The sequence below is a fragment of the Pongo pygmaeus genome, chromosome 2 (genome assembly GCF_028885625.2).
Source record: "Pongo pygmaeus isolate AG05252 chromosome 2, NHGRI_mPonPyg2-v2.0_pri, whole genome shotgun sequence".
Classification (NCBI taxonomy): Eukaryota; Metazoa; Chordata; class Mammalia; order Primates; family Hominidae; genus Pongo; species Pongo pygmaeus.
Genome location: NC_085930.1, coordinates 56,788,526 through 57,885,101, shown reverse-complemented (window position 1 = coordinate 57,885,101; position 1,096,576 = coordinate 56,788,526). Strand labels below are relative to the sequence as shown.

The window sequence follows — 1,096,576 nt, the reverse complement described above, 5'->3', positions numbered from 1 at the left end:
CAGTACCTTCTGTGTTTGTGTGAGTATACTCTATGATGTTCAAACAACACAATTGCCTAAGGATACATTTCTCAGAACGTATCCTTGTCATTAAATGACACATGACTGTATATACATTTTGATAAATTGAGTGTGTGCATGTGTGTGTGTGTGTGTGTGTGTAGTGGATGACTTTGTAGTTTAGGTTCATACACTGTCATTTATTCATGATCTATGTTGGTCTTTTTGCCCAATCAACTGAATCTACAGGAGTAGAGGTGTATCTTCTGTAAGCAATCATCTCAATTTATGGTTTTAAGTATTCTTGACATGCCATCAGCCTGTATAACCCATCATGGATTTGTTCCGTCACTCACTAAGTATGTATTGAATGTCTATGTGTGCAAAGCTATTTTGCTTGATTCAGACAAACTGTGATACTAGATGACAGCAACCGCTTCCCTAGCAGCCTGAAGCTCAGTTTGTAGGTGCTAGCAACAGAGTGTTCTAGGATGAAGAAGCAAGAATCGGGCACAGACCTCTTGGATGACCAGTATGAGAGGAAACTGGTCTTGGAATAGGCTGCACTTGATGGGTCAACTGAAGTGTTCTGAGAAGAGTGATTACCCATAAAATTTTCTTATTGGCTGAAGAACACTGGATCAGCTCTTCCCTGGACTGGTGTTTTGCTTTTCTGGATAAACCCAGTGTCTTGGAACATCCTCACATGTATTTCAGAATTACTTATGTTACCCCAAGAAATACAACCTCAGATTATCTTTTTCTCATGAGCAACGAGGAGGAAGCATAAGAGATAAGGGTGGACCCTGCCATGTAGCCACAGTCCAGGAAGGAAGTGGGGGACCTCCTTGTACCATCATACGACTGCATTCAAAGATGAGGAAGTAAAGCCTTATGTCTGAAAGTGTAGTCCTCAGCTCACTGATAAAATAAAAAATCATCTGGGGTGCTTGCTAATATGCAGATTTGGAGCCCTTCCACTTAAGCAATCCCTCCCCAGGTGATTTGTTAAAGCTTGAGAAGCACAGGTGGAAGGATTTTGGGCTGCCCTGAGTCTGTGACTAGCTGTCTCCATCAGCTCCAGGCTCTGCAGTGAGCAGCAGGAGTCCCAGACCAGAGCTTCATGTGCTAGTGCCAGTGAGACACACTGGTCCACACTGGGGTCCAATAAACCACACTGCAGCGAGGCCTGTCCCTGTGGGTCACGTTGATGAGCTGGAGACAAAGCACTTCAGAACCTTGTTTTACCAAGCATGGTGGAGATGGGCTGTATCATCTTGCTGTGCGTGTGCGCATGAAGTTTGTGTTTGCACCTGTGGGGTCTATTTCTCTGTAGATCTGGGGATACACATTTTGTTCTCTCTACCACTGACTGGTAGGACCTCTTCCTTTACCTCCCACCCCAGCGCCCAACTCTTCCCTTCTTTCCAGTCTCACCTCTCTGGCTGCTAGGGCTCCAAGCCCTGCCTAGACACCAGTCCAGAGAAGAGCTGATCCATGATCAGGGAGCCCAGGCAGGGCTTGGAGCCCTAGGAACAGCTAGGGTCTTGCAATTCATAGTCAATCCTTAAAATTAAATAAGAAAATCTTTATTGACCTTATGCTAGCCACCCACATTCATGATCTCATTTGATTCTCAGAACAATGCAATGAGGGAGGTACTCTTTTTCCCCATTTTATAGAAGAGGAAACTGAGGCTCAGGATAAGTAAATAAGTAATTTACTGAAAGTCCCATAGCTAGGAAGTGAGAGAGTCACATTTGAACTCAGATCATTCACTGGTCACTGTTCATGGGACCCATGGAAGCCAGCCCAGCCCTTGTCTTCTCTAATTCCCCAAGTGCTCCTCCCCCTCCTGCCCTTCACCCCTCTTGCCCCACTGTCTAGAACAGGTGTTTGCAAACTACAGCCCCATGGGCCAAATCAAACCCATGGCCTGCTTTTGTTTTAATTGAGGTGAAACTCACATAACATAAAATTAACGATTGTAATCACTGCCTGTTTTTGAAACGAAAGCTTTATTGGAACACAGCACACCCACTCACGCATTGTCAGTGGCTGCTTTTACACTGCAGCAGCAGAGTTCTGCAGCTGTTGTGACAGGCACCATAGGGCCCACAAAGCCTAAAATATTTACTATCTGGCCCTTTACAGAAAATGTTTCCTGAGCCCTGCTTTAGATGATTTTGATCTATTCTCTTTAGACAGGAACTGGGCCCTGGGGAACATTTTCTCAGACATCTCTACCTCTATTAAGAAGTGCCTGCCCTAGTCAGGCATGGTGGCTCACACCTGTAATCACAGCACTTTGGGAGGCCGAAGCAGGCAGAACACTTGAGGCCAGGAGTTCGAGACCAGCCTGGCCAACATGTCAAAACCCCATCTCTATTAAAAATCCAAAAATTAGACAGATGTGGTGGTGCGTTTGTAATCCCAGCTGCTTGGGAGGCTGAGGCACGAGAATTGCTGGAGCCCAGAAGGCAGAGGTTGCAGTGAGCCAGATCATGCCGCTGCACTCTAGCCTGGGCAACAGAGTGAGGCCCTGTCTCCAAAAACAAAAACAAAAACAAACAAACAAAAAAAAAGACATGCCTGTCCTCTCTAAAGGCAAACTCTTCCCCTCTGTTGGACACCATGCTCCTGTGCCTTACAGACCATCTCCTCAGCGACTCCTGTTTCCCCCTCCTTTCTCCGGTCTCTACCCACACATGGGCCAGTCCTGGCAAATACGCTGGTACCTGATCTGCCAGGGGCCACCCCTGTTCTTTCCTTCCTTCTCCCGCCGAGTGCCTGGTGTATATAGTTTGTATCTGGATATTCCACTTTCTCTCCTTATATTTTCCCCCTTCACCTTCTACAATCCAACTTCTGTCCTTCTGCTAGCCTTTTGGACACATCTCCGTGTGGATGTCTTGGAGTTAAACAAAATTTAAGTCATCTACCCAGCGTCCTCAGTCTTTGCTATTCCTGTGTTATCCATCCCGTTGCCTCAAATTAGTCACTGTGGAGCCATCTTCACCTCTCCCTCTTTCTTTATCTCTGTTCTGTTACCAAATTCCATTGCCTTTTAAGGAGATCTCTCTTGGGTTTCTCCCTTCCTCTTTCCCACTGTCAATTCTTTGGTCCAGCCCTTCATCACCTCACATCTGAATCACCACCGTGGCTTCTAACTGGTCTACCTTCCTCTCTCTTTTCTGATCTGTCCCCTCTGTCTCATTGTTCAAATACCGAGAGCTCAGATAGAATCCAGGCCCTTGGCATTTACCTCCCCCATTCTTTCCAGCCTCCCGTCCCCCTCTCCCAATATTCCCTGAGCACACCTGGTCCCCGTAGGACTCAGCACCTGTGTAGTACTCTGTCTTTCATGTATAATGTTCTCCTCTGTTTTCTTTGCTTGGGAAACTCCTAAACATCTCTCAGGAAAGAGTTCTAATATCTCTAAGAATGCTTTCTCTAGCAATTCTCAATGTCCTTAGAGCACTTGGTTCATACTTATGTGAAATAACTTCCCTTACATCACACATATTTATGGATCCATTTTTTCTCCTCATCTGTTGGCTGGACAAGGGCAGGCACTACATACATCTTCTTCATCTTTGGATAGCCAGAGTAGGTGCTCACTAAATGTTTCTTCTAAATATTCTATTTTAGATTCAGGAAGCACATGTGCAGGTTTGTTACATAGGTATATTATGTGATGCTGAGGTTTGGGCTTCTTAGGATCTCATTGCCCAACTAGTGAGCATAGTACCCGACAGGTAGTTTTTCAACCCTGGCCCTCTCCCTTCAATAAATATTTCTTGAGTGACCCTTTGATTATGTCCCTTTACTGCTGAAAGCCTACACTGAGTCTCTATTTCCTAGTGCAGTAAGTTTCAGTTTCAGGTGTGGTCGCACATTAGACCCACTTGGGAAGCCTTGGAAGAATACTGATGTCCGGGCCCCACAGCCATCGATTTTGATGGAGTAGGGGGGTTCCAGGCACTGGCATTTTGTGAAAGCTCCCCTGGCATGGGTGATGTCCAGCCAGGGCTGAGAATCACCAGTTTCATGTAGTTTTCAAGGCTCTCATTCATTTCCCCGTCTCCCCAAGAGGCTCTCAGGAGCTCTTGCCTCAGAACCCCTCTCACATGTTGATCATCCTCAGAGCCCCCTTGCACTGTAGACCCTTCCTCACCCATATCTCTGTCATTCAGGCTATACTTCTCCCCTCACCCAGGTGGGAGTGCTCCAAGGGCAAGGAGCCTGTAGCTTTGTATCCCCAGAGCACTGAGGACAGGGCTGCCAGTGTGGTGGCCACTCACAAAGGATCTGTGGGCTGGCTGCTCGAGGTCTCCCCTTGTAGAAACCATCCGGGCGAGGCCTGAGGAAACAACACATTTCACAGCATGAGCCTCAGGACACAAGGTTTGTTTTGGGTGGATGGGGAGGAAGAACTTGGGTGGGAGGGTGCCCTGCCTATCTTCACCAGTGCGTGGACTCCAACAGCCTCCATAAACTAACAGATGATCCATGCTGGCGGAGAGTGAGGAGTCTTAGATTGGCTCTGATGTTCAGCAGACATGGAGTCCTGTCTCCTGCCCACACTCTCGTCAGATCCTTGCTATATGAGGTTGGGCAGTGTAAGGTACAGGATGGGGCGCTGGCTGGTGTCTGAAGACAGGTCCAGACCTGGCCTTCTGTGCATCCTCTGTGGGTACATGGCTTCTCTTGAGGGGCCGGAGTCTACCCCTAAGGTCCCTTACAGCTCATTCAGTGGGTTTTTCTGTTGCTCATCTAGACCAGGAGCCCCCAACTAATGCAAGCCACCTGGAAGGGGAAAAACACGGCACAGGCCACATGTTCCCACTTGCTCATGCAAAACATAGACCTTTGGAGATTGGACATTTTGAGACATTTCTCTTTTGTGGCCCACAGTGGATCAGGGATTCGGGAGCTCTTATGTCTAATGAAAGTCACAAGTTCAAAATTTTAAAACAGATAAGAGCATCACATTGTTGCTGTCAATTTTTTCTTTAATAAGAGAAATAAATATATTATTATTATTATTTAACAGGGTCTTGCTGTGTTGCCCAGGCTGGAGTGCAGTTGCGTGATCATGGCTCACTGTAACCTTGAACTCCTGGACTCAAGCGATCCTCCTGCCTCAGCCTCCAAAGTAGCTGAGACTACAGGTGCATGCCACCACACCTGACTAATTTTTATTTCATTTTAGTTTTGTAGAGACAGGGTCTCACTATGTTACCCAGGTTAGTCTTGAACTCCTGGGCTCAACCAATCCTCTTGCTTCAGCCTCCCAAAACATTTGGATTATAGGCATGAGTCACCACACCTGGTCATTATTTTTTGCATGACACCTTAAAAATTTTTTTCCTCATATCCATCATCTCATTTGATTGTTACAGTTACCCTGTGAGGTAGTAATGCCTACCAATGACAGGCATTACCATTCATATTTTACAGATAAGAAAACAGACTCACTGAGGTTAACTGATTGGCCTAAAGTTGTAGAACCAGAGAATAGAGGAGCCAGAAGGAAGACTCGTGTTCTGTCTCGTACACCAGAGCCCTTTTATGAAAACATCCCACTTGGCCATCCCCATCTTTCCAAATGGAAATAGTTTTCTTTTTTTCTTTCCTGCTTATAACAGTAATACATGCCATCAAAAGACATGTACATGAATTGTAACAGCAGCGTATTTGTAACAGCTGCAAATGGGAACTACCCTAATACCTATTAACAACTGAAGAGAAAGTAAATTGTGGGATAGCCCCACAATGGCCACCACCTCACAAAGACAATGAAGAGTCCATGCCTAAATGCAACAAAGTGAGTGAAGTCCTGAACAGCAGAAGCTAGACACAAACTAATCCATATGACTGCATTTCACTTCCATAAAATACAAAACCAGGGATTTGGTCTTTTATCAGACAGGAGCCCATGCTGAAAGAAGTCAGGGCAGTGGTGACGCATGTGGGGGAGAATATTGAAAGGCAACATAAGCATATTTTAGTCCAAGATGTGGCTACACAAGTGTGTTCAGTGAGTGAGGTTCTCGGAGCTCTGCATAGCATGTTTATGGCATTTCATGGGCACTTTTTTCCACGGGCATTGATATGGTTTGGCTTTGTCCCCACCCAAATCTCTTCTTGAATTGTAGCTCCCATAATCCCCGTGTGTCATGGGAGGGACCCAGTGGGAGGTTATTGAATCATGGGGGTGGGTTTTTCCATGCTGTTCTCATGATAGTGAGTAAGTCTCACGAGAGCTGATGGTTTTATAAAGGGCAGTTCCCCTGCACACGCTCTCTTGCCTGCGGCCAGGTAAGATGTGACTTTGCTCCTCCTTTGCCTTCTGCCATGATTGTGAGGCCTTCCTAGCCATGTGGAACTGTGAGTTCATTAACTCTTTTTCTTTATAAATTACGCAGTCTCATGTACATCTTCACAGCAGGATGAAAATGGACTAATACCGGCATCGTATTTTAATAAACAGTTTTAAAGAATTACACATACTCTTATAAGAAATTCAGACAACGCTTCAGAATACAAACATTTTTCAATCAATTTTAGAACTAAACACCAGAGAATGTGAAAGTCTATTCCACAAACCTAAGAAAAATGTATTTAGTTCTGTATCAACAGTCATTTAAGAAGAAACAGAAGAGGGAAGGAGAAAAAAATGGGGATGAATTGATTGGAAGAAAGGCAGACTGATGGAGAGGTAGAGGAGTGGCTGGGCCGGGAGGCACTTGGTGACACAAAGGGAGACTTGAAGAATAGAGACTGAGAGACCCAGAAACAGGCTCAAGAAGAGATACCTGCAAACAGAGAGTGACAACAGAAAAGCCAACAGAATGAGGGCCCAGGAGGCTGGAGAGGAAGAAGAACACATCCAGACTCACAGAGCGAGTGAGGTAGAGAGGCATGTGGACACTGCACCCGACTGTCAACCTGGACTGTGTGAGGAGAGGAAATCATTGCTGCTTTTTGAAAGTCAGGGGAGCTTTGCAGTCATGTGGAAACACTGCGTTTCCAGTGACTCCCTCAGAGCCTGGCGCTTGGGACGTGTTCAGCAAATATTTGTTGAGTGGTGACTGATGAACAGATGATTGAAAACTCAGGTCCCTCTGCCCACAATGGGAGCTCCACCTCTAGACTTTCTGCTCCTTCCCTGGGGCCCTGGACACTCTGCCCAATGTTGTGGCATCCCAGGAATTTCCCTGCTTGCTGTGGGGAGGATGTTTCACAGTGGAAGGTTTTGCAAAATAGGACTACTTTATCAGAATCCTGTTGCACCGGAGAATGTTCCTGGCTCATTGATGTTTACAGTGTGTAACCACTTTTATCAAAGGAATGTTGTTTGGAACAGAATGGTCCTCTCAGATGGGCAGACAAGAAACGGAAGGTCATTTGAGGACCTGCCCCAAGCTGTGTTAAGTTGGAGCTCCGGGTTGCTGTGTATGATGTTTGGGAGCCTGGCCAGCCCATGAGCAACCCTTCCTCCCTGGAGGAGGTTCCAGCCAGTTTTCAGAGGAATTGCAATGTTTATATTCTCACCTTGGACCTGCAAGGCAAACACCCCCAGAGCTCAGCACTGGTGGGTGGAGAAGCAGCAAGGGCTCCCTATGCCCGGGGTCCAGCAAAGAGGTCAATGCAGCCTGGACAAAATGACACTGGTCCTGACATTCCAGAAAGGAGAGAATAAGGCTTCTTCTGGGGGGTTAAAAAATGGGGAGATGGGTTTATTCCTTTCGTTGTTTGGTGAAAATCCCAATGCACCTGCTTCTTGGAGCTCTGAACAAAATAGTGCAGATGTAGCCCATGTTCCATGGAGGGCTGGAATTCTGCCCTTCTGTGACATCTCTGGTGCTGTAGGGCCAGCTCTGCAGCTCCTGTCTGCAAGAGTTCTTCATGTACCTTGGGGCAGAGAAAGGGACTGAATGGGAGGCAGAGATGGAGGCTGAGGCAGGAAGGGAGGAGGAGTCAAGAGAGGTCACAAGGTTCTGTTCTTGTGGGAGGGAAACCTGCCCTGCAGCAGGAGAGGGCTGGGGAGCCCCAGGTCTGACCAAGGATGCCGGTCAGCAGAGAGGAGCAAGTGGGAGAGCAGCTGATGCTGCAGCGTACTCTCACTATTGGTTTATCTTCACCAGTCCCCATGGGCCCGTGACAGGGCTGGGCATGCTGGGACATTTCTCTCCCTCTCTACAACTGTTTCTAAATAGAATTATGTCTCCCCAAAAGATATGTTCAAGCCCTAACTTCTGGTATCTGTGAATGTGACCTTATTTGAAAATAGCATCTTTGCAGATGTGAATAAAATGAGATCAGACTGCATTATAAGGGGTCCTAAATCCAGTAACAGCATCTTTCTAAGAAGACCATGTGAAGACAGACACACACAGTGGGAAGAAGACCACATGATGATTGAGGCAGGGGCTACAAGCCAAGGAACAGCAAGCATTGCCAAACACCGCCAAAGCTAGGAAGAGGCAAGAAAGAGGTCTCTCCTGGAGCCTTCAGATGGAGCATGTTTCCACTGACATCTTGATTTCAGAATTCCAGCTTCCACAACAGTGACAGGATACATTTCTGTTGTTTTAGGCCACCCGGTTTGTGGGACTTTGTTACAGCAGCTCTAGGAAAAGAATACATTGGTGTTTCTCAAAATTTCAAATCCCTCAGGCCCGCCCCTTCATTCCTTCCACTCACAGCAAGTAACCTCTCTTACAAGTCAAGTCCCCTACTTTACCAAGAAAACTGAAGTCCTCAGAGGGAAGTCCAGGCCCTGCAGTGCCCCACGCTCTCCTCTTTTCCTCCTCCCAGGCCAGTCTGTCCACCTGGGCTACGGAGTCCATCCCCTCCTGCTTCTCAGAAACCTTATCCCATCACCTTTGACTTTCTCCCTCCCACACAGACCATTTCCATGTCCAAATGTTCCCCCTAAAAACAAGAACTCCCTTTACTCATTCCCCTTTAGTTACTGTCCCAGCCCACTCTCCCCCTTCAGAGCCAAACTCTCTTGAAAAGTTATCTCTACCAGCTTGGCTTCCTCAGCTCTCGCTCCTCCCACTGTTCTCCATGTGGATTCTGCTCTGAACACTCCTCTGAAGTCACTTTTGTTATGATCACCGGTGACTTCCATGTTGCTAAAACGAATGGCTATTTTCAGTCTTCACCTCACTTGACCTTTCGGCAGCATTGCACACTGTGAGCCAGGATCTCCTTCCCTTTGCCGGGGTGATGTAACCTTCTCCTGGGTTTTCTCCTATCTCAGTGGCTCCTTTCCAGTCTTTTTTATGGCTCAGCCTCCTCTCCCAGCCATTTCATGTTGTGTTCCCCAGGACTCATTTTCAGCCTGTCTTCTCTAACTATGATACTCTCTTCCCTACTTAATTCCATCCCCTTGTACTCCAAACCTTAAACTTGGACCTCTCCCCTCAGCTCCAAGTCTGCAGATTCAAACAGTTCTTGTCCACCGTTCCCTCTCCTTGTGAATGGTACCACTATCTATCCAACCATGCAAACCAGAAACCTGAGAAACCTTGCCACTCTCTCTCTCTCCCTCATCTTCCATGTCCATCAACATGTCTGGTGGATTTTACCTACTGCAATCTCTCATATCCATATTCTCCTCTGAATTCACTTCTATTACTCTTATCCAAGAATTATCACTTCCCACCTGGACTCCAAGAGTCCGGGCATGAGTTCTTGTTTCTTTCTAAGTTATTCCTCTTATCATAGTTAGAATGATGATTTTCAATCCCAAATCATGTCACCCCTCGCCCCTTAACTCCTCCTCCTCCTCCTCCACCTTCACTGTACTCTACCTTCTCTACTTAACACTTTATAATGACTTCCTTAAACTCTTAAAATAAATAAAAAATCCTTAAAATGAGCTGTTAGGTCTCCCTGATTTAGTTCCTATCAAAGTCTCCAGGCTTACCTCCTTCCATGCTCTTCCTCACTCTCTACCTCAGCCACAGTGGCTCTCTTCCAGTCCTTTCCATGCATCCCACTTCCTCCTGCCTCAGGTGCTTTGCATATACTCTCCCCACTCTGCTTTGCCTGGTTAACAGCCTACACAGCTTTCAGATCAGGGCTCAATTTCATGTCCACAGGGAAACCCAACACACCCTCCTGAGTGCTCTCCTTCGAGCACTTACACATGACAAGTTTACATTTATACTCTTAATTACTGTCTCTCTCCTCCAAACCGTTAAGCTCTACGAGGTCACAGACTTGCCCAGTGCTCAGCACAGTGCTGGGCACAGTGTAGTCACTCCGTAAATATTTGTTGAATGACTAAATAAAAGAAAGTCTTATGTTGGATTTTGAGGATATAAAGACGAATAAAGCACAGAGCATCCCAGAAAGTACCTTGTAGATTGAGAGTGGGAGGGGACAAGCAGATGAGAGGACGAGTAAACAGACTCAGGGTTTAATAGGGTGATGAGCAGATAACAGAGAAGCTGGCCAGATGCCCCAGTGGAGACAGTGATCTGTGGGCCCAGCCTACCTGTCCCTAGGTGAAGCTCAATCCAGGTGTCTATTAACTGATCTGTCAGCCCTCAGGGACCCGTAGTCACCAGAGTCGTGAGTGTCCCTAGGATATTACTGCTGTGCATCTGCCACTGCATCCCAGCCATGGCAATGCCAACTCACGTGAAATCCTGCACAGGCACCATCCTCGGGAACTGGGCACACTGTGGGGCTAGGTTAGAATGCAGTGTTAGAAAAGGCTCTGGCTACAATAAGGGCATCATGCGGAGCACTTTAGTCAGAAGAGTTCCTGGTGCCTTCTGGCCAGTGATCTCATCATATCCTCAGGCCAACCCCAAGAGGCAGCAGAGGGAAATGATTTTTCTCCCCGCTGGGCAGCTAAGGAGACAGATCAATAGAGATCACCTGACTTGGGCAAAGAATGAGAATAGCTTTGGAACAGAACTTAGAGAGAACCCAAGGTCCTCTCTGTTAAGTCTACCAGTCAGACCAATCAGCAGAGGAGGCCTCCTAAAGCTGCAGGTGTGCTGTGGCAGGAATCTGCACAGTTTGTTCACTTTGGTGTGGAAGGACATTTCATGGCCCCTTCACACCACTGAATGTTAGATTACGTGGGCCTTGAGAGATCATTTGATTCAACACCCTCATAAAGAAGGAAACTGAGACCAAAAGATGAATCTTTTTACTCTCCCTTTCTTTCCCTGCCCTACTGATATCTAGAGGTAGGGCAGAGATTGTTAGCAGTCTACCCAAATCCCTTCTCCCCTTCTTTGCCTCTGTGGTTAGACTACATTTCCCAGCCTCCTGTGCAGTTGGGTGAGCCATGTGACCATGCTCTCTCCAGTGGAATGTAAGAGGAGATGAGGCACTTCCAGACCGGGCCCACCAAAACTTCCTCTGCTCACACCACCATGTTCTTTTCACCTCTGGCTGACTGGGATGCCAATTCCCAGAGCAACTTTGGAAGCCATACTAGAGTATGGCAGAACCACCATAAAGTGGATTCATAATGTGGATTCTTGTTCCTTTAACAGCCTTAGACACTGATGTTCAGCTCAATGGGACAGCTTCTTCACACAGCCTATTGAGCTGAACATCTGTGTCTAAGGCTGTTAAGGTAACAAGAATGAAACACATATGGTGTTAAGCTGCTGCATCTGGGTGGCCTATTTGTTACTATAGCCTAGCCTAGTCTGATTAACACAAGTAGAGGCAGGAAAGCCCTGACAACAGCTCTGACTACATCAAGTTTCAGGTGGCAAAGACACTGGGCTCCCTGCTGATTTCACTGTTAATTACATTGGGGTGCCCCCACTCCTACCTGTGGAGAGGTTAAGAATGCCTGTTAACTCACTCAGTCCTGGAATTTGTTCTGAGCTGTCTTCCCACCTGTTTTATCCTAGATCAACAGATTCCTAGGGCTGGAATGGATCTGAGAAGTCATCTGATTTATGACCCTGGCTCCAGATAGGACCTCTCAAGCTATCTGAGATGATCAAGAATCTTGTCTGGATTTTCATATCCCTGGGAAGAAAACACTACAAACGTTCTTAGATAACAGTTTTAGTCTATGGCCGTACCACCCTAAAAGTGCCTGATCTTTTCTGATCTCAGAAACTAAGCAGGCTTGAGTCTGGTTAGTACTTGGATGGGAGATACCTATTTCATACCTCCTTGCTACTGTGCCAGAAGTTCTTTCCTGAACTCTAAAACGTCAGAGCTAGAACACTCCTTAGCAGTCATCCAGGACCATCTTTGTTTTAGAGATTGGAAACTGCGGCCCAGATCACACAATTAAACAGTGGTAAAGGCCGGAAAAGAAGCAAGGGCTCTAGGACCAAGTCAACTGTTCTTTCCAAGGTTCTATACTGCCTCCAATTCTCTCTTGCTGTTTTGCTGTTTTCTCTTGCTCTGCCTTAGGAGGAGAAGAAAAAGAGCTGAAATCCATCTACACCTTGATCAATCTTTCCAAGTTCTCCCTGTGTGTCCCTCTCCTCATCTGCTGGTTAAGCCCTTTCTAGCTGGCAGTCACCCTGAACTCGGTCATTTCTCTTAGAAGGCAGAGAAGATTAGAGAGAGATAAACCTGTAGTACTTAAAGTGGGGTGGGATTGGGGGGTGGGGAGGATTTGGGGGAGGTGGCAGGTACATGTTTACTCCTTGGGTCTTAGTAGAGAAGGCAGATTATCTCATAGGATCCCTGAATCCACACGAGAAGCCTGTAAGGGCCATTCTACCGTTAAGCCTTTCTGCTTGCCTGGGAGTGCAGCCAGTACTATGTGACATGGTCTCCTTGGAGGGGAGGGAGTGGCAGTAACCAGAACCTCTGGGCACAGTCCTAGTCTGTTGGGGCTTGTCTGGCTGGGTCTGGGCAGCTGTGCAGTCCTGCCTGTTAATGTGAGAGCAGCATCCAGAGAAGTTGAGCTCAGGCCATGAGAGCAAACCAAGTCAGTTTCAGGGGGATTACTGTTTGGTACTTTCTTGGAGGGACCTGGAAGTTCTGTGTTAGAGCCCTGGAAAGCTGGTTTGTTTAAAAACAAAACAAAATAAAACCAAATCTTTACTCCTTATTCTCTCATTTAAGGTGAGTTTGTTTATACACAGCCTCCTTTATGTTTTTTTGCCAAATGACTCACTTGTACTGAGTCACCAAAAAGTGGGCCTAGGCCCATCTGCAGCTGCCCTGGACACTACGATCTCATTCTCCTGGAGGTGGGTCATGGAGATCTGGAGACAGAGAAACAGAGAAGAGCAAAGAAATGGGATGGAGAGCCAGGCCTGAAAGTGAGGTGCATACTCATCTTTTCACGAGCATTTGGTTGTCAGACAGGGGCCCCCAACAGAACTGGCAAGATCCCCAAGGAGCTGCAACATTTGTTTCTGTTGCAATACTATTTGTTTCTGTTTGCGAATTATTGCAAACTCTGAATTAGGAGACCAGAATTAATAATATCACATGGTCATTCACAGATGAATCATTTCGTCTTCGGGTCTACCTTCAGAATCTTGAGCAAGTTATTTTCCCATTTGAGCCCCTCTTTCTTCACTTAATGAGGTGGCTTACAGTCCTAAACTTTAGACATTTTATTATTCATTTACTGGGGAGGGAGAGGTTATGGAAACAAATGGAACTTTATTTACGAAGACAATTTGTTTACGTGAAATCTTGGAATCTTTCCCCATAGGTTTCCATTTAAAATTCTGTGATATCTGGGCATCATTCGGTTTCCTTTGCGACCTGCAGTTCTTTTCCTGATGATGAGTTTGCCCTAGCCTGCTTGAATTCACAGTTTTCTTTTCCCTGCAGCCTGTTTGGGTGTCCTCGCGGTGACATCTCTGCAGAACTCTGGTGTGAGCCAAAGGCAGTGGTGGGATGGGAACGGCATCCAAGCTTGAGAGGGCGTGGGGGATACTCGGATTCTCGCGTTGGCCGGAGGGTGAGGTGTTAGGTTTGGCAAACACGAGCTCATCAGCAGCCCTGGGGCCTGGAGAAGGGGAGGTGGGGGTGGGAGTGGGGACACTTCAAATCAGTAAGGGGGTTGACAGCGCGGGCTGGGTACCAGGGGACCGTTCCCTTTCTCTCTCCTATCAAAGCATTTGGGATAATCTAGTCTGGTGCTAATCACATTACCCAGGACCTGCTTTTCACCAACTTCTTGTGCGTTTAAGGAGTTGGGAAAGTGGTGCCCGATTCAGAAGACTATGCGGAGCATGTGTGCGACAAAAGTTGCAGCACCGTGGCTCCGCTGACCTCATCCCGCTGTCCCGGGCCGGGCCGCTCTCCAGGCGCCGGGCCCCAGCCCCCTTCCTGCCCTCTCCCCGCCCCCGGGCCCGCCGCGCGGGGCCGGTGATGTCAACCGAGGAGGAGCCGCCCGCCAGCCAGCGACCCGCCCGGGCTAATTAGCATGTAGCGGCGCCGCGGGCCGCCTCCGCCCAGCCAGCCCGGCCCCCGGCCGCCCTCCCGCGGCTCCCGACAACTTTTGAGGCGCGGAGCGCGCTCGCAGCCTCACTCCGCTCACTTCCCCCGCCCCGCGCGGCCCCCGCTGCCCGCTGCCCTCGCCCCGCGCGCCGGGCATGTGAGCGCGGGCGGGCGCCGTCACCATGGCCTCGCCGCGCGCCTCGCGGTGGCCGCCGCCGCTCCTGCTGCTGTTGCTGCCGCTGCTGCTGCTGCCGCCGGCGGCCCCCGGGACGCGGGACCCGCCGCCTTCCCCGGCTCGCCGCGCGCTGAGCCTGGCGCCCCTCGCGGGAGCGGGGCTGGAGCTGCAGCTGGAGCGCCGCCCGGAGCGCGAGCCGCCGCCCACGCCACCCCGGGAGCGCCGCGGGCCCGCGACCCCCGGCCCTAGCTACAGGGCCCCTGAGCCGGGCGCCGCGACACAGTGGGGACCCTCCGGCCGGGCCCCCAGAGGCGGGAGCGCGGGTGAGTGAGAGCCGGGAACCTGGCTCCTGGCCAGCCTGGGCTGGGGGCGTGGGCGCGCCCCGGGCTGCATCCCCAGCCGTAGGCCCCTCCGCCCCGCGCGACCTAGGGTGGGGGCTCCTCGCCCGGCGTGTGCGGGACCCTGAGGGTCGGCGGGTAGGGAGGGACGCTTTCGCAGTTGGCTGGACTGAGGGGTGTGACCATCCCGTTCTCCCCCAACCCTTTGGAAGAAAACTTATTTTCTATGGGGTACCCTGTATCTCTTCCAGCCCACTTTAAAAAAAATGGAAAGGAAAGGGAAAAAGACTCCAAAGCATGTCTCCCACCCCCGATATCTGGCCAGCCGGTCCCCAGTTTCATTTTTTCTGCTATACAGAACTGGCTTCTCCAGGTACAGGGCTCGACTTTCTCATCTAAATAACTGATTTTTAAGGGGTTCTAGGACGGGATATTGTAAAGGACAAAGGATGTACGTAGTTTGAAACAAAACGCTGTACTGGTTCGACTTAAAAGCAAAGGAACGCGGTTGGGGTTGCATGGTTGAAGCCCTGCAAGGCACAGGCTGATGATACAGGACCATCCCTGAGCCTCCTCCCTCCCCTTTCCTTTCCCAATGAACTGTTGCTCCGTGGTAGCCACCGCCTGTCCCATGCAGAGAGAAGGAACTGACCTCTTCTCCCTGCTACCTTTGTGTCCAGTTCTTTCTTATGATCTGGAAAAATATGCCACATACTGAGTGAATTCTAACCATAATACCATTATGACCTTGGGAATGCTGTCTCTTTGAGCTCGCTTTCTCCATCTGTGAAATGGAAGTGATGATCCCTGTTCCTTCTAGCCTCCTAGTGATGATGTGACAAAATGAAAGTAAAAATAAATGGAAAGTGCTTTGAACAAAGTCAGCAACGTGGTGGTGTTAGCCTTTGCCTTCCTGTGAGTGACACAGGGCATATGCTCTGTCCGGGCTATTCAAATAAGCTGGGTTGCTTGCAACACTGGACATTGATTTGGAGTTTCCCTGAAAGTTGAGTTGTCTGCGTAATTGACAATTCATTTAAGTTTCTCATATCATGCAGACTTTCTGGCACGTGAATTAGCTTGCTTCCTCCAACCTAGAGGTGCTTCTTAGAGTTAAATAAGAAAAAGTTTGGATTTTTAAAAATCAAATTCTCCTGTAAAAACTCAATTTCATATTCAACAGTATTCCCATTATCGCAAAATGCCTTATTTTGTGAATTTTTAAATCACTGGCATAAGATTGAGAAACCGAGGAACAGTAAGAAAAGGGAGAGGAGAGAGAAGCTTCTGAAGACTTGTAGGAGACACATCCCGAAGTGACTCTGACTTTAGATTACTTACAGCATACGCTGTTTTGCTAACTTCCATGGGAAGGAATCAAGAACATAAAACAACATATTTCTCCAACTAGAAAAGTAACTGAGGAACACTGTGTAGTATTTTGTGAGTTTTTCTAAACAGAAGATAAACTGCAGAGAATTGAGAACATTTCGGAGGAGACACCCAAGAGCCGAAGGCAGATTTCTCTCGGTAGTAGTCAGGCTGTCTTAGCTGAATGGCCCCCATCTTGTTGTTAGGGGATAGGTGGGAGAGACACTGACTTGCAGGGGCCCTGGCTGGATGGCGCAGGCACATGAGTCTCTTTCCTTCTCTTAGGGGTGGGATCTCCAGAGAGAGGTAGGTATTACAGAGAGGTAGGGACAATGGAGGCAGCTAGCTTAGAGGACTCAGCTGGTAAGAATTGGGGCCTTGTGGGACCCAAACATCCCTCACAGGTGTGGCAGGTAACACTGCTGGTCTTGGTTTTGTGGCTTTCCGAGTTTGATTCCTTTGCAGAAGTGAGTGATGGAGGCTTCATGTATATGAGGTACTGGAAGGAATACATGTGAGAATCCCAGAAAGCAGCGAGAGAGTAATTGGAATAGTGCACACCTTCTCTTACCTAAGTAGGTTCTCCTGGTCTCCTGGTGCCCCACAGACACCACCCACAGACACTGAAGAGGAGTGCCTCCTCTCCAGTGGCTCAAAGGCCCAATCTCTGAAGGGATGTTAGGAAGATGCAATTAGAAGAGATGAACTGAACACCTGTTGAAGCTGCTAGAAGCTACTCATATGGCCAAGGATCTAGGCATGACCTGTGCTTGTTTTTCTGATAGTGGCTCAAACAGTATCATTTAGGGGTAAAAAAGAAACAACACATAAGAAAACCAGTGTTCAGTGATTTCAGTGAGTCTGAGTTTTCTGATAACCAGGATTGGGGGCCTTTTGGATTGGTCCTCATGTATCACTAGATGCTATCACTCATTTCACAAGGCAGCAAGGTCTCAATGCTGAGAGGGCCTCCACAGGTCCTCCAGTCCACACTGTGTCCCATGCAAATGTCTGCCCCTCCAGCACCCCTGACAGATGGTCATCCCAGCTCTCCCTCAGCATTTTTGTGTTTGGGGAGGCACCATGCTACTGCCACTAACAAGCCCTGAGTCTCACAAGTAACGTGCTCCATTTGGTTGTTGGGGAAGCTGCCTCCAGGCCTTTCGTGCCATGGGGATGCTGGTAGTCAGGGCCTGGCCCCTGGGACTTCCAAATACACTGATGTCAGCAGCAAGGGCCACAGATGTCCTTTTCTTCCCTGTGGGCCATTTCCAGCTCTTCTCTTCCTGGCAGAGTTCAACTTCTCACTGCTGAGTAACCGCGTTAGCATTCCATTATGTGGATTGTTTGCCTGTATTAGACTGTAAGTCCCTGGAGAGCAGCTCCCTGCTTATATAGCCATTGTTAAGCTTTTGCGCCCACCCGTCACCCTGCTGGCTGTTCAGCTGATGTTTATTGCTGGTGTTTCAGCTAGTGGTGACAAGATGCTGAGACCTAGAGGTTTTCTTTTTCTGCATGTGTTTTTCTACCACTCAGGACTCCGAGCCACAGTTCTAAGCTGAATGCAAAGTTTATATGCCTTAATTTTGTGATCCATATGCTATGCTTTAATTGTGAGATCTGCAGATAAGAGGGAGAGAAGGCTTAAATCATAATGAAAATCAATGCAGAAGGAAAGAACTTTCCCACCCAAAGGGGAAATGACGCTGAGTAGCTGAGCAGCCAGCCCGAGAAATAATAATCTTAGAAAAATGCAGCTCCCTAGAGGGAAGGAAGCGCTTTGAGCTGAGCCCCTTCTGAGCTGTTAAATAGCTGTCGCCTGAATTGCTCTAACTTTGTGGGCCAACTTCGTCATTTAGCTTGGCTGCTGGGAGAACCATTACAAGGTGCAGCGGGCAAGAGGCAGCCCCTCAGGGAAGGGAGAGTGGCTTTCCTCCAGAAGGCGGCTACCTCACTCCTGGCGGAGGCTTGGGGGTGGTGGTAGTGGGGATTCCTGAGAAGCCTGTTTGCTTTGATGGAGGGTGTCCCAAATAGAAGGGGGGAGGCGGGAGGGGGCAAGGGACTCTCCGTGGTGCATGAGTGTTTAAAAGCCACATCCTTTTTACCTTACAAGAACCCTTTTATTGCTTTCCTCAGTCTGTGTGCACATGCTGAACCATGTTTTGCCAGAGACCCGAATGGTGTGGACTGAGGGAGACTGAAAGGTATTTGCTGCCCAGCTGGGCAGTTTCTGCATCCTTGTCCTGGAGGCTGGGGAAGGAGCCTCTGCCCTCCTGGTGATCCCTCCTGCCTTCCAGCAGCCCTGCCCAGCTGGCTGAAAACAGTGTTACTGAAGTTAACTTGTCCTTGTCCAGAGACACTCAGAAAGAAAGCAAAGAACAGATGGCAGTTGTGGTTTTGTTAGCCACTTACTGCCTTCTTCGGTGGCTTCCCTCTGTCTCCAGCATCCTTTTTGTATGAATGGGAGGTTTCAGCTGCAATAAATGTTCTCTTCCAAGAATCCTGGGGAGGCAACAAGGAAGGAAACTAGTTTTGGGGTCTGACTTTTGACTCCCTGGCCTTTGAGCACCTATGTGTGTTCGGCGCCTTCACACTCCTTCTCCGTTTAACCCTCAAAACAAGCCCGTGAGGGATGTTATTTGCCTTTTACAGTTCTGGAAACAGTAGCCTGGAGAGGTTAGATCACACAGTAAATGGAGGCAGCAGGATTTAAATAGATTTTGACCAAATCCAGGTGCTTGTCCCACAATATCAGGAGGTCTCAGTTTTCTCATCTGTAAAATGGGGTACCAGTTGTCCTAGATCTCTAAGATCCTCTCCTGCTCATCATTCTTCCTCCCTCCCTCCATTCCTTGCTCTTGCTTTTTTGTAGAGATTAGGGGCCAGCATGGGCATGGGGAAAATATGAGGAGACGGCAGTGGCAATGAGGACACCTATTGAGTAAAAATTTTTTAAAAATTTTGTTTGAAATTACCTGAGACAAGACCACAAGTCTTTAAAATGACATTTTATATAGAGATTGTAAATTATGCCCTACTCATATGCCAATCCATAGGTTATTGATGCCAGAGGTTGCTGCATTAATTATAAGCCAAGCTGAAATGAATTGGTGACTTTCTTAATGGGCCCTCTCCTGGGAACGTGGAGCAGTGGCTGACATTGTGAGGCAGTTGTTATGAATACCTGCCCAGTAGGAGGTGAGGTTAAATGGTACTCCATGCAGACGCTGTCAAATTGCTTTCATTTGAACATCTATGCTCTCTTCTACCCACTCACCATTCATCGGGCATAGACAGAAACAAAGACGTTTCTATTCTGTTTTTTCACTCTTCTTTTGTTGGAGTGTGGCAGATGTCTCTATTTGTGTCACATTGGACTGATTTGTAAATCAAGATATATTTACAGAAGACTTGCTATGTGGAAGAGCCGTGCCAGGTGATGAAGTTGTAGTGCATGTCTGTGATGCCCCCAGGGAACATTCAGTCTTGTTGGAGCACAGACATCAAGATTGTAAAAAGCGAAATAACGATGCATGAGTGACTCACAACTGAAGAAATGCCACGGGAGATCGTACTGACCAAAGGAATGGTGAGGGTGGAGATGGGCTGCTGCATGCAGACGTGGAGACCACTGGGGACTGGATAGTCCAGGGAGACTTCAGTGGGAAAGGGGGGAGTTGATTTAACTTTGAAAGTTGACTGGGATGTGGATAGACAGAGAGGTGGAGGATGGGCTGGGCATGGTGGCTCACGCCTGTAATCCCAGCACTTTGGGAGGCCAAGGCGGGTGGATCACTTGAGGTCAGGAGTTTGGGACCAGCCTGGCCAACATGGTAAAACCCTGTCTCTACTCAAAATACAAAAATTAGCTGGGCATGGTGGCACGTGCCTGTAATCCCAGCTACTCAGGAGGCTGAGGCATGAGAATCGCTTGAACCTGGGAGCCGGAGGTTGCAGTTAGCCGAGAATGCACCACTGCACTCTAGCCTGGGCAACAAAGTGAGACTTCATCTCAAAAAAAAAAAAAAAAAAAAAAAAGAGGTGGAGGATGAATGGCATCCACGCAAAATCCCAAATGTTGAAAAGCCCAAGACTTTTCAAAATGGAGGTGATCAACAGCCAGTAAGGCTGGAGAAAAGGACTTGAAGAGGCCAGATAGGCTCCCAAATCAACTAGTCGTTGAAGACAAGACTGGAAAGGAGGATTAGACCTGATTGTGGAGGGCTTTAGAGGCCCGTTAAGGTGTTTGTTTTCATCCCATCCACACCAAGGAGCCCCTGATGGCTTCTGAACAGGGAAAGCATAATTAGCTTGTTCATTTCTGCTTGGAGCTGGGGCCTCATAGATGAACCATATACATATCTGCCCTCACTACAGCCCCATTGTTGTTTAAGAGACACTGGAATGCTGGTGGGCATTGTATTGATGTGTTGGGAGGAAAGACTGAGGACAGAGCATGGGTTAGAGTGGAGGTAGTGGAAATTGAAAGGGAGAGATGCAAGGGCCACTTAAAAGAGTAAGGCTGGAGTGCTAGACTGCCTGGCCACGGAGATGACAGGACAGAATGGAGAGGAGCTCTTTGCTGTTAAAGGGGCTCCTTCAGTTTCAGCCTTTCAGTGTAAAGACTGCATGTCCGCTTGGAAGTATTCTGTGGATGGTTGAGAATGTGGAACTGAACTAGAGGGAGGCCAGGGCCAGATTCAGCCCTGAGGGGCAGTAGTTAAAGCCACAGAGGAAGAGGAAATCAGCTCCAGTCAGGTGGAGAACATCCAGTGTGGATGGCGGGGAGGAAGGGATGCCAGCCTGGCATGAGGGTGCAATGAGAGGTGGGGGTGGCTTGCAGGTTGGCTGTGGATTGGCAGATAATCTGAATGTAGCATGGTTTATGCATCATATGTGGAGGTCTGTGAAGGTCCACGTAAGTTAACATATTTCTGCTTTCTGTCTTGACTTGTCCTCTCATCTGGAAACTATCCAAGTTAAAAGGCAGAGGGAGACTGGGGAGAATGAGGTCAGGGGAAAGGCCTCTGGCCTCCATTCTGAGCTGTTTAGTGGGACTCCTAAAAGTGCAGGAAGCAGCCTGCCTACTGTATGATAGGCATGGAAGGCCTGTCTGTGGCAAAGTGTGATGGTGAAATAAAAGAGGACAATCAGAGAGAATCAGAATCCTTGATTCTCATCCCCTAACCCTGTGTCAACTCCTGCCTCTTCCCATGTCAGGAGTTAGCAACACCATGCACCTAGTTCCTTAAGCTAGAAGCCTAGAAGTCACCCTCCATTCCTCTCCTTCCCTCACCCACTACCTTGATTCTTTTTTGGCAACTCCAGGTGATCTGTTTCCAGGATACATGGTGAATCTGCTCTCTTCCTCCCCACTGCTCTTTTCTGTTGTCTGCATCCACTTGTGCTCTCTCTCTAATCTGTACTCACAGAAGCCAGAGTGATCTTCTTAAAATGTAACTCAGGTCACCTTACTTGGAGGCTTAACACCCTCAAAGAGCTTTGCATTGTACTTAGAATAAAATCCAGACCCCCTAAATTGGAATATGAGGCCTGCAGGATCTGTCTGGCCACCTCTCTCACCCTCTCTTGCTCTGCTCCCCACTTACACCAGACAGTTGCTAATATATGCCAAACTCATTCCTGTCTTGGAGACTTGGCACATGGCATCCCCCTGCCTATAGCAGCAAGAGCCTTCCAGGCAGGGGGAGCAGCCAGGGCAGATGATCTAAGGCAGGACCCAGCTTGCCTTGTCTCAGGATTGGCAAGAAGGAAGGCCAGGGTGTCTGGATCACCCAGGGCCGTGAGAACCATGGTAAGGAGGTCGATTTTCCTCTAGGTGCCGTGGAGGGTCCTGCAGCAGGGTCTTTACCACCACATGGTATGGGGCTCTGGTTGCAAGGTCTCTTAAGGAGCTGGAAAGACCATCTGCAAAGTCTACAGAGGCTATTAAAAATGGACAGTTTCCTTTTGCTTAATATTTTAGCTTTGAGGTACTTGAACTTCATGCTAGCTTTCGTGTCATGTAAACATTTTTGAGGAAAGCTTACAGGTCAGATGGCATGGCAGGCAGACAAGACCGCATTCCCAATTCCTGGGATGTCTCGGGGGACTTGAGGGAGAATCTGACCTCACTGAAGACCCTGAATAACAGGAGCCCCCATCTATCTGTGCAGAGAAGGTGCTGAAGGCAAAGAAATGGATTTGATAAGTTGACAAGTTTCTTCTTAATGTCTCTGATAGGCTGGGAAATGAAGATGGGGGAGGAAGAAAAGTGACAAGAAGAGGGCAGAGGCCAAGGTCAAGCTCTTCAGGTGGCCCTGCAGTTCCACCTTGGAACTGAAGAATCAAATTGGAGGAAGGAGTAGCAAGAGTCAGGAGAGAGATGCGTGCTTGTCATCTGGAGGGATGTTCCTAGTGCAGGGCTGTGACTAGTAATTATCATATATTGGGCTAGAATTAAAAACCACTCCATTTTTCTTTTCTGGGTGATAGGAGATGGAAACAGCTTCAACTTGGGGACGAGTTTCACTCCTGCAGCCTCCCTGGCCCCCAGGACCTTTATTACGGCCATGTGGTGAGACTTTTTCAGGGATCATCTTTTGCCAGGGTGTGGACGAGAGCCCTGCTGGTGTTGCAGTCACAGGCCACAGAGGTCCCGGCTTGGAAGGGTCAGACAGTCTCAATTTAAACCCCAGCAGTGCCACTTGCCAGCTGTGGGACTGTGGTAGGTTATTAGCCTCTCTGTGTGGTCAGTTTGTCATCTGTCAAATGGGCTATTAATAGAAAGAGCCCTGCTCAGAATGGAGAAGTGCAATATAACACCTGTAAAGCAGACGGCTTGATGCCTGGGCAAGAGAGCTCTAGAAATGCTGGCAACAGTGATGCTACTGAAACCAGTGCCCATTTACACTGGTCATTGTGTTGGCAGCAACCCCCCCACCGCACCTTGCCTTCCAGGCGTTTTACTGGACAGCGGACAAGCTCCTGCCTAGGGTTCAAGTCCATGTTCCAAAGACCTCTGTTACCTGGTCTTCCCCTCGTTGGACCCCTGCCAACCTCACCCCTTGGTATCCCTAGAGCTCTCTTTTGCTTCTTGGCCTTAAACATGGAGAGGAAAGAGCCAACTTTCATGATTTGAAGTCAGAAAAACCAAGTGCAACAGCCCTCACCTATGGTCATCTGAGGAGACCAGATGAACACATAGAAAGCTATTAGGATTGAATAATAGCAGTATGCCAGGTGTGACCACAAAATAAGAAGCCTTTGAAAATCAGTCACACTTGGACCTCTGTGGTCAATGAGTATTCTTCAGATCAGAACCTTTGGGGGTTATCAATACATGCTTCACAAGTGTTTGAAGGAGTTAAGAGCCACCTTCAGAGTGTGTGTGAGCCACACAAGCAACTCCCTGGTGTTTCTTGCAGCAAACCTCCTGGATTGAAAATGGGGTCGCGGATCTCCATCTACTGCATCTTTCATCAGATCATCTTTGAAGTTTTGTGTTTCCAAAATAATCCAACATCATTATCAAGGGATGGAAATGTATCATTATTCAGGAAACTCAAGAGAATAATATTCTGCAGGCTCTATTGAAAACTAGCCAGTTGGGTCGGGCACAGTGGCTCACACTTGTAAACCCAGCACTTTGGGAGCTGAGGCAGGAGAATTGCTTGAGGCCAGGCATTCGAGACCAGTCTAGGCAACATAGTGAGACCTCATCTCTATAATTAAAAAAATATATATATGTGTGTATGTGTGTGTGTGTGTGTGTGTGTGTATGTATATATATATATGCATATACATATATATGAAAAAAGAAAAGTAGCAAATTTTAGAAAATGGTTTGAGCAGTAACAGTATTGATGGAATAAGTATTGTCTTATTGGGACCTCTTTGAAGAAGACCATACTCACTTGGGTAGGGGAATTCTTGTGGTTTGTTAGGAATTATTTCTAGTACAGTCATGCCTTATGGTAATGGAGTGCTACTGGCTGTAGCTGCTGGCAAAGTTGGGGAGAGATGCCGTGGAGCTCTGGTGGGGGTTGGAGGACCTGTGCTTAACCCCTTCAGCTTTCTGCCTCTGTGGCATTGGATAGCTGCCTAATGTCCCTAGGCCTTAATTTCCTCATATTAAAAATTAGGATAATAAAGACTTTCCTGCTCCTAACAAGGTTTTTGAGGAGGAGCAAATATAATTTTGACAGTGAAAGCACTTTTAACTGGACAGAGCAATGTTTTAGTTGTGATATAGTGAACTGGCTATGACCTTGGGCAAGTCATTTAACTTCTGTACCTGCTTCCATATCTGTAAAATGGAGACGATAACTGTTTTGTTGACTTCAGTGTTGTTGGAAGGATGAATGGAACTGATCCACATGGACACGCTTTGTAAACATGCATGTGCTGTGTACATGTTAGTCATGAATGCTTCCTGGGAACACATCAGGCGTTATGTCTCTAAGAGAGTCAGGCATCAGGAAGAGGTAGACGTGGAGTGATGAGTGGAAAACTGGAGAGGAGTTGGAGAAAGGGAGAACATTTCTGGGAAATCTCAATAGCCTTTTCAGTTGTTCGTCTTTGTCCTGTCATCTGTCTGTGATTGCCATGGCTAACGCTTTCCCATCTCTTCTGACTCCCACCAGGTGGGATGTCCTTCACAGCTCTACCCTTGACCTTCTGCCTCCCCCTAGGTTCAGTGAACATTTATGGAGCACCTGCTATGAGCCACAGTCTCTCATAAGAGACCTAGGATTACGAGAGAATAAGCTAGAATTGTGTAACAAGATAAAATAGTCCAGAGGAAGAGCGTTGTCTCTGGGGAATACTTCTTGGAAGGGGTGATCTCTGAGCTGATTTTGCCAGGAGGCCAAGGGGAAGGAAGTAGGACAGTCTAGGTAGAGAGAACTGCGGGACAAAGGCTTGGAAAGAAAACACAGTGTGGCTTCCCCTGTTTTCTCTGAGTGTGTGCTTCCAACTACAGTCCAGTTCTGTGCCTTCAGCCATCTGCCAGCATTCACACAGGTTTGGTGAGCTTCACTTTAAACCAACAGGTAACAGTTATAAATGCAAACACGTCATCTCTTCCTCCTCCAAAACCTGACCTCCCTTTGCTTGCTAATTGTCCCACTAATCTCCCAATAATGCACTCAAACCATCATCTTCATCTCTTGCCACCTTTTCTTACTTGCATGAAATCAGCATGGACTCCTCTCTCTCCCTTCCTCCCATCCTTGCTTCCTCCCTTTCTTCTAAATCGTATCAGAGCGCTGAATTCCATTTGGACAGTGAGTTACATAGGCCATCAAGATGTCATATCCCTGTTTGTTTCAGGAAATTGCAGTTTGAATCCCAGTGTCCTTAGTGAGACATCCCCGAAGCCCACAAGGAGGAAGCCTAGCTCTGTCCTTTCTGGCTTTTGCTTTCAGTACATGTTACCCTTTCTCTGGAGCTCTCAGTCTTAGTTTTGCTCTTTCTTATTTCATTCTTTCTCTATTTCTGTATTTTTTTTAAACTGGGTTTTCATTGCAGTCAGACAGACCTGGGTTTGGATCCAGTTTTACTATTTGCTGTGTAACCTCGGACAAATTCCTTAATCTCACTACACCTCAGTTTCCTTATCAGAAAAGCAGGGATAATAATGGGAGGACCTCATAAGGCTGTCGTGAGGATGGATTGAGACAGTCTATGTGAAATGCTTAGCACAGTGGCTGGCATGGAGTGGATGCTACCTACGTTTTGGCTGCAATATAACAATAATAATCATTATTATTGTCCTGCTCTGGTATGTCTTTTGAAAAAATTCCTTAACTTTATTTCTTTTTGTCTTATTTCTCTTTTCAGCCCCCTTCCTTTCTTCCTCTTTATCTGTTTTATCTCTCTTAACTGGCTATGGTATACAACTGGTTTTTTAAAATACTGGTTATATTTGAATAGAATGTCAGGTTTCCCAATCTTGATTTACAAAACACATTAGCAGACTTTACATCTCTCCCTAAACTAGATTTTAGCTTCTCCCCTCAGAGGCCCTGGAGCTCCCTCCCATCAGCCAGCGCAGGCCTCAGAGCCTTCGTGCTGAAACATCACTCCACGGCTCCATTTTCTAGCAGTCGTCAACGCTCCAGACAAATTATGTTTCTATGATTTCCTCAGAGTCCTGGGCCACTTCACAGAGGTCTGTCGAGTAAATTAACTGCAGAGCTTCTGAAAGTCAGCCGCCAGCTGTGTGGACACCAGGGCCCGGGCCCAGGCCGGGCTGCCCAGTGCGCACACCCCCAGGAGCAGGCCCGTTTCCTCCCGCCCCTCCTGCGCCTGCCTCTCCCCCCTCTTCCTCCTCAGAACCAGGATGTTTTTCCTTTGCCTTTTTATTGTTTCGCTAACCTGGCAGGTCTCCTTTGGTGGAGCCCTGCCACGCAGCTTCCTCTCTGGGTGTGATCGAATGTGACGGTGACAACACAGGAGACCCGGAGGCTCGCACCACCCCGCTGGCACCCTTGGGCTTCGCGTCCAGAGGGGACTGGGAGCTACCGGCTTCAATTTCTTTCCAAAGAGCCTCCTCTTCAGCCACTGTGTTGGATGTTTATCTGTCAAAGGATGAGAGGGGCAAAGAAAATGGAGGCAGCAAGGAAGGTGCCCCTAGAAACAAGGTAGACCCCCTTTCCTCCCTGCAGAAAGCCTTTTTGTTCACTTATTTAACCAACTGGGAATCTTCTGACCTTTGACCCTAGGACTTTTCCTCAAGGCCTTGAAAAAAAAAAAAAAAAAACCTATAGAATTCTTTTTAAAGCAAAGAGCTTCAGGTCACTCCAAGGTCCTTCATCTTTCACTCCTGCTGGGATAGGCTGCATCCCTCCTTCATGCCCGAGGCCACCTCAGAGCCAGTTCTATTTCTGGAAGGCTGACCCTGACTTGGGAGCTCCAGGCCAGGCCTCCCCTGGGTCTGGGTTCAGTCCAGCAGACGTCTGTCACCCGGAGAGAATGCTCAGCTGAACAAGAGCCGACCCCTCACAGGGAGGGGAGGTAGATTTTACTTTCTTCATCGCTAGAGCACTTGCAGGGGAAGCGTTTTAAAAATCTGATCGTCAAATCTCAAATCCAGCACTTTCCAACATGCTTGATTTTTCTTAGGGCTGCTTCTTTCAGGGCAAGAACAAGGAAGGAAACGAAACTCCCTGAGAGCCCTGGACAGTCCAGATCGAGGGCTGAGTCTTTTGTTCACACAAACTCATTTGGCTTCTAAACGTCCTCCACCCAAAATCATTACATCCGCAGCAGCATTTCAAAACACAGCCCAGAGTGGCCTCGCTGAGTGGGCGGCTGCTTTTCTGGGGAGGCTGCAGCCACCTTCCCACAGGCCCCCAAGGTTCTTGCATGTCCCAGAATATCCCGCTGCTGGCCACCGGCCTGAAATCCCCCTCATCCGGAGGACCCTTGGGGGAAGGTATGAGGCAAAGAGGGCCTGCAGGGGAAGGGCCCCTGCTATCTGAAGGGGACTGGGACTGGCAGCCGTGGAAGGGAGGATGAGTTTCTAGTCCTAGCCTTGCCCCTTCCAAACTCCTAGGCACAGTCTCAGTCTCTACCCCTGGGGGGCCCCTTCTCACACCCCAGAAGCATCATAGGGACTTATTAACATGGTCCAGTTCTCCTGGAACTCCTTGAGGTAGATTCTATACCTGATTCATCCATGTAACCCTCAGAGCATCTTGCTTATGGTTGGCGCTACATACTTTTTTTTTGAGACAGAGTCTTGCTCTGTCACCCAGGCTGGAGTGCAGTGGCATGATCTCGGCTCACTGAAACCTCCGCCTCCCAGGTTCAAGCGATTCTTGTACCTCAGCCTCCTGAGTAGCTGAGATTACAGATGTGTGCCACCACACCTGGCTAATTTTTGTATTTTTAGTACAGACAGGGTTTTGCCATGTTGGCCAGGCTGGTCTCGAACTCCTAACCTCAGGTGATCCACCTGCCTCAGCCTCCCAAATTTCTGGGATTACAGGCATGAGCCACTGCGCTTGGCCTAGTAAATACATACATTTCTTATTGTAGTAAAATATGTGCAACATAAAATTTACCATTTTAACCATTTTTAAGTATACAATTCAGTGGCATGGAGTACAATCACAATGTTGTTGCAATCATCGTCACCATCTGTTTACTGAAATTTTTCATCATCCCAAATAGAAACTCATTAAATAATAACTTCCTGTTCCTCCCTGCTTCCAGCCCCTGATAACCTTTATTCCGCTTTCTGTCTCTGTGATTTTGCCTATCCTTGATACCTCATGAAAGTGGAATCATGTAACATTTGTCCTTTTGTGGCTGGCTTATTTCACTTACCATCATGTTTTTAGGGTTTACCCATGTTGTAGCATGTGTTAGAATTTCCCTCATTTTGAAGGCTGAATAATATCCCATTGTACATATATACCACATTTTGTTTATCCTTTCATCTACTGATAGACAGCTGGGTTGCTTTCATCTTTTAGCTGTTGTGAATAATGCTGCTATGAAAATGGGTGCATAAGTGTCTGTTTGAGTTCCTGCTTTCAATTCTTTTGGATATAGTCCCAGAAGTGGGATTGCTGGATCAACTCATAACTCTTAAGGTTTTGAGGAACCGCCACACTGTTTTCCACAGTGGCTGTACCATCTTACATTCCCACCAGCACTGCGGGAGTGTTCTGAGTTCTCCATATCCTCGCCAGCATTTCTTTTCCATTCTTCTTTTTTGATAATAGCCTTCCTAATGGGTATGAAAGTAAATATTTTTTGAATTTATAAATGCTACTCATTGGTTGTATTGCAGATTTGAAACTGTTACTGTCCCTCTTGGACCACAGTCCTGTGAAGGTCAGGCTACTTGGTTGCTATGGTCCCTAAGGGTAGTGGTCACCTTTGGAGAGGGATGGGGGCACCAGAGACAATCCAGGTAACCTTGGCCAGCATGAAGGATGTAAAGCAGTATGGATGCTAGTCAGTAGAGCTTGCCACACGCCGGAAATCAGTTTAGCAAGAGCTTCTCTCTGCTCAATCTTCACTGGTTTTCATTTGAAAGTGGTCAGTTAGGAAAGACACTGGAATGAAGGAGCTGGGCTCTAGTCTCTGCTCTGCCACCTATTTTCTGGGTTAACCTGGGCAGGTGACTTCTGTACTGAGTCTCAGTCTCCACTTCTGTAAAATAGGGCAAGAATTACCCTCCTGCCTGCCACTCAGAGGGTCAGAATCTAAAGGGATAATTTAGGCCATGAAATTATCCTGTGAAAAGTGCTTTGTCAATTGTAAAATGCATGGGAATTTTTTTCTTAATTTGATCTGTGGGAAGAGAAGCACAGATTCATTCTCCTGGAAAGGACCTGTGAACAGTGCTCTGCCCCTCTTCAGTCTGTTGCTGTCCATCATACTCAAATGGGAATTTTAAAGGACGGTGCTGAAAGTCCTTTAAAAAAAAAAAGAAGTCTGTTTTCTCCTCTCCCTGTATGAACAATTAAATTTTAGGAAAATGTTTTAAAATGACAAAGAAACAAAGGTGTAAGGATCCATTGCTGGTATCTAAGACAATGTTATATTTTCATTTGAATGTGGTCCACCAGTCCCCAAATTGAGGATCCCAGGAATGCTCTACCGGGGAGGCAGGAACGGGCAATTCCACCTCTGGGCATCAGTGTCTTACTGTTCTGGAACCGCTCCCTTTTGAGCAGTATGACCTTCATCTTTCTTTTACCAGGCGACACCCTAGAAAGGCCTAGGGACTTTGTGTAGGGCTGGTCTCACTGCCTTCCTCTTCACTGGCTGCTACCTTTAATTTCATCCTGTCCTTCCCTTGTCATCTGTGTCTCTGTCACTGGCTCTTCTCCTGTCTCTACATTCAAGTTTTCCCAGGAATCAGTCCTTGATCCTTGATTTTTCCCTTCATATGTCATATCCTGTCCTTTCTCCTAATCAACAGTCCCGAATCTTTAACTGTCTGCCAGACATTTTCCCTTGAAAGTTGTCACATCACCCCAAACATCACATATCAAAAACAGACTTTTCTTGTTCCTCAAGCTCATTCTCCATTATGGCTCCACTCTTTCTCTCTTATTCTTTTCGTTATGCATAAAAATCCTCTCTGAGTTAGAAGCTGATCGAGAAGTCCTCTTGCTCAGTCTTCCAGCTAATAATGTGCAGCTGTTGTCAAATCAAGTCTGTCTGATTCCAAAGCCCATGTGATAGGCACCATTTCATTCCTGTTAGAGAGAAACAAGGTCAGCACAGTTGTGTTTCAAGCTGCAGTTTGGCTTTTTGTGGGGGACTTTTTTTTTTTTTTTTGGCTCTGTTCTTCTGGCCAGTGCCTTAAAGCCTCATGGAATAAGCTGGAGTGTGATGGAATGAGCCCTAGGTTCAGACTGTGTCTGTACTGCTATTGAGTGCGTGACCTGGAACAATCACTTAATCTTTCTGACCCTCAGTTTCCCCATGTGCCGTATGAGGATAATAATACCCGCTTGACAGGGTATTAATGAGATAATGCATGTGAAAATGTTTAGCACGTGGTAAGCCCTAAATAGATGTTAGTGAAATCTGAATCCAAATGAAGGGAAAAGAAAATAAAGGGCTTGTTCTTCAACTGTGTGCCGCAGAAGCTTGTAGCTGGCAGCGCTTGTCATTTGGCCCGCTGCGGGGGTTGATGCTGAGGTGTGGGGGTGGGGTGGACCCTCCAGGAGGAAATTACCTCTTTGGATAACACAGCACACTCCCTGTATGCTCCTACTCACTCCACTGCTCAGAAACAATGCAAATTGAAAAGCCCCAAATCACTGGCAGGGAGTGGGGGGTGGCAAGGAGTTGACTCTGTAGCAGCTGCTAATTAGGAAATCCTATTCTTGGGCTGTGCTAGCATCCCTGATGATGCTGGTTCACAAACAGATGTTTTGGAACATTAAGACGCTACAGAAGTGGAAGTTGTCAATTAGGAGGAAAAAAAAAAAAAAACAGGCAAAGCAAGCAATAAAATGCTCTTGTTAATTTAATCTCCATTCATGGGACAAGGGAAAGTTACGGCCCAGCACAGGGGGCTAAGTACAGAGGAAAGGATGGTATTTTCAGCTCAAAAGATACCTGAGAAATGGGATGTCTAATCTCCAGTATGAGGAGGGTTGGTGTGAATGGGGTTTGAATGATCATCTCTGACCGTCTGTGAAGCTGGCCTGGGTGAGGTGCACTGCACCAGCCTACTGAGCCTCCAGGGTGCCCCCTCCCACCCCATGAATGTCAGAGGAGGCACAGCCTCTTCTCCTTACTCCTGACTTCATTGGGCCCAGGCTCTGAAGCTTGAGGAATCCCGTCTCCTTTCCATTTCTCCAGGGCCATTTCTCTTCTCCATCAAGAATAAGAGCAGGTTCTTTGACACCTCGCCCCCCATATGGCAGGTCTATTCCAAATTACTCTCCTACTCAGGGTGTACACAGGTGCTGAATAGGGAGCCATGCCCTAAACGGAATTCATCCACGGTGGCCCTGATGAACTCAGGGCTTCAGAAAGGATCAGTCATTGGACTTCAGTACATATTTTAGCATTTGACACATTGTCCCCGCTGAGATGCCACCTAGAATGGTGTAAAGCGCTTGGATGTTCACAGTCAAACAAGACCTCCAGTGGCAGTAGGGGTGGGCTGGGGGTGTTGCCTGCTCCAGCTGTGTGGTTTATTAATCCCTTTCCAAGGAAGAGTTAGTAGGCAATAAGAGAGATAGAAGGGTACCCGGAGTTCATTAGGGGACAGTGGGATATTGTTCTTTTGGGGTACCAGGCCAGTGACTTCAAGAGCTTGCTGTGCTGGAGGTGGTCCCAGGTCTCACCCTGTGTGCCCTAAGCTCTCCCTATACCTCCTAGGAGAGGTGTCGTGGAGTGGAATTCAGCGAGGCCCAAACTGTTCCTGCAGCCATTTGTCTAGCCTCAGTGCTTTTGTCAGAGTGGATTCCTAGCTTCCAAGAGGGCTTGGGAGCCTGGGGCCGCTCTGGTATGGGCTGTGGTCCACTACCTGAAGAAGGGTTAGGACACTGAACTTTGATTGATTAGCAGTGCCTGCCAACGTCATCCACCCAAATCTATTTCTTAAAAGTTGACAACCCTAAATCCATTTAACAGCTATGACATATGTAGCATTCACTGTGTACCAGGTACTCTTTCTGAGCTCTTACATGTCTACATTCCATTGGTTTTCACAACAACCCAGTGAGGGAGATACTGTTAATATCCTCATTTTACAGAAGGCAAGCTGGGGCATGAAGAAATTAAGGATCTCACTGAAGATCATAGGGTATGAAAGATGTGGAGCCAGAAGTCTAACCTACATGGTCTGACTTGAACCACAGTCTGTGCATTCGCCCACTGCCTGTCTTATTAAGAATTGAATTTCTAGAGACATGGAAAGCAGTAGTTTCTCAACAGTGCAGGCGACTCTGGTGCCCGCTGACTAAGGAGAAGAAGTGGAGGTGTAACCACAGAAGGCAGGTAGGTCTCTGGGGCCAGCAGGACCCAGCAGTGGCTGCACTAACCAAGGGTGTATTTGGTGTCTAGCTGCTCTGCAGAGGTGGTCATGGGCCACCAGTTAGGGCCATGACTGTTATTGAGAGTAGTTAGGCATCCAGGGGCAGAGCAGCTGAGGCACAAGGAAACTCATCAGTCTTTCAGCTATGCCATCAAAAGCCACTCACATGCTTACGTTATGTTTCAGAAATGTCACTGGAACTCCTACCTACACACTTTGTTAGTAGCAAATTGCATGAGCCAACTTTCTATTAAAGGTCTACAGACTTCACCTACCTTAGGAGGCCATCTGGGGATCCCAGAAAGCCTATTCCTAAGTGGCTTCTCCAGGTCTGTAGACCTGGGATCCTTTTATCAAGATACCAACGATTTTTGTTCTTTTTCTTAGGAGACAATTTGTCATAGATATATTTTTAATAACATGGAATCATATGATACATACTATTTTATAATTTATGTTTGCATTTGACAGTATAGTGTGAGCATAATACATAAGAAAAACTGTATCAACAATGTATTTTGGTCAGTCCTTTAAAATGTTATCTCATAATTAAGTTAACCAACTCCCTATTGTAGAAATTTAGGTTGTTTCCACTTTTCATTATTATAAACAATTCTGTGATAAACTTCCTTATACCCGAAACTTTGCACACTTCCTAATAATTTCCTTAGAACTAATTTCCAGAAATGGAATTCTTGGGCCAAAATATATGCCTATTTTTAATGCTTTTGCAATGGATTGCTAAACTCCTCACCAAAAGGACTGTGTTAATTGTATTTTTACCAATATCGTATGAAAGTACCTGTGATGACATTAGATATTATTCTTAAATCTTTGCCAATTTGATACACAAAAATAAACAAGTAATGTAAAAGGTCTTTTCTAGTTTGGGTTTGCATTTCCTTGCTTTTCAACAATGCTTTCATGTATTTATTCTCCACTTATATGTTTCCTTTTGTGAATTGCACATTCATGTTCTTTGTCTACGAGGGGTACATCTTAGGGATTTGAAAAAGTTCTTTGTGTGTTAAGGATGCTAAACATTTTTATCAGGCACTGCAGATGTTTACCCTTGTTTGTCATTCAACTTTTTACAAATATAGCTTTTATTTTTATCAGACTTATACATAGTTCGAAAATCAAATAGATTGTATAAGACTGTAATAAAAACTCTGACCACTCCTATCATCATCATTTTCTGTTTCCCAGAATTAACCATTCTCAACCCTTTTAACTGATTATCTTAGTAATTTTTTCCATATCTCTAACCTGCTTATGTTGCTATTTATTGATTTTTTTTTTAATTTTGGTTTTAGACAGTATTCACTGATTTCTCTCTGTCTGTGACAATTTTATATCATTCCAAGCTCTGCCAGTTTGGAAGTGACACACTCTATTTCTATTCTTTTTTTTTTTTTTTTTTTGAGACAGGGTCTTGCTTTGTCATCCAGGCTGGGTGCAGTGGCACCATCATAGCTCACTGCAGCCTTGACCTCCTAGGCTCAAGCAATCCTCCCACCCTAGCCTCCCAAGTAGCTGCAACTACAGGCATGTGCCACCATGCCTGGTTAATTTGTTTTTATTTTGTAGAGAAAGAATCTCTACTTGAGGCCCAGGCTGGCCTCAAGTAATCCTCCCACCTCAGCGTCCCAAAGTGCTGAGATTACAGACATGAGCCACCATGCCAGGCCTCTATTTCTATCTTTAGAGAGGTATTTTAAATGCATTTTTCACAGAACTCAAAGTTACCCTTCTATGCAACATGATTCTAATTATCCCATGCCAGACTTATGAACTATTGTTATCCAGGATTTGTTCTGACTTGTTTTATTAATTTCACAAATGAGAAATTATTGTTATTATTTCATAAATTCAGTGTTCCTTTAGATTTATTCACACATGTATTTTTTTTTTTTTTGCTCATTATATTGCCTTGCATCTGATATCTTTCATTAGGGATTGTTCTTCTTCTGCTTGAAAGAAATTTGTTATAATTTACTTTAGTAGAAATGGTTGAAAAACTCAATTTTGACTGAACGTGTTTTTATTTGATAGTCTGAAGATGTTTCTCAAAGATAGCTTTGCTGAATATACAATTATAGTTTTCTCTGTCAGCACGTTGAAAATATTTACCCACTGTCTTTTGGCTTCCATTGTCACTGTTGAGAAATCAGCTGTAATTGTCACCTTGTATAGATGATTTGCCATTTTTTTTCCCTCTGGTTGTTTTTAAGACCTAGTCTTAGTCTGTGGTTTTTGTGCAGTTTCACTATGATAGAGGTATATGTTTCGTTTTTAATTTAGTCTCCTAAGGAGCCTCCTTAGAATGAAGATTTATAGTTCTCATTAGTTTGGGAAATTTTCCAGCCATTACCTTTTAAAATATTACCACTTCTGTAAGCCCCACACTTTGTGAGGCTGAGGTGGGCAGATCACCTGAGGTCAGGAGTTTGAGATCAGCCTGGCCAACAAGGTGAAACCCCATCTCTACTAAAAATACAAAAAAATTAACCAGGTGTGGTGGCACACCTGTAATCCCAGCTACTCAGGAGGCTGAGGCATGAGAATTGCTTGAACCCAGGAGGTGGAGGCTGCAGTGAGCTGAGATGTACTCCAGCCTGGGTGACAGAGTGAGACTCTGTCTCAAATAAAAAATAAATAAATAAAAATTAAATAAATATTTTCACTTCTACTTTCTCTGTTTTCTCCTCCTAAACTCCAATCAGTTGTGTGTTGGACTTTCTCATTCTTTTTGTCTCTTAACCTCTTTTTCATATTTCCTGTTTTTTAATCTCATTTTGGGCATTCTGTTATCATTTATTTTCTAATTCTTTTTTTTTTCTTTTGAGATGGTCTTACTCTGTTGTCCAAGCTGGAGTGCAGTGGCACAATCACACCTCACTGCAACCTCCATTTCTCAGGCTCAAGCAATCCTTCCACCTCAGCCTTCCAAATAGCTGGGACCACGGGTATGCACCACCACACCCAGCTAATTTTGTTTATTTTTTTGTAGAGACAAGGTCTCACTATGTTGCCCAGGCTGGTCTTGAACTCATGGGCTCAAGTGATCCTCCTGCCTTGGTCTCCCAAAGTGCTAGAATTACAGGCGTGAGCCACCATGCCTAGTGAATTATAATTATTTTCTAATTCTCACTTTGGCCATATCTAATCTGCTGTTGAGTTTTTAAAATTTCAATTATTTAAACTTTTTTTAGTTCTAGAATTTCCATCTAGCTTTCTTTCAAATATTTTGGGTTATTATTTATAGTCTCTTTTTAAACAAATTTTTTCTAATGTAGTTTTGTGTACTTCTTTGTCTGGTAATTATAGCATTTGAAGTCTTTGCTTGTCTAATTTGTTGGCGATTGTTTAACAAGCAAAGACTTCAACTACTAGAATTACCGGACAAAGAGGTGTGGATGTCTTGTTTCCTCATGGATGCCTCGTTTCCTCATGTATTTTGTGATTTTTGATTGTGGTCTCTTATTTCTTAGAATGTTATCAATAAATGATAAAAACTGGTTTGAAGATAGGTTTATCTAGAGAGCATTTGTATTTGTGTCTACACAATACAGATACCTGGAGGCACTATCCATCGGGACCACCCCTGCCCCATTATTAACAGGATGTGTGTGTATTGGAGATATAATTTACAGCAGTGGTCCCCAACCTTTTTGGCACCAGGGACTGGTTTCATGGAAGACAATTTTTCCACGGATAGGGTGGGGTGGGGTGGGCTGGGGATGAAACTCTTCCACCTCAGATCATATCAGGCATTAGATTCTCATACGGAGCATGCGACCTAGATCTTTCACACATGCGCAGTTCACAGTAAGGTTCTTGCTCCTTTGAGAATCTGATGCCACTGCTGATCTGGCAGGAGGCGGAGCTGAGGCTGAGCTAAGGCGGTAATGCTCACTCACCCACTGCTCACCTCCTCCTGTGCAGCCTGGTTCCTAATAGCCCATGGACCACTACCAGTCCATGGCCTGGGTTTGGAGGTCCCTGATTTACATGCCATAAAGTTTACCCTTTGAAAGTATACAATTCGGTGGTTTTTAGTACATTCACAGGATTCAGGACCACTTGTAAATACATCCTCAGTTTAGACCACAGAGGTAATGTGACATACAGCACACCCATACGAGGGCTAGCTTTATGGTTATATATACTCAGGTGAGATTTATTTTTTCTTTCACTTGAAACCAAGATTGAAGGGCAAGGTTTCCTTGCTGTGCCCTTCTGCGGGGCAGGTTTGTTTCTATTTGCCTTACACCCAAGGCATAGCTGTGTAAAGTCCCAGCTTTACACAGTGGTTTCCTGTTGGATTCCCTCCTTGAGAATCGTGTCTCCCATCTCCTGATTCTTGGCAGCCATCAGAACAGAAATTCAAGGTCACAAATGTTGAACAGGTGCCTCTAGGGTAGCTGCCAGCCTCAACATTAGCTCACTTCTCTGGATTCCTAGTCATGGTTCATTTTTGGCCTCAGATTTGATTCTTTACTTACTTGCCAGCTCAGCAATGCTTTTAGAAATTTTTTTTAAAAAATATTTTATTCAGCATTTTGAGTTGTTTATAGTGGCAGGGTTATGGAGGATAATGCAGGACTATTGTCTACCTTTTAGTTTTGTTTATAGTGTGCATTTTTTCTTTCTTACATCTTTAGTCACCCCTCTAGGAAGAGAGCGCAGGTCAGTGTGGGTCCTGCCCTGTCTGCATGTGGCCATTCTTTTCCCCTCGGAGACTGCACTGGAGTTCCCTGAGCTGAATGAGCTCTGGGACCTCCAATCCTGGTCCCTGGAGAGGAAGGGAACAAAGCTGCTTCCTCAAAGGCCCCGCCACACTCACCAATGGCTGAGTCTCACCTTGTCTGAAGGTTGTAATGGAGCCAAGTTCATTGCCTTCCCTTTGCTCACAGCTGGCCAGCTTTGGGTCATGGGTTTTGAGTCCCTTCTGCTTCCCCACAATCACTTCTCTCTGGCTTCCTTGGAGAATAATTTCTCATTGTGCACAGTTAACCAAGAGGAGACAGAAAGCATCCTCAGACCTTTCACCTCCTCCCAGGAGACCAGCTTGCCTTCACAGCTCCCAGAGGTAGAACAAAGGGACATGCCCTGTGGGCCACTGTTGTCTGTAACCCCAGTCTCTCAAGTTGAACTTACGGTCCTTGTGGCTGCCCCTGGAAACGCCCTTCCACATCCCATTTCTAGCTGCATGTGGGTCTTGCCTGTCTGGAACTGGGCCCCAGAGGAGCCCAGATGCATGGCAACTTCCCTCCCCCTCCAGGAAGCCTCTGTTAATTATCACCCACAGGAAACAGAACAGGAGGCATAAAAACAGTAACTCTCAAGGGATTTGGGGAGGAAGTGATTCCCTCAGGAAAGTTTGTCAGAATGTCTTCTGGAAGTTTTTTATAATCATCACCCCTAACCCCAAATAAGTGAGCCACTGCTTCTAGAAGGAGTGAATCGGAGTGGAGAAATGTTCAGAACCATTGATCTGGAACTGCACTGGCAAGTGATGCAGCCACCAGCTACGTGTGGCTATGAAGCTCTTGAGATGTGGCTCCTAAAACATTCGCTGGATTTTAAACGTTTAATCCAAAAAAAGAATATAAAATATCTCAATATTTTTATATCAGTTACACATTGAAGTGATAATCTTTTGGATATGTTGAGTGAAATAAAATTTTAATATTGAAATTAATTTCATATTTTTTAATTTTAAAAATGCAGCTACTAGAAAATTTAAAGTGTACACATGTGGATTGTGTTTGTGACTCTATCTCTGAGGCAGCACTGATCTGAAAGATAACTTGTTCCGTGTGTATGTGTGTGTGCGTGTGTGTGTGTGTGCGTGTGTGTGTGTTTATGCGTGCATGTGTATGTGTGCGTGTGTTTATGCGTGCATGTGTATGTGTGCGTGTGTGTATGTGTTTAAGTGCATGTGTGTGTGTATATGTGTATGTGTGCATGTGTATGTATGTGTGTGTGTGTGTATGTGTGTGTGTGTGGGGGGTATATGTGGGTGTATGTGTATGTGTTTGTGTGTGTGTGTGTATGTATGTATGTGTATGTGTGTGGTATTTAGATACAAACTGTAGGTTCTACCTGCAGCCTCTACTTGTCCGATGGTTTGCCATTTTTGTTTGATTCATATAAATAGAAGTGATTCCATTCATCCCCACAGAGGTTTCTCACCAATGCCCACAGTCCCCATTCCCAAACAGAAAGAGAAATAACATTTCCAAGTAGGGAAAATTAAATGGTTTTTTCAGGGAGTCACGTAATCAGTGACAACTTCACGTGGCCCTGTCCTCACCCTTGCTCAGTGTCCCTCAATTGGCACCCATATTTGATATTGGATTCCATGTTAGTTTGGATGTATGGGGAAAGGACAGTGTTCTCAGAATGCTGTTTGGTTTTGGTGCTATTTTTAGGGGCCTGGCACCCAGCAGTGACCCAGCACGCAGCAGTGGCCCAGCTTTGGCTTCTAAGCAGTGGCCAGGTTGGGTGCAGACTTTTCCAGAGTAACAGGGCAGCTTTCTTGGACCTGACTTGGGCATCCCACGCACCTGCTCTGACCCTGAACCTCCTGCCTTGACAAATGACATTTGATGCTACACATGACTTCCTCTTGCCCAATTTAACCCCCAACTTTAACTTCATCCTCAGAACATTTTTAACTAATACCCTCTTTGCCACCATCTTGGGTGTTATGGAAGTTAACTATCATTTAAATATATTTTCTGACTAATATACAGGCTTCAAGTAACAGTCCATACTCAACAGCATTATTTCCTCAGCACTCCCAACTGGAAACCATTCTCCTCTCTACCATTTTCCCTTCCAGCTGAGCACAGCTGGCGAGTGAGGGGCCTGGGTTTGGAGCAGGCTGCCTGGCCCTCCTGCTTTTTGACTGTGCGATTTGGGCAAGATGCATGACCTCCCCCACCCTCCATGCCTCCTTTGCTTCCTATGTAAAATGGGAAGAATAAGAGCACCTGTCTTCATCTTTGTGCAATGCTTGAATGAATACACATCAGGCACCTACGTCTGCTACCTGCCTCAGTGCATATTTACTGTTATTATTATTTTTCACAAAATGAGATCATTACATATAAAGTCTATTTGAAGCATGCTGTTTTAATTCAACAATCCCTGAAGATATCTTTATTTTATAGCACCAATTCAGTGACCACATAGTTTTCTTTCTTGTGGATACTGTCTACTGTAACTGATTTAATTGACAACCTGCTGAAGGAGTTTTAGGTTTGTTCTTTCTTTTCCTTTTTCTACTATAAACAATGCTGTAATGAACATCTATGCAGCTAAATCTTTGTCCACATTCTTGAGTATCTCCTTCACATAAATTCAATTTGGAATTGCTGCCTCAAACCCATTCACATCACACAAGTTTTAGTAATATTGCCAGCGTCTTCATGTTTTATCAGAATTGTGCATTACACCTCCCACCCGCAAGAGTGGGTGTCAGGGTCAAGGGCCGCCAGCTTTTATAATAGCTTCCTACCACCCCAGGAGGCACAGTTAGCAACTTTGGCGAATATGAGATGCTTCTTGCCTTTTGCTTACACGCAGTCTTCCTCCTCCAATCCCCCTCTCTGACCCTGCACAGGTGCCAGAGGTTCAGTTGCTCTTCCATGAGCCCCATGTTGATCTCTTTCTATCAATAAATTTTCGTCATTTATGCTATGCACAATGAAATTTAATCCTGCATTATATTGTTGCTTCATAATTCCTCCCTCTGGATTATAAGAATAATGAATATGGGAAAAAAAGAAAGGTGAAATTATTATTATTATTTTTTGAGATGGAGTCTCACTCTTGTTGCCCAGGCTGGAGTGCAATGGCACATTCTTGGCTCACTGCAACCTCCGCCTCTCGGGTTCAAGTGATTCTCCTGCCTCAGCCTCCCTAGTAGCTGGGATTACAGGTGCCTGCCATCACGATCAGCTAATTTTTTTGTATTTTTAGTAGAGACAGGGTTTCACCAGGCCAGGCTGGTCTTGAACTCCTGACCTCAGGTGATCTGCCCGCCTCAACCTCCCAAAGTGCTGGGATTACAGGCTTGAGCCATCGCACCTGGCCAAAATTCTTTTACTTGAATTCACTCTCTACTGATGTATTTCACGGTGTCTTTTCTGAAGGTTTACTTTTCTTTTCAGAAGCCAGCAAACTCTCCCTGATGCATCCTCTTCTTCTTTCAGATGCTGCCTGGAAACATTGGCCAGAAAGTAACACTGAACCCCATGTAGAAAACATCACCTTCTATCAGAATCAAGAGGACTTTTCAACAGTGTCCTCCAAAGAGGGCGTGGTGGTGCAGACCTCCGGGAAGAGCCATGCTGCTTCGGATGCTCCAGAAAACCTCACTCTACTCGCTGAAACAGCAGATTCTAGAGGAAGGAACGGCTCTTCAAGTAGAACAAACTTCACCATTTCGCCTGTTGGGTACTCGCTGGAGATAGCAACAGCTCTGACTTCCCAGAGTGGCAACTTAGGTGAGCTTGTGCTGATGATGTGCATTTCATGCATGTGTGTCCAGTCCTGGAAAACAAAGTTTCTGCCATTCCCCACAACCCCCATTCTGAGCCATTGTGCCCTTCCAAGGTTCCTAGGCTGGGGTGGGTCAGACCTGTGACTTACGCCTCATTTGTATTATGCTTGTCAATACAGACCAGACAAGGGTGCAGATTTGCTGGTCCTGTGGTATCTGTGATCCACGGCCAGTGGAATCCAAACTTCATTCCTTTTCCAGGGAGCCTGCCACACCCGAGGGTCTCAGAGGCAGTAGGTTTTGTGGGATGCATAGCTGGGACAGGCTTGGGTTTGGTTTGTGTTGATTTGGCCCAAACGGTTGTTCTTGCTCTGGTGTGCACAGCTTGGTGGTTTGCTATTTTTAGCAAAGAATGTCAAGAAGGTGCTGGGGCTCAATGGGTAAAATTTCATTGAAGAAGAGAAGACTAAGAAAACTAGCATTAATTAGGGACCTCCTACATACCACCATGTCTGTTCTCTCAATCCTTCTAGGAAGCCCATGAGATCATGTTATTCTCCTTTTAGGCATTTGGAAACTGAAGCTCAGAGAAGTTAGTTGCCCCAATATGTGTAGGTCAAACAGTTAACAGGTTTCAGAACTGGGATTAGAGCTTATGTGTGTGTATCTGAGCAAGGTGGTGGGGGTGCTGAGGTGTGGGATGCCTGGACAACGAGAATGAGGTGCAGAGGAGAGAAAGACAGGTGTGGCCTGTCTGTAGGGTGGTAAGGCCAGCAGCCTCCCTTGGGGAGGGCATCAGTTGCCCACAAAGGAGAGGAGGAACAGGTAGGACCATTGTGTGAATGGGGTTAGGGACAATCACGGAGGACTTTTGAAACCTGGCAGTTTAGATTTGGTGTGGTAAGAAGAGTCAGTGAAGGTTTCTGAGCAAGTAAGTGACATAACTAAAGTGAATTTGAGGAGGATTCACCCGGCAGGCAGGTACAGGCTGTCTAGCATGGGGATGGGAGGATACAGGGAACCTGGAGTCAAAGGGACCACCCAGGCAAACAGAGAAATTCAGACACCAGGTGCTGCGATGTGGCCTAGTGGCCACAGGGATGAAGAGGAGGGGATTGGTAGAGACTTCACCAAGGAAAAGTGATAGGACCTGTTGATGGCCTGAAAGTAAAGGATGAAGCCATCAGAGATGACTCCATGGTTTCAGGTCCTAGTGGCAGGAGATCTGGTTGGGAGGGACTTGATTCTGTAAAGATGCATATGAAAGTCTTTTGTATTCATAAATGATTCCTACAGAGCTTAGCAACTCTGCAGATGACATTCGCTGGTCTTCTTGGTCACCCAGATATTGGGAATTTTGTTTATATTGCATTCAGGTACATTCTGGAACCAATTTGGTGGAATGTGGATGCTGGGTCCTGATGATCAGACCCTGATCTCTGATTCCATATTGTCTGATACTTACCTCCAGTGAGCCCTTTTTCTGAGAATTTTACCACAATACACAGAATTTTTGTGAGATCTAATAACAGTCTCTGCCTTGGTTTGTGGTCTCTTTCAGGAGTTTATTTTTCGTAGAATGAATTATTCTCCTAATTTCTTCTTATGTCTGTATATTTTGTAGATGTCAGAACTGAGCCCCCTAAAAGCATATTAAGACATTTTGAAGTCTGCTGGTGGAATTCTAATTGTTGCTGTCTGTTTTCAGCCTCGGAAAGTCTTCACCTGCCATCCAGCAGTTCAGAGTTCGATGCAAGAATTTCCCCTTTTCAAACAAAGAGTGGAACAACCTCGGAGATGGGAACAGAGCGGGCGATGGGGCTGTCAGAAGAAGTGACTGTGCACAGCCAAGAGGCCACCACTTCGGCTTGGAGCCCGTCTTCTCTTCCTGCTTTGGAGATGGGAGAGCTGACCACGCCCTCTAGGAAGAGAAATTCCTCAGGACCAGATCTCTCCTGGCTGCATTTCTACAGGACAGCAGCTTCCTCTCCTCTCTTAGACCTTTCCTCATGTGAGTGTCACATACCCAGCTTAACACTCGGAAGTCACTCAAAGTAGACCTAAATCAATGTGCATAGCCAGCTAGTTACATACTCATAATAGTGGGTAAGGGGAAAAGACATCAAGCCAAAATGCCATTCCTCTAATGCCAGGTACTTGAAGTGGAAGTAGGTACAACCTACCCAGTTTATCTCAGTATTGAGGCTCATGTTTAACATAGTTTTTCTTTTTTTTATCGCCCAGGCTGGAGTACAGTGACGCGATCTCAGCTCACTGCAACCTCTGCCTCCCAGGTTCAAGTGATTCTCCTGCCCCAGTCTCCTGAGTAGCTGGGGTTACAGGCGCCCATCACCATGCCCGGCTAATTTTTGTATTTTTAGTAGAGACGGGGTTTCAGCATGTTGGCCAGGCTGGTCTTGAACTCCTGACCTCAGGCGATGCACTCACCTTGGTCTCCCAAAGTGCTGGGATTACAGGCATGAGCCACCACACCCAGCTATTGGTGTCTATTCTCAAACAAGAGACCTTACCTTGGGGTGCATGAAACGGTGAGCATTGTACCATTTGATTAGGAGTGAGATTTTTATTTCTTCATTATTGCAAAAATTTTTCCTTTGATGGTAAAGAAAACATGAGTGTACATTTTTCTAGGCACGATTTTGAAAAAAAAACAGATATAATGCAGGAGTTTGCAAGGCGTGATATTAGTAACTACAGCTGTGGAGTGTTCTCCTCTCTCTCTGCTGTTCCAATTACTATTCATCACTTAAGTCTCAGCTCAGGGATTCCCGAGCCTTTCTTCAACCATCTGGTCCTCTGTGCTGTACACCTCGTCATAGCAGGTCATCTAATGCCTCTCTGCCCAGAGAGACTGTAATCCTCTTGAGGACACGGGCTGTGTCTGTTACTTCATTTAGGTTTCCCCTTGCCCCAGAACAAGGTGCAGCCCATAAGACATAGGGATTAGCATGTGCCCAGATACCCTCACAAGGCACATCATGCCATGGGCCAAAGAGAATATTGGAAACTCTGACCATCTTTTTTCTTCTCCAAGGTTTTATTCAGTGTTTGTGCTGCTTGTGTTTTCATCCTCGTACCATAGGGAGCAGACAGAGAGGGTTGGAAATGTTCTTGGAAAATAGAGGTTAGGTTGCCTCTGAAATTGCCATTGCAAAATTTTTACAGGTCAGAGGTTTTTAGAAGTACCTTGCGAGACTAGGAGTTTGGGTTTGTGTCATCAAAGCAAAAACTAAACCCAGAAGTCCCTTCTGGAGTGCCTGTTTAAAGCAGCCAATTCCTCTTCCACGTACCCTGTATACAGTTTCCTGCTGACTGGATTTGGATATAATTTATGATTCATGTTTTTAGAAGATTGCTTTTTAAGATTATTCATAAACATTGCTTGGATTGGATAAAAGCTGCAATTCTTCCAGCCTCAAAGTTCTGTGGTTCAGTGATTTACAACTTTACTAAACGGTAGAAAGGAAGCATTTTTTAGGAAGCTATGCTTTGATTCTGATCAGGATCATTTAGTATTTATAATTTAAATTCAACCTACTTTGGTGGTATATTTGAAAAATCAGCCTATGTTTCCAACTTTACTGGACTTCACTCTATGACTCTATATTCACCTGTATATTTTTTTCACCTATATGTTTCAACACTAAAAAATATAATTGTCCCTGAAATTCTTTTACCATCCATCCTTTTAAAAGCTTATACTTTTAACTGCTGGTGAGTTTCATCGTTATCTTTCATATCTCTTGAGTCTTTTACTGAGCATTTCTCTTCCTTTTTAGTGAACTGTGTGTTCAGTTCGAGGTAGAGTCCCACCACCCTTTTAGATACTAGAAATGGCTCTGGGTGCTGTTAAATGGGGTTCTCACCAGGCATCCAAGTATGTCTGAATCCATCCTGCCAACCTCCCCTCCTCCCTGTGGGGATGCAGAGGGTACATGCACAAGGACCTGAAGTTACATGGGAAACAAAATTCTGCTTTGTTTTTAAAGCTGGGCTGGCATCTGCTAACCCACTAACCAGAGTCTTCCCCTTGAATCTAAATGTTGAGACGTTACTGTCCCTTTCTGACTACACGATACAGGAGCTCTAGGCACTCAGGCAAGAGTGCTGAGAGAGAGCCAGCAGGACCTGCCAGGCAGACCTGGAGTCGACTCAGCCTGGCTGGCCAGCTCTGGAAAAACAAAAGCAAAGGAGGTGAACCCTTAGCCACTCCACCCACTAGGAAATATGACCCTGTGAAAAGCCTGGCACTTACACCAGTCCGATGAGTGATGCGCCTCACTAGGTGAACACAAGGAAGATAGCTAGGAGCCTGGCACGGAGAGGAGGGGGCTCCTTATTTGGAACATGAAGGAATTTGAGCAGATGATCTGAAAGATTCTTTCTAGTTTCAGCATCTGTGATTCCACATGTATTCAGCCTTTGTATTCTGTGCCTCGTTTCACTCTTCACTCAGCTACACAGAAACATGCATGCAACATAACCTCTTCCGAGGCTGGGATAGCCAGGAGTTACCTGCTTCCAAAACCAAATTATATGCCTTACAGTGTTAAAGCAAGTATAGGCCTAGGCAATGGAATCAGATTTTTAAAAAGAGATCAGAAACCATTGGAAATTGTTTTTCTTGCTGCTTTACATCTTTTGCTACTTTATATCTTTCTTTGTGTTCCATATTTTTTAATAATGACCATTGTACTATTTGATCATCGGAGGGAAAAGCAAACAAAGCAACAAACAGGGAAAAAAGCTCCCTTTTGAAGGTGGAAAGAGATATGTGTATGTTGAATTGTGTGAGAGTGGCTACAATTGAGCACTAAATTTAGTACTGAGCTTCCTGGAAACCAGGGCACAAAGGGAAACCGGGTGGGGCATGCAATTGTTTTCAGATAAAGTAAGCATACAATTTCATCCATGGGCATAAGTGTTTGGGGGCAGTACATTTTAAGAGGACTGTTTATATAAGAAATGTTGAGAATCATAATGGAAAATGCCTTCAATTGCTGTTCTGTGGAAATTGTGCTAATGTTCTTTAAAAGGTGATATTTTATATAGATTCTCAATAGGAGCTGAGGGTATAATAATGTATCTCAACTTAGGAAAGTATTTATGTGGGTAGCTAAGCTACTGTGGCCCAGGTAAATTGCTTTGTGGTGATTTCACTGTGTAGAGAAAGAGAGCATAAATAACTCAGAAGATTGTAGATGTGACGTATCTTTCTCAAATATCAGCTGCTTCAGCTGTACTTTTGGCAAGTTCTGGATAGCAGTCAGGTCAAGATTGAGCGTTGCATGTGTTCCTAAGGTTCCAGTGTTTTGTGCTGTGATTGAAGAGAGACCCATGTACTTTTAGCAGACGAGTAGGCACTCTTGCAACCTCCCATTATAAAGATCAGGAATTTGGCTTGTTTCTGTTCCCAGATGGATGGTCTTTCCGTCTTTGAATGGCTGCTTTCAGGGTAGAAATGAGCAAGAAGGGCAATTATTAAATAACTAAGAATCCAGCCTGTTGATTAGAAATGTGGTACATTTCCCCCTAGATTTATTTAACAGGTGCTCATTTAGTAATGTAAGTGGTATTTGTAGATTAGTTTGACCAAACATTTTCTCTTTTTACGAAGAGTCACCAACTCTGCCAAAGTATTCACACGCATTTCATAGCTTTCCCGTGAGGATTAAATGAGATTTGTATATAATGTACTTAGCCCAATGCCTTGCAAGTCCGAATTGGTCAGTAAATGGTAGTTTTTGATAATGATGATAATGATGAGATAATGAGATAAAGAAGCAATGTTCTGCAGAGCTCTCAGAGTCAGGGAAAAACAGAGCCGTTTTCCTTTCATGACTTTCAGCATTTGTGACTTTTGTAATTATATTTCTGTGGCCATTGATTTGCTAAATCCACTAGAGGTGGACAGGCCTGGGTTTTTCAGGCTGAATTCAGTATCACAACTGGAGTTTTTTTTGGTTTGTTTGTTTGTTTGTTTTGTTTTGTTTTGTTTGAGACCAAGTCTCTCTCTCTTGCTCAGGCTGGAGTGCAGTGGCACAATCTCAGCTCACTGCAACCTCCACCTCCCAGGTTCAAGCAATTCTCCTGCCTCAACCTCCCGAGTAGCTGAGATTACAGGCACCCACCACCACAGCCGGCTAATTTTTGTATTTTTAGTAGAGACGGTGTTTCACCATGTTGGCCAGGCTGGTGTCAAACTCCTGACCTCAGGTGACCCACCCGCCTCAGCCTTCCAAAGTGCTGGGATTACAGGCATGAGCCACTGCACCCGGCCGACCACTGGATTTTGATGGGAATGTTGAATGGATGAAATTAATGCGGTATCCTGGGAATAAAAGTGTTTTGAAAGAACCTCTAGCAAGCTAATGAGGCTGTAATTTGGTGGATATAAATGATGACTCTAATGAAGTTAGGGCTGAGAAGTCACATGGTTGACTGAGGATTTGGGGCATATCTATAATGCTTTCTTTTCTTTTTTTTTTTTTTTAATACTGAAGTGTGTTTTGTTTGTTTGGTTGGTGTGGTTTACGTTTTTAAGTAGAGGTGGGTTTTGGTGGTCTGGGACTCTATTTTTGTGTCCAGGTCTTTCTGTTTCTTGTTTCCATTACTAGTTTTATAGATTGCCTGCATCTTCATTTTGTCTCCATTAAGGTGGGGTGACCAGAGCTGCCGGCTGTGTTCTAGATATAGCTGGTTTTATGGTTTTGCACAAGAATGAGAGGAACCTTATTGTTTCCCATGCTTGCTCTCTCTCTCTCTCTCTCTCGCTGGAGTGATACTTAAAATTTATTTGTGGTTTTGGTCACAACAGCACATAGGACTGGTCTTCAAGGAATTGTTTGTAATGACAACTTCCTTTTTCCCTTTTCTAGGCTGTAATTAACAGCTCAAAGCCTTTTATAAGGGTAGAGTACTTTTTATTATTTTTAGCCTAAAAAGAAGAAAAACACTCTCTTTTTGTGACTTTAGTCTTACCCACCATGTTTCTTTCCATTCCCTAAGCTTTCCTGCAGTTTGTTCCCGGTTGAAATGAAGATTTTAATAGACCTTTCTGGAGGTCAGTTCTCAGGGCATCCTTTGGAAAGTTATTTGTGGAAAGGAGACACGCGTACTTATGTGGAACAGACTACACCTTTTGACCAATAGTGTCTGATTCACTCCTTGAGGCTCTTGACAGTTTCCCCATGGCTGCCATCCATCGATTAGAGAAAATGCTCCTGGAGTCCTTGATCTCCGAGGGGCCCATTGGAGTAGTATGCAGATTTGAGAGCTGGTCTCTAAAGCTTAATGGGGCAAAGTATGATAATGAAGCCTGTTTGCTTTTGGGTGGAATTAAATTTATGGGGTAATAATAAGTATTTCCTGCTGGTTAGAAATTCTGTTACTTAATAAATGCAGTTTGGTTAATAGTCTTTCAAAACATAGGGCTTATGGTGGCCATGAAGTGGGGAATAATAAAGAACCCTTGATGGTGACAAGCCTGGGAATTACTGCTCTAGGCCATGAGTGTCCCAGCTGTGTTCTGCAAAACCCTAGGCTTCCTTAAGAGTGACCTGGGGTAGGGCACCTTGCAGCAGCTTCAGTTTTATTCATTTTATATATGAGATTTTAATCAATAATAGCATTTGAACAAAAAGGTTACATTACTAAAACAAAGCAGAACAAAATAACAAAAACCTTATCACAGTGGCCAGTCCTGTTTAAGCTGTAATGTAGAATTCAGCAGACATTTTCATCTTTCTCTTTAAAAAACAAATAATGCAAACAACATATAAGCTTCTCATTGTGCCTGGTGAGGGATCTCGGTGTTCTCCACCTTCCTCTGTGAGAATTAGACCTAGTAAGGGGAGAGTGCAGGCATGTGTCCTGGTAGCATGTGTGTGTATAGATATGTTTGTATCTACATTAGGTCCACGGTATTTAGATGTATCCACCAAAATGTAAGAAACATCATTTGTATCTCGAATATAGTCCGGATTTTCTTAAACTCCTGAGTAATTTTGAAGCATATCTTTTCCCATTGTAGCTTCTGAAAGTACAGAGAAGCTTAACAACTCCACTGGCCTCCAGAGCTCCTCAGTCAGTCAAACAAAGACAATGCACGTTGCCACCGTGTTCACTGATGGTGGCCCAAGAACGCTCCGATCTTTGACGGTCAGTCTGGGACCTGTGAGCAAGACAGAAGGCTTCCCCAAGGACTCCAGAATTGCCACGACTTCAGCCTCAGTCCTTCTTTCATCCTCTGCAGTGGAATCAAGAAGAAACAGTAGAGTAACTGGGAATCCAGGGGATGAGGAATTCATTGAACCATCCACAGAAAATGAATTTGAACTTACCTCTTTGCATTGGCAAAATGATTCCCCAAGTAAGTATTCCATCTTTACTCGATCTATTAGGGACATTTGTAAATCGTTGAATTTTCTTAGGGGATCTCTTCGAGACCATTTGTAATTTCCAGAGAAAAGTGTGCTCTTTAATGGCACTATTGCATTTTGATGGTCACTCTTATGAGAACATTGTGAAGTTAGTCAGACAGGTGTCATTCCTCCTGCTTTTCTTATAGATGAGAAAACTATGGCTCTGAGGGTTTAAGTAATGGGTGCCTGGCCATTTAGCTCACTCAGTAGAGTTGAGACCTTAGCCTCAGCGTTCTTGGTTCCATCTTCTTTTCACTCTACAGGATGGTCTTCAGGCTGAGAGCTGGCCTACTCTTTATGTTTTATTTTGTTTTGAAGACAGTGTCTGGCTCTGTCACCCAGGCTAGAGTGCAGTGGCATGATTACGGCTCCCTGCAGCCTCAACCTCCCCAGGCTCAGGTAATCTCTCACCTCAGCCTCCGGAGTAGCTGGGACTACAGGTGCATGCCACTCCACCCAGCTAATTTTTCTATTTTTTGTAGAGATGGGGTCTTGCAATGTTGCCCAGTCTGGTGTTGAGCTCCCGCCCTAAGCAGTCCTCCTGCCTTGCCCTCCCAAAGTGCTGGGATTACAGAGATGAGCCACTGCACCCAGCCTGGCCCACTCTTTAAACTAGCTTCAGTTATTTTGTGTACAGATCATCTTTCCACGTAAATGTGCAGATATAAATATTATTCCCAAATTCATGGTTTGGCTTAATCCTTATAATTGATTTTTGTTTTTGCTATACTTTGGTATTTAGAATAACCTTTATTCATATGAGAACTGTTTTGGGAAAGTGCTCTGACTGTGCTATATTTATGTGCATTGTATTTGTTGTACATAACCACACACTCACTCTCTTGAACACTTTTTATGGGAAAGAGAATGAAACACTCAAGCCTATAGGTTACTCTGCTACTTGGACATGCTATTTCAAAGGTCCCCTGTTCAACGAGTTATATTTTTTTGTATTACCCTCTTGCTGCCACCCAAGAGTTTTGAAATAATTATTTAGAATATGATAGTGCATAATACATTTAATAAACACTATACCAGATTCCTTGGCAAAGAATCTTTCCCTAGAGAGGTCTCACTTCTTAGTTGCCAAGGGATCTCTTTCATACCTATGTAATGGCCTTTTTTCCTATATTACCTTACAGCCTTTGGAGAACATCAGCTTGCCAGCAGCTCTGAGGTGCAAAATGGAAGTCCCGTGTCTCAGACTGAGACTGTGTCTAGGTCAGTTGCACCCATGAGAGGTGGAGAGAGCACTGCACACTGGCTCTTGACCAACAGCACAACATCTGCAGATGTGACAGGAAGCTCTGCTTCATATCCTGAAGGTGTGAATGCTTCAGTGTTGACCCAGTTCTCAGACTCTACTGTACAGTCTGGAGGAAGTCACACAGCATTGGGAGATAGGAGTTATTCAGAGTCTTCATCTACATCTTTCTCGGAAAGCTTGAATTCATCAGCACCACGTGGAGAACGTTCGAGTGAGTTTTTCCATTTCATGCAACTGTGCCCCATAGAGGAGAGAGGGACTCATGATGCTTATGAAATCTGTGGCATATTAAAACCACGCATGAGGGCCGAGCGTGATGGCTCAGGCCTGTAATACCAGCACTTTGGGAGGCCGAGGTGGGTGGATCATCTGAGGTGAGGGGTTCAAGACCAGACTGACCAACATGGTGAAACCCCATCTCTACTAACAATACAAAAAATTAGCCGGGTGTGGTGGCAGGCACCTGTAATCCCAGCTACTTGGGAGGCTGAGGCAGGAGAATCGTTTGAACCCAGGAGGTGGAGGTTGCAGTGAGCTGAGATCGCACCATTGCACTCCAGCCTGGGCGACAAAAGCGAAATTGTCTCAAAAAAAAAAAAAAAAAAAAAAGCATGCATGAATGAAATAACTCCTCAGGCCGCTCCACCTTCCTTCCTTATTTCCCAGGCCCTTCTTCTAGCTGGTTGATACAGATACACCTATATATCCCCCAGTTTTTTCTGGTACATCTCTAAGAAGCTGTTCTTGCCACTTCCTCTTCCCACACACAGCTCAGGGACTTCTCTGTCCACATCCTCTCATTCCCTGTAGCCCACCCATAACTCCATACCTGCCTCAGTCACAGAACTTCTGGAAGGTGAAAATATCACCTTCTCGTTAGTAGTTGTCGGGGCATTCATCCAAATAAATTCTCTGTTTTTTAAAAACCAGCTTTATTGAGGTATATTTCACATTCCGTAGTATTTGCCCATTTAAAGCACACAATTCAGTGATTTTTAGTATAGTCACAAAGCTGTGCAGCATCACCACTGTCTAATTCCAGAGCATTTCCATCACCCCACAAAGAAACTCCAAACTCATCAGCAGTCACCTCCCATTCTCCCCTCCTCCCAGTCCCTGGCAATCACTCCTGTGCTTTCTGTCTCTGTAGATTTGTCCATTTTAGACATGTCCTATAAATGAAATCATACAATATGTGGTCCTTTGTGTCTTTCCCTTAGTGTCGTGTGTTCAAGGTTCATCCGTGTTGTATCACAACTTCGTTCCTTTTCGTGGCTTAATAATATGCCATAGCAGGGATATACCATACTTTGTTTATCAATTGTCATCATCATCAATTGATGGATGTTTGGGTTGTTCCCACCTTTTGGCTATTATGAATGATGCTGTGGTGAACATTCAGGTACAAATGTACATGTGGTCGTAAATTTTCAATTTTTTTTTTTTTTTTTTTTTTTTTTTGAGACAGAGTCTTGCTCTGTCGCCCAGGCTAGAGTGCAGTGGCACCATCTCGGCTCACTGCAACCTCCAACTTCCGGGTTCACGCCATTTTCCTGCCTCAGCCTCCCGAGTAGCTGGGACTACAGGTGCCCACCACCACGCCCGGCTATTTTTTTTTTTAATATTTTTAGTAGAGATGGGGTTTCACCATGTTGGTCAGTCTGGTCTTGAACCCCTCACCTCAGATGATCCACCCACCTTGGCCTCCCAAAGTGCTGGAATTACAGGCGTGAGCCACCGCGCCCGGCCATAAATTTTCAATTATTTTAAAATGGCCAGGTTATGTGATTGTGGCTGCTCTATTTTTAACCTTCTGAGGAACTGCCGGACTCTTTTCCAAAGTGGCTGCATCATTTTGTATTCCCACCAGCAGTGTACAAGTGTTCTGATGTTGCTACATCTTCACCAACACTTGTAATCATCCATTTTTTCTGATTATAGCCATCTGAGTGGGGGTGAAGGCATCTCATTGTGGTTTTGACTTGTATTTTCCAGTTGACTAATAATGCTGAGCATCTTTTCATGTGCTTCTTGGCCACTTGTATATCTTCTTTGAATATGTCCAATCCAATCTTTTGACTATTAAAATTGGGTTATTTGACTTTTTATTATTAAATTGTAAGAGTTCTTTGTGGCTGGCTGTGGTGGCTCACGCCTGTAATCCCAGCACTTTGGGAGGTCGAGGCAGGTGAATCACTTGAGGTCAGGAGCTCGAGACCAGCCTGGCCAACATGGCAAAACCCTGTCTCTACTAAAAATAGAAAAATTAGCCAGACGCAGTGGCACGTGCCTGTAATCTCAGCTACTTGGGAGGCTGAGGCAGGAGAATCACTTGAACCTGTGAGGCGGAGGTTGCAGTGAACTGAGATCATGCCACTGCACTCTAGCCTGGGTGACAGACAGACCCTGTCTCAAAAAAAAAAAAAAAAAAGTTCTTTGCATATTCTGGATACAGTCCTTTATCAAATATATAATTTGCAGACATTTCTCCTATTCTGTGGGTTGTCTTTTCTCTTTCTTGATGGAATCATGTGTAGCACAAAAGTTTTTAAATTTGAAGAAGTCCAATTTGTCAATTTGAGAAAATTTTTCTTTTGATGTTTCTTTTTAATAATGCTTAGGGATAATTTTTTAAAACAATTCTCAGCAGTCTCTTATCAATGTAAAGTATATTCTGACTAAAGCAAAAATGTATTAGCTTATCATTTAAGCTTTGAATAGGTTTAAATTCTTACTTCTCTGTCACTAGTAATAGCTTCATTTCCCCCATATGAGAATCCTAATTGATGAGGAAGATTAGCATTTATTAATACTCATGTGATGTGGAAAATCATATGCTTATCATGAAACAATACCACACATATGAGCAGGGGATATTTATGCTCTTTTATGTCTGTGCCTGAAAACATATTATCTATCTCCTAAGCAAAAGGAATCATTTTTCATCCTCACTACTGTGGGGATCAGGACTTCTACCTTCTCAAACCAGGATCTTGAGTTTCATAGCCTTTCCCTTTTACATCTCTTCAGTACCCTCTTCTCTGTAATTAATGTTCAGTTGGTTCACGAGGAACATATGATTTCAGTGTGATCAGATCTTGGAGTTCAGTTATAAAGAGCTAGATAGAAAGTAGCCACATTCCTGAAACCGTATCACTGTGGGTTAACACAGTGCTTTATCTCGTTCCCTCAGAGTCACCCAGAGCTAATGGGTTCTGCACTCCAGCCTTTTAGAGTTCTTGGCCTTCTCCCTTTTCTGCATTCAGAGTCTGCATTTCATGTCTGACTCTCTCTCTACTTTGTTAAGCCTGTAACCCTGATGTGGTCATTGGCCTAAATTTCATTTAACAGAGAGTTTAGGATCTCCCTATCCAAGGCCTTTTTCTCTTTGCCCAGAGAAATCGTACTCAGATAGATCCTGCTCTTGAGACTCTCCTGGTTGGCTCTCCACAGGTCTTGAGCCCTTCAGACTGGCTTGAGTCGCATCTCTCTCTGGCTTCTGGCTTTCTCAGTGATGCTCGTGGCCCATGCTCATTCCTGTCTCTGTCAATTCAAACCTATCCCAAAATGAATTTAGCCAACACTCAGCTTTACACTGTTTTCCATCAAAGCATGGCCATGGGGTACTGACAGCCAGTCTGGGCTGGGAATGTGAATAAGAGCCAGAAAAGAGCCTGTTTTTTGTTTTTTGTTTTTTTATTTGTACAGCCAGGTTAGGAAGGATTTAGGCCAAGGAGAATTGGACCTCATTTTCATCATTTCTGAAAAGAAGGGTTTATCTGATAATCTAACAATCTAAGATTAGTTCTAAGACCCTTTAGGTTTGTAGCATAAACACATACGCAGAAGAGAATGAAAAGGACATTTATTCACGTGTTGTCTTCCCTATTCCATCCCCATCAATAGAATAAAACACATGCATTTTAAAAAATAAAAGAAGACAAAAAACAAGCCCACCTTTCACCCCCCACCTCAGGCTGTTTCTTTGCCATTGTACTAATGCCGTGGGATGACTGGCCCTGTGGCCATTCATGTATTCCTGGTCCTTCTGGGAGGAAGAGCCTTCCAAGAAGGAGTATGGCCTCCCTCCTGGGCCTTGTGCAAATGTATAAAGCCCCAGTAGGGTTATTAGTCTTTCACCCACTGTTTACCTCCTCACCACCACTACCAATTTCTCTGACATAAACTCTATTTACTGTGTATCACTGAGCAGAAATCCACTATCGATCCTATTTGCTAAAGTAATATACCCTCCTATAAATCCAGGGTGCCTGAACAGATGTGCTGATCCACAGTTCCTCTTGAGGTTTCAATCACTGAGCCATGTTTGCAAGAGCAACAGACATCTCAGATAAAGACCCTAAGAGTACAGGGAAGCATCTTGGCTCCTACAGCCCAGGAAGTGAGGCTTGGTGTGCAATCCTGTCACTCTAGCCCTGCATTTTTCAGCCATCCTCTTTCACTCTACTTTTAGCCTTGGAAGACAGCCGAGAGCCGGGCCAAGTGCTAGGTGACAGTTCCGCCAATGCAGAGGACAGGACTTCTAGGGTGCCCTCTCTTGGCACCCACACCTTGGCTACTGTCACTGGAAACGGGGAACGCACACTGCGGTCTGTCACCCTCACCAACACCAGCATGAGCACGACTTCTGGGGAAGCAGGCAGCCCTGCAGCGGCCATGCCCCAAGAAACAGAGAGTGCCTCTCTGCAAGTGAACGTGACGGATGACATGGGCCTGGTCTCACGGTCACTGGCTGCCTCCAGTGCCCTCGGAGGTGGGGTGTCTTCCACAGTCTCTTTTAACACATCCCTTCAGCTTGTCTATTCATTTACTCACAGTCCTGGGATGGTTCAGTTAGCTGTCAAGCCAGCTTACAACCTCTTTATGGAGAGGACTTTCTAGATTATCCCACCTCAGGAAGGTGAATACCCCTCCCCAGTTCCCACCCCCAGCCCTCCACACACACTCACCTAAGGAATTTGGGATAGTGTCTGCTGGGAGACTTAAAACAAGAGACCAACCACTTGTGGCTAAGGTCAATCTCCTGGGAAGGAAATATCTCATTCTACAGAATGGAAAGTTGGGAAGGTTTTCCTTTTTTCATTTAGGCATAACGGTTATTCTATTTGGGGTCTTAAGAGCTTTTCAGATACCAGTTTGCTTTTATCGAAAAAGGCATGTGGAGGGAATTTGCAACTCCTCTCCATTTTTAGACCCTTAGTCCCCACTTCTCTTTCGTTACCATTTCCACTGCCGCTACCACTGCTTCTCTCAGGAGGTCAGTCTGCTCAGAGGAGACACTGACCACTCCTGCCTGCCCACAGTGTCTTTATTCAGAGTGCTCACCATTGAAAACCACCTCTCCAAAGCAAGTGTTTCACCCACTTGAATTCATTGAGTTTCGTGACACTGAAAGTCTGTTTGATAGTGCATATTTCAGAGATTTGTTGTTCTTTTATTTGACCTAACTTTGGCTTTTCCGTTTACAGTCACTGGGATTAGCTACGGTCAAGTGAGTGGCACAGCTCTTGAACAAAGGACTTCCAGTGACCACACAGACCACACCTACCTGTCATCTACTTTCACCAAAGGAGAACGGGCATTACTGTCCATTACAGATAACAGTTCATCCTCAGACATCGTGGAGAGCTCAACTTCTTATATTAAGATCTCAAACTCTTCACATTCAGAGTATTCCTCCTTTTTTCATGCTCAGACTGAGAGAAGTAACATCTCATCCTATGTCGGGGAATATGCTCAGCCTTCTACTGAGTCGCCAGTTCTGCGTACATCCAACCTTCCATCCTACACACCCACCATTAATATGCCAAACACTTCGGTTGTTCTGGACACTGATGCTGAGTTTGTTAGTGACTCCTCCTCCTCCTCCTCCTCCTCCTCTTCCTCCTCCTTCTCTTCTTCTTCCTCCTCCTCCTCTTCTTCTTCTTCTTCTTCTTCTTCTTCAGGGCCTCCTTTGCCTCTGCCCTCTGTGTCACAATCCCATCATTTATTTTCATCAATTTTACCATCAACCAGGGCCTCTGTGCATCTACTAAAGTCTACCTCTGATGCATCCACACCATTGTCTTCCTCACCATCACCTTTACCAGTATCCTTAACAACATCTACATCTGCCCCACTTTCTGTCTCACAAACAACCTTACCACAGTCATCTTCTACCCCAGTCCTGCCCAGGGCAAGGGAGACTCCTGTGACTTCAGTTCAGACATCAACAATGACGTCATTCATGACAATGCTCCATAGTAGTCAAACTGCAGACCTTAAGAACCAGAGCACCCCACACCAAGAGAAAGTCATTACAGAATCAAAGTCACCAAGCCTGGTGTCTCTGCCTACAGAGTCCACCAAAGCTGTAACAACAAACTCTCCTTTGCCTCCATCCTTAACAGAGTCCTCCACAGAGCAAACCCTTCCAGCCACAAGCACCAACTTAGCACAAATGTCTCCAACTTTCACAACCATCATTCTGAAGACCTCTCAGCCTCTTATGACCACTCCTGGCACCCTGTCAAGCACAGCATCTCTGGTCACTGGCCCTATAGCCGTACAGACTACAGCTGGAAAACAGCTCTCACTCACCCATCCTGAAATTCTAGTTCCTCAAATCTCAACAGAAGGTGGTATCAGCACAGAAAGGAACCAAGTGAATGTAGATGCTACCACTGGATTGATCCCTTTGACCAGTGTATCCACATCAGCAAAAGAATTGACCACAAAGCTTGGCATTACAGCAGAGTACAGCCCAGCTTCACGTTCCCTCGGAACATCTCCTTCTCCCCAAACCACAGTTGTTTCCACGGCTGAAGCCTTGGCTCCCAAATCTGCCACCTTTGCTCTTCAGAGCAGCACACGATCACCAACAACACTGTCCTCTTCAGCCTCAGGTAAAATGCAGTCACACAAGCACATGTTAACTGCAAGGCCCAGTCCAGCACTGAGAGCTACACGGGGCTTGGGGTTCATGTGAATTTGTAGAAATGGCTGGTATTTGAAATAGCTTCTGTTTTGCGACCTAAAATGCTTCCTGTTGAAACACTTAAAGTGTAAAAGAAGGTCATGGGTGGGCCTAATTTTCTCACCGCTGTGTTGCATAATGCTTCCTGAATAAAGAGGAAAGGATGCATTGGCCATGTGTCACATCAGTAGATGGTACAATTGCAGCTTTTAGTGCCCTGTAGTTGTAAGAGCTTTTCAAGCATGCCTTTAACTCCTCAGAGGTCAGAGGAGGGCAGTGATGCAGGATTGCAGGGTGGAGAAACTCAAGTAAAGAAGCTTAGGTGGCCTGGCTGAGACAGGGATCAACTGGGTATCTGCGTCTGGATCAGATCCCAGAGTCTCTGAGTCAGGGGCTCCCCAGTCACCAGGGGGCTTCTTGGTGTCACTGGGCTTCTCTTGATCCAGGGAAGCCCAAGCTCTTTTGTCTCCCAAAGAGTGTGTGGCTAGTTGATAAATGGGAGTGGGGAGACATGTAAATGAAAAGATGGTGAACTAACCTTTTCCCACAGTGACTACACGGCCAGGGCTCCTTTACATCACACTTAGGGTTGTTTTTATAGCCACGTTGAAGTTGCTGGCACCATGAAAGTAAAGCCAGCCAAATGATCCTTTGTCATTTAAGGAACGGTAGAAGGAAGTAGGATGATGCAGCTTTTCATGTCATATTCAAAGTTACACTTCTGGCTTGTCCAGACATGGGAAAGGAAAACTGCTGTTGGAGAAGGAGTGAAATGGAAACTGGCGTCTTAGGGAAGAAGGAAAGAAGAGATGATGCTTTGTAGTGGCTAGAGCAGAAAGCTCAGGGAGCAGCACAGTTCCAACCTGTCAGCCACAATCAACCTGGGCTGGAGGCTCATAAGCAAACCACCCCCATGCCAGCCCCACAGTGCCCCTTTGTGTCAGTGATCTGAGCACCTCTGGGAAATGAAAGGTGGCTTTTTCTCCAGGGAAGTTTGGGAGCCTTGCTTCAAGGCCTATAGCCTTCAGTTTCAGAGGCCACATATATTCCAGTGCCAGATGAAATCTAATTCACAAGTCTCCCTTAAAGCCATTAGCCATTCTGATGATAACTGTAGGCAAGTATTAGGGGCAGATTCACTGGCTGTTAGTATATTTTTTGTGCCAGTGTTCATGGGTTAGTGTTTGGTTATATAAGTGCTGTGCTTCTATGGGTGATTTTAGATAACACTTGACATGGCAATACAGGATAGGAACACCATCTTTGGGTTTAGCTCATTTGTTTTCAGGGTTACTATTTTTTTTTTTTTTTTGAGTGAAGATTTGACTTTTACCTTCTTTTTTTCATTCCACCACTGATTTCCTTTTTGCAGACAGTGCAGTTATGTTGTAGGCTTCAGCTTCTCTAAGTATGTCAGAAACCTGTATGAAGCATATTACATAGCTGCTCAACTCTGATCATTTTCTAAATATGGCACAATATGTGGAGGCTCAGTTACATTTGGAGATTTTGGGGTAAAGGATACTATGATTTTGATAAAGAAAGCCCAAGAGAAAGGGCAGGGCACATGTGCACACACACAGACACACGCACACAGAGTAAATCTTCTGTCGGGGGGATGAGTTGATCAGAGATCCTTTTTCCCCCCTAAAGTGTGCTTTCAATTGGCATTGATTCAAGTAGAATTTTGTAAGTGTCACAAAGGCAAAATAATCATCAATCCTGAATGGAGTGACCTGTAAGCAGCATTTGATTACAATCAGTTCTTGCATTCAGGGATCCCATTGTCTAACACTTATATGTGGACACAAACTAGTACAAGGACCCAGTCCCACTGCACCTCTGGGAAACCCATTTTACTTTTGTAATGTGGCCTTTCAGGGCAAGTAAACAGAAATAAGCAAGAATCAGATATTAGCTGGGAGAATTAAATATTTACCTAAAGCTGTCTTTACATTTCCTGTGTGGTTAACTGCTTTACTCCTGGAATGTGTTTGTAGTCAATAGCTGTGCCATGAACCCTTGTCTTCACGATGGCGAATGCATCGCAGACAACACCAGCCATGGCTACTACTGCAGGTGCCCGCCTTCCTGGCAAGGGGATGATTGCAGTGTGGGTAAGAGAAAAAGTAATGCCCAGAGGTCTGCACTACAGTACCACATTGGGCTACCCAATAAACTCCTTTTTCCGCCAAAATGTGGACAAATACACTGTTTTAGTTAATACCCTGCTTACTTGAGAGTTAGCATGTTTGTAGGTTATGATCTGCAGGAGAATGTCAGGAACTGTAGTGTGGCATGGACTGTAGTGTGGCACTGACAGACTTCCTGATCTGTGTCTGTTCCCAACACTCCTGCCACACTGGACCCTATTCCTGCCCCTGGACTTTACTGTGCTGATGCCTCAGCCTGGAATCCCCCCACTGCCACCCTAATCTATTGATTAAAGTCCTTCCAGCTGTAGTCCAGATGTTATGTGAAACAGTCTTTAATTCTCCCCTCCATTAAAATTTGCTGTTTCCCCCGTATATGCAAATCTTGTCTTGTATTTACAGTTAGTTGTTTATATGGCCACCTCCACCCTCAATAGATGGCAAGCCCCTTGAGGGCAAGGGTGTTCTCATACTCATCCTTTGGGGTCTCACCACACCTAGCACCATTTGGCCCTTAGTAAGTACTTACTATACTGGGTTATGGTTTTGCTGTTTGCTACAGATTCAAGATGTTCTTTTTTTTTCTCCTCTACAGATGTGAATGAATGCCTGTCGAACCCCTGCCCATCCATTGCCACATGCAACAATACTCAGGGATCCTTTATCTGCAAATGCCCGGTTGGGTACCAGTTGGAAAAAGGGATATGCAACTTGGGTAAGAGACTTAGTCTGTTTCTGACTTTATTCCGTACCACAATATATTTTACAAGGTAACCTTTGTTATTTTTCTTCCCAATCAAAATCAGTATTTGTCCAAGGTATAAACTTAAGGAATATAGAAAAAAGTGGAAGCTATTGTCCATTATTCTAATACTTGGAGATAGCACACCCTACTTTGCATTATGTTTTTGATGTGCAGTATATTTTTACATAGTTGAAATCATAGGATACTTGTATAAACTTTATATCTTAAACATTTTCCTGTGTTGTTAAAAACATTGTACAAACATCTTAATGATGGCATATTATGCCATCATTTGTGTATAATATTATTTGCTTAACCACTCCACCCTGGAGCTAGGAAAAAAAAAGTCAAAAGGATTATTCTGACCACATAGTAAAAAAAAAAAAACAATTTAGATGGAGAAAAGAGAGAATAAAACTCTGATTGTCCTACCACATTCACACATTCTTTCAGTTTTTAAAAATGACCTTCATGCTCTTGCTCACAGGCAGATACATTTTGAGAAAGCTGCTGTCCTAACTGTATCACACAATTTGTCATATTTTGTTCGCTAATTTGATAGATTCATGATGAAGCTGTTTGATTTTGAAAATAATCTCCATTTTACAAGTTAAAAGGCAAACAAACAAACCAAACTAAAACCAAGGCCTTCACAAGGTGCTAAGTGGCCAAGCTTATGTAACGGGTTGGTGGGAAGCCTGGTTTCCAGCCCACAGCTCTTTCTATTACACGATAATGTGTTAATTTTAGTAGCTTTCTTGCTTGAAGGGTGTGACCCTTGTTAGAATGCCAAGTTTAATACATAACTTGTTGAAGAAGTTAGAAATGAAAGATACAGAGTTTTTTGGTTTTTTTTTTTGAGACGGAGTCTCACTCTGTTGCCCAGGCTGTGGTGCAGTGGCACCATCTCGGCTCTCTGCGACCTCCACCCACCAGGTTCAAGCGATTTTCATGCCTCAGCCTCCAAGTAGCTGGGATTACAGGCATGCACCACCATGCCCGGCTGATTTTTGTATTTTTAGTATAGAAGGGGCTTCGCTATGTTGGCCATGCTCTCGAACTCCTGACCTCAAGTGATCTGCCTGCCTTGGCCTCCCAACGTGCTGGGATTACAGGTGTGAGCCACTGTGCCTGGCCAGATACAGAGTTTCTAAGCTAAGTAAGGAAGCTGGCAGATAAAATAACTCACCTTTCAATCGTCTTAAATTGCCCAGTGTGACACTTAACACACAAAAAGTGCTCAGTGTTTTTGAGAGAGCAAATGTCTGTATCCTTTGAAAGTGCTATTACCTGTGACCTGAAGGGAATTTTTAAGAAGTACCCTACCAAAATAATGGTAGAATTTTGAAAATTGTTTAAAATACAAAGATCAAGTCAAAACATTGTTTCAAAAAGAAGGATCTAGAAATAGAGACATCAGTCAAAATCAAGAATTTCTCTCATTCTGGCCTGGTGTGGTGGCTCATGCCTGTAATCCCAACACTTTGGGAGGCCGAGGCGGGCTGATCACTTGAGATCAGGAATTCAAGACCAGCCTGGTCCACATGGTCAAACCCTGACTCTACTAAAATTACCAAAGTTAGCCAGGCATGGTGGCACACACCGGTAGTCCCAGCTATTTGGGAGGCCAAGGCATGAGAATTGCTTGAACCCGGGAGGTGGAGGTTGTGGTGAGTTGAGATTTTACCGCTACACTCCAGCCCGGGCTGCACAGCGAGACTCTGTCTGAAGAAAAAAAAAGAATTTCTTTTATTCTAATAATTTACTTGCATTTTAGTAAACTATTTAGCCACACACTAAGATATAGCCAGAAGTTTTCAGTTTAAGAATAGAGAAGCTGGAAATAATTTTATTTTTAAGGATTGTGGGGAAAGTGTATTTGCCCAGGACTCAAATGATTTGCTTCCAGCTCCAGGGCCACCACCTATATAGCACATGGCTCCTGAGCCCTAATTTCTTCATCTGTAAAATCAGATTACCATCTGTCCTGCTTCGCACTCAAGATTATTGTGAAGATCAAATAAAGTAATATATTTGAGCAAGCTTTGAAAATGGTAAAGAGCTGTCCAGATGGGAGGTATCATTTAACTTTAGTCTTCAAACTCTTGGACCAGAATTGAAAGCATTGAAAACAATAAACTGCGCTGAATACAAAGTAATAATTATGGCTCTTTCCCAAAAAAATCATTTAGATAACATAGGGAAATCAACATTTAAATTGGAAGTAAAAATTCTACTTAAAGCCAGGTGCTGTAACTGCAGGCGTAAAGGTGTAAGCGTCTTTAAAAAAAACAATAAAAAACCCTGCCTGGAGTGAGTGCAGGGTTTGGAATGAAACTGATATATCTTTATATTCACACCAAAAGCAGATGCCACATTTACTGTCCTGACTCAGAATAAATCTATGTACCTGACATTTGCGATGTGAATTTCTATACAGAGAGTCTGGGTATCAGCCTAGACACGTGAGATGAGAAAGTGAAGAAGCAGGACCATTGTTCTGGAAGCCTGTGTGCAGAGGGTTCCATAGGTAGCATGGCTCAGGAGGAGAGCAGCACTATCGCCTTCACAATCATCTTTCCCTTTTCAAGTCATTTAGCTTCATTGTTCATAAACATCAGAGGAACATGCAAATTAGAGCATGCTGAAATGCTTTCATTTGGCCAAGAATGTTTTCAGAGAGCTCCCTGCTGCTCAGAAAGAGTCCTAAGCAGCTGGCTTCACTGAACTGTAGAACAAGCAAAAAGATGTTAAGTAAGGATTAAGCGCTTAAGACAGTAAGTGTAAGATGTTAAATGTTTTCCCTGGCTCATTTGTGGGTCTTTTTCTCAATTCAGCATGCAAGCTTTCGGAGAAAGAGCAACTTCATGGACTTCTGTGTCTTGAGTTATTTGTTTTCCATCCGGAGGGAAAGATAAGCATTTAATATAAAGGAAGATAAGAGCCAGCAATAAAACACACCATACTAAATTTTGGTTGCCTGCCCATTTGTAAGTCCCATTCCCCTCAGGCCCAATCAGCACAAATTGATGTTAACTGGAATTTTATTTTATGAGTGAAATGGGCCTTGAAAATGAGGCTGCTTTTTTTCATTTCCGAACCCAACAGTGTCTTGAATATGGGCTGTTTTCATTATGTGGCTTATAATCATGGAGTCGGCAGCCCCATGGAGTATAGCCCCACGACACATACTTGGCACCTTTCTTTGTCTCAGGCCCCTTGGGTGTCCTTAGGATATCAGATTCCTCAGGGCACAGAGGTTATAGGGGAAAGAAGAGCTTTGAAGATGGACATGCATACGCTCCAATGCCAATGGTGCCCTTGGGAGCCTGGGTGAGCTTTCTTAGGAAGTTGCCTGACCTTTGGAAGCCCCCTTTATCAATGATAAAATGGGAATTTCCTCTGACCAAGAGGAATGGGGTTTGGATGGGGGTGGCTCTAAGGACAAGAGGAAATTGAAGCACCCCCTTGAAGTGGAGGGCATGACTCAGTTGGAGACCTCGGAGGACAAGAGCTTTCCTCTGTCGAAAGCCCGATGAGGCCTGAGGAGCATTTTTAGTGTCTAACACATCTCCCTCCCTCCTCCTAGGATGACATTGTTTAGACCTGTTCATCTTCTTTGTAGCAGCTTTCTTGGGCATCTATTGTGCGGGAGGCCATCCTAGGGACATTGCTAGGGCTCCTTCTCTTAGCAGCCTTGCACATACAAAAAAGCCTCTTTGGAGTTTCTCTCTCTCAAAAGTTTGCTCAATCTAAGCCTTCAGCACAGTCAGGTAGATGCTCACTTTGCTAGAGAAAAATCTAGAAGAAGGAGAGGGAGTCTCCGCCCATAAGGAGAAAGAAATGCACAGAGATTGTCCTGTGAGGTGGAGTAAAGCTGGACACCCCAGAGATTTGCAAACACACAGCCTTGCATAGGTTCTTCTGTTGTATAATCTAACAAGTTACATTTTCATTTTCAGTTAGAACCTTCGTGACAGAGTTTAAATTAAAGAGAACTTTTCTTAATACAACTGTGGAAAAACATTCAGACCTACAAGAAGTTGAAAATGAGATCACCAAAACGGTAAGTGTCCTGAATGGCATCTTTCTACTTGTCTTTTGTTTCCTGGAACAGATTTTATTCCAGGAGGGGACTGCCTAGGGGTCAGCTGTGTCTCCTGGGCTCTTCACTTTTGTTATATTTGGAAGGGAAACTTCATGGTAAAATAAAAAGCCTTTCAGAAATGGAAGTGAGGTATTTGTGCCCAGTAGAAGAGTTTCTTCAAATGTGTCCTCATGCACAGTCTTTATCTGCACCTTTGTGTTTCTTTTCCATGTGCAAACTCATACTCACAGACATGCCGATGACAGGCATCAGCAGGAGCTGTTGGTGAAGAGGAAAGACCCAGAAAAATCTTATGGTCCCATCTGCTGTTGACAGGCTGTGTGACTTTCTCCTTGTATTTTGGAGCTTAGGGAAATGATACTCTTTTTCCTCAAAGGAATGCCGAAGGTGCAGCAGTTAATCCTGATGTCCTAGGGTTTGAGAACTCACTGTATAGATGACCGAGGGGTCTTTGATTTTGCTTCTTTCCCTCTTTGCCTGCTTTTTATCAGAATTTTTTTTTTTTTTAAAGAAAAATGCCATCCTGGGCAGCATGGCAAGACCCTGTCTCTACAAAAAAGACAAAAATTAGCTAGGGTTGGTGGCGTGCACGTGTGGTCCCAGCTACTCAGGAGGCTGAGGTGGGAAGATCACATGAGCCCCGGAGGTTGAGGCTGTGGTGAGCCGTGATTGAACTACTGCACTCCAGCCTGGGTGGCAGAGTGAGACCCTGTCTCAAAAACAAAAGAAACCCCCCAAAACAGCAACAACTAAAAAGGAAAATGGAGAGGAAGAAAGAAGAGAGGAAAACGAAGCTCATATAATAAACTTTGCTTCTTTTCTGCTATCTGAGTCAGAGTTCTTAAACTCTAGGTTCAGAAAATTGAAATTTGCCATTAAAAAACTTTAGAGATGAATTGATTTCCAATCTCAATGTTACTTGTTCTTTGTGGATAAGAGTATATTAGCTAGGAATTATACATTTCTATAGGACTTTGGACTTTATTTGTGTAAAATACGGATCTAGTTCTATTTCTCTATCTCCTAAGCATTCACTTCATGATAGGGACGATGTCAGATGGCGCACTCCTGTAACAGGCGTTGCCAGCACGTCTGCAGATAGAACCCCGGGAAGTCTGGAAGTGCATGACATTGCCTGAGTCCATGCAGAGCAGGTGCAAAGTTGGGGAACAGTCCACTAAACCACCGTCACTACTGATACCAATTTCAAGTTCAGGCATCTCCAAGGCCACCGTCAGTTTCAATAATTCACTAGAGGAGTCAAAGAGCTTACTAAAAGTGATTATATGAACAGCTACAGTTTATTACAGTGAAAGTCAACAGGTTAAAATCAGCCAAGGAAAGAGATGCGCGGGGCAGACAGTCCGGGAGAGTTCCAAACGCAGAGCCTCCAGCTGTCGCTCCCGCTGAGGAGTCATGTACAGTGTTAACTCCTCCTGGCAACAGTGTGTCCAGTATGCAGGGAGTACTGCCAACCACGGAAGCTCTCCAGAGCCTTGACTGGGGCTTTGTCATGTGGCTGACCTCAATCTCTAGCCCCTCTAGAGGTTGAGCTGATACCATGTTACCCAGCCCCACCATAAATCACATTGTTGGACTCTCTGGCATGGCCCAGCACCCCCAGGTAAACAAAGAAGTTTTTATTAGACAGCACATTCCAAGGGCTTAGAGATGGCCTCCCAGGATCCGAGAGCAAAGGCCTGACTTCCCTGGGGCCAAGGTTAAATTCTTTACTACACAGCAGAATTTTATGTCTACTAATCCTATACCTTGTCCCTTCGCCACAGCTGCCCCTTGGTCGTGCTGCAGGTGTGTATCTCCTGCTAAGATAGTACAGGGATTTAGAGCCCTATGCAGAAGTGCAGTCCTTTGCATTACATGGTGCTCAGTGACTTATTTGACTTGCTATTTTTTGCCCAGATTCAATGTATAATTTACTGGTGATGTAACATACCTGCCCCCAAGAAAGAGTGAAGATTAATCCATCATTGGCTGAGGAAGCCACTCAAATGTTCTTTCCCGAGATGTTACTCTGTTTACCAAACCTGGAAAAACAGGTTAATAATAAAACAACAATAATAAATCATTGCTATTAGGCTATAAACTGATGTCATAAAAAGGGTTTGATAATGCCCATGTTTGCCTCCATCTTCTGCAGAGTAGCATGTATCTGATACACAGGCCTTGAGGATGGGTGGGTCTGCACTGGGCCCAGTACTGAGACCCTCCACTCCGGGTAGGGAGTCTCGATAGCTCCTATTGTGCAGGGTAGCAGGGAAGCAGGCCTGATATTTCATGCTGTAGAGGGATTTTCTGCCGTCTCCAAGGGCACAAGGCAAACATAGGGAGAGTAGCTCTTAATTTGCTCTCAACAAAAGGGCTCTTGACCCAGGTAATGTAATTTCTCACGGAGAGCCTTTTTGAAGAAGACCTGTCTTTGAGTTAGGTCAACTCATTGTAGATTATGAGGCGTCTATGTAGGGCCTGTCAGACCTAGGGTAGCTGAAAGGTGCCTTTCCAGCGCAGCTCGTTCAGTATGCAAAGTCCAAATAAACAGTTGCCTCTGAGTTGTTTGAAACCCTGGGCCTTAGAAGAGAGCTGCTTCTTTGAAGATGTTTTGCATCCAAGGGTGCTATTCTGAACATCATTTCCTGCCAAGATTTTCCCCACTGATTTACTCTCTGCCTCTTTCTCTTTGTACTCGTGGAACAACAGAAAGGCATTTAAGAGGGGAACAAAAAAAGGACACCACTTCTGTGCAAAGCCACCTGCTGATAACTTGATGGCTGGAAAATGCCTGTTTTATCCTGAAAATAGGAAACTGGTTCTAGGTCCAGGCTTTTGTCTAACTCACTGTTAACGACAGGCTTGTTCTTCCTTTCAGTTAAATATGTGTTTTTCAGCGTTACCTAGTTACATCCGATCTACAGTTCACGCCTCTAGGTAAGTAACAGAATTACATTTGCTTGTGAACTAGTCTGTAGAAAGGGGAGGCTGTTCTAACATGGGTGATAGCAACAAAACCGGGCTGTTTTCACCCAGCCATGGGGCAATCCAGGGCCAAAGTCACTGACCTTCATGCTGTCCCATTCCGTCACTGGAGAATGGCGATGACATTCATTTCCAAAAGCCTTGGGACCCACGTGTCATTTCAGGGCTGTTAAAAACCCACAAACTTTGCCTATAGGGAGTCCAACATGGTGGTGATCTCACTGCAAACAGCCTTTTCCCTGGCCTCCAATGTGACGCTATTTGACCTGGCTGATAGGATGCAGAAATGTGTCAACTCCTGCAAGTCCTCTGCCGAGGTCTGCCAGCTCTTGGGATCTCAGAGGCGGATCTTTAGAGGTAAGAGGGCGGCTCTCTGGGAGGACCCTACCCATATAGTTAGGCACAGACCTAAGATGGAAATACAAGGCATCCAGGGCTCAGGCCCGGGAAAGGCCCTCACAGAGCCTATTTTTGGCATGGGTGTTAAGTCAAAGACCTTTGTGCACATGCATCTTCTTTATGTGTGCATGCATGTACAAACATGCATACACACACCAGAGTCCTGTACACAAGCCTTGAAGACACCTGGTCCTTGCCATGCAGCTCCTTCTGTTTACTTTATCCAGTGTTGATGTGGGAGGGGGAGGGGCATAGGAGCTGATGTGACAAAGCAGAAATCACTGTTTCTCCATTGAAAAGTTCCTGCTGTCTTTGGGGAAACAATGTACATGCTTGTCAATGACCCAAAAAAACCTTCAGCTGGCCAGAGGCAGTGGCTCACACCTGTAATCCCAGTACTATGGGAGGCTGAGGTGCCCTTAAGCCCAGGAGTTCGAGGCTGCAGTGAGCTATGATTGCACCACTGCACCCCAGCCTGGGCCACAGAGTGAGACCCTGCCTCAAAAAACAGAATAAACAACCACCACCAAAACCTTCATCATGATACATTATTAGGTTAAAAAAAACAAAAAAAAAAGCGTGCGGTATTACCCACATGTGTTTGTTTGTTTGTTTGTTTGCACATTATAAATGCACAGAAACAAAACCAGAAGAATGGAGGCCAGAATGCCCACAGTGGCGCCATAAAGAATTATTTTCTTTTTCTCATTCTTGCTTTGTCTGTTTTGTCAAAAGCTTCTATAGTGCCTCTGGTGTGAGGCAAATGAAGAAAGGCATTGGAGACAAGTTCAAAAGGGAAGTTTGGGTCTTGGAGGAGAAGTTTCACCTCCAGGACAGGAAAACTCAACTGGAATCTAAAGTACTTCTTTGCAAAGGGGGCTTGTCCCTGTTGCCACTTGCTACATGATCAAAGTTAGCTCATTTTACTATACAAGTAGGGCTGGCAAAGGATGGAGAATCTAGTCTAAACCGCCCATCTGGCATCCAGATGCTGGACATGAGTAGAAGATATCAGGTTGTAACAGTCTGCTGGTAGATCCATGACATTGACATTCCCAGTGGGCCTGGGTTCTGTAACTGCCGGTCAAGAGAGCTTTCTGGAGTGGGCCTGTATATTACAGAGCTTGGGAGCCAGATTGTTAGCCCTTCATTCTGGGATAAGAGCTGGAGCTTGGCCCATTTAAGGCTAGTTATTAATTTGAGAAAAAAAAAAGCTAAACTTTCTGAAGTTGAAGTTACTATTGATGGGGGAGTGAGGTAGAAAGGTCATGCCCCATTATATCATGCTCGAAACTTTGAGACTCTGTGGTTTTACTTTTTTGTTTCTCTTGACAAGGATTCAAGGGTACCAAGTCGTCCTCCCCAGTGAGGTAGGAAAGTCAGCTTTCAGTTCACTAAATATTTGTGGAGTACATTCTATGTGATCAACATCGTACCAGGTTACTTTTTGTGCCCCATAAATGCATTCAAATCAAGTGCCTTGCAAATCAAGTGCCAGCCATTTGGATTTGAAGGAGCCTGCTCGTGGCAGCCCTACCCACCCTCTGACTCCCATTCTTCCGACTGCTTGTATATGGTTTATGGGAAAGTACCTCTCACCCTTGCTGCCTTGCTGAAGTTCCTATTTACTTCTCCTCTCAGAGCCCGTGAGAACAAAGACAGCTATGCATATCGGCTGAAAAAAAACAGGCTTGTTTCCCTGTTCTTCCTCCCAGATCTTCTCCAGGTTTTGCCAAGACCAGCCTGGTCTCATGCTAACCTTTCTGAGTGCTAGAGAGGTGGCCTTGACAGCTTCTGACATCTGGGTGTTTACAGTATAAGGGCAGTGCTGGGCTACTCTGGACACTGCCATTGGAAAGGAGGGTTTTCTGTCTTCACTTCATAAAACATCCACTTCCTTGCCTTTCAAAGAACTGCAGCTCTTGTCGTCTCCAGAGGTTTAGTCTTTGGAAATCCCCCATGGAATGTCTCAGCTTTAGATTTACTTAGAGTCTCATTGTCTGTTTTGGCGGATGTTTTGCCCAGGAAAGACCATGGGAATTGTGAATGTAGCAAAATCACATTGCCAGGCTTTATATGAAAATGGGATTCTACGTGGTCCTATTGGATGGATTTATGGTAGAATATTCTTTGAGAATTTGTAGGGTAGCAACTCCTCCACTGCAGAGGCGGGGCCTGTGTCCCATGCTTTTGCATGGATCTGCTTCTGTGCAGGGCACAGTTGCTCCAGCAGAGTGATTTGCCAGCAGGCTGGATTAATGCGCAGGGTGGAAGGAAAACGTGACATTGGCTTCCAGAAAATATCTAATCAGGCCAGGCGACTCTGGCTGGCTGCTGGACAAGGCAAGTGTCAGCCTGGACAGGTTTCTGCCCTGGAGGAATTTCTTTATATTAAGGCTTGAGGACTGGCAAAGCCTTCAAAGAGTTGAGATGAGGGATTGTGGAAGTTCATTACCTCCCTGGTGCCAGCTTTGCAGTATTTGCCTGGTGAGATTTTCCATTTTTAATTTTTCTCCCTTAAATACAAACTTTTTACAATAAACAAAGGAAATTCTATCACACACACAAATGTGGTTCTGATTGAGCACGCCAGCTTCCACTGATAAAGGCAGGAAATTCAGCTTTGAGAACTAGAGTTGTGTCCTAAGCTTACCTCATGTGACCAGGCTGTCTACCGGCCCTGAGCTCTCAGGACTCACAAAAGGGGGCAGATATCAGGAACCCCATGTGTGGTGGCAGCTTATGTCACCAAAACCTGCCTGGGTAGGGGCAGTTTTGCAGCATTAAAAGGGGTACCTGGCTTCTGAATAGGTTGGCTTCCTCCTTTGGGTGGGAAATGGGAGACCATGCGTGGAAAATTGGCAGCCACTCCTCCCTGCACAACAGATGCATGGCCCTTCCCCTTGCATCTTTCTTCCCATTCTGAACTTGAGCTTGCCTCCCAATAACAATAGCAAATATCTGGCTTGCCTTGCCCTGCACATGGGTGTAAATAAGGTATTATCCACTGTCCAGTTAGTTTCCTATTTTTGTTCTATTCTCTGTGTACCCCATATACACAGGAGGCCTATGCACCCTCATCGTGTCTGCTGTACACAACTTCACAGAGGGCCATATGCCCCACAGGAAATGCTTTCTGATAATAATGAAATGATCCTTTGTCATCCATGAGATGAATAAGGCCCTAAAGTGAACGAGGTAGCAAGCCTGAAAGATGGGCTCCTTCTCTGCCTGCCTCTGTTTCTCTCTGCCTGGTCAGTGACAGGCTGCCATGTGTACCAACCAGTCCCTGTGTGAGGCACTGAAGACCCAGAGATGAAGAAGCCTCAAGAACCCATCAGTGGAGTGGGGGAGGCTGCCTGATAAACAGAATTACACTACAGCCCGGGGCAAGTAGATTGTCTTTCAGATCTCTCCTCATCACCAGTCTCTTGTAGGCAGCATGCTGTCAGGACAGCAAGCCACCCTGCCACAGGGAGTGGTGCTAGGTCCCTTTTTAGGCCATGCAGACACACAGAGCTGAGATGTACTTCCACTTGAGACAGGTCTGGCCTGCACTCCTGTTCTCAGTCCAAGTCTCGGCTTCCTAAGAACTCGGCCGTGTTTTCTGGTTGTGCTGATCCTTCCCCCGCAGTCCTTTGGAAGACACAGGGCCATTAAGGGCTGTATTTGCAGTGAGCACCAGAGGAGGGAACAGGGCCCTGTTTATTCCAATTTGGTTTCTCAGTCGGTCCGTGGCACGCTGTGAGGGTGTTTTCAACGGGGAATGCTGGTGCACAGCCTGCGGCTGATCAGAGAAGGAGTGGCAGAAGGCAGTGCAGATGGACTCCTGAGAGGAGTGTTGCTCTGTGGAGACTTTTCGGAAAACTGTTCTCAGTCTCTTGAAATAGAAAGTTCATGCAGATGCATGAGCTTTGAAGTGGAGGAGGTTTTAAGGTTTGAAGTGGAGGAGGTTTTGTTTTGTTTCACTGTCTTGTTTTTCCGTTCCAGCGGGCAGCCTGTGCAAGCGGAAGAGTCCCGAATGTGACAAAGACACCTCCATCTGCACGGACCTGGACGGCGTTGCCCTGTGCCAGTGCAAGTCGGGATACTTTCAGTTCAACAAGATGGACCACTCCTGCCGAGGTAGCCACAGCTTCGCCTGGGGTTCTGTGTCCAGTCCTGGGACTCTGCCTGGTGCTCTGTTTCTCTCTCTTGCTCTCTCTCTCTCTCTCTGCTTAGGCGTGACCATTCTAAACTGAGGGTAACTGGTTCTTGTTATTTTGCTCGTGGCAGCATTGAATACATTATCTCCTTGGAATAATAGCATTATCTTTGACTGGCGCATGCTGGTCTGGCCAGTTAAATTCAAAGGAAGAGAGAATGGAATGCCTGTGGTAGCAGTGCCTTTTCTTTTTTTTCCATTTAAAGGAAGTTAGAAAAATTATTGTTTTAATTCCCAAAGCTTTATCTATTGTCTGCTAATCTTTTGAAGTGGAAGCACAAGCATGGAGTCAGGCTTATATCTTTCAGAGGCAGCAGACGCCAGAGTCAGAGCCCGACTCTGCCTCACTGATCATGTATCACCTTGGGCAAGTCACTTTGTTTCTCTGAGCCTTGGTTTCCTCTTCTGAGAAATGGGTATGGTGATCCTCTATTGGATATTTATTCTAAGAGTTAAGGAAGGCAGTGGATATAGAGGCCCTTTGTAAGCCATCAGCATCTGCTCTTGTATTTGGTCCAGGTTGTTGTTGAATTAATGAGTTCTGGTTTTAAAGGTCTCATGAAGTGTTTGAGAGCAGAAATCTAATTCTACTAACCTTTAAGGTGAGGCTTAAATTCATTTAGTTTGAGGGAAAAACTGCTCAAAGAATGTAGTCCAAGAATACTGCTTTAAAATAAAATTAATTCAGGTCCAAGAGCACCACGCACCCTGACTTATAAAAGGCTGCTGCAACTTGCAATCACTAGAAAAACTAACGATATAAAGGCCATCATGGATGGCCAGTTTTCGTACTCAGTCAACACCTTGCTGGTGACAGATGTCAATGGATGTTACTGGAATCTGAATAAAAATCACATACTGGGGTGAGGTGACATGCCACTTTTCTGTATCAGGACTTCCCATGAGAGGACTTGTTCATCACAAATAAAAATATATTTCAGGGCAGCACTCTTATCCTGAGCTTCAGACCCTCTGACTTTGTTAGGTTTGGATACAAAGTTCTTCTCAAGTGTGCATCCTCAGCTCTCCAGGTGGGACCTGTGATGGGTTTTGAAGGGGAGGGCCAACTCTCTGTGTTGGGCCTAGGTCCTGATGTGTGACTAGCACACAGCATGTCTCAGTGCCATGCCAGACTGCCACATTGCTACAAAGAGATGATGCTTCCTCATGCCATCTTATCTGCTTTAATGCAAAGTGTTCCTTGCACCTCTTAGAAATGGGGAGTTGAGCCGGGCGCGGTGACTCACGCCTATAATCTCAGCACTTTGGGAGGCCGAGGTGGGCGGATCACCTGAGGTCGGGAGTTGGAGACCAGCCTGACCAACACGGAGAAACCCCGTCTCTACTAAAAATACAAAATTAGCTGGGTGTGATGACGCATGCCTGTAATCCCAGCTACTCGGGAAGCTGAGGCAGGAGAATCGCTTGAACCCGGGGAGTGGAGGTTGCAGTGAGCCGAAATCACGCCATTGCACCACTGCAGCCTGGGCAACATCCGTCTCAAAAAAAAAAAAAAAAACAAATGAGGAGTTGAGCCCATCTTCACATGGGAAGGGGACTGGGCTAACATCCGTGTGTGCTGGGGTGCTGTGCTGCTGACAGGGGATGACACAAGGTGGGCAGAGGTATGGGCATGGTGCTGTGGTGTTCCCTGTGAACAGTGTCTCAACAATGGCCCTATCACCTTTGCTTCTGGCTGGCCTGCGCCACTTCCTCTGTTTCCAAGTCAGCAATTTTGTAATTGTTTCAGTTACAGGCTAGCATTAACAATAGCTGTGAAAGATTTACTGAGTGTGCTGACACAGGCACCAGCCACCTTATGTTGACCAAGTGAGGACCCAAGAAGCAGCATAAGGAAACCTTGATTTGCTTTTGGGCTTGTTGCTGAGACCCCGTGAAGCCCTTTCTCAGCAGGGCTCTTTGCACCATCAGGCCTCTGAGGAGTAGATTCCGGAGCTTCTTGGGCCACAGCCCTTTAGGCTGGGTTCTGATGGGTTAGCAGTGACATCTTCTGGCCATCAGTGCTGGAGCACTGACACCTCAAATCAAGGCTCAATATAAATAGAGGATAGAGGAGTGTGTGTTTTCTAAATCACTGCAGTTCAAGCTACACATTAGCAATTCTCTGTGTTCTCTGCAGCGTGCGTGTGCACACACACACATACACACACAATGTGCTTGGTGTCTCACGGAAAATGTCTTTACCAGACTTTCAAAGCTACACATAAAATCAAAGTAGATATCCGTCTCATAGGTTTCTTAGCTTCCTTCCATCATGCATGCATCATGATTAATTCTTTTTTTTTTTTTTTCTTTTGAGAGACAAAGCCTTGCTCTGTCACTCAGGCTGGAGTACAGTGGTGCAATCAAGTCTCACTGCAGCCTTGACCTCCTGGGCTCAAGTGATCCTCCCACCTCAGCCTCCCAAGTAGCTGGGACTACAGGTCCTTGCCACTATGTCCAGCTAATTTTCGTATTCTTTGTAGAGATGGGCTTTTGCCATGTTGCCGAGGCTGGTCTCAAACTCCTAGGCTCAAACAATCCACCCACTTTGGCCTCCCAAAGTGCTGGGATTACAGGCGTGAGCCACCACACCTGGCAATGAATTCTCACAACCTGTTTGCATGTCTCTTTCTTTAATCCGACTGCCATTGCCTTGAGTGCCAGAACCATGTCCTGAGCAGTGCAGGGTTCAGCAAATGTCTGTTGAATGAACGAGTGGATGATAAGGCAGCAAATAAGATGGGAAAAGATTGACATGGCTGGATATAATTTCCCGCAAGGGAACAAAAGAGTTTTTAAGATGCCACTGTCAGCTGGGCACAGTGGCTCATGCCTATAATCCCAGCACTTTGGGAGGCTGAGGTGGGAGGATCACGAGGTCAGGAGTTCGAGGCCAGCCTGGCCAATATGGTGAAACCCTGTCTGTACTAAAAATACAAAAATTAGCTGGGCGTGGTGGTGCACGCCTGTAGTCCCAGCTACTCGGGAGGCTGAGGCAGAAGAATCGCTTGAACCCGGGAGGCAGAGGTTGCAGTGAGCTGAGATCCCGCCACTGCACTCCAGCCTGGGTGACAGAGCAAGACTCCGTCTCCAAAAAAAAAAAAGATGCCACCATCTACTTATTTCTATTTTTAAGTCCAGAAGACTTGAATTCACTTGTGTCTTATGGCAATAGGGGAAGCCCAGTTTGGGAATGTATACTAGCTGTCGCCAAATTCATTTCATCTTCAGTGCTCTGTGGTCAGGATACCTCTGGGGCAGGGGTCCCCAACCCTACTGGTTTGTGATCTGTTAGGAACTGGGCTGCACAGCTGAGTTCCGCCTCCTGTCACATCAGCGGCAGCATTAGATTCTCATAGGAGTGTGGACCCTATTGTGAACTGCACATGTGAGGGATCTAGGTTACATGGTCCTTATGAGAATCTAATGCCTGATGATCTGAGGTGGAACAGCTTCATTCCGAGACCATCTTCCCAAGACCACCCCCTTGCTGGTCCATGGAAAAAATGTCTTCCATGAAACCAGTCACTGGTGCCAAAAACATGGGGACTGCTGCTCTAGGGTGAGTGAGATGAGAAGCTGGATCCTAAGGAGCACAGGAGCACCTCACTGACAAGGTTTCCCCAGAACAGCGCCACGGCACAGTAGCACTCAACCACTGATGCATGACGGAATGAACCCATTTGAAATAGAGAAATATCATGACATCAGGGAGCCAGGTCACTTCTGATACAAAATGAAAACAGCCCAACCCATCAGCTCGCGGGCAGGACAACAGATGGACCTTACATCTGCCTGGATGACAGCCATGGAGTGGAACACTTCCACCCAGCAGATGAAGTCTAATGTTGGGTGGGGAGATTGGATGTAAAAACATTTCCAGGAAGAAGTGTTCAAAATAGAAAAGGCTGATGTGACATCAGCCTGCCTCAGTGCCGAGATGGGTGGGGAGGAGTCACTGAAGAATCAAGCAATTTCCGGTGGCTGCCCCGCAGCGTTAGCCATCCACGGATCATCCAGGGCAGCTTCCCCCACTCCCACGACCTGCTGCAGTAAGAGGCAGAGGCATACACAGGAGGACGGCCACCGGACATGGGAGAGGCAGGACCACTCAGCTGCCTCCTTAGAGAAGGCCCCACCTGAGTGAGGCCAGCAGAGAACTCAGGTATCAAAGATTGGGAGATGGGGCCTTGTTACTCCTTCCCTAAACAGGATGCAATTATGCTCTACCTGTGGCATAAAGTGAAAGCACCTAGTGAAAACTGATTTGATAAAATAAGATTTAAAAATATGTAAAAGGTAAATCAGGTCGAAGGGGAAATTAACGGACTGTTTTGTTGAGGCCAGAAGGAAAGTGAATATGCAGAACGAGACACAGCAGGGTCCTGCATGCTTGCTAAAAGAAGGCCCCTCCCTTAAGTGCTGAGGTTCCCGGACACTGAGGCAAAAAGGGAAACATGACTTTGAAAAGAGTCAGGGTCCCTAAAATAAAGAGCAGCTGTTCAGGAGCATCCCTGTCTTTTAAAACAATGGGGCCAAGAGTAATTTCTCTGGGGCATCCTCATCAAGAAGTTACTGAGTGGTATTGTAGCAAAGCAGTCCATGACGTCCCCAAATAAATACCACAGGGACTTTCCCATGGCTGCCGCTTATAACAAAAAGCCCTTAATACAAGAGAATGTAGCTCAGGAAAAGAGATACTGTGGGGCCAAAACAGTGCTGTCCAGGTGCACAGCTCTCTGATATCTGCTGTGAGACACATTACAGATGATTTAGAACAGTGTTTTTGAAACTGTATTCCACAACACTCTAGTGATATGTTAATAGAAAGTCTGTAACAATAAAGCAGATGCCAGAGACATTCAGCTGCTAACATTAAGAAAGTAGGAGGAACAACATTCAGCATGTCGTCATGAGGAAAGTTATCACGCACAAGGACGCTGGACCCAGCCTGCAGGGCATCACTCGCCAGCCCCGTGCCCCTCCTCACCCCCAGCTATGCATGCTACTGGCTCCCATAACCCACCATTAGTATGTCTGCCATCCCATCAAGTATTACAGCTCTACACTCTGTACCTTTTCTTATTCGGGATCTTTTATGCAATGTATCTCGTACATTAACCCTGAATCACATTTTTATCATTCCTTGCAGCAGAAAATTTGTCTGTGAGGCCATTTTTCATTGTCTGCTTTCATTCAAGCATGGATTATAGCTCATGGTGTTCTGTCATCTTATTGTTGTGTTGAAAATGTTCTGTGACCACATAAATTCAGGAACTGCTGATCCAGGGAAATGGCCGGGCTGCAGCTGCTTCAGTGAAGTAGCGTTCCATGAGCCGCACCACCCGAGGATTCAAAGTTCTGTTCTTGGTCAAGGTGCCGATTAGCACACACCTAGATATGTCCAAAATCCCCTACACAGACTCTAGGGTGAGCATTCTGTTACGAAAACCTGGGTACACACTAGGACTGTGCCCCAGAAGATGTCACCCACAGCTCCCTGCTTCTCATGGAAGGGTGTCAGCAGGGCCGTTATCAGGTTAAAGGTTTGATTTACATTAAAGAAGGGGAGCCATATGTCTTTGTGATGGAAGGAGTTTCCCCAGGGGACATTCTTCACCTATAGAGAACTTCTAAATGAATTACATTGGTCATATAATAATTACAACTACATGCCTGACTTGGTGGCTCACGCCTTTAATCCTAGTACTTTGGGAGGCCGAGGTGGGTGGATCATCTGAGATCAGGAGTTTGAGCAGCCTGGCCAACATGGTGAAACCTCATCTCTACTAAAAATACAAAAATTAGCCAGGCTTCGTGGTGGGCCCCTGTAATCCCAGCTACTTGGGAGGCTGAGGCAGGAGAATCGCTTGAACCCGGGAGGTCGAGGTTGCAGTGAGCCGAGATAGTGCCACTGCACTCCAGCCTGGGCAATAAAGCTAGACTCATCTCAAAAAGTAATAATAATTACAACTACAAAACATTGATTTAGTGGTTACTATGTACCAGACCTGTACTAAGCCATTGGATTGCCCTATTTCACTTAATCACCTCCAGTAAAATCCTTTTTATAGCTGGGAGATTGAGATCCACAAAGAGGTTAAGACAAGTTTCTTGATAAGGTTAAGATTTGAGACTAGGCACGGTGACTCATGCCTGTAATCCCAGCACTTTGGGAGGCAGAGGCGGGCAGATCACTTTGAACTCAGGAGTTCGAGACAAGCCTGAGCAACAGAGTGAAACCCCATCTCTACTAAAAATACAAAAATTAGCTGGGCATGGTGGCACATGCCTGTAATCCCAGCTACTTGGGAGGCTGAGGCTGGAGAATCGCTTGAACCCAGGAGGTGGAGGTTGCAGTGAGCCAAGATGGCACCACTGCACTCCAGCCTGGGCGACAGAGCGAGACTCTGTCTCAGAAAACAAACAAAAAAAAGAGTTGTGCTGGCAACAGTATTTAAGTGAGGATCATTCCAAAGCAGTTTGCAGCCTTCTGGTACTAGAATAATCTTGTGGACTTTAGGGTGGCTGGCTTTTAATTAACTGGGAGTTTGGAAGAGGTAAATAGACACACTCATGCGTTTTCCTTTTCTCTTTCAGCATGTGAAGATGGATATAGGCTTGAAAATGAAACCTGCATGAGGTAGGCTCCATGTTGATTTAGTCTAATTTTATTACAAATCTTATTTAGAAGTTATTTAGATAAATTGCCTCACTTATTTCTTTTGAGATTGGAAACTAATTCTTGCCCTTTTTTCTTTCTTGGCTTGCAGTTGCCCATTTGGCCTTGGTGGTCTCAACTGTGGAAACCGTAAGTGTACAAAAGTGGACCATTATGTGTGGGCAGGGGCCTGGCCCTGTTGTTAGTGCACAGGTGTCAGTCTCTTCCCACTTCCCTCAGTTCACACCCGCTGTCTTCTTAGGTTCTGTGCCAATGGCATGGGGGAAACAAACAAAGGCCTGGCGTGGTGGCTCATGCCTGTAATCCCAGCACTTTGGAAGACAGAGGCAGGAGGATCACTTGAGGCCAGGAGTTAGAGACCATTCTGGCCAACATGGTGAAAGCCTGTCTCTAGTAAAAATACAAAAATTAGCTGGGTGTGATGGCACATGCCTGTAATCCTAGCTACTTGGGAAGCTGAGGTGAGAGAATCGCTTGAACCTGGGAGGCGGAGGTTGCAGTGAGCCGAGATCACGCCACTGCACTTCAGCCTGGGCAACAGAGCAACACTTCGTTTTAAAAAAAAACAAAAAAACAAAAAACAACAACAACAAAAAACAAAGAGAAAGAAGACTTGACTGATGCTGTTCAGGGGCTCAAGGTCTGGGCAGAGAGAGAAACACTCAGTCCTAAATAGCCCTGCTGTGTGCTGAGTGTTACTGTGATAACCAGACATGGGGTGTGGGACGGGGAGGCAGGGACTGTGCCCACAGAAGAATGAGAGGACACTCGACAGTACTTCTTGGAGGGAGTGGAATTAGAGGAACAGTTGGAAAGATTTAGATTGGCAGGTATGGGGGGAGGACATCCCAGGCAGAGGGAATAACTTAGACAAAGGTCTTGAGGCAGCCATGGGCCCTTGGTGTTCTGGGGACAGGGTGTAAGTGGATGTGGCTGGAAGATAGGAAGATAGGAAGGCAGAAGGTAGAGGATTTGGGTTGGCAAAGTATATGGGGTCTGAACTGTTGGGGTTGGGATCACCAGGCTGAGGAGTGTAGACTCTAATCAATAACTGTCAGGCAGCTGGCAAAAGTCTTAGAGCAGGAAAGCAGTTTGATCAAGGAAAGCAATTTGGGCTGCATTGAGAACAGACTGGACAGAGGAGAATGTGGGTGCAGCTTAGAGATTTCCAGCATAGTCCCACCAGGCATGCTAGAGACACACTTAGGAGTCCTCTCTGCTCCAAGTGGAAGTAGAGGGTGGAACACCAAGCAGCCAAGAGTGTTGGTGGGGACTGTGAGCGGGGCGTGTTTTGCACCTAACCCAGTTCTTGGAGAAAAGCAGTTGTGATTCATTTAAGATTGCTTGCACTGACATTTTCTGATATTCGTACATTAGAAATTGAAATTATCTGCAAAATTAAATTTGGGGATATAGCATATCATAGGATATAATAGAAATACTAACAATGAAGATTTTAGTTTAGGACAGCTTCGTCTCTCATCCTACAGACAAATGTGCCAGTGGACTATATTCTAAGTTTACTAGAAGGAAAGTAGACATGATTTTATTTAATGTGTGTAAAAAAGCCCCCAGTTTCTGTTCCCCAATAGTATACCTTACATCTGATTTCTTCAGTGGTGTTTTCTTTGTTCGTAAAGGTTTTCTATTAGCAAGTCAATTAAAGTCAATTTAAATTGACTTTCTTTGAGCATAACTAAAAAATAAAAATAATGAAATAAAAATCAAGCACATTCAATGCTGAATATAAAACTGACATAAAACTCTCTTGGTGCACCCAGCATGGCGCTACTCTCAGGCCAGAGTCTGGAGACTTGGAATTACATATCCATTTAGGATTACTGATGACTTTGATTATCTGATTTATCTTGACTGCAGACTAGCAAGAGGTTACAGAAGATAGCCTCAGAGAAAGACTAGGGAGGCAATTCTAGAAGCAATTATATTTATAGTCATATGAGTAGAGAGGGAGGAGCTCACGGAATTGATATTTGGTTTTTTTTGTGTTTTTGAGATGGAGTCTTGTTCTGTCACCAGGCTGGAGTGCAGTGGCAAGATCTCGGCTCACTGCAACCTCCGCCTCCTAGGTTCAAACAATTTTCTTGCCTCAGTCTCCCAAGTAGCTGGGACAACAGGCGTGCACCACCACACCCAGCTGATTTTTTGTATTTTTAGTAGAGACGGGGTTTTACCATGTTGGCCAGGATGGTCCCGATCTCTTGACCTTGTAATCCGCCCGCCTCGGCCTCCCAAAGTGCTGGGATTACAGGCGTGAGCCACCGTGCCCGGCCGATGTTTGTTTTTTAAGTAGCAACCTGCAGCCTTGAGTGGTGTAGTAAACAACCCTGTACTCTTTAGAAGTCCCAGAGGACACTGTGGGGCCATAGAACCATGTGAGCACGGCCCTTCACTCCGATGGACCCCAGTCATCACGCTCTAAATGGTGTTTGGTGCACTCAGCTTAATAAGTCAAGGAAGTTATCATATTTTAGGCTTTTTTATTTAATAAATTAAAGAATAGTCAAAATTCTTTCTAGGTGTCAGTGCTGAACAGGGTGGGCTTGAGTGTTTTGGAGATCTGGCTTATGTAAAATAGTCTGGATGGCAGTACATGTCCTTTTCTGAAGATCAGTATTTAGGCAAGCCAGTTTCTCAGCTGGGCTCAGGGTCTTTATGCTTTTGTGTTTAGGAGGATATCTGTGCCTTAAAGGGGGTTCCTGGTCTACACAGTGGTGTGTGTTCACTTTTTCGTGTGAATCTCATTTCTCACTTGAAACCAGAACAGAGTTACAGAGAGCTCGTAAACTGATCAGAGAATGGAGTAGCCTGTGCACAAAATAGATAAGAAAATCTATAACGTTTCAATGTGGAAAAAGGAGGTTGAATAATCAGACAGAAATTTAAGATATTTGAGACTTGTTTCCCAAATGCTGGAATACTAGAACTACATGGTATATATATATATATGTGTGTGTGTGTGTGTGTGTGTGTGTGTGTGTACACATATATAGTCTTTCAGAAGAGATGCTTCAAGGCTAAGAGTAGAGGTTACATCACAAGCCTGTGTACCTGATCCTAAGATATTGTAAGTATTAGAAACAGAGAGGCTTAGACAATTTCATGCAGCAGGAGGTTCAAGTGCAGCAGACCTGTATCATGTGTGCAGGAAACTCATCTGAATGCAATCCCACCTGATGGCAGAGAAAGAGAGAGCCAGTGAGACAGGTGAGAGGTGTGGAGGTGTGGCCACCCTGTTCTCCACGTGTGCCCACCCTGTTCTCCACGTGTGCCCCTCAGGTGAGCCAGGGAGCAGGAGGTAAGAGATATGACCTGCTCAGTCCTCTTGGGGCCTCTCATCTCTGACAGGCCTCTCATAGAATGAGCTAGTACTTTAAACCTGCTTTGGTCAGACAGCTCCCTAGTTTTTATTTTTTATTTTTAGAGATGAGGTCTCTCTCTGTTGCCCAGGCTGGAGTGCAGTGGCCTGCTCATGGCTCACTGTAGCCTCAACCTCTCAGGCTCAAGCAATCCTCCCACGTTGGTCTCCCAAAGTGTTAGGATTACACTACCACACCTGACCCCTAAATAAGTTTTATTAGAAAATGCTTCGTGTTTCTCAGCGAATGGAAGAGTGATCCATCGAGGGAACATGAGTCTATAAAGGGTTGCAGGAAAGGGGTGTGAGCTGCAGGGCATTATTCTAAGTGGCACTGGTAATTTTTTTCTCGGAGATTATTAAGTACTATACATGTTTGGGGATGCTGTTGCCCTATGTCATTGACTATTCTGTAAGTTCTTATGTTAGGAAAAAGTCAAGCCCTCTCCATTATTTTTGTGGGGTTCTGGAAGTAGCTAAGATTTCTCTCTGATTCCTCAGACTTCCTTTTCCTTCCCATTTGTCCAAGTCACTGTCACTGTGTCCAGCAGAGGGCAGAGGCCTGTCTGGATGGTTTGCTCCTGGCCACCTTTTAGAACCGGCAGCCTATCATTAGTGTGATAACTTTTGTTATTCTGTGATGGCATGTAAATATCACTTTATCATTTTGATATCTCTATTAGTTTCAGTGTTGCAAGGCAGTTAATATTATAGTGGCTGATAATAAGCAGCACTTGCCACCTGCCTCTTTCTCTGAAGTCTGGGCCCAGACCTGGGTGTTGGTTAAGGAGTTGGGAATTCGTCCCTCTCTATGGTGATAGCATATTGGGAGTCTGTGACTCATCACTTAACGTTTTGTGCCAAATAGCAGGGCTCTGACCGCCCACCGCTATTACTCCCATTATTGCCGCCCAAGACAGCAGGGGCCTTCCTGGGGCTGTGACTCAGGCTGGATTTTTCGTAGGCAAGAAATGCTTCTTCTCTATGCAGGCTTCTTAGGGTACCTGCTCTACCCAAGCCCAGTGAGGCTGGGGAGGCTGGGTTTTTCCAGCCAAGCACACATCATCCAACTCCAGTAGATTTTGGCATTAGGCATAACCTATGTCCTACCCCTCAGAAGTTTCTGTTCACTTTCTACTTGTGCCCAGATTTCAGTCCTTGCTCCTTACAGAAAAACTGGAAAGGGCAAGGCACAGTGGCTCACGCCTGTAATCCCAGCACTTTGGGAGGCCGAGGCAGGAGAGTCACTTAAGATCAGGAGTTCAAGACCAGACTGGTCAACGTGGTGAAACCTCGTCTCTACTAAAAATACAAAAATTAGCTGGGCGTGGTGGCGCATGCCTGTAATCCCAGCTACTCGGGAGGCTGAGGCAGGAGAATCACTTGAACCTGGGAGGCAGAGGCTGCAGCGAGCCGAGATCGCACCATTGCACTCCAGCCTGGGCGATAGAGCGAGACTCTGTCTCAAAAAATAAATAAATGAATAAATATCTGGAAAGGGCAGACAAGCCTTTCTCTCAGGTCTTCACCCCCTGTTGGAGCAGGGGCCCCCACTCCTGAGCAGCGCAGGCCTGCACCTTTCTTATCACTGCTCTCCTTTTAATTTTCTAAACACGTAAAATATCTCTCTGTTTATATCCAGATTCCACCATTTCCAACAGCAAATATGCCATTTGCCAGATGGCCCCAGAATTCTTTTAGGAATGTGTCATCAGACGTGTCTCTCTCTCCTCTTGCCTCCACCCTTTTCTTAGGGCGTGCACATTTCCTCTGTTGCTGGAAGTTTACGTTGGTTCCTCCTCACAGTTTCATAATTGCTCTCATGACACTTTGGGTTGTTTGGCCTTTTTTCTATTTTTAAAATGAATTCCTTTTTTAAAAAATAACAATATAGCACATGCCCATTAATTTCCCCTCTTTTAACCCAAATTAATTAGAAAATAAATAGAAGTTAAGGGAAGAAAATAAATAGAAGTTAAGGGAAGAGGAGAGTAAACAGTCTCACCACCCATTAAACACTATGTTCACCATGTTTCCTTACTACTAAGTGTGGGGCATAGGCCAGCAGGACCCATGTCACCTTGGAGCTTGTTGGAAATGAGCAACTTCGGGCTCCCCACTCCAGACCCACTGAATCCAAATCTGAATTTTCACCAGGCCCATAAATTTAGTTAATATGCAGATTCATGTGCATATTAGAGTTTGAGAAACACTGGTATTATATGTTTTTCCAGAGATATATATGTGTATGTCTTTTTAACAGAAATTGGATCTCACTGAACATACTGTTCTGTAACCTGCTTTTAAACCTAGTAAACTGTGGAATGGTTTCACTTACGTAATTTTATAACGTTACTTTTGATAGTCCTGTGGAATTCTGCTCTATGGACATACTGTAATTTGCTTAACCATTCCCCTCTTACTGCCTTTCAAAAGTCTCTTTTTAAAATATTCCTGTCATCTAAGCCATTCTTCTGTTTTTTGTTTGTTTTTGTTTTGTTTTGTTTTGTTTTGTTTTGTTTTGAGACGGAGTTTCACTCTTGTTGCCCAGGCTGGAGTGCAATGGTGCGATCTTGGCTCACTGCAACCTCTGCCTCTGGGGTTCAAAGGATTCTCCTACCTCAGCCTCCTGAATAGCTGGAATTACAGGCCCCCACTACCATACCTGGATAACTTTTTGTGTTTTTAGTAGAGGCAGGGTTTCGTCATGTTGGCCAGGCTGGTATCGAACTCCTGAACTCAGGTGATCCACCTGCCTCAGCCTCCCAAAGCGCTGGGATTACAGGTGTGAGCCACTGTGCCTGGCCCCATTTTTCTGTTTTATGGTTATTGTCATTTTGTGATCATAGAGCTCACATAATTCTCCTAGATTACTTTTTTCTGGCCACAGACATTTTTTTCCATCCCTCTTTCATATTTGCCACGTGTCTCTTTTGTAGGTCATCCTTTCATTCAAAGGGTCTGCACCTCTTCAGAGGAGACCCCTGCCTCACAGCCTTCCAGCATAGCCAGCAGGGAGTGACAGTCTGCCTTCCCCACTGACAGCCCTCTTCCCGTGAAGCCAGACATTCCGCTTAAATATCATTCTGCACTGTCTTCCCAGCCCAACCCACGGTCTGATGGCAGGTGTAGAAGGTATCTTTCAGTTGTGTTCACCCAGTTGTTGCCTTGAGTTATAAAAGACTTAGACCAATGGAAATGCTGTGTGTTGGTGGGAGTCACTCAGAACAAACATCTGGGAAGACAGCACTAAACTGCTTAGGAGGAAGGAGGGAGAATCTATTAATATTACCCAGAAGGCAGTTAGAAGTCTCATTCAGCTAAAAGCAGTCATTTTACTCAGTCTTGACTGGCCTCCCTTCACTCAAACGGGGTAAGGCAGGGATTGGGGAGTGGGAACTGCTGTTCTGTACCCAACCCTTCTGCTAGCGAGGACTGTTTGATGAGGTGGAAGGGATAGAGTTGTGTAAAACATCAGGAGAAAGTGACAGAATCATGTGGGGCACTGTCACAGCGGAGAGTGGTGGGCACTGGGTATGTTCACACCCTGGCTGTAGACTTGGAAAAGGTGAATTTCAGAAGGTGCAGGGGAAAATAAGAATGCTGTGAACACAGATGGAAGAGGAATGGAAAGATTTTAAAGGCAAAATTCATCTGAGTGCGGTGGCTCACACCTGTAATCCCAGCACTTTAGGAGGCCGAGGAGGAAAGATTGCTTGAGCCCAGAAATTTGAGACCAACCTGGGCAACACAGCGAGACCTCATCTCTAAAAAAAAAAAAAAAAAAAAAAAAATCAGCCAGGCATGGTGGCATGCACTTAGTGTCCCAGCTACTTGGGAAACTGAGGTGAGAGGATCACTTGAGCTGGGGGGTTGAAGTTGCAGTGAGCTGTGATCATGCCACTACACTGCAGCCTGGGTGACAGAGCAAGACCCTGTCTCAAAAAAAAGATTAAAAAATAAAAGGCAAAATTCTAACCATAAATCACAAGTGAGCTCAGTGAGGAAAAATATGGAGAGAACTGAATGCATTGTAAGATAAAAACTAATGTGCCTACCTAGAAAATTCTGTAATGTGTTCAAGAATCTTAAAGGAAGGTTGGCTAAGGTTCTCCTAGAGTAAGTGAGCCCAGCTAGCCTAAGCGACCAAGAGAGTTTATTGGAAGAATCCTGGCATCGGGAGTGGAAGGAACCAAGGAAGTGGAGGAAGGAAGCTCAGCAGCTGGGGGTAGCGAGCGGCCTCCTGTGAGACCACATGTTGCCATGACTGCATCCTCATGTCTCGTCTCTGCTCTTTGCCGTCTATCTGTATGCAGGCTCTCCTTCCCAGACAACATGATGGAAAATAGGGTCACCAAACAGCTCTTAGTCGGGGGTGGGAGGTCTCTAGCTCAGCAATTGTGAAAGTGATGGCCCTCTTTTCCCAAATTCCTGGGAAGTAACTAATTGATCCACTTTGGATGGTGGGTTTATTCCAGGACCAGCCAGCTGTATCCAGGGTATGGTGTTACATGTCCGAGTGTGCCCACCCCCAGCTGCAGATGGAAGGGGATGCATAGTTCTCAGAAGTGGGGTGGCTAAGCAGATAGTCCAGTAGATCCCATCCAAATAATCATATAAACATAGACAAATATGGCTCTGGGGAAAGGCTAAGGCCCAGAATGTGCTGTTGGTTTGATGAAAGATGCTAACAGTGATGACAACAATGTCAAGCTGTGAAGAATAAGGGAAACATGGAGCCATTGCTTGAGAAAGACTGAAATGTCAACAAATGCCAAGAAGAAAGTAGGACAAAGAATTCCAAGCTCTTCATTCAAGAAAATCTTTTCGCACTAAAAAGGATAGGACAGACAAGCCTAAGATGACATTCACTGCCTCTGTCTCACCTAAATATTCAGAGCACCTCTGAAGCTAGGAAACACTTCAGTTGGAACTTACTCAAATCCATGCACTTGTACATCATCATAAATCTAAAATCAGTACTTAACCCCAAAAGATCAGTTGTAGAATGATTTTAAGAAGATCTGTGGGCAATATTACAAGGTTACAGTGACATGGCTGCCAAAGAACTTCAAATGTACTCTTTAAAAAATATGTATGTGACTGGGCCTGGTGGCTCACGCCTGTAATCCCAGCACTTTGGGAGGCCGGGGCGGGCGGATCATGAGGTCGGGAGTTCAAGACCAGCCTGGCCAATATGCTGAAACTCCATCTCTACTAAAAATACAAAAATTAGTCAGGTATGATGGCGCGCACTTGTAGTCCCAGCTACTCAGGAGGCTGAGGCAGGAGAATCGCTTGAACCCAGGAGGCAGAGGTTGCAGTGAGCCGAGATCGTGCCACTGCACTCCAGCCTGGGCGACTCCGTCTCAAAAAAAAAAAAAAAAAAGTATGTGTATATATACACAATGTCAAGATTTCAGGGAGGGGTGTGTGTGTGTGTGTGTGCGTATGTAAATATGTAAATAAAATTTGGGAAATACAGAAAGGCACAAAGAAGAAAGCAAATTATCCACCATTACTTGAGGCAGTGCTAACTTGTGCAAACATTTTGGTGAGTTCCTCCCAGGCTCTTTCTCTCTGCTTGTGTGCTGGGTGGTCTCCTGGCTTTCAGCCCAGTGCTCTTTCCTCTCCTGTGTAATCTAAACCAGTGCTACCCACGGTCTGGTCCATTGGCTGGCAGCAGCAACATCCCATAGAAGCCTCTAGAAGTGAGATTCTGAGCCCCTGCCAGTACGACTGAACCAAATCTCTTGGAGCAGGGACCAGGAATCTGGGTTTTAACAAGGCTTGTGGGTGACTGAGATGCAGATGGGAGCTTCAGAAGCCCTCGTCTATGTCAGTGCTACACAACTTGTGGTCTGCCGTGTGAACCGTTACTGGACCATGGCAAGATAAAACAGAAGTTGAGGGTGAGCACTTAGAAATGTTTCTATTAACTTGACATAACTGTGACATCCAAGCATGGGAGCCTTGGAAAAGAGTTTTATTATATTTCACAAATATATCAGTCCACAGTCAACTCCTTTAAAAAAAAAAAAAGGAGAAAGTGAAATTTATGATAGTTGGTGCCTGTGGGGACAGATGAGGGGAGGAGCACATGGGACTTTATTTTCTTTATTTAAAAAGAATATCCAGGTTGGGCACAGTGGCTCACACCTGTAATCCCAGCACTTTGGGAGGCCAAGGTGAGAGGACCACTTGAGGCCAGGAGTTCAAGACCAACCTGGACAACATAGTGATACCCTGTTCCTACAAAAACCAAAAATTAGCTGCGCCCGTGGTTCCAGCTGCTTGGCAGGCTGAGGCAGAAGGATTGCTTGAGCCCAGGAGGTGAAGCCTGCAGTGAACTGTGATTGTGCCACTGCACTCCAGTGTGGGCAACATAGTGAGACCTGTCTCAAAAAAAAAAGGATATCCAGAAGCACAAACAAGCAAGCAAAAACTGGTCCTCAGGCCAGGTGCGGTGGCTCACACCTGTAGTCCCAGCACCATGGGAGGCCGAGGTGAGCAGATCACTGGAGGCCAAGAGTTTGAGACCAGCCTGGCCAACATAGCAAAACCCCGTCTCTACTAAAAATACCAAAAAATTAGCTGGGCATGGTGGCGTGTGCCTGTAATCCCAGCTATTCAGGAGGTTGAGGCATGAGAATCGCTTGAACCTGGGAGGAAGAGGTTGCAGTGAGCCAAGATCGCACCATTGCACTCCAGCCTGGGCAATGGAGCCAGACTCTGTAAAAATGAAAAAAACCAAAAACTGGTCCTTGACCACAGATAGTTTGAGAAGCACTGGTCTATACCATCTGTGTCTCTTTTTAGACAAAACTGCTTGTTTCCAACAGGAACCTGCTGCAGCTGCAGCCACTTGCAAGGGTCACTTCTAAAATGGATGCTTACTTGTTTTGTTGGAAGTGAGAAAATTTAACTCGGTGTGGAAGGATAAGCAAGAGCCAGACTCTAGTCTTTAGGAAAAAAGGGAGCCACAGAGGGTTTTTTAAAGCAGGGAAATGGCAAGATCAGATTTGCTTTCTATAATAGTGAGTGGACAAGACTGGGCACAGGTGGATGTGCTGGGAAGCAGCTGCAGTTGTCCAGACAAGGGATGATGGTAGCTCAGAGCCATGTTGGGGCAGATGAAGAAAAGTGGATAAATTCAAGAGGTTTGTTTTCTGTCTTCACTTTTATTAAAAAAGAAACTTTCAAATACATGTGTTGGGAGGTAAGGAAGAGAATGTGTTTATTCTGTGGCTTGGCTTTGTTTCCTGTGTATCTTAATACTGATGGCTTTTGTATCCTAATACTGATGGTTTTACGTAATAGGTTTCTGTGCTATTGATTTAAATAAAAGGATAGGAAAATTGTTGCATGGCTTGTATTTGCTCATAGTCTACCTGTTGCCTGTCTTCATTCTCAACCAGCACCTAGTGCTCTAGAAGCTTGGTGAGGAGGGGAGGAGGGTGTCAGCCCTGTACCTCATCCTTGTTTACATCCTTGTTTAGTAGAGACGGGGTTTCACCGTGTTAGCCAGGATGGTCTCAATCTCCTGACCTCGTGATCTGCCTGCCTCGGCCTCCCAAAGTGCTGGGATTACGGGCTCCAATCTGAATTTACTATCGAGAATCCGGCTACTGGTGTTTCATCCTGGATCCTACAACTAGAGAACACAATTTTCTTATATTTCCACAACCAAAAAATCAATAGGAATATTTAATAAAATTTATTGAAGATATGATTTTACCAGAAATACATAGATATAAAAGCAATTAATTAAAGCTTTTAATATTGCTTTCTACATATGATATGTACTTGCTTAAATCACTGCTAATTTCTGGTAATTAAATTTGATGTGTATTTATTGAGGAGCTATTCAGTCCCTAGCATGTTGATGCAGTGATTCCCAGACTCTGGACTTAACTGATCAGTAATGTTCCTTATAAAATTGGGGAGTCTAACCTAGGGTTGCCTCCTTTTTATTTTATCAAGTAAAAATCTAGAACTGAATCAAGAATTTTTAGGCCAGGCATGGTGGCTCAAGCCTGTAATCCCAGCACTTTGGGAGGCCGAGGCTGGTGGATCACCTGAGGTTAGGAGTTCAAAATCAGCCTGGTCAACATTGCGAAACCTCATCTCTACTAAAAACACAAAAAAATTAGCAGGGCATGGTGGCACATGTCTGTAATCCCAGCTACTCAGGAGGCTGAGGCAGAAGAATTGCTTGAACCCAGGAGGCAGAGGTTCAGTGAGCTGGGATCGCACCATTGCACTCCAGACTGGGCAACAAGAGCAAGACTCCGTCTCAGAAAAAAAAAAGAAAAAAAAAATTTTATATATACTATCACCATTAACTCAAAAAATTAAACAACACCAAAGGGTGGGAAGTGACCAAGAAAAGATTCTGCGTTATCTCCATTACTTATTTATTTATTTATTCATTTTTGAGACAGAGTCTCACTGTGTCACCCAGGCTGGAGTGCAGTGGTTTGATCTCGGCTCACTGCAACCTCGGTCTCCTGGGCTCATCCATTACTTTAATAAAAATCAGATTTACTGAGGCATAATTTACACATGATAAAAGGCATCCATCTTAAGTGAGAGAGAAAAGTAGAAAGGACAAAAATCTTAGATTATGGAACAGTTATCAAAGAGGAACAAATTAAGTTTTTAAAAAACTCATAACTCACATTTATTTTTCTCTTTCTACCGTGGGTTGGTGAAAATGTCATCAGGAGCTGGTGCACAGGTAAAAGTTAGGAGCCACCATCCTAGGAGTGGCTTAAAAAAGGGAGCTTTTTGGCCGGGCGTGGTGGCTCATGCCTGTAATCCCAGAACTTTGGGAGGCCGAGGCGGGTGGATCACGAGATCAGGAGATTGAGACCATCCTGGCTAACACGGTGAAACCCTGTCTCTACTAAAAATACAAAAAATTAGCTGGGCCTGGTGGCACGCGCCTGTAGTCCCAGCTACTTGGGAGGCTGAGGCAGGAGAATCGCTTGAACCCGGGAGGCGGAGGTTGCAGTGAGCTGAGATCGCACCACTGCACTCCAGCCTGGGCAACAGGGCGAGACTCTGTCTCAGAAAAAAAAGAATAAAAAAACTTTTCTCAATATGGAGAGCCTTGGAGATAGCCACTAAGGATCCCTTGCCGGAGAGTAGATAGTTGTAGGTGAGGGCACCCCTCAAGGCAGGGTGGTGACTATAGAGTCAGGGGAGACCATTCTTGAGAACTCACTCATTCCTTCATTACCTCCAGCCAATACGCTTTTTTGTTTGTTTTACATTTAGCCTATCAGCTTATCACTGTGGTGATAGCAGCCGCGGGAGGTGGGCTCCTGCTCATCCTAGGCATTGCACTGATTGTTACCTGTTGCAGGTAAGTGATGAGAGTTCAGATTCCAATCCTGTTCCTTTGCCTGTACTATACAAGGGTCAGTTTGTATTCTTTTACAGGATACTTGAGATGGTTCACAATATTAAACCATAATGTGTGACTAACCCATTTTTAAAAAAGGAGAAAGGGAATTCATGATAGTTGGTGCCTGTGAGGAAAAAGAAGGGGAGTAAATGGAACTTCATTTTCTTTATTAGAAAAGAATAGCTGAAAGCACAAGCAGGAAATGAAAAAAGAAATAAATTGGGCTTCGTCAGAATTAAAAACTTTTGTACTCCAAAGGACACTATCAAGAAAGTGAAAAGACAACCCATACTTGCAAATATGGGTTGCATGAGAAAATACTTGCAAATTATGTGTCTAATAAGGGACTTGTATCTAGAATATAGAAGGAACTCTTACAACTCAACAACCTAATTTTAAAACTGGACAAAAACTTGAATAGACATTTCTTCAAAGAAGAGATACAGATGGCCAGTAAGCACATTGTCTTAGTCCATTTTGTGTTGCTGTAAAGGAATACCTGAGGCTGGGTATATTAGTCCATTTTCACACTGCTGATAAAGACATACCCAAGACTGAGCAATCTGCAAAATAAAGAGGTTTAATGGACTTCCAGTTCCACGTGGCTGGAGAAGCCTCACAATCATGGTGGAAGGCAAAGAGGAGCAAGACACGTCTTACGTGAATGGCAGCAGGCAAAGAGAGAGCTTGTGCAGGGAAACTTCCCCTTACAGAACCATCAGATCTCATGAGACTCATTTACTATCATGAGAACAGCATGGGAAAGACCCACCCCCATGATTCAACCATCTCCCACCAGGTCCCTCCCACAACACGTGGGAATTCAAGATGAGATTTGGATGGGGACATAGCCAAACCATATCAATGGGTAATTTCTAAAGAAAAAGGTTTATTTGGCTCACAATTCTGATGGCTGCAAAGTTTGAGATTGGGTGTCTGTATCTGGTGAGAGCCTCAGGCTGCTTCCACTCCTGGAGGAAGATGAAGGGAGCCACCTGATGAGAAAGAAAGGAAGAGGTGGAGGGCTAGGGGAGAGGTATCAGGCTCTTTTGAACAACCAGCTCTCCCAGGAAAGGTATTAGTCCTTTCATGAGAGATCTGCCCTCATGGCCCAAACACCTCCCTGTAGGCCCCATCCCCCAGCACCTCCACACTGGGGATTAAATTTCAGCATGAGACTGGGTGGGGACAAACTATATCCTGATCACAGCACACACGAAAAGATGGTCAACATCATTAGTCACCTAGGAAATGCAAATCGAAACCACCATGAGACACCACTTCACACCCACTAAGATGGCTATTAAAAAAAAAAAATAGAAAATAGCCACTGGGCACAGTGGCTCAGCCTGTAATTCCAGCACTTTGGGAGTTCGAGGCGAGTGGATCACTTCAGATCAGTAGTTCAAGACCAGCCTGGCCAACATGGTGAAACCTTGTCTCCACCAAAAATATAAAAAATTAGCCGGGTGTGGTGGTGCATGCCTGTAATCCCAGCTACTCGGGAGGCTGAGGCAGGAGAATTGCTTGAACCCGGGAGGTAGAGGTACAGTGAGCTGAGATCATGCCACTGCACTCCAGCCTGGGTGACAGAGCCAGACTCCGTCTCAAACAAAACAAAACAAAAAAACACCTAGAAAATAACAAGCATTGGTGAGGATGTGGAAAAATTAGAACCCCCCATACACTGCTGGTGGGAATGTAAAATGGTGCAGCCACTTTGAAAAAGTCTGAAAGTTAAAGACAGAGTTACCATTGGACCCAGCACTTCCACTCTTAGGTATATCAAGAGAAGTGAAAAGGTATACTCACACAAAAACTTCACATGAATGTTCACAGCAACATTATTTACAATAGCCAAAAGGTGAAAACTCTGCCAATGTTTGTCAATGGATAAACAAAATATAATATATTTCTACAATGGAATATGATTCCGGCATAAAATGAATGAAGTACTGATACATACTATAACATGGGTGAACCCTGAAAATACGCTAAGTGAAACAAGCCAGTCCCAAAAGACCACCTACGGTATGATTCTGTTTATATGACTTATCTGAAATAGGCAAATCTAATAGAGTTGGAAAGTAGATTAATGGTTGTCTAGGGCCAGGGTGGTGGGGAAAAGGGGAGAATTGGAAGATGGTGGCTAAGGGGTATGGGATTTCTTCTTGGGGTGATGAAACTGTTCTAAAATTGTGATGATGGTTGCACAAGTCTGAATATGCCAGAAACCATTAAATGAGTGAATTGTATGATATGTGAACTGTTTCTCAGTAAAGCTATGTACAGAAAGAGAAGCAGACAAAGAAAGAAAGATGAAATATGTTTGCAGTAGAGAAGTTGTAGCGAATAGGAACAGCTCCGGTCTACAGCTCCCAGCGTGAGCGACGCAGAAGACGGGTGATTTCTGCATTTCCATCTGAGGTACCAGGTTGATCTCACTAGGGAGTGCCAGACAGTGGGTGCAGGTCAGTGGGTGCGCACACCGTGTGCGAGCCAAAGAAGGGCGAGGCGTTGCCTCACTCGGGAAGCACAAGGGGTCAGGGAGTTCCCTTTCCTAGTCAAAAAAAGGGGTGACAGACGGCACCTGGAAAATCGGGTCACTCCCACCCGAATACTGCGCTTTTCCGACGGGCTTAAAAAACGGCGCACCAGGAGATTATATTCCACACCTGGCTCAGAGGGTCCTACGCCCACAGAGTCTCGCTAATTGCTAGCACAGCAGTCTGAGATCAAACTGCAAGGCGGCAGCGAGGCTGGGGGAGGGGCGCCCGCCATTGCCCAGGCTTGCTTAGGTAAACAAAGCAGTCGGGAAGCTCGAACTGGGTGGAGCCCACCACAGCTCAAGGAGGCCTGCCTGCCTCTGCAGGCTCCACCTCTGGGGGCAGGGCACAGACAAACAAAAACACAGCAGTAACCTCTGCAGACTTAAATGTCCCTGTCTGACAGCTTTGAAGAGAGCAGTGGTTCTCCCAGCACGCAGCTGGAGATCTGAGAACGGGCAGACTGCCTCCTCAAGTGGGTCCCTGACCCCTGACCCCCAAGCAGCCTAACTGGGAGGCACCCCCCAGCAGGGGCAGACTGACACCTCACACGGCTAGGTACTCCAACAGACCTGCAGCTGAGGGTCCTGTCTGTTAGAAGGAAAACTAACAAACAGAAAGGACATCCACACCAAAAACCCATCTGTACATCACCATCATCAAAGACCAAAAGTAGATAAAACCACAAAGATGGGGAAAAAACAGAGGAGAAAAACTGGAAACTCTAAAAAGCAGAGTACCTCTCCTCCTCCAAAGGAACGCAGTTCCTCACCAGCAACTGAACAAAGCTGGACGGAGAATGACTTTGACGAGCTGAGAGAAGAAGGCTTCAGACGATCAAATTACTCCGAGCTACAGGAGGATATTCAAACCAAAGGCAAAGAAGTTGAAAACTTTGAAAAAAATTTAGAAGAATGTATAACTAGAATAACCAATACAGAGAAGTGCTTAAAGGAGTTGATGGAGCTGAAAACCAAGGCTCGAGAACTACATAAAGAATGCAGAAGCCTCAGGAGCCGATGCGATCAACTGGAAGAAAGGGTATCAGCGATGGAAGATGAAATGAATGAAATGAAGCCAGAAGGGAAGTTTAGAGAAAAAAGAATAAAAAGAAACGAGCAAAGCCTCCAAGAAATATAGGACTATGTGAAAAGACCAAATCTACGTCTGATTGGTGTACCTGAAATTGACGGGGAGAATGGAACCAAGTTGGAAAACACTCTGCAGGATATTATCCAGGAGAACTTCCCCAATCTAGCAAGGCAGGCCAACATTCAGATTCAGGAAATACAGAGAACGCCACAAAGATACTCCTCGAGAAGAGCAACTCCAAGACACATAATTGTCAGATTCACCAAAGTTGAAATGAAGGAAAAAATGTTAAGGGCAGCCAGAGAGAAAGGTCAGGTTACCCTCAAAGGGAAGCGCATCAGACTAACAGCGGATCTCTCGGCAGAAACTCTACAAGCCAGAAGAGAGTGGGGGCCAATATTCAACATTCTTAAAGAAAAGAATTTTCAACCCAGAATTTCATATCCAGCCAAACTAAGCTTCATAAGTGAAGGAGAAATAAAATACTTTACAGACAAGCAAATGCTGAGAGATTTTGTCACCACCAAGCCTGCCCTAAAAGAGCTCCTGAAGGAAGCACTAAACATGGAAAGGAACAACCGGTACCAGCCGCTGCAAAATCATGCCAAAATGTAAAGACCATCGAGACTAGGAAGAGACTGCATCAACTAATGAGCAAAATAACCAGCTAACATCATAATGACAAGATCAAATTCACACATAACAATATTAACTTTAAATGTAAATGGACTAAATGCTCCAATTAAAAGACACAGACTAGCAAATTGGATAAAGAGTCAAGACCCATCAGTGTGCTGTATTCAGGAAACCCATCTCACGTGCAGAGACACACATAGGCTCAAAATAAAAGGATGGAGGAAGATCTACCAAGCAAATGGAAAGCAAAAAAATGAAGGGGTTGCAATCCTAGTCTCTGATAAAACAGACGTTACACCAACAAAGATCAAAAGAGACAAAGAAGGCCATTGCATAATGGTAAAGGGATCAATTCAACAAGAAAAGCTAACTATCCTAAATATATACGCACCCAATACAGGAGCACCCAGATTCATAAAGCAAGTCCTGAGTGACCTACAAAGAGACTTAGACTCCCACACATTAATAATGGGAGACTTTAACACCCCACTGTCAACATTAGACAGATCAACGAGACAGAAAGTCAACAAGGATACCCAGGAATTGAACTCAGCTCTTCACCAAGTGGACCTAATAGACATCTACAGAACTCTCCACCCCAAATCAACAGAATATACATTTTTTTCAGCACCACACCACACCTATTCCAAAATTGACCACATACTTGGAAGTAAAGCTCTCCTCAGCAAATGTAAAAGAACAGAAATTATAACAAACTGTCTCTCAGATCACAGTGCAATCAAGCTAGAACTCAGGATTAAGAATCTCACTCAAAACCGCTCAACTACATGGAAACTGAACAACCTGCTCCTGAATGACTACTGGGTACATAACAAAATAAAGGCAGAAATAAAGATGTTCTTTGAAACCAATGAGAACCAAGACACAACATACCAGAATCTCTGGGATGCATTCAAAGCAGTGTGTAGAGGGAAATTTATAGCACTAAATGCCCATAAGAGAAAGCAGGAAAGATCCAAAATTTACACCCTAACATCACAATTAAAAGAACTAGAAAAGCAAGAGCAAACACATTCAAAAGCTAGCAGAAGGCAAGAAATAACTAAAATCAGAGCAGAACTGAAGGAAATAGAGACACAAAAAACCCTTCAAAAAATTAATGAATCCAGGAGCTGGTTTTTTGAAAGGATCAACAAAATTGGTAGACTGCTAGCAAGACTAATAAAGAAAAAAAGAGAGAAGAATCAAATAGTTGCAATAAAAAATGATAAAGGGGATATCAACACCGATCCCACAGAAATACAGACTACCATCAGAGAATACTACAAACACCTCTATGCAAATAAACTAGAAAATCTAGAAGAAATGGATAAATTCCTTGACACATACACTCTCCCAAGACTAAACCAGGAAGAAGTTGAATCTCTGAATAGACCAATAACAGGATCTGAAATTGTGGCAATAATCAATAGTTTACCAACCAAAGAGTCCAGGACCAGATGGATTCACAGCCGAATTCTACCAGAGGTACAAGGAGGAACTGGTACCATTCCTTCTGAAACTATTCCAATCAATAGAAAAAGACGGAATCCTCCCTAACTCATTTTATGAGGCCAGCATCATCCTGATACCAAAGCCAGGCAGAGACACAACCAAAAAAGAGAATTTTAGACCAATATCCTTGATGAACATTGATGCAAAAATCCTCAATAAAATACTGGCAAACCGAATCCAGCAGCACATCAAAAAGCTTATCCACCATGATCAAGTTGGCTTCATCCCTGGGATGCAAGGCTGGTTCAATATACGCAAATCAATAAATGTAATCCAGCATATAAACCAGAACCAAAGACAAAAACCACATGATTATCTCAATAGATGCAGAAAAGGCCTTTGACAAAATTCAACAACCCTTCATGCTAAAAACTCTCAATAAATTAGGTATTGATGGGACGTATCTCAAAATAATAAGAGCTATCTATGACAAACCCACAGCCGATATCATACTGAATGGGCAAAAACTGGAAGCATTCCCTTTGAAAACTGGCATAAGACAGGGATGCCCTCTCTCACCACTCCTATTCAACATAGTGTTGAAAGTTCTGGCCAGGGCAATTAGGCAGGAGAAGGAAATAATGGGTATTCAATTAGGAAAAGAGGAAGTCAAATTGTCCCTGTTTGCAGACGACATGATTGTATATCTAGAAAACCCCATTGTCTCAGCCCAAAATCTCCTTAAGCTGATAAGCAATTTCAGCAAAGTCTCAGAATACAAAATCAATGTACAAAAATCACAAGCATTCTCATACACCAACAACAGACAAACAGAGAGCCAAATCATGAGTGAGCTCCCATTCACAATTGCTTCAAAGAGAATAAAATACCTAGGAATCCAACTTACAAGGGACGTGAAGGACCTCTTCAAGGAGAACTACAAACCACTGCTCAAGGAAATAAAAGAGGATACAAACAAATGGAAGAACATTCCGTGCTCATGGGTAGGAAGAATCAATATCATGAAAATGGCCATACTGCCCAAGGTAATTTAGAGATTCAATGCCATCCCCATCAAGCTACCAATGACTTTCTTCACAGAATTGGAAAAAACTACTTTAAAGTTCATATGGAACCAAAAGAGAGCCCACATCACCAAGTCAATCCTAAGCCAAAAGAACAAAGCTTGAGGCATCACGCTACCTGACTTCAAACTATACTACAAGGCTACAGTAACCAAAACAGCATGGTACTGGTACCAAAACAGAGATATAGATCAATGGAACAGAACAGAGCCCTCAGAAATAACGCCGCATATCTACAACTATCTGATCTTTGACAAACCTGAGAAAAACAAGCAATGGGGAAAGGATTCCCTATTTAATAAATGGTGCTGGGAAAACTGGCTGGCCATATGTAGAAAGCTGAAACTGGATCCCTTCCTTACACCTTATACAAAAATAATTCAAGATGGATTAAAGACTTAAACGTTAGACCTAAAACCATAAAAACCCTAGACGAAAACCTAGGCATTACCATTCAGGACATAGGCATGGGCAAGGACTTCATGTCTAAAACACCAAAAGCAATGGCAACAAAAGCCAAAATTGACAAATGGGATCTAATTAAACTAAAGAGCTTCTGCACAGCAAAAGAAACTACCATCAGAGTGAACAGGCAGCCTACAAAATGGGAGAAAATTTTCGCAACCTGCTCATCTGACAAAGGGCTAATATCCAGAATCTACAATGAACTCCAACAAATTTACAAGAAAAAAACAAACAACCCCATCAAAAAGTGGGCGAAGGACATGAACAGACACTTCTCAAAAGAAGACATTTATGCAGCCAAAAAACACATGAAAAAATGCTCGTCATCGCTGGCCATCAGAGAAATGCAAATCAAAACCACAATGAGATACCATCTCACACCAGTTAGAATGGCAATCATTCAAAAGTCAGGAAACAACAGGTGCTGGAGAGGATGTGGAGAAACAGGAACACTTTTACACTGTTGGTGGGACTGTAAACTAGTTCAACCATTGTGGAAGTCAGTGTGGCGATTCCTCAGGGATCTAGAACTAGAAATACCATTTGACCCAGCCATCCCACTACTGGGTATATACCCAAAGGACTATAAATCATGCTGCTATAAAGACACATGTACTCGTATGTTTATTGTGGCATTATTCACAATAGCAAAGACTTGGAACCAACCCAAATGTCCAACAATGATAGACTGGATTAAGAAATTGTGGCACATATACACCATGGAATACTATGCAGCCATAAAACATGATGAGTTCATGTCCTTTGTAGGGACATGGATGAAATTGGAAATCATCATTCTCAGTAAACTATCGCAAGAACAAAAAACCAAACACCACATATTCTCACTCAGAGGTGGGAATTGAACAATAAGAACACATGGACAGAGGAAGGGGAACATCACACTCTGGGGACTGTTGTGGGGTGGGGGGAGGGGGGAGGGATAGCACTGGGAGATATACCTAATGCTAGATGACGAGTTAGTGGGTGCAGCGCACCAGCATTGCACATATATACATATGTAACTAACCTGCACATTGCACACATGTACCCTAAAACCTAAAGTATAATAATAATAATAAATAAATAAATAAATAAATAAAAGAAAAAAAAAGAAGTTGTAGCAGCAATGTGGGATGCTTTGGGCTTCCTAGAAGCCACTGAGATTGGGTTTCTATTGGAAAAGGAAGGGAAAGGAGGAAATTGATTCTCCTTCTCTGTGATGATCTATTCAGGTAAGGGAAAATTGTGACCTCTGACTTAGATGATAATAATGGCAGGAATTATCTAGATGTAACAGATGGGGGGAACCTCCCAAAATAGCTAGTTATCTTTTCTAACATTGACATAAAGGACATTTTAAGATATCCTCTGTCTCCAAAAAGGCAGCAGAGAGCAATGTGTCCTAACTGCCCAACTAGGAATGCAGGCCTTATGGTATAGCCTTTGCCTGTCATTTTCCAAATTGCCATCAATTCATCAAAGATAAACCATATGGGTGGAAATAAACTTCAGGGGATGAGACTAGGAATGGTTACCTAGAGGGATATAACCTAAGCGCTCAAGGGACAGACGCCTCATATTTGCTACGTGTTCTGTAATGTGTGGTGTACCCATTTGGGGAACGAGCCTGTGCCTGCTGGCTGCTGAGAAGAGAAGGTAGTTGTGCATGAGTATGTCATTGTCTGAGCCCAGGTACCCCACCTACCAGGAAGCAACACAGTGGCAGGTCTGTTCCCAACTTCCACAAAGAGCCAGCGCCTAAGCCACATGCTAGACACTTGGTTTTATGACCCTGAGTCACTTTTTGCCTTCCCTAGAAAACTTATTTGTAGTTTAAGTGAGGTAGAAAGAAAAAGACTTCAGATTATCCTATCTGTGACAAATATAATTTAAAATTTCTGATCCTGGGCTGGTTAGATAGGTGAAGAACACAGATTCCAACAATTCGCAGTCAGTGAGATCTCACGAGTAGCATTTCTGTAACCTGCTGAAATGAGAATTTGTACAGGTGTATAAATAGGTGGGCTTTTTCATAAACAAACCATTCTGTTTTTATGACTTGTGAAATATTTGCTTCTTGTAGTAGAAAGAGCACTGCCCAAAGAGTTGGAGGCCTGAATTCTAGTTCCAAACCTTCTAGTAGCAAAAAGTGACCCAGAGGACAAGTCAGGTCTCTTTACTGAGCTGGAGCTGCCCCATCCTATCCCCAGAGCTCCTGATTCAGTCAATCTGGGGGAGCATCAGACTCTTCTGATGCTTGGGCAGCTTGGGATCCACTGGACTAGAATAAGTCTAAGGGCCCCTCTGGCTCCAGCATTGTGTGAATTTATGACCCTTGTTTTCCTGGCCACCCCCAAGACACAGTGATCTCTGTCCTGTAGAAGAGTCTAAATCTGCCCTATTGCCACTGTTTCTGTCCCCCTACCCCCTGATAATCTGGCCCCTTTGGGTTGGAAGAATTTTTGTATCTTTTTTTGCACCTAACTGCATATTTACTTGTTGTAGGCAAATACCAAATAACAACAATAATAATACTACTCAGTGGGCAGCTACAAATAAATATAATGGTAGCTTTCAGTTGAATTTACATTATAAAATCATAGTTGGTGCTTTCACAGATATCACTTCTTTACAGAATTGAGCTTTACAAATATTTTTGTATCCCACAGAAAGAATAAAAATGACATAAGCAAACTCATCTTCAAAAGTGGAGATTTCCAAATGTCCCCATATGCTGAATACCCCAAAAATCCTCGCTCACAAGAATGGGGCCGAGAAGCTATTGAAATGCATGAGAATGGAAGTACCAAAAACCTCCTCCAGATGACGGATGTGTACTACTCGGTGTGTATTCCTGGGTCAGGGTAACCCCAGGGCCCCCAGTTCCTCTGAGAAGTAAAGGAATTCTGTTTTGTTGTAGTAAAAGCATTACAGTTAGTTAAGGGTTAAAGAGTAGTGGCATGAACCTGTGATTTACTATTCAGTTTACCTACAGTCTATTTGCATGGTACTTATCAGTGTTGCTATTGAAGTATGAAGGATATTTCCATAAATCACATTATATTTATGTGGTTTTAGCAGTAACCCTCTTGTTACTAAACTTGGCTTTTAAGTTATAGGAATGGAAACTGAAAGGTAGAGCAAGAATTTAGTGATATTTAGCCTTTGGCCCTTTCATTTTTATCTCCTGTCTGCCATGCTTACCTTGTGTGATTAGGTACTTAAAACTAGAGGACTGGTGGCTGGGCACAGTGGCTCACACCTGTAATCCCAGCACTTTGGGAGGCCGAGGTGGGCAGATCTTATGAGTCCAGGAGTTTGAGACCAGCCTGGGCAACATGGTGAAACCATATCTCTACAGAAACCACGCTCATCTCTACAAAAAATTAGCCTGGCATGGTGGTGCTTGCCTGTGGTTCTAGCTACTTGAGAGGCTAAGATGGGAGGATTGCTTGAGTTGGGGAGGCAGAGGTTGCAGTGAGCCAAGATTGCACCACTGTACTCCAGCCTGGGCAACAGAGTGAGAGCCTATCTCAAAATAATAATAATAATAATAACAACAATAAACAACAACAACAAAAAACCAACTAGAGGATGGGGAAAAGGTATAAAGAGAACAACAATTCAATGTTGTCCTCAACAAGCACTTCTCAGGTTTCGAATATTGTATACTCAGAAGGCCTTTAATAATTTGCTATGTCCAGCCTGGACTGCATCATTTGGAAAGGTAGGAGACAACCTTGAACCCTTGCTGCCTCTCTCCCATATTGAATTTAACCTGTGTCATATTCCTGTAAACTGCCCAGCTCATTTCATATCACTGTATCAACCATAAAGCAAACACGAACAGGCGTATCTGAGCTGAAAAGTAAACGGTTATCAGGTGACTTCTCGTGCCATGTGGAGCTGTTTGAGGAATAGCAATAAATGTGAAACCTTGCCCCGTGGGGACTTAATGGGGTTAGACAATCTTGTGACAGAAACCATAATTCCTCTGGGTTGCTGTGGGAATTAACCATGGGGATTCAGACTTTGGATGGGAGGGACAAGTTTGTTCATGCTAAGGAGCTGTTTATTTCCATGGACTCTTTTTGAAAAATTTGAACCTAAAGGAAGAACAAAAAGTTATAAATAAGGAAAAAAACATAAAGAGATACAAACCTAGCTCTAGCGAAAATATTCCCATTGATATTTCTGCATTGGGCTTTGTTTCTCTGTTTATCAGGAAAGTCCTTTTCCTTTACTAACTGAAGCCATAACTGAGGTGGTATTTTACCCCAGTGTGTCCCCACACTCTCATCCTTTACTCAGGACTCCTCAGCCCCAGCACGGTTCAATAACTAGCAACAAACAGGCCTGTGGCATCATAGGAACCAACTTCAGTGCATGTTTCCATGGTATTAAAGAGTCACCTTAAATAAATGTAGTCAAGAATGTAAATGAACCCCATTTTTATTCCAAAAATAGCAAGCTGGCCAGGCACGGTGGCTCATGCCTGTAATCCCTGTAATCACTTTGGGAGGCCAAGGTTGGGGGATTGCTTGACCCTAGTAGCTGAAGACCAGCCTGGGCAACATGGTGAGACCCTGTCTCTACAAATTTTTTTTTTTAATTAGCCAGGCATGGTGGTGGACCCCTGTAGATCCAGCTACTCAGGAGGCTGAGGCAGGAGGATCACTTAAGCTCAGGAAGTCAAGGCTACAGTGAACAGTGTTTGTGCCATTGCACTGCAGGCTGGGCAATAGAGCAAGACCCTGTCTCAAAAAAAAAAAAAAAAAAAAAGGCCGGGCACGGTGGCTCACGCCTATAATCCCAGCACTTTGGGAGGCCAAGGCAGGTGGATCACGAGGTCAAGAGATTGAGACCATTCTGGCTAACATGGTGAAACCCCATCTGTACTAAAAATACAAAAATTAGCTGGGCTTGGTAGCGTGCACCTGTAGTCCCAGCTACTCGGGAGGTTGAGGCAGGAGAATACCTCAAACCCAGGAGGCAGAGGTTGCAATGAGCCAAGATTGCACCACTGCACTCCGGCCTGGTGATAGAGTGAGATCCATCTAAAAAAAGAAAGAGAAAGAAAAAGAAAAGAAAAGAAAGAAAGAGAGGGAAAGGTAAAAAAAGAAAAAGAAAGAAAGAAATGGTAAGGAGAAAGGAAAGGAAGGAGAAAAAGAAAGAAAGAAAAGAGAAAGAAGGAAAAAAAATAGCTGGCTGAGCAGTCTGTAGAGGCAGAGCCTAAGCTTAGGGCATGAAGCTGTCACCTGGGTAGACAAGCTGTTCCACACAGTGACCTCAGGTGTCGTCCAGGTGATTCCCACATTGGGCTCTCCTGCGACTCATTTATGATACACAGTAGCTAGTATTTTATTTCTGCCAAGAAATAATTTACCTTTGGTGCTACTATGAAGGCCTCCTCAAAGTAGCCCCTCTTATTCCCAGGGAGCCTTTTTTTGAAATCAAACTGGTCACTTGAGGATTGCTATTGGCCTCCTGGTTTGGGGTCCTAACACCACCTGCAACTAGGTGGTCGTAGGACCTTATAACGGTCAGTTCCTCCATTTGCATCAGTTGCCTTCTGCATGGTGGCAGGGACAGGAAAGATTAAAGTGGGTTGTGCTCCAGAGAGAAAGATACTTTAAAAAAATTAGAAATAATCAGTAGAACCACATCATACAGGATAAACCCAGATCTTTTCTTACATTGGTCTAAAATCATTGGGATTTAACACTGTAATTTAAACCCAAGAATGATAAATTGACTTTTCTTCTTTTCTCTTTGGCAACCAGCCCACAAGTGTAAGGAATCCAGAACTTGAACGAAACGGACTCTACCCAGCCTACACTGGACTGCCAGGATCACGGCATTCTTGCATTTTCCCCGGACAGTATAACCCGTCTTTCATCAGTGATGAAAGCAGAAGAAGAGACTACTTTTAAGTCCAGGAGAGAGAGGGACTCATTATTCTGAGCCAGTCACCTGGGACCTCTGCTCAGAGGACCGAACCAGGAGGCTGCGCCCAGGATTTGTCGGGAGCCACGCTGAGTGGCAAGCAGGAAGAGGGATAGGCATGCGGGGCGTGACCACAGTGGAGGAGACAGGTGGATGTGGAACCACAGGCTGCTCATTTGGCACCTTTGTTGTTACTGTGAACGTGAATGTGGGCCAGTATCAAGAGAGTCTCTCTGAGTGACTGCACCATGGCACTGGCACCAGGGCAACTATTAGCCAGGGCAGACCACTAGACATCAGTGCAGGGACCTGGTTTTCCCTTCGTTTGCACTTTAGTAAATTGGGTGGGAGGTTTCCTTTTGGATCTGTTTCAAGACTGTTCCAGAAAGAAGGCTTCCTTTCCCGAGACACTTCCATAGGCAGCAATTTGGTGATTCATTTGCAGCAAAATACTGGCTTGTTAATTATTTTCCTGCCCAGCGCCTGTGTGCTCAACAACAGATGAGGATGAGCGTACCACTAAAGTCTGAAGATGTCGCCGTTGAACGGACAGTGTTTTCATATGTTTCTAGGTTGTCTTATAGCTACAGTTTTCAAGCCAACCCCCACAATGAGGAAATGTGTGAGGCATAGCACACAACTGCAATGTGTTTTTTTAAGTCAAGGTGACACATTTATTTAAGATTTTTTTTTTTAAATCTCTTTGCAGTTAAATCTCACTTTTTCAAACAAGCCTGGATCAGGGCAAAACAACTTATATTTGATTTTAGCTGGAGGCTCAGCAGGCAGATTGCAGGCAGGGGGGCACTTTTCATCCATGAGGGCCCAGCCTGGGGCCTGCGACTCTGATCACCATTGTGGAGGCCAGAGGCAGCTGCATATGGAGGAGAAATGTCAAACTGAATGCAGGTTTCACCACTCTAGGAAAGCAGCTTGTTGAGGCCCTGCAGCTGGATGTGGTTAGAGGGATGGGCTGAATAGGCAGGTTAGATTTCCTGCATCAACAATGCTTTGGGAAGCTGCGTGGATTCCTGAGGAAGAACAGGGAGCTGAGATGGAACCACACATGAGTTTGCTCACCTGCTACTGCAGCACTTTGTACCCAGAATCTCATGTCCACAAACCCCATGTAAACTTTCAACCACTCAAAGCTGTTTATTCGGCTGAAGAAATAACTTTTTTTTTCTCACCCAGTCATTTGTACCTCTTCGTATGGCTGTGTCGCACCCTCCAGAAACGTGGTTATACTTCCAGTCAGTGTGGGAGAACTGAAGACTCCCGGTTGGTCGAGGAACTGAGGGTTGACCTTCGGGAAGGAAGTTCCACTCGTCTTATTTATTATGCCTGTGATGTGGGTCCTGCCAGGGAGACATCCAGTACTCAGTGTCTTTAATTGCCACCTGGGGAACTGTGTTTATTGGCCTGCTTTGGGGCATCCTGGTTTTGGATGAAGTGAGGGGAATACAGAGGTAAAAGAATTGTCTCCACCCTGAAGCGGGGAGCCCCGCTTCACATTTCTGGAAATGGTGCAGCCACTGGGGACAGTTCTGCCCCGGGCATGGTTGTTTCTTCAAGGTCCCCTAAATATAATCCCTATTCTTACATAATCCTTGGCCCTGATGGTTTTAAGCATGAACTCCTGTGTCCCATGGTCTCCACCACTCACCATCACCCTGCTCTAGCAAGAGTCCTAGTCAGGGGAGGTGCATTTTAGTAGTTAAATTGCACTCATCCATGAGATAAATAAAAGGAGAACTGTTTTTATCAGTGGAGGCTAACCTAAAATTTCAAAGCGTCACCTTTTTGAAATCTTGGGCCTTGCCTCTCTCTCTGTAGAACCAATGGCCCTTTGTGGCTCACGGCCTCACACCTAACTGGAGAGTTCTGAGCTCCTGCAGCTCACCTGAGCCCACAGACTAGGTTTCTTGGCTCCTTCCACAGCATGCCTGCTCATCCCCAGGACCCGCAGCTGTGGGAAGAGCCATGTAGGGAGGCTATTCCCAGGCATACACTTCCGCTGCCTTCAGCTGACATCACAGCTGACAAATCATCTCCTCTATCGGAGCCAGAAGCCTTCATTCAGCTCCACAAAATGAAGTGTTCTGTCCTGAAAACGTTCTTGGGAAGAATCCCAACATCCAGAAAATGGTGTCCTGTGAGTTCCAACAATGCTTTTTGTTCATGGGTTTCTTCCGTATGGAGTGGATTAAGAGTGTTTTATTTTGTTGTTTTAACTGAGAAAAAAAGGAGGCACCCACAAGGTTGAGTTCACAGTCTCCACAGTTTCCAGGAGGCGTGTGGGTGTGGGGAAGGCACCTCCAGAGCATGAGGCTCTAAGGGGACATGAGTAAAGCATGTCTGTGACCCAGTGAGGAAGGGAGAGGCCAGCTGCACTCCTGCACGGGGTTCCTAGCTGCAGAAGGGTCCTGCCTAGGCCAAGGGGAAACACCTGGTAGCAGAAGAGGCCTGGATGCACACCTGGCACGCCGAGGCTCTCCGCCCAGACACAGTGCTCCATGTCAGCCCCTGCACCTGGGGTGTGTGATTCACGTGCACAGATGCACAATCCTGCACCAATATCCCACAGATGGGGGAAGGTGAGAGGAAGGGGCAAGTGATGTGTAACTGCTCAAGAGATGCTTAAACCTCCATAGGGAGGAACCGGGCGCAGGGGCATCTGTGTGTACCGTCACACACTGCAGCAGGGAAGGGTGGCTGGCTGGCTCCCTGGCATCAGTGGTTTGGTTTAAGCTCCAGAGGGTCTTATTGCCATTGCCTTTTCCTCTGCCCCTTGAGCCAGCCCAAGGCCCTGGAGTCTGTTTCTTTAGGCGGATGAACTGACATGATCCTACCATGAGCAGGCTCTGGGCAAGGCTCCTCACACTATCCTCGAGAGGTGGGCATGGAGGTGCCCATTTCTCAGGTACAGAAACCTTCAGAGAGGATAAATAGCTTGCCTTGTAGAAGCAGGACTGAAACCCTCGTCTGCCTGACTCCCCCGGCTGCTCTGCCCACTGTAGCCCCCTGCCTTACTGTCCTGGCACACCCCTCACCATCCTGTATACCTTAAATATCAAAGAGGGCAAGAGAGAAAGGGCTTTAAAGATAAGTTATTTTTTTAAGGAACCTTAATATTATTTTTAAGAAGTAACCAAATTAATGACGTGAAATGCAAAAAAAAAATGCTGACTACCCTTTTGAAAATGTGCTTTCAGATTGATTTTTATATATATTTCTTAGACACTTGTCATTAAGAAAATAGTGGCTGGCTTGTGCTCAGCAAGAAGCACACTGGCACGTGGCTTTGGTATAGGAAGTGGAAGGCAAGGACCTGGGTTTCTGACAAGCGCAGTCAGACATACACATCCATCTGAGAGCTGCTTGCCTTGTTCCCATGGTAAGGCCATGGCTCCCACATACTGGAAGCATATTTTTGTGAACTGTTTTCAGAATTGGGAACATATTCAGTGGAATGTCTTAAACGCTGACACATCTTCCTCCTTTGAGGGGAAGTATATTTTCAGAAGCAGCTAAGACATTTAGAGCCAAAATTGCTGATAGGTGGTTCAGTCAAGTTGGCTGATGGTATCTGAGGTCAACAACTAAGATGTGATGATTGAGTTCTTAAAGAGATAACTCTTAAAGTGGGCCCAAGGGAGAAGGCAGCATCTTTGGACTCCTAGGCTGGATGGCTACCCAAGAATATGCCGTTGAAGGATGACAACTATTCAGATGTGAAGGTTCCCAGAGCAGGCACCTTTGGGTCACCCACCTCGCGTGGCTTTTTGGTGCCTGCGTGAAACTGTGTTGCCCCCTGGTGAGATGCCCGGGTGTCCTGTAGGCCGATTTAACTCTGCCTGAGGAAGAGGAGCTGTCCAGTCCAGTTGCCCTTGGCTAAGTTTAGCCTAACACACCCAAAGTTAGGGTTTTGACCCATAGTTCTAAAATACACCAATTTTGAGACTACAGCTCTTCTTTGGAAAGAGGAAGAATGCAAAGTTCAGTATTTCAATACTTTGTATTTTACTTGAAATTACCCTTAGTATCATCTTTTTTCCTATCTGAAAGCTTTTGTGTGGATGAGAAGGGACATTTCATTTCCTCCCTTAACAAAGCGTCATTCTGAGGTTCTCGTGTGTTTTTGGAAATAGAGATATTGGTTTTGTAGAGTTTGCCTTTGGGTATGTTTTCTTTTTTTCTTTTTCTTAAATCTCCAAGGAAGAGAACTGACTAAAATAGTAGGAACATGAAAGTATTAAATGCCAATTAATTTGTTGTGGTAAAGTATCTTCATTAGCGTTACACTCCATCATATCTGGTGTAAACTGCTCGCAGAAAACCCTATGAAACCAAAGGGGGACCATTTAGGTCTAAAAAGAGGCAGGTCCGAGACTGGGTCTGTCACCTGGGCATTTTCAAAGAGGACATTTTGAAGAATTTGCATATTCGGATTTTTAAAATGCACTTAACATACTTCATTACAGATTTCTTGGGTAGGGAGGATGGGATAGGCCAGGGATGGGATGGAATCAGTTCTGCCTGGGAAACTAATTTGACTCATTTACCTTTCTGTATTAACCTTGGCCTGTCCTAAAAAGAGAACGACTGTTTCATCATGAGTTGCTCTGAGTTTTGTTAATGTTTGTGTTGGTGGATTGACGGTTAAATGAAGCATGTAGCTGGAATATGAACTTTGGGAGTTTTCATGTTGTCCTGGATTTCTCTTTGTAAACCTTTAAACCTTAGCCCCTGGTTGATTGTGTTAAACCCATTATGAGAATGTTATTTAAAGTTGTATTATAATTGCAACCTCCACTAATTATTCAGTACTGTAGCAGCAAAGTATTATTTGTAAGAATTTGGTTATTTTTATACTTATATCCACTATAAGTCTGGCGTTCTAGTCAGTAAAATGATGCAATAAAATTAATATCATTTTCATTGTGTGTTTTCCTCTTAATAACAAGAAAACCAGACCAGAATGCAACAAGTTACCAGTTGTACAGTGAACTTCCACATGGCAAATGTGGAGGCTGAGTCATTTCTGTATTCTCAGTGCCCAGCACTGGGGAAGTACACTTTTGATGATGGATGGATGGATGGATGGATGGATGGATGGATGGATGGATGGATGGATGGATGGACAAACAGACCTAAATGGCAGGAAGCCAAACTTAAATACAGCACCTGCTTTTGTTTACGTGAATTAGAGACCATAAGTGACCAATTCAGATACTTAAATTCCCTCCTCAATGTCTCCCACTAGCCCTTCCATGCCAACTCTTCATGTGTTGGAGGAGAGGGGAAAGTAAGCCTATGTGTGCTCTGGTGGGGAGAATCTGCAGAATTTTAAGACGGTGGGCCATGGATCTTACACTCATGGTGGCCGAGGGATGTGGCTGCCTGTTTAGATATACATTTGTGAATGAATTGGTTACTTGGATGCCTTGCAGGTCAGGGATGATAAGCCTCTCATATGCTTTATGGCAAAGACCTTGGCACTGGGGGAGGCCAATAATTGCAGTTTGGGGCATGAAGGTGACCTTTTGGCAGGTTGGATCAGGGCTACGGCCTTCCAAATGAATGGAGGTGGCCAGTAGCACTCTCCTCTCCTGAGCCAGCCCCACCCACTCAGCTCTCCCTTCCCCACAGCTCACAATCCCAACTGAGGTCTGAGCAGGAACGCAGGACTGACCCCTTTCTTGTTCCCACTCAGCTTAGGCAGACTTATAAACATCACATCATTTCCAGACCTCCTCTTCCCTCATACTAATTTTTGTTTGTATTTTATTTTTTAAATTGTATATATTTAAGGTATACAGCATGATGTTTTGATATACACAGTGAAATGGCTATTATAGTCAAGCAAATTATTGTATCTATCATCTCATTGTTACGTGTGTCTGGGTGTGTGGTAAGAGCACCTAAAATCTATTCTTTTAGCAAATTTTTAGTATACAACACAGTATTACTAACTATGGTACTCAGACCATACATTAGATCTCCAGGCTGATTCATCTTACATAACTGCAAGTATGTACCCTTTGATCTATTTCTCCCCATTTCTGTGCCCTCCCACCATTCTACTCTCTGTTTCTATGAGTTCAACTTTTTTTAGATTCCACATGTAAGTGAGATCATTCAGTGTTTGTCTTTTTGTGCCTAGCTGATTTCACTTAGCATAATGTCCTCCAGGTTCCTTGTTGCCCACGTTGTTGCAAATGGCAGGATCTCTGTTTTTAATACTGAATAATATTCCACATGTGGTAATATACAACACAGTTTCTTTATCCATTCATCTGTTGATGGGTACTTAGGTTGTTTCTATATTTTGGCTATTGTGAATAATGCTGCACCCTGGTAATTGAACCTAAAATGGAAGGAACTTCTGCTGTGCACGATAAGCTGGCCTGAGTGCTTTATCCTACTTGTGCCCCTGACCTGGCAACACAGAATCTCCACCTCAGGCTTTGATTACCAGCAAATAAAGAGCTAAAAAGTGGTTTTAAACTGTTGGGCTAAACCTTAGCAATGCGCAGTGAGCCATTTCCCAGTTGCTTGGGAAGTGAAAGGTAAGGGGCACAATGCATAGATCATACAGGTCAGAGTCCTCTCCCTTACTGGATATTGAACGGCTGTGGCAGCTTTCAGTTCCTAGGGCTGGATTGTGGTAGCCACTGGGCACAGTGAGCAGGAACTTAAGGTCAGAAAGATAAAAAGATGCCAGGAGTAAAGGTATTATGTCGATGTGTATTGACCCCATAAATACTTGCAGCACCATCAGCTGGTACAAGACACTCTCCAGCCATTTTGTGGCTGTTTTCCCAGATCGTGATGTCAGGCCTAAGAGGCTGTCCAGTTCTCTGAGCCTCAGTGTCCTGATCAGTAAAGTGGGGATAATAATCATTGCCTCACAGAGTTATCGTGAGGGTTAAAGGGGAGAACTCACAGGAAAACACTATGAGTGTTTCCTATGATTTTAATACAAATCAACATAAATATCTTTACCCCTGGGATCTTTTTATCTTTCTGACCTGAAGTTCCTGCTCTCTGCGCCAAGTGGCTACCACAATCCAGCCCTAGGAATTGAAAACTATGAAGAAATAGCACATTGGTTCTCTTCGATAGGGCCCTCCTGTTACTAAAAGAAGGAAAGATGCCACTTTGGGAAGCCGAGGTGGGAGAATCGCTTGAAGCCAGGAGTTCAAGACCAGCCTGGACAACAAAGCAAGACTCTGTCTCTACAAAGTTTTTTTTTTTTAAATTAGCCAGGCATGGTGGCTCATGCCTGTAGTCTCAGCTACTCAGGAGTCTGAGGCTGGAGGATCGCTTGAGTCCAGGGGTTCAAGGCTGCAGTGAGTTAGGATCAAGCCACTGTACTCCAGCTTGGGTGACAGAGTAAGACACCACTACCGCCAACAAAACAATAACAACCACAAAACAGAGGAAAGACAGTTGCAGAATTGAATGTCATCTCCATACTGATATGCTAGTAACTCCCCCTGAAGACCTTGGACTTGTGGTCAAAATGTTCTCATCATTTCCCCTTTACTCCTTCTCCAACCTGTTTCCTATATCATGAAGGGATTAATGGGCTCAAAAATCGTAAATCCTGTGGGGATAGGAACCAATCCTATCCTTGTTAAATATTATCTGCTCAGGGCCTGGCACCTAGCAGGCATTCACTAAAACAAAGAATGAGTAAGTGGGCAGACCGATCAGCCAACAAAATAAATAAATCATGACAATTAAAGATTCTGGAGCTCTAGCTCCTCTAGTAGCTGCAGGCTGATGACTGGCTGATGGTGGAAAAATATATAGCTATGACATATCACTGAACAGGAGCACTTAGCAAAGATCTCTTGTAGCAAAGCTCAGGCAAACATTTGTGGAGGAAACACTTTCAAAACACACTAGAAAGTCCTTTCCCTGGGGAATTGTGGAACTGTGCAACAGAATCTCACTCAGCAATTTAAAGGAACAAAGTACTACAACAGGCAACAACATAGATGAGTCTCAAAGTGTTGTGCTAAGTGAAAAAAGCTGGACACAAAAAGTCTCAAAGCATTGTGCTAAGTGAAAAAAGCTGGACACAAAAAGGACACAAAAGGCTTTTCCATTTACATTACATTTGAGAAAAGATAAAACTATAGGAACAGGACACAGATGAGTGGTTGCCTGGAGGTGGAGGAGATTTCTGCTATTTACCAAATGTGTCTAGCTTTCTTCCTTCCAGGTGCATGGTAGGATGTACTTTTCTACCCTTTTGAAATGTGGCCATGTGAGTTGCTTTGACCAAAGAAATGTAGGTGGGAGTGAAATGTGTCACTTCTGGGAAGAAGCTTTTTTTTTTTTTGAGACGGAGTCTCACTCTGTCACCCAGGCTGGAGTGCAATGGCATGATCTTGGCTCACTGCAACCTCTGTCTTTTAGGTTCAAGCAATTCTCATGCCTCAGCCTCCTGAGTAGCTGGGATTACAGGCGTGCGCCACCATGCCAGGCTAATTTTTTTGTATTTTTTAAATAGAGACGGAGTTTCACCATATTGGCCAGGCTGGTCTCGAACTCCTGACCTTGTGATCCACATGCCTCGGCCTCCCAAAGTGCTGGGATTACAGGCATGAGCCACCACGCCTGGCCCCAGGAAGATGCTCTAAGAGCCCGTATATGATGTTCACTTCTCTAGTCTCAGCAATCATGGAAATACGTGCTGGGATGGAACTGTTAGTGGCCTGGGACACTGACTGCCTCAGATGAACATAGTGCCTTGCTGACCAGAGTTGGACTGGTATGAGAAATAAATGTTGTTATGTTAAGGTACTGAGACTTAGGCATCACTTGACTTGTTACTGCAGCATTACTTAGCTGGAGTGCTGATGAGTACAGCTCTCCAAAAGTAACCCTAGTTACTACAGTTCATGCAAATTGAATTGTTTGATTCCTAGTTCAATGCCATGGGACATTTATGTTATCTTTTTTTTTTTTTTTAGACAGATGATTTTTTTTTTGAGACAAGGTCTTATTATATTGCTTAGGATGAAGTGCAGTGGTACAATCACAGCTTGCTGTAGCCTCGAACTCCTGGGCTCAAGCAATTCTCCCATCCCACCACAGCCTCCTGAGTAGCTTAGACTACAGGCGTGCGCCACCATACCCAGCTAATTTAAAAAAAAAATTATAGAGATAAGGTCTTGCCATGTTGCCCAGGCTGGTCTTGAACTCCTGGCCTCAAGCGATCCTCCTGCCTTGGCCTCCCGAAGTGTTGAGATTACAGGCATGAACCACCATGCCCAGCCCCATTTATGATTATCATTAACAGAACCAAGTTGTTTTAATTTGTTTTTAAAAATTTAAATCAGAAGCACTTATTGTGTGTCTAATATTTGCCAAAGCTGCTGTGTGAAGCTTTGTGATATGAGTGGGCTGTTGAACCAGAAGGACCTAGATTTGAAACTCACCTCTACTGCAGTGAGACCTTGATGAATATCTTAGCCACTCCAGTCATTTGTTTCCTCCTCTATAACACAGAAGCAGTGAACTAGAGAATTTAGACGTATGCTGAGGGATTGAATGATAGGATGTCTCTAAATTGTGTCTAAATAATAGGGTACATCTAAGGCTCTGGGCCTGAAAGGAAGCAGGCATGAGAAACTGTGTATTAGGCTCTGTGGCAGGCACACTTGAAGCAGCTGTCTTGTTATAGAACAGAAAAAACTAAAATATTAATTCCTCTGCCCTTCCCTCCTGCTTACTTCACAGTTGTGCAAGTAAGGCATTATCACTGTGATACTATTATCATCAATAAGATAAGAGCATCTGGGCATGGTGGCTCACACCTGTAATCCCAGCAGTTTGGGAGGCCCAGATGGGAAGTTCGCTTGAGCCCAGGAATTCGAGACCACCCTGGCCAACATGGCAAAACCTTGTCTCTACAAAAAAATACAAAAGTTAGTCAGGCATGGTGGTGTGTGCCTGTAGTTCCAGCTACTCAGGAGGCTGAGGTGGGAGAATCGCTTGAGCCCAGGAGGCGGAGGTTGCAGTGAGCCAAGATCATGCCACTACACTCCAGCCTGGGCAACAGAGTCAGTCCCTGTCTTTAAAAAAAAAAAAAAAAAAAAAAAAAAAAAAAAGACAAAAGCTGTATTGGACAATACGTCGCAATTTGATAATCCATGTAGAACTCGATCTATATTTAGCCTGGTGATAATTAAGTTAATCAGGAGCAAGGTCCAAGTTTCCTGCCTGTCCATACCCACCACTCCCAATGTGGAGTCCCTTGTCCCTCATTTCCTTTCTGGTTGCTTCACATGTTGCACTGAGGCTAATTCCTTTATAAAGATCAAGGGACAGATTATAGCCATCTTAGCCTGTAAAATAGGAGCAACTTCCCCTTTAATCAAAGTATCAGAATGTGAGACCTGGACAACTTTTTAGTGAGGTCATGTGGGCCAGGGCTTTAAAAATCCTGCTTATATATATAGAGAGAGATGCTGATTCAGGAAGACATTATCACTGGGCAGAGGCCAAATGCATAAAATAAGTACGGAGATTTTCTAAAAGCAATGTTTACTCAATTTAAATGCTACCTCATTGATATGCGATAATGTCCTTTCTACATTTTTGGTAATAAAAATGTCCCTTTTAATGGTGATAGAAGATGGTAGTTTTCTGTACCTACACTTAGTCAGCAGCTCCATGTCAGTCCCCTCCACAATCAATTTTTTTTGACATGTCACTAATTTTTCTAAGCCTTTAAATCTATGAGCCACTAATGTAGTCCAGTCCTGCCATGTTACAAAAGATGATTTTCAGGCCCAGTGAGGCTGAATGACTTTACCCAAAGTTTCCTAATGTCCCTGGTTGTATTTTCCCCAGCTAGACAGAAACATCCTCATATGGTGGGATAGAAGAATGCAGTCTTCACAGACAGATCTAGATGCAAATCCTGGGCTCAAATGAGCTACTTACTAGGATAGGACCTTGGCAAGACCATGGAACTCTCAGATCTTAGTTGTTGCTTTTGTTTGTTACTTTTAAAACCAGGACAGTTCTGGCATTAAAAGGAAGTCCTGGCCAGGCGCGGTAGCTCACGCCTGTAATCCCAGCACTTTGGGAGACTGAGGCAGGTGGGTCACCTGAGTTCAGGAGTTCGATACCAGCCTGGCCAACATGATGAAACCCTGTCTCTGCTAAAAATACAAAAAGTTAGCCAGATGTGGTGGCGGGTGCCTGTAATTCCAGCTACTCAGGAGGCTGAGGCAGGAGAATCACTTGAACCCAGGAGGCAGAGGTTGCAGTGAGCCGAGATCGCACTGCTGTACTCCAGCCTGGGCAACAAGAACAAAACTCTGTTTCAAAAAAAAAAAAAAAAAAAAATTAAGGGAAGTCCCTTTCAAAGGGCAGAAACAGACTTCTTCACAGAAACATGCAAAGCCAGAAGGCAATGAGTCAACATCTATGAGGTTATTAATTTAATCATGAAAGCAATGGGCAGATTTTATCCAACAGAAATGATTTTAGGGAACCTGGCATGCAAGGAAAACCACTCCATGGGGACATCTGCCGACTAAGAGAGGAATCAAAACGCAGAATTTGGGAATGAAAAAGCTGTGAGGGATAAGTATTGGATGTGTTTAGATATAGAATTAACGCTAAAAACTGAATGAATTAAGATTTGGAAATAGAATATGTTATAAAACCCTGATAGACTAAAAATAATAAAGGCAACAAAACAGGAGGTAAGGAAAGAAGAATGAGATGTTCTGCTTATTTTTGGTGTATATCTATATATATCCTAGCACAGTTCCTAGCATATTGTAGGCACTCAATAGATGCTGAGGGCTATTAATATGGCTTTCTTGAGGAGGCAAATAAGAGCTTTAAATTCTAACTATCATACCCCCCTGTATTAGTTGGGGTTCTTAGTTGCAGACGTAAGCATCCAATCTGTTTGATTTAAAGGATATCAAGTGACTCACAGAATTTCCAGAGGGTCTTGGAAGATCTGCAGACAGGAACAGGGGTCAAATCACTCTGCAGGAGGGCTCTAGTGAAGACAGTCACACTGCCACCACCACAGGGCATGGACCACACAGCACCCACCACTGATCCTGGCAAAAAAAGGACTCTGTTTGTGCCTGCTTCCTTTCTCTCTTCTTTTTTTTTTTTTTTTTTTTTTTTTTTGAGATAGAGGCTCACTCTGTCACCCAGGCTGGAGTGCAGTGGCATGATCTTGGCTCACTGCAACCTCTGCCTCCCGGGTTCAAGCGATTCTCCTTCCTCAGCCAGCTGAGTAGCTGGGATTATAGGAATGAACCACCATGCTCAGCTAATTTTTGTATTTTTAGTAGAGATGGAGTTTCACCATGTTGGCCAGGCTGGTCTCAAACTCCTGACCTCAGGTGATCTGCCTGCCTCATCCTCCCAAAGTGCTAGGATTACAGGCATGAGCCACCGCATCCGGCCCATTTATCTCTTCTAAATACAAGTCCTAGGCAGGTGCCTCTGACTTATGGTGCCAAGTAACAGGCCAGTATCCCAGCAACAAGAAAGGCTATGGTACCAAGGTCCTGGCTTCTACCTTGCAGAGGCTGGCCTTGTGATGCGGGAGATCCCCGGCTGCAGGGAGGGCTGCAAAGATGCCATGCAACCTCAGAAAGGGCAATTGCTGTCCACTCCACCTCCTAAATACCCCTTCCGATGCTTGGTGATCCAAAGACCAAAAGAATCCTGAGAGCACCTGAAACCTATGGTAAATTGGTTTCTTACTTATTCAAAGGTTCTGCTAATTCACAGAAATATATTTACATAAAATTCTAAAATCTCAGAGAAGGGACCCCTCATCCAATGTAAAAACACTGTTATCAGAGACCTCTCAGTTCTTAGCTGAAAGAAGGAGAGAGTTGATGTTATTAAAAAATATAGGCTCGGCAAGGTGGCTCACACCTGTAATCCCAGCACTTTGGGAGGCCGAGGTGGGTGGATCACTTGAGGTTAGGAGTTCGAGACCAGCCTGGCCAAGATGGCGAAGCCCTGTCTCTACTAAAAATACAAAAAATTAGCCGGGTGTGGTGGGGGGCACCTGTAATCCCAGCTACTCAGGAGGCTGAGGCAGGAGAATCACTTGAACCTGGGACGCAGAGGTTGCAGTGAGCCAAGATCATGCCATTGCACTCTAGCCTGGGTGACAGAGAAAGACTCCATCTCAAAAAAATTTAAAAAAAAATTAAAATATATATGTGTATATATATGTGTGTGTATATATATATGTATATATATACTGAGTGTAAAGAAAAACATAGTTTTACTGTACATATAGAGTTCAGTACTATCCATGGTTGCAGACATCCACCTGGAGGTCTTGGAACAAATGCTTCATGGAGAAGGAAGAACTACTGTTCCTGATCCTTAGCCTGCAAGGACACAGGCATTCGTGAAGAGGATGGCCGTAGAGAAGGAAGAAGTAGAGAAACCTCTCCAGATGAAGCAGATGTGTCCCAACAGCATCCTTTGTGATAAACAACAGTATTAAAGGTAAAACTAGCACAGGTGGAAGAGAAATGTTTTAAGACATCGGACGGAGATCCTTTGCTTTAAAAAATATTAAATACACCTCAACAAACTAGGCATAGAAAGAACATGCCTCAAAATAATAAAAGCCATCTATGACAAACCCACAGCTAACATCATACTGAATGGGGAGAAGTTGAAACCATCCCGCCTAAGAACTGGAATAAGACAAGGATGCCCACTGTCACCATTTCTATTAAATATAGTACTGGAGGCCAGGCATGGTGGCTCACGCCTGTAATCCCAGCACTTTGGGAGGCTGCGGTGGGTGGATCACGAGGTCAGGCATTCAAGACCAGCCTGGCCAATATAGTGAAACCCCGTCTCTACTAAAAATACAAAAAATTAGCTGGGCATGGTGGTGGGCACCTGTAATCCCAGCTAATTGGGAGGCTGAGGCAGGAGAATCACTGGAACCTGGGAGGTGGAGGTTGCAGTGAGCCAAGATGGTGCCACTGCACTCCAGCCTGGGTGACAGTGCGAGTCTCCACCTCAAAAAAAATATATATATATATATATTTATTATATGTATCTGGAAATCCTAGCCAGAGCAGTCAGGAAAGAGAAAGAAAGAAAGAGCATCCACATTGGAAAAGAGAAAGTCAAATGATCTCTGTTTGCCAATGATATGATTGTATGATTGTATACTTAGAAAACCCTAAAGACTCCTCCAAAAGACTCCTAGATTGATAACTAAATTCAGTAAATTCTCAGGTTACAAAAATCAATGTACACAAATTAGTAGCGCTGCTATACACCAACAATGACAAAGCTGAGAATCAAATCAAGAACTCAATGCCTTTTACAATAACTGTAAAAAAATAAAAATAAATAAAATACCTACACATATACTCAACCAAGGAGGTAAAAGATCTCTACAAGGAGAATTACAAAACACTGCTGAAAGAAATCATAGATTATGCAACCATATGGAAATTTGTTACATTCCATGCTCATGGATTGGAATTATCGGTATCAAGAAGAAATATACTGCCCAAAGCAGATTGAATGCAGTTCCTATTAAAATACCAACATCATTTTTCACAGAATTAGAAAAAAAATCCCAAAATTCATATGGAACCAAAAAAGAGCCCATAGCCAAAGCAATCCTAAGCAAAATAATAATAATAATAATAAATAAATTCTGGAGGCATCACATTACTCAACTTCAAATTATACTGCAAGGCTATAATAATCAAAACAGCATGGTTCTGGTATAAAAGTAGATACATAGACCAATAGAACAGAATAGAGAACCCAGAAATAGTCAAATACTTACAACCAACTGATTTTTGACAAAGCATACAAAAATACAAACTGGGGAAAGGACACCCTATTCAATAAATGGTGCTAGGAAAACTGGATAACCATATGTAAGAGAATGAAATTTGATCCCTATCTCTCACCTATACAAAAAATCAACTCAAGATGCATCAAAGACTTAAAATAAGACCTGCAATCATAAAAATTATAGAAGAAAACCTAGCAAAAACAATCTTGGACATTGGTCTAGGCAAAGAATTTATGACTAAGACCCCAAAAGCAAATGCAATAAAAAGCAAAAATAAATAAATGGGACCTAATTAAACTAAAAAGCTTCTGTACAGCAAAAGAAATAACCATCAGAGTAAACAGACAACCCACAGAGTGGGGGAAAATATTTGCAAACTATGCATCTGACACAACTAATATCCAAAATCTACAAGAAACTCAAACCAGCAAGAAAAAAACAAATAATCCCATCAAAAAGTGGGCAAAAGCCTGGGTGCAGTGGCTCACACCTATAATCCCAGTACTTTGGGAGGCCCAGGCAGTAGGATCACTTAAGCCCAGGAATTTGAGACCAGCCTAGACAACATGGCAAAACTCTATCTCTACAAAAAATACAAAAATTATCTGGGCTTGGTGGTGTGACCCTGTAGTCCTAGTTACCCAAGAGACTGAAGTAGGAGGATAGCTTGAGCCTGGGAGGTCAAGGCTGCAGTGAGCCTTGATCACACCACTGCGTGACAGAGTGAAACCCTGTCTCAAAAAAAAAAAAAAAAAAAGAAAGAAACAAACAAACAAAAAGTAGGCAAATGACATGAATAGACATCTCTCAAAAGAAGAAAAAGAAGATATACAGGTGGTCAATAAACATGAAAAAACGCTCAACATCACTAATCATCAGAGAAATGCAAATTAAAACCACAATGAGATATTACTTTGCCCCTACCAGAATGGCTATTATTAAAAAGCCAAAAAACAATAGATGCTGGTATGGATGTAGTAAAAAGGGAATGCTTATATACTGCTGGTAGTAATGTAAATTAGTACAACCCTTATGGAAAACAGCATGGAGATTTGTCAAAGAACTAAGGGTAGATCTACCATTCAATTCAGCAATCTCACTATAGGGTATCTACCCAAAGGGAAAGAAGTCATTATATCAAAAAGATGACTGCATGCATATGTTTATCACAGCTCAATTCACAATTGCAAAAATATGGAACCAACCTAAGTGCCTATCAACTGATGATGGATAAAGAAAGTGAGATATATATACACCATGGAATACTCCTCAGCCATAAAAATGAATGAAATAATGTCTTTTGCAGCAACTTCGATGGAGCTGGAGGCCATTATTCTAAGTGAAGTAATTCAGGAGTGGAAAACCAATTGCTGTATGTTCTCAGTTATAAATGGAAGCTAAGCTATGAGTATGCAAAGACATAAAGAATGGTAAAATGGACATTAGATATTTGGAAAGGAGGAGGGTTGGGGGTGAGGGATAAAAAAAAAACTACATATTGGATACAATGTACACTACTCAGGAGACAGGTGCAGTAAAATCTCAGAATTCACCACTATACAAGTCATCCATGTAACCAAAAACCACTTGTACCTCAAAAGCTATTGAAATAAAAAATATATATATTGATAACACCAGAAATATAGAATACTGAAATCTCAAGATGAGAAGAGATCTTAGCCATCGACTACTCTAAAATGCCTAAAAACCCTTTAAAAATGCCTACATCCTCTCTCATCTGAGTAGATGTCCCAGGGACAGGGAGCTCATTTGCTCTGATGAAGCCCCCTGTAGAGCTCCGTAGCTTCAACTGGAGGAACGTCATTTCCTAATTTCAACCCAGTGATTTTCTCTGCTTGGAAGACAGTCCTCTCAGAAGGGGTAAGGAGCTTGGAGAGAGGAGTGGAGAAAGTGGATTTAGGTTAGGGCTGCATGGGGACAGATATGAGAAAACTAATCAGGAGAGAGTAGAGTTGACAGGGCAGAGGAGGGTCTGTTGTCCTCCTACATGAAGGTAGGGTGGGCTCCACATGCTGAGAAGCACTGGCCAAAGGGGACAGATTCTTTTGCTCTGGGTCCCCCAGGGTGAGGCCTCAGCAGACACAGCCAACTTTCCAGGGACTCTGGAAAAATGTGTGAAGAGCAAGAACTCTCTGCTCATCTCCGTGACTTCTCCCCAGCCATCCTCACAGGCGTGGTGGGGAGGGCAGAGGCTGAAGAGTTAGTGGGTGAGGGTGGATGACATTGGCCATTCATGCAGGCTTCCTGGGTGCACATCCCCACTTACTAGCTCCATGACCCTGGGCACATTATTTTTAATCACTTTGTGCCTTAGTTTCTTCAAATGTTAACAATAATAGAATCTACCTGTTGGAGTTATCATGAGAATTGAATGAGTCAATATTCATTAAATACAGCATTTATTAATACAATCATATGTATTAAATTACATGTATAAATGGACCTATTTGTTAAATGTCATACATTTTGTAGTTCACACTGTGAATCAATCAATTGAACTGTGACCTGGGTTTTACCATTTATGTAGCTGATTTTACATAATGCCATGTTTCTTTTTTTTAGCATATTCCCAACAGCCTCCTATGAAACAAGTTGAGAAGCACACTGTAATGAGGGGAGCACATCCTACTTACTCTCTTGCCCCCCAACACGGTGCTTGTGTCCAAAGAATTAAGTCAGAGTAAACTTTAATGGTAATGGAACTTTGAGGCCATGAATATTCACTGAGCCTCTCTCTGTCCCCTTATTGATAGGCATAACAATAAAGCAAATTTTCTCCTCCTACTTCTCCACAGTGGCAGATAGGTCGAAAGACTCACTGACATCAATGCTATTGATTCATAAATGTGTATTATTCTTAAATTTCTATTATTAGCTTCTTGGTCATCACCCACTAGACTGTGGACTCCTCAAGAACAAAGACCTCAGTCTTACTTATCTATTTGTTTTGGTATCAACCCCTACTCCCCGTGTTAACACATGGTAGGTGCTTAATAAGTACTTGTAAAATTGGCTTTCATTTCAGTCCCTCCCCATTGCATAATGCCCCATTCTCTACCCTCTTTAGTTCGTGCATTTGGCTAAAGATCAAAATCAAGTTGGCCTCTTTGGCTAATTTATTCTTTTTATTTTTTATTTTATTTTTTTTGACTCCCAGCAGGAAACACAGTTAATTTTTTCTTAAATACCCTTGTGAATGTGCCAACCAGTTGACATTTCAGGGGTAGTATGCTTATTAATAGACAATTGTGTCATATACTAAAACAAGGTTCAGGATCCATGATTCTCTGGTCTATCAGCAGTAACAACTTTCTGTAAGTTACTAATAATGTGATGTTGCAACATGTGGGTAATAAAACAAGGAATCAATTGACTTATGGAAGGCTAAAATTAGAAATGAGCTCAGGAAATGTTGTTATCACTCAACTTTCCAGTCCTATTTTACAGATAAGAAAACTAAAGATCAGAGAGGGCAAAGTATTTTGCAGGTTACATAGCTGGTTTATAGAAGGTTGGAATAAGAGTCCAGTTTATTATCCTTTCTGCAGCACACGTAGTCATTGAAAGTGTGTGTCATAAAATCACATAAGCTACAGAAGCATACGGGAAAGGGCAGGCCCGCAAGCACAGCTGTGTTGACTGACTAGGCAGGATACAGGCAGACGTCATCGGTGATTCTGGAAGAAGGCCTGGTTGGAGAATATGGGCAGGGATGTGGGGCAGGCATAGGTAAGTGTCTAGATTAAATAGTGACAGTGTGGCCTGGTGAGTACAGCATGGCCTTGAAACCTGGGATTTAATCCCAGATCTGACACATATCCCTTTGTTACTTAACTTCTGTATTGCTGAATTTTTTAGTCAGTAAAAATGTGCCCATAAAACTGACTTCTCAGAGTTGAGTTAAAGGAGACAATGGATATCTTATAATATTCAACCTAGCCTCAGGAAAGAGTTCTGAAAGATGGTGGTTTCTGACATCCTAATGGAGGTCAAGCCTTGTGGTCATTCTAGGAGGTTAAAATTGAGAGCCCATTTCCCCTGTCAATCTTTGGGACACTGCTGGACTGTGATGAGCTCTTATGTTGGTGAGGAAGTACCTATCCTCATTGAGCTGATAGCTCTCTAGATCAGGGGTTGGCAAGCTATACGCCATGAGTTAGAATCAGCCAGTTGCCTATTTTTGTAGGATCCACAGGCTAAGAATCATTTTTGCATTTTAAATCACTAAAATAAAATTTTAAAGTAATAATTTGTAAAATGTGAAAATTATATAGAATCCATATTTTAGTGTCCACAAAGTTTTGTTGGAACACAGCCACACTCATTTGAGTGTATATAATCTGTAGCTGCATTTGTGCTGTAATAGCAGAGTATAGTAATCATGACAAAGATTGTATGTGATGCTGTCACCTCTGCACGTTGAAACAGAACACTACACATCCCAGTGATGCAGCTATGTCTCAACAATATTTCAAATGCCATGCATATGGTCATACTGTGACATTATCTTTCTTTCTTTCTTTCTTTCTCTTTCTTTCTTTCTTTCTTTCTTTCTTTCTTCTTTCTTTCTTCTTCTTTTCTTTTCTTTTTTTTTTTGAGATAGTCTTACTCTGTCACTGAGGCTGGAGTGTAGTGGTACAGTCTCGGCTCACTGCAACCTCTGCCTCCCAGGTTCAAGTGATTCTCCTGCCTCAGCCTCCCAAGTAGCTGGGATTACAGGTGCCTGCCACCACACCCGGCTAATTTTTGTATTTTTTGTAGAGACAGGGTTTCACCATGTTGGCCAGGCTGGTCTCGAACTCCTGGCCTCAAGCAATCTGCCTGGCTTGGCCTCCGAAAGTGCTGGAATTACAGGCATGAGCCACAGCACCTAGCCCATTTTCTTTTCTTTTTGTTAAATTACCAACGCATACCCATCGTGTCAAAACAAGAAAAGAAGAGAAAAGGAGACTTTAAATGCCATGCATTTAAGTCACAGTATGAATTATTTTGGGGTGTGGAATAGGGATTATTTTGTTATCAAAATAGATGGCAAAGCATTGTGGGTACTATGCAATGATAGTATAGGTAGGCTAAAATAATAGTTCATGTTAATATTACTACACTAAGCACACATCACAATATTCCCAAGTCGCAGGAAAGCAGCCATAGAAAAAAACAGAAAATTTAAAATGGAACGTCTCATCATAGCAGAATTTCTTCTCAAAATTAAATGATGAAAAAGAGGCTGCAACTAAAGCAAGTTTCTGAGTGCTTCATTTGTAAGCCAAGCAAGGAAAGCCATTTAGGGATGAGTTGATTACATTGTGTTTGATTGCAGCAGCCAAAGAAATGTATCCAGAGGAAAGAAACTTGTTCAGGACCATGCAAAACTTGCTTAAGACTGCTTTGGAAAGAATAGTTGCTAGGAGAGTTGAAATCATTGGGAACAGTATCAACAGTTAATTTAAAAACAAGGCAAATGACTTTGAGTGGTTTTCTTTGAATCTTGATGAGCTGACAGTTGCTACCAATACTGCTTTGCTGTTTATTTAAGGAGTCAATGACAAGTTTGAAGTGACTAAAGAATTAGCCTATATAGCCTCTGTGGAACAACTATAGGCAAGAATAATTTTAATGGAATTATACACTTTAAATGGGTGCATTTTATAATATGTGGATTAAATCTCAATAAAGCTGGGTTTTTTTTGTTGTTTAATGAATATTTTCAAAGAACTTAGAAATGCAATATTTTGGTATAGACTGAAGTAGACTCCTCTAAGATGTATTACAATTGATGGTGGTAGAAATATGCTGGAACAGAACCATCTTCAGTTGGGCACATTTGCAAAGCTTGTAAAATTGTGAGGCATTTGAAATATATGGTTATTCACTGCATGCAGGAGCAAGTATTTTACAGAAAATATTTGAATATATCATGTGTTATTGAACAAGCAGTGTCAAGTGAGCCTTATACCCTCTAAATAGACTTAACCATCATTGGTTCCATGAATTTTTGTCAGATAGAGAAGCCGAATACTCTCACTCACCCTACTGTACAGCAGTTTCATGGCTTAGCAGTGGCAATATTTTATTGCAAGTTTTTGAGTACAGGGCTAAGATTAAAATTTTGAGTCAGAAGAACCACTTTCAACCACTATTATCTAACACTGGATGGCTTTTGAAATAATCTTTTGTTGAAGGTTAAATAATGCTTCTTTTTTTTTTTTTTTTTTGCTTGAGATAGAGTCTCGCTGTCGCCCAGGCTGGAGTGCAGTGGCCCAATCTCGGCTCACTGCAACCTCTGCCTCATGGATTCAAGCGATTCTCCTGACTCATCCTTCTAAGTAGCTGGGACTATGTGTGTGCCACCACACCTGGCTATTTTTGTATTTGTAGTAGCAACAGGGTTTCACCATGTTGGCCAGGCTGGTCTCAAACTCCTGACCTCAAGTGATCTGCCCGCCTCAGCCTCCCAAAGTGTTGGGATTACAGGCATGAGCCACTGCACCTCGTCAGATAATGCTTCTTAATGAATTCAACTTAAAATTACAAGGCAAAACAGCACTTACATGCAAATTTTATCCTTCTGTAAAGTCATTTTAACAAGTGATGTTGTATGACTCATGAGTAATGTAAAACAGTTTTCCTTACTTACCAGGTGGTCAAAAGTTACAATGAGAAGCAAAATCTCCCTTCCCACACAAATTTGCAGCAGACATATTTTATGAAGTTAAACTATCGTCTCAACAGCTGCTTTCTGGCCCCCAATGCAAGTGCAAAGAAAATTTTTTGAAATTTCCGTATCTCAAAATCTATTTTCTGTGGTCATTGCAAAAGATTATGTGTAGCAGAGGGAGGACTTTTCTGAGTAAAAATTTCCTTTAAGACAGTCCTCTCTCAAATTGCCCTGGAGGGGTTTCCATCTAATCAGTCCTAACTCATTAAAAGAAAAAAAATCTTTTTTTTTTTTTTTTTTTTTTTTTTTGGTAACAGCTTATTGAGATATAATTCACACAGCAAACAATTTAATTCACTCATTTAAATTCAGTGCATCAGCCAGGTACAGTGGTTCACACTGCACTTTGGGATGCCAAGGCGGGAGGATCACTTGAGGTCAGGAGTTTGAGACCAGCCTGGCCAACATGGTGAAACCCCATCTCTACTAAAAATACAAAAATTAGCTGGAAATGGTGGCAAGCACCTGTAATCCCAGCTACTCGGGAGACTGAGGCAGGAGGATCACCTGAGCCCAGGAGGCAGAGGTTGCAGTGAACCAACATCATGCCACTGCACTCCAGTCTGAGAAACAAAGTGAGACTCTGTCTCAAAAATAAAAAATAAAAATAAAAGGTAAATTCAGTGCATCACCACAATCATTAACAATCAATTTTAAAACATTTCCATCATTCCACCAAGAAACCTGAACTTCTCAGCCACCATACTCCAAACCTCCCATTCCCCTCAATCCCTTGACAACTGCTAGACTGTGTTTGGCCTCTGTGGATTTGCTTATTCTGAACATTTATTATAAATGGAATCATACAATATGTGGTCTTTTTTGTCTGGCTCCTTTCACTTAGCATAATATTTTCAAGGTTTATCTACGTTGTAGCACGTAGTTAGTACTTCATCCCTTTTTATGGTCAAATAATATAGACGGTCCTTGACTTATAACCATTTGACTTGTGAACTTTTGACTTTACAGTGGTACCCATACTGTTTTCACTTTCAATACAGCATTCAAGGAATTACATGAGATATTCAAAACTTATTATAAAGTAGACTTTGTGTTAGATGGTTTTACCCAACCGTAGACGATGTAACTGTTCCGAGCATGTTTAAGGTAGGCCAGATTAAGTAATAATGTGTGGTAGCTTAGATGTATTAAATGCATTTTCAACTTATGATGTTTTCAACTTATAATGGGTTTATTGGAACATAACTCTATTGTAAGCTGAAGAGCATCTGTATTCCATTATATAGATATACCACGTTTTGTTTATCTGTTCATCAGTTGATGGACATTGGGTTGTTTCTACCTTTTGGCTCTTATGAATGATGCTGCTATGTACATTCATGTATGAGTTTTTTGTGTGGACATATTTTCACTTCTCTTGAGTATATACTTAGGAATGGAATTACTCATCAAAATGATAACTCTATGTCTAACTTTTTGAGGAATTGTCCTATTATTTTGCAGATTGGCTGCACCATTTTACATTCTCACCAGCAGTGTATCACAGTTCCAATTTCTCCACGTACCCACCAACACTTGCAATTACCTTTTTTGTTGATAGTTATTCTAGCGACTATGAAATGGTATCCAGCTCACTCTTAATTCTCCAAGTTGGGGCAATGGGGAAAGCGATCATTCATACTACTCCATACTTCGTCCGTGTGAGGACACCACCCTGAGAGCTCAGCTCTGTAAGAACATCAGGTCATTTCCATTGAAAATGTAAGTTTTTTTCAAGGTAGGAAAGAATCCCAGAGATTATGTCCTATTGGTAACTAGTTTTTCTTTTCTTTTCTTTTTCTGTTTTTTTATTTTGTTTTGTTTTGTTTTGTTTTGTTTTTTGCTTGTTTGCTTTTTGAGACAGAGTCTCACTTTGTCCTTCAGGCTGAAATGCTGTGGCATGATCTCAACTCACTGCAACCTCCACCTCCTGAGTTCAAGTGATTCTCATGCCTCAACCTCCCAAGAAACTGGGATTATAGCCATGTGCCACCACATCTGCCTAATCTATGTATCTATGTATCTATCTATGTTTCTTTCTTTCTTTCTTTCTTTCTTTCTTTCTCTCTCTCTCTCTCTCTCTCTTTCTTTCTTTCTTTCTTTTTTGTAGAGTTTTGCCATGTTGGCCAGGCTGGTCTCGAACTCCTGGCCTCAAGTGATCCACCTGCCTCGGCCTCCCAAAGTATTGGGATTACAGGCGTGAGTTACCATGCCCAGTCAATAATTACTTTTTCAATTCACAAACCCACATATTATGTCACCCTCTAAGAAGCCATTATTGACAATACGGAGATATTTTTCAAGGCACTGTAAATATTTGCAGCGAAGGTTATTTATGCAGCAGGCATTAGGATGTGATACCTTCTGGAGAGTTCTGTAGACAGTATTGCCCCAGCCCCACCTCTTACCTCTCACCCTCCTTCTAGTGATGTATAGGGACACTAAAGGATCTTTCTGAGGAAGGGAGGTGACTTGAATTCTGCAAACAGTATTAAGACAAATGCAAACACTGACCAAGGCTAAATTGCAAAGGAGAAACCAGGACCTCTGGCGAGGAGTTGCCATAAAGAAAGGAGGAGCCTCGTGAGGGAGTCAGGCCCAGCACTGGGGCAGGAGCTCAGAGGGAAGGGTAGTTTCTGGTCCTGACCTGCATGGCAGCTGCTAACCAGGGTAGTGCTGAGATTGGGATATTTGCCCCTAAAGAAACTCAATCAAGGGCTATTTATTGAGTTCCTACTGTATACCTACCTCTGCTGGGTATTGTTCTTACTGGCTGAACATCACAGTGTTTCAAGATGAGGTTTTCCTGTTAAACGTGCTCCCACCATATCCAGAATGTGTCCTTTATAAAAGTACTCTGCACAGTTCTTGCTGCAGGAATGATGGCTCTAGTTCATTGCTATATCCCCAGAGCCTAGAACAGTGTCTGTCCCTGATAGTGCTCATGGTACTCTCAAGTATTTGGTGAATGAAGGAAAACCCTAAATTCAACATATTGTTGCAAGATTCCTTTGTTATCAACTATAAGCTGAGTTTTAATGGCTACACAAGACTCTTCTCATGAACTCACCAAATTTGTCTTGACCAAGCCACAACTTTTAGACATTTATATAGTTTTACAACTTTTTAGCTGGGCTGGTGGCTCACAATTGTAATCCCAGCACTTTGGGAGGCTGAGGCAAGAGGGTCACCTGAGCCCAGGAGTTTGAGACCTCCCTGGGCAACACGGTGAGAGCTTATCTCTGTAAAAAAAAAAAAAAAAAAAAAAAAAAAACACTAAATTTTTTCTTTGAAAAACAATAATGAGACCGGGTGCGGTGGCTCACACCTGTAATCCCAACACTTTGGGAGGCCGAGGTGGGTGGATCACCTGAGGTTGGGAGTTCGAGACCAGCCTGACCAACATGGAGAAACCCCATCTCTACTAAAAATACAAAATTAGCTGGGTGTGGTGGCATATGCCTGTAATCCCAGCTACTCGGGAGGCTGAGGCAGGAGAATTTCTTGAACCCGGGAGGCGGAGGTTGCGGTGAGCCGAGATCTTGCCACTGCACTCCAGCCTAGGCAACATGAGCGAAACTCCATCTCAAAACAAAACAAAACAAAACAAAAATAATGATTTATGTATACAAATGGATTTGAGCATATGTCTGGCTATTTCCTTGGGATAAATTCCTAGAATGGAATTGCTTGATCAAGAGATACATCCATTTTAAAGGTCTGTGATACATATTGCTGTATTTCCCTCCTCCGAAGGCTGTTTAAATACCTTCCCTTCTGCTGTGTTTGAGGCCTGTTTCCCACACATCATTGCCAACAGCAACCATTGCCATTCTCTTCATCTTTGCTGGTTAAATAGCCTCAACATCATGGTGTCTAATTGGTTCCCAGTGCTAAAGCAATCCCTAGGAAACTGCTTGTGAGTATGTGTCACTCTAGGAAACTGCTTGTGAGCATGTGTCACTCTAGGAAACTGCTTGTGAGCATGTGTCACTCTGGGAAACTGCTTGTGAGCATGTGTCACTCTGGGAGGCTGCTTGTGAGCATGTGTCACTCTGGGAAACTGCTTGTGAGCATGTGTCACTCTGGGAGGCTGCTTGTGAGCATGTGTCACTCTGGGAGGCTGCTTGTGAGCATGTGTCACTCTGGGAGGCTGCTTGTGAGCATGTGTCACTCTGGGAGGCTGCTTGTGAGCATGTGTCACTCTGGGAGGCTGCTTGTGAGCATGTGTCACTCTGGGAGGCTGCTTGTGAGCATGTGTCACTCTGGGAAGCTGCTTGTGAGCATGTGTCACTCTGGGAGGCTGCTTGTGAGCATGTGTCACTCTGGGAGGCTGCTTGTGAGCATGTGTCACTCTGGGAAGCTGCTTGTGAGCATGTGTCACTCTGGGAGACTGCTTGTGAGTCTGCGTCACTCTGGGAGACTGCTTGTGAGTCTGCGTCACTCTGGGAGACTGCTTGTGAGTATGCGTCACCCTGGGAGACTGCTTGTGAGTATGCGTCACCCTGGGAGACTGCTTGTGAGTATGCGTCACCCTGGGAGACTGCTTGTGAGTATGCGTCACCCTGGGAGACTGCTTGTGAGTATGTGTCACCCTGGGAGACTGCTTGTGAGTATGTGTCACCCTGGGAGACTGCTTGTGAGTATGTGTCACCCTGGGAGACTGCTTGTGAGTATGTGTCACCCTGGGAGACTGCTTGTGAGTATGTGTCACCCTGGGAGACTGCTTGTGAGTATGTGTCACCCTGGGAGACTGCTTGTGAGTATGTGTCACCCTGGGAGACTGCTTGTGAGTATGTGTCACCCTGGGAGACTGCTTGTGAGTATGTGTCACTCTAGGAGACTGCTTGTGAGTATGTGTCACCCTAGGAGACTGCTTGTGAGTATGTGTCACTCTAGGAAACTGCATGTGTCAAAGGCAAATTTGCCATCAAGTAAAAGGTTTCTGAGAAAGTCAAATCGAAGATTTCCCTGGGAAAGGTGACTTGGAGCAAAAACAATAAAAAAGAACACGTAGTTAAAGATTATGGGGATAGTTGTGAGTTGAGTTCAAGCTTTGCATGTCTGTCTAAATGTCATTATGTTCTCCCAGAACTGTCAGCTGCAGGGAGAGACTTTCCAGGAATGGGTTCCTATTGCATTAAAGTTGGTAAGTTTAGCTCTAGCTCTGGCATTGTTCAATTTTCTCTTTTATTAGTATGTTATGACATTTTTCATGTGGTGGAAAATGTGTATTTCTTTTTTAGTTAACTACCTGTTTGCTTCTCTGCTCTCACACTTTCGAAGGCCCTTTTCCTTACCATTCATCCTACGGTGTGCCCTAGCACAGTGTTTTCCAAACTTCCGTCAGTTTTGTACCTCCCTCGTGATTTTTGACAAATCATGTATTATCACTAGTCTTTCTTACACATTTTTGTTGAAACTGACTTTTTAAAAAAAAAAAATTAACTGAATTTTCTTTCTTTTTTTTCTTTTGAGACATTGTCTGGCTCTGTCACCTAGGCTGCAGTGCAGTGGCACGATATAGCTCACTGCAGCCTCAGCCTTGAACTCCTGGGTTCAAGCGACCCTCCTGCTTCAGACTCCTGAGTAACCGGAACTACAGGAATGTGCCACCATGCTTGGCTAATTTTTATTTTAAAAAAAAAAAACTTTTTTGTAGAGATGGGGGTCTCAACTTCTTTCCCAGGCTGGTCTCAAACTCCTGGCCTCAAGTGATCCTCCTGCACTGGTCTTCCAAAGCTCTGGGATTATAGTCATGAGCCACTGTGCCAGGCCAAATTTAATTTTAAAATAAACTTTACAGCTTGGTGTGGTGGTTCACACCTGTAATCTCAGCGCTTTGGGAGGCCAAGATGGAGGATCACTTGAGCCTAGGAGTTTGAGACGAGCTTGGGCAAGATGCTGAGACCTCATCTCTATGAAAAAAAAAATGTTTCTGGTTTAGCCAAGGCATGGTGGTGCATGCCTGTAGTTCCACCTACTCAAGAGGCTGAGGTGGGAGGCTCACTTGAGCCCAGCAGTTTGAGGCTGTAGTGAGCTGTGACTGTGCCACTGTGCTCCAGCTTGGGTGATACAGCAAGACCCTGTCTCCAGAAAATAGATAAATAAATAAAAGCAAATTAACTTTACATCACCACCCCAAATTTAGAAGAAAAAAAAACTAGTTTCCTTTGCCATGGATAGAAAATAGCCTTAAGAAACATAAACAAAAATAAAGTGTTATTAGATTACCAGGAGTTTGGTTGCCAAAGGCTCTGTGTCTGGGGCCTGATCTCTCTTCCTCACAAAGAGAAATACGTAATTATTAGAGTTAAAGATATCTTAGCGATACATGAGATTTTCTCATTGTGTAATCAGAATGACCGAAATTTGAAAAGGCATAACTTTCCCCTCCAAGTGAATCACTGTTATCTAACGCTGTGTCCATGGACACTTAAAATCATCTTGTGTGCCATGAAGGCAGTCGTCCTCAGAGCTGAGCACCAGCAAAGTCACACTACAAATACAAAAATTATCCACGTGTGGTGGCACATGCCTGTAATCCCAGCTACTCAGGAGGCTGAGGCAGGAGAATCGCTTGAACCCGGGAGGCCGAGGTTGCGGTGAGCTGAGATTGTGCCATTGCACTCCATCCTGGGCAACAAGAGTGAAACTCCATCTCAAAACCAAACAAACAAAAAACACACAGATTGTTGATTCAGTAGGCCTAGGTGGGGCCTGAGAATATGCATTTCTAAAAAGTTTCCAGGTCATGCTGGTGCTGCTGGTCTGGGGAACACATTTTTGAGGACTGATGCCCTAGTTGTATCATCTCTCATTTTAGGAATAACTGGACTGGGTAAGGTTGAGAGGTACAAACCCCAAAGAGGGGCAAACCTACTCCCACCCATTGTTTTCCATTTTCCTCAGAGCAACAAGTCCAGGCCTGGTGCTAGCATCTCAGGGGACAATGTTCTAATCTCTGGAACCACTCGCTTCCTCTCTGAAGAGATCTGAATTACGATTTGTGGCCACCGCAAGAGCTTTCTGATCTCAGACAAACCTCCCATAGTCTTGATGGGTGAGTAGAGGAGGAAGTGAGTGAGAAATCAAACTCCTTCCTGGGGAAAATCTCTTTATAGAACTTCTCCAAGAGTTTCATTCCAAAGATAGTAAAATGAAATAAAATAATAAAATAAGAAGCCCACAAAATCTCTCATGATGTGAAATATATTTTTAGAGCTGACTAAACTCAGTGAGGTGAGTAGATAAGCAATTGTGAAATTTTATAAGCCAAGACTCAAAAAGCCAGTGCCTGCTCCTTCGGAAGGTCAAGGTGTTTTGGAACACATCTCCAGTGGTTAAACACATGGCTGGGCGCAGTGGCTCTTGTCTGTAATCCCAACACTTTGGGAGGCCAAGGCGGGCAGACTCCTTGAACTAAGGAGTTCGAGACAAGCCTGGGCAATATAGTGAGTCCCCATCTCTATTAAAAATACGAAATTTAGGCAGGTGTGATGGTGCAACGCCTGTAGTCCCAGTTACTTGGAAGGCTGAGGTGGGAGGATTAGGCGGAGGTTGCAGTGAGCAGAGATTGCACCACTGCACTCCAGCCTGGATGACAGAGTGAGACCCTGTCTCTCAAAGAAAAAGAAAAATCTATACACTGGAACTTGACCCTTTCTCTGAGCCCATTACATCGTGTGTGTAAGAAGACGAAGTCGCCAAGAGAGTGCTCAATCGCCGTCCTGCCACCCGACAAAGCAAGTCATTTTCATGTGTTCGTGTTTCCTGCCAGCACTTATCTTTATGGAGAAATGGTTTTTACATAATTAGAGATATAACGAGAATCCTGCATCTTCAACTTCTATCGTAGTAGAATAAGCACTTCCCCATAAGCTCTTCCCCTCACGGCTGCGGTCTTCTGCATCGTACTGTGTGTGGATAGAGTCCTACCTCTCATCAAGCGTGGTCACCACATTTAAACCTCTGTTGTTGGGTAAGGTTGTTTTCAATTATTTATACTGTATATATGTAATACTGCAGCAAACATATCTGTACAGATAATTTTCCCTTCATTTGAAATTATTCCTTGACCAGGCACTGTGGCTCACGCCTGTAATCCCAGCACTTCGGGAAGCCGAGGCAGGAAGATTGCTTGAGGCCAGAGTTCAAGACCTCCGTCTCTACAAAACTTAAAAAAAAGTTTTTTTTGAAGAAATTATTTAAGATAAAGTTCCAGAAGTAAATTTCTCAGTCACAGGGTAAAAACTTTTTTGTTTGTTTGTTTGTTTTTTAAGACAGCATCTGGCTCTGTTACCCAGGCTGGAGTGCAATGGCACAATCACAGCTCACTGCAGCCTCAACCTCCTGGGCTCAAGCGATCCTCCCACCACAGCCTCCTGAGTAGCTGGGACCACAGGCATGCAATACCATGCTCAACTAATTTTTTAATTTTTTGTAGAGATGGTGTCTCACTGTATTGCCCAGGCTGGTCTCAAACTCATGGACTCAAGCGATCCTCCGTATTGGCCTCTCAAAATCATGCCCAGCCAAGAACATTTTTAAATTGCTCTTAATACCTGTTGCCAAATTGTAGCATATTACGACATAGCAATTGTAAAGCATATCGAATTATTTGCACCCCCCCAGAGTTGGATATATCATTGTACACATTTTTAAAAGATGTAAAATATTACACCAGTGTGGTGGTTCACGCCTGTAATCTCAGCACTTTGGGAGGCCGAGGCGGGTGGATCACTAGAGGTCAGGAGTTCAAGACCAGCCTGGCCAATTTGGTGAAACCCATCTCTACTAAAAATACAAAAATTAGCCAGGTGGGGTGGTGTGCACTCTAATCCCAGCTACTCAGTAGGCTGAGGCAGGAGAATCGCTTGAACCTGGTAGGTGGAGGTTGCAGTGAGCAGAGATCGTGCCACTGCACACTAGCCTGGGTGGCATAGCGAGACTCCATCTCAAAAAAAAAAAAAATTAAAATTAAAAAAAAGGTAAAATATAATCTCACTTTTGTTTTAGTTGTAACATCTTTAAGATGAGTAAAGGCCAGGCACGGTGGCTAACACCTATAATCCCAGCACTTTGGGAGGCCGAGGCGGGTGGATCACGAGGTCAGGAGATTGAGACCATCCTGGCTAACACGGTGAAACCCCGTCTCTACTAAAAATATAAAAATAAAAAAATTAGCCGGGTGTGGTGGTAGGCGCCTGTAATCTCAGCTACTCGGGAGGCTGAGGCAGGAGAATGGCGTGAACCCGGGAGGCAGAGCTTGCAGTGAGCCAAGATTGCGCCACTGCACTCCAGCCTGGGTGACAAAGCGAGACTCCCTCTTAACAACAACAACAACAACAAACAAAAAAAAAGAGTAAAAAGCTAAATATTTTTCCCCCACATATTTACTTACTAATAATATTTTCTCTTTTGAATAATTTGATCATGACAACCAACTTTTGGAAGATAAATTGTCTGAATGCACTGTGGGTCTGAAGACCCCAAACTGTGTCTTATTTACTTTGCATTCCCTGTTCCCTGCACCTAGAACAAATCGGACAGCCTTCATTCATTCCTTCCTTTCTTCCATAAATCTTTACTGAGCACCTGCCACGTGCCAGCTGTTCTGGATGCTGGAGACAGAGGAGTGGACAGGAAAGAGAAACTCTCATGGAAGTTAGGCAGCGGGTAGCTAAACCAGCAAAGAGACAAAGTAATTACATATTGTGATGAGGGCTATGGAGGAAACGAACTGAGGTGGGATGGTCAGGCGAGTAGACCAGCTCCTTTAGATAAGGCCCCCAAGGAAGTTCTGGACTGTCATTCTCCTGCTTAAATGTTCCTGTGGCTTCTTCCATTGTGCTTAGAATAAAATCCACATTCCTTTCCGCAGCCTATAAGATCCTGTAGGATCAGGCCCCAGCCTGCCTCTCTGACAACATCTCCCCCCAATCTCCTCCTAAATCATGGTGCTCTTCAAACACACCAGACTTGTTCTGGCCTCAGGGCCTTTGCGCTTACTACTTTTCTAGCTGGAATGCCCTTTTTCTGATGTTTATATGGCAGGCTTCCCTTCAATAGCAGCTCTCAGTTCCGATATCAGCTCCTGCAAGAAGTCTTTGCTGACCATCCTATTTAAAGTAGCACCTCATACCCCACAAGTCACTATCCCATTGTTGTGTTTTATTTTCTTCAGAGCATTGACCAGTCTCTAAAATCATTGTGTTTAATTATTTTTTTTCCGACCTCCACTACCCATCAGATCACAGAAGCTTCAGGAGAGCAGAGATCTTCATCATCTTGTTCACTGCTTCATCTTTGATATCTGATGGATGTGCAGAGATGCCTCGAGTAACTGGGAGTGATTGAACAGCCCCCTCCTGAACGTTACTTATGTAAAGCAACCATTCACTGAAAAGTTAATTTCAGAGGGTATAAAAAGCAAGAGTGGAAATAGTTCTGTCAATGTGTCATCAATTAGACATTTGAGTTGGGAATATTACATTCCACAAGTCATTTCTCTGGGAATGGTCTTCTGAATTAGAGAGGAAAATGCTGATCAGCTTCACGTGGTATCTAAATGTGATATCCGTAAATGGTAGTAGTGACTCTGGGAAGGCTATACTCACACCTCTATTGAGGGGCTGGAATTAGTGAGAAGGAGATAGGAGCTTAACATGTATTTACATTTGGTTCTGTAGACAGAAAAAAAATCTTTGGGTCTAACTATTTAATCTTGATAGAAATTTTATGTTTTAATGATCCTCCAGAGCCTTATCATGGTACTGCAGTGTTGCAGAATCAAAGTAGCCAAAGAGGGGCTCTTTTGTTTGAGACAGGGTCTCGCTCTGTCGCCCATGCTGTGGTGCAGCAGTGCAATCTCGGATCACTGCAGCCTCTGCCTCCAGGGCTAAAAGGATCCTCCTGCCTCAGCCTCCCAAATATCTGGTACTACAGGCATACATCACCATGCTCAGATAATTATTTTAAAATTGTTTTGTAGAGACAAGGTCTCACTATATTGCTTAGGCTGGTCTCGAACTCCTGGGCTCAAGCAACCCTCCCACTTTGGCCTCCCAAAGTGCTGGGATTACAGATATCAGCCACCTCACCTGGCTAGAGGGGCTCTTGATTGATCAAATTCTAACTCTAAATGGCTCTGATATAGCTCTCTTGAGTTTACTTTATGCCTAAATAACTGGATATTGCTTTAGATTAATGGGCATGTCCCATTCCTCTGCATAGTCAATAGAATTATTGAAAAGCTCACCCTGAACAATAGTTCTTTGCAACCAGGTAATTACGGGTAAACAGCTTGTTTTTAGCTGACTTGTTGACAACATTACCAACATACAACATTGTTTCTATGGGAAAATGGAGTCTGTGTTCTTGACTTATAGATAAATACTTAGAATTTAGCCATTTCATACTAATAAATATCACCCCTTTTTCCTATCCAGGTTTTGAGTTCTGTGAGAAGTAAAACAAAGAGTACAACAGATGGAGAAAAAATATTACTTTTATAGAAGCTTATTTTTGAGAATGTGGCTTAGGGCTCCCTCCTACCTTCTTGGGCACAACAATCCTGAATCCAGGTTATCTCCCCAAAGGGAAACTGCAGGATCTGAGGTGAGTATTCCCAGTTTATTCTGAAATAAGTCACTACTCTTCATTTAGGGCAAAATGAATAAAGACATGCCAAGAGGCCAGGAGTGTTTCAGGAATTAAACTCCCTCCATATGTGAAGAAACATCAGCCCTGAGGAAGAAGTAGTTCCCCTCATGAAAGCTCTGTGCATTGTCTCTGTCATCCTGCAGTACTGAAGTCCAGTGTGGATGAGTTAGGAGGGGGCATACCAGTGATTGCTGATTTATACTTTGAGGACTGCTTGACTTTCTGGCTGCCCATATTTTTCCAGATGATAAGGCCAGGGAAGAGTCAGGGAGCCAGATGCTTGGCAGTCCTCCATACCTTCCTGGTTATACTTTTCATTCTATGCTCAGCAGATAAGTAATATAGAAAACCATGGAAATATTGACACTGTTGTAATATGGTGGCATCGGTAGACATTGGTGATAGAGCACTGTGGGCACTACTCACTTGATATCTTGAACCTAAGACATGATGGGGTGTGATAGGCTCCTCCCAGTTTAGGGGACAGGATTTGAGACCCTGCATTTGAGATCCTGCAGCTACTTATGTGACCCCAGGCCACTTTTTCAATTTTTCTAGATTCCTGGTTAGGCTTTTATAAAGTGAATATAGTAAGTTTAAAATGCCATATAAAAATGGCAGAAAAGGAGAAAAGATTTGCAATACATATATAAAGAACTTTTACCATTAAAAACCAAGAAGAAAACCAATTCAACTTTACAATGTGCAAATTATTTGAAGAGGTACTTTACAAAAGAAGAGACACGACTGACTAATATGCACATAAAAAGAGGTTCAACATCATTTGTCATCAGGAGATGCAAATTAAAACAAAAGTGAGATGCCACTACATACCCTTTAGGGTAGCTAATATAAAGACTGACAATACCAAGTGTTGACAAGGATAGGGAACAACTGGAATTCTCATATACTGCTGATGTAAAATGTCATAACAACTTAGGAAAACCATTTGACCATTTATTAAAAAGTTATATACCTACCATGTGATGCAGCCATTCCATTCTAAATATTTACCCTAAAGAAATGAAAGGGTATGTTCATACAAAAACTTGTACATGAATACTTGTAACTTTTTTTTTTTTTTTTTTTTTTTTTTTTTTTTTTGAGATGGAGTCCCGCTCTGTTGCCCAGGCTGGAGTGCAGTGACGTGACCTTGGCTCACTGCAAATACTACTTCCGGGGTTCAAGGGATTCTCCTGCCTCACCCTCCTGAGTAGCTGGGGTTACAGGTGCCTGCCACCACGCCTGGCTAATTTTTGTATTTTTAGTACAGATGAGGTTTCGCCACGTTGGCCAGGCTGATCTCTAACTCCTGATCTCAGGTGATCCACCTGCCTCAGCTTCCCAAAGTTCTGGGATTACAGGTATGAACCACCACACCTGGCCTTATTTATAATCTTTTTATTTGTAATAGTCAAAACTAGAAACAACTCAAATGTCCATCAACAGATGAATTGATAAACAAGCCATGGTACATTGATACAGTGGAATAGTGTTCAGATATAAGAAGAAACAAACTATGAATTCACACAGCAAGGATGAGTCTCAAAATGGTTATAAGTGAAAGAAACTCGCCCAAAAAACAAAACAAAACAAAAAACTACATCTGTATGATTCCATTTACATAAAATGCTAGAAAATGAAGACTAATTTATAGAGACGGAAAGCAGATCAATGGTTACCTGGGGTTGGGGTGGAGTGTAGGGGATGTAGCACTAAAAAGGGACAAGAGGAAAGTCCCAAAGGGTGTGTTGGAAATGCTCGGTATCTTGGTTGCAACAGTAGCTACACATGTATATACATCAATCAAAATTCATTGAACTGTACACTGTAAATAGACACAGTTTATTGGCATAAATTATAGCTCAATAAAGCTAGTTTAGAAAGAAAAGAAAAACAAGACTTTGTTTAAATCCTGATGCCAGGAGTTATTCAAGCTGAGAATAATAGCATAACATAATGGGCCTTAGAAGTGTCTTTGCTTTGGAAAAAGTGTTTAAATGGACCTCTCAGCCATGTAAGAACAAACCCCTGTCTTATTCTTGAATGGAGACTCTAGGACAATAAGCAACTTATCTGCTGGGTTATCATACAAAAATGTTTTGTTTTCATCAAGGTCAGAGTTAAAATTTAAACCCAAAGGCCAGGTGTGGTGGCACACGCTTGTAATCACAGCACTTTGGGAGGCTGAGGTGGGGGATTGCTTGAGTCTGAGAGTTTGAGACCAGCCTGGACAACATGACAAAACCTCATCTCTTCTGAAAATACAAAAATCAGCCAAGCATGGTGGTGTATGCCTGTAATCCCAGCTACTTGGGTGACTGAGGCAGGAGGATCACTTGAGCCCTGGAGGCAGAAGTTGCGGGGAGCTGAGATCGTGCCACTGCACTTCAGCCTGGGCGACAGAGTGAGACTCTGTCTCAAAAAAAAAAAAAAAAAAAAAAAAAAATTAAACTCAAAACTCTAGCCACAACTCACAAGGTATCATTTGTTTATATTCCTCTGGCTGTGGCTGGACACAGTAGAGTTGGAGCCCTGGACTTTAAGGAGGGAGAACTAGATTAAGAAGACCCAAATCCAAGCAGTAAAGCTGGTTCCTAACACATGGTGAAAGGTGAGGGGCTGAGGAACTAGAGAAAGGGTGAGAAAGGGAACTGAGAAGTGGGGCCTGCCCAATGAGCAGCCAGGAGCAGAGAGATCAAATCAGCTGTTCTAAGTTTTCTCTTTTCTGTGCTTTATTGCCCACTCCCCAACACACCAGTCACCCACAAGACTTCAGTAAAGTTAGGTTAAATGCCATGATGTGATGTCCATTGTGCTTGGGAACTTTATTGGGGGCTGTATCCAAGTAGAGTCACAGAAGCTTGGAAATGTGATTACAAAGTTGCTAGACGTGACCATCAGAGAGGCCCAGAATGGTGGTCCCCAGCATACGGTGATGAAAGTTAAGCAACTAATAATTTTGGGAAACATGTAAGTCCTCTTCAGGGATTCTCAGAACTACAGCTGGAGGAAAGTGGTTTCCTGCACTCGTATGCGGATGAGTAGAGCACAGTTCGTTATTGAATGTTTAATGGAATGGTGACCTCCTAAAAGATGGCAGCTTGGAGACATTTGAGATATCAAGAGATTAACCAGACTCATGTGCCACCAATCTCACAAGCATATTTGGAATGTCCTGACTTATTTTGGGCTTTGAGTCAGAAAAATGATTCGTAAGGCCAGCTCCACCTCTTCTATCTCAAAAGCTCGGAAGAGACCTATGGTATATGGCCAAATGCTAGCTATAATTGCCTTTCTCTAGTTTGACGTCAATTAATGACTGGACTTTGTACCTGAAAGACAGTTAAAATGAAAGGTAGCCGGGGAGGGAAATCATTTCCTTCTCGGATTACCTAGCAAGAACAGCTAAAATGAAAGCCGTTACTCATCTTACTCTTCTTGCTCTCCTTTTTGTAAACACAGGTAAGGAATATTTTTACATTTTAATTCTTCCTATCATGTATGTTGTCTTTGAGGTAGAATCAGCAGGCCTACAGCTACCAATTCTCCCAGCCCAGCACACGGTCTATTTTATAAATGAAGTTTCCTCTCCAGCTCAGCTCAAAGACACAGGCATTTTATCCTGTGATGGGGAAGACAGAGCAATAGCAAAAGTGGTCTATGGGCTGGGCGCGGTGGCTCACGTCTGTAATCTGAGCGATTTGGGAGGCCGAGGCAGATGGATCACTTGAGGTCAGGAGTTTGAAACCACCCTGGCCAACATGGTGAAACTTCATCTCTACTAAAAATACAAAAAAATTAGCCAGGCGTGGTAGTGGACACCTGTAGTCTCAGCTACTCAGGAGGCTGAGGCAGGAAGAATCGATTGAACTCAGGAGGTGGAGGTTGCAGTGAGCTGAGATGACACGGAGTGACAGAGCGAGACTCCATCTTGTGGGGGTTGGGGGAAGAAGTGGTCTATGGAGTGAGATTTGGGGGCTCAGCAAACCAGAGGTTTCTCTTTGAGAGTTTCTGAGGTCAGATAAGAAGGACTAAGTGGGTTGCAAGGACCCAGTTCTCTACTGTAGCGTTCTGGATCCCCTCTCATGATAATCAGAGAGCTGACCACAGCAAAAAGCCTCCTTTCACAAATGTACTTGAATTTGAGAATGCTAAACCATAGGGAGTAATTGTCACGTTGATTAGACTTCAGACATGTACTCTCTGTTCTGAGTTAGGAAGGGTTCTATGGGCCACATGTAGGTGAGGTCAGCAGTATGTTGAGAGGTGAGGGTTGTGGGGGCCAATTGGCTTTCTAAAATTTTGCTGAAAAATCACTGGCATGAAGTAGATGGACCAAAAGGAAAAAAGGCATACAAATGTATTTAATATGTGTACCCAGGAGCCTTCAGCATGAACACCCAACTTCCTGATGAGGTATAGAAGCTTATACGCCATCTTGAGGTTACAGAAAGAAAGGGGACTTGGATCTTGGTAAAACAAGTTGTGAAAGAAGGGAGAAGAGGAATTCTGTTGAGGGGCAATAAATGATTATTAGGGAGAATAATTGGTTCTGAGAACAAAAATGAACTTGTAGATAATTCTCCTTGGAATTTAAGGATCCTTGGAGACAGTTCTTATCTTGACGAAGGATCTGCTCAGGGGTGGTTTCCTTCTCGGTCTTCTTTCCTGTAGTGGATAATGACATAACAGGGAGGGGAACAGGAGCAATAGTTCTTCTTTGGTGGATCAGTCCTTACAGTGCTTGTCGACCTCAAAGAGTTTTTAATTTAAAATACTCATTATATCATGGAGCTATATTTGAGGGTGAAATATTTTTATTTCCTTCAGGTTCAATGAGTTGAAATCTAGAAGCTGCTTGCAGAAAGGAAGAAAGTATTTGATAAGGCAGATGTATGAAGAGAAATTAAGCCCTTTCAGAGAACTGGAATGAATGGCATCAGGATTAGAGTTTTTTGAGAGCTGGTTTCAAGCTCTTAATGCGGGAAGGTTGGAGAAGGCTAGCTGCACAGGAGGGGAGGGCTCACCAGATCTCTCCTGCCAACCCTGGGGGCAGATGCCAGGTCCAAGCCTTCAGGACAAAGGAAGAATTGGTGAGGCTTGTATGACTTTCAGGAGCCACTATTAAAAAAGGCTTGACTTTTTAAAAATAGAATAGAAGGGCAGTAGAAAGGGGAAAGTTGGCTGGGAGGGGACAAGGAGATGAATAGAGAGGTAAGGGAATCAGGAATCATTGAGGCTCAAGGTACCTTAGGGGAGTGGAGATGTTTCTTAACCCAGAGAACCCAGGGGGAAGGGCAAATAGTGGGGCAAGCAGGGATTCAGATGGCATACCACCACTTATTAGCTGTGGGGTGTCTCTGACCCTCAGTGTCTTCCTGTGTAGCAATAGAGGGGAAATCCCTATACTGAAGAGTTACTGAGAGGATTAAATGAGACACAGAGCCTGATGTGCCGGGATACTGCCTGGCACATAGGGGCTTAATAAATGATTTCCCTTTTTGTCCTGTCTGCACTTGGATCTGATTTTCTTTTCTTTCTTTTTTTTGAGACCGAGTTTCACTCTTGTTGCCCAGGCTGGAGTGCAATGGCACAATCTCTGCTCACTGCAACCTCTGCCTCCCAGGTTCAAGCGATTCTCCTGCCTCAGCCTCCCGAGTAGCTGGGATTACAGGCACCTGCCACCACACCTGGCTAATTTTTGTATTTTTAGTTGAGATGGGGTTTCACCATGTTGGCTAGGCTGGTCTCAGACTGTTGACCTCAGGAGATCCACCTGCCTTGGCCTCCCAAAGTGCTGGGATTACAGGCGTGATCCACCACACCCAGCCTGGATCTGATTTTCAAACTTTAGTTTTGATTTCCTCTTCTTTGTTTAAAAAAGTTATACAAGTAATGCAGACCCACTGTAACAAATCCAAACAATACAGATGTATATGAAATAAAAATTGAGCATCCAATCTGCCTTCCCACCCATCTACCTCCAGATATATTAATATTGACAGTTTTTGTGGTTATTAAGGTTTGCTTTTGAAAAAAAAATTATTTTATTATTTATTTATTTATTTTGAGACAGAGTTTTGCTCTTGTTGCCCAGGCTGGAGTGCAATGGCGCCATCTCGGCTCACTGCAACCTCCGCCTGCCAGGTTCAAGCAATTCTCCTGTCTCAGCCTCCCAAGTAGCTGGGATTACAGGTGCTCACTACCACGCCTGGCTAATTTTTTTGTATTTTTAGTAGAGACGGGGTTTCACTATGTTGGCCAGGCTGTTCTCTAACTCCTGACCTTGTATTGTCATCCACCCACCTTGGCCTTCCAAAGTTCTGGGATTACAGGCGTGAGCCACCACGCCTGGCCTTATTTTACTTTTTGAGATGGAGTTTTGCTCTTGTCGCCCAGGCTGGAGTGCAATGGCACTATCTCAGCTCACTGCAACCTCTGCCTCCCAGGTTCAAGTGATTCTCCTGCCTCAGCTTCCCGAGTGGCTGGGATTACAGGTGCCCACCACCACGCCCAGCTGATTTTTGCATTTTTGGTACATATGGCATTTCACCATGTTGGCCAGGCTGATCCCAAACTCCTGACCTCAGGTGATCTGCCCGCCTCGGCCTCCCAAACTGCTGGGATTACAGGCATGAGCCACCGCACCTGGCCTGAAAATTTTTAAAAAGTTGCTTTTTTTTTTTGAGACAGAGTCTTGCTCTGTTGCCAGGCTGGAGTGCAGTGTCACGATCTTGGCTCGCTGCTACCTCTGCCTCCTGGGTTCAACCAATTCTCCTGTCTCAGCCTCCCAAGTAGCTGGAAGTAGAGGCGTGTGCCACCATGCCCAGCTAATTTTTGTATTTTTAGTAGAGACGGGGTTTCACCACGTTGGCCAGGATGGTCTCAATCTCTTGATCTCATGATCCACCCACCTCAGCCTCCCAAACTGCTGGGATTACAGACATGAGCCACCGCTCCTGGCCTGAAAATTTTTTTAAAGTTGCTTTTTTATGTAACGTTAAGGATTTTGGAGGTGTGTGTAAGGAATCACTACTTCAAACATGAGTTCCATCTCAGATTCTGAGCAACCAAGGGCACAAAGTGTGTCTTGTACACCTTTACATTCCTCCTCACCCCCATGCCTTGTATAGCACCTTGACTGCAAGAACCCCTGCACAAGCATTTACTGAAACCAGTGAAAAATGTGCCAGTGACATTTGAAGTGCCTTTAACAGGCAAAACTTCCCAAATTGTTTTTGCTTTCTCTGAGAGATTAGGACTGCATTATTCCACAGAATCTGATGAGTGCCTTTGGGAACCGACATCTCATCATAATGAAGAATTTAGATCTGGGAGAAAGGCGTTTGATTGTGACTTTCAGCTAGCTTTGAATAAAGCAGTTATAGATCTGCCCTGGACAGGGGTGGTGATTATGGAGTGTTCCCCAGAAAGAAACCAGGTCAGGGCATATATTTTCCCATTGAAACCTGTGATTTGTACCTCTGTGGACATTGTGCTATCCTTGTGTTATTTAGAAGCTTTAGGACCTAAGGAAATAAAAAGACTAAAGCTATTTTTACTGCACAGATGTCTTCATATATTTCTGTTATTTACAGATTGAACAAAATAGGTTATTTTACGATTCCTCTTGGGTATTTTTACTAGATAATTTAAGCCTGGGATATCAGCTCTAAGCTGTCTTCCCTGAAATCTATACAACCCTCAGATAAAACACACATACACACATAGACACACACAAGTGTATTTTAGTTTTTAAAAAAATTGTAGCTATTCACAGCAATGAATTGCTGTCAGCTTGGAATGTGTCTCATTTATTAAAACTAATTGAGCATTCTGAGATGTGTTCTCCCTAGTGAACAGAAATTTAAAATCAAAATAAACAAGCCACCAAGTCCAAAACTCCTTGTCATAATTCCAAAGACCTGCAAAAACCTCTTAAGAAGTCCCAATTTGTTTTATGCATATCTACAGAAACATGTTGGTTCTTTGGTATCGGCCGAGAATGAACATTCCCAAAGCATGAAATTCAGGGTCTGGTAGGGTTGGGTTGTTTGCACCCACAGTCTGCCAAGCCCTTTTCTTCTGTCCAGAGTTTTCCACGGCGAGAGCCAGCCCCTGGCCACTCTCACTGCTACCCCAATGATAGAGGGCACCGTGGATGTCACTTCTACTTCCACCGCCTTCATTCTGATCCCCAATTTTCTCTATTTGCTCTTCTTGTGTTTGTTCCTCGGGGATGTCTTGGCTTTTTCATTAAATGGATGGCCTTCCCCATAACTTTAATCAAGTGATAGTTAGGACATTGTCATCTCACAGACCTGGCTTTGCCTCTGGGCAAACTCCTTAACCCCTCTGAGTACTGGTGGGCTCTTCTGTCAAATGTGGGCAGTTACGTCTACTTCACAGGTACTGTCGGGCGCAGGGCCAGTGCTTGATAGATGAGAACTATCCTGAGTGGCAGGAATAGGAAGAGTGGCAGTCAACATTGCCAGCTGCTGATGTATTTCTTACCTAGGAAGAGCAATTGCTGATCTCTTCAACATGTCTGAATGGCTATGTTAGCCAAGCCCTCTTCAAGGTGAAGAGCCAGGCTCTGCCCTCAAGGGGCTCATAGACCCATCGGGGAATCAGGAAGCATATTCCGCAGTTCTCTGCACCCTAAGGTTTAGAAATTGCTTCCTCACTAAAACTTTTTCTTTCAATAATTTTTTTAACCTATTGTCAAGGTCAGAGTTCTTAGAGACAAGGAAAAGTTCTAGAAAACTTATCACTGGGCCAGGCAAGGTGGCTCACACCTGTTATCCCAACACTTTGGAGGCCAAGGTGGGAGGATCACTTGAGCCCAGGAGTTTCAGGGCTGCAGTGAGCTATTATGGCACCACTGCACTCCAGCATGTGTGACAGAACAAGACCGTGTCTCTAAAAAAAAACAAGGGGAAAAAGAAAATGGATCACTGGAATGGATCACTGGATCACTAGAGTTTACTACTCCATGTGTCCAGGGGTTCCTAAAAGTTGTGAAAATGCAACTTTGATACCCATCATAGCTCAGAGGGCAAAGATCTTACTCTTAGTCAATGTATTTAGAATTGTGAATGGGAAAACATTACTAGAATAAAATTTTGGAAGAAGTATAATAAGCACTTAATGAGGTATTTTTATTTTATTATTCTTTAAATTACCCAACCCTAACCTTTCCCTCTTTCGATCTATCAAGGTAATGAAAAATTGGGACAGTTGCCTTAAAGTGCAGAAAGACAAAAGGAGTCCATTTCTGGGTAGCCACTGCGCCACCTTGTGGCATTCTCAATTGTCCTCACTGAGAATGGTCTGAAGTATATTAAACCCTGATCTACAGTTATATGACTACAGGCATAAATAATATTACTTCTTAGTACTCTACTTAAAAAACATTAACTCCTCTGCGGGACTGGTGGGTCACGTCTGCAATCCCAGCACTCTGGGAGGCTGAGGCAGGAGGATCATTTGAGGCCAGGAGTTAAGAGACCAGCCTAGCCAGCATAGTGAGACCCTCATCTCTAAAAAACAAAAAAATTAGCCAGCCATGGAGGTGTTACAACTGTAGTCCTAGCTATTTGGAAGGCTGAGGTGGGAGGATTGCTTGAGCCTAGGAGCTCAAGGCTGCAGTGAACTATGATCACACCACTGCACTCCAGCCTTGGTGGCAGAGCAAGACCTTATTTCTAAAATAAATAAACATTAACTCTTTATTTGTCATATTTTTTGATAACATTTTTTCCAGTTTTGTCTGTTTAATTTTTAATTTTATTTATTGTGGGTTTTTTGTGTTTAGAAATAACCATGTATTTTAATTTTTGATGTAGTCATATAGATTCATTTTTCCAGGAAAGAATGAGTTGAGGCTGGGCATGGCAGTTCATACCTATAATCTCAGCACTTTGGGAGGCCAAGGAGGGTGGATCGCTTGAGGCCAGGGGTTTATGACCAATCTAGGCAACTTGGGGAAACCCTACCTCTAAAAAAAAAAAAAAAAAAAAAGAATGAGTTGGATACAATTTAGTATTAAGTAACTGCCATTAGTTATTCAATGTACTGTCTCCTCAAACTTGGTATCTTTGTTCCTCCAGCCGCCAGCCTAGGCAACTCAGCTGATGCTGTAACAGCCACAGAAACTGCAACTAGTGGTCCTATAGTAGCTGCAACTGATACCACTGCAACTAATTTCCCTGAAACTGCTAGCATCACAACAAATACACCTTCTTTCCCAACAGCTACTTCACCTGCTTCCCCCATAAGTAGCACACATAGTTCCTCCACAATTCTTACACCTACTGCTATAGACAGTGAGTCAACCACAAATGCAAATTCATTAGCTACATCTGACATAATCACCACTTCATCTACAAATGATGGATTAATCACAACGGTTTCTTCTGAAACACAAAGTAAAAATGAGATGTTCCCCACCACAAAAGACAATCAATCATCAGGGCCTCCCACTGGCACCCCTTTATTGAAGACCAGCACCCTAAGCAGCACAGGTAAGGGCAATTCCCTCGAAGACTCCCCAAGGATGGAGCGTACCATTGTGGAGGGAGGGAGGTGGGTATGTTCTGGTGGGGTAGGAAAATGGGTCTAAAGAGGCCCAAGGTTTCCTTGGAAATGAACTGTGGGCTTGAAATCTGGGTCACAATGTAGTGACAGCAGAGGCCTTAAAACCCTCAGTTTCCTTCTGTTCTCCTTTCCTTCCCTCCCATCCTACCTCAAGTTATTTGCTAGCTGTGCAGTATTTTTTTTTTAATGAACTCAGGCTTTGCGAAAGGTATCTCTATAGCTTTCCTCTCCCTAGGGGATTTTTAGAAATAGTTTCAGCTGCTCTGAGAAGACCAGGTCCAAATAAGCACAGACTGTCCAGCCCCACTGGTCTAGCTCTCTGGTCTACCTAAGAAGAAGTCAGTTCTACACTTAAGGTAAGATGGTGGCTGATCACAACGTGGAACTTGAGCCAAGTCATAGAATTTGAGACTGAGGGGTGGAAAGCAAAACAACAGCAGTGTTCAAACAATCCTAGGCATACCCAGGGCCATTGTCCAAAGGACAGATGCTTTGGGAACGCTAAGAGATGACAAGTGACCTCAAGCAGAAGTTAATGAAACAGGAACCATTTGCTTCACTTCCCCAAGCTCAGTCTATAACAGAAATCAACCATGTTTATCAGTAAAGGCTAAATGGCCTTGTGGGCCATGTGGGGTCTCCGTTGTAACTCCTGCACTCTACTATTTTAACATGAAAGCAGCCGCAGTTAACAAACAAAAGGTTGGTCAGATATGACTTGTGAACCATAGTTTGCCAGCCCTTGATCTAGAAGAATTGTCACACTTCAGAGCCTAAAGAATCTAGTCATTCTCAGATGGGAAAGCTGGGACCCAGTGCGGGCCATGACTCACCCAAGGTCAAAGACCAAGTGGATGTCTCCCTACCCTTAACTTCTGGTAGCTTCCTCAATGTTCTTTGATAGATTTAAGAAATAGATGGTTAAGCAAGTAGACCCCAGAGGCTGTATCTAAGACCTCTTTCCCTAATCTTCTTTCATGTTTGGAGGGCCCACTCTGAAGGCGGGATCCAATGGGACACAGCTCTCCTGGAATCAGGAAAGAGAGGTTTTCTAAGCCATTTCTGCTTTGCCAGGTGTTCCCTCAGAGTCAGGCCTTCTTCCTGTGTTCTGGCCCTACCATGAACAAACTGTGGGGCATGGGGCAAGTCATTTCTCTCTTGGCTTCAACTTAATGATCTGCAATAAGGCAAGACTGAACTAAAAAGCCCCCAAAATCTCTTCTGGCTGTAACGTCCTGTGACTTAATCAATTCCTGGCCATGAAACAAGCTAACGAGTCTGTCCTTCGTTGCTGAAGAGAAAGCACCCGAGAGTTATTTGTCTGGTGTCTCCAGAAGGAGACACATTCTTCCTTAAGATTTCCCAAGTCATCTTTGCAACGTGGCTGAGGCTTTTCTTAAAGAAGCCATTAATTTTATTTAGAAGACTGGTTCATACCTTGTCGGAGGGGTGACCCTTATTTTTGTTTATAAGATACTGAACTATGTCTCCTTTTATCCTATATAGTCTATTTTTTTCTCTTTAAAAAATTGTTAATGGAAGCCGGGCATGGTGGCTCACGCCTGTAATCCCAGCACTTTGGGAGGCTGAGGTGGGTGAATTGCTTGAGCTGAGGAGTTCAAGACCAGCCTGGGAAACACGGCAAAACCCCATCTCTACAGAAAAATACAAAAATTAGCCAGGTGTGGTAGCATGCACCTGTAGTCTCAGCTACTCAGGAGGCTGAAGTGGGAGTATCACTCAAGCCTGAGAGGCAGAGGTTGCAGCCAGCCAGGATTGTGTCACTGCACTCCAGGCTGGGTAACAGAGCAAGGCCCTGTCTCAAAAAAAATAATGTTAATGAACTTTATTTTTAGAGCAGTTTTAGACTCACAGCAAGATTTAGAGAGAGGTACAGAGGTTTCCCATATACTCCCTGGCCTGACACATACATTATCAACATCCCCCACCAGAGCGGTGTGTTTATTACAATTGATAAACCTCCAGTGACACATCATTATCACCTACAGACCATAGTTTACATTAGAGATCACTCTTGGTGTTGTGCATTTTATGAATTTGGACAAATAAAGGTATAATGGCATGCATCCACTATTATAGGATCACAACCCTAAGTATGCTTTGCACTTTTCATCCTCCCCTCTAACTCCTGGCAGCCACAGATATTTTTACAGTCTCCATAGTTTTGCCTTTTCCAGAATGTCATATAGTTGGAATCACACATTATGTAGCCTTTCGAGACTGGCTTTTTTTACATAGTGGTATGCATTTCCTCCATGTCTTTTCATGGCTTGATAGCTCATTTTTTGGTGCTGAATAATATTCCATTGTCTAGATGTACCAGTTTGTTTATCCATTCACCTACTGAATAGTATCTTGGTTGCTTCCAAGTTGCGGCACTCATGAACAAAGCTGATATTAACATGGTTGTGCAGGTTTTTGTGTGGACATAAATTTTCCATACCTTTGGTTAAATACCAAGGAGGGTGACTCTCAGATCTTCTTGTAAGAGTATGTTTATTTTTGTAAGAAACCACCAAACTTTCCTCTCAAAGTGGCTGTGTCATTTTGCATTCCCACCAAACAATGAATGAGAGTTCCCATTGCCCCATATTCTTACCAGCATTATTTTACTTTTTATTTTTTAATAAAAGTAAATTAGGCCTATGATTATGGAAAAAACAGCTCAAACAGGGCAAAATCATGTGCAATAAAAAATAAATCTCCCTCTCATCCTAAACCCCTAGGACCCGGACCCCCAGTTTCCTTCCCCAGAGGCAACTTCTGTGCCCACTTCTTGTATCTCCTTCCTGAAATTACCTATGCAAATATAAGCAAATATTTGCCTGTGTATAATCCTCCCCTTCTTTTATTCACAAAAGAGAGCATGTTTTACACATCGTACCTTACATACAGCTTTTAAAGAAATGAGTGGTTTCTACATATAGGTTTGTAAGACTCTCAAGACAGCTCTGAAGGTTATCAAACACATAAGCTATTCTGACATCACAGCTCAGAATCATTCCACTTGACAGAGGTGAAGAAAACTGGTAGCCCAGATCACCACTGGACCACTGAGCTAACTCTCCTCCTCAGATCTCAACAGTTCCCCAGAGAAAGAAAGATGCTGCACCCTGCCTGGCCTGGGAGTCTCGACCCACAGTGTAGAACCCATTGCAGTGTTATTTTCACCATTTATTCAAGTGATCCACTTAGAAAGCCAGAGGCTGGAGTGTCTTCTCATGACCTCTTAGAATTTTCACTGAGTTAATCCACATTCCTCTCCTTTACTATCCCATTCCTGTTTTTATGGCTATGTCTCCTAGGTATGCCTACCAGAATATGACATCTAGTTTCTTTTTGAAGCTTCTTGGCTGTTCCTTCCTATACGACAATTATTCATACCTTTCTAAAAATAAGACTTTTTATCTAGAATGTTTTGGGGAGCCCCACCTAGTGTTAGAGGACCGTGCTTCAAGGTTCTGGAGGGACTTTGAGATCTGAAGATTCCTGACTCCTTGGAGTCAGAAGACTGCAATCCCTCTTTCTTTGGGCAACCCCTTGTCCACTAATCTCTGATCTTTACTATTGACAAGTATTATACTTGGCTCTAGAATTTCAGAAAAAAACTCTCTAGAGACCTAAGCAAGCAAATATTTGTTTTTAACTCTTCCAAAAGTGTGCTGTGGGGTAACACAAGCAAGGAATGGAAAGGGCCCAGGAGGGAGGCATGAAGATGGAAAAATACGTTTCCAGTTGTTATTTATTGTCATTTCTCTGTATTTCTAATCTCTTTCTACTCCATCTAAGGTCCCAGCACTCCTTGCCAAGATGATCCCTGTGCAGATAATTCGTTATGTGTTGAGCTGCATAATACAAGTTTTTGCCTGTGTTTAGAAGGGTATTACTACAACTCTTCTACATGTAAGAAAGGTGAGTTACAAGGGATGAGCCATGGCTGAGCTCTGTATCTTACACCAAAAGTGGAATCGAAAACTCAAAATGATGGCAAAAGGAGATTCCAAAATATGGAGATAAAGAAAATGCAGAGGCAACAAAGGCCAGCAAAATAGAGAAAAGTGCTGTTACCTAGGGACACTGAGACAGAACAAGGTGATCTATCAAAGACCACACAGTCCAGCAACCTTGGGAGGCTGATCTTCAGTTCTGTGTCACAAGATTTGTTTGCTCCATAACATCAGATCCCCCTCTTAGAGACATAAGAGCCCTTCAGCTCTAAAAATGGATTTCAGGAGTACATTTATACACCTGTGGCATAATGATGTTTTGATTAGATCACCAGGGTGCAATGAAGGTCTGAGGGCTGACTGTCTGAGTTCTATTTTTTTTCTGTTTTATGAATGAGAAATATCTTCATTTTCCAGAGCAGCCAATTCTATAAGAAATGAATGCATTACATTGCCCACTGGGGTTAGGGATATACCAAAAGCCCCCCAAATGCTCATATTTTTAGCACTAATAATCTCACTCCTGGAGATTTACTCTAAGTAAGTAACCCCAAATACAGAAGAACAGTTTGTGTGTGAAGATATTCATTGCAACCTTTTTTTTTCCTTTTAAATAATTAAAAGCACTAAGTCCAATAACAAAAAATGATTACATCAAGGAAGGGGACAGGTACTTCACAGAATATTATGCAACCTTTAAAAATGATGGTTATGAGACCAGGCATAGGAGCTCACACCTGTAATCCCAGCACTTTGGGAGGCCAAGGCAGGAGGATCACTTGAGGCCAGGAATTTGAGACTAGCCTAGCCAACATACTGAGACCCTCATTTCTACAAAAGTTAAAAAATTGCCTGGCTGTGGTGGCATATACCTGTAGTCTCAGTTAGTCAGGAGGCTGAGGCAGGAGGATCCCTTGAGCCCAGGAGTTCAAGCCTGCAGTGAGCCAGTTGTGCCACTGCACTCCAGCCTGGGTGATAGAGCAAGACCCTGTCTGTCTCTCTCTCTCTCAAAAAAAAAAAAAAAAAAAAAAAAAAAAAAAAAAAAGACTAGGCAACGATTTGGAAAATACCTATTATATAATAAGAAAAAAAGAAATATAGCATGAACTTGGAATTACAACAATGTAAACTGTAAATGGAAAGAAATATACCAAAATGAAAATGGTTGTGCTAGGTTGGGTGGGATTATGGGTAACTTTTAAAATATTTCCAGATTTCCTGTAGTGTCATTATACAATGTTGGGAATTCTAAAAAATAATCTATTTTTAAAACAAAATGGAAATGACCCTCTTTTCATCAAATAGTACAGAAAGATTCTGCTTAACTTTCAGGAAAGGTATTCCCTGGGACGATTTCAGTGAAAGTATCGGAAGCATTTGACCCAGAGGAGAAACATTCCATGGCCTATCAAGACCTGCATAGTGAAATTACTAGCTTGGTAAGTATTTTCCAACTTACCTTTCTGTAAAGCATTCTTTGTTGTAACACTGAGTTGCAGAGTGTAGAGCTGGTCTTCAGGTGGTTCACGCTGGTACCATCGTACCAGTTGTTCAAACAGTGAAATGTACCTTTACTGGTCAGTAAACAGCAGCTGCCCTGAGTGCCTCCACCGGTGCCACCACTTCTTCATTGCCCAGGCTTCTCCCCTGGGACCCTTGGACCGCCCCATGGTCTTGCACCTGGAGGCATGGCACCTGGCCTGGCATGGCAGAGGGCCTGCAGAAGCTGGCTCCAGCCATACCATACCCATTGTTTTATAAGCTATTAACACAGTTTTAAATGGACAGATAAATATCATGAAGTTTTAAAATAAATTATTTCCACAGAATGAAAAAGAAAAAATTTAAAAGTGTTGTTTTTCTTTCTTATATTCAAATTTCCATAAATTTTCATACTAGTCTGGCTTTTAAAAAAATGTCCAGAAGAAGAATTACATCTGAATATCTGTTACTTATTTTTCCCATCTTCAAAAATGTTGGCATGAACAATAGTTTCCCATCGTTTAGATTATTGTGAGCAAGTGCACACATGTGAGCAAGCATGAAAGGAAAGGGTCTTTCCATTCTGCAGCCACAGTTGTTAGCCCTGGAAGGACGCTTAGAGCGTGTCCAGCCAATATAGCTCAAAGTTCAGTTTTAAAGGAAAAAATATTAGCCTTAAATATGTATTAGAAGTTGAGGTGGAGGCTGGGCATGGTGGCTCATGTCCATAATCCTAGCACTTTGGGAGGATGAGGTGGGCAGATTACTTGAGGTCAGGAGTTTGAAACCAGCCTAGCCAACATGGTGACACCCCATCTCTACTAAAAATACAAAAATTTAGCCAGGTGTGGTGGCAGGCGCCTGTAATCCCAGCTACTCAGGAGGCTGAGGCAGGAGAATCTCTTGAACCCAGGAGGTGGAGGTTGCAGTGACCCAAGATCATGCCACTGCACTCCAGCCTGGGCAACAGAGTGAGACTCTGCCTGGAGAGAAAAAAAAAAAAAAAGAAGTAGAGATGGAGAGACATTTTTTTAAAGCTGAAATCTTATTCCAGGACAATGTCTCTCAATCTGAAATTATATCACTATTAGAACTGGTAACATGTAAAAAATGTATCATGGAAATGATTTTACAGATGGTGCAAAGAGAGCTAGTGCTTCCGACTGCACAGCCAGCCAGTACATGACAATGCTAGGATAGAATCTGTGGCTGCTGTCTCACAGAGTTTGCTCTGCCCCTTTGCCATGTCACCTCTGCCCTGTGGGCCAGCTGGCAGTGACTTGCCCTCTCATCTCGGATCTGCTTTCAAATGTGCCAGCATGGATGTTTTCAGTACATTGAAGACAGCAACATCAATGTGGTCCTACTTCCAGGGAACCCCTGAAGAACTTCATGTGGCTTTACTGAGCAATGGTCACTTAGCACTACTTTCCCCAGACTTGACTTTGAGTGTGGGTGTCACAAAAGCCCCCTCCAGTTACAGGCCTTATGCACCAGTCTTCAGAGATCAGATTAGAGACTTGATCTCAGTCAGAGTTTGATGTTCCTGGGGGAACCAGTGAGAGGATGAAGCATTCTTATAGTTTCTGGGAGATTTGTAATCCAGAAGGGATGCACCAGAACTCCCTTGCAACCATTAGAATAGAGTTAGGAAAACAGAGACAACTTACTTTCTTCAAGGTCCTCTTAGCAGGCTTTGTGGGGGCAATCCCAGCTCAGGCCCTAAGAAGTCCCCCAGTTGATCCATTTTCTACCCAGTTGGATCCTGTTAAAAGCTAGATAGAGCATTATTTTTTTCTGCCCCATTTGATTTGTAGAAAATGTGAAAAAAATTGTTTTTTACTTGTTATTAAGTCTGTTCTCCTCCACAGATTAAAGGTGCATTTGGCACATCTGTTTATGGACAGACTGTAATTCTTAATGTAAGGTAAGTTTGTTATGGACTACTTTGGAGGCAGATGTGTGTCTGTCTAACTTCCGAGCTTCTCTTGAGGTCTGCATGTAGCATTAAGGCCCTCTGTGGCAAGTCACAAGTTAAGAGGAGAGGGTCAGTCTCAGTCTGAGCACTGCAAAGGGGACTGTGTGCCTTGGCCCTGCCTCTGATGTCACCCCAACTCTGGGCAGGGCGCGGCCTGGGGAAGGCAAAATTCTGTCTGTGATTGGCTATGCAACAACTTGTGCACATGGTCCAGGACATCATCTGGATCTCTTTGTTTGTCTTGATCCCATGGCTGCAAACCATACCTAGTCAATCTCTGGAATGTACATTCCAGCGGGCCGGGGGAGACTGAATGGCCCGTGATCATCTCTTCCCTCATATGGCAAGTGTGAGGAGGACAAGAACACCCAAATCACACACCTGGCTACAGAAGGGTCAGTGGTGAGCTTTCTGCAGTGAGAACAAGCACTTATTGAGCACTTCAATATGTAATGGCAAGTGCTGGGTGCTATTTAGGGAAACAAAGAGGCAGAAGATTCTCAAGAAATTAGCAATTGCATCTCAGCCTCCTCTGGAGCACATTAATACACACGTACTTAGGCTGAGGAAAGAATGCTGTAAGACAGAAGAAGTTAGGTAGGAAAAGCAGCCCTCGTGTAGCAATGCACCATTTACATCTTAAGTCTTACTATTATATTTATCCTTATAAGCCATATCAAATCCTTTGTGGAGGCCAGGCATGGTGGCTCACATCTGTAATCCTAGCACTTTGGGAGACTGAAATGGGAGGATCACTTGAGGCCAGGAGTTCAAGACCAGCCTGAGCAACACAGTGACACTACATCTCTACAAAAAAAAAAAAACAACCCTTTTTTTTTTTTTTTTTGAGATGGAATCTCACTCCCGTCATGCAGGCTGGAGTGCATTGGTGTGATCTCGGCTCACTGCAACCTCCACCTCCCGGGTTCAAGCGATTCTCCTTCCTCAGCCTCCCAAGTAGCTTGGAATTACAGGTGTGCACCACCACGCCCGGCCTAATTTTTGTATTTTTAGTAGAGACAGGGTTTCACCATGTTGGCCAGGCTGGTCTCGAACTCCTGACCTCGTGATCCACCCACCTCAGCCTCCCAAAGTGCTGGGATTACAGGCGTGAGCCACCACTCCCAGCCTAAAAAAAAATCTTTTAAAAATCTTTTGTGGAATGAGAGAGAGAGAGAGTATGTGTATAAAATTTCAGAGAGGTCTTTTAAAAGTGATGGATTTCCAGCTTGGTCTTGAATGAGGGCAAGTCTGGTTGGCAGTGAAGAGGCACAGTTTGCATTGTGGGAGGCTGGCAGCAAGCAGACAGGCTGGGCCCAAACGCAGTGGCTCTGAAGCTGGAGGTGTACGGCAGACAGCTGCTGGAGGGCTGTGAATTGTTTCTGGGGATTAGGTTTGGTTTAGTGGACAACAGCCAGTTCATGTGTAGGAAATGACTGGATACAAACAGGAATGGTGAAATTGGAATGGAGTTAGCCCAACCTGTACTTGAATCCTGGCCTTGGCACTTCCTCCCTGAGTGACCAGGCAGGTGTTCTAACCTCTCCGAACCTTTGTCACTGCCTCTGTATAATTGGGATAATCTGATCCAGTTCCCTGGAGCCTTGTGAGGAGTAACTGAGATAAAATTTGGAAGATTCCCCGTATGCAGTGCCTGGCACGTAGTTGATTTCGACATCATCTGTTTCCTTTCTGGAATATGGGACCCTGCAGGGTGATGGAGAGCTGGTCCCACAAGGTCATTTGGGAGATCCCCGAAACTGTGGCACTCCTTTGATTCTTAAGGAGTTACTAAAAGGGAGCCAAGGGTGTTTGGAGGCAAACCTTCACCTGTGAGCTCAGAGGCATGGAGGGAACTACTTCCCCCACCTCAGGGGCCATTGCAGGGCAAATGCACCTGGGGCTCACCTAGAAAGGCATTTCTTAGGCTCCAGCCCAAAATTCTCTCTCCACTCTGACTCCCCAAGCTCTTTCCTACTATAGCAATGTTGGAATTGGAAGGATCCTCAGAATTTCTCTTTAAAACCTCTCTTTGGACAGAGGAAGAAACTCGGGCCTGGAGAAGCTGACTGGTCTTGGGCCACAAGGGTCCGGACCTCCTGTCTTAACTCCAAGCCTAGCGCCCTCGTCATTTATACTCAAGTGTACAGTGGCTCCAATGTTCCCTTTAACCATTTCACAGGTGTAACGTCTTGCCTCTCCTGAATTAGCGTATAAACCGTAGGTTCTTTTAATGAATAAATTATGGATGGCATTTGCTTTCCTAGCCCCAGTGCAAAGCTATGCCATATATTTCAACCAATATAGAATAATTTTTATCAAGTACACCTTTCTCACTGCCCTATTACATTCCACTGCCACTCCCTGCCGCCCCCCGCCCCCCACCAAATCCCATCATAAATGAATTATGGTAGAAAATATTAAATTACAATGCTAAAGCCCATTACATTTTTTGGACTACCTTTTGAGATGATTGTGCCTAAAAATGGAATTTGGTTCATGTTTTGGATTTTTCTTGATTGTTCTGAGGACCCAAGGTGGCTGCAAACATTGCCTAAATAGGTTGGCTATATTTTCAGGCTTCTGCATTTATTCAAAAGTCAAAAGGAAATTTTAGCTGGGCATGGTGGCGCGTGCCTGTGGTCCCAGCTACTTGGGAGACTGAGGCGGCAGGATAAGCTGAGCCCAGGAGGTCGAGGCTGCAGTAAGATGTGATCTCACCACCGCACTCCAGCCTGGTGACAGAGCAAGACCCTGTCGCAAAAAAAAAAAAAAGTCAAAAAGGTGTATAGGAAAAAACATTTACACAACAAAAATATATCCTGAGGCTTAAAAGCACAGAGCGACAAATCACATAGTGAATAAGTTTTTAAAAGTCATTTTTCCCCCGTCTCAGTGATTGTATCACTTGATTCATTTTGGACAATGAAATAATTAAACTTGGCACAGCTGTGCTTAAGGCTCTGAACTGCAGTGCTGATTAGAGAGAGAGAGAGAGACAGTGACAATGTTTTGCTCATGGCAGGCACTTCATATTGCTGGTAGGATTTGCTCATGTTTCCCGCAGCCCCGGCCCTCTTTGTTTCAGTTCTCCTCTGGGTTGTGTGTGTCCAGGCCCAATCATGTTCCCACTTTGAAACTGCCTGCTGACTTCCTGGTCCTTTCTGGGAGTGATCCAGGCTCTCTATGGCTGGTTACTGCTTTCTCCATGCAGAGGGAGGGACACGCGCCCCTGTGTCTCTCTCAAAGAACCAGTCTGAGATTTAACAGCTCAGCAAGACCTACTCCTGCTGTCCTACAGAAAGTGACAATTTCCCACTTCAGGTGTTACTTGTTCTAATTCTGGTTAGCTCTAGGCTCCTAGATCTTTAAAATGATGATTCACAACTTTTCCAAAAATGATTATCCACAATTTTCCTAAGTTTTCTCCAACAGAACATTGTTTTCACCGTAGGTTTCCTCTGAATACACATCAAATAGAGACCTCCAAGCTTGTACATTGCCATCTTTTTGCAGCCGCCGGCCTCCATATGTGGGTCCGAATCATAGGGACAGGACAGTGGGTCAGGACTAGGGCCGGGAGATTCGGGAGTCTGGGAGATTAGAAGACTTATTTGTTGATTCTTCAGTTCAATTCATTAAGTGACAGATTCATCTCATTTTTAGCACACCTCTGTCATCAAGATCTGAAATGCGTGCTGATGACAAGTTTGTTAAGGTAAAAATAGTAACAATTTTGACAGAAACCACAAGTGACAATGAGAAGACTGTGACTGATAAAATTAATAAAGCAATTGGAATAGCAATTGGAAATAGCTCAAGCAACATTCTAAACTATAATTGTAAGTATTGTATATTTTATTCAAAGTTTACCTGAAGACCTACCTACCTTTTTTGTAAACCTTTTCATTATATGTGAAAAGGAGACAAGAACTGTATCATTGAACTGACAACTGTCTCTAAATTTCTTTTTAACCAATTCTTCTTCCCTTTCCTTGTTCGCTTGTCCTCTGCTTCTTTCCAACCATCTCCCAGGTCATCAAACTGACGAGTGTGTTCCTCTCTAGGAAGGTATAAATGAGCAGACAAACCACTGCTGGGCAGGGAAACAAAAAGAAACAACAGGGCTTTATATCAAGTTAAAGATTTCCAAATGATTACAGAAAATTTTACCTATGGCTGGGCGTGGTGGCTCATGCCTGTAATCCCAACACTTTGGAAGGCCGAGATGGGTGGATTCCTTGAGCCCAGGAGTTTGAGACCAGCCTAGGCAACATGGCAAAATCCCATCTCTACAAAAAATTAGCCAGGTGTGGTGGTGCAGGTCTGTGGTCTCAGCTACTCGGGAGGCTGAGGTGGGAGGATTGCATAAGCCCAGGAGGTTGAGGCTGCAGTGAGCTGAGATCATGAAACCACACTCCAGCCTGAGCAATAGAGCAAGACCAAGCATTACCCGTACTATTTTCCCCTTTAGACTGACACACGAACCCACCATGTAGCTGTAGCAATTTGCGTTTGCTGTGTTACGACGGTAGTGGCCAAAAACAACCATCATTTATTTATTGCAACCCTAGAATTCTATGGGTCTGAATTTGGGCTGGGCTCAAGTGGATATTGTGCTGATCTGGGCCAGGCTTAATTGATCTCTGCTGGGCTCACTTAAGCATCTGCCATTAGCTGCTGGGTCAGCTAAATGGTTTGTCTCTGCTCCACGTGGTCTCTTATCCTCAGCAGACCCATCCAAAGGATTTCAAGAGCAGCAAGAAGGTAAGATTCAATGCACAAATATTTCTCAAGTCTCTGCTTACATCACAGTTACAACTGTCCAGTTGGCTAAAGCAATTCACATGACCAAGCACAGGGTGGAAGGGCCCTGCCAAAGGGGTACAGAAAGGTGTGAGTAAATTGATGTCATGACTGCAGTCAACCCACCACAACAGTCATCAGAAGTTCCTCACCCCAGAGGTGACCCGTTGGGGCCAGTCCCGGGAAGAGGTGTTTGCAGCTGGTTCTCAGTCCTCGTTGCCAAATCCAGAATCCTTTGTTGAGCCACAACTTATTTGACTTTTCTATAGCATTTGACACTAGTATCCTTCCCTTCTAGATGTTCCCTTCTTCCTGGGCCCGCATCCACCATTCTCCTAATCGCCTTCGTGCCTCCCTCATCCTTCTTTTTGCCCTTCTAAGACTCCTTTCTTCATCTCTTAAGTGTTTGCTTTTTTGTTTGTTCATTTGTTTGACAGGGTCTCATACTGTTGCCCAGGCTGGAGTGCAATGGTATGATCTTGGCTCACCACAACCTCCAACTCCCGGGTTCAAGCAAATCTCCTGCCTCAGCCTCTCAAGTAGCTGGGATTATAGGCGTGTGCCACCACGCCCAGCTAAGTTTTGTATTTTTAGTAGAGACGGTTTTCGCCATTTTGGCTGGGCTGGTCTTGAACTCCTGACCTCAGGTGATCTGCCCGCCTTGGCCTCCCAAGGTGCTGGGATTACAGGTGTGAGCCACCATACCTGGCTGGAAAACACTTTTTCCTGTTCTCCGGCTTCAGTGGCAAAGATAAATTGTTTTCTTTGCCCAAAATTGTAGAATCTCTTGCTCTAGGCTTTTAATCAGAGGCATTTTCATGTGGCAGGTGATGAAGAAGGCTCAGTTACAGTTTGGGATGTTTAGTAGAGAGGAGCTATATGACTCTACCTACTCCTATTCTCTCCCCCAATCTATTCTCAGACTCATCTTTGTTTTTTTTTTCTTCCCGAGACGGAGTCTTGCTCTGTCACCCAGAGCCAGAGTGCAATGGCACGATCTCGGCTCACTGCAACCTCCGCCTCCTAGGTTCAAGCAATTCCCCTGCCTCAGCCTCCTGAGTAGCTGGGATTACAGGCACATGCCACCACACCCAGCTAATTTTTGTATTTTTAGCAGAGACGGGGTTTCACCATGTTGGTCAGGCTGGTCTCAAACTCCTGACCTCATGATCCACCAGCCTCGGCCTCCCAAAGTGCTGAGATTACAGACATAAGCCACCATGCCAAGCCCAGACTCATCGTTTAACCCTAATGCCTTCCAACCCATTTTTATTTCTTTATTTATTTTTATTTATATTTTGAGACAAGGTCTCACTCTCGCTCAAGTTGGAGTGCAGTGGCATGATCATGGCTCACTGTAACCTTGAACTTCTGGGCTCAAGTGATCCTCCCACTCCAGCCTCCTGAGTAGCTGGGACTACAGGAGCTTGCCACCATGCCCAGCTAACTTTTAAATTTTTTCACTGTGTTGCCCAGGCTGGTCTTGAACTCCTAGGCTCAAACGATACTCCTGCCTTGGCCTTCTAAAGTGCTGGGATTACAGTTGTGAGCCACTGCACCTGGCCCCAAAACTTATTAAAAGGCAAAGTATAACAGCAATGGGGTGGGGTAATTTTCACAAATTACCTTATCCATATTGTAATGCTGATATATTTTTTAATTATTTGTGCTTCTCAGTGACCTCTCGGTGTGATTATTATGGCTGTAACCAGACTATGGATGACTGCCCCAATGGTTTAGCATGCAGTTGCAAACCTGACCTGCAAAGGCCTAACCCACAGAGTCCTTTCTGTGTTGGTAAGTGTTTCACCTGCTTCTAAATGTTCTTCATAACATCACTTTCTCTTCTTTTGCAGCATACAAAATTCACTGCTTAAATTTCCACATGCATTTCAGAGTCTGAGTGATGTGACTTCTGACTTTAGACATATGGACCATGGCTGGGACCTTTGCTAGCCCATGTCCAGCTTCACAGGGGGCACATCATGTGTGGAGTCAATAAGCATCTCATTTTACCTAGAAAAAGCAATGTGAACAACACTGTCATGTTGTCACATGTGACTTTGGGGTTAAAGAGATTGTTTCTGAAAATTACCCAGAAATCATTCTGTTTTGAAGCTTCCAGTCTCAAGTGTCCTGATGCCTGCAACGCAGAGCACAAGCAATGCTTAATAAAGAAGAACGATGGGGCCCCTAAGTGTGCGTGCGTGCCCGGCTACCAGGAAGATGCTAATGGGAACTGCCAAAAGTAAGAAAAACCACTTTGTTTTTGTCTTGCCACAGCTGGAGCTAGGCAAAGAAGAGAGACCTTACAACATGTATATAGGTGTTGAGTCAGGAAGCTGGTAAGCTGGCATAGGTTGGTAGAGACAGAGCATCTTCATCATCGTCATCATCAATAGTGTTTTTTTTTTTTTTTTTTGAGATGGAGTCTCACTCTGTCCCCCAGGCTACAGTGCAATGGTGCAATCTCGGCTCACTGCAACCTCCACCCCCCAGGTTCAAGCGATTCTCCTGCCTCAGCATCCTGAGTAGCTGGGATTACAGGTGCCTGCCACCGTGTCCAGCTAATTTTTGTATTTTTAGTGGAGACAGAGTTTCACCATCTTGGCCAGGCTGATCTTGAACTCCTGACCTCGTGATCCACCTGCTTCGGCCTCCCAAAGTGCTGGGATTACAGGCGTAAGCCACCATGCCCAGCATCATCAATAGTTTTTGAGCATTCTCTATGCTCCAGCAAACACACTAGATAATACCTATCGCACAGCAACATTGTCAGGAATGCCTTAATTTCCCATTTTCAGGTGAGGAAACTGAAACTGAATGTAAATAACATCCTCCAGCTCACAGGGCAGCAAATAAGTGGCAGAGCCACGTGGCATCACAGCCTGAGATAGTCCCACTACCCTCCATGCCTCTTGGGTTCAGCTTTGCCTGAACTGCAGAATCTTCCTGAAGCCCGGAGGATGGAGTGTTCAGTCAGTAGCAAATGAGCCTGCATGGGATTGTGTACCCCCCTCACCCTTCCAGAATCCCATGGAAGGTGGTCTTCTGGAAGAATGAGAGTGTAAGGAAGGCAAAAGAAAGAGGAAAAAAAGCAAGGGAGGACAGAATAAAAGGAAGATGGAAAGGAAGAGGTGAAGATTGGGGTGGGAACTCTGACATGCTCCCCACAGGGGCTCTTTAACACTGTTTCCTATCGCTCACTGTATTTCAGGTGTGCATTTGGCTACAGCGGACTCGACTGTAAGGACAGTGAGTATGAAAGTCTTGCTATTATAAACAAGTTATTAAACATCTGAGAAATCAATAGTGACCCCATTCAACATCCTGCCCAGTCCTTCAAAGTCTCTGTCCTCTTTCATAAAGAGAGAGACATCTGCCTCCAGTTTGCCTTCTGGGTCCTGCCATGCCATGCCCACGTTTAGGTTATGAACAGCAGCCCCTCTGCCACAGAAAATAACAGAACTCAGCACCAGGAGTGGGCTGGCACCTCTGGACTTGCTTGAGACCAGAGAAGGGCATCTTAACATTATGTTGATTTCCTTCATTAGCTTCCATATGCATTATCTTCTGCTACTAGAGATAAAAGACCAGTAATTCCAAAAATTCTGGTGGTTATAGAAGAGCAGACCTAGAAACCAGACATTTCAATACTCAAATCCTTTTGTCTCAGAGCTATTTACTGGTTTGGGATATTTTGCTGCAAATTCAAATTCTGTACCCTCCCATGCCCCACCCCCACCAGATTAAGACAATACTAACTTTAAATTTTCAATTATTTTATATTCTAAAATTTACATAGTGAACTAAAGATCAGTCTTCCAAGATGAAGGAAATATTACTGGCAGCCTTCCTGCCAGCCACGAAGATAGTGATGAGTGACATTCTCCATTTTTACTGTATTTTATTGCAAGGAATAATTTGCTAAGTCTTTCTTCAGGGCTTTCAATTTCCACACCTATAAAATGAGAAGTTTGGACCAGACAAACTTTGAGGTCTTTCCCAGATTTGCTAGTCTATGGCTCCATGAATCCACATTAAAGGCGGCATTTGTGGAAGCCATATAGCAGAAAGAGACAAAGGTCTAGAGCAGTGTTGTGCAACAGAAATATTATGTGAGCTACACATTTCATTTGAAATTTTAGAAATTTCAAGTAAATTGTTAGAAGTAAAAAGAAACAGATGAGGTTGATTTTAAGAACATATTTTATTTAACCCATATATCCAAAATATCATTTCAACATGGAATCAATAAAAAAAGATAAACCAATTATCTCAGATTTTTTTCACATGAAGTGTTTGCAGTCTGGTGTGTCTGTTACGTTGTTTCTCATAGCCGCAGTCAAGTGCCAATAGTGCCAACCAGGGCAGAGTTAGGAGAGGAGAATGGGTGATAATGAATGTCTAGACTCTTCCCTCATCGATGTTATTATCAAGCCATTAGCTGGCTCCTCTAGCAGTGACTTTTAACCCCAACCTAGTTTCCTTAGCCTATCAGTAAGGTGAGGTATGGAGGGCAGGCAAAGGCAGAAGAGGTAAGGACGGAGGTGTGGCCCTCAGTTGATACTCCACTCCCCACAAAGTCCAGGAAGACCCTGCCACCATCCTTTGTATTTACAGTCTTTTGTCTGGCAAGGCTGCCCTTTCCAATTGAGTTCTGAAGACACAGATTAGGAGGTGTGAGGAGGGAATGCTAAAGGAAATAGGCCAACTACCCAACCTGGCCTGGAGGGTTGGAGACCAGAACCTGATCGTCTTCACAGCCAGGAGTCCCTGGGAATACACGAACCTGTACAGTAGACAGTTGGGGGCCAGCTTGTTGGAGACTGTTCTTATTTTCTTCTCCCTTTCAGAATTTCAGCTGATCCTCACTATTGTGGGCACCATTGCTGGCGTTGTCATTCTCAGCATGATAATTGCATTGATTGTCACAGCAAGGTATGGGATGAAAGTGTCCTTTTTAAATTTTTTTTTTTATAGAGAGATGGGGTCTCACTATGTTGCCAATGTTGGTCTCGAACTCCTGGACTCAAGCCATCCTCCCACCTCGGCCTCCCAAAGTGCTGGGATTACAGGCATGAGCCACCACACCTGCCAGAAGTGGCCTTTTCCTGTGGCACAGCACCACCAGCATGACACTCTCTAGTTTCCAAACACACTCAGCCTCTCCTGGGCAAGAGAAGGGAGATAAGGAGAGGCCTTTCTAATACCACTGACTTTTTTTCCTTACCTTAATTGTCTTATTATATAAGCAATAGCATGATCATGGAAGAAAATCAAGAAAATAGAGAAGTGGGTAAAGGGGCGGAATTTAAAAATCACTCACAAAACCCACCAGGCTGAGGCAACTAACCTTTTGAGGTATAACCTTCCAGATTTATTTCTATCTTTTAAAATAATAGATACATAATTTTGTATCTTTTGTGTTTTTAAAATTTTGGGTTGAGGTTTTTTTGGTTTAACACCATAAGATGACATAGCAACCATTTCCTTATGTCATTAAAAACTCTTTGTTAATGTAATAGTATTTAACTCCACTGAAGTTGTCAAATACAATTTTCATCAGGTCACTTCCCTGTCCAGGACTCTGCTACAAATGGTCTAAAATCAACCTCAACTGAACCCCCTGAGTTTTTTTTTTTTTTTTTTTTAACTTTTTTTAAGAAAGGTTATCTCGTTAGCTGGGCATGGTGGTGGCGCCCCTGTAATCCTGCTACTCAGGAGGCTGAGGCAGGAGAATCCCTTGAACTGGGAGGCAGAGGTTGCGGTGAGCCAAGATTACCCCACTGCATTCCAGCCTGGGTGACAGAGCAAGACCCTGTCTCACACACACACACACACACACACAAACACACACGTGTTATCTCTGCATGGCTATTAGCTTGGTGCCTTAAGGTCTCTTCTCTTAAGGAAAGGGCAGTAGAGTTCATTTATTCAACAAATATTTAGATAGACTAAAGGTTCCCCCATTAACAGGGAGGCAAATGCTCTGATCTCTTTCCCATTCTCAATGTGCCAAGTGGGGATCCACTTTGATTTTTTAAAGCTACTGTTTTCTAACATTTAGTTCATATCTTATATTTTGGCAAAATAGGTAGTTTTCCACTATAATGTGAGAGGATAAACAGATTTTAGGTCCCTAAAATATTTTGTTCTTGTTTTTTCTTTTTTTTTTCTTGAGACAGAGTCTTGGTCTCTCTCCCAGGCTGGAGTGCAGTGGCATGATCTTGGCTCACTGCAACCTCCACCTCCCAGGTTCAAGCGATTCTCCCGCCTTGGCCTCCCGAGTAGCTGGGACTAGAGGCACGTGCCACTATGCCTGGTTAATTTTTATATTTTTAATGGAGATGACATTTCACCATGTTAGCCAGGCTGGTCTCGAACTCCTGGCCTCAAGTGATCTGCCCACCACTGCCTCCCAAAGTGCTGGGATTACAGAGGTGAGCCACCGAGCCCGGCCTCATTTCAAGTCTTTGAACTTGTTTTACTCATTTTACCCACCAACGTGATTCTTTGATGTTGACTTTGCTGAATGAAATGCTGTATCTCAAATTGTTTTCTAATATTAGGAGCAAAATATGAATGAGGCCAGTGGAATTAGATCGTTATGTTGGATCAGCATTGAAGTCCAGGTTTTGTAGCTACACAGAGCTCATGACCTTAAACTTAGGGAACCTACACTGAATAAAATAATGAAGTGTTTTATTTCATTATTTGTGGGGCATCAAGTCTGCAACTTATTCTTTCATAAAAAAACTGTTAGTGTTTTTGGTTATGCAACTTATTCTTAATTGGTTCAGAAATGTTAATAATTGGGGAATCTGGGTGATAAGTGTGTGAGAACACTGTAATATATGTATTTTGTAACTTACAAATAAATGTGAAATTATTTCAGAATTTAAAAATATTTCTAAAAAGAACATTAACATTTACTTCAAGAAACTTTCTGCCATTGTCAAGTCCTAATTCCTCTTACTGATTACAGATCAAATAACAAAAAGAAGGATATTGAAGAAGAGAACTTGATTGATGAAGACTTTCAAAATCTAAAACTGCGGTCGACAGGCTTCACCAATCCTGGAGCAGAAGGGAGCATCTTTCCAAAGGTCAGGATAGCGGCCTCCAGAGACAGCCAGATGCAAAATCCCTATGCAAGCCAGAGCAACATGCCCCGCCCTGACTATTAGGTGAGTCAGTGGGCTTTTTCTCCTGCTTTTGAGAGTGAATGCACCAGGGCAGAGCAGAGACCTGGTTGCTGGATCTTCAATCCTTGGCTGCCCTGCAGGCTTTCTTTTTCTTTTTCTTAATTGAAAGAGAGAGAGAGATCAAAAAGGAAGTTCCCTGCTGTTGTAACTCTGAGCATCTATGTGACTTCAGACACATCACTTAATTTCCCTGGCCTTTGATTTTCTCATCTGTAAAAAGGGCAGCTTAATTTAGATACCCCTAAGGTCCCTTTAGGTTACCAACTTCCATGAATATGACTCCAGAGATTATGATGACACTTCTCAGGCTGCTTAAAGACCTAGGTCCTCAGCCAGGACCAGGGAAGGACACTGGATGTAAACATAGTTCTGTGGGATCCTTTTCACCAGGCTGTGTAAGGCAATGCTCTCTTTCCCTGCCGCTTGATCTCAAGGCAACTCAATATATATATATACTTTTTAGTTCTATTTGTTGTTGTTGTTGTTTTGAGACAGGGTCTCACTCTGTCACCCAGACTTGAGTCCAGTGGTACGATCTTGGCTCACTGCAGCCTCAACCTCCTGGGCTTAAGTGATCCTCCTACCTCAGCCTCCCAAGTAGCTGGGACTACAGGCACATGCCACTATGCCCAGCTAATTTTGGTATTTTTTGTAGAGGCAGGGGTTTCTGCCATGTTGCCCAGGCTGGTCTCAAATTCCTAAGCTCAAGTGATCCTCCCGCCTCGTCCTCCCAAAGCGCTGGGATTACAGGCATGAGCCACTGAACTGGGCATCAGTCCACTTCTAAAGAGATAAAATGGAGCTTAGTTTGTTGGTTCATCCCATACCCCTAGCACTTTGGGAGCCTGAAGCAGGAGAATTGATTGAGCCCAAGAGTTCAAGACCAGCCTGGGCAAATAATGAGACCCCATCTTTACAAATGATAATAATAATAAAAGATAGCTTTTTTTAAAAAAAGGAGATAAAGCTACTTAGGCTGGCAATACTGTATTTCCCTAGGGAGAACTTTCAAGGACAATAGCTTGTACCCACTGGGTTTGTATTGGATAATCATAGCTGGCACTGCTTAGTGTGATTGAATGAAATGTTGAAAGGAGGAAGCCTGTAAGAGACTTTTGGAGGAAGAGTGACAGGAGACTGAGATGGAAAGAAGGAAGATGGTAAAGGAAGAGGAGAAAGGGAGCTGAGGAAGAGATGGGGAATGGAAGAGACGTGAGAGAAATGATAGGGAGAATAGGGGATAAAGCTGAAGAAGACAAATAATGTTAATGAAAGTAATGTTAATAATTTACAGATCTAAATGATCTCATATGTTTCTGTTGGAGTATTTTCTAAGAATATTATCTCTCCCTCTCTCTTTCTGTCTAGAATCATAAGAATGTGGAACACGCCATGGCCCCCAACCAATGTACAAGCTATTATTTAGAGCGTTTAGAAAGACTGATGGAGAAGCGAGCACCAGTAAAGATCTGGCCTCCGGGGTTTTTCTTCCATCTGACGTCTGCCAGCCTCTCTGAATGGAAGTTGTGAATGTTTGCAATGAATCCAGCTCGCTTGCTAAATAAGAATCTATGACATTAAATGTAGTAGATGCTATTAGTGCTTGTCAGAGAGGTGGTTTTCTTCAATCAGTACAAAGTACTGAGACAATGGTTAAGGTTGTTTTCTTAATTTTTTTCCTGGTAGGGCAACAAGAACCATTTCCAATCTAGAAGAAAGCTCCCCAGCATTGCTTGCTCCTGGGCAAACGTTGCTCTTGAGTTAAGTGACCTAATTCCGCTGGGAGACATACGCATCAACTGTGGAGGTCCGAGGGGATGAGAAGAGATACCCGCTATCTTTCAAGGGTCACAAGTTCACTCTCTGACAAGTCAGAATAGGGATACTGCTTCTATCCCTCCAATGGAGGGATTCTGGCAACCTTTGAACAGCCCAGAGCTTGCAACCTAGCCTCACCCAAGAAGACTGGAAAGAAACATATCTCTCAGCTTTTTCAGGAGGCGTGCCTGGGAATCCAGGAACTTTTTGATGCTAATTAGAAGGCCTGGACTAAAAATGTCCACTATGGGGTGCACTCTACAGTTTTTGAAATGCTAGGAGGCAGAAGGGGCAGAGAGTCAAAAACATGACCTGGTAGAAGGAAGAGAGGCAAAGGAAACTGGTCGGGGAGGGTCAATTAGAGAGGAGGCACCTGGGATCCACCTTCTTCCTTAGGTCCCCTCCTCCATCAGCAAAGGAGCACTTCTCTAATCATGCCCTCCCGAAGACTGGCTGGGAGAAGGTTTAAAAACAAAAAACCCAGGAGTAAGAGCCTTAGGTCAGTTTGAAATTAGAGACATGCTGTCTGGTGAAGGGTGCAAGACGGAGCTTGTGCTCAGGAGTTCAGCTGTCCAGCCTCGGGGTGTAGGTTCCTGAGGTGTGCCATTGGGGCCTCAGCCTTCTCTGGTGACAGAGGCTCAGCTGTGGCCACCAACACACAACCACACACACACACACACAACCACACACACAAATGGGGGCAACCACATCCAGCACAAGCTTTTACAAATGTTATTAGTGTCCTTTTTTATTTCTAATGCCTTATCCTCTTAAAAGTTATTTTATTTGTTATTATTTGTTCTTGACTGTTAATTGTGAATGGTAATGCAATAAAGTGCCTTTGTTAGATGGTGTCCTTTCTTGTGTCTGGGGCTTTATTTTTTCTTTCTTTTTTCTTTTTTTTTTTTTTTTTGAGACACAGTCTTGCTCTGTCACCCAGGCTGGAGTGCAGTAGTGTGAACATGACTCACTGTAGCCTCAAACTCCTGGGTTCAAACAATCCTCCCATATCAGCCTCCTGAGTAGGTGGGGCTACAGGAGTGTGCTATCATGCCCAGCTAATTTTTTTTTTTTTTTCGGTAGAGACAGGGTCTCACTATGTTGCCCAGGCTGAGTTTGGGGGTTTTGATGATGCACACAGCAGTTAGTCTCATTTTAAATAGCAAACGTGACACATGGTAAATGGGAGTGATTGGTATCTGCTATCCTTATTAGGGGTTACTGGATTACCCAAGGTAACGTTCTACCGCATAGTAGACATTTGCTTCCTCCATGCACATCCCACTCCTACCCTATGATGACGAGCATTTTGGGTGGGGCTGATCCTGCTCCCACCTACAGAGGTTGGCCCTGGTTGGCTCAAGCCAATCAGTGAAATCCCATGCCTCCTTGCCACAGTAATTGTCCTAAAAGTGAACATGTGGCATAAGTGGATGCAATTAGAATAAAGCCTAAACTTTGGTAGGAAGTTTGGAGAAAGAGAAACTCTTTTTCTGGAAAGTGGGCTTGAGGATGTGAGGTCTTGAACTGCTTCTGTTTTGCTGGGGACAAAGCTGACACACACACAGGAGAAGAGCTGAGAGAACCAGAGAGAAATGGACCTGGCACCTTGATCAAACCATACCTGAAGCCTCGGGAATTTCCTCTGCTACAAGGCCAGTTTGAGTAGTTTTTTCCTGTTATTTGCAGTCAAAAAATCCTCACTGATACCACTTATGTTTATTCTTGTATTCTCATGGCTAAATGGTGAATCACATACAAGAAACATACTCTTATAAGCTATTAATGCCCACACTGAAGACATTAGCCATAAACCAATCAGTTAACAGCAGCAGAGTTATTGCAGGCAGAACTTAAAATTGACTGGCCACTGTAATTTGTCATCACAGACTCTATTTCTGACCTGCATATTACCCTCTTTATATTTAAATATGATTCTGGATTCAGTACTAGTACAAGGCTATTTCTAAAGAGGCCTTTCCCCCTTCCTCATCCCCCTTTGGACCAGAGCATGCCAACTCCTGTCACTTCTCAAAGTTCCTGAGCCATACTAATTCTGGGCTTCCTGGGCCATTCTTCAAAGACTTCCATTGCTATTGTTTGAATAAAAATAATCTCCTAAAGATATATATGTATAATGTTTATGAAAATGGCTTTTGCATTTGGATTCAAAAAGCTCTTTTTGATTATTGTGCAACATGACCTATATATAATTCATTTGTTTCTGCTTGCTGGTATCTTTGCAAAGGTTCTCTTACTAATTGTTCTGCCATCTTGGAGGGCCGTCAGAGTGAACTTTCTACGATGCATATCTGATTGTGATACTCCCTTGCTTAAGCTTTCAGGGGTCGTCCACTGAGAAATAGAGCTCATAGAATAAAGTCAGACTCCTGGTGGCATGGCACTCCTAGACATCCAGTTACTGCCGCTGATTGTGCTGGCTTTGCCTCATGATCCTCCCCACAATGCACTAACACTTTGGCCATACCTGCTGTTTGCTAAACATACCACCTCTTTAATTATTGTTATTATTATTATTTTTTTATTTTTATTTTTATTTTTATTTTTGAGACAAGATCTGGCTCTGTTGCCCAGCCTGGAGTGCAGTGGTGTGATCTTGGCTCATTGCAAACTGCCTCCCAGGCTTAAACCATCCTCCCACCTCGGCCTCCTGAGTAGCTGGGACTACAGGCATGTGCCACCACACCTGGCTAATTTCTGTGTGTTTGTAGAGACGAGGTTTTGCCATGTCACCAGGCTGGTCTCGAATTCGTGAGCTCAAGCAATCCACCTGCCTTGGCCTCCCAAAGTGCTGAGATTACAGACATGAGCCATCGTGCCCAGCCAACATACCATCTCTCCATGCCTCCATTCCTTTGCTCATGCTTTCCCTCTTGCTTTTCCTCATGCTCATGCTTTCCCATTTTGGAATGCCCATTTCCTTCAACTACCTAATGTCTTAATCTGTTTGAGCTGTATTACAAACTACCACAGACTGAGTGGCTTATAAACAACATAAGTTATTTCTCACATTTCTGGAGGCTGGGAAGTCCAAGATCAAGGTGTCAGCCAATTTGGTGTCTGGTGAGGACCCAGTTCCTCATAGATGGCCATTTTTTCACTGTAACCTCACATGTTGGAAGGGGCAAGAGATCTCTCTGGGTTTTTTGTTTTTTGTTTTTTTTTGATGGAGTCTTGCTCTGTCACCCAGGCTGGAATGCAGTGGTGTGATCTTGGCTTACTGCAGCCTCTGCCTCTTGGGTTCAAGCAATTCTCCTGCCTCAGCCTCCCGAGTAGTTGGGACTACTACTGCAGCCATCACGCCCAGCTAATTTTTTGTATTTTTAGTAGAGACGTGGTTTCACCATGTTAGCCAGGATGGTCTCTATTTCCTGAACTTGTGATCTGCCCACCTCGGCCTCCCAAAGTGCTGGGATTACAGGCATGAGCTACTGCGCCCGGCCTGGGGTCTCTTTTATAAGGACATTAATCCCATCCATGAGGGCTCCACCCTCATGACCTAATAACTTCCCAAAGGTCCCACCTCCTAATAGCATCATATCAGGCTTTAAGATTTAATACATGAATCTTGAGGGTACCTAAACATTTAGACCACAGCACCTGATAAATACCTCCATCTGTCCAGATCAACTAAACCATTATCTCCTCTGGCTACCCCAGCACTCTCAAGTAGAATTGCCCCCTTCATGTCCCAACTGGTCCTGTAACCAGTTCTCCCAGGGAAGTGGTTGTACATGGTTCCTTCTCACCCAGCACAATGCCTGGCATAGAACAAGTATTAAATAATTGTGAAATGGGAGTGTAAAACAGGACTCTTGCAGCTCAACCTTGAAGAATATGATCATTATCTTGATTGTGGCACTGGTTTCACAAGTATATACATATGTCAAACATTGTCCAATTGTACACTTTATAAATGTACACTTTGGTGTATGTCAATTATACCTTCACAAAGCTGGGTTTTTTAATTATTATTTTTTAAGCGGGGAGTGAACTATTAAGTAGAGCTGTCTCCAACCTTGAGAGCGGCACCTTCTAGGCACAGCCCTAAGACAGGACAAGAAAATGCACATGTCGCACTGCTGGCTCTCCGCATTAGACTGAAGGTCCTCTGAGGTCGGCTTTGGGTGAAACAGCACGGGATGGCCTGCTGCCCTGACAGCAGCAGGTCTTAGCTTCACATTGGGATCCCCTGAGGAGGTATAAAAATTACTGATGCCTGGGTCCCATTCCAGAGCACTTCATCAGTCTAAGGCAGACCTGAACCTCAGGAGTATTTAAACTCTCACCTGCATGTTTTTTTTTTAATTTTTGTTTATTATTATTATTATTTTTAGACAGAGTCTCCCTCTGTCACCCAGGCTGGAGTGCAGTGGCACGATCATGGCTCACGGCACCCTCTAACCCCTGGCCTCATTTCCCCCCTCAGCCTCCTGAGTAGCTGGGATCCCAGGAGCCACCCGCCACGCCCTGCGCTCCCAGGTGCTTCTAATGTGCAGTGGAGTTTGAGAACCACTGTTTCAGATCACTGAGTTGGTTAATGGTCCAGCTCGAGGTCACATCACATCATTTCCCATTCCTTCCTCCGAGAGTCTAGAAGCCAAGAGTCACATTGTGGACAAGAAGCCCCAGTAAGCTCGAAGTCTTTTTATGGAGAAGGTGACCAGGCATCCAGATTGCATCAACACCAAAACCGCTTGAGACTGAACTCTTTTGTGCCATTTTGCCCCCAAACCTACCCTGTCCTCCCGCCCCTTTCTACGGCTGGGCAAATCTCGGGGCCGGTAGGTGGCGCTGTCTCCTATGGCTTGCAGAAAACTCAACTTCGGCGGGGTGGCGCTTTTAAAAGGCTATTTTGAAATCATTAACTTTTATTTTATTATTTTTTTCTTATCGAGACAGAGTCTCACCCTGTCGCCCAGGCTGCAGTGCAGTGGCGGGATCTCGACTCACTGCAACCTCTGCCTCCCGGGCTCAAGCGATTCTCCTGCCTCAGCCTCCCAAATAGCTGGGATTACAGGTGCGCACCACCATGCCCGACTAATTTTGTATTTTTAGTAGAGACAGGGTTTCACCATGTTGGCCAAGCTGGTCTTGAACCCCTGACCTCAAGTGATCCTACCGCTTTGGCCTTGCAAAGTGCTGGGATTACAGGCGTGAGCCACTGCACTTGACCTTAAAATCATTAACTTTTAATGCACCATTTCTAAATTTCTCCTTGGACTTTTCCTTGGTTGGTCTCTTTATTCCTTGTTCTTGTGCTAGGGAAAAATGAATGTTATGCTGTTTGCTCTTGTTGAGATATTTGCATCATTTTTACTGAATCATTAGAGATCATATATTGTCCTCTTTCTTATAATACATAACCATAAGTAATGTTAATGTCATATTAATGGTGCATAAAATTTGGTACAATTGTTCAGAGAAATCAATGTTTTATTTAGTTGTGATTGTACAAAATTAAAAAGGAGGTAAATCCATTTTCATTGAAAAATTCTTCAGTTAAATAAACAAAATGCCACCTGTGGGAGGTGAGGTGCGCAAGATCTGTCTGGGTTTTCCCTGAGGGTTCTCTGAGAACTCCAGTTTGCCATTAATTGACAATCCACGGTGCAAAAAGCAAGGTTGGAGATTAGGTTGGGGAGAGCCCTGGAAGACATATGGGGGTGTTCTTCTCAGTCTCAGGGCTATGAAATGTGGTGCTCTTATTCACAGACAGAAGCCTGGGGCAAACCATCAAAGGCCTCATAATTTTTGCAGGCCTGGTAACATTTTTCCTGAGCCCACAATCACGACATGTGGGCCAATAAGGAAATTCTCTGCTACTTCCAGATGAGAGAACCAGTTTGAAAATCAACAACAACAATAATATTTCATATATCATGAAGCACTCCCTATACGCCAGGCACAATTCTTGTGCCTCACACATATTAACCCCTTTAATTCTCACGATAATTATGAAGTAGGTACTATTTTTATGCCTGTTCAATAGTAGGGGAAATAGAGGCAAGTAACTAGTCTGCAGTCACATAACTAGGAAGTGACATAGCCAGGATCTGAGCCAGGAAGTCCGACTCCATTGCTTACCTCTCTGTCATTTAATGTTGAAATATTAACAGAGGTAATATATTTCAATAGTCAGTAGGAACAATGTGACATATATTTGAAGCTGAGAGTGTCCTGTATTTACCAGGACCTGGTGCCAGATGCAAATAGAGTGATGGATGAAACACAGGCTTCATCGTCCTGGAGCTCACAGGTTAATGGCCTTTATTACCAAAAGTGCAAAACTCTTTATTTACTTATGTCATTGTTCAAATTTCATAAAGTATTCTCATATTCTCTCCAGTAAAGTAACTCATCTAAAACTACCTGCAACATGCCTGCTGCTGCTTTCTTTTTTTTTTTTTTTTTTGAGACAGGGTCTTGCTATGCTGGCCAGGCTGGAGTGCAGTGGCATGATCATGGCTCACTGCAGCCCTGACCTCCTGGGCTCAAGCAACCCTCCTACTTCAGCCTCCTGAGTGGTGGGACCATAGGTGAATGCCACCACACCCAGCTAATTTTTAAAATATTTTGGAGCGATGAAGTCTCACTATGCTGCCCAGGCTGGCTATGAGCCCTGGGCTCAAGTGATCCTCCCACCTTGGCCTCCCAAAGTGCTTGGATTCCAGGTGTGAGCCACCATGCCTGGCCTGCTTCTCATTTATTACCCCAGATATGACTTCCTCTTTGTTTGGGGACCCTCCAGCTTTTCTATCTTGTGTGAAGGCTCTCCATTCTCTAATTGGCTGTGGTGTCCTGCCCTTATGCAGTGATGGGAAGAATCTTGGAGGCTTCTTTCCTTTTGGTGGAAACAATAGCCTCCTGACTGGGTCCAAGTCAAAAATGAATCCCCACTGGACAGCCAGCCCCTTTGCTGCACCTGAACTTCCTGAGGGAAAATCCTCTGTTTTATTTCTTTGCTATGTAAAAAGCCCTCAACAAAATTTATTGAATGTAAAAATTAAGCCCCTATTTCAATGAAGTGGCATGGCATCCTAGAGCAAAGCATGTCCTGGAATATGAAAGCAAATAAATAGAATCAGGGCTAAGATTTGAAAGCATCTCTTAGCCAGCCCTGAGTAAGGGTCTTTACCATTTTCTTTCTTTCTTTCTTTTTTTTTTTTTTTGAGACAGAGTCTCACTCTGTCACCCAGGCTGGAATGCAATGGCACGATCTAGGCTCACTGCAACCTCTGCCTCTGCGGTTCAAGTGATTCTCCTGCCTCAGCCTCCCAAGTAGCTGGGATTACAGGCACTCGCTACTTCTCTGGCTAATTTTTGTATTTTTAGTAGGGACAGGGTTTCACCACGTTAGTCAGGCTGGTCTCGAACTCCTGACCTCAGGTGATCCACCTGCCTCGGCTTCCCAAAGTGCTGGGATTACAGGTGTGAGCCACTGCGCCTGGCTTTTTTTTTTTTTTTTTAAGACATGGGGTTTTGCTGTTTTGCTGTGTTGACACCAGGCTGGTCTCAAACTCCTGGCTTCAAGTGATCCTCCTGCTTCAACCTCCCAAAGTGTTGTCATTTTCTTTTTTTTTTTTTTTTTTTTGAGACGGAGTCTCGCTCTGTCGCCTAGGCAGGAGTGCAGTTGCATGATCTCGGCTCACTGCAAACTCTGCCTTCCAGGTTCACGCCACTTTCCTGCCTCAGCCTCCCGAGTAGCTGGGACTACAGGTGCCTGCCACAACGCCCGGCTATTTTTTTTGTATTTTTAGTAGAGACGGGGTTTCACCTTGTTAGCCAGGATGGTCTCGATCTCCTGACCTCGTGATCCGCCTGCCTCGGCCTCCCAAAGTGCTGGGATTACAGGCGTGAGCTACCGCGCCCGGCTGTCATTTTCTTAATGAAGAGAATTAACTTACATGATATCCTCTAAATGGTACATAAGTCTCATTTCATAATAGAGCATCTGTCATTTTTAACTAATCATTTTTTGTTGCTGTTATCCACAGTCTCAAGTTTAAAAAAAAAAAAAAAGACCTCAAAGCATCAATACAAATAGATATTTGGACAATGGACCTCACCTGAATATTCTAATCAAGCCACATCTATTATTGCCCATGTGTCTTCCTGATAAGCCCCCTACCCCTACCCCCATAAAGTGGTGATTCAGGTCCTTCCTGTTTTGTTTTCAAGGTCGTTACTGCTCTGCATCAATCCAGTAGAAAGCCAAAGAATATGGAGGATTTTGCAAGAGAGATTTTTTATGAATCAAGTCTGGTATTACTGCACCTCATTTCCCCCCACATCATATTGGCTTAGAACTTGTCACATAACCACACCCAACACCCCAAGGGAGGCAGGGGAATATAGAAGAGCTACTTGTCTAGGAAGATAGCACTTTGTGAACAGCTCTCTAGTCTCTGTTTCTCTCCCTTCCTTCATGTTATGAAATTTCCTCACCCTTTGAGACCCAGCATAAACACGATTATTTATCCCTAACCCTGGAACAGTATTTGTCACATGGTATACACTCAATAAATACTTGTTGGATAAATGCATCATTCCACAAACATTTAAAAAATTTTTTTCTTTATTTTGTAGAGATGGGGTCTTGCTATGTTGCCTAGGCTGGTCTTGAATCCCTGAGCTCAAGCCCTCCTGCCTTGGCCTCCCAAAGTGCTGGGATTACAGGCATGAGCCACTACGCCTAGCCAACAGACACTTTTTTCAGTGCCCACTCTCAGGGAGTTGAGTAATAAGTCAGAGATTAATTCCATAAGCAAATAATTTCAACCTCAACTCTTCCAATGGAGGCAAGGACCAAGTTCCCTAAGAACATGAAGGAAGCCAGCTGTGGTGGCTCACACCTGTCATCCCAGTACTTTGGGAGGGCAAGCGGAGAGGATTAATAGAGCCCAGAAGCTCGGGCAACATACTAGGTTGATCAGACTGGGTAACATAGTGAGATCCCACCTCTCCCTCCAAAACAACAATGACAACAAAAACAAACAAAAAAGAAGGACATGGAGGAAAACATTCTGTCAACAATCGTTCTGGAAGGCTTCACAAAGGAAGCAACATTTGAGCGGGGTATCAAAAGACGAATAGGAGTTTATCAGTCAGAAAAGATCACGGATAGGGCCTTCGAAGGAAGAAACACAATCTGCAAAGATAAGAATGTATCTGTCTGTGAGGGTGGGAGTAGGGGCCAGGCTCTGAAGGGCTTTGTGAGTTATGCAATCTCATTCCTGGTCTACTTCAGTGTACTTTGATCTTTCAGATATACCTGGTATATGTGCTCTACCTCCTTTCTCTTTTTAAATTTTTTTTTTTGGTTTTTCTTTTTTCTTTTGTAGAGACAAGGTCTCACCATGTTTCCCAGGCTAGTCTTGAACCCCTGGGCTCAAGTGATCCTCTCACCTCAGCTTCCCAAACTGCTGGGATAACAGGCATGAGCCACGTGCACGCCCAGCTTCTTCTTCTCCTCTTTTTTTTTTTTTTTTTTTTTTTAAGACAAGGTCTCACTCTGTGTCCCAGGATGGAGTACAGAGTGGTGCAATCATAGCTCACTATAACCTCAAACTCCTGGGCTTAAGCAATTCTTCCACCTCAGCCTCTCAAGTAGCTGGGACAACACGCATGTCATTACTGTGCCTGGCTAATTTTTTATGAGACGAGCTTTCACTATATTGCCCATGCTGGTCTGCTTCAAGCTCCTGGGCTCAAGCAATCCTCCTGCCTTGGCCTCCCAAAGTGCTGGGATTACAGGCATGGGGCACCACACTCAGCCCCCTACATCTTTTTGAGTTGACTAAAGCCAAGTGTGGTATCTGGAAGGTTCAAGAGTCTGAATGTGTAGTCTAACATAAGAAGAACCCCTAGTGAGCATTGCAGGCATCATGTTTTATATTACAGTCTCTGAAATATTGGAGGGGACAGTGATCAATCTCCACTGAAGCTGGGAGAAGAGGAAACTATCAAACGCTCTTGAGTTACAAGTAATGAAGTATTTCCCCAATTAAATAATTGGGGTGGATTAGCTAGGAAGCTGATGGAGGCCTCTTGGGACATCCTTTAAAGAGGAGAGGTGATCATTTTTAGAGTCCACCCGTAAGACAGGCCCTCATAGTCTTCCTACATAAAGAACACATTCAAACAGGCATTCCGTCTTCTATGTAAGCGCAGTGCATTTTGTAGAACAATTTTTAGTCAGTAGATCAGGTTATGTAAAGTAGAGCCTGCTGCCAAGTGCGGAACACACTTGGCTTTGCAAGTGGTAATTATAGAGCCAGCTCTGGCAGGGACCAGGCCCTTCACTTTCCAGATGAGCAAACTGAGGTCCAGAGGGTGGCAGGCAGTAGCACGGTTGCTCAGCTAGTTGATGGCAACGAGGACTGGAACTCAATTCTTCTGATCCTGGGCCCAGATTTCTCATTTTCCTCCACTAGCAATTGAATATGAGGGGCCATATTCTACAAAAGGGGCATCAGCTACTGCAAACAGGTGAAAGCTGGGTCCTGGGCTGGTGGCTGATGGCTGAGCCATGGCTTCTTGTGTACCAGGTCCTTGAGCAGCTGTTCAGCCTCCATTCCCCACCCCAGCCCCAAACATGACACCCCAAGAAGGGCAGGGGTCCAGAAACTTGTCCCATCTTTTGAAAGGCTACTGAACTGCTAGCTAAGCACTGTTTTAAAGGCCAGTGGTATACCTAAGACAAGGTAAAGGTGAGAGGCATGATGGTTCACACCTGTAATCCCAGCACTTTGGGAGGCCAGGGGCAGGAGGATTGCTTGAGCCCAGGAGTTCAAGACCAGCATGAGCAACATAGGGGACCCCATCTCTATAAAAAATAAAATAATTAGTCTGGTGTGGTGGTGCCTACATGGGCCCAGCTACTTCGGAGGCTGAGGCGGAAGGATTGCTGGAGCCCACGATGTCGAGGCTGTAGTGGGGTATGATGGTGCCACTGCACTCCAACCTGGGCAACAGAGTGAGACCCTGTCTCAAAAGAAAAGGAATTCCAAGAAAGTGGTGCCGAGGTGGCCGAGGAATAATGGGGCTCAGCTTCCAAGAGTGTTCCCATGTACTGGTTCTTCCATCTTCAGGTATCTCTGTCCTTGCCTGGAGCTGTGATATTCTGAGCCTTCTGTCTTATCACTCCACTCCTATGGCATTTCTCCCCAAGCCACATCTGTGTAGAACAAGCTTGTTCAACCTGTGGCCTGTGGGCCCAGGATGTGGGCTCAGGATGGCTTTGAATGTGGCCCAACATAAATTCGTAAACTTTCTTAAAACATTGTAAGATTTGGGGGGGGAGGATTTTTTTTAAGCTCATCAGCTATCGTTCCTATTACTGTATTTCATGTGTGGCCCAAGACTTCTTCTTCCAATGTGGCCCAGGGAAGCCAAAAGATTGGACACCCCTGGTGTAGACCATACCTGTTCTGTGTCTCTTCTCCATCTCCTGCCTACTCCTTTATTACTGGCATTTACTCAAGAAGTCTCTAAACATGATTGGTTTAAAATATAGTGTGTGTGTTTATGTGTATTTGTATTCATTCATTCTACTTTTTACTGAAATAACTGGAAAGGAATCTATGCCCTTTAGGTGATATGAGGAAACATCCAGGAAAAGAGAAACACATTGTGATTGCTTTGCTCCAGTGGAAAGAGGGCATTTAGAGAAAGAATCCAGGAGAGTTTCCTCCAGGTCTAAGCTCTACTGATAATCTTAAAGAAAATTTTACATAAGCAATATCCGATGTGAAAAAATAAATAAATAAAACAAGCATGGCCAACTTAATTGAAAAACATCGGGGCCGGGTGCAGTGGCTCACGCCTGTAATCCCAGCACTTTGGGAGGCCGAGGCGGATGGATCACAAGGTCAGGAGATTGAGACCATCCTGGCCAACATGGTGAAACCCTGTCTCTACTAAAAACACAAAAAATTAGCCGGGCATGGTGGTGGGCGCCTGTAGTCCCAGCTACTGGGGGAGGCTGAGGCAGGAGAATGGCATGAACTTGGGAGGCGGAGCTTGCAGTGAGCTGAGATTGCGCCACTGCACTCCAGCCTGGGCGACAGAGCGAGACTCCGTCTCAAAAAAAAAAAAAAAGAAAAGAAAAATATCACAACTTTTACTATAATTTCATTAATAGATTTGTTAACATCATTCATGAAAGATGGAAAATATATATTTCCTCTGGAATATATAATTAAAAAGTATTTTCAAAATTAACCTTTCAAAAGTTGCCCTCAGAAAGATGTAATAATTAATGAGTATTTTCGGAATTGGTAATTAAATGCTTGTGTGTGCTTCTTAACAGCGTCAGAGAAATATGACATTTCTATGACTTACAGCTACATTTGCACATTAAAAGCAACAACACCAAAGAGAAACACCTATCCCTATGTTGACAATTTCTGTCGAGACTTGTTTGGTACTCTGTCTCTCAAAGTGAAATTCCACCCCTCTCGCACTTGGCAATGACCACTATGCACATGCTGAACCTAAAAATAAGCCATCAAACAAAAATTACTGAGATCTACTATATGCCAGTTACCATAATAGGCTATTTTCACTAACAGAGAACCCAGTGTGCCCCTGGAGTTGTCACCTGCTTGTCTCCCATGTTCATCCATCATCCATTTTTGGGTCTGCCCTCAGTAGTCCAGTATTGGCTGTGAACTCTGAGAGTTGGCACAGGGATTACTTTTTCCTAACCAGGACCATGGTGGACAGGGAAAGAAAAACTTATGACAGAGCATTTTCCTATAAAAAGGAATATAATTTGGTATTTTTCAAATAAAAAGTTAATCATTTTAATTTTATTTTATTTTCAGACAAAGTGTCACTCTGTTGTCCAGGCTGGAGTGCAGGGGCGTAATCTTAGCTCACTGCAACCTTCACTTCCTAGATTCGAGCAACTATCGTACCTCAGCCTCCTGAGTAGCTAGGATTACAGGAGCACGCCACCACATCCAGCTAATTTTTGTATTTTTAGTAGAGATGGGTTTTCACCATGTTGGCCAGGCTGGTCTCGAACTCCCGACCTCTGGTGATCCTCCTGCCTTGGCCTCTCAAAGTGCTGGGATTACAGGCGTGAGCCACCACCGTGCCCAGCTTAAAAAATTAATCTTAACATTAAAGAAAATTGTATACATGCGTCATAGGCCTATCAATCTCTACAAAAGAATTTTGTAACACTCTGTCACCATAGTCACTCATTTCTTGCAGTGTGGCAAATCCTAGGCATGACTACTAAAAGCAGAGTAAATTAAGTACCTTATCTAAACTAAGGGGTATACTGTAGGATAGTTGCTTTTCTGCCCCTGAACTCTTTTTCTCCCTGCGTGTTAAATTACAGGTATGCCTCAGTAAAATATTTCTGACCTGGATTATAAATTGAATTGCCGCTCTCCCTCTCCCTCTCCCTCTCCCTCTCCCTCTCCCTCTCCCTCTCCCTCTCCCTCTCCCTCTCCCTCTCCCTCTCCCTCTCCCTCTCCCTCTCCCTCTCCCTCTCCCTCTCCCTCTCCCTCTCCCTCTCCCTCTCCCTCTCCCTCTCCCTCTCCCTCTCCCTCTCCCTCTCCCTCTCCCTCTCCCTCTCCTCTCCCTCTCCCTCTCCCTCTTTTTTCGGTCTCCCTCTCCTTCTTTTTTCGGTCTCCCTCTCCTTCTTTTTTCGGTCTCCCTCTGTTGCCGAAGCTGGACTGTACTGCCGGGATCTCGGCTTGCTGCAACCTCCCTGCCTCGGGCTCCTGTGACTCTCCTGTCTTGGCCTGCCGAGTGCCTGGGATTGCAGGCGCGCGCCGCCACGCCTGAATGGTTTTTGTATTTTTGGTGGAGACGGGGTTTCCCCGTGTTGACCGGGCTGGTCTCCAGCTCCTGGCCTCGAGTGATCTGCCTGCCGCGGCCTCCCGAGGTGCTGGGATTGCAGACGGAGTCTCGCTAACTCAATGCTCAATGGTGCTCAGGCTGGAGTGCAGTGGTGTGATCTCGGCTCTCTGCAACCTCCACCTACCAGCCTCCTGCCTTGGCCTCTTAAAGTGCTAAGATTACAGCCTCTGCCCCACCGCCACCCCGTCTAGGAAGTGAGGAGCGTCTCTGCCTGGCCGCCCATCGTCTGGGATGTGAGGAGCCCCTCTGCCCGGCCGCCCTATCTGGGAGGTGAGGAGCGCCTCTGCCCGGCCGCCCATCATCTGGGATGTGAGGAGCGCCTCTGCCCGGCTGCCACCCCGTCTGGGAGGAAGTGAGGAGCGCCTCTGCCCGGCTGCCCCGTCTGGGAGATGAGGAGCACCTCTGCCCGGCCGCCCCGTCTGGGAGGAAGTGAGGAGCGCCTCTGCCCTGTTGCCCTATCTGGGAAGTGAGGAGCGCCTCTGCCTGGCCGCCACCCCGTCTGGGAAGTGAGGAGCGCCTCTGCCCGGCTGCCACCCCATATGGGAAGTGAGGAGCGCCTCTGCCCAGCCGCCCCTTCTGGGAGGTGAGGAGCGCCTCTGCCTGGCCGCCACCCCGTCTGGGAGGAAGTGAGGAGCACCTCTGCCCAGCTGCCCCATCTGGGAAGTGAGGAGCGCCTCTGCCCGGCTGCCACCCCCTATGGGAAGTGAGGAGCGCCTCTGCCCGGCCGCCCACTCTGGGAAGTGAGGAGCGCCTCTGCCCGGCCGCCCACTCTGGGAAGTGAGGAGCGCCTCTGCCCGGCCGCCCACTCTGGGAGGTGAGGAGCGCCTCTGCCTGGCCGCCACCCCGTCTGGGAGGAAGTGAGGAGCGCCTCTGCCTGGCCGCCACCCCGTCTGGGAGGAAGTGAGGAGCACCTCTGCCCAGCTGCCCCATCTGGGAAGTGAGGAGCGCCTCTGCCCGGCTGCCACCCCCTATGGGAAGTGAGGAGCGCCTCTGCCCGGCCGCCCCGTCTGGGAGGTGAGGAGCGCCTCTGCCTGGCCGCCACCCCGTCTGGGAGGAAGTGAGGAGCGCCTCTGCCTGGCCGCCACCCCGTCTGGGAGGAAGTGAGGAGCACCTCTGCCCAGCTGCCCCATCTGGGAAGTGAGGAGCGCCTCTGCCCGGCTGCCACCCCCTATGGGAAGTGAGGAGCGCCTCTGCCCGGCCGCCCACTCTGGGAAGTGAGGAGCGCCTCTGCCCGGCGGCCCACTCTGGGAAGTGAGGAGCGCCTCTGCCCGGCCGCCCACTCTGGGAGGTGAGGAGCGCCTCTGCCCGGCCGCCCCGTCTGGGAGGTGAGGAGCGCCTCTGCCTGGCCACTCCGTCTGGGAAGGGAGGAGCGCCTCTGCCCGGCCACCCCGTCTGGGAGGTGAGGAGCACCTCTGCCCGGCTGCCACCCCGTCTGGGAGGAAGTGAGGAGCGCCTCTGCCCGGCTGCCCCATCTGGGAAGTGAGGAGCGCCTCTGCCCGGCCGCCACCCCATATGGGAAGTGAGGAGCGCCTCTGCCTGACCACTCCGTCTGGGAGGTGAGGAGCGCCTCTGCCCGGCCGCCCCGTCTGGGAGGTGAGGAGTGCCTCTGCCCGGCCGTCACCCCGTCTGGGAGGAAGTGAGGAGCACCTCTGCCCGGCTGCCCCGTCTGGGAGATGAGGAGCACCTCTGCCCGGCCGCCCCGTCTGGGAGATGAGGAGCACCTCTGCCCGGCCGCCCCGTCTGGGAGGTGAGGAGTGCCTCTGCCCGGCTGCCACCCCGTCTGGGAGGAAGTGAGGAGCACCTCTGCCCGGCCGCGCCCTCTGGGAAGTGAGGAGCGCCTCTGCCTGGCCGCCACCCCGTCTGGGAGGAAGTGAGGAGCGCCTCTGCCTGGCTGCCCCATCTGGGAAGGGAGGAGCACCTCTGCCCGGCCGCCACACCGTCTGGGAAGTGAGGTGCGCCTCTGCCTGGCTGCCCCATCTGGGAAGGGAGGAGCACCTCTGCCCGGCCGCCACACCGTCTGGGAAGTGAGGAGCGCCTCTGCCTGGCTGCCCCATCTGGGAAGGGAGGAGCACCTCTGCCCGGCCGCCACACCGTCTGGGAAGTGAGGAGCGCCTCTGCCTGGTCGCCCCGTCTAGGAGGTGAGGAGCGCCTCTGCCCGGCCGCCCTGTCTGGGAGGTGAGGAGCGCCTCTGCCTGGCCGCCACCCCATCTGGGAGGAAGTGAGGAGCGTCTCTGCCCGGCCGCCCCGTCTGGGAAGTGAGGAGCGCCTCTGCCCGGCCGCCCCCTCTGGGAAGTGAGGAGCGCCTCTGCTCGGCCGCCCCCTCTGGGAAGTGAGGAGCGCCTCTGCTCGGCCGCCCCGTCGGGGAAGGGAGGAGCGCCTCTGCCCGGCCGCCCCGTCTGGGAGGTGAGGAGCGCCTCTGCCCGGCTGCCACCCAGTCTGAGAGGAACTGAGGAGCGCCTCTGCCCGGGCGGCCCCGTCTGGGAAGCGAGGAGCGCCTCTGCCCGGGCGGCCCCGTCGGGGAAGTGAGGAGCGCCTCTGCCCGGCCGCCCCGTCTGGGAGGAGAGGAGCGCCTCTGCCCGGGCGGCCCCGTCTGGGAAGCGAGGGGCGCCTCTGCCCAGCCGCCCTGTCTGGGAGGTGAGGAGCGCCTCTGCCCGGCTGCCCTGTCTGGGAGGTGTACCCAACAGCTCCGAAGAGACAGCGACCATCGGGAGCCGGCCATGAGGACGATGGCGGTTTTGTTGAAGAGAAGGGGAGGAAGTGTGGGGAAAGGAAGGAGAGATCAGATTGTTGCTGTGTCTGTGTAGAAAGGGGTGGGCATAGGAGACTCCATTTTGTTCTGACTAGGAGAAATTCTTCTGCCTTGGGATGCTGTTGATCTATGGCCTTTCCCCCAGCCCCCTGCTCTCTGAAACATGTGCTGTGTCAACTCAGGGTTAAATGGATTAAGGGTGGTGCAAGATGTGCTTTGTTAAACAGATGCTTGAAGGCAGCATGCTCTTTAAGAGTCATCACCACTCCCTAATCTCAAGTACTCAGGGGCACAAACACTGCAGAAGGCCGCAGGGTCCTCTGCCTAGGAAAACCAGAGACCTTTGTTCATGTGTTTATCTCCTGACCTTCTCTCCACTATTATCCTATGACCCTGCCATATCCCCCTCTCCGAGAAACACCCAAGAATGATCAATAAATACTTCAGAAATTAAAAAAAAAAAAAAAAAAAAAAAAAAAAAGCACATTAAACTGAGACTTACTCCCAGTACAGTGCTTGGAGTTTTCAGCTATACCACCCACTTCAATTCTGGAGTCTGGATGTTATACTGCTTAATTAGGCTAAACAGCCAGTACTGATTAAACACAAGGAAAAATCTGCCGTAGAAGTAATGGTGATAACTCTTGTGTTTCTCTTTTCTCACACATAAACAGTTTGGGAACAGTGGTCTCAAAATATGGTCCAGAAACTACTGGAGGTATCCCTGGAGGGGGTGCTTGAGGTTAAAAGTATTTGCATAATAACACTAAGATTGTATTTGTTCTTTTTACTCTTATTATTTTATAAATGTACAGTGGAGTTTTCCAGAGAATACAAGATGTGTGGCAACACATCAGATAAGGCAAAAGCAGATACGAGAATCCAACAGTTTTTTATGAATTTGGCCATCAAAGAGATTTGCAGGAATATAAAACAATGTTTTTCTTCCCATTAAATGTCTTTGTTTTAGAAAATGTAGTTATTTTTCATGAAAATATTACTTATGTTAACATATAGTGGGATTATTTTCAATTTATTAATATTTAAATATTATTAAATGTCTCCATTTTAAATAATAAAAAAAAAAAAAAAAAAAAAAATAAATTGAATTGCCCAACATAACAAGTCACTTTGGGAGTGGGTAAATCTGAATTGTGAAACAGGAAACTTAACGAATCTGATTTTTAAGTTTTTTTGTTTATTTATTTTTACGGGTAAAATAGACATAACATAAAATTTATCATTTTAACTTTTTTATTTATTTTATTTTATTTTTTATATAGAGGCTCCCTCTGTCACCCAGGCTGGAGTGCAGTGGCACAATCATGGCTCACCACAGCCTCGACCTCCTGGGCTCAAGTGATCCTCCCACCTCAGTCTCCTGAGTAGCTGGGACTACAGGCACTTGCCACAATGCTAATTTTTTTTTTTTTTTTTTTTTAAATAGAGATGGGATTTCACTATGTTGCCCAGGCTGGTCTCGAACTCCTGGGCTCAAGCAGTCCACCCCCTTCTACCTCCCAAAGTGCTGGGATTATAGGTGTGAGCGACCACACCTGGCCCATTTTAACCATTTTTAAGTTTACCATTCGGTGGCATTAAGTACATTCACCATGTTTTGCAATTATTACTACCATCTCTTTCCTGAACTTTTCCATTATCCCAAACTGAGGCCAGGCGTGGTGGCTCACTCCTGTAATCCCAGCACTTTGGGAGGCCGAGGCAGGCAGATCACTTGACGTCAGGAGTTCGAGACCAAACTGAAAATATTTACACATTAATTTAATTAATACTCTCAATTCTCCTCTCCCTCTAGGGTCTGGTAACCTCTACTTTCTGTCTCTGAATTTTTCATTCTATGTACTTTATACATAGTATGTGGAATCATACAATATTTTGTCTTTTTCTATATGGCCTATTTCACTTGGCATGTTTTCAAGATTCACCCATGCTGTAATACAACAGAATTTCTTTCCCTCCCTTCCTCACTCCCTCCCTCTTTTCCTTCTTTTTTTTTTTTTTTTCTTTGAGACAGGGCCTCACTATCTCCCAAGCTGGAGTGCAGTGGTGCAATCATGGCTCATGGCAGCCTCAACTTCCCCAGGCTCAGGTGATCCACCTCAGCCTCCCAAGTAGCTAGGACTACAGGCATGCCACCACACCCAGCTAATTTTTGTATTTTTTTGTAGAGATGGGGTTTCACCATGTTGCCCAGGCTGGTCTCAAACCCTGAGCTCAAGCAATCCTCCTGCCTCGGTCGTCCCAAAGTGTTGGGATTACAGGCATGAGCCACTGCTCCCAGCCGCATGTCAGAATGTCAGAATTTCATTTCTTTTTTTTTTTTTTTTTTTTTGAGGCAGCTATGCACTCTGTCGCATAGCTCACTTTAACCTCCAGCTACAGGGCTCCAACTTGAGGGCTCAAATGATTCTCTCTCCTCAGTCTCCCTATGTTGCTCAGGCCGGTCTTGAACTCCTGGCCTCCAGCAATCGTCCCATCCCGGCCTCCCAAACTTCTGGGATTACAGGCATGAGCCATTGCAAAGGCCCTCATTTCTTTTAAAGGCTGATAATAGTCCACCATATGTACCTACTACATCCTGTCTTCTGTTCATCTGTTGATGGACATTTGGGTAGTTTCCACCTTTTAGCTATTGTGAATAATGCTGCTATGAACCTTGGTGTACAGGTATCTGTTTGAGTCCCTGCTTTCAAATTTTTGGAGGATATACCCAGAACTGGAGTTGTTGGGTCATATGGTAAGTCTATATTTAATTCCTGAACTCATCATAGCTTAAAACTAACAATAAGAAACATAAAATTTCTCTGGGTTATCCATGCTCAAACCCCATAGTCAAACTGATCCAAAACCAGCAGCCTCCTTTGGGTCTGGAAGCTTAGCAGTGACCAGACATGGAATGTTCCAGAAGTAGCCACAAAGGAAACTGTTCCAGTGGCTGTGGGGAAGTTTTGCCTTGAGGTGAGCAATCAGTGCATACTGAATTTAATGAGTAGATGAAAGTCAAAGCATTTGAAGGGCATCTCCACTCTCCAGCTTAATTTAAAAAGAAGAAGAAGAAGAAGAAGAAGAAGGGACAAGAAAAAAGGCATGAACCAGAAAGCAAAAGCTCAGAGAAAAGGCATCTCTAAACCAGTTTTAAGATACTGGAGCCTGGATCACTCAGGATTTAGAGCTTATGGCAGGTCTGGGCAAGTTAGGGGCTCAGGAAACCACCAGGTGATAATAGGAGGGGGGCTGGTAAGAAGGGAACCAGGGGCAGGTTTGATCGCAGAACTTTCCAAGTGCAGTTTAGGTTAAGCGGCGGATTGTGTTGGATCTGAGTCTGAGACAGATCAAACTGATATTTCAACAGTTTGTAAAGCACTGGAGTTGGAAGAAGGAAGGTGACACGCAGAAGATCTGCTCCACAAGGCCTAGGCTTAAAGAATGCTAGATAAGACCGGGCGCGGTGGCTCATGCCTGTACTTTGGGAGGCCCAAAGTACTCATCCCAGCACTTTGGGAGGCCGAGGCGGGTGGATCACGAGGTCAGGAGATCCAGACCATCCTGGCTAACATGGTGAAACCCCACCTCTACTAAAAATAAAAAAAATCAGCCGGGCGTGGTGGCACACGCCTGTAGTCCCAGCTACTCGGGAGCGCGAGACAGGAGAATCGCTTGAACCCGGGAGTCAGAGGTTGCAGTGAGCCGAGATTGCGCCACTGCACTCCAGCTTGGGCGACAGAGCGAGACTCGGTCTCAAAAAAAAAAAAAAAAAAAAAAAAAAAAAAAAAAAAAAAAGCTAGATAAATACTAATTTTGATTGTAGTTATTAAGGCAATATTTACCCAGTTTCCAGGACTCCACTCCTCTTCCATCTAATCTATCCTACACTCCCCTGACAGACAAATCTTTTAAAATCACCACTTGGCACACAACATCTCATAGCTCAAGCTCTTTCAGGGCATTGATTGAGTGATTGATTGAGACAGAGTCTTGCTTTGTTGCCCAGGCTGGAGTGGAGTGCAGTGGCACTATCTTGGCTCACCGCAACCTCTACGTCCTGGGTTCAAGCGATTCTCAGGCCTCAGCCTCCAGAGTAGCTGGGATTACAGGGACCCACCACCATGCCCAGCTAATTTTTGTATTTTTAAAAGAGACAGGGTTTCACCATGTTTAGCCAGGCTCGTCTCGAACTTTGGCCTCAAGCTATCCACCCGCCTGGGTCTCCCAAAGTGCTGGAATTACAGACATGAGCCAATGCGCTGGCCCCATTATTTATAATCACTGCCTCTCAAACTGGGATAAGAGTAGCTCCAAGGCCACTGACCTGAGAGACAGGTAGCTCCAAGATAAACCCAGGACAGCTCCTGTAAAATGTTTAGGGACAAGCATTTTACATCAAAACAAACATGAGGACATTATAGAATATGTTAACCCAAAATATCTGAGACCAGTCTCAGTCAATTTAGAAAGTTTATTTTGCCAAGGTTAAGGATGTGCCAGTGACGGGAAGTCCTGACAATATGTACCCAAGGTGGTTGGGGTTACAGTGTGCTTTTATACATTTTAGGGAGACATGAGACATCAATCAATATGTGTAAGACATACATTGGTTTGGTTTGGTTTTGTAAGGCGGGACAACTTCAAGTGGGGGCTTCCAGGTTAGAAGCAGGTAAGAGACAAAAGGTTGCATTCTTTTGGGTCCTTGATCAGCCTTCCACTGAATACACAATTTAGTCTGGCTCAGTGAATCTGCATTTTTACATAAACGATAGGCCAGAGGGAGCAATAAGGTATTCATTTGTCTCAGGTGAGCCTCAGAGGGATGACTTTGAGTTCTGTCTGTCCTTTGTCCAAAAGGAATTTCCTGTGGGTAAATTGTGAGGGAGGTATGTAGCTTCTTAGCTATCTTATTTAGGAATAAAATTGGAGGCAGGTTTGCCTGACAGGGTTCCCAGCTTGATTTTTCTCCTGGCTTAGTGATTTGGGGGCCCTGAGATTTATTTTCCTTTCACAAATACTATAAAGGAGCTTGCAATGGACTGCTACATCTTTGTCCCCAGGCACACTATATTGTACTTCAAGAAGTTTACTTCCTCAGGCATTGAGGCACCACCTTGTTAAAGTTTGGGAGGAGGCCAAGAAATAAAGGTTAACATCCAAACTCCTTGAGCTGGGCAGTTAGGACAGTTTTCCACTGGGCCCTCCAAGCCATTCTTCCACCAGGTCCCTGACCTGCAAACGTGAGACCCCTTTGTTCTTTCCCCCTTACTGCTTCAGTTTTAGCCAAGCCATGCTGCACTTTTGAACGAGGCATCCCAGCTGTCACTTCCTCCAGCAGTTAACCCCTCTGTCCCTCGGTTTCCTCAACTGGATAACAGTAGGGTTGTCGGGAGGATGAAATGAGTTAATATGGGTAAAGGACTTAGAACAGTGCCTGGCTGGCAGTGTGCTCTCTGTACTTGATAGGTATTCTATCGTTATTTTCCCCTACCTGAATGTCGCCTCTTCTCTTGCCTATAAACCACTCCACTCTAAACGCACTTGTAGCGAATCCAAGCCCAAGGCATCCTTTGCTGCACCATCTGAGGAAGACCCCACCCCACTCCTTATTGGCTAGTTCAGATCCAACTCATATGTAAATGATAACATGAAAGCCTGAACATATGTTTTTGAGTCTATCAGTTTGACCATGGAAACTGACAGATTATCAGTAAGGACAACGAATTATAGCGGCATATTGGCCAGTCGCAAATCCTTGAAAGGTGCAAATGTTAAAAAGTGAAAAGTGGGCCGGGCGCGGTGGCTCGCACCTGTAATCTCAGCACTTTAGGAGGCAGACACAGGAGGATTGCTTGAGCCCAGGAGTTCAAGACTAACCTGAGCAACACAGCGAGACCCCCATCTCTACAAAACATGTAAAAATTGTCCGGGTGTGGTGGCGCGCGCCTGTAGTCCCAGTTACTCAGGAGGCTAAGGTGGAGGAACCTTTGAGCCCAGGAGGTCCAGGCTGCAGTGAGCCGAGACTAGGCCACTGCACTCCAGCCTGAGTGAGAGCGAGACGCTGTCTCAAAAAAAAAAAAAAAAAAGAAAAAGAAATGTAGGTTTTACCTGTGCCTCCACGCCCCACCATGCCCTCCCTTGCCCATCCAGAAGTCGCTTTGCGGTTCCACGCGCGGGCGTCTACGTCCCACCTCAGGCCGCCGGCAGTGCGGCTTTGGGAGGATGAGGTGGTCCCGGCACGACCCCCGTACCTGCTCTCCCTCTCGCAGTCTAGCAACCGCCTTTGGCCCAAGTAATCTCGGCCCGCCTAATGCAGCGTGCCCCGCCCCTTTCTCGTGGCGACGGGCGGCTAAGCAACGGCAGCGGGCTCTACTCAGTGGTTTCGAGCCCCCCACGCCCCAAGTGAGTCGCAAGCGACTTCCACCTGGGCCCGTAGGGCCTCCGCGTCCCGGGCCGGTCCCCGCACAGGGCGGAGCTGGCCCGGCCCGGAGCTCGCCCCGCCCCGCCTCGCCGTAAGCTGACCGTGTGGCGGCCGGGCGGGGGCCTGGCACGGGAGAGAAGGGGAGGAGAAAGGAGAGGAGGAAAGTGGAGCCTGGCGGGCCGGAGGGAGGAAGGGAAGGGGCGGAGGCGAGGGGCAGAGCGTGCCGGCGCGCGGGGGAGCCTCGGCGCTGGGCGCGTCTCGGAGCCCAAGTCGCGGCCGCCGAGCGGAGCCAGGCCCTCCCCTACCCGGAGCAGCCCGCTGGGGCCGTCCCGAGCGGCGACACTCCAGGCGTCCCGGCCGGCCAGCCAGGGCAGCCGCGGTCCCGGGACTCGGCCGCGAGCGCTGCGGGACGGATGGTGGTGGCGGGGCGCGGGCCAGCGCGGGCGCCGTGAGCCGAAGCTGCGCGCGGGGCATGTGGCTGCGGCCCCCGGCCCTCGGCCCCCGCGCTCCGGCCCCCACCCCGGCCCCGGCCCCGGGCCCCGCGAAGTGCAGCGACCGCGCCGCCGCTGAGGGAGGCGCCCCACCATGCCGCGGGCCCCGGCGCCGCTGTACGCCTGCCTCCTGGGGCTCTGCGCGCTCCTGCCCCGGCTGGCAGGTAAGCCGCGCCGCCCACGGCGCCCAAACTTTGTCGCGCACTCAGCCGCGGGCGGGCGTCTCGGAGGGGCGGGGAGCGCAGGCGGTGCCTGAGGGCGGAGGGCGCCTTCGGGGCACTCCCTGGTGGGCCAGTCGCTGGGGGACAGCCCCGCGGGGCGCTCCCCGCGCGCAGCCCCGCCGGGCTGTCGTGAGTCTCCTGTTCCCTCCCGGGCTGAGGAGGAGCTTCCCTTCCTGTGTAAACAGCCTGGCCGGCCTGCTGACCTAGCCCGCCAGCGCCCGCGCCTAGGGCACGGGGAGGACCGCCGCCAGCCCTGCCTTGGGGCCCCGGCTCTCCGTTGGCGGGCACAAAGCGGTCCTTGTGGCCGGCCGGGAGCGGGCGGGCTGCTAGGGGGGATGCCGTCGGTGCCCTGTTCCCGGAGAAGCAAGGGAGTCTCGAAACCCCAGCCAAAGCCCGGGGCCACCTCCACTCCGGAAGGCTTGCCTCCTGGAACGGCGGGTGCACAGGCCCACAGCGAATCCTGGAGTTCGCTGCGCCTAGACTAGCCGCTTGCCTTTGAAGATGCAGCCCCCACCCTCCCCGCCCCCCGCCTGCTTCCTCCTCGCCTAGGCCACCGCAAACCCGAGGGGGCACCCACGTCCCAAACCACAGCCCCACCTGGGACTTCCCTATTAGATTCCATCTGCCCGACTTTATCCCGCGATTTGCACACGCTCGGAGCCTCACACTCCCCTAACTGTGGAGGATTCTGGAGCAGAGGACAGGGGCTGTGGAGATTGCCTTAGCCCTACGCTGCGGTGGGCTGGCGGCGTTGCAAGGATCCCTCGGTTACCTGCTCTAAGTTTTCAGAGTTGGGAGATGATTGGACGTGGTAGTTCGGAGGCCCTCGAGGAAGGATGCACTTGTTTGGGATGCGGACTTTCTCCTTTCCTTTAGGAAATAATAGTGCTCTATTAACTTTCAAGTCGGAGATACTTGATTGCTCTTGTGAGCCAAGTGGTTGCCTGGCTGCCCGAAGGGAGGACTGTTCCCCCACGGTGTCTCATTTACATGAAGGCAGTGGAGGTTTAGGTTTAAGAGCGGAGAAGGGGTCTGAGCAAACAATAACTTCGTTCAGACCCTAATTCAAACTTAATACTGTAGCAAGGTTTTTGGTTTTTGTTTTAAGTGGGAAAATAATCACTCCAGAGCTTGGAGAGTAGATGAGTGGATTCCAAACACCCATCCGGCAGCCAGTGCCCATCAGGGATATTTTCATGGGTCCCTAGGGAAAGCGAGGAGCAGGAAGATGTAGCCTGCATCACACAGGAATGTATTGTTGTCAACGCTCCTCTGCTCCACAAGGACTTTCCTTTAGTTTGAAATTAGGCACTTTTTCTTTTTTTGGTGGGAACATTTTCTTTTAATACTCCTTAATAATATTAGTAGTTTTAAATTTTGGCAAAATAAGAAAATCTGACAACCCTATGTTAAGCTCCCCTTCTCTTTTTCTGTTTCTTTTGTTTTGTTTTTAAATCTTAGTTTTCTTTGAAATCCAAAAGTTTGGAAACCGCCAAAGGAGATGGCTTTTAAGTTCCTTTCCAGCTTGACATTCTGTAATTCTGACAAACAGAATTATAATAATAATTTCCAGTTGCAAATAATTTTTTTTTTTTTTTTTTGAGTCAGAGTTTCAGTCTTGTAGCCCAGGCTGGAGTGCAGTGGTGCCATCTCGGCTCACTGCAACCTCTACCTCCCAGGTTCAAGCAATTCTCCTGGCTTAGCCTCCCAAGTAGCAACGATTACAGGCGTTGCCACAATGCCCGGCTAATTTTTGTATTTTTAGTAGAGGCGGGGTTTCACCATGTTGGCTGGGCTGGTCTTGAACTCCTCACTTAAGGTGATCTAACCGCCTTGGCCTCCCAAAGTGCTTCAATTACAGGCATGAGCCACCACGCCTGGCTGCAAATAATTTCTAAAAATACATTATTTTCCACTTGCATCGTGCTTTCTCTTCTTCAAATTTCACGTACATCTTCATGGTGATGTCCATTTTCTCATATGGGCTCAGGAAGGAAGTGACTTGCCCTTCCCCTCTACTTGGGTCAGGAGTGGTGGACCAGGGACCATGGCTTTTGGTCCAGTGCCCTTTGTCCTACCGACTCAGCTTAAGGAAGAGAAAAGCACTGAGCATGGTGGTTCATTTTGCAACTCTTTTGGGGTCCCGTTTTCCCATTGTCCATCTTTTCTTTTCTTTTTGAGACAGAGTCTCGCTCTTGTTGCCCAGGATGGTGTACAGTGGCATGATCTCAGCTCACCACAACCTCTGCCTCCCAGGTTCAAGTGATTGTCCTGCTGAGTAACTGGGATTACAGGCATGTACCACCACGCCTGGCTAATTTTGTATTTTTAGTAGAGACAGGGTTTCACCATGTTGGTCAGGCTGGTCTCTAACTCCCAACCTCAGGTGATCCGCCCGCCTCGGCCTCCCGAAATGCTAGGATTACAGGCGTAAGCCACCATGCCTGGCCTCCGTCCATCTCTTTGACTAGAGGTTTTGGTGGTGGTGGTGGTGGAGCAAGCCATGGCACTGGCCTCCAGAACTTGCTGCCTACCTCTTAGGGCCCTGAAGCTTCTCAGGATTAGCAGAGGTTGACTCACATCTGTGTGATTTCTCCTAGTTTCTCAGTGTTGCTGAATTAACTTCAACATTCTTTTTTTTTTTTTTTGCTTCCCTTCCCTTTGTTTTCTTGAAGCACTACAGGTACTTTATTCATGGCGTGTTTCTGTCTTGCCACTAGGAACATTATTTGAAAGGAAAAAAACCTAGTTACTCAGAGAAAAGAAAGAGATGACCCTCAGGGCCATGCCTGCCTGGGTGTTCCTGGACCAGTGGTTGAGTGGCTCTCTCTGTTGCTCTAACCCCACTTTCATCTCAGTACAGATTTCCAGCAGGAAACTGACCTTAGATTTCAGGGGCTCATTTCAAACAAGACCCTAGCCAGCTGACAACCCCCTCCTGTCCCCACCAAGGGCTATCTCCTGCTCTTTTTATTATCTTACGGCCAAGAGCCTTCAGACAGAATCCTAGGACATGGTCTTCCCACAAAACCAGGGGTCTCACTGAGGTGAGGCTTTTCCATACTGCCTTTGCTAAGACAGAGAAGCACCGTCTTATAAAGAGGATCCTGCAACACCACTGGAATTATGTGTGCTATCACATTCATTTCTTTTTAAAAAAGCAATCAAATGTTCTAGTGAATGCTCTGCACATCCTAAGAAAGCCCTTTGTTTTATTTAGTGGACTCATGTTGGCAGCACCCTTCCTCTACTCCCCACCCCCTACCACATTTCCTGTGGTCTGTGATGGGGTTGTTGGAATTTGGCTGGGTCTGCAGCTCTCTGTAGGTAACTAGGCACAGGTTTAGAGCTGACAGGACGGTGAAATACAAACAGTGGGTTTAGTCTGTAGACTGCTGTTTATCCTATGGATTTACATTTTAACTCCATCATCCGTGAGTTGGGGGAGCTTTTTATAAAGGGGATTGAGGCAGAAGAGGGCAGGGTCTAATTAGCTCTAATTAGTATTCCCCGCCTGCTTGTTCTCCATGCTTATTTAGCTACTGAGGCAACGGGGAATTAAAATATCTAAGTAGTTTGGCAAAAGGCCTTTTGTGCCTGCGTGGCCTGGTAACTACTTTTTCTTCTTCAGCCTGGCCATGGAAATATTCTGAGATGCTCTAACGATATCAGTAATGTGGGACAATTACACACTACTTAAATAATAGGGCCCCTTTCACATGGCAGTATACAGCTGGGTTAATGGGATAGGGTCTCTTTTCACAGGTATTTCCAGTTGGCTGGAGCCGAGGGCCTTGGAGAACTGACTGCCGTGGTTTGTTTTCCTTCTTTCCGGTTCGAATGGGATTAATGGCCTCTATAAATGTAAAGGAATGCTTTATTTAGAGGCACCCGTTTGTTTCTGAGGCTTCTTGCTTCCGTTGAATGCAGGGTTTACCTCCCGGGCCTCATGGTGAAAAGTCTGCTCCAAGACAGGCTTGACTCATCCCCTAAGGCTGATGCTTTGAAGGCACTGCAGGGTACCCTGCCCTCTCTTTATAGGATTCCCTCCCCAACTCCAGCCAGACATTTTGAGAGCTGGTTGTCTCTTATAGAGCTGAGACCTACTTCTGCAACTTGTTCCCTTTAGTTATTCTCAACCCTCCCTCAGAGTGATCCTGAGATCCGACTCAAGTCAGATCATGTCTCTCTGCTTAAAATCTTCGAATGGTTTCCCAGAGTCCTGCCAGGCTCCACAAACTCTCCACCTACTTCTCTGACTTTCCTTCACCACTTTCCCTTCGAGTCCTTTGCTCCAGCAGCATGGGCCTCCCACTGTCCCCCCCAGCCTGCCAGCCATGCTCCCATGGTAGCCCTTCTCCCTGCCTGGAATACTCTCCTCCAAGATATCTGCATGACCGGCTTCCTCCACCCTGCAACCCTTTTTCTAGCATCTCCTGCTCAGCCAAGTTTTCCCTGGCCGCTCCCAGCTAAAGCTGCAACCTCCTCCCTATATCCCGCGTTCTTTTTATCTGCTTTCCTTCTTTAATTTTTGTCCTTAGCACTCATCACCGTCTAATGTAACTACATATCTTGTTCACTATTTCCCCTAAGTAGAATTCTCCCCCAGCCAGGATGTGAGCTCCATGAATAAGGGAGTCTTGTTGGTTTTATTCATCTCTGTATCCTCCATGCCTAGAACAGCACCAGACACATATTTGTTGAATGAATAATGGATGAACCTGAATCTTGGTAATTGGGAGGTGAAGAGGGCAATGCATCCCATCCTCAACTCCCTGTTGCCTTCTACAGCTAGCTTTGAAGTCAGGGACTATGCACGTGGCTTGTTAGGAAGAAACATCCTGGGAGAAAGAGATTCTGTTGGAATGTGTCAGGAATTTTTTTTTTTTTTTTTTTTTTTTTTTTAATTGGAGTCTCACTCTATCGCCCAGGCTGGAGTGCAGTGGTGCAATCTCTGGTCACCGCAACCTCTGCCTCCCAGGTTCAAGCGATTCTTCTGCCTCAGCCTCCCGAGTAGCTGGGATTACAGGCGTACACCACCGCACCCAGCTTATTTTTTAATTTTTAGTAGAGATGGGGTTTCACCATGTTGGCCAGGCTGGTCTTGAACTCCTGACCTCAGGTGATCTGCCCACCTTGGCCTCCCAAAGTGCTGGGATTACAGGCATGAGCCACCACTCCTGGCTTTGTGTTAGGATTTTTTTAGCTGGTATGGAGGCCATTTGGTCTACTCCCTGAGTTGTTTGCTTGAGGAAGCTGAGGCCTGGAAAGGTTAAGTGACTTGCCCTAGGTCATATAACCAATAAGTGACAGAACAAGTCCTCGGATCTTTTATACCCAGTATATCCTGTTCTCCTTCCCTACATCCCTGGGTGGAGCAGAACTCCTTCTCCTGCTTTCATGGCCCATTCCATTAGAGAGACTGGGGGCTGCAGCTGGTCTGTCTCACCTGCTAGCTGGTTAATAGCCCTGGTCTTATTTACCTGTGTCCCTGACACAGCCACAATGCTTGGTACTCAAATGATCCCTCCTCTCACCCCAGGATTTTAATGGGCTTAGAAAAACTTTATTTAAAAGATTTGGCCAGGCAGGGTGGCTGACACCTATAATCCCAGCACTTTGGGAGGCCGAGGCAGGCACATTACCTGAGGTCAGGAGTTCGAGACCACCCTGGCCAACATGGCAAAATCCAGTCTCTACAAAAAATACAAAAATTAGCCAGGCATAGTGGTGTGCACCTGTAATCCCAGCTACTCAGGAGGCTGAGGCAGGAGGATTGCTTGAACTTTGGAGGCTGAGGTTGCAGTGAGCTGAGATCACACCACCATACTCTAGCCTGGGAGACAGAGAGAGACTCTGTCTCAAAAAAAAAAAAAAAACAAAAAAACAACAAAAAACTTTTACATATGTACTTTTTCTTTTCTTTTTCCCTTTCTTTTTTATTTTATTTTGAGATGGAGTCTCACTCTGTTGCCCAGGCTGGAGTACAGTGGTGTGATCTTGACTCACTGCAACCTCTGCCTCCTAGGTTCAAGCCATTCTCATGCCTCAGCCTTCCAAGTAGCTGGGATCACAGGCACGTGCCACCATGCCTGGCTAATTTTTTGTATTTTTATTAAAGATAGGGTTTCACCATGTAGGCCAGGTTGGTCTTGAACTCCTGACCTCAGGTGATCTGCCTGCCTCAGCCTCCCAGAGTGTTGGGATTACAGGCATGAGCCACTGTGCCTGGTGTCTCTTTTATTTATTTATTTAAAAAAAAAAAAAAAAGACAGAATCTCGCTCTGTCACCCAAGTTGGAGTGCATTGGCGTGATCATGGCCCACTGCAGCTTGAACTCCTGGGCTCAATTGCTCCTCCCACCTGGGCCTTGCAAAGTGTTGGGATTACAGAAGTGAGCAAGTGTGCCTGGCCCTTAAAAAAGCCTTCAAAGAATTTAGAACAGTTTTAGATTTCCAGAAAAATTGAGAAGATAGTGCAAAGAGTTCCCATCTACCTCACACCCAGTTTTGCCTATTATTAACATCTTATATTAGTATGGTACCTTTATTATAATTAATGAACCATATTGATATGTTATTATTAACTAAAGTCCATCAGTTTAGATTTCTTTAGTGTTTACCTAAGTCCTTTTTCTGTTCTAGGATCCCATCCAAGATACCACAATACACTGAGTTGTCATGTCACCTTGGGTTCCTATGGCTGTGACAGTTTCTCAGTCTTTTCCTTGTTTTTTATGACCTTGACAGTTTTAAGAAGTACTGGTCAGATATTTTGTAGATCATCCCCCTCTTGGGATTTTCTGATTTTTTCCCATGATTAGACAGAGTTAGGTGATTTTGGAAGAAGAACATAGAGGTAATCAATTGCCTTTTATAAAAAAAAATACCTTTTGATAGGTAATATAGTCCCATAATTTTTAAAAGTATAACTCATATCAAGTGAGAAGCCTCTCTTTCTTGTTGCCCATCAGTGTGGGATATTTCTGTGACTCCGTTTCCTAAACAAATTATGCCTATATAATTCCTGTTATAAAGCTAATAAGCTTTCTTATGTATCCTGAGGGTTTCTATGCATATGTTACAAATATCACTCTTTCATTTTTATTCAGAGGCAGCACAAAACACAGTATGTATCTTGCTTTTTATTTTTAACTTAGCGATGTATTGGGGTAAGCTTCCTGTCAATACAGAGAGCATGCTCATTCTTTCTTTATAGCTGTCTAGCACTCCATTATATGAATTGGTGTTTTAAAAATAGAAGTCAGATCTGTAAGGCTGGTATTGTTGAGTGTTGTGCAGATGTCTGATGTTCATAAAGGCAGTCTAGAATGAGAACTGCTGGGATAGAACCTTCCTAGGGCATATTTGCATTTCATGGTAACATTTAGACATATGGCTATTTAGTTGCTGGAGTCTATACTGGGACTCTTTTGTCCATTGTGTGACAAATGTGAGGGCCTGGTTCAGGGTGTGGGGAGAAGCATTCCAGGGCATTGCCATCTTCAAGGCAGAAAGGCCATTTCAGCTTCTGTATTCACTTCTGTTATCCCACTGAATATTTTGGATCAGGAAATTCCAACTGCAGATGTATGTTTTGGTAGTAGTTGTCTGACCTTGGACCCATGGGGTGTACAGAAGTGGAGAGAGGCTGAATGGAAGGAGGCCAGCCAGGAGGCTATGGCAGGAATTTAGACCAGAGGGCCTGGCTTGGGCTGTTGGGGCTAGAGGTTGCAGACAGGAAGGATTGGCTTAGGATAAACATTTCTTGCATCTTGAAACGAATGATCAACCGGATGCGGTGGCTCCTTGGATGATTGATGAAACACAGGGGTGAGTCAGTGAATTTTGGAAGAACATATTTTTAGATTACAGTTTGCAATAAACACTGGGCTTCAGAGACGTGAGGCAAAAGAGATACAGGGAGTTGCCACTGAGCTGGGAATAGTCACTATGCAAACAGCAAAGAAGATGAGATGTGGCTGTCGTCTGGGCTGCTAGTTCCTGTTTCCATGACCTAGACCTAACACTGACATTTTGAACTCCGTGTGTTTAGCTTTTTATTCATTGCTTCCTTCCTTTTCAAAATGCTTATTGGTACCAAGTGACTCATCCAGCAAAGTCCAAACTCTCTGAAATATTAATAGGTGGAGAGAGGAGAGATGCCAAAGGGAGTGAGTCTGACACTACACATATCAGCACACAGCCTGTGGTTTTGGATCCTGGAGTACCTGTCTGGTACCTGGTACCCGGCACACTGTGAGTTCCTGGACATCAAGGGCTGGTAGGTCATTCACCTGTGCATCTCTAGCGTCCGCCCAGTCCAGTGCTCAGCATTTAGGGTGTGTTGAGTGCAGAGTTTCTTGAATTTGAATTTGTCCCAACAGCAACCGAATTTTAGGGCAATCATTTTGAGTACAAACGACTTTCCTTTTCCATGTGAATATTTAATAATAACAGAAACAGTTAGTAATGCTATATGACAAATTGTTTTACAGTTGCTCATGATGTTTGCATACCAGGTGACTATCACATCCTTTGAATTTCTTTGGTATTGTGTCCAATATTCAGTAAGGGCTTTTAGGCTGGTGGACCAGAAGACCAGAGCTCAGTCTGATCTGCGTCAGAATTGAGGAGCTCTTATTGTCCTGAGCCCTGGACCTCCAGCCCAGGTTCCCAGAGCTCAGTGATGAGGCTCTGGTAATTATAAAGTGTTGTTTGTAAATGTATGTGGCTTTGAAGCTTGGTGCGGTGGCTCACGTCTGTAATCCCAGCACTTTGGGAGGCTGAAGTGGGCAGATCACTTGAAGTCAGGAGTCGAAGTCAGAAGACCAGCCTGGCCAACATGCTGAAACCCTATCTCTACTAAAAATACAAAAATTAGCCAGGTGTGATGGCATATGCCTGTAACCTCAGCTACTCAGGAGGCTGAGGCAGGAGAGTCACTTGAACTTGGGAAGCAAGGTTGCAGTGAGCCAAGATCATGCCCCTGCAGTCCAGCTTGGGCAACAAAGCGAGACTCTGTCTAAAAAAAAAATTATGTGGCTTTGATCAGAGTCCTAAGTGAGGCCTTTGACCTCAAATTCCTTTCTGATGAAGGGGCTGTTACAGATCTCCAGAGGACCCTAGAGCTCAGCAGGTCACACCAGCCCTACGTCCAAGATGGCAGAGGGACCACCAGGCAGGTATCCCATGTGGGCACTTGCTGGCCAGGACCCCGTCTGACCTCTTTTTAGTAGATAGGGCTCCTTGTTTCAAGTCACATACTCTCATTATCTTACATTTTCATCTATAAAAAGAGGCAACTTGACTAGCTCATCTTAAAACAATCCTAGCCCCAAGGTGCTATAATTTCATGATTTTATGGAAATGATTTTATATATCAAAGAAAAGGATATGCTCCAACGAGCCTGAGTTTGTATTTGATAAGGTTGAGGAGAGGAGGAGCAAAGTTACTTTCATTCTAGGTTTGTTTTTTTTCCCCCTGTGGATAGTGATTGCTGACAGGTACGGGGATTTGACCAAAAAACGGGACTGGCATTTTGCAACTCTTTTCCTGCACACACTTTTGTTTTTAAAGGCTTGAGTGCCTATTTGAAAATCACTGCGTGAGCCAGGTGTGGTAGCTCACGCCTGTAATCCTAGCATTTTGGGAGGCCCAGGCAGGAGGATCACTTGAGCCCAGGAGTTTGAGACCAGCCTGGGCAACATGGCAAGACCCTGTCTCCACCAAAAAAAAAAAAAAAAGATTAGCCAGGTGTGGTGGTGTGTACCTGTAGTCCCAGCTACTTGGGAGGCTGAGGTGGGAGGATCACTTGAGGCCAGGAGTTTGAGGCTACAGTGAGTTATGATCACACCACTGCACTCTAGCCTGGGCAACAGAGCCAGACCCTGTTTCAAACAAACAAAAAAACAGACAAGAAATCAAAAAAAAAGAAAAGAAAACTGACTGAGTGAGTGAATTCATTTAAAATTACAAGGAGGTTGTCAGCACATACGCAGGCAGGTCCAGCTTGCCAATAGGTTGTGTTCTCAGACCTTCTTGGTCCACATTTGGGCCTGGGATGGCTTTTCCTGCTGAAGTGAGGTCAGGCACGGTGGGTGGGTCCCAGCAGCACCAGAGCCTCCTGCTGCAGGCCTCCCTGGGTGAGGTAGATAAGGATGAGGAGGCCTAGGGTTCAGGGTTAGGGCTGGTGGAAACCTTTGTTCTCACTCCCTGTGGGTTCTCAAAGTCTCTCTTCCTTTCTTCGTAGCCTCTCAGCTTCTGCCTGTTTCTCCCTTCCCTCTCGTCCTAGCTACCATCCTTATGCCAATTGGTATTTCTTCCTTCTAAAATCCCTGGGGTGACATGATAAAGCTTCCTTACCCTACCACCACCTCCTGCACCCACCCCTCTCCCAGTCAGCAGTTTTGCCGTTTGCGATTTCTGTGTTTTTACTGCTAGTGACAAAGGAGAAGCAGGGAGTTAAAATTAGCAAGTTAGGGAAATGTTCCAGTTGCAAGATATTGGTTTTTTTTTTTTTTTAACCCCGATTTTGGCATTTCTTCTCTTCTACTTTTTAAATTTTTCTTTTCTTTTTCCAGCTTTATGGAGGTATAGTTGACAAATAAAAATTGTATATATTTACAGCATATGATATGATGTTTTATTATATGTATATATTTGTAGTGATTACTACCATCCAGCTAATTCACGTATTCATCACCTCCCATAGTTATCTTTTTGTGTGTGTGGTGAGAGTATTTAAGATCTACTCTCTTAGCAATTCTCAAGTATACAATACATTATTATGAACTATAGTCACCATTCTGCACAATAGTTCTCCAGAGCTTATTCATTCTCTGTAACTGAAACTTTGTACCCTTTAACCATCTCCCCTTTCTCCATCCCACCTCAACCCCACCAGCCATGGCAACAACCATTTTACTCTCTGTATTTCTGAGTTCAATTTTTTTCCTCTCCATGTATAAGTGACATAATGCAGTATGTCTTTCTGTGCCTCACTTAATAGTGTCCTCCAGGTTCATCCATGTTGTCACAAATGACAGGATTTTCTCCATTTTTTAAGGCTGAATAGATTACATTGTATGTATATACCACTTTTAAAAATACCACATTTTCTTTATTCATCTGTCTATTGATTCCATATCTTGGCTGTTATGAATAGTGCTGCAAGGAACATGAGAGTGCAGGTATGTCTTTGACATACTGATTTCATTTTCTTTGACTATATACCCCGAAGTGGAATTGCTGGAACACATAGTGCTTCTGGTTTAAGGAACCTTCATATCATTTTCCATAATAGCTATACTAATTTACATTCCCACCAACAGTGTACAGAGTCTCCCTGGTTCCCTTTTATCCACATTCTTGCTAGCACTGGCTATCTTTTGTTTTTTTTTTTTTTTTTTTTTTTGAGACAGAGTCTTGCTCTGTCACCCAGGGTGGAGTGCAGTGGCACTGTCTCGGCTCATTGCGGCCTCCGTCTCCTGGGTTCAAGTGATTCTCGTGCCTCAGCCTCTCGAGTAGCTGGGATTAGGAGGTGCACCACCACACCCAGCTGATTTTTGTATTTTTTGTAGAGACAGGGTTTCACCATATTGCCCAGGCTGGTCTCTAATCCCTGATCTTAGGTGATCCGCCCACTCGGCCTCATAAAGTGCTAGTATTACAGGCGTGAGCCACGGTGCCTGGCCCATTGCTCATTTTTCTAACTGGGTTATTTTGTTTTCTTAATATTGAGTTGTTTGAATTCTTTATGTATTTGGATGTTAACCACTTATCAGATGTGTGGTTTGCAAATATTCTCTCGCATATATAGAGAATATATATATATAGTGATATATATATATAGAGAATATATATATAATATAGAGAATATTGCAAATATTCTCTCGCATATATAGGTTTCTCTGCTCTGTTGATTGTTTCCTTTGCTGTGCAGAAGCTTTTTAGTTTGATAGAATTCCATTTGCCTATTTTCATTTTTGTTGCCTGTGCTTCTGGGATAATATTAAAAAAGTCATTGCCTAGTCTGATGCTGGAGAGCTTTTTTCATATGTTTTCTTTTGGTAGTTTTACATTTCAGGTGTTATATTTAAGGTTTTAAACCATATTGAGTTGATTTTTTAAATATAGTGTGAGATAAGGGTTCAGTTTCATCCTTCTGTATATGGATATCTGGTTGTCCTAAAACCATTTATTGAACAGACTGGCCTTTCCCCATTGTGTGTTCTTGACAACTTTGTTGAAGATCAGTTCACTGTAAATGCCTGGATTTATTTCTGGGCACTTTATTCCATTCCATTGGTCTACATGTCTGTTTTTATGTCAGTACTATGCTGTTTTAATTACAGTTGCTTTGTAGTATATTTTGAAATCAGGTAATACAATGCTTCCACCTTTGTTCTTCTTGCTTAAGATTGTTTTGGCTATTTGGGTTTCATACAAACTTTTGCGGTTTTATAAAAATTTTAGGGTTGTTTTTTCTATTTCTGTGAAAAATAACATTGGGATTTTGATAAAGAGTGAATTAAATTTTTAGACTGGATAGCATGGACATTTTGACAATATTAATTCTTCCAAACCATAAGCACAGGATATCTTTCCATTTTGGGGATATTCTTCAGTTTCTTTTTCTTTCTTTCTTTTTTTTTTTTGGCTTTTGAGACTGGGTCTCCCTCTGTTGCCAAGGCTAGAGTGCAGTGGTATGATCATGGCTCAAAGTGTATACTACCACACCTGGTGAAATTTTGTTTTTCTTAGAGACAGGGACCCTATGTTGCCTAGGCTGGTTTCAGACTCCTAGGCTCAAGCAGTTCTCTTGCTTTCGCCTCCAGAATGTTGGGATTATTATAGGCATGAGCCACCATGCCCAGCCTTGGGTTTTTTTTTTTATTTGACCTATTAATAGATACATTGAATCAATGGATTTCCTCTATCTTAATTCAACATTGTATTCCTGGGATACATGGCTTCTTTCAGTACACTGTACATTTTGATGTGAGAGTATTTGATTTAGAATTTTATTTTTTAAAGAAAATTCCTGAATAAAACCAATGTATTCTTTTTTCTTTTCTTTTTTTTTTTTGGTACTATTTTTGTCATTTTGGATAGACTAAGTGTAAAGGGGCCTTGTTCTCTCTCAGCAAGAGAGGATTTGCTGAGTTATGGGGAAAATGGGAATCCAAGTGGGTCTAGCAGAAGATAGGGAAATCGCTAACACAAGCGTGCATGCTTGGTGAATGCTTCAAAAACTCAATGTTCAGCTTTAGCAAATGAGCCTTAACCTGCAATTAGCAGTGGGACCTGCACCCTTTAGACTCAGAGAGGCCTCCTGTTAAAGAAGGATGTAATTCCCCCAACTATTCAAAGTCTTGATCCATGAAATTTATAGCCAGGAACTAATTAGTGCATCTTTATCTTGCTTTAAAGGTCTCAACATATGCACTAGTGGAAGTGCCAGCTCATGTGAAGAATGTCTGCTAATCCACCCAAAATGTTCCTGGTGCTCCAAAGAGGTATGTAGGTGGGAGAGGGGAGGAAGAAGGGAAGGAATGTTGTGAGGATGAGGGTGAGGAGGAGGCAACACCACAACACACCAATTCACTATACATAAAAATCCTGTGCAGATTCTGTAAGCTGCCTCTTCCCCATCAGGCCAGAGCGATGACAAATCCAAGTTTATGAGACAATAAGATAAACTGGGTTTCTTGATACTGTGGAATGCTAATCCTGTTTTGGGGAAACAAGACTTTCCTTCCCTTTTGTTTGGAAACCAATTAGGATTCATCTATAGTTTTCTGATCCTTTGGTATAAGAACTCCAAAAGACCTGAGCTTGTGAATTGAGTTTGTTGCATAATGATTCAAAACATATCTAGATGGCTGGCATGTTGGTGGAGGCCAGTCATCTTAGTGTGCTTACTTGAGAATAAATATGAGGAATTAGCCTTTATGGAATGATTTTATTTAAAAATAATGGCTGCCATTTCTTTAAGCCTTTTAGGAAGAGATATAGGTTTGGGACAATGTTAGGCTATTGGTGTCATAAAGCAATGTGGGCTGGGTACTGTGGCTCATGCCAGCATTGTGGGAGGCCAAGGCAGGAGGATCGCTTGAGGCTTGAGCTCAGGAGTTTGAGTCCAGCCTAGACAACATAGCGAGACTCTATCTCTACTAAATAAATCAGGAAAGAAAGAAAGAGAGAGGGAGGGAGGAAGGAAGGAGGGAAGGAAATGTAACTTGGTGGACTAATCAGAAAATGATCGATTTCTAAATTTCCTTTCTTGAAGGAAATTTCTGGGTCACAAACCCTCCCTGTAAAAGTGCCCCATTAAGGTTATTTGTAAAAGAATCCAGGACTTTTGGACTGGCTCAGTCTGCAGTGCAGTGTGTGGTCCCTGTCAGGAGGACCGAGAGATGGCTCTCGGGAGGCTGGGGTTAGTCTCCATCATGGCAGCCTCAGAGGTCTAGGGATTCCTTTAACCTATGATGGCTAAAAATGATCATGTGGGGACCCTACTAGATGTCATACACTTTGTACATCATACAATATCTCTGATCCTCACAACAGCTCTGTCAGGTGGGTGTAATACACTTGTTTTATTGATGAAAATCTCAGACTCAGAGCAGTAAAGTGACTCACTCAAGGTCACACAAGTGTGCCAAAGCTGGGGTTTTAATCTGACCTCTGAGCCCAAGCTTTTCCCTCCAGACTATATGGCCTCTTGCTTGTTATATGAACTCTCTAAAATGTCAATTTTAAAACTTTGGGAGTTCTCAATTTACTTTGAGAGCAGAATCTTTCCAACATATAAACCTTTAATCGTATTTGTGATTAATTGTACCATCTTTGTTATCACCCTTCTTTAAAATCTTCCTTTTGTTCTCTATGACCTGCAGGGCAGATCCAAGCTCTGTGGCTCTTGCCTTCCTCCTACCATCATCTCTTGTCTGACCCGACATTTAGCCAGAGGGAACCACCTGCAGATACCCAGAGAGCCCAGCTTGAGAAACCCTGCCTGACTTCCCGGTGTTGCTCCTCTCCCTGGACAGCCTTCCTGGCTTTTTCTTCCTCCTTTCCTTCTTTTATTTATTTATCTATTTATTTATTTATTTATTTATTTATTTATTTATATTTTTAGAGACAGGATCTTGCTCTGTCACCCAGGCTGGAATACAGTGATGCGATCATAGCTCACTACAGCTTCCATCTCCTGGGCTCAAGTAATCCTCCCACCTCAGCCACCAGGTAGCTGGGACTACAGGTGTGTGCCACTGTGCTCGGCTAATTAAAAAAAAATCTTTTAGAGATGGGATCTCTCTCTGTTTCCCAGTCTTGTCTGAAACACCAGGCCTCAAATGATTCTCTTGCCTTGGCCTTCCAAAGTGCTGGGATTACAGATGTGAGTCACCATGCCCGGCCCCTCCTTTCCTTGACTGATACTTTGTTTTATTGATTTTAAGAATCAATTCCGCCAGGCACGGTGGCTCACTTCTGTAATCCTAGTACTTTGGGAGGCTGAGACAGGCAGACCACAAGGTCAGGAGTTCGAGACCAGCCTGGCCAATATGGTGAAACCCCATCTCTATTAAAGTTATAAAAAAATTAGCCAGGCATGGTGGCATGTGCCTGTAATCCCAGCTACTTGGGAGGCTGAGGCAGGAGAATCGCTTGAACCTGGGAGGTGAAGGTTGCAGTGACCTGAGATCAGGCCATTGCACTCCAGCCTGGGCAACAGGGCGAGACTCTGTCTCAAAAAAAAAAAATCAATTCAGGCCCAGTGTGCAGTGGCTCACACCTGTAATCCCAGCACTTTGGGAAGCCAAGGTGAGTGGATTGCTTGAGCTCAGAAGTTCAAGACCAGCCTGGGCAACATGACGAAACCCCATCTCTACAAAAAATACACAAAATTAGCTGGGTGTGCTAGTGCATGTCTGTAGTCCCAGCTACTTGGGGGGCTCAGGTGGGAGGATTACTTGAGCCCAGGAGGAGGAGCTGTAGTGAGCCGAGATTGTGCCACTGCACTCCAGCCTGGGCGACAAAGCAAGACCCTGTCTCAAAAAAGAAAAAAAATTGAATCAGTTCAACCTCATCTACTCCATAATGACCTGCGTACCTGACTGTCTCCATCTGTCTATCCATTCATTTATCCATCCATCCATCTGTCTATTTATCTGTGTATCCATTTGATATGAGAATATATGAGAATGTAAGCTCCCTCCACTGGAGTGTAAGGGGCAGGGGTTCTTTTTTTTTTCTTTTGAGATGGGGTCTCACTCTGTAGCCCAGGCTGGATGGAGTGCAGTGGCATGATCTCGGCTCACTGCCACCTCCACCTCCTGGGTTTAAGCAATTCTCTGCCTCAGCCTCCTGAGTAGCTGAGATTACAGGCACGTGCCACCACGCCCGGCTAGTTTTTGTATTTTTAGTAGAGACGGGGTTTCACCATCTTGACCGGGCTGGTCTTGAACTCCTGACCTCGTGATCCACCCACCTCGGCCTCCCAAAGTGCTGGGATTATAGGTGTGATCCACCATGCCCGGCTGGGGCAGGGGTTCTGTCTGTTTTCTTCATTGCTGTATTCCTGAATGGTGCTTACCATGTAGTAGTTGCACAAAGGATTTCACTGGATGGGTATTTATTATGTGTCTGGTAGGCCTGCACCTACCAGACACACGATAAATACTACCTCTTTGTCTCTGTGTACTCTGTGCTTCTTTAGCACTTATAACCTCTTTTTGTTTTAATTTGTTTTCATGCCTGTTACCAACTAAATCATCATCTCCTTGAGAAACTAAACTGTCTTGTTCATCTTGGATACCCAGTATCCAGCCAAGAATCTGGCAGGAATTTGTATTTGATATAAGAGTACTGTTAAAAAGACGTGGAGTTAGAAAAACCAAAGTTTCAATCAGCTTTGCCATGATTTACTCTTAATTTCTTGATATGTAGAATGAAGGTGACTGTTCCCACCCTCCAGCATGACTGGGAGTGTAAAATGAGATAGGTGCATGAGAGGACTTGTGAACAAGGCTGAGTAGCTGAGCCTCCTGAATGGCTGCCACTGCAATCCATGAGTATTTTCTAGTGACGTGTGGCTAGAAAATCCAGAAGTCAGGTCCATTTTTACTTTAAGCAGCTTCCTTCCTTGTGCTAGTACTTCCACAAGTCAGACTTCCTGATACTGATAGTAAATGAAGATGTCCCTAGGAGCTTGTTATCACCCCAGCCCACACTTAGGTTCCCTGTCTAGCCCACTGGGCTCCCTCTCTGCTCGTTGGGAGCCTCATTCTTAGCTGAGGAAATTCCTGTGATCCCTGCCCTGGAATGCAGCTTCCCGTCTTCTTTGGGGGTGACCTTTCCGCAGGGCATGGGTGTGTTTTAGACAGCCAGGTTAGGAGAATTCAGGAATGGTTATTTATTTATTTATTTATTTATTTGAGGCAGGGTCTCACTCTCATCATCCAGGCTGGAGAGCAGTGATGCAATCATGGCTCACTCCAGCCTCAACCTCCCAGTCCCAGGTGACTCTCCCACCCAACTTCCTGAGTAGCTGGGATTACAGGTGCGTGCCACCATACCTGGCTAATTTTTGTATTTTTAGTGGAGATGGGGTTTCACCATGTTGCCCAGGCTGGTCTCAAACTCCTGGGCTCAAGTGATCTGCCTGCCTCTGCCTCCCAAAGTGCTGGGATTATAGGCGTAAGCCACCATGCCTGGCCACGGGTGGTTTTGATGAACCCCTACCCCTTAGCAAGACAGAGTAAGTGTGGCTGGGTGCCTTCTTAACCATGTATCCCAGGACATCATCAAAGATGTAATGAGCATATGATATGTGTGTACACTGAGGGTTGCTGCCCAGTAGACAGCTGGTGAGGGCCAGGTTCCCAACCTATGAGGATGAATCCCATGGCACATTCCATGGGGATTCTCCTGCTCTAGATCCCATGAAGACTTACCCTTATTTTACTTGAAGTGGGCATGGGGACTCCTTATCCCTGCATTTCACGTTCCTTGTAACCTAATTCCATGCCTGCTGGCTCCGTCTCCTCCCACAGGCATCATGTGTGAGTCCACCAGTGTCCTTCCCCACCACCCCCTGCACGGTGCTCTTGCTGGTTCTTTCTTAGTTGGCTCTGTGTCACATCAGCCCTGGCTGTCTTGCCTTTGTTTACTTTTTTTTTTTTCATTTTTAATCATTTAGTTTATTTGTTTTCTGAGATAGAGTCTTACTCTGTTGCCTAGGCTGCAGTGCAGTGGTGTGATCATAGCTCACTGCAGCCTCAATCTCTCAGACTCAAGTGATCCTCCCACCTTAGCCTCCCAAGTAGCTGGGACTATAGGCCTATTCCACAACATCCAGGCAAGTTTTTGATTTTTTTTTTTTTTTTTTTTGATAGAGAACAGGTCTCACTATGTTGCCCAGGCTGGTCTTGAACTCCTGGTCTCAAGTGATCCTCTTGCCTTGGCTTCCCAATGTGCTGGGATTACAGACAGTGAGCCACTGTGCCTGGCCTCTTGCCTTTGTTTTCTCACCATGGTTTACCTGAGGGTTTCAGACTTACTCTCTGCCCTCATATCCAGAGTCACCAGACTCTCCCCTACTCTGAGACCAGGATGTGTGGGTCACTGCCTGTCTTGGCCTGTCAGTGCTGCCCCTGCCTCTCTGCAACACACTCTCTACCTTGTTCTAGACAGCCTTGGCTGCTTGCTTCTCAGCCAGCTGAGTCTCAGCCCTTACGGTGCTGTTTGTACAGCACAGCTTAAGACACACGTATTAGTCCGTTCTCACATTGCTGTAAGGAAATACCCAAGACTGGGTAATTTATAAAGGAAAGGGGTTCAATTGACTCACAGTTCAGCGTGGCTGGGGAGGCCTTAGGAAACTTACAATGGTGGTGGAAGGTGAAGGGGAAGCAATGCACCTTCTTCACAAGGTGTCAGGAAGGAGACGTGCCGAGCAAAGGGGGAAGAGCCCCTTATAAAACCATCAGATCGCAGGAGAACTCACTCACCATCAAGAGAACAGCATGGGGGAAACCGCCCCCATGATTCAGTTACCTCCACTTGGTCTCTCCCTTGATATGTGAGGATTATGGGGATTATAGGGATTACAATTCAACGTGAGATTTGGGTGGGAACACAAAGCCTAAACATATCAACACACAACAAACCCTAGCAGTTTATGATCTATTTTGTCCATCATTTTTAAAAATGGACATTTTGTTTCCCCTCTGAGATTGTAAATTTTACAGCCCAGCCAGTTGTCATGAGGAATGTGCCTGGAGGAGAGTGTGCGGATGCTTTCAAGCAGGGCCTAGGGGTAGCCCACATTCTTCCTACTCACACTGTTGTCTAAAACCCAGCCACCATGGCAATGCCTAAGTGCAGTGAGAACTGGGAGACTTGCTCTAGCTTTGTGCTCCAGAAGAAAGGGAGAATGGGCTCAGTGTACTGGCAGCTTATGCTCATGTCACTTGCAAGAGGACAGTGGTTTGGGAGAAGTGGGCAAGGTTTAGGGATCCGTGCTCCCTGTGAGAAAGCAGGGTTGGGGAAAGCAACAGAGGAGGCAAAGGCAGACAGAAATTGCACTTAGGGCTTGCAGAAGTTGGGAGGTTGTCAGGGTGTGAATATGAGGCTCCATGAAATGGTATGGGTGTGGGCAGTACCAGGCTACTGTGAAATCCAGAAGGACCAGGTTAGGCAAGGCCACCACTGTGGAGCTGAATTCCCACAGGGAGAAGAACAATGAGGCCTGGAGTATTTGGATGCATGGAAATGGGGTCGGGCATGGGAGAAGACTAGTGAAGCCTGGGCTGGGGTGAGCGGTCTTTGCCTGGGGAAGTGGATGTGGAGAAGAAGCAATGAAGCATCAGTAGGATTGGAGGTAGGAGCATGAGGAGGGAGACAGGTGAGAGGCTGGGAAGCAAGATGGGCCAACTGAAATGAAAAGAATCAATATTCAATCCAGCTCACATAAACTATAGATTCTTTAAAGAACATCTCCCTGTGGTCAGATTAAATGAAAAAATAATATTGGCCTATTGTAGACACTTCATAAGTATTTGTTCAATGAATTAATAAGTCCATTGAAAGCTGGCAGAGGGATTTCTGCATCCCCCAGGCAGGGAGTATACGTGGCAGTGTGTTGCTGGCACACAACACACATTTTGGTTGTCATCAGCTACCTTCCCCTCAAATCCCTGAGGGTTCTGCCAAGTTGGAGCTGCAGGCGTGGCTGGTCAGGGGGCCAGGCCCTGCCGTATCCCAGCCGGAAAGGTCGGCCTCAGCAAGAAGCCAGCTCCCCGCCTGCGTCCACTTCTCCCCTGAGCTCTCTGCCTGTTTCCCAGTTTGTTTCTTCCCTCTTCATCCCAGGGATTGGGCATGCTGGCCTCCTTTCTTTCTTGGGTTCCTTTGTTCAAGGGCCTACAGTTTCTCAACTCTTCTACTCTGTTTCAGAAACAAACAAGAATTTGTCTATTCCCCCAAAACAATCACCCTCACCTTTTTAGAGTTTTAGCCTTCAGCAATAGTAGGCAGGATGGCACTCAAATAATGTTATGTCTGGTCTGGCACAGAGGAACCTTAATGCACTGGCTGTGATGCTGGACAGCCCAAGCACCCATTGAGCACTAGCCTTGACGGCTGGGTAAGAGACCTTGATTAGCAAAAAATATATAGGGGAGCTGGGCATGGTGGCTCATGCCTGTAATCCCAGCACTTTAGGAGGCTGAAGCGGGTGGATCACTTGAACTCAGGAGTTCAAGACCAGCCTGGCCAACATGGCTAAACCCCATCTCTACTAAAAATACAAAAATTAGCCAGGCATAGCAGTGGGTGCCTGTAGTCCCAGCTATTCGGGAGGCTGAGGCATGAGAATCACTTGACCCCAGGAGGCAGAAGTTGCAGTGAGCCGAGATCACACCACTGCACTCCAGCCTAGGTGACAGAGCGAGATTCCATCTCAAAAACAAACAAACAAAATATATATGGAGTCAGGTGTTAACATATTATAATAAGTAGCAGACCTCATCTTATCCTCCATGTAACAGTGATGATGGGGTGAGTGAGCATGGTGGCTTACAATAAGTAGCAAACACCAGTGTTGTAACAAACTAAAAACAATCTAAATTTTAAACACCTCTCTTTTCTCTTTTATGTTATTACCACTTAGTAACTGAAAGCAGCAAAAGGCCAGGCATGGTGGCTCACGCCTATAATCCCAGCACTTCAGGAGGCTGAGGTGAGAGGATTGCTTGAGCCCGGGAGTTGTAGACCAGCCTGGGCAACATAGTGAGACCTGGTCTCTACAAAAAAAAGTAAAAAATCAGTGGGATATGGTGGCACCTGCCTATAGTCCCAGCTACTTGGGAGGCTGAGGTGGGGAGACAGCTTGAGCCTGGGAAGTTGAAGCTGCAGTGAGTGGCAATCACGTCACTGCACTCCAGCCTGGGCGACAGAGCGAGACCCAGTCTCTCAGAAAAATAAATAAATAAATAAATAAAAATAAAAAAGGCTGCAAAGGACACTTCAACTTTCTGTTTCCATTCTGCTGCTTTTCCCCTTTGGAGAGTTTGATAAGGGCATTTCTGGAGACCAGGGATCAATGCTTTGTTTGTGTGCAGGAACCTCTTCCAGCATAGAGCATGGGGAGCATCTGCAAGCAGTTGTGTTGTGGCCCATCAGAAGCCCATCCTTCTTGCTTCGGTTCCTTTTGTTCAAGGAACAAAAGGTTTCCATTTTTCACTGATGAGATGAAGTCTCCCCTCCTCTTCTATAAGTTGAGGCCCCTCTGTACCTGTTTCTCTGCAAGAGGATATTTATCCCTCATGTTTGGTAGGTAACAGATCTCTGTATTTGGGGCAGCAAAGAAATGCTGCCTTCAGAAGGATGGAATCTGTGGGACCAAAGTTAGTTTCCTGCTGCAGAACTTGGCAGTGGCCTTGGCTAAAATGGGAGGCACATGCTGCAAAGAGCACTGGATTTGGGCCCAAGAAGCTAGGGCCAGATGAACTTCAACTACTTAGGTGAACTTAGGCTGATGGACCTCTGATTCCCCACCTGTGGAAGCCAGGGGATGGCACCAGGTGATGCAGTCAAGGGCCCTTCCCCTTGGAACTTGCTATGTCTGACACCTGGCAGAGGGTCTGAGTGTCAGGTCTCTGGGATCTGAAGCTGTTACACCATCAGACATCAGGATGTCATTCATGTGAGGAGGACTTTCTTTTTCTTTTTTTTTTTTCAACTTTCATGTTAGATACAGAGGGTACTTGTGCAGGTTTGTTATATGGGTGTATTGCACTCTAAGCAGTGAGCGTAGTACCCAATAAGTAGTTTTTCGACCCATAAACCCTCCTGTCCCAGTAGTTCACAGTATCTGTTGTTCCCATGTTTATGTCTGTGGGTGCTCAATGTTTAGGTCCCACTGATAAGTGAAAACGTGGTATTTGGTTTTCTGTTCCTGCATTAATTTGCTTAGGAAGGAGGGTTTTCTTAAACATGAGTCTGCCTTTTCTCTAAGGCTTTATGATGTGAGGCATCCATATTCATGAATTTGGAGCTTAGAAATATAGGTATTGAGGGGCCGGATGTGGTGGCTCACACCTGTAATCCCAGCACTTTGGGAGGTTGAGGCAGGTGGATCACGAGGTCAGAAGATCAAGACTATCCTGGCTAACACGGTGAAACCCCGTCTCTACTAAAAATACAAAAAATTAGCTGGGCGTGGTGGCGGGCGCCTGTAGTCCCAGCTAGTCGAGAGGATGAGGCAGGAGAATGGCGTGAACCTGGGAGGTGGAGCTTGCAGTGAGCCGAGATTGCGCCACTCCAGCCCGGACGACAGAGCGAGACTCTGTCTCAAAAAATATATATATATATAGGTCTTGAGACACTTTCTCTTCCTTCCTTCCTTCCTTCCTTCCTTCGTTTCTTTTTTTTTTTTTTTTTTTCACCTTAAAGTATGAAGGGTTAAGAGACATTTTCCTGATTTATAATGTTTGTGTACCTGGAAGGTCATAGCCATTACTAGATATGCCTCTGGTCTCTGTCATTTTGGTTTTCTCTCTTTAAATATGCATCTATCCTTGTTCAAAATTAAAATATCTAGGCCAAGTGTTGTGGCTCATGCCTGTAATCCCAGCATTTTGGGCGGCCATGGCGATCATCTGAGGTCAGGAGTTCGAGACCAGCCTGGTCAATATGGCAAAACGCTGTCTCTACTAAAAATACAAAAATTAGCCAGGCATAGTAGCACATGCTTGTAATCCCAGCTACTCAGGAGGCTAAGGCGGCAGGATCACTTGAACCCAGGAGGCAGAGGTTGCAGTGAGCTGAGATTGCACTCCAGCCTGGGTGACAGAGTGAGACTCTGTATCAAAAATAAAAATAAAACCAAAAATACCTAGAAAGGAACACATGGAATAGAGGCGAAGCTCTTGGCTTGTGGCCTAACACCCTCTGTTGAGGTCTGCAGCACTCTCAGTTCCTTTTCTTGGGCAACAAGAACCTATAGCTACAAATCAGTTATGGCTTACTCCTTCCTTATAGGGTCAAAAATAAATCAAAAGAAATTAGTCACAGCAATTTTTTGGACTCCATGCCAAAAGAGATCTTTAACTCTTAGGGGAATTTCCCTGTTAAGGTAGCTGCCTTACCCTAAAAAGCTTTATCAGACCTGCCTTGCCCCATGGTGGCTCTGAGTCCCTAGAGCTCTGAGACAATAATGACAGGACTCGATATATAGGTAAAGATGCCTCAAAGTTGTTGAGCACATCAACAAAACCATATGGCCTGACCTAGGTAGCAAGACGGCGAACTTTGACACTGATGATAGAGATGCATGGCACTGAGAAGAAATCTAACTTTGGTCTGCATGGCATATGGGGCGTCCTGTGCTGTCTATAAAGCTGGAGTTGCTGAGAATAGGCGCTCTCTTTGTACCATCATGTTGCTGACTTGGTCTGCACTTCTCAAGTCAGTGCAACCCTGCAAGTTGCAGCTTTCATGTGACTAATGGTGGTTTCCACACTGGCAACCAGGTGACAGTGCAGGAACCCATGATTCTTGTTGGTGCAGCTAACTTCAGGGAAGCCTCGTATGCACTGGAGCTGAGGTTTATCACAGCCTCAGCTGAAGAATGTTTTTAAGGAGAAACATGGGAAAACTGCTACCAGTGAAGGGCATGAAGAAGGGCTTTGCTCCTAACATCCTAGAGAATAAAGAAGCCCCAGAGCTGCTACAGAGTGCACTTGGGAAAGCCAGCGACACTACTAGTGTTGTAATCGGCACTGACCTGGCCACCTCACAGTTCTTCAGGTCTGGGAAATATGATTTGGACTTTAAGTCTCCTGATGGTCCCAGCAGATACATTTGGCCCTGTACAAGTTCTTCTTCAATGACGGGTAGTGTCCATCAAAAATCCCTTTGAGGAGGATGTTGGGAAGCTCAGATGAAGTTCACTGCCAGTGCAAGTATCCCAGCAGTGGGGGAGATCATCTCATTGACCAACCTGAAGGAATTGTGCACCTGCCTCCTGCTTAGGTGAAGCAGGTTGGCTCTGTGCCCTGGTCTATTCCAGAGTGTAAGCTGGTCCAGACCAGTTGGAGAGGTGTCAGGGGTTCCCATTACTCTGAAGAAACTGACCATGCTTCCATTGCCACCCTGGTGGTGGGGCTGTGCACTGGACTGATCAAAACAGGTGCACATTGACAAACAGAACTGGGCCAAGTATAGTCAGTTCCTCAGAAGCAGAGGGGCTGGATAGCAAGGCTCAGTTCGCCAGTGAGAAATTCAGAAATTCTCTAGCAGAGTAAGCACTGGGCAGGCAAGCCCCTGAGCTCTTCAAGCTCTGGAAAGCTAATTAGACATCTACTTCAGACAGCTCAAGACAGCAGACCCAAACTGGCAGGGCCCTCAGGTCGTTACCCCTCCTTTTCCAGAACCCTGTGTTTTTCTTCTCACTGCTTCACTAGAACTGCTGTATCAGAGCCAAGCTTGACCACCTGGAACCCCATTTAGAAAGCTCTGCTTTTAAATCTAAGGCCAGAGGCCGGGCACAGTGGCTCACGCCTGTAATTCCAGCACTTTGGGAGGCCGAAGCGGGCAGATCATAAGGTCAGGAGATCAAGGTCATCCTGGCCAACATGGTGAAAACCCGTCTCTACTAAAAATACAAAAATTAGCAGGGCATGGTGGTGCGTGGCTGTAATTCCAGCTACTCGAGAGGCTGAGGCAGGAGAATTGCTTGAACCAGGGAGTCGGAGGTTGCAGTGAGCTGAGATTGCGCCACTGTACTCCAGTCTGGTGACAGAGCAAGACTCTGTCTAAAAAAAAAAAAAAAAAAAAAAATTCTAAGGCCAGAATAATATATATATGTGTATCTGTGTGTGTGTGTATATATATATATTTTTTTAACAAAGTCTCACTGTCGCTCAGGCTGGAGTGCAGTGACATGGATCATAGCCCACTGCAGCCTGGAGCTCCTGGGCTGAAGCAATCCTCCTGCCTCAGCCTCCTAAAATGCTGACATGAGCCATCATGTCTGGCTAGAAAACTCATTTTTCTAACCTTGTTGCACAACAAGTGTTTATGGAGCCACTTATACCTTTGATGTAGTCATGGAGGTTGTTGACAGGCAAGATCCTTGGGGATTTAATGCACAAATAAAAAATCGTTATTAAAAAAAAAAAACCCCAGAAAACAAACAAACATGCCATAGGCTTAGGACAGTACATCTGGCTTTACTTATTTAAAAACACTGCAGTGTCTTCTTGACTTATTGTTCTTTTTTGTGTTTGTTTTTTGTTTTTCTGAGACAGGCTCTTGCTCTTTCGCCTGGGCAGGAGTGCACTGGCACAATCACAGTTCACTGCAGCGTTGAACTCCTGGCCCAAATGATCCTCCTGCCTCAGTCTCTCAAAGTGCTGGGATTACAGGTGTGAGCCACCACACCAGGCTGACTTCTTGGTCTTGAATTTTATAAGGATTCTAAAGGGCATTGGGTAGTTCCAGGACATCTGAGACCTTGAGGGAGGGTGCATTCCTCTGATTTTTGTGCCTCTGCCAGCAGTCTGGCTTCTAACAAAGTGGTCAAGGGATGCTGACTCACGTGAGGCTTCTGGCAAAGTGTTCCAGAGGGAGGAGGAAGGGACAAGTGTCCTAACTCCTCCAGAAAGACCCATAGGACAGCATTGGCCTCCAGCCTGCCAGAGCGGGGGGAATCTTCTTTTTCACATTCACCAGGGAAAAGGTGAAACCCCTTTGCCGGAAATGACCAGGGAGGCTTCATGTTTTATAATAAAGTGTATTGTTTCATTTTAAAGTTAATACCTTAACCTCCTGGTGTCCCAAATGAGGTTGAGTTGTTCTGATGTCCAGCTTTCTCCCAAACCCAAAGAAAGATTTTTCTTATCAATGTGTCGTTATCATACAAACAACAAAGATAAAAACAAAAATGTTTTTGTCACTTTACTATAACACCTCATTTAAAATTGTTCTTTCAAATCCTAATAAATACAATTCTATATTCTGGGGTTTTTTTCCTCCTTAGTGTAAATATTTTAAATTTCTTCTTAATTCCCATAATTATTTGTAATGGCTGTCATCTATTGAAGTGATATGCTATGTTATTCTTATGGTTTAAGGATTTAGATTTGCAAGTTCTAAAGATTATATTATAAGTAATACTGCCATATACATCACATAGAGTTTCTCCTTTCTCTTTAGATGATTTTCTTGTAATAAGTTTCTTGGAGTAGAGCACTGGGTCAGTGGATATGACCTGTCCTGCCACCTTGTTCTCCTGAATGATTATCCAGCATCCAGTGCCTGTGAAAGATGATAAGTGAACAGCTTAAAGGTTAACTCTTGAATGCCCAAGGGAAGACTTTTCAGCTACTTATATGTCATCTTATTTATTTAACTATATATTATTTCATCTATTTATTTATTTATTTTTAGGGAGTAGGTCTCATTATGTTGCCCAGGCTGGTCTCAAACTCTTGATCTCAAGCGATCCTCCCACCTCAGCCTCCCAAATAGCTGGGATTACAGGCATGAACCACCATGCCCAGCAATATATAACAACTTTTAAAAAATTTTAGCTATACAACTTCTGATCATTTCTGTTTCTTTCTCTTGCTAATCATGTAGGCAGTTAGGAGCATTTTAACCATCAAAATAACAACAAAACCAAACATTTTTATTATGTGTTTATAGTTTACAAAATGCTGTCATGTCCAGCAGCTCAGTTAATCCTTACAATACTTGGTGAAGCATCTGGGATAGGGATTACCATTTCCTCCATTTTCAGACAATGAAAATGGAAAGTAGAGAATTTAAGGTCAACCGGATGGAGATGCAGCCACGACATGCGATGTTTTCGGGAGACACCCTGACCACCTCCTGCTCTCTTCCTCTTTTTCCCTGCCTAGGACTTCGGAAGCCCACGGTCCATCACCTCTCGGTGTGACTTGAGGGCAAACCTTGTCAGAAATGGCTGTGGAGGTGAGATAGAGAGCCCAGCCAGCAGCTTCCATGTCCTGAGGAGCCTGCCCCTCAGCAGCAAGGGTTCGGGCTCTGCAGGCTGGGACGTCATTCAGATGACACCACAGGAGATTGCCGTGAACCTCCGGCCCGGTGAGTTGCCCACAGAAAGGGCTGGATGCTCTGGGATCAGGAAGGCCCATGGGTGTGGTGGGACTTGTTAATAATGGGACAACAAGTCAGGCCAGGCTGAGATCAGAGTCACGAGATGGTGATGGGGAGGCGAGGCTCAGACCTCAGGAAGCAGAGTATGTTCTTATTGATGTGTCTGTGGACAGGCTCCTGTGGACAGAGGAAGATCTTTGCTATTTTTAAACAATTGTAGTGAAATATACATAACATTTACCATTTAAGCATTTTCAAGTGTACAGTTCAGCAGCATTAAATTCACAGTATTGTATAAACATCAGCAGTATCTATTTCCGGAACGTTTTTGTCATCCTAAACAGAAAATCTGTACCCATTAAACATTAACTTCTCATTCTCTCTTTCCCTTGGTTCCTGGTAACCGGCATTCTACTTTATTTTTTATTTTTCATTTATTTTTATTTATTTTGTTTAAATCAGGGAGCAACTGATGGCAGAAATTACCGTCATTCAGGTTGTAGTGGCTGCCCACTCTACTTTCCGACTCTGAACTTGACTAGTCCAGGTACCTACCATAAGTGGAATCATCCAATATTTGTCCTTTGAAGTTTGACTTATTTCACTAATGTAATGTTTTCAACTTTCACACATATTTTGGCATGTGTCAGCACTTCATTCCTTTTTTGGATGAGTAATATTTCATTGTGTATCACATTTTGTTTATTCATTTGTCTGTCAATGAACATTTAGGTTGTCTTCAACTTTTGGCTCTTGTGAATAATGCTGTGGTTTATTCTAGGAGGATGCTGGTAGATTTACTCCTTAGTGAATGCAAGTTGCTCAGGAAACACGCCACTTTTAGGAAAAAGTGTTTTTTCCTGTCAGCAAATTCCATTTGAGTCTGTAGCATTCTGCAAGGACAAACTTTTAGAGTGGAGATATTTTGTTTTGTGACCATGGGGCCCTGCAAGCCTTAGAGTTGCTTAATGTAAGGAAACGGTAATATAATTACTTATAATGTAATATAAAGAAACGGTTTTGCATACCTACTACGTGCTAAACAGTTGACCTAACTTTAAGGTAGCTATCTTTTTTTTTGAGATGGAGTATCACTCTGTCACCCAGGCTGGAGTGCAATGGCACAATCTGGGCTCATTGCAACCTCCACCTCCCGGGTTCAAGAGATTCTCCTGCCTCAGCCTCCCTAGTAGCTGGGTGTGTACCACCATGCCCAGCCAATTTTTTTTTTTTTGTATTTTTAGTAGAGACTGTGTTTCACCATGTTGGCCAGGCTGGCCTTGAACTCCTGACCTCAGGTGATCTACCCTCCTCGGCCTCCCAAAGTGTTGGGGTTATAGGTGTGAACCACCATGCCCAGCCAGGTAGCTCTCATTTTACACACAAGGAAACAACCTGCTCAAGGTCTCTCAGTTAGTGAGTGGTGAATCGATTCAGCCCCAGGTCTTGGTAACCACAAACCCATGGTTGTTTCTAGTTCACCCTTTTTATCATTGAATATTCTGCATATTAGAAGCCTTGCAATGTCAAAGGGTTGGATGTGCATGTGGCTAAATTGGAAGGTATTACGCTATTGGGAAGGGGCAGATTTTTTCACATTTTACTGATTTTTTGCCATTTTCTTCTATCCCATGGTCTAGGAAACCATTGGCAGTAGCTATTTGTAGATGGTTTATGTAGACTCCAGGGAGGCTTGTAGCAGTGGAAAGATCATGGATCTGGCTGGCTCTCTTGGGTTCTAGCTCTGGCTCTGTCCCTAGCTCGGAGGCCCTGGGCAAGTTACTCCATCTCTCAGCATCTTAGGGTCTTTGTCACCTTTGTTCCTCATGGGCATGTTCAGAGGCTTAAATGGAATTTTTGTATCAGTGAACTTTTCAAAGTTAAAATTTTTATTATTTTCAAAGAGCAGTGGCCAAGGGTGCCAGATGGAGGTTTGACCAGGGATGCTCAGTGCCTCGGAAATGGATTAACACAGTGCTGCATGTGATAAGCACCCAGTAAAGCTCGTTGTTGTTGCTGTGGTTATCATCGTATGGTCTGCACCATGAGTTTTTAAAGAAAGAGCTCCAAGTCATCATACAGTTGAGAAATGTTTTATTTTGTCTATTTTAATTGTCTTGAAAATAAGAAACAAAAGAAGAGTGTAAGTTGGCCTTGCTGGATAGAGAAGCCTAAACTATTGGGTTGCCTGCCCAGGAATCAGTGTTGAGATTAATTGAAGTTAGGATTTTTGCAAACCTTCTCGCTGTAAGCGACACTCAGCCTTTTTGTTTAGTGAGATACTGAATTGAGAGAGAAAAGGAAGGGAACTCTTACAGAGCTGTGTGAGTGGGTAGAAAAAAGTCAGCTGAGCACTTATGTGGGCAGATGGTTGGTAATGTCCTCTGGGGAAAGAGAAATCTCTTATGTGAAGACAGGCTCAGGGTCCGGGGTTTGGACCGAAAGGGATATAGGAATTGTTATAGACTCTTAATATATTGGAACATTGTGTTGTATAAGAATAGTGTATTTTCTTTTTTATCATAGTAATAGTATAGCAATAACACATGAAATTCTAGAAAAATAATCCACTTTAACATATTATTTTTCATTTTTACTATGTCCTCTGTCTTTATTCACCTCTTTGTATTTTTCATATACTTATCATAATGTATGTATAATCATGCTATTTTCATTCAATAATCTTTGAAAATTAGGACAAAAATTCACACCTCCAAAAGAGTTTGTAGTTTCAGAGCCATTGTGGAGGAAGGTTTTAATTTACATTTTCGGAACTCCTCATCTAGAATAGCTCTCAAAGCCTGTGGTGTTCTCTCCAAGAAGTATCCTTTATGGTGGCAAATCTTTCTTCTTCAGGGTAGACTTAACTTAGGCAAATCCAAATCCACACAAATCCAAAGATGTCCACACTTTAATAAATCCAGTTTTTAAAATCAGAATTAAGGTGTGAGTGTGAGCAGAGATGGTTGTTTGGTTTGACTATCAACTGGCCTTTACAGCAGTCCCTGTAGAAGAGTTAGAGAGTTAGAGAAGGCTGGATGTGGCGGCTTATGCCTGTAATCTCAGTGGTTTGGGAGGCCAAGGAGAGAGGACTGATTGAGGTCAGAAATCTGAGACCAGCCTGGGCAACATAGTGAGCCCCCGTTGCTATGGGGGAGACTGAGGTGGAAGGATCCCTTGAACCCAGGAGTTTGAGGCTCCAGCCTGGATGAAGATGAGACTCTAAAAAACAACAACAACAACAACAACAACAACAACCCAAAATAAAAAACAAGTGATTTGAGTAACGGCAGTTTTGTATACAATCCGTATTTATGCATAAAACTCAATATATGCTCAATTAAAGAAAAAAATCATTCTTATTTGGTATAGTTACATCTCCTGCTAAGCATTATGATATGATTTCTGGTATTAGAAATAAAATGGAAACCGTGACCCTGTGTTGATACAAAACCACAGTGTGGGTGCTCTGTGCAGCTCTGTCTTGTGGAAGGTGTCGTGGTGGAGAGCCCAGTGCTGGGGGTGTCAAGCAGATGGAGGAGCTGACTGCCTCCTGAAAACACACCCAGACTATGAAGAGGGTTCAGTATGAAGAGATGAAGACTAGGAAGAGATCTGATGAAAATACGAGTTCCTAAGACCTACAAGCATTGTGAATATGTTTCCCAAATGTAGAAACACTTGAAACCAATGATGCCTCTTAAAATTTTGAAAATATAATCTTAACATTTACAAAGAGAAGTACAGGCAAACCTGAAGAATTTGTGGGGAGAGAAAAATGATATGTCGCAGTTAGCAAAATTTTCAGTCATGCAAAATACACATTTGCCTCAGGGTATCTCCCTCCTGACTCTAGGGAGGGCTTTCAGGTATATAGCGATTGGTTTTTCATATATCTATCTATATATATATATAGAGAGAGAGACAGAGTCTCGCTCTATCGCTCAGGCTGGAGTGCAGTGACGTGATTTCAGCTCACTGCAGCCTCCAGGTTCAAGCGATTCTTATGCCTCAGCCTCCTGAGTAGCTAGGACTGCAGGCACACACCACCACACCTGGCTAATTTTTGTATTTTTAGTAGAGACGGGGTTTCACCATGTTGGCCAAGCTGGTCTCGAACTCCTGGGTTCAAGTCATCTGCCCACCTCTGCCTCCCAAAGTACTGGGATTATAGGCATGAGCCATTGCGCTGGGCCTCCATTGTATATTTTTAGAAATGCTTTTGTGTGTTCTTCCTTGCCCTACCCCCCATGCCTCATAATAGTTATTTGTTGAGTGAAATATAAGACTTTGAGTGAAATATAAGACTTCGCCAGACTTATCGCAGACTAATCAAGGACAAGCCTCAGCAAAATCATGAAGGCGAAGTAATTGTTCCAAGGTAAGTCTCAGGAAGGAAATAAAAATTAAAAAGAATTTCTGTCTACTTTAAGCAGGACATTTTTTATTTTTTTAAATTGAGATATAATTCACAGACCATAAAATTCACCATCTTAAGGTGTACAATTCAGTGGTTCTTAGTATATTTGCAAGGTTGTACAGTCAACACCACTGTCTAATTCCAGAACATTTTCCAAAAAGAAGTCCCATACCCATGAACAGTTACTGCCTATCCTATCGTCTCCCACCCTCCCCTTTCAGCCCCTGTTATCCACCCGTCTACTTTCTGTCTATATAGTTTTGCATATTCTGGACATTTCCTATACGTCATAAAATGTGTGGCTCTTTTAGCTGGTTTCTTTCACTTAGCAACATGTTTCAAGGTTCATCCATCTTGTAGCATGTACTTCATTCCTTTTTATGGCCAAATAATATTCCATTGTGGATGTATAGATATACTATATTTTAGTTTATGGACATTTGGGCTGTTTCTACATTGGGACAATTCTTTTTTCTTTTAATAACCCCACAGTTAACATCCTATACTTTGGGGCATTTATGACTAATGCTGCTATGAACATTCATGTACTCACTATTGTGGGGACATATGTTTTCAATAATCTTGGGTCTATAGCTAGGAGTGGAATTGCTGGGTCATATGGTAATTCTATGTTTAACTTTTTGAAGGACTGCCAAGCTTTAAGCAGGATTTTGTGTAAATATAGAATCATGTTTTCCATTTTATTTCAATACTGGAAACTACATGTCAGGATAAGAACCTTAGAAAAAATCATTAACAAAGAGCATAAAATCCTTAAGAAAGGACATAAACTTTAAAGTAAAGCTTATCGAGAATGGTCAAGCTAAAGGTGGTTTTGAAACACTGAGCAATTAAGAAGAGTTTATTAAAGTCATTATTGGCCTCAGTCCTTTAACCTCTTAAAAAATGACCCTTGATTGGTAGCTTTCTTACATTTTGAAATAATTTTAGACTCACAAGAAGTTGCAAAAATAACACAGAGATGTTCTATGTACCCTTCTCTGCTGCCCTCAATGATAGCATCTTAATATAACAAAAGTATGTTCTCAAAACCAGGAAACCAACATGGTTACAATACTATTAACTAAACTACAGGTAATTGGTTGTTTTTGGGTTTCCTCCCAGCCCCTATTTTTTTCCTCCCTTCTCCTTCCAGGTTCTACTTGGAAGAGCCAGTTTTTAGGTATTGCTTCTGCAATAAAGTTGCCACCCTGGGTGAGAGTGTATATAGCTTAAATAGATGAAGAAAGTCTTTTGATGATGGCTGGATAAGGGGTTATTTTAAAGGAAACCAGAAGTATAGAGCCCTGGGCTTGGAGGCAGACACTGTGGAGGACAACCATGTCTTCAGGTGACTTGTTCCTTGGTTCCATCGGTCAACAGTCACAATTCTGAGGTGGAGAGGGGGTGCAGTACAGCCTGGCATCCTTGTTCTAAACCAGTGAGGCAATAATTTGGTTCTAGATCTGGGTTTAATCCTGGGATACTAAGTGCCTTCTGCTGTAGTGACTGGAAGAGCTGTCTGCTCATTTATAATGTGTGCACCAGGGCCCTAATTTTCTGTTCAGTTGTAGTCCTGTTATAATAGAGTTGATTTTTATGTTTCCCTTCTTTCTTTCAATTTCCAGCACAGAATAGTACTTCTAGGGAATCAAAAACCATTTGCATTTATTTTGGGATGGCAAAGGTCTTTATTTGCTGAGGTACTACTTTGTCTTAACACTTTGAACAAAATCAGTCTTAAGAGTTTTTGACTCAAAGGCAGGAAACCTGAGGGAAAAGAAGAAAGAAGAAAAAATAAATAAATATTAAAAAAAGTTTTTGAGGTTGGGCATGTGGCTCGCACCTATAATCCCAGTGCTTTGGGAGGCTGAAGGGGAGGATCACTTGAGCTCAGGAGTTTGAGGCCAGCCTGGGCAACATGGCAGGACTTTGTCTCTACTAATAATTTTAAAATTAGCCAGGCGTGATGGCACATGCTTATAGTCCCAGCTACTTGAGAGGCTGAGGTGGGAGGATTGCTTGAGCCTGGGAGGTTGAGGCTGCAGTGAGCTGTGGTTGTGCCACCGTACTCTAGCCTGGGTGACAGAACAAGACCCTGTCTCAAAAAAAAAAAATTTTTTTTTGCTAGAATTCTCAACTCACTCTCTAGAAATGTTTGTCATTTGATATATATCCCTAAGGAAAATGCCAACTTTTCACTTTTTATTAAAGGGAAGGCAGAGAGAAGAAAGCTTTAAAAATACATTTCAGATAGAATGCTAGTTGATACCCGATTACAGTGGAAGAACCTGTACTTACAAACTGAGCAGTGTAGAAATTCTGTGCAAAATGCAGTTGGAGCTGGGTACTCTGGAACCAGGAACAAGCAGAAGGACATGAGAGGGGCTGCCTGGGGTAGCATTTCACAGGTGCCAGGTGATCAGCTTCTGTTTTGAGTTTGCCATTTCTCTGGTCCTGCCCCTGGTCCTGAGGCTGGCAGGAATTACATGGAACAGCCCCAGAGAGAAGGGATATAGCCACAGGGATACATGAACCTGTAGAGACCCTAAGTGGAGAGGGAAGGAGCCGAGAAGGATGAATCCTGACACATGGGCTGGGATGGTGTCACCAGAGACGGGCACAGACCAAGACAGGCAAATTAAAGGCGAGAAGCGCTTCCCATTCTGCTGGGCAGCGGGAGGTGGCGATTGGCTTAAAGTCTCGGGTGTTTTTAAAGAAAAGCAGCGTGGCTGGGAAGGAGTTGGAAGGGAGGAGAGTGCTTAAGCGTGCATGGTTCTGGAAGTGTACCCAAAGGTGGAAAACATACCCAAGACCTTTTCTCAGCAGAAAGTGCACTTCACATGCATTAATGGCTTCACCTTCAGGCTGCTAACGTTAGAGGCCTCCCTTTTTGGGGAGTTGTTGGTACACTGGAAGCTTAACACCCACACCACAGATCTGACCAGGAATGTCTGTCCCTCCAGGATCTGTTGACAGAACATTCTGTCATTGCCATGGCCTATTCAGGAGTCTGTGGCATTTAAAATCAAGTATATTAGAGGCAGCAATAAACCCTCACTCTGAACATCAGTGGTGTTACCATCTTTCTTACATCCCTCTCTTTCTGGAAAAATGGCATAGTATTTCTTTTTTAACAACTGCAGCCTTCCTTTGGGAAGGGATGTGTTTGTGTGTGTGTGTGTGTTTGTGTGTGTGTGTGTTTTCTTACTAATCAATTTCTCTTAGAATGTAATGCCAAGAAGTTTCTTGCTTCAGAATAGATAGCCTCTTAGTATACAAAGGGACCTATATATCATGCCTTCTTTCCCTCAGCCTTCATGTCTGGAAAATTTAGGGTTAAATTTGTATGCCCAAGGCTGTAGCTGTTGAAATTCAAGTTGCTGGCAGGATTTTCTGTCTCTCTTTTTATCCTCACAGGAAATTGCTTCAGTAATTGACTTTTGGGAAAACCGAGGCCAAAGTTTTCTTTGTGTAGGAACATTTGTGTGGTGTTTATCTCTTTTAATCCCTACGATAGTTAATATCCTCCCCACTTGACTGATGCAGAAACTGAGCAGTGAGTTGAAGAGAGCCTGAGTTCTCCCTAGTCCTTGGTGACCAGGTCTGGATTCAAACCCAGCTTTCCTGCTTCCAAGCCTCTATCCCATAGATGCCTCTCCGCCTCCCAGAATCCAAGCCAATTATTTGTTTCCTGGTTTTAAAGTGCCCATCTGTTAATTTCTTATAATTCGTCAAAAAGTAAAAGTAGATTTTGGATAAAATAAGTTGTAGGTGGGAACTTGGGGGGACAGGTGGCAGAAAATGCAGAAGACCTGTGAAAAGATCATGGCATCAGGCAGAGGAAATAGGATTGCAGGCTCTGTCCATTTGGGAGACCCCAAATGTTGTCTGCCCATGCAAGGACCAAGGAGGGAGCTCCCTTCCCCCAACTCCCCCCTCTTCCCTGCCCCTCCCTCACTATGATGTGGCACCCAAGGAGCCCTCTGGCGGGACCAGCTGTGTCTGTCTGACCAAAGGCAGACACTGCAGCAGCCTGGAATTCATTCTGGAAGAAAACCTTGAACATTCTTCTGTTTGAGTCAGACTCTGATGGTTTTAAAAAATAGGCTTATACCAATAGGCAGCTCAAACTCCATCAATCCTCAGGCGCCTAGAACAGTACACGCAAAGACAAGTCAGGGGAAGCAGGCTCAGAGCTGCCACTCTGACTACAAGCAGTAATGATCATAATCATACTTCATCCGTGCAAGCCTGTACTGCTCATAAAACACTGCTCTCCCTCATTAGCACATCATAGGCTTAATTGATGCTGTGAGCATTGTTACTTCCATTTTATATTTCAAGAAACTGTGGCCCAGGTTGCACTCCTATTCAAGGATCAGAGCTGGAACTTGAATTAAAATCTTTTGATCATTGGATTCTTCGTGGTCTAGTTAGTGAAATATGCCTTGTTGTCATGGTGGGAAGAGGAGAGGGAGCATAGAGGATTGAGTTCCCTGCAAGTTAAAGAAGGCTTCCGTTTGCTAATTGTCAGCTTGAGATGAAAGACTGGTTGCTCTGAGATGTGGCTGCCGGCAAGTCAGGTGTAGACCCGCTGGGCAGGAGGGAGGCCACCTTTGCTGTTGTGCCTCTAAATGCACAAAGAATCTATCCAAATTTCAAGTATGTATAGACAGTTCTACTGCAGGATAAATAGGACATCTCTTGACACTCCTGAAAGGTTAATAAGCCCAAGGCAGATAGAATGATCTGGTATGAGTTGAGCCTTAAAGTTGGTTCTAAGTGATTTGTTTTTAGAAATTATGAAATGATTTCAAGATCATTATCGTGGCCTGGGTCTTCCAGTTATTGCCCTGACTTGAGCCTCTCTTTGAACTCTATAGGGTGAGACAGCAAAGGCCACACCTGCCAGACACTAGCTTTTCTCTTTGTTCTTTTCCTCTGAATTAATTCTCCTTTTCTCTGCCTGTTGGCTATCTTATTGTAGCTGGTAGACAAATCTAGTACTGTCTTCTCTCTTTCTTCTCGTTTTCTTTTTTCGATAGAGCTAAAATTTGGAATCTGTCTTCCTGTATTTATATATGTAGTTTCCGATGATAATGAGTTGTGCCTGTGATGTCCCAAAACATCAAATACGCCCCCCAAAGTAAATACTAGTCTGGTAAATGGCGAGAGAAATAGAAACAAAAACAGGTGATGTGGCATAAGCATGCATATTTTTGCCCATTGGGGTATTTTAAACAACTGTCTTTGTTTCTCTGCCCTCCTTTGCCTTGCACATCTCTCTCCCCAACTTGGTTCTTCCCTACTCAGGCCCACACCCCTCTTTTGTTCATTTCTTCCCTGCTTTTTGTTTCAAACGCACATTCCCATCGTGGCTGGGTCTTTCTCTGGAGTTGGTATGTGGTTGGTGGGCTACTCTCCACCCAGTTTGTGTTCATGAAATTGTCTGGTTCACTGTCCACTGATTACCCAAGGGTCCTTGTTGCTGAGAAGACAGAACACTACCAAGGAGCCTGGTTGTTAAGGAGTTTCCTTAGAAATGCTAAGCCCAGGCCAGGCGTGGTGGCTCACGCCTGTAATCCCAGCACTTTGGGAGGCCTGAGGTAGGTGGATCACTTGAGGCCAGGAGTTTGATACCAGCCTGGTCAACATAGTGAAACCCCGTCTCTACTAAAAATGCAAAAATTAGCCAAGCATGGTGGTGGGCACCTGTAATCCCAGCTACTCAGGAGTCCGAGGCATGAGAATCGCTTGAACCTGGTAGGCAGAGGTTGCAGTGAGCCAAGATTGCACCCTGCACTTCAGCCTGGGCAACAGAGCAACACTCTGTCTCAAAAAAATAAAATAAAATAAAAAAGAAATGCTAAGCTGAGTGTTTGGGAAGGAGAACCCAGGCCTCCATTCTCAGCACCGTATTCCCTTCAGGCACTTTACTTCAAGAAAAATCTTCTGGGAGGCACACAATCACTAAAGAACAGTAAGAGGTGAACTAGCTTTGAAAGCAAATCCCATCCCTCAGCCCTCAGCAGGTTGCACAACCTCTAACACACGTGGCCTCTCTGTTGGTGCAGGTGACAAGACCACCTTCCAGCTACAGGTTCGCCAGGTGGAGGACTATCCTGTGGACCTGTACTACCTGATGGACCTCTCCCTGTCCATGAAGGATGACTTGGACAATATCCGGAGCCTGGGCACCAAACTCGCGGAGGAGATGAGGAAGCTCACCAGCAACTTCCGTTTGGGATTTGGGTCTTTTGTTGATAAGGACATCTCTCCTTTCTCCTACACAGCACCGAGGTACCAGACCAATCCATGCATTGGGTAAGTGACCATTTGCCCTTCTGTTGGGTACTTAAGGGTGGGAGAATGGAGTAGCAGGAAAATTTAGCTCAAAGAAAGAATTAAGGAAGGCATTGGTTAGGAGGGGTGGCCAGGCTTAGGCGTTTAATTTGATTAATGATAAGCATACATTCTCTCCTTTCCTGATGTGTGACGAAGTGAGTGAACTGTCACAAGGTTGTAAAGATAAAATGATCACAACCCTTTGATTTTCCTGCCTGCCATGCACAGCACCATTTGCTCACATTAATAGAATTCAGAAAATGTCCTCAGGGAGTGATGGATCAGATTATCAGGGATGCAGCAGGCAGGGCAACTTAAACTTTCCCCTTGCTTGTAGTAACTGAGGTGCTTTGGGAGAAATGAATTCAGAATTTGTCCCTGTTTTTCTATAAATAACTATAATTTATTTTCACATAATTAGATTAAAATCCTATTTTAAATGTAAGAATTTTTTTTCAACATAAACACCTGAACTAGAAAAGATTTGACATATTATTAGAAAACAGGTGTCTCTAACTGCTGCAACAGAGTCTATAATAACAAAGTGTATAATGGCTCAAACTTGCTGGAAGTTTATTTCCTGCTCCTCAAATCCAACTGGGTCTCTTTGTCCGTGGAACTTCTCCTGCAAGCAGTGACTCAGGGACTCAGGTGCCTTCCATCTTCCAGGCTTTACCATCTTCCACACATGGCTCCTAAGGTCATGCTGCCTAGAGGATCATGCATAGGAGGATAGGCCTTTGCCATGGCCGCTCCCACATGCTATTAGACAGAACAGGACTGAGCCAGGAGGCTGGGAACTAGTGTAGCTGTAGGCCCAGGAATCAGAAGAAATAGGATTAGTGAGCAGGTCTCTGCCATGGGATGTTTGTGTGCATGCTGGGGGTGGTGGTTGTATGAGGGGATTGCATTCTTCAGCCCATGCAACACAACCTCTACTAGGTTGGTTTCTTTTCTTTTTAGTCTTTCAGGAGTTTCTTTAAATGTCAAGATTATGCAAGTGACTGCAGTGAGTGGTAACTTCCAACTCTTGCTTTCCTTATCTCCACATTTAACTTTAGTGAGGGTTTGTGTTGTAAGGTCCAAAACTAGTCATGAGATAGGGAACAACTAAGACTTAAGTTTTTACTAGGTGTCAAGCCCCATACTAAATATTTTCTGTGGATTATCTTATTTAAATCTCATAACAATCTGTTGAGGTCTCTAAGGTAGGTATAAGCCAGATTTTAAAGATGCAGAAACTGAGGCCTAGAGAGAATAACTTACCCAATATTATACAAACAGCAAGGGGTAGAGCTGGAATATGAATACCGACAAACTACTTTTAGAGTCTGCATTTGCATTTTTTTTTGAGACGGAGTCTTACTCTGTTGCCCAGGCTGGAGTGCAGTTGTGCGATCTCGGCTCCCTGCAACCTCCGCCTCCTGGGTTCAAGCCGATTCTCCTGCCCCAGTCTCCTGAGTAGCTGGGATTATAGGTGCCTGCCACCACACCTGGCTGATTTTTGTATTTTTAGTAGAGATGGGGTTTCACCATGTTGGCCAGGCTGGTCTTGAACTCCTGACCTCAAGTGACCCACCCACCTTGGCCTCCCAAAGTGCTGGGATTACAGGCATGAGCCACAGCATCTGGCCTGCATTTGCATTTAATATAATGGCTTCTTCCCCATTCAAATCACACTACAACACAGATACTTTACTTTAGGCTGAGTAATAATACCTGCTCCAAAACCACTCTACCCCCATTTCCTAGGGGCTTACCTGAGGATCATGGTAGGCTATGCTGCAGTAATGTACAGTCTCCAAATCTCAGTGGCTCGACACAATGAACGTTTTTTTGTTTTTTTTTTTTTTTTGCTTGTGCAAAATCTGATGAGAGCTGAGCTGCTTTCCTTGGCAGCTCTCCATGCAGTAACTCAGGGATCCAGCTCCTTCCATCTTGTGATGCCATTCTCAATTCTTGGTCTTCCAGCTGCCACCAAGGGGAGAGAGCTGTTCTTAAATCCCTGAGCCCTTCCCTCTCCACAAGTCCTCTTTGGTAGCCTTCAGAGCTCCCAGCTCCAAGTTGGGCTGGTTGGTGGGAGCAGGTTAGTGTGCTGGTGGCATGGGCTCTTCTGAATCCCTCCGGATCCTTCTGTATACTCTCCTAGAAGCTGACTTAGATCTTTTCAGGTGTTGGGAATTGACACTGGTGGAAAAACAGACAAGAAAAATGAACTCTAAATTCTTTAACCACGAAGAGGCACTAGGCATCATCATTTGCTGGGTTTAGCTTCCTCCTGGCGACAGGTGGCCACAGAGACTATTACTACTTTGATTCTGTCTCCAAGGCCCTTTTCAGCTAAGTCCGGGTGCCAAATGTTTTTTGTTGAAATTTTGCTGCTTACCAGGAGCAACAGCATCTTAACCGCAAGCCTTAAGCCTTTTTTCAATTCATCTGGAATAGTGATTTTATTTGCTTCTTTTCACCTCTGTCCTAATTGGGCCCTGTCTCCAGACAGATAGGGTGTGTCCCCACTTTCATTCTTCCAAGGCCCTTCCACTGACCGAGACACTAGATTGGAAGCTGGCAGAGAATCAAGGGCTGGCTCTAGGCGCTCAGCATTTAAATATTCAAAGTTATGAGACATTACTTATTCAGAGCTCACTCTCTAAGTCCTCTAAGGCAGAGCCTGTTGCAGACAGTAAAACTCCTGACAGTGAGTACAAGGCACACTGACAAGCTACTTGTAAGGCAGGAAGTCCAGTGAAGAATGAGAATGTGGAAGGAAACCTCAGGCCTGAGTTATGTGAAGCTCTCTTCTCTAAGCTGGGGAGGTACACGCAGCGTGGGGGCACACTGTGGCTTGGTGAGCAGGCCGAGCTTTGTCTCCCCACGTCCAGGCAGCATGGCATCCTGTGTCTCCTGGGTTCAAGTGATTCTCCTGCCTCAGCCTCCTGAGTAGCTGGTATTATAGGCAACATGTGCCACCACACCCAGCTAATTTTTGTATTTTTTAGTAGAGATGGGGTTTCACCATGTTGGCCAGGCTGGTCTTGAACTCCTGACCTCAGGTGATCCAACCACCTCAGCTTCACAAAGTGCTGAGATTACAGGGGTGGGCCACCACGCCCGGCCTAAAGTGTTTTAAATTATTCTGTTTCTGTTTCTTGAATTGTGGATCCTTCAGGTGGATCCACAGCCAGTCAGTGTATTGGACCTGCTGACATGCCTTCATGAATTGTTTTTTATGCGATTTATAAGCTTTTCATTAGCTCTTCCTTGGAGGTTGTGGGGGCATCTCTGCAGAGCAGTTTTATGTTTGCTGTTGTTGAGAATCTCCAGGTTCACTGTGGGACTAGTTTTTCTGTTAATTTTTCAATTGGAGATGTCGTCACCATAAAAGCAGTGTATTCCAATTGCTCAGGCCTGGAGTTACAGTTTTTATGGGTAGTTCATCTCATTCATGGTAGATGGTCAGCTTCCGTGCTGCTTTCCTAGACCAGTAGCCAGAGTTTTCTGTTTCTGGTTTTAGTGGCACAGCAGCTCATTGTACTGTTTGGCTTTATGCAGACAGCCCTATTCCAGTGTTCAGCCCTGTGCAGGACTGAGGCTCAGCATCTATTCCTGGTAGACCCTGCTCCAAGCCTGTAGGGCCTCAGTCAAGGCCTGACCCATTGCAGGGGTCCTTGGCATGAGTGCCTGCCCATTTCCTACCTTTTTTTTTTTTTTTTTTTTTTTTTTTGAGGCTGAGTCTCGCTCTGTTACTCAGGCTGGAGTGCAGTGGTGGGATCTCAACTCACTGCAACCTCCACCTCCTGGGTTCAAGTGATTATCCTGACTCAGCCTCCTGAGTAGCTGGGATTACAGGTACCCACCACCATGCCCAGCTAATTTTTGTATTTTTAGTAGAGATGGCGTTTCACCACATTGGCCAGGCTGGTCTTGAACTCCTGACCTCAGGTGATCTGCCTGCCTCAGCCTCCTAAAGTGCTGAGATTACAGGCGTGAGCCACTGCACCCAGCCCCCACCTATTCTTTTAAGTCCATTCATTTGTTTTTTGGTGTTTTCTTTTTTTTTTGCCAAAACCAAATACTTCTGAAAGGTCCATTCATTTATTGAATGGTTTCCTCTTCATTTCTGGGATTTACTTTCTAAGCTTCCAGCCTAGGCTATATATTAAAAAATTTTAAATTACATTTTATCCAGCAGTTGTATATGTTTAGAGTTAGAAGCAGATAAGATGTTTTCATTCCTGTTCCATGACATGGAGAGCCTTTCCATGTCAGCTTGATCCATGATATTCTCCTGAGGCATTAGATTGTTTTCTGGATTTGCCTAGGTCTGGTGTCTTCAAATTGGATTCACTTTTTATACACACAGACACTCCCTTGGCTCTTTAACCATATATGTTTTATCTTTTATCTCCCTTGTTAATAATCCTTAATTTAGTAACTCTGTGTGCATGGCGCTTATTTGGGGTCTCACAGCACAGACTCACGAGAGGGGTGGGTAGGATAGTCTCCTGGCATGACGCCAGAACATCCAGATCTTCAGGCCACTCAGACAGCTGTTCTGGGGTTAAGTCAGATAACTCGTCACAGGTGACATCCTATTCCGGTGTCAATGGAGACACTTCTAGCGTCTGTGTGACAAAGCTCTTTTCCTAAGTGACTCTGACTTGGTTATAGTAAATTCTCTGCAATGAAGACTTCTCTCTGGCAAACACATTTTCTATTTCCTAACTACTTAACAGTCATTCTTTGCAGTAAAAATGTATCTGCTCGTTGCTGTTTGCTGTTTGCGGGAGTGAAAGGGAGGAGGTAAAACATGCTGAGCTGTAGCTGAGTTTCTCACAGCTTTCCTGGTTAAATAGCAATCATTATTCAGTTTCTTTCCTCCCCGTCCACAACCAGCCGGACCAAGTGTAAAAAAACACACACCTGAAGTCCTAAATCATGGGCCAGAGCCACATAGGCGAGGGCAGGATCTTGGAGGAAGAGAGATGGGGAGAGTTTGGATAGACTTACTTCCTTCTGGGCCTATGATCCACTTGCTAAATAGCTACAGATGGGACCTCAGTTCCTTCTTCCAGCTGGGAATGTAATTTCCATGATTGTTCTTTTCATGACAAAATGAGGAGGTAATGGAAAGTTTGGGTGGCCCGAGGCTGAGGTTAAAAGAGAGTTCCACCTGTCCAAGTACAAGGTGTTCATGAAGATTTCAGGAAAGGAGAAGGGAGAAACACAAAGGAAAGCCAGGCAGGGAGATCCCATCGCTGCCGCTGGCGCTGAGAGGGAGAGCACGACTATCACAGGAGTGGGGCTGATTGGTTCTGTGCAGGGTGGGCCTGTTGCTGGGGACTCTGTGCTGTGTTGTTGTGACTGTGTGGATGGAGAAGGGACTGTAGCCCTGAGAGGGAATGGAATGGCCCCTTAGAGAACCAAAGATTGCCCCTTTACAGAAGGGAGCCTGCCTAGACCTGCCCTGGTGAGGCTGCTTTTTGACAGCATTTAAGGCAGGGTCCTCCTAGCTGTTGCTAAGGCTGTTTTCTTTCCCATGTATGCAGCTTGAATTAGATTATAAGGCCTTTCCCTCAGGCCTGTTAGTGCTCGTTTTCCATCATGTATCCTGAAAGAGCGACTTCCTTAACATGGCTGGAGACCCTGCACATTCTGGCCCAGCCTGCCTCTCAGGCTCCTCCTTGCCCGTCCTCACCCATTACTCTGCACCACAGCCCCCCGACCTCCCTCTGTCCTGTGCTCTGTGCTCCCTCCTGCCACAGGACTCTTGCACATGCTCTTCTCTGGCTGGGACACTCTCCCCTCTTCCCTTTACTTTGTGAACCCATTGGTAAAACAATATAAGCTCTCTCTTCCAACTTTCTTAGCTCTAGATCAAGCTGAAACTCTTAGAGCTGTAATGGAAAGTAACTTCCTTCAGAAATGGGGCCACCTGGAGTCTCCACAGGAGACTGAAAAGGAGATCACCCCGTATTTCTGGAGAAAGGCTTGGTATTAACCTACTATTGATGTGTAATACTTCCTTCTTTCCTAATTTCCAGACATAACTTTCCATTTGAAGATGCTTAGTTTCTAAATAATTTTTATTGCATTTAGCAGAATTGATAGTTTGTTGGTACAATATTTAGAAACGAATGAAGAAGCAGATAAGATGTTTTCATTCCTCTTCCATTCAGCGTTTGTCCATATGCCTGCACATCCTGGTCACTGAGTGGGTTGACATGACGAGATTATGTGATCCTGTGATCCTTTGTTGCGTGGCAGCAGCATTGATGTAGAAGCTGGTTGCATGGAGTAACTGCACTTACATTGCCCTCACTGGGCATCATCCACGTTCCTTAGCCCAGAGGACACTTCCTCTCCACTCTGCCTAGGCTGGCCCACACCTCGGGTCCCAAATATCTTGCAATGCCTATGTCAAGTCTTCCTCCAACCACAATAGCCTACTATTATCTCTGTTTCCTTTGAACCATTTGTCCATACCATTCATTTATAACTTGGCATATACTGCCTTGCCTGCAGTTTAGGGCTGATGTTTGGAGAATAGGGACTATGTTATTTATCTTTGCTCTCTCCGCTGTGCCTGTCCTAGGAGCATGTAGTAGGTGCTGAGTAAATAGTTATTGGTGCCTCTCAAGGCACTCAGTGAATGCTCAGAACACTTGGTTAAGATTTACAGACAATGATGGAAAAGTGACTCTTCTCTTCTTTCCCTCTAGTTACAAGTTGTTTCCAAATTGCGTCCCCTCCTTTGGGTTCCGCCATCTGCTGCCTCTCACAGACAGAGTGGACAGCTTCAATGAGGAAGTTCGGAAACAGAGGGTGTCCCGGAACCGAGATGCCCCTGAGGGGGGCTTTGATGCAGTACTCCAGGCAGCCGTCTGCAAGGTAACTTTCCTTTCTGGTCCTGTCCCTGCACGGGGACATCAAGGTAGAGAGCATCAGTGGGTGTTGGTACTTCCTGCAGGAGTCTTTGAGTGCCCCAGCATGTGGCTCCTGACCACTCTGAAGTCAGAGGGTGAGCTCAGTGGAACCTCTGGGAAATCTACAGCAGTCAAATCAGCCGGAGCTTGGGAATGGATTGGGCTGGTCTGGGTCTCTGTGTCAGGGTGTGGTTGTATGCAATGGAGTACTGTCTGCCAGAAGACAGCTGTCTGCATTTATACATTGGCTTTTTGGTTTATTTTCAGGGGAAAAAAGTAAAGGTCAAGTCATAGGCATAGAAGCTTGTAGAGCTTTCTGGACCAATTTTGGCAAACCTTAGAGATTGCTCTCTTGGGAAACCCATTTGAAAAAGAATTGTGTGAGGCCAGGCGTGGTGGCTCATGCCTGTAATCCTAGCACTTTGGGAGGCCGAGGCAGGCAGATCACGAGGTCAGGAGTTCAAGGCCAGCCTGGCCAACATAGTGAAACCGTGTCTCTACTGAAAATACAAAAAAATTAGCCGGGCATGGTGGCGGGTACCTGTAATCCCAGCTACTCGGGAGGCTGAGGCAGGAGAATCGCTTGAACCAGGAGGCGGAGGTTGTGGTGAGTGGAGATCGCGCCACTGCACTCCAGCCTGGGTGACAGTGTGAGACTCTGTCTCAAATTAAAAAAAAAAAAAAAAAAAGAAAAAGAATTGTGTGGCATCTTTGGTTGCAATTCTAGTTGTTTTCCTCCTGCTTCTCTGTGATATATGAATCCAGAGGGAGGGCCTAGACTTAGATCAGAAATGAACTCATGCTTCAAGAGGTTCCAATCTTAGCAAAATATATAAATGGAATGTTGGTGATAACATAGTCTTAAAATAATTTTCTACTGTTGAAACAACCCAATAACAATAACAAAAAAAAAACCACTCTTAAATTCACTATCATAACACATACTTTAAAAATGTGTGTGTCTCTTCTTAGTCTTTGTGCATACATTTAGTATTTTTTCATAGTGGTCATCAATAGAGTGTGAATAATTGGTAATGCTTTCTTGAAAATTCAGGCAGATTCCTCAATAGGTGGGGACTCTTCCATTTGGGGAGGGGAGGGTCAGAGGCTAGAACTCAGTCTAGAGAGCCTGCATATGGCAGCTGCTATTCACTTACTAAGTGATAAGCACTTAATTGCTCACTTACACAGTTTCTGACCTCAGAGCTTGAGTCTGCTGTGTCACACAGACTCCTGTTTCCTCTCCGCTCAATCCTTGACAAGATGGGAAGAAAACCCCAGTTGTCCTTTCTGAAATAAAAAACCAAAATGGCAGAAGGAAATGGATAAGGAGAAGGTAAAATGTAAAGAAAGCAGCAACAGCCATCTGCCATTCTCTTGATCCCACTGTGGTTCTGCCCATCACAGAGTCCGTGGGCCCCTCCTGGAGAAGAAGGTAGCAGTGGCTTCCTATCCAGGAAGGCTGCAGTGTGGCCTCTTCCCAGCTACTTGGCCAGAGCCAAATGGTTTGATTCAGAAGTCCCTGGTGTCTTTTAGCAGTCTGAGAGAGACACATGGAAACACGGTTAGGATGTATTCAGTTCTGAACCTTTCAAATGTTTCACAAAATAGTTTATGAATTTGATTCAGAAAGAAAAATTATATTTTTGCCTGACTTTCAGCTATTGACTATAGGAGGCGTTCTCCACAGACATTCAGCCAAATTCTGCTTCTTGGTAGGGGAAAAAAATAGTGCAGAGAAGACATAGGATCCCCCTCATCTCCCCACCTTGAGGATTTTATGGATTTTCTTTTTTTGGGAGAGAAACTCATCTTTCTCTGGAGAAAGAACCCAATTACAGGCCTAAGCAGTGTCTGAGTACATTTTGTTCAATTAGATGAATTGAAAGGGCATGATTGATCACTTGGACCACAGTGATCTTCGAGAAGCCATTTGATCCAGTCTTATGTCTATGGAACCTTCCTGTGCCATCCCCAATGGATGAAATCTTCATCCCTTTGAAAACACAGTATTTCAAGACTCAAGCATTTCAGAGGCGATGCTGGCAGATTTTCTCAATTCATTGCCTGGACCTGGTGAATTATTGTTGATGGAGAGGCACTTTGTGAGCAAGTTTCAGGCTTATACCTGTTGAAATTTGCTCTTATTCCTCACCACGACCTTTGCAAAAGGGAATACCTGGAAAGTTAATAAGTGCTCAGAATTATGCAGCCGATGAGCCTCCAGCATCTCTCTTTGCCTTTTCTTTTCCATTGTGCTGTCAGTTTATGTTCAGGTGCATACTAAGCAATTTATTTCTCACTTGACATCACGTACTTATAAAACATGTCATCCTTCCTGGCTCACCACAGCCTTATGGTAACAAAAAATTGGAAGGAGTTGATGGACTACTTTTGGATGAAAGACTACGCAACAGTCATACTATTTAAAATATTTAATGACTTGAGGCTGGACACAGTGGCTCACGCCTGTAATCCTAGCACTTTGAGAGGCTGAGGCGGGAAGATCATGAGGTCAGGAGATTGAGACCATCCTGGCTAACACGGTGAAACCCCGTCTCTACTAAAAATACAAAAAATTAGCCGGGCGTGGTGGCGGGTGCCTGCAGTCCCAGCTACTAAGGAGGCCGAGGCAGGAGAATGGCGTGAACCCCAGAGGCGGAGCTTTCAGTGAACTAAGATTGTGCCACTGCACTCTAACCTGGGCGACAGAGCAAGACTCTGTCTCAAAAAAAGAAAAAAAAAAATTTAATGACTTGAATAATATGTAAGGTATTAGTATCAGATGGCTCTAATAGTAACTTTGCTCTCTCTTGGCTCCCTATTCTAGGAAAAATTGTCCTTAGGGAAGATACAACCCAATGTTTTATGTTTTAAGAATTTCCAGAATAATATGTAAGATAAATTAAGATTGGCATGGGAAGCAGGTTATAAAACAATATGGACAGTATACTTCTGTTTTGCAAACAAAAGAAAGAAAAAATGTGGAAAAGATTGGAAATAGAACAAAATGGTAACAGTGGTTGTCTCAAGTGACAGGATTATATTTTTCTGATAGGTGATAGGCTTATTTTCTTCTTTGGCTTTTTGTTTAATATTTACCTAAATTTCCACAGTGAATATGTATGATTTCTTTTTTTTTTTTTATTCTGGAACAGTTTCAGAATAAATAATGGTGAAATGAAACCCCACGTACTCATTGTTCATCTTTAATGATTACTAACTCATGATCAGTCTGGTTTCATTTGTATTCCGAACCACACCCATATTTGAAGCAGATCTTGGCTATCATTTGTAAGTCCTAAGTATCCTTTACTTTGTTTACTGAATGCTGTGTCTCCTCCTGATCTGGCCAGATTAAAGGCCCTTCCACTGAATCCTGCAAACAGTGGAACAGAGGGAGAAGGCCTGGAATCTTGTGCAGTTGGCTCTGTGCGTCACAGGGGCTGGAGTTGGCCAGGCAATTCCCCGGCAGCGCTGCACGCTCTACTTCCCCTGACCCTGTGCCCTGGAGATGGAGCTGATAACAGGCCTATCTCCCAGCGCCACAGGGAGCTCTTTGTCCCGGTTTTATTCTCACTCTGGTTTTATTCTCATTCTTGTTTCCCTGAATGGACTGTTAGTTACCAACTTGTGGGATTTAGGGGTATGGAATATTCACATGTCTGACTTTAAATCCACCTCTGTGGCCTGCTCTTGGAAAGTTGTTCTTTGCAAAAAGAAGGAAACTACCTGTTTCTATTTAGGATTCATTCCATTTATGATAAGGACTCTGTTTCTATGAATGGAGGTTTTGAGTTGCTTTATTTATCCCCTGCAGGTCACATTGCTGTGAGAAGCCATCTAACAGCATCCACAGCTAAGGGATGCTTCTGTCGTCAAGGCGGGCATTTTTTCTAATGCACTGTTCCTGGCTGGGTTGGAGTTAGAGAATGCCACTGCCTGTAATTTCTTATCTTTACCCAGAACCTATGATTGAACCTGTTCATACTTTTTAATGGTCAGAATAATGGTTTCTCTTTCAGGACCTTCTAGAAGTTGACTCTAAGTTGTTTGTTCTGAAATTGTACAGGCGGAAGTGTGATGTGTGGTTCAGACTGGAAATATGGCTGCTTTCCTCTTCTCTCAAAACAGGGCACACCCTTGGCCTAGGGAGGACAGAGGGTGAGCAGTTGCCTGGAAGTTCTGGGTCCCAAGTTGTCAATTATCACTTTACTCTTCTTTATGGCTCTCAGGTTAAAGAAGTTACTTGTACATTTGAGCTTGGCTGGGTACACGCTGGCTGCACGGTATTGTATGTGCTGCTTTTTTTCGTCAGCCAGAAAATAAATCAGTGCAACCCAGTGTGTTTCCCTGTTTGTCTCCACTGCTAGAGCCCTGGCACTTATCCTTTGTATTCTTTAGACAGAGTTTCTGTTTTAATTCTGATTCTCTTAATTTTGCCTGTGTTCAATTTTTAAAGCATTTATTTCCTCTGAAAAATAGTTGGATGAATAAGTCTTAAAGCAAACAAGGTAAATTTATGTATTGAATAAAATCTTTTTGGCAGGAATTGAGACCTTTATTCTTCCCTGGCCAGAATATCTTATCTAAAATGGAGGGAGGTGCTCCAGGTTGCCTTCCATCTGTGCCAGCCAGTGCCACTTCTCACAGAGGACTTGGTCACAGTCCTGTCTCCTTTGCTCAGGGCCTTTGATTTTGCTTTTTTGTCTCTTCTGGCTCAGGCTTAAGCCTCAGACCCAGTAGGGGCTGCTGCAGACACCTGTAAAATGTGGAAAATTCCACAGTCCCAGAGTCAGGCACAACTTTGTCAGGGTTTCCTCTTGATCCCTCCCAGCTCCCAGTTCCTGCAGAATTGATTTGCTTTCTTTTGACTTATTGCCTGATTTCTTTTAGACCTCAGACTTGTGTCACTTTTCCAAGCATGAGTTGAGAAATACAGGAAATTGCCTTTCTTTCCTCACGGAAGGCATCCCCCCACTCCTCAAACCTCCGCACCACCAGAAGAGAGGGACCCGCCACATGTTCTGCTTCCCGGCTGTCTGCGTTGTCTGTCTCAGCATGTGTGAGCCGCTTCTGCTAGCAGATCACACCACAGGTTTCCGGGGCTTGATCCAGCACCAGGCTGCCTGCTCTTCCTGTGCTGCCGTGTCTTTGGGAAGCACCATTAAAGTATTGGATTTCCCTGGGCATTGCGCATGCAGGTGTGCAGACCCTCTGCCCTGTAGGGTTGTTGTCAGACAGGCGTGGCGCAGCTTCCCCTTGGCTTTCTATGTGGCAGGGGGCAGTGGTTTCATGTGCACTTCTGAATCCTTCTACTGTTTTGGTCTCTGAGGCGACATCCCAGGTGCAGGACTCCGTGGTTTCCTTGCTCTGCCTTCTGCTGTGAGCTGTGTTGTGGGCTCCGCAGCCCCACCGACAGCTGCTGTTCTGGTTTGAGCGGTGGGAACTGGCTGAGTCATAACTCAGTATTGTGAACAGGGCACATGGGAGAGTTTGCGTTTCTTTTTGCCCTCTAGTGTAAACCAGTCACGTGCCTGCCTTGCACCTGTGCTTAGGAGGTGTCTACATGTGCTGGTGGCTCCCTTCACTGACCAAGGCAGGGAATAATCATCCTGGGGAAAGGGTAGGAGGCCCCTTTGATGGCTGGGGCTCTATTTTCATACCAGGTGAGAATGTCAATTTTTTATTTTAAGTCAGAGGCTCCCTCTTGCTTGGAATGTCCATTGGGCAAAGATGAAAGGAGACAGGAATTTGCTCTTGGGCTGTTGTTGCAAGGCTCTCTGCCTGTGGCCTCTACCTGTGGCCTCTGCATTCCAGCCACAGTGACCTGGAGTCCGTTACTCTGACTCAGGCAAGGCCTTTGCATGTGTTGTTTCCTCTGTTTGGATACTCCATTCCTGTATTCCTGGTTTTCTTTGATACTCCTTCCCTGTATTCCTGGTTTGCTTGCTTGCTTGCTTCCTTCCTTCCTTCCTTCTTTCCTCCCTCCGCTCCCTCCCCTCCCTCCCCTTCCTCCCCTTCCTCCCCTTCCTCCTGTCCGTCCTTCCCTCCCTCCCTCCCCATCCTTCCCTTCTTTCTCTCTCTCTCTCTTTCCTTCCTTCTTTACTTCCTTCCTTCCTCCCTCCGCTCCCTCCCCTCCCTCCCCTTCCTCGCCTCCCTCCTTCCTTCCCTCCCCTCCCTCCCTTCCCATCCTTCCCTTCTTTCTCTCTCTTTCTTTCTTTCATTTCCTTCTTTCTTTCTTTCAGTAGATTTTATTTTTTATAGCAGTTTTAGGTTCACAGCAAAAATGAATAGAAAATAAAGAATTTCCACAACTTCCCTCTGACCACTGCACACACAACCTCCCCCACCATCAGCATTCCACATCAGTGTGGTATATTTGTTACAATCAGTGACCCAGTCAGTGTTGACACATCATTATCAACCAGAGTCCATAGTTCACATTAGGGTTCACTCTTGGTTTGTACAGTTCTGTGGGTTTTAACAAATGTACGACAACAGGTAGCCACCATTAAATATCACACAGAGTAGCTTCCCTGCCCCGGAAATCCCTGTGCTCCACTTGTCCATTCCTGCTTCCTCCCCCGGAATCTGTTTTCCTTTTAATGTCTAACCTGTGCCTGTTTGTGTTTCAGATCTCAGCTTCACTGTCAGTTTGTTAGAGAAGCCCTCCCTGGTGGACTTCCCTGAGTAGGTCAGGATGCCCTGGCTCCAGGCAAGCGCTTAATCACTTCTGTCCTAGTTATCATCTTATTTTTATTTATTTGAAGCATTCCTGGAATGCCTGCCTCCCTTTGAGATAGTAAACTCCCTGAAGGGAGGGACTATGTCTTTTTTCTTATGACTATATTCCCAGCACCACACACTGCTGGGCACATAACAGATCCTTGTTAAACGTCTGGTGAACAAAGGCTTCATTCTCACAGGTGCCTTTATGCTTCTGAAGTTCAGGAATACCAGGTTATTCTGGCCCAAAGCTTGTCCCATCCTGGATGGGACTTCCACCCTCCCATCCACCAGGCTGCCTCCATGGAATTTATAGTGCTTCATGCAAATTCATTAAAGCAGAACCAGAAGTACTATTACTTGGTAATACTTTTCCATTTAGAAAGCATTTATTGGCTGTCCAATAAATGCTCAGTGGCAGGTATGGTGGAGAAAACTAAAGATAGATGAGAAGTCTCTATCCTCTGGGATTTGATTTGAGCCTGCAGATCCATTAGAAGGGAACTAAAACAACCTGTTTGGAAACATTAGATTGAACCATCTAAAATTATTGATATTTATTGATGATATTTATTATTTGCCTGTTGATGTTTTTCCTGCAAAAATGGAAAATTCATATGGTTCAACCTTCTTCATTCCAAAACGTTCTATAATTCAGATTGGACTCTGTCACAGAGTACACATTAGAAATGTTATCCTGCACATTGCTGGGATTTGAGCTCAAGAGGAATGTCTGTATCCTGAGTCATAGGCCAGGATTTCTTTTTCCCAAGGAAAGAAATGCTACACTTTTGGCCTCATTAAGTTTAGCCACAGAACAGATTTTTTTAAAAAAGATACTTCATTGCAAACAGTGGATGGAAGTAGGAAAAACAAACTAAAAAGAATGTGTATATTGTTATAAAGGGATGGAAATATGCCTGAATGTCAACATGATTCGGGAAACCAATCACAGAGACCCTCTAACCTTGTTTTCCCTTATGTGCTGTGGAGACTCCTCTGTCCCCAAGCTCAGATCTACTGTGGGAGCTGCCCACTGGCTGCCCAGGTCAGTCCCCTTTCCTTCCTCATTCCTGCCTTGAAACCTGTCCCCTCTTCCTCAGTGCTTGCCTGAAAGGTTAATGGACAGTGTTTCGTTATTACATTTGAAAACGTCTTGAGTACTTACTGTGTAGAAGACGTCCTGTTAGGTGCTGTGGGGAATGCAGAGTTGAAGTAGCTGTGGTGCCTATCTCCATGAGCATCACTCTAGTTGTAGGACTGATATATGTGTAGGATCTAAGGCACAGCCAGAGCACAGACTCTGTGGAAGGACTGGCTTCTTCGGGCCCGTGGTTCAATTAAAGTATTCTTCTCTCTCAAGGGGTCATCCTGGTCTCTTGCTTCCCGGTGATGTGCTGGTGCTGATGATGCTGTTGATCACCACTGGCTGAGCGCTTTTGAGAGCCAGGCTCTGTACCAGGCATTTAACAGGGTTTCTTTCACATACTCCTTTAAAGGTGGCTTTACTATCTCCTTTGATGAGGAAACAAGCCTAGAAAGGTAGAGTAACTTCTCCAAAGTCTTACAGCCATAAAAGGCAGCACCAGAATTGGAAACTTTATCCACCTGCTGGTATGGCTTAACCTTGACATTAGAGTGTCTGCCATCTTTTGAAGTCACACAGGAACAGAGAAGTGGGAAGGGTGTGCTTCCAAAGAGAGCACAGTTCCTGTCTAAGGAACCCTCACAATTACCCACATGACCCAGTTTGCCAACTGTAGAATGGTACTGAAACAGTCCCAGGGGAAGAAAGTTGCATGTGCCACTCTTTTCTGGAGCTAAGAGTTTCCTCTCTATCAGAAACAGTTATCATGTGACTCTATCAGCCCTCAGGATTTTCCAGGGAGGCCACTGGTACTGTCGCAAGGTTAGCATGTTGATGGATATGTGAAATGCTTATCTTTGCCCCTGGCTTCCCTGTCTATAAATTGGAAACTCCGATATCTGCCATCTCATTCCTAATTTGGAGGGCATCTCAGACCCATCGGCTCTGCTCCCTTGGGCTTTCTCAGATAGCACTGAGGCAGCATGCTGCTTTTTACATGGTGGATCTTTTCCAGCAGAGAGAGTACATGTGCCTGGTGACTCTTCTGTGACAACTGGGGCCCATGGGCTGCATTAATAACAGTCTTGAGGGCCTCTTCATTTGGACAATTGTTAATTTTAATTAGGCAGATTGACCTTGGGATCAGAGAACCTAGAAATTTAAAGCTACAGTCTCTGGGATGGCATCTTTATTCTGGAACTCCCTTGTGATTGAACTAGCAAGCCAACGTCAGTGAGCCAGCCCATGTTCAGGCAGGACCCACTTGTGTTTTCTGACATCTGAATGGGACATTGGCTTTCCTCAGATTCCCAGGAACTGGTGGTCCGGGCCTTCCCCTGCACTTTCCCACGGGGCGTCCTTGAATCTGCCTGTCTCACTTGTCATGCTCTGCCATTGTCCCTTTGCATAAATAAGTTACTATGAAATGGACCTGGGGATCCCCAGGCTTAACATGAGCCAGTAGGAAGATACAGCTGCCAAACACAGGCCTCACACTCCAGGTCCAATTCAGAGCCCACAGGCCACTTTTTCAGCCTAGTTCCTCTGTGCAGGTCAGACCATATCCAGGGAACCATGCCTGGCCTGCCTCTGGGAGCTGTGTTTAAGACAGACATTGACAGTGAGAGAGCAGAGGGGATAAGTGGGTGGTGCCGGGCATGGGAACCACATCCTCAGAGGAGAGACACCACGGGAAGTAGCACGGTAACTGACCTCAGATATCATTATAAAAGAGGGAATAGACCCTTTTGGCTATTCCAGGGGATGTACTAGGGTAGCCACAAGGAAAGCAGGTTGGAATCCAATGTAAGGAAGAATTTTCCTGGTTTTTTTTTGTTTGTTTGAGATGGAGTTGCGCTCTGTCACCCAGGCTGGAGTTCAGTGGTGTGATCTCAGCTCACTGCCACCTCTGCCTCCTGGGTTCAAGCAATTCTCGTGCCTCAGCCTCCCGAGTAGCTAGGATTACAGGCACGTGCCACCACGCCTGGCTAACTTTTGTGTTTTTAGTAGAGACGGGATTTCACCATGTTGGCCAGGCTGGTCTGAAACTCCTGACCTCAGGTAATGCACCTGCCTCGGCCTCCCAAAGGGCTAGGATTACAGGCATGAGCCACTGTGCCCGGCCAAGGAAGAATTTTCTATCAAGGAGAGCTACTTAGCAGTGTGGTGGTGAGTATGTGTGTGAGCCCCATACCCAGGTGTCAGGTGCTGGAGGAAAGATCCCTGCACTGGATGGGAGGCTGTACAAGAACCTCTGAGGTTCCTTCCAGACTTCAGGTGCTACATGTTTTCTCTGTTTTTCTACCCAGTCATCCATTGGTGCTTTTGTCCTGTTGTAGCCCCTTGGAGCCTGTGTTCTCTGGTTCTCAGCAGTGCACCCTCTAAGCTGCCCCTGTATTTGGCCACAGTGACCACGAACTCTGCTATACATGCTCACTTTATTTGCCAAGTGCAACTGACTTTGAGCTGACTTCTTCCTGGCTCCTGTTGGCTTCCCATGGAGCCACCTTACCATGTGGGTGAAAGTCAGGTGGGACAGAGACCAGGGACAAACTGTGGAGGGTGGGGCAGAGATGGATGGAAGCTGTTCTTGGTTCTCTGCGTGAGCTTCCTTTTTTGTCAGACCTGTAGCCACAGAGTGTGACTCCTTTCAGCCTTAAGAAGCCAAATTGCCCCACAGGCTGGAAGCTTGTGTCCTCAAAACTAGTGAAACCAGGTCCTTTCCTCCCTAACCATTTGTTTCTCTCTCTGCCAGTCCCTATGTTCTCTGGGGCCAGATGTTGGAAGTGAACAAGCCAGTGAGTCTGTCTTCACTCCTGGGAGGAGTCCATTTTTGTTAATTTTCTCAGTGACTGGGAAGGGCTGGTCTTCCATTTCATTCCCGCTTCCCCTTTTCATGGATGACTGAGAGTGAGGTCAGATTTTAAGGAACTGAGAGGAGGAAATGGAATAGGTCTGCCTAGTCTTAAAAAAGAGAGAGAGGCAAGTGATGAGAGTTTGGTGGTGTAGCAGGGTGAAGAGAAAGCTTGTTATTAGTGGGCCATGAGCATATTTGTAGGCACATGGAAGGGACCAGAGGAGAGAGTGACGATGGAATAAATTCTCCAAAGAAGGTGGGGTTTGCAGGGCTGCGTTTCCTCAAGGAGGGAGGAGCACTTCTTCCCTTGGGATGGTGAGATCAGAGCGAGGCTGGGAGGACATGCCAGTTTGTTTAGGACGGAGAGGAGAGGGCCGGCTGAAAGGCATCCTAGGGCCTAGGACCAGAACTGTGAGTTCCTGGGAATAGGTGAAGGGAGAAGTCCTTTTACCTATCTCTGTGGGTGACGAAACAAGTGAGATCGTTCCCTCGCATAAGTTTGGAAGCAGGAGTTGGAAATAGACCTCGTGGTGAATTTGACAGTGAACAGAGAAAAGTGACAGGACTCGCAGCCCTGACCGGATGCCTGGCTTCATGCATCTGCGTCCAGTGCGTTTCCGCCCCACGCACTCCTGACGCTTTCATCTGAGGCTGACCTCTGTCATGTTTAGCGAAATTGGTTTTGTTTACATTTTGGCTTTACTTAAAGACGTAGAGAAAAGTTCAGCTAAATAAATAGGTTTTCTCCTTCTTTTAAAAACTATTTATAAAAAGAGAATATATTCAACATAAAAAATTAGAAAAGGTAGATATCAGAAAGGAAATAAGCATCACCCATAATTCTATTAATCTAAAGATAAGATGATGTGCTTCTGAATTATAGACACAAGTGACAGTTTTTCAACTCCATGGAAATACTATGATGATAACTATTAATTACTGTTTATCCCATACCAGCTACTGAGTGGGGTGCTCAATGTGTATCATCTTCTTTAATTCTCTCAACAACCCTATTTTATCAAAACTATTATTATCTCCCTCTTATAAACAAGGAAGCTGAGATAGGGAAAGATTAAGTAACTTGTCTAAGATCACAAAAACAAGGGAGACATGGGACCGAAGTCAGATTAGCCAGATACCTGAGCCCATGCACCTAAATTCTGTGTGGATACTGCTATTAAATAAAATAGTATTTGGGCCCAGCGTGGTGGCACATGCCTGTAATCCCAGCACTTTGAGAGGCCAGCACTGTGATGGCTTGAGCCTAGGAGTTCAAGACCAGCCTGAGCATCAAAGTATAATTGATGTACAATGAGCTACACATATTGAAAGTGTACAGTTTAACAAATTTTGACATTTATGTACACTCACGAAAGCAACTCTGTGATGAAGGTAACAAACATATCCTTCACCTCTAAAAGTGTATTTGTGCCCCTTTATCATCATTTCTTCCTTCTCTCCCTCCTGCCTCCCTTACCCCAGGCAATGAATTTGCTTTCTGTCACTACACACTAGACTGCATTTACTCAAATTTCGTATGCCTAGTATACACTCTTTTTTTGCCTGCCTTATTTCCCTTAGCAGTTATTTTGAGATTCATTCATGCTGTTAGTGTATCCATTCATTCCTTTTGTTGCTGAGTAGTATTCCATCGCATAGATATGCAACAGTTTATGTATCCATTCATCTGTTGATGGACATTAGTTTTTGCCTGTTATGAGAGAGCTGCTATAAATGTTCATGTTCATGTCTTTGTATGGACGTATGCTTTCATTTCACTTGAGTCAGTACCCAGGAGTGGGATGGTTGGGTCATATGGTAGCTCTTTAACTTTTTAAGAAACTGCCAAACTGTTTTCCAAAGTTTCACGCACGTCCCTGTGAAGAGACCACCAAACAGGCTTTGTGTGAGCAATAAAGCTTTTTAATCACCTGGGTGCAGGCAGGCTGAGTGAAAAGAGAGTCAGCGTAGGGAGATGGGGTGGGGCTGTTTTATAAGATTTGGGTAGGTAGTGGAAGATTACAGTCAAAGGGGGTTGTTCTCTGGCTGGCAGGGGTGGGGGGTCACAAGGTGCTCAGTGGGGGAGCTTTTGAGCCAGGATGAGCCAGGAGAAGGAATTTCACAAGGTAATATCATCAGTTAAGGCAGGGACCGGCCATTTTCACTTCTTTTGTGGTGGAATGTCATCAGTTAAGGCAGGAATCAGCCATTTTCACTTCTTTTGTGATTCTTCACTTGCTTCGGGCCGTCTGGATGTATACATGCAGGTCACAGGGGATACGATGGCTTAGCTTGGGCTCAGAGGCCTGACACAAAGAGCATTTATCATTTTACATTCCTACCAGCAGAGTGTGAGGGTTCCAGTCTCTACATATCTTTGTCAACATTTGATGTGGTCAGTCTTAAATTTTAGATACTTTAAAGGCGTGTGGTAGGATCTTATTGTAGTTTTGAATTAATACAAGGCTTTTAAATTGTTTAGCATGCAATAATTTATATTCCCTATAACAGTTATATAGCTTCACATATCAATTAGTAAAAGGAGAAGAGAAGAAATGTAAAAATTATTACTGGTCCTGGAATAATAATTACAAGTTCCCTTTATAGTCCCTTTTATGCGTTAACTATAATACTTTTTAATACATTCTGTCTAAACCTAGCAGCAGCTCTGCAAAGCAGGCTTCTTTCCATTTTACAGATGAAGAACTAAGGCTGAGAGAGGTGAAGTGACTGACTGAGGGGCCCACAGTTAGAATAGAGAAAAGATTTGACCTCAGAATCTGTTCCAAAGCTGATGTACTCTGGCCCTCATGCTATATTCCATTTGTAGTTCATTGTTTTCTTTTTTTTTTTTTTTTTCAATCCACTTTCCCACTTTTGCTTCCTTCCCCAAACGTGGAATACAGAACTCAAGCCTTCAAAACAGCTAGCTCTGCCAGCCAACCCAACAATAAGGGAAATTATTTTTAATGTAAATACTCTGTGGAGTCACCACTTGTAAAGCCTCCAAGCCTGAAAGCCTGGGTGTGATGAACAAGCATGTCCTGACTCATTCGCAGCAGCCCAACCTCTGGGCCAAGTTTGTTAACACCATTTACATAACAAGAGCCCACTTCACAGAAAACAGAATTATCATTCTTATGCTGAGCCATCCTTCACTTGTGGAGCTATTTCCATTTTAGATGCAACCTTCCATTCAACAAACATTTATTTTGGATCCAGCAGCCAAAAGTTGAGAGCCCATCATGAACCAGGCACGTTTATGAATTATCCCATTTATTACATGCACAGTTCCTCTCTGTATACGAATGTGGGCAAGAGTTTGGTCATCTGAATCTGGCTTCTCTGGCCCTTGCTAGTTGATGGGCTGGTCACTTCATCTCTCTGAACACCAGTTTCCAGTTTCCTTACCTATGAGATCGCAATATATTACCTATGTCACAAAGGTTGCAGTGAAGATTAAGTGGAATAATGGAAGTGCACAATACATGTTTTGTATTATTATTCCTGTTCTACTGATAAGAAAAAAGCTTTTGAGGTGTTGAATAGTTGGCTGAAACTGCACAGGTAAGTAGGGGCAGCAAGAAAATTCACATGCTCGTCAGAAGGCACCCAAATTCCACGTTGTTCTGTCTTCTTACTGCCACCCCACTTGTGTCCCCACAAGACCCTCAAGAAGCTGGTGTGGAGGAACTGGAGACTGAAGAAGTTAAATGACAGAGCCACATTCAGAGCCCAGTTTTGCAGAAGTTGTGCCTGCCTATTAAAGACAGCTTGGAAAATAATGGGAAAACAAAAAATTGTCTATAACCTTAACCCCAGTCCCAACCACAGCCACATTATGGGGTATTTTGTTCTCTTAATGGAGAGTTACGCTTGTTTCTTAAGTAGTTTGTAATCACACTACAACTATAGTGCTAAATTCTTTGTTTTCAGCTTATATTGTAGATATTTACTCATAATTTTATACTTTCTATGAATAATTTCTGATGGCTGTAGAGGAGATATCTGAATTTATTTACCTTTTCCAGCACAGTAGGATATTCATGCCTTTCCCTTTTTCTCACTATTAATTAATACTGTTGCATGTATTTCAGAATACTTCTTTCTTGTGGATAGATTCCCCTGAAGTAGAATCACTGAGTCAAGGATAATTTGCACAGAGTAAAATTGACCCTTTTTAGGTATAAAGTCTTATAGCCACCCCCACAATTGAGATATGGATTATTTCCATCACCCAGAAAGTTTCCCAGCATGCCTTTGTCATCCATCTCCTCCCATGACCCTAAGCCACTTTGGCAACTACTGATCTGTTTTCTGTCCCTGTATTTTTTTCTTCTTCTGGATACCATATGAATGGAATTAGCCTTTTGAGTTGGGCTTTGTGTCCTTAACGTAATGCTTTGAGATTCATCCATGTTGTGGTGTGTTATCAGTAGTTTGTTCCTTTTTTATTGCAGTGTAGTATTTGATTGTATGGATGTATTATGATGTGTCTGTTGACTACTGATGGACATTTGGATTGTTTCTAGTTTATGATGATTGTGAATAACATTTTTATAAATATTTGCATATAGGTTTTTATTTGAGCATAAAGTTTAATTTCTCTTGGGTAAATACCAAAGAGTGGAATTGCTGGATTGATAGTAAGTGTATATTTAACTTTGTAAGAATCTGTCAAACTGTTTTCCAAAGTTGGTGAAACATTTTGTATTCTCATAGGCAATTATGAGAGTTCTAATCATTCCACATTTTTTTTTTTGAGACAGAGTCTCGCTCTGTCGCCCAGGCTGGAGTGCAGTGGTGTGATCTCGGCTCACTGCAAGCTGCGCCTCCCAGGTTCATGCTGTTCTCCTGCCTCAGCCTCCTGAGTAGCTGGGACTACAGGCGCCCACCACCACGCCCGGCTAATTTTTTGTATTTTAATAGAGACAGGGTTTCACCGTGTTAGCCAGGATGGTCTCGATCTCCTGACCTCGTGATCCACCCACCTTGGCCTCCCAAAGTGCTGGGATTACGGGCATGAGCCACCGCACCTGGCCTGGTTCCACATTTTTATCAGCACTTGATACTGTCAGGGTTTGTTTGTTGGTCTGCTATTCAAATAGGGATCTAATGGCTATCTCGCTGTGGTTCAAATTTGCATTTCCTTAATGACTAGTGATGTTGAGAACCCTTTCGTGTGCTCGTTTCCACCCATATCTCTTCTTTGGTGAATTGTCTGTGCAAATCTTTTGACCACTTTTTAAATTCAGTTGTTTGGTTTTTTTCTTAGTGACTAATGAGAGTTCTTTATATATTCTGTAAACAAATCCTTTATCAGATTTTATTTTTTTCAAATATTTTCTCCCAGTCTGTGCCTTGTCATTTCATTTTCTTAACAGTATTTTTCAAAGAAGGTTTTGAACAAATTAGTTTTTGTTTTGATGAAGCCCAGTTAATCAACTTTTTATCCTATGAATCATCTTATCTAAGAAATCTTTGCCTACGTCACAGTCACAAAGATTTTCTCCTAGGTTTCCTTCAGAAGTTTTATAGCTTTAGGTCTATGTTTAGGTCAGTGATCCACTTTGAGTTAATTTTTGTGTATGATGAGACGTATGGGTTGAACTTCATTTTTTTTGCATATGAATGTCCAGTTCCAGTATTCTCTGCTGAATTGACTAGATATGTGTGGATCTATTTTTGCTCTATCTATCCCATTCCACTGATGTATGCATTCTGTCATTGCATATATTTTGTCATTACCATATCTTTGATTACTGTAGCTTTGTAATAAGTCTTGACCTAAGATAATAAGTCCTCCAACTTTGTTCTTCTTTTTCAAAATTGTTTGGCTAGTTTCCATTGCTTACAATTTCATATAAATATTATAATCAGCTTGTCATTTTCTCAAAAAGGCCTTCTAGGCTTTTGATTGTGATTGTGTCAAATCTATAAACCAATTTGCTGAGAGATGGCGTCTCAACACCATTGGCTCTTCCAATCCTGAAATGATATCTCTGTCCATTTATTTAGGTTTCTGATTTTCCTTAAGGTTTGTAATACAATTTGTCAAATTAAAAGTTGGTTTTCTGCTTCCTTGCTAGGGTGTTGAGCACATGGCTGTGCCCTTTTGGATAACAGATTCATATGTTTCCTGCAAAAAAATCTACTAGTTTACACTTTCTCTCTATTGTATTTTATTTCCCAAGCATCTGGCTCCCTCTTTTCCACACTCCAGGGCTTATAATGCATTGCCTTATTTATTTAATAGGTTTTAACTCTTTATCAAAATATACACACCGAAAACTATATATAGTTATATATATAGTTTATATATATACTATACATCTCGATAAATGCTCACAAGGTCAAGAAACACAACATCACCAGCACCCTGAAAGCCTCTTTGTGACCCTTTCCAATCCTGACAGCAAGGAGAACCACTATTCCAACTCCTACCCATAAGTAGTTTTGTTATGGCTTAGCATTTCATTGCAGCAAGGGACCTTCTAGGCTTCTCACTCCAGGTTCCTAAAATGTGTCTGGCCTCCTCACTGTGCTCCTTTCCCTTCTGAGCTTCTGTTAGCGCCTAGAATGCCCACTTCCTCTTCCGCCTTCTCCCTTCTTATTCCTTCTTTCAGCTTCCTTTAAATTTTTTAAAAATTATTTGTTTTTGTTTTTATTTATTTATTTTTTTACAGACAGGATCTTGCTCTGTTGCCCAGGCTGGAGTACAGTGGCATGATCATAGCTCACTGCAGTCTCAAACTCCTGGGCTCAAGTGATCCTCCTGCCTCAGCCACCTGAATAGTTGGGATGACAGGTGCACATCTCCATGGCTGGCTAATTTTTAAATATTTTTTGTAGATATGGGGTCTCCCTATGTTGCCTAGGCTGGTCTTGAACTCCTGGCCTCATGCCATCCTCTCACCTCAGCCTCCCAAAGTGTTGGGATTCCAGGTGTGAGCCATCCCACCCTCTTTCAGCTTCCTTGAAGTGTCCTCCTCTTTTTTTCCAGCTCAGTTTAAGTTTCGTCTGTGTTGGGAAGCCTCTCCCTCCTCCTCCTCTCCCTGGCTTCCATTAGCATTGGACTTTCCTTCATTAACACTCCTGTCATGGTGTTGCTGTTTCCATTTGATTATAAGCTCTTTGAGGTCTGGAACTAGCTTTTCTGTGGACCCAGTGCCTTCTGTGAGGCCTGGCATGCAGTAAGAGATCAGTGATTGAATGCTGGATGAATGTTGAGTGTCTAGGAAACTGATTCCCCAAAAGGCTAATCCCTTTGTTCACAATAGGTCTCCTGGCTGTCAGTCCTCACTGGCTTCTTTTCAAACTTCTTTTCCTCCTCATGTTGGCAGACTCTTTTGTGATTTATTTATTTTTTATTTCCATGCCGCCTCTGGAGCAAGTGAGAAAATATCATAGTTCTTTTGGCTGTTTTATCCACCATTATGATGATAAGTAAGAGAGGATGATACCCTCTACTCTTCATCTGTCGTAAGAGAGCAATAGCTTTTAACCTATAAGGTCCGTGAATCCAGTCTCCTATTTCAATAGCAAGTGTGCAGGTATAGAGGACTCTCAGCAGTGTTTAAATCCTTCATTTATTCATGCTGCTACCGACGCATTTTGGGATGCCTGTTCACCATTACTAAGAAGGCGACCATATCCCAGTGTTTGTTGCTCTGTATCAAGGTCTAGCTGCTCCTAAAAATGATGACTGGGAGTGTTTTTGTGTAGAGTTGGCACCACAGTGGCTGAGTATGAAAAATGCAGAGTCCTTCCTTTCCAATACAGACTGTATTCAGCAGTACCTCAGTCTGAAGACTGGATAAATTTCAGATAGTAGAGCAATAAAGGGAGAAAAGGGATCTGATTGACTTTAAACACCAATGTGGCTCAAATAACGATTGGAGTGGTTTATATCTACCAGAATAGATGGCAGGTTTTACAAACCCTCAAAAGACAAACCCACCTATTGGTCATTTGAGTGCTCTGTTCTGATTGACTCAGGGCTAATGGGGGTACTTAACCATCTTAACCATCATCTTAGACTAGCCCAGCCAACCAGGGGATGTTGATGGGGGAGCTGGTTGTGGGGAAGGTTAAAGATTGTTCTGGGGAAGGAAGAATAGCTGAGGCCAAAAGGGGAAGCGTCCAGGAGGAGCAGCCCTCAGGGGTCATCAGTGAAAGGAGCAGAGACGAGTATGATGGGCTGGAGGGAGGGGGTTTCAGGTGCATGGGCCAAAGTGGGCAAAGCCTTGGACATTTGTCTGTGTGCACCTGGGCTTCCCCAGTCCAGGCTGTGTCTCTTCAGAGCCTCTGTGGAATCTCTCCCCAGTGGTTTTGTGAGTGTGCCCCAGGTACACATGGCAAGGGGAATGCCTCTGATTCAGGCCGTGACTCCTAGAGAGGGGCCAGTGCCCTGCATGACCAGGGCAGGACTGGGCAGAAAGACTGGTGTACCCATCCACCTTCTGTCCTTCAGGAGAAGATTGGCTGGCGAAAGGATGCACTGCATTTGCTGGTGTTCACAACGGATGATGTGCCCCACATTGCATTGGATGGAAAATTGGGAGGTCTGGTGCAGCCACATGATGGCCAGTGCCACCTGAACGAGGCCAACGAGTACACTGCATCTAACCAGATGGTGAGTGCCGGGGACCAGATCCCCCCTCCCTGATGCCTCTCCTGTGACTCTGCCCGTGGTCTTAGTACTTGCCCAGCCTTGAAACCTTCCTCTGGCCCTCAGTATTCACTGGCTTTCTGATCCATTCTTGGCATTGGGTTTCATTATTCAGTCTTCTCCAACTGGGTTTCCGGAACTCCTAATTGACTTACAACATTTCTCAGGGATTTCTGTAGCTGGTTCATTTTTCTGTCAATGTGCATCTAAATGGGAATTGTTTGGTTGGGATACGGGTGGCCCAGGGGAAACAGGATAGATCTCATAGTGGGGAGGGTGTCTTAAAGGAGGGTGGGTGCTGTGCCCCTGCAGAAGCCACAACTGGTATAGAAGTTATGGGGCAGGACTTCCTGACTTCTAGACATGGGCTCCCAGAGGTGGTGAGTTGCCTGTCAGTGTCAGTGGTGGTGGGCAGAAGTGTTCTGCATGGAATGAGAGGTCCCAAGGACCATCTACTCCCAACAGTCTATAACCACAACTATGCAATTTAAAAGAATTTGTGCAAAATTTCAAACATATATAATAATAGACCAGTAAAATGAACCCTACATGCCCATCATCCAGATCCAACAATGATCAAGATCTTGCATACTCACTATGCAATTTTCCCGCCAAAATCTGCACCCTTTTCTTTCTCAAATCCATTCTGGTGGCCAAAGAGGAATTCTTCCCAATTTTCTTCCTTAGAGAAGCCCATTTTCTCCAATTTCAAGAGGTGGTCAGTGCCCAAGCCTTCCATCTTGTTTAGGAATAATGGAATCTGAAAAAAGGACTATAACTGTAGGACCTCACCAGATGCGGACCCCTGTACCCATCATTAGTCCTCAAAATTCCTCAGGACACTGTTAAACTGCCTCTCAGCTTCCTCTCTTCCTCCTCTTTCAGCACCCCTGCCCCATGGCCCAGCTTTTAGTCCAGAGCTTGGCACCCTCCTCTGCCCGTCCGAGCCACAAGCAGGATGAAGTAGGACCTGTGGGGGATGTTGGCAGACCTAAGCTTTAGGCATAGGAGAAGGAAAATAGGGCAAGGAGGCAGGGAGGAAAAGTCTTAGAGGAGAGAGGAAAGGTAAGAGGCACTGATGACAGAGGGTAGGATGTGGTGGCTGTTCTCTAGGGCGTCCCCACTCGTCCCCCTCCCTGCTGAAAGGATGGAGACACAGACAAGATATGGAAAACCTCCACTCATCACCTCTCCACTCTGGGGTGAGAGGAGTGAATCTAGTTTGGTGGATGCCAGAGGGTCCTTTCCTTGAGGGTCTCCTCTACTCAGTTCCTCATTTCAGGAGCTACCAAGAAGGCTTAGTTATTAAGGGACTCTAAGGGGCCACCTAAGGAAAAGGTGCTTCCCTGGCAAATGCTGGCTGCTGACTGCATTAGAGCCAGGTGCTGGTATCTACACCTGTTAGGAATGTCATAGCCTTGACTTTTGCCTTGGCCCTAGGACTATCCATCCCTTGCCTTGCTTGGAGAGAAACTGGCAGAGAACAACATCAACCTCATCTTTGCAGTGACGAAAAACCATTATATGCTGTACAAGGTATGCTGGGAGGGAGGGAGGCTAGTGATTGGTGGGGTGAAGGGGATGGTGAGGAGTGTTTACAACTCTGCTTATATGGGGGAAATTCAAAGGAGGGGTGGAATATAGCCCAGTCTTGATCTAATGGAAAATAATAGGAGGAAACAATTAAGCATTTGCATAGCAGTGAACACCTTACAAGAAATTTGAACATATAGTATCTAATTTGATTCTGAGATAAACCTTGAAAATAGCATGAATTCCCATTTTTTTGGGTGATGAATTGGAAACAGGCACACTCTACTAGAGAAGGAAAATATAAAATAAAATGAAGATATACACAAAATTAAGGCATCTCATCAAGCTACATCACTAATCTCTGTATTCCAGAGCTTTATGCCTGAGCCTGCAGACTATAATTGACCAGTGGGCTAGTCTGGCACAGGAATTCCCAAAGAAACCAATAAATGTCCTGAGTGAATACAGCAGTCTGCATGTGGATCTGTTCCATTTAAAGAAACTGTTCCTGGGTCACCCTGGACTGCCCCATTTAGTCTGGGGCAGGAATTCCCAAAGAAACCAATAAGTGTCCTGAGTGAATAGAGCAGTCTGGGTATGGATCTGTTCCGTCTAAAGAAAGTGTTCCTGGGTCACCCTGGACCATCTTCAGAAACTCCCCACATGAACGTGCTCCTTCTCACAGTCACAGATGAGCCAAGTTTGAATTACAGATGTCCTCGGTGTGTTCATGTAAGCTAAATGTAAACTGCCTCTGAGATTCCTTTACGTGATGAAGCAATGGGAACTTAATCTAGAATCCCTCTCCACCCTCCACCCCCAGAACAGCTGGCCACAGTTCCCTCTCCTTCTTGCTCTTAAATGTCCACAAAAGAACCTTTGTCCGATTGTGTTTTTCTATTGCTCCTGCCTGAGATTATCACTGATAAAATGCCACTTATATTTTCTTGAGTTCTTTATCCTCCTTTAGTCCAAATCAATGTTAGAAGATGAAACAAGGGAAAAGGATTGTTTTTCTTTTTTTGTTTAGTGGAAGATAGCAGGATAAAGCCTATTCAGGGCATGGTGGTGTGCGCCTACAATCCCAGCTACTGGGGAGGCTGAGGCAGGAGAATCTCTTGAACCCAGGAGGCAGAGGTTGCCGTGAGCCAAGATTGCGCAACTGCACTCCAGCCTGGGGGACAGGGCGAGATTCTGTCGCAAAAATAAGTAAATAAATAAATAAAAATAAAAAATAAAGGCCTATTCACTTACAAATAACGTTTTATGTTTTTAGAGGGCTCAATTGCACAGTCTGTATTGGGTTTCCAGATATTTCCAGAGGGAAGAAGTCCAAGTTGGCTTAAGCATCCTTCCTCAGAGCTAAATACACCTTGCTTGGGGGGAGGAAGCCCATCCAGTCCAAGGCAGGCAGAGGGTGGTGGATGTCTCTGTCACTGTTAGAAGTGGAAGACTCAGGAGTTAGTACAGATGAAAGAGGAAAGGTGGGTACTTCAAGGCTGCCCCTTTGCCACAGGACCTCAGAGGTCCATGGGAGGGTGCTATTCGTATCTCAGCTTCCTCTTAAAGAAAGGGTCTATACTTGAGACCCTTGGAAAAGTTGCCCTTTTCACTTCTTCTGAACAGATTGAGCAGATCCTGAAAGCTGAACCTGTGAATACCTCACAGACCGGGGGAGAAATGGCAAGAAACTGTCAGGAGCTGTCGACCTTAGAAGATGGGTTTTTAGAGAGCTGTCTGTTACCGTGGGAGGGGCGGGGTCTCAAGACTTTATCTTTTAGGGAAGGATCTTGTGAACCCCTTTCCTATGGATCTATAGGGCTGGATACTCCACGGCCTACTGCAACAACTCTTCCTTTGTGCCATTTCTTCTTGCTTTTCCCTGTGGGATCTTCTTCAGTTCATGGTGGGAGAAGGTGGCAGGATATGGTTCTAGGAGCCGTTACTGTTCTAGCCCAGTATAGCAATGCTCACTCTGATGGTTGGCAGGGCAAAATGAACTTATTTCTTTTCTTTACTTTTTTTCCCAAGAATTTTACAGCCCTGATACCTGGAACAACGGTGGAGATTTTAGACGGAGACTCCAAAAATATTATTCAACTGATTATTAATGCATACAATGTAAGTCACCAGTTTCTTGCCCCACTGCCACCTCCCTTCCACCCCCTCCCACTGAGGCCCTGCAGCTGCCGCAGGCTCAGGTGGGCAGTTCACCGTGCTGCTCTTCTTGGCTCTGCTCCCCCATCCCCTTGAGTTTGGTATCTTCTTCCTGCTTCACTCAGGTTCAGGGTGGAGAAACCCATCCTGCTTGATGAGTCTCCCTCTCACCTCTGCCATCTTGACTCATCTGCAGATCTCAGTGAGCCAAGGAGTGGCTCAGACTCAGGCTGGCGGCCTGGGAAGTGCTTAGGTTCTGACACCTCACGTAGGCAGGCAGTGGTATTCTCCACCTACCTGGTGCCCAGGCTAACGCTGCCACCGTATTCCCTGCCTGAGGGAGCAGAGCATCCACCAGCCACAGGACCACACTGCAAGAAGTGAAAAGCTTGCACACTGAGCTCACCTCACAGTGGCAGGATGGGAATCCCTCAGGCTCATGGAGCTCAGCGTAGAGCTGCAGACTAACATGGAAGAATCGACAATCCTTTTTTTTGTTTTTGTTTTTAATTTTAAAATATAGAGAGATGAGGTCTCACTATATTGCCCTGGTTGGTCTGATCTTGAACTCCTGGAAGCAGTCCTCCCACCTCAGCTTCCCAAAGTGCTGGCTTTACAGGCGTGAGCCATCATGCCTGGCCAAAGAATCAATGTTTTGCCTACCTACTTAGGATGTGATTGTAATGAAGTCCTTTCAGAGGGTTTGTAAATGGGGCTATTAAATTCTATGCTATTGTAACATATCATGTGAAATTGGCCCTAATATAATAAGTGTAAGTTCTTATAGATGTGGTTTAGGAATCACTTTCACATTCCAAGCCACGCATCCACAGACTCACCTCCTAAGCCTTTCTCTTTCCTACCCTCCTTTCCCTCAATTCATAACACCCCAGAAGTACTTGACTCAGACCTACCTTCTCTCAGGCAAACGGCAGGCAGGGCTCTTGTGCTGGGAAGTGTGGACCCTCTGCTATCCCTTCCCTTGTGGGTCCCAAGATGGTTATGGCATCCAGTGCCTACCCACCTGCTCAAGGGGCCAGGTAATTTCTAAATTGGCATTTAGAGTGCATCTTTCTGTTAAAACTAAGTTATACACAGACTAAGTGTGGCCTAAGTAACATTATTAATCCTAAACTTAGGTAAAATAGGCTTTTCTGGCTAACCTGGGAACCTAACGAAATCAGTATGGCATCACACATCTGTGAGAAGACATCTTGCCTTCCCAGCAGTGACTGATTACAAATGAGTATTTGGAGCTTGGCCTTTCCCAATGTTGGCCTTGTCCACCTTCCAATGTGGCCCTGTTTTGAGTTGCAAAGTACTGAAAACTTTGCAACTAGGGGGAACCCTGGGACTTGGGGTGTAGCCAGCCCTGCGCTTAGTTCCCCGGAGCCTCAGTGTCCTAAAGGCAACTGGGTGGGCAGCAGTGAGGATTTTTGGCTTGTTTTTCCTCCCTTTCTTCCCCCTTCCCACTGCCCCCATCTCCTGTTATAGCCAAGGGTCCTCTTGCTCTCACAGATTCAGATACTCCCAGAACTTCCTATTGTGAGAAACTGAAGACTTCCTTCTCTCCTACCCCATTGCCCACATACTAACATCCTCTTTTCTGTTCTCTGGCCCTTAGAGCCTCACCAGATCCCATAGGCACTTCAGAACCCAGAGTGCAGTGAGACAGGGTTTCCTAATTAACTTTACACTGTAGTGACTTTCAGATTCCACAGTGAGTGATTTGCTTTACACTTCAGGAAGAGGGGGCACACGTAAGCTGGTTATGTGGGCAAAATAGGTCTGCTGAAGTGCGACACCTTCCCTGCATGGGAAGGAGGGGCAGGCCTGTGAATGTCACCCTCTTTCCTGGGGTGAGCTGTTGTGAGCTGTGAGCCGCTTGGGTCTCAAGCTCTGGACACTGAACTAAGAGAACCAAATCAAGAGCCAGAACCCCTGCCTTGCCACTCTCACCTTCCCTCTGAGGATGCCAGAGCTGGGAGACCCCACGGGGCAGAAGGTGCACTGCTGCTGGACCCACTTTCACAGGCAGGGAGGCCACTGCTTGCCTCCTGCTGAGTCAGGGCCTTTGGGAAGAAATGGCTGAAGAGCAGCTCATCTGGGCTTTGTTGAGTGGGGTGAGGTCCCTCTTTAAGGCTTCTGCGGAGGGGTCACTTGTCAGCATTTCATCGTCAGCCACCTCCTGAATTCAGAGCTCTGGAGCTCCCCAAGAGCATTGGCTGGTGAAGGCCCAGGCCCCCTGCTCCTGGCGGCTGTGATATCAGAGGGCATCATGGCACACAGTTCCATAGACCTGGCTGGGCAGCCTTGCAGCAGCAGGGAAGGCGCACTGCTCAGCCAGCTTCTATGTGACTGGTGGGTTCTGCGTGTCTGTGCTCCTGGTGGGACCGCTGAAAACCAGGGAGCAGGAGGCTTTCTTATTGGTTCCCTGCATGGGATCTCATAAGTACTTAGTCCTGAGCAGGATTTCTCATATATCTACATTCATTTTCTTAGTGGAAATCCAGGGACCCAGGGTCAAGGCGTGAGAAGGGAAAGCATTCCCTGCGTGGGGTCCAGGAGAGGAGTATGGATCCCTCCCTGCTGATAGGGAGTGGGAAGCAGGGATGAGTACAGGGAACCATCGTTCTGGGCTGGAGCTGCTTTTGGAACCTGGAACGAATTCCCAGAGGAACTGTGGGAACCTAGCACTGTCTGCTTGATTCTGCGAGTTAAACTGGTTCCTGTAAGCAAACATATTGTGAAATGAAGCTGATGACTTATGAATGAACTTTGAAACTCAGCACTTTTAAAAATGAGTGATTATGACCAGGTGTGGTGGCTCACACCTGTAATTCCGGTGCTTTGGGAGGCCAAGCTGGGAGGATCACTTGAGGCCAGGAGTTTGAAACCAGCTTGGTCAACATAGTGAGACCTAGTTTCTACAGAAAATTTTGTAAAAATTAGCTGGGCATGCTACTTGGGAGGCTGGGGCAGGAGGATCGCTTGAGCCCAGGAGTTCAAGGCTGCAGTGAGCTATGATCGTATCACTGTGCTCCAGCCTGGGTGACAGAGTGAGTCTCTGTCTTTTTTTTTTTTTTTAAAAAAAGAAGTGATTATTAGAATACTCTCAACAATAACTATTCAAATCCAGTGGAAAAGAATTGTAAAGCCTTATTGACATATAATTAACATACAGCAAACTGTACTGATTTAAAGTGTATAATATGAGTGTTGGCACAGGTATACACCTGTGAAACCATCGCTACCATAAAGATACTGAACATGTCCATTACTCCAAAAAGTGACCCTTGATAATTCCCTTCTTCCACCCCTCCCTTCAGGTGAAATTTAAAATATATATATTAAATATAGAAATGTGAAACTGCAAGATCTTTGAAGCAAGTTCAGTTGGTTGAAGCCATGTTAGGGGTGTGTTGGTTTTCTGTGTTGATTGGAACCTGTGATACTGTGGTATAATAAGATATATATATATAGGTCCCTACCCCTAGTTCCTAATATAAAGCCCCTAAAACCTTTGTAGATAAGGACACTAGGAGAATCTTTTGTTATAATATTTGGTCTTTAACGCTGGTTCCTGACACAGAGTTTCCAAGATCATTGTAATTTCCTGGGTAATAGGAACATCTTTTGTTCTAATAAGGTGACTCTTGGGGGGCGCTCCTGGACAGCCTCAGGATGGGGGCTGGTTGCCAGGGGAACCAGCCATGTGATTAGAGGGTTGGAACTTTCAGCCCCACTCCATGACCTCTGGGGAGGTGGAGAGGAGCTGAAGGTTGAGTGGATCACCAGTAGCCAGAGATGTGACCCGTCATGCCCATGTAATGATGCCTCCATGAAAACCCAGAAGGCCTGAATTAAACCCAGAAGGCCTGAATTAAACCCAGAAGGCCTGAATTAAACCCAGAAGGCCTGGATTTGGAGGGCCTTGGGAAAGCTGTGGGACAGGTTCCTGGAGAGTGGCACCAGAGAGGACAGGGAAGTCCTGCACCCTCCTCACACACCTTGCCCTGTTTCTCTTCATCTAGCTGTTCATCTGCAGCCTTTATCTCTTATTCATACGTGGGTAAGTGTAAACAAACTGTGTCCCTGAGTTCTGTGAGCCATTCTAGCAAATTGATGAAAGAAGGAAAGGGGTCATGGGAATTTCAATTTATAGCTGATCAGTTGGAAGTATAGATGACAACCTAGTACTTGTGATTGGCATCTGCGGTGGGGGCAGTCTTGTGGGCTGAGCCCTTCACCTGTGGGACCTGACACTATGTCCAGGTAGATAGTGTCAGAATTGTGCTGAATTAGAAGATAACCAACCGATGTCCAGTAGAAAACTGCATCGTGTGTGGGGGAAAATCCTCACATCTGGTGTCAGAAGTGTTGTGTTGAGTGGTGTGTGAGAGTAGAGTAGGAAAAACAGTTTGGGTTTTTCCTTCCAAGTACTCATCTTACTTGCTGCTGCCCTGGCCAACGCGAAGGGCTGGGCTGAGCTTCAAGCTCCTTGCACTTGGACTTTTCCCAACTTTGAGCCCCAGCACGGGCCCCTGGTCCATGTGGGGTGTGCCAGGGCAGCAGGAGAGGCTTTCGTCAGCTCTGCTTTCCTTTCACCTGCTCTGCATCCGGCCAGAGTCCAGTCACAGCTCTCTCCAGACCGCTTGTGTTTCTGTCACCTCACCATCCGAGTGGTTTGTGTTGGATTTCATGAGTCATGCAACACATGACTAAGTGTGGGTGTTGGTTTTTACCTCCCCTAGCGTGCTGGCAGACCATCTGTGGGGACATTCTGAGCAGATTTGGGTTGGAACATATGTAACAGATGCAATGGCTGTGGTATTTGGCCAGGCTGAGGAGGGAGCAAAATGGAAAGGGTATGTTTAATTTCATGTCTTGTACAATCAAGTCTGGTGTACACATCTCTCAGAGTGTGAAATCTTCAAGTTGGATTTATGCATTTTTTCTTGCTGTGCCAAATTCTTCACTGTGAGAAATCACCAAGTCTTCCCAAGGGAGTTTGGCAATGTGGTGCTTTGCTCTGTAATAAGTGCTCGTGAGAGAATCCCTTCCCGAGCTCAGCCGTGGAGCCCTGGGTCCACACGTGCAGAGGGGGCTGGCCTCATGTTGCACCCAGAAAGCCTTCTTTTCAGTGTAGGAGCGAACAGAATGAGTTGGAAAGCACTGGAGCTGCATGTGGAGGGTGACTTCAGAAGCCGTGGTGTATTTTTCCCCAGCAGAGCACATGTTTCTCTTTTTGTTGTTGCCATAAAGTCTGCTCCCACCCACTCCACAGCTGGCCCGACTTAAAGCAATTGCAGATGTGACCTAACCTGACCGAGTATTTAATAGCCTTTAAACTGCTGACATTCCCAACATCGTCTTGTTTCCTACTGGAGAACTAAGGAGTGCACCTTGAGGGGCGAATCTGGTAGGAGTTAATGGAATTTTAGGAGTCACACATAAAAGTCTTCATGTGTAAGAACCGCACTTTGACTCCATCCATTCACTTATTCAACAGATATATACCAACAGCCTAATGTGTGACAGGGATCATGCTGCACCTTGGAAATAAAATAGTGAGCAAAACACAGTCCTGCCCTCCAGCACTCATAGTTTTGGGGGCAGAGACCCTTACAACCACGATACAACCTGACAATCTCTTTCCAAAGTCTCAGAGCCAAATTCCTTTTTATTTTTTTATTTTTGTTTTTTACCTTATCTGTGGACAGAGAGCCAATTTCCAAAGAAAGAAGTGCATATCGGGCGTGGGGATTAGAAAGAGCCCTGGGGTGGGTCGAGAAAGCCTGCACCCAGTCCTGTGCAGCAGAGTGGTCCCAGGCCACCTTTTCGTTACTCTGACTTCCAGCTTCCATACGTGAGAGGTTTGAGCTGCATCATCTCCACAGTTCCTGCTGCCTGAAATGTCTTAAGAGTTTCTGATTCCAGAGACTCTGTGGGTAGCAGGAATAATACAAACTTCACATCAGAACACGGGGCCTATGGCCTGAGTAGAACATAAGAGTCCATTTCCATCTAATTCTTAGTTGCTGACTCACAGAGTAGGAGTCCAAGTCCCTCTTGCTTTTTCCCAGATCCTCTCCCAGATCCTCCCTTGCGGCTTTTGAGTGGCGGCTTGGGCAGATCTTGCTGGGGAGCACTGGTGCTTCCTTCCAAAGTTTTATTTGTGAACCACAGGGCCCCCATATTTCAAGTGATCGTTTCCAAGTAATTTTTACATGCCTTCATTCTTCAGCTCTTTTACGATACTGTTTTATTTCATCCACTACTTATTCACAGTTATAAATTTATTTTTTAATATTTGTCTTAAAAAATATTTTCATCTACTTGGCCTGAGACCTTAGCATAGCTGTTAAATCATTCATCTGTCTACCCATCCATGCGTTTATTCATTCAACGACAGATTGTACTAAGTCCCAGAGAGATCTATGATACAGCCCTTGGACTTCACAACATGGTAGAGGAGACAGATCTGTAAATAGCTAATCACAGGCAGCAGGAGAGTGCTGTGTGTATTGAGTGGCGCTTTTGTGAGCCTTGGCCAGTTAAGGCTGGCAAGTTGCAAAGGGAAGTGGATTTAAGACGGATCATATTTTTAGGGTTGTAGAAGCACTTATATAATTTGTTGCAAAGGGAGAGACTATTTTTTACAGAAAGTATTTTCAACAAGCTGTTAATTTGCTGGAAAACTACATATTTCACTTATTCAACTTTAGCACTATATGCTCAGCAAAAAAGAGAAAGAAAGAAAGAAAACCCACAAGAGCAAGAGGCAAGTCTGTCTGCTGTTTTCTCCAACAGCCACACTCCCTAGAGTGTACCCGAGAAGGGAGAGGGAATCTGCAGGGCCGTCTGCGGATGTTGGGGTCCTTGTCTCTCATATGGGTACATCTTGCTATACTCTGTGTTGAGTGTATAAACAGACAGTTGTTTTTCTGGTAAAATATGACCTCTGAATAAAAGCTACTTACTTCATTTGGCCTCAGTCTCCAAAGTGGAATCTTCCTTAGAGATTTTCAAAGAAATTATTATTATTAATTTTTTTTTAAGAGACAGTCTCACTCTGTCACCCAGGCTGGAGTGCACTGGCATGATCATAGCTTGTTGCAGCCTTGAACTCCTGGGCTAAAGCGATCCTCCTGCCTCAGCCCCCTCAGTAGCTACAGGCATGTGTCACAAGGACAATTTTTTAAACTAATAGATGTATAGAAAATTTCACAAACTTTTCACAAATTAAATAAACCTGAGTATCCAGCACCGAGGTCAAACACACAGAACATTAGCAAGGCCTAGAAGTCCCTATTCTGCCCTCTTCCATCGCAATCCCTCAAGGGCAACCATTAATTTTGCCTGTTTTTGAATTTCATATAAATAGAGTTATACGATATATATGCCTTTGTCTCTGCCTTCTTTCTAGTAATGTTATATTTGTCAGATTTATCCATATTATTACATGTAGTTGTATTTTATTATTTCTCATTACTGTATATTATTCCACTATATGAACATACTACAATTTTAAAAAATCCATTCGACTCTTGCTAGGCACCTGAGGAATTTCCAGTTTCTAGCTATTACAAGCAGTATTGCTGTAAACATTCTTGTCCATGTCTTTTTGGTAACGCATACACTTCTGTTGGGTATAATTCTGGGTGAATGCTAGGTCTGAGGTTGGCCTAAGCTTTAGTAGATGTAGCCTAATGGCTTTCTATAGGATTGCACGAATTTTCACTCCCACCAGCAGGGTTGGGGAGCCCTAGTTGCTCTACGTCCTTTCCCGACACTTGATGTTTTTAGTCTTTTTTTTTTTTTCTATTCTGATAGGTAATTTTGACTTGAGTTTTGTTTGATTCACTGTCTTAAGAATATAATCCACACATAAGATTGGATTCTCTCATTATGTAGTTTCAAACTCAGGCATATGGACCTCATCTGATGGGGATAGGTATGGATGTGAATGACAGGGTGTATTCGTGGAGAAAGTGCCTGCTGAGCTGATTTTGAAGGACGATAAGGAGCCAGCCAGGAGGAGGAAGGAGAGGAGCCATTGTGCAAAGGATCGTTACCCTGGGCGCGTGGAAAGGCTCAAAGCCTGGAGTACATACTGCAAGATTGAGGAACTGCATGTCTGAAGCCGAGGATGGGGATGAGAGGTGGCTCTGGAGAAGCAAGCAGGGGATGGGGCATAACCCATTTGAAGCAGATAATATCATATGGCAGGTCAACTACTATCAACTTCTCCAAACTCACAGAGGGAGACCTTAGGCTGGGTCTAGCAAGATGTTGTGTGAGTGCAGAGAGAAGGGAAAGGATGAGGGAGGGCCAGGGAACCAAGCTCACTGGCTCTTCCTTTGGCTTGGGATTCCTGAGTTAGAGGAAGCCACATGGGCCTCAGAAAACCAGTGTGGGAGCACCTCAGCCACAGCCTTTATTAAATGGTTGGGCTTCATTTTCTCTCTCCATTCAGAGTATCCGGTCTAAAGTGGAGCTGTCGGTCTGGGATCAGCCTGAGGATCTTAATCTCTTCTTTACTGCTACCTGCCAAGATGGGGTATCCTATCCTGGTCAGAGGAAGTGTGAGGGCCTGAAGATTGGGGACACGGTAAGTCTCACCCCAAGTTTGTATGAACTCTTGTTAGCATTGGTCATCAGTCTTTGGGTTCTAATAACTTTTGTGATTTATTAGAGTCCTTTCGGAATTTATATTCTGTTTTCCAATTCAGCATCCCAGAGGAGTCTCCTAAGCCTGTTTTGCATGATGTGTTCAGAGTCTCAGGTGAACTTGTTAAAGAGCCCAGTCAATAGGCAGCCCTCAGCGCATTGCCACCTAAGGCTTTCTCAAGTTGGCATCGTGACTTTGGTGTTTTAAACCATTATCCTCTTAGCTTGACACAGTTGTAATCAGGAGAAAGAGTACAGGTGGGAATCCAGGAGACCTGGCTTTCATTCCTAGTCTTCTGCAAATAGCTCTGTTCCTTGGATAATCTGACCCTCACTTTTCCTTTCTGTGAAATGTAAAGAAAGCCACTCCCCTCATTCTGTTTTGGTGAAATAGAATGGATGACTCTACAGCAGTGGAGGACACAGATGCCTTGTCCAGATTAAGTTTATTCAAATGATGTGTGAAGATGTGTGCCTGTGCGCTAAACCAAGGACTTGCGTGAGGGAGCAGGGAGGAGGATATGTGGGCAACAAGAACACAGACACAGACACGGGCACAGAGGCCGTGAGTGGTGATGGAGAGCTAGCCACACATCTTCTGGAGGTCCTGCTGCTAGAAGCAGATCGTGAGCTCCATTCCTGACTTGCTTTGTTGACAGGTCCAGTGCTCAGAAAACAGAAAGCCAGTGAGGGATAATTCTCTTCTACACTTAAAAGAATCTAGTTAGAAACAAAAAAATTATAGAGACCTTACAAATAGATGGTTATATCCTCTTGGCATTCATAGCACGCATGACAGCCAAGGCGGATATAAGCTGACTAATCCCCTGGCTTCAGGGAAAGAGCTTGTGGAGACAGGGACAGTCTTGTGGCTGGTAGCAGTGGTCTCCTTGGGCTTCTCCACATTCCACTGTAGATCCTCTCCCATCCCCGCCTTCACACTTGTCCCTCACCCACTTCACAACACACAGACATACCTCTTTTTTTTTTTTTTTTTTTTTTGAGATGGAGTCTCGCTCTGTCGCCCAGGCTGGAGTGCACTGGCACGATCTCGGCTCACTGCAAGCTCCCCCTCCTGGGTCCACGCCATTCTCCTGCCTCAGCCTCCCGAGTAGCTGGGACTACAGGCGCCCGCCACCACGCCTGGCTAATTTTTTTTGTATTTTTAGTAGAGACGGGGTTTCACCATGTTAGCCAGGATGGTCTCGATCTCCTGACCTCATGATCCGCCCGCCTCGGCCTCCCAAAGTGCTGGGATTACAGGCGTGAGCCACTGCGCCCGGCCACAGACATACCTCTTACCCTTCCCAAATCTTTCTGCAGTGCCTCGCTCCCCCAAATAAAGGGACAGTTCAAAATATCATATGGAAGTTGAGAAAATGAAAGCCTCTCATGACTGGCTACCAAGGCCTTTTCTAAGACACGTTGTTTCCAAGTTTCTTTTGCTTTTAACAAGATTGAAGGAAGGCCTAATCAAGCTGTCGGATGATAAGTCATTATAAATGATTATTTATTTATTTATTTATTTATTTGGAGACAGAGTCTTGCTCTGTCACCCGGGCTGGAGTGCCGTGGCACGATCTCGGCTCACTGCAACCTCCGCTTCCCGGATTCGAACGATTCTCATGCCTCAGCCTCCCAAGTAGCTGGGATTATAGGCATGTACCACCACACCTGGCTAATTTATGTATTTTTAGTAGAGACGGAGTTTCACCATGTTGCTCAGGCTGGTCTCGAACTTCTGGGCTCAAGGGATCCTTGCACCACAGCCTCCCAAAGTGCTGGCATTGCAAGTGTGAGCCACCATGCCTGCCCACAAATGATTATTTATGGCTTTTAACTCAGAAGACATTCATAGAACAAGGTGACATTGCTGTTACAAAACTCTTGTTCCCATCTTTCTATTTATGTGAACTTTTTTTGTGCTTAAATCTCTACAAATAAAAAATAGAAATATAATTGATGTGGATCCCTGTCTTGTTTAGCAATAATTAATATTATTTTACATCTGGGGGAAAGCCTCATCTCATTAAAGAGGTACTTCCAATAACATTTTACTGTTTGTTTTTAATAATTGTAAGAAGTTGCAATGTATTTATGTTGTTTTCATCCATTATAATGATTACTCAATCCAGATGATTAAAAAAAAAAAACAAAACACTAATGCTTTACAGTGACAGGACAGGATTTAAAGAGATAGTTATAAAAAATGGAATGAGGCTGGGTGCAGTGGCTCACGCCTGTAATTCTAGCACTTTGGGAGGCCTAGGCGGGTGGATCATGAAGTTAGGAGATCCAGACCATCCTGGCTAACACGGTGAAACCCCATCTCTACTAAAAAATACAAAAAAAAAAAAAGTAGCCGGACATGATGGCGGGCACCTGTAGTCCCAGCTACTCAGGAGGCTGAGGCAGGAGAATGGCATGAACCCGGGAGGCGGAGCTTGCAGTGAGCCAAGTTCGCACCACTGCACTCCAGCCTGGGCGACAGAGTGAGACTCCGTCTCAAAAAAAAAAAAAAAAAAAAAAAAAAGGAATGAGGCAGAAATACCAAAAGACCCCGACAACATGTAAGTGAATTCTATAGATCTGTGGGTGGAATGTTTGGTGTAGCGTGTCAGGAAAGCTGAAGGATAATGTGGGAAATATACCCAAACAAGGAACCCTTTACTTGGAGAAATAGGTATGATGGAAAAGAGATGGGAGAGGGATGGACTGTCTAATCTAGCATACGCCAGGTTTCAGGAAGGCGCTCGACAATTTCTAATGACATCCTTATAAATAAGGCAAATATTTAGTAATATGGGTTGACAACAGCACAGTCATGTGGATTCGTAGCTGAGTGAACATGCTTTCTGAGAGTGTTGATAATGCAGCCAGAGGGAGGACTTGACTGAGGTTCCAATGTCTCTTGTCTGTTGTGTTTGTCATTGGCTTGGGTTGAACTCATAGGAGACCTTATCAAATGTGGGAAGGCCACAGAGCTGGAGAAAACAGCTTATGTTATAAAGCAGGAAAGCCAAGATTTAAAAATAATTTTCAAAATTGAGATGGATTGAAATCATGAAGATTAATGTCTTATGTTTTAGTTCAGAATATTACTAGGATATAGGAAACTTGGTTTGATAGTAAAAGAAAAACATCTGGCAGATTATAATGGCTCAAAGCCTCAATGCAAATAAACAGTGATTAAAAAAAAAAGTCTGCCAGGCGCAGTGGCTCATGCCTGTAACCTCAATACTTTGGGAGGTCAAGGCGGGAGGATCACTTGAAGCCAGGAGTTTAAAACCAGCCTGGACAATAAAATGAGACCCCCATCTCTACAGAAAATAAAAAATTAGCTGGGCATGGTAGCGCACACCTGTGGTCCCAGCTACTCAGGAGGCTGAGGCGGGAGGATGGCTTAGGCCTAGAAGTTCAAGGCAGCAGTGAGCTATGATCACACCACTGTATGCTAGCGTAGATAACAGAGTGAGACCTCGTCTCTTAAAAAAAAAAAAAGTAATGTCAGTAATGGCTGGGCACAGTGGCTCACATCTGTAATCCCAGCATTTTAGGAGGCTAAGGCTTGTTAATTGCTTGAGCTCAGGAGTTTGAGACCAGCCTGGGCAACATGGCAAAACCCAGTCTCCCCCAAAAATACAAAAATCAGCTGGGTGTGGTGGGGAGCACCTGTGGTCCCACCTAGTCAAGAAGCTGAGGTGGGAGGATCGCTGGAGTGCAGGAAGTTGAGGCTGCAGTGAGCCATGATTGGGACACTGCACTCCAGCCTGGGTGACAGAGTGAGACCCTGTCAGAAAGAAAGAAAGAAGGAAAGAGAGAGAGAGAGAGAAAGAGAGAGAGAGAAAAAGGGAGAAAGGAAGGGAAAGGAAGGAGAGAGAAAGAAAGAAAGAAAGAAAAGGAAGGGAAGGGCAGAGCAGGGCAGGGCAGGGAGGGCAGGGCAGGGAGGGCAGGGCAAAAGAAAGAAAGAAAGAAAGGCGGGCACGGTGGCTCACGCCTGTAATTCCAGCACTTTGGGAGACTGAGACGGGTGGATCACCTGAGGTCAGGAGTTCGAGACCAGCCTGGCCAACATGGTGAAACCCCGTCTCTACTAAAAATACAAAAATTAGCTGGGCGTGGTGATGTGCACCTGTACTCCCAGCTACTCAGGAGGCTGAGGCAGGAGAATCGCTCGAACCTGGAAGGCAGAGGTTGCAGTGAGCCAAGATTGCGCCACTGCACTCTAGCCTGGGTGACAGAGCGAGACTCCTTCTCAAAAACAAACAAACAAACAAACAAAAAAGATAAGTGAATAAAAAGTAATGCCAGTTGAAGCTGTGTTTAATAGAGATATTTTGAAACCTCACACCTGGAGTTCTATATTTAGTTCTTTTTATTTTATTTTATTTTATTTTATTTTTAGAGACAGAGTCTTGCTCTGGTTCCCAGGCTGCAGTACAGTGGCTTGATCATAGTGGACTGTAACCTCTAACTCCAAGGCTCAGGCAATCCTCCCGCCTCAGCCTCCCAAGTAGCTGGGACCACAGACCTGCACCACCATGCCCAGCTAATTTCTTTGTGTTTTTTTTTTTTTTTTTTTTTTTTTTAAAGAAACAGAGTCTTGCTATGTTGCCCAGAATGGTTTTGAACTCCTGGCCTCAAATGATCCTCCCTGCTCGACCTCCCAAAGTACTGGGACTACAGTCATGAGCCACTGTGCCCAGCCCGGTTCTTTTTTGAAAAAGAAAAGTGACAAGCAACTATCATGATGAATTGTTTAGAAACTAGAAAGGTCAGAGGAACTAATATTTGTCAACAGTAAGACTGTAAAGTCAGAACTCTTTTCAGATGCAGAAAAAACTGAAGCCACTTTATGCTGCCCAAAGTGAAAAGGAGAGTCATTCTAAATATATTGTGCTTCCTTATGGAAAGCAGGAATACAGTTAGTCTTGGGAAGGACCAGAAACAACCTAGACAATGAGTGGTCTGTGGTCACTAATTGCCTGTGAGGAAGACATTGCTTTTCATGCTGACAGATGGGGAAGACTGAGGCACAAAGCATACAGATACATAGCCTGAAGTGTCGACATGAAAATTCAAAGCCAGGGCTTTCTGTTCTGAAGCCAGCTCCCTCACCACCTTTATCCAGCTTCTTGGTGCCCACGATTCTAGTCTACCAAACCTATTTCAAAGGACTCTACCAGCACAAAGTACAATCCTGAGGAACAGGAGCCTCCACAGGAGAGTGCCACTGACTGAGCCCCCCGCGCCATGTGGGGAGCCCAGCGCTCGCACACTGCTGACAGGCAGCCTGGGATTTGAGGATGAGCGTGACTCGCCCCAGCTCACCCAGCTAAGAGGCAGTGAACTCACAAGCCAAACCAAGGCCATTCCCCCTCCACACCAGGTCATCTCGCTTATCACTGCCTCCCCATTACAGAGCAAATTGTATTTGTTTGCATGGAATGGGGACATCCAATGTGCCCTGTCCAACGTGCCCCTTACTGTGGTGGGGGCATTACTGCTGCTGTTTGCCTCTTACAGCAGCTTTATAAGGGAGTTGTTCCTTCCCCATTTTATGTATGAAAAACTAAGACTCAAAGTGGGGCCTGAGAAGCGTGCCAGAAGCCTCAAGCATCGGGAGCCAAGTTGGGGGCTGCTTCCGAGGCCACAGTGCATGCGTTTCCCACACACTTTGCGTTTCCCACACACTTTGGGGAGTAACAGCTTCTAGGAAGCATACGGTGGTGTCATGGCCACTTATGGATGGACACTCTAGTGTACAGATTTTGATTTTTGCTGGGATACCTCAGAAAAATGGGGAAATTGTCCAGAACTTGAAAAAGATTTTACACGATTTTTCAAATGCTCTGAAAATCTCAGATGTAATGAAGTGGTTTTTAGAGCATTCGAAGCGGCACTAAAGAAGAGGGGAACTTCTGCTCAGGCCGGCACCTTTGACAGCTCTTTCTGTGGGATTGGATGGGCCGCAGCCCTGTGGGAACAGCAGGAGCCCTAGGCGACCTACCTGAGCTGGCCCTTTGTTTCTACTCACTGTCCCAGTGTTGTTGTCTTGCTGTCCAAGGGCCACGGTCACATGGCCCCTGGCTCCACTGTGAGGGCTGTGGGGTTTTTGTTTTCTGTGGATGAAGACAGGCTGGCACAGGACAGTGGCCACTGCTCTTCAGAGCCAGACATGATTCTGTTCACAAGGGCCACACCAGGCCATGCAGGCCAGGAGAGGCAGCTCTCTTGAGGGCCTTGGAGGCCATCGGGGGCAGAACTGGCTCCATCATTTGTAGGTCCCAGTGCAAAATGAAAATATGGGGTCCATGTTCAGAAATCATTAAGAATTCCAACACAGCAACCACAGAGCATTAGAGTAAGCATGGGCCCTTCTGAGTGGGGGGCCCTTGTGACTGCACAGGCATACACCAGGGAGCCGGCCCTAGCACGGGGAGTTCAGGGGCTTTCCCTTTTCGATGAAGGAGAGGGGTCTGTCAATTCCTCTGATCCCAAAGACAGAAGGGGTGCACTTACAGCTGGAACCAGTCTGGTTTTCTTAACCCTGGCCCAAGAAGGCAAACTTTCCATCCCTTCTCTCAGGCTGAACTGTCTCCAAAACATTGACAGTTGGGCTTTGGCAAGCAGGGGTGCTACTGAGTGTGTGAGTATTTCCCTCTGGACGTGTGTCCCCAAGCCATACATTTCAGAACTTGCTAGTGACTGTGCTGACATCCACTCGTACTCAGTGTGTTTATGTACCAAATCCCGTGCTCACTCAGGATGGACAGATGAGGCCACAGATCAGGGGCTCAGAGTCTGGTGGAGGAAATAACATGCAGAGGAGTCAGCCCCGTAGAGGGTGACGAGTGCTGTGGGAAAGCCAGGTGTGGCACTGCAGGAGCCCAAGGAAGAAGGGCCCAGCACTGCAGAGGGAGCTGTTGGAGCTGAGGCTCAGAGCACCAGTCGGAGTTTCCCAGACAGAGAAAGCGGGGGTGGGCTGGTCCCATCAGTGGGCCTGCCATGTGCATATTGGCAAGATGTGTCTGCTAGGGTGTGACGAGCATCATCCTTTGGCCAGTGGAAAGCAGCTGATGGTGATGGCCATGGAGGCAAGAGGAGTGGGCTGGGGAGGGAGGGGAGAGTGGCTGGCTTGGGCCACAGTGGTGAAATATACCTGCCAACCTAAGGGGTCTGGCCATTCTGGCCATTGTTTGGCAAGCGGGTTCCATTCTTTGGTGGCAGGAGTTGGGAGGGCTATGGGCAAGTCAGGGAATGGTGGTGGGGGTAGACAAGAGTACCAAGCATAGCTGGAGGGTCTGGGGACTCCCCTGGAGAAGAGGGGTTAGGAAAAGCAGGCACAGTTCAGCTGTCATCAGGGATCTCGGGGTCTGGCCTGTGGACAAGGACACGGCCCGTGTGAGGGGCAGCCAGATGGACCTCGCCTCCTCATTATCACAGCTTCCTGCAGAGGTGGAAGAGGTGCAGGCTGTGGTTCTGTGACAACCCTGTGTGCCCTGGGTCAAGACAGATGTCTAGCAAGAAGCAGGAGAGGTGGCAGGGCAGGGGCTGAGGGGCAGGGATGTCCTCAAAGAGAAATACGGCTTAAATCAAACCTTGAAAGCCCCAAATCCAGTGAGATTCTCTTTCTCAGTGATTTCAATTGTTTCCCTAATTTTCCTCCCTTTATCCTACACCAACCATCAGGAGTCAGTTTACTCAGGAACTGGCTTCAACAAATCAGTATGCAAGTGGCTGGCTGTGAGGCTAGCACAGACGCCCAGCAAAGCAGCCAGTGAACCCCGTCATGGGCTTCCCACAGCACCCCCTCCCCGCTCCCATCCACTCCTCGGGGCCCTGTAGCCTGTGCCCATCCCAGCTCCTTTTTTGTTGAGATCTGAGTGGACTTGTTCTGCATAGGATAGCCCTGGATTTGGTGGGTTCAGGGTGGGGGCTGGGCAGCCCTTTTGAAAGGGTGCCTCAGGCCAGCCAGCCCCACAGGGTAACCAGGAGAATCCCAATGAAGTTCTAATAACAAGACCAAGCGGGAGGGCTGCTGTGTCTGTGACCTTCCTCTGGAATCTCAGAGCGAGTGAATGGAAAGTCTCCAGGAACTGGGGAGCCTTCAGTATCAGTTGAAGTTCTCAGGAATCAGGGGAGGGACTCGAAGAGGCCTCATTCCAGCTGCCTTCTAGCCTTTCTGGATTCTTTCCAAATCCAGTAGGGAAAATGGACCCTCTGAAAGGCAGGGTAAGCAAACAGATTTCCTTGCTGGTCCTGAAGTGCTTTTTATAGCACTTCCTGTGCCCAGCAGGAGCTGAGACTCAGTGGCTGAAATAGACAGAACATTCTCTGGTTATCAGGCATCTGGCTGCACTCCAGGCTGCACAGGGCCAGACAGATAGCACCTCACTTGGACCGAAGCCTTGACTGGGGAAGGCCTCAGGACCTGCTTGAAAGCTGGGCCCTCCTTGCTTGCCCAGCTGGGCAGACAGTGCCCGAGTGTTTCTACATGCTAGTGATTGAGCGCCAGAACTTTAGGGGTGCCCTAACCTCCCACTTTCTCCCAGACACATCAGCAAGATTCTGGAGACTTAACTCTCACTTTCATTGCTTTAACCCCAAGGCAGGCAAGTTTCCATGAGACAAGGTTATACTCACAGGTGTGCACTCCCCACAGTCTTTCAATAATTAAATGCCTTTGGCTCTTGGTCCAGGTCATTCCTCTGTAGTTTATTCATTTTCTGACCCTCAGATGCCTTTGTGGAGCACAGGCTTTTCATTTAACAAGTCCAGCAAGTTGTAGCCCTAGGAGTACAGGGTTTCAGCTGTAACTTGAAGCAAGCTACGGGTAGCTTCAAGCATGTCACTGTTCGGGGAGCTTCAAGCAAGTAGTAATAGGAGATGCAAGCAAGTTTCTCTCTGGGCCTCAGAAGGGAGGGATGGCATCTGCCCCTCAAAGCTCCATTCACCTCTGCATTCTTGATGGCCCCACAGGTGGCTTCGGGCAGGCATAGTCCCCACTCCCATCCCATCTGCAGGCTCAAATCGTTCCCAGCCCACGGCAGAAAGATGTGGAGATGCCTCTGGCCACCACTTTGGGGATCACCATCAAGGGGTCCCTTTAGTAAGCCAGGCTGGCTCTCCCTCTGTACCCTGATGAGGTAGACCTCATTCCCCCTTCTAGGAGGTGATATGCTAAGGAGAGCGCGGGCCCTGCTCTAGGCCTGGCCCCACTCCTCATCAGCTGTGTGACCATGATTAAATCCACCAACCCCACCAACGCTGTTTTCTCTCTGGTAAAATGAGGACACTTCCTTCTAGGGCATTTAAAAGAGATGCTTGTAGAAAAGTCCAGCACAGTGCCTGGTACATAGTAGGCACTTGGCAACTAATAATTATTAGTGTTTTGTTTTGTTTTTTTTTCTTTTTGAGACAAGATCTCACTCTGTCATCCAGGCTGGAGTGCAGTGACACGATCACGGCTCACTGCAACGTCCCGCTCCCGGGCTCAAGCAGTCTTCCCACCTCAGCCTTCTGAGTAGCTGGGACCACTGGCATGTGCCAAAACGCCCGGCTAATTTTTTGTACTTTTGGTAGAGATGGGGTTTTGCCATGTTGTCCAGGCTGGTCTCGAACTCCTGGCCTCAAGTGATCCTCCCAATCTGCCCACCTTGGCCTCCCAAAGGGTTGGAATTACAGGCGTGAGCCACCACGCCCATCCTATTTGTGTTATCCTTTAACTGATTTCAGTGTCCAAGTGGATTGAATCTTTACTCACCTTGAGAGACTCCCTGTACCTCGAGACCTTGGAACTTAGCCTTGGAGTTGTTTTTGTCAGTCTCTCCCCTTTGCCTCCTCCTACTCTTCCTACCCACAAAGATGGAAGGTAAGGTGGAGCTAGCCCAAGCTGTCTGCAGCTGGCCTGGTCCCCCGAGTGTCTTCTGATCCTGCTCCCCTAGCTATCCTCAGCTCACCTATCCAAAAGCCTCTCCTGTTGAGCCTCTTGGCTAATGCTGAGTCCTGGGTGTCTGTTGTTAAGTCCTTTGAAACAGCAGTTTGCTGCCACGCAGGACTTTCTGCAGGACTTAGCAGGATCTGTCCTCCTGCTCAGTCCCATGCCCTGTCCCCTCTCCCCGTGTCCCTAGATGTCACAGCATCTGAGGGGAGGCCTTTTAGAACTAGTAAAAATCTCAAAGTAATAGGGATCTGTATGTTTGGAAACAGATATTTATAATGTTCTCAAAAAATGAACATCATGGGCCGGGCGCAGTGGCTCACGCCTGTAATCCCAACACTTTGGGAAGCCGAGGCGGGTGGATCACTTCTGGTCAGCAGTTCGAGACCAGCCTGGCCAACACAGTGAAAACCCTGTCTCTACCAAAACTACAAAAATTAGCCAGGCATGGTTGCAGGCACCTGTAATCCCAGCTATTCGAGAGGCTGAGATGGGAAAATCGCACCTGGGAGGCAGAGGCTGCAGTGAGCCGAGATGGTGCCACTGCACTCCAGCGTGGGTGACAGAGAGAGACTCTGTCTCAAACAACAACAACAACAACAACAAAAACATTGTTACCTGAAGATTGTCCAGTAAATCAAGTGAATGATGACATTTTAAAAATTAGCTTTAATGACCGGGCGCAGTAGCTAACGCCTGTAATCCCAGCACTTTGGGAGGCCGAAGTGGGCAGATCATGAGGTCAGGAGATGGAGACCATCCTGGCCAACATGGTGAAACCCCATCTCTACTAAAAATACAAAAATTAGCTGGGTGTGGTGGCGCGCACCTGTAATCCCAGCTACTCTGGAGGCTGAGGCAGGAGAATCGCTTGAACCCAGGAGGTGGAGATTGCGGTGAGCTGAGAGCATGCCACTGCACTCTAGCCTGGCAACAAAGTGAGACTCCACTTCAAAAAAAAAAAAAAAAAGCTTTATTCCAACCGAAAGAATAGAATTAAGAACAGTAATAGCTGAAAGTGGTTTTTAACCCATTCTGAGCTTCAGAATGATCAGAGGAGCCTTTTGAAAAATAAAGACATTTGGACCAGATCCAGTGAGTCCGTTTGTGGGGTGGGCCAGGCCTCTGTCTCTTCAGGGAGTAAGGGAGAACCCACCCCTGAGTAAAACTTTACAACGGCATTTCATCAGGGCGCACTGGCCACCTGTCTGTGCGTTTTCATGGAATCCACAGTGACTTGCTCTCAGGACCCTGATAGGTGATTCAAACCCCACGTGGCTCTCCTCAGGGGGATGAGGAGGAGAGGGTGGGAGAGTCAGGCTCTAGTTCCTGAATCAGACCAAGCCTCATCCTTGCTTTCCCTCCATCCCAGCCCTGTGGGCAGCTGACAGGCATCCCTCCCGCACCATCTGCCACCCAGCCAGGCCCACCTTGAGCCTGTTTCCAAGGCAATCTGTGAGAAGCTCCTGAGTGAGAAACGCTTCCTTACATATTCTGTTTAAAAAGAAAAGGTCTGTCCATGTGCACAGTGCATTTCATCAGTCGGCGACTCTGCTTTAAGACCTCAGGGGCATGGGGGGATTGTGAAAGATGCAGCTATGACAAGCACTCCCAGAGGAGGAATTGGGGCACAGGGGGCTCGGGGGTGTCTGGAGAGCAAGCTCTGGAGTCAGCTGAGCCCTTTGCCAGCAGGCACGGAGCCCTCTCTATGGCGGGCCAGGCAGGTGCCCTTCACCCAGCACCCTGTGAGAGTGCCACCATGCCCCTGCATCTAGCATTGTGCCTGGCACAGAGGCAGTGCCCAGGAAATATTTGTCCACCAAATGACTTTTTAATTGAGCAGAGAAGAGGCATCTGCAGCGGGGCTGGGAAGAAGATAGGACAGAAGAGAAAAGAAAGGGAGAATTAAGAACTGTGAACTCGAGGAAGCCCTATACCTTTCCGCAGGGGCCCATTTCCTCAGGGTCATGAGGATGCAAAGAGATAATGAATGTTAAAGAATTCACCTGTCAAACGTGAGCTCACCTGCGCATTCTCTTCTCCATAAAGCATGGGAGCTTGCTGGTTCTGAGGTCTCTTCCTACTCAAGCCACCTTGGTGGTTCTACCTGTGTGCGTGGAGAGGGCTGGAGTTCACAGCTGCTCTTCATCAAGGGCCCTGCCCCGGGTGAATGGGAGACCTTGGCTTGCCACAGCGATGATATCCCTTCTCTTCCTTCTGCCCAGGCATCTTTTGAGGTATCAGTGGAGGCCCGAAGCTGTCCCAGCAGACACACGGAGCACGTGTTTGCCCTGCGGCCGGTGGGATTCCGGGACAGCCTGGAGGTGGGGGTCACCTACAACTGCACGTGCGGCTGCAGCGTGGGGCTGGAACCCAACAGCGCCAGGTGCAGCGGGAGCGGGACCTATGTCTGCGGCCTGTGTGAGTGCAACCCAGGCTACCTGGGCACCAGGTGCGAGTGCCAGGATGGGGAGAACCAGAGTGTGTACCAGAACCTGTGCCGGGAGGCAGAGGGCAAGCCACTGTGCAGCGGGCGCGGGGACTGCAGCTGCAACCAGTGCTCCTGCTTCGAGAGCGAGTTCGGCAAGATCTACGGGCCTTTCTGTGAGTGCGACAACTTCTCCTGTGCCAGGAACAAGGGAGTCCTCTGCTCAGGTAAGTGTCTCCAGCAAGCACTTTAGCTCTGAGCCAGGCCCAGATGCCGTTAGGACACCCTCCCAAAGCCTGCCTTTTGCTCAGTGGTGGTAGAAAGTCACTACCATGGCTCTCCTTGGAGAAGACAGTGGGCAAGCCTTGCTGCCCGTAGGCAGGAGGTGGGGATCAGTGTGTAGAATACAAAAGCAGAAGGCACTGCCATAAATTGTGGACTCTCAGAATTCGAGGGGCCTGTCCATGGGTCAGCCACCTTACTTCCCAATTCATGCAGGACTGGCCTGCACAGCATTCCTGACAGGTAGAGATGTTCAGCCTCTTGATTGCCTCCTGGGACGGGGAACTCACTGGGGCTGGTGGTGGCCATCTGCCCTTTAGCCAATGAACTCATATCTTATTGCTGCTCCCGTAACTCACCACAAACCTGTTGGCTTAAAATAATACACATTTAATCCATTACAGTTGTGGAGGATTACAGAAGTCTGAAATGGATCTTATTTGGCTAGAATCAAGGTGCCAGCAGGGCTGCATACCTCCTAGAAGCTCCAGGGGAGAATCTGTGTCCAGACCTTTTCCAGTTCCTAGAGGCCACCTGTATTCTTTGGCTTGCAGCTCCTTCTTCCATTTTCAAAATCAGCAGAGTAACATCCTCAGATCTCTCTGACTCTGACCTCTGCTTCTGTTGTCAAATCCTTCTCCCTCTCCTGCAGACCCTTGTGGTTACAAGGGACCCTCAGTCGAACCCTGGAAAGTCTCCCCATCCCCAGGTCCTCAGCTTACTCACACCTGCACAGTCCCTTTCACCACGTAAGGCCACACAGTCACGGGTTCCAGGGATTAGGATGTGGACATCTCTGGGGTCTGTTATTTTTCCTGCCAGAATTCCTCTTTTTTCTGAGATGGAGTCTCACTCTGTTGTCCAGGCTGGAGTGCAGTGGCAGGATCTCGACTCACTGCAACCTCTGCCTCCCAGGTTCAAGCAATTCTCCTGTCTCAGGCTCCCGAGTAGCTGGGATTATAGGCGCCCGCCACCACACCTGGCTAATTTTTGTATTTTTAGTAGAGACGGGGTTTCACCATGTTGGCCAGGCTGGTCTTGAACTCCTGATCTCAAGTGATCCATCCACCTCAGCCTCCCAAAGTGCTGGGATTACAGACGTGAGCCACTGTGCCCGGCCCAGAATTCCTCTTTATGTTGAAGAGAAACTTGTTTCTCAATAACTTCCACCCAATGGTTAACATTCTAGAGTCCCCCTTCCACGTGACAACCTGTCAAACATCTAAAAGCTTCTTTATGTTTCTCTGTTCTCTCTTCTGATCTAGGCTAGACACCCCAAGTCTCTTCCTTGTCTGAGACTGCTATCATTTGTGAAGCATGCTTCACAGAATCAAGCGTGTTACTTGTCATGCTGGATGATGAGGGCTTGGTCCAGGGTTCAGTGGAGCATGCGTTTCCTGTGATTTGGACATTCCGCTTACATGGATGCACCCTGACAATACGTTCACCTTTTTTAATTTTCCTCTTCTTCTTCTTTCTTCTTTCTCTTCCTCTTCCTCTCTCTCTCTCTCTTTCTTTCTTGTTTCTTTTTTTTTTTTTTTTTTTTTGAGATGAAGTCTCGCTCTGTTGCCTAGGCTGGAGTGCAGTGGCGCAATCTCAGCTCACTGCAACCTGTGCCTCCCAGGTTCAAGTGATTCTCCTGTCTCAGCCTCCTGACTGGCTGGGATTACAAGCGCCCACCACCACGCCTGGCAAATTTTGTTTTTTTTTTAAGTAGAGATGGGGTTTCGCCACATTGGCCAGGCTGGTCTCGAAGTCCTGACCTCAGGTGATCCACCCACCTCGGCCTCCCAATGTGCTGGGATTACAGGTGTGAGCCACTGCGCCCAGCCCACCTTTTCTTTCTGTTAAACAGTCACAGTACACTCTTGAGCTGGTTTTTAACTTCACTACCAAAAGTTTGAGGCTTTTAATTTATTTTATTTTTTAGAACTGTGGTTCAGAAGGAGAGGTACTTTTTTAGTGTGTTGTGTTGGAGCCCTTAATTTTCTGAATCTAAACACAGGAGTTTACATTGATTCCAATTAAATGACAAGTTGGCAGTTCCCACTCTGGTATTGCATTCCGATTAAATGCTTCAAAATTGTATCTCAAAGTTTATCTAACACCATGCCACCTCTAAAGGTAGTAAGTAAAACAGTTTTAGGCAGGGCTGTGGTTTCTTCTACACATCATGTATTCTGCGGTTTCCAGGGCTCCCTCCTTTAGAATGGTCTTCCAATTGGGATGGGTGGATTTGAAAGGAACTAAGGGTTCAGCTGGGAAAGAAAGCACAAGGTGCATCTGAAGCAAACCAGGAACATGCAGATACTCTGTCCTATGGGAGGAGGAATCGTACCTCCACGCAGGGTTGCACAGACGTGGGTTAACAAGGCAAGCTTCCTGGAGCGGACCTTGCTGTGAGACAAGCGTGAGTACACCCATGGGCGTCGTGGGACCAGCATGTCTAAAACTGGAGTTGCCCTGGAAAGTGCAGGACTCAGCAATGTCATTGCAGAGTAAAGTAGGTGGAAAAATCAGGATTCGACATGCCAAGCATGCAACAGGGATCAACGATTTCCTCAGCAGAGTGATGATAGGTTGATGTTAGCTAGATGGTTTTATCTGGTTAGTAGAAAAAGTTTGGGCTGAATAGCGGGAGGCCTGGGCCTAAGTCCCATATACCGTATCTGCTAGTGTGACTTGGGCATAGAGTTGTTATGAGGAATAAGAGATGTGTGTGAAGCACCCAGTGCATTGCCTGACACAAAAGGAAGACACACCTAATGCCGGCTCCTCTATGAGTCAGTGCCACACCCTTCTGGGGGGGCCACACCTGGTTCCCGGTGTGCAGGAGGGCCCCACCTTCCCCCAGACAGTCCCCAGGCTTTGTCTAAAAAATTCCAGGGTGGTGGAATGGAGTTTCCATTCCTCTTAGTAGCCATAATAAAAGCTCTAAGCAGCCTGGCAGGCTTTTTAGCAGTTTTTCTTTTAAAGAGATATTAGCAAACATGACAGAACCATCCCTCCTTCCCCTTCAGGATCCTGAAATAACCCTCTGGTATGTCTTCACCCTAGAAGCCTGCGTGTGTCCATGCAGCCTGGGAGCAAGGGCGTCTGAGTCAGATGCTGTGTGCACGTTTCATCTCCACAGTTCATCAGGCTGTGACCTTGGTTGTCTTGGACTTTGGCTTTTCCTGTCTCCTAAGATGGGCCAACACCACTTGTTTCTGCATTATTTTGAGAATTGAAGAAGACAGAGATGAAGGCCCTGGCCTGGTGCTCGGTAGGGAACAGGACTCAGTGGATGTTAGATGCCTCCTCTGTCTCACTGAGACTGGGTATTTCTCTGAGTACAGAGCCTGGGAGACAGGGCAAGTGGGAGATGGGGTATGAGAGGCCCTCAGTGGGGAAAATTGGTCATTTTGGAAACAGGAATATTCCATAGCTGAGTGAAAATGCAGCTTTTTTTTGCTCAATCATCAGAACCCACAGTCCTGAGTTAATCCTGCATTACAGAATTCTGCCAGACTTCATATCCAAAAACCCCTGGTGCTCTATCTCTTTCTCTTCCCTTCACCCCGTACAATCCTGCGGGATCGGGAAATGCTCACATCATGGGGTAGAGAAACCGGAGGTTTGCCAAGCCCTTGAGGCTCCTACATCAACGATGCCTAAAGTCACTAACTTCCCTGAGGTTGCAGAATGGAATGTCTTTTTTCTTCCCCACTGGAAAAGCCATAGACAATCATTAAAGAAAACTTGAAAAATACAGGGAAGTTGATGGATGTGTGGCCAGTTGGTGCTGTCTGTCTTCTTGGTGACCAGGAGTAATTTGGACCATCTGGGAAACCAGACCTCTTTTCACCCAGGCTGTTTCGTGTGCATCACTTCTGAGGCTGTGTGCTCAGTTAAGACTTTGCCAGAGATTTGGGGGATTAGCCTTAGGTCGAGAATATTCTGAGCAGTAGTAAGAAATTTAAAAATCATCCATAATTTCATCACTCTTATTTAAGAGATTAGTTTATTTCCTTCTAAACTTTCTTCTAAGTTATGTGTGTTTATGGCTGCATACAGTTTTGTATGATGCTCTTTTTCCTATAATATTATATCCTAAGGAGCACTTGAAGTCGAATTACTTTAGTAAATCATTGATGAGAACATTTTGAGTGTCTTTCCATTGCACTCCCAACTAGCCTTCTTCACCTCTTCACTTTAAAAGCAACAACTAGTTGAAACGTGACGCTATCCAAGTCTTTCCGGAGAAAATAGTTTCTGGAGTGAGATCATTGTTGTTTGACAATTTGGGAAGGACTTAAACTGAGTCCAGCTCCAGGCAGGACTTGATAACATGTTCATGCAGTGGCTTCTTTCACAGCGTTATAGCACCAGCCCTTCCTTGTCTCTCAAACCTTACAGCTCAGGAGGGGCTGTGAATGGATGGGTAAGGAATTCCAGTCCCTGGGTCCTTGGCACCTGTGGTCAGCATGGGGCTCCCACTCCAGAATTGCGTGCGTTGGTTTTGAGCTCTTGGGTCACGGCTACATCTGGAGTTGTTGTGGCAGAGAAGCCTGTTTCCCAGCCACCACTCTGCTCTTGAAGGTGCTGACTCAGAGACTCCCAAGCAGCTGACCTCAGCATTCTCTCACAATTTTACACCCCCTTTTCCCTGCAGCCTGTCTTGGAAGGAAATCGTGTGGTTGTGGTCTATCTTCAGAGTGGGGTTGAGGGGTGCACTTGAAGAAGTGGCTGAGGCAGAGCCAGGGCCAGAATAGGTAGGCTCACCCCAGAGAAACTCCTTCCACTTCACTGGACTCTCTATCAGTAGGAGGCTTACAGTCCTTGTGCCTACCAAGACAGGGCTGGGGGCAAAGTGCAAGAGATTACAGGTTTGCAATATGTTATCTGTCGTCAAAATCAGCAGTGAACAAATCCGACTAAGGTCTGGAAGCAATTGAACAACTCTGTTATTACTTTTGTGACACATTGTCATAGGAATGTGTGTGAGCATGGGGCTCTTGTGTCTCCCTGCGGTTTCTAGAGGCAGCTTGACTTAAAGAATGGTTCTGTCCACAGACTGTTTCTGTGTGTGAGGGGAGCTTCCTGGGGCCATCATGAGGATTTCTTTTCTTTTGGGTCTCGTAAAGTATTGACCCATAGAATATGAGAAGCAGGACATGTTCTGTTCCGTTGTTTTTCATGTAATAAAAGATTCTTGCTCAAACTTTGAGTTTCTTTGTTAGTTTCTGTGTCCAAACAGTGCATTTTCTGGGATTTGAGCTACTCCCTTGTGGTACATTGCCGAGGTCAGTTTCAACCCAGAAGCTTTCAACCTTCTCTACACTTAAAATGACTGCACTGGAGTACATTGAATCCTTTGCTAATGGTCAGCCTCATTCTTGGGTTCCACATAATGAGGAAATTTAAATCAAATAGGATATAGAAGTTTGAACAGAGCGCTTTTGGTCTCGGGGCTGTAAGATCTCAAAAGCACCTCTGAGTAAGGTCTCATGTATACATCTCACCTTTATTTTACCCAAAGTTTGAGCAAGAATCTCTTATTACTATGTGGCAGGCAATTAGAAGTCAAGGGGCATCCTCCGTTCTCTCCCAAACATTAAAAAAAGAAAAAGAAAAAAGAAGCATGGTGCTAGTAGCATCATTCCTAGCAGGCCAGGGCCAGCATCCAAGCATGGGTTCTGGGTCTGGGCTAACAGTTCCTGGCCGATTTAGCAAAGTTCTGTTAACCCTGTCTAGTTAAAGGCAGTTCTGTTAACCCTGTCTAGTTAAAGGCAGTTCTGTTAACCCTGTCTAGTTAAAGGCAGTTCTGTTAACCCTGTCTAGTTAAAGGCAGTTCTGTTAACCCTGTGTAGTTAAAGGCAGTTCTGTTAACCCTGTCTAGTTAAAGGCAGTTCTGTTAACCCTGTCTAGTTAAAGGCAGTTCTGTTAACCCTGTCTAGTTAAAGGCAGTTCTGTTAACCCTGTCTAGTTAAAGGCAGTTCTGTTAACCCTGTCTAGTTAAAGGCAGTTCTGTTAACCCTGTCTAGTTAAAGACACTCCTGAGATCAAGGCCACATCCTAGGCTTCTTGACTCTTGCCAAACAAAACACCTGCCATGGCAACAGTTATCCAGATACAGTTTTAAAAGTGTTTCTCACCATATTAATATTGTTTTCTTTAGTAATGTAATTTTCACACTCAGAATCAGTAGCCTGGCAGCCATCCTTGGGGCTCAGGTTGCTGCTGTATCTCTGTCATTGCAATTGGCATATTTCACAAATGGCTTGTTACAGTACTGTCTTGAAGGTGACTTCCATGACAGAGGTCTCCAAAAGTACCTTTTGTTTGTTTTACAATAGAGACAGGGTCTCCCTATGTTGCCCAGGCTGGTCTCGAACTCCTGGGCTCAAGGGACCCTCCCACCTCAGTGTCCCAAAGTGCTGGGATTACAGGCCTGAGCTAAAAGTACCTTTTGAATGAACCTAGATTGGACATATTTAATCTCCAGGAAAGGGACCTCTTGGCAGGATCACCACCACTGTGTGCTTCTGGTAGGAGTACCTAGAAATTCTTTGGGTTTTTCCACATACATTAATCTCTGCTCAGTTTGATGTTTACCCAGATGCTTCTAGCAAATACAAGGATGCAAAATGTATCTTCCAGAGAAAGGACCCCTCTCTCCCAAAGGAAGCCCCCAGGCAGAGCTTCAGAAACCAGTGTAGCAATTTCCCTTACCTGGTATCATAGAAATCCTAAATATGTACATGACAGTGAGGGCCAGGTGAGTCCGGTTCCATTTTGGAACAGGTGGCTCTGAGAACAGAATTTGTTACAGGATTCTTCAATAACTGTCATCATAAGGAATGAGATACCTATGAGTGGTAGTAATACTTCTGCAGGATACCACGTACAGGGTGGCTAAGGACAATGCATGTTCCTTAGGCAATGATAACACAGGCAGAGCTGCCAGAAACCATGGCAGTAACCAGCACAGAGATGTTTCTCCTTGTCCCCTCCACAGGAACACTGCAAAAGCCTTTAGAGGCCTCCTTATATAATGGAAAGGAAATGGCTCTGGAATGAGACAAACCTAGATTTTTTTTATTATCTATCAAGTAAGGAGGAAAAACCTACCCCAGAAGGGAGTTGTGAGGAACCAATAGGACAGTGTCTATAAAGCTCCTTGCAGGGGCCCTACCACCAAGGGCCACTGAGTATATTTTTCTCCCCTGGGGCTGGGTGCAGTGGCTCACACCTGTAACCCTAGCACTTTGGGAGGCCAAGGTCGTGGGTGGATTGCTTGAGCTCAGGAGTTCAAAACCAGCCTAGGTAACATAGCAAGACCCCATCTCTACAAAAAATTATCCAGGTGTGGTGGCGTGTGTCTGTGGTCCCAGCTACTTGGGAGGCCGAAGTAGGAGGACCGCTGGAGCCCAGAAGGTGGAGGTTGCAGTGAGCAGAGATCATGCCACTGCACTCCAGCCTGGGCAACAGAGCAAGACCCTATCTCAAAAAAAAAAAAAAGCCATCTGTTTCTAGCCACTATTCAAGTTCACTTGAAAAGCAAAAAGGTACCAAATTTTAGGGCTTGTGATCCTATAATGAAATAATGCATCTTTTAAACTAGTCACATGAGCCAGCTGGGCTGCTCATCTCTGGAGTCAGCCAGTCTCTTGCAGCTTGTGGTTGGAGAAACCAGAGCTTTGGAAAAACCAGAGCTTAATAAGTATCTGATCTGAGACAATGCAGCTACAAATATAGAAACAACAATCTCTCATTGAAGGTCATTTTGTGTTAGGCAGGTTGCTGCATTCATCTCATTCAACAAAAGTTCATTGAGCGTTCTTCATAAGCCAAGTGTTGTACTGGCTGCCAGGGATATACAGCTGGAGTTTCAGTCTTGAATTAATTTCTAAATTTTTATTGCCCCTGGAATTTTCCGCTTCTTCTCTTGAAACTTTCTGGAAATGAGGAATGGGAACATGAATCATCTTATGCTTCTACCTTTACTATTAAGACTTCTTTGAGATCTTGAAAGACAAAAAACGGTGTTGGGAAGCATTTTGAGAACCTGCCTTCTCGGTGCTCTGAGCTTAGCTCAATAAGTGGAGTTTTTTCACTGCTTTTGCTTACCGCTCAGATCCTGTTTCCAGAAACATCTTAAGCAACAATTCACCTGTGATTCTGAAAATCTAAGCGTCGGGCCTCCCCTCACCGTCCCCCTCCCTCTACTTAGGAAGAGAAGTTTGCAAACAGAACCCTGTGGCAAGGATTCTGTTGTGCCTTTGAACTTCAGGCCTGGTGCTTAAGGTCACGAGGTTTGGCTTGTGAAGGAAATAATGACATTTAAAAAGCAAAGGAAAATACTAGGAAGACCTAAGAATGCCAAAGATAAGATCTTAGTCATGTAGGCTTGAGGTGTGCGTGGTATTAGCCTTTTGATATTATAGGATAACATGCTGGAAACTTTTCCATGTTTAAATTTAAAACTGTGAGAGACCTCTGGTGGCTGAAATGGTTATTCTTAAGGATCCTTTTGTTCCATTTCTTAGGGGTTGGGCTGACACTGAGTTTGGTCTTGGTTTTAGATACTTCAACATAGTTGGTTATTTACAGGCTTCTGCTGCTTAGTGCCTCTGGTGAGGTGGGGCAGGTCTGGATGGAGCTATGTTGATCTTTGGGGTGAGTGTCTGTCACGCTCAGAACACTGACCTAAGAGCTCCACCCAGATCCAAATGCTCCCTTGAGTCTGGAAGTTGCTCCGAGTCTGATCTGCTCGAAGGTTTCCTTCCTCTTTCCAGGGCTCCTTCCTGGGCTCTGACTGTTGTTCTCTGACCCAGAGGAGGGAACCTGCTGTCACTCTGCCCCATAGCCACCACCCCCAAAGTCTATCAGGTGAGTCCAGATGTCCCTAAGCTAAAGAAATATGCAACCCAGGTTGGTATGTTATTTGACATCATGAAGTTGGCCTTTAGCAACAGGCAAAACCATAATAACACAAGGAGAATCTTTTTTTTTTTTTTTTTTTTTTCAAGAGACAGGGTCTTGCCCTGTTGACCAGGCTGGAGTGCAGTGGTACACTCAGTAGCCCACTGCAGCCTCAAACTCCTGGGCTCAAGCAATCCTCCCTTCTCAGCCTTCCAAAGTGTTGGGATTACAGATGTGAGCCACTGCACCCAGCTGAGAATCTGTTTTAATGGCCTTTTCACTATATTGAGATCATTTCCTTAGAAACAAACAGGCTCATTTGTTAGTATTTTGCACTCATCATGAGCAAGCCCTAACTAGGAGGATTTTTTTGCATCTCATGCCTTTCTAGCAGAGCCTGTCACACATGGTGTGTCTACACTGCATTGCTTGCTTCAACTGTTTACACTGGGGAAAATTGAAGCCCAGAACCTGAACTAGGGCTCCTTGTGATTTTTGATTATAGAGTCTGACAGGGAGAACCTTGCACTGCCTTTTGCAGGTAAACAATTGGCTCATTTCTACCTAAATTTACTTTTTTTGATTAGCTTAAGACCCTTTCCACCACCCTGGCACTTAGCCTACATTTTCCAAGTCCTACCTTATAAGCGTTCTTTATCTCTGTCAAAATTTTAGGAAATATTTAGCCCCTGTTTTCCTAAGTGAGTCTCTCTGGGTTACATAAGGATATGTCAGACACAGTGAACCATGCCTGAAGGATACACATGGACCAAGCAACTGCCTGAGGTACTCATCATTTCGTGACTATAATTTGATGAAAGACACAGAGCTCCTCTTAGTATTCAGTGGGTATCTGGCTGTTGTTATTGATGATGCTGAACCTACAAGTGCACCTTTGTTTTTTGGGATTTTTTTTTTTTTTTTTTTTTTTTTGAGATGTAGTCTCGTTCTGTTGCCCAGGCTGGAATGCAGTGGCACGATCTTGGCTCACTGCAACCTCCGCCTCCCGGGTTCACGCGATTCTCCTGCCTCAGCCACCTGAGTAGCTGGGATGACAGGCACCTGCCACCACACCTGGCTAATTTTTTGTGTATTTTTAGTAGAGACAGGGTTTCACTATGTTGGCCAGACTGGTCTCGAACTCCTGACCTCGTGATCTGCCCACCTTGGCCTCCCAAAGTGCTGGGATTATAGGCGTGAGCCATCGTGCCCGGCCACAAGTGCACCTTTGTTAGTCTCTTCTAATTTATAAAACGCCCTTGACATGAATTATCTCATTTACTTGTTGTTATTACTGTGCCAGGAGATTGGTGTGCTGTCACTCACCCTGCCCTTGTGGGAGGCTAAGGCTGAGAAGACTGGCATGTGGGCCACACTCCCCACTGAAATTTTGGGCCAAAAGTCTTGACCCAAACAAAGTCTACCTCCCCTAACCCTAGGGGCCTGCTCTTCTGCTGAGCAGCTGCTTCCCTGCTGTCTCATGGCTTGACTGGGGTCCCGGCAGCCAGGCTTCAGTGTGGCCTACACATGGGACATTCCAAACCACCTCCGTCCTTTGAGAAGGCAGCTAGTCTCTGAACAGTGGCCAGCCTGGGGTGGAATATGGGAACTGTTAACCAACCACAACACCATGACAGTTTCCAGTTTGAAAATAGTAACCCTCGCATCCTGTTGCAGTGACCAAGAGGGTGGCGAGTTGACACTTTCCAGATGTGGTTGGCATTTCCCCAGAAGTGCCTGCCAGGCGGATCGGGCAGGTTAAGCCAAACCTAAGGTGTTGACCTGAAGTACCTCTGTTTCTTTTGGCTACAGCCTTCTGTTTTTCTTTCTGAATCAGCATTCTCAGGGTCCCAGAAGAGGACTATGGTTGATTTCACTCAGCTGGTTTTAGACTTCTTTGAAACTGGAAAGGTGAGTTCATGAAAGAACACAGGATTTTGCCCTCTTCCCTCCACTGCCTTAATCTCCCTGTGACATGGCAGCTGGGCATCGGCATTGATTTTGTTTGTTGTTGTTGTTGTTGTTTGAGATAGGGTCTCACTCTCTCTCCTAGACTGGCATGCGAATCACAGCTCATTGCAGGCTTGAACTCCTGGGCTCAAGCAATCCTCCCACCTCAGCCTTCCAAGTAGCTGGGACTACAGGCATGTGCCACCATGCCTGGCTAATTTTTAATTTTTTCGTAGAGATGGGGTCTCACTATGTTGCCCAGGCTGGTCTCCAACTCCTGACTCAAGGGATCCTCCCACCTCAGCCTCCCAAACTGCTGGGATTACAGGCATAAGCCACTGCACCCAGCTGGCATCAGCACTGAGAAATCAGGTGGCTAAGACCAGAAAGGCAAAGATAGCCTTTGAGATGGTTCTGCTGCTTTTTACAATGGAGTCTTAGCTTTCTAGCCAGTACCATCATCTCAGAAAGTTAATGCTGAGGTTTGGAGAACCTTGGCTTAAAGCAACATCACCTTATTTTTTTTATAGCAGTGGTATTTTGCTACTCAGATACAGAATGGCCCATGTAGTCCAGCCGATGAAGGACAAAGGGTGAGGGGCTTGTCAGGGCATTGCCTGTTGGGAAACACCATCAGCTGACTGATGGGGCTGGTTTATTAACAATATGCCACGGACAGAGGAGCAGCTGTCCCTGAGACTAAAGATGTGTCATTGTTTGTATCTCTAAAGAGCTTTTTGCTGGAGAAACCCAAACAATGTGCAAGAACAGTGGGAGATGCAAGGCTGCGATTTCAGTGTGACCACAACCATGTTCTGCCAGAGGAAAGAGAATTCTTAATCGTCTTTTTCTCATGTTACTCTGAAGTCTCTGGGTTTCTTGGACATTCGTTAAGAACCTGAAATATCTCAAGAATCACATTTAAGTTCTTCAGGTATCAATAATACTTCTGTTCCTTTTCTTATGTCCAGCATTGGATGTCTTCCCCCAGGGTTTGAGGTTTGTCCTGGTGATATTGTCAACCACAACCAACCGACAGCATGTTCTGAGCATCTTCTACTCGCCTGACACCATGCTAGGTGTGGGGCACAGAAACATAAAACAGAGGCTTTGATTGTATGTGGGTTTGTAGGCTAATGAGATGAGGCAGACCAGCAAACAAACAAGTCCATCAGTGTGCTAAGTGATTCTACACCTATGTCTCTTAACTAAGTCTTCTGGTCAGCTTTTGAACATGCACAGGTCTGTTTAATCTCTCTCTCTTTTTTTTTTTTTTTTTTTTTGAGACAGAGTCCCACTCTGTTGCCCAGGGTGGAGTGCAGTGGTGCAATCTTGGCCCATTGCAACCTCCGCCTCCCCGGTTCAAGCAATTATCGTGTCTCAGCCTCTGGAGTAACTGGGATTACAGGCGCCCGCCACCACGCCTGGCTAATTTTTGTATTTTTAGTAGAGACAGGGTTTTATCATGTTGCCCAGGTTTGTCTCGAACTCCTGACCTCAAGTGATCCACCCACCTCAGCCTCCCAGAGTGTTGGGATTACAGGCATGAGCCACCATGCCCGGCCTGTTTAATCTTAAAATATTTAAAAAAAAAAGAAAAAAAAGAAAAGAAAAGGAAAATAATAGAAAATAAAAACCCTGTCATCAGTCTGCACCACACTCACTGCAAGCTCCCCTTTCCTCCATATTCACAACCACATTTTTTTTTCTTCTTTTTTTTGAGACAGAGTTTCACTCTTGTCACCCAAGCTAGAGTGCAATGGTGCAATCTCAGCTCACTGCAACCTCCTCCACCTCCTAGGTTCAAGCAATTTTTCTGCCTCAGCCTTCTGAGTAGCTGGGATTACAAGCGTGTGCCACCACACCCAGCTAATTTTTGTATTTTTAGTAGAGACAGGGTTTCATCAGGCTGGTCTCAAATTCCTGACCTCAGGTGATCCTCCCGCCTCGGCCTCCCAAAGTGCTGGGATTACAGCCGTGAGCCACCTTGCCCAGCCCACAATCACATCCTTAAAACAGTTGTCTACACTTGCTGCCTTCCTTCACTGACCCCCTCTCAGTCCTTAACTCAGTCTAATTTGGATTCAGTCCCATGACTCCACTAAAATAGGTCTTCCCACGTCCCCAGTGACCTTGTCTTGATAAATCTATGGGCTCTCAGCCCTCATCGTACTTGACTTCTCGGCTGTAGCGGACTCTGTTGACCATGCCCTCCTTGAAATGCTCTCTTCCCATAGTGGTAAGGAGTATGGGCTTCTGGTCAAACAGATATGGGTCAAATTCCAGCCCTGCCACCTGCCTGCTGTGTGGTTTTGGATCAGTTACTTGGCTTCTCTGTGCCTCATTTCCATATCTGTAAAAATTAGAGTAATAATTGTACCACAACATAGGGTTATTATTGAGAGGACTAATGAATGAGATAATCCATGTAAAATGCTTAGAACCATGCCTAGCCTATTGTAAGAATTCCATAAAGTTTTACTATTATTAAGAGATTTTAATGGCTTGTTATCTCAGTGGAATTACAACTTCCCGGAAGGCAGTAAACATTGAAGTAAAACATACATTTCTCTACTGCACATTGACTAAGAATATCTCTGATCCTATAAGATAGACAAGGCACTATTCCTCTCTTACTGGTGAGGAACCTGGACCGCTGCCCACAGCCAGCAGGTAGGTGGGTGAGGTTGCACGGTTGCACCGCTCAGAGAGGACTTCCCCAGCAGGTCTGAGGAGTTGCACAGTGGAGGGACAGGGATAGGACCGAGGAGAGCAGGGGAGACGTTCCACCAAAGCTGAGTTCTAGGGGTGGTTTTAAGCAAGGGAGAGCTGTGCTTTCTTTGTGAAAGAAACAGCCCTTAGTTGGCAAGTTCTCCAATCCATAACTCCCCCCAGGCATGGTAATGCTGTTTACAAGCGCAGGAAACCCATGGTGAGAACAAAACTTTTCAAGAGCAACTTCTCTCTTGCCCTTGGAGATTTATTTAGTTGCTACTGAGCTGCCTGGACCCAAGCTGAGATCCCTTGTGAGGAAGTTGGGAACACGTCCTGTGCGTTTCAGAAATCTCTGTTCTTTACTTTTTCTACAATCAACACCAGCACATGGAGGGGAGAGGGAAAATAGTGGGATGGGCACATTGCCGTGGGGACCGGGCTTGGAGACACCCCGAGAACACCAGGCAGCACAGGTCAGGTGGGGACACATGAGGGCATGGGAGGACAAGGGGTCTGTTACGTAATCCCAACCTGCTTGTCAGTAGAGCCAGGAATAGCGCTTCTTAGGAGGGATTTCCCCCCAGGAAATCTTCAAAGCCCCAGACAGAGGCCGCAGTCCTCGGAAGCTTATGTATGTGTTTGGCCACAGACAGCCCATCCCGGGTCTGGCTCTGGTGCTCCAGAGAGGACTGTGGTTGGCCCAGCATGTGAGCGCCAAGCAGGTCCGTCACCGAGCTCTCCCCAGCCACCGCGCATTCCGCGCTTTATAATCTCATCCCCGGTTGCCCTGGCTCAGCAGTGTCACACGGCCCTGAGCCACACAGACACTAGTGACCTGAAGCACACAGCTGCTGACTTGGCTTCCTGCTCTGCCTATGACAGTTGATGGAGAGTTCCAGAAGCTGGGCCCAGAGTCTCACACAGAGCTGTCTAGAATACACATGAAATCTGACTTTGGGTGATAGGGAAATTACCTCCCATGTGTAAAGGCTTCCAGCCACACTCCCTCTATGTCTTTGAGCCACTTCCTGTTTACATGGCCGCCTTTTCGGAGGAGAGGGGAAGAGGGAGGAGGAGGGGACGCTGCCGGGGAGGGGGAGGGTTCCCTGGGGGATGTGAGGAGAGTGGGGAAACATGGGGGGACACTAAGGCAGAAACGGAGATGAGACGATGAGAGGAAGTGAGTGTGTGTGCAGGAGACACTGACCGTGGGCATGGGGGTCGGGGACAGGGCTGTGAGAAGAGAGAAGGGGATGGCCCTCCTGTCTCAGGCGCTGAGCCCAGTCCTCCCTCTTCAGCCTTCTGTGAGCCAGAATGGACTCCCGTAGGGGATGGAGCTGCGCTGAGGGAAGCCAAGGAAGCCACAGTGCATTCCAGAGCTAGTGGAAACTATTTTTGAGCCAGCTATGGAGAGATGATTTGTACCCTGAGGGCCTGACGTCTGCCTGGTTATAACACTGAGCTGGGTGAGGATGGGAAGAAGAGAACCCCTCCTCATTTCTGCCCCATCCCAAGCTGGCTCCTTCCTTCCTGCAGCCCCACTGCGGTCCTGCTAGCCCTCTGCAGTCACCCATGGCTGCCTTGGGACTCTGCAGACCCAGAGTGGCGTTTGGGGGTGAATGGAGCAGTGGCTTTGTTCCTGGGCCAGAGTTGAGGGTGCCCATGCCCTGCCTCAGAGGCCTCACTGAGGGTCCCCCTGCCCTGCCTCAGAGGCCTCGCTGAGGGCCACTGTGCCCTGCTCTGGCATGCCTCAGGGAGCTCCCCACGCAGGGCCGAAGGGGGCCTCTGTGGTGTGAGCCTCCCCGCCAAGGCTCAGACTGGCCAAACAGCTCCCTCAGGCCCTGGGTGTTCTCAGTCCTGGCTGTTCTTGCTTCCGACTGGGTATGGCCTCGGTAACCTTATGAGGCCCTTTAGCTGTGGAAGTCTGTGATTCAAGCTGACAAAAAGGGTACCCCTGCACATCCTCCAAAAAGACCTGTGCCAAGCTCCCCCCACACCCCGCCATGATAAGGCAGTGATGTTTAATGAGCCAACGCTATTCTAAGTGGTTTATAGAGGTTAAGCGAGCTAATGCACACAACAACCCTACCCGCAAGGCATTTTTACTGGCCCCATTTAAAAGTGAAGAAACCAATATACAAAGGGGTGAAACGGCAGCCACTGCTGGTAAATAGCAGATTCAGGAGGCCAGCCCAGGCAGCCTGATTCCAGAATCCCTGTGTTAACCACGGCACTCCACTGCCCCCTTTTCCAGGTGGTTCTTCATAGCCCAGCTCTGTTCTCCACTGCCCATGTTTCATGGTGAACAGGCTCCTCTTCATCCTCAGCCTTATGCACAACTCCCCACCCGCTCCTTCTCCTGGGTCTGTTGGTGCCTGAGACCACAGGGTAGGGGGAGGTTGGGGAGGTTGGGGAGGCTGGTGGTGGGAGGCCTCCCACACCCAGGTCACACGTTTCTTGCCCCCCAGTAGTGCCTTTGGTTCATTGCATTCCATCCCCTTTGCTCCCTCTCCTCTTTTGAGATTGTCCCATCCCTCCACTTTTCCTGTCACATACCTCCTCGTCACCCCCTACATTCCCCAAAGACCTTGGTCCTGCCTCACACTCTCGCCCTCTGCCCCAAGTTCTCCTGTTCTGGGTGCCTTGCCTTTCCCTGTGGACAAGCTGTACTACACGTGCGTCTCCGAGTTCCTAGAGTGTCAGCTCCAGTGGCACCCACAGCAATGCCAGCTCCCGTGTCCTGATGCCCCATGTGTCAGAGATCACTTGGAAGAGCGCTGATATTTCTGACGTATTCCTGCAAGGGAGGCATTATCCCCATCGACACAGGAGGAAACAGATCATCAGAGAAGTTTAGGGACCTGCCCAAGGTGACCCAGGGATCTGAGCTGAGCTCCAGCCCACGCCCTCAGCTTGTCACACAGCTGGTCACCCTGTTTCCCTGAACTCCTCTGTTGTTGGAACTTAAGGCTTCAGCATCTCCCCATGGCCACACCCTCACACTCACCCTCACCCTCAGCCCAGCCTCTCCTTTCTCCCACTCCATCTCTACTGTAATCTCTTCAGAGTTTGCCATTCCCTTGATTCCTTCATTTCCCCATCCCGCCCGGCTTTCTTCTGAATGGTTCTCTTTAATCTGAAGAATGCTCAAATGTATCCATCTGCAAAACCCCCATCCTCCTTGTCCCCCATCTCCGCCTGTCCCCACACAACCAGGTTACCTGTGGGAGTTCTCTACGCTCACTGTCACCACTGCCTTACCCCCTGCAGGCTGGATTCTGTCCTCACTGGTTTGTGGTGCAGCCTGGTAGCTGCTTTAGGATTTGCCTGCCTTGACCTCCACAGAGCGTCGATGCTGGGGCTTCCTCTCATGTCTTCCTGGGCTGACAGGGCCACTGGCTCCCCTCCTGCCTCCCAGACTGCCCCTTCCTCTGAATAGCCAGCATTCAATTTTGTAAGAGGAGGCAAGAGGCTGTGTCTTGGCCCATAGCCCACGCTGCTGTTTTGCTGATAGAAAGCTGTTGAATTCTATAAAGCTGAAAATCTGTATAAATAGACACATTTGCAACTTCCCGTCCATTTGGCTATCAATCATTGTAACAAAGGTACTAATAACTTGCATGTGTAGCAGTTCACAGCTTGCACAGGGATTTCACATGTCCTTCAATATCTCTATCTATGTGTAACGAAAATATTTTTTCTGCAGGCACCATTAAATTCAACTCACTTTGCCAAGGTAGCATTAGACGTTAGCTTTGTTTTGATGAAGAGTCCTGACTTAGGTCCTCTGAGCACTGTCAGCCAGGATGTTGTTCCCAATCCCCATGATGGTGATTGATAGGTTATTGATCCTTGGGACGGGGCCAAATGACCCTGGTCCTTTTAATGACATGTGTTCCTCCTAGGGCAGTAGGAGGGTCCAGGGCTGACCAGAAGATGCTGGCAATCTCTGAGCATGCAGGCTGAGGGAAAGGCAGGTTGAAGCTCAACTGCAGGAGCTGAGACATTTGGATTGGGATAAAATGTGACCAGGCCTATGTAGCTTTTGACTGTCTGTGTGGGTCACGCTTTCTAAAGGAGTCTTGGAAGTCTTGGTTTCAACCAAGGTGGCTGGTAGTTGTGACTTGTGTGCCAGCTCCCACCACTTGGTAGAAGCTACTTGGAGGACTGCATTGAGGATTCTCAGGGCAAGCCCAGGCCCCTTGGAGAAGACTCCTATGAGGAGACAGCGATGCCTGCCACAAGTGTGGAGGAGATGTGCAGCGTCTGCCATCGCTGCTTTAGGCTGTCTGAAAGGCAGGGAACTACCCAAGGTAAACTCAACTGGGACTATTATCAGAGTCACAAAGGACGAGCATTCTGGTGGCTTCAGTGATTTCATCAAGTGTGAAGCCTGGGGTTTATTTTCTGGTTTGGCTGGCTAGGGCTTTGCTTTGGAGTCATCAAATATTGGAGGCCCAAAAGCCATGTAGATGAAGGTTTTCTGATGTCCCACAGCCCCTCAGCAGCTCCCACTGGCTCATCCCCAGAAATGGGCTGGGCTCCACACACCACTGCTTTCCTGGCAGCTTCTGGCTGGGCTCAAGGGTGGTAGGAAGCTTTTAGGAATGGCCAGCAGCTCTGGCCTTGGGTCTTGTCCCTCTCCAAGGAATGGTGGTGACCTCTGGTGAGCCACCAGCTCTCACCCTCTCCTACCCTTGACTCCTAACTCCTCTTCTTATACCTTAGGTCAGGGGCACACTCAACCGCCCTGACCTTGGGCTGGGCTGTGGAACTCTCGGGCCTGCAAGGTATCAGACATACCTAAAGCAGCTAGGCTTCCTCGCCCCCCAGCCATCCCTGGGAAAGTGAAGAGCAGCAGGCACCCTGCCTGGCTCCCCTCCGCAGCGAACAGGCCTTTCCACATGGAAGGCCCGTTCCCTCAACACACATGCCTCACCCCAAGCCCAGGCCCTTCAGCAAAAGAAGAGGCTACCTCCAAACCTTTGACACTTTGGCATATTGTGCCACATTGTATTTGGATAATTTTATGGTGCAGCCAACAACAATTAGAGTAAGAAAGAAAAAACACCCACCTGGCCTCTGTGCCATCTTTGTTGCTTAGTGCTGAGCCTTTTACTTTTTGTATGTTTGTGTTGTGGGGATGGTGTGATGGACAAGCCATCAGAGAGTGCCAGAGCCGTATTAAGTCTACCCTTGGAGTGCACCAGTGTCTGCAACTCACTTTGTAATGCATCTTTAAAAATACGGGTTGATGGAAGGGCCAACAGGTGGATAGATATGCAGTCAAGCAACATGTCACATGCGAAGGTAGGATCTGGGTGGGGAGGATATGTATGTGCACTGCACAATCCTTTCAACTTTGCTGTAGGTTTGGAAGTTTTCCTAATAAAATGTTGGGGGGCGGCGGGGAATAATCCCCTGACAGTGAGCCATTTTAATTGAAACCAGGCTCTTGACCAGTGTGGTCCCTGAGGCCAGAGGGTGAGGGAGTTGTGTGGATTGGATCCATTTCACCTGTGAAGGCTGCCCGTGGGGAGTTCCTGCTGTCAAGGCTCAAAAGTGGTGCTGGTCCCAGACTGGTGGAGAGGAGGGCCAGGGCCGCCCTCTCCCTTCCGGGGATGAGCTCATGCTGCCCATTCCCCCAGCCTCTGCTATGGAACCCTTGAGCGGCGAGACACTGCCCTTTCCAGTGGCTTACCCCTCACATGCCCGCATCTACACAGTTAAGACTGCATTCCACAGCAGACTCCGGGCCCGAGTCTGGCTTTCCTTCCCTCGCCTGGAGGGCTTGCCATCTGCTTCAGCGCTGCCTGTGACATGGGAGGGCACCCGCTCAGCACACATTTGCTGTGGCTCTGAGACCCCTGGGTAAGCAGAGAGGCTGTCTGAGCACAGGAGGGTTGGGAGGCTTGGCTGTCCAGATGGTCTCCCTGCCGCCTACAGGTTCTGGGCACCAGAGAGTGGACGGAGCCAGGAGAAGCAGGGGCAGGAAGTTAAGTGGCGGGTGAAGAGGCTTTCTGGAGTTGAGTTCTGACCTATATTATATTGTGGGTCACACACATTGGTGGTCCCAGGGAAGGTGCTGGGATCCAATTAACAAGCCAGGTAACTGACTCAGATGTGGAAGTAAAATGAAAGGACTCCCCACCCTGCCTCTCCAGTCACCCATTAGTTGATGGGTGGTGCTCAGCAGATAAAACTCTTGGTTGTATTAATATCAGCCTTCACATAATGGCATTAGGGAAAAAAATAATATAAAATTGATTTTTTAAAAAGTACCAATTGTAGCACTGCGTTCTGCCTCTGATTGTGTAGAAAATGGAGACTCCACTGTCAGGCCCTTGGTCCCCTTGGAAGATGGCGCTATCTAGTCTTTTCACAATCCAGGACGCTCACACTCCAAAACACTCACACTCCAACACACCCTCACACACACTCCAACACACACTCTCACACTCAAATAGACACACACATACATCCTCCCTACACACACCTGCACTCCAACACACATACACTCACACTTCTACACACACACACACACATGCACACTTGCACCCACACTCACACAAATACATCCTCACACACACTTGCACTCAAACACACACTCATACACACACACACACACATTCCTCTGAGCCACGTGATATTCCTGCCCCTCACACCTGCTGAGTGGGGGCAGCACCCGCCTCTCCACCCTTGCAGGCTATGGAGAGGACCCCCTGCAAGGAAGGGCGAGGGCATCCCCCTGCAGGTTCTCGTCCTGGCTGGGTGTGCTCATAGGAGGCAGTAGACTCTAGCGTTAAGATCATGGACTGTGGAGCCAGACTCTCTGGGTTTGAGTCCTGGCTCTGCTGCCACTAGCTGTGTGACCATCAACCATTGCTTCATCTTTCTGAGTCTTTGTTTCACCTCATATAACAAGGACAATAATGCCTGCCCCATAAGTCGCTGTGCGGACTCATCACATTTCTATGTGTAAGGTGCTCATATAGGAAGCACTGGTGAGTGTTAGCTGCTGCTGCTGCTGCCGTTCTCAGCATCTGCTCCTAAATCATCCATTTCTGGGTTTTGGGTCCCTGGGCAGGAATTCAGCTTCTAACCAGGACTCAGGGAGAACCACCGTGTTTTCTGCTATGGCTGTAACAGATGACCGCAGATTCAGTGACATAAAGCAACACGGATTTATTTTCTTACAGTTCTGGAGGTCAGAAGCCTGAAATCATTTTCACTGGGCTAACACGGAGGTGTCGGCAGGGCTGCACTCCCTCTGAGGCTCCCAGGGAGCATCGGCTTCCTGGCCTTTGCAGCCTCCAGAGCCGCATTCCTTGCATTCCTTGGCCCTTGGCATCCTCCCGTCTTCAGAGCAGCAGCCAGCATCCTGCTTCTGTTGTCCCACTGCCACCTTCCTCTGTAGTTCATCTCCCTCACTCCCTCTCAGAAGAACCTTGGTGATTACATTTAGGGCTCACAGAGACAATCCAGGAGAATCCCTCATCTCAAAATCCTTAACTTAATCTCATCTGTGAAAGCTCTTTTGCTGTAGAAGGTAACATTGATTGGAGTGGGAACATATTTGGGGGCCATTATTCACACAACTGAAGCAGGAGGAAGCTTCCCTGGGTCCTGGCCCTGTGGCCCAACTTGGCCAAGTTCTGGACCAACTTGGAGCACCAGTCTAGACCCAGCCCAGCCACACCCACTGCCAGGGTTCCCTTCTGTCCCTTCATGCTGGCTCTAGGCCCTCTATCTCCCCAAATAGGCTCTGAGGGCAGAGTTGGTGTTCCATTCTCTGCTGAATCCCAGTCCTGGCACGTGGGGCACCAGATGGTTATGTGCTCGTGTGTAAAGGTGAGCAGGTGCTGATGTGCCACATGTATCCTTTTAGGCCATGGCGAGTGTCACTGCGGGGAATGCAAGTGCCATGCAGGTTACATCGGGGACAACTGTAACTGCTCGACAGACATCAGCACGTGCCGGGGCAGAGATGGCCAGATCTGCAGCGAGCGTGGGCACTGTCTCTGTGGGCAGTGCCAATGCACGGAGCCGGGGGCCTTTGGGGAGATGTGTGAGAAGTGCCCCACCTGCCCGGATGCGTGCAGCACCAAGAGGTACTGGTTCCACCGACAGCCCCACCTTACTTCTCACCCAGGCCAGGCCTGTGGTCCAGCCAGGCAGCCCTTAGGGCTGGCTAGCTTCCACTCCTCACCTCCTGCATCTCCCACCCAGCAAGCCTTGCTGGGGAGCCGCATTCTTACCAACAGTAACTGAAACTGTGGCTTTCAAATGCTGGTTCCATAAGGGTTTTGTAAGAAAACAAAAACAGAACAAGAAATACAAAACTGCTACTCTGTTCCTAAACAGGTTTAGAAATTACGAAATCACAGAGTTAAATGAAATTAAATTGGTATTGGTAACAAAAATAGCACCTTCTCAGAGCCTTGAGTGTACTATTGTGTGCTTTCACAGGAGAATACAGTGTGCATCTTTTTTCAAATGAATTAAATCCCCCACACTGATATCTCCCAAACACTGTTTCACAGAACCCTTATGGGAAGTGTTGACAAACATCATCAGAAGGTAAATTGGAAAGAGGCCGGGCATGGTGGCTCACACGTGTAATCCCAGCTCTTTGGGAGGCCAAGGCAGGTGGATCACTTGAGGTCAGGAGTTTGAGACCAGCCTGGCCAACATGGTGAAACCCCATCTCTACTAAAAATACAAAAATTAGCGGGGCATGGTGGCGCGTGCCTGTAATCTCAGCTGCTCCGGAGGCTTAGGCAGGAGAATGGCTTGAACCTGGGAGGCGGAGATTGCAAGATCGTGCCACTGCACCCCAGCCTGGGCAACAAAGTGACACTCCATCTCAAAAAAAAAAAAAAAAGTAAATTGGAGAGAAAGGCACCCGACCCAGATAAGGCATGCCAGAAACCACTGCAATGGCTTTTGAATTTTTTGCTCCATTTATACAGATAATAGAACGCAGGCTCTGTGCTGCTGCTGAATGCAGAGATTGTCTAGACCTGGGCCCCAGCCTTCACTGACTCGGCCACGGCCTCCCATAGCCGTGCTGACCTCCTCCTGCTCAGCCCCGCATGCTCCACCAGAGTGCAAATGAGAGGGAATTACAGAATGATGCCCCTGGAAAGCAGGAGTGACATTTGCTCTTGGAGTTAGCTGGAGAAACAGCTGTGTCATCATTACCCATGCTAAGGAGGAAGGGACACAGAGGATCAGAAACAAATCATAATACAAACGTCGCTTCTCTTTGGCTGAGGAACGCATCTGTGATTTTCTCTTGGCAGATTTCCCTTCCAAATGTCTGGCTCGGGCTGATAATGAAATGAGTTCATGCTCTCTGCGCCTGCAGCGGCTGCTGGTCAGTCTGTGCTCGGAAACGTTCTGGGTGGCAGAACCCCTGGTTGGACATTTGCCATAAATAACCCAGGCGTGGGTAATTGAAAGCTGGCTGCAGATGGAGAGACAAGATAGACAGGGCTGGGTTTTAATGTGTTTAATTGGAGGAGATGGGGGAGAGTAAGGAAGAAGAAAAACAGATTTGCTTTAGACCTGCTAAGAGCAGAGAAAAAACAGATCCAAGTAGAAACAGCCCGGGGAAGGTTAGGATCCTGGATCTGGAGCCCAGATAGCTGTGGCCATCCCACCACGGAGTCAGCCATTATCCACGTTTTGTAGCCAAGGGAGGTGCCCCCACCTCCAGCTCCTAGCAGCAGAACCTTTTTGAGTCTATGCTTCTAGTCCTTGGGGCACACTAGGTTAATGGGGAGTGGGGGTCAAGCTAGGACAATACACATGGAGCTCATCAAATGAGTCTTGCCTTCCTATGGAGCAGCAGGCAATGGAGGATTGGCTTTAAGTCAAAGGCCCAGGGGAAAACAGCTCTAGCTTTAAATGTTTAAAGCATTTATTTCTTAGAAGACATAGACTTAATAATTTATTATTCATTACACAATATGAAGGGAGCAAGGAGAGCAAAGAGATGCCACAAGGGAATATCACGATTCCTTTTTTTTTTTCTTTTTTTTGAGACAGGGTCTCACTCCGTCACCCAGGCTGGAGTGCAATGGCACCATCAGCTCACTGCAGCCCTGAACTCCTGGGCTCAAGCGATCCTCCTGCCTCAGCCTCCTGGGTAGCTAGGACTGTTGGCTTGTACCACCACACCTGGCTAATTTTTATGTTTTTGTAGAGACAGGGTCTTGCTATGTTGACCAGGCTGGTCTCAAACGTCTGAACTCATGTGATTCTCCCACCTCAGCCTCCCAAAGTGTTGGGATTACAGGCGTGAGCCATTGCACCCAGCCCACTATTCCTTCTTATTTGTCTCTGGGCCACACTGACCCTTGTCTCTTTCACAGCCTAGGTGAAACTTTTTTTTTTTAAACGAAGTCCTTTTGATGGTGACTTACGTCAGAGTCTGTTTTTTCTACTTGCTGCTTGTTAAGAGGCACCAGGTTTTGAATGTCCTACGTCTTTTTTTTTCTGGGGGTTTCAGGGCAGCCAGTCTTCATTTTCTGGATCTAACCAACCACACTTTTCACTTTGGGTGAGTTCACACTCAACCCCAGCTGATTTCAATTAATAGGATCTCAGTGCAAAGTCTCTCTAAACAACTTAATTTTTTTAAAGGGCAGACTTATTTTAGTACATGACTACAATATATTACAAGTTTCAACCAGTACATGGGGCATATGAGTTAGACTGATATGTCCACATGGATACTTAGGGAGTGTTTCCTGGAAGCAGCCTGGAGCTATGGTTTAACAACAGAGAATCAGATGGCAGGGACAGAAAATCCTGGCCGGGAGAGAAAGCAGCCCTCTTCTCAGCCCTGTGCTAATCTGGGAGGCTGGTGTGGGGGGGAGGGTGGGGGATTGGGGGCAGCTGGGTCAGCATGAATGACTGAAGCTGGAACCACCCATTCCTGGCCCCCAGCCAGGTCTCAGCTGCCCGCCTTCTGGGGCTGTGACTGTGGGGAGAATTACCATCTTGTTTCTAACTTCAGAATATTTCCATAAAGTCAGTCCCAGGAGAGTGGGATTTTGTAGCCATTTCAGGGATGGCTGAGCTCCTAAGCATGTTAGAACCTCTTAGAAGGCCTAGTCTGAGAGCTGGGACACCTGGCTGCAGAACCTCAAGTCCTCCTCCGTAAAATAAAGGGGACTTAGTGAAATGGTCTCAGAGCTCCCGTCCAGTTCTGCTCCTCCACTTCACAGTTTCTGCACTGGAAATGTTTCAGTAGCTGGCCTCTTAATCCCAAGGAGTTAAGAAACAGATGATGATAAAGGCACTACATTGCAGTTGCACATCCCTCTGTATTTTTGCCAGAGAGCTTTCTGGACACACAGCCCCTTTGGTCCCCACAGGCCTGTGGGGGCACGGTGGCTGTTCCTCGTATAGCTGAGGTTCTGAGGTCATCCCCTGCACTCTGATGGCCTCCCCGGCACACCTGGCTCTTGAGTCCTGACCCGGTTTCCTAGGAGCCTCTCCTGGTGTCTCACTCTCCTCGAAGGCCACCAGGCAGCACTGTATCACAAAGTCCCTGAAAGCGACATGCCCCAGCCCACTCCTCCCTGGAGCTTCGAGCTCACCATCTTATAGCCCCATCCCCCAGCCACCAGAGGAGCCTGGGACCTCTCCCCTTGAACATCAGCTTTACAGCCCCGCAGCCAGAGCTTAGCTCTCCACCCTGTGACCTCAGGAATCCTGTTCTCCCAGATGTCTCCTAAGACAGAGAAAGAATGTCTGGAACTTAGTTTTGATGATATAAAGTATAATAATGACCATTTAATTGAACGTTGTAGTTAAGCATTTTCACCCACTATCTGAGCCACCACCCGCTGTTAGCCTGAGGTAGGAGGAGAGAGGCTCAAGGTGTCACTTTTTGGCTGCTCATCCATTTTCTAGAGGAGGCCCCTGTTAAAGAACAAGGGTTCCCTGGGAGGAGCCATCACCCTAGAGCCTGCGCCAGAGCCTAGTATAGACTGATTCGTGGGTAAGTGGGCAGCAGGCCCCGGGGGACCTGACAGATGGGCTCTGTCTGAGAGGGAGAAGGGGGCTGGAGCCCGAGATTCTCCGGGACAGTGGATCTCAGCCCTCGACATGCATCAGAATTGCCCAGGAAGCCCGGCCCCCGGAGGTGTGGTTGGGCCCAGGTACTGGGATTTTCTCTCGAAAGCTCCCTGGAGAGTTGAACATGCAGGAGGGTTGAGATCCCCGCCCTGGGTGATGACCAGGGCATGATGTGGGGAACTGGGACAATGTTGGGGCATTGAGCTCTGGCCATGGGAGTGTGAGGATCTCTGGGAGGCCAGGAATACTGTTTTATCACCCAGAAACCTCTGGCTTGGAGCAGACTCCTCACCAGGCATTAGATGGACCAGAGTGCAGATGGATTTGTCTCCTGGTGTCAGAATTTGAAAGGTCTGCAACTTGACATGTAGACAAGACATGCCACTAAACTCACACAGGCTACTCCAAGAACCCTTGGGCTTCCTCCCATAACAAGAAGAAAGGCAGAGCAGAAACATTTCCTGAAGCTGAACATCTGCAGCTGGAAAGAAGTGAAAGCCTTCCCAGGTCCTGCACTGTCAGGAGCTCATGGACAGGTGTGGGACTGTTCTACATTATCTGACACCCACCTTTATCTCCTCTTTTCCAAAGAGATTGTGTCGAGTGCCTGCTGCTCCACTCTGGGAAACCTGACAACCAGACCTGCCACAGCCTGTGCAGGGATGAGGTGATCACATGGGTGGACACCATCGGTGAGTGTGCTGCTGCTGCCCGGGCAGCCACGGTTTTTCTCCTTCCTGGGGAGGAGGGTAGTTTTAGCCTTGAGTCAGGAGGCACCGCCCAGCCTTCCTGGGCATAACTGTGGGCTCCCCATGAGGAGCCGGTGCTGGAACCCTCATCCACAGCTGATGGGAATGTAGAATGGTACAGACTTTGGAAAGCAGCTTGGCAGTTTCCTAAAAAGTCAAACACAGAATCACCATACAATGTGCCAATTCCACTCCCAGGTATACAGCCTAGAGGATTAGGTCCATATGTCCATATAAAAATATGTACAAAAATGTTCACAGCAGCATTATTCACTATAGCCAAAGGTGGAAACGAACTGCGTGTCCATCAACGGATGAATAGAAGAGAAAACAAAGTGTGGTCCATCTACACAGTGGACGCTATTGAGCCACTAAGAGGTGTGAAGCACTGATACACGCTGCGGCACGGTGAGGCCTGACCACAGTGCGGGGCGAAAGCAGCCGTGTATTATATGGTTCTGTTCATATGCAATGCCCGACATAGGGAGAGCTATGGAGACAGAAAGCAGATTAGTGGCCTGATGCTAGGAGAAGGGAAAACTGGCATTGACTACTAACAGGTATGGATTTCTTTCTAGGGTGATGGAAATATTCAGAATTAGTGGGAATGGTTACACAACATTGTGAGTTCAGTATAACGACTGATTGTACACTTTAAAATGGTTTAAATGGTGAGGGGGAAATTATGCACCTTGAAAGGGAATCTGCGTCTCAGGCTCCCCTCACTGGCAGGCTTCCCCTCTATCTTCACCTCTGGCTTCTGCAAACTCCTGGCCCCCAGCTGCCTGTCTGTCTTGGTCCTAACTTACATCTTTTGTAGACTTCGTTGTTCCCACCTCCCTATTTTGACAGACTAGTCATGGCTTCTGAGGGCTTTTTGTCTTCGAGACAGGGTCTCTGTCACCCAGGCTGGAGTGCAGTGGCACCATCATAGCTTACTGGAAGTCTCGACCTCCTGGGCTCAGGCAAACCTCTTGCCTCAGCCTCCCAAGTAGCTGGGACCACAGGCATGTGCCACCATGCCTGGCAAATTTTTGTATTTTTTGTAGAGATGGGGTTTCACCATGTTGCCCAGGCTGGTCTCAAACTCCTGGGGTCAAGCAGTCCACCTGCCTCAGCCTCCTAAAGTGCTGCCATTACAGGTGTGAGCCACCATGCCTGGCTACTTCTTAGTATTTGAGCTATATATGCATCCAGCGCATATTCATTGAGTGCCTACTGTGTGCCAGGTGCTGTCTGTCTCCTCAGGAGACTGTGCGGAGTGGACCAGTCTGGTTCCTCACATGCCTGCCTTCCTGCCCCTGCTTCTGTCTTGCGGCTCAGGGCCTGGCCGACCTCAGGTTCTGCCTGCAGACCTGGGCTGGTTGCCCCTAACCAGGCACACATGGTCAGAGAGGGAAACAATGCCTTCCTGTGGCCCAACGACTGGTTCGCTTGGTTCATTGCAGTGACAGCCGTTCATGCACAGCTGCTTCCCAACCCAGTCCTCTGAGATAGAGCAGCAGACAAAGCTTATGTTCCAATCCATCATTTACCCTTTTTCTTCTTTCTTCCAGGCTTTTTTCATACACACACACTCACATGCTCACTCATACTCACCCAGCCCAGAAGGGAGCTGAGACAGAAAGTCCAGGGTTTCATGTCTGATAACCACACTAATTCATCTACTTCCAGGTTACAGCTCCGTCTAGCAGCGAGGTTGAAAAGGTTAAAAAGGCAAGAGCTGGAAAGCATTTACCGCCCTAGTGTTCACCTTCTGTTCCTCCCCAGGACCGACTGCCATCGCCGCCGCATTTCCTCACCCCTTGCCTCACTTTGCACTTCCCCTAGTTCCTTTCCTTCCAAAAAACAGCCTGCTAACCCTCTCCCAGGGAAGCCTTGGAATGTAGATAATGCCTGGAAAGGGGACTGTGACACTCCCACCTTGGGGAATGGCAGCGAGGGGGCAGGGAGTTGCTGAGGCAGCTTGAGGAAGGGGCTTCTTAATATGGAGGAGGGAGGCTGGGCCGCGTTGAGGGCTGGGCTGGGGACAGCCTGAGCTGCACACTGTCTCACTTTATCTCCGGGCATGGCCACCACAGTGGGCACCCGCCTCTCACCCAGTGTCCTCATTGCCCTGTGGTTCTTTTTGATTTTGCATCCCAGGAAGGAGTTGCTGCCTCTTGGCCTCTGTGGCCAGCTCTCAGCCCCAAGTGGCCTGGGCTGTTTCTCAAATATGAAGCCCCACTCAAGCCTCAAAGGGGGCTGGGATGGTTTCTTTCTTTCTTTATCCCTTTAATTTCCGTGGCCAATTCATTCACCCATTCCCACCCCGAAACCATTAAAACCTTCTGTTATTTCACATCACCCCCGACTAACACTTCAGAGGCTTGGAGATCCTCTAATGTGTTCCACGTGTCCCCAAAGCCATCTAAACTCAGCCCTGGGCCTGCATTCTTGGTGTGAGAAACCTGAACTCATCTTCAAAGGCCCAGCCTCCCCTTAAGACTTTCTGCCTGCACCCCCCATGGCCTTTCCTTCTTCAAGGCGCTCGGCTCCCTGCCCCGACCATCAGCGGCTGTGGGCTGCTCAGAGAGACTCAGGCCATTCCCGCTTGGTTTTCTTCCAGTGAAAGATGACCAGGAGGCTGTGCTTTGTTTCTACAAAACCGCCAAGGACTGCGTCATGATGTTCACCTATGTGGAGCTCCCCAGTGGGAAGTCCAACCTGACGGTCCTCAGGGAGCCAGGTAGGTGAGGGCTGCGAGGGCTCGGCCCACTCAGCCAGCCCTCAGTTCTGATTTCTGATGCCATTCCCTGCTCTGGGACCACTGCCCTTTCTCTCCTCATCTGCCTTTTCAAACTCCAGGGAGAGGAGGGATACAATTTCTTATTTTTCTTTTCTTTTTTTTTTTTTGACACAGGCTGTCACTGTGTCATCCAGGCTAGAGTGCAGTGGTGCCATCACAGCTCGCTGCAGCCTTGACCTCCTCGGGTTCAGGTGATCCTCCCACCTTAGCCTCCCGAGCAGTTGGCACTACAGGCATGCACCACCACACCGGGCTAATTTTTGTATTTTTTTGGTAGAGACAGGTTTTCACCATGTTGCCCAGGCTGGTCTCGAACTCCTGCTCAAGCCATCCACCTGCCTTGGCCTCACAAAGTGCTAGGATTACAGGTTTGAGCACTGCACCTAACCAGTACAATTTCTCATGAAGATCAGATCTGAGGTCACTGCTGCTCCACTCCTAGAGTTTAGAAGAAAGATAAATGTGCAGCTGGGGGCCCATTCTTGGGGCAAGCGCTAGTGGGGGTGTGAGTCAGGGCAATGGGAGTTATAGAAGGATAGGGTCCTGTCCCTGGGGAGGGTCTCATCTTGGAGGAGCACAGAGGTGAAAGTAACCACAGAACATACCTACCCTGCACAGCCAAAGGCAGCAAGGAGCTGCTGTGTTCTGCAGGAAGGGTGCAGGGCATCTAGACCACCAGGGCTGGGCAGGGTATCACTCAAGTCAGGGAGCATCCAACTCCACACACAGCCTGGGCGGGGCCACTGCTGCTTCCCAGCATGGATTCCAAGGACAACGGAGCACTGGGTTCAACATTCCTGCTGCTCCCATGCTCAGCTCCCAGAACCACTGAAGACGTCAAGCTTTAATCCAAATACCAACATTCTGCCTCTGCTTGGACCCAGGGACCAATAGCCTTTGCCTTGGAGTAACTGGAATATCTGATACCACCCCTTACATTCTTCTTGGGGGTGGGGAGGCAGGGGTGGAGCAGAAAAAGATTTGCTGTCTTCAATTGACAGCACTGCAAACTATTTTTCCAAATTGAGCCCAACCACATAATGTGCCTTCCTGAGGCCAGAGGCAGAGAGAAGTGTGGTACCAGCCTAGGATGCATGCCTGTAAGAATGAGGCTTTGTTTCCAAAGCTGTCTCTGAGGTTCTTTGAAAACAAGCACTTTTACTCCAAGGGACTCCACACTAAAGGCTTACAAATGTTGGCCCCCAGCCCAGACCTTGTGGAAGTGGCTTCATGGTACCTCCTGCCTGCCCAGTCTGCTCCTGAAACCATGTACATGAAAGCTGAGCGGGTCCAGCATCCCGCAATGGAGACTGGGCCAGGCGGGGCGTGGGTGCTGCCCATGAGGGGAAAGGCAGCCCTGCCCCAGGGCTGTCATCTAGACTTTGCCACACTTGCTGTGTGACTTTGGAACAGTCACTGTCCCTTTTGAATCTTTCATTTTTCGTACATTGGGGAAACCTTCCTGAGGACCTAAGGGAGAGCTGAGGAGAAGGCCTTTGGAAGGGGTGCAACTTTCATCTTGGAAATGCCTGCAGTTGAGTGAGAGGGGCATGGTGATGCTAGTGGCTTTGCTTACCATGCTTCTGGTCCCCCCAGAGTGTGGAAACACCCCCAACGCCATGACCATCCTCCTGGCTGTGGTCGGTAGCATCCTCCTTGTTGGGCTCGCGCTCCTGGCTATCTGGAAGCTGCTTGTCACCATCCATGACCGGAGGGAGTTTGCAAAGTTCCAGAGCGAGCGATCCAGGGCCCGCTACGAAATGGTAAGCATGTGGGAAATGGGAAGCAGAGGAGACTTCAAGCTCAGAGGCGTGGTTGAGTTCAGTGGCATGTTAGCCACTGACATTAGAGGCTCACTAATGTCTTTGGCATTAAAAACAAAAGAATCAACACCAGAAAGGCTGTGCCCAGTTCTGGACAGAGAGAATTGCACAGCCCCGGTGCAGAGTGACCTGCACAGATCCCTGTTCCAGACCCAGGTCAGGAAGGTCATGGGGGCAGAGGTGCTGGGCATGCCTCAGGAAGAGTCTGACCAGTCTCAGAGAGAGCACAGACCGACAGGAAAGCTCAGATTCTTATGGTCCATTACAACACTCACACCTGCAGTCTGGTCACCCCAGGCAGACTGCAAACGCCCAAAGGACTGAGCACAGAGTCAGTTTCTGAACCCGGGCTTGGTTTCTGTTAAAGCTGGAAGGGACTTCAGAGACCTTTTGACCCAACTCCTCCTTCCAGAGGTGGATAGTGAAAGCTTAGAGAAGGCGAGGGCTTTCCCAGGGAACACAGAGCTGTCCTAGAGCCCACGGCCGTCTCCTCCTGAGTGCTCTGCCTGCTGCTGTCGCGGGGGGCTGACCTGGGAAGGGACCCTAGGGCCTGTGTCTGTCGGTTTGAGTGTGTGAGCTAACATGTGTCCTCATCCTCTTCCCCACCATACTCTGCAGGCTTCAAACCCATTGTACAGAAAGCCTATCTCCACACACACTGTGGACTTCACCTTCAACAAATTCAACAAATCCTACAATGGCACTGTGGACTGATGTTTCCTTCTCCGAGGGGCTGGAGGGGGGATCTAATGAAAAGGTCAGACTAAAACGCCCTGCATGGCTGCTCGGCTTGATCACAGCTCCCTAGGTAGGCACCACAGAGAAGACCTTCTAGTGAGCCTGGGCCAGGAGCCCACAATGCCTGCGCAGGAAGGTGCCTGGCCATGTCACCTGGCTGCTAGGCCAGAGCCATGCCAGGCTGCATCCCTCCGAGCTTGGGATAAAGCAAGAGGACCTTGGCGCTCTCAGCTTTCCCTGCCACATCCAGCTTGTTGTCCCAATGAAATACTGAGATGCTGGGCTGTCTCTCCCTTCCAGGAGTGCTGGGCCCCCAGCCTGGCCAGACAAGAAGACTGTCAGGAAGGGTCAGAGTGTGTAAAACCAGCATACAATTTGGCTTTTTTCACATTGATCATTTTTATATGAAATAAAAAGATCCTGCATTTATGGTGTAGTTCTGAGTCCTGAGACTTTTCTGCATGATGGCTATGCCTTGCACACAGGTGTTGGTGATGGGGCTGTTGAGATACCTGTTGAAGGTACATCGTTTGCAAATGTCAGTTTCCTCTCCTGTCTGTGTTTGTTTAGTACTTTTGTAATGAAAAGAAACAAGATTGTTTGGGATTGAAAGTAAAGATTAAAACCAAAAGAATTTGTGTTTGTCTGATACTCTCTCTGTGTTTGTTTCTTTCTGAGCAGACTTAAAATGGTGCCCCCAGTGGGGATTGAAGTGACCGTGTACTTCCTCAGGGATGGGACACAAGCTGGTCTGATACTCCAGACAGCAGCTTGTCAAGTAAGCATGAGGTGCTCGGGGCAGTCAGGGCTGTGCAAGGGGTAACACTGAGCAGATACCTTTGGCCCCTTCCAGCTTTTACTGACAGAGAGTTCCAGGCTAGACACCATAAAAACCACCCCTTGGTCTCTCCCTCCCTTGTTCTGAGGGGCTGAGGCTGGAAATAGATTGTGCAGACAAGCAAGGGTTGAGTGGTAGTTCCCACACAAAGTCATCTCTTAAACATCATTAGCAATAGCAGTTCCCTTCCAAGGCCTCCCTTCACTCCCGAAACACTTATGTCCCACACAGGCCCAATGCAAAAAAACACATTTGAGCTTTTTTCCTGCAGGGCCATGAAGTCCCCTTAAGTTCCCATATCTGAGATGGTTGTCTAAACCTCTCCCCTTATGTACAGAAGAGGAAACTGATTCTCAGAGAGGGGAAGTGGCTTGCCCGAGTGTTAGGAGGTTACTGAATGACAAACTGTTCCTAAGACCCCATCTCATGCTGGCCAGAGGGCCAGCCTCCTCATTCCTGCTTGCTCTTAGAAAATCTTTCACTGATCATTTTTTGTCACTGGAATAACTTCAAGGTTATTATGCTTTCATTCCAAATGGATCTGTCCTCAGCTCTGGACCCAATTCCCCTTACTTCATTTTGGCAAACAGTAAGTCAAATAGTCAAATGCCTGTCACTACATAGAACTTATTACCTGGGGTAAATATGAACAGATTGAGTTTCCTTCATCTTGTGTAAATAGGATGAAATAGAGACCTGGTAACTTGGTGACACTGTTAAACTCTTTTTGGGATAAAGCCAAATGTAAATGAAAACATTAAACAGATAAATTGTGGCGTTGAGACTTTCTGAATTGAGAAAAATAAATGTAATTTTGGAAGAAACTTTGGGTTTCTCTCCTGTTTAATTTTGGGTTTCCTGGAGACAAATCATTAACTGGCTCAGAATCTCATTTTCTGTAAGGGCACGCCATTCCATTTTTTTTTTTTTTTCTGTAAGAGAGGGTCTCACTGGGTCACTCAGGCTGGAGTGCAGAGGTGCGATCTCAGTTCTCTGCAGCCTCAACCTTCTGGTCTCCCGTGATCCTCCCAACAGCCTCCTAAGTAGCTGGGACTACAGGTGTGCACCATCATGCCCAGATAATACTTTGTTTATTTTTTGTAGAGACAAGGTCTCACTATGTTGCCCAGGCTGGTTGGTCTAGAACTCCCAAGCTCAAGCGATCCTCCCACCTTGGCCTCCCAAGTGTTGGGATTACAGACGTGAGCCACCGTGCCTGGCCTGGGCACAACATTCTTGAGCCACAGATAGCAAAGGAGGATTTGTTCTAGTTCCACTTGACGTGGAAAGTGGGGGTGTTTTCGTCTGACGCCGAGGGATAGTAGGGAACCAGTGCTCACGGTGCCTTGCTGCCCCCTGCTGGAAGCTCTTGGGATGAGCTGTTTGGAGATCTGACTCCCGCCGACCCAACGTATGATTTTAAAGGTTATCCAGCGAACTGCAAGTGACCACAAAGATAATCTATTCCAAACGCTTCATTTCACAGCCCACCCCCAGATAGGTCATTTTGTAATTTTAAGATATTTTTATCAAAATGGGCCTTTGGCCGGGCACGGTATCTCATGCCTGTAATCTTAACACTTTGGGAGACCAAGGTGGGAGGATTGCCAAAGCCCAGGAGTTCGAGACCAGCCTGGGCAACACAATGAGACCCTGGCTCTACAAAAAAGAAAAAAAAAAAGTTAGGGCGTTCTCATTCACCTTGATTGACTAGTACTTTATTAAACTACTAATCGCTACCTCTGCCAGGGAAGAAATGTGATTTTTAAATTTGTTTAATTAGGATCAAAGCTTCAGGTGGTTATCAAGAAACTCTTGGGATGAATTTCAGGTAAGAGCAAACAGATGGGGAAAAACTGGCAGGGAGGACAGAAGGTCCTTCTCTGCTGGAGTATGCCCTTTAGCTCCTCCCTCTCCCTGGAGGACATCCAATACCATGGTTCCTACTTGCTTCTGAGGACATCCTTGTATACTCAGCTGTTATGGAATGGATTGTGTCCCTGCAAAAATGCATTTGTTGTAAGCCCTAAAGCCCCAACGTGATAGCATTTGGAGATGATGGAGCCTTTAAAGAATGAATTGCGATTAAATGAGGTCATAGGGTGGCACCCTAACTCAATGCAGCTGGTGTCTTTATAAGACCAGGTAGAGACCCCAGGGCTGCAGAGAGGAAAGGCTGTGTGAAGACACAGTGAGAAGGTGGCTGCCTGCAAGCCAACAGGAGAGGCCTTAGGGGAAACCATTTCTGCTGACACTTGATCTTGAACTTCCACAGCCTCCAAAACTATGAGAAAGTACGTTACAGTTGTTGAAACCACCCAGTCTGTGGTATTTTGTTACGGCAGCCTGAGCAGACTAATACAGCTAGTAACAAGCTTTGAGACTGGCAGAGAGGAGGCGGGGAGAAGTAGTAAAAGACGCAAAGGCAGTGACAGTGAGTGTTGCGATGAGGCTCCGGAAGAGGTGTTGCACCTGTGGGGTGTGAGGTGCCTGAGGAAGCTGGGGGTTTGTCCAGTGGGCACTGGAAATGCAGATAGGGCATGGCATGTAAACATGCCTGGAGCTGGGTCACTGCCTGCATGGAGGCTGTGAGCACTCAGACAGCTGTGGCCTGGCTGCGACTCAGCTTTGGGGCTCCTCTGGAGGTCCCCCAGCTGAGAAGGCCTAGTTAGGTCTCTCCCACCTGGCATCCTGTTCTCCCCCAGCTCTGGGGCTCCAGACTTCATAGTCAGGACCCCGCTCCTACTCAGGCCTTCAGACCCTCCAGGGGTACAGACATAGAGCTGGAGGGAGAAGAATAGGAGAGACAGCTGAGCAGGCACTCGTGCTGGTGAGGGGGCTGTGCCTGAGGAACAGTTCTTCTCAGACCCCAGAGGCTCTGCCTGCTCAGTTGCTGCTTTGGGAGGGACCCATGGGAAGCAGGGAAAGACAGTCGCTGCCTGGCCAGCCCCATCTGAGAGAGCCACCTCCGAGACGGGTTGGGTGATGTGTCAGTGAGAAGGCCTTCATATCCAATTTCTTTCTCTTGGATGTGAATGTCAGGAAGTCCATCTCTCCCCATGACTGATGCTTCCTTCTGTCATACAATGGGGCCTGTATAATCGGTTTGGTATCTTGATGGTTAGGAAGCTGGGAACCGAATGCATTTAGTGGACCAGAGACTGTTCATAACATGAGGACAAGAGAAAAAGAGGCTCGGGTTCTTAGTGCCACCCTTTTTCCTCTCAACCCAACCCCCCTGCCCCCTCCATTAACAACCCCCATCCTCTTCCTACCTTCCCCCTCCACACATGTCCTGATCCTTCTGATAGATGCCCGGCTGCATAACGTCTTCACTTTAAGATGCCTTGAATTCTTGGTGCAAAAAGGCAAGCTCTAAACTGCAAGGGGCAACCCATCAGGGGCGGCCACCTCACTGACCTGCTAGGGTAAGAGTTCCTGACCCTTTTGGGTCATGGGCTGCTTTGGCATTCTGGTGAATGCTACAGACACCCTTGTTAGAACAATGCCTATAAATGTGTAACAAAGAAGATGCTAAAAAGTCCAATCCTATTTCTCAGGGTTATCATCTCAGTTTGATTTCAAAAACACCCTCCCTGGAAGACACATCATTGAAAGCTTCATTGGTCCCACCCACAAAGAATATCAGACCCCTGTGACTGAAAGCAAACTCCTCATTTGATCCTCACAACTACCCCACAAATACCACATTCAGGGAAGGTATTTCCCCATTTTACAAAAGGGGAGATTGAGAACAGTCACACCTTGAGTGACGGTGAGACCCAAGCTCAAGAATCCCTTCTCTAGAGTCCTCTGCCCTGCACCTGCTCCGGGAAGAAGTCTGACTGTCTCTTCTTATTCCAGAATTCTGCCGCATGATTGGGGAGTCATCTGAGTCTCTGTCTTGGGGGCATACATCTCTACTGAAATAAAATGAAGTGCTCTAAGAGCAGACCGATACATTATAAAATCTCTCTCCTTCCTCCTTGAATCTTTCTCTTTTGTCCTCATCACATGAGCAGTCTCTGGTACACACATGTGGAGGCCAAGGCAACTCCATCTTGGAAGTGAATCTGCCATGTTGACTTCTGATTAACTCCTGTTCTGGAAAGCTCTCTAAGATTTCCAGTTTATCTATTGTTCCTTGTGTAAGAGTAGGTACTAACTAAACAACCTTGATGTTATTGTATTTACCACAAGTTCTGCCCTTAAGCAATTGTCCTACACACCCCTTCTTTTCACATCCATCTTTTCCCTGCGGTCTGTAGTCCTAGGTTTAGGGGATAATGGTTCAGGGATCCAACAACTTGTCTCACCACTGCCCAAGACACAGACATAGCTTCTGTTCTTAAGTCTCTATTAAATATTTCTTTCTGAGAAACTGGGTTTGTCAGCCTCTTTCTCTGACCTCTCAGCTTTCTCAGACTTTGAGGGGTAGGTGTGCATAGGCCTGCCAATGCAGAACAACACACGTTAACAAAAACCCCAAGAACTGTTCTATTTTTTTAAATGAAGGAAGATGACAACTGACACAAATGTCATGTTTCCTCGCATAGAAGTTCAATCCTTCAAAGACTCCTTTCCATTAGGGAGACACAACAGGTTGGCCTGGCAGGATTTCATATCAGGGAGGCCCCAGGCATGAGCTGACATGCGCTGGTTGGCATTCATGTCCTGACACATGATCATAAAACAATTTTTTAGAAAACGTGGGTGATGAGCTGCACCTTAAGGACCCAGGAGGACGGGAAGCCAGGGATACTTGGGTTTTCCTCCCACTCAGTGTCAGGCCTCTAAGTCCAAGCCAAGCCATCCCATCCCCTGTGACTTGCACGTATACGCCCAGATGGCCTGAAGTAACTGAAGAATCACAAAAGAAGTGAATATGCCCTGCCCCACCTTAACTGATGACATTCCACCACAAAAGAAGTGTAAATGGCCGGTCCTTGCCTTAAGTGATGACATTACCTTGTGAAAGTCCTTTTCCTGGCTCATCCTGGCTCAAAGAGCACCCCCACTGAGCACCTTGCGGCCCCCACTCCTGCCCGCCAGAGAACAAACCCCCTTTGACTGTAATTTTCCTTTACCTACCCAAATCCTATAAAACGGCCCCACCCTTATCTCCCTTCGCTGACTCTCTTTTCGGACTCAGCCCACCTGCACCCAGGTGAAATAAATAGATTTATTGCTCACACAAAGCCTGTTTGGTGGTCTCTTCACACGGACGTGCATGAAATTTGGTGCCAGGACTCGGATCGGGGGACCTCCCTTGGGAGATCAATCCCCCGTCCTCCTGCTCTTTGCTCCGTGAGAAAGATCCACCTACGACCTCAGGTCCTCAGACCGACCTGCCCAAGAAACATCTCACCAATTTCAAATCCGGTAAGCGGCCTCTTTTTACTCTCTTCTCCAACCTCCCTCACTATCCGTCAACCTCTTTCTCCTTTCAATCTTGGCGCCACACTTCAATCTCTCCCTTCTCTTAATTTCAATTCCTTTCATTTTCTGGTACAGACAAAGGAGACACGTTTTATCCGTGGACCCAAAACTCCGGCGCCAGTCACGGACTGGGAAGGCAGCCTTCCCTTGGTGTTTCATCATTGCAGGGACGCCTCTCTGATTATACATCCACGTTTCAAGGGTGTCAGACCACGCAGGGATGCCTGCCTTGGTCCTTCACCCTTAGCGGCAAGTCCCACTTTTCTGGGGAAGGGGCAAATACCCCAACCCCTTCTCTCCTTGTCTCTACCCCTTCTCTGCCTTTCCTGGGGCAGGGGCAAGTACCCCTCAACCCCTTCTCCTTCACCCTTAGCAGCAAGTCCCACTTTCCTGGGGCCGGGGCAAGTACCCCTCAACCCCTTCTCCTTCACCCTTAGCGGCAAGTTCCGCTTTCCTGGGGCAGGGCTAAGTACCCCCAACCCCTTCTCCTTCACCCTTAGTGGCAAGTCCCGCTTTCCTAGGGGGCAAGAACCCCCCAATCGCTTATTTCCACATCCCAACCTCTTATCTCTGTGCCCCAATCCCTTATTTCCATGCTCCAACCCCTTCTCTGCTTTTCTGGAGGGCAAGAACCCCCCACCCCTTCTTCATGTCTCTACTCTTCTCTGGGCTTGCCTCCTTCACTATGGGCAAGCTTCCACCTTCCATTCCTCCTTCTTCTCCCTTAGCCTGTGTTCTCAAAAACTTAAAACCTCTTCAACTCACACCTGACCTAAAACCTAAATGCCTTATTTTCTTCTGCAATGCCGCTTTACCCCAATACAAACTCGACAGTAGTTCCAAATAGCCGGAAAACGGCACTTTGAATTTTTCCATCCTACAAGATCTAAATAATTCTTGTCGTAAAATGGGCAAATGGTCTGAGGTGCCTGACATCCAGGCATTCTTTTACACATCAGTCCCTTCCTAGTCTCTGTGCCCAGTGCAACTCGTCCCAAATCTTCTTTCCCTCCCGCCTTTCCCCTCAGTCCCAACCCCAAGCGTCGCTGAGTCTTTCTAATCTTCCTTTTCTACAGACCCATCTGACCTCTCCCCTCCTCACCAGCCCAAGCTAGGTCCCAATTCTTCCTCAGCCTCCGCTCCTCCACCCTGTAATCTTTTTATCGCCTCCCCTCCTCACACCTGGTCTGGCTTACAGTTTCGTTCCGTGACTAGCTCTCCCCCACCTGCCCAGCAATTTATTCTTAAAAAGGTGGCTGGAGCTAAAGGGATAGTCAAGGTTAATGCTCCTTTTTCTTTATCCCAAATCAGATAGCGTTTAGGCTCTTTTTCATCAAATATAAAAATCCAGCCCAGTTCATGGCTCGTTTGGCAGCAACCCTGAGACGCTTTACAGCCCTAGACCCTAAAAGGTCAAAAGGCCGTCTTATTCTCAAAATACATTTTATTACCCAATCTGCTCCCGACATTAAATAAAACTCCAAAAATTGGAATCTGGCCCTCAAACCCCACAACAGGACTTAATTAACCTCACCTTCAAGGTGTACAATAAAAAAAAAAAAAAAAAAAAAAAAGTTGCAATTCCTTGCCTCCACTGTGAGACAAACCCCAGCCACATCTCCAGCACACAAGAACTTCCAAACGCCTGAACCGCAGCGGCCAGGCGTTCCTCCAGAACCTCCTCCCACAGGAGCTTGCTACACGTGCCAGAAATCTGGCCACTGGGCCAAGGAATGCCCGCAGCCCGGGATTCCTCCTAAGCAGCGTCCCATCTGTGTGGGACCCCACTGAAAATCGGACTGTTCCACTCACCTGGCAGCCACTCCCAGAGCCCCTGGAACTCTGGCCCAAGGCTCTCTGACTGACTCCTTCCCAGATCTTCTCGGCTTAGCGGCTGAAGACTGACACTGCCCGATCGCCTCGGAAGCCCCCTAGACCATCACGGATGCCGAGCTTCGGGTAACTCTCACAGTGGAAGGTAAGCCCGTCCCCTTCTTAATACGGAGGCTACCCACTCCACATTACCTTCAAGGGCCTGTTTCCCTTGCCTCCATAACTGTTGTGGGTATTGACGGCCAGGCTTCTAAACCTCTTAAAATTCCCCAACTCTGGTGCCAACTTAGACAATACTCTTTTAAGCACTCCTTTTTAGTTATCCCCACCTGCCCAGTTCCCTTATTAGGCTGAGACACTTTAACTAAATTATCTGCTTCCCTGACTATTCCTGGACTACAGCTACATCTCATTGCCGCCCTTCTTCCCAATCCAAAGCCTCCTTTCCGTCCTCTTGTATCCCCCCCACCTTAACTCACAAGTATAAGATACCTCTACTCCCTCCTTGGCGACCGATCATGCACCCCTTACCATCTCATTAAAACCTAATCACCCTTACCCGGATCAATGTCAATATCCCATCCCACAGCATGCTTTAAAAGGATTAAAGCCTGTTATCACTTGCCTGCTACAGCATGGCCTTTTAAAGCCTATAAACTCTCCTTACCATTCCCCCATTTTACCTGTCCTAAAACCAGACAAGCCTTACAAGTTAGTTCAGGATCTGCGCCTTATCAACCAAATTGTTTTGCCTATCCACCCCGTGATGCCAAACCCATATACTCTCCTATCCTCAATACCTGCCTCTACAACCCATTATTCTGTTCTAGATTTCAAACACGCTTTCTTTACTATTCCTTTGCACCCTTAATCCCAGCCTCTCTTTGCCTTCACTTAGACTGACCCTGACACCCATTAGGCTCGGCAAATTACCTAGGCTGTACTGCCACAAGACTTCACAGACAGCCCCCATTACTTCAGTCAAGCCCAAATTTCATCCTCATCTGTTACCTATCTTGGCATAATTCTCGTAAAAACACATGTGCTCTCCCTGCTGATCGTGTCCGACTAATCTCCCAAACCTCAATCCCTTACAAAACAACAACTCCTTTCCTTCCTAGGCATGGTTAGTGCAGTCAGAATTCTTACACAAGAACCAGGACTGCACCCTGTAGCCTTTCTGTCCAAACAACTTGACCTTACTGTTTTAGCCTAGCCCTCATGTCTGCGTGCAGCGGCTGCTGCTGCTTTAATACTTTTAGAGGCCCTAAAAATCACAAACTATGCTCAACTCACTCTACATTTCTCATAACTTCCAAAATCTATTTTCTTCCTCATACCTGACGCATATACTCCGTGGCTCCTTCAGCTGTACTCACTTTGTTAAGTCCCACAAGTACCACTGTTCCTGGCCCAGACTTCAATCTGGCCTCCCACATTATTCCTGATACCACACCTGACCCCCATGACTGTATCTCTCTGATCCACCTGACATTCACCCCATTTCCCCATATTTCCTTCTTTCCTGTTCCTTACCCTGATCACGCTTGATTTATTGATGGCAGCTCCACCAGGCCTAATCGCCACACACCAGCAAAGGCAGGCTATGCTATAGCACAAGCCACTAGCCCGCCTCCTAGAACCTCTCATTTCCTTTCCATCGTGGAAATCTATCCTCAAGGAAATAACTTCTCAGTGTTCCATCTGCTATTCTACTACTCCTCAGGGATTATTCAGGCCCCCTCCCTTCCCTACACATCAAGCTCGAGGATTTGCCCCCACCCAGGACTGGCAAATTAGCTTTACTCAACATGTCCCGAGTCAGGAAGCTAAATACCTCTTAGTCTAAATAGACACTTTCACTGAATAAGTAAAGGCCTTTCCTACAGGGTCTGAGAAGGCCACCACAGTCATTTCTTCCCTTCTGTCAGACATAATTCCTCAGTTTAGCCTTCCCACCTCTATACAGTCTGATAACAGACCAGCCTTTATCAGTCAAATCAGCCAAGCAGTTTTTCAGGCTCTTAGTATTCAGTGAAACCTTTATATCCCTTATGGTCCTCCGTCTTCAAGAAAAGTAGAATAGACTAAAGGTCTTTTAAAAACACACCTCACCAAGCTCAGCCACCAACTTAAAAAGGACTGGACAATACTTTTACCACTTTCCCTTCTCAGAATTCAGGCCTGTCCTCGGAATGCTACAGGGTACAGCCCATTTAAGCTCCTGTATAGACGCTCCTTTTTATTAGGCCCCAGTCTCATTCCAGACACCAGACCAACTTAGACTGTGCCCCCAAAAAACTTGTCATCCCTACTATCTTCTGTCTAGTCATACTCCTATTTCACCGTTCTCAACTACTCATACATGCCCTGCTCTTGTTTACACTGCCGGTTTACACTGTTTCCCCAAGCCATCACAGCTGATATCTCCTTGTGCTATCCCCGAACTGCCACTCTTAACTCTTGAAGTAAATAAATAATCTTCGCTGGCAGGACTATGCTGAATCTCCTTAGGCACTCTCTAATCAGATGTCCTAGGTCCTCCGAATTCTTAGACCTTTTATACCTGTTTTTTTCCTTCTGTTATTCCATTTAGTTTCTCAATTCATCCAAAACCATATCCAGGCCATCACCAATCATTCTATACAAGTGTTTCTTCTAACATCCCCACAATATCACCCCTTACCACAAGACCTCCCTTCAGCTTACTCTCCCACTCTAGGTTCCCACGCCACCCCTAATCCCGCTTGAAGCAGCCCTGAGAAACATCGCCCATTCTCTCTCCATACCACCCCCCAAAAATTTTCGCCACTCCAATACTTCAACACTATTTTGTCTTATTTTTTCTTATTAATATAAGAAGGCAGGAATGTCAGGCCTCTGAGCCCAAGCCAAGCCATCCCATCCCCTGTGACTTGCACGTATACGCCCAGATGGCCTGAAGTAACTGAAGAATCACAAAAGAAGTGAATATGCCCTGCCCCACCTTAACTGATGACATTCCACCACAAAAGAAGTGTAAATGGCCGGTCCTTGCCTTAAGTGATGACATTACCTTGTGAAAGTCCTTTTCCTGGCTCATCCTGGCTCAAAGAGCACCCCCACTGAGCACCTTGCGACCCCCACTCCTGCCCGCCAGAGAACCCCCTTTGACTGTAATTTTCCTTTACCTACCCAAATCCTATAAAACGGCCCCACCCTTATCTCCCTTCGCTGACTCTCTTTTCGGACTCAGCCCACCTGCACCCAGGTGAAATAAACAGCTTTATTGCTCACACAAAGCCTGTTTGGTGGTCTCTTCACACGGACGCGCATGAAACTCAGCACGTTTTCTCAGGGTCTCTTTTCAGCTCAAGCCACAAGGACTGTAGGCTTGATTTCAGTTGGGAGACATCCCCCATTGGATGGCACTGGAGTTGAAGAGGGGAAGAAGGCAATAGAAGTGAGGAAGAGGTAATGCTATAGCCCAAGAAGAGAGCACAGGGGCTTGGGGAAGTCAGAGGGCAGCAAGATGGTGGGAGTGAGGGAAGTGTCAACAGAAATAGTGGAACTCTGTAAAATATTTGAAGAGATTCTGAGCCAAATATGAGTGACCATGGCCCATGACATAGCCCTCAGGAGGTCCCAAGAACATGTGCCCAAGGTGGTCAGGGTGCAGCTTGGTTTATATATTTTAGAGAGGCATGAGACATCAATCAAATGCATTTAAGAAATGCATTGGTTTGGTCCCGAAAGGCAGAACAACTCAAAGCCAGGGGCAGGGGGGAGGGGTGGGGGGGGTAGGGGGGGCTTCCACGCTATAGGTCAATTCAAACATTTTCTGGTTGACAATTGGTTGAGTTTGTCTAAAGACCTGGGATTGATAGAAAGGGAATGTTCAGGTTACGATCGTGGAGACAAAAGTACTTTGAAGTGTCTTGTAAGTGGCTGCCCTTAGAGACAATAGATGACAAATGTTTCCTATTCAGATCTTAATCTCTTTAGGATTGGGAGAGTCTGGAAGATAAAGATCTAGCTATGTTAATAGAGATTCCTTACAGATGCTAATTTCCTCCCACAAAGAACAGCTTTGCAGGGCCATTTCAAAATATGGCAAATAAACATGTTGGGGGTAAAATATTTTTATTTTCTTCCTTGTCTCATAAGGTTATACCAGAGTCAGGTTGGAAAATAAGTCATGATATATAGGGTTAAATAAAACCCATCTGATAAAAATTTATGACTTGTAGGGCATGACTCCCCAGACCCCTTAGATAGGAATGTGGGCAAGATAAAAAAAAAAAAAATCAGAGTTTAGTCCTCAGAAGGAAGAAGAAAGGATAAGGGAGGAAAGGAGGTCAAAGACTATCTATACCGGTTTTCCTTGAGCAAATGCAATGAGGCAAATTTGAATTTTTAGGCCATCTATTCAGGTTGAAAAGAACCCATATTTTTATGTATTTTTTTTTTCTACTTCAAGTATCTATTCAAGTTGTGGCAGAAAACATTGCTAAGTTCCAGGTAAACAAGGACAGCATGTCCTGTTAATAAACACAATCATTTCAGGATCCCCCCCCGTCTCACCCTGCAGGGCTGCTAAGTGCAGGGAGACAACGCAGTGTTGGGACGTTGGAGGCAGGACTGTGGAGCTGTCTGTGCACATGGGCACCCCCGAAGACATGGTTGTCCTCATGAGAACCTTGGTTGTGTGGCCCATCCACTTCCCACTGACTGTCCTTACCTGACGATTGAGACTCTCAGGCCCACCAGGTCTGCTTCTCAGCTAACTCCCATGCCCTTTTCAGAAAAACAGGAGAATTCAGCTTCTCTATAATGTTACTCTGGAGCCACAGGAAGCTCAGGCCACCTCAGGTTCTGTCCCAGACACACATGGCCTAAGTCCACTGCCCTGCGCCGAGCTGGGGCGAGGGATCTCTGGATCTTCACTGCTCTCCTGGGCTCCCCCCAACCCCAGCGCTGAAAAACATGACACAGACCTCCTCTGCTGACAGTTCCCCACCCTTATTTTGGGTGTGGACTGCCCTTCCTCCCTGGGATTAAGCAGCAGCACGCAAGAGCCCACACCAGGATCTGACTCTGAGGAGCCCTCTGCCTCTTGTCTAGAGGAAGACTTTCCCCTTGGTGGGAAGGAGAGGGCTAGACAAATGTGCTTCTAAACCAGACTTATGCCAAAACCTTGAACTTTAGAAGTTAAAAAATATTCTAATTATTTTGTTTCTCTTTGTATTTCTATTGTGGCCTTCCTTTGGAAGGGTTATGGGGAAAACAAAGGGATTGCAGGGTAACTCACACAAGGCCAAATTACAAATGTGAGAGGCCCTATGATCTAAGAAAAATATGGCATTCTACATCCTGTAACCCAAAATAAAATCTGCATTTAATAAACAGCATCAATTATAAAATAAATGTAAAGAACTCCAACAGGTCGGGCGCAGTGGCTCACACCTGTAATCCTAGCACTTTGGGAAGCCAAGGCAGGAGGATCACTTGAGCTAAGGAGTTTGAGACCAGCCTGGGCAACATAGTATTATTTATATATACTATTATATCTAATATATATAACTGTTAAAAAATATATTTTAAAAATATAACTCCAACGAGTCCTGATTTTTCTCATGCTTTGTGTTTAGTATCAGATTCCTTCAAAAAGGAATGCCCTTTCTCATTCAGCCCTGGCACTGAAGACACTATTCATACCCACCTGTTAAGGGGCAAAGGAACCAAGCTGCAGAGTGTCCATAGGGTTACTCATGGTCATTTTCAATGACTGACACTCGGTCCACTGTGTTAAAGTACAGGATTCACACAAGACCAAGCAGCTACTTCGCTGGGAGAGATCACTGATGCAGCCAGAGGTGATGGTTGGGAAGGCAGAAGACTGGTTCTTGGTGGAGCCCAGTTTTTGTCTTCCTGGTAACCAGAATGGATCCAGAGAGCTGCAGCAAGTTAAATATACTTAGCTAGATATTGCTGTGTAATAAACCACCCTGGAACTATACGGCATGCACTACTAAGCATTTATCATGCTCCCAGGCTTACAGATCAGCTGGGGCTTTCATACATTGGATGGGGGAGGCTGGAGTAGGCTCTGCTCTACTTTCTCTTGCTCTTCAGAAGCCATGGGCTAAGCAGGGCATATTCTTCCCATGTGGTGGCAGAAGCCAGAAAGGGGTGAGCAGAAACACAAGAGTTCGGGCTCAGGCTCCAAACTGGTACTGAGTGACTCCCACCCACCGGGCACTTTGGATGAGAACTGCACCCAGGCCAGCATTAGCAGCTAGCTCAGCCGCCAGCACCCTCTGCTGTTGGCTCTCCTGTGGCTGCACCCCTGGCAGCCAGGTCTGATGACCCAGATGGCAACCACTGTAACTGGAGTGGTTGTGGGCTCTGCTGTCGGGCACACACTGAGTCACAGTGAGAACCCCCTCCACCGTCTCTACAAAAAATTTTAAAAATTAACCAGCTGTGGTGGTGCACGCCTGTAGTTCCAGCCACTCGAGAGGCTCTCGAGAGCTACTTGAGCCCAGGTCAAGGCTGCAGTGAGCCGTGATGTACTCCAGCCTGGGCAACAGAGTGAAGACCCTGTATCAAACAAACAAACAAAACAAAACAAAACCAAACAAAACAAAAAACCGGCCCTAGACCTACTTTTGGCAGATTTTCTTAGAGCTGACTCAGTAGCACGAGGGTGAGTGTTGGGACTGAGATCCACAGGCTGGCTGTGAGACTGAGCAGATCCCTTTACGATTCTGGAGCTACACTTTGGGAGCTCTAAAATAAGAGGAAGTGCACCAAATAGTTTCTTAGGTTCCTCCAGTGCACACATACACACACACAATCTATGGGCTTATGTTTTGCAGAATGCCTCGAGTAGCTGGAGAGGCTGGGGGATGGCGTTCTCCACTCCATCAGTCTCACAGACATTCTGTGCACCCCATGGAGACATGGGGTCCCTATATTCCCCACTAAGACCAGGAGTTACAATGCCCAGAGATCATGTTCTGTAAATATTCCTTGACTGAGAAAGGGTTAAACTATCTAATGCCTCCAAAACACTTCAATGCTGAAGAACAGCGCTTGTATAGCCCAAGTTCTTCTCTGCCTGAATCAACTTGTCCTCTAAAGCTTTGATGCCAGACTGGGATTCTGCTTAGGTAAGAGGCCTGCAGTACTGGGCTGACTCTTCACAATAGAAATACAAATCAGAAACAGATCACTTGAGGCACCCATTAGAAATGCACACGCCCAGGCTGCTGGGCAAACCATAGATCTGCTAACGCAGAATCTCTGATGGTGTGGGGCACAAGGACCTACACTTTCAATAAGTGGCAGGGGCTGGGTGATTATTTGAGCCTCCTCTCATTTCCCCTCAAATCACCTTAGCAGGGGTCCTAAAAATAGGGTTCATCAACAGGAACAGTGCCTGTGTCCTGGAGATGGCAGGAGCCCACATTTCTAAAGGACAGGAGCATGTGACTCTCAGCAGGAGGAGGCAGACCTCAAGGCTGTCTCACTGCAGAGGCAGAAATGTGAATAGCCAGTGCAGAGGTTCTCAAAGTCCAGTCCCTGCACAGGCAACCGCAGCATCACCTGGGACCTTTTTGGAAATGCAAATTCTCAAGCCCCATCCCAGAGCTACCCAGAGTCAGAAACGCTGGGGTTGGTCTGGGTACCTGTTTTGACAAGACTCCAGGTGACTCTGATACCTGCTAAAGTGGGAGAACCACTGACACATGGAAGTGACAGCCAGGGAGGTGGGCGCCTGAGACCTCAGCACATCACTCCAAAGGCCTCTCAACACTGAAGACACCTAAGAGATTCCTGCAAGTTTTTGTCAGAAAATTCTGCTCCCCTTCATGACTTTTGGCTTCCCCAGAGTAGCCCTGAGGGCCAACTCCCTTCCTGCTCCTTCTGTGGCCACTTCTTCCTTGAGAGTTGATCTCTCTCCCACAGACAGCATTTCCCTGGAGATGCAGCACTGGGGACATGAAGCCCAAATTGGGCCTTAGAGCAGAAGCTCTTGAAGTAAAAACTTCAGGAGGGAATAAAATAAAAACCTGAGTTAAAAATCCTAGGCTTGTAGTCCCAGCTACTCGGGAGGCTGAGGCAGGAGAACTGCTTGAACCAGAGAGTCAGAAGTTGCAGTGAGCCGAGATCGTGCCACTGAACTCCAGCCTGGACGACAGAGTGAGACTCTGTCTCAAAAAAAAAAAAAAAAAAAATCATAGGCATTCCTCTGAGTCATTAGAGAAGAGTGGGCCACCAGCTGACAAGGGTGGGGAAATGGCTGATCCTGTGCCACTTCCTGCAGGTGGGCCCCAAATGAGAAGGAATGTGAGTGTGCTGGTGCAATGAGCACCAGGACGGCCCTCACCCTGCCCCTGCTCAAACACCATCTTGAATGTGCGCTTTCTCTTTATTATTAATGAAGGCTTACCTCCCCTCTACTAATGACAGTTGGGACAATTATGTGGGATCCTTAAGCAAATGCCCAAATGGAACCTTAGACCTCCTAATTGTGAAGTCAGTCACTGTCACTTGTGTTACCACTGGTCCATAATTGCTGGCTAGGGGAAAAAATGAGCCCAAATCCCAACTCCAGTTGTTGAAATACAGCCAGATACTAGCTCAGGAGCTGAGCTATAGTCACCTTCCCCTTCCCCACCTTCCCCACCTTCCCCACCTTCCCCACCTTCCCCACCTTCCCCTCTTTGGAGAGTGAGCAATGGCAGTTCTAGGAACCAGCCCATGTGGATACCTGGACTGTCACTTTTAGGCCAGAGATGGAGGAGAATGGCTAACAATTAGATATTATTTGGGCAACACATGAGACAGAGAATACAGGACACAAGAAAAGCTGTGCTGACTTTAGCCTCCTGGTGCCCTAGAATTTTTGTCTTACTGCAATTAGGCTGGGCACAGTGGCTCACACCTGTAATCCCAGCACTTTGAGAGACTGAGGCAGGAGGATCGCTTGAGCCCAGGAGTTGATACCAGCCTGGGTAACATGGCAAGATCTCATCTCTATAAATAATAAAGAAGTTTAGCTGGACGTGGTGGTGCATGCCTATAGCACCAGCTAATCTGGAAGCTGAGGTGGGAGGATCACCCTAGGAGGTCGAGGCTGCAATGAGCTGTGATCTCACCACTGCACTCCATCCTGGGTAACAGAGCGAGATCCTGTCTCAAAATAAATAAATAAATAAATAAAAGAATAACAAAGCAGTCTAGTCCCAAGGAGAGATAGGAAGGATCCTCAAATGTGGAAGACCCTAACCCAGACAGGACTGTGGCTGTCTAACAAACACCAGTCTCAAAAAAAGCAAGCTTAAGAATGAACTTATCATAGTATCAATGCAGTGATAACAAATTACTCAATATTTCCTAAAGACCATGAGAACTCCAGAACCCATTCTTACACAGGCCCTGTGGAAGAATCCAAGCAGGAATAATTGGATTATTTCCAACCAGTCACTTTCAGGGGGACCATGTATCTTCAACGTCTTCACAAAAATGTATCTGAAGCACTCAAACACCAAGTCTACTCAAATATGCTTCCCAAGCAGCTTTTCTGTACATCTCCGCTGCTTCCAGACAATCAGCTGCCGAGATTATGCCGCGACCTACAATGATGATATCGGAACCTCGTTTGCCAATAACTTCTTGTGGGCTATTGTACTGTTGGCCAAGATTATCTCCTGCAAGAAACACAAAAACTACTGTTTCACATAATACAAAAATCAGAAAACCTGTCACATGATTTCTCTGAAAAAGTATCTAACCAGCTTTAAATAAAAACATGCCCCTACTTTCGTTCCCCTTTTGTACAGCAACTGGGTAAAAACAGGAGCTGAAGAGACTCACTGGGTAGGCCAGAGACGTCAAATGGAGAAAGATGCTCACCAACTCCTTTTCAATGGTAAAGTTTATTTTATTTATTTATTTTTATTTTTATTTTTATTTTTTTTTTTGAGACGGAGTCTGGCTCTGTCCAGGCTGGAGTGCAGTGGTGCTATCTTGGCTCACTGCAAGCTCCACCTCCCGGGTTCACGCCATTCTCCTGCCTCAGCCTCCCAAGTAGCTGGGACTACAGGTGCCCGCCACCATGCCTGGCTAATTTTTTGTATTTTTTAGTAGAGATGGGGTTTCACCCTGTTAGCCAGGATGGTCTCGATCTCCTGACCTCATGATCCGCCCGCCTCGGCCTCCCAAAGTGCTGGGATTACAGGCATGAGCCACTGCGCCCGGCCCTATTTATTTATTTATTTATTTATTTATTATTTATTTTTGAGACAGAGTCTTGCTTTGTCACCCAGGCTGGAGTGCAATGGCACAATCTTGGCTCGCTGCAACCCTGCCTCCCAGATTCAAGCGATTCTCCTGCCTCAGCCTTCCAAGTAGCTGGGATTACAAGTGTGCACCACCACGCCCCGCTAATTTTTGTATTTTGAGTAGAGACAGGGTTTCACCATGTTGGCCAAGCTGGTCTTGAACTCCTGACCTCAGGTGATCTGCCCACCTCAGCCTCACAAAGTGCTGGGATTATGAGCGTGAGCCACCGCACCCAGCCTCATTTATTTTATCATTATTTTTTCATGTAATTTTTTTCCAGAAGCATAGATTCAAGTTGCCCTAAATATTCACTCCCTCAATGTCAAATTTTACATCAACTGTAGCTTAACAATATATTAAAAAAAGTAAAACTCATATATTGCTAAGAAAGGTTCAATATCAAAAAAATACAATAAAGATTGGCCTCACAATTGAAGAAAATTTTAGCACACATCTCAGAATCACCACAAGGCACCGTTGAGCAAGTCTAACCCGACCACTACCATATACAAGAATCCCATCAAGTGGTCACACAGACTATCCATAAACCCGAATCCTTAAATTTTGCTTTTTTGTTTTATTAAATTCTGCTGTTCCAGAAGCATTCTGTTAAATGGCATATTATCTTCCAAATCCAAGATACTTTAAGTATTCTTAAAAGCCTAGACCCTAACTATAGTATCTAGTCAAACAATTATTAGGGCTCATGAATAAGGGCTTATAAGTACAGAGTGTTTACTCTGTGCCAAGACATTGTGTTAAATATTCTACATGTTATCTCATTAAAGCCTCCTGATTACCTTATGAGGTCAATACTGTTATCATCCCCATTTTACAGACAATGAGACTAAAAGAAGTAAACTGACTTGTCCAAAGATACGTAGTTACCAAAGGGCTCATTCATTATTGTTCTAGACTAAGAAGGCTTTTCTTAAGCAAGTGTATAATAACATGCAAAGTTTTATTTTGCCTGCCGTGGGTAAAGAAGCATTTTTGGAAGAGCCACGACCAGTAACCAGATTTACCTCCTGCTTCCAACTGAACTCCTGGAGTCAAGTGAAGAAATTCTGGTTTCATGCTTACTCGGGAGCCAGAAATAAAACCAACAACAAATTCAGAGTGCTCCTCAGCCATTCTAACCTAAATGGAATGTAATAGGACATATTACAAGAAAACAGTTAATCACACAGAATAAAAGTAAAAATATGCTCTATTTTTTCAAAACTTAAAAAAAAAAAAAAAAAAAAAAAGACATGAGGTCCCCCTATATTGCCCTGGCTGGTCTTGAACTCCTGGGCTCAAGGGATCCTCCTACCTTGGCCTCCCAAAGTGCTGGGGTTACAGGTGTAAGTCACCATGCCCAGCTTATGCCCTATTATCTAGTTAGAAACTTCGCTGTATTATAGATGCCTTTTCTCATTCCATATATATAAAGTTACTGTATCTGAAACAGGTCATCTTAGATAGAAACCATAATAAAACACATCTGCTTCATTAAGACTCTGAGATGACCCTTTCCCTTCCCTTCCCGCAATAAACCATACGTAAAACAGAAATCCTATACTATGTGCATCTAAAATCAAGATGCTGCATAATTTCTTACTTCTAATAACGCTTGGTGACCCACCTACTTCCAAAAAGGATTTGAGGCGAGTACTCTAGAACATATTATAATGGTATGAAACCACATTCAAGGCTTACTGACTATCTACAGATGGGGTACTCCATATCCAAAGGCAGCTGTCACGTAAAGAACAGCTACGCTTTCAAGAGCTAAAGAAATCTCACCTCTACCACTTTCCCTCTTCTGTAACATGAACTGGTCTCCCCAATTTCTATACTATTATCTCACATTCATAAAAGTCTCTTTAGAAGGTCTGCCTGGCTTTCTGATTCGGTAGGTACTTTCCCCAAGATGTGACTCCCGTACTTCCCTTCTTATTTGATACTTCCCGGAGACCAGACTCAGTACCACCACTGCACTCCAGCCTCGGTACCAGACTCAGTACCACCACTGCACTCCAGCCTCGGTACTTCGAGACCTGAGACACACATTGATACATTCATTCTTGCCACCAAGTACTACTGCCAACAAACAAGTCATGTCTTGTCCTTGAGCCAGACCCAGACTCCCAGAATGCCGAATATTAAAACTGACTCATGGCCCCTGTGCTTTTGAGACTTGGGAAATCAAGACATTTATAGTCAATTCAGGGATAGGGTTAAAACCTGACTGTAGGGCCATATGAGTTAAGTCTCCAGATAGTCTGAAATAATATGAAAAAATGGAAATCCTTTACTTCTAGAATCTTCACATGGGTGAAAAAAATCATGGGGATTTTCTTGGGGCTTTTTATTTTTAATTTTTTTTGATAGGCTCTTCCTCTTGCCCAGGCTGAGGTAAAGTGGCATGATCATGGCTCCCTGCAGCCTTGAACTTCAAGCTCAAGCGATCCTCCCACCTCAGCCTGGGACTATAGGCACGTACCACCAAGCAGCTGGGACTACAGGCACGTACCACCATGCCTGGTTATTTTCTTTTTCATTTTTTTGTAGAGAGGAGATCTCACTATGACGTCCAACTCCTGGCCTCAAGCAATCCTCCCGCCTTGGCCTCCCAAAGTGCTAGGATTACAGGTGTGAGCAACTGCGCCCAGCCCCCCATGGCAATTTTTTAAAAGTAACATTATATTCTAAAATATCTGACAAGAATAAGAGAAAGCCACTGCACGTGGGCTGCTGTCACAGGAATGTGCATCTCTGTAGGACTCGGGAGATTCTGAGAAACTGCACGTCTGGGAAGCTCTTCTCATCCTCTCTCAATTCATGGTAAGATGAAAAAGACACTATCTTAAAGTCCTGGTAGATTTAGTAAGTGTTTGTTTGACTAACTATCCAAGAGATAGTTTCTCTTGGAGTATAATTCAAATTTCTGAAGTGTCCACTACATGATATAAAATGCTATTAACTATCAAGGAATTCTATCCAACTAGTATTAATATACTGTCACACTAACAAGAGCTGGATTTTTTTTTTGGCAGAGGTTCCAGAGACGCCAGATTAGGAGGCGTCTTCTTGCCCTATAACATGCAGCATAGCAGCCCCTGCCCCCTCACCCAGTCCCCCCACCACTTACCGCTGCTCTAGTGTAGTCCCCAGTGGCCAGGGAACCGGTGGAGCTCATTTCCGCAATAAGGAGGCACCCCCGATGCAAAGGCAGGCCCACTTCTTGCAGGCCTTTCACAACTCCTGAGCCTGGCACCACGTGAGCATTTACTAGATCTGCCCAGGAAGCTATTTTAAAGACACCTCCTAAGAAGAAGGGGGAAAAAAGATATTTGCTGATTTTCAAACAAAACCTCTAACCTCTTGTCCAATCAACCAACTACAATATGAAATAATCTCCCAGTAACATGTTAATGAGAGAATCAAACTCTTCAGGAACTTTAGTGACTGTCAGCAGACCCATGGTTCCATCTGTGAAAACTGTATCTGTTATTTAGGTAAGTAGCTGGGTGAGAGATCACAATGAGAAAAAAAATTTCAAGGTCTGCGCTTGGCTTATCTGGAACACTAACAGGACTGTTTTTCCTTGAAGGCTGAAGCTCATGACCACAAATAAAGCTCATGCTATGAGAAAGGGACTTCACTGAAGACAAACATTTATTGATATCAAGGATAACATTTAAAAATTCCTCTTGAAGCTGGACATGGTGGCTCATGCTTGTAATCCCAGTACTTTGGGAGGCTGAGGTGGGCAGATTGCTTGAGTTTAGGAGCTCGAGACCAGCCTGGGCAACATGGCAAAACTCCATCTCTACCAAAAATACAAAAAAATTAGCTAGGTGTGGTGGCGCATGCCTGTGGTCCCAGCTACTTGGGAGGCTGAGGTGGGAGGATCACTTAAGCCTAGGAAATGGAGGTTGCACTGCACTCCAGCCTGGGTGACAGAGCAAGACCCCGTCTCAAAAAAAATAATAATAAAAATAAAATTCTTGAAGATGACAAGTTTTCACTCTGCAGGGGTCTCTCAGCAGCTTTACTATCGCTCAATATTTCTACATGTTCCTTTGATCTCCTTAGCTATCTAATTTCAATAGGCAACTATATTCCTTTTAAAAGCGGACAGTAACAAGCCTGATTTTCAAAAAAAACTCTATGCAGAGCTGAAGAAAGTTTGTACAAAACTCTTATATCAGTCAATCAGCTAAAGTAAGCTAGGCAATGTGATGAGGGCAGGACATCTTAAGCACATGAAGAAGTCACTTAAAGACAAATCTGTTTTAAAGAAATAGCTTATGAACATGCATACATTAAAGAAAAGTTACCTCAAAGATGCCTACAAAAAATGTTATATAACACAACCAAATATCTGTTACAAGGTTAAGTGAAAAATGCATTAAATATAGTCTGATCACACAGTTGTAAAAACATAGACAGAAATTTGCATAGAATAGGCAGTAGAACTAAGCATTTTTCTCAACCAACACATGCACTACTTTGAGTCCCTATTTGATATAAGAAAAATCTTTAAATAATGTTTATTAATATAACTTTTTCTGCTACAAATAAATCTTACCATTTTAGACTTCTTTTTCATTGTTTCCTTTATGTGAAATTTTCATTCAAAACATCATATTCTGCCAAGGACATCTGTCAAATTTGCTTGCCCAGACACATACCCTTCTTCTGGTACTAGCGCATCCATTTTCTTTAAGGAAATTATCCCTGCCTGGTTCTTATTTCAAGAAGGTCAAACAGAGTTAACAACCTCACAGTTGCAGAGCAAACTGTCCAGGCTAGTTATTGAAGGTATTCTACAACCCAAGCTAGTGATTGGTTTGGGGTGAGCATGTAGAGTATGCCTACCTGAGAAAGAAGTCAACAGAGAAGAAAGCAGAGCTGAGAGATGGAGAGAAAGCAAGTCATGAAGATATCACTTGAGCTCCTGGATCCAACCACGCTTGACAGCCTGCTCTATGAATGGACTTTCAATGACATGAGCATTTCCTTTTTTTTCTTCAGTTTAAGCTGGATTTCTGATTCTTGCAGATTCCTGAATAATACACTTACCTTCATACTGCTTTTTCACTGTGTTTCCTATATCTGCAAACTTCCGGTCTTCAAATATCAAGAACTCATGGCGTTTTGCCAGAGTTATCAACTCCTTCATCACATCCAGAGTAAAATCATTCAAAATATCTACATGAGTCTTGAGCATGCAGATACTAGGTCCTAAAGCATCTGCTAGCTGCAAGAGCTCTCTGGCCTCTGAAACATCAGCAGATAGACACAGATTGGTCTCCTTCTTTTGCATAAGCCTGAGAAGCTTTGATGCAACTGGGTGGATCCTGGGCAGCTCTGCACGTGCACTGAAGCTGAGTTCTTTGGGTGCTTCCTTTATAGAAAGGGGAGAACCATTATGATTCGCTGCCACAAAGACATTCTCCTGAATAAACCTCTTCACTCTCCCAACTGTCTCAGCATCAATTTTTTTCTGCTGCTCGAGAATCTCCAGCATTTTGGACAATGTACACACTGAGTGGAGGCGGATCCCGTGCGCCTGCAACTTGTCCTTGCCTCCCTGCTCTCTGTCCAACAGCACTATGGCATCAGTGACCTTCAAGCCCTCCTTCTGAAGAACCTCAACAGTTTCCAAAACACTAGATCCACTGGTGACAACATCTTCAATGATTAAACAGGTTTCTCCTGGATTAATAGTTCCTTCTACAAGACGCTTAGTTCCTAGAAGAGAAAAAATTTTGCTGATTCCAAATTTAAATATGTATGTATATGTGTATATATACGTACACACACTCTGTATACAAAACTTGCCAGTTACACATACAGTATATGTGTATACCAATTCTGTATACCAAACTTGCTAGTTGCACATACAGTATATTTATGTATAAAGCCAACTCTGTATACCAAACTTGCCAGTTACACATACAGTATATTTATAGTAAATCAAGTAAATTATTTTACATTATAAACACTGCTTAATGTGTTTTATGATCAAATTTTCAAATACAGTTTTTTTTTTTTACTTTAAAAAAATTTGTTTTATCATAGAGATGAGGTCTCACTATGTTGCCTAGGCTGGTCTTGAACTCCTGAGCTCAAGTGATCCTCCCGCCTCAGCCTCCCAAAATGCTAGGATTATAGGTGTGAGCCACCACGTCCAGCCTAAATACAGAGTTTCTTACAGCAAGATCACCTAGATCAAGGAAAGTTATGAAATAGAATAATCCAATATCATGAATGAAATAATTCCTTTTTCCATCAAAGTATTTTAAGTTCACTATTCAAGATCAGCCAAATAATTGGCTTTTTGAAGATACAAATTCAGAAGGAAAAATATTCAGCAATCATTTAGACCCATTACTACAATCTAAAGAATTATATAATGCAATGTGATTAAATATATACTTCTCTACCCAAATCCCACTACAGACTATTTTCAGATAATCTACAAAATGTAAATAACTTGGGCTGTAGACTTTAGACTCATCAAATCCTTTCCGCTTCTTGAACAACTGGCAAGTTTAACTGAATCAGCTTAAGCTAGAACACAAGACTGCAAGTATTTATAGTATATTTAAAAATTCATAATTTCATAGAAACATTTTTTAAAACATAAAATAAGAAAATAGAAATAAGAGTTTTCTTATGGGTAGGGATTCATACAGTTTTTTTTTAGCTCAGAAAATCTCAGCTGGGTGCAGTGGCTCACACCTGTAATCTCAGCACTTTGGGAGGATGAGGCAGGAGGATGGCTTGAGACCAGAAGTTCAAGACCAGCCTGGGCAACAGAGTGAGACCTTGTCTCAAAAAAACAAAAAACAAAAACAGAAAAACTAACACTGCCCTTACGCCACAAAAACTCAACTAATATGTTTCTTTTTTTAATCATAAAAATTTTTAGAATGCATCTCTAGAAGAAGGATTTGTTTAAAAAAAAGTAACAAAACACTAATAAACCAACATAAACAAAAAAGCCCATTAATTCCTTCCTATCATTAAGATTGCTTTTCAGGTTTTATTTATTTATTTTTTGACGGTCTTGCTCTGTCATCCAGGGTGCAGTGCAGTGGCATAATCATAGCTCACTGCAACCTTCAGCTCCTGGGCTCAAGGCATCTTCCTGCCTCAGCCTCCCATGTAACTGTGACACTCAGCTAATTTTGTATTCTTTTTTTATTTTTGTAGAGACAAAGTCTCACCATGTTGCCAACGCTGGTCTCGAACTCCTGGGCTCAAGCTATCCTCCCACCTTGGCCTCCCAAAGTGCTGGGATTACAGGTGTGAGCCACCGTGCCTGGCCAATTTCCAGGGTTTTTTTTGTTTGAAATAGGGTCTCACTTTGTCGCCCAGGCTGGAGTGCAGTGGTGCAATCTCAGCTCATTGCAACCTCCACCTCCTGGGTTCAAGCACGTCTCCTGCCTCAGCCTCTCCAGTAGCTGGGACTACAGGTGCACATCACCACGCCCAGCTAATTTTTGTATTTTTAGTAGAGACGGAGTTTTACCATGTTGGTCAGGCTGGTCTCGAACTCCTGACCTCAAGTGATCCGCCTACCTCGGCCTCCAAAAGTGCTGGGATTACAGGCGTGAGCCATGGTGCCTGGACAAATTTTCAGGTTTTAAAGCAAGTCACCTGATAATCTATAGCCATGAACCCACAAAAATATCTCTCTAAGGCGTTTACACTGCTTTATGAGAGTAATTTTATCCATGGATTACTTTTCATGAAGTTTAAATACAAACATACTGGGAAAGCACGTGCTGTTACAACATTTTGCTGATGAGGGGAAGGGCAGGTAAAAAAAAAAAAATGTTGGAGTTTCATAGATACAGTACCAAAAAAAGCACTTTTCATTTCCTAATCAATACAAAGCATTTCACCCCTAGTCTAAAAAAAGGAAGGTGACTTATAGTAACAATTATAAATTCTACAAGCAGTAACAACTTAAAGAACTCAAGATGACTCTGGTAAAACATTAGTGCATAGAAGCAGAAAAATTCTAAGAGTATGATGTTACAGATTAATTAACTTAATGCTTTATGTTACTTTTATTTTACCATAATCCTTTGTTTCTTTCCTTCTAATAAGCATTGGAATTTGATTGGTTGAACAGATAACTGTAGCCAATGGCAAAGCTGTATAAGGCACTCCACACACAGTGTCAAAACTGATCCCTGCATTTTGGGCAGTTTGGAATAAAGTATCTGCAACCTGTAAGAAAATGAACACATAAACAATGTTTTATTGTAACTATTTTATTTTATTTTATATTTTTTATTTTTTGAGACAGAGTCTCGCCCTGTTGCCCAGGCTAGAATGCAGTGGTGCGATCTCGGCTCACTGCAACCTCCACCTCCCGGGTTCAAGTGATTCTCCTGCCCCAGCCTCCCAAGCAGCTGAGATTACAGGCGCACGCCACCACACCCAGCTGATTTTTTTTGTATTTTTAGTAGAGATGGGGTTTCACTATGTTGGTCAGGCTGGTCTCAAACTCTTGGCCTTGTGATCCACCCGCCTCGGCCTCCCAAAGTGGGATTACAGGTGTGAGCCACTGCGCCCAGCCTATTGTAACTATTTTAAATAGTGTATAAACATGTAACAATGTAACAGAAAAGACAGTAATAAACTAGTGGGGGTAAGTCTCAAACTTGATTGGAGAAAAAAAAATGCCTTTCTATTACCCTCTCCATAAACCCAGTACACAAATATAAATCTAAAAACACAAGAATGAATCTATTCAACCAGACTCAGAATCTGTTCTGAAGGCAACCCGAGATGTGTTGGGGAAGCTCATGATGTTGACCCCAAAGACTAAGGATGGTCCCGACTTCCTGGTTTCCTTCAGTAACCCATTAGGCTGAGTATCTAAACCTATCATCTTTTAGTTATATATCCTGAAAGAAGCCTTCAATTAGGAAGTTTCATAAATACAGACTATTGTGTGAATTGCTATTTTATAATCTCCTTTTCCACATAAATCATCACATTTTAATGTTAGGATACATATTCCCACCCAAGACCACCTCGTTTTTTTTTAAAAAAAGGAAACTCACTGAGTTGCTTTGTGAACTAGATCATAGGTTTACTCCAGTACTTCTAAAGAGTAAAAAAAAAAAAAAAAACATGACTATTTTAAGTTGCAGAGAATGTAATTTCTAGTACTAAAAATATTAACATATTATCTTAGAACTGTTTTATCACTCTTTTTAAGGAATAAACTTGGAATACAAATGCTAGTGACTGGATATCCACCATCTCCATTTAAAAAAAACAAAACATGAAACTGCTGGACTATGAAAAGTTTAAAATTTTTTACATCTTTTTCCAACTCATATTTTCACTCCACTGTGTCCATAGAATTTTATTCTAAAGTAATATATGATTATACTTGAAAAGCTTTTACTGATCCCTCTGTCATACTTGACTATATGTATGTAAACTGAAATTTAAAATGCTAATTAAAAAAAATTTCCCAAGACCATAAGTCTCTAGGTGTCAAGAATTCTTCTGTAGCTCTCTCAGGTCCTTACTTCCAAAATGACAAAGAAAAGAAAGGAACAATGATCGTGCCAAAAAGGGCTGTGGCCAGTAGTGGCACATACTATGTCCGATGCATGCCCAAGGAAAAGACTATTAAGAAGCTCGTCGTGCAAAACATAGTAGAGGCCACAGCAGTCACGGACATTACTACAGTGAACAACTTTGCCTCCTATGTTCTTCCCAAGCTGTATGCGAAGCTACATTAAGGTGTGAGTTGTGCCATTCACAGCAAGGTAGTCAGTAATCCATCTTGTGAATCCCACAAGGACCAAATACCCCACCCTGATTTAAACCTGTGGGTGCTGCCTCATGACCCCCACCAAAGCCCATGTTAAGGAGCTGAATCCTTAAGGACTGAAGAGAAACTATTCTCTTGAGGGAAGAAAATGGAAATTGTACTTTTTAAAGAAGAGATTCTTCTGTATATCATTAAATTATTACAAGCATATGATTAATTAAAACATGATTTGCAAATTTTGACAGAGGGATAAAAACAGATTTGGAAAATGCGTTTTTAGTGAGTTAATGCTACCTTTCTCTCCAATTACTTTATGTACACTAATGTGTCAAATATCACTTCTTATCACTTATTAAGGGAAGTTAGAGTTTAGCATAAATTATATTGCTTTTTGGGGTGTAAATACTGAGAAATTCTATTCGCATAAGATGTGAAAAGGAGTTTTGTTATACCCAAGTCTCTCCATGTTTTGAACTCCTCCCCAGTTAATCACCAAAATACACACACACACACACACACACACACACACACACACACTCCATGATCTAGTTATCAAAAAACTTTTTCTGTCATTTATCAGCTGGCTTATTAAAATAAATCAAATTTTCCCTAGAAAATCCTTAGTAATTCTCCACATTGCGAAGATACACCATAGCAAGATTCTGGATGGTGAGAAGTTAATAGTCCAAAGTACCGCAACCTTAATAGTCCAACCTATCTTCAATACTTTTTACAATAACCACACAAAGTGGTCCCTAGTGAACATAAACCCTTAAGTGGGCTGAGGAAACTTATATGTCTTCTAGATAGAACTTTCTGCAATGATGGAAATGTCCTCTATCTTTGCAGTCCAATATGATAGCCACTGGCCACATATGACTATTTAAACTTAAAAATTCATAATGCTCAATAGTAACACGTGGCTAGTAGCAAACTCTATTGGAAAGCATATTTACGGCCCTCTACTCAGTGTGGTCTGCAGTTTCAGCTGGCACTTAGTTAGAAATGCACAACCTCAGGTCCAGTCTCAGAGCTACAGAACTGGATTTTGCATTTTAACAAAATTCCCAGGTAATTCATATATACTCAAAGTTTAGAAGCACTGTATTAGAAACCTCTGTTTTGTACAAAAATTTTCCTTATATTGACTAAAAACCTGCTTTCCCAATACGTCCACCTTCTAGTCTTAATTATTGCTTCTGGCCGCACAGTGCAAAATTCAACTCCCCTTTCCAAACAGCCCTTCCAAGTGTGGACCTAAAAGGAAGAGGCTGAGGCAAAATTAATATGAGTAGAACACTAATTTGTGCCAAGTTCGAGAAGTGCAACCCAAAGCATAAATTTAAGTTGCCCTGACTATAGGCTTCGATTACAGTAGTTACAAGTGGATTTTTAAAGCAAAAGAAGGGGCAGTTCCTATATTCACCAAGAACTTGCATTGAAATAACAGGAGGTAGCCCGGGTGTGGCACTAGGCATTTATAGTCCCAGCTACTTGGGAGGCCGCCAAGGCAGGAGGATCTTTTGAGGCCAGGAGTTCGAGACAAGCCTGGGCAGTATGGTGAGACCTCCTCTCTACAAAAAAAAAAAAATTTAATTTGGTGGGCATGATGGCACATGCCTGTAGTTCCAGCTACTCAGAGGTTGAGGTAAGAGGATCTCTCTTTTTTTTTTTCTTTCTTTTTTTTTTTCTGAGACAGTCTCCCTCTGTTGCCCAGGCTGGAGTGCAGTGGCTCAATCTCGGCTAACTGCAACCTCCTCATTCACCTGCTTCAGCCTCCTGAGTAGCTGGGATTACAGGTGCACACCACCACACCCAGCTAATTTTTGCATTTTCAGCAGAGGCGGGGTTTCACCATGTTGGCCAGGCTGGTCTCGAACTCCAGACCTTAAGTGATCCACCCACCTCAGCCTCCCAAAGAAAGCCTCCCAAAGTTGGGACTACAGGCATGAGCCCCTGTGCTCACCCGAGGCAGGAGGATCTCTTAAGCCCAGGAGTTCCAGGCTGCAGTGAGCTATGATCACAGAGCTGCACTCCAGCCTGGGTGACGTAAGAGAGACCCCATCTAAAAAATAAATAAATAAAATAATAACACCAGCGATTGATTAGCTATACATTGTTCTTTGTATCACAAATTCCAGGTACATGAAGATAATGGGGGAGGCAGCTAGTCAGGGACAAAATTCCTTTAAATAATTGTCCCGGGGCTGCATAGGGAAGTATGGTTGAAGTCTCTCTGGGCTCTGATAAATTCTGTGTACATCACAGGGTTCAGGTTGTTCTATTTTCCTTTTCTCACCAGTATTTTCCCATCTACTGAATTCTCTGCCTACCCACATTTTCCCGGTCTATTTGTTTGTTTTTTGAGGGCAGGGTCTCACTTGTCGCCCAGGCTGGAGTGCAGTGGCGCAATGACAGCTCATTGCAGCCTTGACCTCCCAGGCTCTGGTGATCCTCCCACCTCAGCGTCCCAGGCGTGCGCCACCACACCCAACCAATTTTTTGTAGAGACGGGGTCTCGTCATGTTGCCCAGGCTGGTCTCGAACTCCTGGGGCTCAGGTGATCTGCCCACTTAGGCATCCCAAAGTGCTGGTATTATACTCATGAGGCACCACGCCCGGCCGCAAGTCTAATTTTCTTAGAGTTAAATATACAGAATTCATTCAAGTGTGCTTCAGTGCCAGAAAGGGTTCCAAACTGGGTTTCCCGACTTTTGCAAAACACGTGTCTAAGCCTGTGGGTGAAAGAACAGACGACTCTCAAAGAGCCCAACCCCTGGCCTCTGTGCTTCTCATGCTTACTCCCCAAACCAAGAGTAGGGTCGGTCTGCCTGCTTGGCTCTTTTGCTCTCACTCACGGCCCAACTCCTGTCACCCTCTTCCATTTCCTTGTCCTCTTTCCCGCCACAAAGACCTGTCCTTTCCCTTCCTAGGCCAGCACCTGACTCAGAAGACGCGGTCGAGACACGATGCCCCGCAGATCGATGTAGATGGGGGAGGAGAGCCCGCTCTTCAGCACGAAGTCCCCAAACTTGAAAGCCTGCACGTCGTACAGACCCGTCACCAATGGCCCCAAAGCTGCACCAACGGCCGCCATGGTCACGCGCTGCCCGTTCGCTTCAAACTCCCAGGCGCCCCGGGCCTCCGGCGCCCCGATGACGTTGCCCGCGAAGTCCCGCCTCTTCCGCCTGCCTCGTCCGCAGCTTCCCGGGCTTGCTGCACCCATGGGTTTCCCCGGGCTCAAGGGGTCAGGTGGGTGGTAGCGCCCGCGCCAGTTTGTGCTTCTCCTGGTTTCTTCTGGATGGGGTCGCTGGGGTTCAAAGCCCAGAACAGCTAGATTGACTGTAGGATCATGAAGTCCAATCTTTCATGAGAGTTTGCGTAAATCCTGTCCATTTTTTAATAGCCAATGCCTTCTTGACTAGGTTATCTTAATTATCTATACTCCTTGGCCTAGCATGTTATATTTGCTAGTTATTAGCCACGATTTACCCCCCATGTTTCCCCAAATAGAATATAAGTTATCAAAGACAGGGACCTTTACTCAATTCTTTTATTAACTTCATAGCATCTAGTACGTGACAGTTTCATAGAGTTTGCACATAGGAATACATAGCACTTAGATCATTACAGTATTCACTACCTCTTTTGTCTGTACTCTGCTTCCTGGAGGAGTACTTTTTTATTTCCTTTGGCGTATCTCAAATGCTTAGGTAATAGGTGTAGAAAAGGTAAGGGAGGGAAGGAGGAGAGTTAGAAGACGGTTAATTCATTGGTATCAGGGTTATCCAGGAGGATAATATTGCTAGACAATCTGAAAATCCAAACATATTTGGTCTTTACAAATAAATCCCTTAAAGAAATAATGAATAAATAATCTTTACAAATAAATCCCTTCTCCATTGTGTATATAAGGCAATACTTTATTCTAGCTTAAGGAAAATAACCCTTAAATTCACATAAAGAATGAAACCTTGTCATTGGCAGCAAGGTGGATGAACCTGAAGGACATTATGTCAGTGAAACAAGCCAGGAACAGAAAGATAAATACCAAATATTCTCGCTCATATGCAGAAGCTAAAAAAGTTGATCTCATGGAGCTAGAGAATAGAATAGTAATTACTAGAGGCTGGGTAGGGTAGGGGGTGGTTAAAGGACACAAATTACAGCTAGATAGGAGGAATAAGTCCTAGTGTTCTATAGCACTGTAGGGTGACTGTAGTCAATAATAATTTACTATGTATTTTCAAATAGCCAGAAGAGGGGAGTTTGAATGTTCCCAACACAAAGAAAAGATAAATATTTAAGGTAAGGAATATATGAATTACTCTGATTTGATCACTGTACATTGTGTGTATTGAAATAGCACTATGTACCCAATAAATGTGTACAATATCATGTGTCAACTATAACAAATACTTTTTTAAAAAAGAGGAACAGATAAGGCATAGCAGTATTGTGCACTACAAAGAACATGAAGTTTCAAACCAAAACATTTGGATTTTAGTCCCATTCTACTTACTGGCTGAGTGATCTTTGGCAATGCATTTTAAGCTATATGAGTCTCAATTTTCTCAAAAATAGAATGAAGAAGCTGGGCGCGGTGGCTCAAGCCTATAATCCCAGCACTTTGGGAGGCTGAGGTGGGCGGATCACGAGGTCAGGAGATCGAGACCATCTTGGCTAACATGGTGAAACCCCGTCTCTTCTAAAAATACAAAAAAATTAGCTGGGCATGGTGGTAGGCGCCTGTAGTCCTAGCTACTTGGGGGGCTGAGGCAGGAGAATGGCGTGAACCCAGGAGGCAAAGCTTGCAGTGAGCCGAGATCGCACCATGCACTCCAGACTGGGTGACAGAGCCAGACTCCATCTCAAAAAAAAAAAAAAAAAGTAGAATGAAGATAATAATATTAACTTTCTCCAAAAATCACTATGAAGATTCAATAAGATAGTTCACTCAAAAACACTTGATAAAAAGTTGGTAGAGCTGAGCGTGGTGGCTCATGCCTGTAATCCCAGTACTTTGGGAGGCCGAGGGAAGTGGTTCACCTGAGGTTGGGAGTTCGAGACCAGCCCAGTCAACATGGTGAAACCCCGTCTCTACCAAAAAATACAAAAATTAGCCGGACACAGTAGCACATGCCTATAGTCCTAGCTACTTGGGAGGCTGAGGCAGGAGAATTGCTTGAACCCGAGGGGGTGGAGGTTGCAGTGAGCCAAGATCATGCCACTGCACTCCAGCCTGGGCAACAGAGACTCCGTCTCAACAACAACAAACAAACAAACAACAACAACAAAAAGCAGAGGAACATAGATTGTACCAATTCATTTTGTGTTCTCCATTTCATTTACTTAGGCTGGGTAAAGGATCTTGACTTTAACCAATATTTAGTCTTACTATTTTAGGTATTTATCCTAAAGAGTTTCCATGAATGTAAAACTTCATGCAGTAGTTCAATCTAGAGCCTTTTCATGGACCTAGCTCTATATCGCTCACTGAATCCCTTCTATGTTCTACTCTGATATCTATTTTAGACTGAGCTTGTGGGGTTCTGATTATCATTTGTATTAGGGCTTTTGCTAATATTTCATAACTATATTGGTGATTCCTCTCAACCACTCCCCTTCAAAAAAATACAGGCTGAGGTACTGTATTTAATTATTTATTATTGTTTGACCTACACTATACACACACAGAGACACTGAAACACACACATACACATTTATTTTAAGTTATGTTCTAGGGCCAGGTTAGTGGCTCATGCCTGCAATCCCAGCACTTTGGGAGGCAGAGATGGGAAGCCCAGGAGTTTGAGACCAGCCTGGGTAACATGGCGAGACTCTGTCTCTTCAAAAAATAAAAAAAATTAGCCAGACAGCATGGTACACACTTGTGGTCCCAGCTACTGGGGAGGCTGAGGCAGGAAGATCACTTGAGCCTGGGAGGTCGAGGCTACAGTGAGCTGTGATCATGCCACTGCATTCCAGCCTGAGTGACAGAGTGAGACCCTGTGCCAAAAAAAAAAAAAAAGTTATCTTCCAGTGAATGTCTCAGTGACCTTGAACAGTCACCTAGATTCTGTGACTCATTTGTCTCTAATCCAAGTAAAATAACTTACTTCATAAGAATTTTTTGGGATTAAATGAAATATTAATTACAAATGGGCTTCATAAGCTATATAGGTGCTAAAATACATACAAATTCTAGATCTAAAAAAAAAAGCCCATAAGGGGCTTATGATTTTAACTGACAAACCTGATTCTGATTTCATTTCAAATATTCTTTATTATCTGTATTTTCTCAGGAGATTGTGCTGATGAGCCAATGTGAAGAGCCCATGCTTTTGACAAGTGTTTCTCATTACAAATAAATGCAATAAAATCTTAATGAAATAGAAGCCAAATGTTAAAACAAGTTTTTGTTTTTCTCGGCAAAGTAAGCTAATCAAAACACTTTAACACTCTGGCTAATTGACAATATACCATGAATCAGCCTCATTTGCACTTGGGTGGCACATTTAAACTTTCAAAGCCTGATCATATCTGCATAGGCTAACCCAGATTGCTGGAGTCCGCACCAGAATGTATAAACTTGTGAGATCCGGCCCAAAATACCCTCCAAACATTCTAACAACATTATCACCTGAAATACCAGTATGAAATTAACAACAACCCGAGGGTTTTCTTTTTTTGAGATAGGGTCTGGTCTCACTTTGTTGCCCAGGCTAGAGTGAGGTAGCATAATCACAGCTCATTGTAGCTTCTACCTCCCAGGTTCAGATGATCCTTCCACCTCAGCCTCCCAAGTAGATGGGGCCACAGGCATGCACCAACACGCTCAATTAATTTTTTTTAAAACAATTTTTTAATATGCGGGGGGTTGGGGGGAGGTGGGTGTCTCCTTATTTTGTCCAGGCTGGTGTCAAACTCCTGAGCTCAAGAGCTCCTTCCACTTCGGCCTTTCAGAATGTTGGGATTTACAGGTGCTAGCCACCACACCTGGCCCTGAGGTTTCCTTGGCATTTTTGGGTAAATGCCTTAGAATACTCTAGGGCACAAAGTTGTTGCTTTCTCTCTAAAATCCTGGGCCAAACGTGTTGTAATAATCCTGTGATATTTTTACCTTTTCAAAGTCTTTCGTAGATTTGGAGAAAGAAAAAAAAATTACTCTTTTCTTTGAACAAAGGTTTAGTTAGGAAAAAAGAGACGACCATATAGTATCTTTAGTATAGTATATTTATAGGAATGCATAACATGTGAGATGCACATTTTGAAGTTTCATCCATAACTTATAACATTTACTGTAGCAGTAACAAGACAGCAGGTCATCACTTTACAACATTACACATGAGTGATTTTGACTTACAAATAAAATATTTACAACCTACCTTTACAAAACGACATTGTGTGCATACAAAATGAACAACAGCAGAAAAATTTAAAAATAATAAAACAACCAAAAACCCAGAAGATACACTTAAGGCAGACCAGCAAGACACTGAAATAATTAAGGCTGTGGAATTCTTCTGCACCTTGAAAATATAGAGCTATTTATCAATACTGTGGAGTGATTTTAAATCAATTGTTACAAGCCTGATGGAAGTATGTACTTATATGTATATGTGTGATGGTCCCTATGGGGAAACCTGTCCACTTATGAATAAGGCCCTTTGTCTGAATGGCCAGTGAAGCCCACTCCAAATTCTCAAAAGACTTGGGGGGGGGGGGCAGGGGTCACTCAAAACCAAGAGATGCCAATACAGTTTGCAAATCGACTATTAATAGTTCAAATATAAAGATAGTTATAAGTCCAGATAAACAGAATAACCTAAATGATCGCCCCTTTATGTTTCACACTTGTTAGTTTGGCTTTGTGGATGTCAAAAGACAACAAATTAATTCCAGAATGAGTAGAATTTGTCTCCACAAATTAGCCCTAATGGTTTTGAATGGCCCTAAATGGTTTTCCATTAGAAAAATTGACCCACCTGGGCTGTCTGCAAATGGATGGATTTCTGCATATGAGCAATAACATATACATACATATTATACACTATATACATGTACAGATGTACATATATCCGTATTTTCCAACAGTTTGCACTTTGATCACTACTGTTCTCTGAACAGGATCTCATTCTGAAGAGTATGGTTAGTTTTTTTCACAGTCTTCATATTTGTTCTAACTACTAGTTTTACTCACCTTCCCCATAGAGTAGGCCGAAGTTTGGCAGAAACAGAAGTAAAAGCACCAGGGTCAGAAAAATCAAACATAGAGATGACAGATATGGCTTAAGTTAGTAAGAGAAGATGTATGTCTTGTTAACTTCAGATTCGTAGCCACAGTCTTTGAGGTCATAGTAACAGTCTCTGTAATACTCCAGAACATGGATTCAGTTCTTGATGGAAGTCAGGTATTGATGGAAACTCCTATGCTGGCCATCCCTGGGCCAACAAATTAGCTTGGTTAAACTAAGCCTCAGGAGTTGGCATTCCAAGAATTGTTATTTGCATTTCTTCTACCATGCTCCCTTTTCTCAGCTAACCTATCTGAAATAGCAGTTATCTAACTAATGCATTATCTTGATCATTTGAATAAAAACTAAATCTGAACACATTTTAGAATCTCACAGCAAAGGGGCACATTTCTCACAGAAAAATGCAATAGCCTGTGCATATTAATTTCAGGCTTATCATAATGTCCCTCAAAGATGAAAAGTTGTCTTAGAGTGATTGCTTTTTCCTCTCCTCTAACTTCTTCATATTTATTGAAAATGAAGAAGAAATGCCTTTCATAGAAAATATGTTCTTACGATAATCTGTGTTCTACTATTTCTGCATAAATTTTTTATTTGAGTAAATTTCCTATTAAAAACATTTAGTACTATAAACAAATTTCAGCCCTTTTTAACCCTTTAGAATTGATGAAACAACTGAGAGCCTTACTATTTTTAGAAAATAAATATTAACATAGTAGCTTTCCTTTTCTTGATGGAGCGTGTGTGAGCTCTATCATCTATAAGCCCATCCTGGGTTTAATCATTCATCATCAAATCATCCCTAGGCTTTAAATAGTGAAGAAAAATCAAGGTGCAGTTTTATAAATAAATTCACTGAAAGGTCACATATTGCGTTTGTCTAACCCAGACTCCACAGAGGTGCAACCCAGGAGAGAAAGGATGAAGGTCTACATTCCTCAAAACTCATCCAGCACAATTCATTGACCACACTGAATAAGGACATGGTGAGTCTGAACTTTGCCCTACTACAAAGACCTCTTACGTAAAAAATTATTTCCTCCTGTATTGAATGTATGGGACAAAGTTTTAGTTAATGCAGAATTTAGTTTATATCATATTTGCTCCCTCATATTCTCACAAATCTAAATTGCCATGCTCTTCCACAGAGGCAAGAAAAAAGTAATGCCTAACTCGTGGGCTTTAATCATGGAGGTTATGGGATAGCAAATATGCAACTCCTGAAAGACCTAACCACCTAAAAATAAAAAAAAAAGATTCAAGGTTTGTCCTCCAAAAATGAGCAGTCCAATTCATTTCTATGCATTTAATTTGCCTGTGCATTTAATTTGTCTCTTAGATTCCTGTGAGACTGTGAAAAATAAATTGTGATATGAGAAGATGTCTTCTTCTCACTTCTGCCCTCCCAAGTGAAGAAAGTGGTTGTTGGGTTCTTCTCTGTCCTTTTTACAGAGCATAAAGCTTGAGAAGGAAGGTAGCAGTTGCTTTCAAGGGCATTTTACTCTTCGCATCTGCCATAAGAAATACTGGAGAAAACGATTTATGGACATAAGACTTCATCAGCTCTCCTAACCCTTTTCGGTAGACAAGCTCTTAAATGATCAAAATTACAGGCTAAGATCAGATAACATTTAGACAAAGAGCACCTGATACTTCCAACTGAAAGCAATTTACAGAATTTAATTTCATGAGTTTATAAATGGCATCTAAACACGTGAATATTGAAAACCTGGAATGTTCAAAGTTACTATCAATAAAATTCTTAGCACTGGCAGTGTGTAGCACTTTAAAAAAAATCGAAGTATTTTATAGATGTCCCCACCAAGGTTATTTCTCAACATTCCTGTAAGATTAATGTCCTCCCTCCTTCCCCATCCCCCAACTCCCATTTTACCAATGGGGACATTTGGGGAAGGAAAAACAAAGACTTTCTGTAAGAAAAGATGAATCAGGAATAGCTGAGATTGAAACTCAAACATTCCTGGTCCCACCCCTATATTCAGATGTTTTCATTTACAAGATATTTTAAAGTAAAGAAAAAATGCTGCAATATCAGTACATCTAAATGCAATGAACTTCTTTATCTCCCATCCTCCCCTCTGAAAGGCACTACTATTTATAAAGGCTTTGTGGACCACAAAGCAGTGAAGCTAGCTTTCTCCTCTGCTTCCTCTACTCCCCCTTACATTGTTTATGGCTGAGAGAGACCTGAAGGATATCTCCAACATTACCATTTTTTTTTCTTAAAAATTTTACCACATTCAGCAATAAGTGGATATATATCTATTTAATTTGAAACAAATGTAAAAGATGTAGGAAATCATTATATTAATACTTCTTAAAAGTTATTATGGGTTGTCCCTGATCTTTTCATTCTTTCTGTATCCCACCCTTGCAAAACAAAATAAAACAAAAAGTTCAAAACCCTATGCAATGACTATAAGCTAAGCAAGAAACTTGTGACCTTGACCATTGTTTGTCTTTCCCATTTCAGCTGAAAGTTCACTCCCACTGTGAACTACCATCATAATGATAGAAGTGGACCATTTTCTCTTCTCTCCTCTCTTCTTTACTACCAAGTAATAAATCTCTCCACCAAAACAGGAACAAGAGTGGCCCCTGATCCTTCTTCCCTAATCACGGTTGCCCTCAGAGCAACCTAAAGTACATTCCCCAGGCTCATCATCTGGGATTCCTTGTTATTTCCAACTTGCGGTGGAGAACTCTTGAACCAAGACTACTTTCTTATCTCTGTTGGGAGGGACCAGGAGCTTTGCAGACAGGGAGCCTCCCTGTTAGTTTCCCTCCATTATCAAACTATATAAAATATACCCCCTTTCTCTTGGGGCCTCTATTAAGTTCATTCTAGTCTAATGATTGTACCTTGGCTCCAGTTAACAAAATCATCCTACTTTTCATTTCTAGGTCCCTCCTTTCCTGTCTTCTCACTTCCCAAATATGTGTGCTTGGGGGAATTCCATGCAACCCCACATCTGGATCCTCCCAACTCTGTTGTAAAAGCTGATATGAAAGCTTGGGGTCTGTCTAACATTCTGTCAACTGCCCCCATAACATAATTTCAACAATACCCTCCTTGCCCCCCACCTGCCGTGGTCTGCACACCACTGTTCTGGGCCCTGGCCTTCTCAAGCAGAAACTCAACTTGTTATAAAAACTCAGAATGGCTCAGCAGGGGGATCCTGACTCAGGTCATCCACAGTGGACAGAACAGAACTTGCCAAGCTGGACTTTATGGATATTGGGAATCCTCAGAGCCTACAGTTTGTCCCATGACAAACCCTATGGGCCAGGCTTTCCTTTTTTTTTCGAGACGGAATTTTGCTCTCATTGCCCAGGCTAGAGTGCAGTGGCGCAATCTTGACTCACAGCAACCTCCGCCTTCCGGTTTCAAGAGATTCTCCTGCCTCAGCCTCCCAAGTCACTGGGATTACAAGTGCCCACCACTACGCCCAGATAATTTTTTTGTATTTTTAGTAGAGACGGGGTTTCACCGTGTTGGTCAGGCTGGTCTCGAACTGTTGACCTCGTGATCCACCCGCCTTGGCCTCCCAAAGTGCTGAGATTACAGGTGTGAGCCACCGCGCCCGGCTCAGGCTTTCCTCTTTTATGCTGTATACCATAATGAAGACATGTTTACTGAAAGGGTTTTAGTAAACATGTTTACTAAAAGGATTTTTAGTAAATATGTTTTAAATTTTTTAAACACAATGAAAACATGTTTACTAAAATTTTTTTTTACTAAATATGTTTTACATTTTAAAAAATTTTAGTAAACATGTTTAATGTATGTTTTAACTTTTTATGTATTGTATCATAGAGTGTTTGTAAATACATAAAGGTCCAAATGAAGACTATAGGGTTAGTCAAGAGAGACCTCTGAGGGAGTGAGGCTTAATGACCCAGGGCCATTTGAAAACTAGGAAACAAATACAGTCAGAGTCGGTTTCCATATATTTGGTTAATCCCGAAAATACTAAGTGCTATCTAGTCTTATTGCTTATACTTTCCATTAATTTATCAATCTATAATCTTGGATGGGATGAGGTGGAGGGTGAATGAGGAAGTTGTCTTTGAAACCAATGGAAAAAAAAAAGATGATGATTTTTAATTTTACATTTTCACTGTGGGAATAAGTGTTTCTTATATGTTAAAGTTCAGGCTTAGCTTCCACCATTTCTCTTTCATTTAGATAGGTTTGTAGTTCTATTCATCCTTCATAAATTCTCTTCTTGCACTTCTGTACTGCGTGATTTTAATTTTCTCTATCCCATTATAGGAGAGAATCAACACCATTAAACCTGCTTTGAACAAACACTTGAGTTACATTTTTAAGATCTTACTTGTCTAATCGCAATTTTCAACACACATTCTAGAAAACTAAGGGTGGATCATGTACAAACACAAAAAACAAGCTCCCTCCCTCCAAAACAAATGAACAAAAATAAAGAAAGAAAACCCATGAAATGCCCAGGTTTAATTTTTTTTTCACCAGAGGGAAAAAGAGCAGTTAATAATAATCTTGTATGGAGAATATACACCAGAAAGCAGCACTGGCCTCAAAGTACAATTAGTCCTTTTAGTTCAGAGAACTATCAGCGGCTGAGTGGTGACAGGTATTGCAATCTCAGTTACAACTTAATGCTCTGTTAGGGTGATGTATCAGGTTTTGTTCCATGGCTTTAAAAAGGACTTAGAACCAGGCCTTTAAAAGGCCTATATGGCTGCCTCCTTTTAGTAAGCACCCCTTAGCTTCAATAAGGAGTTAGACATAATGCCAGCCAACTTTCTGAAAGATGGTATTCTACAGCCGTAGAAGAAATCAGAAAGCGTTGGTACGTTGTTCATAGGAACTGTAGGAAAGGTTTTCATTTGCCCTTTTGTATGAACCTCTTATATTTGTTTACTTATTTCAAACCTGGTGTAGACACAAAAATATCCCCGCAGCTCATACTGTATTTGAATTTATTTCCTGGCAGTCTTTCTTGCCAGATTAATTCCGAGCTGCCAGTGAATTTGCGGGTAGTGTTTCATATACAGAAAGAACCTATCTTAATCAAATAACCTGTGATTGACAGAAAAAATTTTCTCATTCAAAAGGGCAACATTGCTTTCTCTTAATGCACAGGTTCTGGTAAAAGATTTCTATACAAGATTTATAAAATGCTCTAAAAAACTTGTCATCTAATTGTGCTTAGTCAAAACAATGTAATGCTTCGGTAAATAAATTACTGTCTTAACTGGAGCACTCAAAGTTACTTGTGATTGATTTAATATATATATCTCTATATTAGAAAACTCTGAAACCTGAATGGGATATATTATACTGTATGTGTATATCTATCCTATTAAGAAACTATATCTAAGTTATCTAAACCAGAATAGTTGATATACATGACATCTCCATTAAATAGAACTTTTTGCTTAAAATTTCAGCAAAGCCAGAGACCTTTTATACTCTTGTGAGCTTAAGGTTTGCCCAGTTAACAACTCATTTTGGAAGATACAGTTAAAATTTCGTAACAGCTAATATTGTTCTTATCTTTGCCCTTCTTCTGAACACGTCTGTGACCCTTTGCCTCTTTATTTCTTCAGAATGACCTCCTGGAAAGCCCCTGGATTTAGGGTGACTTTTACTGCTGCTCAGACCCTGAATAACCACTGACGAGGTTTAAGAGGTACATCTCTCAATTCAGAGAACTGCACGGAGTGAAATGATGAACAGAATTATTTACAGTCACATTCAGTCTTGCTTTGGTTCACACTGTACTTCTATGTGAAACCACAGGGGCTGGGAGACGGCTACGTCCCTTGGTTCACCCGGTTGACAATGTAGCTCTTGACATTGGGAATAGGCCGCACATCATTCTGGTGCTTGCGACGTTCTATGAAGCATGCTAGGCGGGAGGTGTCCAGGGGGATCTTAGAGTAGCTGCCATTATGGGGCTGCAGCCATGGATGCTGTAAGCATGTGGCTGCCGTGGGGCGCCTCCGAAAGTCTTCCTGTAAGATCACATTGATGAAATCTCTGGCAGCATTGCTCACACCACAGAAGTATTCATGGGGGAAGCTGAAATCCACCCTGCATACATTGATACATGTCTCCTCTTTGCTCTCATCCAAGAAGGGGGAGACCCCACTCAGCATGACATATGTCAGAACCCCGATGCTCCAGATGTCTGTCCCTAGGGAGACGGGGATGCCTTGAATGACTTCTGGGGCAGCAAACTCAGGGTTCCCTAGCAGGTGGTGAATGTGGAAGTGACCCGAGATCTGGACAGCATCCTCCAAGTCAATGAGCTTCACTCGAGGCACTGGAATCCGTAAGTCAATGAGCAGGTTTTCAGGCTGCGGAGATCCAAGGAAGCAGGGAGAAAAGAAGGGAAGTTCAGGCCTCTATTTTGACTACTCAAAAGACCTCATTAATTCAAACACACTTATACTATTCTTTGATAAAGCCTATGGTGTATGGAAAACTCCCTATGCACTATGGAAACTGCATAGGAGACTTCAAACTATCATTTTGAGTTTACTACATTTTGAGTTTGGGTGGTAATTCAGAGAAGTTGTTTGACATTGAAAATCATGTTTTCTTAACTACATTGCTTCTGCATTGAATCAAGGAAATAACAAATCACTCATTTTGGTGAACAGGGGCTTCTTTTTGAGAAGGATGGAAGAGAAGGTGACATTTGTTGGCTTACTTCTATGAAGTTAGATTAGGTAGGTAGAACTTCCCTACCTTCTCTCACACCAGATGTCATTGTGGCTCTGGTATATTGTCATTAATTCATGGATGATACACTTAAATTGTGTAACAACCCATATTCTCTTCAATAGTCATAATGGAGAGGCCGGGTGCGGTGGCTCACGCCTATAATCCCAGCACTTTGGGAGGCCGAGGCAGGTGGACTACAAGGTCAGGAGTTTGAGACCATCCTAGTCAAGTTGTTGAAACCCCGTCTCTACTAAAAATACAAAAAAATTAGCCAGGCTTGGTGGTGGGCACCTGTAATCCCAGCTACTCAGGATGCTGAGGCAGAGAATTGCTTGAACCTGGGAGGCGGAGGTGGCAGTGAGCTGAGATCATGCCACTGCACTCCAGCCTGGGCGACAGAGCGAGACTCCGTCAAAAAAGAAAATAGTCATAATGGGATGGATGTGGTGGCTCACGCCTGTAATCTCAGCACTTTGGGAGGCCAAGGCAGGCAGATCACTTGAGGTCAGAGTTCAAGACCAGCCTGGCCAACATGATGAAACCCTGTCTCTACTAAAAATACAAAAATTAGCTGGGCGTGGTGGTGAGCGCCTGTAATCCCAGCTACTTGGGAGGCTAAGGCAGGAGAATCGCTTGTACCTGGGAGGTGGAGGTTGTAGTGAGCCGAGATCACACCACTGCACTCCAGCCTCAGCAACAGAGTCAGACTCTGTCTCAAAAAAAAAAAAGTCATAATATTCTACTCTAAGTAAATAAAATGAATTTGAATTTATATTCCTTATGAGTAATGACTGGTAAGTTGGATTTGGCCATTTAAGGTATTCCCTGCAAGGTTGCCACTTCTTTTTTTTTGAGATGGAGTCTCGCTCTGTCGCCCAGGCTAGAGTGCAGTGGCACTATCTCGGCTCACTGCAAGCTCCGCTTCCCAGGTTCACGCCATTCTCCTGCCTCAGCCTCCCAAGTAGCTGGGACTACAGGTGCCCACCACCACGCCCGGCTAATTTTTTTGTATTTTTAGTAGAGACGGGGTTTCACCGTGTTAGCCAGGATGGTCTCGATCTCCTGACCTCGTGATCTGCCCGCCTTGGACTCCCAAAGTGCTGGGATTTCAGGCGTGAGCCACCGTGCCCAGCAGGTTACCACTTCTTATTACCTTTATGTCCAAATGTGCAACCCTGCAGTTGTGAAGGTACTGCAGAGCCTCCATGATGTCTCGGATATAGAAAGCTACTTTTTCCTCCATCAGTTCATCATGATTCATAAGGTAGTCTAAGAGCCGGCCATCATCCATCCTGAAAGTAGGCAGGGAAAGGCAAAGGAAATATGTTTGAAATGAAGAAATAGAAAAATAACACATGTACAAATCAGTAAGATCTCTAAGCTCTCTCATACTTCTTGTTATACATGAAGACCAAATGTGCAACACATGCATATTTAGTCAGAGCCTAAAATTATTGTAATATTCAGAACTAAAATAAATATATTTACAAATATGGTGTACTGCAGGGAGTGCGTATAACCTTGTTTAAGAAACATTCTCCTTCATTAGCTCTAAAAATTGCTCACAACAAAAAAGTTGTGACACTCATTTAAGAGGTTCGATTGCTAAGTAAAGAAAGCCTTCCCCAAGAGAGACTTCAGCAATATCCTGATTAACCATAACCTAGTGGCTGCAAACAGCCCCACATGTGTTTTGCAAAGTACTTCTTAATTTTATTTTAAGATTAATTTTAGAGATGAAGTCTCACTGTGTCACCCAGGCTGGAATGCTGTGGCACAATCGTAGCTCACTGCAGCCTCGAACTCCTGGACTCAAGTGATCCTCTTGCTTTAGCCTCTCACATGGCTGGGATTTCCAGAGGAGGCCACTGCACCTAGCCAAACTACTTTCATTTGTCAGTTTTTAGTTGGGGAAAACAGAAAGTAGGCCAAGTTTGTTCTTTGCATTATGGATTCTCCGCCCCTCCCCCACCCCACCACCTTTTTTTTGTTGTTCTTGTTTGTTTGTTTTGTTTTTGAGACAAAGTCTCTCTTTCGCCCAGGCTGGAGTGTAGTGGCATTATCTCAGCTCACTGCAACCTCCGCCTCTCGGGTTCAAGCGATTCTGGTGTCTCAGCTTCCCAAGTAGCTGGGATTACAGGTGTGTGCCATCACACCCAGCTAATTTTTGTATTTAAGTAGAGACAGAGTTTTGCCATGTTGGCCAGGCTGGTCTCGAACTCCTGGTCTCAAGTGATCCACCCGCCTGGGCCTCCCAAAGTGCTGGGATTACAGGCATGAGCCAGTGTGCCCGGCTCTTGATCCCTTTTTGAATCCTTTGCCTTCTGGGCAACTTTTCCAACCTTGAGAACTGTGATTGAGAACATGGTATATGGAGCCATCCAGACCCAAATTCGAATCCTGGTTCTGTTACCTACCTGCTGAAGGCTGGGAGCAAGTCATTTGAACTCTGTGTTTTGGTTTCACCAAAGTGAACCATCTTTAAAGTGGGAATAAGAACAGCAACAAAATAATAACAATTATTATTCATTATATTAATATAATATAATGAATTAATATTATCATATAGTGGGTGAATATTACTATTCACCTATTTGATTATGAGGATTGCGCAAGGATGGAGTGAGACAATGAAGCATTTAAGCATAATTGGTAGCATAGGTAAGTGCTAAATAAATGGTAGCTATTCTCAGCCACCCTCTGTCCTCTTACAGCAAGGAGTTACCAAATGTCAGGTATTCTTTAGTGTACATTGAGTTGTTAAAGGCACATCCCCAGGAAATGCCCATGCAGAGGAGCCTGATGCAGGGTCAGAAATGACTTTCAGTTACAGCTGAAATCCCCCTGGCCAAGTTTCCCTCTTCCCCTCTAGCTTGCTCCTTCCCACTGGTGTCTTCTACTTTCCCTGACAGGAGCAAAGGCTAGAACCCATGCAAGCCTCTTTTGCTTTCCTCTGACCCTGCTAGGGGTGAGGTAAGAGTGATCAGAGTAGAGTGGAGTAGGATTGGGCTTGTTAAATGTATTCCCCTGAGCTTCTTGGAGTCATTAAAGGAGCAATTAACAGCAGCACTGCTCCAAGTGAGAGAGTCTTAGCCACCAAGTTCACCTTTAGAGCTTTTGGATAAGGCAGATGCCCACATCCTACCCTAGACTGGGGAATCCAAATCTCAGTTGCCTGGTAAAGAAAGGCTCTCCCAGCAATTCTGGTGACCACCTAAGGGGAGGCCACCGTCACATAATTGGCAGCATAAGTATTTGCCAAATAAGCATAACAGGATAATGAGATCCAGCACAGGGGTCAGCTCAGGCACTGCCTCTCCACAAACTTTCCCTGAACTTCAAGTCCAACCAAGCACCTATGTTCTCACAGCAATCTTCTCCAGTGCATGCATTTCTTTCTTAGTATTTATCATATTATATTAAAATCATCCATCTATCTATCTATTGCTCTTCCTCATTAGACTTGTAACTCCTCGAGGGCAAAAACTATATCTTTTCCCCCCATTTTTTTTTTTTTTTTTTTGAGATGTAGTCTTAACTCTGTCGCCTAGGCTGGAGTGCAGTGGTGTGATCTTGGCTCACTGCAACCTCCACCTCTTGGGTTCAAGCAATTCTCCTGCCTCAGCCTCCTGAGTAGCTGGGATTACAGGTGCCCGCCACCACACCCAGCTAATTTTTGTACTTTTAGTAGAGATGGGGTTTCACCATCTTGGTGAGGCTGGTCTCGAACTCCTGACCTCAAGTGATCCGCCCACCTCGGCCTCTCAAAGTGCTAGAATTACAGGCATGAGCCATCGTGCCCAGCCCTTTTCCCCCTATAAACTATACCTCTGCCTACTATAAACTACCCTTATAACTATAACTTTGTTCCCCCGGCCCTGGCCCTGGGCTGGATGGTGGTTGGTGCATAGCGAGTGCTCAGTAAATGTTTGCTAAACTAATTCAACCCACTATTCATCTAACTTAATCCCTGCAACACCTCTGGGAAGTTGGAGGAATTTCAGTCTTCACAGATGAGGACCCGGGGCCCCAGCAAACTAAGTATTCTGCTTCAAATCACAGAGCTGGAACGTGAGCCCAGATTCCTCATTCCAAGAGCAGCTTCTTTCCATTGCACTGCAGTAGCCCAATATCAACACCTTCCCTTGAAACAGCAGTTGGCAAGTCTGAAGGGGCAGAAGTTCTGAGTCAGCTGAACTCAATCTGGTACACAGTGACAATATCTTTCATTGGAACACAAGCACAGATGTTGTCATCTGTGGACAAGTATAGTTCCCTAGCAATAGAATATGCCTTTTGAGTTAGGAGGTTCCCTACAAACAGGTCAGGCTCTGAAAGAGACTGTTAAGTCTGTTAAGTCTAAAGTGACAAACTACCAACAACTTAACTACATAAAGTTTAAGTTTCACAAAAGGGTTACAGATGCTAGCAGCACGGGTTTTGTCCCTTTTTTTTTTTTTTTTTCCAGCTGATTTTAAAAATAGCCAAACTTGTTTGCATTTTTGCTTTCTTATTTTATCATAAATAAATTTGTGACAAGTTACTGACTCAAACATCCCGTACGCACACACCTAGACTAACAAGTACGCAAGAGCCGGACTAACATGGTAGTTGAAAAGCTGAAAATGCAGGCACTTCTCTACTGAAAACGGGTTCTTGTGGAGCCATACACAGCAATGGTCTTTGGCGGAAATGTCTGTCTCCTGTCTAGGCCAAGGGCCTCATTAGCACCAATCTGATCACATTTCTGTTACTTGTATCACTTCTGAAAAGACTCTGTTCTCTTTAATCTCTGTGATATTTATCTAAACCACAGAACATACTGTCTCTTCTTAGCCTGGGGTAGTGGTGGGGAGAATGGGACGTTATTGCTTTATTAAATCTAGGTGTCACGTATATGGTTGCCTAAGTCCCTAGAAAATCTGGAATGAGTGGAATGTTTTGAAGGTAAGGCTCTCCCCTAGAAGGAATTTCTTGGGTGGTAGACTGGAGTTGCTATGGTGGTGAATTGACACACAGAGCCCTCTCTTTCAACTCCACCCTGTCAATCAGCCAACTGTCAACAAGCTCTTTCCAAACTCCTGCCCAGCCCGAGTCCATAATAGAAAGAAAATAAACATGGAAATGAGAGAGATATGGGTTCAAGTCCCAGCTTCTCCATTCCTAGTCTTAAGGAGCTAGTTTTAAGGACTTCCCTTATCCCTATTATGATTTTTTAATCTTTGAAATGGAAATGACATTGATTATAAAATGGAGGAGAGAGTGTATGTTATATGTAGTACTTTGCCAACGATAGGACCTTGTATAAAACGTAACTGTCTTTTCCATTAATTGTGGGCAAGAGCTAACCCAAATGGATGGGGGCGACGTTAGAGAGACAGCGTCTGTACTTACAGTTCCAAGATCAGGATGTAGGATGTGGGGGACTCATAGGTGTCATGGAGAGTGATGTACTGGGGGTGCTGTAGGTGCTGAAGCAGGGCGGCCTCGTGGGCAGCCTGTTCTTTCTTCTTCATTTTTTTGCTAACAAATTTCACAGCCACATCTTTGCGGGTAGCTTTGTGAATGCATTTCTTTACTATAGAGAACCGGCCTCTGGAAAAACAAAAGGGAGTATTTGCCAACATTCATCAGTTAACTAGATATATTTTATTCATGGATAAGTAAAGTTTTGTGGGAAGTGGTCAGATAGATCTTATTAGGAATCCTACTCTCCTATATTTTTAATTATAATACTATTCAGAAAACCCATTTTTCCTTCTTTAGCATTTTAGGGTTTTTGAGATGTCAAAAACTTTTTATATTTTATATATAATATAATTATATTATAAATTATATTTTTATATGTAATATAAAGCTTTTTTTTTTTCTGAGACAGGGTCTTGCTCTGTTACCCAGGCTAGAGTGCAGTGATGTGATCATGGCTCACTGCAGCCTAAACTTTCCAGGCTCAAGCCTCTTGCCTCGGCCTCCCAAAGCACTGAGATTACAGGTGTGAGCCACTATGCCTGGCCTAACTAATGTAATTTTTTAAACCAATATTTTTGTCTGCCATTTTAACCATCAAAAGCAGTTCAGTTTTCTTTTCTAACCATCAACAGCAGTTCAGTTTTCTTTTCTAACCATCAACAGCAGTTCAGTTTTCTTTTCTAGGCAGAATATGTATTTCTGTGAAATACAACAATAGAAACAGCAATAATGTTAAAGAAGGAGGAATTCTACTCAATGATAATTTTAAAAACATTTTTATTATTTTTTTCTCCTTCTCATACATACCAGTTCTACTTCCTTCAAGGTCTGGCACAAATGCTAACTCTTTGTGGGGCCATGACACGATGAAAAAGCCAGACTGTAGAGCCATTGCAAATCGGATTTTTTTTTTTTTAATTTCAGTAGGTTTTTGGGGAACAGGTGGTGTTTGATTACATGAATATGTTCTTTGGAGGGTGATTTCTGAGATTTTGGTGCATCCATCACCCAAGCAGTGTACACAGTACCCATGTGTAGTCTTTTATCTCTCACTACCCTCTCACCCTTTCCCCCAAGTCCCCAAAGTCCATTGTATCATTCTTATGCCTTTGTGTCCTCATAGCTTAGCTCTCATTAAAAACATTTTTAAAGAGTGCATTGTTTCATTTTATTTTATGTGTGTTATCTTCTTATTATGGAAACTTTCTAATATACACAAAAGTAAAGAAAATAGCAAAATAGATCTCCTATGCAGCCAACTTCAATAATCATGAACGATTTAATCAATTTTGTTTCATCGATCTCTTTTCTATCCCCTGCTTTTTTCCCCCCTGGAATATTTTAAGCAAATCCAGATATAATGTCATGTCACTCATAAATACTTCAGTTTACATCCCTATCGACAAGAACACTTAGAAATATATAACCACTCTGCCATTATCGCATCTGACAAAATTACCCACTCCTGAAATAGAATGGTTCCCAGATACAGCTGTTGCCCCCTGGAAGGTGGCAAGAGAGCTCTGTAGGGCACAGGTCAGCAACGGGGCAGATGAAGGGAGGGTCAATAAGGTGACAAGGCAGCACTATCCAAGCCCTGCCCACGAGGTGTCCTAACCCATGAGCAGAGGAGAGAACAGTCTGAAGACCATCCATTCCTCCAACAGAAATGGGTGTGTCATGGCCACCATGAAGATGATCTAACTGCCTCCTTGACCTGGCTCTGTGCTCAAAAGGCAACTTTTTAATAATACTTTTTTTCTCATCATATATTTGCATAAAATAATGTGCTAATAAGGCCAGGTGCAATGGCTCATGCTTATCATCCAAGTGCTTTGGGAAGCTGAGACAGGAGGATCGCTTGAGCCCAGGAGTCTGAGACCAGCCTGGACAACATAGTGAGATCCTTTCTCTTTAAAAATTTTTTTTAAAAAAATAATGTACTAATCAGTAAAACAAGTCTTAGACAAGTATTTATTGAATATATTATTTACCAAATATCATTCTTGGCACAGTAAGCAAGTATTTGGTCAAAATGGCAGTTTTGTTTCACATCATAAATTAATAAATTGCCATTCTGGTTTTAACAGCGCTCTCTTTGTGAGTTTGATTATCATAAGTTACTTCTTGCAGAGGAGTGAAATGGAACAATGAAAACAATTAAATGCTGAGGATCGCTCTCCTGAATTTAATGGCCATGTCAAGGTACTGCTAGCTTAATTTTTAGAAAAAGGTTTGTAGTTGTCAAAGTTATGCAGACCCATGGTTTAAAAAGTCAATTATCTTTACAGGTTTATTATTTAAAAAAAATTCATCCCCATTTTTCCTTCCCTGGAGTCTTGCTCTGTCACCCAGGCTTGAGTGCAGTAGCATGAGCTTGGCTCACTGCAATCTCTGCCTCCCAAGCTCAAGTGATCCTCAAACGTCAGCCTCCCAAGTAGCTGGGACTATAAGTGTGCACCACCATACCTGTCTAATTTTTTGTATTTTTTTTGTAGAGACAGGATTTCGCCATGTTGCCCAGGCTGGTCTTGAATTCCTGAGCTCAAAGCGATCCGCCCACCTTGGCCTCCCAAAGTGCTGGGCTTATAGGCGTGAGACATCGTGCCTGGCCTGAGAGGCAGTTTAATACATCAATTTAATATAATTTAGCAGATTATTGAAATATTTACTTCTATGACTCTCAATAGTATGCTTTGAGTGGCCACTTCTTGATTTTTCAGTTTTAATGATTTCTGTTGACATCCCACTATGGAAGATGCGATTTTAGCCTCCTTCCTCCCTCTGTCCCTGCCACATAACTACTATCCCCATCCACTGTCTTCCCAATAGAATTATAATCAATATTCAGTATCTACATTACTACATTATGTCCATGCTATTCACAGTTGAGCCTCTAGTAAACTATGAATACTTTTCCTTTTTGTGATAGAATGCAATTTCTGACAAAGAGTGCATGGGAAATAAATTATTTCAGACTTGCATATCTGAAAATTTGTACTTATTCTACTTTTATACTTGATTGTGAGTTTAGCTGAGTATAATCCAGTTGGGAAAATTTTTCATTCACAATTTTGAAGGAATTATTCTGTTGCCTTCCAACTTCTATTGTTCCTGGTAATGTTAACTGCTAATGTGTAAAGCATTATGATTCCTGATCCTTCATGACCCCGTTTCCTCATGGAGAATTTGTAGGTTCTTCTCTTTTCCTGGGTGTTGATAAATTTCACAATTATGTGCTGCAGTATGATCTATTTTCCTCCATTAGGTTGGGCATTCGGGTGCTCTCTCAATTAGTAAACTCATGTCTTTTCATTCTGGGAATATTTTGTATTTAGAAATAATTCCTTCTTCTCTGTTTTATTTGTTCTCTTCTCTCTTTCTGGAATTTCTGTTTTTCAAATTGGAACTTCTAGTCTAGTCCTTCAATTCTTCTTTTCCTATTCTATTTCCCATTTATTTTCCGGTTGCTCAGATTTCTGGGTAATTTCCCCAACTCTGTCTTCCCACACTTCTATTAAGGTTTTCAGGCCAGGTGCAGTGGCTCACACCTGTAATCCCAGCACCTTGGGAGGCCAAGGTGGGTGGATCACTTGAGGACAGGAGTTCAAGACCAGCCTGGACAACATGGTGAAACCCCGTTTCTACTAAATATACAAAAATTAGCCAGGCATGGTGGTGCATGCCTGTAATCCCAGCTACTCAGGAGACTGAGGCACAAAAATTGCTTGAAGTTGGGAGGCAGAGGTTGCAGTAAGCCGAGATTGTGCCACTGCACTCCAGCCTGGGTGAAAGAGCAAGACTCTGTCTAAAAAAAAAATACATAAATAAAAATAAAATTTTAAAAAAGTTTTTTTTTTGTTTTTTGTTTCTTGTTTATTGTAGAATTATGCTCTTGTTTTACAATTTCAATATTATATTTTATCTAAGGATACTAATGAGAGTTTTTGGAAGTATTTTGCTATATAGTGTGTCTCCTTTCTTCTACTTTTGTTTTGATTTCTGTCTTTCATTTTAAAGATTTTCCTCAACTGTTCAGAAATTCTTAGTAGTTAATTCATTTCACCTGGAGGATATTTTTGCTAGATTTAGAATTCTTGGTGGCCAGCTCTTTTCTTTAAGCATTTTAAAGATGTTGGTTCTGCTGTCTTCTTGCCTCCATGAATTCTGATGAGAAATCTGCTGTCATTTGAGTCACTGTTCTACCTAAATGTAATAAAGTTGTTTTTTTCTCTTGTTGCTTTCAAGATTTTTTTTCATATTTTTTTTTCAGCAGTTTGATTACAATGTGTTCTGGGCATGGTTTTTGTTTGTTTTTTATTTAGGTCACCAAGCTTCTTTAAAAATTTTTGTCTTTTGCCAAATTTGGGACATTTCCAGTTGTTATTTCTTCAAAAATTTTTTCTGCACCAATCACTTTTTTCTTTCCCTTAGGAGTTCTAAAGACATGAATGTCAGACCTTTTGATATTTTTCCATAGGTCCCTGGGGTTATGTCTAATATTTGTAAAACATTTTTTTCTCTCTATTCTTCATGTTGGATAATTTATATTTCTTCCTCTTCAATTTCACCAACTCCTCCATCAGCTTTGTTCTGCTATTGAATCCATGCTGTAAACTTTAAAATTTTAGATACTGTATTTTTTGTTATGCAATTTTAATTTAAAAATAATTTCTATTTTTCTGTCAGTAACATATCTTTCCATTCATTTCAAGAGTATTCACCTTTACCTTACAGAGGATGGTTGTAATTGCTACTTTAAAGTCTTTGTGTGATAGTTCCAATATTTGGATCATGTCAGAGCTGGCATCTGTTGATTGTTTTCTTCCCGAGAATTTTTAAAGTATTTTTCTGCTTTTTGTAATGTTGAACAACTTTAGATTGTATCCCGAACATTTCGAATGTTATGTTGTGAGACTCTGATTCTGTTAAAATCCTCTGGAGAAGTTTGATTTTTGGTTTATTTGTATGTTTTGGTCAGCAATCAACTTGGTTAGGTTCAGACTGCAAGTTCTGTCTCACCTTCTGTGGGAGGTGGTTCTATTGTCAGTTCAGTTTTCAGTGTTTACTATGCTTTTAGGTCTGCCCCTTGTGAGCACCACACAAAGATTAGTCTGAGACTAAACAGTCACTGAGCAGTGGTTTATGTCATAGTCCAGTTCTCAGAGCTTTGCTATATTTCTTTGAATGTGCCTCATACATGCACAGCTGGAAGGTGGCCCAGGATTTGAGTCATTTCATATAGAATTAGGAGATCTTCTTTTGCTTTTTCCTGAGATTTCCCCTGCATTCTTTATCTCCCAAGTGCCCCGTTTCGAAGTTGTCTGGCCAGAAAGATGGGATTCCCTCAGAGGTTTAGCTTCCTGCATTGTCATGCAGTTTCACATGACTGCCCTGGGGTGAAGCAGTGACAGTAAGGAGACAGAAAAAAACAAATAAAGCATGAATTATTCTGTTCTCTCCAGCTGAAAGGGTTCTCCTTTCTTTGTCCTTTGGCCAGAAATGTGGGTTTTTCTTGGAGTTTTTGCTCTTTGTGCATGCTACATAGTTCTTTGATTTGGCCCACACTTGTATCAAAGCTGGGGAGATAAAGGAGAAATGAGGAAAGAAGAAAAAAGGAAGGAAGAAGGGAAGGAAGGAAGCAAGGAAGGAAGGAAGGAAGGAAACTGCTATTCTCCTTGTCATTAGCCATTCTTCAAGTTTTTACTTTTCTTTCTTTCCTTTTATTTTTTTGAGACAGGTTCTTGCTCTGTTGCCCAGGCTGGAATGCAGTGGTGCGATCTCGATCTCCCAAATTCAAGCAATCCTCCCACCTCAGCTTCCCAAGTAGCTGGGACTACAGGTGTGCACCACCATGCCTAGCTAGTTTTTTCTTTTATTTTTTGTAGAGATGAAGTCTCACCATATTGCCCAGGCTGGTCTTGGACTCCTGGGCTCAAGTGATCCTCCTGCCTCAGCCTCCCAAAGTGCTGGGATTACAGGCGTGAGCCACCACACCCAGCCCAAGTCTTTTGTCTTTCCACTCTCATCTCTATTATTTAATTTAATACCCAGGTATTGCTTTTTGTATCTTGTCCAGGGATTCTGGTTGTAATCAGTGGGAGATAAAGGCTACAGTGGGCTTACTCTATCTTGACCGGGATTGGGAGTTGGCTCATTTTGAAAGTTCAGGAATAAAAACGTGTTTGGTGGCAGGGCACGGTGGCTCACACCTATAATCCCAGCACTTTGGGAGGCTGAGGCAGGTGGATCACCTGAGGTCAGGAGTTTGAGATCACCCTGGCCAACATGGAGAAACCCCATCTCTACTAAAAATACAAAAATTAGCCGGGCATGGTGGCAGGCGCCTGTAATTCTAGCTACTCGGGAGGCTGAGGCAGGAGCATCGCTTGAACCTGGGAGGTAGAGGTTGCAGTAAGCCAAGATTGCATCACTGCACTCCAGCCTGGGAGACAGAGCAAGACTGTCTCAAAAAAAAAAAAAAAAAAAAAAAAGAGAGAAAGAAAAAAGATGTTTAGAAGCTCTGAGCTTGTGGGTGAAGCCTGTCACCTTTTACTTTACTACAGAGTGATTTGACCAGACTGCTCAGTTGGGAAACCTCCATAATCAGTATCTTTAAGTCTTTGCTTTTGGGCTGGTTAGACTTCCCAGTGAAAGAGCCCCCTGCCTTCTGCCTAGAGGGTGAAACACTGGCTGTCAACCTCTGGAGGTGCAGTGGATAAGAGAGCTGGGGTTCTGAGTACCCAGCATGCATATATTCTCATATTGTCCCTGTTTGCAGAATGGCTGCACTGCCTTCAACTGTGCCTGGTGTCCCCAAGGGCAGGGATGCTCCATTTTTCCCTTTGCAGAAAATAAAACTCCAGGGCGGGCATGGTGGCTTATGCCTGCAATCCCAGCACTTTGGGAGGCCAAGGCAGGAAGACTGCTTGAACCTGGGAATTCGAGACCAATCTGGGCAACATAGGGAGACCTTGTCTCTAAGAAAAATTAAAAAATTAGCTGGGCATAATGGTGTGTGTCTGTAGTCCCAGCTACTTGGGAGGCTAAGAGAATCACTTGAGCCCAGGAGGTCAAGGATGCAGTGAACTGTGACTGAGCCACTGCAGTCCAGCCTAGGTGACAGAGTGAGACCCTGTCCTAAAACAACAACAACAACAAAAGAAACAAAGAAATAAGAAAGAGAGAGAGAGAGAAAGAGGGAGGAAGGGAAGGAAGGAAGGAAGGAAGAAAGGAAGGAAGGAAGGAAGGGACCAGTCTTTCCTTGGATGAAGAAAGACAATCACACAGATACTTGAAGCTGGGGAGCAGATTTGGAGCCAGCTTATCCCTTGGGAATGCTGACTGGTTGCCTGCATAGAATCTAAAAAGGTAGCAGGACCAGGCCTCCAGGTAAGGATGGCAGGCTGAACACAGACATCAGTTTTCACTCCCTTCTGAGACACAACTTCTCAAAAAATTTCAGCCAATCCTTTCAATTTTAGCATCCTCCTTCTACCTACTTCCAGAGGTACTTGATGCTCAGTACCCAAAGGTACTGAGCCTTTGGGTAATTCTGCTGCAAAAATTATACTGGCCCTCATTTGACCCCATGACTGACTGACTCAGGTCTTCAAGGTCATTTATCATTCTTTCATCTGTTTTTCTGTAGAAGAAAAACAGACGAATTTCTGTGAAAAACATCTGTATTTCTGTGAAAATAATACTTTATTTTTGTCTCTTCTTCCAATGTCCTCATTCTTATATGCCTACTTAAAAAAAAAAAAAAACCTTCAGTGTAGTTTCAATGAAGTTTAGGAGGAAGTGAATATAGATGCCTGTGTTCAACCTGCCATCTCACCTGGAGGTCTGGTACTGCTAACTTTCTATATAGCAATGGGTATAGGCAATGGGTCAGCATTTCCAGTGACAATCCCCTGCCTTCTTTATACTGCATTGTTGCCTGTATAGTTCATTCCTGGTTAAACATGCCATACTCAAGTGCCCTTTCCTTCTATGGATGTGCTGTAGGAGAGAACATATTCCTTCCTGCACTGTGGCTTTTTATAGTATTTAATTACCAGAGCGCTCCTTTTAACAGAATAGTCACAAAGGCCCAGAATTCCAGGTTTAGGTGTGATGAAGCAAGTCGATTGACTTCTACAGCCCTGGCACAGATATCTTTCCTGTGTCTCACATTAACATCTCCATGTATTATTTGGGCCTGGTGGGGTGGCTCACGCCTGTAATCCCAGTACTTTGGGAGGCCAAGGCAGATGGATTGCTTGAGCTCAGGAGTTTGAGATTACCCTGGGCAACATGGTGAAACCCCATATCTACAAACAAATGCAAAAATTAGCTGGCTGTGATGGCTCACACCTGCAGTCCCAGCTACTTGGGAGGCCAAGGTGGGAGGATCACTTGAGCCCGGAAGGTCGAGACTGAAGTGAGCAGTGATCACGCCACTGCACTCAAGCCTGAGCAACAGATGAGCCCTGTCTCAAAGAAAAAAGAAAAAAGAAAAAGAATTTCCATGTATTATTTCCATTCTGTTAATGCACAACATTTTGAAAAGATCTTCTGAAAATATGAGGACTATTCTTAGGAGAGAGGAAAAGCTTCAGGCTGTTAGAGACTTTAAAACAAAAACATTGATTACTTTTGAACAGATAAGAAAATTGATCTTCCCTTTGAGAAATATCAAATCAGCCATCTGTTTTAGCTAAAACATGCCTTAACCTATGGCTAATAATAGCAAACACATGTCTCCAGGAGGCATTAACTAGGGCATCCAGGTGATGAAACCAATTTCATTTAGAGCTAGCTGGGGATTTAATTGGCCCATTACTGGGGGTCATGTTTAGCTTCACAAATTTCAGTATAATGGAGCAAAATAGATTTCAGTTACTAGAGCTTATTTTGGACAATAATCGATATGATGAGAAACAACATATGCTAGTAAAACGAGACCAGGCTTGGAGTTGGGTAGCCCAGAATTTGAATCCTGGCTCCACACCTCCTAGTTGTGGGGCCTTGAGAAAGTTCCTTAACCTCCCTGACCCTGAATTTCCTTTACTGAAAATATACTTCAGTCTGGGTGAGATGGGTGGCTCACGCCTGTAATCCCACACTTTGGGAGACTGAGGTGGGAGGATTGCTTGAGCCCAGGAGTTTGAGACCAGCCTGGGCAACATAGTGAGAACTCCATCTCTGCAAAACAACAACAAAAAATTCTTTTAAAAGTTTGCCAGGTATGGTGGTGTGCACCTATAGTCCCAGCTACTTGGAAGGCTGATCATCCTCTCTGCAAGCGTGGGAGGATCGCTTGAGCTCAGGAGATTGAGGGTGCAGTGAGCTATGATAGTGCCACTGCATCCCAGCCCTGGTGACAGAGACAGACCCTGTCTCAAAAAAAGAAAAAAGAAAAAAGGAAAAAGACGAAAAGACAATATACTCAGCCTGGTGCAATGGCTCAGGCCTGTAATCTCAGCACTTTGGGAGGCTGAGGTAGGAGGATTGCTTGAGCCCAGGAATTCAAGACCAGCCTGGGCAACATAACAATACCCGATCTCTATCTTTTTTTTTTAAATCTTCTCAAACAGTATCTCATAGTGTTGTATGGATTAAATTAAATAATGTTTGCGTATTAAGCAGTAGAGCTCAAACAAATAAACAAAAATAACATTTGTATATAGTATCTGCTTAGTATCTAGAATACTATAGATACTGAGATCATCATTATCATCATCATCATTACATAAATTTCCTTGGCTTTTTTTCTTCTATTTGGCTACACAAAGAAGACAGGAAAGGAGAGGTAGAGTTTGTTTTTGATGAAAGGTGCTGTAACGGAAGGCAGTGAATGACATTGTGACTCCTGCCTAAGACACAGAAATAAGGACCATTTTGGTTTCCTCTACAACTTCGGTCACAACCATGCCAGTTAAAAAATGTTATGCTTCACTGAGAAATGCCCTTCAGAGATAGAGATGATGCCAATGGCCTATCGTTAGTGGGTATTCTTTTATTTATACATCCAGGGGGGATGATCTTATGGGTGGGCAACCTGTAAGGTCTACCCACATTCCCTCACCCAGACCACCTGGAGACCAACGCATGCATAGGGATGAACCCCTTTTGTTTCTTTCCCATCAACTATTTTGTAGGCCAGGTGATAAATTTTTAAATTTCTGTTACAAGTCACATTTTTATCCGTTTTAGTTTTGAGGACACACTAAATGTTCTCTAACCAAAATACTGAAAGTGAGAAAGAGAGAGAAAGAGAAAGGTATGGAGTGTGTATGTGTGGCAGGGGGAGGATTGGGATTAGAAATACTCATAAAATATTAATGTGCTTGGTACACGGGCAATATAGAGATCTATATCCAACAATTAGTGATTATACAGTCTTCCCAGGAACACGTGGAAATTTTTACAAAAATTAACCATGTACTACTCATAAAGCAAGTCCAAGCAAAAACCAAGGAATCCGTACCATATAGATTTTCTGACCACAATGCAAATTAAGTTGGAAATCAGTAATAAAAAGATACTTTAAAAAACTCATACCTTTAAAAATCTCATATATATTAAAACATGTTTCCATTATAACCAGGTCAAAGAAAAATTCATAGTTGAAGAAAACTACATATAACTTATAAGGAAAATACTGCATATCAAACTCGGGACCTATAGCTAAAATTGTACTTCGAAGAAAATTTTGGGCCTTAAATTCTCATATTAGAAAAGAAGAAAGGCTGACAACTGATGAATGAAGCATCAAACTTAAGAAGTTAGAAAAAGAACAGTAGAAAATACAAATGAATATTTTAGTTTTTTTCTTGCTATGGAGAGAATTGCATTTGTAAAAGAAATAAACAATGACAACAACAAAAAGCTACTATTCTGATGTGATGTTGCTAGGTGTTCATGAACGAAGGAATATAAAACTGTGTCATTACCTTCCAATTTCATTCAGCTCAGTGTAAGCTGAGTCAAAATTTTCCTTCCAAGAAATGGTGGCACCATCAGCAGCAGCATCTTCGGAAGAAAGAGAATCCATTTACAATATCGAGGATGTCATATAAGAATAAAGAAAAAATTAACAGAAAAGCTCCAGAGTAACCCCAAAGCAATTCTCATGACCAAATATGGAGTCTGACTCAGTGGGAAAATGCCATGATTCTCTGGAATGTTATTTTAAAAAATCATCCAAGGGGAAACTGACATGACAGAGTCAGCTTCTCTCTCCCATCTACTTAAACAAGGGGAAAACTCAGAACAATCAGAAATATGACTTCTGGATATTTTATAAGATAAATTTAGGAGAAAAACTTAAAAGGGATAAAAGAACACTTTGAAGACCTAGAAAAGCTCGTGAAAATCAGGGGTGTAAGGAGGATGCAGAGAGAGAAGGGAAAAGTTACAAGGTCAAAACAGGAGAAAAGGAAAAGACATTTTAGAAATTTCTCTTTCTAACCTGAGCCACATAGCAAGACCCTGTCTCTACAAAAAATAAAAAATTAGCCAGGTATGGTGGTGTACACTTGTAGTACCAGCTACTCAGGAGGCTGAGGTTGGAGGATCACTTGAGCTCAGGAGGTTGAGGCTGCAGTAAGCTATGATCGTGCCACTGCACTCCAGCCTGGGAGACAGAGCGAGACCCTGTCTCCAAAAAAAAAAAAAAAAAAAAAAGAGGAAAATTATCTTCTTATCCCGCTCTTCTCAGGCATTAATGAGCTTATCTGGTATACTGAAGGATTTAGCTTAACCCACACAATATATGCCTGAGTAGATTCTTTGGCAGTATTACCTTGTGTGATGTGTCAGTTCCTTGGCAATGATTCACGCACACGTGCACACACACACACAGCAAGCACAGCAATACGCATTTGTGTCATCTGTTGGGGACCAAGGTTCACAAATAGCAAAACACACTGCGTCATCCGGGGCTGAAGCAAGTGAGCAGCCTGGGAGGAGAGGGGTCACATGAGCAGCTTGGCTCCGCTGACCCTGGAGCCAGTTCCCTCAGGTTTCCCAGAGCACAGCCTGGCTGAGACTGAAGGCGGCTTATCCATCTTGAATTCTGAGGAAACAGAGACCCAGGGCCTAGGTTTCTGCATGAGTCACAGGCTCGTGGGAACAAAGTCAAAGTCACTGGGAGAAAACTGGGCTGACAGTGGGACTGGAACTGGAGAGCATTTCTGGATTCAGGTGGGGGCAGACGTGATTTAGAGGGTTCCCCAAACCCCTCTGGAGACTCCAGAATTCCCTTAACCCTAAGGCACACAGGTCCATGGTCTTTCGAGTACAGTCAGCTGCCCCCCACCCACTGCTCTCCCCAGTACACACAGACCACTCCCTTGCACTGCCCAAAATCTCACCATTTGGAGATTTCTTTAGGATAGCCAAGTTTTCTCTTTCAAAATGTCCCTGGGACGAAGATGATTTGGGCAAAATAAGAACCTTATTTGTAAAATACTCATATTTAGCTAGCTATATGTGTATCTTAGTTAATTTTTCAACAAATCTACATAAAATTATATCCATGTTGAAAAAAGAAATTCTGGGATGATTGAGGGTGAGGGAACTATGAAATCCTCATGTTGTAATGAAGTCCTTCAGCCGGGTTGCTTTTCTCTCCCCCATTTGAAGTGGGTGAGTCCCTCATGCAGGGAGGTGCGTTTACGGCTGGCAGGGGTGCCTGGGTGGGAGGAAGCTTTGTATTACTGTCTCAGAAGAGGGGCAGAGAACATCCATAGGACTCGTGACTCCTGCCTGTAACTCTCCATTCCTGGGGACATACTCATTCCCCAGGGAACTTGGCAGGTGCAGAGGTAGGCATGAGTGCAGACCTAACATTTGCCCAAGATGCTTGGAGCTATACTTTACAGAAACATTATTCTCAGTCCTCTAAAAGGTGCCTCTTGCATGGTGGCCTGACATGTCAACGTGCCCAGGAGTCTGTGACAGGCAGCCAGGTGCCTTGCCCCCAATGCCTGGGGGGCCAGGGCTGGGCTGGGACTCACCATATTCTGGAAGTCGCACAAACTCCGAGGGCTCGCTGGGAAGGCTGATTCCCCAGGGGTTACTGGCACTGACTCTGAACTGATAAGGACACCCGGGACTAAGGTCTTCGATGACGAGGTAAGTGTCCAAGGTCGAAGCCACCGACTGCTGCCAGATCTGAGAACCTAGTGTACGGTTTCCCAGAAGAGGGAAAGAGAAAAGCCAAAGGGATATTGTTTGAAAGACCTTCAGCAAACAAAGAAAGGAAAATAGACACATTCAATTCAAGGGATGCTGTGGTTACTCTGTCAGGCTCTGAAAGCCTGTAGGCTAACTATGGTAGTTTGGGTTCAATTTCCTAAATGACGGAATAAATGGTGAGAGGCGTGGAAGAAGCTGGCCTATAGATTCTGTTCACTTTCAAATGTGCAAGTGCCAGAGTAAAAAGACATAGATAATACAGAATTTACAGGGGACACATGGCAAACTTTTAATAAGGCCAGAAGAGTATATTTTTAATTAATAACATGACAGAAAATATGCATTTGGAAATTGAAAACAAAATGGAAAGTAACATGTATTGAACACTACGTACATGTAAAATACTGTGGAAGGTGTCTTCAACATAATTCTCTCATAGTTAAATGAGATTTAAGACAGAAAGTTAATTCTGTCTTAAATCCACAGAAACCCAGTGAGGTAGAGACCGCTAATCTTACTTTACAGATGTAGAAACTGAGCCTCAGAAATATTAAACAATTTGCCCAAGAGAACTTAGTTAATGAGCTGAACTATGAACTGGATAATGCTAAGGTAAATACGAACTTTGTAAAATGTGTCTCCCAGCTCACTATTAATACTTTTGTGCTAACCTGGGAGACATAAGAGTGAACAGCTTAAGAAGGATGCAGAAATAAATGGGTTTATAACTGCATAGGGCCTGTTTAATAAGAAAGAAGGAGAAAGAAGAGTTAAAATAATAAGCATAATGGAAAGTAGAATAAAACAAATGGTTTTGGTTCGGGGGATAGGGTAGCAAGCACTTGCTTTCAGTTCAATTGTGTAATTCCTAATGTGATTCAGAGTAATTGTGTTATTACTCTGAATAACTGTAGTTGTGTTATTAACAATTAGAGCTATCTGGCAGCTTCTTATTTTAACTAATTCTTCTTGCTAACTAGATGGAAGTCTCAGCTGTTTCTAACTGCTGAAGAAATATATTCACTTTTAGTATGTAAATGTAACAAATTTTAACAGTTTAAATTGCACAATTTTAAACGGCACAATTAAAAAATATATATTCTCTTAATTTTATCTGGGGAAAGGGGGTGTAGAACTCCACCCGTATTACACTAGTTATTTCTCTGGGAGAAAGATCACAAATTAGCCAAGCAGACATCTGGGTTCTAGTGCTAGCTCTGCCTCTCATTAACTATAATCTTGTGTTTCTTAACTTTCTTTAGGCCTTAGCCTCCCTCTCTGTAAAATGGGCTTGATCATCCCTGTCTGGGTGATCGAGCGTGTTAAGTAGGGATATATGCATGAAGGCACCTTGAAACCTGCCCTGGGTCATAAATATGTCAGGGAGGTTTGGATCATCTTAGCCAAAACAGCTGCTCAACATCTGGGATCAGAAGCCAGCTGTAATCTGGCACTGAGGCCTCTGTGCTGAGTTGGAAGACACAACAAGGAACAACTTCTGAAAGATGAGGAGGCTAATATGTTTACAATTCTGAAGGACCTCCTAGAGACGAAGAGAAGACAGAAAAATAAGAGCAGGAGGCCGGGCGCTGTGGCTGACGCCTGTAATCCCAGCACTTCTGGAGGCTGAGGTGAGTGGACTGTTTGCGCTCAGGAGTTTCACAGCAGCCAGCAGCCTGGGCAGCATAGCGAGACCCTGTCTCTACTAAAAATACAAAAATTAGCCAGGTGCGGTGGTGTGCGCTTTAGTCCCAGCTACTCAGGAGGCTGAGGTGGGAGGTTGGCTTGAACCCAGGAGGTGGAGGCTGCAGTGAGCCCACATTGCACCACTGCACTCCAGCCTGGGTTGATGGAGCCAAACCCTGTCTCAAAAAAATAAACAACAAAAATAAAGGAAAAGAAAAGTGGCTCATGCCTGTAATCCCAGCACTTTGGGAGGCCAAGGTGGGAGGATCACGTTAGCCCTGGCATTTGAGACCAGCCTGGGCAACATAGCAATAGCCCGTCTCTATTCAAATTTTTAAAAAAATGTTTAAGATGGTAAAATTTATTATGTGCGTTTTACTGCAATTTTAAAAATAAATGTTTTAAAAGAATAGAAAAGAAAAAGAAGAGCAGAAGATAGTGCACCTTCCTCTCTGTACTCTACAGTGTAACCAGAAATAGTGCAGTTTCCTGTGCTGGAGGGGGGCAGCCAGCGGAGAATCACGGAGGTGCAGCTTCTCTCCTGGGCAATGGGGCGGTTAGGGGCTGCTGGAACACCTATGGAGACAGAAATCAGGATCAGGTGCTATTTCTGCAGAAGTTGGCATTTTACACCAAGGTATAAGGTCATCTGGGAAACATTACCTAACCCATGTCACAATTTTCTCCTGTGACCTTCTCCACCAAGTGGCATACCTTTCACCAGGCCCAAGGCAGATGTGGGAGATGCACCATGCTGTCTGAAGTTCTTCCTCGGGCTAAATACTGCACCCTGAAGATAAAGCTTGGCCAGGGAACTAACATGTTGATGGTAGGTTTATGGTAGGCCACAGACAGCTCTTAGCAAAGATTCGTTCTCGTCTCATTTGCCAGAACTTTATTTTTGAACTTTTACAATGGACATTTTATCCCCCAGATCGCAGGGAGCCCTTATAATGTTCACTTAAAACGTAGGGCCAGGTGTGCTGGCTGACACCTGTAATCCTAGCACTTTGGGATGCCAAGGCAGGAGGATAACTTGAGCCCAGGAGTTTGAGACTCCATCACTATAAAAAATTTAAAAAATGAGCTGGGCATGGTGGCACATGCCTGTAGTCCTAGCTACTTGGGAGGCTGAGGTGGGAGGATAGCTTGAGCCTGGGAGGTTGAGGCTGCAGTGAGTGGTGTCTTGCTACTGCACTCCAGCCTGGGCGACAGAGCAAGACCCTGTCTCAAGAAAAGATAAAGTTTGACTAACACAAATTGATACAGACAGAAAGTAGGGCAGTGGTGGCCAAGAAGCATTGGGGAGGAGGGAATGGGGAGTCATTGTTTAACAGGTACAGATGCAGTTTCAGAAAGATGGGAAGATGAAAAGTTCTGTGGATGGATGGTGGTGATGGTAACCCAAAAATGTGGATGTACTTAATGCCACTGAACTGTACACTTATTTATTTATTTTTAAACCGTACATTTAAGATGGTTAAGATGGGATGGGAACAGTGGCTCATGCCTGTAATCCCAGCACTTTGGGAGGCCAAGGCGGGAGGATTGCATTAGCCTTGGAGTTTGAGACCAGCCTGGGCAACATAGAGAGACCCTGTCTCTATTTGAATTTTTTAAAAAATGGTTAAGATGGTAAATTTTATTGTGTGTTTTACTGAAATTTAAAAAAATAAATGTTTTAAAAAGTATTGTAGAAAACACAGCAAAATCCCATCTCTATAAAAAATGCAAAAAAAATTAGCGAGGCGTGATGGTGCATGTCCAGCTAATCGGGAGGCTGAGGTGGTTGGATTGCTTGAGCCTGGGAGGTCAAGGCTGCCATGAACAGAGATCATGCCTGGGCAGCAGAGCAAGAACTGTCTAAAAAAAAAAATATTTCAAAAGGTTTGACTAACAAAGAGGCTGTACCTTGCACTTTGACTGTTGCAGACGTTGATGTGGTCCCGTGGTCATTTGTTGCTATGCAGGTATAAATCCCGCTGTCTTGGGGCATCAGATTACAGATCTTCAGGGTGATTTCTCCAGAATCACTAGGGACACCAAAAGGATGCTCTTCAGACTCCAGTAATGAGACACTTGAGTGCTGGGTAAAATCCCATAGGGTTGGCACATGGTGTGCTGAGCTGAGAGTCCTCAGGCCCAAGGTCAGTCCCTGATCTGTGAGCTACCTACCACCCTGTCTCTCTACATCCCCAGTTCCTTATATGGAAAAAAATTTTCTGGCCATGCCCATCTCTCAAGTTTGTTGTACATGAGGGATAAAATAAGGAATAAAATGACAAGAATTAGAGCATTGTTTCAAATATATAAAGTTGTATGCAAGTTCTGGCTCATAGTATTATTAGTATTATTACCACTAGCAACTTTGTCCTAGAATATTTTCAGTTTCACAGATCGATAATGAATGATGGAAAAAAAAAGGGAAAGACTCAAGAATAAAAATATTTTACGTATTTCAAATTCTAGATGTGGGATCCTCAAAATAATTAAGTGAATTTCTAAGAAAGGGTAAATTCCATCACCTAAATGATAACTTCCCCATTCATCCCAATATAAGGTCCAGGAATATCCCCAGGGGAGAAATGCTCTGAAATACAGAAGTCACAGTCAGCTCTGCCCCTTCCTTAGGGTGATGATATCCCCTGGCACTTTTCATGATCCTCACCAACCACCGCCTCTCACACTAGGCTTCTTGGACCCACTGATATTTTATGACCTGGCCAGGTAGTCTCTGCTGGGAATAGCAAGGAATGATGGTCTTCTTCTTTTTCACGTACACACAAATTAAGTCAATGAATGAAAGTTTCTTGATTCTAGGTGCTTCTTCCACTAATGTTTCTCAAGCATCTAGGGCTTGCTACCACTTGTCCACTGTAAGCAACGGTACACAGTCCAGTTCATAATTAGTAACAATAAATGCTGACACAATGATTGGGAGGCAGTCAGCTAAGTTTTGTTAAATGGACTCTGTGTGTAGAGCATGCTTGCGGCTTGATTTTCTATTGCACATTTTGGAATGAGTCGTTTCTTTTTCCAGTAACACTGTTCTTAGGTGAGGAATTAAACATCTCACTGTTTCACAGCATCCTGAAAGGCACAAAAAATGTCAGGATGTCCAGATGTGAGGATTACATTTTTACTACAGGTCTGGAGCCTTCACCACTTAAATCAGAAGTCTAAATCTTCTGACTTAGAGATTTACATGGGGATCTGTAGGGAAAGATCATCTACCAGGGTGAATGTAAGGCAGTGACTGTAAAAACTCTTCATAAGTATGGTGCATGCTTGACCTGAGATATAAAGGTTTATGTTTTTCCCTATTTGTTTAATGTGGGTCCGGAGCACAGTCTTTACAAACCATTCTGTTCGTCCCAGGTATGTCTACGTGGTGCTGAGCACCGTGGGAAATGTGTGTTGGTGCTGCTGCAGGTGTCCATCAGGCTGCAGCGTGAGTGGCAGAGGCTGTGACTAACACTTGAGTCTCCTCAGTCTCTCTCTAATCAAGTCCAAGTGTTTGCCCAAGAACAGGCTCCAGGGCAGCTATTCTCTTGCAGAGCCCAGTCACCAGAGCAGAAGTTGCACCCCAGATTCAGCCTCTCAGTGCTGTGCTAAGGGGCTGCTGTTGCTGATGTTAGGGCAATCAGCTTACCAAGAGGAGACGGTGTATGTGGCTGAGCTGTTATCAGTGTCAAGGATGTTCTGGTCTGGACCCTTCCAAGTGATGGTGGGCTTCGGCCGCCCACAGACTTTGCACTGCAATATCACTGTGTCCCCAAGCAAGCAGGTCACATCCACCAAGGGCACAAGGAATTCTGGGGCCACTATAATCAAATCAACATACATTCACATCGTTCAGAGCAAATTTAGAATAAAACAGCCATTTTTTTTGAACACACCACCTCATTTCCCACCCATGTCACATAATGATTCAAATAACCTTCAGTATAACACTGGTGAGTCATCTGGGTCTCTTTAAAAAGTGTTTAAAAGTAATAACTGTTTATTATAGAAAAAATAGGAAATATAAACAGAAAGAAAGAAAAGCTCCATAATGTCATAATCCAGAGATAATTACTGTAAGCATTCTGGTATATACCCTTTTGGGCTTTTTATAAACAGACTTCTTATAAAAATTGGATCCCATTATACATATTGCAAGCTTTAGTCTTTTTCATCTAATAGTTTATCATAAACCTCTTTCCTTGTCCTTTGATACAGAACTATATCACCATTGCTTACAGCCAGTGCTTTAGTGCTGGATTAACTATAATTTATTTAACCAATCCCCATGTTTCCAATTCTAATGCTTTTTAACTCACCTTCTTGGATGAAATTTGGATTTAAGATCTGAAAAACAAAAAGAAACAGAAATTGCTTGAATCCTAAACTACTAAAAGAGAACAAGGGACTTCACCATATTGAGTAAAAAGAAAGTACAATTTAGGGAGATGAGGCCTGGAGCCCAACTTCTCACTGTGTTGTGACTGTATTACTGTCACATTAGTAAAACCTCTCTTTAGCAACAATTGGCACTTGGTTTACTCTGTCTAATCCAGTTGTTCACATTCCTGCCTGGCAGCATGCAGCCCCAGGCAGGTTTATTGTAACTTGGAGCTCTGCTAGCAGGGGTCTTTCTGTCCTCCCTCTTCTCAGTTGCTTTTCTTCCCTTCACAGGCAGAAAACCCACTCTCTTGGTCATTATGCACTCAAGCAATGTGGTGGCACTGATTCTTCCTAGCATCATAAACTCAAAAATAGAGGACCTGAGACCTATCAAACTGGAAGGGTCATTGAAATTCACTAATACAGTGGATTCCTTCCAAATGTCCTCCCTTTACCCTTCGCTCATCCCCAGGAAGGGGAAACGACTCTTCAAGCAGCTAAACACAGAGCTTCTCTGGATGAAGGGGAATAAGAGAAGTCCTGTCTGTCTCTTCTTTCTCAAGCACGATCTCCTATAGCCCAGGCCTGCATGGGGCAACTTGAAGCCAGTGACCCAACCATTCTAACCCTTTCCGCTTCATAGGTGAGAAAATGAATACTAAGTGACTAAGCCGACTAACTCTGGTCACAAGGCTGGTTGAAGGGAGGAACTGCTAGGGCTCTTGGTATATACCATGCTGCCTGCCTAAGGACACCTTGGAGATTTCACAGTAGGGAAAACATTTTAGCCAACTAGCCATTCTGGAAAGCTACATCTTCTTGAGAAGATGGTCACTTTCCCCCCCATCTTTTATATTACCGCTAATCATGCATGTCCAGATTGTACAGCCTGGCATTGTTTAAAAAAAGCGTGGACTTTGGAGACAGCTGAGGTCATCTGTTTTGTTTAATGTGATTGTATGTTAATTACATAATAACTGATGCTCCACTATAATATGGGGATAAATAATACCTAGTGTAAAGTGTTACCACAAAGATTAAATAAAATCATGTACATCAAGTGCTTAGCACAATGCCCGGCAAATAACAGGTACTCAATACCTATTTAAATAAAGATGATCTCATTTTAATCATCTTCCTTCTGCTAAGCAGACTGTTATTAAAGTGGCCTATCTTTAATAGTTTATTTGGCAAAATTCTTTCTTTTATCATGAAGCCAGAAAACTCACTTGCCTTACAAAATAGCCCAGCTGGGGCCTTTGTACTTATTTCCCTGTATGCATGCATATCTTTGTGAACGTGCATGGTTTCTGTGTGTTCTTCCCTTACAGAGGAATCCATATAAACCCTTTGGAAGAAAGACATTATTTCCTTCTTTGCGTTCCCCTTTGCAAATCAAGTGCCCGCTTATACCACCCAGGTTTTGTATAAAGTGGGCTGCAGAAAACCCTTGTGATGCCAAGTTCTGGGCTGAATGCCCCAACTCTGGCCATTGCAATGCTCTCTGCTAGTCTCAAAAGACCACTTACACCTCTGCTTAGCCTGTCTTTAAATCAGTGGTTCTCAACGCCTGACCTGGGCAGCCTTAAAAACACGAGAGGCTAATGCCTGGGCCTCATGCCTAGAGATTCTTTTTTAATTGGTGTGAGGTGGGGCCTGGGCATTGGGATTTTTTTTAAACTCTCTAAAGTGAATCAACATGCAGCCTTGTTTAATGAACCTGATGAAAGTCCCCCTCTATCCCAGGGAACTGATCTTGGATAAACCAACTTCCTGCCCCGGAGGCTTTTCTGGGGTGGGATGGGGGAGTGGATGAGAACATCTGGTAGAACCTACTGCATTTCCCACACCTAAAAGAGTCCTCTGTGTGAAAGGTTTCGAGGCATGGCATGGGGAAGGATGTAAAGGGTTGCTCCACTCAAACTATTAAATCAACCACGAGCAGCACTGCATCACCTGTAGGGGGCGCTAAAGAGGCCAAACATTTCTCTCCCTCGTTTGGATAAGGCAGGGAGAATGGCATCCCAGTCAGTCATTTGACAGTCAAAGAAAAGAAGGCTAAGAATATTTTCTAAATGTTAACAGTGATTATCTCAGGGTGGTAGGTTTAAGGGTGGCTTTCTCCCCATTCAAAAAACATTAACTGAACTTGTCATCCTCTCTAAGTACAGTTTTGTGGGTAAAGAAATACTAAGACATAGGCTCTACCCTTGGGATTTATAAAGCATCTTAATTTGGGGTGACTGTTGTTTCCTTTCTTTTCTTATGTGGGCTTCCCAAATATTCTGCAGTCAGCATGTTTCGCTTTCTTTATTTTATTTTATTTATTTTTTTTTTTTGAGACGGAGTTTCACTCTTGTTGTCCAGGCTGGAGTACAATGGTGTGATCTCAGCTCACTGCAACTTCCGCCTCCCAGGTTCAAGTGATTCCCCTGCCTCAGCCTCCCGAGTAGCTGGGATTACAGGCATGTGCCACCATGCCCGGTTAATTCTGTATTTTTAGTAGAGACGGGGTTTCGCCACGTTGGTCAGGCTGGTCTTGAACTCCTGACATCAGGTGATCCGCCTGCCTTGGCCTCCCAAAGTGCTAAGATTACAGGCATGAGCCACCATGCCCGGACTCACTTTCTTAATAATTATTTTTGAAGGAAAAAAACGGCACGGTCAAACCTATTAGACTATAAGCTCTTTAAAGACAGGAAGTATTTGTCATTCACCTTTGCTCCTCAGGGCCCTAGCCCAGGGTCTGTCACATAAAGGGTATTTAATAAATGTTGGTGAACACATATTTGACCTTTGACTTCATTTCAGACCTTCCAAGAACTTAGGACTGGTTCGTAAATAGAATCTCAGAATAGGACCAAGAGGACCAATGTTATAAGTCATATACCCAAAATACTTAGTTCTGGGTATATGACTAATAATACTTGACTAGAGCCTGTTGGGAAACACAGATGGATGCAAACTTTTTAGAAAATGATTTTAATACAATGTAATCCATAGCTTCTGAGAGAGGACGTTCTTAGCAGCACGCTGCACAGAAGAGTGTAAGCTTGGGGAACAGACAGAGCATGTAGTATCCAGACTCAGGGCCAGACACTCTCCCTCGCCTTGGACAACATTTTTTTTTCTTTTTTTAATTATTATTATACTTTAAGTTTTAGAATACATGTGCACAATGTGCAGGTTAGTTATATATATATACATGTGCCATGCTGGTGTGCTGCACCTATTAACTCGTCATTTAGCATTAGGTATATCTCCTAAAGTTATCCGTCCCCCTTCCCCCCACCCCACAACAGTCCCCAGAGTGTGATGTTCCCCTTCCTGTGGACAACATTCTTAAGCAACTCCTGCCTCAGTTTTAGCTATACATTGGGGATAAAAATGCCCACCTGGAAGGGTTGTTGGATGTAAGGACTCAATTTATTTGATGAAGAGGTACTGAGCTGACCCTTGGTGAGGTGGTAGTGACCGGGCAGGGAGTAAGGCAGGCGTGCTCTCTACCCTCAATGGGAAAGATGGAATTCAACATCTGCATTTGATGCAGCACCTGACAGATGTTAATGACCAGCTTTCAACAAGCATGGAACGTTACACTGTCCCCCATGCTGCCCCCACGCCATCAGAATGACTCTAGAGTGGAAATGATTTAATAATACCACTAACTTTGTTCAGTGGCCTGTGCTTCCCATCATGATGGGAATCCACAAGGAAGCAGGGCATGGAGTCCATGCCAGGGGTCTCACAGAGAAGAAAGCTAACAAAATGGAAGAGACGAGCAGCAGACTTATATGCTACACAATTTTAAGTAGGGCTTCATAAGCCTACGCTGTGGTACTTATAAAACCTACACTTTTATAAGAAAATGCCCCAAAGTGCTGCTTAAAGAACTTCCTGCCTTGTTCCTCTTTTTCATCACATAACCCTAACTGTGCTAAGTATATTTATTACTAAACAGACACATTGTTTAAAAAAGCAAATATTGGCTGGGCGTGGTGGCTCACATCTGTAATCCCAGCACTTTGGGAGACTGAGGTGGGTGGATCACTTGAGGTCAAGAGTTCAAGACCATCCTGGCCAACATGGTGAAACCCTGTTTTGACTAAAAATACAAAAATTAGCCAGGCATGGTGGCAGGTGCCTGTAATCCCAGCTACTAGGGAGATTGAGGCACAAGAATCACTTGAACCTGGCAGGCGGAGGTTGCAGGGAGCTGAGATCATGCCACTGCACTCCAGCCTGGGTGACAGAGTGAGACCCTGTCTCAAAATAAAATAAAATAAATAAAATAAAATGCAAATATTGGCCAGGTGCAGTGGCTCACGCCTGTAATCCCAGCACTTTAAGAGGCCAAGGTGGGAGGATTGCTTGAGACCAGGAGTTTGAGACCAGCCTGAGCAACATGAGGTGTCACTACAAAAATTTTTAAAATTAGTTGGGCATAGTCTTAGCTACTTCAGAGACTGAGGTGGGATGATCACTTGAAACCAGGAGGTTAAGGCTGTAGTGAGCCATGATTGCACCACTGCACTCCAGTCTGGGCGACAGAGGGAGACCTTGTCTCAGGAAAAAAAAAAAAAAAAAAAAAAAATCCTTTTTCTTTTTTTGAGACAGAGTCTCGCTCTGTCACCCAGACTGGAGTGCAGTGGCGTGATCTCAGCTCACTGCAACCTCCGCCTCCTGGGTTCAAGTCATTCTCATGCCTCAGACTCCTGAGTAGCTGGGATTACAGGCACATGCCACCACACCCGGCCAATTTTTTGTATTTTTAGAAGAAAGAGAAAAAATGAGGGAGGAATCTTCTATGACCATAGTCCTGAGTCAAAGTTAGAAAAAAAACGTTAGTGTGGACCTTGCCCAAGCTCTTGGTCCTTGCTGGAGGATTTTAAATTAAAGGACTGAGTAGAGACAGGATAGAGAGAGAGGTGGAGAGCAAAGATAAGCAGGTAGGCCTTTGATGTCAATGACAAAGTTTCACAATGCTTTTCCTAAGACCCTCCCACTTTGCTGAATCGTATGATGGAAGGAGCACTGGAATAAAATTCAAGAGCTCTCGGAGCCAGTCCTCTGTCACTGTGATCCTAACACTTCACTTCCCTATCTCACCTAGGAAATGGGGATAAATAACATTTGCTCTGCACTTCCTCCAGGGTTTTGGAGGAGCACATGAAGGAGTTTGTGAGTAGCTTATGTGAACCTCAAGTGATCCACCCGCCTCGGCCTCCCAGAGTGCTGGGATTACAGGTGTGAGCCACCATGCCCAAACAAAAGCAAATATTCCTAATTTGAGTGTAGTCCTTAGCAGAGACACTGGAGAAAAAGATTGCCAATAAGTCTTAATTACAGGTTCTCCATCTGGAAGGGACTCATGAAAGTCTTTGGTCTTCATTCTTCTGCCTTTTGGCTGGCCCAGGTGAGAAGAGCCCACCTTGACACAAGGTGTGGCTGATAATGGTAATAGCATCACGGATTTGGGTAGCATTATGTGGTTCGCATAAGCTACTCATAAACTCCTTCATGTGCTCCTCCAAAACCCTGGAGGAAGTGCAGAGCAAATGTTATTTATCCCCATTTCCTAGGTGAGATAGGGAAGTGAAGTGTTAGGATCACAGTGACAGAGGACTGGCTCCGAGGGCTCTTGAATTTTATTCCAGTGCTCCTTCCATCATAGCATTCAGCAAAGTGGGAGGGTCTTAGGAAAAGCATTGTGAAACTTTGTCATTGACATCAAAGGCCTACCTGCTTATCTTTGCTCTCCACCTCTCTCTCTATCCTGTCTCTACTCAGTCCTTTAATTTAAAATCCTCCAGCAAGGACCAAGAGCTTGGGCAAGGTCCACACTAACGTTTTTTTTCTAACTTTGACTCAGGACTATGGTCATAGAAGATTCCTCCCTCATTTTTTCTCTTTCTTCTTTGAAGCAAATCAGAGTACGAACTGGAGGAGAACACCCTTCTCACACAGTAGACTAATTACCGATGTATTTGTCTGTGGCTCCCTATGGACTGCAGGGCCCATGAGGACAAGGACCATATTGTTTTATTTATTATTACTTATATATATTCTTAAATTTTTTATTTTCTCTTATTTTGAATTCTAATGGGCCATATTTTTCTGCTATTATTGCCTCCAACCTTAGCATGATACCTGGCACATATGTGTTCTGTTAATATTTGTCAAATCAATGAAAAGTTAAAGTGGTGAGATCCTAATTTTGGAGAGGAGAGCTGAGAAAATGTCCTGCCATGAACTTGCTCGGGAATCTAATCAGCCAGTCAATGTCTGAAATGTAGCCAATAGTGATCTTCCTCCTTTGCACTCTTCTAGGGGCTGTAGGTACCTCTACGTCTCTGACCACGAGCTGCCATGTACCATAACGTCTTACTGAACTGTATTTGCCCTACCAGACTTGTGAACCTTTTGAAGGTAGTAACCCTTTCTCATGTTTTATGCACCATCAGTCATAACTTTTTTTTTGCTATGAACCGTCAGTCATATTTTTTTTGCTATGAGTCTTGCACACAGCAGAAAAATCAAATATTTGTTGAATGAAATTAACTGAGGTCACTCAATTAGTAGACTAGAAATTAGGCTTCCTGACCACCTTGTCTAGTGGTCATTGCTGGTGTGTGCAGGATCCTGAGGGCTTTATTATAAGCTGCACATTTTTCTTGAAATATAAAGTTTTCCTTCCTTAGAAACAGGTTGAAATCAATGTAAAATGATAGATGGGAAGGAGGAGAGAGCTGGAATCCAAAATAGTGGTTGTGTGCTGGGTATGGTTGCTCATGCCTATAATCCGGGCACTTTGGGAGGCTGAGGCAGGAGGATCACTTGAGCTTAGTTCAAGACCAGCCTGGGCAACATAATGAGACCTCATCTTTACTAAAAAATAAAAAACAAATGAGCTAGGTGTGGTGGTGCACAGCTACTCCGGAAGCTGAGGTGGGAGGATTGCCTGAGCCCAGGAAGTTGAGGCTGTGGCAAGCCAAGAAAGTGCCACTGTACTGGGCAACTGTTGCCTGGGCAACAGAGTGAGACCCTGTTTCAAAAAAATAAAAAAAAGAAAACATAGATGAAATAGTGGTCATGGAGGAAAGATGACATTGTTCATATAAAATGCACATGTTCTCTCTCTGTGAGACAGCACAAGAGAATGCTGGGCCAAGTCCGGGAGGACAGGGCTGGTGTAGACACGGTGGGAAAGAACTATAGGTTCCTAAAGCTGGTTTTATTTGACCAGCAGAGGGCAGCAGGCGGCAGCGCTTCCTTCCAGGCGAGAACAAGAACCACCACAATGTGATCCATCAGCATCTTAGTTTCCTTCTGGAGAGAAATCCAATAATTTTATTGTTTTTTCTTCAAAATGGCAGGGCAGTCAGGTAAGAGGAAAGAGTTACAGGCAGTATCAACCAGCACTGAGTACCATAAGCTGAGCTTTGAGGAAATCTTGTGTCTATTTTCCTTGTCAGCCAATGTCTGACTGACTCTAAGACTTAAGAGGGTGAAATTCTGTCTAGAAAATGAGTTGTTAACCAACTCCAGAAGAAAAAGACCTCCACCCCCATTTTTTCCAAATTCCTCATCACAGTCACAAACCATAGCTCAAAACTATGTATTGAGAACACTGAAGGAATAAAAACGGTCAAATAAACATAAATCAAATACCCTAAACCCAACTGACAGCTGCCCAGAATATATTTCTATATTGTTTCCTTTTTATATTCCTTTTACACTTGTTTCATGTGAACCTGTATTCAGAGTAGGCAGGAAAGGAATTTTAGATGATGAGATCTAGCAATAAAATAAAGATATAAGGAAAACAATTTTTAAGAATTTAGGTATAATAGTATGGTTTGAAGGTTTAACCCTTCATGTTTTCAATCTGGCCAAACTGGACTCGAATTTCTAAAGTTTTAGAAAATATTCCTACCTCTGCTCTTTTTTTTTTTTTTTTTTTGACAGGGTCTCACACTGTTGCTCATGCTGGAGTGCAGTGGCATGATCACCACTCACTGCAGCTGCAAGTTCCTAGGCTCATGTGATCCTCCTGCCCCAGACTCCCTGAGGGGCTGGGACTACAGGTGCACACAGCCACATCCAACTAATTTTTTCTATTCTTTATAGATATGGGGTCTCGTCATGTTGCCCAGCTGTTTTTGAACTCCGGGCCTCAAGCAATCCTCCCACCTGTGCCCTCCCAATGTGCTGGGATTACAGGTATGAGCCACCACACAGCCTCCTCTGCTCATTTCTAAATGAACATAAGACAAGCTGTAATTTTAAAAAATGTAAATGCAACATAATCCCAAGCAGTGATAGACTTGTCTCTTTCAACTAGTTCCTTACTCCTCAAGTATTTCATTATCACTTAGTTCTTAGTGTTTTTCTTCAACTATGATTTTTTTCTTTTACCCAGTTGTAATGAGTATGTTTTTACATTTCCAAACATGTGAGTTTTTTAAAAGGATCTTTTTGTTGCTAATTTCTAACTTAATTGCATTGTGTTTGGAGAACTTGGTCTGTATGATATTGATTCCTTGGTTTTTGTTGAGGTTTGCTTTATAAGTAGCACACATGGTCAATTTTTGTAAAAAAGTTCCATGTTTTTCCAAAAAATGTATAATCATTAATTTGGGGGTACAGGTCTCTATATGTGTCCATGTGTCAAGTACATTGATTGTTTTATGGATATTTCTAGTCCAAATATCTCCCCTTTACCCCTCAATATTTAGGTTAGAGAACATTTAGTGTGCTCTCAAAAATAAAAAGGATGAAAATATGGCTTTTAACAGAATAATGAAAGCATCCATCACCCGTCTCACAAGATAGTTGGTTGCAAAGGACCAAAATGGTGGTGCATTGCTGTGTATGCACTGGTCTCCAGCTGCTCTTGGCAGCCTAGGAGTCAGTTAGGAAGGGACTGGAGGTGGGGGGCCGAGGAGGATGCAGCGGTGGAGTTACAGCTTCTTCTTTATAAATCACATTTCCAACCTATAGCCATGACCTTAACTTTGGATAATGTCTTTATGTATGAGTGTTTTGGAGTCTTATCCCTTAATGATTTGGCCCTGATTATGCCTCAATCCCCTAAATTTCCCAGTCTTTGGAGCTATGTAACAGATTAACATTTGTTCTGAGGACCCAGTGCCATGGCTCATGTCTATAATCCCAGCACTTTGGGAGGCTGAGGCAGGAGGATCACTGGAGGCCAGGAGTTTGAGACCAGCCTGAACAACATAGGGAGAACCCACTTCTAAAAAAATTTAAAAATTAGCTGGCCATGGTGGCACGTGCCTGTAGTCCCAGACACTCAGGAGGCTGAGGGTGGGAGGGTCACTTCAGCCTGGGAGGTTGAGGCTGCAGTGAGCCGAGATCTTGCCACTGCACTCCAGCCCAGGTGACAGAGCAAGACCCTGTCGCAAAAAAAAAAAAAAATCCCACCAGTGTTTGCATAGGTGCTGGTTACCTTCCTAAAGCACAGGACAAATCATATGGACTGCTTAAAACCTACTGCTGTTCCTTGCATGGATCAAGTCCTGGCTTCCTAGCAGGTCCTTCCACGCCTTTGTTGTCTGTCTGGTCTCAACCCATCTGCCAGGCTTTATCTCCTACAGCTCTTCCTACATAACTAACCCCAGGTATCCAGACCATATACCTGCTCAGCATGTGCTAGGCACCCCCCCTACCTCAGGGCTTTTGTTCATGCTCTCTTCTCACCCTCTGCCTTCTCTAAGACTGCCCACATCCTATTAGTTCATCCAACCCACACACTGCCGCCCAGTGAATCAACGACCACACTCATAGGCTCCCTGGGAGACAGGCTACCTAAGAATACACAGCCCTGGGAAAGTCACTTAACCTCACTGTGCTCCACTTTTCTCATCTATAAAGTGGGAATAATGTGAATAGTACCTATGTGATGATGTTGTTGGGAGCTCAGCACAGAGCCAGTTACACAGGAAAGACTGCTAAGTAGTAGCTACTATTATTGTGAGCCCAATGCCTGAGTGGGTGCATAAATATCCACAGAATGAATAAATGGCTCCAGGCAGGATTAATCAGTCCCTCACCATGACTGTTAGAGCAGGTTTTAAAGTTTGCTATGTAACATGGGCATTTAATTATACCTGCCTCCTTCTTATACTTCTTAAGCCTTAAGCATGGTGAACCAATCTTACATTGTTCATTAGCCCTCCATAATAATCACTGCAATGCCTTGTGTTAATCAAATTGTGTGAAATTGAACTGACTAGGAACTCACATTGAGTGAACTTTGACAGCATGGGGGTGGGGTTGGGGGGGTGATGGTCTTTGCTTCTTCAATAGCAGGCTCTTAGAGGAACTTCTGGGTCAATGGTACCTTGTAATCTCATTAGTGTACAACATAAATGAAACGGGTTACGCCCCCAGTCTAGGGTGAGGGTGCGATGGAACATGCATGACAGGGCATGCTGAGTGACTGTGTTGGCCTGAGAAACCAGTTCAGACATTTCCAACTCATGTAATTGGACTTCCTTTCTTGGTTGCTCTGGCTGGGCTCTTGAGTCACTGAGAAAGGGTGTGGGCGAGGCCAAGTAATTATCCCAATAGTCAAGAGATTTGAAAAGTTGTTGAAGAAATTCTCCTCCTAAAACAGATGTGCAGCAAAAGAGGGCCTGAGCCTGACCCTTGTTAAGAAAGTACTTGAGCCATACGAGTAGACTTCCTCTATAGCACATGCTAAGTTTGGTCTCTCAAAGCACCACCATCAAGACTTGCTCTTTTTATTAGCTGTATGACCTTGACCTCCCTGAACATGTTTCCCCCAGGAGGGTGAGAAACTCTACCCTACTTACTTCACAGGGCAATTGCAAGAACAAAAAGCATAATAGATGTGAATCTGCTGTGGACCATCTTCTTATAATTCTCCCAGGAGAGGGAAGCAGCCACTAAGCTCAGCTCCCTTCTCTTGGTGGCGGAATATAAATCAGTCTGCATGGAGAGTCAGAAGAAAGCCAGGCAGGAAGTCTTCAAGCCACACCCTTCAGATATATTACAAAGAAAATATTTTGCAAAAATAAAACGACAGGAATGCGATGCTTCACTTTCTTTTCATCCAAAGGGTTCTTTTCATCCAAAGGGTTCTTTTCATGAAAAAATTCTTTTTATAAAATGCGGAACCAGGTGTCAGTGGACACACACTGGGGATGCCAGGAGGTTGGTCACCTGGCTGGGGGTGTAAAAGTTTCCTTCAATCTGTCTGGCCCGGTTGTTTTAAAGCTCTAGGATAAGGAGGCCAGAGTAGCTGATGTGGTGGTGGGGGGGAGGGGGTGCAGGGAGTAGGCTGGCTCTTCAGATCTGAGGACATGAAAGGTGGGCCAGGGAACTGTAGGTCTGAGGAAGGAAAAAAGTACCAGCTCTGGCCGCTCAAACTTCCCAGAGGCAGGAGTGGACATTCCAGTTGAGTCTCAGGAGGAAATCTGCCCAGGCCATTCCGACCACACCCCCTGAAAAGTGAATTTCTGGCCAAGGCACAGAATCTTCCACGTCCTCTTCTGTCGGGATCTCACTGTTTTCAAAGTCAGAAGTGCTGGAGAGCAAAGTCTTTTGTTAGCACACCTTAGATGTGCATGGTGCTCAAAGGGTTACGCATCACTGTATAAACACCTGTACACTTGGAGCTGTGCAACTTTCCAGAGGAACTTGGGGCTCAGAAAGGCTAACTGGCCTGCAGTCACATAGCTGGCGGTATCCAAACTAGAATCCAAGTTTTTGACTCCTGTTCCAGTTTTCCATGTGATACCGCCTTTGTGGTTTTTGTTTAAATTACACTTCAGCCTTGGAAAGCCAAGATGGGCAGAAATGATATTCCTTATTATTGAGCTGGAAAATGGAATAACACACTTATACACAAAAATTGGCACTAGGAGTTAGGTCTTCTCGTCTGCCAGGATCTGTGTTTTAGATTAAAATCAACCTGGAGATGGGGCACCAAGTGGCCGCAGGATGGTGTAGGTGGGGGAATAGCAACCAGAAGAACCAGAAGCTGCCTCAGAAACTAGAGCACCTTCCAGTTTTCAAACATAAAAGGACAAGTTCCTGTGGCTCTGTTAAAGGTGAAGGGGCTGCAGGGATGGAGAGGAATAGGGAATTGTTTAGTGGGTCCGCTAAAGAATTTCTGTTTGCGATGATGAAAACGTTCTGGAAATGGATAGTGGTGATGGTGGTATAACATTGTGAAGGGACTTAATGCCATTGAATCGCACACTCAAAAATGGTTAAAATGGTAAATTTTTGTTATGTATATTTTACTACAAAAAATAAAAATAAATGAAGAGGTTAACTAAATGTTTCCCAGATTCTGTTTATTCTGAAAGTGTGATTCTTACTCCAATGGGGAATTTCCTCCAAAATCAGCTTCACCTTCCCAAGTGTTTTCTCTCTCTCATCTTTCAGAGCCCTCTCCCAGAAGACCTCAACACTGTTTTTAACTCCCTAAGCTAAATATCTGGTGGCTGGTATATGACTGAGGATAACATCTGCACTTAGTCTGTGTTGTGGATGAGGCCAGTGGTATGTTGAATGGCTGGGGCAGAGGCGGAGTCTTTTTGGAATGATGACAACCTCTTACTCGATGAACTGACTTTCTCTGCTACAAGAGGTATTGGGTTTTGTTTTAAGTTAAAATGCATGTAATTACTTGAGCTTGGTGTAAAAACTGGGCTGAGAATCCTTATCCTTGAAGGCCCAAGTCAGGGAGGCTAGTTCAGGACTTTCAACCCCATCCTGCGATGTAGGCAGGTGGCAATGCTGGGGCTAGGGGGCAGGTGCAGAAACACAAGTGAGCATTGACACAGTTCTCAGACAACTTTTCAGAGGTGGAAACCTGCCTCGCCTGGGTCCTAAGAAAAATCTAGTATAGGCCAGATGCTGACCCTGAACACGTGAGCCTGGGGTGTCAGTGCAGACACCGGGGTAGAGATAAGACTGAAAAAGGTGGTGGCTGGGCATGTGGTTCTCAGCCCTGCAAAAGGCACTCGGCAGTCTAACCTTACTGGAGAAAATGAATTACTATTAACCTGTTCCTAAGGCACCCTTGTGTTTGATTTTCAGCTTGGTTTGACTCTTCTTGCATGTAGAAATATCTCCTTCATGTATGATGCCCCCCTTTCACCCCCCACCCCAAAGTTTAATCAGTACAAGGTAAAGAAGTAAGCTGAACTACGGATGATACTCGTCATCTTTAGAACAGTTCTCCATGAGGTATGGCCACAGATCAGCAGGAGACTTGGCTGCAGGAGACTTGGCCACGAGGGGATGGGACAGACCTACAGCCAATCTTGCAGTGGCATTGGTGTGGCGTGTACTGCTGGGAGTGGGAGTTGTACTTGAAAACATTCACAAGCAGGGGAAGGAAAAGGATGTAAATATTAGAGCAGAATTGCCTCCCTTTACCTAATTGGGTATTCTTGGAAAGCTTTGTAAATCTGACTCCTAGGATTCAAGGTGCTTTATTTTCCTCTTAATTAGCTTTCAAGGATGTGCCTGCATATCTCCCCAAAACACCATGGTGGGACAAATGCCAGCCTGAAGGTAGCAAGCAGCCAGTGTTTAAGTAAAGACCCCAGGAAACTGCCCTTAAAGGAACCGTTCGGTCCACTCATTGAGAAAAAGTAAAGAATGTTTTGGTGACATCATTCCCATGCAAGCAGGAGATGAGAGCCTATGCACAGCTAGGGCTGGGATCAACAGGCTGGCCTCAGGTTAAAGGGAGTCAGTCAGGGCAAGATTCGATATCTGGAGATCTAGCACGGAGTGAACACACAGGGTGCATGGTCCCATTATGTCAGCTGGGGTTGCAGGAACAGAGGCACCCTCAGCACAGGGTTCAGCTCGCTAAGAGTAACAGACACACTCCCAGAGAGACAACGCCCATTGCAGCATCAAGTTCAGAAGACAAGGGTGAGGTTGGGGGCCAGGCTGGGTCTGGGAATGATGCCCCAAATGACCACTTGAATAGTGAGAAGCCTTCAAGAGGTGGCCTGCTCACCTATATTTCAATTTGGATCTTTAAGGTATAGCCTCTCTCTTCAGTATGCACTCCTCGTCATTTTTTTCTTCTGCAGTGTACATTGCAATAAGGTTCTACTTACACACGCCTTGAGAAAATTCTCAACTCATGTTGAGCAGGTTCACTTTCTATATCTTATTTATTTGTGTCTGAAAATACTAAACTAGCAGTGCCAAGATGCCTGCTTTCCCTCTGGACTTGCTCATGTGCTCAAAGTTAATTTGAAGCTGGCAACACATTCAGAAAATGACTGAAGTTTAGGCCAGGTGCATTGGCTCACACCTGTAATCTCAGCACTTTGGGAGGCCAAGGCAGGCAGATCACTTGAGGTCAGGAGTTCAGTACAAGCCTGGGCCATGTGGTGAAGCCCTGTCTCTATCAAAAATACAAAAATTAGCCAGGCATGGTGGTGTGCACCTGTGGTCCCAGCTACTCAGGAGGCTGAGGCGGGAGGATCCCTTGAGCTAGGGAAGCAGAGGTTGCAGTGAGCCGAGGTCGTACCACTGCACTCCAGCCTGTGTGACAGAGACTCCACGTCAAACAAACAAACAAAAAAAGAGAATCACTGAAATTTAGAAGGATGTATATGCAATATATAAGGGCTACATCCACACATACTGGGGATATTGCAGCTTCCAACAACATGCCTCCTTGAGGTTCCAGTTACTTGAAAGTTTGTGCCTAAAGGAAACTTTGTGTCTCAACTACTGTATTTGAAAACTTTTCGGACATGCATCAACACAATTTTTGGTTTTCCTCTGTTCAGCATGAATATTCTAATGTCTTTGCTCATGCCATCCATAGTACCTCCTGAGGACCCGTCTCACTCAGCCCATGCAAAGGACTAAAAGCCTTAGATGAATAAGAACCTTTAAAATGTGTTCAATTAGCAAAGCAGAGTTAAGATGTGTATATGCACACACATGCTTTTTATCTAAGTGCAGAATGGGGCATTTGATGACCCCAGTTAATTTTCTTAATGTGTGCTGTTCCCCTGGCCCCACATCCCTCTGTGCCCATTTCTTCCTATGGAGTGGGAACACCACTCTGCTCCCCTAGTCCATGAGAACTGGACAAGGTCCTAAATTGTTTCCTGGAACACAGGTACCTGGCTTTTCCCCTGCCTGTCTGGCTTCCTCCACTTGCAGCTGACGTTATAATACATGCTGGCAACACTTAGGTCTGGGGATACAGGTGCCACCCAGTATCTACAAGCTGACAGGTGTGAACTCCAGGAGAGCTGGTGCCTATCCTGTGAAATGCAAGGAAAACAGAGCCTGAAATTTCCCCTGGCTTCCTTGTTCTCTAAGATACATTTAGGCTACAAATGCCACCTCCACTTTCTCCCACAGCGGGGTATGTATTGAACCACACCTACCAGATTTAGCTCTGTGGTAATACCCACATCCACAGGGGACTACTCTATCCTGGCAGAACTCCCATTGTCAGCCGATTGCCTAGGGCTTGATTCAACTCAGTTGGCTCCTTCTGCAGCTGACTTACCGGCTCTTAGGCCTCATGGTCTCTCTTGGGTTTTTTGGTGGCTGAAACAACATGGTGCTGGACTTCTTTGGGATTAGGTCAAATTAGAATAAGAATAAAAGTCTATCTTAATTAAGTGAAATGTTTGGGACTATATAAATTTTTTTTAATGTTGTCTATTTTGTACTTAGAAGAAATCTCTAAACTTGTACCCATTACTGGAGATGGAGGCACACATCTGGAGAAAAACATTCTCTGAATGATAAAATGGCAAGGAAAGTCAGCTCCATGTTTGCCCTCATTGTCTAGGGTTTGTAAATTTATCATGGTTGTCACTCAGTGGCAAGCCACGTAAGAGCCACGTTTCTATAACCCAACAGACTGGGAGTTGGAAGTGGAATGGATGTTCTTGTTGATACAGGCGTTGGTTCCACTTCCACATCCCTGTAAGCCTGGAGTGCGAGAAACATCCCCTGGGCAGTGTTTCCATCTCACCATCTCTGGAGAGGCCTCTGCCGTGGCTCCAGGAGACAGGCCCTCCCTAGGGCTTCTTTTCCTTCACACGGTGGGCACAGCCACTGCTCACGGGCCCAGCACTGGGCTGAAGTGTGCTCTGGAGTTGCTACAATTACACCTTATTTGCTATCAGCTCTACATAGCAACCAGGTGCCATACTTCACCCGTTATTTTTCTGGAACACTGAGCAGGGAATAAAACCCAGTAGAAGAGCAAGATGAAGAGGATAAAGGGCTAAAGAAAAAGAAGAAGCGGAGGAGGGGAAAACAAAAGCGGGAGAAACTAAACACGAGATGAGTCCTTGTCATTTAGCTGGGACTCATCCACTCTTTATAGTGCTGTTTTCCATGAAAAAATGTGTTCTAACTTTCAAATAATGAAATTGGATATTTACTACATAAAGTCAAACCTGCCAAAGGAGAAAATATTTAGCAAGCATTCAAGAGAACAAGTTTTTGTTTTTAAAAAAATCTAGGTAGAGTTTTCTACCAACACTGAACTGAATTATGTTTCTGTTTGTTTCTTTTATAGCTGGGATGGGATACCCAGAGATGCCCCAACATCACAATTTATCTTTGAACGGCTGGTCATTTTAGCAAGGTCACTGTTACAGAACACATCAAAAAAGGCAATCATTGTAGGAAATAGGACAACAATAGCTGCTTCTACCTCCATGCTAGTATTAGGGTCAAGATCATCACACTCTGATTCCTCGGAACTGTTCGTCTCCTTGATTGGCAGCATGAGGAAGGGGGAAGAAAGAGAACACAGTTAGAACCAAGTAGCTTTTGCTAGAGCGAGAGGAGAACTTCAGAGAAGCATGGGCGATGGGATCTTGGGCAGAGAAAAAACCAGGTGTTTTTAAAGTGGGGGTGAGAATCACCAGGGGCAGCAGCATGCTCTTTTCAGGGAGAGGAGGCAGGGGTTGTGTACAACTGCTTATCTCATGGGAAACAGCAATGGAAGCAAAATGAAGCATGAGTGTTGTCGAATTTAAACTGTTGTCTTCTGTGAGGCTGGACTTCCCAGATGAGAGTGAAGGAGAGCATACAATTTCCTTTCCCCAAGAAAGCTCTTAGACTGGGTTTTAGTTGTTCTTACTTTGCTAAGGAAGGGAAACAAAGTTCCAGGTAGATGATCACACATTATAGCATAATTAGTGCTCGAATAATCAGTGTCTAGTTTCCATTGTCCATTGGCAGATCTTTCCAGAGGTTCCAATTTAAAGAAAGCAGATGACATTGTTTCAAGATGGGGGTAAATAAGAGTCTGCCAAGCTTAGAATTCATGAGTTCAAAGTAGTAGATGGATTATTTAAAGAAATAATTTGGGCTTCACCAATGTGCCCCCCTACTGTGTCCACGCAAGTAAAATGGCCTGAAGTTGATGTTGTCTGAACTCTGGGGAAAAGAAATGAAACTTTACTAAGGACACAGTGGCCCTTAAATTCCAAACCTCAGCCTTCACAGGGTTGGGGGTTTGGAAGGCATCCCTAATTGCTTTAACCTGTGTGTATTCTCAAACCTAGGGTACCGAATGGCAGCTTTGAGAAATTTAATATGAATCAAGCATCTCGCATTTTTAAGAGAATGCTGCAGATAATTTTGCTGCAAAACATCTGCACAGTATAAACAGAAAGGTATAAAAGAAAAAAAAAGGTACTTACTTGAATTGAAGTTGCCAGGAGAAATAAAAGATAAAAAATAAATTGATCGTGCATGCAAAATCCTGCTAAACTACTTCCCCTCTGGTCCCCATACCGGGAAAAAAAAAAATAACCCATCCACCCAAATTGGCTTGTGAGAATGCTGCAGGGTGGGAGTGGATGACAGGTGGGGACGCAGCTCCGGAATACCTTACTCACTTTAACAGAGACTTTGTTGCCCAGAATATCCTTGGGTTTACGAGGCCCTGTGGCTTCATTTTTACCCGTGTTCTCCACTTCCGCCCGCTTTCTCATGCGTAGAGTATGCCATGAACATGACTTCCTGTTGTACCAAAAAATGCACCAATCAAAATGGCAGGTCAGGGACAGTGAGGTGGAGGGCAGGCTCACCACCCTTGGGTGAGTCAGCAGGTGAGGTGCTCCATCAAGCCCGGGCTTCAGAGGCCCCAAACTTGCACACCAGCTCCAAGGGTGGCTGGCGGCTGACCTCACCTCCAACTGGAAGTGAACCAGGATGAACTCTGACCTCCCCTGGTAGATGTGCAAGGTTGACTGCGGCATTTGAAGAAAATATGAATGCTAGGTTACTAAACTCTAACAAGGGAGTTTGTATACCATACCCGTGATGCCTCACAGGACTGAGGAATTCCTCTTGAGAAGGGCACGGTGGATGGGTGATGAAAGGAGGTGAGGAGTAGAATAGGAAAGACAAGGGAAGTATATTCTAGAATGCATATGCTACTGACACTTTCCCAGGACCAGACAGAAAGACCCAAAAGGATGATGTTGAGAGTTCTACCTCATGATTTGTATTTGGGCAGGGCCACTCCCAAACAATGTTGATCAGACAGGATTTTCTGTGGCAGACATTTGCTTAATAAACAGTTGAGCACCACTCATTTACCTGGATATTTTAGGGCAAAGAGTTTCTCGGTCTATATTCTCCATATCACTCAGTGTTTGTGAATATATGGCTTTGTCAGCCTGTAGAGGTCCTAGAGCTTCCCTGTTGGGACAAGACCTAATGTGTGCTCCCAGGGAGGTGAGAGCAGCAATGGCTTTTCAATAGGCCTTTCATCCTAACTTCTTTCTTCCCACAACGGGTCCTGGGAGCAACTTCTTCACAGACCTATGAAGACAAGCTCAGAGCAGAGCCCTTACATTCCATAAATATCAGATCTCAAAGACAGAGATACCAAAAGCCAAGTCACAAACAGCATCAGTGACCCTGAGCAGGCATCATCAGTTTCAGGTGAGGTCACAGAGCTTGAATGAAGTTCTAATTGTTGTCTGGAAAAAGTGAGACGTGGCTTCCCCTCAGTATCTCCTTGTCAAAGGTGGGCCTATGCAGACAGGGCTCCATGAGATGAGCGTCCATTACGGGAGAGAGGCAGAGGAGATTTAGGAAAAGGAAGCTGCTGCAAAATACAGAGCATCCCTCCAAAACACTCCACATACATCAGGATTTTAAGGGTACTTTGAGGAAGGTGTTCCAAAAATATTTATCCCCTAACACACAGGTTCAACCTTCTGAGCAGGAAAAAGCAATCACAGTAATATTCTTGAATCTTGTGGGAAAGTGGGCTCCTTCAAAAACCCAGACCTTCTCTTGTATCTCCTAACTAGTCAGGCTCTCTACTATCCCCTGCATACCAGCACCTTGCTCCAACCGTTGTATAAGTGAGAACCAGCCATAGAAGCTAATCTTAGATGGCATCAGCCTGTTAACTTCAGACTTTGATAACTTTACTCCCAAACCCATGTCCCTGGTTCCTTCTGAGAACAACTTGAGTCAGGGAGATCCCTGCTGAAAGGATTCCCAGGGCAGGCAGCACACTGTGTATGTGTGTGTCCATGTGGGGGTGTGTTTCTACATTTATTAAACTCTCTGGGTTATTTAATATGCTTGGTGAAAAACTAGAAATATGAGCAATAACATTTCATGTTCAGAAGGAAGACTCAGAGTAGTATAAATGGCAGGACAGGCTTGGTTTCATACTCTTCTTCCCAGAAGAACTCGTCATCATGGTTTGGGGAGCTTCCATCTCTTGGTTGCAAGCCCGGGGACTGATGTGGACACAGGGTTTCAGTGACGTTTATCCTGTAGGCATCACAACCAACTCTGACCCCTGTGGTTATGGCAGGCCTTGGGGAGGGTGTGCTGAGTGTCCTCCACTGGTAAATACTGACAACCTCTTTCAGTCCACTGCTCCCCTCCACACACACCCCCAACCCTTGTGCAAGAGCGGCTGACAAGAAATCAAAATGACCCATTTGTATTTCAATCTGCTCTCTTTTGCTCGGTCTGACATCCTTTTACCTTCCCTCTCATGGAAGGTATGGATAAGTGGCCAACAGAACAAAAGGTAGGGAGGAAGAAGTGTTTAGTGCCTGGATATTTAGAGGATAAATCATTAAGAGTTAGCTCTGCAAGTCCCCTGATTAATAAAAACTTCAATGCTTTGAGGGCCTTTATCCCAAGGCTTACCTAAAAGGCACCCAAAACAAGTGTACTTAGGATAAAATGCATGGGGGCTATTGTGCCTTAGGGGCCACTGTGGATTTTTGGTTGGGCTTGTGGTTACCTAGTGAGGCCAGGGGGATGTCAGTAGCTGCTATCCCCTGACCTAGAGAGAGGGCCAAAGCAGTGTAGTTCTGCTGGTGCCACTGCTCAGATAGCTCATGGGAGCCCCCTGCACCATGTCTTCCATGGATTACCATGCAGCAGGGAAAGCAGCAGGGAATGCCAGCCAAACACTGCCTTCTACTCTGGTCATTAATTGACATCAGCACCTCAGGGCTGCCCAGCTGCAGGGAACCAGTTGGACAGCATCAAATCTGTACCTTCCCTCATCTCAGAGGTTAGGGAAAATCAACACGGGCTGTTTAGGAGGGAAGGCCAGGGTCAGAACTTTAGCAACAAAAGTACTTTTGGTGTAGGAGAAAAAAAATGCCAATGCATTCACCCAAACCCTAAAATATAGAAAAGGAAAAAAAAAAAAGAAGAGGAAAAGAGGAAGAATCGTTTGCACATTTGAAAGTCCAAGAATAGGGAAATGGGGGAAAAAGGGTCAACTAGTCTTCAACTTCATTAAAACATGCTCATGGTGAAAATTTATTTTACATATTTAAAATAGTACATTTAAACTGATTAGTTACATTACAGGTACAACGATGAGCACTGTGACGCCATCATATTGCACAACCTGACTTCATCCATATGGGTTTCTTTAAATAGTGCAAAATACTTTATACAGGAATGTGTTCGGAAGGGTCTTTGCAACCAAAATAAGGAAAAGAAGTATCTTACAAATTACTATGAACATATATTCAAGTGAGGGGGTGAAGGGGAATTTTTAAAAAGTTACAATCTGTACAGAGGAATTGCCACAGACAACCAAAAATTCCCTCCCTCCTGGGAGAAGCAGCGGGCCTCTGACCTTCACAGGTCTGGCATTTGTGCCAAGGTAATTTTTTGGTGTCAATCAAAAATATATATATATATCAGTTACTTAATACAATATAAATAGAAGTCCAGTCCAGTGAGTCCTGTGGTGGGTCAAATGTGGCAACAGAAAGCACACCTTTTGTCACCTAGGGTTTCAGCAGGGTTCTTAATGAATGGGGGGGAAAAGGGGGAAAAATGAACAGAAAATTATAAACCAAAAGGAAAGAAAAATCATCACCACCACCAACAAAAAAACTGGACCACTCCAGCCTGGATGCCCCATGCTGCATATGGTGCCAGCACTCAAACACTGGTTCCGTGGCACTGTTGAGAATAAGCAGCAGTAATTCCCTACTGTGTGTTTGCATTTTTGTGTTCCTTTGTTTGTTTCTGAATATTTTTAATCCTCATACTCCTCTCCCGGGGAAGCCAACGAGGCACTTACTTGATGCTCCCGTCACTACTTTCTGCTGCTGTGGCTTTGGTGAGGGGCGCCAGGATGCTGCCTGGGACCCAGCCCTCGGCGGCAGGGGAATGGTCGCTGGCAGGCTGGTACACCAGACACATGTTCTGCTGGTTGACGGCGAGGACCTGGACCACCTCACCTTGGCTCACACAGATTTCATTCTCCTTCAGTGCATAGTAATCTTTGATCACGGCCATGGACGAGGTCCCATTGCAGCCTCCCAGGTCGTTCTGCTGGGAGATAAGGGTGAGAAGGGCACAAACACAAGGACGCTAGTTCACATGGGCTTGCTCTGCACCCTACCCGGTGGTTCAAGGCCAAATCTCCCACCAGCAGGGTAGGCAGCGGGCAGCATTCTCTCTTGAGTAATGACATAATATTAATAAACGTGCTCTGAATATATATTTTTTAATAGCAATGTTTCAACAATATTATAATCCAGGGTGAATAGGCTCCACCCTACATAAAGGTATAAACACGCCTTCGACCTGGAAGCTCCTTCCCAGCATACAACCTTCCTGCCAGCATTCTCTTACAAGTGAAAGGAAGAACCTGGCACTAGCATAGGGAAATGTAAGCACCTGGGCAGAGTGAGGTCAGGGCAAGGGTCATGTCAGGGGTCACAATCCTTCAATGGAAAGAACATGGATTGTTTGATATTAAATTTTTCTTTTTTTGAAAGTGCGTTGGCTTTACTGTATATTCTGACCCTCTTTGAGACAGGACTAAGAATGACACCTCTGCCCAATTCAAAGGCAAGGCCATAACCTACCCTTACCCAACTTCCTGCAGGCACCAGGTACCCTCCCCTACTCATTAATACAAGAGATGCTGCCCATGACCTTTTCATGTGAGTCTATTTCAGGGCAGCTGCCTCTAGACAGACTTGTAACTTTCCAAGGAGGACTGGCTGCCTCATAGAGCATGGTAAGAGCCAGAAATTCTTCAGTATATACATATATATTCTATATGTATATACATACAGGATATACATACAAATTCTTCAGTATATACTTTCTTTTTGTTTGTTTGTTTTTGAGACAGGGTCTTGCTATGTCACCTAGGCTAGAGTGCAGTGGCAGAGTCATAGCTCACTGTAGCCTCTGCTTCCCAGGCTCAAGCGATTCTCCTGCCTCAGGGACAACAGGTGCATGCTACCGTGCCTGGCTAATTTTTTTTAAAAAAAGTTTTATTAGAGATGAGTTCTTGCTATGTTTCCCAGGCTGGGCTTGAGCTCTGAGCTCTCGAGCTCAAGCCATCCACCTGCCTTGGCCTCCCAAAGTGCTGGGATTACAGGTGTGAGCCAGCGCATCTGGCCCAATATATTTGACAAAATGCCAAAGTGACTTCAACTTACTCACAAAGGCAGGATTGTTTTTTAAGGTGGAAAATCATTTCCAGGTGATGTGATGGAACAAATCAGTATAGTTACTCTAATACAAGATTGAACTTGGACACTAATAATTTTGCAACATAACCAATATAAACTAATAATTTTGGGGAGAAATAAAACTATAAAATTGAAACATGCAGATAAAAAATGTAAGTGTTCCTATTCATAGAGCCACTGAGTTCTAGAGAAAATGGAGGCCTAATGAGGTTAACTAACTTGCTAAGGTTCTAAAGCAAGTGAGTTGCAGCATTGGGAATAGCAACCAGGTTTGCCTGATTCCTAATCTAGCACTTTTCCCATTTCTCTCCTGTTCCACCTACCTTGTAGGGGCAAAATAGCTGTGTAGACTAAGTCTATGGTTGAGTCTTTGACTCTCCTTATGGTAATGTTTGAATTGTGGATTATCGACGACAAACATTCAATCCAAGTCAGACTTCCCCCATTCACACACTGATGATCGACTTCCCTTCCACATCAGCCAATGGATGGTGAAGAACTGGGAACTTCTTTCAGTAGGTGCTCAAGGCAGATCATCATTAGAAAGGGTGATCTCTTTTTAAGATGTCAAACACTACAGCTGTGACTTTTAGATGACGATGATCCACACTACAACTATTCTACTTAGAAAAAATCATCCATTTTTATGATGATTTATGCCACAGGGAACTGGTATAACTCACCCAATTTATAGGGAAAGGAAAACATAATTGAGACTAGACTGTACTTAGTGTGCTGTTCCTGCTAAAATAATCAGCAAGCATTAAAAGATGCTACTTCCTGGCCAGGTGCAGTGGCTCACACCTGTAATCCCAGCACTGTGGGAGGCTGAAGTGGCCATATCGCCTGAGGCCAGGAATTTGAGACCAGCTTGGCCAACATGGTGAAACCCCATCTGTACTAAAAATACAAAAATTAGCTGGGTGTGGTAGGGCGCCTGTAGTCCCAGCTACTTGGGAGGCTGAGACAGGAGAATTCGCTTGAACCTGGGAGGCGGAGGTTGCAGTGAGCTGAGATGGTGCCATTGCACTCCAGCCTGGGCAACAGACCGAGACTCTTTCTCCTCCTAAAGTAACCCCTGAGGCTGTGCCCTTGCAGTGACAAGGGTGGGAGTAATGAGTTGTCACTTACCTTGCTGGCTTCAAACTTGTCCCCAGGCTGGTGGTATTCAAACCCTGGACTGCCATTGGAGGTAGATATCTTCAGGGGAGGCAGAGGTGGGTTATAGCTGGAGCCCTTTGGGGGCTTCTCTGAGCCCACAGGAACAGAGGAGTAGGGCCTGGGGCTGGCTTGGGGAAGCCTGGCAGGTTGAGACCTCATCACGGCTGTGCTCCTTTCTTTCCGTTGATACTCAATGGGCGATTGCAGTGCTGTGGGATAAGAGCAGGTGGTTACTCTAAGCTTTGGGAATCCCACAAGGATTTAGAGGCCTCTTAGGTCCAAGGCTTTGTGTTAGGCATCGTGTGGATAAGTGAGAAAAACATTACCCTTGTTTTTAAGGCAATGGGAGAACTAAGACATCTACCTAAATAATGAAAATACAAAAAACAAAATGGCGCCATATGTGAGGTGCCAAGGGTTGTGCAAAGAGAGAGAAGGCTCTGTGATATGTGTGTGGTGGTAATAACAAAGAGCTTCGGAAGAGAGCTGTGGCCAGACTCTGGCACTTAGGCTGTAGGAAGGAAGCAAGTGTGATGTGTTGGTGAGGGGAACAAGAAGTAGTCAAGAATGTCTAGGAGGAAGAGGAAATGAGAAGGGACTGTGAGGTGGGAAGTGCCATGGTATGAAAAGTCTAGAAAGTGAGGCCAATGAGTCTGGACTGAATTCTGAAGGTCATGAAAAGTAATTGGATGGAATGAACTTTAAAGCTTTAAATTGAGATTCTATCATCAGAGAGCGACATTTGAGGAACACTGACCTTGTAGTGGTTAGGAGGAGGGACTGGAGAGGATGAGACAGAAGGCTTCTTGTCTAATTCAGAAGCCATGGAATGGTAAAAGCGAGAGGCAGAAGGTCTAGGACAGCGGGACCAGTGGGATGTGGGATGGATGTGGGCGTGGTGAGGTCGGGAGAGATGAGACTGTGACAGCCTAGGTGGGAAAAGCAATGCAAGAATCGAGGATGGCTCAGGTTTGGAGACTCGCAGGATGGCAGTCAGTGGAACTCAGAAGACAGGAGAAAAAGCTGATGTGAAGGAGAAGACTGGAGCTTTGTTTTATTGAGTTTAAGGTAACGAGGTTGCAAGGTCTGAGAATTAAAGAGAGAGAGCCAGGCAAATGCCATACAGGTCCAATTCTTTAAGAATGACTTCAAGGGTTGGCCAATTATGTCATTTTTATCAGTTTGCACTGTAACAGCTATTTAAGTGGGTTAACAGCTGGGGCCAAGAGAACTTCTCAATTATAAGGATATTTCTACTGTGATAGGTACATACCTCAACAGGACTCAACACAGGGTCACACTTCCTTTCTACTTGAGGTCTCAGAAGGAAAGATTGGCTCTGAGATGCCTGCATACATCTCTGTAAGTAGAAGCCTGACCCTGCTCCATCATCACATCCTTGTCTCTTGTATGTGTCAAAGTAATAACAGGCCCACCACAGCACTGCCTCTCTCACTGAGGAGCGTTTTGTGGCATTAGGTATTTAGGAGATGATAACCTAGTTCAGTAATACAGTCAGCCCACTGTATCTGTGAGCTCCACAGCCATGGATTTAACCAAATGTGGATTGAAAATATATGGGAAGGGCCAGGCACAGTGGCGCATGCCTGTAATCCCAGCACTTTGGGAGGCCAAGGCGGGTGGATCACTTGAGGCCAGGAGTTCAGGACCAGCCATGGCCAACATGGCAAAACCTTGTCTCTACTAAAAATACAAAAATTAGCATTGCTGTATTTTTGTATTGGTGGCATACACATGTAATCCCAGCTTCTCAGGAGGCTGAGGCATGAGAATCACTTGAACTCAGGAGGTGGAGATTTGCAGTGAACTGAGATTGTGCCACTGCACTCCAGCCTGGGCGACAGAGCGAGACTCCGTCTCAAAAAAAGAAAAAAAAAAAAGAAAAAGAAAAAGAAAATATATGGGGGAAAAAAGGATGGTTGTGGTCTGTACTGAACATGTACAGAGTTTTTTTTTCTTGTCATTCCATAAACAATATAGTATAACAATCATTTACATAGCATGTACATTATATTGGGTATTATAAACAATCTAGAGATGATTTAAAGTACACAGGATGATGTACACAGGTCATATGCAAACACTATGCCATTTTATGTAAGGGACTTGATCATCCACAGACTCTGGTATCCTCGGGAGGTCTTGGAACCAATTCCCTGTGGATACCAAGGGCTGACTATATCTCCATGATTCATTAGGAGAAAGGTCTCTTGGAACCAAGTAAAGGTCTGAATCATTGGCTATGCCTAAATAAATACAGTTCCAAGTTCTAAGTACATAGCAGAGTTATAAAGTAGGCCTTATCAAACTGATTTTATGAATCAATTCCTATCATATGGAATTGTGATATTACCTGGTTATTTACAATAATTGTGCTAAAACATTTGAAAACAGAATGTCTTCTTAAATAAGCTAAATGGATAACCTGTATTCTTTCACCAGCCTCCATCTGCATAACTTAGTTCTCAGAATCAAGAAAACTGTGCATCCCCTACAGGGTTTGTTTTTGACTGATCAATACAGTGTCATATGTCTGATCCTGTTTCTTTGTTCAATTTGGTTGCTAGGGAGATCATAATTAAATAAATGAGTGCCCTAACACTAGCACCTATACTGCAGTTTTGTGGTTCACAACCTTAATTTGAAGTCCTATAGCTGTGGATTCAAGTCCTGTTTCTATCGCTTACTGTTTCTGCGACCTTGGACAAGTTCTGAGTCTCCTTTTCCTCACTTGAAAAAAGTAGGACAATAGTACTTACCTCTCCATGTTGACGTGAGGATTAAATGTGAAAAACCATGTAAAATGCTTAGCATAGTGCCTGGCACAGAGCAAGGATTCAATACACGGGAGCCATTATTGTTACGTCAATAACTTCTTGTTTCAACTTACTGTTGTACCTTATTTTTCTTTTGTCCCAAATTGATGAATTTTAAAATTCCTAATTTCAGCTTAGAATCAGAAACTCCTAATTAATAGAATGCAATTTAAACAGATATATTTTATATATGCACACATTTTTGCATAAAATTATTTTATCAACAAAAGTATTCATTCGAAGTCATATATTCAGAAATCATAAGCCATATAAAACTTTCATTACCATCCCTCAGGGCTGGGCTGGTGTTTAATTTTAGATGTTTTAGAGTGAAAAGAATCCTAGAGATCACTTAGTCTAGTTGTTTTTCACCAAAATTTTTTTACAGTTGAGGGCCAGGAGCTTGGCCCAAAAATACTTTTTGTAAGTGCAAAATTGCTTTGAAGTCTCATGTTCTATCTTAAAAAGTCATGGCATCCTGTTACACGATCTCCTTCTATTTGTCTTTAGAACACTGTGCTAAGTCCCTTATAATATAGGGAAGCTGATATTGTAGGGAGGATGCCAGGTTTCCTGCTTCCAGGAAGACTGGCCCATCACGGAGCATGCCAGCATGGGCAGAGTAGATCTACCTGAACTCTCTTTTTCACAAAACCAGCCACAAGGCCCAGAGAAATGTCATGACCTCCTCAAGGTCCTCAACTCATATGTCACCTTTTATCTTTCCCTTCAGCATTCAGTTCCATTCTAGACAACCAGAAAATGCTGTATTTGGATCATTTGAAAGAGTCCAGATCCTAGTACTGGCATGAAAAGGTGACACATCCGAGGGTGGGCCTGTATGTGTGTACATGTGTGTACCTGTGTGTGCACTCATGTGAGCACACATGGCCATGTAGTACAGATCTCAGGATAGGCAGGAAGAGGTGGTATACCCAAAGGTGGTTGTGTGTGTGTGTGTGTGTGTGTCTATACAGGCACATGTGTTTTCTGAGTCTTCAGGTTTACTTCATTACTAGTTACATTTTGCATTCAACTTCAAGCTCTATTTCTGCTTGGTTAGACTTCTGAGCTAACCAAGTCAGCAGAGATCAGCCACTAGCTTAAAATCGCATATGCCTTTCCCATGCCAAGCTCAGTGTGAAGAAAACCCCAGCAGGGGAAAAAATAAAGAAATATATACAAAGTGGCAACTCTGCTTCACTCCAGTTCACACCACCCGTGAGGGAGCTCCTGCAAAGGCCACAAAGAGCTACACCCTCTGTGTAACCACAAATTTTCTTCTAGGAAGTTTCAGGGTATTACAGAAATTGAAAGTTAGCAATCATCTCTCATTTAAAAGGGGTAAGGTTGGCTAGCAACGTGGCTTATGTAGGCTCTCACACTGTTGGGAGCAGAGGAGGGATTTGACCTGATTGGCCAAACTCTCATTTATCTCTAGTTAACACTAGAGAAGCTGTGAAAAGTGGAAAAACACATGTCATTTCTAGCCAGCCCTGGTCCCTTAGACAGAGGATGGGCCTATCTCAGACTTTTGCCCAAATTAGTACCAGGTGGTAGTGATTGTCACAAGACATATATCCTGTGTCCTATAAGCGAAATCTCTTCTATCAGAAAGATGGAGCTTCTTTTTCATACCCTATCTGTTGTGCTTGTGTATTCAGATTCAGAAAAATTCTAAAGTGTTTCTGAAAATGATGAAGTTGGAGTTCCTATGAAATGTGATCTGGGTTCATAACTCAACATGAACCCAGACCCAAGGAAGCTCAGAGGTTGTGAAGTCCCCTGACATAGCCCTGCAAGAAACCAAGCCCAGCACCCACCATTCAAAAAGTCTCGCTGTGTTTCTAAGACTTGATTGATGTCCTGCACCCAGGCCTGCTGGATGTCAGCGTTGGCGGCTTGCAGAATGACCCTCTCAGAAGTCTCCCTGTTCATGAGTGCAAACTTGCAGGGATCATTGTCCACATTCTCCTCCAGGACCAAGTAATTCATCTGGAAGAAAACAAGTTTATCCTTTTTACATTTAAGAGATTTTTTAAAAATCAGCAACGTATTACTGTTCCTCAAAGTTTCTATTTCAGGACAAGCTTCCAAATTTTGCCCTGGATCTAGCAGGACAGCACTTAGGTTTTTGTCTCTGGGTGAGTGACACGATCCCAGGGAACCTGCAGGATCATGCTGGAGACTGGCTCAGCCTGTCACTTCAGCTCACAGATAATCACTGTCGTTCAACCTCCATGACCGAATGTTATTAGGCTGAAAGATCTTCACGGTTCTGGATGTCGCAACTCCAGTGCCTCGTCTTAGGGAAGCAGCTCCCAAGAACTGGGCTCTTCCTTGCCTCTTCTCATCACCATTGGGATCCTCACCTTGATGCTCCTTTTGAACATGTAGCCAGGGGTGAGGGATCCCTTCCTGAGCAGTTCACTGAAGATGACAATCTGCTCGAAGAGGAACACGCGCCTCTCTTTGGTCCGGGACTGCATGCCCGCATCCAGCTCGATCACATAGAATGTGTCCTGCTGCAGCAGCTTCCCCTGAGCAGTCAGGGTGCCCTGAAGGAAAGACGGGCTGGGGTGAAGTGAATGAAAAATGGGGAGAGGGCCACTGCCCTCTGGGTCCACAGAACCTCCCCATCTGGGGATATGGGCAACAGATCTGACAACAAAAGCCTCAGGGCTCTAGGAAGAGACTGAATTAGGACCCACCCACTCATCCAGGGGCCGACCTTGGCCACTTTCCTGTTCACACCAGGGCCCTGGAGGGAAAGGGAAAGCAAGCGCGGAACCACTGAGAAACAGCTCCAGGAAAATGCCAGAAGGCAGGAAGGTAATATTATTAGCAGAAAAGTCATAATCCTGGCCCTTCTTGTTTTTTATTGAAAGGACAATAGAAAGTAGGTGACACTTGGAGCTAGAAGTGGCCTTTCCATCCTCAGAGCTCTGAGAACTGTGCCTGCCTGGTTCCTTTGCAGTATGGGCCAAGGACCAAGGGCATTCTCATGGCCACCAACCTTGAACTCACCTGTAGACAAGGGAAGTGATGAAGGCAGGACCACAGATACTCTGATAAGTCACTCCCCTCTCTTCTTCAATTATTTTAGGACGGGGAAATTCTGAAATCTTAGTTTCTAGTTATAGGCCAACAGGTAAAGTTGGGGGTACTATAGATAGGTCTTCATATTTTATAAGCTGGTAGATACTTTTCTGGGTTCTGTGATTCTTCTAAAAATGACTCCAGGGTGGATGCAGTGGCTCATGCCTGTAATCCCAGAACTTTGAGAGGCCAAGGCAGGTGGATTACCTGACGTCAGGAGTTCAAGACCAGCCTGCCCAACATGGCAAAACCTCATCTCTACTAAAAATATAAAAATCAGCTGGGTGTGGTGGCGTGTGCCTGTAGTCCCAGCTACTTAGGAGGCTGAGGCACGGGGATCACTTGAACCTGGGAGGCAGAGGTTGTGGTGAGCCAAAACTGCACCACTGCACTCCAATCTGGGCAACAGAGTGAGATTCTGTATATAAATAAATAAATAAATAAACTTTCAAAAATTAATAAAATAAAAAAAATAAAAATGATTCCAGCTACTAGGCCACCTGACATCTAGCTGAGGAGGTAGAACCTATTTGGTTTGCCAGTTTCTAATGAGATTTTTGGAGACATCTTCACAGTTTCAAAGGGAATACGGCCCAATCCAGAAAGTCTTCCCAGACTCTGTCAGAGCACCTTGCATTTCTATTGCTTCACAACAAGAAGACCCTGACATCAGAGAGAGCAATCAGAGGGCCTCCTCTGAAATGCAGGTGCTCTTTCTCAGGCGACAACTCTGCCCTTTGGCACAAATGTGGCAATTCCCTTCATGTGATGCCTTATTCCAAACACTACCCAGCAGAGGGGTCATTTTTCTTTTGTGTTCCTGAGAAGTGCCTGCCCTCTGCTTGGATCATGGCTCCTTACTGCCAATGTCAGCAGCCAAACAGGCTTATCTCTACTCTGGTCTAAAGTTAATATTAAGCCAATGACCAGCTAGCCAGGAAAGCTCTATTAATATTACACAAGAACCTCTCATGGGTTATAACTCGGCCAGCACCAAAGGGAAAGCCAGAGGATCTGAAAGTGGGGGGGAATTTAAAAGAGGAGGCTCTAACTTCTCTCAAGCCCAAAGCCATGGGCTGAGGGAATAGACACATGCTCACTGTTCTTCCCAGTTAGCTGAAGGAATGGAAAAAGGAGGTTCTGGTGGCTTGACAAAAACAAGAGACAGCAGTACTTAATTTAAAAGCTTGATTCTGGGCTGGGTGCAGTGGCTCATGCCTGTAATCCTAGCACTTTGGGAGGCCGAGGCCGGTGGATCACCAGGTCAGGAGATCGAGATCAGCCTGGCCAGCATGGTAAAACCCCGTCTCTACTAAAAATACAAAAATTAGCCGGGCGTGGCACCGCCTGCCTGTAATCCCAGCTACTTGGGAGGCTGAGGCAGGAGAATCGCCTGAACCCAGGAGGCAGAGGTTGCAGTGAGCTGAGATCATGTCACTGCACTCCAGCCTGGGTGACAGAGCAAGACTCTGTCTCAAAAAAAAAAACAAAAAGCTTGATTCTGTGCTTGTGGGTGCCCTTATATGGACACACACACACACACACACTCACATGTACAACACAGCTCCTGTGAAGTTTAACTTGGGATAGACAGCACAATCAGACGCCACTCCTCCTGCCAGTGGTCACTTCCTCCAGAGACCCAGAGAAGCACAGTTAGACTCCAGAGACCCAGAGAAGCACAGTTAGACTCCTGTTCAGAAAACATGGGGTCTTCAAGGTTGAAGAGCAAAAGGGATCTCTTGGTTTGTTCAGTATAGCCTCAGACCTGATGTAATGCCAAGTGAAAAAGTATAAAACTCCACCCAGTATGACTGAAGAAAAATGGTTAAGAACTCAGTGTGTGTCTGCCGAGTAACCCTGCTTACACTAATGTCTCCAGCCTGCTTTGGAAGACCAACAGCCTATGAAAAATGCACAGCAAAGAAAACCATCCACATAGTTCCTGTCACAGCAAAGCATGAAAACCAGACAGGGACACATGTGATGGGCTGAAAGGGCAAGGAGGAGAAGAGAATTTGGCTCAAGAATGTCATGAATCCAATGCATGAAAGCAAACTTAAATATACTATCCCCTAAATTACTCACACAGTGGTATGAGTATGAGTCAACTATATCTCTGTCTTGTATCTATTTCATTCTAGTTTAGCCAGAAAAAAAAAAAAAGCTATTTATTTCTGAATTATCTCAAATTCTAGGAATCCCTTTGGCCCAAAAAGGAATAATGAAAGCTTAGGTTTCAAACTGCTGGGAAATAAAAGATCCACATCTTTCTCTAAGGGGATCAACAACTACTAGGTACCAATCAATAATTGTGTCAGTTCCAATTTTATCATATTAATCTTAAAAACATATTGTGTGTGGTTAATTTATTAGGTTTGGATATACATTAATAACAGTCAGTTATTAAGTTTAAATTAGAAAGTCAATTTCCTCTTCAAAGGTTCACTGTTATGGGCTGAATTGTGTTTTCTCTCCCTCCATGCCCCCATCAATTCCTATGTTGAAGTCCTAGCCCCTAAAGTCCCAGAATGTCAGCATGTGACCTTATTGGGAAATGGGGTCTTTACAGAGGCAATCAAGTTAAAGTGAAGTGGTCATGCCAGTAAGCCCTAATAGAATATGACTGATGTCCTTATTAAAAAAAAGGAAACGGCCCGGCGTGGTGGCTCACGCCTATAATCCCAGCACTTTGAGAGGCCGAGGCGGGCAGATCACCTGAGGTCGGGAGTTTGAGACTAGCCTGACCAACATGGAGAAACCCCGTCTCTACTAAAAATACAAACAATTAGCCGGGTGTGGTGGCACATGCCTGTAATCCCAGCTACTCAGGAGGCTGAGGCAGGAGAATCGCTTGAACCCAGGAGGAGGAGGTTTTGTCGCCACTGCACTGCAGCCTGGGCAACAAGAGCAAAACTCTGTTTAAAAAAAAAAGGAAACTTGGCCACAGAGATAACACAGATGGAAGGGAATGTGAAGCTACAGGGAGAATGCCATGTGAACATAAAGACAGCCATCTACAAGCCAAAGAGAAAGGCCTGGGACAGACCCCTCCCTCACAGCTCTCAGGAGGAACCAACTTGACAGTACCTTGATTTCAGATCTCTAGCCTCTAGAAATGTGAGACAATAAATCTCTGTTGTTTAAGCTGCCCAATTTATGGTACTTTGTTTTGGCAGCCCTAGTAAACTTGTATATTCACTTAAACCAAAATCTTCGGGACACAGCCATTTCCCTGCAGACTTGATTCCCCTCTTCAAATAACAGAACTTTGTACTGTAATGTTTTAGAGTTTTAACTATTCATTTAACTAAAAAGCCACAACCACCTTCTCAAAAAACAGGTGTTCCATTCTCCTGCCTAATTCCACTTCTATCACATAGTCCTGCTATCACTCACAGTCCTTGCATTTATCAATCAATAAGGGAAAGGAAGAGGTCACTATCAGGTCTAAACACTCATAAAGAACTCTGGGTCTTTCCTAGCCTGGCAACATGGCAAAACCCCGTCTTTATAATATAAAAAATATTTAAAAATAAGCCAGGTATGGTGGTGTGTGCCTGGAGTCCAGCTTCTCAGGAGGCTGAGGTGGGATGGCTGCTTGAGCCCAGGAGGCTGAGGCTGCAGTAAGCCAGGATTGCACCACTCTGCACTCCAGCCTGGGTGACAGGGCAAGACTCTGTCTCAAAAAAAAAAAAAAAAAAAAAAAGAATTCTGGGTCTTTCCAATCTCCTTGGAATTCTGACTTTGGTTTGGCCAAATGCTCTGTAAGTTCTTATGACCTCCCTACTGCTGGACTTCCTAAAGAGATGCATCTTCCAGGACTGTGAACCAGAGGGGCCCGGGTATGAAGGCATAGTGATGAGTGAAGGAGGCAGAGGCAGGAAACAAGGCTTCAGGGGGAGGAAGCCGCAACAGTCTGGACTCCTACTGTCCTGGAGAGAGTGGGCTTAGATGCATTCTTAAAGACTCACCTCAAAGCCCTGCAGACGTCCTAGATTCATCATGTCATTGCAGCGTTTGGGAACAAGGCACATTAACTCCACTGCTTTCTGTGGGAAAGAACAACTGTTACTCAGGAGGGAGAACAGCACTCAGGCAGGAAGCTCTTGGTAATTCAGTGCTGGAAAACAGGGACTTCATCTCTGGTGGCTCCTTTATTCTAGGAAGGGATGCTGGTTCTGGCTGTCCACTCTCAGAGAGTGTGGGGCTTTCTGTTCTAGAGGGAGGGTGTTGGTCCTCAGCACAGGGGCTCCATGTCAGTCACTGACCATATGTTGGGGGAATATTACTCAGCTCCTCCTTTCCCTACCTTCCTGTTTTTGTTCATCAATTCCCTTGCGTTCTCAGATTTTCTTTCTTCTCTCTGTTGCTTCCTGGCTGCCCAGGCAACAGCTTAGCCTGGCTTGTGAAACACTAGAGGTTTTAAACTAAAATAATCTGTCAGAATGGTCTGTAACCTCTCTGGCTTAAAATAATCCCATGGTGACATTGTCTCAAAGGACTTCACTTGGAAGTAGTCTGCAGGGTTTGGACAGGGAGGTGAAAATGGAATACTTTATATGTTTGACTCAAATAATACTTGCCTTCAAGAATAAAATTGCATACTGAGGCTTTTGTGCAACTTACGTCTAATCTCTGAAGGATATTAAGGGGTTACCCTTTCCCACTATGTGTCACCAGGAGCCAAAAGAGCACCAGTGGGGCTAAGCTCTAGTCCACCCCAGGACAGATTTCTTGAGTTCTAGGAAACACTGGGTTAACACTTGCCATTCCTCAAGCAGGTACAAAGCTGTTTACAAGAGCCTCTTACTGTCTGAGAGGGGTCCACCTGGATCCATGGTCCTCCTGAGACAATCTTTTCCCCTCTAGAGAAAGATATCCAATATGGTCCCTAAGAACAGCAAGCATTACAAGCAGAAAACTCACCTCGATATCTGAACACTCCAAACCAGCCTTCTCACTGTATCTCAGGAAGTCCTAACAAGTAGGGGAAGCAGGGAAGAGTGTGGGAAGGGGTAAAATTAGTAAAATAGCTGGGAAAAAACTTATCATAAAAATACAATAACACCCTGGAGACTTTCCTTCCCAGCAGAAGTGGCAATGGTTTAGAGTAGCTGAGAAATGAAATTATGAGTCATGTAAGATGTAATAACATAGAGAGAACACCCAGAATATTCAAAATTTCTTTTTTTTCTTTTTTCTTTTTTTTTTGAGACAGAGTCTCTCTGTTGCCCAGGCTGGAGTGCAGTGGTGCAATTTCGGCTCACTATAACCTGTGCCTCCTAGGTTCAAGCGATTCTCCTGCCTCAGCCTCCTGAGTAGCTGGGATTACAGGCAAGTGCCACCACGCTCAGCTAATTTTTGTATTTTCGGTAGAGACGTGTTTCGCCATGTTGGCCAGGTTGGCCTCGAACTCCTGACCTCAGGTGATCCACCTGCCTTGGTCTCCCAAAGTGCTGGGATTACAGGCATGAGCGACTGCACCCAGCCTCAAAATTTCAAAGCTATGGGAGAAGGAAGAGTGAGAAGGAGGGAAGACAAAGGAAAGGGGGATTATGACAAGAAAGAAGAGAAAGGAAAGTTAAGTCTCTCTTTTCTATTTAGCCTCCTAGTTCCATAAGATGAATCAAGTTAAGCCATTGTTTAAAATATAATTAGGCCGGGCACAGTGGCTCATGCCTGTAATCTCAACACTTTGGGAGGCCGAGGTGGGAGGACTGCTTGAGGCCAGGAGTTTGAGACCAGCTTGAGCAACATAGTGAGACCCTGTCTCTACAAAAAAAATAAAAAATTAGCCAGGCATGATGGCATGCATCTGTTGTCCTAGCTATTTGGGAGGCTGAGAAGGGAGAATCGCTTGAGCTCAGGCATTTGTGGCTGCAGTGAGCTATGACTGTGCCACTGCACAGCAGCCTGGGTGACAGAGTGAGACCCTGCCTCAAATATATACATATATGTTATACTTTATAATATATATTGATTATATATAAAATATATTGATTTTATATATATATATAAAACATCAAATTTTAGGTATTACTAATCTAAGATTTCTAAAGCCTTGCCTTTCCCTTTCTTTCTCCCTTGTAGTTCACTCTGATTTCATATTCTTCTTATTTTTTAAAAGTATCAAGTCAATGACTGAGACAAAGTAAGAATGTGAATTGAAAAAATAAAATCAAGTAACAACCCACCTTAAGGGCAGGAAGAACAGCCATGCAGTTTATTTGCGGGCAAAGCTGACAGAGTAACCAGCAGTCGGATAAAAGTTCCCACGTCCCTACCACCCCTCCCACAGTTCACAGTCCTTTGGGACAGTGTGGTGGAGGCAGAACCCCTAGCTCTACTGCTAACCTGCTCTGAGCCTGAGGGACCCTTCTCCAGCCCTCACCCAGGCTCCCAGCTTCTTACCTTGAGGAGCAACTGGTATTTTGTTATTCTCTGAATGGGCTTTATGAGGAAGTCACTCAGTGTCAGCCTCTGATTTATCTCCTGTTTTACCTCCTGAAACACAGGCAGCAATATTAGAAGAAAAAGGAACTGAAGAACTGCGGTGCTCTGAATCAGGGTTCAAAGGCATGGAAGACAGGTCTGCATGTTTTCCAATGAAGTTGAAGAATCTTTAAGCAATGTGAGAGGTAAAATTGCCTAGAGGACTGTTCACTTGTTATGAACAACACGTAACACACGTCACCACTGGCTTCCTGCCTTCCTCCCATGCTTTTACAGTGAGCACTTCCACACCTGGGTCTTCACCCCGGTCCTGGGAGACAAGCTGGAGGGGCCTTATTCTCTCCACCGCTTCAGGGCAAAGGCAGGGAAACGGGGCTTCTCCTAGGAAGAAGCCTATGGAGCCGGGCCCTAAACTTAGATCTCCAAACACTCAGTTGAGCGCTCTTTCTAAGTGATGATTCTGCCTTTCTCCCAGCAAAATAAATCCTTCCGGGCTAGACCAAGCAGACTAGGAAGTGGCTGCAAACCCTTTAACCAACAGAAGGCTCCTCAGTAAGTGGTCCCTGGGGGACTGGTGGGTACAGTCTGCTCCAGGGTCACTTAAGAAGAACTGGAGCTTCTCAAACCATCTCTGTGTTCACACTTATTCTGCAAATGGGGGCTTCTCAAATCAGAACCCAGACTGGGCCACCTCAGCTCCTCTCAAGTGAAGGTGCTCATGAGAATTTAGCTAAGAAACTGCTTTCTTTGTTGAGGCAGCTATTCTTGCCATGAAGGGGTCAACGGTGCTGTGTGGGGGTCACATATGGATGGATGACGTCTGGTATTTCTGAAAGTGGCTGTCTTGGCCTGAGTTTTCCTCCCACCCCAGTTCAGCAAAGCCTGCACAGTTTACCTCAAAGTAGGCATCATACTCAGCAACGATGTACTCTGAGCGCGGCTTATTCTGACAATACCACACGTAGATGTGCAGCTTCCGCTCCTGAAAGAGCAGAGGGAGACATGTGGACAGTCAGGCATCTTGTGTCTTTTGTTCAATCTCAGAGTGCCGTGCTGGCCTCCACATGGACAAAGGACAAAGGCGCACTTGGGGATGCACCAAGGCAGCTGAATATCAGGGATATAAATGTGGTGGGCAAGAGCCACTTTCCAAATCGCCAAGGTGGTCAAAAAAACAAACAAAAAAACTTAGAGAGGGCTGAGAAGGAAGGTCAGTCAAGGAAGAGCAGAAGAGAAGAAATTTTATTTATTTTTTTTCTGAGACAGGGTCTCGCTCTGTCACCCAGGCTGGAGTGCAGGGTGGGGCCATCATGGCTCACTGCAGTCTTGACCTCTGAGGCTCAAGCGATCCTCCTGCCTCAGCCCCCCAGGTGGCTAGGGACTATAGGCATGTGCCACCAGCCCTGGTTAATTTTTAAATTCTTTGTAGAGACGGGGGCCTCACTATGTTGCCCAGGCTGGTCTCAATTCCTGGGCTCAAGCCACCCTCCCACCTTGGCCTCCTAAAGTGTTGGAATTACAGGTGTGAGCCACTGTGCCTGGCCAGGATTTTAAAATGAATATAAATGAGCCTAGTGAAGGAGTTGGGGAGGAGGTGATGGGAGACACTCACATGCTTAATAAAGAGCTGTGCCAATCTGTCTTGCTCCTGGATACACTTTTCCAGTTCCGCCAGGAAAAAACTAAAAGGAGAAAGGGGATAAGAGAAGGAAGCCACATTATTCAGAACTGTATTATTTCTCAATAATAAGATGAGTTACAGAAGACTCTCCCCTAAGCCCTACTCCTTGAGCCAGATGCAGGAAGAGGACTCAAGTCCTGGATTCCCAGGACACTGGATCCTCGGGGCAGCATTAACACTTACTCCTTATGCCAGTCATAAATCTGATGAATATTTCCAAACACGATTTTGTCCTTTCCTCGCATATCCTCAGGGACACCCTTTTCTTCTATTCTCTTCATGAAGCCCTGCAGCAGCAAAGGCAATGGTTAGTAGCATATTTTCACAGGAAAGCTTTCTGGGCCATGCCACACACCACAGCACCCCGCGAGCCCACACTCTCTGCGTGAGTTTGCGGACAAATGCTTCTGTGGTTTCTCACTATTCAACCAGGTCTTTTACCCCCGGTGCAGAGCAATAGAGAAAACTTTTATGAGTTTCAGGATCCCCTTCTTTGTCTCCAGTCCCCTTAAGCAGAGCACAGAAGAAAACAATAAGCTGTCCCTCTTCCTTCTCTCAATCCAAGTTAATCAGGTCTATAAAGGCTCAGAACTAGATACATCTGGCCTAGAAATAAGTCTTAATATGTCAATACTTTATAGTCTATAAAATGTGATCATAGAGAATTTCATTTCTGTTTTAAAATCAGTTTTGAGGTTGGACAGGTAGCATTAACCCCATCTGATGGACAAGAAAACCCAGGCACCTGGGTGCTGGATGATGACTTGTCCATAATCGCACCGCTGATGTCTGAGTTCCCTGCATTTCAGCCTCCCAGTCTTCAGATTCCCTCGTCCTCTACTCCTGGGCTGGACTGCATATGGAAGCTGTTGTACCTCTTCCACCCCCCAGCCCCACAAAAAGACAAGAATAACTTTCCATAAGTTAAAATTCAGGTCTTCTATATGCCTGGTTAATCTGTTTGTCCAAGGTTCAGGATAAGCAAATACAAAGCCCTAAGTCAGCAGATTTCACAGGATGGAAACTCAGGCCAAATGTAAGGAACCAGCAAGCAATAGGCTTTAGGCATAGAATTTTTATTTTTTTGTTTTATTTTTATTTTTATTTTTTTGAGATGGAGTCTCGCTCTGTCGCCTAGGCTGGAGTGCGGTGGCACGATCTCAGCTCACTGCAAGCTCCGCCTCCCAGGTTCACGTCATTCTCCTGCCTCAGCCTCCCGAGTAGCTGGGACTACAGGCGCCCACCACCACGCCCAGTTAATTTTTTTCTGTTTTTAGTAGAGACGGGGTTTCACCGTGTTAGCCAGGATGGTCTCGATCTCCTGACCTCGTGATCCACCCGTCTCGGCCTTCCAAAGTGCTGGGATTACAGGCATGAGCCACCACACCTGGCCGAGAACTTTTAGACTTCATGTTCTTTCAATATGATTAACAACAGGGCTCTAAGCCATTCAAATTACCCATTTACTTTCTCAGGCTTTTTTGTTCATCCAAGTGTCTAAGTCCCTCTTAAGTGAATCCCTACAGAGCTAGGTTTGTTTAACTTACTACCAAGTTGACTCTTAACTCTGGACCTGTCAACCTTGCTCATTAGTGGGTTTTTCTTTTATCTGTCTTTTTGCTAGCTATAACACTTATCCTTAAAATCTATGGAAATGTATAAGCCCTAAGATCCCACCAAGAATGAACTGTTTTATGCCTATGTGGCTCATAGCTCTGAAGAATATATGTCCACATAGTTAAACATCAAAGAAAAGCTCTTAAGACAATAGCTTGGTCACCTAAAACAAAGTGGAATGAATTCCACTCTAACCAAGAGGCTCCCCCAAATGCTATAACATTCGGGCCCCTACTTCCCTCTAAATATCTTATTTCAAGGGGAAAAGAAAAACATTGCCTACATATTCTACTTATTACCATTTTTATTTTCATTTCTGCAAGTGCTCAGACAGTAAAGTACATGTAACCATCAGATTAAAACACCTTGGCCTAGGTAGGGTCCAATGTGCTCCTGGTTGGGTGACCACAGACCCACCTGGAACCCTCTACTTACCTCCACCACAATGCCCAGATCCTTGACATAGTCTTTCTCTGTCTGTACCAGCTCATTCAGGACAAACCTGAGCAGGAGATTAAGAACAATGAGTGTTCCTCTTCATTGGTAAGTCAAAAATCTTCACTTAAGTTCACAGAAAAGTTACTTTGGCACCTTTATGACAAGACCCCTTAAAACACCCACACTTATCTCCTGGGAAAGATGCTTACGGATGCTTTCCCTTACAGGAGGCCCTACTGAAGGGCTGAGGACACCAAGGCCAGAAAGGACTTCCCCAGGTTACGTAAAATAGTCACACGAAAAATGACGCTCAGCACCTAGCATTCTTCTTTCTATTCTTCATGTGTTTCTCCCTCACCTACAACTGAACAATTGTATAGACAGAGGGCAGAAAGAATGACAACCATTTTGGCAAAACTGAGTTCTGAAAGCTTTGAGGCTAGGCAGGGGTTAAGATGAGACTTTTCTTCCTTCATTTCAGCTCCATTCTTCACTTAACAAGAGGAGAAAGACATTTATTTGATTACCAACCTGTAAGTCCTCCAAGACAAGGATAGATATCAAATGAAGCTTTTAAGATATGGAAGCTGCAATTATTCAGATAGGTATCCATGGTAACTGGCCTGGAAAATCCCCAGTCAAGGCCAGAAAGATGGACTGCAGACATTCCAAAATCACACCTTTAATGCAGCACTACCTTCTCCAGGATGCAGGATTTAACAATTACAAGGACATTTGCTCTCTTGGTTTCTTTCTTGTTAATTCTTTCTACCATTTACTATGTGCCACTCCCTTCATCTGGGTTTTCCCATGCTTATAATAAGGTAGGTATTGTAAAGCCTATTTTATATAAATGAAAATGTGGAGACAAAAAGATTAGGTAACCTGACCATGATTACAAAGTGAGTAACAGAGCCAGGATTTGAACCCAGTTGTGTAAGAGTCCAAAGACCATGCTCTTTCCCAGCAGCCCACTGCCTCGTAAACTACTCTGACTGGCTCTTGGGAGTCCCTGAAGCCTCAAACCCAAACACTCTTTCTGTCTTTTGTCCAGACACTAAAGAGCTTTACATAAAATGCTAATGTTGTGCACAGGGGCAGGGTGGTGCTGTGCAACCTACTGGAGTCAAACTCTTCCAATCTGATTGGAACGAGTTTTGCCTGGGACCACACAATTGCATTTTGGGCCCAAGTAGCAGAAAGGATAAAGTTCTCAGATGTCAAAGTGGGACCCCAGCACAAGGGTTGTAACCATTTTGAACCCAGGAAGCAATTCATCTGAAATTCTTGCTCCGTATAGCCCCAGAAGCCACCACATTCCTGGGGCCTGGGGCCTCTGGGCAATGGGGAGGAAGCAGATGAACACATGCTTCTTTATCAGTGCACCCAGCACTTCCAACAGCTCCCTCTCCAGCACAGACAATCATGTGTTTTAGGCCACAGGAAGGAACTGGCAAGGCCAAATAGAAGCATTTAAATATATCTTTACCATGGCCCAAGTTACTGCCTGGTAGAAAGTGGCAAAAGAAAACCCACAGGAAAGTTAGAGTGGGAATATGGGGCTGGGAGGGCCCTCTGGAGATGAAGTCCAGCTCTCTGTCTCCAGGTGATATTTTTACCCTAAGCTATTTGCTGACAGATGAGGGCTATCTTTGGCTTCTCAGCCTTTAGAGAAGGGAACTGTATTAGGTGCTGCTAGTGGACCTGTCATTTCTTCCCTTGAAGGGTTAATGAAGGGAGACCATGACGTATTAAAAGACATTTTGAAAAGTGACATCAAGGATTTAAATTGCAGGCATTGCAAGGCAGTGCACAATTAATTGCCAAATGAACTGACAACAAGGCATGTTTTTCATGATAAGTTCTTATTAGTAGAAGTTATTTACAAACAAATGTTATTCTTTGGTCCAACTAAAATTATTTCAGCTACTGGTTAGAACCACTTCTAACCTCCTTTCACAGGGATAGGGAATGGCTGGTCTTCCACAGAAAATCCCTTAGATTCATTGCACTGGCTGTTCTCTCTCTTGAGAACACTTTTTCTCCATGGCTAACATACCTCCCCTGGTCTTTGTGCAAATGCCAGGGCCATTTAAAATCGCAGCATGGCCTCATTTATTCTCTGGATCTCCCTTACACTGCTCTATTTTTTTTTCTTTTTCCTGTTTCCAACATAATACATAATTTATTTTGTTTATTGTCTGATTTCTCCAACTAGAATTTAAACTTGCCATGAGAGCAAAGACTTATGTTGTTATTATTTGTCTTATTCACTGATGTATCCCACTGATGGTACATACTGGTGTTAGGCTGGTATTCGTTGAATGAATGACTAAAACTTGAAGACAAGTAACTCCATTCTCAACTTTTTTCTTCTTCTAGACAAATGACTATTTGTGTTCATCTTTTCTTCACAGCTCTCATTTAACGCTTTGACGCCCTACTGCCATCTTCTGGATTGAGTCTTGGTTCGCTACACCCCTCAGCCTCTGGCCTCACATATGGTTTACAGTGAAACACCTATACACCACCCTTTCATCATGACCATAAAGTACAGCAGGAGAGAATAAGGATGAGATATAGTAAGAGGTATGAGATACTCTAACAGCTGCATTTTCAGGATAGCTCAGGATGTGAAGAGGTGTGGATTTTGGCAAGAATGAGAAGAGGGAGAAGAGATGCGCAAAGTGGGCAAAAGAGACAGCTAACTTTTGTGGCCTGTTGAATCTGGACAATGGCTTAAATGACTACTCAAAGGCCGGTTCAAGCTACATGCTAAGAGTAGTGACTGGCGGCCGGGCGCGGTTGCTCACGCCTGTAATCCCAGCACTTTGGGAGGCTGAGGCAGGCGGATCATGAGGTCAGGAGATCGAGACCATCCTGGCTAACACGGTGAAACCCCGTCTCTACTAAAAATACAAAAAATTAGCTGGGCACGGTGGCGGGCGCCTGTAGTCCCAGCTACTTGGGAGGCTGAGGCAGGAGAATGGTGTGAACCCGGGAGGCGGAGCTTGCAGTGAGCCGAGATAGCGCCGCTGCACTCCGGCCTGGGCAAAAGAGTGAGACTCCATCTCAAAAAAAAAAAAAAAGAGTAGTGACTGGCTTTTCCCAGGGTCACCTGCCACCTCAGAGGTCACCTTTCTGACTTAAGCTTTGCTTTGACTTGACAAAGGACTAAGACATCAGCTCCAACTCGGCCTCACCTGTGTAACAACAACCTGAGAAGCTAAGGAGACTCAGCTTTGTGCAAGTTCTAGGAAATTTCCCTTTGGGGATGGCATTTACAACCTCTTTTCCATTCACCAACTTCTTGGGGTTCCCCCTGAGTACTCATAAAGCTGACGGGGTAAATACAGAATTTCAGGATTTACATGCTACTTGTTCATCTCCACCATGAAATGATAGCCCTGCTTTCAAACCAGGCCTTCACTGTGATGTTCTCACTTTTGTTTCCTAGGAAACAGAAACTCATAAATAGACACTTTGTACATTTCTCGGTATCAGAAGGACCTGGCCTCACTTATTTTTGCTAGTTTTCATGTCTGTGGCTAGGCTAAAGGAGTGATGAATTTGAGAGAGAAAGGCAGGCTAATTAACAACAGGGAGGGAGCCTTCACACCTGCCTTCCCAATTCTCACTACTGCTTATAATCTCTCACATGCTGAGCTATGTCTAAGACTCATCAGTAGCTCTGCTTCCAACACAGAGTCCAACCCTAAACAAGAAAACAAAAGTTGGCCGAGTGCAGTGGATCCTGCCTATAATCCCAACACTTTGGGAGGCTGAGGCAGGAGGATTACTTGAGCCTAGGAGTCCCAGACCAGCCAGGGCAACCAAGCGAGACTCCTTCTCTACAAAAAATAAAATAATTAGCCAGGCATGGTGGCGCACACCTGTAGTCCCAGCTACTTGGGAGGCTGAGATGAGAGGTTCCCTTGAGCCCAGGAGGTCAAGGCTGCAGTGAGCTATGATCATACCACTGTACTTTAGTCTGGGTGACCAAGCAAGACCCTGTCTCAAAAAAAAAAAGAAAAGAAAAAGCAAATGAAAGTTTTGGAGGAGTTCTGCTTTTGCACTAGTGGTATCTGGTATATTCTTGATCAACTCAAATAATAGATTGTCTTCATATCAACATAGATAACTCTTGCATAACATGGGATTGTTCTGCATTATGAATTTTATTTTACCACTAACTATTCAAAGTGGAGAAGAAGTTCTCTTGGAACTAATCCCAGAAACAGATGCAAAATTAAAACCTTTGGAGAAGGAGTAGAGACAGGACCTGCTTGGTGGTACAACAGCTCCTTCCTCTATATATAACTTTCCTACATTTGGGGAAATGTTTTCTTAGGTGACCTCTATCAGACTTTCTGCTATGGTCAGAGACTCTCTGATTCTATAGGCCCTCAGTAACAGTCTCATAGTTTCCTCAACTTTGCCATTTTCCTTTTATCACTATGTTTTAAATTTCTAACAGATCTATAACCACACTTTGTCAGTAATAGCTGCTATCTCACAGAATATACTTTAGCCTAAACTTCAATCAAGTCAGTGCCAAAGTGGCTCAATGTTTATCAGTGCTATGCTGTACAGATCTGAGTCTTAGAATGAATGATGTCAGTGGAAACAGCGTGGGGAACCCCTCTTGAATTCTCCCCAACCTTTGTCCATTGTCCACCGCACTCACATGTACACCACAGGGAGGAACTGGGAAAGCCACTTACATCCTGCCTCTCAGGGCCTTGGCTTTCTGTTCTTCTTCCGGGTTTCTAGGAGGTGTGGGTGGGGCCATCCCCTCATTCAGGCAGCCTGCAGGGTCTTTCAAGCTCCCCCGGTATGAGCCTCCTTCTAGACTCTGAAAAGAGAGAATAAACAGGCTTAGAAAAGTGTACTTTGAAAAGTCATTTGGAATCCCTGTGTCCTCCCAGTCTAGCCACAGACAACATGGAAAATCAGTAGCCAAGGCTGTTCTCACCAAACCACAGTGAAGCACTAGCAGACCAGAGACTTTATCCTCCTGCAGCAGGGAGCCCAGAGCTGCCACCTTCTCAGGCAACCAGGATGTACTTGGCATCTATGTGCTGCCAATTTCCCAGACATAATGAAATTGTCAAAGTGACTATCTCTAGGTAAGAGCTCCAGAGGTAATGCTAACGATTGCAATTCTATACCAAATATGCAGTTACAAAAGAAAACAAGTGAAAAGGGTGAATATGGTACTCTAGAGGGAACTAAGGGTAAAAGAACCTAAATTTGAATCCCAGATCTGCTAGTCACTGAATGATTTATGTGAGATAGCTAAAATTGTTCCATGCTTCAGTTTTTCTCAGTTTTCAAATTAAATCTTCCCTCTCTACAGATTTCTAAGGAATAGGCAGAGATAATAGCTGTACAACCCCTTTGAAAAGTTAAAAATGTCCTATGATGATGAGGTTTTCCCCTGTCCCCATGGATGGAACTGCTAACGATAAAAATATTCAAAATGGAGTCAATCTTAACACTTTTATAAGTGTCCTGGAAGAAGGATTACACAGTGACATTTAGCATTTCATTATGCAAATTGGCAGAAGTAGTGTGGATACACAGTAAGGCTGGAGAGTAAGGTCAAGTTGCGCAACTGTAAAACAAATAATGAGAGACTAATCTAAGGCTATTCTTTTTTATTATTATTATTATTATTATTATTATTATTATTATTTTATTTTAGAGACAGGGTCTCACTATGTTGCCCAGGCTGGTCTTGAACTCCTGGGCTCAAGTGATCCTCCCGCTTCAGTCTCCCAAAGTGTTGGGATTATAAGCATGAGCCAATGCACCCAGCCATAATATCTATCTATCTATCTATCTATCTATCTATCTATCTATCTATCTATCTATCTCTTTTGAGACAGGGTCTCACTCTATTGCCCAGGCTGGAGTACAGTGGTGCAATCATGGCTCACTGCAGCCTTGGCCTCCCAGGCTCAAGCAATCCTCTCACCTCAGCCTCCCAAATAGCTGGGACAGTCATGCACCACCATATCCAGCTAATCGTTTTTTGTTGTTGTTTTTTTTTAAGAGACTGGGTCTCATTACGTTGCCCAGGCTGGTCTTGAACTCCTGGGCTCAAGTGATACTCCCACCTCGGCCTCTCAAAATGCTGGCATTACAGGTGTGAGACACCGTGCCTGGCCCTAAACTGCTCTTACAAGATGCCTGCCTAAACCAGCTACTGCAGCTAACAGAAACAGTTTCATTTAGTAGTTTTTGAAAACATTAGCCCTAAGGTTAAAGTCACAAAGATTCAAAAAATGCAGTCCAAAAAGGTAATAGGAAGTAAAGGCTTCAGCCTGGCCTTCAGTGAGCTGCACTTGGAGTATTGTCACAATGCTCTTAGTTGCTCTATTTTAACATAGGCTAAACAGGTAGAAAAGAAAGGTCCAGAGAAATAAATAAAAAAGTAATGAGGTTCCTGATGGCCCATTTTATAAGAAAAAATGGAGAATATGAAGATTTGAATCTGAAAAACATAACACTAAGCAGAGATATCAAACTTCTTCCATTCCCCCACCCCCAAATTGACAAAATGTGCCAAGGGCTAAACATGAATTTGTTACCAACACTAGAAACTGGAACTAAGAGGACAGGGTCTTCAAACTCGATAGAGAATTTCTTTTAACTTGAGATAAAAGTATTCACAGAAGAAGTAATCAGCCATGGAAGTTGTTATATCCAGAGCAGCAGTATAGGCTAAAAATATGGAAAGGTCAAGAAGGGTTTAGCTCAATTTATAGATACAGGATCTGTAACCTGTTATTAAGGAAATGAGAGTGTCTGGTGCTGAGGCTTGACAACCAAGCACACAGGCAGGCATTCCAATGACATGTCTCCTGGTGCCATCACCAGAGACAGGCTCCTGGGCAGATGGGCCCAGCTGGTGATTGATCTGATTACATGCCTTTTGCTTCCTCTTCTCTCCTTCTCCCCATTGTCCTGTTTCAGCCTTTGTTCTGCAGCCTGTTGAGTGGTAGCATGGTGACTGCAACGCCTGGGAAACAAGCCTTGGTTTATAGGCTCGCTTGACCATTAGATGCTGCTGAAGTTCATTCACAGTTCCATCCCTTTGCCCTTAGAAGAAGTGAATGTTTTCCTCTAGTGAGTTGCTGCTCAGTGGTATCCTCTGTGCTCCTACCTCTTCCCAGGGAGACACCTCTGCCCACAGGCACTCCCATGGAGCATCCAGCTTTGTGCGGTCCACTCTCAACCTTTCTACAGAACGAAGAACATCTGAGGAGTCCATTATGTCAAATGGGGAAATACTTCCATCTCCTCCTACCTGACCTGTTCTATGAGCAAAGTAGCCCAAGTTGTCTCTAGGGGAGGACTCTCTGGGATGGCAACAGTGAGAGAGAAGGACAAGAGGAAGAAATAATTTGGCTAAAGCTATATGCTAGGTAGTCTGCCTAAAACAATGGGTTTGATTTTAATGCTTGTAATAATTCAAGAGTGATTGCCTCTGAAGACCTAGCTACCTATGCTAGAGTTGGGATACTGAGCCCCAGCTAAGGGCAGCTAGGGTTGACCTAAAATTGTCTGTTCTGCTTCTGGGGGAAAACAGGCAGTGGTGGCCAGGTTTCTGCCATAGTGAGGACTTCTGCTCCACCTGGAGCTCAGGGCACAAATAGTCTCAGAGGACAAAGGAAAAGGTATATGGGGATAGAGCAACAAGTGTTCCCATAGTCCATCCAAGGATGGGGAATAGAAATGCAAATAGATTCAAATATGTGATGAAGTATGGAGGAAGGTCATCCCCATATTTAAAATGAGCACATTTCCTGGGCGCTGGATCTGGGATCATATACTCATAACTTGTCCCTTCTCTGGGCACCTATAAACACTCTTTACATACTCCCTGCATGGCATTCATCACATAGTATTGTAACCACTGATTTGAATTCAGGCAAATATTTATTGAACATCTACTACATGCTAAATATTTGCAAAGTGCTGAAGAAATGAGGATGAATAAGACAAAGCTCCCTGGCCTCCATAATCTAAGCCAAAACGGGCACTCTTGTAGAGACACAGGGTACAATGGAGGATGAACAAAAGGAGCAGGTGGCTCTATGGTGGGGTGGAGAAGGAAAGGAAAGACTTAATGGAAGAGGCAATGCTTGAACTGAGAATGGATAAATGAAGAGACTTTCACTGGATATGCCAATGGCAGGACATTCCAGGCAGGAGCAGCATTGTGAGTATAGGGTGAAGGAGCAAATGACATGGGGGCAGCCTGGGAAGCTGAAAGTAGCCTGGTGTGGGCAGAGTACAGAGTGTGAGGGAAGGAGGTTGGCAAGTAACTGTGTGTTTTGTGAGTCTGGTTGAGTAGGTATTAAAGGAAGAGGGGATGAGGAGTGAAAACAGAATCCTGGAGAAGTTTGCAGGGATCAGATCATAAGGAACCTTGGCTGCATGGCATTAAGAAGTAGAGACTTGGCCGGGAATGGTGGCTCACGTCTGTAATGCCAGCAGTTTGGGAGGCTGTGGTGACAGGATCATTTGAGCTCAGGAGTTTGAACCGAGCCTGGGCAACATGGCGAGACTCCCATCTCTATTAAATACAAAAATTAAAATTAAAATTAAAATTAAAATAAAGAAGTAGAAACTTTACCTTCTAAGACCAATGATGGGAGGGTTGTAAGCGGGGAAATAACATGTTTTGATTTAAGACTTAGAAATGTCAGTCTTAATGTTCCAAAGATATTTTCATAATTTGGGACAATGTCTCTGATGTGATAGTAAAGAGAAACAGAACTTAAACTTTAAGTACTCTATGATTAACTGTACTATTTTTGAAAGGGTCTAGAAGAAAACATATCAAAATTTCAACACTGAATATGTCTAGATGATGATTTATGTTTATACTCTTGTCATTTTTCCAAATTTTTTTGAATAAGCATATACTTCTTTTATTCATCAGAAAATAACTATTAATTTAAAAAAAATGGAAAAGAGGCTGGGCACAGTGGCTCATGTCCATAATCCCAACACTTTGGGAGGCCGAGGCGGGCAGATAACCTGAGGTCAGGAGTTCAAGACCAGCTTGGCCAACATGGTGAAACCCCATCTCTACTAAAAATACAAAAACTAGTCAGATGTGGTGGCACATGCCTGTAGTCCCAGCTACTCAGGAGGCTGAGGCAGGAGAATCACTTGAACCTGGGAGGTGGAGGTTGCAGTGATCCGAGGTCATGCAACTGCACTCCAGACTGGGTGACACAGCAAGGCTCTGTCTCAAAAAAAAAAAAAAAAGTAAATGAAAGATCCCTCTAGCAGTCACACAGAGAGACGTCGGACTAAAATCTGAGAGGAAATGATTTCCAACAGTCCAGAGAGGAGAGGATTTTGAGCATTAACCCTAGAGGCTGCGAGCTCCATATAAGGAAAATTCTGTGCTTGATTTCAAAGCCTGGTGTACACGAGGACTCCAAGAATTTATTAAATATGCTATGTAACTTGGGAAGAGATCAAAGCTCATGTGATGAGACAATGGGTAAGCTGGCTGGTCCAGTACCACCTACCACACCAAACAATCACCTCTTAGTTGCTCCTCTTTGATAAAAATTTGCATATCACAACTGTTAGGATGGCTATTATGAAAAAATAGGAGATCAGGGTCCGATTCCAAGACAGGGAGACAGCAAAAAATATAAAAATAAAAATAAAAAATAAGAGAGAACAAATGTTGGCAAGGGTGTGAAAAAAAGGGAACCCTAGTACATGTTGGTGGGAATGTAGATTTGTGTAGACATTTTGGAAAACAGTATGGAGGTTCCCAAATAAATTAAGAATAGAATTATCATATGACCCAATAATCCCTCTTCTGGGTATATACGCAAAGGTAATGAAGTCAGCTTTTCTTAAAATACCTGCACCCCCATGTTCATTGCAGTATTATTTACAATAGTATGATATGGAAACACCTAAGTGTTATTGATAGACAAATGGTTAAAGAAACTGTGATACACACACACACCCAGAGAGAGAGAGAGAGAGCGAGAGAAAGAGACAGAGAGACAGAGCGAGAGAGAAATATTATTCAGCCTTAAAACACAAGCAATGGGGAAAGGATTCTCTATTTAATAAATGGTGTTGGGAAAACTGGCTAGCCATATGCAGAAAACTGAAAGTGGACCCCTTCCTTACACCTTAAACAAAAATTAACTCAAGATGTATTAAAGACTTAAACACTTTTAAAACCTAAAACCTAAAAACCCTAGAAGAAAATCTAGGCAATAACATTCAGGACATAGGCATGGGCAAAGACTATGATTAAAATACCAAAAGCAATGGCAACAAAAGCCAAAATTGACAAGTGGGATCTAATTAAATTAAAGAGCTTCTGCACAGCAGAAGAAACTATCATCAGAGTAAACAGGCAACCTACAGAATGGGAGAAAATTTTTGCAATCTATCCATCTGACAAAGGGCTAATATCCAGAATCTACAAAGAACTTAAAAAAATTTACAAGAAACAAACAAACAACCCCATCAAAAAGTGCACAAAGGATATGAACAGACACTTCTCAAAAGAAGACATTTATGCAGCCAACAACCATGAAAAAAAGCTCATCACCACTGGTCACTAGAGAAATGCAAATCAAAACCACAATGAGATACCATCTCATGCCAGTTAGAATGGGGATCATCAAAAAGTTAGGAAACAACAGATGCTAGAGAGGATGTGGAGAAATAGGAACACTTTTACACTGCTGGTGGGAGTGCAAATTAGTTCAACCATTGTGGAAGACAGTGTGGTGATTCCTCAAGGATCTAGAACCAGGAATACCATTTGACCCAACAATCCCATTATTGGGTATATACCCAAAAAGATTATAAATCATTCTACTACAAAGACACATGAACATGTATGTTTATTGCAGCACTGTTCACAATAACAAAGACTTGGAACCAACCCAAATGCCCATCAATGACAGACTGTATAAAGAAAATGTGGCACATATACACCATGGAATACTATGCGGCCATAAAAAAGGATGAGTTCATGTCCTTTGCAGGGACATGGATGAAGCTGGAAACCATCATTCTCACCAAACTAACACAGGAACAGAAAACCAAACACTGCATGTTCTCACTCATAAGTGGGAGATGAACAATGAGAACACATAGACACAGGGAGGGGAACATCACACACTGGAGCCTCTCTGGGGGTGGGGGGCTAGGGGAAGGATAGCATTAGGAGAAATACCTAATGTAGATGATGGGTTGATGGGTGCAGCAAACCACCATAACACGTGTATACCTATGTAACAAACCTGCACATTCTGCACATGTATCCCAGAACTTAAAGTATAAAAAAAAATTAAAAAAAAGATCCTGCCATTTGCCACAACACAGATGGACCTGAAGGACGTGATGCTGAGTGAAATAAGCCAGATACAGAAAGAAAAATATTGCATGATCTCATTTATATGTGGAATATTTTTTTAAAAGGTCAAAATATATACAAAAATATACACTGATAGAAAATAAAACAGTAGTTACCAGCAAAGTGGAGAAGGCAGCTAGGAAACTGGGACATGTAGGTCAAAGGATACAAAGTAGCAAATTGTAGCATGAACAGGTCTAGAGACCTAATCTACATGAGGATTATCATTAATAAAATTGTATTTGGAATTTTTGTTAAATAAGTACATTTAGCTGCTCTTTAGGTACTAATTTAGATTTCCACCAAAATTTTATTTAACTAATTAAAATATAAATTTTAGCTACTTTTGTCACACATACACAAAAAAGTAACTGTGTGACATGATAGATATGTTAATTTGCTTCACTACAGTAACCATTCTACTATCTATGGGTATCCCATAACATCATATTGTAAACCTCAAATATACACAATAAAATATATGTAAAAAAATAACATATGGCTGTGGCTGTCACTTTGGGAGGCTGAAGTGGGAGGATTGCTTGAGCTCAGGTTCAACGCCAGTCTGGGCAACAAAGCGAGACCTCATCTCTGCTAAAAATAGAAAAATTTAAAAATCAGCCAGGCATGGCAACACATGCCCATAGTCCCACCTACTCAGGAGGTTGAAGTGAAAAGATTGCTTGAGCCCAGGAGATCAAAGCTGCAGTGAACCGAAATCAAACCACTGCACTCCAGTCTGGGTGACAGAGCGAGACCCTGTCTCAAAAAAACCGAACAACAACAAAAACCTTACATAATATTTTCTGGACAAAAAGCATGAGATCTAAGTAATTCCTAGGCAAACTGTTGGTGGGTGTAGGGACGATACACAGTTGAAAAGCTTAAGTCTGGATTTTCCAGGCCAGTGACATTTCAAGTTTGTAACTGGGCTAAAAAAAAATTTTGTGGAGGCTGGGCATGGTGGCTCACACCTGTAATCCCAGCACTTTGGGAGGCCATTGCAGGAGAATTGCTTGAGGCCAGGAATTTGAGACCAGCCTGGGCAACACAGTCAGACCCTGCCTCCACAAAACAAAAACAAAAACAAACAAACAAAAAATGGTGGAAATCTAAACTTTTACCTTCTTACAAGAACCTCAGTAATTGGCCTGGTGTGGTGGCTGATGCCTGTAATCCCAGCACTTTGGGAGGCCGAGGAGGGCGGATCACGTGAGGTTGGGAGTTCGAGACCAGCCTGACCAACATGGTGAAACCCTGTCTCTACTAAAAGTACAAAATTAGCCTGGCGTGGTGGCGCATGCCTGTAATCCCAGCTACTCAGGTGGCTGAGGCAGAAGAACAGCTTAAACCCAGGAGGCGGATGTTGCAGTGAGCCATGATCACGCCATTGCACTCCAGCCTCGGCAACAAGAAACAAGAGCGAAACTCCATCTCAAAAAAAAAAAAAAAAAAAAAAAAGAACCTTGGGAATCTCTTCCACAGAAGAATGCTAGAAGAACCCAGTCCCTGGAAACATACACCTCTGCAATGGATATGATGAGGCCATTATTTTTTCCCCATCTGGATTCCGAACTCTTCCTAACTCCACCTGACTATTGACAAAACAAGTTAATTCTTCTAAAGCGGGGCAAAGCACACACAAATACAGCCTGGCTGTGGCCACATGTTCTTCCATGACCCACAAGGCTGGCCCAAGGAGAAGATGAATGCTGTCAAAAAGGAGAACCAGAGGGTGGGAAGCCTTGCTGAAGCAGGTAGGGCACATTCTCAGGGTGCCCGGCTACCAAGTAGACTAAATAGGAGTTCAGTCCTGGCCAGTCTCTTCCCTAAAGGCAGAGGATTATTAGCCTGAGTCCACTGGGGCCATCCTGAGCCCAGTGAACTACGCCAGTGTGCCACCCAATGACGAGCTCAGAAAGAGGCTTTCTTTTCTTTTCTATCTCTCTCTCTTTTTTTTTTTTTGTAGAGACGGAGTCTTGCTTTGTCACCCCAGGCTGGAGTGTAATGGCGCGATCTCAGCTCACTGCAACCTCTGCCTCCCAGGTTCAAGCGATTCTCATGCCTCAGCCTCCCAAGTAGCTGGGATTACAGACGCATGCCACCACACCCATCTAATTTCTTTTGTATTTTACTAGATATAGGGTTTCACCGTGTTGCCTAGGCTGGTCTTGAACTCCTGAGCTCAAGCAATCTGCCTGCCCTGGCCTCCCAAAGTGCTAGGATTACAGGTGTGAGCATCCACACTCAGCCTAGGGGCTTTCTTTCCAGAGGCTTGGTCTTTCATGCCAGGAAGATGGTAGACTTCTGGGGCTCCAGGACTTCAGTTTAGAGATACACTAGATTCTCACATGGCCAGGAAGCTCTTGTTTCTCAAACTTGGGGAATAAAACCAAATTGTATAGACTGTTAAGCTATTACCCTGCAACATTCACCCAACCAATCTATTGCTGGCAAATACTAAGTTTCCATGTGCCCAGCTTCATACCAAGCTACAGGAGATAAGGATGACACAGTTCCCTTTCCCTGTCCTTCACAAGGCAGTTGAGGTGGCTAAGAACTAACATTTGTAGATGCTTGATTATCAGTTTACAAAGCCTGTTCATGCCTACTCAATTATCATCATAACTGTCTTGGGATTAGATTTGAATAGACAGAATCAGCATCACTAATAAGTGAGGTAAAAGAGAACCCCAAGTAGACTAAGTAATTTTCCCAGGACTATACAGTAGATAGCAGAAGCAGGACTAAATCCTAGGTCTTCTGATTCCTTACACACTCACTGCCAGCAGCAACAGTCCACAGGTCTAGAAAAGGCTTTATTAAAAATCACACAGTGAAAGCAGGGGGAGCCCTATTCCTGGCTTAAAGATAATCCCTTAATGCAAAACCCAGAAAAAGTGTGTTAGTTCTATCTGGGGAGATGGGTGAGCATCCTTTCTTGATAAACAAAAGCACGGATTAAAGACCAAGGCTGGTAGCAAGACCACAGAAGGGCCCATTAACGTCCAGAAGAACTCATGGTTGGGTGGTGACTCTTCAGGAGTTTTATCTGCACTGCAGATAAACCCTGTTTTTGTTCCTTAACAGTAGGTCTTGTGCAGCAGAGATCCTAACTCACCGAGGCAGAAGCTTTGGTATAACAATGACCAAGTGACCATAAAGCACCAGGGGCAGCTCTGGGAGATAGGAACATGGGGGAATCTCATGGCCTTTGGGTGGAGCCAGGGAGCCAAATGAACTCTAAAGCAGAATTCGGTGCCACGGCTTGAGCAACCAATAGAGCGGAAAGACTTTAAGGACTCAGTAAAGTCCAAGAATACCAGATGCTCCTGTAAGATGGAATTGAACTCTGTAAAGTGGAAAGAACTTTATTAGTTCTTCCTCATATGGAACGAAGAAAACTCCCACCCACAGGTCTAGGTTCTGCCCTCTGGGGTAACAAAGAGTTAGTTGCTCTTTGCAACCTCATTCCCATGGAAGTGCTTCAATTACTAGAAGATAGCTCTCATGTGTCTTCTCCTAACTTCTCCCCATAGTTAACCTTGGTTTCCTCAACTTTCCTTCAAATTACATGGACCGCATGGTTTGGTTACCTCCTCTGGGCCCTTCCAGTTTGTTCAAGAACATTGTAGAAGGTTGCATTTAGAATAGAATAATAGAATGCATTGGCTGGGCGTGGTGGCTCACGACTGTAATCCCAGCACCTTGGGAGGCCGAGGTGGGCGGATCACTGTGGTTAGGAGTTTGAGACCAGCCTGGCCAACATGGTGAAACTCTGTGTCTACTAAAAATACAAAAATTAGCCAGGCATGGTGGTGTGCCTGTGATCCCAGCTACTCAGGAGGCTGAGGCATGAGAATCACTTGAACCTGGGAGGTGGAGGTTGCAGAGAACCGAGATCATGCCGCTGCACTCCAGCCTGGGCGACAGAGTCAGACTCTGTCTCAAAAAAAAAAGAAAGAATAGAATGCATTAGTCACACACAGCTCATGACGTGTATGGTCTGAATACCTTTGAATACTATTGCTTCTTTTGATCTGTACATTGTACTTTCGTTAACCAAGCCTGTGATAATACTATCTTAGCAGCTATCACACAGTTGTACTTAGTCAAATAAATACTCCAGAGCTTTTATGAGCTCTGAATCTTTTCTTCTTCTAAGCAGAAGAACTGATAAGGAATAGGACTAAGAGTCTTGAAGGTGAAAATGCAACTTAGTGCTCCCAAGCATGGCTGAGATATTCTCAACCTAGTATTGTTACATTGCTACCCCATGTGGGAAGGGAAGAAAGAGAAAGTGGTGGAAAGGACCAAGTATCAAATTTTGGTAGGAAGATTCTAAGAAACCAAACCACTGCTTCCTCTTTCTTTTCTGTGACGTGAGCTTGGTTTTACATGTTAAGCCAAAGATAGCTCTAATTCTGGGCTTACTGTAGGTCCTCAAGAGTAGTTATTGCTGGAAGAAGTTAAATCCTTCATTATGGCAAACTCACCACAGAAAGGACATTCATTCAACAGACATTTATTGACAGCCTATAATAAAGCCAATCAACACCAATGCCATCCCACATCCCCTCTTCTCTAGAAAATTTGCTGTGATGGGACTTTTCTATGTCTTTGCTTACATGTTTAACACCATCGATCACACAAATTGGTGGTCCAGAGACTGTCAGCAGTGCAAAGCTTAGCAGTAGTAGTGGGAAAAAAGGTAACCCAAAATATAAAAATGGACTCTGGAAACAAGTGTTCATGAAAAACCCACTAAGTGTAAAAGACTTTTTATACTAATAGAGCAAAAAATAATAATATCCTAAATGACTTACCATCTAGCTAGGGAGGTAAAATGCAAATGAAATCATTACGATATTTTAACAAATTACACCACAGAGCTGCTTAAGAGCTGTCCCAGGCAGTATGTGGCTTTAGTAATTACCATGGGATTACAATGGAAATTTGGCCTGGGCTGGTCAGAAAAGCCCTGGTAGAGAGGAAATTTGAGTAGGACCCTGAATGACCATTATGCTCTAGATAAGCAAACATAAGAGGGAGAACATTCCAGAGAAGTGGGGCCATATGAACAAAAACTTGGAGGGAAGAAAGCCAAGTGTGAGTTCGAGGATAGCAAAGAAAACAATTTGTTTGGAGCAGAGTTCATCAACCAAATAAATAACTAGATGCTGGAAAGGTAGGTTGGAGGACAGGCTATAAAAATATCAGAATATTAGATAAGTGCAGACTTTATGTATAGGCCAGTGATTCCCAAACTTTGATTATATATCTCTGTCACTGAAAATAATTTTGTTCATGTACCCCTAAACATGTAACTAGTTTATAAATTCTATATCTATGCTACTATACTATCATTATATACATAAGAAAACACACACAAAACCATTTTAAAATGATATAAAGAGGCTCTAATATTTTCTTCCCATACCCCAGTAAGTTGTCTTATGTACCTGAGGGCACCCCCACATGGGAGACCACTGCTTACGTAGCCAAGAGTGAGGCAATACGCAGTGTTTACAGAAGACCAACTGGGGGTGAAGGCAGACTTAGTGGGGAAAAGGCAGGCAATGGCTACTGTAATACTCCAGGAATGAATTCAGGGCCCATGCTCAGATGGTAAAAGAAAAAATGCAAAAAAGAAAGAAAAAGGATGACTTTAAGAAAAAAATTAAATATAGCATTTGTAGAATGAAGAGGTATATAGGTTGGTGTGGAGAGGGAGAGCAAGTGAGAAGCAGTCAGACAGGGGTCTTTGAAAGTCAATGTAGTGCCCAGAAGAGAACTTAACTCCTGCTGGTAGGAAAAGGAAAGATGGCAGGAAAATGGACAATTTTCAAGAGTTTGACACTAGGTACTGAAAACAGCTGGGTTTTTTTTTTTTTTTTTTAATTAGAAAGGAAAATTTAGCAGGAAAAGAATAAAATCATATGTATTAAACCTCATTTATATAGTATATGCTGGGATATCTGAAAAGGAAGTTACTATAGTCAAAATTATTAGGTAGCTTTCCGTAGAGCATCCATCATTTTCCTCTAGCTCCTGGGCTAAGTGATTAGTAAGACTGCCCAGTAGAAGTCTGGCAGAAGCACAGACATTTATCCTAATGAGAATTGCGGGAAAAGCTAAATGGGTGATATGGATGAGAGTGAAAGAAAGGAAAATGCTTCCAATTGTCATCCTGTGGTGATACACTTAAATGTAAAAACAGGAGAGTGGAGGAATAGCTCCATCCTTATGAGCTATCCAAAAAGGGGCCCTTTCACCAGCATTATGCCAAAACCCCAAACCTGCTCAGACTCATCACCTATCCCTCCAACGGGCTGATGGGTCCATGAGACAGTCACAGGCTAGACAGGCTGCCAGTGGCTTATGTTCAGTTTTTCCCCCCATCGTAGGGCTAGGCACTGACTCTCTTAATTTATTGTGGTGAGGTATCCACACACTATTGCCCATTCCCCTTTATAATCAGCAGTCTAGTTTTGAAAGACTTTGCACATTGGAAGGCTACCCAAGTCCCCATAAAATTTCCTAGTGCTGTCAAATATCCAATCAGTATGTTCTGGGTCTCAGCATCACAGTGTACTTAGCTTCTGGGCTAACCAAATATATATCAATCACTGACTGAATGCCACTTGCCTGTGGGCCGCTGGATCAGGCTTGCAATGAGGTAAGTTTGTCTTGGATAGTTTTCAACTTTCATCAACACTGCAGCCCCTAAATGGTCTGTTAATTCCCTATACCCATTCCCAAAGTCAAAAAGGACTCTGGGGTACAGCTTTTTAGAAACCATCATTAGCTGCAATCACATAGGAGGAATGAGGACAGGTGCAAGGAGAAAACGGCAGACAGATGCAAGGCTGGAGCAGCGTGGAGGTGAGACACACACAGAACTGCCTCCAGGACGCCCACTTACCAGCTTGTTTTTGACCAACTTTTCTATTGCATTGACAAGGTCTGCAGCAGTAGGTACTTCAGTGGAAGCCTGCCGGGCTGCTAGCAAAGAGGAGGACTGCAAGACATCGGGCAGCAGAGGAAAAGCAGATTAGCAAGGAATAGGGAACAGTGATCAGGAAGTAAAACAGAAAGTCCAAAGCTCAAGCCAGGGAAGGGAAGCAAAGTTCTGTGTTTAGAGGGAAGAGGTGACAGAGGGAGAAGAGTGTAGGTGTAATACAGGCCTGCCCAACCCCTTATCAGGAATTCTAGCCAGCAGCAAATGGATGGGACTAGGCTATCCTTAGGCAAGCCTATGAAGGAGGGGAGAGGAGAAATCACTGACTTCCTGGGAGGCCTACAGACCAGGGCTGCACCTACTGACAGCAACAGCTTGGAGGGCGGGGGCTACTGCTCTGTGGGCAAACAAGACTTTGGCCACTACACAGCTGCCCGTTGCTGTTTCGGGGTGTGAAGGATTCAACAAACCCAGCCTTGAGTGTGTCCAAAAAAGGGAAACAGTCCTTGCTTTACTATAGCCTTAGATATAGATCTTTATTATGCGTCCAGCAAAAATGCTAGGGGCAAGACCCTTAGAGACCAGCAAGCTAGATACTCCCTTCCTATACTCTCCCCCTCTGCCCCTGACACACATACACCCTTACCCCTCCACAAAGCATAGCTGGCTCTGGTAAGGCCCCTGAACTGGAACACTAGGAAGTAATAAAAGGCTTTAGCAGGAGTCCTGAAGCAGCCAGGAACTACCCTGTTCATAGTAAAGAGAGATGACTCCAGGACCTCCCTGTGTCCCTTTTCCCCTGCACCAGCAATGAGGAGTTGTCCGTGTGGTTGTTTGTGTGGTCAATGGTTTGGGGCTTCCTGCTCACTGAAGGATGGTGGTTTTTTGTTTGGCTTTTTCTTCCTTCTTCTACCTGAGAAGAAACTGGGGGAGAAATGGTTAACCCTGCACAGTATGTGTGTGCTTTTACTTCCAGCTTATCAGAGCAGAGGGCAGTGGTGTTCCCAAGGCCAGGACATAGGCTCCTTCAACTTTGCCCCTTGGGTTAGAGGGCAAGTTTCAAAAATGAAGCTTCTCATCTAATCTAAGTTACTTTATTAAGTCTTTGCTTATGAGATGGGAGGAAAATAATTATAATTAAGGAAGATAATAACAATATTCTTTATCCTTTCTTGGGGAATGCAGGAAAAAGCTTACGTCTATGTGGAAAATCAAGTTATCCTCTTTTTAATATAGTAATCCTACTCCTGGGAATTTATTCCAAGGACAGAAGTCAAAAGAACAAATGTTGTATATACACAGTGATCTGTATGTAGTAGTATTAGCCATAGTAGCAAACAATGGAAACACCCTGTTAGGATGTCCCCAACAGGCTGATCAAACACATTATGGAACAGCAAATAAGCAAAGTTTTCTCCAGCTATTAAAATTACAGCTAGGAAGAAAAAAATTCATGCAATTTTAGGAAATGGTAGTAAATAAAACATTGGACACATCATATGCATATTATAATTGTAAAAGTAAAATGTACACACATGTGAAAAAGATTAGAAGGAAACATGGAGAAGACAATTGCACAATATTACAATGGTGAACTTTTAAAAATTCCTTTGACAGTGTTGTAAAAATTGTTTTAATAAATCCAACTCCATTTGCTAGACGCTCTGAAGTTCATCCCACTCCCAAACATTTATAAAAAACATACAGAAATCAAACAAGCAGGAATAAGGAGAGTTCACGTATCTGAAAGGAAACTGTTGCCATCTGCCCCATTTCTGGATAAGGAAAAGGCTACACAAATAAAGGTAAGTCAGAATTCTCAGTTAAAAATTATCCAGAAACAATGTAACATCCATTTCTGTAAACAAGCTGTGTTTGAGGGAATTAGAGAAAGAGGGTGGTGACCTTATGCAAGTGGGGCCCTTGCGCAGAGGGCTGTGTGAGACATGGGCACCCTACTCCCCAGGCCACGATCGCTGTTTATAAAATACATTACAAGTAGGCAGGTCTCATTCCCATCTCAAGGTGAAGCAGCAGCACTTCTGTCTCAGGAACCCAGGATGGTATAACACCAGCCTTCCTACTATGTTTCTTCCCAACAATCCAGGGTCAAAGAGCTGGCCCTGAAGACAGGGCCACCAACATCACCTAGGAGGGGCCACGACTAGGTGAGTCACATCATGGGGGCAGATGTGACTCTGCCACATCTCAGAGTCCCTAGATTCTGTCCTTCCGGCCTAGCACAGAGGAAGACTTCAGTTAATGTCTGTGGGTTAACAATTCAAATGCAAAGCAGAGAGCATTAAAATAAGAACTGAGATGTCACCAGAAAGGACACACCAGCAGACGGTGCTTTTTGAATTGTGTGCTCAGTGGTATTACAGACATTTGTTTCCTGCTTACACTTGCTGGGCCACCTCCTGGAAGGAGGCTGTCCCACTACAGGGCAGAGCACTAGAGAGCACAGGAGAACCTGGAGGGACAGGTAGACAAACTGCCACAACCACTACCACCACTGCAACAAAACGGCACTTGAAAAAGCAATGGAAAGTGCCATACAGTCAAAACCCAAACCCGCCACTTCCACATACAGAGTATCAGCAACACTTAAGGCAAAAAAAAAAAAAAATGTGAAAGCAGGGCTGCAAGGAGACTGAGTAACAAGTGAGGGAGAACATAAAGCTGCCCCAAGCCTTGGGTCAGTACCTGGAAGCACATCTAACCTACACTTCTGCTCCAGAACAACTGGGATGATCACCGGCTGACTGGAGACACAGGGGGCATCGATATTTCAAATACCAGTGAGCCTATGCATGCCAGCGGGCCGGGGAATCTTGCAAAGCAAAGTCAGGCAATTTCGCATATTAGGTTTGCCCACCTTTGACAATAACTTTCCCTTAGCAGCATCTCCATTCCTCATACTGTCATTGCAAAATTTGACCAACACTGGGCTTGACTGGTAGCTACCATTAGAGTTTAGAGTTGACTATAGGGAAAACAACTAACATGTTGGTTGTACAGTCAGGTACGACAAAATGGTTGTGGACTGGAACTACCTGGAATTGCTCCTTTTAGGATGTGCTACTTCCAAAGACAGAGCCATTACCCTTTATCAACAGGACAAGACACCAGGCAGATTCCCACTTTGAGAATTCTGCACACACCCCCTCCACTGCCTAGAATGAAGTTGGACCTCCAGGGTTGGGGAAGGGACACCTACCAAATAGAGACACAATTGATATCAGCATGGATTCATGTGGACAACGAGATAACATGGGAGAAAGAGTATGACTACCCCCATCACACAGAAAAAACAAAATCACGCACGGCACGTTGCTCTTTTAAGTGAGAAAGTAAAGAAGTTCTACCATTTCATCCTGTGTAGGGTCGTTGTCAAAAATCTTCATAGGTGGTGGGAGGGGTGTGTGTGACTCTTCATCCGGCTCATCTTCACCCCAACCTTTCTTGCTCTTCTAGAACAAAAGAGCAGCATTAGTTACTGTGTCACAAACATGCCAGTGGTTCTGGACTTGACATTAACAAAAATAATACATAGGAGGAGAGTTCCTCTCTCAACTCACTCTTAACTGTTCAGCCGCAATTTCCTCTTTTGATACATGGATACACCTGCTTATTTCAAATGTGAGTGAGCACCAGTGGGGAACACACACACACACACACCCAAAAAGAAGCAAAACCAGAAACTATCTATCTTATTGATTAGCAAGAAAAGAAAAAGCTGGAAGTAGTCAGAGAGAGCCTAACTTTTACATTTTTGTAGGGCTATGAAACCATAGCCCAAATGCTGCCAGGCTTAGCTGCCATTTCCAGAGGGAGAAATGGCAGGTAGCATAAAATCACAACAAGAGGGGGTCCGGTTACACATCACAAAGAATTTCTTAGCCACATCAGTGATCAGAGCAGGATTGTGTGCCAAATAAAACAGGTATCTCATTTCCCCAATCAAAACATATCCACTGTCTTTTGGTTACAGAATCTCAGCTTCATCCAGCCTAACTTTGGCTACAGTCTCTCAAACCTTCCAGTATGGGCGTTCATTAGTTTTCATGAAGGCCCATTTAATCACTGACTGACTCCTAGATTAAACTTTTTCTTTGAGCTGAAACCCTGCCTATTGTAATCTTCATCTGTTCATCATAGTTATCTGGAGTAACTCTGGATGGTCTATTCCTTTTGATGTGTGGCACTGCTCAAGAGAGTGCCACACATCAAACAGCTACAATCTCCCAGCACAGTCCTGTTTTCAAAATGAAACAATCTTCATTCTTTTATTCTAAATCTAAACAGGTATAGCTGGTTTTAATGTAGTCCTTAGTAGAGGTAGGGAACTAATGACCAAATGACTCCTCTCAGGCCCAGGTGAATGGTTTCTGTCTGCTGGATGTCTTAGGGGCTAGTCAGTTTCTGAATCAGCCACAATTCAAACTGGCCAATGTCTTAAGAATAAAAAGAATCCAAATCGCTTAGGCTCAAGATAACACACTAGTGGAGATTTGAGATGGCCTAGTTGACAAAACCTGAGGAAGGAGACGTATCAGAAGGCCCTCCTGATGGACAACTCCGGGGCCCCCTGTAAGTACCTCATCAGCGCTGTCTCCCTGAGGGGTTGTTTCATCCCCAGGCTTGGGAGATCCCAGGTCGAAGCTCTTCCGACCATCGCGAACTTTCTTCTGCTTTTTGATGTTTCCATCTGCCTTCCCGCTGTTGAGCCGACGCACAGGACTCGTCAGCCACTTCTTAAGAGTGTTGGTGGAGCGCTTGGGACCCGGGGAACTGTGGATGGAGTTCAGGGAGGGCTGGGCCTGCAGGTTGGCCACGGACTCGGACTTGCCTCCATTCTCACTTGAGGAATGAGAGTATGCATCTGAGGAAAACAGACAGACACAGCCATGTCAGAGGCGGTGAAGGCAGGCCGCAAACCTGGGAGTGAGACAGCTCCATCCTCAGGAAGCTAGGACACAAAGCAGAATGTCCAGGCCAGCTGTAGACCTCAGTCCAGAGAACCCTCTCAACAACAGTAAGAAAGGCAAATGCTCACTCAATTTTTAATGTATGAAGCACCATTCCCAGTACTATGGATACAGGAGTGGGCAGAAGACAGAGACTCCTGCCTTCGTGGAGTTTACATTCTGGTGGGAAACACATATAATAGGCTATAAAAAAATAAGCAAAATGAAAAAATGAAAAAATAAGCAAAATGAAAATTATGACAGTTGGTGAGAAGTGCTACATCAAAACACAAAGTATGGAAAGGGATTAGGGAGTGCTGGGGTTGGAAGAGGGGGTACAGATTGAACAGGTGGTCAGGGCCAGTCTCATGACATGACATGTGAGCCAAGGCCTAGTGGTGGTGATGCCATCTGGCAAAGGGCCTTCTGGGCAGAAGAGCAAACACAAAGGTCCCAAGGCAAGGCCTGGGGTGGCCTTGGTGGAGTAAGCCAGAGGGGATCAGTAAGAAAGGAAGTCAGAAAAGCTGCTGGGAGCTGGGTTAACAAGCACGTGGTAGGCCAGTGTTATGCCTCTGGCTTTTACCTGGAGTGAAAACCCACTGGAAGACTCTGAGCCAGAGTGATTCAATCTGGCTTATATTTTTAAAGGTCATTCTGGTTTCTACATTGAGGGCAAATGGAAATAGGGAAACTGGTTGGGAGGCCACTGCACTATTCCAGGTGAGGGATGTTGGTGGTTTAGAAGTAGGGTGGTCCTAGTGGTTGTTAGAAGTGATCAGATTCTGGAGATGTTTTGCTGGAAGGGTCAATGTGATTTGCTGACAGACTGTGCGTGCATGGGATATGAAAAAAGAGTCAAGGGTATCTCAGGTTTTGGGTCTGAGGTTAGGACGGGGTTCCTGAGATGTGGAAGAATATAGGAGGAACAGGACTCGGGGAGGGAATATAGGAGTTTAGGTTTAGACATCTTTGAGATGCCCATTAGATACCTGAGTGGAGAAATTGAATAGCAGCTTGCCTTCAAGTCTGGAGCTCAGGGGAGAAAGTGCTGGTGAGCTGGAGATAATTGCAGAGTTGTCAGAGGAGAGATGGGGTTGGAAGCCATGAAGCTGGGTGAGATCAGCGAGAGGCGTGGGTATGGATAAAGACAAAGTCCAAAGACTAAGCCAGAAGCAGGAAGACGAGCGGACAAGAAGGTAGCCAGTGAGGGAGGAGTAAAACCAGGAGGGTGGGGTGTTCTGGAGGCTGCATGTGGAAAATGTCTTACAAAGGGAGAAATCAGCTGTGTCAAATGCTGCTTGATAGGTCAGGAGAGTTGACCTAAGAATTAAGTCTTAAAACTGAGCAACATGGAGATCATTGGTGACTTTGAAAAAAGCAGCTGTAGTGCAATGGAGGGGGCCGTGGCCTAATTAGAGAGGATGCAAGAGCATGGGTGTGAGAAACAAGACAGAGTATAGAGACTTCTTGTACTGTTTTAAAGGCACAGTGATTGGAGAACAAGAGTTTGTTTTGTTTTGTTTTTTAAATCTCAGCATATTGTTTGTAAGCTGTATGCCATATATTGACTATTTTCAATCGTATAATATGCTTGCAATAGCCTAAACATTTAATGTGGACTATCATTTCATTCTCTGTATAACTCTATGAGGTAGGTTCTGTCATTATCCTCATTTTACAGAAGAAGAAACTGCAGACTTAAAGAGTTAACTTGCTTAAGGACATACAGCTCATAGGGGCAAGGTGAAATCTGAACTCCAGACAGCCAGACTTGAGCACTAAACTACACTACTGGAGCTGGGTGTGGTGGCTCATGCCTGTAATCCCAGCTACCCAGGAGGCTGAGGCAGGAGAATCACTTGAACCCAGGAGGCGGAGGTTGCAGTGAGCCAAGATCGCACCATTGCACTCCAGCCTGGGTGACAGAGGGAGACTCCATCTCAAAACAAACAAACAAACAAACACTACTGGGCCTTTCATGTCTACACCCGCCCAGTTCTCTAGGCTCCCTCTGAATATGGGGTTAGGGATGAGGTTGGAGGAAGAGCAAGTCCAGGGAAAGCCACGCTGCCATGGAAGAATAGAGAGGCTAGAACAGGCATGTGGCAGATGTGGGCATGCAGGAAAAGCACATTGAGCAAACTTTATTTAATTTTCCCTAAATCCTTGATTTCTGAATACTCATTAAACTCGGAGGAGATCAGCATTAGCATCTACCTACCTTGGCTTTAGAGAATAGTTTTGAGTTATTCAAAAGAAAGCCCTTTAAGTCCACTTCAGATGTCTTCCTAGCTCTCAGTGCTTGTTTCTACTAGTATTGAGAAAGCTAGGATCCCCGGACATTCGAAAGTTGCACGGGAGCATCAGCATGCAAATCAAGATCCTCAGTGAGAATTCCTAAGTAATAATTATGTCATGGAGCACTGATTAGGTCATCTATTATAAAGATATATAAGACAGATTTTTATTTTCATAGACCTCTTACCTAGCTATACATAGACATCCATACACAATAGAGAGAAGCAGAGAGAGAGAGACAGAGAGAGAGAGAAAATGAAAAAGCAAGATTAAGCACGCAAAATAAAGATAAGTTCACAAGCCTGTATGTGATTAATTGCCAGAGGGCTGGTATGGACTTTAGTTGACAAGTAAGTAGAGTTCAGAGGAGGGTCAGATCAGTGTAGGCGGGATTGATCTGAAAAGATTTAATGGAAGAGCTGTATCTGAATAGAAGGGTGAAGGAATTCCAAAAGGGAGAAACAGCAGGAACAAAAGCACAGAGGCAGGAAAAATGAAAAATAAGTTAACAGCCAGTAATAGATCCTTTGGATGAAATAAAGATTAGTGGAGAAAGAACCTGTATAGAAAAATTTGTGAGGACATTCAATAATAAACCATAGGAGTATAAATTTTATTATGAGACTACTGGGAAATTACATGATAAAAAGAGTTTTTTGTTGTTGTTGTTGTTATTGCTTTGTTTTTAATTAATCTTGGCAACTATATACAGCACAGCCCTGGGAAGGAGGAATTAGAGCCCAGAAAGCCACACTAGGGCTGTGTACAGGGAATACAAAGAAATGAACGTGAGACACTTCAAAGCAAGAAGTGATACCATTAGCATCTGAATAAATCAAAGGTGAGTTGTCTCTGTGTATGCTGATGCTTCTCATCATCACCATGATCTTGGGAGAATACCTGACCAGCTCTACCTCACCCGCACATAGGCCCCCTGACAGTGCCAGTTTGCATACTGATATTTAAATCAAACACAGGACTAGGTATTTAAACAAATTATTACAGTGGCTTTTCATATCTACTCGAAGACCGAGTCACCTTTTCCTATAATGACTTTGCCCTAGACCTAGACTAGAGGTCTAATCTACCTGGGAGGCCCTCTGGCCTACATGTAGCCAACAGAGAAGAAATAAAATCCTGAAATAGGGTGAAAGGATATGGCTGGGCATGGTGGCTCATGCATGTAATCCCAGCACTTCGGGAGGCAGAAGTGGGCAGATCACTTGAGGCCAGGAGTTTAGGACCAGCCTGGCCATCATGGCAAGACTCCATCTCTACAAAAAAAAAAAAAAAAAATTAGCCAGGTGTGGTGGCACATGACTAAAATCCCAGCTACTTGGGAGGCTGAGGCATGAGAACATTTTGAGCCTAGGAGGTGGAGGTTGCAGTAAGCTGAGATCACACCACTGCACTTTAGCCTGGGCAATACAGCAAGAGAAAGAAGAAAAGAAATGAAAAGAAAAGAAAAGAGAAAAGAAAAGAAAGGAAAGGAAGGAAGGAAGGAAGGAAGGAAGGAAGGGAGGGAAGGGAAGGGAAGGGAAGGGAAGGAAGGGAAGGAGGGGAAGGAGGGGAAGGAAGGGAAGGAGGGGAGGAGGGGAAGGAAGGAGGAAGGGAGGGAGGGAAGGAGGGAGGGAGGGAAGGAGGGAGGGAGGGAAGGAGGGAGGGAGTGAAGGAGGGAGGGAGGGAAGGAAGGAAGGAGGGAAGGAGAGAAGGAAGGAGGGAAGGAGGGAAGGAAAGAGGAAGGGAGGGAGGGAGGGAAGGAAGGAAGGAAGGAGGGAAGGAAGGAGGGAAGGAAGGAAGGAAGGAAGGAGGGAGGGAGGGAGGGAGGGAGGGAGGGAGGGAGGGAGGGAGGAAGGATGGAAGGAAAGGTGAATGGATGCTTTTGCCAATAGATAGCTGTCTTCAGTGTCTACAACTGGCTGGTCTCATGGGCACAAATCTCAGGCTTTCTGAGCCTTGACCCTGCTGGAACTTTCTTGGATATTGCTAGAGTTTTGTGCATAATTTGGAAAACAGCAGCAGAATATTTATATTTGGAAGCATAAAAATTGAGCTTCTAAAATTCTCTGGTATGAAGGATAACTCACAGGGTTGCTATACTCAGGGAATATTAGGAGCTCTACTAACTTGGTTGGCATCTCTTTAAGGAAAAAGTTGTAATCTTATCTCAGAAAATTCCTTGCTGGCTGTGGTCTTGGGTGTGTTGACATTGTTTCTGAAGTGTTTGGTATGGGTCAAACTACTGTTCTCAGAAGGCTGGGTGATAAACATCTTCAGAACACTGGTAATAGAAGCAGGGCCTCTCTGCTATCTTTCTGCTGATAAGTTTGCGGAAGCTTTTCATTCACTAGACCCCTGTGATTCCATGTGGCTCTACTGAATCCAAGTCTTCAAGACTTATTATCAGCACATGTTGTGTCAGCAGAACTAGAAGCCCGGCCACATTAACTGTGCCTTGTGTTACCAGGCGAGACAGATGACTGCCTAAGATTTCTGTTCCACGGCACATCATGGCCTGGTTTTGAGATTCACAAATGCACATTTTGAATGACCATTCCTCTTCCCCTGTTGTCATTTACTTCTGCTTCTTGCTTTCTGTGAAAATTAATGGCAAGAGTATAAAATACAAATTAAAAGCCAAGAGTAATCTCTATTTTGTTGTTTCAAGTTTGTTGCATGCAAGCAACTGGAGCCATGCAACCATGGCCCAAGTTATGGGAATCTCCGAGCTGGAAGCAATGTAATTCATCACCTAGTTGGTGTCCTGACTTGGGATAAGACCATTTCCAAGACACTTTAAATGCCTGGTTATAAAGGAATGTGGCATCATTTAGATTAGAAACATCTACTTAGTTAATCACTTCTTCAGAGGGATTGGCATGTTATGCTCATCCCATCTTTTTTGGAAAATGGCTGCCATTAGCTGTAGAGAACTTATTTTACTATCTTTCTAGATAAAACAGTTAAGTGACAGATTTGGAATAACTACAACAATAATATTGTTCTCTCATCAAATCATCCCAAGTCCAGGCAGGTATTATTTATTAGGATTCCCACCTTAGGAAACAGAAAAAGAGACTGTTTTAGGAAACTGAGGCTCATAGTGACTGGCAAAGGCAAGACTTAAACCCAGATCTGACTCCACCACATATATATTTAATCTTATCTCTACATCCAAGTTCATTCCATGTGTTCCTTTCATCTTTACCATTATTATAGAAAGGAGCATCAAGTTGCTTAAAGGTTTATATGTGGAAAAGCGCTTGTCACAAATCAGTAACAAAACTAGTACCAGCATCTAGGCGTCCCTAGGCCTATTCTAGGGCTCTGAACCAATGCTTCCTCTTTAGCAAAGAGGCTTTAGAAACTGCCCAAAGACCAATGACTGGCATTAAGTAAATGGGAAGACAAATGGATCCCTGGACACTGCAAATAATAAAGAGCCCCTAATGTTCTGGTATGTACAGTTGGCTTTCTAGAATTAAAAAAAATTTTCTGAAGCGAATTTTATCATGAAATAGTTTTAAAATACAGAAAAATATAGAAAAAAATTCACATCTATGTACCCATCACCTAGATATAGTGTAAACATTTTTCCATATTTACTTCAGGTTTTTTAAAAATAAAAGATTACAGATATAGTTGAAGCCTTTTATGTTGCCCAGTTGCAATCCCACTAATTGCCCTCATCAGAGTTAAATTCTCTTCTAAAGCTAGTGTGCATCTTTCTTATCCATGTTGTTAAACATTTACTTTTATGTGAATATAGTATTATTTTGTGTTTTATATTTTATATAATTATCATAATGTAGGTATTACTTTGCAACTTCATTTATTCAAAATTACTTGAGATTTATTCATGTTCATACATGTAGATCTAGTTCATTCACGTTAATTTTTTTTTTTTTTTTTTTTTTGAGACAGGGTCTTACTCTGTTGCCTAAGCTGGTGTGCAGTGGTGCGATTTCAGCTCACTGCAACCTCTGCCTCCCAAGTTCAAGCGATTCTCCTGCCTCAACCTCTGGTGTAGCTGGGATTATAGGCGTGCACCACCACACCCTGCTAATTTTTGTATTTTTAGTAGAGATGGGGTTTCACCATGTTGGCCAGGCTGGTCTCAAACTCCTGACCTCAGGTGATCTGGCCACCTCAGCCTCCCAAAGTGCTGGGATTATAGGTGTGAGCCACTGTGCCCAGCCTCATGTTAATTGTTGAATAATATTCTTTCATAGGCTACATCATAATTTTGTAATATATTTTCCTAATGATGAACATTTGGGCATATGGGGATATAGATAGAGATAAATAGATATATAATTGTACAAATCCGTTTGCATGAGTGTGAGAATTCTTCTAGGCCAGTGCTTCCCAAACCGTCTGTGGTAAAGAACCAGTTTTACTTGTTTCCAATCTATTTTGGACCAGTACTTTTTTTTTTTTTTTTTTGGAAGAAGGTAGAGATGGGGTCTCACGATGTTGTCTGGGCTGGTTTCGAACTCCTGAGCTCAAGGGATCCTCCTACCTCAGCCTTCAAAGCGCTAGGATTACAGGGATGAGACATCACACCTGGCCAGACCAATACTTTTATGAAATACATCACACTCTTGGATGTTGTGGAACTGTCAAAACACTCTTATTTTCTGTGCTCATCTCACTGTGGATTGGACTTAGTTCAAAGACTTTGGCTGTCTGTGGGTCACACACTGAACAGCACTGCTTTTACTCTAAAGCATAAATCTCCATGTGGAACTGCCTGGCTCCACCACTGGGCAGCTGTTATGACTCTGGGCAGGTTACCTTGGTTTCTGTATCTCTGTATCTTGGTTTCCTCATCAGTAGGGAATATTAGAACCTATCTCATAAGGTTGCTCCTAGGATTAAGAAGTTAATATTTGAAAAGTGTTTAGAATAATGTCTAGACCCAGAGAAGCACCATTTAAGCATTTGTTAAATAAAAATTAATAAAACCATAAAAACCTCCCCTAATTCCATGACTGACTTTTTTCTGTGTGTTCATTCATTCCATCTGTGTATTCTTCTACAGGCTAGTCTCGATATGTTAAGCGTCAAAAGTTTTAGCTTCAAAGTTCTGTGTCTCATGAAAGCAAAAGAAAAACCTAATACTACCAGTTGCCACCCGGTAATAGATTCTCCCTATCTCCAGTAAGTAATGATAGCTCTTTAACCACTCCTAAGACCAATGCCTGAAATCTCTTCCTAGAATAAGGTAGCCTCATCCTTTGGCTATCAGGCAATTTTCCCCCTCTCTCACCATTTGGAAGTTTAAGCAGCACAGGTTATTCCCTGAAGATGACACCTGCCTCCTTCTATCTACAGGGGTATCCCTCAGAATGGGAGCCTCTGAAGGACTCTATGAGGAGGTAATTGAACAACTGTTGAGATTATGGTCTCAGATACCATCTTGGGGGTTAGACCCAGTTGCCACCCGGTAATAGATTCTCCCTATCTCCAGTAAGTAATGATAGCTCTTTAACCACTCCTAAGACCAATGCCTGAAATCTCTTCCTAGAATAAGGTAGCCTCATCCTTTGGCTATCAGGCAATTTTCCCCCTCTCTTACCATTTGGAAGTTTAAGCAGCACAGGTTATTCCCTGAAGATGACACCTGCCTCCTTCTATCTACAGGGGTATCCCTCAGAATGGGAGCCTCTGAAGGACTCTATGAGGAGGTAATTGAACAACTGTTGAGATTATGGTCTCAGATACCATCTTGGGGGTTAGAATCTGCACGTCGATGTTATTAGCCTACGCCTTGGGGCAACAACTCCATGATTTCAGGTATTTTAATCACAGTACAGTAATCTCCCCCTTATCCATGAGGGAAGGGATGCAGTCCAAGATCCCCAGTGGATGCCTGAAACTACAGATGGTATCAAACCCTATATATGTTTTTTTGCTATACATATGTACCTATGATAAAGTTTAATTTATAAATTAGGCCTTAAGAGATTAACAACAACAACTAATAATGAAATTGGACAACTATAACAATATGCCAGCATCACTACTCTTGCGCTTTGGGAGCCATCATTTAGTAAAATATGGGTAACTTGAACGCAAGCACTGCAATACCATGACAATTGATCCGATAACTGAGGCAGTTACTAAGTGACTAATGGGCAGGTAGCATATACAGCATGGAGATGCTGGACAGAGGAATGATTCAGATCCATATCCTGGGCAGGACGGAGTAGGATGGTGTGAGACTTCATCACACTACTCAGAACCGTGTGCAATTTAAAACTTATGAACTGTTTATTTCTGAAATTTTTCATTTAATATTTTCAGACCTCAGTTGACTGTGGGTAACTGAAACCGTGGAAAGTGAAACCTCAGATAGATGGTGACTGTTTTAGCATGTTTCCATGCAACACATGTAAGCGCTACCTGCTTCAACTGAAGACAAAAATCAGAATAAAGCCTGGGAGAGCTTGTGCACTGAACATATCCTAACCAGTTCATTGTCTGTGTCAAACATTGTCCTTCTTCTATTTAGGTAGCCTTTCATTAGTGTGATGGTTAATACTGAGTGTCAACCTGATTGGATTGAAGGATGCAAAGTATTGATGCTGGGTGTGTCTGTGAGGGTGTTAACATTTGAGTCAGTGGGCTGGGGAAGGCAGACCCACCCTTACTCTGGGTGGGCACCATCTAATCAGCTGCCAGCGCAGTTAGAACATAAAGCAGGCAGATAAAACGTGAAAAGACTAGACAGGCCTAGCCTCCCAGCTTACATCTTTCTCCGGTGCTGGATGCTTCCTATCCTCAAATATTGGACTCCACGTTCTTCAGTTTTGGGACTTGGACTGGCTCTCCTTGCTTCTCAGCTTGTAGACAACCTATTGTGGGACCTTGCGATCATGTGAGTTAATGAACTCCCTTTTGTGTGTGTGTGTGTGTCTGTGCGTGTGTGTGTATAAATAAATAGATATATATCTCCTATTAGTTCTGTTGTCCCTCTAGAGAACCCTGACTAATACAATTAGTAACCAAATAGAAGATACCTGCATAGGCCAGGCGCACTGGCTCACACCTGTAATTCCAGCACTTTGGGAGGCCGAGGCAGGAGGATTGCTTGAGCCCAGGAGTTTGAGACCAGCCTGGGCAACATAGCAGAATGAAAGAAAAAAGCAAAGCAAAGCAAAGAAAAGGAAAGAAAGAAAGAGACAAAAAAGAAGGAAAGAAAGAAAGAGAATAAAAGAGAGAGAGAGAGAGAGACAAAGAAAGAAAAAAAGAAAAGAAAGAAACCTGTATAGACATCTGTAGGAACTGAATATACCAGAAATTTATTATATCTGATATAACTAATTTAGAAATTTAATTTCTTGTTTCTAAAGTTTCAACTCATACTTACTTCAATGTTACACCTAAAAAAAATGCTACTCCCCTTTCGGGTTTAGTGTAAAATTTGCCAAATGATTCTGAAATTAGAACACACTGTACACAAGTCATCAAAGAGTGCAAACATAGGCTCTGGCGAATGCTTTATGGTTGCATCCACAGGACTGTCACCCATTACTTTTCTAATCACAAAATACTGACTTAGCCTTATTTCTACTGACCCCAAGGTGATTTGGAAGTAGAGAAGGACTACACTTCCCAGACAGAAAAAGAAGATAGTTCTAATAGTGTTAGGAGCTTAGTGTCCCCAAAGACCAGTAGCAGTGTCTTTGCAAGGGGTAGGCTGGGACCCTAGAGAGCAAGCATATGTGCAGGTGGCATCCGAGGCTTCCGTGGATTGTGGGCATCCCAAATATATTATTTATGAGGCTGGCTCACTATTTTCTACATTGGCTTCAGTAGCACAACTCAGAAATGAAAAAACTCGGTTTCAATCCATTCTTCTGGAGTTCAGTGATGGTACTCAAGCACACCCCAAAGGCATGTCTTCTATATAATGTATCATGTGATTGTTAAAAGACAATGGGGTCCAGCTGCTCCATATAAACCATACCTGTTTTATCTAGATGGTCAATAGGTCTATAAATGTCCACCTGGTGTTCATCACAATACTGAATTGGAAACTTTGACTCCAATGGCTGAAATCAGAAGAAACCACGAAGATTTCTAATATCCACTAACAATTTACAGAGGGATCCTTTGACCTTCTGTTCTTTTTTCTTGCTTTAGCTCCAATGGCGTGGGAATAATTGCAGACTCATTCATATTGCTTTCACATGGCTTGAGTTGTATAAGGCCAATGTACTTCAATACATCTGTCTGAAGATATTATATACTCAAACATTCCTATTTTCTTTGCTTTCCAGAAATAATTTGCTAATATAAAAATTATAGAAATATCATATATACATTTTTGTTCACACTGGAAATTGAATATCTAGAGAAGGGCACATGATGGGAGGGCCAAAGGTGAAAATTTCCTGGGTAGCCAAGGGATAAATCCATATTTGTTCATAAGCATTAACAGCACAAGGCCTGCAGTAAGTATTATTACATAATATGTCCTGCATGGTGTACAATAATACTCTGGCAAAATTTAGCAGAATACAAGCTCCTGGTTGCATATTCAGCTGAGGTCCTGAGGCTATGTACAGCCAGGTTCTGGCATGGCTGGCTTCTCAGCAAACCATCTGGTTAGCCATCTTGGTGCCTGGGCCACTTAGTGCTGGAGAATGAAGATAGCTGCTATGGTGACAGCAACAGGAAATGGGGCCGGGGGGTGGGGGGAGCTGTTCCTTGACAATAGGAAACTTGTTGCCCTTGCAATTGCTCTTACCACAACTTTAGACTAAACTTGGCAGATGCATCTTGGCTCAGAATATTCCATCTTCCATCTCTTAGTCATCCCCAAGTCTCAAATGCATAGTGCAAACCCCTGCCTCCCACTTACTATGCCACCGCTTTTAGACCTAGTTTAGGAGTCTCTTTTCCAACACATCCTTTACCAACTCAACATCCTTTACCTCACCACTTCAGTCAGACTTAACTTTGTGTTTTTATAAATTTTGTACAACTGAATCCTTATGCATTTAGAACATCTATATCTATTTTTTTCCATTAAATTAAAAGTACAAAAGCAAGGGCCACATCTTAGTTCATTTCTAGTTATTGTCCCCCTTCTTTTCCCAATATGGCTGCTCCTGTCCTGTCAGAATGTGTACAGAAATCTGAGCCACAGAAATGATTCCAGATCCAGTGGCATCCACATAGGGCAGGGATCCTTCTCGTCTTCAGAGCCCATTGGGACATTGGCCCTCAATAGGAATATCTCCAACAGGCAATCTCCACAGACTGAAAAGTCAGCACCTCTTGCTTCAAATTAGAAGTCTCCTAAATTTTGTTCTAATTCAGTGCAGATCTCCCTCAACTACTGCAGGCTTCTTCAGTGCTGTCCTCCCCACGACCCTGGCCCCACGCTTTGGCTCCTGTTGGGATGGCATTGGAAGCAGAGGATAAAATGAAAGTTCCCAATTGACTGTCCTCAAGGTCTCCTCGACCTCGAGTTCTTCTATGTAATCTTCTGTCTGAGTCAGAGACAGAGGGAGGAAAGCCCTCAAAGGGCAATGAACTCCACCCTCTGCCTCCAGATAAGCACGTCCTGAAAACACAAGGCCGCTGCTCTGATATACTGCGGTGCTGACTCACTGGACTCACTGCCCCATCTAGCTGCCTCTGGAAGTTAAAGGTGAGAAAATTCTCTCTATATGCCACCAGTGGTGGATTCTGAAGCTTGATATGTGGGATCAAGCAGAAGTCAGTGAAAGCAGATCTGCTGCTCTTCTAAGAGTAAATATTCTAGATATTATTTCAACCTACACACCCATTTACTTCTGCTAGAGTTTGCTGCAGCTTCTGGAGAGGGAACACACATTTTTTCTAAACTGAGGAGTAGAAAACTTTCCCAAAAGACTTCTGAAGAGTTCAAAACATAACCACCAAGGCTGGGAGTGGTGGCTCATGCCTATAATCACAGCACTTTAGAAGGCTAAGGTGGGAAGATCAATTGAGATCAGGAGTTTGAGACCAGCTGAGCAACATAGCGAGACCTCATCTCTACTAAAAATAATAAAAAAAATTAGCCTGGTATGGTGGTGCGTTCCTGTTGTACCAGCTACTTAGGAGGTTGAGGCAGCAGAATCGCTTGAGCCCAGGAGGTCAAGGCTGTAATGAGCTGTGATTGCACCACTGCACTCCAGCCTGTGCAACACAGTGAGACCTCTGTCTCAAAACCAAAACCAAAACCAAAACAAAACAAAAACCATAGCCACTGAAAGAATACGGTGAAACTTCGCAAATTCAGATTGAAGAAAGGGCACATTATATTAGTATAAAATACAGGCCTTTCATTGTGAAAACAAAACAAAACAAAACTGTTTCACTATGAGATATCATCTCATACCTGTTAGAATGGCTATTATCAAAAATCAAGAGATAACAAATGCTGGTGAGAGTGTAGAGAAAAGTGAACCCTAGCACATTGATGCTGGAAGTGTAGATTGATACAGCTATTATGCAAACAGTATGTAGGCTCCTAAAGAAATTAAAAATAGAATAATCAGGCTGGGCGCAGTGGCTCATGCCTGTAATCCCAGCACTTTGGGAGCCCAAGGCGGGCGAATCATTAGAGCTCAGGAGTTCAAGACCAGCCTAGACGACATGGTGAGACCCTGTCTCTACAAAGAATACAAAAATTAGCTGGGTGTGGTGGCATGCACCTGTAGTCCCAGCTACTTGGGAGGCTGAGGCAGGAGAATTGCTTGAGCCTGGGAGGCGGGGTTGCAGTGAGCCAAGATCACGCCATTGCCCTCCAGCCTGGGCGACGAGAGTAAAACCCTATCTCAAAAAAAAAAAAAAAAAAGAAAGAAAAAGAAAAAGAAAAAAAAGGAATTATCATATGACCCAGTGATCCCTCTTCTGAGTACATATCCAAAGGAAATGAAGTTACTACCTCATAGAGATATCTGAACCCTTACATTCATTGCAACATTATTCACAGTAACCAAGATACAGCAACCATCTAAGTGTTTGCCAACAAACCAAGGAATAAAGAAACTGATGTATATATTTATATACACAGACAATGAAATATTACTCAGCCTTTAAAAAGAAGGCAATTCTGCCACTTGCACAACATGGATGAACCTGGAAGGCATTATGTTAAGTGAAATAAGCTAGACATAGAAAACTATTGCATGATCTCGCTTATATGTGGAATCTTAAAAAAAAAAAAGTCAAATATACAGTGATGGAAAATAAAACATTGGTTACCAGGCGCTGGAGTAGGGGGAAGAAACAGGGAGATGTGGGCCAGAGGATACAAAGTAGCAGATAACTATTTATATGTATCCTATAACATCATGTCATATACCTTAGATATATACCATAACATTTATTTTAAAATAGACAAACAAGAAATGCTTACTATTTTCAAGTGATGGCCAGCAAGAATTAGTGGATAAGTAGGAACTGAGATTGCCTGAAATCTGCACTCGCCTACGAAGACATCACAAGCACAACAAGGAGGGTCATCTAATTATGGCACAAGGCACCTACCAAGTTCCGAGGCTGGAGTGGGCACCTGCTCCTGGATTTATCTCTCCGCATGCAGCCCTTGCAAGCTCCATATCTGGCAGGTAAGCCCAATTTCCCCATAAATTAGGGCCACTCCTGAGTCCATGGTATGTCTTAGGCCTTCAAACAAGCCCTCAATGAGCTCCGTAAAGCACCGTTAACTCTATTAGCGTACCTAGTAATATTTTCTCCTTTTCTTTTCAGATGGTATGAACACAAACAAGTACAGCCCTAGTAATAATCACAAAGACTCAAAATAGCACTATACAAATGACTGTATATAACTGAAGACTCTCCCACAGAATGGGCAAGGCTAACTTCCAGTTTTGTTCTCCTACCAGCAGACTTTTCATTCACTAAGATTTCTGCATGGCTGGGTGTGGTGGCTCACGCCTGTAATCCCAGCACTTTGAGAGGCCGAGGTGGGCGGATCACAAGGTCAAGATATCGAGACCATCCTGGCTAACATGGTGAAACTCCGTCTCTACTAAAAATACAAAAAAAAAAAAAAAAAAAAAAAATCAGCTGGGCGTGGTGGCAGGCGCCTATAGTCCCAGCTACTCGGGAGGCTGAGGCAGGAGAATGGCGTGAACCTGGGAGGCGGAGCTTGCAGTGAGCTGAGATCCTGCCACTGCACTCCAGCCTGGGCGACAGAGCGAGACTCTGTCTCAAAAAAAAAAAAAGATTTCTGCGCTGGTATTTTCTTTCCATTCCCACTGTCACTCAGATAGTTTAAATCTACTTGCTTTAACTACATAACAGCTCCAGACTGGTCTCTCTGCCCCCAGTCATTTTCTCCTATTCATTTGATATATCTCTGCCACCAGAGCAATTGTATCGTTTTGTTCAAATCACATTCAAAACTTCATCAATAGTATCTAATTTGTCAGCCTACTTTTTTATGGTAGTTCCACGATCAGGCCTGATCTCACCTTGCCTGTTCTCTGAGTTCCATTTTTGGTAATCCAAAGTTTTCAAACTGTGGTCCCCAGACCAGCAAGATCAGTATCATCTAGGGACTTGTGCGAAATAAAAATTCTTGGGCCCTACTCCAGAGCTAGTGGATCAGGAACTATTGGGGTGGCTTAGTATCCTTTGTTTTAACAAGCTCCCCAAGTAATTCTGATGCGCACCAGAGTTTGAAGACCAGTGTCCTATAAGAACCCTTCACTTTAGTCTAATTTTTCAATTCACTGTACTATGTTGCATTCCACCCTGCTCATACACCCTTTAGCTTTTCTGCTTTTCTGAAGCTTACCAAGGACTTCTTTGTTGTAAACCCAGCATGTTCTCCTTTTGCTCTGAGTACCTTTTTGTGCCATTTGTTTGGCACTGATAAATGCTTGTTTATGTATTTTCCCTCCCTGAGCAAAGTTCTTGAGAAGAGGTCTCCTCCATCTTTGCATTGCCAGCACAAATTCTTTGTTTGTTTGTGTGAGACAGGGTCTCACTCTGTCACCCAGGCTGGAGTGCAGTGGCTCAATGACAGTTCAGTGGAGCCTCAACCTCCTGGGCTCAGGTGATCCTCCCACCTCAGCCTTCTGAGTAGCTGAGACTATGGCCTCATGCCACCATGCCCAGCTAATTTTTAAAAAATTTTTTGTAGACACAGGGTTTCACCATGCTGCCTAGACTGGCCTCAAACTCCTGAGCTCAAGTGAATCACTTGCCTTAGCCTCCCAAAGTGCTAGGATTACAGACATGAGCCACCACGCCCAGCCAACACAAATTCTTTGGTCATTAAATGGCTGGTAATGAAAAGCTAGGGACAAAACTTAGCAATATAACTTTTTTTTTTTTTTTTTTTTTTTTTTTGAGACAGAGTCTCACTCTGTCACCCAGGCTGGAGTGCAGTGGTGCAATCTCAGCTCACTGCAAGCTCCGCCTCCTGGGTTCACGCCATTCTCCTGCCTCAGCCTCTTGAGTAGCAGGAACTACAGGCACCCGCCACCATGTCCGGCTAATTTTTTGTATTTTTAGTAGAGATGGGGTTTCACCGTGTTAGCCAGGATGGTCTCAATCTCCTGACCTCGTGATCCACCCACCTCGGACTCCCAAAGTGCTGGGATTACAGGCATCAGCCACCGTGCCCGGCCAGTTCCTTAAGAAGTTCTAAGTGCTGCCCAGTCAATTAAAGATTAGTTAAGAAAGCCACCTGTTTCTTTACTGCAAGACTTCTGGGAACCTTTAATATGCTAATGTAGATGATGACCCCAGAGGGAACATAGAGCATTTACCAAATTTCATTGAGCTTGGCTATTATTCCCTAGATCTGGAAGAAAAAGGGTAAGTGAGACTCCTGGAAGTGGTATCCTGACAGCAGGGTAGTCAGTCAAACTCAAAACCTGTTATGAATGCCAAAGTAGGAGCTGAGTTGCAGTCTAGCCCAGTTATTTTAGGCTTATGTACTATCACATCAAGTATACCCAGAAGCCAGTGGGAAGCCTGGCCTGGATTCAACTCACAATGTGCCCTTCAGTAGTAACCTTAACCAAAGGTAACTACAGCAGGCTTAATTATAGAGGCTGTGGGGAAGAGTTAAGCAGGGTGACTCTGGAAAGTTTAAGACTGTAATTAAGTGCTACTTAACTGAAAATGTCGCAATGGAAATTCTCCTAGGAAACCTGAGAGAAGAAGCAAGAAGAGGAAACTGCATATATGGAGGAAGTAACAGGTGGCTAGAGGTCAAAGACTGCTTGTTTTCAGTGTCCTTTTTTGGTAAACTGTATTTTTGCATGGAACAGGAAAGAAAGTGTGAAGGCTTAGGCTCTCTTGGACTTAATGTAATAGAAGGCTCTACAGTCTTAATCTGATCCTCCTTCTCCCAACCACCTGTGCCAAGTGGGTTTTCTTCTAGGTCTTCACTACCTGGCTTAGGAAAAAGCAGTAGACAAGATTGAGTTCAGTCTAAGCCTCCTGACCAAGCTCAGTGTTTCATCCTACACTTCCCAAGTCTGTGCTCTTCCCGCAAAAGTCTCTCTGTGGTTCTCCTCTCTGGCCTCCTTGCTACCGGGAGCACAGATTCCACACTAAAGATACACATGGCTAGAAAAATGAACTGCCTGGCCCACCCTGCAACCGGATTCATCAGTATGATCCCACTGGCACCAGTTCTTTAAAACTTTTTATTTTGACATAATTTCAGATTTAGAGAAAGGTTACACGACTAGTACAAATAATTCCTATATACTCTTTACTCAGATTCCTCCAATGTTAACATTTTGCCATTAGCTTTTTCATCTTTCTCTTTCCAAACTGGCAATAAGTTACAGAGAAGATTCTCCTTTATTCCCAAATACTTTAGTATAGGTTTCCTTAAAACAAGGACATTCTCTTATATAACCATAGGACAATGAGCAAAATCAGAAATCTAACATTGATATCCTGTTTTTTCAAATATTGACAGCTATTCCAATAATGTCCTTCATAGAGAAAGATCATGTCTTTTATGATCTGCACATCTTTTATAAGTACAGGGTAGTTATTTTGTAGAATGTCCCTCATTTGGTTTGCCATGTTTCCTTATAATTACATTTAAGGTGTGTGTTTTTGGTAGGGATATCCCAAAAATGATGCATCAAATCAGGAGGCATATAATATTGATTTGATTAGACTATAGTGATGTTAACTTTGATCCCCTAGTGTCTGTCACTGGGACAGTGTTCTAATCCACCAGGTAAAACTGCATACTCACTTAGCCCAGCTGTTTTAAAACTCTGATATAATTTTGGCTTGCCTAACCCTGGTCATATATGTGACAAATCAACTATAAGTAATGTTTGAACATAATTCCCATGTAAAATACTCAATTCCATTCATGAAACAATTTCCTGATCACAAACATGAGAAGAGGCTAATTTTCTACTCCATTGAAGACAGACTGAACAGTGTATAATGAAGGTGGTTGGCTGGGTGTGGTGGCTCATGCCAGTAATCTCAACATTTTGGGAGGTTAAGGTGGGAGGATTGCTGGAGTCCAGGAGTTTAAGACCAGCCTGGGAAACATAGTGAGACCCTGTCCCTACCAAAATAAAAAATGAATTAGCTGGTTGTGGTGGTGCACACCCATAGTCCCAGCTACTTGGAAGGCTGAGTGGGAGGATTGCCTGAGCCCAGGAGGTTGAGGCTGCAGTGAGCCATGATTGTGCCACTACATTCCAGCCTGGGTGACATGGTGACACAGCAACACCCTGTCTCTGAAAAAAAGAAAAAGAAAGAAAAAAGCCAGGTGCAGTGGCTCATGCCTGTAATCCCAACACTTCAGGAGGTTGAGGTAGGCAGATCCCTTGAGTCTAGGAGTTTGAGACCAGTCTGGGCAACATGGCGAAACTCTGTCTCTGTAAAAATTAGCCGGGCATAGTGGTGCATGCCTGTAGTCCCAGCTACTTGAGAGGCTGAGGTGGGAGGATTGATTGAGCCTGGAAGGTCGAGGCTGCATTGAACCGTGATTGAGCCACTGCCCTCCAGCCTAGGAAACAGAGTGAGACCCTGTCTCAATAAATAAATAAATAAATAAGAATTTTAGAAAAAGAAAGTGGTAATTATACTAAAGACTAGAACTAGGTTTTGTTAAAATTTTATAAGCTATGCTTTAACATTCTATTTAAAGTTCATTTTAGACTTTATGGGCACAAAAAATCCATCCAGTTGAAGTTTTCACATGAAACAGAGATTCCCAAGTGAGGATTCTGAAAGCTAGTCTGGGGCCAGGTTTATACGCAACCCATGAGTCTCTTCTATAGATCTGAAATTGTCACTGAAAATGGTGTTGGACGTTTTTGGGGAGGCATAAATCCAGGCTGGTTCTGTAACTACTCACAATATGTTACTAATAAATACAGAAAGATCTTCAGGACATAGAACACTGGCTGCTCTTGAGTCTTGAGTATGGGAGCTGACCAGCTGGAAAGGCCACAGGCTGAAGAATGGAAACAGAATTCTAGGACTCTGGTAGACAGTGAGGCACTTCCAGTCTTATGAATCAAATTTAACAACGTTAAAGGCAGGAGAAACGGCAAGTAGGTGATGAGAGAATAGATCAGTGAGAACCTCAGAAGCTCAAATGTTGGCTTCTAGTTTAGAAAACACTGAATTAGGTTACCTAACTGTTGTAGCAAGTAATAAGCCTTCAACTCAAGAGCTGGGTAGAGAGGCTGGATTTGAAAGATGACACAAGACCCTGGACAGATCACTTCCCAATTATAACACATAGGTTATTTGCATAATTGGGACCAGAAACCCCTTTTGCAAGCATCCCCTGCCTTTGGGCAGATAAAACAAACTGATATCTTGCCCTGTTGCCATGAGCCTAATCCTGAGACTTACTAGCAGTATTTCAACTTTCCTTCAATCAGGAAAAACATCCAATGTACCCACTAAGCTGCTAGAGAAAGGGGCACTTATTCACCTAGGGCAAGAGTCAAAGCTCAGATGTGTTCAGAGACCAACGGATAAGGCAAACATGAAAAGATGGACACAGAACAATCAGTAGAGGTACGGGCTGTGTCAAACTGGGAAGTGTAAGTCTGCTGGGGAGTGTAAGACATATTTTTTTTTAAAGGAGGCAACCACTCTGCTGCCAAATACTATACATCTGGGACCAAAGGCCCAAGGATTGCTACTCTGCCCTGCTTGCCTAATGGTGGCAAGGCCACTTTTCCTTTACTATAGCTAAAACCCCTGGCTCCATGATCAGCAATGATTGGTATGGAATGTCACCAGTACTACAGGCATCCCTGCAGATATCCTTTGCAGAGAAAATACTCAATCAGACCATTTCCATAAGAATGCCCATTTCCCGAAGCTTGCCTAGACCTTGCATCATTATAATGTCTCTTGTATTATTTAAGTGGGGATCCCATAGGCTCGATTTATGTAACATTTTATATTTGAAGATACTACTTTATTATTCGTTCATTCAACACATGCTTGTTGAGTGCTTCCTATATGCCAGGAGCTGTTCTTGATGCTGAGCTATAGCAAGTGTAGGAGACAGACAAAGTCACTGAAATTAGAAACTTGTCATTCTAGTTGGGGTACAGAGGGAGTCAGATAAGAAACTAACAAATGAATGAGAAAAATTTCCAGTAGTATTGAACAGTTTTAAAGAATTAAACTGACAGCTGGGCTTGACGGCTCACATCTATAATCCCAGCACTTTAGGAGGATGAGGCGGGCAGATCACCTGAGGTGAGGAGTTCAAGACCAGCCTGGCCAACATGGTGAAACTCCATCTCTATTAAAAATATAAAAATTGCTGGGTGTGGTGGCTCATGCCTGTAATCCCAGCACTTTGGGAGGCTGAGGCAGGTGGCTCACTTGAGGTCAGGAGTTCGAGACCAGCCTGACCAACATGGAGAAACCCTGTGTCTACTAAAAATACAAAATTAGCTGGGCATGGTGGTGCATGCCTATAATCCCAGCTACTCGGGAGGCTGAGGCAGGAGAATTGCTTGAATCTGGGAGGCGGAGGTTGTGGTGAGCCGAGATCATGCCATTGCACTCCAGCCTGGGTAACAAGAGCAAAACTCCATCTCAAAAAATAAAAATTAAAAAAATTAAAAAATTAGCTGGATGTGGTGGTACATGCCTGTAATCCCAGCTACTTGGGAGGCTGAGGCAGGAGAATCGCTTGAACCTGTGAGGCAGAGGCTGCAGTAAGCCGAGATCGTGCCATTGCCCTCCAGCCTGAGCTACAAGAGCGAGACTCCATCACAAAAACAAAAAACAAAAAACAAAAAAACACAACACTGACTAATGGGCTACAGAGGGCCTGAGGATTTCTTCAGAATGAGTAGCTGGTGACAGTTCTCCGGGAAGTGACATTTAAGCTGAGACCTGAATGATGGGAGTGAACCAGCCACATGAAGATGGAAATAAGGTTTTCTGCCAAGGTCATAGACTATGCAGAGATCCTAAGGCAGAAATGAGTTTGGGATGTTCAAGCTTCCTGAAGGAAGTTCTTGTGGCTGGAGCACAGCTGGTTGGCGAAGGGACATGAAATGCAGTTGGAAAGTAGGCAGGGCCTAGAACCAGAGCCTTGCAGGGCACAGCAGGAAGCTGGACTTTATCCCCAATGCAATGGGAAGCCATTGGAGTGTTTTAAAAGGGGTTGGGGTGTGACATAGGTGATGCAATAGGATTCATTTTCATTGACAATCTTTCATTTTTACCATTCCATGTTATATAGCCAGATAAATCTCCCTCCAATTAGAATCACCTTTGCACCAAGAATCACCTTTTCTTCTGGTGATGAGTAACAGATATGGGGAGAAACAGCTTACTACATATGGATGAATAGGAACCATCAGGATATTCAAATCTGGTCTCTGGACAAAACACTCCATATCCAGCTCACACATACAAGACCATCCTATGCCTCCTTACTATCTGCTCATATTTCCCACACCAACAAGTCACCTGGTATCTCAACTTAATTCTTTCTGCTATGGTCTAGGGTGTGTTGACACAGCTTTAGGTAACATTATCAATGAGATATGCTCCCATCTCTGATCTTACTTCTCTCTCTACCTAGACAGTCCTTCCCCAGATCCCACAGAGCCCATTCTCTCTCTTGCTTCAGGTCATTACTAAAAGCCTGCCTTACCAGCACAGCCTTCCCTGATACCCTATTGAGAACTACAACACCCACCTTCACATGCTGCCACTCTGATTCCCTAGCCCTGTTACCTTCTCTATAGCACTTACCGCCATCTAGCCAACTGTATTTTTTGTTTCTTTATTTTTTGAGACAGGGTATCACTCTGTTGCCCAGGCTGGAGTGCAGTGGCCTGCCTGGCTCACTGCAGTCTCTATCTCCCAGGCTCAAGCAATCCACCCGCCACAGCCTCCCAGTAATTGGGACCACAGTGTGTGCCACCACACCTGGCTAATTTTCTTTTCTTCTTCTTTTTTTTTTTTTTGTAGGGATGGGGTCCTACTATGTTGCCTAGGCTAATCTCAAACTCTCAGGCTCCAGCCATCCTCCCGCCTCAGCCTCCCAAAAGTGCTGGGCTTACAGTTGTAAGCCACCCTGCCCAGTCAAGCCAATTGTATTCACCATGTCTTTTTATTTCCTGTATTATTTGCTTTGATATCTGGGGTATTGCCGATCCTGGAGGGATAGCTGCCCCCCCAGGGTTAGTTAATATCTAGAGAGAGATGACACCTTTCCTATGCAAACCCACCAATCCAGAGCCCACACCCCCAACCACCCTCTTTATGAAGCTTTCATTTTTGGGCCAATATCCACCTGCCCTAATCACCCCAGGACCAGGTACCAGACAACTAGGGACAACCCCTTGCCCCCCAGAGCCCTCTACAATTACTCAAACTAGCCAGTCCTAAACCTGCTTACCTTGCCTCACCTTTTTTTTTTTTAATGTTTATTTTTTATTATACTTTAAGGTTTAGGGTACATGTGCACAATGTGCAGGTTTGTTACATATGTATACATGTGCCATGCTGGTGTGCTGCACCCATTAACTCATCATTTAACATTAGGTATATCTCCTAATGCTATCCCTCCCCCAGCCCCCCACCCCACAACAGGCCCCGGTGTGTGATGTTCCCCTTCCTGTGTCCATGTGTTCTCATTGTTCAATTCACACCTATGAGTGAGAACATGTGGTGTTTGGTTTTTTGTCCTTGCGATAGTTTGCTGAGAATGATGGTTTCCAGCTTCATCCATGTCCCTACAAAGGACATGAACTCATCATTTTTTATGGCTGCATAGTATTCCATGGTGTATATGTGCCACATTTTCTTAATCCAGCCTATCATTGTTGGACATCTGGGTTGGTTCCAAGTCTTTGCTATTGTGAATAGTACTGCAATAAACATAGGTGTGCATGTGTCTTTATAGCAGCATGATTTATAATCCTTCGGGTATATACCCAGTAATGGGATGGCTGGGTCAAATGGTATTTCTAGTTCTAGATCCCTGAGGAATCTCCACACTGACTTCCACAATGATTGAACTAGTTTACAGTCCCACCAACGGTGTAAAGGTTTCTCCACATCCTCTCCAGCACCTGTTGTTTCCTGACTTTTTAATGATTGCCATTCTAACTGGTGTGAGATGGTATCTCATTGTTGCCTCACCTCTTAAAGACTCCAGCCCCCTAGTTCCTTTTCTCTCTTTGCCTGCATGCAACTTCAGTGTTTTCTTCTGTGGCCCGGTGTGGCATGCCCCATCCTCTTGGGGAACTGTGAGTAATAGACTATCTTTTCAGTCACCTCCTCATCTGTTGGCATGACTGAATTTCAAATTTCTATTAACGTTAATGTACTATATTTAAAAATACTTACTATGAAATTTATTTCTTATTTGTTGCTCCTGCTCTCCTCACTAAAAGCTCCATGAAGGCAGGTATTTTTTTTTTTCCTGTTTTTGTTCATTGTCGTGCTTCTAGCAGCTAAAAGAGTGCTTAGCACAGAACTAAAGCACTCAATAAACATTTGTTGGGGAAAAAAGATTTCATAGAAAGTGCTCAGTAAATATGTTCTAAATATTAAATGAATAAAAAGGAAGCCAAGATGCCTGTTTCTGTGTGCATGGATGAACACAGAAGCCAAGTGTAGAGTGAGGTGACCTTGGGATTCGAGTTCCAGTTCTACCTCTTTACCTTTCTGAACCTCAGTTTACTCATCTATAAAATGAGGATAACTACCACCCACCTCTGAGATAACAATACTTACTTAACCCAATAGTGAGAGCTTATTATATGACAATAAATGACAATGATAATAATGACTATTGAATGGCAATGAACAGTATTGTGTTGTAATACAGCAATGCCCATGAGGCCTCAAGCCTGCAAGACAGCCAGCCCTCATCCTCAGACTGCAATGCCCTGAGTCATCTGCTGGAATGGATTCACTCTCATTTTCCTTCCCAGGCAACAACAAAGGGAGAATGCACGTCTCTATTCTAAGCAGCTTTAGAGTAGCTCTATGCCCTTTACTCACTTTTATAACCTGCTGCTCCTCATCAGTCACAGATGCAGAAGCATCCTAGCTAGTGCAAATACATGTATACACTCATAGGTGTGTCTAGCAAGCATGAACACATGAGTTGCATGACATACTTAGGACTTCCACAAACTCAGCTCAGAGACCCCCCAAACTATCAGGCTCACATGGAAGAGGGGATTTATGTGGTTGATAACATCACCCACCCATTTCTTATGCCAAAGTTGGAAGTACTCCATGACCCCAACACATAAAAACACTTAGATCAACAGGAGGACTTTGTTTAAAAAGTCAGAATTTCAAAAGTAATATATAGTCATTACAGGGAAAAAAAAATTGAGGAAAAAGAAAAGTTTCTGTGATCCAACTATTTTGTGACCTTTAACACTTTAGAACATTTCCCAAACCTTCGTGTAGCTGTGTGCACATGTATACCTGTAAAGCAGTATATTTGTTGAATAAATGAACCAAACTCAAGCCCAGATGACCTTTCTTCAGTCCACTGACCCTTTGGCTAAGTCTCAGGGTTCCAGGCTGCCTGAATGCTGCTAAGGTACCTTTCATGATACCTTCAGTGCTAGGCTGCGCCTCAGGCTCCCAGTGCTCAAGAAAAGGAGTACAGTGAAAGGAGCACTGGGCCACACAAAGAACCCCACGTATGATTTCCAGCTTAACTCTTAACTTGCTGCAGGATCTTAGGTAAAACCCAATCTTGCTGGCTTTCAATGTACTAATCTGTGAAACGGAAGAACAACTCTAGATCATCCTTACCAGCACTTTCACATTTAAACCTTGGAAATACAGAAGATTCAGTTATGTGTTCTAAGCAGACTTTTGAATGCCATTACTGCAGTGGAGGGCCACCATTGCAAATCCTGGTCTTTGTTCCCAACTCCTGGGCAGGCCTACAGCAGAGAGGGCAGCTCCCAGAAGCCAGAGTTAGAACTTGAGCTAGGGAGAAGCAAAAACATATGGTCCACAGACTATCAGGAGGGAGGGGAAGAAGGGAGACAGGATGCTGTAAGGTCTCTGCTGACTTCCACCAACTAGTCTCTGGGTACTTGGGCCTTGGCTCAGCTGCCCTCTACTTATCAGTACTCTTCCTGGGGAGACAGAGCGAGGGCTCATCTGCTCTTCACAGCCCTTGAAAAATTTACTATCTATTCTAGAGACTTAAAGTGTGTGAATTTATAATAAACATTTAAAAGTTGCATGAGAGGTTATAAATTTGTGGCAGGGCATGGTAGCTCATGCCTGTAATCCTAGCACTTTGGAAAGACAAGGTGGGCAGATCACTTGGGCCCAGAAATTTGAGATCAGCCTGGGCAACATGGCGAAACCCTGTCTCTACAAAAAAATATTAGCCGGGCATGGTGACGCATGCCTGTGGTCCCAGCTACTCAGGAGGTTGAGGTGGGAGAATCACTTGAGCAGGCAGGCAGAGGCTGGAGTGAGCTGAGATCAGGACACTGCACTCCAGCCTGGGTGACAGAGTGAGACTCTGTCTTAAAAAAAAAAATTTAGAAAAGAGAGATTATAAATTTGTAAAACTGAAGGAAAATGCTTAGATAACATTAAGTGAAAAAAAAGCAGGATACAATGTTAATTATAAAAACTGAACTAGCTGTGGAGGCGCTGTGGCTCACACCTGTAATCCCAACACTTTGGGAGGCTGAGGCAGGCAGATCACTTGAGGCCAGGAGTTTGAGATCAGCCCGGCCAAAGTGTCTCTACTAAAAATACAAAATTAGCCAGGCATAGTGGTACATGTCTATAATCCCAACTACGTGAGAGGCTGAGGCATGAGAATCACTTGAACCTAGGAGGTGGAGGTTGCAGTGAGCCAAGATTGTGCCACTGCACTCCAGCCTGGGCGGCAGAGTGAGAATGAGAGTTGAGTAAAGTCAAGGTCTCTAGGATTATAGGGTGATATATTTTCCTTATTTTTTCCTATGTCTTCCAAATTATTGGCTACAGGTATATATTACTTTAAAAGGTATGTCATACATAAATACATGCTCATGAAATTTCATAAAATACTTTAGAAGATTATAGGTTAAAAAGTTCATCTCTCCCCAACTTATTCCCAGTTACTTCCCCACACTCAAATCAATTCTACTCTGCTACCTAGAAGTAACCACAGTGATTCAGTGTATATCTTGGCTCATTTTCAGTGCATTCACCCACATAGACACACAGTTTGTTCTTGCACAAGGATGTTCATACTATGTCGTTGAATGGTTCTGTATGGATTTTTTCCCATTTAACAAATGGGAGATCTTCCTATGTTTGGATCTCCTATTTTGCTGTTTGTTTCAGATGGCTGAATACCACACCACTGTAAAATTATAACACAATCATTCCCCTATTGGAAACAATGTCACTGTCCATATTCTTGTTCGCTATTACAAAAATTATCACTTGTAATCTTGTGACAAATGGAGACCTTCTTTAGGGTATAGTACAAGAAGTGGTATTGATGAGTCAAAAGACATACACATTTTCAATTTTTATAGATTTTGCCAAGTGGCCCTGAAGAAAGAGAATCAATTTATGTTCTAGTGGATGAATATCTATTTGGCCTTACCTATAATTTTGCCAATCTGAAGGGTGAAACATAATCTTATTGTTTTTATTTGTATTTTTGATTACTAGATGTTATCTTTTCAAAAGTTTATTGCCTTTTAAAAAGTCTTACATCTTCATTGCTTTTGCCCTTTTTAAAAATATTGGGTTAATTAGCTTTTTTCTTAATTATAAGAACTCTTTATACATTCTGGGTCTTTTCTTTTATCTATTATGCAGGTTACACGCATTTTCTCCTGGTCCATCATTTGTTTTAACTTCCTTTATAGTGTCTTTACTTTTGCCTGAAATTCTTCTGAAATTTATTTTTATGTATAATGAGATCTGTGGATATAATTTACCTGATTTTAATGTTAAGAAAAACATTTTAAAGTAGAAACTTCAAAGAATCTCTGCTTTATATTTTTGTCTTTTATGGTTCTCATACTTTATAAATCAAATTTATGGTATTTTTAAGGAGACAGGACTATGAGAAAGGATTAAGAAGAAGCCTTGCCACACATCACACAGCCTGGGCATTTTCATAGCTAAGTGAATGCTGCAAGCTATGCCAGCACTGAGCTTGTCAGACAAGTGAGATTTTGGGCTCTAGCTCTTGGGCAGTTTCCAAGGTCCTTTGGGTCACCAATGAGGACTCCCATCTAAGAGAGGAGACACTCCAGTCTAAGTATCATGTAAGGCCAAAGGAATGCCCCAAATGAGAACAATATAATTGCCCCAAAGTATAATTCCTCTTGCACACAAACTCCAATCAATGTGATTTTATTTCTCTCTATGTTTTCTGAAACTGTGAGCTTAAGTTTCAGTATGTTTAGGTTCAATAAAATTTGCTGAACAGATGCATGACTGTGTTAAGTCAAGTCTTTAAGCTATTCATGATGGGGATAATCAGAGAAAGTCAGCAGTGGACTGAAATGATAAAGGAGGGTAAAGTTGGTGGTTAATCAGAAGTAGGTTTTCCAATCAAGCCTCCCTCTTGGAAGAGATGCAAAAAGCTGCGGCAAGAATTACATTTTGATGTGTGTATTGGGATAGAGCAGATTTCACTCGTGTAATGGAAGGGGTGGTGATGGAGGCAGATCCAAGTGCTACTCTGCTCTTGTTTATTTTGACGAATCACACTGCCATGGGTGAAGCACAGCAGCTTAAAAACCTGGGTGCACATGCGTTTTTATTAGATACATGACACCAAAACCCCTACGGTACTAAAGCTCTATAATCAGGGGGACAGAACCAATATCCAAGGCAGGTCTATGGAGCTTCAAAGTCTATATTCTTACACAGTTTTGGGCCCCATTTGGAAACAGGACCACAGTGGAATGAAACTATCTTAATGCACCTTTTCTCTCTCTCTCTCTCTTTTTTTTTTTTTTTTTTAGATAGAGTCCCATTTCTTCGCCCAGGCTGGAGTGGAATAGCATGATCTTGGCTCACTGCAACCTCCGCCTGCTGGGTTCAAGCGATTCTCCTGCCTCAGCCTCCTGAGTACCTGGTATTACAGACATGTGCCATCATGCCTGGCTAATTTTTGTATTTTTAGTAGAGATGGGGTTTCACCATGTCGGCCAGGCTGGTCTTGAACTCCTGACCTCAAGTGATCCACCTGCCTCTCAGCCTCCCAAAGTGCTGGGATTACAGGCGTGAGCCACTTCATCCAGCCAATGCACCTATTATCTTTATAACCACACACAGAAAGGAATTTAGGCCAGGCGTGCTGGCTCATGCTTGTAATCTCAGAACTTTGGGAGGCCAAGGCAGGAGGATCCCTTGAGGCCAGGAGTTCAAGACCAGCCTGGGCAACAGAGTGAGACCCTGTGCAGTGCAATAGCATGATCTCAGCTCACTTCAACCTTCGCCTCCTGGGCTCAAGTATCTTCCCACCTCAGCCTCCTGAGTAGCTGGGACTACAGGTGCACACCAGCATGCCTGGCTAATTTTTGTATATATGTATTTTTTTTGTAGAGATGAGGTTTTGCCATGTTGCTCAGGCTGGTTTGGAACCTCTGGCTTAGGCAATCTGCACACCTTGGTCTCCCAAAGTGCTGGAATTACAGGCATAAGCTACTGCACCCAGCCTAATTTTTTTTTTTTTTTAATTAGCCAGGCATGATGGCACATCCTTGTGGTCCCACCTACTCAGGAGGCTGAGACAAGAGGATCACTTGAGTGCAGTAGTTTGAGGCTGCAGTGAGCTATGATCACACCACTGCATTCCAGCCTGGGTGACAGAGTGAGACCCTGTCTCTAAAATAATTAGTTAATTAATTAAAAATTTTAAAAGAAATTAAAAAACATCTAGTTCAAATTTTGAATCAGGAAAAAGTCTAAAAAATTCTAACCCAATAGAATGTAAATTACACAGTAATCACTATTATTCCCTTTAGTGGAATAATTTATTTTAAGGATCATAAAAATATTTATAGGGCTTTCATGAGCTCATCTCCAACCTTCATTTCCCAAACCTATTTTCCACCATTAAGCACCTTAACTTTCAATTCTGTGATCACAAGGTTATACAGAAACAACCTTTGTGGTTTGGGAAGAGCAATATAGTCCAGCAGCAGCACCAAGAGTGGCTCTTGTCAGGCTTGATGCGTAACTTCCACACCCTCACTCTGGAGAATACACTCCCCAAGGCACAGAGAAAGCTTAAAAAACATGAAAGCAGTCCTGACCATCTATTTGTTCAGAGTTCTTACTTTGTGGGGATTTTGGGTCTACCACCCATGTTTCACCCCAACTGTTTCAGAGAAGGGATCTTTTGGTGATAGAATACAAGTCCAAAGCATGCAACACTGAATCACATGTGTGAGCTGATGTTGTTCACTCTCTTTATCCTAGTGATGGCTCTGAGAATGACCTTCTCAAATAAGATCACCAGGCTCCATCTGAAGCAGTTTTTCTAGCCTGGTATAATGTATTGTTCTAGAGAGGTAAGAGGGCATAGTTAGATACTATAAGGTAAAAACACCTTCATTCTCTCCCTTTTGCCCCCATCACGTTCAAAGTCAAAATGAGGCAACCTTTACTTTAAGGCAAAGGAACCCAATAGACTAGCATATGGGAATATTGACTTTCTCTGAGATAGAACCCCAAAGCAAGGACACACATTTTTAATATCCATGCTCGTGGGAGGGTTGTGGGGAGAGATGCTCCATTTCAAAAATTGACTGGGTCTCTCTCTATAGGTCAGACACAGCTTGGCCTTGAGGCTACTATCCTCTGGGGAAGTCGACACCTGCATATTGGTATGGCCTGTAGGGAGAGCTAGGGACAGGAAGGAAGAATAGCTGAGGAACATCTCAAGGAGAGCCACACTTCAGTTGCCTGAATCAACAGGTGGGCTCCGGGAGGTAAAATCCACAAGGAGAAGTCTGTGAATTTTAAGGAAGGATTCAGGATTGTTGCCATAGGGAGCAAAAAAATTAAGTGAATCAATTAGAGGCTACCAAGGCTACCAGGAGGAGGCAGGTAGAAGGAGACAGATTTCTGGGAGGGCTTTGATGACTAGAAACAGCCTCCTCTGGAAAGTCAATACTATTTTAGGAGACAAACAAGTGTGACTGTGGTTAAAGATAATCACAGTCAGATGTTGGCAAAGGTAGACAAACATTTCCAGGCCTCTGCTATTTAGGGTATAAAAGTGTGTGTGTGTATGCCAGGCAATGCTTGTGTTAAGAGCTTTGGCGGCACAGGGTTTACATATGCAAATAAAAATAATACCCCACAAGAAAAGGCTGCTTCTGGAAGTGCTAACCCATCCCATGGTTTCAGGCACATGATGTGGAATTGCACTAGATTCCACTGTAGTAATTAAAAAACAAAACAAAAAACAAAAACAAAAACACAAAAAACTGGAATTAACTGGGGCCAGCAGAGTAAGTGAGAAGAAACCAGGTCTCAACACACAAACTAAGTACTCTTGGGAAAATCATTTAATCTCTCTAAGTCTCAGCTTTGTCATTTGTGAAACATATAGGCTGACTCCCAAAAGCTGAAGACCTAAGGATGCTACTACAGTCACATACCTGTTCATCATTACCATGGATATTCCATTCCTATCCAGGTCTCTATGTCCTTCCTGGTGCCATTTTCTTTGCCTAACTTAGATGGAGTATATCCCTCCTGACCCTTTAAGACCCAGCCCTGTGTCACTTTTCCACAAGGCCTCCCTTGAACACATTCCCCTCACTCCTTTAGAAGAGCTGGTAGTTCTGTCTTCTGGGCACATACAACAGGGAAGGCAGAGGGATTTCAGTTCTTAAACTCATCATAGCTTCTCATTAGACTACAGGTCCTAGGTTGACACTTGACATAGAGGACATCTGCTGGCACCCATCCATCTCTCCAGCATCCATTTCTCTTCATGGGAGTGCCCCAGATTTCACAGCTTTGTGAGTTGAAACCCTGTCCTTGCTGAGTCTCCACTCCCAGGGTAGGTCCCACAATAAGAGAAATATTTCACTCAGTGGATCGTTAACTCAAGGATGGGCATATCACCTAACTCAGTGTAGACAGCACCAAGGAAAGTCAATTTGGGGGACTTCTGACTTCTTCCTTCCTACTGAACATGAAGGTCTATATGTGATTTTCACTATTGGAAAAAGCCTACTGTAAACTATAAATCTAACCAATAGTATATTTAGCCAAAATGTCATTTCTTTTTGCCTAAAACTGGTATGTATGGTTATTGAATACAAGAAGCTCTGATGGGTTGCTGCCAACAGAACAGAAATTTTTCTTTTCTTTTTTTTTTTTGAGACACAGTCTTGCTATGTTGTCCAGGCTGGAGTGCAGTGGTGTGATCTTGGCTCACTATAATCTCTGCCTCCCACACTCAAGCCATACTCCCCCCTCAGCCTACTGAGTAGCTGGGACTATGGATGCATGCCACCAAACCCAGCTATTTTTTTTTTTCCTAGAGATGGGGTTTCGCCATGTTGCCTAGGCTGGTCTCAAACACCTGGGCTCAAGCAATCCACCCACCTTGGCCTCCCAAAGTGCTGGGATTATAGGCATGAGCCACCACACTGGCCAGAACAGAAATTTCTGAGCCGTAAAAGGCAGATATTTACCAGAGCATAGCAGATAATTGTAGAAACTAAAGGAATACATCCAAGATCATTAACTTCGAACATGAATACAGGATAATAGTACAAACTAATACATACATATAAAGGTCCTTAATAGTGACCTAGTTGAAGAATTACTTAAGAATCCAACACACTGGGAGGAGACCATCTCTTTTTAACAACAACTGTCATTGTGAATCAGCCATAGGATCTACCAGATCAGCAACTTGTTTTGAACAGGGACACTCCCAGGGCTCAAAACCTGGGCAAAAGGCCAATAGTTTGAGACCTAGGTTACAAGTCTGTTTTCCTTAAAAGCTTTGAGAAATAGTCACTAATCTACTTCCATCCTACATAATGGCTCATTTAAAGCTATTACCCTATAAGTTAGAGAAATGTCTGATAATGTGAAGAATGTTGCTGTTCTCAAGCTAACACTTACTGAGTGCATTCCATATACCAGGTAGCCAGGAACTACCCTAAGTGATACACACACACTTTTTCACTTGAATCTTCACAACCACCCTCAGGGATAGATGCCTGTATTTCCCCAAGTGCACAGATGAAGAAATTGCCATAAAGTTAGGTCACCAGACTAATGCCATACATGTAGTAAGCTCTAACGTCAGGAGGGGGACTCAGTCTGACCCTCCCAACCCATGCTTGGCTCTTAGAGGTCTGAACTAAAGACAGAGAATTGCCCACAAAAAGCTCTAGCTTACTTAGAGAAAATGACGCATGAGCACAAGAGGGCCAACTGGCCCATGTTCCTTCTTAGTCAAAGCCCTGTTTGTGATTCTAACCTGGGCACTTTCAGAGAGTGCTAGAACTGCAGCTTCAGAAGCTTTGTAATCTGGTTTTCCTCTCTACTTCGAGCTGGGGCATTTTGGGAAAACACATGCACTCAAGGTAGTCTCTCCAAACCTGCCTCTAGGCTACTTCCAAAATATATGTTAGCAATCACAATCAAACAGAATAATAAAGATTGCTCTATTTGAATCACATCTGATGCCACTCTAAAAATGTCATACATATATAGTCACATATATATTATATATATATATATATATATATATACAAATTTCATGGTATAGGATGCTAATCACAAACATAAATACAAATTGGAGGTGTGACTAAATCATAATGAGCTAAACGTTACAAACGAAATCAGTTTCTATTCCTTGCAGTTTCACTTTTTAGTACCTGACTTGGCAAAGCCATTCCACAACCAGAATTATAGCCACTGCCCTGTCCTGTCTTTGAAATGCATACCCGTTGATACAGAAAAACGCAAATAAAGATGTGAGCTAGGCAACCAAACAAGAGCTGAAACCAATATAACATAATGTGCAGATTGTATCTCATAAACTAAGGATCTGTGACTTTGGAATAAGAGACAAGGGTGAGCATATGATTGTGCCATAATGCTTGGCAAGAAGCCATGGTAATGACAAACCCAGGTGAGTTATGCCATTGGTATGTTACAATGAGAGGAAACTGAGAGGATGGAGAGTTTGGCTGACTTTCTCCAAGGGACCCAGCCATGCTACAATAAACTCCAACAGTCCCTTGGGATAACTACACTTATCCTCACCCTGAACTCCTGCTCTTCTTCCCCCGGGGCTGGTCTACCTTTTGGGAAGCCTTTTCCACTTTCTCTTCTAACTCCTACACACACATCTCCCTGAGAACAGTCCAGTTCTGATTTTGCTCTTGCAGCCCTGGCTTGCATATGCTGGTAGAAGGGTCATAGTTTAAATTTAGACTTGACCACCTCACTGGGAATTCACTGGGAAACAAGCTGTGTGTGGAACCCATAGACACTCTGGTAGAGTTGTCTGCTAACACTCTAAAATGGAAGCACTAGTTGGTGGTGAAGCTGTAAGTTAAATTGGGAAAGGGGTAGAATTTCTAAACCAAAGCCCAAAGAAATGGGAACTTCAAAATTAGAAAGGCTGGAAAAAACCTTAAAAGGTTATTGAGGTCTTCTGCTTTGAAGCAGAACCCAAGTAAACAAACAGGATTATCTCTGGTTTTTAAATCCCTTTGTGGAATGGGAATTGGAAAAGATCGTAAAGGCCACTGAGTACAATGTCCCAAATGTTACAGAAACAGGTCTACAGCATTGCCCAAAGAGGGTCATGCAGACTCAGCTGAACCCTGCCAGCACACCCTGAATAATAGTTATCACAGCAGGAGGCAGCAGCTGTGGATGGCAATGCCTCAGAACAGAAATGAGACAGATGGGAAAGGCCAAGGTGGGTTGCAGGGAATGGGATCTGGCTCTTTTAATCTGGATCCCAGTGCCAACATAATTACGACGAGACTCAGGTTGCAAATCAGGAAGTAAGGGCCCTGGCAGTGATCCTTTGTGACTTAGGTGCAGGTTCCTCAGAGGCTCTTATAGACCAAAGAATGGCAGGAGAGCTCTTGAAGCAAGTCGGCTTCAAGCAAGGTCCTAAAAAAGGTGAGCGCGATAAGGCTATCCAGCTTTATGCTGCTTTTACTCTACTTCCCTACCTTATGTTCTCCCACAGTAGTTAGCAAAACCTTTTGGAAATACTTTTTAAACTTGGTAGAGAACACAAATAACACCCACTTGCGGGCCAGAAGAGGGGTAGTAACAAGATTTGGTAGCTATGTCAGTTCCTCAGGCAGGGTCCCGACTGCCCAATCTAACCCCCACCCACCCCCGTCCCCAGATAATCTCAGAGCATCCTGTTCTTTTCCTTGAGAGTACTTAGAAATGTGTGTGAGTGAGGCCAGGCGTGGTGGCTACACCTGTAATCTCAGCACTGTGGGAGGCTGAGGTGGGCAGATTGCTTAAGCCCAGCTGTTCCAGACCAGCCTGGCCAACATGGCAAGACCCTGTCTCTATTAAATACAAGAAATTAGCTGGGCGTGGTGGCATGCTCCTGTGGTCCCAGCTACTCTTGAGGCTTAGGTAGGAGGATGGCTTGGGCCCCGGATGCGGAGGTTGCAGTGAGCCGAGATTGAGCCACTGCACTCCAGCCTGGGTGACAGAGCAAGACCCTGTCTCAAAAACAATGACAACAACAACAACAAACAAACAAAAAACAACCAACAACAACACAAAAAGCAAACAAAACACGTGTGTGAATGAGACAGAGAGGGTAATGAGGGGAAGAGAAAGAGAGAGAAGGACCTATATATGATGCCCCTCTACACTGTAAAATTATGACAACAGTTCCTTGTCCCCTTTAGATTTCTGACTATTGAGGGGACCAGGAGTCAGGAGGCCTCCGGCAAGGCCCCAGAATACTCTGGCAGCCACTGACCTCGCTGGATCTCTGGGAGGACTTCACAGGACTGGATTAAATTAGAGCACACTGGTAATCCAGGTCTGGCTTCAGGTCAACCTTGACCTTCCACCTGGCTACGGGAAGCCCCTTGAGATGTCTCAAGAAAGTCTTCCGGCCTTGCTTGGAGATTCCAGGCCACTGGAGTAGCCCTTGATTTCATCAAGACCAGCTGGACCTCTCTCTTCTAGGTTCTGGAAATCAAGCTGTGATTTCAGATGGACTTGGGCTTCCAGAGGAGCAGCTGTTCTCCCCCAGAATCCCTCTGGACGTTTGTAAATACCAAACAAGTGGCCACTGTGGGACAGATTTCTGTGGAATCAAACTGTAGCAGGTGGCTAAAATACAGTTCCAGCAACCTGAGAGTGAGTTCCAGTTCACTGGGGTCCTTGGCCCTCTGGATTCCTTCCAAAGAGCTGGGTCTTCCCTCAGACTAGATCCAGTACTCCACCCTCCCTGTTCCCCCAAACATAAGGGCAAGACCATCCTACACTTCACTATCTTCTCTACAGAGATATATAAAATTTACTACAGATAGAATTGAATCATTTCACTAATTATTATAAAGTAGAAACAAACAGGTGAAATTAGTTTTATTGCATTACATTTAACCCAGTAGCTCCAAAAGTTTTTTTTATCTCATATTTCATTTCAAAACAATAGCTCCAAATATCATTTCGATATATAATCAATATAAAAATTGAGATGCTTTCAATATTTACATATACAGCATATCTCAATTTGGACTGGCCTCATTTCAGGTCCTCAATAGCCACAAATGGCCAGTGGCTACTGGATTGGACAGTGCAGCTTTGGAAAGCAGCTCTAACCAAGTTTTCCTCTGTGGTCCCCTGAATATCCCTGCTGCTTTGCTCCCACTATGTCCTTGGCCCTTTAAAAACCCCTTCCTGCTCTTTAGCAAGCAGTGAGAACCCTGCGTCCCCTGGGGAGTCCTCCCAGATCACCCCAGGCCGCTATGCTCGCATCAGCTTCTACGTAATTATTTTAGCCAGCAATCTGGCAGGACCTCGCAGCACTGTTCCCCTTATTGTCTTTAGCAACTGATTTTTCTTTTCTTTTTTTCCCCTTTTTGTTATTACTGTTTCACGCTTATGGAATAGCTCCCAACTTGGTCTACTTGGGACCAACTCGGGGCAGAGAAATATCTTAAGATTTCTATGTCACTAGCCTAATATCTGCCACATAGTACTCAAATATTTGGGAATCAACACAAAAAGTGCTCAGCCTAATTTCCTGTTTGATTAAGGAATTAATGAAACCATCTGAATGTGATGGTTGGCACAGGTCTACAGAGACATCTTTGTACTTATTTTTGTTGTTTTTTGTTGTTGTTGTTGTGTTTTTTTTTTTTTTTTTGAGGCAGAGTCTCGCTCTGTCACCTAGATTGGAGTGCCATGGCACAAACTTGGCTCACTGCAACCTCCACCTCCTGGGTTCAAGGATTCTCATGCCTCAGTCTCCCGAGTAGCTGAGACTACAGGCATGCACCACCAACGCCTGGCTAATTTTTGTATTTTTAGTAGAGATGGGGTTTCGCCATACTGGCCAGGCTGGTCTCGAACTCCTGGCCTCAAGTGATCCACCCACCTCGGCCTCCCAAAGTGTTGGGATTACAGGCGTGGGCCACCGTGCCCAACCCTATGTACTTACTAATGATAGTAATAATCCAACACCTACGTAGATTTACCACAGGCCAGGCGCAAGTGATTTACATACATCAACTCACCTAAGCCTTGCAAAAACCCTGTGAAGAGATTCCATAGTCATCTCTATCTTCCAGATGAAGAAACTGAAGAAACTGTACTATATATTTAAATTACACACCAGATTTCAAAGACTTGGTATAAAAAAATAATTTAAAGCATCTCAATTTTTATATTGATTGTATGTTGATATGATATTTGGAGCTATTGCAGTTTTTTTTGTTGTTGTTTGTTTTTAAGACGGAGTCTTGCTCTTGTCCCCCAGGATGGAGTGCAATGGCGTGATTTTGGCTCACTGCAACCTCCACCTCTTGGGTTCAAGTGATTCTCCTGCCTCAACCTCCCAAGTAGCTGTGATTACAGGCGCCCACCACCATGCCCAGTTAAATTTTGTATTTTCACCATGTTGGCCAGGCTGGCCTCGAACTGCTGACCTCAGGTGATCCACCTGCCTCGGCCTCCCAAAGTGCTGGGATTACAGACATGAGCTACTGCACCTGGTCCTTTTTTTTTTTTTTTTTTTTCTTTTAAGATGGAGCTATTGTTTTGAAATGAAATATGAGATGAAAAAACTGTGAGCTATTGGGTTAAATGCAATACAATAAAACTAATTTCACCTGTTTGTTTCTACTTTTAATAATTAGTGAAATGATATCATTCTATTTGTAGTATCATTCTATCTGAGTTTACGTATCTTGCACAGAGTTACAGCAGAGCTGGGATTCAAATTCATTCTGGCACCTGATTCCAAGTTCTTAATCATCATGATATATTGCCTTTCATTCCAGAATGCCACAAAATATACTTTTTATATCCTACATATCAGTCTATATCCTATGAATTAAAGGCATTCACTTATTATACTCTCAGCCAGGGTATTTCCTTATATAAAAAGAATTCATTCAGAAAATGTAAACAGAAGTAAATAGGAGAGACATGAAATTCTTGGTACTAGACGATGTTTCTCATAAATCCTCTTAAAACAAAAATAGTACACTCTTCCTTTCAAAGGGTATGAAACTGAGGGTACTTGGTAACAAGTTCTTGTAATTCCAGACACCCTTTGATTCTGGAACTATTTCAAGGAATGTATCCTAAGGAAGTAATTATGGATGTGTACTAGGATATCCATAATTGCCATTACATAGTGTTTATAACAGCAAAAATCAGAAATAACCTAAAATAGGGAGATTATTTCAATCAGAACAAATCACATTTACATGATAAAATGTGTATATAGTGGTACGCTAATAAACCAGCTCTCTAAATAAAACCAAAAGCCCCAATTCACGGTGTCTGCTAACTTCCATGGTATAAATACTCCCGCCATGGCTGATCTCCAGCTCCTAATAGTTTAATAATCTGCTCTGGAAATCCTGACTATTTAACAATCCCTGTCTGAGCTGAGCTGGCTCCAGTATACCATGGAATACATTCATTAAAATGTAGTACAAGTTGTTCAATATGTTAGGTGAAAACAGCTTGTAACACTTCTGTATCATATTTCTGAGAAAAAAAAATACACACATGGAAAAAAAAGACCAAAAGAATGTATTTTTTGTTAATACTAGTTATCTCTAAGTGATACAATTTTATCTTCATTTTTCTGTATTTTCAAATTTTCCCATTTATGTATGATTTTTCTCAGAAAAAAAAAATCAAGGTTCTCTTTCCTAGTTGCAATAATTTAAAAATGAACTATTTCTCAGGGTATATCTCAAAAAAATAAATAAATTTTAAAAAAATTTAAAAAAAGGAAAGAAAAAGAAAAAAGGAAAGAAAAATCCCTGGACCTGCTCAGTGAGATCAGCCGCACAATGAGAAGGCCCCAGGGTGAGAAGATTCCCAATACCTCAAAACTAAGAAAAAGAGGGGAGGGGTAAATCCTGAGGCTCCAGCCACAGTGCTTGCTGATCTCCTGGGGAGGAGAGATAAAGGTTGATCATTCACAGGTCCTGCAGAAAGGCAAGGTGGGAAGTGGGACTGGAGATATGTCAGTCCCAGGACAAGAATTAGTCTGTTTATATAATCTGATCTTGGAAAGATCTATTTCTTAACCCAGGACTCTTCCCAGGATCTTCCCACCGAACTCTTAACCATTATATTAAGCTAATACTAATAGTTGTCAAGTTTAAGCCTTGTCTGCAATGAAACATGTTTATAGTCATTGAAAATATCCTGGAAGGCTGGGCGCAGTGGCTCACACCTGTAATCCCAGCACTTTGGGAGGCCGAGGCGGGCGGATCACAAGGTGAAGAGATCGAGACCATCCTGGCCAACATGGTGAAACCCCATCTCTACTAAAAATTCAAAAATCAGTTGGGCGTGGTGGTGCACGCCTGTAGTCCCAGCTACTTGGGAGGCTGAGGCAGCAGAATAGCTTGAACCCAGGAAACGGAGGTTGCAGTGAGCTGAGATTGCGCCACTGCACTCCAGCCTGGTGACAGAGCGAGACTCTGTCTCCAAAAAAAAAAAAACCCTGGAAATGCATCCATAGGGAAAGATGTTCATAAGATTAAATGAAAGCAAGTTATAAAAGCAGCATGTAAAAATGAACCAATTTAAGTAAAAAGCGGTAAACACACGGAAAAGAACATGGTAAGTGATTAGGTAGTGGTTGTCTTTAGATGGTTGGGATTACGCTATTTTGGTCTTTTTGTTTGCCTAAGTTTTGATTTTTTTCTGTTGTCAGCATAGTTACTTTTAAGAGTAATGAGGAGGCCGGGTGTGGTGGCTCACACCTGTAATGCCAACATTTTGAAGGGCTGAGGCAGGAGGATTACTTGAACCCAGGAGTTAGAGACCAGCCTGGGTAACATGGCAAAACCTCGTTTGGCAGGGGAATGTGGTGGGAGAGGGTAATGAGGAAAACAAAATAAAAGCAAAGTAATCTTAAGTGAGAAGAAAGATGCAACAACCTCCCTTACTGGATCTTTGGGCTCTTAAGCTCGTGGAAGACATAGACAATTCCTGATTCCTAATTCCTATTCCCCGCCACCCCTGTGAAAGCAAATAGCAAATGGGAATCTACAACGTCTCAAACCAAGAATTCCCCAGGGACACAGGGAGCCTTCCATTATGGAATGCTTTTGCTGGAGCTGGGGAGAGGAGGCAGAAGGTTAGGGGAGGGTGGAGGGAGGAAAGAGAGAAAAGAACAAATCAAAAAGAGAAAGACAACACTGAGAGGAAATCTACCTTTTCCCTCCGAGTCAGCAGCACTAAGTCAGTAGTCCTCAAATTTGAGCGTGCACCACAACCACCTGGAGGGCTTATTAAAACACAGACGGCTAGAGCCCATCCCTGAGTTGTGGGGTGGGGCGGGGCGGGGCAGTCAATGGTGCCTGGGAATCTGCATTTGTAACATGTTCCCAGGTGACCACACTTTGAGAACTTCTGCTCTAAGTCATTCTGTGAGTAGGCAGACAAAGAAGAGAAGGAGCACTGCACAGATATGAAACTGAGATACAAAATGTGTGGCAAACAATGTGTTTGCAATTCTTTTAAACAACAAGGCTTGGTTTCCCCTTTGAATGGGAGAAGATAACATCCCTTTCCCCACAGGAGCAATATGAAGATTCTCATGGAGAGAGAGCAGAAACTGAGAATATCCTGACAGCTGATGACACACCAGATGCTGTAAAAGAAGAGATACAAGCCCACAACCAATCCTGCGCCGGGAAGAGCACATACCTGGAAGCAGAAACATTTTAGGAGGTACTGCTTTGACCTAGCAGCAGAAGGGGTTTCCCTCCCCTTCAATTTGACAGTTTCCTCACTGTGGTCACCAGAAAGGCAAAAAGAATGTGAAACAACCTGTTTTAGTAACTCTGATCTTTGCTCTTTCACTTGGCAAAAGCTGCCTGGCAGCCTCCTAGCTGCCTCACAGGTGTAACCAGGGTTCCCCTCCTTCCAGGAATTGTAACACAGTTCTGCCAAGAGCAAAAGATATGCTCTATTAGTCACTGATTACAGCAGGCAGGGAGGCAAGCCACCCATGGTCCTCACCTACAAGGGAGGGGGAGGATATTGGCGGAGCCTCAGTGAAACATCCAGCACCATGGGGGCTGGAATAATGGCCTGAGGGCAGCCGGTTATGATTTTTATCTAGGCAAAAACAGTCTGAAGAAGAACCAACAAAGCCTCAAACATAAAAGGTGTGCAATAAATATTGGCCAAAAAGAAGAGAAAAATGTTTCCAATGATATTGCTAACCAAAGTCAAAGCACAGGCAAGAAAAAGCAATTGGTTTTTTTTTTTTTTTTTTTTTTTGTATAATGTAGGTTCTCAGGATCTAAACTTCAAAAATCGGGTTGCTATTCTCCAGTTCTTGTACCTTGTGTTGCCCCTAAGAGAAGGTTAACTTAGGGATATGTAGGCTTCTTGCCAGTATTTTTTCTTTTTTTTTTTTTTCTTTGAGATGGAGTCTTGCTCTGTCACCCAGGCTGGAGTGCAGTGGTGCTATCTTGGCTCACCGCAACCTCTGCTTCCTGGGTTCAAGCAATTCTGCTGCCTCAGCCTCCCGAGTAGCTGGGGTTATAGACGTGCACCACCACACCCAGGTAATTTTTGTATTTTTAGTAGAGACGGGGGTTTCACTATGTTAGCCAGGCGGGTCTTGAACTCCCAACCTCAGGTGATCTGCCTGCCTCAGTGTCCCAAAGTGCTGGGATTACAGGTGTGAGCCACTATGCCCAGCCTCTTGCCAGTATATTCTGTTGAATCTTCTTTTATGTAACACAAAGAAATTACAACACTGGAAGTGTTCTGTGGTTTTTTATTGGTCTAATTAAGTTTTTTAAAAAGGAAATTCCCACCACACATCTAAATCACAAGTTTTCTTCCCCACAGTGACAACTCCACAGCACTGAGGCACTGTTGACAATGGTTTGAGCCAGGGCCATTAAATTGCTTTGGAACTTACATGTACAGCGTTACCACCTAGTGGAGCCACAGATATTTAGCTGGGAGTCCCCTGAGGATGGGGTCTATGTCTAGTATTACAATTACTGCTACGGTTAATAGCTAATCTTTTTAGAGCACTTTATATGCCTGGCATTATGTTAGGCCCTTTACTTACATTGTCTTAACCAATCTTCACAGCTCAATGGGGTAAATGTCATTATGATTCCTTCTTGTCCACTCTCCCAAGCACCTAGCACAGGGCTGGCATGCAGTCAGCATAAACATTTGTCAAATAAATTAAAACACTGTGTTACATAAAAAGCGATGTTCAAAGATGCAGTGACTGTGAAAGAGTAAGCTTCAAGAACAGGGACAATGGCTGAGCATGGTGGCTCACACCTGTAACCCCAGCACTTTGGGAGGTAGAGATGAGAGGATTGCTTGTGTCCAGGAGTTCGAGACCGGCTTGGGCAACACAGTGAGGCCTTGTCTCAAAAAAAGAAAAGGAAAGAACAAGGACAAAAAAGAGCGGGGAAAAGGGACCTGAATTAAGGTGAACCAGACAGAAAAACATGAACAGATATTAACTAAGAAAACATGTACAAGCTGCTCTGGGAGAGAGAGATGTGATGGTGGTCTTTGCCATCTTCAGTTTTGGGACAGAAGAGTCCCTTGAAAGCAGACCACATTTGAAAGCAGGTACATTTAATACCAAATGGCTTCAGGCAGTGCAGTCACCCCCAAGAACAACGGATCATTCCACAGTCAACACCCGATTTAGAGTTTGGGTACTATCTCTACCCTTCTCAGTTGGGTCAGTCCTGCCTCTGTTCATAGGAAGACAAGCCACATGCCCAAGAATGAAAGAGTTGAGGAAAGAGTATCAGAAAAGGATGCTAGTTCTGATCCTGCTACTAAAAGGCTGGATCTCCATTTTCTCCTGTATAAAAGGAGTAGATGGAATTAAATGATTCCTGGTGTTCCTTCTGGGTGTAGCTTTCCATGATTTAGTCCCTTCTGCTTGAGAAGACACCCTCGGGTTTCAGACCTCAGTCTTTTCCAGAGCCTTCCTTCAGGAAAAGCCTGGGGTTAGGTCTGAAGGAAGGGGCAGGATGTGCTACTCACTGAAAGAGTAGCACTTCAAAAAGATGGGCAATCACTTCTTGGCCTTTTGGCTAAGATCAAGTGCAAAAAGATGGGCAGTGTTTTTAGGGTAGAAGAGAACAGTATGAAGATTCTTAAAAGAAGTACCACAAAATAGAATATCAACAACACTACTCCAGAAGGTATGCCCAGTGTTGTATGGGCTCAAGAGTAAAGTCCCCAACATTCAACTCGCTTTTTTATTTTTATTTTTAAAGTTATTTTGCATTAAAAAACAGATACAGAGTCATAATTTGCACCTTTTATTCCCAAGGTAGGACTTTTGAACCTATACCCTATGGAACCATTGCCTACAGGATTATCAGTGATTGTTGGGCATGCAGCTGTACCACAGGAGGGATATTCAGCTTCAGTTTCCAATCTCCACCTCACCCCACCACCTTCATACACCCCCATTTCTACCAGGCTGTGGTTTGACTGGCAGTCAGTACTGTTATCCAGATACTAATTGATACTGTATCTAGGTAATAAACGATACACCTATCACCATTCAGTAGATCAGATAATCAGACATGGAAAGAGAAGCATAGGATTCGGGTTGAAGACAGTAAATATGTGTGCTACTTCTTCCCAGGTTGAGTATATCCCTGGTTGATTCTGCTGAGACATTTAATTTAAAAAAAAGAAAAAAGAAAGATAGAAATAGAGTACATCCCTGGAGGCAAAGAAAACCAAGAGACATATCACAAAAGCATACAGTAGGTCCTCTGTATCCACAGGTTCTACATCCTCAGATTCACCAAACTCTGACAAAAAATACTGTATTTGTGGGATGCGAAACCCATGGGCACAGAGGTCTGACTTCTTGTATCTGAAGGTTCAATAAGGCTGACTATGGGACTTGAGCATCCTCAGAGTTTGGTACCTGCAGGGGTTCCTGGAACAAATCCCCTGTGGCTACTGAGGGACAACTGTACATGCTAAATAATCAATTCAGTTTTCATCATGGTAAAGGCACTTCCTAGAAGATGAAGAAATAAAAGGATACACATCAAGGCCCCAAGGATTTTATCCCCTGGATGGTGAATTTTTATTTTTGTTTATTTTTTGGAGACAGGGTCTCACTCTGTCACCCAGGCTGAGTGCAGTGGTGCCATCATAGTTCACTGCAAACTTGAATTCATGGGCTCAACCAATCCTCCCACCTCAACCTCCCGAGTAGCTGGGACTACAGGTGCATGTCACTACCCCCAGCTAATATTTTAATTTGTAGAGATGGGGTCTCCCTATGTTGCTCAGGCTTGTCTTGATTTCCTGGGCGCACGTAATCCTCCTGCCTTGGCCTCCCAAAGTGCTGGGATTACAGTGGATGGTGAATTAAAGTCAACAACAGTGAATGTCATAATGGTTCCTTTTTGCAGTTACCAACACCTTTCTAAAGGAACTTGGTGTCATGGTTTCACATATTAAACTCCATTTATAAAATGGGCTATATTAATTTAAGGGCCAAGGAAGAGACATTTACATCAAGTCATAAGGTTTCCGGTTGAGAATTCTGGAACAAAGTAGGATAAGAGAAAGTTATAGATAAAAATGCCTTTGGATGCGCTGTGAATCCCCATAACACTTACCCATAGCCCATGACATCAGAGTCAAGCAGGAAGGACTACCCACGTAAAGAAAGAATCATAGAAACCAATCCCTGCATCTCCCCAGTGAAGTGATTCAGCTTGGGTAAGTCCCACCTTCTTCCTCTCTTTACCTCTGAGATGTTCAGGTGGCTGGACTATCTCAGTCTAAATGTGAGGACACAATGGCACGTGGGCTTGGGATGCAAGGACACTGATACAGCAATAAACAAGCATAAATAAATCCCATGCACACTGTGGAGGATGGTAATCAGGAAAAGCTTTCAAAAGGGGACTTTTGTCCACAATACCTAAAGTTAATGAAAGTTGACTAGAAACTTAAGTCTCTTGGTTGGGCTCGGTGACTCACACCTGTAATCCCAGTACTTTGGGAGGCCGAGGGGAGTGGATCACTTGAGGTCAGGAGTTCAAGACCAGCCTAGACAACATGGTGAAACCCCGTCTCTACTGAAAATACAAAAAATTAGCCGGGTGTGGTGGTGCACGCCTGTAGTCCCAGCTGTTCAGGAGGCTGACGCATGAGAATTGCTTGAATCTGGGAGGCAGAGGTTGCAGTGAGCCGAGATTGTCCCACTGCACTCCAGCCTGGGTGACAGAGCGAGATTCCATCTCAAAAACAAAATTAAGTCTCTAAAACTGGCTTCTACCTAGAAAGGTCAGAAAAATCTCTGGGCTCCTTGATCACAAATTCCAGTGCAATACATAACTTAGCAATTTCCAGGTGATTTGAAATCTTTTCTGAACTGACCCACTTTTTCAGGCTTGAAGGACAGTCTAGCTAGTCAAAGCTATCCCAAAACTAACTCCCCACAGAGTGTGACATCAATGATTTATCACCCCTTAGATGCATGCATGCCATTATCTCACTTTTGGTTGTTTTCCACCTTCAAAAAGGCAGTTATAAATGCATTTGCCTTCTTTCTTCCTTCTCCCCTGATATCTATTTCCTTTCTATCCTTGGTTTTCAGTTTTCCTGCCTTTCAACACCAGTTTCAAGGTAGGGAAGAAAAATCATCTTTCATCAAACCTGCTTTCTGTACTCATACTCAATAGAACCAAAAAGGCTAAGTGCAGTGGTTCACACCTGTAATCCCAGCATTTTGGGAGGCTGAGGCAGTAGGATCACTTCAGCCCAGAAGTTTGAGACTAGCCTGGGCAACAGAGTGAGACCTTGTCTCTACAAAAAATAAAAATATTAGCCTAGGGTAGTGGCATGCACCTATGGTCCCAGCCACTTGGGAGGCTGAGGTGGGAGCCCAGGAGATCCAGGTTGCAGTGAACCATGATCACACCACTGCACTCCAGCTGGGGCAGCAGAGTGAGACCCTGTATAAAAAAAAAAAAAAAAAAGTGGAGGGTGGGGGTGGAGGGAAAAATACAAGACAGTTGCTTTCCATACTCTTTCAAATCAAAAGATAAGTTCAGTGAAATTCATCCATATTTTCCTCAAATGTGATATTTAAAGACCACACAGGTACTTTATCTAAATCCTTGTCTCTGACCCTAGTGATGACAATTACAACCACTCAATTCACCAGAGAAATTCCAGTGTAGCTCACTTAGCTTCAAGTCAAAAATAGCCAAAACATTCCACTTCCTCTTGGTTCTTTTACATTTGTCCTTTTCCTCAGACTTTAGAAGGAGGTATCCTTTAAATCCTGCATGACTGGAAGTCAGATGGTCAAGGCCCCTTGCCTTGGGAACCACAGCAGTGGGCTCTGAGTCATTGCTTCAGAGTCAAGCTACTCAAGCCGCAGGAGACAGCCAAGTTCTCCCTGAGAGAGAAGGGATAGAGACCAAACAACCGGCCGCCTTTATCTACAAGGTGGAGTGGGGAGGTTGCCTTTCCATTGTATTTTCCCTAAGACCAGAGGAACTGGTTCAACTGAAAATGGAGGCAGTCAGTCCCTTGCAGTGCACACCCTCCACTTGAGGGACACAGCCTCAAGACTCTCCCCTCAGCCCTTCTGGGTGTTGCAAGCCTCTTCCCAAAGAGTCCACAGACTCTGGGCCATGCACTCAGGCTCAATACAGACCTTACCTTTTCAATCTGTTTTCAAATTGATGCCTACAGGCTGAGTGGAGACTGTTTTCCGTTAGAGTGAGCCTGAGGGAGCCTCAGGGCATGCCCAACACCTCAGACACGACCCCCAGCCTAGCCACAGGCAGGAGTTTTCTTTGGAGAGTGGCTAACTCACCTCCCCCACCATCGTCCTCTGATGAGCCAGTTTTTCATCTTCACACATTTCAGATCTAGGGGAGTGAGGAGTAAAGCAGGAGAAGGCCCTGGGCACCCACCTTGCCACCCTTCTTTTCCCTTTTAAACTGGTCTCATTGCTTGGACCTCTGACTCCCTCAGTCTTCATCTGAGGGTCGCTAGCCTTTTCAGCTCCGGCTCCTATGATAGCCACTCACACATCTCCTCTCCTAGCCATGGAGCCAGCAGCCACTGCCTTCACAGGCCCTAGGCAGGAGGCACCTAGTAGGCCCTGGAGCCAGCTCCCCAGCCCCTCCCCTGCATCGCAGCGAGAGGGAAAGTCGGGCAATTCCTCAACAAAACAAGGGCCAGCAAGACCCCCAGAGAGTTACCCTGCAGGGCAGCCGGGCTGTCACACATCTGGACTCAAGGAGGCAGCTGTGGGGGCTTCAGATAAGCACAACCCCAGCCCCCACATTCTGTCTGACAGGAAACGGACTCCCAAGAAATCCTGCAGAGAAACTCTTTGCGGGGAAAGCAGGGCAGCCTTCGAGCGAACCCACCCACTCAGATTCCCCTTGGCCATTTCCTGCTTCCTCCGCGCTTTATTCCCCCTTTCCCTCAATTCCCAGCCTTGGTTTTGAATGCTTCTGAATCAGACTTAGAGGGTCCCTGGCCCCTCACATTCCTTCTTCATCTGAATTCTGGTTTTTAGAGCTCAAAACCACACGGTTCCAGGCTGTTCTAATTAAATGCAGAGATTGAGACAATCTAATGCTAAGATTATGACTTAATGACTTGCAGGAAAAGTTACTCAGATTTAATTAGTTTTGGTAAACTTAAATCTGCTCAGGATAGAAAATTTCTCAGGGCTATGTTGTGTGTTTGTGGCACAGAGGATGCTGAAAGGTGGCTTGGATGAAATTTATTCACCAGTAACTCAGTCAGAAAGTTCCATTAGGATTTTGCATAGCAGATGGGATGGGAGACTGGGTTGGGTATTGTAAATGGGGGTGGAGGCCAGAGGCCCAAAAGGTGAAACTTTTTAAAAGGGCAAATGTCAAGTAGGGGCTACATTCTCATTTCTACCCACACAAAAACAGTCTTCCCCCACTATCCTAGCGTGTGTTAAAGTGACATGAACAGCCTTAGGAGCATCTGCTTATCCTATTTGGGAAGGTTCCGATTTCTTTTTCAGGAGAAGCCACACAATTGAGAACCCTCCCTCTGTGATCCTTCTCGCCCTCCTGTTCGCCGGCTGCTTTGGGGGGAAATTGGGTGCTTCCTGCAAGTCTCTTCCACGACATTAAGATTAGCAGAATAATTAAATACAGTCCTAATTGGGCACAGAGAGAGTTGTTAATTAACGAGCCAAGCTCCGGCCCAGAGCTGCAAATCCACGCTGGCCTGTGAAAACTCAGGCAGAAAAAAATGTGCTCCAGTCCCATGAGAAAATTGTCACTTGGCAAAAATATTTCCTGGTGTACAGACAGGTATCAAACACATTCCTGTAGCCAGGAGTCACACGTTAATCCCGCAGCTGAGATCCATGTGTAAATGAGAAGTGAGGTAATTCGCCACTATAGGGACACAACGCGGCTCTGCGTCCCCTTCCCACCCCCGCGTCCGCATCCCACTCCCTAGCAGGCTGGCGCCCTGACATCCAAAGTCGCTGCTAGGTGACTGAGTTCCCAAACAGCAGCTCCGCATCCAAGTCAGAACCTCACCGCCAGCCAGCGAGCGCGCGCGCTCTGTCTGGGAAACTGTGAAACGGATCGCAGCAAACTCTCTCCCTTCGCCGCCCTCCTGATCCCCAGCCCCATCCCCCTACCCCAGAGGCCTCCCCAACCCTTCCCTCCCTACCACCCTCCCTCGCGCTCATCGCGACCAGTCTGGCTAAGAGAAGGCACCAAGGCCGCCGACAGCCACTCACCTCTGCACGGGAAGCAACAGCAGCACTTAGCAAAGAGCCACCCCAAAGAGGGACCTCGGGTGTAAGCCCTGTCGCCGCCCTTCATGTTGCCCCGCCGCCCCAGCGCTCCCGCATGGCACGGGGCGCCAGCCCGGGGTGAGAGCGCGGCGGGAAGGAAACTTCAGCGCCGCCGCCCGAGAGCCGGCTCCAGCCCTCGCTCCCGCCCTCCCCGCTGTGCTCTCCCCGCACCGCGGCCGCAGCTCTGACTTACTGGGAACCACTGCCACCTTGGGAAGCGGGGAGGGGCCAGGCGGGGAGGGAGGGCCTAAGGGGCGGAGTTCCAAGGTCCAGCTGTGGGCAGGAGACCTGGCCAGCAGCGGCCGGAGCCTTATGCAACGCTGCCTGTGGCACCAGCGTTGTGGGCACGGGGCAAATGGGTGGAGTTTGAGCCCTTGGCACCAAACAGGTAGGTACTCCTTATGTGCAACTTCCTCCCCTCAAAGGCCACCACAATGGGCATTGGCTTAAAAAATACAACTAGATAGGGCCAAAGAGGTAAGAGAGGGGCAGACTTAGATGGTGCAAGACTCAAGGATGCCCTTTTCTTCCTCGCAGCCTCACGCGTTCCCTCCCCACAGCCTCCTCTGTATTGAAAACACCGTCCCCAACCCTTTCCTTTCCTTCCGTGTAATGCTGATTACTAATAATGATAACAGTACCTCATCTTGATCAGCTCTCCAACTGTAGTGACGTGAAAACACACTCTGGGTTTGGAATCATACAACCAACCTTCAAAGCTCAGTTTTGCTGCCTGCTAGCTGTTTGACCTTAGGCAAGTTACTTCACCTTTTATCTTCAGTTTCCCCATTAAAAAAAAAATGTAAAAGAATTCCTATATTCCACGGTTGTAGATTTTCTTTAAAAAGTTTTCGTTAATAGAGGCAGGGTCTTGGGTCTTGCTATGTTGCTCCAGCTAATCTTGAACTCCTGGGCTCAAGTGATCCTCCTGCCTTAGCCTCCCAAAACATTAGGATTAGAGATGTGAGCCACCACATACAGCCGATGGCAGAATTTAAAAATATCTATGGATGTCTCCCAGAGTTGCTGATTTAGTAGGTAGGAGGTGGGGCCCGAGAATTTGCATTGCTGCAAGTTCCCAGGTGATGCTGATGTTGGTATAGGACCACACTGAGACCTACTTGAGATTCAGACTTTTTCCTTGCCTATTTGGCATCTGTCCCCTTGTCTTTTTGTAACAGCACCTTGACTTGTCTTTGAGGAACCAGTCCTCCTCCCTTCTCAGGCCATGTTTCTGGGCTAACATCCTGTTACAGAGGTGAAGTTTAATATTTCCAGGTGAATGAATGCCTACAGAGAAACTTCGAACATCTTACTTATGGTGCAAGACTTCCATTCACCATCCGCCGTGCCCAATATGCCCAGTAGACCTATCATTCCTTTACTTATATCCCTATCCCTATCTTTTAAATCTTTTTCATGTTTCAAGGCCAAGCTTGCTTTCCACAACCCCCTTGAAGCCCACTTGGATCACATCAGTGGGACCTTTCCATGAACCACTGTATTACTCGCAGGGTGTCTCTCCCATTCCTTTGTGTCCAGCTTTAGGGCAAAGGGCCTGCTGGAAACACACGACACTCATAAAGAGGGCCCATTCATCAGAAAAAAGGGAAGTTTATGGGAGGAATGAAAAACAGAAGCTTGATCACCCAGGTAACCAATGCCTTCCTGGAAGAAACACACTCATGGGACAAGGCTTTTAAAAGTTACCAGGATTTGGGGCTTCCTTTTCCAGTTGGAACCACGCTTAGATTTGTGCTTTATTTATCTACGTGACAGCCAGGCATGGTTGCTCATGCCTGTAATCCCAGCACTTTGAGAGGCCAAGGCAGATCACTTGAGCCCAGGAGTTCAAGACCAGCCTGAACAACGCAGGGAGGCCCTGTCTCTACAAATAATAGAAATAAATGAATAAGTACATAAATGAGCGGGGCTTGGTGGACCATACCTGTGGTCCCAGTTACTTGGCAGGCTGAGGTGGAAGGATCACTTGACCCTGGGGATGTCAAGCCTGCAGTGACTCATGATTGTGCTGCTGCACTCCAGCCTGGGCAACAGAGTGAGACCCCATCCCCCCCAGCTCAACCCCCCAAAAAAATATGTGCCAAGGCATCTGCCACATGGTTGGGATACCAGTAAATGATCGAAGCATGACCTAATGAGCAACAATAGCTTACATTTATTGAGCATGTATATGCTAAGCAGTTTCCTCCATGTTTTCCGTATATTATCTCATTTATCCTCATAAAAAAAACCTTGTAAAGTAGTGTCCTGTTTTACCTTTGAAGAAACTGAATTAATAAACTATGATGAGGCTTTAATGGTTTAATTCTAAAGAAAAACTCTAAAAAGCTTCGCCCCTTTGGAACAGTAGAACATAAAGTCAAAATCTACCCTCTAGTTCTGCTACTGCCATCTCCCTGATGGTTTCTCTTGGCAAGGTTTACATAAGAACGTCACTGTCAAGCAGGAAATGAATCTCTGGTGCTCTTTCTAACACATACAAAAACAGAGAAATTACAGTTCAAATTGCTCATGTTGGCTGGGCGCGGTGGCTCACGCTTGTAATCCCAGCACTTTGGGAGGCCAAGGTGGGCGGATCACCTGAGGTCAGGACTTAAAGACTAGCCTGGCCAACATGGTAAAACCCCATCTCTACTAAAAATACAAAAATTAACTGGGCATGGTGGTGCACGTCCGTAATCCCCACTACTCGGGAGGCTGAGGCAGGAGAATTGCTTGAACCCGGAAGGCGGAGGTTGCAGTGAGCGGAGATCGCACCATTGCACTCCAGCCTGGGCAACAGAGTGAGACTCTGTCTCAAAAAAAAAAAAAAAAAGTTGCACATGTTGTCTGCACCCAAGATTCCTGATTCACTGACCATCCTGATAATTGGTCAGTCTCATTTTGCCAGGCTGAATTACTGCAGGATCCTTAATCCTCACATAGTTATCCTGGGTTCCAGTTCTGACCCACAACAACCAGCACTATTATTTAGTTCTCTCTTCCATGTCACCAAAGACAATACATATTTTGTTTTTCTTGCAAGCCCAGACCAAAAATGTCTGTAAAAATTAACTTTATTTGCTTGTGATCCATAGTATGGATGCTATGGTCCAAGGCTCAAGATTTGGTTTACCCACCCAATCCATCTCTTTTCACACTTTGGGGGCATTATGATGGGAATTCAAAGATGCTTCAAAATTTCATGGGGAATAACCAGTTTGTTTTTTACTGAAATCTTCCCTCTTGGTTTTTGTGTTCAGATAACACTGGATCACTTTTTTGTCACAATTCTTTGCAAGAGACTAATGACATATCATCTTGCTGAAACTGGCTTGAGTTACATGTTTGAGAAAGACCCAACTCTTACTTTAGAAATCAAATACCAGTAGACCCTAAAGTGGTCCACTATAGGCAAAATGGATCCATTGGGCATGTTTCCACTGATACTTTTTTTTTTTTTTGAGCAGAGTCTCACTCTGTCACCCAGGCTAGAGTACAGTGGCACGATCTCGGCTCACTGCAACCTCTGCCTCCCGGGTTCAAGCAATTCTCCTGCCTCAGCCTCCGGAGTAGCTGGGAATACAGACATGCGCCACCACGCACATCTAATTTTTGGGATTACAGGCGTGAGCCACCGTACCCAGCCTCTACTAATTCTTATAACCTAGGAATTCATCCTACTCTCAATTTAAAGGCCTAAAACCATTAGGAACCTCTTCTTATCTTAAGTTGGCAAGGTCAATACATTTTTGGCCATCCTGGAGATTCATTCTGGGGTTAGACACCAATAACTCAAGAGTCCCATTGCCATCCTCACATGCATTCCAGAATGAGACTAGCCAATGTCTACAACCTAACAAGGAAATCCTTTCCTTTCCTTTCCTTTCTTCTTCTTCTTATTATTTTAATAGAGACGGTTTTGCCATGTTCCCTGGGCTGGTCTTGAACTCCTGGGCTCAAGCGATCTGCTCCCCTCGGCCTCCCAAAGTGCTGGGATTACAGGTGTGAGCCACCACACCTGGCCATCAAGGAAATCTCGAACAACATGGGGACACTAACTGTTTGTGGACCTACTCGTTAATCATCAAATACTTACTGAGTGCCTACTCTGTGTCAGGCTCTGTTCTAGGTACTGGGTCTACATTGGTGAACAAAAACAATTTCAGTCCTTCTGAAGCTAGCTACTAGGACAGACTCATCATGAATGTGAGAGAAAAGTGAATCCACATCAGATATGTGACCAGGTTTATTAGTTGAGAGGGTTAATAGATGCCTAGATTTTCTAGCCTGCATCCAGATGTTTTAAGTTAATATTCTCAAGACAATTTAGAAGGGATGGTGGAGGATATGATTTTAAAACATTGGTGCTGATAAGAATCAGGAGGGAAGCATTTAAAAATATTAGGCATTAGCATTTTTTAGGCTCTGGGGTGGAACCAAGTTTGAGGCCATTGCTGCCTGAGTCTCCCCTCCCCGCGCCCCCCCCACACACACCCTGAGATTTAGATCAATTGACTTTGGGTGCAACTGGGCACAAGTATTTTAAAAGTTCCCCAGGTGTTTGTAATATGCAGCATAGTTTGAAAACCACTGGTGCAGTACAGTGGTTCTCAAACTCGAGTATACATCAGAATCACCTGGAGGGTGTGCTAAAACACAGATTATTAGGCTCCACTCCCAGAGCTGCTGATTTAGTAGGTCTGGGGTGGGGCCTGAGAATTTGCATTGCTATAAGTTCCCAGGTGATGCTGATGTTGTTGGTACAGAAACACACGGAGACCTACTCGAGATTCGGACATTGTCCTTGCCCATTTGGCATTTGTGCCCTCTTCTTTTTGTAACAGCACCTTGACTTGTCTTTGAGGAACCAGCCTTCCTCCCTTTTGATGCCATGTTTTTGGGTGTGGCTGACATCTTCCCCTTGTCCACCCTCTACTCCAAAGATAAGCCCATGACCTGGGTGTGGCCAGGCAGCCACAGGGATTGGTTCAGATTTAGCACATGACTCGAGTTTATGCAATGAGCATAAACCTTGCGATCTTAGCAAGAACATCTGAGAAAACAGCAATCTCTTTCTACAAGATTTCTAAGTTGATGGAATGTTAGCCTAAAGCAGCTGGGGGTATTTTGCTATAACAATGTGGGAAGAAGCTCTCTGAGAATGAAGCCAATACAGGGAAAAGATGAGAGAGAGAGAAAAGAGAGGTAGGTTTCCCATGATATCATTTGAATAGCTAGAGAGGCTTCTTCCTAAAGCTTTCTTCCTGGACTTTACTTGTGCCCGCCCCATGCTTATACATTCCTTTTTGTGTAAGCCAGTTGAATGTCTATTATTTCAGGGTTTTCACATACCTACCCACCCACTCCCAAAGTTCAGGCTAAAAACTCCTGAGCTATAAGCAATATATTTAAAGTAGTCTCACTTTTCAACTAGGTGGCTGAGTCTCATTTACATTTTTGGCAGACTTTGTCTTCAGTGATACCTGCAGCCTAAGTACATTTTACATGAATAAGGCTTTCTGCCTACCTATGTGACCACTTTATGTCCCACCCTCATTTCCAACAACAGTGAACCCCAAAGAATTTCTGGTATCAGCCTGCAGATGTAGTAGGCCAGGTATGCCACAATGCCAGGCCTGACATCAGGCACCAGTGTGAGTGCCTCTCCCTCCACATTAACCACAGTCTTCAGTAACACTGGACCATGACCTCAGGTACCTATCTCTTCCACTAACAGACATATGTCATTTTTTTTTTTTTCCTTTAGGGTTATTCTCTTCAGATGGACAGGAATAGAATTTTACTAAATCACAATCATTTCCCCACATTTCTTACAGCTCAGGACAGAGAAAGAAGGAACAGCAACCATGCCCCAACCCAGGCCTAGAGATTCATAGGAGACCCTTCTTATTGTGACAAGTACTGAGACCTTTTATAGAACATAGGCTCAGTGAGCCATGAACATAGTTCCTGGTGAGCGCAGAGGCCAGGCCCTGATGTCTTTAACTCCACTCCAACCATTCCCTTGCTCTCCTTTCCCCACAGGGGTGATTCTCACTTGTAGCACTCACCCCTAGATTTGGATTCTACAGGGTTTTTTTTTTTTTTTTTTTTTTTAGATGGAGTCTCGCTCTGTCACCCAGGCTGGAGTGCACGGGCACATCTTGGCTCACTGCAATCTCTGCCTCCCAGGTTCAAGTGATTCTCCTGCCTCAGCCTCCCGAATACCTGGGACTACAGGCAAGCGTCACCAAGCCCGGCCAATCTATGGGTTTTAAAAAGCTCTGCAGAGGATTTCAATGTGAAGTCATGGCTGAGAACCACAGACTTTAGGGCCCAAGGCCACTCACACCGTGGATGAGTTCCTGCATTGTAGAGTTTAGGAAACACTTGGACACAAATGGTTTTACTTTCTCAAAGTCTGACAATCGGTCCCTTGACTCATTCTTCCACTGCCTGCCATGCTCCCTGGTTGCTAACTGCAGGTTCCTTCTCATCTTCCCTGTGTGGATTTCTGATCTATGAACTGCCTGATTGCTGATACCAGGATGGCTAATCAATGTTCCCAAATTACCAAGACCTGGCCTCCATTTGTGGCTGTGGCCTAAACATTTAAGATTCTTTCCAAGTACTAATCATTTATTCAACAAATAATTGGTCTTGGAACATTTACTATTTGTAAGTCACTAAGCTAACCTATATATGGGAGTTTATAAGGAAAATGTAAATTAAATAAGGCCTGTTCCCTGAGAAAAGACAAAGAAGAACAGGGTGAATTCTAGCAGAAGTTGGTTTAATTTTCTGTGGCAGAAAAAAGAAATGGAAACAGAATAGTACTGGACATAAGGTAGGGGTTTCTTCTTTATGTGAAAAAGAGGAATTGAGACAATAGTCATCAGTAACCAGAAACACTTCAATACTTCAACTAGAGAGAGGAGGTACAATGTGTACACTGCTTCTATATTTAATCTGAACTCCAAATATGGTGGTGTTTTTTTTTTTTTTCTTTGGAGGCAGGGTCTTGCTCTGTCATCCAGGCTGAAGTGCAGGGGTGTAATCATAGCTCACCATAACCTCAAAATCATGGGCTCCCACCTCAGTCTCTCAAGTAGCTGGGACTATAGGCATGTACCACCACACCTGCCTAATTTTTTCATTTTATAGAGATGGGGTCTCACTACATTGCCTAGGCCCTTGGCCTCAAGCAATCATCCTACTTTAGCCTCCCAAAGTACTGAGACTACAGGCATGAGCCACTGTGTCCAGCCCAAATTTTTTTTTCAAAAGTGTATAATATCTATGTGGGTAACTATTCCCAGGTAATATGTGTTATTTTAACAGTAATGTGTTCAGAAAAATTGTGCTTGCCAGAATCACACATAGTAATCTCTTCTTCTTATCTCTGTTTAGTGTGGTCTAACCACTGCACCACTGCTGGCCCCATGGGTACCATCATCCACTTGGTGACAGGCAGCTCCTGGACTCTAATGACTGAACCATTACTGAGCTCACTCCATATGTCTTCACCTACTGACCTTTAAATGTGTTCCTCTGCACTTGCCCACCTGACACCTGTTTGCCTCTTTCTAGCTGTCTCACTTATCCTCAAGAGAGGCCCCAGCTCAGCCTGCAGCCACCCTCTTTTTCTTTTTTCCAGGAAGTATTACTGATCACTGTCTGGTCTGAACCAGGTTCAAGGTAGGGGGGTGGTTCAGGCCATACTGAGAGGACACAGATGTCTCCCCAGAATGGCCAACATTCCTCTTCTGTGAGGACAGAGAGGAAGAGCTGCTGGCAACAAGGACAGGTTCCTGGATATCTGTACTGAGCAGCCGCCTGAGCTGGCCTGAGCTCAGGGGCAGATGAGCTATTTATCAAAGTGAAAGATGGCTGCAGCTGGAGTTGCTAAAAACAAACCACTCCAGGTTTTATCCACTTCCAAAAACGTTTACCTTTAAGTAGGTCAAAGTGTTCCCAAAGTAGGGCAATAAAAGAGTGCCAGTCTATCACTCTGAGTTTCAATTGAGGTAAACTTATGATTGCTAAGCGTCCACTATGCGGGATGGCATTTTAATTCTGCCGATGCCATCTTCCCTCCTACAGGCACAAATAGCAGCTGCAGCAGCATGTAGATTCACGGGGTACAGTGAAGAGGTTTCTGATGAGTCAAATGGAAAGTGGATTTTGTCTTGATGTAACTCAGGTGAGTTTATTGAGGATTTCCAATAATAGAAAGGATGTACATCTGCCAATAATGGAATGTGGATAATGACCTGCTCATCCTTCAACCAGTCCAAATAAATGAGAGGTACTTAACCCATACATCCCCAGAGAAGACTTCCTCAGTCAGGACTCCTAGCCACAGAACATGATTCCCCATTCCCATCCTCAGGTCCTCCTGCTAAAGCTTAAGCCAGTTTCCTTTACCGTTCTACATGCTGAGCCTGGTCCTTCACATAAGAACTCTGCAGAGGTCCTTGATGCATGATCTGTCCCTCCTTTCTATAAATATTTACTGAGAACTTCTTACATGGCAGCCACTGTTTTAGATGCTGGGGATAGGGCAATGAACACAATAGACAAAATCCCTGTATTGGTAGGGGAGATTTGCAGAGGAATATTCACAAATATGTCAGGTAGTGAAAATGCAATGAAGAAAAGTAAAAGAGAGAAGGGAGTATACAGTGTGATGGGAGAGGGTGGGAGTTAGGGAAGACCTCTCTAATCAGGTGACATTCAAGCAGAAGCAAGTGCGACAGCAAGACATCCAGGTATCTGAGGATCTGGGGTATCTGGCGTGTTCCAAGCAGAGGGAACAAAAGGTCAGGCCCTGAAGTGAGCGTATGCGCGGCTTGATTGGTGAATGGCTCAGTGAGGCAGGCTGGTCAGGTGAATGGTAGACAGAATAACGTCCCCCAGAGATGTCCACATCCTTATCTCCAGAACCTATAAATATGTTACCTTATATGACAAAAGAGACTTTGCAAATGTGATTCTATTAGGGACCTTGAGGTAGGGGAATTATGCTGGATCATTCTGGTGAGGACAGTGTAATGGTGGGTGTTCTTAAAAGCCGAGAACCTTTCCCACTGTGGCCCAGGGGGAACATTACTATGGAAGGAGGATCAGATATGCAACATTGCTGGCTTTGAAGATGGAGAAAGTGTGGTGGTCTCTGGAAGCTGGAAGAGGCAAGAAATAGCTTTTCCCTAACAGCCTACAAAAAGGAATGTGGCCCTGATTGCTGAAACTGTGATTTTAGCCCATGGGGACTCATGTTTCATTTCCACCCACAGAACTGTACGATAACAAGTTTGTGTTGTTGTTTGAAGCCACTGTGTTCATGGTAATTTGTTACAGCAGCAACAGGAAATGAATATATAGGAGATGAAGCCAGAGAATAGGCTCCAGAACAGGTTTTGTGGAGCCTCTTTGCAGTCACAGAAAGGACTTCATTTCACTGGAAATGAGACAGGAGATGCTGGAACATTCTGAGCTGAGACGGGTCTTCAGCCTGGGCCACCTCCCTGCAGCTGGGGGCAAGCAACAGCAATTATCTATTCGCCCTCCTGTGTACAAAGGTGAGGAGCCAGACTTCCTGTGGCCTAGAGGGCCATGTGGAAAGTAAGGCAAGTGGGCACAATCTCAGAATCAAGATTCTGGTTGGGGTTAGTGGACATGGGGAGAAAACAAGACAACCCAATCCTACCACAAGGGCAAAGAAAGGGGCAGGCTGTTCAATAACTGCCTATAGGGCAGAGGGCTGGTATTCAGAACGGCAATTAGCAGTAAACGGATAGACTTCTCATGCTTGTTTGCAGGGTTTGGGTTAAGGCTGCAGTTTCACCCCCACATAGATCCTCGGTGAGGAGTTGTTCTCAAGGAGCAAGTGACACAGGGAAGGCAGTGTGGCAGTGAGAGGAGGGTGCTGACTGCTCTGTCCTGCAGAATCCTGTGGCTGAGAGCTCCTAGAGCTGTGGCCTGCAAGGGCTGCTCCTCAAGGCCTTTGAGGTCCTCCCATCTCTGCCCTTCCCTGAGCAGACAGGATGGGCACATCCCAAGATTGTCTAGACCACTGCCTTGCCTTCTCTTTTCCCCAAGTCACATTCAGTGCATGTCATTCCTGGGTCCCCGTGTTCTTCTAGGGGGAAAGTGCTTTCGGCTTAGCTAGCTGTAAGCAAGAAAACTGCACCATCTTTCCTCTGGGGGAACATTCTGTTTGCTGGGGTAACCTCCTCTCCATCTAGGGGGAAAGTGCTTTCAGCTTAGCTAGCTGTAAGCAAGAAAACTGCACCATCTTTCCTCTGGGGGAACATTCTATTTGCTGGGGTAACCTCCTCTCCATCATCTCCAGCTTCTTCTCAGAAAGCAGTCAGTGGCAGACTTTCTTCTCTGGGATCAAATCCTGAGGCTCTCATTTTAGCTCCGAGCTCCATCAGCTGGTTCATGTGGCTCCAAAGAGCATATTCAAGTTTCGCCCTGACTTCCCCTCTGGATGATAAGGGGCATCATCAACATGTAGATGTCACAGATTTACAGTGGGCACCAGCAGGCATGAAAACATGCTGTTGAAATTGGCATTTAACATAAGCAAAGTCATAGCAGGCTGGCTACAAAAGGGAAAAATGCAGGATCTCTGCAGAGGGACCCAGAGAGACCAGCTCTTTCCCTGGACACCTGGGTCTTCCTGCTTCAGTTCTACTTGGAGGCAGCATGACACTGAGTTGTATTTAGAGAAGGATGTGGCTTGCCCTGACATGTTCCTATTTGAGGCTTTGATTCTAAGCCCTTTCATGTCCTAAAGTATTAGATGGATGTAGCCACAGGCAGGACATCTCAACCAGAACAAATCAGGCCTGAGGCAGTTTCCACGAAACTCCTCTCTGTCCTATTCTTCTTTGAATTAAAGAGTGGTCCCCTCATATACACCCAACACTCACAGTGTCATCACAACCCCCATCACACAGGTCAGCCCATCTCCATAATGTGGTCCAAATGTTACCTTCAAGTACCACAGAATTAATGACAGAGAATAGGTCATGGAGAGGTGCCAGAGGTACAAGCCAAGGAAAAACTCGAATTTTTAGCTCAAATATATCAAATATTATCTCAATCCTCTGGGTTAAAGTCAAAAGAAAGTTATGAGAGGATTAAGCCATTATTTCTTGGGAAATCACAGAGCCAGAAGGACCTGCTGTTGGTGGACTGTAGAAAGGACCCAGGGTAGATCAGGAATAGAGACTGAGGGAAGGGAGCCAGTACAGACAGGAGGTTGTGCTAGGGCCTCTGAAAACCTATGGAGGTGCAATGGCTCGCACTTATAGTCCCAGCTACTTGGGGGTTGCTGAGGCAGAAGGATCACTTGAACCTGGGAGGTCAAGGCTGCAGTGAGGCCTGATCATGCCACTGAACTCCAGCCTGGGCGATAGAGTGAGACCCTGTCTGGGAAAAAAAAAGAAAAAGAAAACCAATGGAAACTAGAAAGAGAACCCTGACCTCTTGAACAATCCTGGGGATGATTCAGGCTGGAAACACCCTGTACTCAGCCCTATAGAAGTATCAGAACTTAGACAAAGAGCAGGCAGGGAACTTCACATTAATTGACCACCTTTGGTGGGGCATAACTGGGCTGCAAAGTCTACCTTGTTGGAGTTTAAGTGCTATTAATCAATTTCACAGATTTTTTAAAATTAGAATTTTTAGAAACGGAGTCTTGCTCCATTGCCTAGGCTGGAGTGCAGTTGTGCAATCACAGCTCACTGCAGCAATGAACTCAAGCCATCCTCTCTCCCGTCCCAGGCAGCTAGGACCACAGGTGTGTGATCACATCCGGCTTATTTCATAGATTTTAAGTGTCTTACCCAAGGTCATCATCTAGCCAGTGGCCAGGATTCAGACTTAGGTCTTCCACCCCAAGACATTTTTTTGGAGACAGGGTCTCGCTCTGTCACCCAGGCTGGAGTGCAATGGCTCAATGACAGCTCACTGCAGGCTCGACCTCCTGGGCTCAAGTGATCCTCTTACCTCAACCCTCCAAGTAGCTGAGGCTATAGGCACTCACTAGCATGCCCGGCTTTTTAAAAATTTTTCCTAGAGACGGGGTCTCACTCTGTTGCCCAGGCTGGTCTGGAACTCCTGGGCTCAAGTGGTTCTCCTGCCTCAACCTCTGAAAGTGTTGGGATTACAGACAGACCATGTTTTTATAGTCTACTGCATACCGAGGTAAAGCCACAGACAACTTTTGTTTTATCCTAAACAATCAGCCTGTGCACATAATAATAAAACCAACCTCACAGTTTAAAAATCACTTTTACTTAACATTTCTACCCTTGAGCCTCCCAGCAACTCTGTTACATAAGCATTTTTATCAGCTTCCTTTTGCATAAACGTGGAAGCTAAACCCAGGAAGATTAAGTGACATTCTACTCAAAATAAGTGGCTTCTCATTCCATACCCTGTCCTCTTCCCACCCCATCTGATTCCCTGAGAACTAAATTCTGTTCTGTTTTCAAAGATTTGCCAGTACCCTTTTAAGGAAAAAAACAGTAGATTACAATACATTAGGTTGGGCCATTTTTAATTGAAATTGCTGTCAGTCAACCTGTTTTTTTTTCTTTTTTTGAGATGGGGTCTTGCTTTGTCAGCCAGACTGGAGTACAGTGGCAAAAACTAGGCTCACTGCAACCTCCACCTCCCTTCCCACTGCAGCCCTTCCCCCACCCCCACCCCCAGCAGCTGGGACCACAGGTGCATGCCACCATGACCAGCTAATTTTTTGTATTTTTGGTAGAGATGAGGTTTCACCATGTTGCCCAGTCTGGTCTAGAACTCCTGAGCTCAAGTGATCCACCTGCCTTGGCCTCCCAAAGTGCTGGGGTTAAAGATGTGAGCCACTGCACCCAGTCTCAACCATTTTTTACTATAAAAATGGAGATTTCATGCACCCGAAATTAAAAAATTGGACCTCAAAATGAAGATATTTATGCTATGCTTATATGCATCAAAAATAGGATACTTTGGCTGGGTGTGGTGGCTCACACCTGTAATCCCAGCACTTTGGTAGGCCAAGGCAGGCAGATTGCTTGAGCTCAGGAGTTCGAGACCAGCCTGGGCAACGTGGAGAAACCTCATCTCTACAAAAAAGTACAAAAATTAGCTAGGGATGGTGGCAAGCACCTGTGGTCCCAGCTACTTGCCACTGTCCTCCAGCCTGGGCAACAGAGTGAGACCCTGTCTCCAAAATAAAAATAAAAATAAAAAATAAACACAGGATACTTTGGTTAATCCCTTTAAATTAACAAAGGTAATTACCTGATATGGAGAGAAAAAAACAGACATTTTTAGAAGTGGAAAAGATCCTAGAGGTAATTCAGGAAGACATGAATAAAAGGTAGTAAAAATGCTACTGTAGAACAAATAGCAATATGAATGACTGTAGGGAATAACCAGGAAAAAAGGCCAGCCTGTAGAGAATCTCAGAGTGGAAGGCACTTGCCTCTAAGCTCTATGCCCAGAGAGGACAACAGATCAGGTGTCTGTGAGTGAGAAACCAGGGGATGCCCAAAGTTCAAGGGTAAGGATGGACTGTGAAGTTCTCAAATCCAAGGATGTTGGAAAGGACTATTAATCCATAAACACAAACGATCACTTTAAACAAGTCAGGATTGTTGAATTTAATTAAAAACATTTTGTTCTGCTCTAAGCATTTAATAAAAGGATTTATGGAGAAATTGCTAGGCTTGTATAGCTTAGGAAAGAAGTGTTTAACATTTTATCTGCAAATTGTATTACTTTCTTCTAGATACAGATCAGAAGGAGAGGGAGAATAATAATTAGCACTGGTGGATTTACACTCGGGGCTCAGACGGGGGAGAATAGAAGGAGACGTGGGTAGAAAGGGTTTGGATTTCAGTGCTATATATGAGGAATATTCTAGCCCTTAGAATTACACTAAAATCCAACAGGCTGTAGAAGTATTAAGCTCCCAGCCCCTAGAAGTGCTCAAGTAATGCTTAGCTGACCACTTGTCAAGTACATTGTGGAAGGGGTTTCTTGTATTAGGAAAGAGAGTGAGCTAGAACACCTTTCACCTGCTTTTCAATTCTAAGATCCCAGGAGCCAAAAGAAGCCAATGTTCTGGAGTGAAATTAAATCTAATCAAGAATTGGTTTTATCCAGTTATAAAAAGAGTAAGTTTCAACTCTAACTTTTTATAATTCTGAAAAATGTCAAGGAGCTCCTTTTAGACCCTCTCCATCTATCTTTAAACACACTTTTCTTCAAAAAGTATCAGTACTCAAATAAATTACAACATTTCTTATTCAAATGCATTATTTTTGGGTTTCAGCTATTCTTACCCAACAGTATTATAATTTTTAAAAACACCATACCACACCTTTTCATTGCAAACATAGTGTAATTCAGCTATGCTAATATAAAGGAAAATGTTGTGGGCTAGTGTGGAAACCTGTTCTCACCTTCATTGATCATACTCCCATGTATACTTTTGCTTCTATGAGGAAGTGAGTTCTGAATCTCAAAGGACTACCTCACATCTAGTCAATTACAAGTACAATCTTATACAAATGAAGACGATTGAAGGATCGTACTTCAATCTTGGAATTGAGGATTGTAGGATGAAGTAAATCAGCAAGCTGCAATTTATAACATGTCACTTCATACCTGAAAGGAAATGTTTAGGGAATATTCATCCTCCAATTATTTTTTTAGCCTCCCATAATGAAGCCATGTTAGGCATTATGGAATAAATGAAAAACCTGAGGGTAGGGCTCCTAATGCAGAATTATACTGAAAAGTAAGAGGTAGAGAAAGACCTTTGGAGGACTCTCCTGGTAGGCAGAGGAGCCTGAACTTTTTGGCGTTTTGACTCCTGGCAGCAGAAAGTGCAGGGGACTTCTATTCTGCAGACAATTTGTTGAACAGACTGGACCAGCACCAGGGGTTGGCAGGCTGCTATCAGAGTTGGACTAAGCTCAGCCTGCTGTCCAGAGTGCTCCTTGGAGTCATTCTGCTCCAGCCGAGGACATCAGAATCTTATTAGTTGGCAAAGCACCCACAGGACAAAATCTGTCTCTGATTGCTGCCACTCTTCCTAGAGAGTGGGGCATTTGGGGCCAGAGGTGAGAGGGAGAGTGGGAAGGTGGGTATGTGTAACTATAATGGGGTTGATGCTTTTTAGATTCAGCTAGACTGGCTAACAAGCCAAGTCAGATGGGAGAATAAACTAAAGTGCCTGTCTCAAAGGCTTTCAGACTTGGGAGGGTGTAGAACACAGTGGTAAAGTGAGACTTGGGAAATGGACAGGCTTGGGTTCAAATTTAGGCCCACTGCTTGTCAACTATGTGACTTTGAGCATGTTACCTAATCTTTTTAAGACTCAGTGTCTTTATCTGTAAGATGAGGAAAATATTATTGCTATTACCATTAAAGCAACCCAGAACCTGGCCCATGGTAAAGCTCAGTAAGTGTTAGGTATTTTTGTGAGTTGGTGACACACTTAATACAGGTTGACAGTATCAAACTTGCCCAGCATTCTCAGGCTGTTGATGGTAATTGCCTTCAGAGCCCAAGTTTTATCCACGGTTCTCCACCACCTTCCACAGCATGGGGAAGCTGTTCCTGAGGCCAGGTAGGTGGTAACAGCAGAAATCATCAGGAGGCCCCCAGGGAGAGGACTCCTCATGAACAAGCCAGGGGTGCCATGGGCCACTGTCCCTTTCCTCTAGAACATCTGCTTCTGAAGCTCACGGGGGAAGCCTTGGGCTTGGTATCATAAGAAGAGAGGTATTTCCTTACAGCTTCTCCAGACCCTCAGTCCCATCCAGGGAAGAAAGTGCACAGGAAAAAGAACACAGGTGTCCTGTACAGCCAGGTACAGAAGAACCTAGACTGGTTATTGGAGCCTGGGGCAGAAGTACCCAGGACCAATACTTTTTAAAAAGCCATTCTCACCATTTTTAAGTGTACAGTTCAGTGGCATTAAGTCCATTCACGTTGTCATGCAACCATCATCACCATCCATCTCCAGAACATTTTTCATCTTGCAAAACTGAAACTCTGTACCCAACAGGCACTAATTCCCCATTCCCTCCAGCCCCTGGCAATCATCATTCTTTCTACATCTAAAAAGTTGACTACTCAAGGTATTTCATTTAAATGGAATCATATAGTATTTGTCCTTTTGTGTCTGGCTTATTTCACTTATCCTAATGTCCTCAAGGTTCATTCATGTTGTGGCATGTGTTAGAATTTCCTAACTTTCTAAGGCTGAAGAGTATCCCATTGTAGGTATATATTCAATTCACCTGTTGCTGGACACTGGGGTTGCTTTCACCTTTTGACTATTGTGAATAATGCTGCTATAAGCATGGGTGTACAAATTTCTGCTTGTGTCCTTGCTTTCAATTCCTTTGGATATATACTCAGATGTTGGATTGCTAGATGATATGATAATCTTATTTTTACTTTTTTGAGGAATCCCATACTGTTTTCCATGGCAGCTGTACCATTTTGCATTCCCACCAGCAGCGTACAAGGGTTCCAATTTCTCCACATCCTCATAACACTTGTTATTTTCTGTGTGTGCACATTTTAAACAATAGCCATCCTTTGCAGTGACATGTTATTGTTGTTTTGATTATCACTTTTCTAGCAATAATTAGTGATGTTGAATATCTTTTCATGTACTTATTGGTCACTTGTATATCTTCTTTGGAGAAATTTCTGTTTAAGTCCTTTGTCCATTTTTAAATTTAGTTTTTGGTTGTTGTTGAGTTGCAGGAGTTCTTTATATAATCTGGATATTAACCCTCAACCCTTCTAATACATCTTTAAGTATCTCCTAAGCTTGACACCCTGGGGGTGCTGAGTCCACAAAGCAGTGGTTCTCAACCCTAAGGGAACATCAGAATCACTAAGTTCGTTCTTCTTTTTTTTTCCCCCTGAGATAGGGTCTCACTCTTTTGCCCAGGCTGGAGTGCAGTGGCGTGAACACAGCTCACTATAGCCTTGAATCCTCAGGCTCAAGCAATCCTCCCATCTCTGCCTCCTGAGTAGCTGGGACTACAGGTGCATGCCACTATGCCCGGCTAATTTTTTTCTTTTTATTTTTTTTCACAAAAGAACTTAAAAATATACTGATGTCCAGGTCCTTGGCAGCTGGATTAATTGTTCTGGGGTGGGTATGATGTCCAGGTCCTTGGCAGCTGGATTAATTGTTCTGGGGTGGGTATGAGGCATCAGTATTTTTAGAAACCTCCTCCAGGTGGTTTCTAAGGTGCATCCAGAGTTGGAAACCACTGCTACAAAGGCTTGCCTCTTGGGAGGTGCTGCCCTCCACCACCTGCTGCTGTGAAAGTGAGAGGGGACTGTGGAAAGGCAGGACTAGGGCTGGAGGGCCCAATCCCAGTGAGAAGCCCTAAGATGTCAGAGTGGCAGTAAAGTAGCAGGAAATGCAGCCCCACCCCAATTCTGTCACACAGCCCCACTCTTTTTCACCAACCCCGTCATGAATGACACCAAGACATATCAGGAGGAAATAACCAACCACTGCTCCCACAGAAGGCAGAGGAGGGAAGGGCAGAGAGGAGCCCTAGCACTACCCAGAAGCCCAACAGGTGCTGGGAGCCCTGGTCTGCACCAGCTCGGCCACAGACTCCCTGTGGCTTCAGGGAGGTCACCTTGCTTTCTGAGCCTGAGTGTTCTCCTGGAAGAGAGGAGACCGGGCTAGTGCAGTGGTTCTCAACCCTGACTGCACCTTAGATTCACCTATGGAACACTTAAAAATACTGACCCTCAGGCCCCATCCAGAGATTCTGATTCCATTTGTTCTAGGTGGGGTCTGGGCATTGTCATTTGGAAAAGCTCCCAGATGATTCTCATGTGCAGCCAGCATTGAGAACCCTGTTCTAGTGGATCATCAAGAACCATCCTGTGGTTCTTTTGTCCCCATTCCCGGGGTGATGGTCATGGCCTGAGCACTCACAAGGTGCTTAGCCATCACACATAGTCCTTGCTTCACACAGCCTGCGAGAATGCTGACTTGGTGCTCTCTGCAAATGCTAAGAGGACCAGTTCTCTTATGGGAATTGAAAAAGGAATTGATTCCAACCTCCTAACACCAGATGAGACCATTCTGTCCTATTCCACAACCCCCAGTGGAACATTTTATTCTCAATCTAGTTGTGCATAACTTATAAGGTAAAGCACCCACTGGAGACAAATTACTGCTGAGAGAAGAAAAGGCGGTTTGCCAGCAGGCAGCCAGCTGGAATTAAGAGAAGGAACAGCTTATTGGGTCTTAGCTAAGGCCAACACTCTGGGCAGACCCCAGAGAGAGAGGGAAAGGGTTTTGAGGCTGGGCCATGTGCATGACTGCACATACTTTCAAATGGGGTCTAGTTAAGGGCATAAGGAATGCTCCATGGAGAATGCAGACTTAGGTCCCCTTTTTTCTTTCTTTTTTTTTTTTTTTTTTTTTTTGAGACAGGGTTTCACTCTGTCACCCAGGCTGGAGCACAGTGGCGTGATCATGGTTCACTGCAGCCTCAGCCTCCCGGGATCAGGTGATCCTCCCACCTCAGCCTCCCGAGTAGCTGGGACTATATAGGCGCACACCACCCCACCTGGCTAATTTTTAAATTTTTTTGTAAAGACAGGGTTTCGCCATGTTGCCCAGGCTGGTCTCGAAATCCTGAGCCTGAGCAATCCACCTGCTTCAGCCTCCCAAAGTGCTGGGATTACAGGAGTGAGCCGCTGTGCCTGGCCGACTTAGGTCCTTGACTACTGGGAGTCGGGGACCTCTGTATTCAGAGCTCACATGGGTGAGAAGATAGACCTCACAGGTTGCCATTTGAAGGCTCAGCATAACTGGCCTAAGCTTGGGGAAACAGGAACCAACCTGGAAATAAAAAGAGCCAAGGAAATGGGTGATAGGCACTGCTGGTACCTTTAAGAAGCTATGCTGGTTGGCAGAGTTAGCTGGAAAGTTCTATGACAGCCTCCCTCTCAGCTTTGTCTCTTGCCTCTATTTTCCATTCCTGGTCTTCAGCTCCTATTTTTAGTTAAATCTCCACTAATCTGTCCTATAGTAGAGAGAACCCCCAGTCCTGTTCAGTTCTTACCCTGAATGCTTCCACCTCCCGCCTCGGGATCAGAGACTGACTCTGACACTGCTCTCTGATTTTCCACCTTCGGTTTGCTCCTGCCAAGTTGCACATGTGGCAGCCCCAGCAGAGAGGGAGTGCATATTTTACCCAGCCTCAGGCTAGGAGGCCAGGTCTAGGTCAGGAAGTCTCGTCTTCCCTTGAAGCTGAGTCCCTCCTGATGAAAACGACCCACACCTGGGGATCCAAGGAATGTTAGCCTTTTGCGGCAAATGAATTGCTGTGCTTGGTTTCGTCTCTGCAGATGGGTCTCTCAACTGGACTTGTGGGAGTGTGCAGTTATTTTGCTGGATAATCTATGGCAAATGATATAATAGCAAAAACTTATCATGACAACTAAGGTGCATTGAATGCCAGGCACTGCTGTGTTTTGTCTCCATTACCTCATTTTACCCTCACAATCTACCTTCTGTGTACCCTGTTCTCTTGGCTACACTTCAAGCGGAACCAGATTCCTGAGTTTCCTTGATTTTCCTCTTGTGCCTGCAATTTCAAATTCCCACACAACTTCCTGACACAGTCCCTCCTTAGTCCTCAGAGGATAGGGGGGAAAGCAGGCAATGACTAAACTGGGAGTGGAGGGCACGAGGAGAATCAGGGCGGCGGTTTTAGCTGACATTTTTCTCCTGGTGGAAAAAACCCTGGAAGGCTGGATGCAGCACAAACAATGCAGCCTGCTGCTGCCATCTAGTGGAGGAAAGGAAGTCAGGCTTTGAGGGTAGACCAGATGGCACTCCAGACACCAGAGCGTTTTAAACATGTTCCGAGTTCACAGTAACCATCAGGAAGCTTGCAGCAGGTCTCCATGCTGACCCTCGTCCCCCATCTTCCTCTCCTAGAAATATCTAGCACAGGTCTGCATAGAAGGCATCCCTGCTGCTGATTATCTGGCCAGTTACAAAAATAAGCCCAGAACTAAGGCCTGGCTTTGGCTTCCTCAGTGTAAAATGCTTGGCTGCAAGGCCTCTGCCACTTGGACTTCACACGTCAGTGGATCTCAAACTCAAATGTGCATCAGAGCCACCTGGAGGGCTTGTTAAAACACAGACTGTTGGGACCCACCAGCTCTGGAGGAGTGGGGGTTCTGATCATTTGCGTTTCTTTCTTTTTAAAAATTAAATTAAAAAAAAAACTTTTTTGAGGCAGGACCTTGCTCTGTCACCCAGTCTGGAGTGCAGTGGTGCAAGCATGGTTTACTGCAATCTTGTCCTCCCAGGCTCAAGTGATCCTCCTGCCCCAGCCCCCCACTGGGTAGCTGGGACTATGGGTGTGTGCCACCATGCCTGGCTAAATTTTTTTGTTTTTGTAGAGATGGGGGTCTCACTATGTTGCCCAGGCTGGTCTCAAACTCCTAATCTCAAGCCAGCCTCCCAAAGTGTTGGGATTACAGGTGTGAGCCACTGTACCTGGCTTTTTTTTTAACTTTGATTTTTTATTTTTAGAGGCGGGGTCTTGCTCTGTCAGCCAGGTTGGAGTGCAGCAATACACTACAACTCACTGCAGCCTCAAACTCCTGGGCTCAAGTGATCCTCCTGCCTCACCATGCCCTGAGTAGTTGGGACTACAAGTGAACATCACCTTGCCCAGCTAATTTTTTAATTTTTAAATTTTTTTTTTTGAGACAGTCTCGCTCTGGTGCCCAGGCTGGAGTGCAGTGGCACAATCTTGGCTCGCTGGAGCCTCATTGCAACCTCAGCCTCTCGGGTTCAAGTGATTCTCCTGCCTCAGCCTTCCAAGTAGCTGGGACTATAGGTATGTGCCACCTTGCATTTTTAAATTTTTGTAGAGACAGGGTCTCACTATGTTGCCCAGGCTGGCACCTGCATTTCTAACAGGTTCCCAGGGCATGCTGATATTACTAATCCAGAGACTACCCCTAAAGAAACACTGTCATGAGAAGTTTAGTCTCCCTGGCATGAGAAAAAGTGAGTAAACAGGCATGTGAAGGGAACACAGAGCTTACATACAATAAAAGCCAAGGCTAGAATACTTTATCTGTTGAAGGCACATAAAGGAGTCACGGACCTCAAACCCTGGCCGGGCTGAGGGGAGGATCAGATTTGACTCAGCTGTGGCTCCTCCCTGGGTGTGCCTGGTGTCTCCAGGTCAGCATGTGAGTACTTGGTGGGGGGTCAGAGAGCCAGAAGTTGCTGTGAAGGGGGAGTGGGTCAGTGGAGAAAGGATGAGTCTAAGCCATATTTGGCCAAAGGTAGAAGAGGACTTTTCCGAATTTAGTGTGATATGATGGGAAAACTGGAAGAGATCTTAGAGATTATTTAATTCAACCTTCATTTCTAAGACAAAACTGACTCAGGAAGGCTAAATGACCTTCCCAAAGTCACACACAGTTACTCGGGAGCTCTTCCTCTCCAAGTTCCCAACCCATTCTCTTCACAATCAGGTCCCAAAGAAACCCCACAGGGTAAAAATGGGTCTGTGAGACAGGTCGCTTCCATGGTGGTCTTCAGCTAGAGTCAGGCCAGCGCTCGTGGCCTCCTTGGTCTGTGCCTCCCACCCGCTCTGTTCTCCTACCTTTCACCAAGGGGAAGAAGCAGTCCATCTCCACGCTGCTTCGGGAGTGTGAGATGCACAGGGCGCTGCTGGGGACCAGACCCTCCAAGGGTGGGCTCCGTTCGGTGGTACGGACCAGACACCAACCGGGCCGCTCGCTGGGCCGTTCCAGCAGCTCTACCGTCTGCCCCACCTGGATGGTCAGCTCGCTGCTGTGGCCCGCACTGAAGTCCTGGAGGACCACTGTCAGCTCACATCCACCAGAGAGCTTTGGTGGGTGGTGGTGGAGGGAGTAGAACAGGAGGGCATGGAGGAAGTGGGGAGAAATATGGGAGAGGGTTGGTAAGAGGGGACGAAGGATGTGTGAGAGCAGAGGTAAGGAGGAAGAGAAGGGGAATAAAGAGGAAAAATGGTGTTTAGGGCGGAGAGATGGCAGAAGATGAAAAGGAGAGTTGAGAACAGGAAAGAAAACAAGAAAAAAATGTAATTAGCACAGTGCTATTCAATCACTCAGGCTTTCTAGCTGTAGCCATGGTCTAAAGCCTGCCCAGAACCAGGGCTTTGATTCTAATTCCTCTTGCTTCGTTAGAGCTCATTATTCCTTTGCCAAGCTTCAGCTAATTGTGCCGTTAAACTCCTTCCCTGTATGCCCCTTTACTCCTTCCAAGGGTTCTACCCTGTGCCCTGTCCCTGCCCTGACTACCACCCTCAGACTCCTATTGTTTGGGCATCTGTTCTAACTCACCCCTCCCACTAGATTCTCACTAGATGATAGGGAATAATGGAAGAGACAACCTTCCTTCCTTCTAACCCCTGCAACACCTCCCATCCCCACCCCTTACTGGAGCCATCGGCCTAAAATCGAGGCTACGAGGACTACAAAAAGAATGAGGCTTCAATTCAAAGGCAGAAGTAAAGCAATGTCTGTCTGGGAGGGGAATAGCCTCAAAGGCTCAGGCACTGGTGACCAGGAGGAAGAATCAGAAGGGAAGACGGGCCATTTCTTACTTAGGTACATATGCCCAGCCCTCATGCTCCATGCTGGCTTGGCTCCACACTGGCATTTTCCTACTTCACTGATCCTGGGGCAGAACCAATAAAAGGTGTTGACAGGAACAACCCCTACTGGCTGAATGCTGAGACTTCTCACTTTTTCACCTTGGGGATTTGGCCCCACTTCCCCCCTTTCTTCTGGCTTCATATTTCCATGAGGATCCATTCGGTTATTAGTTTGTCTCATAGAACTAAGTACAGTCTCCCTCTTGGAAGAGCAGCTGCACTTAGAGGCAGAGTGACAGGTAGGGAAGGGAAGGAATGAGGAGGCTGAGGCCCAGCTTGGTAGCCTGTTATCCTCTAAAGTTCACCCCAAAAACAGTTTGGAGGCAAAGTCCTTGCACCACCTCCAGGAATTTGACTTCAGTCTGTGCATCTCTGACTTAAGCCTTCAGGGCCCAAATTTTCTGCACCAGTGGCCATATTAATGCACTTGTCCAAATATGTTGTGTAGCCATTTCACACACATTCTGGGAAGCTTCTGCCCAGTGGCATACACAGTGAACGCCACAGTGAGTAGAGAATTAACAGTCCCACCAGTACCAAAAGCTGAGCATTCAGGACTGTGAGAAATTTCCACTAAAGGGACTTCGATGTCAGAGGGGGCTTGAAAAAGTTAAAATAATGCATCAGACTGATGTTGGCAATATGCATCACCACCAGTTACAGGGCAGGGAGTCTGTGCTAACCACGTTCCCATAGGACTGCCATTGGGATCAAATCAGGAAATCTGCAGGACAGAAGGTAGAAGGTGGAAGGAGACAGAAGAAAATATTTTTCCATGTAACTCTCCTGGTCCCATTAAATGCAGTCTTCACTCCCCCACTCTCCTGGTGCTATCCTCCTTAAAAACATCGTATAGAGAAGGATTCTGTGGGATGGAGACACCTCAAATCTCTAGAGTACTTTTACAGTTAGCAAAATACCTTTACATTAATTATCCACTTGGTCCTCACAATAACCAGGTGGTACCATCATCTCCATCTCATACATCAGGAAATTCAAGCTCAGAAATGTCAATATCAGTGGTTGGGCATTGAGTATACATAAAAATCATGTAGAGAGCTAATAAAATGGAGATTCCCTAGCAGTTCCTTCTCTTGCTCCACCCCTCAATCACACATCATGATTCAGTAGGCCTGGGTTAGGGCCTGGGGATGCCTTCCACTGCCCCCAGACAGGGTCTCATTCTGAAACCCAGGCTGGAACGCAGTGGTGCAATCTTGGCTCACTGCAGCCTCTACCTCTGTGGCTCAAGTGATCCTCCCACCTCAGCCTGCTTAGTAGCTGGGACCACAGGTGTGTACCACCACACCCAGCTAATTTTTATTTTTATTTTTGTAGAGACATGGTCTCACTATGTTTGTCTTGAACTCCTGGGCCCAACTGATCCTCCTGCTTCAGTCTCCCAAAGTGCTAGGAGTCAGGTCCCAAAGTGCTCTATAAGAAATACATTTCACATTCTGACCAGGGAACACTACATGTGAATAGATATATCACTGAAACACAAGCTCCACTCTGACATTCTATTTTATGTTTTTCTCTATTGCTGTTGACATCCCACTAATTTGATTCCACCTCACTAATGGACTCTGTAGAATGCCGGCCTAGATGACTGAAATTCTTTCTAACTGAGAGACTCTCTATCACTGAGCTTCTGCATCTCAGTGGAGCTGCTCCTCTGTGACAATGCCAGGGGCTCAGGGTTGCTTCTTGAGGCCAAGCTCACACATAGCTGGGGATGCAACTTGCAGCCCTTTCAGGGCAACATGGTTGAGTCCAGGGATGAGTGTAGTCCTTTTGCAGACTGTTAGAGCAGAAGGGGCCTGAAGCTCTAGTCGCAAACAGCCCAGCATGGCACCCAGATACAAGACCCACTTCCCTCTAGGGTGGGTTACAATCAGACCCATGGGCTGGACGGGAGAGGATAAAAAGCCAGGCTTGTGTCTCTCTACAATTCAAGACACAGTTCCTGGCGAGAAGCCTAGATACACCACTAGATGGCGGTGTTTGCCTTCTGTAGGCTGCCTAGTGCAGACAAAGGAAGAAGTGGAAACAAGATCAATGGGCAATTTCTTCCACACTCACACGTTATAGACAACCAGGCTCAAGCTTTAGATGCAGCCCAAAAGCCATTATGGTTCAAATACATGATGAATATCCTGATTCACTTCACCTCAATGGTTGATCAAAAAGATTTACTACACCAGGTCCCTACCCTGGCAAGAAGCGAATTCCAAAGAATGGCCAACAAGTGAGGGTGCTGGGGAAATGGTTTGAGGGGTCAGGCAGAGCTGCTCCTGCAACAGTCCCTTCTCATCCTCTCCTCCAGGGATGCTGTAGGGTAAGATTCTAAGACCAAAGTTATTCCTACTCAGGGAGATGCTGGGAGCTGAGTAGGCAGCACAGAATCTCGGCATGCATTCAGGTTATGTTTTTGATTCTTCCCTGATCTTGTACCCCTGCTTCTGGAATCTTCTCTCATCTTACTTCCCTCACTGTATGCTCCCACTCCAGCAGCGAGTCCTTGTCTGGCCTTTCATGCTTAAGTCTTGGCCCCCTTCCCGGGAGCTCTCAGATATTTTCTCTGCCTAATTCCCTAGAACCCTGCCTAAGGCCTGCTAAGCCTTCTTGATGCTAATTGTCTGCCTGGCTTCCCTCCAAGTGCCTGCTGCTGAGTTACCATCCAGCTCCTTGTCCTTACTTTCCCAGTCTCTCTCCTTTCTGGGTCCTGGCCATTCCCAGTGGGGCCTGTTCCCCTGCTGACCAATCCCTGGGTGGACACGGCCTCCTTCACCCTCCGCGATGCTTCCCAGAGGGGCAGAAGGAGCTCCTCCTGTCTTCACTTTCCTCCAGCTCCACAGTGATAGCTGTGTTGGCTTCTTTCCAGCATGGACCGCTACATACACAGGGGACATTTTGTAACCACTCTTTGTAACTCCATCTGCATTTTCAAAGTTCTCACATTCACCAGAAATGATCATTTTCATTTAGGTCTATTTTTACATGATTAATATTTGGGGATTAACTGAACCTCCTTCTTCTATAAACTGTGTGAGCTAGATTGTCCCTATGAGCTTCCTCATGTTATGGAAAAGACACAGTTATTCCCTGATGGTTTCCCAATGGCATCCAGAGAGTGAGGACAGGACCCCTGAAGAATTCTCCTGTTGTCATTTCAGACCTTCCATTTGTGCACCTCTGTGTCTCTGCTCCATTCTCCAAGGCAGCATAGCCTCGTTTAGGGCATGGGCTCTGCAGCTCCTCACCAACTGTGTGACCAGGAGCAAGTTACTTCACCTCTTTGTCTCAATTTCTTCATCTGTCAAATGGGGATAGCTTGTTGTGAAGATTAAATGAGATAATATTAAAGCACCTAGGATAGTGCCTTAAGCAGAGAGAGCTAAATTATTGTCTAAAAAATAAGTTATGGGCTGGGCACAGTGGCTCGTGACTGTAATCCCAGCATTCTGGGAAGCCGAGGGGGGTGGATCACTTGAGGTCAGGAGTTCCAGACCAGCCTGGCCAACATGTTGAAACCTGTTTCTACTAAAAATACAAAAAATTAGCCGGGTGTGGTGGTGCACACCTGTAGTCCCAGCTACTTGGGAGGCTGAGGCAGGAGAATTGCACAAACCTGGGAAGCAGAGGTTGCAGTGAGCCGAGATCATGCCATTGCACTCCAGCCTGGGAGTCACAGTGAGACTCCGTCTCAAAGAAAAAAAAAATTCTGGAGGTATTAGTGAATTATTATTTAAATTTGGGAGGAAAGGACTACAGAAGAAATTTTAAACATCAATTTTGATGGCATGTTGTTTGGTAAAAGACTGTATCAACTGTATATATGCATATACATTATTATGTAAATGAATCTTTTTTTTTTTAAAGTAATCTTCATGGAGTTTTGCCCTAACTAGAAGAACTGACCCTGAGGCTCACTAGGTAAGGTGACTCAGACCTCCCTCAAATCAGCACATACTTTTCCTGTTATGATAAAAACAAAGGCATGGTGGGACTGAGGATTCCCTTATGCAAAATGAGGATTCACTCTTGCCTCTTCATTCCGCACTGCTTTCCAGGAAGCTTCCATGTGAAGAAGACCCCTTACCCCAGAATCTGATACCTGCCCTCAATACTTGCCAACTGAGCCTTCTAACCTGTGAATACTGACTTCTGACACTGCCTTGCAGAACACTTGGATCTGATACTCTTGACAGAGGGGGAGCTGTGCCCAAGAGCGCCCATCAGATAAGTCTGACCTCCTCCTCCTCCTCTGGCTGCCTGTCCTCCAACTTCTTCCATCTGATCATCTGATTCCTCCACAATTCTTAGCCAGCCTGAGGCACCAAGTTCACATAAATTAACATCTACATATGAACAGCCTCACAGGAGGCCAGAGCTGGCTGGCAAAAAATGTAAAGCTGGAGCATATCTACTTGGCACGGTTTCAAGGGCACCATGAAGTCCTGCCAACTCCTGTGCAAAAACTGTCTTTCTCTCCTCCCCTCAACACTCCCTGCACCTGCTGCTAATGCCTGGAATTCCTCCATCAGAAAGTGATTTCATTTAATTAGGTATGTCCCTTACCATGAAACACCTCAAAGCAGACTATGATTCCCTTCCAAATGCAAAAAGATGAGATGCACCACACGAGTGACATGCAGCTGTACTTTAAGCATGAAAATGCTCATAATAGCATTTTTTCAAATGAAGAAAATTTTACAACAATAACATCACCGCCCCCCTGCCCCAATACTATATATAAAAATCTACCCAGTGGGAAGTGGATGAGGGTTAAAAAGCTACCTATTGGGTACTATGCTTACTATCTGGGTGACGGGATCATTTGTACCCAAAACCTCAGCATCACACAATATACCTAGGTGACAAAACTGCACGTGTAACCCTTGAATCTAATATGGAAGTTGAAATTATTTAAAAAACCTAACAGGAAGGGAATGGTTAAGTAATTATGATATATCTACTAAGTGAGTAATTAATTATGCAGCCATTAGATTATTTATAAAGCTTTGTAATAGCTTAAATACTTATCTCATATAAAGTAAAAAATTTTTTAAGAAGACAAGATGTACAGTTGTATATATAACTGTGTGAACATCATCAACAACTTAGCAAACTTATTCACTGGAAACAGAAAGAAAATTTGTTGAAATGTTAACACTGGTATTGTTGCGTGGTGCGCTCTGGGTAATTTTCCCTCTGGCTTTCTAATCTCCAGTATTGCCCAGTGTTTCTCACATAAGTGCTGCTTTATAATGAAAGTAATGATAACATCAACAATAAACAAATCAACAAAGGTAATGGGGAAAAATGCAAATATTTCAAGGAGGCATAACGCTTTGAGGGGAAAAATGGGGCAGCAGATGGACAGTTTCCAATTTTGCTCTAGGGCCACTATAGAAGCTTCAGGAAAGCCCCCAAATTGCTGATGATGCTTTAGTATAGCTGCTTCAAATCCTTCCTCTACTAAACTTCTGTCCTCGCCCTACTATAAAACTCTGAAGGGCTCTCCAGAAACTAGGTTCCTTTAAAAGAGCTTAGTGCTGTGCTTTTATCTTGAATTGATTATAATTATTTTAGCAAATGTGTAAAGCAATGTCTGGGCATTTAGGAACATTGTCGTGGAGCTCTGGGATTTCATCAGTTTGTATGTTGGAAGCCCATGGAGCTGCCAGGTCCAATTAAGAGGCTAAAGCTTACAATTTACTTTATCTTTGCTTGCTGGAACTGTGGCTTCTACTAACTGCAACTGAAGGAGCTATTTGGTTTAGTTGTTTCCCATGGTGCGTAAATGAGCACCATGGTCCCCTGGTCTTGCAGTTCTTGCGAACTGCATAGTAATTAATAGTGGGAAGAATGCAGGAGTGGGAATCAGGAGGCCTTGGTGCTGGTGCAGGTTTTACCCATGTATGACATTTAGCAAGCCCCTTCCCTTCTTCATACCTAAATTTCCTCATTTTTAAGATGAGGAAATTGGACTCCAGGGCCGCTTCCAGTTTTAATATTTGATAAGTAGAGTAGTTTCTATATTGACTCTCTAACACACAGTGCTATTGAATTTTCTTGAGCACTTATCATTAATGTGTTGCCTTGTTTACATAAATTATGTGTTACTCTTATCCTATGTAAGATACAGAAGAGCAGAGCATTCCGTCTTGCTCATGGTCGTATCTCCCGAGTTTAGAGCAATGCCTGGCACACAGCAGGTGATAAATATCTGTTGAATGCGCGAGTGAATAAATTCCATGAATTATTGCCTGATATATAACTGAGATGCCTAGTTACAATGTCTGAGAGGTCTCTCCCATTGGCTGCCCACCTATTCCTATTAGTGTCTTACAGATAACTGTTAATTTTTTTTTCTCAGCCCCTTTCAACCAAATTTATCTTGCCCTTTAATCATGTGACTATATCTCCATGAATTCCTAAACCTGACAAAAACAACATAAGGTGTTAGTGGGGGGAAACATAAATCCACAAGAACAAAGAGAATGGGAGGTAGTAAACAAGGTAACTTTTTTTTATTATTTATTTATTTATTTATTTATTTATTTATTTATTTTGAGACAGAGTCTCGCTCTGTCACCCATGCTGGAGTGCAGTGGTGCGATCTTGGCTCACTGCAAGCTCCGCCTCCCGGGTGCACGCCATTCTCCTGACCTCGTGATCCGCCCGCCTCGGCCTCGCAAAGTGCTGGGATTACAGGTGTGAGCCACTGCGCCGGGCCGAGAACTTTTTTTTCTTTAATGACAGAAAGCAGATGCAAGAATGATACTGACTTGGTAGAATGAGAAGATGAGATTCAAGTTCCTGCCAGTTATCTCTGCCCAACCCTCAGAAAGGCCCAGGGAGTGGAAGCACCAGACGGCACTGAGGGTGGACCTACAGGTGGGGCTAAAACAGGAAGATGGGACCCCTAGATCCCTCTTCTATCCTATGCGCACTTTCCTGAAAAATGAAATTCAGTGAAGGCTTAAATGTAGAATGGAGAGATGGCTAGTATCCTTGTCCCTCTTGGATCCCAGAATGCTAGCAGCCACATATAAACATGTTAGGGAGATTTTAGAATCATTCATGGGAGAAACCAAAAGATGTACAGATACTCAAATACTGACATTTAGAGATTTCTCTCTGCTCCCAAAACCTCCAGTGCCCTGCCTGATCACTCCACAGTGAGAACTTTAAGTCAACAAGTTCCTTCCTTTACACAGAAAATCAAGTCAGCTTTTGTGCCTCAGTCATAAATGTGAATATTCAGCTATAGATTACCAGACTTTTCAGAAAAACCTCTCTAACAGAGACCAAAATAAATAAACAGAAAAAGGACCAGGAACTCGGAGGAAACAAAATGCAAGCAGGATAATAAAACATCTGTAACACTATAAAATCCTCAGAAAGATAAGAGAGGATATTGTATCCATGGAAAAAGAACAAGCTGTTAGATAAAGGGAAAAAGTTGTAGAATGAGAAAGAGCTCTCAGAAGTTAAAAATATTATGGCCGAAATGAGACATTTCATAGATGAGTTGCAAGATAATGTCAAGGAAATTTTGCAGAAAATGGAACAACAACACTGAAAAAGGAGAATGTAATCTGAGGGCCTTTTGGTCAAGTTGTGCTGCTGGCTTCCATTGAGCATGTAGCCAACTAAAAACCCCAACTTAATTCACAGGGGCTTCTCAAACCTCCGCCTCCCAGGTCAAGTGATTCTCCTGCCTCTGCCTCCCAAGTAGCTGGAATTACAGGTGCATGCCACCAAACCTGGCTAATTTTAGTATTTTTAGTGGAGATGGGGTTTCGCCATGATACCCAGGCTGGTCTCGAACTCCTGGGCTGAAGTGATCCTCCCACCTTGGCCTCCCAAAGTGCTGGAATTACAGGCGTGAGCCACAGTGCCTGGCCTTTGCCTGTTCTTTATCTCTGTACTCCCTGCCTAGGCTTCAGAGAACATCTAGACTAGACACTCACTCAAGTTTGGGTGAGAAAGGCAGAGCCATACTCTCCTCAGGGAAAGAAGAGGCAGTAGTAGCAACTGGTATTTATCCTCCCTTCTATATTCATCTCATTGCCCCTGGGGAACCCACACAAGTTGTCAACAGAGATGCGGCTGGGAGAATTAACCCACTGGCAACTTTGCCTCTGCAACACTGACCCTCAACCTGGAGGTAACTGTCCAACTGTCCTGTCTACAGGGAGGCATCTCCTGGCTCCTTTGTGCTTAACTGAGGCTGTCTGTACTGCTGTTTTGATTGTGCTTGCACAGGAAGGCATTTCCTGCAACACACCCTATAGCTTTGGAAGGAGGAAAGAGCTCATAGACATGATTCTGAAAATCCCAAGCCTACCTACAGAAGAGGGAGAAGAGGTGGCTGGGTGAAACCTGAGATCAAAAAGAGCAACTCATGGTTATAGAGAGATAAGAAGTTATGGGCTTCTCTGAAAGCCCCAGGCATTCCTGCAAATTGTCTACTGCATGGACTGTGCAACACTGGAAAATTGAGCTTCAGAGTAAACCAGGCCAAAGACCAGAGACGATTTTCACAGAAGTGCAAAATGTCATCAAACCTCAATTATTCAGATGTGGGTAACCATTTCCCTTTCTGTGGATTACTGGGTCTGGAGCTAGCCTGCTTAGGTTTGAATCTGTCTCAGTTGCTACTATCTGTATCATCTGGAGCAAGTTAATTAGTCTCTCTTTGGCTCATTTTCCTTATCTGTAAAGTAGGAATCATATTAATTCCTGCCATATAGAGTTATTGGAAGGATTACATAACACAGGTAAACCCTGACATGCATTACATGCTTAATAAATGTTATATATTGTTTATCCAGTAATCTTAACTTGGCATGCACCCGAGATGTGTTTTCTTGCACTGAAATCTTGTGTCGAGGGAGTAGAAATCCATTTCCAGGGCTGGGCACACTGGCTCACGCCTGTAATCCTAGCACGTCAGGAGGCAGAGGTAGGCAGATCACCTGAGGTCAGGAGTTCGAGACCAGCCTGGTCAACATGGTGAAACCCTGTCTCTACCAGAAATACAAAAATTAGCCAGGCGTGGTGGCAGGCGCCTGCAATCCCAGCTACTCAGGAGGCTGAGGTGGGAGAATCACTTGAACCTGGGAGGTGCAGGTTGCAGTGAGCAGAGACGGCACCATTGCACTCCAGCCTGGGCGACAAGAGTGAAACTCCATCTCAAAAAACAAACAAAAAGAAATCAATTTCCAAAGCACCCTTAATGACATATATTGAGATAATCTGGCAGACTAGAAAGAAAAAAAAAGTAAACTATTCCCAAACCCAGGTTTCAAAGATTTAGTACCCTAAATTTAGGCTATAATTTCCCTTTGTAGGGCCCTGGATGTGGCTTTCTGCTCTTCCTATACTGGGCATCCTAGAGAAACAACAGACTGGAATCAGACTGGGAAGAGAAATCTTGGAACTGGTTGCCAAATCAGGGTAGATAATACATGTTTATTTACACTGTGGTTGTAGGGTGGAGGTCAAGGTATCCAGTCACACATAGAAACCTGGCAAACTAATTCCTGGAAAGAGGCCAAGCTCTCCTCTGGTTGACCACGAAACTCTGGTTGGTCTAATTATTGTTAGGTAATCTGGGGATAGGCAGCCTGTCTGCCAGGACTGGAGATGGGAAGAGGGCACATGCGGAGCACCTGAGAGGAGAACAACCTGCCTCTGTAAGGGGTCCGGCTGGGAGCAGGGTGCCTTACAGATTCATGTTCAGAAGAAACAGCACATTCTAAATGCTTTGATTCAGAAAGCAAATACTCCTGGTCACTGTCTCTCAGGCCAGAAGAAATGTCAGCAGACATCTTGTTAATTTTTCATCTTCAGGCAGACTAAGATAATAATTAACATCTGTATGGCCCTTTATCATTTATAAACTCTTTCATAGACATCATCTGACCCTCATAGATCTCATAAGGTTGGCATTATCATCTGATTTTATAGATGAGGAAATTGAGGCTCAGACAGGTGAAATGACTAGCTAAAGATTGCATCCTAATAGCTAACTGCAAAGGCAGGACTCCAAGCCTAATGAGTCCAGCCTCCTCATCCATGCACTTATTCTTCTTCACCAGCCAGCTGCTGTGCTGGGCATGGGGCATACAGCAGTCAGGGAGACAGCTGTGATGTCCCTACCTGCACCATGCTTACAGTCTCTAAGGAGACACACATCACGTGTATGCATGCTGAATGTGACAACAGGAAAAATGAGGGATGCTAGCCCAGGGATGGGGAATGGGGTCCCTCAGAAAGTGACTGGCTCTTACCAGTGCTGCCTCAGTCCATTGCTCCACTTGCTACTGCTGTGGTTGTGTCTTCTCAGAGCTGTTTATATTGTTAGTTTGTGAGCCCTCCCTTGGCTGCAACAGTCAATAACATCTTCACTCCTGCTTAGCTAGGAGCCAGCAGGACCCCCAAGCATCTGCCTCTTTCTGGGTCAGTTGCTGAGCTCCACCACCATGAGCCCATCTCCAGCTGTGCTGGCACCACCCCAGATCCAGCACATGTACCCAGCAATGAGTAGAATTGGTAGCAGCAACAGAAAGGGTTCCCAGCATCTTAAAGCATCTTCATGTCAAGTTTTTGCCTTCAGCAAATTACTGTTAGGGTTTCCCCTTATCCCTGACCTTATCTTCTTCAGTGTAAAGATAGGCCTTTATCTATGACCCCATACTTTCCATTTGCTCAGGTTAACACACTTACTGGGTAAGTCCTAATGTGATTTTCTGCTCCCATCTGCTATTGTTGGTTGGTTTTGCTTTGGGACTGACTGCTACCCCATGCCTCACCTCTGGTTCATGACATCATGCCTCCTTTATCTCCTCCTCTCACCATCCTCTCTGGATACCAACTACCATGACATGCGCTCTAGGGAACACTTTGTACTGTTCCCTTGACCATGTGCATGGTTTATGATCCAGCTTCATCTTAGCTTCTTTTTTTTTTTTTTTAAGACAGAGTCTGGCTCTGTTGCACAGGCTGGAGTGCAGTGGCGCGATCTCAGCTCACTGCAAGCTCCACCTCCTGGGTTCACGCCATTCTCCTGGCTCAGCCTCCCGAGTAGCTGGGACTACAGGCACCTGCCACCACGCCCAGCTAATTTTTCGTATTTTTAGTAGAGACGGGGTTTCACCGTGTTAGCCAGGGTGGTCTTGATATCCTGACCTCATGATCCACCCGCCTCGGCCTCCCAAAGTGCTGGGATTACAGGCATGAGCCACTGCGCCTGGTCTTAACTTCTTAATTTTCAATTCAGACCAGCTCTCCAGGGACAAAAAGAGTAAAGGCAGAGGTCTAGTGGCACTAAGTAGCCACTAGAGGGAAGCAAAAGCTAGGCTTTTCTAAAGGAAACACGTGCTTGGGTTCCTTGATCAGAAGACTGGTCCCAAAGAGACTCTCACTACTCTGGCTAGGGCAACCACCAGCCCGCAGAGGAAATACAAGACAAAAAAAATTGCATACAGTAGGTGGCACATATTGGGGGCCCAACACATGTTTCCTGGATGAAATTCCTAAATTTAGAAATTAGAAAGCAGAGACTAGGGCAAGTAATGGGATCTGATCACAAAACTAGGTAGCATCAGGGCCCAGTCTTGCAGATTCTCTTTCCCTTACCCTGTTCCAGGCCTCTTCCTCTTCCTCCCTCCCAGCTCCCTCCACTATAGCTCAGCCCAGATGAACTACCTGTCCATCTCAATCTCAAAACATTTTTGGAGAAACTGCAGTCATTTGAGACTCTTTTCTCTACCCCTTATATCTGATCTATCATTTAGTCCTGCAAAGTTATTAAGTCTTTCCTTTGTCTCTTGGAAGCCCCTATGCTCATCCAGGTGTTCATCACCCACCTCTACATTACTGCAGGTGTCTCCTCATTAACTGGTCTCTCCCACTCTCCGTTCTTCTCATAACACTCTCTAATTTCAGAATTTACATGGGCTCTGCCATCCTCATCCTGGCATTCAAAGCCCTTCATAACACTTCCCCACTCACTTCTTCAACCCCAGCTTCCACTACTTGTCTGTGTATTTTAAGTGCTTGATCTCTTGAGGGTGCCCCAAATGTGTCCTGGCCATTTCTGCCTCTGGACTTCCTTGGATGGGCAATGTTCCATCTCAATTGTTTCCCTTTTCCTCTCCAGACCTTGTCTTTCCTGCTTTTGGAGGTCAAGTACAACTCTCAATTCCCCACCTCTCTCACATTCTTTGACAGTGATCTCTACAGTGATGTCCCCTTCCTGGGACTAATTTTGTTCATCCTACACATTTTAACACTGAAGCAGTGAAAAGGACATATTTTGGACGGCTTGTGTGTATATATGTATATATTATAAAACTTGTGTGTATATACTATAAAACTAAAATAAAACAGTATTCCCTATTTGGCTTACTGAATAGTCATTTTTAGAGTGGCTTCTTAGTTTTATCACTTTTCTCCTATTTTATGGCATTGTTTCAACAATAAGGCATCCCAGAGCTCTGTGTTTGGCATTAGTCACAAGGACCCGTGTGTGTGTGTGTGTGTGAGATTGTGTGTGTGAGATTGTGAGTGTGTGTGTGATTGTGTATGTGATTGTGTGTGTGTGTGTGTGTGTTGGCTTCTTGGGGTTTTCTTTCCTTAAAAACAAAAGTATTTCTAGTCCATAATCTGTGTTTCAATTGGCAGTGGCAAGATAGAGGAGGCTGAGGGAATTGGTAAGTCTAGGAGCTTGCTAGACTACATCATGGTGATTTATAATCTGGGTTTTGAACTCAGCAGCCCTGAGTCTGAATTCAAGTTCCACCACTGACTAGCTGTGTTAGCTGTGTTACTGTAGAAATGTTAAAGATATAAGTTCTCTTTCTAAGCTTCAGTTCCTCGTCAATAATATTAGAACACTCAGTTCAGTTCCCACATCACACTCTGGGGACTGTTGTGGGGTGGGGGGAGGGGGGAGGGATAGCATTGAGAGATATACCTAATGCTAGATGACGAGTTGGTGGGTGCAGCGCACCAGCATGGCACATGTATACATATGTAACTTACCTGCACATTGCGCACATGTACCATAAAACCTAAAGTATAATAATAACAATAATAATAATAATAAAAGAAAAAAAAAAAAGAACACTCAGTTCAGTTCCTCATTCAAAAAGATTAAGATAAGTACCAACTTAATAGGGCTGCTATTTCAATTAAAGATTATCATGCATGGGACCAGGCACGGTGGTTCATGCCTATAATCCCAGCACTTTGGGAGGCTGAGGCAGGCAGATCACCTGAGGTAAGGAGTTTGAGACCAGCCTAGCCAAGATGGTGAAACCTCGTCTCTACTAAAAATACAAAAATTAGCCGGGAGTAGTGGCACACGCCTGTAATCCCAGCTTCTTGAGTGGCTGAGGCAGGAAAATCACTTGAACCCAGGAGGTGGAGGTTGCAGTGAGCTGAGATTGTGCCATTGCTCTCCAGCCTGAGCAACAAGAGTGAAACTCCATCTCAAACAAAATAAAACAGAAAGATTATAATGCATGTGAACACTTGATATCTACTTAATGGCTGTTGTTATTATTTGGTGTGATTGAGTCACTGAGGGCACATGGAATACCCCCTTCTAGACCTTCTGCCTGTCCCATTGTCCTGCTGAATGGCTCAGTAGTGCTGAGCAGAGAGGGTTCAGAAGAATTGGACAGTTTTGCCTTCCATTTGATAGCTGTAAGAGATGGGGGCTAGATATTATGGGAGATAATTAAACTGTAGGTCCCATTAGAATATTTGGGCTAGATTTAAGATTTAATAGCTATGGCAAAATACAAAGTCAAGATGGCAGACCCTCCAAAAACTGGGAAGAGAGGGCAATTTTATCTTCCTTTAAATGTAAGTCAACCATACCAATATGGATTGAGAGCAACCAGATAGTTTCAGAGAAAGCAGAGAAAGTTCTACTTATCTTATAAATTTTTACAATTCTTTCTTTCCTGTACCCCTTCCCCTGTAGTTAGGAGTTTGGTATCTAGAAACAGCCAGCTTGACTTGAAATATGTCCTGGACAAAATATTATAACAAAGAAAGTGAACAAGGACTTGGTGATGAAAACTTAGGCCCTTGGGAACACCAACCACGCTCTCTGAGAGTTCCTTGTGGCAGTGCTTAGATGGAGAGCAAATTTCTTTTTATCTTTAGGAAAAAACAGAACCTGGAGGAACACTTGGGCAAGTTATAGAAAACCTGGAAATGGCCCCTGTGAGAAGGCTCCTATGCCCCCATTTTAGCAAACAGGGAGAAGTATGAGCTCCTAGTTATGGAGATGGTCAATAGTATCAACCTCACAACATGTTTGGTATATGTAACAGAAAAAAAAGAGAGTCCCCTGCTTGAGCCAAAAAGTTTGGTATACATAGAGGTAAGGGGGTGGCTGGGGGGTGGGGAGGGGCACAACCATAACCAGCATCATGACAGGGGAGCCACATTGTAACCATCAGATATCCTTTCTCCCTTCCTGCTCTCCTGGGACTTTAGCTACAGGCAACGTATTGGATTCCAATCTAGAGACAGTCACTCTGGGTACAGGTTGGGCATGGTGGCTCATGCCCTATAACCCTAGCACTTTGGGAGGCCCAGGCAGGAGGATTGCTTCAGGCCAAGAGTTCAAGACCAGCCTAGGCAACACAGCAAGACCCTGCCTCTACAAAAATAAAAAAATTAGTTGGCATGGTGGTACGAGCCTGTAGAACCAGCTACTCAGGAGGCTGAGGTGGGGGGATTGCTTGAGCCCTGGAGTTGGAGGCTGCAGTGAGCTATGATTGTGCCACTGCACTCCAGCCTAGATGACCAAGTGAGACCTTGTCTCTAAAAAATACTAAATAAATAAAAATTATTTTGGTCTGGCACAGTGGATTATACCTACAATCCCAGCACTTTGAGAAGCCCAGGCAGGAGGATAGCTTGAGGCCAGAAGTTCGAGGCCAGCCTGGGCAACACAGTGAGACCCTTGTCTCTATAAAAATAAATAAATACAATTTAAAATAAATTAAAATAGAATTTAAAAAAGAGGTGCTCCTCTCCTGGTGCTTTGACCACCCCTTCTGGAGGGTTTTGGTTGACTTCAAACCAATTTGGTTTCTGAAAGGAAGAGACTGCATAGAAAGTTCTCCTTTAAGGCTGACTTCAAGTTCCTTGTTCATTCATTCACTCATTCGTTCATTCAACAAATCCGTGTGAGTATTCTGCCTCTGGATTCATAGCCAGGACAGAATGTAGTTCCCAAATACCTGCCCCAAGCCCACAGACATGTATCCCCAGCATATATGGGCCAGAATGTCTCTGTATTCTCGAAGTTCTCTCACGACTAAGACCTTCCTAAACTGCATTTTCACCAACCTCCTCCACCTGCTTCTCATCTCCCTGAAAAGGCTTCACTAGACTCTGATACCTACAAGAGATCCTTCCGAGACACTCCCTATCTCCTTTCAGCTGCATCTAAGATGGATCCACACTGGGCGCTTTTGACTCTAAGGCCATCGCCTATATTGTGAGGGTACAAGGTTTCCATGGTGAAGGAGGCATTCTGACTTTGTACTTCTCTATCCCTAACCCCCAACCCAACTTCCACAACAACCCTCTTCTATATTGGAGTCCATATGAAGTCACTGTTAAAATCACCACTGTCTGCCTTTCTTTCCTTCTCTCTCTCACACTCTTTTTATTGACATAAGGTCTCACTCTATCACCCAGGCTGGAGTGCAGTGGCATGACCACGGTTTATTGCAGCCTTGACCTCCCAGGTTCAAGTGATCCCCCCAGCTCAGCCTCCCAAGTAGCTGGGACTACAAGGTACATGCCACCATACCTGGCTAATTTTTTTTTTTTTTTTTTGAGAGATGCGGTTGCCAGAGCTGGTCTTGAACTCTTGGGCGCAAATGATCTGCCCACCTCCCAAATTACCGGGATTACAGGTGTGACTGGCCATATCACTGCCTTTCAATCACTAAGCACTTTGACAAAGTAACAGAGTTGTCAACACAAAGGACAATGGTGGTTATCTTCTTTTGAAAATGGCCATTTTATTTAAAAAATGGGATTAGTGGCCAAGTGCCTTCCCTTTCCCATAATAAGTTACTCTCCAGGTTTTCTAGTTGCTTCTGTTTATATTAAGGGAACTAGAACAAGGGAGACAACTGAGGGAAAAAATTCCTATGTGTGATCTCTGCTTTCTCAACCATAATGCATCTCTTTTTCTCAGTCACGTGTGGGAGGGGTTATGTTCTGAGCTTGGGCTGAGAGATTTCAGAGTTAAGATGGTTGCTGTCCTTATCTAAAATAATGTTCCTTTAGAGAGGTCTGGGCTCTCTAGGACATCCAAGAAGGTCCATCAAGGTGAGGCTGCATCATAAAGTCTCAGCCAGCATCCCATACCTTCCTTAATGGGGACGCTGAACAGAGGTTACATGACACATCCACAATTAAGGTGGGATAGCCCCCTCACAGCAGGTGGGGCCCAACCCCCTGCCCTGGCCTCTGGGCTGAGGTTGTTGAGACCCAGCCCAGAGACTCCATCTCTTCTAGCAAAGGGCAGGAAGCAGAGATCCCTCACTCCTGGGCTCTAGGACAGTCATGTCCCTGTGTGAGCTTCCCACACTGCCTACAGTTGCTGCCAGCAGCAATGAAATGGATTCTTGAAAAACATCTCAGCATATAATATTTGAGAAAAGAAAAATACCCTACACATCAGGGACCCTTGAAATTATAGCAAGAAATTTATGATTCATTCCCTAGGCATAAAACTACTGTGTTACAGCCACTACCAATGCCACTGAATTTCCCAGTGTCTAATGTTGACCTCAGGCCCGCCAGCAAAGGAGGAGGAACATAAGAGACCTCAATATTTAGAGGCTTTTACATTTCCTATACAAAAAAAAGAGCAAATGAAGAGTGAAGAGCTAGCTGCTACAGTAAAAGAGGTAGGATTATTGGTCAATGTGTAGCAAATCAAATGTTAGGTAATATAGGAATTGTGGGAACCTTCCTGGTATCACATATTCTTACATGCAGCAAGATCATAGAGAAAAAGCATGGATATCACTCCTGGCCTTAAAATTTAAGTGGGTTCCCTTTGTGTATAATAAAATCTTAACTCCTTCACAAACATCCTCTAGTACTTGCCTTTCTGATCTCACCTTATTCCACAGCAACTACAGTCTACAGGCCCAGCCACACAGTGGCTTTGGTGAGCTTCCCTTCTGCCTAGAGCACCCTACCCTCCAGTCCACATCTGCCAAGTTGTCCTGCCCCTTTAGGATTGAGCTCAATTTCCATACTAACTGATTAATTATCTTACTGATTCATTGAACAATACTTACGAAGTGCTTATTATGTGCCAGGCACTCCTTTAGGCCCTGGGGATACAGCGCTGAACACAACAAACACTTTTGCCCTCATGGAGTTTGTATTCTTGAGGATGTAATCAAGATAATGACAAAATAATCAAGATGTTACATAGTGAGATCTATATCTATATATCTATATTGATATAGATATATAGATATAGATCTACAGATATACATAGATATATCTGTATCTATATCGATATAGATGTATTGATATAGATTGTTTTGTTTTGTTTTGTTTTGAGATGGAGCTCTGTTGCCCAGGCTGGAGGGCAGTAGCGCAATTTCCTCTCACTGCAACCTCCGCCTCCCAGGTACAAGCGATTCTCCTGTCTCAGCCTCCCAAGTAGCTGGGATTACAGGCACCCACCACCACACCTGACTCATTTTTGTATTTTTAGTAGAGACAGGGTTTTGCCATGTTGGCTAGGCTGGTCCCGAACTCCTGAACTCAGGTAATCTGCCCGCCTTGGCCTCCCATAGTGCTGGGATTACAGGCATGAGCCACTGCACCTGGCCCCCTTGTGAGAAGTATTGAAGGGAAAAATAAAGCAAGGAAAGGGTATGAAAAGTTCCAGTGTGCATGTATGGTAATGGAGTGGTTTGCATATCTTCTGCAAGGCTTTACAAACCCCACAGCTACTGAATTGTTTCCTTCCTTCATGTTCCCAACGCACATGATAGTTTCCTTTATTACAGTATTTAACATAAGCTTAGGTATCTCCATGACAGTATTTAATGTAAGCTTCCATGTTATTTATATATGGGCTAGTTACACATATGGATCATGCTCTGCAACTAGAGTTAGGGTACCTAGAGGCTTTGTACCTTCAAACCCCTGCCCCTAGACATGATTTACATAGCATCTTTCACTCAGTGTTTCCTGAATTGAAAGAAAACTCTGCCCACAGAAGTCAGAATCTAATGCACCCTTGCTTCTGTTTTTCCCTTGTCTTTCTTTTCTTATACCGTTCTCTCCTTGTTTTACCCTTTTGTTCGCATTAGAGGTTTTCTCAATATTATCCTGAGAAGACATCCTTATAAATTAATTTCTCTTCTACTAATTACTGCTGAATGAGAATTATCTTTCATCAAGTAATTGAGAAAAAAAAAAACCTGCTGATTTCTGATGGAAACTCATTTATAAACAAAATGCCACATTAAAGGAAACCTTCTGTGGTGTTTTGAAAATACGTCCACAAGGCCAGGTGCAGTGGCTCACGCCTGTAATCCCAGCACTTTGGGAGGCTGAGGTGGGCGGATCACGAGGTCAGGAGATCGAGACCATTCTGGCTAACACGGTGAAACCCCGTCTCTACTCAAAATACAAAAAATTAGCCGGGCGTGGTGGCAGGCACCTGTAGTCCCAGCTACTCGGGAGGCTGAGGCAGGAGAATGGTGTGAACCCGGGAGGCGGAGCTTGCAGTGAGCCGAGATCACGCCACTGCACTCCAGCCTGGGCAACAGAGTGAGATTCCATCTCAAAAAAAAAAAAAAAGTCCGTAATTTTTTTTAATACCTCACCCTTCAGGGATTGGTGGAATTGAATTCCTCTCTCCTCTACTTGAGTGTGGGCTGGGTTTAGTGACTACTTCGAATGTGTAGAATATGGGGAAGTTTGATGCGTGACCTCTGAAACTAGGGGATAAAAGGCATTGCTGCTTCCTCCTTGCTCTCTACTGAATCACTCACTCCGGGGGAAGCCAGCCACCGTGTCGTGAGGACATTCAAGCAGCCCTAGAGAGAGGTCCGCAAGGTGAGAAACTGAGGCCGCCTGCCGACAGCCATGTGAGGTAGCCACCTTGGAAGCAGATCTAGCCCCAGTCAAACCTCCAGATGCCTGCAGCTCCAAGCAACACCTTGACTATCGCCTCACAAGAAACCCTGGGCCAGAAACACCAGGCAAAGCCAATCTTGGATTTCTGACCCACAGAAACTACTACATAATAAATATTGTTTTAAGTCTCTAAGTTTTGAAGTAATTTGTTAGGGAGCAATAGATAATTGAGTGAGTGTTACTCTGGTACTATCAGTGACATTGAGGAAGTCAATTAACCTCTTTAAGCCTTAGTTCCTCATCTGCAAATAAAGGGAGTTTGGGTCGGAGCACTCTGAGGAATGCCAGTGCTAACAACTTATTCTCTCTGAACAAAGCACTCCAGGAATAATGCAGTTTGGGTCAGCTATGTGTAAAGGGTAACAACCTTGAGCTCTCTGGGCTATTTCTGCAGATTCTGACAACAAGGGGTAGTCATCTGAACCCAGAGGTACAAGCTTTGTGCAGGAAAGTGATATTCAATTTAGAAAGGGATATCCAAAAATCCTACAAATGGAATATTTTATGCTTCGAGGGACTTACAGGAGGTAATATAATATGCTTTACATGGGTGTGGTGCTTCATAGTTGACAAAGTGTTTTCATGTGTATCATTTCATTTAACCCTTATAAATCCCCATTTTACAGACAGAAAGTTGAGGCTCAAAGTTGCTCCAAGTCACACGGCTACTAAGTTCCAGAGTTGAAAACTGAATCACAAACTCTTTGTTGTTAAATTTTATTTTCCATTACTTTCAGCCGCCTCCCTGATGATTTACTTATTTTATTTTGATTATAATATTAAATTAAGCAGGCCAAGGACATTGTTTAACATGGCCACAACCCCTTCTACAAGAAGCTGCCCTGCTTATAGGCGACAAGGCCTGCTGACAAGGCAGGCCTGAGGCAGCAGCATCTTCTATCACATAATGCCAGTCCATTCTGTGCCCACAGGTGATTGGACTAGGGTGGGCACTTGGCCCATGAAAAGCTACCCTGAAGGCTGACCTGTGACAAGTGACATGGCCTGGGGCAAAAGAAGATCTGGGCTTTTTTTTTTTTTTTTTTTTGAGACAGTGTCTCCCTCTGTAACCCAGGCTGGAGTGCAGTGGCACCATCTCGGCTCACTGCAACTCCCACCTCCTGGGTTCAAGCAATTCTCCTGCCTCAGCCTCCCGAGTAGCCGGAACTACAGGTGTGCACCACCACACCCAGCTAATTTTTGCTTTTTTTTTTTTTTTTTTTTTAGTAGAGATGGGGTTTCACCACATTGGCCAGGCTGATCTCAAACTTCTGACCTCAAGTGATCAGAAGTGAAATCCCAAAGTGCTGGGATTACTGGCGTAAGCCACTGTGCCCGGCCAATCTGGGTTATCTTGAGAGAGCTCTTTTCCAAGCAACTAAATGAATTTAACTAAAATTGGTAGGACTGATGTAAAATTAGCAAAATAAAACTGTGTGGTTATAAAGGTCCAAGAATTATATGGGTTTTCTTTTTTTAAAAAATTTTAATTTTAATTTTTTTAATAGAGTCTCACTCTGCCACCAGGGCTGGAGTGCAGTGGTGTGATCTTGGCTCACTGCAACCTCTGCCTCCTGGGTTCAAGCAATCCTCCTGCCTCAGCCTCCTGAGTAGCTGGGATTACAGGTGTGTGCCATCATGCCTAGCTGATTTTCAGTATTTTCAGTAGAGACGGGGTTTCACCATGTTGGCCATTTTGGTCTCAAACTCCTGACCTCAAGTGATCCACCTACTTCAGCCTCCCAAAGTGCTGGAATTACAGGCGCGAGCCACCATGCCCAGCTGAATCATAAGGGTTTTCTAAAACAAAACACATATACACAAGGACCTTCATGAATTCTGACAGTTAGGTAACAAAAACAGTTCTGTCGCCAAAGACGGCTTGCATTTTATGCCACCAAGATACAGGAAATAAGCTCCACTCCCTCACAGAACAAGCTGTGACTAGGAACTAACCAACTGTTTTTCAGTTTTTAAGAAACTGTTTCCAACTGTGCTAAAGAGGTGACAGTCAGCCCAGAGTAATAGGGAGAACAATTAATACTTACATAGTTCCTAAGCTCTGCTGTTGGGGGTTGACTGGCATGCAGCTAGGGAACATGATCGTGAACCCCTAAATGTCAGTTGTGATGGACATAAACCAGTGCCTCACATAAGGCTTAGTTTTGGTAAGTGGTGCCCATGGAGTGGCCCTTGATCTGCCAAAAAATTGACCTTCACAGCACCATGACAGAGAGATACAATGTCAAGAGTTCTGGACTAAAAATGAAGAGCCCTGGATATGATTCCCAGCTCTGTGGCTTGGACAAGCAACTTTAACTTTCTAAGCCATGGTTATTGCATCTGTAAAACAAAACGGTTGGACTAAAAGATTTTCAAGGTCCACTCCAGCTCTCCAAAATTGTGTATATGTATGATTCAGAGTCTCAAATACCTGTGCATGGCTACCCACCCAGCTAGCCATTCACCTTACACCTATGGTAACCATGTTATCATATTATGTCTAAAAAATTCCCAAATGAGAAACCAAGAAACATGGTCTGGCTACACGACAGATTTCTTTAAAATAAGAACTGTTCCATAAACTGCTTTATATATAGACCTGGGCTCATGGCTAACCTGACATATATTTTTCTTCTAAAAGGGCCTGAATGGGTGACTAAAAATAAAAGGGACTTCTTTGCATAGGTCATTTATCACATATGCATTTATAATAATTTAAAGTATTAAATGTGGCCGGGTGCAGTGGCTTACACCTGTAATCCTAGCACTGGGAGGCCAAGGTGGGTGGAATGCTTGAGCATAGGAGTTTGAGACCAGCCTGGGCAACATGGCAAAACCCTGTCTCTATAAAAAATACAAAAATTAACACAAAAATTAGCCAGGTGTGGTGGCAGGCACCTGTAATCCCAGCTAATCGGGAGGCTGAGGCAGGAGAATCACTTGAACCTGGGAGGCAGAGGTTGCAGTGAGTCAAATTCATGCCACTACACTCCAGCCTGGGTGACAGAGTGAGACGCTGTCTCAAAAAAAAAAAAAAAAAAATTAGCTTGGTGCGGTGATGCATGCCTATAATCCCAGCTATTGGGGAGGCTGAGGTGGGCAGATCAGTTGAGCCTGGGAGGTCAAGGCTGCAATGAGCTGAGATCACACCACTGCACTCCAGCCTGGGCAACAGAATGAGACCTATCTCAAAAAAAACACAAAACGATACAAATACAGTCAAATGTACAAAAATATACAAAACTCTGACTCTTGCTCTTTTTTTTCTCCCTTCCTTCCTTTAAAAGAATCTGGAAAACCCAAGGCTTGTCTAGCTTCTTTCTCTCAGGTTTTCCTATAAAAACACCAGTGGTCATAGTCCTTTCTTTATTCAGCACTTCACTAAACCTCTGGGCAAAGTATCTGCATTCCCCTCTGTTTTGCTTTGTGCTGAGCCATAGAGCTTGCAGCCTGCCAGGGGTGTGCAGGTGCGTCTGGTGGGTCTCAATGAGTTGGGTGCTCAGCTGCTGCAAAGTTAGATAATTATTGTCATGCTCATCCTTCCTAATGGAACAATGGTCGATGTTTTAAAGCTTCCAGGCTTCTACCTCTCAGATGGGAGAGGATTTGGAATTTTGTGGTCTATCTCCCTCAGAGGATCAATGCATTTTAGAGAGAAGATCTATCAGCCCCCAGAAGGCACAGAAAGCCTAAGTGCATGTGGGAGGTTTGCACTGCATTTTAATATCCCTGAAACAGGGTGGTAAGTAGATTTTTTCTTCTAAAACCCTCTCAATACCCATTTTAGAGCATTTCCTGAAATCCCCATCTGACTGCTTCCCTCGGCTCCCCTTCCTCTGGCAGGCTACAGATCACGTCCCCATAGTTGCATCTTTGGGAGTGGCATGCGCAGCCGTCAGGGCTGCACAGATCTCAGTGGCACTTTCACAGTGAACTGCACCAGCCCCCCAGGCACCATGCGACAGCATAGTAGAAATGGCAGGAGGAGCACTGGGCTATGAGTCAAGAGTCTGGATGGCCATCTAGTTCTGCCCCTATGTGGACAGTGATCTTGGGCAAGCCACTGACTCTCTCCAGACCTATTTCTTCATCTATAAAACAAATCTTCAAAAAAAGATCTAAAAGCATTCTTAAGGTCTAACTTAGTGTTCCAATTCGCAGCTTTCCCCAGGCAGAATTACAAGGTGGAGATGCCAAGACTCAGTGTGAGTGTGCTGGGAGAGTTGCTCCAGCCACTCTGAGCTCTGTGGCCTTTTGGGGCCCCACTATTCGCTCTGCTACAGGGTCGTCATTCTGAAAGGTATTCTGCTTAAATCTCCACATTCATCTTTAATGTTACAATGCCCTTGTGAAAGAAGTAAGGGGAAAGGTCTGTCTCCCACCTGCTCCACCAGATAATATCTCTTAGGTTATCATTTAAGTTTCTCTTTGTACAAGTTTCTCTATGGAAAATTATCTTCTTTTAGTGTCATTGTGCCCCAGAATACTCAGCAGTGCTTTAAAAACTCATCCAAATGTCAGCCACCTTATTCACAATGCACACACATAAACTTCTGCTCTGACCAACAACTATCACCCAGTGATAATTTCTTCTTAACTACTTAAGACAAATAGTGCTCCTCTCTCCTCCCCATCTCTTGCATCCTGTCTCTGTCTCTGCCTCTGTTTCTCTGTGTTACACACACACACACACACACACACACACACAAACACTCTTTGGCTCTTCAATATCACCTTCCTTGGTTCCTATATCAAGGTCACTCAAAATCATCCTGCTGTGCTGAAAGAAGGCAGTGGTGACAGAAGGTACATACGTTGTTGCCTCATGGTATATGTACTCGTACTTGTCAAAAGCCAAAATGTTATTTAATCTAATACATTTTGCTTTTGTCAAAAATGTGAAGACAAATTCACTTCCAACACCTCAGTGGGGACTTTGACATTTCTCACAATTCTTTTGCTTGTTTCTTTTTCGATTCCTTACCATATTATCCTCTTCTAAACCCTTTACGTTCTTTACAAACTAACAAACATCTCATGAACAGAAGCTTTGCTCACTACTTTCTGAGAAAACAGAGGTCATAGAATGTGAGCATTCTCATCTTCCTTCTTCTCCTATTCCTCTACTGCCCAGAGAACCAGGTCCAAATCCCTGAGCATACCACATAAGGTTTCTCAGATCAACCTCTCAGTCTTTCCTACTCATCTGCTACCTAGACGGACCCTGCACGCCAAATCACACCTATGCTTACTGATTCTCAGACAGAGCCAACATTTTCCCGACTCTTTGACTTTTATTTATGATGTTTTTCTCAGCCTGGAATAGTTCTTTCCTTCCTTTCCCAAACCACACTTCTGTCACCTTCTGGAAATCCTTTTCCATCTTCAAGGCCAGTTCAAAGACCACCTCATCCACGAATCACCTCCATAAGCAGCTCCTGTCTGCATCATCACCACCAGCAGTTCCCAGTAACGTCTCCCTATGTTTTCACTCTAGCAGAATATATTTGTATCTCTTCCAGCACATTTTTTGCCTTGGATGGTATTTGTCTACATTCCTGTGCCTTTCACTGGATTGAAAGTATTTTCACCATAGAGACTATGTGGTTTTAAAAATTTCTCTTGGCCAGGCATGGTGGCTCACACCTGTAATCCCAGTACTTTTGGAGGCCAAGGTGGGAGGATCACCTTAGGTCGGGAGTTCAAGACCAGCTTGGCCAACATGGTGAAACCCCGTCACTACTAAAAATACAAAAATTAGCTGGGCATAGTGGCACGTGCCTGTAGTCCCAGATACTCAGGAGGCTGAGGCATGAGAATTGCTTGAAACCGGGAGGTGGAGGTTGCAGTGAGCCGAGATTGTGCCACTGCACTCCAGCCTGGGTGACAGAGTGAGACTCTGTCTTAAAAAAAAAATTCTCTTATGGAGTAGGTTTTCAATTATTGTCAACTGGAGTTTGCTGAAGTACATGGAAAGTGCTGTACTTCGCCTCATCATAAATTTGAAACTTCTACATCCCCTGCGTGAAGATGTGGATTCTCTTATGTTTACTTTTTAAATTTCACGTCTTTTTTAGTGTTTTAATTGAACTTTCTCAAATCCTTTCAGAAATAAGTGTAGAGTGTATATTTTAAATGCCTTTTACTGGTTTATAACTTTTGGCTTTTCATTGTGGCATCATCAATTTTGAGGAAAATGTCTCATAACTCCTTAAAAATTGATCTGTCTTAAAATATATTTTAAATGTTAAGAAGGAAAAATACAACACTTCTTTACGATATATGGAATAAGTTAGGAGTTATGAGTCTCAAGGATACCTTTGCTATACATTAATACTCTTCTGCACAAATAAAGTAACATCTTTTTCTGTACAAAGTAAGTATACAATGTGGAGGAGGAAACTAATTAGATATGTACAACGGATTGCTACTAGCTATTTTTCTGGTAATACAAAATAGTATGGAGGCTGGACATAGTGGCTCACGCCTGTAATCCCAGCATTTTGGGAGGCTGAGGCGGGCGAATCACCTGAGGTCAGGAGTCTAAGACTAGCCTGGCCAGCATGGCAAAACCCCATCTCTACTAAAAATACAAAAATTAGCCGGACATGGTGGCTCATGCCTGTAATCCCAGCTACTCAGGAGGCTGCGGCAGGCGAATCACTTGAACCTGGGAGGCAGAGGTTGCAGTGAGCTGAGATTGCACCATTGCACTCCAGCCTGGGTGACAAGAGTGAAACTCCATCTCAAAAAAAAAAAAAAAAAAAAAAGAGTATGGATGGCAAAGACTTGCAAGTGCCTCCCAGAGTCCATTGTGCCCTTATTTCTTAGTAACGAAGACTCATTTTGGGTGGCTGGGGGAGATACATTGTTACCCAGTAAAAGACTACATTTCCCTGGTTCCCTTGCAGCTATTGCAGCCATATTATCCTGCTGTGGCCAATGGGATGTAACTCTTAGTGTTTGTTGCAATGGTCTTTTTAATATGGGGGATGGCACATCTTCCCTTCCCTTCCAACCTGCTCCCTGGAACACCAACCATCTAGGATATGAGAATTAGACTAAACCCTGGGAATGGTGAAGGAATCAGTTAGAAGGAGCCAGGCGCCTGAGGACTTTGTGGATCTTCTTTACCAGTCCTGGACCGCTTACCTGCAGTCGTCTGTTAAGTGAAAGAAAAATAAACTTCTCTATTATTTAAGCCAGTGTCACCTGGGGCTTTTCTTTTATATGCAGCCAAGCCTTCTGATCCTGATCTAGATGACAGAGTCTCATGAAGGTAGACAAGGGAAGGTTGGAGATGTTTTTTAATCTCTGTGTTTTTCTATTCTGATCAGAAGAGAAAAGAAAATTCAAAAGCAGCTTGGATCAAAGAACCATATCTCATTGACAAAGGAGACAGAGAGTGAGGGGAATACCAGAGAGCTAATTATGAGTGCTCAGCCGACAGGAATGCCTGCGACACTCCTGATCTGAAACCCAAGTGACCAGACAGATTGAAGCAGACTGAAGGGGCAAGTTTTCATATCAGGTCGTGCTGTAGCACTCTTGGAAAACTCAAGTATAGCTGGTATAAGCAGAGCCAGAAAGTCTCTGCCTAAAAGAAAAGATAAGAAAGAAGCTATAAATTGGTGTAAGAAGTGAATACAGGGAAAACTTGGAGTGACTGATGATGACTAAATTTTGTGAGCATATCTGTACATAATCTTTTTCCAAATTTATTTCATTTTATATATTTTAATATATTCAAGGGTGTTTACAAGTTGCTAGTGTTTAAAAAAAAAACTTCTTTATAGGAAATATCCCCCTATCCACCTCATTGACTATATAATCATGCACTGTTTTTTAATTTTAATTTTTATATTTTTTGAGAAAGGGTCTCATAGGCAGAAACAGAGCCATGTTTAGTCTAGGATTTATTATTCCCCACTACTCAGGTTAAGACCCTTCTGAGTACTCTTCCTGATTCCTGGGAATTTGAGATTTTTTACTCTGGCTGGGAACAGGCATTCTACCTCTCCCTGCACTGACGCCTGGAAACTCAAAGCAGTAAGCTGGGGTATTTGCAGGGTCCGCTTGGTTTGTTTATTGTCTCTCAGGGATCACACTGCCCTTGTGTCTCATGTCCAGTGTCTTGAAAATTATTGTTTCTTATATTTTGCCCATTAAAAAAAATTGTTTCAGGCCAGGAAGGAAATCCGGTTCTTACTTCTCTATCTTGCTTAGAATTAGACACCTCACATCTTCCTTCCTTACCACAGCTTCCTCTCCTTCCAATTTGCTCATTCAGGTACTCATACCTTTTGATCACCCCACTAGACCTCCAGTTCATAGAGCCCTTTACTTTCTCCCAATCCATCAATACTCTCTCTTCATCGGTTTCCTTCATATGTAGCTTAGATGCCATGACTCATTTTTATTTTATTTTTAATTTTATTTTATTTTACTTTAAGTTCTGGGATACACGTGCAGAATGTGTAGGTTGCTTACATAGGTATACGTGTGCCATGGTGGTTTGCTGCACCTGTCAACCCATCATCTAGGTTTGAAGCCCTCTGGGCATTAACTATTTGTCCTAATGCTCTCCCTCCCCGGCCCCCCATGCCCCGACTGGCCCCACTGTGTGTTGTTACCCCTCCTGTGCCCATGTGTTCTCATTGTTCAACTCCCACTTATGAGTGAGAACATGCAGTGTTGGTTTTCTGATAAATGAACCAATTTTAACTAAAGTTCATACATTATTCAGATTCCCTGTTTTTACTTAATATTCTTTTTCTCTTCCAGAATCCCATTCAGGATTCCACATTACATTTAGTATGTCATCTTAGAATCCTCTTGGGTGTGATAGTATTTCAAGATTTCCTTGCTTTTGAATATATTGAGTTTTGGTGAGGTATTTTGTAGAATATTTCTCAAATGGAATGTATCTGATGTTTTTCTCATGAGTAGACTGGGGTTACGGATTTGGTGAGGAAGAGCACCACATCATATCAAGGGTACATGCTATCAACGTGACCTCTCACTGTTGATGTTTGATGGAGGTAACCTGTTGATAATAACCTGACTGAGGTAGTGTTTGCCAGATTTCTCCACTGTGAAGTTACTCTTTCCCTCCCTTTCACACTGTACTCTTTGAAAATAAGTTACTATACACAGGCCATAGTTAAATAGTGAGGAATTATGCTTCACCTTTTGGAGAGTAAAGTGCATGGCTCATTATTTTAGTAATGCTCTTGCCAGTGTCCTTAATGTGCTTGCACCTCTCCACTCACTTAACCCAGCTGATTACATGACAGATGCTCAACAGTTTCTTTGTTTTCGTTTTTTTTTGACACAGGGTCTCACTTCTCCCATCACCCGGGCTGGAGTGCAGTGGTGCGATCTTGGCTCACTGCAGCCTCGACTTGCCAAGCTCAGGTGACCTTCCCACCTCAGCCTCCTAAGAAGCTGGAACTACAGGTGTGCTCCACCACGCCAGGCTAATTTTTTTGTATTTTTAGTAGAGGTGGGGTTTTGCCATGTTGCCCAGGCTGGTCTCAAACTCCTAGGCTCAAGCAATCTGCTTGCCTCAGCTTCCTAAAGTGCTAGGACTATAGACATGAGCCACCGCACCTGGACTTGCTCAATATATTTTTAAATGAATGGATAAATAAATGAGAGAGAAAATGGAGCATATATGTTAATTTCTAAAAACATCTGTGCCTATATTTCAAGCTAAATAATTTTTAAATTATTTTTTATTTTAACTTTTAGTAGAGATGAGGTCTTGCTATGTTGCCCAAGCTGCTCTTGAACTCCTAGACTCAAGTGATCCTACCACCTTGGCCTCTCAAACTGTTGGGATTACAGGCATGAGCTACCATGCCCAGCCATAAATAATTTTTTAAAAATTACTATTTTGCAGTATCTATGTCTCTTTTATCAGTATAGATAATAATTATGTATATAATTATATATCAAATTAGGTTATTATTTATATATAAATATGTTTTTTTTTTCCAATTCAACATTACTTAGGATGTGTATTTGTTTATTTTTTTTCCCATAAAAGTCATGGAATTATTGGTAAGAACTAATAGGAAAGTATACCGATTAAAAAAGAAGGAAATTTAGAAATCAGTTTCTGTTACTTTCCACTGTTACAGATTAGGAAACAGTTTTTTTTTTCTTTCATTTTGTTTTGGAGACAGAGTCTTCCTCTGTCGCCCAAGCTGGAGTGCAATGGTGGGATCTCAGCTTATTGCAACCTCCGCCTCTCAAGAAATTTTCCTGCCTCAGCCTCCTGAGTAGCTGGGACTACAGATGTGTGTGACCCTGCCTAGCTAATTTTTTGTATTTTTAGTAGAGACAGGGTTTCACCACATTGGCCAGGCTGGTCCTGAACTCCTGACCTCAAGTGATCCGCCCACTTCAGCCTCCCAGCATGCTGGGATTACAGGCGTGAGCCGCCATGCCCAGCCTAGGAAAAAGGTTTGGATAAGAGATGATCGGGCTAACATATTTTTCAAAGCTCATATACCTGATCAATAGCAGAATTAGGATCAAAACTAAATTTCCTGATTCCAACCCAGTGTTCTATGCCATTACAGTGCTACATTTCCTTGCCCAGGTCTGCTTGTGTCCATTACTCTGTTTGCAGATAATCTGAATGTGGTTTACATTGGAATTTGCCCTGGCAGTGATACCACAAGCTACATAATAATGGAGTAACTATCTGATTTCTAGAGCAATGTCATGCAATCTTATAGGATTACTTACAAGAGGTGATATGACATATGTGGCATGTTCTTACACTTATGTAAAACATGCTTTGCAACATTGGTCAGTGACTCTGCTATTGGGGATTCAGTAAGCTCACTTCTCTACCATGCATCATCTACTGTGTAGAGAACCTTATGCCAGATGCCAGTAGAGAACTCCACTGGTTAGCATATGAATAATGTAATAAATTAAGCTCTAAGATACAGAAGGGCTCATGTCCCACTAGATTCATCAGGCCATTGTACCCTAAAAATTGGTTCTCGAAGTCTGGAAAAAGTTCCAAGAACACGAAGCTTTCTTACCTTTATACTTTAATTAAACATTGACATTAGCACTGACCCCTACATATGGGACCTAACATTCATGGAAAGGGGTGAGTAGAAATTAGGGTAGTGGTAGTAGGATTGATATGGTTTGAGTCTGTGTCCCTGCCCAAATCTCATGTTGAATTATAATCCCCAATGTTGGAGGCGGGGCCTGGTGGGAAGTGATTGGATCAGGGAGGTGTTTCTCATGAATGGTTTAGCACCTTCCCCTTTGTGCTGTTCTTGTGATAGTGAGTAAGTTTTGTGACATTTGGTTGCTTAAAAGTGTGTGGCACCTCCCCCTTCACTCTCTCTCTTGCCCCTGTTCCTGCCATGTAAGTTTCCTGAGGCCTCCCTAGAAGCCCAGCAGATGTGAGCATCATGTTTGCTGTACAGCCTGTGGAACCATGAGCCAATTGAACTTCTTTTCTTTACAAATTACCCAGTCTCTGGTATTTCTTTATAGCAATGTGAGAACGGACTAATACAAAGATTAACAGAAAGCAAACCATGAGCTAAACATAAATAACACTACTTCAAGGTGTAAATTTGAAATTCACATATACAAATCTGTTGAGTAGAGCAAAAATTTGAAAATCTATTTGAGTTAAAGCCAAAAGATAAATATTGGAGTCCAAATGTAAACTATTTGCAAGCATGATTTGATGTTAACTGCTAAGGTAGTCATTCTGACACTCACCAAAAATTTCCGCCTTCTGGATATATAACTCAATTGCTTTTCCTGGGCTCCTGGTGATTGAGTAGGTCCATGTGACTAGTTCTGGTCATTGGTGTTGAGTCATTTCCAGGTTGGAGCATTTAATTGTGGGAGTAAGAACATTCAGAATTATCTTTCTGTCTGGGATGTTAACTGGCAACTTTAGAAGTTGGTCAACCAGAGAGTCCCTGAGGGCCTATAATGAACAGAGCCCCCTGCTATGGATAAAACTACATTATGAACATGTAGTATTAAAAAGAAGTAAGTCCTTTTTGTTTAAAGCCACCAATATTTTTAGAGGTGTTACCATAGCAAAACTTGGCTTATCCTGACACATATATTCACTTTTGTTCTCGATTGAATTGTCTTAGGGATGAGTAGTGGTAGGAGTCTGGGAACTTTGAAAGAATGGCAGGAAAAATAAAGTTAAGAAAGGGAGAGAGTTATAATGGGGCCATACTAAGACAAATACAAACTGAATGCAATTATAGCCGACTTACTGGATTTTATTATTGTTGTTACTACTACCAGCATGATTATTACTAGCAGTTCTTAAAATAACCTGGCCTGTAATCCTAGCACTTTGGGAGGCTGAGGATTACTTGAGGTCAGGAGTTTGAGACTAGCCTGGGAAACAGTGAGACTCCATCTCTAAAAACAATACAAAAATTAGCCAAGTGTGGTGGTACATGTCTGTAGTCCCAGCTACTCAAGAGGCTGAGGCAGGAGAATCACTTGAGCCCAGGAGGTCAAGGCTGCAGTGAGCTATGATCACACCACAGCACTCCAGCCTGGGCAACAAATAAACAAACAAAAACAACCTGAAGATGACTGCCATTACATCCAATGACTCATCTTCGGTGTTGGATAGAGATAAAAAGGGAGGCGAGATCATTCTAACTTTTGGACCTCTCAGGATAAAGCAATAGCTATTCCTATCCTATGTGGTATGAATTTTGTTCCCTGAGTATTTATATTTTCTCTCTCCCAAATGGACTATATGATTCTTCTAATTAAGGATATTTTCTATTCCTTGTATGTAGTTTTGGGACAGTCCTAAAGCTCATTAAAATCAAGCTGAAGACCAGCTTCACTTGCTACCAGGGAATTGGCATCAGACGCCACTGTTGACCATTTCTTGGGCTGACTCACAATAGATGGATTGATTCTCACATTTTCATTTCCTGGAGCTTCAGGAATGTTGAATGAGATGGGGGTGGGGCAGAGAGAAGTGCATTTGTAGTCAACACTGTCTTTGAGACTTCAGTCTTTCTCATTGGTAACCAACTCAGTGAAGCAAACCAAATGAGGGACATTTTTCAAATCTGACTTCTCATAGCAGTTGTTTCTTTCTTTTTTATTTGACATGTGCCCTGTTGGATTTATTCTCCTGTTCATTGTTCTTGGCCCTTGGTGCTTTTTTTTTTTTTCCATCTTCCCATTTTCCAGTCTTAATTAGAAATGATCTACAGGGCCCCAGAAGTCAAGCAGTGCATTTAAAAGCTCATGTGTACAATAAAACTGTGTTGAGAGAAGAGTTGGCATTTATCAGAATTATTTGAATTGTCAGTGACCAAACCACCCTGTAGTTTCCCACATCTGGCTGTGCACCTGGGTTCCACTGTCCACCTTGATTATGGCCTTAGAACTTCTTTGCTACCTGAAAATCTAGCAAAGAAGCTCCAACACTATAATTTCCTAGGTTTAACAGGCCCTACCTGTTAAACGATCCTGGCCCTCGATTCTGGATTTGAGTTGTGCCTACCAAATCATGCATCAGACCTGTCTTCTACTCTTGCATTATCAAGAACTGGAACTCAAGCAGCATGCTCCTTGTTTTTGCCAAGTATAACATCATTCTGAAGAACTTCCTACTCTTCAGCAGTGCAACAGGGGAGGTCCTCATCTACCAGTCTGGTTGCACTAAAGACGGGAAGTTTTTCTCTCTGGGTTTCTGTACACTAAGGGGACTGTACTTGCTGTACATGCTATGCAATTGTACTTGCATTATCTACAATGTGTCAGATAATTGCATAAGTACTGGGGATATAGCAGTGAAGAAAGCAGACAAGAATCCCTACCCTCATGGAACTTATTCTGTAGCAATTACCAATTTGGGTACTAGTATGATTTGACACGAATTTTATAAAACTATACTGGTTCTTTATCCAGCTAATGATCTACACGTACATGTAAGTTCAAAAGTTTTTGCAATCTACGGATGAGTCTGAGTCATGTTGAAAATTAAATTTTTATCAGGATAGGACAAAAAGACGGTTGACCTATACAGGTATGTTTAGAGCCCCCCCTCCCCGCCCCCCGCCGCTGAGCACAAGTATAGATCCAAGAAAATAGAAAATGACCAAGTGTCACATTTGATTTCTCATAGCCACATAGATAATGTGATTTTGTTTGCCATTACATTACTTGGCTCCTATAACAAGACCTGAGTTGGAATGAACCTGCCCCATTCAGCCATTGTCTGGAAAGGCTAACCAATGCCATCTTAGACTAATTTTTCAACATAGCAATGGCAAACAACCTCCTGAACTCAGTCTTGCAATGTATCTCTCTAGAGCTAACCTTAGCATTAGATGGTAACTATTAGACAATGAATGGGAGGGTGGGTGTGTGTGCTGGTACTCTGAGCTCCCCTCCCATTTGGCTTCAACTTTAAAAGCTTGTCTCTTGAGGGCACACTGAGGCAGTTGGGAGAAGACAGCCAGATCCTCCTTAACTCTTGAGTCTGCTGCATAAATTTGATGAGTCCTAAGTGGGGTTTGGGGAGAGGACATGGAGAAGCTACATTTACCCACAACTCTGACTGAGTCATATTCCTGCTGTCAGGGACTCAGATCTAGGTTGAACATACCTATTACTTGGGCACAGGGAACCAAGCAATTGGTATACTCTATATGAATTACTATCCCAAGACTGTAGCAGGAATTCCTGCACCTCTTCACTGGGTCCCCTGGGGTCCTGTCCTATTTGTGATAAAGCAAACTGGGACTTTCTCTGTCCTTGTACTAGTTACCATGGTGGGTCTCCATGCAGGCATTGCTGGAAACCATGCTTCCTGCTGCTGCTGAAACTTTATCAAACTAGAGTGGAGGGACCATACAGTCTGCTGGGAATCAGGAGGAAGTAACCAAAGGGAATTAATATTTTTAAACCTCTTAGGGACAAAACAAATACCTGTCACACTATTCAGAATCTGCAATGCCCCTTTAAGCTTCCCTTGATTTATAAACAGTGTATGAATAGTATGAGTTCTTGGCTCCCAGATTCATATAGAACTTGGACCAAACCTTGATTTGTTTTCAAGAATCTCGCCATGTGAACTTGAAGGATGTTTAACCACATCATAGGTGAGGTCATCATCACTTTGAATGGAATCTAGGTTCTTCAAACCTAGGCTGATGTCATATCAGAAAGGCTTCTCTTGACTGCTGGTAAAGGATGGGGGAATAGTCTGAGGTTCCCACTTGACTTCTGGGGTACATTTCTGGGCACCCTCTTCGCTCCAGTGGAGGCATGAAGACTGGGGTAGAGGCTATCTTATCTGAGAGTTCCTACTTGCTCCTAGACAAAACTGCTCCTCCCCAATGCTTCTTCTTCTTTTTTTTTTTTTTTTTAAACGGAGTCTTGCTCTGTCGCCCAGGCTGGAGTGGCACAATCTCAGCTCACTGCAACCTCTGCCTCCTGGGTTCAAGTGATTCTCCTGCCTCAGCCTCCTGAGTAGCTGGGACTACAGGTATGTGCCACCACATCTGGCTAATTTTTTGTATTTTTAGTAGAGACGGGTTTCACCATGTTAGCCAGGATAGTCTCGATTTCCTGACCTCATGATCCTCCTGCCTTGGCCTCCCAAAGTGCTGGGATTACAGGAGTGATCCACCGTGCCCAGCCAATATTCATGCTTTTTGTGGGGAGTAATAAAGAGAGATTTATAAAATCTTCTGTATGTTTCTTGCAAAACCCTTACCTCTCCATTCCCTCTGACACTCACAGACTCATTACTACTATCTGCCTTGAGATCATCTGGACGAATTTCCTAGTGCTCTGTAGCCCTGATTGTGTCAGTCATTGGATCTTAGTTTCTCCCTGCACTCCCTCCTCATCTTCTGCACTTCCTACTTCCTTTGCAGCTTTATTTTTCACCATAACATGTATCATCAACTAGCATTTTTAATATCTTACTTGTCTGTATTTCCACCAGAATATAAACTCCATGAGGGCAGGAATTCTTGTTTGTGGTTGTTGTTGTTGTCGTTTTCTTTTTCCTGTCTAGAATAGTGCCTGACACATAGTAGGTATCTAATAAATAGTTGTTGGATGAATAAATGAATGAATATGATGGATATCCAGTACTTCTTGAGAGTCACTAATTATTAGCAATACACATTCTCTTGTTTCGGAGACATAACTCCTTCATTGGCCTCTGGGGGAGGTATTAGCCATTTCTATAGTCTCTGATGGTGGAGGGACTCTCCAGAACCCCAATCATTATACTATTTTGGACACAACCCTTTATAGCCCTTCTCATGTCAAACATTTACCAAAGATGTGACTAGTGGTACTACTCTATCTAACCCTCCACATCCTTACTCCTCCTACCCCTGCTCCCATATGCATTATTATTATTATTATTATTATTTTTGAGACACAGTCTTGCTCCATTGCCCAGGCTGGAGTGCAGTGGTGTGATCTTGGCTCATCACAACCTCTGCCTCCTGGGCTCAAGTGATCCTCCCACCTCAGCCTTCCAAGTAGCTGGGACTACAGGTGCATGCCACCATGCTGGGTAATTTTTGTATCTTTTTTGGCAGAGATAGGGTCTCGCTATATTGGCCATGCTGGTCTTGAACTCCTGGGCTCAAGTGATCTGCCCACCTCAGCCTCCCAAAGTGCTAGGATTATAGGCATGTGCCACCCACCTGGCTCCATATGTATTTTTATAAGACTTTTAATCGAGAAAAAACAAGTTATCCAGATTTTTTACTATTATAGCCAAATTTGAGGTCTGAGGCATGCTGGGAAACTGGCATGTGGTGATGATCTAAGCAATCATCTTTGAATGACCATCACACTCACTGGGCTCATTATTTTCTCACTTTAATTTCTGAATCATTCACTCCACAGAAGCCAGAAATGCTGGGTTGATGGCTTGATGGCCTCTCATGGAAGGCTGTGCATGTGTGTAGCCCTACAAGCAACATTTTGCTGTGCCATTAAGCTGAAATGTCATCACTTTTATTCTACAACACCAACCAATCAATCAAGCACTGCAAGGACCCTGTCCCCTTCCCACCCCCCCGCCTCTTTAATGACCTATTCCATCTCCAAGCCTGCCTATGTGGCTTTGCAGGGTAGACAGAGAGTCCTTAGATCATTTGTGTTGGCCTGGCTTTGAGGGTTATATCTGTGGCTCTCCTACAAGTTTGTTGGTTGAATAGTCCCAGAAATACCAAAACATAAAGCAGTAGGTCAGCATCCTCAATGGCAAATGAGAACACAGGAAAGTCTGAGAAGTACAAAGCCTCCTATTTTCATTGCTAACTTCCAGCTGGCCTTGGAGAAGCTCAATTGTGTCAATCAATTTTATCAACCACTTGCTTTTCTCAAGGCCAAGATCCCAGGCAAGTCCTCGTGAATCTGTGAGACACCAGAGCAACACTCAGAGTGCTATCCTTACAGGTCACTCTCAGAGTGAGAGTGCCATACCAATAAAATCTAAACTCTCTTTCTACATCAATTATTTTTTATCCCCGCCCCCATCCTGGTACTTCCCTTTACTCAGATGCATGCCATAACAACCACCCAGCAGAACTCAACACAGCCAAATCTAAAACCTCCACATTATGTTAGGTATAAAGCTGATTAGAAGGTCACCATTAATAGGTAACAGAATCACTGGACATCCTTACAGATAGAATAACATTCCTTATTCCACCATCCCAGAAACTGAAGAGCAGACACATAGAAACCCCCTCTCCCATCACTGCTATTTCTGAACTCTCTAAATTCTAATTACAGCTACCATTATCCATGTCCACATCCACCCATGGTAGGCCTGGCTGTATTATCATGCCACTGGCACCTTTGATGGTCATTAGTAAGCCTGGATATAAGCACCTGTGCTGAGAAAACTCTCTTCAGGGCCAGGACAGGTTTGCAGAACCAGTAAAAACAGGTTTCAAAGGACAGATCTGAGAACGAGCTGCATATCTGCCCTGAACCCCTGGCTTGTGATTCTATCCTCAAAGCCCAATCTAAAAAAGAGTGGTCAGAGCCTGAGCCCCTCTAAGCTGCTGAGAGTGTGAAAGGTGCTACACCTTCAGGTGGCTCCACATAAATGGGAGGAAGATGTGTGGTCACCTAACAATCTTATCTTTAACTCTGACGGCACTTTTGGTCTTCTAAACTTGTCTTCCTTTCTGGATTATAAGTTTGAAATATATTTAAGAGACTCATCCTTATAAAAACTGGCCTTTGACACATTTCCTGTGCATATGTATTTGTGTACTTACATGCACATACATACACATTGTTGGATTAGGATCTGAATCTTTCTTATGGGTTCTCTAATACTGATCCAGCTCATTGAATCCTCTGCATTCCACTCTCTCCCACAACTCAACCTGTTTTCTCCTATGTTCAGTCCTTGTGTTGCAGTGAACATGAATTTTTTTAAAGGATAGTCGTTTTCACAGCACACTTTGGAGTCTAAAGCTCAGCAAAACCACATTCACACTGGATCTTTCATCAATATGAAACTTCTAGTCATCCATGCTTTATGACCCACATATATCAGTTTCCATGGTCCACACATGGAATGTCTACAGCAGATATTAGATCCTACACTGCTCTCTGTTTACCATGCTTTTGGGCTGCCGATACATACCTATCTCTGTGTGTACTCAGAATCGCAGACTAGTTCTCCTTCCTCATCCCACTCTTCTCTTCCTTTCCCCAGGTATATTTTCTTTCCTAATGGTGCCTATTTTAAGTTGAAGCTGAAAAAACTCATCAACTAGCTTTCTTTGAGCATAGAGTACAGAGAATGAAAATGCGGAGCAGCTTGTGTAGGACTGTAACCCACACAGAGAAGACATCTGGATGTTTATGATTCCATGTGATTTAGGGAGTGGTTCTATAATATGCCATGTTCTTTGAGGATAGGATTATTTCAAACTCATTTTTGTAGCCTGTTTAGTGGCTCTTAGAGTGTCTGATACATAGTAAATGTTTACTGAATAAATGAATGGTCCCAATGGCAGTACAGAAGGAAGAAGATGTCAGAATATCAATGTATTGGGTGACAGATGAGAGCAGATTTAGAAATTAAACTTCTAAAGCCTTGGGCTGCTGGGTAGTCAAAGACAGTATAGAAGCAGAAGGAAGATAGCTCCTTGTGACCCACAGGGTCCCTACCATGAGAGTCAATGGGAGACCTCACTGTCTCACCAAGAGGAGACAGTGCAGACATGGAGAAAATGACTAGAAGGACAAGAACTGGAAAAAAGGATTTTATGCTTCATTTCCATTTTTTGTGGAGGGGTAGGTATATTTAAATACTCAAGAATGTGATTCACCAGTCATCAGATATAACAAAATCTACTCTCATTTTGCTGGGTACTTTAGTGAAACAGAACACTTTCAATTATATCTACTAATGGAATGAAAGCAATGGTACATGTAATCAAAATGTCTTTTCTATTTGCCTTTGGAAAGGATTATGTGTGTTTTCCCCCAGCAGGCTTGCTTTCATAATGGTAAGTTCTAGCTTAGGCTAATAACAAAATGAGTTAGCATTTTCTCCATAAAATACCCAGTAGGAGAAGAATAAAAATGTGTTTATGGCAGAAGAAATTGATGCAGGGCCTAGGACGTGCCATAGTTAATCACTTATATGAATAATCTACTTGCAGCAAGTGGGATTCTGAACAGGGCAAAAGACCAAGATCAGCTGTATGTCCTGGATTTTAATGATCCCAGAATAGATGTCTCAGGAGAAAGCTATAGCTAGTGTTATGAAAAATGTTAATGGAGAAAGAAAAATGGAATAGGAGTAGGAGATCTGGGATTCTCAGACTTGATAGCTCAAGGGAGGCCATATAACCTCTTTTTGTCTCAATTTTCTTATTTATAAAATGTAATAATTCATTTGTGCTGCCCACCTACTAGGCCACCTACTAGGCTGCCCACCTAGTAGGTTAACTGGTCAAAAGAAAGTAGTGGTCAAAAGGGCTTATAAAAGTATTATGTTACGAAAATGTAAAGCATTGATAGACAAATAATGAAATACTGTTGGCACCTTCTTTCAGGACACATCCCTTGTTTAATTCCTCCATGCTTGGGGTCTTTGGCTGTGGCTTCTGAAACTTACCCCTGTTTAAAAAAATAGTCCAGTTTTTAAACGATTCTGCTGTTTAAGGATAACTACTTTGATAATGTCCATGCATCCTAATGAATGAATGCCTCATTTCTCAGGTAATAGCTTCATTTTAACAGGAACCTCCTAGCTATAACAGCTTAATTTAGTGGTTCTCAAAGTGTGGTACCTGGGCCATCAGCATTACCTGGGAATTTGTTAGAAATGCAAAGTTTTATATCCATCCAAATCTTATTGAACCACAAACTCTGGGGGTGCAGCCCTGCAGTCTGTGCTTTAACAAGCCTTCCAGGCAATTCTGATGTACACTCAAGTTTGAGAACTACTGCTTTAGTGCCCCACAAAAAGGGAATGCTAGGAATTGGGCATTGGTACATGCCATGAGAAGCTTTTTTTTTCTTTTTCTTTTTCTGTAAGGAGTAGGAAGCAGCTTGTGGGACTTTTCAAATTACACAATATGCTGGCTATTCAGAGCTAGGCCCACAGCGACATGTTAAATCATGTCAAATGCACTGTCACACTTAAAGAGATATATTTATCACCAATTCATTTGTATATTTGTATATGTATAGTATATATATGTATGTGTATATGTACATATGTATATATATAATGATGACTCAGTACATCGTTTTCTCAGGAAGGTCTTACATATGTACCTGTATTATATAAATTATATGTATATATGCCTGTGCATATGTACATATGTATGTATATACATACATTTATTTGTCACTAAATAAAGAAAATGATGTACTGAATACATCATTTTCTCAGGAAGGTCTTTTTTCTGACTACCCTATTTAAAAATGCATCTCTACTTTTGGCACTCCCTACCTTCCTTTCTTATTTTTCTTTGATTCTTCTAATATGCTGTGTTATTTATTTTGCTTATTGTCTGTTTCTCCCAGCTAGAATGTGTGCTCCATGAGGGCAGCCTGTTTTGTTCACTGCTGTGTCCCTAGCTCCAAGAACTGTGCCTGGCACCTAGTAGGCACTCAGTATATATTTGTTGAATTAACGAGTGAATGAGCAACTGCTGAATCTGGGAGATGAGAAAGTATTGGGGTCAGACCAAAACACTGAAACACCTGTAAGCACTCTTATTAGTCAGTGTCGCTACAGCATGGGAGCCTTGCCTCTCTCTGTTTCTGCTCTGGGCTCCGAGATAACTCTGAAAACAAGCTTTGGTAAGTGCCACCCTGAGGGATTTAGTTCACTATACTCTTTAATTATCATTTCAAAATACTCTCTGGTTTTTTCTAAAAATGGCAATAGTGTCCTGATGGATCAACATGATTATATGGCTGGCTGGGGCTTGGGGGCAGTCTATTATGGATATGCAAGAACAGAGTGTGACATATTAGGGTAGGGAAAATAGTTTAAGAATGAAAATCAGGAGTTCTGAGTTCTAGTCTTTATTCTGGCCCTAACTTGCTACATGGTCTTGGGCAAATTGCTTGGGCAACTAGCATTTCTGGGTCTCAGTTTCATCAGTTGATCTCAATGATCTCCAAGGTCCCTTTCAGTTGTATTTATATATCCACTCATGTGTTACTTGACTAATATCTGTCTCCTCTACTGGTAAGCTCTGTGAGAACAGGGACTGTTTACTCACCCACTTCATAATGCCCAGCACTTGGAGGCACTCGAAAAATATTTGCTAAGTAAACAAATCCCTATGAAAACCAACTGGTGATTTCCGCCTCATCAGCCTGTGCTCTACACAACCAAGGCACAGGTACATGGATGTGTGCTGCAAAGACGCTGGCCATCAGGGATCTCCAATCACACAAGGAAGAGCAGGACACTGGTCTGCACCCCGAGGGCATACAGAACTGCATAGTTCCTTGATGTGAACACCTGTGGGAGGTGTGCAAGGAAGACCCCAGGCTGGGCACCTGGGCCATCAGCCCAGTGACCTGGAAAAGCATGGATTTGGGGATGAGAGATCTGAATTTGAATCACGGATCTGCTATGTTCTGGCTGTGAGTTTAAGTTATCTACTTCTCTTCATTTGGAAAACAAAATACTACCTGCCTCTCAGGATGGCTGTGAAAATTAAAGGAGGACATCAAGTGTCTTCCTGGTACCTGGTGTCAGAAAAGTGCCCAGTGAACGGAAGCCTCCTTGACTGGTTCTGCCTCCCCTCCCTTTTATGAAGACTTTAAGCGATGAGGTTCCTAACAATGCCTCATTTCCCAAAGAGTTGGCCCAAGTTTGTTATTAGCTCATGGGAGTGCCTTAGCTCAGTGGTCCCCAATCTTTCTGGCACCAGGGACTGGTTTCATGGAAGGCAATTTTTCTATGAATGGGAGGGGCGAAGGGGTGGGTAGGGGATGGTTTTGGGATGAAACTGTTCCATCTCACATCATCAGACATTAGTCTGCAGCCCAGGGGTTGGGGACCCCTGCCCTAGCTAGTCTTGGCTAGAGGGGCATAAAGATTAGGATTAAAAAGTGTTTCTCAAAATATCTACCTTCAGAGATACATATATTTCCCTTTTGCTTCCAGTTTGCCTAATGAGATTTTGAGATTTGTAAATTGCTATAGCTTCATATCAAAAGGTTTGATTTTATAAATAAAATTGAACCATTGGTTATCACTTGAACGTGCTGAGGACTACCACTGAAAAAAGAAAGTTTGAACTTTGCCTGTCTCTCTTTTTGGCTGCTTTTTTCTCCCTTCTACCCTGCTCCCTCACTCCCTCCCTGGTGGAGTCAATTATACTCCTGTTCCTGCCCTGCCCCCTCCTCTGCCTTCCCCCCACCACACTCCTGTTCTACCTATGATTATCTTTATTCTGAAAAACAAATTCTGTTGCTAGGCAACCAGAAGACAAAATTGCTGTGGTTGATATGATTCTCATTAGTGCTGCAATTGCAGTGGTGCCGCCATCATGCCGGACACACGCTCATTGCATCTGTCCCCAGCTTGACAGATCTTTCTGGAAAGTGGGATGGGAAGGGTTCTTGGCAGAGAATTAAGGGCCTCAGCACTCAACAGAAAGTATTTATAAATCACTGTATATCAACAGCCTGCTTTAGAATCATTTTATTAGAACACATTCAAGAAAGTGACATACGGAAAAAAGACAGCAGCAATTCTCAGTCATGCAAATGCCCGTGTTAAAGTTCTCCATTGGATTTAAATTCAAGTACAAAGACAGTCCTTTCCTGAGCCAGGTGCAATTCCAGAGAATGACACTTTGCATTGAGAGCACGATTCCTTCAAAAAGTTCAGAACACTGAACAAGTCACATCCTCACAATAAGATTGTGAGATACATAGAAGTGTAAACTTTTTTAAGGATCCCTTTACCCTGCCCTCCCCCATAACCCAGCCAGGGAAATAAGCCCAACTTCAGGACCTCTCAGAAATCAGGTTTAATCTATTGAAAATAAAGCAGTGGGCCTTTAAAAAAAAGTTAGAAAATGAGTGTATATATGAAATGGAATCATCATCTCTGCCTCTTGCCTTGGTGTGGGGTTTCCGTGAAACTGTGTTTGGGGTTGGGGCTCTCTCTTGAGTGTGTTGGAAACTGGAGGACTTTTAAAACTTTTTTATTATGAAAAATTGCAAACATATACAGAAGTGGGGAGAATGGTGTAATGAATGTCCATGTACCATCATCTAGTTTCAACAATTACCAACATGTGGCCAGTTTTTCATTTATATCTTCTCACTCTTCCCACCCACCCTCAACAGGATAACCTGAAGCAAATAGGGGCTGGTAGGGTGGTCTTTGAACCAGAGACCTCAGGAGGGAGTGAGGTTATGGAGCAGCTAGAAAAACCTGAAAAAATCTGAGTAGGCTGAAGCAAATAGAAAAATTGTTGACGAAGTGGTTGTTGCCAGTGTTTGGGAAAGGCTAAAGTTAACCCTCATCTTCTCTACCACACATCATCCCTTCTTCTTCTTCCATCTTTCTCATGATGTGGGGATACAAGCTAGATTAGAATGATGGGTTTTTCCAGATTAGGGGCCACTGATAATAGAAATGTTCAGCCTGGAGAAAAACTTCAGAGACAAGTGTGTCCCTCTAATTAACCTTTTCACTCATGTTGCAGACCTCTAGGGCAGCAGGGGCCTGGGTGTAACTGCTGTTTCGAGTGGGATCTGGGGGAAGTACATTGGGCCATGGGGCCTCTCACAGGTCCCTACTGCCCCACCATTTTAGACTTTGGAGAGAAGCTCAGCAACCTCGAATTGCACCCAGTAGAGAAGAAGGGAGCCCCGAGGGTGAGCCCATGGCCCAGGCGGGGAGATTTTGCTTGGAACATGTTGCCCTCTGAGCAAAGGCTGCACCCCACACCAGCCCTGCCAGAGAAGTCTCAAGAGAGGTGAGTGATTGGAGTCCTGGTGGGAGGTCCCAACGGTGCCACGGCTAACCCGGTGAGCTGCAGGGACAAGTCCCAGGATGCGCGCTAAACGTAAGTGGAGAAAGGATCTCCAGGTCCCAGGTGCCACCGAGGAACAAGGTTGCCATCCTGTTAAGAAAAGGGCCGGGCTCTGTGATTTGCATATAACTTTGCAAAAATCTGCATGAGATCCCGTAGCCCTTATAGAAAACAGAGTTAAATCATCAGTGCAACCTACTGTATTTCTAGTAACCCAATGCAGAGTGCAACCTGACAAATACACAATCATTTTATAGAAGAGGATATAGAGGAAACAGTGTGTGTAAGACTTTCCTTGGTCTGACAGTTCAGAAGAAGCCCACCAAGTCCACAATCCAGAGGAGGATCACTGATGAACCACTTTTACTAACTTTGTTGGAACTCAAATCCATACGCTTTCATCCCATTAGACGCCTGTAGACCAGTCCTGCAGTGGCTTCCCAACGTTCCAGACCCATAAGCAGGAGTAGTCAGGAATAATAGAAATGGGGATGCATTAAATGTGAGGTCCTAGTGACAGTGATCATTAGTGTTTATTTCATATCCTTTATTTGTTTTCTTATTTAAGCTCTTTTAGGGTCCCTGTGCCCTACCAGCAAATCTTGCTATATAACATTTAATTGGGAGAAAGAAACTGAGAAAAGTTTACCCATTTGTATAGTACATCATTGACAGTAATGGACTTAAAATTCATGATTTAAGTGTTTCCAGGGACCATGACAGGTGGCAATCTATAATTTTTCCAAGGCATCAGCTGGTTTGGGTAGACTGCAAGGCTGGCTGAGGGAGTGAATTCCCAAGTGAGAGAGTGAACGAGTGGGGAGCCAAGCTGGAGACCCAGCTTCCATATGCAGCATGGCTTACACCATCTCTACTGGGCCATCTGAAGCAATGAAATCACTGTTTCCTTAAGAAAAATGACCTCTCAAGGAAGGTCAACTTGTAGTGCTCTTGGAAGAGTGATCTATTCTAAAGAGCAATGGCTCTTGGCCAAAAGAAAAGTTCAGGATCAATTCCAGAGTATAATCTCACAGCCTCACATTGACTGTGGCTCAGCTCCATGATGTGAAAGGTTCTATCACACTTGCTGCATGGAAATGAGAAAAACAGTCTGAAACTCTCTTAGTAAGAACTCCAGCTGGGCAAAAACTGTTCATTTAGTGAGAGAAAATACTTCAGCATCAAGCTGAAGTGGCAGTTACCCTGAGCTTCCAGGAATATAAGGTATACTTAGGATTCAGAGAGGAGATGAGATTCTGAAGAAAGCCAGGAGCTATACACATGCATTTGTGAAGTAACTCACAGCAAAAGGACTGGTGCACCCACTGAGCCCAACTTTACCAGGGCAAAAGTGGCTTAAGAATTTCAAATCATGGCCGGGCATGGTGGCTTACGCCTGTAATCCTAGAACTTTGGGAGGCTGAGGCGGGCGGATCACGAGATCAGGTGTTCAAGACTAACCTGGACAACAGAGTGAAACCCCGTCTCTACTAAAAATACAAAAAATTAGCTGGGCGTGGTGGCAGGCGCCTGTAATCCCAGCTGCTCAGGAGGCTGAGGCAGGAGAATCACTTGAACCTGGGAGGCAGAGGTTGCAGTGAGCCAAGATTGCACCACTGCACTCCAGCCTGGGTGACAGAGTGAGACTCCGTCTCATGTACTCTAGAACTAAAGTATAATTAAAAACAAAAACAAAAAACAAGAAAGAAAGAAACAAAAAAAAAGAATTTTAAATCACATTTTTTCTGTGTGTAATGTCGTTAGCATGGAAGTGGCATCAGCTGTCCTGATTAGCTAGACCCCCCCCCCCCCCGCCACCACCCCCACACCATAATTCACTGTCATTACCAGGTTTTTTTTTTTTTTTTATAGATGTGCTACAAGGCCTACAGAATTTATTTTAGTGGCAGGATTTAATAGTCTTATAAATGCTAAGTTTGGCATTCTGCTCTTTATATGGTTGTTAAAATTCTGAAGAGGATAGCAGTTTAAAAATATTTTTATTGTTCTTATTAATAGCTAAGATTTATTGAGTGCTTACCACATGTCTGACAAGGTGCTGAGTGTTTCACATGCATCATTTCAGATGGTCTGCACCACAACCTCATGGAGTGGGTAATACCATTGCCCTCATTTTGCAGACTGAGGCCTGGAGAAGTCCTGCCCAGGATCATACAGCTGGCAAGTGGAGGGGGTGAGATCTGAACCAAGGTTTGTGGGACTTCAAAGCGATTCTTAACCACTGTTCATGTTGCCTTTCTAAAGGAGAATCCATCTTCTAAATAATATTTGTACATTTGTATGTTTGTGGATTCTAAAAATCTTGGAAAGCATTCCTCACATAAGAATCTATCCTGTCCCTGAGGACCTAACCTGAAGTGGTTTGGGTCACTTCATTATACATATCCATTGGGGGTTAAAGAAAATTTCTTATCCCCTTTTAAACCTTAAGCTATGATGATCTCTGTATGTCCACAAATCTTTCTCATGATGGTCTGATGTGTGAGAAATAGGAAATAGGTGATAAACTCATATAGGTGATACTGAACACTTGCTCCCTTAAGCCCTGAGAAAATACATACACAGTTATTCAGGAAGCCATTATTTTATATAGCCCACTTGGTACCTTAAAAGAGTGGTTAAACTAAACATCAATGCACAGCTCTTAACTTTAAAAATGATAGTCATTCATGACATTACTGAGATGATTTTTCAAAAATCTGGCCTAGGGCAAGGACTAGTGGAAAAAGTTTAAGTGGAAGTGTGAAAAAGAGAACATTAAATTTTTTTTTGGAAATGCTAATAATTTCTCTTGTTTGAGAAAACAGCTCTCAGCTTAGAATTCACATACATTTCATATCCAATAACTCTATACTTTGGCTTTCTGATTCCGTAGGCCAGTGTAGAGCCTGAGATCAACTTTTTGAAATATTTGCCTGGTAATTCTAAGGGTCACTTGCCTTGGAATGTTTAGCATAGAGGTCTTTTCTTTATGCCAATCACTCCAACATTGGAAAAGCTGAGTTTTGCAGGATATCAAGTACATTTTCACATTTTCCAGCGCACATTGTCCAGAAGCACTTGTCTTTGGCATTTTCCATGAGGGGCAAGAATCAGTGAGACCCACTTTATAGGACAGTGGCTTTTATTAACCAAACCTTCTCAGCATTCTTTTTTATGAGGGGAGGGTATGCTAAAATTTCCCCTATCTCCCCCTATTCATGTACAGACTCTTTCATATAAATGCTGTTTATTGAATATACTGTAGGCCCCATTCTAATGTTAGACTCTTGGAATAAGAGCTGAGCTATAGTGAGACATTTTGCATTCATTGGACATCCAGTGATAGAAAAATAGCCACAAAAGGAGAACATGTTTATTATATTACACCTTTTCTCGTTCCACTAAGAATTTGAGGCAGTTATTTTGCAATAGATTTTCAAATGCATCTTCAGTCGACTGTATGTTTCCAATGTTTTTTGTCTGATGGATTAGAAAACCATGGAGGCAGGGATGTGCTTGAATTGCTATTCGTATGGCTAAGATAGAATAAACAGCCTCCTCTAAATTCCTGACTCATGCCATGCTCTGCTTGGCACAGAAGACAGTGAGTGATTAACAGACAATACATGGAACACAGAATTTTCTTGGTTTTTAAATTCAAGTGTGTTTTATTCAGCTGATGAGGAGAGGGAACTGATAGAATTTATATTATTTGGGCCAAAATGTTGCTTTGTGTGTTTTTGCCTGAATCATCCAATTGTTTTCTTTAGTGGACTTGGCCAGTGGAAGGCAGTGTGCATAATGGATATCAGAAACACCTGGGTTCAAATCTCATCTCTGCCACTTTCTGGTTGTGTGACCCTGGGTAAATTATTCAACCTCTTGGAGTAATGTTTTCCTCATCTGCAAAATGAGGATAATGATACTTACCTTGAAGAATTGTTGTGGGAATGATAGGAGAGAGTACATGTAAAATGCCAGGCTCATATTAGGAGTTCGGTAAGAAAGGCAGTGGTTACTGTCAGTTGCTTAACCTCTGGATGGCTTGCTTGCAGGCAGCCTTTATGTTTTTCTCTGCCTGCCCAATTATAGCAGTGACTTCTTAGGGAAAGGCCTGTATCTCTTCCATTAGATGGGGTGGGGGATTCTGTCCTTGGCAGGGACTTTATGTATTCTGTGTTCCTTCATTACCTACAGAGAAACTCTGTGAATACTATATTAACTGGTTTTAAAAAGGCTTTCTCCACCTCAGGTTTCAAACCAGAGCCCAGACGGGAAATATCACTTGATGCAGCCATCAGAATTAAAAACTGAGATACACAGTAACAAAAATATTAAATACTGCATAGAGAGAAGACATAAATTAATACCATGAAACACACTTTCAGGTCAGCTCTTTTCAAGGACTGATTTTTGCAACCTTCTTATTTGTTTTATCATGCATCCTACTCTGCCTGAAGGGTCTCCTTTTGAATCTAGATGTTTGTGTTTGCTGCTCATGTTGACCCCAGGGCTCTTCTTCCCAAATTCTATAAGGAGGTTACTGATAAAGACAGGCTGGCTGAGCAGTCAGCGATGAGCAGGAAGGCCTCATAGGTGGTGCGGAGGTATGCCCACCTGTTATGCTGCCTCCTGAGTGACAGGCTGGCCATGCCCACCCCAGTGCAAAGACATCAGCCACAGCCAGCAACATTCAATCTCTGTTTTTCCACTTGCCATTTTTCCCTCTGCTCAGGGAACCCTCTGAGAGAACTCTGAACCTAGGCAGTGTGGGAGAGACAGCCTGGAAAATACTTGTTTCATGTCATTTTTTGTTTGTTTGTTTCCAATTTAGAAAGGTTAGAAATAGTTTCTTTACCAGAAAACCTTCCCTCTGTCCTTAGACTGTGGGAGAGGAGGGAAGAGAGGGTAATGGGGTCGGGGGAGCTGTCTTGACCCATCTTCTGTTTGAAAGCTTGCTGCTCACACAGTGGCAAACGCTTTCCCTAGTGGGTGCTCTCTGTGCCCTCCTGACCTGGGTCCCCGTGTCCTCATGCTGAATCACTCTGGGAACCCCTCCCTCTGGAATCACAGAAAGTAAACACCAAACTGGAAACATGTCTGCTTCTCTCTCCCACTGCATATCTCTTCATGAAAATGCCTCATGAATTTGAAGCTATATTTCAAGCTTTTCCTCACCTTTTCCACAGGTCTCTAAACTGCTGAGTTTTGGGGAAAACCTTCAAGAACTTCTTATCCCCTTCCTGCTCCCAGCCCCCTACCCCCTGAATTTTCTTTCTCTTTCTTTTCACAGTCCAAGGCTCCTGACCTTCACAACCAAACAAAGTTGCCAGTTCTTCAGCTCACAATCTCTGCCAGTCCTGCAAGTCAGCCTGAGTTCACTCTCTGACTGCCTTCTTGAATCCCAAGGTCCTGAGAAGCGGATCACCCTGTTCTCTGCTAGGCACCTGCTCGTCCCTCACCCTTGGTTCATGCAGAGGGTGGACCCCAGCAACTATCTGATAATCTTGTTCCTTTCTGGTCTTTAAAAAATAATATCTATTAGGTTTTTGTTAAATTTATTATGTCATATTGTAAGACATAATACAAAAACTAAAAAAGACACCACCCAGAAATACCCATTATTTACATTCTGGTATATTTTCTTCATATATACATATATGCATGCATACATGCACGTACATATGTATGTACATATGCATAAACACAGATACAAACACATATGTGCACATACCTATTCCCCCTTCATGTTTTTTTTTTAACTTTTAATTGTTTTTATCTTTTATTTTTCCAAGACAGAGACTTGCTCTGTTTCCCAGGCTGGAGTGCAGTGGTGTGATCTCAGCTCACTGCAACCTCTGCCTCTGTGGTTCAAGCAATTCTACTGCCTCAGCCTCCTGAGTAGCTGGGATTACAGGCGTGTGCCACCACACCTGACTAAGTTTTTGTATTTTCAGTAGCGGCAGGGTTTCACCATGTTGGCCAGGCTGGTCTCAAACTCCTGACCTCATGATCCACCTGCCTCAGCTTCCCAAAGTGTTGGGATTATAGGTGTAAGCCACTGCAGCTGGCCACTCCCTTCATGTTTAAAAGCAAAATTAGTCTTTCATATTGAAAGAGAATAGGAAGTGGGGGCAAAAATAACTCCAGGCTACAGCTCAGGTAAACCCTGTATTGCGCCAGTGACAGTCATGAGCTTGTGGAGGACCCGACTTACTAGTTTATGTCACTGGGCTAACGGCCAGGGAAAATATCCAAGTTCTTGCCCCTCAAACCACATAGATGAATACTTCTTACAGAGTATATGGGAAACACACTGAGGAACACACACACAAATTCATAAATATACACAAACCAGAGATATATACATAAAACATATCATTCAAATTACTGTTTGTGCTCTTTCTGTGAAAAGCTACTTCTACCTCAGTGTGCTGCAGGTAACACACAGTAGCAGTCATAAGCCTGTCTTCATGGATCTTGTGATTCAGTGGTTGAGATTAAAAACTAACCCATGAGAAACAATAGCAAACCAGAAAGAGATACAGTCTCACAAAATGCTGACGGATGGGATTCCAGTAATCATTCTAATGATGAAGATGTGTTCCAGGAATACTTTCCTGAGGTCAGAAATGTACCTCTCAGGACAGATAAATAATTTTGGAGACACAGTGATATAGTATAGTTTGGTAGATGAAGGCAATTGTGAGATCATTATCTGTTACTGAAGCTGATCACATACGTACTGGAAAACACACATTGGAGGAGAGGTTTGCAGACTGCCTGGGACCCAGGGGAGGAGCAGGGGCAGAGGGAAGGGGCCTGCTCACTGGAGGCTCTAGGTCCTAGAAAGTGCTATGTGGTTTGGGAGCCATGCTCTTCTTCTAGAAGCTCCCAGGGACAGAGCTTGCCTATTATACAGAATATGCAGCAGGCTGAGGAATGTGCTATCATGAGAGTCCTCCAGTGGAAGTCACTTGAGCAAGAGGATAGAGAGTGAAGGAGGGCCACGATGTCTACAGACAAAGCTGTGGATGGAATCTGAGAAAAGAGTAGATCAAGGATGTGGTATATGATGAGTTTAGTTTCAGTTCTGTCGAGTAGAATGCAAGAGGTCATCCAAATGCAGTTATGTCACAGACAGTTGGAAATATGGTGTTGGATCCCAGGGTGAAAGGCAAGCACTAGGAACAGAGAGTGTTCAACTCATTGTTAAGAGTACAGCTTTATGCTAAGCAACATGGCAAATACAAAGTAAATTCAGGGCAATGTATGCCCTGAATGTTAAAGAATAATGTTTGACTAGGGGAAGGGGAGAGGAGAGGGGCAATATTAGTGCAGGTGGCTCTGTGGGGATGAGGGGAAGGGCATGGATTAATGTGGAGAGCAGTGGGCATTTCCAGATATGAAAACCGGCCTGTTTTGTTTCCCTGCCGCATTTCCACCCTAGAGCAGCACTTAGCACCTAGTAGGTACTCAGAAAAAAATGTGGAGAATGAATGGGTAAGTGAATATGAAATTGGCATTAGCAGTACAGTCACTTCAGAGACACACTCTTGTGTTTTGAATTTTGATCATAGATATCAGAAGTGAAGCAACAAAAACTATTGCTGAAGAATGGGGAGTTTTAAAGAAAGAAGATTCAGGAGTAGAAGTTCAAGAGCAGTTCTCATTGGGAGCATGAGGTAACAAATAAGCATTAGATGGCAGAGGAAAAGGAGATGTTTGACAATATCAGAAGGAGAAGAGGTGCTGAGTTGATACACTGAAGGCCGCTACAAAGGAGGAGATCCAGAGCTTGTGGATGGACTAACAATAGACTGTTTTGGGGCTAGAGAATGAAAGAATAAAAGGACAATGACGCATCAAGGTGAAGATAAACGTAACTCTATAATCATCATGCTGAAAAAAAAAAAAACCCTCAGCATTTTTTGTGTGCTACTCAATAAAGTCTAAATTCCTTTGAATGGTGTTCAGCATCTGCCATGATGTGACTCAGCCAATCATTCCAGTTTTATTTCCCAAACCTTAATTCACAAACCCTGAACTTGAACCAGGCATACTGACTCTCCATGCCCCAAACTTACCCTATATTCTCCTTTCTCCCTTACCCCTCGCTCTTGCTGTTTGATCCATTTGGAATGATCTTTCTCCTTGCTCCCAACACTACTCTTGCCTGGATAAATTCTACCCATTCAGTAAAATCTAATGTGGAACATTCTCTGATCTTCCCAAACTGGAAGCTTTGGTTTTCTTAATTACATTTGGTCCCAGTTTCTAGATCTCTCTCTTGCCCACAATGCCAAACACATCACATTGTGCTTGTTTGCTCTGGTGTAGTGCAAAATGTAAGCGATGACCTCAGAACACACCCAGCCATATAGCACTCCTGATAGCTTCACTAAATAGAACCACACTATTGGAGTTAGTTCCTTCATCAGCTTTTGCTTTCATAGCTTTTCTGTATCCTCCCTTGCTGTCAACAGCTTAGCCTTTGTGGCAATACATGTGTCTATAGAGAAGTAACTTTCTCGTCTTCTAATATCCTTTGGGTTGAGTAACAAGATGGCAAAGATCATAAGGATTATATATAAAATTAAGATTTGCAAGGCTTTCCCGTGAGCAACAGATGTTTAGTTTTGCCAGTTTCTTCCTAGATTTTGGCTGTTTGTCAGACATCTAAGATCCAAAACCAACAAATTTATTATCTTTTTTCTAGCATATTTCACTGCTGCATCTCTATTACCTGCATATAATGTAGAGAGTGAAATGTAACAAACATTAATTTTAAAAAGTCAACTTCTTATTCCTTCATTAAAACAGAGGCATACTTAAGGATTAACATAAACTTGCGTTATATATTAAGTTTCCATGTTGGTACACTATTCTGTGGAGAAACAAATGGTGAACTGTACCCTAAAATACTAAATGTGGTTGGGAGCAGTGGCTCATGCCTGTAATCCCAGCACTTTGGGAGGCCGAAGTGGGTGGATCACTTGAGGTCAGAATTTGAGACCAGCCTGGCCAACATGGTGAAATTCCATCTCTACTAAAAATACAAAAATTAGTTGGGGGTGGTGGTGTGCACCTGTAATCCCAGCAGCTCGGGGGGCTGAGGCAGCAGAATTGCTTGAACCTGGGAGATGGAGGTTGCAGTGAGCCGAGATTGCGCCACTGCACTTCCAACTTGGGTGACAGAGCAAGACTCTGTCTCAAAAAAAAAAAAAAATACAAAATGTAAGAGATGCCTCATATGTCACATCACATGAGCCTCTAACTTATCAATGTATAGCCTTCAGAATACCAAAGTGTATGTGTTTATCAAGACACAATAAGGAGAATGAAAAGATTTGCCACAGGGTGAAACATATTACATATATGACCAACAAAGGACTAATAACCAGAATATATGAACTTCTAAAAATAAATAAGAAAAGCCAAACAACCCACTGTACACACAGGTAAAAGCTTGAACCAGGGACATTATAAAAGAGAAAATCAAAGGCCCAATACAAATAGGAAAAGATGTTCAAGTTGATTAGTAAGCAGGGAAACACGAATTAAAGCCATAAGTAGATATCAATACACATCCACCAGATCTGTAAAAATTGTGAAGTCTAACAATACAAAGTAGTGGTGAGGATATACAGCAATGGAAAACTTCATATCTATTGTCAGGAGTGTAAATTTGGTATCAGCACTTTGAAAAATAGTTGACATCTTCAAGTAAAGGTGAAAATATACACACACATCCTATCACCTAACAATTTTACTTTTAGTTTTACACCCTAGAGAAATTCAACTACACATGCACAGGGGTATGTATACCAGAATATCCATAGCAGCATTGTTCACAATTGCCCCAAACATTGCATGTACAGAATGGATACATTGTGGTATACTCACACAATGGAATACTATATAATGATGGAAATGAATGAACTATACACATCAGCATCAATGAATCCCATAAAAATAAGTGTTGAGCAACAGAAGCGAGACACAAAAGGATATATGTAGAATGATTCTAGTCATATAAAAACAGTCACATTGAGATGAAATTGTTTAGGGACACCTGCATAGAAGGTAAAATTATAAAAAAAAGTAAAGACACTATTATGCATGCAAGGAGAATGGTGACCTCCAGGGTTGTGACTAGGGAGGGGCACAAAGCGGGATTCTGAAAAGCCGGCAATGTTCTATTTCATGACCTGCATGGTTTTTACATCTATGTTCATTTTATAATTATCCATTAAATTGTTCAGTTCTGTTTGTACATTTTTGCATATATATTTTGCATTTTGAAAAATTTAGAAAGTTCAGTATAAATCAGATGTTTATACTTAGAAATAAGATGGTAAGTAACATTTAATCAGATTGGCCCATAACTTTCAGTTAGGTAATATAAATACTGTACATTTCAATTAAAAAATAATATAGAATAAATATTTTGGGACCAAAATTGATACAAAGAAGGAAAAACAGAAAGGAAGATGAACTTCAAGGCCAAGCTCAAATTTCACTTCTGATGTAAAAGTCTTCTTTGGTTCCCAGGCAAAATTTATCTTTCAAAAAGTATGCTTCTGGTTTAAATGTAGCATATTGGGTGGTAAATGTGTATCTCATCTGGCACATTTGTCTTTGTAACTTCTTTGAGGCCTAGCACAACAACTGGCTTAAAGGAAGTGCTAAGTACAACTGTCCCCCTTCATAAATACATATAACATGTATACAGCCACCCTATCATCACATACTATCACATATTATCAATTGGGGTGTGAACTCAGAAGACTGGGCAGAAACAGAAGTTGTTTTGATATATTCTGAATCTCCGTGGTATCTGGTCATCAATGGACACAATTAAATTTTGTTGAATAAGAATGAATTCAGTGTACCAATATACTTGAAATAATTTTCTATTCTGCCTAATTTCATTCTTCTGTGTTAACAGAGCTTTCTGTTTGGGCATGTATCAGTGGTAGTTCCTAGTAGTTTGCCCTCCAAATAACAGCAAATTTCATGGTTGGGATTTCATATTCCCCTGTTGGCAGTATTATCTTAAATATCAGAGAACATATTCTAGAAGTCTTTCTCTTTTAAGATTTTTAAAGAATTTTTTAAATTAATGCAATAAGCATTCCCCTTTAAGAGACTGTGTAGAAAAAGGCCTAAGAACTGTGACCGTTCTCATTTTGGGGGCGGCGGGATGAAGTGGGGTGGGGAGGTGAAATAAGTTACAGATTTCAGCTTCCATGATTTGAAGTACTTCTCTTTAACAAATTACACCCACTCCATATACCTTCAAATCCTTTTTCAAGAAGAATTTTTCTTTTTTTCAAACAATAATCTGAAATGTCTCAAAATTGGGCATATTCAGGCTATCAGCACAGCAGAGAAAGGTCTAAGCAGGAAATGAGGGTGCTGTGTGTGTTTTCTTCATTGCCATATCCTCTGTGTCTACAATAGTGCCTGGCACATGGTAGAAGCTCAGAAAATGACTGATGAATTAATTAGTAAATGAGATAAAAAGACAGCCTACATGAAAATCCCAAGTAAAGGAAAAGATAATGAATTTTTAATGTCTTCTATTGCTCACTAAGCCAATCTGTTTTCCATGTGTAAATGAGGAACAGCAAACAGTAAGTGAAACTTTAAAAATTCTATTCTTGCAGAAAGGACACTAGCTAGCAGGAGACAAGGTACAGATGTAGTAAAAAAATAGAGCCTGGGTTTTCCTCCAGCACATCATAACATTCAAAGAGGTTTTAAGTCCTTGCAGTTGCCACAGGGCAGAGAGCAATGTATAATAGGAGCATTCACAAAGCATTCTTTAGCCAGGATCAGCCGGGGTCATGCAGAAAGCATCTCTCCTGAAATTCTAGTTAATGTATACCTCTCTCTGCAATTAGCAATTTCAAAAAGAACTAGAATTCTTAAAGAAAAAAAATAAGACTATCTGAACATTCTGAACGTGTAAGACTCAACTTTAAGTTCCTACAAATGGGAGAGACTGAAAACAAACTGCCAGCCTGATATGAGAACATGAGTGCTCAACACAACCAGGGCCATATCTGCATGGGACATGGCAGGAGAAGAATGAGAAGGCTGATTAGCAGTGGGGCAAGTGTCTGGTTGAAAATAGGAGTGGACATCTGTCCTGGTACGATCTATACAGTTCTGCATCTTCTTTTAGCAGTTTTCTCCCGAAAAGAAGAGCTCTTAAGCCTGAGGCAAGCTGCCCTTAACTGGCATCTACTACTACTGACTACTCCTGGAAGAAGCCCTGAGGACGTTACGTCCTCACTGTTTCACCATAGAGGACCTTCGAACTTGTTTCTCTTGGCAAAGCTGGCTTTTTAGCAATGGGGAAGATCTCACCTCACACACCCATGTATTCACCCATTCCCATCATCCATCTGCCATTTTGGTTGTGGCAGACAGTTTGGCAGTAGTCACCAGAAGTGATGAAGTGACACTAAACTGCCAGGTAGGTGAAACCCAGGCAAGAATTTTCAACCCAAGCTCAAGATCACAAAACAGAGTTACATTTTCCCACTTGTCTGGTCAACAAGATCTTTCCAAGAATTCTATGTTATGGCCACAGATGACATTGTTATGTTTTATACCACAGCACATAAGGTAAAGGGAGTCCCAGTGAAAGCAGAGCCACAGCTTCAAAGTCACCTCCAGCCTGCCCCACCTACTCTACATTGCTTTGGCTCCAGAGGTTCCTGTCTAGCAAATTTTTGCTTAAAGATTTCTTGTTTTATTTTTTGTTTGTTTGTTTTTTTGAGACAGGGTCTCACTCCAGGTTGGAGTACAGTGGTGCAATCACTGCTCACTGAAGTCTCGATCTCTTGGGCTCAAGCAATCCTCCCACCTCAACCTCCCTAGGAGCTGAGACTAAGGCATGTGCCACCATGCCTGGCTAATTTTTGTATGTATAATTTGTAGAGATAGGGTTTCACCATGTTGCCCAGGCTGGTCTTGAGCTCCTAGCCTCAGCTGGTCCACCCGCCTTGGCCTCTCAAAGTAGTAGGATTACAGGTGCAAACCACCATGCCCAACTCCTTCTGCTTAAAGTTTTTAAGTTTATTTTCATGCCTACTAGAAGAGCTTGCCTCTAGGTACCACACTCCCAATATCACTTCTAGTCATCCTGGAACTCAACTTTTGAAGAACAAAATTTCCCATTCCCTGTTTCCCCTACCATTAGTTTTGACAATGTGGATTCAGTCATTTTGTTCTATATGAAAATAACTTTTTCTCTTTAATTGATACAGAAGGAAGAAAGGGTAGTGATATATCTAAAGGTCTGTAAAGAACACTCCAGTAAAATCCTTGCCCTGAAAGCCACCACTTCTCTCCCTGCAGGCTCCAAGCTTTGCTCTCCCCTCCCCTCCCTCCATCCGTGCCATCTCCCTTCTAGTACCCCTTCTCCTGGCAGAACTGTAAGCGTACTCACTTGAGTCTTGTTTGCCTTGGACTGTCTCCAGCTAATCCACTTTAACATCTTGGCTTGCTCTCAGATTTGCTTTCTCCTTCCACCAAAATTTTAATAATAAAGTAGATTTCAATTTGAGTTGGGCTGTGGTGGGGCTGAACTGGTTCTGGCAGCTCAGTCCTCCCAGGCAGCTCTGAAGCAGGAATCAGCCTTGCCACATCCCAGTGCTCACTGCCAAGCTCTCAGAGCCCAACCAGAATTTGCTTGAGAGGCTGGTAGATTCTGTCTAGGGCAGAATCACACTCCCACCAAGGCTATGATGTGAGTCACGAGTACTTGGCATCAATGAGTCTGTGATAGGCATTAATACTTGCCACATGCCAACCCTGAAGCCCCTGGACTGGGCTACAGAACCACTTTGTAATTTACTTTGTGTTGCTGTGGATTTGCTGGGGCAGAGTGGGAGGTGATGCAAGGACATTCAGTGTAGTGGGTGGATGGGGGTGGGTAATAGTAGGGTTTCCTTTCTGTTGTAAGGATCAACAAGCTGAACTATCAAGGTTACTACAAAAGTACTGCTTTTAATCCAACTTACCAGGCAGGAGATTGACCTGGTTTTGAATCTTAGGTCTGCCATTGTGACTCTGGGTAAGTCACTTTCTTTTTTTTTTTTTTTAACGGGATGAAGGAAGAGGGCTAGATGATCTCTAAGGTTCCTTTCCTTCCTAAGATTCCATAATTTCAAATTCCAAACTCACATTGAATCAGATCTAGTCTCTGGTTACCCTTGCAGCTATCACATATAGATCTCATCTACTGGCAAATCACCTTTTCCAGTGTCCCTATTTCTGTAACAAGTACTTGTATAAACCTGAAACAAATTTTTATGCGGGTCCAAGTGCTCTGAGTACCACGAGAGCACTTCCGAGGTTTCCTGCAAGCTGCGCGTGTTCAGCAAACTACTCACTGTCTGCTATATTTTATGAAACTTACTTGCTTTTGCAGACGATTGGCAATTTTAATGATGGGTTTCTCGAGAGAGGTTTTCAAGCTATGGAATATAAATCAAAATATTAAGTAAAATAATGCTGATATGAAATATTTTGCCCTGTGAACCTAGGTTGTATTTTTCAGCAAAGTATATTTCATACCCTTTGGTGGTATGCAACAGCTGGAAGCCAGTCATTTATTTGAGAAACTTCACTTAGAGGAAAACCTGTGACTTCGATTCCTCACACTTTATCAACTTGTTCTGAAAAGCCCACACATTTGTACTGTGTCAAATGTCTCTGAGGAGAGGATGGAGTTGTGCTTCTGGAGGTGAGAGGGCCGCCAGAGGCGGGGAGCTGCAGGCATACCAAGTACCACAGAAACCTCTGCATTTTGTTGCTCTCTGCTCCTCCTCCTCCTCCTCCTCCTCCTCCAGCCACCTGCCTACCACAGATAAAAGTAACAAAGGAACTATACTAGGAAGAAAGTTATTTTCAAACCTAGCTCTGGACTTGAATTATTAAGAAAGCTAAAAAAAAAATCACAGTTTGGGCTTAGAGTGGAGATGGTATTTTTCCTACTTTGGAGCGACTATCAAGTCCTTGAGAAAAATCAGAGTGTTTCTATCGGATTTATACAGCAATTCTAATCCCATATGCTGTCAGGTGTGGGATGTGACTGAGACTCAAGATTACACAGCTATATTATAAAGCCCAAGTTTAGACTTCAGATATATCTACTCCAGGCCCTGGTAACAGGAAGTGCAATTATATACACTTTTCAGGTATTTATTTAAGGGTTTGAAGGGTTTTGTTACTAAATGGGAGGCAGCATAATCTCTCCCTAATAAGAAATATTTCATGGGCCCCTCCAGCCCCACTGAGACAAAGGGCAGAGTAATACAAGTGCTGAGGAATTTTTCCCAGAGACCTATCCCATTTTTCCTGCCTTTAAGATAGCACATTTAATGGGCTGAATCTCCAGTGTGTGGTGCCACTGTCCAGGGACCACAGCTAAACCTAACATGCTGTCACAGCAACATGCTGGAGACCCAGTCTTGGATGGACCATCTTGATGGTTTTTAAGAATATGTCAAGTGAAAAATATTACCATGTGAACTGCTAAGATTTTTATCAATCCTAATGCTGCCAAGTCTACACATTTCCAGATGTTTGGTTTTCTCTTCAGTGGCAAAACACAGTGGTCTGTGGCCCCTTGAAACTCTAGGGGGCATGTTGCTGCCTGTTTTCTTGCACAGGAGTGCCCAACAGTCCCCTGGGCAGTGACCTACACCAGGTCTTCTGTGCTCTTTCATATAGGATCTCAGCTAGTCCTTCAAAATCCCAGGAAGTAGAAATCACTGCCTTCATTGCACAGATGAGGAGATGGAGGTATGAAGTGATTAAGGGACCACTCAGGTCATGCAGCTGGTACCTAGTTGGGGATTGAATCCATACCTGATCTGAAAACACATCCCCTTTCTTTTACATCACATTTCCTCCCTGCAGCAGACACTACTGGCAGCCCACCCAGATCCCCTTTCCTGCCAGGGCACCCATGTCCCAGCTCTTGTGCCTGTTGGCTGCTCACAGCTCACAACCGACACAAACAGCTGGCCCCCTTGCCTCAAGGCAGGGCAAACTCCATGCAATTCCTACTGCAGAGCTCTGGAAGGGACCAGCCTTCACTCCTTCCCCACTGGACCCTGCTTCCCTTCCCTCTTTACCCCTTTAGGAGCACATCCTCAAATCACATGCATAGGAATCTCAGTCGAAGACTGCTTCTAGGGGATGGGACCTACGGTGCTCTCCTTTGAGCTTTGAGTTGTCCTAACTCATCCCTATTCTGTTTTTGTTTTGTTTTGTTTTGCTTTTTTCCTATTTGTGAGCCCATTTAAGTAAAGACATTCCATTTTTCTCTCAGTCATCTGTCCTCCATAAGCACTAATCCCTACAGGGAAAATAATGTCTTACATCTAATTCAAGTCCTTTCAGTTGCAGCATTAGCCCACTTTTTCTCAGAAGAAAAACCAAGCAGTCTTTTATCTCTGATGCAATTTGCAGAAGACTAGAAATGGCCATCCTTTCTCCTTCTGGTTTTCTATGTACCAGAATGTAAGCTGGAAGATGGCAGGGCCTCTTCTCATTTACTGCTGTACTTCTAGCATGGAGAACAGCATCTGCTGTAGAGTAGGTAGGGCCTCTGCACAGTTCATGAACAAAGTGGGTGGGAATATGCCAACACAGGAGCTAGGCATCCCCTGGTGCGGGGAGTGGTTCCTCTCTCTGGCTACTGCCCTTGCATCTAGTGGCCTCCCAGTGTGCAGGTGATGAAATTGTCAGTTCTGATGAACCAGGTAAGGCTCTACAGGAGGTCTGTTCTCAGAAGGCTCCTGCAGCCAGGCTGCCCTGCCTCTTGTTAACTGGCATCATGCTAAAGCTTATTATTAAAGCAGCAGTGACACGGCAGGAATCCTTTGAATTTCCCCTTAGTTGGACCCTTACCATCTCCGACCCAAGCCTTCCTTCCCAATTGGTAAAACAAAATCTGGTCATGACCCACTATATTGATGTGATAATTCAGGGTTTAAAAACCATTGAGTTATATCCGAAAATCTCAGGGGTTCTCCAGGTATTTCCCTGTTCTTCTTTGGCATATCACCATTATCAGCCCACATTGCACCTCAGCTAACATTAGCTTGTTCCTGAAGTTCCTCTTCAAACCACACACCAGCCTGAAATGTTTCAGCAGTGTTCCTTCCCTTATAATTTTTTCAGAGAAGAGTACCAGCACATCAATTTCACTTCAATCTCCCTCTCTCCAGCCAACCCGGACATGTCTGGAAATTTATAGTGATTTTTGGATGGAGAGTATCCCTACTAGGATAGGTTTGTAATGTTCCATTCAATAAGCATTTATTTTATGTTTCCAGCATGCCTGGGCTAAATGGCAAATACATGCACTGGAACTATTACAGTGCAGATGGCTGCTTTTGTACCATTAGCTGGAAAGGATTCAGCAGATATCCATCAGGTTAAACAAGAAGAAATTTGGCTGTCACCTCATTACTCAGCCCTGCTTGGCTAGAATTCTATAATTCTAGATTTCTTCTAAGTGTGACTGCAAAACCCCACCATTTAGTAATGCACATATAGTCAAAAGACTATTTACAGTGGAATGACCTTTTCAGAAAACCATGAACTGACTCCTGGACAGAATAGGGAGGGGGGGCTCAGAACACCATGGAACAAAGTGAGCACACTTGTTTGTCCCTTAGGCAACTACCACTTTTGCATTAGACAGGTGTAAGGTAGAAGCTATACAGATCCATTTAAGTATTGAACAAAAGCAACCCTGGAAAAGCTACTAATGCCGTTTACTGAGGCACCCATATTGTGTTGTCAGTGTTTAATGTAGGATTAAGAATATTAGACTGTTTTCTCATCAAGAGAGGATTTACAGCTTAAGAAAACAGTTCAGCTTCTCTGCTATTGAGAAAAGTGGTTGCATTTCTTTCCCTGGAGACGTTAAAGAAGAGTCAGACAAGGAGGTTTCCAAGTTACAGACCCTAGGTGAGAAATGAGGAGGGGTGTTGGGCATTGGTCTTCTGCTCCCAATCTTGTCTTTTTAGCAAGAATTTGGATGAAGCTGCAGAAGATGCATTTATCCAATACTGCAGAGCGATATGGCTAACACACTGGACAAGATAATTTGTATTCAATACATGCTAGAACACTGAGATGGAACTAAATAAGAGAAAATCTAATAGACATAAAGTAGTCCGACACTCAGGTTACTAAGTCACCTGCCCGCATAAGGGCAGTCCATAAAAAAGGGCATGGAGATTTTCTGAGCCAGCACTGGACACATATGCTAAACACGGCATACCCTCTTAAGGAGGATCCACACATAGCAGCTAGTCCTGGAACAAGGAGCCATGTTTACATTAGTTAGAATACTTCTGCAGTATTATGTACCTTTTAGATGTATTTATATTTAGATGTATTTGTATTTAGATGTATTTGTAGGACCCATTTTATGTAGAAATTACATACTACAGTAAATCCAGATGAAGGCAACCTGGATGTGGAAGCATCTGAAAAATATATAAATATAAGGAACAGACACAGAAACTGAGGACTTCTAATCAGAGATGATTTGGAGAGAAGATATGACAAGCATCTGTCAACACTTAAAGGCTTAAGGGCTGCCACTGGCAAAATGTGGTACAATTTGAGCATTAAAATTAATAGGTGATGGCAACAGACTATAACTAATTAAATAATAAAATAACCCATGAGCCAATGCTAACAGCAAATATCCAAACCTTAGATTCTAAGGGCTAGCAGATGGAAAAGAGAGTAAAGTTCTTTTTATAGACAGGTGAGTTGAAGCTACATCACTTTAGGTCTAGTACAGAGAAGAACCTGCTGAAAGTTAATAAACAATAAAACCACAGGGCACAACTAGCTCAAGCATTTTCAAAGATCCTCACAGTCTGCCAAATAATTGTGCAGTCTTATTCATAGTATCTAAACCTTTGCTTCCCCTCTAGTAAGAGTGGGAATTAACCTTTACTGAATGTCTAATGGTTATCAAGCAAATATTTTAGGTAATCTTTCCAATGACTTAGTGAGATAGGTATTATTATCTTTGCTTTACAGAAAAACAAAGGTGCAGTAACCTATGCAATGTGACACAGAGTGTCAGAGCTGGGATTTGAACCTAGGTGTATCGAACTCCTTCCACCACACCACAGCACACGTAACACACATGGAGTGGCTGGAGGAGACCCTGGAGCCACCACAGCTCCTCAAGTTGGTGTGTCATGGCTCTTTAATGGTTATGCGTTCCTCATCTACTCAGCCAGAGAGGGAAACTATTACTGTCATTCCTCTGGATTGTAAGAGGAAGACTGGGGCATTTTTCTAGAAGTCTACTGTTAGCTGAGTCTGAATTGGGTGAGATGTCTCCACCCCCTCCCCTCCCACAGCGCCCTTGTTTGCCCTTCTGTTGAATATGAGTCAGTTTACCTGAATCAGTCGACTTTGTTATCTTCCTCTTTTTCAGAGACTGTTCATCTGACCACTTAGAAATCAGGGTTCCCTGGCCACCTAGTAAAGTTAGGGGAAAATCTGACACTGCTGATAACATCTACAAGTTGAAACACACCAATGAGTGATTTAACGGAAGAAGGAAAGTGCAGTCACAGAGGACACATGGCTGCCCTGTTATCACTGTTTTGTGTTAGAAGAGTAAGAACATTTAAATTACAGTGCATAGTCCTAGACTGATCTTCCCCTTATTTTGAAAGTGTGACTATGTCTAAGGAATTTTCTAGGTTTTGTGTACAGACATAACATAGAATCTCCTGACCTGCTCATGTCTCCTAAGGCCAGAGAAGGTAGTTGGGATTTGATCTTTCTTTAGCATATTTAAAAATACAATGTTCATATATCTGTCTGCTTTCAGACCACTGGCTTTAGCTGCCTCTTAATCCTGGAGTTTCCTGAGACCAGTCATTTTGCCCCCTCTATTTATTTATTCCACAAGTATCTCCTGAGCCTCTCTGTGCGGCATGTCAGGAGTACGGCAATGAAACAGACAGACACAGCTCTTGCCTTCATCGGGGCTCAATGACCTGGCTATTGAGACAGACATGAAACAAAAAATTACATAAGTAGAGATTCACACTCAACAAATAGTCCACATCTCTCTACAGCATCCAGCACAGAGCTTGGCACACGATGGGTGCTTCTACATGAATATGTGAGCACTGTTTCTGTGAAATATGCAGAAAAACTGACCAGCTGAGTCATCCTGGCATCAGGAATTCAACGCTTTGACTTTCAGAGTGGGGAAAAACATGAAAAATCAGGAGATCTGTGTTCTAGTTCCTGCCTTCTCATTAACTACTATAATTGTCTTGGGTGAGTCACTTAGTTTCTCTGAACCTGCTTCCTTACTTGTAGAATAAAACCTAAGTACCAGGACCCCTCATTAATAGTAAAATGGCTGCCATCAAAGGTCTTCTAGTCCAGCCCCACATACCTTGCCAGAAAGACAAGGAATAGCTGGAGCTGAGGTCTTCCTAAAACAAATGGCTCTAAAACAAATGGCTCTAGCATAGGGGTCTGTGTCAAAGTCAGAGCTGCTGGGAAGATGGATTAGCAGCTGGAAGGGATGAATTCCCTGGACCATGACACTAATAATCTATGTCTGAACATGGGAAACACTGCACTTGACTTACCACCCACTGACTGTTTAAAGAGGAACACTTTTTATACACTAGGAACACTAGGTTATATTTCTAGACAACAGGTCAGAGGAGACAGGAAATTACAGAAATGGTTTTTCGTTGTATGTTTTCACAAGTGGAAAAAAAACTAATTTTCCATCCACTCTGATAGTCAGTAGAAAATGGCTTAAAGACTTGAGGGCAGTTGTCAGAATTACCTTGAATGACCTTGAGCACTAGTCTAAAGCATGATTAGGGTGATTTGGCACCATAATTTCAGCAGGTTCAGGGCACAGTCCCCACACTAAGGTCTCAATGGTTTTTTTTCTCCCAGCAAGAAAAAATAGGAAAAATCCTAATGAATGCAGATCATCTTTAAAAGAAATACCTATAACTTAGAAAACTAAGATGAAGCAATGACACAGCCGGCTGTCTGAGCCCGAAGGAGCAGGCCAAAATACTAGGTCTGGATAAACTAGGGACAAATAGTCTTTGGAAACCCAGAACTTCATTAATAAGATCACTAACAGGCAGCAAAAGATCATTTCATACTCTTTGAATTCTAGAGTAAGCAAATGAGAGTAGGCTCAGACATGGACCCTTTCTTCCCCCTGCTACAAATTCCGGCGGTTGCATTCCTCACCTAGCTGGGGCAGATACACAGAGCCTTTGCTACAGTTTCTTTTCTTTTGCTTTCCCATCAGAGCTACTAACTTTTGCTTACTTGCTCCAAAATGTTAGAAAGCAAGTGGCCAGGCTTTCTCACACAACTACACCCTTTGTATACCACTTCCTGGTCCTCCTGTCTCTCAGCAACTGAGCCCCAATAATCTGGCCAGAGGAAAGCATCATTTCCACTAGAGTCCCTTTGGATAACAGGCTGCTACCAAACAGCATCTCTGTGGCCATTTCCCAAACCTTTAATCTTGGTCTAACTTTGAGATGAGCTCTTCTCAAATCACTGTAAATTTGAGCCAATCACAGACACTAAGGTCTCAGGACACTATCCCAACTCAGCCTCCCTGAGATCCATCCTCCCAGAAGGCAGAGCAGCCTAAGAAGCCCAGGTGGGGCGTCTTAGAAAGAGAAGAAACCTAGACTCCCTCTCTGCTCAGTCTTCCCACTTCTGTTAAACTCTCCCAGTGTGAGAGGTCAGCCTGAACCACCGCAGTCTTCTATCCCCTCAGACCAGATCTCGTGCTGGGACATGCCTCCTCCAGCCCTGTTCTTTCCCCCTTGGCTGGCACAAAGAGACAACTGGCTCCTGAAGGTAGGATCCATAGTGAGAGAAATTCTCTAGGGGTACCTCTCCAGGGGTGGTTGAGCCATCAAGAAGTCTCAGGGGAAGGAAGGTTAGGACTCTGTCCTACCTTGTCACTGTCCACTGTGTTCTGAGAGGTCCTAGAAGCAATGGAGATGGTGTCTGGTTGGCTGCTCCCATCCCCCTGGCTGTCAATATCCTCCACTCCATCCCTGCAGGAAGAAGAGAAAAAAAACAGGGGTGGGGGTGGGGGGAACCACTGTGGGTTTAGAGCACACAAGGATTTCCGGTTGGGTGGGCAGAGCAGCGCCTCAGCACTTTCTAGCAGGGATTTGTCTAAAATTATCCTGCTAAAGAGAGTGGCCCTATGTGATTTTCAGTGATGTCACTTCTTACACTTAGTAAACACATAATCACTATGTTGATAACTAAATGCAAAATGACCCCCTTCCCCAAAACTCCTCCAGCCCATGCTGCAGAGGGGGTATATGTATATGTGAATATATATATATATATATATATACACACTTGGGAATGGGTCTATAACAGGCAGTAGGAAGATATATATCCTACTTAGAGCCTAGGCTTCTATCCAGGTGATTAGGTCATTTTAATAATCCCAAATTCAGGGTATTCAAGTTATTGTACATGCTGTAATTAAGATGAGGGTTCGTTTACAGCTGGCCTATAAAGAAAACAGAAGTGATAAGATTTCTTTCTTTTTCTTTTTTCTTTTTTTTTTTTTTTTTTTTTTGAGATGGAGTCTCATTCTGTCACCCAGGCTGGAGTGCAGTGGCGTGATCTTAGCTCACTGCAACCTTCGCCTCAAGTGATCCTTCTGCCTCAGCCTCCCAAGTAGCTGGGTTTCCAGGCGCCTGCCATCACGCCCAACTAATTTTTGTATTTTTTTATGGAGACGGGGTTTCACCATGTTGGCCAGGATGGTCTCAAAACTCCTGACCTCAGGTGATCTGCCCGCCTCGGCATCCCAAAGTGCTGAGATTACAGGTGTGAGCCACTGCACCCGGCCAAGATTTCTTTTAAACTTGAGTTTCTTCTGTTCAAGAAAACAGATTGAGTGGAATATTGTCTCCAGGGGATATTATCTTTGGGAAATTCCTGATATTGGACCTTCAACTCCTGGGTGTGGAGAAGGAATTTGTTGCCTTCATCTGGCTGGGTTTTGGGGATCTCATGCATGTTCATAATGATTTCTTATCAGTACAGAAGGCCAAGGCATATTCTCAAAGACTGGTGAACAGTCACAGGTTCCACAGCAGCTTTGGAGCCAGCTGTGCTTCTGTGTGTCAGCTAAGGCTGTCTCCTGAGTGCACTCCTGGCATAGACCCCTTCCTGGGCCCCGGACCACACAGCTGTCCCCACTCCCATGTTCTTTCAGCTCTCCAGCTGTAGAACTGCACCCCGATCCTGTACCGAGCCCACAGCCATGGCCAAGAGGGATTGGATGTCTGGAAACTGATGAAGGCTGCAAGGTCTGTGCCAGGAAAAGCTGGGGGAGATGTGGGGTTGGAGTTGGGTGAATTAGCACAGGAAATGACAGCTCTTCCCAAGGTGGCTTTTATAAAAGACACCCTGATGCTGCTTGTGGAGAAGTAATGGCATCAGGGGACAGGGAATCTGAAAGCCTGAGAATCCTACCACATGAACAAAGTGCCACAAATAACGAATTCACCTCAGAGGGTCTAAATGATTGCACTCTGGTGTATGTGTGAATGTATGTGGATGTGTGTGTGTATGCAAGTACCAATGCATGGGCACATGTATACACACAATGTCTATTCATCATAAAAAGTATTTTCTCCCACCCAGAACACTTCTAAGTCAACTGTTCTCTCACCATCATTTGTGGGCTTGGGAAATGCCAATTTATTTTAATAACATAAGCCACACATTCATAGGAAGGAAAATCTGCTGTAAAAAGAATTTATGTGACGCATTTCAAAACCAAAAATAAAGGACTTTCAGATCATCTGTTGTTTTGGATTATCTGGGGCAGCGCTCCCCACCATGTGTAGACAGTTGAGAGCTGGCTGTACTTTCTGCTTCCCGCTATTCTGGCCCATGGTGGGCCCTTCTGGTCCACTCCAGATGAAGCCACTTCCAGGGCATGTGGGGAGCCCACCTAGGAGTGTGGGTAGTATTCCCCAACCAGTGAACTCCTCTATAAACTGTCCCCATATCCAGGAATCCAAGATAATGGAATTATAGACTGCTTGGTTATTCTCTGCAGAGTATGCCAAGGTTTCTCACCCACCCATCACAGGACAAGAGAAAAGGTGGGAGCAGAGAAAAGGTGGGGGCATTTCCAAGATATGCCTTTCCCATGTTCTAGAAATGCTCAAACTCTCCTACTATAGGAAAAAGGGGCTACGTCAGGGTAAATAAGTCTAGTCAGCCTCACCTGAGTATCCTCTTTCACTATGATCCTAGACCATCATTTCTTTGTAATTGTTTCCTTTCTAATTTCTTTATTAAAGTAGGGATTCCCTGAGGCATGGCCTGTCTCCACTGCTAGACTTTAGTCCACCCCCCTCCTTACCTGGACTCTGGACATAGATAACTGACATCAAAATGACCCCTTCCCCAGAGCAGTTATAATTCGTCCATGCAGCACTGAGGAGGTGAACTTATCCTGGTCATGCAGGTCTTGGGGCTTCTGTCCCATGGAGGTTTCTCTACCTTAGTCACACCCTTCTTTTGGCTACCACCTCACTCAGGACCAATGCTGCTGCTGCTTCATAGGCCCTGAAATGGCTCCCTACCCTGCTTGTCCTGGTTGGTGCCTAAGGGTCAACTAAATCCTCCAGATTTATTCCATTCAGGTACAGGGGAGGAGGGAAGAACCTGTTATCACCAATGACCATCCCTGCTAGAACCCCGTTTTTTTTTTCTTCAAAATGTATGTGAAGTTTTTGTATGCTTTCTTTGGAACTGTCCCCCAAAAGAGTCATTATAAGTGTAGGTGTCACATGGAGACTTGGGGAAGAAATACTTAAGAAGTCATCCACGGGTTTAGGGGAAACTGGGATTCAGAAGTGTCCAGAAAGATACAAGAAATAAGTCCTCTTCTGCCCAATGACATTGCTTATCATAGGTGAATGAAGGTGAGGTCTCTGTGGGGGTTGCAGTAAGAGCTGCAATGAAACCACCACTCCACACATTACAGTACACAAAGCCCTTTCACTATCCAACCAGTCCAGAGAGTTCCTCCACTCTAGGGCTCATCTAAAGTCCCCTTTATGCTAAATTCTTATAGCATTTATGATCCCTGTAGGTGGTTCTTCTGGTCTATTTCATGTGTGAGACATGGCTATTAGATGGCTCTTAAAGGAATCGACTCATCTTACACTTCCTTTTATCTTGTAGCACCTAGCAGAGTGTTTATCAAATAAGAGGTGCTCAGTGAAGCCCTGCTGAATTTGACACTAGTGAGATGCTTAAAGATCAGATGACTCATCCTAGGTGGAACTCACAGGCCTTCCTGGGGAGTGCCACCTGCAGGGCACATCTCCCTTCAGAAGCAAAGATTCATTCCATTCCCGCACCCAGAAGCCTGTGAGGCAGGCAGTGCTGGAGGGAGAGGCGCTGGTTACCTCTTACTATTGTTCCTCTGTTTGGCTGGTGTTTTGGGGAGCTGAAGTGGCTCCTTTAAAGCTCCTTTCAGGTGAATGATCCTTTCTTGAATCACTTCTCGAATGTTCTTGATCCACTCCTGCTTGGTTTCAATGTTGGAGGCCTAGAGTGCCACAGGGAGAAAGACTGAGAACCCCAACTCCCAACACCTTGCCAAAAACAGTTCTCAACCCTCCTGCAGTCTTCATCTGTTATTTTCAAGGATTCCAAATGTCTGGGGAGTTTATTTCTCATTTCATACTTATGACTCTTCAATACCAGAAACAGGCTTCTCCAACTCCCAGAACAGTGCTCTGATGTCAAGACTCAATGCAGAATTAGTTGTATGGGAGTAATTGTCAAAGTATTTCATAACTCATAAGGCACTGACCAATCCTGATATCTGCCCTGGAGGTGGAACAGTATCTGGAAGTTCCCCCTGGGACAGGGATTAACACCTGTGTTGCTAGATCCTGGGGAGGTCTAGTGGGCACTGGAAGGGGCAGCATCTACTTCTCAATCAGTATGGATATATGTCAGGATGTTCACCTAGCATGGCTCCACAGACTTGTACTGACTAGAAGTCAGTCCTGGGTTTGTGGCAAGCTCTGTTAACTAAAGGCACTGCTATCATTTTATGATGATCCCATTTGTCCTGGTAGATTTTTTTTTCTGGTAATTCTGCCTCACAACAGGTAGCAGCTATGCTGGCAGTTCAGAGTGAACACGTGTGAAGCTTTTTTCAGGGTTGGACCATCTTTTCCTTGGTGATGGGCACTTTCCTGACAAGCAAATGACTGCTGGGAGCTCCATCAACTGCATGATCGCTGCTCAGACAGGCTAACATCACTGCTGTGCCCCAGAGAGCTGCAATGACTCCTCAAGGCTGTCCTCTGGTGAAAGGCCCCCTCTTGACACTTCTCTCCATCAGCATGGTCTCCATGCTAATGTGATTTACTAGGGGTTCAAGAATGTAGGTTCCCAGGGAATAAGGTCCATATCTTATACATAGTTATCCCCCACCACACTAGGCACTATACCTTTTACACAGAAGCTATTTAGGAAAAAATGTCAAATGAATGTGGAGCAAACCAAGGTGCCTTTTGTCAAAGGCTCAATTGTTCTTGCCACTTGAAGGAAGAGATATGGACAGAGCACAGTTTAAGTGGGCCTTGCTGAGCTGGCCCCGCAAGCCACTCCCTGCTTTCTTCCCTCTTGGTAACACATGTGCATGCACTTGAGGAGATCATGCATCTTTGAGATTCTGGGTCTACTTTCATGATAGAATTTGCTTCTCAATGCCCATGTGATGCTGCCATTCCCAAGAGAGGAGCCTCTGGGCCTTAGCTTTTAGGCATCACTTGCCCACCCCCACTTCTATTACCCCCAACCCTAGTTTGTGCCTAGCAGAAAGCAGTACTTACTTTCAGCACTGTTTTATTGTCTGAGGATGGGGTGCGCCCAGACCACAAGGCAAATTTGCAGGGATCGCCCTCCACGTGCTCGGTCACACCCAGCTCTGAGGTCTGTAGACAGGAAATGCCTGTGAGAGGCGGGGAAGGGGAGGGCAGTGGGGAAACTTAGGGCTGGGGTGGGAAGGGAAAGGCAACAAAGAGGAGAGGACCGAGGGAGGGGCTTCTGTCAATCAAACTTTAACAGATTGGATATTCTGTTCATCTACCCAGAATGGAAGGACCTACAGGCACGTGCCTGATTAGCAGGTACCAGGGAGGGAAGGTGAAGAGGGAGGTGCTAAAAGCAAACAGAAAGAAGAACTGTGAACTCTACAATGCAGACTTGGGAGGTGAGTGGGGTGCTTTCCAAATAGGAGACATTTTCATTTGTCCAGGATGGTCTTGGTGTGGAGGCTGGGGAGGAGATGAGATGAGTGTGTCCAGATCCCTTCCTGCCCATGGATTCTATGAAAGCAGGGAGTCTTGTCTTACCCCACCTGCCCCACCTACCAGTAGCTTGTTCTTGTAAACATATTTCGTGTGTCCTGAAGAATCTTTGATCTCCTTGCTAAAAACCAAGGAGATCTCAAAGAGGAACAAGTGCCGCTCCCGCCCCTTCCGGATCAGCGACTTCGGGTCCCACACTTGAAAGGCATCCTGGAGAATCAACTCCCCCTGCACATCCAGGTTCTCGTCGAACCCTGAAAAACATCCATTTCCACCCTGTGGAGTTTCTCTACTGCCATGGTCAGGGGGCCATGTTCCACTCCCCTCTTGGAGAAAGGCCTCTCTTATTGTTAGTCCTCAGTTCCTGAAGGGTTTTTCTCTCTCTGCCAACTCCAGAGACTGCTGAACACTTCCATAGACATCTCTGAGAATTGCAATTAGATCTCTCCTGTCCCCTTCCTGCACCATGTCTTTTATATACATAATCAATATTAGTGGAATCTCCTGCAAAGGTCCTATGCAACCTCACATCTTCACACACCCACAGTTGGCCTCCTGCAAGGGCAAATCCCATAGCTCCTTTGTCCTCCACAACTTTCTACTGTTCCTGACTTGCAGCTATGAGTGGGGCTGAGGACAAACACTGCCTGACTGAGTGTCTTCAGCTCCTCTTTATTTGTCATTCATTACCTTAATTCTTCTTCTTCTTCTTCATTTTTTATTTTTATTTTTGCAGTGGCATGATCATGGGTCACTGCAGCCTTGAACTCCCAGGTTCAAGTGATCCTCCCAGCTTAGCTTCCCAAGTAGCTGGGTCTATAGGTACATGCCACCATGCCCAGGTAATTTTTGTATTTTTCGTAGAGACAAGGTCTCCCTATGTTGCCCAGGCTGGTCTTGAGCTCAGGTGATCCTCCCACCTTGGCCTCCCAAAGTGCTAGGATTATAGGCATAAGCCACTATGCCTGGCCTACCTTAATTCTTATATTCCATTTCTAGAATTCCTCCCTTTGATTACTTTGCACAAGCCTTCAACAGTTTATATTTACACCACTTTAAGTTTTTAAGAGAGGCTCTCAAACTTTAGTGTGCATAAGGATCACCTGGAGAGCTTGTGAAAACACAGATTACTGCCTACCCTCCAACCTCCCCAGATATTCTGATTCAGTAGGTGTGGAGTGAGTCCATGAATGTGCACTTCTGACAAGCTCCCAGGTGCTGTTGCTGCTGCTGGTAAACATACCATGCACGGAGTAGCTGGATCCAGAGCATAGGTCAGGGACAGACTGGAGGAACTGGGTACTTGCAGGTACTTCCAGGGTGGGGTGGAGGGGAAGGTACAAACAGAGAGGAGAGGAGTGGAGAAACTGTCAACAGGAATACATTGAGATGGTTCCTGCTCAGCCTAGGGAAAATAGCCAGGGCTCCTTTGCTCTAAGAATTGAGGCTTCTGGTGCTAAGGATGGTCCAGGAAGTATGGAGACCATATCAAGTCTCCCAAGGTGGTGTTGGTGGTATTGGCGGAGTAGGACGGAGTGCAGAAGAGAAAAAACAGCCCACGTGTTTACATATTTGCAACAGACTATACACATTTCCTTTAGCACCCATTAAAAATGTTAAGTCTTTTTTGTTTGTTTTTGTTTTTTGAGATGAAGTCTCACTCTATTGTCCAGGCTGGAGTGCAGTGGTGTGATCTCGGCTCATGGCCACCTCTGCCTCCTGGGTTCAAGCGATTCTCACACCTCAGCCTCCCAAGTAGCTGAGATTACAGGCATGCACCATCACACCTGGCTAATTTTTGTATTTTTAGTAGAGACGGGGTTTCGCCATGTTGGCCAGGCTGGTCTCGAACTCCTGACCTCAGGTGATCCACCCACCTTGGCCTCCCAAAAAAATGTTAAATCTTAACTCATCTAACAAATTCCACCCCAGTATGGCTGCTCTGCCCACTCATTCTGCAGTGTTAAGACCACTTTATTGGAATCTTACTCTACAGGTTTCTGGTCCCAAGAAGATAGTTTCAGCTGACTGAAGTCTTATCAGAGTTGTTTGGCTGGACTTACTAACCTTCTAGGAGGACAAAATGCTGGTTGCATAAGAATGTGAATGTATTTAACGCCACCGAACTGTACATTCAAAAATGGTTAAAATGGTAAATTTATGTTATACATATTATGTATATTTTACCATAATAACAAAAAAAGAGCATAAGGCTGAAGACGGTATGTTTTGTGTGTATGTGTGTCTGTGTGTGTTTATGTGATCAGGATTTCTATTCATTGTGATGACTAAGGCAATGTAATGCAGATGCTATGCAGACTAACAAGACTGCTGTAGGTCGGAGGCTCTAGCACACCAAGAGTGAGGATGATGGCCTGTCCTGGACTATCTCATGGGCAGCAACATGTCCAATAACCTCCAGTGGCTTAGGCCTTGGTCCTTCCTAGAAGCAGGGTGCTAGCCAAGTTGGTCCTTGTGGAGCCCCTCTCACATGGCAAGGGCCTATGTAACTACTTGTCATTTCTTCTCTCTTCCAGCCTTGCACCTTGTCTAACTTCATGCCACTTCCCTCCCATGATGCAAGCTCCCCCGTGTCAAGGAAGAGAGGAGGCTTCCCCAGTGCTGGGAGGACAGCTACCTTCCAGCATGCTGACATGCATGGCATCATTGGCTTTCTTTGGGACACTGAGCATCACCTCCAGGCCATCCTTGAGCTCTCCTTTCCCTTCTTCACAGCAAGTTAAAAGTTCCTGGGGAAAAAAAAGTCCGGACACAATTAGGGCCATCTCCCCCAGCTTCCTCCCACCACCTAACCCAGCAAGGAAATTATAGACCAGCTTCGCTCTCTGTAATGGTTCCCTCTGAGCTATAAAGAAAGTGAGGTGGGGTAAAAGGGGTTATCTCCAAGAATTCAACCACTATTTTTCTCCCACACTGAGCATTCTCAGCCCAATCTAGCCCAAACTAACTCAATCCAACCCAACTCCCAAATGGCTTGACCTGTAAGTCAGCAACTGAGGCATTCTCTGCCCTCTTAGAGAAGGGACTACTCTGGCAAAGCATATGAACAGAGGTGCAGTATTGTATAATCCAATAAAGAGAATAAAGAGAAGAATGAGGAGGATAAAGGGAAGATAAAGAGTGTGCTATGCAGCACCCATGTATCCCTGCATGCTTACTGCTGACACCACTTTTATTTACAAGCCCCTACAGCCTGAATGCTGACTTCCATCCTACTGGGAACAACCTGAGGTTGGAGACTTAATAGGCTTATGACATCCCAGAGTCATAAAATATTTTTAGATCATATGGATCAAGAGTTCCTAATCTGGGGCCAATAGATGGGCTTCTAAGCTATTTCATTGTCAGATGAGGTAAGTGCGATTAAGAGAGATGAAGTGATTTTCCTCAGGTTATATAACTCAGTGGAGGCTATGCAGGGGCTGGAATCCAGGTCTCCTGAATCCAAGTCTGGCACTTTATCCACCACATCAACCCTGTCTCTCCTATATTCTGTCCCCCATTGAGGCTTCCAGGGGCAATACCCTCTTTCTTTTACCTCTTGGGGAGCTGGGGAGTGTGTCCTTTCTTTTGTATTTCCTCATTGGAGACTCAGTCATCACCATCCCCATAAAAGATATATAGTATCTGGTTGGTGGAGAAAAGATCATTTCCAACTATCTTGAGAATCATAAGACCACTTGGAATGATTTTTGCCCAAACTAGAAGGATGTTGGCTTTTCATTTTTCCTATCAGGGTCACTGTATCTTGCTCACTTTGACACTGAGAAGGGAATGGTTAAGCAACAGATCTGCAAACCATACTCTCTCCTCGAGGGGGCAGGGGATGCATGTTGAGCGGAGGTGCCTTTCCCAGAAATAAAGAAGCTCACCAGATCAAATCTTGTAAACACGTTAATGACAGACCTCTTGACAAATAACCTAATGGTACTTGCTAGCAAGAGAGGACTTATCTAGGAAATGCTTTTAATAGAATAAATCTGGTCTGTCTAGGGCTTCTTATGGTAAACAATCCTAGAATCTGTGGCTTTAGAGGCATGGCTCTCTGGAAGGTGTCACATAAGCTATGCAACTATCTAAGTAAAAAGGGAATATCTTTCATGACCAATTGGCTCTCTTCAGGGCAAGTGATACAATGTGGCGTACATAATTTACAGACCTTGTAGATCAATCTGGCTGCAGCACGTCCTGGCTGCAAGAAAGTCTTGGAGCTGCACTGGTGGTCCTGGCTCTTTCCCGTTTCACCTCTGCCTTGGAATTACTTGTATCCTTGAAATTTTTAGTCAAGCTTTATACTTGGTAAGATATCTAATTAGTGAGAGTTTGATCTAAAAATCCAATCCTTATTGTTATCTTGGATACATTCCCATAGGAATAAGGGAGCTTTGAGTGTCCAAAGAAGAGGTGCGCCCCCTAGAGCACATGTTTGGGAGGGAGAAGTGATCAGTGCTCAGCTCTGCCCTTGGTTCCAGTCAGTATAATGTCATCCTTGTTCAGAAAGTGGTATTTACTTCTGCCAACCTAAAGTTCTCAGATTCTCCCACCCCTTTCCTTATTTTAACCTTCTCAATCTTATTTTCATAAATCATCAAAGAAAATCCTGAGGCAAAACATAACAGAAAAAACAAGAAATATGTTTCAGTTTGTGACAGAAAACACGAATTAGTTTAATCCCCCCCGCCCAAAACAATTTAGCAAGTCTACCAATCTACCAGCTGGGCCAATAAATTTTCCCTGATCCTTGCTATACTCTAGGATAAGGAGAAGGCTCCACATTTAATTTAGGATCCTTTTGTAAAGCCACAGCAGATTTACCTGAAGAATATTGAGCACTCTGACATAAAGTTTCTACTTTCACGCCATACCTAAAGTGATGAACCCAGAGGATACTGATAATTAAATATACATTTATTTGAAATAAAACTGACTTTATGAAAATAAATTCCATATTATTTATTTATAGTAAAAGCTCAGCAAACTGTTTTTCTCTTACTCAGCAGGCACTCTGCCACCAGCACATTTAAAAAAGACCAAAACTATCTTCTTCTTTTTTTTGAGACAGAGTCTCCCTCTGTCACCCAGGCTGGAGTGCAGTGGCGTGATCTCAGCTCACGCAACCTCCACCTCCTGGGTTCAAGCAATTCTCCTGTCTCAGCCTCCCAAGTAGCTGGGACTACAGGTACAAGCCACCATGCCTGGGTAATTTTTATATTTTCAGTAGAGACGGAGTTTCACCATATTGGTCAGGCCGGTCTCAAACTCCTGACCTCAAGTGATCCACCTGCCTTGGACACCCAAAATGCTGGGATTATAGGCGTGAGCCACTGTGCCCAGCCTATTTTCTTAAAAAAAAAATAATAATAATGTTATGACTTCCTCACAATCAAATTCCTGCCACTTTATTTTCCCACTTCTTAGCTACCTCTATAGGCACTTCTTCTTAAAACACTCAATTCCAGAACAAAGGTCCAGAGCCCATCCCTTCAACTGCCTACAGCAAAACACAAGCCTATTCCATCCTCAACTTCCCTCCCTTGTCTATGCCACATAATTCATCCTAGGGGGCTTACACCTTACAGGGTTAAAGGGAGAGGTAAAAAGCTATATTTCTTTTAGAACTTCATCTTGATTTAAGACACTGGCAGTGTGGATAGTTGAGTCAGCATTGGTTTGTCTTTCTTTCCTTTCGTTTTTCCTTTTTAAATTCACAACCCCACCAATTCCTGAACAACCTTTGGGTGGGATACATACATTCAAAACCATAAAAATCAATTTTTTAAAGTCTATTAGCACAAGAAAAATAATTTTATTTTTTATTTTATTCATTTATTTTTTTTGAGATAGAGTCTCGTCCTGTTGCCCAAGGTGTAGTGCAGTGGCATGATATTGGCTCACTGCAGCCTCTGCCTCCAAGGCTCAAGCAATTCTCATGCCTCAGCCTCCTCAGTAGCTGGGATTACAGGCATATGCCACCATGCCCAGCTAATTTTTTGTAGAGACGGGGTTTCGCCATGCTGGCCAGGCTGGTCTTGAACTCTTGACCTCAAGCAATCCACCTGCCTTGGCCTCCCAAAGTGCTGGGATTACAGGCATGAGCCACCATGCCTGATCATGAAAAATAATTTTAAAAGGCCAAGCATTAAGTGGGATAGGAAAGAAGAAGATGATTATACACATAATCTGGGCTAAGGAGATTCTACTGTAAGCAACCACAAAATTCAATGCTAACTTTCTAATAGCCACAGGTAAAGAATGGCCTAAGCATCTGTCATTTAAAGATAGAAAGTATACCCATTTTTCAGGAGAGAGGATTCCCTACACCCCTGTCCTGAGATCTCACAAGAATTTCTTGTGAGTCTCCATATAAGAAATTTCAAAAAACAAAGAAGGGAAAGCAGTTCTGTCAGGACAGCTGGGGTGGCTGCACAGTTTTTTCTCACACTAGTCCTCAGGAAAGGCTGAGGGTGTGATGTCCAGTTGTAACACTTTAAGCCATTTCTGCAGGGTTGGATGGCTGGAGTCCTGGAAGCAGATGCCTGTAGCCTCTTCTTGGAGATGAGGAAGGAGAAGAATTGCAGGGATGAGGCTGAAGGGAAATGATGTGGCACGGCCCCACTCTGACTCAGAGGACAGAAAACCCTTCCAGGGCACAGGCTCCTGCACCTTCACTGCACTGCTGCCCCCACGCCTCTCATATCATGGAACCCCAAGTGCTAAGCCAGGGAGATTCCATGGGCTGGGAATGGTGGACTCACTCCAGTGTGACTAGAATGGTGGATTTAAAATTAGACTGGTTTTCAGGTTCAGTGAAATGAGATTATGCAAGTTTTTGCAGGCATTTCTAAACATGAGCTGAATTACATCAGATTTTCTCTGAAATTACACAATGTACTTATAACATGTCCCCTACTATCCCTTTATCTTTCCATTAAAGGAGCAACTAGCAGGATATTTCGAATGAGGGAAAACTCTACCCCTAAACTTTAGAAATTAATATAGATGGGGGTTATTTAACTACTTGTGTCAATTCCCCAGGCTTTCTGTGGAAATGACATTATTTTCAATGTATCAATGCATTCTTATATGAGAAGGGTAAACCCAAATTACTTAGTGTTTTGCATATTTGGTTATTTAACTTTTAAAGAAAAGATATTGAAGGAAAATCTAAATCTCTTGATTGGCTCCAGAAGAACCCCTAACATGCGAGAACCTACAGATATAAGAATACCCTTGTGTTTTAATATGTACCCTTTGACTATTTTCCCTCAAAATCCTCATTGTCTTGACAAACACAGACAATGGTAGGTGCCACCCTGGCCTCGACTACCCATGTAAACTGGCACTGCCCTTAGGACTCTGACCTTTCATTTATTTATTAATTATTATTCTTATTTTTTTGAGACTGTCTCTCACTCTGTCACCCAGGCTGGAGTTCAGTGACACGATCTCGGATCACTGCAACCTCTGCCTCCTGGGTTCAAGTGATTCTCTTGCCTCAGCCTCCCAAATAACTGGGATTACAGGTGCACACCACCACGCCTGGCTAATTTTTTGTATTTTTAGTAGAGATGGAGTTTTGCCATGTTGGCCAGGCTGGTCTCAAACTCCTGGGCCCAAATGATCTGCCCACCTCAGCCTCCCAAAGTGCTGGCATTATAGGCATGAGCCACTGTGCCTGGCAAGACTCTGACTCTTGATTTCATCAAAAGCAGGGGCAACCAGGAGGAATCTGCTTCTGTAAGGAGGGACAAGAAAGCCTCTAAGAGCCAGTCAGTGCCTGAGAAGGCAATTGCTAAAAGTTGTGCAGTGGTAGGTAGATGAGAAAATAGTCACAACTTATTCCTGCTCCCTTTTCTCCCCCTTCTGCCTTAAAATAGGCATCTGGATTTCCATGGGATAGGACAGCAATGCCAGTGTGGGCTGAAGTTCTGCTCTAGGTAGAAGAAAGGTCTTCAGGTGGAAGCATTCCCATCCTTAGGGGCCAAAGCTGGGACTCCCTTGCCCCAGGCAGTAGGCAGTGGAAGGAGACGTAGAGGGGAGGGGAGGTACCTTCAGGAGCAGTTGATATTTGGTGATCCTTTGGACAGGCTTAATTAGGTAGGAAGAGATGGAGTTGGCCAGACCATGCCGCTGCTGTATCTCCTGCAGGGATGAGAACAATGTGCAATTAGACACAGAGGGGTGTGTGCATGTGTGTGAACTCTGAGAGGAGAGAGGCAGAGGTCAGAAGAGAGGAAGAAAAAGAAAAAGGTAGACAAGTATGAGAACATGTTCTTTGATGGGGAGAGGGGAGTAAAAAGAGAAACAAAAGAGACCAAGATGCACATAGAGAGAAAATAGGAGAGAGAGTAAAAAGGGAGAAGGATTCCCTAGGGAAAGAAGCAGGTATGTGAAACAAATAGAAATTGAGCAAAAATGGAGAAAAAGAACAGTAGAAAAGAGAGCAATAAGGTAAATAACAGAGCGGAGGGTAAGGAGAGATGAAGTAGGAGTAAAAGGAAATCAGTTCCAAAAAGGGGAGATGAGAGTACAGGGAAGGCAGAGAATGAGGCTCTGACTTCTATTCTGATGGCTCCTGAGGAGTGTTTCCCTGCCCTCAGTCTCCTTAAAATAGCACAAGGATATATCTCCTTTATTAATACCATCCTTCTCTTTAAATTTAACACATCCCAACTTAGGGTCATGACTTTATTTCTTATAAATGTTTCATTGTGATAAATAGCACCTCCTTCATTCTTCAGGTCTCCTAAGCTAGAAACCATGGAGTCAATTTTAATAATTTCTCCTCTGTTATCCCTGGTGACAAATCTTTCCTTTCCATTTCCAGGGACATCACCCTCATCACTCATTCCCAGGCTAGCGCCATGGCCTCCAACTGCTGTTTGTGCTTCTAGTCTCTCCTTTTAATCTACTCTCTATCCTACCTCCAAAATGATTTTCTATTCCCCAAAGTCTAGGGGTTATAAGGGTCAGAGAAAGGTACATTTTTGTCCCTGCCCTCAAAAAGCTTACAGTCTAGATGAGAATACTCAACGCACATGAACTACAGATCAACAAAGGACAATAGAGGAAATAGTACAGCCAATAAAAATTGAGAGATTACTGGGGTTGGAGGTGGCCAGGTGGTTAGTAGAGATAAGGCCTCAACCTCGCCTGGGGCTAAGAGGTGAGGTGGGCAGGGGGGGTGGGTTAAGTAAAAGGTTGGAGGAATGACACTCACTTACATCAAACACAAAATGTATCGGCAGAAATAATCATTGTGTGTTTAGATGATGATGAGGACCACGACTGAATGGTACAGAGGATGCGCACCCACCTTCTATAAGAAGTGAAAAATACAGTTAGATATGCAAGGTTGGGTCATTGATGGGTTTGAGTTAGAAAAGAGTTAGGATATGATGGTAAGTTTTTCAATGGTAAAGCATCACAGATCTTAAAGAGAAAAAAAAGGCGGGGCATGGTGGCTTACGCCTGTAATCCCAGCACTTTGGGAGGCTGAGGTGGGAGGATCACTTGCATCCAGTAGTTCAAGACCAGCCTGGGCAACATGGCCAGATCCCATCTCTACAAAAAATACAAAAATTAGCTGGGTATGGTGGCACATGCCTGTAGTCCCAGCTACTTGGGAGGCTGAGGTGGGAGGATTACTTGAGCCCAGGAGGTCAAGGCTGCAGTGAGCTATGATCACACCACTGCATTCAGCCTGGATGACAGAGAGAGACCCTGTCTCAAAACAAACAAACAAAAAAAACAACAAAAGAGAGAAAAATCACATGATGAAAGTAATGCTTCAGAAAGAGTAATATATACCTAATAGCAACACGGGGGTAAATCTTGGAGAAATAGAGACAGAAAGACAAGTTATGAGGCTATTGCAAAAGCCCAGGTGTGTAGATCTGAAGTTACCACATGATCCAGCAATTCAAGTTCTAGGTATATACTCAAGAGAAATAAAAAATATATATCTATGCATGAAAAACCCAAATATCCATGAATCAATAAATAGAAAAACAAAATGTAGAATATTCATGCAATGGAATATTATTTGGACATAAAAAGAAATGAAGTTCTGATGCATGAAACAACACAGATGAACTCTGAAAACATTATGCTAAGTGAAAGAAGCCAGTCACAGAAGACCATGTATTATGACTCAATTTTTATGAAATGTCCGGGCAAGGCAGATCTATCTGTAGAGACAAAAAGTAGATCATTGGTTGCTTGTGGGTTGGGGTTTGTGGTGGAGAGCTGGGGGGTGATGGCTAAAGGATATAGGGTTGCTTTGTGAGGTGATAAAAGCACCCTAAAATTGACTGTAGCGATGGTTGCACATATGTGTGAGCACACACACAAAAACACTGAATTCATACTTTAAATGGGCGAAATATGTGATATCTGAAATCATCTCTCAATAAAGCTGTTATTTTAAAATAGGTCCAGGTATGCAATGTAGGGCATGCCCTAAGCTAGAATTAGTGAGAATAAAGCACTGGGAAGAATAAAAGAAATATTTTAAAGATGGACTAGATAGGACTTGTTATGGGGCTATGAAGAAGGGTGGAGGAGAGATAATAATAATTTTAAAAATTATTCCATTGCCTATCAGAAATGATTTCTATCCCAGAAAGTAGTAATTTTGTCACCATTTGCCTCTTTCCCAGAGGTGTGTAGTTACAAGACTTGTTTGAGGATGATGGGCAAAACAGCTGCAGCTTGACTCTCTTCAGGCAACTGAACCTTGTGAGTTTATTTGGGAGCTTTGGCAAGAAAGCACAAGCAACAATGCACCTTTGACACTCTTCCCTCTCTGATGAAAAGCCCAGCTTGAGGAAGGCTGCATGTGGAGCAGAGAGGGAGGGGCCTACATCAGTCAAACCAAGCTTAGACATCACACCCATGCTGTTCTCACATTTAGGGTCAAACATTCTGGATCGGCCGTGCGTGGTGGCTCACGCCTGTAGTCCCAGCACTTTGGGAGGCCGAGGTGGGTGGATCACGAGGTCAGGAGATCAAGACCATCCTGGCTAACACAGTGAAACCCTGTCTCTACTAGAAATACAAAAAATTAGCCGGGCATGGTAGCGGGTGCCTGTAGTCCCAGCTACTCGGGAGGCTGAGGCGGGAGAATGGCATGAACCCAGGAGGCGGAGCTTGCAGTGAGCCGAGATCGCGCCACTGCACTCCAGTCTGGGCAACAGAGCGAGACTCCGTCTCAACAACAACAACAACAACAACAACAACAACAACAAAAAAAAAATCTGGAACGTGTGAATGTGTAAGCCTTTCTAGGACTTTAATTCTCTGTGTTCTCTTTATAGTAATGGATATTAGGTGACTGCCTTTATTAAGGGTTTATCTCATTTATAGAACGAGGGTCTAAAGCAGATGGTTCCTAAGTGTAGAAGTTAGGGAAACTCTTCTGATGGAATGAAAATAAGCCACAAAGATTATGCCTTTTGGAAAGTTTTGAAAGCAATCCGGAGAGTTTACTGTCTTCTGTCCCCACTTCCAGGGCAGACCTGAAGAACTCCTACTGGACTGGTTTTCTGGCTTCTATCAGTCTCTCCAACTAATGTAGAAGCTCACTAGGCACTATGTTGGAAATGGGGTATAGGGTGGGAAATTTGAGGACATATCTGACTTATCAAAGCCTAGAAATTGGCTAGAAATGGGGATGCGAGGTATGTAGTACTAAGGGAAAATACAGTCTCGTGCCAGGCACTGAGATGTGACAAATATGAATCAGGCATAAGGTCTCAAGGATCTCACAGTGGAGGGAGATGTGAGTAACAGAAAGGTGCATTGTTCACCTGCCAAAAGGCAAATCATTAGAAATGCTATAACAAAGATACAAAGTACAAAGGAAAGGATTCATGCAGGAAGCAGCATGTGACCTTTAATGGATAGGAAGAATTTTGAAGACAGAGAGAGAAGGGTGTGTGTGTTTGTGTGTCTGTGTTGTGTGGAGGGGACACAATCTATCCTAGGCAGAGAGAGTGGTGTGAGCAAAGATAGGAAGCAGAAGAGTTTGAGGCATGCTCAGAGCACAGGACATATATGTCAGAAAAGTGCTAAGTGGAAGACAGGACACAATGCATTTAAAACTTCAAAAAGACCCTTCTGGATATTGTTCATGAATAATCAACAGAAGCATCCTAAGGGAAAAAGATTCTCAATCAGAGGTAATGGTGGCAGAGGGCATTCAATATGATACCCAATAATATCAGGTGAGAGGAGTACTTTTCTTGGGGTCTTCTGTGGTACCAAATCTTACCCCAGATATTCTAGTGTGGGATACATAGAGCCATTTCCATATTAATGCTCCATTAAAAAAATCATGTGCGTTTTTCCTCATCTGGCTTCCTTCAAGTGTCATTTCTTTACTGAGCAACAAGACATTTGTAGGATCATTTCTGTTGAGGCAGTGCCAGGCTAGAAAGATGCTCAAGGAAGGTTTCTTTTGCACACTTGAGTACAAGAACCATGTTTAAATGTCTTTATATTCTCCACGGGGCCTAGCCCACTATCTTGCATACAGTAGACATCCAAATATTTATGAAAAAAATGAAAACAGGTAGGCAGATAGACAGATAACCTTTAAAAAGGGCTGAGTTTCTAGTTTCTGTCACTTCTGATATGACTGCCAAAATGGCCATCACTGCTATAGTCTGCCTCTCACTAAACTTTCTTTTTCCCCAATTTCATCTTTCCCTCTTATTCATCCTTTGAATCCTGCAGGGACCCCTTTGATTTTGCTTACTGTAAAGCCAATAGGTCACTCTCTTTGGGAACCAGCACTAAACAGATCCCACCATTCGCCAACAGGATTGTGTCATCATTCCAAACCAAAAGATCTGACAAGGCACATCAGCCTCACTCTTCTCCTGACTTCTATTATAGCAGAGGTGTTCAGCCCTGGCTGCACATCACTCTCACCAGAAACTTTAAAATATCCCAATGGTCAGGCCACAGTCAGGCCAATCATAGCAGAACCTCAGGCATGGGATTCAGGTATCAGGTTGTTTTTTCAAAGCTCCCCAGGTGATTCCAATGTGTAGCCAAAGTTGAAACAATTGCATTAGAGAAGTGATTCTCAAACTTGAGTGGACTTCATTACCCAGAGGCCTCCTTAAAAAACTCAGGTTGTTGGGCTCCCCCTGAGAGATTCTGATTTAATAGACGTGGACTGAGGTCCAAGGATCACACTTTTGGAAACACTACATTTGTGAGAGCTGTATATGAAGCAGAAGTGAAATATATTAATCAACAACTGCATCATAGTGAGCCTCCTCTAAACATGTGCTTTATGACTTCCTAGGTTTGGTGTGGAGGCATGGAGACAAATTTGCCTCGTCCAAAATCACATTGGTCAAGATAGGATGAAATAAAACAAAATACAGACATATACTGTTTTTGCTTTTTTTCCATGCTTAAGGTTTAGAGTGGTCAGTAAAGAAAAATTAGGAAAAAAGGATAGCTAAACATCCATTGTGCAAAGCAGAGAAGCATTTACACCTGCTCATCAGCTGCTCAAGAATGGAAAACCACAGCTTACATCAAAGAAGGTGCCCGCATGCTCCAGGATAAGCTGGTTGGAATCAGGCTTGTTTTTACAGTAGGTGACATACATCTGAAATTTGTCTGCCTAAAAAGAACAAAGATAATAATAGATAAGCATTCATTAGTTGTTCCCTTCTGTCCAGCATGCTGAAGGACCCAGCAAGGGCTGTACAGTTAAAACCCTCAGATGCCAGTGTCTAGATTTTCTATGGCAAATGTTCTATGCTCATCCAGCCCCCTTGGTCCCCTAACAGACATTGGGATGTCTTTCTCCTGTCAGCATGTGGAGAAAGCTTCTGAAACTGAGCTCCTTTTAATAATAGTTTGTGCTAGAAAGAATCAGAAAAAGCAACATATATATCCTGATATATTCTGAAGTTGGACAGAACTTATTTACAGATTTTACTCTTTTTTGGATTATCTACAATTGTGCTCCCCATCTTGAAAAAGGACAGCATTTGCTCTGAATACAAAAACAAATAATGAAGATAAAGTATTGTCTCAGAGGTATATCTGCTTGTACTTTAAATGTCTCCACTGGAGAAAGGTGGAGGGGCATGGCAAGCAACTATGCCATCCCCAACTTCCCAGAGCAATGACAGGGAAAAAGAAAGCAGAGTGACCCCCTGGGGCAGAGGCTAAACAATGGTTCCTAACCAGATTGTTACTTCAAGCCAAGAACCTCATGGCTGGGTGAAAATTCAAGACTCTGAAGACTCTCTGGGTTAGTGTTACTGGGAAAGGTAAGTGTATTTTGGCCACCAAATACTTCTCTTATTTGGTGAAATGCTACCCATCTCAGTGCCTTTGGAACTTTGTGTTGGCATCCTCTTCTGAGACAGCAGCCCAAATATGTGTTTATTACAGCAGGTTTTGTTTATGCTAGCATTGTTCTAAGAGCTTTACATGTATTAACTCATTTGGTCCTCATGAGACCTCTATACAGTGAGTTCTGTTATTATCCCCAGTTTGCAGATGAGAAAACTGTGGCACAGATTGGTTAAGTGACTTTGAATTCCCACAGGGCTCTGCTACCTGCTAACTGTGGGAATTCAAAGTCACTTAACTAAGCAGAGTATCTGACTTTAGGCTTCTTGGTCTTGACCACTGCATTTCAGTACATTACAAACAACTTCTTCTGCCCTTCATTTCTGCATTACACTCATATATTAAGATTATGAGACTTAAGAAAGTCACCTTGGGATAATTCTTGGCAAAAAGTGAATATTTTATCCAATCAAAAAATTTTCTGAAACCAGTTTTTGGGACTATGTACTACCTAGGAGGTTATTCATCATCCCTAGGAGATGATGATAAATCATTCTCATGACTGATTGTAAAGGGAATCCACAAATTTCATGAAAGAAGATGCAAAAAAAAAAAAACCCTTTACTTAATGGTCAATCTTGTCATTCTCTATGTTGGCTGTGCAAGGGATCATAAATTATTTATCAGGATTAATATGAGCTTTGCATTGGCTCATCTATTTAGAGGTAGAAAATGTATTAGAACAAAATAAGACGGTAGCTAAGACTTTCTGAAGAAACGAGTGCTTGGAAGCAAATATTAAGATTTCATGAAAAAAAGCTTGTCTGAGAATCAGGTCTTGAGTTGTGGGACTGGCTGTGATATTTATTACATGTCAATGAACTAGTCAACCTCCTATCTTATCTGAAATTTTCCCATCTTTAAAATCTAAAACATAAACATAGTGCTGTCTACCACATAGTGCTGTTGAGAACATAAACTCTTTGAATCATGAAGACACTTTGAAAGGCAATTAGCCCCTTATGGGTGGAAGTTATTATCAGGTAATTATTAAATAGTAGAATGCTTGACCCTGGGGGAGGATTTCCATGTTTGCACTCAGTGTCCTAAGTGGACTTCCCTGGAGATGTTTGCATTCATATATTGTACATGAGCCTCAGTTCAGAATAATGCAGAGTAGAGAGCCAATGAAGACTAATGTTTCAGTTTATATAATTAGAACCTGGTATATTCAGCCCCTTTACTTGGCCCATGATAATAGCATGAAGGAGGATGACCAGGCACTCATCTTGTGGGTCAGATTAGGATGAATACCCAAAAAATTTGTTTTTCTCTATTAAAGAAGAAAATGTAACCAATGGTTAGATGGAACTCAAAGGATACATGCTTGAGGAGACAGACACTCCACCCATTCTCCATAATGTGCTTATTTCACACTGCATGCCTGTATCAAAATATTTTGTCTACCCCATAAATTATATACACCTACCATGTATCCACAAAATTAAAGATAAAAAAAATTTTTTAATGGTTAGGTGGCTTCTTAAAGTTCTAATTCCCTAATCCATATCCTGTAATAATAGCTAATGAACTGAGCTGATGCATTTCCTCTGCCAGGGGTGGTAATCTTGTTCCACTCTTCCAACCTCACAATTTTAGAAAGTTCTTAGACAGCTTAAGATGGAGCTTAATCTTGATGTCTAAGAACTTTTCCCAACGCTTCTCTTAGACCTACTCATGGTCCCTCTCAGTAGCCCCTGGTCCTGTGTGAGACTGGCAGTGACCCCAGTCCTTAGGTCAGGCACTGAAGAGTAGTGCCATGCGTATGGGCAGTGGGAGAAGGATTTCAGGTTGGTTACCCAGGTAACAAAGCAGTGTCCCACATCCTCAGGCAGTTGCTCGTACTTCTCCAGCTCTTTGAGGAAGATGCTGCAAGAGGAGAAAAAGACTGAATCAGATACCTCTGTGCAGCTGACCCCCCACAGGATTGCATAGAGGCCAGCACAACCATAACTTCTCAATTATTTATACATGGCTTCTCTACTGTCTAAGTGATAGATGGTGAGGTGCAGTTTTTAATGTTGGAACTAATTTCATTAAAATGTATGTTAATTGATTAATTAGTGCTACTTAAAATAATATTATTTCTCTCGGGGTGAACACTTCTAGAAGTGAAAATAAATAATAAAATATTTTATTTGTGTTGGACTTTTTATCAGCAAGTAAGAATCTACTTTTTTACACAAGTAATCTAAGCACATCATAAGTATTTTAAATAATATAGATATTTCAAAGAAACAAAATAAAATATCGCTATCCCAGAGATAAAGTGAAAAAAATTCAGCCTACGCTGGCCTCTTTCTAATTTTTGGCCTCTGTCTTCCACCAGTAGCCAATTTGTACTAAAAACTATGTATTAAACAATGTTTTATAATACAGACACCATTAGGAAAGAAAATTTAACGGGTAAAAAGTCACAATATATTCCAAAGCTGAATTGAATTACAATTATTATCCGCCAGCGTGGATATCTGTGCCATGGCTCCTTTCCACGTTAATAAATAATAAAGAAATAATTACACTGACTTCAAAATAATGTATTAAATCATTGGTTTGGGTTCATAGGATATAAATTCTAACAAGCCAGCATGCATTATTAGAATGGTATTTGCTGTAAAAAACAAAATATTTTTCAAATAAAAAGTGATTATGAGGCTTTGGGGACACATACTGACAGAAGTGGAAATGCTATGATCTTTACAAGGAACAATTTGACAGTACTGATTAAATCATGAATGTGCTTATCTTTTGACTCTGAAATTTGAATTCTGTAAATTTTCCCATAGGTATTTCTACACATATAAGATGATGTATATACATGAGTATTAACTGTGACACTGTTTATACAAGCAAAAGATGGTCTGTAAAGAACAAAGCATTTAAACTATGGTACATCCACAGAAATATATACTATGCAGCTATGAAAAAAAGACATAGCTCTCTATGTTTTCATATGGAAGAGCTCTAGGAGAAGCTAAGTGGAAAAATGTACAGAAGAATATGTAGAATATGCAATTTTTTGTCTCAGTAGGAATTACATATTCTTATTTCCAACCCAAGAAACTAAGAAAAGACATTACCACAGGGAAGCAGGTGAAGGAACAGAATAGAAGACAGTGGTGGGTGATACTTCTCAATGTTTGCTTTTCTATCTAATTTTGATTTTAAAACTGTGAGAATGCATTACCTTCAAAAATTGAATTAAAAGATACACGATATAAAGTGATTCTGCATTACTCTACTACTTACCTGCACAATAGAGGGAAAAATGTTATTTGACTAACTTTACCTAGCTTCTATTGTCCACACATTTTGGCAGTATAATTAATTACAAGTGGTTATGGATTTCATATATGTGTTGTATGTGTTCCTCCTTCAGTGACATAGAATGACATTGTTTGGAGCTTAAAAATATATATGTGCAATTAAAGATGTTTGGCAAGTCCTATTTGGAAAGCCAAAATGCTAACAATAATTGATGGGATAACAGATGACTTCTTTGTCCATCTGTAATTTGATTTTTTCTACAATAAATGAGCATTGCTTTAGTAATAAGAAAAAAACCATTTAAAAAAAATCTGGGGGACTCCTAGCTGTACCCAGTGTGTTCTTACGTATGTGATTTTAGAGTATTCTGACCTGAATCAAAGAGTAATTATAATGATATTTGGGCTTCAGAAATGCAAATATGTAGTGCTCAAAGTCAATAAAGTGTCATATTTGTTGCTACCTTTGAAAGAACTACAAATGACACATTTAAACTGATATGTACTTTATATGACCATTAAAGTGCAAATTTTAAAAAGTGCTATATAATGTTATAATTGAGGATCAAATTTAGTTTAAGACCCAAAGGGAAATATACTTTTTTGTTGAGAAAAGAATCAATCTACCTCATCATCATATATATACACACACACAGGGTACACACACACACACACACACACACACACACACATACATATATACACACATACACATTTTAATTTAAAATTAAAAACAATTTTTTATAATAATAGAGACGAGGTCTTGCCATGTTGCCCAGGCTGGTCTCAAACTCCTGTGCTCAAGCAATCCTCTTGCCTTGGCCTCCCAAAGTGCTGGGATTACAGGCATGAGCCGCCGTGCCCAGCCTGGGCCCTTCCCCCTTAAAAGTAGTCAAAGAAACGGTAAAACAGCCTGGATCAGGACATTCCACACAGGATATAAAATTGTTTTATTGTTTCAGAAGTGGCAAGGATACCCATGATGACTCAGGGAGAACCATTCCTTGACTTATGACCCAAGGACAGTTGGCCTAGTCACTTTAATTTGAAGTAAACAATGATAATTATGTCTAAAGAATTGATCATTGATAGAGAGAAAGACAGTGCTGGCAATTTTATTTAAAATCTGATCAATTTCAATAGAGCAATACCCTGACTTTTGTGATAGCAGCTACCAAAAACCTATGGGAAGATGCACAACTTGAAAATCCTCAGGAAACAAAAATACTATAACCAGAATTAAATGCACAGCATATAATTTGCATGAGGAACGCCTTTCTGTAAAATAAAGGCTGTTTTTCTTTTTTTTTTTTTTTTGAGACGGAGTCTTGCTCTGTCGCCCAGGTTGGAGTGCAGTGGCGCAATCTCTGCTCACTGCAAGCTCCGCCTTCCGGGTTCACGCCATTCTCCTGCCTCAGCCTCCCGAGTAGCTGGGACTACAAGCGCCCGCCACCACGCCTGGCTAATTTTTTTGTGTTTTTCTTAGTAAAGACGGGGTTTCACCGTGTTAGCCAGGATGGTCTTGATCTCCTGACCTCGTGATCCGCCTGCCTCAGCCTCCCAAAGTGCTGGAAAATGAAGGTTTTAACAGCAGTTACCACTAGCTCGCCCATCTACCTACCCCCAGGTCTGACTTTCTTCCCCTCCCACGACTGAGCACAAGTTAAAGAATCAGCATTCACACTTGGTCACAGTTGTGAAAGGGTCTTCCAAAGCTTCATCCCCCTCATCTTTAAATAACAACTTTGCTGAGGCAGGCAGATCACCTGAGGTCAGGAGTTCAAGCCTAGCCAACATGATGAAACCCCATCTCTATTAAAAATACAAAAAATTAGCCAGGTGTGGTGGCGGGTGCCTGTAAGCCCAGCTACTCAGGAGGCTGAGGCAGGAGAATCGCTCGAACCCGGGAGGCGGAGGGTTGCAGTGAGCCGAGATCGCATCATTGCACTCCAGCCTGGGCAACAAGAGTGAAACTCTAAGTCAAATAATAATAATAACAATAATAATAATAATAAAACAACTTTGTGGGGGTGCTTGTAAGGATTTAATAAATCCACAGGTAAAAAGAACCCAACCCAGTACCTGGCACACAGTAGACACTAAATAAACAGTAGTTCTTCATGATCAGTGCTTCTCAATCTTTAATAAACTCATATTCTCTTTGATAAACACACATCTGACCCTCTTCCCCACTCCTGAAGACTTACATTTAGGGAGAACTCCCTACCAAGCCCTTGCTGAAAAATTTGCAGCAGGTTACTTTCTCCTAAACCATATCCTGGGAAAATCTTGATTGGTTATTATGTAACAATTAGATTTCAAGGTCACCTTGTTTGGGAAATGTTGGGCTAAGCTGGTTTTTTTGCTGAAGAACTTCCAAAATCCTATAATATGTTGAGTTACACTATAAACCTCTGAAGTAAATACAATATGCAGTGCTTCTCAAACTTCTTTGTGCGTGCAGCACTTTAGGGCGAGTATCAGACTTTGTCTCAAGGAACACTCTTGGAAAACTCTAGTTAGTGGTCCCACACCTGGTTGTACATTGCCTTCTGGGGTTACTATCTGAGCAAATGCATTGTTTAGAAATGCTTCCTGGGTAATTCCCACACATCCAGTCCATAGATCAGCATTTAAAGGCAACTGTCCTAGATTCCAGCATGCTTCCAGATGGCAAATCCTACATCGGCTCCATAGGATTTAATAATTTAGGGGGAGAAAGCTAAGAACATTTTTTTTAAAAAAAACCTATTCAGCTTGTGCCAGGCATACCAATTGATAAGTTTGAATAAGATACTCATTACCATCTCAATGTAAATGTTGAAAGTAAGAGGCAATATTAAACTCTGTTTTACTTCTTAATTGGAAGCTTATGAAGATGACAGATTATGTAAGTCTGATCAATATCATTCTACTTACTTCAAATAGACATAATGAATTCAAATTAAAGCAAAACAGCTCACAACTCTCTTCACAAATGATGGAACATTTCACCTTAGCTGTTCTATAGCAGCAATTTGGCCCTCACTACTCCAATAATTACATGTAATAAATTGTGAAAGAATGAGCAAAGCAAGTCGTTTGTGTGAATGTCTGGGGTTCTTTCAGAAAGGAATAAAACTTTTAAAGAAATGTCAAGATCAAGGCAATGCCATTACTCTATTAAATTGTTATAATTTAATATATTATGCAGTTACTTTATGAGGAAAATGCTTCCCTTTGGCTTTGTACACAATCCCGGGAAATGAAATTGCTGGCATTTATTAACAGAAAGCTTTCTGAGTTTTGTCATTAAATATGATAGAAACAGCACTATTTCAAAGGTACTGGACTGGTTTTGTTATTCTCTCTGAAGATGAATTTGGTCTAGAGTCTCACTGCTTCTGGGGAAGTGTATCCTTCATTGAGGGGCTCATAATCTTGTCAGCAAATAGACTTTACATCAAGGGTGCAGTCTGCATCTAAATGGAAATAGCTATTTGATGACCGTGTATGTCAACGTGCATTTGCTTGTTGGAATGCCAGAGGTGGTGATAAGGGGAAGGGGCCTGTTGTGGCAACGGGAAAAAGAGGAACAAAGTGCAGCATACATTTAAAAATTAAGTCGGAAATGGGGTGGGGAGAAAGGTGTGAGGTTCATGTATTTATAGGAAGTCCAGGACATTGCCTTCTTTTCAAAGCAAGGCTGGGTAACTGCTTTCATGCAAGTAGAGCTAGAGATTATTCTAAAGAATCCATTAATGACCAGGCAGATTCAGAGCCTAGAATATAAGAGGCTCTAGACTGTAGGGGATAAGATAGCTGGTTAGCATACTGGAGCAGGTATGAAACTAATGGAGGGTCATGTACACTCAGGGAAAGGTGCTGGATTTTTCACGTAACAGTTCCAGCACATTTTGATCACCCAGGCTGAGCCATGAGAAGCATCTGGCTCTGTCCCTTCATTTCACACTTGACACTTTAGCCCAGGTTAGGGATGAAGAGGAAAGGTCTGTAGAGCTGGATGCCCATTCAGCACATCACACTCTCAGCCTCCAACCACAAGCAGCAAAATTTACTTTGCTGCATGGCTACTGTTGAATATGATTTTGCCAATATCTTCTAACTTTGTCTAATTTGTGTGATCAGATGAATAAAGTTATTTGCATAGATATATACCAAATTTAATGTTAAAATAAAATACAAAAGATTAATCTTATGCTCAATGCTACTCATCTCCATTAAGGTGGTGTTTAGCAACCAGGCATGGATGCTAAGAAGTTAGTGTGTAAAACAAAAATTAACATTACTTTGACACATCCAAACGAAGTGTTTAGACTTTGTCTTGCTTTGGGTATTCCCCAATGTCTATAATCAGCCCTAATGTTGATAGCTTACTGAAAACACAAACAAACAACAGTAACAAGACCACAGCCACATTTGTATAGGGCTCCTCTGATGGGTTCTGCAAGTTACCTCTTCAAGTGTGCATTTGGGGACCAAAGAAAAATCACAACAGGTCTTCCCCTTCCTCTTTCCTTAACATTTGACTATTAAGAAAATGACAGCTGGATTCTTTAGCTGTGTCACTAATTTTGGTTTGGGCAGATCATAAACCTTTGTAAGTTTCAGTTTCTATAGAGCAAGGGAGAACTAGATTATCTTTAAAGATTTCTTTCGGGCTTTTATATTTGATAATTCTATGATTTTCTATAAATGAGAAACCACTAACACCAAAGGCATTTGGAGTGGGGGAAGAAGCTTAGAAAGCATAGAACATGCACATTTTAAGCAAGGGTGTGTGTGTTGGGAAGGAGTAGGAGGGGCAAAGAGCTAGGAAAAGGTAGCAGCAGCCTGGCAGGGTGGCCTTTCCCCCGGGGCCCGAACTGCACATCCCTTCTCTCACCACCTTGTGGAGCTAGCGCCTCGCTGTGCGGCCATGGATCAACCCTCTTGTGTTTCAAGGGGTTGTAAAATCAATGTATGGGTGGCAACCAGAATTTTAAAAAAGAGGAAGAAGAAATAGAACCTAACACAAAATACCATAGTGCATCACACATAAGGCAGGTGTTGTTTTTCAAAATTTAACTTCCCTGTTATATATAGCATATATGCATGCGTATATCAGGGCATAATGTATAGTCTTTTTCTTTGGTTCATGATAAAAATGGTTTGAAAAACACCACCTTGCTCATTCTCCTGCAACAGGATGGTAGCTCTGGGAAGATCTAGGTCTATATCCATCTCTTTCCCTCGCTCTCCTTCTCCTCATCCCCTCCCCTTTCCCTAGGGCCTCTTTCCCCAGGTACCTACCTACCTGCCTGACTACCTACCCTACCTACCTATCCACCCTCCCACCGTCATTGCCTCCCTCTGGCTCTCCTGCTTCCCTCCTTTTCTGTCTCTTCCTTTCTCCTTATTATCTGCCCACTTCACGGTTTTCTCACTTATCCTCTATCCACCTAGCTCTCTTTCCTCCTTTCTGTCTCTCCCTACATTTCTGACTTGCACTATCTCTGCCCACCACCTCTCCTTTCTCTTCCCTCATCTTACAGACATGGATGTGAGAAGATCCAACCTACCTGGGAGTGTGACAATGAGACCTCTCTCTGCTTCCCATGACCCAGGATGGAGCTCCACTCCCAAGCACCCTATTGCCTCTCTCAACCTCCCTGCTAGACTTCACCACTTTTCTCCCTTGCAGTGCCTTTGTTCAAACTTTATTCCATCATCAAGGAAGCCATCCCTGCTGTAAAAATACCACCCCTTATTTAAATTATATCTCAAATGCCCCCTTCTCCATGAGGCCTTTCCTACTCTCCAACTGAGGCTGTCTTCTTTGTGCTCCACTTGTGCCCACTTCCACCCTTATCGCAGACAGGTATGTCATTCTCAGAACCCAGAGGGCAGAGGATGGGTTTGATCACAGGGTACCAGCTTTATCTCCAATCTAGCACACCTTTGGCTCAAAGGAGGAACTCTGGAAAGATGACTGAAATGTGGGTGTGGTTCAGTCGCTCATTGAGGTGCCCCTCCCTAAATTCCCCAGCCTTGATTTTACCCCTGCTGCTCACCCCTCACTGCTCCTGGCTGACCCTGGCCTGGTCAGTGCCCCCAGCTCAACCTCACACGTCTCCGGTCCTGCTCCTTCGGGACAGGGAACACCAGGCTGGGAGGGCAGTGGCTGGTGGCCAAGGCCAAATCTAATAGCTTCCAGCCAAGCCTGGAGGGAGGGAGTGTGCAGAAGGGACATCCAACCTTGGTGGTTGGTCCCTAATTTGAAAATCTAGAGCTTGCTGAAAACTGATTTATTTCAGGTCATTGTTGTAGGGGTGTGGCACAAGAATGACATAGCTCTGGGAGAAATGGGTAGAAATATTCATCAACTTCTAAGATCCACATGGAAGCTATTTCACTATGAGTTAAACCAGCCAGATGTGGCAGCCACCATTGGTGGTCTAGGGAGTGAGAGAAGGGGAGAGAGTGCTGAAGTGGGAGACCAAGCCCTGGAATCTAACACCTGACTTTTAAGGAAAGGGGAGGGGTGCACAGTAGGCAAGTAACGGCTCCTCTGGGATTGTCTCCTTGTCTGTGCATGGAAAGAGTTGTACTTGATGGTTGAGAGGACCCTCTGAGCCCTGGGAGTAGAGATTTTATTAAAATGTTATTGCTCAGACTCACATATGACACTATCTCCAAAAAACCGAACAGGAAGAAGTTCAGATTTAACAGAAGGTGATGAGCATTTTAAACAAAAAGCTGTCCACACCAAAGTTGCAAATCTAATAATCAGCAAGCTGAAAACAGATTATTTTCTTGAATTACAAGTTGTATGCTAGACAAAATGGGAAGACTGCATTAACAAAATCATTACTGTCTAGGGATCTACTAATGGAATATATTCTTCTGTCTGAGTGCTTCAGGAATGCTTACAAAATGCAATCAAAATAGGTCTAAGTCTTGTGTAGATAAGTAAATTTCATGATTGTATAGTTATTTCTGTAGGAAAGAGAAGTAGTGCAAAATAGGGAGAGTGGAGGGCAAAACGAAGTATCATTCCACTTCAGTCTCCAGTTTGTGTTAAAGCCAAAGTTTGCAGGTATTAAATTCTACATATTAAATTGTTCTTTAAAGAAGTTTTGGTGCTGGGGAATTTCCCCATTCAATACCTATAAAGACAAAGGTCCTTGAGACAGACAGATCACAGACACACACACACACACACACACACACACAGAGAGAGAGAGAGAGAGAGAGAGAGAAAGAGAGAGAACTAATCCTGGTTGCAATTTTTCAAAGTGACACCATTTAGACAGATCAATACTATCTAGCTAAGATATGTATTCACCACATAACCCTTGGTCTAGGTGCTAATTTTCTAGTGACCTAGCTAATTAAGTTAGCAAGGTCGTGTCAATCTCAATCCCTTTCTCTCTCAATCTCTCAGTCTCCCAATATTCCTTCCTCCTGCTCTCCCTCCCATAGGCTTTCTCTGGATTACAGGCAGATAACCTGAGCTATGCACTAGAAATGAGAGGAGCATGTTTCTGTTAGACAGTGCTTAATTGCAACTTTGGAATAATGCAAACAATTGGGGTTAAAAAGCATCCTTTGATTTTTTTTCATATTGAGAAGTGACAATTTCAGAGAAGTATTTCTGAAGAATAAATAAGTATTAGGACAACTGTATGGTCCAGCCAGTAAGAAGCTTCCAAGAAACTCCTTCATGTAGAAATTAAGTTATTTTGCTCTTCCAGATGGTTCTTGTAGTGATGGGGAAAAAATCATACCTAATGGTTTTCTCTGTCTTGAGACTTTTACAAACAAAAGATTAAATTATGACTTGAATGATATTAGCTATAAGTCTGCAAATAGTAATTTTATTTTCAGTTTGTTCATCCATGCATTCATCTACCAAACAAATATTTACTCAATGTTTACTTATGTGCCAGGTACCTGATTATGCAGTGAAAGATGTTCTCCCCTCTAAGCTGTCCCTTAGAGTTTACAATTCCTGCATTTACTAAGTTGGCTAACTGCCATTTTATCTCTTATTTACTAGAGATTTTAGGTGTTATGTTTTCTTCATTAATCAAAATTTGTAGGACACAAGTAGAAAGCATACATTATGAGTAAAGACAGCCCACAGATCCTGTAGGAAATTAATATGAAGCTTGATTTTCTTAGATGTTTCCTTAAATTGTGGATAATTAAACCATTAATTTATTTTTGGTCAATAGCTTTCTAAATGCAGTACAGCTATTTGCCTTTCGTGCAGAACATATTCATGACTCAGGGTTACTGCCAATATTAAGTATGCTATGCTGTAACACAGTAGCTGTATTGGGCCCTATGGTGGGATATAGAATGGTTTGCACCAATACTGAGTAGCCCTTGACCAGTATGCGGTTTTTTTTGTTTTGTTTTGTTTTTGGTTCTATTGCCTATTGTTTTTGCAGTTTGTCTTCTTTAGACAGCTGCTGGTATCCCACTACTCAAGTTCTTGATTCTTATTTGCTGTTTCTAAATAGCTGTGGGCTTACAAACTATATAATCAAGAGGTAAAGTGGTTGTTAGGGAGGATAGAAAGATGCTTCTATGAAAAGACAAGAACTTAATTTTTGTGGCATCTCTTCTGGTTGTTGAGAGGCTAGTTGTTATTTTCTTTTTCTTTCTTCATAATATTCTAACTCAATAATATGTGCTGGGTAGCTGTGTTCTTGATAGTTGGACTTATTCCTCGATTTACAGCATGCGAGATTCTCTATGGTTTAATTTGATTTTTTAAAAGGATTTCTTAGAACTATATATTGTAACTGGTAGGTAGATTTTCAGCTATTTAGAAAACTACAAAACTGTTTACCATGGTTTACCAGTGATATCATGATAGCAGAATAAGAGCATGATTATGTTAGCTATTTTGTTACAAGTGGTCAATTTTGAAATGTATATTCATTCCCCTTATAAACTGATTGGCAAATGCAGGGCTCCCAGAAAGTGCGTACTGTGATCTCTAGGCTTCCGTAGTTAGTCAGTTCGCTAAGAACATGGGGAAAGTGAGACTGGTTGACTAAATCCCAGAGACCATAAGCCAGAAAAGTAAGGTAACGTGACTTACCATTTGCCAGTCCGATGTCTTCTCAGATATCCTGAGGGAGATGGGATGATACTGAGCTGGGCTCAGATGATGGAATTTGGTATCAATGGTCAAATAGTTTTATTGGGATCTTATCAATGATAAGCATGAGGACATGATATTTCTACATCTGGAAATTTCCAGACAAACCAAATGGATAGTGTTAAAATTTATGATTAAAAAAACAAAAGACTGGGAACTTTTATCACATATTCCAGAAAGTCAAATGGTTATTTTTCCCCCTAGATCATATTGCTTCAATAATCTGACAAGATTTGCATGCCATGGGAGCTACATATATTATATTCTTTTTAAACTGGTGCCATCTGATGACATACCAGGAATTAATAACCAGGAGGTGATGAGAGAGGAGTGACTTTCCACCCCTTATCTGGACCTATTACAGCCCAGGATCATTTAACACCCAATTCTTGCTTGCCTCTTGGTCATTCTTAGCATAGGGCTATTCTAGAGCTGAGATATCGAATATGGCAGCCACTTGCTGCTTGTGGTCTATCTAAATCTGAATCTATTAAAATTAAATAAAATTGAAAATTCAGTTCCTTAGTAGCACTAGCCACATTTCAAGTGTTCATTAGCCACACATATCTAGTGCTACTGTATTGGACACTGCAGATATAGAACATTTCCATCATCGCAGAAGGCTCCATGGGACAGTGCTGTTCTGGAGTCTTGCCTCAGGGTGGCTGCTACACCTGTACACATGGCCCTTCTATCTCCAGAAAACCTACACAACTCAGTAAATGCCTTGGCTAGCCTGGGATAGCACTGCTCTGCAGCAGGGTCCTGAGAGCTCTAAGACTTTATGCCAATGTTCTTCTTTGTGTCTTGAGATTCTCTCTATTTGTATTTTGGAAACACAGTTATTTCTATTGGTTGGTTATGTAACTTATCATGCCAATTTTTTTTGCTGATCCTCTGTTAACCATGGAACATGTTGTTTTGTATGGTGTGGGAAAGATTCTTAAATCAAGTTGGAAACAATGACTTGTGAAGTTTTAGGGCTCTACGATTCTACTTATTCCAACAAAACAGAGTATCGGTTGATGTCCTTCCCTCTAAATTGTCAAGAAATGTGAAATAAAATGAAGATGGAGGAAATATTTAGGTTGATAGAAAACTTCAATGGAATTCAAAACCTAAAGACCACAAGGTGGAATGGTTAGCCTCAGATGAATTCTAATGTCAGGATTTCCCACAAGATTTCATGAGAAGAAGCTACTTTTATTTCTTCAAAGCCTGGTATTCATTCTGGCTGAATAAATGAGGATGTTGAGGAGAGATGGGGAGGAGCACTGCTGAATACTTGACTTTACTCTCCACTAGGACTTTCGGACAATTATGCAGAAAGGGGAGTGAGTAAAAAAGAAGTCTGACAGCAACTGCCTTAGAAAACTGACCAGATAAGATTCACCAATCACCTTTGATCCACTTCTTGGGAACCCTGTTGTCTGGTTTTTACGGCCTAAGTGTGCACCTCTGAGACCCTCCACAAACCTACTTGTTATGGAAATCGTAGATCTCTTGGATGTTGCCAAAGATGATATGCTCTTTGTTGAGGATCCCAGGGGGGATCTCCTCCACACCACTGGTCATTTCCCACAGGTAGGTCTGTAAGACAGTAACAGTTTCATCACTGGCAAGTCTGGCATGCCATATAAAATACAGACAAAATAAACAGGCGCTCAAACTTGTGGGGCAAGACTCAAACTGTAAATGCATGCAGAGTTTAAAAAGTGACGTATTAAGTAAACATAAGAGAAAGAAATAAAACCTGAATATTTCATTATCCTGAACTTTAGCAAGAACACAAACTCCACAGTCTCTTGTTATTTATTAAATGTGTGTGGATTTTTATGGGGGTCAGGATGCAGATTTTCAGACCCAATTTAAGTTAATTGACTGAGTCATGGTTTTATTTTGAATTGAAGTACCTTATACACTTCTTGTTCCTGGGTCTAGCTCCAGTCTGAGAAAAGTTTAAACTTTCTTTTCAAAAGTACTTTAAACTCTCATGCAATTATTGTTGACTTTAGGAGAAAGATTTCCTCTTGTTGGCTTTTTAATTCATTACTCTCTGGGAGACCAACAGCACCAAATTCCAACTGAGGACTTGATGCCTGCAAGGATGTCATTTTTCCAGTATAGCTGTGAATGGATTACTGGAAGACTCACCTCTAAGCACTCATGCAAATCCCTTACATAAGCCTTCTCTGTCTGGAGTAGTTCAGCCATAATAAATCTAGAAGGAAACAAATGGGCTTTTAGTTGGTTATAGATATAATGTCTCTCCTCCTTCAAACTTCACTTCCCCACCCCAGCATGTATGACATTCTTAAACGTCCTATTTTTCTACTTCATCAACAGGTCTTTTCCTTTCTTCAAAATTCCTTCCCTTTCCTACAAGTATCTTCCTATGATACTTGTGATACTTCCTGACCATTGGCCCTGTATCCCTTTAGCAGGTTTGTGCTCAGCTAGGTCCATATTCTCTCTCCCTTTTCCACCCCAGTCCTACTATTAATACTTGTGATTCTGTGGTGATATTCATGTGAGTACAGGCATGCAGGACTGTTCATATTCTGTCTCACCAACTAGATAGCTTGAATCTCAGCTTTCCACATTTCTCTTACAGCTCCCAGAATGATGATTTCTGTTCAGTAGAGTTTGTAGATGTATACCAAAACAGTTCTTAGTACCATAATAAACCAGGTTTCAAAGCCAGGAAAAGAGGTCCAACACACCGAGATCAGGGGTTAGCAATTTTTCTATAAAGAGCCAGATAATAAATATCTGTGGGCAATTCGGTCTCTGTCACAACCACTCAACTTTGCTGTTGTCATGTGAAAGGAGCCATAGACAATGTGTAAAAAAAAAATAAGTGTGGCTGTGTTCCAATAAAAACATATATGGACACTAAAATTTGAATTTTATCTAATTTTCACATTATAAAATATTCTTTTGATAATTCTTCCAATTATTTAAAAATATGAGAGATAATTTTTAGTTTATAGACCATATAAAATAGTTGGCAGGTCAAATTTGGTCTATGTTTGCTGACCTCTGACCTAGATTATCCTTCTAGCTATTTCAATACTATTTCCAATGGGACTTGTTTACAGCATAAACGGATGTGTAGAAAACTGAACATGCAACCCTAAGCACAGTATAAATTAGTAATAAGTGACTGCTTCTCAGTCCCCCATAAAGAGAAGTCTCTGGTAAGCATCTTTAAAGAGAGGGTTCTCTTCCTCCTTGGGCCTCTAAATAATACAATGTGCTTAGGCAATTGTTAAACTTATGATACATGGCCTCGCTGTGGTATATTCTATATTTTTCTATTCTTTGAATTGAACTCTATTGGTAGAGTAAAAAGTGCATAAGCTTTGGAGTCAGACAGATAGGAACTGAATTAACAACCAGAGGTAGGACTTGCCTCTCCAGGTCTCAGACTCCTTACTTATAAAATAGCTGATCACACAGAATTGCTGCAAGTATTAAACAAGATCACGTAAGCAACATGCCTAGTGCATGGTAGGTGCTCAGGAAACATTCCGTGATTAAATGAGCTGTAGATTGCTATGAAATTAGGACCGAAGGGAGATCAGAAGGAACATAAACTGATGGGCTTTGAAAACTTGCCTTTGATTTTATTGCCTTAAGTTTTCTAGAATTGTTCTTTTGTTCCCATCTGCTTCCTGCAGTTTTACCTGTTTTTCCTTACAATTTCTGCTATCTCCACCCCATTTTGTTTTATTTTCCACCCATCCTTTAATCTCTTCTGGCTATTTGTTGTCACAGAAGGAACCAAGGAGGAAGATCTGGCCAGGTGTAGTCCCCTCATCCCCCTCCCAGATATGGGCTGAATTATGATCCCTCTGAAATTCATATGCTGAAGTCTTAACCTCCAATACCTCAGATTTTGGTCTTATTTGGAAACAGTATCACTGCAGTACTGGAGTAGAGTGGCCCCTGGATCTAACGACTGATGTCCTTATAAAAGGAGGAATTTTTGATACAGGCATATATTCTGGGATTATGCCACGTGAGCACGGAAACAGCCATCTACAAGCTATCAAGGAGAGAGGCCTGGAACAGACCCTCCCCTCACTGCCCTCAGAAGGAATCAACCCTGCTGACACCTTGATTTTAGGCTTCTAGTCCCGAGAGCCGTGAGACAACACATTTCTGCTCTTTAAACAACCCAATTTGTGGTACTTGGTTACAGCAGCCCCAACAAACAAATCCACTCCCCATATGAACAAGCTCTGACTTCACAGAGCAGCTTTAGTTTCTTCAGCTCCAAGGAACCTGTGGTCCTACTTCATCTTGATAAAATAAACTATATAGAGCTTCTTAATCTTAGGACACACTATTTTTTTTCTAGTAATTCCCAAACAGAGTGTCAAAATATTCTTCATAAAGTCCTCCAGAAATCTCTGGCTATGTGTTACTTTGTAACTCCAGCATAAAGGACGCAGTGTTAAGAAATGGTTTATAAGATTGGCACAGTTCATTGTTTACCCTGTCCAATGCTCTGTAATTCTTGATTAGAGTGAAATGTTGGTAGACAACTCCCTACCAAACAACCAAAGAAGAAAAATGTGTTTTGCCTACCTGGAATCAGGACTTTTCTGAAAGTGGAGCTGAGATACTTAGAGAGCAAAGCAGGAATCTAATGATAAGTTGGTTCCAGCTCGCTAAATGAATTCTGGCCCCTATTCATTCTTATTCTGAGAAAACAGAGCTCAATTTATGAAAACCTCAGCTACTTGAGATTCTTGCAAAATATTTGAATCTCAGCATCCTCTACTCTCTTCTTGCCTATTTTCCTCTGCCTCTTCTCCTCATGGGCTATTGCTGACCTAGGAGTAAACTTGGGTGGCAGCTTTACATTCTAACATCTACAATTCACTCACTGGACCAATTTCCAAGCACCTCTTTCTTCCTTTTGAAATCTGAATACCTAGAGCAAGTCAGGGGAGGGCCGATCTCATACGGGAACGCCTCCTAAAACATGCCTTATTTTCTTCTGGCCCAATGGTATATCCCTCAACTTCAAGAAATTGATGTTATAGTCCTTATTTGTTTTGTGATTTTAAATAATGTCCTGCCCTTCCCTCAAGGTTTCAATTTTTATATCCAATTATATTCCATAAGATTTTCTTTTCCTTTCTTTTTTATTTTGAGATGGAGTCTTGCTCTGTTGCCCAGGCTGGAGTGCAGTGGAGAAATTTTGGCTCTCGGCAACCTCTGCCTCCTGGGTTCAAAGGATTCTCATGCCTCAGCCTCCCGAGTAGCTGGGATTACAGGTGCACACCACCATGCCCGGCTAAGTTTTGTATTTTTTTTTTTTAGCAAAGACAGGTTTTTGCCATGTTGGCCAGGCTGGTCTTGAACTCCTGGCTTCAAGGTGATCTGCCCACCTCAGCCTCCCAAAGTTACAGGCATGAGCCACTGTGCCCTGCCTGACTATAAGCTTTTCTTGTTCAACAATTATGTTATCTTCATTATTCTCCTAGTCCCTTGATTCATACTAGAGAGTATAAAATACTTCTTGTTTTCAAGGAGTCTACAATCTAGCTACGGACACATGCTTAGGAATTGGTTGAATAAGTAAAATGGGAATTGGTACAGAAAAGAAGTAAGGAGTTCATAAAAGGACGGGCCAATGACAGTGGGGGTTGTAGATAAAGGATTTATAGAGGCATAGGATATGAGCTGGATTTTAAAGAATCAATAGGACTTACAGAGAGCAAGATAAAACCAAACAGGAAAAAAAGGAAGGGAAACGAAAGGGAAAATAACAATCAGAAAGGAGAGCATTCTTTTTTTTTTTTTTTTTGAGACAGAGTCTTGCTCTGTGTCAGCCAGGCTGGAGTACAGTGGCGCGAACTTGGCTCACTGCAACCTCTGCCTCCCAGGCTCAAGCAGTTCTCCTGTCTCAGCCTCCCAAGTAGCTAGGATTACAGGAGCGTGCTACCACGCCCAGCTAATTTTTGTATTTTTAGTAGAGACGCAGGGTTTCACCATATTGGCCAGGCCGGTCTTGAACTTTTGGCCTCAGGTAATCCAACCACCTCGGCCTCCCAAAATGCTGGGATTACAGATGTGAGCCACCGCACCCGGCCAGCAGAGTATTCTCAATTATATACAATTTATTCTTAGACCTGAGAGGAGTCAGTGAAAATGATCTGACTGAAGGGTGTGATCTGAACTAGAAAGTATTTTGAAGTAAAATTGACTTAGATGAGGCCAAAGGATAGTAGTACCTTGAGTTTTATCATTATTCCAGGGGTAGTAGCAAACCATTTACAATTTGAAGCTGGTGAGAGACATAATGGAAAGAAATCAAAGAATGTTGAAGAGTCAAAGCTAGATTAAATTCTGGCTTCATTGCTCACCATCTGTGTGGTTTGGGGAAAATTACTTAACTTTTCTGTCTTATTATATGTAAAATGGGAATAATCATAGCTGCCTGAGAGAAGTGATAGAAAGATACAAAGAGAAAATGTGTGTAAAGGCACTTTATGTAATGTTTAGGACATAAAAAGTGTAGGTGCTGGTGGCAGGAAGAGTATTGATATTAGCAATAATAAAATGTACTCCAGAAAGGTAAACCTGGCATCACTGTGCAGGTGAACTGGGCAGGGACCAGCAGCAGGAAAGCTATGGGAAGTTTTTGCAAATAATCCAGACAAAACTAGAAGGTTAGTGACACTATTGATGGGAATTAGAAAATCAGAAGGGAGAGGCTGGGCGTGGTGGCTCATGCCCATAATCCCAGCACTTTGGGAGGCTGAGGCGGGCAGATCACTTGAGGTCAGGAGTCCGAGACCAGCCTGGCCAACATGGTGAAACCCCATTTCTATTAAAAATACAAAAATTAGCTAGGCATGGTGGCACACACCTGTAATCCTAGCTACTCAGGAGGCTGATACAGGAGAATTGCTTGAATCCAGGAGGTGGAGGTTGCAGTGAGCTGAGATCATGCCACTGCATTCCAGCCTGGATGACACCATGAGACTGTCCCCAAAAATAAAAAAATAAAAAAATAAAATCAGAAGGGAGAATAAAATTTGGAGGAGAAGAAAAAATATTTGATTTGTTCCATGTTGAGTTTTGACATTGTGAAGTAAAATGTGATGATCTATGAGGAAGGTTTTGTCTAGGAAGTTACTGAAATATGAAGAGAATTCAGGTGAAGGACAGACTGGAGAGACTTCAAAGCCTTCAGAGGGAACCCATATTCTCAATGCAAACATTATATCTGTCCATCCCAATCCCTGTAGGTGGCCATGAGGACATATTAAGCTATCCAAAGGGACAAGTGGTGGTGAAAGCCCAGCATAGTCACGAGGGGCCAGCTAGCTGGGCGGAAGCCAACACGTACTCTTTCTTCCGGGCTGACTTCCGCTTCTCTTCATTGACTTCGTGGTTGGCGTCCCGCAGCTTGACCTCCCGATCCGAAAGGCTTGCTGGGATAATATCCAGCTCCAGGTCCTTATTATCCTGCACATGGAGGGATCACAAAGGTCACCTTGTGATGCTTTGGGAAAGCAACTCACTCGAGTTGAGGGAGGTGGTAAAATGGGGGAAAAAAAGATATAATGGAAAAGGATAAAAACATGAGGGATCTTACAGACTCATACCCAGAAGCACTCTTCTTCATGGGATCATTATTGTTTTTTCAAATCAGAGAGAAATAAAATGTTCAGGTCAAATGTTTAGGGTAAATATCCACAGTAAGAAAAAACAATAAACACATTTGATAATTATGTGTCTATTTCCCCAAGGTCTTTGGTCCTAATTAAATCTAAACACATCCGTAAATTAGTCTAAGACTGATTCTTAACCATTTAAAATAGATGTGAAACAAAAACACATAAAGATATAAAAACATCTTTCATTTGTCAAAAGAAAATAATCAAATCAAATATATTTATTTAAACAAGCAATTTCCCTTGGAAACAGAAAGCTAAATAACAGAACAATGACTGAACTTTCTCATTGCTCATCCCTGCTAATTTTAACCACCATTTGGTATTTATATATGATGGAACTTCCTAGATAAAAACTCACAGATTAAAGCCTGGGGGAGACATTAACTCTCTCAACTTTAGGTGGTTTGGCCACTTCACTCTCCAGGCTGCTCTGCTTCAGATCATGAGCCTATTTGAAGATTTAAGAATTAGACATCCTAGGATTAAATTGCCAGGCTGTATTAAGCTCTTAATTCACAGGTTACTAACCCCTATTATAAAGAAGAGATTAAAAGTCCATCTTCTCTGGTTCATAGCAAATTGTACCTCTGTTTGGTTGAAATGTCAAATAACCCTTGTACAAATTGCACCCCTTATTCTTGAAAGAGCACTATTATATATACTGGGGACTCTAATCATTTGCTGATTAACATAATTGGGTGGAAGATGGTACTTATGAAGCCAAGATAAAGCTTTTGGTTCTCAAAGTCAACAGTTAACTCTATATAGAGAAAAACTCTGTTCTGTAGCCATAGGCCCCACTACTGGCCAGTCGATTTTGTAATGTATAGAGTACTAATCACAGGGGACTGAAGGTCAATGGATCAGCAAGATCCACCCAGCACTCCCCACTAGAAAAGCCACACAAGGCAAGTGCTCTAGGGGTCAACAGCTCAGAAGAACTGCTCTGGAAACATGCTTTTCTTCCATGGTGATGAGAGTAGTGGTGCTCAGGGAGATGAGAAGGGAAGATGTCCCAGAGGGCAATACCCCTGCCTACCTCTGTGTTGACTCCTAGGGCTTTCTCCAGTGAGTACCGGTACTTCCCCATCCTCAGGGAGAAATCTCTGTAGTGCTTGTCCACCGTTGTCACCCATTTCCTTATCTCCGTGGCATGAATGTGGCCTTTTTCCACAAAGCTATCGGCCAGCTGAATCAGAAGCTTCACCTTCTCCTTTGTTTGCTGCCCCAAAAGATGGCCTTAAGTTACTGGATTACATTTATTCTCCTGCCCCTTCACCCTAAATCCTCTCTTCCTGTTTAGAGCAGCCATAGATACCTCATAGCTGACTACCTGGGTATGTATCCCAGCTTTGTTACTACTAACTGGGAGATCTTGAGCAAGTTATTGAAACCCTCTGTGCCTCCATTTCTTCATCTGCAAAAAGGAAATCATAATATTACAGTCATCCCTCAGTGCTGGGGTGGGGGGAAGTGGTTCCAGGGCCCTCCATGGATACCAAAATCCAGATACACAAGTTCCTTATATAACATGGTGTGGTTTTTGCTTATAACTTACCCACATCCTCAGGAACACTTCAAATCATCTCTAAATTACTTACAATACCTAATACAATGTAAATACTAAGTAAATAATTGTTATTCTGTATGGTTTAGGGAATGATGACAAGAACAAAAAAAGTCTGTATATGTTCAGTACAGGCACAACCATCCATTTGAAAAAAAACATTTTCAGTTCACGGTTGGTTGAATCCATGGATGCGACACCTGTAGACACGGAGTGCTGATCCTACTTCAGAGGGTCGGTGTATTAAATGAGTTGATAAACACAGAATGCTTAGTACAGTGGAAGACAGTAAGAAATCAGTAAGCCATAAACATTAGCCATTATTATTATTGATGTAAGAATCTCTTACATTAATATGCTTTACTAATTTACATAGTGTGTTACTGTATCTGAAAGCCATTGGAGTTTAGATGCATCCTTAGGAAGTAGATGGAGGGAAGTTATGCAGGTCTCTTTGAACCACAGATGAAAAAAATCTGAGGCTTAGAGAGGCTTAGGGCTGGTCCAACTTCATACTACCAGTAAGCAAACAGAGCCCATTTGTCTCTGCCCTTTAGTTCCTAGTTCCCCTCTTCACTGTACCAGCTCTAAATCTCATATAAGTTGGCACATGCCAAGATCTAAATAAATACAATGAGCAGATTTAAGAGTTAACTCTGTCCCTGTCACCACCAGAATCTTGTCTTTAGTTTCCATTAGAGAGCAGGAGAAAGAGGTTAATGAAGCCATCAATTACAGGACTAGGTAAAGTAGAACTCTGATGTTTACTGGATTAATTTCATTTTTAGCAAGAGTTTGTTCAATACCTACTTGGTCTATAGTACTGTGTAAAGAGCTATAGTGCAGGGCTTGGGGGTCAAACACAAGGAAAAAAAATCTTCATTTCACACAGAGTAGTTAAATAACTCAGGGCATTATGTAATTGAATGTCAAAATGGGAGAATGTAGAGTTAACACTATAGGAATTTTAAAAGGAGAAAATGAAGGTGGACAGGCATGGGTAGGGGAGGTCTCACGGAGAGGCAGTACTTAAGCTGGGTAAGTCATGGGAATGAGAGAGACACCCAACAAGCAGACTGCTGCTCATTTTTTAATCCTAAGTTTGGATTTTCAAACTCTAAAATTGCTCAGGGAAAGGAAAAAACATTTAAATACTATTCTAAGAAGAAAAATTATCTTTCGGACTGGAGGAAAGTGGGTCCAAGGTTTAAACCATGCTACAATCTAGATAACAGGGAAACTGAGGCAAAACATCACTGGAGCAACAGTAGAAAAAACAATAGAGCCCTTCTTTCTTTATTCTACTATCCTCACCCCATCTGCTCCTTCCAGGCCTATCTACAGCCCCTCCCATGAGAGACCAACCCTCCCAAGAAATGCTGGAGAAAGAGGGCGTCAGAGAGGCGAGTTGGGAGTGCTCTGCCTGTTGCACACATGGCCAGGGACCAGGGACCAGGGATCCAGCTCTCCAGTAGCTCACTCAGCACATGGAGCCTCTCCTATCTCGGGACAGTAGGCTGGTGCCTGGCACTGGAAGATAAAGGGCAAGAGCTTTGGTGTGAAGGAAAGGAGGTGGGTGTGAGGATAGCAGAAACAACTCCTCAGCCGTGAAAAGGCAGAGTAATAACAGGGGGAATTGGTTAAGATTGAATTAGCAGATTCTATTCAAAATAGAATCTACTTGATTCTATCTAAACTAGAATTATTGAACCCCTCTTTTTAATCATCTTATTCATTTATATATCTCCAGTGTCTAAGCATCCTGAGGACTTTCATCTTATTGCATGTAGGGTGTTTTTTATTTTTATTTTTTCTGAAAACAGTTTTCTTTGGTTTTCTATTTACTTAAAACAGAGACCATGTGTTTATGGAAAAGTCTTGGAAATACATATTCTCTGCTTTTGGTAAAGTGACTCCACCTATGAGAAAGGGTTTTACAGCCAGCTGGTGGCAGCAGCCATACTAGGGCAGCTCTATCAGAGAAAATTATATCCTAAAGCATCAAAATTGTGATTCAGAGTCAGCAAAGCAAATAGTTTGTGACCAAGAGTATTCTAGGTATGTGTGGGGACTAGAGGAGCAAAAAGACAGTAAAATGAGTTTAGATGCATCCTTAGGAAGTAGGTGGAGGGAAGTGTAGACATGCCCTTCCCCATGCGGCTCCACCTACCTTTGTAGCAGCCCTGTCTCCACTGCTCTCCATTCCCTACACTGCAGCCATGTTGAATGTTGCATGCCCCTCCTGCTGTGATGAGTGGTTCCTACTCATCCCCACTCTCGATTCAATGCCCTTTTTCCTCTCCTCTCCTCCCCAAAAAACAAGTGGGAAATGCCCTTCCCAGTGTTCCCACAGTATCACATACATGCTTCTATTTTAGCATACATCACATTATTTATAAGTCTCCTTCATTAGACCATGAACCCTAAAAGGTAAGTATTACATCTTATTCATTTGTATATCTCCAGTGTGTAGAAAATAGTAAGCATACCATCAATGTTGACTGAATGAATGAATGAGCAAATCTTGTGTTTGGAGGTGAGTAAAGCTAGACCAGCAAGAGTTGAAGATTTTTATTGGGAGGAAGTAGATGATAAATTTGGCCCATGAATTGGATAAGTGCACTGAGACATCAACCATGGCCATGGTCCCCACTGGGAGTATTCTGAAATGGTTTCTTATACATAGGTGATTGTGGTGGCACCACATGACCTGCTAAATGCCCAGTCACAGCTTTTGAGATCAGAGGTAAAAATTTGTCTTAGGAGGGCAGCCCATCAAGATGCAGCCAGTGACTTCTGAGGTGTCCTGGCCTAAAAGCTGTGTCTAAATAGGGGACTAGAAATAAGCTGGGTCAATTGAGGTTGTTTCCCTGAGGATTTAAACTGCACAGACAGGGATCTGGGTGATTGGTTGCAGAGTAGAAGTGAAATCACAGAAAGCAGAGAAGAAGAAGAAAAAGGAAGCTGTGGTATAGAAACGGTAGAACATTACACAGATTCTGGTCCTCTGCTCTCAGACGATGACCAGATGATGTGGCTGCTTGAGACACCCTTGGTCTTGGGTGACATTCCAGTTTTCATCTCCAGAGGTGACACTATGCCACATTTCTTGTTCTTCCCATGGGGCTGAGTCACTGAGCTTTTTCTGGGTTTCTGGGAGGTTCAGACACATAACTTCTATCTTCTTTATTTCCACACATGGCCATACATATCTTTTCTCGTTCAACCTAAGCCCATTTGAAACTCAAATCTTTCCTCCAAAGACAGTAACTTATATAAACTAATAAAATGGGGTCAGACTGCAGCAGTTGTTGGATGAAAAGTTCAGAAGTATGGACATGATCTTGTGGCCAAAAGGGAAACTTTGGGTACCATAATTCATCCGGGCCTGGAGATCTAGACCTGAGAGCTCACTTATCTTGGGCTTCATGTGTCCCCTAATTTATGTTTTGCCTCTCCATTTTGAATTCTAGTTATCTGCTGGAAAAGACAGAGGTTCAAAAGAGGGGTTCAGTAATTCTATTTTTTTCTATCTCTCCCTCTCTCTTTCCCTCCCCACTTTCTCTTTTCCTCCTTCCCTTTCTTCTTATCTTTGGTTATGATCTTCCTCTAATCAGTGAACCTCACTCTGAGTAAATTTTTTTTAAAGCCCTTTTGACTTTAGCACATTTTACAAGACTTTAAGATTTTGCCTTCTTGATAGTAATCTTATAATCTCATAATTTTCCATATTTGCCTTTCATTATTGATATTCCTTATAATGAGATAATAATAAGGAATATTGATATTCCTTATCAATGTTTTTGCAGACACAAATTTACTGAGCTCCTTGTACAGGAGAATAGGTTTCTTGAAATACATCTTCTGATTTATTCAGCAGGGGATTGTTTGTTATTATACATAAAAGAACCAAAATTTTCAAAACTTTCCATCATATATGAACTATATTCCTCTTCAGAGTTTCAGAAAGACCAGGCGCGGTGGCTCACGTCTGTAATCCCAGCACTTTGGGAGGCAAAGGCAGGTGGATCACCTAAGGTCAGGAGTTCAAGACCAGCCTGGCCAACATGGTGAAACCCTGTCTCTACTAAAAATACAAAAATCAGCCAGACCTGGTGGCAAGCACCTGTAATCTCAGCTACATGGGATGCTGAAGCAGGAGAATCACTTGAACCTAGGAGGTGGAGGTTGCAGTGAGCTGAGATCACATGACTGCACTCCAGCCTAGGCGACAAGAGTGAAACTCCATCTCAAAAAAAAAAAAAAAAAAAGAGTCTCAGAAATAGAATCATGCCTATCTTTTATCTGAACTGTTTAGATTCTACCTCTCTCGGTCTAAAGTACCATCTGACAACCCCAGTGTTCCCTTTCCTTGCTATCTGAATCTCAGGAAAACATAGTTTAGTTCAGCTAAGTCTCCAGTTGCTTTCATTACTGCTTAATTTTCTTTTGTCAAGATGAATTAAGTCCAGTTTATTTCAAGGCTTCTTTCATTTTCAGAGATGAAATTACCAGCTTAAAAAAGTATGTTCTTAACATTATTAGTCATTGGAAAATGCAAATCAAAGCCCACAATGAATACCACTCCACACCCTCTAGGATGGCTATATAAGAAGACACAGTAACAAGTGTTGGTGAGGATGTGGAGAAATTGGAACCCTCACAAATTGCTAGTGAGAGTACAAAATGGTATACCTACTTTGAAAAATAGTTTAGCAGTTCCTCAAAAAGTTAAACATAGTAGAACTCCATATAACCCAACCATTCCACTCCCAGGTATGCACATAAGGGAACTGAAACATCTGTTCACGCCAAAACTTGAATACAAAGGTTTATAGCAGCATTATTCATAACAGCCAAAAGCCAGAAACAACCGAAATGTCCATCAACTGATGAATAGTAAACAAAAAGTGGTATATCAATGAAATGGCATGCTATTTAGCAATAAATAGGAAAAAAGGATTGATACATGCGAATAGCATGGATGAATCCTGAAAGCATTAGGCTAGGGGAAGTAAGCCAGTCACAGAAGATCTCATATTGTATGATTCCATTTATGTGAAATGCCCAAACAGGCAAACCCATAGAGACTGAAAGCAGATGAGTAGTTGCCAGGGGTTGAGGAGAGTAGGGAATGCAGAGTGACTGCTAATAGGCATGTGGTTTCTTTCTAGGGTAATGAAAATGTTCTGGAACGAAACAGTGGCAATGTTTGCACAACTTTGTGAATATAGTAAAAACCATGGAATTTGTAAAAAATGAAAAACAAAATAATCTTTAAAAAGTTTTGCTTTTAGAAGAAATGGAGTTCTTTCAAATGTCATGATGACTAAGCTTCCCCATCGCTGTGTGCCTTGACCCCTTATACATTTTGAAACCCATAATAGGAAAATGCCATTTCTATTCTTTTAATGGACTGTCTATAGGCCTACCACAACATGAAAATGATGTTTTCCTTTTTTCCTCATTCAAACTTTTTATTTCATTTTTATTCTTATATTTCTAAGCTTTTACATAGAAAGTATCTTTCTATATCCAATGGTTCTTCTACTTGGTCTGTTCCTTTGGACCAAAGTATTATTAAATTCAATGTACTCCATTGCCCTATTCAACCATAAGGGCCACCATATGTATTCTCTTGTGGCTAAAGGTCAGTTTGGTTTCCATTTCAAATTCATTTTATTGGTTATAAAGATTATAATCAAAGACAGCTGATTAGAAGAGGTTTACCTCTGGAAAGTGGGATTAGGGTGGGGCAGGAGGCTGCTGCCTCTAATCAGAAGCTCCTCAACTGGGTTTGTTATCCTGTAGATATTCTAATATGAATAACCCTGAGATTTGGAACATGATATTTACGTCGGGAGGGACAGAGAACATAGACAGCCAAAGTAGAAGATTCATATTAAATATAAATGAGGAGGGGGTGAATCTACTCAAACTTCCTTTTTTCTTTATGGTCTTGAATGGTTGTAGCCTCTTTTGAATGTGTAAAATGCAGTTAGGTAACCTAGGGAACTCAGGATGAATAGTGTGGTTCTTGTCTTTAAGTATCCTGTTGGCTTATATAGGCGATAACATTGCATAGATTACTGGAGGAGAGATGGTCTGTGCCAGGTGAAGGGTTATACACACAAAGGCCATAGTGCAGGGATGAGCTGGATCATATCCTGGTATGTGGGAAGGATCATAGAGGAGGAGGCTCTAGAGTGGAAAGGAGGGGCTCCTCTTAAAAAGTACAAACTAGAGGGAAGGGAAGGGTATTCCAGGCAGAGAAATGTATGAAAAAGGCACATAGACAAAAAAGTATATGATGTATCTCTCAGAGGCTAAGAGAATACATCCATTCAGCTGGAGCATAAACCCTGCATAAAATAATAACTGAAGATAAAACTGGGGAGGTAGGGTGGCACAGCTGTAGAGTTGTGGAGCATTATCCTAAAGGCATTGGAAAATCATTAAAGTTCTTGATCCGGGTGGTTATGTGACCAAAGTAGCATTTTAAAGATGAATAGCAATAAAGGACAGGGTGGATTGGAAGGAAGGAAAGGCCAAAGGCATGCAATCAAATTAGGAAGCTACTACAGCTTAGGGTAGTAGCTATGTGAATGAAAAAGAGGAGAAATATACGAAGACAGTTACAAAGGTAGGATGAATAAGATTGACTGAATAATTCTTCACATTTCCACTTTGATTATGGAAAGATTTTGATCCTATGAAGTTCTGGGTATCTGCTGTGATCCACCCTATGCAGATAGGAACACCAATGGATCTCATACTATTCAGCCTGTTAATGGCTCATTATCAGCCCTATTTGGAGAAGGGCAGATAAAGCCAACTTGTTAATTCACAAGCCATTTTAATTTGGATTTGAATAGGGTTCTGTGCATCTGCCACCTTCTTTTTGCTGTTTGCTTTTACTGGTATTGAAATGAGTCTCTTATCTGTGCTCATAGCTTTTTGCATTAGACAAAAAGGCCCAAAGCTCACAAGGATGCAGGGAGAGGCTCCCCAATATTGAGAGTTCATAGGAAAAGATTCATAGAGTGGATAACCACTTCTGAAATATCAGCTCAGGAATGAGGCTAAGGGCCTAATTTTGTCACACCAAACCAGAGGAACATTCCTTATAGTGTCAGAGGGATCTCCGGATAGGATGTTTCCCACCTTGACCCCAACAAGAGCATCTCTCAACCTGGGAAGAGCGTATGTTATGTGTGGAAGTGATGCCAACAAAGGCTTCTATGTGGCAAGGAGCCCCGTGTGAGAGATGAGGACGTTACAAAGAGGAACTTGAGACAGATCAGATTTTCATTCAAACCCAAGCATCCTCAGATCAAATCCTGGCTGTGAAAACAGATGAAAATCAGGTTTCCTTCTATTATAGCATTCCCCACAATCTTGGTATGAATTGGTATGTACATCCTTGCACATTTTGCTCCCCAGAGACCCAGCCTAGCTCATGAGCAGGTTTGAGCCCAGATGGAGATAGCTCAGAAAAGGAGAAATTCACCTGTTTTGTGTACCCATATATAGTCACTGCCCCTTCTAAGACGGTGGACTTCCCAAGCCACTCAAATTGCAAGAATATGTGGATATCTGCAGTGTTCACATGCACATGTGACATTTTTACATGAATACACCCTTTTCCCTGATTTGGTCTGAAAGAATACAGCAGATTCCAGAACCTGGAGCATGAAGATGAGTATCTGGAAGCACAGTATATAGCAGTTGACTTCCTGCATACAGCTGCTCTATCCAGCAGCTGCAATTCTTTGGGTATTCAGGTTTCTAGAGACAATCCTTTAGGACATTTACATGCTTCCCCTCTTGCCACTGTAGCCAGGTATTTTTGCTTACAGAAGCTGGCTTTGCTTCCATAATGTGAAATTGGCCAGAATGGAGAGTTCTGGGTGGATTTGGGGGAGGCTCTGGGATGTTTCCTACCTTGGCAGGCACCCTGAATTCCCCATATTCTTTCAGCAGTTCCTGAGTCTCCTCTGTGGTCTCTCCAGTGGAGGTATGTGTTGAGAGGTAAAATTCACCTGTTTCTTGGATCCAGTCAAGCGCCTGTGGGAGGAAACAACTCATCCAGTCCCCCAAAAGGCAGCTGTCAGTAGGAAAACATGCCATACTACAATGACGGTTATTGTTGGGACAACTTAATGGACCCAGGAAACACTGACAATTTGATTGGTATGTAGCTCTGGAGTTGTTTTTTTATGAATGAGCCCTCCCTTGCTTTGGAACATTTACCAGCAAAGAGAGGGTCTCCCCCAGTAGACTGAGGACTCTTCTAGGCCAGGCCCAATATCATCCATGAATTAGGGGCATAGTGGGTGACCTAGCATTTCCTCACATCTCCTGGTACCAAACTCAAAACAGAGAGCTTGGTAAATGCTGAATTGCTGACAGGTGACAACCTGCTTTCTTTCTTCTTTATTCCCCACTCCCATCCCCAATTTGCTGCTGTGGCCCTCTTCTGGACTAAGCCTTGGTGATGGGCCTCTGTACGCTCCCCAGAACTGAGATAGCGCCAGGGAAAGCTTTGGACAACCTGCTTAGCGCTGCGCTCGAACACCACATATTGCTGGCACTGGTCTAACCGCCGCTTCTTCAAGGTCCAGAAATGCAGCACGCGATTCTCCCTCTGCAGGAGCTCACTCAGGATGGCTGTGGGCAGAAGAGATGCATGATGGTCACAAGGGGCTCTGAGCAAATCCAACCAACCCCTTCAGCCCCATGGCCCAGGTGCCAGGTGACCATGACCGTGATTTCAAGCATCCCCACGAGACTAATCCAGCATCAGAAGAAAGGGAGCAAAAGCTGGATACAGAAAGGATTTCCTAGAAAGGAGCAAGGTCGAGGAGTCTAGCGGGAGAGCCCATTACGAGAGTTCCATCAACTAAGGTGGGAAGAATATAACACCAGTGACTTACAAATGACCCCGATTCTCTTTATAGCAAAATTAGTCCTTGGTTCTAAGAAATCTTAGGAAGCAACTAATTCAATTGGCCCCCAGAGTCTAATGAGCATGGGTGGACCTTGACAGGAATCTCAGTCATTCTTAAGGACTCATTAGAAGAGAGGCAGGAGATTTACAGTGGAATGAGGGCTGGTGTCACTGGCTTGACAACCCACATCATGAGCCATGTTCTTGGACCTGCACAAGAGGTTGTGCACACAGCACTTTAACGGCACAGCCTCAATTTAAACACTTCTAAATAGTGGTCATAGGGAAGCTGTGTTGGAATTATGTCTTCATGTTGTCTCTGGGCCCATGTTGTTTTGGATGTGATCATAAGAAAAGCTAAAAGTGATGTTAAATGAGTGTATATACAAGGCATATAGCAAAGCAAGTGAGCCATGGTTAGGTATTCAGTCCATGCTATTTCCCTCTCTAAATTTTCTGTTGGTTCAGGAATAGCTGGGTACATGGATAGATGTCTTAAGCATTTTAAATAGTATGTTCTATGCTGGAAGCAATCAAATTTATTTTATTATGTCTTCCTCCTGCTTCCTGTTGCCATATTAGATATTAACAAAATATACAATAATAACCATATGAATAATATTTATCACATACTCAGTATGTGGAAGACACTCATTTTTATAATACCCCATAATGCATGCACCACTATTATCTCCATTATACAGATGAGAAAACTGAGGTTTAGAGAAAGCTTTTGAGAAAGCAGAGGGAAGGTAACTAGCTCAGGGTTGTTCAGATAGGAAAGGGCAGAGGTCAGATTCGGGCCACATCTGACTTCAGAGCCTGAGTTGTTAGTCACCTTGGTCTCCCATATTACTAAGCCTATAAAGTACAACTTTCTATGCTTTATGAAGATGGCACAACCCAAAGTGAAGTGCTTGCACTGAGAAGTTTTTGTTGATTTTATGTGCTTTTCATACTCCTTCATTCTCACCTCCCCAGCCAAGTTTGGCTTTCTGAGGACAGAATCTGTTCTTTATCTTTTAGGCTAAGTGCTTTGTTTCCTTCTCTCTCTTTCTTTCTCTTTTTCTTTCTTTTTTTTTTTTTTTTTTTTGACAGGGTCTGGCTCTGTCACCCAAGATGGAGTGCAGTCATAGCTCATTGCAGCCTCAACCTCCCGGGCTCAAGTGATCCTCCCACTTCAGCCACCTGAGTAGCTGAGACTATAGGCACACGCCACCACACCCAGTCAATTTGTAAACATTTATTTTTTTGTAGAGATGGAGGTCTCACTATGTTGCCCAGGCTGGTCTCAAACTCCTGAGCTCAAGTGATCCTTCTTCCTCGGTCTCCCAAAGTGCTAGGATTACAGGCGTGAGCCACTGTGCTCAGGCTTTTTTGGGTCCAATCATTCACCCTTCCCTGTATCTAAGCTTTTATCATGTAACTTTTTGATTCCTTCCCAAAGAGGCAAGTGCAGTTTCTCACTCCCCAACTGATCTCTGGCTTGGCCACATAACGTGCTTTGGCAAATGAGTTGTTAACAGATAAAACACAAGCAGGGCCTTGAAACGTACTTGCAGACTTGACTTTGCTTCTTGTACCTCTGCTATCACCACTATAGGAAATTCTCCTGGGTAACTGCTGCCCCTTCGACCCAGGTCCCAGAATAAATACACGTGGAGCAAACAAGATCTTACCTGGAGTGAAGGAGCCAAGCTAGCTAGACTTGCAGACTGAAGCACAACTGCACTGCTGAGCCCAGCTGAGATGCTGCTCCTCAGCCAATGCACAGCCACTTCAACAACATATGCTTACAGTTGGATATCATTGAATTTCTTGGTTATTATGCAGCCATATAACAACCAGCAGCATAAAAAAGCCAAAAATATATGGCACTGGCTTTGAGTCTAGGTAGTAGGTGAAAAGGAAACTGATATATAAGGGATTGTAGGTCCCTGCTCAGGTGGAAGCTTCAATTGGGCAAGGAAGGAGTAGAAACCCATTTCTTTTAGTCTTTATGTTCCCTAGCCAGAGTTTTGCTCATTGAAGCTCCCTCTATGGTGTGGCTGAGGGAATCAACCCAGATCCGGCAGAAATCATAAAGAGTTTCAGGATTATTTTCCCCCCTCTTCTTGAAAGCTTTCACATGGGCAACAACCTGGTCTTGCCTCCAAGAAGATGTAGGCATTTCCCACTGTCTCTGGGTGCCTGTTAATTCTTCAGCACGCAGAGGTGTAGGTGGGATATGTGGTCTCTCAGTAGGCAGCTGGCCTCACCCAAGCTCCCATCTACATTTGGAAGCCAGAACATATGCTTTCAAATGTGCTAGAAGAAGTGACATAATACCAGCTACCCACAGGTCCCCTGACCACAAATAGAATAGCACATTTGGAAGAGAAACTCTGCTCCCTCCTCTCTGTAGGGAACTTTGATTCCATTCTTTCCAGTGGCCTCTGTTCTCTCCAACTCTTGAGCTATCTGAGCAAAGAGGGAAGCTCTTCTTAAGCAGACCACACACCCGACCCTGTCCATGGTGTCTCCAAGCCCATACCCCATTCCTCACTCCAAGTCGGCTTGGGTTCCATCCCTAGCTTCGGGCTCCAGAGTTATATTTTTCTGCCTTGGCAAGATGACATTTGTTAAACTCTTCACTCACTCAAAGGCTAATTTCTGCATGGTCAGAATAATTCCACAGATAATGATTTAAGTTTCACATGGTCAGATAGTAGGCAATTTTTAAAAGTTATGTATTTATTATAGACTTTCTAGAATTCAGAGATATTAAAGATTATGTAGAATAGCACTTATCTAAATTTTATGAACACACAAATCACCTGGTTGGTAGAATTGGGCAGTTTTGCCAAAATGCAGGTTCTTTGTTCTTTTTTTCTTTTTTTTTTTTGAGACAGGGTCTCACTCTATTGCCCAGGCTGGAGTACAATGGTGCAAACATGGCTCACTGCAGCCTCCAGCTCTTGGGCTCAAATGATCCTTCCATCTCAGCCTCCTGAGTAACTAGAGCTATAGGCATGCCACCATACCTGGCTAATTTTTTAATTTTTTGTAGAGATGGGGTCTCACTATGTTGCCCAAGCTGGTCTTGAACTCCTGGCCTCAAGCAACCCTCCCATTTCAGCCTCCCAAAGTGCCAAAATGCAGTTTCTGACTCAGTCGGTTTGGGTGTGACCTGAGATTCTATGTTTCCTACACTCTCCCAGGGATGTCAATGTGGCTGGTCTGGGAACTACAATTTGAGTAGCAAGAGTCTAGATGCTCCCCTCATTTTAAATAAGAAACTAAAGTTTTAAAAGGCTTAATCAATCAGTGACAAATCCAGGGTCAGCATTTGGTTTTAGGATTCTCAGTCCACATTCTGTTCCTAGGCTATAAGACACCCTAGTCTTGTGCTGTTCAATATATTAACCAGGAGCCAAAATCAGTAATTTACATTTAAATTAGTTTATATTAAATAAACGTTAAAATTTAGTTCCTCAGTTGCACTAGCCATATTTCAAGTGCTCAATAGCTGCTGTATTGCACAGCGTAGATACAGGCAATTTCCATTATTTCAGAAAATTCCACTAGGCAGTGCTGTCCAGACTCTAAGACAAATGAAAATACTTGGGGAAATTTTATCCTTGTTTTTGCCTTCCAGATCTTGATGCATGTTTAAAAATTGACCATGAATCATTACTGCCCACACCATCCCACATCACACATTTTCATTTCTAAGGAGGAGCAGCAGGAAATTTGAGATTGTGTGAAAACTGGGTACATGGTATATTTCAGGAGGGGCTGTCGCTAAAGTGACTGGTGGCTGGGCAGGTCTCTCACTGACCTTTCACTTGTTGCTCGGGTCCCCGAGTATGGCTGGCAACACTGGGCATGCTGACGTTGTTCCTGTGGATGTACTTGAGAAACACCTCAGCATTCCGCCGAGCCAGGGTGCAGGCCTGAGAAAGACAAAGCTGTGAGGCCCCTGTCCCAGCAGGTGTATGGAATCCAAGACAATGGAGAAGGCATACCCTCCTTCCTTCTATATTTTCTTTTGCTTTTTTTTTTTCTTTTTTGAGACAGAGTCTCACTCTGTTGCCTAGGCTGCAGTGCAGTGGCATGATCATAGCTCACTGCAGTCTCCACCTCTCAGGCTCAAGCAGTCCTTCCATCTCAGCCTCCTGAGTAGCTGGGACTACAGGCGCCCACCACCACACCTAGGTAACTTTGTGCATTTTTTGTAAAGATGAGGTCTCACTATGTTGCCCAGGCTGGTCTCAAACTACTGGGCTCAAGCAATCTGGCCACCTTGGCCTCCCAAAGTGCTAGGATTACAGGCATGAGCCATGGCACCTGGCTCCTCCTTGTACTTTTTAGGAGGCTCAAGAACTCTGAAGGAATCTAGAAGGAGCAGAGCTCTGGAAGTCACCACTGGTTCATGGAGACTCCAATTCCAATTTATGGAGCTCACCCTTCTGAGCTTTCCTTTTGTCAAGTGAAGAATTACTCCTTGTGTCTCTGCCCATTCCATCTCAGATAAAAATCAGAAATGAACCACCCCTTGTCTCCTTCTATGTTGACCAGGCATTACTAATATTCACTCTCAGCCTACTTTTCCTCAGCCACCAGAATGCCTCTTACATGACCACTGGTGTAAGCTCAGGAAACATAAACCCACTTGAAAATCAGTGTGACTTAGACCTGAGCAAGTAAATTTGGTAAACACATCTATTAACCCTACATTCCAAATCTAAATGGAAATTACCGACATTTTTCAGACTTATTTGCCCATCAAGTCCCCCTCATCTAAATATCACTAATAAGCATTCTATTGTTGAAGAATGCCAGTCTACATAAAGGACTAACAGCTGTTATATTACCTACCCCCTTTACGACTCATATTAGCTGTGGGTGGCAGAGAGAGGGCTGATCACATCTCCTTGTTGTGCTGATGGACAAGACTGGAGCCCAGAAAGGGCAGGAGCCAGGAAGCAACACAGATCTAGGATCTAGGATGACTGACAGTATTTCTTGTTCCTCTCAAGCCTAGTATTTTCTGGATTTCTCTACAAAGCAGGTTTTTTTTCTGGTTGTAAAGTAATAAATATTAGCATACTAATTTTTAATCCATAGTTTTCAGAATTAAATTATCTCTAGATAAAACTGAAATTTTATTTCATTTTTCTTTGAAATTTCTTTCTTCTACACACCCTGAAATGTAAAATTTTAGAATCTTATACTTCCTCTCTGATCCTACAAATAATATAATTAAAAATTATTATATAATTAATAGAAACAATTATAAAATTTTATAATTTTCTGGTTATATAAAAAATTAGCAACAAAGGCATCTGGAATATCTGGTACACAAACGCCTGCTGGTGTGTCCATGAACACAGAGGCTCCTGAATAAAACAGCTTGATGGTGGTCTCAGCTTAAGGAGTTTCAAGTGGATCACCTAATGAATACAAATAAAGAGCTCAATATTCTATTTACTGGGCATATCATTCCCACAGTGACAGGGAGCTTCTCACTATGGTTTCAGGGATATATGGAAAACATCAGACCAGAGGGTTTTCTATTTCTGTCTTCAATAGAAACATTTTCTTTTAATTTTATGAAGAAATATATTTATACTTCTGTTTGAGATTTTTATATGCTCTACTTAAATTGTTCCATTTTAAAATTTGCTTTGTTATAGGGAAAACTTTAAAAAATCATCATAAGCTCTGCACAGAAGAATTTCTATTTAGTCTTATTAGTAAGAGCTGATTCCTAGAGGTTCTGACCCATATAGGTGTGGATACCAGATAGAAAGGAGGAGGGCAGGGAGAGGCCAGCTTAAAAAAAATAAAAATGAAGCTCAAAGTGGTAGTCAAGTAGAGAAAATCCCTAATAAAAGAAAGGCAGTTAGTTACAGAATTGAATAAAATCAATGGCAACATGTCAGGGTATAAAAATTGTCTCTTCTATTCCCAGAAACCTGAGAGGAAGCAGAACATGAAAGCAAGAAATCTGAGAGCAAATGGAGCCTTTAGATGAGCTTGAACACAGAGGAGAGGCGATCAGAGGAGAAGATCAAAGGCTGGGGAAGGAGGCTCACAAGGACTTCTCACACCAGCTGACAGTCTGTGCAGAGCAGGCCTGTGCTTCCTACCTCAGAAGGCAGGGCTCTAGCAGAATACTCGGAATAAGGCATTTCCCTCTTAATACAGAAGAATGAACAGTGTCATGTGTGTTGGTAACTGGTAATTGCTAGATTGATAAATAAATAGGGCATCCAAATTCATTTCTTTAATTCTTACCCCAATTTTTGCATCTTCCATTTATAAAATATTTTAATCATGTTTTATATCTAAGCTTATATCTTTTTGATATTACTATCAAAAATAATTTAATTAGCCAAACACAACTGAATGAAAGCATGTCTTTTTCTCAGTTAACAACATCCACGGGATACTGGGATATCTGAAGATCGCAGTAGTATTAACAGTGTATCCTGATCACCTAAGTACTCAAAAAGTGCTAAGAGAGAAATAAATGTTGAAAACGTAACTTTTCACCCTTTGAAATTCACCAGTCAACATCATTACACTCCCTTACCCCTTTAGGGAAGAGGTTAGAAAAAAAGAGGGGCTGGGAAGCATGTTTGAAGCTGTGTGTGTGTGTGTGTGTGTGTGTGTGTGTGAGAGAGAGAGAGAGAGAGAGAGAAGGAGAAGAAGGAGGAGGAGAAAGGGAAAGAGAAAGAGAGAGAAAGAGAAAGAAAGAAAAGAGAAAGAGAAAGAGGATGAAAGAACAAGGCGGCCAAGGCCAGGAGTCTGAGCCCTTGCATGACAATGTGCTCTGACCTTAAGAAAGGCCTCCTTTTGTTCCAAATGTTTGCTGATGAGGGGAATGACATGGTCGATCTCTGCCGCTGGCCCCAGCTTATCTCGTCCACCACACCAGTCCTCATCTCTCCGGTATTCTTGCTCTAAGCTCTCCAGGACACTACACACCTAGTGAATCATGGAAGAAAAGAATCAGTAAATTAATTATTCAGGAAGTATTCTCTGAGGAACTTCAGCCTATAGAAGCCTACACATATGACATTTTCCATTAGAAGTTTAATGCCTCTGAGACATCTAAGAGAAATCCAGGAGGCAGTGACAGTCCTGTGTCTGAAACCTGGGAGACATGATGACTGGAGATACAGATTTTGGAATCATCTTTTTATAGGAGTTGATAACATTACCTAGGAATAGTAGGTAAAGTAAGAAAGTAAGACAGTCTAGTATCTTTGGAGTTTCAGTGTTTTTACACATTATATTGTTATAATCTCACAATAACTATAAATTAGGTAGAACAGGAAATGAGGTTTGGAGAAGATACTTGACTTATCCGACCATCTGTACTTGTCCCATAGTAAGGAGCCTCAAGCAGAGAGAAAGGAGGAAGTTGCCTATGTTGTATGGTTTACAGGCCATAAATGAACGTCATCTTTTTCCTCCCCTGGGGAAAAATGTCTCAAAAATCCCACCATAAGACATGACATCTCCAGGACCTCTATTACAAAATACACATTTCCTGTAGAGGGCTAACAAATTTGGGTTAACCTAAAAGACAGTTAAGAAGCTTTTTAGTTCTAAAGATGCTGAGAGGCCATGCTAAGTGACCTCATAAATGAACTCAGAAGAGAGCAAAAGCATTTTGAAGGGAGTTTGGAGGGAAATTCAGCCTGGGTCGCATAGTGGAAAACCCAAGGCAGCCTAGTATCAGGGCCTGGAGGAGGATGCAGAAAATTGAAACTCATATACCTATACAGCCATCCTTCCATATCTGTGGGTTCTACATCCATGATTCAACCAACTATGGATTGAAAATACTTAGTTAAAAAGTACAGCAATAAAAAATAATACAAATAAAAACAATGGCGTATAACAACTATTTACTATAATACTTAGGCATTATAAGTAATCCAGAGATGATTTAAATTACATGGGAGAATGTACGTATCTGTGAGGGGTCCTGGAACAAACACCCCATGGATACTGGATTTCCTTCAATAGACTTTAGGAATGATTGGATTTCCTTCAATAGACTGATTACTTGTTTGGATATGGCAGTAGGGAAGAACTGCTATGACTATCTTTGGCCTTCTCTGAGAAAGTCTTTTGATGAAAGATGTCTTTTTTTTTTTTTTTTTTTTTTTGAGACGGAGTCTAGCTTTTTCACCGAGGCTGGAGTGCAGTGGTGCAATCTCGGCTCAATGCAACCGCTGCCTCCCAGGTTCAAGTGATTCTCCTGCCTCAGGCTCCTGAGTAGCTGGGATTACAGGCACCCACCACCACATCCAGCTAATTTTTGTATTTTTAGTAGAGAGAGGGTTTCACCATGTTGGTCAGGCTGGTTTTGAACTCCTGACCTCAAGTGATCCACCTGCCTTGGCCTCCCAAAGTGCTGGGATTATAGGCGTGAGCCTCCGTGCCCAGCCAGATGAAAGATGTCTTTGGATAGGGCATTCATTGAGTTATGAACTGAACTGAAAGATGTGCTGAAAGCTGTCCCAGGAAGAACACTCTCATAGCCAGACATGCTTCTCATGTCATGAGAAGATCTGTCACCGAACTCGAGGTGACTTCTCTAGTCCCATCTCTAGCATCACACCTTTCTTTCTGCAAGGCCTGAAACGTGCAGGCAGCTCATGTTTTGAGATAAAACAGCTTACAGACACGCAAAAACTTTAAGAAAAAGAGTGCTTGAGATCTGTCCCATGATAGGACTGAACTTAGAAGCAAACAATTTGGGAGTTAGAAGAAATGAGAAGATTATTAGGTATAAATACTTTAACAAGACAGGAAACAGAAATCCAGAGGGGTAAAGTAACCTTCGGCAAAGTCACTTCAGGGTAAAATTTCTTGACTCTTACTCCAGTGTCCTTCACCATCTTGATCCATCTCAAATTAACATTTGTGTATAATATTAGACAGGAATTAAGCCTCATTTGTTTCCATATGGATATTCAGTTGTCCAGCATCCTTTGCTGAAAAGACTTTCCTTCACTCATTGAACTTTTTTGTCAAAAATCAACTGACTGTATATATGTGGATATATTTCTATAACAAGTATTCTGTCTCATTGTGTTTATTCTTATACCAAATATGATTCTGTCTTGATCCCTGCTGCTTTAGAATAAGTTCTTAAATCAGGCCGTGTGACTTGTCCAAGTTTGTTTTTCCTTTTCAAAATTGTTTTGGCTGTTCTAGTTTCTTTCCATTTGTATTCTTTGCATTTGCATTTTATTTCCATATAAATCTTAGAATCAATGTATTAATTTCTACAAAAAAAAAAAACTTGCTGGGATTTGATTGAGACTGTGTTGAATCTAGGGATCAACTGGGGAAGCTCTCTATCATCTTAGTCTGCAGCTCCTCACTTCTGTCGCCATCAAAGGAGCCATCCCTCTGAAGCAACAGAAAGGACTGAGAGAAGGGGTGGAGACTCTAACCCTGGCTGCAGGGCCCTCTGATGTGCACATCATATTTGCTCCAAGGGAGACTTTCCGATGGTCCCTGTAAGTCATCCAAGGAGAATGATTCTCTGATTTATTTCTACCAGGGAACAATTCAGAGAAGGAAACTACTATACATTGAGTAAAATTACTCCTGTTTTAAACCTGTTTCATAAAAAGAATTCCCTAGCAGCACCCAAATCATTTTAAAAATCCTCTTAGCCCTGTGCATATTGCTGTACAGATTGAAAGGGTAACACACTGCATCGTTATGGCCCTGCTGTCCAGCTCCTGCCTTTTCTCCCACAGCAGCATCATCTTATCTGGTGTGTTTCTAGTTCCCCAATGACAGAGAGCTGTGTTTCCTCCATTAGACTGGGGGCCCAAGGAATGAAAGAACCATGTGTTTTTCAAGTAGTGCATAATGCCTAACTGTGGTAGATTTAATTATTGTTCAGCAACTATTCATTCTCCTCTCCCAACCTGCATAGGAGGCATTGCTGCCTCACTAATGTTGGCTTGGCCATGTGACTTGTTTTAGCCAATGAGATGAAAGAGAATATGACACAAGCAAAGACTTGAAATGCACTTGTATGGTAGATTTTGGACTCTTGCATTCCTGCCTTTAACTATAAATGTGCCTGAGATGGCTTCAGGTCAAGGAGGACAAGAGACATGGAAACAGATCTAGACCCAGTCTGCAGCTCGAAGCCTAGTTCTACCAAGTTCAGCCAAGATCAACTGAACCCAAGACACTTAAGCAAAAAAAAAATGTTTATTGTTTAATGTCACTAAGTTTTGGGTTGTTTTGTTACACCGCACTATGGTGGTAACAGCTGACTAATATACTGCCCAAATCTAGCATTTAGTATACACCAAATTTCTATTTCAACACCTCCCTATAGATCTGGTGAGTTTCAGAAATTTATGAGAGACAAACCCCACAGTCCAGTGCTCAAATGGAAAGGATGATAAGAAAGTCAACTGTGGTGTTTCCACAAACTATTCTTCAAATGTTAGTACTGAGAGGACAGGCTTCTCGCTGACGTAAGTACTGCACATTTACACTGCAAGGCAGAAAATAGCCCTCTGGCAATCTCAGCCCCACAAGCCCCACAGTCCTTTCCCTCACCTGTTCAGAAGTTTTGTAAAAGGCCACAGAGGCATTGACCAGTTTTAGCCGGTCTTCCATCTTCAGCATGAGCTGCTGCCAGTGGAGGGCCACCTTCTCAGCACATTCCCGGATGGCATCGGCATCGTAGTGGCCGGCCTGGAGAAGCACCTCGGCTTTCTGCTGTACCTGCAGGGCACTCTGGTGCGTCTTCTGCAAGGAAGTGGCATGAAAGAGGGACTGGGCACAAGGAGAGGAGAGAAAGGTCCGTGGGAACAACCCAGGCGTGGTATGGGAGGGGGTGGAGTGAGGCGTGAGTGAAAAGATGCAGAGAAGTTAAAGAGCTTTAAATGACTGATCCATTTTGTCATGACCATTAATACATTATTATTTTTAAAGCATATTTAAAAAAAGAATATCATACATTTTTATTAGCTAATCTCTCACGACCCTAACTCCTGTCCCCATTTCTTTCTTTTTCCTTGCAGCACTCTAGATTTTAAGGACATTTCAGTTTCTAGAGTAGAGAAACAGAAGTTATATATCAATCTGCTCCCTAATTGGCTCATAAATTTCCTTTACAAATAGAATAATAAAATTGTACATTGAGTTTTCAAAGGAGGTTACTTCTGCAGTCCCATTTTACAGATCAATTATAGACAGCACATGAAAAGAAACTTCATGTAACACAAATATCAGCTAACAATGCAATCATTTAAAACATTAATAATCAGTTGAAAAAGATTCCAGTTGAAGGAATAAATTTGGCAGGTTAATAAAGCTAGAGAGTAACCTCCTACATCATCCCTTAATTACTTCACTGGGGGGCACAACAGTGCAGGAGATAATTCACCTCAATACATAATCCCCATGTTATTTACATATCCCTTGAGGAGATACATATATATGTAGAAGCTCTATTTTCTTTCTTTCTTTTTTTTGAGACAGGGTCTTGATCTGTCACCGAGGCTGAAGTGCAGTGCAATGATGCAATCATGGCTTGCTGCAGCCTTGAACTGGGCTCAAGCAATCCTCTTGCCTCAGCCTCCAAAGTAGATGGATAGCTGGGACTACAGGTGTGTGCCATCACACTTGGCTAATTTTTCACTTTTTGTAGAAATGGGATCTTGCTGTCTACCCAGGCTAGTCTCAAACTCCTGGCCTCAAATGATCCTCTGGCCTCAGCCTCCCAAAGTGCTGGGATTACAGGCAAGAACCACCACACCTGACCAGAAGTTCTTTTTTTTAAATCCTTTTTTTTATTAACTTTTTATTTACTTTTTTACTTTTTATTTTTTATTAACTTTTTTATTTTCCCTGATGGAACCCAGGGTCCTTTCTTAGGGTTCAAGAAAGAAGTCAAATTATGCTCCCCACCAACAATCATTGTAAAGGCCTCTAGTAACACTGTCAAAATGGGTTAAGCCAAACCCAACTGCTTTCACTCCCTTTGAAATAGCTTATCTTCCCTGGCATATTTTCCTTCTGATGGAGAACCTAGTCTGAACTGAGACATTTAAGGAGAAGCACAGGCCACCTGGAGGAGCATATGTTGCAATTCTGGTTCTGTTCCCTTCATTGTTCTAGGCAATGCAGACTCTGCCTACCTTTCATTCCCAATATCTTCTAGAAATCCTAACTGCTCTGCCATGCCCTCTCAAGACTAAGTGGCCTATATCTCAACATCAATTCCAAGAATATTTGATCAAGTTGTATCCAGATAGAAACCCAGAACTGATTAAGAGGTGTTTATGCTTAGTGAGCCTCTATTCTGTAAAGATGAAATGGTGTCTAACACAAATGAATACATATTGCATATGCAGTCATGTGGAATATAGTCATTTCGAGCACTGTGAATACATTTACCCATGCTTCCTCAAAAGCTCATTGAGATGCTTAAGTGTGTTATGACACTTGGTCTTACTTGCCCACCATTTGACTAAGGTAAACCTTTTCATTGAAGATAAATAAAGAGGAGGTATGGCTAAGAGCTGTCTTCATTCTGCCCAGCATGCCTCATAACTGTGCTATACCTCTAGTCTGATTGCTCAGCCTTCATTTTCTTTGTTGCTGCTTATGACTATGGGAACTTGACTACTGTGTGCCCAATTCTTTTTTTGTTTTTGAGACAGGGTCTCACTCTGTCACCCAGGCTGGAGTGCAGTGGCGCAATCTCAGCTCACTGTGACCTCCACCTCCTGGGTTCAAGCAATTATCCTGCCTCAGCCTCCCGAGTAGCTGGGATTACAAGCACCCACCATCATGCCTAGCTACTTTTTTTTTTTGTATTTTTAGTAGAGATGGGGTTTCACCATTTGGCCAGGCTGGTCTTGAACTCCTGACCTCAAGCAGTCTGCCCATCTTGGCCTCCCAGATTGCTGGGATTACACACGTGAACCACCATGTCTGGCCCCGATTCTTGATTATAACCCCAATCCTGATTTTTTTCTTTATAGTGAATACATCCTAACACTGTGATATTTTGGTGTGTCAGAAACCTACAATAGAGACAGCTGATGATAATTTCCTTTGGTTAATTCCACCTTAGAAAATGATTTGCTGATGCTGTGTGTGCAATATGAAGTTTGTTTTTAAATCTCAAATCCCAGACAGTTCTTCTAGTACTAGTAATGGTTTCTAAGAAAATATCATGCATCTTAACACTGTTTATACATCCAAGATGGTTTCTGGGAAATTAAATGGTTGCAATCAGTCAACACTAGCTTAAAAATGGCTAGCAATCAGTTGGATTACTGCATAAAAAGACACAGGCAATTAAAATTTTATTATTTTGCCATGATTGTTGTAGAAATGACTCATTAACAATTTTTTTTTTAGTAAAAGATAACATCTTTGCATTTCTTACACACTCAGAAGTGGGTTGAATTCTATACTGAACCAAAAGTAATGAATGTCTTTGAAGTTTTCATTCTGTCTCTTTTCCCATTGGTAATTAACTTATTTTATTTTTAATACAGTTCCCATGTCCCATTTCCTACTCTTTTTCCTACAACACTCTAAAGCAATCAGTTCAAGTCTCTCTGGGAAGGACAATGTCCCAGTAAAAAAGGATAATTAAGGGTACTTAAAGCAAGACAAAATTTATATTAGATTATCATAAATGAAGTTTTATTTTTAAATAGCCTTCTAAAAAGCCCTTGTTGATGAGCTTCTTCTGGTTGCAGTTTATTCTTTAAATATTGTTCTACCAGCATTATTGAACAACTACTTTCAGCGGGGTAAAAATATCTGGTGCAATCTGCTCCAATGCTCATTATCCTTGTTAAAAGGCAGACTCTGACAATAGTATCTAAGGGTTACATGTAAACCAAATGGTTAAAAATAGGATCCTAATTTATAATGACCTTTGCACTTGTTTATCCTCAAACCTGAGTGATTTTCACCGGAAGTGACTTCTAACCTTTTAGTTTTACATTTCCTCACATGGTACATATTTAGAATGTATAAAAAAACCAATGTACCAGTGGCCTTAAAGGTTGAAGGTAGTGATAGGTAACAAAGATTCTCATATGAAGTGTGAATACTTGTTTTCTAATACCAGGCCTCCCTGGGGGATGAACCCCCGCATTTGCTTCCCCATCAATTCTTGGGTAAGAGGAAGGCTCCCTGGACCATTCTACTAGAAGGGGTACAGCCTTTGCTGACTGAAGGAACACCCACACCTGAGAATCACCCTGCCTGTGGTACAGAGCAGAGAGGGGAAGGGAGGACAGTGCAGCCAGATTTGGGTGTTACCTCGATGGCCAGTTGGAACTGCTCGTGCTCCCGCTGCAGCTGCTCTGCTTCCGACAAAGAGCTGGCATTGACCAGGCTGGCGTTGAGCATTGACTCTCCATTGCGGATCCATCCCAGAACCTAGGGAATCGGGACAAGCACACAGGTGAATGGCCTTCCGCAGTGTCCCCAGAGGTGTTGCCTCCTCTCATGGGGACTTCAGTCAGAGAGTTCACTATCTTTTATCTTCTGTTGGAGAGAGGACAGCAAAGGTCTCCATAATTAAAATGATCATCTCCCCAATCATACAGAGTACCTGTGCCATAAGGTACTTATTTTACGTACCTGCTTTATTCCCAGCTCCACGTCACCCCTCTGTCCCAATTTCCTCACTCATATAGTGTAAACATTACTTAACGTGGTTGTACTGTATGCATGTCTAAACTTCCTTCTGGAACATAGGATGGTATAAATAAATAAATTCCATCTGTTGGTATCCTTTTCTTTTTTTTATAAGGTCCAGTTCAAATAACAACAACTTATGGAAATCTTTTGCACCTAATCTCTCCTGCTAGAAACAATCTCTTCTTCATCTAGTGCAAGCATATCATTTTATATGTACCACCTTTATGGTATTCACCACAGACTTCCTGGTTTCTTTATCTCAACCTATGTTTCATTCCCCACTGAGAACATAAACTTCCTGAAATCTGGGGCAATATATTAGTCGTATTTTAGTCTCACATAGTACCTAGCACAGTACTTTGCATATAATGGGCGTGGTGTAGTTTTTGAAGTAATGGAGAATACCCAGGTCACACCTGAGCAGTGAGTCTAATTTCCTCTACCTTGCAAAATAACCAAGAGTAGGCAGGTTTGAACTTCAGTAGGTAAACAACCCTAAAAAAGGAGAAAAGAGAAAGAAAACAAGCAAAATAGAAGTAACAACCCATATTCTGGATCATCAGAAAAAGGGGAGTAAGCTATAATATAATTGACTTAAATTATTTAGAGGCCATGGGTAGGCTGAATACAACTTCTATGTGATGTTAACAAGTACTGGGAGAAAGAAAACTCAACGAGGGAATATTAGGATAGAAGAAGAAACAGCTGACACTGTCTAGACAGTTCTAGGTGAAATGGGGATGTGGCAATTATCCAGCTAATAAAGTCAGAGCAAATAACGCAACTGGAAGAGTTAGGCTCCGAAAACCTACCTGGTGTCTGGTCACCAGAACATTGCCAAACACTTTCTTTGTTAGGGAGTCTGAGAGTTTTCTTGGAGAAGAAATAAAAGCTATTCTGAAAATTCAAGATCAGTAAATACCACCCATCTGTCACCTCATGCCAAAGGAGAAGACACCACTATCTGTTTCAGATTTGCTTTCATATTTTTCTCCCCTCTACTTCCTCACATTGAACAATTAGAAAATACCAAGCCCAGTCTCATGCTCTAGAACTCATAGGCACCTCTCAAATTTCATCCCTGGGCAAAAAATGACTCATGCCTTATTGTGCATAGATAACATCAGGTCATAAATCCCACTGAAGCTGGGCTACTTGGATTGAGATGTTAATTCATGGCCAAGCTGGCAGATTGTAGATGAGATGCCAATCTGTAAAGCAATTAGTTACAGGAAATAACTGCTCAGAGTGTTTGCGTGAAATCCCTGTTGTCACTGGTGGACTGTGGCTGGTTGGCTAGAGGTGCTAATGATTTTGAAAAATTGCCTGTAACTTTGGGCACATGCATTCATAGACTGCATGCCCAAATGCCTCATCTCTTTGGGAAATGGAGCTCACAGTGTCCCTCTGCCATGATTCACTGCATTTTGTTTGGTCTGAAGATTCACTTGAGGGTGTCAGAGAAACCACTTCTCCAAGTGCATCACACATCAATGTCTGTAGGACAATTTGACTCCCTTTGGGTCTCTTCAGTTTTGTTAGAAAATTTTTCTATCCAGTTTCATCCAACAGGAAACATGAGTTATAGCTACGGTGGTGGGATCCCTACTTACCAGCTTCCCATTTAGAAACATCATGGGTTTCAGCACCTACTTTTTAAATTATATAACATCACTTCCTTGTTCATTTTTATTTACTAAATGCTGTTTAAAAAGGCATTCCAGGACTTTAAAGTGGGAGATTTGATTTTAGGAAGCTAAAAATGCATGGTAGTTTATATCTATGGCTTAGCTCCAGGGTGGGGCTGATGCCTATGAATGAGTCAGTCCTGGACATAGAACTGGCATAGTAGAGAAATAACATAAAATTTGGAGTCAGAAATCTGGCTTTTTTACTTACCTGGCAAAATCACTTAAACCCTCTGAGTCTCAGTTTTCTCATCTGTAAAATAAGGATAATTGTACCTTCCCTTTCTGCATTGCAGGGTTGATTCAACAATGTGTAAAATGTAAAGTCTGATGATTATGATGGTACTGATGGTGATATTTAGTTTGGAGAAAAGCTGGATAATGATGTGATTATTTATACCTCTCTTAATGAGAAGAGAGCTTTATTCCAGAATCTGTGTGAGCTTACTGGCATATTCTGATGTGATGTAGCTTCCTTAGCTGTTTTGTCATCATTATCCTTTTACTCTGATCACTGATAACCCTTGTTGGTATAGTTTTCTATTACTGGTATTTTTAATCTTCCAGGTTCATAAAAATAGCTAGTTATTCTTCTGTGAGCATACAAATATGTGCAAGTTAAGAAACATCATAATTAAAATGAGAAAATGTTGGTTCTACTAATTTTGAGCTGTGTGACCTTGCAAACATCATTTAAGCTCCCTAAGGCTCAGTTTTCTCATCTGTAAAATGTGAACACTTTCCTTGCATAAGGAACGAGGTAAAGAGAAAATAAAATAATTAATGTAAAAGTATTTTTCAAACCGTAAAATGAATATTGACATTGATCAATCATTCTAGGCAACAATTTACCCAATAGGTTAGATGATCTTTAAAGATAATTTCCAGCTCTAACATTCCACACTACTTTCAAAACTCAAAGAGTGCCCCTACATTTATAGGGTATCCAAGAAAATCAGTTATGTAGAAATGAAGGACTGAAAGAATATCACTACTTGGGGACTTAAGAGCTAGGCCAAAAGTTCAGCTCAGTCTGAGCTTGAGGGGGAACTGTACATGAAGATCTATTGCTTCTTCAGGCCAGGAAAGCTCAGCTAAGCCCAAGTCAGGAGAATGGATTTGAGTAAGTGGATGTGGATATCCACAAATGGTGATGACATTTAAGCTGGGCAGGCTGAGCCTTGTAACCATGTAGGCTGGGAAGCTGCCTGTAGATGGCTGTGTTCTCAGGGTCATACCTACAACAAAGCTTTGAGGTTGTACTCAAGGCAACTGACTCTAAGGACCGCTATTGTAGATGATTTATCACAAGGCATAGTTGTTTCTGAAACTCTAGCCACAGGAAAAATAATCAGCTCCTCGGATGGTAGCAGGGAGCCTGTCATATGTCCAGTGTTCCTTAGTTCTAAAAACCCAAGGTCTATGAGACTGCCCATGTTCATCCTTCATGGTTTTATAGACTGTGGCCATATGTCCTCTTAATTATCTCCATTTTGAAACAAAAGGATAGTACTTGTCCTGTTGGCTGCCCCTCTTTTGGATCTACTTCAATTCCTCTCTTTTATATTCAGACAACAGAACTGAACACAGTATTCTCCACAGGGGAATGAGGACATGCTAATATTTTCTCCTTTGTCCTAAATGTCCATCTTGATTATATGCAAATTTTGGCCAGCATTTGGTGCAAAGAAGCAAATTAAGCCAATGTCTTTAGTAATCAAATAAATATAACTTCTTTCCTCATAGCTTAGAGATACAACATTTTATAAATCCATTTTAGTTTATTTTCTGCTAAATGCGCTGCTTTGCAGGAACACATATGGAAATTCATTTAGTTTTATGCTCATTAGGTAGGTCTTTCAAATCTTTCTGAATTATCTAATAGATGTGAGGTCATCTTCACCAGAGTAGTAATTTTCCTGCTAGCTATCAGAGCACTCTTTCGGGTTTGGAGAGTAATTTGGCACTGAGTAGTCCAGGGATCTGCTCCATGGGCTACAATTAGTGGAGTGGTTTCCCTTCAAGTCCACCATTTCTCTAGGGGTGTTTGGGCTATCTATCTTAGATATAAAGTTCTACATAAACCCTCAGAAAGAAAATCAGTTGCATCAATCAATTTCATTTGTTCTGAGTCCATTAACATAATTTTTAGTCTAACATCTGTGCCTTCCTTTCTTTTCAGTACTTCAGTTTAATATAATTTTGGTAAAACTACACTTAAGGTTATGATGGGCCATGATCAAATCTAAACCTTTAATCTATGAGCTCTAATGACATAGTTGTATCATAATCTATTACTGTCCTCTCCCTCTCTGCCCCCATTAATGGGATTTCAATTAAAGTGTCCTTTTTCTTTCTTTCTTTTTTGAGACTATATTCAAAAGAGACTCTCAAGCTACTGTCTAAATTTAGCATCACTGATCAATACCGACATCTAAATTAACTCCCTTTTTCCAAGAGTCAACAGCTTCCAAATCAATATTTCCCGCTCCACCAATTTCCATCAAACTCAAATGCCTTCTCTGAAACTGGATCAGAGTGCTCCCTAAGGAAAGAGCCTACACTGACAAGGAAAACAAGTCTGTCTAATGAGGTATGGTGGCTTAACCAAGCAGCAGTCCCTTGGCACCTCGACTGCCCTTTGCAAAGGGCTTGGTAGATTTCCTGAGAATCTGGTTTGAGCAATTTTGTACAGTCTTGAACGACAATCCCACGGTGTGTCATTTTTGTCATGGTAGAAATAAGGAATCTTCCCATCCCCACAAAAGAATTCTTTGTCTTCCCACACATGAAATTATAAATGGGAATGTATATAGATATTAGTCCACCCTGGATTATTTATATATAGACAGTCTACTTCCCTATTTAACAAAATACTTATCATCAGCCCAGTCTCCTCCTATAAAGGATGTGTAGTTGGAGAATGAATATATTTCTATTTTAATATCAGCCAAGGAAAAGAGAATTAGGGAGTTGAATCTACCACTGATACTGGAGAAAAATAAATTAAAACCCAGGAACAAAAGCAAATTTATATATTTCATTTCAAAGTCAAATAGGAATGATTTTCCCATTACGTTTTGTTCAGATGGTCATTCCTGCCACCTTCCACTGATGGAAATAACCAAGTAGGTGCAGCAGAGGACTTTGATGACCTGCTGGAGCCCTGCTGACCTCAGACAGGTGCCACTCTCTCCATCAAGCTTAGGACATGCCTGCTCCTGTCCTCTCATACATGGTACTGCTGAGGTCAGGAAAACCTCAGACCATTCAGCTAGAAGGATTCTTATTTTTAAATTTTGAATTGATAAACATAATTGTACATATTTATGGGATATATGTGATATTTTGATGCAGATGTACAATGTGTAGTGCACATTGTAACTGGGATAACCATCACCTCATTTATTTGTGTTGGAAACATTCAAATCCCTTTCTTTTAGCTATTTTGAAATATACAATAAATTGTTAACTATAGTCACCCTACTGTATTATACCACACTAGAACGTATTCCTTCTAACTGTAATTTTGTCCCCATTAACCAACCTCTCTTTATCCTCCCCTCCCCTCTACCCTTCTCTACCTCTGATAGCCACTATCTACTCTCCATTTCTATGAGATCAACCTTTTTAGTTCCCACATGCATGTAGTATTTCTGTGCCTGGCTCATTTCGCTTCACATAATGTTGGAGGGCTTCTATTTCTCCTGGGACCACATGGCAAGAGTGGGGGCCAGCAGAGGCAAACTGTAGGACCTTGGATTTAGGAGGCCTGGGCTGAAGTTTCAGCTGACCAGTCAAGAGGACTTGGGGAGCACTAACCCTATGGTACCTTAGTTTACTCATTTGAAAAGCATAACACCACTTCTCCCCATGGGCATGTTCTCTTAAAATGAGAGTATAAATGAGAAAAGATTTCTCATATGAAAAGAAAGTCCAGTCTTAACTACTAAGTTGCAGAATTTGCATACTCATTACTGTTCTGGGCCTGCTAGGATTTCCATCAAGTCCTTATAAATAACATGTCTCTCTGGAGACTCAGGTGTGATCCCAGTGTCATTAAGCGGAAACAACCTGGAGGGCAGCACTGTAACCCGGTCTTGCTTGGGGCTCAGGAATTTAATCTGTGCTGAATACAGATCTTTAGCATGGTGTGTGTGGGCTATGGCTCAGCACTGATTGGGAGAGATGGGGAATGGAGAAGATAGTGTTTTTTCCATTATAATAAATAACAATATAATAACTAAGACAGAGGCATTAGAGGAAGGAATACCTTTAATATAAGGAATCAAGCAACAATTAAACAAAATAAGATGTTTTCGGCCCTCATACTAAATCAATAGGCTTAATTCCAAAAGTTCCAGCATGCTGAGCTATGGTTTTCTGAAGAAAAAAGGTAAAAGCTCCAGCAGCTGCTATAGACAAGAAAAAAAAAAATGTTTAAAAGAAAGATGTTTTTTTGCTTAGGATGATTTGGGTAGAGTGGGGCAGAAAGGGGCAACCACAGGAGTGATGTGGTACCTGCCCTGCTGGGAGCCCCTCCGGGACCTGTGGAGAGTGGTGGTGTGTTCTCTCCTCAGGGTGACCATGGTCTGCTGACCTCTTAAGCTTCAGTGGCCTAATCTATAAAATGAGAATAAAGTTTACTTCAGAGAATGGTTGTGAGGATTGATGAAGATGTGTGTAACAGGCCCATAGCACTCAACAAAATGGAACTATTATTATACTTTTACTTCTTCACCCCCACCTTTGTACAAATAGGTAATTAAAACAATGACCACTTAGTCTGTTCTTAATATATGTATTTTTTGTAATTTTTATTTTTTGGAAACAGGGTCTTGCACTGTCATCCAGGCTGTAGTGCAGTGATGTGATCATAGCTCACTGCAGCTTCAAACTCCTGGACTCAAGTGATCCTTCTTCCTTAGCCTCCCAATTAGCTGGGACCACAGGCATGTGCCACCACATTCAGCTAATATTGAAAATTTTTTGTGTGGTCTCACCATGTTGCCCAGGTTGGTCTTAAACTGCTGGCCTCAAGTAACTCTCTTGCCTTGGCCTCCCAAAGTGTTGGGACTACAGGCATGAACCACCATGCCTGGCCTGTACTATTTTTAAAATGTGACGTTGGTCGTTGTGTGTATGTTCCCACAGGTTCCTAGAGATCTAGCATAAAATGCCTAGCATAATGCTTCATGCAGATAAGTTATTTTTCCTTTTTAAAATCAACTTTAATATGGCAAGAAAACTTTCCTATAATAACCATACACACTTTGGAAATAGTGATGGTAATTGCTACTAGTTACTGAATATTAACTATGTGTCAGGCACACGGGTGCCCCAAATTAATTAACCTGACTCTATATCCTAAATATATTTATTGATAAAGGATTTGTATATTTCCCATGGACTGCTTGACAGGATTGAGGATAGAAAGAAAGAACAGATTGAGTGACTGAGGACAACTCTGGAATGGATTGTCATGTAAGAGAGAAATCATGCATTTGTTGTTTGAGCCATTGTATCATTGGGTCTATTTGTTATTGCAGCCAAGCTTTCAGAAACTAATACAAGTAGTCCTTAACTTACCTATTTTCGAAGTGCTGGTTACTTAAAGGGGCACCTGTGGCTCTGTATGCCTTACCTCATACAAGGAGCAGGTCCCAGGTCAGGCTCAGCTGGCTGAGAAACCCAGGCTGAAGGAAGAAGCGCCGGGCTTACCTGTTTGACTTCAGCCTGGAGGTGCCGTAATTGGAGGCACTGCTCTAGCCGCTTATGAGTCTGCTCCGCATTGAGCTCCAATTCATGCTGCTTCTCATGGAGAAATTCCAATAACTCTTGCACCTGGGCTGCCAGATCAATGTCTTTTTCACAGATCAACTCAATTCCTGATTTAAAAAAAATGGAAACAATTAAAAACCAGCTAGTACTGTGAAGGCTACATTCCCTTCAATATGCATAAAAAAACTGGAATTTGGAAACAGCCATTATTCATACCCTCCCAAACTCTAAACATTCCTCTGTGAAACTGGGCACCACAATGCGCCCTTGTTTGGGATGCTAAAATTACGCCATCTCTTTTGTATTAACTGATCCTTTGCCTGAGGATTCAACGGATGATCAGTTCCTTTCTATCAACAGGAATTAGAGTTATATAGAGGTCCATTCCTAGACATGACAGCACCCAGCAATTCCTGCTGGGGGATTTGCCAACACCCAGAATATTCACAAACAAGCCTCTAAATCATATTGGAAAATCGAAAACCAAACCAAAAGACTGTCTCAGTACTTCGGCCAATGACACACTTTTTTTTTTAGCTGGTCAGATATAATTTATCATTAGATGGTAAGTTCACTCCAATGAGAGTAGCTGCACAATAGTGATTTTTAAAAATTCCTTTTAAATTCCCTGCAAGTGTTGCACATGGACAGTGATGATTTTATTAGCCAACTACTTAGGTCCTCTAAAAAAAGGCACTGTTAGAAATATAAGCTAGCTCTCATATATTACTTATAAAACTCAGGCAAACACATCTAATAAATACAACCCAGCAATACCACACAGATAATGTGTGCTTATCCATTTAGAAAAAGCTTCACTTAAAGTTGTGCCCACTCAAGGAGAGTTTGCTCAAAGTTTTTCTGCTGATTTACAATTAGTAAGCCCAGCCAGTCACTGACAAGTGTTCCCAATGTTTATGTATAAACCACCCAACATTAATAAACTGTCAACCATCTGACCTACAATGGGAGCCTTGAGCCAATATATGCCAGCCAGAAGCTGTGGCCCCATTCCTTGTTTACCTCCTTGTCTTACTTTTCCTATATACTTTTCCTAATTCATGAGCACAGGTGCACACACACACTCCCTCTCTTCACCATGCCAGTTCTCCTATTTATACATTATCATCAGCAGGCCCAAGGTAGCCTTCATCAAATAAATTTCTGCCTCAGAAATTAATGATCTCAGAGAGAGAGCAAAGGAACTGCCTTAGTAATCAAAGTCCTTCTCTCCACTAGTAACTTGAATTTGATTCCTTACTTGGCTCTCAAAGACTACCTGAAAGTGTACTAACTTTGGAACAGTCCTGAGTTGGAATCCTGACCTTGGGCAAATTACCTAGACTCTCAGAAGCCTCATTTTGCTCATATGTAAAATATGAATTTACATACCTACCAACTCATAAGCTACCTACCTCCTAAACTTGTGGGATTAGATGAGATGATGCATGTAAAATATCTCTCATATACACATATTACTGTGTGTACCTGATACACAATAAATATAGACCACTGCTCCTTAGTCCTGTGGCTTTCCTGACTCCTGACTCTTACCTTAAACTTTCCACTTTCTGCCTTCTCACATTCATGTCCTCTTGGTTTCTAACTGTCTCCGACTTGTTGCAAGTTGTGACCCATGTTGTTTCTTGATTTGGATTGTCTACATATTTCTTATTCGGCCTTGTTCAGATTCTTCTATCTAGGAAAATCCTAACTCTGGACTGCTTGCTTATTCTGATCCCTGAGTCCACCTGGCTCTGCAGCTTCTTAGTTCTGTCCAAGTCCTTTCCCTGGCTCCTCATCCAACAATCTAGACCCAATGCAGGTTTGGTCCTGATGCTGACACTTTGAGATGCTGAAGAACAGGATCCCAACCAATGATGGTTCAGACTTAAAAGCCCAGCAGATAAGTCACCAAAAGGTAGTATACTTCCATGGGGATCACACCCAAAGGAGCCTGCCAATCTCAACATATGGCTACCTAAAAAATAAATCCCATTTGGGAGATTTCCCCATCACTCTAACTCACACCATCAGAAATCCATCACTGTCACCACCAACACACCTGCAACATATAGTTGGGGTAGTATAAGGAAAGTCTGTACATACTAAGGGAAATTCATCTCTGGAGGCAAAAATAGTGTTTTATATAAGGACAATATGGGAAAGTGGGAATACTTTTTTTTTCTGGTGTTACATGGTAATAATTTCAGTATCTTTTCATGTTTATTTTTTGTGTCTGTTTCATAATTCCAAGTCCTAGCTCCTGAAATATCTGTGGGAGACAGAGAAAAGAATGGTTTGTTCTTTTGGCAGCCAACTTCTTCCAGTTACTATTTTCAATTACCAAGGGGATGAGGTAGAGCACCTCTTTGACTGAAATCAAAAGTAAGAATACAAAAATTTCTACCTCTGCAGTGCTTGGCATAGTAGGATGACCCCTGACCCTTATCTTTACTTTCTGGAAATGCAATTTAAGATGCATCTGCAGAAGCAGACGCTCTTTCTCACTTCCAGTCTCGATGCGGATTTGTTGTAGCTCATATTCATTCTGCATGTGTCTCTGGTGTTCAGGATGCTGGGCTTGGGAAAAATATCTTTCTATGTGAGCCTCATGGCTCACCTCTGCCACACCACATGTTATTTATCAAAGAGGACAGCCACCTGCTTAGGACATCAAACAGAGCAGGCTCCCAGCATGTCCTGAGACTCAGTCCCTGCATTTTCATCCATCTCATTTGATGTTGTTTTATGTGAGATAAACACAGGAAATAAAATGGATGAAGACAATGCTTATTGCACCTCTGCACTCCTCAGGAACACATCATGCTGTGGATGGAGTAAATGGGAGGAACATGAAGATTTATTCCAGCCACACCTAGAAGAATAGAAATTACCCCCTCTCCCACTGCCCCCAAACACACTGACATAAGTCCCAGTTAAAGCCCATCAAATGGTAAATATTTGTCAATCAGCAGCAGGCAGAGTTTGCTTGTGCTGACATTACTCCTCTCAATCTATTGATATATCTGTTTTTCTTATGGGCTCTCAGAAATGCAAAAAGACATGTTTCCTCTTTCCATCAAGTAGTGGAATATATTTGTGAGGAAATCATTTTTCAGGCTCTTTTTTAAAAAGTTCTATTGAGACTTCTTTCTGATGTGCCCCCACAATTTCCTGTGCCCATACCCCAATCAGAACACTTCCACTGGGGTTGGTTCCTTATTAACTTATCCATATTGTTCCAGGAATGCAGGCTTCCTGATGCCAGGGCCACATCAGTCGTATCCATCTCTGCCTCTTCAGGCCCTAGCACAATGCTTCACTCATATCACCCAATAAATACCTAATCAATGAACAAATGAGCCTCTTTAGAGAACTGAGGTCATATGCTGTGGTGGAAAGTACCTGAGAGCTTGGGGGAAGAACCAGCTTAGGTTTGCTCTGTATGCTATGAATGGTGAGACTCTGGGCTTCTTACCCTCTCTGAGCCTGGATTTCCTTGTCTGTAAAATGGGAATCACAAAGAGGACTTCTCAGGGATATTGTGAGAACTAAGTGAGATACAATGTATACAGTGCTTGGCATCTAGTAGGCTTAAAATATTCATTTTCTCACTTTTTCCTCTCCCTCAGAGAAATTATAATGAATGCACTTTTGATTGCTGATGGAACTATTGAATGGCTTGTACAAAATGTAAATATAAAATCTTACGGACAGGTGTTTATGTACTCACCTACTGTATATCATTGGAAACAATGGTGGGCTTTAATGCTGTTAGACTGCTTCTCTCAACCCTGGCTCATAACAGACTCAGCAGAGAATTTCTTTTTTTTCTTTTAGACTGAGTTTCGCTGTGTCGCCCAGGCTGGAGTGCAGTGGTGCGATCTCAGCTCACTGCAACCTCTGCCTCCTGGGTTCAAGCGATTCTCCTGCCTCAACCTCCCAAGTATCAGCTGGAGAATTTTAAAAAAAAAATCACCATGTCCTAACCACACCCCAGACCAATATCATCAGAATCTCTGTGGCCAGGACCCAACCATTAGTAAGTCTTAAAGCTTCAGGTGTGATTCCAACGTGCAACCAAGATTATGAACCACTAGATAAGACAGTACAGGAAACAGAGATATTCCTTCTGCTATACTCAGCAGAATGCTCTGCACTGGTGTTTCTTTAGGGCTAAAAGCCACAGCTAACAATAATAAGCGTTAGTTTGCTTTCCTTTGTTACCAGATGAGGGTACCACTTTAATTTCCTCAAGGAGAGAGGTGACTGTGGTCTAGAGTAAGATTTAGATATTTCTGGCTATGCTGCCTGTACTTGTAACGTGTTTTAAAAAACTGTTTGTGTTCTTTAAATATCGGTATCAGCCTCAGATACAGAACATCTTTTCTCTTTTCTTCTCCCCTCTCCATTCCTCTGTCTGTGTCACTCCCTCTACCTAATACTCAGTTCAGAAATCACAAAGTCCTTTAATGAGGTTTTTAGATCAGTGTTCTCAACCCTGGTTGTACCTTAAAATCACCTGGGAAGTTAAAAAAAATCTGGGCCCACTCCAGACCAATTAACTAAGTCTCCCTGAGGGATGGAGCCCAGACATTGGTATTTTTAAGAAGTTCCCAGGTGATTCTCAATCTACAGACAGGTTAAGAACCATTGTTTTACATCAAGGTTTCTTCTTCCCCTCCTCTCAGCCCCTCAGATCCACATTCCTATTAACCCCAGAGTAGCTTTCATTCTGAAAAATAAAAATAAAAATAAAAAACTCACAGATTTTTTTCTTTCCTTTTTGACACTAGTAAAATTATTTGTGCTCCATTATTTTTACCTACATCTGTTCCACCCACACTGATGTTCATTCTCGATTAATTTAGCAAACACTACTATTGAGAACTTGCTAGGCACAAGACACTGGCTCTGCTAGATGCTGGGAATGTAAAGAGGGAAGAAAGAATTTGTTCCTTCATGCTGCTGGAAAAACTACAGGAACACAAATAACTTCAACAGAATGCAGCATGTGCTAGAATAGGAGTACAAAATATACTAGTTGCAAGGCTTCACTGAACCCTTTCCATCCTCCCATGTTATCCCACTTCATCCTCACATGACCCTATGTGGTAAGGATTCTGATGATCACTACTTTTCAGAGGAAGGCAAGCCTTAGAGAGACAGGTGAACATGTATAAGGACACTCAGGTCCTAAGACGTGTGGCTGGGATTTCAACCCAGGATTTCGTCTTGATTTTGTATTCTAGCCTTTATGCTCAAGGAGAAGAGTGATCCTCACAAAACTTAATTTATTTTAAGAATTTATTTATTTTTAAACGTTGGGGTTGGGTTCTTCTCAGGCAAGGTAAATTTTAAGTATCATGGCCACAAACTCCAGAGATTTCTTATTTACAAAGCTTGTATAAAGAGAGAACTTAATGTTTTGTGTAAATCACAAAAACAACATATCCATAGGGTATGTTGCTCTTGTCTTATTCCTAAAGTCAAGTGTAACAGTCACGTGGTCAGATTTCATGGGAGAGAAGAAGTATGGCCTGGTCGATGAGGGCAGCTAGGCTGAATTACAGAAAGTGAGAACTGGAGGGAACCTTAGGAATCAAGGCATGCCACACTAGACAGAAGAAGAAACTAAAGTCTAAAGAGAAAGAAAAGGGACTTCCAAAATCAGACTGCTAGTTGGTGGTGGAACTGGACCTTGAATTCAGCCAGCATGTTTCTCTCAACTTCTTTCAGCAAAACCTACCACCTCCCAACTTGAGGCTCAAATAGATGATTCCATTGTGAGGAAAGAACAATGAGCAAATTAAGAAATTGCTCCTATTTACTCTATTCCTGAGCCTGATGTTAAGTTAAGCAAAGGCTTTTGCTTTGGTTAGAGTTGTGGGCACACCAGAGGGATTTAGTAGAGCCTGACTCAATATTATAAACTTCACACTTGAAAAGAAGCATATAAAAATTCCCTAGTTCCATTTGCTACTGTAAAATCAAAGCATAAGCCCTTATTTAGCATGGGCTAAATACCAACAAAAGTTTTAATATTGCTAATTGTCCTTTTTCTAAGACAACAGTTTATTTTACCTTTAGTCCAAATACAGCCCATTAAACAAAGACTATAAATCCCCAAGCCATTTATTGCCTCAGTCCTGTGTCTCTGAAGTCTTACATTCCTCAGCCATTGGGGGACAAGGCCCACCTGGGCTCACCCCTTACCCCATTCCCACCCTCCAGCTCTGGTATGAATCTACCCTCCATTTCCCTAATTCCAGAAGTAAGTTAGATGCCTCCCCTGCAGAACCAGCCATTCAGCCATAGACAGGGAGTGAGCATTCCTAAAACCCCTGGATTCATTCTCTTGAAAGCCTCATGGGCTACGCCAGACTAAACAGCTAGCTGTGGTAGGAGCAGGAGAACAGCCAGCCTCAGTAAGAGGCACTGAAGAGGCCAATCAAACCTCTTTTGACAAAGCTCACTTCTAGAACAGGATATTGTGGGGGTGGGCAGCCCATCTGCCTGGGGTGTTTTCACCCACTCAGCCCTCATAGTTTAGGTGGACGCCAAGCACAGCCCACCTCAGTCATAAGCAGTCCTCAGGGACTTCCAACTCCCAGTAGTCTTTCTGTTACTATGGATACTTGGCTCTTGGGACAGAGGTTGGCTTGCCCAGGGTCACGTCAGCACCCTGGTAGTAAGTGCTGCAGGTTTCCAGGCAGACAAGCCTCCTTTTCCTGCTGGACACATCTACCATGAGAGATGAAGGGTGAGCATCGCTGCATAGCTTCTCTGCCTGTCTCTCTGCTAGATGCTGTGTCTGCATTCTCTTATGGTTCCCAGTTGTAGCTGCATAGACAGTTACAGTAAGTACCATGAGGGTAGGCCATGGGGCTAAATCCCGAGTCCAGGTAAGATCCCCAATCACAGAGAAAGGATTATGGTTTCCTCCACTTCCCTAATAAAGTACAGTCTGTGTCCTAGAACACTGACTCCCAGATTTTAATGCACACACCATTTCCTGGAGATTTTGTTAACATCTACATTCAGATTCACAAGTCTGGGATAAGGCCAGCAATTTTGCATTCCTAATCTGCTCCCAAGTGATGCTGGTGCTGCTGGGCCCAGGGCCCACACTGAGTAGCAACATGCTGGGTCAGAGGTGCACAAAATCACCTGGAGGGCTAATTGAACCACAGATTGCTGGGCCACACTCTGCTCACCCTTAGACTATTTAAGCAACACTGCCTTATTCATGAATCCACCTCTCGGATCAGTCTCTGCTTTGGAATTCTTTGACCCTTAGACTATTTAAGCAACATTGCCATGTACTCTTGTGTACAGGGCTTTAAGAGTATGTGCTGTTTCAATGCCTATAGCAACAGCAAAGGAACCGCAGCAAACATTTATGTTATGAGATTCTGATATAATGGGTTCAGGTATGGGCCTTTGAACTCACATTTCAAACACATCCTCAGGTGATGCTAATGCTGCTGATATGGGGATCACATTTTGAAAGCCACTGTCCTAGGTCATTCCAGAGATGTCAGCTGTTGTGGTTTAATTACCACGATTAAAAGCAGTGGTTCTTGGCCCTGGCCACACAGTTGAATCACCTGCGGAGCTTTTTGCTGTTGCCCAAGTTCCATTTAGAGGTAGTTAAATCAGAATATCAGGGCATGGGGCCTGGGCACTGTCATTAAAAAAAGAAGTCTCCAGACAGACTGCAAGGTGATTAGCCCTATCCCAGGACTACACAGAGCACTAGCTGCATACCTGTGAAACAGGCCTGGGTCTCAGAGGCAGTCTGTTCACAGCACAGATGAAAATTCAAGGACAGACTATACTGACAAAAGTGAACAGAATTTACTAGACTGTCTCTCCTCTGGTCAGGAGTGAAGTCCCTTTGAATGCTGGTCTTTACTCTTTCAGGTCATCAAAAGAAACACAGTACTTTAAAGTTCAGTATGACTGCTAAGGTCCCCCCAACAATCTCAGGATTTCCATATCCTTCAGGATAAGCAAGGACATGGCCCAACTGTGTTTTATAGTTGATGGCCTTAGCTCCTGTCTACTTTGTGCTGAAGAGTGAGGAACCTGAGCCAACAAGGACCTGGGTAGGAGGGCAGTGGAGTGGGTTGGAAGGTAGAGATCTGGGCTCTAGCACTCCCCTGGGATGTGACTAGCCATGTGACTTCTTTTCTTCTCAACCAGCGGTCCTCAAGATCACCATGGTGCTCTCTCATTCTAACATCAAAGGCTGACTTGGGGAGTGGGAAGTATAATAGTAAGGGCTCACTCATTTGTTAGATAAATTTTGAAGAAATCTTGAGCAGGAAAAGAAGTTAAATCTGAGTAACTCAGCCGTGTTTTTCTGAGAAGTTATAAAATTATATGATCTTGTCATAAATTTTTATCATCACTGTTTATACTCACCCAAAGACCAGTGATTAACAATTGAGGAGACTGAGAAGCAGGAACCGGAGACAAGGAGATAGCTTAGGAGTAGAGGATAGGGCTGGAGAATGCGTGCTGGCAGCAGGGGTTGGGAGCAGAAGAGGAAACAACTACACATGTGAATACAATCCATATGAATGTCTGACTGCTTCTGGTTTGTTTTTCCAGGCTACCATTTTTTAAAGGAATCTGTGCTGATTGCCATCATTGATTCTCTCGCTCTGTCTGCAGACCAGGAAACCCTGGCCCTATTCCTAACTTCAGCACAGCCTAACTGGGCAACCTTGGGCACTATTTCAGCTCTCATGGCTTCCGTTTCTTTTCTTTTTTTTTTCATCTGACTCTTGCCCAGGCTGGAGTGCAATGGCATGGTCTCGGCTCACTGCAGTCTCCATCTCCCAGGCTGAAGCAATTCTCCTGCCTCAGCCTCCCGAGTAGCTGGGATTATAGGCGTCTGCCACCACACCTGGATAATTTTTGTATTTTTAGTAGAGAAGGGGTTTCACCATGTTGGTCAGGCTGCTCTCGAACTCCTGACCTCAAATGATCCACTCACCTCAGCCTTCCAAAATGCTGGGATTACTGGCATAAGCCACCACACCTGGCCTCGTTTCCTTTCTTTTAAAAAAAAAATGTGGGTAAAAATCTCTATTCTTTGTATCTGTAGGAATAAAATGAATAAACGATGTGGCAGTGCTCCTTGCAGGCTAGCTGGTATGCTTGTTTTCATCTCCTCTGCCAGGAGAACGAGCGAGGTCACCCACCTGATGCCTGGACCTCCATGATGTACTGGTGCAGATCCTGTCCCTGCTGGATAACCTCAAAGGTCATGTTGTTCATGGCTAGCTTCCGTTCTGTGTGGCGCTGCAGCCGCTGTTCCGCCAGGGTTAGGTCCTCTGTGTTGAAGTCATTCATCTGCCGAAGCAAGTCTTCATTCCAGGCGTCTAGCTCTGCTGTCACCTGTGAGGGAACCACTGTCATCAGCACAGGCTCACCAGGTCCACGAGAGACTGTTAGGTTAAGGCTCACAATTCCAAGCCTTATTCATGAATCCACCCCTCAGTTAAGTCTCTGCTTTGGAATTCTCCAACCCTTAGACTATTTAAGCAACATTGCCATGCACTCTTGTATACATGGCTCCAAGAGTGCTCTCTAGGTGTTTCAATGCCTATAGCAACGCAAAGGAACAGCAGCAAACATTCATATTATGAATTATGGCTTATAAAGTTTTTGCATACTCCTTGACATTCAATCCTCAGAATAACTCAATGATGCAGGCATGGTGGAGATCTCCAGGTCCATCTTCTGGAAGAGGAAGTTGACCCTCACACAGACAGATGGGGTTATTTACCCTGCCAGAGAGGGATAAAGTTCTTCTACTAACTGCAAAGACTTTGTCTACCATCCCACAGTTGTTGCCGTAACAATTTTCATAACTAAAGAGGTCCTCAGAAATTAAGTAGTATTCCAAAAACAGAAACTGAGGGCTAGAAAAACCTGGTGAATGGCCCAAAGTTACACAATCAGTTAAAGAGCTGGTGTCCATCAAACCCAAGGGTCCTGCTCTGGTTCCTGTGTTCTATTGTGCAACATTCTGTCCTTCTATTACAAAGATTGATACCTAAAAATAGTGACTAAACAAAGTATAAATGTGTAGCATACCTCCAGGAATTCAAGCAGATTTAATCAATTGAAAGGCATTAATGATTCTAATGAATACTAAAGCATGTAATGAATGGAAACATTGCCTTAATAGCAGCTTGCTAATTGTTCATTTCTCTACACCTTAACTCACATGACTTCACTGGGTCTCCTCTCAGTTTTCTGCAAATAGAGACTAAATCCTACACTTCCTTTACAATCTCTGCAATCATCCACAGACTAGGAACTCAGAAGTACTGAACTAGATAATTCCACCTGTGTGAATCAAAATTAAAAGTTTTTAAACATGATTTTCAGATCTGCTATCTCATGCTACCCCGATGACACCCCTTGAAGGCGACAGCATGTGTACTGTCATCCTCTTCTCTCAGGAGAGGAAAGTGTCACTCCAGGTCACACATTCCCAGGATGGCCCAGGCCATCTAAGCATATATCCCAGAGCCTTAGTTGAGTGGTTTTCATGATGCTGGGTCTCATGCCAGCTCCCACATGGCATAACCTTCCAAGTTATCAAAAACTGCTGCTCCAGGATCATCAGGGACACAGGGAGACAGACGATGGATTGAAGCAAGTGGGAGCGGTGCTCTTATAGTCCATGCTGGGATACACACACTGGGATGGGAAAGCCAAGCAGCCCCTCACAAGGGGCTGCTGTCTGGGTCACAGGATTTCATTTTTTTGCCTAACAAAAAGACCTTTCTTCAAGCAAAATAGAAACAGATTAAATTGTACTTTCTCTCTTTGAAGCAGAAATGGGGAAATTGAAAATATCACTCTCGCTGCCCTAGGTTCTCACTTCACACCCCACATCTTTTCAGGTCAATTTAGAGAATTGCTGAGCTCAGCAGGAAAACCCAGTATTACTTATTGTGGGGCATCCTTGGGGGATCTGGGAGCCACTGGGTTGGCAGGCAAAGTAGGTTTTTGTTAAAGCCCCATCTTTGAAAAGTACTTCATTCTCTAACTCGAGAAAGGGGTTAGACTGATAAGACTAAAAGAGATTATTTTAAAAAGATAATTTAGCCTGGGTGCAGTGGCTTGTGCCTATAATTCCAGTGATTTGGGAGGCCAAGGCGGGAGGATCACTTGAGGCCAGGAGTTCAAGACCAGCCTGGTCAACGCAGTGAGAACCTGTCTTTCCAAAGCAAATAATAATAAATTAGCTAGGCATGGTGGCATGCACCTGTTGTCCTTGCAACTTGGGAGGCTGAGGCAGGAGAATCACTTGAGCCCAGGAGTTCAAGGTTGCAGTGCGCTATTATTATGCTACTGCACTCCAGCTTGGGTGATAGAGACCCTGTTTCTAAAAAAAAAAAAAAAAAAAGCATAATTTAAAGTATAAATAGGCTTTTATAGTTTTTCTAGAACTAGGCCTTTTTCATTACTGTATTTTAAAAACTGAAGTATAATTTACATACAAAATACACATACTTTAAGCATTCAGTTCTGAGTCTTGACAATTTTATACACCCATGTAGTCATCGCCAAAAATAAACTATAGAGCCTTTCCATCACTCTAGAGAACCTATTTGTGCCCCCTTCCAATCCATTCCTCCCCTTCCCAACCCACAACTAGGTACCAATTTCTGATTTCTATCATCATAGATGTAGTTTTGCCTATTCTTGAATTTAATATGAATGAAATAATACAGAATTTTTTTAACATCTGGCTTTTGTTCAACATGTTGTATCAAGATTCATCCATGCTGCTGTGTGTATGTTTAGTTCATTCCTTGCTACATCTGAGTAGAGTATCATTGTACATATAGGCCACAATGTGTTTATCCATTCTCCTCCTAATGAATTATTGGGTTGTTTCCAGTGTTTGGCTAATATGAATAAGGTTGATGTGAAAGTTCTTATAGATGTCTTTCTGTTGACATAAGTTTTCATTGCTCTTGCATAATTACTTAGGGGTGGAATTATATATAGGTCATAGGGTAGGTGTATGTTTAACTTTATAAGGGAACCATCAGAGTTCCTCAAAATGATTGTAATATTTTACATTCCTAGGAGCAACGTATTCAAGTTCCGGTCGCTCTACACCCTCACCATCATTTCATTATCAGTCTATTTAATTTTAATCATGCTAGTGGGTGTGAAGTGCTATTTCATTATGGTTTTAAGTTGTATTTTCTTGATGACTCATGATGGTGAGAACATTCTCAAATGCTTATTGACCATTTGTATATCTACTTTTGTAAGATGTCTTTTCAAGTCTTCTGTCCTTTTTAAAATACTGAGTTAATTAACTTTTCATTGTAGACTTGTAAAAGTTCTAAATATATTCTGGATGTAAGTTCTTTATCAGATAATATATGTAAAATAGCCCAAATCACAATTTTTACTCCATTTTCTGGCCTACAAACTAAGGGGAATTAGAATAAAACTAAGACAACAAGCATGAAAGGAAGAGCCTGCCTTTTCTTTTGATTTTAAGTTCTGTTTGTTTCTGTGAAACTGAGTCTATGAGTTATCTATTTGCTGCAGGAAGATCTAAGGAGTCCCATAGCTAGGAATCTATGGAGTGGAAGGTGCTGACGGTCCTGGTGAGGTAGAACAGAGTCAGGTCAGAGGGCTTTAGTTGAGAGAGTGATCTCAGAGGTCTGGGATCTTAGGAATTCAAATCTAAGCTAAATGTGAAATATGTCCAGGATTCTATATCTGCTGTTTCTATATTCTTTCCTCTCCTCTCCTTACCCTCCTCCACTCTCATCACCTGAAACCATTGAATTGAGGAACCCAGGTCGGTTATGAAGCCTGATGAATGGGAATTTCCAGGGTCTCCTCCTAAGGCTGCCCTCCCTGGGTCCACAGGCTCTCTCCTCTTTCTGTTGGACTCCCCCTCCTTTCTCTCCCCCAGGCACTGATGCCCACAGCTTTCAATTAGTCTGATTTGTGTGTGTTTAACGTATACTGTAATTTAAATTATTCTTTCCTAAGTATTTTCTGTTTCCTCAAGGAATGTTTTTTTCATTAGGTTCTTCCTCCCCACCTTCTTTCTGGGGCATAAGGCTGGAAGACAATAGGGGCTCATTTTTTAAAAAGAAAAATAGTTGTTTTCAAACCTTAAGTTGACCTTACTGCTAATGAACAAACCTAGGTTTCCAGGCTTACCCTGTGCTCTTGTTATGAACCAGCCAGATGGTTTACTTGCTGATGCTGAGAGCAAGTTCTGCCCTCTCCAGCCTTCTTCACTGGTCTAATAGCCCTGAAATGCCCTTGTCCTTCCTCCCAATCTGCTTAAGCCCTGACCACTCTTCAGAGTAAACCCTCTGGCATGAAGAGCTTCACGACAACACCTAGACCCGAATATTTTTCTGTAGCTTATCTAATAACATGGGTCATGGGTTAGTTTGCTAATGCAGAGAGACAAGACTGAAAAGAAAAGCCTGTGCCAGCAAGTGAATTTAGTGATTTAACACCATCTGGAGAGAATTTGTTCAGGGTAGAAACTAGGGCCTGAAGCCAGTGAATGAAAGATGGAACACAAGGTTCCCAGAGCCATTCCGCTTTCAGTCAACCTATTTTGCTTTCTCCTTCCACTCATTTACCTCCATCTCAGTTCCTGGCCCGCTCAGTTCCCCACTTGCTCTAGTGGCCTCTGTCTCCCTCACTCTCCTGAATTAACTGGAGAGTTAGGAAATGATGACTTCTTTGACAGATACATTGGCAATATTTCTATTCTAACAATTGTCTACTCTAGAGACATCATTAAGGGAAATCAGAGAAAGCACCAAAATAAAATTTAAAAAAGGGTAAGAGGCAGTGGGAAATGGAAAATGGGAAGCCTCACTTCAAAAAGAAGCCCAAGGTGTTCCTGCCAGATGAGATCCACCAAATCCAGTATTCTGCCATCAAAATTTGCTTCACAGGAGCTGGTTTAGCAGCCACCTTGGGCTCTGTTTTCAGAGAGCTCTCTCCATTGGTTCCTTCTGTTTTCTTGGTCATCCCCAGTATTTATGCATAGAGAAAGCTATAGTCTCTCTTCCCCAGATGTTTTGATCTGTATCTGCCTGAATCAAAATTCACCTGCCCTCTTTTTTTTTCCCACTTCCTATGGTCTACCCACTTCAACTCATTATCACCTGCAACACTGGAAATCTCACTGTGTAGTTCTTTCTTCAGATCAGTGTTTAGATGTTGGCAATAATGATGAAGAAGATAGTATGATTGAAGAAGACATTTTACTTTGTATTGTGCATTTATTATGGGGCAGGTAGTGTGTTAAGTGTTTGATCAAATTTATTTAATCCTCATAGCACTATAGGAGGAAATGAAAGCACAGAGAAGTCATATAGTTTTTCCCATGGTCTCAGAGCTGGTGGTGGCAGAGTTGAGCATTTAATGACCAAGTCCAATGCTCTTAACCATGGTGTTACATCAATAGGGCTGCTCCAAGAATTGATTTTGGGGGATATCTTTCTTTTTACTATTCTCACTTCAGAAAAGTGCCAGTTTTACCCTTCTTGTTTTCTTCTTCTTCTAAAACAAAATCAAAAACAAAACAAAACAAAACAAAAAACAAAACCCATAATTTAGTTTTCTTCACTTCACATGAGCCTTTTAAATTAATCATATATTTTTGAGCAGACCAAGAAATTTTGTGTTTGTGGCCTTAGATAAATGCCAGGCATAATTTATCCTTGCAAGAAAACACATTGCCTTCCTCCAGTATTTCTTTTCTTTTTTAAAAACATTTTTTGGCCAGGCACAGTGGCTCACGCCTGTAATCCCAGCACTTTGGGAGGCTGAGGCGGGCGGATCACAAGGTCAGGAGATCGAGCCCATTCTGGCTAACACGGTGAAACCCCGTCTCTACTAAAAATACAAAAAAATTAGCCGGGCGTGGTGGCGGGTGCCTCTAGTCCCAGCTACTCGGGAGGCTGAGGCAGGAGAATGGCATGAACCCAGGTGGCGGAGATTGCAGTGAGCCGAGATCGTGTCACTGCACTCCAGCCTGGGCGACAGAGCGAGATTCCGTCTCAAAAAAAAAAAATTTATGGAATGCTTCACGTATTTGTGTGTCAGGGGCCATGCTAATCTCTGTGTCGTTCCAGTTTAGCATATGTGCTGACGAAGTGAGCACAGTACAGTGTATTTTTAAAGAGTTTAGTAATTTTTTTTAAACCGACTCTGCCAGATTGCTCAGTATAAAGGTAATATTAACCTATATAGAATTATTTGGTTATTCAGATGCCTTTGTCATGAATGGGAAACACATCTGCAATTTGGTATTGAGACTTAAATTGCAGCAGATAGAAATATGATCTGTTCCCAACACAGGCAGGGTCTCTGTAAGGCAAGAGCAAATGACTTTGGCTCCCACAGTAGGTTCTCTGCATAAACATTCAGGGATCTCCTAATATGACTCAGTAACAAATCAGAAGAGAAACAATGAGAAAGAATAAGAAGGGATGTTTAACTGCTTAAAACCTGGAAGCAAATATATATATTTATAAAAGAAAACATATTATGAATAATAATAACAATGCTGACTACTATGTATTAAGTGCTGATTAACTGCCAGGAGCTTTGCTAAAAATATTATATGTTAACTTATTAAATCCTCACAGTAACCCAATAGGCTGGGAAATATTATCTCATTTCCATTTCTCAAATGAGGAAACCAAGGCTTCAAGGGCAACTTGCCTGGCTGGGTGCAGTGGCTCATGCCTGTCATCCCAACACTTTTGCAGGTGGATCATCTGAGGTCAGGAGTTTGAGACCAGCCTGGCAAGCATAGTGAAACCCCGTCTCTACTAAAAATACAAAAATTAGCTGGGCATGGTGGCGCACACCTGTAATCCCAGCTACTCTGGAGGCTTGAGCCCAGGAGAATCACTTGAACCCAGGAGGCGGAGATAGCAGTGAGCCGAGATCATGCCACTGCACTCCACGTGACAGAGTGAGATCCTGTTTAAAAAAAAAAAAAAAAAAAAAAAAAAAAGCAAAGCAACTTGCCTAAGGCCACACAACTAGTAAAGTTAGTAAAACAGGTTTCAAACCCAGGCAGTCTAACTCAAAATCCTACACACTTGATCACAGCATTACTGTCTCTCAGCAAAGGTGATTATATACATTAATCAATACTACATATGTTGCATATGTTAAGATTCAATCTCATTCCAATTACCAGTAGGAAGAAAGAGTCCATGGCATTTCATTGTGATGGGATGCCATTGACATACCTGGGTTGTCAATTGCAAAACGAGCATCTGTCTGTTTTATGACATCATTATTTTTGTGAAGATGAGGAAAGTGGAAGACAAATATTCTCCACTGGCCTACAAATGCTGGCTGATAGGGAAAGACATATTGCAGCTGAAGAAACCATCTCATTGCATGGGAAGAACTATTTTATCTATAATTTTTGATATAGGTTATCACAATGAATAAAATAGCTAAAGTACCATGGTCATTTACTCTTCTTGTCCAATATAATGCTGAGTTCCTCTCTGTTAATCAATTCTTAAAATGATAAGATTAGTAAATTCTAAAGCAGATTATTTTAAAGTTATCATAGCATTTCCCTGTTTTAGTAATAGGTATAATCTCTCTGAAGAGTTAAAATATTTGTTTAAATAGCTAAAGACCTTTGGGGATATTGTAAGAAATTTCCAGAAAAGCAAAGGGACTTGGAAATAATGAAATCCAGTCAGTTGTTTTTAATTTTTGGCAAAATAATGTGATAACATATTGCAAAAATGCTATAATTGATGAGTTCCAATGTTCAATTACTTAATTTCTATACCAATTGAATAATTTGGATAATTGGATTATTTTTATGGCCAATTTTATGTTCTTTTCTTCTCTATCATCATGATTAAAACTGAGGTCCTTGGCCAGGTGTGGTGGCTCACGCCTGTAATCCCAGTACTTTGGGAGGCTGAGGTGGGCGGATCACGAGGTCAGGAGATCGAGGCCATCCTGGCTAACACAGTGAAACCTCATCTCTACTAAAAATACAAAAAAATTAGCCAGGTGTGGTGGTGGGCGCCTGTAGTCCCAGCTACTCAGGAGCCTGAGGCAGGAGAATGGCGTGAACCCGGGAGGCGGAGCTTGCAGTGAGCCGAGATTGCACCACTGCACTCCAGCCTGGGTGACAGAGCGAGACTCCATCTCAAAAAAGCAAACAAACAAACAAAAAAACCCTGAGGTCCTTGATATAATCACAACTGTCAGTTAACAGGGTTGGGAGGGATCTTGGTCATTCCTTTTTATACTTGTGTCCCTACCTTTGCCTTTTATCATTTTGAGATTTGTGGAACTCTATTCTCCTTTTAAAAGATCTCTCTTTTGCTGAAGAGCTCCTATAATGTATATTGCTCACTCATTCTAGAACCTAGTTATGCCTGAGTGTCAGAATGTTTTTCCTCCCGTGTAAGCTGAACATCTTCTACTGCATCCTTACCAGAAAGGAGAAGCATGCAGCATTTGAACCTTGATAATATTACTTGAGTTCAGGTCCACAGCCCCAGACCCACCCCATTACAGAGCGATCTGAACATTTCCATCAGAGATTTTTGACAGTTCTACGGAAAACAGGTGACCTGACAGAATACTAAAGCTGTGTGAATAATCCTGATTTTTTTTAAAAAGGACGATAGTAGGGAAAACCTCCCAGTGATCCTGAAATTAATTTGTCAAAAAGTCTAGAAGAGACTATGAAATAAATATTTTGTGAGGATTAGGTTTACTTCATTGTATTAATTCTACACGTTCTTCCCAAAGTTTCTGGGGGTACATTTAGAAAATGTGACAGTGATCACTAGGAAGAGTCCACAAAGATGACCTCAAATAGATCTTAGCTTCTTTCTTGATATAGTTGCTATGTTGGTGGATTTGGCATGTTACAAATGTGGAGAAGAGCAAGGCCTTGCAGTCTCGAATGGTTTTTATGGAAGAAGAAGTGGCGAAATTGGACTAGATGATGGGCCCTTAGATGATCCACAGCTAACAGTGACTGTGCAGACTAATGGCTCTGTGTCCCCCAGATAAGAACCTGTAGTGACACACCAGACAGCCCTGTCTTACCTGCCCAACTTTTCAAACAGCCACAACATTGATAGTAATAATAAATTAAATTTATATCTATTTTCATAGGCAGAAGAACTGTGCAAAAAAAAAAAGACTAAATTTGAGTGACAAAATATAAAAGCTGCCATTTAAGTTTTTTTTTTTTTAAGTCAGTGTACTGGAAGCCCATACTTTCAAACGACAACCAGGAGCTTTTAAGCAAGCAAAGCCTAGACAAGACAGGTAACAAAGTCATTAAAAAGGTACCTATCTCCTGGGCTGCACCAGAGCCAGTACTCTGAAGAGGACACATCCAAGCCTGTATGTGAGCCAGGCTCCCTTCAGCAGACAGTGACCAAGAGAGTTAGTGTCTAGAGACCATGTCCTATCTAGAAAGAGGTGAATAAAATAGGGGATATATACCACAGAGGGCTGACACTAAGGAGAAATCATTATAACATTTTTAGAGTCAGGGGGACTTCAGAAATAACTCATAAAATCTCACCATTTTTCAGATAAAGGAAAAGAGGCCTATGATAAGCATTTTCAAATATTTTTAAGACTCCCAAATAAGAGGGAGCAGGCTAGTTCTTTTTTTTTCCAGAGAGCGGAACAAGGACTGAAGTGTAAAAGGTGGAGATTTTGGTTCAACACAATAGTGAGATCATGAGCCTCCCTCGTTTCTTCTCCCTTCTCTGCTAAGCCCCTTTCTGGGCTCTGGAGATATTCTGGTAGAGGCTGGATGGTATCCTCCAGGGATGCCAAATCCTAGCCACCAACTTTTGCCTGCCCTCAGGTGTAACCTCATTGGGAAACCCTCCACGAACATCCTGACTGGGCTAAGCATCTGCCTCTTCCAGTGTTCTCTGCAAACTAGGAGCCTCTATCATAGAATTCTTAAATTGCATGATGATTCTCTGTTTCTGTGTCTCCCTGTTATATCCTTAATGTCCAACATAGTTTTTGCTACATAAGGAGGTGCTCACCAAATGTTTACTGAGTTGAATTTCTATATAGGTAAAAGGCTGACTGAATGGTCTCTTTCTAATATAAAATGCAAAGGACCTCTGTGTGCAACTAATTGAAGAGTTGAGACCACCAGTAAGTTATAATCAGCTTATCTTCTCTAGGCAGAAGTTTCTTCCTTGAATGCCATTTCTCCCCAGCCTTAGCCTGGCCCCTATTTCTTTTACATGAACCCCATAGATTTAGAATTGGTATATCATTCCCTACTCAGGTTAATTACTCAAATAAACTTTCAGGTGCATTAAGCATACCTTGCTTGCAATTACACAGAGATTTAAAAGAAAAACCATAAAGGTGGCCCATATTTTCAGAAAGTCCCTTGTCTAGAATATCTTTCTTAGTGTCATTTCTAAGGCTTTCCAACATGAGTATGCCCATCTCAGAAAATGCCCCAAATTATCCATTGATAATAGAAAAACTATCTTGATATAAATATGCATATATGCGTATATACTATATTATGCACGTATATTTTATCAAGCCAATACAAAGTATATAAAATTTCCCAGGATTTTCATTAGTAGACTGGTGCTGGAGTCTCACTCTGACCACATGGCAGATGGCTCTGTGTAGTGCATGAAAAAGAGGGCTCCTCGGGGAAGGTAGGAGTGTCACAACTCAGTGGCTGACTGTGGCTCATCTGTTCATTGCTTTCAGCACATTTCAAATTATTGCTTTTTTTCATGTGTCTAGTTAAATAGATTTATCTACTATCTAGTTTTAACTAAACTAACCTTCACAAAAAGACACATGGTTTAATGAGTTTCCTGCAAAGAAACTGCAGTTTGAAGATAATACTAATCATGAAAGCACAAGAGAACTTTGAACTCTCTGTCAGCCACATTATGGGGTAAGGCAACAATGACAATCTAATCTGATCTCTCAAGAAACCAGGCAAAAAAAATTGGAAATTATCAGAAGACTATTTGAAATATGGAACCCACAACTTCTAATGAAAAAACTAAACCTCTCCCAAAGAGCATGTTGAATTTTGAAATTATTAGCCAGTGACCGAACATTTTTATAACTTAAAAATGAATAAATATTTATATGTAGGGGGTTGCAAGTTCAAAAAAATTGAGACGGTACCCAATCAAAAATATCTGGAGACCACTGGCCTATTCTTGCTTCTAAATATATTTTTCATTTCTTTCTGATTATCCTAATTGTATAAAACTTGGAAATGCAAGAAAGCATCAAAAATAAGAAAAAAAATCACCTGTATTCTTACCATCACAAAATAAACATTTGTATTCGGTGAAATGTCTCTTCTATCATAACTAGTTTATATAAAATGTCTTTCATAGAAGGAGGCTGAACCTACAGGAAAAAACATTACAGAACATCATGTTTCACTATAGGTCACTTTGGTCTCCATGGAATCCAAGAAGGTATACCAGGAATCCAGCTATGGACCTGGTTTTGAACATCTGACTAACAAATTTAGGATGTTTCACCTTACGTGGGCATGCCCTGTGATCTCATTCCAGGTTATAATGTGAGCACCATTATTACTGAGTAAAAAGAGACAGGTGCAGCAGCTCATGTGCTATCCTAATGATTACATTAACTGGCTCATCTGGGCCCTCAGTGATATGGCTAAGGAGTCATGTTTAGATTCCTCAGATGCAGGGTAGCAGGCCTCCTCCAGTGTTCAGTAATCCCGAGGAATTTGGAGCATGTCTATCAAATGCCTTCCTTTAGGAAAGAAACCACACTGTAGGTCCTATAATCACAGACCCTGCCCTGGCTTATGTCAGCATAAACACGCCTCTCGTTACAGAAACCACCCTCAGTTTCACACTCAGAAGCTTCTCTAAAAGTTTGTTCTTCATCCCCACAGTGAGACATAGCTGGTATTTGAATAAATCTCAACACCCTCAAAAATAACTTCTGACAATCTGACTTGAAGCAGAACTTTTCCATAGGTTTGGCAGGATTTCCAGTTCTAAGATTAGATGTAGCATTCTCCCCAAGCTTTTGGGCCTCCCCCATAAGACAAGGGAATAAGACCCCTTCTAAAATACGGATATTATAGCCTACACCAGAGGATGCAGGATCCTATCATGATTTTTCTCTCCCTCATTTTATGAGGCCCTCACACTCTTGCTCTCCTGCATACCAGGTTGTCCAGTACTTAGTGTGGTACGAGGAATTTTTATACATATAAAGGCTAAAGAATGCAAATCCAATAATCTATATGTTTATTTTTTATTTTTTTCTGAGACAGGGTCTCACTCTGTCATCTAGGCTGGAGTGCAGTGGTGTGATCACAGTTCACTGCAACCTCTGCCTCCTGGGCTCAAGTGATCCTCCCATCTTAGCCTCCTGAGTAGCTGGGACCATGGGTGCTCGCCACCACACCCCAGTTATTTTTTTATATTTTTGGTAGAGATGGAGTTTCACCACGTTGCCCAGGCTGGTCTTGAGCTCCTGAGTTCAAGTGATCTGCCGGCCTCAGCCTCCCAAAGTGCTGGAATTATAGGCGTGAGCCACCACCCTTGGCTCCATAATTTAAGTGTCAAGTTCCTCTCTCGTAACCTTTAAGCCAGATCCAATTTTAACGCATGTGATTTAAACCCACATTTTTTAAAGGATATTTTCTCCATATGCTTTGGATTGTTTTTTAGGAGTAGAATTTGATTTGCCTAGAATTGATGCTAGCAAAGACACCCTTGTGATGCCCCCAGCTGATGTGAGGGGTGTAGTCTATGTCAAAGTGAAGCTAACTGACCCATTCCAGCACTGAACCAGCGACCCTGACTTCCAGGCCACAGCCATCTTTTCAAATAAAACTGAATCCAAACCCTCAGATTGTTTCCTCCCCCTTAAGCATGTTTTGAAGCAGACCTGGAATGACAGGAGAGTAAATAAGAAGTACAACAGCAAAACCACCACACCTGCTAACATAATTTCTCCATGGATATATTCACTCCCAGTGGGCAAAATGGAGCTGAGGAATGATTGCAGGAATGCCTTAGGCTACTTTAATCAACTTAGCCTGTATTTATTTTTGTACATCTCAATCCATATTACTAAAGAATAATGACCATACCCTCTCTTTTATCTCTTTATTATCTTGTTACCCTGCCTTTACAATGTTCACTACATACACTCGTCACTACATGTCAATATTTTTATTTTCCCACTGGCATTTTGATTGTTTTTCAAAACATGTTTTGATACTACTTGCCACCTGAAATCCTGAGAGTACATTCAAAATAAATAAAAAGTATAAATAAATTCACCTAAGGTTATGAAATCAGTTGGAAGGATAGTTAAGGTCTAGATTTAAAGGCTTAACTTCTCCTTTGTTCCAGGACCTGTCCAGAAAGCACCTTTTAGAACATGAAGTCTTTAAGCAAGAAATTACAAGTTGGTGGGTGCAGCGCACCAGCATGGCACATGTATACATATGTAACTTACCTGCACATTGCGCACATGTACCATAAAACCTAAAGTATAATAATAATAATAATAATAATAAAAGAAAAAAAAAAAGGAAAAAAAAAAAAAAAAAAAGAAATTACAAGTTCTCCCAAGGAGGCAGGAGTACAGATGTGCTTGTAAGAGAGTAAGGGATAGAAAGATGAATACCTTTATGATTGCTTTTCTTTTACATTTCAGATTCTCAATATGAACATTTTTGGACCTAGGATTAAAGCAAAGGGTAGCTGTTCCCAAGATAGTGTCGTGTACTGAGTTGGATTAGGATGGGATATTGGAGCTTTCAATATATTAAAAAAAAAATTTGCTTCTAAAGGTGTTCCATTGAAGTTTCTGCAGATATTATTGGGAAGCTCACTCTCCAGAAACCCAGAAGCCCTAACTCCAGAGAGATGGTTGGAATGGAAAACAAAGTTAAGAAATGGTGGGTGGAAAGTTGGCTTTTCCCCCTACCATACCAGCCAGGAGCAAAGAGAAGACATGCCTTTAATTTAACCCTTTGCTATCCCCGAAAAGGAAAAAGTGCCTTATGTTGGATATTCCTTATACCACAGAAACCCTATTGGCCTGGCTTAAGTTACGGTTTCAAAGCAGAAAATATTAAGAGGGGGAAATTATGTGAGAGAAGACATTACTAATTGGTATGAGAAAGGGGACATAAATTTACCAGAATATGTGATTCCAACCTTCCGAAAATAAACTGAGGAGTTTATGAGATGAAGTAACAAATGGTCTTGCACAGGCTTACTTTCTTAATAGGTAGAAATCAAACTGCGGATACAGGTTCCCCTTCCTGTGGTGCTTGGCTTCTTAACTGCTGTGTGATTGAATCTAACCCATGATTTATATTATCAGCTCTAAGAAGGCCACCTAATTTTAACATCTATCCATTCATAAAGCTGTGAAATTCAATGACTCTACTCCAATCATCAAACTACCAGCTCTATGGATGGTATTTCAGGAAAATGCCAAGTAAGCGTCTAATGGATAGCAATAAAAAACTTCTTGGTTGGGCACGGTGGCTCATGCCTATAATCCTAGCACTTTGGAAGGCTGAGGCAGGCAGATCACCTGAGGTCAGGAGTTCGAGCCCAGCCTGACCAACATGGTGAAACCCTATCTCTACTAAAAATACAAAATTAGCCAGGTGTGGTGGCGCATGCCTGTAATCCCAGCTATTCAGGAGGCTGAGGCAGAAGAATTGCTTGAACCCGAGAGGTGGAGATTGCAGTCAGCCCAGATCGTGCCAATGCACTTCAGCCGGGCAACAGAGCGAGACTCCTTCTCAACAGAACAAAACAAAACAAAACAAACAAACAAACAAAAAAACTTCTCAAGAAAGTAATCTACAGACAGAAAGTAAAATAGAGGGGCTCTGCTTGGCAGTAGGGGATGAGAAGGACTGGAAGGAATACGTCGTGGTGGATGGGAATTTCTTGCATTCTAAAAATGCATGCTGGATGCTCTAATTTCCTTAGGCTACTGCCCTGTCCCTGGGGCAGTGCCCTTGGCCAGGAAGCACTTCTTGGCCCCTCTCCACCTCCCCTCCTGGCCCCCCCGCTACCTCGATGGTGTACTGCTCAAAGATGCGCAGTTGCAGGAAGATGTCCAGCTTGATCTTCCGCTCGTGGAACAGCTCCTCCATCTGCACCTGGGCATCATCAAGCTGCTGCAGGACCGACTCGATGTGGCTGATGGAGCTGCTGTGGGGTGTTTTGTTGTTGGACACAGCCGAGTCCCTGTGGCAGAGTGGGGAGAAAAAAGGGAGGGAGAGGCCTTTCCATGTTAAAAGTGAGAGAAAGAGGGGGATCTTCCTCATCTGAGCAAGGTGGATGTGAATCAGTTGAGTCATTCAATCAACAGACATTTATCAAACTCCTGCTGTGAGCCTGATGCTCTCTGCTTAATGAGTGAACCAAAGCTACGTGCATCCTTTTTGGGTTCACAAGTCTATTTCCAAGACTAGCTGTTCTCCTACTCCTCAAGCAGGATTGTGAAAGAAATAAGATGAAATAATGCATGAGAAAGGACTCTACAAGGCATAAAATATTAGAAAAATGGAATGGTTCCACACATATATGTAGTCTAATATGTATAGTTTCAACACACAGACATATACATCTATCACAATACATACAGACAAACATATTAAAGGCATCTTTTTAAAAAATCTTCCTAGTTTTACTTCACAGACTCTTTGTTAAAACAGATGATGTCATGGTTGCCAAAATTGTAAGCATGCTCTTTATAAAGCTATGCTAAAGTTATGGGCTGGTGTTATTATACTAAACAGGCTCAGGCTATACTTAGGAAAGCATAGGATCTGGAGCCTGCAAACCTGAATTAGGTCTCTGCTCTGATACATTTAGGCTTGTGGCCCTGGGAAATCATCTCTCTGAGCCTCAGCTGCCTTATCTGTCAAGTGGACTTAATAATAGTGGACTTAATAATTTCTGCCCTGTTCACTTCACAGTTTGCTGTTAAATAAGAGTGCACACGAACTAAGACCAGTAACATGTATGGATGATTATTAATCCTGAAAGGACACAAGTGAAGTGTCAAGTGCTGATCAGGAGAGTAAAGGCTAGATCCTAAGAAGCTGGGACAACCAACAAAGGCTGCAAACAGTTTTGATTTGGGGGTTTGAAGAAATGGAGAAACACAGTCAAGTAATTGGAGGGGGTGTAGCCTCCTCTGAGCAGGGAGAGTCTATACAAACGTAGTAGGGAGAGGTGATGCCTTATAGAGGGAAACCGAGAGATAAACAGATTGATTTGCTCAGCAAAATGAGGTGGTGGTAACTATAACGGGAAAATGATGGAGGCTAAGAAGTTTAGATTCCATAGGGCCTTGAGTAAGCTAGAGCCCTAAAACTTGAAATAAACTGGCACATTCATTATTTTGTGACTTCTTAGCTTCTCATACAATTTAAGGAGTCAAAGGACAAGGGGAAAATCATTTACTTCCAATCATCTCATCAGCAGGCTTTCTGAAAGCCATGTTCTTTTAGCCTGTGTTTGTCTCAGAAGCAATGGTATCTGAGCTCATTCTGTTTCTGAAGATGGCATAAGGCTAATTTGTCAAGTGCCCTTCTGTCTACCATTCACAGGGCTCCCTATTCCTGCCTCCTCACCCTGGCCTCTTTGTTGTGATACAGGCACAGTTTCTACTCCCATAACTGCACGGACATCCCTAGGCATGAAAATAACATGAGATGTACTCAGTGCTATCTGTTATCTATTTGTTGAGGGCTTTGCTGCTGGGAGGATGTGATTATTCTTTTGGACTGCTCCTCTCAGTCTTTCTCCATCACAAATTTTCCAGAAGGAAGAGAATGATTTTGGACCATTTTATGCGGCACTATGTCAGTGTCACACTCACTAGGAATCACAGAGATGATGCAAAAGCTCCCTTAGGTGCTCTAGTGACAAGTGTCAGAAAAATCAGGAAGACCTAGGAAAGATGTTTCTGGCACATGTGAGGCATCCTGTCAATGTCCACTAAGCAACATTTACTTCTTTTTCTCTTTGACTTGCCTTCATGTCAGGGAGGGGAGCCTAGGCTAGAGTCAGGTTACTGGCACAATGAACGGTCGCCAGTGGCTCTTGGTCCTATGCCTACGGTACTCTCTGAAACCCATGGAATTTAATCTTGCAGAGCAGGCATCACCCACATTGTTGCCTTTGCCATCATCAAGTAGCCTTATGCCTTAGGTATTGTGCAGGTTTACAGTTGTTAAGAACAAGTGGCATCTCCACAGGCCTAGACCCACAGAAAGTGAAGCCAGCCAAGCCTGTGAAAAGTATTTGAATAGATAACACAAAGCCATCACAAAATTCTTGAGCTGCCAGAGCTCCTAGAGTGAACCCCTTAATTACACAGACGAAGCAGCTGAGGCCCAGAGAGGTTAAATGACTGTCCACTATTTGGAATTCTCTTCAGAAGCAAATGACAGTGGAGTTTCCTGGGGAGGCAGACAAAGCTGTCATGTATTATATATTCATGAAGATAATTAGGGGAAGAAGGAAAAGAGGCTGTCTTGTTAGCATGCAATAGGAGGATTTGGAGCATCTCGTGTGCATGTTTAGAATAGAAATTATTAATTTCCAACAGAAAAACATGCCAGGGCCTTCTAAAGGTAATTTATCATTGTTTATTTAATTGGACAACTGGTATGGGTGAAAAAAACCCTCTCCAATTGACGTAATTCCCTTAGGCCCTAGGGATGGCCTGGGACTTGCTGATGAGATTATTTCTGTCCAGAGCTGGCAGAGGTCCCAGCACTCAGTGATTTTGGGATAGGAACAAGTCCCTGTGGGCAAGCATCATTAGCACCATCAAGTCCTATTTATACAGCACCTGGGCATGGGGTTGGTTGCTGAGGGCTTGCTTAAGGCCTCATGACACTTTATCTAAGGAGCCAGGGTCCTTGACAGGGGCAGAAAACTAGATATTGATGCCAATAGAAAAAGGAGGCAATGGCCTGGGTAATTCTAAACAAATGAAAAATTTTAGACAGGATTTGTCTTCTTAGTTATGTTTGTTTAGGTTGATGCAGAAGGAGTTTTATTTTCTGGGCAGCAAGGAATGGTAAAAGGTCATAATTGGGTAACAGGGAACTGGTAGGACACCACCACACTTTTTTTATGTCTTCATGGGTCCACAGTCAAACGTCAGCAAAATGATCTGATTTTGCTGACTGGGGCACTGGAGGTCAGAGTTCAGCCTAAGACCAGATGTCAACACTATATTCCATAATGTCTATTTCTCTGCATGAGCAAATATGCCCTAATTCTTAATTATTTTTTACTTTTGTGTTTTTTTTGTCTTTTGTTAATTTTTGTTGTATTTATGTTACTTACTGATGGCTGAATAACATCCTGAATGATAAATAATTCTTTGAAACATTAAAGCTTTTCCATTTACTATTTCATTCTAGGTTCAAGTTGAGTATGGTGCAGGCATTTTTACATCTTACAGATAAAGAAACCGAAGCTCACACAAGACCACAAAGCAAGATTTTGCTGAGTCAAGACTGGGACAGGACTTATCTCACGTCTAGCCCGAGGCATTTCCCACTGGAAAGCTCTGCCCATGCTGACCTGGCCTCGCTGGGCTCCCCGAGGGAGGGAGGCGCTGACCTGAGCTGCTGGATAAGGTCTTCGCCTTCCTTGATGACATTGAGTGTGGCATCTAGAGTGGCAGTCTGCTGCTGCTGGAACTGTTTGATCAGTTCCTGGACTGCATCCACAGAGTCTGCACAGACATCCTCCAACATCTCCTTCTGAAGGTCTTCCATCCATGTCCACAACTGTAGAGAGAGAGCAGATTCCACTCAGAGAAGATGGGAGAGGCCAGGGCTGGGGTGAGGGCAAGGAAGCTAGACTGGAATCACCCAACTTACTCTCAACCAGTCAGTGCCATTCTCATCAGCACAACTATGGGTCAGTTTGTGTTTTTACATTTATATTCATCACCAGTCTTTGCTAAGTTTACTCCATTGGTGTTGACAGTCTCTAAAGACAGGAATCACCCCTGGCTTAACTTCCCTGTGGTCAGGGAAACCTATAGGTATGATCTTAGAGCAAGGAGATCAGTCATCTTTGAGACACCACTAGGAAGAACAGGAGACTAGAATGAACAAATATTATTTCATCTTTCAGAAAGGAGGAAAGGGAGCATGTACTCTGTGCACATTGATTCCTAGAAATGTATCACGATATTGCAAATACACAAAGAATGTGGTGGTCAATAAGAACTAAATGCACATTAACCGAACATAACCTGTACCTATTCCATACTATTTTGTTCTTTTTAAAATTGCTAAATTGGTTAGAAAGTTGAATGCTAAAGATGTGGCTTATCTTAATTTCAATAAATATACGAGACATTTTCCCGTAATATTCAAGTTGATAAAATGCAACTAGGTATTACTGGCCAGACAACTTTAAAAGAGCAAAGTATAGTGTTTTGAACAAAATATAAGCACTGGAAATGATGAGGAGTTAAAACTGAATTACTGAAAAATCATTTATTGATAGCTTTTCCTCATCATACTGAATACAGGTCTCCAGTGGCCTGCCAGAGAGCTCACTTTTGACTACTTTGAGAATTTTCATAAATGAGAGAGGGGAAGATGAGTCTGGTGTTTGCTTTGAAACCAGGAGTCTTCACCTGACTAGCAGGAAAGATAAGCTCAGGGCTCTACTAGGAAAAAAGCCAGTAGAGAGAGAAAATTGATAGATGGAGTCAGAAGATGCAGATTTTGGCTTCTGTTCCTCCGGTTACTCATGGTGCCTTTGCACAAATCACTATACCCTTCCATCTCCATGACATCATGTGTAAAGTAGGTTGGGGAAAGCACAAAATAAACTGGTTAGTTTCCATCTGGTTCTAACATCTTAAAGTCTTCCCTGTTAAAAACATAGGTAAATGTCTACCTCAAGAATATTATTTCATCGAGTTGGTTCTCAGTATGGTAAATTACAGTATGGCCTTTTCAATAAGGGAAGATTAAAAAAATATAGAGAGACAAAAATAGTCTTCAAGATTTTGGACAAGTTATTCTTTGTTCCTTAGATAGAGAAGCTCTAGATGTGGCAGAAGAGGTTAACAGGAAGATTAATAAGCTTTGGAGGCCATGAATAAGAAAGTGTAAAGAATGTCCTTTTTGTACAGGTAAGTAACCTCCTGAGCCTTAGTTTCCTTATCTACAAAATAGGAAGAATAAGATTTGCCCTGCTCACTTCAAAGACTGTGAGGACTGAACTATTTCCTCATTATTAATGCTTTAGATAAACTTATAGCACTATTAATAAGCCTACAGTATTATGCTGATTGCTATAGGGAATGCAAATTATTATTCAGCATCCCTCACATTTATCAGCTTGCAAATCTGGTTGTAATTAGTTCAGTTTATTTCCTTTTCAAATAAAACACCAAACACGTTTTCCAGACCATATAAGCTGGGATACATGTTGCTGTGTGAATATGCTAATTTCAAATCAGCATAAAACCAGGAAGTATAGGATATTGATAATGATAGCTTAATGTCACTTCATATTTTCTGGCTGTAGTTTTTTCTAGAGAGAAAACACATTTTCTAAGTGTATATAAGTCTTTAGGGAAGAGATGATGGATTCTCTGAAAAAATATTGTACAGAGAGGCAGAGTTTCAGGGGCCAGGCACAGTGGTTCACACCTGCAATCCCAACACTTTGGGAGGCTACAGTGGGCACATCACCTGAGGTCACGAATTCGAGACCAGTCTGGCCAACATGGCGAAAACCCGTCTCTGCTAAAAATACAAAAATTATCCAGGCATGGTGGCAGGTACCTGTAACCCCAGCTACTCAGGAAGCTGAGGCAGTGGAATTGCTTGAACCCAGGAGGCAGAGGTTGTAGTGAGCCGAGACTGTGCCACTGCACTCCAGCCTGGGGAACAGAGCAAGACTCTGTCTCCAAAAAAAAAAAGTTTCAAATCCTAGTTCTGCCACATATTAGCTATATAATCTTGGGTAAGTTACCTATTCTCTCTGCACCTTGGCTTTCTTTATCAGTAAAATGGGGATAATAACAGTGCTTTCCTCCCAGAGAGTTGTGATAAAGATTACAAATAAGTTGATACATGTGTGTATACACAAATATATTATCTTACTTATCAACAGTGTCTGACATATAGTCAATACTGTATCAGTGCTACATATTATTACATTTAAAAGATATTTTTAGCTTAGACAACATGGTAAGACCCAGCATCTATAAAAAATTTTTTTTTTAAAACACAAAGATTAGCTGGGCATGTTGGCACATGCCTGTAGCCCCAGCTACTTGGGAAGCTGAGGCGGGAGGATTGCTTGTTCCCAGCAGGTCAAGACTGCAGTGAGCTGTGATTGTGCCACGGCACTCCACCTGGGTGACAGAGCAAGACTCTGTCTCAAAAAAAAAAAAAAAAAAAAGATATTTTTGCTGCAAGCCATCTCCAGTTCCCACTACAGGGCAGAGGGAAAGTTTGAAGTACTCCTTCATTTTGGAGTTTGTATAAGATCAACACTGAATTTGGTCCTTCAAGATACTATATTGGGCTGGGCCTCTCTATTCTGTTTTTGCCACTTTGTCTCAGGATAACCGAGGAAAGCCTAGAAACTAAAAAGTCTTGATAGTTCTAAAAGAAAAAAAGATGTAAACAGAGAGAGGTGAAATTGTGGACACGCTGCACACAGTCACTGCCTGGTGGCAGCAAACTTAAATTGCAAGTTCATAATTTTAAATAAGCACCTCTGAGGTTTAGCACCACAAGGTAGATAGAAATAAAAGTTGGTGCTGCTAAACCATGAGTAGAGTCAATATCCCATTTATTAGGCTGTAATTTTTCTAGCTCTCTCAATGTCCCAAAGGTTTCCTCTATGTATGTCCCTCTGATTTAGCGCTGAAGAATATGCTTTGAAAAGAGTCCAAATTAGAGAGACACTTCTGCTACTACTTCACTGATTATTAAGCAGTCAGTGACATCCAGCCAGAACGATCTTTTCTGCCAAGCTACTACAAGCCAATGTCTGCTGGAACTAATTAGGTAAAATCATGGAGTGAGTGAGGTAGCTTGGCAGCAGCAACCACGTGTGTTTTTTTCCCCACTGTCTTCCACGTTGGTTTCTCTCCCTTGTGTGATCTTCTTTACTTTCTGCTTATCTAAGGTTTAACATTATAGCACTGTACCTTCTCCATCAACCCACCCCCCACCCAGAAAAAAAAATCCCATGTTTCAGCCATTTCCAGACCCTCTCTTTTTGATCAAAATATATGTATACTATGACCCTTCTTTTAGGGTCCTGCTCACTTCTCGGCAATGGTTGCTTGCTCTGCTCCACGCTGATGCATACATGTAGATGATTTTGTGCATTCTTTCTTACAGAAACACATGGAGTTGTGGTCAAAAATATCTACATCCAAAAGAATGGGTCCAATTTGAGAATTTCTAGAACCTTGATAGGGGAACAGTTAAAGGAGCCTTTCCATGCCCTACATAAGATTAGCTCTAATAGGGAAGCAGTGAGTTCAGCTAGGACCAGCCCACAGACCCTCTCCTGCTTGCATAGTGGGGCAGCCTGAGAAAGCGGCAACTGAAAAAGACAGGAAGGAAGGAGACAAGAGAGGAAGAACCTAGGAGGTTTGTAAGAAAAATAACAAGGCTTACAGATGACTGGTTAAGGAGAGAGGTCATTTTATTTCATCACTTTCTCCTGCTGATTGGCTGTTCCATTTGCACAGCTTGGGCAACCATTGTGCTGACAACAATTGATTAACAATAATGATATCAACAATCCTTAACGATGTTGAAAGGCACACCATATCCACATGGTGAACCTCCTCTTCCCTCATTTTGAAAAGATAATTTTTCCTGGACATCAATCACCAGCTTGTTTCTTAAATAAACAGTACAACAGTACAGCAAGTAAAATAGAGGATAAGGCTATTTTTGTTCTTAAAGCCATCATCTCTCTTGAAGACCAATTTAGTTTTGATTCCAGAGTTGGCGGATAGAGGAACATGTGTATATGGGAGTGTCTGTGGTGTGTTTGTACCTATTTGAGTAGGAAATGGTGTGGCAGAATGATTCCACAAGGTGAAACAAATATAAGTGGGTATTTAATTAAGCTGTCTAATAAAGAGCAGAGGTTGGTTACTTTGGCCATGTTCCTTATTTAACTTGACTGATATTTATACTACAAAAATATCTAAAAATGGATATTTTGAAAGCCCAGTGACTACAGCATTTCCATGGAAACACAGCAAGGAAAGAGAATTCTGTGATGACAATTGCTGCAGGGCAGGTGCTACAAATGCCATGTTCCTGGACAAAAAGAATGAGGACTTGGGTCAATGCATCTCCCAAACTTGCTCTAGTTCTCCAGACCAGAAAACAAAGCTGGCTGCCCTCTTGGGCCCAGGCAAAAAGAATGTATTTAAGTTCAGCACGATTTGTACTAGTAGTGGAGGCTCTGGATGTACAAGAAAGTCCCAAGTACATGTTTGTTGCCTTTCTTTTTTAAGTAACTCTTCTTTATAGGTAGGGATGAATAGTTTTGCTTTTGAAAAATAACATTTATTGGATTGTTCCTGATTCTAAATTTAAAATATCATTGAAGAAATCTTGCAAAACAAAAAAAAGCCAAAAAATTAAATCTCCCATATCAATCTCAAATTCTTGGTATATTTACTTCTGGTCCTTATTCTATATGTGTTATTGAAATTGTGTTGTACTGGATATACAGTTTTTATATATTATACCACAAGCTCTTCCTCATGTCATTAATAATCTTCGGCAATGTGATTTAGAATGACTGTGTAATATTTTACTATATAAATGCACTACGATTTGTTTAACGAAATCACCCAATGTGAAACATTTAGATGGTCTCTAATTATTCAAGATTATGACTAACACTGTGATGAAACAGTTAGACATTTTTAACCCTCTCAGCTCCTACAATAAATAAAGAATTCACGAGGCCAATAGGATTAAGCAGACTTGAATTTGTAGAAGAAATGAACCTGGAGGTTATCTTTTTATATCTTCCTCTTGTTTCTTCTCTGATCCTCATTAGAGTAACTCTTTTGATATGGAAAGTTGGCAAAAGTAAAATTATGAATTTTAGCCTGCGGAGTCCTAGGAAGTCTAGGTTAAATCATTTATGAAGGTGGATATTCACTTCCCACTTAGAAATCTCCTACAAAAGGGGCTTTCATTCCCTGAAAATTATAGACTATGATGATATTCTTTTACAAATTGGCACCAAGGCAAAAACTCTGCAAATTATTATAGGAAGGAAGAAATGGAGGAAGGAAAGGAAGAAGGAGGAAGATAGCCATAATGAGGCAGAAATGATTTATAACAGTATTTATCAGCAGTACCGAAGGCCACTTTAGCAAAGTTGAGCAGATTTTCCTTCTTCACTCTATTCACGGTAAGAGGGAAAAGCAACCACGGCAACTCAAAATTCCCTAACAGACTACTAATCCTGTCTTGAATAAAAAGCCAGAACTTTGCCTATAGAGTCAAGAGGAAGGAGTCAAGAGTTAATGAACTCAGGATCAAATAGGACCCATACTTAGTGATGTTTAAGAGGTGATGAGTCTTGAGAGGTATTAAACAGAGTACGGAAAAATCAAACCACAGGAGTTCTTCCATGAGACCATTCAAGGATGCTCATTTCTGTCCCCCTAATAATCCATTTCTGCCTGCTATATATAGGTCCTAAAGGAAAGCTCCCATCAGCAAGTTAGATTCCCCACCCAGCCTCTCTTATTTACAATATCTGGAGAGCTCAAGTCAAAGAACTGCAATAGATTAAAATGTGATTAAAGGGACTCTTCCCTCATTTTTCTTCTTCTTTTTCTTTTACTTTTCTTAGGAAAGACTGGCTTCCCATTGTCAAGTAAACCCATTTATTCAATATTTATTCAGCACCTCTATGTATCAGACACAGTAGTATCTCTATCTACACATCTAATGCCATATGTGTACTACACATATTGGCACTCCCAATTTAGTGAAGGAGAGAATCACAGCTCAGTGTGAGGTATATACAGTGCTCTGCTCTTGTCTGGGTGAAAGTTGGAAGCACCCACGAAGAAGTTCAAGAAAAAAAAAATGATGTTTAAGTTGAGTCTTTAAGTTCCTAATTTATTAAGCCTACTTTAAAGAAACACTCAGAAAAATTTGGGAGGAAGTTTCCTACTAGGAAAAAAAAATGAGTGTTGTAATAGTCATCCTCATAATTATTACAAAGCAACAGAGATTAAGAGTAATTCTCCCAAAGGCACAAGGCATAAAAAATATAGATCTGGAAATCAGACCTACCTGGCATCCAAGATCTTGCTGTACTTAGTGTGTGGGAACATTTGCATGTGTGTACACATATATGTGCATGTGTACACATATACATGTACATATACATGTATGTGCATGTATACATGCACACACCTTATTTTCTACCCTGCCTTGCAAATCACTTAAAGGGGACCTCATACAGACTGGTTTGGATGGGAAGGTGACCAAGAGGGAACATGCAGATACAAAGTCCCACTGCATGTCCCCTGGAACAGCTCCTCTGTGACAGCCACTCAAAATGTTGCTTTTCTGTCCATCCTGAAAAAAAAAATAAAATCTGTATGATCAGAGAGTTGTAGATGTCTTGAATAGAATGAGCCTCATAATCATAAAACCCTTTGTATCCAGGCAGGGCTGCTCTAAATTTCTCTCGTATTTTGGGACTGAGGAGAAAGAGACTATGCAATTTCCTGATAGCCTCCTGTTTGAATGAATTCTCTGATGGAAAAAAAAATTCATTCAAGTCTCTGTTTACTAGCCTTTATATAAAAGTCTTTGTGGCAAAGGAGAAAAAAGCACGGCCTTTAGAGTCAGAAAGACCTGGGGTCAATTTCTGTACTTACAACAACCTAGCTATAAAACCATGGGCAAATTATTAATTTTTCTGAACTTTGGTTTTCCCATTTGTAAAACTGGAATTTTAAAAAATGAGAATTATCATGGCTACGAACTAGACAGCTAGATAGCCTAGCACATAGTTTGTGCTAAATAAATTTCAGTTCTTTCTCTTTCTTCACCTGCCCCCTGTATCACACCACTCCTTCTAGTAGTATTTCACACGAATGTGACTCTATAGCTGAGTTCCAGTGAGGAAACAAGTCTCAGGTTCAAACAGGACCAAGCTTAGCAAGATTTGAGAGAGATCCGGGAAAACAATAACTCCCTGACTATTCCTGTCTCCCACACCCCCAATCCTGGCAACACTGTGTATTTCTCAGCCAAGATCTGTCCTACCCATTAAGCCCCTGATTTGGGGTTTAGAAATGCAAAAAAGAAAAATAAAAGTAAGGAGAAGGAAGAACAGAGGAGAGGAGATAGAAAAGGAAAAAAACAAGAGTGTAGGTAATAGGAAGACAGGTAAAATATCTGCTGTACTACTGAGAAAGTCTGTAACCTTAGAAAAGTTATCTTCTGAGGCTTAGTCTCCTTATTTAAAAATGTGTTTAATAAAATCTATATCATAAGATTATCATGAAGGTTACATGAGATGGTATATGTGTCTGGCAAGTAATAAGTGTCCAATTAAAAAACTCATGTAATATATTTTGAGTGCTTACAATAAACCAAATCTTAGGCTTGGTAAATCACCTATACTACTTCAGCTTAATTATTATTATTATTTATTATCATTACCAATAGCAAATAAAGAAGAAGAGAAGAAGAATGGAATCTTGGATTCACATTAGAACCATAAGGGGCCTTAGGGCCAAGTCCAACTGCATAATTTTATAGATAAGGAAAGCCAAGGCCAGGGACATAGTGACTTGCACAAGCTCATATGGTTCTTTAGCAGCAGAATCTGGTCTAGAATCCCAGCCTACTAGCTCTGTGTATAGAAGGTTGGAGATGTAGCTAGAGGAAGCCCTGGAAGCCATGGTCACTCTTTTGGGAGTGGCAGTTCCATGGAAACTGACTCTGGTCCACCACTTCTCCATGCAGCAAGCACCGCCACGGCCCTCATGAGGAACATGACTCCTCTTCATTCGTACTCCATTCCATCACCTACAGGCTCATAATTAAAAGGGAATACACATGCCTTTGGTTTCTGAGACTTTCATTAAGAACTGGGTGAGCCACTATCAAGCAGAGAACCAGGCAGGAAACCCTGGATTAATGCTAATCCCCTTGTTTTATAGACACTCATCAGAGAGTGGCTGCAGGTCCCGCAGAGAGGAAGCAAATCCAGCTTCAGGGAGCTTGCCAGCCCTTCATCTGCCTGGGGAATCTCAGTTTAGAGAACACTATCTTTTCATGTTTTTCTCTGACAGGCACTGCAATGGTTTGCATTCATTCCCTCGGTGTCAGAAAAGGCTGTGAAGCAGTAACAACCAAGATTCTTAATGCATTCCCAATATTAAAATTCAACTTAATTAAGTAGGGCTAATTTTTTTTTTCCTGAGCAGCAAACAAACTTTAATTAATACTCTATTAAAGGGAATTCCTCGGGGGGGGGGGGGGACACAAGCATGCATACACCTAATGAGTTCATCTGCCAAGGGTGTTATTACAGATGATGCTAAATGTGCCTCCTTACTGGCCACTTATTCAATTTCAGCATGTCCCATGTTAATCAGAAATGAAAAGCAATCATAGGTTTGCAACCATCCTCCTCTCTATGGTGCCCCTCTGCTCTTGCAGCAGCTTAACATAATCTATCCTTCCTTCTCCTTTCTCCACTTAGTGAATTATTCAGGCTGGGCTTCAAGCCCAGCCAGCTTCCTTGGTGGAGGGCATCTCAGTCCCCCTTCTTTCAATGCCTGTCACTCCACATTCAGGCACAGTGAGGACCAACTTTAATATCACCCTGCCACAGACCTCATTAAGAAGATTAAATCCCCTGTTAAAAAAAAAAATAAAAACACAGAAAAAACACATCTGTAAACTCTACATGTTCCTTGCTGGTAGCAAAGATACCTGATCAAAGTTCCGTGGGACTCTCATTTCTGACAGGAAACAGCAACCAAGAGAAATTGGGTGTGCAGTGGGAAGAGAGTCTGTGATCCTCTTACATTTCTTCTTGCAGTGACTATTGCTATATCAGGGATTCCCACATTTCTCCAGCTGCAGATTGCATGCTCTAGTAGATGCCCCCAAAACCACCTGTCTCCATGACCCCCTTTCCTCACTAGATATTATAGGAGGAAAGTTTGCCCCATTCTGAGAGACCTAAATGCAGGCTATCAGGAACGAATTGTTAATACTACCAAAGTTAGGAAGTTAGTAACCCCCAGACTACCCAAGATCTTGGTCAGACCCTCAGGGCCATTTTACTAGGAAGCCGACCTGACCCTGGCAGGACAGAATGCCCTCTCTCCACTAGCTCCCCTTACCTCTTTGGTGTGTGTGTGGAAGGAGACAGACATGTCCAGGAGAAGCTTCCGCTGCTCCACCCTGCGCACGAAGTCTTGGATGCGCACCTCCAGGTGTCGAGCTGCCTTGTAGATCTCCTCGGGGTCACATTCCCCCGTCTGAGCCAACTGCTCCGCTGCTTCTAGGAGCTTGTCCGCATTGGTGTACGTATTCTGCCAGCAACAACAGTGAGGCAAAGTCAAGTTGCAGTCGCGCCTTCCAGCAGCCCACCCTGGGGCTCCCCGGAGCTGAAGCGGAGGGGCGTGGGCGCTGAGCCGACAGCTCCCTGATCTGGCACCGAGGCGCGGCGCGCGGAGCTGGCACACCGCCTCTCAGCAAGCTAGCAGCCTGCAGGCGGGCACCAGCTAGGTGCCTCATCCACCCCTGGGATTTCTCAGAGGTGCAGTGTCCCTGGAAAGAAGTGGGGAGAGCGTAGAGAACCTCCATATCCCAGCTGCTCCCTATCCCCTACCTTCAAGAAAACCCATCACTGCCCTCACATCTCAGGCTGTAACTGCCAGGATCAGAAATAGCACACCCACAAAGACGGTCTGTATTTCTGTGTGAGAACACCAGAAAAACACTAACTGGGAGACTCGCTTTGCTTTTCTCCTCAAGTTCCCTGTAACTACTGGTGTTTATCTTTTTGGAACAGAGCTATTTCTTTGGAGGGGAAGAGATCAGCAACTCCAGGGAGCTGACAGAAGGCAGCGGCCACAGCCAGAGGGAGGAGATGCAGGCTACTCCCTGCGGGCCCAGGGAATGTTTGCAGGAAGGTTGGGGAGGAGTCTGGTGATTTTGTTTATCATAAGCTACTGCATGCACACACACGCACACACAGTCATCCAACTTCCTATCTGTACACACCATGGTATTCTCCAGAGCATTTTAAAAGGTAACCAACTTGTAATTATTATTCATCAGGATGGGAGCAACTGCCTTTAGAATAGTTACTACATTATTTGCCGCAGATACAGCTTTTCCTCAGCAGGCTTCTCCTTTTGAAAGTCTCCTGATATGTCCTGACTTAGAGCTGGTGACTCAGGTGTACATATATTTCTTAGTATCCCTCGAGTTGGCACAAAACTCTAGATTGGCGAACAAGCAGAGCAGTCAGTATCAAACACAAAGTGAGTGGAGAATTGAAATGGATTCATGAGCAATGACTCTCTAGTGCTTTGTTTTGCTTATGGAGACAGGGTCTCCGTGTCTGTAAGGAGTGTTTTGGGCTCACTTGAAGACCTGGGTGCTATGGACTGAACTGTGCCCCCCACTCAAATTCACATGTTGAACTCCTAATCCCCAATATCTCAGAATGTGACCTTCCTTGGAAACAGGATAATTGTAGACGTAATTAGTTACATTAAGTTTAAATCATACTATAGTAGGATAGATCCCTAATCCAATATGACTGGTGTCCTTATTTTAAAAAAAATGCCATGTGAAGAGACAGACATGCACACAGGGAGAATGCTATGTGAAGATGAACGAAGAAACTGGGAGATGTATCTACAAGGCTAAGAATGCTAAAGACTGCCAGAAAACTACCAAAAGTTGAGAAAAAGGCACAGGGTAGATTTCTCCCTCATATTCCTCAGAAAGAACTAGCTCTGCTGACACTTTGATCTCAAATGTCTAGCTTCCAGAACTGTGAGAAAACAAATTGTTGTTATCTAAGTCACAGTCTCGTGGTGCTTTGTTACGACAGCCCCAGAAAACTGAGACTCTAGGGTTGAAACTTTCAGAGGCTGTGGAGCCAGCCTCTTGATTGTACTGGCATAGGACCTGGGGAAGATGGGCAGGCAAACGCTTGTCTTGGCTTCTAGGAATTTGGAGAGAGGCCTCAGGGGATCCATAAGGAATGCTGCTTAAAAAGCAACTTCCCAAGGTAAACATCGTTCCAATGCTGGTGAGACCGGGTTGAAAAAGAGAAAAAGTCATTTACATTTTCCCAATGCTTCCAAGACAGGGTTGAAAAAGAGGAAAAATCACTTGGCCCCAACTGGGAAATTCATGGAAAAACAGCAGCTTCATATGAGGAAAGGAGTTTTGCCACTGGGTTAAAGCAGGGTATGTCAATTCTGGAAAGCAGATGAAGGAAGTCATCTACTCATGAGACACATGCAGGGAGACAAGAGGAATGACAGGCAAGGGTAGACCTCTAGGGCTGTGGGTCAGGTTAAAGAAAGCTCTTATGGAATTGCCCACAATTTCTAGTCTATATGCCCACAGCTGATGGGAGAGAGGTATTTTAGGAATCCCTCAAATTGTCCACCTTTAATCCTAAAGAGTCTCAGGATTCCCCCTCAATGAACCCTAGAGATTGTAATTTTATATTCTGTAGACAATAAATAAAAATTTGTGGCAAAGTCAAAGTGAGCTTGCTTGCAAATTAAGTTTGGGACCAATAAGAGATAAATAAAAAGCCAAACTGAAGTGTCCACCACACGTAAGGTGATCAATTTGTCCCAGGATTTTCCTGGTTTTAGCATAGAAATTCCTGTGTCCCAGAAATCCCCTCAGTCCTGGGAAAATTGGGATGGCTGATCACTATAATACATACCCAATATTGTAAGCACCCCAAAAGTACAGATAAATATATAATGTATTTTGTCTCAAAGAAGAATTAAAATCATTCTTGAGAGAAATAACATGACAATACATAAGATGGGGCAGGCAGCAAACTAATAGATAATTAGGGGTTAAAATTTCTTGATATGATATAGATGCTGAAGAAAAGGAGTAAAAACTGAGAATAATAGTAGCTAATAATTATTAAATATTTCACACATGAAAAGGATTGTTCTAAAGGATTTTATGCATGCTATCTCCTTTAATCCTCACAATAACCCTATGAAGTTGATGCAGCCATCATACCCATTTTACAGATGAAGAAACTGAGGTACAAAGAATTTCGGGCCAAAGTCACATGACCAGTAAGTGGCAGAACAAGGATTAAAACCCTGTTGGCAGGCTTCAGAGCCCAAGCAACAACCCATTAAATTACCCTGCCCTATAAGAATATAGGCAGGAGCCTGAGGATGGGTAGGATTTAGCAGAGAAGGAGAAGGGCTTCTCATAGCCAAGCCTGTCTTCTTTCTGCACCCAGGATACTCTATATTTAGCCCACCCCACAGCCATCATCATACTTTATAGTAACAGTGTGTCTCCATGGTATCTCCCTACTGGTCTGTGAGCTCCTTAAAGGCAGGTTCCATGTCTTATTCATCCTTGGTTCCCCCATGCCAAGCACTGTGGCTGGCATGCAATAGGCATTTACTAAATGTTTGTTGAATAAACAAGACACAAATGAGTAGGCCTGTTTGAATAAATTGAGTCAACCTGACTAAAATTGGAGAGTGGCAAAAAATCAGATGGATAAGTCAGTGAAGAGCTATAAGATACATTTTATAGAGAGAATGGAACAATAAAGACAGGTGGGAAGGCAATGGGGTCAGTGTTAAAGCTGGGCTCTCAGCTTTGTCTCTGCCCAGCTCTCTTCCCCATTACTAGTAGAAAAGAGCTTCTAAAATTCAGACCCAATCGCAACTGTCTTCTACTTAAAACTGTTCAGTGGCTTCCCACTGCCTTTGGGGTAAAATGTCTTGACACAGTGTGCAATGCCCTTCTTCACCTGACACTTTTTCCCTTGAGCTTCAACCCACATCACTTCCCTACAAACAGCCTATGAAGTAAATTACTTGCATCCCCCGAAACTCACTGCACTGAATCTTGCCTCTGTGCCTTTGCACATATTCTTCTTCAGCCTGAGGTGCCCTTCCCTTCACTCTTCAACTTGACCAACTCTTATTCACTCTTTAAGACCCAGCAAGGGCATTGCTTCTTCCAGGAAGTCCACCCTAATATCCTCTTCTCTCCCAAGGCTAGCTTATGTGCCCTCCTCTGGACTCCTAGATTGATCTATACCAACCCTCTCCATGGTACCTGCTACTTTCTAGTGCAAATGTTTGTCTTTCTCATCTGCTTAGGGGCAGATAATGTCTTTTATCTCTTTCCGTTAGTGTCTGGCAGCTAGTAAGTGCTCCATCAATATTTAGTAAATGAATGAATGAATTAAAGACGATATCAACCTCCACCAATGTTAATATTCAACCCTCACTCCTCATCAACTACCTGATACAAGACCTTACCTGCTAGAATTCATGTTCAATGTTCAATTTTATTTGGTATATCCTACCTCTTGGCACAGCCTTGAAATAGAAATGTGTATAGAAAATATCAACTAAAGTATTACCAAAGCAATACTTTGACTCTTGTCATACCCCCAAATTGGGGCAAGGATCACAACAGGTTTCTGCTCACTTTCTGACCAAATCAACAACAGCTTTTGACTCAAAGCCAGAGTCTGACCTTGCTCTGAACATACTTCCTAGGCATTCTTTGGTTTCCTAGTCTCCTAGTCTCTGCCTTGGACTTGACCCCTTATTGACATTTCCCAACAGATATTCCAAAAATGGGTTATGAGTGCTGGTATATAGATCCCTCAGCTGTTGGAGCTTTCAGGTAGGACCTGTGGTAGACAGAGCCCCTGATTCAGAGACATGGGCCACACCGATGGCTGCAGTTCTTGTTCTTCCCTCTCCAACACCCCATGACTGTGTCAACCAGGTATGATGCCCTAAATAATTCAGCCCTTAAGTCTAACTTCAAACGCTCTGCTGAAGCCTTGGCCCATTACTTTTAAATTTTCTCGCCAGGGAAGAAACAGAACATTCTAAGATAATTTGTCTCTAACAGGAATTCCAGCAATATAGGTTTGTTTTCAGATTCCCTGGGCTGAGACAGAGAAGCAGGAAGCAGGCTTTTTAAAGGCAAGGGGTGGGAGAGACGGTGAATAAAAACACTCTAGAATCAACTTCCTTGGTAATATGAAGTGAGAATCTTGGCTCTATGCCTGGGAATGAGGAGGATGAGGCCTGAAAGTCACCCTTACTATTCAAAAGAGGCAATGTAGATTGAAGAATGAGACTACCAGAGGACCAGGAGAAAATCCCCCTCACAGTGGTTATTTTTTTTCAGGCCAGCATGGCTGAAACCAATATGTAATGATATGAAAGGAAAAAAAATATGTAAGCATTAAAAACAAAGGAGACACAAAAGCATAGGCATTGCAGAGGTCAGCAATCAAGATAACACCCAAAACCTTACATTTGAATAGTACTTTACAGCTGACAAATCTCTTTCACTTTCCTTCTTTACCCTCTCTGGGGCAGACCTGCAAAGAATCCATGTGTGAGGAAACTACCTGAGGCTAGAGAAAGAACCATCTGAAAGAATTAGAGATAACAGTGCCTAGCACTCATATAGTTAGAAATAGCACCTGCTCCCACCAGTCAGCCTGGAAAACCTCATGATTCATGGGATGTTGGATGGAGTACCCAGAAGGGTCAGAAGGGTAAATAAGTAGACTTAGAATGAGAACTGCTCTGGTCCTGCCTAGTACATTTTAAGAGAATGACCTGAACAGATCAATTTTTTTTCCATGTAACTTTATTGTGTCTCAGAATAAAGCTTAAGAATATTTATAGGAATATAGAAATATCCACAACTGACAAGGTAAAACTCACGATGTCTGGTATCTGGTAAAAAATTACCAGGCATGCACATAATCAGGAAAATCTCACCTATGAGAAGAAGAAAAATCAGTCAATGAAAACTGACCCAGAACTGAAATAGATGTTAAGATTAGCAGACAAGTATTTTAAAATGGTTATTATAATTGTATTCCATATGTTCAGATAGTTAAGAAATAAAAAAATTTAAAAAAACCCTTGTATTTCTAAGATGAAAAACATTAGACTGTATTAACAGTAGGTTAGGCTTTGCAGAAGATAAAATGACTGAACTTGAAAACTGCAATAGTAAGTATTTAAACTAAAATACTGAGAGAAAAAATAAATTTAAAAAATAAAGCATCTGTGAGCTATAGGATAACTTCAGATAGGCCAATATCCATGTAATTGAGATTCCCTAGGAGAAGAGGAGGGTATTGGAAAAGATACCTAAAGAAATAATGACCAAAAAGTTTTCAAATATAACGAAAACTATAAATCCAAGAAACCCAACAAACCCTCAACACAAGAAACACAAAGAAAACTACACCAAGGAACATAAAAGTAAAATAAAGTGGCAAAAAAGGGAAAGAAAAGAAAATCTTTTAGACAGAGAAAAAAAAGACAAGCTATATACACAGGAACAAAGATAAGGATGACAGCAGACTTGATATAGCAAACAGTGCAAGCAGACAGTGGAGCAACATCTTTAAAGTACTAAAAGAAACAAAACAAAACAAACCTGGGAATTCTGTGCCCAGCACAAATATTTTCAAAAACAAAAGTGAAATAAAGACTTTTTCAGATATACAAAGATGAAAGAATTCTTCACTAGCAGATTTGCAAGACAAGAAATGTTAAAAGAAGTCCTTCGGGAAGAAAGAAAATGGTATCAGATGGAAATACAGATCCATACACAGGAATCAAGAGCACTGGAAATACTACATGGGTAAATAAGGTTTTTTTCCTCTTTTTATTTGAATCTATTTAAAAACAACTGACTGTTTAAAAACTAATGATAACAATGTAGTGTGGGATTTATGGTACATATATAAGTAAGATATATGACAACAGCACAAAGACCAGGAAGGGAGGAATGGAAATATACTATTGTAAGGTTCCTATACTATATGTAAAGTGGTATAATACCACTTGAAGGTAAACTGTGATAAGTTAAAATACTATAAACCCTAAGGCAATCATTAAAATAATAAAAAGTTATAGTAGATCAGCCAACAAAGGAAGTCAAATGGGATCATAAAAATATTAAATTAATCCAAAAAGGCAAAAAAAGGGAGGAAAAGCAACAGATGAAACAAATAGAAAAAAAAAAAAGGTGATAGATTTAAATCTAAACATATCAGCAATCACATTAAATATAAATTGTCTAAATAACACAATCAAAAAGCAGAGATTGTCAGATTAGATAAAAAAGCAAGTCCCAATTATATGCTGTCTGCAAGGAATGCACTGTAAGTACAAAGACACAAGTAGGGTAAGAGTAAAAGGACAGAAAAAGATATAGCATGATAACACTAGCCAAAAAAAAAGCTGGGTGGCTATATTAATATCAGACATAGTAGATTGCAGAGTGAATAACATTACCAGGAAAAAATGAATAATATTATCATTTGATAACGATCAAGGGGTCAATTCATCAAGAGGATATAATAACCCTAAACATTTATGCATCTATCAACAAAAGTTCAAAATATGTAAAGACTGATTAAACCCACAAGGAGAAACAGAGAAATCCATAATTATAGTCAGAGATTTCTATGCCCCCTCTCAGTAATTAATAGAATAAGTAGACAGGAAATTTGTAAGGATATAGATTTGAACACTCTCAACCAACGTGGTCTGACATTTGTAGGACACTCCACCCCCACCCCAACAGCTGAACGCATATTCTTTTCAAGTGCTCACAGAATATTTACCAAGATAAACCATATTCTCAGCCATAGAATGAGTCTCAACAAATTTAAAGAGATGCAAGTCATACAACATATTTTCTCTGACTATAATGTAATTAAATTAGAAATCAGTAACAGAAATATTACCAAAATATTCACAAATTATTGGAAACTAAATAATACATTTCTAAATAACCCATAGGTCAAAGAAAGTGGCATCAGTTAACCAGGTGTCCATAGTATGCTATGCATTGTGTTAGGTTCTTTATCGACATTATCTGTAAGCATTGGGATCAATCATAAGATAGGTATTATTAATTTCATTTTACAAATGAGAAAACTGAGGCTCAGAGACGTAAAGTAACTTGTTTAAACAATGTTTTATAACTAGAAAATGGCAAGCCAAGTCTCTCTAACTATAACTTCCAGTACTTTTCACTGAAACATGTACTTCTCCAAAACTCACTGTAAAATCTCCACCTCTTCTGCTTCTTTATTACTTTGAATTACATTCACTCTTAGGCCTTTGGTTTTTAAATTATGACATTGTAATTGTGCATGTGCAACAGCCTTTTTTTTCTTTTGTAATACACTCCTTTTGTGTGCATGTTGTCTTCTAAGGAGAATTGTATTCACTTTAAAGGAAAGAGTCCATCTTACTCATCTTTTCTATCTCAACTATTCCTCAATGTACCTAGTGAGCATAGTGCTCTCCTTTCAATAGTCACTCAACCCAAAAACTCTGCAGTTCAGCAGCTTGTCAGCAGTAAGGTGTCACATTTCCCAGTTCTATTTAGCACTGAGAATGTATTTGCCATGTAAATGAAAGTTAGGGTCCCAGGATAAAATAATGAAATTCAGTTGAGCACATAATAGGTTTAAAATATAGTACTGTCATAGCACATTGTCTATGATTAAGGAGGGTGATATAGAAAAATGTTTTTCAGTTTTCATCCTAGAACTCCAGGAATATATTTCTCCTCCATCTGTTGGCTCTTGTAGTGGGGAAGGGGATGAATTCTGGGAATGGCAAAATGGTCTTTGGTGAAAAGAAGTAGGAAGAAACAGAGGAAACTACTTCTGGGTACCAGTGATGGTTTGACCCAACACATTACATCTGCTGAAAGAACAGTATCTTCTTAGGTGCCCTGAATAAGGGAACAAATAAGTTCCCTCCATTAGAACAACTTTATGTCCAAATAAGGAGTGTCTAAGCAGTACCCTAAAGAGATGCACCTTAAAGTTGAAGACTATCTATATAAATCTTCAGTTACTAATTGGGACTGATACTAAAAATAACTATTGCAGGTGCCAATACCTCCCAGCACAAGTAGTTTCGGTACTGAGACTATCTCTGAGGACTTAAGTACCAACTTTATCACATTTACATATGTAATAATCACCCTGTCCATTCTCACACTTCTCTACTTGCTGGAGACTATTTTTCTTTATATCTAAAATGCTTTAGCACCTTTTCCTATAAAAGGCATATTTTTAGAACTCCACATTTTTTTTAAAGTAAAGTTTTATTTTCCTACAGTCTAACTGTGTGTGTTTAGGAAGGTACATGGGCCTAGAAATTCTGAGAAAATTACAGTAGTTGTTCTTTGCTGGGGTGCTCTCTTTCACTGATCCCTTTTCTTTCTTTCTCAATAACTCTCTTCATTTACATATTATTGCTTTAAAGGACCTTCAAAATATTCCCTCCTGACTATAAACTAGAAGCTAAATAGCTGGTCACTCTGAGGCAGGACAGCAAAAGAAATAATTAGCTGTTAACATTTTATCCATGTAATAACAACAACAATAAAATACCTTGTTTGTGGATTAAAAGGCAAAATCAATCCTAGAGGTTGCTGATACTAGTTACAAGGTATAATCTGACAGATAACACTAGGTCCAGACTGTAAGAAAAGACCAGTACAGATTCCAGAAAGCATGGCCACCCTCTGGGGCCTGAAACATATAGCAGGGAAAGATTCTGTCCCTGACCTCTCCCCACCTAGCCCATCAAGGAATGGGGAGCTATTTAAGGCAGAGTCAGGGCTGTAAGCTGGGCCTAGGGAAGCCAGGACTAGCACTTAGAATGGGACACAAAGAAGATGGTGCAGAGAGCAAGGGGACTAGAGGCCAGAGGTTGGCCCAGAGCTGCTTCCTGAGACAAACCAGAGGGAACAATAGAGAGCAAAGATAGCTGAGCAATTAGGAGACCAAAATGAGGCGTGCACTATGCAGACACAGAGCTCTGAAGACCGGAGGAAGGCTTCCTTCTTTTCTCACTGAGCAGGCCCTGGATATAGCCAGTGGGCATTCATATTGCTGTTGGGAAGCAACCCATCACTCCTAGAATTTGATAACACAATCTCCACTCCTCTGGTCACCCTCTCCCCTCCGTCCTTTCCTTCTCTCTTTTTGACTTGGCAAAACAATGAAGGGGAACATGTAGCCACAACAGAAAAATGTGGACAAAAATATTTTCAAAGTGAAGAAGATAGACTTAAATATTCAGATGCGGATACATAGAATGCCCAGTGGCCCCATCCCGGCAGAAATTCATTCTTTCATGGAATTCCTGAAGCCAAAGAAACAAGCAGTTGGTGAGACAGCATCCCCATGGAACAGAATAAGGCTGCTTGCTGCAAGGTTTGGCAATTCAAGAGGTATGGGGGGAAATGTACCCACAGCAATGTTCTCTCTCAAAAGATGTAACTTTGCAGTGTTGCTGTTTTTCCTGTTTTCTGTATTCTATGTTTGGCTGGCAGTGGGAGGGAGTGGGTGTCAGAGAGAGAAGACTGGGCTTTGGAGAGACAAGACAGTTGGCTTGAAAATACTGCTGAAAACTGTGGGGCTTGTGGATTTATTTTTCTCTCCTGTTCCATTCCTAACGGAGGAAAAGAGGAAAAGGCTGTTCCTGACATGGAAAGGTGGGTCAGATGGTGAGGTGACCAAATCAGAGGGTTTGGCCACACTTCTGCTTCTATCCCTGTTAACATAGTGCTCTTTCAAGTCCTTTCACCCTGTTTTGGTCACATATATCTCTGTTGCCTGAGGTTATGCCTATATACATCTGTAGGGAGCCCACAGCCTCTGATATAAGAGCAAAGGTACCTGACCCTCTTAAAGACGATGCTCCTGCTCCCTTTCCACCTTCCCAGACTCTGGACTCTTTTTACCTTAGACCATTCATGCTGCTATAACAAATGCCTTACAATGGGTGGCTTATACATAACAGAAGTTTATTTCTTACAGTTCTAGAGGCTGAGAAGTCCAAGATCAAGGTACCCACAGATTCAGTATCTGGTGAGGGCTTCAATTCCTGGTTCACAGATGATCTTCTCACTGTGTCTTTATATGGTAGGAGGAACTAGCTAGCTTTCTAGAACCTCTTTAAAAGGGCACTGATCACCTCCCAAAGTTCCTGCCTCATAATACAATCACATTGGGAATTAGGTTTCAATATATACATTTGGAGGAAACACAGACATTCAGACCATACTGCTACTTGTCCCGGGTTTTACCTTAGTTAACCTCCCTGGGCTTGGTCCACAGATTATGTGGAACAGAGTTTCTCAACAGTAACACCATTAACATCTTGCACTGGATAATTCTTTGCTTGTGGGGCTCTTGTGGGTTGAATTCTGTCCCCACAAAAAGATATGTTGTAGCTCTAACCCCAGTACCTTAGAATGTGACCTTATTTGGAAATAACGTTGTTGCAGATATAATTAGTTAAGATGAGATCATACCGAAATAAGGTAGGCCCATAATGTGGTATGACTGGTGTTCATTCATATAAAAAGATGTCCAAATGAAGATACAGACATACAGGGTGAGCGACATGAAAGCTGAGGTTGGAGTGGTGCAGCCACATGCCAGGAAACAGCAAAACCACCAGCAAGTCACTGGAAGCTAAGAGAGAGGCCTGGAACAGATTCTTCCTCACAGCCCTCAGAAGGAACAACCCTGCTAACACTGCAATCTCAGACTTCTAGCCTCCAGAACTGTGAGACAATAAATTTCTGCTGTTTTAATCTGTGCGGTTTGTGGTACTTTGTTACAGTAGCCACAGGAAACAAACACGGGCTGTCCTGTGCACTGTAGAATGCTTAGCAGCATCCCTGGAGTCTACCCACAGGATGCCAATAGCAACCTCTTCCCCAGATGTAATAATCAAAAATGTCCCCAGCTACTGTCAGATGTCCAGGTGGGGTAGAAGTCGGGGGGAGACAAAAATTGCCTTCCAGTTGAGAACCACCATTTTAGACCATAAGATCATAGAGGAAGCTGTATTGAGAAAGATCATACAACTTCCCCAGCTTACAGTATTTTTCTGATAATCCTTCAGATGGCAGAAACCTTAAGGAATCCTCTAATCCGTGGTTCTCACAGGACAGCGGGAGGAGGTTAGGGGGTTGAGGGTCAAGGGGTATGAGGGATAAAGAAAGGAGCTTGGAGGGACAATGCAGGGCCCAGGCTCTGCTCCAGGTTATGTAAATTAGGATGGGCTGGGGGAGGGAGTTGCGGGAATGTCTGGCAGCCACACGTTTTAAAAGCTCCCAGGTGACTCTAATTGTAGCCACTCATCTACCATTGTAGCCACTCATCTACCATTGAAACCACCCATCTACCATTGAAACCACTCATCTACCATTGAAACCGCTCATCCAAGGGAAGGGCTCAAAGCCTGGGCTGAAATTCCAACATGAGAAAAATCTAGTCTTTTGCCTTGAAATTGCTCAGAACTTAGGACAGTGATCTATTTAACACTTTGTTTGGCAGTTTAAATACAGTAACTGTGGGTTATAGAAATGAAAATCAGAAATGACCAAAATGCCCAACAACACAGAATAGTTCACTACACTGTGATAACACATGATAGAGTATTACCCACTCACTACAATTATGTTTTTGAAGAATATTTAATGAAAAATAAATAATAAATAAAAAAATAAATAAATAAAGTTCTTAACGTAATATTAAATGAAGAAGCCAGAATAAACCAAAGTATGGTTCTAATTTTATTACCAGAAAAACCTACTGATAATGATAATGATTATGCTATTATATCATATTATAGATAAGGAAACTGAGGATTAAAAATGTAAAAGAAGCTCACATAAATAGTTGATGTTGATCTGGAATTCATATTTGTTTGATCCTGGGCAAAACAATCTTAGTATTCTGCTGTGCTAAATGGAAATTTGTCAATAAATGTTAATAATGATTATGTCTGAGTGATAGAGATAAATTTTCTTTTCCACTATTTCCTTGCTTCCTAATTATTCCATGGTGAATATGTATTCGTTTCATAATTAGGAAAAATGGAAAAAATCACTTAAATATACAAATTATATGCAGGGCATTGTTTAGAAATTATTCCAATGAAGAAAATGTGGTACATATGTACAATAGAGTAGTATTCAGCCATAAAAAAGAATGAGATCCAGTCATTTGCAAAAACGTGGATGGAACTGGAGGTCATTATGTCAAGTGAAATAAGCCAGGCACAGAAAGACAAACATCTCATGTTCTCACTTATTTGTGGGATCTAAAAATCAAATCAATAGAACTCAGGGACATAGAGAGTAGATGAAAGGTTATTAGAAGCTGGGAAGGGTAGTAGGGAGTTGGGGGTAAGGTAGGAATGGTTAAGAGCTACAAAAAATAGAAAGAATGAAAAAGACCTACTATTTGATAGCACAATAGGGTGACTATAGTCAATAATAACTTTATTGTATATCTTAAAACAACTTAAAGAATTTAATTAGATTGTAACTTAGAGGCTAAATGCTTGAGGGGATGGACACCCCATTCTCCATGCTGTGTTTATTTCACATTGCACGCCTGTATCAAAACATCTCATGTACATCATAAATATGTACACCAATATGTACCCATAAAAAAATTAAAAATAGTAAAAAAAATTTGAAAACATTATTCCAAAAAGTAAGCAGAAACATTTGTCTTGCAAATGTTTCCTTATTTTTGTAAGAAGAAAGGTGTGTAAGACCTTTGGTTGGAAGGTAAATTAGTATAGCTATTATGGAAAACAGTATGGAATTTCCTGAAAAAAATAAAAATAAAATTACCATACAATCCAGCAATTCTGTTACTGGATATATATCCAAAGGAAATGAAATCACTATGTTGAAGATATGTCTTCACTCTCATGTTTACTGCAGCACTATTCACAGTAGTCAAGATATGAACTCAGCCTTCAAGATATGAACTCAACCTTCGTGCCCATCAGTGAATAAATGGATGAAGAGGACAAAGGGTCTTCAAAAAGTTCATAGGAAATGTGTAGTACTTAAAAGGAAACTATGCATGGATTTCAACTTTTTTACACCAAAATAAACTCATACTAACTTGTCATAACATACCTGAACAGGAAGTAGTTTGAGGTACTAAGAAGGATAAGACATCAGTTTCAAACAGCCCCAATCAGAGCAACATGAATTCTGCTAAAATTGAACAAGGATAAACATCAAATTTATGGTGAAGCTTGGGTGGAAGAATGGTGAAATTATTTATGCTTTATAAAAGTTTATGGGGACAATGCCCTAAAGGAATTGACAGTTTATAAATAGCTAACTCATTTTAAGAAGGAGTGAAATAATTTTGAAGATGAAGCCCATAGCAGCAGACCATCCACATCAATGTGTGAAAAAAATTAATCTTGTTCATGCCTATGATTAACAGCAGAAATAATAGCCAACACCATAGACATCTCAGTTGGATCAGCTTACACAATTCTGACTGAAAAATTAAAGTAGAGCAAATTTTCCACTCAATGGGTGCCAAAATGATTGTACCCAGATCAGGTGCAGACAAGAGTAGAGTTTTAATGGAGATTTTAAACAAGCGTGATCAAGATCCTGAAGTATTTCTTTGAAGAATTGTAAAAGAAGTGAAACATAGCTTTACCAGTATGATCCTGAAGACAAAACACAATCAAAGCGATGGCTACCAAGAAGTGGAAGTGGGAGCCTGTCAAAGCAAAAGCAGACTGGTCAAGAGCAAAGACCATAGCAACAGTTTCTTGGGATGCTCAAGGCATTTCACTTGTTGGCTTTCTGGATGGCCAAAGAATGATAATATTTGTTTACTATGAGAGTGTTTTGAAAAAATTACCCAAAGCTTTAGCATGAAAATGCCCAAGAAGCTTCACCAGACAGTCCTTCTCCCCTAAAACTATGCTCCTGCTCGTTTCTCTCAGCTAAACAGAGGTATTTTTTTTTTTTTGAGAATTTTGATGGGAAATCATTAGACATCCACATTACAGTCCTGATTTGGCTCCTTCTGATATCTTTTTTGTATCCTGATCATAAAAAAAATCTTAAAGGGCATCCATTTTTCTTGAGTTAAGAACATACATTGACCTGGTTAAATTCCCAGGACCTTTGGTTCTTTAGGGATGGACTAAATGGCTGGTATCATTACTTACAAAGGTGTCTTGAACTTGATGGAACTTGTGTTGACAAATAACGTTTATATATATTTTTATTTTTAATTCCATTTTCCATAAGCTTTTCAAAGTGCTGTCACATATAGACAATGGAATACTATTCAGTAATAAAATACAATAAAATGGAATACTATTCAGCAATAAAAAAGGAGATCCTGTCATTTTTGACAACATGAATGGACCTAGAATATGTTATGCTAAGCGGGATATACCAGGCACAGCAAGATAAATATTGCATGATCTCACTTATATGTGGAATCTAAAAAAGTTGATCTCACAGAAGCAGAGAGTAAGGTGGTTACCAGGAGCTGGGATAACTGGGGGTGGTGAGGTGGGGGGTCTTGAGGCGGAGGAGTTGGGGAGATGTTGGCCAAAAGATACAAAATTTCAATTAGATAGAAGAATATGTTCAAGAGGTCTACTGTACAAGACAGCATTTACAGTTAACAATATATGTATTCTTAAAAAATGCTAAGGGAGTAAATATAAAGTTCTCTCACCACAAAAATGATAACTATGTGAGGTGATGCATCTCTTAATTAGCTATACATTATTCCTCAATGTATATATATTTCAAAACAATATGTTGTACATAGTAAATACATACATACATGTTTCTGTTGATTAAAAAATAAGAAATTTAAAAGAAAGAGAAAGATGTACAAGATAACTGATTACCTTGGGAGTGTGGAATTGGGATGTGGGAGTGGAGGAATAATTAGCTCTTTACACATCTTTGCAATGTTCCACTTGTTATTACAATAAACAGGACTTTCTCCAAAATTTGAAAAACACCAAAGAAATTTTAAAAGGGAAAGATAAGGATTCAATATATTTTTGTCAATTGACAGGTGAAAATGTGAGTGCATTTAGAAATACAAATAAATTTCATTACAAATATATTTATCTTAGAGATGAATGCATTTTCTAGTTATGTAGAGCCTGAAGACACGAATGCTTGAAGAAATACAATAAAATATACAATCACAAAACATGTAAAATGTCTCTGTAGCCCCAATCAGACATTTCACCTTTCTCAGTTTGGACTTTATGACCTTGCTTATCATAGCTTAGAAGAAACATGATGTTGGTATGACATACATATGCAAAAAAAACTCATTAAAAATGATCACCTATGAAGTCCTAGAAATTATTCTCCCTGGGCACAATGCCAGCATCAGTTATTCATAACCCTGAATTGTTTTCCTCAGCCATCAGAAGTAAGAAACACGCCAAATTTGAAAGTACTTAAAAGTGAAGCAGGTGCTCTGATCACACCCCTAGAGCCTATGTCTGAAGTGGCACCGTAAGTTTTGGTTGAAAGCATTCCCTATCACCACCATATAAATGTCAAAAGCCTTAATGTCATGGCATAAAACTAACAGCAGCACAGAATGACAGGCAGGGAGTCTGGACCTTGGGTTCCTCCATGTGTGAAACTGACAAGCTAATATAGATTGAAATGCTTAGGGCCTTTTAAATGAGAATTAGCAACACAAACATGGAGTAATGCAAAGTGAAAGGGATAACAGGTAACACTCAGATCTAGAAGAATCATCCTCTCTTGTCTAGTCTCATTGGTTCACTCTAGGAATGGGCTATCAGCATGGCTTTAGAAAGCCAAGTCCACTTGTATCTCACCTTCCTCAGGTATACTGTTAAAATCATCATCATCAACCAGCAGAAATGTAGGTGTCAGGCACAAGGCTGCTCTAGAGACTGTATAGTAGCTGATTAGGCCCCGTGGAATGCACACTAGCCCTAGAACCATACTGTAGTGTTGGGAGAGACCCAACAGTGAGTAGAAATAGAAAAACTTAGCTTCTGCAGTGGCTCTCACTGTGTCTCTGCTCATGACTGGGATTTGTGGACATTGCCATAGGTAACCCCCTTCATTTTTAAAGGGGTGAATTACGTTCAGAATGCTCAGTATATAAGGCATGGAAAAACATAAACTGTATTTCAGAGTTCATCATCTATAAAAACAAAATTTGAAAAGTTTCTCCATGAGGTGCCTAGGGTTAAGTCTTGGTTCTCTACACAATTAAGTTATATAGACCCCAAGGACATGAAAGAAATGAAAGGTGACAGTAGCACAAATTAGCAATATAATGCTGAGGTCATACTTGGTAAAGGAGTGATCAGGGCAGGAGGGATAAGGCTGGAGAAATTTTCAGGAAGTGACTTTTTGAGCCAACTTTAACGCCTAGAATGTGAAGCCAAAGAGTAATCTGCTAGGAAAGGGAATGGCATGGGCAATAGTACAGATTTGGAAAGCTCACTGTGGGAGCACAGCAGAAGTGTCTAACAGCACTCCAGGCAGAACAGCTGTCTTCAGAGAAGCACGGTTTGAGAGGCAGAGACCCCAGCTGTAGTCCTCACTGTGAGATAAGCCCTAATGAGTGGCTGTCTGGTGTGGAAAGCTGGTGGGAGGGAGTCAGAGGAGAGAAAGACAAGAGGAAGGAGACCTATGCTAATGACAAGGCCATATGCACATACTTCTCAAACAGGGCTGGATTGAGAGATTTGCTTTAGGACAAAAGAAACACCACATATCCACTAAGGACTGTTCACCATGCACTGTCGAGCAAAATCCAGGGCCATCTGAGACCTCTGGCTCCCCACTTTCAAAGCAGGAACATGTTCTTCCCACTTCCTTTCCTTAGGAGATTAAGTGAAAAGACATAGCCATTGCAACATTTCCTCAGAGCAGAGAAGCTGCAGGAGATCAAAGTCTCACCACATAAAGCTCTTCAGGGAAAGGGCAGAATCCAAATAGCTGAAGATTGGACCATGAGACAGGGAAGGGTCATGAGGTTCAGGCTCCCATCCCATCATTCAACTAATTTTCTGAAACTCTTGACTGTTCCTGACATCCACAGGCCAAGAGCTATCTTCCATGACCACAGACTATATCCATAATCCTCACAGTCACAAAAGCCTAGGCAAGAACCATAAGTAATTCCATATGAATCCACCCTCCATATGAGAAAAAGAAAATTAAGCAATGGTGTTAATGTGGATGGTGACATAATGAAACAAGAACAAGCTGGCTTAGAGGCAGGATCTAGCTAGGCATAAATAAGTTCACAGAATCCCCAAAAGGTAGATATAAGAAGCACTGTAGCACTCCCTTGATGTCTTGAAGTGGGGCAACACTGCTTGCTGTTGAGAGGCCACTGGGCAGGGCTGCCCATTTTTCTCTGATTAGAAGGGCAGGGAAAAGAAACCGACAGAGAACTCTAAATGCAAAGCATCATGCTGTTTCCACTTACAACCGCTTTTGCCCCAAGTCCTACTGACCTAAACTTATATAAATAAACATCAGAACAGGGAGAGATTTTGCTCATTAAATCATTAGCTTTAGCTTTAGAATGTGGAAAGTTTCCCGGCTAATCCTGCTACGCATGGGAATCTGGCCCTCAAACAGTGAAAGAAGCCCAGGGCATCAAGAGTTCAGTTAAACTCAGAGACTGGTCAGCACATTCCCTCTCTTGGGAAACTCCTGGGATGGGGCAATATCATCAATCTCTTCCATATCTTTCTTCTTTTCTGAGTGTGTTCCAGACATGATCTCATCCACTGTCACCATATCCCCTGAAAAATAATGATGGCAATTTACATTTGCTCTGTGCTCTAGACTTAAAGTACTTTTAAGTACATTATCTTACTGCATGCCTATTTCAACTAAAATGGAATAGATATCATTCCCACTTTGTAGATGTAGAAACTGAGGCTTGTTAAGGTTAGGGGAGTTGTACATATAGGTGGGGTAGCTCTGGCCTCCCATCCAAGTATTATAATCCCTGTATACTTCTCACTGGATCTTGTTGCTTCCCACAAGGAAGAAAGGCAGGAAGAATCTGCAACTCCCATTTTGTTGATGGGGAGATTGTGGCACTAATTTTTCAAGTGATCTTTGTGTAAGGCATAGAGTGAAGAAAGGGAAAATCTAGGAAATTATCCTTAGTCCAGGTCATCTGGCACCCTGAAGTCATGATAAAATGTAGTTTCTTGGAGTAAATCCTAAACTTTATAAGTTTTTTAAAATTTATTTTATACAATAGTTGTACATATTTTTAGAGTAATGTGATATTTTGATACCTGTATATAATATATAATGATCAAATCAGGGTAACTGGGATATCCAAACCTTAAATCTAACTTTATAAACTTGCAAAGTTTCGTCAGAGTGACAGCTACAGCGGATGAATCAGACTCAAGATCTATATCCAAATAATCCTCTTCTCTTAGCTGTATTTTTTTAAGCAAATGAAACTGACCTTGGGAATTCCCAGGACACTAAAGAGTCCATAGGTCAAAGCCTCCTGAAGAAAAAGAAAAATGAAACATGTCCATCATATGGATTTGGAGTTCCCATTTTAGCCTCTTCCATGGCTTCCTTCCCTTGGTGATATTTTAAAATTCTAGGCAGGTGATGAGCCAAAGTCCACCGGAGCTATTTCAATCCATATTTGGCATTGTCGAGGCTCAGATATATTGTACAAAATAGCCCATGGTGTGAAACACCATAGAGATATGTAATTATAGCTGAAGTTGCCAGTATTTGTTTTGTTGGCTCCTAGATTGCAGTAGGACAGCTGCACCAATCTCTATTTAAATCCAAAGGGCAGTACCTTGGGCTAGCTGGGCATATGCCTTGTGCATCCCAAGACAAACAAAGGCACCAATCCTGATGAGGCTTGGATGTCCCCTGGTACCTGCAGGAGGCCATAAGATCTCAGCTCCCTCTGTCTCAAACCTGGCTACCTTTCCAGGTGGAATAACTCAGATGTAATGATCTGTTCCTGTCACAATTTGAGAGTGGGCTTTTCTCCTGTTAAAAATTTATTCTGAACAAAATTGGTTTATGAAAATGCCTCCAGTTGCTCATTGGCAGAGAAAAAAGACAGATCTGCCTGGTAGGTTGCTTTTGTTGGTGATGTGTGTTTATTTTTTGGTTTGCTTAATATACTGCCTGAAGCCCCTTTCCTCAGGGCTCTTTGATGCTGGTTCCTTTCCCTCATTGCCTGCACCAGCTGCCTCATCTACCCACATGTTCTCAAATCTCTTACCCGTCAGCCCCCACAACCTGATTTGCCCCCATTACCCTGAACGCCACGGCCAGGAAGTACTTGCCTCATGGAGGTCTCAGGGGGCCTGGAAAGCATTGCCCACCTCAAATCACACCTGGACCAGTGGGAAGGGATGAAGGAGGAAGAGGAAGAGGAGAAGGAGGAATAAAGAGGCTACAAATGTTACTGTTCTGAAGCTCTCCCCACCACCACTGCTGCCACCATCACTACTCCCCACCCCAGCCGGTTTTATGGACTCAGAAGGTCCTCATAGCCCTGTAATATATGCACACCTACAATGAGGAACTGGAAAGGCTTGGGAGGGTTCTTGTAAATTGCCATTCTCTGAAGCTTTCTCTTGGGAAGAAATTCTGAATGCTTGGCTTAGTCCCAGCCCTGTCTTCAATGCTAATGTTGCTTCTCTTTACACACTTACAACTATACCTGGTTTTAATAGCCTGTAAGTTACTAGAATCTGGAAAAGAATATAAAGTTTTAATATTAAAAATGCCACTAGCAAAGAAAAATAACATTGTAGATATGCATCTATTACCATGGCTATATCATTAAATGAGAAAAACTGGTTACTAAATGTAACCATATACACATAAACAGAGGAATAACTGGGAGAATAAACAGAAAGTATTAGCAACTGTTAGAGAGTTAGACAACCAAGTGGGTGGATTATTTCTGTTTCTCTTTGCTTGTCTGTATGTTTTATATTGAAAAATATGTAACTTTGTAATTAAACATAAAAAAGATAAATAAAAAAGTAGAAACTTCCTTTAGAAAAAAATCAGAAGGAAGGTTGAGTAACTCCAGTTTTTTTAATTCCTCTTGTGTGTATGCTAGAAATGCAGCCTACCTGGGTTCACATCTTGCCGCCTCCACTTGAATGATCCTCTCTAAGCCTGATGCCTCATCTGGAAAATATTAACAGTAACTCTATAGAGCTGTTTCAAAGATTAAGCGAGGTATTCCTTGTAAAAGCGTGCCTTCAATAAATGGTAGTTATTATCAGTTATTCTTGTATGTTTGTCTTTATAGCATAGGTTTAAAACCTTACAAATACTTTTCCAAATCTTTTCGTGAAGGCAAAATAGTCTTGTGAAATTTGCATACATTCCTCCTATATGCAAATTCATCACATGCTCCCTCTTCTTTCAGCGTAGACAAATGCTGGCTTCCCCAGCAGCAAGCACACTCCTGAGGCCCACCCTGCTCACAGTGTCACAGAAACAAAAGAAAGGGAGAAGAGAAAGGAAGTTGATTCTGCTTCTCTTAATCTGGGCAAGTTGACTTGTGTTGAAATTAATTATTGGAAGACATGGTAATAAATGGTTTGCTTTCAGAATCAATACTGGGCAGACAAGAAAGCTTTCCTCTGGAATAGCTTTCCCTGTTTCCTTTCTAAACCATGCCAATGCTCTCTGAGAGACATTAACTTTATTCTTCCTATTGGTGTGTTACTCTCACTGTGCAAGGTAAAATATGTTGTGAAAATTTGTGAAACTTGAGTGATTCCACTCTTTCTGAGGAGGGCCACTAGGCAGAGAATCCTTTAGAAGGGAGAGTCTGTTCTCACTTGGCTCATAGTGTCTCTACTTCTTTCTCCCTTTTCTGGGGCCCCATGGCAGGCTCAGCTCCAGCCCAGTGACACACACCAAATGGAATCGCACATCTCCCTGACAGACTTGTCCTCCATGTCAGATTCCACTGGCAGCCAACGCAGCCTTGCCCTGGTACTCAGTTTCCATAACTACAATTTTGTCCTGTTCCTAAGAGCCAGCCATTACCTTACCAGGTACCCCAAGAATACTGCATCTGAATTGCAGCCCAGCGGCTACAGCCCGGCTACCTGTTAAAAGCCTCCCAGGTGCAAACTGTCCAGCCTCCACCTTGGGTCGCTGAACATCACTGGCTCCTGGATGCCCAGCTGCTGGGTGTTCCCTGCCCCTAGGCAGGATATACCATTACTTTATTGGCTTTCCTTGTTTGACTGGTCAAATAGGGCACCCATCTCTTCCATAACACTTAACGCTTGATGATGTTTGTCGGTACCTGCAGCTGATCTGTCCTTTTGGCACCTGGCCATCTCAAAGCACAGGCCTACTCTTTCCCACATAGCTAAGTAGACCACACCACGCTGAATCTTGAGAGATGACAGCATGGGACTCAACAGCTTTGCCTGGAAGGGAGTGAAGCTTAAATATATTCTATTACCAGCCACAGGCACCAACATGATCACCATTTGCTGCCACAGAGACCGCCATTTATGGAGCATCTCCTGAGAATCAAATTCTCGATTAGGTACTTTCCATATATTATTTCTAATCTCCACATCACTCTTCAGGGTAGGTGTCACTCTCATTTTAGAGAGAAGAACTCTGGGGCTCAGAGAACTTAAGTGATTATCACAAGGCCCAGGGCCAAAAGTGGAAAAAACAGACTGACCCCAAATGCTATGCTTTGCTTCACTATATCATATGTCCCAGTAGAGGGGAAATCAGAACTAAAGGGAACATCTCATATGGAGATAGGGGACTACTAGGGGGGTAGATTTTTGAAAGCTAGGACATTTCATTAGTGATAGCTTAATTTTAGCAAAAGGTAAAAGGAAAGGGATGAAATAACTATCTGGTCTGGGCCAAGTATAGTCCATCATTTTGTGCTAGAACATAGAAATGAAGACTCAGGCCAGATACCGGCCAAATCAATTGTTAAATAGGCCAAGCTTCAGCAAAGAGCAGAGCCAGCTGTCACCAATCATTCTTACATGTGCTTCAGATATACCAGAGGACAGGCAGAGAAGGGCAAAAGTCAGTCATATGTGGCCTGAGGCTGCATAGACACCTTTTGGGTTAAAAAGATGTCATGGAGGACCTTGAAGGTGACCCTTCATGATAGTCTGACAGAAATCTTAAAGGCAAGGAGGAAAAAAGTATCACTTAGGGGTCCTACAGCCACAGTGCTAATGTGCAGCTAGCTGTCTGAGGGATGACCCAGACCCACACATGGAAAAAGGGCTAGGAACTGGCTCTGGGATGGAAATGAGGACCCCACCAGGCCTGATCCCAGAGACATCCAAGATTCTTTTGAATCAAGAGACTCCACAGCAGGGTGGTTGACAGCCTGGACTCTGGAGCCAGACTACTAGGGCTTGAATCTGAGCTCCACCACTCACTAGGTCTATCAACTTGAGCTACTCATTTAGTCTCTGTGCATCAAATTCCCTATCTATAAATGAGAATTAGAAATATATATTAATAACTCATGGGATGTTTGAGAAATAAATAAGTTAACATAAGAAAAATAATTCAAACAGTGCCCAGCACACAGAAAGTACTCAGTAGGTGTTATTATTGTTGTTGTTATTAAGGCCATTTCCTTCTCAAAAAGGAGAAGGAAAAAAATGGCAACCAGTGAACATACTATATTGAATCAAAAGCAGTCTGTGACTGGACGAGTTGTCTTGGACTCAAAATCAGTATGCTGACTACAAAGTCAATATACAGTATACCACTTCTGTCTAATTTTTGTTTTGTTGTTGCCTGTCAGATCTCTTTGGAAAAGGCCAATCTTACCTGTAATAACAGCGAGTTTTTAAAAAGAAAAATAAAAAGACTTCCTTCCATTTCAGCAAACGGAGTGAGAAGGTTAAAGCCTCCTCAGGTAGTCAGGCTCAGTGTGATGATAATGATCCCAGCTGGATAAATCATGGAAACTTAGTGGGGCTGGGAAAATGGACACAGTAAGGACTGCCATTTCTTCTTGTCAAGAGTGGTTTCCTATAGCTTCATCTGAATTCTTTTTTAGCTTTCTTTAATTAAAAAAATACAAAGAGTCCAAAGAACTCACTCAAAATTTGACTCAAAAGATGCTTCCTCCAAAGTGCCAGACCCTGGGCTGGGGCTAATCAGGGTGACCCCCAGCACAGGGCAGTCTTGCAAATTCTATCAGGATAGTACTCAGATATGTTCCAGGTTATGTGGTTCTGGAGCCTGTGTTCTTATAAATATTCATCTGATCTACCTCTCTTATCATTCTTAGAGTTGAGAGGGACCTCAGAGATCATCTGGCCTGATATCCGCCCAACAAAGGCATTCGTTCCATAGCACTCATTCGTTTATCTTTCAAGAATCCATTGCATGTCAGGGTCAACACTGTGCTAGGCATTGGTTTAAAAAGACTGAGACAAAATTACTGCTCTGAGGAAGGTCACAGTCCACCCAGATAGTGAGGATAGCATAAAACTGATTATGGCACTGTGCTAACTACCATAATAGAGATATGACCAGAGTAACTAGGTGACTAGAAAAGGGGCACCCAATCCAAACCAAGGAGGCCACTGAGGGCTTCCTAGAAGAGGTATACTTGAGACAAGTGTTTGAAGGTGATAGGAGCTGGTCAGTTAAAGGAGTGAGAAGGATTAAGGAGACAGCATTGAGACTTGAGAGCATGGCATGCTCAGGAAAACTCCAGGACAACAGAAATACAAGGTGGGATAGAGGGAACACAGGAAGGGTAAAAGATAAAGCCAAACAAAGTAATGGGCAGGTCATAAAGGGTTTATATTATCAAGAGTTTGAACTTTATCCTGATGGGGAGCCATCTATAGGTTCCATAACCATTGGAGATCATGAGGATGAGATTGCATTTGAGGAAAGCCACTGTTGTGGCAGCATGAGGATAGATTTAAGACAATGGCTGGAGTCAGGGAAAACAGAAGGATATTGCAGTATTCCAAGCAAGAGATAATGAGACTCTGATCTAAGGCAGTGGCAATGGGGATGGAAGGAAAGAAACACACGAAAGAGGCAGAATCAATAAGACTTTGCAATAGTCTCAATGATGAGGAAGAGCAAGAGAAGAATCAAGAATGACTCCCAAGATTCTGGCTCAAGCAAGTCAGTGGTTGGTGGCCTTCACTGGTATAACAAATGCAGGAATAAGAGCACACCGGAAGGGGTGGGAGGTGATATAATAAACTTTGGACACACTGAGTTTAGGAACCCTCTGAAAATTGCAATAGAGGTGTCCATAGAGCCAATGGGTTTATAAATATCGAAACCAGGGGTGAAACCAGAGATGAGACATGGATTTGGAAGCCATCAGAGTAGGGGTGGCTGCTGAGACTGAGAGAGAGTTTAAATTGTTCAGGGAGTGTGTATAAAGTGAGAAGAGAAGATCTGAGGAACAAATCCTGGGGAAAAGGGAAAAGAGTTTAATCAGGACCAGCCAGAAAGTCATAAGGAAACCAAGAGAGCACGATGTCAAGGAAGGCTTGGAGAAAGAGGGCTTTAAAAGGCGGAAGTGGGTGACAGGATCAAATGCTTCAGAGCAGTCAATTAAGACATGTTAAGTGGCCAGGTGTGGTGGCCCACACCTGTAAATCCCAGCATTTTGGGAGGCCAAGGTGGGCAATCACCAGAGGTCAGGAGTTCAAGACCAGCCTGGCTAACATGGCAAAACTCTGCCTCTACTACAAATACAAAAATTAGCTGGGCGTGGTGGCGGGCACCTGAAATCCCAGCTACTCAGGAGGTTGAGGCAGGAGAATCGCTTGAACCTGGGAGGCACAGGTTGCAGTGAGCCAAAATCATGCCATTGCACTCCAGCCTGGGTGACAAGAGAGAAACTCTGTCTCAAAAAAAGAAAAAAAAAAAAAAAGAAAAGAAAAAAAAAAGAAAAATCTGTTCAGTGTCTTTTGGATTTAGCAATAAATAATAAAATTAGCAAATAAAAACCAGAGACTCCTGTTGGAGTCCCTGGTAAGATTAACCACAGTGGGCCAGAGAAAACAAAAGCCAATGGCAGGGGTCAAGGGGAATGGAGGAGGTGAGGAAGTAGAGGCGGCAAATATAAACTCCTCTATCAAGAACTTGGACTACAAAGGGAAGGAGAAACAGAGAGGAAAGTAGAGTTCAGAGAAGCTGTTCTTGGTGGCTTGTATTTGTATTAATTTGTTTTTAAGATGGGAGAGGCTGGGTGCGGTGGCTTACGCCTGTAATCCCAGCACTTTGGGAGGCCAAGGCAGGTGGATCATTCAAGGTCAGGAGTTCGAGACCAGCCTGGCCAACATGGTGAAACCCCGTCTCTACTGAAAATATAAAAATTAGCAGGGTGTAGTGGCTCACGCTTTTGATCCCAGCTACTTGGAGGGCTGAGGCAGGAGAATCGCTTGAATCTGGGGGGCAGAGATTGCAGTGAGCCAAGGTTGCACCACCGCACTCCAGCCTGGGTGACAGAGCGAGACTGTCTCAAAAAAAAAAAAAAAAGATGGGAGAGAGTTGAAGGTGTTTAATCCTAAGGAAAAAAAGGTTGCCTGTATCGGAAAACCTCCAGTGGGAAGAAGCACACTACATCACAAGGCACTTCACTCTGTTTTGGACAGCTCATAAAAAAGCAACCCATGGTTAGAAGTTACATCTGAATTAAGCGAAAATTGGCTTCACTATACTTTTTATTCTTATTTCATCTATAGGAAGCCTTCAATTATCAAACCCATTACCCCCGCCTTGATAAAAATAAAAGATATTGACAAAATACACCACAATTGTTGGAAGGCTACCATGATTGTGAAGCTGAAGTAACTGGATATGTTCCATTTCAAGTAAATAATGTTTTATGGAAGGCGGGAGTGATGGCCAAATGTCCAACAATGATAGACTGGATTAAGAAAATGTGGCACATCCGGCTGCCACCCCGTCTGGGAGGAAGTGAGGAGCACCTCTGCCCGGCTGCCCCGTCCGGGAGATGAGGAACACCTCTGCCCGGCCGCCCCGTCTGGGAGGTGAGGAGCGCCTCTGCCTGGCCGCCACCCCGTCTGGGAGGAAGTGAGGAGCGTCTCTGCCCGGCTGCCCCATCTGGGAAGTGAGGAGCGCCTCTGCCCGGCCGCCCCGTCTGGGAAGTGAGGAGCGCCTCTGCCTGGCCGCCACCCCGTCTAGGAAGTGAGGAGCGTCTCTGCCCGGCTGCCCCATCTGGGAAGTGAGGAGCGCCTCTGCCCGGCCACCCCGTCTGGGAGGTGAGGAGCGCCTCTGCCCGGCCGCCCTGTCTGGGAGGTGAGGAGCGCCTCTGCCTGGCCGCCACCCCGTCTGGGAGGAAGTGAGGAGCGTCTCTGCCCGGCCGCCCAGTCTGGGAGGTGAGGAGCGCCTCTGCCTGGCTGCCACCCGGCTGGGAGGAAGTGAGGAGCGTCTCTGCCCGGCCGCCCCGTCTGGGAGGTGAGGAGCGCCTCTGCCCGGCCGCCCTGTCTGGGATGTGAGGAGCGCCTCTGCCCGGCCGCCCCGTCTGGGAGGTGAGGAGCGTCTCTGCCCGGCCGCCCCGTCTGGGAAGTGAGGAGCGCCTCTGCCCGGCGGCCCCGTCTGGGAAGTGAGGAGCGCCTCTGCCCGGCCGCCCTGTCTGGGAGGTGTACCCAACAGCTCCGAAGAGACAGCGACCATCGGGAGCGGGCCATGAGGACGATGACGGTTTTGTTGAAAAGAAGGGGGGGAAGTGTGGGGAAAGGAAGGAGAGATCAGATTGTTGCTGTGTCTGTGTAGAAAGAGGTGGGCATAGGAGACTCCATTTTGTTCTGACTAGGAGAAGTTCTTCTGCCTTGGGATGCTGTTGATCTATGGCCTTTCCCCCAGCCCCGTGCTCTCTGAAACATGTGCTGTGTCAACTCAGGGTTAAATGGATTAAGGGCGGTGCAAGATGTGCTTTGTTAAACAGATGCTTGAAGGTAGCATGCTCTTTAAGAGTCATCACCACTCCCTAATCTCAAGTACCCAGGGGCACAAACACTGCAGAAGGCCGCAGGGTCCTCTGCCTAGGAAAACCAGAGACCTTTGTTCATGTGTTTATCTCCTGACCTTCTCTCCACTATTATCCTATGACCCTGCCACATCCCCCTCTCTGAGAAACACCCAAGAATGATCAATAAATACTAAAAAAAAAAAAAAAAAAAAAAGGAATTGAATTAATTTAAATCTAACTAGCCACAGGCAGCTAGTGGCCACCATATTGATGGAGTAGTTCTAAATTTTCTCCTATCTCCAATGTTTGATTGTGTCACATCTTGTTTATTAAACTATAGTTTAATAAATAAATACTCTTTTCCAAAAGAGTACTCTGTCTTCTACCCTGCAAGAATGTGACTACTCTCAACTGTAGCCACCTGACTCCAGTGGGAGCTGCCCTTTCTTTTGTAAGTGCCACCCTACACCCTGTTGACTGATCATCATTTCAAAAGGAAACCCTCTCCATTCTCCCTTTCCCGTAGACCCTGGCAACCACCAATCCACGTTCTGTCTCTATGAATTTACCTATTCCAGATATTTCACACAAATGGAATTGCACAATACGCGAAAAAAAAAAAAAAAAAAAGAAAATGTGGCACATATACATCATGGAATACTATGCAGCCATAAAAAAGGATGAGTTCATGTCCTTTGTAGGGACATGGATGAAATTGGAAATCATCATTCTCAGCAAACTATCACAAGGACAAAAAACCAAACACTGCATATTCTCACTCGTAGATGGGAATTGAACAATGAGAACACATGGACACAGGAAGGGGAACATCACACTCTGGGGACTGTTGTGGGGTGGGGGGAAGGGGGAGGGATAGCATTAGGAGATATACTTAATGCTAAATGACGAGTTAATGGGTGCAGCACACCAGCATGGCACATGTATACATATGTAACTAACCTGCACATTGTGCACATGTACCCTAAAACTTACAGTATAATAATAATAATAAAAGAAAAAAATAAAAAATAAATAAAGATCCTTCATTTTGTTCAAATTTAAATAAATAAATAAATAATAAAAAATAAAAATATATTTTCCAGAATTAGGCACAATTTTCCACATGTGATCTAAACAGTGACAATATAATTATTATTTCTCTGGTTTAGATATTATATTTTAATTTATATTATCACTCAAAAGCCTTTAACATTCCTCTCTGCTCTAAGAATAAAGTCTAAATCCTTGCATCTACAGGTCAAAGTTCTTGCGAGTTTATACACAAACTACACTTTTTGAACTTTTCTACAATGATTCACATTCTACCACATAGAACCCTTTGCTCTAACCTACTTAACTGATTTCATTTACAGTATCACAGATTTTTCCAGGAGATTCCAGGGAGCTTGAGGATTCCCACTATGACCATAGTTTTCCTTTAGCAGAATTGAAATAATCTCAGAACAGCATTTTCCATGTCTCCCATTTGATGGGGCAGACTACAGTCCTCTCCACAAACATGATGGTTCATTTCTGTGTTCCTCTTATCTTCATTGTTTCTGCATAAGGTTCCACCCTCAGGTTTGTAGATTTCATATAGACGTGAAGCATCCTGATACATTGTCACTCTTCCCATTAGAACAAGTCCTTTCAACAAAGAATCCTCTTCTATTGCCATTTTCTAGTTATAAGCTCAATATCCTGAGGTCTCAGGACTACCTATTATATGTATCCTCTTGTGTTAAAAGTTTAAGTGCACTACTTGTTACACATGCCTTTTGTTGGTTTATTTATACAGAAGCCTAAAAATATTGTTTGCAACCTGTATTCTTGGTATTTTTTGAAACCTAAGGTTATCTAAGCACATTTTATTTATAACACTCTTTTTCTATGTCACCTGTGTAAAGCCTGACATATCTGATTTTGGCTTCACTGGGTTATTTTCTCCCTCTACTTTAAAATTCATTTAAATCTTTCTATATAGATCATCAAGGTTTCTGCCAACGTATATCCTTCCCAGTCCTCACAAGATGCACTCCATCCCTTGCCAGAAGCCCATCATCCTGGCTCTGTAGAACACAGTCCAGAAAACTTTTTAAACACCATCTACATAGGCAGGCATTTGTTTCTCAAAGCTTCCCTTCTTTGCTGTAGTTACTGCCATCACATGGAACAAGAGATAAAAACGCCACCTGTGCTTTCAAATCTTTCAGTTTGTTACTCAGAACTTATGTCATTAGGAATAAAGCCCCAATTTCTTCTGAATGTGCCATTTGTTCCCCAAAGGAAGCAGCAAATGTGGGTGACAGTTCATGGGGTTAATAAAAGGTTCATGGTAGGCTCTCTATAATACCTTGGATATTGGCTCCTGCCCTCTCCCAATTTTCTACATCATATCCACACAAAGTGACCTTCAGAACCCCTGACTGGAAGTTATCCACAAGATATAACATCTTTTTTCATCCTCAGTGTGATTACTGATGGTCTCCCATCAGCTCATACCAATAACTTCTCCCTAGTGCTCCAGGGAGGGAAGGTTCTGAATCCACCCCAACGGGAAACGTGTCATGCAAGATCCAAAGGGCAAGACTATCCTTTATTTCTCTGCTGCTTCACATTCCTCCACTTGCCCACTTCATGACATTAATTTTTCTGCATTTTCCTGGCTTTCTTCCTCACTATTTTTTTTTCACTTGCCTAAGAATCTTTCATCCTTGCTAAGAACCTAGAGTGTGAAAAAGCATCTATTTAAGCTCTCCCACCTTTTCCTTCTGCTTGCATTTGCAGCTGCTATAATTGGTCATCATCTCTGGCAAGAAGAGAAAGAAGGAACTTACTTTGAAGGTCACTGCATCACCGCATATTAACTGAATTGCCAGATGATGTAGCTTTCACTAGAAATGCCCCTTGAAAATCCTAAAGGAGCAAACATTATGCCTCCTTTCTTGCCACAGAATTTCTTAGAGGATTAGAACATGTTTGATGCATTTTTTAAAATTAGATTTTGAGTTCCTCAAGGCAGAAACTGTGGAACTCTAACTTTTCACAGTGCCCAACACAGAAACTTGATGGGAAATGAAAATTGATGAGGGCTATTGTCCAACTCTGAGGGCACAGACTTTCCATCTCTGTGGATTATCCTATTTTATTTTGCCCTTATTACTATGGTAGGTTTGCTGATTGTACTCAGAGTATCTTCGGTGGGCAAGGTCACTGATAAATCCACTAAAATGCCTTCCCTCTATTCTTACCTATTTTTAATGATTTTTTTTTATAGTTCCAGTTTTACTAAGTCAACAAAGTATCAAGATAGCACAATGCAGTTGCCTACAGAGTTCAGAACATTTGTCATCATTGACTCTTTCTCTTACCACTTGTTTGGATTATCCATTCATTCTGTTAATTCTTCTTTCATAATAGCTCTTATTTTTTATTGTTATACTTTCAGTTCTGGGGTACGTGTGCACAACGTGCAGGTTTGTTACATAGGTATACATGTGCCATGTTGGTTTGTCACACCCATCAACCCGTCATTTATATTAGGTATTTCTCCTAATGCTATCCCTCCCCCAGCCCCCTACCCCACAACAGGCCCCATTGTGTGATGTTCCCCTCCCTGTGTCCATGTGTTCTCATTGTTCAATTCCCACTTATGAGTGAGAACATGCGGTGTTTGGTTTTCTCTTCTTGTGTTACTTTGCTGAGAATGATGGTTTCCAGTTTCAGAATGATTTTTTTTAAGTGTGTTCTAGTCAAGTTTGATAAAAAAACAAAACAAAACAAAACAAAAAAATCACAAGGGTTGGATAGAGAAACAAGTAACCAGAGATTACTGAATAAAGTACTTAATTGTGCCCATGTTTTTCTATTTCTTTAAGTCTTTCTTTAAATTGCTCTTTCAAAAATGTTACACTAATGCTACTTAATATGTCTAGCTGCTTAAATGTGATTTGGTGCTCTGAGGCTTTAGATAATATATATTTGAACATAAACGCTTGCTAATTTTTCACTAAATTAGTGTACAGAAAATCTGGCATTTTAGATAATGAGGCCATAAAGCAGACCACTAACAGAGCAGGCACAGCTGTTATGTAAACCACAGGCACTTGAATACTCGCCTACCTCGTAATAGCAAATATCTCAGGACAATATAACAGTACCACATTCTATTCCACCACCTGGGCAGACATGGACACATCTATCCCCTGACAGCCATCCTATTATGAGCAGGAACTCCATCTTACACTTGTTTATATTCTTGATGACACTTAGTGTCTCTTAAAATATGTGTCTCTTAAAAACTACTCGGTGGCCTGAGTCATTTGGTGAGATTATAGGCAAACTGAGTCCATTATTTGACTAAGGACCAGGAAGGGTTCCCACCAGTGCCCAGGTCTTCTATTTGAGCACGCACAACCTCAGCAGCTTGGACTAGAAAACTGTAGACACAGATCCCCTGGTGTATCCCTTTCTGGGCCTTCACTCTGAATGTTGGATTCCTCCCTAGGGAGGCTGTCATGACTGCAAAGCCTTTCCCCAGTCAGCTCAGCTTCTATGTCAGCCATTCAAAGAGTGCCATCTGCAGGATGAACTGAGGACTCAAATATTTAATTCATCTTCAAATGGCATTTGAAGAATTTGTTTAAAATTTGTTCAAGAGCTATTAAACACAAAAGTTAAAGTTTAATGAAGGATAATGGATTGCCACATAAATTCTTCAAAGATATCATTTACGTCTATTTTAATAGCTGCCCTAAATGTCTTTACTACAAAGACTGACCACTGGTAAGAATCACAGATGCCTCCACTATCCCAAGGGTGGAAATGTATTTGTTCAGGGGCTTTACACTGCCTCAACCCCTCCCCGTGGGTAGCCATTCCCTCTGTTGAGGGCTTGCTTTTCCTTGCAGAAGGACAAATTTCCAGGAGCTGTGACAGATGTAATAGCTGTCTTTCTGCTTTCATTCAAGACAATTTTTTGAACCTAAATACAGAGAATGGGTGCTCAGAATTCCTTTCTCATTATCAGCCTCAGGTAAAGGAATCCTAAATGATAAGGCTGAAAGAGGTCCCTTCACAGAATCATGATCCTTTAGAGTATTGCTTATAAGTTACCCCAGGCTCCTACCCCACAGCATATATAGCCTTCCTGAACACATCTCATAAACAGCAACCCAAAGAACAAGAGTGTCCATGCTTTGGCTTTCTGTCATTGCTCTTCTTACTCGAGAACTTTTCAGTTCCTGATTAAATCCACTCCTCTTCTCCCAGTGGCCCTCATCTAATTGAGAGCAGAAGCAAGAGAGAAAGAAGAACACTTTCCTGCCTAGATTACCCCGTTTTCACCACCTAAACATGGCAATCATGTTGTACAGAACAAAGCAGGTCTCAGACAGGCTGCTACTGACAGTCAACCTGCCTTCATTATGGTCAGCATTGGTTTTCCTATGTGGACTAACAAGCCCAGGATGCTGGGCCGCTCAGTCTCCCAGAGTGGGGATGAAGGAATAAGGCAGGATTAATTCCACAACTACAAGATCCAGCTCTGGAGGCTAATTTCAGGGTAATGGGATGGCTCACAAACCCTAGGTAAAGTGCTCCCTTTGTAGCTCACATCTGCTTTTCTCCTTTCCAGAGCAAACATGCCTCCTAAAAGCATGAGCCTTTTGGAAGTTAGAACTCTGTCTTCTCTTTCAAAAAAAAATGCAGTCTTATCAGAAAGCAGAGTCAGGGAGATGTGGATTATGCCAGTGGATTACTCATTGGAATGGCCAGAGGAAATTTGTAATGGATGTCAATAAGCGTGGCAACATCCCCCACCCTCACTCCCTTTCTCTTTGTCCCACACTTCCCATAAGCAAATGGGCACCCAGAAATGAATTTTATGCCCACTTCCTATACCTCAATAAGGAGGGACAGCATGGAATTAGGATAAGAACATGACTCTGGAATCCAACAGACCTGGGTTTGAATCTCAGCAGAGCCCCTGACAAGATGGATGACTTGGACACATGGAAGAACTTTCTAAGCCTCAGTGTTGTCTTCTATAAAACAAGGCAAATACTACCTATCATTCAGAATTGGTATAAGACAAGTTATATAATGGAAACATAAGCTCTCAAAACTGTGTCCATTCTTTCTTTAGCAAGAATTTAAATTCATGCGTCTTTGCTGCTGATGGAAAGGCATTGTCTCACGTGAAAGGAATACCAAGCGTCAGTGAGAAGGTGGAGGAACAGTTGGGAAAAATGGGACTGGGATGGCCATGGGTCTTGAATGGTTGTAACAAAATGCAAAAACTGTGGCCTATAACCAAAACATGGGCCTATAACCAAGGTTAGCATTGCCTCTGAGGCTATATCAGGCAGAGGGCAAGGAAGATTGAGCTGGGTCAGGGCTATGGGTGGCTTTGGGGATGTCCTTTCTAAGTGAGGAGTGCTGAGCCATAGGACAGCCCACAGGCAGAAGCACCAAGGCTATGGGATGGCCCTATTCCAACAGACCACCCCACGTATTACAACCTCCACTCTCAGCAGTCAGGGGATACTTGTGGCCCTCTCCCATCCTTTGGCCCCTAACAGACTAGAGAGGAATGACCCAGGGCCAGATATTGTGGATCTGTGCTGCATCTTGTCCATCATAAGGTGCATTGGGACCTGTGTCTATTACATTGGCAAAGTCCACCTCATTCTGCAGAAGGTCCTCATTGGCTATGAGGCTTTCTCTTTTTTTATTCTGGTAAAATATACACAATATAACACAATTCTAACCATTTTAAAGTGTATAGTTTAGTGGTATTAAGTACATTCACAGTGTTGTGGTGCAAGCATCACCATCATCCATCTCTAGAACTCTTCATCTTGCAAAACTGAAACTATGTTATCAATTAAATCAGGGGTGTCCAACCTTTTGGCTTCCCTGGGCCACATTGGAAGAAGTCTTGGGCCACATATAAAATATACTAATGATAGCTGATGAGCTAAAAAAAAATTGCAAAAAAAATCATAATGTTTTAAGAAAGTTTACCAGTTTGTGTTGGGCCATATTCAAAGCCATCATGGGCCACATATTGCCCATGGGCCATGGGCTGGATAAGCTTGCATTAAACAATAGCTCCCCATTCCTCCCTTCCCCCAGCCTCTGACAACCACCATTCTACTTTCCATCTCCATGAATTTCACTACTCTAGGTATAAATAGAATCATAAAATATTTGTCCTTTTTGTGACTGGCTTATTTCACTTAGTATAATGTCTTCAAGGTTCCTCCATGTTGTAGCATATGTTAGATTCCCTGCCTTTTTAAGGCTAAATAATATTCCATTATATGAATAGAACACATTTTGTTTATCCATGCATCCGTCAATGGACACTGGAGTTGCTTCCACCTTTTGAATATTGTGAAAATGTGAGTATAAATATCTGTTTGATGGCTCGGCACAGTGGCTCATGCCTGTAATCCCTGCACTTTGGGAGGCTGAGGTGGGTGGATCACTTGAGGTCAGGAGTTCGAGACCAGCCTGGCCAACGTGGTGAAACCCCATCTCTACTAAAAATACAAAAAATTACCCGGGTGTGGTGGCAGGTGCCTATAATCCTAGCTACTCAGTAGGCTAAGGCAGGAGAATCACCTGAACCCAGGAGGCAGAGGTTGCAGTGAGTCATGATCACATCACTGCACTCCAGCTTGGGCAACAGAGCGAGACTCTGTCTCGAAAAAAAAAAAAAAATCTGTTTGAGTCCCTGCTTTCAATTCTGTTAGGGATACACCCTGAAGTGGAATTGCTGGATCTATGGTACTTCTATTTTTAATTTGTGAGGACCCTCCACACTGTTTTCCACAGTGGCTGCACCATTTTACATTCTCATCAACAGTGCACAAGGGTTCTATATGAGGCTTTCTTTATCCCACAGGTGGGGTCCAATCCACCCATATTCCCTGGGCTCAGATCACCGCTGACATGGTCTTTCTGGCTCCTAGAAGGCCTCTCATTTTTCAGCATATGCTTGCAGCTCCCCTAGAGATGCAGTAATGCTCCATGACTTTCCTGTTCTTGCTTGGTTGTTGACATGCCATCTCTTTTTGCACCCATAGCACATAGTCTGTCTGGGGCTGGGAGCCTCCCTGGGTGAGGCCCAGGGCTCTGTACAACGCCCAAAGTAGGGCCCACATTGAGGGCTGTCTGCCTGGTGGGATCGAAGTCAGCTCTGGCTAAAGCGGTGATATGGCAAAACCTAGCTCTGTCATCCTCACTCCTTCAGCAGCACCCACCCCTCTGTCCCATATGGGCACCCTTCCTGCCTTATTCCTCATTATTTTGTTTTACATGGCAGCTGATCACACCTGATAAAATAACTGGAGAGCAGTATTTCATCTCGAAAATGAAAATTTTCAGGACCCATTTGGAAAACTCCCCAATGCAGAAATATAACAGAGTTAGGATAATATTTTTGAGGTGGAGGCTCTGAACAAAAACACTTTGAAACAATTATACTATTAGACAAATGGTCAGGGCCTGTCATATAACATCTTTGTATAAATTCAAAAACGGTACCCTTTTTGGATCAGGTGTGCAGCTCAGCTAAAAGACTGAACATTATATAAATGGCAGTTTAAATATTGTACAAATGACACCAAGGCAGATTCTCTGGGCACATTCAGCCCTGTGAGCACATGGTTGGTGAGTAGGTGCCACCTATTTCTCCAGGTCCTGGAAGGTATCTGGCTTTGTAAATAGAGCTGGGACTGATTTTTAGCTCTCACTCACTGGCAGTGACAATCATAAGCAGTAGCCCTGGGGTGATGAGGAATCTAATAATGTCATTCCCTCCTGCCAGCACCACCTTGTGGACAAGGCATTTTCAGATCACACCAGCAGGAAGATTTTTTTGAAAGACCATAAATGTGGGCATCTATTTTACCACTCACCTAGAATCCAAAAGCAGACAAAGGACTCCTTGCATCAGGCAGGAAGGCAGCCCAGCAGCCACAGGTTATCAACCTAGCATGCCTCACCAAACACCAAAGCCACAGCCCTGGTCTCTCTCATCTAGACACACACACACACACACACACACACAGCTTCTCACCTGAGCCACCTCTTCAAAGTCATCATGCCTTTTCTGCAGGGCCCGGGCTCGATGTAAGGACTTCCCAACTCCAGTGTGTTTGCTGAGAAAGGCCTCACCATGGTTTTCAATCCAGTCCAATACCTGGTCAAAGAAGGATAACAGCAACAATGACTTCCTAGCAGAAGGAAAGACAGGTGACAACATGTGCAACTGCTAGAGTCCTAACCACCCCCATATCCCATCCCAATTGTAAAGCAGCAGACCATGGAAATAGTCAATCTGCTGTGAGTCCATGGGATTTCATTACTGTCATTGGCAATATCATAGTCCCATCCTTACCTAAATTCAACTTACCCTTTTTGATCTCCATATTATCCTTCCATTACTTTTTCCATTTTCTTAGTTCATTATTTTAAACAAGCTACACAGACCATCACGCACAGTTTAACCCCCTCACCACTTCTACCCAATCACATAAAGATATTGGCAGGAAATTAGGTAGTAGCAGTTTGGGCAGTATCTTGGCCCTCATTACTCATCCGTCACGCTGCCATAAGAACACAAACAGCAATGGCAACCAGTCATGGGGATCCTGCCTCATTGTGCTCCTGGGACTCCCCTTCCTAATCTTGAAAGCAAAGTCCAGGGTAGTCAGTCCCCAGTTGGATGCTCATGATATCTGACCCCTAGGAAAACAGCCCCCTCTGGCTTCTTTCCATCTCCCTCCTCCAATCGATACCAACCAACCAAACAAACAAACAAATAAAGTGTTTGCACCCTAAGTCCTTTAATATCTGAGTTTCTTGGGAAGTAGTGGAGACTTCACGCTCTTCCAGGCTAAAGATCTAGTGATTTGGCTTCAAGACAGTTTCCTTGATATTTAGAGACACTGGAACAGAGAAGCCTGGGCAATAGAGGGGTGAGAGAGAGGGGATGCTAAGAAGGGTGGAAAATAAGTTTTCCTGAGGGGCACTTGAGAGGCAGGATGGAAATCCCTTAGTAAATGCCTTGACGTGCAGGGAGGACGAAAGCCTTTAATACCCATTTTGCACTCTTGCAGATGGCCTAACAAAAACGTGTGAATCCCAGAGATCATCTTTTGATCTCTGAAGAGTTGGTGCTCAGTAAATCAGGTGACCACAATTAAATCAGAATTACAGTATAGATCCTGCTAAAACTCAAATGAGCCCATTCACTGCCTGCAATATTAACCATTAACTAAAAATTTAATTAATGATGTACTAGCCTTTCCAGATTTTGGAAGAACTTACTGGAAAATGGTTTAGATGAACTAGGTCTATTTAAAAGGATGGTTTAACTCATTCCTGTGTCTCAAACGGATTGCCCTGTAGCAAACAGAGGTAAAACCAAATCATTCCATAGACTGCAGGCATGGGAGTTCTCTGACATTTGGGATATTTTATTATCTGCAGTGTGCAAGGTATGATTTTCAAAGTCTTTGGTGGCAGGATCACAAAGCCCACATCGTGATTGTGCTAGTTCAGAGAAAGGTACATATGAATATAAAAATGAGGCTTAACAAATATCCACTTAATGAAGACAGGTGGAGTAATTGTCCACCATGATGAAGAAAAAAGGTTTTTTATAAATAAAAAATGAATTCGTCTAAACATTATCTATGGAGATTTTAAACACTTTATAATTTATTCTGGCAATATACATATTTTAAGTATTCTGGAGGCACAGCCCTAAAAAGAAATTGTGGTAGTGCTGGATTTTTACCTTTTGCAAACACTGAAAGGCAGCACTGAAAGGAACTTTACATGTTCCTCTCTTAGAAGAGCTTATATTTCTCTAGAATTACTTACGGTGAAACTTCAAAAAAATCAGGAGAGTGTATTTTTACTTGGTTTGCCACAATTAGATCTCACAATTCTGCAATGCTGTACTGTAACGGAAGTTATGAGCTTCAGCATGCAAGGTCAAAGGCAAATACTTGTAGTCACAAAGTTTCCCATCTATGAGATGCCAAGTATAGTAAAGTTTTAGGATTTTAATACATAAACTTTCATCAATCCCTTTTGAAAACAAATTGAGGTTTGATGATAATTTTTTGTATATAAAAGAACTACCAGTGGTCATTTATGAATGTGTTGGAATTTATAACAGATTTTTCAGACTACAATTTTTTAAATTTAGTTTTGAGCACTTAAGTATGACCTGCTTGTCTGGCAATGTTTTCATGAGTTTTGTTTTATTTCATTTTTTATCTCTAGCTTTAAGAAAATTGGTTATTCTGAAGCAAATTGAAGAGGAATATTTTTTATCTACTAGTTCACCCACATACAGTGTTTGTGCTCCCCAGAAATGATTTCACAACTTTTAAATATTTTTTTAAAGGCAATTTGTTTCCTTTTTAAGTTACTTTGCTTTCTTTAAAATGTCAATTTATTTTTAGTTAGTGACACTTAGTTTTACTTAATTGGCTATGCCTTCATCACTTAAAAACCTATTTCTTTCATATTTGAGAAGCTTTTACTTCATTTTAACATAACTTTGATAGCTCTGTGATGCTCTAGTGCCATCATTTAGTCCAATTTCTGCCATTAAAATTGAAGCTGTAGGGAAAATATGTGCAATTTCGATGAAAGTTCAGGAGCTATGCAGGAATCAATTTAACAAATCAAAAAGCAAATAATTTAGGAAGTTAACAAAATTACTTTAGTAATCCAGACTGAAAAAGTACTTAAGGCTAGATAAACATAGTCAATATATGAAGTATTGTTAAAGATTCTAATTTCTGGCTATTTTGTTTCAGACAGTTCATTTAGAGCCATCATTGCCTGATACACGTGTTTAGACCACACACTGTCTGGACCCTGATTCCATGTCCTCCAACCTCGGGAGTACAATCTGACTTTCCATGCAGATCCTACGCAGCAGAGAAACATGTTCCTGAGCAGACACCAGCAGTGCCTGACAATTACATTACATGCTATAAATTTATGTGTGGCTTGAGATTCTGGATATTTGTCAGTTTCTAGTGCATTCCATTAAGATGAACAAGGCCCCAGAATCCGAACATCACTGGTTAAAGAATAAATTGACTTTCTAGTCAAATGCTGGACCCTACCTAAGTACAAGCACCCATCAAGGTACTCCTTATAATCTTATTCCTGAATAATTTCTCTTCATCTACAAGGCATATTTAAAATACTCAATTACCAATCCTAGTCAGGGTATACAGCATGATAGTCATTCTTACCTATCGATGGCTCCGAATTGGTATTTGAGCATTTCCAACTTTGGAGGTTTTATCTTTTTGTTTTTGTCAGGCAGCAGAGAAGCATGTGTGGGTATATAAGTATTCACATATTCAGATATTTATTTAATAGTCTTATTGTGCCACAGTTCCAGGCACTAGAGCAGCTCTGGAGGTGGGGGTGCAGCAGTAAACAAGGCAGGCACGGCCTGATGCTGAGAACTCAGTCTATAGGGGTAACAAGCACTAGACACTAAATCACACAATTCATCATTAACTGCAAAGGTGAAGTGTTAACAGCCAAATGCATCTTCTCTGGGGAGTCACAGAAGGTTTCTCAGGAGAAGTGAGGTTTAGCTGAGATCTGAGAGAGAGTAGGATTTAACCAAATTAGGAATTGAAAAGACCAGCATGGCTTGCATAGGGGATAAGTAGGAAATGGACCCTGAAAAGGCAGGAATCAGATTGTGGTGAGCCCTGGTGTGCTGAATGGGGGAATCCAGTGTTCGTCCTAAGAGCCACTGCAGGGCTGCAAGGAGGATAAAGACACTTTTCATTTTCAGTTAAAAATTATTGCTCTGACTGACTAGGTGCAGTGGCTCATGCCTGTAATCCTGTCCCTTTGGGAGGCACAGGCAGGTGGATTGCTTGAACCCAGGAATTTGAGACAAGCCTCAGTAACATGGCAAAACCATGTCTCTACAAAAAATACAAAAAAAATAGCCAGGCGTGGTGGTGCACACCTGCAGTCCCAGCTACCCAGGAGGCTGAGGAGGGAGGATCCCCTGAGCCTAGGAGTTCCAGGCTGAAGTGAGCTGTGATATCACCATTCCAGCCTGGGCAATAGAGTGAGACCTTGTCTCAAATATATGTATATATATATATATATATATATATATATATATATTGCTCTGACTGCTTTGTGGAGGATAAACTGGAGCAGGCAAGAGTAGAGAAGGGAAAACAAGAGGCAGAAATTCTGACAAGAGGTGATGGTGACCCAGGCAAGGCCAATGGCAGTGTCTATAGATAGACAGGCTAGGGGAAAGAATTGCCAGGACCTGGTAATTGGCTATGGGGGAGATGGAGAGGCAGGTGGTAAGCCTGGCCCCCAGGGGCATGTCTCGAATAACTAAGCCGAAGGTAGAACTAGTCACTGGTACAGGAGTGAATGAGTTATGAGGGGTAGCACAGACATAACATATTTTTTTTCTTAAGATTTTTTTCCCTTTCCATGCTCATACTCTTGTTCTGAGAATGACTATGGAAAGGGATACTCAGGGGCATAAGTGACAGTGATTTGTGCCCCTGAACTGGAATGGGAAATAGTACTCAATAATGGTTGTCAATCAGATTCTGCGAAAGATGTGCCTTTAGTTTCAAAGAAGTAATTTATACACTAAGGCTTAAAAATAAATTATAAATTGTTAATCTAGCTGAATCCCAATAATAAAACAGGAATACCAAATTCATTTTAAAAGCATAACTTCAACCTAAGTGTCCATCAGTGGATGACTGGATAAAGAAAATATGGTATATATCAACAATGGAATACTATTCAGCCATAAAAAAGAATGAAATCATGTCTTCTGCAGCAACATGGATGGAACTGGAGGCCATGATCTTCAGTAAAACAAGTCAGGTACAGAAAGGCAAATATCACATGTTCTCACTTATATGTGGAAGATAAATAATGCATACACATGGATGCAGAGTGTGGAGTGCTAGACAATGGACACCGGAAAGGGAGAGGGGGGTGGGTGATGAGAAATTACTTAATGAGTACAATATATGCTATTTGGGTTATGGATATCCTAAAAGCTCTGACTTTACCACTACACAATCTATGTATATAACAAAATTATACTTGGACTCCGTATATTTATACAAATAAAAATAAATAAATAAATAAATAAATAAAGGCATACCCTCAGACTTAAATGAAATTAACCCATGAATTCTCAAAAGGGCTTTTCACCGGGGTATACTTTTTGAGCAGCCCCTTACCTTGACATACAAAGTCCCCTATGCCTGGCCCTACCCACTCTTAACCCCACCTCTAGTGAGTTCCTGCCTCATCCCCCAACACCCTAAAAGCTGCCTCTCATCTCCTAAGTTTTGCTCTGTTTTTCCCTTCACTTTCCATATCCTTTCTTCTCGTGTACCCACTTTCCAGGCTACCTCCTACTTATCCTTTAAGCTCTGCCTCAAAATCATTGGCTATGGAAAGCCTTAACTCCTTAATAACCCATCCAGGCTGGAGTGGGTGTTTCTCTTATTCTGTTGAAACTACAATTATTGCCCACAGGCCTGTCTCTCACCCTAGACTCCAACCTCTTTGTACTCCCAGGACAGAGTGTGGTACTCAGCACAGAGTAGTTGCTTAATACATGTTTAATTGAACTGAACTCAAACTGACCCCTCTAATGCAGAACTTCGGAGTGAACATCTTCTGCTCTACACTCCCACTGTAACTGTATCTCAGTCTGCACTCAAAGTTCTCTCTTTGTGCATCTCCACCTTCTCCACTGCCCCACTTGGCAGGTAGTTAGTTCTTAGAGGGATGTAAAGAGTCTGGGTTTTTCACCATTTGTATGCTACCCTTCCCTCTCCTCTACCACACAGCATCCTTGCCTGCATCTTGCACTTGGAAGATACACAATGACTGTTTATAGCCATGAATTGCCACGTGCACATGTGGCCGAGGTCCCTGCCCTGCTCGTCTTGAGAGGAATTTTGCCACCCCATTCAGGAATGCCATCACTAGGGATAACAACGCAGGTGAGCCCAGGCTCCTTGCCACTACAGCAGGCAGGCAGTCTTGTAACAACTTGTAAAGATCTTCTTCTTTTCTCCGTCTTGACTTTTCAACCAGAAAGTAGTCTTTTCCAAGAACAGTCTTTTCCAAAAGAGATGCTCACATCCTTGACTAGATTTGAAAGCTAACCTAACAGCCATTATGCATAATTCCCTAATCACCTCCTTTCTTCCTCATCTAATTGTGTTTATTCCAACCAGCATACAATCAAGATGCAATGCCTTTCAGCACAGGAGACAGTCTTTTCTAATTGCCAAGGAGAAGGGAAAATGTTATTTTCTTTTCTTTTTGCTTTTTCTTGTTTTTGAAATGAAGTCTCTCTCTGTTGCCCAAGCTGGAGTGCAGTAGCGTGATCTTGGCTCACTGCAGCCTCCGCCTCCCAGGTTCAAGCAATTCTCCTGCCTCAGCCTCCTGAGTAACTGGGATTATAGGTACACACCACCGTGCCTGGGTAATTTTTTGTATTTTTAGTAGAGACGGGGTTTTGCCATGTTGGCCAGGCTGGTCTTGAACTCCTGACCTCAGGTGATCTACCTGCCTTTGCCTCCCAAAGTGCTGGGATTGCAGGTGTGAGCCACCACGCCCGGCTGGAAAATGTTCTTTTGAAGAGAATTATTAACAAACAATCTCTGTATAGTGGCCATGAATGCATCTGAGCTCATGGGAAACCACTCTGGTCTTAAGGACTTTGTAAGTACCATTCCATGTGCCAGAACCTCTTCTTCTTCTTTTTTTGGAGACAGAGTCTCACTCTGTCACCCAGGCTGGATTATAATGGCACAATCTTGGCTCACTGCAACCTCCACCTACTGGGTTCAAGTGATTCTCATGCCTTAGCTTCCTGAATAGCTAGGACCACAGGCACACACCACAATACCCAGCTAATTTTATTGCATTTTAGTAGAGACAGGGTTTTACTATGTTGCCCAGGCTGGTCTTGAGCTCCTGAGATCAGGCAATCCGCTCGCCTCAGCCTCCCAAAGTGCTAGTATTACAGGCGTGAACCACAGTGCCCAGTCCCAGAACCTCTTCTTAAACACGTCCTCATTGCTCATTCATTCAGCTCTCCACTCACTCATCACCAGCTATTGCCATATGACACATGGCATACTTGCTTGGTTTGGGTGTTGTTTTATTTCCACCCCCTGACTGTAAGCTCTATGTAAACAGGGGGTTCATTTGATTTGCTGCTGTGTTCTCCTCAGAGTATTTGCTGAATAAATGGGTAAGTGAATAACACATATAATTTGAAAACTTCCTGAGTGGGAAGAACAAAACCCATGAAAAGAAATGGAGACGTTTTGCAAACATATGTGGAATCAGAATCTCACCTCTCTGATCCCTCACCTGGTTCTCTCTGATAAGTCATCTTATTTGAAATAGGTTATTCAGCTTGTGTCATAATTTGATCCACGGGGTAAAACAAGAAGTTGCTTGATGTTTTAGGTAAACTAAAGAATTATCCTCTCTTAATTCCTACCTCTCAGCCCTCAGCCCTCTACATTTAGAAAGCCATTATTCTGATGTAAATTAAGGATCATTTATATGCCATCAGGCATCTACAAGACATTTTGTTCTGTTAAAGGTTCAAGTACACACAGTGTGAAAAGCACTCAGGAAAGTCTGCCACATCATTATTTCTGTCTCCTCACACAGCACACTGAGCACCAGTTCTGAAGGGGAGCAGCTCCTAGGCTGCCTGTACCACCCAGCTCCCCATCGGCTGCAACTGCAGAGCACGCAGGCACCACTTGAAATGCCCAATTACCAGCAACTCATTTTGCGTCCCTTCTTTGGAACAAGTATGATCAAAATAAATGTCTTGCTATGGCAGAAGCCATCATTCTTCTGAGAGGGCTCAGCAGAAACTCATTAGCAGGTGTACGGACTGTGCTTCCACTGAGAGCTGCAATCCTGTCACCTGGCAGACCCGAAGTTGGGTGGAAGCCAGCTGAGGGTCCAGAGACCCAAAGTCTCAGCTGCCCCTAACCCTGGGCCTCTCCAGCCCCAGCCCACCTGCACCCATCCCCTCCCAGCAGAGCGGAGGCTGGGTCCTCCCACCTCTCTGAGAGAACCTCCTCTGCCTGGTACCTTGCTGTCTGTTTCTGGAGGCACTATACTTTTTAACACTAAGGCTTCAAACTCTTGCCAACAGTTTTGAACTTCAGAATGCTTAAGAATCACCTGGGGTTCTTTTTAAATTATAGGCTCCACCTTATTCCCAAATTCTGAATCAAGAAATGTAGAACAGGGCCTGATAATCTGTTTTTAAAAAGCCCTCCACTCTGCCCAGATGATTTTAATGCAGGGGTCCAAGGATCACACTTTGAAAAATATAGTTACATATTCACATGTGATGCCTCCTTCATTTTCTGTAACAAATGGAAAATAATTTTTAGTGATTTTTTTCCCATAAAAGCTCCCAAACCTACACTTGCCCATTACCCTCATTCATGCTCTATGGCCACACACCATGCCTATGGTTTCCAGTCTCCCCCCAGCCCAACTCAGCCCCCAAACTGGCACTAGATTTCCTCAAACCTCTACTCTGATTACATGTCTCCTCTTCACAGAATCCTTCAACAGCATCTCATCAATAATCATGTGTGAGTTCTTTATCCTTTAGCCTAGTATTCAAGGCACCAGAATTAGCATGTTGAGATCAAGGGCATGCTAAGGATAGGGACTGTCATAAAAAAGGTACCCTAGATGGTGACTGTCTTATCACTTGTTAATATAACAACAAAAAAGGAATTGAGGACATTAAACATGTTAAAAATTGCTGTGGATCAATAAAGCCCTGAGGTTCAGTATCTCTTGGCAAGAGACTTCTCGCTGCCTCCCCAGGCCCCATCAGCCTCCTACTCCTGCCAGATGAGGTGCCCAGGTGCTCACTGTGGAAGTACCACTCTTCAGTCACGACAGAGTTTGCATTCACAAAATCAAAATAAATATCAAAGTAAACACCAACGGAGAAGCCCATGGTGCGGAAGGGAAGAGAGGCAAGAAGGAAAGTAGGGCAGAGAACAGAGTGGCTGGGGTATAGTATGGGAAATGGGGAACCAGGAAGAAGAGGTACTAGGAGCCCATGAGGTTCCCGGCAGGAAGGGTGTGAGCATGCAAGAGGCAAGCCTCTAGCTCATTCCCCAGCCTTGCAGAGACTAGGGAACACATGGAGAGGACTAGAACCCATAGTCTTCTGTACTAGCCTCCTACCACAGGGAAAGGGATGGAGTGCTTCCTCTAAGATCAGGGACACTAAAAAGGCAGATGGGAATGTTTTCCTCCCTCTCTTCATTTCAATCAGAAAGCAACCCCGACAAGCAGGAGCCTTCCTCTCGATCTGCACCAGCTCAGCAGAGTCTCAACCTTGTGCTCTTTCTGGGCATCCACTCTGCCCAAAGAATCACCTATTATCTACTTGAAAAATATCTGACTGATTAGATTATCACCATCAAAAAACTTATTTGAGAACCTTAAAACTGTTAATTATGACCAAGGTCAGATGGATATTATTCAAGATATATGCTGCAAAGAATAGCATCAGTAATGCTAAGTTAACATAATTATGACTGTGAAAAATAAATGAGAATGGGTAGTGTCTGTTTTGGGGAAATTTGTGTTAGTAATAAATAGCTATAGAGAAAGCATATGGAAAAGGGTTTTGGGGTATGAGTAGGACTGTCTTCTTGAATCTTCCTGGACAGGTAGTTTGAGGATCAATCTCAGCTGTCAGCAGCTATATGATGTTAGGCAAGTCTCATCCTGTGGGACAAAGTAATTGATCAGGACACTTTGATCAGTGATACTCTAGCACTAAATTATAAACCACTCAAGGGCATGATCTGTGTCTTTTATTCCCATCACCCGTCATAGGGTATATGGCATAGTAGAGAGGCTAAGAGGATGGAGTTTGATATTAGGTGAACTTGGAATTCAATCCCTGATCTGCCACTAGCTGTATGACCTTAGGCAAGTGTACTTAACCTTTCTAAGCCTTAATTTCCCCATCAGAAAGATGAGAACAAAACTATCATCTGACTCACAGTGATGGAAGATTAAACAAAAGTCAAGTGAAGAGATTAGATATTCAATCATATTTACTCATAAAGGTGATGAATCCTGAGCTTTGAACAATATAACTTCCAAAGGCACATTTAATTCCAGTAACAAAATCTCAGGGTTGGAATCCAACCATCGCTCTGATATTTGAATCCCCTTCTCAATGTACCCATCAAGTAACCTGTTGCACACATGGTTCCCCCATGAGTGCATTCCTTGATCTAATGAAGTGCAGAATATGCCCTGACCATTTCCTTTTTAGATGTTTTAATCCTTCTTTCTTATAGGAAGAGTCAGTTTCTAGACCTGACATCATTCTGGTCACTTTTTTTTTTTTTAATAACTAATCCTTCTGAGAGCAACCTGAAGTGCTCATCTTCTATTATGCAAAACTGTCGACTGGATTATACAATGACCAAACTGTTTTAGTATGATTAAGGGACTATGGTCAATGGAGCTAGTAAAAGAGTGACTATTTGGAGTTTTTAGAAAACTACAGTCAAATTCCTTTGAGATAGTCTTTGGCAAACTACTGCTGACATAGTAAAAGCTGTAATTTTCCACCTGAGGCTTCAGAAAAACTGAGGGTACAATCTATTTGTAGTACAGGAACTATGGACTTTAAATGAATGTTAATTTTCATTAATTCAGAATGGAAATCACCAAACCAGATATATTCTGACATCACTGCCCTTCCCTAGTTCACCTGACCATACTGCTTAAAAACAAGACAGAGGAGCCTCAAATGTGTCACTGACCTACTTACACCAACAAGACCACTCCCTGCCCTTCCAACCTCACCTCCCATTATCGCTGCCAGGAGTAGGTGTCCAGTTAGACTTCCTCATCCTTGTGCCCTGCCTATAACTTAGTTCTCTGCTTTCTGGTCTTTCCCAAGAACATTACCCCCATCTCCCCTTCCTGTGCTCCAAGGACCGGTGCAAGCACACCCCAACAAGAGGGAACTCTCTGCCCTGACTCTAATAAGCTCATTGTTGTTTGGTTGTTTTTGGCTCTGAACATAGATAGCTACGTGACATTAATATATCCTTGGGTGTATGTGTCTACTCTCAAAGGCAGAGACCACAAACTTCTAGCACAAGGCTTTGCACACAGAAGGTGTGCCAAAACACTTTATAGATGTGTTTTTTCCTTTTTTCTTTTTTCTTTTTTGAGATGGAGTCTCACTCTGTCACCCAGGCTGGAATGCAGTAGCGTGATCTTGGCTCACTGCAACCTCTGCCTCCCAGGTTCAAGCAATTCTCCTGCCTCTGCCTTCTGAGTAGATGGGACTACAGGTGCGTGCCACCACACCTGTATAATTTTTGTATTTTTAGTAGAGATGGGGTTTCACCATGTTGGCCAGGCTGCTCTTGAACTCGTGACCTCAAGTGATCCTCCTGCCTCAGCCTCTCAAAGTGCTGGGATTACAGGTGTGAGCCACCATGCTCAGCCTCTGTCAACTGATATATTTTGTATTTGTTACAGAAAACTAAATTACTTTATAATTAAAAAATAGAAGTTGGGGGTGGGAGGGTTATAGTCACACTAAAAGACAAAAACATGGAATTATTTGATTTAAACAATCAGTGGAGATTATTCCTGTGTTTGTGTTTTATTTGCAGATCCTACCTACTGTTCTACCAAAGAGTGTGGTCTGTCTAGGATTTGCTATCAGATAGACTCATTCTTGCAAAAAATGGAGAGTGAGGAAGAAGGGGAGGTGGAACAAGGTGGCCTGCCTGCAGGGGATACTCTGAAAACAGTTGGTCTAGCTGAGAAAAGATAGAATGAAATTTGAATCTCCCAGAAAGAGCAAGAATCTAGTGATCTCTTGTTCTTCTCACCACAATTCAGGTGTATCTAGGCCTGGAAGTAGCCCTTTTACATACATGGAAGACAGAAGAGTTAGGGGAGAATAAAAAACAAAAGGTGCATTGGGTTTCCTTGCATCCAATACAGGAGCACCCAGATTCATAAAGCAAGTTCGCAGAGACCTACAAAGAGAGTTAGACTCCCACACAATAATAGTGGGAGACTTTAACACCCCACTATAAATATTAGACAGATCAACAAGACAGAAAATTAACAAGGATATCCATGACTTGAACTCAGCTCTGGACCAAGTGGACCTAATAGACATCTACACATCTCTCCACCCCAAATCAACAGAATATACATTCTTCTCAGGACCACATTGCACTTATTCTAAAATTGACCACATAATTGGAAGTAAAACACTCCTCAGCAAATGCAAAAGAACAGAAATAATAACAAGCAGTCTCTCAGACAACAGTCCAATCAAATTAGAACTCAGGATTAAGAAGCTCACTCAAAACCACACAACTACATGGGAACTGAGCAACCTGCTCCTGAATGACTACTGGGTAAATAATGAAATTAAGGCAGAAATAAAGAAGTTCTTTGAAACCAATGAGAACAAAGACACAACGTACCAGAATCTCTGGGACACAGCTAAAGCAGTGTTCAGAGGGAAATTTATAGCACTAAATGCCCACAGGAGAAAGCGGGAAAGATCTAAAATTGACACTGTAACATCACAATTAAAAGAACTAGAGAAGCAAGAGCAAACAAATTCAAAAGCTAGCAGAAGACAAGAAATAACTAAGATCAGAGAAGAACTGAAGGAGATCAAGACATGAAAAACCCTTCAAAAAATCAGTGAATCCAGGAGCTGATTTTTGAAAAGATTAACAAAATAGATAGATCACTAGCCAGACTAATAAAGAAAAAAAGAGAGAAGAATCAAATAGACACAATAAAAAATGATAAAGGGGATACTACCACTGATCCCACAGAAATATAAACTATTATCAGAGAATACTATAAATACCTCTATGCAAATAAACTAGAAAATCTAGAAGAAATGGATAAATTCCTGAACACATACACCCTCCCAAGACTAAAGAAGTTGAATCCCTGAATAGACCAATAACAAGTTCTCAAATTGAGGCAGTAATTAATAGTCTACCAACCAAAAAATGTCCAGGACCAGATGGATTCACAGCTGAATTCTACCAGAGATACAAAGAGGAGCTGATATCATTCCTTCCGAAACTATTCCAAACAATAGAAAAAGAGGGACTCCTCCCTAACTTATTTTATGAGGCCAGCATCATCCTGATACCAAAACCTGTTGGAAACACAACAAAAAAAGAAAATTTCAGGCCAATATCCCTGATGAACATCGATGCAAAAATCCTCAATAAAATACTGGCCAAACAAATCCAGCAGCACATCCAAAAGCTTATCCACCATGATCAAGTCAGCTCCATCCCTGGGATGCAAGGCTGGTTCAACATACGCAAATCAATAAACATAATCCATCACATAAACAGAATCAATGACAAAAACCACATGATATCTCAATAGAGGCAGAAAAGGCCTTTGATAAAATTCAACACCCCTTCATGCTAAAAACTCTCAATAAACTAGGTATCTCAAAATAATAAAAGCTATTTATGACAAACCCACAGCCAATATCATACTGACTGGGCAAAAGCTAGAAGCATTCCCGTTGAAAATCGGCACAAGACAAAGATGACCTCTCTCACCACTCTTATTCAGCATAGTATTGGAAGTTCTGGCCAGGGCAATCAGGCAAGAGAAAAAAATAAAGGGTATTCAAATAGGAAAAGAGGAAGTCAAATTGTCTTTGTTTGCAGATGACATGATTGTACATTTAGAAAACCCCAACATCTCGGCCCAAAATCTTAAGCTGATAAGCAACTTCAGCAAAGTCTCAAGATACAAAATCAATGCAATTGATTTTTTGCACAATTCTGGAATGTGCAAAAATCACACGCATTCTTATAAACCAATAATAGAGAGCCAAATCATGAGTGAAATCCCACTCACAATTGCTACAAAGAGAATAAAATACCTACGTATAAAACTACAAGGGGTGTGAAGGACCTCTTCAAGGACAACTACAAACCACTGCTGAAGGAAACAAGAGGACACAAATAAATGGAAAAAGATTTCATGCTCATGGATTTACAAACAAGAAAGTGATGAACTGACAGGGTCTTAATTTCAGAAAGGCTCTCATTTTTAAAAGCATGATGCAGAACAACCACAGGTGTGGTTTTATACTTTTTCTTAGCTTTAGTTTAGAGTGGCCACAGAAAAGTCAGATTACAGCAGTTCCCTGATAGTTGGAGTCTGGAATGCCACCCTCCCCTTGGGGAGGCCTTTCACACACCCTCCTTGCAGCCCCTCTGCAGCTCTCCAGGACAACAGCTATAAAATCAGCAAGAGGGTAAAGAGGACACCATGGATATTGCACAATTCATGGCCCAGATCATCTCTGAGAGTAATGGAGAGTTCACTGAAATAGCAACGCCTCTCCTTTGTGCCTTCAGAGGCTGGTACCTCACTCTGTCTCAATCATAGACTGCCTCCTGTGCTCTCCTGTGCTCAGGAGTGATATATTTATCAGGATAGCTCCAGATGGCAGGAGTAGGCAACTGATTCACTTGCTTCTCCACTCCCAGCAGGCCCCACAAGGGCTTCAGAACTGCAGCCAGCACATCAGTAGTGCCCATTTCTCCTGGGACTGAGGTGTTGCCTCTGATAACTCAATTGATGCTCCAGTCAGAAGAGGACTCTGCAAGGGGAGTTATGGCAGCCCAAGAAGTGGGGACATGCTCGAAGGCCCATCTGTTCCTGGGACTGATTGCACAGTGACTATCCCCCTATTCAGAGAGTGTCACAGTCAGTGATAAGAATGCTCAACTCTTCCTCCACTCTGCCTGACTACTTCAGGCACCCAGCACCAGAGGCCCCTCTAATGACACCTGTGAAGGGAACAAATATCCCAAAGACATGTACAGTTGGCTCTCAATTTTCCATGTGTATTTCACTACACTGGAAATATACAATGGATTACATTGTATTATATAATACAGTAGATAAATTAGATTATACTTGGATTATACCTGGTTGATACCACAAAAGAATGAAAGAAGACTGAATTGTTATTTTATATGTATAATCCTGGAGTTACACAGTAGCCACAGAAAAGTCAAACAGGTGTTTGAACACAAGTGCGTCCACCCCAGCAGCTCCTCTGCAGCTCTGCAGAGCCCATCCTAGGACAACTAAGCCCATCCTTATTTCTCCTATGGTGAACTAAGAGGGAGATGACAGTGAGCCTGGATCTCAGTCCCCATCTCCCAGCCAGCTCCCCCTGCGCTAGTATATTAGTCCTCCAGCAAAGATCCCAGGGTCCTCTGGAAGACAGAAACAGAGAAAGTACAAGGAGAAAAGAATGGGTTATTTCATCTGAAAGGGCATTTGTAGCAAGACTGTCCTTTTGCGGTCAGAAACATAACCATTTCTTTATTATTAGTGGTAAAGGAAAAAGCCACAACTGATGTCATAATACAAAAAAAAAAAAAAAAAACTACATAAAGTCAGGAATAACCTGTAATCATGAAACATACACTGAACAACAGCCCAGGTTTTAAATCTGATTTTCCTGGTCCAACCTTGTCAAGGAATCCTCTGAAGGTCCCTGAACCCCACTTCACCTTCACTCTGGCAGGCCACCTGCATCCCAGATGGACCATATGTGGGGTCCAAGCCTGACAGTGCTTGGATAACCCCCCACCCCCGAGCTGTCTAGTAATCATTGCCTGAGTGTGGGTCAAGCTCACCAAAAGAAAAATGTGCCATATTGGCCCTAATCCTAACCCATACTGACACTTTGGGAGGCCGAGGCGGGCGGGTCACCTGAAGTCAAGAGTTCAAGACCAGCCTGGCCAACATGGTGAAACCCCGTCTCCACCAAGAATACAAAAATTAGCTGGGTGTGATGGCACATGCCATTAATCCCAGCTACTTGGGAGGCTGAGGAACAAGAATCACTTGAACCCAGAAAGTGGAGATTGCAGTGAGCCAAGATCACACCACTATACTCCAGCCCAGGCAGCAGAGCGAGACTCTGTCTCCAAAAAACAAAACAAAACAAAAGAAAAATGTGCCACATGACTACGAGGAATTACAGTTCCTGAGACTGAGTCTCCCTTTCCAATATCATGTGTTGAGAAGGCCAGTCTATAAAGTCACTTAGGCAAGAAACATGCAATTCACAGGTCGTTTTTGTTTTGTGTTTTGGTAGGGTTCTGTGGAGCAGTTGAGAGCTGAATTTCATTTTTCCTTCCATAAATCTGGGCTCTCCTAAGCCTGATCACCTAGGTCAGGGACTTGAGCTTGGTCTGCCTCCTAGAATGGATAATGGACACCGGCGCTCAGAGCCTGTTACCTGCTGTACATCCTGCTGGAAGACGCAGAGCTGCAGCCGCTGGTGGAGCCGCACCTTGCGGTGCTGCCAGATGCTCTCCAGCCGTCGCTGGTGATGTAACACCTCATGCACCACGTCCAGCACCTGGTGCACTGCCTTGGAGTAGTTGGCTGTGGCTGTGAGGGATTCAGAGTTCCCAGGGCTCAGGGGCCGCTGTAGCACATCTAGTAGTGCTTTGCCATCCTGGCTGACCTGCAGGAATGACAGAAGTTTAAGTTAAGGGAAAAGGGTGATAGGCAGGGCACAGAGAGAAGCAGGAAGTGTCTGCCTGAGGGTCCCTGACTAGGCCTTCTGAGAATCTCAGGCATTCCATACCCAGACACCTAGCCAGCCAGAGCTGCCATGGAGCCCATCCTCCAGCCTGGTGGAGGGCAGAGCAGCTAGAATCCCCCGATGTGGGAGTTGCTGGAGTGCTGGCCAGTTGTCTGTGAGACTCTCTTCCCTCCTGAATTTCAGCTGTGAGGGCAGAGACACTGCCTACTTGCTGCTCTCTCCCCAATGCCCAAAATGGTGCCTGGCACACAGTAGGCACTTGGTAAATTTTTGTTTGTTTGTTTTTGAGACAAAGTCTTGCTCTTGTCCCCAGGCTGGAATGCAATCAATGGTGCGATCTCGGCTCACTGCAACCTCTGCCTCCCGGGTTCAAGTCATACTCCTGCCTCAGCCTCCTGAGTAGCTGGGATTACAGGGGTCTGCCACCATGCCTGGCTAATTTCTGTATTTTTAGTAGAGATGGGGTTTCACCATGTTGGCCAGGCTGGTCTCAAACTCCTAACCTCAGGTGATCCGCCCACCTCAGCCTCCCAAAGTGCTTGGATTACAGGCGTGAGCCACTACGCCCAGGCTTGGTAAATATTTTAACTGACTCACACCAGGTCAGACAGCATAACTTCATTTCAGAAATGAAGTCAATGTAAGTTCCCACCATAATCCTCTCCTCTTCTTTCTTTCCCAAATTCCTCTATCTGGCTCTAAAATTCTAGATGTGTGACAAGAGGCAAGTTATTTAACCTCCTTGGTCCTCAGTTTTCTTGTCTGTAAAGAAGGGATATTTATGTACATATTTCATAAAGTCACAGTGAGGACTAAATGAGTTAACACACATACAGTATTTAGAATAGAGCCTGACAAGTGATACTGGCTACCAATTTTATCTTCATCATCATCACCATTGATATGGTTTGTCTGTGTCCCCATTTAAATCTCATCTTGAATTGTAGTTCCCATAATCACCACGTGTTGTGGGAGGGACCTGGTGGGAGGTAACTGAATCATGCAGGTGGGTTTTTCCCGCGCTGTTCTCATGTTAGTGAATAAATCTCATGAGATCTGATGGTTTTATAAAAGGGCAGTTCCCCTGCACTCACTCTCTTGACTGCCACCATGTAAGACATGCCTTTGCTCCTCATTCCCTTTCTGCCATGATTGTGAGGCCTCCATGGCCATGTGAAACCGTGAGTGCATCAAACCTCTTTTTTTTTTCTTTTTTTATAAATTACCCAGTCTCAGGTATGTCTTTATTAGTGGCATGAGAACAGACTAATACAACCATCATCAGCATCATCTCTTTCTCATCCTCTTTATTTCCTTGTCATTTTATTTCTTTTGTCTTTATCCTTTAAAATACTTTGCTCTCGCTCTATACGAGCCCCTTCTTTCTCCTGAAAAGCAGTACAATCTTCATTTTTCTAGAATACGCAGAGAAAGGCTGGGACACTTAGACAGTGGACACACCATCCACATTCCTGGGTTCCCCAACACTCGCCCACAGTCTGAGAAAAGTGGGATGACACTCTCTGCCATTCTTCTCATTGGAGTTCTGGCACAATCATGGGCATCAATAATTCTGGAAAATGACATCATACAATCAACACCTGTGGCCCTCCTGTGCTTGACAAAGTACCCAACAGAACATGCATCTTTCCAATTTAAAACAGGGATGACTGGGAATTGATAGAAATTTTGAGTCTCCAAATTTGGTTAGCAACTAAATCAAAGTTGGCTTGGCGTCTTCCCCAAAAGAAGGCTTTTGGAGATGAAAATGGTCTTTTATCTCACCAGCAAGGTAGGGAATGAGGTGTGCTTCCATCTCCACACCTCTGATGACGAAGCTGTTTGCCGGGTTTGCATCCTCCCCTCACCCCTCCTTTGGTCCCTGATAATACCTTGGATGAGGGTCCAGGAATACAGAATCAGCTGTTACTCCTGCCATGGGGCCACAGAAATGCTTTCAGGGCAGGGTGGTTAGGAGGGGTGCTGGGATAGAGTGCAGCAGAGGCCAGGAGAGGAAATCACCACCACTCACCCAATCCCACCATCCCCATCTCCCATAATTGACTGCCAGGGGAGTGGGGTGGGGGAAGTAGCTTATAAATAATGCAGAGGTGATGCCCACCAGAGACATGAGTAAGACAAATATCCTATAGTGAAACCCAGGAGAGCTCTCTTCTTGGAATTCTGAGCAAATGCTGTCTTTTGGCACCATGCTATGTCCAGGGTAGGGCGGTTAGAGATGGAGGCCCAAGTCCTAGAAATCCACCCCGCATGAGCTCTAATCCTCTGCCTCAGTCTCTACATCTGTAGGAAGCATGGACAGCTCACTGGCCTCTGAAGTGGGCTTGGAGGGAAGGTATAAGCCTCACAATGCTAGGGGCTGATAATTAATTGAGAGAAATATTGTGTCTATATGTATAATTACACCCACACCTCACATATGTGGAAGTATATTAATCTCATTTGTACTCTCTATATTTGTATTTTGCAAGGAGTAAATTTAAAGATTCTTGACCCCCGGGCAGAGGCACAGTTCTGTTATAAGACAGAAAGCTTTGAGCCATATGGATCAGAGCTGATGAGATCAGATTTGGCTTGTAAGTCCTTCGTTGTGCCTTCTACAATGACAGAATACATTACCATTTTTTAGTATTCATTACTGTCAGACACTGGGCCAAGTGCATTACATACATTACCTTCATTTTATTTTTTCAAATTTTTTGTTGGGTACAATGATTGATTGATTGATTTAAATAGTTCTGGGGAACAGGTGGTGTTTGGTTAGTCCCCACTTAAAAGTGAGAATATGCCATACTTGGTTTTCCATTCCTGAGTTACTTCACTTAGAAGTAACTCCATCCAGATTGCTGTGAATGCCACTATTTTGTTCCTTTTTATGGCTGAGTAGTATTCCATGGTGTATTTATACCACATTTTCTTTATCCATTCATTGGCTGATAGATATTTAGGCTGGTTCCATATTTTTGCAATTGTGAATTGTCATGCATTACCTTTATAACCTCAACACTATCCTATGAGGCAGGTGTTACCACTTTGATTTCACAGATGAAACGAGGCTCAAAGTGGTTAAGTAACTTGCCTGAGGTCACACAGCTAGTAAATAGGAGAGCCAGGATTCAAACTCAGTTTGACTGTGGCAAAAACCCTTACTCTTACCTAGAAGCCATTAGTTCTTAGACTTCAATGTGCATCAAACTCACCTAGAGTAATAGTTATTAAATGTAGTTTCCAGGTCTCACTTCTTGACATTCTGTTTCCTGGGGTGGGACCCAGGAATCTGTATCAGGTGAGTCTGATGCAGGTGGTCCAGGAACCCATTTTAATACTCCTCTAACTAATGCTGCCCAGAGGAAACACATGGGTTGGATGTGAATTCACTTCTTCTCCTCATCCAGCTTCGTTAATCAGCCCATCTCTCTCCATCCCTCAGTCCCTTTCCTCAGAATTCATGCCAGTTAGCAAACATACTAACTTGTGTGTATCTACACAGATATACCTATGTAGCTGTTTCCCTTTACTTTGAGAGGACTGTCAAGAGGTTTTTTCCCTTTCTTAACTTTACAGTAACCCCCTGCCTTTGATTTTTCAATGGAAGAGTCTTTGTCCTTCATATTTATGGAAGCTTCTTACTCCTGCAAACACTTATCTCCACCCCGTGTGTTTTCCTCTGGATCTTCTAGTGAGAAAATTAATCTTTTTTTGATGAGCTGCTTCATAAAAAAGGTGGCAGGGCTAGTGTGTACATCTCCATTCACCAACCAGAAAGCAAACTCCAGAGAAGCACAGCTTCACTTTCTTATATTCCTCCCCCAAGAGGAGAAAGTCCAATCTTCACACACAGGATGAGGCAGGTGTATGGGGTGTGTGCGTGTGTGTGTGTGAGAGAGAGAATGAATGTGAGTGCACCAAGGTGGTGCCTAATAATGGCCCCAATTTTTTCTGCTTCCTGGCTGGAGACACCATAGTTCTTAGATCAAGGTTCCTAAAGATGTCACCAAAAAAAGAAAAACAGCCTCTCTTCTTCTTAGTCCCACCCAGGCTATTTCACAGTGCACAGGCCAGTGCCCTCGTCACCCACCCACATGCAGACATGCCCAAGAACCATGGTTGCCCTGCTCCATTCTCACCTCTGTGTAGGCTTGGGTCACCTGCTCATACAAGGTCTGGTGGTGGTGGATTGCCAGCTCTAGGTCCTGCATCTCAGATGGCAGACCACCTTCACTGCACATCTTGCACCAGGCGTCCACTCCCGACAGGAACTGGAAGGAGATGCAGGGTGGGTCAGTGGGGGAGCACTGGGGGTGGGGAGTTGGGTGGATTATGGAGACAGGGTCAGATACCTTGGGAAGAAACATCAGGACTTCTGAAAGCCTTCAGAGACCACTGTAGAGGGTAGAGTTTTTTAATTCTACAAACACTAACTCCTAGTAAGAAATCAGACCCAGGCACCCATTTAGGAAGTATAGTCTCCACAAAATTGACTACTATGAAACTGTAGGGGGCAGGTGAATCATCAGATGTTCAATAGGTTATAGCTACACACTAACTGTAATGTCCAGGTATGGAAACAGCTCACCACATTCCACAGATACATTAGAGCTTCTTGCCCCATGCACACTCACAGGCATACGTGAGGGGCTGTGTGTAATGTAAGGAGATGTTCCACACCTGTGCTTTACAGTGTGTACATCCAGTTGTGAAGACAAGCAAAAAACACCTTACACAGACCACCAGGAACCCCAGGAAACTTGCAGAGACCATCCCATATGGGATGGAGACTGCCCTCAACAGGTCTCCCACTGTTGGGTCAGTCCCCTGAAGGGTGGAAATGAGAGAGGCAGTCTAGGGGGACAGGCTGTGCTACACCTACTGCATCCTGGGTTGTGATATATAGACATAGATCTTGACAGACATCAAATTATTTAAAAATTAAAATTAACAACTGTGGAAGACTATGGGTCTTCACGCACAAAGGGTAAGCTAACTGAAATCACTCAGATTTAGTGGGTGGAAAAATGCACCTTTAAAATGCAAATAATTCACCCAACAGTCTGGAATGGTTCTGTCTGTGATTCCTCTCGCCTGGATGCACAGCTCCATTTAAATTAATTGCCTAAATACCTTTTTATCCCATTGCCAAGAACAGCCCATATGAGGATAATAAAGAGCTGCCTAAATAAATGCATGAAAAAAATAACTTTGAGTCATTTTTCCCCAGTTAAAAAGAAGCATGGTTTATGAATGTCCCTGAAGGACTAGTAATACCTGCAGAAATTGCATTAAAAAATAGATACAAATAAAATTGCTTCTGATCCAAACCAGTCCAGTCAGGAAACATGAAATAAACATGCACTTCTCCAGTTTTCTCAGTTCTGGTACTGCAACCATTTGCGTTCTAGTTTTGCTGTCACTGTCAGCTTTCAGTCCCTGGCCTGTTGATTGTTGTGGTTGACTTTTCATTCTGTACATTTTGTAACACATTAGACCATTTCTTAGCAATCCTGGAAGAGTGCCAGGTGCCATCCAGTATCGGATCATATAATATGTACATGCTGAAATCTCAGAAGCTTCTTTGCTCCACCAATAACTACAAATGACCCTGTAAGCAACTTGACATTCTTGTGTCAGTCATGGGGAGAACACTCCTTCAAGGCTCTTGGGATTTCTCTGCAATATTCTAACAGGTGGCCTGTAGCATATCCCACAAAATGATCACCTCAAGGAGATAATGCCAGAGAGACAAAGAGAGAAGCAGTTGGGTCTTCCTTACCAATCCAGGCAAACCTTGAATAAAGTATGTAAGTGATAAGGTTGAAGAGATAACAGGAGATTGGACATCAATATTCTCATGGCCCTAAGAATGAACCAGTCACTATCAGTCACTACCACCAACAACCTTAACAACAGCGACAAAAAGATACGGCTAAATCCCTCTCAAAGTATAGGGTTGTGCTTGACACAAGTATTATTTCAGTCTTTGGGAAGTTCTCAGGTGGAAATAGACACAAATGGAGGAAATAAAAAGATACTAGGATAGTATGCTGTGCAAATACCCATAGTAGTAATGTCCGCTGTTTAGTAAGCACACGAGGCACCTTACATATTCCATCTCTCGTGTTGTATCTTTAGCATAGCCCTGTGCCATTTATGATTAGCTCCACGTTACGGAAGAGGAAACAAGCTCAGAATGGTGACGTGACTTGCCTAAGGGTGAATGAATAGTGGACCTGGGATCAGAATCCATGTGTCTTGCCTCAAAGTCTAGACTCTTAATTATGCCATGTTGCTTTCCACGCTAGAGAGTGTAACAGAGGGAGAAATTTAAGGTGTGACCAGGTGTCTGACTCTCCTTGGCCTATGTTACCCAAATGTGATGCAAAGAAAGAAATGTAGAGGTTAAGACCACAGGCCTAGTGTTAAGCACACCTGAGGTGATAGCCTATCTACTCATAGATTGTGTGATTTTAGCAGTGGTGTGTTAGAAAATGTTTAAATAACCAGCATATATATATGTATGTGTGTATATGACTATATATTACACATACACAGGTAAGTGCATTTACAAATTCTACTGATACAAAGAATGTATAACACACAATTTACAGAGAACAATAGCATATACAATACTCTGTATTGTATATTTAATGTAGGCAGTTGATTCTCACAGGATGCTTTTGACCTATGGTTGCAACTGACAAACATGTATAGTTCTGACACACATGCTGGTTGATATTTTCACTATGTTAAGGAGTGAGACAAAGGTGAAAAGCACCTGAATACTATGCCAGAACATCTCTTGTTCATCAAGGATGTCAGCAACTTCTTTGCTGAACCAAATAACAGTTTTTGAATATTGGAAGAATATTTCCTGGATTTTTGTTTGTTATTCACAATGTAACAGCTATACACAGGACACATTTTTAAGTTTAGTCTGCATTTTCAAACACTTTCTCCCTCATTTTCTTAAGACTCTAGGCAACAATAAAGCAATAAATCAATCCCTGGTTTGTAACATCTGATAATTTCTATAATATGAAACTCCTACCATGGTGTATTTTAAGCTACCAATGTGACATCACCAACAGAGGTGATCCATACATAGCCGACAATTGTATGGTATTTCCACCACAGAAAAAATAAATACATAAAAATGATTTCAAGAACATAGGTAATAACAATATGTTGTAAAATAATCAGGAAGTGATGAATTTTGAGTATTTATTAACTTTGCTTTTAACATAACATATTTAATTATAAACCTATATAATGAAGCAATAGCTAGAATGTGACAACCAGTTCTCAAAATTCCTGAAAATTTAACAACTGTCTCTCCATGAGCTGGTTCAAGACAGGCTCCAACACATCATGGGATCTTAGGCAGGCCAATCACTTAATCTCTCTGAGCTTCAGTGTTCCTCTTTGTAAAATGGGTTAGCAATGTCACTGGCCAATGCCTGGCCATTTAGTAAGTACAAGTAATTATTATCTTGACCCATTATATTATTTTATATTCCCATTATCCATAGCAAATGCTTCATGTAAAATTAGTTTCCCCTGCTCTCAGCACCTCAATGATCACTTTACATTCACCCCTTTGATCTGTGTTCAGAGAATGCACACTAAGCAGACAGTCCACATATGCACACATGCACATGCACCCACTACCAAGCAAAATGTAAAAAGGCTCTGGGTCCCCTCTTGTTTGTATGACAAGCAAAGTCACCAAGAGTTACCAATGTTTCTTTGTGCACACAGGGGCCATGAAAGTGGTAGAACATAGGTTATTGTTGCAATGACTCGGCAGGGTCTTCAGTGTTTCAAAAAGATAGGTGGAGCTCTCTATAGAGAGTGTGTGTGCTCCCATCCAGCCCTCCCCTGCCCATGCCCAACCCTTCCTACCAACAGCAGCTGCTGCAGGTTTCTGCACCTTACCTGCTCAGCCTTCTGGTGGAACACAGCAGACATGGCGAGGATGGTGCTGCGTTCATCCAGGGCAGCAGCGAAGCTCTTCCACTCCTGGTCCAGCTGGGTGGAGATCTGCTTGATTTGTTGTGAGGCATAATGGCCAGCCTCGGAGAGGCGGGAAGCCACGGACATGATGCGGTTGATGTTGACATAGGCATTCTGGAAAGAAAAGGAGAGTGCTTAGTGGGGCAGGCTCAAAAGACATCCATTGAGCACTTTTATGAGGTACATATTTGGGGAAGGGAGCTGCCCAAAACAAAAGTCTGAGAGAAGCTGGTACAGTCCATACTAGTGTATTTGTTTTTGGCCCAAGGGAAATCTTTTTCTACAATTCAATTTCAGGAGATAGCGGGACCTTTCATTGTGGGGAACCAGCATAGATTTTGTGCCAACTATTAATGCACTTTAATGCAGTCACTTTATATGGACTACTTTATGTAATCCTCACAACCATCTTATGAGGTCATTCCCAGGGATGGCACATAACTCTCAAGAGCGTTCTTTGGAAGTGATGGCTCAGATGAGGGCACAAGCTAAAGGAGGCAGAGACATGTCTCTTGCTCAGGGGAGAGCTGTACCCAGGACACTATTGCCATCTACATACAACAAACAGGGCAGAAGTACTCATCAAAGAGGGCAAAGGAGACACGGTAATTCCACATCTTCCTATCACCTAGCAAAGATGTCCCCACCTTCCTCCTACCTCCTTCAGCCCTGCCAAAAGAGCTGAGGCACTGGTCATCAAACAGGGTATAAATAAAGACAGCATTTGAAGCCACACACTTTTCCATGCTAATAATAAGGTCTGTGAAGCCCTTTCTTATCCCTGCTTGATTTAGGAAGATTTCCCCACCTGATCCCAAAAGGCATCTGTGGGTACCCCAAAAGGCATCAAGGAGGGGCTCTCTTGGCCCATTGTCTCTTGTCATCTTGTGTTTTGTTTACTTGTTTTGTTTACATTCATTCCCATCTTTACCTGCTAATTAAAAATTCATGAACATGTATGCTGTTTCCTATTAGGTCACTGAAAAATGCTCCAGGAAGGAACAAGACAAAAGAAAAACCCCACAAACATAAGACAGTAGTGATTATGGCTATTTTTAACTGCTATCTCCTATTAGTTGTCTGAGGTGTCAAAACAATCAGGTAAGGTTGTAGCATCCACAGGGAGCTTTTCCAAATCACACAATGTCTGCATGAAGGAGGACCAGGAAGGCAGGTTATTCACACACCTTCATTATTTGTTACAAATCTTCTCAAATGATTATACATATTCTGCAGTAACAGCATTTTCTCTAGGTTCTATTAGCTCAGATGTAGTTCATTAATACTGAGTAGGTTTAATGAAGGTTCTTTATTTTCCTCTCTCACTTCCCTCATGGTCCCCATTCGTCTTAGCTGTCCCTGGCCTCTAAGCACTCCATCCCAAACCTGGGCCAGGTTGGTAGGGTCTCTCAATTTAAAATGTCTCTGTGGAAGTTTAAAAGGTTAAGTGAAGAACTTCCACACAAATCCATCCTGATGTCTAATGACCCCTATGTGTCATCTCTTTTTTTAGTCTGGCCTGAGACCTTTCTGACATAGTGCATTTCCCTAAGAGAACTAGGATATTACTGATTCTTGTTATGGGAAATAACTATCCCTCAAAGATGTAGGAATCATTCTCAGCCTTGTTGTCTGAGTTAGGATACAAATTCTACTGAAAATTAAACTCTATTTATAGAACTGACAGAAAAGCCACTCTGCACTTAGAAATAGAGAGGAAGAATGGGGAGGCAGAAAGCACACACTGATTTTGACAGTTTTATCTTCTATGGGAAGAATAGCATGTGAAGTCCCTCAAATCTCCTGCTCATGTCATTGTCTTACTTTGGGTTCTCCCCAAAGCAGACCTTGAGACAACTATTTGGGAGACAGAGTTTACTTGGGCTTGGTCCCAGGAAGCATAGTGAAAGAGAGGGGAAGTCAATGAGGAAAGGGAGGGAAATGAATAAAGGATGTGTTAAGTTCTATGAGCAACCAGGGTTCAATCCCTGTTGAGACCTTTTGAGAAAGTATAAAACACACCTCCGAGCTGTCCCACTGAGGGGTGAGGAATCTCGGTTACTGATGCACTAAGTCCCATTGATCTTTGTTTGAAGGTCCTTCCTGGGGTAAGTTCCTGGCATTTCCAGCCGAACCCACAAACAGACCAAGCACACTTCTGAGGTCAGAGAGTGATCACTGCAGATAAATGCAGGAAGCTGTCAGTCTGCATGAGAATCACCTGCAGATGACCCCCAGGGCAGGCTAAGGCCATATAGGTGGGACATTGACAGTGTCTGATAGAGCTGTCCTCCCAAACTGGATTCGAATCCTGGAATCCATGCCCCTGCCCCATTACCCAGATCTATCTAGGTTTTTGGGTTTTCCTGTCCTGGAGAAAGGCCTTGTATACTCTGGCCAGATAGAATGCAAGAAAAGCAGTAACAGCAAGGCACTACCCTGTCCCCAGATATACCCTATAGACACCCAGCCCTTTGTCATCACTGCCTATTACATCCTCCTCCCTCCCATGGCACACAGGGAGGCATATTTCTGCTTACTTTTAGGAAGAACTTTCTAGCTATTAGAGGTGTCCAACTGTGGCTGCCTCTGTAGACTCTTAACACCTTGTCACTCATTCAAATATTTACGGAGAGCGGGCCAGGCTCTGCGGTGGGGGCTGTAGGAAATCAAAGAGGAATAAGATAGGATTCCTGCCCATCCGCCCCCTGCCCACAGGGGCTCACAGCTGAGACTTAAGACAAGTCCTCAAATAACTAATTCAAGGCAAAATGAAGCAAGTGCTTCCACAGAGGTAGAAGCGACTGCCTGTAGGGATTCAGAGGGAAGGGATCTGAACCCCTGGCAGGGCTGTTGGGAAGAGGCTCCCCACATGAAAGAGGATGGGGAGGCTGGCAGTCCTCCACGGTCCCCTTCAACCTCTAAGCCTGTGATCATAGATTAAAACTAAAAGCAAATAAACAAAAAAAGACCACAGCTTACAGTTCACATTCTAGACTAGCACAGTAAATGCTTTTTTTGTTTCCTTATCAGCAGGCGGAGAAATGTCTTGCTAAAACTAACAAATAATTATGCCTCACAAAAGAAGTAGAGGCAGTATCCCTCGTAATAGAGGGATAAATATAATGTTGACTTATGAATTTGCTCATTGTTTGTCTCTATAGCCCCTTTTCAGAATATGAAACACTTCAGGCAAGTCACATTGCCCAAGTTCATCATCTTCTCCTTCATTTTCCTTTGCCCCAGAACCTGAGAGAAATGGGCAGATAGATTTTAAACTGCAGTTGTCCCTGGGTGGGTACAAGGACAGCCACACAACAAATGAGAAGGCAGTAATGGCAAGGAAGGTCTCCAATGACTTAAAAGGAAAGAATGAGGTTAAAGATTTGGATTAGGAGTCTGAATAAATAGGAGTGCTTACTCATTAAGCATAAACAACTTTTCATGGCCTTTGGTCAATCCGTTTGTGTGGTTCTTCTGGGTGACTGTTTATGCCCCTATTAGGAACATTTGGAAGTTATGTTTGTCCTTGGGACATGGCCAAGAGGAACGGATATTTGGCTCTTTACAGCCTTCCCATTTCCTACCAGCTGCCCCCCTCCACTCTCTTCCATCTGCCTGGCTCTCCCATTCTTCCCTGCCAGCCTTCAATGCCTTTCCACCTGCAGAGCTGCCCATTAGTCAAGGGCATTAAAGTCACTGGGCCAGGAATCAAGAGCCATGAGTTTTGGTCCCAGCTCTGGCATTCACTTAAGATGTGACTTGACTTCTCTGTGCCTCAGTTTCCTCATCTGTGAGGGAGTTGACCTAATGATCGCAGACATTCCATTTCTGAGTAAGTAATGTCAGTTCCAGGAGACCAGGAGCATAGTGCTGCCTACTCCAGAGGTATATGTAGCCCAGGCCTGCTGTCCATGTCTCAGCACCTCATGCTGGCTCTGCTCACTGCCCAGTAGTGTGAGGACCAAGACTGGAGCTGGACCCCTGAGTCCTTCAGCTTCTAGGTGACCAAGGGCTAGAGGCCCTTCTCCCCCTCTCCTCTTTAGCCCCTTCCCCTCAGCTGAGATGCTCAGACTAACCAGTTTCCCTGGCCAGAAGGTAATAACTTGACTAATAATTCTAGCTTGATATGTATCTTCTTAAATTATTTCCTCAAAACTGATTTATTAAATTTAAACCCCCATATATGCAGTCTGTTGTTATTAAATTATTATCATTATCCAAAGTATGGCACAGCCCAAGGTATAGACACAATCTACCCTGCAGAAGGCAATGCACCTGCAGCATGGTCCGTTGCATCATCTACCTCATCTTACCTCCCCCCAAATCCTTTCCTCCCATCATTTTGGTCATAAACAGGAAAAATAACTAAATTCCAAAAAAATCTCGATAACTTAAAAACCTTGTATATTGACACCCTGCCCTCACTTTTGTTACCCACAAAATTCTTTTTTTCATTCCTGCAGTCATTAACTGGAGATCACAGGATGGACAGCCCCTTCTTCTGAGGCCTTGTCCCGTGCTGTGATTAACTGAAATCGATGAAGCAGAGTCACTGTCCTGAAAGAACTGCTTGGCAGAATCTTGATCAAAGTTTTCAGCCCTGCCAAAAGGGCTCCCAGTTCCAACCTGATTCCTGGCTTACGCCTACTGGCTACAAAAACAAGATAATGATAGCTTTCCATTAAAAACCTTAGCTAAATTTTCTCTTTGTGATTTCTTATGTGGTATACTGAAAGAGATACTGGTTTTTCTAGACATAATCATTTGATGCAAGTTATCATTTTGGTAACCTTAAGCTATGTGTCAGGGGCTGATTATAAGAGAAGATCATTGCCAAGGGAAGGTATTATTTGAATCCCATTCATTTCACTCCTAAAAGCAGAGGTGAACTTTACACTTCTGTGGTCATAGGTCCCCACTCTGAATTAGACACACTCTCTGTGGATTACATGAGATAACATAAAGCATCCGGCCAGATGCCTGGCACAAAACCAATAGTGCAAAGAATGTCCTATCTTTTCCCTCATTCAGTTCCAGGAGATTGGCATTAACTCCAAAAGTTAGGTGCATACCAAATCAAAGTATTAGTAAAAAGTACAACAAAAAGAAAAATCTATCAATGATTCCAACAAGAAGCAAAATAAGCGAAGTCTCATTGTCTTTCACAGAGAGCACAACACAAGGTTCCTACTATTCCCTCCTATAGCTGTTAATGCTGCCCTAGCCACTTACCAGGCTATGCCCTACATGCCACAAATCCTCTGCTGCAGACACTATTCCCCTAGGAGTTAAAGGTCCGGAGCCCAGAATTGTCTATAAGTTTTTCCTTGACCCAGAGAGATCAGAGGATTCAGAATCAGCCAATAAGGTGCTTTCTGAGCCATGCTATTTCAATACAATGTCCTTCCATACCTTAAGGTGGAAAAATAGGGTCTTTATCTCTTGAGATAGTCTTCTTGGGGTGCCTCAACCACCCTGGCATGTGATAGCCACATCCAGAGCACTCAGAAGTGGGGCCATCTTGTCCTCATACAAGGAAACAGATCCTTCTCCTTATTACAAACTGTATTACAAAAGGTGACAGAAGCCTCCTCCCCATGCTAGGTGTTGGGGTTCTTCACTTTGTGGTCTATGGGCAACGTGACTTGTCTTCAGCTCGAGAGAGGCAGAGGAAGCTCATCAAAGAGCTGTTTCACCTCTGCAAGGAACAAGTCCTGAGCACAGGGTTCTCAATTCCTTTCCAGTTAATGAGGCTACAGCTTTTTAATCATTATTATGAAAATGAAAGGTGTGATCACCTGTCAGATCATCACAGGGCAAGGTATAACCACCACTTAGGGGACACTTTCCCTAAAGGGGCCCTGTCCTCTCGACAAGCTCTTGAGACCTTGACTTTCCAAATCAAAAAGTCAAGGGAGGGAGGCCATGCAAACAACTAGCTGAGAGCCATGGTACTCAGCAAAATCACTCAGTTCAAATGAAAATCAAATGCTCAATCAAAAAGCTAATACAAAATATAAGCAGTATTGCCTCAACTGAGAAAACATTATACATACAACGGAAGCACACCCAAATACTACCAGTTATTGAATGCTTATTACTATTAATATTATTGAGATGGAGTCTTGCTCTGTTGCCCAAGCTGGAGTGCAGTAGCACAATCTTGGCTCATTGCAACCTCCACCTCCCGGGTTCAAGCAATTGTCCTGCCTCAGCCTACTGAGTAGCTGCAATTATAGGCGCATGTTACCATGCCTGGCTAATTTTTTGTATTTTTAGTAGAGACGGGGTTTTGCCATGTTGGCCAGGCTGGTCTCGAACTCCTGACCTCAAGTGATCCGCCCGCCTTGGCTTCCCAAAGTGCTGGGATTACAGGTGTGAGCCACTGTGCCTGGCCTGAATACTTATTTTGTACCAGGTATACATGATGGTGGGAACTTTTCTTTAGGGTCTTTGTCTCATCTCTATTCTCTTATGTATAGAAAAGTTAAAAAACATTTTGGTATATACATTTTATATATATAATTTATATATAATATAAATAATCAGGGAGAAAAGGGTTATTAAAACTATACAGAGGAGACTCTCTCTCCCCACTGAAGTTAATAATCAAAATATCAGATGTCAAAACACCTGATGGAGCTAGGGAACTTATGTTCAACCTCCTACTTTTATCAATTCATTCTTTTTATTGAGGTGCAAAGGTTGTTGGTTTCTAGTTTCTTTCTCCCCCACTATAAATAATGCTAGGGGTTTACTGGTATTTTTAACTTTAATAGATTTGGTTTTTTAAATTTCCTTTTTCTTATAGATGGAGTCTAGCTATGTTGCTGAGGCTGAACTCCAACTCCTCAGCTCAAGCAATCCTGTCTCCTCAGCCTCCCAAACTACTGGGATTATAGGCATTTGGTATTTTTCATTTTAATTTTTAAAATTATTTTAGTATCTCTTTAATACATTTAGCTGGGTTGCATGCCATCAAAGCTGAAATTACTCAAATGTCCCCATCTCTTTTGACTTCAGCAAAAAATATAGATATTTTTTGTACAATTTACATATAGTAGAATAAGCAGGTTTTAATGACCAAAACTGCTTTCCTAAAGACAAGAATATAAAACCACTTTATTTAAAGTTTTTAGAAGCCAAGTTCATGCAACAATCTCATTTTACAGATAAGAAATAAAAAAAGGAACCCAGCTATTGCTTGTATCTACCTAATGTGTGTGGTATCAGTCAAGCGACACGTTCAAAGAAAGAGGAAGAATGAGACTAGAGCCCCAGCATCTTGATTTCCTCTCTACATGGCCCCTCTGCTTATTGCTCCCTTTTTCTTGTGCCCTGCAGCTTATATTAAGTTTTTATTTCGTCAACCTCAAAGCCATGAGGAATAGTATTTGTAGATTTTCCAATACAGTTTTCAGAGACCTTGTGAGTAACATTCAGTATCAGTAAGAAAATAGATTGTGCCAAAGCCATGGAAAAAGCTCAGCCTCATCTGCTTTCTCCAGCTTAATAACACCATATGTATTACTTATATCTTTGCCAGTACAAAACTCACTTTGGGTCCTAAAGCTGTTAAATCATTAGTTTATGATTAATTAGTTCAACATTACCATGTAAACCTGCTGATTCCACCTCGAAACATATGGACACTGGGATAGTAACATCTGGAATAAGAACTGTCCATGCTTGAAACTATACTACAATAGCTATGAGATGTGATGAGTTCTAAAGGAAACCTCCAACTTCTGCCTCCCATGAACCACAGGGTGCCCTCTGGGGGGCCAAATGGGGCAGCTGATTGATGACTATCTGATCAGGTCTGGCCAAACAGTAGGCCAAACCATGTGGAGGCCATCTGTCACTGCCGGATGGAGAGGAACAGGAATAGCCCCGGTGCTCAGCAAAGATAACATTGGCTCACGAGTCCTGTCCCTCTGGCCTGGCTTGCCATAGCAATGTTTCCTCCAGCAATTGCTTTACAAACCATTAAGCAGCCATGAAAACAAGCGCCTGGCCATATGTCCAAAGGCCACAGGAAACCCAAGAACTGGTTTAAGAAAAAAGAGAAACTCATCTCTCTCTCCTTTCTCAGCTCTGAGTAAACCTCCCTGGGCAGGGTAAGTGTTTTTGTATGAGGCATCATTGCAAAATTGAAATGGTAGGGAATGACGGGTACAGCTGGAATCAGATTCAGGGACACCTAGTGAGGCAAGTGATCAGGAAAAATGCAGCTTTTCTGGGTTAGGATGTAGTAACTTTAGGCTACCTTTAAGGTTGAAATTAGAGCCTCTAAGACTTCCAGGAAATATATTTATCAGCATTTTATCCCCAACTGCCCCCCACCGCCAGCCCCCGCTTTTTTTTAAAATAAGGCCTGGCTACTCAGAGCTTGATCTGTGACACTGGCTTCACCCAGCAGCTTGTCAGAAATACAGTATTTCAGGCCCTTCCCCAACTTTCCGAATCAGAATCTGCATTTTAACAAGATTGTCCCAGGTGATAGGCATGCACATTAATGTTTGAGAATCTCTGTAGTTAGGAGCTGAGGAGCTTCCCCGAACAAGAACTATTTCTTCTAGCACGCCTGATCTTACAACAATAGCTGAACATTTGCAAACATAACATCATGCCAAATGTGCTTAAAATGTACAAACACATTTCACCCTTATGCCATCCCTGACAAAGTCACTATCATTATTCCCTATTTACAGATGAGGTGGTAAGGTTCTGAAAAATTTAAATAACCTGCCTAGGATCACAGTACTAAGAAGGAAGTACAGAGCTACAGTTAGCACCTACTGTCCCAGCTGTTTTACTTTGCCATACATGCAACAGCTGGGGCACTTCCCTCTCCCTTGAGGGAAGACGATGAGAAATTTCTACTGAAGATCTAAAAATCACAGCCCAGAGAAAAAGAGCCTCTGGAGAGAGAACTCAGTAAGCGTGTTTTCATCTCTGAAGCTTTCCCATTGGGCCCTTGATGTGCTCTTGGATTTTCCAGAATAGCCTAGCTCCAGAATGGGCAGGAGCCTGGTAGGTGGAATTCTCTTGCCCCCTCCTGCCTTGGAGCAATAATCTCTACCTGTAAATCCGAAGCCAGCTGCCCTGAGGAACAGGTCGTTGTCTCCATAGAACCGCGAGGAAGTTCAAAATTAAGGCAACTCTTTGTTTTCATCAATATCTTGCCTTATAGCTGGAGTCTTAAATATGTCATCCTATATGTTTATTCATCCATTCATTAATTCAACAATACAAGACATTGTGCAAGCAAGGTACAAGACAGACAAAATTCCTATGTTCTCAGAGCTTATCTTTTAGTAGAAGAGTCAGACAATAAATTAATAAATATTTACTATATGTTTATCTCAGTGTTACATAAAATATGCCTGGGAAAAGGATAGCATGTGATGGGGCTGGAGAGTGCTACATAAGATAGAGAAGCTGGGGCAGGGTGACCCCTGAGCTTGGCCCTGAATGAAGTAAGAGAGTGAGCCATGTGGCTACCTGCAGGAAGAGGAGCAGCAGGGGCAAAGGCCGTGAGGCAGGAATGTCTTTGGTGGGTCAAGAAACAGCAAGAATCTCAGGATGACCGGGACAAATGAACAAGTTGTAGAGGCTGAGATGTGAAAAGTAAGTGGGGTTCAGTCTATTGGAGCCCAGTAAGCCATGGTAAGGGACTTTGGCTTTCATCATGAGGAAGGGAAGACATAAAGGTATTTTAAGCAGAAGAGTGGCAAGATGTAATGGACCTCACCTTTAGGCAGGATCACTCAGGCCGTGGGTTGAGAATGGACTGCTGGGGAGCAAAGGTGGAGCCAGAGAGACCAGGTAGGAGCTACTGCAGCAGTCCAGGCAGGAGCTGATGTCAGCTTGGATTGGGGGGTAACCATGGAGGTGGCAATAAGAGGGCAGATTCTGGATATATTTTTAGATTAGAGCTGAAAGGACTTGCAGAAGACAGTCCTTTAGCTTTTCCTTATTTCCGGGCCTCTGGTTGTGTAAGAAACTGTGACTTCTGCTTTTTGTGCTGCTCCCTTCCCATCTGCCCGTCTGGTCCTGACCTCTCACACCTCTTCAGTTACCTGACTTGCAAACATTTCACCTGTAATGTCTGCAATCAGTCTCTGTCCTTCATCTGGTACTCCTAGCTGGCTACCATGCTGTCCCCAAATGGCACTGTCACTGCTTATTATCGACACTTCATATTTGTGTTCTGCTTTACAGTTCAAGACTTCTCATGTACATATGTCATCTGACATACTAGGTTTCACTGACCATTTCATGCCTTTCATTCAACTCCAGGAGACCACAAAGAAAGGCATAAGTCAGCTTTGGCTGAATTTCAGACAAATTAACTGCTTAGCAAATGCAGACCTGACGGAGAACAAGTAGTGGCCATAGATGAGTATGTGTAAGTGTGTGGGTCAACTGAGCTACAGGTTTCAGGGGGCAAACACCAAGAGGACACAGCAAATAGCCTGGGTTAAGGAACATGCTGACAAAGGACCTCAGAGAGCAGTGGACGGAAGTCAGAAAAGAAGGTCCCAGGATTGTGGGTACAGAACCAGGAAGGAGAAAAGGAGGGAGATCTGGGGTCTGAAGGGGATAAGCAATAAAGAGAGATGGTTGAGCCAGGCATTGCCAACCATGAGTCAGAAACCTGAGTCATCAGCCAAGCCCTGCTGGTCAGCTCAGAGGAGCCTTGCAGAAGGGACCCAGGACATGTGTGCACTAGAGCAAAACTGAGAAGGCTGCCTAAGCCAAGGAGCTTCCCTGTGCTTCCTGTTTGAATAGGAACCAATCCCCAAACATGGCTGATTAGAGATGGGGGGTAAAAGCAAATGGAACATCTGGAAAGGCTGGGATGGGGAGCAAGGAGTAGGGATTAAAACACAGGCACTCTTTCTCCCTGAAGACTCTTGAGGTTGGAGAAATGTCCTCATCTTCTCCTGTAGTTTAGATACTTGACTCTCCAAACCTCATGTTGAAATGTGATCTCCAATGTTGGAGGTAGGGCCTAGTGGGACTTGTTTGGGTCAGGGGGACAGATCCCTTATGAATAGCTCCTCCTTAAGGTAATGAGTGTGTTCTCACTCTGTTAGTTCCCACAAAAGCTGGTTGTTAAAAGAACCTGGGCTGGGCATGGTGGCTCACATCTGTAATTCCAACACTTTGGGAGGCCAAGGTGGATCACTTGAGGCCAGGAGTTTGAGACCAACCTGGGCAACATAGTGAGACCCTGTATCTACAAAAAATTAAAAAATTAGCCAGCATGGTGGCATACACCTGTAGTCCCAGCTACTTGAGAGGCTGAGGCAGGAGGATTGCTTGAGCCCTGGAGGTTGAGGCTGCAGTAAGCCACAATCCCGCCACTGCATGCCAGCCTAGGAGACAGAACCAGACCCTGTCTTCTCTCATGCCATGTGACCTCTACATGCCAGTGCCTTTCATCTTCCTGTATGAGTGGAAGAAATCTAAGGCCCTCACCAGAAGCAGATGCTGGCACCATGCTCCTTGTATGACCTGTAGAACTGTGAGCCAGACAAACCTCTTTATAAATTACCCAGACTCAGGTATTCTTTTTTTTTTTTTTTAATACTTTAAGTTCTAGGGTATATGTGCACAACGTGCGGGTTTGTTACATATGTATACATGTGCCATGTTGGTGTGCTGCACCCATTAACTCGTCCTTTACATTAGGTATATCTCCTAATGCTATCCCTCCCCCCTCCCCCCACCCCACGGCAGGCCCCGGTGTGTGATGTTCCCCAACCTATGTCCAAGTGTTCTCATTGTTCAATTCCCACCTATGAATGAGAACATGCGGTGTTTGGTTTTCTGTCCTTGCGATAGTTTGCTCAGAATGATGGTTTCCAGCTTCAACCATGTCCCTATAAAGGAATGAACTCATCCTTTCTTATGGCTGCGTAGTATTCCATGGTGTATATGTGCCACATTTTCTTAATCCAGTCTATCATTGATGGACATTTGGGTTGGTTCCAAGTCTTTGCTAATGAATAGTGCTGCAATAAACATACGTGTGCATGTGTCTTTATAGTAGCATGATTTATAATCCTTTGGGTATTCTAGTTCAACCACTGTGGAAGACAGAGTGGCAATTCCTCAAGGATCTAGAAATAGAAATACCATTTGACCCAGCCATCCTATGACTCAGGTATTCTCTTATAGCAACACAAATGAACTGACACCCTCCAAGTCCACAGGCTAATTGTTTGATAACTTTATAGAGTTTGACCTCAGGGCTAATGTCAATTGGCTTATTTCCTTCACCCTGAACCAGTAGTGATTTTCAACTTGGTTCTCAGCCTGGTACAGATTTCCTGAGTCACCACAGTACGGTTAAATCAGAATCTAGAGTGGAACCCATATGTGGTATTTTTGGCATTTTTAAAAAGCTTCCCAGGTGACTCCAGCGGGCAGTCAGAGTGCAGGACTGCACCTTAGAGACAAGCACTAGCTTCACCAGAGTTGAGTTCAAAGCACACCCTTCTCTCCTTTGGGTCTAGTTTAATGCTGACAATGGTGCCAAGAGCAAGGGTCATAAATTAATCCTGAGAAGATCAGAAAATAAAATCTAATGCTCCTACTGAGTCAGAAGAAAAGGGAAATTCCATCCACCAGGCTGTCTGTGGAGATACAAACACTGTATCCTGTTCAACTTGATTGATAAGAACAGGTCTGGCTGGGTATACATGCAGTACTATGCAATCACAGGTTCCCTAAAGGCCTGCCTTAGGAACCCCAGTGTTAACAGCGACCACTGGATCATATTTATTTTTGTCAGGGGGTGGGGGTTTGCTTTTTAGTGGCTTTGCTTCTGTCTTTAGGATGACAATCCCAGAAACAAAGATGTTTGGGATCAGTGGAACTTGAAAGATCATGCAGTCTGGTAGTTCCTGGATGTTAGTGTGTATCGCCTGGGGACACTGTAAGCATGTCCATCCCTGAAGAAAATCAAGTGCTCTCATTCACCTTCTAATTGGTGGTTGTTCAGCTTCTGCTGGAGCCATGCCTCATTGGGCTTCCTCAAAAATAAAGGCCCTACCTTCCTAGTTCTGCATCCTTGATGCTCAAATAGTGTTCAGGGTTGGTGTCAGACATTGTGACATGCTTAACAACATAATTCATTTAACAAGTATTTATTTAGGCACCTACTAACTGCCAGGCATTGTTATAGTTCCTTCAGATACAGCTGTGAATAAAACAGATAAAGCTCTGCCTTTAGGAGTTTATACTCTAGTGGGCAAAATTCTCTTTGCGTTAGGTACATGAATTTGGGAATGACTAAGTTTCAAGCTCCTTGAAGATAGCTTTGTGTCTCATGAATCTTGCTGTTCTTAGTGTTTAGTAAAAGACACAGACAGCAAAAGTTTGTTGAATGCACAAATGAGTGAATGCTGAGTGGTACACACAGATCCCCCTACTTCAGCTTCCCTAACACCACCAGGGTTGGTGTCCACACTCTGTCATGGCCATTCCCTTTAATGTTTAGGAAGGTTATATTTTCAAGCAAGTAAAAACCCACTTGCAAAATACTCACTCTTCAGTTGTCTTCTTTTCTTTTTTTTCAACATACCATACAATTTGTCCATTTAAAGTGTATAATTCAGGCCGGGCATGGTGGCTCACGCCTGTAATTCCAGCATTTTGGGAGGCCAAGGCAGGTGGATCATCTGAGGTCAGGAGTTCAAGACCAGCCTGGCCAACATGGCGAAACCCCATCTCTACTAAAAATACAAAAATTAGCCAGGCATGGTGGTGGGCGCCTGTAATCCCAGCCGCTCAGGAGGCTGAGGCATAAGAATCACTTGAAACCGGAAGGCAGAGGTTGCATGAGCCGAGATCGCCCCACTGCACTCCGGCCTGGGCAACAAGAGTGAAATTCTGTCTAAATGAAATGAAATGGAATGAAATAAAATAAAAAGTGCATAATTTAATGGTTTTTAGTATATTAGTATTTAGTATATAGATATGTACAACCAACATCACAATCAATTTTAGAACATTTTCATTGTCTCAAAAAGAAACTCTGTACCTATTAGATATAACTCTCGTACACCCCTTCCATTCTAACTCTAAGCAACAACTAATCTACTTTCTGTCTTTAAAGGTTTGCCTATTCTGGACTTTTCAAATAAATGAAACCAAATAATAAGTGGTATTTGGTTACTAGCTTCTTTCACTCAGCAAAATGTTTTCAAGGTCCATCCATGTTGTAACACATATCAGCATGTCATTCCTTTTCATGGCCAAATAAATATAATTCCATTATATGAAGATACTACATTTTGTCTATCCATTCATCAGTTTATGGAAACTTGGGTAGTTTCCACCTTTTGATTATTATAAATAAAGTTGCTGCAAACATTTGTGTACAATGTATGGACATTTTATGTAGACATATGTTTACATATCTCTTGAGTATATACCTAAGAATTAAATTACTAGGTAATATGGCAACTCTATGTTTAACTATTTGAGGAACTGTCAGACTGTATTCCAAAGTAGTTATATCATTTTACACTCCTGTAGCCATGTGTGAGCATTCTGACTTCTCCACATCCTTGCTAACATTTGTTATTATCAGAGTTTTTCTTTTCTTTTTTTTTTTTGGAATCTTGCTCTGTTGCCCAGGCTGGAGTGCAGAGTGGTGCAATCTTGGCTCACTGTAACCTCTGCCTCCTGAGTTCAAGCGATTCTCCTGCTTCGCCCTCCCCAGTAGCTGGGACTACAGGCATGGCCCACCACGCCCAGTTAGTTTTTTACATATTTTTAGTAGAGATCAGGTTTTGCCATGTTGGCCAGGCTGGTCTCGAACTCCTGACCTCTGGTGATCCACCTGCCTCAGCCTCCCAAAGTGCTGGGATTATAGGTGTGAGCCACCGCGCCTGTCCAGATAATTTTTGATTATAATAATTTTGATTATAATAATTTTTGATTATAGCCAATCTAGTGCATTCTAGTGGGTAAGAAGTAGTATCTCATTGTGGTTTTGATTTACATTTCCCTGATGACTAATTATGTCAAGCATCTTTTCATGTGCTTATGCCCATTTGTATATATCATTGAAGAAATGTCTATTTAAATCCTTTGCACATTTTAATTGGGTTGTCTTTTTATTGTTGAATTGTAAGAGTTCTTTATAGATTGCAGATATAACTCCCTTATCAGATAAATGATTTGCAAATATTTTCTCCCATTTTGTGGTTTTTCTTTTCATTTCTTGACTGTCATTTTTGATGCACAAAATTTTTTGTTTTGATGATGTCCAACTTACCCATTTTTAATTTAGTGTAAGGTAAGGGTCCAACATCATTCTTTTGCTTACGACTATCCAGTTGTCCCAGCACCATTTGCTGAAAAGACAGTTCTTTCCCCATAAAATGATATTGGCACTCTTGTCCAAAATATGTTGACCACAGACACATGGGTTTATTTATGAACTCATAATTCTATTCCATTGATCTATATGTCTATCCTTATGCCAGTATCACATTGTCTTAATTATTTTTGCTTTGTGTTAAGTTTTGAAATTGGATAGTATGAGTCTTCCAACTTTGTTCTCTTTCAACATTATTTTGGCTATTCTGCATCTCCTAAAATTCCACATGAATTTTAGAATCAGTTTGTCAATTTCTACAAAGAATCCAGTTGGGATTCTGATAGAGATATACTGGATTTATAGATCAACGATTTGAGGAGTATTGCCATCCTAACAATATTAAGTCTTCTAATCAATGAACATGAGATTTTTTTCATTTATTTGTATCTTTATCTTTAGTAACTTTTTGCGTTCTTTTAAAATGCACTTAAGAATCTGTTATTAATATAGGCACTTGGCTATTCTTCTGATTGCTGTTTGCATAATACATGTTTTTCTATCCTTTTACTTTCCATCTATTTATATCTTTGAATCCAAAATGTGCCTCCTGTATACAGCAGTTAGATTGGGTCTTATATTTTTTAAAAATGTTTTTTGACAGTGTTACTAACTGGATCTTGGTTTTTAAATGCAGTCTGACAATTTCTACCTTTGATTGGATTATTGAATCCTTTCACTTTTAATGTCATTATTAATAGAGTTTATGTCTGCCATTTGACTTTTTTCTATATGTTATATGTCTTTTTCATACTTCTATTACCCCGTACTGCTTTTTTTGCATAAGTATTTTGTAGTGTAGCATCTTGATATCTTTACTGATTGATATTTTTTCACTATATTTTGGGAGTTATTTTCCTAGCTATTGTTCTAGGGCTTACTATATACACCTTAACTTATCAGAATCAGCTTCTACTGTACGTTAACTTAATTCCAGTGAGACATAAACATGTTACTCCTATAGAGCTTTATTCCCTTTCCTCACATTTTGTCATATTTTATACATATTACATTTATAAATGTTACAAACCAAACATTACATTGTTATAAGTATCACTTTCTGTAATTTTATGTCTTTTATAGAAGCTGAGACAAAAAAGGAGGACTACTATATGTTTATAGCTTTTTTCATATTAGTCTTATTCATCATTTCTGAATCACTGTATTTGTTCCTGTGGATTCAAGTTATCATCTGGAATAATTTCCTTAGTCTAATACAAATTAGCTCCTATCAACCTCCTTTGTGCTATCACTGGAAAACACATTACATTTTTATGTTATAGGCCCAACAATACATTATGTACATATTATTTTATATGATTGCTTTTGAAATCAATTAAGAGAAAAAAGGAGAAGAAATGTGTGTTTATGCTGTCTTTTATAGTCCCATAATTACCTTTATCAGTGCTCTTTGTCTTTTGGTGTAGATTCAAATTACCATCAAGGGTCATTTGCTTTTAGCTTGAAGAACTTTATTATTTCTTATAAGGTGCATCTGCTAGAAACAAATTTTCTCAGTTTTTGTTTATCTCAGAATAGTTTTATTTGACCTTGATTTTTGAATGATAGTTTTGTTGGATATAGTATTCTTGGTTAGCAGTTGTTTCCTTTGAGCACTTTTTAATATGTTGTCCTACTTCCTTTGGACCTCCATTGTTTCTGATGAGAAATCAGCTTTTAATCTTATTGAGGTTCCCTTGTAACAGAGAAGTCATTTTCCTCTTGCTATTTTTAAGGTTTTCCTTGTCTTTGGCTTTCAGTATTTTGCCATAATGTGTCTGCTTGTGGATCTTGTTGAATTTATCCTACTTGGAGTTTCTTGAGCATCCTGGCCATAAATATTTTAAAATAAATTTTGAAAGATTTCAGCCACTATTTCATTTAATAATTTAATAATTTTTTCTGTTTCTTCCTCTCTGTCCTCTCCTTATGGTACTGCCATTATGCATAGCAGTTGGTGCACTTAATGGTGTCTCATGTTTTTCTGAAGCTCTGTACATTTGTTTTCATTCTTTTTTCTCTCTGTTCTTCATATTGCATAATTTCTATTAGTTTATCTTCAAGATTGTTAATTCTGTTTTTTCTTGCCAGTTCAAATCTACATTAAGCCTCTCTAAAATATTTTTGTCTCAGTTATTGTATTTTTCAGCTCCATATTTCCTTTAAAAAAAAAGCCTCTCAGCCTGAGCAACATGGCAAAATCCCATATCTACAAAAAATAGAAAAATTAGCTAGGCATGGTGGCATGCACCTGAAGTTCCAGCTACTCAGGTGGCTGAGATGGGAGGACGGCTTGAGCCTGGGAGGTTGAGGCTGCAGTGAGCCATGATTGTCCCACTGCACTTCAGCCTGGGTGACAGAGCAAGACCCTATTTCAAAATAAATAATAATAATAATAATAATAATGTCTTTATCTTTACTGATATTCTGTGTTTGATGGGTACATTGTAATTATGTTTTCATTTAATTCTTCAACCATGGTTTGTTTTTTGCACATATCTATAATAGCAACTTTAAAATCTTTGTAAAATCTGACATCTGGTTGCTCTCACAGGTGATTTCTATTGACTGTTTTTTATTTTTTTTCTAGCGCATATTTTTAATCCTTTTTTTTCTGGTCATACTTTCCTGTTTCTTTGCATGTGTCATAAATTTTTGTTGAAAATTGGACATTTTAGGTCATATAGCAGCAACTTTAGGTACTGGTCTCCCACTTCTTTTGGAGCTTGTTGTTATTTGCTTATTTGTTTAGGGACTGACTGGATTATTGAAATCTATTCCCACTCCCCCGCAGCTCTACAGTGAGAAGCCTCCAATGTTGCTCCCGGGGGGAGTACAGCATTGGACAGGCTCACAGCCACCCTGCAATGACAGTGGCTTTGGCAGTGCTCTTATTTTCTTTCCCTGACCACATCCAGCTGGTACCAGATCTTGTACCAGGTCTGATTTTTCCTTGGTGTTGTCAATGGAATTTAATTCCATTAATTGCAAGCTGATTGCTCTATTGTTTTCAACAATGTACTGGGGCATAAGTGGTTCCACAGACATATGCAATTAAATTTGGGTCTCTTTGAAGAGATAGTTCCTGAAGTCAATGCTTGAAATTTGTTCTGGCCCCAGGAGATCTTTTTCCCTGATTCTCTCTGGCAAACTAACCTGCCTGAAATACAGCCTATGTTGCCAATGAATCTACCAATCTTCTAATTTGCTTTCACCAGAACCTCCCTAAGAGCATTTTTGGAAGTGGCTTAAACTTTTCCATCCTCTGTTGCACATGAAGTCAGTTCCTTTGGGGAAAGATTTAGAGTTCTTTTTTTACAGTTTGTTTCTACCCCAAGCAAAATCTCTGAGCTGCAGCTCTGGAGCTGGGGTTGGGGACAATTGTGTGCTTTCCTGAATGACACCCCCACTTTAGGAGCTGAATGCTCAGTGGAGTGAGATGAATAGCTTCAGGTCTTCTTGGCTTATCTCTCCCAACATGGAAATTCTGCCTAAGGGTGATTGGGGCCCTGGCACACATTGCACAGCCACTGTTCTAAGAATGAGGGCTGGGTTGAAGGGAGTCTCCATCTCCGGGGGACATTCACCCAGAACTTGGCTTCAGCAACAGGTAGTTTGGGGCAGGATAAGAAATATCCCACCTGGGAAGATACTCCTTCAACTGGGAACTAGGGTGGAGGGTAAAGGAACCCTGTGTTCTTGGTTGAAGCTTTCTGGAGTGGAGTTTCAAACTTACTGAGTTGGGAGGGGAAAAGAAGAGAGTGGGTCTTGGTTCAAATACCACAGGCTCACTGTTCTTATTGAATTTTAGTGTATGTTCTTGAATAAATGTTTTTCATTTGCTGTATGCATTTTGGACCATTTCCAACACTTTAAATGCTTGTTTTAAAATTTTTCACTAGTTTCAATGGATAACAGGTTTGCAGAGTTCTTCACACTGTCATGCTGGAAGTGAACTGTCCTTCAGAACGTATAATGTTTTCTTTTAGAAAGTGATTATTTAATACATATAGATCTTCATAGAAAAACAGTTTTCTGATTTAATGTGCATATAAATCACTTGGGGAACTTGTTTACAATCCTGGAGTCCTACTCCCAGAGATTATGATTTTCCAGAACTAGGGTGGTAATCAAAAAGAAATCTGCATGTTTAGCAAGCTCCCTATGTGATTCTTTGAGAAAAAATTATACTAAAAAGACTAATGCTTACTAGATAAGATTGAACTCTTCTCCATTTTTCTAAAACAAGTTCTATGTCTACTAAGGGGCTTTGCAGCTATGGCAGTGTCAAACACTGGCTACTTAAACATTACAATAGTGTATGTGTGTGTTTGTGTGTTTACATCAAAATCTAGAAATTCTGACATTCTAAAAAGTGCTGCCTGTTTGGAGATGGGAAGTGCCACAGAATCATGTTTTAGGGCTGCCAAGAATCAAAGATGATGCAGGGCTTGGGGCAAGGTTTCTCAGATTAGGGTTGGGAGATTAGAGTTGGGAGACCACCTGCCTGCCTCAGAATCTTGATTTTTCTCATACCAGATCTGATTTTTCCTTGGTGCTGTCACTTGTACCTTCTTCAAAACAAAGAGAGAACACACTGTAGTTTTTTTCCTGCAACTGGTCTGATTTGCACACCATCAAGTGGCAATATGTGCCTTTGGCGAGCAAATTAATGGGATTAAAACAGCTATCAAGCATGCTGCAGCAGAAAGGATTCCTCCCCGCCAGCTGCACATTGTTATCACTACTGTGAATCCTCACAGTCATAATAGAAAATGAATGTCATTTCATATTTTAAAACTCTAGACAGAAGCCATTAGCAATTTATTTTTCCCAAAGAACCAGCTAATTAAAATTGTAAATAAGATTGTGTTATGTTTGCATGTACTACTGCGAGTCTCATGAAGAACCAGAACATAGATGGTTAGATGGCTGTTCTGTGCATATTACCACCCAACTTCACTTCCATCTGTCCATACTCCCATCAGAGTAGAAGGCCACAATCAGGGGAAGGAAAATTTATGCAAAAGGCTTCCATAACAGAAGGCAGAATTAAAAAAGAGGAAGGCCCCAGAGAGCTCAGGAAAGCTGGTTGTCTGAGGCACTGTAAGAAGCAACAGAATATTTTTCTACTGGGTTTAGTAGGTGGGTTGTTGTTATTATTATTATTAATCGAAGATCAAAAGAACTGGGTTTTCCAGTGGGAAATTCAAAAACACATGTTACGACAAAAAATATAAAGATCAACCAATTTTAACTTTTTTTCATTTTATTTATGTACCATATTTAGTAGGATATCACTCCCACACTCTTGGTATGTTAATAATTGATGGCCTCTCCTGGTACCAATTCATAGATAAAATTTAGAGAATTTCTGATTTTTCTTCCGTGATTTAATGATACGCAATTATTTCTTTTTATTACAGACTGAATTGCAGAGTCCCAAAATTTATATGTTGAAGTTCTAACCCCCAAGTACCATTAAAAAGTGACTGCATGTGAAGACAGGGTGTTTAAATAGGTAATTAAGTTAAAATGAGGCCATTAGGGTGGGATCTAATCCAGTCTGAGTGGTATCTTTATATAAAAAGAGGAGGTTAAGACATACAGAGAGATACCAGGGGTGTGTGCTCACAGAGAAAAGGCCATGTGGCAGCACAGTGAGAAGATAGCCATCTGCAAGCCAAGAAGAGAGGCCTCAAGAGAAACTAAACCTGCCATCACCTCGATCTTGAACTTTTAGATTCCAGAATTGTGAGTAAACAAATTTCTGTTGTTCAAGCCACCCAGTCATTGCCATGACATTGTTATGGCAGCCCTAGCAAATTAATACTCTCAGTAATGGTCACCTTTGCTGGAATTGGGTCTTCAACCAATGTATAAACACTTGACATGTGAAAATAAAACGGAACAGGTAAGTTATTAGTTGATCATTTTCATTGACAAAATGATATACCTAGGACTTCTTTAAATTATAAGTTCTTTGGTACATTATAGAGTTACTTCAATTCACAGGCCATTAATTTCTATCAATGAATGAACAATCAACATTAAGTCAATGCAGATTGTTGATTGAAAAATGTACCTGACCTGACCACCCCCCATCTAAATTGGGCCCTTTTCTTAAACTCTGTTATAACATCCCTTACTCTTCCAACATAAAACTTATCAGTTTGTAATTATATATTTATTTGTGAGATTATATACTTAACATCTGTCTCTCCACTGGACTCTCCATGAGACATAATGATCTCTGTCTTGTTCACCACTATATGCTCAGTATCCAATACAATGTCTGATCTTTAATTATTTGTTAAATGAGTGAATAAAGAAGTGATAAGGTTCTTAGAACCTTAAGTTGGGGAGGTTGATTGACAGGTTTTAGGATTCCCCTGAATCTCCGGAAACTGTCTTTAAAAATGTGTTTATGCATACATTTCTCTGAAGAGAGGATTCACAACCTTCATTTGATTTCAAAGGGATCTGTGAACTACCTGAAACATAAGGAACCATTGACCTATTTCCGCGTGGTAAAATAAGATTCAATACCAAAAGACTTACCTGCAGCCTAAAACAAAGTATGCTATGTTTACATTTACATGAATGGATGTGTGGGTATATGTATATGTGTGTGTATAATTTCCAAGAACAGAAATGCTGCAGTGAATCTACAGAACAATCCACATTCCCACTTCCCCTGACTAACTGATCCTCCTGTAGTCACTGAGTTTGAGCAGTAGCCACTTGCATACATGTGTTTCTTGGCAGCAACATCCATCACCCAGGCCAGAGAAAAGGAATCTGTAATCCCCTTCTTTCACCTGCTTGGGATGCTGACATTCCTCTTTGCAGGAAGTTTCTTTTAATAACAAACCTTAAACCTCCCATTTAACAAAGGCACCAGGCCATGTTTATCAAGCACAGGCGCACAGGCAATTTGATCCAAAAACCCTGGGATTTCCCTTCCCTTACCCTGAAGCCAGAGAGGAGATCCAGCCTAATCAGGCCAAGGAGGCCTCTGAGTGCTGTGTGCATTCACAGTGAGGAAGGCTACAAGATGGGCTGGGACACACTAATTGGCTGTTGTATACTAAATCTCTTCTCTTCTCTCTCCCAGTTCCAGAAGATACTTCCCTTCAGTAAATTTCCTTCCTTATTTTTGTCCTAAAAAATGGAGACTTCAACAGTAAATCTGTCCAAAGAAAGGTTTTTGATATGTTGTTAACTCTCAGTTATCCACACTAGCAGAGAAGAGCAGTTGTACAGATAATTCAAAACCAAAGGCTCTTTTGATTTAACTTTGCAGTTCACTGTTTCTAGGGGCTTGGTGGTGGATTTACCTCCCTAATTATGGTTGTCTTTGTTTCTTATTAAAATGAGTTTGTCTGCCTTAGGGCCAGGCGGTTGGGTGAGGTGAAAATTCTGGCACAGAATTTGTAAAACTCACCAGGGAAAATCCACAAGGCACACAAATAATCAGACTTGACTAGGTTTGAGTTCACGTTCTTTATCACCTGTTACCAATTGCTTTGCTGCTCTACACTAAAGGGAGACAGAAATGAGAAATATCTACAGGAGACCAGTGGGAAGAAAATGAGTCTTTACATTTAGATGAAGACACAAGACTGTGTTGTGGCCAAGACTGATAACACAATCAGTGTTGATGATTTCCCTGCCTGGTCTCACAACCTTCATCTCTGCAGCCAGAGTGATCTTTCTATGCAAGTCTCACGATGTTCACCTCTACCTAACATCTTTCAGTGTGTTAGTCATTAGAGCTGTTCACAACCATCCTGCTCTCTCCTTCCCAGTACATGATAGGACTGCACGATGTCCCCAGCCACTTCAAATTGGATGTGGTTCTGTGACTGGCATTGGCCAATGGAATGTGAGCAAATGTGTCACTTCTAGTTGGAAGGTTTCAGAGCCAGCGTGTGTCCAGCGTGTGTCCTTGGGTACATGCTTTGTCCGGCAAGACTGGCAGCATCTGAGCTGGCAGATCTGAGCTGGTGGCTACACCATCAGCCCAGGTCTCTTGGGGTGGCTATGATAAGCAGAGCTCCTACAAGCTAGGGATGGGTGTGTGGTAGGAGCAATAAACAAACCTCTGTTGTTTTCAACCACTGAGATTTTCAGGTTCTTAGTTAACTCAGCATATCTCTATCACTGCACATATCAAGCTGCACCATGATTATCTACTTTTCTTTCTCTAGCTAGACAGTGAACAACTTGAGGCCAGAATTATTTAATTAAAAGTAATGGCAAAAGTGCAATTACTTTTGCACCAACCTAAAACATTTCTTCTCCAGTGTGTTAACTCTAGAGCATAGCGTATTTAAAAGAGCCTGGTAGAAAATGAAATTCTCTCTTCCTTCTTGACCTCTGTGATTCACCTTGTTTCTGTTTTTCTAACACTTGCCCCACTCCCAACATCACCAGCTACAATGATAAGCTGTCTTTGTTTTTCAGATATATGAGGAATGGTGGAGCTATTCTTTTGGACCAATAATTCAAGTAGAAAGAGCTGGTGGAGGAGATAGGCATTCTTAGGTTGCAGGAGTTTGAAATACAGTGGCTTCAAGGAGCAGACACAATTTTGAAATAAAATCTTGGTGTAGCCACGCAGGAAAACAAAAATATATCCCGAAGTGTTAGGTTTATGAGGGATAAGAGTGATCATCTGAAGTGAACTCCTCTATCCTTATCATTATCATAACACCAGCATTTACTGATGACTTACTATGTGCCAGGCACCGTTCTCATTGTTTTACAGTTAACACATTAAATCCTTACAACAACCTTATATGGTAGCTATTATTATTTCCATTTTATACATAAGGAAACTGAAGCATAGAGAGGTAAAGTAAGTTCTGTCTGACCACATGGTTAGCAAACATTCCTCTCTGAGTGTTCAGCATCTGTCTGAACACTGCTCATCATGGAGAGCTCACTATCTCCCACTGCATCCCACCCCACCTCCTGCTCCAAGGCACATCCTGCCTCCCCCTCAAACTGCCATCCCCTGAACATTTCTGCCTTCTAAACAAACATAAAACAATTCTACCCTTTTCTCTTTAAGGCAGCCTTTTAAATATTCGAAGGCAGAAATCACATGTCCCTTAGGGTTTCTCTTCCCCAGTCTAAACAGCCCCAGGTCACTCAACCATTTCCAATGTGCCACAGCTTAAGGCCCCTCACCATCCCAGATCAGTGACTCACACATGTTGGGGACCAAAAAATGTTGGCTAAGTCAGTGAAGTGGAACTGGTGGAACTCGCCCTTCTAGACTTGAGCTGAGCCAATGCCTCCTACAACCCGGGGCACATTCTTTCACTGTGTAAAGCAGGATCTGGAGGCATAATCTGCTGCAGGAACAGCTAGCTGGCCACATGCCCTGCATTCATCCCCATTCCAACAAATGGAACACCAAAGGGTCCGCATGTTCACAGTTCTTCCTCAGGTGGAAAGTCTGTTTCTGTCCCTCCTCCCCCTTCTCTCCACTCTCCCACTCCCAGAGGCAGTGCTGAGAACAGCCCCTCAGCTCACCATGGAGTTCATGGCAAAGTGATTGTGCTGCGTCTGGAGGTCAAGGGCGTACTGGTAGCTGACTCCGATCTCCGTGTGGCTCTGGAGGAATAACTCCTTGTTGTGGCTTATCCAGTCGAACATCTAGAGAGGACAAGAAGGCACAGCATAATCAGAATGGTCATTGGTCGAATAGGGCAAAACTTTCAGAGCTAGTGGAAGGGGAAAAAGCTCTCCTGCTGGTGCTCAGTGAGAACCAGTTATTGTTCTGAGTCTCAGGGTCTTAATGGGGTGGGCCAGAGCCTGATTTCTCAGGAGAGCCCTCACTTTTAGCTTAAGAACCCACCAGCAGCCACTGTGTTGCATTACAGAGCCTAAGGGAAAAAGAGAAAATGAGTGAGATAATTGGGAGATGGGAGAGGAAGCTGTTTACCATTCCCAGTATGCTTGCTTTAGGGACAGGTGCTGAGGAGACAAGCCGGGAGGCTTAATGCATCTCCTGCTGCACTAGTAGAAGAGAGAAATCTTTGAAGGAAGCAACAGGGACATCCTTACTCGCCCCTGCCCCACTTATACACTGCCTAGCCACACACAATGTTGAATTGATCCTGAAGTGAATCAGCTTTTCTCATAACTCTACAGCCTCACAATTCCAGGGTTTCTGCTATAACGCACTGGGAAGCAGAAGATGAGGGTTTTAAGCATAGTATAAGTACCACCTGATGCTGGAACAGTAGGCATTAAGCCATCTTCCTCCTCCTAGCTCCATACCCTGGTTTTCACTTAGGTATCCAGCCCTCTTCCAGGCAGCCCACATACTTCAATGGGAGCTGACCAGAACCCCTGGCTCTTTGGGACACCAGACCTAAGCCAACCAGTTCATGACATTTCCCAACCAATGGGATTGTCTCAGATATAAGAATGTGATCCAATTTAGTACAATAAAACATGAGGGCATTTTGCTAGAAACTTCTAGGAAAACAGAATCCTAGTTATTTAGTTATGGCTTCTCTTCTTCCAGTATTGTTGTATGTGGCTCTGACCTCAAATTGCTGCAGCCATTCTTCTGGCAGCCTGAGGGTGAAGCCAATGGGTAGAGAAAGGGTGGAGCCAAGACAACTGCAGGAAGCAGGCAGAGCCCTGGCTGAGCATTGTCTGGTTTCCACTTTGTCTCTGGACTTCCTTGGACCTGAGCCAATAAATCCTCTTTATTATTAAAGCCAGTTTAAGTTGGACTTTCTGTAATATTCTGTCCAGAGCAGAAAATTCTACCATTTTCTCTTTAAGGCAGCCCTTTAAATATTTGAAGATAGCCATCACATGTCCCTTACAGTTTCTCTTCCCCAGGGGGATGTGGACTGGAAGGGAAGAGAAAAATGGTTAGGAGGCTGCTACAGAAATCCTGATGAGGGTGAGGACCTGGAAACTCAACCATTTCCAATGTGCCACAGCTCGAGGCTCCTCATCATCTCAGCTCAGTGACTCACACATGCTGGGGACCAAAAAACAATGGCTAAGTCAGCAAAAGCCAGGAAAGGTGTGAAAGAGTACATTTGGAGAAGAGAACTGCACTACTTAAGCCTCACACTCCATTTGGGATGGACTAAAGGCCACAGCCCAGTTGCAGAGTGAAGCAGGAAGCAGCTGAGAACAGAAACAGGCTAAGAAGTGGCCATGATTGCACCAGCTTCCCGGAGCCAGAACTGCAGCCTTATCCAATTATGTCCCTTTAACAGAAGAGTGAATTGACTACTTCAATTACATTCAACCAGTATTTATGGGACACCTGCTATGTGCCAGGGACCGCTGGAGGTGACATGAGGCAAAAATGACTAAAATATGGTTCTTGAGTATTAGTGGCTTAAAGGCTAATGTGGAAAGTTGACATGGACTCAGATACAACTTTATTATAATCTGGCACACAATGTGATTAAAATTACAACTCAAAAAAAATCTACTGATAAGATAGAGGTAAATATTGGCTGTTGAGGGAGCACAGAAGAGGCCACCTCACCCATCCTTGAGGAGTGAGAAGGCTTCTCAGAGGAGGTGACACTTGAGTCAAGCCTTGATTCAGATAGGAATCAGCCAGATGAAGGCCAGGGGGATGCATGCTCAGGCAAAGCGACAGACCTGGGACAGCCCACTGTGTCGAGGGCAATGAAGGGTCCTCAGCTGTGTTTCTGGAGCCTGACATCAAGGAGGAGGTGTGGCTGGGGAGGCAGGTGGGACAGACTGACCACAAATAGCCTTGCACACAGGCTTCAGGGAAGCTGGACCACACATTGTCGGCTACCAGGTGCTGGTGGGAGGTTTTAAGCTGGGTAGTGAAGTGTGAAGTGAGCTTTGATGGCAGTGAGGGATGTGGAGTGGAAGGGAAGATAAAATGGCTAGAAGGCTGCTACTGAAATCCTGACGAGGGCAAGGACCTGGAGTCCTGGATTATGGGAGTGGCAGTAGAGTCTGAGAAATTGGCAGATTTGAGAGCTACTGGGAGCAGGATTGGGGACTTGGTTGTTTAGAGAGGAGAAGGTGGGGAAGAGCTAGAGAGAACAGCCAGGCTTCTGGCATGGCACCCTGAGTCCTGGTAATAAAAAGTACCACCACAGATGCTGCCTAAAGAAGAAGGTAAGGAGCTTGGGTGGGAAATTGTATGTTCCATTTTAGATGTGCTGAGTTTGGGAGGCCTATGAGAGTTTCAAGGGGAGGTATCCAGTAGGCAGTTAGATTTGTGTCTAAAGGTCAGGACAGAGACATCAGGGCTGTAACAACTCACACTTAAGTATAAAAACATCACCTTCCAAAGGCAAACGTGCATGATTTGGAGATTATTCTCCCTTTTGAATTACACTTCTATCTACTTACAGCAACAGTAAAGAAAGGACGAAAGGACCGTTCTTTATTTCTGAGTGTCAGAGGATTTATTTCAGGCTGGGGCTCCTGTAGAGGTTGGGTCGATATTTGTGCTGTGTGCACTATCCTGGGTCCTCCAGCCTCAGCTACCCTCACATCACAGGCATTTGTTCAGGGCTTTTATTTTTTCTTCTTTAATTATTATTAAAGACAAGAAGGAAAAGAAGACAGGAATTTAGAGGACTCTCATTCTGTAATTTTTATCTTTAGAATTCTGCCTCCCAGCCCTATTTTAAAATAATTTCTCATTTCTTTTCTTTATTGACAAAACAATCAATAAAGTTAATGAAAGTCTGAAATGCCTGAAGTCCTTAGAACTTGTGATGAAAAGCGCTCACTCCATACACTTTCTTGGATGTTTCAGTGGCCGATTAGTGACCTTCCCTGTATGTTATGTTAAATGGTGACTTAGATATGCAAATAAGCAGATGAGTTATGTGCTGGCACCAGAATGATTAGATTGCTTGGCACCAGATCCCTCAACCACAGAGTAGGGAAAGCTGAACACAAGCCAATTAGGGTGGAAAGCAATATAAAAACGAGTTAAAGACAGGTGAGAGTTGAGAGTGCTGAAGGAACTGTGCACCTTGCTGAATCAGCTTCTTACAAAATGAGGTCTGCACCCATGCCATCCCAACTGATTTTGCCTCCTACATTTGGAGCATACAAGCTTGTCACTGGGGTCTGGGACATTCTGGAAAAGTTTAGCTTTCACTGGAGGTGGTGCTCCAAAGAGGTGACACACATCTCAGTAGAGAGAAAAAGACCTGCTCTGGGGATTAGATGGTCTCATGTGATGTCAGGAACCAGGGTTTCCTAAAGGACAATCACAAGTCTTCTCTGGACCTAAACTTGCTGCCTACTTGCATATAATCCTCACCCTTGCAAGGCTGGCTGTCTGCAAGGGTCATAGTCATCTCTGTTGCATTCAGTGGAACTGGCGGCAGAGGCAGAATGTATGCATGAATGAATGCATGCGTGTGCATGTATACATACAGTCAAGTGAGATGAAGACTACGCTGGTTCCAGGCCCAGCTCTGTCACTAACTCCACATGAGACTGTGGAAAAGTCACTTCATTTCTGATCTTCTCCTCATTTGAAGAGATAGTGGTTTGCAGAATGGAGGTAAGCATCCTGGTTTATAATAGGCACAATTTGGAAATATACAGAATGCATTTTTTCCACCCAAAATAAAAAATAGTTTTGTTGATTCTCCTGGATCAGAAGATATATTCATTGCTACAACTTACATTTCTATCTTTTTGAACAAAATAATGTCAGTGAGAAAAATGGCATTGTTTTATAGCCAGAGAAGCTTCTGGGCTTGGTGGTGGGTGCCTGAAATCCCAGCTACTTGGGAGGCTGAAGCAGGAGAATCACTTGAACCCGGGAGGCGGAGGTTGCAGTGAGCCGAGATCGTGCCACTGCACTCTAGCCCAGGCAACAGTGCGAGACTCCATCTCAAAAAAAAAAAAAAAAAAAAAAAAAAAAGAAGAGAAGTTTCTTAGTGTCAGCCCTGACAATTGTGTGATGCTTTAGAGTTCAAAATGTCCACTCACCCTTCATCATTACATTGCATCCATAAAACAATCCCACAAGGTGCTATCATCAGGCCCACTTCACAGGCAGGAAAACAGGTTCAGGGAAGTAAAGTCCAGGGTGTAGATTTAATTCATTCTACCCAAGGCTACATTCACTGAGTGCCCATTGAGCCATGCTTTGGGGACACTGCCCTGCCTCCCACTGATATGGCTGTAAGACTTTCTCTGCTCGAGCTCCCCGGGGCAGTTATCCCTAAAAGTTAGCTGAAAGGGCATTGTTGGTACTCCATCTGGGGTAAGGTGCTATTCCTCAGTGGGAACATTTCCCTGCCAATATCTAGCCTGCTCCTCCTTCTCTGCCTCCTCTTTCTTCTCCTCTTCCTCCACTGCCTGCCCCACCAAGATGGAGTGCCAGGTGTCTGGGCACAGCTGATTCAAATAGCTCTAGTTCTCTCAATACTCACTGAATGAATGAATGAATGAATACTATGAGTTGGTCATAGGTTATTCGGTTGCTAGTCTCCAGATAAGTGGACTCTTTCTAAGCTCCCTTCCAGCTAGGACATTTTAAACTAAAAATATCTCCAAAGTGCCTTCAAACTTGTCTTTGTTTTTTGAGAAGCCACAAATGGTGAGTTCAGCAAAGTGTAATATAACAAAAAAAATTCTACAGAGGAAAGTTCATGTCTAAATAATGAAACTGTATCTCTTTGAAATCAACATAGTTTAGTCTCTTTAAGAAGACAGATGTTACATGTAAGTCATTTGGGTTTTTTTTTTTTCCTTTTCTTTTGGGGTTTTGTTTTTAACCAAGCTAAGTAATTTTTTTTTTCTGCTGGCTAAAATCCAGTGAAAATATACAAATCTAGTTCTTAAAACAGTAAATGTTAAATGAATCTATTTAAATGCAAATTAGGAAAACAAACAGAAAACTTTTTCTCCTTTCAATAATAGGAATAGCTAAAATGTTATTATTGTTCTTTTTTTAAGAAGCATAAATTATTTCATAGGACAAGTATATTAAGAATCTTATGTTTATTTTCCTTCATTTGCCAAATTTAGCAATAGCATCTGATTTAGAGTTTTAACTTTCAAACCACCTTATTATCTATTGTTAGTATTTTATAGTCTAATTATAGATTACATTGGTATTAAATATGTTCATATTCAGCTTTGATGAGCTGATTAAGAGGACACAAGGCAACCAATGGCTTTTCTTTGCCTAAATATGTGCATCCCGATATCAATCATGTTCACTACACCCTGTGAACACTACAGTGGTCATCCATAAAAGCTTGTGCCCTAGAGAGAACTAACAACCTCCTTGCAGGTGAACCTTGTTATATCTGGGAAACTAGCCACCCAGTCAATTCCAAAATAAAATTTTATGATTGTTAGAGCGCAAGGAACAGAATTCAAATCAGTACAGACTCTGCTGTATAAACTTTGACAAGTTTTATCATTGGTCTGAAATTCAGTTCCTTATCTGTAAAATGTGGGTAACAATTTAAACTACTTAAACCTTAGGGTATCAGGGAGATTCAGATAAAATGATGGCTATGAAAATGCTTTGTTAAGTGCTACATATATGATAGATTTTGAAATCTGCATATGAGCATATAGTCTATTGCATATATTTCCTAAATGTTTTCATTATAGTAAAAAACAGATGAAAGGTATGAATTTAAGATTGCAATAGATGGGGAATCACACCTGCAGCTCATATGCAAACACATCCACCGCCCACCCACCTAGACATGCATCCCCAGAGTGACCACAGGGCACTGCACAGACACAGCCCAAAGGTGCCTGTCCAACCTCCCACCACCTACACCTTCACGCACTCAGAGGCCCAGACACGCTCTTGGGGCTCTGCCTGAGGGCACTAGTGCCTTCCTGCTGTCCCTGGGTGGCCTGACCAGGGAATCTTACTTCCTCTTGGCTTGCTTCCAGACTCTCCCTTCCCCACCCTCTCTGCCACACCTCAATTCTCACTATTAGAGACTCAGTCCCTTTGGCTCTTAACAGTTTTTCACTCAGGTGAGATGCCTATTAAAATGCAATTTTTCATGCAATCCCTCCTGGAATTAGTTTATCCTGAATATAGAAACAGTTTAGTAAGAGGGCAAGGTCCTTTGTGAACATGGCCCAGGGATGAGATCCCACAAAGTGGCAGAGAGGTCCTAGAGAGAAGGAGGGAAGCCCTAAAATAGACGTGAGAATCAAAGGCAAAATCTCCCCACTTTACAATTTTGCTTTCATGGAACTTGGACTGACCCAGGACACATTTTCTTGTGCAAATAGGGCAACACACAGACCTCATAAAGGACCCCAAAATGTGGAGTTATCTCCAGGTTCCAAGAATTCCTTACTGAAAGAATGTGACACCTCACCTCTTTTGTATCCCACAAACCCTGCAGGCCACAAGGTATTCAGGTTCTGAAGAGATCATTACACGGACATCTACAGACAGGGGAGGCAGCTGGGATATGGGCCTGAGAGGCTGTAGGTGTAATAAATATCTCTTGAAGCTCTGCTTGTTTCCTTCGTGTTTTTGGCATGTCAGTTGGCATACTTTTATATATTGTGTAAAAGAGAAGCCATTTTTGTCTTTTGTCATAAATCCAGTCTGCTCAAGGAAGGACAGCACAGCCTGGTTACCTGGGAGACACTTTCACTGTATCCTCAGTAACTGGCCAGGAGGCCAAACATCTCACTGACCAGACCACGTCTCTGACCTGTAAACATGCTACGGATCCCCTAACTCATTTCTTACACCTTCCATACCCAAATTCCTTAAATCTCAAATCCCATGTCTAATACCCTTACATGTTCCTCACAATCTAGAACAGGTCTGATTTCTCTGTAAAATAGCCAAACATCCCACTACGAGCAAAGGGTTAACAAAACCCTTTCCCCTCTTACATGGTAATTTGACCTTCAGTTAACATCCAAGTTCAGCTTTCCTGAAAACAGATAAAAGATGGTATGTGCCAACATGTTGCTAAATCATGTTTCTTATGGTAAAAAAAAATCCCCTGCTTCACAAATTTCATCTTGATTGGGAGGAACTGTAATTGAACTGCAAATACCTGATGGGTACACCATACCTTGGACATCCCTGAGGTGGTGATTTTTATAACTGCAATGTTCATTGCAGAAACTCTGGAAGCTGTGCCAACGGAGTTGTTACCAAACATACTGGTTCCCATGGGGCATGGAGTTTATAAGCCATGGCAGCTCCTGCAGCTGCCCAATGCAGATGTTACCTCCTTGCACCTAAGCCGATGGCTGAGCTGAACTGCTGCAAGCACTGCTCTGCTGGCAAGCTGTGGTTCCCATCTTCTATCATTCTCAGTAGATCAGTATCCAAGATGGCCCATGGTAGTCTAATAAATCTGAGTGTTTAGTAGGACCTAAGAAGACTCCCTGGTAGGTGTTGTGCTCATATTTTAGAGCCAAACTATACCTACAACAGTACTAAGCCTCTTGTCTTCTTTTTCTTCCTCTTCCCTTCTCTCCATAACAATTTATCTCCATGATATGTTAATGTTATCTCCATAACATCAATGATGATGATGGTTATGACAATTGCAACAACTAAGATTTGTTAAATGCTCACTATGTGACAGGTACTGTACTAAGCACTTTATATATATTAACTCACTTAATCCTCCTAAAAACCTCATAATTATCTCCCCAATATTAACCCTCAATATCATCATCTCCATTTTATGAATTAGGAAACTAAGGCACCAAGAAATTAATTAACTTGTCTAAAGCCACACAGCTAATAAACATCAGAGTCAAGGTTTCAAACCCAGGAGGTCTAGTTCCAGAGTTGATGCTCTTAACTCTGCTGCTAAACCCTCCAATGAGCCTGGAGCTTCATTCTGTCTCTCCTTCTCTTCATCACCAAACTTTCAGAAGTGTGTTTTGCCCCTACTGCCTTTGTTTTTCCTCCATCCAATTCCTCCTTCAGCCCTTAAAATATGGTTGCTTTTACTACTCTCTTGAGTTGACACCCACGATGAAAACCAGTCACTTCCTAGTTTCTGAATTCTTTATTCTGTCAGTTCTCATTCACTTTGACCTCGTGTCAGAATCAGATGCAGTCCTTTTTGAAATTCCACCCTGTCTGCCCCCCAAGACCAGGTAATTTTCAGCAGCAGCCCATCTGGCTTCAGACATGATGAGCGTCTTCTTCCTGCTTTCACAAGTCTCTAGACTTGTGAACATTTTCTCTGGAGAATCAGTGTTTTCACATACTTGAATTTTCTTCCTTGACACATCATATCTAGTCTCAGCATGACAAAAATGATAGGAAAACTCGAATTTTGAAAGCTTACCAATCCTCCAATCCTACAGTGACTTATCTAAACTTACCTCCCACTTCCCTGGCTGCCAATTTGTGGCTTCCTTTTGTGTCCTTCACAGCCTATTGTGACAATCTAAAGATGGACCTCAGCCCTTTACCCTTCATCCATCAAACCCTCTCTATGTGAATATCCACCCGGGGCCACAACTTCAACAACACTAATACTATTTCTTATTTCTTGGCCTGTGCCAAGAGCCTTCATAGTTTATGTCACATAATCCTCATAATAATGCTACAAAGAAGGTATTGTTAATTCCATTTTAAACATGGTGAAAACTCAGTATTAAGAGGCCAAATAAATTGGCTAAGATCCCACAACTTGTGAGTGATGAAGATAAATTGGAATCTAGTGTCCATCTGAACCTAAATCCCATGCAAGTTCCTGTTTCATAATGCTCTCCAACAATAACTTCCCAGATAACTGACAAGAATAAATACATGCCAGGCTCTACACAATGAGGTTTACACACATTATCTCAATCCTGATAACAGCTTTATGAAGTAATAAATGCCATAATCACCACCTTTTTATTTATTTTTTTTAGGTAGAGAAACAGATTCAGAGAGATTAAGTAACTTGGTCAGAGTCACACATTCTGGGTGGCATATTAAAGACTCAAATCTAGGTCTGCATAACTCCAAAAGTCAGGCTTTTAAACCATTAAATTGTCTCCCAAATATACACTTAAATCCTGGACTATCTATAGTCACACAATGCCTGCTATGGTTTGAATGTGCCCCCAAATTTCATGTGTTGAAAACTTAATCACCAAGTTCATATGTTGATGGCATTTGGAGGGGAGGCCTTCGGGAGGTAATTAGGATTCGATGAGGTCATCAAAGTGGGACCCCCCATGACGGAATTAGTGACTTTAGAAGGAGAGGAAGAGGAACCTGAGCTAGCACACTTGCCCTGTCTCAACATGTGGTGCCCTCTGCCATGTTATGATGCAGCAAGTAGATCCTCACAGGATGCTACAAGCTCTTGGACTGTGCAGCCTCCAGAACCATGAGCTAAAAAAATCTTTCTCTATAAATTACGTAGTCTCAGGCATTATTTTATAGCAACAGAAAACAAACTAAGACAGTATCTATGGACTCAATATGAATATCCTCTTGATGTTCCACAAGCATCTCAAAACTACTAACTTTTCCTGTCTTCCCACATCTTCACGTCATCCCTCAGAGCTCAACTTTTTCTCTATTTTCTCAAATAACTCGGGAATATGCCTTTTACTTCCATTACTGCTGCTACTCATCCCTCAGCCCACCCTGCCTAGATAATAAATTGCAAATACTTGCCTATCTGGCCCCCTGACTCCATTCTGTCCCTTATACTAAGCCATCTGACCCCATCAGGTTCACTGCACTAATACATTGCTTTCCCATGTCATTCTCTCAGTCAAAATAATAAAAAGAAAACAAAAAATAAACGCTATTGTTGCTGACACCTACAATGAAAAATCCAATCTTCCTAACCAGGTATTTAAGGCCTCTCCCAACCCCAGACTGGTCCAAATCTATGTTATGATTTCACATCACAGTCCTATTCCAAGTATTTTTGCAGCCAAATTGTTTTATTCACTGCCATGCAGACACACCATATTATGCTCATTCCATCCCTATATTGGTGTCCACATTTCCCCCCACCATGAAATACCCACACTCAAATCTCCAGATTATTCCCACCCTTCAAAATTGAAGTATCATCTCCTGATGCCTTTCTTGACCAAATAAGCCCACATTGACTTCTTTTTCTTGGAAACTCATTTCTGTAGTGTTTACCGTAGTAGTTCACAAACATAGCCTTAATTTAGAACAATCTGAAATGTTTTCTTAAAAAATATAACTGGAGAATGGAGCCAAGATGGCCGAATAGGAACAGCTCCGGTCTACAGCTCCCAGCGCGAGCGACGCAGAAGACGGGTGATTTCTGCATTTCCATCTGAGGTACCGTGTTCATCTCACTAGGGAGTGCCAGACAGTGGGCGCAGGTCAGTGGGTGAGTGCACCGTGCGCCAGCCGAAGCAGGGGCGAGGCATTGCCTCACTCGGGAAGCGCAAGGGGTCAGGGAGTTCCCCTTCCAGAGGTGACAGACGGCATCTGGAAAATCGGGCCACTCCCACCCGAATACTGTGCTTTTCCGACGGGCTTAGGAAACGGTGCCCCAGGAGAGTATAGCCCGCACCTGGCTCAGAGGGTCCTACGCCCACGGAGTCTCGCTGATTGCTAGCACAGCAGTCTGAGATCAAGCAGCAAGTCGGCAGCGAGGCTGGGGGAGGGGCGCCCGCCATTGCCCAGGCTCGCTTAGGTAAACAAAGCAGCCGGGAAGCTTGAACTGGGTGGAGCCCACCACAGCTCAAGGAGGCCTGCCTGCCTCTGTAGGCTCCACCTCTGGGGGCAGAGCACAGACAAACAAAAAGACAGCAGTAACCTCTGCAGACTTAAATGTCCCTGTCTGACAGCTGTGAGGAGAGCAGTGGTTCTCCCAGCACGCAGCTGGAGATCTGAGAACGGGCTGACTGCCTCCTCAAGTGGGTCCCTGACCCCTGACCCCCGAGCAGCCTAACTGGGAGGCACCCCCCAGCAGGGGCAGACTGACACCTCACACGGCCGGCCAGGTACTCCAACAGACCTGCAGCTGAGGGTTCTGTCTGTTAGAAGGAAAACTAACAGAAAGGACATCCACACCAAAAACCCATCTGTACATCACCATCATCAAAGACCAAAAGTAGATAAAACCACAAAGATGGGGAAAAAACAGAGCAGAAAAACTGGAAACTCTAAAAACCAGAGTACCTCTCCTCCTCCAAAGGAACGCAGTTCCTCACCAGCAACGGAACAAAGCTGGACGGAGAATGACTTTGACGAGCTGAGAGAAGAAGGCTTCAGACGATCAAATTACTCCGAGCTACGGGAGGATATTCAATCCAAAGGCAAAGAAGTTGAAAACTTTGAAAAAAATTTAGAAGAATGTATAACTAGAATAACCAATACAGAGAAGTGCTTAAAGGAGCTGATGGAGCTGAAAACCAAGGCTCGAGAACTACGTGAAGAATGCAGAAGCCTCAGGAGCCAATGCGATCAAATGGAAGAAAGGGTATCAGCCCTGGAAGATGAAATGAATGAAATGAAGCGAGAAGGGAAGTTTAGAGAAAAAAGAATAAAAAGAAACGAGCAAAGCCTCCAAGAAATGTGGGACTATGTGAAAAGACCAAATCTACGTCTGATTGGTGTACCTGAAAGTGACGGGGAGAATGGAAACAAGTTGGAAAACACTCTGCAGGATATTATCCAGGAGAACTTCCCCAATCTAGCAAGACAGGCCAACATTCAGATTCAGGAAATACAGAGAACGCCACAGAGATACTCCTCGAGAAGAGCAACTCCAAGACACATAATTGTCAGATTCACCAAAGTTGAAATGAAGGAAAAAATGTTAAGGGCAGCCAGAGAGAAAGGTCGGGTTACCATCAAAGGGAAGCCCATCAGACTAACAGCGGATCTCTTGGCAGAAACCCTACAAGCCAGAAGAGAGTGGGGGCCAATATTCAACATTCTTAAAGAAAAGAATTTTCAACCCAGAATTTCATATCCTGCCAAACTAAGCTTCATAAGTGAAGGAGAAATAAAATACTTTACAGACAAGCAAATGCTAAGAGATTTTGTCACCACCAGGCCTGCCCTAAAAGAGCTCCTGAAGGAAGCGCTAAACATGGAAAGGCACAACCGGTACCAGCCACTGCAAAATCATACCGAAATGTAAAGACCATTGAGACTAGGAAGAGACTGCATCAACTAACGAGCAAAACATCGAGCTAACATCATAATGACAGGATCAAATTCACACATAACAATATTAACTTTAAATGTAAATGGACTAAATGGTCCAATTAAAAGACACAGACTGGCAAATTGGATAAAGACTCAAGACCCATCAGTGTGCTGTATTCAGGAAACCCATCTCACGTGCAGAGACACACATAGGTTCAAAATAAAAGGATGGAGGAAGATCTACCAAGCAAACGGAAAACAAAAAAAGGCAGGGGTTGCAATCCTAGTCTCTGATAAAACAGACTTTAAACCAACAAAGATCAAAAGAGACAAAGAAGGCCATTACATAATGGTAAAGGGATTAATTCAACAAGAAGAGCTAACTATCCTAAATATATATGCACCCAATACAGGAGCACCCAGATTCATAAAGCAAGTCCTGAGTGACCTACAAAGAGACTTAGACTCCCACACATTAATAATGGGAGACTTTAACACCCCACTGTCAACATTAGACAGATCAACGAGACAGAAAGTCAACAAGGATACCCAGGAATTGAACTCAGCTCTGCACCAAGCAGACCTAATAGACATCTACAGAACTCTCCACCCCAAATCAACAGAATATACATTTTTTTCAGCACCACACCACACCTATTCCAAAATTGACCATATCCTTGGAAGTAAAGCTCTCCTCAATAAATGTAAAAGAACAGAAATTGTAACAAACTGTCTCTCAGATCACAGTGCAATCAAGCTAGAACTCAGGATTAAGAATCTCACTCAAAACCGCTCAACTACGTGGAAACTGAACAACCTGCTCCTGAATGACTACTGGGTACATAACGAAATGAAGGCAGAAATAAAGATGTTCTTTGAAACCAACGAGAACCAAGACACAACATACCAGAATCTCTGGGATGCATTCAAAGCAGTGTGTAGAGGGAAATTTATAGCACTAAATGCCCACAAGAGAAAGCAGGAAAGATCCAAAATTGACACCCTAACATCACAATTAAAAGAACTAGAAAAGCAAGAGCAAACACATTCAAAAGCTAGCAGAAGGCAAGAAATAACTAAAATCAGAGCAGAACTGAAGGAAATAGAGACACAAAAAACCCTTCAAAAAATAAATGAATCCAGGAGCTGGTTTTTTGAAAGGATCAACAAAATTGATAGACCGCTAGCAAGATTAATAAAGAAAAAAAGAGAGAAGAATCAAATAGATGCAATAAAAAATGATAAAGGGGATATCACCACCGATCCCACAGAAATACAAACTACCATCAGAGAATATTACAAACACCTCTATGCAAATAAACTAGAAAATCTAGAAGAAATGGATAAATTCCTCAACACATACACCCTCCCAAGACTAAACCAAGAAGAAGTTGAATCTCTGAATAGACCAATAACAGGAGCTGAAATTATGGCAATAATCAATAGCTTACCAACCAAAAAAAGTCCAGGACCAGATGGGTTCACAGCCGAATTCTACCAGAGGTACAAGGAGGAGCTGGTACCATTCCTTCTGAAACTATTCCAATCAATAGAAAAAGAGGGAATCCTCCCTAACTCATTTTATGAGGCCAGCATCATCCTGATACCAAAGCCTGGCAGAGACACAACAAAAAAAGAGAATTTTAGACCAATATCCTTGATGAACATTGATGCAAAAATCCTCAATAAAATACTGGCAAACAGAATCCAGCAGCACATCAAAAAGCTTATCCACCATGATCAAGTGGGCTTCATCCCTGGGATGCAAGGCTGGTTCAATATACGCAAATCAATAAATGTAATCCAGCATATAAACAGAACCAAAGACAAAAACCACATGATTATCTCAATAGATGCAGAAAAGGCCTTTGACAAAATTCAACAACCCTTCATGCTAAAAACTCTCAATAAATTAGGAATTGATGGGACGTATCTCAAAATAATAAGAGCTATTTATGACAAACCCACAGCCAATATCATACTGAATGGGCAAAAACTGAAAGCATTCCCTTTGAAAACTGGCACAAGACAGGGATGCCCTCTCTCGCCACTTCTATTCAACATAGTGTTGGAAGTTCTGGCCAGGGCAATTAGGCAGGAGAAGGAAATCAAGGGTATTCAATTAGGAAAAGAGGAAGTCAAATTGTCCCTGTTTGCAGATGACATGATAGTATATCTAGAAAACCCCATTGTCTCAGCCCAAAATCTCCTTAAGCTGATAAGCAACTTCAGCAAAGTCTCAGGATACAAAATCAATGTGCAAAAATCACAAGCATTCTTATACATCAATAACAGACAAACAGAGAGCCAAATCATGAGTGAACTCCCATTCACAATTGCTTCAAAGAGAATAAAATACCTAGGAATCCAACTTACAAGGGATGTGAAAGACCTCTTCAAGGAGAACTACAAACCACTGCTCAAGGAAATAAAAGAGGATACAAACAAATGGAAGAACATTCCATGCTCATGGGTAGGAAGAATCAATATCATGAAAATGGCCATCCTTCCCAAGGTAATTTACAGATTCAATGCCATCCCCATCAAGATACCAATGACTTTCTTCACAGAATTGGAAAAAACTACTTTAAAGTTCATATGGAACCAAAAAAGAGCCCGCATTGCCAAGTCAATCCTAAGCCAAAAGAACAAAGCTGGAGGCATCACGCTACCTGACTTCAAACTATACTACAAGGCTACAGTAACCAAAACAGCATGGTACTGGTACCAAAACAGAGATATAGATCAATGGAACAGAACAGAGCCGTCAGAAATAATGCCACATATCTACAACCATCTGATCTTTGACAAACCTGAGAAAAACAAGAAATGGGGAAAGGATTCCCTATTTAATAAATGGTGCTGGGAAAACTGGCTAGCCATATGTAGAAAGCTGAAACTGGATCCCTTCCTTACACCTTATACAAAAATCAATTCAAGATGGATTAAAGACTTAAATGTTAGACCTAAAACCATAAAAACCCTAGAAGAAAACCTAGGCAATACCATTCAGGACATAGGCATGGGCAAGGACTTCATGTCTAAAACACCAAAAGCAATGGCAACAAAAGCCAAAATTGACAAATGGGATCTAATTAAACTAAAGAGCTTCTGCACAGCAAAGGAAACTACCATCAGAGTGAACAGGCAACCTACAAAATGGGAGAAAATTTTCGCAACCTACTCATCTGACAAAGGGCTAATATCCAGAATCTACAATGAACTCCAACAAATTTACAAGAAAAAAACAAACAACCCCATCAAAAAGTGGGCGAAGGACATGAACAGACACTTCTCAAAAGAAGACATTTATGCAGCCAAAAGACACATGAAAAAATGCTTACCATCACTGGCCATCAGAGAAATGCAAATCAAAACCACAATGAGATACCATCTCACACCAGTTAGAATGGCAATCATTAAAAAGTCAGGAAACAACAGGTGCTGGAGAGGATGTGGAGAAATAGGAACACTTTTACACTGTTGGTGGGACTGTAAACTAGTTCAACCCTTGTGGAAGTCAGTGTGGCGATTCCTCAGGGATCTAGAACTAGAAATTCCATTCGACCCAGCCATCCCATTACTGGGTATATACCCAAAGGACTATAAATCATGCTGCTATAAAGACACATGCACGCGTATGTTTATTGCCGCATTATTCACAATAGCAAAGACTTGGAACCAACCCAAATGTCCAACAATGATAGACTGGATTAAGAAAATGTGGCACATCTACACCATGGAATACTATGCAGCCATAAGAAATGATGAGTTCATGTCCTTTGTAGGGACATGGATGAAATTGGAAATCATCATTCTCAGTAAACTATCGCAAGAACAAAAAACCAAACACCGCATATTCTCACTCATAGGTGGGAATTGAACAATGAGAACACATGGACACAGGAAGGGGAACATCACACTTCAGGGACTGTTGTGGGTTGGGGGGAGGGGGGAGGGATAACATTGGGAGATATACCTAATGCTAGATGACGAGTTGGTGGGTGCAGTGCACCAGCATGGCACATGTATACATATGTAACTTACCTGCACATTGGGCACATGTACCATAAAACCTAAAGTATAATAATAATAATAATAATAATAATTACAATAAAAGAAAAAAAAATAAATTGGATGTTATGAAAAACAAAACAAAACAAAAAAAAAAAAAAAAAAAGAAAAGGATATACTTTCTCCCCCTGCCACACACTTTATACAAAATCAATATTTTCTGTTCCCTCAAGATAGACAGTTTAACTTAAATATTTTAAAATCAGTGCCTCATGAGTGACACAAATTTAACTTAATCTTTTCAATGCTATTATTTAAAAAATAGTTTACCATTCTTGCCAATTTTCAAGGTAATGCATGTTCATTGTAAAAAGAAATCAGAAAATAGAGCAAAGATGAAGAAGAAAATGAAAATCAACCATATCCCAATACTCAAAGGTAACCAGTATGAACAATTTGGGGGTATATTCTTCTAATATATTTCCTATCCTTATGACTACAAAAAAAAAAAAAAAAAAAAAAAAAAAAAAAATATAACTTCCTGGCTGGGCATGATGGCTCACACCTATAATCCCAGCACTTTGGGAGGCCAAGGCAGGCAGATTACCTGAGGTCAGGAGCTCGAGACTAGCCTGGACAACAAGGTGAAACCCCATCTCTAATAAAAATACAAAAAATTAGCCAGGCGTGGTGGCAGGCACCTGTAGTACCACCTACTGGGGAGGCTAAGGCAGGAGAATCACTTGAACCCAGGAGGTGGAGGTTGCAGTGTGCCGAGATCACACCACTGCACTCTAGCCTGGGTGACAGAGTGAAACTCTGTCTCAAAAAACAAAAATTAAATATATATATTAAATATACATAAAAATTGAATATATGTAAATTAAATATATATATATATGTATATCTCTTCCTAGGCCCTACCATTGATTTTCTGATTCCATAGAAGCTCTCCAGGTAACCTCAATATATTGCATTTTTATTTAAAATGTTCATGTGGAGACTTACGGTCTGTCCATGACTAAGTAGCTGGTATCAGATTTAACCCTACTGTCTATTAGCTATTTGAAAGGCATTGGTCAATAACCAATATAGACAAATGATCCTTGAAAGAGAGAAAGCATACAATGTAAGTCCCATCTTCACCTCAGCTTTCTCCCTGAGGATATTTTCCTAACTGTGGAGCAGAGAAGTAGAAGCTGAGCAGAGGGCAGCAATAGTCTTGATGGATGTAAAAAACAGGTATTAGTGTTCAGGGACTGGTAAGGAGGTTGAGATTTGGGTGACAGGATATTACAGTGGAGGGAGATGCAGAGGAGATACCTTAAAATCTTCACTAAAATTTGCCTCAGGTCCTTAGTCAAATCCCAAGCTTTGCATATACAGGATGAGACTCCAGAAAGTCTAGCAGAGAACAGCTATGAGAAGTGGGGCATATTAAGAGCTAAACAGAAATTTTAGAGGTCACACAGTGCTAGGGAAATGCTGGGAGTTCCAATTCAAACGAGTAGAGGGGCTTTCATGAGCTCTCTGGGCATTCATTTGGAACCCCAGGAACACCAAGCTATAGGAATAAGAGCTACATCTTTAGAATAAGGGCTATACCCTAGGATTAATAAAAAGATAAAAATACACCTACCATACCAAAGTCTAAACCAAGGCTCAATGGGATCAAGATAATCTTTTGTAATTTAATTGTATTCTAGAATAAGACTTTAAAATATTTAGGGAAAGATAAACTAACAAGCGCCTCTACAGTGTATCATCTACAATATCCACTATACAGTGTAAATTACAAGATATATAAAGAGACAGGGAAAAGTTACTGATAATCAAAACAATAAAATTGCCTATAGAAGATGATCCAGATATGAATTAGCAGACAAGGTTTTCAAAATAACTATGACTGACATCTTAAAAAAATGGGGAGAAAGGGACAAAATGGATTAAAAAATAGAATGCTCCAACAGAGAATCAGAATCTATAAAAAGAATTGCATGAACATTCTAGAATTGCAGAGTATAATACTGAACTTAAGAATTCACTGGATGAGTGTAATGGCAGAATAGATGTAGCAGCAAGCAGGATGAATGAACTTGAAAACAAATCAATAGAAAACAGCACACTGGGCAGGGTACAGTGGTTCACGCCTGTAATCCCGGCACTTTGGGAGGCCAAGGCAGACAGATCATGAGGTCAGGAGTTTGAGACCAGCCTGGCCAACACAGTAAAACCCGTCTCTACTAAAAATACAAAAATTAGCCAGGCCTGGTGGCAAGCGCCTGTAATTCCAGCTACTCGGGAGGCTGAGGCAGGAGAATCGCTTGAAACCGGAAGGCGGAGGTTGCAGTGAGCTGAGATCGTGCCACTGCACTCCAGCCTGGGCAACAAGAGTGAAACTCCACAAAAAGTAAAGAAAAGAAAAGAGAGAGAGAAAGAAGAAGAAGAAGAAGAGGAAAAGGAAGAAGAAGAGGAAGAGGAAGTGGAGGAGGAAGAGGAAGAAGAAGAGAGAAAGAAAGAAAGAAAGAAAGAAAGAAAGAGAAAGAAAGAAGAAAAGAGCACACTGAAGCACAGAGAGAAAAGCAAATAGAAGCACAGAACACAGCAGAAGAGATGTGGGACATAACTAAAAGATCTAGTATAGTGCCGTCCAGTACAACCTTTTGTGATGACAGACATGTTCTATGTCTGTCCTGTCCAGTTGGTTTGCCACTAGGTGCCTTTCGAATATTTGAAATGTGGTGAGTGAAACTGAGAAACTGAGTTTTAAATTGTATTTTTAAGCAGGGTGCAGTGGCTCACACCTGTAATCCCAGCACTTTGGGAGGCCCAGGCAGGTGGATCACCTGAGGTCAGGAGTTCAAGACCAGCCTGGCCAACATGGCAAAACCCCATCTCCACTAAAAATACAAAAATTAGCCAGGCGTGGTGGTGTGCGCCTGTAATCCCAGCTACTTGGGAGGTTGAGGCAGGAGAATCACTTGAACCCGGGAGGCAGAGGTTGCAGTGAGCTGAGATCATGCCACTGCACTCCAGCCTGGGCAACAAGAGCGAAACTCTGTCTCGAAAACAAACAAAAAATTTTATTTTTAATTTTTTTATTTGTATAAATGTAAAGGATACAAATGCAATTTTGTTACATGGATAGATTGCATAGTGGTGAAGTCTGGGAGCTTTTAGTGTATCTATCACCATAATAGTGTACACTGTACACACTAAGTTTAATTAGCCAGATGTGGCTACTGACTGGCCCATTGGGTAGTGTAGTTTTAACACAGGCATACTTAGAGTTCCAGAGGAAAGGAGAGAGAAAATGGGACATGATCGACTCTAAGGATAAGAAGGATATACTACTCCTTCTAGAGTAGTATATTGGACATTGATTCCCTAACATCCATTACACCCCAGATCATTTGTTCAAACCAGTCATACTAATTTCACTCCCCTTTTTATTTACAGGTTCAGGACTGGGCGAGTCTTAGTGAGTACGAACCAACGAAATTGAGAGATTTGCTTAGAGCTTCTGGGAAAGAGAAGTCAATGTCTGTGTTTCTCCCTCCTTCTCCTGCTACCCCTATCACTTGGGGAAGAGTGAAGCATGTTGCTCTATTACAACTGGCAGCTGTCTTAGAACCACGAAGGGAAACAGCCTTGCAATGAAGCTCTCAGCCAAACAGTGAGATCTCAGCAGAGGAGTGAGATAGAAAGATCCTGAGTGCCTGAAGACAGGCTCGCACTGATTCATCAATCTTGAAGCTCACATCATTGTCTCTGAGTGACTACTTAAAATGTGAAATAATACATTTCCTTGATACTTAAGCAAATTTTACTCGTCTTCTGTTTCTTGCAGCCCAAAGCATCCTGATACCAACAGTCACACGGTCATGATGTTTAGTGTGATCGTTCATTCACTTGTTGAGGACTCATTGTATTCCAGACATTGGATTAGACACTGGTGGTAAAAGATCAAGGCCACAGTCTAGTGAGGTGGACACATTCCATATTCCGTTAATGTTAATAAAATGTGAAAAGTACTATAAGAGACGTATACTGTGGGCTGACAGTAGAGGAGCACTTGGTCCAACTTGGCAGAGGTAGGGTTAGGGAAGAGCATGGATGGCTTCTGGGTGGCAACACCTGGACAGCACTTGAAAGACAACAGGATTTCATCAGGCAAAGAAGGTGTAGTTTGAAAGGGCATTTTAATCAGAGGAAATAGCTTGAGCAAAGGCCTGCCTGGAGGTTTAAAGCAGAAGCATAAAATGAGGGATTGTAAGAAAGGATAGTAGGAGATAGGGAGATACCAGATCACAAAGGGCAAAAGATGCATTGGGGAACCATTGGAGGGGAGTCATAGCTCAGATTTGCTTTTAACCCCAAAGTGAGTGTCTAGACTGAGACCCTCCCAGATATACAGGCATTTATCTCATTGCAAAGGGGAGACCAAGCCAGCCTTGATCTCATAGAACAAAAACCAACTAGCACATTGCAGACTTCTCACCAATTGATGGTCTCTGCCTCTGCTTTCTCCTCCATTTTGTTCCCTCTCCCATCTTTTTCACACCAACTCTTCAAATGTCCGGGTCAAAGAAGATAAAGATCGTAATATGATAATATATGAAAAGTGCTGAGTATAGCATAAGATACATAGCAGATCCAGAATGTATGCTAGTCTCTTTCCACTTCCTCTGGGTTCAGACAAGATAAACTGGCAGTCACAACAAGTAGTTGCTGTCTGATTAGAGAAACTAAGACTGCGAAACTTCATGCTAAAATCACACACTGTTCTTGACAGATGAGCTGCAGTTCAGCAGCTGTCTGGAGAAGCACACACTCAATGCTAAGCCTTAAAAGGCCACTCTCCTCGCTCTTGCCCTCCTCAAGTTATGTAATAAAAAATCTCACCAAGTCATTAACATAAATATTTTCAGACTTTAAATAAGGTGTTTTTGCATTTTATTTCCAGCCTGTGAGCCTGGATGCACTTTATTCCCTGCAGCACTGGCAACACACTCATTACCCTCCTGTGGGGAAGGAATGGTCATCCAGGAGCCAGCAAGTCAAGCAGATGAGAAACAGAACTAACCAAGCCAGGAGTCAGCCCAGACAGCCCCGGGATATTGACTCTGAGTGGCCAAATTCCTTCCATTTGAACCACAAATGCTGATAAAATATTTTCAGGAACAGAGTGAGGGAATGTACTTCACTCACTTCCCAAAATGTAGACTTGAAGAGGTCAAATCCTATTTAATCCAGGCTGAGAAAATAATGCCCAACTTTATCCCAGAGCTAAATTTAGACATAAACTGAGATCTGGCCCTTGGCAAGTTAATTTAGATGAGCTAATGGTTGTTCCTGGCATAAGGAATACACTCAATAAATGGTAACTATTATTGTTACTGCAAAAATGGAGTGTCTGTTGGATGTTCTCATCTAGTCCTCCCACACATCCTAAAATCGGCTGTGCCAATCACTTGCACATCTGGGAACAAAGCTCCACATGAGGCTAAGGAGGAGGCAGCTCTTCCTTTGGGAGCCCCTCTCTGGGAGAAGGAGGCAGGCCTCCCTGTGGGAGCCCTTCTCTTGGGGAGAAGACCACCACCTAGCTATGCTGGTATGTGCTAGGGGGGCCTGACCTTGAGCTTAGGAGGAGGACTAGGCACCCCATTTTGCCCCTTCTCCCCTCTTCCAGCAGCAGCCTCTGCAATGGGGCTCAGACAGGTAAGGGGCCATGCAGGGAGCCAGGCTGGGCACATCCACAAGGAGAAGCTTGGCAGTGTTTCCAGCTTCCAGACCCTGCAGGATATATTCTGCAGGGCTTAAGAAGAACTTACTGAATGAAGAGCCCCATCACTCCTCAAGACTGCCAGAGGACCAAGGTAAATGCCTGTGTTTAGATAGCATCCATTGCCCCTAAAAGTAGGTTAGAGGCCAGGTGCGGTGGCTCATGCCTGTAATCCCAGCACTTTGGGAGGCCAAGGTGGGTGGATCACCTGAGGTTGGTAGTTCAAGACCAGCTTGACCAACATGGAGAAACCCCATCTCTACTAAAAATACAAAATTAGCCAAGTGTGGTGGCACATGCCTGTAATCCCAGTTACTCAGGAGGCTGAGGCAGGAGAATCGCTTGAACCCGGGAGGCAGAGGTTGTGGTAAGCCAAGATTGCACCATTGCACTCCAGCCTGGGTAACAAGAGCGAAACTCCATCTCAAAAAAAAAAGAAAAAGAAAAAAGTAGGGCAGAAATGCAATAACCAGCTAACACATGATGATGTTTTTGGTAACCTTCATAATCACTTCTTTCATTTTTCTGTGCCTTAAAAGAAATTAAAATTAAAATTTCATTTAATTATCCAACCTTCTTCCAAAACGTCTTTGGGAATTGTTCCCACTCGTGTCACACTGCCAATCCTCCTAATATGAAGGCCTTGGTGCTGCCTTTGCCCCCTGACATCCAGCCAGTCACTGGTCTCATTTTCTTTCCTTGAGTGTCTCGAGGGTTTGTCCCTTCCCTTTCTACTTTCACTACCACCTCATCTGTTCCCACTTGGATTAGTATAAAAGGACCAGAACCGGTTTCCTGCCTCCAAATCACTCTTTCCGTTGTAAGGTGAAACTTGCTAACACCCCAGTTTTCAACAGTGAGTGCATTAAGGTAGCGTTCCTAGAAACCATTCAGCAGTAGGTGGTGCTCTTGTGTCAGCTCAGTGTTCACAGGTTTTGTTCTATTCTCAAGCAGCCCAGTGAGTACAGACTGTGTCACAGTCAACTATTTATTTATTTGGCACTAAGTGTCTCTGGTCAACACAGAGTAATTGAAGACACTGGTCCTGACCTCCAGAAATTTTCAATATAATTGGGGGAATGAGATCTTTGAGCACCTAGCTATAATGCTAGGTGGGATGGAACAGGAACAATTTGAGGGAGATGGATAAGGGCTGCAGGAAATGCTCAGAGAGAGAAAGAGCACCTCTGACAGGGGAGAACAGAGAGAGTAGCATCTGAGCTGGACCTTCAGCTGAGGGAGGGTTTTAATAGGCACATACAGTGGAGCAGGCATTCCAAATGGGAGGAGTGTTGGCATGAACAAAGGCATGAAAAGGTGGGAATGTGCAAAGCACAGAAGAGAATGCCCTGAGGCATGGGAGCTGAATGCCCAAGTCCAGTCTCACTCTCCATTCTAGGGCCCTCATGTTTGTACCCCCTCTTGCCACCTCATGACAAGGTCATCTCCCCAGGGAAATCTGGGACAAGCTGGTCAACCCAATCTCTAAAGAGGTTGGAGGAAACCAAACCCTCTTTTATCTCTCTACCAGAAAGCATATGTTACAGAGTATATCTTCTCACCACATCAGCAGTTGTTCCTATAGCAGGACATTCTTATGCTAGAGAAAACTTACTAAGGAGAGACTAGAGATGAACAAACCAAGAGAGTGGGATTTCAAAGGGGCCATGGGATAGGGGACTGGGGGAAGAACCCTTCTGGGATTCCAGCTAGAGGCAGATTTCCTCCAAGAGATTAATATTCCTTTGCGTGTTTTTTTTCTTTTTTTTAATTATACTTTAAGTTCTAGGGTACATGTGCACAATGTGCAGATTTGATACATAGGTATACATGTGCCATGTTGTTTTACCACAGGTTTCCGACTCTTTACAAGATAAGAGTATGAGGCTTTTGCTCTCCTTGGGAATGACCTCAGGAAGAGCCATGGGATACAGGAATGGGGTTGAACAGTAGATACCCTTGAGTTGGGCTTTCCCTGAGAAACAGTAACTACTACTGACCTTGGCACCAGAACACTTTAACTCAACATTTTCATACTGGAAAAATCTCTCTGTGCTCACATGTGAGAAGATATCCTCCTGTATTTATATATGAGATGGTGTCTCTCTCTATTCAAGTGAGAGAACATCATTCTCTGGGTGGGCGAACTCTTGGGGTTTCAGATCAACTAACTTGGGCTACAAAAACTAGTTCACCTACACATACAAAATCTCATTATCACCTGTGCAAGTGGGACAAAAAGCTGCAGACTCCTCCCACTTCCCCTCACACATTTGAAAAACTGGTCCCAGGAAAGCTGCATTAAAGAGTTTAGAGCCCATGTCAAATGAAAATAGGCTGAAAGAACTCACAGAACTTTATCTGGTGAAGAAAACATGAGGAAGGTCCCCAAGCACTGTTCCCAAGTTACGGGAGAGCTGCCCTGTAGGGGAAGGAATAGAGTAGTTCCCGTAGTTCCCCAGTGACCCTGGGAGACAGAGATGGGACTACAGGGTGTAACTACAGAAGGGTAGATTCTGGCCTGCTGGAAGGAAGACTTTCGAACAACTGGGGCTATAGAACAGTGGAACAGGCTGCCTCACAAAGCTGTGGCTTCCTCAGCCCTGGAAATGCTCAGAAGAATCTGGAAAAATGCACATCTGGAAGAGAGTTCTGCCCTGGGTAAGGGATTGGACCTGAATCAAAGACTTTAGGATTCTCAGATGCTCCTGGCAAGACCTAAACCATTTGCCAGAATCCAGTTTTCCTCGTGGTCCACTGCTTATTCCATGGACTTCTGACTCTCTGTTGTGCTCTTGACTCCTGGTAACCCACATGGCATGAACACAGACCTCCTGCACTCCTCTCTGTAGAGCCTGTGCTCCAGCCGCACCCAACTGCAGACATTCCCAGGATCCAGCCTGCGTTTTGAGGCTGCTGTGCCTTTGCTCACACTCTTCCATCTCCCTGCATCCCAAACCCTGGCTAAACATTTCTCCATCTATGCTCCCACAGCACTAATAGACACCGTTGTGAACTTACCTGTGCAATGGCTATTTGTTTGCTGGTGCCCTCTGCTCCAACATGGCAAGGCCTGAATGCAGCTCATCTTCCAATTGCCCATCCCTGGCACAGTGCTAGGCACAGTGATTGGCTTATCTTCAGCAAGTGTTCTCTAAGATCCTGCCAGCCTGGTTACAGCTTCCATTTCCTTTTCTCCCTGCTAGCAGCCAACTTTGTGTCTAATACCCACTGATGAGTTCCTCCTCAAGATCCCTTCTTGGTTTCTCCAGCCACCAGGTTCCTCACCTCCATGCTCTGCTGCCACAGGCTGCCTACTTTCCACTCTGGCATCTTTGTTGTGGATGGGGCTGTATTCCCCATGCATGCCCCTCAAGAGAGCCTCCCCAGGCATCTGTCTACTGCTGATTCCACTCATTTACATGGGCCAGCACAAGTCTATCTCTACAAATCTACCATTTGTTCCATGTGCTGAATGTCTTCAAGGCTCCAGCCATACTGGAAGATTTATGTACATTTTCTTTAACTCATACAATAATCCTAAGGCAGGTATTAAAATCTATATTTTAGAGATAAAGAAATCAGTGTTCAGAGGGGGTGAACTACACACAGTCACTCAGCTACAAGTGGCCCAGCAGGGATTCAAACCCAGGTTTCTCCAATTCCAAAGGCAGTGCTCTCTTTTTCCCCCACAGGAGGCCTGAACTGTGCATGGGGCTCTTCTTTAACTCTGACCAAGGAAGGAAGCAGGAATGGAAAAGGAAGGCCATGCAACAAGTTCAGAGAGAACAGGTGCACAAAAGTTAAGGACAGGCCTGAGGAGATGCCAGGGCAGGGACCAGGAAGGTCACAAGTGGGAAAGGGAGTAGTAATGGAACAGGGGAAAATGGTAGAAGGTAGAAAAAAGGAAGGAAAGCAGGTTCCTCAAAGCAAAATGCCTAGAAAGAAACCTTGGGAAAGCTTCCCACCCCAAATAGAGACTTTGTTTTATAAAGTCTGACAAATTTGTCACCCCAGGCAGGTTAAGACTTTGGGTCCTGTTTTGGGCTCTAGGGAGTGACCAGAACTGTTTATACCTTGGAGGGAGAGGACAGGAAATAGCAGTGGATACTTTGCCCAGTGATGGGGCATTCCCAAATTACTTTATAATTTATAAAACAAATTATAAAGTAAAATTTGTTTTACTTTATAAAATACACCTGAAATGTCCTTCGTTCTTCAAACAGGGTACCAAAATCTTTCCCCTGTTTCCCCTACTGGGGCAGAGCTGACATGTCTCCTTTTTGCTTGGACCACCTCCATGCTTTTTCTCCCATACATACTAAGACACCCACCCCACCTCCACCAGCCCTACCCCCACCCAGAAAGCAACAGAGACCTTGATATCTTAACTCACCTGGGTTCTAGCCACTGGAGTGGTGACTTTCTAAACCATCTTTTCCTTACAATGTATCAAGAATTACATTCGTGCTAACTCTGATTTTCCCTGCACTGCCCTACACTATCCTCCATCCAAGGCCTAGGGTAAGAGTAGAGAGACATAGTCCCAGCAGAAGGCCTGTCACACAGTAGACACTCAATGTCTGTTGATGAATGAGTCAGTGAACTTTTCTCAGTTACTGCCCTGCACCACACACACACACACACACACACACACACACACACACACACACAGTTCATCTCTGATCAGACCTTCTTTTCACAGCTCACCTCAATTGCTACAGACAGAGTCAGTGTGACAACCCAGATTCTGTAAAGTACTGTTAACACAGTGTCTTAGTTCTAAGTTCCAAAGAGTCACTAAGGGGTCCACAGTTCTATGGGGTCCATTCATAAGCAGGGGCTGCATAGGCAGACTCTTTACACACAGCAGTTCAGGTCTTGGCACCTTCCACTCTCTTGAGAGAACCATGGAAGGGAGCCAAGCCTCATGCCTGAGCATTCTTCCCCATCCTTCCTCCATTCTGTTCTCCACACCCACACTCCTCCTGCAGGCATGCTAATCTCAGGATACAAATGGGGCTGAAAATGCAGGAGAGGGAAGAAAGGAGAGGGAGAAAGGATTTAAGAGGGAGAAAAACAGCTTTGGGAGAAAACACACACATGCAGCCTGTAGAACACTGTGACTTAGATTATTTTTGGAATCTAATGTTTCTAATGTGCAAGGGGAGGAAATGAGAAAAAGTAAGTCGAAATTCCCAGGACCAGCAGGCTGGAAATAATACAGGACACTGTGTTCTGTGTCAGGGGGCGGGATACAGACACACTTCCTTGCCCTGAGCCCCGTCAACAGGAGGTGGAGGGGTTTGGTGGTTAAGGTCTCAGTAGGAGGGGGGAGAGCAGGAACAAGAGGGCACCGGAGCCTTTCTCCAAAAAAAGCAGGAAATTACAACCACCCAGTAAAGGCCTTGCCCTTCTGGCCACCCCGAAGGTCACAGCTCTTTGAAGCCTCCCTCCCAACATGAAGGGCTCAGGCAATTGAACCACACAGAGACATGACATGCCCCTCTGGAGGCTGTCCAGTGCTTGTCCCTTCACCACAGCACTGGTGAGGACACATGTCAAGTGACCCTTATCCTCCTAGCCCCCAGCCCCTTTAGCCACCGCCTAGGTTCCTGGCACATGCCACCATCTGTCCTGCACGGCAAGGAGCCTCCAAAGAGAGGGTGTAGAGGGTGTGTGTGTGTGTGCACATGTGCACACTTGTGTGTTTGTGTGCACACGCGTGTGCGTGTGTGTGTTGGGAGAAGAGGGAGGAGCACCAGCTTCAAAGCAGAGGACTCTATCCCAAGCAAACCACTCAAGTACACCAAGTCTCAGCTTTCCCATCTGTGAAATGATGCCCCTATACGTGCCCACTTGGCCTACCACATACAGTACATGGGAGACTTGGATGATGAACCACGGACTGGATGACTTTGGGTGGGTCTCTGCTCTAGGTCAAAGATTATTATGCAAAAGGAAAGGCTGGGCCAGAAAATCTCTAAGGTCATGGGTGTGAAAATACTTTGAACATTCCCCAAAGAATTACATATTGTAACTACTGCAAAGGCACTTCATTTTGACAAATGACAGTGGAATCACATTACTGCTGCCTCATGGGGAATGGGGGTGTTGGAGGTGTGGGGAAGAAAAGAGACAGTGGGCCAGGGTCCACCAGGGAAGTAGAAGCAGCAGGATTTCTCTACAACAGCCCCACTGGTTCTGGTCACCCCAGGCAGGATAAGACTTTGGGTCCTGTTTTGGGCTCTAGGGAGTGACCAGAACTGTTTATACCTTGGAGGGAGAGGACAGGAAATAGCAGTGGATACTTTGCCCAGTGACGGGGCATCCTGGGGATGTCCTGCAATGCTAATGTGGCCAACAGGACATACCAACCTCAAAACGCAATAAGCACATCACCCTTAGCACAGTGGTCTGCTGCCTACCACGATGCCCAGTGGTGCCCAGTGTAGATTTTTCTCATGGTGATTAACATAAAAGCAGCATTATTTTGTTTGCACAGACTTCCAAGAATATTAAAATGCATAAACATTGCCATAGGAAGTATTTCTGGCCCCAAGTTTGCAAGGGAATAAGACAAATATGCTCTTAGCTATACTGCAAAGCAGAAGGTGACAAGTGTCTCAGCTGTAGAGGGTGCATGGGGACGGGTGCTCACCTCTCATGGGACACCAGGAAGAATCACTTTCCTCTGGGGCTGCTTCAAGGACAGACCTTGTTTTTCCAGAGAACTTTCCCTGTGGAGGATCTCCCCACCCTGACACCTCAGGTGTGACCCCAATTTGACCTATGTGCTCCTCTTTTGTGCCCTGCCCAGGGGCACTGCATAGCCTGGTGACCTGCAGGACCCCCAAGAATCTACACCATAATTTCCAACTTCTCTCAAAAATCAATTCTGAATTTTGTTCCACTAAGGATAATTGAAAATGATTTAGAGCAGGTTCATTTGGAAGAGAGCATCAGTGACACTCTTCATGGTCTCAGCAGGCACCCATGACTGAAGAGTAAATCATAACTGAAATAGCACAGGGAGAAGGAAGGGAAGCCAATGTTCCTGGAATAGCTATGCTGGGCCAGGCACCATGCCAGGCACTGCTACATACATAATCCCACTCAATTCTCATAACAACCCTGCAAAGAAGTTTGTCTTTTTTTTAAGCAAACAAACAAATAAACAAAACCTCAAGGGAGTAGGGTTTTATTTGCTGAGAGGTTTCTTATTTTTCATAATTACCCAAGGCAACAATCCTGAAAAGAGAAGAACCCACTATAAATATGTAGGGGAGAACGAAAAAGCAAAAAAGCAAAAAGTATTATACAATTGTTAAGTTGTAAAAGGGCTTAGATACTTATTTAGTGGAGCAAGTCTCAAAGGAAGAGGAAGGAAGAGGAATGGATTGGGGTGGGGGTGGGGCTTTATTAAACCATCTGCAGATTCTGGTACATCTCCTCAGAAGTTTATTCTCTGTCATCACCACCTCCAAAGCTGCCACCACCATGACCGTGGCCACCCCACTTCTCCTGTTGAAAGATGTTTTCATGAAGAGAGAGTATTGTGCATGAGAACAGTGCAGTGTGGAAGCAGAAGAAAAGTCAAAAGATGCTGAAGTAGAAGTAATATAAATTCTTTATCTTTGTTTTGTCGGTAACACAATTGGGGGTGAGAAGTTAAAGATGTGCCTAATGTCTCACAATTGATACGTGTCACCCCAGGACAAATCCTAACCCCACCCGCCACAGCTTCATTTCAGCATGGCACCCGTGGATGTGAATAGAATTTCACCATGCAAAAATGAATATGCAGGAAGGCATTTAAAAATTAGGTTTTCCAAGGTGAGCTTTCCTATAGTGGTAAAGGCAGGGCCAGGCAGCCACTGAGGCCACAGTCTCCGCAGAACACCTAAAAAAAAATGAGAGATTCTCATTTGGGCTAGATGTCTTGGTCATGGGGGAGGTAGGCACCAAAATATCTTCTCAAGCAGGGTGATAAGGATATTGTCTTTGGCGTTTCCCAACCAGGCATTTACACATGAAACAAATACAATGTGCTGCATAAACCAATAATAGGCATGATTCCAATACTGGAAGCCCCATTAGCCAGCTTTGTTCACTCTTTTGGGGATTCTCCCAAAGTGCGAATATCTTCTCCTTTCCAGAATAGCTTTGGGCAAGGCTAAAAAATGGGCCTCCTGGGTAGACATCAGTAGAGCTTCCTTTATTCAGAAATGGAGTAGATAAAGATTTCTCAATCAGTTAAGTCTAGTTATGCACCGGAACTCTTCGAAGCTCTGCTCCTTCCCTGAAAAGACTGGAAGACTGAGGGCCTTCCCCAGATCAGAAGGCAGATGGGAGTTTCGGTATTTTCTGATACTTATCATTGGCATCAGCACATTGACATCACGAGGTCATAATGACTGTCATCAGATGGCAAGGCTGGGATTTCTACAGTGTGTGGGAGGTAGACGTGTGGACTTCACGGTTGCTTCTAGTTCTAGCATTAGAAGATCTGCCCTAGGCACCCAGGAAGGGGTGTGTTGGGGGAGGATCTTCCACTGAGTAGCACTCACCCTTCCATTTTCCACAGGCACATCTACAATGAGTCTACTTAATGACCTTTAAGACCACATATGGCCCCCAGTGGGGAACAGGCCCATCCCTTCTCTTCAGTAATAGGTTGTGTTTGCAGGGCAGACACCTTCATCACACAGGGTCTATCACAATTGGAGGGGTGGCCAGATGTGAAACATGGCTGCACAGAGAGCCTTAATCTGCACCAGGCCAATGAGGGGTGACCTGGCTTGTGTTCTGTGAATACAGTGGAGGACATGCCCATTAGTTATAGACCAGAGGGTGCCCGGCTGAGACTAAAGTGGTTCATCTAACATCGTGCATTGTTTGAATCATCTCTGAATTACTCTGTGTTTCCACAGATTGCTCATTAAGACTTTCCTGTCATTCCTGAGCAGCAGTGTTCCCTCTTCTCTGAAAACTCTCCAAGCACAGAGGCTGTGCCTAGGACAGTACAGGGTGCACAGAAAGCATTTAATAAGTAAGAGTTTATGCAAAGGGAAACAAAAAAACTTTTGGAGGTATGGCTATGTCTATTACCTTGATGGTTTTATAGCTGTATACGCATGTCCAAACTTATCAGATCATATATGTTAAATATGTGCCACTTATTTTTTATCAATTATACATCAATAAACCTGCTTTTAAAAATAAAAAAAAGTGAATACACAGGAGCTTATGTGCTCACTTCCTTAATTAGATGGTGAGCTGCTCCAGAGAGAACTTCTGGCCTACCCACCCTTTTGGTGGCTCACAACAGCTGTTCAACATTGATTATTAAATGAATGAGTGATTGCTTCATGAATTATCTGTGGAACAGAGGCCCTACTCCCTAGATGCTTAATTGGGAGAGAGCACGGCCCACTCCCCAGCATCTCTAAGATGGGGAATGTGGGGGGTCACCACAGATGTCAGGGGAAGAAGTGAGAGGCAGCTTCACTCCCCAAGGCCAGCTGGTAAATGGGGAACACCAACCCATTTTCAAGCCCTTGGGAACAAGCTGTCACCCTGCAAGGCCAGGGGCGAGAATGCGCCCACCTCTTTTACAAAAATAGAGGCTGAACTATCACCAGACTCCTCTGATTGCCAAGAGCTTCCCAGATCTGGAATTAGAGGCCTCCGCCAACCAGCCTCCCACCAGAAGGGAGACTAAGACTTGGCTCAGGCAGTAACTACTTCCTCAAGCCCTTGTTTAGATGTGAATCCACACTCACAGCCCTTATTTCAAACCATCACCCTCTTCACCCCCTTCCAAAGCCACCAAATAAGTCAAAGGCTGAGGTACTTAGCTCTGCACAGATATTTTAAATTAATCTTAAAGCAACTTAAAAGGACTGTTTTTCTGCCCTGTCCAGCACTCAGCACATTTTCAGTGGCAGCTGGGTCAAGCTTGAGTGGCATTTTCACCACTGACTCAACCTCAAAATATTCCTGGGCTGCCCTCATCCCATCCTTCTTTTTGCTCCCTTGTTTTGAATATTCTCTCCCTCTCTCCCCACCCCTCTACTCACATGCACATGCATGAACATACACACGTGCACATTTGCCCACTCCCCCACACTCCTTTTTAAGGTATGAGCACCTCACACAACAGGCATTCTAAACCTTGGGTTCATGGATATAATTCAGGGATCATATACTTGGATAGGGAAAAAAATCACATCTTTATTTGCACTAACCTCTAACTGAAATATAGCATTCTCTTCCATTATGAACACAGTCAACAAACTGCATTAGTTTGTGTCTTTGACTCCAATAGAAACACACACATTTTCATATCACATCAGGGTTGTTGTCCTGAAACATCATTTATTTATATTCACCACTACTTCAGGATTATGGTAGTTATTAGACTTCAAGTAGATCTTATTAGCATGTTAATTAAAAATATATATAGTGCTGCTATTTTTAAAATATAACATTTTATTTTATTTTCAATGTTTAATTTAGATTCAAGGGATACATACGCAGGTTTATTACCTGGGTATAATCCTATTACCCAGTTACTGGGTATAGTACCCAATAGTTAGTTTTTCAACCCTTAGCCCCCTCTCTCCTTACTGCCTCTAGTAGTCCCCAGTTTCTATGTTGCCATCTTTAAGTCCATGAGTATCCAATGATTACCTCCCACTTACAAGTGAGAACATGTGGTATTTGGTTTTCGGTTCCTGCAAATAACCATGTTTAAGTAATTGCTTTCCAAGCCTATGTATATTTTTTGTACCTTTACAAATATTATTCTGATAAGCGGTCCATATGCTTCACCAGACCAAAAGAGTCCATGGCACAGAAAGAGCCCCTGCTGTGGAATGAGCATTAAAATGTGGGATTTGAGATTTTTCTCTAGGACCATCAAGGCATGCGCCAGGAGACCTAGGGGCTAACAGGTGGTGTTCAGTGGTAGCAGGAGGCAAGCTCTGGGAGCAGAGGGACAGCAGGGTTATTATTGGATAAGAGCTTGGATGGCTTTGGAGACAGATTAAAACACTGGCCCTGGCTAACCAACAGTATGACCTCGGGCCAGCCACTTCACCTCTCTGAGTTTCCGTTTCTTCAATTGTAAAATAGTAATTATCATATACTATACAATTCTTATGAACATGGATTGAGAGCATATATGTGTAACAGCAATTACTGCCCTGTTGAATGGAACTTGGCAGGCCCTAGAAGGGCAGCCTCCTTGACCTGGGAACTTCTGGAGCTATGGTATGCTGTTTACTTGGTTTTTCAGACAGGCACTATCTGTGCCCTATGCAGGCTTCCCATGTCCTTAAGCCTCAGGGATACCATGAAGTGCCCCAAACTCTAAAACATACCTAGGCAGACCTAAGTCTCCCACCTCCCTTTCTGTCCCTTGCTCACTGAAACAGGCACCCAGGCCAGGCTGCAAAGCAGATTCCCTGCCCCAGAGCAAAACAGGCCTCAAGAAAAAAAAGATGTTCCAGATCATTCCAAAACTGGCAACAGAGCCGGGTGCGGTGGCTCACGCCTGTAATCCAGCACTTTGGGAGGCCAAGGTGAGCGGATCAAGAGGTCAGGAGATCGAGACCATCCTGGCTAACACGGTTGAAACCCCGTCTCTACTAAAAAAATACAAAAAATTAGCCGGGCGTGGTGATGGGCACCTGTAATCCCAGCTACTAAGGAGGCTGAGGCAGGAGAATGGCATGAACCCGGGAGGCGGAGCTTGCAGTGAGCCGAGATGGTGCCACTGCACTTCAGCCTGGGTGACAGAGCAAGACTCCGTCTCAAAAAAAAAAAAAAATCAAAGAAAACGAAACTGGCAACAGAGCCAAAGTACCTGATTCTGGCTTCACAGAACAGCTGGTTCCTGCCTTGGCATCTAATCACTCGGAGAGCAATGCAGGAATTCTGAGGTCTAAGCTGCCCTTCTCAGGGCAGGTCAGGCCAGGGTCAGACCCAGGCTTCCAGGACACTGGGCAAAGAGCCCCAAGAAAGGTCAGAAGTTCCCAAAACTTGCTTAAATCATATTCAAAAGGTATATAAAAAGGGATATGCTATAAAAAGTGATATGCATTAAAAAAACTGCATATACTAATTTTCTTTTACTATATGTTATAAAAAATTAGAAAACATTATAAAATTATACAGAGAAATTAAAATCAACCATAAGCCTGCCCCAAGGAAGCAAAACTATTAACATTCTGGTAAATTTTCTTGCAGTTATATTTAGTACATAAATTGGGATCACACTTATACAGAGAGTTTAAGATCTCAATTTCATCATTTAAAAATACCTAGAGACATTTTTCAATATGAGCTCTTAAAAGACAGAAAACCATGATATCAGACATTGTAAAATTCACAGGTTACTGAGAGATGTCATGGCATCCCTGAGAACAGTATTGTCCATTTAAATATGTTATATCCAGAAAACTGACAGGAGGAGAGCCTATTTTATTCTTCTTAAAGCACATATAATAGTAAACTCTTCTTTCTTCTCTTTAGCTTAAAGAGAATCTAGGAAAGATACCTTTGTATCCTCAGCAAAGAGGTACTATATGCAATTTTCCTTTTTTACATTCTCTTATCTTACTTTCCCCTGATAAGGGGAAAGCTTTGAAAATTCACTGCTGGAAAAAATGGTGTCTTACTCAAGAAAGTGCTTAGCAGCTGAAGAGAAACCTCTGGAAACAAGTGGGTATGGCAGGAAGAGCCCTGGACTTGGAAACAGAAAAACGCTGGATTCAGATGTCAGCTCTGTCACTGTAGACCCAAGATCAAAGAACATCCGTTTCCCTGCATGTCAAGAGAGATGCCACCACTCAACCCGTAAGGATCAAAGGATTATGCAGATTAAATAAGACTGTGTGAAAGTGGTTTGTCAACGGTAAAATACATTGCAGGGCCATAATCACTAATTAATATTATAGTGGCTGTTAACAGTACTGTTTTTGTTCCTTAGCTGGCTTGAGCCACTCATTGCAGGCACTCGGGGCAGCTTCTAACAGTAGGTAAAAGCAGGGACCCTGGAGCCAGACTGCGCTTCCCAGCTTGGTGAATTCTTTAACATCTCAGTTTCTTCATCTGTAAAATGTGATTATAATAGTACATCTACCTCTTAGGACTCTTGAAAGGATTAAAATGAGTAAATTTACACACAGTGCTTAGAACAATACTGGGCACATAATACATACTATATAAGGGTGAGCTTAAAAAAAATTACATTAGCTAAAACTAGTAGGCACACTATTTTAAAGCTTTCCAGGAAAGTACTATCATTAATCAGAAAGTTGGATGAGCAACCTCTGCTCCCTCACCCCCATCCTGGCTCAGGTTTGGCCTGTTCCCTTCCTACCTTCTCAGCATCCTGCTCGAAGAGCCGCAGCTGAAAGCACTGGTCCAGCTTGAGCTTGCGCACGTGCCACATCTGGTGCAGGTGCTGCCGGGTGGAGTGCAGCTTGTCCAGGAGACTGGTGATCTTGGGCACCAGGCTCTGGAAGTCAGCACTGCCCGGGATGCAGTTGCGTCCTGAGAAGCCATCGCTGCAGCGGATGCACTGCAGCAGCCGCTGCCCCTCGCGGTCCAGCTCCTCCACAGGGGCCTTCAGCACCTTTTTCTTGAGCTGTGTGTGCTCATCAATGAGCCGCCGAGAGCCCTCCACATCCACAGGAAACTCTTTCCGGGCTAGCATCTCCTGGAGGTCCTCGAGGCGCGAGAGCAGGTGCACGGCGCTGTTGAAGAACTCCTCCAGGGAGAGCCGCAGTTCGATCCACTCCTCATGGTTGTAGTCCAGGGAGCCGTCAAACTCCTCTGTCAGCTGGGAGGGGTCCACCAGCTTTGTGAGGCCCTCCACAGATACCATGCTTGTCTGTAAGGGGCAGACACAGACAAGGATATTCAGTGATGTTGGGGGAAGAACAGGGCAGAAATAGGATGAGGGAAAGGACAAGATAAGTCCACATAATAATGACCACAGCCTGCCTCGGAAAGGGTGAGTGGAGGCCGTGGGACTCACCGGTCAGGAGTCACAGATCAGCCAGGATCAGCAGTTTCTACAGACTGCTGACTGCTTTAGCAAGCCTCTCCAACTGCCCGCCATTTACCACCCCAGAAGAACTGCTTTTGTGTCCCTCCTCTCCTCATTTTCCCTCCTCCTGACCCCAGTTCACTTCAAAAGGGCTTCAGAGGCTAGAAGCAGAAGCTGGAAGAAAAACTGACCTAGTTTCCGGGGGACAGTTTTCTACAGCTTTAAAACCAAGGCCTGTGGACCCAGGGTATCATCATAGTTGGATTAAGCAACATGGGCCAGTGCTTTGGCTGCAAAGATTTCACAGTCTTATCTTTTCCAAGGCTCTCCCTTTTAGCTCTTCTGTGGTATGGTGAACAGAATTAGGGATGGGCAACAGGGGAGTCTGGGCCCTTGGTTTTCTCTGTGAGGCCCCTACAAGCTCCTGGAGAGCAGACTGGAGAATGTTTGTCTCCAGGAAGCAAAGTGTCTCCAGCAAATGATGATGCAGGCAACCACTTTAGTTTATTAGTAAACATCTTTTTTTCCTATAGGGCTTTAGCCTTCTCTTCTTTCTCATGAAGAATGAGAGGCTAGCAAATTAATATCTGTGTTTGGGTCCCACCCCTACGCTTATTAACTGTGTGACCCAGGGCAAGCTATTAAGGTCTCAGAGCCTCAGTCTCCTCCTCTGTGTAATGGAGATAATAATTCCTTCCTCAGGGGGCTTGCAGAGATTAAATATATCAATGTGTGTAAAGCACATAGGGTGCATAGCACGTACTACATGCTCAATCCCTGTTAATGCTCACTCTGATGATCTGAAGGCTGCATCGTTACTCAAAACCTGAAAAGCAATTTATCTCTCTGTGTCTTGCTACTCTCTGAGCATCCCCTCTTTGTTCCTTCTCTTTCCACCCTTCTCCTAAGAGGAAGGAAGGAGTTGCCGTAGGCAGGAGGGCTGGTCTGGAACAATGGTTGTCAAACTTGACTGCTCATTAGAATCCTTTGGAGAGTGTGCAAAAATACCAATGCTCAAACCTCATCCCTAGAAATTCTGATTTAATTGGCTAAATGGGAGCTTGGACATGAGTAGGTTTAAGAGTCCCTCAGATGATTCTAATGTGCAAGTAGAGTTGCAAACTCCTGCTAATCTCCATCCTTGCTACTCAAAGCATAGCTCTCAGACCAGCAGTACTGGCATCACATGGGAGCTTGTTAGAAATGCAGAATCTTAGGCCTTACCCCAGACCTACTGAGGCAGAATCTGCATTTTCAAAATCCCCAGGAGATTTGTGTGCATTAAACTTGAGAAACCCTATTCCAAAATACTTTCTCCTTCAAATTTGGCTCAAAGTTTACCACTTCTGGGAAGTCCTCCATCATTATACTTACCAATTATGTATAAGTATCTATTGTTGAACAAGCTTATACTCTCATCTCTGTATCACTTGTCACCCCAGTCTGCACTAAGTATTAAATTCATTGTTTTTAACATACTGCCTTATAAATATTCCTTTGATTGGGAAGCCCCCAGCTATCTCTCCTATCCTCTTATTTAGGAGGCAGAGACAAGCTTGCTCAACTTAGAGTGAAAGAGGTACAGAGAGATGGGACATGCAGGCCAGCAATGCTGAAGCAGAAGTATCAAGACTTACTGAAAAGATTCTTTTCAGTCTCTTCAGCTTATACATCTATAGGCTTGTTGTCACCACCTCTGTATAAACAAGCCAAAATACAGAAAGCATTTCCCTACAGGACTCCTAGTGTTCTGGAGGGGTGCTAGGAGACTATAATAGGTCACTGTTTTTATACCAAGCCAAATTTCTTGTATTGTTTACACAGAGTGAGAATCGCCTGCATCAAGTGTCAGGTCACTGTGCTCAAATCACAGCCTATTTGACACCACACACAGGCGCTCCTGGCCCCCAGGGCACAAAAGTCTGGAATGGGAAGCTGCTGAAAGATTAAAAGCAGCTCTGTGTTTTCAACATACACACATTTAAAAGTTCATCCCCTTGCAGATGAGGACTAGAATTCTGAGGAAGGGAACGGTTTAAATTTGGCTGGAACACAGATACATAAATCATTGATTTAATCTGATGTATTGTCATTAAAAATTCTCAGGGGAAACATATACCCTTCAGAAAATTTAGTTTAAAAACATGTTTTCCTTGATTATGAAAGTAATACGTCATCCTTGAAAAAAATAAAAACATATGAAGTAAATAAAAACCATCCATTATCCAGTCACCTAGAATAAATCATCACTAACACCTTCAATCTCAGTTTTCTTCTCCATACATACACTTTAAAAACAAATCTCAGATTATACTGTCCATATTGTTTTATCACCTGCATTTTACTAAACAATAAATATTTTAATACTATTTTTTCTAAATATGGCTTTTCCTGGCTTCATAGTATTTGGGTTGTTTGTTTTGTTTTTTTGTTTGTTTGTTTTGTTTTGTTTTTTGAGGAGTTTCGCTCTGTCACCCAGGCTGGAATGCAATAGTGCAATCTCAGCTCACTGCAACCTCCGCCTCCCGGGTTCAAGTGATTCTCCTGCCTCAGCCTCTTGAGTAGCTTGGATTACAGGCACATGCCACCACGCCCAGCTAATTTTGTATTTTTAGTAGAGACAGGGTTTCACCATGTTGGCCAGGCTGGTCTTGAACTCCTGACCTCAATTGATCCACCCTCCTCAGCCTCCCAAAGTGCTGGGATTACAGTACAGGCGTGAATCACCATGCCCAGCCAGTATTTGTGGATTAATGTCACCAACAGTCATGGCTAGTAAGGATACAACCTATATATGTGTATGTATATGCACTATATATGTATAAATACTTGTGCACACGTGTATATATACTATTGTATAGGAACATATGAGCTGTGATGAACATTCTTATAGACATTTCTTGCTTGCAATTTTACCTGGCTTTTTACCTTCTTATTTGTTGAGATTTCATATTAAGAATATTTTCTTAAATTAGGCTGGGCACAGTGGCTCATGCCTGTAATCCCAGCATCTTGGGAGGCTGAGGTGGGCAGATCACCTGAGGTAAGGAGTTCCAGACCAGCCAGGCCAACAGGATGAAACCCTATCTCTACTAAAAATACAAAAATTAGCCAGGCATGGTGGCAGGTGCCTGTAGTCCCAGCTGCTCAGGAGGCTGAGGTAGGAGAATCACTTGAACCCAGGAGGCAGAGGTTGCAGTGAGCCGAGATCATCACTGCACTCCAGCCTGGGTAACAGAGTGAGACTCTATCTCAAAAAAAAAAAAAGAATATTTTCCTAAATTAGTTACTAGATACAGAAATACAGTTAAATAGAAGAAATAAGTTCTAGTATTCAATAACACAGTAGAGGAATTATAGTTAATAATCATTTATGGTATATTTCAAAAGCTAGAAGAGAAGAACTGTAATGTTTCTAGCACAAAGAAATGATAAATGTTTGAGGTGATGGATATCCCATTTACTCTGATTTGATCATTACATATTGTATATAGGCATCAAAATGTCACATGTACCCGAAAATATGTACAACTATGATACAGCAATAAAAAAAGAACTGCTACATCAATGGACATAAACTCTTCCTAAGGTTTTTGTTACAAATTGCAAAGCTGCCTCCAGAAACAGTTGTCCCAGTTACACAACCACCGACAGTAAATAAGACTGTCTAATGAAGGTGTGCATTTGGGACAATCTCGTGAGCCTCTTGTTCCTCCCCATACTCTAACTGGTAAGGCCATGGTGGCCAGGGAATCCTGAAATCTCAGCCCTTGAGGTGTCACATACTGTATGGTAGATGGAGAAGAGGACGTACGAAATGTGTGGATGGCAGAAGGGGAAGGGAAAGAAGATGCTAAGAGAGAGAAATCTGGCTCACCTCAAAGATGAATTTGGAGCTGCCAAAGTTGGTCTTCTGTTTCTGCCAGAAGTTGTCGGGTTTAATGATGAGGGCCACATGGATCTCAGCTGGAAAGGCTTCCTGCAGCGTTTTGAGGAGGGGCTTGATGAGGTCCCACTTGGAGCCCCGCATGTCGATGATGACAGTGAAGCCACGTTTGCACACGTCCTCACTGTGGGGAGGTCAGAGGTTGGTATGGTCACTCTGGGTAGCTGAGACTTTGGAGTACACAGTCAAAAACACCCGGAAACCTGCACTCCCCTTGACCAGAATCACTCTTTCAACTTCACGCCAGGTCTCTTGGCCACCTTCAAACTCAACTCAAACTGTACTGCCTCAGAAAACCCTTTGTACATCTGACCAATGGTCCTGGCATTCTGCCTTCTCCCAGCACTTGGCAAATAACTTGGCCTTCCTTATACAGGTTGAGTATCCCTAATCTGAAAATCCAAAATCTGAAGTGCTCCAAAACTTGAAACTTTAAGAGGGTCAACATGATGCTCAAAGGAAATGATTGTTGCAGCATTTCGGAGTTTGGATTTTCGGATTAGGGATACTCACCTGGCAAGTAGAATGCAAACATTCCAAAAAAAAAAAAAAAAAAAATCCGAAGTCCAAAACACTTCTGGTTCCAAGCATTTTGGATAGGAGCTACCCAACCTGTAGTCAACTGTACTTGTTGGGATGTTTACAATTTGGATATTCACAATTGTATTTGATTTTTATTTTAATTTTTGTCTCCCTTTCTTGTTCCTAAAATGAATCATGTTTTCCCCATTGAAATTCCAGTTCTCTAAAGACAGAGACCCTGTTGCCTCTTAAACCTGAGATGGAAAGTCCTTGACAGGGTTGTTGTTCTGCCCTTTGCCCACATCAGTGACAGGCACTGGTACATCTTACCACTAAGCCCAAACTGGGCCAAGGAATACTTTTTCAAAAAAAGGCTCTAGGTTGATTCTGCCAGTTGAAGAGAGATGGTACACAAAGTATGAATAATATGTATTTACCACCATTGTATTAAAGATGTATTACTTGTAGTTTATTATTATTTCTTTTTCCTTTTTTTTTTTTAAAGAGTCAGGGTCTCGCTATGTGTACTGGCTGGAGTGCAGTGGCTATTCTCAGGCACAATCACAGTGCACTATAGTCTCAAAACTCCTGGCTTCAAATGATCCCCCTGCCTCAGCCTTCCAGGTAGCTGTGACTACAGGCTTGCGCCACCATGCCCAGCTTTGTGGTTTAAAATGTATGTCAGCTTAAAAAATCAGGTCGCTGAGTCATGCTGATCACTCAGAGAGAGCCAAGAGTGGAACTGACTGGAACGGAAAATGCAGACCACTTGTTTTCATGTATTTCCATTGTAAGAGTCACAGTGTGAAATGCACGTATCAGGATGGTAAGGGACGATGGGGGAGGAGTGACTCTTGAAATTAAGGCAAGATGAAGTGACAGTGACCATCTTGAAAACCAAGACATAAGCAGGCTAAATAAATCAAGATGTTGCTACATAACTTAGTAGCAAAGTTTATTTAAACACTTGAACTTTGACTATAACTCCTGAGAACAGGAAGAAAAAAAACGAAGGTCAGAATAGTTATAACATCTCAGTTTGGAAGAAAGTCTATGTTTGGGTAGTTAGGGGTCTTTCCTTCTCTTATTTTTTTAAGGCCAATCCGTTTATTTTATAATTCAAAATAGACAATGGTTACTTCACATTTTAAAATATAAATACCAGCATAGTATTTCCTTAGGGTCTTTCACTTAATTTCCCATTTCCCAGACTGCACTTGTTTAAACCATTATGTATGTTACCTGACCCCCATATGTGCCTACCACATATCAGTTGCTTACAGCTGCTGGCAGTAAGGCCACAGAAGGATTCAGGTCACAAAAAGAAATAAAAACCTTTTTGGGGGGCTTTATTCTCAAATTTCAACCAGTGATGAGATTGTTACAGCCTCATTAAGAGACCACAGCTCTTGACTGTGTGAGTGTCTCAAGCACAAGGCAGCTTACTTAGGCCTCCCTGGTACACAGAAAATTCCCCAGGAGAGGCAACTCTCTCCAGCATGAGAGAAAGGATGAGTATTCTCCCCAAATCCTGCATCCCAAAGGAAAGGAGTTGCCTCGTCTTCCCTGACACTTATTGAAACAATGAGTGGCCGAAGCTTTCCATAAATAATTTTCTCTATCTTCTTGTCTTAAAGCAATGTGACTTTTTCTCCAAATTACAGGATTTCTTTCCCATTATAAGAGAAACACCTGATAATTACACAAAAGTTGAAGTAGTCAAAGATCCATGCAAGAGATGCTAATGGTAGGACTTTATAACACTCAGGCCTGTTTCCTTTCCACCTTTTCTGTGCATATAGTTTTCATATCATATACTGTTCTACTTTTCACTGTAACATAGTTTTTTCTCATGTCTAAAATTTCTTCCAATCTGTTGCATTTAGTGATAGTCCACCTTATGCCTATACCATAACTTATTTGGTCATTCTCATGATTGCTTTACAGAAAGGTATGTCAACTTACCTGTCCACCAGCAGTGTATGACAGTACCACCCCCTTACTGTATCCTCACCAGCACTTGTCATTGAATTTTTAAAATCTTTGCCCGTTTTATTAAAAAATATATTATATTACATTTAAATTTGCATTTCTTTGATTACTAGTTATTGCTTTTTCGCCTGTAATTATTTCTTCTGTGAATTACCTGATCAGCTCTTTTGTCCATCTTTCTATTAGGGATTAGTGGCTTTCTGTTGGGATTTAGGGGTTTTCTCACTGAGCATCATTTAGTTTAGCTTAACTTATATTTGTTGCATGCCCACCTATGTCAGGTTTAGCAACATTAACTGTGGGTCTTGCCTTTCCTTAGAGATGATTGTCTTCCTTATTTCCCTGCTCCTCAGACTCCATCTCTGTTGCCGTAATTATGCTGACCTGAGAATTCTTTGTCCCTAACAACAAATATTCTGTGTTGCTACCAAGAGCTGGAGGTTAACAATCCCAGCATCCAAAGCTGGTGGTCAGTAGCAGGCTATGCCCTGTTAACTAATCATTTCTGACAACTAAGAGCAGAAATTAGGTCCTAATATTCTGTAGGAGGTTCTCAATAACTCAGGAGATGGAGAAAGAGACTCAGGAGATGGAGAAAGAGGCCCAGGAGCTGAGTGCTGCGACCTAATCTAATTGGCATCTTTCTGTGAAAACAGGCTAATCTTCCAAAGTGCTTTGTGTGTTTGGTTTCAAGTAAGGGGCATACCTGGGAAAGGGGAAACAACTATTTCATTGTGTGCTCATTCTATGCTGGGGCTATAGTTCAGTATTTGCCATACATCATTTCATTATATCCTAACAATAACTTCATAAACTAGGTATGGTTATCTCCTGTGACAGAAGATGCAATTGAGGCATAAAATTTGCCTAAGATCACATAACTAGTAAGTGGCTAAGCAAAAATTCAAAACCAGGACTGTTGACTTGAAAACCTAAGCTCAGGCTGGCTCACGCGTATAATCCCAGCACTTTGGGAGGCTGAGGCGGGCAGATCACTTGAGGTCAGAAATTCGAGACCAGCCTGGCCAATGTGGTGAAACTCCGTCTCTACTCAAAAATACAAAAAAAAAAAAAAAAAAAAAAAAGAAAACCCAAGCTCAGGTTACTATATCATACTATAACCCACCACACTGACACTATGTGTGGGTGTTTTTGTTTGGGGACAGGAGTTGGGGGTCAGAGATGAGGGGATTAAGTTAGGGGACTCAGAGGAGACGGGGTAAATTAGGGCAAGGAGTCTAAGAGAATGATCTCCCTGTCTGGAGTCTGTGAAAAACCACAAAGTCAGAGAAGCAAAAGAGCAAGGCATATTGAGAAAGTTCAAGTGATTAACTCTGGTTCAGGCCTTTGAATGCAAGAGAGTGCAGCTCTGAGTGCCTTGGAGAGTCCCATTCTGGGCTCTGTCCCTATTTTTGCACACCACCCCCGCTCCACCCCAGGAGCCAAGATGACTCACCCACGTAGTCTGTGCTGCACATCCCTCTTCCCCTTCTAAGACAAGCTCCTAGTATCTGAAACCCTAACACTCTCTGCCCAAAGGGCCCTTAGCCTACTTCCTGGGCCCATGGGTATCTCTTTCCAGGGTCCAATTCCCAAGGGCAAGTAACACCACCATTATGTGTACCCCTTGGCCTGAGGGGTGACAAAGGGCTGCTATTTGCAAGGATGTGGCTAGAATATAAATGTGTGAGCTGGGGTGTTCACTTGAATGCATGAGGTCCCCCTGCCATGTAGGGCTGAGCTGGGGAGTGGAGAGAGAAGGCAGGCAGAGCATGAGTGGAGGCTGGTCTACTGTGCTGCCACATTTGGGCCTGGGAGCTCAAAGGAGTCCAACAAATCTAAATTTAAATTTGGCCTCCTAGGTTGCTGTGAAGATGTATTTGTCAAGGTAGAAGGACAGAACATGTTTTATTTAACAGTTTGTTAGCTTGCTACATTAATTTTAAATATTCAGACAAAGGGTATGTGAGTTTCCATTTGTACTCTTGCCCTAGGTACCACAATGTTAGAATCAGGCCTTGCAAGAGACAAGACTGGAGTGGATGTAGGCTTCAAATCAGAATGCACCTCATATGCCAAGGCAGGAGCAGTGGATTTGTCCTAAAGGCAATTAGGAACTACTGAAGGGTAAGATTCAGAGAAGGAACATGATCAGGTGATTCGGACAGATTACCCTCCAACTGTGCAGAAGGAGGGTAAACTAGGATCAGCCCAAAGGAGTGTGTAAGAGTAGAAGAAGGGTCCTTGCTAAAATGACTCTTCAAGGAAGTCTTCCATGGACCACCCTATTTAAACCTGTAACTGACACCCGGCACTCTTTATACCCCTTCTCTTTATTTTTCTCCTTAGCACTTATTACCATCTGGATAATATGTTTTACTTATTTACTGTCCATCTTCCCTCACTGGAAAGTAACCTCAGTAAGGGCAGGAAGTTTTTATTCATTTCACTGTTGAATGTTCAGTGCCTACTACAGTGCCTGGTGCAAACGAGGAAGGGGAGGCAGCAGTTAAGGGTATGAAAACTAGAACCAGCTTCCTAGGCCTGAATCCTGGCCCCATCATTTACTTATTGTGGAACCCCTCTGTGCCTCAGTTCCCACAATGTAAAATGTGAATAACAATTACAGGGTTGTCTTAAAGCCTAATAGACATAAATCACTTAGGATGGTGCCATACACAGACTGTTCTATGTAAGTCTAAGCTGCCATAGGAGATGTCACTGGTGTCCACCCAGGGTCCCTTTACTAACCACTATGCTTGTTCTCCAGTTCCAAGAGTGTTGGAGCTATCAGCTGATGCCTGTAACCATCTCTGAATACTTGCTTTAGCTGATGCCTATGCTTCTCCAAGAGAAACCTGGGCAGTTATACCCCCACACCAGGGCTGGCAAGTGCCTGTCTGGTACAGGTGTGTCAGAGCCTAGCTCCTTTACCTCATTGCAGAGTAACTCTGAAGTGTGATGTATTTTCACCACTTCCCCAGTCTCCCCAGAAGGCTCCAGCTAGACTTCACCTGAAGTCTTCACATATCCTTAGTTGGTTTTTCCCCTTTCCTAACTCTGCTTCTTTCAGTCTCTTACAAGTTTTTCCTGAATAGCAGACCCTTAATAAATCATTTGTATCCAAATCCCTGTCATATTAAACATAGTCTAAGACAGTTATTTTTATTACAGTGTTATGAATAATAATGTAAATATAAATTGTATACAGTTGGCCCTCCATATCTGTGGGTTCCACATCCATCCACTCAACCCTCCTTGATGGAAAATATGTACAGCCACCTCTCTGAATCAGCAGGTCTCAAACTTTGGTTGGTTGAATCTGCCAATGTGAAACCAGCAGATTTAGAGGGTCGATTGTATATTTCATACATATATGAAATTCTGAAGGCAATTTGATATATGGTCTGGAAGTTAAAAGAGAAACCTGGTGTGGAAATTTTTATTCAGCAGTCACACAGTGCCTGGCACATAGTAGGTGTTCAAGAACATTTGCTGAATGAATAGATCCCCGAATGGGTGGTAGCTGATGTGCACACAAGTGGGTGAGATCCCCCAACAAAATCCAGGAAGAGGAAAAGTACCATCTTCTGAGTCAAGAATACAATTGACAGGAATATCAGTGTTTAAGAGGTGGGAGAAGGAAGTAGATGACCCTGAGGAAAAAATGAAGAGAGGTTAGAGAGAACCAGGAGAGGAATGACGTCAAAGAAATAAGGGAGGAGAGGATTGCGAGGAGGAACCACGGTGTCAAATGCTGCAGAGACTGGTCATTCACTGAGAGCAGAACTATTGTGCTTAGCAACTAAGAGGCCATGGTCCCTTGAGTCAGGGAAATTTCAGTGGGGTGCTGGGGCCAGAATAAATGCTGGAGCAAGGAAGCAGTCTTCCTGGTTAATCTCTGTAATGATTAGCAGGAAGTGCCACAGACATCAGAGGCTGCTTGTGGTGCACTTCCACCCCCTGGCTCTGTCTCCCCGACTCCAGCAGTCGACAGAGTCTGCATGGTGCTCTCTGGCCAACCAACTCGTGCAGCTGCTCCCCAGCCTGCCCTCTTCCCCAAGGCACAACACTCCCAGACCTGTTCTCTCATTCACTGTGCTCAAATGACAGCAGTTTGAGCAGAACCGTTTACAGTGGGACATAACTAACAGGTAGCCTGCTTTTTCCCTTTAGGTGATTTACCTTTTAAAAGATATTTATTAGCCCAAATCAAACTTTCAAGGGCAGAAGTTTGCATTGTGTATGGTGAGGACGGGGGCATAGGAGGGTGAAGTTTGGAACAGCAGACTTTTATATCCTTATTTTTTATTTAAAAATATTTTTCAAAGCAGACTTTTAAATCCCCTCAGGAGGCGAAAGAACAGTGGGCGACCCCCTTCCTGTTCCCACACCTGCTACTTGAGAGGGAGAAGGCAGCCACTGCCCTGCCTCCCCTGTACCCACCCTGCCCCATAGTTTCCCATCTGGGCCACGGGTCCCCTGAGGCCCCCTTGGCCAGGTTCTCACCCTTTGTGATAAATTACAGTCCCTTCAAACTGAGCTGTGTTCTGTTTCTTAGACTCTCCAGGGCTCTTAGGCCCAGAAGTCATAAATGTATACCAAATGACTGGATGATTGATCAGCTGTTTCTTGTACCATTTACTCTTTTGTTCATTAAATGTCACTGGGGCTGTTTTCACTTAGTAAGCCTGTGCTATCTCAGAAAAGCACTTTCACCACTTTATGCCAATGCTTCTCAAACTTTAGTGACTTTCTTTATCACCTAGAACACTTGTTTAAAAATGCTGATTTGCGGGAAGCCTTCCAGATATTCTGATGAATGTTGGTCTGGGATAAAGCTCAGGATTCTCCCCATAGTGATCCAAGGACAACAGTTAGGCACTCTTAGGTGTGGGTTTTGAGAGTTTAATGATAAAAACTCACTTTGTCTAAATCAGATATTATGATATGCATTTAATAAATAGTAGGTAACACAAATATATCAGATAGAGTAACAATGAAATAAGTCAGAACAACATCTGCAAGGTGAACAACAGCTACACCATACAGAAGCCTGTTGAAAATGTTAGTTTCTCTCTCCATGGCCTCAGGCTCTCTCCAGTGGAGTCATTTATTGCAAGAATAGGCTTGGAAGGATTTCTGCCATTGGAGTAAATGTCTGGTTCTTTTTGCAAAGACTGAGCTCCTCCTCTTAGCCTAATGAGGCTTTCCCTAAAGAGCTTGGCAGTTTCCCTCCCCAGTATTGTTGCATGTGCTCAGACACCTACTGAAGATTTGCTTTCCCTGGCTCCCCTCTCTAAGTTGCCATGAAATCACTGCGAGGTTTCTGCTTCTTGTACACCTGACCTGGCAGCCACATCTCAAACTTCTGGGCAAGGCCTGGGTGTCTCTCTAGGTGCATGTTAGGCCCTGCCCACACCTGATGCCCACAGAGTCATCTCCTGACCCACTGGGCTGGCTCCAGGTCTGATGGATCCAGGTGTAGAGGGCCTCTGTGGGTGGGTAGGTGTGTGAGGAATGAATGAATAGGTGTGTCAAAACTGATCATTTTCACTCATGGTAGCCTAGCAGAGATCACAATTTAGCAGCCCACTATTGAAGCCAATCCCCCAAAGTGGTTTTATTAGGCACAGTTGTTGTTTGTAAAGTTTTTACAGGTCTTTGGAGAAGGCTTAAAAACCAGTCTTCAAGCCACTCCCCGCTCATTTACAAACTTACACAACCAGTTTGTTGGCCTTTGGATTTGCCTTCTCTGTCTTAGTTGCTACTATTATCCCAGCTCTGTTTCACACTTTAGGAGACTCAATTACCTCCACTTGAGGGGCAGGGGGCAATTAGGGTACCAGTGCCTCAAGCCACAGGTCTCTCTGGACCCAGACAGCAGGGCTGAGCACCTGTCAATGACAACCCCAGGCCAAGCTTTGCCCTACGTTACAGTCTGGCCTTAGGGAGACAAATGCCACCTTCTTACATCTTGTCTTCCAATCTCTTCTTCCTGGACTTCTTTCCAGGTTCCTGCCTGAGCAAATCCCAGAATGTCTCTCTGGATTCTCTCCTGGCCACATGAGTGAACCACCTTGCATACCGCCCATTATCATCTGACCACAGGGTTGAATTCAAATGCTACCTTCTGTTCTTTCCTGATCTTTCTTCTACCTTATTGCCAGATCTTCCTCTGTCAGAGCAATCTCCTCCTCGCTAAAACAGACAACATATTATCCATGCCTCTCTTAATGCATTTATTAGTTTCAATTTTATATTCAATTTGCCCTCTCATGCCTCTATGCCTTTGTGCTTGCCCACGCCAACCCCATCTTTGCCTGGATAATTTTTACTCACATTTTTACATTCACAAGCCTCACAAGCCTCTTCCAAGAAGTGTTCTCTTACAGATACATTCCCTCCCCACCCTGCTCCATCCACACTGGGATAAGGGGCTCTTCCTATGCATTGCCATGACCCTGTGCTTTCCCACATGGCAACTGTCATGGCTATTGTGGGGTATCTACAGCCAGGCTCTGGTTCACCCATTTCTAGAGCCTTACAGAGATTCATATGGCTTCAAAAGGAGAACCTCATTATGAAGGTGCTTCACAAATAATACAGCATCATATAAATGCACCATATTATCTATTAGTTCATCAATTTATTCATGCAACATACATTTATTGAGCATTTACTTTGTGGCTGGCCCAGTACTAGGCACCAGGGATATAGAAATGTGGACAAGGCAGAAACATGAAAGTTTCATTCTAGAAGGAGAGGTGGACACAAGACAATGCTAGATAAAGAGAATAAATGCAAGTTATGATAAGTCTTAAGAACTTCTTAGGACAGCCCACATGAGGAGCAAAGACTGAAACTACAAGAAATAATTTAAGGGAACACTAAAAAAATACTAGAGGCTGGGCACAGTGGATCATGCCTGTAATCCCAGCACTTGGTGAGGCTGAGGCGAGCAGATCACTTGAGGTCAGGAGTTCAAGACCAGCCTGGCCAACATGGTGAAACCTGTCTCTACTAAAAATACAAAATTAGCTGGGGGTGGTGGCAGGAGCCTGTAATCCCAGCTACTCAGGAGGCTGAGGCAGGAGAATCGCTTGAACCTGGGAGGCGGAGGTTGCAGTGAGCCGAGATGGCACCATTGCATTCCAGCCTGGGTAACAAGAACAAAACTCTGTCTCAAAAAAAAAAAAAAAAAATACTTCAGACAGAGGGAACAGCCTGTGCAAAGGCCCTGAGGAGTCAAAGAGCCTGGACGCTGGCTGCTCCTCCACTGCAGCCAGGGAGGAAGCGGAAATCATGAACTTCGGTAAGGAAGCAGGAGACCAGCAGCTACATCTTGGCTAGCCCTCTAAATCGTGAGGACCTCAAATCTTCCAGCTGAATAGACATATACAATGAGAACCAAACTACTGAAATTTGGGGCAGCTTTTTTTGTTAAAAATGAGACATATTCATATATTAGTGGTAAAAGCTAACTTACTGAACACATGAGGCTCTATATTAACATTTATATACATTATCTTATTAATTCCTCAGATGAAACTCATAAGTAGCTGCTATTTATTATCCTGCCCTATTGTTAAGAAAACTGAGGCTCAGAGAAGTTGCTTACAGTCACCAGGAAAGGGTAAAATCAGGATTTGAATCTTGGTTTGTTTGACTCCAGTATTTGTGCATAAAACTACCATTTTTTTTTTTTTTTTTTTTTTTTTGCTTCATAGATTCATAGAACACTTCATCTTGAAGAAACATTCATGCTTCTTCTTGCTAGCTCCTCCCGTTAGAACTGAGGGTAGCAAGTTTCAGAGGTGGGACGTGACTTGCTTTAGGTCACACAGTCTGCTGGATATCTTAGCCATTTGGGCCAGGCATCTAGTTGTCAACTGCCTTACTCCAGGTCTTTTATAAAACCATGAGAACTCTGGAAATGACAGGAAGAAAAATCCTCCCTTGAAGAAGCAAACATCAAATAATCTGGCTTGGAGGCCCAGGGTATCCTGTGTGAGTACTAAAACCCCTAACTCGGGAATAAGGACCATCCTCCTCATGGTTTCCACTGTGCTCTGGCAGCAGAGAAATGGCCTGACCCTGTTTGCCCCCACTCATGTGATGCCACCTGAGATCTACCCCATTTCTATGAATGTCTGGCAGATTCCCACTTAAAACAGCTGCTGGAATAAAGATCACATTGATCCATTCTGATGGCAGGTGGGGAAGCAGAGACCCATAACAAGCACCACTCCAGTGGACCAGCCAGGGGGATGAAGATTTCTGCTTACCTCCTTAGTGTGTGTTGCTGGGGGCCGGCTCCATTGGCCTGGGTGTGTGTTTCAGGGTATCAGCAGTGTGAAGATGTCAGAATCCTAGTGTGAGGACCAGGAATCCCTACTGCTTGGGCTGTGTTGGAGCACAATTAACCTTCAAATAAGACCTATTCACTAGGATGTCCAGGGAAGGTGACAAACTGAACACAGGTAGAGAGCTAGCCTGGTCACTGGCGGCTGACAGAGAAGAAGGACAAGGCAAGCGAAGAGTTCCTCATTTAATGAGGGTGGCACTGGCCCTGCCATAGCACAGCTTTGGTCCCACAGGGCTGACAGTGCAGGATGACTTGGAGGAATGATCGGGAGGAGTCTTATCCATGATGCCTGGGCAGCGTTTAGTACCTGCAGACCATTCACCATAGGCAGACAGAAACCAGAAAAGGGAGGAAGAAAAAGTAGCCCCAAGTAAGTATCCACTTCACACTTTCTCCCAGAACTGTGCTGCACCCATGTCTACCCTAAATCATTACATAAACTGAGTTCTTCCGAATTTGAGGAGAAAGAAAGGTTCCTGGAGTTCTGTAGAGAAAACGATTCTCCTGACCCATTTGTGCCAGAATTCTCAAGCCATTCAGACATGTGGAGAGTCTCTGGCTGTGGGATCTAGACTTTGTTCAAACTTTTGCCCGTTACTTGATCTGTGTTAAGCTGCTTTCTGCTCCTCAGGGCTATTCTAACTGCCTCTGTACTTCTGCTGATTGCCCCAAGCCACACCTACTTTCTGAAACACCAGAAATCAGCAGATGTTAAAGAAAAGTGTTAAAGACACATTAGCACCTGCTTTAAGTTCTCTAATTGGTATAATCAGAAGTAGTAAAAAGAATATTAGAGGAGATAGTGTCTTACAGAGAATGAGCCACTCTCTAGGAATGGGTTTTGAATGAATGTTTGCTCCCACAGACCATTCTCAAACTGGTCCTTTAAAATGGGGAGGCCTCCTGGATGGCTGGGTATCCAGAAGGCAGGAGAGAGGTGGTGGGGCTCCGTGGGCTGGTCATGCGCTCTCTCTGCTGGGTCATGGGTGACTGTTCTCCACCAGCTGTCTTTCTGTCAAGCTGTAATCCAGCTGCCAAAAGACCTCCTCAGGATCTACATTAATTCATCCAGAGGTTTTTGTTGTTGTTTGTACTGGAAGTCACCCTCTGGCCTCTTTCCCCAGTTATTATTCCAAAGAGTTAGTGTCTTTTCTACCCATTTAACAACACATCTTTTGCCTCTGCACATCTGATTTGTGATGCCAGGGCTGGTGGGGCAGTGGGGTGGTGCAAAGGCAGTATCTTACCCTAAATCTAAGTTTCAAGTCCTCCTCTATAAAGTGGTTTGACTCAGTATCTGTACATAAAACTACCATGCTATCTTGCCTCATAGATGCATAGAACACTTGATCTTGAGGAAACATTCATGCTTATTCTTGCTAGCTCCTACTGTTAGAACCGAGGGTAGCAAGTTTCAGAGGTGGGAAGTGACTTGCTTTAGGTCACACAGTTGGCTGGATATCTTAGCCATTTGGACCAGGCATCTGATTGTCAACTGCCTTATTCCAGGTCTATAAAGTGAGGAGATTCTGATTAATTGGTCTGGGGTTGGACTCAATCATTTTTAAAAGTTCCCCCTGGTGATTCTAATGTGCAGCCATGGTTAAGTACCACTGAAGGTAAAGCTGTAGAGATTTGTTTGCCTATTTCTAGGTCTAGGAACTACTCCTTGTCAGTTCCTCACCCTCAAGTGTGCCAGAAGCAAACCCAACTCTTGCCCATCAGAGTACCAGGGAAACCCTAACTGGAGACCAAATGAGAAAGGTTGACAGTTTCCACCTTTTTAAAGTCTGCTACCTAATTCTACACAAATAATACTATTAAAAAACAAAACAAAAACAAAAAGACCTCTCATTGCAAATGCCTGGAACAGGGATGTGGCGGTTTCTCTTTTTCTCTTCCAGGCAGAGTGTGGTAAAGTATTCAATAGCACAGACTCAGGTCCCAAGGGCACATCCAACATTCCCAGGTATAGCCATAAAGTGACAGGTCCAGAGGCCTAAAATCACTCAGCGGGATCTCTGCATCCACATCCCAACTTATCTTCAATGCTGCCTTTAAACAAAATATTCTAAAAATCAGGTCTTCTCAAAAAGAACAAAGACAGTGGCTCATGCCTGTAATCCCAGCACTTTGGAAGGCTGAGACAGGCGAATTGCTTGAGCTCAGGAGTTCGAGACCAGCCTGGGCAAGATGTTGGAACCGTGTCTCTACAAAAAAATACCAAAAGTAGCCGGGCAAGGTGGCGCATGCCTGTAGTCCCAGCTACTAGGGAAGCTGAGGTGGGAGGATAGCTTGAGCCCAGAAGGTGGAGGTGGCAGTAAGCCAGATTGCACTACTGCACTCCAGTCTGGGCAACAGAGCCAGACCCTGTCTCAAAAAAAGAAAAGAAAAAAAAAAAGCAAAGACTTGCCATGCCATGCTGCAAACAGTCAAAAGAGCATGCCACAGCTGAAGGGAGCTCCCAAAGAGAGCTCCAGGAATGGCAGGGGTGACAGCAGGATCAGGCAAATGCACACAGTCTTCCAAAGGATGTACACCTTGGAGGGACCAGCATGAGGCAGCTGCATAAACCCTGATGGGTTTGTCGATCAGTAAGGTCATTTCACAGCCTTACAGACTCTGAAACACAACTTCTGTTCACCAAAGGAAGAGACCCACTTTCTGAATCAGAATGGCTTGGGAACACAGCATTTGTTTGGAAGGAGCTACTCTTAGCCAAGAGAAGACATGAAAACTGTGAAAGCACAAGAACCATTGCTCCTAGAGTCTGGTCTAGCTGGCTAGGGAGAGAAGGTGGCAAAGGGGTGGGTTCAGATGGGAGTGGGATGGAAACTGACATCCATTTCAGGACAGCAGCTTCCTGCCCTATTTCCCACCCTCCCTCACAGAGCTGTTCATCCCTTCCTTCTGGGCCATTCAGAACATGCAGCAGAAATGAAATGGAAACCAAAGCACTACAGGGAAAGAAAGAACTGGAAACCAAAACCCACATAGCCCTCCCATTTTCCGCAGCCCTCCTCAGACAAACCCCAAGGTACTCTCCTCTGGCCTTCTCTACCCTCTCCTTCTTCCCCGCTCCCCACTCCCCCATAGTCAGGCTATATGAAAAACAATTCATCTTTTAACTTTAAAAAAATATCATTATGATCATAGCACATATATCTGTGAGCAACAAAGACTGTGACCTGTCTAAGCACAGTGCCTCAGCCACCCCACTGTAAGACACAGGGAGCCTTTCTAAAACGTGGAGCAAGAGAACAGAGCTGAGCGGACTCAAGAGAAATGGCAACAGTGCAGCCATGGGCTGCCTCCCACTCAGGTGCTGCCCCCGACCTGGCCAGGAGACAGAGCAGCAACTCTCCTAGGCTTGGCCTACTACCATGCCATCACCACTCATTCTCTTGCCACACCCCCACCTCTCCCTGCCCTCTCACAGGAACACCCACACACTCTCCAGCTGGGCTCTGGTTTCCTGGCAAGCCAGGTGGAATCCTCATTAATAAACCACATGTTTCCTCCAGGAAACAGCCCTTGCTGTGGCTTGCACACACCTCCTCTCCCTCCCTCCTCCTCTTTCTCCTTAAGTAGCAGTCACATTCTTGAAAGCCCAGTGCTTTTTGCCTGCAGCACACAGACACATGCACAACCATCCCCACCAACACACAATGCAACACCCCACACAAAGCCACCCCCCCAGGCCATGCCCACTGGGTGTTACCAACCAGTGCAGGAGCTCTATTTCCTGCAGGGCAGGCGGCTGTTACCCACTAGCTAGCCTGCCTTCCCTCTGACACCCAGCCAGGGTTGCCCTGGCAGAGGGGACTGATGAGATCCCCATGGTTTATATGGGGAATTACAAGGGAGGTCAAAGAGCTGGAGTTAGGGGAACCCTGTGGGAGGTGGAGGCATGCATGTTTGGATCTTAAAATGGAACAGGGAGGACCAAGGGCTCCAGGTCTTTGCTCCAAATCAGAATAAACTAGGCTGCCCCCATGCATAACTAGCTCAGAAGCTCAGGAAGCTCACACATAGGGTGAAAGAATCCCTCCACATATGACTTCATAGAGGCCCTTATCCTGTGCATGCTGCTCTGGGGACCCTGCTGTCCCACAGGCAGGGTCTGTGTTAGGGGGCAGTGTATGTATGATTGCAGCAAGCTCAGGACTGGTAACCTAGCCAGCTGGAGGACCCTGGGCCCATGACTGGACCCCTCTAGACAGCATTCTACTCTTTTTAAAAGAAAGAGTTGGCCTGGCAGACCTCTACAGCTTCTTCCTGCCTTTAAGCTCCAGAATTCCAATTCATCTATTTCCTTTACAATCCAGGTCAGATTTTTACCACCAGTAAATTATGTCTGATTACGTCCATTTTGACATGCTTGTGTGGCTGCTGCCTTGGAAGCTTTCAGTTTTTGTCTTTTCCTGTGGATCCTGAAACCTTAACCAGACCACAAACCTCCTGAAGGCAAGAACTGGGTCCCTCCCCCATTCCCCACCCCGTTAATCTGCAAATTCAGCCAAAAGATCATGTGACCATTCCCTCTGAGTTGGTGTGTATCTAAGAACTAAACAATTGTCCTGTGTATCCACAGAATTAAATCTGTACCAATGTGCAATCTTCCCAATGGAGCACTCCTTCATAGTCAGAGCTACAAGAGGGTGAGGAATGGTCTTGCCTTCCTCCAAGTCCAAAACAGGGAGTCTCTTCAGTCAATGAGGGTGAAGCCTGAATTTCCTGCAAAGGAAAACAGCTTATGGTCTGGAGATCCAGGACATTCTCTTCCTGTGTAGGGAACCAGGGTGGAGTGTATCACAGGACAAAGTTCAGACTTTGTCTCAGGCACCAGGCCAAAACCTGGCACATGCATTACTAGCGATGGAAACAGATAAAATTCCAGCTCCGGACAGAACAGTCTGGGAGATGCAAGGGAGAAAAATGTACTGATTTTAGAGTTTTTTTAGTAGCTCTCAAAACCAAGGCTGGTCCTCACTTGACCTAGAACAAATGGGGAATGCAGAGAGGAAGGAGGCTCTGAGAGAAAAGGAAAGAGGGGCCAGGGCCATCAGGACACATGCTTAAATTACGTCAGTAAATTATCCGAAAAACATTCGTCCTTGCTGAGTCACCATGGCTGACAAAATGCTCCCATCTAAAGTCCAGGAGAAATGGGGCTGGCTGTCATACTTGCTTAATTTAGAAACACGAATATACCTCCTTGGTGAGACTGAGTCCACTGCTAGTTCCCTCGCAGGTACCTCCATGCTCCGTCCCCTGGCAGAAGGCTCTGCCCCCCTCTCTGCCACAGTACCAGTCCACCCACCTCTGGCCTGGGCACCCCCTGTGGTCACAGCCCCGGACAGAGGAAAGAGAACCTCCTGAAGGAAACCTCAGTCTGGCCTCAGGTACTTCATGTCTGAAATAGAGATCCTGGCATTCACCCTAAGGAGTATGGCAGGGTGAAGCCCTCTCCTTTTTCCTTGGGGAGCCTCCAGTCTAATTGAATTCAGCCAGTTTGCAAGGTGGTGCTCCACATCCTCAGGGGCAAGAAACAAAACCAACCATTCCAACCTGCAAGAGGTTCACCACCTATCAGAGAGAAAGCTGTGTGGTTTCTCTCAGGACACTCAGATCTCATAGAAGGGATGGGACTCACCCCCATTATATGAGTTTTCTAGATTCAAAAATCTTTAAATGCTGTTCAAATCACTTGTTTTGTTTAGGTAATGCTGGACTTTTGAGAACGAAATTCTGAATAAATCTTTTTTTCTAAAGCAATCTAAGAAAACATGAGATGGGGTGGAGAAGGCGAGGGGGAGACTTTTTTTTTCAATACAAGTGACAGAGGCAAACTGATACAGAAATCTTCTGCAACTGATGAGTGCCTACACCCAAGTTAAATTCTCTGCAACAAAAACCCTAGATAGTGTTGTTTTTCTTGTACTCATCTTCCATGTTGAGAGAAAGAAAATATTGTCTGGAAAGGAAGGTCTGAAAAGACAAATTATCTTCAATGTTTTATCTTCAATGTTTGTGGCTGATGAAAAAGGTCAGGGGGACAGTGGGAGCTCCAAGAGAGAAGTTCGCTTGGGGCACTGCAACTTCAGATCTACCAAAGATGAAGGCAAAACCAACAGGAATGTTTTTGTTAGTGTTTTAGTTGTTTTTTTTTTTTAATTTGATTTTATTTTAAAAAGAATTATTATAGAAACACCACACTATTTATATCCCCAAAATAGCATTATTACAAAATTCCCAGTTTCAACTGGCAATTATTACATAGCAGGTGAAACATTTTCACAAACATTATTTTATCTGTCATTTACTACAGTTCTTTGAGAAATATTGTATCAAACTCACTTGTAGTTGAAGAAGAGTAATCCTTGCTTATTGGTTGCTTAAATTTCAGTGTTTCAATAAAATGTTAAACAGTAAAGCTTGGAAAATCCCAGATTTAATGAGGAGAGAACCAGAATAGAACCATTGGAGCCTCTGACAAAACCCACCTATGTCTTCTTGGGCAGCTGAGCTCAGGTACTCTACCACTTGGTGGCAGCACACCTAAACTGCCAGAAGAGTGTACAATAAAGGCAGTCTCTACAACTGAAGTGTAGTAACATACAGCGTCCGTATCAAATATATGCCTGAAAACATACTCAATCCCAAACATCAGTGAAGGGCACATAATCAGACTTAACCAATGATAAGTAAAGAGAGAAATAGAAAACACAGTGAAAATGATATGTAATGGGGGAAAGAGAAACAGCCCCAAATCTGGATCCCAGTAACTGAAGAAACACATCCTTTTCCCCCAATGCTAGGCTGTCTCTCCAGCATCTATATTCAGGGAACTCTCTTATTTTCAATATTCCAGCCAAATGAATCCCAGCTAAATTTAACTCATCCTGATTACCTACCACAAACTCCAGAAACACCTGAATGCATTGGATCTTATTTCACATGACATTGAAGTTGACCTAATCAAGGTGACACCAGACACTTCAGCTTCCTGATCAGCCTGCTCTTGGTAAGCCATAGACTACAGTAGCCTAAAAGAGAAATTAAATGACCACACCTAGGCTTTCCAGGCTCATTCAAGATTGCTGTCCAGAAAGGCCTTTCTCCATAAAAGGCAGATAAGGACACCAGTTCCGATAAACACAAAAGAGGTTAACCACTTTAAGCCGTGCCAGAACTGACTACACAACCAGCCAAGGAGCTGAAACACACCCAGAGGCAAAACTAAAGAATCACCAAGGGCAAAAAAAACAAGCAAGCCCTTTTTAGATTTCATATCAGATCCTAACTTTAATGTGTGCTCCCTGTTAAGGGGCCATATTAGTTTAGGAAAGTAAAAGGAATCCTTGCCTGGGAGACCCCACAGAGCAGGCCCTGTGACCAATCTCTTTAGTCATTCCAAAGTCAGGATAAGGTTTAGGTACACAATATATGGCCCTAAGTTAGGGTCATTGATGACAGTGATAAGAATGTTTGCACAATGGTGCCTGGGCAATGGTGAGCAAAAAAATTTAGGGAAATGCAAAGAATAGGAAATCTCATTAGGAAACAGTATGGAGGTTTCTCAAAAAGTAAAAATAAAACTACCATATGATCCAGCGATCCCATGTCTAGGTATATGGCCAAAAGAAAGGAAATCGTAAAGGAATACTAGTCAGCCAATAAAAAGAATGAGATCTTGTCATTTGCATGACCATGGATGGAACTGAAGGACATTATGTTAAGTGAAATAAGCCAGGCACAGAAAGACAAATATTGCAAGTCATACTGGGAGTATAAATTGATAAATCTGGAAATAAATTTGGTGAGTTGTCCCACCAGCTTTAAAAAAAGGTTCATAAAATAAGTAATCTGATTAAAACATGGGCAAAAGATCCGAATAGACATTTCTCAAAAGAAGATATACAAAATGGCCAACAGGTGCATGAAAAAAATACTCAGCATCACTAATCATCAGTGAAATGCAAATCAAAACCACAATAAGATATCATCTCACCTCAGTTAGAATGGCCACTAAAAAAAAAAAAAAAAAAACAGAAAATAACAGATGCTGAGGAGGATGCAGAAAAAGCGAAACACTCATACACTGTTGGTGGGAATGTAAGTTAGTACAGCAACTACAGAAAACAGTACAGAGGTTTCTCAAAAAAAAAAAATATAAAATTACCGTATGATCCAGCAATCCCACTGCTGGGTATGTAGCCAAAAGAAAGGAAATCTGTGTATCAAAAACATACCTGCATTCCCATGTTTACTGCAGCACTATTCACAATAGCCAAGACGTGGAATCAATCTTAGTGTCCATCAACAGATGAATGGATAAAGAAAATGTGATATAAATACACAATGGAGTACTCTTCAGCCATAAAAAGAATGAAATCTTATCATTTGCAGCAACATGGATGGAAATGAAGGACATTATGTTCAGTGAAATAAGCCAGGTACAGAAAGGCAAATATTGCGTGTTCTCACTCATATGTGGGAGCTAGAAAAAAACAACTCACACAGGTAGTAAATACAATGATGATTACCAGAGGCTGGGAAGAGAAGGGAGAAGGAATAAAAGAGGGTGATTAATGGGTACAAAAATACAGTTACATAGAAGGAATAAGATCTAGTGTTTGATAGCACAGTAGAGTGACTCTAGTTAACAATAATTTATAATATATTTCAAAATAGCTACAAGAGAAGATTTGGAATGTTTCCAACAAAAAAAATGATAAATTTCTGAGATGATGGAAATCTCAATGCCTCTGATTTGATCATCGCACATTGTATACATCTATCAAAATATCATATGCACCCTATAAATATGTACATTATGTATCAATTTTTAAAAAGCAAAAAAAAAATTATACATGTAAAAACTAAAAAACATCCATGATTGCTACAGATCTATCTCGAAGAAGCCACTTAAGATACAGACAAAGGTTTATATAAAAAGATTTTTACTGAGGGTTACTTACAACACTGAACTTTTGGAAACGACTTAGATGCCTAGTGATAGGGTTAATCAAATATGATGCATCCCAAGACACACTATTACACGTGAAAAGTTTTTAATGTTATGAAAATATTCCTATAGTATGATGCTAACTGGAATAAAGCAAGCAGCAAAACTGAAGAAACAATATAGTCCAATTCTGTTTTTAAAAAGCTCTAGGCCGGACGCGGTCGCTCACACCTGTAATCCTAGCACTTTGGGAGGCTGAGGTGGGTGGATCACTTGAGGTCAGGAGTTCCAGACCAGCCTGCCCAACATAGTGAAACCCCATCTCTACTAAAAATACAAAAATTAGCTGGACGTGTGGTGGGCACCTGTAATCCCAGCTACTCGTGAGGCTGAGGCAAGAGGATCGCTTGAACCAAGGAGGCGGAGGTTGCAGTGAGCCGAGATCACGCCATTGCACTCCAGCCTGGGTGACAAGAATGAAATTCCATCTCAAAAAAACAAACCTCTAAAAAAAAATAGGAAGGAAATATGTTAATATATTGTTATTATCTCTAGGTGGTACAGTTACAAGAGCTTTAAAAAACTCTGAAAATATTTTTTCTGCACTTACTTTCTCCAGTAAAAGAAATATCTTTCTAATTTAAAAATATAGGCCAAAACTTTATCACACTGTTAGGCACATATATTCATTCATTATGTATTAGAAGCGAAGTATTACTTACCTATGGCTGTAACTGCTATCACTACTAGCTCTAATCCTAAACTTAAGCATAACCCTAACCCTAACTTTGAAAAAGCAGTGCTAGGGACAATAAAGGACAAATGATAAAAGAAAGTCCCTACTTTCAAGCAAGGGAAGGGAAAGAAACTGCCAGTTGTTGTCAGCCCCTTCTGTGAGCTAAATAATGGGCTAGGCATTTCATATGTGTTATCTCACAGAATCCTCACTACAATTGTGTTTGGTAATATCTTTATGCCTATTTTATAGGTAAGAAAATTTTAGCAAGCATGCACATTTCACCTCCCAGAGGGGAGGATTCTGGGGTTCATTCTTCCTGGACTGGAATACCCTACATAATTTCCAGGTGTCAGCATTTTCCCTGCAGCCCATTCTTTCTCTGCTATCGTTCCACTCCCACCAAGTCAACGCTGATGCCCAAAGCCCATTCTGAGAGTACACATGGAATATGCATGTGAAGGAGACTCACTACCCTCACTTATTAGGAATTCTTTTGTCCAGTGCTGGGTGGGTCCTTGATTTATCACTACAGGCACTTACTGGTTCCTGGAATAACCAGGGCTGCTTCTCATAGTTACTTCATGACCAAGTGGTTTCCGCCTCTGATTGCTCCAGTTATTGTTCTCCAGGGAAGCACAAATGTGTCTCTCCGCATTTGAAGCATGATAGCCAGCTCTTCCCTACTCCCTACAACCTGTCCCTGTTCACAGTGTTTCCATGAGCCCCTGTAGTCCCTTAGCCCCACATGGACTGTGCAGGCCCCACAGACCTGCCAAGTCCTACAATGGTGGCATGGCCATGGAAATGAAGGAGCCTCAAAATGTGCATTAACTGAGCACTAATTCCAGAATTGTACTTCTGACACCACAGCAATGCCAATATAGAAATAGACAGGCAGGTGGGTGAAGGAAACATCTCAGACTCAAGGAAAATGAACAAGATGATCATCGCTAGAATACGATAGAGACTACCCCACCAATGTAGGCATTAAGTTCGGGGTCCCTGCTACTGATAGTCTTTTATTAATCTCTTTAAATATTTCTATTGTCTTAAGTGCTTTTGTTTTCTCCCTACATCTCTTGGTATAATTTGGTAACTAAATCATGGTTGACTATCACTCACAGATGAGCATAAATGAGAGTTAACTCACCTAAAACTGAACACAAACACCTGGGGGAGGAACTGTGAAGGACCCCCCCACCCCCCGCACCACCACTACCCTCACCACCCCTGTTGTCCTGCATATCCACAGCCACCATGGTTGCCTTGGCCAGCAGAAGCCCAAGACTGAGGCAATTACCACCTGTATTTCTCACCTGCAGCAACCTTCACACTTAGGTTCCAAAGAGAAGCTTCAGGAAAGCAAGTTTGAAGCATAGTGGTCCCTGCCCACCATTGTTAGATCTCTGTGTTGGCACCCTTCCCTACTGCCCTCTTCCATTGTCCCTCTGTTCCAAATCCAGTCTTAGCCCATCCTTCAGAGTTCACCTTCTTACTCTCCCCAAATCAATCCTCTCACTCTGCCACCACTGCCACTTCCTTCACTTTGGCCTTCTCATCTCTTCACTGGATAAAAGCTTAGGCTCTCATGCTAGACCATCTGGCTCCAGATCATACTGACTGTGTGCCAGTAGGCAAGTACTTCATCTCTCTAAGTCTCAGTTTCCTGATATGTAAAAGGGAAATAATGATAATTCCCCTCTCAAAGTGTTGTGAGAATTAAGTTAATGCATGTAAAATACTTATAACAGTGCCTAGAATTGATTAATAAATGCTAGTTGTTATTTTTACTATCTTTAACCCACATTATTGGAACTGTTTCCCCATTGGCTAGCCTTCTCTTCCATTTCATCTTCCACTCAGTTGCCAGAGTGAATCTTCTAAAATGCAATTTTAATTGTCATTCTCCTGCTGAAAAGCTCTTCCATGGCTTTTTTATTGCCTATTAGTAACTAACTTCTTGAACTGGACCCACGGAATTCTACATGCCTCTCTGCCCTATCCTCTGCCATTCTCCCAAAATACTATGTGTTTCTACATCTTGAGTTTCTGGAACTTAACCTGACACCCCTTCACCTCCTTTGCCCACCCCCAGCATTCCTTTGAGCCCTTCCCTCTGCCTGGCCCACTCCTACCCCTTTGTGCTTTTAGCAAAATTCTCTTGGGGCTTCTAAATGCTGCTCACATCCCTTTTGAAGTCTCCCCGCTCTCAGTCAACAGAGATGCTGTATCTTCCACATGCTGGGAGGCCAGAGCACTGGGTTCAACCCTCTACTTCATCACTTAACTCAAGGTGCTACCCCACAATTATGCACATGTCAGACTTCCCCAGACCATAGAAGGAGATGCAACCTAATGTTTATGGAATCTACTGTGTACCTGGCACTATGTAAGGACTTTATATACTTTATCTTACTTAATACCAATAATTAATAAATTGAAAAGAATTTTACTTTTTCTTTGATATTGATATAAATTATGATATTTATTCTAAAGTACTGAGAAAAGTAATCATTATTAATTTTCCTTATTTCAGTTAACTAAGAGAAACTTCTCAACAGACACTTTAGCACTGCATTAATCTATTAATAATTTGGTTTGGAGTTCTCAGAGTCAAAACCTTAGCTTCTTTTTCACTCTAAATCATGTTTAAAGATTCATCCATGTTGTTGCACATCACATAGTTCAAAAATGCTAGTCACAGAAAACTACATAATGTACAATACCATGCTTATAAAGCTCAAAAACAAGAAAAGTAAATAATATATTGTTTATGAAAATATGTGCTGAACTATACCTCCCAAAAAGCAAAAGAAGGATAAACATAAAACCCAGGACAGTGTTATTTTTGAGGGAAGTAGGAGAGTCAGAATGGGGAGGAGCCCTAGGTAGCATTGAGGATAGAGGTGATGTTCTGCTTCTCAAATTGGAGGGTAGGCTCTCAAGCGCTCGCTTTATTATTGTGCTTCATAACCTTTATATACACTGCATCTAGTCCCTCATACGTAGCAAATATTGCTATCTATGTATGTTCATATATTTTTTTGTTACTATTATTATCATTACTACTATTACTGACCTCCTTTAGGGGAAAGACTAACAATTACAAGCACCTGGGTGCTAGAGAGAGACTGCTAGATAATTCCTCACAATACCCTTATGAGATAGACATTGTTTTCCCAAAATAAAAATTAGAATATTAAACTCAGAAATGGTGAATAGCATGTCCAAAGTCTCCCTCTGTGCCAAATATCTTCCATTTGCACCTTGAATCCATTCTGTATCTTCTCTCCACTACCCAGTGCCCTGGGAAGTTGACCTACATGGACTACATCAACGGGCTCCCCTGTCATCTGGCTTCTCAGTACATTCAGCCAATGATGACAGGAGATGAGAGAATGGGAAGAGAGTGGGGTCAAGGTACCAATTCCCCTGCTCCCAGTCATGGAGTCACCATGAGTTGGTGGCATCTTCCACTGAAGCCCACAGTTCCTGTCAGGCAGCCTCTCACAAAGCTCTCCTCTCTCTTAGAAGTGGTGATGTTTCCCCTCCATGCTGTTTCCAGGCCTGCAATGCCTAAGGGATCCAAACCTTGCTGGTTTCTCTGTTCCCTGCCCACAGACTTATAAACTGTCTCTTGGTTAAAGTCTTCCCAAATTACCCAGGTTGAGGGGCCATATGTTTCCCAGCTGCAGAAAGGTAGAGCTGGGATCCAAAGCTCAGCATCTTCCTTCTAGACTAAGATGCCTCTTCATCCTTTGCTGCAAAAGCTGATATGACTCTAAGGAAGGTGATTACTAACAATTGCAGTTACTGCTGTTGCTTTATGTTTCTTAGCAGCATGGTAGAATGCTATTTGCTCTTCAGGACTGGGGTTACATATAGCCAACAATAGGGACACCTAACTGGTAATGCTGGAAATGTGTGTATAAAGTATCTTGTTTATACACAGAAATTATAAACTATTTATACATAGGGTTTAAATTTAAAATGGATAAAGAAATCAACAATGATCTTTAAAAGGTATGTTTTAGGGAAATGTAAACAATGTGACCTAAATGTTCTCATTGGTCCTATTATCTGGCCTTTCCATCACTTGATCCCTCCCCTTCCTCCCCACATCCTCCTTTTATTGATGATCCCAGAGCAAAGAGAAAGGTGCCAACAACACATCTCAACAGGCCCTTACAACAGAACACGTTTCATGACAGTAGTTTGGATAGCTCAGGCTCTCTCATGCAGAAAATAGAGGGAGGAAACCCTTGCAGTTTTTACCCCTCTTCTTTCAGCTGTCTTCCTGGTTCTCTCTGCTTACACCTATTTTCTGGTAATGCTGCACAAAGACAGTGCAGGCCATAAGCCCAACTTAATCTTTTGCTGAAATCTGTAGAACAAGAGCAAATGTTATCAAATAATAAGCCACAAGTAAAGGCACCTTGATTTGATTGACATTACAGAATAACTCATCCTAATTTCTTGTCATCTTTCCTCACCAATATGATAACCACATTCCTTGGCAGAACACTCAGTATCTCAGTGGAACTGCTAAGAGCAGATTAAGTGTCAGATACATCAACTGGTGCCCTTAGGAGTCACAGAAAGAAGGTCATGACAAAGCAGGCTAACAGTGATGATAAAGAGGAATTCAATGCAATAAAAGTAACCCAGGATTTCCTTACTAGATGTAGTGCTTAGAAATTCCTATTTCAAGCATTTCGTCAACTCCCAATAATCACAGTGGGTAGATTATAGACACTGTGGGCTAGGCCTGGACAGTTGTTTACTCTCATGCTGGATTTTATATCCTGGCTTTCAATTTCTAGGGACATTCATCAGCTGATCACATCTGAGTATTTTCTTTCCACTCCTTTCACATACAAGTAACCGTAAGCAGATAGCAGACCAGGACAAAAAAATGCTAGATAAGTGTAGGTGGATGACAGTAAAGATAACATGAGACCTCATCAAGAGATTCCTATCCAGAACTTGTCTCATAGTAGACACTCAGTAAATATTTGTTGAACTGAGTGGATGGAGTTATTGAAAAGTTGAATTAGAAGACGTTTAAGGTTTCTTCCCACCCTGTTACCTACGACTCCTCAGAATAAGATGATGGAAAACCTGAGTGACCTAGGAGATAGATGCCCAAACTCATCAGGAGCCAGACAGAGAAGTCAAAATGACGGGACTCATCTCAGGCCAAGATGGATGCTGAACGAATAAGTCAGGACTGATCCAAGCTGTTACACCCCAGCAGGATCCTTGGTCCTGGGTAATGCCCCAAAATTTCCACCTGGAGTCCAAGGGGACTAAAAAGAAGTTCTCTTAGGATTTAAGGTATAGACAAAATCTTAAGTGAAATCCCAGACCTTAACTTACTTAGGAAGTCTGAGAAGAGAGTACTTAGATGCATATTGGTGGGGGTGGTAATACTTTGTTCTGAGGCCCTGGATTTTATGATGCATTGTTTTTTCCAATATCACAGAAACCTAGAATTCGGGGCAGGAAAGATTCTTAGAAGTTATCTAAGCCCACCTTCAATCCAGTAGAGGAACTTCTTCTACAGCATCCCTAACAGAGGGTCATCTGGTCTCCAGTGACAGGAAGTTCACTTTCTCCAGAGGCAGCAGCAATGTTGCTAGACAGCTTCCATGTGGGCAGGTTCTTTCTCCTGATTCTAATGTCTACCCGCTAATGCAACAGAGGCCATGCCTGTTCCCTTATTTCTGGGGCAGCTCTCCTGAAGTCAGGAATTGCGTTGTTTTTTTTTTTCCTTCATCTTCATGCCTGCCAGCAAACATCCCTCATTCCTTCGACTGTGGAGACATGGATTGTGGGTGCCTTAATGTGCTGCTTCCTTGACAGCACTCTAACTGATCTATGTAGTTCTTAAAATGAAGCTGGACAGATGAATGTTACAGAGTTGAATGCAGTGGTCCAGATATGGCCTGGCCTACAGAGAGGAGAGTGGGACTATTTCTTCCTATTCATTTCTAAATTATCAACACTATCTGTTTAATCATCTATTCTAAAATGGTCCCCCAAATGGCCGTTAAGTTTGCTGGTTCCTTAAATTCTAGGATCCTCATTCACCACTCACTTATCCTTATTTGTTTGTCTTCTGCTGGCTGGTTCATCTCCTATGCTACAATGCACTCCCATCTTGGGCTGCCTTTTACTATTACTGGTTTGGCACTGGGTAGGAAAATACCCAGGTTTCCCCTAAATTTCTCAAAATGTGTGTTCCTGTTCACCACAAATCCTCAATCTACCTGGCATAGAGAAGCTCTAAATACTTGTTGACTACATAATGAATAAATGCATGAATAAATAAGTAGCAAATGTTGGTCAGGAGAGGTGGCTCATGCCTCTAATCCCAGCACTTTGGGAGGCTGAGGTGGGTGTATCACTTGAGGTCAGGAGTTCAAGACCAGCCTGGCTAACACGGTGAAACCCCGTCTCTAATAAAAATACAAAAATTAGCCAGTTGTGGTGGCAGGCGCCTGTAATCCCAGCTACTTGGCAGGCCAAGGCACAAGAATCACTTGAACCTGGGAAGCAGAGGTTACAGTGAACCGAGACTGCGCCACTGCACTCCAGCCTGGGTGATAGAGCGAGACTCAGTCTCAAAAAAAAGCATCAAATGATCAAATGTCACCTACAGGCTTGATCACACCAGCCTGTAATAATCCACCTCCAACAACAAGAGCCTGTCTTTTTAGCATCCTGGATCTGACCCAGATAAATAATTTCTTCTCATCAGTATCATCTACTGAGTCTAACAGTTAATTTTCATTGTTCCCTTTCTCTTCCAAAGCCATGGCTACACAGAAGAAAGTGGCAAATATAATCTGACCTGCTAAGTTATTCAGTTTTCCTACTCCAAACTTCACTGTCTTTAGAACAATCCTGTTCCATCCAACAGCCATTATGTGTGACATGTAGCCAACAGAATTAGGAAGTGACTGGTGGGCATGACTAGGTGAACTCTGTGGCCTGCCGGGCGCTTACACTTCATGAATGCAGGTCCCTCAGGAGGCAGGGCAGCAGGCATCACAGAACAGTTCTTCCCACTGGCAATAGGGCTCTTGCCTGCCCTGTGAAGAGCCTTCCGATTCTCAGGAGTGCAGATTGCAATGATGTGACCACCCCCTGAGAAGCAGAGAGCCTGCATCTTGTGTGTTCCTTCAGTGATAATGTATTATTCCACCTTTTTCATGACCTTCCTCTCAGCCCCTCTTGGGTTTTGTTCCCCTTCACCCCAGCGGAAACCTTTTCTTTTTAAATTGCTTCCAGTCTGTTTTGTCCCACTCTTTGCTTAACAAGTCAGAATGAAGAAAAGTATTCTTCCAACTCTTTCCCTCTTTATTCTAAAGAAAAGATGAGCATGAATTAGCTGCAGCTATGTGATGAACACGCAGGAAAGAAAAATTTACCCTTTATGTCTTCCGGGATCCCAATTTCTTCTGTCTTTAAGAGAACTGAGAGTTCATCACAGGTCCCTATGAAAACTTCTATTGTAAATTGCTTCAGAAAATTCCTGGTTTTATGCCTGTTAGTCACATACTTAGGAAAAGTGCTTTAAAAAACTGCTTAGCTCCTAGATGGCTAAATTGCTAAATTACCTATATCAATCATGAGTTATTTAGTCTACCTCCTTGCCTCTGAGACAGATAAGAGTATTTCTTCTTTATAATGACCCCCAGAAAAAAAAATCTTTCATCCTTACATTCATTGTCTCATGCACTCAAAGTTTATAAGTTCTTCTTCAGATATAACCCAAATCCCTTTTACTGAAGCTTAAGACCTTTTATCTTTTTTCTGTTCCCAGTGGATATCATAAAGAAAAAAAAAAACAGACACTATTCAGCAACTATTTGTTCACAGTCTTCTGCCTGAAGTTCTTCAGGGCTCACCATTCCATTTAACATCCTTCCAAGCATGTGATGACTGCTCTTAAAATCCCCTTTACTACCTGCCCATCACCTCCCAACCATCCCTTTACATTCATCTCCTCTTTAGCTCTCTGAAATGTAGCACTTGCCTCACTCAACACCTGCTTCAAGAACTTAATCAGCACATTCAAAAATTATCCCAGGTCTTCCAGCAAAGGCAAAGCTGGATATATAGCTCCTCCCTGTAATTCACTAATTCTTCTATAAAATGAACAGAGACAAGATGAAGGTTTTGAAAGCCCAAAGAACCATTTCTTATTTGCCACAACAAACATTTCACAGGCTTTGGCCCCACTAAGAGACAGACAGCAGTGCTGTTGCTGCTCAAGAACAAATATGGTGAGAGAGCACCAGGGCTGGACTCAGGAGGGTTGAGTTCTAGACCAAGCTCTGCCACTGACCCTTGTGAACCACACACATCCCCTGTCAGCCCCTTTCCCTAAGCAGGACATGACATGTATCTGCCTAGATTGCTCCTCAGGGCTCTCCCAACTCTCACATCTTGTGGTTCTTTGATCAAGTGAAGGTCTCTTCTCTCTCTTCTCAAAATACATAAACTATGTCCTTGGCATGTCTCCCACACCCACTTTGTGGCCAGTGCTACCTAGACCAGTGTTTCTCCCACTTTTTAAAATTATCATCCTAGGCCCTGAAGGAGCCTTTTTAGATCCTTTTTCCCTAATCACCCTACCCAGTGAAAATTTAATACCACACATATACTGTACCTTGGTAGAGTATGTATACCTGTGTTTAATACATGGAAAAAAAAATATTTTGCTATCCCCAAGAACCAATTTTCACTCTCTTTGGGGGCAATATCACTCCCACTGAAAATGCATGACCTAAATCAGTCTCATAGAGTGTTTCGTCTAACTGAGTGATACAGAGTCGAGTGTCCGGAGTTGCCACTTCCAGCTCCCACCCCATTCACATGAATCCCAGCAATAACAATGGGAATGAGGCAGACAATGGACAATGGTGTTCCAGGAATGATTAGAATCCACTGGAAGAGCAGAAACCACTAGGGTCCCTGGCAGGGATGGAGGCTCCTTCCAAAATTGGCATCAGCCCAGCTCCCCTCCCGCTCCCCTGCAGGCCATTACCCTTCCCCTTACCTTGGCACGCTGGCCAAATACGTCACAAGTTTCCGCAGGTCTTCCTGTCTTATTCTGTCATGATTGCTGCGAGCAGGGAAGGTCAGGATGGGTCCGCCTCGCTTATCACGACCCCCTGCAAGGAGAAGGAAGAGAAGAGTATTTAAGAAAACCAGTCAGAAAGGAAAGCCACAGAGGAAAAAGAAATCTGTCTGAGTGCTGGGTGATCAGACAGAAATAGGGTATCCAGAGAAATCGGGTCACTGCTTAGGACAAGGTGGGGGGGTCTAGATGCAGGTAGCACGTATGACCGTGGGCAAGTCTTTTGGCTTCTCTGGTGCCTCATCTGTAGAAGGCAGGTGAAAACAGTACTGTGCACATTACAGGGCTGTTGCAAGAACTGATGAGTTGGCACATGGGGATGCACTTGGAAAAGTAAAGCTCCCTACAAATGTGAGATGATAATGAAAGTGGTGATAACTGTTCTTATTGAGAAAACAAGCTGGTGGAAAGTGCTATGTTCTTTGGAAATTTAACCTCTAATTTACTTCTCTTTATAGACCTCTGTGAGGTGGGAGTGCTTGTGATGAGCTGACTACTATGATGAGAAGACCTCAAAGCATCCATCCCAGGATAGCATTACTGGGAGGTTTTTAGATTCATAGAAAAAGCATTAAGTATTTTTTACACAGCCAAAAAACCAACCCTGCCTGTCTGCCTGAGGTGCCACCTGTCACTCCTGCTGGAGAAGCACATGAATCTTATCAGAAATCAGAATGCTCAAGGTCTTAATCACTGCAAATGCATATGTACATACTAAGATTACAAGTGTTTTCTAAACATCACATTTAAAATAACTGGAAGGAGTATACCAAAATGACAATTGCTGTTGCTATTAGAAGGCCAGGATTTTGGATCGTTGCTTTTTCTTTCCTCTACTTTCCAAATACCCTATTCACTATTTATTATATGATTTTAAAATGTATTCATTAATGGACACTATGTTTAGGAAGTGGAACCAAGTTTCTCAGGGGCGTTAGATAGGAAAAAAGTTAAGGGTAACTATGACCTTACAGGGCACTGGCCATTACACAAAGAAAACCACTATGTCATGATCACAGACTCCTCACACCACATCTCAGGTGGCCACTGGATATTACCCCAGAGTAGGACCACAAAGGGATCTAATGAAAGAGAGCGGAGAGGTGCGAACCTCACCAATACTGGAAAACAAGGATCTCTTACACAGAGGGTGGAGTCTCCCAGGGATCCCGCCCAAGTGTGAGTTCATGAATAAGGTTTCCTTCTGGTTAAGGGGTCCAGAAGCCACACAGATAGAGGGGAGGCTTGACAAAAAATCAATCCAGAATACCCTTGAGGAGGAAGTAAGGAGGCTGCAGAGAGAAAAGGATTACACAAGATCAAGGCCACTGTGAGATTCAGCCCTGATGAAAAAGTGTTTCAGCACCACCACCACTGCCCAGCGCCCCCACTCAGGGTAGATTCATACAGATTAACTCAGAGTTGGACCTTTCATACCACTAGCCCTGGTCCTTTGACATGATAACCACCCTTGTCTCATCTGCCTTGGAAATGGTCCCCATCTCTCCGTTGCCTTCCACATGAGGAAAAGGAAGCAAGAAAATTAAATGGAAGGTTTCCCAAAAGCTGGGAGGTCCTCCAACACTCTCAACCTTCCCCTCTATCCTTGACCTCACCCCAAGCATTGTCACTCTGGCAGTTTGTTTGTTTGCTTGTTTTACCATAGCTATTGTTTTTTTCCTGAACTTCCTTGGACATTTTACAAGTAGAGTCTTGGAACCACAAGGAACCACAGCTCTGACTGGCAAACAGTGGCTTGGAGGGCTGGCTGACACTGCCCCTCCCAAGCTGGAACCAGGGCTGGCCTTGGAGACATGAGATTCAGGATCATGGCTGGGGAGGTTTTTAGATGGCTGGAAGATAGTTGCTTTTTCTTTCCTCTACTTTCCAAACTTCCTATTCACTATTTATTATATGATTTTAAAGTGCATTCACTAATGGACACTATGCTTAGGAAACAGAATCAAGTTTCTGCTTTTTTTTTTTTTTCCCTGTCTGAGACTCCTGAGAAACTTGGTTCCACTTCCTAAGCATAGTGTCCATTAATGAATGAGCTTTAAAATCATATAATAAATAGTGAATAGGAAGTTTGGAAGGTTCAGATGGCAGGGAAGGAGGGGTTAGAAGAGAAAGCCTGGGGAATTCTAATTCCCCACATCCAGAAGTGTAGATAAGGATTCAAGAGGAGGCAGCAGGATCAAGCCATGTGGTGTTCAGAAAGGAAGAGACCTTTGAAGATTATAGAAAAAAGGAGAGGAATGAGCCTAGAGGAAGAGAATCTTTATGCTGGGAAGGGTAGGGACAACAATGGAGCAAGGTCTCAGGGAAGGCACAGCAGATGGGGCTGCCCCCCTCTCTGAGGCAGGCTGTTGAACTCCAAGAGAGAGGAGGAAACGGAGATAGGTGATGGAGAGGGAAGAGTTCAGCCTGCCTGAGGGACATGGTTCTTTGGGTGGAACAGTAGACAACAGCCAGTCCAGGGTCAGGGTAGGCTTAGGGTACTGAAGAGAGGGAAATGAAACCATCACTGGAGAACTTCTCTCGAGAATGACAGTAGGACTGGGTAGGACATGAGCTTCAGGGTTGCTGACAGGGTACTAGGGCACAGCGAAAACTCTGTTGAAAGCTTTGGCCACAGTATCTGTGCCAGGCTCCAAGCAGTGAAGGCAGAGTGGAGCTAATGCACCTATAAATGGGGTATGCCCAGGGAGGGTGGGAGATGTCCTGTTGGATGATGAGATCCCAGAAAAGAGGGAAAGGTGTTGATTTTATTCCTCTCATATCCATCCTCTCCCAAATGACAAGAGGATATCAGAAAGGGTCAAAGTAAGGGACTAAAATCACAGATAGACATATCAAGGGTCAACATCTTGGACGTGCATAATCATGGTAGGTATGTGGAGGACTTTGGTACCAAGAAGGCTGAGCAGCAATGAAGCTATAGGATTTGATCAATAATTGACATAGATGCTGAAATTACAGAGGACAATAAGCAGAGATGAATAATAAGGACCCCATGATAAAGTCAATATAACAATAGATCTGCAAGATGTTAATGGATACACATCACAGACACATAAATTTTTAGGGAATGAGGTTATTCTATAGTTTGGAAAATGCCAGATTAAAAAAAAATAAAGTTCTTTACTGCAGGACTTCCCAGAGCCTTAAAATGTTAATGTATTTTAATGGACATTGTAATTCTCCAAGAAGGAGAGCTACAATGTCCAGCATTTCCCAAACTTCTTTGAGAGTAGAACCCCGTTTTCTTTGTAGAGGATCATCCTGTGGAACTGTTCTTGGAAAACACTTTGAGAGATGCAGGTCCAGAGTACAAAAGATTATGCCACAGCAACATAAGGTTCCCTGGGAACAGTGGAAACCAATAAGGAAAACCACATTGGTGGGAGATAAGGAGGCAGAGAGGAATCATGAGGAGGTGGCCAAAAGGAAGGAGTGTATGCACATAAAGACAATAGGGTGAAATGGACCCCACATGAGAAGGCTGGATAAAAGGGACAATGGGTGCTGTGACTTCTAAGTAGTACAAAGGACATCAGAGAGGCCAAGGGGAGCATAAGCTGTGAATGACAGAGCAGAACGGGGCAGTGCTGGATAACAATGGAGGCTCACTGAGGGACAGCCCCAAATCCTGTCTCACAGACATGCACACGCCCACATGCAGAAGCTTCTGGGCTGCCCTGGATTATTCACAATGTACGTTCCCATGGCAGCATGGCTTTCCTTTTGCCTGGCCAAGGCTGGGCGCTAGCAGGGGAGGGCAGGCTCAATTAACAAACAGCCTGTTTCTCTGCTCACCACCTTCCTTGCAGCGCTTTCTTCTTCTCAGAAAGAAATCCAACTGTTAAACTGCATTATTTAATTATAGGTTTCTTTATTTTGTTTTATTTTTGCGTTTTATCTTTTAAAAGCTCAGGATGTAAGAGCTGGTTGGTTTGGTGGGTTTTTTGTTTGTTTGTTTGTTTGCTTTTTTTTGGTTTTGGGGTTTGGTTCTGTTTTGTTTTTTGCTTTTTTAAGATGCAGCCAGTCATTATCTTCCCAGTTTATTCAGTGTCCTTCCCAGACATGGAAGGGCAATGTTCCCTAAGCCCAGAAGTTTCTGGCACCACAAGCGCAGGTGCAGTTGAATAAGGCTTACCTCAGTGGACAAGCCCCTACCACTTGAGAAGGTTTTTTTCTGAGGCTCTGCCCAGGGCTCTGACTGAATTTACATGGGAAAAAATAAACCATGAACATCAAGCAAGGGTCTCCATGTCAGAGTGTATTGTGCATGCATATGCCCCAAACTGATGTGGAATAGGATGATTCTCAGAGGAATACATTAGATCCAGGAAGGTCTCCTGGAGGAGGTAAAGTAGGAACTGACTCTGGAAGGAGAGGAAAGGCTCAAACTGGCAGAAGGTATGGAGAACGCACTGCAGAGGAAAAGAAGTGTCAGGCACAAGAGAAATGGGAGTATTGGCAGGATATCCAGGGGACAGGAAGAACATCAGGTTAACTAACGACCATAAAAAGAAGGAAGAAAAGATAAGACTTGGCTCCCAGAGGGCTCTGGGTCACATCCTTGGGAGCCCAGGCTATGGGGATCAGCAGAAATCAGAGGCCTGGCACTGCTGGGTGGCCTCTAGGATTTCTGCAGAAGGTCTTCCCATATGCTTAGCAAGCAATCAGAATCCAAGTTTCTAAAGGTTTTAAAGGTTGTGTTACCTATGACTCTCCCCATACCCAAATCACTGCTGCATAATCCTGCCAAGGAGTTGTTCTGCCTGTGCTTCAACATCTTTAGTGGCAGGGGGCTCATTACCTTATAAGATATACTAGCCCCTAATGGGAGAGGCAGCTGCCAGGTCACTCTCATCTAACAGGAATGACAATAATAAATTACTATTGCTACTACTGCTAACAATAATTACAATAATATAGAATGCACTTAGTCATTACAAAGTCTTCTGCACACTCCCATTGCATGCCTGCCCTCACCTCCTACATCTACACTCTGAATCATCATGCTCTTGCCTTTTCTCCGATGAGGTGGGAGACAACTGCTGCTTAACTTCCCCTTTCCTTTATCCTCTCCCCACCTCCTCTTCTCTCTGTTTTGGCTGTCGCCCAATAGCCAGACCAACAGTGCCTGTGGCATGAACCTCTGCTCTACAGGACTGGACTAGTTCTTGCTCTGTGACTCCACTGCTACTCCTTGTAGATAACCACAATCACTCAGAAATAAGGGTTTGGTCAATGTGGTATAAGCACGTGGCATGTTTCTCAAAATACGATCTTTGGCTACTAACACCGTCTACCCCAGCCCCTGCCTCAGACCCTACCAGAAATTCTGATCCAGGAGGCCTAGAGTGGAGCCCTGGAACAGGCACCCAGAGTGATTCTGGCATATCTTATTGTTTGAGAACAACTGCCTTAGGGGCTCTGGCCAGTCTTTGGCTTCAATTATATCAGGGATCACTGGACTTTTTCTTAAAGGGTCAGATAGTAAATATTTCAGGCTCATGGGCCAAATGGTCTCTGCAATAGCTACTCAACTCTGTTGTTATAGCAAGAAGGCAGCCATCAACACAATCTGTAGTAGGTTGAATAATAGCCCACAAACATATCATGGCAAAGACTTTGCAAATATGATTAAGTTAACCATCTTGAGATAGGGCGATTATTCTAGATTATCTAGGTGGGCCCTAAATGTAGTCACAGGTATCCTTAAAAGAGAGAGGCAGAGAAAGATTTGACACAGATGCAAGAGGAGAAGGCAATTTGACCCTGGAGGTAGAGATGGAAATGATGCAGTCACACGTCAAGGAATGTCGGCAGCCACTGGAAGCTGGGAGAGGAAAGGAACCAATTTTCTCTTAGAAACTCTGGAAGCACAGCCCTGCTGAACTCTAGATTTCAGCCCCATGAAACTGATTTCTGGCTTCCAGAACTGTGCAATAGTAAGTTTCTGTTGTTGTAAGCCACCAAGTTCATGGAAATTTGTTGCACCATCAATGGGAAACTAATACACTCCATAAACAAACACATTGCTGTATACCAATAAAACTTTATTTATAAAAACTGGTGGATGGCCCACCAGCTACAGATTGCTGACCCCAGAGTGAGACATTAAGAGGTCTTTGTGCACAAGATGTATGGGAGAGAGAAGTCAGATATAAATATTTGGAAGTCATTATTCAGAAAAAAACAAAAACTAAACATCTAAACATGAACCCTCACTTGAGTTCCCTTTGCCAGGACAGAAAGATAAGGAGGAAACAAAAACTCCTTTAAAAATCTCCTGTCCCTGATCCATGCAGAAATGAACTCAAGTAAAACCTCAGGGAATGTGCCAAGTGCACAGATTCTCCAGTTGGAGCAATTCTCACAGGGCCAGGCCAGGGGGCTGAGGTTGGGTAGGAAGCTCGGGGAATGTCCCTTTGGTTCTGGGTGTCCTTTAGAACACTCAGCTGGGGCCAGAGCCCTCCTTTCTCTCTCCGTCTGCCGCAGCAGAAAGAAAGCAGCTGCCCCAAGCATAACTTCCCCACCCCTACTTCTCCCCCACTAACACACAAGTGAATCTGAACACATGTGCACACATACAACTTCTCTAGGTCCTTTACAAAAGAAAGTCCCACAAATACTCACCAGACACGAAGGCCACTTTTTCCTTTAGGATAGGAAGGACATCAGAAGCTTTCAAACCATCATTCCGAAAAGACCCTGTGGGACAACAAACCAGAAGGAATCAGGGTGAGAGGAGCCAGCTGGCTGAATCACAGGGTCCCATCCTCAGTCTCCCAATCCCATCATCAGTCAGCAAGTCCTGCCTTGTCCAGGTCCTACAGCCCAGCCTGATGGACCAGGAGAGGGTCCGCAACAGAAGGGATACTTCCACATCACGCCAGCCACAGGGGTGATCAGGGCTGCAACCCCCCGGTCCTTCTCAAGGAGAGGACAATCCAAGTCATCCTCCCCACGTGGACAAACCTCCATGCCGTGGGGGCAAAAGAAAAAAAAAACAGCCCTGTTGCTATTGAGCAACTTGAAGATGGGGGACTTTTAAAAAATCATGTTTGTACCTCTAGTGCCTAGCACAGTGTCTTGAACATACTCAGCACTCAGGAAATATCTGTTGAATTAGTTAATTGATATCAAGATGGATTACAAAGTCCTAAATAATCCTTCTTGCCTTTCCTCTGGCACAACAACTATTAGTCTTTATTTTACAAACAAGGAAAGTAAACCACAAAACTCCTACAGATGGAAGCAAAGTTGATGACAATGCTCCTCTCCCCACCTCTTCCTCCTCCCCTCAATGTCATCATCATCAGTCCACGATAGACAGGAGATGGGGAGACACAAATCTCCTGGGAAGGAAATGCACTACCTTGTTTAACTTGTTCTCTTTCTAAATCTTGCTTCTCATTTAGAAAGTCCTTTCTATGTTCTAGTTGAGTTCCTGTTAGGGGGCTGGAGGCAGAAGCTTGGGGCTCACAAAGAATGGAAACTAAAGATGTGCCTGGAGGAACAGTAGCCTCAGGAGGCAAAGGACAATCCAGCCCAGTGTGAGATTTGTGGGAAGTCAGGACCCAGCTTCCACATACACAAATCCCAGGCTAGCCCATTTTACCCCTATCATTTAACCTAAGAACCCCACAGGGACTCTCAGGGAGAGCCACCCACACTTACAGCAATTCGAGCTATAACTGGGGTCTCTGTTACGTGTCGCCATTAGGGACATGACACAAATACACCTCAGAAGGCGAGCGGTTGTATGTCAGCTCAGAGAGCAGAACCAGATACCATGGATATCCCCTCTAGTGCCTTTCTCCACTTGGCTTACGCCCTTGGGGTCCAAATTTGACAATTGACAGAGGAAAACAACATGCTGGACAGGACAATCCCACTCAATCCTTCAATCTCTAAACATTGACTGCTTCAAGAAACCCATCTGGGAATTTTGGCAATAAAATTCCAGGCCAGGCATAAGATCACTGGCCTAGGGAAGTGAAGTGGGCCAAGTGCACACTCAACCAAGGAGGAAGAGAGATGTGTCCTCAGAATGCCAGTTTCTATGATCAGAGGTCATACCCTAAACCTAAAACAAATTTCCTAAGTGTCTCTGACCATTTTGCCTATTTCTTCTCTTTCATTTTTCACCAAATGAAGACTGCAAGTTTTTTTATTCATCAGTCGTTTCTCTTTACTAGCTGACAGAGAACCAGCTACAAGGCTCACTTTGAGAAGACCTTGAGCAATAGGAAAACAAAGTAACACCATAAAAAAGAATACTTGAACTTCAAAGCCTATAAGCATTATTTTGAACTTTCTATCCTTAGTTTCTACAGATATTTATGCTGTAATTTTATCTTCTCCACAGAAAAACAATTAAATTTCACTAATAGAGGTTAATTAGGATCAACATAAATTATTATAGAATTTACAAATAGATATATAAAGTATTTTTTTCATCCTCATGCAATGAGGAGACATTTCAGCTTCCTTGGCAATCTATTAGGCTTTATCTGTTAGACAAGGATCAAGGATCTTTAACTAATACATGACTTGTTTGTGAACAACGATGCTTCTGTATCAAAATACATGATTTTCCTTTGTGAAATATATCTTTCTATACATTAATTTTAAAACACTTTCCTCTATATCACCATGCACTCTACTAATTTCTATAGAAAAAAATGTAATATAAAAGTTAAATTTCAGTCCTGTCTTCTTTCGGATTATTTACAAGTTCAATAGCAAGGCCCAAACTAATGAGATTTACTATACAAAAAGAGTCCACATAACTCTCTTCTCTCCTAAACTCTTGTCCTATTTTTTTCTACTGCTGTCACTCTTGTCCTCTACTGTGTTGCAGTACACAAGAGGGTCCTAATTCTAAATAGCCATAAGACCTTAAGGAAGGGTTTCAAATTTGCTATAATGGAAGCAAAGGGTTCCCCATCCTATCTCCTCTCTACTCCCACCCTTGGAGAGGAAGAGGAAGCTCCAAGTCTCATCCATCACACCCACTCATTGTGCCCCACCTCTTCCTTCTCCCCACCAGGGCCCAGGACCGGAGAGAAGGTATGCAGCTTGTCCACGCAGCTTGCAGTCATGGGCTCCAGTAAATGTCAATACCTTGGGTTCAGCTGTTCTAGGATTCCTAGGGCTTCTACTTCCCAGGCCAGGGTCCTCCCCAACCCTGTAGAGGCCACTGCTGGGCCTGGTTGTGTGTCCACCATAAGAAAACCTAAAGTGTCCAGATTTACAAAATCCAAACTAGGGGACAATCATTTCCAATTACAACTAAAATTTTCGTATTATAAAAGGATTTGCTCCAGAGTCTCTTCAAATAAAAATTCCCCTAGTGATTTGAATTAGTTTTTCATTTGCCAAAAATTAAATTACATATAACTTTTCAACAATATATGTATTATGTGAAGCCAAGTAGAGCTAATTAGCCCAGCAGCTCAGAAATTGGTGACCTTGCATATAAAACCTATTTGCACTGGCTAAAAATCCTATGTATCATATCTATTCCCCCAGGGCCCTTGTGAAACCAGCTGTTGGAATATATAATAAAGGAGAAGTTCATTGAATGCTAACTCAAACGGGACCAATGAAATAGCAACATGTTCTCACTATCAGGTACGTGTCTTGGTAGACTCATGGTATATGTTCAATAAATATTTAATGAAAGAATAAATGAATGGATGAAATGTTGATCCTTCCTAAAATGACTTATACAAGGTCAGTGACTTCATCTGTCACACCAAGCACTGGCGATCTGAGTAGATGCCCTCCTGGGTACTACTCAGCTCTAATACTCTGAGACTTTCTAAACCTTCTCTTCATATTTGTTGGCCTTTAAGATCCTCAGGTTATCAGATCAATATGCTTTAAAAGGAAGCACTGGGAATAAATTCCCTAACAAGATTCATTGCACCTTGGGAAGATAAAACATTTTACTGGCTTCCTGGCCCATTTTTCCCCCAGAATCAGTTTACAGATGCTCAGGGGCAGATAACCCCACTTCGCAGGTAGCCCAAAATGCCAAAATGGGAGAATAGTGATGGAAGAACTTCAATGAGGCTTAACCTCTTGAAGAAGGCAAGCTTACATTGCCATTGTTATTTCTGGTATAAGGCATATTTGATAGAAGTATTAGAAAATAAACTCTAGATCATGCTTGTGCAACCTGTGGTCCTCAGGCCTCAGGCAGCCCAGGACAGCTTTGAATGCAGCCCAACACAAATCTGTAAACTTTCTTAAAACATTATGAGATTCTTTTGCAATTTTTTTTAGCTCTTCAGTTGTCATTAGTATTAGTGTATTTTCTGTGTGGTCCAAGACAATTCTTTTTCTTCCAATGTTGCCCAGGGAAGCCAAAAGACTGGACACTCCTGCTCTAGACCAAGCATAGACCTGTTTCCATCTAAAAAAACAAACAAACAAACAAACAAAAAACAGGCTTGCTACCTCTAAAGAAGGCCTCAGAAGACATTAAGAAAAAAAACCCTAAGCCCTTGGAGTTGCTGCAGGAAAAAACAAAAAACAAAATCAGAGGTGGCACCTTCATGGACCTGACTCAACGTGGGTGGTGGGTGTTGTGCCTCTTCTTAAGGACAAAGGCATGCTTCGCTGGCATTCAGTGCTAATCCCACCCCATTTGTGTCCTGCTGCTGTCAGAATTACAAGCCTGCTGTTCTGTTAATTAGCAAAGTTGAAATGCTCCGCATCTATTAAGGAAGTACAAATTACCCCTGCCATCTCCCCAGGATCCTCCAGCATGGGTCTTCTCCAAACCCCACTTTGGCTTCTCCTTCCTCCAAATGTGTTATGCTTACATTGTTTCTAGTCATCATTTCCCATGTTGGAAAATGCCAATCATCCTCACTGTGGCTCCCAGCCTCTGTGTGACCTTACGTGGCAATGGTAAAACTGGCCCTTGAGCCCCCAGCCCTGTCTGTGGTTTTGTGGGTCTAGAGAAGCAGTATATTCCCCAGGGCACCTGGGTGCCTTGTGTTCTATATTAATCTCCTTCAGAAAGCATTCCTGATTTCAACAACTGAAGAAACAAACAACAGAGTGAGCGTTTATAGAGCATTGGAGTTTCAAGCTGCCAGAGTATCCACGGATTGCTCTTTGTTTCCTTTTGGTTCTCAGTCACACCCCTTTAATGTGCACCTATTTAGAAGTTACTATGTAAGTGTTCTAATGTTGCTTCAAGTGGGCCTGAGCCCTGTTTCTGCACATTTCCCTATGCTCAGGTTTCTGCCTTCTCTTTCTACTTCACCCGTGTGGTGTCCAGTATAGAAGCCTTACTCAAAATGGCACTGAGTCACTGACTGAGAGGCTGCATAAAGGAGATCCGGCTTACAATTGAGAGGTGCAGGAGCTCATTTGGCTGGACCTTAGTTTGGTTGTAATTTTGAAATTTTCCTATTCCTAAGGTCATTATTTCATTAATTCTATATTGAGCACTTACTATGTGCCAGGCCATATGTCGGGCTTTGGTGATAGTAAGACAAATAAGAAATGGATCCTGCTCTCCAAGGGGGCTTCCAAGCAGAGAAAGACAGGTTTCCAAATAGGACAATTAACTGTTATCAGAGACAGGACACCACCTGTACAAAATGCAAGGAGACTCAAAAAAAAAAAAAAAAAAAAAAAAGAGTTTCTTAAAGATGAGTCCTAAAGCCTTGCTACTCAAGGTAATAAGCATCACATACACCTAGAACCTTGCTGGAAATGCAAAATCTCAAGTTCCACCCCCGACTTACAGAGTCAGAGCCTACATTTTAACAAGAAACCCAGGTGAGGCCAGACATGGTAGGTCACATCTATAATACTAGCACTTTGGGAGGCTAAGGCAGGCAGACGACTTGAGCCCAGGAGTTTGAGACCAGCATAGGCAACATGACAAAACCCTATCTATACAAAAAATACAACAAAAATTAGCCAGGCATGGTGGTATGCATCTGTAGTCCCACCCACTCGGGAGGCTAAGGTGGGAGGATTGACTGAGCCAGGGAGGTCGAGGCTGCAGTGAGCTGTGATCATGCCACTTCACTCCAGCCCGGGTGACTGAGCAAGACCCTGTCTCAACACCCCCCACCACACACAAAAAAAAACTCAGCTGATCCATACGCACATTACACTTTGGGAAGTTGTGTACTAAAGTATGTCTTTCCATTCCAGAGTTGCCTCAGAGGCAGAAGATGGAGAAAAGCATCCTGTAGCCTGGCCTAAACAGGACCCCTAAAATCTCATCTAACACTACTCATCACCCCTCCGGCCCCTATCATGGGAAGACTCCTCTCCACTGCCCAGAGATTCCAGAGATTCATCCATTACCCTATAATAATCTATTATTCAAACTCAGCTTTGGAATAAAAAGGCTATCTGGGAGGTAGATAAATTCCCCCTCCAGGGCATTAAGAGTGGACTACATCTTACTTTTTGGTGGCAGGAGTGTTTATGAATAACACCTGTCCACACCGCTCAGCATTTTGGTAGCTTAAACCATTCCTTCATGTATCAGATGTTTTAATTTCACCACAAATCTTCCTTCCTACCCTCAGAGCCCTACCTTCTCTAACTACTTTCGGTAGCATAAATACTGTCACCGATAATATTTACAGACCAAGATGCCATCTCTAAGATAGCCCTGAAGGACAGAGAAGCCAGTCTGCTTATGCCTCTTTATCCCACCTGCACCCCCACTCACAGGTACAAAGCCCTGAACACTGGGGAAATGCTGGACAAGAAACAGAAAGGAGGGGTGCTCCCACCTGGGGAGCTCTGCATCTGAGAACACAGTGCCCATCTCAGGCAATTCTCTGCCTTGGAGGGGAAACCCAATTTCTGCTGAGTTTCCAGCCTAATAAAATACCGAGTGTCCATTTCCCCCAATACCAGGAAGCTAACAGACTGCATAAAAAACCAGTGAAGACTCTGAGATTCCGATAAAAACCTTCCCACCCTTCCCCCAACCTGACCATCCTGTATCCACTATATCTTAATTATTGGTGCCATCATCCACAGAGCTAACCAAACAGAAACCTGGGAAGCACCCTAGACTCCTCCCCCTCCTCCATCACACGTATTGATTCGGCTACTTGGTTCTGTTGATCCTACCTCTTAAATCTCTCTCTAATGTGTCATTTCCTCTGTGCTGTTTCCCTGGCCTCCCCATCAAGCTGAGCTGTCTCCAGTTGTACTTTATAATCCATCACTCCTGAATGGCATTTATGTGTTTTCGTTTACTCTCCACTAACTGATCCTGATGCCTTGAGGGTAGCGACCATGTAGTATTCCTTGTTCTACCCCAGAACCTCGCACCGGGCCTGTCACAAAAAAGAGTCAAGAAATACTGAAACTGACCACGCACAGGCACAGAGAAGACAGAGAATGGCAAGTTGAGATGATCCATCAGGTCAGTCTCCACAGAGAAGATGATCTTCAAACTAGAATGTAAATAACAGAAGAGGCAAGGGATGGTGGGAAGCAGTACATGCCAAGGCAGAGAGGGAGGGGCAAACAAACTGTATGCCGTGGATGAAGAGATTTTACTCAATGAACAGAAAAGCAGAGTTAGAGGATGATGAAAAGGAGTGCATGGAGGAGGGTGGGCTCTGTGGTCTGACTCCCAACAGGGTGGACACCTGGGGAGGCATCGGCAAAGATGCCACTGCAAGTGCCTTGGGAGACTCCGAGAGCCAAGTCTGTGCTACAGCAAGGGGCAGAGCTAGGTGGAATCTGGCTGGTCCCAGAAGGCTGTGGCTCCTGAACAGGGCTTGGCCCAGCAGGCTCTGATCCCAACCTCCAGGTCACATTCTGCTTTATCTCTGAGGATACGGGGAGGTTGGGACTTGGCCCCTGCTGAGGTTAGTGGTAGAATAGGGGGTAGGGGCACTGGAACTTTGTCTCTTTTGATCTTCTCCCTAAGTCCCAGGAGAGGCAGGAAGCATGTTTGTGGGTAACCTCCTGGGATCTGCTGGGACAGTAGCAGGCTGACAATTTGTGTAAGAACCCATGAAAGTGCAATGTGAAACTGAATCATAAAGGAAAGAGACTTAAAGTCCTGGTCTCTTCTGTGTAGAAAATAGACAGATGGAACCCTTAGGAGAAGACACTGTCAGTGAAACTGGAGTTAGTAGAGACCCTATTAGAAGCAAGATCTTCATTCCCGTCATTCTCCCTTCTTTCATCGCCTCCTTTCCTATGTTAACACAAGAGAAAAAGAGACATGTGGCAAGAGTGGGAGAAAACAATAAGGAAAAGGGGTAAGAGCAAGAGATAAAGAGCTAGAGAGAAAGATACACACACACACATACACACACACACACAGAAAGAGAGAGAGAAAGATATGGAGGTGAATGTTCCTGTCTCCTCTTTATAGACACTAAGGAGCTATTAAGGAAACTGTTGAAAAATGCCGCCAGAGACATAAATATGTTCCTTAGAGTTCTCCTTAAAACAACTACCACTGGCCAGGCTCAGTAGCTCACACCTGTAATCCCAGCACTTTGGGAGACCCTGGTGGGCAGATCACGAGGTCAGGAGTTCAAGACAAGCCTGGCCAACATAATGAAACCCTGTCTCTACTAAAAATACAAAAATTAGCCAGTTGTGATGGTGTGAGCCTGTAAACCTCACTACTCGGGAGGCTGAGGCAGAAGAACTTCTTGAACCCGGGAGGCAGAGGTTGCAGTGAACAGAGATCACGCCACTGCACCCTGGCCTGAGAGACAGACGGTGACTCCATCTCAAAAAAAAAAAAAAAAAAAAAAAAAAAAACCTACCTCCAAGACAGGAAGTGTGTGCTTAGAGAAAGGAATAAACCTGGTAGAGAGAGAGAGAGACTGGGCAGCTTTATGTCAACAACCAAACACATAGCACAGTGTGGAGACCCACATGCCTCTCCCCAACCTGAAAATCTACCTGTGTGCAATGGGGCCAACTCCCCACAGTTGTCCTTCATCACTGTCACCCACAAACATCAAATGGACCAAGGAGCATCCCCCTCCTTAGGTGGCAGGTGTGCAGGAGGGATGGTGCAGCAGAGTTCTCCTCCTTGACCATGGGATTTCTAAGCAAAGGACACCCGGGAGCCTCTGCTAACCTGATTTCAACACAAAAAGGGGAAAAAAATATGTTCTTCTTTTGGCAATTGCTAAATACTGAGCTTTTCTAAGAAAACTGACCAGGCCTCCTGTAACCTGAGGCAGCAACCAGGGACTTGGCTGATAACTAGGTTGGGCAGCCGTTACACTGGAGAAAAGCAATGTCTACCTTCTCTCAACTCTGATATGCATTTGAAGTTTATTTCCATAAATGACCATCTTCTGCCCTGCACCATAGTGAGCTGGACAGCTCCCTTAGGGTGCCTGCCCTAACTGCTCAATCACCATCTGGGCTGGACTCACTTATCTGCCTCAGTATATCACTGGCATGTACCTCCCTGTTCTGCCATTGTCCACCACTGCATCTGGCTCCCTCACTAGACTCTAAGCTCATTGAGGGCAGGGGCTGAATACTTCTTTCAATGGCTTTAGTACTTGGTACACAGCTGGCACTTAATGGGTGACCCAGAGGCAGAGTTTTTCACATCCCAAGTGTCGTGACACCTTCTACGTAAAAAGTGTTTAGTAACTGCCATGTCTTTTCCTCCCATGGTGCTTCTTTGTGCTTATTTCTACCTTCATGTTAATCTTTCTCCCTCTCTCACATAAACTCTAATTGAGGCCAAATTCAATATTAACTTTCTAAAGTCAATATTAGCTATAAAGGCCTGGCTAATGGGCTACATTTGAGGAATGGAAATTTGTAACACTTTCTATTGCTAAATTAGCTCCATTAAAGATCACTAATAATTAGCACTTTAAACATATGGGTAACGCCTCTCTAAGCCTAGCTAATGAGCAAACCATTTCTGTTTATTCTTCACAAGATTTAATATTAGTTCAAGTTGAGACCTCAGCTGCAATACACACAGGCTTACTCACTCTTCCTCCCACCCTCCCTCTCCAGAAAAGTTGACATCTTGAGTATAGCGTAGACACAAGAAAATGGCCACTTCAGAAGTGATTCTACCCACCCACTGCGTTTGTTTTGAAACTGATTCTTTTCTAACTCACCAGGTTACCTAAAGTGCTCACACATCACAGGTAGTGGTGATAGTGGTAGATTTATTGTCTTTTTTTGTTACTTTAAGCACTGCTTTTGGATGGGTCCTCAAAGTAACATAGAACGTTAGCTTGTCAGTGATTATTGTGATCCAACTGTTGAACATTAGCTGTGTATTTGTTATTATAATGTATTTGGAGAGAGTTACAAAGGTGCCCAGGGGCAGAAGGTGTGTGCTGTGCAAGTTCAGACATAGAAAAGCTTTGCTCCTTGGGACCCTCATCTCAGTCCCCCTCCCTTTTCCCCAGCACAAATATCAATAATATTAATACTTAATTTAATCAGGGCATAAAGACTAGTTAAACATGAAATTGCTGACTTGAAAAGCCAGTTTGGGGCTCTGTCATTATGGAAGGCACTCTGGCAGGTATCTAAATATGAAATTGTCCAGCATCTCTTGGATGCCTCTCCCCTCAACCACCTCTCCAACTCCCATATGGGTGGCAGTAAAGTAGCAATGGCTGACCACAGAGTTTAGGGCAGAGGACCCTCACAGGCAGCTCCTGGAGCAGACCCTCTCACCCAAGCCCAGAGTTTCCCCCAACTCCCACTTGCACTCTTTCTGATTCTACAACCATGCCACTCCTGCTCCAGTGTCCTCACCATGACCATCAATGAGCAACATCACAGGGATACACTGGCACAGACTGGGCACAGGTCCACCACATACATGGAACAACTAGGACCAAAGTAACAACCAGGTTTGCAGAACTGCAGGTATGGTCTGACAGCTGAGAACGGACACATCTAAAGGTCATTTTACTGAACAAACTAGCAAACTAAAGCACCCTCTCCCCACTGCCAGGACGTGGATGCCGCTGTCCTTGGTCCTGAACTAGTGTGATGTTGCTACTTGGAGTGGCTGCTGTCCATGCTGTCTTAGGATATGTCAACCAAAAGAGAAAGAGGCAGAGATGAAAGAGATGTTAAGATATATCATGCAGATAAAGAAATGTGAAGAAGCATTGGAGGGATATACATACAGAGAGATTACAGAAGAGAAGTTTGTTTGGTATTGTTTTCAAATTATTGTAGTAACCAAGAAGCAAAGGTCTGTGTACGTACCCCTACACACACACACACACACACAAACATACACAGATCCCATGGAAATGAGACGGCATGAACCCTATATGTCCCCTGATGCAATGTTCAGGTATCTAGATAAATTGGCTAACCATATCTGATGAATTAGCCATGGAAAGATTCCTGGAGTTTTAAGCAATCTTTGAGTCCCTACTTAAGTTATTGCCTTGGATGTCCAAACATATACAATTCAATTCAATAAATATTTATTGAGCACCTATATGTGGCAGGCAAAGTTACAATTACTGTGGGTACAAAGGTAAACAATATAGAGTTCCTGACCTTAAGGGACTTTTAATTTAAGGAAAGAGTCAGACAAACCAACATGTAATTTCAATATCATGCAAGAAATATAATATAGAGGTACACATGGTGGACAAATATTCAGATAATCCAAAAGAGATACTAAAACTCCAGCTCTAAAGAAGTCTCTAAAGTGTGAAAAAGCAGTAACAAGAGAAGAGGCAATGGATTATGGGATCATTACCTAGGTCCTAGATTGGACAAGACAGGTGATGAGTCTCTGGTGGGTCTAGGAGAAGAGAGGAGACTAACTAAGACACAATGGGGTTTTCCCATGACCTAGACCCTATCCATAATAACAAAGAGATGAGTTAATGTTTGCTGGAGATAAACAACAAAGCTTCCCCTGTGGACCTAGCACAACCAGGGCCCAGCATAAGCTAGAAAATTTGCCATGACTGGGAAAACATTTGACTCGTGATGTCTGCTATTTCTTTAGGAAGAAGCATAACAATGTTAAGTGCTAAATAGGAAACCAGGGGTGATCTGAATATCTCATGAAGCCAAAATCCTTCTCCAGAATTCTGGAGGGTAGACTGGGTAATCTTCAACTCTACTCACCAGAGGACAGACTAAGTTATACTTTTCACCTGACAAACTGAAGCAGGCCTATAAACCCTGCCTCAAACTGTATGTGATGGGGGAAAGCCATGAACCTCGTGAAACTGTATGCAAACCATTGCATATCTGTCCATATGTGTCTATTTTTCTGAGACAATCTTTAAGTCCAGTTGTCAACAGATTTTCAAAGGGATCTATGACACCCTAAATCGTTGAGAACTAGCCTAGGGCAGTCACAGTGAGTCTACAAGTTATCTTGGGTTCAAACCACTAGATCCTATTTTCTAGGCTCTGCCTCCCTCACAGCACACTTTATGACACTCATGGTTTAGCTGGAACCCAATACCGTGGTTGGGCTGGCAAAGAAAAAATGAAATGATTTTGATTCCTTAGCTGAGATAAATGGAAACTATGGCAGATGGCAGAAGGTGAAGGCTGTGTGAAGGATCCTGTTCTGTAAGAATAAGCTTTATTAGAGGTGGTTCTCTCTCATTATGGAGCTACTAAGAGCTGGAAGAACTGAGGTTAGTTGAATACAAAATGAGTTTTGTAGACACCAAGGCAGTACATTTCCAGCAAGCCTTCCAAACTGATGATACCCCTGCCATTGGAGGGATGACAACTTGACCCCAGGCCCTTCCTCGATTCATGACACTGTCAAGGTTAGAGCCAGCAGAAAGGGTCTGCAAACATGTTTAACAAGATCTGCTGGAGCCTGGATAAGAGCAGGATAAGGTTTCTGGAGTGTTCCTAGTGAGGCTGGCACCATAGGACACACCTGGCCATTACTTGCTCAACGTGCTGTCTTCTACTTAAGACAGCAAGCTCTCCCAGGACAGGCATGTCTTGAGGGGAAGGTCACAGCCCTGAGTTAAGCACAGACTTTGAACAGAAGTCTGACTCTCAGCTCCAGTACGTATTAGCTGTGTGCCCTTGGATGGCTTAATCTCTCTGGGTCTCTGTTTCTTCATATGAGATAAGAATACCTACACTTCATAGGCTATTGTAATGATTAAGGGAGGAAAATTGAAAAACCAGACACCTAGCTGATGCTAAGTAAACATAACGCTCACTCTTCTCTGTTCATCTTGATATCACCTTCATGGGGCCTGACACATGGTAGATGTTCAATAATAAGTACTGAATATATGAATGAGTGAGCAAATGAACGAGTAAGTGAACGGAGTAAACTCAGAAAACGGCAGCTAAAAAATGCCTCCCCAACTTCCCACTGCATACCAGTAAGCCACACCGCTCACACCCATCTGTGTGGGTCCTCTGAATTTTTATTGTTTCCCTCTGCTACCCAATCTGGGCTATTCGGCGAGCACTACAACTACTCCTGCTCCCCTACCCAGGTGCCCCAGATGTAAAAGAAAGCCTCCTGTTCCCGAAGGAAGACCACCTGCTCAGCTGATTGTGCATTTGTCCCTCCTCCTGTGGCCAGAGGGCTATGGTCAGGGGCATCTCCATGACCACAGCTGCCAGCAGCTGCCAGCAGCTGGAGGGCCTTGTTCCTTCTTTTCCCAACTCCTCTTCCCCTTGCCCTTATGAGACTGGGTTCTACATAAAGGTCTACAGGTCAAGGTGGCATTTCTGAGAAGCATGCCTACTGAAAACACATCCTGATAGCGAGGCCACCATCTGAGATGAAGAAGCCACCACATCTACCTAGTAGGCAGCCTTCAGAGCCCCGTGGAGAGAGGTCTGGGGAGAGTCAGTGACCTGTGAGTCTTTTTCTTAGTTGGCCTTGAGTTGTCAGGCTGTAGTAAGTAGGGGGAATTCACAGAGAAACAAAAGCTGGAGAGGTTATGTTACCCTTAACACACAGAGCTAGGGGTGAAGGCACAGGAAAGTGGTGAATACAAATCCAAGTGAGTTGGATCCTAAAATCTGCTTGCTACATGTAGAATAAATGTCCCCAGGTTGCTTAGATTCTCAGTGCCATGCTCTCTGAAATGATTTTCTCACCTACTCCCCAGCACTCATAATTCTCTCCCAGTAATCTTAGCAGAAGACCTCTAGGAGGCTGGGATATCTGGTCCCCTGCTCTTTCAGATCCCTGGAAAAGAGGAGTCCTTGCCATGACTAGGGAGCCATGAGATTGTCTTGTCCATGGATAAATGTGCATGTGAACTCAGAACATAGCCTATATGCTAAGATTAGAATAATTTTAAGTTAGGGAGTAAAGAGATTTATGATAGCTTTATATATTTCAAAAAATCAGAAACAACCTCAAATGTTCAACCTCAGGGAAGTGGTTAAATAAACCATGGTATGTCTACTCAATGCATTCATTAAATATGCATTAAATATTATACAAGTATAATACCTTGGGAAATTTCCTGGTATATTGTTAAGTGTGAAAAAGATTATAAAACAGTTATGTACAACCATGTCTCAATTGTACATACAGTGTCTGTGTTTGTGTGTGTATAAAAACCATATATATGTACATATATATATGTACACAGCAGTTATCTCTGAAAAGTTGGATTACAGATTTTGTTAATGTTTCTTTAATTTTTTCTATGTCAGATTTTTCTTATTTATTCTTGAAATAATTGGAAAAGAGCAAATTCCCTCTTTTGTATATTGATCCTTCATATATAGAATATCTGTAAAATATTCATACACTTAAAAAGTTTAATAATTATGTTGTGGTTATGATAACAATTCAAATAGCATTTTAAGAGCAACCTTATTTAAAGTTCAGGACAACTGTGTTACACAGCTGTTCACTCTGCAGTGTGATCCTGTGGCAAATAAAAAATGGCTACCATTCATCACAGATGAAATTGTCTTATGACTAAAAGAGCTGAAGTCCAAATGAGCTGTAAAAGAAAACTCCATTTTTCATTAGGTATAATTTTCCATATATGCAAATAGGGTTTATCCCTTTGAAATGCAAGATATAAAAGAAGATTCAAGTAAAATAAAATTCCAATAAAATCACATGTTTTTTGGATTAAAAAGCTAAACATCACAGTGGATATCTGTTGAATGAATCTCTTAGTACCCGCTATGTGCCAAAGGGATTTTCAACTAGATTTTTACCTATAAAAACAAATAGATAAAAATAATTAAACTTTTTTTAAAAGATAAATAATGGGTTGGGCTTGCCCTACCAGATATGAAAGTATATTTTTTAAACTCAAATTATTAAAAGGTGGAGCAGACACAAGAATTAACACGCAATGAATGGAGCCTGAAACATAGCCTTAATACAGATCTGGCATATTTTAAAATCTAATGCATGATAAGGAAATAATCTAAAGCAATGGAGAAAAGATAAAGTAGTCAATAAATGGCACTGGAAAAACTGAATATTTGGAAAAGAAAAATCCAGTTAATCCTGACAACTTCATACCATACATCAAAATAAAATAAATTTTAGAGAGATTAGAGGCCAAACCTTTAAAATGACATTTTTTAAAAAACCTTAAGAGAAAACATGCATGGTCATTTAACTGATCCCTGAATAAGAAAGAGCTCTCAAGGCATAAAAGCATTTAAAGAAATCAGAAAAATATTGATGGTTTTGTTTATGTAGAATTTAAACTATATGTCAGATTATAAACAAAATTTAAAAGGCAAATGACAAGCTAGGAAACGTGTAACAAATACGATAGAGAAAAAAATTACTGCTCCCTATTTGAAAAATGCGCAAAGAATATAAATATACATTTCAAAAAGGAGGGAAAATGGATAATAAACATAAGAAAAAGCAGTCCACCTAATTAGTAATAAAGAAAATGCAAACTAAACAATGAGATGTTTTAAAAATCCATTAAATTTGCAAAGATTTTGAGAAGGCAATAATCACCAATGCTAGCAAGGTTCAGCATTAATTACCTCTTCCTGCCTATAACCCTGTTAGTGCAAGTAAAATTGCTTCAACCTTTTCAGAAAGCAATTTGGTAATATGAATAATAATAATAATAACACAGTTATCTAGTGATACCCCTTCTGCACGTCTATGTGAAGGAACTAAGGAAAAATGAGGACAGATATTTGCAAACAAGGGGTTTCATGCAATACTTTTTAATGTGGCCCCAAATTGCAAATGTCCTAAGTATCCAACAGAAAGGGGATAGTTAAGATAAACTTGAAATAGGTATAAATTAAATACAAATCAGCCATTACAATTTGTATTTCTGAGTAATTTTTCATTTCATGGAAGAATGCTCATAACATGTAAAGTAAAAATTAGGATACTAATGATACACATACTGTATAGGTTAGGCTAAATCATATCAGATTGCTGAGACTCAACTTTTTTTTTTTAACCTTCTGAAATAGTGATTTGATGTGATCCCAAATATGGACATAATGTATTTCTAGGGTGTGAGATTATGGGGATATTTCATTTTTTTCTTTATACTTTTCTATAGTTTTCAAACTTTCTACAACAAATATGTATTAAAATCAATGTTGTAAAAGTATATAAAAAACATGTGAAAAAAAATCCCAAATTTAAAACTGTATGAATCCACTTCTCTGGTTTCTCTTTTCTAGATTTTATAATCCTCTGCTGCTTTCGTCTCTTAATGCCCATGACTTGCCTCATTTTTGTCTGTTATTCTATTTATTTGCATGTTCTGTAATTTGCTGTTTGAGGTTAATCCCCCGAATAAGAAAGAGAACTCTAGAAAGGCTCTGACCTCAGCTGTCAATCCCTCTTCCTCCAGGAAGCCTTTCCAAAAAGGCACAAGAGTCATGCAGTTTCTATCCCCAGAGATGGCCCTATGCTTTTCAGTCAATAGAGGTACCACAGAAGGGGAAGCAAGTAGCCTCCTCTCCACTTGTGTTGTCACCACTCCTCTAAAATCGAGAGGCAGAGGAGAGCCCCGAGAAGCACTGGGAAAGGACATGTCACCAAGAGGTATGAGTCCTCATCATGCAGCGATGAAGACTCCAACAAACATCCAACTAGAATATAAAGCACAATGAGACGCTAGGCTGGGGTAACTGGGATTACTTCTCATCAGTGTGCTGTTGGAGGGAGGCTGCTGCTGCCATCTCCTAAGCCCATGGGCCTGTACCTTTTACCTGTGAGCCCACCATGGGACCACTGAATTCACTGATACAATTAATGTTTAGAGCTAATAAGATCCCCAATGAACATTCTGTTTCTTTTCTACAGGCTATGGACATATTTCTGTATTTGTTCACATATTGTACTATAAAATGATTCATATTACTATTTTAATTTTGAGTCATTTTTCATATAGCAATAAAGTTATCTCTTGCTTTGAAATGCCCTAATCAACATCTGGAAGGTTCATCAATGTCCACCTCAAAAAAGTGTAACTTAGCATCACTATTCCTTAGTTTTTCCATCTGCAAAATGTAAGTAATATCTCATGAGGCTATTATGAGAATTAGCTGAGACTGTGTGTGTACCTTGTGACTGGTAGATGTCCAGTAAGTGCTAGGTGATGGAGTGAATGAATCAATGAAGTGTCTGAACTGTGTGATTGATTTGCCACTGGGCTCAGCTGTACAAATCTGGGAACAGCCAAACTGCAGAAACCATTCACAATTCAAGACATAATTATCCACATGCTGTCAGCTCCTGAAATTGTAGACATAATAACTTAGAGGAAATGTGCTGCCTCCAGAGAGCATGCTTTGCAAATTCAGACTACGGCAAAGGTGAGAACATTATAGTTCCCACAGGAAAAAATATTATTCCCTTCAACTCTAAAATTTTAGAATTCTGCGTTTGTGCAAATGGAAACAGTAGTCAAAATCTATTGATTTCCAGCTTTGTGGCTGTAGGATTAAAATCTTTCCATCAAAATCTATATGTAAATTTGGAAGCATTCACCATCCAACTGGGGCCCAGGCATCTACAGAGCAACTGAGTCATGGTTGTGGGATTGTTCCATGCCAATAACATTGCTGATGGGGGAAAGGACACTGGACTAGGAATCTGAAGACCTCAGTTCCCTTTGTGTTTTTTTCTTATTTCTCTAACCCTTTCTGGCCTCCATTTTCAAAACCAGTAAAATAAACGAGCCAGATAAGATGATGGCTGAGGTTGTCACTTCCCCAGCTGTTCCATTCCCTAAATCTGCTTTGCTGTAGAAGACATAATGGCCTGCAAAAAGTTAGAGAAAGGAGCATCCCAGAGGAAAAATGAGAACCTCAGGGATAAGAATCATGCTGGGGAAATACCATATGTAATGAATTGCAAAATGTATCATTAGTTTATATGCCATTAAAAAAGAAAAAACTGCTGCCAATTAAACTATTACACACCATAAACTATAAGATGCATCCTGATTTCAGAGATGGCAAAATGTAGCAGGAAAAAGAGCATCTTAGAATCAATAAATATGGGAACTAGTATTTACTGGGTATTTGTTATATTCTAGGCACTGAGCTAAGTGCTTTATACATATTATTTCATTTAACTCTAAAACAACCCTGTGAAACAAATGCAAGTATAGGAAAGACCAGCATTTTATAGAGGAAAAACTGAGATACAGTGAGGGTTTACATAATCTGCTTAAGGTCATTTAACTAGTAGAGAGAAGAGGTAAGATTTGAACCTACAACTATTTCACTCCACACTCCATCTTCTTAACCCTTTACTCTCTGAAGAAACACTGGAGCAGCTGATGCCAAATGAAAATGAGTTATTTCATGGTGACAAGACTGAAACACTAAAACTGTCAGAACATATTAAAGGAACTTATTAGGATGAAATGCTTTGAACTAGAGGGAACCCTGGAGATGATGTAATACAAGCATATACTTTATAGACAAGGAAACTGAAGCCCAGAGGGATGATGTGATCTGCCCAAGGTTGCATAGCCAGTTAGTGCAAAAGTTAAGATTCTAGAATTTTGCTAGGTCATGAGATCAAGTTTGCAAGTCTAGAATTTTCAGATTCTATTCATTCCTTACTTTTCAAGTTCTAGGAATTTTCCTATCTCTACCCTATAATTTCTTAGCGGTTTCTCTAAAACCACATAGGCAAATTCCTTTAGCATTTCAGGATACAGTTCCTTCAGGCCTGAGATGCAGAGCTATTCTCAGAGAGGTCAGGGTGGATGGACACAACAGTTAAACATGAATTTTTTTTTTTTTTTTTTTTTTGAGACAGAGTGAGTCTTGCTCTGTTGCCCAGGCTAGAGTGCAGTGGCGAGCTCTCAGCTCACTGTAACCTCTGCCTCCCGGCTTCAAGCAATTCTCATGCCTCAGCCTCCCCAGTCCCACTAGCTGGGGATCATAGGCACACACCACCACCACCCGGCTAATTTTTTGTATTTTTAATAGAGATGGGGTTTTGCCATGTTGCCCAGGCTGGTCTCGAACTCCTGAGCTCAGACAATCCTCCCACCTTGGCCTCCCAAAGTGCTGGGATTACAGGCGTGAGCCACCGTGCCTGGCCCAGACATGGGTTCTAATCCGTCTAGTTCTAAGAATCCAGCATGCTTAATTTCTCTGTTCCTTGTGGACTCACAAGCAAAATAAGGCTAATAACACCAACCTTACAGAGAGACAATGTACATAAAGTCCCTATAAATAACCAATTGAAGCTATTATAGCCATGACTGTTGAAGGAGTTTAGGGCTTTTACTATCCCCTCATTTTTCTTAACTATTGATTATTATTATTATTATTGAGACAGAGTCTCACTCTGTCACCCAGGCTGGAGTGCACTGATGTGATCAAGGCTCACTGCAGCTTTGATCTCCTGGTCTCAAGCAATCCTCCTACATCAGCCTCCCAAGTAGCTGGTACTACAGGCATGTACCACCACACCCAACTAATTTTTTTAATTTTTTATAGAGATGGGGCCTCCCTATGTTGCCCAGATTGGTCTTGAATTCCTGGGTTCAAGTGATCCTCCTGCTACAGCCTCCCAAAGTGCTTAGATTACAGGCATGAGCCACTGTGCCTGGCTGGCTCTTGGTTCTTATATGAATCAATCTGTTTTGCATTTTCTAATCTGAAGTGCATTTTCTTGGCTGGAGGAAGTGGAAGCAGGAGAACAGGGCTTCTTCATCTCCCTCTATAACAGACCATCTTCCCCAAGCAGAGAGCCAAAACCCTGCTCTATCACAACTGTTCACAAGCTCACTTTAATTGCTAGCTTTAGTTGAGCTATCTGCCCTTCCATTAACTTTTTGTTATATACAAAAAATATATATACAAGCTCTTTAAAAATCAAGATTCTTGAAGAAGTCCCTTTCCTTTCATAATTCATCCTGCTTGTCTTAAAGGGAAGGCCAACCTCTTTCCAAGGCATGGGCAGCCCTCCAGACTTCACAGGTCAAAGCAATTTATGTTCAACCTTCCAGCCATTGGAGGCTGAGTGCCAGAACAGGAAAAGCCCCTTCCTACCATTTTAGGGACCTTTGTGCTTCTAGTTACATACGTGCGTGTTAGAAGACAATGTGTGATAATAATGCTGCAGGCTGCCAGGAGAAAGCACGGGTCCTCAAGAGGGGAGGTGGAAAGTACCAAAGAAGCTGCATGGCCAGGATGTGGGCTGACTTAGTAGTCCTACTTTCCATTTTAAGGACACTGAACTGAGGGGGAAAGCATGTACCCAGTCTCACTGTTAACAATGTCTGTGGAAAGCCCAGCTGGTAAAGCCAGCAGGCAGACCAAGGTACTCCTGCCCCACTGGTGATCACTTACTTCACAGAACACAATCAAGCATCACATGAACCCATTTTTCAGCTCCTGCCTTCCCAAGGCCTGCTTACTGTTGTTTTGTTCTTGCTGCTTTCGTGGGACTTTGCGGTAGATGCTTGCTACCATTTATTAAGGGTTACTTCCTAAGTGCAGGCTCCTAAGTGCTTTGCATATCTTATATTGCTTAATTCTCTCAATTACCCTAAGGGGTACATATTGTTTCCCACATTTTATGGGTGAAAAACTGAGGATTAGAGAAAGCAAATAATGCACCCAAGGTCATAGAGCTAGGAAAGGATAAACTCAGGATTTGAATATGGGTCTATCCTATTCCAAAGCCTGTGCATGAAGCCTCATACATATAGATCTGTCTCATCTAGCTCCCAAGTCACCCTGGATAGGACATATCCAGAACTTCAATCTCTTTAGGGTTAGGACATAGCCATGTTTGGTGCAGCCTCAAACACACTGTTTGATGTGCCTGGGATGAACCCCCAGCCCCCGAGTTTCGGGACAGTTACAAGACAGAGAGTTACAGGAGAGAGGTTTCTACCTCAGTTTCCTGCTGAGCCCTATAATTAGCACCTTACAGCTAGCACTGTACTCTGAAACCCCACCTGTCTATTTAGGGCCTTGCCCATCCCTTGCCATACCCCTTTCCTGGCAGGGGAAGGAGGGAAGGAAGTCTATGTGCCGCTAGTCACTGCCTGGGGGCCTGCCAGGAATGGAGTGATGGCCCAGTAATGTAGAACCACAGACTAGCCTGATCCCGAATGTCTCTCCCAACTTGCAAACTCTGGTGACTCTCCCTTGCAGGACTCCTCACCTTGGATGATGATGCTGACCTGAGGGAAACTTGTTGTGATGTTCCAGTGGATCCCATGTATTTCACTGCTGCTGCTTGCCTCTTCCAGCTAGCCCAATAGTTCCTTCACTCTCAACCAGACATTCTACCAACCCCTTGGAAAGTGCCAACACCAATGTTCTGAGGTGGGAAATCAGTCTTCTTCATGTAGGCAAGTGACAAAAACAATCCACAGAAGACTGTCTGAGGCATTTTAGACAATAATAAGTGGCTAAATGGAAATGAAGAGTCCCATGAAATTCCCCATCCCACTGACTGTTAATGATGTGGTAATTATAAACACAACAGCAAATATTATTACCAATTTCAAGTGTTGACTAAAACCAGCTGGTACACTCAGCAAAGCTCTCTAGTCCTGGAAAGTCCTGGAAACTCATGTAATGCTATAAGTCCAACTTAGATGAAATCTTAGTCTAACTGTGGGAATGAAGCTGTATTTCTCAACATGCAACACTACCCAGAAAACCCTACACAATAAGCCCAAGAAGTCTTCTCTGGTGACCTGGACTGACCTATATCCGTAGTGGTGACTATTTCCACCAATCTATATAAGGTTGGTGCAGAGATTGGCCAGATGCTTAGAAGCTCATTCCCTCTTCTGAAGCACACAACTGTTACATTTCCCAACCTCCCTTGCAGTTACGAACAGTTGTATGACTGAGCTCTGGTTAATGGAAGGTGAGCAGAAGTATCATATGCCACTTCCAGGACCGGCTCATAAAATCATCCCACATGTATGTCCTCCACATTCTCTCATCTATCCTCGGATGGCTGGGTGCAAAGTGTTCAGTGGAGGACTCCGAGGCCCTATGAGCAAAGCCACTGAATAGAAAGGGTGAGTCCTGGGTTGTCATCAACCAGGAACATCTGTAGGAGACTATGACAAGAGCAAGAAATAATCTTCTATTACGTGATCTCTGATACTTCCTGGTTATTATAGCCATCAACCTATGCTGACCAATAAGCAGAGAACACTCTCTTATTAATATCAGGGTGGCAAACTGTGGAGACTGAAGAAATTGCTTTCTATCTCTATCTCAAAATCTTATGTCAGGTGTTAATGTATTTTATAAAGGATACACATGGTTTCTTTAAAAGCAACAAGAATATGTCAGTGATCTAGGTACAAAAATGGCAGGAGAACTCAAGGAGAAACAGAATAATGAGCACAGGGGAGGGGAAAACTTGGAAGAATTTAGATACCAGCTGCCAGGGATTTGACAGGTCCTCCATTCTTCTCCCTAGGAGTTCCTCCACTCTCACACCTCTTACAAGCACATGTGAAAGTATGAGGTAAATTTTAGAGAGCGATATGAACATAAGGTACTATACTATTATTGTTCTGATTCCCAAATCTAAATCCTTGACCTTGTTTCTCAACCAGTCTACCTCCAGTTGCACCTCCAACCTCCAGTAGGTGTTTCCATTAAATGGCACCCAAAGTTCAAAACTCTGCTGCTATCTTCTACTCTGTGTCTCTGGCATTTCAGGGAGGGGAAGAATCATTTGCTTCATACCATATGCCAGGCCGATTATAGTAACTGCCTCATTAAATCCTCTCATATTCTTTCATGAGATAGATATTATTGTCTGCATTTCATAGATGTGAAAACTGAGGCTCATAGAAGTCAAATGATTTGCCCAAGGTCACATGACTGTTAAGTAGGAGCTGCGAGAGCGATTTTCATTTGTGTAAAATATCACACCTGATTGGAGTGCTCCCTAAAACAGTTATCTACACCTGGTGGTATGCTAGAGCCTGCTTGTTCTGATTTCTGAGAACTAATTGTAATTTTCAGAATTTTTGCCAGCTTGTTGTTAAACAGGTTGGTAGCTTGAAATCTGCTATGATAGGAGTATTTACACAATAGAAATCAGCAAATGTTACAAACACCACAACCAGGGCTTTTATTCTTCCCTGGAAACATTACCAGCACGTCACTGACTATGCCTTCCTATTTGGACCAGTATGGCAAGGCAACACTACGTCCTGACACTGTTTTGTTGGAATTTCAACAAAACCTTATTGACTCATTGAGTCAATAAGTCAAGAGTCCTTCCCTCCTTCCCCTGCCAGGAAAGGGGTATGGCAAAGGATGGGCAAGGCCCTAAATAGACAGGTGGGGTTTCAGAGTACAGTGCTAGCTGTAAGGTGCTAATTATAGGGCTCAGCAGGAAACTGAGGTAGAAACCTCTGTCCTGTAACTCTCTGTCTTGTAACTGTCCCGAAACTCGGGGGCTGGGGGTTCATCCCAGGCACATCAAACAGTGTGTTTGAGGCTGCACCAATAATAAGGACCAATAATAAGGAAATAATTCCTGGATTGCAGACTTTGCAAACAAAAACTTGAAACAGTAAAAGCAAATGTTACAAAGACACAAGGGAATGAGGAAGAAGTATGTCTCCCTTAACACTGCTCAACCTTCTGACAGTTCCATGAGGAGTTCTCCTAATAAGCTGATAAGAAATAATTTGGAAAGAAAATACTAGTTTTAGGTGGGGAGGCAGTTAAATTCTGGAGCAGTGCGGAGGACAGCTTTGGAAAGAAAGACCTTAGAGATTTAGTTTTTAAACTAAGAGATGGGGGAGGCATCACAGGTCCCTTGAGGTAAATTCTAAAACAGAGATTATTTTAAAAAAAGAAAAACGTGCAGTTAGCACATTAATGCAGCAGCACAGATAATCCAAAGCTGAAGATAAAATCACATGATGAATTCCAAAGCCAAAGATAAATGACTGGAATTTTTTCTTTGATCTACACAAGATTTACCTTCTTGAATCAAAGTGCATCTTAATTAGATGAGTATGCACCAATCCAATATCTGGAGAAAGGAGCATAGAAGCTTATGGAGCGGTTACAGGCAGTAAGCCTGCATTCATTTCTTTTTCTTTTAAAGTAAACACTCCACATGTGGAGAATAATCCCCATGTGAAAAATAAAGAAATTAGTGTTTTAATTTGTAGCCCACAGCAGTTTGTTCCTAAACCTGGTTGATCATCCCATTTGGTTTAGAAGATTTTTAAAAATAGAAAATTTGGTGTCTACATTTATATTTAGATTCAATGAGTCTAAAGAATTGTGTTTGCCAGAGCTGAACAAACTCATAAAAGCATAAGAGCAAAACAATAATTGTGGCAACTAAACGGTCCTATGAAGAAACCTATGTAAGGTTGACTGGCCAGAGAACAGAAAAATACTTAGAACAGAGATCTACAGGGGATTCCCATTTTTGAAGAGGTTGCAATTACAGTGGCCCTTCAGTATACACAGAAGTTTGGTTCCAGGACCTCCGCGTATACCAAAACCCAAGAATACATACTCATGTCCTGCAGTTGAGGACCCTATGGAACTCACATATTTGAAAAGACAGCCCTCCATATACAAGAGTTTCACATCCTGCAAATATTGTATTTTCAATTTGCATTTGGTTGAAAAAATCCGTGTATAAGTGGACCCACGCAATTCAAACCCGTGTTGCTCACATAGATCTAGCAGGACTCTGAGTGTAAGGTAGAAAGGCTAATTGCCATTTGTTAGCTACCTTTGGAGGGCAACTACTTAATGTCTCTGAGTCTCAGAATCCTCAACTATAAAATGGGAAGACTCCTGAATTGGTAGGTTACTGGAAGACAGAAAGCACCTATCACAATTCCTGGCATAGAGGAGGTCATTGTTAGTTATTGCCCTATTATTATTATTTTTCTTTATCACTCGGCTTTGGGAACATTATTCCAAGCAATACGTATAAAGCTATGGAAGCTGCTGCCTGGGTCCCTCCAACCTCTCTCTTCCAACAGCAGCCCATGGCAGGCTCCAGCAGTCCTCTGAGGACAATAGAAGATGCTAATCACAGCACCAGTAGTCAGAAAACAAGATATCAGCTTTAGCTTGGCTCTGCCCTCGACTCACTACATGACCTGAAACTCAGCCTCCTGGTTCCCTTGGTCTTAATTTCCATCCTCACCAAATGGCCACAATCAAATAGAACCTGTCTTGGTCAGAAGTGCTAATGAAGAGCCCAGGAGAATGGGTTAATGAGAAGGCTGACCCTCAGCTCAGGGATAACGAGCCAGACTGTCACTGTCCCTGGGAGCTTTCCCTCCCTGGTCAGGGAGAATGCTGGCACCCCAAACTGCTGCACTGAGCTTCAGCTAATTGGAAGCTTGATGACAGATGACACCAGATTTCTGGGAAACAAACGATCTCTCTATCCTCAAAGTTCTGCAGTGAGGAGGAAGGAGGAGTGGGAACTTCCCCAGAGTACTGCACCCAAGGTTCCTGGGGGCAGCACATAAAACATTAACGGAACTTGAGCCACCACCAGAACTGTCAGGGAGGAAAGGAAACAAGCAAAGCTGCGAGTGGAGAGTGCTGACAGCCCAGCCTGCCAGCTGGCACGACAAACTGCAAATGAGATGCAGACTGCCAGAAGGGCAGCAGGATAGCCTCAGAGGACCACAGCAGCATTGAGAGCTCCAGAGACTCTAGAAGATTCTCAGGAATTAAGGGAATCACATTTTGTTCTCTCCAGAGGGGAAGAGGTGTGTCTTGAAGAAAAGGTGATGAAGCAAAAGTATGGGGGAAGGGCCCCCATTGTATCTGTTGTAAGAAATAATTACAGAAGGGACAAGCAAATACCACAAATGGAGCAGGCAGGCTGGAAGGGTGGATAGAGAGCCACAAAAGGTGAAGGAAAAGAGACCAGGAGGAGGAGGAGGAGGGAGGGTTCAAAGAAAATTAGGTTACCTGACTTCTCATTAAAAAACTAGGGTGGGCTGCATGGTGGCTCAAACCTGTAATCCCAGCATTTTGGGAGGCCTAGCCAGGCAGATCACTTGAGCCCATGAGTTTGAGACCAGCCTGGGCAATATGATGAAACACCTGTTTCTACAAAGAATACAAAAATTAGCTGGGCACGGTGGCACGCACCTATAGTCTCTGCTACTTGGGAGGCTGAGGTGGGAAAATCCCTTGAGCCTGGGAGGTTGAGGCTGCAGTGACCTGTGATCGCACCACTGCAATCCAGCCTGGGTGACACAGTGAGACCCAGTCTCAAAAAAAAAAAAAAACAAAAAAACTAACGTGAAGTGGCTGCCACTTCTCTACACAAAGAGGGAACTTTCCAGATCTTCATGCTGATGTTTTTCCTAATGTAAAATTTCCAAATCACTTCCATGTAGATGAAACATGCCAAGCACATAAAATTTCATACTTGCAACCTGAGCTAGCTCTGAAGCTGCTGTGCTTTCCCCTGCAAATGAAGGGAGGTAGGAGATAGGAAGAAGTGGGACTGATTAGATGTGACAAGAAGTGCTTCCCACTCCGCCCCAGCATCTGGCCCAGCCTGGCCCCATCACAGGGCTCCAGCTGGCCCCAGACTGCTGAGTGAATGAGCCTCATTTTCAGAAGCTGCTGGTCAGGGCTCCAAGGGTCAAACCTAGCTAGAGACATAGATGTGGCCCAAGTAAAAGCCACTTCTCCTGCAAGACAGGAACCACTCCCTTAGCTGCATTTATAGATTTAATTTATAAGTCCTCAAAAGTTAAACATTCTCAAAAAGCAAACACTCCCAGGTCTATCACTTGTTTATGCTCAGTGTCCTCCATTAGATTAGGAGCATCCAGGGGGAGGTCTACACATCTGCCTTCCCACAAGGAGCTCTAGGAGGATGGAGATCACATCCATCAACCTGTACAGACCCCAGCATAGCCACCATACACCAAGACTTTATAAATGTTTTTTGATGAGAAGAGCATTTTAAATCCTTGTTTTTTCTTCCAAAGGATTCTATTTCAGGAAGGGAAAATTTCTGAATACTAGTGATGTTTTCTTTTTTCCTAAAAAAGAAAACACACACAAAGCTCCAGTCCTCCAGGGGAAGTGCCAAGACACTGGGGTGACCAGGAGCTAAGCCAGATGGAGTCAAGGACAGCCATTGTTCCTCCTGCAAGGAAGGGATGGCCTGCACCATGCAGCATCTCCACCAGCCTCTGAGCCCACGTTCAGCCGGGACTTCCCAGGCTTCAGAATCCTACATTAGGATTTGGCAGAGTCACGGAAAGCTCTACCATAATGGCTTAAACAAGTAAGGTGCTTATTTGTCTTAAGTAAGAAGTTGGACCTGGCATTCCAGAGCCGCCTCAATGGCGGCTGTTGTCTTATACGTGGCCTTTGTCTCTTGGTCACAAGATAGCTACAGAACCTCCTGGCATCATATCCCCATTCTAGGGAGGAAGGAGGGTGAAAAGCAAATAGCTTTTTCTTTGGATGGCTTTACCTTTATTTAGGAAGAGAAGATCACCCATTGGCTTGTGCCTGTATATCAATAGTCAGAATTGTGTCACATCTTCCTTAGTGCCAAGGGAAGCTGGGAAGTTACGTATTTCACTCTCTATCCTTGATAATAAAGGAAGGAAAGAGGTTTTTGGAATAGATATTAAGTACACTAACCTGCATTATCTATGCCATACACACGGATTCACAAATCAAAAGGACACTTACACCACAGCGATGGTGTAGAGTGGCTCTTAATTTCTGCTCTCTCAATGTGAAAAGCTGTGAAAAAATATACCCCAGACTTAGAAAAGCCTCTCAGGCTCCCGGATGTAACCCCTCCCATGTAACATGCTGAGTCACTTTTGCATGCATTCTCTCATGTATTGCTCACCACAATTCTCTAAGGCATGAGCTACAGAATGAAAGTTTCTGTCCCCCTGCCCCAAATTTATATGTTGAAATTCTAAGTGCAATGTGATGGTATTTAAAGATAGGCCTTTGGGAGATAATTAGGTCCTAAGGGCAAAGCCCTCATGAATGGGACTAGTGTCCTTTAAAAAAGACCCCAGAGAGCCCATTTGCCCCTGCTGCCATGTCACACAGAAGGCATTATTCATGAGGAACATGCCCTCGCCAGACACTGAATCTGCAGGCACCTTGATCCTGGACTTCCCAGCCTTCAGAACTATGAGAAATAAAGGTTTGTTGTTTGTAAGCCACCCACTTTATGGTATTTTGTTATAACAGCCCAAATGAACTAAGACAGCAGAGATGATTTATTCCACATTTATAAGTTGAGGGAGAGGCTCAGAAAGAAGTTACTTACCAAATATTCCACGGCTTACTAGTGGTAGCACCAGGTTCTGAACCCAGTTTTCTAGTGTCAACCCAGTGCTTTTTTTCATTACACCACTGGCCATCTTCTCACACTGCATACCTGAGTTTTGCAGCCACTGCTGCAACCACCCACCTTCCTGTTTATGATGCTAGTTTCCCATTTCAAAATTTAGACATATGCAGAAGAGGATCGGTCATGGGGAATCTGGCAAATACCACAGAAGGTTGAAAAACCTTTTCAGGAACCTCTTACTCTTGCCAACAGAACATGCATCTTGGTAGGATGCTCTATCAAAGCTCACCCACAAGAGGTACTAAAAAACCAAATCCAATAATAGATGATGCCTTCCAGTGGTCATCTTGTCCATCTTGCCTCACTCCACCCACCTCAAACAGCTGAAACAGATCTTGACATTCTCTAAAGCTTCTACAATTACCCGTATGATGTGTGTTGCTGTACAGGCTCATATTGCTCAAGCTAGCCACATACCCCTCCAATGGAGCACTTAGATGGCTGCATGGTAATTGCCTGGCCACTGTTCTGACTTCTGTACAAGATCCTTTACTCCTTAAGAAAAAAAGGATTGCATCTAATTCAGTATTATTTTCTCAGCATTTAGCATGGTGCTTGGCACATGTAAGTTCTTAATAAAAATTATTTGAATAAATGAATGCAAAACATCAATCCTTCTTGTTACATTTCTTTTTTCTCTCTCCAGAGTATAAAAGGAAACTAGCTTATCACTCTCCTGTGGGTGCCCAATTTAGGACTCTACAGATCCCAGGGAGGACAAAATGTGGGCTATTCAACACAAATCCAGAAACTCTTTAGGATGCAAGAGTCCAAGGAGCCAGAGGTCTAGGGCATTGGGAAAGATCTTTCTGCATTTCTGGGGTGGTGTGGGGTGTGTGAGAAGTTGAGGAGAATGGGCTCTGGAGCTCTGGCAGGGAGAATTCTTGGTGCAAATAAAGCAGAGGAAAGGGAAATGGGAAGAAGCCTAGACTGGAAGCAGCAAGAGTGAATGCCAGGCATGCACTGCAGTATCAATGCTCCAACCTGTGTCTCCCACTCAGGAACTCAGTTCAGCAGTGAAACAGGCAGCCTGGCCTCGGCTTCAAAGTCTCCCTATCTCTAGCCTTTCAGGCCTTTCCTTAGCTTCCTTAGGTCTGCAGCATGCCTTACTCTGATCCCTGGTACCTGTCCCATCCTTGCCTCCTGACTCTCTCCTAGCACTGACCCATCACACAATCTGGGCCTCTGGCTTCCTGGTACTTCCAGATTCTGGCTGAGGCCCCATGATCCATTCCCAGCCTCTGCTCTGGATCCCTCATTCCTGCCCAGTATAGTCCGCAGCCACTGTTGATGGAAGAAAACAATGCAGGAGCCAAAGGAGCTTCTAGAGCAGCAATTCCTAACCTCTCAAGAGTCAGTGACCCCTTTCAGAATCTGATGAAAGCCACAGACTTTTGTCTTCGTAAATTGCATGTATACATACATGCACAAAATTTCCATGCAATTATAGGAGCTGAATGGACCTCCAAAAAAGCTCACTCATGAACCCAGAATAAGAACTCCTTATCAAGAGGATGTCATGAACTTTTGTTTGAGGGATGTTGCCCTCCCTGGGAGAAGCCCCTGGTAGCTCAGCCAGGCAGCTCCCAGCTTATCCTCCCCTCAGGGAAGCATTTGCAACAGTGAGAACACAGATTGTCTCTTTGAGCCCTCCCACCTCAGAAGCCTTTAATGAAAACAATATTGAGCACTTACTGTGCGGCAAGCTGTGGAAAGGCAAAGGACTTGACACGCATTTTCTGGAAATCTAATACAATAAACTTAAGTTGCTATTATCCCAATTTCAGATGAGAAAAATCAGCTTAAAGAAGTTAAGAAACTTGACTGTGTAGCACAAATCATGAGTTATGGAGTGCAGAATCAAACCCAGTGTTGTCCAAGGTCCATGCCTGCTTTTCTCAGCACCACACTCCAGAGACTTCCCAAGGTTAGATGACCTCTAGGAGTAAGCAAGGGAAAGTTCCTCTTGCCATCCAAAATCTACCCTTCTTTCCCCATTTAGCATGAAGCTTTTAATTCCTCAATCAGAAATCTAGCTAAAAAGAGAAGTAATACCTCATTGTTATGTGTCTGTCTCTCTGGGTCTGTGTAAATGTGGTATTGTTTTTTAAAAATCATACAGTGCCTGGAGAATTGCATATGGGTCCAGCGAATGAATCCATGGAAGTCACTTGAATCACTAAGTGTGCACCATGAGAGAGCTGTAGGTAGCACTCTGGTGGAAACCATCGGAGACCAGCTGAAGGCGGGGACAGAAAAGAACATGCAGGGGAGCATGTTTGGAGATATGACGAGAACAATTACCTGGCAGATAGAAGAAACATTTCTAGATAAACTGCATTGCAAGAAAAACAGATAGGAAGGCTCCTGATAAATCCCTTCCTATGCACAGCAGTATAGGGTCTGCAGTCAGGGCAGAGGACAAGCCCTGCCTGTCACGTCCCTGCTAAAGGGCTGGAGCAAGTGGAAGCCCCTTCAAAACAGCATTAGAATGGTCTGTCTTTACAAGATGTCCACGAGAGACACTGAGGTTGGGCTGGAGGGTGAGCCAGGCAGAGAACGTGTGGGAAAGTTCTTGCCCACAACCGGAGAAGTGCTCCAGCTAGAAGGATCAAGGCTGAGGATGAAGGCAAGATGTGGTTTGGTAGAGTCTGGAATCTACGAGACAAGATAAAATGAAAACAGGATAAACTAAGAAGAAGGAGAAGACTGTTCTGGGTGTTTGTTTATAAGTAGCACACAAGGCTTGCTTCCAGAGGCCAGAAGCAAGGGCTTGATTAGCAAGAGGGCTGCTCTTGAATAATGCACCTGCAGAAAGTAAGCATCTTCTCCCCAGCATCATGGATGTTCAGGAAACCAAATAAAAAGTTACAATATAGAATACAGAGACAAAGTTTAACATGTTAGGAGTGTGGAGGTTACCATGTTATCCAAAGATAGAACGATATAAGGCAAATCTAGTCAAGAAAATCATTATGGATATATGCAAAGGGTAAACCACAGGTTTTGCAATCTTTTTAAATTTAAAAAAATCCAAAATGTGCAACACTAAGAGAGTAGTGAAATAAATGATGGTAGCATAGCATAATTGTTGGGTGTGTGGAGTCTGAAATCAGAATGCTTAGGTTAAATCCCAGCTCTACCACTCAAGAATTATGTGACTTTCAGAAAATTACTTAAATTATTTAAGCCTCAATTTCCTCATCTGTAAATGAGCATAATGATAGCACCTGTCTCCTAGTATTATTACTTAGTACAGGGCTTGATATATTCCTAGATAACTGTAGAACAAGAAATCACTCAATAAACATTTGCTGTTAGTAGTACTGCCATTATCAAGATGCAGCCATAAGACAGAATACTATTGTCATTAAAAGTAATTTCCAGAAATGTAACAACATTGAAAGATGTTCATGAACAATGTGTTTAGGTTTTAAAAAGGTTATAAAGTGTGTACGCTTTATTTTTGTCATATATGTGTGTATGTATTTAGATGATCAAGAAAACAAAATGAAGATTTAGAAATAAGTAGCCAAGGAGAATAGGAAATTACTTTTGCCCTCAGAAATGAAGAAAAGAAAGACCAACTTCAATACAGCCAAAAAAAGCTCTAAGGGAAATGTGTTCCTGAGGAATTTCTTTGATATGAGCTTATAAAAAATTCCTGGCTGTCACTGCTGCCCCTCCTCCACCCTGCCCTTCTCTCTTCTTCTGTCTGTGATCCAGGATCTGAGCCCCTCCAATCTAGGAAATGGCAGCAGCAGTCCCCATTATTATTATATTATCTGTAATAACAGCAGTAAGACTTCTCATGGGAAGAGCACCTCACTTTTTTTCAGAGCCCTCACATACCCAACTGGCCTTTAAAACAACCTGAGCAGTGAACCTGAAAAAGACCCCACCTGCAGCTTGTCTGAGACTAAGATAGACAACCTAATAAGGGCCAGGAATTAAATGATAAATCAGGGATGCTTGCTTTGGCCACAATAATCAGAGGGGATCATGTACATTGTGCAAACATCACTGAGGGGCAGTTCTAGGGGTTCTCAATTAAGAAAAGTGGGGTCATGGAAAACACCCTAATCTTTTCCCATTTATTCCCATTATTCAGAGTTGACAGTTGGGGAAAGAGTTCCAAGCCCTGAGGACAAAGTGGGTGATGAAAGATCCCTGGTGTTCCCCCTTTCCCTCTGTGAATTTCTTCCTTCTCCCAAAGCAAAAGAACGCTTTTGACAAGAACCAAAACAATTATAGAAGTGCACTAGAGTGCAGGTGAGTTTGATGCAAGCACCTGAAATTAGATTTCTGGCAGGTAGGCAGGCCTTTGCAGACTTCAGCAGCTGTCCTTTTGTGCAGAAACATGGACAAAGCACCCCATGTTCAGCTGCTAAACTCAGCTCCTCATTGTTATCGAAATAATGGAGTCAAGAGGTAGATGAGAGTGGAAGCAAAGATAGGCTCTTGTGGAGCCAATTCTGTGCCCAGGAATAAGGCATCCAGGGGCATGGTTCAGTGAGGTTCTCTATTTCAAGACCTTCCCCTTTTAGGGCAGGTTGGATAAGACAGGTGATTCTACATGGCCCTTGAGGAGGAGGGGGAAAAGATTTCTTCCCTCCTCTCACCCTGACGGCACATGGGAGCCTCAGGACAAAGCGCCACAAATGTGGACATGCTTTATTATGGCTCTTAGAAAGTCAGACCCAGCTCCTCAGGACCCTTTCCCCACCAGTAACGAAGTACTTATACATGCTCCATCCTTTGATCTTTCCAACATAGGCGCTGGCAACCTATCAGTTTAGGAAAGGCAGCATCCCAAGAAGTAGGTCTCATAGGAGGTCTTAAGAAAGGTAAGCTCATCTGTGGAAGGAGGAATGAGGCCTTGTGAGGTCTGGCAAGCCCCCATCAGCTTAATAAGTTCATTATTGAGGGGCTATAGTAAAAATGTCTTTGCACCCTCTGAAAGAGTGCATGTGGTTTCTCCCTCTTCATTACTTCTTTTCCCCAAATCTCTGCTAGTAGTAATAAGCCAACTTTGCAAACAGATTCCAAAGGTATTTGGGGCCAGAGACACTTGTACCAGGCCTATAATATTTGCAACAATTACATATAAATGTTCTCATACTTGTCATTCTCCCATCCCCCCTATTCCTACCATCACTGCCTTCTCGTCCTAAAACTCAGGTCTACCAGCTCAGAGTCCTCAAATAGGTGTCCTTAGCAAACATACTTCATTTCTCCTCAGCATGCAACCCTCTTCTCATGGAACAGCAGATAAGGGCCCACCCAGAAAGGGAACAGGGCCAAGATGAAATCTGAGAAGCCACATGGATCCAAGGGCTCTGGCAGTAACTGGCATACAAGGAGCACTGGGAGAGGGCTCAGTGCCCTTGGGTTGAGCTGCACCAGGAGATACACCTTCAAATACTAACTCAGATACTAACTTCCCCTGTCTTAGTAGGGCAAGCCATTTATGCTTTCAGTACCATGAAAATGGAGTTTTAGCTACAGGTAATAATCCATAGCAAGTGTTTACATGGAAATTATTCATTTCCATCCTCACCTGGGGGAATGAAATAAGATTGAACTCTTCTGACTACAGCATTTCATTCTATGCAGTAGGTAGTTCTATCACTACCACCAAGAAACTGAAGCCTCGGGAGGCTCGTAACTTGTCTATCATCACAGAACTAGTAGAGATGACAGAGCCGGAACTAAGACCCAGGTATGCTTGACCCCAAAGCCTCCTAACCCTGGAGTTCCTTCCATCTCCTCCAGACCTACCAGAATCCTGCCCATGGTTCACTCACTATTCAGATCATGTCACAGGAAGAGACTTTTGGGGACGAGTCCAGCCCACATTGATCGCTTCCTCTTCTGCTCTTTTATTATACTCATTGTCTGGAGCACTCCACCTAGCAACTAATTTTTCGAAAACCTTCTCTTGCTCTTTAATTGCCTCATAGGTGTTCTCTTGGCTCCCTAACCAGTCTCTGTCCCCAGATGGTTTCTTCCCTCAGTTCTCCCACCATACCAGGGTTACTGTAAGCACTCAGTGAATATCTGTTGAGCAACTAGTTTGAGAGATACAGATGCAAAGCCTAGTTGGAACACTCTTTTTGGAGTACAGAATTTCATAAGTCAGAATCGTCCCTAATTCTACCTTCTTAGTTCCTTTCACAAGTTAAAAATGATACTTATAAAGAGTTCTTAAAAAAATAGGGAAAAGCTTATGATAAAATGCAAGCTAAAAGAGATTGGATGCAAAAATAGATATACTTTGTGAGCTCAAACTATGTAAAATTGCAAAAAATATTAGGGAAAATATATTAAAGAAAAAAGTGAAATAAAGACTGGAAGGGCATATACCAAAGGTTAAAGAGGGTCATCACTGGCAGGCTGGACTCTGAAAGATGGCTATTTTTTCATTTAGTTTTGTGTCTTTCTTTTGGAAATGCCATAAGTTGCAGTTTAAAGAAATTCCAGAATGAACATTAAATTTGATTGTATATGTAGAAAGGAGTATAGTAGGAGTGAACTTGGAAATAGGGAAGTGTAAGTGGTTTATTAAATTAGGAGAAAATATTAAAAGAGTACATCACTCAGGGTCCACCCAGAAAAACAAAAATCATACTAAGAATTAAAAACATACTAGATTCAATGCAGGAAATAGCTTATCCAGATGACAGGAGAGCTAAGAAGAGAATAAGATGTAGAAAAAGCCCAGAGATGACCAGGAACCAGGGTCATAGCATGGAAGCTGGAACCAGGACAGCTGAGCCTCATTTCTTCACCCAGAAAAATGTGGGAGTGAGAGAGGCTGAGGAAGAATACTCCAGTTCCCCGCTTTCCTTCCACTCTTCAACCTCCCAACAGGGCTTTCCGCTGGCTAAACTCCGCCAGCAGCCAACTTTCATGGAGCCTGGGAAATGCAGTCTACAGGGGTTGGCACCCTGCAAAATGGCAGGACAGAAATTGGGATGGATCTGAAGGCAAACAGGCCCAGGACCAACAGGAAGCAGGTAAACATTAGATCAAATATCAGATAGATTCTAGGTCAGGTCAATAAAGAATAGAAGTACATATGTTGACAATTTTTGGGGAATGTAAGTTCTATGCATATATCATTAACTCAAGGCAAACAATGCCTAGTTTAATAGTTAACTCATGGTATCAGTGTATTACTTTGCTAGGGCTTCCATAACAAAACACCCCACAGACGGTAGCTTAAACAACAGCAATTTATTTTACATGGTTTTAGAAACTAGAAGTCGAAGATTAAAAGGTGTCAGCAGGTTTGGTTTCTTCTGAGGCCTCTGGTTTGCAGATGGCCGGCCTCTTGCTGTGTCCTTCTACAGCCTCTCCTCTGTGCACACACATCCATGGTACCTCTTTGTAGGTAAAATATCCCCTTTTTTATTTTTATTTTTGTGGGTACATAGTAGGTGTATATTATTTATGGGGTATGTGAGATGTTTGGATACAGGCATGTAATGTGAAATAAGCACATCACGGAGAATGGGGTATCCATCCCCTCAAGCATTTATCCTTTGAGTTACAAATAATCCAATTATATTCTTTAAGTTATTTTAAAATGTACAATTAAGTTATTATTGAGTATAGTCACCCCATTGTACTATCAAATAGCAGTTGTTATTCATTCTATTTTTTTTGTATCCATTAACCATTCCCACCTCCCCGCTCCCTTCAACCCCCTACTACCTTTCCCAGCTTCTAGGAACAATCCTTGTGCTCTCCGTTCATGAGTTTAATTGTTTTGATTTTTAGATCCCACAAATAAGTGAGAACATGGGATATTTGTCTTTCTGTGCCTGGTTTATTTCACTTAACATAATGGCCTCCAGTTCCATCCATGTTGTTGCAAATAACTAGGACACCAATCATATCAGATTAAGGCTCACTCTAATGACCTTATTTTATCTTAATCACCTGTTTAAAGGCCTCTTCTCTAAATATAGTTACATTTTGAGGTACTGGGGGTTAGGGCTTCAACATATGAATTTTAGGCGGGACAAAATTCGGCCTATACCAACCAGTGTCTCCCAAACTTTCCTGATAACAGTAGTCCCCTAGGGTCACTTGTTGAACACACAGGTTCCCAGGCCCTTCACCTGGACATATGGTTTGATCTGTCCAGACCTAGTGTTGTAGATTAAAAATGGCCACAAATTGTTCCCTAGTCCTCCCATTAAAAGACAGAGTCTAATTCCCATTCCCTTGGACCTAGATTGGCTGTGGTGGCTTCATTGACCAATGGAATGGAGTAAAAGGGACATTCTGGGACTCCTAAAGCCTTGCAGCCTCTGCCCAGTGCCCCCGAAACATTCACATTCGGGAAAGCCTACCACCACATAGGAAGTCTGGCTACCCTGAGACTACCATGCTGTGAGGAAGCCCAAGCTAGCCAGGTAGGGAGACCATACAGAGAGAGAAAAACAAAGAAAAATAGCCAGCCCAACTGTTCCTGCCCAGGCATCAGAAATGGTATTAAAAAAACCATCTTAGACATTCCAGCCCCAGCAGACACAATGTAGGGGGAGAAAAAAGAAGGCAGCTTGTGATATTGTGGAAATATTAATATATGTGGTCTTTGTCCTACTTCCTGACATACAGCTCCTAAAACCTTTGGAATGTCTAAAGTGATATTTTATCTTTATTTTATCTTGCTAGCTGTTTGTTGTTAGCTTTTATCATGCTAACAAGATGACTGGTGGCTGGGGGCCCCTAGGCAGCTTCAGGATGGGGGCTGGCCACTGGAAAGACCAAAGCATGATTAGAAGGTTGGGACTTTCAGCCCCATCCGGCAACTTCAGGGGTGGGGCAGGGAGAGGGGATAAAGGTTAAGTTGATCATCAATAACCAATGATTTAATCAGTCATGCCTATACAATGAAGACTCCATAAAAAGCCCAAAAGGGCTGCCTCAGGGAGCTTCTGGATAGTGGAACATGTGGAGGTTCCTTAAGGGTGGCACACCAGAAATGACACAGAAACTATTTCCCACATGCCTTGCCCTATGCATCTCTTCCATCTGGCTGTTTCTCTGTATCCTTTTAGTATCTTTTATAATAAACTGGTATACCATGTCTCCCTGAGTTATCTGAGCCACTCCAGCAAATTAACTGAATCTGAAGAGGGGATCATGCAAACCCCAATTTTTAGCTGGTTGGCCAGAAGCACAGGTCACAGCCTGGGGCTGACAATTGGTATCTGAAGTTGGGGACACTTAGGGACTAAGCCCTTAATCTGTGGAATCCAATGCTGCCTCCAGGTAGATAATGTCAGAATTGAATTTAATTATAGGGCACCCAGTTGGTGTCTGCTGAACAATTGATTGGTTGCTAGTGGGGAGAAATCCCCACACCTTTTTCTGTGTTGCATGGTTTGCTTGAGACTAGGAAAAACACTTTCATTTTCCTATCTCTACTATAACTACAGACAGAACTAAAGCCCCCTACATATGGCCCTAGTACACTTGTCCCACCCATTCCAACTGTTAGAGCCATCTCAGCTAAGGTATCAAGCATTGCGGAGCAAAGATAAGTCATCTTCACTGTGCTCTGCCTGAATTCTTGAGCTGCAAAATTATGAGCATAATAAAATGGTGGTTGTTTATGCCACCATGTCTTAGGGTCAAAAATAGATAAATGAAATGCCTGGCTAGCGTGTGGCAGTCTTCAGTGGCAATCTGGTCAAACCCCAGGCTCAATTAAGACTGTGCTCTAAGTAATATGCCCACAGATTAATGCAGAATTAGTGATGGTGGGAAGGGGGAAGGTAGGGTCTTGAGGATAAATGATGGTGCTCAGACATATAACTCTACTGGGGAGAACATCAGAGGCCCTGGAAGGGTTCAGGGGAGCAATGGGGGGCCAGCCATATGAAGCTCCCTGCTTGTTTCAGCTTCTGGGCTTTCACACAATTCTTTGCCTTATCCGAATGCCCTCTGTTCTTTCCTTCCCTTCTCTTCTTCATCCTAGTCCTTTGCTGTCTTTCAGCCCTGTTCAAGAGTTGCTTCCTGGAGTGAGTGGGATCTGACCTGCTTCTAATCTAATCAGTCTCATTTCCTACATTCTTCAGTGCCTATATACAGAAAATGGAGAAATAATTGTCACTTGGGAAAGTACTTTGTGAACAGTGAAGCTCTGTTTAAAAGTTGATTCTATAAATTCTTGCTTCTATGTTTTGTTTTTTTTTTGTTGTTGTTTGTTTGTTTTTTTTGACAGTCTTGCTCTGTCACCAGGCTGGAGTGCAGTGGCGCAATCTTAGCTCACTGCAACCTCTGCCTCCTGGGTTCAAGCAATTCTCCTGCCTCAGCCTCTGGAGTAGCTGGGATTACAGGTGCATGCCACCACACCCAGCTAATTTTTGTATTTTTTAGTAGAGATGGGTTTTCACCCTGTTGGCCAGGAGGGTCTCAATCTCCTGACATTGTGATCCACCTGCTTCGGCCTCCCAAGGTGCTAGGATTACAGGCATGAGCCACCACACCTGGCCTAATATTTCGTATTATTAGTAGAGACAGGGTTTCACCATGTTGGCCAGGCTGGTCTTGAATGCCTGACCTCAGATGATCCACCCGCCTCGGCTTCCCAAAGTGCTAGGATTACAGGCATGAGCCACCTTGCCTGGCCCTCTATGTTGCTTTTTACATACTCTTGCATATATGACACCTCCAGAGTCAAGAACTGATGGTCAGAGAGAGGAGTATTTCCACTTGCTGCCTTCATGTCCCTTTTTCAAAACTCCTGGAATCCACTGCATGTTCTGAAGTATGAGCTGACATCACACACAACAGCAACACTTTCAGACTTCAACATTTACGGGTACTTTATTAGTGTCTCAGAACACGCTCCACTCCATACCAACGCTAACTGGCATGTTCAATCTTCCCTGGAACATGTGGTACATAGTGAGAAGAGGTGGATAGCTTCCACTGCTGGAAGACCTTAGATGTTAAATGTTGGGAGACAGTTCTCCATGGTCTCTTACATTTCTGCACATCTTACAAGCAAGACCCTGTTAGCTTTCGTTCCAGATTATCTTTTCAAGGATGTTCATATAGTGAACAGACTTGGAAGACAGAGATATTGTTTCCCTCTGAGGCAAAGGGCAGATTTGTTTACTGACAAGTATAAGAAAGATAATGCCCCTGCCCCAGGACAAAGCAGATTTGCTTGTAGCCCCTTGTAAAAACTGGAATTTCCTAAGCTCAAAGTTCCTCAACTATAATTCAAACCCACAGCACGTGCAGCATCTACCTGGGCCGCTCTGCATTGCTACCGTGGGACTTGGGGGTAAGTAGTGCGAATACAAATATGCTGAAGTTCATGCTGCCTGCTTTGCTGTGAGTCATTAAGTCCTTTGTCTCTGATCCAGGAGTCTCATAACTTCTGCCAGCATCCATGAAACTGTGGCAGGCTGACTTGTTAGCTAGCAGGTAGGGTAAATCTCAGACCTTGACACTTTACAGTTCTTGACATCAGGTAATAGAGTATACATGCCTCCCCTCTGAAACACCTGCTCCAGCCCCTCTCATTCTCCCTGTCCAAAGTACTTCCTTCTATCATACTCTTAATTACAAGACCCACTGCTTGTGCTGGCACATTACAAGAAAGGCTGAAGATAAATGTAATTAAGTGAGTAATCTGAGTGCTAGACACCAATTTCTGTCAGAACCAGCCATGCTGAGGGGATAATGATATTAATGATAGCAGCTTTTGCTCTGAAGGGAAATCTTTTCAGAGATGTCCTTTTCCCTACAGAGCTTCTCTCCTCCACCACCCTTGCTCACCCCTCATGACTATTTGCTTGCTGTCTGGAATGTTCACATCCTCTAATCCAATATCTCTACTGCAGAATCTAAATTATCTGAGGACCTTTTAAAACATGCAGACTCCTCCCCCAGCCCCCGACCTACTGAATAGAGTCTCTGGTGGTGAGGCCTAGCAATCTGCATTTTTTAAAAAGTGCCCCAGGTGATTCTTGAGTACGTTTAAGTTTGTTCTAAATGCTGGGGGCTCAACTCTAGCTGCACATAAAAACATGATGCCTGGCTGTAGCCTGAAGAGTCTCGATAATTGTTTTAGAATAGGGCCCACACATGGGTTTTTTGTTTGCTTGTATGTTGTTGGTTTGCTTCATTTCTGGGGTTTTTAAAAAATGTTTCCCTAGGAGATTCCATTTGCAGTCAGGGTTAAGGACTTCCAGTTTATCTACCCTATTGGGACAGTAACCAGGTGAAAATGCACATATTGAGGACTTTTCCCTAATATTCCTTTGCTCCAACATCCTAATTGCCCTTCAACAAAGCCATTTAGTCTTCCTTCTTCAAATATAAATCTTAAAATCTCTCCCCACCTGGTAACTCGCTAATAATCACTTACAACAGAAATCTACCCCCACATTGTAGACTTAATTGGCCTGTTCCCTTTCTTTTATTTCACCTTCGCACTCTAATTAATCCATTTATAGTTCATCTATCCATCAATCCATGTGCACCTTGCTAAAGATACTTTCAGAAACAACTGGGTTTCTCCTGGCTGATTACTCTGCCATTCATGGCCTCCCTCCTCTCTGCCCCTGCCCACAGTACCCAAATCTCCAGGGGAATAGAAGCTCAGGTGAAGATGGCCTTTCATACCACAGGCTTAGGAACTTCTGCCAGTACAGACTGAACAGCTGCTGAAGATCCTTGCCTCACCTTCCTGACATATGCCCTGTGTTTGGACGGCGTATTAGTCTGTTCTCACACAGCCAATAAAGACATACCCAGGCCAGGTACGGTGGCTCACACCTGTAATCCCAGCACTTCGGGAGGCCAAGGCAGGTGGATCACCTGAGGTCAGGAGTTCCAGACCAGCCTGGCTAACATGGCGAAACCCCGCCTCTACTAAAAACACAAAAATTAGCTGGGCATGGTGGTGGGTGCCTGTAATCCCAGCTACTCAGGAGGCTGAAGCAGGAGAATCACTTGAAACCGGGATGCAGAGTTTGCAGTGAGCTGAGATTGAGCCACTGCACTCCAGCATGGGGGACAGAGTGAGTCTCTTTCTCAAAAAAAAAAAAAAAGATAAAAAACAAAGATAGTTCAATCTACATGTCCAGGTCCTAATTACTGTGTCTTTCAGAAAGATATCCCACCCGCACCAAGGTGAGCTCTGAGCAATGCTGCCAAGTCATTAAGATCCACCTTCAAAATAAATCACCTGCATAATTCAACATCATTCCCATCTTCTACCCCTCCTCCCAACTGGCGAACAAGTGTCCCATCACCCCTGTCAAAAACCCTGCTCAGGAGGAATTGGATACACTCAGGCTTGGAGGACTGATGAGGCCTCAGGAGCAAAACATCTTAAGTCAAAGGAATGAGTTACTTTAATGGTTGAAATTTGGACTCTGTTGAACTGAAAGGAATGATTCCCTAGGGGAACTGTGAGAGGGTTTTTACTCCTAGGGAAAGAGGAACATGTTTATTGGCCTTAGCTCCCCGCTGATGAACACATAAACTGGGGAAGTTGTAGATCTCAGTATTTTATCCAGTAAATAACTGGACACCTGCTTAGGACAGGTTCTGGTTGGGCACTGCATGGATTCAGTAGTATATATGACAAGGTCTCACCTCTGGAACTTACCATAAAAGGCAATCACACTTTAAGATTTTTAAAATAACATCTGTTACACATTCGCTAAGCATTGCTTCTAATCATCTTTAACTTATTCACTCACTTAATCCCTACTACAACCCCATGGAGTTTGCTGCTGCTATTACCCTATTTACATTTGGGAATGCTGAGGAACAGAGAAGGGAAATAACAGAACCAGGACTGAACTCAGGAAGCCTGGTTTGAGAATCCATGTACCTAACCACTGGGGTAAATGTCTTCAAGAGACCCCTGACACACAATATCCAGGAGTGCTATGCTCCTCAAGGGCAGCCCCTTCGGAGGCTGCATTATTCTAATGGCATTGCTGTTCCTCAGAGGAGTTCTGTATCCTCTCTCTACCAACTTTCCCTCAAGGTCTTATGAAGATACTCCACTGAAAACATCCTTTTTCTCTGATAAAGAAACCATGGTAAAAAAGCTGGGCCCTGAAACCAGGTAACCTGATTCTAGCTTACCATGAAAGTGTGACTCTAATGATGCCTCTGCCACTCCTAACCTGATTCAAAAGGCAATTGCCTTGATTCAGGGGCAGATACCACAGGTCTTCCTCCATCTCCCAGCAACTGGCACCACCCAGCACCTGCCTGTTGCACTGAACCTGCTTATAAACCAGGTCAAAACAAGTATACCAGTGGCCTTGACAATGAAAGGGGAGGGGCACTACCACCCTCTCAGTGCTAGGCTGACAAATGACCCTTGAGTGGCCTTGGTCTACCTCAGATCCTCTTCTCCCCCTCCCCACCTACCTTGCAGGTTTATGAGGCAGCTCCCCAGAGCAAGGCAGAGGACAACTGGTGCCATCTATGCACCAGGTTCGCCTGAGCTGAAGGCATCTCATGGTGAGACTCTGACCAGAGGAACAGGAAAGAACAAACTCTGGAGCAACTACTGCTCACGACAGAGTCAGCACCAGACAGACCTGCCAAGGAAGGCGGGTCCTCAGCCTTGGAGGATCACAGTGGATACAATCCAGCACAGAAGCCCCACAATCACAGCTTTAATCAGAACTTTGAGAGAAAGACAAAGGTGGCAGGGAAGAGAGGAAGCCCAAGGTGGTCCCTTTTCAAACAAGGAAGGGACAGAAATTCAAGCTGCCTAGAATAAACATGGGGCCCAAGAACAAGCTTTGGCCCGAAGCTTGATAAGTCTTGGTAGCTTGTTGCATTTGTTGGAGGTCACGTGCAGTGACTCACACCTGTAATCCCAGCAATTTGGGAGGCCAAGGCGGGCAGATGGCTTGTGCTCAGGAGTTCGAGACCAGCCTGGCCAACATGGCAAAACCCTGTCTCTACTAAAAATACAAAAATTAGCCAGTTGCGGTGGCATGAACATGTAGTCCCAGCTACTCGGGAGGCTGAGGTAGGAGAATCACTTGAGCCCAGGAAATGGAGGTTGCAGTGAGCCAAGATCACGCCATTGCACTCCACCTCCAGCAACAGGAGTGAAACCCTGTCTCAAAAACAAAACAAACAAACCAACCTCCATAAATGGGGAAATGAAGATGGTTACTAGCTATACTCAACTGGCTCCTCCTATTCATCATTTAAATGCATTCATACAGATCCACCCTTCAAAATCCCTGCTTCCAGGCTCATCCCCTCCTATCTGCCCATGTCTTAGACATACTACTACTACATACAAATCACTATTTGTTTTTTTAATTCAACAACCATTTATTGGGTGCCCAGTATGTGCCAGATGATAAGAATACAAAATTTGGCTGGAAGATACATAGTTCCAGCCTTCAAGGTAACTCTGGTCTATTTGGGGTAAATGAATAAAAGAACCAGAATATAAACATAAGTAAGTGCTACAATTTAGATCTACATGATATAATTATAGAAGTGAGGGTAGGAGGGTCAGGAAAGGCTTCAAAGGGGAGTTGAAAATTGACCTGTGTCTTCAGGAGTGTGCAGTTTTATTTCAGCAGTAGGGAGAGAATATGATAGGAGAGGATGTAGGCATTGCTGTCCTGTGGGGCTAGAACACAGGGGAAGAGGCTGGGGATCAAGGTAGGGCTATGCTAACGAGTTGGGAATTTATTCCACAGACTTACTACACAAGCACTGAGAAGCTTAACCCAAAGGAATGACATAAGATTTGCATTTTAGAATTATGATACCTAATGCTTATGTAATACTTACATTCTTCTAAGCTCTTCAACCATATTAATTCATCCCATCCTTACAACAACTTTATGAGGTAGTATTACAATTAATCTCACTTTACAGATGAAGACATAAGGGCATAGAATGACTTGCCCAAGGTCACAGAGCTACTAACTGGTGGAGGCAGATTAAAATCCAGATCCACGTGACCCTAGAGCCAAAGTGCTCACACTATGCTCTTTCCAGCCTCCATGCCTCTGTTCAGTTTGTCTAGACTGGAACAACCTTCCTCCTTTTCTGAGAACTCCACTGCATTTTTAAGCAGCAGCTCACCTGTCACTTCCAATATTTCTTCAACATATAATTGCCCCTTCTTCTGTTCCCACAGCACCATATATATGGCGATTATGGCATTCATTACTACATTCTGATTTGTTTGTATCTCTCTTGACCTATAGGATTCTGAAGGAGCAGGTCCATCTTTCAAGTCCTCAGTCCTTACCCAACACATTTCCTGGAACAAAGACATTTATTAAATGTACACAAGATTAATGAACACTTTAAAACAAAAATGCCCTGGGTACTAGTTTGCTAGGACTGCCATAACAAAATATCACAGACTGGGTGGCTTAAACCATAGCAATTTATTTGGTTGCTCTGGAGGCTGGAAGTCCAAGATCAAGGTCGAGCAGGATTGGCTTCCTCTGAGGCTCCTCCCTTTGGCCTGCAGATACAGATGGCTGCCTTCTTGTTGCCTCCTCACACAGTCGACCCTCTGTGTCCCATGGTGTCTGATATAGTTTGGATATTTGTCCCCACCCGAATCTTATGTTGAAATGTAATCCCCAGTATTGGAGACAGGGCCTGGTGGGAAGTTTTTGGGCCATGGAGGAGGATCCTTCATGGCTTGGTGCTGACCTTGCAATAGTTAGTTCTCATGAGATCTGGTTACTGTAAAGTGTAGCGCCTCCCCCAGCCTCTTGCTCCCACTCTCACCATGAGAGAAGCCTGTTCCCTCTTCACCTTCCACCATGATTGGAAGCTTCCTGAGGCCTCACCAGAAGCATATGCTAGCACTGTGCTTCCTATACAGCCTGCAGAACCATGAGCCAATTAAACCTCCTTCCTTATAAATTAACTGGCAATTATAAAATTGCCCAGTAATTAATTAAATTATAGCAATGCAAGAACAGCCTAACACAGTCTCTGTCCATGTGCCCTAATCAATCTTCTCTTCTTATAAGGCCATCAGTCAGATTGGGTTAGGGCCCACCCTAATAGCATCATTTTAACTTAATCACCTCTTGAAAGCCTTATCTCTGCAGTCACATTCTGAGGGACTGGGATTTAGGACTGCAACATATGAATTTGGGAAGGGCACAATTCAGTTCATAACACCCTGTATATATAATAAATACTCAATATTTTGACCTTTTCAGCTCCTCTTCCCCAACACTTTATTTTTCTTTTTATGTGTTTTCAGTATGAAAATCTTTAATGAGGAAGAACAGCTGTGAAGACGCGGTTTTGGTCAGCACAGATGAGGAGCACTTGGAACCCAGGCATAAAGCACATCTTTCAGGACTGGTGGCTGAGAGTGAGATGGTTAAAGAGGCACTAAATGAAGCCAGATGGGTCTGGGCCACCAGATCTCTCAATCTCCTGAGTCTTTTTCTTGGTTAATGCTCCCTGCCTGTGGCAAGGAGACTCTGGGAAGGCCCCCAATTATCCTCTCTCCTTGAGTATATACTGGCTTTGTAGCTTGCTTCTTAACCAGTATAATAAGGCAAAGGTGATGGGAGATCACTTCTGTGACTAGGCTACTTATGACTGTGGCTTCCATCTTGCCAGAGGATTCTCTTTCTTGCTGGCTTTGAATGAAACAAGCTACCATGTTGGAGACGCCCCCATAACAAAGAACAGAGATCAGCCTCTGCAACAAGAAACTGAGACCCTCAGCCCCAAAACCCTTGAGGAACTGCCAACAACCATGTAAGTCAAGTCAGCTTTTTCCACGTAGGTCTTCACATAAGACTCCAACCCTGGACGATATCTTGATTGCAGCCTCCTAAGAGACCATGAAGCAAGGGACCCAGAAAGCTGTGTCTAAATTCCTGAACCACAGAAATTGTCAGACGATAAATGTGTGTTATTTCAAGCCATTAAGTTTTGGAGCAATTTGTTACACAGCAATAAATAACTAATACACTTCCCAAAAAGTCCTCTCTCTAACCTCCAAATATTTGCTGCCCTATTGTTTTAATTTCTGACCAACTAATATCTTCCAGCATCCATATTTGTATTTAATTCCCTTCGGGTAATTTTAATTCCCTTCGGATAATTCCCTTCGGATATTGTTTTAATTTCCGACCAACTAATATCTTCCAGCATCCATATTTGTATTTAATTCCCTTCGGATAATTTTATCTTGTATATAATTTTCATCAGCTTGATTTTGCCTACTGCAAAAGACTGGAGTCACTATAAAGGCACGCCAGGGACACTAACATGGAAATATCTAAACTTAAGTTGGTAACAAGATGCTCATCCCTGATCTGCTACAAGATCCCTGTACCCTGTACCTAAAACACATGGGAATACTCACTCTACCACCTGACTTGGCTTCTCTTTTCTGTTTCCTCCTTTCCCATCAGAGAAGAGATGCTGTGCTCCTGTCCCTCCTAGGAACCACTTTCCACTACAAACAGTGTTGCACAGCACATTCATATCTATCCTAGGCCTTTCTGCCTCCCTTCTTTCCTCCCAATTCCTTCCAAACGACTGCAGCAAAAGATTCCTCTCCCTCCCCTCCACGTTCTCCTCCCTGCTTTGTTCTGTTTTAGAGCCAAAAATAATGCTAATCATGGCAGATAAGTGCAAGATTGGTGCCAGGGATTTACACCTGCATCAGGAAAAAGGTAGAGCCATGCATTTCGTAGTAAATTCGAGGTAATGATGAACAAAAGCCAGCAACTTTTAAAGCCTTTAAAAGAACCCCCAAAACCTCACCTCCTCATCCTCTAATTTAATTTAACCTGCTTCTGATCATGTGCAGCTTTCCAGAAAAAAATGTAATAGGACTCTTGCTTGCTGTGGTTTTTGCTATGATTATTAAAATAACGTTGCTCTCTCCTTTATTTTTTTTCATTGTAACTTATGATATGAGTTATTTTGGGTCTAGCCTGGGAATGTTAACCACCACGCATAAATGTGGATTTTTAGAAAAGCACAAGTGTAGTCTCCATTGCCCAGGCGGGAGTGCAGTGGTGAGATCTCGGCTCACTGCAATCTCTGTCTCCCAGGTTCAAGTGATTCTCATATAACTCAGCCTCCTGAGTAGCTAGGATTATAGATGCACGCCATCACGCCTGGCTAATTTTTTTTTTTTTTTTTTTTTTTGTATTTTTAGTAGAGATGGGGTTTCGCCATGTTGGCCAGGCTGGTCTCAAGTTCCTGAGCTCAAGTGATTCGCTCACCTCAGCCTCCCAAAGAGCTAGGAGTACAGGTGTGAGCCACCCCTAGAAAAGCACAAGAGTAGTTCTGACCCCTGACTTATTAATGGATTTTTAGATATAACACACTTGTAAGTTGGGGTCAGATACATACAGAGTGAGGACAGTGTTGTTCATTACAGGAAGTGGGGTGACAGGCAGAGATGAATAAACGTGGGCAAGGGGCCATGCAGAACTCGGGGGAAGGAGAGCAGAGAGAGAAGTGGGCTGTGTGGGAAAAGAGAGCCAGGGCAGGGGCATGGGAGGGCAACCTTTACTGAGTAGCTAATATGTGAGGGACACTGAGCTAGAGATTTCTCATGTTGCTGTAGTGAATCCTCATGAGTCCAATGAGGGAGGTCCTCTTCTGCCATTTAAAACAGATGGCTGCTTCTTAGAGAGTGTATATGACCTGTTGAAGGTCACACAGCTGATAAGTGGTGGGCCAAGATTCCAACTTGGGTCTCTGAAGATCTGGCAAGGACCTTCTTGCCACTTCCCTGTGCACCTTCTTTTCTTTTCCCTTCTTTTTCTAGGTTAGGGAAGAGGGACAGCGGTCGCTTATTCTACCTTTCTTGATGAAAGCTGGGGGAAGGCAACACTAAAGCACATGGCAGAGGAACTCTGGGGAACCAGAAAGTTTTTATTTTCCAATGGAAGCTCTGTAGCCTTCAAGGTAAGAGCTGGAGGATGGAGACAACAGGTCTAGAACTGCTCAGGAGCACTAGAAAGAGAAAACCAGGCACTCCTGCCAAAAGTTGCTGCAGCCTCCTTTGGCAGGTGAGAAACAGAATAGCCCCAGTGGGGAAGGGCAAAGGCAAGGTCAGCAGCTGAGAAGAGCCACAGTGATGAAACCAAGAAAGGCTGAACATACCCCCACCACACACGCAGTTACCCCAGGCTCAAGCTCAGCATTGTTCTGATCAAAGTTTGTGTCAATGATTATGGTTAGGGGACAACTGATGAAAAGGAAGCTATACAACTATGTATCTCAGGCATTCATTCCTTTAAAATGTTTGCTCAGAAAGAATTATAGTAGTCTCCCCTTATCCACAGTTCCACTTTCTGCAATTTCAGTTACTGGCAGCCAACCTCGGTCTGAAACTAGGTGAGTACAGTACAATAAAATACATTAGAGTAAGAGAGACCATATTTGCATAACTTTTATTGCAGAATAGCCATGCACCGCATAACAACGTTTTGGTAAATGACAGACCATATATATGATGGTGGTCCCATAAGATTATGATGGAGCTGAAAAACTCCTATCATCTAGTGACATCATAGCTGCTATAACATTGTAGCACAACACACACATTACTCACATGTTTGTGGTGATGCTGGTATAAAGAAACCTGCACTCCCAGTTGTCTAAAAGTATAACACATGCAATTATGTACAATGCATAATATTTGATAATAATAAATGACAATGTTACTTGTTTATATATTTGCTAAAAAAAACTGGCTTATATATTTGTTTAAAAAGTTAACTGTAAAACAGTCTAAGCAGGTCTTTCAGGAAGTATTCTAGATGGAAGCATTGTTACCATAGGAGACAACAGCTCCATGTGGGTTATTGCCCCTGAAGACCTTCCAGTGAGACAAGATGTGGAGGTAGAAGGCAGTGATATTGATGATTCTGACCCTGTGTAGGCCTAGGCTAATGTGTTTGTGTATTTATTTGTTAAAAAAAAGTTTTAAAAGTTTTAAAAATTGTTTTAAAGAAAAAAGCTTACAGAATAAGAATATAAAAATATTTGTGTACAGCCATATATCTATTTGTGTTTTAAGTTGTGTTATTACGAAAGCATCTACAAAGTAAAAAAAATTACAGTAACCTAAGGTTAAACAAAAAATTTATTAATTTTTTTTTTTTAGAGACAGGGTCTTGCTCTGTCACCCAGCAGGCTGGAATGCCGTAGTGTGATCATAGCTCACTGTAGCCTTGAACTCCTGGGCTCAAGCAATCCTCCCACTTCAGCCTCTCAAGTAGCTGGGGTTACAGGTGTGTGCCCCCATACCCAGCTAATTTTTTAAAAAAATTTTTATAGAGACTGGGTCGTTATGTTGCCCAGTCTGGTCTCAAACTCCTGGCTTCAAGCGATCCTCCCCTCTAGACCTCCAAAGCTCTAGAACTATAGACATGAGCCACTGCATCTAGCTAATAAAAATATTTAAATAAATTTAATGTAGCCTAAGTGTACAGTGTTGATAAAGTCTATGGTACTGTACAGTAATGTAGTAGGCCTTCACATTCACTCACCACTGACTCACCCAAAGTAAATTCCAGTCCTGCAAGTTGCATTTATGGTAAGTGTACTACACAGGTGTACTATTTTTAATGTTATACTATATTTTTACTGTATCTTTTCTATGTCTAGATAGGTTTAGATACATGAATACTTATCATTGTGTTACGATTGCCTACAGTATCTGGTACAGTAACATGCTACACAGGTCTGTAGCCAAGGAATGATAGGCTATACCATACAGCCTAGGTGTATAGTAGTCTGTACCATCTAGATTTGTGTAAGTACATTCTATGAAGTTTGTACAATGAAATTGCCTTATGACACATTTCTCAGAACATAACCCTGTTAATAAATGGCAAATGACTATATTTGTTATAATTGTTGTATTTTTAAATTAGTTATTGTTAATCTCTTATGGTGGCTAATTTATAAATTAAACTTTATCATACGTATGAATATAGAGGATAAAACAATATATGTAGGGTTTGGTACTATCCATGGTTTCAGGCATCCACTGAAGTTCTTGGAAAGTATCACCCACAAAAAAGGGGAACTACTATATTTTCCTTTTAGCACTTGCTTAGTGTTCCTTAAACATGACCCTTTTAGTAAAGAGGTATGTTGTAGATACAACAAGAGGGCTATGAAACATGTGCTCATCTTTTATCTCAGGTAGGCATTTGGATGCCACTGCTTGGACCTATAAATCCAGGTAGAGACCAGGTTTCTGCCCTTTGAAAGAGCAGCCCAGGTGGTACTGATGCAAGTTGTCCAGATCACACTTTCTAAAACACTTGCATGGACCAAGTAGCTATGGTAAAGTCCACCTATTACCCAGAGATCCATGGATTAGATTGGGGCTGATTTCTAAGAGATGGGGCTTAGGAAACTGGGAAAACTGCAGAGGATAAAAAGAAAATTCTGGGCTACTGGCCAGTAAAATACAGCGATCTTTAGTATACTAGGAACCATCCCTCCCCAGCACATCACAATCATCTTGTCAATGACTCCTTATGACCCCTACCCAAGCTTCTGACTCATTTGGGACCCCCCAACTCTCTAATATTCCTCCAAATTAGCTGCCTTTCTTGATGCTTTTACTAGACTATAGCCAGTCCAGGATATTACATGACACCAAAAATGTATCACCATGTGGGTAATCTGCGTGGACATTACTGAGCCTGAAAATGATCACTTCACCAACTACTACTGCGGGGCTTCCTCAGGGTGGGTTCCCTGGGAACTCCAGTCATCCTGGTCCATCTTCTCCAGGTGATCCTAATATAATCCAGGCTAAGTCACTGTTCTAGGAGGTAGAAAACAACTGAAAAGACTTGCTGTTTTAGGAAGATTGATTTGGGGAGCTAAAAAGGAGTAATGCCAGGTTACCCTGGATATTTATTGTGTTTAAAATGCAACAGAGGGCTTTGCCTGAGTCCACACTTGCCAAGCAATAGTCTTGCCCCGAGTGTTTGAGAAATGGCAGGCCTGTTCTTAGAGACAACACACGCAGAGTTCTCCATCCTGCACAGAGCTGAGTCCTCAGACTCCCAGGCCCTGTGAAAAGGAAGGGACAGAGAATAAAGAAACCCCATTACCATACTTGCCCCAGGCAGTGGTGCCCACCAGGCATCCTGTCCACCTCTAAGAAGAGACAGGCTGCCCTCTCTCTCTTAGTCTTCTTAGTGTGCCTCTTCTCAGGGGAGGTCAGGTAATCCTTGCTAAGTGCTTTGAGCCCTTGGGACCCAATGGGCCTCTCTGCCCCGGGAGTCTGACAGGAAATCAATCTGCTGTCTCCTTTGCATTACGAATAGTGTGGATACCCATCAGGTAAGAGGTAATCTCCAAGTTCCCTCCCAATACCAACAGTCTGTAATTCCTTTTAGCCAAGACCTAAGGATGCCTATTTAACATGAAGCAAGGAGAGAACTAACCTACAGTTAGAAAATACATCTCCCAAATTTCCTTGAAAACAGGAGATAGTAGTGGCATGAACAAACCAGACAAGCAGAGCACCTAACTGAACCTTGCTTTGCATCAAAAGAAACTGAGATCAGACTGGAAAAATGACTTAAACACAAGGGGATACAATTGATGGTTGAGCTTGATTTGGGGCTGGGACTCCTAGCTTCTCCTGCTTGTCTCCCTCCACAGTTTGGGTCAGCCACCTTCGGCTTGACAGTGCATGCCCTGACTTTTGGCACGAGCAGCTGCTTTATCCTCTTCACGGTATTTGGTTCCAATTGATATCCCAAAGTGTCAAAATCCCTGAGTACACACCAGTCAATGGTGAGGACTGAGACCATGGCCACAGTTGGATGGCAGAGAGAAGCCAGTCCAGGATTTTACAAGACACCAAAAACGTATCACCACGTGGGTAATCTGCGTGGATATTACTGAGCCTGAAAACTACTGCGGGGTTTCCTCAGGGTGGGTTCCCTGGGAACTCCAGTCATCCCGTTCCATCTTCTCCAGGTGATCCTAACATAATCCAGGCTAAGTCACTGTTCTAGGAGGTAAAAAACAACTGAAAAGACTTGCTGTTTTAGGAAGATTGATCTGGGGAAGCTAAAAAGGAGTAATGCCAGACCAGAGAGGCTGGTCAGCGGGCTTTGAAGGCACCTACACACAAGGTAAAAAGGCAGGGATGGGTGGAAAGGAAGAGATGCAGACAAGAGGTTATAAAGGGGGGGCTACTGGGGTCTAAAACCTAAGATGAAAGAGCCCCAGAAGACAGAAAATCATGAAAAAACTCAAAATTTTAGGTCTTCAGAAAGAGGGGCAATGTATCTTGAAGGAGAGGCTGAGTTTAATTTTAGACATGTTAAAGAAGATATTCACATAGAGTCTCAGAGAGGACAGCTAGAGAATAGAGGCTGAAATCTAAAAGATGTGAGCAAGGCAACCACGTCTGTGCTGGGCCTGGAGAACAGGCCTGGACACTTGGCTGTACACATTTCCACATCCTGGAGAGCAGGCCTGGACACTCGGCAGCGCACATCTCTGCATCCTGGAGAGCAGGCTTGGACCCTCGGCAGCACGCATCTCCACATCCTGGAGAGCAGGCCTGGGCCCTTGGCAGTGCACACAGAGCTAGGTGCTTGGTACCTCCAGGCATGTGTCTCCCATTCCTAATATTCCTTCTGCATCTTGAGTGCAGAGAACTTGGTCTGTTGATATTCCATGTGCCTCACCATACATAACATAGGGCACGTGGCAAGTGCAGAACCAAAGCCTCTCCTGGATGCACACATGGGCTGGGCTGTGCCTGCCAGCTGCATGGCCCTACAAATCACCTCATTCTCCACATTAATTTTTTATGACAGTAGAAGTCAAGCTGGCCCAGGGATATGGGACACTGGTCCTGCCAGCTGCCCCTTTGGAAGGACAACACAAAGTCCTCACATGGACTGACCAGGCATTAAAGAAAGCCCCACTATGACTTAAATTCTGCTACTGTTTTCTCATTTCTGAAGATGGTGATTAGCTTACGGAAACTGAGCTATCCTCAAACATCTTCTCCTGCCAAGGATTACAAGAGTTGAAATCAGGAGAGAAAGAGCTCTGACAGACACAGCTTTCCTTCCTCTGGGAAAGCTCTCCTTCTCTGGATATGCTCCATTGACAAGGGGCCTGGACAATCCTGCTCTGTAGGGGGAGAGGAGTTGGCAGAGGCTCAGCTCCAGGCCACATGCATGGGGGCCTGAGGGGAATCCTGCACTTATGCCCTCCTGCTGGGAGACAGATGCAATTAAGGACTTTTGGGCACCTTGCCAAATGGCCTAACATCCTGGGAATGGAGGAGTGGCCCAGGTGGCTCGAAGAAGGGAGCTTGGCTTGGGAGTTTCTAGTAGAAAGGCCCAAACCTGAGGGCAGATTGGCAGCAACTGACAAGCTAGTGAGCCTTGTGTATAAAATGGACAAATGCTATACTTTTTTTTCTTCAGACAGAGTCTTGCTCTGTCGCCCAGGCTGGAGTGCAGTGGCATGATCTTGGCTCACTGCAACCTCTGCCTCCCGGGTTCAAGAGATTCTCCTGCCTCAGCCTCCCAAGTAGCTGGGACTACGGGTACACACCACCAGGGCCAGGCATTTTTTGTATTTTTAATAGAGACGGGATTTTGCCATGTTGACCAGGCTGGTCTTAAACTCCCAACCTCAAGTGATCCACCCACCTCAGCCTCCCAAAGTGCTGGGATTACAGGCATGAGCCACCATGCCTGGCCCAAATGCTATACTTTTAAAAGTACCCACCTCTCTGCTGCAGAAAGCCCATGGAAGTACCAGGAATTTTTTGGTAATGATAAATAGTGGGGCATTTTGTATGTCATGGTAACAATAACAAGTTTTATATACTTTCTTCCAAAGCTCCTGGAGTGAATCTCATCCCAGTCTATCCTGATGGGGATTTCTGAGGCCTTGCCCTGATCTTTCTAGGTAGCCCTGACACATGGCCATTCAAAAGCACAGGGACAGTGGCTCACGCCTGTAATCCCAGCAGTTAGGGAGGCCGAGGTGGGCGGATCACGAGGTCAGGAGCTCGAGACCATCCTGGCCAACATGGTGAAACCCCATCTCTACTAAAAATACAAAAATTAACTGGGCGTGGTGGCACGTGGCTGTAATCCCAGCTACTCGGGAGGCTGAGGCAGAAGAATCGCTTGAACCAGGGAGTCAGAGGTTGCAGTGAGCCAAGATTGCGCCACTGCACCCCAGCCTGGTGACAGAGCGAGACTTTGTCTCAAAAATAATAATTAAAAAAAGCACAGGAAACCTTGGTCCCTTTCCTCTCACTCCCTCTTCTCCCAATTATCACTAGGCCAGGAGGCCAAGGCAAAAGACAAACAAAGTAGAGGAAACTTCAATACAATGATCTGTTGACTCTCTACATTCCCCTCTCCCCTATCTCCCAAGTAATTTCAGATTAACCTCAGCATCACTTCTGCAAGGCCTAAGAAACAGTCAGTGTTTATTCCCAATTCTGTCTGTCCTTTGTTCACTACATCCAGTCTGGAACACCCAGGTCCATAATCTAGTCATAGGCCACTACATAGGTTCTGTTCTCCCAAGCTTTCTCTTTTTAAATTTATTTTTTCTTTATCAAAGTTATTTTAGCCATTATAAAAGCAATACATGTTCATCATAGAAATTGTGAAAAATCAACATGGGAAAGAAAATGACCTAATGTCTCAATTCCACCCCATTCTCCATATATTAACCATAATATTTTTAATGTACTTCCTTCTAGTCTACTTGCTGTGAATTTTTCTTCCCACCATCCCCACCCCCCAATCACCAATCTGGACCAGACATTCTGGTTCCTTGGCTCTTTCACTAACTAGTTGTGTGACCTTAGGCCAGTTATTATTTAATCTCCTGAAGCCTAATTTCCTGGCTAGAATGATGATGCAGTCTGATTGCAGCAGCTCTGTTCATTCCTATTATATCTGTTTTCCAATGAACTCTTTCACTGAGATTAATAATCAGATTGGTCAATGAGGAAATAGGACTCAATTTATAAAAATCTACATAAAGCACAACTTTTAAAAAATACAGCCATTGAGTCCCAGGAGATGGGTCATTAAAAGCCTGGAATGGTCTTACCCCATTACTTCCTGTGGACAGCAGAGCCACAACACAGGGAGCACAGCATTGAGAAGGTTGAGAATAATCACAAAGCCACCCTTTACTGTGCACCTACACAGGCCCAGGAACTCTCTATGTTCCAGGGACGCCTCTGGCAAATTTTCTTCTCCTATTCTCAACGAACTTGCAATACAAAATTCTGATTGCTAGGGTACAGATAAGAAAAGCCAGGCTTAGTAGGTTCAAAGCCTTGCCCAAGACTTCAGAGCTAGAAGGCTCAGGGCCTGGCCTTGTGTATCCAAATCTTACACCCTTGTCCTAAACAGTGACTAGATTCTCTGTGCATCATTTCTGGCTATTCCATCCAGCACTCTGGAAGAATTTCTTGTTATCTGGAGCAGACTTTCTGGCTGGTTTTCTTAAACTCTCTCCCTCTTCCTCCTTGAACATTTATCCTACTGGGATAAGCCCTGCTCACAACAATCATGACAGAGTAAGACACGAAGACCTTAGGAACTCATGGCCTATTTGGCCAGCAAGCCAAGGTAAGGTGAAGGGGAATGGGGTAGGGGTGAGATGGGCTGATTCAGGAGTCTGAATGAGAGGCCTTGAGCTCATACTACTCTTAGAGTTGATTTTAGTTATTATCACCCATTGTTGAATGAATGACTCCTCAACTCAATCATGCAAAATAAATACACTTATTTTATGGATAAAGAAAATTAGATTCAAAGAAGTCAAGTAACCTACCCAAAGCCATGTAGCCAGTCAGAACTAAGACTGAACTGGCTGAATCCAGGTCTGTCCACCTCCCAAACCCCTGCATTTCCATTCCTCCAAGATGCCTTTCTCACCAAATATCCAAAAACCTATGGAAGTAGTTCAAGATCTGCGGAGAGAGAGCTTAAGACATCCATCAAAGCCTTTCCCAGGACCCCAGGAGGATGATTTTATTCAGGGACTCTGAAGGCAACTGCTTGCAGTTATTAAACCATCTGCTGAGAATCCAAATTCTAATTTGATCTCCACAGGCAGGAATTCCTCAGGGAACATGTAGTTCAAACTTAAGGGAGGATCAGAAAAACAGAAGTCCTTCTGTGGTAGGTTGTTTATAAGATAGCCAAATCAAGTCCTTCTATCCTTATGTGCCTGCTCCTTTACAATGTGACTGCCTTTTTTCCCACCGAGAGGTAGGGTCTATTTTGCTACCCCCTCAGTCTGAACTAGCCCATGACTTGCTTTGACCAATCCAATAGAGCAGAAGAGATGCTGTGTGACTTCTAGGCCTCGACTTCAAGAGGTGTTGCAGCTTCTGCTCTCGTCCTCTTTCAACACTTCTGCCATCATATAAAGAAACTCAATATGGTCTTCTAGTGGATAAGATATCACAAAAAGATGAACAGGGAGAGTTATTCAGCTGACAACCAGCACCAATTGCCAGACTTGTCAGTAAAGTCATCTTAGACCATCCAGCCCCAGTCAAGCTGCCAAATGACTGCAGCTAAATGAGTGACTCCAGGTAAGACCAGCAGAAAAATTGTCCAGCTGATGCCAACCCAAGTAGCTAAACCAGTAAGCAAATAGTTGTTTCAATCCACTAAACCTTGGAGCCTAATTTACCAAATCCTTACATAGCATTACTCCATCACTTCTGAGAACAGGGGTAGCATAAAGAATGTAGAAATGGGACAGGCGAGGTTGCTCATGACTGTAATCCCAACACTTTGGAAGGTCAAGGCAGGCAGATCACTTGAGGCCAGGAGTTTGAGACCAGCCTGGCCAACATAATGAAACCCTGTCTCTACTAAAAAATACAAGAAATTAGCTGGGCACGGTGGCATACACTTATAATCCCAGCTACTTAGGAGGCTGAGGCATGAGAATCGCTTGAACTACACTCCAGCCTGGGTGACAAAGCGAGACCATGTCTCAAAAAAAAAAAAAAAAAGTGGAAGTGGAAGGAGTTTATAAAGTATGTCTTAGGCAAGCAGCTCATGTTGTTTGTGCCCTGAGATTCTGCAGGCTTCAAAAAACCCCAAGTCTGGAGCCAGACAGCATTAAGAAGTCTTGATTGCATAAAGAAGAATCAAGCCCAAGGGCCCATAAAAATGAGAGAGGTTTAGAGCTTACTTTTATTGATCTACAACTTCTCTGTGTATACTCAAGAGGAAAATGTCTTCTCTCATATATCAACCTGTTGGTCACAGCCAACAACTCCCTGTTGCCTTTTAAAAGAATTCCAAACTCCTTAACCTGACATTTAGAGGCTCTAAATGATCTAAATTCAGGTCTGGGGTTCTAATCCCAATACCGCCACTTATTCACCAGCCATGTGACCCTGGATAAGATACTTCACATCTCTAAGCCTCAGTTTCTTAATAAGTAAAAGTGGGATTTTGCATGCATAGATCATGCAGTTGTTATGAAAACTAAGATGACATAAAGTGACCAGTACTATACCTGGCACACAGTGGATGTTGTAAAGTTCCTTCCCAATGGTTCAACACCCTTTATCACACTCAGAGAAGAGAGGTTCCTTCAGAGAAAAGTTTGTGAGATGCCAGGGAGGAGCTAAAGATTGCTTGGGGTAAAGCCATATCTTGAAGCCTTGATGTGGTTGGTAAGGAATCAGAGTGATGGACTGGGTCCCTGTGTTATTTGTTTTTGTTTTTTACCACACGTCCCAAGTACATCTATAGCTAACTATAGCTTTACCACGGTATTTTCTGAGGAAAGAACTCCGAAATGCTCTTGGTTGAGTTTCAACCAAGCCAGCCCTCTTCTCCACCTTAGATTCTCATATCCAACAACGGGCATCTGCCTCTTGTATTCAGAACATTGATCCTACACTCGGACTGATCTTACCTCCTTCTCTAGTTTCCTTAGTGGAAAAAACCCTGTTACCCTAATTTCCATAGTCCCACTCCAGCAAGTCACTACTCCCACGTTCAGGACAACTGAGAGTCCCAGAGAGAACTGTCCCCTCTCTCTTCCCTTGACTACTCCCCTATTGTCCACTGTCGATAATAACTCCTTCCCTGTGTGTCTCTCACAAACACATACAGTCACATTCTATAGTGAAACGGGAAATTGAACTAATAGAACCACATCTCCATCAGAGACCAATCAATGCCATTGATTGGAACAACATTTCACTGGACATGAGGCGCCAGAGAGACAGGGGATCCTCCTTCCCTCCCCCTAAAGTACACACACTGCCCCTCTGTCAATCTCCGGGATTCCATTGTACCAGTAGTTGCAAATTACCCGCAAGTATCAAGCCCTATGCAGCTAGAGCCCACAGCTGAAGAGAAGATAAGCTACCAAAACATCAACCACTGGCTCAGGATTAAAGAGAGATAGGCAGTTCCATTCCTGTGAGCTCTTACCCTGTAGGGAGATCCTCCCTGATCCAGTAAGCCAAATCCACCCCATCCCTACCCTATTATCAGACCACAGAGAGCCAACAAGCTTAGTAAAATGCAGTGGTTTCCATTCTCTAAGCATGGATTCTCCATAGTCACTCCACCATTCCCCTCCAAATCACAGCACTGACCCCTCAGAAAGGGAAAGGAAATAATTTATGTGCCTCAATGTGCAAAGCCTTCCACCACTATGTGTTCATCATTCATTCCTAGAACATCCCTGAAGGTAAGGCATTATTATTTCCAGTTTACATGAGTGAACAGAGGCTCACAGAGCCCCAGATAACACAGTCAATAAACAGGATTTAGATCAAGGTCCTCGTGACTCAAATCCCATGTATTTCCACTCAAGAGTCAACACTTAGAGTTGTGCTCTCTTAGTATATACTCTAAATATACTTGCCTGTGTTTGGGTGTTTGTCTACTCATGTACCTTTGTCACTGGTTCCTATAGGTCCCAGAACAGTGTCATGTGCTTGGAGGTAGTGTTGACAATGAAGACACATGGAGATGCCTTCCAAATCACTCCCAGTGTCCTCTCCATGAGAGGCCAATTGAGATCTAATCCAAACCTGAGGCATGTGGCTGTAGTTACCACATTTGGTGCCTTTTCTATAATATTTAACATAATATATTGTCACAACAGGAGTTAAAACTATGATGCAAAGACATGAGAGGAAGCAGAAGGAAAGTTGACCAAGAGATATGCAGAGAGGGTAGAGTCACCTCTTCTATGAGCTTCATTTGGGAAAGAAAGTGGCATCACTGAGCCTTTCCCCAGGGAGATTCCCCTAGTTTAACTTGGCTGAGCCACTGATCCAGGCCCTCTCAATGACTCTCACCAGCATTCTGGGGACTCCCTTAAAGCCAATGTAAACATGACTCAAACCAGCAGAAGCCAATATTGCTTGCTCTGCCCTGAACTTTCTCATAGTTTCTCTAACCCAGGTTGCCAGAGCTTGGACAAAGTAGAGAATCAGTTGCCAATGGCAACCAAACCCCACCACTTCCAACTTCATTTTGATTGGCTTAGAGGGATGGAAGTCAAGGAGGGTCCAGGAGCAAGTGGCCTTTATATCTAATGCATTCACTTAACAATCATCTTGCTTTATATGCATAACTCTTCAACTTTTTAAATGGCTTTTCAGTATCATTTCATCTTCTTTTATTCTCATTGCAATTCTTGAGGTGAATGATGATCTCCTCAGGCAGACAGGAGCTCCCTGCAGTTGTTTTGTACCTCTCCACCAACCTCAGTACTTTTGGAAACCAAAAACCTTTTCATCAAAGAAAGAGCAGGAATATGATCTTCCCAACACAAAGTCACAGAATCACTCAGCCTTAGAGATGGGTGGGTCCTTAGCAGCTCCCTAACTATACAACTCTCATCTGAGGGCAGGGGTGCACTCCAAACCAGTGCTGTGCAGTAGAACTTCCTGTGATGATGGAAATGCACATATCTGCTCTGTCCAATTGAGAACTGTACTGGAAAGAGAAGATATGTGCATTTTGATCACTTGAAATGTAGCTAATATGACTGAGAAATTGAATTTTTAATTTTATTTTAACTAATTTTAATGTTAACAGCTACATGTGACTATTGGCTACTCTATGGGAGAACACACTCTATGGTAACCCAATCAGACTTTGCTGCAATAGTAATTTACTACCTCAATTTGATACACAGTGTCCACAAAGAGAGTCATGCAATTTTACACAGAGAATACCTGTTATCTGTGCTGAAAGAATTACATGATGAAAACACCTTTTGCCTACAGTTTGAATGTTGATCACTTCAATAACAAAATGCTTACGAACTCTTATAGACTGAGCAGGTTAGAAACAGAGAAGCCACTAAAGACCATCTAGCTCAACCCATTTATTTCACAGATGGGAAAACAGGCTTGCTATATCTTTCCCCTCAGGTCATACCTTACAGATCCTGTGTTCTCTAGAGAGTCCAGTGCTCTTCCATACTTGCTCCCAATGTTTCTGACAACTTTCTGAATTATTCTCTACCTCTAGGTATCTTAGGGTAAGAGCCAAGCTAGGGAGAAGGAATTAGAACGGTCACCACCATGACTAGCAACCAGAGTCTACTGCTTAACAATTTCACAGGAGCCACAGGTCAGCAGTAAAGTGTAGGGATCCAAGGGAGCCCTGGGCCAAGTTGCTCAGGCAGACCCCTGCAAGGACAGAGGTTCACTCTTGGTCCACCCCCCCTCCATCTTTACCTGTCCAGTCACCTATTTGGAAAGTCCCCAAATTTATTATTATTATTATTATTATTATTATTATTATTATTATTATTATTATTTTGAGATGGAGTCTTGCTCTGTTGCTCAGGCTGGAGTGCAGTGGTGTGATCTTGGCTCACTGCAACCTCTGCCCCCCAGATTCAAGCGATTCTCCTGTCTCAGCTTCACAAGTAGCTGGGATTACAGGCACACACCACCACTACTGGCTAATTTTGTATTTTTTCTTTTAAGTAGAGACCATGTTTCACCATGTTGGCTAGGCTGGTCTCAAACTCCCGGCCTCCAGTGATTCGCCTGCCTCAGTCTCCCAAAGTGCTGGGATTACAGGTGTGAGCCACTGTGCCAGGCCCTCCAAATTCAAAAAACATCTGTTTCTTCTCACATTGGCTCAGAGCAGTGGTGTCAGTTTAAATTTAGGGCTTCTAGGCAAAACTGATTTCCAGAGGAATCCCTTTCCCTTTGTTATCTGCTGAACGGACTCCTGGAGAGAGGGAGTCCCCATAGGTGTGGGTCCTGGAAATAAAGATTTTTAAATTAGGGAGAGACATAATATAATTTTCTTATAAAAAGAAAAAACATTTATTTTCTCTGCTTTTTAAAACTGGAAATTAAGACAATGTGAAAAAAATAATTTTTATGAGTATTATTTGAGCTATCTGGTGGTCCTGCTTCTGAAGGAGAAACATCTATGAAACATCACTCATGAAGCACTTAATGAACACCATCTTCCCAGTCACTACACTAGGCACTGCACTATCTCATAGGGGAGACAACCTTCATCTGTTCAATATTTGATAAGCCCCCACGAAACAAAGTCACTATCTTCATAAAACTTACATTCCAGTAATGGGAGGCTTACAAAAATCATGTGTACAAAACAACAATATTACTTGAGATACTACAAGTCCCACAAAGAACATACAAGCAGTGGGATGGGGTGTGACGCTGGGATGGTAGAGTGGGGGACAGGCTACTCTAGCTAGGGTGGTTAAGAAAGGCCACTTTGAGGAGATGGCATTTGAGTGAGGGCCTGAATGCTGGGGAGTAGGCAGATGGGAGGATGCGCGGGGGAAGACACCCCAGGCAGAGGAGCCACTTGTGCAAAGGCCCTGAGATGAGGACAAGCATGGTATGTTTGAGGGTCAGCAGGCTTGTAAGGCTGAAGTGAAGTGAACAAGCAGGAAGTGGTAGGAAGAGAGGTTTGAGAAAGAGGCCATGGTTCAGGGAGAGGACATGAGAAAGAGATCATGTGAGGCCTTACAGGCCAAGGTAGGTACAATTCGAAAGCACCTGGGCAGGGGTGGGCATTAAGCCCAAGAGACATGATCCAATGTATGAATATAAATATGTACAATGGTGGATAAAATATTTACAATACAGGAAGAATGAGTGCAAGGCAGGCCATTACAAAGTACAGGAGCTATGCTAATAAAGAAATCTATACTGTAGGGAGGGGCTCAAGAAAGTCTAAGCCTCTTGGGGCATGGCATTCCAGGCTACAACAGAAGATGCAAAGAAGGAGTAGTGTGAAATGACAGGTGTGAAACATGACGGCATGTTGGAGGGGACCACATGTGGTTGCTATGGAGGGTGGATAGGTATGAGCCATGCATGGGAACCATGCATACATCAGCCTTGGGAATTGAACGTATTTTGTTCTCAATCTTGTCTCTTAAAATTACTGGTACCCAGGCCCCACAACAGACAAATTAGATAAAAACATCTGAGGGTGGGATGGCAGACACTGGCATATTGAAAAGCTTTCTAAGAGATGCTAATGCACAGCCAGGGCTGATAAGTGGTACTGTAGGCAATAATTTGAAGGGCCCTAAAAAATTTTAGACAAGCAGCAACATTTATTTCTCATAACAAATTTGTTTTTCTAAAGATTATATTTTACAATTTAGTAAAGTATAATATGTTCAAGCAATGATGACAAATTAATTACTTGTGTTTTCATTTAAAACTTTGAACAATGTTACAAATGGAATAACAAGTTTCCATTCCTCCTGACCTCTGGCTCCTCAGTTTACGAGAAACCTAGAAACTCTGAACAGAAGAAACCTTCAGCAATGAGAGCTGATAGATTTTATAGCCAGAAGGATACTGCAGAGAGCCCCCCTCATTTTACAAATGTAAGGAGAGGCCCAGAGGGGTACTATGATCAGGACAAAGATGCCTGGGGTTAGCACCGAAGGTAGAGCTGGACTCCAAAGATAGAGCTCTCTCCACAAAACCATGCTGCTTCTTGTTTGTGACTTAAATAACAAAAGCCATCCTAATGTCTAGATTTGGACATTTTCTACAATATTAATTAGATAGTGAAAGATCACTTAATTTTAGAAGAAATAAAATATAAATATAAAACAGGAAAGGGATAGGAAAAAAGAAGTCCAAACTAATCAAATACAGTTTTTAGCAAATATAACTTTATTTTTCAGGTTATCCCCTTAGTTAATAACCTCTATAGTTACTGCTCCTTCTGATGTTTTATTTTGATATTTCCATAGATTTCTGTAAACTGAGAGTTTACTCAATATATGACAAGTTTTCTATAGGTTCATAATTCTTGTTCAAGGCACATATTTCAAAATGTAGACCCACATCTTTCTCCAGTTTCCAGAAAATAGAGAGTTTGAAGCAACAGACACAGAAGAGTGGGTTTGCTCCCACGCTGCAGAAGGCATTTGCAGGACAGAATTCCCAGCTCTATTCTAGAATCAAACATCTGAGGATTTTTTGAGTCTATATTTGGAAATGCCATTCCAACACTGAAGGCTTGAAATGTGCTGCTTAAAGGTGCGCCAGGAAAATATGGCAGCAGCACCATCTGCATGTATACTGCCACCTTTTAGCCCTGGATCCAAGATTTATACAGCAACAATGGTCAACTATTCGGCTCTTCTCCATTTCTTCATGAAGTCTTTCACTTTACTTTCCCCTGGCAGTGCACAGAGATTTTATATGCCACCTAAATTAATCTGAAACAGAGGTAAAGGATGTCTCAGCCAAGGTCACTGTCCAATCTGGATGCAGTGATAGCTATAAAAACTGACTGTGTACAGTTAAGTGTGTGAGTTCTGCAGTAAATCCAAAACACAATGCTTCTTGCTACTCCAAATGACCACAGAAAAGATTAGATTCAAGCTGGACTGTGAGCTATGAAAGCTACGACAGCCCTCAGCAGGGGACAGATGTTGCAACTGAGTCAACAGTGACTTGGTCATGTTGACCAACAAGGCTTGGTCATGCAGAGGTGGAAGCAAATATCCAGGCATTAAAAATCAGTCAAGTGGTCCAGGAGCAAGATTACATGCAGGGAAGTCTGGAAGGAGAAGGAGAGAACTCGGAAGTTGGCTCAGAGCAAGCCTGTAGTGAGAAATATGAGGGAGGTCTATGGTAAAGAGCCACCCAGCTCCGTGTCCTGTTGTAATATTTATACATTTATTCTTCTACCTTTATAGCCTTTCTTCTTTCTTCTTTATGCAGATCCATGCTAGAACCTATTATGTGTTCAACCTATTATGTGTCCAACAAAAACATATATTTTCATGTCGCTGACAGATTTAGGCTAAAGAAATCCATGTTGTAATGCAGCATTAGATGGGGCCATTTTTTCTTCAAACTGCTTTCACATTACTTGCAATGTGATTTGTCAAAATAAATACCTTAGGACCTCGTCTCTGTAAGACTTCACATACTCTACATGTGGTGGTTCCCTTATATCTTCAATACTTCTGGAAACACAAAAGCTGGCACAAGTGTCATTATCATGGAATCCATGGCTCCTTCCCTCTGTGCAAGTGACCAGCCATCTGTTGGAAAGTTGTGCACAGTTGCCTGCCTTTCATGGATGCTTCCATTGCCTGTTCAACATCCTCACTCTCCAGGCTTGCCAAGAGTGTCTTCTGGACCCTGGGGCTGATGCTCACATGAAACCTTCTAGCCAATGTGCACTTTCAGGCACTCATACTAGGATACCAGGAGAATAGAGTGCTCTTTTAAAAAAAAATCCTTCTCATATTTCAAACATCATCTTATCTATGAAGTAAGTGTTGTGAATATGGCTAAAGGGATTTCAGGTGTCTTGCCTTTGTTCCCTGTGTGGTCCTGGTGAGGATGCTGCAGTTTCAGAGACAGCTGTAGTAAACATTGGGAATTCAGAGTGCTAGAAGGAGGTACTGGTGTCATCTCCATCATGGGCCTCCTCTCACTCATGAAGAAGTACTTAATATCAACAGACACTTCACTTCCTACACATGAAGATGCATTCAGTCATCCTTGTCTCCTTTAGATATGCATATATCATTAGATGGCATTTGGAAGTCATGTTTACTCTTCTCACTTGGAATAACCTACAGTGAGGAAGGGGCTGCACTGCGCAAGGAGGAGCTTCCATTTTGCTAAGGAGGAAAAGGATAAGACTGTAGTTAGTGCTTCTCTAGGTTCTAGACAATCTTCTCCATTGTATATAAATCTGATAATGGCCCCTGCACAGGGCAAAGAACTATTCCAGCTCTGAGGGCCTCACCTCAGGACTAAGACCAGGTGTTTTGACTTTGCCTCAGAGCAGGGATTTGTGATTTAAATACATTATGGAAATACGCCACTGGAGCCAAAACAAACTATAATATTCCGAGTTCAGATAAATTTTAAACTCTTACCTTTCAGCGAGGAGACATTGCTTTTTTTCATTGTGAATCTCAAGTTGAGGGGCCAAAAGAAGTTGAGTTCCAAGTTCCTTCCAACTCCCACACCTTCACACTGGCTCTCATTCCTGCCTCTCCTGACCAAGTTAAGGCAGTGAGCTCTTTCTTTTATAATATCCACAGGCTCCAGCAAGCATCTATTCCACCTAGACTTTCAATGCCTCATTAGGAAGACTGGGACCTGTCTTCTAACCTGTGGAGCAAAATTCAAAAAGAAGCAGCCCACAATGAAGGCACTGAATTTTTCCTGCCCCCAACCCCCTCTTAAGAAACTGGCTGCCTGTCACACAAGTAGCCATAACATTTGAGAGCTGTACCTGGCTCTGTATGTGACTCAAAATCATCTGGCACCATGGGCAGTTCTACATTGAACATTGTTCTTCTGCTTCATTTTCTGGGATAATTTAGGGGAGATACAATACATGTCCCAGTATTTAAACCCCAAACTATAAGTATTTTATTTTGTGATGAAGTAAAACAATTTCTCAATTCAAAAGGTATCTATCTTTCAACCCCTTTCTGAGTTACTTTCTGGGCCTTCAGCCTATGGGAGACTCCTCAGAAATGCAGAGACCCTCAAGCAGTATTCATACTTATGGCTCTGATCTTCAAAAGCACCTTGGAGCTAGAGAAAGGAGAAAAGAGGGGGTGATCCTATAAGGCTTTGATGTGGAGATCCTATAAGGCCTGGAGAATGAATGATCTGGGAGATGTGCAAATAGTTCTTGCTTCTTTCTGGGAGCAAAGTCTGGCCCACAGGACCGGAGTCCATAATAACACGAGACATTTTTAGTAACACACAGGAGGCCACAGAAGATTCACATGTTTCTGTACTATAGATGCAAATCTGTTTTCACCTTGACCTACTGGGATAAGGAGTAAATTGGGAAACAAAGAAAAAGTAGTGCTAAGGCAGGAGAACAACCTTGAAGGCAGGGGTAGAGGGGGAGAAGCGATCTCAGATCATGTTATTAAGTTCAGCTTATAGTTCACTTCTGTTTCCATTATTGTGTCATAATTTACTCCCTCCCAAAAGAATTTCTAGAGCCATCCAAAAGCATTAACAATAATATATTGTGTTGAGTCCTGGTAACCAGTCCTAATTCCTTGCAATGATTGCAAATACAAGCATTCACCACAAAATGTTAATAACTGCTCTGTAATATCTGGAGTGGCAAATTTACTCACATATCAGCTTTGTCCTGTATGTACATTACTTTTTTGGGGGAGGGATGGAGTTGTGACTTTTCTATCATGGTAAAATAGATAGCATATATTATTGACCATTTAATCCATGTTTAAGTGTACAGTTCAGTGGCATTCAGTCCATTCACATTTTCACATTGTTGTGCAACCATCACCACCAGCCATCTCTAGAACTTCATCATCTCAAACTGAAAGCTTCATTACTTTTCACACAGTATGTGAGCCTCCCTCAAACCCCAAAGGATTAAGACTCCATCTATCTTCCTTCTCAGTCCTTGGAGAACTATAGGATACAATATCATACAGCATTTTAAGGTTTACAAAATATTTTTCCTCAATGCTTACATAAACTTTGTAAGCCTCCTGTACATGGGAGAAGACCAAGAATCCAAGATGGGGACAGACTTGCTCAGACAGGGCACTGACCATGCGGGGATCCAGAGAAGGCTCCCAGTGTGCATCCCATTATCCCTCACCACCTCCGACACCGAGGAGGAGAAAGAAGGTGTTGGAGTGGTACCTAAGGAAATCCTCCAAAGGCCAGGCTGTCTCTTACCCCACCCTCTGCCTGACGTGACTCCATCTGACAGATAGAGCTGCCTGGTGGCCCAGAAAAAAAAAAGATCATTTTCTTACACATCATTCATTGCAAAAAACCAATTAGGTCATTTCACACTTCCTTTCCTTCTCTTCTCTTTTCACTCACATAAAAGCAAACCCACATCCCATCCACTTTTCACAAAAGCACCACAGTACACTCCCCATCACCCTTCTCTCTGCACAGACCTCTTTTATTCCTGATCATTCTAACCAGATTCCTTCTTCATAAAAACGCGAACATTCAAGAGATCCCATCTGATGTGATTTCTCCCTCCTGCACATTGCAGGGATGGCTTGGCCCATGTCTACCCATCAACCTGAGGCTGCCCTGAGTGCTTGACGGGCCCCTCCATCCAGGCTGGCATGGAAAACATGGTGTGCTTTTCTGTGTATCCTCTGTTCCTCTTACAAGAACACCCGTCATTGGATTTAGGGCCCACCCTAATCTAGTATGACTTCATCTTAACTAATTATATCTGCAAAGACCCTATTTCCAAGTAAGGTCACATTCTAAGATTTCAGGTAGATATGAACTTTCAAGGGACATTTATTCAATTCAGTACACCCACCTTCCTTCACCAAGGTATGTCAAATTCAATTTCTTGTTTTCTTTGGGTTTCGTTTTCGTTTTTTCATCTAGCACCTGCTCCATCTCAATCCTGCTCATCATCACTGCTATGCTGGAAACCCTTCTGAGAATCCTGCTTCCATCTCCCCCCATACCTATCAGTACCTCTAGTCCTCACTTTACAATGGGTATATGAACACCAGATTAAGAAGGAAATGATGCTAAATTGTCCAGAGAGAGTTCATTATTTCAAGCATTCATCTCTCCCCATTTACCCAAGAAATAGCATGTGTTCATCTCATATTTTGCCCTGGACTGGAGGGTCTAACAGTTCCTATCCTCAGGTATTACGCATCAGAGAAATGGGCTACTGCACAGCTAGAGGAGCAGAGAAGGCAAAATGTTACCAGTTAACTTTAAAAGAGATAGAAAGTTAAAAAAAAAAAAAAAAAGCTAGCCAGGTGCAGTGGCTCATGCCTGTAATCCCAGCACTTTGGGAGGCCAAGGCTAGTGGATCACTGGAGCTCATGAGTTCAAGACCAGCCTTGGCAACAGGGCAAAACCCCATCTCTACAAAAAATACAAAAAATGAGTCAGGCATGGTGGCACATGCCTATAGTCCCAGCTACTTGGGGGCCTGAGGAAGGAGGATCACTTGAGCCCAGAACCTCAAAGCTGTGGTGATCTGAGATTGCACTACTGCACTCCAGCTTGAGTGACAAAGTAAGACCCTGTCTCAAAAACAAACAAAAATGAAAGAAAGAAAAGAAAAAGCCATGCGGGCCAAGGGTTAGGGAGGTGTGGCATAAGCCAAGTACTCAAGGAGGAATTGAATTTGAGCAGATGGAGGTGAGCTCAGAAGACATGGGGAAAAATCTGGGGAAAGGCATAGAGGTACAAATAAGCCTGGAATTTTTAGGGGACTATGAGAAGACCCCATCTGACTAGATGGTGGGTTTCACTGCAGAGGGCAGGCTTTATCAGTGATAAGGTTGTAAAGGCAATTGTTTGTAGATGTATACCTGATCTTATAGGGCCCTGAGTCCAGGCCAAGAGGACCCGTTAAGGGGTTCTAAGCAACTGGGGAGTTTGACTAAGAGGTGTCCAGGGAAGCCAGATCTGGTTGGGTGTGCATGATGGACTAGGAGGAGTAGGGGGATGGCAAGGAAGACCTGGATAGAAGCCCAGTTAAGAAGACAGGCTCCAGAGCCAGAGCTTTATTTCTCTACTGTCAGTGGCCTTGCAAAAGCCAAGTGAATCCCCATCCATTGCCATAATCTTCCGTCAGACTGCAATCAATATAGCCATCCTGACACGGCTTGGTGGGCGGCGGGGGTAGGGGGGTACCCTGGCTGGCCTCCAGCCCTTCTTTCCCATTAACATGATGAGTTGCAGAGGGCATGTCAGGGATTGCTTTCAGTGAATTCTAGGAATGGAGATCCCTTTGCATAAAAATCCCCAAACAGGCTAAGAGAAACTCAACAGTGTTTTGCAAATCAACACATGAATGCCTCCTGGGGACAATGGCCTCTCCAGAGAGGACAGAATCGCCATCTCAGCTCAGATCCAGCTTCTACTGATGCACTAGCCTAGGACTGGTGCTGGCATCTGAGAGGTAATGAAGAAACGCTCAGCTCAGGCATCACTTTATACCAGAGGCCATCAGATAAGCAATTATCATCTCCTTGGTAGACTGGGAGCTTCCTGGGAAAAGTGGGCTATCTCTTCCATAAGGTTCCCATCCAGGTCCTTCTAGTCACCAGGCACAAGCCCAGAGGAGGCTGTAAACACACTCCCATCTACTCCACCCTCCTCATTCAGCCACAAACATCTCTGCTTCAGGAGCAGAGGGTGGGGTGGAGGTGACACAAAGCAGGCAGAAACAAACCCTTGAGTGTGATGGGTAGAATAATTTCTGAAGTTTACAAGGCACACCTCTGAGCCTCTCTGCGTAGCTCAGTCTATCCTAGGAGAAAGATGAGCAGGAAAAGCGGGGCCCCGAGGAGCAGAAGAAGAGCTGACTCTGATGTTTCCTTTCTCCTTAACAGTGCTCTGTACTCCATCACAGGAGGTTCCCACAGGCCCCAGACCCACAGGGAGCAACAGGCCTCAGGAAGGAGCTGGGACCAGGGGCACTTACAGGGGAAAGGGGCAGAGGTGGAATTTTCTGAATGCAGCTAAGACAAAAGGGAAGAAAAGACATACTCTCCTCTTCTCCTCTGCTGCACTGGAAGCTCAAGCTTTATCAGAAATATCACACAGGACAGCAGTCCACAAGGAAAAGGACCCTCCTGCAGATGGTTTTCCTTTTTTTAGTGATCAATGTAACTTGAAAGACATAACTTCTACCCCCCTTATTTCAGAAAGGGATGGAAACAAATGATCTATTTGTACTAAAACTAAACTCCCTCTGCGTGTAACTTCTTAAAGGTATTTATACATTGAATCTGACTCACATTTTTGATGTAGAAAAGTTTTATTAACATAACTACTTATCCCAGCCTACTCCCATTGGGATTCATGGCTCTTGCCCAAAAGACATTTCGGGTATTTCTATGTTACCTTAAATCCTGGCAGTGATTAGTGTTTCATAACAAGCACATTCACAGATTCCACGAGAAACTCCTAGCTGTCTTTGGGTTACAATTAGGAAGTGAAATTGGAAGTGAGACACAGCCCTGTCTACATGAACAAAGAGCCCCAAACTGAGGGTCTGGAGATTCAGGACCCTATTCCACCACTGCCTGTGTGGTCCAGTCACTTGCCTCCTCAGGGTCCTTGTCTGTAGAATGACATTGCTGGCCTAGCACAGTCCTTAGTTGTCTTCCAGCTCTGACTTCCTGTGATTGTAACAGAAGTTTAAAAATATCTCTAGAGAGACAAATCTCACAATATTATGTAGTCATGAAAAGACTGAACTAATGGCATCTAATATCTCTGGATTCTGAAAGTCTGTGACTCTATTATATACAATGGTTTTTAAATGTGCAGAGATTAAGAAACATAAACACAAAACAGAAGAGTCTCTTTAAAAAGCTATTTTAAAAGAACAGACATTAATGAGCCTAAAATAGCTATTCTGTGTACATATAGAGCAAATGGGTGAACAAGATCAAAATTATGCAACGTCTAGGGTGGCAAAGGCTTGTAGTGACTGGGACTCTTTCCTGATGAAAATAAGGCATGACAATTGTAGGGACATTATGCCACAGTCCTAACTCCATGTCATTGTTATATCTTTTGTCACTGGGCACAGGGCAACACATGGATGGCATTACGGAAAATGATTAATTCTCTCTTGACAAGTGCACTGCTTTGTCCTGAGCTCAATGGCAGATCCTGGGGCAGCAGCGAAGCATCTCAAGATACTTAAGAACTTAGCACTTCAGCTAAGTTGGAGTCTTCCTGGTTAACAGGACATGGATTCACTCAAGTCAAAACAGAGGTTCAAAGTGGGGCATAATACACAGCAGACAGATGAGATTCATTACAAAATACTCAGCTAACATGGCGGGGAACAGGAATGAGCAAGACTTGAGGTCAGGTGATCAAGCATTAGTAAAGTTTGTCAGGCCCCAAGTTTAAGTGGAGACTGTTAGAGGTAAACTAAGTCTCTCAAGGACTGGGAATAGATGTTGAGTGCTAATATACAGAAGGTATTCAACTGCACTTGTTCACCAAATGGAAACTTACAAAAGAAGCTGTTGCTCCAATGAGGTTTGTTTGCTGAACAATGTTTCTCATTAATGGCAGCCAAGACTTCTGGGTCAGCCCCAGGAGAGAGAAGCAGAGGTGGAGGGAAACTCCCTGAACTTAAAGGTGCCTAGACCAGGTCCAAGTCCCCTAAGAGGAGGGATTCCACTTCATATACCACCCTGAATCTGGCTGATGGAAGGAAGCTGTATCCTCTGGATGAATGAGGGCTTGGCCAGAGAGTTGACGCCCTCCATAGTTTAAGCTGGATGGGGCCCTTGGATGGGTGCCCATCTATCTAAGGAGACCCTGCTTTATCAGCATCCCAGACCCGGATGAATCTTAGAAATCCTGAAAGATTTCAGGTTGCCAGAAGCAGCTGGACATAAACAAAAGGCCCTTCACAAAGTAATTAAAATAAGCAAGAAGGTAAAGGCTCTGTGTGTCTAATTCTGCACTCGGCTGAGGGAGATGTGATGGATGAACCCCAAGAAATGGGCATGAGCCAAGTCTGTTTCCAGAAAAGCCTTTCCCTTATTGTGAGAACTGGCATTAGACAAAGTAATAATCATTTTCAGTTGAATCTTCTGAAAAACTGAATTTAACTTGAAAGTAGGTATTGCATTTCTTTAAATTCCATTTCATATGGTTCCACTCCATATCCATCTTCTAATAGAGAGGATGGTTTCTTAACTGTCTTGTTTGTGAACTGTCTATGTGTTCATACTATGATTCTATTAAAGTAATTTTACTTGGAGAAGGATATTTAAACCTAGTCTGTGGGGCAGTGGATCTGGAAATGTTCTAGACCTCTGATCCTGTCCTGGCCTTTCTTTGTCACCCCTGCCTGTGCCAAGAGATTAGCCACTTATTTAGTACAATCAAACTCAAGGTAGTATCAACTACTTGGTGGCACCTCTGATTTAAGACAAAGGTGACATTGTGATGCTGTGAGGAAAGAATGGTATTTTCAATAAATATCTTCAAGTCTACTGATGACAAAACAGGAGAAAAAAAAATCTCTTTTTTTCTGGCTGGAACCATGGAGGGTGTAGAAGAGAAGAAGAATAAGGTTCCTGCTCTGCCAGAAACCCTTAAGAAAAAGCAAAGGAATTTCACAGAGCTGAAGATCAAGCGCCTGAGAAAGAAGTTTGCACAAAGGTGCTTCGAAAGGCAAGGAGGAAGCTTATCTATGAAAAATCAAAGCACAGCCAGGTGCAGTGGCTCACGCCTGTAATCCCAGCACTTTGAGAGGCCGAGGAGGGTGGATCACGAGTTCAGGAGTACAAGACCAGCCTGGCCAAGATGGTGAAACCCCGTCTCAACTAAAAAAAAAAAAAAAAAAAAAAACTACAAAAATCAGCCAGCTGTGGTGGCAGGGGCCTATAATCCCAGCTATTCGGGAGGCTGAGGCAGGAGAATCGCTTGAACCCGGGCAGCAGAGGTTGCAGTGAGCCTCGATTGCGCCACTGCACTCCAGCCTGGGCAACAGAGAGAGGCTCTGTCTCAAAAAAAGAAAAGAAAAAGAAAAAGAAAAGCACTATCACAAGGAATACAGGCAGATGTACAGAACTGAAATTCGAATGGCCAGGATGGCAAGAAAAGCTGGCAACTTCTATGTACCTGCAGAACCCAAATTGGCATTTGTCACCAGGATCAGAGGTATCAATGGTGTGAGCCCAAAGGTCCGAAAGGTGTTGCAGCTTCTTCGCCTTCGTCAAATCTTCAACGGAACCTTTGTGAAGCTTAACAAGACTTCAATTAATATGCTGAGGACTGTAGAACCATATATTGCATGGGGGTACCCAAATCTGAAGTCAGTAAATGAACTAATCTACAAGCATGGTTATGGCAAAATCAATAAGAAGTGAATTGCTTTGACGGATAACGCATTGATTGCTTGATCTCTTGCATCATCTGCAGGGAGGATCTGATTCATGAGATCTATAATGTTGGAAAACGCTTCAAAGAAGCAAATAACTTCCTGTGGCCCTTTAAATTATCTTCTCCATGAGACAGAATGAAGAAAAAGACCATCCATTTTGTAGAAGGTGGAGATACTGGCAACAGAGAGGACCAGATCAACAGGCTTATTAGAATAAACTAAGGTGTCTACCACGATTATTTTTCTAAGCTGGTCAGTTAATAACAGTACCTGCTCTCAAATTGAATACAAAATAGTAATAATAACCTCTCTTTCTCACCGTACACTAAAAGCATTTCCAAATGAATTACTGATCCAAATGTGAGAAGTAAAACAATAAAAATTTCAGTAAGAAATATTTAGAGTAGACAAAAATTTCTTAAACAGGACACAAAAAGTACTAAATATAAAAGAAAAAATAATAAACTGGACCACATCAAAGTTAATAACATATGTTCATTTCATGAAAATGCATGATAAGGAGTGTAAAGAGACAAGCCACAGACTGGAAGAAAATATTCATAATACATATATTCCGCAAAGGACTCATATTCAGAATGCATAAAGAACTCTTACAACTCAATAAGAAAAAGGCAGATAATTCAATAGCAAAGATGAGGCAAAAGACATGAAGATTCACCTTACAAAAGAGGATATCCAAATGGCCAATAAACATATGAAAATGTTCTAGACTTCATTAGCCATCAAGGAAATGCAAAAAACAAACACATAACGCCCACAGTGTGACACTACCACATACCTAGCAGAAAAGCCAAAATGGAAAAGACAAATAATACCAAATATTGGCAAAGGTATGAAACAATGGGAAGTCTTCTATCTGTTGGTGAAGATATAAATCATTATAACTGCTTTGGAAAACTTTTTGGCAGTGTTTATTAAAGCTAAACATACTCATACCCCATTGCTTGGTATTTCCCCTCAGGTATATAATCCACAAAACTGGGTGTATATATTCATCAATAGATATGTACAAGAGTGTCCATAGCAGCTTTATTCATAATAGCGCCAAGCTGGAAACAACCCAAATACCTTGTACAGTAAGATGGATAAATTGTGGCATATTTATACAATATAGAAATAAATTGCTATACACAACATGGATTAATCTCACATACATAACATTGAACGAAAGAGGACAGACACAAAATAGTGTGTATTTTAGGATTCTACATATACCAAGTTTCAAAACAGGCAAACTAATCTATGATGATGGGAGCCGCCACAGAGATTACCCTTGAGAGGAGAAGCTAGCCAACAGAAAGGGACCCTGCGGGGGCTAATGTTCTAGGGTGCTCATAATGTTATTGATCTGTGTGCTGATTACTCAAGTGTGTTCACTGGGTAAAAATCCATGGAGCTGTACACTTAGAATTTGTGCACTCTCCTGTACACTTGCTATACTTCAGTGAAAAGTTTATAACATGAAAATATAAACACAAACTACATTTAAGGAATAAAGTCCATGTAGGAAAATAAAAAATCCATGAAAACTGCTTTGCAAACTCAAATCTATAAATGACAGCAAAATGAGCTTCTAATTGTCCCGATTATTCTCTTCAAAATGAAAATTTGTCATGGGGTCGGTGAGGGGGAGGGATCACATTAGGAGATATACCTAATGTAAATGACAAGTTAATGGGTGCAGCACACCAGCATGGCACATGTATACATATGTAACAAACCTGCATGTTATGCACATGTACCCTAGAACTTAAAGTATAATAATAATAAAAAAAACTTGAACATTCCTTAAGAAAAAAAAAAAGAAAATTTGCTTTTTAATTTATTTAGTATCTATGTCCCACTTTCAAAAATAATTTGAAGCCATGGTCTTATTTGTTGAACAAATACACATAAGGGGCTTTTTAGTTTTCATTGGAAGCTTTTAGGGCATCAAAGTTGTTCAATTTTGTTTGGTTTACTTTTACTTTTTTCCCCATGTTAATATACGGGTTTATAAAAATACAATTTTTCTTGGCTAACACCCTCTAATGAAGATTAACAACCCTAATATTTACTTAACCAGCAAGCAAATTAAGCTGAGCAAAACACAGTCCACCCAATCAGGATCTTTGGAAGGCTTCAGCCAGTGGCTATAGTTCAGGTCTAACAGATTGGCATTCATTGGAAAGGGAAGATTGGGAGTAATTATTTCAATAATCCAAGCCAAGAAACACAGCTATGCTAATCAGGAAAGAGAGGGGGCCACAGAGACCAAGTCTACTTCTAGCAAAACGGAACCTGGCTGGCTAGTAAAAGCTGATGTTTCCCTACTCTGCCGTGTGCATTGGCTTTCGCCTCTTCTGGAGGAAAGCTTTTGCAGAGGACAGATGGTTCTCTTACATTTGTATAATGCCTTATTATTTTCAAAGTTTCCTAGATACCAATAGCATCTGAATCTCATATTCACCTTACAATGAAAATAGAGAAGGTTAGTATTATCCCCTTTTCATTGGTGAAAGAACTGAGACTCAGACAGCTAAGAGACTCTTTAAAACGACATGGCTGGCAAGTCCCATAGCATGGATAGAACATATTTGTCATGTGCTCTGTCCTTTGTACCATGGGGTCTCTTGGCTTCTCTCCAAGCCACTTAAGAGAATGAGATCCCACTTCCAAAACTTGGAAAAAAATTCAGCTAGGATTATTAGACACTGGGCAGCAGGCAAGCTGGAAGCTGTGCCACAGTCAAAGGAAAGGACAGCATTCACCTTCAAGATCATGCATTAGGGAGGCACTGAGGGGTACAGGGAGATAGGTGCCAAGACTCCTACTTGTAGCAATGGTTTGAATGCCTGAGTCTGACTCTACTACAAAAGGTCATCAGCAATGGTAGACTCATCTGGGCAGACTTTGCTACAGACAGGGAACTGACACCTGTGGGTTTGAGACATACAAGTTCTGAAATCCATTCATGAATACAGTCAGTTTGGATTCTGCTAGGGTTGCATGCCGCCAATAGTAAACAGCATAAAGAGCACTGGCTTTGGAGTCTGCCAGACCTGGCTTTCAGCCCCAGCTCTATTTTTCACTCAATGTGTGCCCCAGAACAAGTTACTTAAGTTACTTATCTGCTCTGAGTTTCAGTTTTTTTGGTCATAAAATAATAATGATAAAATATACCCATCAGAATCATTGTGAAAATTGACATAATAATAATATAAAGTTATTGGCATACAGTAGGCAGTAAATACATTTTTGTTCCTTTCTCTTCTCCACAACTAAAAAAAGATAGATTTTCTATGAGCTTTTAAAACACATGAAAGGAATAGTTTCTATCTTCCTTGCTAGCCAGAATGAAATAAAAACATAAATCATTTAAATTCATACCTCCCAGGTAACCATATATGAATATATAATAACCTTCTCAGGTGGCCTAATTTAAGAACCTTGACCTATTTTTTTTTCTTTTTTCACCTGGAACTAATCTGATTAACTCAGCGCATGCTTCATTTCCTGGAATAGAAATTGCAGTCATCTTCTCCTTAATTTCAATAATTGATTAACATGACAAAAACATGTCACCTATAGTCAGAATCTAGCACCCACAATATTCTCTAGAACTGATGTTTTGATGTTGCCAAATGCTGCCTGAAAGAAAAGCATCTGATTTCCAGGTTAACTCTAGATGTTCCCCTGGGCAAATTCCACAGGTTACACAGAAACACTAAGAGAAGGGGTTTCATACCTGGCTGCCTATGATCTTCCTTTTAAAAAGCAAATATAGTCTTTTCAAAATCTACAGGTGATCTTCCATGAGAAAGTTTTGCTGTTTCCTCAAACTCCATGAAGACCCCTCCCATAAACTGGTCCCCCTTCCCAGTTATCCTATTTCTATCCATAAGCACATGTTCTTAGAATCTCAGAAACAAGAAACTGAAAGAGATTTCCATTAAAGCCATCTGATCTAGTACTAAAAACAAAAAATGCGTTAATCATCCACTGAACCCCTGATGGTCTGCTACTGACTAAACACAACCAGTAGAGGGTAGCCGACTATGTCCCTGCTGCATTGCTCCCATTGTTGGTCAAGTCTTTCTATACATCTGGGTGGGATGTTTTTCATTCCATCCTCCCCGCTTTCACTAATCCCAGCTCTGCATTCTAGAGCAATAGGGGACAGACAAATCTCACCCTTCTTCCTCACTAGAGGCCCCACAACATGGAAGGCACCCATTATGTGTGTACACAAGTTTTATGCTCTGAATCAAACATTCAATCCAAAAAACATCTGAGGATCAACTGTGTGCCTCACATTGTTTTAGGTGCTAAGACAGGAGATGTAAATAACACACAGCATCTATATGCAAAAAGCTCACAGTAGTCCCTTAGAACTTCTGGATATGACCTGGCTTCTAGACCAACCACCCTCTCCCTCTTCCAGATACACTTTGGCTTAGTGATGCTTCTCTTAAAATGTGATTCGCAGAATATGGGAGCAAAACTGGATGGATGAGTCTGTGGATTACTTCCTAGTCTGATATTGTACTACAGTTGTGCAAGATGTTAACAGTGAGGGATGCTGGATGAAGGGCACACAGGACTTCCATGTATGTTTCTTTGCAACTTCCTACGAAGCTATAATTATTTCAAAATAATTTTTTTCCAATGGATGGAGATGCCACTAACACAACCTACTGACAGGACAATTCAAAATCTAATAAAAGGCCCAAATTAGGATAGGTCCACCTACTCAAATACTTCTTGAAATAACACAGAGGCGAACAGAGAGGAAGAAGAGTCAGATAAAAGTCCACACTCTGTCTCTCCCTAGGAGGCAGAGCATCTTCCATAAGCACTTGCTTATAGAAGATGCTCCATGATCTGAATCTGCAGGGCCTTCTCCTCATTCCTATTCTGGAATGTCTGGATGGGCAGAGCCTATTGCCTGTGCTCCCTCTCACCTGGAGGGGCTGCATGGGGTGGGGAGTTATAAAACATTAGGCTTTGGAGTCCAACACACCTGGCTTTAAAATGCAGGCCCTCCACTCACTAGCTGTGATAGCCTGGGGACCTTACTTGCTCTTTTCAAGCCTCTGCAAAACAAAGATGGTGATAAGCGCTATTATCTCACATAGTTTTGTAAGAGGAGACAATAAAATAATTTATATAAAGCATATGGTATAGTTCCAGCATCCACAAATAACTCAATAAATATTTGCTGTTTTAGAGCCTCACTCATGGATAAGTTCTAGGTTTTCAGGATTTACTAACTCCCCACCTCTTTTTTTTTTTTTTTTTTTTTTTTTGAGACAGAGTCGCTGTATTGCCTAGGCTGGAGTGCGGAGGTGCAATCTCAACTCACTGCAACCTCTGCCTCCCAGGTGCAAGCGATTCTCCTGCCTCAGCCTCCTGAGTAGCTAGGATTACAGGCATGCACCACCACACCGGCTAATTTTTGTATTTTTAGTAGAGATGGGGTTTCACCATGTTGACCAGGCTGGTCTCAAACTCCTGGCCTCAAGTGATCTGCCTGCCTTGGCCTCCCAAAGTGCTGGGATTACAGGTGTGAGACACTGAGCCTGGCCCTTACTCCCTTTTTAACATCCAATAGAACATCTGCCCTTTCCCCACCTTCTAGTACCTCTCTAGCCTGCCAGGATGTCTCAGATTTCCAGTCCAGTGCTTCTCCTCAAGCCATTTGCAGTGAAGGCCCAGTTTGATTTTTTTTTCTGCTTTTATTCTAATCTGTTATAGACTAGTACTTTAGTAAACTATAATAAAAATGAATTACCAGCGAAGTACAATTTTAAAAACAAAAGTTCAAATTTTTTAATTTTTAGATTCAACAGACATAAAATTACTCTGGCAAATTGCTATAAAGTTTTTAAATGCTTCCTTTCTATTTCTGTGCTCCTCATTACTGACTGACAACAAATGGTTGGCAGAGCAGTTCCATGGACCACACTTTAGGGAACACTTCTCCATTACCTCCCTTCTCCAAGCCTGTAGGAACCTTACTTTCAGTGAAACACAACTGAGGGCTTAAGATCTCTGTGTTTTGGATATTGGTTTTAATTGCCAAGGAGGATTGCATGCTCTCTGAGTGCCAGGGTCATGTCCACTGTGCCCAGAACCAGATGCCTCTTGGGGGCCCAATTCCTTGCTGATAATCTAAGCACTCAAACAGGCATATTATTTACTTTTACCTTTCCATGATTTCACCTCGATGGTGCATCCTTGAAAACCTGCCTAAAGAGAACACTTCGTCCCTTCAACATCCCTCCCTGTTTGCCTGCATTCCATCTATTTCTGTGTGTGTCTTTTTTACCACCTGCTTCATCTCCATTTAACTGAAATGTATCAGATATAGTCACAGTTTCTTCCACAGAGGGAGAAGACAGGACAAATCTCAGAAAATCCCATTCATCAGAAAAGCTGGCTTCTGGCTCACCAGATAAACATTCAAGGAAATGGAGTGGTTACATTAATTTACTTCCTGGGGATACTGTTAGCCTCATCTCTGTGTCTCTCTAATGCTGGGCACATGCTAGCTGCTCAGTAGATGTTTATGTAAAGTGGGCACAGAGTAGCAGCTGCTGCAGTGACTGCAAGTCACACCTTCAGTCATGTCACTCAGAAGAAGAGGGGCAGTGAGTGGCACTGCCACAGGAAGGAGCCTCGGATGTCACTGAGACCAGTGGCTGTCTACCCTGGCAGAACAATGAAATCACTCGGGGAACTTTGATACAATACTCACTCCTACATCTCAGACCCAGAGACTTTTTAATGCCATTGATCTGGGGTGAAGCTTGGGCATCAGCATTTTTCAGGTTCCATAGGCAATTCCAATGTGTGGCTAGGGTGAAAACTCACTGATTTAGAACATTCTCCCATCCACACAGATATGTAGCAGAGTTCCTTAAATGTTTGTTGAGTAGATGAATGAGGGAGTCACTGGATCAGCAGATCGATAAAGGGAGGAGGATGGGTCTGGAGCAAATGCGAACATGGCCTTGAACGTGTCTCCTCAGATCCCTCACCTCCAGCTGCTCTGCATCTTTTCCCAAGGTCCAGCCTTAAGCTCTAGCCAGGAAGCATCCTCTTGCCCATAAGAGAAGGGCTTGCTCCTCCCCTCAAACACTTGTCCCTAGGAAAGCACTGACTTAGTCCACCCTCACCTTTTTCAAGCAGGAAACTCCTGGGCTTTCTCGAACACACACCCAGAAGGCTCCACAAATACCACTGGCCTCAACTCCTACAGAATAAGAACACTATCTCATCTATTTCATGTTTATTTAATGGCTGCTTGGATTGTTTTCCTGGAAGCTTTCAGTCCAGGATGCCATCTCAAACTACAGACTTCCAGAGGACAGAGGCCCAAGAACACTGTAAAAAGTGACTGGTTTATGAAAGTCTAGTAAATGGATGCTGCTGTGGTAATGCTGCAGAGAGACAAGAGGGAAGGGGAGGATGAGAAATGGCAACCAGAAGGAGGAAGAGGAGGAGGACGAGGAAGAGGAGGAGAAGGAGGATGATGAGGAAGAGGAGGAGGATGAGGAAGAGGAGGAGGACAAGGAAGAGGAGAAGGAGGACGATGAGGAAGAGGAGGAGGATGAGGATGATGGTGACAATGACAAGGAAGTGGTGTGCATACCTGGAAGGGGAGATGCTAGCTGCCCACTGTGGGCAGGCACAGATGCACAGATGACACAGAAGATCAGGCAGTGCCCACTACCCCTTCCTAAGGAGCAGGGAACAATTTAGCTAAGCTCAGACTTCTCTGCTGGGAATGTGTGCCTGGGGCTGCCCCAGGTTCTGACCTCTGGCTGCTCTTTAGTTGCTGCTGCCGCTATTTTTAGCTGAACAGTGGCCCCTTCCCAGCCTCCTCTCCAACCTCTAGTTCCAGGATCTCAGAGAAGCAGCTGGACTTGTCATTCTCCTTCTGGATCCTGGACTTCCTACTCAATGAAGCTACAACTGAGTCAATTTGGGATGCTATTTGGGAATGTTTGGAAGGAGATGAACACAGGGTAGCTAGGGAGTCAGTTGTGAAATCCAACACTTATTTTTCAGGCCAGAAAAAGAAAAAAGGTACATATGTTAGGTCCAAGGAGAACACTCCCTCTGGCCCCAAAAGAGACACTCCTTAGGTATCCCTCTTACTGCCCATCTAATAGCTTCCAATTGTTCAGATTATCCTGTTCTAAAATGAAAACTAGCTTTTTATTTATTTATTTAGGATATATGCCCTACTTTCAAACAGAATTTGATGCCAGTCTTATTTATTGAACAAACATACATTAGAGCCTTTTTAGTCTTTATTGGAAGCTTTTAGGACACCAAAATTGTTAAATTTCACTTGGTTTACCTTTGTTTGTCCTGCCTATGTATAGATGGCATTCCATCACTAGCATTAACAGGTATTTCCTGGTATGTTTCTCTCTCTCCATTTAAAGGGGAAAAAGAAACACACACTATTTGGGCACCCTTGTTTCCTAGCACTCTGTGAGGCTCTATTAGTAGTTTTCTTCATGAAATTCTTACAACCCATGAACTAAGTTAAGGGACCCACCCAGGGCCACACAGCTTGTAAGTTGCAGAGCTGGGATTCAAACCCAGGACTTTGTGACTTCAAAGCTCACAGACGTCCATCTTCCCCTGAAAACAAGCCTCATACTCCTGTCATCAAAAAGAGCAATCTGCTCCCAACCCTAAAGCCCCATTAAACTGGTACTTCCCACTGGGCTCAATAAACCATGTGGATTGCCTGAACCACCAGTTTCCAGAAAATAGAGAGGGAAACGCATCCACCATCCACATGACAGTGAGATATGAAGAAATATGTGCCTTTTCTGTGCTAGATCAGCTTTTTTGGTGGCTGCAGAAAGAAAGGAGGGGAGGCACCCAGCCAAGAGAGGTGAATTATGGATCATCTCAGAGTCTGCAATAGCATTTCCCCTTCCCAGAAGCACCTCTTAACTGAAAGAATTCCAATAAAATGATTCATTCATTAATCATCCAATAGATTTTCACTGAACACCTACTATGTGCCTAGTACTAGAAACTGTACTAGGTGCTGAGGGTAGAAAAGTGAAAAAAACAGCCATCACAGTTTCTGTCCTTATAAAGCTAGCAGCTATAGGGGAACAATGCTGGGGTTCAGAGGCATTTGTGGGGTGATAGCATCTCCTGACACACTACCTTAAATTTAGCACTGAGGCACTTTTGTGGGAGGAGGAGGAGAAGGAGAAGTAAAGGAAACCAAACTCGTTGCTATGCAACAGTGATGATTTATTCTTAGAGCAGGGAGAGCAGCGGCATAGTGCAGGGAGTGGGTGGGGGGTGGAGATGGAAAGAGGGGAGGCTGGAGGAGTACAGAGTGGGAGGAAAAGTGGTATAAGCAAGCATTGAGGCTACACACACAGGCCTCTCCCCACGGAGCCGCTCACAAATGGACACTCCACAGAATCATGCTCTCCAGAGGCAGGCAGAATACTGTAGGGACAGCCCCAGGAACCACTGAAAAACCCTGGTTCTTAGGTCTGAAATTAACCTTCAGGTACTGTAACCAGGCCTGCACTGAATAGCAAAAAGGGACAAAAGCTGAACATAACAATCCCTACTCCCACCAGGGAAGTAGGACTCACACACATAGTTGACCAACGAGTATTTACTAAGCACCTTCTCCATGTTCATTCAACATTGTGCAGGATGCTGTGGGGATAGAGACAGCCCTCAAGCTGAAAAAGCCCATGTGTTGACTGGGTACAGAGACAGACACCTGCCTAAAATGCAGGACTGAGTGCCTGGACCTGGCTCAGCCACTTACCTGCTTGGGGAAGCCTGTGGCAAGTCGCTCCACATCTCTGGACCTCAGGCATCTGCTCTCTAAGTTGAGAGACATAAACGAAGCTTAGCCCTATGTCTCTGACACTGTACATGCCACAGGATCTCAGTAAGAGCAGAGCTGAGTATCACCTGGGGTACCTGGGAAGGGCTGCATGGAGAAGGAGGAATTGAGAATGGAGGGGAGAGGGAGAAAAATGTTTCCTGAGGGCCTATTATGTATTTTTACCTAATGATAAAGAAGTTTCCCCATTTTCAGAGCTGAAAAGGCCAAAGCCTCAGAGAGTGACTTGCTCAAAACCACACAGCAGAGCTGGGATTCAAACCCAGATCCTCCCAGCCCCAAAGCCTGAGCACTTTCCACTGGTCCACACTGCTTCTCTGAGATGGTGAGATTTAATAGGAAAAAGGGGTGCAAGGAACACTGGTTGAGGCAACACAGACAGAGATACTGACAGGCTGAAAAATAGCCAGGATTAACAAGGGCAGATTCCTGGGGCAAAGACAGGCTGTGACTGAAAGGAAGGTGGGGAAGCAGAAAGAATGAGAACCAGGCAGTCACTAACCAACACCCTTCATTGTGCCAAGTGCTATGGAAAAGACAATTTGTAACCAAGGAGATAAAATGTGAAAATTAACAATTAGTGAAAACCTACAAAAAGTGCCAAATGAGATGTACAAAAATAAATCATAGTACAGTTTAAATGGGGGAACAGTTGCTTCCAACTGTAGTGGCCACTGGAGATTCTGTGGAAGAAGGAGTTTGGATCTGAGCCTTAAAGGATTCAGGGGGAGGACAGGTGAGGAGAGGATGAGAGAGGTAAGTACATTTGGAAAAGGAAAAATCTCACCCACATGAGAAAAAGCAGAAAATATGCTCCAAGGAAGACCACTTTGCTTAGAAGACAGAGCTGGTGGGAAACAGCATAAAAAAGTGGGGTTGGGCGAGGCTAGGGAGTTGTGGCTGACAGAGTGAGGACTCTAATCTTTGACCAGAGCTATGAAAACCATCAGCTGTTTCAGTGAGGAAAGCCATGGTGAAAAGAGGAGTTGAAGTAAAAGAAACCTGCAGGGTTCAGAAAGCCAGGGAAGGAACTATTAGGCATGGGATGAAGAGAGTCTGAACTAGGGACGGCATTGGAGGTGGCCAGGAAGGATCGGTTCCCTGGGTATCTCAAGGACAAACAGACAAGTCCTGGTGACTGGGGGGCTGAAGAAGGGGGAATCAAAGTTAACCCAAGCTTCAAGGCAAGAACATGATGGTATCACATTCAGAACTAGAGAAGCCCAACAAAAAATTTGCGGAGAAGGTGGTAATGAGGTAGATTATTTCCATTCTATGCCTTTTTAAGATTCTTCTAAGACATCCAAATGAAATAATCATGAATCATAAACTCAAGAAAGGGAAACCTGAGGCTGGGGAAGGGGAGGTGAAGTCACCCATGACCCAGGGTGAGACCAGCCCTTGCCTACTCCCTGTGCCCCCCCAGGAGGGCAAGGCTGCTGCTTTGGGAGTTGGAAACTGTATGTCCTGGTGAAAGAAGTCACAGGGAGAATGGGAATGGACTCTCAGGGCCAACACTTAATTATTCCCATCAGTAGAGCAAGTGAAGCTTTCAAACAGGGTGAAGCCACTTCCCTGTCCAGGCAAGAATTCCTTCTGTGCTCTAGTGAGGGGTCATCTAGCCTTTGCCATGGGCAGGGAATCACAGGAGACCTCACCCAGCATCTTGCTATAGAGACAGGGGATAAGATTTTGGAGTCAGAGAGACCTGGGTAAGAATCACACTTGTTCCATCTGGGGCATCTTGAACTGAATTCCATCCTCAAGATAAGGTCTGACAGAGACAGAGAAGAGCTCTATAAACGCAGCTCAGGGCCCCTAAAATATCACTTCTATTTGCTTGTCAGTGGCAGTTGAAATTCTATCATTAGAGATTTATTTCTCTAGCTTAATATGTTTCTTTTAAACTACACATTCTCCTGTGAGGCATAACTTATTGAGTTGTTATCAGCTGTAAGTACAAGAGTATGTATTCATTTATCAGATGCCTGGGGAAGCCAGGGTTTTAATGCTTTGGAAAGGAGGAGAGGGGCATTCTGGAAGTGGAATCATTGGCCATATTTGGGTAGGCTACTGAAGTTAGGCAACGATTGACCACAATGGCAAAGGGACCTAGAAAGCAAGTTTCACAGCTTCACTGGAGAATCAGTCCTAATCATCAGATAAAAGAAGTCACAAGAGAGATAACTCTGCTGGTGGAACTACCATATGACAATATGGGCCCTTTGGGGTACAATATGAAAGACAGGGGGCAGGACCTCTCCAGAGAGCACTGCAAAGCACAACAGAAAAGCCACTTCTACCTCCCGTGAAGGCAAAGTCAGAGAGATCAAGGTGTACCAGAAGAGAGGAGGTCTGAAACCAGAAAGCCCTTTCAGATGATACAAAATCCCCCCTTGTTGCTCACCTATGCTTTCATTCTACACCAACCCAGTCCTGAAACTGTAATTTCAAAGATGACCATGATCTCCTCACATCCAATCCCCCACAGTTCTATCTCACTCTCCAATCCTTGACTTTAGTGCCCTCTCCTTCCTTGCAACCCTTGATAAGGGAACCCCCAGGTGCTCTGGTTTTTCTACCATGTATCTGACCACTCTTGCATTCCCTGTCACTGTGCCCTAAGGCTCTGCCTCTCTCCTCTCTGTACAAACCCTCCTTGTCCCTAACAAAAGAGAGGGACCACTGCCCAGCAGTTCTCAGCAAAGCAGAAAGGAGTGGTTTAGAAGAGTCTATACTGTGCAGGGCCTAGCACATAGCTAGTACACAATAAACTGCAGGAGAAATAAAGAAACAAATGCATTAAAACACTAATCCAAGTGTGACTCAAGAGGATCATGCCATAGGAAGCCACAAAAGATGTAGTATTTTGTTCTGTTTCTGTGGAAGCTTCACTTACTTAACATATACACCCAAACTTTGACATATGAGCACCCACCCATTCAGCATGTTTTCTCTAGAGAACAACTTAAAGAGAGTGTTGTCAACATCAGAATCGCTTTGCCTCCTCATTACTCTGGTCTTTTGCATCCAAGGAGATATGGTTCTCACAAAGGACCACGTAACCAGGAGAAAAAAAGAAAGGATCTGGGCCCTATAGATGGAGCCTGAGAGGAGAGCTCTTCTCTACCACAAAAGGACTTTTATCCCTGGGCCAGCTTCCCCAGCCTCCTGCTGCAAGTCCTCCCATATGCTCCCCGGCCCCCACTCTTGTACCATTTATCTTTTCAACAAGCTTTTTCTGTGGCCTCACATCTGTATTATATGGGCCATGATACAACATATGTAAACAATATCAGAGAACACCATCTCGACCACTGGGCTCCCTCACACTAATAGCCTTCCTTTTCCCCCCAGCAGAAGTGTCATGGAGATGAATATCATGGTCTCCTCCAACAAGCTGGGAGCTCTCTGAGGACCAAAGCCATAGTTAGGAGTCACCCCCTCTGTACTCACCACGTCCCTTCAGTGGTCCAGGGGAATACTCTGCCATACAGGCACCCTAGTTCATGCTGATGACTGATCTACGAAGAAGACCAAAAGGCCCAGGAATTCCACAGAAAGGAGGAGGAGAATACATAAGGAAAGGTGGAGGGAGAGAATATGGGAGAGGGGAAGAACTTAAGTGAATCCTCTGTGGCCTCAGTGGCTTTCTTGTATCCTGCCTCAGTCACTCTTTTCATCTTTGACCCTGGCATTGATCATTGAGATTTGCCCTTTGATCTGCTTGTCTGTCTCTGCCCATTGAGTGTGAAGCATTGCTATTTGTCAGATATTCTGAGCACCAGAACCCATGCAAGAAAGTTGTCAAGGCAACAGAACCTCTTTGGTATAAATACTGGTGGGTGATACCACTGGTGGAGTAGAGCACAGAGAGCCTCCCCTCCCCCTCTTTTAGTCAGAGCTAACTGACTTCAAAGTTGGGGGAGTGGAAAAGAGTAGGTCTCTCCAAAGACATGCTAAATTGATGTCTAATGGTGATCCAGCAGGGAGAGAGGATTTTGTAGTTCTGATTAGCTGCTCAACTCCCACTGAGCCCAGAGGTGGCAGTGAGGGGCAAAGAGAAAGCTGCAGGAGGGTGGTGGAAGTGGCATAAATTGTGGGAGATGCCTGAAACCACAGTGCTAGGATGTGGCACCCAGGACAGGCTCTGTGAACCTTGAGATACCAGCCTGCTGGGGGCCATTGGGGATCCCTGGGAATGTCTAGGGCCCTAAGCTCTGACTAGGGCTGTTCTGACCTCCCTTGTTCTCTATACTTCCTCCCAGATCCACAAAAACACATACTTTACAGAAGAGTCTTAGGATCAAGCATCCATATCCCAGTGCTGTTCAGGGAAAACCGTGCCCTTCACCCTTGCCCTCAGAGGACACTATTACATTCAGATGGCCATCTCAGCCATCTCCCTGCATCTGACCCACACCCAGAGCACCATTTTTAGCCTTTTCCCTTCTCTAGACCTCAGTAGTCCCATTTCTAAAAGGAGAGAGAGCTTTCCTCCTCTTCCTCCAGCCTCCAATATTTCTGGAAAGGGTAAAAACAACATAAAATTTGCGTGTAAGGACTCTTTGGAGAAACTCTTTTAAGAAGTAGTCAGTTCCAGCAGCCCAGCTAGTCAGGAGGTTTGCATCCTCAAGTTGGTCCCAGCTCTCACACTTGGAGAGAGAGAAGGAACAGCAAACAAGGACAAGGTGGCATTCATTCATTTCCCCTTTTCAACTACATCCTTACATCCTCTGCACAAATGCTCCGTTGCTCCCATAATGAGCTGTCCCTCATCAGAGCCCCACCCTACACCTTTGCTCACCCCATTCACATAGCACATCTCACACTCACTCATCCTGCCAGGACCAGCAGGCTCACAGCCCTCCCAGCCACACAGCCAACTGGACTCTTTTCCCCACTCTTACGGACTTGCCACCTGCAACAATCACTTAACACTTACCTCACTCTGCATTTTCTCATTAACCAGTTTTTGGCAGCCCTACGGCATCTAGAACAGTGTTGTACACGTAAGTAAATATTTGTTTTAAAGTTTCATTTTTTAAATTCATTGTTCAGCAAAACCAGTGACTCCAGTGTCCAGGTAACAATCATGTCCCTCCAGAATAAGAAGCCAGACTCCCCATGTCCTCTGCTATATTCATCAGCATAGCCTCTTCCTCCTCTCCCAAACACACCATTCCTGCTGTAGCCTCAAACATTCTTTCCAGTTGCCAAAACTCTCACAGCTGCTCTGCCCCATCAACCCTGTTCCCTACTCATCCAGGTCTGCTCAGGGCATCGTTCCCCACCTGACACCACTCAGCCCTGTTACCATCACTAGTGCCTCCTGAACTTCCTGTAGTGCAAAAACAAGAACTTTAAAGAGCAGTGTCACCAGCTTTGTAACTAACACTCTGGTACATGCACATCCATGACCATCTTTTCCCAGGTCACACTCTGCACTAGGAATCTGTGTCCTGGATTAGGATTCTAGGATCTTCTAGCTGCCTTGAACCTCTACCCAAAATTTCTGGGCCTCTAACAGCCACTAGGTTTCCTGGCAAGAAACTGGTTATTGTTTCTCCCTGTGAGGAGACCCTAAAGACCAACAAACTCTACCCTCCTCCCAGAGGTTAAGTAGACAAGCGGGCCCACCTTACTTTACCACCCAGGCTCCCCTAGAGCCAGCCTATTTGCCACCTGGTAGGCCAGTATTCAAATCCTGATTCCAATCAATGGGGGACCGTGGCAATTTGGTAAAATTCAGTCAGCATGTAATGAACAAGTGCCTCCTCTCGTTCTAAAGGATCAGGGGCTCTATAGCAAGGTCCCCAGACCAGCAGCATCAGCATCACCTGGGAACTTGTGAGAAGTGTAAATTCTTGGGCCCACTGTAGACCTGCTGAATCAGAAACGCTGAAGGTAGGGCAAACAACTTGTATTTTAACAAATCCTCCAAATTATTCTGATGTGTGCTCAAGTTTGAGTTCCACTGACTTAGGCCCTGGGGATATTAAAAAAAAAAAAGAAAAACCCATAATCTAAACTATCAGTTCTTAGCCCTGGCTGCACATTAAAATAAGCTGGGGAACTTTTAAAATAATACCAGTCTGGGCCCCATCCCAGACCAATTTCATTAGAATTTCTAGGAGTGGGGAAGTCATCATAATGCAATATACTGAGTGCAAAGACTGAACAGGGTATGCAGGCAAGTGAGAAGGGATCCTGCAGTAAGGAGATGAGGACAAGCAGCTGCACCATCTATGCCTCCATTTTCTCATCTGTAGAATGGGGAGTGTAACATTCCCTTGAAGGACTATTGAGAATTACATAAAACGATATATGGAAATGCCCAGTATATAGCAGATGCCCAGTGTTCATCACTTCCCTCCATTCTCCAGAATGGGCCCCTGGTTGACTCTGAGTTAAGCAGCTGGGCTGCTGCATTTAGAATGTCCCCTATACTGGTCCCTCATCAAGGACCCTTCCCCACCAAGAAAGAAAACTTCATGACTGTTCATAGCTTGGGGCAAGAGTTCTCTTCAGCAGCCATCTCCATAATCCCAGCATCTTGATTCGCTGTCCTTAAAAACAGGCTGGGTCCTTTGCAACCAGACTTTCCCTATAAGACAGCTCACAGTGCAGACCCCAGACCTCTAACACTCCCACACGTTTTCAAAGAACACCTATTTTTTTAAATTTTATTTTCCATAAGTTATTGGGGGTACAGGTGGTATTTGGTTACATGTGTAAGTTCTTTAGTGGTGATTTGTGAGATCCTGGTGCACCCATCACCCAAGCAGTATACCCTGCACCATATCTGTAATTTTTTATCCCTTGCCCCCCTCCCACTCTTCCCCACAAGTCTCCAAAGTCCATTGTATCATTCTTATGCCTTTGTGTCCTCATAGCTTAGCTCCCACATATCAGTGAGAACACACGATTCTTGGTTTTCCACTCCTGAGTTACTTCACTTAGAATGATAGTCTCCAATCTCATCCAGGTCATTGCAAATGCTGTTTATTCATTCCTTTTTAGGGCTGAATAGTAGTCCATCATATGTATATACCACATTTTCTTTATCCACTCATTGATTGATGGGCATTTGGGTTGGTTCCACAATTTTGCAATTGTGAATTGTGCTGCTATAAACATGCGTATGCAAGTATCTTTTTCAAGTAATGACTTCTTTTCCTTCGGGTAGATACCCAGTAGTGGGATTGCTGGATCAAATGGTGGTTCTACTTTTAGTTCCTTAAGGAATCTCCACACTATTTTTCACAGTGGCTGTACTAGTTTACATTCCCACCAGCAGTGTAGAAGTGTTCCCTGATCACCACATCCACGCCAATGTCTACTGTTTTTTAATTTTTTTATTAAGGCCATTCTGGCAGGAGTAAGGTGGTATTACACTATGGTTTTGATTTGCATTTCCCTGATCATTAGTGATGTTGAGCATTTTTTCATATGTTTGTCGGCCATTTGTGTATCTTCTTTTGGGAATTGTCTATTCATGTCCTTAATCCACTTTTTGATGGAATTGTTTGTTTTTTTCTTACTGATTTGTCTGAGTCCATTGTAGATTCTGGATATTAGTCCTTTGTCAAATGTATAAATTGTGAAGATTTTCTCCCACTCTGTGGGTTGTCTGTTTAATCTGCTGACTGTTCCTTTTGCCGTGCAAAACTCTTTAGTTTAATTAGGCCCCAGATATTTATCTTTGTTTTTATTGCATTTGCTTTTGGGTTTTCGACTATGAAATCCTTGCCTAAGCCAATGTCTAGAAGGGTTTTTCAAATGCTATCTTCTAGAATTTTTACAGTTTCAGGTCTTAAGTTCTTAATCCACCTTGAGTTGATTTTTGTATAAGGTGAGAGATGAGGATCCAGTTTCATTCTTGTACATGTGGGTAGCCAATTATCCCAGCACCATTTGTTGAAAAGGGTGTCCTTTCCCTACTTTATGTTTTTGTTTGCTTTGTCAAAGATCAGTTGGTTGTAAGTATTTGGGTTTATTTCTGGGTTCTCTATTCTGTTCCCTTGTTCTATGTGCCTATTTTTATGCCAGCATCACGCTGTTTTGGTGACTATAGCCTTATAGTATAGTTTGAAATCAGGTAGTGTGATACCTCCAGATTTAATCTTTTTGCTTAGTCTTGCTTTGGCTACATGGGCTCTTTTTTTGGTTCCAAATGAATTTTAGAATTGTTTTTTCTAACTGTGTGAAGAACGATGGTGGTATTTTGATGGGGAGTGCATTGAATTTGTAGCTTGTTGTTGGCAGTATGGTCATTTTCACAATATTGATTCTACCCATCCATGAGCATGGGATGTGTTTCCATTTGTTTGTGTCATCTATGATTTCTTTCAGCAGTCAAAGAACACCTCTTTAAAGCAACTTGATAAAGGCCATTTTAGTTACACTAGGAACATATTGTCCTATTCCGGCTGCCTTGAAACTCTTTTTGCGTGTGGTTCCAGGCAAGCAGACAGGCTCAGGATGAGATCTCTGGACTCAGGCAGCCCTCCCTGATGCAGGATTTGTCAGTATCCAAACTCCTTCTCCAGGAACATGTGAACGATAGGGGACTTGGCAATAGCCCCAGATTCCTCTAGCGCCTCCCTCCCCATAAGGCACAGGAGTGGGTCTGCAATCACAGGCAGTGCCCTGGGCGGGCCCTTCGCAATGCCACAGATCCTGACCTGTGGCCTCCTGAATTGAACACAGAAATGAGGGCTGTCCTTGTTAGCTACCTCCAGGGCTCTATGCTTATTCTAGCAGACACTAAACATTTTTGGACTTCTGAAAAAAGCCTCGACTGTCGTTTGGAGTTGGAGTTGGGCTGTTTTGAAAAATCAAATTAGTATCAAAAACAGTTCTGAAGTTTTAATCACCATTAAGGATATATTTTTTTAATTTTTAAATTTAAAAAATAAAAAGTAACCCCGCACCATCAGATTGATTGGCTGTTCCCAGAATGCAGATGCACAGTTGGAACACAGGCAGCATCCCTGGCACGAGCTGCCTCAAGGCCCTGCTGTGAGGAGAGTACCCCTCATTTGGAAGTGGTCAGTGATGCAGTCAGTCATGCTATCACCTACTAAGTGCCTCAGAAACCAAATTCTAGAGGACAGAGAGGAAGATGGATTTGACTTCAGAGAAAAGAGTGTAAATGCCCCAGCAGGAGGAACCAGAACAACTCCCAAAGAGACAGGGGCTGCCAGGGGAGAATTTGTGTCTTCAGAGGCCAAGGTCTGGCCTAGTCCCCTGCCTCTGACTCACAAAACTCTCATGAAAGAACTTGGAATGTGAGACAGGAGCAAAAATCCCTGCCAAAACAGCCGTAAAGGAGCTGGAAAAATGAAGGTGCCACAAAGCTTTTCCCCAATTCTCTGAGTTACAAGGCCCTGGTTTCTTCCTAGACACAACAAAGTCACCTTCTCCTGGCCTCATCATACTCCTCTTCCTTCCCCAAGTCATGCCTTATGCAAAAGAAGATCTCTGCCCAGGTTGACCAGAGGAGAGTAAGATATTTTATTCCTGGCTTTGCACATTCATTCAGCCTTAAAAAGCTCAGGCCAGGAAAGAAGTCCAGGAGTGTGTGTTGTGCGGTGCTGCAGTGCTCACTTCCCAGTGCTGGAGGCTCCCTCTCACTGAGTTTCTTCTCCTCCCATCAGTGTTCTCACCGGCTCGGGTTCCAGGCTCTGGACACTTGAAGTGATGATTGAGCTTCCCTCACAATCCTTAGGAAAATGTGGCCCCAAACTAAGCATTACTAATGCACAGCTTTGCTCATCAAGACATGTCAGGCTGGGGCTCCAACAGGGTAGAGGAGGCTGGAGGGATAGGAAAGTGGTTGTGTAATTCAGGCAGCACCCTGTCATCAGCACTAACGATGGAAAGAGATACTGGGTTGTTGAAATGATGGATAATCAATATTCCAGAATAATGGATATTGTTTGTTAGGAGACAACATGATTCTTGGCAGCTGAGTTGTCTTCTTAAAGATCTACTTGTAAAAAACAGCCACATGAAAAGAAGACTGTTCCAGATTTAAAACCGACCATATAATACACATACAGAAAAAAAGTGAGAACTGGCTATGTGGGGAAGACATGGAGGAAGTTAGAGCTCAGAGGGACCTATGACATCATTTCCCCCATTTTACAGATGAGGAACTAAGGTCCAGGGAAGCAAACAGATTGCCTTGTGTCACATAATCATTTGGTGGAAAAGCCAGAAATGGGCCTAGGTTGTCTGAACAGGGCACTGTTCACTTGGCCACAGTAGCCCAAGGGCTTCACCTGGAAAAGAACCATCATTCTAAGCATGTGATGCTGACCTCCTGGAAGTGGCTGCTTCTGTAATCACCACAATTTCCCAACACACAAGTCACCTCATGTGTTCCTACACCCTGATGTCACAGCTGCCACTGAACAGCCCTGGGCCAAGTACCATGATGATTCATAAATCACTGCCCAATTATTTAAAGTCACAGCATTGTCTTTGTCAACAGCACCTTATGTGATTCTAATCAGTAGCTGCTATCAATTTCGTCAAGTTCAAGTACAATCTTACTTCTTAGTATTTGGGTGGCCCTTTTAATTTTTTTTCAAAAACTCCTTGATAGCTTATACCTCACTTTATGTTCACCAAACCCCATGGGTCAAAGGTAGAGGAGTGATTGGAAGGTCTACTTCATATATTTCCTTGAAGAACTGACCTGTAAGTAAACACAGTTGGTAACTAGGGCTGAAAGACCATAGCAGAGGACTCCTGAGTCACAGACCCCAGTTCTTTCCAGAGCAAGTTGGAAGCAGGAAAAATATGCTAAAATTCACAAGAAGTTTCAGGGGCAAGAACCTTAAGAATATTATCTGTTAACCTTCAGACATATAGAAGACACTGGGGTACGTGGCAAATTACTCAGCATCACACTTCAGTAATCTCTCTTCCTTTTCTTTGCTTTTTCATTAAAGCATAACTTGCACAAAGTATACAAATCATAAGGGTACAGCTGGGTGAATTTCTGCATATGTTATACACTAATGTAATCACCAGACCAAGATTTAGAACATTTACAGCTACCCAGAAGGCTCCCTCATGCCCCCTTCCAGTCAAGAATAGCTATTATTCTGACCTCTATCCCATACATTAGGTTTGTTTGGTCATATAAGTGGGTGAATACAATATGTATTCTCTTATGTCTGGCTTCCTTTCGCAATCTTCTAAGATGCTTCTATGCTATTAGAGTGCCAATAGTGTGCTCTTTATCTTTTCTGTATAACATCCTGTGGCATTGATATACAATGTATTTATCCGTTCTACTGTTGTTGGAAACAACATTTTGGTTGTTTCCAGTTTGGGGCTGTTAGGAATAAAGCTGATATGAACATTCTTGTACATGTTTTTGTTTTTAGACGGAGTTCAAATCTATTGGGTATATCCAGGTGTAGAATTATGGGTTCATGGGGTATACATAATAGATATCATGGAAATTCTCTTTAAACTGCTGTATAAATATACACTCCCACCAGCAAAGTAAGTTCCAGGAACTCCATAGTCTCAACAAAACTTGATATTATTGGTAAATAGTCATTTTTAAAGTATCACTGGAAAAGACAGTACCCCATGAATGTTTCCAGATAACTGATGTTAGTCTTTAAGCAGTTTTTTAAAAAAAATCTAATAATTTTACTTCTTGGAGATAGTAAACCACCTAACCATTGCAGACTACGCTGAGATGTTCAGAGAGCTCTGAATATATATTTAACATATTCAGAGATATATTAAATATCTAGGGATTTCACTGTCTCCTCCTTCATAGGTAGATACCACTAAGGTATCAGCATCCCAGAGCACCTCCCTCTAATCTCTGTCCTGGAAAATATTAAAGACGGCCCAATCAGGAACTTTAATTTATACACTACCATAAGTCAATAAGCTCTGGTCACATGGGCTTTCCACTAGAAAGGCTATTTCTATGTCCTGAATGGTAAAAATTGCCCCCAAAATAGGTAAGTGAGTTGTTATTCATTTCACTTGCTTTTATGTGGCTTGGCAAATGTTAAGCAGTTATCAAACAACACACATTTATAAAGCACATATTCTGTTATTGAGCTAGACATTCTGGAAGTTCCTTGAAGGGGCAGGGCTCCAGAACACATCACATGGAATGTTGTAATCTGCCTTCTTTTTCTGTCTTTACCCATCCAACCCCTTTCACAGACGAAATGAGGTTAAAACAAACTTCACTAATGACCTTGGCTTTAGAGGGGAATGTAGGTCCTAAAAGAGGTTTCCTGGGGAATGAAAACAGAAGAGGGGAGAACAGCCCTGCCCATAGGGCCATGGTGATAGAGTGAACGGATGATTGAAGGCGACGTGACTATTACAACCTCTGGTCTTCTTTAGAACAGAAGACCAAGCTCTGTCTTATCCTTTATCCAACCTCCACCCATCACGAGCTTCCTTCTCCCTTGCCTCTTGGTGCTATTGTCCAGGAGATTGAAGTAGAGCATCACATCCCACACCTAACCACCAAGTGCAGTGCCTAAGACAAGACATATTCCCTGACCTTACAAAACATACCACCCTTAAAGAGTATGTCTCTAGTTGAATGGGTAAAGTGAGAAGGGGCTCTGTTCTAAATGCAGGGTGCAAACTGGAGTACGAGTCACTATGGATAGGCATTGAGCTGATCCTTAACGCAGACAGGACTTAAGGCAGAGCAGTAAAGCAGACGTAGAGAGTGCTCTGCCCTCTAGCAGAGCAAAAGACAACAGTAGGAAGAACATGGGACCTTTGGGATCTGTGAATAGACAGCACAAGCCTATCTAAGTGGCTTTCCATGCCACCATGACGCTGGGGCACCATTCTGCTAATGCTCCTGAGTATGGCTGACCTTCCTCAAACAAAAGCTGCCTGAGCACAATGACTGTGACTTTTAGGAATTTTCTTAGGAACACCCAAATACGAGCATGCTGAATACGGCTGTACACAGTTTTGCTCGTAAGCCTCTATGCCCTCAATTTCACAATTCATAGTTTCTTCTTGGCTCTCTAGATGTCAAATGCAAATGTCTGAGAACAACTCCATGATTTTCTGGGATGGAAAGCTGCTTCTATCCCTGTGCAGAGATATAACCAAGCCAAAAGGGCAGCTAACACAGGGGAGGGGACAGGGAACAAGCACACAATGTTTAGACCAATGAGGTGACTCTGGACCACAGAACTCTTCAGGACCAGTTGAAAAGGACACAGTGAGCATCTGAGAAGGAGGCAAGTAGGAAGACCTTGGCACCATACCACAGCCACCCGCATGAAGTTCTTGGATTACAATGCTCCCCTGCAGAAAACTCACTTCTTCTCCAAATAGCTTTTGGGGCCTAAATCAAGGTTTTTCATGGCTCTGTAGTCTTATTCCACCATGAAGGACCTTCTACTTCTTGTTACTTGGTTTAAATTTTCATTCCATTTTCCTGCTTCCCTGTATTGTCAACTCAGAGGGAACATTTGCCCTCTGGGTGGGGCAAAAGTATAACTGTCACCTTTGAATTGCCAACAAGTAAAATGACATAGAGCTAAGACTTCCATTCTCAGCCCAAAAGTTTATTTGACCTCAGGCTTCTGTGTTTGCTATCTCAATACTCTCTATGGAAAACCCATCTTTTTCAGGTCCAAATATCTTTTAATATACAAAAAGTAGCAAGTGGAGAGAGGGGTGAGGAATGGCCACCAGACAAACAAGCATAACATTGGTTGAAAGCATCTATGTCTCAACATCCCAGTCTTCTGGTTTCCTTTGTTCATAAACTGATCTTATTCCACTGATAAACGTGACCATAGTAATAATTAATAACGAGAAAATTAGTGTGACACATGAGTAAGTGCTTCTTGAGGGTGGGGAGTTGGCCTTAGTCATTGCTAGCACCTACCATACACCTGCCACAAATAAAAGTACTTAATAAATATTGAGGGAATACATGATTGAAGAAAGGCAAAAACTGAGTAACTTAAAACATATTCTACACATCAAGGACATAAATTCTTAAGGGACACAAAATAATGAAGAGATTTAGCCTCTAAAACTGTGGAATAAGCATAATAAAGTAAATGAAGCATAAGAGAAATAAAAAAAATAAGGAGACATGGATCAACCAAAAAGTATAACACACTGCCAAAAAGACTGTGTGATAGTAATAACTGCTGTCTCAATTAGCTGAAGGACTTCAAGTAGAAATGAAATTGTATGGCTTTGCATTACTCTAGAGGGTTGAACTAAGATCAACACGCCTAAATTAGACAAAGTCAGATTTCAATTACACAAAATAATTTACTAACAATTAGATCTGCCCAACAATAAAATTAGCTGTCTCATGGAATCATGAGCACTTTGTCACTGAAGATATGAATCACCATCACTCAGAGATCATCTACAGGCAATTTCTGCCTCAAGTGGAAAGTTAGACTAAATGGACTCTAAGATCTCATTCATAACTAAGTTTCTACTAATCTAGAACTCTGTGGTTAAAAGTGGGTAATATCAAGTAAAGCAGACTTCCTGAAAGAGGGAAGTTTGGGATCAGATTGAGAAGGGGGTAACAGAGAATGGCAAATTAGCCTAGTTTAGGAACACAGGTACATATTGGAGTGTAGGGTCCAGAAACCTCAGTAAGGGGAGGAAGATTAGAAAAAAATCACTCTGACAGTATAATTGGTCTCAGGGACACTTTAAGGTCCAGAGATATTAGTCTCAGAAACATCTATTTAGAATAAATTGGAGCCTTCCTAAACTGGTAGGTAATCCTAACCTGAATCAAATTTAAATAGGAAAATCTTATCAGATATTTAACAAGTTGAGGCAATACGGAGAGGCAATAGAGTTGCAAATTAAAGGAAGCCAATAACAAGGCAAGTCTCGCCCACAAATCTGCAACCAATTTGAAACTTATGAAGGGTGCTCTCTGAGCTGCCTTGCCACAGAAGTACCCAGTCTGGCAGCCTGGGGCTCCTGTCATTATCGAACCAGGGGTCATTATTTTATGAATCCCATATTGTAGTTGAGCCAGATAGACAACAGCACCTTCTTTCATTTCACTTGGATAATGGCCAGATACAAGTCACTTTACTATGACTTAGAGTACTGTGCCCATCTGCTCACAATTAATGGGAATAATTGAGGGGTGGAATGTGCCAGGCACTCTTGGACAAGCCACAGAAGTGGGCTAGGGGCTTTCTTGGCCATTTGCCATGTGACAATGATTCCCTCATCTGTGAACATATGGAGTAGATGAAACTGTCACTTGGACAGCATGGTACAGCAGAGCTTGGACCATTCCATTTTCACAGGAAACTGTACATGAGTTATAGCAAGGAAACAGCCTTTACATCTTGGTTACATCATGAGAAATTCTTCCAAACTTGTGACTGTGTAAATTCTCTTAGGAGAATCTGGCCTTGTGCCCCAAATCAGAAAGAAGTTATAATTGGATGTCATCTATGTCCACCATCTTGGATTTAAAACATGGAGGCAAATCACCCTGAAGGAGAAGAGTGGCCAGGGGATGTCCTGAGACCACACACAAACCTCCATTTTCCACCTCTCAAGGTGCAGGAGTGGTGGGCAGCAGGAAGGAGCCTCAAATATTTGCTCAGACTTTGCAAAAATTTCAATGATTGAAAGAAAAAAATCTGACCAACAATGACTGAGAAAACAGTTGAGGTAATATTGGGTTACAGGTATTTCTTAACATAACATTGAGAAAAAAATAAAGGAATCCTACTGAAAAATCCTTCTGATTGATATATATCTTTTTAAGTTTGGAAAATTTCACTCATGATTAATTTTTTTTAAATAGAGAGAAAAAAACAGAATCATTAAGTTGAGGACTGGTAAAAGCAAGGAAATCTCTCCCAATTCTTGGCCAGACATTCACAAAACCATGATTCTCTCCTATTCAACATTTTGTATATCAAGGCAAACGATGAAGGCAAAATAGATGTTGCTAAAAGACAACCTAGAGTCAGAAGAGAATGTTAGTAGGTAAGCTGTCGAGATTTGGGGGTACGAGGTGGTAGAGTCACCTCCTTTTCCTCGAAACCTGCCTCAGAATCAGGACACAAACCAAGACGCAGCCTCTAACTCATGGAACCACTCCTGCTCAAAGCAGAAACACCTAATCAGGACAGCCCACTCCTAATTAAGCAGAGCATCTGATGGCCTAACTCTGAGTCATCCAGGCTCTCAACAACGCCTCTTTACTCCTCCTAAGTATTTCCCTGCTGCTCACAGGGGAATCAAAGGCAAGGAGTAGAAGAAATTGACTCCAAGTCATTTTGCTTTTTGTGGGCCGCTGTGTTGAAAGCATTTCTAGGAAGGGGGATTATACTGTAAGTTAAAATGAGGTGTTTGCGTTTCCTCTGGACCTCCCTCAGACTCCCTCAAATGTCCAGGAATAAGGAAGAGTGGGCCTGGATGACAGTGCCTGCCTGCACTGCCAGGCACGGCACCAGAGCCCTCCACCCACCACATCACAGCTTCCTCTCATCTGCATGACTGCCAAGGTCACCAGCTCCTGGAGGCTTGCTCATTCACTACACTGTCTCTGACCTTGGGCTTTCTCCTTCCCTTCAAACTCTCCTGTCATCATGATAATCAGTATCTTTGAGTCATTTCATGTGTAGTTGTCTGTTCTCATGATTAGAAACTAACATGAAAGAACAGAGCAGGAAACTTGTAATCCAAGGTCCTAGATTCAAGGCTTGTTGCTAGGAAGCCACGGGCAAATCTCTTCATCTTTTTGAGATTCAGTTTCCTCATCTGTAAAAGGGCAATGATAATCCTTGCTTTACTGATTCAGAAGGCTATTGTGGATTCCCAATGAGATAACCCATGTGAAACCCTTTTGTAAATTGTAAATCATCCTATTTCTGTTGCTGGTACAGAGGCCATGTCTCTTCCTTATACTCCAGGTTCTGAACTAGGGTTGTGCCCCACTCTGTAGGCTCAGCAAGATTTGGTTTAAATGCACTGAATGCCTTGTCCCTACAATGTTAAACACAAACCCTCTCCCACGCATTACCATATACAGGTATACCTCAGAGGTATTGAGGGTTTGGTTCCAGACCACCACAATAAAGTGAGTCACATTAATTTTTTGTTTTCCGAGTACATATAAAGTTATGTTCACACTATGTTGTAGTCTATTAAGTGTGCAATAGCATTATGTCTAAAAAACAATATACATATTTTAATTAAAAATATTTCACTGCTAAAAAATGCTAACAGTCATCTGAATCTTTAGCAATTCATAATCTTTTTACTGGTGGAGGGGCTTACCTCAATGTGGATGGCTGCCAGAAATCAGGATAGTGGTTGCTGAAGGTGGGAGTGCCTGTGGCAATTTATTAAAAGAAGACAACAATGATATTTACCATATTGACTGACTCTTCCTTTCATTAAAGATTTCTCTACAGGATGTGATGCAGTGTGATAGCATTTTTCCCACAGTAGAAATTCTTTCAAAACTGGAGTGAATCCTCTCAAAACCAGCTGCTGCTTTATCAACTAAGTTTACAGAAATCTTTTGTCATTTCAACAATGTTCACAGCATCTTCACCAGAAGTCAATTCCATCTCAAGAAACCACTTTCTTTGCTCATCATAAGAAGCAGCTCCTCATCCATTCAATTTTCATCATGAGATTGCAATAATTCAGTCACATCTTCAAGCTCTACTTCTAATTCTAGTTTTCTTGCTATGTCTTCCACATCTGTGGTTACTTCTGCCACTGAAGCCTTGAACCCTTTAAAGTCATCCATGAGGGGTGGAATCAACTTCTTCCAAACTCCCATTAATGTTGATATTTTGACCTCCTCCCATGAACCACAAATGTTCTTAAGGCATCTACAATGATGAATCCTTCTCAGAAGGTTTTCAATTTACTTTGCCTAGATGTATCAGAGGAATCACTATCTATGGCAGCAATAGTCTTATGAAATGTACTTCTTAAATATTAAGACTCGAAAGTCAAAATCAGTCCTTGATCCATAAACTACAGAAAGGATGTTGTGTTAGCAGGCATGAAAGCAACATTTATCTCCTTGTACATCTCCATCAGAGCTCTTGGGTGACCAGGTATATTGTCAATGAGCAAGTAATATTTTGAAAGGGATCTCTTTTTCTGAGCAGTAGGTCTCAACAGTGGGCTTAAAATATTCAGTAAGCCATGCTGTAAACAGATGTACTGTCATCCAGGCTTTGCTGGATTCAGGATTTGGGGGAATGGTAAATGAGCACTGGGTTCAACTTAAAGTCACCAGCTACATTAGCTCCTAACAAGGGAGTCAAGCTGTCCTTTCAAGCCAGACAGTGACTTCTCTTCTCTAGCTTCTTCCAATAGAAGGCTATTTCATCTACATTGAAAATCTGTTGTTTGGTGTAGACTTCTACATTAATTATCCTCTAGATAACTTGCTTCAGTTTTTACATCAGCACTTGCTACTTCATCTTGCATTTCTATGTTGTAAAGACTGCTTCTTCCCCTCAGTCTCATGAACCAACCTCTGCTAGCTTCAAACTTTTCTTCTGCAGCTTCCTCCCCTCTCTCAGCTTTCATAGAATTGAAGAGAATTAGTGCTTTGCTGTGGATTAGGCTTTGGTTTAAAGGAATGTTGTTGCTGACTTGATCTTCTATCCAGATTGCTAAAACTTTATATCAGCGATAAAGTTGTTTCCCCTTCTTGTCATATGTGTGTTCACTGAAATAGCACTTTTAATTTCTTTCAAGAATTTTTCCTTTGCATTCACAACTTGGCTAACAGTCTGACACAAGGCTTTCAGCCTATCTTGGCTTTTGTTTGTTTGTTTGAGATGGAGTCTTGCTTTGTTGCCCAGGCTGGAGGGCAGTGGCGCAATCTCAGCTCACTGCAACCTCCGCCTGCCATGTTCAAGCGATTCTCCTGCCTCAGCCCTTGAGTACCTGGGATTAGAGGCACGTGCCACCACGCCTGGCTAATTTTTGTATTTTTTGTAGAGATTGGGTTTCATCATGTTGGTCAGGCTGGTCTGAAACTCCTGATCTTGTGATCCACTCACCTCAGCCTCCCAAAGTGCTGGGATTACAGGCATGAGCCACTGCGCCCAGCTGCTATCTTGGCTTTTAACATGTCTTCCTCACTAAGCTTCATCATTTCTAGCTTTTGATTTACCGTGAGGGATGTATGACTCTTCCTTTCACTTGAACACTTAGAGGCCACCATAGGATTATCAATTGGCCTAATTTCAATATTATTGCATCTCAGGAAATAAAGAGGCCTGAGAAGAGAGGGAGATATGAGAAAACAGCTGGTAGGTGGAGCAGTTAGAACACACACAATTATTAAGTTTGCAGTTTTATATGGGCATGGTTTGTGGTGCCCCCAATCATAATAGTAACATCAAAGATCACTGATCACAGATAACCATAATAGATATAATAATAACGAAACAGTTTGAAATACTGTGAAAATTACCAAAATGTGACATAGAGACACAAAGTGAGCACATGCTGTTGGATAAACAGTGTTGATAGACTTGCTCAATGCAGGGTTGCTACAAAACTTCAATTTGCAAAAACATGCAATATCTGTGAAGTGCAATAAAGTAAAGTGCAATAAAGTGAGGAATGCCTATACACTCAGAAGTCAAGCTTTCATGCATATCATTATAAAAATGCCCATCAAGAAGGCTCCTGCAGCCTGGCTTTGTGCACCCCTACATATGAGACAGGAGAGCAGATCAAGACCTCAGAATCTAATGAAGGACACAATCACAGCAGCAGAGTGGTATTGAGCCTCCACCAGCACCACAGACTGCACTGGTATATTCAGCTCCACTGCCCAGAAAGCAACTATCTTCCATGACAGCCAGGAATTTTTTCTCTTTCTCTTTAGCACCACCACCTGCAGAACTTCCATCACAACCACCGCAGCCAAACTCCCTGGCACCATTCATCTCACCATTTGGCAAGTGCAAAGCCCAAAATTCTCTCACTGGGACTTGTTTCTAGAGTCATAACTAAAATCTCTGATTGCCCAACAGAGAGCACCTGGGAGACTAAAAGGAGAAGCATGCTATGTGACATCTGAAGCCACTAATTGACCATCTTCCCTGAAGCAATGTGCTGACAGTATCCTGTCTTTTTTTCTGAGTGTCTGCTAACAGGTCTGCCTGTGATTAGGAGGAGCACTTATACGGCTAAGTCACTCTGCACCTTCAACAGCTGACACCTATAAGCAGCTCCTTTGTTTTACAGCAAAGCAAATTCAATAATTAATGGCCCTATGGAGAATTCCAATCCACAGCCTCTTTCAACAGGGCTCCAAAAGCATCCCCAAACCGTAAAATTGTTTCTTCAAGTAGAAATAAATCACCACTTCTTGCATTTTATCATACAACCAGGTGCCATGGGCCCCAGAGTCAACCCTTCCCTAATGGTCTGATAAAGGAGATAAGAAATAGCTGAGTGCTCATGGGTGACTTGTGCAATATTTTACAAATATGAGAGAGAAATAAATAACACAGTGCTATAGACATGGCAATGATATCCTCTGAAAAACTTAAAATGCCCTCTCCACTGCCACCCAATTTCTGTCATGTTTTAAATATCTAACTGAAGCTTGACTTCTTCCATGAGGTAGCTTTTCTCTGATTACTCCAGCCTAGAAAAATTTATTCATTCAATATTTCTTTATTGACCATCTACTGCATACCAGACACTGTGCTAGATTCTGGAGATAGAAAATATAAACAATCAAAACCTCTATCTGGTGGCTACATTCTCTAGTCTACTAATAGAAGTACTGTTTATACTCCTGCATCTTTCACAGATAGCATTTCCTGGAACTCACATTACTCTTCATTTTACAAAATAATTATTAACATATCTTTTTAAGTAGCCATTTCTGATTTCTTTTTTTTTTTTTTTTTTTTTTTTGAGATGGAGTCTCACTCTGTTGCCCAGGCTGGAGTGCAGTGGTATGATCTTGGCTCACTGCAACCTCTGCCTCTCGGGTTCAAGCAATCTCATGCCTCAGCTTCCCAAGCAGCTGGGACTGCAGGGTGCGCCACCAGGCCCAGCTAATTTTTGTATTTTTTTTAGTAGAGATGGGGTTTCACCATGTTGGCCAGGCTGGTCTCAAACTCCTGACCTCAAGTGATCTGCCTGCCTTGGCCTCCCAAAGTGCTGGGATTACAGGAGCATTTCTGAATTCTTTTATATTTTGCTAAGAGAAGGTGCTGCATAAATACACGTTGACTGAATAGTTAGCTAATTATGTGAAAATATATATATATGTGTATATATATATATATACACATATATATTTAGTTTTCCTACCTGGATTGTAAGTTTCTTGAAAAGTAGGGATTCTTCTGTTCACATTTCTGTATCTTCTAGAGCATCAGCACAGTTCTAGGCACATGGCTCATTCTCAGTACATACTTAGTTAAATTCAGTAATTCTGCTAGAAATGGGAGTTCCTATTCTACATTTATACCATTAATCGCACTCTAGATTTAGAAAATGGGAAGTCTAAGGCAAAGGAAAACAATATGGTCAGTTCTAAGTGACAGTCCCCTCAGCAAGCTAGCTAAGTTTTCTCTCTGATCAAAGCGCTGTGTTTCTGAGACAGGAATAAAGTCATATTTCATCTGTGGGGATTTACCTAAACCACCTGTGGATTGCAAGAAGAAAACCAGAATGGAATTAGAGCAGCAAGGCTGACTTTGAACAGCAAGACTACCCATAGAAACATCCATCATGTGACCCACACTGGATCTGCCTGCCAAAGGACCATGAACCCAGGAGTCAGAGCCACCTGCCCTGTAGGGGAACGGCTACAGCCCAAACCAGTCCAGGAAGGCCTGGGTATCCTCATCACCCCATGTACCCACACTGCTGTCTTTTGTTTCAGCCTCTTGAAATCTGTCTCCTAGAATAGCCAATTTTGCTCTGAGAAGCCACAACTAAGAAAGTCAGTAAACTGGGGCTGACCTCTGTGGGGAGATGGCTCAATATCCTCTACTACCTTAGGTGAGATTAGGTGGATTGATGTTGTTCTCCCAATCCCCAAGGTGTGAGCACACCATTAGCATTGGTAAAGCATACTCAAGCAGCAGCCCAGGAATGGCATCAGGACATCTGTGTATCACCCCCAAAGGCATTAACCTGAATCAGAGCATTCTAAGTTCTAGACACACTTGAAAGCTGTCTCAGGGTTTGCCATCTGAAAATTCAGAGAACTTACCCTGAAGCCATCCTCCCTACTCCTCAAATTAGAAAGTGCCCCAGGACCTTCAAAATCAACCTTAAATAACCAAAAATTAGACACCATTTTCTATTCCAGACACAATGCTAGGCCATGCTTCAGTCCTACCCGATCTGAATGATCTGATCCCTGCTCATGTTGAGACAGCCTGGAAGTAGTCCTGCCTCCTCCCCCATCCTTTCGATCTGAGACAGATCCTGAGGAAGCTGCTCTTAGAAGCCAGCAATGGCATTTAGTCATGCAAAGCAATGAGCTGACTTCATTTTCCTCAATAAATATTTCACTGAGATTCAGAGAAATAACAGAAATCTTATTCATGAGATTTATGTTTGTCTTAATGATTCACAGCATAATTTGTTGCAAATTAAATATTTATTTTAATATCTTCTTGGGTCTGAAAACTTCTGTCCCTTTATCAGTGAGTCTTTGTACCATCAGTCCCCTCACAGATGTGAAGACATTGGGAACAGTCTAATTCTTCTCTGAAGTGGGAGTTTTTCCTTTCCAGCTCCCTCTTAATGAGGAGCCTGCACCACATCTGTGCAATAGTTGCACTGTCTCTGACACATCCCCCAGGGCCCTGTCAGTCAGCTTCCACTCCCTGCTGCCTCTCGCCTTGCAGGTCTCAAATCTATACACATTCGTAAAAGGCTTACCTGCTCAGCTACCTCTCCCACCTCTCCCAGCCACAGAATCCCGAGACACTCTCTGTAAAACAAGGTGGGGGTTGAGAGAAGGAAGAAGGCTGGGCTCTCATTACAGTATGATGAAAACGAGACCGGAGTTGGAACAAAGAGCTCTGAGTTCAATGTCACTACTCCATGGACATACAGTCTTATGATAGTCACTTATTTGGCCACGTCCTACTTGTAAAATGGGGATACATATACTGCTGAAAGACTCAAGTGAGATAGATGGTGGACATGCTTTATAAACTGTAAAGAATGACAACCACCTGCCAGAGTTGTGACAATTAAATGAGAAGATGGATTTCCAGTGTTTGGAACAAATCTGGTATATAATAAATGTTCAAGTAAGACATCATTATAAAAATATGAGAAATTAAATATGTTTACTTTTTTTAGAGTGCAATGACTATTTGGGCCTCACTGCCTGGCATTTACATGTGGCCTAAGGGAACATGTCCCATGACTCGCATAGAGAGATGCACAGAAGTCTTAGGAATCTCCAGAGCCCATGTGAGGGACAGAGGGCTTCTGTGGATGCATGGAAGTGTCTCCTGCAACTCCACAGAATGCTTCTGGGGGCTGGAAAGTTGTACTTTTTAAATGTTCACATGTATATCTTTGCAGTCTCCTGCAGAAACCCTCTCTCCCACAGAGATGGCATAATCCTAACTCAGTTGCTAAAACTTCCCTAGATCCTAAGAAAAGCATTCCCTGTTTACTTCACAGAGAGTATAGTCTAAGCCACACCCCCCCTCGGCCCCAAGAACAGCCCCCTCCAAGTGGCAGCCAGAGCCATCTGCCATCTGTAGTCCCTCTGTCCTGTCCCCCAGCTGCGAGTCCCACCACATAGTCTCCCTGAAATATGGCCCAGGCACAGATGGAAGTGTCTCCTGCCTCTCCACGGAATGTTTCTGGGGGCTGGAAAGTCTGACAGTCACCCTGAGGGAAGGCACTCTCCTCTGCCTACCTCCATGCCAGGCCTCAGGGAGGTTTCCTGGATGATCCCTAAGAGGAGGCAAGATGGGTCTGGGAGGAGGGAATGAGTAGATTCCCAAGACAGCTTAAAACCCAAAGAGATTTTACGTTCAACATTAATTAAATGTCATTTCTAAAATTTTTAAATCCCTGGCACTGTGAGAAAGATTTACAATGCTAAAGCAAAAAGGGCTTCTGAAAAGTAATTATAAAGGCTTATAAGTTAATAATGGCTTTGTACCTTGTACTACTAGAGCTAATTCCATTATCTGAGAAACCAAAAACTAATGTTCAGTAACTTGGTGAATGCCTCAATCCGAAGCTTCTGAAAGAACGGTGCCAACAGCCTTCTTGGCCACCACATCATGTTAAGTAATTCTCTCCTCCAGGAAGCCATCCCAGAATATCTCTCACCAAGTCTGAGTCATCCATTCACTCTAAACACCACCCACCCCACTCCCCCGACACACACACTGCCTTAATGTTCCTCTACTTCTTCCGGAAGAATCTTAAATTAACACAAGAGTGCATTATTTTAGCACCTATAAAAGGATCAGCTGAGTGATATTAGCCAAAAGGAATGAATGAACTGTTTAACGTGTCAAAGCACTACAAGGGTCAGAGAGGTTCTGAGCAGGAGGCACTTTTGTAGCATCTTTCAAATCACACCAATTCTGTCTTCTCCAGAGACGACCCTTAATAAATATTTTAGTTATTTAAATATAAAATAATTTGCTGATTCTCCCCACCCCCAGTATGTTCAAGGGAAAAAAAAACAAACACGGTTTTTCTTTTCCATAAAAGAAATTCCTAGTATAGACCCCCAGCTCAGGGCAGCAGGTCAACAAAATACACTTGACCACACACCAGCCAGTGCCCCCTTCTCTCCCTCTGAGCTGATGCAGATCAGAAGGAAGCCTGCAAGGTCTGAAATCTGACCTTCCATCTGCCACTTGATCTTCCATCTGCCACTTCCCCAATTCAAAAGGGGCTAGGGGCTGGAGGACAGAGCAAGAAAGATCTCCAGGGATCCACTTGGTGGTGAGCAGATGTTAATTTGGACTCCAAATGGGATAGAGGTAACTCTGCTTCAAAGCAAGAGGCCTAAGGTCACACCCAAAGACACTTTGGTGGACAAAGGAGATTCCAAGATGTTACTGAACAGTCCAACATCTGACTCTGCCTCCAGGAATCTACAGTATAGGTACAGTAGTCTCTCCTTATCCATGGTTTTATTTTCCACAGTTTCAATTACCTGTGATGCAGTACAATAAGATATTTTGAGAAAGAGCGATACCACAGTCACATAACTTCAATTATATTGTTATAATTGTCCTATTTATTATTAGTTATTGCTGTTAATCTCTTACTGTTCCTAATTTATAAATTACACTTTATTGTAGGTATGAACATACAGGGAAAAAACATAGTATATTTAGGATTCAGTACTATCTGTGGTTTCAGGCATCCACTGGGGATCTTGGAACCTATCTCCCTCAGATAAGAGGGAACTACTATATATTCTCATCATCATTTCCGGATAAAAGAGAGGAAAGGACACGAGACTTAAGAAAAGCTAGGTTAGAACCTAATTATGCATACCATTATCCAAGCTGAATGACTCTGTCAAGTCACTTATTTCAGCCTCAGTTTCCTGATCTGTAAAATGGGATCTATACTATTTTGAAGGTTGAGATAAGCACTTAGGACAGTTTCTGGCACATAGGAAGTACTTAATCAATATCAAAAAAAAAAAGTACTTAGTGATAATACAACCATTATCAACAGGCCACATTCTCCAAGTTCTTTTTCCAGTACAAGGACTAGATTTTTATTATCTGTCTATGCTATTTTTGCTGGCCCTTGCATGACTAATAAAATGCTACTAAAAGACTACCAGCTGGAACAGAAGATGTAGTCTCTAGCCATGACCAAAGAGAAGATATCTGTCCACCAGAGGGAAGAGAGCTGGGCTGCAGCCTTGGCCTCATGAATATAACATCCAGGCCAACTAAGCCAGCAGTACCATACGGATATTCTAAAACATCACTGTCACTGTAAGATAAATATGCACCATACCCTTCACTCGAGTACAGAAGTTTTAAGTCACCAAATTTGATTCTTTGTGGACCATACACTGATAAATAGATCTTATCTTTAAAAATGCATCCCCATTTTTGTTGACAATCCTGTCTCCCACAGTGAGAAATGTTCCTGGAACCAGAGTCTGTTTCAGGAAACCAATTTAAATTCATGAAGCTTCTGGTAATTATGATAAAATGAAAGTAAATCTAGTTGAAGCAAAGACCTACATTCCCAAGACAACTGACCATTCATTTATTAGTTGCTGCCCCTAGCTAACACCCAAACCACAAGCTGCCTTTGCTCGACCTCCCTGCAGGAACCCTGGTCATTCAGAAGTACCAGGGTGAAGCTGAAAAAGAAGGGGGAACAAACAGCTTTAAATCAAGGGACACACCCTCTACAGCCAAGGTCAACACCCAGGAGGGGCAGCAGAGCTCAGACAGTGGCGGAAAGACTCCACCCATACAGCACTTTGAACAGAAGCTCTCTTTCAACTGGAGGCATAGAGCTAGCTGCTAATCTGACGCACGCCCAAAACAGAGAAGTGGGTAAAAATAAAATTACGACTGCTCCCGTGAGAAGGCCAGGAAGAGAACATATTGAAACAATCATGGCCTGCAGCCCTGCCTAACACCAGCGCTGCTAAGTGACCTCAGCCAAAGGCAGGAAATGATTGATCAAATTACTTTTCTTGCTCAAAATCTCCCAATGGCTGCCCATAGACTACTGAATAAAATCCTAGCATGGGACCTAAAGCCCACCCAACCAACCTTTCCAGCTTTCTTTCTCAATATTCCTAATCTCCTTCATAAACATTCACAATGTGTATAAACACACATCCACCACATAAAGACTATTTCCCAAATTCTCCCTTCTTCTCTAGGCCTCCTCTATCTCCACAAGCCCAACTTTTACCCATCCTTTAAGGCCCTTTCAAGATCAAGTCCACAGCTGAAATTCTCCTTCTCCTTTTCTCTGCTCCCATGGCACTTTCTAACTGGGTAATGTCTTCCCTTCATTGTCATTCTCATGAAGACAAAGATTCTTCCTGTCTTGTTCACACTCATAATAGTGCCTGCACAGGGTAGGCATTCAATACATATTTGTTAAATTGGGGAATACTAGCTCACTGACAGGAAGTTTCTTCTGTGACTTGAGTTTCCTAGCCTTCCCCAGACAAGACGTCACCATTAACACAGGCAATTCAAATTCCACTGGCTTTGGCCTGATCTTCTTCATGTTGCACCTCAGCCCCTGAAAAGTTTCATCTCATTATGTCCAGGAGCCCCACTCACATCTCCCCATACTCATTCCTGCTCACAGGGCATTGTCAGCTGTACCTGCCATGTCCTTCCTCTGATGCTCTGGCTGCCCACTGTTGCTGCAGGATGCCTGGGGTGCTCTCTGTGAGGACACCAGCATCGGATCCAGAGTGCTGGCTCCAGGGTTCTTAAATCCCCAATATTCCAAGTGCCAAGTAGCCTGAGTTCCCGGAGTCTTCACTATGCCAGGATCAAGCCCTGATGGAAGCTAAGTCCATCTTCCCAACTGTGTTCACAAGATCAGCATCATCTGTCCCCATACGTCACACAGAGCCCTCATGAAAACAGCAGACAGCTCCTTCAACTTTTGCACAGGGTTCCTCTCCTCAGGGCTCAGACGTGAGAACACGGCATTGGCTAAAGAAGAACCCCTGGGAAAAAGAGCTCATGGTATCCCCAAATCCCATTTCTCCCTTCCTCCCATCCAAATCCATCATACAAACAAACAGGTACCAAGGGGTGCTTGCCTCTCTGATGAAATGGCCAGAACATATCCAAATGCTGATAATGGCCACTTTGAAGACTGAAGCTACACTTCTACCTCTGACATAACTGTTCTTCCAACCTGCTCCCTCAAGCCTGGTCCCTCATCCAGCTGCCTGAGATGGTGACAAAAGGCTGCCTTTTAACCCTTTCTCTTACCTTTCTCCTTTTAAAAATATTTCTACCCAGGGCCTACTCTCTACTCTTCCAGCACTACCAAAGACCCTGCTGCCTCACCTCCTTCCTCTGGGTTGAGACAGATATTCACCATGGCCCTAGGATCCTTCTCTCTTGAAGTGGTTGATAAAAACGGGTTTCAGCAGATACTGCCCAGAATATGATGATTTATCGATGGTGAAGCCTTCTAATGCCTGCCAATTCATGTATTTATTATTCTGGGCTGGGCCACTCAAGCCCTTAATCTTAGGAGAAGGAACTCCAGTGAGGCAGGATGTACCTTGAGCCTCGCAGGCTGAGCCAGCAGGAGATAGCAGGGCACCTGCCCCCTCTGAGGCAGCCCAGCTCAGCCACCTGGCCAGTAGTCTCAAGGTGAGGAGGCGGGGCCTTAAAAGAAACTACCAATGGCTTCACTCCTGCAGGAAACATATCCCAGTCACAAGCAGATACACAGGTACAGCCTGAAGCTGAAGTTTCCCCCAGGGCCTTGGGCCACACTTCATGAGAAATGGAAGTTAGTTGTCGACTCTCTTCCAATTCAACTTTTGATTATCCTCTTTCAAAGCCCAGATCCTCACATGCATATTCTATCTCCGTACCCTTTCAAAACCTGCCTTCCCAAGCCTTCAGTCCCCAGAGCACCTTATAACCACTCCACCATCCCCATCTCATCCAAAAGTTAGATTTAATAGTTAACAGGTTAAGAATTAATAACTAACACTTATTGAGCCTCTAACATGCGTAACATCACCTAATCCTACAATAACATTATAAGGTAAACATAGGATATTATTGGCATCTTACAGATGAGGAAACCAAGGCCTAGAGAGGCTGTGACATGCCCAGTGTCACACAATAGTAAGTGGTGGAGCCACGAGCTAAACCAGGCCTTTTTTATTTCAAAGTCTCCTCCCACTTAACTACTCAGCATACTGCCTGAAAAGCAAGCCAATCAGCTAAACAAACCTCGTCACTGGGCTTGACACATCCGAATTTATTAACTTTTTTCCTTTGTTTTTTTTAAAGGAGCCTGGTACATAAATCAATAGCTTTAACTGGTGGGATTGAAGAATGAAACGGCATGGAGGTAATCAAAGGAGACATGTAATACATGAAAATATATCTACAAGTACATGTAGATACACTTTCAATTCACTTTTACCCTACTTGTCCCCACCCTCCCCCAAAACCCAGCTGTACTCAGCTGCTCATGACCAAAAATATCACCCCATGCCTACTTTAAACCTGCTTGGCACACTTCCTTTGGGTATCTTCTTTGAGGGACTTTCAAGAGCTAGCAACCTGTGGCAAATGACAAACTAGGAAGGGGGACTTCTAAGATGAGATCAAGCCATAGGTATAGGATATGGAAAACAGAAGGAGGAAAGATGGACCCCAAACCTGTGGAAGGCTAGTGTTCAGGAATTAGACCTCTACTCATCAGATACTCCGGTGGTGCCGTTGGGGACAGGCAGGATAAATTCCTATCTCTCTCTGAGGCCTCTTGTCCAAACAGGAGGATCTGGTTTCTGAACTTCTGGGAGCAAGCCAGAACTTGGAAAAGATTATCTTTGTACCTTCATACCTCACCTTCTGTGGTCTCCTGCTCCGAGGTAACAAAGGCAGGTATATTAGATCAAGAAAAACCTTCTAGCCCTGCTAGGGAAAGGATGCTCATGTTTCCAAGGTTTTGGAGGATTTTTTTTTTTTTTTTTTTTTTTTTTTTGTGAGACAGAGTCTCACTCTGCAGCCCAGGCTAGAGTGCAGTGGCATGATCTAGGCTCACTGCAGTCTCCACCTCCCGGGTTCAAGCAATTCTCATGCCTCAGCCTCTCAAGTAGCTGGGACTACAGGTGTGCACCACTGCACCTGACTAATTTTTGTGTTTTTAGTAGAGACAAGGTTTCACCATGTTGGCCAGTCTGGCCTCGAACTCCTGACCTCAAATGATCTGCCTGCCTCAGCCTCCCAAATGCTGAGATTACAGGCATGTGCCACCATGCCCGGCCAGGATTTTTAAGCCTTGATGTTTTCTTTCTTCCGCAAACTGCAGCTCACCTCTACCAGGAGCACTTGGAAGGACCCAGCTCATTCAGTGGAATCATGACTGCATCAGATCTATTCCTATTTTGTACAATATGCATTTATAGAAGTAATTTGTAATGTGATTTAAGTTTGGGGAGTGAATTTCCAATAAAGCCATTCTTCCTGCTATATATCTTTTTAATATTTTTGATTAAATAAATTTATTATATTTTGATCACAGAGTATCCCAAATTTTTCCAGTTTTTAAGTTACAAAGTGCGTTTTCAATGAACATGCCCCCTATATTTCTGAATCCTTTCTGTATTACGTTTGGCTCTGTAGTTTCTTGCATCATTCAGAGCACGTAGGTCTCAAAGTAGAACAAGAACCATGACTATGCTTCTTAATCTTTAATCCTGAGCACAGACTGTGATAGACACAGTTGGTTGCCTACCCAGTGGCCATTAGCCCCCTTCTTCCTTGCTTACAGACTCACATTTTGTTCAGAAATCAAGCATCCATGTGCTTCAGGGGACGCAAAGACAACTTCAGTCCCACAGGGTAAATGCTGATTACACTACACCAATCACAGAAATTGCATCCCCTTCCAGTGACTTGTTTTGGAACTGGTGGCAAAATAATGGCCTTTGAGACATAAGGAAACATCTCCTGGAGGACATCTGGGAAAGGTTTTCTTGCTTTTAAATACATGCATGAAGAAACAGGCTCTTTCAGTTGTTATCAGTTCTGCATGTAACATATGCAGTTACGGCAGCCATCTTGGGTCTATCAGGATGGTAGAATGGAAAGATGTAAGGTATTGGGGTTCTAAGATGGTCTTTTCTTGTAGTGGCAGGCTAGGTGATTACAACCAACCTTCCTACTGAGGACAATCATTTATATTTGTTTTTATTTTCTCAAAAGCATTAAAGAGCTAACAAGATAAAGAATTTCTAGGTCGAAACCTAGGAGAAGTTTAAAATCCAAAGAGGAAGGCCCAAAACACACAAAAAAAGCTTTTGCCTTGAGAGCATTTGCCAATCTGCAAGAAACAACAGTATTTAGTTTAGTAGCAAAACTAAGCTGTGCTTTTGGCAACCAGGAGGAGTAGGAAAGCAGAAAGCAACATCCAGGGCCTCTGCCCCAGAAGACTTTGATAAACAACATCCACTCCAAGCTAGGCTTCCTCTCAGAGGGGAAGCTTCACCCTCAAGATAAACGTAGCCTAGAATAAACTAGCTGTTAATGCAAACCTGAAACCCAGTTGCCTGCAACCTAGGTCGAAGGAATCTTAAGCGCTGTGTTAAGGTAGAACTGGACTGGTGGTATCCCAGGGGCTGTCAAAAGAAAATAAAAATCATTGCAGAAGAATGTTATCATTCTTGGCTTCAAAGCCAGTGATCAAGATACAAAGATAAAAAACACAACGAAAAAGTATACCATGAAGAAGGATCATCAGGAATAGCAGAATACAGAAGGAGACCCACATTTGTGGTAATCATTTCACAATGTGTGTGTGTGTGTGTGTGTGTGTGCGCATGTATATATGAAATATATACATACATAAAAATGGAATATATTTACCATGTACCACATGATATATATATCAAAGTATGATATATATATGTCATATATATATCAAAGTATCATGTGGTACATGGTAAATATATTCCATTTTTATTTGTCCATTTTATCTCAATAAAGCCAGGAAAAAAAAATTGACCCACAAAGACTTTAGATAATAGAATTATCAAACAAAAAACTATAAAACAAATAGGCTTACTATGCTCAATGCTCAAAGAAACAAAAGATAAGCTTGAAAGTATTTTTCATAAAATTGGAAACTAAAAGAAAGGTGATTTGGGAAATAAATAGGGATTTTAGCACTAAAAATACAATAATTGAAATTAAGAAGTCAGTGAACACATTTAATTGCAGATTAGACACAGCTAAAAAGAGAATAAACTGGAGGATATGTCAGAGGAAATTATCTAGAATGCATCAAAGGGAGATAAAATATCTAAAATAATAAGAAATATAGACTATACAATGAGAAATTGCAACATACAATCAGTTGAGCTCTCAAATGGAAAGAAGAAAAAGAACAGAGATAATAACTGACAATCTTCCCAAAATGATGAACTACAACATTTTATAGATTTAAGAAGTCTAATGAACCTAGGCAGACTAAATAAGAAAGAAGCTAGTGATGATGCTGAGCCTCTAATTTAATTGCCCAAATTCTAAACTTCTTGTTAAGAGAAGCAAGAGAAGGAGAAGCAGGAGGAGAAGTGAAGGCAAGAGGAGAAATGCATTTATTGCTTATGCATTTTGAGTTTGGGTTGAATTACCTGAAGCCAAAAGCATCCCAAATTATATTCATGGTGAGAATAAAGTAGCCACCAATTATTGAGTGCTGACTACATGTACATACGCATTTTGTGTAATCCCCTGCAAAGCCTTATGAGGTAGTATATTATCAGCCAAGCAGGCTACGTAAGCCACAGATACAAACCACCCCCCAAATCATAGTAACTTCACAGAAAATAAGATTAATATTTGCTTATACTACATGTTCAACTTGGTTCAGCAGAGAGCTGTGATTATCATAGTCACTCACAGTCCCAGGCTGATGACGGATTTATCCCAACAGAGCTACAATCAATTAAACAATGGAAGGAAGTAAACAGTATATTGGCTTTTAAAGCTTCCACTTGGAAATGAAATACTTGACTTCTGCTCACGTTTCATTGGCCAAAGCAGGTCACATGACCAAAGATGTAGCAAAGTACAATCTAATTGTGTGCCCAAACATGTAGGCAGCTAGAAGTACTTAATGAATGGTACTAATGACTACCACAGATAGATATTATCCTAATTCTCTGAATAAAGAAACTGAGACTCAGAAAAGTATTTAGTCACTAGTTAAATGAGTCAAGAATATACTAATTAATACATTTTCCTGGAGGAGATATTAACATGACTATCTGCCTTTTGGTGGCTGGACTAGTGAGAAGAGAAATGTACCAGTGATATGATCTCTAAGGAGCCAAGCAGAGTGCCCAGTTGGGTCTTATCCTCGGCTATCCCAGAACCACTACCCCCAGGGCAGAGTATGGAACCAAGGTAGCAAGGGGCAAATATCCTAATCCTTCCTTTGTTCCTTGTGCTAACTGGAGCCTTCCCTGCAAGGATAAGACTGGACTGCAATTGGCCAAATAGACAGTATACGCATATATGTACTATGGGCTCCCATTATCTTATATATTCCAGGTGTTCAAGATGTGGTTAACAGAGTGAGGGGCGGAGAAGCCACATAATCAGATTGGTCATGCCAAGTTTGTTAACTCTGATCTATGCAGGTTCAGAAAGCTTGCCAAAGCAAAGGAGACCCATTCTGTCCAAACACAGAAGGAGCTGTCTTGCTCTCTTAAGTCCTCAAGACCTTCCTATGAGCTGGATTTTCCAGCCTGTAATGTACAGAACATTCCCTACCTCCTTCCATACCTAATGATGACACTGTCCACCTCCTCCCTCCCAGCACCCCACATCTGTTGGCAAGCTCTCTTGGCTGCCCTTCCTGCTATGTATGTGCTGCCTCTGCCAGCGCAGTCCAGCCTCCTCCAGACACAGCGGCATTTGTCTGGGATTCTCTCCCTATGGCAGGGAAAGAGTCAACACCAGGATTCTTACTTATTTATTCCTTCCCAGGCATGAGGCAGCAGTTAAGGAGAAGGGAGTTAAGGACAGGGAGGACAAGGCCTAGAAAAGAAGCTCTGGGGGGCCAGATTGGTGGGAAAAAAGTCTCTATAATTTCAACTGCTTTCCAACCACATTGTCTCTAGCTGAGCCCCCTGGGTGAAAGGTCTGTATATTACCGAGGATGGGAGATTGTAGTCTTAATTATGTCTTGAAGCATTTGGCTGTGTTCATCCTGAAACTTCCAACAGGAAAAAAAAAAAATGTGGTTTCCATTACAGTATCACTGAGGGACTTGTACTGGGGTTGGGATCATTAAAATGAAAACACTGATGAGTAAGCCATGGCATTTTGTCTCTAAGACTTAACGTCCTTCCTCCACCCCTAGCCCTGTACTTTATTTTGAGACAAGCTTAAAATAGTCTATAAAATATGGAGCTCATTATCCCATCTAACAGATTTCATTTAGCATGAAAGTAGATTAAAAGCCCCATGCCAATTATTCCTCCTATCCTGGGTTTATAAGGAAGATACTCCTCTGGGTTCTTTAGAGTACAATTCTGCAACAGCCCAGGAGAACCAAGAAGTGCCACTTGCAACCCCACTCAGCTTATTTTTCATAATGATAACAAGGAAGGATAGAGAAATACAATCCTGCTTTTGGAGCTTCTTAGAAATTTTGCCTGGAGTCTTTAAAAGCTGAACCCAAACCAGATAACCCTCAAACACATGAATTCTCCATTCTGTCCACATACAATGACTACATCAAGGCTACTGAGCACAGTAAAGGGGTATATATCGGGGAATATAATGGAAAGAGGTCTCAACTTGGAGTTTTTTATTCTGGCTTCACATCCAGGCTCAGCCGATAATTGTATGACTTTGGGGAGTAAAATCATTTCTTTGAGCCTCAGTTTCCTCATCTCATCTCTTCCAACTTCATCTTTCTTATTTTCCACGTACAGGTGTCATCTCCTCTCCACAGTCTTCTCCAAGGCCCAGCACAAGGCCTTATATAGGAGAAGGGAGGAGGAACTGATGTCTTGATTGCACTGACAGTACCCTCTGAGCTGGCCCTTGGAGGTGAGTTCGATGATAAGAGTATCCAGGTGAGGCTCCTCTCCCTTGCTCCTATACTTTTCAGTCATGGGTCCTCTCTCAGTCCCCTCAGTTATCTCATGTATACAATGAGAATAACACCCTCCCACAACATCACAGGGTCATGGGAGGTTTGAAAGAAGCAGTAAGCACCTATGCAAGGTCTTGAACTATCCCACCTCTCCAGTCTGAGCTCATGACACTGCCTGTTCTTTTTTAAGAATATCAGGACCATCTGAACTGCATTTCCTCATTTTTCATTTTTTCTACTTAAAAATCACTTTCTAAGCACTCTTTCTTCCTTCCTTACAACAGAGGAAGTGTTCCCCCTCCTCCAGTCTACCACTTCCATCTGCACTCTTTATTCAATCCATTCCTACCTCCTCCAGGCCACTGCTTCACTTTAGAGCACTTATCACAAGCTGTTATTACAAATTCAACTGTTGCTTTGACTTGTGTATTGTCTGCCTTACTCACTAGAATGTAAACTCCATGAAGATTTCATGCCTTATTCATGTTATATTCCTAGCAAATAGCACTGTCCCTGGAATATTGTCAGTGCTCAATGAATATTTATTGAATGGATAAATAAATTCATTTCTGTTTGTCATCTTTAAACTTCTGTCACTGGTCCCTTCCCCCAGCCTCAAACACATTCAGGCCTTCCTCCTTTAACAAACTCATCACTTGACCCTAATGTCCCACCAACCACCATTCTATTTTTACCTTTCATTTTCTGACATATTTCTCAAACAAACAATATGTGCTTGCTGCTGCCTCATCTTCACCACCTCCTCCCACTGCAATCTGGTTTCTTCTCATTGAGGTGCTGAAACAATGCTGTAAGTAGTCACCAATGCCTTCTGTCACCAAAGCCCTCAACATTGCCTCCTCTCCCTGCACATGGAGCTCCCTAACTCTCCTTCTCCTCTATTCCCACAAAATTATTATGTCCTGGCTCTCCTCCTACCCTTAAGGAATACTCTTCGTATCTCTCTTATCCTGTCTCCCTTTGTCAATACTTTCGAAAAACAGTCTACACTACTCTTACTTTTCTCTATGCTGTCTTCCTTGAGCTAATACCAGTTTCACCATCACTTCTTGGCAAATGACTCAAAATATTCATCTCCTACCCTGACTTCCCCCTAGAAACACAAACCTACTTTAATGCATGAACAAATCAGGCATCTTGTAATCATCTAAAACTCAAAGTTTCTAAATCCCTTTACCAACACCCCAAGTCCTACTCATCTTTTCAGACTTTTAGTGAAACAGTTGCCACTCCTCAAGTCAAACCTAAGCATGAAAGCTTCAATGACCCTTTAATATGAAGAGTAAGAAATCCCTGTTACTTTCTCTGACGTTATCTCGTACATCCTTCTCTTCCTTCCTCTCCATAGGCCAATGCTTCCTTCACATCCATTTGCTTTTTCTCCAGTTGTCTTTATGCGTTCAGATTCATCTTTAAAGAACATGACCAGCACCAGGCTCTTATGCTCAGAAGTTCCCCATGACCCTTGCTCCCTCTTGTGTGCCTTACCTTCCTGATACACTGACCTGCCCCCTCTTCTTTAGCTATCCATCCCCTTCAACCCACTTTGTGCTTCTGCCCATGCTTTACTGACTAGAATGTTTGGCCCCACCTTCTCCACCAAACAAACTCCTATTAATCCTGCACCCCAAGCTAAACTATCAGATATTCCGAGAAGACTTACTTCTCCAACCCCTCTAGGCAATTAGTTGTTCTGTCCTCTGTGATCCTATGCAAGCCTAGGTAATTGCACTTACCAGTTTTGTCGTAAGGTCCTTTTTACACATCTGAGTCTCTCCTTAAACCATATGAACCCAGTAGTACTTAGTCTACTGGCTGGTACATTGGTACTGCTCAATACCTTTTCTAATGGAATGCCACAACTCTGGAACCATTTGCCCTTAACCCAACATGCCAATGCAAGAATCTTCACAAGGTAGCCCCAATCTGTCCCTCCAACCTTAACTCTTATCACACAGATGCTCCAGGCAGTCTGATTTAGTCTTCATTCCCCAAGCACACCCTGTATTTGCTGATTTCCATCCTCATAATTCAGGGCTACTAAAGTTTAACCCTGTTCTCTCCTTTTTATCCTGTCATTGCATTATCTATTGTGTTATTTGTTATTGTCTACTTCCGCCATTAAACTATAACACTTCACAAAGACAAGAACACTGTCTTCTTTAGCATTGTATTCCTAGAGCCTTGGGTAGAGCAAAGCACATAGTAGGTCCTTAGAAGACATTTGTTGAATAAATGAACATTTCTTCCTTCATTTAGACCCAATTATTTCTCTCTTATAAATTCATAGCACTCATCTAGCAACTTAACATGAAACAGTGCCTGTGGCATCACAAAGACATATTACAGGTATTATAGGTAAATATTTTGTAGGTATTGTCCACACAGAACCATGAAACATTAGAGCTAGAAGAGCTCCACCTTATAAGTAATCCATCACTTGAAAGAGGGCCAACAGAGATGCAGAGATGTTACTGTTGATTCTTTTTTTTCTCTCTCTTTTCTTGGAGATGGAGTCTCGCTCTGCCACCCAGGCTAGAGTGCAGTAGCATGAACTCAGCTCACTGCAACCTCCACCTCTCAGGTTCAAGCAATTCTCCTGCCTCAGCCTCCTGAGTAGCTGGGACTATAGTTGCATGCCATCACACCCGGCTAATTTTTTGTATTTTAGTAGAGACGGGGTTTTACCATGTTGCCCAAGCTGGTCTCCAACTCCTGAGCTCAGGCAATCTGTCCACCTCGGCCTCCCAAAGTGCTAGGATTACAGGTATGAGTCACTGCGCCCAGCCTTACTGTTGATTCTTGATCTTTCAGGAGTTTGAATTGTAAGCTCCCTAAGGGCAGCGAGCTTACACCTAACCCTAATCACTCCCTGCTCTACCTGGACCCTTAGTAGAGTCTATTACTACTGCTAATAATAACAACAACGATACTAATTGCTTTGGTGTTTTCTTTGATAACAAGCCACCTCTGTCCACAAGGTGAAGAGCAAACCCATCACTTATACTGGGGATCCAACTAGCCTTCTGAATATCCAGGGACACAGCTGTCCCACTGCCCCTTGGTTCTCAGCAACCACTGAGTATGCCACCACAGAACAGGCCCTGGGAGGACATGCCATATCTGGGCAAGTGCTGCTTTACTGTTCTCACATCACAGTAATCTCCACCCCACTGGATGGAAACACCACACCGGGACCTCACAAAGCAGCTATCAGTGTCCTTCCCTTAGGACTTGGCCTAGATACATCTTGCCTGGGTAGTTCACACCACAGACAAGACATCCCAATGGTATGCTCTGCTACCTGCTGACAGGGAAGGTGGCTGGACTCCCAGTTTAACATGCATGCTGGAGAGACAGACAGATGGAGCTCTTCCCATTTGTATGGCAGCAGGTAGAGGGGGCAACCCATCCTAGACAGGAGTCTGGGGTCCTGGACCTTGACTTTTCCCTTAGCAGCTCTCTGACTTTAACCAAGCACTTAATCTCTACGAGCCTGTTTCCTGTCTGTGAAATGGGGAGTGATATGATCTATCTCAGAAAGGCATAATGAGAAACAAAGGGGTAAGATATTTACAATTATCAAATAATTACATTTATCTTTTTCCTCCTTAACAATGCTGTGATAATCAACGGTTCCCTGGAGAGTTCAGATACTCTGTTAGCCAAAGTTATTTATTAGGTTTCCTATTAGGATATAATTTTGAATTAGGTATCTAGGTGAAAATACAAAGGATAGTGAGGACAAGGGCTTGCCCTCAGGGAAACTCCACTCTTAATGGAGGGAAATTATCCCTGACAAGAAACTAAGATTCCTAAAGCTGCAAAAATTCAGAAAACAAGCACATACTTACTGAGTACTTACTGGTACCAAACACGGGTCACACATATTAGCTCCTTCAAGGCTCACAACAACCTCCTGAGGTATGTATTATTACTACCCACAGGAGCACATTGTGAATTACAGAACACTAGCCATGCACCTAGTGACCATGAGTCTCTGAACGGAACCAGGTATAGTCAGGGGATATTTTTCTGGAGGACATCAGGGCTAAGAGGTTTGGAGGGGAAAGAATATGGATTAACTAAAAGAAGAGGAGGTTTGGGGCATTTCAAGAGAAAGCACAAGAAAATATGAAGGCTGCTGGTAAGGCTCTGGTATAGAACAACAGGAAATTGTTCTGTGATGGTGTTTCAAGCGGGTGTGTGTTCAAACTCTTCATTAGACAAGAGGCCTGGTCCCTTTAGTAAAGTGATCTTGTGCCAAAAGCCAATTAAATAACTCTAATAGGTATATATATGTAGATGACTATAAAAGCCAATTTAAAGTAACTTCTTTATGTATTACCTGAATATTCGGCTCAAATGAGAAGGTGATTAAAACATAAACTCCTCTAATTAGAAAAACCCTAGCACAGCAGAATCACCCAATGTGCTTTTCATACACATGCTGTGTGCTTGTCTCTTCTTTTTCCCACTGAATATAAAAAAAAAAAGGAACAAGTCATAAAGGTTGGCACAAAGAACCCACACATCATGCTGGGCACACATATGCAATAGTTAACAAGAACAGGGTAAGCCAGACCACGATGGGTATCCAGAGTCCGTGGCAGGCTAGGGACCAGTTACAAGCAGATGGCCTAAGCACAGATACTGAGTGTGACCTGGTTAGGGGCCAGAGCTGTGCAGATAGCTGAGCAGCAGGCAAGCCAATGACTGAGCAAGTCAAAGACAGGGTATCTGTCAGACATAGAAGACAAGGAGCCAGAAAAAGGCTGCAGGCATGGTGAGGATGAGAATGAGGAAAAGGAAAGCACAAAGATCAGGGTGCCCTGACAACCAAGACCACGAGGTCCAGCTGCCTCTTGACTTCTTGCACCTGAGCAGAATCAATCCTTGACTTGGAATGTTTGGGAGATTTGAAGGTTGAGACAACAAAGAATGGCCAGTCAGGGAGAGGTGAACTTTAGTGACAAACCCAAGTAGATTCCTGGTCAAAGTAGAGCCCAACACCATGAAGGCTCGAAAACAGTTATTCTCCTTACCTCCCATTTATCCTGAAGGGAGAAAACGATTTTTCTTTCTCTAATTCTAGCAGAATACAGACAATGCCCACCTAATGCCTTCCTAGTATGAGTTATACTAACCAAGGAAGGAAAGGTTTTTGACATCTACAGTGACACACCACCATCCCTACCTCCAAACCCCTCAGCAGCCTGAACTGAGAGCAATAAACCCAAAGCAAGCTGGGGCCAAACAACCTCCTGGGACACAGGTAAATTGCTTTTCTGGGACTATGAAGGAAAGTCAAGGTTCATCTAGGAAGTCATTGAAAATGGTTGAAGTTTGTAAAGACAGTTGCATGAGGTGTATCCAAAAGATTGCGTTCTTATACAGTTTGTTCCTTAGCATAGTCCTATGTGTACTCCTATGTTTACTATTCCCATGTAGTGACTTGTTTTTCGTTCATTTTGTTATTTTGCAACAGAGTTCTTTTTGCCCTTACTCTCTGACATCCATGTTAAAGGATGACAACAAGCAGCTCTCAACTCTGGCTGCCATTAGAATCACCTACAGAAGTCTTTAAAATGCCAGTGTTTAGCCCCCTTACCAGCTATTCCAATTTAATTGGCTGGAGGTGGAAGTGGGGGTGTTGAAACGGAGGAACTGGACATTACGCTTTCTAAGAGCTCCCAGATGATTCTAGCATACATTGAGAGATGAGAAACAGTTGGATTCTGGTCCAGAATCCAAAACACTTTGTGGTAGCTACAGGAATGTGGACAGTATCAAGAAGATAATCTCATTTGTCTACTTTTGTTTTTGTTGTTTGTGCTTTTGAGGTCTTAGCCATAAAATATTTGCCTAGACTAATATCCTGAAGGGTTTCCCTATGTTTTCTTCCAGTAATTTTATAGTTTCTGGTCTTACACGTAAGTCTTTAATCCATTTTGAGCTGATTTTTGTATAAGGTGAGAGATAGGGGTCTAATTTCATTCTTCTGAATATAGATATCCCATTTTCCCAGCACCATTTATTGAAAAGGATGTCCTTTTCCCAATATATGTTCCTGGCATCCTTGTTGAAACTAAAAAGCTTCTTCACAGCAAGGGAAACAATCAACAGAGTGAAGAGACAACCTGTAGAATGGAAGAAAATATTTGCAAATTGTTAATCCAACATGGGACTGATATCCAGAATATACAAGGAATTCAAGGAATTCACATAACAGCAAACAAAACAAAACAAAACAACCCAAATAATCCCATTAAAAAGTGGGCAAATGATCTGAATAGACTTTTTCTTTTTTTTTCTTTTTTGGAGACTGAGTCTCGTTATATCGCCCAGGCTGGAGTGCAGTGGCACAATCTCAGCTCACTGAAACCTCCGCCTCCCTAGTTCAAGCGATTCTCCTGCCTCAGCCTCCTGAGTAGCTGGGATTACAGGTGCGCACTGCCATGCCCAGCTAATTTTTGTATTTTTAGTAGAGATGGGGTTTTACCATGTTGGCCAGGCTGGTCTCGAACTTCTGACCTCAGGTGATCTGCCTGCTTTGGCCTCCCAAAGTGCCGGGATTACAGGCATGAGCCACCACACCTGGCCCGAATAGGCTCTTCTCAAAAGAATACACACAAATGGCCAACAGGTATATTTTTTTAATGCTCAAAATCATTAATCACCAGGGAAATGCTATCAAAACCACAATGAGATATCATCTTACCCCAAGTACAATGGTTATTATCAAACAGACAAAAAATAAAAGATGCTGGCAAGGATGTGGAGAAAAGGGAACTCTTATACACTGCTGGTGGGAATGTAAATTAGTACAGTTGTTATGGAAAACAGTATGGAGGTTTCTCATAAAAACTAAAAATAGAACTACTATACAATCCAGCAATCCCACTACTGGGTACTCATCCAAAAGAAAAGAGATCAATCAGTATATCAAGGGATACCTGTACCCTCATGTTTACTGCAGCACTATTCACAATAGCCAGGATATGGAATCAATCAAAGTGTCCATCAATGGGTGAATAGATAAAGAAAATGTGTTATATATACACAATGGAATACTACTCAGCTATAAAAAGGAAATCCTGTCATTTGCAGCAACATAGATGGAACTGAAGGTTATTATGTTAACTGAAATAAGCCAGGTACAGAAAGACAAATATTACATGTTCTCACTCATACGTGGAAGCTAAAAAAGTTCATCTTATGGTGTAAACAGTACAATGATAGGTTGGTGAATGGGTACAAACATATAGACAGAAGGAGTAAGTTCTAGGGTTTGATAGCACAGTGGGGTGACGATCATTAACAACACTATATTGTATAGTTCATAACAGCTAGAAGAGAAGATCTGAAATGTTCCTAACATAAATAAGAAACGTTCAAGGTGATGGATAGCCTAAGTACCCTGATTTGATCATTACATATTGTATGCATGTAACAAAATATCACTTGTACCCATAAATATGTACGATTATTATGTGTCAATTTTTAAAAGCATCTACAAGAAATTAGCAGCCTAATTCAGCATATCACTTAAGTTCAACATGTGAGATGTTGACATAATGACAAACATCAGTAATTTTTGTACTTCTGTCGCTATTTTAACCATATCCACATACCTCCTACACTGTTGTTTCCTTGATATTGTTTTAAGTTGACTCTTTTTTACTTATACTTCTTTATAAAAGAAATTAGTGGACTGCAAGGTGACATAAAAAGGTAGGAGAAAAAGAAAAAAGAAGATCATAGCTGAAAGGAAAAGGCACTCAGGATTAGAGGCAAGGAAGACAGGTAGGGGCAGGTCCAGGATTGGAGACACAGGATCTACGGGGCAAAGGTGGCCCAGCACAGACATAAGAAGGGATGGAAGCTGGGCAATGAGTTACAGAATAATAGAGAAATGCCAGAGAATGGGGATACTTGTAGCAGGTAGCATAAAGCTGTGCTTTGAAAGAACACAAGGGACAGAGAATAGGCATGAGGGCCAGGGAGGCTGGAGACATACTGGGGCCAAGAAACTAAGGCAGGGCAAAGTGTGAGGCCCAGGCAGGAATGCCAGAAGGAGAAGAAGGAGACCAGAGGTAGGAATGAAGAGAGAGCTGAGGAATGGGTGGGATTAAGGAGGGCCCACGGTGAATGGGTGGGGCAGGAGTGGACAGCCGAACAGAAGCAGGCATCGGGGAAAACAGATCGTCTTCTGGACTGTGCCAAGCAGTGACCAGCAAGAGAAGCTCAAGAAACATCCATAAATCACCTAAAATCATCTCACGTACTACCAGTGGTGGACATTCCCACATGCTTGGAAGCACTGCCTGATGCTCTATGAATAAAGAGCAGCAGTCTTTCATTCTTCCCATTACCAGAAAAATATTACATGTAAACAAAGGAACGTAAACCCCTACCTTACTTGTCAGGTCCCCATGAATACACCAAAACTCAACAATAAAAAGCAATGTGACTTCTTTTATATACAACTCATGCTTCTTATCTCTATGAGCTCTTTTCTTTTGATAGACAGTCCCCACCACAGCAACCATCTCCTTAGTCAACGTCTATAAGCACAGAATACAATCAGCAGAATTGACAAACGCCCAGTAACAAACACCATAAAAACAGCATCTATCATTAAGGAGAATAAATCATCAAAATAATGTCTGAACAAGCTGGTAGTACACTGTCAAATAAATTCTTGCATATAGTTAAGTATAGCCCTAGAAAACAATACCCTTTATTTTTTAAATCCTTACCCTTAGCTGAACAGTGATAGGGGAGACAAAAGATTAGTCTGCAATCATCAAGCCTACGCTGTTATTTCTTTGTAAAGTTTATTTCAGCTCCATGATGTGTTCTAATGTTTCCTGCCTTTTCCTAGGTGTGTCAAATCACAGATTCACTTATCCTCCAGTCACAGCCAAGTGAGTGACTCAGGCCAGCATACAGCTCATCGATTATTTCAATTTCCTGGGATAAACTCATCAGTTCCCACTTATTTCCTATTCCCTCCTTACTTTCTTGAGGCCTGTTACTTTCAAGATGACACAAGGCACGACAATGATGAGGGCAAAATGATACAAAATCTTCAAACAGATTAAAGGAGCTAAATTCTGCTACACTTAAGAAAGATCAAATCTAAGGGAATTCTGTTCACTGCCCAGAAAGGCAGGTTCATCTTTCATTCATTTACTCATTCATTCCTTCAACAAATAGTTATTGAGCATCTTTCAATGAGCTAGCTCAGCCTAACATGCCACTTTAAAGCATGCTATTTTCTATGCAATGTTAGGTAACATTCGTTACGAGAGGAAAGTTGCTATAACTGAAAATTCTTTTTGAATATGGATGTGGGTATGCACACATCTGTAATACTTTAATACTGATTAACCAGAACTGGGCAACATAATCAACACCCAACCTCCAAACACCTGGAAATCAGACACCCTACACAGTCAAGAGCTACTGGTCTAAAACTTCACATTAAGGAAAACCCTACAGATAGAAAGACACATAAACTTTCAAATTACAGCTATACATGGTGATCAAACATGCATGGAAGACCACATAATTCTTGCAACCAGCTTTTGCTATCCAAGGGGACAGGTTAATCTATCAACCCATAAATTCATTAACCTGATATTTCCAAAATGCCTGACACTGTATATGCACTAACACAATAAATTTCCCCCAAATTCTATGATGTAGGCATTATTATTAATATTCCAATTTTTAAGATGAACAAACTGAGAATTTGGTTAAGTATAGCCCTAGAAAACAATACCCTTTATGTTTTAAGTCCTTACCCTTAGCCATTTATTCAAGGGCACTTAGAAGGCAATGGAGCCAGAACTTGAACCTAAGTTTGTGACTCATGGATTCAAGCATTTCTAAAAGATAAAAATAAATTGGTAGTATTATAACTTATACATTAACATCTAGTTTCTTCTTATAATTAGCATCATATGATAGTGTGAATCTTGTTTTAATTCATGTAAGTACAAATTGTCTCTAAGCCTCTAACCATTCTTAATTGGACTTTTCTTAGTTCCCGGTTATTATATACCACCTGTTCCTGTCTTTCCCAGGATGTTTGTTGGAGAGTGAGAATTAACTGTCTTGGTAATGAAAACTACCATTTAAAGAGTACTTTGTTTGTGCCATGCACTGGGATAAGTATTTCACTTGTAGTTTCTCACTTAGCCCCTACAGAAACCCTCTGAGTTGGTACTACCATTATCATCATCACCCCTTTTTACGAATGAAGGAAAGAAGATATAGAGAGGTTAAGCAACTTGCCTGAGGTCACAAAGATAAGGAGGATTCACATCTAGTGGTCTCTTCTCCCTTCTCCCAGTCTATAATCTTCATCAGGGTGAAGTTCTGATGCCCTTCTTAACGCCCTCATCTCAAGTCTGGGCTCCCACTGGCCTGTTTCTCGGTGCTAGTGAGAAACTGCTTTTAGTGTGTGCTGGTTTGGTTTCCTCCATCTTTGATTAAGGGCCCTGGTTCACCTGCTCTGTGCAGCTGTCTGCTTCCACCTGGTATTGATCTCCCGGCACACTAAGACTATTCCTCATAGAGATGAATACACCTTGGGCTGTATAGCAAGGCTTCCCCAGGGCCATCTTTTCCATCAGGAGTTTGAGCTCATTCTTGCCAAAACCTCTTAAAGAAGCCAAAGCTTTTAAAAATAATATTCAACATTTTAAAAAATCAATTACCAAACAAGTTCACAGTGGTTTTTCCTTACAAAAGAACATCTGGATTTGTGTCACATTTTCAGGAGACTTTAATTGCTTTAATATTTGATAAAATGTATTAAGGTCAGATTAACCTGAGAAATAAAACTGATTTTCTCTTTTCTTTCCACTAACTGCAAATTCTGTACCGGCTCTACCTATAGATAATCAAAAAAGGGAGATATCCTCAGGATAGGTATTAATAGTTCTGTGAAGCTAAGAGGTACACAGGGAGGAACTCAGCATTTACTAAGCACCTACTGTGTGCACCAGATATGATGTTATATATTTTACATGTATGAATTAAATAATAGCTCCAGAGCAACCCCAGCACATAGGTCTTACCGTGCCCATTTTATAGATGGGTAAACAAGCTCAGAAAAGTCACATAAATCAGGCTAAGGTCAGTGGCAGAGCTGAGACTTGAGCCTGAGACTGTTTGCCCCCAGCTTCTTACTGCAGGAATGATTCTCCTTCTGCACTGCTTCTCAGAGAGTTCTATCAAGAGCCCTGCAAGACAGGGCTTAACTTGTATTTGACTAGAGTACTGAGCTTGATGAAAAACCCAGCAAGAAACGAGATCCTGTTATACAGATGCTCCCCAAATGACCCTGTGCTCCCAATTCCCAGCTGGGTCATACATGTCCCCAGAAAAACAGCCTTTCTTTACTTTCCATGGGTTTGCTACTTGCCTCTGTTTCATTCCTTCTCTCTCTTCTTGACCCCCCCTCCCCTCTCTGCTGTGTCTTTCTGCATGTCTCTTTATGTCTCTATGTGTATTTATCTCTCTCACTCTCTCATACAAGCATACACACACTCAGGATACCTCGATCCAGCAGCCGGAGCAAGCGGAGATACCAGAGATACCACTGGTCCCAGAAGCGGTCCGTCATCCCACCCTGAACTCATCCTTCACAGCCAGTCCCCTCGGCAGAGCCTCATCCCACCACCGCTGACTCGAGGAGGCCGGAATCACTTGACGCTGGGCTCGCACACAGCCTGCTCTAAGCAAATGCCTGCCTGCAAAGACAGCCACCAGTCCTCCCACACAGAGGCTGACTGTGCCGGGAGCCGGTTTCACAGCAACAAAGGAACAAGTGCAGAACAACGCCGTGTGCAGACCGAGCCTGCCTGGACCCAAGGGGAGGTCGGAGATGCGTGGGAGGGAGTCAGGAAGGGTTTTCGCAAAGACGGGAGGTTTGCAGTGGTCTTGAGAAAGAAAATCCACAGTCAAGTCCACGTCTTAAATTTTTTTCCAGCATCTCCTGCCATCCTGGCTTCCATACCTCCCACACCAGAGGCCAGTGGCTCCTCCAATAGAATATGGGATGGGAAGCCAGAAGCTCAGCCATTTTGGACTTTGAGGCCAGTCCAGGAGCCTGGGAGCCTTACTGCCTCACTGCCTCACTGTAGGGACCACAGGCTCTCCTTGCCCAAGACTGCAGGACCTGCATGACTAGTAAAAGGCCACAGATCCTTTTTCCCTACGTCCCTTCATGGAACCTTTGTTATAGTAGAGACAGCATGGGCTCTGAAGTCACACAGTCATGGGTCCAAATCCTGGTTGCCACTTAATACTTGCCTGGCCTGGATCAAGTTATTCAGCTCCCTGTGCCTCAGCTTCCTCCTCTGTAAACCAGAGAGAACAGTATTTGTGAGCCTCAAAGCAAAAGAAGAATATAATGTTTCTGGTGTTGCACCTGGTAGATACTGGTAGATAGAAGGTTCTCCCTTACCTCTCAACCCCTCTCCCTCTTGCCAGACTCTTAGTTCCCCACACGTTCATACATCCCACAGTTTTCTATCCCCAGGACTTTGCTCCTGCCCTTCCTGCCAATAGCATGCTCTCCCCACTCTCCACCTCATCATGGCCAAATCCTCCTAATTTTTCCAACAAATAACTCAAATGCCACAGAATCCAGGCAGACTTCCCTGATCTTCCTTCCTTTATATTTTATTTTTTCATTCCACCTTCTCCTTTGTGTATGACTCTTCTCCCTTACTTGCCCATAAACTCTTTGTGTCCCTCAAAGAACCCTGAACTTCGCAATTACTCAAGTGATTACTAACTGGACAAATGAACATGCAAGGGCATCTGAGTCCCCGATACAATGTTATTTTCAAGGCAAGGAGAAGAGTAAGCTGCAGAGACCTCAGCCCCTGGGCATTGTCTAAGGCCTTTGGGGCATGACGGGGTGCCCAGTCCTTGCCCAATCACAGCCCCTCTTACAGTGGGCCAGCCTGTGACCCAGGTGACTGGGAGTGCTGTTCACTGAAATGAAACCTGAGGAGTCCCCAGGTCTAGGACGACCTTGTTCTTCAAGCCTAAAAACTACCCAACAGCCAAAATTCAACAACCCTTCATGCTAAAAATTCTCAATAAATTAGGTATTGATGGGACGTATCTCAAAATAATAAGAGCTATCTATGACAAACCCACAGCCAATATCATACTGAATGGGCAAAAACTGGAAGCATTCCCTTTGAAAACTGGCACAAGACAGGGATGCCCTCTCTCACCACTCCTATTCACCATAGTGTTGGAAGTTCTGGCCAGGGCAATTAGGCAGAAGAAGGAAATAAAGGGTATTCAATTAGGAAATAAGGAAGTCAAATTGTCCCTATTTGCAGATGACATGATTGTATATCTAGAAAACCCCATTGTCTCAGCCCAAAATCTCCTTAAGCTGATAAGCAACTTCAGCAGTCTCAAGATACAAAATCAATGTACAAAAATCACAAGCATTCTTATACACCAGTAACAGACAAACAGAGAGCCAAACCATGAGTGAACTCCCATTCACAATTGCTTCAAAGAGAATAAAATACTTAGGAATCCAACTTACAAGGGACGTGAAGGACCTCTTCAAGGAGAACTACAAACCACTGCTCAATGAAATAAAAGAGGATACAAACAAATGGAAGAACATTCCATGCCCATGGGTAGGAAGAATCAATATTGTGAAAATGGCCATACTGCCCAAGGTAATTTATAGATTCAATGCCATCCCCATCAAGCTACCAATGACTTTCTTCACAGAATTGGAAAAAACTATTTTAAAGTTCACATGGAACGAAAAAAGAGCCCGCATCACCAAGTCAATCCTAAGCCAAAAGAACAAAGCTGGAGGCATCACGCTACCTGACTTCAAACTATACTACAAGGCTACAGTAACCAAAACAGCATGGTACTGGCACCAAAACAGCATGGTACTGGTACCAAAACAGACATATAGATCAATGGAACAGAACAAAGCCCTCAGAAATAACACCGCATATCTACAACTATCTGATCTTTGACAAACCTGAGAAAAACAAGCAATGGGGAAAGGATTCCCTATTTAATAAATGGTGCTGGGAAAACTGGCTAGCCATATGTAGAAAGCTGAAACTGGATCCCTTCCTTACACTTTATACAAAAATTAATTCAAGATGGATTAAAGACTTAAATGTTAGACCTAAAACCATAAAAACCCTAGAAGAAAACCTAGGTATTACCATTCAGGACATAGGCATGGGCAAGGACTTCATGTCTAAAACACCAAAAGCAATGGCAACAAAAGCCAAAATTGACAAATGGGATCTAATTAAACTAAAGAGCTTCTGCACAGCAAAAGAAACTACCATCAGAGTGAACAGGCAACCTACAAAAGGGGAGAAAATTTTCGCAACCTACTCATCTGACAAAGGGCTAATATCCAGAATCTACAATGAACTCAAACAACTTTACAAGAAAAAAACAAACAACCCCATCAAAAAGTGGGCGAAGGACATGAACAGACACTTCTCAAAAGAAGACATTTATGCAGCCAAAAAACACATGGAAAAATGCTCACCATCACTGGCCATCAGAGAAATGCAAATCAAAACCACAATGAGATACCATCTCACACCAGTTAGAATGGCAATCATTCAAAAGTCAGGAAACAACAGGTGCTGGAGAGGATGTGGAGAAATAGGAACTTTTTTACACTGTTGGTGGGACTGTAAACTAGTTCAACCATTGTGGAAGTCAGTGTGGCAATTCCTCAGGGATCTAGAACTAGAAATACCATTTGACCCAGCCATCCCATTACTGAGTATATACCCAAAGGACTATAAATCATGCTGCTATAAAGACACATGCACACGTATGTTTATTGTGGCACTATTCACAATAGCAAAGACTTGGAACCAACCCAAATGTCCAACGATAGACTTGATTAAGAAAATATGGCACATATACACCATGGAATACTATGCAGCCATAAAAAATGATGAGTTCATGTCCTTTGTAGGGACATGGATGAAATTGGAAATCATCATTCTCAGTAAACTATCACAAGAACAAAAAACCAAACACCGCATGTTCTCACTCATAGGTGGGAATTGAACAATGAGAACACATGGACACAGGAAGGGGAACATCACACTCTGGGGACTGTTGTGGGGTGGGGGGAGGGGGGAGGGATAGCATTAGGAGATATACCTAATGCCAAATAACGAGTTAATGGATGCAGCACACCAGCATGGCACATGTATACCTAGGTAACTAACCTGCACATTGTGCACATGTACCCTAATACTTAAAGTATAATAATAATAAAATAAAAAATAAATAAACAAATAAATACTATTTTTCATAATTCCAGTATACTAAAAAAAAAAAAAAAACACCAGCATGGCACATGTATACCTAGGTAAGTAACCTGCACATTGTGCACATGTACCCTAAAACTTAAAGTATAATAATAATAAAATAAAAAATAAATAAATAAATACTATTTTTCATAATTCCAGTACACTAAAAAAAAAAAACTACCCAACAGCCATCTGCACATTCATCACAGCTCTGTGTAGCCTAGGCCATGCCAGCAATGCCTTCTCACTGTCCTAACAGAATGGTGGTTTCCCAGGCCTCCTGGTCTCCATCAGACAGCTGGTAGGCATGTCTCCCTCAGCACCAGCTCTTCCTTGGAACTTATACCTCCAAGATGAGAGAGGGTGCAGATTTCTGAAGAACTCAGATTGGGGAGGAGGCACGTCCAGGAGGTAGGAGCTAGGAGGGAAAGGGAGAAAGCAAGCAGAGTCACAACCTCCACTGCCTGCCCCTGCCCCCCAACTGCCTTGTGGTTTCTTCTTAAAGGGCAGCATTGGGTCTCAGCAGAGACATCACCACCTAAGAAGCTACCTCTCAGGCTCTGTTAGCATTATTTTCTTATTACCTTAAATGGACAAGACACCAGTGTGTAGTTAACACAAGAATGCAAACCCCTCCTCCTCCCTCCAGAGAGAAGTAACCCGGTGTTTCTCCCTTTACGAATAACAAGAATCCATCGCTCACATGTGGCCAGTACTTTTTTGTTCAAAGTACTTTCATAACTATCATCTCCTGTTTGCCCTGCAAGGTCTGTAGGATGGGAATCACTTTCTCCAGTATACAGAAGAGAAAATCCATGTTCCAAAAGATTAAATAACTTGTTTAAGGTCAGATAACTCGCAGGTGCCCATCTGTCTCCTCCCTGAGAGTTTCTGGGGCGCTAAGAGATTCCCTGGGAAATTGTGACATGTTTCACTGAGATATGGGAGCCCTCACAGTAGGGCAGGACCTGGGGAAACACTGCTGTTTCCTAACAGGAACCCTGAAAGAGGCCCCTCCAGGGCAGTGCTGACATGCCATGGGCACAGGTTGAGTGGAGCGTCCAAATGTGGCCACTTATTAACTAAGCGCTTCTCATCTTTTTCTTTGGCCCCTGACTTACAACGGCAGAGAGAGTGTGTCTCCAAGTAAGAATGCCAAAAAGGCTTTTTCTAACACAACTTGGGAGAAATCTGAAACAGGAGGCTCCCATTGTGGCAGGAGACCTAGACAGAGAGGGTCAGGGGAAGAGCATCTGACTGTGAGGCAGAAAGTCCCAGAGAGTGCTCTAATGGTGCTAGTGCTACAAGTCTCATTCTTGGGGCTGGAGAAAGAAGCTGGCCCTGTTCCCCTCCTTCCAGTAATCAAGGGCAAAACATTCCACACAGTCTCATTTGCAGAGAAAATGGGAATAAAGACTGTCAAGAATAATATGGGTGCAAGCACTTCCCCCGCAAACAGACCTAAGAACATAAGCAATGCCCATCGGGTCAGCCCCAGGGTGAATCCATTCAGCCTGCAGTTTTACTCAAGATTGGCTTCAACCCATCAAGCTGGGCTCCTTGGAGCTCCCCAGCCCACCACTGCTCATTTCTCCATCTCCCACAGAGCCTCATAAGTCTTACTTGAAATACAGCCCCTCCAGAAGTTGAATAAAATGTTCCAAGAGACTGTCAGCATTGCCATTTAACTGCAGTGCAATTAGAAAGGATATTGGCCAGGACACAGCCTTATTAGTAGGTTTTTGTTGTTGTTTTTGTTTTGTCTTATACAATGCTTCCACAGTGGCTCCTTCTTTCATCATGGTCAAAGCAAGCACAACTATTCCCGTTCACATGTTTCCTCCAGCCCACCCAGCTGGCTACAGAGACATGTTTTCCAGGGACAGGCAGTGTCACCAGGCCAGCAACAGCCCATCCACTCCAGAGGGCTGATGTCCATCCGGATGTTCAGCAGTTACTTGATATCACAACATGGATGTGTTCCTTTCTCTTCGATGTTCCTTCTTCTTTCCTTGGCACTGTTCTTTCTCCCTCTCTTCACCCACCCCAACTTGAAAACACTGTGTTCCCAATCAGATAAAGCCAGCACAAGTGTATAGAGCAGAAGGCAAGCAGCATGGAGGGAGGAGAGATCCAACCATATCCCAAATCTTTCCCACTCATCTCCTGGGACAACAATGGCCACTGTTCCCTCAGCAGCACTGGCCCAACTCCTCAGACACATGGACCTATCTGACAAGTGAAGGCAATACAGGAGGTAGCATAGTTGCTGGTATCTGCAAACCAAAGTGAAGACCGTCCACAGACATACTGATCTCCCTCACCCTGACCCAAGAAGCAGGCTCCACCCAGCTACCATTTTGCCCTGCAAGCTGTGTTTCAGTTGTAACATGAATCAAACACTCCAGCAAACAGCATCCTCAGTCACCTCCCACACCACTTCTGTCCCCTTGGCGATTAGTGCCCAAGTGGTGGAGTGGAGCCCGTGGCAACACATTCTCAGGGATGCCATTTCAAGGGTGGGTTGGACCCCTGCCAGTTCTCTCCCATGACAGCTTAGTGACCCCAGGTGAACGGGCTTCTTAGGTCCACACCTGAGGACAGTATCTACAGCAAGTAAGTATCACCTAGACACTGAAATTCAAGTCCACCCTCCCAAGAGGCCCTTTCCAGCTAACCTCACACATTCTCTATCTCAGAAGTTCTCAAAGTTTAATGGGCAGCAGAATCACCTTAGAGGGTTGGTTATCCATGTAGATAACGAGGCCTCACTCCCAGAGGCCTGCATTTTTAACAAGCTCCCCAGAGAATTCTGTGATGGTGATCCATCTGCTTCAGTCCATGCTCTCCTCTCCTACCCTCAGCACCAGCTTTGTGTCACTATCTTGAATTCTAGTGTGTACCCCACCTCCCTCAACACCCTGAGAGTCCAGTAGGGAGGGAGATTCTGAGTGCCCCATTAGAGTATGCTCACCTGGAAGGCAGAGGGGCCCCTCTCCTCTCAAGGCCCAGTAGAGGGCCCCACTTGGAGGGGTGAGAAGCTGCCAGCCAGGAGGCTGAGAAATCAGCCTCATCTCTCCACAGGCTCCAGAAAGCCTTCGTTCTGCCACAGTTCCACTGCACATCTGTACAATGGCTTTAAATGTCACCTCAAATATCAGGCCAGGCAGCAGGAGGGAAAGGCAGACGCTAATTATTCCTCCTTGCCTCAGCTTTTGTGTAGCTTTCATCTTGCTCACCTCCGACCTCTGCTGAGGATCTTTAACTCTGCCTTGGCTGAGGCATGCCCGGATCACGGAAGACAACCTTTCACTGCCCTGGGCTCTAAACCACCTTGTTAAGTGGTGAAAACCTGATCCCTCCTTACCCCTTCTCTGGGGGCTTCTAATTCCCCCAGCAGTCAATAGAACCCCCATGTTGCACTGAATCTCTAACACAGCATGTCACCCCAGTACCCCCCACTGCCCACACAAGAGCCAGTCCCCTCTCCTCCTTCAGGACCTTATAAAGCTCATCTACCCTGGGCCCCATGCCCTCTCCACTAAGTCCTGTGAAAAGTACCATGACAACCTCATCCCATCCAAGGTATTTATGATGAGAGCTTAATATTTAGGCCCTCAGGAAATATTCCTATTTTGGCAAAAGATAAAGCCTAGGTCAAAGGAAGGCATAGAGGAGTGCAGGCCTTAGGTAAGCAGTGGTGGGGGTGGATATCTGCAGTCAGGAGCAGAGTCCATGACTCCCTTCCCTAGGTCTTCACAGGCATGTCCCTGTGAGGCCATCCTGATGAAGTCAATCACAGAAGTTAGTGCTCCTTCCATCCTCCCTCACTGCCCTGACCTCCCATTTCCTACTCAGCATGAACACCTGGTTGGCTGCCTTCCCCAAGGCACCTATTGCAAAGGAGTTCTTCTTGAAAAAAAAAAAAAGCTGGTAAATATTTGGAGAGACCCTCTCAGAACTGATCCATGAGGCCTCTGCAATCCAGAGTTCACTATTACCTCCTCTGTTTCCCTCGCAGCCAGTCATGCAGTTCCTCCATCTCATTTCCACCAAGAGCCATTTCTCTGCCTATCAAAGGAGGTGGTGTTACTTCATGGCCAACAGGAGGTCGTTCACCACCCAGGAGGTTTGGCTTCTCTTAAATGTTCCTTACATCTCTCAGTCCCTGAGGTCACCATCAGAGAATCAGGAGGCTAAGTTGCCAGTCACCACAGCTGAAGCCTCACTCCTCAGCCCAGGCGGAGCCCTCCTGTGAACCTCTACCTGCTCTCTCCATCCCATGCCCTTCTCCATTCCCTCCAGGAACTTTTCCAGATAGCCCCCCTCAGCAGGTCTGCCCAGTAAAATCAGGCATCATACCATAGGACTAGGATTGATAACAATGAATGTGAAGTTCAACCATATCAAAAGGAACCCACTGTATTGTCAAATAAATGCTAAATTTTGGTTAGCACATATCTAGAGCTCAACATTTTTTTTTCTACTTAGTCCCTTTTTTGCTTTAGTCCCTTGAGTATTTTTTTTTCTTTTTATGGAAAGTATATAATCTGTGTGTGTTCCACAGGGCTACCCACTGTTAAATCATAATATCTGACTCACCTGAATGCTCTAGCTCCCTACATACATACACATCGAGCTGGATAATAAAATTACTTGCACAGTAGCCAATTTGAATACTCTCTTCCTTGGCTCTTATTTTCAAAAAGAAAAAAATCTATTTGCAAAGATCACTTTACTTTTCAACAAATGAACTCTGCTTATGGTTCTTAAAAATAATTGTGTCTCATAAATTCTATAAACCTTTTTATACCTTTTGTACCATTAATTTGCAAGCCTTTGAGGTATTGGGAAAGGGCTGAGGCTTTGGAATAACTTCCCACATCTCAGTTTCTTCATCTTTTGGATGGAGATAAGACTAATCCCATAAAACTTGAACTTTTCATGAGGAAAAAACAAAATAGCATAAAAAATCCAAAGCACTACACTTAATACATAGTGGATACTTCATAAAGGTTAGTGCATTCTCCTGCAACAAAAACAAGCTCAGGTCACATTGAAATTCTCAATTCATGGGACCAGAGTTAAAGTCAAGTCACTACTCCAAGTTTCCCAGGCTTCTCTGCCTGCCCTTCAGGGGGCAGATTCTTAGAGCTTACATTTCCTCTAATTCCTGTGACACTCTCCTTCCCTCGCTAGGGAAATGAAAATGTCCAGCTGCCCCAACTCATCTGATCTCCTCTTTCTGACACAGGTTGGAAAGTTCCACTGGAGATTCAATTATGAAAACTGTTTTGACTATACCTTGTGACACATGTGGATGACCCTCGGCATTGAGGAAAAGAGAAACTCTGCGAAGTTCCTGATGGACCATCTGCATAGTGAACAACAATTATTTGGCATCCCGAAAAGTCCATCAATCCTGGCCTCACATCATGCACTCAATAAAGCCTAAAGATATCATGGGGAAAAAAAACTATAAAACTTCAAGAAGAAAAATGTTTATAGTCTTAGGGTGGGATGGTTTTCCTAAGCAAGACACGAAACTCAGTATATTGGCTTATATACACATTTTTAAAAATTTTTTGAAGGATATACAAATCACCAAAGGAGAACAGGAGGCTGAACAACAGTAGTAGAAGGACAACCTTTTACTGTAAATCATCTTACACATTTTGAATTTTGACCCTTGGACTGTATCACCTAACTTTTTAAAAGACGTTTTAAAATAATGGAGTCAATAATAGATACAACTGTTCTTGGCATCTAGCTACTTTGTTGTGAGAAGGCTAAGCCACATGGAAAGGCCATGTGGAAGAGAACTACAGATGCTGCTTGAGACCCCCAGCTAGTCCCAGCCCCCTCCCAGCCACCAGAGGAAGCCTACCCTGGAGCTGCCAGCTATCCCAGCACCCCAACAGACACCACATGGAGCAGAAGAACTGCCTGGTAAGCCCCACAATTATGAGAATGATAAATTGATGTTCTAAGTCGCTAAGATTTAGGGTGGTTTGTTACAGTGTAAAAGGTAACAAAACAGAGTCATTGGTGCATGCAGAGCAAAGTAAAGCCCCATGATTCGATGAGATCGCCAAGGAGATGTTGAAAATGATTGTGCCTTCTTTCATCTAGAAGGCAAAAAGCATGGTTAGTCTCAGGACCACATCTATTTATTAATAGCTTCCTCTCTAAGAATTCTGAAGATGGGGTTGTCACACAGGGTGTCTAATTAACATGCTTGCTTGAATTATAAAAAGAAATTAGACTTTCTCTGACAGGAAGTAAGTATGTCTAATTTGGCTGCTTGCTTTGACAATCAGATTTGCCTTTCCCAATTCATATAAATCCGTAGCTCCAAGATTTTGAAGAAAATATGTTTAAAGCCTATTATAATATGCAACATGCTAGAAAATGTATTATTTGCAACCATTTAAACTCATGGTAAAAAAAATGTTTAGGTATCCACTTAAATGTGTGAAGGGGCATAAAGTTTTTAATATTCTTTTAGAGCATACAGAAGCAAAAAATGTCTGATGCCCACTGAATGACAGTATACTTTCACAAAGAAACACTATGCAGCTATGAATAAAGAATGATGAGGCTTTCTGTGAATTTATATGAAAAGATCTTCAAGACATACTGTTGGGTTAAAAATGCAAGGCATAGAGCAGGATAGTTAGTATTCACCTGCTTTTGATCAGAAAGGGATAACATAAGTATGGATTCTGATTTGCTTATATTTACAAAAAGAAATACTGGGAGGGTTCCCAAGAAACTAATACTGATGGTTACCTATGGGAAAAGTGGCTTGGTAGACAGGTATAGGGGTCACATAAAGACCTATTTATTTTGTACTAATTTTTGAACACTGTGAGTACATTATATTTTCATATATTTTAAGTCCTCACAGAATAAAATAGTAGACAAAGTTGCAAAAACATGAACGTTAAAAGATAATGCAGGAAGTAAATATTTGCCATGTTTGCAACAATAAATTATACAAAGGGTTAATATCTCTAATTTACAAAAAGTTCCTAGAAACTATTAAGAAAAAGTTAACAACCTGGTATAAAAATAAGTAAAGATTATGAACAGGCAACCCACAGATAAGGAAATATAAATGACTGATAAAAAGTAAAAAGATGCTGACCATTATTAATGATCAGGGAAATGCAAGTAAGCAATAACAGCATACCACATTTTACCTATAAGATTTCCCCCAGCAAAAACACACACACACACACACACACACACACACACACACCCCCCAAAACAACCAACCTGGTAGGAGACTAAATTGATATAATATTCTTATAAGTCAATTTGGCAGTACAATCAACATTTCTAAAGTATGTAGCCTTCAACCTAGCAATTCTTCTAAGATTCTCACCTACTGAAATATCTGTACTTATACACACATTGCAGTGTATTCTATAATAGAAAAAAAAAAAGGAAAGAAAAAACCTAAATGTCCCACAATAAGGAACTAATAAGATAAATTATGACACAGCCTACTTTATACTTAGAAATCGTTAACAAGAGCAAGCAGTTTTATATGTAGTAACATGAAAAGGTTCCATGATCTATTATTGAATGAAAGGATATGATTTGAAAAATAATTGGAAACAATTTATATTATCCCACTTTTTGTGAAAATAGATATATAAATATATACATACACACTATCAATATGTATTTCACTATGCATAGAAGAGTTCTAGTAGGATATACATATACTAAACTATTAACAGTAGTTATCCCTGAAGAATGAAGAAAGGTAGAGAATTGTGTTTTGTAAAATTTTATGTTATAATTTTTTTACTATAAGCACTTGTTACTCTGGTAATTTTCAAAGTATTTAAATATTGAAGCTGCTACTAAAGTAGTGGCTCAAATCTTTTCTGAAAAAGGAAATGCTCTCTCAGGGCCATGGCAGTAATTTCCTTCTCTACCCCCTACTCATAAGGTCTAGAATGTGAAATGGTCTTCAGAGAACCCACAGGTCACAGTAAAAAATTCATCAGACTTATCCACCTGTTCACGTGGCTGGCAGATGGAGTTCTATCACTATATCATGAGAAAATGCTATTCATTCCCCACTTTGTTCCACATCCCTTATTTACCACAAGAGTCAGGATGGGTTCTCCATAACAAGCATTCAGGAAGAACCTCAACTCCTCTCAGACCATTCATTTATCAGCCACTTAAACACCTTACGGGACTTTGGTCAGCAATGGAAACTATGTTTCATCTCAAGTTTCAGCTCTAACCAAGAGGCAGTGACTGTCCAGAGCTTTGTGTTGAAGATTATGCGGCTACTTACAGGATGGATGGGGGAAGAATGGTGCCATCAATTAGTGATGTCTGCCAAGGACAAGGCAGGAAGAACTGTGATACACCAGCTTTCAAGTCAGCCATCCCTGCCCTTGTACAATGGGCTCTGACTCCCCAAACCTCAAGCTTTAAAACCAGCCATCTCTACTTAGAGTTTTATGCATCAGGTGGGGGAAGCTGAAGGTGGTGGGAGGTGGCACAGGGTAAAGTAAGGTGAAAGCTGACTGTGACTGTGTCGTTACATGGTACGTCTATCGGAAGACTGTGAAGATGTGGGGTGTCTGAGGAAGGGGAAGGGGGTCCTCACAGGTGGTGCTGTGGCTCCAAACAGCTGCATATGGGAGACTCTGAACATCTGGTTGCAGTGCTGGTCTGAGGTAAGCCCTGAGCCTGGATTCCATCTGTCACGTGTAACTGAGCTCCTTATCCCAAAGACTCAGCAATTGTGCCCATGTAAGAAACATGCCTTTCACAATTTTGAAACCTCCAAGTGCCCTGTTAATTGGCAATCCACTCATATTCCCATAACCAAAAACAGAAAAAATAAGTCAAAGCCAAAAAAATCCCAGAACTTCACGTGTTGTAACTAAAACACTCAATAAACAAAGCTAGTCCTTGGGCTCCCTTGGGGAGTAATTGTCTAAACATGCTTCTTTCTTTCAGCTGGTGAAAGAGACAGATGTGCTAAAACTGTATGGAGCTCATCTTGAAAGTATTAATTTTTCCAGACAATGATGTGCAGCTCATGTGCTTTTCCTGAGCAAGTGGCAGCAGGCAGTGAGGAGGTTGCTGAGGACACCCCTCTGTGCTGGATCTGACTGTAGCGGCAACAGAGATTCAGAGGAAGTGGTCATACTGAAGCTTGGGGGAAAGTTGGGAATTTGGAAGGCAGAGGCCAAGGCCCAGCCACCATGACCTGTCACAGAGAGGGGCTGCACAATGCCTGTGCACTAAAGACCTGGGGTTGGATTACCATTTACAAACTGGAAGGAAAGAAAGCAGAATCAATGCCTTAACCCCCTTTCAGGCCCACTCCCTTGGGGCCAAGTTGGCAATCAACCAAACTATTCTTCCTCACAGCCTGTAGCTCCAACAACCACACACAGTGGCGGAGCACCAGTAGAGGTCGGCCATTTCTGGGTATTGATCTTTAAACCATTTTCCTTTCTCCTTCTCCCCATTTAGGGATGGGAATCTACTGTGGAAAATGTGATTTGGTCATCCACAGTTAAACTGTTGTTTGAGCCCCAAGTCCCTTCTCGCTAGGAGGTCAGGGACACCCTCCCTGCAGCCTGTTCACATAGGATGAGACACAACAAAACCATCCACTGAGGCAAGGAATCTCATCATCTGCCTGACAAAGACAGACTCAACAATTAGGATATGCCAGAAGTTCTGTCAGTCTTAACAAGACAATTTCCAAGTCGATTGTTACCACAAGGCCCATGCATGTCTAACAGCACGCCAGGATTCTCACTGGGAATCGGTGCTACACACACACAGGCATAATAATTGTTTTGTCACCACCAAGGCTCTGCACCCAACTCCCTTCAAATGCCAATTCTAACAGTTGTGTGAGATTGGTCAAATTACTAAACTTCTTTGTGCCTCCGTTTTCTGTAAAATGGGGATGATAATAGTATTTAAATAACTTCATAAATGTAAGGAGCTTAGAATAATATCTGGCACACAGAAAGCATTATATATGTGTTTATGATTATCATTATGTTGTCAGCCTTCACGTTTCCATGCTAAGCTATCTCTTCCCTTTGGATCCCTGCATATGCTCTTCCTAGGCTTGGAACACTGTTTCCCATCCTGCCTTCATCTAGCTATCTGTGCTAATTCTTCAGGTCTCCAGGAAGCCTTCCTGGCCAACTCAGCTGGGCCAGCCATCCCTGCATCTGCACCCACCACATCTTGTACTTTTTCAACACCATATTAGTGTCCCCATATTATCTTCTGTCTTCCCACCCAGGTCCTGTTCATTGGTGTATCCCTAGCACCTGGCACAGAGAAGTCACTCAACAAATATGTGCTGAATAAATGAATGGGGAATAGATGAAGGGCAGCTTTAATTCACTCAACAAGCATTTACTAAGTGCCTACAAGATGTCACACCCTGGACTATGTCTGGAAATACATGAAGGAACAGAACACCAAGGCTGCTCTCCAAGAGCTCACAGAGTTTCTGCCTTCTAGCAGTAACTCAAGAAAAAAGTGGAGGTGGGTGAAACCCTGCCCAAGGCAAGAGGTCAACCAAGTACCAGAAGGAAGGGGTGCTCTCAGAGGGGAATACAGGTTTACCTAGGATAGGTCTGTTTAACTGGAAACAAGCAGCAGAAGCTTTGATTCTGTTTATCATGCCTGCATGTGAAGAATTAATATAGCTTTGCACTGATGAAAAATAAAAGGTGAACTCTTCTTTATAAGGGTGGTTTATTTACCCAAGCATCAGTCTAACTCTTTCAAGAGAAACACTGGTTAGTTCATTGCATTCATGTTGCCTGCATACTATTTTTACCACACTGAAAACTCCTCTGAACCGAAGTCATTGTTTGTCATGATCATATAGTTTATATCCCACCCCACTGCTGCCTTCCATAAGCACCAAGCACCTAACGTAGTGCCCAGAGTAAAGGGACACTGCAGATTGCAAAAGGTGCACAATTCACTCATTTGGTATCACTTCCCTTCTGCATTCCTCACTATGTTTTTTAGGTTTGTTAGAGGAGTATTTGTTGTTTCTTCTAATTTTCTGAAGCAGAATTGGCACCACCACCATCTCACCCCCCAAATAAAGCCAGCTGTGGGATTCTGGAGAAGAATTACTTGGCTGTAGCTTTGCCAGAGCCTTTGATAGCTCAGGCCCATTGAAGGAAAAAATAGGAAACAGAATTTCTACTTACAGTAAGAAAAAGTTGGAGCAACTTTTCCCTTGGAGATTACATCAAAGATACTTGAGGTTAAGTTTTCCATACTAGTTGCCCTAAAAATCAGGGAACACAAGAACTTTTCCTCAATGAAGAATCCAAGCCTGGCCACCTACAGAAGGGCAATGGTGCTGCCAAACCCCAGCCCGGGAAGCCATGCAGCCTGATGCAATTGCAGCCGGGCATCCAGGGACAGCTACACTGCCTCCATGCTCCACCACCCACCCAGAATCCCAGGACCACAGTCTCATCTTCACTACCATTTTGAGGGTCATCTGTGGCATGTCTTATAACAAATTTCTAAGCTAGATAAAAGTAACTTAGAAATTACCTGCTTATCATTTCTATTCTTTTTATGATGATGCAAAGTAAGCCAGTAAGGCTGTGACTCAGGGAAAGTCCTTTTACCATGTTTACAGAGACAACTTTGTGAGGATGACTACGTGTCAATGCACACATATATGCACTAGGCCTGTGGATGTCTGTGTGAGTATACCTCTGTTTTTTGTTTGTTTATTTTTGTTTTGGGGTTGTTTTTTGTTTGCTTGTTTTTTCTGAGACAGGGCCTCATTCTGTCACCCAGGCTGGAGTGCAGTGGCTTGATCTTGGCTCACTTTCAGTCTCAAGGAATCCTCCCACCTTGGCCTCCTGAGTAGCTGGACTACAGGTGTGTGCCACCACATCCAGCTAATTTTTGTATTTTTAGTAGAAACAACATCTCCCTATGTTGCCCAGCCTGGTCTTGAACTCCTAGGTTCAAGCAGTCTGCCTGCTTCAGCCTCCCAAAGTGCTGGGATTACAGGCGTGAGCCACTGTGCCCGGCCCCTTTACCTCTGTTATGTTATGATGGGGTGGGACAAATTAGCCTGAATAACATTAGAAATATAACCCATGAGCTTTTCACTAAAGCAGCTATGTCTCAGCCATCAGACAGTTTCCCTGGGAGACCAACTAGACTGAGAACATATAGGTAAGACAGGCAACTGGGAGTGGACAGCTTATATTTTCTTGATATCTTTGAGACTGAATACACCCTTGCATGGAGGTACATAAACACATTGCTCATTAAAGTGTTACCAGGATCTATTTTAAATAACACATGCCCAGGAGCAATGTGTGCTGTTCTCATTTCCCTCCATGACAGTCCTGCTACAGTAGACAGGAGAATGTCATAGAAGGTGAGTCTGGATTTCTGCTAAGCCTTTTACAAATGTCCTCCATGAAATTCTTGTATATAAGATGGTAAAAAATGAATGGGATGAGCGTATAGTTGGGTAGAATTGCTGTAGATAACTGCACGGACCAAAGTGTTTGTTAGGAGAACACAGTGAGCTTTAGGTGGAATGCAGGTCTCTGGTAATGGCCACAGCGCTCCTCCTTTGATTGTCGTGTTTGACTTTTAAAACAATCGTTTCCTTAGATCAGGAGATCAAAGATATGCTTATACTATGGGCAGATGATGCAAAACTGGTATAGTGGGCTTAATATTATAATAGATGACCAAAATCAAGACATAAAATTATCTGGGCAGATTCGAACACTAGGTCAAAATTAACAAGGGCAAATTTCATGTCTGAGATCTACATTTTAAAATAAACATATATGTATCACTCACCCAGTCTTTTGTATCTACCCTAGAGAAGCACTTGTACATGTGTACAAGGAGACACCGTTTATGATGATTTTAAACACCAGAAATAATTGAAGAATTGCTAAGAAAACTACGGAATATCCACACTGTAAAATATACTATGCAGAAGATTTCCAGGACACGTTGCATGCAGAAAACTTGCAAAATGATATGTTAACCTCAAACACACATACACAATTTACACATTTCTGCTGATATCTATCTATCCATGTAAATGCACAGAAAGATCTGGAAGAACCTCTAATAACTAATACCAGGATCTACCTCCAAAGAGAAACTGAGTTGGTATGGAGTTCAAAAAGGCTTTGGCTTTACAAGTAACCTCTGAAATTTAGAATGTATTTGTGTTAAACTTGTGTAATTAAGCTTTCTTTTTAAAGTAGAGCCTTGCTTTTAGCTTTTTTAAAAAAAGTTTTACAGTGTGGGAAAGGATACAAATTCTTGGGCTTTCAGTTACCACAAACCTAAGAGGAGTCAGCATTGTGGAAAGGCTACAGAAAGCTAACTCATACTATACAGAAGGTGTTAGAAGTTTGGTGTTCAGACAGCCTGCAAGTACTAGAGTTCACTAAGCTGATCATGTCTGGAACACTGGGTTGGATCCAATTCTGGCAGCAGGAACACTGGCAACATAGAATGCAACTAGAGGAAAGAAATGCTATGGGGATTCTGAGAAGCATGACATCAGAATAATAAATATGGAACCACAACTGTTTAACCTGAAGACAAAAAGATTATGGGGAAACAAACACATTCCTGCAAATATTTGAAAGCTTATTATATAGATGAATCACTAAACTTGTGAGTTTTTCCAGAGGTAAACATGAAGACAAATACATACAAGTGACTTTTCTATTTAAAAATAAGTAAAAAGAAAAAACATTCTAACTAACAAGAATGAAAGAAAAAATAGCCTGTCAGGCTAGATCATGAGCTCTCCGTCATTGGAGGCATTCAACTAAAATACTTATATAAAAAGATGTTGGGTTTTATTAGAAGAAAAACTATGTAATCTTTAATATCTCCAATCACTCTAATGTTCTATGATTCCATATTTTGACTGCAGAATCAATTTTCAATCACTGTATAGTCTCATCAATTCCAAATCCCACAGGTGGTATACTCTACCACCAGGTGGCAGTAGATGTCTTGGACTCTGGGTCCTAAATGTTAGGTGTGGTTAAAAAGCAGCACAGTTTAATACCTTTAAAAATAAAATAATAAAATAAGAGAACAGAGTGCAAGCATTAAGCCAAAAAAGTAATCCCTTTTAAAGAAACATGTAAGTATCATTCATAATCTTTCTGATTATTCCATCACAATGATTCTTAATCCATTTGCTTTCCTCTTGTACATTTCTTTTGTACAGGGTCTACGGAGACCCCTTATCTTCTGTGGCCTCCTCTCTCTGGTATCAAGTTTTCTGACTTGTATACAGTTCCTCATCCCCACGCCTGTCCTTGATGCAAAAATCCCCTCTGCTTCCTCTGCAGCTGCAGATCATGTTTGCTACTACAGTCTTTCTTCCCGACCCAAGAAGAGCTATCTGTAGGGTCAGAAAAACACCCCAGCCTCTTCCTGCTTCTAGCCTTCCTGCTCTGTATCCACACAGCTGAAGCCACAAAACAAGCAAGCAACAAACAAAAACAGAATAGGCCCCACCCTGACAGCATGAAAGTATATGATTATCTTTTCCCAGATAGAAGAGAATAATCTTCCACCCAGCTCTTAAAAGAGAAAACTTTCTGTCTCCAGCCACAGCTGTTGGCTTGGTAAAATTTGAATACAATCAACAACCCTTGTCCCAGTCCCTAGAAACCTTCAAATGTTAACAACTGCCTTGGTTGAGAGTGAGAGATCACTTCAGAAAACCTAGTACTAAGGAAGTATTTCTGTAAGTGCTTGCGAGTAAATGCAAATAAAACAAGATTTTTTAAACTTAGACTTAAAGCAATTTTACTATGTACCTGAGTCAAGGTTCTACTCATCTTTCTAGTCTTAGGTGAAAGACCCCTTCTTCCAGCAAGGCCTCAAGATGTTAGGACTATGTTTGTTGTCTCTGCTATGTGCTCCCATATCCTCCTCAGTGTCTCCCGTCACAGCCCTGTACCTCCCCAACTACAGCCCTGTACCTGCCCTGTCACCATCCTTACCACATGCATTATGGCCACTCTACCAGCCTGTTTCCCCATTACAGGACAGGGCTTAGACTGTACCTGATGCTTTCACCACTGAGCCCCTAAACACTGTAGGACCCAATAAATATTCATGAGGCTATTATAAATAAACACATTATCAATTAACTAATTCATATGGAACCCAAGTCTAGGCAGCTGTTTCACTGAGGTAAATATCCATTCCACAAACACTTTGTGTCTCTTATGCTAGGTATAGTACAGAATGAGTCAAATCCAGGTCCTGCCCTCAAACAACATACAGTTGAGTAAGGAAGTCAAGACAAGTACACAAATACCTACGGCACAAAATATATAAAGGAGCACCACAAAAAGATGAATATTAGAGAATGGAAAAATGGAGCAAAGGCACAGAGATCACCGAGTAGTTCAAGTCACTGGAGCTAAGCCTATGGGACAGGTAATACCGGGGCCATAGCGTAGAGGTCCTTGAATAATACCTTTGAGTAGTCGGTATATGCCAGGCTAACTGCTTTACATTCATGATCTCATTTATTCTTTGAAACAATTCCATGTAAAACCCCCTATCAAAAGAAGCAAACGGGTTCACAGAAGTCAAGAAAATTGCCCATGATGTCACAGTCGATAAGTGGCAGAGCTGGGATGCACACCCAGGCCAGCCTTATGACCATGGCAGCAATGCTGCGGTGCTTTGGAGCCTGGGATGCCAAGTTAAGGAGTTGCTACTTTCCCCAGTGGGAGCTACTTTGAGCAGGAGCATGCCAAGGTTCAAAGATTGTGCTTGGGAAGACGTATCAGACGGTAATGGGGAGAATAGATTGGGAGTCAGGTTCGAAGCCTATTGCAATAGTCCCAATGTTGTATCATTAAACTTCTGAACTGGAGAGCGGCGGTAGGACTGGCAAGGGGATTCAGAGCTGAGGAATTCCAGAGGAAGAGCAGGGACAATCAAGGATGATCCCAAGCTGTGCACCTGAATGACTGGAAGGATGTGGATTTGGAAGTGGCCCTGCATATGTGCATGCCATGGGAAAGAGTAGGAATGAATGGGTGGGAGTACAGCAGCCTTAAATCCTCAGGAGCTCCAAACCAGGGGGCAGCCTAAATCCTACCCACTCTCTTCCTCTCCCTAAGCATTGCTGCTACCTGCAAAAGCTTCCTGAATTCCCTGAGCCTTCCCACCCATTTGGGGCATCTGAGCTCAGCAACTCACAAAAGTAGAGGGATAATAATGTGACATGAGACATCACACAACCATGTCCACCCAGGTCTACTCTCCTCTGGCCAGCCTGACCCAGCACAGACAATGTCTGGTCCCAAACCAGCACCAAGAAGTGGAATAGCAGCAGACAGGAGTTAGAGGCCACAGGTAGTGATTCTGACTCCTTCACTGACTCCCTGTAACCTTGGACCAGAAGCTTAACTTCTCTGGATCTCAGTTTCCTAATCTGTAAACCGAGGAGTTTGAACCAGAATAAGAAGTTGCAAACTAGGGGCACACAGGACAAACTCATCTTGTAAATGGACTTTGACCAACACAATGTCTTTTAATTAGCTTCAACATTTAAAAACTGGGCCATTTCACAAAGAAAGTGCATATTTGCTGCTGTTCTTGAAGCAGGAAGGTCTGGCAACATGGAGCCCACATTCCTACATCGCATCAATCAGCTGGGGCTGAGTGGCTGCTGCAAAACCACCCTCCAGCTTGCCACAGTCCCCACCACCCCTACTGTCCCTGATTGCTGCCACTCATCATCTATACATGGGTCATTATGATTTTTTATGCTAATGGCCTGGCCCCTGTAGGGAACTGAGTTCACAACCTCTAGAAAAAATGATCTAAAATATCATCATTGCAAGATTCAGGAACTGGAGACATTAAACAGAAGCACAGAGGAGTTGGGAGTGATTTTCCCTCAATGGAAGATGCGGGCTCCTCCGAGGAGCAAGGGCGTGCTACAGCGGATGAAGGTTCATTAACACGTGTGTCAGGCCTGCCCACCGCCCCACACCACACCCTCAACAAGGCACAAGGCCAGATGACATCAGCCTTGGACACAGTCAGAGAAGCCCCATCATGAAGCAATTTGCTTCCCCAGCCACTCTAATTTAACAATTAGCTTAACAACTCTGGTCAGGCACTTGCTGCTGCAGTGGAGAAATGATCCTGATCAGCAGAAGCTTCAGCCTAGAAGCTTCAGGAACTCCCTTCCTATCCCCCTACCCCAGCTGCCCTTGCTTCCCTTGGGTCTGCATCTCCTGCTCACACAGATAGATATTCTAAGTATCTCCAAAGAGGTTTCACCTTCTCCTTGAGCTTCCCAATTGGGCTCCGTAGAAACTTTCCAGCAAAATTAGTTTCTCCTGCTGCCACTTCAGCCCATTCTCTTAGTCTGTCCTGCAGAGATTCTGGCCTCATCACAGGAAGCATGTCAGGCCAGTATGCGAGATGGGGTGTGGAAGGAAGCCTGCACATAGGCCACACTGCAGAGACAGGGGTACACTCACAAGGCTGGCAACCTTGGGCCGTCCTTGGTGCAGATCCTGACTCAGAGCACAAGCCTCAGGAACAGAGTTTGCCCTGACTCAGACAGCATGCTCAGCTCCACATCTGCATTGCCAAAGGGCCTCTTGGTAAGAATGCACAATACTCCCTCTCTACAGCTTGTGCTGCTCCTGCCTCAAGCTGCACCCCAAACCCGAATGCCAAATTTCAGAGAAAGAGAGTGAGATTATTAAGGGGAGGTCAAAAGGAAAAGTTTATAAAGTCACAGTCTATTATTTTTAAATACAGTATTAGAATTCCAGGATAGATGGGGTGAGGCCAGGGCCTAAAATAGCAGACCCTCAAGAAAGCAAACATCCCTGCATGACCAGATAGAGATTTCACAGAGAACCTGGAGAAAGAAATGGCTCATAAAAATGGAACAACAACCAGGAAAATAATCAGACCAAAAATAAACCTGAGAGATGCCAATGCCAAGGTCAATCCCAAAGGTTATTTTGTCCCAATGGGGCCAAATCAGTGGAACCAGTTGATGATACTCTTAGTACAAGTGGTGTCCTCAAGAATGAAAATCCCTCCCAACTTGCCCTCGTTGATGGACAGGAGCGAGGTCAGGGTTGAAACTGCAGTGAGGGCATGAGAACCTGACTGACAAATGAAGTGTAAATAAATCACTAGAACCATATGGCACCCACCTGGAAGTCCTAAAGGAATTCAAGGGTGAAATTGTGGCGAGGCTGCCCAAAATGTGTAACCTCTGATTACAAAGTCACTCATGCTCTAGAACTGGCAGAGTGCCCATGTAGCCTCCATTCATATGAAAGGATCCAGGGAGAATTCTAATTTTCATACCAGAAAAGTAGGCAGGACATAGCTTAAGAATAGGACTACTGAGCATGCAAGCAAGCACGATCTGTCAAAGAAAAAGACAGTGTGGCTCTTATAAAAGCAAAGCTTGTTTGTAATAGTTTTTCAGAGAGTAAATATGAATATGAACTAATGAAAATCTGTCCATTTACATAAATTTAATTTACATAAAATTTCCAAGATACTATAGTAAAAAGCTTTTTAAAATTGAATAACAATGCAACAGGAAAAACACTTTTTCAGTAAACTACTTGGAGGCCAGAAACAAAACGAAAAAATACACTGACATGTCTCTAAAGAAATTTTAAAAGTGGGGTTCATAAGCCATCATAACACTAGAACTTGTCTTATATAACATTCTTATAATCTGTAGGAGGGAGCTAATGTGAGGTACTCTATGGATCTACACTTTTCCAGGCAGGAGAAAGAAACGCTGATCAAGAGAAATGATAGGACAGTCTTTCCAGGTTCTAAGAGTTGATGTAGAAGAGGTGACTGAGTTTCAGTGTGAAGGATCTATCTACTTCATAATAGTTCCTTAGTCTCCTCTCTCCAGATAAGATAAATTCTGGGCTCCATTCTCTGGACCTTGTGATTGTGGGCTCCAAAACTTACATATGCCTGGAAAACAGCAACAAATGCAGATTTAACTCACAGAAAATGCTTCTGACCAGACTATCAAAGAGATTGTCCACTGCATTTGGTTAAACCCTGACCAGTCAGGCCTGCCATGGCCCTGCCCTTCCTTCTTCATGACTGTGCCCATTCAATGCATGGAACTCCAGATTTAGAAATTCAGGGCACACATTCATAGAAAAGTCATTCTGAAGCTATGAACTGAAAATTCTAAAACAAACAATAGAGTATGATTGGATTTACCCATTCCTTCTATTTTTGTTACTGCATCTCTGTCTTGGGCATATAGCCGGGAGCTGACTGTAGAAATGCAAACCTGAGTAAGCTCAGCACCCCCTGCCTAGCCCCACTGTTCCCTTGTAACCTATCCCATCCATCTAGTCTGCTTCTCCTACTACCTCCAACCTGGTAAGAGGCATTGCAATACTTTCTTTGCTCTATCTCTGCTATCCAAGTCCATTCATTCCTTCAAAACTACAGGCAACAGAACTTCTCCCCTCAGTCATCCTATAGCATGATGAGACCTTGAAACTTACTACACCATTCTGGGCTTGAGATCAGTGCCTTGATGGAGAAATCAGAGACAAAATACTTCTATGTTGTGTCACCTGCAAAAGCCTATTCCAATAAATTAGAGTAGCTATGTCCATAGGTTCGAATCCAGGCCCTCCTAATTGTGAGTTGAGTGAACTCAGAGATCAATATCCTCATTTGCCAAACAAGTAAAATAGTGTTTATCTACTTAAAAGGGCAATTCTGGGGATCAATTGTGGTAATGCTTATTTTAAAGAGCTTGATACAGTAGCTAGTGCATAATAAGAAATCCGTTGATGTTAGCTCGCACTAACATGTTCCTAAACAGAAGATTTATTCCTTTTTTATATTTTCTCCTCAGTCTAAATGCAGCTTTTAAAAGGCTACTTAAAAAAAGTGGGGGTGACTGATGCTAGTTCTCTGCTCTGCAGCTCTGTGGCTCTCAGTTGTCCCTATAGTATCTTTTTGCACAGTATTTTCTTAGGCTTGTCTATATATTGCTTAACAAATTGTGAAGTCCTTCCTATGTGTCAATGTCATTGCTGCCTGTTCTTGGGTAAAGTTTGCATGGAAAAGGCAGCATGCCTGCAATTTTAAAAGGAGTGGGCCATTTACTGCTTCCAAGAGGCTCCACAGATGGCATTGTTCTTGATTAACCCACAAGGTAAAGGGTGTGTACTCTGAAACTAGACTGGATCAGTACTTTGAGAGCAGATCTATCATTGGGTGAAGATTCATATTAACCAAGCTCACAAGGCTGATGTATAAGCCAGAAACTCCATATCTTGAGTGCCAAAAGTAACAATGAAACACAACTGCCACAGGACCCTGGAGTGCTCAGTTCAGTATAATCAGTGTAGGCTGATGCACTGGGGATGCCAAGCCATCATCGGAACGTTGCATGATGAACATGTAATCAAGGCTTGGGAAGTCTGCAGAACAAGCCATGGTTCAACATCAGTAGGCCATGATAGGGTGGACTAGCAAGAATAGTGCTGGTCCTGTTGGAGAACCAAAGGGCCCTGGTGGGCAGCCAGAGTCTGAATGGGCACCACCAGCTTCTGCTTCAACTTGCCTTTCAGAAGTGCCCTGGCTGGCCAGCACCTTCTATACAATCTTTCTCCAAATTGCACTCAGAACAATTAATTAGGTTTTATATTACTAAATTACAATCGCATTTTAGCCAATATCCCTGAGATTATTTCAAGGTCACACTGATGGAGTCTTTTGCTTCATGTATTTGCAAAACACCTCCTGGCCCATAGATACAGATGGTAGATCACATCCATGTAGGATACATGGATGGACCTAATTGAACCCTCAGAGGCAGCTTCATTTCTATTATTTCCAGGTTCCTGGGGGTGTGGGAGGATGGGCTTCACTGTTACCTCCAGGAAACCTCTATGGGCTAAATTCCCCTGGGCCAGGATCCCCATCTTCTTTTTTATTTCAAGGTTATTTCACAAGTAAAACAGGAATTCATTTGCAGCAACCACCTCATCAATGGCATTGATTGACTTATCAGGTGAAACTGCAGATATCTGCTTTATTAACAGGAAGAGACCACTTTCAAGTGTTGGTTGGAAAGAGGGAGAGAGACAGACAGAGGAACAGAGACACAGAGGGCAGACACAGGGAGCAGATCGGAACAGAACAAGTCCAGGAATAAGAATGCACTGAGCTGCTGCCTTTACAAGGACTTGCAGAAGGAAGTGTAATATGTTCCTGGATTGTATTTAGAAAATTAATATCCACTACTTAAAAAGGAATAGCTCTTCTCCCACTACATGTATCTGGCCCAATATCCTCTTTTTCTTCCCTGGTGTCAACAGCCCATGGAAGAACATCCAGCTTTAGTCCTTAGAAGAAAAAACTTGAAAACTGGCATAGAAATACAACTTATTCCTCAAGTCTCAGACTCCCTAGGCTAGAAGAGATCTTCAAGAGGTCTTTTAGGAATCTCTCTGACTCAAGAACTGATGTGCCTAAGGGAAATTCTAACAGAGGAGACACTTTGCCATTTGGGAAATTCTCACCTTCCTACATAGTTGTGACATGGACATCTTCTGCTCTCTTTCTCTGGGTTTAATTGAGGGGCAAGGCAATGTCAATGAAGAGAGCTATGGTTCAGATGTATCCCCTCCAAAATTCAGATGTTGAAACTTAATGGCCAATGTGATGGTATTAAGAGGTGGGGTCTTCAAGAAGTGACTAAATTATGAGGGCTTCTCCCCTCATCATGACTGAGATTAGGCCCTTATAAAAGAGAACACAGTATTCAAGGTGCCATCTTGGAAGCAGAGACTGAATCCTTACAACAAACCTGCCAGCTCCTTGATCTTGGACTTCCCAGCCTCCAGAACTATAAGCAATATATTTCTGTTCTTTATAAATTACCAAGTACCAGGTATTTTGTTATAGAAGCACAGATAGACTAAGATGTCTTCAGCTCTCCTATTTTAGGTTGAGTTGCAAGGCAATGTTGATGAAAAGAACCCAAGCTTTGGAGCCAGACAGCCTTAGGTGAGATCTTCGTTTTGAACATTTCTGGCAAATCACTTAACCTCTCTGGGTATGTTTTCACAACTATAAATGGGAGTAACTACTTCCTTTCAGAGTTGTTGGGAGAAATAGAGATTGCATTTGGAAAGTGCTTAGTCAATGAATTTCCAGCAAACTTATACCTGCAAGGGATGGGATGACACCATTACAGAAGTCACCCACCAGGTAACACACCTGACTGGGTTCAAATCACCAAGCATCCCAGCACACCTATGCAGCCATGTACACCATGCCTCCCATGTCATCTAATCAGGCACAAGGCTGCCTCCCTCCCCTTCCTGATCACCTTCCACATAGAAATGCTAAGTTTTAAACTTGAGGTTTAAACATGAGTAGAAACCTTTCAATGACAGACATCAGCACACACACACACAAAAGATAGTGGAAGGGAGCAAGACAAGGCAGAAACTATCCCTAATTAAGGCAATTTCAATCATACAAATATTATATATGTGAAAGGGACTTTAACAGTCATTCAGTGAAATCCTCTCTTTTTATAGGTGGCAAAACTGAGACCTAGAAAGGAGAAGGGACAGGCCCACAACAATGACAGAGGCGTCCTAAAACCAAGGCCTCCTGACTGGGCTGAGGATCCACTGAAATTGACATACAAGGCAAATGCCAGAGGAAGGGAAGGCCAAGCTTACATTTACATAGCCACTATTTTATAAACAACACTGGGATAGGCACTGAGACTTAGGAAACAACTTCCCAGCTTTCCTCCAGGAGCTTAACATCTGTCTAGCTGGGTAGCAAACACCCACCACGTGAAACAGCAATAATGAAAGGGGGTTTGTGATGACAAGTCATGGAATGTCTTCAGGGAGATCAGAGACGGAAACAGGGTGATGTCATAGAAGATCTCTTCCTCACAGGTAGTGGGACATGCTACAGCTTCATAAAGACCATGGCTAGGATGCAAAGAACATTCAAGCAAAGGTTTCAGCAGGAACAAAGTCTTGGGATCTAGATTCAGTATGGTATGTTCTCAGTAAAGACAGAATGCCAGCAGGTTCTGCAAGGACCTGGTAAGTATGTATGTGGATGCTTCCTGGACCTCTCATCAAGGATCATTGAGCTTGGTACTCAGAGCAGAGACTTTCAAGACCGCAAGTTTTTCAGCCATCACCACTTCACAGTCTCTGCCTTCACTCCACACATGCTATCTTTAGCAGTTGTCTTTGTCCATAAGTGTTAGAGAGCAAGTCCCCAGAATATAGGGATCAAATCCAGCTAACTGTACTAACTGTAATCCTATCTTCATCTCATTTTTCCTACCTTAATTTTTCCTCTGCCTCTATTTCATCACCTCCTTATTTTTCTTCATTTTATCTTGTTGTGGTACATTTTTTTAAGCTGTTGTAAATCCCTTTCAAAGCAAGATGGTATCTAAATACATGCCTGCTAGTCAAGCCCATTTGCACAGCAGCCTGACAAGAGAGGCTCTCCAGTCTCTCCTCCAGAAATATCTTGGCCGCCCCACTCACTGACTCACCAAATTCATCCTTCCAGGCCTAGGTCAAATGTTCTACAAACCATTCCCTAACTCCCCCAGGCAAAGCTCACCTCCCTTTCCTCTGAGCTTCAGCTGCATGTGGTATCTACTCCTTTATAGCACTTAGCCTAGTCCACTCTGAAATCCACTCTAAACACTGCTAAAAAATTAATTTTGCTTAAAGCAAAGCAGTCCTATCATATAATTCCCTCACTCCAAAATACTCAATGGTTCCCCATTGCACAATGAAGGACTCTCTCACTTTACTATAGTTTACATTTACATTGTTTGATTTTCTACTTTGTGCTATACACCTAAAAATCCAACCTGCCTGCCTTTCTCAAGCATGCCCTGTTCCCTGCTAAAGTGAAAGGGAGCAGCAGATTTCATGTTTTTCTCTCTAGCACTGACCCTGGTCTGTGCACAATATAGAGGGACACGTGTCGACTCAGCTCTGGGAGATCCCCAGTCTCTCAGACATCTTAACCATGTTCCCTCAGTATTTCCTCCTCCTCCTCCTCCTCCTCCTGCTAGGTTTCCATGAATTCCTTTCCCCCCAGGGTGATCCAATAGAAAGAATGTGGACTATAGAAATAGACAAATAGACTAATTGGTTCAAGTCTTAGCTCTGCCACTTAATAGCTGTGTGACTTTAGGCAAGTTCCTAGCCTCTCTGAGTCTGTTTATCTTAAAAATAGGGCCCAAAAAGGTCATTTTAAAGATTAATGAGATATTTGTGAAAATGCTCGATTTTATACCAAACGTGTGGAGGGTATTCAATAAATACTAGGTATGGTTACTAATGATTATTGTCCTTGCTGTTATTCATGCTTCAACATCCAGACAGACCAAAGCAGGAAGTCAGACACCCACTTTACATCCTCAGTCTTCAGTCTCAATGTAGGTACTGCCAGGGCCTGGAGGCCCTTTTCACATCACAAATCACATTGCTACCTCATGCATCCAGTGGAAAATGTCACATTGTTCCTTCCTGAGACCATCACTCAGTGCGGGCTCCTCTTTACCCCTCCCCAACTCCTCCAAGCTCCATGATATATATATATATATATATTTTTTTTTTTTTTGTAAAACTGATATGTCCCCAGTGCTTCTGTCAATAAGCATTATTCAACTGCTGGAGAAACGGTGTAAATCAATAAATATTTAAAATCTACCATGCTTCTCTATCATCTCCAGACATGGCAGGGCAGAGGCCTTGATGTTCATCTATGATGAAGGCAGATGGGGAAGGGGGTTTTGCACTAGCTGCCTCTTATTTGTGTCTCGCCTAAGCACAGATGTTGAGTATGTCAGGTGGAAACAGAAGTGCTGCTAGGTGAACTCTAAAGATTAAATCTCACTCTATAGCACACTCAGCAAAAAAGAAGCCCCCCAGGAACTTGAAATGTAGATGGATGTGGGACTGTCATCAGTGTCACTGGGCCAACCAGCCTTTTTGGTTTTAGTTCTAATTTCACAAAGCGGTCTGGATGCTCACATGCTGCAGCCTCACAGGATGTCACGAGGATGCTACCCGTAGAAAGGCAGGTTACACCAAGTAGAGGCTGACAAGGGCCCAGACAAGTATACTGAGTTCCACAGATGGAGGTGGGTGCTTGCCTCCCAGAAAGAAGACCATATCCCTAGCCCCAACTTCTAGAATTGGGATCTAGATCCTAGAACTGGGATTTGGTTAAGTCATCCAAACTTTGTCATCCTGCCCCCTCAGTGATGAGATTTTCAGACTAGCCACTCAGGGTTAAAGGAGGCACTGCCTATGGAGTAGAAGCCATTTGTTCCTCTGTGTAAGTCTAGCTGGGCCCCATAGGAATCAGACCCATGGTTTGACCTCCTTAAGGCCACTGCCAACCAGCTGAGCTATGACATAGGGCCTCAGGAAACATGTGCAGTACATCAGGAGGCAGGTGGGTAGTTATGAGACTATGTCAGGAGTCTCTCAAACTGTGTCTTCACATCCTAGTCAGGCCTCACCAGTCCTCTGCCCAATTCATGCACCCAGAACCCAGAGCAGTTCATCAGGATAACTGGTGAGTGGCTCCCCTGGCCAGCACAGCTGCCCCAGAGCCTCTCTGAAAAAGTGAGTGTGTGTTGTGAACAGGCACCTCCTACCTGCTGTGCCCTCCTGCTCACTTCTCAATTCTGGTTTCCATAAACACATCATCAGTGAGAAAGGCTGACATGGAAGAGAGATACACAGGACATAGACTCTGACATGTCACCCAGAAGTCAGGGATGTGATCCATCTCCCCATTTCTACCCTATCCTAAGTGCACAGACCTATCCCATATCTTTTCTCTTGTGGTTTTTTTTGTTTGTTTGTTTGTTGGGGGTGGTTTTGGTGGTTTTTTGTTTTTTGCTGTGTGCTTTAAATTGATTTAATAAACCATGTGATCTGAGCATCCTAATTTGGCTGTGAGCTTCCAGTTCCACGACCTCTGGTTTGGGTACCAACTATGTGTAGAGCATACTTAAAGGCCACCATTGCATCAGAGTAATTCCCCTTCACAACAGGGGTGGGTGGGGTGGGGTGGGGTGGGGTAGGAAAGAACAGTCAAGGTCAGGGATGTAGGAAGACAGGATAAGTGCTAATATCATATCTGAGGTCTGAGTAGGATTAGGTCCTCAGAAAATATCGTTTTACTGAGAGCCTGGATATGAGCATCCCCTTTCTGGCTCTGCCATGAAGAAGTTGTGGACTAATCACTTTGCCTCCTGGGAACTGTTTTCTTATCTGAAGGAATGAGGCAAATAGACTAAATTATCTCTAATGTCTCTTCTGGAGCCTTCTGGATCTCCCATTTGGGGATTTGAAGTCTGCTCCAGTCTGCACTGCAGCTAACACTGCATCCTTAGAAAGTGGAGTTTGTGTAAAGATACTGGAGCTTATGTAGCTAGAGTATGGAGATCACCTAGCTCACATATTAGTACTGGGAAACTAACTGAAAGTGGGGTTGGAGAAAATTGTGTCTCCTAAAAGCCTCATATTCTCCTAGTCAACCAGGGGCTCCTGTTTGCCCTTCCATCACTCTCCACCCGTTCCAGGCCCACCTTCTGTCCTTCTCCAGCTGGCTGAGTGCCCAAGGCTGACCTAGATGGATCATATGAAGGCTCCCTTGCCCTCTGGCATTCTGCTGAGCTCAGCCTTTGAAAAGCGTGGCAGGAGATCAGAAGAAGCAAGGAGGGTGAAGCGGTGTTCCCTATTCCCGACATTGTCATGGGTGGCCATGAGCTTGCTATGTCGGTTACCCAGGTCACACCTCCTTTTGAGGTTGTTCTTTCACACATTATGGTAACCACTCGCTTCCCTCACTCCTTCAAATCTAAATCCCTCCCCACACCTTTGTAAAGAGTCCTTTCATTAAACCTTCCTTAAGTTACCCAACATGGCTGGGCCATCTGTTTCCTGCTAAAGCCCTGACTGGTACATCTAATGAGCCCATTTTCACCCTAGTGTCATCTTTGAATAATTGATTCACTCTGAAAATCTCTATACTATGCAACTCAACACATTCAGGACTCTCTCTGGTGCAGCAGAATTTCCAGACAGAAGCTGAATTTTCTTTTCTCCACACCCCTCTTCATCCTACCTGCAAAATTTCCTGTGCAACATAGAAAGAAAAAAAATCATAATGGCTAGAACTCTCAGTTCTGAGCACAGATGAGCAACACAACACAATGTTCATGTCATTGTCTAATATGCTCTCCCACCTAGCCTGATGACTCAATATCTCTTCTGGGAGATGACCTGCTGCCCCTCTCCCTGACAACACTCAGGCCACCCTCCCAGGGAAAAGGGTGTCATCAGGGATCCTGGATCCCCATCAAGCCCAGCTCTACTCCTGCTCTCACCAAACTCACCAAAACTGGAAGGTGAGCTGAGTTGGATGTCTCTGACTGGCTTCCAGAAAAGTTACGTTCTCTCTCAGCTCCAGTCTGAGCCTGAAATCTCAACTTCTTGAGGTGGTTTCTTTTTAGTAATGATAATAAAACAGTTGTTGAGAATTTATGGACTAGATACTGATCTAAACATTCCATGTGTTATACAATTCCATCTTCACACAACCCTGTGCAGTAGGAACTTTATTATCTCATCTCATTTTAAAGAGGAGAAAATGGCACACAGGTTAAAACCACATGCCAGGATTTGGGCCCATGCAGTCTGGCTTCAGAGCCTGTACTCTTTCTTTTTCTTTTTTTTTTTTTTTTTAACTAAGGAATGTTTTAGTCATATGGAAAAGTAGAAAGAATAGTATAACTAGTCACCATAACCTAGACTTAACAATTGTTAGCTTATTGCCATATTTGCTTCATCATTTTTGCTGAATTATTTTGAAGTGAATTGCAGACATCCTGACATTTCACCCATAAATACTACAATATGAATCTCTTAAATATGAGGGCACTCAGCTACAATACCATTACCACACCTAACAAAATTAATTAATAATTCTTAATATCATCTAATAACCATCCTATATTCAAATTTCCCTAACTTCATCCCCAAAATATGTAACCCTTCTGAATTCACACATCCTCCTTGCACAGGGCCGGGCTCATCTTGCTAAAATTGTTGCAGTGTTGGCTCATATGCTGCTGCTGAAGCCACATCAGCACCCAGCCCTATCATCACGATGCTATATGCTCCTGCTATGCTTTTCCTTCTTAGTCTTTGAAAATAAGAAACCTTCTCTCTTACTCCAGAACTCCTTCCACTCAATTCTGGTATAAATCTAGTACAAAGCAGTCTTTCCTGAGTGGAAAAGACCCACCTTCCCAATGTAGCTCCTGCCCCACTGTAGCCAAGACCATGTGAGAGACACAAGTAAACAACACACACAGGACACAGCACTGCTTATGTCCATTGTCACCTACTCAGGGAAGGGGGAACGGAGGGCAAGCTCCCAAAGACAGGGATTGGGGGGTCATCCTGGGGTGAGAAGTCTCACCAAGAGGGGAGGAAATTTTGAGGGGTCAACATTTTGTCCTTGTCTTTGTCTGAATACTCTTTTTCTGGAAACAATGTGTGTGTAGCTCAAGGGGTATCAAGTTGGAAAGAAAAGCAAGGCTGGGCCATTCCAGATGCAGAGAGCTACCTTTGAGATTCTCAACCCCAAACCAAAAAGCCGTCATAACAGACATACCACATTCTCTTCCTCAGTGCCCAGATAATCTGCTCGTACAATGACCATATGGTGTCTTTGGGCACCCTCTCAAAAACCTTTAGATTTCCTCCTCAACCCTGGGTGGGCAGTGTGTGCGGTGGGAGGTCAGCAAGGGCAACGGGCCTTAGTTACTGTTGCTTTCCTTATTGCTTCAGACCTCTTTGAGTAACGAAGAAAAACAAGGAAGAGAGAAGCGGAAGAAGAATATAGAGAAGATGCCATCAAGGCTGCCCTGCCTGCTCTTCAGGAGCTAAAAGTCCTGAAAGTCCCTAGAAGACCTCTACAAACCAAAACCACATGTCCTGCCTCTAAATGGCTGCCACAGAGGAATCACATCATCTCATTTACTTTTTTTTTTTTTTCAGTCTCTCAGCAGTTTAAACTCCTACTTGTTCTTTAAGGCTTAATCAGAATCACCTCCTGAGCTCAGTCCCTCTGGTTTATGCTTCCTTAGCATCCAGTGGTGACCCCATTGCAGGATGTGTAGGATAAGCTGTAATTATGTCTTCTTGGTTGTTTCCCCTGCTAGACTCTGAACTCTTTCAGGCCAAAGCCATCTTACTTATTTCTGTATCCTCAATCCTTAACATGGGGCCTATCAAACCTCAATCATTTGACAAATGTTGGTCAAAATTAACTGAATTCTAACAGTTGTCTAAAATCACCTTCTCTGTCTTGTTAGTGGCACTAAAGTGTGTATTTGTTTACTTAAAACAAAATTCCCTGATTGCTTCTCAGTAGCTCACTTGATAACCAAACTAACTGGAAAGCAACACACATTCAGAACCACGTCTCTTAAAGGGCTGGCCCAGCCTTTCTGATCCCTACTAGCCAAAGTCAGTGCTTTACATATGGAACACCCTCGAGATATGCTTGTTGAATTGACCTGATGGTGCCCGTGATCTAAGCTCTCCAGAGAAGTTGACCATCTGCCAAATATAGCTACAGTGTGTTTGAATTATGTTAAGTAGCTGACAAAGTTCAAGTGAGGAAGAAAATTAGCAATCCCTCCTGGAAGTGGGCTGAAAGAAGGGCTTTCTTGCTTCCAAAATGTCCTAACATCTTGCTAAATACTGACATCTGTTTGCCTCCAGCTTGCTGCTCCCAATGTTTGCCAACTGGCCGAGAATGTTTGTGTCTTTACCAACTATCTTCCCCCATCGCACCCACATCACTTCCTTCCCGAGCTGGCAACCTCACAGGCACTACCTTGTAAGCACTATATAGGCACCAAGGGTGAATACCCACCCCTCCACCGAGGAGACCACGCCCCTCGAAATGACCCAGTGTCTCCCCTGTCCTGCAAAAGTGTGAGTAGTACATCATCACAATCACAGGCCCCGTCACCCTCCCCTCCTCTGCTCCTCTTCCTGTTGCCCTCTTAAATCACATATAATCTGGCTGCCATGACATGATTAAAGACACTGAACCCTCATTCCAAGGGCACGAGTCCTCCTGGAAACAGACTGACTGGCATATAGTGTTTGACTGTTGACCACCTCCATGCTCTTCTCTCCTGCTGTTCTCACCTCCGGCTGTCCTAGCTCTCCTCTGCCTCTCCAAGCTCTCCTGGGAGGGCTCACTAACTCCTCTTTTCCTCCCACCCTCCAACTCTAAGCAGTCATCGAAGCTGAACCCTTAGGTCCTCTGTGCATCTAGCTCTCTCCTCCCACTGCCTGGAAGACTTTGCTGCCTTATTCAGACATGTGTTCTTACACTTAAATGTATTTCATTCTTTTTCCTTTACATCCCTCAGTGCTCCGAGGTGACCAGGTTCCCAATCCTACATCAGGGCAACCACAAACCCATATAGCTCACCGGTTCTCTACATATACTTCAGTACCACAGCCTGGTATGTTTTCTAGACAATTTCATTCAAATCACCAGCTGTCATCACAAATTCAATTTCTCCCCTCTCCAAACTAGCTTCCTTTCACAGCATTCTCCTTTCTTCCATTGGGCCTCCATTTTTCTAAGGCACCAAGGAAGCACGTGACTTTAAAAAACAGGAGAAAGTGATGAGAGAAGAAAACCCCTAGAGACCTTTGTATTTAGAAAGTAGCAAGAAAATGTTAATGCTTGCACTCTAATGCAGAGGTTAAAGATGTGGATTTCTAGGACCTGTCCCCAGAGACTCCAATTCAGGAAGACTAAGCTGTGGCCCAGGAATCTGCATTTTCACAATGTCCCCCAGTGGGTCTGATGCAAGCAGCTGTAGGTCACATTCTGGGAGACTGGGTTTTAGCAGTTGGATATAGGATAAAGGAGACAGGGCTAAAAATGTGTAAATGCCCAAAGGTGGCTTTAAATAGAAGCAATAAACTGTTACAAAGCTCTGTTGCTTAGGGATTTTTACTAAAATCATAGAACTAAGATAGACCACGGAGTTTATCTGGTCCAACTTCTTCATTTAACAGAAGAAAAACTGAAGCTCAAAGGAGTTTAGGTGCCTACAGAAGGCCACATAAGTCCAAGGCAGAATGTTTAACCTAAGTGACAAAGGATGTCCTTTCATAGAAGTAGTAAAGGAAATAAGCACACAAACACACTCACAGGCTTAAAACAACTTTTTAAAAATGTGCAAATAAATTGTCTGAAGCTTTTTTTAACATGCAGATTGTGATTCAGCAAGGAGGGGGCCTGAGATCCTGCATTTCTAACAAGCTCCCAGGTGATGCCGTTGCTTCCAGGTCAGCATCCACCCTTTAAGCATCAAGTCTTAGAAAGTAAAATAACTGCTCTTCTGTTGTTCTAAATAAATAGTCTGATTCTTTACAACAAGCACTTGTGCCATGGAATGCAGTCTACTCCTGGTGTCCTCAGCTGCACCGTGTGGAGTGTGTGGACTCTCTACAGTGCTGCCCCTCAGCCCACCAATCACCTGTTGACAGCCAGCAGAGATGGCGCCTAAAACAAAGGTACTCACACCAAACCTCAGCCTCTGACTGTTACTGTAACAACCATGTTGAAAAGTGTCATGGCCTGATGAAAATTGGGGATTTAAAATGATGTAGCTACATACTGTTCTTGAAAACATATTTGGAAAATTAGATTATTTCATTTTGAAGGAAGCTTTCAAATTAAAAATAAATGTCCTTGTCTAGAAATACATGTGGAACCAAACAAGAGGGTTTTATTTGGAATTAGGAAATAAAGCAGTACTTAGTGCCATTGTTATGAACAAAAGCTGGATGACACCCAGAAAAAGAATGGTGTCCTGGCATGGAGGTAGGCTTTGGCACCATATTGCCTGGCTTCAAAACTTGGCTCTGTCACTGACATGTTGTGGGATTTGGAGTGACTCATTTAACCTCAGTTTTCTTATCTGTAAAATGGAGTTATTATGAAAATTAAATGAGTTACTACAGAAAAAAGCACTCAGCACGAAGCCTGACACATGGTGCGCATTCAGTACAAACTGGCTATAAATACTACCAGAGATCTGAGTGCAGCAACGAACCACAGTTTAGTTAATTCAGCAACAGGGAGCTCAGTCTGATCAGTCACAAGGTAGAATTCCCTCATGTATCTGCCTCCCCACGGCTAGTGTCATAGGTGTATAGTTGCACAGGGTCTTCAGAAGGCCCTGTGTTTGGGATTTAAGGCCCTATCGTCACTGTCTCAAATTTCTTAATAATTTAGTTTTTGAACCTATGTTTTGTAAGTGAAGTCTGAGAGAATGAAGGAGCATGTGCTGGGGGTTGGGACCTAGGCTTATTGAGAGTCCACCTCTAGCTACCTGCTCAGGACAGGCTCTTAGCTAACCATTCCCCCAACCATTGGGGCCCCAGGCCTTGCCTGGCTTCCCCACCCCTTCCACCTAGCAGAGGGAAGGTGGAGGTCAGGTACATACACCCCACAATGTCTCCAGGCAGGTCATGGTGTCAGCCATCCCTCCCTTGAGTTGGCAGCACCATCACCACATGCTCAGCAACTCAGCAGCAAGCCTCCTGCCCACCCACAATCCAGGTAGCTAGCACTTCCCTGTGCTTGCAATATCCTTGGAGGTTGCCTCCTCTAAGTTGAAGCAGCAAGTCCATGGAAAGAGAGATACTGGAACAATTTCTCTGCTCCTGGCCAGGGCTCAGTCCTGCAGCTGGGGGAAGCGGGAACCCAGAAGCCAGTAGGCAATGTGCACCAAATCACAAGGTAAGAAGACAGCCAGACACCTGTGAGGTTTGCACTGGCCCCTAAGAGGCTTGTGCTAAGGCAGCACAACATTAAATAACAAATAGAAAACACCATGACAGATCAAGAGAGAGACAGTGAAAGAAAGGAAAGCATTTTATATATTAACACCTACAATAGTACTTTTCTTTGCTATTTTTGAACAAGAAGCTTCACATTTCTGTTTTGACCCAGGCCCAGCAAATTATAGAGCTGATGCTGACCATAAGCATCTGGCCCCCACCCCAAATGCTCTACTTGGTGCTGCGTTCACCTCCCGCTCATTTTATGTTTGGTGGACCAAGACCTAACCCTTTCTCAGAAAGGACTCCCTGATATAGACTCCAATAAATACCAGTCAGCCTCAAAAATGGTCAGCGAAGCCAGTGGAAAATAGAGAGAAAGAGTCCCTTAAGAATCAAGGCCACTTGGAAGCTAAGAGATTCTGAGGAGAAGTCTGGCAACCTAGAGAATGGCAACCAGGCTGAGGGGATAAAAAGCACCAAAGTTGCTCCTGGAAAAGATTTTCCAACATTTATTCCACTATCCCCATGGTTCCCAAACTATGCACCAAGATACCGTGGGCCACCATAGAAAATTCATAGGGGCTATGTGAATTTTTAAATTTTTGAGGGAAACACATCAATGCTTGGCATCTGTCAGATATTGCATAAGCTACTAGCAAAAAGTAGCTCTCAGTTTCAACCTTAAACCACACTCCATTCCTTTAAATGATGTCATATCTTTGCAAAACTGGATTTGAGGCAATTTCTATGATAAAAAGCAAGCACAGCACAAAAAAATCAATGGAGAACAGGAAATAAGGGGAGCAATATCCAATTTGAGTCCAGCCTCTGAGAAGCTGTGCAGTGCCCAACAGGCACACACATCTCATTAGTAAGTAACTGTGGTTTGTTAAAAATGAAATAAAAGTACTTTTCTTGGGGAGACTGAGGAGGAAATGTTGGTCAAAGAATACAAAATTTAAGTTAGCCAGGAGGAATACATTCAAGAAATCTATTGTATAACATGGTGACTATAGTTAATAGCAATGTATTGTATAGTTGGAAATTGCTAACAGAGTAGATTTTAAGTGTTCTCATCACAAAAAAAAAGATAAGTATTTGAGGTCCTGAATATGTTAATTAGTATAATTTAGCCATTCCACAATTTCAAAATATCATGTTGTATACCATAAATATATACAATTTTTATTTGTCAAAAAATAAATAAGAAAAAAATACTTTTAATTTATATGCATCACTTTTTTCAAATGGCTACTGGATTGTTAGAACATTAGTACTTACTAAGTTGTTTGGATCTAACTACTTAATCAACAGATCTACTAAGTATTCTGTTTCACGTAAGGGTGCCACAGAAAACTTACTGAGATGTTAAGGTACCGTGAACTGAGAAAGTTAAAGGACCTCCACACTACACAATTCCTTTTTTTTCTTCCATAATGAGAGTCTCAGGAAGGAAGGGACAAGGAAGAGGATTACAAGGAGCACATACCCAATGGAATTAGAGCTGGTCTCAGCCAAGTGTAAACTAACAATCAACACAGAGTGACATTTGTCACAATTATGTTTAAAGAAGCTACTTTCAAGATTCAAACTTTAACCTGCATGCTTACAGTATAGAAATAATACAGTTTTTTAAAAATATATATGAATATATAAAATAAATCTAGACTCTTTCATCTTCAGCCTGGAGGATGAATGGTCCAATTTGGAAAAGGTTAAAAGAGATGTTAAATCTATGAGTGAAGAGTGAAAAGACAGATACTAGAGGGAAGCTTACTAATTTAATTGGGCTGGATCAATTCTAGTAAGAAATTCCCAGAAAAATCCAATTGCAGGTCAAGGCTGAAGCCTGCCGTGCTGAGCCAAGCCACAGATAAGGCTAGTGTTCTCAGGTACCATAGAGAGATATGTAGATTCAAAACTTTCAAGCTTGAGAAAGAAGAAAAAGGTAATTGGAGGAGAGTTGGGTCAAAAAGCAGGAAAGGCCCCTCTTGGTTACTGAATAAAAGCACAAAGATAAATGGGCATCTTTAGTTCACAACCTGTTCTACTTGTGGCCAGAAAGACCCTTTGGCCCACCCAACAAAATGAGTGAACTCATCCCAAAGACTCAAGGACTCAAGAACACAAAGATAGGACATCAGCTAAAGACAAAGAGAAAGATATACAGGCAGCTCTGTTATCATGAACTGAAGTGGGGAAATTACACATCTAAAGACCATCAGGCTAAAGGATAATATTCTGTGGGGAATTTGGATGCTGATATGGTTTGTCTGTGTCCCCACCCAAATCTCATCTTGAATTGTAACTCCCACATTTCCCACCTGTCGTGGGAGGAACTCAGTGGGAGGTGACGGAATTATGGGGGCAGGTCTTTCCTGGGCTGTTCTCGTAATAGCGAATGAGTCTCACTAGATCTGATTATTTTTAAAATGGGAGTTTTTCTGCACAAGCTCTCTCTGCCTGTTGCCATCCATGTGAGAGGTGACTTGCTCCTCCTTGCCTTCTGCCATAATTGTGGAACTGTAAATCCATTATAAACCTCTTTTGCAAATTGCCCAGTCTTGGGTATGTCTTTATCAGCAGCATGAAAAGGAACTAATACAGTTGCCCAGTCTCACTTTCTTAATGTATCCAGATAGTTTGACCCCTCAAGTTGAAACCCCAGGCCTAGGGAATAAACCTGGATACTTGCTGTCTCACTGAATGGAAAGGACAGAGGGTCCTTGAGCAGCAGAAATACAGAGCCTCACAGGATGACTTGTTCCAGAGAGAAGTAGGGAGGCAGCAGCTGATGACATCAAGAACTGTGCCTCGGCCAGGTCCTCTCACTGGACTCCACCACCCAGGCCCAGGCTCCTTCTGCTTGGGAGTTTGGCACCCGCACAAGTGCAGGCAGGGCCAAAGCAAAGAGATTCCTCAATCAATAAGGACTGCTGCAGTTAAGCTCACATCTGCTTCCCCTCTCTCTTCCTGCTCCTTCTGCTTCTGCAGATGCCCTGGATGCTGAATGCATCGTATACTGCTTTCCATGATTGAGCTTTCACCATTTCATCTTCTTGGCCTTTATCTACTTCCCTGATCCCTGGCCCCTTGCTGATTCTGGCCAGGCTTCCCCCTCTGGTTCTGACTCTTGATCATTCTATAAACTATGAGAATTTCTTGACCTTTAAAACTTGCTTCTGTTCCCTCAATCCCAGTTCCTCACTCTCTGCCCAGCTTCCAGAATAATGTACTCATACCTGAAGACAGAGTGGCAAAAGAGGGGGTGGTATGGTGGGAGGCACTAAGAAAAAGTACAGGATGGTCCTGAAGGCTTAATCTCCAGAGGAAGAAGCAGTCTGCAGATCGTCCTCCCCACCAGCTCTTCACAAAGCCAAATGTGGTAAGGGATAACTCAATGGCAGTTAAAACTCCCTCTAAGAGAGACGAAAAGATCTGGCAGGGCCAGCTAACATGGATAACTCTGGGGAAAAAGATTTGCCAAATATCCAATTTAAAGAACTTGGAGTTTCTGAGAAAATTCAAACAAAACTTTTCTCCTTTCAAAAAATCCTCTTTATAGACTAAGAGAGGAAACAAATCATGTTGAAGAGTAGTTGTTACATATAGATTATAGCTACCCTAAAATTGTTGACTGAGCTTTCCTGGGAAGCCCATAAATATTTGGTGGGTCCTATAAAAAATAAACTAAGGATACTGTAATTGGCTCAGAACTTAGCTTGTAAAGCTCATCCAGAGACTGGCAAGGCTGGAGGTTTGTTGCGGCTGGATTTCTAATAGCTAGGGACAGATACCAGCCAGTGGCAGGTATTGTACATTTTGTGTGTCATGTCTGAGAACAGGGACTCCCAGGCATAAGACAACCATTATAAGATGCATTTTCCCAGAGTTGAGATAAGCAAAGGAAGACTCTCTCCTAAATTATCAGAGACCCCATAGACTTTCAAGAGATTAAAGGAACCTCAGTGATCATCCATTTCAGCACTTTCACTTTACAGTGAAGAAACTCAGGCCCAGAGAGGTACAGTGGCCTGCCCAGAATCAGAAAGGAAACCAGTGCATAATAGCTGAGAGCAGCATACAGGAATCCCCTCTCCAGGCTGGGGACATACCCCTTTGCACCACGCTACAGACATAGAACTGCACAAGGCAGCCAGACGACTTGAGGTCTCCACTGACATCCAAAGAAGGACAGACTTCCACTGATCAAATTTTGGGGGGTTCCTCTCCTCCCTCAAAAAAAAAAATAAACACAAATTTCCTTTCAAAAGCTGAGCAATCCTGTAAAATGCCCCCTCAACTACAGCATACACAAGACCTGCAAGGCAAGGGGCTGGCAAAAAGTTAAACAACCCTGAAAGGGAGGTTAAAGAACATAGGGTTAAAAGTCCTGACACTTGAAGAGATAAATTGCCTCCTTTGTTCTTAATCTGCACAAAGGCTCTCCAGGAATTCACAAGGCTCTCACCATTCAACCTGACATATAGGAAGGTCACATTAAATCCAACAGCCCAGAAATGGAAAACTCCCAGAGAACAAAGCTTCAGTACTGAGGGTCCTGGAAGGAATGAGTAAGGTGGGTACCTGGGTGCAGAATCAATGCACAGGAATGGAAAAGATTTGGCATGGGGAAAAAAATGGCACCCACTAGAGTGATTACAAGAGATGTAAAGTGATTGCCCTCATCCTCTGTACTAAAGAGATTTAGGATGGGATTTTATAGTGCCATCTCTGTAGTCAGATCCCATCAAATCTGGAGTTCTATGGCTCTAGGGCCTCCAGGAAACCTAAAGTAGCATGCGATCATGATCACACACTCAGCCCATGAGTCTGTCAGAGAGGACCTCCACTGGAGAGCTGCCTTGGTCTTTCTCATAGGAAAACCCAAAATCTAAGGGGGAAATCACAAACAGGCCTATTCAATGCCCAGAATCATGCTAGATAGAGTAATTAAGGTGGTCTGAAAATATGTCTCAGAGAATGACTTCTATGCATAATAAGTTGAATAAATACTTCAAAACAAACTAGATAGAATAGAGTGAATAGCTGTAAGAGCTTAGAAACTAGGCCAGGGTAGAGAGAAGAAATTAGATGACCTCCTTTTGGATTCAAGAGACGTGTTTAGTGGCATCAGGAGCGGGTAAGAGGAAACATTCTCGCTAACAGTTGGCAGACTTCTATGAACCCTGCATCCCTCCAGCAGTCAGTTGCCCTGGCTCAAAAACCAGACATTACAATCAGATTCTATGGGAATGACAGAAAATTAAATTGTATAACCAAGTCCTATGCATGCCCTCTGCTAAAAGTGATGCATTACAAAATCTGTTGGCAAATGCTAAAAATCATTTCTGTTATCAATTTATGTAAAAGCTTTTGGCAAATGGAATCCAAACCCCCTTCCCCAAAAAGTAACTGTTACACCAGACACAGAAGTTTAGCATTTTACCCTCTGAGATGAGGAATTCACCCACTTTCTTCTTAAAGTTCAAGGGTCCTGATGGTTAATGGCTAACTGAGTAAGCTATTTGCTATAAACTCCACGATTTAAAAGGCTGTATTCAGCTAGATTATAGATGATAAAACTCCTAGAGATCCTTTGGTTGGAACTACTGATAATCACAACCCACAAAGTTAAACTTAAATTTAACATGTTAATTAGGACTTCCAGAAATCCAGGTTTCAGGAAAAGAATACATAACCATTCTCAGGAAGACTCACAAACGACTCACAAAGCTCCTACTGCCAAGACACAAATTAGTTCATTAGTGGACAATATAGTCTAGACTACCCTGTTGTACAGATCAGTTGGCCAAAGTTTTCAATTTAGGAAAGGCAGTTTGAAGGTCCCTGGTCTGGTGTCTGGAGTCAGGCAAAATGTAGTAAGGCTGGCTAACTGAGCACCATGAAGATAGGGGCTACCTGTTAGGTAACGGCCTTACAGGTACATTGTGAGGGTCTGCCATAGCTTCAGGGAAGTATCAGGACTGAAACTGGAGGAAAAACTACCCCAGTGTTCTGTGAAGTTTGCATAGCAGCCAGGTAGGGAAGGAGGATATTTAGCATGTTCTCCATTTGCCTCCAGAGGCTTCTGCAACATTTTATTTTATTTTTATTTTTATTTTTATTTTCATTTTTAAGTTATGGGGTCTTGCTATGTTGCCCATGTTGGTTTTGAACTCCCAGGCTCAAGTGATCCTCCCACCTTGGCCTCCCAAAGTACTGGGATTATAGGTGGGAGCCACAACACCCAGCCTCTGCAGCCTTTTAAACAAAGCAGCAAAAGGAAGATATAGAGGAGGATGTGGTACTGCAGCTGATGCTGAAAAAACCCAAGCCTCTCATATGCAGCCATCTCTACCCAGCCTAGGGTTTTCCTGTTGCCTAGAAACAGTCACAAAGCATATTGAAAAGGTTAGCTTAAGTATCCAGGTGCAGGCTCTGTGGCTTATCTAGAACAATTCTTGACCCAAGCCTGACTTCACCCCTATATCTGAGCTTTGCATTTGGCTAGAGGCCTGGGGATTTCCCCCCATTTTGCACATGGCAGACACTGTTCCTGGGAAGGGAAAAAATTAATTTGACACAAGCAATCAATCCCAATGGAATGTTTATGCACAACAAGCCAAGCGGAAATGGATCTTAAAGGGAACACTTCTGCTAGGTGATGGGAATTTTAATGCTGAAAAATGACATTGTGTCAAGAACCCAACACAATCAAAGGAGCACACACATTCATATCCAAAGCATGAGCAACATCATGTGCATGCACACAGCACATATATGCACACGTAAGCATGCAGACTTGCCCCACTTGTGGGAAAAGTTGTCTGAGTATATAATTGTCCAACCGTCAGTCACTCTGGGTTTTTTTAACGTTTTGTAATCAAAATATGTAAAGAGTTTGAAGAATGGAGCAGTGCTAAACCCTTTTACAGTAGAAAGCTATAGTAGCATGTGAAGTGCTCCTATACTCCTGTGTGATTCCTATGATGTCAGGCTTGGTGAAAGCACCATCAGTCTTCACCCACAACCTAAGCCAAAACCTGGAGATTGTCTGAGACTTCCCCTCTCCTTCAATCCCAACATCAACTAGACATTAAATCCTGCAGATACCCCACCATTAAATTTATTACATCATCAACTATATTTCAGTAGTTTCCTATCTAGAATTCCTATCTCCAATGTTGTCCCTCCAATGCCACATTATCCCTTCTAAATTAGATTTTTTTTATTCCATCACTTCAATTACTAAAGTCTTCTATAACTCTCTAATGCTTACGCAATAAAATCCAAATCCAGAGTTGGGCATATGCCTGGAGTCCCAGCTACTCAGGAGGCTGAGGTGCAAGGATCGCTTGAGCCCAGGAGGTTGAGGCTATAGTGAGCAATTATCGTGCCGCTGCACTCCAGCCTGTGTGACACAGTGAGACCCCATATCTTTAAAAATATAATCCAAATTCTAGAATATAAAATCCAACTCCTGAGAAAATCCAAGACCTCACGTCTCTCCAGTCCCTCTCTCCCTACAGTCCTCTAATTCTCCATGATGTTTACACAACTCTCTCCCTTTGCTCACCTTTCTTCCTCTGCTAGGAATGCCTCTCCCCACTTGTCACTATGGATAATGAATTCCTCTTCCAAATGCCATTCAATCATCTCCTACTCTATGACAACCACCATATCCACCAATATAGACTTCATTCCTCATTTATGGCCCCACTATCCACTACTATAGTCTTATCATATAACTGGAATGCTGTAGTGTACTTTTTAGAAATCTAGTATGTTTCCCTCTACCAAAATGTAAGTTCTCTAACGCTCTAGAAAATGTGGAAGAAAGGAGAGTTCTGCGCGGAAGGAAATGTAAGATAGCCAAGATGGCAGTTTACCCTATTTCTCCTTTTGAGATGCTGGAGTTGGGCTCGGTTTGCACATACACTAAGAAAAGAAGATTCTGGACTGCTTTTTACCATCTTCTCTATCTGATACAAAAGAAGAAAGGTTCAAGGACATGGGATGACAGGAAGACGAATAAGTTAGTCCTCCCTGTACCTTGGAAGAGCCAGAAGAAAGGCGGTCCTTGACGAAGGCATTATCTAGGATGTTTAGGCACACAGACTTGGAATCCAAAAGAAAAGGCTAAGGAAGTGTAGGCTTTTTAACACAGGCCCAGAAACCCCGGAAACATGGTTGTTTGAAAAGTTTCTGAGAACCAAAATTGTTCGAAGCCACTCATTTGCTGACTGTCAGGATGATTCTCCCCAAGGGGGTTAGTGCCCCTGTTCACCATATAAGGATGCTGGGTCACCTCTGAGTTCTGGCATCAGGAGATGGCAGATGAGTCCTGGCATCAGAGAACCAGGAATAAAGGTCCTGAAACCACTTACCACTTGGTTCCTATGCCCCTGGGCTTCCCTGTCCCCCCACCTGCTATCCATTCAGTTCATAATATTGTAGATGGAAGACGCATTAGAGACCTTCTAGCTCAACTCTCTCTTAAGCCTCAGAGAGGGACACACTTGCCCAAGCTCGGCAGTAACAACTGTTCTTCCGAAACCCAGCCCACTGCTCTTTCCACTTGAACCCAACCATCTGACTCTGCCACTTACCTGCTGTGTTATTTTTGCTCAGTGCTTGCCCTGCCCGGCTTGACTTGCCAGGCAACCAGTTTCTCCTCCCTTCACAGGGGACAGAGTTCCCAGTTTCACCAAAGTAGAAATACTGCTCACAGCCCCTAGCGCTGTTTGAACTCCATAGCCCTGGATTGAGTATAGTGTATAAAACACAAAAGTTTTCCGCATCAAAAGAGGTGAAAGAATTTTGGATAAAAACAACAGCAACCAAACAACTCCACCACCACAGAAGCAGAAGAACAAAAAATCTAATTTGGGCTTCATTTTTTCCATTGATTTATTACAGACTAAAATTGGTCTTATTTACCACATCCTTGCTATAAAACATATGTTCATGAAAACCCAGACTGATGTTAAAGGAATTCACTTTATTCGAGAAAAACAAAAGTGACTAGAACTTGCCATTGTTGAAAGTTGAAGAGACTTGGAAAGCAGATCCTCGCAAGGTAAGGAGAAACCAGACCCACTAAAGGCCCCTAGCTCAACCATTAGTCATATTTATCAGACCAAAACACCAGCCTCTCAGAAAGCAGAATTCAGCCATGCAGCTCTATAATGTAATCCATCTTCACTCCATCATTCTCCTAAAACCAGGAGCTCCTTGAAGACAGAGACTGCGCCATATGCCCCTCTGTACATGATCTGTAAGAAGTGCTCACTACATGCTTGCTGGAAGAATCAACGACATCACACCCTTGCATGTTTACATGCACATAAGCATATACATGTATATACATGGAATCCCAATGAAGGCAATCTTGGGAGCCTCATTTCTAAACCTTTCTTCCCCCCAAATTATTGTTTTAACTAGGGTAATACTTTTTAAAATATAATGTACTTTCCTCTTTTGCATGTCTTTATATATATTTAACCTCCTCCTTACTCTGCCAGAAGCATCTATTTGCCTCAAGGAAGTTTAGGATAGTTATAGCAGCAGGCAAAGAGAAAGCGTCAATGTTCAGCTGTTGACATCCAAAATAGGATTTTTTTAGTACGCAGCTTGAATTCTCAAGCTCCCACTAACATATTAAGATACAGCCTGGGTGGACTTGACCATTAAGGTTTTCTTTAAACCAGAGATAGACAGTACTAAGGATATGACACAGGGGAGATCCCTGCCATAAGGAAAGAGGGAAAGCCCTTTTCCTCGGGCATCTGGGGAACATGGGAAAAATTCAGTCTAGATCGGATACCAGGGTCTCAGGCTCCACTATATATACTCCTACCTTAAGGCTCAACCAGAGTTTCGGGAATAGCTTTGGAAATACCCTAACGGTTATGATGGCACCTGAGAACCCTAAGGCTACTCCTAAGGTGTTGAAGGCCTCTAGAAAAATACCTGCCTTTTCACCAATTGTGGTGTGGAGGGGAAAGGATGGTGGTGAACAGATGAAAACACAGCACTGGCCAAGGTGAATGTCTAGTTAGGGAGCCAAGTGCAGAGCTTCTGTCTTCTTACACTTGGTGCTGAGCAAGCTGGGATCCATATGCTTCTTTGTTCCCTGCTGATGGTACTCATCCAGTGACTGGGCAAAGGCCTGGAGTCAGGACTAAGAGGCTGCCATATGTAGGGTCTTTGACCGCATAGGCAAAAAGTAGGACATAAATTTTAGTGCTGGGTATTAGGACAATGTTCCAAAAAACAAGAGAGGTCATCAGACCAGCCCTGCCTCCATGAAGCAAAGACCAGTGGGATCTAGCTATCTTGCCTTGGCTCCAAGTACCCTTCTTCCTTTGCTCCCATCACTACCACCACAAGTTCATGTAAACACCTCTATGCACCCAGACCCCACTCTGAAGAGAAGTGGAGGAACATGAGAAAAATCTGAGGAACTGAGCAATTTACCTAAAAGAAATAGTCATCCAAAAGAGATTAATCCAGAAAAAAGAATAATATATTATGAACTAGCAAAACAGGAGTGGGGGCTTATCAGAAAGACTGGCTCCACTTTAGAAAATTTGAAAAGCTAGTTTCTTTGCACATCTGGGTAATAAGAAGTAAGTGTGCAACTGAACTACGCTGTTACCCACCAGAAAGAAAACCTCAGCCATTCTGGGCAGTTAGATGAGCTACTCTTCCACTCTCATACACATGTCTCTTTTCCAAAAGCAAATGGAACATGTCATGAAAAGTTTCACTCCATTTCTAGTGCTGCCAATTTCCTACCAGACATGAAAAAATGTACAGTCCTCAAGTGCAGTACAGGCTGTCACTCCCATCTGAGTCCCCCAGCTCAGCTTTCAACCACACTCAAAACCAAAGGAGACCCCAGAGAAGCAGCTGACAAAATCCCTTTTCATTTAGTCAGCATTTTGTTTTTCCAAAGCATTTTCTTTCTATCATCTCACTTTATCTCATACTATTCCTATGAGGTATGGCAGGGCAAGTATGTTTACCTCTTTCTTCGAATGAGGAAAGAGAGATCCCATCTGTAAAAACAGGCATATTACCGGCTTTGGCCAAGTCACAGAGCTATTTAGTGGTGGGTAGAATTAGAAACCAAGGTCTCCCGAATGACATCCTTGGAGTCTCCTAGCCAAGAACAGGCTATGGCTTTTGCATACACAATCTAAAGTGCTGCCATAGCTAACTGCGGTATTGGAATTAACTTACATTCAAGCTCAAGAACAGATGCAGCTTTTTTGGCTAATTGAGACTGCAAATCTGGCTCCTAAGGCACACTGAAAAAGAGGTCAAGAATGGCCTCTACCACTTATTTAAATGTCACTAACAAAAGTGTCCTTAAACATTACACAAAAAGTTATCCTTCAGAGAACAGGAACTGGTTGTTCTTCCTCTCTCCTGAGGATAAAGGCAGAGAAAACAGCCCAAACCTACAGTTGTCCTACAGTCACCTTTGAACAAGATCAAAAAAATGAATGGCCTTTCTTGCTACTCTTTGGACCAAATAATGTCCCAGAACAAACACCAGTCCACAGAAAATCTGGGTTATAAATGTCTATCATTAGGAGAATGGTTTAATAAAGTAACACATCCTCACAATAGAATGTAACACAACTGTTAAAACAAATGAGGTGGCTGGGCGCGGTGGCTCACGCCTGTAATCCCAGCAGGATTGGGAGGCCAAGGCGGGCGGATCATGAAGTCAGGAGATCAAGACCATCTGGCTAACATGGTGAAACCCTGTCTCTACTAAAAATACAAAAAAATTAGCTGGGCGAGGTGGCGGGCGCCTGTAGTCCCAGCTACTCCGGAGGCTGAAGCAGGAGAATGGCATGAACCCGGGAGGCGGAGCTTGCAGTGAGCCAAGATCGCACCACTGCACTCCAGCCTGGGTGACAGAGCAAGACTCTGTCTCAAAAAAAAAAAAAAAAAAGAGGTAAAGCTATAGGTACTGACATAGAAAAATGTCCATGATTATAAAATGATAAAAACAAGTTGCAGAATAACAGGTATAGCATGATCCTCTTTTTGTTAAATGAAAAAAAGCTATCCATTTGTATAAAGATGTATATGCAACAGGTGCATGCATGTATATGTTGAATTTATCTAAACATAAGGGAGTAAGAGGGAGAAAGAGTATTCACTTTGACCATGTATCTTGTACTTTTGTTTTGTGTAAATACTTTTTACAACAGTGTCAATACCTTTACCCCTCCAAACAATGAATGGATCCTCTGTCTTCCTATATTGCCCCATATAAAGGTCAATTGGCTTATAAATGTCTTACTTTGTTCAATAGACATATGTATAGGAATGTATCATACCTTCAAGTTAGTTGGAAAAAATGACCTCATTTTGGAAAAAGTCTACCCCCTTCATTTGTTTTTCATCTTAATTCAATAATCGAAAAACAAACCATGGATCAAGGGAGTGAATCCACATAGGAAAAAGGACGAGAAGGAAATACCTCATATCAGCAAACGGGTTCTCTCTGGGTGATAGAATTACAATGGCTTTTCTATCCTTTATATTTCATCACATTTTTCAAATGGCCTACAGTTAGCCAGCATTAAAATAATGCTTTATATTTTTAAAAACTTCAATATAAAAAGTGTTCTGGCCGGGCATGGTGGCTCACACCTGTAATCCCAGCACTTTGGGAGGCCAAGGCAGGCGGATCATGAGGTCAGGAAATCGAGACCATCCTGGCGAACACTGTGAAACCCTGTCTCTACTAAAAATACAAAAAAAAAAAAAATTAGCCAGGCGTGATGGTGGGCGCCTGTAGTCCCAGCTACTTGGGAGGCTGAGGCAGGAGAATGGCATGAACCCGGGGGGCAGAGCTTATAGTGAGCAGAGATCGTGCCACCGCACTCCAGCCTGGGCAACAGAGCGAGACTCCATCTCAAAAAAAAAAAAAGTGTTCTGTGGAGGTATACCTAAAATTGAGTCTCTCTAAATAAAACCTTATTTTACCACTTATTTAAATTATCACTTAGCTTATAGACAATAAATACATATTAAATGAGTCAATGAATGACTAAAACTCCCTTTCTGATTGTTCTCCAATTAGCCATTATTTTCCTAATTCAACAAGACTATAAACTTTTCAGGGACAAAGATCATGTGATAGCCATTTTCATTAGCCCTCTTAGTATCTGGCATAATACTAGGCACATGGCAGAGACTCACTAAATATTAATTAGTTGGTCCATTTGCATGTTTGAACTTTCCTACTTGGATCTTTCTAAAAGAAGAGTGAATATTTTTCCAGTGCCTGTGAAATATGTGAATATTTATAAGCAAGTGATAAAAGGAGTCCCCTCTAATTAATCCACACAACAGCTGTATTTCACAATGTTGACTTCATAGGTCTTTTGTTTAAAGCAAAATTGCCTGTCCACCAGAAAAAAAAAAAAGATACATTTCCTTAGCACAGTGTTTCATTATAAAACTCCCAAGTAGCCTAGACACCAATAAGTAGCTTTTTTGAAAAAAAAAAAAAATGGGTCAACAAATACTAATGGAGCAAGTATTATTTGCAAGGCACTAACCTGGGCATTGACAAGAATACAGACAAGTCCAAAGCAAAGTGTGTGTACAACCTACTTGGAGAAATCAGACATAAACATTTTCCAAAGTAGGGCCTCCAAAAGGCCTCAAAGCCATTGATGTTCCATAAAGTTTGGGGAAGAGAATAGTATCCAAACAAGTGAAGTGCACACCTCATCCTCACCCTAGACATCTTGTCCAAATCACCAGCCAAAAACACTGTTTTTATCCCCGCTCCAGAGTCTCCAGGGCTGAGCAAGAGTCAGAAGCAGACATACCCAGCCCATTCTGAAATCAACTGAACAGATCATTCTTTTATGCAATTCCCACTCACTCTCCAGAGAATGGATCCAATCCATCTCCTCTCTTCCCAGGCTCACAGCATCTCCCAGTGCTTGCAGATGACCTTGGCTCCCATTCACTAAGATGACTGAGGTTAGCTTAATAAGAGCTCCAGCATCTGACCTGAAAAATACCTGGTCTTTCCTCATAGCCATAGAAGAAAAGGTGACCATCGATTCCAGAGATAACCTCTTTGCCCAGAAATCTCATTCTTTTCTAACTCTGGGGAAGCTGGTACCCACCCTCGTACCCCACTAACACATATACCACCTTCTAATACTTTGAGTCTCTACCATTGTCTCTTCCTATGACTTTTTCAAACATTCAAAGCTTTTCCTTGATCTGAAAGAAAAAATAACTTCACTGGACCTGATAACCTTTTAAAATTTTTGAATTAAGAATAATATACATGCATAAAACTGCACATATAAGTTTACAGCTCATTAAGATTTCACAAAAGAAACATACCTATGGTCTAGAAGCAGAACAATATCAGTACCCCCAAAATGTCCTTTTGATTACCATCTTATTTTTCTCCTTACTTTTATTACCAAGCTTCTTGAATAGTGGTCTATGCTCATTATTCTTGTTTGCACTACCTTTTCATCCATTTCAGCCTAAGCACTCCCTCTTCAATGAATCTTCCCCACACCTATTCGGGTGAGGTTGTTAATCCTTCCTCTATACATTAGTGTGCATTCCTCTTTACTGAACTTATACTACACTGCAATCATCTGTTTATGTACCAGGCAACCCCCCCCATTAGGCTGTTAACCTCCTTTCGGGCAAGATTATTTATAACTTGTCTGTGTACCCCCAGTGCCTGGCACTTAGTAGGTGTACAGCTGGTGTCTGACACGTCGATAAATGAGTGTAAGAATAAATGAAGAGATCTGCTCACTGAAATCCAGTACTCTGCTAAAATTGATTAGTTCTTTCTCCAATTCCCATCAAAAGGAATGATACTTAGCTGTCAAAACTCAGTGGTTGGGATCATGAAGAATGACTAGAAAACTGTACTGTTACAATCTTTGGTTAAGTGTCTCTTTACTTCCAAGTATCTGACCATGTTATATGCCAAAGCACTGGTGTACACAGAAGAGGCTTAAAATCTTGCACCTTCCCTCTGACTTAAAGCTGTGACATTACTCCCTATGGTGTTCTGTCCTTCCACTGCCACACCCTGACACGGAGTCCTGCCAATCTTTTCCCCAACTGTTCCTAGAGCCACTCCTCTCTTTCCCCACTACCTCATTTCAGGACAGTAAGTAGTTAGAGACAAGAATCCCCCAGGAGCCCAGACCCCTCCTCCTAGCCCTCTTTTGTCACATCCAATTAACCATCTGCCAGTCTCCCGGGTCCCCTTCTAGGCCCACTGTCCAGCTGCCAACTCAATATTGTGCCCCCACCCCATAGATGCCCATTGTCCCTGGGCTGGGTAAGAGTATAAAAGATGGAGATTTTAGCCTCATCCCTAGTCCCTGCCCGTCATGCCTTGGAATAATTGTAACTGCAAGTTTAAAAATCATAACCCTATCTCCACACTTACCAAATGAATGAAGAGAAAGAAGAGAAGGAAGAGAAGGAAGGAAGGAAGGAAGGAAGGAAGGAATCAGTGTTCATGATTTTGAAAATAAAGGGATTCATCTAACTGGTAACATAATCATAATATGTCGTACATGTAATATGTCATACTAGTAATATATAATACCACATTACTAGTAATATCCTATTTATATTACTATTCACAATATGAATATAACTATCACAATATACCTATTAACGTGAGCAATTTTTTTTTTTTTTTTTTTTTTTTTGGAGACAGAGTCTCACTCTGTTGCCCAGCCTGGAATGTGGTGGCACGATCTTGGCTCACTGCAACATCCACCTCCTGGGTTCAAGTGATTCTCCTGCCTCAGCCTCCCGAGTAGCTGGGATTACAGGTGCCCACTGAAAGGCAAGGATTTTTTACCCATTTTACAGATTTATAAACTAAAGCTTGGAGTGGTTATAACTTGCACAAAGTCACAAAGCTGGTAAGTTCCTGTTCTAAGATTCTATGATTCTGGAACTGGTCTACACTTTAGGAAACTCCCACCTTCTTGTGTTCTAGGGAAGATAAGCCTGGTGCCCCACAATCCACCCTTTGGTGGCAGCAACACCCAGATTCCTACTCCCCAGCCCTCTGGAGGGTCGTGTGAGACCACTGAGGAGCCTTTGATGAAATGGGGCTTTTCATCTTGGGTCAGCCCCTGAAACAAGGGGTGGAAGGAGTGTTTGGGGCCAAGAAAAAGAGTATGGCATCTTCTCTTTTGTGTGAAGGATTCCACTTCATGGAGAAGAATGAGCAAGGGGCTCATTCATGAGCCCTAGCCTGCTTCCCCTTTCTTCTAGGACTTCTAGAGACACTATGGAACCTGGAAATTCATGAGCAAATCCCATCACTGATACAGTACCTTGATGGCCAGACATTGACCCCTCCTCAGTAGGCTGCCCAGATACCATCTTGCCTGAGTTTCCCTCCCTCTCTCCTCTCCTCACTTACTTCTTTCCCCACTTGCCTTTCTGACTCATACTCTGTAGGAGGCAATTCTGCAGACCCCACTACAGCCTAGAGCAGTCCCACCTCGGCTTGCAAAAGAAAGCCACCAGCACTTTTAAACGGATTGCTAACTTTAGATCTCTCAGCCTCGCTTCTTAGCTTCTCTGCCCAAGAGCCTTCTAGGGCCACAACAGCTCAGCCCACCCATTTCACAGCTGCCTCAGCTTGTACTACCCTCCCCAAGCATGGCACCACTAGTCTCTGAGTTTTCCAGCCAGATGATGCTCTCTCTCCTGGAGCTGTCAATCTGGAACATTGTGCCCATTGGTCCTTGCCAGCCAGCTACTTCACTGAAGTCTGCCTTCCCTCCAGAGTCCAAGAAAGAAGCATCCTCCTCTGGCCCAAAGCTGAACTTGAGATCCACCCCTCCAGGCTCATCCAGGACCTTCCTCAATCTATTACTTCTGTCTTTTCTAAATATTAAGTCTCTTCCTCATGCCTGCCTTCTCCCTCTATCCTATCCCTAGGTATTCACATATCTTCCCTCCTAAAAAAAACCTCCCCTCAACTCTGCTCCCCATCTCCAACTACCTTGCTATTTTTAATCTTCCCTTTACAGTCAAACCTTTCCAAAGAGCCATCTATATGCACTCCCACCACTTCCTCCCCATGTGCTCACTCCTCATTCCCCTTGGAATTTGAATTCCACCTCCCATACACAATTGAAACTGTTATTTCAAAGATTACCAAGGATTCCTAGTCTCCAGAACCAATGGTATTTGCTCAGTTCCCATCTCCCTCAACTTCTCTGCAGCATTAAACCCTGTTGATCACCTGTGTTTCCCAAGTATTGCTCTCTCCTGGTTCTCCTCCAGCCCTTCTGCATCTGTATCCAACTGTAGATACCCCTGTATCTACAATTCTGTCTTTGGCACTCTGCCCTTAATTCTGTGTATGCTTTTCATTTATTATATCATCTATTTTGATAGCTCCAGCCACAACTTCTTTCAGATAGCTCCCAAATCTATATTTCCAGATCTGGCCGCCTTCCAAAGCTCCAGACTCCCTTCGTTATCCACCTACTGAATCCACACCTCCCTTAGCTATTTCACTGACACCAGAAATGCAACATGTCCCAAAGCAAATTCTCCAAATCCCCCCTCTTCCCCTGCCTCCCCACAGCTGCTCCTCCTCTTACCAGCTCCTGACTTTCATTAAGGGTATCTCTGTTCTCCCAGTCACTCAAAGTCTTAACTTTGGAGTAATCTTGGGTTCCTATCTCTTTCTTGACACATCGACATCCAAGATGCCAGGCCCTATAGACTCCACTTCCCAAAGTAACTCATATCCATCCCCTCCTCTCCATTTCTGCTGCTGCTTCTCAAGTTCAGACTCTCCTAGCCTATCACAGTGATCTCCTAACTCATCCCCAACCAACAGTCCCTCCCCTACTCCAATGGACCCTCCACAGGGCTGCCAGATTTATCTTTCTGATCATGTCATTTTTAGTGGCTTCTCAAAGCCAACTGCTGAAAGACCAAATTCATTGGCCTTCGATTCAATGCCTTCATGATCTAGGAGCCTAGTAAATATTTGATAAAGGAATCAACTAATCAACTTGGTTGCCACCTCCTGAGTTTCATCTCCCATTGATCCTCCACCAGCCACTGAGTCACATAAACTAGACCATTTACTGCCCCTAAATATGCTATGAATATTCACACCTCCTTTCAATGCTGTTTTAACCTGGGATCACAACACTTTCTGTCTTCCCTGTCCAAACCATACCCATCATATGTCCCAGATCAAGGAGAAGTAGCCACTCCCTTAAGCGTACAGAGTGTCTGCCACTTTTCACTCTTACACTTGTTTATCTGTTGCATCCATGTTCCCTAGCTAGTGTCCAGCTCTCTTCTAATAATGTCATAGGGCAGATGGGGAGGAGACAAAGCTAATTCTCCTACAGTTTCTTCTTTACCTCCCTGAATTAATTCCTCTGTCCACCCATTTGATTCTTTCTGTTCCCTCGCTCCTAGGCAGACACAATTTCAAGCAGCTCTATTGATCCAACAGCTCTGTGGCTGTCAGTCATTTCCTAGTTATTTTCGCTGCCAGTCATTCATACACAAAGGAGTGGCAGGAGGACTCTGAACTGCACGCAGACAGAGAAAAGGCAGGAAGGGCCTGATTCTCTGTGCACACCTGAGGCTCAGCAGAAGTAAGAAGCAAGAACCTTCTCCACATGGATCGAGCCACATGCCCCATGACCCAGACAGGAACTGGCATTCTTCTACTTATGCAGAGGAGGAGAAAACAGGGGTCCCCTGACCTGCTGTAAAAGAGTGCCCCATCCAGTCCCCTTGGGAAACCAAAATGAGAAGAACTGCATCTCTTCCTGGACTGGAAAGGTCCCATGGAAGTCAGATTAAATAAGATAATACTTGTCAGAAGAAGCACTTAGAGTAATAGAATGTTCAATTTGGAAAGATCTACATATATTTGGATAGTATTGTACAACTTTTCAGATACAGTATCTTATTTGAGTCTCTCAGCAGCTCTATAAGGGAAGGGTCGGGGCAGGGGGGCTATTATCCTCATCTTACACAGATGTTAAAGTCATTTGCCCAAGTTATTCATGTAAGTAGAGAGCAAAATGGAGTGTTTACCTCCTGCTCTATTGTCTGACCTTCTCAGCCTCCTTCATAGACTTTTCCCTCCCCTTTTAACCCCTTATATCCAAGTGCTCCCAGAGGGGGTATGTTTATTTCCATTTCCATTCCTGTTCTACATTCTTTTTTTAATGGCTTTATATACTCCCATAGCATGCGTGGTACATGACTATAGTAAACACTTGATAAATATTTTTCAAACAAATTATTAAATGAATGAATGAAAGAGAGCCAAGGCCCAAAACCTAGCCTTCTGATGCCACACACAGGATCCCTGCACTGCATCATGTTGCCTCTCTGGCACCCTCTCGCATCCCATGTCAAAAGCCCTGCCCAGCATGCCTTCAAGAGACCTTCAGCCTCTGTCCATCACATTCAATTAATAATTAAAACAGCAGGAACAACAGGGATAACTAGGATTTCTTGTGCTTCTACTGTGTCAGAGACCACTAGATGCTCCATACATGTTTTTTTCCTACTTAATACTCTCAACCTGTGAAACAAGCTTTATCAGTCCCATTTTGCAGAAGATGAGGATGAGAGATATTAAACAATTAATGCAAGATCCTATCCCTAGTTAGTGCTGAACCTATTCCATCCAAAGCCTATCATCCTCTGGCTATACCAGGGTTTCTCCATCTCAGCATTACTGACATTTTGGAGCTGGATAATTATTTGTTGTCCTGTGCATTGTAAGATGCTTAGCAGCACCCTTGACCTCTATCCACTAGATGCCAGTAGCAAACCCTCCCCAAGTTATTACACCAAAAAAAATGTCTCCAGGCATTGCTAAATGTTCTATGATGGGGGGTGGGAGGGGGAGAATTGCCCTTGTTGATAGCCACTGGGCTATACCATACTGACCACCTCCAGCAGTAAACTATCAAATACCAGAACCAGAGAAAACTTTGAAAGTAAAAAGTGTTCATTTCCAACATCTAAGAAGAACCTCTAGTTCACCCCTTATAGTGTTTTATTGATTTTATTTATAGTCAGGAAGATTTTCTTACTTCTCAGTTAATTTCTTTCTGTAGCTTCAGTTTATTCTAAAACTCCTTTCATCCCTCAAGGGATTATCAAATATGACTGGACAGTATGTACCAGTAATAAAGTTATTGGTGATTTGTGGCACAAGGATGAAGCAAAGCTTGCCAAATCTTACAGAGGTAGACCTGGATGTCACTGATATGTTCTAAAATATATTAATAGTAGAAATAGCCTATAAAAATATAGCATTAGAAATATTAACAACATTCCCTCTCCAGAACCACAGTCTTCCCAATACTCCCCCAAAGGCTCCTGAAAAATGATGTGACCAAAAGCCCAGTTCATAATGGGTGAAAGTGGAGGAGATCAAGAAGGGACAATAAGCATTAAATTAAGCCTCGTGTTTACACTCTGGAGCATCAAACATAACTTAAAAAAAAAAAGATGTTTTCCTTTGCTGCAAAAGAAAGCTCAGGAAGTAAGAGACTCCCTTTTTAGGTACCTGGCAATGTACAGACTGGGCGGTGATATTTACTCAAGGAATCGCATACAAACATAGATTGTTATTCCCAAATCTCCCTTCTATATGATCTGGACATGACAACAGTTTAAGTTTCCCTGTCTAGATGTGATGGGGTTATTATTTAAGAAAAAAGTTTAAGAAATCATACAGTGAATACAAACAAACCATCACTTAGATTCAATAGCTGCTTATATTTTGCCATGTTTGATTTATATTGTGAGGAGGTGTTTTTTGATTAATCACAAGCTTTTAAAAAGATCCTTTTTCTTACCTCCAAAGAACAAATAACTTCAATGGGGGAGACAAGCCTTCATGTATGGAAAGGCTAAATAACAATACAATACTGATGAAGTGAGAAAATGAGTACAGACAGTGAGTAATTCAAAGGGCTGTCATCGTGAGCTGTGAAAGCTCCCAGAAGAAAGCAGGGATCAAGTCTTAAAGACTGTGTTGGATTTGGAGGGTGCCGGGGTATTTGATCCAAGGAGACTGTGAATGCAGGACCCCTTGGGCAGTGTGTGGAGAGCAGCCTGGCTGGAGTTGAGCTGTGAGGCCGACACTTGACCCTGAAGGCACTAGGGGGTTACTGAAGGTTCAAGCACCAAGCAGTGCTGTGAGGAAAGTAGTGCTTTAGGAAGTTTAATGTGTCTGCAGGTCCAATTTGGAGTGGGGCTAAGTGAACAGCTTCCAAGGGATGAGAATGAGGGCCAGGAAAGGAGTCCATGGGGGCATATGGGGCCTGGCCTGGGGCCATGCCCTGTGGATGAGCAGCAAGGGCTAACTATGAAAGATAATTCAACAGGGTTTGTTGGAGGAAAGAGATTCCTCACAGACAATACCAAGGTTTTAAATATCATGACTGGGAGAGTGAAGGTGTCACTTATAGAATTAAGAAAGTCAAGAGGAAGAGCTAGTTTGGGGAGCTGGAAAGATATACAGAGTTGAGTTTGAGATTGGCTGAAGCCCAAATAACCACAAACACTTCAGTTGAAAATGTCTAGATTCACAGAACCAATGCTCAACAGAAGGACAGAGGTAGAAAATATCTCCACATCACTCTCTTTTCATTTATCTTCTTACTTTTTTTCCTTTGCACCTTAAAGAAAAAGGTTTCTCTGCTGCTTACCAAAGCTAAGCTCTTACTTTTGTTAGGGAACCTATTCTTATCTCATTTCTTCAGGTATCAAACTCTACACTCGTTCTAGCCTCCTCAATTTTTCCTCTCCACACATTCTCTCCCTGCCACCTCCAAACCTGCTGTGACTCTAACAAAAAACAAAAATTCCTTTTCTGGATACTAACGTCCCTTCTGGCTAAGCACACACCTCTTTTTCCTTTCACTGATAAACTCTGCAAGTAGCTGATTCCCACTCACCACCCCAAATCCCTCCACTGAACACCTCTTCTAATCCTGTGCTCCTGGAGTGCACAGGATCTTTTTTTCATCATGCCCCCAGCACTCCTCCTGCTCAACCTGCCTGCAGCCTGTCATCACATCAGAGCCCACACTGACTCTCTGGGGTCTCCAGGATCAAGTCTCCTCCACTGCCACTTCTGCAATATGAATTTCTACCCCAAAATCTAACTTCCACCCTTCCCTTTCTTCCTCTACTCCTTCCCTCTGAGAGCAGATGCATTCACAAAGCTTCAGCTGCATCCAACCTTCCAAATCAACATCAACAGCCCTAGCCTCCAGCCCATGCTCCTGTCTTGAGTCCCACATTTCCAACTGCTGACAAAACAACTCCATCTGGATTTCCCTGAGTCACCTTCCATGCTTCATGTCCAAAGCTAACATCATTATCTGCCCTGCAAAACCAGGTCCTGTCTTCAACCAGCCCACACCTGTTCATCAGTCACTGTCAGTCCTCTAGGCTCCTCAACCCAGCAACTTCATTTTCCTCATAGGCTTCATTTTCCTCTCCCCCATCACTAGATTATCAACAAGTCCCCACATTTATACCTCTAAAAATGTGTCTCAGTGGCATCCCTGACTCCCCGTCCTTTCTGCCACCAACCCAGACCAAGGCTTCTCCCCTTCAGCTCCGGATCACTTTTGCACCTCCCTAGATTGTACCCTTCTCTTCTCCACTTATTCAATCATATTATCCCAGATTAACCTTTCCAAACACCACTTTTTTCATGATGTGTCATTGTTCAAGAATCCATAATGACTCCCTACTGCCCCAGAATTAAATCCAATCTCCACCCTTGTGCTTTCAAGACTCTCCCTATTTGACCCTGCCCCACTTCTCCAATCCTGTTTCCCATTCCTTACTAACCTACATCTTCCTCTATGTCAGCCCAGGCTCTTCAATGCCCAAACTCTCATGTGCCACTCCCCATTCTCCATTCATCCTTCAAGGACCACCCTAAGTTCCACCTCCTCTGTAGTTCTGCCAACTTTTTAACTTATAGCACCACAACGCTTAGCAATTAATCACTAATTGAACAGTAAATGTCAATCTTCTTCAAAAGTTCTTTGAGGACAGAGACCACTTTGAATATTTCTTTTGTGTTCCACAGCACCCTGGACAGCAGAAGCCTCTGGGGAAAATTGAAAAGTTCTTTTTGATTGGCTGGTCAATTGGTTTCTGGTCCCAGTTATCAGTTCCCATATCTCCCCTCCTCTGCCTCATAACTATGATCAATAAAATTATTGTAACACACTTTCTCAGGCTTGGAACAGAGAATTCCCAAGAAGACAATCTGGAGTCTACCAATCTAGAATAGTAGGCTGGGTAGGGTGGGGTGTCTGTGTCCATGTGCACACAGGGAAGTGAGATTTAGGGAATCTAGCTTAACCAATTGGTCAAGAGATTGAAACACCAAAATGATCAGAAGAGGACAAGCAAGGATCCAAAATGACAGAATAATTTGAAACATGCCTAATTAGAAGCACAGTATGCCAGAATTTTGACGAAGCAATTTCCAATTTGGTCCTTGTGCATACAAAATTTTCCATCACAAAGAAAGGGGTAACCCTGGTGCTAGGGACTTTGAAAATTTGTTTGAAGCTTTCTCAGTTGTTCAGTAGAATATATTTATAATCTATACAGCCTATCAGGTATAGTGCTATATTCCATAGAGATGGGGAATCAGAAGGGAGAAGGTTTAGAAACATGGCTTTTCTAAGTTTAAGAATCTCCACCAATGCACATGCATATGTTCATTGCAGCACTGTTCACAATAGCAAAGACATGGAATCAACCTAAATGCCCATCAATGGCAGACTAGATAAAGAAAATGTGGTACATGTACAACATGGAATACTATGCAGCCATAAAAAAGAATAAGATCATGCCCTTTGCAGCAACATGGATGGAGGTGGGGGCTGTTATCTTAAGCAAACTAATGCAGGAACAGAAAACCAAATACTTCATGTTCTCACTTATAAGTGAGAGTTAAACAATGAAAACACATGGACACAAAGAGAGGAATAACAAACACAGGAGCCTACTTGAGGGTGGAGGGTGGGAGGACAGAGAAAAACACAAAAAAATACCTATCAGGTACTATGCTTATTACCAAGGTGATGAAATAATCTGCATACCAAACCCCTGTGACACACAGTTTATCTATGTAAGCCACCCATGTACCTCTGAACCTAAAATAAAAATTAACAACAAAAAATAAAAATAAAAAGAAGAAGAAGAATCCCCAGCAAGAGCCTAGGCTAGAGACCAGCAGTGTGGTGACAGTCAGTGAGCCAAGCATAGAGGTCCACACACGGTGGATGTAGTCCTTGACCTACCCCCTCTTGCAACATGTTACAGGTCATCAGTCATTTCCAGCCTCATGCACCAATGACTTAACCTTTCTCTGATACTAAGTGCACATCAGACTTAGCTCAGCCACTGGGCTGCCCAAGGAGGAGGGAGAATATCCCCAACATAGGAGTCCCACAGGAGACTGACCCCAGTCTGCTACTTATTCTGTGATTTGAGCCAGGGTTAGATAATGTGTGCCACACATTGTGTTTTGAAAGGCCCTGGGAAAAGTAACACATTGGACTATTATTGGCCATTAACACTGTGTGAATTTATTATCAGAAATAAGCAGGCCTCCAGGAACTGAGCTCTGCCACAGGTGCCTGGAACAGAAAATGAACAGGACCTAGTGTTTGGGTGATAGGAAAGGGGAAAGAGGAGTGGGCACCAAAAGGTAAAAGTGGAGACCAGAAAGGGAAGGTGGGAAGGCTCACACTTCAAGATTTTTCCCTCAGAGCTAAGAAAATGCAGACTTTTGCCCCAGTTGGGAGGCAAGGGGGGTCAGCTGGGTTTTTGATTGACTGGTCAATTTGTTTCTAGTCCCAGTTATGAATTCCCGTATCTCCCCTCCTCTGCCTCATAATGAGTATTTCTGGATATCACTTAGCCCCCAGAACCACCTTTTCCCTAGATTCCACCTCTTTAGAATCAATGTTTTTGGGTGCTGGGCTGTGTGTGTATGACAGAGAGAGAGAGAAGAAAGAAAATAGAATCCATGTCTCAGGAAGAGGAAGGAGGGAAGGAAGGAGGAAGAAAGAAAAGGAAAGAAGGCTTAGACCTGGGAAGCAGAATAGAATGACAGGGCCTCCCTCTGATTTCTCCAGACCCTGGCACCAGCTCCTGTCCTCCAGTTTTTTCCTCGGCACATCAACTAGAGAATGAACATATGAGCCAATCAAGTCTTGACTTCCAAAACCACAAGTCTCCCCCGCAAAGCACCCCACCCCTTCCCTAGAGATGACCTCCAGGGCAAGGTAACAGGGTTAGGAAACAGATGGATGTGCAGAGACCCTCCAGAGCTAACCTGACCCCTGACCCCCACTAGTTCATGTCCTCTAATCCAACTTTCCAAAAGGGAGAGCAGATGCATGGGGCCCCGGTAACTTACTGGACTCCTTGGGACAAAGATTCCAGACAAAACCGTTTCAGACATGTGGGGAGATGGGGAGCTACACACAGAAGCTGGTGGAAGCCACAGGTACAGGGAGATGGGGAATCCCTGGCCATCAGAGAAACAGGGCCACAGGTGGTGGAAGATAAGGGTGGTCAGTGCCGGTTCTAGGGAGGGACTGTGTAGCCAGGGAGCAGGAGGAGCAATGGACCCGGGACTTGGACGATGGCAGGGGCGCAAAGAGCTGGAAAGACATCTCAGGGCTCTACACCTCACAGCAAGCAGAGACTTAGTGGGTGTGTATGAGAAGGACGCTAACTCACACTTCCAGGAATGAGTAATTCTTATGAATAGCTCCTCCGTTCCCAGAACTGAAGAGGAGGACAAGGGGGAGGTCCGAGGCGCCCACCGCCCTCCCAGCCGGGTCTGCCTCTCAAGTCAGAGGGACCAGCTCCCTACACGCACCAGGCGAGACCGATATCTTCCGCCCCGCTCCTGTCAGTCTGCAGCCGGCGCGGCTCCGGGTCCCCGCCGCCCCTCTATGCACATCAGGGCCCCGGGCCCCCGACGGCGAGGAGGGGTGCCGACCCAGGGCGGCCGCCGGGAGCCCCGCTGACAGGCACGGGGGAGGGGGAGCCAAGGGAGGGGCTGGGACGCCGGTAGCCGGAGCGGCGCGCTGCAAAGTGAGCCAACGCCGCCCATCCCCGCGCTCCGGGAGAAGGCGGTCCGAGGGGACCGCCTCCCACCTTCCCAACACAGACTCCGGCAACTGAGGTGAAGGCGGAGGGGCGCGGAGTTCCCAGCCCCCACGCCCGCCCCAAACGCAGCCAGCACTGCCATAACAACCAGAATCTCGGCAACTCCAGCCCCGACGCCGAGGGGGCACTGCCCCCCAACACGCACGCGACAGCAACAGCCCTCCTTCCCCAAACTTGTCCGAGACGCCGCGTCCGAGGCAGCAGCCTTCAGCCCTGGCCTCCCGCGCCCTGCCCAGCTTACCTGTCCGGAAAAAGGCGTCCACGTCCGAGTCTGTTGCTCCTCCTTCCTCCGCTGCTCCCTCAGGGGGGTTCATGACTGTGGGAGGGCGTCCGCGGGCAGCCGGGGGCCGAAGAAGCCTGGGGCCGAGGGCTGCTCGGCGCCCGATGGGCGGAGGGCGCGGGGCGCAGCGGCCGCGGCCGCAGAGCTGGCGGCCGCGGGGCTTGGAGGGCGGGCGTTGGGCGGCGGGGCTGGGACAGAGGACGCTGAGCCTCCCTCAGGCGGAGGCGCGCGGCGGGCTGGGGGTGCCTGCCGCCAGCTCCCCCATGGTACCCCTTCCCCAGGGCGCTGGCCGCCTGCTGTCTGGCTGGGGCCGGGGCCCGGGGCCGGGGTGCGGGCTGCCTGGGCGCCCGCTGTCCCCCAGCAGCGGCAGCTGGCTCTCCTGCTCGCCGGTCTGCCTGTCTCTATTGTTCAGCCCTGCTCCGCTCTCTCCTCTTTATTTTTCCTCCTCCCTCCCACCCTCCCTGTCTCCCTACCTCCTCCCTCCCTCGCTCACTCGCTCACTCGCTACCTCCCTCCTTCGCTCGCTCGCTCTCTGGCTCCCCCTCTGGCTCCCGCCGCCGCCGCCGCCGCCGCCGCCGCCGCCTCCCCAGCTCCTCCCCCGGCTCCCGCTCCCTCAGTCCCGGCCAACAATGACCCCGGGAGCGCCGAGCTGAACTGAAGCTCCGGCCGGGGCCGAGGGCTCGCTGCGGTCCCCCGGCGGCGCCTACGCCCCCAGTCCCAGCGGCCCCACGCCGGCCTCCCGGGGAGCGGAGCCCGAGTCCCGAGCTATTGTTCGAGGCTGTGCTAGGCCGGCTTCCTGAGATCCGCAGGAAAAGCCCGGGCCAGGGAGGGGGCGGGGCCGCCGGGCGAGCCCGGGGCTGCAGGGCACACGCCAGGCTTGTCCAGGGGGCTCTGCGGCCCCGGCGCTGCGCGCTCAGCTTCTCCGCTCGCGCCGCCGGTGCTCCTCCCGGCCCCGCGGCCACCTCCTCCGCCCACTCCACTCCCAGGTGTGTGAGGGGAACACCAGGCTGCCCGCCCGCCCTCTCTAGGTCTTCAGATCGGTCCCCAAGCTGGACTGACCTGTCCCTAGAGGCCGGCCTTTCTTCCCCTCCTTCCTGACGAGCTCTCTTCTGTCTCCCTGCCCTCCTGAGCCTCTCACATTTTCCTCACCAGCTCGCCACAGTTTCTCTCCTTTTTATCTTTTCTCGTCCTTTTCCCCCTTTCAGCGCCCCTTTAAACATCTCCGCCTGTCTCTGTGACTCTTTGTCCAGTTTAATGCTCCTGTGATGTCTCCCTGCCTATCTCTCCCTCCCTCCGTCACTCTCTTGTCCCTCGTTTGTCTCTGTCCTGCCTCCGTACTTGGCCCGTATCTCCGCGCTCCTCTTGGACAGCTGTCAAAACTCTCTAATCCCTGGGGCCTTCTCGGTTTTGTTCTCCCTCATGTGAATGGAGATCCAGTTGGCCGGGAGGAAGGAGGTGTTACAGCAAGCTGAATTTCAATTAAAGTGGGGAGAGGGGCTGGGGAGGAATGGGGATGACTGCAAAAAAGAAAACAGATGCTGTATGGGGTAATTAATGCGGTGATTGTATTGTGCCCATCAGTTTTTAAGCAATAATTAAACAATAATTAGCCAGTAGTGTGTTTATGGTTCTAGTGACTACAGAGCCCACCAAACAGAGGGTCTTTAAGACCTGAGTACTTAATAAGGTCTGCTGAGCGCTGTTCGCTGTTGCCTCATCCAGAGAGATGGAGAAGTGGTGGCCTGACCTCATGTGTTAAAACACGCCTAATAGGAAAACCAGGTACTGGTCTGAAGTTGATGACTGCAACCCATCAGACAGAATCTCCTGGATCTGTTTGTCTCTAGTAACCTGTTTGGTTCCACCTCTCTCTGGGGGCCAAGGCAACTGGGGCCTATGCAGATCCACCAACTGTGTAACCTTGCAGCAAATAAAATGAATTAAATTAGTTTTTAGTGAACACTTCCTGGCTCCCTGTACTCATCACTTTCTTCACTGACACAAATAGTCTAATTTTTTTCACCCATTAAAAAAAAGTACCTGTTTCCAACCTTGGATACACCTATCAGACCTGTCTCCAACCTTGAGTACATCTATCAGACCTCTGTAGTGACTCTGACATCACAAGTTCACTGCCCTGAGATCTAATTCATCTGGCCCCAGTATCTTGAACTGGCTTAAGATGCCCCTTTGCCTATGCCTTTTCTGACAATGAAAATACTTCTCATTTGTCTTTTCAAAATCTTCCTTCCCCTTAATCCTTTGCCTAACCCCTGGTCTGCTCCCCTACCCCCGCACACACATATGTGATGGCAGAGCTGCTATTAATGAATTGCCACCATTGTGCAGCTAAAGAACCAGTGGCCTGGCAAGGCATTAGCTCACCCACAATTCAGAAGAAACATTACATGTTTAGAGGAAGGTTCATATCAAAATCTCAAGATACAGACAAGAATGGGGGAACACCTTATGTAATGACACAAACTTTTTTTGAGAGGAAATTTGGCAATTTCTATTAAAATGTTAACTGTTCATGGCTATATTAATATCAAAGAAGATTTCAGAGCAAAGAATATTACCAGGGATAAAGAGGGACATTTCAATTCATCAAGCAGACGTAACAATCCTAAGAGTGTTTGCACCTAATAAGACAGCTTCAAAGTACATGAAGCAAAACTGATAGGATTGCAATGAGAAATATAAAAATTTATAATTATAGTCAGACAATTTAATATCTGTAAAATGCAGTAATTAATAGAATAAGGAGACAGATCATCAGTAAAGATATAGAAGACTTGAACAATGCTATCAACCAACCTAACCTAACTGACATTTATAGAATATTCCACTCCATAACAGCAGATATACATTTTTTCAAATGCACAGGTAGCATTTGTCAAGATAAACCACACGCTAAGCCATAAAACAAATCTCAAAAACTTTAAAAGGATTAAAATCATGCGAAGAGGTATATAAATTATACCTAAGTTGGTTTTTTTAAAAAAATCACACAGAGTATGTTCTCTGACCACAATAGAATTAAACTAGAAATCAATAACAAAAAGAATCTAGAAAAACCTCCCAAATATTTGGAAAGTAAATAACACACTTCTAAATAACACATGAGCTACTAAGAATTCAAAGGACAGGCTGGGCACCATGGCTCATGCCTGTAATTCTAACACTTTGGGAGGCTGAGGCCAGGGGATCACCTGGGGCCAGGAGTTCAAGACCAGACTGACCAACATGGCGAAACCTATCTCTAGTAAAAACACAAAAGTTAGCCGGACATGGTAGCGTATGCCTGTAATCCCAGCTACTCTGGTGGCTGAGGCATGAGAATCACTTGAACCCAGGAAGCAGAGGTTGCAGTGAGCCAAGATTGTGCCACTGCACTTTAGCCTGGGTGACACAGTGAGACTTTGTCCCCTGCCACCCCCCACCAAAAAAAGAGAATTCAAAGGGGGATATTAGAAAGAATCTCAAAGTGAATAAAAATGAAAACACATTACATAAAAATCTGTGGGATGCAGCTAAGGCAGTCTAAATCTGTGGGATGCAGCTAAAGCAGAAAGACATTTATAGTGCTAAATACCTATTTTGAAAATAAAGATCTCCCATCAATAAGCTCCTATTCTACTGTAAGAGCAAATGAAATCAAAGTGGAAGAACAGAAATAAAAAAGATCAGAGCAGAAGGCAATAAAATAGCAGGAAAACAAAAGAAAAAAATCAATGAAACTAAAGTGAGTTCTTTAAGATCAATAAAATCAAAAAACCTCCACCCAGACTGATCAGAAAATAAGAGAAAAATCTCAAACTACTGCTAGCAGGAATGACAGAGGTGACATCACTACAAATTCTATAAATGTAAAAATAATAATAAGGGAATATTATGAACAACTTTATGCCAACAAATTTGACAACTTTCATAAGATGGACACAAACTACTAAAGTTCACTCAAGGAGAAATTGCTAACTTAAATAGCTATTTATCTACTATAGAAATTAAATTTGTAGCTTAAAAGTTTTCCCCACACACACCCACACACAAAACAACTCAAGATTCACATGGCTTTTTTGGTATATTTATGAAACATTTAAGGAAGAAATAATATCAATTCCACAAAAACTCTTCCAGAAAAGTGAAAAGGAGGAAATATTTCCCAACTACTTCTATGAGGCCAGCATTACTCTGATGCCAAAACTAAACAAAGGCCATATAAGAAAAAAAATGTAGACTACTTCCTTAGGAATATTTATTAGGAATAAAATTTTTAATAAAATTTTAGCAGATAAAATCTACAATATAGAAAAATGATAATACATCATGACCAAGTGGGTTTATCCCACATATACAAGGTTGGTTTAACATTTGGGAAACTATTCAATGTAACTTACCACATGTTATGGGTTGAATTGTATTCTCAAAAAAGGTATGTTAAAGTCCTAACCCCTGGTAGCTGTGAAAGTGGCCTTATTTGGAAATAAGGTGTTTGCAGATATAATCAAATTTGGACGTGGTCACTAGGATGGACCCTAATCCAATATGACTGGTGTCCTGATAAGAAGAAAAAGAAATTCCATATGAAGACAGAGAAGACAGAGACACATAGGGAAAAATGCCATGTAATGGCAGAGGCAGAGATTGGAGTGACGCAGCAGCAAAGAATACCAAGAATTGACAGCCACCACCAGAAGCTAGAAAGAGGCAAAGAAAGATTCTCCCCGGAGTCTCAGAGGGAGCATGGCCATTCTAACACTTGATTTCAGACTTCTTCTCTTCAGAACTGTGACAGAATAAATTTCCATTATTTTAAGCTACCCAGTTTGCACTACTTCGTTACAGCAGCCCTAGGAAACCAATATACCATATTTAAAAAGCAATATAAGTCCGAGTATGGTGGCTTACACTTGTAATCCTAGCACTTTGGGAGACCAAGGTGGGCAAATCCCTTGATCCCAGGAGATTGAGACCAGCCTGGGCGACATGGCATAACCCATCTCTACAAAAAATATAAAAAGTAGCCGGACATGGTGGCATGAGAGTCAGATCATGTCCCAAAAAATAAAATAAAATTTAAATTTAAAAAAGCAATACCATATGATCATCTAAGTAGATGCAGGAAAATAATTTGACAAAAATCCAATATCCATTTCTGAACAAAACTCTCAGCAAACTAGGAATAGAAGGGGCTCTCTTAACTTAATAAAGGACATCTACCAAAAATCTATAGTTAACAGCAAGCTTTTTCCCTAAGATCAGAAGAAGGCAAGATGTCTACTCTTACCCCTATTCAATGTACTGGATGTACAGTGCAATAAGAAAAATAAATTAAAGGCACTCAGATTGAAGAGGAAGAGGAAAACTGTCTGTATTCAAAGATGATATTATTGCTACTTAGAAAATTCCATGAAATATATATTTTTTAAAACTAGTAGATCTAATAACGAGTTTAGCCAGATTTCAGGGTATAAGACAAATATAAAAATTAAATTGTATTTCTATAACCTAACAATGAAGATTTAGAACTTGAAATTTTAAAACATCACTATAGCAGCATGGAAATAAAAATTTGAAGGCTTAGACTAATTTTTAAAATATGTAAGACCCATACACTCAAAGATAAAATACATTGCTGAGGGAAATTAAAGAAGATCTAAGTAAATTGAGAGAAATACTGTGTCACAGAATTTTGCAAAGACTCAAAATCCTTAGGACATTAATTTTTCCCAAACTGATCTGTAGATTCAATGAAATCCCAATAGGCTTTTTTGTAGAAATTTATAAGTTGATTTGATGAACAGAACCTAGAAAAGCCAAAACAACTAAAGAGAAGAGAGTTGGAGGACTTACACTACCCAATTTCAAGATATTTATGAGGCTATAGTAATCCAGACAATGTGGTATTGGTGTAAAGATAGACAAATAGATTGATGGAATAGAATGGGGTCCAGAAACAGACACATATGTGTATCATCAATTGCTATTGTTGATTTTCAATTATAAAAAAAATCAAAGGGAATTCAGTATAAAAATGGTAGTCTTTACAAATGGTGCTTGAATAATTGAAAAATCTGTATTAGTTTTCTATGACTGCTGTAAAAATTTACCACAAACTTTGTAGCTTAAAACCACACAATTTTATTACCTTAGAGCTCTAGAAGTCAGATGTCTGAAATGAGTCCCACTGGGCTAAAATCAAGATGTTAGCAGGGATGTGTCATTTCTGGAGGATCTAGGGGAGAATCCACTTCTTTACTTTTTCTAGCTTTTAGAGGACACCTGCATTTTTTAGCTTGTGTCTCCCTTCCTCCATCTCCAAAGCAACAATGATGGGCCAAGTCAGTCTCACACTGCCATCTCTCTGTGTCCAGAATATATAAAGAACTCTCAGACCTTCATGATAAGAAAACAAACAACCCAACTTTTAAAACTGGGCAAAAGACTTGACTAGACACTCACTTTAGCAGATATACAGACAGCAATAAGTATTTGAGATAATGCTCAATACTATTAGTCGTGAGGAAAACGCAAACTAAAAGCTCAATGAGATGCCATGATTTATTGGAATGTCTAAAATTAAAATGCCTGAACATATCAAGTGCTGGTGAGGATGAGGGGAGGATGCAAAAATGGAACTCTCTTACACTTCAAACGCAAGATGGTACAATTACTTCAAAAAACAGTTTGGCAGTTTCTTAACTAGGTAAACATACACTTACCATGTGACACAGTCATTCCACTCTTGGTATTTACCCAAGAAAAATAAAAGCATATATCCGTGTAAAGATTTGCACACAAATGTTCATAGCAACTTCATTTATAATAGCCAACACCAGGAAGTGATCCAAAAATCCATCAACAAGCAATCAGATAAACAAATTGTGATATATCTATACAATGGAATACTATGCAGGACTTGGATGAATCTCAGAATAATTATGGAGCGTGAAAGAGGTCAGACAACAAAGAGTATATTCTAGGTGATTCCATTTTTATAAAATTCTAGGAAATGCAAAGTAACCTATACTGACAGAGAGCAGATCAGTGATTGTCTGGAGATGACCAGAATCGGAGACTGGGAGCTGAAGGGAGAGAGAGGGGAGTTGTAAATGGGAACGGCATAACTTTTGGAGGCGATGGATATGTTCTTGACTGCAGTGATGGTTTTTATGGCTGTATGCTTATGTCAAAACTGATCAAATTGCACACTTTAAATACATGGAATTTGTCAAATGTCAATTACACCACAATAGAACTGTTTAAAGAAGCCATTTTTTAAGTAAATGGGATAAAGCTACATGTGCTTACAAGGAAATACCAGTTATCTTGAGGGGACTTTTATAGTCCATAAAATATTTAAATTTTCATAATGTGGATTCTTTACAATGATGTGAGAGAGACAGGGAGAAAATCATCACCTGGAGAAACTTTTTCCCATGATGCATAAGAATGCCAGAGTGGAGGAAGGAAGAGCTATGTTCAGGTCTATGTATTTAGAAACAGCTCCCAAGGCATCTTGACACACACCCCCTTTGCTCCGCCCCTACTCAAAGATTTAAAGGAAGGAAGGGACAGGATGGGACAAGATGGAAGAAGTGTTTTCGGAAGGTAGATGAGCCTAGGAGACTGGAAGAAGGAGTTTGGAGTCCGTAGAATAGTGTAGAAGTACTTCAACGAAGCTGTGGCTGTGACTGAAAGCTGTGGAAGGCAATGAGAAAGGAAACATAATAGCATGTGTTGATGCCTTATATATGGAAAGAAGCAGGTGTGGGCAGGAAAGAGTGAGCCGGGGTGAGCAGAAGTCCAAGAACCACTAGGTAACCGAGAGAGAACAACAGCATAATAGGAAAAATCAGCTTCTAAAGGAGAAATTTTTCCTCTAGAGAGAGAGGAGAAAACAATCTGGGGAAAGATGAGGAAAGTGATTAAAATATTACTTAATCGAACCCCTCATTTCAACAACAAGAAGACTGAAAAGTAGAGAGTAAAGTGACTTGCCCAAAGACCCACAGCAGACCCCAGAATTCATGAGTCCTAGGCCGGTTCCCATGTTGTTTCCCTATCACACACATTTCCTCACCTATGTTAGGAGCCTGAAGTGATGATGGGCATCCAGGTGGTAATGTCCAATCAGCAATTAGTAATGTCCAATTACTATGGTGATGTCCAATTGGCAGAGCAGCTGAGAGAGGGCTTGGCAACTGGGAATATTGATTAAGGAGCTAGGAGCTGGTTGAAGCACCAAGAACGAATGAGATAAAAGATTTTCTATCCACTTCCATTAACTTTCCTCTTTGGATGAAATTATCTATCTGTGTGTCCTGCTTTCTACTCAAATCAAACGTGCCTTAGAACCAGCACCTCTCCCCACTTCTCTGACTTCTTTATTCTAATTTCACAGACTAGAATCTGAGAGACTTGTGGGGTTCCTTCCCTTCCTCCACTTCCTGTATCCATGCTATCATTAATCCTGTGTTTTCCTTTGAAAGAACATCCGTTGCCCTCTTTTCCCTCTAATGCCATCCTAGCCCAGCCTTCAGCTCTATGGTCTTGAATTTCTACAACAGCTTGCCAACTGGCCAGGCAAAGTGGGGAAGTGAAGCCAATGATTGAAAGAAACAATAGGCCAGAGACACAAGTCACAGGAATATGTCGGCCATGTAGACTAGGGGAGAGGGTGTTAGGAAGGAGACAGGGGTCAAACATTTCAGATGCCACAGGAAAGTGAGGGGCAGAAAGGATTAAGACATGGAGACAGAATTTGGGTAAGTGGCAGGTTTTAAGCGAGCTTCAGTAGAGAAAGAGGAGCCTAGAACTGGGTTATAGGAGACAGTGTGTGGTGAGTGAGGGAGCAAAGCAAAGGATAGAACCGTACCACAGGCAGGACAGGGGCCAGTGTGTGCTGAGGGGATGGAAGCAGCAAAGAGGAATTATCTGTTCATGAAGAGTGAGCAGTGAAAAAGAAAAGAAGGGCCGGGCGCGGTGGCTCACGCCTGTAATCCCAGCACTTTGGGAGGCCGAGGCGGGCGGATCACACGTTCAGAAGATTGAGACCATCCTGGCTAACATGGTGAAACCCTGTCTCTATTAAAAAATACAACAAAAATTAGCCAGGCGTGGTGGTGTGTGCCTGTAGTCCCAGCTACTGGGGAGGGCTGAGGCAGAATGGCGTGAACCCGGGAGGCGGAGCTTGTAGTGAGCCGAGATCGCGCCACTGCACTCTATGACAGAGCGAGACTCCGTCTCAAAAAAAAAAGAAAGAAAGAAAGAAAAGAAGACAGTAGCTAGACAGGATGATCAAGTTTCCAAATGTTTATTTTTTTCTGTTGTTTTCAAAATGGAGCAGCTGTGCATAGCTAAAAATCTGAGGGAAAGACACAGCAGAGAGAAAAAGAAAGGAATAGAGAATTCTGAAGCCAGAAGAATATCAGCATCACTCGGATCGGATCGTGGAAGGGTGGGTGTTTTCCCTGCTGAAGTGAGCAGCTGGCACCCTGAAGGGTGATCTGCATAGAGGAAGCTGGTGGAAGATATTCGGGTCTCAAATCTTGATTCCCAGTCCTCAGTCCATACTGCACAGGAAATTTCTAACAGAAAGCTGTTTCCTTTGTCACACTATTTTCTGTTTAGAGTGAGGACAGGAAATAATCTGTCCTCTTCTTTTAACAATTCCAAGGGAATGCCAAAACATCCCCTGGTCTTGGCCTTGCTTGATATACAGTTGTGACAGCCCCAAAGTTCTTCCTGACCTCTATAATCTTTCCTGCTGCAGTGGAAGCCCACTCACTCTCATCCTGTCTTTGGGGAAGCATGTGGTGACCAAAAACCTGCCTGAATGAGGAAATCTCCAGGAGGTAAAATCATGTCAGTTTCCTACAGATCCTCAGGAAGTTGCCCTTACAGACGCCACACTCATGTTCCCTGTCAGCCTTCATCTATTCGGAAGAGATGGGAGAATTCAACAAACTAAAGAACACTCAAATACGCCTCAGTTTCCACTGGCATTTTAAAAGAAAGACCCCCTTAGTCATCTCAGAGAGGCAGATCCCAGGAAGCCAGAGGAATAATGCAGCTAATAAACTAAAACATATCTTAAGCTACCCACAGAGAGTTAGGTGTACTTAAGAAGTGGCCAGACACACAATCCAGTCATCCCAGGAAACTCTCTGTCACCAAGTGGCCCCAAGGAGGAGTGAGGTTTCCTTTCTGATGTCATCCCACGAGACTAGGAGGATCTGCCAGGCATCCTGGAGGATATGTCATGCAGCAAGTGACAAGAAAGGACCAAGATGTGAAAAAGAAAGTGAGAAACAGGGAAGTTATGATGAAAAAGGAATAAAGACAAGTGTGGAGGAAAGATGGTGATATGAAGACAAAAAGAAAAAACACAGACAAAGAGCATGCTCAAGGGAGAGAATCTCTTTCTGCTGTTCACTTAGAGCAGGGGACTTGTAAATAAAGTATCAGAACAAAGCTGTGCCCATTCATTTACTTAGTGTTTATGGCTACTTTTGTGTTACAAGGACAGAGTCAAGTAGTTGCAACAAAGACCATTTGGCCTACAAAGTAAAAAATATTTATTATCTGGCACTTTAAAAAAATGTTTGCTGACCCCTGACTTAGAGTAATAACAACCTTATAACTTCCCCTAATACTGACAGGCTCTCTGTGGTTCTTCAACTACTCTTCAGAATGGTTGTTTTCTTCAGAAACTATTACCCTGAAAGAAACCAAAACTGGAGCCAAGCAATGGGAAAATTAATCAGAGCTGTAGCTTAGACAGTGACCAAAGTAAAATCACTCCAAGATACAAAAGAAATTGCCAAGCTAAAGAACAAGTCTGACTCTCAAAAAGACTGCTATAAAGACTTGGAACCAACCCAAATGCCCATCAATGATAGACTGGATAAAGAAAACGTGGCACATATACACCATGGAATACTATGCAGCCATAAAAAAGATAAGTTCCCGTCCTTTGCTTGGACATGGATGAGGCTAGAAACTATCATTTTCAGCAAACTGATACAGGAACAGAAAACCAAACACCACATGTTCTCACTCATAAGTGGGAGTTGAACAATGAGAACACATGGACACAGGGAGGGGAACATCACACACCAGGGCCTGTCAGGGGTTGGGGGCGCTAGGGGAGGGATAGCATTAGATGACCGGTTGATGGGTGCAACAAGCCACCATGGCACGTGTATACCTATGTAACAAACCTGCACATTCTGCACGTGTATCCCAGAACTTAAAGTATAATAAAAAAAAGAAAACTAATATATTGACAATAAAATAAGGTCTCAATGTCTATCCAGAAAAAAAAAATACTGCTATAGATGGAAAATATATGTAGGGGAGGAGGGAGTATGTGTGTGTGTAAAATATGATTTTAGATTCATAAATACTAATCAGAAATATATAGAAAAATATATATGTATACTTCTGATTAGTATTATGTTTCTGTATATTTTTTCTCCTGATTATTAGTTAACAAAACTAAAATCACAATTGTTTCATGCTGAAAGGTTGATATTGTATAGTACCCAAGGAAAATAAAAGAGTCAATGAGTATAATATATAAATAATAATGCAAAATTGAAATATAGAGAAGAGGTGAATTTGAGAGAAAGAAAAAGCTGTGTTTCTGTCATGTTCTGATACTGACATGAAGGTACAGGTTTGAAAGTGGCATTTTTAATACAACTATCCAAAGTTCTTTCCCCCCACCGGCCCCTGTAGAAACAGGGTCTCCCTATGTTGCCTAGGCTGATCTCAAACCCCTGGGCTCAAGCGATCCTCTTGCTTCAACCTCCCAAAGTGCTGGGATACAGGCATGGGCCACCACACCCAGCCTATCCAAGGTTCTTGATAACATGAGACTGAGGAGGGAAGCAGATGGGAGTAAAGGATGAACACCATCCCATGAAGCATGAAACAGGCTGATCTGGAGCTTTTGCAGAGAAATTAAAGAGACAGGTTAAAGCCACATATCTCCAGCATTTGGCACGTGTTTTCCCACTATTTTCTTCAGATGACTTCTACCCACAACTGTAAAGCCATCCCATCCCTTCCCATCTTGTCCTGCCCCCTCCTCAACACACACACACACACACACACACACACACACACACACCTGCTTCATTCCAGGTACATGATTCTACTCTTCATTCTCTCATTTATCCAGCAATCCTTGCCCTGTCCTCATCTCTAGGCTTCTGCTCAAAGGCACAGACCCTGCTGGATACCTACCCTAAATCCATTCTGCCCTGCCTTGCTACTAACAGAACTACAACAATATTCAGGAGGACCATATGTCCAGCTACGATGCTCACTTGCCCAGACTCCTTTGCAGCTAGGGATGGCCATGTAACCTGTTTCTTATCATGAAATACAAATGAAGAAAACGTCTGCTAGGGATTTGGGGAAAATTTTTGCCCTCCTCATAACAGGCTCCACCTTCTCCCTACCCTTCCTTCCTTTCTTTCCTTCTTCACTTTCTTTCCTATCCTTTTTTCTTTCTCCTTTTTCCTGCCTTGTGCACAACATGAGGCTTGAGGTGGAACAACCACCTTGGGAACACAGATCAACAAAGCCACAAGCTAAGGATGGTGGAGCAGAAAGAGAAAAGAAGCCTGGGGCATTGATGGCTCCTTGAAGTTCTGCATTAGCCTTGGGCTTCTTGTATACGTCTCTGTTTAGTTAAGTCCCTTTAGTCAGGTTTATGTAGTGAGTGGCCTAATGCAACTAATTCCCATGCCCTTACTCTCCCTTCTACCTGGAAAGAAATTCTCCCCGCCCAATAGCCAACTTTTGAAGTCCTGTACTTCCTTCGAAGCCCACCTTAAATCCTACCTCCTTCAAGTGGACATTCCACAATGCCTCAAAATCAACCTCCCTCTCTCGTAGTCATACAGGGCACAATTAAAATCATTAAAATAGTATACCCATCTGCTTCATATCATAAATATTCATGTCTGTTTATTCATACATCCTATCCCTAGACTGAGAGCTGCTAAGGGCAAGGATCCTTTTTCACTCATTTTGAATGCCCTGCAGCCCCCAGCGCAGTGCCCAGAGCAGTCACTCAGTAAAGGATTGTTGAATTTCTTTGACTGCACAAATGCTCCTTCCTTCCCAAGTGTATGCTATGGATCATATTAAGACACCTGGCTTCTATGTAGATGGGATGGGAAAGTAAATAAATAGGAAAATAAACTTTAGAAATCCTAGTCATGTTTGACCATATTTTGACAGTTCAAAACTGTGTGGCCCTGTTGCTGACTAATTGCCCAGATATACACACTAAGGTCAAAAGAAGGGACAGAAATGAGAAGGTATAGAAGTCCAAAACTGGTCTATATATCATCAAACTAGTATGCTGGTTTCATCAAACTCAACTTCAAACCGGTATCTATTAGAGGCTGATTTGTATCCAAAGTAGTTAATATAACTTATTGCATTGTAATTCCAGTTACACTTATACTACTTATTTAATGCATTTCTTTTGGTTGACAAAAATTTATTGGCCTTCTATTATGTGCCAAGTCCAGGTGACAAGCCATCCCTGGTTATCTGTGACCGAGCAATTTCCTGAGACACAGGAATTTTCAGTGCGGAAGCTAGGCGAGCTCCAGGCAAACCAGGATGGTTGGACACCAAAGCATCTGAGCTTAATGCTTGATATAAAGCAGTAAAGAATGTAGATGTTGTCCCTGCCCATGTGGAGCTCTACAATATAGTTCGTTCTTATTTGGTGTTCTTAGCAAGTTTGCATCCTATTTTCAAATCATACATGTTAGAGTTTATTTAACAGCAATCAAGGCCATCCAACACTTCAGGTGCTAACACCATAAGTCTCCATAGTACAGTTGGCTGTGTGTGTGGAGGGAAGAAGGACTTTGGAACAGGAGGGTAAGCCGAAGTTCAGTTCATTAATGTGGTCATTGTTCTACCGGCTGTGAATTCCAACCAACTTTAATCACAGCCGGAGCCAGTTGTCTGTTGTTCTTGGATCAGCAGGCACGCTCCATCTTCAGGTTCTCAGCCCTCTTTGTGATACTAATTTTGACCTGTTGGTGGGACTGCGCCTTCTTTGGAAAGGACCAGGAAATGTCAACTTTTCCTGGGGGAATGTGGAGGTAATCTGATGGTGGCATCTGCTGATATGGCCACCACAGCTGGCTGGAGCTGACTTTTTCTTCATCATTTTCTTCCATATTCATTCTTCCTATAGCTGGGTTCTGGGCCCTCCCATTTTTGGCATATGGATGACATATTTCCCCTTTTGGAATGCCAGTCCTCCCAGATAGATAATACATACTTCTGAGCTTAATAATCTGAAGATCCTATCCTTCCGTAGGAGCCACTTGCTCAACAAAGACTGAAGGTCCTGGTTCTTCATTCCAAGAATAAGTGGAGTACCTCTCACTCTATGGTAGACATTTCTCTTTAATCTCCAGCCTTCACCTCTGCTAGGCTTTCATAACAACCACCATTGATTTTCTACTTTTGGCTGGGCATTTTTACATCCATTATTTTATTTAAACTGGACAACAACTCAAAGTAGATATTGTTATCCTCACTTCCAGATGAAGAAACTGCAGGGCAAAGAAGTTAGGGAACTTTCCCTGGGTCACACATTATAAATGGACAGAGTAGAAATTGAATCTCCCTCTATCAGACTCTTTTCTGAGAGCTGACTTGATGACCTGGAAGGGAACAGAACTTGTGTGCTTGAAAAGAGCTTGTATATCTTGGACGCTTGAAAATAAGTGTGACGAATATTTCAAGGGAGAAGCAATTTTGTGTCTGTTGACTTCTAAATTTTGCTTAGTGAGGGGGTGGGTGTGCCAGGGAACACTGCAAATCAGGGAGAAAGGCCTGACAAAAACCCTAGTTTACTGCCTTGCGACAGATCAAATGTTAGTTCATACCTATATGTGAGTTTGTGCTCTGAAGCAATAAGAAATTAACTTTAAAATGATCTTAGGAGGATTTTAAAGGACAGATTTTCAACAAATAAAACTAAAATGCTTAATTTCATTTCCATGGAATTTTTATGGCAAAGATGCTTTCAGTGATCTGGAGCCACTCTTTAAAAAGATAGAGACCAAGGAAGTTGGAGAGCCTTATCTTTTATATTGAGGCAGCCTCAACATTGAAGCACAGCATTGAAGGTCTCAGAGCCTGACCCCATCTCTACCTACCATTAGCACAGTGATCAGGATAGTCCAGGAATCCCAGAATGAGCATTTACAAATGAGGAAAATGATGCCTATAGCAATATGTCAACAATGTCTTGCAAACAGCCTGGTTTATAACAGGTGCTCAATGATTTTATCGAATAAGGGAATACAGGAACAAATAAATGAAACAAGCGATTTTCCAGAAGGTCACACAAACAGGGACAAAAAATCCAATGTTCTAAACCCCCACACCATCTCTTAATCTAGTTATATCATCCTCTGGGTGAGCCTAGCCCACTTTAAAATGGATATTCAGATGTTGGAATGAATAGAGCAATGTGCCTGACTTAAGTAATATCAAAATTTTAATTAGAGATGTGGAAAAGATGGAGTCGATGAAGCTCCCCTGTTATCCAGAGACCATGACCATTCCGAGTGGTTGGTTTCGTTTCTAATGCACATCTGCTCCACCTCACCAATTGCTTTGCGCAGTATGAGTTCACATTACAAAGTCAACAATTCTTTATCATCTGCTTGGTCAGTCACCCTTTTGTTGTCCCTCCCTTGTAATTGTTTAATCTGGCTTCCGCTGCCACATTTCTTGGCTGCCTACTCTCCCTGCTCCTGTCAGTCAGGTTGTACTCAGGGAACGCAAATGCACAGAAAAAGTCCAGAGTCAATTAGAATTAATAAGGTGTTTCATCTGCTGCTTTGGATTATCCGTGCCCTCTATAGACACACAGCATAGGCTGGTTGAACAACCACTCCTGGATTGGGGAGCATTCTAAGATTCATACACAGCTTCCTATTGTCTATGCTAATGAAGGTAAAGGCTGGTGTGAATGTACAACAGAGACATTTAAAAACCAAGGTATAGTTCACACTCATTTTCATTGTACATTTTAGTGAGTGTTTACAACTTTATACAACTGTCCGACCATCACCACAATCAAGGCATAGCATACTTTCAACATCACAAAAAGTTTTCTTGTGCCATCTCAGCCAATCTGCCCCCACCTTGGTCCCAAGCAACCACCAGTCTGCTTTCTGTCACTGTAGATTAGATTTGTCTTTTCTAGGGTTTCACATAAATGGAACCATAGAATACGTATTCACAAGTTATTTTTACTTGACTTTGGAATGGTTTCTCCAATTTCCTTCCCAGTGATGTCTGGTTTAGGCTGATATTAAAATGTGTTCATGCTCCCTACATCCACACTGATTTGACAGAGTGGGCAGAGCTGGGACATGGAAGAAACGTGAGAGGCAAGACGTGGAAGCTGATGAGCATAATTATTGGCAATGAGAAGAATGTTGGCTCTCCCCAGTATTTGCAGAATATGACAAAGCGGTGTGCCCATGTTGTGCCCTGAATCTATTTTCAAGGTTGTTCAATACAGAGTCTCCTAAATTTAACTACCTAGGAATTGTGTTTTGCCTGGAATGGACATTTGGAAACTCCAGACTCTAGCCAGCCCCTCTCAGCCACGGAGTCATTGCTCCCCCTGGTGTAAACACAGAGACCAGTCACCCTGTGTCAGGCATTCCCACCCACCACAGCCCTCCCTGGACCACAAGGAGCCAAGGGCAGGCAAAAAAACTTCAGGCTCCCTCTGGCTGTTGTTAGGTTCCTGAGTCACAGGCTGAGTTTGTGAACACGGAGAAACACTAAGAGATCAACTGCTTGAGAAAGGACAGGAACAGAGAGAAGGGAAACCCCAGAGACAGAACTAAACATGCAAGATAGAGAGGTGAGGGGGCAGAGGCACAGCCCTAAAAACAAAGCAAGAAGCGATAGACGGATGGGTTTTTTCTCCATTTATGAGACACCCTAAAAATTTACTCCTCTGCCCAAAATAGATTCAGATTCAGGATATTAGAATCCTTGATAAGTCAATTTTAACATGGGAATGCCGATAAATCTTTTAAACAACTTATACACCTCCCGGTGCTGCTGGACCTGCTTAATCCCTTTAAACCTCCAGTAACTCCATCCATGGTGTTTAAAGGCTCATAAATCTGCACTAGCTTAAAATAGGGAAATATAAATCACGTTCAGAAGCTTAGGGGTAAGGACAGGAGATGGGCATCCCAATGCCGTTTAAAACCACAGCACAAGCTTTTCATCAAATTTTTCCAAGAAAAGTTAAAATGAAAAACATTCAGGTTTCTGGGTGGTGGTTTCATCAGTTCTCAATTTGTTCTTTTTCCTTTTTTTCAGGGGGGTGGGCTGGGGTCCAAAGGAGCATTGACTAGCTAGTTAGTTGGAAAGAAAAAAATTGCAAACACCTGTCTCACTTAGTCCTTTTACACAAAATAAAACCTAAAAGAAAAAATAATGACAAACTACTACCAGAAGTCATTAGAAAACAGCAATGTTTCTGGTAAAGCACCAACAAAAATGATGTCTGGTTTTTGTTAAATTGTTAATTTGTGCCAAAAAATAAAAGTTATGGATACTATTCTACTAATAATAGCTACTTTTTCTTTTTCATTCCTACCACATGCCCAGCACCTACCACTGAGCTGAGGACACACACAACCACCTCCTCCTCATCCCCCTGCTCAAAGGCTGTCAGACTTTTTCTGGCTCCACATTCGTAATATTTCTCATTACAAGCAGTGATTCTCAACAGCTGTTTGAGAAGGTATTGGAGAAGCCACACTCTCCTAGAAAATCCAGGGGGTATATGAGAGATCCAGCAGGGGAAGGCTTTTCTGTGTGAAGAGCTTTGGGTACATTATCTAATTTTATCCTCACAGCGGCCCCGTGAGAAATATTATTATTATTTCTATTTTACAGATGAGGAAGCTAAGATTCAGTCTGTTTAAGTAATTTACCCCGAGTAGCATGGCTGGTAAATGATGGAGCAAAAATTCCAACCCCGAATCTGCTTTGGAAGACCTGATCTTATCCAAGATGCCATCTACCTTCTGTGGGGCAATAGACCCAGACCACAGAGCATTTGGAAGAATCTCACATATCACACTCTAAGAATTGATATGTTTTCTGCTTCCTCTTTTCTGGCCTGGTCCAGTGACCTTTCAAACCCCAAAGTCTTAGAAAAATCCACTGTGTTAACTGAGTCTTTACTGAAACTTCAGTCCTGTAGAGAAAATTAGAGTCTCCAGCTTGTGTCGCTTGCTTCAAGTTCCAGTTGGCCTGCAGGGATGTACCACCAAGTGATCCTGGGGAAACATCGGAACTTTCGTTTCCTTACCTACTAAATAGGGATCTGTAAGACCTATCTTTGGGGTTGTTGTGAGGGTTAACATGTGGGAAGACCATCTGGAGCCTGCAAAGCCCAGGCAATTGCCGGGTCATGTGATGAGTATGGTACCCAAGTATGGTGCCTGAGGTATAATAAACAGGAAAAGCCTCCCTAAGGTCTGTCTTCACAGAGCAGATAGTATGTGGAGGAGAGCACATCCAGCATCCAGCACAGCTCACAAATCTTGGCACAAGCCCCACTGCCTTGTATGTGAGGAGGAAGAAGTAAGAAGAGGAGGAAGTATCTCTGTCCGTTAGCAGCTCTCCAGCAATGTGTGTTTAATGATGCTAACTTATACTGGAGAATCGTCTTAGTTTGGGGTCTTCCAGAAGCCAACCTTGAAACAAGGATTTTAGAAGAAGTGGTTTATTTGGGAGATAATCCAGGGAAATACCAGCAAGTGAGTGAGGAAGTGAGTCAGGGAAAGGAAGACAGCCAATAAAAAGTGGATTATTAAGCCAACTACAGAGGACAACTATAGCTTAATCCTGCAGAGAAACTCTGAGAAACTGTCTAAGACACACACCTCAGAATTATTCCACCCAAGGGATGATGTTGTTGGGATATTTATACATCATCTCCCACCATTCATTGGTTGACGGATGCTCCTGGGGGATAGGGCAGTTAATTTTCCGGTGTTTCTGAACTGCCATGTGTCTTAAGGCCTCGTGACCCTCCAGGGTTCCAGGTAAAGTTCTCAAGCACCAAGATGCAAATCCTGGCAGATGGAAGATGTCTGGAAGACACTGAAATGTCAAGGCAGCCTGAGGGATATGCATTCAGTGTTTGTCACACTAGCTCCATATTTCCAGACGGGAAAAACCAAATTGGAAGGAAGTTAAATGTACCACTACTCACTGAGCAACTGTCCCAGGTATTTTTGAGGTGCAGGGTTGTGTTGTACATAAGCTTGAGTTCACAGTCCCACGCTAAGAAGATAACTGAGCTGAGGACACACACAACCACCCCCTACTCATCCCCCTGCTGCCGTAGCTATCATACTTTTTCCTGGCTCCACATCAGTAATATTTCTCACTACAAAGAACGATTCTCAACAGCTGTTTGAGAAAGTATTGGAGAAGCCATATTCCCTTAGAGACTCCATGGGATACGTGAGAATCCAAGGGCAGGGACAAAGTCTGTTTTTAAAATATATATTTACAACTGCCTCACTCCCTCACCATGCCAAGTCACTTGACACTAGGTTATTGCAAAGAGTGGTAATAGGAATATAGGATAAACTAATTCATGATCAGATGCAGTAAGTCAATATCCTCTGAAACAAACAACTATTCAGCTAAAGGCATTGCCTCTTTTCTAAACCTTTACAAAAAGATACAGTGAGGCATCAAAGGAAGTAGTTTTAACTGTGTGCGAAGGGTGGTTTGATTATTTCAGGAAGTTGGCAAAATACCAGAGTTTAGGAGAAGCTTCAAGCAAAGTTGTAAGTGGCTCAGCTTCTGCTGGTTCAGCATGAGACTTTCATCCAACGTCCAGTTAAGTTGGAAGTCAGAGGTCTCCTGTTTTGCTTCAAGGGATTACTATCTGTTCCCTTATCCCCAAACCTCAGCTCTACCCTGGCCCTTCCCTGAGCTCATCTATATTATAAAATATTTACAGAGTGGTTAAATTGGGAGTGATAATGCCAATAATTTATGCCAAAGCAATCTCAGTTAATTTGTCTCCATAATACTCCAAATTACAGGACCTGAATTATGCCTATGATCTGAACCTCTGTTTTGTCAGGTTATAAAAAAATGAGTTAAAGAGAAGGAAAGATAGTAGATGATTCCTCCAGGTAAGCTGTGCTTCTTTCAATTTTACATCATGTGATTCTTTGGCTGTTAATGAAAGTCATCATTGGTGCTTATAATTTTCCCTCTGAGTGCCTAAGCATTTTATTATAGCTCACAACACCTCCCCTTCTAGTTGAGGTCTTGGTTGCCGGTCACAGCCTTAGAGAGGTCAGCAACAGTACTGCTTTACCAGATACTGACTTCTCCAATTGGAGCTTCTCCTTTTTGCAGCTCCTCTAAAAACAATGGCCTTCACATCATTTATGGCAGTGCTAGAAATACAGGGGTGGGAGGGTGGCCTTCTCATATTTACTCTCTAAGGGCTTCAATCCATCTACCCTTTGCCCCTGGGAAAAGAAGAAACTCAAGTCATCTTCTCTTCTCCCCGTGCCCCTCACTCTGTACCTCAACTTGATGGAGAGATTTCTTACACTGAGTGGGCATCACTTAGTAAAAGGTGGTGTCCTTCCTCTGCCACTCTCCTTTCTTCCTCTTCCCTCTGCATTGTTGAAGATGCTGCCTGATTCTCAGTTCTCTTCTCTCATGCTTGCTGTGGTACTTTTATCACTTTTGGAATCTGTCCCATGAAGAAAGTCTCCTAACTTGGGCTTTGCTTAGGGGGAAAGAGAGGCACATGTAAGCCTCTGGCCTAGGCCACTCAACAAAGAGAGGCACTTAGCTTTCAGATACAAGCTCAATGAAGAGCTCCTTTCCTTTGTCATTGCTACCTGTACATGTATGGATCATCCTTAGGAACTTTATGGGGAAGACAGAGAAGACTATGTCCCCTGCTTGGAGACATGATTTGACCATTTCCTGAAGTCTCCTGGCCTCCTCCTTTCTTGGCCCCATGTTTTCTATAAACATTTTCAATGAGACAGAAAACATTATAAGAATGAAACAATTAATACCTATTTACCCCATTCCTAATTCACCAGTTGTTCATCTTTTGCCACATTTGCTTATCTGTATGTGTGGTGTGTGTGCAATGTTTTTGTTTTTCTGTCTTTAAGTGTTCCAAACCATTTCAAAGTCATAGATATCAGAGCACTTTATCCCCAAATACTTCAGAAGGCATCTCCTAGGAATAAGGACATTATCCTGTTTTTATATAATGTATAGATATAACCACAATACTATTATTACACCTAAGAAAAGTAATAATAATTCCAGAATGTCAGATATCCTCGGTTGTTTCAAGAATGCCTTTTATAGCTGTTTTCATTGTGCTAAAATACACATAACATAAAATGTACCATTTTAAACATTTTTAAATGTACAGTTAAGTGGCATTAAGTACAGTCACATTGTTGCACAACCATCACCACCATCCACCTCCAGAATCTTTTATCTACCCCGCTGAAACTGCATCCAGTAGAATACTAACTCCTCAGCCCCTGGCAACCACCATTCTACTTTCTGTCTCTATAAATTTGACAACTCTGGTACTTCATGTAAATAGAATCACAACATATTTGTGCTTTTGTGACTGACTTATTTCACTTAGCACAATGTCTTCTAGGTTTATCCATGTTGTGGCATGTGTTAGAATTTCCTCCCTTTTTAAAGCTGAATGATATCCCACTATGTGTGTATGCCACATTTTGTTTATCCATTCATACATTGATGAACCTGTGGTTGCTTCTACTTTTGGGCTATTGTAAATAATGCTGCTATGAACAGGGGGGTGCAAATATCTGTCTGAGTACTTGAGTCCACTTCTTTTGGATGTGTATGCAGAAGTGGGGTTGCTGGATCATATAGTAATTCTGTGGTTAATTTTTTGAAGAATAGCCATCCCATTTTTCACAGCAGCTATACCATTTTACACACCCACCAGCAATGCACAAGGGTTCCAATTTCTCTACACCCTTACCAATACTTGTTATTTTTTGTTGCCTTTATTTTATTTTATGGATGGGGCTTGCTATGTTACCTATGTTGGAGTGCAGTGGCTATTCACAGGCATGATCATAGCTCACTGCAGCCTCTAACTCCTGGTCTCAAGGGATTCTTCCACCCAGCCTCTTGAGTAGCTGTGATCATTGCGCCTGGCACTTTCTTTTTATGATAGCCAACGTAATGTGTTTGATCTCATTGTGGTTTTAATTTGCATTTCCCTCATAATTAGTCTTTTCTTGTGCTTATTGACAAGTTGTACATCTTCTTTGGAGAAATGTCTATTCAAGTCCTTTCCCCATTTTTTAATCTTTTTTTTTTATTTTGTGGGTGTTGAGTTGTAAAGATTCTTTACATATTATGAATATCAATTTGCAAATATTTTCTCCCATTCAGCGGTTTGCCTTTTCTCTGTGTTGATTGTGTCCTTTGATGCAAAGAAGTATTTAATCTTGATGTAGCACAATTTATCTATTTTTTCTTTTCTGTGCTTTTGGTGGCAACTAGAAAATTTTAAATTACATATAGCTGATACATTGCTATTGGACAGTTCTGGCCTAGAAGCTTGATTAGATTTAGGTTGATCAATTTTGGCAAGAATACTTCATAGTCTGGACACAGTGGCTCATGCCTATAATCCCAGCACTTTCAGGCAGATTGCTTAAGCCCAGGAGTTCGAGACCAGCCTGTTAAACATGGTGAAACCCCGTCACTACAAAAAATATATAAAAATTGGAGGAGGAGCCAAGATGGCCAAATAGGAACAGCTCCGGTCTACAGCTCCCAGCGCGAGCGACGCAGAAGATGGGTGATTTCTGCATTTCCATCTGAGGTACCGTGTTCATCTCACTAGGGAGTGCCAGACAGTGGGCGCAGGTCAGTGGGTGAGTGCACCGTGCGCCAGCCGAAGCAGGGGCGAGGCATTGACTCACTGGGGAAGCGCAAGGGGTCAGGGAGTTCCCTTTCCAGGGGTGACAGACGGCACCTGGAAAATCGGGCCACTCCCACCCGAATACTGTGCTTTTCCGACGGGCTTAGGAAACGGTGCCCCAGGAGAGTATAGCCCGCACCTGGCTCAGAGGGTCCTATGCCCACGGAGTCTCGCTGATTGCTAGCACAGCAGTCTGAGATCAAACAGCAAGTCGGCAGCGAGGCTGGGGGAGGGGCGCCCGCCATTGCCCAGGCTCGCTTAGGTAAACAAAGCAGCCGGGAAGCTTGAACTGGGTGGAGCCCACCACAGCTCAAGGAGGCCTGCCTGCCTCTGTAGGCTCCACCTCTGGGGGCAGGGCACAGACAAACAAAAAGACAGCAGTAACCTCTGCAGACTTAAATGTCCCTGTCTGACAGCTTTGAGGAGAGCAGTGGTTCTCCCAGTACGCAACTGGAGATCTGAGAACGGGCTGACTGCCTCCTCAAGTGGGTCCCTGACCCCTGACCCCCGTGCAGCCTAACTGGGAGGCACCCCCCAGCAGGGGCAGACTGACACCTCACAGGGCCGGCCAGGTACTCCAACAGACCTGCAGCTGAGGGTTCTGTCTGTTAGAAGGAAAACTAACAGAAAGGACATCCACACCAAAAACCCATCTGTACATCACCATCATCAAAGACCAAAAGTAGATAAAACCACAAAGATGGGGAAAAAACAGAGCAGAAAAACTGGAAACTCTAAAAAGCAGAGTACCTCTCCTCCTCCAAAGGAACGCAGTTCCTCACCAGCAACGGAACAAAGCTGGACGGAGAATGACTTTGACGAGCTGAGAGAAGAAGGCTTCAGACGATCAAATTACTCCGAGCTACGGGAGGATATTCAAATCAAAGGCAAAGAAGTTGAAAACTTTGAGAAAAATTTAGAAAATGTATAACTAGAATAACCAATACAGAGAAGTGCTTAAAGGAGCTGATGGAGCTGAAAACCAAGGCTCGAGAACTACGTGAAGAATGCAGAAGCCTCAGGAGCCAATGCGATCAAATGGAAGAAAGGGTATCAGCCCTGGAAGATGAAATGAATGAAATGAAGCGAGAAGGGAAGTTTAGAGAAAAAAGAATAAAAAGAAACGAGCAAAGCCTCCAAGAAATGTGGGACTATGTGAAAAGACCAAATCTACGTCTGATTGGTGTACCTGAAAGTGACGGGGAGAATGGAAACAAGTTGGAAAACACTCTGCAGGATATTATCCAGGAGAACTTCCCCAATCTAGCAAGGCAGGCCAACATTCAGATTCAGGAAATACAGAGAACACCACAAAGATACTCCTCGAGAAGAGCAACTCCAAGACACATCATTGTCAGATTCACCAAAGTTGAAATGAAGGAAAAAATGTTAAGGGCAGCCAGAGAGAAAGGTCGGGTTACCATCAAAGGGAAGCCCATCAGACTAACAGCGGATCTCTTGGCAGAAACTCTACAAGCCAGAAGAGAGTGGGGACCAATATTCAACATTCTTAAAGAAAAGAATTTTCAACCCAGAATTTCATATCCTGCCAAACTAAGCTTCATAAGTGAAGGAGAAATAAAATACTTTACAGACAAGCAAATGCTGAGAGATTTTGTCACCACCAGGCCTGCCCTAAAAGAGCTCCTGAAGGAAGCGCTAAACATGGAAAGGCACAACTGGTACCAGCCACTGCAAAATCATACCAAAATGTAAAGACCATCGAGACTAGGAAGAGACTGCATCAACTAACGAGCAAAATAACCAGCTAACATCATAATGACAGGATCAGATTCACACATAACAATATTAACTTTAAATGTAAATGGACTAAATGCTCCAATTAAAAGACACAGACTGGCAAACTGGATAAAGACTCAAGACCCATCAGTGTGCTGTATTCAGGAAACCCATCTCACGTGCAGAGACACACATAGGCTCAAAATAAAAGGATGGAGGAAGATCTACCAAGCAAATGGAAAACAAAAAAAGGCAGGGGTTGCAATCCTAGTCTCTGATAAAACAGACTTTAAACCAACAAAGATCAAAAGAGACAAAGAAGGCCATTACATAATGGTAAAGGGATCAATTCAACAAGAAGAGCTAAATATCCTAAATATATATGCACCCAATACAGGAGCACCCAGATTCATAAAGCAAGTCCTGAGTGACCTACGAAGAGACGTAGACTCCCACACATTAATAATGGGAGACTTTAACACCCCACTGTCAACATTAGACAGATCAATGAAACAGAAAATCAACAAGGATACCCAGGAATTGAACTCAGCTCTGCACCAAGCAGACCTAATAGACATCTACAGAACTCTCCACCCCAAATCAACAGAATATACATTTTTTTCAGCACCACACCACACCTATTCCAAAATTGACCATATACTTGGAAGTAAAGCTCTCCTTAATAAATGTAAAAGAACAGAAATTATAACAAACTATCTCTCAGATCACAGTGCAATCAAGCTAGAACTCAGGATTAAGAATCTCACTCAAACCCGTTCAACTATGTGGAAACTGAACAACCTGCTCCTGAATGACTACTGGGTACATAACAAAATTAAGGCAGAAATAAAGATGTTCTTTGAAACCAACGAGAACCAAGATACAACATACCAGAATCTCTGGGATGCATTCAAAGCAGTGTGTAGAGGGAAATTTATAGCACTAAATGCCCACAAGAGAAAGCAGGAAATATCCAAAATTGACACCCTAACATCACAATTAAAAGAACTAGAAAAGCAAGAGCAAACACATTCAAAAGCTAGCAGAAGGCAAGAAATAACTAAAATCAGAGCAGAACTGAAGGAAATAGAGACACAAAAAACCCTTCAAAAAATAAATGAACCCAGGAGCTGGTTTTTTGAAAGGATCAACAAAATTGATAGACCGCTAGCAAGATTAATAAAGAAAAAAAGAGAGAAGAATCAAATAGATGCAATAAAAAATAATAAAGGGGATATCACCACCGATCCCACAGAAATACAAACTACTATCAGAGAATATTACAAACACCTCTACGCAAATAAACTAGAAAATCTAGAAGAAATGGATAAATTCCTCAACACATACACCCTCCCAAGACTAAACCAGGAAGAAGTTGAATCTCTGAATAGACCAATAACAGGAGCTGAAATTGTGGCAGTAATCAATAGTTTACCAACCAAAAAATGTCCAGGACCAGATGGGTTCACAGCCGAATTCTACCAGAGGTACAAGGAGGAGCTGGTACCATTCCTTCTGAAACTATTCCAATCAATAGAAAAAGAGGGAATCCTCCCTAACTCATTTTATGAGGCCAGCATCATCCTGATACCAAAGCCTGGCAGAGACACAACAAAAAAAGAGAATTTTAGACCAATATCCTTGATGAACATTGATGCAAAAATCCTCAATAAAATACTGGCAAACAGAATCCAGCAGCACATCAAAAAGCTTATCCACCATGATCAAGTGGGCTTCATCCCTGGGATGCAAGGCTGGTTCAATATACGCAAATCAATAAATGTAATCCAGCATATAAACAGAACCAAAGACAAAAACCACATGATTATTTCAATAGATGCAGAAAAGGCCTTTGACAAAATTCAACAACCCTTCATGCTAAAAAGTCTCAATAAATTAGGTATTGATGGGACGTATCTCAAAATAATAAGAGCTATTTAAGACAAACCCACAGCCAATATCATACTGAATGGGCAAAAACTGGAAGCATTCCCTTTGAAAACTGGCACAAGACAGGGATGCCCTCTCTCACCACTTCTATTCAACATAGTGTTGGAAGTTCTGGCCAGGGCAATTAGGAAAGAGAAGGAAATCAAGGGTATTCAATTAGGAAAAGAGGAAGTCAAATTGTCCCTGTTTGCAGATGACATGACAGTATATCTAGAAAACCCCATTGTCTCAGCCCAAAATCTCCTTAAGCTGATAAGCAACTTCAGCAAAGTCTCAGGATACAAAATCAATGTACAAAAATCACAAGCATTCTTATACATCAATAACAGACAGAGAGCCAAATCATGAGTGAACTCCCATTCACAATTGCTTCAAAGAGAATAAAATACCTAGGAATCCAACTTACAAGGGATGTGAAGGACCTCTTCAAGGAGAACTACAAACCACTGCTCAAGGAAATAAAAGAGGATACAAACAAATGGAAGAACATTCCATGCTCAAGGGTAGGAAGAATCAATATCATGAAAATGGCCATCCTTCCCAAGGTAATTTACAGATTCAATGCCATCCCCATCAAGTTACCAATGACTTTCTTCACAGAATTGGAAAAAACTACTTTAAAGTTCATATGGAACCAAAAAAGAGCCCGCATCGCCAAGTCAATCCTAAGCCAAAAGAACAAAGCTGGAGGCATCACGCTACCTGACTTCAAACTATACTACAAGGCTACAGTAACCAAAACAGCATGGTACTGGTACCAAAACAGAGATATAGATCAATGGAACAGAACAGAGCCGTCAGAAATAATGCCACATATCTACAACTATCTGATCTTTGACAAACCTGACAAAAACAAGACATGGGGAAAGGATTCCCTATTTAATAAATGGTGCTGGGAAAACTGGCTAGCCATATGTAGAAAGCTGAAACTGGATCGCTTCCTTACACCTTATACAAAAATCAATTCACGATGGATTAAAGACTTAAATGTTAGACCTAAAACCATAAAAACCCTAGAAGAAAACCTAGGCAATACCATTCAGGACATAGGCATGGGCAAGGACTTCATGTCTAAAACACCAAAAGCAATGGCAACAAAAGCCAAAATTGACAAATGGGATCTAATTAAACTAAAGAGCTTCTGCACAGCAAAGGAAACTACCATCAGAGTGAACAGGCAGCCTACAAAATGGGAGAAAATTTTCGCAACCTACTCATCTGACAAAGGGCTAATATCCAGAATCTACGATGAACTCCAACAAATTTACAAGAAAAAAACAAACAACCCCATCAAAAAGTGGGCGAAGGACATGAACAGACACTTCTCAAAAGAAGACATTTATGCAGCCAAAAAACACATGAAAAAATGCTCACCATCACTGGCCATCAGAGAAATGCAAATCAAAACCACAATGAGATACCATCTCACACCAGTTAGAATGGCAATCATTAAAAAGTCAGGAAACAACAGGTGCTGGAGAGGATGTGGAGAAATAGGAACACTTTTACACTGTTGGTGGGACTGTAAACTACTTCAACCCTTGTGGAAGTCAGTGTGGCGATTCCTCAGGGATCTAGAACTAGAAATACCATTTGACCCAGCCATCCCATTACTGGATATATACCCAAAGGACTATAAATCATGCTGCTATAAAGACACATGCACACGTATGTTTATTGCGGCATTATTCACAATAGCAAAGACTTGGAACCAACCCAAATGTCCAACAATGATAGACTGGATTAAGAAAATGTGGCACATATACACCATGGAATACTATGCAGCCATAAAAAATGATGAGTTCACGTCCTTTGTAGGGACATGGATGAAATTGGAAATCATCATTCTCAGTAAACTATCGCAAGAACAAAAAACCAAACACCGCATATTCTCACTCATAGGTGGGAATTGAACAATGAGAACACATGGACACAGGAAGGGGAACATCACACTTCGGGGACTGTTGTGGGGTGGGGGGAGGGGGGAGGGATAGCACTGGGAGATAGACCTAATGCTAGATGACGAGTTGGTGGGTGCAGCGCACCAGCATGGCACATGTATACATATGTAACTTACCTGCACATTGCGCACATGTACCACAGAGTCTAAAGTATAATAATAATAATAATAATAATAATAATAATAATAATTTAAAAAAAACTATATAGGATAATTTTCTTGAATTTACAGTAATGTTATTTTTAGTAATGTTAAATTAACATTTGCATTTCATGGTATAAAAATTGCTTTTGTTCTTTGTACAGTACTCAGTGTCGTTCTCTTTTTGTCAAAAAGTAAATTAAATAGCTCAGAGAGGCTTTGTAAAAAAAAAAAATATGTATATATATATATATATATATATATATATATATATATAAAAATTAGCCAGGTGTGGTGGAACACATCTGTAGTCCCAGCTACTGGGGAAACTGAGGTGGGAGGATCACTTGAGACTGGGAGGTCAAAGCTGTGGTGAGCTATGATTGCATCGCTGTACTCTAAACTGGGTGACAAAGCATGACCCTATCTAAAAAAAAAAGAATACTTCATAGTTGATGATGTGTACTTCATAATATATCACAGAAAGAGGTATATAATATCTAGTTGTCCGATTGTTAGTGATGCTAAATTTGGTCATGTGGTTAACTGCCGGATATCTGGATTATAAAGTACATTTTCTCTTTGCAATTTCTAAATAATTTGTGAGATGATACTTTGGCACCACAATACCATTTCAGATATTATCAAACCTTGACACGGGTTAGCCCTCTTAGAGAAATGTACAGAGCAAAATTAAGGAAAAGAATTAATGAGTCAGATCCTAAATGCATGACCCTCCAGGAAGGCAGTTCAGATAACTCCCTGCCTTTGTATCCTGGCTTTTTGGTGGCTGCAACAGCCAGAGAACATGTCTTGCCTACCCCTTTTGCCTGTCTTTCTTCTTAGTGGCTGCTATGTAATCTGTAGCACTCTCTTGGGCCAGTCATTTCCATTGTAACTGTAACTACAGCTTACCCAAGCCTCATTTTCTGTCTTGCTACTAGCAATAACCCAGGCTTGTGCTATAGCCTCTACTTCTGCATTTCTGAGAGATCCCAAAGGGAGCCTCTCATGCACTGAAGAACCTGTCTCTTTTTCACCTCTTTTTCTTTCTGTGACTACATTAATATCTGTGCTAATTAATAATATTAATATCTGTGCTACATTATTATTTGTGCTCTTGGAGCAACCAAAGCTGCAAACTCCCATGGTGCCAAAGTGGCCCTAGGCTTCCCAGAGTGTTTTCTGGCTAAAACCATGCTGAGTCTACATGAAGTGGGGAAAAGTGTCTTATTCCTCCCCCCTTAGGACACTTTCCCTCCAGGTGCCAATGCAGCACCTTTGTGCTCTTCTGTCTCACAACATCGGTTATGAAATCACATCCTTCAGTTTCTGCTTGACTTGCTAGAATTTGGCTCATCATAAATATCCAGGACAGACACCTTGTTGCCTCCTGATCCCCCCTGTTCCCCTCAGGCATTTCAGCAAGAACACCTTCCCTCTTCTTTTAGCCAAATCAGCTCCTGGCACTTCACCTACTTTTCTTCAGAGGGATATAAATCCAATTTAGGCTCCCAAAAGGATAACTAGTCTAATTCTCTATTACAGTACCTAAGTAGGAGAGAACACTCTCCTACTGGAATTTTCTTCAGTATGTTTATGTGATTGCAAGCCCAAATGGCTGATGATGTAATCAAAGGACTCCAGTTAGGTCCTAAGGTTTGCTCCCATTACAAGCAAAAAAAGATACCAGTAACCTTCCGGAATAGCTCCATGAACCCAAGGATCCAAGAGACCAAATGAGGAAGTTAAGAATAAGCACAAGTGATGTAAAAATCTAAAACTATTTCTAGAGGAAAACATAGAAGAAAAGCTTTGCAATTTTGAGGTAGGCAAAGATTTCTTACTATGCAAAAAGCATGGACAATGAATCAAAAAGTTGATAAATTGGACTTCATTAAAATGTTAAAATGTTGCTCTTTGCAAGACACTACTTTAAAAGATGAAAAGTTAGCCAGACACAGTGGCTCATGCTTGTAATGTCAGCACTTTGGGAGGCCAAGGCAGGAGGATTTCTTGATCTCAGGAGTTTGAGAGCAGCCTCGGCAGCATGGCAAGACCCTGTCTCTACAGAAAAACAACAACAACAACAACAGCAACAAATGTGGTGGTGCACACCTGCATTCCCAGCTACTTGGGAGGCTGAGGTGGAAGGCTAGGAGAAAACATTTGTAATACACATATCTGGCAAAGGATATATATCCAGATAGAAAGAATTCTTACAATTCAATAATAAGAATCAATACAGTTTTTAAATGGGCAAACTATTTGAAGAGACACTTCACCAAAGAAGATATATGAATGGCAAGTAAGCACATTAAAAATACTCAACATGATTAGTTGATGTTGAGCATTAGTCATCATGCAAATAAACCACAATGAAATACAAACGCACAGTCACTAAAATGGCAAGAAATTTAAAAGACTGACCCTACCAACCCTTGACAAGAATGTGGAAACAACTGGAATTCTCCTATAATGCTGTTCAGAATGTAAAATGGTACAACCACTTAGAAAAAGAGTATGGAAGTCTTTTCTTTCTTTCTTTCTTTCTTCTTTCTTTCTTTTTGACAGACTTTTGCTCTTGTTACCCAGGCTGGAGTGCAGTGATGCGATCTCGGCTCACTGCAACCTCCACCTACCATGTTCAAGCAATTCTCCTGCCTCAACCTCCCAAGTGGCTGGGATTACAGGTGCATGCCACCACACTGAGCTAATTTTTATATTTTTAGTAGAAATGAGGTTTCACCATGTTGGCCAGGGTGGTCTTGAACTCCTGACCTCAGGTGATCCACTTGTCTCAGCCTCCCAAAGTGCTGGGATTACAGGCATGAGCCACCGCACCCAGCCAGCAGTTTCTTAGAATGTTAAGCATACACCTGTCATATGACCAAGCCATTGGACTCCTAAGTATCCAAGGAAATTAAAACATATGTCCACACAAAAGCTTATACATGAATGTCCATAGAAGCTTTAATAATAATAGCCCAAAACAAATGTCCCTCAATAAGAGAAACAAAATGCCATATATTCATACAATGGAATAGTAATTCAGCAGTAAAAACAAATAAATTATTGATATGTCAATAAAATGAATAAATCTCAAAATAATTGTGCTGAGTGGAAAAAAGCCAGACACAAAAGAGTACATACTAAACAATTCTATTTATATAAAATTCTGGAAAACGTGAACTTCCCTGAAGTGACAGAAAGCAAATCAGTAGTTCTATGATGCTAAGAGCAGGAGGCAGGATGGACTGCAAACATATACAAGGGAACTTTTTGGAATGATGGAAATGTTTCATGTGGTAATAATGGTGCTTTCCCAGAGGTATGCGTCTGTCAAAAGTCATTAAATCACACAAATTTGTAAAGTGGCAAAGAGGAAGTTAAAGCAGAGAAGGAGTTGGAAGCTGAGTCAAGAGAGTCCCTCACGTGTCCAGGGAAGGTTAGCAAAAAGCTCAGGCTGGAAATAGACTAGACTGAGTTCCAGATAGCTGTAGTCAGAAGAAGGGTGATCTTACTGGTGATAAAGACCACTCAATGGTGAGCCACACACACAGCCTTCTTGCCTGGAGGGCTTTCCTCTTCCCAGCCATATCTGTCCTGCTGGTAAGACGCTCTTCCTCCAAGAATTATTTTGTAACTTTTCCCTGCTCATTCTGCATTTACAGCATGGTTTCCACTAAGTCATCTATATAGCACTTCCTTTCACAGCTAGTTGTTGCCCATTGCATATCACTTTTCAAGTCAGATACTACCAAGCATTGGCAAAGAGGTGGGGAAAGAGAGCCCTCACCCACTGCAGATGCAGCCGTTCTGAAGGACAACTGTCCACCAAGCCCACTCCTGGGTATACACCTGGGGAAATTCTTCCAAGGGAACACAAGATGTTCCTAACAAGCTTCACTACCACCCTGCTGGAGGCAACCTCAGTGTCCATCTCTAAGGAATGTACAGGTAAAATGTAGTATGTGTACACAATAGGAAAATGAACTATATTTTCATTTAGAAACCTGGATTGATCTCAAAAATGGAGTTAAGAGAAAAAAAAGCAAAAACAGAATGGGATTTATAGCACAATTCTCTTTATGTATCAAACACACATAAAGCAGCCTTGTATATTTTTGTAAGGATGCTTATATATCTAAATAAACACCTGTTGGATGGATTGGAAGAACTATATTAAATATATTAGAGTGAATGCCTATGGGAGGAGGGCAGTGGAATTAGGAATGATAGATGAAGGGGAAAAAACAATAAATCTTTAAAAATGTTTTCATAAAAAGGTTGGTTCTTCTATGATGATAGTATGATAATATTCCACAAACTGAGAAGCAGGATTACCTCAAACATGTACACCTGAATTCCAAAAGATATAAAAAAGAAAAAAATTAGACATAATTGTAGCTTTTTGTCTGTTTTTCATATTCAAAACAAATAAGCTGTTTCCTGCTTTGTGGGTTTTCTATTGTTGCCATACAAATTACTATACACTTAATAGCTTAAAACAACATAAATTTATTCTCCTACAGTTCTGTAGGTAAGAAGACCACATGTCTTATTGGGCAAAAATCAAAGTGTTGGTAGCACTGCGTTCTTTTTTGAGGGCTCTAGGAGAGTTTCCTTGGCTGTTCCAGCTTCTAGAAATCACCCACATTTCTCAACTCATGGCCCTCCTCCTCTGTCTTCAAAGCCAGCAGGGGCAGCGCTAGTCCTTCTCACATCTCCTTCTCTGACTCTGACCTTCTCTTCTGCCTTCCTCTTTCACTTTTCAGGACCCTCGTGATTATATGGGGCCCACCTGGATCATCTAGGACACTCTCTCTATCTTAAAATCAGCTGCTTAGCCACCTTAATTTTATCTGCAACCTCCAGTCCCCTTTGCCGTGTAAGGTAACATATTCACAGGTTCTAGGGATTAGGACATGGACATTTGTAGTCTGTTATTCTGCCCACCACACCTGAGCATATGTCAAATACTGAAAAACACAAAACCACATATTCTTTCTCATTGTGAATGAGTTATTCAGCCAAATGACAAAAGATATGTTGATACTACTATGTGCTAGATCCCCATGGTAAGAGCTGAAGTTACAGTAGCAGTCAGGAGTTGGGGGTTTGGTGATCCCTCCCTTGCAACAAAAATTCCCATTCTGGTATATTTCAGCTAAAGGATAAATGAGAAGTATTCTGATTAAGCTATCTCATTAAAATGTAAATGACTGGCCTCTAGAATAGATACTTATGTTCTTTTCAAAAGAAGCACCCTAACCCAGGGCCTCTTAAACTTTAATGGGCATATGAATCTTGTCAAATGGAGTTTTGATCCAGTAGGATTGGCATGAGGCCTGAGTCTGCTTTTTCACAAACTTCCAGATGATGCTAATGCTACCTGTCCAGGGCTGCACTTCTGTTTGAGTTAGAGAACAAGACCCTAACTCAAACAGAGTTCCAATTGTAAGCCATAGTCAGTCTGACCTTGCCATCAATCTTTATGATGGGTTTACCTCCTTCTAAGAGGTGACGGTAGTCAACCAGCTTTGCAAAACACCACACTTTGTCACTGTGACAAAATACCCCCAGCAGAGAGGATACTTTGTCTACTAGGAATGCCCTCAGTTTCCCACAAGGATGGTTTCTGACCAAGACCCACATTCATCCCCAGATATGGGTGTGCTGTATACAATCCTTGATGGGATAGTGAGTCTCCTGTTTGCCCGGCCAGGACTCCTAACCTCCAAGACTGATGCCCACCAGACAGTGTGACCCAGTGGCCCAGTGTCTGAATTCATATCTATTGTCAGAAGTGTATTTGATTGGGCAAAATCAGGATTATATTGGCACAGATTACCTGAGCTATTTGAGGAGTACCTTACTAGATCAAGTTATAAAGGCTGACAAGATTCAACATTGTCTCCCTACTAGTGTTTTGCATACTAGTTCCATCAGGGCTGAGAAATAGATGAGCAGAAGACATAGCAGAAGCAATAGAATCTCCATAGGTAAGTTGGGTTCTGTTTATGGTGACCTCAAAGGGACTCTGGCCAAAGAAACTATCTTAATAAAGCTCAAGGACCAATGGGAGGACACATTATTGCATCAAGGTGAATTGATAATGTAATTTGTAAGGTAAAAGAATGCAAGTTCCTGTATACCACGTGGCTGTTCCTGATTAATGAGTTTGGGCAGTACCACTTCATACTACACTTTTGAACGTTGATGTGCTTCGGTGTTCTCTGAGCTGTGACTTCCCCAAATCCTTGTTTGGGCTGCAAAACTTTGATCACTTTGGGGCAACAAAGCAGAACCATACCTGCAGTTCCACACCTTCTACTTACAAAATAACTAGGTGCATCTCATCTCCTCGGCTGTTGTAACATTTCCCCTGAGGATTCCTTGAGGAACCTCCATTTTGTGGCATCTATAGGCCTTCTTCCCAAATTATTCTGGGTGGGTAGCCGCTAAAAACCCTCTTGTATGAACAAACACTGTGGGAGCTCCCCGACTCAAGCAGCACAGATCCAAAGTTGGTACCCCTGCAATAGAGCAATGGTGGGAGGCATGGATCTCTGCCAGGTGGAGAGGAGACATATTCTGACTATAGCAGGACTTAAAGCTGTCAATTCATCCAGCATCTCAGCTGAATGACCTCCATGGCAGCTGTTTCCTATTGTAGAACAAATTAAGTTAGGGGGTCACTATTCTCTCTCACCCTAAGTATTCATTCAAGTATTAAAGTGTAGAACTTTACATCAGGCAGCAGCTTTTAAAACATAGAGTCTAATACCCATCATTTTGCAGATCTGAAAAAAAATGAAGACTAGCTATGAAGGCCCAGGAAGCCAGCTTACCCTCCCACCCTTCTGTTTACATCGCACTCCCACCTCTATACTTTTTACCACTTTCATACTTTTTATTTCCTCCTTCCCTTTCACTTAGCTTGGAATGATGGCTGCTGAATTTCTTGCCTCCACCAAAACTGGATGGATGGCTTTTCTCCCTCTGCTGAAGGGAAGAAAGCTGTGAAAGCCTACAGATACAGGAAGTAAATAGACCAAGATTAAACAGGCAGTTTATGGTAGAGATGATATCCAAACCCAGCTCACAGAGGCTAGTCAGGTGACTTGTTTGAGGTCACATATCTAGGTGATGGCAATGCTGGGAACAGAACCCACCTCCAACTTCAAGATTTTTTCCCACTAAGCCTTCCTCAACCACAGCTAGAACACCCTTCCCCATACCTGATGAAATGACACTTCATTACAGATTCAAAAATACCTTTGAAGATATTTGCCTTGAAAGGTGAAGGCCAAGTTTCACCTTGAAAGCTGAAGGTCAAGGTCTGCTTTGGGGAAAAGGATAAATGGAGCTACATGGGAATGCTACTGATCAGGCCTGGGTCTTTTATCTCACAGTCACATTAGTCTTCCCACCTAATTCCATTTTTAGGGTTTAAGCTTTTTAATTCTTTTCCAACCCAATCCCTGTCTGGCCATGTGTTATTACTATCTTGCTATTTCAAGTTTCTCTCCAGCTGGGTAAATCTTCATTCTGTGTCCTAGCCCTGGGCTTTTCTCTTTAGTTTCCTCTCATCTGCCCAGGAGGCCAGCTTACCCTCCCACCCCTCTATTCACATCTCACTCAACTCTTCCCACTTCTATACTTTTCACCACTTTCATACTTTCTACTTCCTCCCTCCCTTCCACTGCTCTTGGAATGATGGCTTCTGAATTTTTTGCCTTCACCAAAACTGGATGACTTTTCTCCCTCTGCTGAAGGAGGTGGGGGCGGGGGGGTGGGGGGAAGCCGTGAAAGCCCAAAAATGCCATCTTTCATCTCATTTTCTATTTCTAGCACATATTCTATTTATAATTCTGCCTCCCTCATAGCAGATTGACACAGCACTCTGCTTAGTTCCCAGAATAAATGCAATTCAAGAATGAGAGGCAAGTCCAGGCTCCCAGGATTCTTCTGCAGTCAAGCATTTGTTAGGGTTTTTTTCTGCTAGCATTTGAGGAGTGTCTCTGCTGGTAGCCCTGCTTCTCTGAACCCATCTTCCACTGTCCTGAAAATGCCTTCCATACAGGATTTTCTTCATGGCAGATGTCCTTTCCTGATCATGTCTGGACTAAGCTTATATCAAAGGGAGCTTTTATTCCCCACACATACATTGACTGTGCCATAAAAGATATTTAAATATTTGTTGGATAAACAAATGAATACCAGCATATTAAATGATAAGTCATAACCTGAGTTTGTGGGAAGCCAATGTGGAATTATAGTTAATCCACAAAGTAAACAATATATGTAAAAATTTACATTTTCAAATTAAAAACCAATTTTGTATGATACTCAATATCTCCGATGTCCCCATAACCAAATCGTTATAAAACCTGAAGGAAGGAGCAACATTTGCAGAGTAACTTCCACCTTAGGAATTGTTTTTTCCTTAAATAATTTTATTTATTCTACAACTTGTGAAATAGGTATTATTATCCCTACTTTGTAGGCAACAAAACTGAGACCCATGCAAGTTGAGTAGCTTAGCCTAGGTAACAGAAGAAGTAAGTGGCAAAAAATGAATTAGACCCAAGTTTATCTGACTTCAAAGCTCACTTTAAAAACCAAAAGAGGACGTGGGATCTTTGAACACAGCATCTGATGTAGCACATGCTGATGACTTCTGGTGCAGACTGTGTTCCCCTTGACTATTTCTTTCCTGCTTAGCACATAGCAGATGCTCAAACAAATAGTTGTTGAATTAAATTATTGAATGTACCATTTAGACTCAAAGTTCCTTAATCTGGTAGTATGCTAATATTCAGGGCTTGATATAGACGCTTTAGAAGAAACCCAGCAACAAGTTTTGGAAGGTTATCCTGTGGAGATGCACAGGCCAATGTTCTCTGTCTTGTCTTCATCAGGGAAAACAGACATGGGATGATGACTTTAGCAGGCAAGATGTAGGTATGAGCTAAGGGTAACACGGTAAAACACTGGATCAAGCTGCTGAGGAAGACAAAATATTTTGTCTGCAGATGCCCGTCACTCTCGGATAAGCCAGGCTTGAGTGGCTGCGGAGGCACCAGAAGCTGCCCTTCCTCATTTGTGGCAACAGTAAGAAGAGTCTCCTAGCAGAAATTGACCTTGTTCTATAGCATCCTCTCCATGGTAATGTGGAGTTGTTAGTTCCCTTCATTGCTCTCTGATGCATAGCTTTAATTGTATCTTTGCTTTTATGTAGAGAATAGATTCATGTTCCCAAGAGGATAGCTGGGAAAACCCACTGCAAGCCTCGAATACAAATAGGAACCTGCAGAAACTGCTGCTTCATGAGTGGGCACAGGGAAGAGGAGATGAAAGAGGACAACAACCTCCAAAGGTCTGAGGTTCAGGCATGGAGGTATCACGGTTCCTCTTGCCCCCTTCTAAGGAGTGCAAACAGGGGCAATTGTATTCAAAGGAAAATGAGAAAATTGCCTTCTGTGGGATGTTGTGTGGTGCTGGAAAGCAACCATCCCCCCAAAAAGCTGTTCCTCACCCATACAGGAGCTCCCATGGCTGAGGGACAGCTAATACCACTGTTGACATAATTATCTATTACCTTCCTCAATTTTTTATGCATGTTTCTCCATACTTGAGATCATACTGTATAAAAATTTTGCAATCTGCCTTTTCCAGTTAACATTGTAGCTTGTAAGCATTTGAGGGGAGGACATTATAAAATCCAGCCACTTTACAGTTGAGGGAGACATCAGGCAGAAATAGCAGCAATGACAGGCACCCCTGGGCTGGCTCCCGGGAGGTCAAATAGTCCTATCCCACCCATGGTATGGTGCACCCATTTATACAACCTCATGAAGCAGTTGGCAGTGGTTGGTTCCTGGAGGTATGATCGAGGGAGTTGTTTTTTTAAAATCTCTCAAATTCTTATATTTTTCAAAATTTCATAATAAACCAGTGTCACTTTTATAGTCAGAAAAAATATTTTAAAGATGTTTCCTTCCTGCTGCCAAGAAAGCAGCAAGGCATTAGAATCTGAATCAAGGCAGAAGAGCAAGTTACCCAGGCTCATCTCACCATGCTTGAGGCTCCCCATCTATGGATTGTGCACAGTCACCCTGGACCTCCCAGAGTAGAGACTGTAACACTATCTGTCACATATGGAGAAGGTGATGTCACTCTAGGACAAGGTGAAGAGATGAGCAGCCCATATCTGGGAGGTGGCCAAGCTTTGTGGTCCACAGCTGCCCACCCCTCCAAAGCCCTCCAAAGCCCTCCAAAGCCTCTCAGAGGAAGAACAGGAATTTGCCTTATTTATGATTATAACCTCCCAACTCAGCCGTCATTCAGAACAGATTGGCACCTTGGTATCTTTAGGCCCTGAAAAAGGAGTTAAGATACATTCTTTCCCCATTGCTCGCGAACAGGGCCAACTCATTCATTAGGCACAGGAGACACAGTAGCTAGGGACCAAAATACTGTTAGGGGTACACAAAATGTTTTAACATATTATATTCATGTATTTGCCATTATTCCAAAACAGTCATAAAATATGATTTTTCATTTTCATAATGGAGGAAAAGGTCCAAGAAGGCAGAAGTGCCTACTGCCCACAAAAATCACAACATGGCCCTCGTCACTTAGCCTATATTTCAGCTTCATATTTTCCAAGCCTTTCCATGAAATTATCAAGGTGGATTATGAACCAAAATGTCTACTATTCCTCTCTAATCATCTCGTTCATCATTCTGGTAAGGAGGAAACAGACTTTGGGTGTAGATTTTTGGCATGAAAATAACCAGAGTCCTGAGGTTAAACGGAGACCCTCACAGCAGAATTAGGCAGATGGAGACATATTTGGCAGACAGCAGAAGAAAAAGCTTTTTAAATTGCTCCCACAAAAACCATTACAACACTGACGGATAAGACGTGATAACTCTAGGAAATGATCTGTCATTGGCCCCTTTTCCTAGGAATAATTGTCCCTCATTCCTTAGGATAACATTTCTGTGAAATGTGAACATCCCTTTCATAATTTCATAACTCTGGTCCTTTTAAAATTAGAGTTATAAATAAATAAGTATAATTTGCAAGCCATTTGATTACATCCCTGTACTTTACCAAGATTCCCTAAGGAGGCACTTACACCACTTTTTACATCATTAAATATTTAAATAAAAACTCATTGAAGTGAATCGAGGGACAGAAAGGCATTTATGAAGCACATGTTTGGGCACAATGCAGCAGTAGGCTTTAGACGTAGGGAGCACATAGAATATTTGCTCCCTGCAGACGAGGCATAGCGTAATGCAGCAAGGTCTTTGAAGGGAGGGAATACAGGTTTCAAGGAAGGAAGCCAGTAGAGAAATCCCCAGTTTTACTTAGAGTCCCTCATGCAGCATAATATTATAATTTTCATTGGTAAACATTGATTGAGCACAACACTATGTGAAGGGAGTGGAAATGTTGTATTAAATAGCCCTGACCCACAGGAGTTTGCAACATGGTTAGAAACCATGAAAATACTGGATGTAAGTGGATCACAGCAATATCAAGGTGCACATGCTGAATGACAGAGGAGTGGTCCCAACTGTAAGTTTTGTATGAGAGCCAAGAGAGAGAAAATCCTCAAGTGACTGAGCATCATTGAGGATCCAGCAGGAAGCAGATGGCATACTCGAGAGAGTTTAACTAAGGAAATATTTACTGAAGAATGGGCAGAGTTGAGTGAATCAATCACAGTGGTGAACTTAGGGACTAGCAATTGTGGGAAGTCGTTACCACCCCTAGACCTGAAAGGGCAAGGGAGGAAATGATGATTTTGGAGCCACATGAGAACTGATTCCATGGAAGATGAGGTGCTAGACAGTAGCTGAGGCTATGGAGGCAAGGCAAGAAGCTCAGTTTAGGAGCTAGGAAATAAGTACCCAATGTCTGATCACCTGCTGATACCTCCAATAGGCCAAATCGAACCAGCTACTAGAGAGCAAGGAAACCCAGGAGATACAATTCTGGTGCAGACACCAGGTTAGAGAAGACTACAGAGTGGACCTAGCAGGACGAATGGAGACTAGCCCAGCACACAAGCTGGGGAGCTTGCTATGGGCCTTAAGAGAAAGGGAAGATGTATTGGCATAGAAAAGGAAGGGGGAGATCATCTTAAGCAGAAGTAGACGTGTGCATATAGGAAATGGGAAATAATTTTTTTCCAGTGAGGAGGCAATATGCGCACAGGGCATTTTCTTAAGAAGAGTAAGGCTATATCTTTCAGGAAGCTTGGAGGAATTGACATAGGTCAGAGTTTCTTTATCTCAGCACAACTGACATTTGGAGTAGGATAATTATTTGTTTGGGGGGACTGCCCTCTCCTTTGTAGAATGTTTAGCAGCAGCCCTGACCTTTACCCTCTATATGCTAAGAGCAGCCCACTCCCAGTTGTGATAACCAAAAATGTCATCACACATTGCCAAATATACCCTAGAGATGCAAAACTACCCCCAAGTTGAAGAACCACTGGGAGAGGAAATGGAGGAGACCATGATCAGAAAACCATTGAAACACAGTGTGAATGTAAGATGCTAAGGGCTTAGATCAGTGTGGAGCAGTGAGACTGGCAAGAAATGGACAAAGGCATGGTGCCTGTAGGTGAGAAGCATATGGGCTGTGTGAAGAGAGGCAGAGGGTAGTGGCTAAGGGTGATTCTTAGGTTTGTAGTGGGATAAGAGGGAGGAGGATGTCTCCACTGACAGCACTATGAATGTCTGAGGCTGGCCCTGGGGGAGATGATGTGCCCTTTGTGAACTTGTTTGAATGAGGTCCAGGACATTTGGACAAGGGACTGAGTTGAGCAGGGAGGTTGAGACGTTAGGTGTAGATTTCAGTCATCCATGCAGACAGCTAGCTGGAAAACCTCTGTCCATAGGAGGATAGGCATTCTCATGAAGGGAAGACAGAGAGAAAATCAAGGACCGAGAAGGTTTTCTTTTCTTTTCTCTCTCTTTTTTTTTTTTTTTTTGTGATGGTGGAGAGCAAGGGAGTGTTGTGCGTATTTAGAAGATGAATAATGTGGAACAGAAATAGAAGGCTCTGGAGGCAGGAAGACACCAGGCAGTTTTCTGAGGGGTAGTGGGCTGAAGTTCAGCTCCTACCCTACTTGTCAGGCCATATGCCCAAGGGGCTATGTCTGCCCCTGAGCAACCACCTTTTTCTAATGTATGTGAAGATGCCATACAGCCTAGGGGAGTCCTAAGTAGAATCAGAGCAGCCACAGAAGACACAGGTGTCAAGAAGGAAGGAACCGTGTCCACACAACTCACCCTGCCTCCCAGTGATAAATATTCTCCTTTCCCTCCACCCTAATCACTCAAGTCCTTAAAGAAGTAGACTTTGATTAGGTAGACATTTTCATTTATGTGGAATTTTGTGGTTTGTTTCTCATAACTGAGTGGTTATAGGAGGTTTTGCTCTCCTGGGTTCTGGAAAAAGACTACACACAGAGGTAGCAGGAAGAGGAGGGGATCCAGAACCACAATGAGTAGCTGTGCTTGTCGTCTCAATGGTTTCAACTCTGAAGAGAGGTAATGGACCTTCCCATCATTTTCTTTCACAAAGAGGCATACTGTGGTAGGCAGGATTCTAAGATGGCCTCCAACATTTCCACCCCCTGGTGTACGTGCCCTGTGTAATCTCATCATCACTGTAAGTGTGGGTGAGACCTATGACTATGAGGAGATATCATTCCTGTGATTAATATTATGTGGCAAAAGAGAACTTTCAGATGTAATTAAGGTCCCTAATCAGTTGACTTTGAGTTAGTCAAAAGGGAGATTATCCTGGGTGGATCTGACCTAATCCAGTAAGCCTTAAAAAGCAGACAAAAGAAACAACAACAGATGCCTCTGCTGGCCTGGAAGAAAGCAAACATCAGTGTTGTAAACTGCCATTCCAGGACCATGGAACTACAATGTGAAAGTGGCTTCTACGAGTTGAGAACAATCCCTGACCAAAATCCAGCAAGAAAACAGGGACTTCATCCTACATCCCCAAGGAACTGAATTTTGTCAACAACCAATGAATATGGAAGAGGACCCTAAGGTTCATATGAGAGCACAGCCCTAGCCAACACTTGGATTTCAGCTGGGCAAGACCCTTAGCGGAGGACCCGGCTAACCCACACAGACTCCTGCCCTGTGGAAACTGAGATCATAAATCTGTGTTGTTTTAAGCTGCTAAGTATGTGGTAATTTGCAATGCAGCAAAAGAAAACAAATGTACATGTGAAAGGAGTTTATGTACACAGGGTAGATTGGCTCCACGGGGAGTCTAACAACCACACCCCACAGCTAAATCACAGAATTGTGCTGAACCTGAGCCAAGGTCCCGAGTATGGTGTACCCATCATCACTGCTCAGCCCCAGCCTCGCCATGATCCAAGCAGCAGGTGGGACAGGGTCACTCTCATTTCCTCCTATGAAATGGCACATTTAAGATCTGGGGAAAGTGAGCCACAATATAAGCCACATAGGATAGGGAGAACTGATTTTCGGAGCTCATAGCTAGTATGAGACAGTTGATATTTATTATAAGGCTGAGATGGTAGAGAAGACCGTCAGGATTCCCACTCTCTGGTGCCAGACCTATGGTTACTTGGCCAAATAGAACTTTAGTCCCTAAGATACTGAACATGCAAAGCTGAATGGACACTAAAGTATCATTTTTCAGAAGGGCCTCTTAGAAGAAGGAAGGAAGGGGAAACAAGGTGGAAGGAGAGAAAAAAAAGGAGAATTTGATTCAGTAAACAAATATTTATGGTACCCATTATGTGCACAGTTCTTTTCGAGGCTCCCGAAATACAGCGGTGACTAAAACAAACAGAATCCCATGTACTCCAGTGAAAAAATATAGAGAAATCAATCAGACAAAAATTTAAAAATAAGTAGTATGTAATGATTATAAAGCAAGGGAGGAGTTAGAAGGGATATTGGTGTTCAACTTAAAAGAGTCAGATAAGACTCCCTTAGAAGGTCACATTTGGATACAAAACCAAAGGTGCTAAGGAATGAACCCTGTGGATACCTGAAGAAATCACGTTCCAGGCAGACGAAATGCAAATGCCTAAGTCTTGAGGCAGGAGAGGGTCTGGCCTTTCTGAGGGATAATAAGATGGCCAGCATGGCTGGAGGGAAGTGAGGAAGGAGAAAAGAGAAAATGATGGATTCAGAGAGTTTAAGGGCCTGTGGGTTACTTTGACTTTTACTTGCACAAGGTGGGAGCCACTGAGGGTTCTAAACAGAGGAATGACATGATCAGTCTTAGGTTTTCAGTAATTTGATCCTGCAGCTGTGATGAGAACAGACCACTGGAAGGGAAGGGCAGAAACAGGGAGACGGGTTAGGAAGCCATTGTAGTGGTCCAGGTAAGAGATGAGGTTTGCTTGGACCAAGGTGATGGAAGTGGAGAGAAGTGCTCCAATTCTGAATGACTTTTGGAGATACAGCCAATAGCATTTGCTCTGATTGGATTTAAGGTGTGAGAGAAAAAGCAGCCAAGGATAATGCCAAGGTTTTTATGAGGAAGCCTGGAGGAGCTGGTTTGGAGAGGAATCTTAGAGTGCAGTTGGGGTGTATTAAGTCTGAGAAGCCTATTAGACATCCAGTGGTGCAGAGTAAACAGTTGGATGTTCTAATGTGGTGTTTAGGGAAGGATTATGGCTGATGACATAAATGTAATATCCAAAACATGAAACTGGATGAGATAAAAAAGAGTGCATGTAGATAGAGAAGTCCAAGTGTAAATCCTAGGGCACTCCAAGATTAAAGTGCCAGGGAGAGGAGGAAGAACAAGTAAAAGAGACTGAGAAAGAGCAGCCAATGAGGAAGGAGGAAAACCAAGAGTCTAATGTCCTGGAATCCAAGGAAAGAAAGTGTTTCAAGCAAGTGAAAGTGATCAACAGGGTCAAATGCTGCTGATAGGTTGAGCCGAGGCTGAGACATGATATTGGATTTAACAGCATGTAATTGGGGAACTTAACACAAGTCATTTCAGTAGAGTGATGGGGATGAAAGCCTGGTTCAAGTATATTAAAAAGAGATTTGAAAGAGAGAAATTAGAGGTGGCAGTTATAGGCAACTCTTTTAAAGAACTTGGCAATAACAGGAAGCAGAGAAAAGGGTCAAAGCTGAAGAGGAAAATGATGAGAGGCATGTTTTTATGTTGATGGGAATTATCTAGTAGAAAAAGGGAAATGATGAGAAAGGATATAATCAATATTCATTTGTACAAGAAAATAGCAGAAAACAATGTAACCTACTTGATAAAAGATTTTAT

The 1,096,576-nt window shown here is 43.4% G+C and overlaps 5 protein-coding genes, 2 long non-coding RNA genes and 2 pseudogenes across 42 annotated transcripts; 5 read left to right on the top strand and 4 right to left on the bottom strand.

Annotated features, from left to right (window-relative positions):
• The first annotated feature begins 14,405 nt into the window (after positions 1-14,405).
• Positions 14,406-110,274, top strand: HEG1 (heart development protein with EGF like domains 1). 3 transcript variants are annotated; one of them, XM_063661683.1, is made up of 18 exons: positions 14,406-14,919; positions 41,059-41,352; positions 43,057-43,359; positions 49,402-49,740; positions 50,935-51,270; positions 55,534-55,833; positions 56,549-57,964; positions 60,036-60,152; positions 60,784-60,903; positions 64,896-64,999; positions 67,926-67,984; positions 68,310-68,389; positions 72,422-72,556; positions 79,239-79,281; positions 79,412-79,449; positions 91,979-92,066; positions 102,057-102,231; positions 105,171-110,274. In XM_063661683.1, the coding sequence occupies exons 1-18, from the start codon at positions 14,604-14,606 to the stop codon at positions 105,318-105,320; spliced, it is 4,413 nt and encodes a 1,470-aa protein (XP_063517753.1). In that variant the 5' UTR covers positions 14,406-14,603; the 3' UTR covers positions 105,321-110,274. The 3 variants fall into 3 exon arrangements, with proteins under 3 accessions (XP_063517753.1, XP_054337481.1, XP_054337482.1); XM_054481506.2 differs by having other exon boundaries at positions 14,407-14,919; positions 68,229-68,389; XM_054481507.2 differs by lacking the exon at positions 55,534-55,833 and having other exon boundaries at positions 14,407-14,919; positions 68,229-68,389.
• Positions 110,275-148,717: 38,443 nt separating this feature from the next.
• Positions 148,718-171,311, top strand: MUC13 (mucin 13, cell surface associated). Its single transcript, XM_054482290.2, has 11 exons — positions 148,718-149,125; positions 153,009-153,131; positions 154,499-154,605; positions 156,520-156,575; positions 160,293-160,468; positions 163,110-163,229; positions 163,551-163,680; positions 164,650-164,687; positions 166,289-166,373; positions 168,421-168,622; positions 170,009-171,311. The coding sequence occupies exons 1-10, from the start codon at positions 149,041-149,043 to the stop codon at positions 168,620-168,622; spliced, it is 1,122 nt and encodes a 373-aa protein (XP_054338265.2). The 5' UTR covers positions 148,718-149,040; the 3' UTR covers positions 170,009-171,311.
• A 22,161-nt stretch (positions 171,312-193,472) lies between these two features.
• Positions 193,473-316,347, top strand: ITGB5 (integrin subunit beta 5). 2 transcript variants are annotated; one of them, XM_063661682.1, is made up of 15 exons: positions 193,473-193,517; positions 207,683-207,768; positions 221,683-221,887; positions 232,397-232,646; positions 239,390-239,558; positions 258,740-258,901; positions 260,378-260,473; positions 262,502-262,591; positions 271,107-271,241; positions 283,469-283,898; positions 305,414-305,636; positions 310,210-310,310; positions 312,976-313,095; positions 314,752-314,918; positions 315,597-316,347. In XM_063661682.1, exons 3-15 carry the CDS (start codon positions 221,851-221,853, stop codon positions 315,690-315,692), a joined length of 2,076 nt encoding a protein of 691 aa, XP_063517752.1. In that variant the 5' UTR covers positions 193,473-193,517; positions 207,683-207,768; positions 221,683-221,850; the 3' UTR covers positions 315,693-316,347. The 2 variants fall into 2 exon arrangements, with proteins under 2 accessions (XP_063517752.1, XP_054336940.1); XM_054480965.2 differs by lacking the exon at positions 193,473-193,517 and adding an exon at positions 193,751-194,191.
• On the bottom strand, positions 305,499-310,514 carry LOC134739161 (uncharacterized). The gene is made up of 2 exons (XR_010125690.1): positions 310,188-310,514; positions 305,499-306,994 (listed from the first exon to the last, which is right to left on the bottom strand). It is a non-coding gene; the product is annotated as an uncharacterized LOC134739161 (long non-coding RNA).
• A 15,876-nt stretch (positions 316,348-332,223) lies between the features above and the next one.
• On the bottom strand, positions 332,224-347,137 carry UMPS (uridine monophosphate synthetase). The gene is made up of 6 exons (XM_054480966.2): positions 346,905-347,137; positions 342,243-342,396; positions 339,232-339,903; positions 337,295-337,470; positions 335,184-335,298; positions 332,224-333,524 (listed from the first exon to the last, which is right to left on the bottom strand). The coding sequence occupies exons 1-6, from the start codon at positions 347,058-347,060 to the stop codon at positions 333,355-333,357; spliced, it is 1,443 nt and encodes a 480-aa protein (XP_054336941.1). The 5' UTR covers positions 347,061-347,137; the 3' UTR covers positions 332,224-333,354.
• A 13-nt stretch (positions 347,138-347,150) lies between these two features.
• On the top strand, positions 347,151-357,962 carry LOC129033032 (uncharacterized). The gene is made up of 4 exons (XR_008501509.2): positions 347,151-347,215; positions 348,218-348,271; positions 353,111-353,207; positions 357,835-357,962. It is a non-coding gene; the product is annotated as an uncharacterized LOC129033032 (long non-coding RNA).
• Positions 351,179-1,051,801, bottom strand: KALRN (kalirin RhoGEF kinase). 33 transcript variants are annotated; one of them, XM_054480931.2, is made up of 60 exons: positions 1,051,323-1,051,801; positions 857,883-857,957; positions 851,151-851,265; positions 821,420-821,612; positions 816,871-817,383; positions 781,096-781,218; positions 756,066-756,257; positions 752,261-752,392; positions 747,801-748,031; positions 731,427-731,549; positions 694,557-694,748; positions 684,719-684,927; positions 681,181-681,355; positions 666,227-666,422; positions 656,949-657,115; positions 649,156-649,275; positions 645,421-645,639; positions 641,647-641,796; positions 638,642-638,756; positions 634,426-634,541; positions 633,816-633,938; positions 625,344-625,526; positions 623,974-624,092; positions 618,756-618,822; positions 618,082-618,191; positions 605,978-606,047; positions 603,346-603,435; positions 597,840-597,932; positions 592,408-592,519; positions 589,833-590,023; positions 589,293-589,394; positions 587,850-587,992; positions 584,345-584,447; positions 517,445-517,691; positions 446,987-447,270; positions 445,754-445,855; positions 442,350-442,445; positions 428,724-428,854; positions 423,997-424,063; positions 422,128-422,231; positions 421,876-421,945; positions 421,159-421,245; positions 420,222-420,314; positions 418,737-418,787; positions 417,782-417,859; positions 413,081-413,266; positions 412,532-412,703; positions 407,842-408,080; positions 405,300-405,550; positions 401,605-401,728; positions 400,410-400,469; positions 383,623-383,650; positions 382,953-383,124; positions 381,212-381,333; positions 379,745-379,876; positions 377,434-377,598; positions 375,367-375,445; positions 364,352-364,552; positions 360,111-360,249; positions 351,179-358,587 (listed from the first exon to the last, which is right to left on the bottom strand). In XM_054480931.2, exons 1-60 carry the CDS (start codon positions 1,051,393-1,051,395, stop codon positions 358,042-358,044), a joined length of 8,961 nt encoding a protein of 2,986 aa, XP_054336906.1. In that variant the 5' UTR covers positions 1,051,396-1,051,801; the 3' UTR covers positions 351,179-358,041. The 33 variants fall into 33 exon arrangements, with proteins under 33 accessions (XP_054336906.1, XP_054336907.1, XP_054336930.1 ...); XM_054480932.1 differs by lacking the exon at positions 1,051,323-1,051,801 and adding an exon at positions 987,943-988,141 and having other exon boundaries at positions 405,300-405,553; positions 445,754-445,858; XM_054480928.2 differs by having other exon boundaries at positions 356,065-358,587; positions 405,300-405,553; positions 445,754-445,858.
• LOC129034378 (U6 spliceosomal RNA) lies at positions 672,121-672,213 on the bottom strand (annotated as a pseudogene).
• Positions 930,714-931,778, top strand: LOC129033030 (large ribosomal subunit protein uL30-like; annotated as a pseudogene).
• Positions 1,051,802-1,096,576: the final 44,775 nt, after the last annotated feature.

What these genes read in the sequence shown, in the direction of transcription:
- HEG1 (XM_054481506.2), top strand. Translation starts at nt 14,604, where the DNA reads ATGGCCTCGCCGCGCGCCTCGCGGTGGCCGCCGCCGCTCCTGCTGCTG. An exon ending in AAAAGGGATATGCAACTTGG is followed by an intron (nt 60,904 to 64,895) that starts GTAAGAGACTTA and finishes TTTCATTTTCAG; the next exon opens with TTAGAACCTTCGTGACAGAG. An exon ending in TCTACAGTTCACGCCTCTAG is followed by an intron (nt 67,985 to 68,228) that starts GTAAGTAACAGA and finishes CTTTGCCTATAG; the next exon opens with GGAGTCCAACATGGTGGTGA.
- MUC13 (XM_054482290.2), top strand. Translation starts at nt 149,041, where the DNA reads ATGTTCCCCACCACAAAAGACAATCAATCATCAGGGCCTCCCACTGGC. An exon ending in CAGCACCCTAAGCAGCACAG is followed by an intron (nt 149,126 to 153,008) that starts GTAAGGGCAATT and finishes ACTCCATCTAAG; the next exon opens with GTCCCAGCACTCCTTGCCAA. An exon ending in CAACATTCTAAACTATAATT is followed by an intron (nt 160,469 to 163,109) that starts GTAAGTATTGTA and finishes TGTGCTTCTCAG; the next exon opens with TGACCTCTCGGTGTGATTAT.
- ITGB5 (XM_054480965.2), top strand. Translation starts at nt 194,122, where the DNA reads ATGCCGCGGGCCCCGGCGCCGCTGTACGCCTGCCTCCTGGGGCTCTGC. An exon ending in GTTCCTGGTGCTCCAAAGAG is followed by an intron (nt 207,769 to 221,682) that starts GTATGTAGGTGG and finishes TTCCCTGCCTAG; the next exon opens with GACTTCGGAAGCCCACGGTC. An exon ending in CACATGGGTGGACACCATCG is followed by an intron (nt 310,311 to 312,975) that starts GTGAGTGTGCTG and finishes GTTTTCTTCCAG; the next exon opens with TGAAAGATGACCAGGAGGCT.
- UMPS (XM_054480966.2), bottom strand. Translation starts at nt 347,060, where the DNA reads ATGGCGGCCGTTGGTGCAGCTTTGGGGCCATTGGTGACGGGTCTGTAC. An exon ending in GAAAGAAACAAAGGATTATG is followed by an intron (nt 339,904 to 342,242) that starts GTAAAATAAAAG and finishes TTTCTCTTCTAG; the next exon opens with GAACTAAGCGTCTTGTAGAA. An exon ending in AGTTCAGTTGGAAGCAGGAG is followed by an intron (nt 333,525 to 335,183) that starts GTAAATCTGGTT and finishes TGTTTCTTGCAG; the next exon opens with GAGATAATCTTGGCCAACAG.
- KALRN (XM_054480928.2), bottom strand. Translation starts at nt 1,051,395, where the DNA reads ATGAACCCCCCTGAGGGAGCAGCGGAGGAAGGAGGAGCAACAGACTCG. An exon ending in GGACGCCTTTTTCCGGACAG is followed by an intron (nt 857,958 to 1,051,322) that starts GTAAGCTGGGCA and finishes GTTGTCCCACAG; the next exon opens with GGTCTTTTCGGAATGATGGT. An exon ending in GCTCCAAATTCATCTTTGAG is followed by an intron (nt 817,384 to 821,419) that starts GTGAGCCAGATT and finishes TGCCCCTTACAG; the next exon opens with ACAAGCATGGTATCTGTGGA.